The sequence below is a fragment of the Diachasmimorpha longicaudata genome, chromosome 6 (genome assembly GCF_034640455.1).
Source record: "Diachasmimorpha longicaudata isolate KC_UGA_2023 chromosome 6, iyDiaLong2, whole genome shotgun sequence".
NCBI classification, from domain to species: Eukaryota; Metazoa; Arthropoda; class Insecta; order Hymenoptera; family Braconidae; genus Diachasmimorpha; species Diachasmimorpha longicaudata.
The window spans coordinates 1298670-2452102 of NC_087230.1; the positions used below are offsets into that span (position 1 = coordinate 1298670).

Genomic DNA, 1153433 nt, shown 5'->3' on the forward strand with positions numbered 1-1153433 from the left:
GGGAATTTTCTAAAGTCGATTTTTTCGTTTTTCGCGATTTTCTCGGCTCCTGGGCCTCCTAGAGCAAAACGGGCACGGATTTGGCCACACACCGTTTTTCGTCCATATCTTTGGAAATATCAAAGCTAGGACAATTTGGCTGGCGCCATTCGATTCGTGAGACGATTTCCGATTTTTCTAGGGGTCCGGGAATTGTCCACATTGGATTTTTTCGTTTTTCGCCTTTTTCTCGGCTGTTGGGCCTCCTAGAGCAAAACGGGCCCTGATTTGGAATCACACTGTTTTTCGCCCATATCTCTGGAAATATCATAGCTATGATAATTTGCCTGGCGCCATTGTATTCGTGAGACGATTTCCGATTTTTTTAGGGGTCCGGCAATTTTCTAAAGTCGATTTTTTCGTTTTTCGCGATTTTCTCGGCTCCTGGGCCTCCTAGAGCAAAACGGGCCCGGATTTGGACTCAGACCGTTTTTCGTCCATATCTTTGGAAATATCATAGCTAGGACAATTTGGCTGGCGCCATTCGATTCGTGAGACGATTTCCGATTTTCCTAGGGGTCCGGGAATTTTCTAAAGTCGATTTTTTCGTTTTTCGCGATTTTCTCGGCTCCTGGGCCTCCTAGAGCAAAACGGGCCCGGATTTGGACTCAGACCGTTTTTCGTCCATATCTTTGGAAATATCATAGCTAGGAGAATTTGGCTGGCGCCATTGGATTCGTGAGACGATTTCCGATTTTTCTAGGGGTCCGGGAATTGTTCACATTCGATTTTTTCGTTTTTCGCCTTTTTCTCGGCTGTTGGGCCTCCTAGAGCAATACGGGCACGGATTTGGCCACACACCGTTTTTCGCCCATATCTTTGGAAATATTATAGCTAGGACAATTTGGCTGGCGCCATTCGATTCGTGAGACGACTTCCGATTTTCCTAGGGGTCCGGCAATTTTCTAAAGTCGATTTTTTCGTTTTTCGCGATTTTCTCGGCTCCTGGGCCTCCTAGAGCAAAACGGGCCCGGATTTGGACTCAGACCGTTTTTCGTCCATATCTTTGGAAATATCATAGCTAGGAGAATTTGGCTGGCGCCATTGGATTCGTGAGACGATTTCCGATTTTTCTAGGGGTCCGGGAATTGTCCACAGTCGATTTTTTCGTTTTTCGCCTTTTTCTCGTCTCCTGGGCCTCCTAGAGCAAAACGGGCACGGATTTGGACTCAGACCGTTTTTCGTCCATATCTTTGGAAATATCATAGCTAGGACAATTTGGCTGGCGCCATTCGATTCGTGAGACGATTTCCGATTTTCCTAGGGGTCCGGGAATTTTCTAAAGTCGATTTTTTCGTTTTTCGCGATTTTCTCGGCTCCTGGGCCTCCTAGAGCAAAGCGGGCCCGGATTTGGACTCAGACCGTTTTTCGTCCATATCTTTGGAAATATCATAGCTAGGAGAATTTGGCTGGCGCCATTGGATTCGTGAGACGATTTCCGATTTTTCTAGGGGTCCGGGAATTGTCCACAGTCGATTTTTTCGTTTTTCGCCTTTTTCTCGGCTCCTGGGCCTCCTAGAGCAAAACGGGCACGGATTTGGCCACACACCGTGTTTCGTCCATATCTTTGGAAATATCAAAGCCAGGACAATTTGGCTGGCGCCATTCGATTCGTGAGACGATTTCCGATTTTTCTAGGGGTCCGGGAATTGTCCACAGTTGATTTTTTCGTTTTTCGCCTTTTTCTCGTCTCCTGGGCCTCCTAGAGCAAAACGGGCACGGATTTGGCCACACACCGTTTTTCGTCCATATCTTTGGAAATATTATAGCTAGGACAATTTGGCTGGCGCCATTCGATTCGTGAGACGATTTCCGATTTTCTTAGGGGTCCGGCAATTTTCTAAAGTCGAGTTTTTCGTTTTTCACGATTTTCTCGGCTCCTGGGCCTCCTAGAGCAAAACGTGCCCGGATTTGGACTCAGACCGTTTTTCGTCCATATCTTTGGAAATATCATAGCTAGGAGAATTTGGCGGGCGCCATTGGATTCGTGAGACGATTTCCGATTTTTCTAGGGGTCCGGGAATTGTCCACAGTCGATTTTTTCGTTTTTCGCCTTTTTCTCGGCTCCTGGGCCTCCTAGAGCAAAACGGGCCCGGATTTGGACTCAGACCTTTTTTCGTCCATATCTTTGGAAATATCATAGCTAGGAGAATTTGGCTGACGCCATTCGATTCGTGAGACGATTTCCGATTTTTCTAGGGGTCCGGGAATTGTCCACATTCGATTTTTTCGTTTTTCGCCTTTTTCTCGGCTGTTGGGCCTCCTAGAGCAATACGGGCACGGATTTGGCCACACACCGTTTTTCGCCCATATCTTTGGAAATATTATAGCTAGGACAATTTGGCTGAAGTCATTCGATTCGTGCGACGATTTCCGATTTTCCTAGGGGTCCGGCAATTTTCTAAAGTCGATTTTTTCGTTTTTCGCGATTTTCTCGGCTTCTGGGCCTCCTAGAGCAAAACGGGCCCGGATTTGGACTCAGACCGTTTTTCGTCCATATCTTTGGAAATATCATAGCTAGGAGAATTTGGCTGGCGCCATTCGATTCGTGAGACGATTTCCGATTTTCCTAGGGGTCCGGGAATTTTCTGAAGTCGATTTTTTCGTTTTTCGCGATTTTCTCGGCTCCTGGGCCTCCTAGAGCAAAACGGGCCCTGATTTGGAATCACAGTTTTTCGCCCATATCTCTGGAAATATCATAGCTAGGAGAATTTGGCTGGCGCCATTGGATTCGTGAGACGATTTCCGATTTTTCTAGGGGTCCGGGAATTGTCCACAGTCGATTTTTTCGTTTTTCGCCTTTTTCTCGTCTCCTGGGCCTCCTAGAGCAAAACGGGCACGGATTTGGCCACACACCGTTTTTCGTCCATATCTTTGGAAATATTATAGCTAGGACAATTTGGCTGGCGCCATTCGATTCGTGAGACGATTTCCGATTTTCTTAGGGGTCCGGCAATTTTCTAAAGTCGATTTTTTCGTTTTTCGCGATTTTCTCGGCTCCTGGGCCTCCTAGAGCAAAACGGGCCCGGATTTGGACTCAGACCGTTTTTCGTCCATATCATTGGAAATATCATAGCTAGGAGAATTTGGCTGGCGCCATTCGATTCGTGAGACGATTTCCGATTTTCCTAGGGGTCCGGGAATTTTCTAAAGTCGATTTTTTCGTTTTTCGCGATTTTCTCGGCTCCTGGGCCTCCTAGAGCAAAACGGGCCCGGATTTGAACTCAGACCGTTTTTCGTCCATATCTTTGGAAATATCATAGCTAGAAGAATTTGGCTGACGCCATTGGATTCGTGAGACGATTTCCGATTTTTCTAGGGGTCCGGGAATTTTCTGAAGTCGATTTTTTCGTTTTTCGCGATTTTCTCGGCTCCTGGGCCTCCTAGAGCAAAACGGGCACGGATTTGGCCACACACCGTTTTTCGCGCATATCTTTGGAAATATCATAGCTAGGACAATTTGGCTAGCGCCATTCGATTCGTGAGACAATTTCCGATTTTTCTAGGGGTCCGGGAATTGTCCACAGTCGATTTTTTCGTTTTTCGCCTTTTTCTCGGCTCCTGGGCCTCCTAGAGCAAAACGGGCCCGGATTTGGACTCAGACCTTTTTTCGTCCATATCTTTGGAAATATCATAGCTAGGAGAATTTGGCTGACGCCATTCGATTCGTGAGACGATTTCCGATTTTTCTAGGGGTCCGGGAATTGTCCACATTCGATTTTTTCGTTTTTCGCCTTTTTCTCGGCTGTTGGGCCTCCTAGAGCAATACGGGCACGGATTTGGCCACACACCGTTTTTCGCCCATATCTTTGGAAATATTATAGCTAGGACAATTTGGCTGAAGTCATTCGATTCGTGCGACGATTTCCGATTTTCCTAGGGGTCCGGCAATTTTCTAAAGTCGATTTTTTCGTTTTTCGCGATTTTCTCGGCTTCTGGGCCTCCTAGAGCAAAACGGGCCCGGATTTGGACTCAGACCGTTTTTCGTCCATATCTTTGGAAATATCATAGCTAGGAGAATTTGGCTGGCGCCATTCGATTCGTGAGACGATTTCCGATTTTCCTAGGGGTCCGGGAATTTTCTGAAGTCGATTTTTTCGTTTTTCGCGATTTTCTCGGCTCCTGGGCCTCCTAGAGCAAAACGGGCCCTGATTTGGAATCACAGTTTTTCGCCCATATCTCTGGAAATATCATAGCTAGGAGAATTTGGCTGGCGCCATTGGATTCGTGAGACGATTTCCGATTTTTCTAGGGGTCCGGGAATTGTCCACAGTCGATTTTTTCGTTTTTCGCCTTTTTCTCGTCTCCTGGGCCTCCTAGAGCAAAACGGGCACGGATTTGGCCACACACCGTTTTTCGTCCATATCTTTGGAAATATTATAGCTAGGACAATTTGGCTGGCGCCATTCGATTCGTGAGACGATTTCCGATTTTCTTAGGGGTCCGGCAATTTTCTAAAGTCGATTTTTTCGTTTTTCGCGATTTTCTCGGCTCCTGGGCCTCCTAGAGCAAAACGGGCCCGGATTTGGACTCAGACCGTTTTTCGTCCATATCATTGGAAATATCATAGCTAGGAGAATTTGGCTGGCGCCATTCGATTCGTGAGACGATTTCCGATTTTCCTAGGGGTCCGGGAATTTTCTAAAGTCGATTTTTTCGTTTTTCGCGATTTTCTCGGCTCCTGGGCCTCCTAGAGCAAAACGGGCCCGGATTTGAACTCAGACCGTTTTTCGTCCATATCTTTGGAAATATCATAGCTAGAAGAATTTGGCTGACGCCATTGGATTCGTGAGACGATTTCCGATTTTTCTAGGGGTCCGGGAATTTTCTGAAGTCGATTTTTTCGTTTTTCGCGATTTTCTCGGCTCCTGGGCCTCCTAGAGCAAAACGGGCACGGATTTGGCCACACACCGTTTTTCGCGCATATCTTTGGAAATATCATAGCTAGGACAATTTGGCTAGCGCCATTCGATTCGTGAGACAATTTCCGATTTTCCTAGGGGTCCGGCAATTTTCTAAAGTCGATTTTTTCGTTTTTCGCGATTTTCTCGGCTCCTGGGCCTCCTAGAGCAAAACGGGCCCGGATTTGGACTCAGACCGTTTTTCGTCCATATCTTTGGAAATATCATAGCTAGAAGAATTTGGCTGACGCCATTGGATTCGTGAGACGATTTCCGAGTTTTCTAGGGGTTCGGGAATTGTCCACAGTCGATTTTTTCGTTTTTCGCCTTTTTCTCGGCTCCTGGGCCTCCTAGAGCAAAACGGGCACGGATTTGGCCACACACCGTTTTTCGCCCATATCTTTGGAAATATCATAGCTAGGACAATTTGGCTGGCGCCATTCGATTCGTGAGACGATTTCCGATTTGCCTAGGGGTCCGGGAATTTTCTAAAGTCGATTTTTTCGTTTTTCACGATTTTCTCGGCTCCTGGGCCTCCTAGAGCAAAACGGGCCCGGATTTGAACTCAGACCGTTTTTCGTCCATATCTTTGGAAATATCATAGCTAGAAGAATTTGGCTGACGCCATTGGATTCGTGAGACGATTTCCGATTTTTCTAGGGGTTCGGGAATTGTCCACAGTCGATTTTTTCGTTTGTCGCCTTTTTCTCGGCTCCCGAGCCTCCTAGAGCAAAACGGGCACGGATTTGGCCACACACCGTTTTTCGTCCATATCTTTGGAAATATTATAGCTAGGACAATTTGGCTGGCGCCATTCGATTCGTGAGACGATTTCCGATTTTTCTAGGGGTCCGGGAATTGTCCACATTGGATTTTTTCGTTTTTCGCCTTTTTCTCGGCTGTTGGGCCTCCTAGAGCAAAACGGGCCCTGATTTGGAATCACACTGTTTTTCGCCCATATCTCTGGAAATATCATAGCTATGATAATTTGCCTGGCGCCATTGTATTCGTGAGACGATTTCCGATTTTTTTAGGGGTCCGGCAATTTTCTAAAGTCGATTTTTTCGTTTTTCGCGATTTTCTCGGCTCCTGGGCCTCCTAGAGCAAAACGGGCCCGGATTTGGACTCAGACCGTTTTTCGTCCATATCTTTGGAAATATCATAGCTAGGACAATTTGGCTGGCGCCATTCGATTCGTGAGACGATTTCCGATTTTCCTAGGGGTCCGGGAATTTTCTAAAGTCGATTTTTTCGTTTTTCGCGATTTTCTCGGCTCCTGGGCCTCCTAGAGCAAAACGGGCCCGGATTTGGACTCAGACCGTTTTTCGTCCATATCTTTGGAAATATCATAGCTAGGAGAATTTGGCTGGCGCCATTGGATTCGTGAGACGATTTCCGATTTTTCTAGGGGTCCGGGAATTGTTCACATTCGATTTTTTCGTTTTTCGCCTTTTTCTCGGCTGTTGGGCCTCCTAGAGCAATACGGGCACGGATTTGGCCACACACCGTTTTTCGCCCATATCTTTGGAAATATTATAGCTAGGACAATTTGGCTGGCGCCATTCGATTCGTGAGACGACTTCCGATTTTCCTAGGGGTCCGGCAATTTTCTAAAGTCGATTTTTTCGTTTTTCGCGATTTTCTCGGCTCCTGGGCCTCCTAGAGCAAAACGGGCCCGGATTTGGACTCAGACCGTTTTTCGTCCATATCTTTGGAAATATCATAGCTAGGAGAATTTGGCTGGCGCCATTGGATTCGTGAGACGATTTCCGATTTTTCTAGGGGTCCGGGAATTGTCCACAGTCGATTTTTTCGTTTTTCGCCTTTTTCTCGTCTCCTGGGCCTCCTAGAGCAAAACGGGCACGGATTTGGACTCAGACCGTTTTTCGTCCATATCTTTGGAAATATCATAGCTAGGACAATTTGGCTGGCGCCATTCGATTCGTGAGACGATTTCCGATTTTCCTAGGGGTCCGGGAATTTTCTAAAGTCGATTTTTTCGTTTTTCGCGATTTTCTCGGCTCCTGGGCCTCCTAGAGCAAAACGGGCCCGGATTTGGACTCAGACCGTTTTTCGTCCATATCTTTGGAAATATCATAGCTAGGAGAATTTGGCTGGCGCCATTGGATTCGTGAGACGATTTCCGATTTTTCTAGGGGTCCGGGAATTGTCCACAGTCGATTTTTTCGTTTTTCGCCTTTTTCTCGGCTCCTGGGCCTCCTAGAGCAAAACGGGCACGGATTTGGCCACACACCGTTTTTCGTCCATATCTTTGGAAATATCAAAGCCAGGACAATTTGGCTGGCGCCATTGGATTCGTGAGACGATTTCCGATTTTTCTAGGGGTCCGGGAATTGTCCACAGTCGATTTTTTCGTTTGTCCCCTTTTTCTCGGCTCCCGAGCCTCCTAGAGCAAAACGGGCACGGATTTGGCCACACACCGTTTTTCGTCCATATCTTTGGAAATATTATAGCTAGGACAATTTGGCTGGCGCCATTCGATTCGTGAGACGATTTCCGATTTTCTTAGGGGTCCGGCAATTTTCTAAAGTCGATTTTTGCGTTTTCCACGATTTTCTCGGCTCCTGGGCCTCCTAGAGCAAAACGGGCCCGGATTTGGACTCAGACCGTTTTTCGTCCATATCTTTGGAAATATCATAGCTAGGACAATTTGGCTGGCGCCATTGGATTCGTGAGACGATTTCTGATTTTTCTAGGGGTCCGGGAATTTTCTAAAGTCGATTTTTTCGTTTTTCGCGATTTTCTCGGCTCCTGGGCCTCCTAGAGCAAAACGGGCACGGATTTGGCCACACACCGTTTTTCGTCCATATCTTTGGAAATATCAAAGCTAGGACAATTTGGCTGGCGCCATTCGATTCGTGAGACGATTTCCGATTTTTCTAGGGGTCCGGGAATTGTCCACATTCGATTTTTTCGTTTTTCGCCTTTTTCTCGGCTGTTGGGCCTCCTAGAGCAAAACGGGCCCTGATTTGGAATCACACTGCTTTTCGCCCATATCTCTGGAAATATCATAGCTATGATAATTTGCCTGGCGCCATTGTATTCGTGAGACGATTTCCGATTTTTTTAGGGGTCCGGCAATTTTCTAAAGTCGATTTTTTCGTTTTTCGCGATTTTCTCGGCTCCTGGGCCTCCTAGAGCAAAACGGGCCCGGATTTGGACTCAGACCGTTTTTCGTCCATATCTTTGGAAATATCATAGCTAGGACAATTTGGCTGGCGCCATTCGATTCGTGAGACGATTTCCGATTTTCCTAGGGGTCCGGGAATTTTCTAAAGTCGATTTTTTCGTTTTTCGCGATTTTCTCGGCTCCTGGGCCTCCTAGAGCAAAACGGGCACGGATTTGGCCACACACCGTTTTTCGCCCATATCTTTGGAAATATCATAGCTAGGACAATTTGGCTGGCGCCATTCGATTCGTGAGACGATTTCCGATTTTCCTAGGGGTCCGGCAATTTTCTAAAGTCGATTTTTTCGTTTTTCGCGATTTTCTCGGCTCCTGGGCCTCCTAGAGCAAAACGGGCCCGGATTTGGACTCAGACCGTTTTTCGTCCATATCTTTGGAAATATCATAGCTAGGAGAATTTGGCTGGCGCCATTGGATTCGTGAGACGATTTCCGATTTCTCTAGGGGTCCGAGAATTGTCCACGGTCGATTTTTTCGTTTTTCGCCTTTTTCTCGGCTCCTGGGCCTCCTAGAGCAAAACGGGCACGGATTTGGCCACACACCGTTTTTCGCCCATATCTTTGGAAATATCATAGCTAGGACAATTTGGCTGGCGCCATTCGATTCGTGAGACGATTTCCGATTGTCTTAGGGGTCCGGCAATTTTCTAAAGTCGATTTTTTCGTTTTTCGCGATTTTCTCGGCTCCTGGGCCTCCTAGAGCAAAACGGGCCCGGATTTGGACTCAGACCGTTTTTCGTCCATATCTTTGGAAATATCATAGCTAGGAGAATTTGGCTGGCGCCATTGGATTCGTGAGACGATTTCCGATTTTTCTAGGGGTCCGGGAATTGTCCACAGTCGATTTTTTCGTTTTTCGCCTTTTTCTCGGCTCCTGGGCCTCCTAGAGCAAAACGGGCCCTGATTTGGAATCACTGTTTTTCGCCCATATCTCTGGAAATATCATAGCTAGGAGAATTTGGCTGGCGCCATTGGATTCGTGAGACGATTTCCGATTTTTCTAGGGGTCCGGGAATTGTCCACAGTCGATTTTTTCGTTTTTCGCCTTTTTCTCGGCTCCTGGGCCTCCTAGAGCAAAACGGGCCCGGATTTGGACTCAGACCGTTTTTCGTCCATATCTTTGGAAATATCATAGCTAGGAGAATTTGGCTGGCGCCATTGGATTCGTGAGACGATTTCCGATTTTTCTAGGGGTCCGGGAATTGTCCACAGTCGATTTTTTCGTTTTTCGCCTTTTTCTCGGCTCCTGGGCCTCCTAGAGCAAAACGGGCCCGGATTTGGACTCAGACCGTTTTTCGTCCATATCTTTGGAAATATCATAGCTAGGAGAATTTGGCTGACGCCATTGGATTCGTGAGACGATTTCCGATTTTTCTAGGGGTCCGGGAATTTTCTGAAGTCGATTTTTTCGTTTTTCGCGATTTTCTCGGCTCCTGGGCCTCCTAGAGCAAAACGGGCCCGGATTTGGACTCAGACCGTTTTTCGTCCATATCTTTGGAAATATCATAGCTAGAAGAATTTGGCTGACGCCATTGGATTCGTGAGACGATTTCCGATTTTTCTAGGGGTCCGGGAATTTTCTGAAGTCGATTTTTTCGTTTTTCGCGATTTTCTCGGCTCCTGGGCCTCCTAGAGCAAAACGGGCCCGGATTTGGACTCAGACCGTTTTTCGTCCATATCTTTGGAAATATCATAGCTAGAAGAATTTGGCTGACGCCATTGGATTCGTGAGACGATTTCCGATTTTTCTAGGGGTCCGGGAATTGTCCACATTCGATTTTTTCGTTTTTCGCCTTTTTCTCGGCTGTTGGGCCTCCTAGAGCCAAACGGGCCCTGATTTGGAATCACACTGTTTTTCGCCCATATCTCTGGAAATATCATAGCTATGATAATTTGCCTGGCGCCATTGTATTCGTGAGACGATTTCCGATTTTTTTAGGGGTCCGGCAATTTTCTAAAGTCGATTTTTTCGTTTTTCGCGATTTTCTCGGCTCCTGGGCCTCCTAGAGCAAAACGGGCCCGGATTTGGACTCAGACCGTTTTTCGTCCATATCTTTGGAAATATCATAGCTAGGACAATTTGGCTGGCGCCATTGTATTCGTGAGACGATTTCCGATTTTCCTAGGGGTCCGGGAATTTTCTAAAGTCGATTTTTTCGTTTTTCGCGATTTTCTCGGCTCCTGGGCCTCCTAGAGCAAAACGGGCACGGATTTGGACTCAGACCGTTTTTCGTCCATATCTTTGGAAATATCATAGCTAGGAGAATTTGGCTGACGCCATTGGATTCGTGAGACGATTTCCGATTTTTCTAGGGGTTCGGGAATTGTCCACAGTCGATTTTTTCGTTTTTCGCCTTTTTCTCGGCTCCTGGGCCTCCTAGACCAATACGGGCACGGATTTGGCCACACACCGTTTTTCGCCCATATCTTTGGAAATATTATAGCTAGGACAATTTGGCTGGCGCCATTCGATTCGTGAGACGATTTCCGATTTTCCTAGGGGTCCGGCAATTTTCTAAAGTCGATTTTTTCGTTTTTCGCGATTTTCTCGGCTCCTGGGCCTCCTAGAGCAAAACGGGCCCGGATTTGGACTCAGACCGTTTTTCGTCCATATCTTTGGAAATATCATAGCTAGGAGAATTTGGCTGGCGCCATTCGATTCGTGAGACGATTTCCGATTTTCCTAGGGGTCCGGGAATTTTCTGAAGTCGATTTTTTCGTTTTTCGCGATTTTCTCGGCTCCTGGGCCTCCTAGAGCAAAACGGGCCCTGATTTGGAATCACTGTTTTTCGCCCATATCTCTGGAAATATCATAGCTAGGAGAATTTGGCTGGCGCCATTGGATTCGTGAGACGATTTCCGATTTTTCTAGGGGTCCGGGAATTGTCCACAGTCGATTTTTTCGTTTTTCGCCTTTTTCTCGGCTCCTGGGCCTCCTAGAGCAAAACGGGCACGGATTTGGCCACACACCGTTTTTCGTCCATATCTTTGGAAATATCAAAGCCAGGACAATTTGGCTGGCGCCATTCGATTCGTGAGACGATTTCCGATTTTTCTAGGGGTCCGGGAATTGTCCACATTCGATTTTTTCGTTTTTCGCCTTTTTCTCGGCTGTTGGGCCTCCTAGAGCAATGCGGGCACGGATTTGGCCACACACCGTTTTTCGCCCATATCTTTGGAAATATTATAGCTAGGACAATTTGGCTGGCGCCATTCGATTCGTGAGACGATTTCCGATTTTCCTAGGGGTCCGGCAATTTTCTAAAGTCGATTTTTTCGTTTTTCGCGATTTTCTCGGCTCCTGGACCTCCTAGAGCAAAACGGGCACGGATTTGGACTCAGACCGTTTTTCGTCCATATCTTTGGAAATATCATAGCTAGGAGAATTTGGCTGACGCCATTGGATTCGTGAGACGATTTCCGATTTTTCTAGGGGTTCGGGAATTGTCCACAGTCGATTTTTTCGTTTTTCGCCTTTTTCTCGGCTCCTGGGCCTCCTAGACCAATACGGGCACGGATTTGGCCACACACCGTTTTTCGCCCATATCTTTGGAAATATTATAGCTAGGACAATTTGGCTGGCGCCATTCGATTCGTGAGACGATTTCCGATTTTCCTAGGGGTCCGGGAATTTTCTAAAGTCGATTTTTTCGTTTTTCGCGTTTTTCTCGGCTCATGGGCCTCCTAGAGCAAATCGGGCCTGGATTTGGCATCACACCGTTTTTCGCCCACATCTTTGGAAATATCATAGCTAGGACAATTTGGCTGGCGCCATTCGATTCGTGAGACGATTTCCGATTTTCCTAGGGGTCCGGGAATTTTCTAAAGTCGATTTTTTCGTTTTTCGCGATTTTCTCGGCTCCTGGGCCTCCTAGAGCAAAACGGGCCCGGATTTGGACTCAGACCGTTTTTCGTCCATATCTTTGGAAATATCATAGCTAGGAGAATTTGGCTGGCGCCATTGGATTCGTGAGACGATTTCCGATTTTTCTAGGGGTCCGGGAATTGTCCACAGTCGATTTTTTCGTTTTTCGCCTTTTTCTCGGCTCCTGGGCCTCCTAGAGCAAAACGGGCACGGATTTGGCCACACACCGTTTTTCGTCCATATCTTTGGAAATATCAAAGCCAGGACAATTTGGCTGGCGCCATTGGATTCGTGAGACGATTTCCGATTTTTCTAGGGGTCCGGGAATTGTCCACAGTCGATTTTTTCGTTTGTCCCCTTTTTCTCGGCTCCCGAGCCTCCTAGAGCAAAACGGGCACGGATTTGGCCACACACCGTTTTTCGTCCATATCTTTGGAAATATTATAGCTAGGACAATTTGGCTGGCGCCATTCGATTCGTGAGACGATTTCCGATTTTCTTAGGGGTCCGGCAATTTTCTAAAGTCGATTTTTGCGTTTTCCACGATTTTCTCGGCTCCTGGGCCTCCTAGAGCAAAACGGGCCCGGATTTGGACTCAGACCGTTTTTCGTCCATATCTTTGGAAATATCATAGCTAGGACAATTTGGCTGGCGCCATTGGATTCGTGAGACGATTTCTGATTTTTCTAGGGGTCCGGGAATTTTCTAAAGTCGATTTTTTCGTTTTTCGCGATTTTCTCGGCTCCTGGGCCTCCTAGAGCAAAACGGGCACGGATTTGGCCACACACCGTTTTTCGTCCATATCTTTGGAAATATCAAAGCTAGGACAATTTGGCTGGCGCCATTCGATTCGTGAGACGATTTCCGATTTTTCTAGGGGTCCGGGAATTGTCCACATTCGATTTTTTCGTTTTTCGCCTTTTTCTCGGCTGTTGGGCCTCCTAGAGCAAAACGGGCCCTGATTTGGAATCACACTGCTTTTCGCCCATATCTCTGGAAATATCATAGCTATGATAATTTGCCTGGCGCCATTGTATTCGTGAGACGATTTCCGATTTTTTTAGGGGTCCGGCAATTTTCTAAAGTCGATTTTTTCGTTTTTCGCGATTTTCTCGGCTCCTGGGCCTCCTAGAGCAAAACGGGCCCGGATTTGGACTCAGACCGTTTTTCGTCCATATCTTTGGAAATATCATAGCTAGGACAATTTGGCTGGCGCCATTCGATTCGTGAGACGATTTCCGATTTTCCTAGGGGTCCGGGAATTTTCTAAAGTCGATTTTTTCGTTTTTCGCGATTTTCTCGGCTCCTGGGCCTCCTAGAGCAAAACGGGCACGGATTTGGCCACACACCGTTTTTCGCCCATATCTTTGGAAATATCATAGCTAGGACAATTTGGCTGGCGCCATTCGATTCGTGAGACGATTTCCGATTTTCCTAGGGGTCCGGCAATTTTCTAAAGTCGATTTTTTCGTTTTTCGCGATTTTCTCGGCTCCTGGGCCTCCTAGAGCAAAACGGGCCCGGATTTGGACTCAGACCGTTTTTCGTCCATATCTTTGGAAATATCATAGCTAGGAGAATTTGGCTGGCGCCATTGGATTCGTGAGACGATTTCCGATTTCTCTAGGGGTCCGAGAATTGTCCACGGTCGATTTTTTCGTTTTTCGCCTTTTTCTCGGCTCCTGGGCCTCCTAGAGCAAAACGGGCACGGATTTGGCCACACACCGTTTTTCGCCCATATCTTTGGAAATATCATAGCTAGGACAATTTGGCTGGCGCCATTCGATTCGTGAGACGATTTCCGATTGTCTTAGGGGTCCGGCAATTTTCTAAAGTCGATTTTTTCGTTTTTCGCGATTTTCTCGGCTCCTGGGCCTCCTAGAGCAAAACGGGCCCGGATTTGGACTCAGACCGTTTTTCGTCCATATCTTTGGAAATATCATAGCTAGGAGAATTTGGCTGGCGCCATTGGATTCGTGAGACGATTTCCGATTTTTCTAGGGGTCCGGGAATTGTCCACAGTCGATTTTTTCGTTTTTCGCCTTTTTCTCGGCTCCTGGGCCTCCTAGAGCAAAACGGGCCCTGATTTGGAATCACTGTTTTTCGCCCATATCTCTGGAAATATCATAGCTAGGAGAATTTGGCTGGCGCCATTGGATTCGTGAGACGATTTCCGATTTTTCTAGGGGTCCGGGAATTGTCCACAGTCGATTTTTTCGTTTTTCGCCTTTTTCTCGGCTCCTGGGCCTCCTAGAGCAAAACGGGCCCGGATTTGGACTCAGACCGTTTTTCGTCCATATCTTTGGAAATATCATAGCTAGGAGAATTTGGCTGGCGCCATTGGATTCGTGAGACGATTTCCGATTTTTCTAGGGGTCCGGGAATTGTCCACAGTCGATTTTTTCGTTTTTCGCCTTTTTCTCGGCTCCTGGGCCTCCTAGAGCAAAACGGGCCCGGATTTGGACTCAGACCGTTTTTCGTCCATATCTTTGGAAATATCATAGCTAGGAGAATTTGGCTGACGCCATTGGATTCGTGAGACGATTTCCGATTTTTCTAGGGGTCCGGGAATTTTCTGAAGTCGATTTTTTCGTTTTTCGCGATTTTCTCGGCTCCTGGGCCTCCTAGAGCAAAACGGGCCCGGATTTGGACTCAGACCGTTTTTCGTCCATATCTTTGGAAATATCATAGCTAGAAGAATTTGGCTGACGCCATTGGATTCGTGAGACGATTTCCGATTTTTCTAGGGGTCCGGGAATTTTCTGAAGTCGATTTTTTCGTTTTTCGCGATTTTCTCGGCTCCTGGGCCTCCTAGAGCAAAACGGGCCCGGATTTGGACTCAGACCGTTTTTCGTCCATATCTTTGGAAATATCATAGCTAGAAGAATTTGGCTGACGCCATTGGATTCGTGAGACGATTTCCGATTTTTCTAGGGGTCCGGGAATTGTCCACATTCGATTTTTTCGTTTTTCGCCTTTTTCTCGGCTGTTGGGCCTCCTAGAGCCAAACGGGCCCTGATTTGGAATCACACTGTTTTTCGCCCATATCTCTGGAAATATCATAGCTATGATAATTTGCCTGGCGCCATTGTATTCGTGAGACGATTTCCGATTTTTTTAGGGGTCCGGCAATTTTCTAAAGTCGATTTTTTCGTTTTTCGCGATTTTCTCGGCTCCTGGGCCTCCTAGAGCAAAACGGGCCCGGATTTGGACTCAGACCGTTTTTCGTCCATATCTTTGGAAATATCATAGCTAGGACAATTTGGCTGGCGCCATTGTATTCGTGAGACGATTTCCGATTTTCCTAGGGGTCCGGGAATTTTCTAAAGTCGATTTTTTCGTTTTTCGCGATTTTCTCGGCTCCTGGGCCTCCTAGAGCAAAACGGGCACGGATTTGGACTCAGACCGTTTTTCGTCCATATCTTTGGAAATATCATAGCTAGGAGAATTTGGCTGACGCCATTGGATTCGTGAGACGATTTCCGATTTTTCTAGGGGTTCGGGAATTGTCCACAGTCGATTTTTTCGTTTTTCGCCTTTTTCTCGGCTCCTGGGCCTCCTAGACCAATACGGGCACGGATTTGGCCACACACCGTTTTTCGCCCATATCTTTGGAAATATTATAGCTAGGACAATTTGGCTGGCGCCATTCGATTCGTGAGACGATTTCCGATTTTCCTAGGGGTCCGGCAATTTTCTAAAGTCGATTTTTTCGTTTTTCGCGATTTTCTCGGCTCCTGGGCCTCCTAGAGCAAAACGGGCCCGGATTTGGACTCAGACCGTTTTTCGTCCATATCTTTGGAAATATCATAGCTAGGAGAATTTGGCTGGCGCCATTCGATTCGTGAGACGATTTCCGATTTTCCTAGGGGTCCGGGAATTTTCTGAAGTCGATTTTTTCGTTTTTCGCGATTTTCTCGGCTCCTGGGCCTCCTAGAGCAAAACGGGCCCTGATTTGGAATCACTGTTTTTCGCCCATATCTCTGGAAATATCATAGCTAGGAGAATTTGGCTGGCGCCATTGGATTCGTGAGACGATTTCCGATTTTTCTAGGGGTCCGGGAATTGTCCACAGTCGATTTTTTCGTTTTTCGCCTTTTTCTCGGCTCCTGGGCCTCCTAGAGCAAAACGGGCACGGATTTGGCCACACACCGTTTTTCGTCCATATCTTTGGAAATATCAAAGCCAGGACAATTTGGCTGGCGCCATTCGATTCGTGAGACGATTTCCGATTTTTCTAGGGGTCCGGGAATTGTCCACATTCGATTTTTTCGTTTTTCGCCTTTTTCTCGGCTGTTGGGCCTCCTAGAGCAATGCGGGCACGGATTTGGCCACACACCGTTTTTCGCCCATATCTTTGGAAATATTATAGCTAGGACAATTTGGCTGGCGCCATTCGATTCGTGAGACGATTTCCGATTTTCCTAGGGGTCCGGCAATTTTCTAAAGTCGATTTTTTCGTTTTTCGCGATTTTCTCGGCTCCTGGACCTCCTAGAGCAAAACGGGCACGGATTTGGACTCAGACCGTTTTTCGTCCATATCTTTGGAAATATCATAGCTAGGAGAATTTGGCTGACGCCATTGGATTCGTGAGACGATTTCCGATTTTTCTAGGGGTTCGGGAATTGTCCACAGTCGATTTTTTCGTTTTTCGCCTTTTTCTCGGCTCCTGGGCCTCCTAGACCAATACGGGCACGGATTTGGCCACACACCGTTTTTCGCCCATATCTTTGGAAATATTATAGCTAGGACAATTTGGCTGGCGCCATTCGATTCGTGAGACGATTTCCGATTTTCCTAGGGGTCCGGGAATTTTCTAAAGTCGATTTTTTCGTTTTTCGCGTTTTTCTCGGCTCATGGGCCTCCTAGAGCAAATCGGGCCTGGATTTGGCATCACACCGTTTTTCGCCCACATCTTTGGAAATATCATAGCTAGGACAATTTGGCTGGCGCCATTGGATTCGTGAGACGATTTCCGATTTTTCTAGGGGTCCGGGAATTTTCTAAAGTGGTTTTTTTCGTTTTTCGCGTTTTTCTCGGCTCCTGGGCCTCCTAGGGCAAAACGGGCCCGGATTTGGGATCACACCGTTATTCGCCCATTTCTTTGGAAATATCATAGCTAGGACAATTTGGCTGGCGCCATTGGATTCGTGAGACGATTTCCAATTCTTCTAGGGGTCCGGGAATTTTCTAAAGTCGTTTTTTTCGTTTTTCGCGTTTTTCTCGGCTCCTGGGCCTCCTAGAGCAAATCGGGCCTGGATTTGGCATCACACCGTTTTTCGCCCACATCTTTGGAAATATCATAGCTAGGACAATTTGGCTGGCGCCATTGGATTCGTGAGACGATTTCCGATTTTTCTAGGGGTCCGGGAATTTTCTAAAGTCGTTTTTTTCGTTTTTCGCGTTTTTCTCGGCTCCTGGGCCTCCTAGGGCAAAACGGGCCCGGATTTGGGATCACACCGTTATTCGCCCATTTCTTTGGAAATATCATAGCTAGGACAATTTGGCTGGCGCCATTGGATTCGTGAGACGATTTCCAATTTTTCTAGGGGTCCGGGAATTTTCTAAAGTCGTTTTTTTCGTTTTTCGCGATTTTCTCGGCTCCTGGACCTCCTAGAGCAAAACGGGCCCGGATTTGGACTCAGACCGTTTTTCGTCCATATCTTTGGAAATATCATAGCTAGGACAATTTGGCTGGCGCCATTCGATTCGTGAGACGATTTCCGATTTTCCTAGGGGTCCGGCAATTTTCTAAAGTCGATTTTTTCGTTTTTCGCGATTTTCTCGGCTCCTGGGCCTCCTAGAGCAAAACGGGCCCGGATTTGGACTCAGACCGTTTTTCGTCCATATCTTTGGAAATATCATAGCTAGGAGAATTTGGCTGGCGCCATTGGATTCGTGAGACGATTTCCGATTTCTCTAGGGGTCCGAGAATTGTCCACGGTCGATTTTTTCGTTTTTCGCCTTTTTCTCGGCTCCTGGGCCTCCTAGAGCAAAACGGGCACGGATTTGGCCACACACCGTTTTTCGCCCATATCTTTGGAAATATCATAGCTAGGACAATTTGGCTGGCGCCATTCGATTCGTGAGACGATTTCCGATTGTCTTAGGGGTCCGGCAATTTTCTAAAGTCGATTTTTTCGTTTTTCGCGATTTTCTCGGCTCCTGGGCCTCCTAGAGCAAAACGGGCCCGGATTTGGACTCAGACCGTTTTTCGTCCATATCTTTGGAAATATCATAGCTAGGAGAATTTGGCTGGCGCCATTGGATTCGTGAGACGATTTCCGATTTTTCTAGGGGTCCGGGAATTGTCCACAGTCGATTTTTTCGTTTTTCGCCTTTTTCTCGGCTCCTGGGCCTCCTAGAGCAAAACGGGCCCGGATTTGGACTCAGACCGTTTTTCGTCCATATCTTTGGAAATATCATAGCTAGGAGAATTTGGCTGGCGCCATTGGATTCGTGAGACGATTTCCGATTTTTCTAGGGGTCCGGGAATTGTCCACAGTCGATTTTTTCGTTTTTCGCCTTTTTCTCGGCTCCTGGGCCTCCTAGAGCAAAACGGGCCCGGATTTGGACTCAGACCGTTTTTCGTCCATATCTTTGGAAATATCATAGCTAGGAGAATTTGGCTGACGCCATTCGATTCGTGAGACGATTTCCGATTTTTCTAGGGGTCCGGGAATTGTCCACATTCGATTTTTTCGTTTTTCGCCTTTTTCTCGGCTGTTGGGCCTCCTAGAGCAATACGGGCACGGATTTGGCCACACACCGTTTTTCGCCCATATCTTTGGAAATATTATAGCTAGGACAATTTGGCTGACGCCATTCGATTCGTGCGACGATTTCCGATTTTCCTAGGGGTCCGGCAATTTTCTAAAGTCGATTTTTTCGTTTTTCGCGATTTTCTCGGCTCCTGGGCCTCCTAGAGCAAAACGGGCCCGGATGTGGACTCAGACCGTTTTTCGTCCATATCTTTGGAAATATCATAGGTAGGAGAATTTGGCTTGCGCCATTGGATTCGTGAGACGATTTCCGATTTTTCTAGGGGTCCGGGAATTGTCCACAGTCGATTTTTTCGTTTTTCGCCTTTTTCTCGTCTCCTGGGCCTCCTAGAGCAAAACGGGCACGGATTTGGCCACACACCGTTTTTCGTCCATATCTTTGGAAATATTATAGCTAGGACAATTTGGCTGGCGCCATTCGATTCGTGAGACGATTTCCGATTTTCTTAGGGGTCCGGCAATTTTCTAAAGTCGATTTTTTCGTTTTTCGCGATTTTCTCGGCTCTTGGGCCTCCTAGAGCAAAACGGGCCCGGATTTGGACTCAGACCGTTTTTCGTCCATATCTTTGGAAATATCATAGCTAGGAGAATTTGGCTGGCGCCATTCGATTCGTGAGACGATTTCCGATTTTCCTAGGGGTCCGGGAATTTTCTAAAGTCGATTTTTTCGTTTTTCGCGATTTTCTCGGCTCCTGGGCCTCCTAGAGCAAAACGGGCCCGGATTTGGACTCAGACCGTTTTTCGTCCATATCTTTGGAAATATCATAGCTAGGACAATTTGGCTGGCGCCATTCGATTCGTGAGACGATTTCCGATTTTCCTAGGGGTCCGGGAATTTTCTAAAGTCGATTTTTTCGTTTTTCGCGATTTTCTCGGCTCCTGGGCCTCCTAGAGCAAAACGGGCCCGGATTTGAACTCAGACCGTTTTTCGTCCATATCTTTGGAAATATCATAGCTAGAAGAATTTGGCTGACGCCATTGGATTCGTGAGACGATTTCCGATTTTTCTAGGGGTCCGGGAATTTTCTGAAGTCGATTTTTTCGTTTTTCGCGATTTTCTCGGCTCCTGGGCCTCCTAGAGCAAAACGGGCCCGGATTTGGACTCAGACCGTTTTTCGTCCATATCTTTGGAAATATTATAGCTAGGACAATTTGGCTGGCGCCATTCGATTCGTGAGACGATTTCCGATTTTCCTAGGGGTCCGGCAATTTTCTAAAGTCGATTTTTTCGTTTTTCGCGATTTTCTCGGCTCCTGGACCTCCTAGAGCAAAACGGGCACGGATTTGGACTCAGACCGTTTTTCGTCCATATCTTTGGAAATATCATAGCTAGGAGAATTTGGCTGACGCCATTGGATTCGTGAGACGATTTCCGATTTTTCTAGGGGTTCGGGAATTGTCCACAGTCGATTTTTTCGTTTTTCGCCTTTTTCTCGGCTCCTGGGCCTCCTAGACCAATACGGGCACGGAATTGGCCACACACCGTTTTTCGCCCATATCTTTGGAAATATTATAGCTAGGACAATTTGGCTGGCGCCATTCGATTCGTGAGACGATTTCCGATTTTCCTAGGGGTCCGGGAATTTTCTAAAGTCGATTTTTTCGTTTTTCGCGTTTTTCTCGGCTCATGGGCCTCCTAGAGCAAATCGGGCCTGGATTTGGCATCACACCGTTTTTCGCCCACATCTTTGGAAATATCATAGCTAGGACAATTTGGCTGGCGCCATTGGATTCGTGAGACGATTTCCGATTTTTCTAGGGGTCCGGGAATTTTCTAAAGTGGTTTTTTTCGTTTTTCGCGTTTTTCTCGGCTCCTGGGCCTCCTAGGGCAAAACGGGCCCGGATTTGGGATCACACCGTTATTCGCCCATTTCTTTGGAAATATCATAGCTAGGACAATTTGGCTGGCGCCATTGGATTCGTGAGACGATTTCCAATTCTTCTAGGGGTCCGGGAATTTTCTAAAGTCGTTTTTTTCGTTTTTCGCGTTTTTCTCGGCTCCTGGGCCTCCTAGAGCAAATCGGGCCTGGATTTGGCATCACACCGTTTTTCGCCCACATCTTTGGAAATATCATAGCTAGGACAATTTGGCTGGCGCCATTGGATTCGTGAGACGATTTCCGATTTTTCTAGGGGTCCGGGAATTTTCTAAAGTCGTTTTTTTCGTTTTTCGCGTTTTTCTCGGCTCCTGGGCCTCCTAGGGCAAAACGGGCCCGGATTTGGGATCACACCGTTATTCGCCCATTTCTTTGGAAATATCATAGCTAGGACAATTTGGCTGGCGCCATTGGATTCGTGAGACGATTTCCAATTTTTCTAGGGGTCCGGGAATTTTCTAAAGTCGTTTTTTTCGTTTTTCGCGATTTTCTCGGCTCCTGGACCTCCTAGAGCAAAACGGGCCCGGATTTGGACTCAGACCGTTTTTCGTCCATATCTTTGGAAATATCATAGCTAGGACAATTTGGCTGGCGCCATTGGATTCGTGAGACGATTTCCAATTTTTCTAGGGGTCCGGGAATTTTCTAAAGTCGTTTTTTTCGTTTTTCGCGATTTTCTCGGCTCCTGGACCTCCTAGAGCAAAACGGGCCCGGATTTGGACTCAGACCGTTTTTCGTCCATATCTTTGGAAATATCATAGCTAGGAGAATTTGGCTGACGCCATTCGATTCGTGAGACGATTTCCGATTTTTCTAGGGGTCCGGGAATTGTCCACATTCGATTTTTTCGTTTTTCGCCTTTTTCTCGGCTGTTGGGCCTCCTAGAGCAATACGGGCACGGATTTGGCCACACACCGTTTTTCGCCCATATCTTTGGAAATATTATAGCTAGGACAATTTGGCTGACGCCATTCGATTCGTGCGAAGATTTCCGATTTTCCTAGGGGTCCGGCAATTTTCTAAAGTCGATTTTTTCGTTTTTCGCGATTTTCTCGGCTCCTGGGCCTCCTAGAGCAAAACGGGCCCGGATTTGGACTCAGACCGTTTGTCGTCCATATCTTTGGAAATATCATAGCTAGGAGAATTTGGCTGGCGCCATTCGATTCGTGAGACGATTTCCGATTTTTCTAGGGGTCCGGGAATTTTCTGAAGTCGATTTTTTCGTTTTTCGCCTTTTTCTCGGCTCCTGGGCCTCCTAGAGCAAAACGGGCACGGATTTGGCCACACACCGTTTTTCGCCCATATCTTTGGAAATATCATAGCTAGGACAATTTGGCTGGCGCCATTCGATTCGTGAGACGATTTCCGATTTTCCTAGGGGTCCGGCAATTTTCTAAAGTCGATTTTTTCGTTTTTCGCGATTTTCTCGGCTCCTGGGCCTCCTAGAGCAAAACGGGCCCGGATTTGGACTCAGACCGTTTTTCGTCCATATCTTTGGAAATATCATAGCTAGGAGAATTTGGCTGGCGCCATTGGATTCGTGAGACGATTTCCGATTTCTCTAGGGGTCCGAGAATTGTCCACGGTCGATTTTTTCGTTTTTCGCCTTTTTCTCGGCTCCTGGGCCTCCTAGAGCAAAACGGGCACGGATTTGGCCACACACCGTTTTTCGCCCATATCTTTGGAAATATCATAGCTAGGACAATTTGGCTGGCGCCATTCGATTCGTGAGACGATTTCCGATTGTCTTAGGGGTCCGGCAATTTTCTAAAGTCGATTTTTTCGTTTTTCGCGATTTTCTCGGCTCCTGGGCCTCCTAGAGCAAAACGGGCCCGGATTTGGACTCAGACCGTTTTTCGTCCATATCTTTGGAAATATCATAGCTAGGAGAATTTGGCTGGCGCCATTGGATTCGTGAGACGATTTCCGATTTTTCTAGGGGTCCGGGAATTGTCCACAGTCGATTTTTTCGTTTTTCGCCTTTTTCTCGGCTCCTGGGCCTCCTAGAGCAAAACGGGCCCGGATTTGGACTCAGACCGTTTTTCGTCCATATCTTTGGAAATATCATAGCTAGGAGAATTTGGCTGGCGCCATTGGATTCGTGAGACGATTTCCGATTTTTCTAGGGGTCCGGGAATTGTCCACAGTCGATTTTTTCGTTTTTCGCCTTTTTCTCGGCTCCTGGGCCTCCTAGAGCAAAACGGGCCCGGATTTGGACTCAGACCGTTTTTCGTCCATATCTTTGGAAATATTATAGCTAGGACAATTTGGCTGGCGCCATTCGATTCGTGAGACGATTTCCGATTTTCTTAGGGGTCCGGCAATTTTCTAAAGTCGATTTTTTCGTTTTTCGCGATTTTCTCGGCTCTTGGGCCTCCTAGAGCAAAACGGGCCCGGATTTGGACTCAGACCGTTTTTCGTCCATATCTTTGGAAATATCATAGCTAGGAGAATTTGGCTGGCGCCATTCGATTCGTGAGACGATTTCCGATTTTCCTAGGGGTCCGGGAATTTTCTAAAGTCGATTTTTTCGTTTTTCGCGATTTTCTCGGCTCCTGGGCCTCCTAGAGCAAAACGGGCCCGGATTTGGACTCAGACCGTTTTTCGTCCATATCTTTGGAAATATCATAGCTAGGACAATTTGGCTGGCGCCATTCGATTCGTGAGACGATTTCCGATTTTCCTAGGGGTCCGGGAATTTTCTAAAGTCGATTTTTTCGTTTTTCGCGATTTTCTCGGCTCCTGGGCCTCCTAGAGCAAAACGGGCCCGGATTTGAACTCAGACCGTTTTTCGTCCATATCTTTGGAAATATCATAGCTAGAAGAATTTGGCTGACGCCATTGGATTCGTGAGACGATTTCCGATTTTTCTAGGGGTCCGGGAATTTTCTGAAGTCGATTTTTTCGTTTTTCGCGATTTTCTCGGCTCCTGGGCCTCCTAGAGCAAAACGGGCCCGGATTTGGACTCAGACCGTTTTTCGTCCATATCTTTGGAAATATTATAGCTAGGACAATTTGGCTGGCGCCATTCGATTCGTGAGACGATTTCCGATTTTCCTAGGGGTCCGGCAATTTTCTAAAGTCGATTTTTTCGTTTTTCGCGATTTTCTCGGCTCCTGGACCTCCTAGAGCAAAACGGGCACGGATTTGGACTCAGACCGTTTTTCGTCCATATCTTTGGAAATATCATAGCTAGGAGAATTTGGCTGACGCCATTGGATTCGTGAGACGATTTCCGATTTTTCTAGGGGTTCGGGAATTGTCCACAGTCGATTTTTTCGTTTTTCGCCTTTTTCTCGGCTCCTGGGCCTCCTAGACCAATACGGGCACGGAATTGGCCACACACCGTTTTTCGCCCATATCTTTGGAAATATTATAGCTAGGACAATTTGGCTGGCGCCATTCGATTCGTGAGACGATTTCCGATTTTCCTAGGGGTCCGGGAATTTTCTAAAGTCGATTTTTTCGTTTTTCGCGTTTTTCTCGGCTCATGGGCCTCCTAGAGCAAATCGGGCCTGGATTTGGCATCACACCGTTTTTCGCCCACATCTTTGGAAATATCATAGCTAGGACAATTTGGCTGGCGCCATTGGATTCGTGAGACGATTTCCGATTTTTCTAGGGGTCCGGGAATTTTCTAAAGTGGTTTTTTTCGTTTTTCGCGTTTTTCTCGGCTCCTGGGCCTCCTAGGGCAAAACGGGCCCGGATTTGGGATCACACCGTTATTCGCCCATTTCTTTGGAAATATCATAGCTAGGACAATTTGGCTGGCGCCATTGGATTCGTGAGACGATTTCCAATTCTTCTAGGGGTCCGGGAATTTTCTAAAGTCGTTTTTTTCGTTTTTCGCGTTTTTCTCGGCTCCTGGGCCTCCTAGAGCAAATCGGGCCTGGATTTGGCATCACACCGTTTTTCGCCCACATCTTTGGAAATATCATAGCTAGGACAATTTGGCTGGCGCCATTGGATTCGTGAGACGATTTCCGATTTTTCTAGGGGTCCGGGAATTTTCTAAAGTCGTTTTTTTCGTTTTTCGCGTTTTTCTCGGCTCCTGGGCCTCCTAGGGCAAAACGGGCCCGGATTTGGGATCACACCGTTATTCGCCCATTTCTTTGGAAATATCATAGCTAGGACAATTTGGCTGGCGCCATTGGATTCGTGAGACGATTTCCAATTTTTCTAGGGGTCCGGGAATTTTCTAAAGTCGTTTTTTTCGTTTTTCGCGATTTTCTCGGCTCCTGGACCTCCTAGAGCAAAACGGGCCCGGATTTGGACTCAGACCGTTTTTCGTCCATATCTTTGGAAATATCATAGCTAGGAGAATTTGGCTGACGCCATTCGATTCGTGAGACGATTTCCGATTTTTCTAGGGGTCCGGGAATTGTCCACATTCGATTTTTTCGTTTTTCGCCTTTTTCTCGGCTGTTGGGCCTCCTAGAGCAATACGGGCACGGATTTGGCCACACACCGTTTTTCGCCCATATCTTTGGAAATATTATAGCTAGGACAATTTGGCTGACGCCATTCGATTCGTGCGAAGATTTCCGATTTTCCTAGGGGTCCGGCAATTTTCTAAAGTCGATTTTTTCGTTTTTCGCGATTTTCTCGGCTCCTGGGCCTCCTAGAGCAAAACGGGCCCGGATTTGGACTCAGACCGTTTGTCGTCCATATCTTTGGAAATATCATAGCTAGGAGAATTTGGCTGGCGCCATTCGATTCGTGAGACGATTTCCGATTTTTCTAGGGGTCCGGGAATTTTCTGAAGTCGATTTTTTCGTTTTTCGCCTTTTTCTCGGCTCCTGGGCCTCCTAGAGCAAAACGGGCACGGATTTGGCCACACACCGTTTTTCGCCCATATCTTTGGAAATATCATAGCTAGGACAATTTGGCTGGCGCCATTGGATTCGTGAGACGATTTCCGATTTTCCTAGGGGTCCGGCAATTTTCTAAAGTCGATTTTTTCGTTTTTCGCGATTTTCTCGGCTCCTGGGCCTCCTAGAGCAAAACGGGCCCGGATTTGGACTCAGACCGTTTTTCGTCCATATCTTTGGAAATATCATAGCTAGGAGAATTTGGCTGGCGCCATTGGATTCGTGAGACGATTTCCGATTTCTCTAGGGGTCCGAGAATTGTCCACGGTCGATTTTTTCGTTTTTCGCCTTTTTCTCGGCTCCTGGGCCTCCTAGAGCAAAACGGGCACGGATTTGGCCACACACCGTTTTTCGCCCATATCTTTGGAAATATCATAGCTAGGACAATTTGGCTGGCGCCATTCGATTCGTGAGACGATTTCCGATTGTCTTAGGGGTCCGGCAATTTTCTAAAGTCGATTTTTTCGTTTTTCGCGATTTTCTCGGCTCCTGGGCCTCCTAGAGCAAAACGGGCCCGGATTTGGACTCAGACCGTTTTTCGTCCATATCTTTGGAAATATCATAGCTAGGAGAATTTGGCTGGCGCCATTGGATTCGTGAGACGATTTCCGATTTTTCTAGGGGTCCGGGAATTGTCCACAGTCGATTTTTTCGTTTTTCGCCTTTTTCTCGGCTCCTGGGCCTCCTAGAGCAAAACGGGCCCTGATTTGGAATCACTGTTTTTCGTCCATATCTTTGGAAATATCATAGCTAGGAGAATTTGGCTGACGCCATTGGATTCGTGAGACGATTTCCGATTTTTCTAGGGGTTCGGGAATTGTCCACAGTCGATTTTTTCGTTTTTCGCCTTTTTCTCGGCTCCTGGGCCTCCTAGACCAATACGGGCACGGATTTGGCCACACACCGTTTTTCGCCCATATCTTTGGAAATATTATAGCTAGGACAATTTGGCTGGCGCCATTCGATTCGTGAGACGATTTCCGATTTTCCTAGGGGTCCGGCAATTTTCTAAAGTCGATTTTTTCGTTTTTCGCGATTTTCTCGGCTCCTGGGCCTCCTAGAGCAAAACGGGCCCGGATTTGGACTCAGACCGTTTTTCGTCCATATCTTTGGAAATATCATAGCTAGGAGAATTTGGCTGGCGCCATTCGATTCGTGAGACGATTTCCGATTTTCCTAGGGGTCCGGGAATTTTCTGAAGTCGATTTTTTCGTTTTTCGCGATTTTCTCGGCTCCTGGGCCTCCTAGAGCAAAACGGGCCCTGATTTGGAATCACTGTTTTTCGCCCATATCTCTGGAAATATCATAGCTAGGAGAATTTGGCTGGCGCCATTGGATTCGTGAGACGATTTCCGATTTTTCTAGGGGTCCGGGAATTGTCCACAGTCGATTTTTTCGTTTTTCGCCTTTTTCTCGGCTCCTGGGCCTCCTAGAGCAAAACGGGCACGGATTTGGCCACACACCGTTTTTCGTCCATATCTTTGGAAATATCAAAGCCAGGACAATTTGGCTGGCGCCATTCGATTCGTGAGACGATTTCCGATTTTTCTAGGGGTCCGGGAATTGTCCACATTCGATTTTTTCGTTTTTCGCCTTTTTCTCGGCTGTTGGGCCTCCTAGAGCAATACGGGCACGGATTTGGCCACACACCGTTTTTCGCCCATATCTTTGGAAGTATTATAGCTAGGACAATTTGGCTGGCGCCATTCGATTCGTGAGACGATTTCCGATTTTCCTAGGGGTCCGGCAATTTTCTAAAGTCGATTTTTTCGTTTTTCGCGATTTTCTCGGCTCCTGGACCTCCTAGAGCAAAACGGGCCCGTATTTGGACTCAGACCGTTTTTCGTCCATATCTTTGGAAATATCATAGCTAGGAGAATTTGGCTGGCGCCATTGGATTCGTGAGACGATTTCCGATTTTTCTAGGGGTCCGGGAATTGTCCACAGTCGATTTTTTCGTTTTTCGCCTTTTTCTCGGCTCCTGGGCCTCCTAGAGCAAAACGGGCCCGGATTTGGACTCAGACCGTTTTTCGTCCATATCTTTGGAAATATCATAGCTAGGAGAATTTGGCTGACGCCATTCGATTCGTGAGACGATTTCCGATTTTTCTAGGGGTCCGGGAATTGTCCACATTCGATTTTTTCGTTTTTCGCCTTTTTCTCGGCTGTTGGGCCTCCTAGAGCAATACGGGCACGGATTTGGCCACACACCGTTTTTCGCCCATATCTTTGGAAATATTATAGCTAGGACAATTTGGCTGACGCCATTCGATTCGTGCGACGATTTCCGATTTTCCTAGGGGTCCGGCAATTTTCTAAAGTCGATTTTTTCGTTTTTCGCGATTTTCTCGGCTCCTGGGCCTCCTAGAGCAAAACGGGCCCGGATGTGGACTCAGACCGTTTTTCGTCCATATCTTTGGAAATATCATAGGTAGGAGAATTTGGCTGGCGCCATTGGATTCGTGAGACGATTTCCGATTTTTCTAGGGGTCCGGGAATTGTCCACAGTCGATTTTTTCGTTTTTCGCCTTTTTCTCGTCTCCTGTGCCTCCTAGAGCAAAACGGGCACGGATTTGGCCACACACCGTTTTTCGTCCATATCTTTGGAAATATCATAGCTAGAAGAATTTGGCTGACGCCATTGGATTCGTGAGACGATTTCCGATTTTTCTAGGGGTCCGGGAATTTTCTGAAGTCGATTTTTTCGTTTTTCGCGATTTTCTCGGCTCCTGGGCCTCCTAGAGCAAAACGGGCCCGGATTTGGACTCAGACCGTTTTTCGTCCATATCTTTGGAAATATCATAGCTAGAAGAATTTGGCTGACGCCATTGGATTCGTGAGACGATTTCCGATTTTTCTAGGGGTCCGGGAATTGTCCACATTCGATTTTTTCGTTTTTCGCCTTTTTCTCGGCTGTTGGGCCTCCTAGAGCAAAACGGGCCCTGATTTGGAATCACACTGTTTTTCGCCCATATCTCTGGAAATATCATAGCTATGATAATTTGCCTGGCGCCATTGTATTCGTGAGACGATTTCCGATTTTTTTAGGGGTCCGGCAATTTTCTAAAGTCGATTTTTTCGTTTTTCGCGATTTTCTCGGCTCCTGGGCCTCCTAGAGCAAAACGGGCCCGGATTTGGACTCAGACCGTTTTTCGTCCATATCTTTGGAAATATCATAGCTAGGACAATTTGGCTGGCGCCATTGTATTCGTGAGACGATTTCCGATTTTCCTAGGGGTCCGGGAATTTTCTAAAGTCGATTTTTTCGTTTTTCGCGATTTTCTCGGCTCCTGGGCCTCCTAGAGCAAAACGGGCACGGATTTGGACTCAGACCGTTTTTCGTCCATATCTTTGGAAATATCATAGCTAGGAGAATTTGGCTGACGCCATTGGATTCGTGAGACGATTTCCGATTTTTCTAGGGGTTCGGGAATTGTCCACAGTCGATTTTTTCGTTTTTCGCCTTTTTCTCGGCTCCTGGGCCTCCTAGACCAATACGGGCACGGATTTGGCCACACACCGTTTTTCGCCCATATCTTTGGAAATATTATAGCTAGGACAATTTGGCTGGCGCCATTCGATTCGTGAGACGATTTCCGATTTTCCTAGGGGTCCGGCAATTTTCTAAAGTCGATTTTTTCGTTTTTCGCGATTTTCTCGGCTCCTGGGCCTCCTAGAGCAAAACGGGCCCGGATTTGGACTCAGACCGTTTTTCGTCCATATCTTTGGAAATATCATAGCTAGGAGAATTTGGCTGGCGCCATTCGATTCGTGAGACGATTTCCGATTTTCCTAGGGGTCCGGGAATTTTCTGAAGTCGATTTTTTCGTTTTTCGCGATTTTCTCGGCTCCTGGGCCTCCTAGAGCAAAACGGGCCCTGATTTGGAATCACTGTTTTTCGCCCATATCTCTGGAAATATCATAGCTAGGAGAATTTGGCTGGCGCCATTGGATTCGTGAGACGATTTCCGATTTTTCTAGGGGTCCGGGAATTGTCCACAGTCGATTTTTTCGTTTTTCGCCTTTTTCTCGGCTCCTGGGCCTCCTAGAGCAAAACGGGCACGGATTTGGCCACACACCGTTTTTCGTCCATATCTTTGGAAATATCAAAGCCAGGACAATTTGGCTGGCGCCATTCGATTCGTGAGACGATTTCCGATTTTTCTAGGGGTCCGGGAATTGTCCACATTCGATTTTTTCGTTTTTCGCCTTTTTCTCGGCTGTTGGGCCTCCTAGAGCAATACGGGCACGGATTTGGCCACACACCGTTTTTCGCCCATATCTTTGGAAGTATTATAGCTAGGACAATTTGGCTGGCGCCATTCGATTCGTGAGACGATTTCCGATTTTCCTAGGGGTCCGGCAATTTTCTAAAGTCGATTTTTTCGTTTTTCGCGATTTTCTCGGCTCCTGGACCTCCTAGAGCAAAACGGGCCCGGATTTGGACTCAGACCGTTTTTCGTCCATATCTTTGGAAATATCATAGCTAGGAGAATTTGGCTGGCGCCATTGGATTCGTGAGACGATTTCCGATTTTTCTAGGGGTCCGGGAATTGTCCACAGTCGATTTTTTCGTTTTTCGCCTTTTTCTCGGCTCCTGGGCCTCCTAGAGCAAAACGGGCCCGGATTTGGACTCAGACCGTTTTTCGTCCATATCTTTGGAAATATCATAGCTAGGAGAATTTGGCTGACGCCATTCGATTCGTGAGACGATTTCCGATTTTTCTAGGGGTCCGGGAATTGTCCACATTCGATTTTTTCGTTTTTCGCCTTTTTCTCGGCTGTTGGGCCTCCTAGAGCAATACGGGCACGGATTTGGCCACACACCGTTTTTCGCCCATATCTTTGGAAATATTATAGCTAGGACAATTTGGCTGACGCCATTCGATTCGTGCGACGATTTCCGATTTTCCTAGGGGTCCGGCAATTTTCTAAAGTCGATTTTTTCGTTTTTCGCGATTTTCTCGGCTCCTGGGCCTCCTAGAGCAAAACGGGCCCGGATGTGGACTCAGACCGTTTTTCGTCCATATCTTTGGAAATATCATAGGTAGGAGAATTTGGCTGGCGCCATTGGATTCGTGAGACGATTTCCGATTTTTCTAGGGGTCCGGGAATTGTCCACAGTCGATTTTTTCGTTTTTCGCCTTTTTCTCGTCTCCTGTGCCTCCTAGAGCAAAACGGGCACGGATTTGGCCACACACCGTTTTTCGCCCATATCTTTGGAAATATTATAGCTAGGACAATTTGGCTGGCGCCATTCGATTCGTGAGACGATTTCCGATTTTCCTAGGGGTCCGGGAATTTTCTAAAGTCGATTTTTTCGTTTTTCGCGATTTTCTCGGCTCCTGGGCCTCCTAGAGCAAAACGGGCCCGGATTTGAACTCAGACCGTTTTTCGTCCATATCTTTGGAAATATCATAGCTAGAAGAATTTGGCTGACGCCATTGGATTCGTGAGACGATTTCCGATTTTTCTAGGGGTTCGGGAATTGTCCACAGTCGATTTTTCCGTTTTTCGCCTTTTTCTCGGCTCCTGGGCCTCCTAGAGCAAAACGGGCACGGATTTGGCCACACACCGTTTTTCGCCCATATCTTTGGAAATATCATAGCTAGGACAATTTGGCTGGCGCCATTCGATTCGTGAGACGATTTCCGATTGTCTTAGGGGTCCGGCAATTTTCTAAAGTCGATTTTTTCGTTTTTCGCGATTTTCTCGGCTCCTGGGACTCCTAGAGCAAAACGGGCCCGGATTTGGACTCAGACCGTTTTTCGTCCATATCTTTGGAAATATCATAGCTAGGACAATTTGGCTGGCGCCATTCGATTCGTGAGACGATTTCCGATTTTCCTAGGGGTCCGGGAATTTTCTGAAGTCGATTTTTTCGTTTTTCGCGATTTTCTCGGCTCCTGGGCCTCCTAGAGCAAAACGGGCCCTGATTTGGAATCACTGTTTTTCGCCCATATCTCTGGAAATATCATAGCTAGGAGAATTTGGCTGGCGCCATTGGATTCGTGAGACGATTCCCGATTTTTCTAGGGGTCCGGGAATTTTCTGAAGTCGATTTTTTCGTTTTTCGCGATTTTCTCAGCTCCTGGGCCTCCTAGAGCAAAACGGGCACGGATTTGGCCACACACCGTTTTTCGCCCATATCTTTGGAAATATCATAGCTAGGCCAATTTGGCTGGCGCCATTCGATTCGTGAGACGATTTCCGATTTTTCTAGGGGTCCGGGAATTTTCTAAAGTCGATTTTTTCGTTTTTCGCGATTTTCTCGGCTCCTGGGCCTCCTAGAGCAAAACGGGCCCGGATTTGGACTCAGATCGTTTTTCGTCCATATCTTTGGAAATATCATAGCTAGGACAATTTGGCTGGCGCCATTGGATTCGTGAGACGATTTCCGATTTTTCTAGGGGTCCGGGAATTGTCCACAGTCGATTTTTTCGTTTTTCGCCTTTTTCTCGGCTCCTGGGCCTCCTAGAGCAAAACGGGCACGGATTTGGCCACACACCGTTTTTCGTCCATATATTTGGAAATATCAAAGCCAGGACAATTTGACTGGCGCCATTCGATTCGTGAGACGATTTCCGATTTTTCTAGGGGTCCGGGAATTGTCCACATTCGATTTTTTCGTTTTTCGCCTTTTTCTCGGCTGTTGGGCCTCCTAGAGCAATACGGGCACGGATTTGGCCACACACCGTTTTTCGTCCATATCTTTGGAAATATTATAGCTGGGACAATTTGGCTGGCGCCATTCGATTCGTGAGACGATTTCCGATTTTCTTCGGGGTCCGGCAATTTTCTAAAGTCGATTTTTTCGTTTTTCGCGATTTTCTCGGCTCCTGGGCCTCCTAGAGCAAAACGGGCTCGGATTTGGACTCAGACCGTTTTTCGTCCATATCTTTGGAAATACCATAGCTAGGAGAATTTGGCTGGCGCCATTGGATTCGTGAGACGATTTCCGATTTTTCTAGGGGTCCGGGAATTGTCCACAGTCGATTTTTTCGTTTTTCGCCTTTTTCTCGGCTCCTGGGCCTCCTAGAGCAAAACGGGCCCTGATTTGGAATCACTGTTTTTCGCCCATATCTCTGGAAATATCATAGCTAGGAGAATTTGGCTGGCGCCATTGGATTCGTGAGACGATTCCCGATTTTTCTAGGGGTCCGGGAATTTTCTGAAGTCGATTTTTTCGTTTTTCGCGATTTTCTCGGCTCCTGGGCCTCCTAGAGCAAAACGGGCACGGATTTGGCCACACACCGTTTTTCGCCCATATCTTTGGAAATATCATAGCTAGGCCAATTTGGCTGGCGCCATTCGATTCGTGAGACGATTTCCGATTTTTCTAGGGGTCCGGCAATTTTCTAAAGTCGATTTTTTCGTTTTTCGCGATTTTCTCGGCTCCTGGGCCTCCTAGAGCAAAACGGGCCCGGATTTGGACTCAGACCGTTTTTCGTCCATATCTTTGGAAATATCATAGCTAGGACAATTTGGCTGGCGCCATTCGATTCGTGAGACGATTTCCGATTTTCCTAGGGGTCCGGGAATTTTCTAAAGTCGATTTTTTCGTTTTTCGCGATTTTCTCGGCTCCTGGGCCTCCTAGAGCAAAACGGGCCCGGATTTGAACTCAGACCGTTTTTCGTCCATATCTTTGGAAATATCATAGCTAGAAGAATTTGGCTGACGCCATTGGATTCGTGAGACGATTTCCGATTTTTCTAGGTGTTCGGGAATTGTCCACAGTCGATTTTTTCGTTTTTCGCCTTTTTCTCGGCTCCTGGGCCTCCTAGAGCAAAACGGGCACGGATTTGGCCACACACCGTTTTTCGCCCATATCTTTGGAAATATCATAGCTAGGACAATTTGGCTGGCGCCATTCGATTCGTGAGACGATTTCCGATTTTCCTAGGGGTCCGGGAATTTTCTAAAGTCGATTTTTTCGTTTTTCGCGATTTTCTCGGCTCCTGGGCCTCCTAGAGCAAAACGGGCCCGGATTTGAACTCAGACCGTTTTTCGTCCATATCTTTGGAAATATCATAGCTAGAAGAATTTGGCTGACGCCATTGGATTCGTGAGACGATTTCCGATTTTTCTAGGGGTTCGGGAATTGTCCACAGTCGATTTTTTCGTTTTTCGCCTTTTTCTCGGCTCCTGGGCCTCCTAGAGCAAAACGGGCACGGATTTGGCCACACACCGTTTTTCGCCCATATCTTTGGAAATATCATAGCTAGGACAATTTGGCTGGCGCCATTCGATTCGTGAGACGATTTCCGATTGTCTTAGGGGTCCGGCAATTTTCTAAAGTCGATTTTTTCGTTTTTCGCGATTTTCTCGGCTCCTGGGCCTCCTAGAGCAAAACGGGCCCGGATTTGGACTCAGACCGTTTTTCGTCCATATCTTTGGAAATATCATAGCTAGGACAATTTGGCTGGCGCCATTCGATTCGTGAGACGATTTCCGATTTTCCTAGGGGTCCGGGAATTTTCTGAAGTCGATTTTTTCGTTTTTCGCGATTTTCTCGGCTCCTGGGCCTCCTAGAGCAAAACGGGCCCGGATTTGGACTCAGATCGTTTTTCGTCCATATCTTTGGAAATACCATAGCTAGGAGAATTTGGCTGGCGCCATTGGATTCGTGAGACGATTTCCGATTTTTCTAGGGGTCCGGGAATTGTCCACAGTCGATTTTTTCGTTTTTCGCCTTTTTCTCGGCTCCTGGGCCTCCTAGAGCAAAACGGGCCCTGATTTGGAATCACTAGTAGTAAGTGGGCACGATTGGCGAATTTTCTTCCAGGAATCGCCCCCCTTCCCCCTTTTTCAAGACGTGTCCGAACACGTTTTCCCCATTGTCCTTTGAGGAGGACGTCGCCGCTCTAGGGCCCCCTGGGGTGAGGGTCCCCAAAAGAATGTCATTGTTCGACAGGAAGTGGGTGGTGGGTGGGTGGCAAGGAATGCGGGCAGGTCCCAAAACGCCTGAAAGCATTCCATTGTTATGCAATGGAATGTCGTTCACGTGTTAAGGGAAACTGGGGCCCATTATTTTTTTTTTTAGATGGAGGATTGCGCAATGCCCTGGCATGAATGGCGCAGTAAATGGATGATTTTTTTTACAGGTTTTTAGGGTAATAAATTTTCCCTTTCTATGGAAGACCGTTGGAAAAATTCTCAACGATGTCTCCTTTTTTCTCTCTCTTTTAGTGCATGTTGTTTCCTTTTAAAAGGTTTTTTTTTTATTTAAAGATCAAAAATGTTTTTTGCCTTCCGTCTTTTTGATACCTGAAAAGATGTTGAGGGTTTTTGTAATAAATAATTAAACATAGGGTTTGAATTTTATCCTTTTTTTATATTTCATAAAATCGTAGGTTCCATTTTACAAATGAGTTACATAAAATCATATGTGTATGGTTTTTCAATATGAGGGCATTCTGTAAGCCCCTCCCGCGAATTTATCCAAATAATTGTAACAATTATGGAATAATTCTCCAAATAATTGATACAAATAACCAAGATTTTCGTGGGGTATTGTACGTCGAAGATCATCGCGAGCCAAGAGATAAATTTCCTCGAAATTTACGCGTATGCGATGATGAAGATCCTCCGTGGCAGGCATTCTATTATAATCCATATAATTCATAGCAATTCCTTTAATTGATTGTACAATCGATTCCTTGTATTCCTTGAGAGGCAATGTCTCCAAGAAATCCAGCCACTGATTAATCCATGCAGCCTTGTTTTTCAATGTAATGATGCTCTGTCCCATCATCATTATGGGAGTCTGATTTGCATCATCATTGCGAACAAAGGTCACGCAGGGATTTTCAAAACTGCGGTGGAATTTCACGTTTATGGCCCCAAATTCCTTTGCAGGTAGATTGTGGTTGATCTTTGGGTGGAACTTCTCAGGGTCAAAGTAATCGGTTACAGCATCCAAATCGTTGAAAAAAAGGGCCCATTCTTCTCGTGTCATTGACAATATGGCGCGTTTCGGGCGTACGCCCATAAATTGCACAACCGGGACGAATTGACCGAAACACGTAACTTTTAAGCCGACACGAATTTGTTTTGTCTCTGATCTATTCAAAGATATAACTTGAGACAAGACCACATGCTGTTCAGCATCACTGAATCCCTTTTGTTTGTTGCTCTCCATGTTGAAAAAATGAATGGATGAAATCAGGACGACTGAATCAAATCCACCGCGAGCACCCGCGTTTTATAGCGCTACGTATGAGAGTGGAGGGGACAGAATCCCCCCACTATACGCATGACAGACCTATAACCGTCACACATTATCCCCCACCGCAGGGAGTTCTGCGGCGGCGGCGTCACACATGCGCCCCACTTTCGCGGTTTTTGTATGTTGCGCGGTACCCCCACTCTTACTATGGAACCTTCCTATACCGATTTTTTTTGTTAAATCGAGTGACGCGTTTGTTGTCATTCGTTAAAAGGCATTGCAATAGTAAAAATGTCTAAAAACTTTGAAAGTTACGATTTAGAGTCCCTTAAAAAATATCTCGCGGGTCGCGAATCGTATGAGGGACGACAAAAGCCTCAATTTCGCCAGAAAAGAGTACGCGTATGTGTTGATAAATATACCGATGATGATTACCTAGATAGTGATGACATGTGCAGTCCAACAAAAGCGCGGAAAATCGCGATAGGGTCAGGATTGGAATGCGAAGTGGAAGATTTCCTTGTTGATCCTTCTTGTGTATGCAAATATAAATTTCTCGGTGAAATATGGAATAAAATCCATATCAGATATCGCAGGGATAAATTACACTCTCAAGATGAGGGCATAGACATGTGTACGACTTTTAAAGTATGTTACAATGAAGAACCTGCAGAATCTAATAAAGAAATCGAATCGAATTTTCAAATGAGATATAATCCTCCATCCTTGAGAAGCATTGCAATCGCGAATTTATTAAATGAAAAGAAATATGCGAAAAATGCAAAAACTTTGGCTGTGGTTACTAAAGCAATTGTGCATAATAGTGATGTATTATTATATAAAATGTCGAAGTCAAATGGTTTTTTCGACTGCATAGAACACACAAGATTATGCAAAGCAGGAGTGGGGGAAAAACTCTATTGGTACTACTTTTTTAGGGCGTGTGAGGAAGAATATTATCTCCCTGCGGGGGAGGAGACATTGGTCTACAAGAAAGGAAATGGGCCAATCATTGACCTTTCCTTTCAAGAGTCAACAAATGCAAAACAAGTGGGGGGCGAAAAAAAAAGGAAAACTCGAGCATCCGCCCCCATCAGGTATGCAAAGGACCCCCCACCAAGGGCAAATCTTCAAAAAAGTGTGGAAAACTTAGCCCCTCCTCCTCTAAACTAGGGATGCATCAAGGACCCCAGTGAGATCATTTTACTGCATTTACGTTTTTTACGTCAAAATGACATCAAGTCAAATGAACTCATCTCCAAAATCCAGTTATCAATCAGGTTATCAGCCTGGAACTTTTAAACCTAAAAAATCTAAATATGGTGGAAAGAAGGCCAATCAAAACGGAATTAAGATAATTAGTGATCGTGTAGTGCAATATAACAGTGATGAGAAAAGATCAATTGAAAAAATAGTGAAAAAAGTGAAACTCCAACGACGTGAAATTTCCAAGACAGCCCCTGTCATAAATATTGACTTTGACCTCCAAACGGTTGAAAAGATGAAGAAAAAAAACTCAACCAGACGATTGGGCCATAAATCAGCCGGTAGCACTCAAAGTGGCTCTAAAATCCTGAAAGTCAATAATAAAAAAACAAGTGAAATCATGCAAGTGAGTACAGAAGAAAAAAAGTTATGGATTAATATGTTAGAAAAAGATCTTGATTTATTCAATCAAGTGAACTACATTGATAAGAAAAAGGATCTGAATAAAATACAGGCTCGCGAAAAACGTTTAAAACTCGCGGAAAAAAAGAAGGCCGACTTTATCGCTCGCGAAAAACGTCGCGAACTAGCTAAGGAAAAACAAAGACAATTTAGAGCTCGCGAATCAGAAAAAAATCGATCCAAGGACAACACATCGAAGGATATCATCCCTGAGCCCATGATGGAATTGGATTCATCGATCGAGATCATTCCCAGCACTCCATCGGTAATCAATTTAATCCTGGAACGCGAGGGTGAAGATGCTCAGCATGGATCATTGAATTTCGCGGCCTCAACCCCTACAAGTAAGTACTTAATCAATCAATTATACGAATTTTGAGATTAGATTGATTTAAGCTAATCTTGTATTTTTTCATTTCAGAACCGCGAAAAACTATCGAGGAAATCGAGGCCGTTCTAGTCGCGTTGGGCGCGAATCTAGAACAAAGGAATCGCGAGGACGATTACGAAGGTCGATGGGCTCCAACGCAGCGCCAAAAAGAGCTTGATCAAATTGCGATGCAATTGGATCAAAGCGGGGATGATGATGATGAAGGATTGGTCATCCAGAGTCTTGATTTCACCCCGTTATCACCCAGTAACCGTTCTGCTTAAAAATTCATTAAACATGTTTGTATTTTTTGAATAGCTGAAATAAAAGTCATACATTTTATTGTATTACCTGTGAGTCGTGACTTTTTTTTATTGCTAGGCAAGACCCAATATTCCCCTCTCCTGTTCCCAGCCCTTTTTTTTTACTCGTAGAAGCGAGGAGAAATTTCTCTCGCTTCTTCTTCGTCGGCATCCTGTAGGCTTTCGTTTATTGTCTCTTTCCTTCTCGTTGTTTAGAGGGTTTAGAGGACAATTTTGACTTTTTCCTCGTCTTTCCCGCATATATCCTTACCCTCATCTCCCTCTAACTTACAGCTTAGAGGGTTGAGGGCGAATAGTGGGGCAAAAGTTATATAAACCGTGAGGTTCCACTATTCGCCCTCTTTCACCATCGTCATCCGGAGGACTCCAGTGTTCGTCAAGTTTTAGTGTTTTTTTTTGTGTTTTTTCGTTTTTTATTAAAAAATTAAACATGGTGAAAGTCACCTGTCAAGGAGCGTGCCAGGAGCACTTGGCCCGCGAGGTAAGTTTTTTTCTATGTTTTTTGCATGTTTTTCGTTGGGTTTCGCGGTTTTTGGTTTATGTCGTTTTTCTCGCGGTTTTTGATATGTGTTTCGCGTTTTTAATTTTCAGTTTTTCGCGTCCGCGCTTCATTTTCTGTTTTCTCGTGTGTTTTTTTATATTGTTTAAATACCTACCCGTCGCGGGGTATACGTTTCGCGTATTTTTTTCATATTCTTTTCGGTATTGTTTTAGTTTTTTTGATTTTTCGTTTTTCGTTTGTTTTTAGTTTTTTTAAAATTCATTCTGTTTTTAATTTTTGTTTTGTTTTTCGTTTGTTTTAGTTTTTAAATTCTTTTTTGTTTGTTTTAGTTTTTCAATTTTTCGTTTGTTTTAGTTTTTAGATTTTTCGTTTGTTTTTAGTTTTTTTAAAATTCATTCTGTTTTTAATTTTTTAATTTTTAATTCATTGTGTTTTTTATTTTACAGATGCAGGCCATCCGGAGGAAGCGGGAATACCTCAGGGCAGCCAATGCGTGGCTGCGCTGGGAGGACGAGGAGGGTGAAACCCTGGAAGGCGAAAATGTTTTCGCCATCCAGGATCTCCATAACCGGGCCGCCAAATGGTTGGCGGATTCCGAGGACGAGACCTACATGGTGAGTTTTGTCTCTCTGTCTCGCTCTCTCTCTCTCTCTCTCTCTCTCTCTCTCTCCCTCTCTCTATTCCCTTTATCCCGTTTAAACCCTTCCTGTCATTCCTCTCCTAAAATACCCCCTCCCTTCCTCATTTTCCTATAAATATTTAATATTAATTTTTTTTCTGTTACAGCGCGGAGCTCGCTGGGAGGGAGGTGTCGGCCCAGACACCCCGAGAGCGCGGTGGGTCCGCGCTCTGAGGCGCGAGTCGCGCCAGTTCGAGGCCGAGGGTGAGCAGGTGCTCACCCTGTACGACGTGGAGGATACCTGGGCCCTGAGGATCCTCTTCGGGGAGGAGCCCCTGCAGTCCGACCTGACCCAGGAGAATTGGGACCTGGAGCAGTGGGACTGACTCCACTGCCCCCCCCCCTAATAATAAATTAAAAAAAAAAAAAATTTTTTTTAAATGTAATATAGGATTAAGGTTTTTTAAAATAAATTTTTTACAATAAATATTTTCTTGTTTCTACTTTTATTTATTCCCCTTAGTTTTAAATTAGGAAATAGACTTAGAAAAAAAATACATTTAACTTTAATTTTATATTTAAAAAAAAAAAAAAAAAGAAAATTTGTATGTTAGGTTTAAGTTTTTTAATAATAAAAAAAAAATGTTTAAAATAAATTTTTGTATTTCTATGTTCTTTTTACATTATCCCTTCCCTTAGTTTTAAGTTTATTATTCAGAAAAAATTTTTTTTAGATTTAAGATTATTATTTAAAATATTGTATTTTAGTTTTAAGTTATTTAATAAAAAAAAATTTTCTAAAAAATAAATATTTGCGGTCCTTTTTTTTTTTTTTAATGTTTACTTCTTGTATTTTTAAATTATTATTAGATAGGTATTGGGATGGGGAAAAATTTAAAGGGAGACTTTTTTTCTAGTTTTTATTTATTTATTTATTTATTTTTCATAGATAACATACATTTTTCTTACAGATAATTTTCATTTTCGCGGGCCGCGGGTTTTTGAAACTTCGTATTTCAATTCGAAATACGAACGGCTAAAAACCCGCCAGTCAAAGTTGACGGTGGCGTCCCCCCTGACAGTCGGTAACCCCTCCCAGAACCCTAGAAACGTACATTCCCAGAAGTCCACAGTGTCGGTAAAAACGTAGGTCCGCCTCCTGACACCAGGAGGCTCTGCGCAAATGTAAACTGTAGGGCCCATTTTTTAAAAAATTAATATCTAATGAACAAATAAACTTAAAAATATGTAATTTGGATATTAATTATCAACAAACGATTCCCTATCCCTTAATAATAACTATTCGAGTCTACAAATAAATATTAAGCGAGTGGAGGAATAGCCCCTACTCATTAAATTGTTTAATTAATTATTAAATAATGCAGGCCTACAAACGTTTTTCGTGCATAACAATATTATACAAAACTACTACAATCAATCTAAATTGATAAAATACTTAATTTTCAAATAAACAGTGCGCGCCAACTAGCAGCGGTTAAATCGCGGTTTTTTGAAACCATAGGGCAGAGTCGCAAAACCATCAAGCCGCCGTTTTGGGCCTGTCGCACGTACGATCTTACTCTCAGGTTTCGTGATGACGTCATGATACACTGTCCGACGAATACCATGATAGTCGATCTGGTAGGGATCTGCTTTATCGACAACGAGCGCGCGAATCGAGTCGTAATGAATTTGTTTACGCGATTCATAATTCAGTCTAACCCCTTTTATTTTACTAACTTCCGCGATACGGCCGTCCGGTTTTTTTACGCGATAAGTGTAAAATTTAGGCCCCCCAGAGACAAAAGAAGTAATGAAACTTCCTTCTCCGTAGCCCTCTACTTCGTCGGTCAAATCCCCTAGAAAATTCCCTAGCGGTAATTCATTTGATCCATCGCTGACGTAAATTACCGAATCTGTATCATAATATAAAACACGTTCTTGTTGTTTTTCTAGATAAGAATATAACTTTAGACGCGCGTGAGCGGTTGTATAAGCCGCAATAACAACATTAGCCTTAGTGGACATTTCCGCGGCTTCGTTTAAATGTTTCCAGGACATGAAGAGAGTGTCGTTATCGACAGGAACAAGTCCTGTTACTTCAATTTCAGGATTAAACATTATATTTGCAAATTCCTCATGTGTTCGAATAATAGCTTTTTTTGTCAAGTTCTCCCTCTCCCCAAATTTACCCCAGAGACAGTTTAAACAAAGTTTTGCTACGGCTCTTAATCCGGCATTCTTTTGAATTTTATCTTTGTCAAGTTTTATACCTTCTCGCGTCTCATATTCAGCAATATATCTATTCTTTGATTCATCATCTACACACTCAGCAGGCCAATCCGAAGCCTCTTGTTTTATTTTCAAAAAAGTGTTAATGTATTCGGCAAATAATCCACCTGTTCGCGTCACAGGATTATAACGCGTAGTACTCTTATACTCCCAAAGCTCACTGATTTCTAATATTTTGTACCCCATTTCTACGGCTTTACGAAGTTCTGGAGCGACCCAAGTTCCCAAAAATTCGCGATCGGCGGGATCATCATGAGGGCAATTGTCTTGTACAAGATCATCGCAGCATGATCGACAGAGAGGGAACAGTAACTTTCCATGGGCTTTTACTGGTAAAACAGGGTGAAATAATTGACGAGGGGGTAAAACGCGACATTTCACGAGACCTTCTATCCGCGAAATATTATTATTAGGGCATATAAGCTGACAATCACGCCCCACATGGACAGTGGGATGGCCAATCGGGAAAATCCCTGTCTTTAAAACGTATGGGTATAACGAACAAACGTCAACATAGCGAATTTTCTCATTATCTTTTACATCATAATGTGTTACGGTATTTCCTGTTCGTCCCCCGAAAAATGCATCGCGCGGATCCAGCGCTATAAACATTTGCTGATCAACGTTTTCTACAAAATTCGCCAACACATGATCTGTCTTTTTTTGACGAATAAAATCGCATTCCCACATTTCAACGACTTCATAACCCGAGTGTCGCAATTCCCGGGTAATCGCCCCTGTTCTCTCATATCGGCTCTCTAGTGTATCCTTGTGACTTAACTCTTTATCTCTATTGAATTTGAAACACCGTGGGCATCCGTGCCAATAACATCCGTGGAACTGATATGCATATTTCTTATTATTATTCGCGGTATCCTCCCAAAAACCATCTAGACGCAGGCCTGAAGTTGTTCTGTGTTCACGAGTTCGTCCGGCATGTATTATTCGATGATTCTCGCAATGTTCGCGCCACAAGAGCCATTCAATTGCGATTTTCGACTGCGTTTTCCCTAACCGATATCCTCCCTGAGGAATAATGCCTATCTGCTTGTCTTTTAAGAAATTTGTTTGAAAAATACGCATGCATGTAGACGCAATCGTTACACATTCTGTAAAAGGACAGACATTTCCAGCATTCATAATCAGTTTTCGAAATTCAACACAGGCTCGTCTCAAAATTGTAACATCAAGTCTGCAATAATGAAGAATTTCTTTACGAAAATCAAATTCATAATCTTCTTCGACACGATCATTATACCAGGATAAGAATTTTTCACGATCTTGTACTCCCATAGTGTCAGCACCATAATATTTTCTATCAGGTATAGGCCCTACGTAGTTTTGATTGTCTTTTGTATTGAAAAAATGTGGAAAATAGCCTTTCGCTATATTCCCCAATCCAAAAGCTTTCGGTAAACTTGCAAGAGCCATGTGAAAATAATTTAAACTGTCTATAAATTTATTATCCCCAAAATCCATCAAGATAATGTTTGTTCCGTTAATTATCGCTTTAATTTGACTGTTAATGCGTTTCATGACGTCTCTCAAAACGAATTGTGAATCATAGCCTTTCGCGTTATGTGCAATACAAACTACTTTTTTATACGTCTTACCCATCGACGTGATGTAATCAACAAATCCTCGCACAGGATCCTCACCATCGAAAACATTTTCCCGATGTTTACACACGCCACACGGATTTCCGTGATTATCGTTGGCGTTCACAATGTCATCGTCGGTCATATCTGCACAACGATCACACACAGTTTGGGCAACGCAAAGATTAGGAATGTGTACGTTGACATCTGTAGTTCCTTGCAGAAGCTCATCCTGTCTGGTTTCAAAGTCGTAGAAAACAAACGCCACACGTTTCAAAGTCAATTTTTTCTTGCTCTTTAAGGTGGGCATATAGCAGAGATGAGAAATATCTTCGTCCTTTTGACATACGTTGCAATAATATTTATGACACACATGATTCTGAGCTTTGCGATGATCAATTTTCGTATTACATTGACCACACAATTTTATATAGTCACAGACGGTGGGGTTATTTCCACTGAAAGATCCTGGTTTCTTATGTTGATCGAAGCACAATTGGCCGTGAAACTCTCGATTACAATCGTCACACACTATTTTATCAACAATCGTAGAGTCACACGGAGGATTCTTCAAACACCTATCACAAGTCCTATCACAAACATGTCCTTGCGTAGTGTAAGGTTTGTTACAATGCTCGCAATAATACTTCACGCCAAAGAATGAAGGTAAATTTTGGATTGGCTCATAGTGGTTCTCTTCAGGATAATACACAATCGGTAAGGTATATCGGAGGGCCATCTTTCTGCTAATCAATTCAGGTGTACCATCGTAGAGCACAGGGTGATCTTTTCCGTTTCTCATGAGGGAATAGACCTTGATAAGGCATCCTTCTTCAGCCAAGTATCGCTGATATTGAGCAACTTCCTGTAGACCACAGCCTTCATCAGGAGCAATGACTCCTGCCCTTCGAGTTAGTCTTTCGGCCTCCTTACGTTGCATTTTTCCCTTGCATTGCCGGATTGCCTGCCATACCTCGTGGATCTTGCCCTTATCAGCTCTGGTTTTTAATTTTTCTGCATGTGCTTTGGCCACAACAAGTGATCGGGCTAGACACAAGCCATCTTCATTCGAAATCTGAAGGATACATTTTCTACTAAACCCTCTTTTCATGCCGTTTTCAAGGAAACCTTGACCCACCGGGGCTTCAGCCACGTGAAGTTTGATCCAAAACTTATCGGCACATCCCAAACCGTTTGCGCTCTGCGCGATAGAGCTAACAAGATTCCATAGATCTTGAAACTCATATCCTTTGATCGCACGTGGACTTATCCAGGCATTGTCTCTTTGCATATTTGCAAAATTGAATGTAAGACACATTCGATTCATACCACGCCCTCCAGCCTCAATAATTTTATTATAGACATCACGAAAAGCTTCTTCAACCCAGTCGGCAGGGTCACGACTTTCAGGTAAAGGGTTGATTGCAAACTCCATCACATGTGTGTCGAGTTTGAAACGTGGAAGCCTCTGGCGTGATCGTCGTATTGTCCTTAAGGCCGGCAATCGATTTTCAATCTCTTCTTCGCGGCCATTTTGTTGATCTGAAATTGGGTTTAGTATTTTTCAATAAAAAATATGCCTAAAATTTTTTTCTCGGTATTATAAAAAGGTATGAAGCTAGATACTTACCATTCTGCTGATCTAGTAAATCTAGATTAAACTCTTCAACAGCTTCCAAAGCCTTAGGGTCACTCACAACATTTTCACCACCACCACATTGAATATCAAAGAGCGCAGAATTAAAATTTTCGAATAAATCTCCATCAAAATTATTTTCAATGGCAAAATCACCGAATAACTCAAGATCAAAATTATTTATCCAATCAAAATCTCCTTGTGGAGGTGTAGTATTTTCTTCGGACGGGTCACTGGGCCCCGCTAAATCGTTTGGGTCCGACATTGTGAATGTCCCTTGGACGACTGCAGTTAGTGCGAGAAAATTCGGGCTATATTGGGAAAAGTCAGGGGTTTTACTGTTGGCGCCACAGGGGGGCTACTGCACTTCTTCGCCTTTTTTACCTGCCCCCGCCTACGCGCATTGTCCTTGTCCTAGTCATAGGCAAGCCCACTTGACCCCAGTACAGGTGCATTACGTCACGCCCCTCTCTAGCATTTTCAAATCCATATTTTCGGATATCGTAAAATTGTATAAAATGATGAGATTTTAGGCATGATTAATCAGAAGGCAATATGGACACGAGGTGGAAACATCCCTTTACTGCAATGATTTGTGGTCCCACGGGTTGTGGAAAAACATTTTTTGTTAAAAGGTTTTTGAAGGAAATTAAGCAAATGTGCGATACACAAATTGAAAAAGTGATCTTTTATTACGCTGAGTGGCAGAATGGATATTCGGATTATGATAATAATTTTGTCGAATTTCGTGAAGGCCTACCAAGATCTGGAGATTTTGATGATAATAAGCCAAAATTGGTTGTCGTGGACGATTTGATGCGGGAATCTTCGAATGGTGCAATAGTTGATTTATTTACAAAAGGAAGCCATCATAAAAATCTCAGTGTAATGTTTCTATCTCAAAATTTATTCCACCAAGGAAAAGGACAGAGAGACATTTCATTGAATACAAATTACATCGTCGTATTTAAAAATCCCAGAGATCGTGCACAAATTGCCCATTTGGCTCGTCAAATATATCCAGAAGATCCAAAATTTCTGCAAGAAGCCTATTTTGATGCAACGTCGGCAGCTCATGGCTATTTGTTGTTAGATTTGAAACAATCGACTCCTGAAAACTGTAGGTTTCGAACCAATGTATTCCCCAGTGATCCCCATCATTATGTTTATATTCCCCGCAAGGATCGCAATATAAAAGGAGGAGGGGCATCACGGAGTGTACCAGTCGTTCATGTGTGATGGCAACGAGAAGTCGTTCTGAAAGCGGCTCTGTTCGCAAGTCGCTTGGGGAAAAGAATACAGCCTTATTACACGCTCTCATCTACGCACCACCCAGGCTACGCCGGGTAATAATACAACACGCTAATAAAGATTTAATTCGCTGCATTTGCGAGTGTGCTTTAAATTTATTACACGGAAATATTCCTTTGAAAAATTGTGAGAAATCAAAACTGTGCAAACATAAAAAACTATTGAGAAAACTCGCCGATAAAAAACAAAGTTTAAGCAGCAAGAAAAAAATCATTAATCAGAAAGGTGGTTCAATTTTGCCGATGCTACTGGGTCCTCTGATAAGCGCACTTATCTCAGCCATTGTATAAGGATGGAACATGCACGTAAAATGATTCTTGTACCAGAGGAGAGTGTGGAGCGTCTAAAAAAAAAAAATTCTTCACATGCTGATGCTCACCATGTTTTAACGGAATTGGCTAAAGAAATTCAGCCATCAGCGCAAACTCCAGGCACTGTTACAAGCAGATTAGATACCCAGCTATTGGAAATTTTAAATTCGAAAAGCCCTAGAGATGACCATGAAAAATGGAAGTTGTATAACGACGTTCTGAGGCGATATTTGTTTTATACAGAACAAACTAAAACGCCGGTGTTAGAAACGGAGGCCCACGTCGAAACTGAAACCGCTGAACGATACGACCCAAAAGCTATTGTTGCTACTGTACCTAAAGTATATCAGCGGAAAGCCGCTGGTATACTAGAATACATTGACGCCATTGATACTGCTAACAGACTCAAATGGAATTCAAAAGGACAAGTGACTTTGGATGGACAGACATTTCCTGGTGTCAATATTGTGGATCTCATACAAGATGTTGTCAGAGCACGGAAAACATATTCAGCTAAAGGATGGGAGCATTTTGCCGTTTATCTCCAAAGCCTGAACACCCCTCGGGAGTTTCTGGGTAATCCCAAGTTTCATCAGTCTCCACCAGCATTGCCAGACATTAGGAATCGAAGAGAACCTGAAATTTCAGAGGACGAGAGTTCCGTAGACGAAGATAGAAGAAGGAAAAGCTATAGATCACGCACTCCTCCTGTTCATCGCCCCCGTAAAAACTCGAAAAAACCCCGGCTTAGTTCTCCCTACACTGCGAAAACCGACAAAGTTACATCATGGCTTCCGTTTTGAACAATGAAAAACTCTCGAGGACATATTTTGACCTTCCAGAGCCTGAGGCATACACAGGGGCTCGAAATATTTTGTCAAAATATAAGAAAGAAATACCTGAAAGTGAAATAAAAAATTGGCTTAATGCTCAGAACACTTATACCCTTCATAGACCCATTAAGCGTAAATTTCCGCGTCTTCATTATACAGTAACCAACATTGATGATGTGTGGGAGGCTGACTTAGTTGAATTGAGATCATTAAAAACATATAATGATGGGGTTTCATATTTACTTGTAGTTATTGATGTCTTGAGTAAATTTGCCTGGGTAGAGCCATTGAAAGACAAATCAGCATCACAGGTTCTTGAAGCTTTCAAACGTATAATCGATACAAATGGAGGGCGCATTCCTGTTTCGATACAAACGGACAAGGGAAAAGAATTTATGGCCAACAGTGTCCAAAAATTTTTTTCTGATAAGAAAATAAAATTTCGTGTTGCACGTAATCCCGACATAAAAGCTGCAGTTGTGGAGCGCTTCAATCGGACATTGAAGGAACGTATGTGGCGTTACTTTACACATAGTCGAACATATAAGTATACAGATGTTTTGAAACAAATTGTCGAGTCTTATAACAACTCGCGACATTCTTCAATAAAGATGGCGCCTGCGGCTGTGACTATGGATAATGCACCATACGTATGGCGTAATATACAAAGTCGATTCAAGACGGAGAAACCACTTAAAGAATCCTTTAAATATAAAGTTGGTGACTATGTACGCATCAGTCGAACGAAAGGCATCTTTGAGAAAGGATATGAAACTAATTGGAGTAAAGAAATATTCAAAATAACGAAAGCCGTTTTCAAACAATCATTGCCGATATACGAGTTGATGGATTTTGCTGACGAACCAATTGAGGGATTTTTCTACGAACCAGAATTGGTGCTTGTCAATAAACCAACGGACAAGGACGAGTTCATAGTGGAACGTGTCATACGCTCCAAGGGAAAAGGAAAAAATAAGCAGGTTCTTGTTCATTGGGAAGGATATCCTGATAAGTTTGATTCTTGGATACCTGCTGCAGAACTGCATGCAATTGGGAAAAAATGAAGAGAAACGAATTTTATATGGTGCTCCCCAGCAACAGCAGCATGAGCTATCATCCTGATAATACAGCATCGAAATTCACGACCTTGCTTCCAAAACAAGTTGAACTGGAAGGAGAATGGGTAGTGGGTCTGAGTGAAATACAGTTTCCTTGCAATTTTTTACATATACGTAATGGAAAAGATTCTCCAATCAATTTCGTTAGTAATTCAACCGACAAAAAGACCAAGACAAACTCGGTACAAACATTTTTTCTACCTACTGCAGTTTTCAAAGATATAACAGATTTAGTGGGGTTCATGAATACTTTTCCGTCTTTGAGTACTCATATCCGATTTGAATATTTAGCGCAACAAGGTTTTGTGAAAATTGTAAAACACTGCAACTCCAGGAACTGCACTAGCACAGTTCATGCAATAGACTTTTCCGATAAAGTATCCGATATGTTGGGATTTGAGAGACGTATACACAGCCTCACACACGCCAGGCCGTATTGTCAAGGATCTTCACCAGCAAGTTTGGCCAGAGGTTTACCTGCGAATTTGTTCATCTACAGCGATCTTTGTGTACCCTCCGTAACAGGTGACGTGCAGTCATCTCTGTTACGAGTGGTACCATTCAGCGCTTCTACGTATACCTATGGGGCCATGCACTGTACTACGTTTTCCACTCCTCATTATATTCCGTTGATGAGGTATTCATTTCGCACAATTGAAATAGATATAAGATGCAATCAGGGTGATATGATTCCATTCGAGTATGGTCCTTTGAACGTGACACTTCATTTCAAGAGGATTGATTGACTAAAAAATGAGCCCGTACATTGCATATTACGCAAACCAAGCTGGTGGAGGAACAGTTGACCGATATAATGATTTTGGAAGGATATTCGTTGGAAGTCCTTATCAACGAGGTCATGGAATTGGTGCTTTCCTTGGAGGTCTGTTTCGACGCATTCTGCCCTATCTGGGAAGCGCAGCCCGAGCTGTCGGTAAAGAAGCTCTCAATGCGGGTATTAACGTTGTTGGGGATGTAGTGACAAATGGCAAGCCCTTAAAGATGGCGCTGGAAAACCGATTAGCCGAGTCTGGGCTGAAATTGAAAAGGAGGGCCCAGGACAAAATTGGGACCATGATGCGTGGCTCAGGCTATAAGAGGAAGCGTAAACGCCTCGCCTCTCATAAGCTCACTGGCCGTGGATCTGCCAAGACATCCAAAACTCGGAAGAATAAAAAGAGAAGACCCGTTGCAAACAAAAGAAGCAAGAAAGTGAAAAAAGTACCGAGACATAAATCAAAGCGGAAGACTCGTGATTTGTACGATATTTTCAACTAATCATCATGTCGTTTTTACATTCGCACTCTTCTGAGTGTGTGAAGTCGGAGCTGGACCTATTTACCATACCACCTACCCAAACAAGTATTGAAAATTCTCAATTTGTTTATTATAATCCTGTATCTACGCTGTCGGACGATGCCCCAATTGAATTCATCGTACCAGGCCATGGAGAAGAATATATTGATTTGGCACATACCATGATCAAAGTTCGCGCCAGAATCCTGATACCCGATGGCTCTGCTGGTATAGACGACTCTGTTGGGCCTGTGAATAACTTTTTACATTCAATGTTTAACCAAGTGGATGTATATTTCAACCAAAAAGTTGTTACGCCTCCAAATAACCTGTACGCTTATAGAGCATACATTGAAACATTACTAAACTATGGAACCGATGCAAAGTCCTCACATCTTGGAATGTCTCTTTGGGCTACGGATAGCTATGGTGCAATGGATTCTATTGCTGTAACGGCGGCTGATGCAAGAAACAACGATGGACTAGCCGTACGTCAGGCAATTACTAAAGGTGGAAAAGCATTTGATCTACTGGGACATTTACATTGTGACGTGTTCAATCAAGACAAGTTTTTGATGAATGGCGTAGAGCTACGCGTTCGTCTTATCCGTGCAAAGGACGACTTTTGCCTTATGGACTCCACTCCCCTGCATTATAAGGTGCATATAGAAGAAGCCTCCTTGATAGTTCGCCGTGTGAAACTCAGCCCTGGAATTTTGATAGCTCACGCTAAAACGCTTGCAAAGACAACTGCGAAATATCCTTTGACACGGGTGGAGGTCAAATCTTTTGTTCTCCATCGGGGGATTATGGGGGAGACAATAGACAATGCCATTTTGGGTCAACTACCTAAAAGAATCATACTGGGATTTGTTGACAATGTCAGTTTCAACGGATCGAGAAAGAAGAACCCCTTCAACTTTCAAAATTTTGGGATAAACTTTTTATGCCTGAATGTTGATGGACGCCAAGTACCTACAAAACCTCTGCAGCCAAGTTTCACCTCTGGTGCCTGCCTAGATGTGGAGGCATTCAACACCCTATTTGCTGGTACTGGAACACATTTCAGCGACCATGGAAATAGCATCTCTCGTCCGGCCTATTCCGATGGATTTTGCTTGTTCGCGTTCGATCTGACTCCTGATTTATCTGCAAGTTCCGCTGGCCATTGGAATCTGGTGAAAAGTGGAAGTATTCGCATTGAAGTTCGCTTCAATAGAGCAACAGAGCAGAATGTAAATTGTCTGTTGTACGCCGAATATGACAATTTGCTAGAAATTGATTCCACAAGGCAGGTTATTGTCGACTACAGTGGATGAAAATGGAGGGCTACTTAATGGGAGCGCAGCATAAGATTGCATTAGTTGCATTCAACCTGCTGAACGAGACCAACGCTCATTTCCCGGATTACCGACGTTCTATGAATACCCTTGAGCTCCTGGAGATATTACCTCATACAGATGCATGCATTGGAGGTGTCTACCCTGCCGACCGTGTCCCCTGGACATGGCCCCGGCCCTGTGCTATCATCATCAACACCGACAACCACAATCAGGCAGGAAGTCACTGGGTTGCCGTTTACCTCGGTTCAAATAGGCGAGGAATCTATTTCGACAGCTTCGGAATGCCACCCTTCGATACAAGAATCTCTCAGCGCCTTAAGCGAAATTGCAATGTTTATGAATGGAGCCAGAAGAGACTCCAAGATATATCGTCTGATGTTTGTGGGCAGTACTGCATTGTTGTGCTTCACTGGTTGTTCAATGATCGGTCTTTACAGTCCTTTCATAAACTATTTACTTCAGACACAAAACGTAACGATCGCATTGTTATGAAAATGTTCAACAAAATTATTCAAAAACGCAATTGTAATCGTAGAAATTTAAGTAAGCCTTTTCAGAACTTGTCTGGTAAAGGTAGTTTGCATTGTAACCAGCGGTCTTTAAAAAAAAATATATTCCATTTGCATTAATTTAATAATAATAATAATAACAATAATTTTGATTACTACTATTTTTTAAATCCCTAATATTATGTACCACCCCTCATACAAATATAATTTCTGAATAAATGATTTATATACTCAATAAATTATGTATTACATATTTATTTCATTTTCCCATATATACCCACATTTCCCACGCCATCCACTTTCCCCCCACTCCCCGCCCTTTTGAATCACGTGACCCTTACCACCCATTTCCCACCCACTCTCCCGTTTGGATCACGTGACCCTTACCACCCATTTTCCACCCACCCTCCCGTTTGGATCACGTGACCGTTACCCCCCACCCACCACACACTTCCTGACGAACAATGACATTTTTTGGGGACCCTCACCCCAGGGGGCCCTAGAGCGGCGACGTCCTCCTCAAAGGACAATGGGGAAAACGTGTTCGGACACGTCTGGAAAAAGGGGGGAAGGGGGGCGATTCCTGGAAGAAAATTCGCCAATCGTGCCCACTTACTACTATCACTGTTTTTCGCCCATATCTCTGGAAATATCATAGCTAGGAGAATTTGGCTGGCGCCATTGGATTCGTGAGACGATTCCCGATTTTTCTAGGGGTCCGGGAATTTTCTGAAGTCGATTTTTTCGTTTTTCGCGATTTTCTCGGCTCCTGGGCCTCCTAGAGCAAAACGGGCACGGATTTGGCCACACACCGTTTTTCGCCCATATCTTTGGAAATATCATAGCTAGGCCAATTTGGCTGGCGCCATTCGATTCGTGAGACGATTTCCGATTTTTCTAGGGGTCCGGGAATTTTCTAAAGTCGATTTTTTCGTTTTTCGCGATTTTCTCGGCTCCTGGGCCTCCTAGAGCAAAACGGGCCCGGATTTGGACTCAGATCGTTTTTCGTCCATATCTTTGGAAATATCATAGCTAGGACAATTTGGCTGGCGCCATTGGATTCGTGAGACGATTTCCGATTTTTCTAGGGGTCCGGGAATTGTCCACAGTCGATTTTTTCGTTTTTCGCCTTTTTCTCGGCTCCTGGGCCTCCTAGAGCAAAACGGGCACGGATTTGGCCACACACCGTTTTTCGTCCATATCTTTGGAAATATCAAAGCCAGGACAATTTGACTGGCGCCATTCGATTCGTGAGACGATTTCCGATTTTTCTAGGGGTCCGGGAATTGTCCACATTCGATTTTTTCGTTTTTCGCCTTTTTCTCGGCTGTTGGGCCTCCTAGAGCAATACGGGCACGGATTTGGCCACACACCGTTTTTCGTCCATATCTTTGGAAATATTATAGCTGGGACAATTTGGCTGGCGCCATTCGATTCGTGAGACGATTTCCGATTTTCTTCGGGGTCCGGCAATTTTCTAAAGTCGATTTTTTCGTTTTTCGCGATTTTCTCGGCTCCTGGGCCTCCTAGAGCAAAACGGGCCCGGATTTGGACTCAGACCGTTTTTCGTCCATATCTTTGGAAATACCATAGCTAGGAGAATTTGGCTGGCGCCATTGGATTCGTGAGACGATTTCCGATTTTTCTAGGGGTCCGGGAATTGTCCACATTCGATTTTTTCGTTTTTCGCCTTTTTCTCGGCTGTTGGGCCTCCTAGAGCAATACGGGCACGGATTTGGCCACACACCGTTTTTCGCCCATATCTTTGGAAATATTATAGCTAGGACAATTTGGCTGACGCCATTCGATTCGTGCGAAGATTTCCGATTTTCCTAGGGGTCCGGCAATTTTCTAAAGTCGATTTTTTCGTTTTTCGCGATTTTCTCGGCTCCTGGGCCTCCTAGAGCAAAACGGGCCCGGATTTGGACTCAGACCGTTTGTCGTCCATATCTTTGGAAATATCATAGCTAGGAGAATTTGGCTGGCGCCATTCGATTCGTGAGACGATTTCCGATTTTTCTAGGGGTCCGGGAATTTTCTGAAGTCGATTTTTTCGTTTTTCGCCTTTTTCTCGGCTCCTGGGCCTCCTAGAGCAAAACGGGCACGGATTTGGCCACACACCGTTTTTCGCCCATATCTTTGGAAATATCATAGCTAGGACAATTTGGCTGGCGCCATTCGATTCGTGAGACGATTTCCGATTTTCCTAGGGGTCCGGCAATTTTCTAAAGTCGATTTTTTCGTTTTTCGCGATTTTCTCGGCTCCTGGGCCTCCTAGAGCAAAACGGGCCCGGATTTGGACTCAGACCGTTTTTCGTCCATATCTTTGGAAATATCATAGCTAGGAGAATTTGGCTGGCGCCATTGGATTCGTGAGACGATTTCCGATTTCTCTAGGGGTCCGAGAATTGTCCACGGTCGATTTTTTCGTTTTTCGCCTTTTTCTCGGCTCCTGGGCCTCCTAGAGCAAAACGGGCACGGATTTGGCCACACACCGTTTTTCGCCCATATCTTTGGAAATATCATAGCTAGGACAATTTGGCTGGCGCCATTCGATTCGTGAGACGATTTCCGATTGTCTTAGGGGTCCGGCAATTTTCTAAAGTCGATTTTTTCGTTTTTCGCGATTTTCTCGGCTCCTGGGCCTCCTAGAGCAAAACGGGCCCGGATTTGGACTCTGACCGTTTTTCGTCCATATCTTTGGAAATATCATAGCTAGGAGAATTTGGCTGGCGCCATTGGATTCGTGAGACGATTTCCGATTTTTGTAGGGGTCCGGGAATTGTCCACAGTCGATTTTTTCGTTTTTCGCCTTTTTCTCGGCTCCTGGGCCTCCTAGAGCAAAACGGGCCCTGATTGGGAATCACTGTTTTTCGCCCATATCTCTGGAAATATCATAGCTAGGAGAATTTGGCTGGCGCCATTGGATTCGTGAGACGATTTCCGATGTTTCTAGGGGTCCGGGAATTGTCCACAGTCGATTTTTGCGTTTTTCGCCTTTTTCTCGGCTCCTGGGCCTCCTAGAGCAAAACGGGCCCGGATTTGGACTCAGACCGTTTTTCGTCCATATCTTTGGAAATATCATAGCTAGGAGAATTTGGCTGGCGCCATTGGATTCGTGAGACGATTTCCGATTTTTCTAGGGGTCCGGGAATTGTCCACAGTCGATTTTTTCGTTTTTCGCCTTTTTCTCGGCTCCTGGGCCTCCTAGAGCAAAACGGGCCCGGATTTGGACTCAGACCGTTTTTCGTCCATATCTTTGGAAATATCATAGCTAGGAGAATTTGGCTGACGCCATTCGATTCGTGAGACGATTTCCGATTTTTCTTGGGGTCCGGGAATTGTCCACATTCGATTTTTTCGTTTTTCGCCTTTTTCTCGGCTGTTGGGCCTCCTAGAGCAATACGGGCACGGATTTGGCCACACACCGTTTTTCGCCCATATCTTTGGAAATATTATAGCTAGGACAATTTGGCTGACGCCATTCGATTCGTGCGACGATTTCCGATTTTCCTAGGGGTCCGGCAATTTTCTAAAGTCGATTTTTTCGTTTTTCGCGATTTTCTCGGCTCCTGGGCCTCCTAGAGCAAAACGGGCCCGGATGTGGACTCAGACCGTTTTTCGTCCATATCTTTGGAAATATCATAGGTAGGAGAATTTGGCTTGCGCCATTGGATTCGTGAGACGATTTCCGATTTTTCTAGGGGTCCGGGAATTGTCCACAGTCGATTTTTTCGTTTTTCGCCTTTTTCTCGTCTCCTGGGCCTCCTAGAGCAAAACGGGCACGGATTTGGCCACACACCGTTTTTCGTCCATATCTTTGGAAATATTATAGCTAGGACAATTTGGCTGGCGCCATTCGATTCGTGAGACGATTTCCGATTTTCTTAGGGGTCCGGCAATTTTCTAAAGTCGATTTTTTCGTTTTTCGCGATTTTCTCGGCTCCTGGGCCTCCTAGAGCAAAACCGGCCCGGATTTGGACTCAGACCGTTTTTCGTCCATATCTTTGGAAATATCATAGCTAGGAGAATTTGGCTGACGCCATTGGATTCGTGAGACGATTTCCGATTTTTCTAGGGGTTCGGGAATTGTCCACAGTCGATTTTTTCGTTTTTCGCCTTTTTCTCGGCTCCTGGGCCTCCTAGACCAATACGGCCACGGATTTGGCCACACACCGTTTTTCGCCCATATCTTTGGAAATATTATAGCTAGGACAATTTGGCTGGCGCCATTCGATTCGTGAGACGATTTCCGATTTTCCTAGGGGTCCGGCAATTTTCTAAAGTCGATTTTTTCGTTTTTCGCGATTTTCTCGGCTCCTGGGCCTCCTAGAGCAAAACGGGCCCGGATTTGGACTCAGACCGTTTTTCGTCCATATCTTTGGAAATATCATAGCTAGGAGAATTTGGCTGGCGCCATTCGATTCGTGAGACGATTTCCGATTTTCCTAGGGGTCCGGGAATTTTCTGAAGTCGATTTTTTCGTTTTTCGCGATTTTCTCGGCTCCTGGGCCTCCTAGAGCAAAACGGGCCCTGATTTGGAATCACTGTTTTTCGCCCATATCTCTGGAAATATCATAGCTAGGAGAATTTGGCTGGCGCCATTGGATTCGTGAGACGATTTCCGATTTTTCTAGGGGTCCGGGAATTGTCCACAGTCGATTTTTTCGTTTTTCGCCTTTTTCTCGGCTCCTGGCCCTCCTAGAGCAAAACGGGCACGGATTTGGCCACACACCGTTTTTCGTCCATATCTTTGGAAATATCAAAGCCAGGACAATTTGGCTGGCGCCATTCGATTCGTGAGACGATTTCCGATTTTTCTAGGGGTCCGGGAATTGTCCACATTCGATTTTTTCGTTTTTCGCCTTTTTCTCGGCTGTTGGGCCTCCTAGAGCAATACGGGCACGGATTTGGCCACACACCGTTTTTCGCCCATATCTTTGGAAATATTATAGCTAGGACAATTTGGCTGGCGCCATTCGATTCGTGAGACGATTTCCGATTTTCCTAGGGGTCCGGCAATTTTCTAAAGTCGATTTTTTCGTTTTTCGCGATTTTCTCGGCTCCTGGACCTCCTAGAGCAAAACGGGCCCGGATTTGGACTCAGACCGTTTTTCGTCCATATCTTTGGAAATATCATAGCTAGGAGAATTTGGCTGGCGCCATTGGATTCGTGAGACGATTTCCGATTTTTCTAGGGGTCCGGGAATTGTCCACATTCGATTTTTTCGTTTTTCGCCTTTTTCTCGGCTGTTGGGCCTCCTAGAGCAATACGGGCACGGATTTGGCCACACACCGTTTTTCGCCCATATCTTTGGAAATATTATAGCTAGGACAATTTGGCTGACGCCATTCGATTCGTGCGACGATTTCCGATTTTCCTAGGGGTCCGGCAATTTTCTAAAGTCGATTTTTTCGTTTTTCGCGATTTTCTCCGCTCCTGGGCCTCCTAGAGCAAAACGGGCCCGGATGTGGACTCAGACCGTTTTTCGTCCATATCTTTGGAAATATCATAGGTAGGAGAATTTGGCTGGCGCCATTGGATTCGTGAGACGATTTCCGATTTTTCTAGGGGTCCGGGAATTGTCCACAGTCGATTTTTTCGTTTTTCGCCTTTTTCTCGTCTCCTGTGCCTCCTAGAGCAAAACGGGCACGGATTTGGCCACACACCGTTTTTCGTCCATATCTTTGGAAATATTATAGCTAGGACAATTTGGCTGGCGCCATTCGATTCGTGAGACGATTTCCGATTTTCTTAAGGGTCCGGCAATTTTCTAAAGTCGATTTTTTCGTTTTTCGCGATTTTCTCGGCTCCTGGGCCTCCTAGAGCAAAACGGTCCCGGATTTGGACTCAGACCGTTTTTCGTCCATATCTTTGGAAATATCATAGCTAGGAGAATTTGGCTGGCGCCATTCGATTCGTGAGACGATTTCCGATTTTCCTAGGGGTCCGGGAATTTTCTAAAGTCGATTTTTTCGTTTTTCGCGATTTTCTCGGCTCCTGGGCCTCCTAGAGCAAAACGGGCCCGGATGTGGACTCAGACCGTTTTTCGTCCATATCTTTGGAAATATCATAGCTAGAAGAATTTGGCTGACGCCATTGGATTCGTGAGACGATTTCCGATTTTTCTAGGGGTCCGGGAATTTTCTGAAGTCGATTTTTTCGTTTTTCGCGATTTTCTCGGCTCCTGGGCCTCCTAGAGCAAAACGGGCCCGGATTTGGACTCAGACCGTTTTTCGTCCATATCTTTGGAAATATCATAGCTAGAAGAATTTGGCTGACGCCATTGGATTCGTGAGACGATTTCCGATTTTTCTAGGGGTCCGGGAATTGTCCACAGTCGATTTTTTCGTTTTTCGCCTTTTTCTCGTCTCCTGTGCCTCCTAGAGCAAAACGGGCACGGATTTGGCCACACACCGTTTTTCGTCCATATCTTTGGAAATATTATAGCTAGGACAATTTGGCTGGCGCCATTCGATTCGTGAGACGATTTCCGATTTTCTTAGGGGTCCGGCAATTTTCTAAAGTCGATTTTTTCGTTTTTCGCCTTTTTCTCGTCTCCTGGGCCTCCTAGAGCAAAACGGGCACGGATTTGGCCACACACCGTTTTTCGTCCATATCTTTGGAAATATTATAGCTAGGACAATTTGGCTGGCGCCATTCGATTCGTGAGACGATTTCCGATTTTCTTAGGGGTCCGGCAATTTTCTAAAGTCGATTTTTTCGTTTTTCGCGATTTTCTCGGCTCTTGGGCCTCCTAGAGCAAAACGGGCCCGGATTTGGACTCAGACCGTTTTTCGTCCATATCTTTGGAAATATCATAGCTAGGAGAATTTGGCTGGCGCCATTCGATTCGTGAGACGATTTCCGATTTTCCTAGGGGTCCGGGAATTTTCTAAAGTCGATTTTTTCGTTTTTCGCGATTTTCTCGGCTCCTGGGCCTCCTAGAGCAAAACGGGCCCGGATTTGGACTCAGATCGTTTTTCGTCCATATCTTTGGAAATATCATAGCTAGGACAATTTGGCTGGCGCCATTGGATTCGTGAGACGATTTCCGATTTTTCTAGGGGTCCGGGAATTGTCCACAGTCGATTTTTTCGTTTTTCGCCTTTTTCTCGGCTCCTGGGCCTCCTAGAGCAAAACGGGCACGGATTTGGCCACACACCGTTTTTCGTCCATATCTTTGGAAATATCAAAGCCAGGACAATTTGACTGGCGCCATTCGATTCGTGAGACGATTTCCGATTTTTCTAGGGGTCCGGGAATTGTCCACATTCGATTTTTTCGTTTTTCGCCTTTTTCTCGGCTGTTGGGCCTCCTAGAGCAATACGGGCACGGATTTGGCCACACACCGTTTTTCGTCCATATCTTTGGAAATATTATAGCTGGGACAATTTGGCTGGCGCCATTCGATTCGTGAGACGATTTCCGATTTTCTTCGGGGTCCGGCAATTTTCTAAAGTCGATTTTTTCGTTTTTCGCGATTTTCTCGGCTCCTGGGCCTCCTAGAGCAAAACGGGCCCGGATTTGGACTCAGACCGTTTTTCGTCCATATCTTTGGAAATACCATAGCTAGGAGAATTTGGCTGGCGCCATTGGATTCGTGAGACGATTTCCGATTTTTCTAGGGGTCCGGGAATTGTCCACATTCGATTTTTTCGTTTTTCGCCTTTTTCTCGGCTGTTGGGCCTCCTAGAGCAATACGGGCACGGATTTGGCCACACACCGTTTTTCGCCCATATCTTTGGAAATATTATAGCTAGGACAATTTGGCTGACGCCATTCGATTCGTGCGAAGATTTCCGATTTTCCTAGGGGTCCGGCAATTTTCTAAAGTCGATTTTTTCGTTTTTCGCGATTTTCTCGGCTCCTGGGCCTCCTAGAGCAAAACGGGCCCGGATTTGGACTCAGACCGTTTGTCGTCCATATCTTTGGAAATATCATAGCTAGGAGAATTTGGCTGGCGCCATTCGATTCGTGAGACGATTTCCGATTTTTCTAGGGGTCCGGGAATTTTCTGAAGTCGATTTTTTCGTTTTTCGCCTTTTTCTCGGCTCCTGGGCCTCCTAGAGCAAAACGGGCACGGATTTGGCCACACACCGTTTTTCGCCCATATCTTTGGAAATATCATAGCTAGGACAATTTGGCTGGCGCCATTCGATTCGTGAGACGATTTCCGATTTTCCTAGGGGTCCGGCAATTTTCTAAAGTCGATTTTTTCGTTTTTCGCGATTTTCTCGGCTCCTGGGCCTCCTAGAGCAAAACGGGCCCGGATTTGGACTCAGACCGTTTTTCGTCCATATCTTTGGAAATATCATAGCTAGGAGAATTTGGCTGGCGCCATTGGATTCGTGAGACGATTTCCGATTTCTCTAGGGGTCCGAGAATTGTCCACGGTCGATTTTTTCGTTTTTCGCCTTTTTCTCGGCTCCTGGGCCTCCTAGAGCAAAACGGGCACGGATTTGGCCACACACCGTTTTTCGCCCATATCTTTGGAAATATCATAGCTAGGACAATTTGGCTGGCGCCATTCGATTCGTGAGACGATTTCCGATTGTCTTAGGGGTCCGGCAATTTTCTAAAGTCGATTTTTTCGTTTTTCGCGATTTTCTCGGCTCCTGGGCCTCCTAGAGCAAAACGGGCCCGGATTTGGACTCAGACCGTTTTTCGTCCATATCTTTGGAAATATCATAGCTAGGAGAATTTGGCTGGCGCCATTGGATTCGTGAGACGATTTCCGATTTTTGTAGGGGTCCGGGAATTGTCCACAGTCGATTTTTTCGTTTTTCGCCTTTTTCTCGGCTCCTGGGCCTCCTAGAGCAAAACGGGCCCTGATTTGGAATCACTGTTTTTCGCCCATATCTCTGGAAATATCATAGCTAGGAGAATTTGGCTGGCGCCATTGGATTCGTGAGACGATTTCCGATGTTTCTAGGGGTCCGGGAATTGTCCACAGTCGATTTTTGCGTTTTTCGCCTTTTTCTCGGCTCCTGGGCCTCCTAGAGCAAAACGGGCCCGGATTTGGACTCAGACCGTTTTTCGTCCATATCTTTGGAAATATCATAGCTAGGAGAATTTGGCTGGCGCCATTGGATTCGTGAGACGATTTCCGATTTTTCTAGGGGTCCGGGAATTGTCCACAGTCGATTTTTTCGTTTTTCGCCTTTTTCTCGGCTCCTGGGCCTCCTAGAGCAAAACGGGCCCGGATTTGGACTCAGACCGTTTTTCGTCCATATCTTTGGAAATATCATAGCTAGGAGAATTTGGCTGACGCCATTCGATTCGTGAGACGATTTCCGATTTTTCTTGGGGTCCGGGAATTGTCCACATTCGATTTTTTCGTTTTTCGCCTTTTTCTCGGCTGTTGGGCCTCCTAGAGCAATACGGGCACGGATTTGGCCACACACCGTTTTTCGCCCATATCTTTGGAAATATTATAGCTAGGACAATTTGGCTGACGCCATTCGATTCGTGCGACGATTTCCGATTTTCCTAGGGGTCCGGCAATTTTCTAAAGTCGATTTTTTCGTTTTTCGCGATTTTCTCGGCTCCTGGGCCTCCTAGAGCAAAACGGGCCCGGATGTGGACTCAGACCGTTTTTCGTCCATATCTTTGGAAATATCATAGGTAGGAGAATTTGGCTTGCGCCATTGGATTCGTGAGACGATTTCCGATTTTTCTAGGGGTCCGGGAATTGTCCACAGTCGATTTTTTCGTTTTTCGCCTTTTTCTCGTCTCCTGGGCCTCCTAGAGCAAAACGGGCACGGATTTGGCCACACACCGTTTTTCGTCCATATCTTTGGAAATATTATAGCTAGGACAATTTGGCTGGCGCCATTCGATTCGTGAGACGATTTCCGATTTTCTTAGGGGTCCGGCAATTTTCTAAAGTCGATTTTTTCGTTTTTCGCGATTTTCTCGGCTCCTGGGCCTCCTAGAGCAAAACGGGCCCGGATTTGGACTCAGACCGTTTTTCGTCCATATCTTTGGAAATATCATAGCTAGGAGAATTTGGCTGACGCCATTGGATTCGTGAGACGATTTCCGATTTTTCTAGGGGTTCGGGAATTGTCCACAGTCGATTTTTTCGTTTTTCGCCTTTTTCTCGGCTCCTGGGCCTCCTAGACCAATACGGCCACGGATTTGGCCACACACCGTTTTTCGCCCATATCTTTGGAAATATTATAGCTAGGACAATTTGGCTGGCGCCATTCGATTCGTGAGACGATTTCCGATTTTCCTAGGGGTCCGGCAATTTTCTAAAGTCGATTTTTTCGTTTTTCGCGATTTTCTCGGCTCCTGGGCCTCCTAGAGCAAAACGGGCCCGGATTTGGACTCAGACCGTTTTTCGTCCATATCTTTGGAAATATCATAGCTAGGAGAATTTGGCTGGCGCCATTCGATTCGTGAGACGATTTCCGATTTTCCTAGGGGTCCGGGAATTTTCTGAAGTCGATTTTTTCGTTTTTCGCGATTTTCTCGGCTCCTGGGCCTCCTAGAGCAAAACGGGCCCTGATTTGGAATCACTGTTTTTCGCCCATATCTCTGGAAATATCATAGCTAGGAGAATTTGGCTGGCGCCATTGGATTCGTGAGACGATTTCCGATTTTTCTAGGGGTCCGGGAATTGTCCACAGTCGATTTTTTCGTTTTTCGCCTTTTTCTCGGCTCCTGGCCCTCCTAGAGCAAAACGGGCACGGATTTGGCCACACACCGTTTTTCGTCCATATCTTTGGAAATATCAAAGCCAGGACAATTTGGCTGGCGCCATTCGATTCGTGAGACGATTTCCGATTTTTCTAGGGGTCCGGGAATTGTCCACATTCGATTTTTTCGTTTTTCGCCTTTTTCTCGGCTGTTGGGCCTCCTAGAGCAATACGGGCACGGATTTGGCCACACACCGTTTTTCGCCCATATCTTTGGAAATATTATAGCTAGGACAATTTGGCTGGCGCCATTCGATTCGTGAGACGATTTCCGATTTTCCTAGGGGTCCGGCAATTTTCTAAAGTCGATTTTTTCGTTTTTCGCGATTTTCTCGGCTCCTGGACCTCCTAGAGCAAAACGGGCCCGGATTTGGACTCAGACCGTTTTTCGTCCATATCTTTGGAAATATCATAGCTAGGAGAATTTGGCTGGCGCCATTGGATTCGTGAGACGATTTCCGATTTTTCTAGGGGTCCGGGAATTGTCCACATTCGATTTTTTCGTTTTTCGCCTTTTTCTCGGCTGTTGGGCCTCCTAGAGCAATACGGGCACGGATTTGGCCACACACCGTTTTTCGCCCATATCTTTGGAAATATTATAGCTAGGACAATTTGGCTGACGCCATTCGATTCGTGCGACGATTTCCGATTTTCCTAGGGGTCCGGCAATTTTCTAAAGTCGATTTTTTCGTTTTTCGCGATTTTCTCCGCTCCTGGGCCTCCTAGAGCAAAACGGGCCCGGATGTGGACTCAGACCGTTTTTCGTCCATATCTTTGGAAATATCATAGGTAGGAGAATTTGGCTGGCGCCATTGGATTCGTGAGACGATTTCCGATTTTTCTAGGGGTCCGGGAATTGTCCACAGTCGATTTTTTCGTTTTTCGCCTTTTTCTCGTCTCCTGTGCCTCCTAGAGCAAAACGGGCACGGATTTGGCCACACACCGTTTTTCGTCCATATCTTTGGAAATATTATAGCTAGGACAATTTGGCTGGCGCCATTCGATTCGTGAGACGATTTCCGATTTTCTTAAGGGTCCGGCAATTTTCTAAAGTCGATTTTTTCGTTTTTCGCGATTTTCTCGGCTCCTGGGCCTCCTAGAGCAAAACGGTCCCGGATTTGGACTCAGACCGTTTTTCGTCCATATCTTTGGAAATATCATAGCTAGGAGAATTTGGCTGGCGCCATTCGATTCGTGAGACGATTTCCGATTTTCCTAGGGGTCCGGGAATTTTCTAAAGTCGATTTTTTCGTTTTTCGCGATTTTCTCGGCTCCTGGGCCTCCTAGAGCAAAACGGGCCCGGATGTGGACTCAGACCGTTTTTCGTCCATATCTTTGGAAATATCATAGCTAGAAGAATTTGGCTGACGCCATTGGATTCGTGAGACGATTTCCGATTTTTCTAGGGGTCCGGGAATTTTCTGAAGTCGATTTTTTCGTTTTTCGCGATTTTCTCGGCTCCTGGGCCTCCTAGAGCAAAACGGGCCCGGATTTGGACTCAGACCGTTTTTCGTCCATATCTTTGGAAATATCATAGCTAGAAGAATTTGGCTGACGCCATTGGATTCGTGAGACGATTTCCGATTTTTCTAGGGGTCCGGGAATTGTCCACAGTCGATTTTTTCGTTTTTCGCCTTTTTCTCGTCTCCTGTGCCTCCTAGAGCAAAACGGGCACGGATTTGGCCACACACCGTTTTTCGTCCATATCTTTGGAAATATTATAGCTAGGACAATTTGGCTGGCGCCATTCGATTCGTGAGACGATTTCCGATTTTCTTAGGGGTCCGGCAATTTTCTAAAGTCGATTTTTTCGTTTTTCGCCTTTTTCTCGTCTCCTGGGCCTCCTAGAGCAAAACGGGCACGGATTTGGCCACACACCGTTTTTCGTCCATATCTTTGGAAATATTATAGCTAGGACAATTTGGCTGGCGCCATTCGATTCGTGAGACGATTTCCGATTTTCTTAGGGGTCCGGCAATTTTCTAAAGTCGATTTTTTCGTTTTTCGCGATTTTCTCGGCTCTTGGGCCTCCTAGAGCAAAACGGGCCCGGATTTGGACTCAGACCGTTTTTCGTCCATATCTTTGGAAATATCATAGCTAGGAGAATTTGGCTGGCGCCATTCGATTCGTGAGACGATTTCCGATTTTCCTAGGGGTCCGGGAATTTTCTAAAGTCGATTTTTTCGTTTTTCGCGATTTTCTCGGCTCCTGGGCCTCCTAGAGCAAAACGGGCACGGATTTGGCCACACACCGTTTTTCGTCCATATCTTTGGAAATATCAAAGCCAGGACAATTTGGCTGGCGCCATTCGATTCGTGAGACGATTTCCGATTTTTCTAGGGGTCCGGGAATTGTCCACATTCGATTTTTTCGTTTTTCGCCTTTTTCTCGGCTGTTGGGCCTCCTAGAGCAATACGGGCACGGATTTGGCCACACACCGTTTTTCGCCCATATCTTTGGAAATATTATAGCTAGGACAATTTGGCTGGCGCCATTCGATTCGTGAGACGATTTCCGATTTTCCTAGGGGTCCGGCAATTTTCTAAAGTCGATTTTTTCGTTTTTCGCGATTTTCTCGGCTCCTGGACCTCCTAGAGCAAAACGGGCCCGGATTTGGACTCAGACCGTTTTTCGTCCATATCTTTGGAAATATCATAGCTAGGAGAATTTGGCTGGCGCCATTGGATTCGTGAGACGATTTCCGATTTTTCTAGGGGTCCGGGAATTGTCCACAGTCGATTTTTTCGTTTTTCGCCTTTTTCTCGGCTCCTGGGCCTCCTAGAGCAAAACGGGCCCGGATGTGGACTCAGACCGTTTTTCGTCCATATCTTTGGAAATATCATAGGTAGGAGAATTTGGCTGGCGCCATTGGATTCGTGAGACGATTTCCGATTTTTCTAGGGGTCCGGGAATTGTCCACAGTCGATTTTTTCGTTTTTCGCGATTTTCTCGGCTCCTGGGCCTCCTAGAGCAAAACGGGCCCGGATGTGGACTCAGACCGTTTTTCGTCCATATCTTTGGAAATATCATAGGTAGGAGAATTTGGCTGGCGCCATTGGATTCGTGAGACGATTTCCGATTTTTCTAGGGGTCCGGGAATTGTCCACAGTCGATTTTTTCGTTTTTCGCCTTTTTCTCGTCTCCTGTGCCTCCTAGAGCAAAACGGGCACGGATTTGGCCACACACCGTTTTTCGTCCATATCTTTGGAAATATTATAGCTAGGACAATTTGGCTGGCGCCATTCGATTCGTGAGACGATTTCCGATTTTCTTAGGGGTCCGGCAATTTTCTAAAGTCGATTTTTTCGTTTTTCGCGATTTTCTCGGCTCCTGGGCCTCCTAGAGCAAAACGGGCCCGGATTTGGACTCAGACCGTTTTTCGTCCATATCTTTGGAAATATCATAGCTAGGAGAATTTGGCTGGCGCCATTCGATTCGTGAGACGATTTCCGATTTTCCTAGGGGTCCGGGAATTTTCTAAAGTCGATTTTTTCGTTTTTCGCGATTTTCTCGGCTCCTGGGCCTCCTAGAGCAAAACGGGCCCGGATGTGGACTCAGACCGTTTTTCGTCCATATCTTTGGAAATATCATAGCTAGAAGAATTTGGCTGACGCCATTGGATTCGTGAGACGATTTCCGATTTTTCTAGGGGTCCGGGAATTTTCTGAAGTCGATTTTTTCGTTTTTCGCGATTTTCTCGGCTCCTGGGCCTCCTAGAGCAAAACGGGCCCGGATTTGGACTCAGACCGTTTTTCGTCCATATCTTTGGAAATATCATAGCTAGAAGAATTTGGCTGACGCCATTGGATTCGTGAGACGATTTCCGATTTTTCTAGGGGTCCGGGAATTGTCCACAGTCGATTTTTTCGTTTTTCGCCTTTTTCTCGTCTCCTGTGCCTCCTAGAGCAAAACGGGCACGGATTTGGCCACACACCGTTTTTCGTCCATATCTTTGGAAATATTATAGCTAGGACAATTTGGCTGGCGCCATTCGATTCGTGAGACGATTTCCGATTTTCTTAGGGGTCCGGCAATTTTCTAAAGTCGATTTTTTCGTTTTTCGCCTTTTTCTCGTCTCCTGGGCCTCCTAGAGCAAAACGGGCACGGATTTGGCCACACACCGTTTTTCGTCCATATCTTTGGAAATATTATAGCTAGGACAATTTGGCTGGCGCCATTCGATTCGTGAGACGATTTCCGATTTTCTTAGGGGTCCGGCAATTTTCTAAAGTCGATTTTTTCGTTTTTCGCCTTTTTCTCGTCTCCTGGGCCTCCTAGAGCAAAACGGGCACGGATTTGGCCACACACCGTTTTTCGTCCATATCTTTGGAAATATTATAGCTAGGACAATTTGGCTGGCGCCATTCGATTCGTGAGACGATTTCCGATTTTCTTAGGGGTCCGGCAATTTTCTAAAGTCGATTTTTTCGTTTTTCGCGATTTTCTCGGCTCTTGGGCCTCCTAGAGCAAAACGGGCCCGGATTTGGACTCAGACCGTTTTTCGTCCATATCTTTGGAAATATCATAGCTAGGAGAATTTGGCTGGCGCCATTCGATTCGTGAGACGATTTCCGATTTTCCTAGGGGTCCGGGAATTTTCTAAAGTCGATTTTTTCGTTTTTCGCGATTTTCTCGGCTCCTGGGCCTCCTAGAGCAAAACGGGCCCGGATTTGGACTCAGACCGTTTTTCGTCCATATCTTTGGAAATATCATAGCTAGGACAATTTGGCTGGCGCCATTCGATTCGTGAGACGATTTCCGATTTTCCTAGGGGTCCGGGAATTTTCTAAAGTCGATTTTTTCGTTTTTCGCGATTTTCGCGGCTCCTGGGCCTCCTAGAGCAAAACGGGCCCGGATTTGAACTCAGACCGTTTTTCGTCCATATCTTTGGAAATATCATAGCTAGAAGAATTTGGCTGACGCCATTGGATTCGTGAGACGATTTCCGATTTTTCTAGGGGTCCGGGAATTTTCTGAAGTCGATTTTTTCGTTTTTCGCGATTTTCTCGGCTCCTGGGCCTCCTAGAGCAAAACGGGCCCGGATTTGGACTCAGACCGTTTTTCGTCCATATCTTTGGAAATATCATAGCTAGAAGAATTTGGCTGACGCCATTGGATTCGTGAGACGATTTCCGATTTTTCTAGGGGTCCGGGAATTGTCCACATTCGATTTTTTCGTTTTTCGCCTTTTTCTCGGCTGTTGGGCCTCCTAGAGCAAAACGGGCCCTGATTTGGAATCACACTGTTTTTCGCCCATATCTCTGGAAATATCATAGCTATGATAATTTGCCTGGCGCCATTGTATTCGTGAGACGATTTCCGATTTTTTTAGGGGTCCGGCAATTTTCTAAAGTCGATTTTTTCGTTTTTCGCGATTTTCTCGGCTCCTGGGCCTCCTAGAGCAAAACGGGCCCGGATTTGGACTCAGACCGTTTTTCGTCCATATCTTTGGAAATATCATAGCTAGGACAATTTGGCTGGCGCCATTGTATTCGTGAGACGATTTCCGATTTTCCTAGGGGTCCGGGAATTTTCTAAAGTCGATTTTTTCGTTTTTCGCGATTTTCTCGGCTCCTGGGCCTCCTAGAGCAAAACGGGCACGGATTTGGACTCAGACCGTTTTTCGTCCATATCTTTGGAAATATCATAGCTAGGAGAATTTGGCTGACGCCATTGGATTCGTGAGACGATTTCCGATTTTTCTAGGGGTTCGGGAATTGTCCACAGTCGATTTTTTCGTTTTTCGCCTTTTTCTCGGCTCCTGGGCCTCCTAGACCAATACGGACACGGATTTGGCCACACACCGTTTTTCGCCCATATCTTTGGAAATATTATAGCTAGGACAATTTGGCTGGCGCCATTCGATTCGTGAGACGATTTCCGATTTTCCTAGGGGTCCGGCAATTTTCTAAAGTGGATTTTTTCGTTTTTCGCGATTTTCTCGGCTCCTGGGCCTCCTAGAGCAAAACGGGCCCTGATTTGGAATCACTGTTTTTCGCCCATATCTCTGGAAATATCATAGCTAGGAGAATTTGGCTGGCGCCATTGGATTCGTGAGACGATTTCCGATTTTTCTAGGGGTCCGGGAATTGTCCACAGTCGATTTTTTCGTTTTTCGCCTTTTTCTCGGCTCCTGGGCCTCCTAGAGCAAAACGGGCACGGATTTGGCCACACACCGTTTTTCGTCCATATCTTTGGAAATATCAAAGCCAGGACAATTTGGCTGGCGCCATTCGATTCGTGAGACGATTTCCGATTTTACTAGGGGTCCGGGAATTGTCCACATTCGATTTTTTCGTTTTTCGCCTTTTTCTCGGCTGTTGGGCCTCCTAGAGCAATACGGGCACGGATTTGGCCACACACCGTTTTTCGCCCATATCTTTGGAAATATTATAGCTAGGACAATTTGGCTGGCGCCATTCGATTCGTGAGACGATTTCCGATTTTCCTAGGGGTCCGGCAATTTTCTAAAGTCGATTTTTTCGTTTTTCGCGATTTTCTCGGCTCCTGGACCTCCTAGAGCAAAACGGGCCCGGATTTGGACTCAGACCGTTTTTCGTCCATATCTTTGGAAATATCATAGCTAGGAGAATTTGGCTGGCGCCATTGGATTCGTGAGACGATTTCCGATTTTTCTAGGGGTCCGGGAATTGTCCACAGTCGATTTTTTCGTTTTTCGCCTTTTTCTCGGCTCCTGGGCCTCCTAGAGCAAAACGGGCCCGGATTTGGACTCAGACCGTTTTTCGTCCATATCTTTGGAAATATCATAGCTAGGAGAATTTGGCTGGCGCCATTGGATTCGTGAGACGATTTCCGATTTTTCTAGGGGTCCGGGAATTGTCCACAGTCGATTTTTTCGTTTTTCGCCTTTTTCTCGTCTCCTGTGCCTCCTAGAGCAAAACGGGCACGGATTTGGCCACACACCGTTTTTCGTCCATATCTTTGGAAATATTATAGCTAGGACAATTTGGCTGGCGCCATTCGATTCGTGAGACGATTTCCGATTTTCTTAGGGGTCCGGCAATTTTCTAAAGTCGATTTTTTCGTTTTTCGCGATTTTCTCGGCTCCTGGGCCTCCTAGAGCAAAACGGGCCCGGATTTGGACTCAGACCGTTTTTCGTCCATATCTTTGGAAATATCATAGCTAGGAGAATTTGGCTGGCGCCATTCGATTCGTGAGACGATTTCCGATTTTCCTAGGGGTCCGGGAATTTTCTAAGGTCGATTTTTTCGTTTTTCGCGATTTTCTCGGCTCCTGGGCCTCCTAGAGCAAAACGGGCCCGGATGTGGACTCAGACCGTTTTTCGTCCATATCTTTGGAAATATCATAGCTAGAAGAATTTGGCTGACGCCATTGGATTCGTGAGACGATTTCCGATTTTTCTAGGGGTCCGGGAATTTTCTGAAGTCGATTTTTTCGTTTTTCGCGATTTTCTCGGCTCCTGGGCCTCCTAGAGCAAAACGGGCCCGGATTTGGACTCAGACCGTTTTTCGTCCATATCTTTGGAAATATCATAGCTAGAAGAATTTGGCTGACGCCATTGGATTCGTGAGACGATTTCCGATTTTTCTAGGGGTCCGGCAATTTTCTAAAGTCGATTTTTTCGTTTTTCGCGATTTTCTCGGCTCCTGGGCCTCCTAGAGCAAAACGGGCCCGGATTTGGACTCAGACCGTTTTTCGTCCATATCTTTGGAAATATCATAGCTAGGAGAATTTGGCTGGCGCCATTCGATTCGTGAGACGATTTCCGATTTTCCTAGGGGTCCGGGAATTTTCTGAAGTCGATTTTTTCGTTTTTCGCGATTTTCTCGGCTCCTGGGCCTCCTAGAGCAAAACGGGCCCTGATTTGGAATCACTGTTTTTCGCCCATATCTCTGGAAATATCATAGCTAGGAGAATTTGGCTGGCGCCATTGGATTCGTGAGACGATTTCCGATTTTTCTAGGGGTCCGGGAATTGTCCACAGTCGATTTTTTCGTTTTTCGCCTTTTTCTCGGCTCCTGGGCCTCCTAGAGCAAAACGGGCACGGATTTGGCCACACACCGTTTTTCGTCCATATCTTTGGAAATATCAAAGCCAGGACAATTTGGCTGGCGCCATTCGATTCGTGAGACGATTTCCGATTTTTCTAGGGGTCCGGGAATTGTCCACATTCGATTTTTTCGTTTTTCGCCTTTTTCTCGGCTGTTGGGCCTCCTAGAGCAATACGGGCACGGATTTGGCCACACACCGTTTTTCGCCCATATCTTTGGAAATATTATAGCTAGGACAATTTGGCTGGCGCCATTCGATTCGTGAGACGATTTCCGATTTTCCTAGGGGTCCGGCAATTTTCTAAAGTCGATTTTTTCGTTTTTCGCGATTTTCTCGGCTCCTGGACCTCCTAGAGCAAAACGGGCCCGGATTTGGACTCAGACCGTTTTTCGTCCATATCTTTGGAAATATCATAGCTAGGAGAATTTGGCTGGCGCCATTGGATTCGTGAGACGATTTCCGATTTTTCTAGGGGTCCGGGAATTGTCCACAGTCGATTTTTTCGTTTTTCGCCTTTTTCTCGGCTCCTGGGCCTCCTAGAGCAAAACGGGCCCGGATTTGGACTCAGACCGTTTTTCGTCCATATCTTTGGAAATATCATAGCTAGGAGAATTTGGCTGGCGCCATTGGATTCGTGAGACGATTTCCGATTTTTCTAGGGGTCCGGGAATTGTCCACAGTCGATTTTTTCGTTTTTCGCCTTTTTCTCGTCTCCTGTGCCTCCTAGAGCAAAACGGGCACGGATTTGGCCACACACCGTTTTTCGTCCATATCTTTGGAAATATTATAGCTAGGACAATTTGGCTGGCGCCATTCGATTCGTGAGACGATTTCCGATTTTCTTAGGGGTCCGGCAATTTTCTAAAGTCGATTTTTTCGTTTTTCGCGATTTTCTCGGCTCCTGGGCCTCCTAGAGCAAAACGGGCCCGGATTTGGACTCAGACCGTTTTTCGTCCATATCTTTGGAAATATCATAGCTAGGAGAATTTGGCTGGCGCCATTCGATTCGTGAGACGATTTCCGATTTTCCTAGGGGTCCGGGAATTTTCTAAGGTCGATTTTTTCGTTTTTCGCGATTTTCTCGGCTCCTGGGCCTCCTAGAGCAAAACGGGCCCGGATGTGGACTCAGACCGTTTTTCGTCCATATCTTTGGAAATATCATAGCTAGAAGAATTTGGCTGACGCCATTGGATTCGTGAGACGATTTCCGATTTTTCTAGGGGTCCGGGAATTTTCTGAAGTCGATTTTTTCGTTTTTCGCGATTTTCTCGGCTCCTGGGCCTCCTAGAGCAAAACGGGCCCGGATGTGGACTCAGACCGTTTTTCGTCCATATCTTTGGAAATATCATAGCTAGAAGAATTTGGCTGACGCCATTGGATTCGTGAGACGATTTCCGATTTTTCTAGGGGTCCGGGAATTGTCCACAGTCGATTTTTTCGTTTTTCGCCTTTTTCTCGGCTCCTGGGCCTCCTAGAGCAAAACGGGCCCGGATTTGGACTCAGACCGTTTTTCGTCCATATCTTTGGAAATATCATAGCTAGGAGAATTTGGCTGACGCCATTCGATTCGTGAGACGATTTCCGATTTTTCTAGGGGTCCGGGAATTGTCCACATTCGATTTTTTCGTTTTTCGCCTTTTTCTCGGCTGTTGGGCCTCCTAGAGCAATACGGGCACGGATTTGGCCACACACCGTTTTTCGCCCATATCTTTGGAAATATTATAGCTAGGACAATTTGGCTGGCGCCATTCGATTCGTGAGACGATTTCCGATTTTCCTAGGGGTCCGGCAATTTTCTAAAGTCGATTTTTTCGTTTTTCGCGATTTTCTCGGCTCCTGGGCCTCCTAGAGCAAAACGGGCCCGGATTTGGACTCAGACCGTTTTTCGTCCATATCTTTGGAAATATCATAGCTAGGACAATTTGGCTGGCGCCATTCGATTCGTGAGACGATTTCCGATTTTCCTAGGGGTCCGGGAATTTTCTAAAGTCGATTTTTTCGTTTTTCGCGATTTTCTCGGCTCCTGGGCCTCCTAGAGCAAAACGGGCCCGGATTTGAACTCAGACCGTTTTTCGTCCATATCTTTGGAAATATCATAGCTAGAAGAATTTGGCTGACGCCATTGGATTCGTGAGACGATTTCCGATTTTTCTAGGTGTTCGGGAATTGTCCACAGTCGATTTTTTCGTTTTTCGCCTTTTTCTCGGCTCCTGGGCCTCCTAGAGCAAAACGGGCACGGATTTGGCCACACACCGTTTTTCGCCCATATCTTTGGAAATATCATAGCTAGGACAATTTGGCTGGCGCCATTCGATTCGTGAGACGATTTCCGATTTTCCTAGGGGTCCGGGAATTTTCTAAAGTCGATTTTTTCGTTTTTCGCGATTTTCTCGGCTCCTGGGCCTCCTAGAGCAAAACGGGCCCGGATTTGAACTCAGACCGTTTTTCGTCCATATCTTTGGAAATATCATAGCTAGAAGAATTTGGCTGACGCCATTGGATTCGTGAGACGATTTCCGATTTTTCTAGGGGTTCGGGAATTGTCCACAGTCGATTTTTTCGTTTTTCGCGATTTTCTCGGCTCCTGGGCCTCCTAGAGCAAAACGGGCCCGGATTTGGACTCAGACCGTTTTTCGTCCATATCTTTGGAAATATCATAGCTAGGACAATTTGGCTGGCGCCATTCGATTCGTGAGATGATTTCCGATTTTCCTAGGGGTCCGGGAATTTTCTGAAGTCGATTTTTTCGTTTTTCGCGATTTTCTCGGCTCCTGGGCCTCCTAGAGCAAAACGGGCCCTGATTTGGAATCACTGTTTTTCGCCCATATCTCTGGAAATATCATAGCTAGGAGAATTTGGCTGGCGCCATTGGATTCGTGAGACGATTCCCGATTTTTCTAGGGGTCCGGGAATTTTCTGAAGTCGATTTTTTCGTTTTTCGCGATTTTCTCAGCTCCTGGGCCTCCTAGAGCAAAACGGGCACGGATTTGGCCACACACCGTTTTTCGCCCATATCTTTGGAAATATCATAGCTAGGCCAATTTGGCTGGCGCCATTCGATTCGTGAGACGATTTCCGATTTTTCTAGGAGTCCGGGAATTTTCTAAAGTCGATTTTTTCGTTTTTCGCGATTTTCTCGGCTCCTGGGCCTCCTAGAGCAAAACGGGCCCGGATTTGGACTCAGATCGTTTTTCGTCCATATCTTTGGAAATATCATAGCTAGGACAATTTGGCTGGCGCCATTGGATTCGTGAGACGATTTCCGATTTTTCTAGGGGTCCGGGAATTGTCCACAGTCGATTTTTTCGTTTTTCGCCTTTTTCTCGGCTCCTGGGCCTCCTAGAGCAAAACGGGCACGGATTTGGCCACACACCGTTTTTCGTCCATATCTTTGGAAATATCAAAGCCAGGACAATTTGACTGGCGCCATTCGATTCGTGAGACGATTTCCGATTTTTCTAGGGGTTCGGGAATTGTCCACAGTCGATTTTTTCGTTTTTCGCCTTTTTCTCGGCTCCTGGGCCTCCTAGAGCAAAACGGGCACGGATTTGGCCACACACCGTTTTTCGCCCATATCTTTGGAAATATCATAGCTAGGACAATTTGGCTGACGCCATTCGATTCGTGAGACGATTTCCGATTTTTCTAGGGGTCCGGGAATTGTCCACATTCGATTTTTTCGTTTTTCGCCTTTTTCTCGGCTGTTGGGCCTCCTAGAGCAATACGGGCACGGATTTGGCCACACACCGTTTTTCGCCCATATCTTTGGAAATATTATAGCTAGGACAATTCGGCTGACGCCCTTCGATTCGTGCGACGATTTCCGATTTTCCTAGGGGTCCGGCAATTTTCTAAAGTCGATTTTTTCGTTTTTCGCGATTTTCTCGGCTCCTGGGCCTCCTAGAGCAAAACGGGCCCGGATGTGGACTCAGACCGTTTTTCGTCCATATCTTTGGAAATATCATAGGTAGGAGAATTTGGCTGGCGCCATTGGATTCGTGAGACGATTTCCGATTTTTCTAGGGGTCCGGGAATTGTCCACAGTCGATTTTTTCGTTTTTCGCCTTTTTCTCGTCTCCTGTGCCTCCTAGAGCAAAACGGGCACGGATTTGGCCACACACCGTTTTTCGCCCATATCTTTGGAAATATCATAGCTAGGACAATTTGGCTGGCGCCATTCGATTCGTGAGACGATTTCCGATTGTCTTAGGGGTCCGGCAATTTTCTAAAGTCGATTTTTTCGTTTTTCGCGATTTTCTCGGCTCCTGGGCCTCCTAGAGCAAAACGGGCCCGGATTTGGACTCAGACCGTTTTTCGTCCATATCTTTGGAAATATCATAGCTAGGACAATTTGGCTGGCGCCATTCGATTCGTGAGACGATTTCCGATTTTCCTAGGGGTCCGGCAATTTTCTAAAGTCGATTTTTTCGTTTTTCGCGATTTTCTCGGCTCCTGGGCCTCCTAGAGCAAAACGGGCCCGGATTTGGACTCAGACCGTTTTTCGTCCATATCTTTGGAAATATCATAGCTAGGAGAATTTGGCTGGCGCCATTCGATTCGTAAGACGATTTCCGATTTTCCTAGGGGTCCGGGAATTTTCTGAAGTCGATTTTTTCGTTTTTCGCGATTTTCTCGGCTCCTGGGCCTCCTAGAGCAAAACGGGCCCTGATTTGGAATCACTGTTTTTCGCCCATATCTCTGGAAATATCATAGCTAGGAGAATTTGGCTGGCGCCATTGGATTCGTGAGACGATTCCCGATTTTTCTAGGGGTCCGGGAATTTTCTGAAGTCGATTTTTTCGTTTTTCGCGATTTTCTCGGCTCCTGGGCCTCCTAGAGCAAAACGGGCACGGATTTGGCCACACACCGTTTTTCGCCCATATCTTTGGAAATATCATAGCTAGGCCAATTTGGCTGACGCCATTCGATTCGTGCGACGATTTCCGATTTTCCTAGGGGTCCGGCAATTTTCTAAAGTCGATTTTTTCGTTTTTCGCGATTTTCTCGGCTCCTGGGCCTCCTAGAGCAAAACGGGCCCGGATGTGGACTCAGACCGTTTTTCGTCCATATCTTTGGAAATATCATAGGTAGGAGAATTTGGCTTGCGCCATTCGATTCGTGAGACGATTTCCGATTTTCCTAGGGGTCCGGGAATTTTCTAAAGTCGATTTTTTCGTTTTTCGCGATTTTCTCGGCTCCTGGGCCTCCTAGAGCAAAACGGGCCCGGATTTGGACTCAGACCGTTTTTCGTCCATATCTTTGGAAATATCATAGCTAGGACAATTTGGCTGGCGCCATTCGATTCGTGAGACGATTTCCGATTTTCCTAGGGGTCCGGGAATTTTCTAAAGTCGATTTTTTCGTTTTTCGCGATTTTCTCGGCTCCTGGGCCTCCTAGAGCAAAACGGGCCCGGATTTGGACTCAGACCGTTTTTCGTCCATATCTTTGGAAATATCATAGCTAGAAGAATTTGGCTGACGCCATTGGATTCGTGAGACGATTTCCGATTTTTCTAGGGGTCCGGGAATTGTCCACATTCGATTTTTTCGTTTTTCGCCTTTTTCTCGGCTGTTGGGCCTCCTAGAGCAAAACGGGCCCTGATTTGGAATCACACTGTTTTTCGCCCATATCTCTGGAAATATCATAGCTATGATAATTTGCCTGGCGCCATTGTATTCGTGAGACGATTTCCGATTTTTTTAGGGGTCCGGCAATTTTCTAAAGTCGATTTTTTCGTTTTTCGCGATTTTCTCGGCTCCTGGGCCTCCTAGAGCAAAACGGGCCCGGATTTGGACTCAGCCCGTTTTTCGTCCATATCTTTGGAAATATCATAGCTAGGACAATTTGGCTGGCGCCATTGTATTCGTGAGACGATTTCCGATTTTCCTAGGGGTCCGGGAATTTTCTAAAGTCGATTTTTTCGTTTTTCGCGATTTTCTCGGCTCCTGGGCCTCCTAGAGCAAAACGGGCACGGATTTGGACTCAGACCGTTTTTCGTCCATATCTTTGGAAATATCATAGCTAGGAGAATTTGGCTGACGCCATTGGATTCGTGAGACGATTTCCGATTTTTCTAGGGGTTCGGGAATTGTCCACAGTCGATTTTTTCGTTTTTCGCCTTTTTCTCGGCTCCTGGGCCTCCTAGACCAATACGGGCACGGATTTGGCCACACACCGTTTTTCGCCCATATCTTTGGAAATATTATAGCTAGGACAATTTGGCTGGCGCCATTCGATTCGTGAGACGATTTCCGATTTTCCTAGGGGTCCGGCAATTTTCTAAAGTCGATTTTTTCGTTTTTCGCGATTTTCTCGGCTCCTGGGCCTCCTAGAGCAAAACGGGCCCGGATTTGGACTCAGACCGTTTTTCGTCCATATCTTTGGAAATATCATAGCTAGGAGAATTTGGCTGGCGCCATTCGATTCGTGAGACGATTTCCGATTTTCCTAGGGGTCCGGGAATTTTCTAAGGTCGATTTTTTCGTTTTTCGCGATTTTCTCGGCTCCTGGGCCTCCTAGAGCAAAACGGGCCCGGATGTGGACTCAGACCGTTTTTCGTCCATATCTTTGGAAATATCATAGCTAGAAGAATTTGGCTGACGCCATTGGATTCGTGAGACGATTTCCGATTTTTCTAGGGGTCCGGGAATTTTCTGAAGTCGATTTTTTCGTTTTTCGCGATTTTCTCGGCTCCTGGGCCTCCTAGAGCAAAACGGGCCCGGATTTGGACTCAGACCGTTTTTCGTCCATATCTTTGGAAATATCATAGCTAGAAGAATTTGGCTGACGCCATTGGATTCGTGAGACGATTTCCGATTTTTCTAGGGGTCCGGCAATTTTCTAAAGTCGATTTTTTCGTTTTTCGCGATTTTCTCGGCTCCTGGGCCTCCTAGAGCAAAACGGGCCCGGATTTGGACTCAGACCGTTTTTCGTCCATATCTTTGGAAATATCATAGCTAGGAGAATTTGGCTGGCGCCATTCGATTCGTGAGACGATTTCCGATTTTCCTAGGGGTCCGGGAATTTTCTGAAGTCGATTTTTTCGTTTTTCGCGATTTTCTCGGCTCCTGGGCCTCCTAGAGCAAAACGGGCCCTGATTTGGAATCACTGTTTTTCGCCCATATCTCTGGAAATATCATAGCTAGGAGAATTTGGCTGGCGCCATTGGATTCGTGAGACGATTTCCGATTTTTCTAGGGGTCCGGGAATTGTCCACAGTCGATTTTTTCGTTTTTCGCCTTTTTCTCGGCTCCTGGGCCTCCTAGAGCAAAACGGGCACGGATTTGGCCACACACCGTTTTTCGTCCATATCTTTGGAAATATCAAAGCCAGGACAATTTGGCTGGCGCCATTCGATTCGTGAGACGATTTCCGATTTTTCTAGGGGTCCGGGAATTGTCCACATTCGATTTTTTCGTTTTTCGCCTTTTTCTCGGCTGTTGGGCCTCCTAGAGCAATACGGGCACGGATTTGGCCACACACCGTTTTTCGCCCATATCTTTGGAAATATTATAGCTAGGACAATTTGGCTGGCGCCATTCGATTCGTGAGACGATTTCCGATTTTCCTAGGGGTCCGGCAATTTTCTAAAGTCGATTTTTTCGTTTTTCGCGATTTTCTCGGCTCCTGGACCTCCTAGAGCAAAACGGGCCCGGATTTGGACTCAGACCGTTTTTCGTCCATATCTTTGGAAATATCATAGCTAGGAGAATTTGGCTGGCGCCATTGGATTCGTGAGACGATTTCCGATTTTTCTAGGGGTCCGGGAATTGTCCACAGTCGATTTTTTCGTTTTTCGCCTTTTTCTCGGCTCCTGGGCCTCCTAGAGCAAAACGGGCCCGGATTTGGACTCAGACCGTTTTTCGTCCATATCTTTGGAAATATCATAGCTAGGAGAATTTGGCTGGCGCCATTGGATTCGTGAGACGATTTCCGATTTTTCTAGGGGTCCGGGAATTGTCCACAGTCGATTTTTTCGTTTTTCGCCTTTTTCTCGTCTCCTGTGCCTCCTAGAGCAAAACGGGCACGGATTTGGCCACACACCGTTTTTCGTCCATATCTTTGGAAATATTATAGCTAGGACAATTTGGCTGGCGCCATTCGATTCGTGAGACGATTTCCGATTTTCTTAGGGGTCCGGCAATTTTCTAAAGTCGATTTTTTCGTTTTTCGCGATTTTCTCGGCTCCTGGGCCTCCTAGAGCAAAACGGGCCCGGATTTGGACTCAGACCGTTTTTCGTCCATATCTTTGGAAATATCATAGCTAGGAGAATTTGGCTGGCGCCATTCGATTCGTGAGACGATTTCCGATTTTCCTAGGGGTCCGGGAATTTTCTAAGGTCGATTTTTTCGTTTTTCGCGATTTTCTCGGCTCCTGGGCCTCCTAGAGCAAAACGGGCCCGGATGTGGACTCAGACCGTTTTTCGTCCATATCTTTGGAAATATCATAGCTAGAAGAATTTGGCTGACGCCATTGGATTCGTGAGACGATTTCCGATTTTTCTAGGGGTCCGGGAATTTTCTGAAGTCGATTTTTTCGTTTTTCGCGATTTTCTCGGCTCCTGGGCCTCCTAGAGCAAAACGGGCCCGGATTTGGACTCAGACCGTTTTTCGTCCATATCTTTGGAAATATCATAGCTAGAAGAATTTGGCTGACGCCATTGGATTCGTGAGACGATTTCCGATTTTTCTAGGGGTCCGGGAATTGTCCACAGTCGATTTTTTCGTTTTTCGCCTTTTTCTCGGCTCCTGGGCCTCCTAGAGCAAAACGGGCCCGGATTTGGACTCAGACCGTTTTTCGTCCATATCTTTGGAAATATCATAGCTAGGAGAATTTGGCTGACGCCATTCGATTCGTGAGACGATTTCCGATTTTTCTAGGGGTCCGGGAATTGTCCACATTCGATTTTTTCGTTTTTCGCCTTTTTCTCGGCTGTTGGGCCTCCTAGAGCAATACGGGCACGGATTTGGCCACACACCGTTTTTCGCCCATATCTTTGGAAATATTATAGCTAGGACAATTTGGCTGGCGCCATTCGATTCGTGAGACGATTTCCGATTTTCCTAGGGGTCCGGCAATTTTCTAAAGTCGATTTTTTCGTTTTTCGCGATTTTCTCGGCTCCTGGGCCTCCTAGAGCAAAACGGGCCCGGATTTGGACTCAGACCGTTTTTCGTCCATATCTTTGGAAATATCATAGCTAGGACAATTTGGCTGGCGCCATTCGATTCGTGAGACGATTTCCGATTTTCCTAGGGGTCCGGGAATTTTCTAAAGTCGATTTTTTCGTTTTTCGCGATTTTCTCGGCTCCTGGGCCTCCTAGAGCAAAACGGGCCCGGATTTGAACTCAGACCGTTTTTCGTCCATATCTTTGGAAATATCATAGCTAGAAGAATTTGGCTGACGCCATTGGATTCGTGAGACGATTTCCGATTTTTCTAGGTGTTCGGGAATTGTCCACAGTCGATTTTTTCGTTTTTCGCCTTTTTCTCGGCTCCTGGGCCTCCTAGAGCAAAACGGGCACGGATTTGGCCACACACCGTTTTTCGCCCATATCTTTGGAAATATCATAGCTAGGACAATTTGGCTGGCGCCATTCGATTCGTGAGACGATTTCCGATTTTCCTAGGGGTCCGGGAATTTTCTAAAGTCGATTTTTTCGTTTTTCGCGATTTTCTCGGCTCCTGGGCCTCCTAGAGCAAAACGGGCCCGGATTTGAACTCAGACCGTTTTTCGTCCATATCTTTGGAAATATCATAGCTAGAAGAATTTGGCTGACGCCATTGGATTCGTGAGACGATTTCCGATTTTTCTAGGGGTTCGGGAATTGTCCACAGTCGATTTTTTCGTTTTTCGCCTTTTTCTCGGCTCCTGGGCCTCCTAGAGCAAAACGGGCACGGATTTGGCCACACACCGTTTTTCGCCCATATCTTTGGAAATATCATAGCTAGGACAATTTGGCTGGCGCCATTCGATTCGTGAGACGATTTCCGATTGTCTTAGGGGTCCGGCAATTTTCTAAAGTCGATTTTTTCGTTTTTCGCGATTTTCTCGGCTCCTGGGCCTCCTAGAGCAAAACGGGCCCGGATTTGGACTCAGACCGTTTTTCGTCCATATCTTTGGAAATATCATAGCTAGGACAATTTGGCTGGCGCCATTCGATTCGTGAGATGATTTCCGATTTTCCTAGGGGTCCGGGAATTTTCTGAAGTCGATTTTTTCGTTTTTCGCGATTTTCTCGGCTCCTGGGCCTCCTAGAGCAAAACGGGCCCTGATTTGGAATCACTGTTTTTCGCCCATATCTCTGGAAATATCATAGCTAGGAGAATTTGGCTGGCGCCATTGGATTCGTGAGACGATTCCCGATTTTTCTAGGGGTCCGGGAATTTTCTGAAGTCGATTTTTTCGTTTTTCGCGATTTTCTCAGCTCCTGGGCCTCCTAGAGCAAAACGGGCACGGATTTGGCCACACACCGTTTTTCGCCCATATCTTTGGAAATATCATAGCTAGGCCAATTTGGCTGGCGCCATTCGATTCGTGAGACGATTTCCGATTTTTCTAGGAGTCCGGGAATTTTCTAAAGTCGATTTTTTCGTTTTTCGCGATTTTCTCGGCTCCTGGGCCTCCTAGAGCAAAACGGGCCCGGATTTGGACTCAGATCGTTTTTCGTCCATATCTTTGGAAATATCATAGCTAGGACAATTTGGCTGGCGCCATTGGATTCGTGAGACGATTTCCGATTTTTCTAGGGGTCCGGGAATTGTCCACAGTCGATTTTTTCGTTTTTCGCCTTTTTCTCGGCTCCTGGGCCTCCTAGAGCAAAACGGGCACGGATTTGGCCACACACCGTTTTTCGTCCATATCTTTGGAAATATCAAAGCCAGGACAATTTGACTGGCGCCATTCGATTCGTGAGACGATTTCCGATTTTTCTAGGGGTTCGGGAATTGTCCACAGTCGATTTTTTCGTTTTTCGCCTTTTTCTCGGCTCCTGGGCCTCCTAGAGCAAAACGGGCACGGATTTGGCCACACACCGTTTTTCGCCCATATCTTTGGAAATATCATAGCTAGGACAATTTGGCTGACGCCATTCGATTCGTGAGACGATTTCCGATTTTTCTAGGGGTCCGGGAATTGTCCACATTCGATTTTTTCGTTTTTCGCCTTTTTCTCGGCTGTTGGGCCTCCTAGAGCAATACGGGCACGGATTTGGCCACACACCGTTTTTCGCCCATATCTTTGGAAATATTATAGCTAGGACAATTCGGCTGACGCCCTTCGATTCGTGCGACGATTTCCGATTTTCCTAGGGGTCCGGCAATTTTCTAAAGTCGATTTTTTCGTTTTTCGCGATTTTCTCGGCTCCTGGGCCTCCTAGAGCAAAACGGGCCCGGATGTGGACTCAGACCGTTTTTCGTCCATATCTTTGGAAATATCATAGGTAGGAGAATTTGGCTGGCGCCATTGGATTCGTGAGACGATTTCCGATTTTTCTAGGGGTCCGGGAATTGTCCACAGTCGATTTTTTCGTTTTTCGCCTTTTTCTCGTCTCCTGTGCCTCCTAGAGCAAAACGGGCACGGATTTGGCCACACACCGTTTTTCGCCCATATCTTTGGAAATATCATAGCTAGGACAATTTGGCTGGCGCCATTCGATTCGTGAGACGATTTCCGATTGTCTTAGGGGTCCGGCAATTTTCTAAAGTCGATTTTTTCGTTTTTCGCGATTTTCTCGGCTCCTGGGCCTCCTAGAGCAAAACGGGCCCGGATTTGGACTCAGACCGTTTTTCGTCCATATCTTTGGAAATATCATAGCTAGGACAATTTGGCTGGCGCCATTCGATTCGTGAGACGATTTCCGATTTTCCTAGGGGTCCGGCAATTTTCTAAAGTCGATTTTTTCGTTTTTCGCGATTTTCTCGGCTCCTGGGCCTCCTAGAGCAAAACGGCCCCGGATTTGGACTCAGACCGTTTTTCGTCCATATCTTTGGAAATATCATAGCTAGGAGAATTTGGCTGGCGCCATTCGATTCGTAAGACGATTTCCGATTTTCCTAGGGGTCCGGGAATTTTCTGAAGTCGATTTTTTCGTTTTTCGCGATTTTCTCGGCTCCTGGGCCTCCTAGAGCAAAACGGGCCCTGATTTGGAATCACTGTTTTTCGCCCATATCTCTGGAAATATCATAGCTAGGAGAATTTGGCTGGCGCCATTGGATTCGTGAGACGATTCCCGATTTTTCTAGGGGTCCGGGAATTTTCTGAAGTCGATTTTTTCGTTTTTCGCGATTTTCTCGGCTCCTGGGCCTCCTAGAGCAAAACGGGCACGGATTTGGCCACACACCGTTTTTCGCCCATATCTTTGGAAATATCATAGCTAGGCCAATTTGGCTGACGCCATTCGATTCGTGCGACGATTTCCGATTTTCCTAGGGGTCCGGCAATTTTCTAAAGTCGATTTTTTCGTTTTTCGCGATTTTCTCGGCTCCTGGGCCTCCTAGAGCAAAACGGGCCCGGATGTGGACTCAGACCGTTTTTCGTCCATATCTTTGGAAATATCATAGGTAGGAGAATTTGGCTTGCGCCATTCGATTCGTGAGACGATTTCCGATTTTCCTAGGGGTCCGGGAATTTTCTAAAGTCGATTTTTTCGTTTTTCGCGATTTTCTCGGCTCCTGGGCCTCCTAGAGCAAAACGGGCCCGGATTTGAACTCAGACCGTTTTTCGTCCATATCTTTGGAAATATCATAGCTAGAAGAATTTGGCTGACGCCATTGGATTCGTGAGACGATTTCCGATTTTTCTAGGGGTTCGGGAATTGTCCACAGTCGATTTTTTCGTTTTTCGCCTTTTTCTCGGCTCCTGGGCCTCCTAGAGCAAAACGGGCACGGATTTGGCCACACACCGTTTTTCGCCCATATCTTTGGAAATATCATAGCTAGGACAATTTGGCTGGCGCCATTCGATTCGTGAGACGATTTCCGATTGTCTTAGGGGTCCGGCAATTTTCTAAAGTCGATTTTTTCGTTTTTCGCGATTTTCTCGGCTCCTGGGCCTCCTAGAGCAAAACGGGCCCGGATTTGGACTCAGACCGTTTTTCGTCCATATCTTTGGAAATATCATAGCTAGGACAATTTGGCTGGCGCCATTCGATTCGTGAGACGATTTCCGATTTTCCTAGGGGTCCGGCAATTTTCTAAAGTCGATTTTTTCGTTTTTCGCGATTTTCTCGGCTCCTGGGCCTCCTAGAGCAAAACGGGCCCGGATTTGGACTCAGACCGTTTTTCGTCCATATCTTTGGAAATATCATAGCTAGGAGAATTTGGCTGGCGCCATTCGATTCGTGAGACGATTTCCGATTTTTCTAGGGGTCCGGGAATTGTCCACATTCGATTTTTTCGTTTTTCGCCTTTTTCTCGGCTGTTGGGCCTCCTAGAGCAATACGGGCACGGATTTGGCCACACACCGTTTTTCGCCCATATCTTTGGAAATATTATAGCTAGGACAATTTGGCTGACGCCATTCGATTCGTGCGACGATTTCCGATTTTCCTAGGGGTCCGGCAATTTTCTAAAGTCGATTTTTTCGTTTTTCGCGATTTTCTCGGCTCCTGGGCCTCCTAGAGCAAAACGGGCCCGGATGTGGACTCAGACCGTTTTTCGTCCATATCTTTGGAAATATCATAGGTAGGAGAATTTGGCTGGCGCCATTGGATTCGTGAGACGATTTCCGATTTTTCTAGGGGTCCGGGAATTGTCCACAGTCGATTTTTTCGTTTTTCGCCTTTTTCTCGTCTCCTGTGCCTCCTAGAGCAAAACGGGCACGGATTTGGCCACACACCGTTTTTCGTCCATATCTTTGGAAATATTATAGCTAGGACAATTTGGCTGGCGCCATTCGATTCGTGAGACGATTTCCGATTTTCTTAGGGGTCCGGCAATTTTCTAAAGTCGATTTTTTCGTTTTTCGCGATTTTCTCGGCTCCTGGGCCTCCTAGAGCAAAACGGGCCCGGATTTGGACTCAGACCGTTTTTCGTCCATATCTTTGGAAATATCATAGCTAGGAGAATTTGGCTGGCGCCATTCGATTCGTGAGACGATTTCCGATTTTCCTAGGGGTCCGGGAATTTTCTAAAGTCGATTTTTTCGTTTTTCGCGATTTTCTCGGCTCCTGGGCCTCCTAGAGCAAAACGGGCCCGGATGTGGACTCAGACCGTTTTTCGTCCATATCTTTGGAAATATCATAGCTAGAAGAATTTGGCTGACGCCATTGGATTCGTGAGACGATTTCCGATTTTTCTAGGGGTCCGGGAATTTTCTGAAGTCGATTTTTTCGTTTTTCGCGATTTTCTCGGCTCCTGGGCCTCCTAGAGCAAAACGGGCCCGGATTTGGACTCAGACCGTTTTTCGTCCATATCTTTGGAAATATCATAGCTAGAAGAATTTGGCTGACGCCATTGGATTCGTGAGACGATTTCCAATTTTTCTAGGGGTCCGGGAATTGTCCACAGTCGATTTTTTCGTTTTTCGCCTTTTTCTCGGCTCCTGGGCCTCCTAGAGCAAAACGGGCCCGGATTTGGACTCAGACCGTTTTTCGTCCATATCTTTGGAAATATCATAGCTAGGAGAATTTGGCTGACGCCATTCGATTCGTGAGACGATTTCCGATTTTTCTAGGGGTCCGGGAATTGTCCACATTCGATTTTTTCGTTTTTCGCCTTTTTCTCGGCTGTTGGGCCTCCTAGAGCAAAACGGGCCCTGATTTGGAATCACTGTTTTTCGCCCATATCTCTGGAAATATCATAGCTAGGAGAATTTGGCTGGCGCCATTGGATTCGTGAGACGATTCCCGATTTTTCTAGGGGTCCGGGAATTTTCTGAAGTCGATTTTTTCGTTTTTCGCGATTTTCTCAGCTCCTGGGCCTCCTAGAGCAAAACGGGCACGGATTTGGCCACACACCGTTTTTCGCCCATATCTTTGGAAATATCATAGCTAGGCCAATTTGGCTGGCGCCATTCGATTCGTGAGACGATTTCCGATTTTTCTAGGGGTCCGGGAATTTTCTAAAGTCGATTTTTTCGTTTTTCGCGATTTTCTCGGCTCCTGGGCCTCCTAGAGCAAAACGGGCCCGGATTTGGACTCAGATCGTTTTTCGTCCATATCTTTGGAAATATCATAGCTAGGACAATTTGGCTGGCGCCATTGGATTCGTGAGACGATTTCCGATTTTTCTAGGGGTCCGGGAATTGTCCACAGTCGATTTTTTCGTTTTTCGCCTTTTTCTCGGCTCCTGGGCCTCCTAGAGCAAAACGGGCACGGATTTGGCCACACACCGTTTTTCGTCCATATCTTTGGAAATATCAAAGCCAGGACAATTTGACTGGCGCCATTCGATTCGTGAGACGATTTCCGATTTTTCTAGGGGTCCGGGAATTGTCCACATTCGATTTTTTCGTTTTTCGCCTTTTTCTCGGCTGTTGGGCCTCCTAGAGCAATACGGGCACGGATTTCGCCACACACCGTTTTTCGTCCATATCTTTGGAAATATTATAGCTGGGACAATTTGGCTGGCGCCATTCGATTCGTGAGACGATTTCCGATTTTCTTCGGGGTCCGGCAATTTTCTAAAGTCGATTTTTTCGTTTTTCGCGATTTTCTCGGCTCCTGGGCCTCCTAGAGCAAAACGGGCTCGGATTTGGACTCAGACCGTTTTTCGTCCATATCTTTGGAAATACCATAGCTAGGAGAATTTGGCTGGCGCCATTGGATTCGTGAGACGATTTCCGATTTTTCTAGGGGTCCGGGAATTGTCCACAGTCGATTTTTTCGTTTTTCGCCTTTTTCTCGGCTCCTGGGCCTCCTAGAGCAAAACGGGCCCTGATTTGGAATCACTGTTTTTCGCCCATATCTCTGGAAATATCATAGCTAGGAGAATTTGGCTGGCGCCATTCGATTCGTGAGACGATTTCCGATTTTTCTAGGGGTCCGGGAATTTTCTAAAGTCGATTTTTTCGTTTTTCGCGATTTTCTCGGCTCCTGGGCCTCCTAGAGCAAAACGGGCCCGGATTTGGACTCAGATCGTTTTTCGTCCATATCTTTGGAAATATCATAGCTAGGACAATTTGGCTGGCGCCATTGGATTCGTGAGACGATTTCCGATTTTTCTAGGGGTCCGGGAATTGTCCACAGTCGATTTTTTCGTTTTTCGCCTTTTTCTCGGGTCCTGGGCCTCCTAGAGCAAAACGGGCACGGATTTGGCCACACACCGTTTTTCGTCCATATCTTTGGAAATATCAAAGCCAGGACAATTTGACTGGCGCCATTCGATTCGTGAGACGATTTCCGATTTTTCTAGGGGTCCGGGAATTGTCCACATTCGATTTTTTCGTTTTTCGCCTTTTTCTCGGCTGTTGGGCCTCCTAGAGCAATACGGGCACGGATTTGGCCACACACCGTTTTTCGCCCATATCTTTGGAAATATTATAGCTAGGACAATTTGGCTGACGCCATTCGATTCGTGCGACGATTTCCGATTTTCCTAGGGGTCCGGCAATTTTCTAAAGTCGATTTTTTCGTTTTTCGCGATTTTCTCGGCTCCTGGGCCTCCTAGAGCAAAACGGGCCCGGATGTGGACTCAGACCGTTTTTCGTCCATATCTTTGGAAATATCATAGGTAGGAGAATTTGGCTGGCGCCATTGGATTCGTGAGACGATTTCCGATTTTTCTAGGGGTCCGGGAATTGTCCACAGTCGATTTTTTCGTTTTTCGCCTTTTTCTCGTCTCCTGTGCCTCCTAGAGCAAAACGGGCACGGATTTGGCCACACACCGTTTTTCGTCCATATCTTTGGAAATATTATAGCTAGGACAATTTGGCTGGCGCCATTCGATTCGTGAGACGATTTCCGATTTTCTTAGGGGTCCGGCAATTTTCTAAAGTCGATTTTTTCGTTTTTCGCGATTTTCTCGGCTCCTGGGCCTCCTAGAGCAAAACGGGCCCGGATTTGGACTCAGACCGTTTTTCGTCCATATCTTTGGAAATATCATAGCTAGGAGAATTTGGCTGGCGCCATTCGATTCGTGAGACGATTTCCGATTTTCCTAGGGGTCCGGGAATTTTCTAAAGTCGATTTTTTCGTTTTTCGCGATTTTCTCGGCTCCTGGGCCTCCTAGAGCAAAACGGGCCCGGATGTGGACTCAGACCGTTTTTCGTCCATATCTTTGGAAATATCATAGCTAGAAGAATTTGGCTGACGCCATTGGATTCGTGAGACGATTTCCGATTTTTCTAGGGGTCCGGGAATTTTCTGAAGTCGATTTTTTCGTTTTTCGCGATTTTCTCGGCTCCTGGGCCTCCTAGAGCAAAACGGGCCCGGATTTGGACTCAGACCGTTTTTCGTCCATATCTTTGGAAATATCATAGCTAGGAGAATTTGGCTGACGCCATTCGATTCGTGAGACGATTTCCGATTTTTCTAGGGGTCCGGGAATTGTCCACATTCGATTTTTTCGTTTTTCGCCTTTTTCTCGGCTGTTGGGCCTCCTAGAGCAATACGGGCACGGATTTGGCCACACACCGTTTTTCGCCCATATCTTTGGAAATATTATAGCTAGGACAATTTGGCTGGCGCCATTCGATTCGTGAGACGATTTCCGATTTTCCTAGGGGTCCGGCAATTTTCTAAAGTCGATTTTTTCGTTTTTCGCGATTTTCTCGGCTCCTGGGCCTCCTAGAGCAAAACGGGCCCGGATTTGGACTCAGACCGTTTTTCGTCCATATCTTTGGAAATATCATAGCTAGGACAATTTGGCTGGCGCCATTCGATTCGTGAGACGATTTCCGATTTTCCTAGGGGTCCGGGAATTTTCTAAAGTCGATTTTTTCGTTTTTCGCGATTTTCTCGGCTCCTGGGCCTCCTAGAGCAAAACGGGCCCGGATTTGAACTCAGACCGTTTTTCGTCCATATCTTTGGAAATATCATAGCTAGAAGAATTTGGCTGACGCCATTGGATTCGTGAGACGATTTCCGATTTTTCTAGGTGTTCGGGAATTGTCCACAGTCGATTTTTTCGTTTTTCGCCTTTTTCTCGGCTCCTGGGCCTCCTAGAGCAAAACGGGCACGGATTTGGCCACACACCGTTTTTCGCCCATATCTTTGGAAATATCATAGCTAGGACAATTTGGCTGGCGCCATTCGATTCGTGAGACGATTTCCGATTTTCCTAGGGGTCCGGGAATTTTCTAAAGTCGATTTTTTCGTTTTTCGCGATTTTCTCGGCTCCTGGGCCTCCTAGAGCAAAACGGGCCCGGATTTGAACTCAGACCGTTTTTCGTCCATATCTTTGGAAATATCATAGCTAGAAGAAATTGGCTGACGCCATTGGATTCGTGAGACGATTTCCGATTTTTCTAGGGGTCCGGGAATTGTCCACAGTCGATTTTTTCGTTTTTCGCCTTTTTCTCGGCTCCTGGGCCTCCTAGAGCAAAACGGGCCCTGATTTGGAATCACAGTTTGTCGCCCATATCTCTGGAAATATCATAGCTAGGAGAATTTGGCTGGCGCCATTGGATTCGTGAGACGATTCCCGATTTTTCTAGGGGTCCGGGAATTTTCTGAAGTCGATTTTTTCGTTTTTCGCGATTTTCTCGGCTCCTGGGCCTCCTAGAGCAAAACGGGCACGGATTTGGCCACACACCGTTTTTCGCCCATATCTTTGGAAATATCATAGCTAGGCCAATTTGGCTGGCGCCATTCGATTCGTGAGACGATTTCCGATTTTTCTAGGGGTCCGGCAATTTTCTAAAGTCGATTTTTTCGTTTTTCGCGATTTTCTCGGCTCCTGGGCCTCCTAGAGCAAAACGGGCCCGGATTTGGACTCAGACCGTTTTTCGTCCATATCTTTGGAAATATCATAGCTAGGACAATTTGGCTGGCGCCATTCGATTCGTGAGACGATTTCCGATTTTCCTAGGGGTCCGGGAATTTTCTAAAGTCGATTTTTTCGTTTTTCGCGATTTTCTCGGCTCCTGGGCCTCCTAGAGCAAAACGGGCCCGGATTTGAACTCAGATCGTTTTTCGTCCATATCTTTGGAAATATCATAGCTAGAAGAATTTGGCTGACGCCATAGGATTCGTGAGACGATTTCCGATTTTTCTAGGTGTTCGGGAATTGTCCACAGTCGATTTTTTCGTTTTTCGCCTTTTTCTCGGCTCCTGGGCCTCCTAGAGCAAAACGGGCACGGATTTGGCCACACACCGTTTTTCGCCCATATCTTTGGAAATATCATAGCTAGGACAATTTGGCTGGCGCCATTCGATTCGTGAGACGATTTCCGATTTTCCTAGGGGTCCGGGAATTTTCTAAAGTCGATTTTTTCGTTTTTCGCGATTTTCTCGGCTCCTGGGCCTCCTAGAGCAAAACGGGCCCGGATTTGAACTCAGACCGTTTTTCGTCCATATCTTTGGAAATATCATAGCTAGAAGAATTTGGCTGACGCCATTGGATTCGTGAGAGGATTTCCGATTTTTCTAGGGGTTCGGGAATTGTCCACAGTCGATTTTTTCGTTTTTCGCCTTTTTCTCGGCTCCTGGGCCTCCTAGAGCAAAACGGGCACGGATTTGGCCACACACCGTTTTTCGCCCATATCTTTGGAAATATCATAGCTAGGACAATTTGGCTGGCGCCATTCGATTCGTGAGACGATTTCCGATTGTCTTAGGGGTCCGGCAATTTTCTAAAGTCGATTTTTTCGTTTTTCGCGATTTTCTCGGCTCCTGGGCCTCCTAGAGCAAAACGGGCCCGGATTTGGACTCAGACCGTTTTTCGTCCATATCTTTGGAAATATCATAGCTAGGACAATTTGGCTGGCGCCATTCGATTCGTGAGACGATTTCCGATTTTCCTAGGGGTCCGGCAATTTTCTAAAGTCGATTTTTTCGTTTTTCGCGATTTTCTCGGCTCCTGGGCCTCCTAGAGCAAAACGGGCCCGGATTTGGACTCAGACCGTTTTTCGTCCATATCTTTGGAAATATCATAGCTAGGAGAATTTGGCTGGCGCCATTCGATTCGTGAGACGATTTCCGATTTTTCTAGGGGTCCGGGAATTGTCCACATTCGATTTTTTCGTTTTTCGCCTTTTTCTCGGCTGTTGGGCCTCCTAGAGCAATACGGGCACGGATTTGGCCACACACCGTTTTTCGCCCATATCTTTGGAAATATTATAGCTAGGACAATTTGGCTGACGCCATTCGATTCGTGCGACGATTTCCGATTTTCCTAGGGGTCCGGCAATTTTCTAAAGTCGATTTTTTCGTTTTTCGCGATTTTCTCGGCTCCTGGGCCTCCTAGAGCAAAACGGGCCCGGATGTGGACTCAGACCGTTTTTCGTCCATATCTTTGGAAATATCATAGGTAGGAGAATTTGGCTGGCGCCATTGGATTCGTGAGACGATTTCCGATTTTTCTAGGGGTCCGGGAATTGTCCACAGTCGATTTTTTCGTTTTTCGCCTTTTTCTCGTCTCCTGTGCCTCCTAGAGCAAAACGGGCACGGATTTGGCCACACACCGTTTTTCGTCCATATCTTTGGAAATATTATAGCTAGGACAATTTGGCTGGCGCCATTCGATTCGTGAGACGATTTCCGATTTTCTTAGGGGTCCGGCAATTTTCTAAAGTCGATTTTTTCGTTTTTCGCGATTTTCTCGGCTCCTGGGCCTCCTAGAGCAAAACGGGCCCGGATTTGGACTCAGACCGTTTTTCGTCCATATCTTTGGAAATATCATAGCTAGGAGAATTTGGCTGGCGCCATTCGATTCGTGAGACGATTTCCGATTTTCCTAGGGGTCCGGGAATTTTCTAAAGTCGATTTTTTCGTTTTTCGCGATTTTCTCGGCTCCTGGGCCTCCTAGAGCAAAACGGGCCCGGATGTGGACTCAGACCGTTTTTCGTCCATATCTTTGGAAATATCATAGCTAGAAGAATTTGGCTGACGCCATTGGATTCGTGAGACGATTTCCGATTTTTCTAGGGGTCCGGGAATTTTCTGAAGTCGATTTTTTCGTTTTTCGCGATTTTCTCGGCTCCTGGGCCTCCTAGAGCAAAACGGGCCCGGATTTGGACTCAGACCGTTTTTCGTCCATATCTTTGGAAATATCAAAGCCAGGACAATTTGACTGGCGCCATTCGATTCGTGAGACGATTTCCGATTTTTCTAGGGGTCCGGGAATTGTCCACATTCGATTTTTTCGTTTTTCGCCTTTTTCTCGGCTGTTGGGCCTCCTAGAGCAATACGGGCACGGATTTGGCCACACACCGTTTTTCGTCCATATCTTTGGAAATATTATAGCTGGGACAATTTGGCTGGCGCCATTCGATTCGTGAGACGATTTCCGATTTTCTTCGGGGTCCGGCAATTTTCTAAAGTCGATTTTTTCGTTTTTCGCGATTTTCTCGGCTCCTGGGCCTCCTAGAGCAAAACGGGCTCGGATTTGGACTCAGACCGTTTTTCGTCCATATCTTTGGAAATACCATAGCTAGGAGAATTTGGCTGGCGCCATTGGATTCGTGAGACGATTTCCGATTTTTCTAGGGGTCCGGGAATTGTCCACAGTCGATTTTTTCGTTTTTCGCCTTTTTCTCGGCTCCTGGGCCTCCTAGAGCAAAACGGGCCCTGATTTGGAATCACTGTTTTTCGCCCATATCTCTGGAAATATCATAGCTAGGAGAATTTGGCTGGCGCCATTGGATTCGTGAGACGATTCCCGATTTTTCTAGGGGTCCGGGAATTTTCTGAAGTCGATTTTTTCGTTTTTCGCGATTTTCTCGGCTCCTGGGCCTCCTAGAGCAAAACGGGCACGGATTTGGCCACACACCGTTTTTCGCCCATATCTTTGGAAATATCATAGCTAGGCCAATTTGGCTGGCGCCATTCGATTCGTGAGACGATTTCCGATTTTTCTAGGGGTCCGGGAATTTTCTAAAGTCGATTTTTTCGTTTTTCGCGATTTTCTCGGCTCCTGGGCCTCCTAGAGCAAAACGGGCCCGGATTTGGACTCAGATCGTTTTTCGTCCATATCTTTGGAAATATCATAGCTAGGACAATTTGGCTGGCGCCATTGGATTCGTGAGACGATTTCCGATTTTTCTAGGGGTCCGGGAATTGTCCACAGTCGATTTTTTCGTTTTTCGCCTTTTTCTCGGCTCCTGGGCCTCCTAGAGCAAAACGGGCACGGATTTGGCCACACACCGTTTTTCGTCCATATCTTTGGAAATATCAAAGCCAGGACAATTTGACTGGCGCCATTCGATTCGTGAGACGATTTCCGATTTTTCTAGGGGTCCGGGAATTGTCCACATTCGATTTTTTCGTTTTTCGCCTTTTTCTCGGCTGTTGGGCCTCCTAGAGCAATACGGGCACGGATTTGGCCACACACCGTTTTTCGTCCATATCTTTGGAAATATTATAGCTGGGACAATTTGGCTGGCGCCATTCGATTCGTGAGACGATTTCCGATTTTCTTCGGGGTCCGGCAATTTTCTAAAGTCGATTTTTTCGTTTTTCGCGATTTTCTCGGCTCCTGGGCCTCCTAGAGCAAAACGGGCTCGGATTTGGACTCAGACCGTTTTTCGTCCATATCTTTGGAAATACCATAGCTAGGAGAATTTGGCTGGCGCCATTGGATTCGTGAGACGATTTCCGATTTTTCTAGGGGTCCGGGAATTGTCCACAGTCGATTTTTTCGTTTTTCGCCTTTTTCTCGGCTCCTGGGCCTCCTAGAGCAAAACGGGCCCTGATTTGGAATCACTGTTTTTCGCCCATATCTCTGGAAATATCATAGCTAGGAGAATTTGGCTGGCGCCATTGGATTCGTGAGACGATTCCCGATTTTTCTAGGGGTCCGGGAATTTTCTGAAGTCGATTTTTTCGTTTTTCGCGATTTTCTCGGCTCCTGGGCCTCCTAGAGCAAAACGGGCACGGATTTGGCCACACACCGTTTTTCGCCCATATCTTTGGAAATATCATAGCTAGGCCAATTTGGCTGGCGCCATTCGATTCGTGAGACGATTTCCGATTTTTCTAGGGGTCCGGGAATTTTCTAAAGTCGATTTTTTCGTTTTTCGCGATTTTCTCGGCTCCTGGGCCTCCTAGAGCAAAACGGGCCCGGATTTGGACTCAGATCGTTTTTCGTCCATATCTTTGGAAATATCATAGCTAGGACAATTTGGCTGGCGCCATTGGATTCGTGAGACGATTTCCGATTTTTCTAGGGGTCCGGGAATTGTCCACAGTCGATTTTTTCGTTTTTCGCCTTTTTCTCGGCTCCTGGGCCTCCTAGAGCAAAACGGGCACGGATTTGGCCACACACCGTTTTTCGTCCATATCTTTGGAAATATCAAAGCCAGGACAATTTGACTGGCGCCATTCGATTCGTGAGACGATTTCCGATTTTTCTAGGGGTCCGGGAATTGTCCACATTCGATTTTTTCGTTTTTCGCCTTTTTCTCGGCTGTTGGGCCTCCTAGAGCAATACGGGCACGGATTTGGCCACACACTGTTTTTCGCCCATATCTCTGGAAATATCATAGCTAGGAGAATTTGGCTGGCGCCATTGGATTCGTGAGACGATTCCCGATTTTTCTAGGGGTCCGGGAATTTTCTGAAGTCGATTTTTTCGTTTTTCGCGATTTTCTCGGCTCCTGGGCCTCCTAGAGCAAAACGGGCACGGATTTGGCCACACACCGTTTTTCGCCCATATCTTTGGAAATATCATAGCTAGGCCAATTTGGCTGGCGCCATTCGATTCGTGAGACGATTTCCGATTTTTCTAGGGGTCCGGGAATTTTCTAAAGTCGATTTTTTCGTTTTTCGCGATTTTCTCGGCTCCTGGGCCTCCTAGAGCAAAACGGGCCCGGATTTGGACTCAGACCGTTTTTCGTCCATATCTTTGGAAATACCATAGCTAGGAGAATTTGGCTGGCGCCATTGGATTCGTGAGACGATTTCCGATTTTTCTAGGGGTCCGGGAATTGTCCACAGTCGATTTTTTCGTTTTTCGCCTTTTTCTCGGCTCCTGGGCCTCCTAGAGCAAAACGGGCCCGGATTTGGACTCAGACCGTTTTTCGTCCATATCTTTGGAAATATCATAGCTAGGAGAATTTGGCTGACGCCATTCGATTCGTGAGACGATTTCCGATTTTTCTAGGGGTCCGGGAATTGTCCACATTCGATTTTTTCGTTTTTCGCCTTTTTCTCGGCTGTTGGGCCTCCTAGAGCAATACGGGCACGGATTTGGCCACACACCGTTTTTCGCCCATATCTTTGGAAATATTATAGCTAGGACAATTTGGCTGGCGCCATTCGATTCGTGAGACGATTTCCGATTTTCCTAGGGGTCCGGCAATTTTCTAAAGTCGATTTTTTCGTTTTTCGCGATTTTCTCGGCTCCTGGACCTCCTAGAGCAAAACGGGCCCGGATTTGGACTCAGACCGTTTTTCGTCCATATCTTTGGAAATATCATAGCTAGGAGAATTTGGCTGGCGCCATTCGATTCGTGAGACGATTTCCGATTGTCTTAGGGGTCCGGCAATTTTCTAAAGTCGATTTTTTCGTTTTTCGCGATTTTCTCGGCTCCTGGGCCTCCTAGAGCAAAACGGGCCCGGATTTGGACTCAGACCGTTTTTCGTCCATATCTTTGGAAATATCATAGCTAGGACAATTTGGCTGGCGCCATTCGATTCGTGAGACGATTTCCGATTTTCCTAGGGGTCCGGCAATTTTCTAAAGTCGATTTTTTCGTTTTTCGCGATTTTCTCGGCTCCTGGGCCTCCTAGAGCAAAACGGGCCCGGATTTGGACTCAGACCGTTTTTCGTCCATATCTTTGGAAATATCATAGCTAGGAGAATTTGGCTGGCGCCATTCGATTCGTAAGACGATTTCCGATTTTCCTAGGGGTCCGGGAATTTTCTGAAGTCGATTTTTTCGTTTTTCGCGATTTTCTCGGCTCCTGGGCCTCCTAGAGCAAAACGGGCCCTGATTTGGAATCACTGTTTTTCGCCCATATCTCTGGAAATATCATAGCTAGGAGAATTTGGCTGGCGCCATTGGATTCGTGAGACGATTCCCGATTTTTCTAGGGGTCCGGGAATTTTCTGAAGTCGATTTTTTCGTTTTTCGCGATTTTCTCGGCTCCTGGGCCTCCTAGAGCAAAACGGGCACGGATTTGGCCACACACCGTTTTTCGCCCATATCTTTGGAAATATCATAGCTAGGCCAATTTGGCTGACGCCATTCGATTCGTGCGACGATTTCCGATTTTCCTAGGGGTCCGGCAATTTTCTAAAGTCGATTTTTTCGTTTTTCGCGATTTTCTCGGCTCCTGGGCCTCCTAGAGCAAAACGGGCCCGGATGTGGACTCAGACCGTTTTTCGTCCATATCTTTGGAAATATCATAGGTAGGAGAATTTGGCTTGCGCCATTGGATTCGTGAGACGATTTCCGATTTTTCTAGGGGTCCGGGAATTGTCCACAGTCGATTTTTTCGTTTTTCGCCTTTTTCTCGTCTCCTGGGCCTCCTAGAGCAAAACGGGCACGGATTTGGCCACACACCGTTTTTCGTCCATATCTGTGGAAATATTATAGCTAGGACAATTTGGCTGGCGCCATTCGATTCGTGAGACGATTTCCGATTTTCTTAGGGGTCCGGCAATTTTCTAAAGTCGATTTTTTCGTTTTTCGCGATTTTCTCGGCTCTTGGGCCTCCTAGAGCAAAACGGGCCCGGATTTGGACTCAGACCGTTTTTCGTCCATATCTTTGGAAATATCATAGCTAGGAGAATTTGGCTGGCGCCATTCGATTCGTGAGACGATTTCCGATTTTCCTAGGGGTCCGGGAATTTTCTAAAGTCGATTTTTTCGTTTTTCGCGATTTTCTCGGCTCCTGGGCCTCCTAGAGCAAAACGGGCCCGGATTTGGACTCAGACCGTTTTTCGTCCATATCTTTGGAAATATCATAGCTAGGACAATTTGGCTGGCGCCATTCGATTCGTGAGACGATTTCCGATTTTTCTAGGGGTCCGGGAATTGTCCACATTCGATTTTTTCGTTTTTCGCCTTTTTCTCGGCTGTTGGGCCTCCTAGAGCAATACGGGCACGGATTTGGCCACACACCGTTTTTCGCCCATATCTTTGGAAATATTATAGCTAGGACAATTTGGCTGGCGCCATTCGATTCGTGAGACGATTTCCGATTTTCCTAGGGGTCCGGCAATTTTCTAAAGTCGATTTTTTCGTTTTTCGCGATTTTCTCGGCTCCTGGACCTCCTAGAGCAAAACGGGCCCGGATTTGGACTCAGACCGTTTTTCGTCCATATCTTTGGAAATATCATAGCTAGGAGAATTTGGCTGGCGCCATTCGATTCGTGAGACGATTTCCGATTGTCTTAGGGGTCCGGCAATTTTCTAAAGTCGATTTTTTCGTTTTTCGCGATTTTCTCGGCTCCTGGGCCTCCTAGAGCAAAACGGGCCCGGATTTGGACTCAGACCGTTTTTCGTCCATATCTTTGGAAATATCATAGCTAGGACAATTTGGCTGGCGCCATTCGATTCGTGAGACGATTTCCGATTTTCCTAGGGGTCCGGCAATTTTCTAAAGTCGATTTTTTCGTTTTTCGCGATTTTCTCGGCTCCTGGGCCTCCTAGAGCAAAACGGGCCCGGATTTGGACTCAGACCGTTTTTCGTCCATATCTTTGGAAATATCATAGCTAGGAGAATTTGGCTGGCGCCATTCGATTCGTAAGACGATTTCCGATTTTCCTAGGGGTCCGGGAATTTTCTGAAGTCGATTTTTTCGTTTTTCGCGATTTTCTCGGCTCCTGGGCCTCCTAGAGCAAAACGGGCCCTGATTTGGAATCACTGTTTTTCGCCCATATCTCTGGAAATATCATAGCTAGGAGAATTTGGCTGGCGCCATTGGATTCGTGAGACGATTCCCGATTTTTCTAGGGGTCCGGGAATTTTCTGAAGTCGATTTTTTCGTTTTTCGCGATTTTCTCGGCTCCTGGGCCTCCTAGAGCAAAACGGGCACGGATTTGGCCACACACCGTTTTTCGCCCATATCTTTGGAAATATCATAGCTAGGCCAATTTGGCTGACGCCATTCGATTCGTGCGACGATTTCCGATTTTCCTAGGGGTCCGGCAATTTTCTAAAGTCGATTTTTTCGTTTTTCGCGATTTTCTCGGCTCCTGGGCCTCCTAGAGCAAAACGGGCCCGGATGTGGACTCAGACCGTTTTTCGTCCATATCTTTGGAAATATCATAGCTAGGACAATTTGGCTGGCGCCATTCGATTCGTGAGACGATTTCCGATTTTCCTAGGGGTCCGGCAATTTTCTAAAGTCGATTTTTTCGTTTTTCGCGATTTTCTCGGCTCCTGGGCCTCCTAGAGCAAAACGGGCCCGGATTTGGACTCAGACCGTTTTTCGTCCATATCTTTGGAAATATCATAGCTAGGAGAATTTGGCTGGCGCCATTCGATTCGTGAGACGATTTCCGATTTTTCTAGGGGTCCGGGAATTGTCCACATTCGATTTTTTCGTTTTTCGCCTTTTTCTCGGCTGTTGGGCCTCCTAGAGCAATACGGGCACGGATTTGGCCACACACCGTTTTTCGCCCATATCTTTGGAAATATTATAGCTAGGACAATTTGGCTGACGCCATTCGATTCGTGCGACGATTTCCGATTTTCCTAGGGGTCCGGCAATTTTCTAAAGTCGATTTTTTCGTTTTTCGCGATTTTCTCGGCTCCTGGGCCTCCTAGAGCAAAACGGGCCCGGATGTGGACTCAGACCGTTTTTCGTCCATATCTTTGGAAATATCATAGGTAGGAGAATTTGGCTGGCGCCATTGGATTCGTGAGACGATTTCCGATTTTTCTAGGGGTCCGGGAATTGTCCACAGTCGATTTTTTCGTTTTTCGCCTTTTTCTCGTCTCCTGTGCCTCCTAGAGCAAAACGGGCACGGATTTGGCCACACACCGTTTTTCGTCCATATCTTTGGAAATATTATAGCTAGGACAATTTGGCTGGCGCCATTCGATTCGTGAGACGATTTCCGATTTTCTTAGGGGTCCGGCAATTTTCTAAAGTCGATTTTTTCGTTTTTCGCGATTTTCTCGGCTCCTGGGCCTCCTAGAGCAAAACGGGCCCGGATTTGGACTCAGACCGTTTTTCGTCCATATCTTTGGAAATATCATAGCTAGGAGAATTTGGCTGGCGCCATTCGATTCGTGAGACGATTTCCGATTTTCCTAGGGGTCCGGGAATTTTCTAAAGTCGATTTTTTCGTTTTTCGCGATTTTCTCGGCTCCTGGGCCTCCTAGAGCAAAACGGGCCCGGATGTGGACTCAGACCGTTTTTCGTCCATATCTTTGGAAATATCATAGCTAGAAGAATTTGGCTGACGCCATTGGATTCGTGAGACGATTTCCGATTTTTCTAGGGGTCCGGGAATTTTCTGAAGTCGATTTTTTCGTTTTTCGCGATTTTCTCGGCTCCTGGGCCTCCTAGAGCAAAACGGGCCCGGATTTGGACTCAGACCGTTTTTCGTCCATATCTTTGGAAATATCAAAGCCAGGACAATTTGACTGGCGCCATTCGATTCGTGAGACGATTTCCGATTTTTCTAGGGGTCCGGGAATTGTCCACATTCGATTTTTTCGTTTTTCGCCTTTTTCTCGGCTGTTGGGCCTCCTAGAGCAATACGGGCACGGATTTGGCCACACACCGTTTTTCGTCCATATCTTTGGAAATATTATAGCTGGGACAATTTGGCTGGCGCCATTCGATTCGTGAGACGATTTCCGATTTTCTTCGGGGTCCGGCAATTTTCTAAAGTCGATTTTTTCGTTTTTCGCGATTTTCTCGGCTCCTGGGCCTCCTAGAGCAAAACGGGCTCGGATTTGGACTCAGACCGTTTTTCGTCCATATCTTTGGAAATACCATAGCTAGGAGAATTTGGCTGGCGCCATTGGATTCGTGAGACGATTTCCGATTTTTCTAGGGGTCCGGGAATTGTCCACAGTCGATTTTTTCGTTTTTCGCCTTTTTCTCGGCTCCTGGGCCTCCTAGAGCAAAACGGGCCCTGATTTGGAATCACTGTTTTTCGCCCATATCTCTGGAAATATCATAGCTAGGAGAATTTGGCTGGCGCCATTGGATTCGTGAGACGATTCCCGATTTTTCTAGGGGTCCGGGAATTTTCTGAAGTCGATTTTTTCGTTTTTCGCGATTTTCTCGGCTCCTGGGCCTCCTAGAGCAAAACGGGCACGGATTTGGCCACACACCGTTTTTCGCCCATATCTTTGGAAATATCATAGCTAGGCCAATTTGGCTGGCGCCATTCGATTCGTGAGACGATTTCCGATTTTTCTAGGGGTCCGGGAATTTTCTAAAGTCGATTTTTTCGTTTTTCGCGATTTTCTCGGCTCCTGGGCCTCCTAGAGCAAAACGGGCCCGGATTTGGACTCAGATCGTTTTTCGTCCATATCTTTGGAAATATCATAGCTAGGACAATTTGGCTGGCGCCATTGGATTCGTGAGACGATTTCCGATTTTTCTAGGGGTCCGGGAATTGTCCACAGTCGATTTTTTCGTTTTTCGCCTTTTTCTCGGCTCCTGGGCCTCCTAGAGCAAAACGGGCACGGATTTGGCCACACACCGTTTTTCGTCCATATCTTTGGAAATATCAAAGCCAGGACAATTTGACTGGCGCCATTCGATTCGTGAGACGATTTCCGATTTTTCTAGGGGTCCGGGAATTGTCCACATTCGATTTTTTCGTTTTTCGCCTTTTTCTCGGCTGTTGGGCCTCCTAGAGCAATACGGGCACGGATTTGGCCACACACCGTTTTTCGTCCATATCTTTGGAAATATTATAGCTGGGACAATTTGGCTGGCGCCATTCGATTCGTGAGACGATTTCCGATTTTCTTCGGGGTCCGGCAATTTTCTAAAGTCGATTTTTTCGTTTTTCGCGATTTTCTCGGCTCCTGGGCCTCCTAGAGCAAAACGGGCTCGGATTTGGACTCAGACCGTTTTTCGTCCATATCTTTGGAAATACCATAGCTAGGAGAATTTGGCTGGCGCCATTGGATTCGTGAGACGATTTCCGATTTTTCTAGGGGTCCGGGAATTGTCCACAGTCGATTTTTTCGTTTTTCGCCTTTTTCTCGGCTCCTGGGCCTCCTAGAGCAAAACGGGCCCTGATTTGGAATCACTGTTTTTCGCCCATATCTCTGGAAATATCATAGCTAGGAGAATTTGGCTGGCGCCATTGGATTCGTGAGACGATTCCCGATTTTTCTAGGGGTCCGGGAATTTTCTGAAGTCGATTTTTTCGTTTTTCGCGATTTTCTCGGCTCCTGGGCCTCCTAGAGCAAAACGGGCACGGATTTGGCCACACACCGTTTTTCGCCCATATCTTTGGAAATATCATAGCTAGGCCAATTTGGCTGGCGCCATTCGATTCGTGAGACGATTTCCGATTTTTCTAGGGGTCCGGGAATTTTCTAAAGTCGATTTTTTCGTTTTTCGCGATTTTCTCGGCTCCTGGGCCTCCTAGAGCAAAACGGGCCCGGATTTGGACTCAGATCGTTTTTCGTCCATATCTTTGGAAATATCATAGCTAGGACAATTTGGCTGGCGCCATTGGATTCGTGAGACGATTTCCGATTTTTCTAGGGGTCCGGGAATTGTCCACAGTCGATTTTTTCGTTTTTCGCCTTTTTCTCGGCTCCTGGGCCTCCTAGAGCAAAACGGGCACGGATTTGGCCACACACCGTTTTTCGTCCATATCTTTGGAAATATCAAAGCCAGGACAATTTGACTGGCGCCATTCGATTCGTGAGACGATTTCCGATTTTTCTAGGGGTCCGGGAATTGTCCACATTCGATTTTTTCGTTTTTCGCCTTTTTCTCGGCTGTTGGGCCTCCTAGAGCAATACGGGCACGGATTTGGCCACACACTGTTTTTCGCCCATATCTCTGGAAATATCATAGCTAGGAGAATTTGGCTGGCGCCATTGGATTCGTGAGACGATTCCCGATTTTTCTAGGGGTCCGGGAATTTTCTGAAGTCGATTTTTTCGTTTTTCGCGATTTTCTCGGCTCCTGGGCCTCCTAGAGCAAAACGGGCACGGATTTGGCCACACACCGTTTTTCGCCCATATCTTTGGAAATATCATAGCTAGGCCAATTTGGCTGGCGCCATTCGATTCGTGAGACGATTTCCGATTTTTCTAGGGGTCCGGGAATTTTCTAAAGTCGATTTTTTCGTTTTTCGCGATTTTCTCGGCTCCTGGGCCTCCTAGAGCAAAACGGGCCCGGATTTGGACTCAGACCGTTTTTCGTCCATATCTTTGGAAATACCATAGCTAGGAGAATTTGGCTGGCGCCATTGGATTCGTGAGACGATTTCCGATTTTTCTAGGGGTCCGGGAATTGTCCACAGTCGATTTTTTCGTTTTTCGCCTTTTTCTCGGCTCCTGGGCCTCCTAGAGCAAAACGGGCCCGGATTTGGACTCAGACCGTTTTTCGTCCATATCTTTGGAAATATCATAGCTAGGAGAATTTGGCTGACGCCATTCGATTCGTGAGACGATTTCCGATTTTTCTAGGGGTCCGGGAATTGTCCACATTCGATTTTTTCGTTTTTCGCCTTTTTCTCGGCTGTTGGGCCTCCTAGAGCAATACGGGCACGGATTTGGCCACACACCGTTTTTCGCCCATATCTTTGGAAATATTATAGCTAGGACAATTTGGCTGGCGCCATTCGATTCGTGAGACGATTTCCGATTTTCCTAGGGGTCCGGCAATTTTCTAAAGTCGATTTTTTCGTTTTTCGCGATTTTCTCGGCTCCTGGACCTCCTAGAGCAAAACGGGCCCGGATTTGGACTCAGACCGTTTTTCGTCCATATCTTTGGAAATATCATAGCTAGGAGAATTTGGCTGGCGCCATTCGATTCGTGAGACGATTTCCGATTGTCTTAGGGGTCCGGCAATTTTCTAAAGTCGATTTTTTCGTTTTTCGCGATTTTCTCGGCTCCTGGGCCTCCTAGAGCAAAACGGGCCCGGATTTGGACTCAGACCGTTTTTCGTCCATATCTTTGGAAATATCATAGCTAGGACAATTTGGCTGGCGCCATTCGATTCGTGAGACGATTTCCGATTTTCCTAGGGGTCCGGCAATTTTCTAAAGTCGATTTTTTCGTTTTTCGCGATTTTCTCGGCTCCTGGGCCTCCTAGAGCAAAACGGGCCCGGATTTGGACTCAGACCGTTTTTCGTCCATATCTTTGGAAATATCATAGCTAGGAGAATTTGGCTGGCGCCATTCGATTCGTAAGACGATTTCCGATTTTCCTAGGGGTCCGGGAATTTTCTGAAGTCGATTTTTTCGTTTTTCGCGATTTTCTCGGCTCCTGGGCCTCCTAGAGCAAAACGGGCCCTGATTTGGAATCACTGTTTTTCGCCCATATCTCTGGAAATATCATAGCTAGGAGAATTTGGCTGGCGCCATTGGATTCGTGAGACGATTCCCGATTTTTCTAGGGGTCCGGGAATTTTCTGAAGTCGATTTTTTCGTTTTTCGCGATTTTCTCGGCTCCTGGGCCTCCTAGAGCAAAACGGGCACGGATTTGGCCACACACCGTTTTTCGCCCATATCTTTGGAAATATCATAGCTAGGCCAATTTGGCTGACGCCATTCGATTCGTGCGACGATTTCCGATTTTCCTAGGGGTCCGGCAATTTTCTAAAGTCGATTTTTTCGTTTTTCGCGATTTTCTCGGCTCCTGGGCCTCCTAGAGCAAAACGGGCCCGGATGTGGACTCAGACCGTTTTTCGTCCATATCTTTGGAAATATCATAGGTAGGAGAATTTGGCTTGCGCCATTGGATTCGTGAGACGATTTCCGATTTTTCTAGGGGTCCGGGAATTGTCCACAGTCGATTTTTTCGTTTTTCGCCTTTTTCTCGTCTCCTGGGCCTCCTAGAGCAAAACGGGCACGGATTTGGCCACACACCGTTTTTCGTCCATATCTGTGGAAATATTATAGCTAGGACAATTTGGCTGGCGCCATTCGATTCGTGAGACGATTTCCGATTTTCTTAGGGGTCCGGCAATTTTCTAAAGTCGATTTTTTCGTTTTTCGCGATTTTCTCGGCTCTTGGGCCTCCTAGAGCAAAACGGGCCCGGATTTGGACTCAGACCGTTTTTCGTCCATATCTTTGGAAATATCATAGCTAGGAGAATTTGGCTGGCGCCATTCGATTCGTGAGACGATTTCCGATTTTCCTAGGGGTCCGGGAATTTTCTAAAGTCGATTTTTTCGTTTTTCGCGATTTTCTCGGCTCCTGGGCCTCCTAGAGCAAAACGGGCCCGGATTTGGACTCAGACCGTTTTTCGTCCATATCTTTGGAAATATCATAGCTAGGACAATTTGGCTGGCGCCATTCGATTCGTGAGACGATTTCCGATTTTTCTAGGGGTCCGGGAATTGTCCACATTCGATTTTTTCGTTTTTCGCCTTTTTCTCGGCTGTTGGGCCTCCTAGAGCAATACGGGCACGGATTTGGCCACACACCGTTTTTCGCCCATATCTTTGGAAATATTATAGCTAGGACAATTTGGCTGGCGCCATTCGATTCGTGAGACGATTTCCGATTTTCCTAGGGGTCCGGCAATTTTCTAAAGTCGATTTTTTCGTTTTTCGCGATTTTCTCGGCTCCTGGACCTCCTAGAGCAAAACGGGCCCGGATTTGGACTCAGACCGTTTTTCGTCCATATCTTTGGAAATATCATAGCTAGGAGAATTTGGCTGGCGCCATTCGATTCGTGAGACGATTTCCGATTGTCTTAGGGGTCCGGCAATTTTCTAAAGTCGATTTTTTCGTTTTTCGCGATTTTCTCGGCTCCTGGGCCTCCTAGAGCAAAACGGGCCCGGATTTGGACTCAGACCGTTTTTCGTCCATATCTTTGGAAATATCATAGCTAGGACAATTTGGCTGGCGCCATTCGATTCGTGAGACGATTTCCGATTTTCCTAGGGGTCCGGCAATTTTCTAAAGTCGATTTTTTCGTTTTTCGCGATTTTCTCGGCTCCTGGGCCTCCTAGAGCAAAACGGGCCCGGATTTGGACTCAGACCGTTTTTCGTCCATATCTTTGGAAATATCATAGCTAGGAGAATTTGGCTGGCGCCATTCGATTCGTAAGACGATTTCCGATTTTCCTAGGGGTCCGGGAATTTTCTGAAGTCGATTTTTTCGTTTTTCGCGATTTTCTCGGCTCCTGGGCCTCCTAGAGCAAAACGGGCCCTGATTTGGAATCACTGTTTTTCGCCCATATCTCTGGAAATATCATAGCTAGGAGAATTTGGCTGGCGCCATTGGATTCGTGAGACGATTCCCGATTTTTCTAGGGGTCCGGGAATTTTCTGAAGTCGATTTTTTCGTTTTTCGCGATTTTCTCGGCTCCTGGGCCTCCTAGAGCAAAACGGGCACGGATTTGGCCACACACCGTTTTTCGCCCATATCTTTGGAAATATCATAGCTAGGCCAATTTGGCTGACGCCATTCGATTCGTGCGACGATTTCCGATTTTCCTAGGGGTCCGGCAATTTTCTAAAGTCGATTTTTTCGTTTTTCGCGATTTTCTCGGCTCCTGGGCCTCCTAGAGCAAAACGGGCCCGGATGTGGACTCAGACCGTTTTTCGTCCATATCTTTGGAAATATCATAGGTAGGAGAATTTGGCTTGCGCCATTGGATTCGTGAGACGATTTCCGATTTTTCTAGGGGTCCGGGAATTGTCCACAGTCGATTTTTTCGTTTTTCGCCTTTTTCTCGTCTCCTGGGCCTCCTAGAGCAAAACGGGCACGGATTTGGCCACACACCGTTTTTCGTCCATATCTGTGGAAATATTATAGCTAGGACAATTTGGCTGGCGCCATTCGATTCGTGAGACGATTTCCGATTTTCTTAGGGGTCCGGCAATTTTCTAAAGTCGATTTTTTCGTTTTTCGCGATTTTCTCGGCTCTTGGGCCTCCTAGAGCAAAACGGGCCCGGATTTGGACTCAGACCGTTTTTCGTCCATATCTTTGGAAATATCATAGCTAGGAGAATTTGGCTGGCGCCATTCGATTCGTGAGACGATTTCCGATTTTCCTAGGGGTCCGGGAATTTTCTAAAGTCGATTTTTTCGTTTTTCGCGATTTTCTCGGCTCCTGGGCCTCCTAGAGCAAAACGGGCCCGGATTTGGACTCAGACCGTTTTTCGTCCATATCTTTGGAAATATCATAGCTAGGACAATTTGGCTGGCGCCATTCGATTCGTGAGACGATTTCCGATTTTCCTAGGGGTCCGGGAATTTCCTAAAGTCGATTTTTTCGTTTTTCGCGATTTTCTCGGCGCCTGGGCCTCCTAGAGCAAAACGGGCCCGGATTTGAACTCAGACCGTTTTTCGTCCATATCTTTGGAAATATCATAGCTAGAAGAATTTGGCTGACGCCATTGGATTCGTGAGACGATTTCCGATTTTTCTAGGGGTCCGGGAATTTTCTGAAGTCGATTTTTTCGTTTTTCGCGATTTTCTCGGCTCCTGGGCCTCCTAGAGCAAAACGGGCCCGGATTTGGACTCAGACCGTTTTTCGTCCATATCTTTGGAAATATCATAGCTAGAAGAATTTGGCTGACGCCATTGGATTCGTGAGACGATTTCCGATTTTTCTAGGGGTCCGGGAATTGTCCACAGTCGATTTTTTCGTTTTTCGCCTTTTTCTCGTCTCCTGGGCCTCCTAGAGCAAAACGGGCACGGATTTGGCCACACACCGTTTTTCGTCCATATCTGTGGAAATATTATAGCTAGGACAATTTGGCTGGCGCCATTCGATTCGTGAGACGATTTCCGATTTTCTTAGGGGTCCGGCAATTTTCTAAAGTCGATTTTTTCGTTTTTCGCGATTTTCTCGGCTCTTGGGCCTCCTAGAGCAAAACGGGCCCGGATTTGGACTCAGACCGTTTTTCGTCCATATCTTTGGAAATATCATAGCTAGGAGAATTTGGCTGGCGCCATTCGATTCGTGAGACGATTTCCGATTTTCCTAGGGGTCCGGGAATTTTCTAAAGTCGATTTTTTCGTTTTTCGCGATTTTCTCGGCTCCTGGGCCTCCTAGAGCAAAACGGGCCCGGATTTGGACTCAGACCGTTTTTCGTCCATATCTTTGGAAATATCATAGCTAGGACAATTTGGCTGGCGCCATTCGATTCGTGAGACGATTTCCGATTTTCCTAGGGGTCCGGGAATTTCCTAAAGTCGATTTTTTCGTTTTTCGCGATTTTCTCGGCGCCTGGGCCTCCTAGAGCAAAACGGGCCCGGATTTGAACTCAGACCGTTTTTCGTCCATATCTTTGGAAATATCATAGCTAGAAGAATTTGGCTGACGCCATTGGATTCGTGAGACGATTTCCGATTTTTCTAGGGGTCCGGGAATTTTCTGAAGTCGATTTTTTCGTTTTTCGCGATTTTCTCGGCTCCTGGGCCTCCTAGAGCAAAACGGGCCCGGATTTGGACTCAGACCGTTTTTCGTCCATATCTTTGGAAATATCATAGCTAGAAGAATTTGGCTGACGCCATTGGATTCGTGAGACGATTTCCGATTTTTCTAGGGGTCCGGGAATTGTCCACAGTCGATTTTTTCGTTTTTCGCCTTTTTCTCGTCTCCTGGGCCTCCTAGAGCAAAACGGGCACGGATTTGGCCACACACCGTTTTTCGTCCATATCTGTGGAAATATTATAGCTAGGACAATTTGGCTGGCGCCATTCGATTCGTGAGACGATTTCCGATTTTCTTAGGGGTCCGGCAATTTTCTAAAGTCGATTTTTTCGTTTTTCGCGATTTTCTCGGCTCTTGGGCCTCCTAGAGCAAAACGGGCCCGGATTTGGACTCAGACCGTTTTTCGTCCATATCTTTGGAAATATCATAGCTAGGAGAATTTGGCTGGCGCCATTCGATTCGTGAGACGATTTCCGATTTTCCTAGGGGTCCGGGAATTTTCTAAAGTCGATTTTTTCGTTTTTCGCGATTTTCTCGGCTCCTGGGCCTCCTAGAGCAAAACGGGCCCGGATTTGGACTCAGACCGTTTTTCGTCCATATCTTTGGAAATATCATAGCTAGGACAATTTGGCTGGCGCCATTCGATTCGTGAGACGATTTCCGATTTTCCTAGGGGTCCGGGAATTTCCTAAAGTCAATTTTTTCGTTTTTCGCGATTTTCTCGGCTCCTGGGCCTCCTAGAGCAAAACGGGCCCGGATTTGAACTCAGACCGTTTTTCGTCCATATCTTTGGAAATATCATAGCTAGAAGAATTTGGCTGACGCCATTGGATTCGTGAGACGATTTCCGATTTTTCTAGGGGTCCGGGAATTTTCTGAAGTCGATTTTTTCGTTTTTCGCGATTTTCTCGGCTCCTGGGCCTCCTAGAGCAAAACGGGCCCGGATTTGGACTCAGACCGTTTTTCGTCCATATCTTTGGAAATATCATAGCTAGAAGAATTTGGCTGACGCCATTGGATTCGTGAGACGATTTCCGATTTTTCTAGGGGTCCGGGAATTTTCTGAAGTCGATTTTTTCGTTTTTCGCCTTTTTCTCGGCTGTTGGGCCTCCTAGAGCAAAACGGGCCCTGATTTGGAATCACACTGTTTTTCGCCCATATCTCTGGAAATATCATAGCTATGATAATTTGCCTGGCGCCATTGTATTCGTGAGACGATTTCCGATTTTTTTAGGGGTCCGGCAATTTTCTAAAGTCGATTTTTTCGTTTTTCGCGATTTTCTCGGCTCCTGGGCCTCCTAGAGCAAAACGGGCCCGGATTTGGACTCAGACCGTTTTTCGTCCATATCTTTGGAAATATCATAGCTAGGACAATTTGGCTGGCGCCATTGTATTCGTGAGACGATTTCCGATTTTCCTAGGGGTCCGGGAATTTTCTAAAGTCGATTTTTTCGTTTTTCGCGATTTTCTCGGCTCCTGGGCCTCCTAGAGCAAAACGGGCACGGATTTGGACTCAGACCGTTTTTCGTCCATATCTTTGGAAATATCATAGCTAGGAGAATTTGGCTGACGCCATTGGATTCGTGAGACGATTTCCGATTTTTCTAGGGGTTCGGGAATTGTCCACAGTCGATTTTTTCGTTTTTCGCCTTTTTCTCGGCTCCTGGGCCTCCTAGACCAATACGGGCACGGATTTGGCCACACACCGTTTTTCGCCCATATCTTTGGAAATATTATAGCTAGGACAATTTGGCTGGCGCCATTCGATTCGTGAGACGATTTCCGATTTTCCTAGGGGTCCGGCAATTTTCTAAAGTCGATTTTTTCGTTTTTCGCGATTTTCTCGGCTCCTCGGCCTCCTAGAGCAAAACGGGCCCGGATTTGGACTCAGACCGTTTTTCGTCCATATCTTTGGAAATATCATAGCTAGGAGAATTTGGCTGGCGCCATTCGATTCGTGAGACGATTTCCGATTTTCCTAGGGGTCCGGGAATTTTCTGAAGTCGATTTTTTCGTTTTTCGCGATTTTCTCGGCTCCTGGGCCTCCTAGAGCAAAACGGGCCCTGATTTGGAATCACTGTTTTTCGCCCATATCTCTGGAAATATCATAGCTAGGAGAATTTGGCTGGCGCCATTGGATTCGTGAGACGATTTCCGATTTTTCTAGGGGTCCGGGAATTGTCCACATTCGATTTTTTCGTTTTTCGCCTTTTTCTCGGCTGTTGGGCCTCCTAGAGCAATACGGGCACGGATTTGGCCACACACCGTTTTTCGCCCATATCTTTGGAAATATTATAGCTAGGACAATTTGGCTGGCGCCATTCGATTCGTGCGACGATTTCCGATTTTCCTAGGGGTCCGGCAATTTTCTAAAGTCGATTTTTTCGTTTTTCGCGATTTTCTCGGCTCCTGGGCCTCCTAGAGCAAAACGGGCCCGGATGTGGACTCAGACCGTTTTTCGTCCATATCTTTGGAAATATCATAGGTAGGAGAATTTGGCTGGCGCCATTGGATTCGTGAGACGATTTCCGATTTTTCTAGGGGTCCGGGAATTGTCCACAGTCGATTTTTTCGTTTTTCGCCTTTTTCTCGTCTCCTGTGCCTCCTAGAGCAAAACGGGCACGGATTTGGCCACACACCGTTTTTCGTCCATATCTTTGGAAATATTATAGCTAGGACAATTTGGCTGGCGCCATTCGATTCGTGAGACGATTTCCGATTTTCTTAGGGGTCCGGCAATTTTCTAAAGTCGATTTTTTCGTTTTTCGCGATTTTCTCGGCTCCTGGGCCTCCTAGAGCAAAACGGGCCCGGATGTGGACTCAGACCGTTTTTCGTCCATATCTTTGGAAATATCATAGGTAGGAGAATTTGGCTGGCGCCATTGGATTCGTGAGACGATTTCCGATTTTTCTAGGGGTCCGGGAATTGTCCACAGTCGATTTTTTCGTTTTTCGCCTTTTTCTCGTCTCCTGTGCCTCCTAGAGCAAAACGGGCACGGATTTGGCCACACACCGTTTTTCGTCCATATCTTTGGAAATATTATAGCTAGGACAATTTGGCTGGCGCCATTCGATTCGTGAGACGATTTCCGATTTTCTTAGGGGTCCGGCAATTTTCTAAAGTCGATTTTTTCGTTTTTCGCGATTTTCTCGGCTCCTGGGCCTCCTAGAGCAAAACGGGCCCGGATTTGGACTCAGACCGTTTTTCGTCCATATCTTTGGAAATATCATAGCTAGGAGAATTTGGCTGGCGCCATTCGATTCGTGAGACGATTTCCGATTTTCCTAGGGGTCCGGGAATTTTCTAAAGTCGATTTTTTCGTTTTTCGCGATTTTCTCGGCTCCTGGGCCTCCTAGAGCAAAACGGGCCCGGATGTGGACTCAGACCGTTTTTCGTCCATATCTTTGGAAATATCATAGCTAGAAGAATTTGGCTGACGCCATTGGATTCGTGAGACGATTTCCGATTTTTCTAGGGGTCCGGGAATTTTCTGAAGTCGATTTTTTCGTTTTTCGCGATTTTCTCGGCTCCTGGGCCTCCTAGAGCAAAACGGGCCCGGATTTGGACTCAGACCGTTTTTCGTCCATATCTTTGGAAATATCATAGCTAGAAGAATTTGGCTGACGCCATTGGATTCGTGAGACGATTTCCAATTTTTCTAGGGGTCCGGGAATTGTCCACAGTCGATTTTTTCGTTTTTCGCCTTTTTCTCGGCTCCTGGGCCTCCTAGAGCAAAACGGGCCCGGATTTGGACTCAGACCGTTTTTCGTCCATATCTTTGGAAATATCATAGCTAGGAGAATTTGGCTGACGCCATTCGATTCGTGAGACGATTTCCGATTTTCCTAGGGGTCCGGGAATTTTCTGAAGTCGATTTTTTCGTTTTTCGCCTTTTTCTCGGCTCCTGGGCCTCCTAGAGCAAAACGGGCCCGGATTTGGACTCAGACCGTTTTTCGTCCATATCTTTGGAAATATCATAGCTAGGAGAATTTGGCTGGCGCCATTCGATTCGTGAGACGATTTCCGATTGTCTTAGGGGTCCGGCAATTTTCTAAAGTCGATTTTTTCGTTTTTCGCGATTTTCTCGGCTCCTGGGCCTCCTAGAGCAAAACGGGCCCGGATTTGGACTCAGACCGTTTTTCGTCCATATCTTTGGAAATATCATAGCTAGGAGAATTTGGCTGGCGCCATTCGATTCGTGAGACGATTTCCGATTTTCCTAGGGGTCCGGGAATTTTCTAAAGTCGATTTTTTCGTTTTTCGCGATTTTCTCGGCTCCTGGGCCTCCTAGAGCAAAACGGGCCCGGATTTGGACTCAGACCGTTTTTCGTCCATATCTTTGGAAATATCATAGCTAGGAGAATTTGGCTGGCGCCATTCGATTCGTAAGACGATTTCCGATTTTCCTAGGGGTCCGGGAATTTTCTGAAGTCGATTTTTTCGTTTTTCGCGATTTTCTCGGCTCCTGGGCCTCCTAGAGCAAAACGGGCCCTGATTTGGAATCACTGTTTTTCGCCCATATCTCTGGAAATATCATAGCTAGGAGAATTTGGCTGGCGCCATTGGATTCGTGAGACGATTCCCGATTTTTCTAGGGGTCCGGGAATTTTCTGAAGTCGATTTTTTCGTTTTTCGCGATTTTCTCGGCTCCTGGGCCTCCTAGAGCAAAACGGGCACGGATTTGGCCACACACCGTTTTTCGCCCATATCTTTGGAAATATCATAGCTAGGCCAATTTGGCTGACGCCATTCGATTCGTGCGACGATTTCCGATTTTCCTAGGGGTCCGGCAATTTTCTAAAGTCGATTTTTTCGTTTTTCGCGATTTTCTCGGCTCCTGGGCCTCCTAGAGCAAAACGGGCCCGGATGTGGACTCAGACCGTTTTTCGTCCATATCTTTGGAAATATCATAGGTAGGAGAATTTGGCTTGCGCCATTGGATTCGTGAGACGATTTCCGATTTTTCTAGGGGTCCGGGAATTGTCCACAGTCGATTTTTTCGTTTTTCGCCTTTTTCTCGTCTCCTGGGCCTCCTAGAGCAAAACGGGCACGGATTTGGCCACACACCGTTTTTCGTCCATATCTGTGGAAATATTATAGCTAGGACAATTTGGCTGGCGCCATTCGATTCGTGAGACGATTTCCGATTTTCTTAGGGGTCCGGCAATTTTCTAAAGTCGATTTTTTCGTTTTTCGCGATTTTCTCGGCTCTTGGGCCTCCTAGAGCAAAACGGGCCCGGATTTGGACTCAGACCGTTTTTCGTCCATATCTTTGGAAATATCATAGCTAGGAGAATTTGGCTGGCGCCATTCGATTCGTGAGACGATTTCCGATTTTCCTAGGGGTCCGGGAATTTTCTAAAGTCGATTTTTTCGTTTTTCGCGATTTTCTCGGCTCCTGGGCCTCCTAGAGCAAAACGGGCCCGGATTTGGACTCAGACCGTTTTTCGTCCATATCTTTGGAAATATCATAGCTAGGACAATTTGGCTGGCGCCATTCGATTCGTGAGACGATTTCCGATTTTCCTAGGGGTCCGGGAATTTCCTAAAGTCGATTTTTTCGTTTTTCGCGATTTTCTCGGCGCCTGGGCCTCCTAGAGCAAAACGGGCCCGGATTTGAACTCAGACCGTTTTTCGTCCATATCTTTGGAAATATCATAGCTAGAAGAATTTGGCTGACGCCATTGGATTCGTGAGACGATTTCCGATTTTTCTAGGGGTCCGGGAATTTTCTGAAGTCGATTTTTTCGTTTTTCGCGATTTTCTCGGCTCCTGGGCCTCCTAGAGCAAAACGGGCCCGGATTTGGACTCAGACCGTTTTTCGTCCATATCTTTGGAAATATCATAGCTAGAAGAATTTGGCTGACGCCATTGGATTCGTGAGACGATTTCCGATTTTTCTAGGGGTCCGGGAATTGTCCACAGTCGATTTTTTCGTTTTTCGCCTTTTTCTCGTCTCCTGGGCCTCCTAGAGCAAAACGGGCACGGATTTGGCCACACACCGTTTTTCGTCCATATCTGTGGAAATATTATAGCTAGGACAATTTGGCTGGCGCCATTCGATTCGTGAGACGATTTCCGATTTTCTTAGGGGTCCGGCAATTTTCTAAAGTCGATTTTTTCGTTTTTCGCGATTTTCTCGGCTCTTGGGCCTCCTAGAGCAAAACGGGCCCGGATTTGGACTCAGACCGTTTTTCGTCCATATCTTTGGAAATATCATAGCTAGGAGAATTTGGCTGGCGCCATTCGATTCGTGAGACGATTTCCGATTTTCCTAGGGGTCCGGGAATTTTCTAAAGTCGATTTTTTCGTTTTTCGCGATTTTCTCGGCTCCTGGGCCTCCTAGAGCAAAACGGGCCCGGATTTGGACTCAGACCGTTTTTCGTCCATATCTTTGGAAATATCATAGCTAGGACAATTTGGCTGGCGCCATTCGATTCGTGAGACGATTTCCGATTTTCCTAGGGGTCCGGGAATTTCCTAAAGTCGATTTTTTCGTTTTTCGCGATTTTCTCGGCGCCTGGGCCTCCTAGAGCAAAACGGGCCCGGATTTGAACTCAGACCGTTTTTCGTCCATATCTTTGGAAATATCATAGCTAGAAGAATTTGGCTGACGCCATTGGATTCGTGAGACGATTTCCGATTTTTCTAGGGGTCCGGGAATTTTCTGAAGTCGATTTTTTCGTTTTTCGCGATTTTCTCGGCTCCTGGGCCTCCTAGAGCAAAACGGGCCCGGATTTGGACTCAGACCGTTTTTCGTCCATATCTTTGGAAATATCATAGCTAGAAGAATTTGGCTGACGCCATTGGATTCGTGAGACGATTTCCGATTTTTCTAGGGGTCCGGGAATTGTCCACAGTCGATTTTTTCGTTTTTCGCCTTTTTCTCGTCTCCTGGGCCTCCTAGAGCAAAACGGGCACGGATTTGGCCACACACCGTTTTTCGTCCATATCTGTGGAAATATTATAGCTAGGACAATTTGGCTGGCGCCATTCGATTCGTGAGACGATTTCCGATTTTCTTAGGGGTCCGGCAATTTTCTAAAGTCGATTTTTTCGTTTTTCGCGATTTTCTCGGCTCTTGGGCCTCCTAGAGCAAAACGGGCCCGGATTTGGACTCAGACCGTTTTTCGTCCATATCTTTGGAAATATCATAGCTAGGAGAATTTGGCTGGCGCCATTCGATTCGTGAGACGATTTCCGATTTTCCTAGGGGTCCGGGAATTTTCTAAAGTCGATTTTTTCGTTTTTCGCGATTTTCTCGGCTCCTGGGCCTCCTAGAGCAAAACGGGCCCGGATTTGGACTCAGACCGTTTTTCGTCCATATCTTTGGAAATATCATAGCTAGGACAATTTGGCTGGCGCCATTCGATTCGTGAGACGATTTCCGATTTTCCTAGGGGTCCGGGAATTTCCTAAAGTCAATTTTTTCGTTTTTCGCGATTTTCTCGGCTCCTGGGCCTCCTAGAGCAAAACGGGCCCGGATTTGAACTCAGACCGTTTTTCGTCCATATCTTTGGAAATATCATAGCTAGAAGAATTTGGCTGACGCCATTGGATTCGTGAGACGATTTCCGATTTTTCTAGGGGTCCGGGAATTTTCTGAAGTCGATTTTTTCGTTTTTCGCGATTATCTCGGCTCCTGGGCCTCCTAGAGCAAAACGGGCCCGGATTTGGACTCAGACCGTTTTTCGTCCATATCTTTGGAAATATCATAGCTAGAAGAATTTGGCTGACGCCATTGGATTCGTGAGACGATTTCCGATTTTTCTAGGGGTCCGGGAATTTTCTGAAGTCGATTTTTTCGTTTTTCGCCTTTTTCTCGGCTGTTGGGCCTCCTAGAGCAAAACGGGCCCTGATTTGGAATCACACTGTTTTTCGCCCATATCTCTGGAAATATCATAGCTATGATAATTTGCCTGGCGCCATTGTATTCGTGAGACGATTTCCGATTTTTTTAGGGGTCCGGCAATTTTCTAAAGTCGATTTTTTCGTTTTTCGCGATTTTCTCGGCTCCTGGGCCTCCTAGAGCAAAACGGGCCCGGATTTGGACTCAGACCGTTTTTCGTCCATATCTTTGGAAATATCATAGCTAGGACAATTTGGCTGGCGCCATTGTATTCGTGAGACGATTTCCGATTTTCCTAGGGGTCCGGGAATTTTCTAAAGTCGATTTTTTCGTTTTTCGCGATTTTCTCGGCTCCTGGGCCTCCTAGAGCAAAACGGGCACGGATTTGGACTCAGACCGTTTTTCGTCCATATCTTTGGAAATATCATAGCTAGGAGAATTTGGCTGACGCCATTGGATTCGTGAGACGATTTCCGATTTTTCTAGGGGTTCGGGAATTGTCCACAGTCGATTTTTTCGTTTTTCGCCTTTTTCTCGGCTCCTGGGCCTCCTAGACCAATACGGGCACGGATTTGGCCACACACCGTTTTTCGCCCATATCTTTGGAAATATTATAGCTAGGACAATTTGGCTGGCGCCATTCGATTCGTGAGACGATTTCCGATTTTCCTAGGGGTCCGGCAATTTTCTAAAGTCGATTTTTTCGTTTTTCGCGATTTTCTCGGCTCCTCGGCCTCCTAGAGCAAAACGGGCCCGGATTTGGACTCAGACCGTTTTTCGTCCATATCTTTGGAAATATCATAGCTAGGAGAATTTGGCTGGCGCCATTCGATTCGTGAGACGATTTCCGATTTTCCTAGGGGTCCGGGAATTTTCTGAAGTCGATTTTTTCGTTTTTCGCGATTTTCTCGGCTCCTGGGCCTCCTAGAGCAAAACGGGCCCTGATTTGGAATCACTGTTTTTCGCCCATATCTCTGGAAATATCATAGCTAGGAGAATTTGGCTGGCGCCATTGGATTCGTGAGACGATTTCCGATTTTTCTAGGGGTCCGGGAATTGTCCACATTCGATTTTTTCGTTTTTCGCCTTTTTCTCGGCTGTTGGGCCTCCTAGAGCAATACGGGCACGGATTTGGCCACACACCGTTTTTCGCCCATATCTTTGGAAATATTATAGCTAGGACAATTTGGCTGGCGCCATTCGATTCGTGCGACGATTTTCGATTTTCCTAGGGGTCCGGCAATTTTCTAAAGTCGATTTTTTCGTTTTTCGCGATTTTCTCGGCTCCTGGGCCTCCTAGAGCAAAACGGGCCCGGATGTGGACTCAGACCGTTTTTCGTCCATATCTTTGGAAATATCATAGGTAGGAGAATTTGGCTGGCGCCATTGGATTCGTGAGACGATTTCCGATTTTTCTAGGGGTCCGGGAATTGTCCACAGTCGATTTTTTCGTTTTTCGCCTTTTTCTCGTCTCCTGTGCCTCCTAGAGCAAAACGGGCACGGATTTGGCCACACACCGTTTTTCGTCCATATCTTTGGAAATATTATAGCTAGGACAATTTGGCTGGCGCCATTCGATTCGTGAGACGATTTCCGATTTTCTTAGGGGTCCGGCAATTTTCTAAAGTCGATTTTTTCGTTTTTCGCGATTTTCTCGGCTCCTGGGCCTCCTAGAGCAAAACGGGCCCGGATGTGGACTCAGACCGTTTTTCGTCCATATCTTTGGAAATATCATAGGTAGGAGAATTTGGCTGGCGCCATTGGATTCGTGAGACGATTTCCGATTTTTCTAGGGGTCCGGGAATTGTCCACAGTCGATTTTTTCGTTTTTCGCCTTTTTCTCGTCTCCTGTGCCTCCTAGAGCAAAACGGGCACGGATTTGGCCACACACCGTTTTTCGTCCATATCTTTGGAAATATTATAGCTAGGACAATTTGGCTGGCGCCATTCGATTCGTGAGACGATTTCCGATTTTCTTAGGGGTCCGGCAATTTTCTAAAGTCGATTTTTTCGTTTTTCGCGATTTTCTCGGCTCCTGGGCCTCCTAGAGCAAAACGGGCCCGGATTTGGACTCAGACCGTTTTTCGTCCATATCTTTGGAAATATCATAGCTAGGAGAATTTGGCTGGCGCCATTCGATTCGTGAGACGATTTCCGATTTTCCTAGGGGTCCGGGAATTTTCTAAAGTCGATTTTTTCGTTTTTCGCGATTTTCTCGGCTCCTGGGCCTCCTAGAGCAAAACGGGCCCGGATGTGGACTCAGACCGTTTTTCGTCCATATCTTTGGAAATATCATAGCTAGAAGAATTTGGCTGACGCCATTGGATTCGTGAGACGATTTCCGATTTTTCTAGGGGTCCGGGAATTTTCTGAAGTCGATTTTTTCGTTTTTCGCGATTTTCTCGGCTCCTGGGCCTCCTAGAGCAAAACGGGCCCGGATTTGGACTCAGACCGTTTTTCGTCCATATCTTTGGAAATATCATAGCTAGAAGAATTTGGCTGACGCCATTGGATTCGTGAGACGATTTCCAATTTTTCTAGGGGTCCGGGAATTGTCCACAGTCGATTTTTTCGTTTTTCGCCTTTTTCTCGGCTCCTGGGCCTCCTAGAGCAAAACGGGCCCGGATTTGGACTCAGACCGTTTTTCGTCCATATCTTTGGAAATATCATAGCTAGGAGAATTTGGCTGACGCCATTCGATTCGTGAGACGATTTCCGATTTTCCTAGGGGTCCGGGAATTTTCTGAAGTCGATTTTTTCGTTTTTCGCCTTTTTCTCGGCTCCTGGGCCTCCTAGAGCAAAACGGGCCCTGATTTGGAATCACTGTTTTTCGCCCATATCTCTGGAAATATCATAGCTAGGAGAATTTGGCTGGCGCCATTGGATTCGTGAGACGATTCCCGATTTTTCTAGGGGTCCGGGAATTTTCTGAAGTCGATTTTTTCGTTTTTCGCGATTTTCTCGGCTCCTGGGCCTCCTAGAGCAAAACGGGCACGGATTTGGCCACACACCGTTTTTCGCCCATATCTTTGGAAATATCATAGCTAGGCCAATTTGGCTGACGCCATTCGATTCGTGCGACGATTTCCGATTTTCCTAGGGGTCCGGCAATTTTCTAAAGTCGATTTTTTCGTTTTTCGCGATTTTCTCGGCTCCTGGGCCTCCTAGAGCAAAACGGGCCCGGATGTGGACTCAGACCGTTTTTCGTCCATATCTTTGGAAATATCATAGGTAGGAGAATTTGGCTTGCGCCATTGGATTCGTGAGACGATTTCCGATTTTTCTAGGGGTCCGGGAATTGTCCACAGTCGATTTTTTCGTTTTTCGCCTTTTTCTCGTCTCCTGGGCCTCCTAGAGCAAAACGGGCACGGATTTGGCCACACACCGTTTTTCGTCCATATCTGTGGAAATATTATAGCTAGGACAATTTGGCTGGCGCCATTCGATTCGTGAGACGATTTCCGATTTTCTTAGGGGTCCGGCAATTTTCTAAAGTCGATTTTTTCGTTTTTCGCGATTTTCTCGGCTCTTGGGCCTCCTAGAGCAAAACGGGCCCGGATTTGGACTCAGACCGTTTTTCGTCCATATCTTTGGAAATATCATAGCTAGGAGAATTTGGCTGGCGCCATTCGATTCGTGAGACGATTTCCGATTTTCCTAGGGGTCCGGCAATTTTCTAAAGTCGATTTTTTCGTTTTTCGCGATTTTCTCGGCTCTTGGGCCTCCTAGAGCAAAACGGGCCCGGATTTGGACTCAGACCGTTTTTCGTCCATATCTTTGGAAATATCATAGCTAGGAGAATTTGGCTGGCGCCATTCGATTCGTGAGACGATTTCCGATTTTCCTAGGGGTCCGGGAATTTTCTAAAGTCGATTTTTTCGTTTTTCGCGATTTTCTCGGCTCCTGGGCCTCCTAGAGCAAAACGGGCCCGGATTTGGACTCAGACCGTTTTTCGTCCATATCTTTGGAAATATCATAGCTAGGACAATTTGGCTGGCGCCATTCGATTCGTGAGACGATTTCCGATTTTCCTAGGGGTCCGGGAATTTCCTAAAGTCAATTTTTTCGTTTTTCGCGATTTTCTCGGCTCCTGGGCCTCCTAGAGCAAAACGGGCCCGGATTTGAACTCAGACCGTTTTTCGTCCATATCTTTGGAAATATCATAGCTAGAAGAATTTGGCTGACGCCATTGGATTCGTGAGACGATTTCCGATTTTTCTAGGGGTCCGGGAATTTTCTGAAGTCGATTTTTTCGTTTTTCGCGATTTTCTCGGCTCCTGGGCCTCCTAGAGCAAAACGGGCCCGGATTTGGACTCAGACCGTTTTTCGTCCATATCTTTGGAAATATCATAGCTAGAAGAATTTGGCTGACGCCATTGGATTCGTGAGACGATTTCCGATTTTTCTAGGGGTCCGGGAATTTTCTGAAGTCGATTTTTTCGTTTTTCGCCTTTTTCTCGGCTGTTGGGCCTCCTAGAGCAAAACGGGCCCTGATTTGGAATCACACTGTTTTTCGCCCATATCTCTGGAAATATCATAGCTATGATAATTTGCCTGGCGCCATTGTATTCGTGAGACGATTTCCGATTTTTTTAGGGGTCCGGCAATTTTCTAAAGTCGATTTTTTCGTTTTTCGCGATTTTCTCGGCTCCTGGGCCTCCTAGAGCAAAACGGGCCCGGATTTGGACTCAGACCGTTTTTCGTCCATATCTTTGGAAATATCATAGCTAGGACAATTTGGCTGGCGCCATTGTATTCGTGAGACGATTTCCGATTTTCCTAGGGGTCCGGGAATTTTCTAAAGTCGATTTTTTCGTTTTTCGCGATTTTCTCGGCTCCTGGGCCTCCTAGAGCAAAACGGGCACGGATTTGGACTCAGACCGTTTTTCGTCCATATCTTTGGAAATATCATAGCTAGGAGAATTTGGCTGACGCCATTGGATTCGTGAGACGATTTCCGATTTTTCTAGGGGTTCGGGAATTGTCCACAGTCGATTTTTTCGTTTTTCGCCTTTTTCTCGGCTCCTGGGCCTCCTAGACCAATACGGGCACGGATTTGGCCACACACCGTTTTTCGCCCATATCTTTGGAAATATTATAGCTAGGACAATTTGGCTGGCGCCATTCGATTCGTGAGACGATTTCCGATTTTCCTAGGGGTCCGGCAATTTTCTAAAGTCGATTTTTTCGTTTTTCGCGATTTTCTCGGCTCTTGGGCCTCCTAGAGCAAAACGGGCCCGGATTTGGACTCAGACCGTTTTTCGTCCATATCTTTGGAAATATCATAGCTAGGAGAATTTGGCTGGCGCCATTCGATTCGTGAGACGATTTCCGATTTTCCTAGGGGTCCGGCAATTTTCTAAAGTCGATTTTTTCGTTTTTCGCGATTTTCTCGGCTCTTGGGCCTCCTAGAGCAAAACGGGCCCGGATTTGGACTCAGACCGTTTTTCGTCCATATCTTTGGAAATATCATAGCTAGGAGAATTTGGCTGGCGCCATTCGATTCGTGAGACGATTTCCGATTTTTCTAGGGGTTCGGGAATTGTCCACAGTCGATTTTTTCGTTTTTCGCCTTTTTCTCGGCTCCTGGGCCTCCTAGACCAATACGGGCACGGATTTGGCCACACACCGTTTTTCGCCCATATCTTTGGAAATATTATAGCTAGGACAATTTGGCTGGCGCCATTCGATTCGTGAGACGATTTCCGATTTTCCTAGGGGTCCGGCAATTTTCTAAAGTCGATTTTTTCGTTTTTCGCGATTTTCTCGGCTCCTCGGCCTCCTAGAGCAAAACGGGCCCGGATTTGGACTCAGACCGTTTTTCGTCCATATCTTTGGAAATATCATAGCTAGGAGAATTTGGCTGGCGCCATTCGATTCGTGAGACGATTTCCGATTTTCCTAGGGGTCCGGGAATTTTCTGAAGTCGATTTTTTCGTTTTTCGCGATTTTCTCGGCTCCTGGGCCTCCTAGAGCAAAACGGGCCCTGATTTGGAATCACTGTTTTTCGCCCATATCTCTGGAAATATCATAGCTAGGAGAATTTGGCTGGCGCCATTGGATTCGTGAGACGATTTCCGATTTTTCTAGGGGTCCGGGAATTGTCCACATTCGATTTTTTCGTTTTTCGCCTTTTTCTCGGCTGTTGGGCCTCCTAGAGCAATACGGGCACGGATTTGGCCACACACCGTTTTTCGCCCATATCTTTGGAAATATTATAGCTAGGACAATTTGGCTGGCGCCATTCGTTTCGTGCGACGATTTCCGATTTTCCTAGGGGTCCGGCAATTTTCTAAAGTCGATTTTTTCGTTTTTCGCGATTTTCTCGGCTCCTGGGCCTCCTAGAGCAAAACGGGCCCGGATGTGGACTCAGACCGTTTTTCGTCCATATCTTTGGAAATATCATAGGTAGGAGAATTTGGCTGGCGCCATTGGATTCGTGAGACGATTTCCGATTTTTCTAGGGGTCCGGGAATTGTCCACAGTCGATTTTTTCGTTTTTCGCCTTTTTCTCGTCTCCTGTGCCTCCTAGAGCAAAACGGGCACGGATTTGGCCACACACCGTTTTTCGTCCATATCTTTGGAAATATTATAGCTAGGACAATTTGGCTGGCGCCATTCGATTCGTGAGACGATTTCCGATTTTCTTAGGGGTCCGGCAATTTTCTAAAGTCGATTTTTTCGTTTTTCGCGATTTTCTCGGCTCCTGGGCCTCCTAGAGCAAAACGGGCCCGGATGTGGACTCAGACCGTTTTTCGTCCATATCTTTGGAAATATCATAGGTAGGAGAATTTGGCTGGCGCCATTGGATTCGTGAGACGATTTCCGATTTTTCTAGGGGTCCGGGAATTGTCCACAGTCGATTTTTTCGTTTTTCGCCTTTTTCTCGTCTCCTGTGCCTCCTAGAGCAAAACGGGCACGGATTTGGCCACACACCGTTTTTCGTCCATATCTTTGGAAATATTATAGCTAGGACAATTTGGCTGGCGCCATTCGATTCGTGAGACGATTTCCGATTTTCTTAGGGGTCCGGCAATTTTCTAAAGTCGATTTTTTCGTTTTTCGCGATTTTCTCGGCTCCTGGGCCTCCTAGAGCAAAACGGGCCCGGATTTGGACTCAGACCGTTTTTCGTCCATATCTTTGGAAATATCATAGCTAGGAGAATTTGGCTGGCGCCATTCGATTCGTGAGACGATTTCCGATTTTCCTAGGGGTCCGGGAATTTTCTAAAGTCGATTTTTTCGTTTTTCGCGATTTTCTCGGCTCCTGGGCCTCCTAGAGCAAAACGGGCCCGGATGTGGACTCAGACCGTTTTTCGTCCATATCTTTGGAAATATCATAGCTAGAAGAATTTGGCTGACGCCATTGGATTCGTGAGACGATTTCCGATTTTTCTAGGGGTCCGGGAATTTTCTGAAGTCGATTTTTTCGTTTTTCGCGATTTTCTCGGCTCCTGGGCCTCCTAGAGCAAAACGGGCCCGGATTTGGACTCAGACCGTTTTTCGTCCATATCTTTGGAAATATCATAGCTAGAAGAATTTGGCTGACGCCATTGGATTCGTGAGACGATTTCCAATTTTTCTAGGGGTCCGGGAATTGTCCACAGTCGATTTTTTCGTTTTTCGCCTTTTTCTCGGCTCCTGGGCCTCCTAGAGCAAAACGGGCCCGGATTTGGACTCAGACCGTTTTTCGTCCATATCTTTGGAAATATCATAGCTAGGAGAATTTGGCTGACGCCATTCGATTCGTGAGACGATTTCCGATTTTTCTAGGGGTCCGGGAATTGTCCACATTCGATTTTTTCGTTTTTCGCCTTTTTCTCGGCTGTTGGGCCTCCTAGAGCAATACGGGCACGGATTTGGCCACACACCGTTTTTCGCCCATATCTTTGGAAATATTATAGCTAGGACAATTTGGCTGGCGCCATTCGATTCGTGAGACGATTTCCGATTTTCCTAGGGGTCCGGCAATTTTCTAAAGTCGATTTTTTCGTTTTTCGCGATTTTCTCGGCTCCTGGGCCTCCTAGAGCAAAACGGGCCCGGATTTGGACTCAGACCGTTTTTCGTCCATATCTTTGGAAATATCATAGCTAGGACAATTTGGCTGGCGCCATTCGATTCGTGAGACGATTTCCGATTTTCCTAGGGGTCCGGGAATTTTCTAAAGTCGATTTTTTCGTTTTTCGCGATTTTCTCGGCTCCTGGGCCTCCTAGAGCAAAACGGGCCCGGATTTGAACTCAGACCGTTTTTCGTCCATATCTTTGGAAATATCATAGCTAGAAGAATTTGGCTGACGCCATTGGATTCGTGAGACGATTTCCGATTTTTCTAGGTGTTCGGGAATTGTCCACAGTCGATTTTTTCGTTTTTCGCCTTTTTCTCGGCTCCTGGGCCTCCTAGAGCAAAACGGGCACGGATTTGGCCACACACCGTTTTTCGCCCATATCTTTGGAAATATCATAGCTAGGACAATTTGGCTGGCGCCATTCGATTCGTGAGACGATTTCCGATTTTCCTAGGGGTCCGGGAATTTTCTAAAGTCGATTTTTTCGTTTTTCGCGATTTTCTCGGCTCCTGGGCCTCCTAGAGCAAAACGGGCCCGGATTTGAACTCAGACCGTTTTTCGTCCATATCTTTGGAAATATCATAGCTAGAAGAATTTGGCTGACGCCATTGGATTCGTGAGACGATTTCCGATTTTTCTAGGGGTTCGGGAATTGTCCACAGTCGATTTTTTCGTTTTTCGCCTTTTTCTCGGCTCCTGGGCCTCCTAGAGCAAAACGGGCACGGATTTGGCCACACACCGTTTTTCGCCCATATCTTTGGAAATATCATAGCTAGGACAATTTGGCTGGCGCCATTCGATTCGTGAGACGATTTCCGATTGTCTTAGGGGTCCGGCAATTTTCTAAAGTCGATTTTTTCGTTTTTCGCGATTTTCTCGGCTCCTGGGCCTCCTAGAGCAAAACGGGCCCGGATTTGGACTCAGACCGTTTTTCGTCCATATCTTTGGAAATATCATAGCTAGGACAATTTGGCTGGCGCCATTCGATTCGTGAGACGATTTCCGATTTTCCTAGGGGTCCGGGAATTTTCTGAAGTCGATTTTTTCGTTTTTCGCGATTTTCTCGGCTCCTGGGCCTCCTAGAGCAAAACGGGCCCTGATTTGGAATCACTGTTTTTCGCCCATATCTCTGGAAATATCATAGCTAGGAGAATTTGGCTGGCGCCATTGGATTCGTGAGACGATTCCCGATTTTTCTAGGGGTCCGGGAATTTTCTGAAGTCGATTTTTTCGTTTTTCGCGATTTTCTCAGCTCCTGGGCCTCCTAGAGCAAAACGGGCACGGGTTTGGCCACACACCGTTTTTCGCCCATATCTTTGGAAATATCATAGCTAGGCCAATTTGGCTGGCGCCATTCGATTCGTGAGACGATTTCCGATTTTTCTAGGTGTTCGGGAATTGTCCACAGTCGATTTTTTCGTTTTTCGCCTTTTTCTCGGCTCCTGGGCCTCCTAGAGCAAAACGGGCACGGATTTGGCCACACACCGTTTTTCGCCCATATCTTTGGAAATATCATAGCTAGGACAATTTGGCTGGCGCCATTCGATTCGTGAGACGATTTCCGATTTTCCTAGGGGTCCGGGAATTTTCTAAAGTCGATTTTTTCGTTTTTCGCGATTTTCTCGGCTCCTGGGCCTCCTAGAGCAAAACGGGCCCGGATTTGAACTCAGACCGTTTTTCGTCCATATCTTTGGAAATATCATAGCTAGAAGAATTTGGCTGACGCCATTGGATTCGTGAGACGATTTCCGATTTTTCTAGGGGTTCGGGAATTGTCCACAGTCGATTTTTTCGTTTTTCGCCTTTTTCTCGGCTCCTGGGCCTCCTAGAGCAAAACGGGCACGGATTTGGCCACACACCGTTTTTCGCCCATATCTTTGGAAATATCATAGCTAGGACAATTTGGCTGGCGCCATTCGATTCGTGAGACGATTTCCGATTGTCTTAGGGGTCCGGCAATTTTCTAAAGTCGATTTTTTCGTTTTTCGCGATTTTCTCGGCTCCTGGGCCTCCTAGAGCAAAACGGGCCCGGATTTGGACTCAGACCGTTTTTCGTCCATATCTTTGGAAATATCATAGCTAGGACAATTTGGCTGGCGCCATTCGATTCGTGAGACGATTTCCGATTTTCCTAGGGGTCCGGGAATTTTCTGAAGTCGATTTTTTCGTTTTTCGCGATTTTCTCGGCTCCTGGGCCTCCTAGAGCAAAACGGGCCCTGATTTGGAATCACTGTTTTTCGCCCATATCTCTGGAAATATCATAGCTAGGAGAATTTGGCTGGCGCCATTGGATTCGTGAGACGATTCCCGATTTTTCTAGGGGTCCGGGAATTTTCTGAAGTCGATTTTTTCGTTTTTCGCGATTTTCTCAGCTCCTGGGCCTCCTAGAGCAAAACGGGCACGGATTTGGCCACACACCGTTTTTCGCCCATATCTTTGGAAATATCATAGCTAGGCCAATTTGGCTGGCGCCATTCGATTCGTGAGACGATTTCCGATTTTTCTAGGGGTCCGGGAATTGTCCACAGTCGATTTTTTCGTTTTTCGCCTTTTTCTCGGCTCCTGGGCCTCCTAGAGCAAAACGGGCACGGATTTGGCCACACACCGTTTTTCGTCCATATCTTTGGAAATATCAAAGCCAGGACAATTTGACTGGCGCCATTCGATTCGTGAGACGATTTCCGATTTTTCTAGGGGTCCGGGAATTGTCCACATTCGATTTTTTCGTTTTTCGCCTTTTTCTCGGCTGTTGGGCCTCCTAGAGCAATACGGGCACGGATTTGGCCACACACCGTTTTTCGTCCATATCTTTGGAAATATTATAGCTGGGACAATTTGGCTGGCGCCATTCGATTCGTGAGACGATTTCCGATTTTCTTCGGGGTCCGGCAATTTTCTAAAGTCGATTTTTTCGTTTTTCGCGATTTTCTCGGCTCCTGGGCCTCCTAGAGCAAAACGGGCTCGGATTTGGACTCAGACCGTTTTTCGTCCATATCTTTGGAAATACCATAGCTAGGAGAATTTGGCTGGCGCCATTGGATTCGTGAGACGATTTCCGATTTTTCTAGGGGTCCGGGAATTGTCCACAGTCGATTTTTTCGTTTTTCGCCTTTTTCTCGGCTCCTGGGCCTCCTAGAGCAAAACGGGCCCTGATTTGGAATCACTGTTTTTCGCCCATATCTCTGGAAATATCATAGCTAGGAGAATTTGGCTGGCGCCATTGGATTCGTGAGACGATTCCCGATTTTTCTAGGGGTCCGGGAATTTTCTAAAGTCGATTTTTTCGTTTTTCGCGATTTTCTCGGCTCCTGGGCCTCCTAGAGCAAAACGGGCACGGATTTGGCCACACACCGTTTTTCGCCCATATCTTTGGAAATATCATAGCTAGGCCAATTTGGCTGGCGCCATTCGATTCGTGAGACGATTTCCGATTTTTCTAGGGGTCCGGCAATTTTCTAAAGTCGATTTTTTCGTTTTTCGCGATTTTCTCGGCTCCTGGGCCTCCTAGAGCAAAACGGGCCCGGATTTGGACTCAGACCGTTTTTCGTCCATATCTTTGGAAATATCATAGCTAGGACAATTTGGCTGGCGCCATTCGATTCGTGAGACGATTTCCGATTTTCCTAGGGGTCCGGGAATTTTCTAAAGTCGATTTTTTCGTTTTTCGCGATTTTCTCGGCTCCTGGGCCTCCTAGAGCAAAACGGGCCCGGATTTGAACTCAGACCGTTTTTCGTCCATATCTTTGGAAATATCATAGCTAGAAGAATTTGGCTGACGCCATTGGATTCGTGAGACGATTTCCGATTTTTCTAGGTGTTCGGGAATTGTCCACAGTCGATTTTTTCGTTTTTCGCCTTTTTCTCGGCTCCTGGGCCTCCTAGAGCAAAACGGGCCCGGATTTGGACTCAGACCGTTTTTCGTCCATATCTTTGGAAATACCATAGCTAGGAGAATTTGGCTGGCGCCATTGGATTCGTGAGACGATTTCCGATTTTTCTAGGGGTCCGGGAATTGTCCACAGTCGATTTTTTCGTTTTTCGCCTTTTTCTCGGCTCCTGGGCCTCCTAGAGCAAAACGGGCCCGGATTTGGACTCAGACCGTTTTTCGTCCATATCTTTGGAAATATCATAGCTAGGAGAATTTGGCTGACGCCATTCGATTCGTGAGACGATTTCCGATTTTTCTAGGGGTCCGGGAATTGTCCACATTCGATTTTTTCGTTTTTCGCCTTTTTCTCGGCTGTTGGGCCTCCTAGAGCAATACGGGCACGGATTTGGCCACACACCGTTTTTCGCCCATATCTTTGGAAATATTATAGCTAGGACAATTTGGCTGGCGCCATTCGATTCGTGAGACGATTTCCGATTTTCCTAGGGGTCCGGCAATTTTCTAAAGTCGATTTTTTCGTTTTTCGCGATTTTCTCGGCTCCTGGACCTCCTAGAGCAAAACGGGCCCGGATTTGGACTCAGACCGTTTTTCGTCCATATCTTTGGAAATATCATAGCTAGGAGAATTTGGCTGGCGCCATTGGATTCGTGAGACGATTTCCGATTTTTCTAGGGGTCCGGGAATTGTCCACAGTCGATTTTTTCGTTTTTCGCCTTTTTCTCGGCTCCTGGGCCTCCTAGAGCAAAACGGGCCCGGATTTGGACTCAGACCGTTTTTCGTCCATATCTTTGGAAATATCATAGCTAGGAGAATTTGGCTGACGCCATTCGATTCGTGAGACGATTTCCGATTTTTCTAGGGGTCCGGGAATTGTCCACATTCGATTTTTTCGTTTTTCGCCTTTTTCTCGGCTGTTGGGCCTCCTAGAGCAATACGGGCACGGATTTGGCCACACACCGTTTTTCGCCCATATCTTTGGAAATATTATAGCTAGGACAATTCGGCTGACGCCCTTCGATTCGTGCGACGATTTCCGATTTTCCTAGGGGTCCGGCAATTTTCTAAAGTCGATTTTTTCGTTTTTCGCGATTTTCTCGGCTCCTGGGCCTCCTAGAGCAAAACGGGCCCGGATGTGGACTCAGACCGTTTTTCGTCCATATCTTTGGAAATATCATAGGTAGGAGAATTTGGCTGGCGCCATTGGATTCGTGAGACGATTTCCGATTTTTCTAGGGGTCCGGGAATTGTCCACAGTCGATTTTTTCGTTTTTCGCCTTTTTCTCGTCTCCTGTGCCTCCTAGAGCAAAACGGGCACGGATTTGGCCACACACCGTTTTTCGCCCATATCTTTGGAAATATCATAGCTAGGACAATTTGGCTGGCGCCATTCGATTCGTGAGACGATTTCCGATTGTCTTAGGGGTCCGGCAATTTTCTAAAGTCGATTTTTTCGTTTTTCGCGATTTTCTCGGCTCCTGGACCTCCTAGAGCAAAACGGGCCCGGATTTGGACTCAGACCGTTTTTCGTCCATATCTTTGGAAATATCATAGCTAGGAGAATTTGGCTGGCGCCATTGGATTCGTGAGACGATTTCCGATTTTTCTAGGGGTCCGGGAATTGTCCACAGTCGATTTTTTCGTTTTTCGCCTTTTTCTCGGCTCCTGGGCCTCCTAGAGCAAAACGGGCCCGGATTTGGACTCAGACCGTTTTTCGTCCATATCTTTGGAAATATCATAGCTAGGAGAATTTGGCTGACGCCATTCGATTCGTGAGACGATTTCCGATTTTTCTAGGGGTCCGGGAATTGTCCACATTCGATTTTTTCGTTTTTCGCCTTTTTCTCGGCTGTTGGGCCTCCTAGAGCAATACGGGCACGGATTTGGCCACACACCGTTTTTCGCCCATATCTTTGGAAATATTATAGCTAGGACAATTCGGCTGACGCCCTTCGATTCGTGCGACGATTTCCGATTTTCCTAGGGGTCCGGCAATTTTCTAAAGTCGATTTTTTCGTTTTTCGCGATTTTCTCGGCTCCTGGGCCTCCTAGAGCAAAACGGGCCCGGATTTGAACTCAGACCGTTTTTCGTCCATATCTTTGGAAATATCATAGCTAGAAGAATTTGGCTGACGCCATTGGATTCGTGAGACGATTTCCGATTTTTCTAGGTGTTCGGGAATTGTCCACAGTCGATTTTTTCGTTTTTCGCGATTTTCTCGGCTCCTGGGCCTCCTAGAGCAAAACGGGCACGGATTTGGCCACACACCGTTTTTCGCCCATATCTTTGGAAATATCATAGCTAGGACAATTTGGCTGGCGCCATTCGATTCGTGAGACGATTTCCGATTTTCCTAGGGGTCCGGGAATTTTCTGAAGTCGATTTTTTCGTTTTTCGCGATTTTCTCGGCTCCTGGGCCTCCTAGAGCAAAACGGGCCCGGATTTGGACTCAGACCGTTTTTCGTCCATATCTTTGGAAATATCATAGCTAGGACAATTTGGCTGGCGCCATTCGATTCGTGAGACGATTTCCGATTTTCCTAGGGGTCCGGGAATTTTCTAAAGTCGATTTTTTCGTTTTTCGCGATTTTCTCGGCTCCTGGGCCTCCTAGAGCAAAACGGGCCCGGATTTGAACTCAGACCGTTTTTCGTCCATATCTTTGGAAATATCATAGCTAGAAGAATTTGGCTGACGCCATTGGATTCGTGAGACGATTTCCGATTTTTCTAGGTGTTCGGGAATTGTCCACAGTCGATTTTTTCGTTTTTCGCCTTTTTCTCGGCTCCTGGGCCTCCTAGAGCAAAACGGGCACGGATTTGGCCACACACCGTTTTTCGCCCATATCTTTGGAAATATCATAGCTAGGACAATTTGGCTGGCGCCATTCGATTCGTGAGACGATTTCCGATTTTCCTAGGGGTCCGGGAATTTTCTAAAGTCGATTTTTTCGTTTTTCGCGATTTTCTCGGCTCCTGGGCCTCCTAGAGCAAAACGGGCCCGGATTTGAACTCAGACCGTTTTTCGTCCATATCTTTGGAAATATCATAGCTAGAAGAATTTGGCTGACGCCATTGGATTCGTGAGACGATTTCCGATTTTTCTAGGGGTTCGGGAATTGTCCACAGTCGATTTTTTCGTTTTTCGCCTTTTTCTCGGCTCCTGGGCCTCCTAGAGCAAAACGGGCACGGATTTGGCCACACACCGTTTTTCGCCCATATCTTTGGAAATATCATAGCTAGGACAATTTGGCTGGCGCCATTCGATTCGTGAGACGATTTCCGATTGTCTTAGGGGTCCGGCAATTTTCTAAAGTCGATTTTTTCGTTTTTCGCGATTTTCTCGGCTCCTGGGCCTCCTAGAGCAAAACGGGCCCGGATTTGGACTCAGACCGTTTTTCGTCCATATCTTTGGAAATATCATAGCTAGGACAATTTGGCTGGCGCCATTCGATTCGTGAGACGATTTCCGATTTTCCTAGGGGTCCGGCAATTTTCTAAAGTCGATTTTTTCGTTTTTTGCGATTTTCTCGGCTCCTGGGCCTCCTAGAGCAAAACGGGCCCGGATTTGGACTCAGACCGTTTTTCGTCCATATCTTTGGAAATATCATAGCTAGGAGAATTTGGCTGGCGCCATTCGATTCGTGAGACGATTTCCGATTTTCCTAGGGGTCCGGGAATTTTCTGAAGTCGATTTTTTCGTTTTTCGCGATTTTCTCGGCTCCTGGGCCTCCTAGAGCAAAACGGGCCCTGATTTGGAATCACTGTTTTTCGCCCATATCTCTGGAAATATCATAGCTAGGAGAATTTGGCTGGCGCCATTGGATTCGTGAGACGATTCCCGATTTTTCTAGGGGTCCGGGAATTTTCTGAAGTCGATTTTTTCGTTTTTCGCGATTTTCTCGGCTCCTGGGCCTCCTAGAGCAAAACGGGCACGGATTTGGCCACACACCGTTTTTCGCCCATATCTTTGGAAATATCATAGCTAGGCCAATTTGGCTGGCGCCATTCGATTCGTGAGACGATTTCCGATTTTTCTAGGGGTCCGGGAATTTTCTAAAGTCGATTTTTTCGTTTTTCGCGATTTTCTCGGCTCCTGGGCCTCCTAGAGCAAAACGGGCCCGGATTTGGACTCAGATCGTTTTTCGTCCATATCTTTGGAAATATCATAGCTAGGACAATTTGGCTGGCGCCATTGGATTCGTGAGACGATTTCCGATTTTTCTAGGGGTCCGGGAATTGTCCACAGTCGATTTTTTCGTTTTTCGCCTTTTTCTCGGCTCCTGGGCCTCCTAGAGCAAAACGGGCACGGATTTGGCCACACACCGTTTTTCGTCCATATCTTTGGAAATATCAAAGCCAGGACAATTTGACTGGCGCCATTCGATTCGTGAGACGATTTCCGATTTTTCTAGGGGTCCGGGAATTGTCCACATTCGATTTTTTCGTTTTTCGCCTTTTTCTCGGCTGTTGGGCCTCCTAGAGCAATACGGGCACGGATTTGGCCACACACCGTTTTTCGTCCATATCTTTGGAAATATTATAGCTGGGACAATTTGGCTGGCGCCATTCGATTCGTGAGACGATTTCCGATTTTCTTCGGGGTCCGGCAATTTTCTAAAGTCGATTTTTTCGTTTTTCGCGATTTTCTCGGCTCCTGGGCCTCCTAGAGCAAAACGGGCTCGGATTTGGACTCAGACCGTTTTTCGTCCATATCTTTGGAAATACCATAGCTAGGAGAATTTGGCTGGCGCCATTGGATTCGTGAGACGATTTCCGATTTTTCTAGGGGTCCGGGAATTGTCCACAGTCGATTTTTTCGTTTTTCGCCTTTTTCTCGGCTCCTGGGCCTCCTAGAGCAAAACGGGCCCTGATTTGGAATCACTGTTTTTCGCCCATATCTCTGGAAATATCATAGCTAGGAGAATTTGGCTGGCGCCATTGGATTCGTGAGACGATTCCCGATTTTTCTAGGGGTCCGGGAATTTTCTGAAGTCGATTTTTTCGTTTTTCGCGATTTTCTCGGCTCCTGGGCCTCCTAGAGCAAAACGGGCACGGATTTGGCCACACACCGTTTTTCGCCCATATCTTTGGAAATATCATAGCTAGGCCAATTTGGCTGGCGCCATTCGATTCGTGAGACGATTTCCGATTTTTCTAGGGGTCCGGGAATTTTCTAAAGTCGATTTTTTCGTTTTTCGCGATTTTCTCGGCTCCTGGGCCTCCTAGAGCAAAACGGGCCCGGATTTGGACTCAGATCGTTTTTCGTCCATATCTTTGGAAATATCATAGCTAGGACAATTTGGCTGGCGCCATTGGATTCGTGAGACGATTTCCGATTTTTCTAGGGGTCCGGGAATTGTCCACAGTCGATTTTTTCGTTTTTCGCCTTTTTCTCGGCTCCTGGGCCTCCTAGAGCAAAACGGGCACGGATTTGGCCACACACCGTTTTTCGTCCATATCTTTGGAAATATCAAAGCCAGGACAATTTGACTGGCGCCATTCGATTCGTGAGACGATTTCCGATTTTTCTAGGGGTCCGGGAATTGTCCACATTCGATTTTTTCGTTTTTCGCCTTTTTCTCGGCTGTTGGGCCTCCTAGAGCAATACGGGCACGGATTTGGCCACACACCGTTTTTCGTCCATATCTTTGGAAATATTATAGCTGGGACAATTTGGCTGGCGCCATTCGATTCGTGAGACGATTTCCGATTTTCTTCGGGGTCCGGCAATTTTCTAAAGTCGATTTTTTCGTTTTTCGCGATTTTCTCGGCTCCTGGGCCTCCTAGAGCAAAACGGGCCCGGATTTGGACTCAGACCGTTTTTCGTCCATATCTTTGGAAATACCATAGCTAGGAGAATTTGGCTGGCGCCATTGGATTCGTGAGACGATTTCCGATTTTTCTAGGGGTCCGGGAATTGTCCACAGTCGATTTTTTCGTTTTTCGCCTTTTTCTCGGCTCCTGGGCCTCCTAGAGCAAAACGGGCCCGGATTTGGACTCAGACCGTTTTTCGTCCATATCTTTGGAAATATCATAGCTAGGAGAATTTGGCTGACGCCATTCGATTCGTGAGACGATTTCCGATTTTTCTAGGGGTCCGGGAATTGTCCACATTCGATTTTTTCGTTTTTCGCCTTTTTCTCGGCTGTTGGGCCTCCTAGAGCAATACGGGCACGGATTTGGCCACACACCGTTTTTCGCCCATATCTTTGGAAATATTATAGCTAGGACAATTTGGCTGGCGCCATTCGATTCGTGAGACGATTTCCGATTTTCCTAGGGGTCCGGCAATTTTCTAAAGTCGATTTTTTCGTTTTTCGCGATTTTCTCGGCTCCTGGGCCTCCTAGAGCAAAACGGGCCCGGATTTGGACTCAGACCGTTTTTCGTCCATATCTTTGGAAATATCATAGCTAGGACAATTTGGCTGGCGCCATTCGATTCGTGAGACGATTTCCGATTTTCCTAGGGGTCCGGCAATTTTCTAAAGTCGATTTTTTCGTTTTTTGCGATTTTCTCGGCTCCTGGGCCTCCTAGAGCAAAACGGGCCCGGATTTGGACTCAGACCGTTTTTCGTCCATATCTTTGGAAATATCATAGCTAGGAGAATTTGGCTGGCGCCATTCGATTCGTGAGACGATTTCCGATTTTCCTAGGGGTCCGGGAATTTTCTGAAGTCGATTTTTTCGTTTTTCGCGATTTTCTCGGCTCCTGGGCCTCCTAGAGCAAAACGGGCCCTGATTTGGAATCACTGTTTTTCGCCCATATCTCTGGAAATATCATAGCTAGGAGAATTTGGCTGGCGCCATTGGATTCGTGAGACGATTCCCGATTTTTCTAGGGGTCCGGGAATTTTCTGAAGTCGATTTTTTCGTTTTTCGCGATTTTCTCGGCTCCTGGGCCTCCTAGAGCAAAACGGGCACGGATTTGGCCACACACCGTTTTTCGCCCATATCTTTGGAAATATCATAGCTAGGCCAATTTGGCTGGCGCCATTCGATTCGTGAGACGATTTCCGATTTTTCTAGGGGTCCGGGAATTTTCTAAAGTCGATTTTTTCGTTTTTCGCGATTTTCTCGGCTCCTGGGCCTCCTAGAGCAAAACGGGCCCGGATTTGGACTCAGATCGTTTTTCGTCCATATCTTTGGAAATATCATAGCTAGGACAATTTGGCTGGCGCCATTGGATTCGTGAGACGATTTCCGATTTTTCTAGGGGTCCGGGAATTGTCCACAGTCGATTTTTTCGTTTTTCGCCTTTTTCTCGGCTCCTGGGCCTCCTAGAGCAAAACGGGCACGGATTTGGCCACACACCGTTTTTCGTCCATATCTTTGGAAATATCAAAGCCAGGACAATTTGACTGGCGCCATTCGATTCGTGAGACGATTTCCGATTTTTCTAGGGGTCCGGGAATTGTCCACATTCGATTTTTTCGTTTTTCGCCTTTTTCTCGGCTGTTGGGCCTCCTAGAGCAATACGGGCACGGATTTGGCCACACACCGTTTTTCGTCCATATCTTTGGAAATATTATAGCTGGGACAATTTGGCTGGCGCCATTCGATTCGTGAGACGATTTCCGATTTTCTTCGGGGTCCGGCAATTTTCTAAAGTCGATTTTTTCGTTTTTCGCGATTTTCTCGGCTCCTGGGCCTCCTAGAGCAAAACGGGCTCGGATTTGGACTCAGACCGTTTTTCGTCCATATCTTTGGAAATACCATAGCTAGGAGAATTTGGCTGGCGCCATTGGATTCGTGAGACGATTTCCGATTTTTCTAGGGGTCCGGGAATTGTCCACAGTCGATTTTTTCGTTTTTCGCCTTTTTCTCGGCTCCTGGGCCTCCTAGAGCAAAACGGGCCCTGATTTGGAATCACTGTTTTTCGCCCATATCTCTGGAAATATCATAGCTAGGAGAATTTGGCTGGCGCCATTGGATTCGTGAGACGATTCCCGATTTTTCTAGGGGTCCGGGAATTTTCTGAAGTCGATTTTTTCGTTTTTCGCGATTTTCTCGGCTCCTGGGCCTCCTAGAGCAAAACGGGCACGGATTTGGCCACACACCGTTTTTCGCCCATATCTTTGGAAATATCATAGCTAGGCCAATTTGGCTGGCGCCATTCGATTCGTGAGACGATTTCCGATTTTTCTAGGGGTCCGGGAATTTTCTAAAGTCGATTTTTTCGTTTTTCGCGATTTTCTCGGCTCCTGGGCCTCCTAGAGCAAAACGGGCCCGGATTTGGACTCAGATCGTTTTTCGTCCATATCTTTGGAAATATCATAGCTAGGACAATTTGGCTGGCGCCATTGGATTCGTGAGACGATTTCCGATTTTTCTAGGGGTCCGGGAATTGTCCACAGTCGATTTTTTCGTTTTTCGCCTTTTTCTCGGCTCCTGGGCCTCCTAGAGCAAAACGGGCACGGATTTGGCCACACACCGTTTTTCGTCCATATCTTTGGAAATATCAAAGCCAGGACAATTTGACTGGCGCCATTCGATTCGTGAGACGATTTCCGATTTTTCTAGGGGTCCGGGAATTGTCCACATTCGATTTTTTCGTTTTTCGCCTTTTTCTCGGCTGTTGGGCCTCCTAGAGCAATACGGGCACGGATTTGGCCACACACCGTTTTTCGTCCATATCTTTGGAAATATTATAGCTGGGACAATTTGGCTGGCGCCATTCGATTCGTGAGACGATTTCCGATTTTCTTCGGGGTCCGGCAATTTTCTAAAGTCGATTTTTTCGTTTTTCGCGATTTTCTCGGCTCCTGGGCCTCCTAGAGCAAAACGGGCCCGGATTTGGACTCAGACCGTTTTTCGTCCATATCTTTGGAAATACCATAGCTAGGAGAATTTGGCTGGCGCCATTGGATTCGTGAGACGATTTCCGATTTTTCTAGGGGTCCGGGAATTGTCCACAGTCGATTTTTTCGTTTTTCGCCTTTTTCTCGGCTCCTGGGCCTCCTAGAGCAAAACGGGCCCGGATTTGGACTCAGACCGTTTTTCGTCCATATCTTTGGAAATATCATAGCTAGGAGAATTTGGCTGACGCCATTCGATTCGTGAGACGATTTCCGATTTTTCTAGGGGTCCGGGAATTGTCCACATTCGATTTTTTCGTTTTTCGCCTTTTTCTCGGCTGTTGGGCCTCCTAGAGCAATACGGGCACGGATTTGGCCACACACCGTTTTTCGCCCATATCTTTGGAAATATTATAGCTAGGACAATTTGGCTGGCGCCATTCGATTCGTGAGACGATTTCCGATTTTCCTAGGGGTCCGGCAATTTTCTAAAGTCGATTTTTTCGTTTTTCGCGATTTTCTCGGCTCCTGGACCTCCTAGAGCAAAACGGGCCCGGATTTGGACTCAGACCGTTTTTCGTCCATATCTTTGGAAATATCATAGCTAGGAGAATTTGGCTGGCGCCATTGGATTCGTGAGACGATTTCCGATTTTTCTAGGGGTCCGGGAATTGTCCACAGTCGATTTTTTCGTTTTTCGCCTTTTTCTCGGCTCCTGGGCCTCCTAGAGCAAAACGGGCCCGGATTTGGACTCAGACCGTTTTTCGTCCATATCTTTGGAAATATCATAGCTAGGAGAATTTGGCTGACGCCATTCGATTCGTGAGACGATTTCCGATTTTTCTAGGGGTCCGGGAATTGTCCACATTCGATTTTTTCGTTTTTCGCCTTTTTCTCGGCTGTTGGGCCTCCTAGAGCAATACGGGCACGGATTTGGCCACACACCGTTTTTCGCCCATATCTTTGGAAATATTATAGCTAGGACAATTCGGCTGACGCCCTTCGATTCGTGCGACGATTTCCGATTTTCCTAGGGGTCCGGCAATTTTCTAAAGTCGATTTTTTCGTTTTTCGCGATTTTCTCGGCTCCTGGGCCTCCTAGAGCAAAACGGGCCCGGATGTGGACTCAGACCGTTTTTCGTCCATATCTTTGGAAATATCATAGGTAGGAGAATTTGGCTGGCGCCATTGGATTCGTGAGACGATTTCCGATTTTTCTAGGGGTCCGGGAATTGTCCACAGTCGATTTTTTCGTTTTTCGCCTTTTTCTCGTCTCCTGTGCCTCCTAGAGCAAAACGGGCACGGATTTGGCCACACACCGTTTTTCGTCCATATCTTTGGAAATATTATAGCTAGGACAATTTGGCTGGCGCCATTCGATTCGTGAGACGATTTCCGATTTTCTTAGGGGTCCGGCAATTTTCTAAAGTCGATTTTTTCGTTTTTCGCGATTTTCTCGGCTCCTGGGCCTCCTAGAGCAAAACGGGCCCGGATTTGGACTCAGACCGTTTTTCGTCCATATCTTTGGAAATATCATAGCTAGGAGAATTTGGCTGGCGCCATTCGATTCGTGAGACGATTTCCGATTTTCCTAGGGGTCCGGGAATTTTCTAAAGTCGATTTTTTCGTTTTTCGCGATTTTCTCGGCTCCTGGGCCTCCTAGAGCAAAACGGGCCCGGATGTGGACTCAGACCGTTTTTCGTCCATATCTTTGGAAATATCATAGCTAGGACAATTTGGCTGGCGCCATTCGATTCGTGAGACGATTTCCGATTTTCCTAGGGGTCCGGCAATTTTCTAAAGTCGATTTTTTCGTTTTTCGCGATTTTCTCGGCTCCTGGGCCTCCTAGAGCAAAACGGGCCCGGATTTGGACTCAGACCGTTTTTCGTCCATATCTTTGGAAATATCATAGCTAGGAGAATTTGGCTGGCGCCATTCGATTCGTGAGACGATTTCCGATTTTCCTAGGGGTCCGGGAATTTTCTGAAGTCGATTTTTTCGTTTTTCGCGATTTTCTCGGCTCCTGGGCCTCCTAGAGCAAAACGGGCCCTGATTTGGAATCACTGTTTTTCGCCCATATCTCTGGAAATATCATAGCTAGGAGAATTTGGCTGGCGCCATTGGATTCGTGAGACGATTCCCGATTTTTCTAGGGGTCCGGGAATTTTCTGAAGTCGATTTTTTCGTTTTTCGCGATTTTCTCGGCTCCTGGGCCTCCTAGAGCAAAACGGGCACGGATTTGGCCACACACCGTTTTTCGCCCATATCTTTGGAAATATCATAGCTAGGCCAATTTGGCTGGCGCCATTCGATTCGTGAGACGATTTCCGATTTTTCTAGGGGTCCGGGAATTTTCTAAAGTCGATTTTTTCGTTTTTCGCGATTTTCTCGGCTCCTGGGCCTCCTAGAGCAAAACGGGCCCGGATTTGGACTCAGATCGTTTTTCGTCCATATCTTTGGAAATATCATAGCTAGGACAATTTGGCTGGCGCCATTGGATTCGTGAGACGATTTCCGATTTTTCTAGGGGTCCGGGAATTGTCCACAGTCGATTTTTTCGTTTTTCGCCTTTTTCTCGGCTCCTGGGCCTCCTAGAGCAAAACGGGCACGGATTTGGCCACACACCGTTTTTCGTCCATATCTTTGGAAATATCAAAGCCAGGACAATTTGACTGGCGCCATTCGATTCGTGAGACGATTTCCGATTTTTCTAGGGGTCCGGGAATTGTCCACATTCGATTTTTTCGTTTTTCGCCTTTTTCTCGGCTGTTGGGCCTCCTAGAGCAATACGGGCACGGATTTGGCCACACACCGTTTTTCGTCCATATCTTTGGAAATATTATAGCTGGGACAATTTGGCTGGCGCCATTCGATTCGTGAGACGATTTCCGATTTTCTTCGGGGTCCGGCAATTTTCTAAAGTCGATTTTTTCGTTTTTCGCGATTTTCTCGGCTCCTGGGCCTCCTAGAGCAAAACGGGCTCGGATTTGGACTCAGACCGTTTTTCGTCCATATCTTTGGAAATACCATAGCTAGGAGAATTTGGCTGGCGCCATTGGATTCGTGAGACGATTTCCGATTTTTCTAGGGGTCCGGGAATTGTCCACAGTCGATTTTTTCGTTTTTCGCCTTTTTCTCGGCTCCTGGGCCTCCTAGAGCAAAACGGGCCCTGATTTGGAATCACTGTTTTTCGCCCATATCTCTGGAAATATCATAGCTAGGAGAATTTGGCTGGCGCCATTGGATTCGTGAGACGATTCCCGATTTTTCTAGGGGTCCGGGAATTTTCTGAAGTCGATTTTTTCGTTTTTCGCGATTTTCTCGGCTCCTGGGCCTCCTAGAGCAAAACGGGCACGGATTTGGCCACACACCGTTTTTCGCCCATATCTTTGGAAATATCATAGCTAGGCCAATTTGGCTGGCGCCATTCGATTCGTGAGACGATTTCCGATTTTTCTAGGGGTCCGGGAATTTTCTAAAGTCGATTTTTTCGTTTTTCGCGATTTTCTCGGCTCCTGGGCCTCCTAGAGCAAAACGGGCCCGGATTTGGACTCAGATCGTTTTTCGTCCATATCTTTGGAAATATCATAGCTAGGACAATTTGACTGGCGCCATTGGATTCGTGAGACGATTTCCGATTTTTCTAGGGGTCCGGGAATTGTCCACAGTCGATTTTTTCGTTTTTCGCCTTTTTCTCGGCTCCTGGGCCTCCTAGAGCAAAACGGGCACGGATTTGGCCACACACCGTTTTTCGTCCATATCTTTGGAAATATCAAAGCCAGGACAATTTGACTGGCGCCATTCGATTCGTGAGACGATTTCCGATTTTTCTAGGGGTCCGGGAATTGTCCACATTCGATTTTTTCGTTTTTCGCCTTTTTCTCGGCTGTTGGGCCTCCTAGAGCAATACGGGCACGGATTTGGCCACACACCGTTTTTCGTCCATATCTTTGGAAATATTATAGCTGGGACAATTTGGCTGGCGCCATTCGATTCGTGAGACGATTTCCGATTTTCTTCGAGGTCCGGCAATTTTCTAAAGTCGATTTTTTCGTTTTTCGCGATTTTCTCGGCTCCTGGGCCTCCTAGAGCAAAACGGGCCCGGATTTGGACTCAGACCGTTTTTCGTCCATATCTTTGGAAATACCATAGCTAGGAGAATTTGGCTGGCGCCATTGGATTCGTGAGACGATTTCCGATTTTTCTAGGGGTCCGGGAATTGTCCACAGTCGATTTTTTCGTTTTTCGCCTTTTTCTCGGCTCCTGGGCCTCCTAGAGCAAAACGGGCCCGGATTTGGACTCAGACCGTTTTTCGTCCATATCTTTGGAAATATCATAGCTAGGAGAATTTGGCTGACGCCATTCGATTCGTGAGACGATTTCCGATTTTTCTAGGGGTCCGGGAATTGTCCACATTCGATTTTTTCGTTTTTCGCCTTTTTCTCGGCTGTTGGGCCTCCTAGAGCAATACGGGCACGGATTTGGCCACACACCGTTTTTCGCCCATATCTTTGGAAATATTATAGCTAGGACAATTTGGCTGGCGCCATTCGATTCGTGAGACGATTTCCGATTTTCCTAGGGGTCCGGCAATTTTCTAAAGTCGATTTTTTCGTTTTTCGCGATTTTCTCGGCTCCTGGACCTCCTAGAGCAAAACGGGCCCGGATTTGGACTCAGACCGTTTTTCGTCCATATCTTTGGAAATATCATAGCTAGGAGAATTTGGCTGGCGCCATTGGATTCGTGAGACGATTTCCGATTTTTCTAGGGGTCCGGGAATTGTCCACAGTCGATTTTTTCGTTTTTCGCCTTTTTCTCGGCTCCTGGGCCTCCTAGAGCAAAACGGGCCCGGATTTGGACTCAGACCGTTTTTCGTCCATATCTTTGGAAATATCATAGCTAGGAGAATTTGGCTGACGCCATTCGATTCGTGAGACGATTTCCGATTTTTCTAGGGGTCCGGGAATTGTCCACATTCGATTTTTTCGTTTTTCGCCTTTTTCTCGGCTGTTGGGCCTCCTAGAGCAATACGGGCACGGATTTGGCCACACACCGTTTTTCGCCCATATCTTTGGAAATATTATAGCTAGGACAATTCGGCTGACGCCCTTCGATTCGTGCGACGATTTCCGATTTTCCTAGGGGTCCGGCAATTTTCTAAAGTCGATTTTTTCGTTTTTCGCGATTTTCTCGGCTCCTGGGCCTCCTAGAGCAAAACGGGCCCGGATGTGGACTCAGACCGTTTTTCGTCCATATCTTTGGAAATATCATAGGTAGGAGAATTTGGCTGGCGCCATTGGATTCGTGAGACGATTTCCGATTTTTCTAGGGGTCCGGGAATTGTCCACAGTCGATTTTTTCGTTTTTCGCCTTTTTCTCGTCTCCTGTGCCTCCTAGAGCAAAACGGGCACGGATTTGGCCACACACCGTTTTTCGTCCATATCTTTGGAAATATTATAGCTAGGACAATTTGGCTGGCGCCATTCGATTCGTGAGACGATTTCCGATTTTCTTCGGGGTCCGGCAATTTTCTAAAGTCGATTTTTTCGTTTTTCGCGATTTTCTCGGCTCCTGGGCCTCCTAGAGCAAAACGGGCCCGGATTTGGACTCAGACCGTTTTTCGTCCATATCTTTGGAAATACCATAGCTAGGAGAATTTGGCTGGCGCCATTGGATTCGTGAGACGATTTCCGATTTTTCTAGGGGTCCGGGAATTGTCCACAGTCGATTTTTTCGTTTTTCGCCTTTTTCTCGGCTCCTGGGCCTCCTAGAGCAAAACGGGCCCGGATTTGGACTCAGACCGTTTTTCGTCCATATCTTTGGAAATATCATAGCTAGGAGAATTTGGCTGACGCCATTCGATTCGTGAGACGATTTCCGATTTTTCTAGGGGTCCGGGAATTGTCCACATTCGATTTTTTCGTTTTTCGCCTTTTTCTCGGCTGTTGGGCCTCCTAGAGCAATACGGGCACGGATTTGGCCACACACCGTTTTTCGCCCATATCTTTGGAAATATTATAGCTAGGACAATTTGGCTGGCGCCATTCGATTCGTGAGACGATTTCCGATTTTCCTAGGGGTCCGGCAATTTTCTAAAGTCGATTTTTTCGTTTTTCGCGATTTTCTCGGCTCCTGGACCTCCTAGAGCAAAACGGGCCCGGATTTGGACTCAGACCGTTTTTCGTCCATATCTTTGGAAATATCATAGCTAGGAGAATTTGGCTGGCGCCATTGGATTCGTGAGACGATTTCCGATTTTTCTAGGGGTCCGGGAATTGTCCACAGTCGATTTTTTCGTTTTTCGCCTTTTTCTCGGCTCCTGGGCCTCCTAGAGCAAAACGGGCCCGGATTTGGACTCAGACCGTTTTTCGTCCATATCTTTGGAAATATCATAGCTAGGAGAATTTGGCTGACGCCATTCGATTCGTGAGACGATTTCCGATTTTTCTAGGGGTCCGGGAATTGTCCACATTCGATTTTTTCGTTTTTCGCCTTTTTCTCGGCTGTTGGGCCTCCTAGAGCAATACGGGCACGGATTTGGCCACACACCGTTTTTCGCCCATATCTTTGGAAATATTATAGCTAGGACAATTCGGCTGACGCCCTTCGATTCGTGCGACGATTTCCGATTTTCCTAGGGGTCCGGCAATTTTCTAAAGTCGATTTTTTCGTTTTTCGCGATTTTCTCGGCTCCTGGGCCTCCTAGAGCAAAACGGGCCCGGATGTGGACTCAGACCGTTTTTCGTCCATATCTTTGGAAATATCATAGGTAGGAGAATTTGGCTGGCGCCATTGGATTCGTGAGACGATTTCCGATTTTTCTAGGGGTCCGGGAATTGTCCACAGTCGATTTTTTCGTTTTTCGCCTTTTTCTCGTCTCCTGTGCCTCCTAGAGCAAAACGGGCACGGATTTGGCCACACACCGTTTTTCGTCCATATCTTTGGAAATATTATAGCTAGGACAATTTGGCTGGCGCCATTCGATTCGTGAGACGATTTCCGATTTTCTTCGGGGTCCGGCAATTTTCTAAAGTCGATTTTTTCGTTTTTCGCGATTTTCTCGGCTCCTGGGCCTCCTAGAGCAAAACGGGCCCGGATTTGGACTCAGACCGTTTTTCGTCCATATCTTTGGAAATACCATAGCTAGGAGAATTTGGCTGGCGCCATTGGATTCGTGAGACGATTTCCGATTTTTCTAGGGGTCCGGGAATTGTCCACAGTCGATTTTTTCGTTTTTCGCCTTTTTCTCGGCTCCTGGGCCTCCTAGAGCAAAACGGGCCCGGATTTGGACTCAGACCGTTTTTCGTCCATATCTTTGGAAATATCATAGCTAGGAGAATTTGGCTGACGCCATTCGATTCGTGAGACGATTTCCGATTTTTCTAGGGGTCCGGGAATTGTCCACATTCGATTTTTTCGTTTTTCGCCTTTTTCTCGGCTGTTGGGCCTCCTAGAGCAATACGGGCACGGATTTGGCCACACACCGTTTTTCGCCCATATCTTTGGAAATATTATAGCTAGGACAATTTGGCTGGCGCCATTCGATTCGTGAGACGATTTCCGATTTTCCTAGGGGTCCGGCAATTTTCTAAAGTCGATTTTTTCGTTTTTCGCGATTTTCTCGGCTCCTGGACCTCCTAGAGCAAAACGGGCCCGGATTTGGACTCAGACCGTTTTTCGTCCATATCTTTGGAAATATCATAGCTAGGAGAATTTGGCTGGCGCCATTGGATTCGTGAGACGATTTCCGATTTTTCTAGGGGTCCGGGAATTGTCCACAGTCGATTTTTTCGTTTTTCGCCTTTTTCTCGGCTCCTGGGCCTCCTAGAGCAAAACGGGCCCGGATTTGGACTCAGACCGTTTTTCGTCCATATCTTTGGAAATATCATAGCTAGGAGAATTTGGCTGACGCCATTCGATTCGTGAGACGATTTCCGATTTTTCTAGGGGTCCGGGAATTGTCCACATTCGATTTTTTCGTTTTTCGCCTTTTTCTCGGCTGTTGGGCCTCCTAGAGCAATACGGGCACGGATTTGGCCACACACCGTTTTTCGCCCATATCTTTGGAAATATTATAGCTAGGACAATTCGGCTGACGCCCTTCGATTCGTGCGACGATTTCCGATTTTCCTAGGGGTCCGGCAATTTTCTAAAGTCGATTTTTTCGTTTTTCGCGATTTTCTCGGCTCCTGGGCCTCCTAGAGCAAAACGGGCCCGGATGTGGACTCAGACCGTTTTTCGTCCATATCTTTGGAAATATCATAGGTAGGAGAATTTGGCTGGCGCCATTGGATTCGTGAGACGATTTCCGATTTTTCTAGGGGTCCGGGAATTGTCCACAGTCGATTTTTTCGTTTTTCGCCTTTTTCTCGTCTCCTGTGCCTCCTAGAGCAAAACGGGCACGGATTTGGCCACACACCGTTTTTCGTCCATATCTTTGGAAATATTATAGCTAGGACAATTTGGCTGGCGCCATTCGATTCGTGAGACGATTTCCGATTTTCTTAGGGGTCCGGCAATTTTCTAAAGTCGATTTTTTCGTTTTTCGCGATTTTCTCGGCTCCTGGGCCTCCTAGAGCAAAACGGGCCCGGATTTGGACTCAGACCGTTTTTCGTCCATATCTTTGGAAATATCATAGCTAGGAGAATTTGGCTGGCGCCATTCGATTCGTGAGACGATTTCCGATTTTCCTAGGGGTCCGGGAATTTTCTAAAGTCGATTTTTTCGTTTTTCGCGATTTTCTCGGCTCCTGGGCCTCCTAGAGCAAAACGGGCCCGGATGTGGACTCAGACCGTTTTTCGTCCATATCTTTGGAAATATCATAGCTAGAAGAATTTGGCTGACGCCATTGGATTCGTGAGACGATTTCCGATTTTTCTAGGGGTCCGGGAATTTTCTGAAGTCGATTTTTTCGTTTTTCGCGATTTTCTCGGCTCCTGGGCCTCCTAGAGCAAAACGGGCCCGGATTTGGACTCAGACCGTTTTTCGTCCATATCTTTGGAAATATCATAGCTAGAAGAATTTGGCTGACGCCATTGGATTCGTGAGACGATTTCCGATTTTTCTAGGGGTCCGGGAATTGTCCACAGTCGATTTTTTCGTTTTTCGCCTTTTTCTCGGCTCCTGGGCCTCCTAGAGCAAAACGGGCCCGGATTTGGACTCAGACCGTTTTTCGTCCATATCTTTGGAAATATCATAGCTAGGAGAATTTGGCTGACGCCATTCGATTCGTGAGACGATTTCCGATTTTTCTAGGGGTCCGGGAATTGTCCACATTCGATTTTTTCGTTTTTCGCCTTTTTCTCGGCTGTTGGGCCTCCTAGAGCAATACGGGCACGGATTTGGCCACACACCGTTTTTCGCCCATATCTTTGGAAATATTATAGCTAGGACAATTTGGCTGGCGCCATTCGATTCGTGAGACGATTTCCGATTTTCCTAGGGGTCCGGCAATTTTCTAAAGTCGATTTTTTCGTTTTTCGCGATTTTCTCGGCTCCTGGGCCTCCTAGAGCAAAACGGGCCCGGATTTGGACTCAGACCGTTTTTCGTCCATATCTTTGGAAATATCAAAGCCAGGACAATTTGACTGGCGCCATTCGATTCGTGAGACGATTTCCGATTTTTCTAGGGGTCCGGGAATTGTCCACATTCGATTTTTTCGTTTTTCGCCTTTTTCTCGGCTGTTGGGCCTCCTAGAGCAATACGGGCACGGATTTGGCCACACACCGTTTTTCGTCCATATCTTTGGAAATATTATAGCTGGGACAATTTGGCTGGCGCCATTCGATTCGTGAGACGATTTCCGATTTTCTTCGGGGTCCGGCAATTTTCTAAAGTCGATTTTTTCGTTTTTCGCGATTTTCTCGGCTCCTGGGCCTCCTAGAGCAAAACGGGCCCGGATTTGGACTCAGACCGTTTTTCGTCCATATCTTTGGAAATACCATAGCTAGGAGAATTTGGCTGGCGCCATTGGATTCGTGAGACGATTTCCGATTTTTCTAGGGGTCCGGGAATTGTCCACAGTCGATTTTTTCGTTTTTCGCCTTTTTCTCGGCTCCTGGGCCTCCTAGAGCAAAACGGGCCCGGATTTGGACTCAGACCGTTTTTCGTCCATATCTTTGGAAATATCATAGCTAGGAGAATTTGGCTGACGCCATTCGATTCGTGAGACGATTTCCGATTTTTCTAGGGGTCCGGGAATTGTCCACATTCGATTTTTTCGTTTTTCGCCTTTTTCTCGGCTGTTGGGCCTCCTAGAGCAATACGGGCACGGATTTGGCCACACACCGTTTTTCGCCCATATCTTTGGAAATATTATAGCTAGGACAATTTGGCTGGCGCCATTCGATTCGTGAGACGATTTCCGATTTTCCTAGGGGTCCGGCAATTTTCTAAAGTCGATTTTTTCGTTTTTCGCGATTTTCTCGGCTCCTGGACCTCCTAGAGCAAAACGGGCCCGGATTTGGACTCAGACCGTTTTTCGTCCATATCTTTGGAAATATCATAGCTAGGAGAATTTGGCTGGCGCCATTGGATTCGTGAGACGATTTCCGATTTTTCTAGGGGTCCGGGAATTGTCCACAGTCGATTTTTTCGTTTTTCGCCTTTTTCTCGGCTCCTGGGCCTCCTAGAGCAAAACGGGCCCGGATTTGGACTCAGACCGTTTTTCGTCCATATCTTTGGAAATATCATAGCTAGGAGAATTTGGCTGACGCCATTCGATTCGTGAGACGATTTCCGATTTTTCTAGGGGTCCGGGAATTGTCCACATTCGATTTTTTCGTTTTTCGCCTTTTTCTCGGCTGTTGGGCCTCCTAGAGCAATACGGGCACGGATTTGGCCACACACCGTTTTTCGCCCATATCTTTGGAAATATTATAGCTAGGACAATTCGGCTGACGCCCTTCGATTCGTGCGACGATTTCCGATTTTCCTAGGGGTCCGGCAATTTTCTAAAGTCGATTTTTTCGTTTTTCGCGATTTTCTCGGCTCCTGGGCCTCCTAGAGCAAAACGGGCCCGGATGTGGACTCAGACCGTTTTTCGTCCATATCTTTGGAAATATCATAGGTAGGAGAATTTGGCTGGCGCCATTGGATTCGTGAGACGATTTCCGATTTTTCTAGGGGTCCGGGAATTGTCCACAGTCGATTTTTTCGTTTTTCGCCTTTTTCTCGTCTCCTGTGCCTCCTAGAGCAAAACGGGCACGGATTTGGCCACACACCGTTTTTCGTCCATATCTTTGGAAATATTATAGCTAGGACAATTTGGCTGGCGCCATTCGATTCGTGAGACGATTTCCGATTTTCTTAGGGGTCCGGCAATTTTCTAAAGTCGATTTTTTCGTTTTTCGCGATTTTCTCGGCTCCTGGGCCTCCTAGAGCAAAACGGGCCCGGATTTGGACTCAGACCGTTTTTCGTCCATATCTTTGGAAATATCATAGCTAGGAGAATTTGGCTGGCGCCATTCGATTCGTGAGACGATTTCCGATTTTCCTAGGGGTCCGGGAATTTTCTAAAGTCGATTTTTTCGTTTTTCGCGATTTTCTCGGCTCCTGGGCCTCCTAGAGCAAAACGGGCCCGGATGTGGACTCAGACCGTTTTTCGTCCATATCTTTGGAAATATCATAGCTAGAAGAATTTGGCTGACGCCATTGGATTCGTGAGACGATTTCCGATTTTTCTAGGGGTCCGGGAATTTTCTGAAGTCGATTTTTTCGTTTTTCGCGATTTTCTCGGCTCCTGGGCCTCCTAGAGCAAAACGGGCCCGGATTTGGACTCAGACCGTTTTTCGTCCATATCTTTGGAAATATCATAGCTAGAAGAATTTGGCTGACGCCATTGGATTCGTGAGACGATTTCCGATTTTTCTAGGGGTCCGGGAATTGTCCACAGTCGATTTTTTCGTTTTTTGCCTTTTTCTCGGCTCCTGGGCCTCCTAGAGCAAAACGGGCCCGGATTTGGACTCAGACCGTTTTTCGTCCATATCTTTGGAAATATCATAGCTAGGAGAATTTGGCTGACGCCATTCGATTCGTGAGACGATTTCCGATTTTTCTAGGGGTCCGGGAATTGTCCACATTCGATTTTTTCGTTTTTCGCCTTTTTCTCGGCTGTTGGGCCTCCTAGAGCAATACGGGCACGGATTTGGCCACACACCGTTTTTCGCCCATATCTTTGGAAATATTATAGCTAGGACAATTTGGCTGGCGCCATTCGATTCGTGAGACGATTTCCGATTTTCCTAGGGGTCCGGCAATTTTCTAAAGTCGATTTTTTCGTTTTTCGCGATTTTCTCGGCTCCTGGGCCTCCTAGAGCAAAACGGGCCCGGATTTGGACTCAGACCGTTTTTCGTCCATATCTTTGGAAATATCATAGCTAGGACAATTTGGCTGGCGCCATTCGATTCGTGAGACGATTTCCGATTTTCCTAGGGGTCCGGGAATTTTCTAAAGTCGATTTTTTCGTTTTTCGCGATTTTCTCGGCTCCTGGGCCTCCTAGAGCAAAACGGGCCCGGATTTGAACTCAGACCGTTTTTCGTCCATATCTTTGGAAATATCATAGCTAGAAGAATTTGGCTGACGCCATTGGATTCGTGAGACGATTTCCGATTTTTCTAGGTGTTCGGGAATTGTCCACAGTCGATTTTTTCGTTTTTCGCCTTTTTCTCGGCTCCTGGGCCTCCTAGAGCAAAACGGGCACGGATTTGGCCACACACCGTTTTTCGCCCATATCTTTGGAAATATCATAGCTAGGACAATTTGGCTGGCGCCATTCGATTCGTGAGACGATTTCCGATTTTCCTAGGGGTCCGGGAATTTACTAAAGTCGATTTTTTCGTTTTTCGCGATTTTCTCGGCTCCTGGGCCTCCTAGAGCAAAACGGGCCCGGATTTGAACTCAGACCGTTTTTCGTCCATATCTTTGGAAATATCATAGCTAGAAGAATTTGGCTGACGCCATTGGATTCGTGAGACGATTTCCGATTTTTCTAGGGGTTCGGGAATTGTCCACAGTCGATTTTTTCGTTTTTCGCCTTTTTCTCGGCTCCTGGGCCTCCTAGAGCAAAACGGGCACGGATTTGGCCACACACCGTTTTTCGCCCATATCTTTGGAAATATCATAGCTAGGACAATTTGGCTGGCGCCATTCGATTCGTGAGACGATTTCCGATTGTCTTAGGGGTCCGGCAATTTTCTAAAGTCGATTTTTTCGTTTTTCGCGATTTTCTCGGCTCCTGGGCCTCCTAGAGCAAAACGGGCCCGGATTTGGACTAAGACCGTTTTTCGTCCATATCTTTGGAAATATCATAGCTAGGACAATTTGGCTGGCGCCATTCGATTCGTGAGACGATTTCCGATTTTCCTAGGGGTCCGGCAATTTTCTAAAGTCGATTTTTTCGTTTTTCGCGATTTTCTCGGCTCCTGGGCCTCCTAGAGCAAAACGGGCCCGGATTTGGACTCAGACCGTTTTTCGTCCATATCTTTGGAAATATCATAGCTAGGAGAATTTGGCTGGCGCCATTCGATTCGTGAGACGATTTCCGATTTTCCTAGGGGTCCGGGAATTTTCTGAAGTCGATTTTTTCGTTTTTCGCGATTTTCTCGGCTCCTGGGCCTCCTAGAGCAAAACGGGCCCTGATTTGGAATCACTGTTTTTCGCCCATATCTCTGGAAATATCATAGCTAGGAGAATTTGGCTGGCGCCATTGGATTCGTGAGACGATTCCCGATTTTTCTAGGGGTCCGGGAATTTTCTGAAGTCGATTTTTTCGTTTTTCGCGATTTTCTCGGCTCCTGGGCCTCCTAGAGCAAAACGGGCACGGATTTGGCCACACACCGTTTTTCGCCCATATCTTTGGAAATATCATAGCTAGGCCAATTTGGCTGGCGCCATTCGATTCGTGAGACGATTTCCGATTTTTCTAGGGGTCCGGGAATTTGCTAAAGTCGATTTTTTCGTTTTTCGCGATTTTCTCGGCTCCTGGGCCTCCTAGAGCAAAACGGGCCCGGATTTGGACTCAGATCGTTTTTCGTCCATATCTTTGGAAATATCATAGCTAGGACAATTTGGCTGGCGCCATTGGATTCGTGAGACGATTTCCGATTTTTCTAGGGGTCCGGGAATTGTCCACAGTCGATTTTTTCGTTTTTCGCCTTTTTCTCGGCTCCTGGGCCTCCTAGAGCAAAACGGGCACGGATTTGGCCACACACCGTTTTTCGTCCATATCTTTGGAAATATCAAAGCCAGGACAATTTGACTGGCGCCATTCGATTCGTGAGACGATTTCCGATTTTTCTAGGGGTCCGGGAATTGTCCACATTCGATTTTTTCGTTTTTCGCCTTTTTCTCGGCTGTTGGGCCTCCTAGAGCAATACGGGCACGGATTTGGCCACACACCGTTTTTCGTCCATATCTTTGGAAATATTATAGCTGGGACAATTTGGCTGGCGCCATTCGATTCGTGAGACGATTTCCGATTTTCTTCGGGGTCCGGCAATTTTCTAAAGTCGATTTTTTCGTTTTTCGCGATTTTCTCGGCTCCTGGGCCTCCTAGAGCAAAACGGGCTCGGATTTGGACTCAGACCGTTTTTCGTCCATATCTTTGGAAATACCATAGCTAGGAGAATTTGGCTGGCGCCATTGGATTCGTGAGACGATTTCCGATTTTTCTAGGGGTCCGGGAATTGTCCACAGTCGATTTTTTCGTTTTTCGCCTTTTTCTCGGCTCCTGGGCCTCCTAGAGCAAAACGGGCCCTGATTTGGAATCACTGTTTTTCGCCCATATCTCTGGAAATATCATAGCTAGGAGAATTTGGCTGGCGCCATTGGATTCGTGAGACGATTCCCGATTTTTCTAGGGGTCCGGGAATTTTCTGAAGTCGATTTTTTCGTTTTTCGCGATTTTCTCGGCTCCTGGGCCTCCTAGAGCAAAACGGGCACGGATTTGGCCACACACCGTTTTTCGCCCATATCTTTGGAAATATCATAGCTAGGCCAATTTGGCTGGCGCCATTCGATTCGTGAGACGATTTCCGATTTTTCTAGGGGTCCGGGAATTTTCTAAAGTCGATTTTTTCGTTTTTCGCGATTTTCTCGGCTCCTGGGCCTCCTAGAGCAAAACGGGCCCGGATTTGGACTCAGATCGTTTTTCGTCCATATCTTTGGAAATATCATAGCTAGGACAATTTGGCTGGCGCCATTGGATTCGTGAGACGATTTCCGATTTTTCTAGGGGTCCGGGAATTGTCCACAGTCGATTTTTTCGTTTTTCGCCTTTTTCTCGGCTCCTGGGCCTCCTAGAGCAAAACGGGCACGGATTTGGCCACACACCGTTTTTCGTCCATATCTTTGGAAATATCAAAGCCAGGACAATTTGACTGGCGCCATTCGATTCGTGAGACGATTTCCGATTTTTCTAGGGGTCCGGGAATTGTCCACATTCGATTTTTTCGTTTTTCGCCTTTTTCTCGGCTGTTGGGCCTCCTAGAGCAATACGGGCACGGATTTGGCCACACACCGTTTTTCGTCCATATCTTTGGAAATATTATAGCTGGGACAATTTGGCTGGCGCCATTCGATTCGTGAGACGATTTCCGATTTTCTTCGGGGTCCGGCAATTTTCTAAAGTCGATTTTTTCGTTTTTCGCGATTTTCTCGGCTCCTGGGCCTCCTAGAGCAAAACGGGCCCGGATTTGGACTCAGACCGTTTTTCGTCCATATCTTTGGAAATACCATAGCTAGGAGAATTTGGCTGGCGCCATTGGATTCGTGAGACGATTTCCGATTTTTCTAGGGGTCCGGGAATTGTCCACAGTCGATTTTTTCGTTTTTCGCCTTTTTCTCGGCTCCTGGGCCTCCTAGAGCAAAACGGGCCCGGATTTGGACTCAGACCGTTTTTCGTCCATATCTTTGGAAATATCATAGCTAGGAGAATTTGGCTGGCGCCATTGGATTCGTGAGACGATTTCCGATTTTTCTAGGGGTCCGGGAATTGTCCACAGTCGATTCTTTCGTTTTTCGCCTTTTTCTCGGCTCCTGGGCCTCCTAGAGCAAAACGGGCCCGGATTTGGACTCAGACCGTTTTTCGTCCATATCTTTGGAAATATCATAGCTAGGAGAATTTGGCTGACGCCATTCGATTCGTGAGACGATTTCCGATTTTTCTAGGGGTCCGGGAATTGTCCACATTCGATTTTTTCGTTTTTCGCCTTTTTCTCGGCTGTTGGGCCTCCTAGAGCAATACGGGCACGGATTTGGCCACACACCGTTTTTCGCCCATATCTTTGGAAATATTATAGCTAGGACAATTCGGCTGACGCCCTTCGATTCGTGCGACGATTTCCGATTTTCCTAGGGGTCCGGCAATTTTCTAAAGTCGATTTTTTCGTTTTTCGCGATTTTCTCGGCTCCTGGGCCTCCTAGAGCAAAACGGGCCCGGATGTGGACTCAGACCGTTTTTCGTCCATATCTTTGGAAATATCATAGGTAGGAGAATTTGGCTGGCGCCATTGGATTCGTGAGACGATTTCCGATTTTTCTAGGGGTCCGGGAATTGTCCACAGTCGATTTTTTCGTTTTTCGCCTTTTTCTCGTCTCCTGTGCCTCCTAGAGCAAAACGGGCACGGATTTGGCCACACACCGTTTTTCGTCCATATCTTTGGAAATATTATAGCTAGGACAATTTGGCTGGCGCCATTCGATTCGTGAGACGATTTCCGATTTTCTTAGGGGTCCGGCAATTTTCTAAAGTCGATTTTTTCGTTTTTCGCGATTTTCTCGGCTCCTGGGCCTCCTAGAGCAAAACGGGCCCGGATTTGGACTCAGACCGTTTTTCGTCCATATCTTTGGAAATATCATAGCTAGGAGAATTTGGCTGGCGCCATTCGATTCGTGAGACGATTTCCGATTTTCCTAGGGGTCCGGGAATTTTCTAAAGTCGATTTTTTCGTTTTTCGCGATTTTCTCGGCTCCTGGGCCTCCTAGAGCAAAACGGGCCCGGATGTGGACTCAGACCGTTTTTCGTCCATATCTTTGGAAATATCATAGCTAGAAGAATTTGGCTGACGCCATTGGATTCGTGAGACGATTTCCGATTTTTCTAGGGGTCCGGGAATTTTCTGAAGTCGATTTTTTCGTTTTTCGCGATTTTCTCGGCTCCTGGGCCTCCTAGAGCAAAACGGGCCCGGATTTGGACTCAGACCGTTTTTCGTCCATATCTTTGGAAATATCATAGCTAGAAGAATTTGGCTGACGCCATTGGATTCGTGAGACGATTTCCGATTTTTCTAGGGGTCCGGGAATTGTCCACAGTCGATTTTTTCGTTTTTCGCCTTTTTCTCGGCTCCTGGGCCTCCTAGAGCAAAACGGGCCCGGATTTGGACTCAGACCGTTTTTCGTCCATATCTTTGGAAATATCATAGCTAGGAGAATTTGGCTGACGCCATTCGATTCGTGAGACGATTTCCGATTTTTCTAGGGGTCCGGGAATTGTCCACATTCGATTTTTTCGTTTTTCGCCTTTTTCTCGGCTGTTGGGCCTCCTAGAGCAATACGGGCACGGATTTGGCCACACACCGTTTTTCGCCCATATCTTTGGAAATATTATAGCTAGGACAATTTGGCTGGCGCCATTCGATTCGTGAGACGATTTCCGATTTTCCTAGGGGTCCGGCAATTTTCTAAAGTCGATTTTTTCGTTTTTCGCGATTTTCTCGGCTCCTGGGCCTCCTAGAGCAAAACGGGCCCGGATTTGGACTCAGACCGTTTTTCGTCCATATCTTTGGAAATATCATAGCTAGGACAATTTGGCTGGCGCCATTCGATTCGTGAGACGATTTCCGATTTTCCTAGGGGTCCGGGAATTTTCTAAAGTCGATTTTTTCGTTTTTCGCGATTTTCTCGGCTCCTGGGCCTCCTAGAGCAAAACGGGCCCGGATTTGAACTCAGACCGTTTTTCGTCCATATCTTTGGAAATATCATAGCTAGAAGAATTTGGCTGACGCCATTGGATTCGTGAGACGATTTCCGATTTTTCTAGGTGTTCGGGAATTGTCCACAGTCGATTTTTTCGTTTTTCGCCTTTTTCTCGGCTCCTGGGCCTCCTAGAGCAAAACGGGCACGGATTTGGCCACACACCGTTTTTCGCCCATATCTTTGGAAATATCATAGCTAGGACAATTTGGCTGGCGCCATTCGATTCGTGAGACGATTTCCGATTGTCTTAGGGGTCCGGCAATTTTCTAAAGTCGATTTTTTCGTTTTTCGCGATTTTCTCGGCTCCTGGGCCTCCTAGAGCAAAACGGGCCCGGATTTGGACTAAGACCGTTTTCCGTCCATATCTTTGGAAATATCATAGCTAGGACAATTTGGCTGGCGCCATTCGATTCGTGAGACGATTTCCGATTTTCCTAGGGGTCCGGCAATTTTCTAAAGTCGATTTTTTCGTTTTTCGCGATTTTCTCGGCTCCTGGGCCTCCTAGAGCAAAACGGGCCCGGATTTGGACTCAGACCGTTTTTCGTCCATATCTTTGGAAATATCATAGCTAGGAGAATTTGGCTGGCGCCATTCGATTCGTGAGACGATTTCCGATTTTCCTAGGGGTCCGGGAATTTTCTGAAGTCGATTTTTTCGTTTTTCGCGATTTTCTCGGCTCCTGGGCCTCCTAGAGCAAAACGGGCCCTGATTTGGAATCACTGTTTTTCGCCCATATCTCTGGAAATATCATAGCTAGGAGAATTTGGCTGGCGCCATTGGATTCGTGAGACGATTCCCGATTTTTCTAGGGGTCCGGAAATTTTCTGAAGTCGATTTTTTCGTTTTTCGCGATTTTCTCGGCTCCTGGGCCTCCTAGAGCAAAACGGGCACGGATTTGGCCACACACCGTTTTTCGCCCATATCTTTGGAAATATCATAGCTAGGCCAATTTGGCTGGCGCCATTCGATTCGTGAGACGATTTCCGATTTTTCTAGGGGTCCGGGAATTTGCTAAAGTCGATTTTTTCGTTTTTCGCGATTTTCTCGACTCCTGGGCCTCCTAGAGCAAAACGGGCCCGGATTTGGACTCAGATCGTTTTTCGTCCATATCTTTGGAAATATCATAGCTAGGACAATTTGGCTGGCGCCATTGGATTCGTGAGACGATTTCCGATTTTTCTAGGGGTCCGGGAATTGTCCACAGTCGATTTTTTCGTTTTTCGCCTTTTTCTCGGCTCCTGGGCCTCCTAGAGCAAAACGGGCACGGATTTGGCCACACACCGTTTTTCGTCCATATCTTTGGAAATATCAAAGCCAGGACAATTTGACTGGCGCCATTCGATTCGTGAGACGATTTCCGATTTTTCTAGGGGTCCGGGAATTGTCCACATTCGATTTTTTCGTTTTTCGCCTTTTTCTCGGCTGTTGGGCCTCCTAGAGCAATACGGGCACGGATTTGGCCACACACCGTTTTTCGTCCATATCTTTGGAAATATTATAGCTGGGACAATTTGGCTGGCGCCATTCGATTCGTGAGACGATTTCCGATTTTCTTCGGGGTCCGGCAATTTTCTAAAGTCGATTTTTTCGTTTTTCGCGATTTTCTCGGCTCCTGGGCCTCCTAGAGCAAAACGGGCTCGGATTTGGACTCAGACCGTTTTTCGTCCATATCTTTGGAAATACCATAGCTAGGAGAATTTGGCTGGCGCCATTGGATTCGTGAGACGATTTCCGATTTTTCTAGGGGTCCGGGAATTGTCCACAGTCGATTTTTTCGTTTTTCGCCTTTTTCTCGGCTTTTGGGCCTCCTAGAGCAAAACGGGCCCTGATTTGGAATCACTGTTTTTCGCCCATATCTCTGGAAATATCATAGCTAGGAGAATTTGGCTGGCGCCATTGGATTCGTGAGACGATTCCCGATTTTTCTAGGGGTCCGGGAATTTTCTGAAGTCGATTTTTTCGTTTTTCGCGATTTTCTCGGCTCCTGGGCCTCCTAGAGCAAAACGGGCACGGATTTGGCCACACACCGTTTTTCGCCCATATCTTTGGAAATATCATAGCTAGGCCAATTTGGCTGGCGCCATTCGATTCGTGAGACGATTTCCGATTTTTCTAGGGGTCCGGGAATTTTCTAAAGTCGATTTTTTCGTTTTTCGCGATTTTCTCGGCTCCTGGGCCTCCTAGAGCAAAACGGGCCCGGATTTGGACTCAGATCGTTTTTCGTCCATATCTTTGGAAATATCATAGCTAGGACAATTTGGCTGGCGCCATTGGATTCGTGAGACGATTTCCGATTTTTCTAGGGGTCCGGGAATTGTCCACAGTCGATTTTTTCGTTTTTCGCCTTTTTCTCGGCTCCTGGGCCTCCTAGAGCAAAACGGGCACGGATTTGGCCACACACCGTTTTTCGTCCATATCTTTGGAAATATCAAAGCCAGGACAATTTGACTGGCGCCATTCGATTCGTGAGACGATTTCCGATTTTTCTAGGGGTCCGGGAATTGTCCACATTCGATTTTTTCGTTTTTCGCCTTTTTCTCGGCTGTTGGGCCTCCTAGAGCAATACGGGCACGGATTTGGCCACACACCGTTTTTCGTCCATATCTTTGGAAATATTATAGCTGGGACAATTTGGCTGGCGCCATTCGATTCGTGAGACGATTTCCGATTTTCTTCGGGGTCCGGCAATTTTCTAAAGTCGATTTTTTCGTTTTTCGCGATTTTCTCGGCTCCTGGGCCTCCTAGAGCAAAACGGGCCCGGATTTGGACTCAGACCGTTTTTCGTCCATATCTTTGGAAATACCATAGCTAGGAGAATTTGGCTGGCGCCATTGGATTCGTGAGACGATTTCCGATTTTTCTAGGGGTCCGGGAATTGTCCACAGTCGATTTTTTCGTTTTTCGCCTTTTTCTCGGCTCCTGGGCCTCCTAGAGCAAAACGGGCCCGGATTTGGACTCAGACCGTTTTTCGTCCATATCTTTGGAAATATCATAGCTAGGAGAATTTGGCTGACGCCATTCGATTCGTGAGACGATTTCCGATTTTTCTAGGGGTCCGGGAATTGTCCACATTCGATTTTTTCGTTTTTCGCCTTTTTCTCGGCTGTTGGGCCTCCTAGAGCAATACGGGCACGGATTTGGCCACACACCGTTTTTCGCCCATATCTTTGGAAATATTATAGCTAGGACAATTTGGCTGGCGCCATTCGATTCGTGAGACGATTTCCGATTTTCCTAGGGGTCCGGCAATTTTCTAAAGTCGATTTTTTCGTTTTTCGCGATTTTCTCGGCTCCTGGACCTCCTAGAGCAAAACGGGCCCGGATTTGGACTCAGACCGTTTTTCGTCCATATCTTTGGAAATATCATAGCTAGGAGAATTTGGCTGGCGCCATTGGATTCGTGAGACGATTTCCGATTTTTCTAGGGGTCCGGGAATTGTCCACAGTCGATTTTTTCGTTTTTCGCCTTTTTCTCGGCTCCTGGGCCTCCTAGAGCAAACGGGCCCGGATTTGGACTCAGACCGTTTTTCGTCCATATCTTTGGAAATATCATAGCTAGGAGAATTTGGCTGACGCCATTCGATTCGTGAGACGATTTCCGATTTTTCTAGGGGTCCGGGAATTGTCCACATTCGATTTTTTCGTTTTTCGCCTTTTTCTCGGCTGTTGGGCCTCCTAGAGCAATACGGGCACGGATTTGGCCACACACCGTTTTTCGCCCATATCTTTGGAAATATTATAGCTAGGACAATTTGGCTGGCGCCATTCGATTCGTGAGACGATTTCCGATTTTCTTAGGGGTCCGGCAATTTTCTAAAGTCGATTTTTTCGTTTTTCGCGATTTTCTCGGCTCCTGGGCCTCCTAGAGCAAAACGGGCCCGGATTTGGACTCAGACCGTTTTTCGTCCATATCTTTGGAAATATCATAGCTAGGAGAATTTGGCTGGCGCCATTCGATTCGTGAGACGATTTCCGAGTTTCCTAGGGGTCCGGGAATTTTCTAAAGCCGATTTTTTCGTTTTTCGCGATTTTCTCGGCTCCTGGGCCTCCTAGAGCAAAACGGGCCCGGATGTGGACTCAGACCGTTTTTCGCCCATATCTTTGGAAATATCATAGCTAGAAGAATTTGGCTGACGCCATTGGATTCGTGAGACGATTTCCGATTTTTCTAGGGGTCCGGGAATTTTCTGAAGTCGATTTTTTCGTTTTTCGCGATTTTCTCGGCTCCTGGGCCTCCTAGAGCAAAACGGGTCCGGATTTGGACTCAGACCGTTTTTCGTCCATATCTTTGGAAATATCATAGCTAGAAGAATTTGGCTGACGCCATTGGATTCGTGAGACGATTTCCGATTTTTCTAGGGGTCCGGGAATTGTCCACAGTCGATTTTTTCGTTTTTCAACTTTTTCTCGGCTCCTGGGCCTCCTAGAGCAAAACGGGCCCGGATTTGGACTCAGACCGTTTTTCGTCCATATCTTTGGAAATATCATAGCTAGGAGAATCTGGCTGACGCCATTCGATTCGTGAGACGATTTCCGATTTTTCTAGGGGTCCGGGAATTGTCCACATTCGATTTTTTCGTTTTTCGCCTTTTTCTCGGCTGTTGGGCCTCCTAGAGCAATACGGGCACGGATTTGGCCACACACCGTTTTTCGCCCATATCTTTGGAAATATTATAGCTAGGACAATTTGGCTGGCGCCATTCGATTCGTGAGACGATTTCCGATTTTCCTAGGGGTCCGGCAATTTTCTAAAGTCGACTTTTTCGTTTTTCGCGATTTTCTCGGCTCCTGGGCCTCCTAGAGCAAAACGGGCCCGGATTTGGACTCAGACCGTTTTTCGTCCATATCTTTGGAAATATCATAGCTAGGACAATTTGGCTGGCGCCATTCGATTCGTGAGACGATTTCCGATTTTCCTAGGGGTCCGGGAATTTTCTAAAGTCGATTTTTTCGTTTTTCGCGATTTTCTCGGCTCCTGGGCCTCCTAGAGCAAAACGGGCCCGGATTTGAACTCAGACCGTTTTTCGTCCATATCTTTGGAAATATCATAGCTAGAAGAATTTGGCTGACGCCACTGGATTCGTGAGACGATTTCCGATTTTTCTAGGTGTTCGGGAATTGTCCACAGTCGATTTTTTCGTTTTTCGCCTTTTTCTCGGCTCCTGGGCCTCCTAGAGCAAAACGGGCACGGATTTGGCCACACACCGTTTTTCGCCCATATCTTTGGAAATATCATAGCTAGGACAATTTGGCTGGCGCCATTCGATTCGTGAGACGATTTCCGATTTTCCTAGGGGTCCGGGAATTTTCTAAAGTCGATTTTTTCGTTTTTCGCGATTTTCTCGGCTCCTGGGCCTCCTAGAGCAAAACGGGCCCGGATTTGAACTCAGACCGTTTTTCGTCCATATCTTTGGAAATATCATAGCTAGAAGAATTTGGCTGACGCCATTGGATTCGTGAGACGATTTCCGATTTTTCTAGGGGTTCGGGAATTGTCCACAGTCGATTTTTTCGTTTTTCGCCTTTTTCTCGGCTCCTGGGCCTCCTAGAGCAAAACGGGCACGGATTTGGCCACACACCGTTTTTCGCCCATATCTTTGGAAATATCATAGCTAGGACAATTTGGCTGGCGCCATTCGATTCGTGAGACGATTTCCAATTGTCTTAGGGGTCCGGCAATTTTCTAAAGTCGATTTTTTCGTTTTTCGCGATTTTCTCGGCTCCTGGGCCTCCTAGAGCAAAACGGGCCCGGATTTGGACTCAGACCGTTTTTCGTCCATATCTTTGGAAATATCATAGCTAGGACAATTTGGCTGGCGCCATTCGATTCGTGAGACGATTTCCGATTTTCCTAGGGGTCCGGCAATTTTCTAAAGTCGATTTTTTCGTTTTTCGCGATTTTCTCGGCTCCTGGGCCTCCTAGAGCAAAACGGGCCCGGATTTGGACTCAGACCGTTTTTCGTCCATATCTTTGGAAATATCATAGCTAGGAGAATTTGGCTGGCGCCATTCGATTCGTGAGACGATTTCCGATTTTCCTAGGGGTCCGGGAATTTTCTGAAGTCGATTTTTTCGTTTTTCGCGATTTTCTCGGCTCCTGGGCCTCCTAGAGCAAAACGGGCCCTGATTTGGAATCACTGTTTTTCGCCCATATCTCTGGAAATATCATAGCTGGGAGAATTTGGCTGGCGCCATTGGATTCGTGAGACGATTCCCGATTTTTCTAGGGGTCCGGGAATTTTCTGAAGTCGATTTTTTCGTTTTTCGCGATTTTCTCGGCTCCTGGGCCTCCTAGAGCAAAACGGGCACGGATTTGGCCACACACCGTTTTTCGCCCATATCTTTGGAAATATCATAGCTAGGCCAATTTGGCTGGCGCCATTCGATTCGTGAGACGATTTCCGATTTTTCTAGGGGTCCGGGAATTTTCTAAAGTCGATTTTTTCGTTTTTCGCGATTTTCTCGGCTCCTGGGCCTCCTAGAGCAAAACGGGCCCGGATTTGGACTCAGATCGTTTTTCGTCCATATCTTTGGAAATATCATAGCTAGGACAATTTGGCTGGCGCCATTGGATTCGTGAGACGATTTCCGATTTTTCTAGGGGTCCATGAATTGTCCACAGTCGATTTTTTCGTTTTTCGCCTTTTTCTCGGCTCCTGGGCCTCCTAGAGCAAAACGGGCACGGATTTGGCCACACACCGTTTTTCGTCCATATCTTTGGAAATATCAAAGCCAGGACAATTTGACTGGCGCCATTCGATTCGTGAGACGATTAGCGATTTTTCTAGGGGTCCGGGAATTGTCCACATTCGATTTTTTCGTTTTTCGCCTTTTTCTCGGCTGTTGGGCCTCCTAGAGCAATACGGGCACGGATTTGGCCACACACCGTTTTTCGTCCATATCTTTGGAAATATTATAGCTGGGACAATTTGGCTGGCGCCATTCGATTCGTGAGACGATTTCCGATTTTCTTCGGGGTCCGGCAATTTTCTAAAGTCGATTTTTTCGTTTTTCGCGATTTTCTCGGCTCCTGGGCCTCCTAGAGCAAAACGGGCTCGGATTTGGACTCAGACCGTTTTTCGTCCATATCTTTGGAAATACCATAGCTAGGAGAATTTGGCTGGCGCCATTGGATTCGTGAGACGATTTCCGATTTTTCTAGGGGTCCGGGAATTGTCCACAGTCGATTTTTTCGTTTTTCGCCTTTTTCTCGGCTCCTGGGCCTCCTAGAGCAAAACGGGCCCTGATTTGGAATCACTGTTTTTCGCCCATATCTCTGGAAATATCATAGCTAGGCCAATTTGGCTGGCGCCATTCGATTCGTGAGACGATTTCCGATTTTTCTAGGGGTCCGGGAATTTTCTAAAGTCGATTTTTTCGTTTTTCGCAATTTTCTCGGCTCCTGGGCCTCCTAGAGCAAAACGGGCCCGGATTTGGACTCAGATCGTTTTTCGTCCATATCTTTGGAAATATCATAGCTAGGACAATTTGGCTGGCGCCATTGGATTCGTGAGACGATTTCCGATTTTTCTAGGGGTCCGGGAATTGTCCACAGTCGATTTTTTCGTTTTTCGCCTTTTTCTCGGCTCCTGGGCCTCCTAGAGCAAAACGGGCACGGATTTGGCCACACACCGTTTTTCGCCCATATCTTTGGAAATATCATAGCTAGGACAATGTGGCTGGCGCCATTCGATTCGTGAGACGATTTCCGATTGTCTTAGGGGTCCGGCAATTTTCTAAAGTCGATTTTTTCGTTTTTCGCGATTTTCTCGGCTCCTGGGCCTCCTAGAGCAAAACGGGCCCGGATTTGGACTCAGACCGTTTTTCGTCCATATCTTTGGAAATATCATAGCTAGGACAATTTGGCTGGCGCCATTCGATTCGTGAGACGATTTCCGATTTTCCTAGGGGTCCGGCAATTTTCTAAAGTCGATTTTTTCGTTTTTCGCGATTTTCTCGGCTCCTGGGCCTCCTAGAGCAAAACGGGCCCGGATTTGGACTCAGACCGTTTTTCGTCCATATCTTTGGAAATATCATAGCTAGGAGAATTTGGCTGGCGCCATTCGATTCGTGAGACGATTTCCGATTTTCCTAGGGGTCCGGGAATTTTCTGAAGTCGATTTTTTCGTTTTTCGCGATTTTCTCGGCTCCTGGGCCTCCTAGAGCAAAACGGGCCCTGATTTGGAATCACTGTTTTTCGCCCATATCTCTGGAAATATCATAGCTAGGAGAATTTGGCTGGCGCCATTGGATTCGTGAGACGATTCCCGATTTTTCTAGGGGTCCGGGAATTTTCTGAAATCGATTTTTTCGTTTTTCGCGATTTTCTCGGCTCCTGGGCCTCCTAGAGCAAAACGGGCACGGATTTGGCCACACACCGTTTTTCGCCCATATCTTTGGAAATATCATAGCTAGGCCAATTTGGCTGGCGCCATTCGATTCGTGAGACGATTTCCGATTTTTCTAGGGGTCCGGGAATTGTCCACATTCGATTTTTTCGTTTTTCGCCTTTTTCTCGGCTGTTGGGCCTCCTAGAGCAATACGGGCACGGATTTGGCCACACACCGTTTTTCGTCCATATCTTTGGAAATATTATAGCTGGGACAATTTGGCTGGCGCCATTCGATTCGTGAGACGATTTCCGATTTTCTTCGGGGTCCGGCAATTTTCTAAAGTCGATTTTTTCGTTTTTCGCGATTTTCTCGGCTCCTGGGCCTCCTAGAGCAAAACGGGCTCGGATTTGGACTCAGACCGTTTTTCGTCCATATCTTTGGAAATACCATAGCTAGGAGAATTTGGCTGGCGCCATTGGATTCGTGAGACGATTTCCGATTTTTCTAGGGGTCCGGGAATTGTCCACAGTCGATTTTTTCGTTTTTCGCCTTTTTCTCGGCTCCTGGGCCTCCTACAGCAAAACGGGCCCTGATTTGGAATCACTGTTTTTCGCCCATATCTCTGGAAATATCATAGCTAGGCCAATTTGGCTGGCGCCATTCGATTCGTGAGACGATTTCCGATTTTTCTAGGGGTCCGGGAATTTTCTAAAGTCGATTTTTTCGTTTTTCGCGATTTTCTCGGCTCCTGGGCCTCCTAGAGCAAAACGGGCCCGGATTTGGACTCAGATCGTTTTTCGTCCATATCTTTGGAAATATCATAGCTAGGACAATTTGGCTGGCGCCATTGGATTCGTGAGACGATTTCCGATTTTTCTAGGGGTCCGGGAATTGTCCACAGTCGATTTTTTCGTTTTTCGCCTTTTTCTCGGCTCCTGGGCCTCCTAGAGCAAAACGGGCACGGATTTGGCCACACACCGTTTTTCGTCCATATCTTTGGAAATATCAAAGCCAGGACAATTTGACTGGCGCCATTCGATTCGTGAGACGATTTCCGATTTTTCTAGGGGTCCGGGAATTGTCCACATTCGATTTTTTCGTTTTTCGCCTTTTTCTCGGCTGTTGGGCCTCCTAGAGCAATACGGGCACGGATTTGGCCACACACCGTTTTTCGTCCATATCTTTGGAAATATTATAGCTGGGACAATTTGGCTGGCGCCATTCGATTCGTGAGACGATTTCCGATTTTCTTCGGGGTCCGGCAATTTTCTAAAGTCGATTTTTTCGTTTTTCGCGATTTTCTCGGCTCCTGGGCCTCCTAGAGCAAAACGGGCCCGGATTTGGACTCAGACCGTTTTTCGTCCATATCTTTGGAAATACCATAGCTAGGAAAATTTGGCTGGCGCCATTGGATTCGTGAGACGATTTCCGATTTTTCTAGGGGTCCGGGAATTGTCCACAGTCGATTTTTTCGTTTTTCGCCTTTTTCTCGGCTCCTGGGCCTCCTAGAGCAAAACGGGCCCGGATTTGGACTCAGACCGTTTTTCGTCCATATCTTTGGAAATATCATAGCTAGCAGAATTTGGCTGGCGCCATTGGATTCGTGAGACGATTTCCGATTTCTCTAGGGGTCCGAGAATTGTCCACAGTCGATTTTTTCGTTTTTCGCCTTTTTCTCGGCTCCTGGGCCTCCTAGAGCAAAACGGGCACGGATTTGGCCACACACCGTTTTTCGCCCATATCTTTGGAAATATCATAGCTAGGACAATTTGGCTGGCGCCATTCGATTCGTGAGACGATTTCCGATTTTCCTAGGGGTCCGGGAATTTTCTAAAGTCGATTTTTTCGTTTTTCGCGATTTTCTCGGCTCCTGGGCCTCCTAGAGCAAAACGGGCCCGGATTTGAACTCAGACCGTTTTTCGTCCATATCTTTGGAAATATCATAGCTAGAAGAATTTGGCTGACGCCATTGGATTCGTGAGACGATTTCCGATTTTTCTAGGGGTCCGGCAATTTTCTAAAGTCGATTTTTTCGTTTTTCGCCTTTTTCTCGGCTGTTGGGCCTCCTAGAGCAATACGGGCACGGATTTGGCCACACACCGTTTTTCGTCCATATCTTTGGAAATATTATAGCTGGGACAATTTGGCTGGCGCCATTCGATTCGTGAGACGATTTCCGATTTTTCTAGGAGTCCGGGAATTGTCCACAGTCGATTTTTTCGTTTTTCGCCTTTTTCTCGGCTCCTGGGCCTCCTAGAGCAAAACGGGCCCGGATTTGGACTCAGACCGTTTTTCGTCCATATCTTTGGAAATATCATAGCTAGGAGAATTTGGCTGACGCCATTCGATTCGTGAGACGATTTCCGATTTTTCTAGGGGTCCGGGAATTGTCCACATTCGATTTTTTCGTTTTTCGCCTTTTTCTCGGCTGTTGGGCCTCCTAGAGCAATACGGGCACGGATTTGGCCACACACCGTTTTTCGCCCATATCTTTGGAAATATTATAGCTAGGACAATTTGGCTGACGCCATTCGATTCGTGCGACGATTTCCGATTTTCCTAGGGGTCCGGCAATTTTCTAAAGTCGATTTTTTCGTTTTTCGCGATTTTCTCGGCTCCTGGGCCTCCTAGAGCAAAACGGGCCCGGATGTGGACTCAGACCGTTTTTCGTCCATATCTTTGGAAATATCATAGGTAGGAGAATTTGGCTGGCGCCATTGGATTCGTGAGACGATTTCCGATTTTTCTAGGGGTCCGGGAATTGTCCACAGTCGATTTTTTCGTTTTTCGCCTTTTTCTCGTCTCCTGTGCCTCCTAGAGCAAAACGGGCACGGATTTGGCCACACACCGTTTTTCGTCCATATCTTTGGAAATATTATAGCTAGGACAATTTGGCTGGCGCCATTCGATTCGTGAGACGATTTCCGATTTTCTTAGGGGTCCGGCAATTTTCTAAAGTCGATTTTTTCGTTTTTCGCGATTTTCTCGGCTCCTGGGCCTCCTAGAGCAAAACGGGCCCGGATTTGGACTCAGACCGTTTTTCGTCCATATCTTTGGAAATATCATAGCTAGGAGAATTTGGCTGGCGCCATTCGATTCGTGAGACGATTTCCGATTTTCCTAGGGGTCCGGGAATTTTCTAAAGTCGATTTTTTCGTTTTTCGCGATTTTCTCGGCTCCTGGGCCTCCTAGAGCAAAACGGGCCCGGATTTGGACTCAGACCGTTTTTCGTCCATATCTTTGGAAATATCATAGCTAGGACAATTTGGCTGGCGCCATTCGATTCGTGAGACGATTTCCGATTTTCCTAGGGGTCCGGGAATTTTCTGAAGTCGATTTTTTCGTTTTTCGCGATTTTCTCGGCTCCTGGGCCTCCTAGAGCAAAACGGGCCCGGATTTGGACTCAGACCGTTTTTCGTCCATATCTTTGGAAATATCATAGCTAGAAGAATTTGGCTGACGCCATTGGATTCGTGAGACGATTTCCGATTTTTCTAGGGGTCCGGGAATTGTCCACAGTCGATTTTTTCGTTTTTCGCCTTTTTCTCGGCTCCTGGGCCTCCTAGAGCAAAACGGGCCCGGATTTGGACTCAGACCGTTTTTCGTCCATATCTTTGGAAATATCATAGCTAGGAGAATTTGGCTGACGCCATTCGATTCGTGAGACGATTTCCGATTTTTCTAGGGGTCCGGGAATTGTCCACATTCGATTTTTTCGTTTTTCGCCTTTTTCTCGGCTGTTGGGCCTCCTAGAGCAATACGGGCACGGATTTGGCCACACACCGTTTTTCGCCCATATCTTTGGAAATATTATAGCTAGGACAATTTGGCTGGCGCCATTCGATTCGTGAGACGATTTCCGATTTTCCTAGGGGTCCGGCAATTTTCTAAAGTCGATTTTTTCGTTTTTCGCGATTTTCTCGGCTCCTGGGCCTCCTAGAGCAAAACGGGCCCGGATTTGGACTCAGACCGTTTTTCGTCCATATCTTTGGAAATATCATAGCTAGGACAATTTGGCTGGCGCCATTCGATTCGTGAGACGATTTCCGATTTTCCTAGGGGTCCGGGAATTTTCTAAAGTCGATTTTTTCGTTTTTCGCGATTTTCTCGGCTCCTGGGCCTCCTAGAGCAAAACGGGCCCGGATTTGAACTCAGACCGTTTTTCGTCCATATCTTTGGAAATATCATAGCTAGAAGAATTTGGCTGACGCCATTGGATTCGTGAGACGATTTCCGATTTTTCTAGGGGCTCGGGAATTGTCCACAGTCGATTTTTTCGTTTTTCGCCTTTTTCTCGGCTCCTGGGCCTCCTAGAGCAAAACGGGCACGGATTTGGCCACACACCGTTTTTCGCCCATATCTTTGGAAATATCATAGCTAGGACAATTTGGCTGGCGCCATTCGATTCGTGAGACGATTTCCGATTTTCCTAGGGGTCCGGGAATTTTCTAAAGTCGATTTTTTCGTTTTTCGCGATTTTCTCGGCTCCTGGGCCTCCTAGAGCAAAACGGGCCCGGATTTGAACTCAGACCGTTTTTCGTCCATATCTTTGGAAATATCATAGCTAGAAGAATTTGGCTGACGCCATTGGATTCGTGAGACGATTTCCGATTTTTCTAGGGGTTCAGGAATTGTCCACAGTCGATTTTTTCGTTTTTCGCCTTTTTCTCGGCTCCTGGGCCTCCTAGAGCAAAACGGGCACGGATTTGGCCACACACCGTTTTTCGCCCATATCTTTGGAAATATCATAGCTAGGACAATTTGGCTGGCGCCATTCGATTCGTGAGACGATTTCCGATTTTCCTAGGGGTCCGGCAATTTTCTAAAGTCGATTTTTTCGTTTTTCGCGATTTTCTCGGCTCCTGGGCCTCCTAGAGCAAAACGGGCCCGGATTTGGACTCAGACCGTTTTTCGTCCATATCTTTGGAAATATCATAGCTAGGAGAATTTGGCTGGCGCCATTGGATTCGTGAGACGATTTCCGATTTCTCTAGGGGTCCGAGAATTGTCCACAGTCGATTTTTTCGTTTTTCGCCTTTTTCTCGGCTCCTGGGCCTCCTAGAGCAAAACGGGCACGGATTTGGCCACACACCGTTTTTCGCCCATATCTTTGGAAATATCATAGCTAGGACAATTTGGCTGGCGCCATTCGATTCGTGAGACGATTTCCGATTTTCCTAGGGGTCCGGCAATTTTCTAAAGTCGATTTTTTCGTTTTTCGCGATTTTCTCGGCTCCTGGGCCTCCTAGAGCAAAACGGGCCCGGATTTGGACTCAGACCGTTTTTCGTCCATATCTTTGGAAATATCATAGCTAGGAGAATTTGGCTGGCGCCATTCGATTCGTGAGACGATTTCCGATTTTCCTAGGGGTCCGGGAATTTTCTGAAGTCGATTTTTTCGTTTTTCGCGATTTTCTCGGCTCCTGGGCCTCCTAGAGCAAAACGGGCCCTGATTTGGAATCACTGTTTTTCGCCCATATCTCTGGAAATATCATAGCTAGGAGAATTTGGCTGGCGCCATTGGATTCGTGAGACGATTCCCGATTTTTCTAGGGGTCCGGGAATTTTCTGAAGTCGATTTTTTCGTTTTTCGCGATTTTCTCGGCTCCTGGGCCTCCTAGAGCAAAACGGGCACGGATTTGGCCACACACCGTTTTTCGCCCATATCTTTGGAAATATCATAGCTAGGCCAATTTGGCTGGCGCCATTCGATTCGTGAGACGATTTCCGATTTTTCTAGGGGTCCGGGAATTTTCTAAAGTCGATTTTTTCGTTTTTCGCGATTTTCTCGGCTCCTGGGCCTCCTAGAGCAAAACGGGCCCGGATTTGGACTCAGATCGTTTTTCGTCCATATCTTTGGAAATATCATAGCTAGGACAATTTGGCTGGCGCCATTGGATTCGTGAGACGATTTCCGATTTTTCTAGGGGTCCGGGAATTGTCCACAGTCGATTTTTTCGTTTTTCGCCTTTTTCTCGGCTCCTGGGCCTCCTAGAGCAAAACGGGCACGGATTTGGCCACACACCGTTTTTCGTCCATATCTTTGGAAATATCAAAGCCAGGACAATTTGACTGGCGCCATTCGATTCGTGAGACGATTTCCGATTTTTCTAGGGGTCCGGGAATTGTCCACATTCGATTTTTTCGTTTTTCGCCTTTTTCTCGGCTGTTGGGCCTCCTAGAGCAATACGGGCACGGATTTGGCCACACACCGTTTTTCGTCCATATCTTTGGAAATATTATAGCTGGGACAATTTGGCTGGCGCCATTCGATTCGTGAGACGATTTCCGATTTTCTTAGGGGTCCGGCAATTTTCTAAAGTCGATTTTTTCGTTTTTCGCGATTTTCTCGGCTCCTGGGCCTCCTAGAGCAAAACGGGCCCGGATTTGGACTCAGACCGTTTTTCGTCCATATCTTTGGAAATATCATAGCTAGGACAATTTGGCTGGCGCCATTCGATTCGTGAGACGATTTCCGATTTTCCTAGGGGTCCGGCAATTTTCTAAAGTCGATTTTTTCGTTTTTCGCGATTTTCTCGGCTCCTGGGCCTCCTAGAGCAAAACGGGCCCGGATTTGGACTCAGACCGTTTTTCGTCCATATCTTTGGAAATATCAGAGCTAGGAGAATTTGGCTGGCGCCATTCGATTCGTGAGACGATTGCCGATTTTCCTAGGGGTCCGGGAATTTTCTGAAGTCGATTTTTTCGTTTTTCGCGATTTTCTCGGCTCCTGGGCCTCCTAGAGCAAAACGGGCCCTGATTTGGAATCACTGTTTTTCGCCCATATCTCTGGAAATATCATAGCTAGGAGAATTTGGCTGGCGCCATTGGATTCGTGAGACGATTCCCGATTTTTCTAGGGGTCCGGGAATTTTCTGAAGTCGATTTTTTCGTTTTTCGCGATTTTCTCGGCTCCTGGGCCTCCTAGAGCAAAACGGGCCCTGATTTGGAATCACTGTTTTTCGCCCATATCTCTGGAAATATCATAGCTAGGAGAATTTGGCTGGCGCCATTGGATTCGTGAGACGATTCCCGATTTTTCTAGGGGTCCGGGAATTTTCTGAAGTCGATTTTTTCGTTTTTCGCGATTTTCTCGGCTCCTGGGCCTCCTAGAGCAAAACGGGCCCGGATTTGGACTCAGACCGTTTTTCGTCCATATCTTTGGAAATATCATAGCTAGGACAATTTGGCTGGCGCCATTCGATTCGTGAGACGATTTCCGATTTTCCTAGGGGTCCGGCAATTTTCTAAAGTCGATTTTTTCGTTTTTCGCGATTTTCTCGGCTCCTGGGCCTCCTAGAGCAAAACGGGCCCGGATTTGGACTCAGACCGTTTTTCGTCCATATCTTTGGAAATATCATAGCTAGGAGAATTTGGCTGGCGCCATTGGATTCGTGAGACGATTTCCGATTTTTCTAGGGGTCCGGGAATTGTCCACAGTCGATTTTTTCGTTTTTCGCCTTTTTCTCCGCTGTTGGGCCTCCTAGAGCAATACGGGCACGGATTTGGCCACACACCGTTTTTCGCCCATATTTTTGGAAATATTATAGCTAGGACAATTTGGCTGATGCCATTCGATTCGTGAGACGATTTCCGATTTTCCTAGGGGTCCGGCAATTTTCTAAAGTCGATTTTTTCGTTTTTCGCGATTTTCTCGGCTCCTGGGCCTCCTAGAGCAAAACGGGCCCGGATTTGGACTCAGACCGTTTTTCGTCCATATCTTTGGAAATATCATAGCTAGGAGAATTTGGCTGGCGCCATTGGATTCGTGAGACGATTCCCGATTTTTCTAGGGGTCCGGGAATTTTCTGAAGTCGATTTTTTCGTTTTTCGCGATTTTCTCGGCTCCTGGGCCTCCTAGAGCAAAACGGGCCCGGATTTGGACTCAGACCGTTTTTCGTCCATATCTTTGGAAATACCATAGCTAGGAGAATTTGGCTGGCGCCATTGGATTCGTGAGACGATTTCCGATTTTTCTAGGGGTCCGGGAATTGTCCACAGTCGATTTTTTCGTTTTTCGCCTTTTTCTCGGCTCCTGGGCCTCCTAGAGCAAAACGGGCCCGGATTTGGACTCAGACCGTTTTTCGTCCATATCTTTGGAAATATCATAGCTAGGAGAATTTGGCTGACGCCATTCGATTCGTGAGACGATTTCCGATTTTTCTAGGGGTCCGGGAATTGTCCACATTCGATTTTTTCGTTTTTCGCCTTTTTCTCGGCTGTTGGGCCTCCTAGAGCAATACGGGCACGGATTTGGCCACACACCGTTTTTCGCCCATATCTTTGGAAATATTATAGCTAGGACAATTTGGCTGACGCCATTCGATTCGTGAGACGATTTCCGATTTTCCTAGGGGTCCGGCAATTTTCTAAAGTCGATTTTTTCGTTTTTCGCGATTTTCTCGGCTCCTGGGCCTCCTAGAGCAAAACGGGCCCGGATTTGGACTCAGACCGTTTTTCGTCCATATCTTTGGAAATATCATAGCTAGGAGAATTTGGCTGGCGCCATTGGATTCGTGAGACGATTCCCGATTTTTCTAGGGGTCCGGGAATTTTCTGAAGTCGATTTTTTCGTTTTTCGCGATTTTCTCGGCTCCTGGGCCTCCTAGAGCAAAACGGGCCCGGATTTGGAATCACTGTTTTTCGCCCATATCTTTGGAAATATCATAGCTAGGAGAATTTGGCTGGCGCCATTGGATTCGTGAGACGATTTCCGATTTTTCTAGGGGTCCGGGAATTGTCCACAGTCGATTTTTTCGTTTTTCGCCTTTTTCTCGGCTCCTGGGCCTCCTAGAGCAAAACGGGCCCGGATTTGGACTCAGACCGTTTTTCGTCCATATCTTTGGAAATATCATAGCTAGGAGAATTTGGCTGGCGCCATTGGATTCGTGAGACGATTTCCGATTTTTCTAGGGGTCCGGGAATTGTCCACAGTCGATTTTTTCGTTTTTCGCCTTTTTCTCGTCTCCTGGGCCTCCTAGAGCCAAACGGGCACGGATTTGGCCACACACCGTTTTTCGTCCATATCTTTGGAAGTATCATAGCTAGGAGAATTTGGCTGGCGCCATTGGATTCGTGAGACGATTCCCGATTTTTCTAGGGGTCCGGGAATTTTCTGAAGTCGATTTTTTCGTTTTTCGCGATTTTCTCGGCTCCTGGGCCTCCTAGAGCAAAACGGGCCCGGATTTGGACTCAGACCGTTTTTCGTCCATATCTTTGGAAATATCATAGCTAGGAGAATTTGGCCGGCGCCATTGGATTCGTGAGACGATTTCCGATTTTTCTAGGGGTCCGGGAATTGTCCACAGTCGATTTTTTCGTTTTTCGCCTTTTTCTCGGCTCCTGGGCCTCCTAGAGCAAAACGGGCCCGGATTTGGACTCAGACCGTTTTTCGTCCATATCTTTGGAAATATCATAGCTAGGAGAATTTGGCTGGCGCCATTGGATTCGTGAGACGATTTCCGATTTTTCTAGGGGTCCGGGAATTGTCCACAGTCGATTTTTTCGTTTTTCGCCTTTTTCTCGTCTCCTGGGCCTCCTAGAGCAAAACGGGCACGGATTTGGCCACACACCGTTTTTCGTCCATATCTTTGGAAATATTATAGCTAGGACAATTTGGCTGGCGCCATTCGATTCGTGAGACGATTTCCGATTTTCTTAGGGGTCCGGCAATTTTCTAAAGTCGATTTTTTCGTTTTTCGCGATTTTCTCGGCTCCTGGGCCTCCTAGAGCAAAACGGGCCCGGATTTGGACTCAGACCGTTTTTCGTCCATATCTTTGGAAATATCATAGCTAGGAGAATTTGGCTGGTGCCATTCGATTCGTGAGACGATTTCCGATTTTCCTAGGGGTCCGGGAATTTTCTAAAGTCGATTTTTTCGTTTTTCGCGATTTTCTCGGCTCCTGGGCCTCCTAGAGCAAAACGGGCCCGGATTTGGACTCAGACCGTTTTTCGTCCATATCTTTGGAAATATCATAGCTAGGAGAATTTGGCTGGCGCCATTGGATTCGTGAGACGATTTCCGATTTTTCTAGGGGTCCGGGAATTGTCCACAGTCGATTTTTTCGTTTTTCGCCTTTTTCTCGGCTCCTGGGCCTCCTAGAGCAAAACGGGCCCGGATTTGGACTCAGACCGTTTTTCGTCCATATCTTTGGAAATATCATAGCTAGGAGAATTTGGCTGGCGCCATTGGATTCGTGAGACGATTTCCGATTTTTCTAGGGGTCCGGGAATTGTCCACAGTCGATTTTTTCGTTTTTCGCCTTTTTCTCGGCTGTTGGGCCTCCTAGAGCAATACGGGCACGGATTTGGCCACACACCGTTTTTCGTCCATATCTTTGGAAATATTATAGCTAGGACAATTTGGCTGGCGCCATTCGATTCGTGAGACGATTTCCGATTTTCTTAGGGGTCCGGCAATTTTCTAAAGTCGATTTTTTCGTTTTTCGCGATTTTCTCGGCTCCTGGGCCTCCTAGAGCAAAACGGGCCCGGATTTGGACTCAGACCGTTTTTCGTCCATATCTTTGGAAATATCATAGCTAGGAGAATTTGGCTGGTGCCATTCGATTCGTGAGACGATTTCCGATTTTCCTAGGGGTCCGGGAATTTTCTAAAGTCGATTTTTTCGTTTTTCGCGATTTTCTCGGCTCCTGGGCCTCCTAGAGCAAAACGGGCCCGGATTTGGACTCAGACCGTTTTTCGTCCATATCTTTGGAAATATCATAGCTAGGAGAATTTGGCTGGCGCCATTGGATTCGTGAGACGATTTCCGATTTTTCTAGGGGTCCGGGAATTGTCCACAGTCGATTTTTTCGTTTTTCGCCTTTTTCTCGGCTCCTGGGCCTCCTAGAGCAAAACGGGCCCGGATTTGGACTCAGACCGTTTTTCGTCCATATCTTTGGAAATATCATAGCTAGGAGAATTTGGCTGACGCCATTCGCTTCGTGAGACGATTTCCGATTTTTCTAGGGGTCCGGGAATTGTCCACATTCGATTTTTTCGTTTTTCGCCTTTTTCTCGGCTGTTGGGCCTCCTAGAGCAATACGGGCACGGATTTGGCCACACACCGTTTTTCGCCCATATCTTTGGAAATATTATAGCTAGGACAATTTGGCTGATGCCATTCGATTCGTGAGACGATTTCCGATTTTCCTAGGGGTCCGGCAATTTTATAAAGTCGATTTTTTCGTTTTTCGCGATTTTCTCGGCTCCTGGGCCTCCTAGAGCAAAACGGGCACGGATTTGGCCACACACCGTTTTTCGCCCATATCTTTGGAAATATCATAGCTAGGCCAATTTGGCTGGCGCCATTCGATTCGTGAGACGATTTCCGATTTTTCTAGGGGTCCGGGAATTTTCTAAAGTCGATTTTTTCGTTTTTCGCGATTTTCTCGGCTCCTGGGCCTCCTAGAGCAAAACGGGCCCGGATTTGGACTCAGACCGTTTTTCGTCCATATCTTTGGAAATATCATAGCTAGGAGAATTTGGCTGGCGCCATTGGATTCGTGAGACGATTTCCGATTTTTCTAGGGGTCCGGAAATTGTCCACAGTCGATTTTTTCGTTTTTCGCCTTTTTCTCGGCTCCTGGGCCTCCTAGAGCAAAACGGGCCCGGATTTGGACTCAGACCGTTTTTCGTCCATATCTTTGGAAATATCATAGCTAGGAGAATTTCGCTGGCGCCATTGGATTCGTGAGACGATTTCCGATTTTTCTAGGGGTCCGGGAATTGTCCACAGTCGATTTTTTCGTTTTTCGCCTTTTTCTCGGCTCCTGGGCCTCCTAGAGCAAAACGGGCACGGATTTGGCCACACACCGTTTTTCGCCCATATCTTTGGAAATATCATAGCTAGGCCAATTTGGCAGGCGCCATTCGATTCGTGAGACGATTTCCGATTTTCCTAGGGGTCCGGGAATTTTCTGAAGTCGATTTTTTCGTTTTTCGCGATTTTCTCGGCTCCTGGGCCTCCTAGAGCAAAACGGGCCCTGATTTGGAATCACTGTTTTTCGCCCATATCTCTGGAAATATCATAGCTAGGAGAATTTGGCTGGCGCCATTGGATTCGTGAGACGATTCCCGATTTCCCGATTTTTCTAGGGGTCCGGGAATTTTCTGAAGTCGATTTTTTCGTTTTTCGCGATTTTCTCGGCTCCTGGGCCTCCTAGAGCAAAACGGGCACGGATTTGGCCACACGCCGTTTTTCGCCCATATCTTTGGAAATATCATAGCTAGGCCAATTTGGCAGGCGCCATTCGATTCGTGAGACGATTTCCGATTTTTCTAGGGGTCCGGGAATTTTCTAAAGTCGATTTTTTCGTTTTTCGCGATTTTCTCGGCTCCTGGGCCTCCTAGAGCAAAACGGGCCCGGATTTGGACTCAGATCGTTTTTCGTCCATATCTTTGGAAATATCATAGCTAGGACAATTTGGCTGGCGCCATTGGATTCGTGAGACGATTTCCGATTTTTCTAGGGGTCCGGGAATTGTCCACAGTCGATTTTTTCGTTTTTCGCCTTTTTCTCGTCTCCTGGGCCTCCTAGAGCAAAACGGGCACGGATTTGGCCACACACCGTTTTTCGTCCATATCTTTGGAAATATCATAGCTAGGAGAATTTGGCTGGCGCCATTCGATTCGTGAGACGATTTCCGATTTTCCTAGGGGTCCGGCAATTTTCTAAAGTCGATTTTTTCGTTTTTCGCGATTTTCTCGGCTCCTGGGCCTCCTAGAGCAAAACGGGCCCGGATTTGGACTCAGACCGTTTTTCGTCCATATCTTTGGAAATATCATAGCTAGGAGAATTTGGCTGGCGCCATTCGATTCGTGAGACGATTTCCGATTTTCCTAGGGGTCCGGGAATTTTCTGAAGTCGATTTTTTCGTTTTTCGCGATTTTCTCGGCTCCTGGGCCTCCTAGAGCAAAACGGGCCCTGATTTGGAATCACTGTTTTTCGCCCATATCTCTGGAAATATCATAGCTAGGAGAATTTGGCTGGCGCCATTGGATTCGTGAGACGATTCCCGATTTTTCTAGGGGTCCGGGAATTTTCTGAAGTCGATTTTTTCGTTTTTCGCGATTTTCTCGGCTCCTGGGCCTCCTAGAGCAAAACGGGCACGGATTTGGCCACACACCGTTTTTCGCCCATATCTTTGGAAATATCATAGCTAGGCCAATGTGGCAGGCGCCATTCGATTCGTGAGACGATTTCCGATTTTTCTAGGGGTCCGGGAATTTTCTAAAGTCGATTTTTTCGTTTTTCGCGATTTTCTCGGCTCCTGGGCCTCCTAGAGCAAAACGGGCCCGGATTTGGACTCAGATCGTTTTTCGTCCATATCTTTGGAAATATCATAGCTAGGACAATTTGGCTGGCGCCATTGGATTCGTGAGACGATTTCCGATTTTTCTAGGGGTCCGGGAATTGTCCACACTCGATTTTTTCGTTTTTCGCCTTTTTCTCGGCTGTTGGGCCTCCTAGAGCAATACGGGCACGGATTTGGCCACACACCATTTTTCGTCCATATCTTTGGAAATATTATAGCTGGGACAATTTGGCTGGCGCCATTCGATTCGTGAGACGATTTCCGATTTTCTTAGGGGTCCGGCAATTTTCTAAAGTCGATTTTTTCGTTTTTCGCGATTTTCTCGGCTCCTGGGCCTCCTAGAGCAAAACGGGCCCGGATTTGGACTCAGACCGTTTTTCGTCCATATCTTTGGAAATACCATAGCTAGGAGAATTTGGCTGGCGCCATTGGATTCGTGAGACGATTTCCGATTTTTCTAGGGGTCCGGGAATTGTCCACAGTCGATTTTTTCGTTTTTCGCCTTTTTCTCGGCTCCTGGGCCTCCTAGAGCAAAACGGGCCCGGATTTGGACTCAGACCGTTTTTCGTCCATATCTTTGGAAATATCATAGCTAGGAGAATTTGGCTGACGCCATTCGATTCGTGAGACGATTTCCGATTTTTCTAGGGGTCCGGGAATTGTCCACATTCGATTTTTTCGTTTTCCGCCTTTTTCTCGGCTGTTGGGCCTCCTAGAGCAATACGGGCACGGATTTGGCCACACACCGTTTTTCGCCCATATCTTTGGAAATATCATAGCTAGGCCAATTTGGCTGGCGCCATTCGATTCGTGAGACGATTTCCGATTTTTCTAGGGGTCCGGGAATTTTCTAAAGTCGATTTTTTCGTTTTTCGCGATTTTCTCGGCTCCTGGGCCTCTTAGAGCAAAACGGGCCCGGATTTGGACTCAGACCGTTTTTCGTCCATATCTTTGGAAATATCATAGCTAGGAGAATTTGGCTGGCGCCATTGGATTCGTGAGACGATGTCCGATTTTTCTAGGGGTCCGGGAATTGTCCACAGTCGATTTTTTCGTTTTTCGCCTTTTTCTCGTCTCCTGGGCCTCCTAGAGCAAAACGGGCACGGATTTGGCCACACACCGTTTTTCGTCCATATCTTTGGAAATATTATAGCTAGGACAATTTGGCTGGCGCCATTCGATTCGTGAGACGATTTCCGATTTTCTTAGGGGTCCGGCAATTTTCTAAAGTCGATTTTTTCGTTTTTCGCGATTTTCTCGGCTCCTGGGCCTCCTAGAGCAAAACGGGCCCGGATTTGGACTCAGACCGTTTTTCGTCCATATCTTTGGAAATATCATAGCTAGGAGAATTTGGCTGGCGCCATTCGATTCGTGAGACGATTTCCGATTTTCCTAGGGGTCCGGGAATTTTCTAAAGTCGATTTTTTCGTTTTTCGCGATTTTCTCGGCTCCTGGGCCTCCTAGAGCAAAACGGGCCCGGATTTGGACTCAGACCGTTTTTCGTCCATATCTTTGGAAATATCATAGCTAGGAGAATTTGGCTGGCGCCATTGGATTCGTGAGACGATTTCCGATTTTTCTAGGGGTCCGGGAATTGTCCACAGTCGATTTTTTCGTTTTTCGCCTTTTTCTCGGCTCCTGGGCCTCCTAGAGCAAAACGGGCCCGGATTTGGACTCAGACCGTTTTTCGTCCATATCTTTGGAAATATCATAGCTAGGAGAATTTGGCTGGCGCCATTGGATTCGTGAGACGATTTCCGATTTTCCTAGGGGTCCGGCAATTTTCTAAAGTCGATTTTTTCGTTTTTCGCGATTTTCTCGGCTCCTGGGCCTCCTAGAGCAAAACGGGCCCGGATTTGGACTCAGTCCGTTTTTCGTCCATATCTTTGGAAATATCATAGCTAGAAGAATTTGGCTGACGCCATTGGATTCGTGAGACGATTTCCGATTTTTCTAGGGGTTCGGGAATTGTCCACAGTCGATTTTTTCGTTTTTCGCCTTTTTCTCGGCTCCTGGGCCTCCTGGAGCAAAACGGGCCCTGATTTGGAATCACTGTTTTTCGCCCATATCTCTGGAAATATCATAGCTAGGAGAATTTGGCTGGCGCCATTGGATTCGTGAGACGATTTCCGATTTTTCTAGGGGTCCGGGAATTGTCCACAGTCGATTTTTTCGTTTTTCGCCTTTTTCTCGGCTCCTGGGCCTCCTAGAGCAAAACGGGCACGGATTTGGCCACACACCGTTTTTCGCCCATATCTTTGGAAATATCATAGCTAGGCCAATTTGGCAGGCGCCATTCGATTCGTGAGACGATTTCCGATTTTCCTAGGGGTCCGGGAATTTTCTGAAGTCGATTTTTTCGTTTTTCGCGATTTTCTCGGCTCCTGGGCCTCCTAGAGCAAAACGGGCCCTGATTTGGAATCACTGTTTTTCGCCCATATCTCTGGAAATATCATAGCTAGGAGAATTTGGCTGGCGCCATTGGATTCGTGAGACGATTCCCGATTTCCCGATTTTTCTAGGGGTCCGGGAATTTTCTGAAGTCGATTTTTTCGTTTTTCGCGATTTTCTCGGCTCCTGGGCCTCCTAGAGCAAAACGGGCACGGATTTGGCCACACGCCGTTTTTCGCCCATATCTTTGGAAATATCATAGCTAGGCCAATTTGGCAGGCGCCATTCGATTCGTGAGACGATTTCCGATTTTTCTAGGGGTCCGGGAATTTTCTAAAGTCGATTTTTTCGTTTTTCGCGATTTTCTCGGCTCCTGGGCCTCCTAGAGCAAAACGGGCCCGGATTTGGACTCAGATCGTTTTTCGTCCATATCTTTGGAAATATCATAGCTAGGACAATTTGGCTGGCGCCATTGGATTCGTGAGACGATTTCCGATTTTTCTAGGGGTCCGGGAATTTTCTAAAGTCGATTTTTTCGTTTTTCGCGATTTTCTCGGCTCCTGGGCCTCCTAGAGCAAAACGGGCCCGGATTTGGACTCAGATCGTTTTTCGTCCATATCTTTGGAAATATCATAGCTAGGACAATTTGGCTGGCGCCATTGGATTCGTGAGACGATTTCCGATTTTTCTAGGGGTCCGGGAATTGTCCACAGTCGATTTTTTCGTTTTTCGCCTTTTTCTCGGCTCCTGGGCCTCCTAGAGCAAAACGGGCACGGATTTGGCCACACACCGTTTTTCGTCCATATCTTTGGAAATATCAAAGCCAGGACAATTTGAGTGGCGCCATTCGATTCGTGAGACGATTTCCGATTTTTCTAGGGGTCCGGGAATTGTCCACACTCGATTTTTTCGTTTTTCGCCTTTTTCTCGGCTGTTGGGCCTCCTAGAGCAATACGGGCACGGATTTGGCCACACACCATTTTTCGTCCATATCTTTGGAAATATTATAGCTGGGACAATTTGGCTGGCGCCATTCGATTCGTGAGACGATTTCCGATTTTCTTAGGGGTCCGGCAATTTTCTAAAGTCGATTTTTTCGTTTTTCGCGATTTTCTCGGCTCCTGGGCCTCCTAGAGCAAAACGGGCCCGGATTTGGACTCAGACCGTTTTTCGTCCATATCTTTGGAAATACCATAGCTAGGAGAATTTGGCTGGCGCCATTGGATTCGTGAGACGATTTCCGATTTTTCTAGGGGTCCGGGAATTGTCCACAGTCGATTTTTTCGTTTTTCGCCTTTTTCTCGGCTCCTGGGCCTCCTAGAGCAAAACGGGCCCGGATTTGGACTCAGACCGTTTTTCGTCCATATCTTTGGAAATATCATAGCTAGGAGAATTTGGCTGACGCCATTCGATTCGTGAGACGATTTCCGATTTTTCTAGGGGTCCGGGAATTGTCCACATTCGATTTTTTCGTTTTCCGCCTTTTTCTCGGCTGTTGGGCCTCCTAGAGCAATACGGGCACGGATTTGGCCACACACCGTTTTTCGCCCATATCTTTGGAAATATTATAGCTAGGACAATTTGGCTGACGCCATTCGATTCGTGAGACGATTTCCGATTTTCCTAGGGGTCCGGCAATTTTCTAAAGTCGATTTTTTCGTTTTTCGCGATTTTCTCGGCTCCTGGGCCTCCTAGAGCAAAACGGGCCCGGATTTGGACTCAGACCGTTTTTCGTCCATATCTTTGGAAATATCATAGCTAGGAGAATTTGGCTGGCGCCATTGGATTCGTGAGACGATTCCCGATTTTTCTAGGGGTCCGGGAATTTTCTGAAGTCGATTTTTTCGTTTTTCGCGATTTTCTCGGCTCCTGGGCCTCCTAGAGCAAAACGGGCACGGATTTGGCCACACACCGTTTTTCGCCCATATCTTTGGAAATATCATAGCTAGGCCAATTTGGCTGGCGCCATTCGATTCGTGAGACGATTTCCGATTTTTCTAGGGGTCCGGGAATTTTCTAAAGTCGATTTTTTCGTTTTTCGCGATTTTCTCGGCTCCTGGGCCTCTTAGAGCAAAACGGGCCCGGATTTGGACTCAGACCGTTTTTCGTCCATATCTTTGGAAATATCATAGCTAGGAGAATTTGGCTGGCGCCATTGGATTCGTGAGACGATGTCCGATTTTTCTAGGGGTCCGGGAATTGTCCACAGTCGATTTTTTCGTTTTTCGCCTTTTTCTCGTCTCCTGGGCCTCCTAGAGCAAAACGGGCACGGATTTGGCCACACACCGTTTTTCGTCCATATCTTTGGAAATATTATAGCTAGGACAATTTGGCTGGCGCCATTCGATTCGTGAGACGATTTCCGATTTTCTTAGGGGTCCGGCAATTTTCTAAAGTCGATTTTTTCGTTTTTCGCGATTTTCTCGGCTCCTGGGCCTCCTAGAGCAAAACGGGCCCGGATTTGGACTCAGACCGTTTTTCGTCCATATCTTTGGAAATATCATAGCTAGGAGAATTTGGCTGGCGCCATTCGATTCGTGAGACGATTTCCGATTTTCCTAGGGGTCCGGGAATTTTCTAAAGTCGATTTTTTCGTTTTTCGCGATTTTCTCGGCTCCTGGGCCTCCTAGAGCAAAACGGGCCCGGATTTGGACTCAGACCGTTTTTCGTCCATATCTTTGGAAATATCATAGCTAGGAGAATTTGGCTGGCGCCATTGGATTCGTGAGACGATTTCCGATTTTTCTAGGGGTCCGGGAATTGTCCACAGTCGATTTTTTCGTTTTTCGCCTTTTTCTCGGCTCCTGGGCCTCCTAGAGCAAAACGGGCCCGGATTTGGACTCAGACCGTTTTTCGTCCATATCTTTGGAAATATCATAGCTAGGAGAATTTGGCTGACGCCATTCGCTTCGTGAGACGATTTCCGATTTTTCTAGGGGTCCGGGAATTGTCCACATTCGATTTTTTCGTTTTTCGCCTTTTTCTCGGCTGTTGGGCCTCCTAGAGCAATACGGGCACGGATTTGGCCACACACCGTTTTTCGCCCATATCTTTGGAAATATTATAGCTAGGACAATTTGGCTGATGCCATTCGATTCGTGAGACGATTTCCGATTTTCCTAGGGGTCCGGCAATTTTATAAAGTCGATTTTTTCGTTTTTCGCGATTTTCTCGGCTCCTGGGCCTCCTAGAGCAAAACGGGCACGGATTTGGCCACACACCGTTTTTCGCCCATATCTTTGGAAATATCATAGCTAGGCCAATTTGGCTGGCGCCATTCGATTCGTGAGACGATTTCCGATTTTTCTAGGGGTCCGGGAATTTTCTAAAGTCGATTTTTTCGTTTTTCGCCTTTTTCTCGGCTCCTGGGCCTCCTAGAGCAAAACGGGCCCGGATTTGGACTCAGACCGTTTTTCGTCCATATCTTTGGAAATATCATAGCTAGGAGAATTTGGCTGACGCCATTCGCTTCGTGAGACGAGTTCCGATTTTTCTAGGGGTCCGGGAATTGTCCACAGTCGATTTTTTCGTTTTTCGCCTTTTTCTCGGCTCCTGGGCCTCCTAGAGCAAAACGGGCCCGGATTTGGACTCAGACCGTTTTTCGTCCATATCTTTGGAAATATCATAGCTAGGAGAATTTCGCTGGCGCCATTGGATTCGTGAGACGATTTCCGATTTTTCTAGGGGTCCGGGAATTGTCCACAGTCGATTTTTTCGTTTTTCGCCTTTTTCTCGTCTCCTGGGCTTCCTAGAGCAAAACGGGCACGGATTTGGCGACACACCGTTTTTCGTCCATATCTTTGGAAATATTATAGCTAGGACAATTTGGCTGGCGCCATTCGATTCGTGAGACGATTTCCGATTCTTCTAGGGGTCCGGGAATTGTCCACAGTCGATTTTTTCGTTTTTCGCCTTTTTCTCGGCTCCTGGGCCTCCTAGAGCAAAACGGGCACGGATTTGGCCACACACCGTTTTTCGCCCATATCTTTGGAAATATCATAGCTAGGACAATTTGGCTGACGCCATTCGCTTCGTGAGACGATTTCCGATTTTTCTAGGGGTCCGGGAATTGTCCACATTCGATTTTTTCGTTTTTCGCCTTTTTCTCGGCTGTTGGGCCTCCTAGAGCAATACGGGCACGGATTTGGCCACACACCGTTTTTCGCCCATATCTTTGGAAATATTATAGCTAGGACAATTTGGCTGATGCCATTCGATTCGTGAGACGATTTCCGATTTTCCTAGGGGTCCGGCAATTTTATAAAGTCGATTTTTTCGTTTTTCGCGATTTTCTCGGCTCCTGGGCCTCCTAGAGCAAAACGGGCACGGATTTGGCCACACACCGTTTTTCGCCCATATCTTTGGAAATATCATAGCTAGGCCAATTTGGCTGGCGCCATTCGATTCGTGAGACGATTTCCGATTTTTCTAGGGGTCCGGGAATTTTCTAAAGTCGATTTTTTCGTTTTTCGCGATTTTCTCGGCTCCTGGGCCTCCTAGAGCAAAACGGGCCCGGATTTGGACTCAGACCGTTTTTCGTCCATATCTTTGGAAATATCATAGCTAGGAGAATTTGGCTGGCGCCATTGGATTCGTGAGACGATTTCCGATTTTTCTAGGGGTCCGGAAATTGTCCACAGTCGATTTTTTCGTTTTTCGCCTTTTTCTCGGCTCCTGGGCCTCCTAGAGCAAAACGGGCCCGGATTTGGACTCAGACCGTTTTTCGTCCATATCTTTGGAAATATCATAGCTAGGAGAATTTCGCTGGCGCCATTGGATTCGTGAGACGATTTCCGATTTTTCTAGGGGTCCGGGAATTGTCCACAGTCGATTTTTTCGTTTTTCGCCTTTTTCTCGGCTCCTGGGCCTCCTAGAGCAAAACGGGCACGGATTTGGCCACACACCGTTTTTCGCCCATATCTTTGGAAATATCATAGCTAGGCCAATTTGGCAGGCGCCATTCGATTCGTGAGACGATTTCCGATTTTCCTAGGGGTCCGGGAATTTTCTGAAGTCGATTTTTTCGTTTTTCGCGATTTTCTCGGCTCCTGGGCCTCCTAGAGCAAAACGGGCCCTGATTTGGAATCACTGTTTTTCGCCCATATCTCTGGAAATATCATAGCTAGGAGAATTTGGCTGGCGCCATTGGATTCGTGAGACGATTCCCGATTTCCCGATTTTTCTAGGGGTCCGGGAATTTTCTGAAGTCGATTTTTTCGTTTTTCGCGATTTTCTCGGCTCCTGGGCCTCCTAGAGCAAAACGGGCACGGATTTGGCCACACGCCGTTTTTCGCCCATATCTTTGGAAATATCATAGCTAGGCCAATTTGGCAGGCGCCATTCGATTCGTGAGACGATTTCCGATTTTTCTAGGGGTCCGGGAATTTTCTAAAGTCGATTTTTTCGTTTTTCGCGATTTTCTCGGCTCCTGGGCCTCCTAGAGCAAAACGGGCCCGGATTTGGACTCAGATCGTTTTTCGTCCATATCTTTGGAAATATCATAGCTAGGACAATTTGGCTGGCGCCATTGGATTCGTGAGACGATTTCCGATTTTTCTAGGGGTCCGGGAATTGTCCACAGTCGATTTTTTCGTTTTTCGCCTTTTTCTCGTCTCCTGGGCCTCCTAGAGCAAAACGGGCACGGATTTGGCCACACACCGTTTTTCGTCCATATCTTTGGAAATATCATAGCTAGGAGAATTTGGCTGGCGCCATTCGATTCGTGAGACGATTTCCGATTTTCCTAGGGGTCCGGCAATTTTCTAAAGTCGATTTTTTCGTTTTTCGCGATTTTCTCGGCTCCTGGGCCTCCTAGAGCAAAACGGGCCCGGATTTGGACTCAGACCGTTTTTCGTCCATATCTTTGGAAATATCATAGCTAGGAGAATTTGGCTGGCGCCATTCGATTCGTGAGACGATTTCCGATTTTCCTAGGGGTCCGGGAATTTTCTGAAGTCGATTTTTTCGTTTTTCGCGATTTTCTCGGCTCCTGGGCCTCCTAGAGCAAAACGGGCCCTGATTTGGAATCACTGTTTTTCGCCCATATCTCTGGAAATATCATAGCTAGGAGAATTTGGCTGGCGCCATTGGATTCGTGAGACGATTCCCGATTTTTCTAGGGGTCCGGGAATTTTCTGAAGTCGATTTTTTCGTTTTTCGCGATTTTCTCGGCTCCTGGGCCTCCTAGAGCAAAACGGGCACGGATTTGGCCACACACCGTTTTTCGCCCATATCTTTGGAAATATCATAGCTAGGCCAATGTGGCAGGCGCCATTCGATTCGTGAGACGATTTCCGATTTTTCTAGGGGTCCGGGAATTTTCTAAAGTCGATTTTTTCGTTTTTCGCGATTTTCTCGGCTCCTGGGCCTCCTAGAGCAAAACGGGCCCGGATTTGGACTCAGATCGTTTTTCGTCCATATCTTTGGAAATATCATAGCTAGGACAATTTGGCTGGCGCCATTGGATTCGTGAGACGATTTCCGATTTTTCTAGGGGTCCGGGAATTGTCCACAGTCGATTTTTTCGTTTTTCGCCTTTTTCTCGGCTCCTGGGCCTCCTAGAGCAAAACGGGCACGGATTTGGCCACACACCGTTTTTCGTCCATATCTTTGGAAATATCAAAGCCAGGACAATTTGAGTGGCGCCATTCGATTCGTGAGACGATTTCCGATTTTTCTAGGGGTCCGGGAATTGTCCACACTCGATTTTTTCGTTTTTCGCCTTTTTCTCGGCTGTTGGGCCTCCTAGAGCAATACGGGCACGGATTTGGCCACACACCATTTTTCGTCCATATCTTTGGAAATATTATAGCTGGGACAATTTGGCTGGCGCCATTCGATTCGTGAGACGATTTCCGATTTTCTTAGGGGTCCGGCAATTTTCTAAAGTCGATTTTTTCGTTTTTCGCGATTTTCTCGGCTCCTGGGCCTCCTAGAGCAAAACGGGCCCGGATTTGGACTCAGACCGTTTTTCGTCCATATCTTTGGAAATACCATAGCTAGGAGAATTTGGCTGGCGCCATTGGATTCGTGAGACGATTTCCGATTTTTCTAGGGGTCCGGGAATTGTCCACAGTCGATTTTTTCGTTTTTCGCCTTTTTCTCGGCTGCTGGGCCTCCTAGAGCAAAACGGGCCCGGATTTGGACTCAGACCGTTTTTCGTCCATATCTTTGGAAATATCATAGCTAGGAGAATTTGGCTGACGCCATTCGATTCGTGAGACGATTTCCGATTTTTCTAGGGGTCCGGGAATTGTCCACATTCGATTTTTTCGTTTTCCGCCTTTTTCTCGGCTGTTGGGCCTCCTAGAGCAATACGGGCACGGATTTGGCCACACACCGTTTTTCGCCCATATCTTTGGAAATATTATAGCTAGGACAATTTGGCTGACGCCATTCGATTCGTGAGACGATTTCCGATTTTCCTAGGGGTCCGGCAATTTTCTAAAGTCGATTTTTTCGTTTTTCGCGATTTTCTCGGCTCCTGGGCCTCCTAGAGCAAAACGGGCCCGGATTTGGACTCAGACCGTTTTTCGTCCATATCTTTGGAAATATCATAGCTAGGAGAATTTGGCTGGCGCCATTGGATTCGTGAGACGATTCCCGATTTTTCTAGGGGTCCGGGAATTTTCTGAAGTCGATTTTTTCGTTTTTCGCGATTTTCTCGGCTCCTGGGCCTCCTAGAGCAAAACGGGCACGGATTTGGCCACACACCGTTTTTCGCCCATATCTTTGGAAATATCATAGCTAGGCCAATTTGGCTGGCGCCATTCGATTCGTGAGACGATTTCCGATTTTTCTAGGGGTCCGGGAATTTTCTAAAGTCGATTTTTTCGTTTTTCGCGATTTTCTCGGCTCCTGGGCCTCTTAGAGCAAAACGGGCCCGGATTTGGACTCAGACCGTTTTTCGTCCATATCTTTGGAAATATCATAGCTAGGAGAATTTGGCTGGCGCCATTGGATTCGTGAGACGATGTCCGATTTTTCTAGGGGTCCGGGAATTGTCCACAGTCGATTTTTTCGTTTTTCGCCTTTTTCTCGTCTCCTGGGCCTCCTAGAGCAAAACGGGCACGGATTTGGCCACACACCGTTTTTCGTCCATATCTTTGGAAATATTATAGCTAGGACAATTTGGCTGGCGCCATTCGATTCGTGAGACGATTTCCGATTTTCTTAGGGGTCCGGCAATTTTCTAAAGTCGATTTTTTCGTTTTTCGCGATTTTCTCGGCTCCTGGGCCTCCTAGAGCAAAACGGGCCCGGATTTGGACTCAGACCGTTTTTCGTCCATATCTTTGGAAATATCATAGCTAGGAGAATTTGGCTGGCGCCATTCGATTCGTGAGACGATTTCCGATTTTCCTAGGGGTCCGGGAATTTTCTAAAGTCGATTTTTTCGTTTTTCGCGATTTTCTCGGCTCCTGGGCCTCCTAGAGCAAAACGGGCCCGGATTTGGAATCACTGTTTTTCGCCCATATCTTTGGAAATATCATAGCTAGGAGAATTTGGCTGGCGCCATTGGATTCGTGAGACGATTTCCGATTTTTCTAGGGGTCCGGGAATTGTCCACAGTCGATTTTTTCGTTTTTCGCCTTTTTCTCGTCTCCTGGGCCTCCTAGAGCAAAACGGGCACGGATTTGGCCACACACCGTTTTTCGTCCATATCTTTGGAAATATTATAGCTAGGACAATTTGGCTGGCGCCATTCGATTCGTGAGACGATTTCCGATTTTCTTAGGGGTCCGGCAATTTTCTAAAGTCGATTTTTTCGTTTTTCGCGATTTTCTCGGCTCCTGGGCCTCCTAGAGCAAAACGGGCCCGGATTTGGACTCAGACCGTTTTTCGTCCATATCTTTGGAAATATCATAGCTAGGAGAATTTGGCTGGCGCCATTCGATTCGTGAGACGATTTCCGATTTTCCTAGGGGTCCGGGAATTTTCTAAAGTCGATTTTTTCGTTTTTCGCGATTTTCTCGGCTCCTGGGCCTCCTAGAGCAAAACGGGCCCGGATTTGGACTCAGACCGTTTTTCGTCCATATCTTTGGAAATATCATAGCTAGGAGAATTTGGCTGGCGCCATTGGATTCGTGAGACGATTTCCGATTTTTCTAGGGGTCCGGGAATTGTCCACAGTCGATTTTTTCGTTTTTCGCCTTTTTCTCGGCTCCTGGGCCTCCTAGAGCAAAACGGGCCCGGATTTGGACTCAGACCGTTTTTCGTCCATATCTTTGGAAATATCATAGCTAGGAGAATTTGGCTGACGCCATTCGCTTCGTGAGACGATTTCCGATTTTTCTAGGGGTCCGGGAATTGTCCACATTCGATTTTTTCGTTTTTCGCCTTTTTCTCGGCTGTTGGGCCTCCTAGAGCAAAACGGGCACGGATTTGGCGACACACCGTTTTTCGTCCATATCTTTGGAAATATTATAGCTAGGACAATTTGGCTGGCGCCATTCGATTCGTGAGACGATTTCCGATTCTTCTAGGGGTCCGGGAATTGTCCACAGTCGATTTTTTCGTTTTTCGCCTTTTTCTCGGCTCCTGGGCCTCCTAGAGCAAAACGGGCACGGATTTGGCCACACACCGTTTTTCGCCCATATCTTTGGAAATATCATAGCTAGGACAATTTGGCTGGCGCCATTCGATTCGTGAGACGATTTCCGATTTTCCTAGGGGTCCGGGAATTTTCTAAAGTCGATTTTTTCGTTTTTCGCGATTTTTTCGGCTCCTGGGCCTCCTAGAGCAAAACGGGCCCGGATTTGCACTCAGACCGTTTTTCGTCCATATCTTTGGAAATATCATAGCTAGGAGAATTTGGCTGGCGCCATTGGATTCGTGAGACGATTTCCGATTTTGCTAGGGGTCCGGGAATTTTCTAAAGTCGATTTTTTCGTTATTCGCGATTTTCTCGGCTCCTGGGCCTCCTAGAGCAAAACGTGCCCGGATTTGGACTCAGACCGTTTTTCGTCCATATCTTTGGAAATATTATAGCTAGGACAATTTGGCTGGCGCCATTCGATTCGTGAGACGATTTCCGATTTTCTTAGGGGTCCGGCAATTTTCTAAAGTCGATTTTCTCGTTTTTCGCGATTTTCTCGGCTCCTGGGCCTCCTAGAGCAAAACGGGCCCGGATTTGGACTCAGACCGTTTTTCGTCCATATCTTTGGAAATATCATAGCTAGGAGAATTTGGCTGGCGCCATTGGATTCGTGAGACGATTTCCGATTTTTCTAGGGGTCCGGGAATTGTCCACAGTCGATTTTTTCGTTTTTCGCCTTTTTCTCGGCTCCTGGGCCTCCTAGAGCAAAACGGGCCCGGATTTGGACTCAGACCGTTTTTCGTCCATATCTTTGGAAATATCATAGCTAGGAGAATTTGGCTGGCGCCATTGGATTCGTGAGACGATTTCCGATTTTCCTAGGGGTCCGGCAATTTTCTAAAGTCGATTTTTTCGTTTTTCGCGATTTTCTCGGCTCCTGGGCCTCCTAGAGCAAAACGGGCCCGGATTTGGACTCAGTCCGTTTTTCGTCCATATCTTTGGAAATATCATAGCTAGAAGAATTTGGCTGACGCCATTGGATTCGTGAGACGATTTCCGATTTTTCTAGGGGTTCGGGAATTGTCCACAGTCGATTTTTTCGTTTTTCGCCTTTTTCTCGGCTCCTGGGCCTCCTGGAGCAAAACGGGCCCTGATTTGGAATCACTGTTTTTCGCCCATATCTCTGGAAATATCATAGCTAGGAGAATTTGGCTGGCGCCATTGGATTCGTTAGACGATTCCCGATTTTTCTAGGGGTCCGGGAATTTTCTGAAGTCGATTTTTTCGTTTTTCGCGATTTTCTCGGCTCCTGGGCCTCCTAGAGCAAAACGGGCACGGATTTGGCCACACACCGTTTTTCGCCCATATCTTTGGAAATATCATAGCTAGGCCAATTTGGCTGGCGCCATTCGATTCGTGAGACGATTTCCGATTTTTCTAGGGGTCCGGGAATTGTCCACAGTCGATTTTTTCGTTTTTCGCCTTTTTCTCGGCTCCTGGGCCTCCTAGAGCAAAACGGGCACGGATTTGGCCACACACCGTTTTTCGTCCATATCTTTGGAAATATCATAGCTAGGAGAATTTGGCTGGCGCCATTGGATTCGTGAGACGATTTCCGATTTTCTTAGGGGTCCGGCAATTTTCTAAAGTCGATTTTTTCGTTTTTCGCGATTTTCTCGGCTCCTGGGCCTCCTAGAGCAAAACGGGCCCGGATTTGGACTCAGACCGTTTTTCGTCCATATCTTTGGAAATATCATAGCTAGGAGAATTTGGCTGGCGCCATTCGATTCGTGAGACGATTTCCGATTTTCCTAGGGGTCCGGGAATTTTCTAAAGTCGATTTTTTCGTTTTTCGCGATTTTCTCGGCTCCTGGGCCTCCTAGAGCAAAACGGGCCCGGATTTGGACTCAGACCGTTTTTCGTCCATATCTTTGGAAATATCATAGCTAGGAGAATTTGGCTGACGCCATTCGCTTCGTGAGACGATTTCCGATTTTTCTAGGGGTCCGGGAATTGTCCACATTCGATTTTTTCGTTTTTCGCCTTTTTCTCGGCTGTTGGGCCTCCTAGAGCAATACGGGCACGGATTTGGCCACACACCGTTTTTCGCCCATATCTTTGGAAATATTATAGCTAGGACAATTTGGCTGATGCCATTCGATTCGTGAGACGATTTCCGATTTTCCTAGGGGTCCGGCAATTTTATAAAGTCGATTTTTTCGTTTTTCGCGATTTTCTCGGCTCCTGGGCCTCCTAGAGCAAAACGGGCCCGGATTTGGACTCAGACCGTTTTTCGTCCATATCTTTGGAAATATCATAGCTAGGAGAATTTGGCTGGCGCCATTGGATTCGTGAGACGAGTTCCGATTTTTCTAGGGGTCCGGGAATTGTCCACAGTCGATTTTTTCGTTTTTCGCCTTTTTCTCGGCTCCTGGGCCTCCTAGAGCAAAACGGGCCCGGATTTGGACTCAGACCGTTTTTCGTCCATATCTTTGGAAATATCATAGCTAGGAGAATTTCGCTGGCGCCATTGGATTCGTGAGACGATTTCCGATTTTTCTAGGGGTCCGGGAATTGTCCACAGTCGATTTTTTCGTTTTTCGCCTTTTTCTCGTCTCCTGGGCTTCCTAGAGCAAAACGGGCACGGATTTGGCGACACACCGTTTTTCGTCCATATCTTTGGAAATATTATAGCTAGGACAATTTGGCTGGCGCCATTCGATTCGTGAGACGATTTCCGATTCTTCTAGGGGTCCGGGAATTGTCCACAGTCGATTTTTTCGTTTTTCGCCTTTTTCTCGGCTCCTGGGCCTCCTAGAGCAAAACGGGCACGGATTTGGCCACACACCGTTTTTCGCCCATATCTTTGGAAATATCATAGCTAGGACAATTTGGCTGGCGCCATTCGATTCGTGAGACGATTTCCGATTTTCCTAGGGGTCCGGGAATTTTCTAAAGTCGATTTTTTCGTTTTTCGCGATTTTTTCGGCTCCTGGGCCTCCTAGAGCAAAACGGCCCCGGATTTGGACTCAGACCGTTTTTCGTCCATATCTTTGGAAATATCATAGCTAGGAGAATTTGGCTGGCGCCATTGGATTCGTGAGACGATTTCCGATTTTGCTAGGGGTCCGGGAATTTTCTAAAGTCGATTTTTTCGTTTTTCGCGATTTTCTCGGCTCCTGGGCCTCCTAGAGCAAAACGGGCCCGGATTTGGACTCAGACCGTTTTTCGTCCATATCTTTGGAAATATCATAGCTAGGAGAATTTGGCTGGCGCCATTGGATTCGTGAGACGATTTCCGATTTTTCTAGGGGTCCGGGAATTGTCCACAGTCGATTTTTTCGTTTTTCGCCTTTTTCTCGGCTCCTGGGCCTCCTGGAGCAAAACGGGCCCTGATTTGGAATCACTGTTTTTCGCCCATATCTCTGGAAATATCATAGCTAGGAGAATTTGGCTGGCGCCATTGGATTCGTTAGACGATTCCCGATTTTTCTAGGGGTCCGGGAATTTTCTGAAGTCGATTTTTTCGTTTTTCGCCTTTTTCTCGGCTCCTGGGCCTCCTAGAGCAAAACGGGCACGGATTTGGCCACACACCGTTTTTCGTCCATATCTTTGGAAATATCATAGCTAGGAGAATTTGGCTGGCGCCATTGGATTCGTGAGACGATTTCCGATTTTTCTAGGGGTCCGGGAATTGTCCACAGTCGATTTTTTCGTTTTTCGCCTTTTTCTCGGTTCCTGGGCCTCCTAGAGCAAAACGGGCACGGATTTGGCCACACACCCTTTTTCGCCCATATCTTTGGAAATATCATAGCTAGGACAATTTGGCTGGCGCCATTCGATTCGTGAGACGATTTCCAATTTTCCTAGGGGTCCGGGAATTTTCTAAAGTCGATTTTTTCATTTTTCGCGATTTTCGCGGCTCCTGGGCCTCCTAGAGCAAAACGTGCCCGGATTTGGACTCAGACCGTTTTTCGTCCATATCTTTGGAAATATCATAGCTAGGACAATTTGGCTGGCGCTATTCGATTCGTGAGACGATTTCCGATTTTCCTAGGGGTCCGGCAATTTTCTAAAGTCGATTTTTTCGTTTTTCGCGATGTTCTCGGCTCCTGGGCCTCCTAGAGCAAAACGGGCCCGGATTTGGACTCAGACCGTTTTTCGTCCATATCTTTAGAAATATCATAGCTAGGGGAATTTGGCTGGCGCCATTGGATTCGTGAGACGATTTCCGATTTTTCTAGGGGTCCGGGAATTGTCCACAGTCGATTTTTTCGTTTTTCGCCTTTTTCTCGGCTCCTGGGCCTCCTCGAGCAAAACGGGCACGGATTTGGACTCAGACCGTTTTTCGTCCATATCTTTGGAAATATCATAGCTAGCACAATTTGGCTGGCGCCATTCGATTGGTGAGACGATTTCCGATTTTTCTAGGGGTCCGGGAATTGTCCACAGTCGATTTTTTCGTTTTTCGCCTTTTTCTCGGCTCCTGGGCCTCCTAGAGCAAAACGGGCACGGATTTGGCCACACACCGTTTTTCGCCCATATCTTTGGAAATATCATAGCTAGGATAATTTTGGCTGGCGCCATTCGATTCGTGAGACGATTTCCGATTTTCCTAGGGGTCCGGGAATTTTCTAAAGTCGATTTTTTCGTTTTTCGCGATTTTTTCGGCTCCTGGGCCTCCTAGAGCAAAACGGGCCCGGATTTGGACTCAGACCGTTTTTCGTCCATATCTTTGGAAATATCATAGCTAGGAGAATTTGGCTGGCGCCATTGGATTCGTGAGACGATTTCCGATTTTGCTAGGGGTCCGGGAATTTTCTAAAGTCGATTTTTTCGTTTTTCGCGATTTTCTCGGCTCCTGGGCCTCCTAGAGCAAAACGTGCCCGGATTTGGACTCAGACCGTTTTTCGTCCATATCTTTGGAAATATCATAGCTAGGACAATTTGGCTGGCGCCATTCGATTCGTGAGACGATTTCCGATTTTCCTAGGGGTCCGGGAATTTTCTAAAGTCGATTTTTTCGTTTTTCGCGATTTTCTCGGCTCCTGGGCCTCCTAGAGCAAAACGGGCACGGATTTGGACTCAGACCGTTTTTCGTCCCTATCTTTGGAAATATCATAGCTAGGAGAATTTGGCTGGCGCCATTGGATTCGTGAGACGATTTCCGATTTTTCTAGGGGTCCGGGAATTGTCCACAGTCGATTTTTTCGTTTTTCGCCTTTTTCTCGGCTCCTGGGCCTCCTCGAGCAAAACGGGCACGGATTTGGACTCAGACCGTTTTTCGTCCATATCTTTGGAAATATTATAGCTAGGACAATTTGGCTGGCGCCATTCGATTCGTGAGACGATTTCCGATTTTCCTAGGGGTCCGGCAATTTTCTAAAGTCGATTTTTTCGTTTTTCGCGATTTTCTCGGCTCCTGGGCCTCCTAGAGCAAAACGGGCCCGGATTTGGACTCAGTCCGTTTTTCGTCCATATCTTTGGAAATATCATAGCTAGAAGAATTTGGCTGACGCCATTGGATTCGTGAGACGATTTCCGATTTTTCTAGGGGTTCGGGAATTGTCCACAGTCGATTTTTTCGTTTTTCGCCTTTTTCTCGGCTCCTGGGCCTCCTGGAGCAAAACGGGCCCTGATTTGGAATCACTGTTTGTCGCCCATATCTCTGGAAATATCATAGCTAGGAGAATTTGGCTGGCGCCATTGGATTCGTTAGACGATTCCCGATTTTTCTAGGGGTCCGGGAATTTTCTGAAGTCGATTTTTTCGTTTTTCGCGATTTTCTCGGCTCCTGGGCCTCCTAGAGCAAAACGGGCACGGATTTGGCCACACACCGTTTTTCGCCCATATCTTTGGAAATATCATAGCTAGGCCAATTTGGCTGGCGCCATTCGATTCGTGAGACGATTTCCGATTTTTCTAGGGGTCCGGGAATTGTCCACAGTCGATTTTTTCGTTTTTCGCCTTTTTCTCGGCTCCTGGGCCTCCTAGAGCAAAACGGGCACGGATTTGGCCACACACCGTTTTTCGTCCATATCTTTGGAAATATCATAGCTAGGAGAATTTGGCTGGCGCCATTGGATTCGTGAGACGATTTCCGATTTTTCTAGGGGTCCGGGAATTGTCCACAGTCGATTTTTTCGTTTTTCGGCTTTTTCTCGGCTCCTGGGCCTCCTAGAGCAAAACGGGCACGGATTTGGCCACACACCCTTTTTCGCCCATATCTTTGGAAATATCATAGCTAGGACAATTTGGCTGGCGCCATTCGATTCGTGAGACGATTTCCGATTTTCCTAGGGGTCCGGGAATTTTCTAAAGTCGATTTTTTCGTTTTTCGCGATTTTCTCGGCTCCTGGGCCTCCTAGAGCAAAACGTGCCCGGATTTGGACTCAGACCGTTTTTCGTCCATATCTTTGGAAATATCATAGCTAGGACAATTTGGCTGGCGCTATTCGATTCGTGAGACGATTTCCGATTTTCCTAGGGGTCCGGGAATTTTCTAAAGTCGATTTTTTCGTTTTTCGCCTTTTTCTCGGCTGTTGGGCCTCCTAGAGCAATACGGGCACGGATTTGGCCACACACCGTTTTTCGCCCATATCTTTGGAAATATTATAGCTAGGACAATTTGGCTGGCGCCATTCGATTCGTGAGACGATTTCCGATTTTCCTAGGGGTCCGGCAATTTTCTAAAGTCGATTTTTTCGTTTTTCGCGATGTTCTCGGCTCCTGGGCCTCCTAGAGCAAAACGGGCACGGATTTGGCCACACACCGTTTTTCGCCCATATCTTTGGAAATATCATAGCTAGGATAATTTTGGCTGGCGCCATTCGATTCGTGAGACGATTTCCGATTTTCCTAGGGGTCCGAGAATTTTCTAAAGTCGATTTTTTCGTTTTTCGCGATTTTTTCGGCTCCTGGGCCTCCTAGAGCAAAACGGGCCCGGATTTGGACTCAGACCGTTTTTCGTCCATATCTTTGGAAATATCATAGCTAGGAGAATTTGGCTGGTGCCATTGGATTCGTGAGACGATTTCCGATTTTGCTAGGGGTCCGGGAATTTTCTAAAGTCGATTTTTTCGTTTTTCGCGATTTTCTCGGCTCCTGGGCCTCCTAGAGCAAAACGTGCCCGGATTTGGACTCAGACCGTTTTTCGTCCATATCTTTGGAAATATCATAGCTAGGACAATTTGGCTGGCGCCATTCTATTCGTGAGACGATTTCCGATTTTCCTAGGGGTCCGGGAATTTTCTAAAGTCGATTTTTTCGTTTTTCGCGATTTTCTCGGCTCCTGGGCCTCCTAGAGCAAAACGGGCACGGATTTGGACTCAGACCGTTTTTCGTCCCTATCTTTGGAAATATCATAGCTAGGAGAATTTGGCTGGCGCCATTGGATTCGTGAGACGATTTCCGATTTTTCTAGGGGTCCGGGAATTGTCCACAGTCGATTTTTTCGTTTTTCGCCTTTTTCTCGGCTCCTGGGCCTCCTCGAGCAAAACGGGCACGGATTTGGACTCAGACCGTTTTTCGTCCATATCTTTGGAAATATCATAGCTAGGACAATTTGGCTGGCGCTATTCGATTCGTGAGACGATTTCCGATTTTCCTAGGGGTCCGGCAATTTTCTAAAGTCGATTTTTTCGTTTTTCGCGATTTTCTCGGCTCCTGGGCCTCCTAGAGCAAAACGGGCCCGGATTTGGACTCAGACCGTTTTTCGTCCATATCTTTAGAAATATCATAGCTAGGAGAATTTGGCTGGCGCCATTGGATTCGTGAGACGATTTCCGATTTTTCTAGGGGTCCGGGAATTGTCCACAGTCGATTTTTTCGTTTTTCGCCTTTTTCTCGGCTCCTGGGCCTCCTCGAGCAAAACGGGCACGGATTTGGACTCAGACCGTTTTTCGTCCATATCTTTGGAAATATCATAGCTAGCACAATTTGGCTGGCGCCATTCGATTGGTGAGACGATTTCCGATTTTTCTAGGGGTCCGGGAATTGTCCACAGTCGATTTTTTCGTTTTTCGCCTTTTTCTCGGCTCCTGGGCCTCCTAGAGCAAAACGGGCACGGATTTGGCCACACACCGTTTTTCGTCCATATCTTTGGAAATATCATAGCTAGGAGAATTTGGCTGGCGCCATTCGATTCGTGAGACGATTTCCGATTTTGCTAGGGGTCCGGCAATTTTCTAAAGTCGATTTTTTCGTTTTTCGCGATTTTCTCGGCTCCTGGGCCTCCTAGAGCAAAACGGTCACGGATTTGGCCACACACCGTTTTTCGCCCATATCTTTGGAAATATCATAGCTAGGATAATTTTGGCTGGCGCCATTCGATTCGTGAGACGATTTCCGATTTTCCTGGGGGTCCGGGAATTTTCTAAAGTCGATTTTTTCGTTTTTCGCGATTTTTTCGGCTCCTGGGCCTCCTAGAGCAAAACGGGCCCGCTTTTGGACTCAGACCGTTTTTCGTCCATATCTTTGGAAATATCATAGCTAGGAGAATTTGGCTGGCGCCATTGGATTCGTGAGACGATTTCCGATTTTGCTAGGGGTCCGGGAATTTTCTAAAGTCGATTTTTTCGTTTTTCGCGATTTTCTCGGCTCCTGGGCCTCCTAGAGCAAAACGTGCCCGGATTTGGACTCAGACCGTTTTTCGTCCATATCTTTGGAAATATCATAGCTAGGACAATTTGGCTGGCGCCATTCGATTCGTGAGACGATTTCCGATTTTCCTAGGGGTCCGGGAATTTTCTAAAGTCGATTTTTTCGTTTTTCGCGATTTTCTCGGCTCCTGGGCCTCCTAGAGCAAAACGGGCACGGATTTGGCCACACACCGTTTTTCGTCCATATCTTTGGAAATATTATAGCTAGGACAATTTGGCTGGCGCCATTCGATTCGTGAGACGATTTCCGATTTTCTTAGGGGTCCGGCAATTTTCTAAAGTCGATTTTTTCGTTTTTCGCGATTTTCTCGGCTCCTGGGACTCCTAGAGCAAAACGGGCCCGGATTTGGACTCAGACCGTTTTTCGTCCATATCTTTGGAAATATCATAGCTAGGAGAATTTGGCTGGCGCCATTGGATTCGTGAGACGATTTCCGATTTTTCTAGGGGTCCGGGAATTGTCCACAGTCGATTTTTTCGTTTTTCGCCTTTTTCTCGGCTCCTGGGCCTCCTAGAGCAAAACGGGCCCGGATTTGGACTCAGACCGTTTTTCGTCCATATCTTTGGAAATATCATAGCTAGGACAATTTGGCTGGCGCCATTCGATTCGTGAGACGATTTCCGATTTTTCTAGGGGTCCGGGAATTGTCCACGGTCGATTTTTTCGTTTTTCGCCTTTTTCTCGGCTCCTGGGCCTCCTAGAGCAAAACGGGCACGGATTTGGCCACACACCGTTTTTCGTCCATATCTTTGGAAATATCATAGCTAGGAGAATTTGGCTGGCGCCATTCGATTCGTGAGACGATTTCCGATTTTCCTAGGGGTCCGGGAATTTTCTAAAGTCGATTTTTTCCTTTTTCGCGATTTTTTCGGCTCCTGGGCCTCCTAGAGCAAAACGGCTCCGGATTTGGACTCAGACCGTTTTTCGTCCATATCTTTGGAAATATCATAGCTAGGAGAATTTGGCTGGCGCCATTGGATTCGTGAGACGATTTCCGATTTTTCTAGGGGTCCGGGAATTGTCCACAGTCGATTTTTTCGTTTTTCGCCTTTTTCTCGGCTCCTGGGCCTCCTCGAGCAAAACGGGCACGGATTTGGACTCAGACCGTTTTTCGTCCATATCTTTGGAAATATCATAGCTAGCACAATTTGGCTGGCACCATTCGATTGGTGAGACGATTTCCGATTTTTCTAGGGGTCCGGGAATTGTCCACAGTCGATTTTTTCGTTTTTCGCCTTTTTCTCGGCTCCTGGGCCTCCTAGAGCAAAACGGGCACGGATTTGGCCACACACCGTTTTTCGCCCATATCTTTGGAAATATCATAGCTAGGATAATTTTGGCTGGCGCCATTCGATTCGTGAGACGATTTCCGATTTTCCTGGGGGTCCGGGAATTTTCTAAAGTCGATTTTTTCGTTTTTCGCGATTTTTTCGGCTCCTGGGCCTCCTAGAGCAAAACGGGCCCGGATTTGGACTCAGACCGTTTTTCGTCCATATCTTTGGAAATATCATAGCTAGGAGAATTTGGCTGGCGCCATTGGATTCGTGAGACGATTTCCGATTTTGCTAGGGGTCCGAGAATTTTCTAAAGTCGATTTTTTCGTTTTTCGCGATTTTCTCGGCTCCTGGGCCTCCTAGAGCAAAACGTGCCCGGATTTGGACTCAGACCGTTTTTCGTCCATATCTTTGGAAATATCATAGCTAGGACAATTTGGCTGGCGCCATTCGATTCGTGAGACGATTTCCGATTTTCCTAGGGGTCCGGGAATTTTCTAAAGTCGATTTTTTCGTTTTTCGCGATTTTCTCGGCTCCTGGGCCTCCTAGAGCAAAACGGGCACGGATTTGGACTCAGACCGTTTTTCGTCCATATCTTTGGAAATATCATAGCTAGGAGAATTTGGCTGGCGCCATTGGATTCGTGAGACGATTTCCGATTTTTCTAGGGGTCCGGGAATTGTCCACAGTCGATTTTTTCGTTTTTCGCCTTTTTCTCGGCTCCTGGGCCTCCTCGAGCAAAACGGGCACGGATTTGGACTCAGACCGTTTTTCGTCCATATCTTTGGAAATATCATAGCTAGGAGAATTTGGCTGGCGCCATTGGATTCGTGAGACGATTTCCGATTTTTCTAGGGGTCCGGGAATTGTCCACAGTCGATTTTTTCGTTTTTCGCCTTTTTCTCGTCTCCTGGGCTTCCTAGAGCAAAACGGGCACGGATTTGGCCACACACCGTTTTTCGTCCATATCTTTGGAAATATTATAGCTAGGACAATTTGGCTGGCGCCATTCGATTCGTGAGACGATTTCCGATTTTTCTAGGGGTCCGGGAATTGTCCACGGTCGATTTTTTCGTTTTTCGCCTTTTTCTCGGCTCCTGGGCCTCCTAGAGCAAAACGGGCACGGATTTGGCCACACACCGTTTTTCGTCCATATCTTTGGAAATATCATAGCTAGGAGAATTTGGCTGGCGCCATTCGATTCGTGAGACGATTTCCGATTTTCCTAGGGGTCCGGGAATTTTCTAAAGTCGATTTTTTCGTTTTTCGCGATTTTTTCGGCTCCTGGGCCTCCTAGAGCAAAACGGCTCCGGATTTGGACTCAGACCGTTTTTCGTCCATATCTTTGGAAATATCATAGCTAGGAGAATTTGGCTGGCGCCATTGGATTCTTGAGACGATTTCCGATTTTGCTAGGGGTCCGGCAATTTTCTAAAGTCGATTTTTTGTTTTTCGCGATTTTCTCGGCTCCTGGGCCTCCTAGAGCAAAACGGGCCCGGATTTGGACTCAGACCGTTTTTCGTCCATATCTTTAGAAATATCATAGCTAGGAGAATTTGGCTGGCGCCATTGGATTCGTGAGACGATTTCCGATTTTTCTACGGGTCCGGGAATTGTCCACAGTCGATTTTTTCGTTTTTCGCCTTTTTCTCGGCTCCTGGGCCTCCTAGAGCAAAACGGGCACGGATTTGGCCACACACCGTTTTTCGTCCATATCTTTGGAAATATCATAGCTAGGAGAATTTGGCTGGCGCCATTCGATTCGTGAGACGATTTCCGATTTTGCTAGGGGTCCGGCAATTTTCTAAAGTCGATTTTTTCGTTTTTCGCGATTTTCTCGGCTCCTGGGCCTCCTAGAGCAAAACGGGCCCGGATTTGGACTCAGACCGTTTTTCGTCCATATCTTTAGAAATATCATAGCTAGGAGAATTTGGCTGGCGCCATTGGATTCGTGAGACGATTTCCGATTTTTCTAGGGGTCCGGGAATTGTCCACAGTCGATTTTTTCGTTTTTCGCCTTTTTCTCGGCTCCTGGGCCTCCTAGAGCAAAACGGGCACGGATTTGGCCACACACCGTTTTTCGCCCATATCTTTGGAAATATCATAGCTAGGATAATTTTGGCTGGCGCCATTCGATTCGTGAGACGATTTCCGATTTTCCTGGGGGTCCGGGAATTTTCTAAAGTCGATTTTTTCGTTTTTCGCGATTTTTTCGGCTCCTGGGCCTCCTAGAGCAAAACGGGCACGGATTTGGCCACACACCGTTTTTCGTCCATATCTTTGGAAATATCATAGCTAGGAGAATTTGGCTGGCGCCATTCGATTCGTGAGACGATTTCCGATTTTGCTAGGGGTCCGGGAATTTTCTAAAGTCGATTTTTTCGTTTTTCGCGATTTTCTCGGCTCCTGGGCCTCCTAGAGCAAAACGTGCCCGGATTTGGACTCAGACCGTTTTTCGTCCATATCTTTGGAATATCATAGCTAGGAGAATTTGGCTGGCGCCATTGGATTCGTGAGACGATTTCCGATTTTTCTAGGGGTCCGGGAATTGTCCACAGTCGATTTTTTCGTTTTTCGCCTTTTTCTCGGCTCCTGGGCCTCCTCGAGCAAAACGGGCACGGATTTGGACTCAGACCGTTTTTCGTCCATATCTTTGGAAATATCATAGCTAGGAGAATTTGGCTGGCGCCATTGGATTCGTGAGACGATTTCCGATTTTTCTAGGGGTCCGGGAATTGTCCACTGTCGATTTTTTCGTTTTTCGCCTTTTTCTCGGCTCCTGGGCCTCCTCGAGCAAAACGGGCACGGATTTGGCCACACACCGTTTTTCGTCCATATCTTTGGAAATATTATAGCTAGGACAATTTGGCTGGCGCCATTCGATTCGTGAGACGATTTCCGATTTTTCTAGGGGTCCGGGAATTGTCCACTGTCGATTTTTTCGTTTTTCGCCTTGTTCTCGGCTCCTGGGCCTCCTCGAGCAAAACGGGCACGGATTTGGACTCAGACCGTTTTTCGTCCATATCTTTGGAAATATCATAGCTAGGAGAATTTGGCTGGCGCCATTGGATTCGTGAGACGATTTCCGATTTTTCTAGGGGTCCGGGAATTGTCCACTGTCGATTTTTTCGTTTTTCGCCTTTTTCTCGGCTCCTGGGCCTCCTCGAGCAAAACGGGCACGGATTTGGACTCAGACCGTTTTTCGTCCATATCTTTGGAAATATCATAGCTAGCACAATTTGGCTGGCGCCATTCGATTGGTGAGACGATTTCCGATTTTTCTAGGGGTCCGGGAATTGTCCACAGTCGATTTTTTCGTTTTTCGCCTTTTTCTCGGCTCCTGGGCCTCCTAGAGCAAAACGGGCACGGATTTGGCCACACACCGTTTTTCGCCCATATCTTTGGAAATATCATAGCTAGGATAATTTTGGCTGGCGCCATTCGATTCGTGAGACGATTTCCGATTTTCCTGGGGGTCCGGGAATTTTCTAAAGTCGATTTTTTCGTTTTTCGCGATTTTTTCGGCTCCTGGGCCTCCTAGAGCAAAACGGGCCCGGATTTGGACTCAGACCGTTTTTCGTCCATATCTTTGGAAATATCATAGCTAGGAGAATTTGGCTGGCGCCATTGGATTCGTGAGACGATTTCCGATTTTGCTAGGGGTCCGGGAATTTTCTAAAGTCGATTTTTTCGTTTTTCGCGATTTTCTCGGCTCCTGGGCCTCCTAGAGCAAAACGTGCCCGGATTTGGACTCAGACCGTTTTTCGTCCATATCTTTGGAATATCATAGCTAGGAGAATTTGGCTGGCGCCATTGGATTCGTGAGACGATTTCCGATTTTTCTAGGGGTCCGGGAATTGTCCACAGTCGATTTTTTCGTTTTTCGCCTTTTTCTCGGCTCCTGGGCCTCCTCGAGCAAAACGGGCACGGATTTGGACTCAGACCGTTTTTCGTCCATATCTTTGGAAATATCATAGCTAGGAGAATTTGGCTGGCGCCATTGGATTCGTGAGACGATTTCCGATTTTTCTAGGGGTCCGGGAATTGTCCACTGTCGATTTTTTCGTTTTTCGCCTTTTTCTCGGCTCCTGGGCCTCCTCGAGCAAAACGGGCACGGATTTGGCCACACACCGTTTTTCGTCCATATCTTTGGAAATATTATAGCTAGGACAATTTGGCTGGCGCCATTCGATTCGTGAGACGATTTCCGATTTTTCTAGGGGTCCGGGAATTGTCCACTGTCGATTTTTTCGTTTTTCGCCTTGTTCTCGGCTCCTGGGCCTCCTCGAGCAAAACGGGCACGGATTTGGACTCAGACCGTTTTTCGTCCATATCTTTGGAAATATCATAGCTAGGAGAATTTGGCTGGCGCCATTGGATTCGTGAGACGATTTCCGATTTTTCTAGGGGTCCGGGAATTGTCCACTGTCGATTTTTTCGTTTTTCGCCTTTTTCTCGGCTCCTGGGCCTCCTCGAGCAAAACGGGCACGGATTTGGACTCAGACCGTTTTTCGTCCATATCTTTGGAAATATCATAGCTAGCACAATTTGGCTGGCGCCATTCGATTGGTGAGACGATTTCCGATTTTTCTAGGGGTCCGGGAATTGTCCACAGTCGATTTTTTCGTTTTTCGCCTTTTTCTCGGCTCCTGGGCCTCCTCGAGCAAAACGGGCACGGATTTGGACTCAGACCGTTTTTCGTCCATATCTTTGGAAATATCATAGCTAGCACAATTTGGCTGGCGCCATTCGATTGGTGAGACGATTTCCGATTTTTCTAGGGGTCCGGGAATTGTCCACAGTCGATTTTTTCGTTTTTCGCCTTTTTCTCGGCTCCTGGGCCTCCTAGAGCAAAACGGGCACGGATTTGGCCACACACCGTTTTTCGTCCATATCTTTGGAAATATCATAGCTAGGAGAATTTGGCTGGCGCCATTCGATTCGTGAGACGATTTCCGATTTTGCTAGGGGTCCGGCAATTTTCTAAAGTCGATTTTTTCGTTTTTCGCGATTTTCTCGGCTCCTGGGCCTCCTAGAGCAAAACGGTCACGGATTTGGCCACACACCGTTTTTCGCCCATATCTTTGGAAATATCATAGCTAGGATAATTTTGGCTGGCGCCATTCGATTCGTGAGACGATTTCCGATTTTCCTGGGGGTCCGGGAATTTTCTAAAGTCGATTTTTTCGTTTTTCGCGATTTTTTCGGCTCCTGGGCCTCCTAGAGCAAAACGGGCCCGGATTTGGACTCAGACCGTTTTTCGTCCATATCTTTGGAAATATCATAGCTAGGAGAATTTGGCTGGCGCCATTGGATTCGTGAGACGATTTCCGATTTTGCTAGGGGTCCGGGAATTTTCTAAAGTCGATTTTTTCGTTTTTCGCGATTTTCTCGGCTCCTGGGCCTCCTAGAGCAAAACGTGCCCGGATTTGGACTCAGACCGTTTTTCGTCCATATCTTTGGAAATATCATAGCTAGGACAATTTGGCTGGCGCCATTCGATTCGTGAGACGATTTCCGATTTTCCTAGGGGTCCGGGAATTTTCTAAAGTCGATTTTTTCGTTTTTCGCGATTTTCTCGGCTCCTGGGCCTCCTAGAGCAAAACGGGCACGGATTTGGCCACACACCGTTTTTCGTCCATATCTTTGGAAATATTATAGCTAGGACAATTTGGCTGGCGCCATTCGATTCGTGAGACGATTTCCGATTTTCTTAGGGGTCCGGCAATTTTCTAAAGTCGATTTTTTCGTTTTTCGCGATTTTCTCGGCTCCTGGGACTCCTAGAGCAAAACGGGCCCGGATTTGGACTCAGACCGTTTTTCGTCCATATCTTTGGAAATATCATAGCTAGGACAATTTGGCTGGCGCCATTCGATTCGTGAGACGATTTCCGATTTTCCTAGGGGTCCGGGAATTTTCTAAAGTCGATTTTTTCGTTTTTCGCGATTTTCTCGGCTCCTGGGCCTCCTAGAGCAAAACGGGCACGGATTTGGACTCAGACCGTTTTTCGTCCATATCTTTGGAAATATCATAGCTAGGAGAATTTGGCTGGCGCCATTGGATTCGTGAGACGATTTCCGATTTTTCTAGGGGTCCGGGAATTGTCCACAGTCGATTTTTTCGTTTTTCGCCTTTTTCTCGGCTCCTGGGCCTCCTCGAGCAAAACGGGCACGGATTTGGACTCAGACCGTTTTTCGTCCATATCTTTGGAAATATCATAGCTAGGAGAATTTGGCTGGCGCCATTGGATTCGTGAGACGATTTCCGATTTTTCTAGGGGTCCGGGAATTGTCCACAGTCGATTTTTTCGTTTTTCGCCTTTTTCTCGTCTCCTGGGCTTCCTAGAGCAAAACGGGCACGGATTTGGCCACACACCGTTTTTCGTCCATATCTTTGGAAATATTATAGCTAGGACAATTTGGCTGGCGCCATTCGATTCGTGAGACGATTTCCGATTTTTCTAGGGGTCCGGGAATTGTCCACGGTCGATTTTTTCGTTTTTCGCCTTTTTCTCGGCTCCTGGGCCTCCTAGAGCAAAACGGGCACGGATTTGGCCACACACCGTTTTTCGTCCATATCTTTGGAAATATCATAGCTAGGAGAATTTGGCTGGCGCCATTCGATTCGTGAGACGATTTCCGATTTTCCTAGGGGTCCGGGAATTTTCTAAAGTCGATTTTTTCGTTTTTCGCGATTTTTTCGGCTCCTGGGCCTCCTCGAGCAAAACGGGCACGGATTTGGACTCAGACCGTTTTTCGTCCATATCTTTGGAAATATCATAGCTAGGAGAATTTGGCTGGCGCCATTGGATTCGTGAGACGATTTCCGATTTTTCTAGGGGTCCGGGAATTGTCCACTGTCGATTTTTTCGTTTTTCGCCTTTTTCTCGGCTGCTGGGCCTCCTCGAGCAAAACGGGCACGGATTTGGCCACACACCGTTTTTCGTCCATATCTTTGGAAATATTATAGCTAGGACAATTTGGCTGGCGCCATTCGATTCGTGAGACGATTTCCGATTTTTCTAGGGGTCCGGGAATTGTCCACTGTCGATTTTTTCGTTTTTCGCCTTGTTCTCGGCTCCTGGGCCTCCTCGAGCAAAACGGGCACGGATTTGGACTCAGACCGTTTTTCGTCCATATCTTTGGAAATATCATAGCTAGGAGAATTTGGCTGGCGCCATTGGATTCGTGAGACGATTTCCGATTTTTCTAGGGGTCCGGGAATTGTCCACTGTCGATTTTTTCGTTTTTCGCCTTTTTCTCGGCTCCTGGGCCTCCTCGAGCAAAACGGGCACGGATTTGGACTCAGACCGTTTTTCGTCCATATCTTTGGAAATATCATAGCTAGCACAATTTGGCTGGCGCCATTCGATTGGTGAGACGATTTCCGATTTTTCTAGGGGTCCGGGAATTGTCCACAGTCGATTTTTTCGTTTTTCGCCTTTTTCTCGGCTCCTGGGCCTCCTAGAGCAAAACGGGCACGGATTTGGCCACACACCGTTTTTCGCCCATATCTTTGGAAATATCATAGCTAGGATAATTTTGGCTGGCGCCATTCGATTCGTGAGACGATTTCCGATTTTCCTGGGGGTCCGGGAATTTTCTAAAGTCGATTTTTTCGTTTTTCGCGATTTTTTCGGCTCCTGGGCCTCCTAGAGCAAAACGGGCCCGGATTTGGACTCAGACCGTTTTTCGTCCATATCTTTGGAAATATCATAGCTAGGAGAATTTGGCTGGCGCCATTGGATTCGTGAGACGATTTCCGATTTTGCTAGGGGTCCGGGAATTTTCTAAAGTCGATTTTTTCGTTTTTCGCGATTTTCTCGGCTCCTGGGCCTCCTAGAGCAAAACGTGCCCGGATTTGGACTCAGACCGTTTTTCGTCCATATCTTTGGAATATCATAGCTAGGAGAATTTGGCTGGCGCCATTGGATTCGTGAGACGATTTCCGATTTTTCTAGGGGTCCGGGAATTGTCCACAGTCGATTTTTTCGTTTTTCGCCTTTTTCTCGGCTCCTGGGCCTCCTCGAGCAAAACGGGCACGGATTTGGACTCAGACCGTTTTTCGTCCATATCTTTGGAAATATCATAGCTAGGAGAATTTGGCTGGCGCCATTGGATTCGTGAGACGATTTCCGATTTTTCTAGGGGTCCGGGAATTGTCCACTGTCGATTTTTTCGTTTTTCGCCTTTTTCTCGGCTCCTGGGCCTCCTCGAGCAAAACGGGCACGGATTTGGCCACACACCGTTTTTCGTCCATATCTTTGGAAATATTATAGCTAGGACAATTTGGCTGGCGCCATTCGATTCGTGAGACGATTTCCGATTTTTCTAGGGGTCCGGGAATTGTCCACTGTCGATTTTTTCGTTTTTCGCCTTGTTCTCGGCTCCTGGGCCTCCTCGAGCAAAACGGGCACGGATTTGGACTCAGACCGTTTTTCGTCCATATCTTTGGAAATATCATAGCTAGGAGAATTTGGCTGGCGCCATTGGATTCGTGAGACGATTTCCGATTTTTCTAGGGGTCCGGGAATTGTCCACTGTCGATTTTTGCGTTTTTCGCCTTTTTCTCGGCTCCTGGGCCTCCTCGAGCAAAACGGGCACGGATTTGGACTCAGACCGTTTTTCGTCCATATCTTTGGAAATATCATAGCTAGCACAATTTGGCTGGCGCCATTCGATTGGTGAGACGATTTCCGATTTTTCTAGGGGTCCGGGAATTGTCCACAGTCGATTTTTTCGTTTTTCGCCTTTTTCTCGGCTCCTGGGCCTCCTAGAGCAAAACGGGCACGGATTTGGCCACACACCGTTTTTCGCCCATATCTTTGGAAATATCATAGCTAGGATAATTTTGGCTGGCGCCATTCGATTCGTGAGACGATTTCCGATTTTCCTGGGGGTCCGGGAATTTTCTAAAGTCGATTTTTTCGTTTTTCGCGATTTTTTCGGCTCCTGGGCCTCCTAGAGCAAAACGGGCCCGGATTTGGACTCAGACCGTTTTTCGTCCATATCTTTGGAAATATCATAGCTAGGAGAATTTGGCTGGCGCCATTGGATTCGTGAGACGATTTCCGATTTTGCTAGGGGTCCGGGAATTTTCTAAAGTCGATTTTTTCGTTTTTCGCGATTTTCTCGGCTCCTGGGCCTCCTAGAGCAAAACGTGCCCGGATTTGGACTCAGACCGTTTTTCGTCCATATCTTTGGAAATATCATAGCTAGGACAATTTGGCTGGCGCCATTCGATTCGTGAGACGATTTCCGATTTTCCTAGGGGTCCGGGAATTTTCTAAAGTCGATTTTTTCGTTTTTCGCGATTTTCTCGGGTCCTGGGCCTCCTAGAGCAAAACGGGCACGGATTTGGACTCAGACCGTTTTTCGTCCATATCTTTGGAAATATCATAGCTAGGAGAATTTGGCTGGCGCCATTGGATTCGTGAGACGATTTCCGATTTTTCTAGGGGTCCGGGAATTGTCCACAGTCGATTTTTTCGTTTTTCGCCTTTTTCTCGGCTCCTGGGCCTCCTCGAGCAAAACGGGCACGGATTTGGACTCAGACCGTTTTTCGTCCATATCTTTGGAAATATCATAGCTAGGAGAATTTGGCTGGCGCCATTGGATTCGTGAGACGATTTCCGATTTTTCTAGGGGTCCGGGAATTGTCCACTGTCGATTTTTTCGTTTTTCGCCTTTTTCTCGGCTCCTGGGCCTCCTCGAGCAAAACGGGCACGGATTTGGACTCAGACCGTTTTTCGTCCATATCTTTGGAAATATCATAGCTAGCACAATTTGGCTGGCGCCATTCGATTGGTGAGACGATTTCCGATTTTTCTAGGGGTCCGGGAATTGTCCACAGTCGATTTTTTCGTTTTTCGCCTTTTTCTCGGCTCCTGGGCCTCCTAGAGCAAAACGGGCACGGATTTGGCCACACACCGTTTTTCGCCCATATCTTTGGAAATATCATAGCTAGGATAATTTTGGCTGGCGCCATTCGATTCGTGAGACGATTTCCGATTTTCCTGGGGGTCCGGGAATTTTCTAAAGTCGATTTTTTCGTTTTTCGCGATTTTTTCGGCTCCTGGGCCTCCTAGAGCAAAACGGGCCCGGATTTGGACTCAGACCGTTTTTCGTCCATATCTTTGGAAATATCATAGCTAGGAGAATTTGGCTGGCGCCATTGGATTCGTGAGACGATTTCCGATTTTGCTCGGGGTCCGGGAATTTTCTAAAGTCGATTTTTTCGTTTTTCGCGATTTTCTCGGCTCCTGGGCCTCCTAGAGCAAAACGTGCCCGGATTTGGACTCAGACCGTTTTTCGTCCATATCTTTGGAAATATCATAGCTAGGACAATTTGGCTGGCGCCATTCGATTCGTGAGACGATTTCCGATTTTCCTAGGGGTCCGGGAATTTTCTAAAGTCGATTTTTTCGTTTTTCGCGATTTTCTCGGCTCCTGGGCCTCCTAGAGCAAAACGGGCACGGATTTGGACTCAGACCGTTTTTCGTCCATATCTTTGGAAATATCATAGCTAGGAGAATTTGGCTGGCGCCATTGGATTCGTGAGACGATTTCCGATTTTTCTAGGGGTCCGGGAATTGTCCACAGTCGATTTTTTCGTTTTTCGCCTTTTTCTCGGCTCCTGGGCCTCCTCGAGCAAAACGGGCACGGATTTGGACTCAGACCGTTTTTCGTCCATATCTTTGGAAATATCATAGCTAGGAGAATTTGGCTGGCGCCATTGGATTCGTGAGACGATTTCCGATTTTTCTAGGGGTCCGGGAATTGTCCACTGTCGATTTTTTCGTTTTTCGCCTTTTTCTCGGCTCCTGGGCCTCCTCGAGCCAAACGGGCACGGATTTGGACTCAGACCGTTTTTCGTCCATATCTTTGGAAATATCATAGCTAGCACAATTTGGCTGGCGCCATTCGATTGGTGAGACGATTTCCGATTTTTCTAGGGGTCCGGGAATTGTCCACAGTCGATTTTTTCGTTTTTCGCCTTTTTCTCGGCTCCTGGGCCTCCTAGAGCAAAACGGGCACGGATTTGGCCACACACCGTTTTTCGCCCATATCTTTGGAAATATCATAGCTAGGATAATTTTGGCTGGCGCCATTCGATTCGTGAGACGATTTCCGATTTTCCTAGGGGTCCGGGAATTTTCTAAAGTCGATTTTTTCGTTTTTCGCGATTTTTTCGGCTCCTGGGCCTCCTAGAGCAAAACGGGCCCGGATTTGGACTCAGACCGTTTTTCGTCCATATCTTTGGAAATATCATAGCTAGGAGAATTTGGCTGGCGCCATTGGATTCGTGAGACGATTTCCGATTTTGCTAGGGGTCCGGGAATTTTCTAAAGTCGATTTTTTCGTTTTTCGCGATTTTCTCGGCTCCTGGGCCTCCTAGAGCAAAACGTGCCCGGATTTGGACTCAGACCGTTTTTCGTCCATATCTTTGGAAATATCATAGCTAGGACAATTTGGCTGGCGCCATTCGATTCGTGAGACGATTTCCGATTTTCCTAGGGGTCCGGGAATTTTCTAAAGTCGATTTTTTCGTTTTTCGCGATTTTCTCGGCTCCTGGGCCTCCTAGAGCAAAACGGGCACGGATTTGGACTCAGACCGTTTTTCGTCCATATCTTTGGAAATATCATAGCTAGGAGAATTTGGCTGGCGCCATTGGATTCGTGAGACGATTTCCGATTTTTCTAGGGGTCCGGGAATTGTCCACAGTCGATTTTTTCGTTTTTCGCCTTTTTCTCGGCTCCTGGGCCTCCTCGAGCAAAACGGGCACGGATTTGGACTCAGACCGTTTTTCGTCCATATCTTTGGAAATATCATAGCTAGGAGAATTTGGCTGGCGCCATTGGATTCGTGAGACGATTTCCGATTTTTCTAGGGGTCCGGGAATTGTCCACTGTCGATTTTTTCGTTTTTCGCCTTTTTCTCGGCTCCTGGGCCTCCTCGAGCAAAACGGGCACGGATTTGGACTCAGACCGTTTTTCGTCCATATCTTTGGAAATATCATAGCTAGCACAATTTGGCTGGCGCCATTCGATTGGTGAGACGATTTCCGATTTTTCTAGGGGTCCGGGAATTGTCCACAGTCGATTTTTTCGTTTTTCGCCTTTTTCTCGGCTCCTGGGCCTCCTAGAGCAAAACGGGCACGGATTTGGCCACACACCGTTTTTCGCCCATATCTTTGGAAATATCATAGCTAGGATAATTTTGGCTGGCGCCATTCGATTCGTGAGACGATTTCCGATTTTCCTAGGGGTCCGGGAATTTTCTAAAGTCGATTTTTTCGTTTTTCGCGATTTTTTCGGCTCCTGGGCCTCCTAGAGCAAAACGGGCCCGGATTTGGACTCAGACCGTTTTTCGTCCATATCTTTGGAAATATCATAGCTAGGAGAATTTGGCTGGCGCCATTGGATTCGTGAGACGATTTCCGATTTTGCTAGGGGTCCGGGAATTTTCTAAAGTCGATTTTTTCGTTTTTCGCGATTTTCTCGGCTCCTGGGCCTCCTAGAGCAAAACGGGCACGGATTTGGCCACACACCGTTTTTCGTCCATATCTTTGGAAATATTATAGCTAGGACAATTTGGCTGGCGCCATTCGATTCGTGAGACGATTTCCGATTTTCTTAGGGGTCCGGCAATTTTCTAAAGTCGATTTTTTCGTTTTTCGCGATTTTCTCGGCTCCTGGGCCTCCTAGAGCAAAACGGGCCCGGATTTGGACTCAGACCGTTTTTCGTCCATATCTTTGGAAATATCATAGCTAGGAGAATTTGGCTGGCGCCATTGGATTCGTGAGACGATTTCCGATTTTTCTAGGGGTCCGGGAATTGTCCACAGTCGATTTTTTCGTTTTTCGCCTTTTTCTCCTGGGCTTCCTAGAGCAAAACGGGCACGGATTTGGCCACACACCGTTTTTCGTCCATATCTTTGGAAATATTATAGCTAGGACAATTTGGCTGGCGCCATTCGATTCGTGAGACGATTTCCGATTTTTCTAGGGGTCCGGGAATTGTCCACTGTCGATTTTTTTGTTTTTCGCCTTTTTCTCGGCTCCTGGGCCTCCTCGAGCAAAACGGGCACGGATTTGGACTCAGACCGTTTTTCGTCCATATCTTTGGAAATATCATAGCTAGGAGAATTTGGCTGGCGCCATTGGATTCGTGAGACGATTTCCGATTTTTCTAGGGGTCCGGGAATTGTCCACTGTCGATTTTTTCGTTTTTCGCCTTTTTCTCGGCTCCTGGGCCTCCTCGAGCAAAACGGGCACGGATTTGGACTCAGACCGTTTTTCGTCCATATCTTTGGAAATATCATAGCTAGCACAATTTGGCTGGCGCCATTCGATTGGTGAGACGATTTCCGATTTTTCTAGGGGTCCGGGAATTGTCCACAGTCGATTTTTTCGTTTTTCGCCTTTTTCCCGGCTCCTGGGCCTCCTAGAGCAAAACGGGCACGGATTTGGCCACACACCGTTTTTCGCCCATATCTTTGGAAATATCATAGCTAGGATAATTTTGGCTGGCGCCATTCGATTCGTGAGACGATTTCCGATTTTCCTAGGGGTCCGGGAATTTTCTAAAGTCGATTTTTTCGTTTTTCGCGATTTTTTCGGCTCCTGGGCCTCCTAGAGCAAAACGGGCCCGGATTTGGACTCAGACCGTTTTTCGTCCATATCTTTGGAAATATCATAGCTAGGAGAATTTGGCTGGCGCCATTGGATTCGTGAGACGATTTCCGATTTTGCTAGGGGTCCGGGAATTTTCTAAAGTCGATTTTTTCGTTTTTCGCGATTTTCTCGGCTCCTGGGCCTCCTAGAGCAAAACGTGCCCGGATTTGGACTCAGACCGTTTTTCGTCCATATCTTTGGAAATATCATAGCTAGGACAATTTGGCTGGCGCCATTCGATTCGTGAGACGATTTCCGATTTTCCTAGGGGTCCGGGAATTTTCTAAAGTCGATTTTTTCGTTTTTCGCGATTTTCTCGGCTCCTGGGCCTCCTAGAGCAAAACGGGCACGGATTTGGCCACACACCGTTTTTCGTCCATATCTTTGGAAATATTATAGCTAGGACAATTTGACTGGCGCCATTCGATTCGTGAGACGATTTCCGATTTTCCTAGGGGTCCGGCAATTTTCTAAAGTCGATTTTTTCGTTTTTCGCGATTTTCTCGGCTCCTGGGCCTCCTAGAGCAAAACGGGCCCGGATTTGGACTCAGACCGTTTTTCGTCCATATCTTTGGAAATATTATAGCTAGGACAATTTGGCTGGCGCCATTCGATTCGTGAGACGATTTCCGATTTTCCTAGGGGTCCGGCAATTTTCTAAAGTCGATTTTTTCGTTTTTCGCGATTTTCTCGGCTCCTGGGCCTCCTAGAGCAAAACGGGCCCGGATTTGGACTCAGACCGTTTTTCGTCCATATCTTTGGAAATATCATAGCTAGGAGAATTTGGCTGGCGCCATTGGATTCGTGAGACGATTCCCGATTTTTCTAGGGGTCCGGGAATTTTCTAAAGTCGATTTTTTCGTTTTTCGCGATTTTCTCGGCTCCTGGGCCTCCTAGAGCAAAACGGGCCCGGATTTGGACTCAGACCGTTTTTCGTCCATATCTTTGGAAATATCCTAGCTTGGAGAATTTGGCTGGCGCCATTGGATTCGTGAGACGATTTCCGATTTTTCTAGGGGTCCGGGAATTGTCCACAGTCGATTTTTTCGTTTTTCGCCTTTTTCTCGGCTCCTGGGCCTCCTAGAGCAAAACGGGCACGGATTTGGCCACACACCGTTTTTCGCCCATATCTTTGGAAATATCATAGCTAGGACAATTTGGCTGGCGCCATTCGATTCGTGAGACGATTTCCGATTTTCCTAGGGGTCCGGGAATTTTCTAAAGTCGATTTTTTCGTTTTTCGCGATTTTTTCGGCTCCTGGGCCTCCTAGAGCAAAACGGCCCCGGATTTGGACTCAGACCGTTTTTCGTCCATATCTTTGGAAATATCATAGCTAGGAGAATTTGGCTGGCGCCATTGGATTCGTGAGACGATTTCCGATTTTTCTAGGGGTCCGGGAATTGTCCACAGTCGATTTTTTCGTTTTTCGCCTTTTTCTCGGCTCCTGGGCCTCCTAGAGCAAAACGGGCCCGGATTTGGACTCAGACCGTTTTTCGTCCATATCTTTGGAAATATCATAGCTAGGAGAATTTCGCTGGCGCCATTGGATTCGTGAGACGATTTCCGATTTTTCTAGTGGTCCGGGAATTGTCCGCAGTCGATTTTTTCGTTTTTCGCCTTTTTCTCGGCTCCTGGGCCTCCTAGAGCAAAACGGGCACGGATTTGGCCACACACCGTTTTTCGCCCATATCTTTGGAAATATCATAGCTAGGACAATTTGGCTGGCGCCATTCGATTCGTGAGACGATTTCCGATTTTCCTAGGGGTCCGGGAATTTTCTAAAGTCGATTTTTTCGTTTTTCGCGATTTTTTCGGCTCCTGGGCCTCCTAGAGCAAAACGGCCCCGGATTTGGACTCAGACCGTTTTTCGTCCATATCTTTGGAAATATCATAGCTAGGAGAATTTGGCTGGCGCCATTGGATTCGTGAGACGATTTCCGATTTTGCTAGGGGTCCGGGAATTTTCTAAAGTCGATTTTTTCGTTATTCGCGATTTTCTCGGCTCCTGGGCCTCCTAGAGCAAAACGTGCCCGGATTTGGACTCAGACCGTTTTTCGTCCATATCTTTGGAAATATCATAGCTAGGACAATTTGGCTGGCGCTATTCGATTCGTGAGACGATTTCCGATTTTCCTAGGGGTCCGGGAGTTTTCTAAAGTCGATTTTTTCGTTTTTCGCGATTTTCTCGGCTCCTGGGCCTCCTAGAGCAAAACGGGCCCGGATTTGGACTCAGACCGTTTTTCGTCCATATCTTTGGAAATATCATAGCTAGGAGAATTTGGCTGGCGCCATTGGATTCGTGAGACGATTCCCGATTTTTCTAGGGGTCCGGGAATTTTCTAAAGTCGATTTTTTCGTTTTTCGCGATTTTCTCGGCTCCTGGGCCTCCTAGAGCAAAACGGGCCCGGATTTGGACTCAGACCGTTTTTCGTCCATATCTTTGGAAATATCCTAGCTTGGAGAATTTGGCTGGCGCCATTGGATTCGTGAGACGATTTCCGATTTTTCTAGGGGTCCGGGAATTGTCCACAGTCGATTTTTTCGTTTTTCGCCTTTTTCTCGGCTCCTGGGCCTCCTAGAGCAAAACGGGCACGGATTTGGCCACACACCGTTTTTCGCCCATATCTTTGGAAATATCATAGCTAGGACAATTTGGCTGGCGCCATTCGATTCGTGAGACGATTTCCGATTTTCCTAGGGGTCCGGGAATTTTCTAAAGTCGATTTTTTCGTTTTTCGCGATTTTTTCGGCTCCTGGGCCTCCTAGAGCAAAACGGCCCCGGATTTGGACTCAGACCGTTTTTCGTCCATATCTTTGGAAATATCATAGCTAGGAGAATTTGGCTGGCGCCATTGGATTCGTGAGACGATTTCCGATTTTTCTAGGGGTCCGGGAATTGTCCACAGTCGATTTTTTCGTTTTTCGCCTTTTTCTCGGCTCCTGGGCCTCCTAGAGCAAAACGGGCCCGGATTTGGACTCAGACCGTTTTTCGTCCATATCTTTGGAAATATCATAGCTAGGAGAATTTCGCTGGCGCCATTGGATTCGTGAGACGATTTCCGATTTTTCTAGTGGTCCGGGAATTGTCCGCAGTCGATTTTTTCGTTTTTCGCCTTTTTCTCGGCTCCTGGGCCTCCTAGAGCAAAACGGGCACGGATTTGGCCACACACCGTTTTTCGCCCATATCTTTGGAAATATCATAGCTAGGAGAATTTGGCTGGCGCCATTGGATTCGTGAGACGATTTCCGATTTTTCTAGGGGTCCGGGAATTGTCCACAGTCGATTTTTTCGTTTTTCGCCTTTTTCTCGGCTCCTGGGCCTCCTAGAGCAAAACGGGCACGGATTTGGCCACACACCCTTTTTCGCCCATATCTTTGGAAATATCATAGCTAGGACAATTTTGCTGGCGCCATTCGATTCGTGAGACGATTTCCGATTTTCCTAGGGGTCCGGGAATTTTCTAAAGTCGATTTTTTCGTTTTTCGCGATTTTCTCGGCTCCTGGGCCTCCTAGAGCAAAACGTGCCCCGATTTGGACTCAGACCGTTTTTCGTCCATATCTTTGGAAATATCATAGCTAGGACAATTTGGCTGGCGCTATTCGATTCGTGAGACGATTTCCGATTTTCCTAGGGGTCCGGGAATTTTCTAAAGTCGATTTTTTCGTTTTTCGCCTTTTTCTCGGCTGTTGGGCCTCCTAGAGCAATACGGGCACGGATTTGGCCACACACCGTTTTTCGCCCATATCTTTGGAAATATTATAGCTAGGACAATTTGGCTGGCGCCATTCGATTCGTGAGACGATTTCCGATTTTCCTAGGGGTCCGGCAATTTTCTAAAGTCGATTTTTTCGTTTTTCGCGATTTTCGCGGCTCCTGGGCCTCCTAGAGCAAAACGGGCCCGGATTTGGACTCAGACCGTTTTTCGTCCATATCTTTAGAAATATCATACCTAGGAGAATTTGCCTGGCGCCATTGGATTCGTGAGACGATTTCCGATTTTTCTAGGGGTCCGGGAATTGTCCACAGTCGATTTTTTCGTTTTTCGCCTTTTTCTCGGCTCCTGGGCCTCCTAGAGCAAAACGGGCACGGATTTGGCCACACACCGTTTTTCGTCCATATCTTTGGAAATATCATAGCTAGGAGAATTTGGCTGGCGCCATTGGATTCGTGAGACGATTTCCGATTTTTCTAGGGGTCCGGGAATTGTCCACAGTCGATTTTTTCGTTTTTCGCCTTTTTCTCGGCTCCTGGGCCTCCTAGAGCAAAACGGGCAGGGATTTGGCCACACACCGTTTTTCGCCCATATCTTTGGAAATATCATAGCTAGGACAATTTGGCTGGCGCCATTCGATTCGTGAGACGATTTCCGATTTTCCTAGGGGTCCGGGAATTTTCTAAAGTCGATTTTTTCGTTTTTCGCGATTTTTTCCGCTCCTGGGCCTCCTAGAGCAAAACGGCCCCGGATTTGGACTCAGACCGTTTTTCGTCCATATCTTTGGAAATATCATAGCTAGGAGAATTTGGCTGGCGCCATTGGATTCGTGAGACGATTTCCGATTTTGCTAGGGGTCCGGGAATTTTCTAAAGTCGATTTTTTCGTTTTTCGCGATTTTTTCGGCTCCTGGGCCTCCTAGAGCAAAACGGGCCCGGATTTGGACTCAGACCGTTTTTCGTCCATATCTTTGGAAATATCATAGCTAGGAGAATTTGGCTGGCGCCATTGGATTCGTGAGACGATTTCCGATTTTGCTAGGGGTCCGGGAATTTTCTAAAGTCGATTTTTTCGTTTTTCGCGATTTTCTCGGCTCCTGGGCCTCCTAGAGCAAAACGTGCCCGGATTTGGACTCAGACCGTTTTTCGTCCATATCTTTGGAAATATCATAGCTAGGACAATTTGGCTGGCGCCATTCGATTCGTGAGACGATTTCCGATTTTCCTAGGGGTCCGGGAATTTTCTAAAGTCGATTTTTTCGTTTTTCGCGATTTTTTCGGCTCCTGGGCCTCCTAGAGCAAAACGGCCCCGGATTTGGACTCAGACCGTTTTTCGTCCATATCTTTGGAAATATCATAGCTAGGAGAATTTGGCTGGCGCCATTGGATTCGTGAGACGATTTCCGATTTTGCTAGGGGTCCGGGAATTTTCTAAAGTCGATTTTTTCGTTTTTCGCCTTTTTCTCGGCTGTTGGGCCTCCTAGAGCAATACGGGCACGGATTTGGCCACACATCGTTTTTCGCCCATATCTTTGGAAATATTATAGCTAGGACAATTTGGCTGGCGCCATTCGATTCGTGAGACGATTTCCGATTTTCCTAGGGGTCCGGCAATTTTCTGAAGTCGATTTTTTCGTTTTTCGCGATTTTCTCGGCTCCTGGGCCTCCTAGAGCAAAACGGGCACGGATTTGGCCACACACCGTTTTTCGCCCATATCTTTGGAAATATCATAGCTAGGACAATTTGGCTAGCGCCATTCGATTCGTGAGACGATTTCCGATTTTCCTAGGGGTCCGGCAATTTTCTAAAGTCGATTTTTTCGTTTTTCGCGATTTTCTCGGCTCCTGGGCCTCCTAGAGCAAAACGGGCACGGATTTGGCCACACACCGTTTTTCGCCCATATCTTTGGAAATATCATAGCTAGGACAATTTGGCTGGCGCCATTCGTTTCGTGAGACGATTTCCGATTTTCCTAGGGGTCCGGGAATTTTCTAAAGTCGATTTTTTCGTTTTTCGCGATTTTTTCGGCTCCTGGGCCTCCTAGAGCAAAACGGCCCCGGATTTGGACTCAGACCGTTTTTCGTCCATATCTTTGGAAATATCATAGCTAGGAGAATTTGGCTGGCGCCATTGGATTCGTGAGACGATTTCCGATTTTGCTAGGGGTCCGGGAATTTTCTAAAGTCGATTTTTTCGTTATTCGCGATTTTCTCGGCTCCTGGGCCTCCTAGAGCAAAACGTGCCCGGATTTGGACTCAGACCGTTTTTCGTCCATATCTTTGGAAATATCATAGCTAGGACAATTTGGCTGGCGCTATTCGATTCGTGAGACGATTTCCGATTTTCCTAGGGGTCCGGGAGTTTTCTAAAGTCGATTTTTTCGTTTTTCGCGATTTTCTCGGCTCCTGGGCCTCCTAGAGCAAAACGGGCACGGATTTGGACTCAGACCGTTTTTCGTCCATATCTTTGGAAATATCATAGCTAGGAGAATTTGGCTGGCGCCATTGGATTCGTGAGACGATTTCCGATTTTTCTAGGGGTCCGGGAATTGTCCACAGTCGATTTTTTCGTTTTTCGCCTTTTTCTCGGCTCCTGGGCCTCCTAGAGCAAAACGGGCCCGGATTTGGACTCAGACCGTTTTTCGTCCATATCTTTGGAAATATCATAGCTAGGAGAATTTGGCTGGCGCCATTGGATTCGTGAGACGATTTCCGATTTTTCTAGGGGTCCGGGAATTGTCCACAGTCGATTTTTTCGTTTTTCGCCTTTTTCTCGTCTCCTGGGCTTCCTAGAGCAAAACGGGCACGGATTTGGCCACACACCGTTTTTCGTCCATATCTTTGGAAATATTATAGCTAGGACAATTTGGCTGGCGCCATTCGATTCGTGAGACGATTTCCGATTTTTCTAGGGGTCCGGGAATTGTCCACAGTCGATTTTTTCGTTTTTCGCCTTTTTCTCGGCTCCTGGGCCTCCTAGAGCAAAACGGGCACGGATTTGGCCACACACCGTTTTTCGTCCATATCTTTGGAAATATCATAGCTAGGAGAATTTGGCTGGCGCCATTGGATTCGTGAGACGATTTCCGATTTTTCTAGGGGTCCGGGAATTGTCCACAGTCGATTTTTTCGTTTTTCGCCTTTTTCTCGGCTCCTGGGCCTCCTAGAGCAAAACGGGCACGGATTAGGCCACACACCGTTTTTCGCCCATATCTTTGGAAATATCATAGCTAGGACAATTTGGCTGGCGCCATTCGATTCGTGAGACGATTTCCGATTTTCCTAGGGGTCCGGCAATTTTCTGAAGTCGATTTTTTCGTTTTTCGCGATTTTCTCGGCTCCTGGGCCTCCTAGAGCAAAACGGGCACGGATTTGGCCACACACCGTTTTTCGCCCATATCTTTGGAAATATCATAGCTAGGACAATTTGGCTAGCGCCATTCGATTCGTGAGACGATTTCCGATTTTCCTAGGGGTCCGGCAATTTTCTAAAGTCGATTTTTTCGTTTTTAGCGATTTTCTCGGCTCCTGGGCCTCCTAGAGCAAAACGGGCCCGGATTTGGACTCAGACCGTTTTTCGTCCATATCTTTGGAAATATCATAGCTAGAAGAATTTGGCTGACGCCATTGGATTCGTGAGACGATTTCCGATTTTTCTAGGGGTTCGGGAATTGTCCACAGTCGATTTTTTCGTTTTTCGCCTTTTTCTCGGCTCCTGGGCCTCCTGGAGCAAAACGGGCCCTGATTTGGAATCACTGTTTTTCGCCCATATCTCTGGAAATATCATAGCTAGGAGAATTTGGCTGGCGCCATTGGATTCGTTAGACGATTCCCGATTTTTCTAGGGGTCCGGGAATTTTCTGAAGTCGATTTTTTCGTTTTTCGCGATTTTCTCGGCTCCTGGGCCTCCTAGAGCAAAACGGGCACGGATTTGGCCACACACCGTTTTTCGCCCATATCTTTGGAAATATCATAGCTAGGCCAATTTGGCTGGCGCCATTCGATTCGTGAGACGATTTCCGATTTTTCTAGGGGTCCGGGAATTTTCTAAAGTCGATTTTTTCGTTTTTCGCGATTTTCTCGGCTCCTGGGCCTCCTAGAGCAAAACGGGCCCGGATTTGGACTCAGATCGTTTTTCGTCCATATCTTTGGAAATATTATAGATAGGACAATTTGGCTGGCGCCATTCGATTCGTGAGACGATTTCCGATTTTTCTAGGGGTCCGGGAATTGTCCACAGTCGATTTTTTCGTTTTTCGCCTTTTTCTCGGCTCCTGGGCCTCCTAGAGCAAAACGGGCACGGATTTGGCCACACACCGTTTTTCGTCCATATCTTTGGAAATATCATAGCTAGGAGAATTTGGCTGGCGCCATTGGATTCGTGAGACGATTTCCGATTTTTCTAGGGGTCCGGGAATTGTCCACAGTCGATTTTTTCGTTTTTCGCCTTTTTCTCGGCTCCTGGGCCTCCTAGAGCAAAACGAGCACGGATTTGGCCACACACCCTTTTTCGCCCATATCTTTGGAAATATCATAGCTAGGACAATTTGGCTGGCGCCATTCGATTCGTGAGACGATTTCCGATTTTCCTAGGGGTCCGGGAATTTTCTAAAGTCGATTTTTTCGTTTTTCGCGATTTTTTCGGCTCCTGGGCCTCCTAGAGCAAAACGTGCCCGGATTTGGACTCAGACCGTTTTTCGTCCATATCTTTGGAAATATCATAGCTAGGACAATTTGGCTGGCGCTATTCGATTCGTGAGACGATTTCCGATTTTCCTAGGGGTCCGGGAATTTTCTAAAGTCGATTTTTTCGTTTTTCGCCTTTTTCTCGGCTGTTGGGCCTCCTAGAGCAATACGGGCACGGATTTGGCCACACACCGTTTTTCGCCCATATCTTTGGAAATATTATAGCTAGGACAATTTGGCTGGCGCCATTCGATTCGTGAGACGATTTCCGATTTTCCTAGGGGTCCGGCAATTTTCTAAAGTCGATTTTTTCGTTTTTCGCGATTTTCGCGGCTCCTGGGCCTCCTAGAGCAAAACGGGCCCGGATTTGGACTCAGACCGTTTTTCGTCCATATCTTTAGAAATATCATAGCTAGGAGAATTTGGCTGGCGCCATTGGATTCGTGAGACGATTTCCGATTTTTCTAGGGGTCCGGGAATTGTCCACAGTCGATTTTTTCGTTTTTCGCCTTTTTCTCGGCTCCTGGGCCTCCTAGAGCAAAACGGGCACGGATTTGGCCACACACCGTTTTTCGTCCATATCTTTGGAAATATCATAGCTAGGAGAATTTGGCTGGCGCCATTGGATTCGTGAGACGATTTCCGATTTTTCTAGGGGTCCGGGAATTGTCCACAGTCGATTTTTTCGTTTTTCGCCTTTTTCTCGGCTCCTGGGCCTCCTAGAGCAAAACGGGCACGGATTTGGCCACACACCGTTTTTCGTCCATATCTTTGGAAATATCATAGCTAGGAGAATTTGGCTGGCGCCATTGCATTCGTGAGACGATTTCCGATTTTGCAAGGGGTCCGGGAATTTTCTAAAGTCGATTTTTTCGTTTTTCGCGATTTTTTCGGCTCCTGGGCCTCCTAGAGCAAAACGGCCCCGGATTTGGACTCAGACCGTTTTTCGTCCATATCTTTGGAAATATCATAGCTAGGCCAATTTGGCTGGCGCCATTCGATTCGTGAGACGATTTCCGATTTTTCTAGGGGTCCGGGAATTTTCTAAAGTCGATTTTTTCGTTTTTCGCGATTTTCTCGGCTCCTGGGCCTCCTAGAGCAAAACGGGCCCGGATTTGGACTCAGATCGTTTTTCGTCCATATCTTTGGAAATATTATAGCTAGGACAATTTGGCTGGCGCCATTCGATTCGTGAGACGATTTCCGATTTTTCTAGGGGTCCGGGAATTGTCCACAGTCGATTTTTTCGTTTTTCGCCTTTTTCTCGGCTCCTGGGCCTCCTAGAGCAAAACGGGCACGGATTTGGCCACACACCGTTTTTCGTCCATATCTTTGGAAATATCATAGCTAGGAGAATTTGGCTGGCGCCATTGGATTCGTGAGACGATTTCCGATTTTTCTAGGGGTCCGGGAATTGTCCACAGTCGATTTTTTCGTTTTTCGCCTTTTTCTCGGCTCCTGGGCCTCCTAGAGCAAAACGGGCACGGATTTGGCCACACACCCTTTTTCGCCCATATCTTTGGAAATATCATAGCTAGGACAATTTGGCCGGCGCCATTCGATTCGTGAGACGATTTCCGATTTTCCTAGGGGTCCGGGAATTTTCTAAAGTCGATTTTTTCGTTTTTCGCGATTTTCTCGGCTCCTGGGCCTCCTAGAGCAAAACGTGCCCGGATTTGGACTCAGACCGTTTTTCGTCCATATCTTTGGAAATATCATAGCTAGGACAATTTGGCTGGCGCTATTCGATTCGTGAGACGATTTCCGATTTTCCTAGGGGTCCGGGAATTTTCTAAAGTCGATTTTTTCGTTTTTCGCCTTTTTCTCGGCTGTTGGGCCTCCTAGAGCAATACGGGCACGGATTTGGCCACACACCGTTTTTCGCCCATATCTTTGGAAATATTATAGCTAGGACAATTTGGCTGGCGCCATTCGATTCGTGAGACGATTTCCGATTTTCCTAGGGGTCCGGCAATTTTCTAAAGTCGATTTTTTCGTTTTTCGCGATTTTCGCGGCTCCTGGGCCTCCTAGAGCAAAACGGGCCCGGATTTGGACTCAGAGCGTTTTTCGTCCATATCTTTAGAAATATCATAGCTAGGAGAATTTGGCTGGCGCCATTGGATTCGTGAGACGATTTCCGATTTTTCTAGGGGTCCGGGAATTGTCCACAGTCGATTTTTTCGTTTTTCGCCTTTTTCTCGGCTCCTGGGCCTCCTAGAGCAAAACGGGCACGGATTTGGCCACACACCGTTTTTCGTCCATATCTTTGGAAATATCATAGCTAGGAGAATTTGGCTGGCGCCATTGGATTCGTGAGACGATTTCCGATTTTTCTAGGGGTCCGGGAATTGTCCACAGTCGATTTTTTCGTTTTTCGCCTTTTTCTCGGCTCCTGGGCCTCCTAGAGCAAAACGGGCAGGGATTTGGCCACACACCGTTTTTCGCCCATATCTTTGGAAATATCATAGCTAGGACAATTTGGCTGGCGCCTTTCGATTCGTGAGACGATTTCCGATTTTCCTAGGGGTCCGGGAATTTTCTAAAGTCGATTTTTTCGTTTTTCGCGATTTTTTCGGCTCCTGGGCCTCCTAGAGCAAAACGGGCCCGGATTTGGACTCAGACCGTTTTTCGTCCATATCTTTGGAAATATCATAGCTAGGAGAATTTGGCTGGCGCCATTGGATTCGTAAGACGATTTCCGATTTTGCTAGGGGTCCGGGAATTTTCTAAAGTCGATTTTTTCGTTTTTCGCGATTTTCTCGGCTCCTGGGCCTCCTAGAGCAAAACGTGCCCGGATTTGGACTCAGACCGTTTTTCGTCCATATCTTTGGAAATATCATAGCTAGGAGAATTTGGCTGACGCCATTCGATTCGTGAGACGATTTCCGATTTTTCTAGGGTTCCGGGAGTTGTCCACAGTCGATTTTTTCGTTTTTCGCCTTTTTCTCGGCTCCTGGGCCTCCTAGAGCAAAACGGGCCCGGATTTGGACTCAGACCGTTTTTCGTCCATATCTTTGGAAATATTATAGCTAGGACAATTTGGCTGGCGCCATTCGATTCGTGAGACGATTTCCGATTTTTCTAGGGGTCCGGGAATTGTCCACAGTCGATTTTTTCGTTTTTCGCCTTTTTCTCGGCTCCTGGGCCTCCTAGAGCAAAACGGGCACGGATTTGGCCACACACCGTTTTTCGTCCATATCTTTGGAAATATCATAGCTAGGAGAATTTGGCTGGCGCCATTGGATTCGTGAGACGATTTCCGATTTTTCTAGGGGTCCGGGAATTGTCCACAGTCGATTTTTTCGTTTTTCGCCTTTTTCTCGGCTCCTGGGCCTCCTAGAGCAAAACGAGCACGGATTTGGCCACACACCCTTTTTCGCCCATATCTTTGGAAATATCATAGCTAGGACAATTTGGCTGGCGCCATTCGATTCGTGAGACGATTTCCGATTTTCCTAGGGGTCCGGGAATTTTCTAAAGTCGATTTTTTCGTTTTTCGCGATTTTCTCGGCTCCTGGGCCTCCTAGAGCAAAACGTGCCCGGATATGGACTCAGACCGTTTTTCGTCCATATCTTTGGAAATATCATAGCTAGGACAATTTGGCTGGCGCTATTCGATTCGTGAGACGATTTCCGATTTTCCTAGGGGTCCGGGAATTTTCTAAAGTCGATTTTTTCGTTTTTCGCCTTTTTCTCGGCTGTTGGGCCTCCTAGAGCAATACGGGCACGGATTTGGCCACACACCGTTTTTCGCCCATATCTTTGGAAATATTATAGCTAGGACAATTTGGCTGGCGCCATTCGATTCGTGAGACGATTTCCGATTTTCCTAGGGGTCCGGCAATTTTCTAAAGTCGATTTTTTCGTTTTTCGCGATTTTCGCGGCTCCTGGGCCTCCTAGAGCAAAACGGGCCCGGATTTGGACTCAGACCGTTTTTCGTCCATATCTTTAGAAATATCATAGCTAGGAGAATTTGGCTGGCGCCATTGGATTCGTGAGACGATTTCCGATTTTTCTAGGGGTCCGGGAATTGTCCACAGTCGATTTTTTCGTTTTTCGCCTTTTTCTCGGCTCCTGGGCCTCCTAGAGCAAAACGGGCACGGATTTGGCCACACACCGTTTTTCGTCCATATCTTTGGAAATATCATAGCTAGGAGAATTTGGCTGGCGCCATTGGATTCGTGAGACGATTTCCGATTTTTCTAGGGGTCCGGGAATTGTCCACAGTCGATTTTTTCGTTTTTCGCCTTTTTCTCGGCTCCTGGGCCTCCTAGAGCAAAACGGGCAGGGATTTGGCCACACACCGTTTTTCGCCCATATCTTTGGAAATATCATAGCTAGGACAATTTGGCTGGCGCCATTCGATTCGTGAGACGATTTCCGATTTTCCTAGGGGTCCGGCAATTTTCTAAAGTCGATTTTTTCGTTTTTCGCGATTTTTTCGGCTCCTGGGCCTCCTAGAGCCAAACGGCCCCGGATTTGGACTCAGACCGTTTTTCGTCCATATCTTTGGAAATATCATAGCTAGGAGAATTTGGCTGGCGCCATTGGATTCGTGAGACGATTTCCGATTTTGCTAGGGGTCCGGGAATTTTCTAAAGTCGATTTTTTCGTTTTTCGCGATTTTTTCGGCTCCTGGGCCTCCTAGAGCAAAACGGCCCCGGATTTGGACTCAGACCGTTTTTCGTCCATATCTTTGGAAATATCATAGCTAGGAGAATTTGGCTGGCGCCATTGGATTCGTGAGACGATTTCCGATTTTTCTAGGGGTCCGGGAATTTTCTAAAGTCGATTTTTTCGTTTTTCGCGATTTTTTCGGCTCCTGGGCCTCCTAGAGCAAAACGGCCCCGGATTTGGACTCAGACCGTTTTTCGTCCATATCTTTGGAAATATCATAGCTAGGAGAATTTGGCTGGCGCCATTGGATTCGTTAGACGATTCCCGATTTTTCTAGGGGTCCGGGAATTTTCTGAAGTCGATTTTTTCGTTTTTCGCGATTTTCTCGGCTCCTGGGCCTCCTAGAGCAAAACGGGCACGGATTTGGCCACACACCGTTTTTCGCCCATATCTTTGGAAATATCATAGCTAGGCCAATTTGGCTGGCGCCATTCGATTCGTGAGACGATTTCCGATTTTTCTAGGGGTCCGGGAATTTTCTAAAGTCGATTTTTTCGTTTTTCGCGATTTTCTCGGCTCCTGGGCCTCCTAGAGCAAAACGGGCCCGGATTTGGACTCAGATCGTTTTTCGTCCATATCTTTGGAAATATTATAGCTAGGACAATTTGGCTGGCGCCATTCGATTCGTGAGACGATTTCCGATTTTTCTAGGGGTCCGGGAATTGTCCACAGTCGATTTTTTCGTTTTTCGCCTTTTTCTCGGCTCCTGGGCCTCCTAGAGCAAAACGGGCACGGATTTGGCCACACACCGTTTTTCGTCCATATCTTTGGAAATATCATAGCTAGGAGAATTTGGCTGGCGCCATTGGATTCGTGAGACGATTTCCGATTTTTCTAGGGGTCCGGGAATTGTCCACAGTCGATTTTTTCGTTTTTCGCCTTTTTCTCGGCTCCTGGGCCTCCTAGAGCAAAACGGGCACGGATTTGGCCACACACCCTTTTTCGCCCATATCTTTGGAAATATCATAGCTAGGACAATTTGGCCGGCGCCATTCGATTCGTGAGACGATTTCCGATTTTCCTAGGGGTCCGGGAATTTTCTAAAGTCGATTTTTTCGTTTTTCGCGATTTTCTCGGCTCCTGGGCCTCCTAGAGCAAAACGTGCCCGGATTTGGACTCAGACCGTTTTTCGTCCATATCTTTGGAAATATCATAGCTAGGACAATTTGGCTGGCGCTATTCGATTCGTGAGACGATTTCCGATTTTCCTAGGGGTCCGGGAATTTTCTAAAGTCGATTTTTTCGTTTTTCGCCTTTTTCTCGGCTGTTGGGCCTCCTAGAGCAATACGGGCACGGATTTGGCCACACACCGTTTTTCGCCCATATCTTTGGAAATATTATAGCTAGGACAATTTGGCTGGCGCCATTCGATTCGTGAGACGATTTCCGATTTTCCTAGGGGTCCGGCAATTTTCTAAAGTCGATTTTTTCGTTTTTCGCGATTTTCGCGGCTCCTGGGCCTCCTAGAGCAAAACGGGCCCGGATTTGGACTCAGAGCGTTTTTCGTCCATATCTTTAGAAATATCATAGCTAGGAGAATTTGGCTGGCGCCATTGGATTCGTGAGACGATTTCCGATTTTTCTAGGGGTCCGGGAATTGTCCACAGTCGATTTTTTCGTTTTTCGCCTTTTTCTCGGCTCCTGGGCCTCCTAGAGCAAAACGGGCACGGATTTGGCCACACACCGTTTTTCGTCCATATCTTTGGAAATATCATAGCTAGGAGAATTTGGCTGGCGCCATTGGATTCGTGAGACGATTTCCGATTTTTCTAGGGGTCCGGGAATTGTCCACAGTCGATTTTTTCGTTTTTCGCCTTTTTCTCGGCTCCTGGGCCTCCTAGAGCAAAACGGGCAGGGATTTGGCCACACACCGTTTTTCGCCCATATCTTTGGAAATATCATAGCTAGGACAATTTGGCTGGCGCCTTTCGATTCGTGAGACGATTTCCGATTTTCCTAGGGGTCCGGGAATTTTCTAAAGTCGATTTTTTCGTTTTTCGCGATTTTTTCGGCTCCTGGGCCTCCTAGAGCAAAACGGGCCCGGATTTGGACTCAGACCGTTTTTCGTCCATATCTTTGGAAATATCATAGCTAGGAGAATTTGGCTGGCGCCATTGGATTCGTAAGACGATTTCCGATTTTGCTAGGGGTCCGGGAATTTTCTAAAGTCGATTTTTTCGTTTTTCGCGATTTTCTCGGCTCCTGGGCCTCCTAGAGCAAAACGTGCCCGGATTTGGACTCAGACCGTTTTTCGTCCATATCTTTGGAAATATCATAGCTAGGAGAATTTGGCTGACGCCATTCGATTCGTGAGACGATTTCCGATTTTTCTAGGGTTCCGGGAGTTGTCCACAGTCGATTTTTTCGTTTTTCGCCTTTTTCTCGGCTCCTGGGCCTCCTAGAGCAAAACGGGCCCGGATTTGGACTCAGACCGTTTTTCGTCCATATCTTTGGAAATATTATAGCTAGGACAATTTGGCTGGCGCCATTCGATTCGTGAGACGATTTCCGATTTTTCTAGGGGTCCGGGAATTGTCCACAGTCGATTTTTTCGTTTTTCGCCTTTTTCTCGGCTCCTGGGCCTCCTAGAGCAAAACGGGCACGGATTTGGCCACACACCGTTTTTCGTCCATATCTTTGGAAATATCATAGCTAGGAGAATTTGGCTGGCGCCATTGGATTCGTGAGACGATTTCCGATTTTTCTAGGGGTCCGGGAATTGTCCACAGTCGATTTTTTCGTTTTTCGCCTTTTTCTCGGCTCCTGGGCCTCCTAGAGCAAAACGAGCACGGATTTGGCCACACACCCTTTTTCGCCCATATCTTTGGAAATATCATAGCTAGGACAATTTGGCTGGCGCCATTCGATTCGTGAGACGATTTCCGATTTTCCTAGGGGTCCGGGAATTTTCTAAAGTCGATTTTTTCGTTTTTCGCGATTTTCTCGGCTCCTGGGCCTCCTAGAGCAAAACGTGCCCGGATTTGGACTCAGACCGTTTTTCGTCCATATCTTTGGAAATATCATAGCTAGGACAATTTGGCTGGCGCTATTCGATTCGTGAGACGATTTCCGATTTTCCTAGGGGTCCGGGAATTTTCTAAAGTCGATTTTTTCGTTTTTCGCCTTTTTCTCGGCTGTTGGGCCTCCTAGAGCAATACGGGCACGGATTTGGCCACACACCGTTTTTCGCCCATATCTTTGGAAATATTATAGCTAGGACAATTTGGCTGGCGCCATTCGATTCGTGAGACGATTTCCGATTTTCCTAGGGGTCCGGCAATTTTCTAAAGTCGATTTTTTCGTTTTTCGCGATTTTCGCGGCTCCTGGGCCTCCTAGAGCAAAACGGGCCCGGATTTGGACTCAGACCGTTTTTCGTCCATATCTTTAGAAATATCATAGCTAGGAGAATTTGGCTGGCGCCATTGGATTCGTGAGACGATTTCCGATTTTTCTAGGGGTCCGGGAATTGTCCACAGTCGATTTTTTCGTTTTTCGCCTTTTTCTCGGCTCCTGGGCCTCCTAGAGCAAAACGGGCACGGATTTGGCCACACACCGTTTTTCGTCCATATCTTTGGAAATATCATAGCTAGGAGAATTTGGCTGGCGCCATTGGATTCGTGAGACGATTTCCGATTTTTCTAGGGGTCCGGGAATTGTCCACAGTCGATTTTTTCGTTTTTCGCCTTTTTCTCGGCTCCTGGGCCTCCTAGAGCAAAACGGGCAGGGATTTGGCCACACACCGTTTTTCGCCCATATCTTTGGAAATATCATAGCTAGGACAATTTGGCTGGCGCCATTCGATTCGTGAGACGATTTCCGATTTTCCTAGGGGTCCGGGAATTTTCTAAAGTCGATTTTTTCGTTTTTCGCGATTTTTTCGGCTCCTGGGCCTCCTAGAGCCAAACGGCCCCGGATTTGGACTCAGACCGTTTTTCGTCCATATCTTTGGAAATATCATAGCTAGGAGAATTTGGCTGGCGCCATTGGATTCGTGAGACGATTTCCGATTTTGCTAGGGGTCCGGGAATTTTCTAAAGTCGATTTTTTCGTTTTTCGCGATTTTTTCGGCTCCTGGGCCTCCTAGAGCAAAACGGCCCCGGATTTGGACTCAGACCGTTTTTCGTCCATATCTTTAGAAATATCATAGCTAGGAGAATTTGGCTGGCGCCATTGGATTCGTGAGACGATTTCCGATTTTTCTAGGGGTCCGGGAATTGTCCACAGTCGATTTTTTCGTTTTTCGCCTTTTTCTCGGCTCCTGGGCCTCCTAGAGCAAAACGGGCACGGATTTGGCCACACACCGTTTTTCGTCCATATCTTTGGAAATATCATAGCTAGGAGAATTTGGCTGGCGCCATTGGATTCGTGAGACGATTTCCGATTTTTCTAGGGGTCCGGGAATTGTCCACAGTCGATTTTTTCGTTTTTCGCCTTTTTCTCGGCTCCTGGGCCTCCTAGAGCAAAACGGGCAGGGATTTGGCCACACACCGTTTTTCGCCCATATCTTTGGAAATATCATAGCTAGGACAATTTGGCTGGCGCCATTCGATTCGTGAGACGATTTCCGATTTTCCTAGGGGTCCGGGAATTTTCTAAAGTCGATTTTTTCGTTTTTCGCGATTTTTTCGGCTCCTGGGCCTCCTAGAGCAAAACGGCCCCGGATTTGGACTCAGACCGTTTTTCGTCCATATCTTTGGAAATATCATAGCTAGGAGAATTTGGCTGGCGCCATTGGATTCGTGAGACGATTTCCGATTTTGCTAGGGGTCCGGGAATTTTCTAAAGTCGATTTTTTCGTTTTTCGCGATTTTTTCGGCTCCTGGGCCTCCTAGAGCAAAACGGCCCCGGATTTGGACTCAGACCGTTTTTCGTCCATATCTTTGGAAATATCATAGCTAGGAGAATTTGGCTGGCGCCATTGGATTCGTGAGACGATTTCCGATTTTGCTAGGGGTCCGGGAATTTTCTAAAGTCGATTTTTTCGTTTTTCGCCTTTTTCTCGGCTGTTGGGCCTCCTAGAGCAATACGGGCACGGATTTGGCCACACACCGTTTTTCGTCCATATCTTTGGAAATATCATAGCTAGGACAATTTGGCCGGCGCCATTCGATTCGTGAGACGATTTCCGATTTTCCTAGGGGTCCGGGAATTTTCTAAAGTCGATTTTTTCGTTTTTCGCGATTTTCTCGGCTCCTGGGCCTCCTAGAGCAAAACGTGCCCGGATTTGGACTCAGACCGTTTTTCGTCCATATCTTTGGAAATATCATAGCTAGGACAATTTGGCTGGCGCTATTCGATTCGTGAGACGATTTCCGATTTTCCTAGGGGTCCGGGAATTTTCTAAAGTCGATTTTTTCGTTTTTCGCCTTTTTCTCGGCTGTTGGGCCTCCTAGAGCAATACGGGCACGGATTTGGCCACACACCGTTTTTCGCCCATATCTTTGGAAATATTATAGCTAGGACAATTTGGCTGGCGCCATTCGATTCGTGAGACGATTTCCGATTTTCCTAGGGGTCCGGCAATTTTCTAAAGTCGATTTTTTCGTTTTTCGCGATTTTCGCGGCTCCTGGGCCTCCTAGAGCAAAACGGGCCCGGATTTGGACTCAGAGCGTTTTTCGTCCATATCTTTAGAAATATCATAGCTAGGAGAATTTGGCTGGCGCCATTGGATTCGTGAGACGATTTCCGATTTTTCTAGGGGTCCGGGAATTGTCCACAGTCGATTTTTTCGTTTTTCGCCTTTTTCTCGGCTCCTGGGCCTCCTAGAGCAAAACGGGCACGGATTTGGCCACACACCGTTTTTCGTCCATATCTTTGGAAATATCATAGCTAGGAGAATTTGGCTGGCGCCATTGGATTCGTGAGACGATTTCCGATTTTTCTAGGGGTCCGGGAATTGTCCACAGTCGATTTTTTCGTTTTTCGCCTTTTTCTCGGCTCCTGGGCCTCCTAGAGCAAAACGGGCAGGGATTTGGCCACACACCGTTTTTCGCCCATATCTTTGGAAATATCATAGCTAGGACAATTTGGCCGGCGCCATTCGATTCGTGAGACGATTTCCGATTTTCCTAGGGGTCCGGGAATTTTCTAAAGTCGATTTTTTCGTTTTTCGCGATTTTTTCGGCTCCTGGGCCTCCTAGAGCAAAACGGCCCCGGATTTGGACTCAGACCGTTTTTCGTCCATATCTTTGGAAATATCATAGCTAGGAGAATTTGGCTGGCGCCATTGGATTCGTGAGACGATTTCCGATTTTGCTAGGGGTCCGGGAATTTTCTAAAGTCGATTTTTTCGTTTTTCGCGATTTTTTCGGCTCCTGGGCCTCCTAGAGCAAAACGGCCCCGGATTTGGACTCAGACCGTTTTTCGTCCATATCTTTAGAAATATCATAGCTAGGAGAATTTGGCTGGCGCCATTGGATTCGTGAGACGATTTCCGATTTTTCTAGGGGTCCGGGAATTGTCCACAGTCGATTTTTTCGTTTTTCGCCTTTTTCTCGGCTCCTGGGCCTCCTAGAGCAAAACGGGCACGGATTTGGCCACACACCGTTTTTCGTCCATATCTTTGGAAATATCATAGCTAGGAGAATTTGGCTGGCGCCATTGGATTCGTGAGACGATTTCCGATTTTTCTAGGGGTCCGGGAATTGTCCACAGTCGATTTTTTCGTTTTTCGCCTTTTTCTCGGCTCCTGGGCCTCCTAGAGCAAAACGGGCAGGGATTTGGCCACACACCGTTTTTCGCCCATATCTTTGGAAATATCATAGCTAGGACAATTTGGCTGGCGCCATTCGATTCGTGAGACGATTTCCGATTTTCCTAGGGGTCCGGGAATTTTCTAAAGTCGATTTTTTCGTTTTTCGCGATTTTTTCGGCTCCTGGACCTCCTAGAGCAAAACGGCCCCGGATTTGGACTCAGACCGTTTTTCGTCCATATCTTTGGAAATATCATAGCTAGGAGAATTTGGCTGGCGCCATTGGATTCGTGAGACGATTTCCGATTTTGCTAGGGGTCCGGGAATTTTCTAAAGTCGATTTTTTCGTTTTTCGCGATTTTTTCGGCTCCTGGGCCTCCTAGAGCAAAACGGCCCCGGATTTGGACTCAGACCGTTTTTCGTCCATATCTTTGGAAATATCATAGCTAGGAGAATTTGGCTGGCGCCATTGGATTCGTGAGACGATTTCCGATTTTGCTAGGGGTCCGGGAATTTTCTAAAGTCGATTTTTTCGTTTTTCGCCTTTTTCTCGGCTGTTGGGCCTCCTAGAGCAATACGGGCACGGATTTGGCCACACACCGTTTTTCGTCCATATCTTTGGAAATATCATAGCTAGGAGAATTTGGCTGGCGCCATTGGATTCGTGAGACGATTTCCGATTTTTCTAGGGGTCCGGGAATTGTCCACAGTCGATTTTTTCGTTTTTCGCCTTTTTCTCGGCTCCTGGGCCTCCTAGAGCAAAACGGGCACGGATTTGGCCACACACCCTTTTTCGCCCATATCTTTGGAAATATCATAGCTAGGACAATTTGGCCGGCGCCATTCGATTCGTGAGACGATTTCCGATTTTCCTAGGGGTCCGGGAATTTTCTAAAGTCGATTTTTTCGTTTTTCGCGATTTTCTCGGCTCCTGGGCCTCCTAGAGCAAAACGTGCCCGGATTTGGACTCAGACCGTTTTTCGTCCATATCTTTGGAAATATCATAGCTAGGACAATTTGGCTGGCGCTATTCGATTCGTGAGACGATTTCCGATTTTCCTAGGGGTCCGGGAATTTTCTAAAGTCGATTTTTTCGTTTTTCGCCTTTTTCTCGGCTGTTGGGCCTCCTAGAGCAATACGGGCACGGATTTGGCCACACACCGTTTTTCGCCCATATCTTTGGAAATATTATAGCTAGGACAATTTGGCTGGCGCCATTCGATTCGTGAGACGATTTCCGATTTTCCTAGGGGTCCGGCAATTTTCTAAAGTCGATTTTTTCGTTTTTCGCGATTTTCGCGGCTCCTGGGCCTCCTAGAGCAAAACGGGCCCGGATTTGGACTCAGAGCGTTTTTCGTCCATATCTTTAGAAATATCATAGCTAGGAGAATTTGGCTGGCGCCATTGGATTCGTGAGACGATTTCCGATTTTTCTAGGGGTCCGGGAATTGTCCACAGTCGATTTTTTCGTTTTTCGCCTTTTTCTCGGCTCCTGGGCCTCCTAGAGCAAAACGGGCACGGATTTGGCCACACACCGTTTTTCGTCCATATCTTTGGAAATATCATAGCTAGGAGAATTTGGCTGGCGCCATTGGATTCGTGAGACGATTTCCGATTTTTCTAGGGGTCCGGGAATTGTCCACAGTCGATTTTTTCGTTTTTCGCCTTTTTCTCGGCTCCTGGGCCTCCTAGAGCAAAACGGGCAGGGATTTGGCCACACACCGTTTTTCGCCCATATCTTTGGAAATATCATAGCTAGGACAATTTGGCTGGCGCCTTTCGATTCGTGAGACGATTTCCGATTTTCCTAGGGGTCCGGGAATTTTCTAAAGTCGATTTTTTCGTTTTTCGCGATTTTTTCGGCTCCTGGGCCTCCTAGAGCAAAACGGCCCCGGATTTGGACTCAGACCGTTTTTCGTCCATATCTTTGGAAATATCATAGCTAGGAGAATTTGGCTGGCGCCATTGGATTCGTGAGACGATTTCCGATTTTGCTAGGGGTCCGGGAATTTTCTAAAGTCGATTTTTTCGTTTTTCGCGATTTTTTCGGCTCCTGGGCCTCCTAGAGCAAAACGGGCCCGGATTTGGACTCAGACCGTTTTTCGTCCATATCTTTGGAAATATCATAGCTAGGAGAATTTGGCTGACGCCATTCGATTCGTGAGACGATTTCCGATTTTTCTAGGGGTCCGGGAGTTGTCCACAGTCGATTTTTTCGTTTTTCGCATTTTTCTCGGCTCCTGGGCCTCCTAGAGCAAAACGGGCACGGATTTGGCCACACACCCTTTTTCGCCCATATCTTTGGAAATATCTTAGCTAGGACAATTTGGCTGGCGCCATTCGATTCGTGAGACGATTTCCGATTTTCCTAGGGGTCCGGGAATTTTCTAAAGTCGATTTTTTCGTTTTTCGCGATTTTCTCGGCTCCTGGGCCTCCTAGAGCAAAACGTGCCCGGATTTGGACTCAGACCGTTTTTCGTCCATATCTTTGGAAATATCATAGCTAGGACAATTTGGCTGGCGCTATTCGATTCGTGAGACGATTTCCGATTTTCCTAGGGGTCCGGGAATTTTCTAAAGTCGATTTTTTCGTTTTTCGCGATTTTCTCGGCTCCTGGGCCTCCTAGAGCAAAACGTGCCCGGATTTGGACTCAGACCGTTTTTCGTCCATATCTTTGGAAATATCATAGCTAGGACAATTTGGCTGGCGCTATTCGATTCGTGAGACGATTTCCGATTTTCCTAGGGGTCCGGGAATTTTCTAAAGTCGATTTTTTCGTTTTTCGCGATTTTCTCGGCTCCTGGGCCTCCTAGAGCAAAACGTGCCCGGATTTGGACTCAGACCGTTTTTCGTCCATATCTTTGGAAATATCATAGCTAGGACAATTTGGCTGGCGCCATTCGATTCGTGAGACGATTTCCGATTTTCCTAGGGGTCCGGGAATTTTCTAAAGTCGATTTTTTCGTTTTTCGCGATTTTCTCGGCTCCTGGGCCTCCTAGAGCAAAACGGGCACGGATTTGGACTCAGACCGTTTTTCGTCCATATCTTTGCAAATATCATAGCTAGGAGAATTTGGCTGGCGCCATTGGATTCGTGAGACGATTCCCGGTTTTTCTAGGGGTCCGGGAATTTTCTGAAGTCGATTTTTTCGTTTTTCGCCTTTTTCTCGGCTGTTGGGCCTCCTAGAGCAAAACGGGCCCGGATTTGGACTCAGACCGTTTTTCGTCCATATCTTTGGAAATATCATAGCTAGGAGAATTTCGCTGGCGCCATTGGATTCGTGAGACGATTTCCGATTTTTCTAGGGGTCCGGGAATTGTCCACAGTCGATTTTTTCCTTTTTCGCCTTTTTCTCGGCTCCTGGGCCTCCTAGAGCAAAACGGGCACGGATTTGGCCACACACCGTTTTTCGTCCATATCTTTGGAAATATCATAGCTAGGAGAATTTGGCTGGCGCCATTGGATTCGTGAGACGATTTCCGATTTTTCTAGGGGTCCGGGAACTGTCCACAGTCGATTTTTTCGTTTTTCGCCTTTTTCTCGGCTCCTGGGCCTCCTAGAGCAAAACGGGCACGGATTTGGCCACACACCCTTTTTCGCCCATATCTTTGGAAATATCATAGCTAGGAGAATTTGGCTGGCGCCATTGGATTCGTGAGACGATTTCCGATTTTTCTAGGGGTCCGGGAATTGTCCACAGTCGATTTTTTCGTTTTTCGCCTTTTTCTCGGCTCCTGGGCCTCCTAGAGCAAAACGGGCAGGGATTTGGCCACACACCGTTTTTCGCCCATATCTTTGGAAATATCATAGCTAGGACAATTTGGCTGGCGCCATTCGATTCGTGAGACGATTTCCGATTTTCCTAGGGGTCCGGGAATTTTCTAAAGTCGATTTTTTCGTTTTTCGCGATTTTTTCGGCTCCTGGGCCTCCTAGAGCAAAACGGCCCCGGATTTGGACTCAGACCGTTTTTCGTCCATATCTTTGGAAATATCATAGCTAGGAGAATTTGGCTGGCGCCATTGGATTCGTGAGACGATTTCCGATTTTGCTAGGGGTCCGGGAATTTTCTAAAGTCGATTTTTTCGTTTTTCGCGATTTTTTCGGCTCCTGGGCCTCCTAGAGCAAAACGGCCCCGGATTTGGACTCAGACCGTTTTTCGTCCATATCTTTGGAAATATCATAGCTAGGAGAATTTGGCTGGCGCCATTGGATTCGTGAGACGATTTCCGATTTTGCTAGGGGTCCGGGAATTTTCTAAAGTCGATTTTTTCGTTTTTCGCCTTTTTCTCGGCTGTTGGGCCTCCTAGAGCAATACGGGCACGGATTTGGCCACACACCGTTTTTCGTCCATATCTTTGGAAATATCATAGCTAGGAGAATTTGGCTGGCGCCATTGGATTCGTGAGACGATTTCCGATTTTTCTAGGGGTCCGGGAATTGTCCACAGTCGATTTTTTCGTTTTTCGCCTTTTTCTCGGCTCCTGGGCCTCCTAGAGCAAAACGGGCACGGATTTGGCCACACACCCTTTTTCGCCCATATCTTTGGAAATATCATAGCTAGGACAATTTGGCCGGCGCCATTCGATTCGTGAGACGATTTCCGATTTTCCTAGGGGTCCGGGAATTTTCTAAAGTCGATTTTTTCGTTTTTCGCGATTTTCTCGGCTCCTGGGCCTCCTAGAGCAAAACGTGCCCGGATTTGGACTCAGACCGTTTTTCGTCCATATCTTTGGAAATATCATAGCTAGGACAATTTGGCTGGCGCTATTCGATTCGTGAGACGATTTCCGATTTTCCTAGGGGTCCGGGAATTTTCTAAAGTCGATTTTTTCGTTTTTCGCCTTTTTCTCGGCTGTTGGGCCTCCTAGAGCAATACGGGCACGGATTTGGCCACACACCGTTTTTCGCCCATATCTTTGGAAATATTATAGCTAGGACAATTTGGCTGGCGCCATTCGATTCGTGAGACGATTTCCGATTTTCCTAGGGGTCCGGCAATTTTCTAAAGTCGATTTTTTCGTTTTTCGCGATTTTCGCGGCTCCTGGGCCTCCTAGAGCAAAACGGGCCCGGATTTGGACTCAGAGCGTTTTTCGTCCATATCTTTAGAAATATCATAGCTAGGAGAATTTGGCTGGCGCCATTGGATTCGTGAGACGATTTCCGATTTTTCTAGGGGTCCGGGAATTGTCCACAGTCGATTTTTTCGTTTTTCGCCTTTTTCTCGGCTCCTGGGCCTCCTAGAGCAAAACGGGCACGGATTTGGCCACACACCGTTTTTCGTCCATATCTTTGGAAATATCATAGCTAGGAGAATTTGGCTGGCGCCATTGGATTCGTGAGACGATTTCCGATTTTTCTAGGGGTCCGGGAATTGTCCACAGTCGATTTTTTCGTTTTTCGCCTTTTTCTCGGCTCCTGGGCCTCCTAGAGCAAAACGGGCAGGGATTTGGCCACACACCGTTTTTCGCCCATATCTTTGGAAATATCATAGCTAGGACAATTTGGCCGGCGCCATTCGATTCGTGAGACGATTTCCGATTTTCCTAGGGGTCCGGGAATTTTCTAAAGTCGATTTTTTCGTTTTTCGCGATTTTTTCGGCTCCTGGGCCTCCTAGAGCAAAACGGCCCCGGATTTGGACTCAGACCGTTTTTCGTCCATATCTTTGGAAATATCATAGCTAGGAGAATTTGGCTGGCGCCATTGGATTCGTGAGACGATTTCCGATTTTGCTAGGGGTCCGGGAATTTTCTAAAGTCGATTTTTTCGTTTTTCGCGATTTTTTCGGCTCCTGGGCCTCCTAGAGCAAAACGGCCCCGGATTTGGACTCAGACCGTTTTTCGTCCATATCTTTAGAAATATCATAGCTAGGAGAATTTGGCTGGCGCCATTGGATTCGTGAGACGATTTCCGATTTTTCTAGGGGTCCGGGAATTGTCCACAGTCGATTTTTTCGTTTTTCGCCTTTTTCTCGGCTCCTGGGCCTCCTAGAGCAAAACGGGCACGGATTTGGCCACACACCGTTTTTCGTCCATATCTTTGGAAATATCATAGCTAGGAGAATTTGGCTGGCGCCATTGGATTCGTGAGACGATTTCCGATTTTTCTAGGGGTCCGGGAATTGTCCACAGTCGATTTTTTCGTTTTTCGCCTTTTTCTCGGCTCCTGGGCCTCCTAGAGCAAAACGGGCAGGGATTTGGCCACACACCGTTTTTCGCCCATATCTTTGGAAATATCATAGCTAGGACAATTTGGCTGGCGCCATTCGATTCGTGAGACGATTTCCGATTTTCCTAGGGGTCCGGGAATTTTCTAAAGTCGATTTTTTCGTTTTTCGCGATTTTTTCGGCTCCTGGGCCTCCTAGAGCAAAACGGCCCCGGATTTGGACTCAGACCGTTTTTCGTCCATATCTTTGGAAATATCATAGCTAGGAGAATTTGGCTGGCGCCATTGGATTCGTGAGACGATTTCCGATTTTGCTAGGGGTCCGGGAATTTTCTAAAGTCGATTTTTTCGTTTTTCGCGATTTTTTCGGCTCCTGGGCCTCCTAGAGCAAAACGGCCCCGGATTTGGACTCAGACCGTTTTTCGTCCATATCTTTGGAAATATCATAGCTAGGAGAATTTGGCTGGCGCCATTGGATTCGTGAGACGATTTCCGATTTTGCTAGGGGTCCGGGAATTTTCTAAAGTCGATTTTTTCGTTTTTCGCCTTTTTCTCGGCTGTTGGGCCTCCTAGAGCAATACGGGCACGGATTTGGCCACACACCGTTTTTCGTCCATATCTTTGGAAATATCATAGCTAGGAGAATTTGGCTGGCGCCATTGGATTCGTGAGACGATTTCCGATTTTTCTAGGGGTCCGGGAATTGTCCACAGTCGATTTTTTCGTTTTTCGCCTTTTTCTCGGCTCCTGGGCCTCCTAGAGCAAAACGGGCACGGATTTGGCCACACACCCTTTTTCGCCCATATCTTTGGAAATATCATAGCTAGGACAATTTGGCCGGCGCCATTCGATTCGTGAGACGATTTCCGATTTTCCTAGGGGTCCGGGAATTTTCTAAAGTCGATTTTTTCGTTTTTCGCGATTTTCTCGGCTCCTGGGCCTCCTAGAGCAAAACGTGCCCGGATTTGGACTCAGACCGTTTTTCGTCCATATCTTTGGAAATATCATAGCTAGGACAATTTGGCTGGCGCTATTCGATTCGTGAGACGATTTCCGATTTTCCTAGGGGTCCGGGAATTTTCTAAAGTCGATTTTTTCGTTTTTCGCCTTTTTCTCGGCTGTTGGGCCTCCTAGAGCAATACGGGCACGGATTTGGCCACACACCGTTTTTCGCCCATATCTTTGGAAATATTATAGCTAGGACAATTTGGCTGGCGCCATTCGATTCGTGAGACGATTTCCGATTTTCCTAGGGGTCCGGCAATTTTCTAAAGTCGATTTTTTCGTTTTTCGCGATTTTCGCGGCTCCTGGGCCTCCTAGAGCAAAACGGGCCCGGATTTGGACTCAGAGCGTTTTTCGTCCATATCTTTAGAAATATCATAGCTAGGAGAATTTGGCTGGCGCCATTGGATTCGTGAGACGATTTCCGATTTTTCTAGGGGTCCGGGAATTGTCCACAGTCGATTTTTTCGTTTTTCGCCTTTTTCTCGGCTCCTGGGCCTCCTAGAGCAAAACGGGCACGGATTTGGCCACACACCGTTTTTCGTCCATATCTTTGGAAATATCATAGCTAGGAGAATTTGGCTGGCGCCATTGGATTCGTGAGACGATTTCCGATTTTTCTAGGGGTCCGGGAATTGTCCACAGTCGATTTTTTCGTTTTTCGCCTTTTTCTCGGCTCCTGGGCCTCCTAGAGCAAAACGGGCAGGGATTTGGCCACACACCGTTTTTCGCCCATATCTTTGGAAATATCATAGCTAGGACAATTTGGCTGGCGCCTTTCGATTCGTGAGACGATTTCCGATTTTCCTAGGGGTCCGGGAATTTTCTAAAGTCGATTTTTTCGTTTTTCGCGATTTTTTCGGCTCCTGGGCCTCCTAGAGCAAAACGGCCCCGGATTTGGACTCAGACCGTTTTTCGTCCATATCTTTGGAAATATCATAGCTAGGAGAATTTGGCTGGCGCCATTGGATTCGTGAGACGATTTCCGATTTTGCTAGGGGTCCGGGAATTTTCTAAAGTCGATTTTTTCGTTTTTCGCGATTTTTTCGGCTCCTGGGCCTCCTAGAGCAAAACGGGCCCGGATTTGGACTCAGACCGTTTTTCGTCCATATCTTTGGAAATATCATAGCTAGGAGAATTTGGCTGACGCCATTCGATTCGTGAGACGATTTCCGATTTTTCTAGGGGTCCGGGAGTTGTCCACAGTCGATTTTTTCGTTTTTCGCCTTTTTCTCGGCTCCTGGGCCTCCTAGAGCAAAACGGGCACGGATTTGGCCACACACCCTTTTTCGCCCATATCTTTGGAAATATCTTAGCTAGGACAATTTGGCTGGCGCCATTCGATTCGTGAGACGATTTCCGATTTTCCTAGGGGTCCGGGAATTTTCTAAAGTCGATTTTTTCGTTTTTCGCGATTTTCTCGGCTCCTGGGCCTCCTAGAGCAAAACGTGCCCGGATTTGGACTCAGACCGTTTTTCGTCCATATCTTTGGAAATATCATAGCTAGGACAATTTGGCTGGCGCTATTCGATTCGTGAGACGATTTCCGATTTTCCTAGGGGTCCGGGAATTTTCTAAAGTCGATTTTTTCGTTTTTCGCGATTTTCTCGGCTCCTGGGCCTCCTAGAGCAAAACGTGCCCGGATTTGGACTCAGACCGTTTTTCGTCCATATCTTTGGAAATATCATAGCTAGGACAATTTGGCTGGCGCTATTCGATTCGTGAGACGATTTCCGATTTTCCTAGGGGTCCGGGAATTTTCTAAAGTCGATTTTTTCGTTTTTCGCGATTTTCTCGGCTCCTGGGCCTCCTAGAGCAAAACGTGCCCGGATTTGGACTCAGACCGTTTTTCGTCCATATCTTTGGAAATATCATAGCTAGGACAATTTGGCTGGCGCCATTCGATTCGTGAGACGATTTCCGATTTTCCTAGGGGTCCGGGAATTTTCTAAAGTCGATTTTTTCGTTTTTCGCGATTTTCTCGGCTCCTGGGCCTCCTAGAGCAAAACGGGCACGGATTTGGACTCAGACCGTTTTTCGTCCATATCTTTGCAAATATCATAGCTAGGAGAATTTGGCTGGCGCCATTGGATTCGTGAGACGATTCCCGGTTTTTCTAGGGGTCCGGGAATTTTCTGAAGTCGATTTTTTCGTTTTTCGCCTTTTTCTCGGCTGTTGGGCCTCCTAGAGCAAAACGGGCCCGGATTTGGACTCAGACCGTTTTTCGTCCATATCTTTGGAAATATCATAGCTAGGAGAATTTCGCTGGCGCCATTGGATTCGTGAGACGATTTCCGATTTTTCTAGGGGTCCGGGAATTGTCCACAGTCGATTTTTTCCTTTTTCGCCTTTTTCTCGGCTCCTGGGCCTCCTAGAGCAAAACGGGCACGGATTTGGCCACACACCGTTTTTCGTCCATATCTTTGGAAATATCATAGCTAGGAGAATTTGGCTGGCGCCATTGGATTCGTGAGACGATTTCCGATTTTTCTAGGGGTCCGGGAACTGTCCACAGTCGATTTTTTCGTTTTTCGCCTTTTTCTCGGCTCCTGGGCCTCCTAGAGCAAAACGGGCACGGATTTGGCCACACACCCTTTTTCGCCCATATCTTTGGAAATATCATAGCTAGGACAATTTGGCTGGCGCCATTCGATTCGTGAGACGATTTCCGATTTTCCTAGGGGTCCGGGAATTTTCTAAAGTCGATTTTTTCGTTTTTCGCGATTTTCTCGGCTCCTGGGCCTCCTAGAGCAAAACGGGCACGGATTTGGCCACACACCGTTTTTTGTCCATATCTTTGGAAATATTATAGCTAGGAGAATTTGGCTGGCGCCATTGGATTCGTGAGACGATTTCCGATTTTTCTAGGGGTCCGGGAATTGTCCACAGTCGATTTTTTCGTTTTTCGCCTTTTTCTCGGCTCCTGGGCCTCCTAGAGCAAAACGGGCCCGGATTTGGACTCAGACCGTTTTTCGTCCATATCTTTGGAAATATCATAGCTAGGAGAATTTGGCTGGCGCCATTGGATTCGTGAGACGATTTCCGATTTTTCTAGGGGTCCGGGAATTGTCCACAGTCGATTTTTTCGTTTTTCGCCTTTTTCTCGTCTCCTGGGCTTCCTAGAGCAAAACGGGCACGGATTTGGTCACACACCGTTTTTCGTCCATATCTTTGGAAATATTATAGCTAGGACAATTTGGCTGGCGTCATTCGATTCGTGAGACGATTTCCGATTTTTCTAGGGGTCCGGGAATTGTCCACAGTCGATTTTTTCGTTTTTCGCCTTTTTCTCGGCTCCTGGGCCTCCTAGAGCAAAACGGGCACGGATTTGGCCACACACCGTTTTTCGTCCATATCTTTGGAAATATCATAGCTAGGAGAATTTGGCTGGCGCCATTCGATTCGTGAGACGATTTCCGATTTTCCTAGGGGTCCGGAAATTTTCTAAAGTCGATTTTTTCGTTTTTCGCGATTTTTTCGGCTCCTGGGCCTCCTAGAGCAAAACGGCCCCGGATTTGGACTCAGACCGTTTTTCGTCCATATCTTTGGAAATATCATAGCTAGGAGAATTTGGCTGGCGCCATTGGATTCGTGAGACGATTTCCGATTTTGCTAGGGGTCCGGGAATTTTCTAAAGTCGATTTTTTCGTTTTTCGCGATTTTCTCGGCTCCTGGGCCTCCTAGAGCAAAACGTGCCCGGATTTGGACTCAGACCGTTTTTCGTCCATATCTTTGGAAATATCATAGCTAGGACAATTTGGCTGGCGTTATTCGATTCGTGAGACGATTTCCGATTTTCCTAGGGGTCCGGGAATTTTCTAAAGTCGATTTTTTCGTTTTTCGCCTTTTTCTCGGCTGTTGGGCCTCCTAGAGCAATACGGGCACGGATTTGGCCACACACCGTTTTTCGCCCATATCTTTGGAAATATTATAGCTAGGACAATTTGGCTGGCGCCATTCGATTGGTGAGACGATTTCCGATTTTTCTAGGGGTCCGGGAATTGTCCACAGTCGATTTTTTCGTTTTTCGCCTTTTTCTCGGCTCCTGGGCCTCCTAGAGCAAAACGGGCACGGATTTGGCCACACACCGTTTTTCGCCCATATCTTTGGAAATATCATAGCTAGGATAATTTTGGCTGGCGCCATTCGATTCGTGAGACGATTTCCGATTTTCCTAGGGGTCCGGGAATTTTCTAAAGTCGATTTTTTCGTTTTTCGCGATTTTTTCGGCTCCTGGGCCTCCTAGAGCAAAACGGGCCCGGATTTGGACTCAGACCGTTTTTCGTCCATATCTTTGGAAATATCATAGCTACGAGAATTTGGCTGGCGCCATTGGATTCGTGAGACGATTTCCGATTTTGCTAGGGGTCCGGGAATTTTCTAAAGTCGATTTTTTCGTTTTTCGCGATTTTCTCGGCTCCTGGGCCTCCTAGAGCAAAACGTGCCCGGATTTGGACTCAGACCGTTTTTCGTCCATATCTTTGGAAATATCATAGCTAGGACAATTTGGCTGGCGCCATTCGATTCGTGAGACGATTTCCGATTTTCCTAGGGGTCCGGGAATTTTCTAAAGTCGATTTTTTCGTTTTTCGCGATTTTCTCGGCTCCTGGGCCTCCTAGAGCAAAACGGGCACGGATTTGGCCACACACCGTTTTTCGTCCATATCTTTGGAAATATTATAGCTAGGAGAATTTGGCTGGCGCCATTGGATTCGTGAGACGATTTCCGATTTTTCTAGGGGTCCGGGAATTGTCCACAGTCGATTTTTTCGTTTTTCGCCTTTTTCTCGTCTCCTGGGCTTCCTAGAGCAAAACGGGCACGGATTTGGCCACACACCGTTTTTCGTCCATATCTTTGGAAATATTATAGCTAGGACAATTTGGCTGGCGCCATTCGATTCGTGAGACGATTTCCGATTTTTCTAGGGGTCCGGGAATTGTCCACAGTCGATTTTTTCGTTTTTCGCCTTTTTCTCGGCTCCTGGGCCTCCTAGAGCAAAACGGGCACGGATTTGGCCACACACCGTTTTTCGTCCATATCTTTGGAAATATCATAGCTAGGAGAATTTGGCTGGCGCCATTCGATTCGTGAGACGATTTCCGATTTTCCTAGGGGTCCGGAAATTTTCTAAAGTCGATTTTTTCGTTTTTCGCGATTTTTTCGGCTCCTGGGCCTCCTAGAGCAAAACGTGCCCGGATTTGGACTCAGACCGTTTTTCGTCCATATCTTTGGAAATATCATAGCTAGGACAATTTGGCTGGCGCTATTCGATTCGTGAGACGATTTCCGATTTTCCTAGGGGCCCGGGAATTTTCTAAAGTCGATTTTTTCGTTTTTCGCCTTTTTCTCGGCTGTTGGGCCTCCTAGAGCAATACGGGCACGGATTTGGCCACACACCGTTTTTCGCCCATATCTTTGGAAATATTATAGCTAGGACAATTTGGCTGGCGCCATTCGATTCGTGAGACGATTTCCGATTTTCCTAGGGGTCCGGCAATTTTCTAAAGTCGATTGTTTCGTTTTTCGCGATTTTCTCGGCTCCTGGGCCTCCTAGAGCAAAACGGGCCCGGATTTGGACTCAGACCGTTTTTCGTCCATATCTTTAGAAATATCATAGCTAGGAGAATTTGGCTGGCGCCATTGGATTCGTGAGACGATTTCCGATTTTTCTAGGGGTCCGGGAATTGTCCACAGTCGATTTTTTCGTTTTTCGCCTTTTTCTCGGCTCCTGGGCCTCCTAGAGCAAAACGGGCCCGGATTTGGACTCAGACCGTTTTTCGTCCATATCTTTGGAAATATTATAGCTAGGAGAATTTGGCTGGCGCCATTGGATTCGTGAGACGATTTCCGATTTTTCTAGGGGTCCGGGAATTGTCCACAGTCGATTTTTTCGTTTTTCGCCTTTTTCTCGTCTCCTGGGCTTCCTAGAGCAAAACGGGCACGGATTTGGCCACACACCGTTTTTCGTCCATATCTTTGGAAATATTATAGCTAGGACAATTTGGCTGGCGCCATTCGATTCGTGAGACGATTTCCGATTTTTCTAGGGGTCCGGGAATTGTCCACAGTCGATTTTTTCGTTTTTCGCCTTTTTCTCGGCTCCTGGGCCTCCTAGAGCAAAACGGGCACGGATTTGGCCACACACCGTTTTTCGTCCATATCTTTGGAAATATCATAGCTAGGAGAATTTGGCTGGCGCCATTCGATTCGTGAGACGATTTCCGATTTTCCTAGGGGTCCGGAAATTTTCTAAAGTCGATTTTTTCGTTTTTCGCGATTTTTTCGGCTCCTGGGCCTCCTAGAGCAAAACGGCCCCGGATTTGGACTCAGACCGTTTTTCGTCCATATCTTTGGAAATATCATAGCTAGGAGAATTTGGCTGGCGCCATTGGATTCGTGAGACGATTTCCGATTTTGCTAGGGGTCCGGGAATTTTCTAAAGTCGATTTTTTCGTTTTTCGCGATTTTCTCGGCTCCTGGGCCTCCTAGAGCAAAACGTGCCCGGATTTGGACTCAGACCGTTTTTCGTCCATATCTTTGGAAATATCATAGCTAGGACAATTTGGCTGGCGCTATTCGATTCGTGAGACGATTTCCGATTTTCCTAGGGGTCCGGGAATTTTCTAAAGTCGATTTTTTCGTTTTTCGCCTTTTTCTCGGCTGTTGGGCCTCCTAGAGCAATACGGGCACGGATTTGGCCACACACCGTTTTTCGCCCATATCTTTGGAAATATTATAGCTAGGACAATTTGGCTGGCGCCATTCGATTCGTGAGACGATTTCCGATTTTCCTAGGGGTCCGGCAATTTTCTAAAGTCGATTGTTTCGTTTTTCGCGATTTTCTCGGCTCCTGGGCCTCCTAGAGCAAAACGGGCCCGGATTTGGACTCAGACCGTTTTTCGTCCATATCTTTAGAAATATCATAGCTAGGAGAATTTGGCTGGCGCCATTGGATTCGTGAGACGATTTCCGATTTTTCTAGGGGTCCGGGAATTGTCCACAGTCGATTTTTTCGTTTTTCGCCTTTTTCTCGGCTCCTGGGCCTCCTAGAGCAAAACGGGCCCGGATTTGGACTCAGACCGTTTTTCGTCCATATCTTTGGAAATATCATAGCTAGGAGAATTTGGCTGGCGCCATTGGATTCGTGAGACGATTTCCGATTTTTCTAGGGGTCCGGGAATTGTCCACAGTCGATTTTTTCGTTTTTCGCCTTTTTCTCGTCTCCTGGGCTTCCTAGAGCAAAACGGGCACGGATTTGGCCACACACCGTTTTTCGTCCATATCTTTGGAAATATCATAGCTAGGACAATTTGGCTGGCGCTATTCGATTCGTGAGACGATTTCCGATTTTCCTAGGGGTCCGGGAATTTTCTAAAGTCGATTTTTTCGTTTTTCGCCTTTTTCTCGGCTCCTGGGCCTCCTAGAGCAAAACGGGCACGGATTTGGCCACACACCGTTTTTCGCCCATATCTTTGGAAATATCATAGCTAGGATAATTTTGGCTGGCGCCATTCGATTCGTGAGACGATTTCCGATTTTCGTAGGGGTCCGGGAATTTTCTAAAGTCGATTTTTTCGTTTTTCGCGATATTTTCGGCTCCTGGGCCTCCTAGAGCAAAACGGGCCCGGATTTGGACTCAGACCGTTTTTCGTCCATATCTTTGGAAATATCATAGCTACGAGAATTTGGCTGGCGCCATTGGATTCGTGAGACGATTTCCGATTTTGCTAGGGGTCCGGGAATTTTCTAAAGTCGATTTTTTCGTTTTTCGCGATTTTCTCGGCTCCTGGGCCTCCTAGAGCAAAACGTGCCCGGATTTGGACTCAGACCGTTTTTCGTCCATATCTTTGGAAATATCATAGCTAGGACAATTTGGCTGGCGCCATTCGATTCGTGAGACGATTTCCGATTTTCCTAGGGGTCCGGGAATTTTCTAAAGTCGATTTTTTCGTTTTTCGCGATTTTCTCGGCTCCTGGGCCTCCTAGAGCAAAACGGGCACGGATTTGGCCACACACCGTTTTTTGTCCATATCTTTGGAAATATTATAGCTAGGAGAATTTGGCTGGCGCCATTGGATTCGTGAGACGATTTCCGATTTTTCTAGGGGTCCGGGAATTGTCCACAGTCGATTTTTTCGTTTTTCGCCTTTTTCTTGGCTCCTGGGCCTCCTAGAGCAAAACGGGCCCGGATTTGGACTCAGACCGTTTTTCGTCCATATCTTTGGAAATATCATAGCTAGGAGAATTTGGCTGGCGCCATTGGATTCGTGAGACGATTTCCGATTTTTCTAGGGGTCCGGGAATTGTCCACAGTCGATTTTTTCGTTTTTCGCCTTTTTCTCGTCTCCTGGGCTTCCTAGAGCAAAACGGGCACGGATTTGGCCACACACCGTTTTTCGTCCATATCTTTGGAAATATTATAGCTAGGACAATTTGGCTGGCGTCATTCGATTCGTGAGACGATTTCCGATTTTTCTAGGGGTCCGGGAATTGTCCACAGTCGATTTTTTCGTTTTTCGCCTTTTTCTCGGCTCCTGGGCCTCCTAGAGCAAAACGGGCACGGATTTGGCCACACACCGTTTTTCGTCCATATCTTTGGAAATATCATAGCTAGGAGAATTTGGCTGGCGCCATTCGATTCGTGAGACGATTTCCGATTTTCCTAGGGGTCCGGAAATTTTCTAAAGTCGATTTTTTCGTTTTTCGCGATTTTTTCGGCTCCTGGGCCTCCTAGAGCAAAACGGCCCCGGATTTGGACTCAGACCGTTTTTCGTCCATATCTTTGGAAATATCATAGCTAGGAGAATTTGGCTGGCGCCATTGGATTCGTGAGACGATTTCCGATTTTGCTAGGGGTCCGGGAATTTTCTAAAGTCGATTTTTTCGTTTTTCGCGATTTTCTCGGCTCCTGGGCCTCCTAGAGCAAAACGTGCCCGGATTTGGACTCAGACCGTTTTTCGTCCATATCTTTGGAAATATCATAGCTAGGACAATTTGGCTGGCGCTATTCGATTCGTGAGACGATTTCCGATTTTCCTAGGGGTCCGGGAATTTTCTAAAGTCGATTTTTTCGTTTTTCGCCTTTTTCTCGGCTGTTGGGCCTCCTAGAGCAATACGGGCACGGATTTGGCCACACACCGTTTTTCGCCCATATCTTTGGAAATATTATAGCTAGGACAATTTGGCTGGCGCCATTCGATTGGTGAGACGATTTCCGATTTTTCTAGGGGTCCGGGAATTGTCCACAGTCGATTTTTTCGTTTTTCGCCTTTTTCTCGGCTCCTGGGCCTCCTAGAGCAAAACGGGCACGGATTTGGCCACACACCGTTTTTCGCCCATATCTTTGGAAATATCATAGCTAGGATAATTTTGGCTGGCGCCATTCGATTCGTGAGACGATTTCCGATTTTCCTAGGGGTCCGGGAATTTTCTAAAGTCGATTTTTTCGTTTTTCGCGATTTTTTCGGCTCCTGGGCCTCCTAGAGCAAAACGGGCCCGGATTTGGACTCAGACCGTTTTTCGTCCATATCTTTGGAAATATCATAGCTACGAGAATTTGGCTGGCGCCATTGGATTCGTGAGACGATTTCCGATTTTGCTAGGGGTCCGGGAATTTTCTAAAGTCGATTTTTTCGTTTTTCGCGATTTTCTCGGCTCCTGGGCCTCCTAGAGCAAAACGTGCCCGGATTTGGACTCAGACCGTTTTTCGTCCATATCTTTGGAAATATCATAGCTAGGACAATTTGGCTGGCGCTATTCGATTCGTGAGACGATTTCCGATTTTCCTAGGGGTCCGGGAATTGTCCACAGTCGATTTTTTCGTTTTTCGCCTTTTTCTCGGCTCCTGGGCCTCCTAGAGCAAAACGGGCACGGATTTGGCCACACACCGTTTTTCGCCCATATCTTTGGAAATATCATAGCTAGGATAATTTTGGCTGGCGCCATTCGATTCGTGAGACGATTTCCGATTTTCCTAGGGGTCCGGGAATTTTCTAAAGTCGATTTTTTCGTTTTTCGCGATTTTTTCGGCTCCTGGGCCTCCTAGAGCAAAACGGGCCCGGATTTGGACTCAGACCGTTTTTCGTCCATATCTTTGGAAATATCATAGCTACGAGAATTTGGCTGGCGCCATTGGATTCGTGAGACGATTTCCGATTTTGCTAGGGGTCCGGGAATTTTCTAAAGTCGATTTTTTCGTTTTTCGCGATTTTCTCGGCTCCTGGGCCTCCTAGAGCAAAACGTGCCCGGATTTGGACTCAGACCGTTTTTCGTCCATATCTTTGGAAATATTATAGCTAGGACAATTTGGCTGGCGCCATTCGATTCGTGAGACGATTTCCGATTTTTCTAGGGGTCCGGGAATTGTCCACAGTCGATTTTTTCGTTTTTCGCCTTTTTCTCGGCTCCTGGGCCTCCTAGAGCAAAACGGGCACGGATTTGGCCACACACCGTTTTTCGTCCATATCTTTGGAAATATCATAGCTAGGAGAATTTGGCTGGCGCCATTCGATTCGTGAGACGATTTCCGATTTTCCTAGGGGTCCGGAAATTTTCTAAAGTCGATTTTTTCGTTTTTCGCGATTTTTTCGGCTCCTGGGCCTCCTAGAGCAAAACGTGCCCGGATTTGGACTCAGACCGTTTTTCGTCCATATCTTTGGAAATATCATAGCTAGGACAATTTGGCTGGCGCTATTCGATTCGTGAGACGATTTCCGATTTTCCTAGGGGTCCGGGAATTTTCTAAAGTCGATTTTTTCGTTTTTCGCCTTTTTCTCGGCTGTTGGGCCTCCTAGAGCAATACGGGCACGGATTTGGCCACACACCGTTTTTCGCCCATATCTTTGGAAATATTATAGCTAGGACAATTTGGCTGGCGCCATTCGATTCGTGAGACGATTTCCGATTTTCCTAGGGGTCCGGCAATTTTCTAAAGTCGATTGTTTCGTTTTTCGCGATTTTCTCGGCTCCTGGGCCTCCTAGAGCAAAACGGGCCCGGATTTGGACTCAGACCGTTTTTCGTCCATATCTTTAGAAATATCATAGCTAGGAGAATTTGGCTGGCGCCATTGGATTCGTGAGACGATTTCCGATTTTTCTAGGGGTCCGGGAATTGTCCACAGTCGATTTTTTCGTTTTTCGCCTTTTTCTCGGCTCCTGGGCCTCCTAGAGCAAAACGGGCCCGGATTTGGACTCAGACCGTTTTTCGTCCATATCTTTGGAAATATTATAGCTAGGAGAATTTGGCTGGCGCCATTGGATTCGTGAGACGATTTCCGATTTTTCTAGGGGTCCGGGAATTGTCCACAGTCGATTTTTTCGTTTTTCGCCTTTTTCTCGTCTCCTGGGCTTCCTAGAGCAAAACGGGCACGGATTTGGCCACACACCGTTTTTCGTCCATATCTTTGGAAATATTATAGCTAGGACAATTTGGCTGGCGCCATTCGATTCGTGAGACGATTTCCGATTTTTCTAGGGGTCCGGGAATTGTCCACAGTCGATTTTTTCGTTTTTCGCCTTTTTCTCGGCTCCTGGGCCTCCTAGAGCAAAACGGGCACGGATTTGGCCACACACCGTTTTTCGTCCATATCTTTGGAAATATCATAGCTAGGAGAATTTGGCTGGCGCCATTCGATTCGTGAGACGATTTCCGATTTTCCTAGGGGTCCGGAAATTTTCTAAAGTCGATTTTTTCGTTTTTCGCGATTTTTTCGGCTCCTGGGCCTCCTAGAGCAAAACGGCCCCGGATTTGGACTCAGACCGTTTTTCGTCCATATCTTTGGAAATATCATAGCTAGGAGAATTTGGCTGGCGCCATTGGATTCGTGAGACGATTTCCGATTTTGCTAGGGGTCCGGGAATTTTCTAAAGTCGATTTTTTCGTTTTTCGCGATTTTCTCGGCTCCTGGGCCTCCTAGAGCAAAACGTGCCCGGATTTGGACTCAGACCGTTTTTCGTCCATATCTTTGGAAATATCATAGCTAGGACAATTTGGCTGGCACTATTCGATTCGTGAGACGATTTCCGATTTTCCTAGGGGTCCGGGAATTTTCTAAAGTCGATTTTTTCGTTTTTCGCCTTTTTCTCGGCTGTTGGGCCTCCTAGAGCAATACGGGCACGGATTTGGCCACACACCGTTTTTCGCCCATATCTTTGGAAATATTATAGCTAGGACAATTTGGCTGGCGCCATTCGATTCGTGAGACGATTTCCGATTTTCCTAGGGGTCCGGCAATTTTCTAAAGTCGATTGTTTCGTTTTTCGCGATTTTCTCGGCTCCTGGGCCTCCTAGAGCAAAACGGGCCCGGATTTGGACTCAGACCGTTTTTCGTCCATATCTTTAGAAATATCATAGCTAGGAGAATTTGGCTGGCGCCATTGGATTCGTGAGACGATTTCCGATTTTTCTAGGGGTCCGGGAATTGTCCACAGTCGATTTTTTCGTTTTTCGCCTTTTTCTCGGCTCCTGGGCCTCCTAGAGCAAAACGGGCCCGGATTTGGACTCAGACCGTTTTTCGTCCATATCTTTGGAAATATCATAGCTAGGAGAATTTGGCTGGCGCCATTGCATTCGTGAGACGATTTCCGATTTTTCTAGGGGTCCGGGAATTGTCCACAGTCGATTTTTTCGTTTTTCGCCTTTTTCTCGTCTCCTGGGCTTCCTAGAGCAAAACGGGCACGGATTTGGCCACACACCGTTTTTCGTCCATATCTTTGGAAATATCATAGCTAGGACAATTTGGCTGGCGCTATTCGATTCGTGAGACGATTTCCGATTTTCCTAGGGGTCCGGGAATTTTCTAAAGTCGATTTTTTCGTTTTTCGCCTTTTTCTCGGCTCCTGGGCCTCCTAGAGCAAAACGGGCCCGGATTTGGACTCAGACCGTTTTTCGTCCATATCTTTGGAAATATCATAGCTAGGAGAATTTGGCTGGCGCCATTGCATTCGTGAGACGATTTCCGATTTTTCTAGGGGTCCGGGAATTGTCCACAGTCGATTTTTTCGTTTTTCGCCTTTTTCTCGTCTCCTGGGCTTCCTATAGCAAAACGGGCCCGGATTTGGCCACACACCGTTTTTCGTCCATATCTTTGGAAATATTATAGCTAGGACAATTTGGCTGGCGCCATTGGATTCGTGAGACGATTTCCGATTTTTCTAGGGGTCCGGGAATTGTCCACAGTCGATTTTTTCGTTTTTCGCCTTTTTCTCGTCTCCTGGGCTTCCTAGAGCAAAACGGGCACGGATTTGGCCACACACCGTTTTTCGTCCATATCTTTGGAAATATTATAGCTAGGACAATTTGGCTGGCGCCATTCGATTCGTGAGACGATTTCCGATTTTTCTAGGGGTCCGGGAATTGTCCACAGTCGATTTTTTCGTTTTTCGCCTTTTTCTCGGCTCCTGGGCCTCCTAGAGCAAAACGGGCACGGATTTGGCCACACACCGTTTTTCGTCCATATCTTTGGAAATATCATAGCTAGGAGAATTTGGCTGGCGCCATTCGATTCGTGAGACGATTTCCGCTTTTTCTAGGGGTCCGGGAATTGTCCACAGTCGATTTTTTCGTTTTTCGCCTTTTTCTCGGCTCCTGGGCCTCCTCGAGCAAAACGGGCACGGATTTGGACTCAGACCGTTTTTCGTCCATATCTTTGGAAATATCATAGCTAGGATAATTTTGGCTGGCGCCATTCGATTCGTGAGACGATTTCCGATTTTCTTAGGGGTTCGGCAATTTTCTAAAGTCGATTTTTTCGTTTTTCGCGATTTTATCGGCTCCTGGGCCTCCTAGAGCAAAACGGGCACGGATTTGGCCACACACCGTTTTTCGTCCATATCTTTGGAAATATCATAGCTAGGAGAATTTGGCTGGCGCCATTGGATTCGTGAGACGATTCCCGATTTTTCTAGGGGTCCGGGAATTTTCTGAAGTCGATTTTTTCGTTTTTCGCCTTTTTCTCGGCTCCTGCGCCTCCTAGAGCAAAACGGGAACGGATTTGGCCACACACCGTTTTTCGTCCATATCTTTGGAAATATTATAGCTAGGACAATTTGGCTGGCGCCATTCGATTCGTGAGACGATTTCCGATTTTCTTAGGGGTTCGGCAATTTTCTAAAGTCGATTTTTTCGTTTTTCGCAATTTTCTCGGCTCCTGGGCCTCCTAGAGCAAAACGGGCACGGATTTGGCCACACACCGTTTTTCGTCCATATCTTTGGAAATATCATAGCTAGGAGAATTTGGCTGGCGCCATTGGATTCGTGAGACGATTTCCGATTTTTCTAGGGGTCCGGGAATCGTCCACAGTCGATTTTTTCGTTTTTCGCCTTTTTCTCGGCTCCTGGGCCTCCTAGAGCAAAACGGGCACGGATTTGGCCACACACCGTTTTTCGCCCATATCTTTGGAAATATCATAGCTAGGACAATTTGGCTGGCGCCATTCGATTCGTGAGACGATTTCCGATTTTCCTAGGGGTCCGGGAATTTTCTAAAGTCGATTTTTTCGTTTTTCGCGATTTTCTCGGCTCCTGGGCCTCCTAGAGCAAAACGTGCCCGGATTTGGACTCAGACCGTTTTTCGTCCATATCTTTGGAAATATCATAGCTAGGACAATTTGGCTAGCGCTATTCGATTCGTGAGACGATTTCCGATTTTCCTAGGGGTCCGGGAATTTTCTAAAGTCGATTTTTTCGTTTTTCGCGATTTTCTCGGCTCCTGGGCCTCCTAGAGCAAAACGGGCACGGATTTGGACTCAGACCGTTTTTCGTCCATATCTTTGGAAATATCATAGCTAGGAGAATTTGGCTGGCGCCATTGGATTCGTGAGACGATTTCCGATTTTTCTAGGGGTCCGGGAATTGTCCACAGTCGATTTTTTCGTTTTTCGCCTTTTTCTCGGCTCCTGGGCCTCCTCGAGCAAAACGGGCACGGATTTGGACTCAGACCGTTTTTCGTCCATATCTTTGGAAATATCATGGCTAGCACAATTTGGCTGGCGCCATTCGATTGGTGAGACGATTTCCGATTTTTCTAGGGGTCCGGGAATTGTCCACAGTCGATTTTTTCGTTTTTCGCCTTTTTCTCGGCTCCTGGGCCTCCTAGAGCAAAACGGGCACGGATTTGGCCACACACCGTTTTTCGCCCATATCTTTGGAAATATCATAGCTAGGATAATTTTGGCTGGCGCCATTCGATTCGTGAGACGATTTCCGATTTTCCTAGGGGTCCGGGAATTTTCTAAAGTCGATTTTTTCGTTTTTCGCGATTTTTTCGGCTCCTGGGCCTCCTAGAGCAAAACGGGCCCGGATTTGGACTCAGACCGTTTTTCGTCCATATCTTTGGAAATATCATAGCTAGGAGAATTTGGCTGGCGCCATTGGATTCGTGAGACGATTTCCGATTTTGCTAGGGGTCCGGGAATTTTCTAAAGTCGATTTTTTCGTTTTTCGCGATTTTCTCGGCTCCTGGGCCTCCTAGAGCAAAACGTGCCCGGATTTGGACTCAGACCGTTTTTCGTCCATATCTTTGGAAATATCATAGCTAGGACAATTTGGCTGGCGCCATTCGATTCGTGAGACGATTTCCGATTTTCCTAGGGGTCCGGGAATTTTCTAAAGTCGATTTTTTCGTTTTTCGCCTTTTTCTCGGCTCCTGGGCCTCCTAGAGCAAAACGGGCACGGATTTGGACTCAGACCGTTTTTCGTCCATATCTTTGGAAATATCATAGCTAGGAGAATTTGGCTGGCGCCATTGGATTCGTGAGACGATTTCCGATTTTTCTAGGGGTCCGGGAATTGTCCACAGTCGATTTTTTCGTTTTTCGCCTTTTTCTCGGCTCCTGGGCCTCTTCGAGCAAAACGGGCACGGATTTGGACTCAGACCGTTTTTCGTCCATATCTTTGGAAATATCATAGCTAGGAGAATTTGGCTGGCGCCATTGGATTCGTGAGACGATTTCCGATTTTTCTAGGGGTCCGGGAATTGTCCACTGTCGATTTTTTCGTTTTTCGCCTTTTTCTCGGCTCCTGGGCCTCCTCGAGCAAAACGGGCACGGATTTGGACTCAGACCGTTTTTCGTCCATATCTTTGGAAATATCATAGCTAGCACAATTTGGCTGGCGCCATTCGATTGGTGAGACGATTTCCGATTTTTCTAGGGGTCCGGGAATTGTCCACAGTCGATTTTTTCGTTTTTCGCCTTTTTCTCGGCTCCTGGGCCTCCTAGAGCAAAACGGGCACGGATTTGGCCACACACCGTTTTTCGCCCATATCTTTGGAAATATCATAGCTAGGACAATTTGGCTGGCGCCATTCGATTCGTGAGACGATTTCCGATTTTCCTAGGGGTCCGGGAAATTTCTAAGGTCGATTTTTTCGTTTTTCGCGATTTTCTCGGCTCCTGGGCCTCCTAGAGCAAAACGGGCACGGATTTGGACTCAGACCGTTTTTCGTCCATATCTTTGGAAATATCATAGCTAGGAGAATTTGGCTGGCGCCATTGGATTCGTGAGACGATTTCCGATTTTTCTAGGGGTCCGGGAATTGTCCACAGTCGATTTTTTCGTTTTTCGCCTTTTTCTCGGCTCCTGGGCCTCCTCGAGCAAAACGGGCACGGATTTGGACTCAGACCGTTTTTCGTCCATATCTTTGGAAATATCATAGCTAGCACAATTTGGCTGGCGCCATTCGATTGGTGAGACGATTTCCGATTTTTCTAGGGGTCCGGGAATTGTCCACAGTCGATTTTTTCGTTTTTCGCCTTTTTCTCGGCTCCTGGGCCTCCTAGAGCAAAACGGGCACGGATTTGGCCACACACCGTTTTTCGCCCATATCTTTGGAAATATCATAGCTAGGATAATTTTGGCTGGCGCCATTCGATTCGTGAGACGATTTCCGATTTTCCTAGGGGTCCGGGAATTTTCTAAAGTCGATTTTTTCGTTTTTCGCGATTTTTTCGGCTCCTGGGCCTCCTAGAGCAAAACGGGCCCGGATTTGGACTCAGACCGTTTTTCGTCCATATCTTTGGAAATATCATAGCTAGGAGAATTTGGCTGGCGCCATTGGATTCGTGAGACGATTTCCGATTTTGCTAGGGGTCCGGGAATTTTCTAAAGTCGATTTTTTCGTTTTTCGCGATTTTCTCGGCTCCTGGGCCTCCTAGAGCAAAACGTGCCCGGATTTGGACTCAGACCGTTTTTCGTCCATATCTTTGGAAATATCATAGCTAGGACAATTTGGCTGGCGCCATTCGATTCCTGAGACGATTTCCGATTTTCCTAGGGGTCCGGGAATTTTCTAAAGTCGATTTTTTCGTTTTTCGCCTTTTTCTCGGCTCCTGGGCCTCCTAGAGCAAAACGGGCACGGATTTGGACTCAGACCGTTTTTCGTCCATATCTTTGGAAATATCATAGCTAGGAGAATTTGGCTGGCGCCATTGGATTGGTGAGACGATTTCCGATTTTTCTAGGGGTCCGGGAATTGTCCACAGTCGATTTTTTCGTTTTTCGCCTTTTTCTCGGCTCCTGGGCCTCCTCGAGCAAAACGGGCACGGATTTGGACTCAGACCGTTTTTCGTCCATATCTTTGGAAATATCATAGCTAGGAGAATTTGGCTGGCGCCATTGGATTCGTGAGACGATTTCCGATTTTTCTAGGGGTCCGGGAATTGTCCACTGTCGATTTTTTCGTTTTTCGCCTTTTTCTCGGCTCCTGGGCCTCCTCGAGCAAAACGGGCACGGATTTGGACTCAGACCGTTTTTCGTCCATATCTTTGGAAATATCATAGCTAGCACAATTTGGCTGGCGCCATTCGATTGGTGAGACGATTTCCGATTTTTCTAGGGGTCCGGGAATTGTCCACAGTCGATTTTTTCGTTTTTCGCCTTTTTCTCGGCTCCTGGGCCTCCTAGAGCAAAACGGGCACGGATTTGGCCACACACCGTTTTTCGCCCATATCTTTGGAAATATCATAGCTAGGATAATTTTGGCTGGCGCCATTCGATTCGTGAGACGATTTCCGATTTTCCTAGGGGTCCGGGAATTTTCTAAAGTCGATTTTTTCGTTTTTCGCGATTTTTTCGGCTCCTGGGCCTCCTAGAGCAAAACGGGCCCGGATTTGGACTCAGACCGTATTTCGTCCATATCTTTGGAAATATCATAGCTAGGAGAATTTGGCTGGCGCCATTGGATTCGTGAGACGATTTCCGATTTTGCTAGGGGTCCGGGAATTTTCTAAAGTCGATTTTTTCGTTTTTCGCGATTTTCTCGGCTCCTGGGCCTCCTAGAGCAAAACGTGCCCGGATTTGGACTCAGACCGTTTTTCGTCCATATCTTTGGAAATATCATAGCTAGGACAATTTGGCTGGCGCCATTCGATTCGTGAGACGATTTCCGATTTTCCTAGGGGTCCGGGAATTTTCTAAGGTCGATTTTTTCGTTTTTCGCGATTTTCTCGGCTCCTGGGCCTCCTAGAGCAAAACGGGCACGGATTTGGACTCAGACCGTTTTTCGTCCATATCTTTGGAAATATCATAGCTAGGAGAATTTGGCTGGCGCCATTGGATTGGTGAGACGATTTCCGATTTTTCTAGGGGTCCGGGAATTGTCCACAGTCGATTTTTTCGTTTTTCGCCTTTTTCTCGGCTCCTGGGCCTCCTCGAGCAAAACGGGCACGGATTTGGACTCAGACCGTTTTTCGTCCATATCTTTGGAAATATCATAGCTAGGAGAATTTGGCTGGCGCCATTGGATTCGTCAGACGATTTCCGATTTTTCTAGGGGTCCGGGAATTGTCCACTGTCGATTTTTTCGTTTTTCGCCTTTTTCTCGGCTCCTGGGCCTCCTCGAGCAAAACGGGCACGGATTTGGACTCAGACCGTTTTTCGTCCATATCTTTGGAAATATCATAGCTAGCACAATTTGGCTGGCGCCATTCGATTGGTGAGACGATTTCCGATTTTTCTAGGGGTCCGGGAATTGTCCACAGTCGATTTTTTCGTTTTTCGCCTTTTTCTCGGCTCCTGGGCCTCCTAGAGCAAAACGGGCACGGATTTGGCCACACACCGTTTTTCGCCCATATCTTTGGAAATATCATAGCTAGGATAATTTTGGCTGGCGCCATTCGATTCGTGAGACGATTTCCGATTTTCCTAGGGGTCCGGGAATTTTCTAAAGTCGATTTTTTCGTTTTTCGCGATTTTTTCGGCTCCTGGGCCTCCTAGAGCAAAACGGGCCCGGATTTGGACTCAGACCGTATTTCGTCCATATCTTTGGAAATATCATAGCTAGGAGAATTTGGCTGGCGCCATTGGATTCGTGAGACGATTTCCGATTTTGCTAGGGGTCCGGGAATTTTCTAAAGTCGATTTTTTCGTTTTTCGCGATTTTCTCGGCTCCTGGGCCTCCTAGAGCAAAACGTGCCCGGATTTGGACTCAGACCGTTTTTCGTCCATATCTTTGGAAATATCATAGCTAGGACAATTTGGCTGGCGCCATTCGATTCGTGAGACGATTTCCGATTTTCCTAGGGGTCCGGGAATTTTCTAAGGTCGATTTTTTCGTTTTTCGCGATTTTCTCGGCTCCTGGGCCTCCTAGAGCAAAACGGGCACGGATTTGGACTCAGACCGTTTTTCGTCCATATCTTTGGAAATATCATAGCTAGGAGAATTTGGCTGGCGCCATTGGATTCGTGAGACGATTTCCGATTTTTCTAGGGGTCCGGGAATTGTCCACAGTCGATTTTTTCGTTTTTCGCCTTTTTCTCGGCTCCTGGGCCTCCTCGAGCAAAACGGGCACGGATTTGGACTCAGACCGTTTTTCGTCCATATCTTTGGAAATATCATAGCTAGCACAATTTGGCTGGCGCCATTCGATTGGTGAGACGATTTCCGATTTTCCTAGGGGTCCGCGAATTTTCTAAAGTCGATTTTTTCGTTTTTCGCGATTTGCTCGGCTCCTGGGCCTCCTAGAGCAAAACGGGCCCGGATTTGGACTCAGACCGTTTTTCGTCCATATCTTTGGAAATATCATAGCTAGGAGAATTTGGCTGGCGCCATTGGATTCGTGAGACGATTTCCGATTTTTCTAGGGGTCCGGGAATTGTCCACAGTCGATTTTTTCGTTTTTCGCCTTTTTCTCGGCTCCTGGGCCTCCTAGAGCAAAACGGGCACGGATTTGGCCACACACCGTTTTTCGTCCATATCTTTGGAAATATTATAGCTAGGACAATTTGGCTGGCGCCATTCGATTCGTGAGACGATTTCCGATTTTCTTAGGGGTCCGGCAATTTTCTAAAGTCGATTTTTTCGTTTTCCGCGATTTTCTCGGCTCCTGGGCCTCCTAGAGCAAAACGGGCCCGGATTTGGACTCAGACCGTTTTTCGTCCATATCTTTGGAAATATCATAGCTAGGAGAATTTGGCTGGCGCCATTGGATTCGTGAGACGATTCCCGATTTTTCTAGGGGTCCGGGAATTTTCTGAAGTCGATTTTTTCGTTTTTCGCGATTTTCTCGGCTCCTGGGCCTCCTAGAGCAAAACGGGCACGGATTTGGCCACACACCGTTTTTCGCCCATATCTTTGGAAATATCATAGCTAGGACAATTTGGCTGGCGCCATGCGATTCGTGAGACGATTTCCGATTTTCCTAGGGGTCCGGCAATTTTCTAAAGTCGATTTTTTCGTTTTTCGCGATTTTCTCGGCTCCTGGGCCTCCTAGAGCAAAACGGGCCCGGATTTGGACTCAGACCGTTTTTCGTCCATATCTTTGGAAATATCATAGCTAGGAGAATTTGGCTGGCGCCATTGGATTCGTGAGACGATTTCCGATTTTTCTAGGGGTCCGGGAATTGTCCACAGTCGATATTTTCGTTTTTCGCCTTTTTCTCGGCTCCTGGGCCTCCTAGAGCAAAACGGGCACGGATTTAGCCACACACCGTTTTTCGTCCATATCTTTGGAAATATTATAGCTAGGACAATTTGGCTGGCGCCATTCGATTCGTGAGACGATTTCCGATTTTCTTAGGGGTCCGTCAATTTTCTAAAGTCGATTTTTTCGTTTTCCGCGATTTTCTCGGCTCCTGGGCCTCCTAGAGCAAAACGGGCCCGGATTTGGACTCAGACCGTTTTTCGTCCATATCTTTGGAAATATCATAGCTAGGAGAATTTGGCTGGCGCCATTGGATTCGTGAGACGATTTCCGATTTTTCTAGGGGTCCGGGAATTGTCCACAGTCGATTTTTTCGTTTTTCGCCTTTTTCTCGGCTCCTGGGCCTCCTCGAGCAAAACGGGCACGGATTTGGACTCAGACCGTTTTTCGTCCATATCTTTGGAAATATCATAGCTAGCACAATTTGGCTGGCGCCATTCGATTGGTGAGACGATTTCCGATTTTTCTAGGGGTCCGGGAATTGTCCACAGTCGATTTTTTCGTTTTTCGCCTTTTTCTCGGCTCCTGGGCCTCCTAGAGCAAAACGGGCACGGATTTGGCCACACACCGTTTTTCGCCCATATCTTTGGAAATATCATAGCTAGGATAATTTTGGCTGGCGCCATTCGATTCGTGAGACGATTTCCGATTTTCCTAGGGGTCCGGGAATTTTCTAAAGTCGATTTTTTCGTTTTTCGCGATTTTTTCGGCTCCTGGGCCTCCTAGAGCAAAACGGGCCCGGATTTGGACTCAGACCGTTTTTCGTCCATATCTTTGGAAATATCATAGCTAGGAGAATTTGGCTGGCGCCATTGGATTCGTGAGACGATTTCCGATTTTGCTAGGGGTCCGGGAATTTTCTAAAGTCGATTTTTTCGTTTTTCGCGATTTTCTCGGCTCCTGGGCCTCCTAGAGCAAAACGTGCCCGGATTTGGACTCAGACCGTTTTTCGTCCATATCTTTGGAAATATCATAGCTAGGACAATTTGGCTGGCGCCATTCGATTCCTGAGACGATTTCCGATTTTCCTAGGGGTCCGGGAATTTTCTAAAGTCGATTTTTTCGTTTTTCGCCTTTTTCTCGGCTCCTGGGCCTCCTAGAGCAAAACGGGCACGGATTTGGACTCAGACCGTTTTTCGTCCATATCTTTGGAAATATCATAGCTAGGAGAATTTGGCTGGCGCCATTGGATTGGTGAGACGATTTCCGATTTTTCTAGGGGTCCGGGAATTGTCCACAGTCGATTTTTTCGTTTTTCGCCTTTTTCTCGGCTCCTGGGCCTCCTCGAGCAAAACGGGCACGGATTTGGACTCAGACCGTTTTTCGTCCATATCTTTGGAAATATCATAGCTAGGAGAATTTGGCTGGCGCCATTGGATTCGTGAGACGATTTCCGATTTTTCTAGGGGTCCGGGAATTGTCCACTGTCGATTTTTTCGTTTTTCGCCTTTTTCTCGGCTCCTGGGCCTCCTCGAGCAAAACGGGCACGGATTTGGACTCAGACCGTTTTTCGTCCATATCTTTGGAAATATCATAGCTAGCACAATTTGGCTGGCGCCATTCGATTGGTGAGACGATTTCCGATTTTTCTAGGGGTCCGGGAATTGTCCACAGTCGATTTTTTCGTTTTTCGCCTTTTTCTCGGCTCCTGGGCCTCCTAGAGCAAAACGGGCACGGATTTGGCCACACACCGTTTTTCGCCCATATCTTTGGAAATATCATAGCTAGGATAATTTTGGCTGGCGCCATTCGATTCGTGAGACGATTTCCGATTTTCCTAGGGGTCCGGGAATTTTCTAAAGTCGATTTTTTCGTTTTTCGCGATTTTTTCGGCTCCTGGGCCTCCTAGAGCAAAACGGGCCCGGATTTGGACTCAGACCGTATTTCGTCCATATCTTTGGAAATATCATAGCTAGGAGAATTTGGCTGGCGCCATTGGATTCGTGAGACGATTTCCGATTTTGCTAGGGGTCCGGGAATTTTCTAAAGTCGATTTTTTCGTTTTTCGCGATTTTCTCGGCTCCTGGGCCTCCTAGAGCAAAACGTGCCCGGATTTGGACTCAGACCGTTTTTCGTCCATATCTTTGGAAATATCATAGCTAGGACAATTTGGCTGGCGCCATTCGATTCGTGAGACGATTTCCGATTTTCCTAGGGGTCCGGGAATTTTCTAAGGTCGATTTTTTCGTTTTTCGCGATTTTCTCGGCTCCTGGGCCTCCTAGAGCAAAACGGGCACGGATTTGGACTCAGACCGTTTTTCGTCCATATCTTTGGAAATATCATAGCTAGGAGAATTTGGCTGGCGCCATTGGATTGGTGAGACGATTTCCGATTTTTCTAGGGGTCCGGGAATTGTCCACAGTCGATTTTTTCGTTTTTCGCCTTTTTCTCGGCTCCTGGGCCTCCTCGAGCAAAACGGGCACGGATTTGGACTCAGACCGTTTTTCGTCCATATCTTTGGAAATATCATAGCTAGGAGAATTTGGCTGGCGCCATTGGATTCGTGAGACGATTTCCGATTTTTCTAGGGGTCCGGGAATTGTCCACTGTCGATTTTTTCGTTTTTCGCCTTTTTCTCGGCTCCTGGGCCTCCTCGAGCAAAACGGGCACGGATTTGGACTCAGACCGTTTTTCGTCCATATCTTTGGAAATATCATAGCTAGCACAATTTGGCTGGCGCCATTCGATTGGTGAGACGATTTCCGATTTTTCTAGGGGTCCGGGAATTGTCCACAGTCGATTTTTTCGTTTTTCGCCTTTTTCTCGGCTCCTGGGCCTCCTAGAGCAAAACGGGCACGGATTTGGCCACACACCGTTTTTCGCCCATATCTTTGGAAATATCATAGCTAGGATAATTTTGGCTGGCGCCATTCGATTCGTGAGACGATTTCCGATTTTCCTAGGGGTCCGGGAATTTTCTAAAGTCGATTTTTTCGTTTTTCGCGATTTTTTCGGCTCCTGGGCCTCCTAGAGCAAAACGGGCCCGGATTTGGACTCAGACCGTATTTCGTCCATATCTTTGGAAATATCATAGCTAGGAGAATTTGGCTGGCGCCATTGGATTCGTGAGACGATTTCCGATTTTGCTAGGGGTCCGGGAATTTTCTAAAGTCGATTTTTTCGTTTTTCGCGATTTTCTCGGCTCCTGGGCCTCCTAGAGCAAAACGTGCCCGGATTTGGACTCAGACCGTTTTTCGTCCATATCTTTGGAAATATCATAGCTAGGACAATTTGGCTGGCGCCATTCGATTCGTGAGACGATTTCCGATTTTCCTAGGGGTCCGGGAATTTTCTAAGGTCGATTTTTTCGTTTTTCGCGATTTTCTCGGCTCCTGGGCCTCCTAGAGCAAAACGGGCACGGATTTGGACTCAGACCGTTTTTCGTCCATATCTTTGGAAATATCATAGCTAGGAGAATTTGGCTGGCGCCATTGGATTCGTGAGACGATTTCCGATTTTTCTAGGGGTCCGGGAATTGTCCACAGTCGATTTTTTCGTTTTTCGCCTTTTTCTCGGCTCCTGGGCCTCCTCGAGCAAAACGGGCACGGATTTGGACTCAGACCGTTTTTCGTCCATATCTTTGGAAATATCATAGCTAGCACAATTTGGCTGGCGCCATTCGATTGGTGAGACGATTTCCGATTTTCCTAGGGGTCCGCGAATTTTCTAAAGTCGATTTTTTCGTTTTTCGCGATTTTCTCGGCTCCTGGGCCTCCTAGAGCAAAACGGGCCCGGATTTGGACTCAGACCGTTTTTCGTCCATATCTTTGGAAATATCATAGCTAGGAGAATTTGGCTGGCGCCATTGGATTCGTGAGACGATTTCCGATTTTTCTAGGGGTCCGGGAATTGTCCACAGTCGATTTTTTCGTTTTTCGCCTTTTTCTCGGCTCCTGGGCCTCCTAGAGCAAAACGGGCACGGATTTGGCCACACACCGTTTTTCGTCCATATCTTTGGAAATATTATAGCTAGGACAATTTGGCTGGCGCCATTCGATTCGTGAGACGATTTCCGATTTTCTTAGGGGTCCGGCAATTTTCTAAAGTCGATTTTTTCGTTTTCCGCGATTTTCTCGGCTCCTGGGCCTCCTAGAGCAAAACGGGCCCGGATTTGGACTCAGACCGTTTTTCGTCCATATCTTTGGAAATATCATAGCTAGGAGAATTTGGCTGGCGCCATTGGATTCGTGAGACGATTCCCGATTTTTCTAGGGGTCCGGGAATTTTCTGAAGTCGATTTTTTCGTTTTTCGCGATTTTCTCGGCTCCTGGGCCTCCTAGAGCAAAACGGGCACGGATTTGGCCACACACCGTTTTTCGCCCATATCTTTGGAAATATCATAGCTAGGACAATTTGGCTGGCGCCATGCGATTCGTGAGACGATTTCCGATTTTCCTAGGGGTCCGGCAATTTTCTAAAGTCGATTTTTTCGTTTTTCGCGATTTTCTCGGCTCCTGGGCCTCCTAGAGCAAAACGGGCCCGGATTTGGACTCAGACCGTTTTTCGTCCATATCTTTGGAAATATCATAGCTAGGAGAATTTGGCTGGCGCCATTGGATTCGTGAGACGATTTCCGATTTTTCTAGGGGTCCGGGAATTGTCCACAGTCGATATTTTCGTTTTTCGCCTTTTTCTCGGCTCCTGGGCCTCCTAGAGCAAAACGGGCACGGATTTAGCCACACACCGTTTTTCGTCCATATCTTTGGAAATATTATAGCTAGGACAATTTGGCTGGCGCCATTCGATTCGTGAGACGATTTCCGATTTTCTTAGGGGTCCGTCAATTTTCTAAAGTCGATTTTTTCGTTTTCCGCGATTTTCTCGGCTCCTGGGCCTCCTAGAGCAAAACGGGCCCGGATTTGGACTCAGACCGTTTTTCGTCCATATCTTTGGAAATATCATAGCTAGGAGAATTTGGCTGGCGCCATTGGATTCGTGAGACGATTTCCGATTTTTCTAGGGGTCCGGGAATTGTCCACAGTCGATTTTTTCGTTTTTCGCCTTTTTCTCGGCTCCTGGGCCTCCTCGAGCAAAACGGGCACGGATTTGGACTCAGACCGTTTTTCGTCCATATCTTTGGAAATATCATAGCTAGCACAATTTGGCTGGCGCCATTCGATTGGTGAGACGATTTCCGATTTTTCTAGGGGTCCGGGAATTGTCCACAGTCGATTTTTTCGTTTTTCGCCTTTTTCTCGGCTCCTGGGCCTCCTAGAGCAAAACGGGCACGGATTTGGCCACACACCGTTTTTCGCCCATATCTTTGGAAATATCATAGCTAGGATAATTTTGGCTGGCGCCATTCGATTCGTGAGACGATTTCCGATTTTCTTAGGGGTTCGGCAATTTTCTAAAGTCGATTTTTTCGTTTTTCGCGATTTTATCGGCTCCTGGGCCTCCTAGAGCAAAACGGGCACGGATTTGGCCACACACCGTTTTTCGTCCATATCTTTGGAAATATCATAGCTAGGAGAATTTGGCTGGCGCCATTGGATTCGTGAGACGATTCCCGATTTTTCTAGGGGTCCGGGAATTTTCTGAAGTCGATTTTTTCGTTTTTCGCCTTTTTCTCGGCTCCTGCGCCTCCTAGAGCAAAACGGGCACGGACTTGGCCACACACCGTTTTTCGTCCATATCTTTGGAAATATTATAGCTAGGACAATTTGGCTGGCGCCATTCGATTCGTGAGACGATTTCCGATTTTCTTAGGGGTTCGGCAATTTTCTAAAGTCGATTTTTTCGTTTTTCGCGATTTTCTCGGCTCCTGGGCCTCCTAGAGCAAAACGGGCACGGATTTGGCCACACACCGTTTTTCGTCCATATCTTTGGAAATATCATAGCTAGGAGAATTTGGCTGGCGCCATTGGATTCGTGAGACGATTTCCGATTTTTCTAGGGGTCCGGGAATTGTCCACAGTCGATTTTTTCGTTTTTCGCCTTTTTCTCGGCTCCTGGGCCTCCTAGAGCAAAACGGGCACGGATTTGGCCACACACCGTTTTTCGCCCATATCTTTGGAAATATCATAGCTAGGACAATTTGGCTGGCGCCATTCGATTCGTGAGACGATTTCCGATTTTCCTAGGGGTCCGGGAATTTTCTAAAGTCGATTTTTTCGTTTTTCGCGATTTTCTCGGCTCCTGGGCCTCCTAGAGCAAAACGTGCCCGGATTTGGACTCAGACCGTTTTTCGTCCATATCTTTGGAAATATCATAGCTAGGACAATTTGGCTAGCGCTATTCGATTCGTGAGACGATTTCCGATTTTCCTAGGGGTCCGGGAATTTTCTAAAGTCGATTTTTTCGTTTTTCGCGATTTTCTCGGCTCCTGGGCCTCCTAGAGCAAAACGGGCACGGATTTGGACTCAGACCGTTTTTCGTCCATATCTTTGGAAATATCATAGCTAGGAGAATTTGGCTGGCGCCATTGGATTCGTGAGACGATTTCCGCTTTTTCTAGGGGTCCGGGAATTGTCCACAGTCGATTTTTTCGTTTTTCGCCTTTTTCTCGGCTCCTGGGCCTCCTCGAGCAAAACGGGCACGGATTTGGACTCAGACCGTTTTTCGTCCATATCTTTGGAAATATCATAGCTAGCACAATTTGGCTGGCGCCATTCGATTGGTGAGACGATTTCCGATTTTTCTAGGGGTCCGGGAATTTTCTGAAGTCGATTTTTTCGTTTTTCGCGATTTTCTCGGCTCCTGGGCCTCCTAGAGCAAAACGGGCACGGATTTGGCCACACACCGTTTTTCGTCCATATCTTTGGAAATATCATAGCTAGGATAATTTTGGCTGGCGCCATTCGATTCGTGAGACGATTTCCGATTTTCTTAGGGGTTCGGCAATTTTCTAAAGTCGATTTTTTCGTTTTTCGCGATTTTATCGGCTCCTGGGCCTCCTAGAGCAAAACGGGCACGGATTTGGCCACACACCGTTTTTCGTCCATATCTTTGGAAATATCATAGCTAGGAGAATTTGGCTGGCGCCATTGGATTCGTGAGACGATTCCCGATTTTTCTAGGGGTCCGGGAATTTTCTGAAGTCGATTTTTTCGTTTTTCGCCTTTTTCTCGGCTCCTGCGCCTCCTAGAGCAAAACGGGCACGGATTTGGCCACACACCGTTTTTCGTCCATATCGTTGGAAATATTATAGCTAGGACAATTTGGCTGGCGCCATTCGATTCGTGAGACGATTTCCGATTTTCTTAGGGGTTCGGCAATTTTCTAAAGTCGATTTTTTCGTTTTTCGCGATTTTCTCGGCTCCTGGGCCTCCTAGAGCAAAACGGGCACGGATTTGGCCACACACCGTTTTTCGTCCATATCTTTGGAAATATCATAGCTAGGAGAATTTGGCTGGCGCCATTGGATTCGTGAGACGATTTCCGATTTTTCTAGGGGTCCGGGAATCGTCCACAGTCGATTTTTTCGTTTTTCGCCTTTTTCTCGGCTCCTGGGCCTCCTAGAGCAAAACGGGCACGGATTTGGCCACACACCGTTTTTCGCCCATATCTTTGGAAATATCATAGCTAGGACAATTTGGCTGGCGCCATTCGATTCGTGAGACGATTTCCGATTTTCCTAGGGGTCCGGGAATTTTCTAAAGTCGATTTTTTCGTTTTTCGCGATTTTCTCGGCTCCTGGGCCTCCTAGAGCAAAACGTGCCCGGATTTGGACTCAGACCGTTTTTCGTCCATATCTTTGGAAATATCATAGCTAGGAGAATTTGGCTGGCGCCATTGGATTCGTGAGACGATTTCCGATTTTTCTAGGGGTCCGGGAATTGTCCACAGTCGATTTTTTCGTTTTTCGCCTTTTTCTCGGCTCCTGGGCCTCCTCGAGCAAAACGGGCACGGATTTGGACTCAGACCGTTTTTCGTCCATATCTTTGGAAATATCATAGCTAGCACAATTTGGCTGGCGCCATTCGATTGGTGAGACGATTTCCGATTTTCCTAGGGGTCCGCGAATTTTCTAAAGTCGATTTTTTCGTTTTTCGCGATTTTCTCGGCTCCTGGGCCTCCTAGAGCAAAACGGGCCCGGATTTGGACTCAGACCGTTTTTCGTCCATATCTTTGGAAATATCATAGCTAGGAGAATTTGGCTGGCGCCATTGGATTCGTGAGACGATTTCCGATTTTTCTAGGGGTCCGGGAATTGTCCACAGTCGATTTTTTCGTTTTTCGCCTTTTTCTCGGCTCCTGGGCCTCCTAGAGCAAAACGGGCACGGATTTGGCCACACACCGTTTTTCGTCCATATCTTTGGAAATATTATAGCTAGGACAATTTGGCTGGCGCCATTCGATTCGTGAGACGATTTCCGATTTTCTTAGGGGTCCGGCAATTTTCTAAAGTCGATTTTTTCGTTTTCCGCGATTTTCTCGGCTCCTGGGCCTCCTAGAGCAAAACGGGCCCGGATTTGGACTCAGACCGTTTTTCGTCCATATCTTTGGAAATATCATAGCTAGGAGAATTTGGCTGGCGCCATTGGATTCGTGAGACGATTCCCGATTTTTCTAGGGGTCCGGGAATTTTCTGAAGTCGATTTTTTCGTTTTTCGCGATTTTCTCGGCTCCTGGGCCTCCTAGAGCAAAACGGGCACGGATTTGGCCACACACCGTTTTTCGCCCATATCTTTGGAAATATCATAGCTAGGACAATTTGGCTGGCGCCATGCGATTCGTGAGACGATTTCCGATTTTCCTAGGGGTCCGGCAATTTTCTAAAGTCGATTTTTTCGTTTTTCGCGATTTTCTCGGCTCCTGGGCCTCCTAGAGCAAAACGGGCCCGGATTTGGACTCAGACCGTTTTTCGTCCATATCTTTGGAAATATCATAGCTAGGAGAATTTGGCTGGCGCCATTGGATTCGTGAGACGATTTCCGATTTTTCTAGGGGTCCGGGAATTGTCCACAGTCGATATTTTCGTTTTTCGCCTTTTTCTCGGCTCCTGGGCCTCCTAGAGCAAAACGGGCACGGATTTAGCCACACACCGTTTTTCGTCCATATCTTTGGAAATATTATAGCTAGGACAATTTGGCTGGCGCCATTCGATTCGTGAGACGATTTCCGATTTTCTTAGGGGTCCGTCAATTTTCTAAAGTCGATTTTTTCGTTTTCCGCGATTTTCTCGGCTCCTGGGCCTCCTAGAGCAAAACGGGCCCGGATTTGGACTCAGACCGTTTTTCGTCCATATCTTTGGAAATATCATAGCTAGGAGAATTTGGCTGGCGCCATTGGATTCGTGAGACGATTTCCGATTTTTCTAGGGGTCCGGGAATTGTCCACAGTCGATTTTTTCGTTTTTCGCCTTTTTCTCGGCTCCTGGGCCTCCTCGAGCAAAACGGGCACGGATTTGGACTCAGACCGTTTTTCGTCCATATCTTTGGAAATATCATAGCTAGCACAATTTGGCTGGCGCCATTCGATTGGTGAGACGATTTCCGATTTTTCTAGGGGTCCGGGAATTGTCCACAGTCGATTTTTTCGTTTTTCGCCTTTTTCTCGGCTCCTGGGCCTCCTAGAGCAAAACGGGCACGGATTTGGCCACACACCGTTTTTCGCCCATATCTTTGGAAATATCATAGCTAGGATAATTTTGGCTGGCGCCATTCGATTCGTGAGACGATTTCCGATTTTCTTAGGGGTTCGGCAATTTTCTAAAGTCGATTTTTTCGTTTTTCGCGATTTTATCGGCTCCTGGGCCTCCTAGAGCAAAACGGGCACGGATTTGGCCACACACCGTTTTTCGTCCATATCTTTGGAAATATCATAGCTAGGAGAATTTGGCTGGCGCCATTGGATTCGTGAGACGATTCCCGATTTTTCTAGGGGTCCGGGAATTTTCTGAAGTCGATTTTTTCGTTTTTCGCCTTTTTCTCGGCTCCTGCGCCTCCTAGAGCAAAACGGGCACGGACTTGGCCACACACCGTTTTTCGTCCATATCTTTGGAAATATTATAGCTAGGACAATTTGGCTGGCGCCATTCGATTCGTGAGACGATTTCCGATTTTCTTAGGGGTTCGGCAATTTTCTAAAGTCGATTTTTTCGTTTTTCGCGATTTTCTCGGCTCCTGGGCCTCCTAGAGCAAAACGGGCACGGATTTGGCCACACACCGTTTTTCGTCCATATCTTTGGAAATATCATAGCTAGGAGAATTTGGCTGGCGCCATTGGATTCGTGAGACGATTTCCGATTTTTCTAGGGGTCCGGGAATTGTCCACAGTCGATTTTTTCGTTTTTCGCCTTTTTCTCGGCTCCTGGGCCTCCTAGAGCAAAACGGGCACGGATTTGGCCACACACCGTTTTTCGCCCATATCTTTGGAAATATCAGAGCTAGGACAATTTGGCTGGCGCCATTCGATTCGTGAGACGATTTCCGATTTTCCTAGGGGTCCGGGAATTTTCTAAAGTCGATTTTTTCGTTTTTCGCGATTTTCTCGGCTCCTGGGCCTCCTAGAGCAAAACGTGCCCGGATTTGGACTCAGACCGTTTTTCGTCCATATCTTTGGAAATATCATAGCTAGGACAATTTGGCTAGCGCTATTCGATTCGTGAGACGATTTCCGATTTTCCTAGGGGTCCGGGAATTTTCTAAAGTCGATTTTTTCGTTTTTCGCGATTTTCTCGGCTCCTGGGCCTCCTAGAGCAAAACGGGCACGGATTTGGACTCAGACCGTTTTTCGTCCATATCTTTGGAAATATCATAGCTAGGAGAATTTGGCTGGCGCCATTGGATTCGTGAGACGATTTCCGCTTTTTCTAGGGGTCCGGGAATTGTCCACAGTCGATTTTTTCGTTTTTCGCCTTTTTCTCGGCTCCTGGGCCTCCTCGAGCAAAACGGGCACGGATTTGGACTCAGACCGTTTTTCGTCCATATCTTTGGAAATATCATAGCTAGCACAATTTGGCTGGCGCCATTCGATTGGTGAGACGATTTCCGATTTTTCTAGGGGTCCGGGAATTTTCTGAAGTCGATTTTTTCGTTTTTCGCGATTTTCTCGGCTCCTGGGCCTCCTAGAGCAAAACGGGCACGGATTTGGCCACACACCGTTTTTCGTCCATATCTTTGGAAATATCATAGCTAGGATAATTTTGGCTGGCGCCATTCGATTCGTGAGACGATTTCCGATTTTCTTAGGGGTTCGGCAATTTTCTAAAGTCGATTTTTTCGTTTTCCGCGATTTTATCGGCTCCTGGGCCTCCTAGAGCAAAACGGGCACGGATTTGGCCACACACCGTTTTTCGTCCATATCTTTGGAAATATCATAGCTAGGAGAATTTGGCTGGCGCCATTGGATTCGTGAGACGATTCCCGATTTTTCTAGGGGTCCGGGAATTTTCTGAAGTCGATTTTTTCGTTTTTCGCCTTTTTCTCGGCTCCTGCGCCTCCTAGAGCAAAACGGGCACGGATTTGGCCACACACCGTTTTTCGTCCATATCGTTGGAAATATTATAGCTAGGACAATTTGGCTGGCGCCATTCGATTCGTGAGACGATTTCCGATTTTCTTAGGGGTTCGGCAATTTTCTAAAGTCGATTTTTTCGTTTTTCGCGATTTTCTCGGCTCCTGGGCCTCCTAGAGCAAAACGGGCACGGATTTGGCCACACACCGTTTTTCGTCCATATCTTTGGAGATATCATAGCTAGGACAATTTGGCTGGCGCCATTCGATTCGTGAGACGATTTCCGATTTTCCTAGGGGTCCGGCGATTTTCTAAAGTCGATTTTTTCGTTTTTCGCGATTTTCTCGGCTCCTGGGCCTCCTAGAGCAAAACGGGCCCGGATCTGGACTCAGAACGTTTTTTGTCCATATCTTTGGAAATATCATAGCTAGGAGAATTTGGCTGGCGCCATTGGATTCGTGAGACGATTTCCGATTTTTCTAGGGGTCCGGGAATTGTCCACAGTCGATTTTTTCGTTTTACGCCTTTTTCTCGGCTCCTGGGCCTCCTAGAGCAAAACGGGCACGGATTTGGCCACACACCGTTTTTCGCCCATATCTTTGGAAATATCATAGCTAGGACAATTTGGCTGGCGCCATTCGATTCGTGAGACGATTTCCGATTTTCCTAGGGGTCCGGCAATTTTCTAAAGTCGATTTTTTCGTGTTTCGCGATTTTCTCGGCTCCTGGGCCTCCTAGAGCAAAACGGGCCCGGATTTGGACTCAGACCGTTTTTCGTCCATATCTTTGGAAATATCATAGCTAGGAGAATTTGCCTGGCGCCATTGGATTCGTGAGACGATTTCCGATTTTTCTAGGGGTCCGGGAATTGTCCACAGTCGATTTTTTCGTTTTTCGCCTTTTTCTCGGCTCCTGGGCCTCCTAGAGCAAAACGGGCACGGATTTGGCCACACACCGTTTTTCGTCCATATCTTTGGAAATATTAGAGCTAGGACAATTTGGCTGGCGCCATTCGATTCGTGAGACGATTTCCGATTTTCTTAGGGGTCCGGCAAGTTTCTAAAGTCGATTTTTTCGTTTTTCGCGATTTTCTCGGCTCCTGGGCCTCCTAGAGCAAAACGGGCCCGGATTTGGACTCAGACCGTTTTTCGTCCATATCTTTGGAAATATCATAGCTAGGAGAATTTGGCTGGCGCCATTGGATTCATGAGACGATTCCCGATTTTTCTAGGGGTCCGGGAATTTTCTGTAGTCGATTTTTTCGTTTTTCGCGATTTTCTCGGCTCCTGGGCCTCCTAGAGCAAAACGGGCACGGATTTGACCACACATCGTTTTTCGCCCATATCTTTGGAAATATCATAGCTAGGACAATTTGGCTGGCGCCATTCGATTCGTGAGACGATTTCCGATTTTCCTAGGGGTCCGGGAATTTTCTAAAGTCGATTTTTTCGTTTTTCGCGATTTTCTCGGCTCCTGGGCCTCCTAGAGCAAAACGGGCCCGGATTTGGACTCAGACCGTTTTTCGTCCATATCTTTGGAAATATCATAGCTAGGAGAATTTGGCTGGCGCCATTGGATTCGTGAGACGATTTCCGATTTTGCTAGGGGTCCGGGAATTTTCTAAAGTCGATTTTTTCGTTTTTCGCGATTTTCTCGGCTCCTGGGCCTCCTAGAGCAAAACGGGCCCGGATTTGGACTCAGACCGTTTTTCGTCCGTATCTTTGGAAATATCATAGCTAGGAGAATTTGGCTGGCGCCATTGGATTCGTGAGACGATTGCCGATTTTTCTAGGGGTCCGGGAATTGTCCACAGTCGAATTTTTCGTTTTTCGCCTTTTTCTCGGCTCCTGGGCCTCCTAGAGCAAAACGGGCACGGATTTGGCCACACACCGTTTTTCGTCCATATCTTTGGAAATATTATAGCTAGGACAATTTGGCTGGCGCCATTCGATTCGTGAGACGATTTCCGATTTTCTTAGGGGTCCGGCAATTTTCTAAAGTCGATTTTTTCGTTTTCCGCGATTTTCTCGGCTCCTGGGCCTCCTAGAGCAAAACGGGCCCGGATTTGGACTCAGACCGTTTTTCGTCCATATCTTTGGAAATATCATAACTAGGAGAATTTGGCTGGCGCCATTGGATTCGTGAGACGATTCCCGATTTTTCTAGGGGTCCGGGAATTTTCTGAAGTCGATTTTTTCGTTTTTCGCGATTTTCTCGGCTCCTGGGCCTCCTAGAGCAAAACGGGCACGGATTTGGCCACACACCGTTTTTCGCCCATATCTTTGGAAATATCATAGCTAGGACAATTTGGCTGGCGCCATTCGATTCGTGAGACGATTTCCGATTTTCCTAGGGGTCCGGCAATTTTCTAAAGTCGATTTTTTCGTTTTTCGCGATTTTCTCGGCTCCTGGGACTCCTAGAGCAAAACGGGCCCGGATCTGGACTCAGAACGTTTTTTGTCCATATCTTTGGAAATATCATAGCTAGGAGAATTTGGCTGGCGCCATTGGATTCGTGAGACGATTTCCGATTTTTCTAGAGGTCCGGGAATTGTCCACAGTCGATTTTTTCGTTTTACGCCTTTTTCTCGGCTCCTGGGCCTCCTAGAGCAAAACGGGCACGGATTTGGCCACACACCGTTTTTCGCCCATATCTTTGGAAATATCATAGCTAGGACAATTTGGCTGGCGCCATTCGATTCGTGAGACGATTTCCGATTTTCCTAGGGGTCCGGCAATTTTCTAAAGTCGATTTTTTCGTTTTTCGCGATTTTCTCGGCTCCTGGGCCTCCTAGAGCAAAACGGGCCCGGATTTGGACTCAGACCGTTTTTCGTCCATATCTTTGGAAATATCATAGCTAGGAGAATTTGCCTGGCGCCATTGGATTCGTGAGACGATTTCCGATTTTTCTAGGGGTCCGGGAATTGTCCACAGTCGATTTTTTCTTTTTTCGCCTTTTTCTCGGCTCCTGGGCCTCCTAGAGCAAAACGGGCACGGATTTGGCCACACACCGTTTTTCGTCCATATCTTTGGAAATATTAGAGCTAGGACAATTTGGCTGGCGCCATTCGATTCGTGAGACGATTTCCGATTTTCTTAGGGGTCCGGCAAGTTTCTAAAGTCGATTTTTTCGTTTTTCGCGATTTTCTCGGCTCCTGGGCCTCCTAGAGCAAAACGGGCCCGGATTTGGACTCAGACCGTTTTTCGTCCATATCTTTGGAAATATCATAGCTAGGAGAATTTGGCTGGCGCCATTGGATTCATGAGACGATTCCCGATTTTTCTAGGGGTCCGGGAATTTTCTGTAGTCGATTTTTTCGTTTTTCGCGATTTTCTCGGCTCCTGGGCCTCCTAGAGCAAAACGGGCACGGATTTGACCACACACCGTTTTTCGCCCATATCTTTGGAAAAATCATAGCTAGGACAATTTGGCTGGCGCCATTCGATTCGTGAGACGATTTCCGATTTTCCTAGGCGTCCGGCAATTTTCTAAAGTCGATTTTTTCGTTTTTCGCGATTTTCTCGGCTCCTGGGCCTCCTAGAGCAAAACGTGCCCGGATTTGGACTCAGACCGTTTTTCGTCCATATCTTTGGAAATATCATAGCTAGGACAATTTGGCTGGCGCCATTCGATTCGTGAGACGATTTCCGATTTTCCTAGGGGTCCGGCAATTTTCTAAAGTCGATTTTTTCGTTTTTCGCGATTTTCTCGGCTCCTGGGCCTCCTAGAGAAAAACGGGCCCGGATTTGGACTCAGACCGTTTTTCGCCCATATCTTTGGAAATATCATAGCTAGGACAATTTGGCTGGCGCCATTCGATTCGTGAGACGATTTCCGATTTTCCTAGGGGTCCGGCGATTTTCTAAAGTCGATTTTTTCGTTTTTCGCGATTTTCTCGGCTCCTGGGCCTCCTAGAGCAAAACGGGCCCGGATTTGGACTCAGACCGTTTTTCGCCCATATCTTTGGAAATATCATAGCTAGGACAATTTGGCTGGCGCCATTCGATTCGTGAGACGATTTCCGATTTTCCTAGGGGTCCGGCGATTTTCTAAAGTCGATTTTTTCGTTTTTCGCGATTTTCTCGGCTCCTGGGCCTCCTAGAGCAAAACGGGCCCGGATTTGGACTCAGACCGTTTTTCGTCCATATCTTTGGAAATATCATAGCTAGGAGAATTTGGCTGGCGCCATTCGATTCGTGAGACGATTTCCGATTTTCCTAGGGGTCCGGGAATTTTCTAAAGTCGATTTTTTCGTTTTTCGCGATTTTCTCGGCTCCTGGGCCTCCTAGAGCAAAACGGGCCCGGATTTGGACTCAGACCGTTTTTCGTCTATATCTTTGGAAATATCATAGCTAGGAGAATTTGGCTGGCGCCATTGGATTCGTGAGACGATTTCCGATTTTGCTAGGGGTCCGGGAATTTTCTAAAGTCGATTTTTTCGTTTTTCGCGATTTTCTCGGCTCCTGGGCCTCCTAGAGCAAAACGTGCCCGGATTTGGACTCAGACCGTTTTTCGTCCATATCTTTGGAAATATCATAGCTAGGACAATTTGGCTGGCGCCATTCGATTCGTGAGACGATTTCCGATTTTCCTAGGGGTCCGGCAATTTTCTAAAGTCGATTTTTTCGTTTTTCGCGATTTTCTCGGCTCCTGGGCCTCCTAGAGAAAAACGGGCCCGGATTTGGACTCAGACCGTTTTTCGCCCATATCTTTGGAAATATCATAGCTAGGACAATTTGGCTGGCGCCATTCGATTCGTGAGACGATTTCCGATTTTCCTAGGGGTCCGGCGATTTTCTAAAGTCGATTTTTTCGTTTTTCGCGATTTTCTCGGCTCCTGGGCCTCCTAGAGCAAAACGGGCCCGGATCTGGACTCAGAACGTTTTTTGTCCATATCTTTGGAAATATCATAGCTAGGAGAATTTGGCTGGCGCCATTGGATTCGTGAGACGATTTCCGATTTTCCTAGGGGTCCGGCAATTTTCTAAAGTCGATTTTTTCGTGTTTCGCGATTTTCTCGGCTCCTGGGCCTCCTAGAGCAAAACGGGCCCGGATTTGGACTCAGACCGTTTTTCGTCCATATCTTTGGAAATATCATAGCTAGGAGAATTTGCCTGGCGCCATTGGATTCGTGAGACGATTTCCGATTTTTCTAGGGGTCCGGGAATTGTCCACAGTCGATTTTTTCGTTTTTCGCCTTTTTCTCGGCTCCTGGGCCTCCTAGAGCAAAACGGGCACGGATTTGGCCACACACCGTTTTTCGTCCATATCTTTGGAAATATTAGAGCTAGGACAATTTGGCTGGCGCCATTCGATTCGTGAGACGATTTCCGATTTTCTTAGGGGTCCGGCAAGTATCTAAAGTCGATTTTTTCGTTTTTCGCGATTTTCTCGGCTCCTGGGCCTCCTAGAGCAAAACGGGCCCGGATTTGGACTCAGACCGTTTTTCGTCCATATCTTTGGAAATATCATAGCTAGGAGAATTTGGCTGGCGCCATTGGATTCATGAGACGATTCCCGATTTTTCTAGGGGTCCGGGAATTTTCTGTAGTCGATTTTTTCGTTTTTCGCGATTTTCTCGGCTCCTGGGCCTCCTAGAGCAAAACGGGCACGGATTTGACCACACATCGTTTTTCGCCCATATCTTTGGAAATATCATAACTAGGAGAATTTGGCTGGCGCCATTCGATTCGTGAGACGATTTCCGATTTTCCTAGGGGTCCGGGAATTTTCTAAAGTCGATTTTTTCGTTTTTCGCGATTTTCTCGGCTCCTGGGCCTCCTAGAGCAAAACGGGCCCGGATTTGGACTCAGACCGTTTTTCGTCCGTATCTTTGGAAATATCATAGCTAGGAGAATTTGGCTGGCGCCATTGGATTCGTGAGACGATTGCCGATTTTTCTAGGGGTCCGGGAATTGTCCACAGTCGAATTTTTCGTTTTTCGCCTTTTTCTCGGCTCCTGGGCCTCCTAGAGCAAAACGGGCACGGATTTGGCCACACACCGTTTTTCGTCCATATCTTTGGAAATATTATAGCTAGGACAATTTGGCTGGCGCCATTCGATTCGTGAGACGATTTCCGATTTTCTTAGGGGTCCGGCAATTTTCTAAAGTCGATTTTTTCGTTTTCCGCGATTTTCTCGGCTCCTGGGCCTCCTAGAGCAAAACGGGCCCGGATTTGGACTCAGACCGTTTTTCGTCCATATCTTTGGAAATATCATAGCTAGGAGAATTTGGCTGGCGCCATTGGATTCGTGAGACGATTCCCGATTTTTCTAGGGGTCCGGGAATTTTCTGAAGTCGATTTTTTCGTTTTTCGCGATTTTCTCGGCTCCTGGGCCTCCTAGAGCAAAACGGGCACGGATTTGGCCACACACCGTTTTTCGCCCATATCTTTGGAAATATCATAGCTAGTACAATTTGGCTGGCGCCATTCGATTCGTGAGACGATTTCCGATTTTCCTAGGGGTCCGGCAATTTTCTAAAGTCGATTTTTTCGTTTTTCGCGATTTTCTCGGCTCCTGGGCCTCCTAGAGAAAAACGGTACCGGATTTGGACTCAGACCGTTTTTCGTCCATATCTTTGGAAATATCATAGCTAGGAGAATTTGGCTGGCGCCATTGGATTCGTGAAACGATTTCCGATTTTTCTAGGGGTCCGGGAATTGTCCACAATCGATTTTTTCGTTTTTCGCCTTTTTCTCGGCTCCTGGGCCTCCTAGAGCAAAACGGGCACGGATTTGGCCACACACCGTTTTTCGCCCATATCTTTGGAAATATCATAGCTAGGACAATTTGGCTGGCGCCATTCGATTCGTGAGACGATTTCCGATTTTCCTAGGGGTCCGGCAATTTTCTAAAGTCGATTTTTTCGTTTTTCGCCTTTTTCTCGGCTCCTGGGCCTCCTAGAGCAAAACGGGCACGGATTTGGACTCAGACCGTTTTTCGTCCATATCTTTGGAAATATCATAGCTAGGAGAATTTGGCTGGCGCCATTGGATTCGTGAGACGATTTCCGATTTTTCTAGGGGTCCGGGAATTGTCCACAGTCGATTTTTTCGTTTTTCGCCTTTTTCTCGGCTCCTGGGCCTCCTCGAGCAAAACGGGCACGGATTTGGACTCAGACCGTTTTTCGTCCATATCTTTGGAAATATCATAGCTAGGAGAATTTGGCTGGCGCCATTGGATTCGTGAGACGATTTCCGATTTTTCTAGGGGTCCGGGAATTGTCCACTGTCGATTTTTTCGTTTTTCGCCTTTTTCTCGGCTCCTGGGCCTCCTCGAGCAAAACGGGCACGGATTTGGACTCAGACCGTTTTTCGTCCATATCTTTGGAAATATCATAGCTAGCACAATTTGGCTGGCGCCATTCGATTGGTGAGACGATTTCCGATTTTTCTAGGGGTCCGGGAATTGTCCACAGTCGATTTTTTCGTTTTTCGCCTTTTTCTCGGCTCCTGGGCCTCCTAGAGCAAAACGGGCACGGATTTGGCCACACACCGTTTTTCGCCCATATCTTTGGAAATATCATAGCTAGGATAATTTTGGCTGGCGCCATTCGATTCGTGAGACGATTTCCGATTTTCCTAGGGGTCCGGGAATTTTCTAAAGTCGATTTTTTCGTTTTTCGCGATTTTTTCGGCTCCTGGGCCTCCTAGAGCAAAACGGGCCCGGATTTGGACTCAGACCGTTTTTCGTCCATATCTTTGGAAATATCATAGCTAGGAGAATTTGGCTGGCGCCATTGGATTCGTGAGACGATTTCCGATTTTGCTAGGGGTCCGGGAATTTTCTAAAGTCGATTTTTTCGTTTTTCGCGATTTTCTCGGCTCCTGGGCCTCCTAGAGCAAAACGTGCCCGGATTTGGACTCAGACCGTTTTTCGTCCATATCTTTGGAAATATCATAGCTAGGAGAATTTGGCTGGCGCCATTGGATTCGTGAGACGATTTCCGATTTTTCTAGGGGTCCGGGAATTGTCCACAGTCGATTTTTTCGTTTTTCGCCTTTTTCTCGGCTCCTGGGCCTCCTCGAGCAAAACGGGCACGGATTTGGACTCAGACCGTTTTTCGTCCATATCTTTGGAAATATCATAGCTAGCACAATTTGGCTGGCGCCATTCGATTGGTGAGACGATTTCCGATTTTCCAAGGGGTCCGCGAATTTTCTAAAGTCGATTTTTTCGTTTTTCGCGATTTTCTCGGCTCCTGGGCCTCCTAGAGCAAAACGGGCCCGGATTTGAGCTCAGACCGTTTTTCGTCCATATCTTTGGAAATATCATAGCTAGGAGAATTTGGCTGGCGCCATTCGATTCGTGAGACGATTTCCGATTTTCTTAGGGGTCCGGCAATTTTCTAAAGTCGATTTTTTCGTTTTTCGCGATTTTCTCGGCTCCGGGGCCTCCTAGAGCAAAACGGGCACGGATTTAGCCACACACCGTTTTTCGTCCATATCTTTGGAAATATTATAGCTAGGACAATTTGGCTGGCGCCATTCGATTCGTGAGACGATTTCCGATTTTCTTAGGGGTCCGTCAATTTTCTAAAGTCGATTTTTTCGTTTTCCGCGATTTTCTCGGCTCCTGGGCCTCCTAGAGCAAAACGGGCCCGGATTTGGACTCAGACCGTTTTTCGTCCATATCTTTGGAAATATCATAGCTAGGAGAATTTGGCTGGCGCCATTGGATTCGTGAGACGATTTCCGATTTTTCTAGGGGTCCGGGAATTGTCCACAGTCGATTTTTTCGTTTTTCGCCTTTTTCTCGGCTCCTGGGCCTCCTCGAGCAAAACGGGCACGGATTTGGACTCAGACCGTTTTTCGTCCATATCTTTGGAAATATCATAGCTAGCACAATTTGGCTGGCGCCATTCGATTGGTGAGACGATTTCCGATTTTTCTAGGGGTCCGGGAATTGTCCACAGTCGATTTTTTCGTTTTTCGCCTTTTTCTCGGCTCCTGGGCCTCCTAGAGCAAAACGGGCACGGATTTGGCCACACACCGTTTTTCGCCCATATCTTTGGAAATATCATAGCTAGGATAATTTTGGCTGGCGCCATTCGATTCGTGAGACGATTTCCGATTTTCTTAGGGGTTCGGCAATTTTCTAAAGTCGATTTTTTCGTTTTTCGCGATTTTATCGGCTCCTGGGCCTCCTAGAGCAAAACGGGCACGGATTTGGCCACACACCGTTTTTCGTCCATATCTTTGGAAATATCATAGCTAGGAGAATTTGGCTGGCGCCATTGGATTCGTGAGACGATTCCCGATTTTTCTAGGGGTCCGGGAATTTTCTGAAGTCGATTTTTTCGTTTTTCGCCTTTTTCTCGGCTCCTGCGCCTCCTAGAGCAAAACGGGCACGGATTTGGCCACACACCGTTTTTCGTCCATATCTTTGGAAATATTATAGCTAGGACAATTTGGCTGGCGCCATTCGATTCGTGAGACGATTTCCGATTTTCTTAGGGGTTCGGCAATTTTCTAAAGTCGATTTTTTCGTTTTTCGCGATTTTCTCGGCTCCTGGGCCTCCTAGAGCAAAACGGGCACGGATTTGGCCACACACCGTTTGTCGTCCATATCTTTGGAAATATCATAGCTAGGAGAATTTGGCTGGCGCCATTGGATTCGTGAGACGATTTCCGATTTTTCTAGGGGTCCGGGAATTGTCCACAGTCGATTTTTCGTTTTTCGCCTTTTTCTCGGCTCCTGGGCCTCCTCGAGCAAAACGGGCACGGATTTGGACTCAGACCGTTTTTCGTCCATATCTTTGGAAATATCATAGCTAGCACAATTTGGCTGGCGCCATTCGATTGGTGAGACGATTTCCGATTTTTCTAGGGGTCCGGGAATTTTCTGAAGTCGATTTTTTCGTTTTTCGCCTTTTTCTCGGCTCCTGGGCCTCCTAGAGCAAAACGTGCCCGGATTTGGACTCAGACCGTTTTTCGTCCATATCTTTGGAAATATCATAGCTAGGACAATTTGGCTAGCGCTATTCGATTCGTGAGACGATTTCCGATTTTCCTAGGGGTCCGGGAATTTTCTAAAGTCGATTTTTTCGTTTTTCGCGATTTTCTCGGCTCCTGGGCCTCCTAGAGCAAAACGGGCACGGATTTGGACTCAGACCGTTTTTCGTCCATATCTTTGGAAATATCATAGCTAGGAGAATTTGGCTGGCGCCATCGGATTTGTGAGACGATTTCCGCTTTTTCTAGGGGTCCGGGAATTGTCCACAGTCGATTTTTTCGTTTTTCGCCTTTTTCTCGGCTCCTGGGCCTCCTCGAGCAAAACGGGCACGGATTTGGACTCAGACCGTTTTTCGTCCATATCTTTGGAAATATCATAGCTAGCACAATTTGGCTGGCGCCATTCGATTGGTGAGACGATTTCCGATTTTTCTAGGGGTCCGGGAATTTTCTGAAGTCGATTTTTTCGTTTTTCGCCTTTTTCTCGGCTCCTGCGCCTCCTAGAGCAAAACGGGCACGGATTTGGCCACACACCGTTTTTCGTCCATATCTTTGGAAATATCATAGCTAGGATAATTTTGGCTGGCGCCATTCGATTCGTGAGACGATTTCCGATTTTCTTAGGGGTTCGGCAATTTTCTAAAGTCGATTTTTTCGTTTTTCGCGATTTTATCGGCTCCTGGGCCACCTAGAGCAAAACGGGCACGGATTTGGCCACACACCGTTTTTCGTCCATATCTTTGGAAATATCATAGCTAGGAGAATTTGGCTGGCGCCATTGGATTCGTGAGACGATTCCCGATTTTTCTAGGGGTCCGGGAATTTTCTGAAGTCGATTTTTTCGTTTTTCGCCTTTTTCTCGGCTCCTGCGCCTCCTAGAGCAAAACGGGCACGGATTTGGCCACACACCGTTTTTCGTCCATATCTTTGGAAATATTATAGCTAGGACAATTTGGCTGGCGCCATTCGATTCGTGAGACGATTTCCGATTTTCTTAGGGGTTCGGCAATTTTCTAAAGTCGATTTTTTCGTTTTTCGCGATTTTCTCGGCTCCTGGGCCTCCTAGAGCAAAACGGGCACGGATTTGGCCACACACCGTTTTTCGTCCATATCTTTGGAAATATCATAGCTAGGAGAATTTGGCTGGCGCCATTCGATTCGTGAGACGATTTCCGATTTTCCTAGGGGTCCGGGAATTTTCTAAGGTCGATTTTTTCGTTTTTCGCGATTTTCTCGGCTCCTGGGCCTCCTAGAGCAAAACGGGCACGGATTTGGACTCAGACCGTTTTTCGTCCATATCTTTGGAAATATCATAGCTAGGAGAATTTGGCTGGCGCCATTGGATTCGTGAGACGATTTCCGATTTTTCTAGGGGTCCGGGAATTGTCCACAGTCGATTTTTTCGTTTTTCGCCTTTTTCTCGGCTCCTGGGCCTCCTCGAGCAAAACGGGCACGGATTTGGACTCAGACCGTTTTTCGTCCATATCTTTGGAAATATCATAGCTAGCACAATTTGGCTGGCGCCATTCGATTGGTGAGACGATTTCCGATTTTCCTAGGGGTCCGCGAATTTTCTAAAGTCGATTTTTTCGTTTTTCGCGATTTTCTCGGCTCCTGGGCCTCCTAGAGCAAAACGGGCCCGGATTTGAACTCAGACCGTTTTTCGTCCATATCTTTGGAAATATCATAGCTAGGAGAATTTGGCTGACGCCATTGGATTCGTGAGACGATTTCCGATTTTTCTAGGGGTTCGGGAATTGTCCACAGTCGATTTTTTCGTTTTTCGCCTTTTTCTCGGCTCCTGGGCCTCCTAGAGCAAAACGGGCACGGATTTGGCCACACACCGTTTTTCGTCCATATCTTTGGAAATATTATAGCTAGGACAATTTGGCTGGCGCCATTCGATTCGTGAGACGATTTCCGATTTTCTTAGGGGTCCGGCAATTTTCTAAAGTCGATTTTTTCGTTTTTCGCGATTTTCTCGGCTCCTGGGCCTCCTAGAGCAAAACGGGCACGGATTTAGCCACACACCGTTTTTCGTCCATATCTTTGGAAATATTATAGCTAGGACAATTTGGCTGGCGCCATTCGATTCGTGAGACGATTTCCGATTTTCTTAGGGGTCCGTCAATTTTCTAAAGTCGATTTTTTCGTTTTCCGCGATTTTCTCGGCTCCTGGGCCTCCTAGAGCAAAACGGGCCCGGATTTGGACTCAGACCGTTTTTCGTCCATATCTTTGGAAATATCATAGCTAGGAGAATTTGGCTGGCGCCATTGGATTCGTGAGACGATTTCCGATTTTTCTAGGGGTCCGGGAATTGTCCACAGTCGATTTTTTCGTTTTTCGCCTTTTTCTCGGCTCCTGGGCCTCCTCGAGCAAAACGGGCACGGATTTGGACTCAGACCGTTTTTCGTCCATATCTTTGGAAATATCATAGCTAGCACAATTTGGCTGGCGCCATTCGATTGGTGAGACGATTTCCGATTTTTCTAGGGGTCCGGGAATTGTCCACAGTCGATTTTTTCGTTTTTCGCCTTTTTCTCGGCTCCTGGGCCTCCTAGAGCAAAACGGGCACGGATTTGGCCACACACCGTTTTTCGCCCATATCTTTGGAAATATCATAGCTAGGATAATTTTGGCTGGCGCCATTCGATTCGTGAGACGATTTCCGATTTTCTTAGGGGTTCGGCAATTTTCTAAAGTCGATTTTTTCGTTTTTCGCGATTTTATCGGCTCCTGGGCCTCCTAGAGCAAAACGGGCACGGATTTGGCCACACACCGTTTTTCGTCCATATCTTTGGAAATATCATAGCTAGGAGAATTTGGCTGGCGCCATTGGATTCGTGAGACGATTCCCGATTTTTCTAGGGGTCCGGGAATTTTCTGAAGTCGATTTTTTCGTTTTTCGCCTTTTTCTCGGCTCCTGCGCCTCCTAGAGCAAAACGGGCACGGATTTGGCCACACACCGTTTTTCGTCCATATCTTTGGAAATATTATAGCTAGGACAATTTGGCTGGCGCCATTCGATTCGTGAGACGATTTCCGATTTTCTTAGGGGTTCGGCAATTTTCTAAAGTCGATTTTTTCGTTTTTCGCGATTTTCTCGGCTCCTGGGCCTCCTAGAGCAAAACGGGCACGGATTTGGCCACACACCGTTTGTCGTCCATATCTTTGGAAATATCATAGCTAGGAGAATTTGGCTGGCGCCATTGGATTCGTGAGACGATTTCCGATTTTTCTAGGGGTCCGGGAATTGTCCACAGTCGATTTTTTCGTTTTTCGCCTTTTTCTCGGCTCCTGGGCCTCCTCGAGCAAAACGGGCACGGATTTGGACTCAGACCGTTTTTCGTCCATATCTTTGGAAATATCATAGCTAGCACAATTTGGCTGGCGCCATTCGATTGGTGAGACGATTTCCGATTTTTCTAGGGGTCCGGGAATTTTCTGAAGTCGATTTTTTCGTTTTTCGCCTTTTTCTCGGCTCCTGGGCCTCCTAGAGCAAAACGTGCCCGGATTTGGACTCAGACCGTTTTTCGTCCATATCTTTGGAAATATCATAGCTAGGACAATTTGGCTAGCGCTATTCGATTCGTGAGACGATTTCCGATTTTCCTAGGGGTCCGGGAATTTTCTAAAGTCGATTTTTTCGTTTTTCGCGATTTTCTCGGCTCCTGGGCCTCCTAGAGCAAAACGGGCACGGATTTGGACTCAGACCGTTTTTCGTCCATATCTTTGGAAATATCATAGCTAGGAGAATTTGGCTGGCGCCATTGGATTTGTGAGACGATTTCCGCTTTTTCTAGGGGTCCGGGAATTGTCCACAGTCGATTTTTTCGTTTTTCGCCTTTTTCTCGGCTCCTGGGCCTCCTCGAGCAAAACGGGCACGGATTTGGACTCAGACCGTTTTTCGTCCATATCTTTGGAAATATCATAGCTAGCACAATTTGGCTGGCGCCATTCGATTGGTGAGACGATTTCCGATTTTTCTAGGGGTCCGGGAATTTTCTGAAGTCGATTTTTTCGTTTTTCGCCTTTTTCTCGGCTCCTGCGCCTCCTAGAGCAAAACGGGCACGGATTTGGCCACACACCGTTTTTCGTCCATATCTTTGGAAATATCATAGCTAGGATAATTTTGGCTGGCGCCATTCGATTCGTGAGACGATTTCCGATTTTCTTAGGGGTTCGGCAATTTTCTAAAGTCGATTTTTTCGTTTTTCGCGATTTTATCGGCTCCTGGGCCTCCTAGAGCAAAACGGGCACGGATTTGGCCACACACCGTTTTTCGTCCATATCTTTGGAAATATCATAGCTAGGAGAATTTGGCTGGCGCCATTGGATTCGTGAGACGATTCCCGATTTTTCTAGGGGTCCGGGAATTTTCTGAAGTCGATTTTTTCGTTTTTCGCCTTTTTCTCGGCTCCTGCGCCTCCTAGAGCAAAACGGGCACGGATTTGGCCACACACCGTTTTTCGTCCATATCTTTGGAAATATTATAGCTAGGACAATTTGGCTGGCGCCATTCGATTCGTGAGACGATTTCCGATTTTCTTAGGGGTTCGGCAATTTTCTAAAGTCGATTTTTTCGTTTTTCGCGATTTTCTCGGCTCCTGGGCCTCCTAGAGCAAAACGGGCACGGATTTGGCCACACACCGTTTTTCGTCCATATCTTTGGAAATATCATAGCTAGGAGAATTTGGCTGGCGCCATTGGATTCGTGAGACGATTTCCGATTTTTCTAGGGGTCCGGGAATCGTCCACAGTCGATTTTTTCGTTTTTCGCCTTTTTCTCGGCTCCTGGGCCTCCTAGAGCAAAACGGGCACGGATTTGGCCACACACCGTTTTTCGCCCATATCTTTGGAAATATCATAGCTAGGACAATTTGGCTGGCGCCATTCGATTCGTGAGACGATTTCCGATTTTCCGAGGGGTCCGGGAATTTTCTAAAGTCGATTTTTTCGTTTTTCGCGATTTTCTCGGCTCCTGGGCCTCCTAGAGCAAAACGTGCCCGGATTTGGACTCAGACCGTTTTTCGTCCATATCTTTGGAAATATCATAGCTAGGACAATTTGGCTAGCGCTATTCGATTCGTGAGACGATTTCCGATTTTCCTAGGGGTCCGGGAATTTTCTAAAGTCGATTTTTTCGTTTTTCGCGATTTTCTCGGCTCCTGGGCCTCCTAGAGCAAAACGGGCACGGATTTGGACTCAGACCGTTTTTCGTCCATATCTTTGGAAATATCATAGCTAGGAGAATTTGGCTGGCGCCATTGGATTCGTGAGACGATTTCCGATTTTTCTAGGGGTCCGGGAATTGTCCACAGTCGATTTTTTCGTTTTTCGCCTTTTTCTCGGCTCCTGGGCCTCCTCGAGCAAAACGGGCACGGATTTGGACTCAGACCGTTTTTCGTCCATATCTTTGGAAATATCATAGCTAGGATAATTTTGGCTGGCGCCATTCGATTCGTGAGACGATTTCCGATTTTCTTAGGGGTTCGGCAATTTTCTAAAGTCGATTTTTTCGTTTTTCGCGATTTTCTCGGCTCCTGGGCCTCCTAGAGCAAAACGGGCACGGATTTGGCCACACACCGTTTTTCGTCCATATCTTTGGAAATATCATAGCTAGGAGAATTTGGCTGGCGCCATTGGATTCGTGAGACGATTTCCGATTTTTCTAGGGGTCCGGGAATCGTCCACAGTCGATTTTTTCGTTTTTCGCCTTTTTCTCGGCTCCTGGGCCTCCTAGAGCAAAACGGGCACGGATTTGGCCATACACCGTTTTTCGCCCATATCTTTGGAAATATCATAGCTAGGACAATTTGGCTGGCGCCATTCGATTCGTGAGACGATTTCCGATTTTCCTAGGGGTCCGGGAATTTTCTAAAGTCGATTTTTTCGTTTTTCGCGATTTTCTCGGCTCCTGGGCCTCCTAGAGCAAAACGTGCCCGGATTTGGACTCAGAACGTTTTTCGTCCATATCTTTGGAAATATCATAGCTAGGACAATTTGGCTAGCGCTATTCGATTCGTGAGACGATTTCCGATTTTCCTAGGGGTCCGGGAATTTTCTAAAGTCGATTTTTTCGTTTTTCGCGATTTTCTCGGCTCCTGGGCCTCCTAGAGCAAAACGGGCACGGATTTGGACTCAGACCGTTTTTCGTCCATATCTTTGGAAATATCATAGCTAGGAGAATTTGGCTGGCGCCATTGGATTCGTGAGACGATTTCCGATTTTTCTAGGGGTCCGGGAATTGTCCACAGTCGATTTTTTCGTTTTTCGCCTTTTTCTCGGCTCCTGGGCCTCCTCGAGCAAAACGTGCCCGGATTTGGACTCAGACCGTTTTTCGTCCATATCTTTGGAAATATCATAGCTAGGACAATTTGGCTAGCGCTATTCGATTCGTGAGACGATTTCCGATTTTCCTAGGGGTCCGGGAATTTTCTAAAGTCGATTTTTTCGTTTTTCGCGATTTTCTCGGCTCCTGGGCCTCCTAGAGCAAAACGGGCACGGATTTGGACTCAGACCGTTTTTCGTCCATATCTTTGGAAATATCATAGCTAGGAGAATTTGGCTGGCGCCATTGGATTTGTGAGACGATTTCCGCTTTTTCTAGGGGTCCGGGAATTGTCCACAGTCGATTTTTTCGTTTTTCGCCTTTTTCTCGGCTCCTGGGCCTCCTCGAGCAAAACGGGCACGGATTTGGACTCAGACCGTTTTTCGTCCATATCTTTGGAAATATCATAGCTAGCACAATTTGGCTGGCGCCATTCGATTGGTGAGACGATTTCCGATTTTTCTAGGGGTCCGGGAATTTTCTGAAGTCGATTTTTTCGTTTTTCGCCTTTTTCTCGGCTCCTGCGCCTCCTAGAGCAAAACGGGCACGGATTTGGCCACACACCGTTTTTCGTCCATATCTTTGGAAATATCATAGCTAGCACAATTTGGCTGGCGCCATTCGATTCGTGAGACGATTTCCGATTTTCTTAGGGGTTCGGCAATTTTCTAAAGTCGATTTTTTCGTTTTTCGCGATTTTCTCGGCTCCTGGGCCTCCTAGAGCAAAACGGGCACGGATTTGGCCACACACCGTTTTTCGTCCATATCTTTGGAAATATCATAGCTAGGATAATTTTGGCTGGCGCCATTCGATTCGTGAGACGATTTCCGATTTTCTTAGGGGTTCGGCAATTTTCTAAAGTCGATTTTTTCGTTTTTCGCGATTTTATCGGCTCCTGGGCCTCCTAGAGCAAAACGGGCACGGATTTGGCCACACACCGTTTTTCGTCCATATCTTTGGAAATATCATAGCTAGGAGAATTTGGCTGGCGCCATTGGATTCGTGAGACGATTCCCGATTTTTCTAGGGGTCCGGGAATTTTCTGAAGTCGATTTTTTCGTTTTTCGCCTTTTTCTCGGCTCCTGCGCCTCCTAGAGCAAAACGGGCACGGATTTGGCCACACACCGTTTTTCGTCCATATCTTTGGAAATATTATAGCTAGGACAATTTGGCTGGCGCCATTCGATTCGTGAGACGATTTCCGATTTTCTTAGGGGTTCGGCAATTTTCTAAAGTCGATTTTTTCGTTTTTCGCGATTTTCTCGGCTCCTGGGCCTCCTAGAGCAAAACGGGCACGGATTTGGCCACACACCGTTTTTCGTCCATATCTTTGGAAATATCATAGCTAGGAGAATTTGGCTGGCGCCATTGGATTCGTGAGACGATTTCCGATTTTTCTAGGGGTCCGGGAATCGTCCACAGTCGATTTTTTCGTTTTTCGCCTTTTTCTCGGCTCCTGGGCCTCCTAGAGCAAAACGGGCACGGATTTGGCCACACACCGTTTTTCGCCCATATCTTTGGAAATATCATAGCTAGGACAATTTGGCTGGCGCCATTCGATTCGTGAGACGATTTCCGATTTTCCTAGGGGTCCGGGAATTTTCTAAAGTCGATTTTTTCGTTTTTCGCGATTTTCTCGGCTCCTGGGCCTCCTAGAGCAAAACGTGCCCGGATTTGGACTCAGACCGTTTTTCGTCCATATCTTTGGAAATATCATAGCTAGGAGAATTTGGCTGGCGCCATTGGATTCGTGAGACGATTCCCCATTTTTCTAGGGGTCCGGGAATTTTCTGTAGTCGATTTTTTCGTTTTTCGCGATTTTCTCGGCTCCTGGGCCTCCTAGAGCAAAACGGGCACGGATTTGGACTCAGACCGTTTTTCGTCCATATCTTTGGAAATATCATAGCTAGGAGAATTTGGCTGGCGCCATTCGATTCGTGAGACGATTTCCGATTTTCTTAGGGGTCCGGCAATTTTCTAAAGTCGATTTTTTCGTTTTTCGCGATTTTCTCGGCTCCTGGGCCTCCTAGAGCAAAACGGGCCCGGATTTGGACTCAGACCGTTTTTCGTCCATATCTTTGGAAATATCATAGCTAGGAGAATTTGGCTGGCGCCATTGGATTCGTGAGACGATTTCCGATTTTTCTAGGGGTCCGGCAATTTTCTAAAGTCGATTTTTTCGTTTTCCGCGATTTTCTCGGCTCCTGGGCCTCCTAGAGCAAAACGGGCCCGGATTTGGACTCAGACCGTTTTTCGTCCATATCTTTGGAAATATCATAGCTAGGAGAATTTGGCTGGCGCCATTGGATTCGTGAGACGATTCCCGATTTTTCTAGGGGTCCGGGAATTTTCTGAAGTCGATTTTTTCGTTTTTCGCGATTTTCTCGGCTCCTGGGCCTCCTAGAGCAAAACGGGCACGGATTTGGCCACACACCGTTTTTCGCCCATATCTTTGGAAATATCATAGCTAGGACAATGTGGCTGGCGCCATTCGATTCGTGAGACGATTTCCGATTTTCCTAGGGGTCCGGCAATTTTCTAAAGTCGATTTTTTCGTTTTTCGCGATTTTCTCGGCTCCTGGGCCTCCTAGAGCAAAACGGGCCCGGATTTGGACTCAGACCGTTTTTCGTCCATATCTTTGGAAATATCATAGCTAGGAGAATTTGGCTGGCGCCATTGGATTCGTGAGACGATTCCCGATTTTCCTAGGGGTCCGGGAATTTTCGGAAGTCGATTTTTTCGTTTTTCGCGATTTTCTCGGCTCCTGGGCCTCCTAGAGCAATACGGGCACGGATTTGGCCACACACCGTTTTTCGCCCATATCTTTGGAAATATTATAGCTAGGACAATTTGGCTGGCGCCATTCGATTGGTGAAACGATTTCCCATTTTCCTAGGGGTCCGCGAATTTTCTAAAGTCGATTTTTTCGTCTTTCGCGATTTTCTCGGCTCCTGGGCCTCCTAGAGGAAAACGGGCCCGGATTTGGACTCAGACCGTTTTTCGTCCATATCTTTGGAAATATCATAGCTAGGAGAATTTGGCTGGCGCCATTGGATTCGTGAGACGATTCCCCATTTTTCTAGGGGTCCGGGAATTTTCTGTAGTCGATTTTTTCGTTTTTCGCGATTTTCTCGGCTCCTGGGCCTCCTAGAGCAAAACGGGCACGGATTTGGACTCAGACCGTTTTTCGTCCATATCTTTGGAAATATCATAGCTAGGAGAATTTGGCTGGCGCCATTGGATTCGTGAGACGATTCCCGATTTTTCTGGGGGTCCGGGGAATTTTCTGAAGTCGATTTTTTCGTTTTTCGCGATTTTCTCGGCTCCTGGGCCTCCTAGAGCAAAACGGGCACGGATTTGGCCACACACCGTTTTTCGCCCATATCTTTGGAAATATCATAGCTAGGACAATTTGGCTGGCGCCATGCGATTCGTGAGACGATTTCCGATTTTCCTAGGGGTCCGGCAATTTTCTAAAGTCGATTTTTTCGTTTTTCGCGATTTTCTCGGCTCCTGGGCCTCCTAGAGCAAAACGGGCCCGGATTTGGACTCAGACCGTTTTTCGTCGATATCTTTGGAAATAGCATAGCTAGGAGAATTTGGCTGGCGCCATTCGATTCGTGAGACGATTCCCGATTTTTCTAGGGGTCCGGGAATTTTCTGAAGTCGATTTTTTCGGTTTTCGCGATTTTCTCGGCTCCTGGGCCTCCTAGAGCAAAACGGGCACGGATTTGGTCACACACCGTTTTTCGTCCATATCTTTGGAAATATCAAAGCTAGGACAATTTGGCTGGCGCCATTCGATTCGTGAGACGATTTCCGATTTTTCTAGGGGTCCGGGAATTGTCCACAGTCGATTTTTTCGTTTTTCGCGATTTTCTCGGCTCCTGGGCCTCCTAGAGCAAAACGGGCACGGATTTGGACTCAGACCGTTTTTCGTCCATATCTTTGGAAATATCATAGCTAGGAGAATTTGGCTGGCGACATTCGATTCGTGAGACGATTTCCGATTTTCTTAGGGGTCCGGCAATTTTCTAAAGTCGATTTTTTCGTTTTCCGCGATTTTCTCGGCTCCTGGGCCTCCTAGAGCAAAACGGGCCCGGATTTGGACTCAGACCGTTTTTCGTCCATATCTTTGGAAATATCATAGCTAGGAGAATTTGGCTGGCGCCATAGGATTCGTGAGACGATTCCCCATTTTTCTAGGGGTCCGGGAATTTTCTGTAGTCGATTTTTTCGTTTTTCGCGATTTTCTCGGCTCCTGGGCCTCCTAGAGCAAAACGGGCCCGGATTTGGACTCAGACCGTTTTTCGTCCATATCTTTGGAAATATCATAGCTAGGAGAATTTGGCTGGCGCCATTCGATTCGTGAGACGATTTCCGATTTTCTTAGGGGTCCGGCAATTTTCTAAAGTCGATTTTTTCGTTTTTCGCGATTTTCTCGGCTCCTGGGCCTCCTAGAGCAAAACGGGCCCGGATTTGGACTCAGACCGTTTTTCGTCCATATCTTTGGAAATATCATAGCTAGGAGAATTTGGCTGGCGCCATTGGATTCGTGAGACGATTTCCGATTTTTCTAGGGGTCCGGGAATTGTCCACAGTCGATTTTTTCGTTTTTCGCCTTTTTCTCGGCTCCTGGGCCTCCTAGAGCAAAACGGGCACGGATTTGGCCACACACGGTTTTTCGTCCATATCTTTGGAAATATTATAGCTAGGACAATTTGGCTGGCGCCATTCGATTCGTGAGACGATTTCCGATTTTCTTAGGGGTCCGGGAATTTTCTAAAGTCGATTTTTTCGTTTTCCGCGATTTTCTCTGCTCCTGGGCCTCCTAGAGCAAAACGGGCCCGGATTTGGACTCAGACCGTTTTTCGTCCATATCTTTGGAAATATCATAGCTAGGAGAATTTGGCTGGCGCCATTGGATTCGTGAGACGATTCCCCATTTTTCTAGGGGTCCGGGAATTTTCTGTAGTCGATTTTTTCGTTTTTCGCGATTTTCTCGGCTCCTGGGCCTCCTAGAGCAAAACGGGCACGGATTTGACCACACACCGTTTTTCGCCCATATCTTTGGAAATATCATAGCTAGGACAATTTGGCTGGCGCCATTCGATTCGTGAGACGATTTCCGATTTTCCTAGGGGTCCGGCAATTTTCTAAAGTCGATTTTTTTGTTTTTCGCGATTTTCTCGGCTCCTGGGCCTCCTAGAGCAAAACGGGCCCGGATTTGAACTCAGACCGTTTGTCGTCCGTATCTTTGGAAATATCATAGCTAGGAGAATTTGGCTGACGCCATTGGATTCGTGAGACGATTTCCGATTTTTCTAGGGGTTCGGGAATTGTCCACAGTCGATTTTTTCGTTTTTCGCCTTTTTCTCGGCTCCTGGGCCTCCTAGAGCAATACGGGCACGGATTTGGCCACACACCGTTTTTCGCCCATATCTTTGGAAATATTATAGCTAGGACAATTTGGCTGGCGCCATTCGATTCGTGAGACGATTTCCGATTTTCCTAGGGGTCCGGCAATTTTCTAAAGTCGATTTTTTCGTTTTTCGCGATTTTCTCGGCTCCTGGGCCTCCTAGAGCAAAACGGGCCCGGATTTGGACTCAGACCGTTTTTCGTCCATATCTTTGGAAATATCATAGCTAGGAGAATTTGGCTGGCGCCATTGGATTCGTGAGACGATTTCCGATTTTTCTAGGGGTCCGGGAATTGTCCACAGTCGATTTTTTCGTTTTTCGCCTTTTTCTCGGCTCCTGGGCCTCCTAGAGCAAAACGGGCCCGGATTTGGACTCAGACCGTTTTTCGTCCATATCTTTGGAAATATCATAGCTAGCACAATTTGGCTGGCGCCATTCGATTGGTGAAACGATTTCCCATTTTCCTAGGGGTCCGCGAATTTTCTAAAGTCGATTTTTTCGTCTTTCGCGATTTTCTCGGCTCCTGGGCCTCCTAGAGGAAAACGGGCCCGGATTTGGACTCAGACCGTTTTTCGTCCATATCTTTGGAAATATCATAGCTAGGAGAATTTGGCTGGCGCCATTGGATTCGTGAGACGATTCCCCATTTTTCTAGGGGTCCGGGAATTTTCTGTAGTCGATTTTTTCGTTTTTCGCGATTTTCTCGGCTCCTGGGCCTCCTAGAGCAAAACGGGCACGGATTTGGACTCAGACCGTTTTTCGTCCATATCTTTGGAAATATCATAGCTAGGAGAATTTGGCTGGCGCCATTGGATTCGTGAGACGATTCCCGATTTTTCTAGGGGTCCGGGGAATTTTCTGAAGTCGATTTTTTCGTTTTTCGCGATTTTCTCGGCTCCTGGGCCTCCTAGAGCAAAACGGGCACGGATTTGGCCACACACCGTTTTTCGCCCATATCTTTGGAAATATCATAGCTAGGACAATTTGGCTGGGGCCATGCGATTCGTGAGACGATTTCCGATTTTCCTAGGGGTCCGGCAATTTTCTAAAGTCGATTTTTTCGTTTTTCGCGATTTTCTCGGCTCCTGGGCCTCCTAGAGCAAAACGGGCCCGGATTTGGACTCAGACCGTTTTTCGTCGATATCTTTGGAAATAGCATAGCTAGGACAATTTGGCTGGCGCCATGCGATTCGTGAGACGATTTCCGATTTTCCTAGGGGTCCGGCAATTTTCTAAAGTCGATTTTTTCGTTTTTCGCGATTTTCTCGGCTCCTGGGCCTCCTAGAGCAAAACGGGCCCGGATTTGGACTCAGACCGTTTTTCGTCGATATCTTTGGAAATAGCATAGCTAGGAGAATTTGGCTGGCGCCATTCGATTCGTGAGACGATTTCCGATTTTTCTAGGGGTCCGGGAATTGTCCACAGTCGATTTTTTCGTTTTTCGCGATTTTCTCGGCTCCTGGGCCTCCTAGAGCAATACGGGCACGGATTTGGCCACACACCGTTTTTCGCCCATATCTTTGGAAATATTATAGCTAGGACAATTTGGCTGGCGCCATTCGATTCGTGAGACGATTTCCGATTTTCCTAGGGGTCCGGCAATTTTCTAAAGTCGATTTTTTCGTTTTTCGCGATTTTCTCGGCTCCTGGGCCTCCTAGAGCAAAACGGGCCCGGATTTGGACTCAGACCGTTTTTCGTCCATATCTTTGGAAATATCATAGCTAGGAGAATTTGGCTGGCGCCATTGGATTCGTGAGACGATTTCCGATTTTTCTAGGGGTCCGGGAATTGTCCACAGTCGATTTTTTCGTTTTTCGCCTTTTTCTCGGCTCCTGGGCCTCCTAGAGCAAAACGGGCCCGGATTTGGACTCAGACCGTTTTTCGTCCATATCTTTGGAAATATCATAGCTAGCACAATTTGGCTGGCGCCATTCGATTGGTGAAACGATTTCCCATTTTCCTAGGGGTCCGCGAATTTTCTAAAGTCGATTTTTTCGTCTTTCGCGATTTTCTCGGCTCCTGGGCCTCCTAGAGGAAAACGGGCCCGGATTTGGACTCAGACCGTTTTTCGTCCATATCTTTGGAAATATCATAGCTAGGAGAATTTGGCTGGCGCCATTGGATTCGTGAGACGATTCCCCATTTTTCTAGGGGTCCGGGAATTTTCTGTAGTCGATTTTTTCGTTTTTCGCGATTTTCTCGGCTCCTGGGCCTCCTAGAGCAAAACGGGCACGGATTTGGACTCAGACCGTTTTTCGTCCATATCTTTGGAAATATCATAGCTAGGAGAATTTGGCTGGCGCCATTGGATTCGTGAGACGATTCCCGATTTTTCTAGGGGTCCGGGGAATTTTCTGAAGTCGATTTTTTCGTTTTTCGCGATTTTCTCGGCTCCTGGGCCTCCTAGAGCAAAACGGGCACGGATTTGGCCACACACCGTTTTTCGCCCATATCTTTGGAAATATCATAGCTAGGACAATTTGGCTGGGGCCATGCGATTCGTGAGACGATTTCCGATTTTCCTAGGGGTCCGGCAATTTTCTAAAGTCGATTTTTTCGTTTTTCGCGATTTTCTCGGCTCCTGGGCCTCCTAGAGCAAAACGGGCCCGGATTTGGACTCAGACCGTTTTTCGTCGATATCTTTGGAAATAGCATAGCTAGGACAATTTGGCTGGCGCCATGCGATTCGTGAGACGATTTCCGATTTTCCTAGGGGTCCGGCAATTTTCTAAAGTCGATTTTTTCGTTTTTCGCGATTTTCTCGGCTCCTGGGCCTCCTAGAGCAAAACGGGCCCGGATTTGGACTCAGACCGTTTTTCGTCGATATCTTTGGAAATAGCATAGCTAGGAGAATTTGGCTGGCGCCATTCGATTCGTGAGACGATTTCCGATTTTTCTAGGGGTCCGGGAATTGTCCACAGTCGATTTTTTCGTTTTTCGCGATTTTCTCGGCTCCTGGGCCTCCTAGAGCAAAACGGGCACGGATTTGGACTCAGACCGTTTTTCGTCCATATCTTTGGAAATATCATAGCTAGGAGAATTTGGCTGACGCCATTGGATTCGTGAGACGATTTCCGATTTTTCTAGGGGCTCGGGAATTGTCCACAGTCGATTTTTTCGTTTTTCGCCTTTTTCTCGGCTCCTGGGCCTCCTAGAGCAAGACGGGCACGGATTTGGCCACACACCGTTTTTCGCCCATATCTTTGGAAATATCATAGCTAGGACAATTTGGCTGGCGCCATGCGATTCGTGAGACGATTTCCGATTTTCCTAGGGGTCCGGCAATTTTCTAAAGTCGATTTTTTCGTTTTTCGCGATTTTCTCGGCTCCTGGGCCTCCTAGAGCCAAACGGGCCCGGATTTGGACTCAGACCGTTTTTCGTCGATATCTTTGGAAATAGCATAGCTAGGAGAATTTGGCTGGCGCCATTCGATTCGTGAGACGATTCCCGATTTTTCTAGGGGTCCGGGAATTTTCTGAAGTCGATTTTTTCGGTTTTCGCGATTTTCTCGGCTCCTGGGCCTCCTAGAGCAAAACGGGCACGGATTTGGTCACACACCGTTTTTCGTCCACATCTTTGGAAATATCAAAGCTAGGACAATTTGGCTGGCGCCATTCGATTCGTGAGACGATTTCCGATTTTTCTAGGGGTCCGGGAATTGTCCACAGTCGATTTTTTCGTTTTTCGCGATTTTCTCGGCTCCTGGGCCTCCTAGAGCAAAACGGGCACGGATTTGGACTCAGACCGTTTTTCGTCCATATCTTTGGAAATATCATAGCTAGGAGAATTTGGCTGACGCCATTGGATTCGTGAGACGATTTCCGATTTTTCTAGGGGCTCGGGAATTGTCCACAGTCGATTTTTTCGTTTTTCGCCTTTTTCTCGGCTCCTGGGCCTCCTAGAGCAAAACGGGCCCGGATTTGGACTCAGACCGTTTTTCGTCCATATCTTTGGAAATATCATAGCTAGGAGAATTTGGCTGGCGCCATTGGATTCGTGAGACGATTTCCGATTTTTCTAGGGGTCCGGGAATTGTCCACAGTCGATTTTTTCGTTTTTCGCCTTTTTCTCGGCTCCTGGGCCTCCTAGAGCAAAACGGGCCCGGATTTGGACTCAGACCGTTTTTCGTCCATATCTTTGGAAATATCATAGCTAGCACAATTTGGCTGGCGCCATTCGATTGGTGAAACGATTTCCCATTTTCCTAGGGGTCCGGGAATTTTCTGTAGTCGATTTTTTCGTTTTTCGCGATTTTACCGGCTCCTGGGCCTCCTAGAGCAAAACGGGCACGGATTTGGACTCAGACCGTTTTTCGTCCATATCTTTGGAAATATCATAGCTAGGAGAATTTGGCTGGCGCCATTCGATTCGTGAGACGATTTCCGATTTTCTTAGGGGTCCGGCAATTTTCTAAAGTCGATTTTTTCGTTTTTCGCGATTTTCTCGGCTCCTGGGCCTCCTAGAGGAAAACGGGCCCGGATTTGGACTCAGACCGTTTTTCGTCCATATCTTTGGAAATATCATAGCTAGGAGAATTTGGCTGGCGCCATTGGATTCGTGAGACGATTCCCCATTTTTCTAGGGGTCCGGGAATTTTCTGTAGTCGATTTTTTCGTTTTTCGCGATTTTCTCGGCTCCTGGGCCTCCTAGAGCAAAACGGGCACGGATTTGGCCACACACCGTTTTTCGCCCATATCTTTGGAAATATTATAGCTAGGACAATTTGGCTGGCGCCATTCGATTCGTGAGACGATTTCCGATTTTCCTAGGGGTCCGGCAATTTTCTAAAGTCGATTTTTTCGTTTTTCGCGATTTTCTCGGCTCCTGGGCCTCCTAGAGCAAAACGGGCCCGGATTTGGACTCAGACCGTTTTTCGTCCATATCTTTGGAAATATCATAGCTAGGATAATTTTGGCTGGCGCCATTCGATTCGTGAGACGATTTCCGATTTTCTTAGGGGTTCGGCAATTTTCTAAAGTCGATTTTTTCGTTTTTCGCGGTTTTCTCGGCTCCTGGGCCTCCTAGAGCAAAACGGGCACGGATTTGGCCACACACCGTTTTTCGTCCATATCTTTGGAAATATCATAGCTAGGAGAATTTGGCTGGCGCCATTGGATTCGTGAGACGATTCCCGATTTTTCTAGGGGTCCGGGAATTTTCTGAAGTCGATTTTTTCGTTTTTCGCCTTTTTCTCGGCTCCTGCGCCTCCTAGAGCAAAACGGGCACGGATTTGGCCACACACCGTTTTTCGTCCATATCTTTGGAAATATCATAGCTAGGAGAATTTGGCTGGCGCCATTCGATTCGTGAGACGATTTCCGATTTTTATAGGGGTCCGGGAATTGTCCACAGTCGATTTTTTCGTTTTTCGCCTTTTTCTCGGCTCCTGGGCCTCCTACAGCAAAACGGGCACGGATTTGGCCACACACCGTTTTTCGTCCATATCTTTGGAAATATTATAGCTAGGACAATTTGGCTGGCGACATTCGATTCGTGAGACGATTTCCGATTTTCTTAGGGGTCCGGCAATTTTCTAAAGTCGATTTTTTCGTTTTCCGCGATTTTCTCGGCTCCTGGGCCTCCTAGAGCAAAACGGGCCCGGATTTGAACTCAGACCGTTTTTCGTCCATATTTTTGGAAATATCATAGCTAGGAGAATTTTGCTGACGCCATTGGATTCGTGAGACGATTTCCGATTTTTCTAGGGGTTCGGGAATTGTCCACAGTCGATTTTTTCGTTTTTCGCCGTTTTCTCGGCTCCTGGGCCTCCTAGAGCAAAACGGGCACGGATTTGGCCACACACCGTTTTTCGTCCATATCTTTGGAAATATTATAGCTAGGACAATTTGGCTGGCGCCATTCGATTCGTGAGACGATTTCCGATTTTCTTAGGGGTCCGGCAATTTTCTAAAGTCGATTTTTTCGTTTTTCGCGATTTTCTCGGCTCCTGGGCCTCCTAGAGCAAAACGGGCACGGATTTGGACTCAGACCGTTTTTCGTCCATATCTTTGGAAATATCATAGCTAGGAGAATTTGGCTGGCGCCATTGGATTCGTGAGACGATTCCCGATTTTTCTAGGGGTCCGGGGAATTTTCTGAAGTCGATTTTTTCGTTTTTCGCGATTTTCTCGGCTCCTGGGCCTCCTAGAGCAAAACGGGCACGGATTTGGCCACACACCGTTTTTCGCCCATATCTTTGGAAATATCATAGCTAGGACAATTTGGCTGGCGCCATGCGATTCGTGAGACGATTTCCGATTTTCCTAGGGGTCCGGCAATTTTCTAAAGTCGATTTTTTCGTTTTTCGCGATTTTCTCGGCTCCTGGGCCTCCTAGAGCAAAACGGGCCCGGATTTGGACTCAGACCGTTTTTCGTCGATATCTTTGGAAATAGCATAGCTAGGAGAATTTGGCTGGCGCCATTCGATTCGTGAGACGATTCCCGATTTTTCTAGGGGTCCGGGAATTTTCTGAAGTCGATTTTTTCGGTTTTCGCGATTTTCTCGGCTCCTGGGCCTCCTAGAGCAAAACGGGCACGGATTTGGTCACACACCGTTTTTCGTCCACATCTTTGGAAATATCAAAGCTAGGACAATTTGGCTGGCGCCATTCGATTCGTGAGACGATTTCCGATTTTTCTAGGGGTCCGGGAATTGTCCACAGTCGATTTTTTCGTTTTTCGCGATTTTCTCGGCTCCTGGGCCTCCTAGAGCAAAACGGGCACGGATTTGGACTCAGACCGTTTTTCGTCCATATCTTTGGAAATATCATAGCTAGCACAATTTGGCTGGCGCCATTCGATTGGTGAAACGATTTCCCATTTTCCTAGGGGTCCGGGAATTTTCTGTAGTCGATTTTTTCGTTTTTCGCGATTTTAACGGCTCCTGGGCCTCCTAGAGCAAAACGGGCACGGATTTGGACTCAGACCGTTTTTCGTCCATATCTTTGGAAATATCATAGCTAGGAGAATTTGGCTGGCGCCATTCGATTCGTGAGACGATTTCCGATTTTCTTAGGGGTCCGGCAATTTTCTAAAGTCGATTTTTTCGTTTTTCGCGATTTTCTCGGCTCCTGGGCCTCCTAGAGGAAAACGGGCCCGGATTTGGACTCAGACCGTTTTTCGTCCATATCTTTGGAAATATCATAGCTAGGAGAATTTGGCTGGCGCCATTGGATTCGTGAGACGATTCCCCATTTTTCTAGGGGTCCGGGAATTTTCTGTAGTCGATTTTTTCGTTTTTCGCGATTTTCTCGGCTCCTGGGCCTCCTAGAGCAAAACGGGCACGGATTTGGCCACACACCGTTTTTCGCCCATATCTTTGGAAATATTATAGCTAGGACAATTTGGCTGGCGCCATTCGATTCGTGAGACGATTTCCGATTTTCCTAGGGGTCCGGCAATTTTCTAAAGTCGATTTTTTCGTTTTTCGCGATTTTCTCGGCTCCTGGGCCTCCTAGAGCAAAACGGGCCCGGATTTGGACTCAGACCGTTTTTCGTCCATATCTTTGGAAATATCATAGCTAGGATAATTTTGGCTGGCGCCATTCGATTCGTGAGACGATTTCCGATTTTCTTAGGGGTTCGGCAATTTTCTAAAGTCGATTTTTTCGTTTTTCGCGGTTTTCTCGGCTCCTGGGCCTCCTAGAGCAAAACGGGCACGGATTTGGCCACACACCGTTTTTCGTCCATATCTTTGGAAATATCATAGCTAGGAGAATTTGGCTGGCGCCATTGGATTCGTGAGACGATTCCCGATTTTTCTAGGGGTCCGGGAATTTTCTGAAGTCGATTTTTTCGTTTTTCGCCTTTTTCTCGGCTCCTGCGCCTCCTAGAGCAAAACGGGCACGGATTTGGCCACACACCGTTTTTCGTCCATATCTTTGGAAATATCATAGCTAGGAGAATTTGGCTGGCGCCATTCGATTCGTGAGACGATTTCCGATTTTTATAGGGGTCCGGGAATTGTCCACAGTCGATTTTTTCGTTTTTCGCCTTTTTCTCGGCTCCTGGGCCTCCTACAGCAAAACGGGCACGGATTTGGCCACACACCGTTTTTCGTCCATATCTTTGGAAATATTATAGCTAGGACAATTTGGCTGGCGACATTCGATTCGTGAGACGATTTCCGATTTTCTTAGGGGTCCGGCAATTTTCTAAAGTCGATTTTTTCGTTTTCCGCGATTTTCTCGGCTCCTGGGCCTCCTAGAGCAAAACGGGCCCGGATTTGAACTCAGACCGTTTTTCGTCCATATTTTTGGAAATATCATAGCTAGGAGAATTTTGCTGACGCCATTGGATTCGTGAGACGATTTCCGATTTTTCTAGGGGTTCGGGAATTGTCCACAGTCGATTTTTTCGTTTTTCGCCGTTTTCTCGGCTCCTGGGCCTCCTAGAGCAAAACGGGCACGGATTTGGCCACACACCGTTTTTCGTCCATATCTTTGGAAATATTATAGCTAGGACAATTTGGCTGGCGCCATTCGATTCGTGAGACGATTTCCGATTTTCTTAGGGGTCCGGCAATTTTCTAAAGTCGATTTTTTCGTTTTTCGCGATTTTCTCGGCTCCTGGGCCTCCTAGAGCAAAACGGGCACGGATTTAGCCACACACCGTTTTTCGTCCATATCTTTGGAAATATTATAGCTAGGACAATTTGGCTGGCGCCATTCGATTCGTGAGACGATTTCCGATTTTCTTAGGGGTCCGTCAATTTTCTAAAGTCGATTTTTTCGTTTTCCGCGATTTTCTCGGCTCCTGGGCCTCCTAGAGCAAAACGGGCCCGGATTTGGACTCAGACCGTTTTTCGTCCATATCTTGGGAAATATCATAGCTAGGAGAATTTGGCTGGCGCCATTGGATTCGTGAGACGATTTCCGATTTTTCTAGGGGTCCGGGAATTGTCCACAGTCGATTTTTTCGTTTTTCGCCTTTTTCTCGGCTCCTGGGCCTCCTCGAGCAAAACGGGCACGGATTTGGACTCAGACCGTTTTTCGTCCATATCTTTGGAAATATCATAGCTAGCACAATTTGGCTGGCGCCATTCGATTGGTGAGACGATTTCCGATTTTTCTAGGGGTCCGGGAATTGTCCACAGTCGATTTTTTCGTTTTTCGCCTTTTTCTCGGCTCCTGGGCCTCCTAGAGCAAAACGGGCACGGATTTGGCCACACACCGTTTTTCGCCCATATCTTTGGAAATATCATAGCTAGGATAATTTTGGCTGGCGCCATTCGATTCGTGAGACGATTTCCGATTTTCTTAGGGGTTCGGCAATTTTCTAAAGTCGATTTTTTCGTTTTTCGCGATTTTATCGGCTCCTGGGCCTCCTAGAGCAAAACGGGCACGGATTTGGCCACACACCGTTTTTCGTCCATATCTTTGGAAATATCATAGCTAGGAGAATTTGGCTGGCGCCATTGGATTCGTGAGACGATTCCCGATTTTTCTAGGGGTCCGGGAATTTTCTGAAGTCGATTTTTTCGTTTTTCGCCTTTTTCTCGGCTCCTGCGCCTCCTAGAGCAAAACGGGCACGGATTTGGCCACACACCGTTTTTCGTCCATATCTTTGGAAATATTATAGCTAGGACAATTTGGCTGGCGCCATTCGATTCGTGAGACGATTTCCGATTTTCTTAGGGGTTCGGCAATTTTCTAAAGTCGATTTTTTCGTTTTTCGCGATTTTCTCGGCTCCTGGGCCTCCTAGAGCAAAACGGGCACGGATTTGGCCACACACCGTTTGTCGTCCATATCTTTGGAAATATCATAGCTAGGAGAATTTGGCTGGCGCCATTGGATTCGTGAGACGATTTCCGATTTTTCTAGGGGTCCGGGAATTGTCCACAGTCGATTTTTTCGTTTTTCGCCTTTTTCTCGGCTCCTGGGCCTCCTCGAGCAAAACGGGCACGGATTTGGACTCAGACCGTTTTTCGTCCATATCTTTGGAAATATCATAGCTAGCACAATTTGGCTGGCGCCATTCGATTGGTGAGACGATTTCCGATTTTTCTAGGGGTCCGGGAATTTTCTGAAGTCGATTTTTTCGTTTTTCGCCTTTTTCTCGGCTCCTGGGCCTCCTAGAGCAAAACGTGCCCGGATTTGGACTCAGACCGTTTTTCGTCCATATCTTTGGAAATATCATAGCTAGGACAATTTGGCTAGCGCTATTCGATTCGTGAGACGATTTCCGATTTTCCTAGGGGTCCGGGAATTTTCTGAAGTCGATTTTTTCGTTTTTCGCCTTTTTCTCGGCTCCTGCGCCTCCTAGAGCAAAACGGGCACGGATTTGGCCACACACCGTTTTTCGTCCATATCTTTGGAAATATCATAGCTAGGAGAATTTGGCTGGCGCCATTCGATTCGTGAGACGATTTCCGATTTTTATAGGGGTCCGGGAATTGTCCACAGTCGATTTTTTCGTTTTTCGCCTTTTTCTCGGCTCCTGGGCCTCCTACAGCAAAACGGGCACGGATTTGGCCACACACCGTTTTTCGTCCATATCTTTGGAAATATTATAGCTAGGACAATTTGGCTGGCGACATTCGATTCGTGAGACGATTTCCGATTTTCTTAGGGGTCCGGCAATTTTCTAAAGTCGATTTTTTCGTTTTCCGCGATTTTCTCGGCTCCTGGGCCTCCTAGAGCAAAACGGGCCCGGATTTGAACTCAGACCGTTTTTCGTCCATATTTTTGGAAATATCATAGCTAGGAGAATTTTGCTGACGCCATTGGATTCGTGAGACGATTTCCGATTTTTCTAGGGGTTCGGGAATTGTCCACAGTCGATTTTTTCGTTTTTCGCCGTTTTCTCGGCTCCTGGGCCTCCTAGAGCAAAACGGGCACGGATTTGGCCACACACCGTTTTTCGTCCATATCTTTGGAAATATTATAGCTAGGACAATTTGGCTGGCGCCATTCGATTCGTGAGACGATTTCCGATTTTCTTAGGGGTCCGGCAATTTTCTAAAGTCGATTTTTTCGTTTTTCGCGATTTTCTCGGCTCCTGGGCCTCCTAGAGCAAAACGGGCACGGATTTAGCCACACACCGTTTTTCGTCCATATCTTTGGAAATATTATAGCTAGGACAATTTGGCTGGCGCCATTCGATTCGTGAGACGATTTCCGATTTTCTTAGGGGTCCGTCAATTTTCTAAAGTCGATTTTTTCGTTTTCCGCGATTTTCTCGGCTCCTGGGCCTCCTAGAGCAAAACGGGCCCGGATTTGGACTCAGACCGTTTTTCGTCCATATCTTTGGAAATATCATAGCTAGGAGAATTTGGCTGGCGCCATTGGATTCGTGAGACGATTTCCGATTTTTCTAGGGGTCCGGGAATTGTCCACAGTCGATTTTTTCGTTTTTCGCCTTTTTCTCGGCTCCTGGGCCTCCTCGAGCAAAACGGGCACGGATTTGGACTCAGACCGTTTTTCGTCCATATCTTTGGAAATATCATAGCTAGCACAATTTGGCTGGCGCCATTCGATTGGTGAGACGATTTCCGATTTTTCTAGGGGTCCGGGAATTGTCCACAGTCGATTTTTTCGTTTTTCGCCTTTTTCTCGGCTCCTGGGCCTCCTAGAGCAAAACGGGCACGGATTTGGCCACACACCGTTTTTCGCCCATATCTTTGGAAATATCATAGCTAGGATAATTTTGGCTGGCGCCATTCGATTCGTGAGACGATTTCCGATTTTCTTAGGGGTTCGGCAATTTTCTAAAGTCGATTTTTTCGTTTTTCGCGATTTTATCGGCTCCTGGGCCTCCTAGAGCAAAACGGGCACGGATTTGGCCACACACCGTTTTTCGTCCATATCTTTGGAAATATCATAGCTAGGAGAATTTGGCTGGCGCCATTGGATTCGTGAGACGATTCCCGATTTTTCTAGGGGTCCGGGAATTTTCTGAAGTCGATTTTTTCGTTTTTCGCCTTTTTCTCGGCTCCTGCGCCTCCTAGAGCAAAACGGGCACGGATTTGGCCACACACCGTTTTTCGTCCATATCTTTGGAAATATTATAGCTAGGACAATTTGGCTGGCGCCATTCGATTCGTGAGACGATTTCCGATTTTCTTAGGGGTTCGGCAATTTTCTAAAGTCGATTTTTTCGTTTTTCGCGATTTTCTCGGCTCCTGGGCCTAGTAGAGCAAAACGGGCACGGATTTGGCCACACACCGTTTGTCGTCCATATCTTTGGAAATATCATAGCTAGGAGAATTTGGCTGGCGCCATTGGATTCGTGAGACGATTTCCGATTTTTCTAGGGGTCCGGGAATTGTCCACAGTCGATTTTTTCGTTTTTCGCCTTTTTCTCGGCTCCTGGGCCTCCTCGAGCAAAACGGGCACGGATTTGGACTCAGACCGTTTTTCGTCCATATCTTTGGAAATATCATAGCTAGCACAATTTGGCTGGCGCCATTCGATTGGTGAGACGATTTCCGATTTTTCTAGGGGTCCGGGAATTTTCTGAAGTCGATTTTTTCGTTTTTCGCCTTTTTCTCGGCTCCTGGGCCTCCTAGAGCAAAACGTGCCCGGATTTGGACTCAGACCGTTTTTCGTCCATATCTTTGGAAATATCATAGCTAGGACAATTTGGCTAGCGCTATTCGATTCGTGAGACGATTTCCGATTTTCCTAGGGGTCCGGGAATTTTCTAAAGTCGATTTTTTCGTTTTTCGCGATTTTCTCGGCTCCTGGGCCTCCTAGAGCAAAACGGGCACGGATTTGGACTCAGACCGTTTTTCGTCCATATCTTTGGAAATATCATAGCTAGGAGAATTTGGCTGGCGCCATTGGATTTGTGAGACGATTTCCGCTTTTTCTAGGGGTCCGGGAATTGTCCACAGTCGATTTTTTCGTTTTTCGCCTTTTTCTCGGCTCCTGGGCCTCCTCGAGCAAAACGGGCACGGATTTGGACTCAGACCGTTTTTCGTCCATATCTTTGGAAATATCATAGCTAGCACAATTTGGCTGGCGCCATTCGATTGGTGAGACGATTTCCGATTTTTCTAGGGGTCCGGGAATTTTCTGAAGTCGATTTTTTCGTTTTTCGCCTTTTTCTCGGCTCCTGCGCCTCCTAGAGCAAAACGGGCACGGATTTGGCCACACACCGTTTTTCGTCCATATCTTTGGAAATATCATAGCTAGGATAATTTTGGCTGGCGCCATTCGATTCGTGAGACGATTTCCGATTTTCTTAGGGGTTCGGCAATTTTCTAAAGTCGATTTTTTCGTTTTTCGCGATTTTATCGGCTCCTGGGCCTCCTAGAGCAAAACGGGCACGGATTTGGCCACACACCGTTTTTCGTCCATATCTTTGGAAATATCATAGCTAGGAGAATTTGGCTGGCGCCATTGGATTCGTGAGACGATTCCCGATTTTTCTAGGGGTCCGGGAATTTTCTGAAGTCGATTTTTTCGTTTTTCGCCTTTTTCTCGGCTCCTGCGCCTCCTAGAGCAAAACGGGCACGGATTTGGCCACACACCGTTTTTCGTCCATATCTTTGGAAATATTATAGCTAGGACAATTTGGCTGGCGCCATTCGATTCGTGAGACGATTTCCGATTTTCTTAGGGGTTCGGCAATTTTCTAAAGTCGATTTTTTCGTTTTTCGCGATTTTCTCGGCTCCTGGGCCTCCTAGAGCAAAACGGGCACGGATTTGGCCACACACCGTTTTTCGTCCATATCTTTGGAAATATCATAGCTAGGAGAATTTGGCTGGCGCCATTGGATTCGTGAGACGATTTCCGATTTTTCTAGGGGTCCGGGAATCGTCCACAGTCGATTTTTTCGTTTTTCGCCTTTTTCTCGGCTCCTGGGCCTCCTAGAGCAAAACGGGCACGGATTTGGCCACACACCGTTTTTCGCCCATATCTTTGGAAATATCATAGCTAGGACAATTTGGCTGGCGCCATTCGATTCGTGAGACGATTTCCGATTTTCCGAGGGGTCCGGGAATTTTCTAAAGTCGATTTTTTCGTTTTTCGCGATTTTCTCGGCTCCTGGGCCTCCTAGAGCAAAACGTGCCCGGATTTGGACTCAGACCGTTTTTCGTCCATATCTTTGGAAATATCATAGCTAGGACAATTTGGCTAGCGCTATTCGATTCGTGAGACGATTTCCGATTTTCCTAGGGGTCCGGGAATTTTCTAAAGTCGATTTTTTCGTTTTTCGCGATTTTCTCGGCTCCTGGGCCTCCTAGAGCAAAACGGGCACGGATTTGGACTCAGACCGTTTTTCGTCCATATCTTTGGAAATATCATAGCTAGGAGAATTTGGCTGGCGCCATTGGATTCGTGAGACGATTCCCGATTTTTCTAGGGGTCCGGGGAATTTTCTGAAGTCGATTTTTTCGTTTTTCGCGATTTTCTCGGCTCCTGGGCCTCCTAGAGCAAAACGGGCACGGATTTGGCCACACACCGTTTTTCGCCCATATCTTTGGAAATATCATAGCTAGGACAATTTGGCTGGCGCCATGCGATTCGTGAGACGATTTCCGATTTTCCTAGGGGTCCGGCAATTTTCTAAAGTCGATTTTTTCGTTTTTCGCGATTTTCTCGGCTCCTGGGCCTCCTAGAGCAAAACGGGCCCGGATTTGGACTCAGACCGTTTTTCGTCGATATCTTTGGAAATAGCATAGCTAGGACAATTTGGCTGGCGCCATGCGATTCGTGAGACGATTTCCGATTTTCCTAGGGGTCCGGCAATTTTCTAAAGTCGATTTTTTCGTTTTTCGCGATTTTCTCGGCTCCTGGGCCTCCTAGAGCAAAACGGGCCCGGATTTGGACTCAGACCGTTTTTCGTCGATATCTTTGGAAATAGCATAGCTAGGAGAATTTGGCTGGCGCCATTCGATTCGTGAGACGATTTCCGATTTTTCTAGGGGTCCGGGAATTGTCCACAGTCGATTTTTTCGTTTTTCGCGATTTTCTCGGCTCCTGGGCCTCCTAGAGCAAAACGGGCACGGATTTGGACTCAGACCGTTTTTCGTCCATATCTTTGGAAATATCATAGCTAGGAGAATTTGGCTGACGCCATTGGATTCGTGAGACGATTTCCGATTTTTCTAGGGGCTCGGGAATTGTCCACAGTCGATTTTTTCGTTTTTCGCCTTTTTCTCGGCTCCTGGGCCTCCTAGAGCAAGACGGGCACGGATTTGGCCACACACCGTTTTTCGCCCATATCTTTGGAAATATCATAGCTAGGACAATTTGGCTGGCGCCATGCGATTCGTGAGACGATTTCCGATTTTCCTAGGGGTCCGGCAATTTTCTAAAGTCGATTTTTTCGTTTTTCGCGATTTTCTCGGCTCCTGGGCCTCCTAGAGCCAAACGGGCCCGGATTTGGACTCAGACCGTTTTTCGTCGATATCTTTGGAAATAGCATAGCTAGGAGAATTTGGCTGGCGCCATTCGATTCGTGAGACGATTCCCGATTTTTCTAGGGGTCCGGGAATTTTCTGAAGTCGATTTTTTCGGTTTTCGCGATTTTCTCGGCTCCTGGGCCTCCTAGAGCAAAACGGGCACGGATTTGGTCACACACCGTTTTTCGTCCACATCTTTGGAAATATCAAAGCTAGGACAATTTGGCTGGCGCCATTCGATTCGTGAGACGATTTCCGATTTTTCTAGGGGTCCGGGAATTGTCCACAGTCGATTTTTTCGTTTTTCGCGATTTTCTCGGCTCCTGGGCCTCCTAGAGCAAAACGGGCACGGATTTGGACTCAGACCGTTTTTCGTCCATATCTTTGGAAATATCATAGCTAGGAGAATTTGGCTGACGCCATTGGATTCGTGAGACGATTTCCGATTTTTCTAGGGGCTCGGGAATTGTCCACAGTCGATTTTTTCGTTTTTCGCCTTTTTCTCGGCTCCTGGGCCTCCTAGAGCAAAACGGGCCCGGATTTGGACTCAGACCGTTTTTCGTCCATATCTTTGGAAATATCATAGCTAGGAGAATTTGGCTGGCGCCATTGGATTCGTGAGACGATTTCCGATTTTTCTAGGGGTCCGGGAATTGTCCACAGTCGATTTTTTCGTTTTTCGCCTTTTTCTCGGCTCCTGGGCCTCCTAGAGCAAAACGGGCCCGGATTTGGACTCAGACCGTTTTTCGTCCATATCTTTGGAAATATCATAGCTAGCACAATTTGGCTGGCGCCATTCGATTGGTGAAACGATTTCCCATTTTCCTAGGGGTCCGGGAATTTTCTGTAGTCGATTTTTTCGTTTTTCGCGATTTTACCGGCTCCTGGGCCTCCTAGAGCAAAACGGGCACGGATTTGGACTCAGACCGTTTTTCGTCCATATCTTTGGAAATATCATAGCTAGGAGAATTTGGCTGGCGCCATTCGATTCGTGAGACGATTTCCGATTTTCTTAGGGGTCCGGCAATTTTCTAAAGTCGATTTTTTCGTTTTTCGCGATTTTCTCGGCTCCTGGGCCTCCTAGAGGAAAACGGGCCCGGATTTGGACTCAGACCGTTTTTCGTCCATATCTTTGGAAATATCATAGCTAGGAGAATTTGGCTGGCGCCATTGGATTCGTGAGACGATTCCCCATTTTTCTAGGGGTCCGGGAATTTTCTGTAGTCGATTTTTTCGTTTTTCGCGATTTTCTCGGCTCCTGGGCCTCCTAGAGCAAAACGGGCACGGATTTGGCCACACACCGTTTTTCGCCCATATCTTTGGAAATATTATAGCTAGGACAATTTGGCTGGCGCCATTCGATTCGTGAGACGATTTCCGATTTTCCTAGGGGTCCGGCAATTTTCTAAAGTCGATTTTTTCGTTTTTCGCGATTTTCTCGGCTCCTGGGCCTCCTAGAGCAAAACGGGCCCGGATTTGGACTCAGACCGTTTTTCGTCCATATCTTTGGAAATATCATAGCTAGGATAATTTTGGCTGGCGCCATTCGATTCGTGAGACGATTTCCGATTTTCTTAGGGGTTCGGCAATTTTCTAAAGTCGATTTTTTCGTTTTTCGCGGTTTTCTCGGCTCCTGGGCCTCCTAGAGCAAAACGGGCACGGATTTGGCCACACACCGTTTTTCGTCCATATCTTTGGAAATATCATAGCTAGGAGAATTTGGCTGGCGCCATTGGATTCGTGAGACGATTCCCGATTTTTCTAGGGGTCCGGGAATTTTCTGAAGTCGATTTTTTCGTTTTTCGCCTTTTTCTCGGCTCCTGCGCCTCCTAGAGCAAAACGGGCACGGATTTGGCCACACACCGTTTTTCGTCCATATCTTTGGAAATATCATAGCTAGGAGAATTTGGCTGGCGCCATTCGATTCGTGAGACGATTTCCGATTTTTATAGGGGTCCGGGAATTGTCCACAGTCGATTTTTTCGTTTTTCGCCTTTTTCTCGGCTCCTGGGCCTCCTACAGCAAAACGGGCACGGATTTGGCCACACACCGTTTTTCGTCCATATCTTTGGAAATATTATAGCTAGGACAATTTGGCTGGCGACATTCGATTCGTGAGACGATTTCCGATTTTCTTAGGGGTCCGGCAATTTTCTAAAGTCGATTTTTTCGTTTTCCGCGATTTTCTCGGCTCCTGGGCCTCCTAGAGCAAAACGGGCCCGGATTTGAACTCAGACCGTTTTTCGTCCATATTTTTGGAAATATCATAGCTAGGAGAATTTTGCTGACGCCATTGGATTCGTGAGACGATTTCCGATTTTTCTAGGGGTTCGGGAATTGTCCACAGTCGATTTTTTCGTTTTTCGCCGTTTTCTCGGCTCCTGGGCCTCCTAGAGCAAAACGGGCACGGATTTGGCCACACACCGTTTTTCGTCCATATCTTTGGAAATATTATAGCTAGGACAATTTGGCTGGCGCCATTCGATTCGTGAGACGATTTCCGATTTTCTTAGGGGTCCGGCAATTTTCTAAAGTCGATTTTTTCGTTTTTCGCGATTTTCTCGGCTCCTGGGCCTCCTAGAGCAAAACGGGCACGGATTTGGACTCAGACCGTTTTTCGTCCATATCTTTGGAAATATCATAGCTAGGAGAATTTGGCTGGCGCCATTGGATTCGTGAGACGATTCCCGATTTTTCTAGGGGTCCGGGGAATTTTCTGAAGTCGATTTTTTCGTTTTTCGCGATTTTCTCGGCTCCTGGGCCTCCTAGAGCAAAACGGGCACGGATTTGGCCACACACCGTTTTTCGCCCATATCTTTGGAAATATCATAGCTAGGACAATTTGGCTGGCGCCATGCGATTCGTGAGACGATTTCCGATTTTCCTAGGGGTCCGGCAATTTTCTAAAGTCGATTTTTTCGTTTTTCGCGATTTTCTCGGCTCCTGGGCCTCCTAGAGCAAAACGGGCCCGGATTTGGACTCAGACCGTTTTTCGTCGATATCTTTGGAAATAGCATAGCTAGGAGAATTTGGCTGGCGCCATTCGATTCGTGAGACGATTCCCGATTTTTCTAGGGGTCCGGGAATTTTCTGAAGTCGATTTTTTCGGTTTTCGCGATTTTCTCGGCTCCTGGGCCTCCTAGAGCAAAACGGGCACGGATTTGGTCACACACCGTTTTTCGTCCACATCTTTGGAAATATCAAAGCTAGGACAATTTGGCTGGCGCCATTCGATTCGTGAGACGATTTCCGATTTTTCTAGGGGTCCGGGAATTGTCCACAGTCGATTTTTTCGTTTTTCGCGATTTTCTCGGCTCCTGGGCCTCCTAGAGCAAAACGGGCACGGATTTGGACTCAGACCGTTTTTCGTCCATATCTTTGGAAATATCATAGCTAGGAGAATTTGGCTGACGCCATTGGATTCGTGAGACGATTTCCGATTTTTCTAGGGGCTCGGGAATTGTCCACAGTCGATTTTTTCGTTTTTCGCCTTTTTCTCGGCTCCTGGGCCTCCTAGAGCAAAACGGGCCCGGATTTGGACTCAGACCGTTTTTCGTCCATATCTTTGGAAATATCATAGCTAGGAGAATTTGGCTGGCGCCATTGGATTCGTGAGACGATTTCCGATTTTTCTAGGGGTCCGGGAATTGTCCACAGTCGATTTTTTCGTTTTTCGCCTTTTTCTCGGCTCCTGGGCCTCCTAGAGCAAAACGGGCCCGGATTTGGACTCAGACCGTTTTTCGTCCATATCTTTGGAAATATCATAGCTAGCACAATTTGGCTGGCGCCATTCGATTGGTGAAACGATTTCCCATTTTCCTAGGGGTCCGGGAATTTTCTGTAGTCGATTTTTTCGTTTTTCGCGATTTTAACGGCTCCTGGGCCTCCTAGAGCAAAACGGGCACGGATTTGGACTCAGACCGTTTTTCGTCCATATCTTTGGAAATATCATAGCTAGGAGAATTTGGCTGGCGCCATTCGATTCGTGAGACGATTTCCGATTTTCTTAGGGGTCCGGCAATTTTCTAAAGTCGATTTTTTCGTTTTTCGCGATTTTCTCGGCTCCTGGGCCTCCTAGAGGAAAACGGGCCCGGATTTGGACTCAGACCGTTTTTCGTCCATATCTTTGGAAATATCATAGCTAGGAGAATTTGGCTGGCGCCATTGGATTCGTGAGACGATTCCCCATTTTTCTAGGGGTCCGGGAATTTTCTGTAGTCGATTTTTTCGTTTTTCGCGATTTTCTCGGCTCCTGGGCCTCCTAGAGCAAAACGGGCACGGATTTGGCCACACACCGTTTTTCGCCCATATCTTTGGAAATATTATAGCTAGGACAATTTGGCTGGCGCCATTCGATTCGTGAGACGATTTCCGATTTTCCTAGGGGTCCGGCAATTTTCTAAAGTCGATTTTTTCGTTTTTCGCGATTTTCTCGGCTCCTGGGCCTCCTAGAGCAAAACGGGCCCGGATTTGGACTCAGACCGTTTTTCGTCCATATCTTTGGAAATATCATAGCTAGGATAATTTTGGCTGGCGCCATTCGATTCGTGAGACGATTTCCGATTTTCTTAGGGGTTCGGCAATTTTCTAAAGTCGATTTTTTCGTTTTTCGCGGTTTTCTCGGCTCCTGGGCCTCCTAGAGCAAAACGGGCACGGATTTGGCCACACACCGTTTTTCGTCCATATCTTTGGAAATATCATAGCTAGGAGAATTTGGCTGGCGCCATTGGATTCGTGAGACGATTCCCGATTTTTCTAGGGGTCCGGGAATTTTCTGAAGTCGATTTTTTCGTTTTTCGCCTTTTTCTCGGCTCCTGCGCCTCCTAGAGCAAAACGGGCACGGATTTGGCCACACACCGTTTTTCGTCCATATCTTTGGAAATATCATAGCTAGGAGAATTTGGCTGGCGCCATTCGATTCGTGAGACGATTTCCGATTTTTATAGGGGTCCGGGAATTGTCCACAGTCGATTTTTTCGTTTTTCGCCTTTTTCTCGGCTCCTGGGCCTCCTACAGCAAAACGGGCACGGATTTGGCCACACACCGTTTTTCGTCCATATCTTTGGAAATATTATAGCTAGGACAATTTGGCTGGCGACATTCGATTCGTGAGACGATTTCCGATTTTCTTAGGGGTCCGGCAATTTTCTAAAGTCGATTTTTTCGTTTTCCGCGATTTTCTCGGCTCCTGGGCCTCCTAGAGCAAAACGGGCCCGGATTTGAACTCAGACCGTTTTTCGTCCATATTTTTGGAAATATCATAGCTAGGAGAATTTTGCTGACGCCATTGGATTCGTGAGACGATTTCCGATTTTTCTAGGGGTTCGGGAATTGTCCACAGTCGATTTTTTCGTTTTTCGCCGTTTTCTCGGCTCCTGGGCCTCCTAGAGCAAAACGGGCACGGATTTGGCCACACACCGTTTTTCGTCCATATCTTTGGAAATATTATAGCTAGGACAATTTGGCTGGCGCCATTCGATTCGTGAGACGATTTCCGATTTTCTTAGGGGTCCGGCAATTTTCTAAAGTCGATTTTTTCGTTTTTCGCGATTTTCTCGGCTCCTGGGCCTCCTAGAGCAAAACGGGCACGGATTTAGCCACACACCGTTTTTCGTCCATATCTTTGGAAATATTATAGCTAGGACAATTTGGCTGGCGCCATTCGATTCGTGAGACGATTTCCGATTTTCTTAGGGGTCCGTCAATTTTCTAAAGTCGATTTTTTCGTTTTCCGCGATTTTCTCGGCTCCTGGGCCTCCTAGAGCAAAACGGGCCCGGATTTGGACTCAGACCGTTTTTCGTCCATATCTTTGGAAATATCATAGCTAGGAGAATTTGGCTGGCGCCATTGGATTCGTGAGACGATTTCCGATTTTTCTAGGGGTCCGGGAATTGTCCACAGTCGATTTTTTCGTTTTTCGCCTTTTTCTCGGCTCCTGGGCCTCCTCGAGCAAAACGGGCACGGATTTGGACTCAGACCGTTTTTCGTCCATATCTTTGGAAATATCATAGCTAGCACAATTTGGCTGGCGCCATTCGATTGGTGAGACGATTTCCGATTTTTCTAGGGGTCCGGGAATTGTCCACAGTCGATTTTTTCGTTTTTCGCCTTTTTCTCGGCTCCTGGGCCTCCTAGAGCAAAACGGGCACGGATTTGGCCACACACCGTTTTTCGCCCATATCTTTGGAAATATCATAGCTAGGATAATTTTGGCTGGCGCCATTCGATTCGTGAGACGATTTCCGATTTTCTTAGGGGTTCGGCAATTTTCTAAAGTCGATTTTTTCGTTTTTCGCGATTTTATCGGCTCCTGGGCCTCCTAGAGCAAAACGGGCACGGATTTGGCCACACACCGTTTTTCGTCCATATCTTTGGAAATATCATAGCTAGGAGAATTTGGCTGGCGCCATTGGATTCGTGAGACGATTCCCGATTTTTCTAGGGGTCCGGGAATTTTCTGAAGTCGATTTTTTCGTTTTTCGCCTTTTTCTCGGCTCCTGCGCCTCCTAGAGCAAAACGGGCACGGATTTGGCCACACACCGTTTTTCGTCCATATCTTTGGAAATATTATAGCTAGGACAATTTGGCTGGCGCCATTCGATTCGTGAGACGATTTCCGATTTTCTTAGGGGTTCGGCAATTTTCTAAAGTCGATTTTTTCGTTTTTCGCGATTTTCTCGGCTCCTGGGCCTCCTAGAGCAAAACGGGCACGGATTTGGCCACACACCGTTTGTCGTCCATATCTTTGGAAATATCATAGCTAGGAGAATTTGGCTGGCGCCATTGGATTCGTGAGACGATTTCCGATTTTTCTAGGGGTCCGGGAATTGTCCACAGTCGATTTTTTCGTTTTTCGCCTTTTTCTCGGCTCCTGGGCCTCCTCGAGCAAAACGGGCACGGATTTGGACTCAGACCGTTTTTCGTCCATATCTTTGGAAATATCATAGCTAGCACAATTTGGCTGGCGCCATTCGATTGGTGAGACGATTTCCGATTTTTCTAGGGGTCCGGGAATTTTCTGAAGTCGATTTTTTCGTTTTTCGCCTTTTTCTCGGCTCCTGGGCCTCCTAGAGCAAAACGTGCCCGGATTTGGACTCAGACCGTTTTTCGTCCATATCTTTGGAAATATCATAGCTAGGACAATTTGGCTAGCGCTATTCGATTCGTGAGACGATTTCCGATTTTCCTAGGGGTCCGGGAATTTTCTAAAGTCGATTTTTTCGTTTTTCGCGATTTTCTCGGCTCCTGGGCCTCCTAGAGCAAAACGGGCACGGATTTGGACTCAGACCGTTTTTCGTCCATATCTTTGGAAATATCATAGCTAGGAGAATTTGGCTGGCGCCATTGGATTTGTGAGACGATTTCCGCTTTTTCTAGGGGTCCGGGAATTGTCCACAGTCGATTTTTTCGTTTTTCGCCTTTTTCTCGGCTCCTGGGCCTCCTCGAGCAAAACGGGCACGGATTTGGACTCAGACCGTTTTTCGTCCATATCTTTGGAAATATCATAGCTAGCACAATTTGGCTGGCGCCATTCGATTGGTGAGACGATTTCCGATTTTTCTAGGGGTCCGGGAATTTTCTGAAGTCGATTTTTTCGTTTTTCGCCTTTTTCTCGGCTCCTGCGCCTCCTAGAGCAAAACGGGCACGGATTTGGCCACACACCGTTTTTCGTCCATATCTTTGGAAATATCATAGCTAGGATAATTTTGGCTGGCGCCATTCGATTCGTGAGACGATTTCCGATTTTCTTAGGGGTTCGGCAATTTTCTAAAGTCGATTTTTTCGTTTTTCGCGATTTTATCGGCTCCTGGGCCTCCTAGAGCAAAACGGGCACGGATTTGGCCACACACCGTTTTTCGTCCATATCTTTGGAAATATCATAGCTAGGAGAATTTGGCTGGCGCCATTGGATTCGTGAGACGATTCCCGATTTTTCTAGGGGTCCGGGAATTTTCTGAAGTCGATTTTTTCGTTTTTCGCCTTTTTCTCGGCTCCTGCGCCTCCTAGAGCAAAACGGGCACGGATTTGGCCACACACCGTTTTTCGTCCATATCTTTGGAAATATTATAGCTAGGACAATTTGGCTGGCGCCATTCGATTCGTGAGACGATTTCCGATTTTCTTAGGGGTTCGGCAATTTTCTAAAGTCGATTTTTTCGTTTTTCGCGATTTTCTCGGCTCCTGGGCCTCCTAGAGCAAAACGGGCACGGATTTGGCCACACACCGTTTTTCGTCCATATCTTTGGAAATATCATAGCTAGGAGAATTTGGCTGGCGCCATTGGATTCGTGAGACGATTTCCGATTTTTCTAGGGGTCCGGGAATCGTCCACAGTCGATTTTTTCGTTTTTCGCCTTTTTCTCGGCTCCTGGGCCTCCTAGAGCAAAACGGGCACGGATTTGGCCACACACCGTTTTTCGCCCATATCTTTGGAAATATCATAGCTAGGACAATTTGGCTGGCGCCATTCGATTCGTGAGACGATTTCCGATTTTCCGAGGGGTCCGGGAATTTTCTAAAGTCGATTTTTTCGTTTTTCGCGATTTTCTCGGCTCCTGGGCCTCCTAGAGCAAAACGTGCCCGGATTTGGACTCAGACCGTTTTTCGTCCATATCTTTGGAAATATCATAGCTAGGACAATTTGGCTAGCGCTATTCGATTCGTGAGACGATTTCCGATTTTCCTAGGGGTCCGGGAATTTTCTAAAGTCGATTTTTTCGTTTTTCGCGATTTTCTCGGCTCCTGGGCCTCCTAGAGCAAAACGGGCACGGATTTGGACTCAGACCGTTTTTCGTCCATATCTTTGGAAATATCATAGCTAGGAGAATTTGGCTGGCGCCATTGGATTCGTGAGACGATTTCCGATTTTTCTAGGGGTCCGGGAATTGTCCACAGTCGATTTTTTCGTTTTTCGCCTTTTTCTCGGCTCCTGGGCCTCCTCGAGCAAAACGGGCACGGATTTGGACTCAGACCGTTTTTCGTCCATATCTTTGGAAATATCATAGCTAGGATAATTTTGGCTGGCGCCATTCGATTCGTGAGACGATTTCCGATTTTCTTAGGGGTTCGGCAATTTTCTAAAGTCGATTTTTTCGTTTTTCGCGATTTTCTCGGCTCCTGGGCCTCCTAGAGCAAAACGGGCACGGATTTGGCCACACACCGTTTTTCGTCCATATCTTTGGAAATATCATAGCTAGGAGAATTTGGCTGGCGCCATTGGATTCGTGAGACGATTTCCGATTTTTCTAGGGGTCCGGGAATCGTCCACAGTCGATTTTTTCGTTTTTCGCCTTTTTCTCGGCTCCTGGGCCTCCTAGAGCAAAACGGGCACGGATTTGGCCATACACCGTTTTTCGCCCATATCTTTGGAAATATCATAGCTAGGACAATTTGGCTGGCGCCATTCGATTCGTGAGACGATTTCCGATTTTCCTAGGGGTCCGGGAATTTTCTAAAGTCGATTTTTTCGTTTTTCGCGATTTTCTCGGCTCCTGGGCCTCCTAGAGCAAAACGTGCCCGGAATTGGACTCAGAACGTTTTTCGTCCATATCTTTGGAAATATCATAGCTAGGACAATTTGGCTAGCGCTATTCGATTCGTGAGACGATTTCCGATTTTCCTAGGGGTCCGGGAATTTTCTAAAGTCGATTTTTTCGTTTTTCGCGATTTTCTCGGCTCCTGGGCCTCCTAGAGCAAAACGGGCACGGATTTGGACTCAGACCGTTTTTCGTCCATATCTTTGGAAATATCATAGCTAGGAGAATTTGGCTGGCGCCATTGGATTCGTGAGACGATTTCCGATTTTTCTAGGGGTCCGGGAATTGTCCACAGTCGATTTTTTCGTTTTTCGCCTTTTTCTCGGCTCCTGGGCCTCCTCGAGCAAAACGTGCCCGGATTTGGACTCAGACCGTTTTTCGTCCATATCTTTGGAAATATCATAGCTAGGACAATTTGGCTAGCGCTATTCGATTCGTGAGACGATTTCCGATTTTCCTAGGGGTCCGGGAATTTTCTAAAGTCGATTTTTTCGTTTTTCGCGATTTTCTCGGCTCCTGGGCCTCCTAGAGCAAAACGGGCACGGATTTGGACTCAGACCGTTTTTCGTCCATATCTTTGGAAATATCATAGCTAGGAGAATTTGGCTGGCGCCATTGGATTTGTGAGACGATTTCCGCTTTTTCTAGGGGTCCGGGAATTGTCCACAGTCGATTTTTTCGTTTTTCGCCTTTTTCTCGGCTCCTGGGCCTCCTCGAGCAAAACGGGCACGGATTTGGACTCAGACCGTTTTTCGTCCATATCTTTGGAAATATCATAGCTAGCACAATTTGGCTGGCGCCATTCGATTGGTGAGACGATTTCCGATTTTTCTAGGGGTCCGGGAATTTTCTGAAGTCGATTTTTTCGTTTTTCGCCTTTTTCTCGGCTCCTGCGCCTCCTAGAGCAAAACGGGCACGGATTTGGCCACACACCGTTTTTCGTCCATATCTTTGGAAATATCATAGCTAGCACAATTTGGCTGGCGCCATTCGATTCGTGAGACGATTTCCGATTTTCTTAGGGGTTCGGCAATTTTCTAAAGTCGATTTTTTCGTTTTTCGCGATTTTCTCGGCTCCTGGGCCTCCTAGAGCAAAACGGGCACGGATTTGGCCACACACCGTTTTTCGTCCATATCTTTGGAAATATCATAGCTAGGATAATTTTGGCTGGCGCCATTCGATTCGTGAGACGATTTCCGATTTTCTTAGGGGTTCGGCAATTTTCTAAAGTCGATTTTTTCGTTTTTCGCGATTTTATCGGCTCCTGGGCCTCCTAGAGCAAAACGGGCACGGATTTGGCCACACACCGTTTTTCGTCCATATCTTTGGAAATATCATAGCTAGGAGAATTTGGCTGGCGCCATTGGATTCGGGAGACGATTCCCGATTTTTCTAGGGGTCCGGGAATTTTCTGAAGTCGATTTTTTCGTTTTTCGCCTTTTTCTCGGCTCCTGCGCCTCCTAGAGCAAAACGGGCACGGATTTGGCCACACACCGTTTTTCGTCCATATCTTTGGAAATATTATAGCTAGGACAATTTGGCTGGCGCCATTCGATTCGTGAGACGATTTCCGATTTTCTTAGGGGTTCGGCAATTTTCTAAAGTCGATTTTTTCGTTTTTCGCGATTTTCTCGGCTCCTGGGCCTCCTAGAGCAAAACGGGCACGGATTTGGCCACACACCGTTTTTCGTCCATATCTTTGGAAATATCATAGCTAGGAGAATTTGGCTGGCGCCATTGGATTCGTGAGACGATTTCCGATTTTTCTAGGGGTCCGGGAATCGTCCACAGTCGATTTTTTCGTTTTTCGCCTTTTTCTCGGCTCCTGGGCCTCCTAGAGCAAAACGGGCACGGATTTGGCCACACACCGTTTTTCGCCCATATCTTTGGAAATATCATAGCTAGGACAATTTGGCTGGCGCCATTCGATTCGTGAGACGATTTCCGATTTTCCTAGGGGTCCGGGAATTTTCTAAAGTCGATTTTTTCGTTTTTCGCGATTTTCTCGGCTCCTGGGCCTCCTAGAGCAAAACGTGCCCGGATTTGGACTCAGACCGTTTTTCGTCCATATCTTTGGAAATATCATAGCTAGGACAATTTGGCTAGCGCTATTCGATTCGTGAGACGATTTCCGATTTTCCTAGGGGTCCGGGAATTTTCTAAAGTCGATTTTTTCGTTTTTCGCGATTTTCTCGGCTCCTGGGCCTCCTAGAGCAAAACGGGCACGGATTTGGACTCAGACCGTTTTTCGTCCATATCTTTGGAAATATCATAGCTAGGAGAATTTGGCTGGCGCCATTGGATTCGTGAGACGATTTCCGATTTTTCTAGGGGTCCGGGAATTGTCCACAGTCGATTTTTTCGTTTTTCGCCTTTTTCTCGGCTCCTGGGCCTCCTCGAGCAAAACGGGCACGGATTTGGACTCAGACCGTTTTTCGTCCATATCTTTGGAAATATCATAGCTAGGATAATTTTGGCTGGCGCCATTCGATTCGTGAGACGATTTCCGATTTTCTTAGGGGTTCGGCAATTTTCTAAAGTCGATTTTTTCGTTTTTCGCGATTTTCTCGGCTCCTGGGCCTCCTAGAGCAAAACGGGCACGGATTTGGCCACACACCGTTTTGCGTCCATATCTTTGGAAATATCATAGCTAGGAGAATTTGGCTGGCGCCATTGGATTCGTGAGACGATTTCCGATTTTTCTAGGGGTCCGGGAATCGTCCACAGTCGATTTTTTCGTTTTTCGCCTTTTTCTCGGCTCCTGGGCCTCCTAGAGCAAAACGGGCACGGATTTGGCCATACACCGTTTTTCGCCCATATCTTTGGAAATATCATAGCTAGGACAATTTGGCTGGCGCCATTCGATTCGTGAGACGATTTCCGATTTTCCTAGGGGTCCGGGAATTTTCTAAAGTCGATTTTTTCGTTTTTCGCGATTTTCTCGGCTCCTGGGCCTCCTAGAGCAAAACGTGCCCGGATTTGGACTCAGAACGTTTTTCGTCCATATCTTTGGAAATATCATAGCTAGGACAATTTGGCTAGCGCTATTCGATTCGTGAGACGATTTCCGATTTTCCTAGGGGTCCGGGAATTTTCTAAAGTCGATTTTTTCGTTTTTCGCGATTTTCTCGGCTCCTGGGACTCCTAGAGCAAAACGGGCACGGATTTGGACTCAGACCGTTTTTCGTCCATATCTTTGGAAATATCATAGCTAGGAGAATTTGGCTGGCGCCATTGGATTCGTGAGACGATTTCCGATTTTTCTAGGGGTCCGGGAATTGTCCACAGTCGATTTTTTCGTTTTTCGCCTTTTTCTCGGCTCCTGGGCCTCCTCGAGCAAAACGGGCACGGATTTGGACTCAGACCGTTTTTCGTCCATATCTTTGGAAATATCATAGCTAGCACAATTTGGCTGGCGCCATTCGATTGGTGAGACGATTTCCGATTTTTCTAGGGGTCCGGGAATTGTCCACAGTCGATTTTTTCGTTTTTCGCCTTTTTCTCGGCTCCTGGGCCTCCTAGAGCAAAACGGGCACGGATTTGGCCACACACCGTTTTTCGCCCATATCTTTGGAAATATCATAGCTAGGATAATTTTGGCTGGCGCCATTCGATTCGTGAGACGATTTCCGATTTTCTTAGGGGTTCGGCAATTTTCTAAAGTCGATTTTTTCGTTTTTCGCGATTTTCTCGGCTCCTGGGCCTCCTAGAGCAAAACGGGCACGGATTTGGCCACACACCGTTTTTCGTCCATATCTTTGGAAATATCATAGCTAGGAGAATTTGGCTGGCGCCATTGGATTCGTGAGACGATTCCCGATTTTTCTAGGGGTCCGGGAATTTTCTGAAATCGATTTTTTCGTTTTTCGCCTTTTTCTCGGCTCCTGCGCCTCCTAGAGCAAAACGGGCACGGATTTGGACTCAGAACGTTTTTCGTCCATATCTTTGGAAATATCATAGCTAGGACAATTTGGCTAGCGCTATTCGATTCGTGAGACGATTTCCGATTTTCCTAGGGGTCCGGGAATTTTCTAAAGTCGATTTTTTCGTTTTTCGCGATTTTCTCGGCTCCTGGGACTCCTAGAGCAAAACGGGCACGGATTTGGACTCAGACCGTTTTTCGTCCATATCTTTGGAAATATCATAGCTAGGAGAATTTGGCTGGCGCCATTGGATTCGTGAGACGATTTCCGATTTTTCTAGGGGTCCGGGAATTGTCCACAGTCGATTTTTTCGTTTTTCGCCTTTTTCTCGGCTCCTGGGCCTCCTCGAGCAAAACGGGCACGGATTTGGACTCAGACCGTTTTTCGTCCATATCTTTGGAAATATCATAGCTAGCACAATTTGGCTGGCGCCATTCGATTGGTGAGACGATTTCCGATTTTTCTAGGGGTCCGGGAATTGTCCACAGTCGATTTTTTCGTTTTTCGCCTTTTTCTCGGCTCCTGGGCCTCCTAGAGCAAAACGGGCACGGATTTGGCCACACACCGTTTTTCGCCCATATCTTTGGAAATATCATAGCTAGGATAATTTTGGCTGGCGCCATTCGATTCGTGAGACGATTTCCGATTTTCTTAGGGGTTCGGCAATTTTCTAAACTCGATTTTTTCGTTTTTCGCGATTTTCTCGGCTCCTGGGCCTCCTAGAGCAAAACGGGCACGGATTTGGCCACACACCGTTTTTCGTCCATATCTTTGGAAATATCATAGCTAGGAGAATTTGGCTGGCGCCATTGGATTCGTGAGACGATTCCCGATTTTTCTAGGGGTCCGGGAATTTTCTGAAATCGATTTTTTCGTTTTTCGCCTTTTTCTCGGCTCCTGCGCCTCCTAGAGCAAAACGGGCACGGATTTGGCCACACACCGTTTTTCGTCCATATCTTTGGAAATATCATAGCTAGGAGAATTTGGCTGGCGCCATTCGATTCGTGAGACGATTTCCGATTTTTCTAGGGGTCCGGGAATTGTCCACAGTCGATTTTTTCGTTTTTCGCCTTTTTCTCGGCTCCTGGCCCTCCTAGAGCAAAACGGGCACGGATTTGGCCACACACCGTTTTTTGCCCATATCTTTGGAAATATCATAGCTAGGAGAATTTGGCTGGCGCCATTGGATTCGTGAGACGATTTCCGATTTTCCTAGGGGTCCGGGAATTTTCTAAAGTCGATTTTTTCGTTTTTCGCGATTTTCTCGGCTCCTGGGCCTCCTAGAGCAAAACGGGCCCGGATTTGAACTCAGACCGTTTTTCGTCCATATCTTTGGAACTATTATAGCTAGGACAATTTGGCTGGCGCCATTCGATTCGTGAGATGATTTCCGATTTTCTTAGGGGTCCGGCAATTTTCTAAAGTCGATTTTTTCGTTTTTCGCGATTTTCTCGGCTCCTGGGCCTCCTAGAGCAAAACGGGCCCGGATTTGGACTCAGACCGTTTTTCGTCCATATCTTTGGAAATATCATAGCTAGGAGAATTTGGCTGGCGCCATTGGATTCGTGAGACGATTTCCGATTTTTCTAGGGGTCCGGGAATTGTCCACAGTCGATTTTTTCGTTTTTCGCCTTTTTCTCGGCTCCTGGGCCTCCTAGAGCAAAACGGGCACGGATTTGGCCACACACCGTTTTTCGTCCATATCTTTGGAAATATCATAGCTAGGATAATTTTGGCTTGCGCCATTCGATTCGTGAGACGATTTCCGATTTTCTTAGGGGTTCGGCAATTTTCTAAAGTCGATTTTTTCGTTTTTCGCGATTTTATCGGCTCCTGGGCCTCCTAGAGCAAAACGGGCACGGATTTGGCCACACACCGTTTTTCGTCCATATCTTTGGAAATATCATAGCTAGGAGAATTTGGCTGGCGCCATTGGATTCGTGAGACGATTCCCGATTTTTCTAGGGGTCCGGGAATTTTCTGAAGTCGATTTTTTCGTTTTTCGCCTTTTTCTCGGCTCCTGCGCCTCCTAGAGCAAAACGGGCACGGATTTGGCCACACACCGTTTTTCGTCCATATCTTTGGAAATATTATAGCTAGGACAATTTGGCTGGCGCCATTCGATTCGTGAGACGATTTCCGATTTTCTTAGGGGTTCGGCAATTTTCTAAAGTCGATTTTTTCGTTTTTCGCGATTTTCTCGGCTCCTGGGCCTCCTAGAGCAAAACGGGCACGGATTTGGCCACACACCGTTTTTCGTCCATATCTTTGGAAATATCATAGCTAGGAGAATTTGGCTGGCGCCATTGGATTCGTGAGACGATTTCCGATTTTTCTAGGGGTCCGGGAATCGTCCACAGTCGATTTTTTCGTTTTTCGCCTTTTTCTCGGCTCCTGGGCCTCCTAGAGCAAAACGGGCACGGATTTGGCCACACACCGTTTTTCGCCCATATCTTTGGAAATATCATAGCTAGGACAATTTGGCTGGCGCCATTCGATTCGTGAGACGATTTCCGATTTTCCTAGGGGTCCGGGAATTTTCTAAAGTCGATTTTTTCGTTTTTCGCGATTTTCTCGGCTCCTGGGCCTCCTAGAGCAAAACGTGCCCGGATTTGGACTCAGACCGTTTTTCGTCCATATCTTTGGAAATATCATAGCTAGGACAATTTGGCTAGCGCTATTCGATTCGTGAGACGATTTCCGATTTTCCTAGGGGTCCGGGAATTTTCTAAAGTCGATTTTTTCGTTTTTCGCGATTTTCTCGGCTCCTGGGCCTCCTAGAGCAAAACGGGCACGGATTTGGACTCAGACCGTTTTTCGTCCATATCTTTGGAAATATCATAGCTAGGAGAATTTGGCTGGCGCCATTGGATTCGTGAGACGATTTCCGATTTTTCTAGGGGTCCGGGAATTGTCCACAGTCGATTTTTTCGTTTTTCGCCTTTTTCTCGGCTCCTGGGCCTCCTCGAGCAAAACGGGCACGGATTTGGACTCAGACCGTTTTTCGTCCATATCTTTGGAAATATCATAGCTAGGATAATTTTGGCTGGCGCCATTCGATTCGTGAGACGATTTCCGATTTTCTTAGGGGTTCGGCAATTTTCTAAAGTCGATTTTTTCGTTTTTCGCGATTTTCTCGGCTCCTGGGCCTCCTAGAGCAAAACGGGCACGGATTTGGCCACACACCGTTTTGCGTCCATATCTTTGGAAATATCATAGCTAGGAGAATTTGGCTGGCGCCATTGGATTCGTGAGACGATTTCCGATTTTTCTAGGGGTCCGGGAATCGTCCACAGTCGATTTTTTCGTTTTTCGCCTTTTTCTCGGCTCCTGGGCCTCCTAGAGCAAAACGGGCACGGATTTGGCCATACACCGTTTTTCGCCCATATCTTTGGAAATATCATAGCTAGGACAATTTGGCTGGCGCCATTCGATTCGTGAGACGATTTCCGATTTTCCTAGGGGTCCGGGAATTTTCTAAAGTCGATTTTTTCGTTTTTCGCGATTTTCTCGGCTCCTGGGCCTCCTAGAGCAAAACGTGCCCGGATTTGGACTCAGAACGTTTTTCGTCCATATCTTTGGAAATATCATAGCTAGGACAATTTGGCTAGCGCTATTCGATTCGTGAGACGATTTCCGATTTTCCTAGGGGTCCGGGAATTTTCTAAAGTCGATTTTTTCGTTTTTCGCGATTTTCTCGGCTCCTGGGACTCCTAGAGCAAAACGGGCACGGATTTGGACTCAGACCGTTTTTCGTCCATATCTTTGGAAATATCATAGCTAGGAGAATTTGGCTGGCGCCATTGGATTCGTGAGACGATTTCCGATTTTTCTAGGGGTCCGGGAATTGTCCACAGTCGATTTTTTCGTTTTTCGCCTTTTTCTCGGCTCCTGGGCCTCCTCGAGCAAAACGGGCACGGATTTGGACTCAGACCGTTTTTCGTCCATATCTTTGGAAATATCATAGCTAGCACAATTTGGCTGGCGCCATTCGATTGGTGAGACGATTTCCGATTTTTCTAGGGGTCCGGGAATTGTCCACAGTCGATTTTTTCGTTTTTCGCCTTTTTCTCGGCTCCTGGGCCTCCTAGAGCAAAACGGGCACGGATTTGGCCACACACCGTTTTTCGCCCATATCTTTGGAAATATCATAGCTAGGATAATTTTGGCTGGCGCCATTCGATTCGTGAGACGATTTCCGATTTTCTTAGGGGTTCGGCAATTTTCTAAAGTCGATTTTTTCGTTTTTCGCGATTTTCTCGGCTCCTGGGCCTCCTAGAGCAAAACGGGCACGGATTTGGCCACACACCGTTTTTCGTCCATATCTTTGGAAATATCATAGCTAGGAGAATTTGGCTGGCGCCATTGGATTCGTGAGACGATTCCCGATTTTTCTAGGGGTCCGGGAATTTTCTGAAATCGATTTTTTCGTTTTTCGCCTTTTTCTCGGCTCCTGCGCCTCCTAGAGCAAAACGGGCACGGATTTGGACTCAGAACGTTTTTCGTCCATATCTTTGGAAATATCATAGCTAGGACAATTTGGCTAGCGCTATTCGATTCGTGAGACGATTTCCGATTTTCCTAGGGGTCCGGGAATTTTCTAAAGTCGATTTTTTCGTTTTTCGCGATTTTCTCGGCTCCTGGGACTCCTAGAGCAAAACGGGCACGGATTTGGACTCAGACCGTTTTTCGTCCATATCTTTGGAAATATCATAGCTAGGAGAATTTGGCTGGCGCCATTGGATTCGTGAGACGATTTCCGATTTTTCTAGGGGTCCGGGAATTGTCCACAGTCGATTTTTTCGTTTTTCGCCTTTTTCTCGGCTCCTGGGCCTCCTCGAGCAAAACGGGCACGGATTTGGACTCAGACCGTTTTTCGTCCATATCTTTGGAAATATCATAGCTAGCACAATTTGGCTGGCGCCATTCGATTGGTGAGACGATTTCCGATTTTTCTAGGGGTCCGGGAATTGTCCACAGTCGATTTTTTCGTTTTTCGCCTTTTTCTCGGCTCCTGGGCCTCCTAGAGCAAAACGGGCACGGATTTGGCCACACACCGTTTTTCGCCCATATCTTTGGAAATATCATAGCTAGGATAATTTTGGCTGGCGCCATTCGATTCGTGAGACGATTTCCGATTTTCTTAGGGGTTCGGCAATTTTCTAAAGTCGATTTTTTCGTTTTTCGCGATTTTCTCGGCTCCTGGGCCTCCTAGAGCAAAACGGGCACGGATTTGGCCACACACCGTTTTTCGTCCATATCTTTGGAAATATCATAGCTAGGAGAATTTGGCTGGCGCCATTGGATTCGTGAGACGATTCCCGATTTTTCTAGGGGTCCGGGAATTTTCTGAAATCGATTTTTTCGTTTTTCGCCTTTTTCTCGGCTCCTGCGCCTCCTAGAGCAAAACGGGCACGGATTTGGCCACACACCGTTTTTCGTCCATATCTTTGGAAATATCATAGCTAGGAGAATTTGGCTGGCGCCATTCGATTCGTGAGACGATTTCCGATTTTTCTAGGGGTCCGGGAATTGTCCACAGTCGATTTTTTCGTTTTTCGCCTTTTTCTCGGCTCCTGGGCCTCCTAGAGCAAAACGGGCACGGATTTGGCCACACACCGTTTTTTGCCCATATCTTTGGAAATATCATAGCTAGGAGAATTTGGCTGGCGCCATTGGATTCGTGAGACGATTTCCGATTTTCCTAGGGGTCCGGGAATTTTCTAAAGTCGATTTTTTCGTTTTTCGCGATTTTCTCGGCTCCTGGGCCTCCTAGAGCAAAACGGGCCCGGATTTGAACTCAGACCGTTTTTCGTCCATATCTTTGGAACTATTATAGCAAGGACAATTTGGCTGGCGCCATTCGATTCGTGAGATGATTTCCGATTTTCTTAGGGGTCCGGCAATTTTCTAAAGTCGATTTTTTCGTTTTTCGCGATTTTCTCGGCTCCTGGGCCTCCTAGAGCAAAACGGGCCCGGATTTGGACTCAGACCGTTTTTCGTCCATATCTTTGGAAATATCATAGCTAGGAGAATTTGGCTGGCGCCATTGGATTCGTGAGACGATTTCCGATTTTTCTAGGGGTCCGGGAATTGTCCACAGTCGATTTTTTCGTTTTTCGCCTTTTTCTCGGCTCCTGGGCCTCCTAGAGCAAAACGGGCACGGATTTGGCCACACACCGTTTTTCGTCCATATCTTTGGAAATATTATAGCTAGGACAATTTGGCTGGCGCCATTCGATTCGTGAGACGACTTCCGATTTTCTTAGGGGTCCGGCAATTTTCTAAAGTCGATTTTTTCGTTTTCCGCGATTTTCTCGGCTCCTGGGCCTCCTAGAGCAAAACGGGCCCGGATTTGGACTCAGACCGTTTTTCGTCCATATCTTTGGAAATATCATAGCTAGGAGAATTTGGCTGGCGCCATTGGATTCGTGAGACGATTCCCCATTTTTCTAGGGGTCCGGGAATTTTCTGTAGTCGATTTTTTCGTTTTTCGCGATTTTCTCGGCTCCTGGGCCTCCTAGAGCAAAACGGGCACGGATTTGGACTCAGACCGTTTTTCGTCCATATCTTTGGAAATATCATAGCTAGGAGAATTTGGCTGGCGCCATTCGATTCGTGAGACGATTTCCGATTTTCTTAGGGGTCCGGCAATTTTCTAAAGTCGATTTTTTCGTTTTTCGCGATTTTCTCGGCTCCTGGGCCTCCTAGAGCAAAACGGGCCCGGATTTGGACTCAGACCGTTTTTCGTCCATATCTTTGGAAATATCATAGCTAGGAGAATTTGGCTGGCGCCATTGGATTCGTGAGACGATTTCCGATTTTTCTAGGGGTCCGGCAATTTTCTAAAGTCGATTTTTTCGTTTTCCGCGATTTTCTCGGCTCCTGGGCCTCCTAGAGCAAAACGGGCCCGGATTTGGACTCAGACCGTTTTTCGTCCATATCTTTGGAAATATCATAGCTAGGAGAATTTGGCTGGCGCCATTGGATTCGTGAGACGATTCCCGATTTTTCTAGGGGTCCGGGAATTTTCTGAAGTCGATTTTTTCGTTTTTCGCGATTTTCTCGGCTCCTGGGCCTCCTAGAGCAAAACGGGCACGGATTTGGCCACACACCGTTTTTCGCCCATATCTTTGGAAATATCATAGCTAGGACAATTTGGCTGGCGCCATTCGATTCGTGAGACGATTTCCGATTTTCCTAGGGGTCCGGCAATTTTCTAAAGTCGATTTTTTCGTTTTTCGCGATTTTCTCGGCTCCTGGGCCTCCTAGAGCAAAACGGGCCCGGATTTGGACTCAGACCGTTTTTCGTCCATATCTTTGGAAATATCATAGCTAGGAGAATTTGGCTGGCGCCATTGGATTCGTGAGACGATTCCCGATTTTCCTAGGGGTCCGGGAATTTTCGGAAGTCGATTTTTTCGTTTTTCGCGATTTTCTCGGCTCCTGGGCCTCCTAGAGCAATACGGGCACGGATTTGGCCACACACCGTTTTTCGCCCATATCTTTGGAAATATTATAGCTAGGACAATTTGGCTGGCGCCATTCGATTGGTGAAACGATTTCCCATTTTCCTAGGGGTCCGCGAATTTTCTAAAGTCGATTTTTTCGTCTTTCGCGATTTTCTCGGCTCCTGGGCCTCCTAGAGGAAAACGGGCCCGGATTTGGACTCAGACCGTTTTTCGTCCATATCTTTGGAAATATCATAGCTAGGAGAATTTGGCTGGCGCCGTTGGATTCGTGAGACGATTCCCCATTTTTCTAGGGGTCCGGGAATTTTCTGTAGTCGATTTTTTCGTTTTTCGCGATTTTCTCGGCTCCTGGGCCTCCTAGAGCAAAACGGGCACGGATTTGGACTCAGACCGTTTTTCGTCCATATCTTTGGAAATATCATAGCTAGGAGAATTTGGCTGGCGCCATTGGATTCGTGAGACGATTCCCGATTTTTCTGGGGGTCCGGGGAATTTTCTGAAGTCGATTTTTTCGTTTTTCGCGATTTTCTCGGCTCCTGGGCCTCCTAGAGCAAAACGGGCACGGATTTGGCCACACACCGTTTTTCGCCCATATCTTTGGAAATATCATAGCTAGGACAATTTGGCTGGCGCCATGCGATTCGTGAGACGATTTCCGATTTTCCTAGGGGTCCGGCAATTTTCTAAAGTCGATTTTTTCGTTTTTCGCGATTTTCTCGGCTCCTGGGCCTCCTAGAGCAAAACGGGCCCGGATTTGGACTCAGACCGTTTTTCGTCGATATCTTTGGAAATAGCATAGCTAGGAGAATTTGGCTGGCGCCATTCGATTCGTGAGACGATTCCCGATTTTTCTAGGGGTCCGGGAATTTTCTGAAGTCGATTTTTTCGGTTTTCGCGATTTTCTCGGCTCCTGGGCCTCCTAGAGCAAAACGGGCACGGATTTGGTCACACACCGTTTTTCGTCCATATCTTTGGAAATATCAAAGCTAGGACAATTTGGCTGGCGCCATTCGATTCGTGAGACGATTTCCGATTTTTCTAGGGGTCCGGGAATTGTCCACAGTCGATTTTTTCGTTTTTCGCGATTTTCTCGGCTCCTGGGCCTCCTAGAGCAAAACGGGCACGGATTTGGACTCAGACCGTTTTTCGTCCATATCTTTGGAAATATCATAGCTAGGAGAATTTGGCTGGCGACATTCGATTCGTGAGACGATTTCCGATTTTCTTAGGGGTCCGGCAATTTTCTAAAGTCGATTTTTTCGTTTTCCGCGATTTTCTCGGCTCCTGGGCCTCCTAGAGCAAAACGGGCCCGGATTTGGACTCAGACCGTTTTTCGTCCATATCTTTGGAAATATCATAGCTAGGAGAATTTGGCTGGCGCCATAGGATTCGTGAGACGATTCCCCATTTTTCTAGGGGTCCGGGAATTTTCTGTAGTCGATTTTTTCGTTTTTCGCGATTTTCTCGGCTCCTGGGCCTCCTAGAGCAAAACGGGCCCGGATTTGGACTCAGACCGTTTTTCGTCCATATCTTTGGAAATATCATAGCTAGGAGAATTTGGCTGGCGCCATTCGATTCGTGAGACGATTTCCGATTTTCTTAGGGGTCCGGCAATTTTCTAAAGTCGATTTTTTCGTTTTTCGCGATTTTCTCGGCTCCTGGGCCTCCTAGAGCAAAACGGGCCCGGATTTGGACTCAGACCGTTTTTCGTCCATATCTTTGGAAATATCATAGCTAGGAGAATTTGGCTGGCGCCATTGGATTCGTGAGACGATTTCCGATTTTTCTAGGGGTCCGGGAATTGTCCACAGTCGATTTTTTCGTTTTTCGCCTTTTTCTCGGCTCCTGGGCCTCCTAGAGCAAAACGGGCACGGATTTGGCCACACACGGTTTTTCGTCCATATCTTTGGAAATATTATAGCTAGGACAATTTGGCTGGCGCCATTCGATTCGTGAGACGATTTCCGATTTTCTTAGGGGTCCGGGAATTTTCTAAAGTCGATTTTTTCGTTTTCCGCGATTTTCTCTGCTCCTGGGCCTCCTAGAGCAAAACGGGCCCGGATTTGGACTCAGACCGTTTTTCGTCCATATCTTTGGAAATATCATAGCTAGGAGAATTTGGCTGGCGCCATTGGATTCGTGAGACGATTCCCCATTTTTCTAGGGGTCCGGGAATTGTCCACAGTCGATTTTTTCGTTTTTCGCCTTTTTCTCGGCTCCTGGGCCTCCTAGAGCAAAACGGGCCCGGATTTGGACTCAGACCGTTTTTTGTCCATATCTTTGGAAATATCATAGCTAGCACAATTTGGCTGGCGCCATTCGATTGGTGAAACGATTTCCCATTTTCCTAGGGGTCCGCGAATTTTCTAAAGTCGATTTTTTCGTCTTTCGCGATTTTCTCGGCTCCTGGGCCTCCTAGAGGAAAACGGGCCCGGATTTGGACTCAGACCGTTTTTCGTCCATATCTTCGGAAATATCATAGCTAGGAGAATTTGGCTGGCGCCATTGGATTCGTGAGACGATTCCCCATTTTTCTAGGGGTCCGGGAATTTTCTGTAGTCGATTTTTTCGTTTTTCGCGATTTTCTCGGCTCCTGGGCCTCCTAGAGCAAAACGGGCACGGATTTGGACTCAGACCGTTTTTCGTCCATATCTTTGGAAATATCATAGCTAGGAGAATTTGGCTGGCGCCATTGGATTCGTGAGACGATTCCCGATTTTTCTGGGGGTCCGGGGAATTTTCTGAAGTCGATTTTTTCGTTTTTCGCGATTTTCTCGGCTCCTGGGCCTCCTAGAGCAAAACGGGCACGGATTTGGCCACACACCGTTTTTCGCCCATATCTTTGGAAATATCATAGCTAGGACAATTTGGCTGGCGCCATGCGATTCGTGAGACGATTTCCGATTTTCCTAGGGGTCCGGCAATTTTCTAAAGTCGATTTTTTCGTTTTTCGCGATTTTCTCGGCTCCTGGGCCTCCTAGAGCAAAACGGGCCCGGATTTGGACTCAGACCGTTTTTCGTCGATATCTTTGGAAATAGCATAGCTAGGAGAATTTGGCTGGCGCCATTCGATTCGTGAGACGATTCCCGATTTTTCTAGGGGTCCGGGAATTTTCTGAAGTCGATTTTTTCGGTTTTCGCGATTTTCTCGGCTCCTGGGCCTCCTAGAGCAAAACGGGCACGGATTTGGTCACACACCGTTTTTCGTCCACATCTTTGGAAATATCAAAGCTAGGACAATTTGGCTGGCGCCATTCGATTCGTGAGACGATTTCCGATTTTTCTAGGGGTCCGGGAATTGTCCACAGTCGATTTTTTCGTTTTTCGCGATTTTCTCGGCTCCTGGGCCTCCTAGAGCAAAACGGGCACGGATTTGGACTCAGACCGTTTTTCGTCCATATCTTTGGAAATATCATAGCTAGGAGAATTTGGCTGACGCCATTGGATTCGTGAGACGATTTCCGATTTTTCTAGGGGCTCGGGAATTGTCCACAGTCGATTTTTTCGTTTTTCGCCTTTTTCTCGGCTCCTGGGCCTCCTAGAGCAAAACGGGCACGGATTTGGCCACACACCGTTTTTCGCCCATATCTTTGGAAATATCATAGCTAGGACAATTTGGCTGGCGCCATGCGATTCGTGAGACGATTTCCGATTTTCCTAGGGGTCCGGCAATTTTCTAAAGTCGATTTTTTCGTTTTTCGCGATTTTCTCGGCTCCTGGGCCTCCTAGAGCAAAACGGGCCCGGATTTGGACTCAGACCGTTTTTCGTCGATATCTTTGGAAATAGCATAGCTAGGAGAATTTGGCTGGCGCCATTCGATTCGTGAGACGATTCCCGATTTTTCTAGGGGTCCGGGAATTTTCTGAAGTCGATTTTTTCGGTTTTCGCGATTTTCTCGGCTCCTGGGCCTCCTAGAGCAAAACGGGCACGGATTTGGTCACACACCGTTTTTCGTCCACATCTTTGGAAATATCAAAGCTAGGACAATTTGGCTGGCGCCATTCGATTCGTGAGACGATTTCCGATTTTTCTAGGGGTCCGGGAATTGTCCACAGTCGATTTTTTCGTTTTTCGCGATTTTCTCGGCTCCTGGGCCTCCTAGAGCAAAACGGGCACGGATTTGGACTCAGACCGTTTTTCGTCCATATCTTTGGAAATATCATAGCTAGGAGAATTTGGCTGACGCCATTGGATTCGTGAGACGATTTCCGATTTTTCTAGGGGCTCGGGAATTGTCCACAGTCGATTTTTTCGTTTTTCGCCTTTTTCTCGGCTCCTGGGCCTCCTAGAGCAAAACGGGCCCGGATTTGGACTCAGACCGTTTTTCGTCCATATCTTTGGAAATATCATAGCTAGGAGAATTTGGCTGGCGCCATTGGATTCGTGAGACGATTTCCGATTTTTCTAGGGGTCCGGGAATTGTCCACAGTCGATTTTTTCGTTTTTCGCCTTTTTCTCGGCTCCTGGGCCTCCTAGAGCAAAACGGGCCCGGATTTGGACTCAGACCGTTTTTCGTCCATATCTTTGGAAATATCATAGCTAGCACAATTTGGCTGGCGCCATTCGATTGGTGAAACGATTTCCCATTTTCCTAGGGGTCCGGGAATTTTCTGTAGTCGATTTTTTCGTTTTTCGCGATTTTACCGGCTCCTGGGCCTCCTAGAGCAAAACGGGCACGGATTTGGACTCAGACCGTTTTTCGTCCATATCTTTGGAAATATCATAGCTAGGAGAATTTGGCTGGCGCCATTCGATTCGTGAGACGATTTCCGATTTTCTTAGGGGTCCGGCAATTTTCTAAAGTCGATTTTTTCGTTTTTCGCGATTTTCTCGGCTCCTGGGCCTCCTAGAGGAAAACGGGCCCGGATTTGGACTCAGACCGTTTTTCGTCCATATCTTTGGAAATATCATAGCTAGGAGAATTTGGCTGGCGCCATTGGATTCGTGAGACGATTCCCCATTTTTCTAGGGGTCCGGGAATTTTCTGTAGTCGATTTTTTCGTTTTTCGCGATTTTCTCGGCTCCTGGGCCTCCTAGAGCAAAACGGGCACGGATTTGGCCACACACCGTTTTTCGCCCATATCTTTGGAAATATTATAGCTAGGACAATTTGGCTGGCGCCATTCGATTCGTGAGACGATTTCCGATTTTCCTAGGGGTCCGGCAATTTTCTAAAGTCGATTTTTTCGTTTTTCGCGATTTTCTCGGCTCCTGGGCCTCCTAGAGCAAAACGGGCCCGGATTTGGACTCAGACCGTTTTTCGTCCATATCTTTGGAAATATCATAGCTAGGATAATTTTGGCTGGCGCCATTCGATTCGTGAGACGATTTCCGATTTTCTTAGGGGTTCGGCAATTTTCTAAAGTCGATTTTTTCGTTTTTCGCGGTTTTCTCGGCTCCTGGGCCTCCTAGAGCAAAACGGGCACGGATTTGGCCACACACCGTTTTTCGTCCATATCTTTGGAAATATCATAGCTAGGAGAATTTGGCTGGCGCCATTGGATTCGTGAGACGATTCCCGATTTTTCTAGGGGTCCGGGAATTTTCTGAAGTCGATTTTTTCGTTTTTCGCCTTTTTCTCGGCTCCTGCGCCTCCTAGAGCAAAACGGGCACGGATTTGGCCACACACCGTTTTTCGTCCATATCTTTGGAAATATCATAGCTAGGAGAATTTGGCTGGCGCCATTCGATTCGTGAGACGATTTCCGATTTTTATAGGGGTCCGGGAATTGTCCACAGTCGATTTTTTCGTTTTTCGCCTTTTTCTCGGCTCCTGGGCCTCCTACAGCAAAACGGGCACGGATTTGGCCACACACCGTTTTTCGTCCATATCTTTGGAAATATTATAGCTAGGACAATTTGGCTGGCGACATTCGATTCGTGAGACGATTTCCGATTTTCTTAGGGGTCCGGCAATTTTCTAAAGTCGATTTTTTCGTTTTCCGCGATTTTCTCGGCTCCTGGGCCTCCTAGAGCAAAACGGGCCCGGATTTGAACTCAGACCGTTTTTCGTCCATATTTTTGGAAATATCATAGCTAGGAGAATTTTGCTGACGCCATTGGATTCGTGAGACGATTTCCGATTTTTCTAGGGGTTCGGGAATTGTCCACAGTCGATTTTTTCGTTTTTCGCCGTTTTCTCGGCTCCTGGGCCTCCTAGAGCAAAACGGGCACGGATTTGGCCACACACCGTTTTTCGTCCATATCTTTGGAACTATTATAGCTAGGACAATTTGGCTGGCGCCATTCGATTCGTGAGATGATATCCGATTTTCTTAGGGGTCCGGCAATTTTCTAAAGTCGATTTTTTCGTTTTCCGCGATTTTCTCGGCTCCTGGGCCTCCTAGAGCAAAACGGGCCCGGATTTGGACTCAGACCGTTTTTCGTCCATATCTTTGGAAATATCATAGCTAGGAGAATTTGGCTGGCGCCATTGGATTCGTGAGACGATTCCCGATTTTTCTAGGGGTCCGGGAATTTTCTGAAGTCGATTTTTTCGTTTTTCGCGATTTTCTCGGCTCCTGGGCCTCCTAGAGCAAAACGGGCACGGATTTGGCCACACACCGTTTTTCGCCCATATCTTTGGAAATATCATAGCTAGGACAATTTGGCTGGCGCCATGCGATTCGTGAGACGATTTCCGATTTTCCTAGGGGTCCGGCAATTTTCTAAAGTCGATTTTTTCGTTTTTCGCGATTTTCTCGGCTCCTGGGCCTCCTAGAGCAAAACGGGCCCGGATTTGGACTCAGACCGTTTTTCGTCGATATCTTTGGAAATAGCATAGCTAGGAGAATTTGGCTGGCGCCATTGGATTCGTGAGACGATTCCCGATTTTTCTAGGGGTCCGGGAATTTTCTGAAGTCGATTTTTTCGGTTTTCGCGATTTTCTCGGCTCCTGGGCCTCCTAGAGCAAAACGGGCACGGATTTGGTCACACACCGTTTTTCGTCCATATCTTTGGAAATATCAAAGCTAGGACAATTTGGCTGGCGCCATTCGATTCGTGAGACGATTTCCGATTTTTCTAGGGGTCCGGGAATTGTCCACAGTCGATTTTTTCGTTTTTCGCGATTTTCTCGGCTCCTGGGCCTCCTAGAGCAAAACGGGCACGGATTTGGACTCAGACCGTTTTTCGTCCATATCTTTGGAAATATCATAGCTAGGAGAATTTGGCTGACGCCATTGGATTCGTGAGACGATTTCCGATTTTTCTAGGGGCTCGGGAATTGTCCACAGTCGATTTTTTCGTTTTTCGCCTTTTTCTCGGCTCCTGGGCCTCCTACAGCAAAACGGGCACGGATTTGGCCACACACCGTTTTTCGTCCATATCTTTGGAAATATTATAGCTAGGACAATTTGGCTGGCGACATTCGATTCGTGAGACGATTTCCGATTTTCTTAGGGGTCCGGCAATTTTCTAAAGTCGATTTTTTCGTTTTCCGCGATTTTCTCGGCTCCTGGGCCTCCTAGAGCAAAACGGGCCCGGATTTGAACTCAGACCGTTTTTCGTCCATATTTTTGGAAATATCATAGCTAGGAGAATTTTGCTGACGCCATTGGATTCGTGAGACGATTTCCGATTTTTCTAGGGGTTCGGGAATTGTCCACAGTCGATTTTTTCGTTTTTCGCCGTTTTCTCGGCTCCTGGGCCTCCAAGAGCAAAACGGGCACGGATTTGGCCACACACCGTTTTTCGTCCATATCTTTGGAACTATTATAGCTAGGACAATTTGGCTGGCGCCATTCGATTCGTGAGATGATATCCGATTTTCTTAGGGGTCCGGCAATTTTCTAAAGTCGATTTTTTCGTTTTTCGCGATTTTCTCGGCTCCTGGGCCTCCTAGAGCAAAACGGGCCCGGATTTGGACTCAGACCGTTTTTCGTCCATATCTTTGGAAATATCATAGCTAGGAGAATTTGGCTGGCGCCATTGGATTCGTGAGACGATTTCCGATTTTTCTAGGGGTCCGGGAATTGTCCACAGTCGATTTTTTCGTTTTTCGCCTTTTTCTCGGCTCCTGGGCCTCCTAGAGCAAAACGGGCACGGATTTGGCCACACACCGTTTTTCGTCCATATCTTTGGAAATATTATAGCTAGGACAATTTGGCTGGCGCCATTCGATTCGTGAGACGATTTCCGATTTTCTTAGGGGTCCGGCAATTTTCTAAAGTCGATTTTTTCGTTTTCCGCGATTTTCTCGGCTCCTGGGCCTCCTAGAGCAAAACGGGCCCGGATTTGGACTCAGACCGTTTTTCGTCCATATCTTTGGAAATATCATAGCTAGGAGAATTTGGCTGGCGCCATTGGATTCGTGAGACGATTCCCGATTTTTCTAGGGGTCCGGGAATTTTCTGAAGTCGATTTTTTCGTTTTTCGCGATTTTCTCGGCTCCTGGGCCTCCTAGAGCAAAACGGGCACGGATTTGGCCACACACCGTTTTTCGCCCATATCTTTGGAAATATCATAGCTAGGACAATTTGGCTGGCGCCATGCGATTCGTGAGACGATTTCCGATTTTCCTAGGGGTCCGGCAATTTTCTAAAGTCGATTTTTTCGTTTTTCGCGATTTTCTCGGCTCCTGGGCCTCCTAGAGCAAAACGGGCCCGGATTTGGACTCAGACCGTTTTTCGTCGATATCTTTGGAAATAGCATAGCTAGGAGAATTTGGCTGGCGCCATTGGATTCGTGAGACGATTCCCGATTTTTCTAGGGGTCCGGGAATTTTCTGAAGTCGATTTTTTCGGTTTTCGCGATTTTCTCGGCTCCTGGGCCTCCTAGAGCAAAACGGGCACGGATTTGGTCACACACCGTTTTTCGTCCATATCTTTGGAAATATCAAAGCTAGGACAATTTGGCTGGCGCCATTCGATTCGTGAGACGATTTCCGATTTTTCTAGGGGTCCGGGAATTGTCCACAGTCGATTTTTTCGTTTTTCGCGATTTTCTCGGCTCCTGGGCCTCCTAGAGCAAAACGGGCACGGATTTGGACTCAGACCGTTTTTCGTCCATATCTTTGGAAATATCATAGCTAGGAGAATTTGGCTGACGCCATTGGATTCGTGAGACGATTTCCGATTTTTCTAGGGGCTCGGGAATTGTCCACAGTCGATTTTTTCGTTTTTCGCCTTTTTCTCGGCTCCTGGGCCTCCTAGAGCAATACGGGCACGGATTTGGCCACACACCGTTTTTCGCCCATATCTTTGGAAATATTATAGCTAGGACAATTTGGCTGGCGCCATTCGATTCGTGAGACGATTTCCGATTTTCCTAGGGGTCCGGCAATTTTCTAAAGTCGATTTTTTCGTTTTTCGCGATTTTCTCGGCTCCTGGGCCTCCTAGAGCAAAACGGGCCCGGATTTGGACTCAGACCGTTTTTCGTCCATATCTTTGGAAATATCATAGCTAGGAGAATTTGGCTGGCGCCATTGGATTCGTGAGACGATTTCCGATTTTTCTAGGGGTCCGGGAATTGTCCACAGTCGATTTTTTCGTTTTTCGCCTTTTTCTCGGCTCCTGGGCCTCCTAGAGCAAAACGGGCCCGGATTTGGACTCAGACCGTTTTTCGTCCATATCTTTGGAAATATTATAGCTAGGACAATTTGGCTGGCGCCATTCGATTCGTGAGACGATTTCCGATTTTCTTAGGGGTCCGGCAATTTTCTAAAGTCGATTTTTTCGTTTTCCGCGATTTTCTCGGCTCCTGGGCCTCCTAGAGCAAAACGGGCCCGGATTTGGACTCAGACCGTTTTTCGTCCATATCTTTGGAAATATCATAGCTAGGAGAATTTGGCTGGCGCAATTGAATTCGTGAGACGATTCCCGATTTTTCTAGGGGTCCGGGAATTTTCTGAAGTCGATTTTTTCGTTTTTCGCGATTTTCTCGGCTCCTGGGCCTCCTAGAGCAAAACGGGCACGGATTTGGCCACACACCGTTTTTCGCCCATATCTTTGGAAATATCATAGCTAGGACAATTTGGCTGGCGCCATGCGATTCGTGAGACGATTTCCGATTTTCCTAGGGGTCCGGCAATTTTCTAAAGTCGATTTTTTCGTTTTTCGCGATTTTCTCGGCTCCTGGGCCTCCTAGAGCAAAACGGGCCCGGATTTGGACTCAGACCGTTTTTCGTCGATATCTTTGGAAATAGCATAGCTAGGAGAATTTGGCTGGCGCCATTGGATTCGTGAGACGATTCCCGATTTTTCTAGGGGTCCGGGAATTTTCTGAAGTCGATTTTTTCGGTTTTCGCGATTTTCTCGGCTCCTGGGCCTCCTAGAGCAAAACGGGCACGGATTTGGTCACACACCGTTTGTCGTCCATATCTTTGGAAATATCAAAGCTAGGACAATTTGGCTGGCGCCATTCGATTCGTGAGACGATTTCCGATTTTTCTAGGGGTCCGGGAATTGTCCACAGTCGATTTTTTCGTTTTTCGCGATTTTCTCGGCTCCTGGGCCTCCTAGAGCAAAACGGGCACGGATTTGGACTCAGACCGTTTTTCGTCCATATCTTTGGAAATATCATAGCTAGGAGAATTTGGCTGACGCCATTGGATTCGTGAGACGATTTCCGATTTTTCTAGGGGCTCGGGAATTGTCCACAGTCGATTTTTTCGTTTTTCGCCTTTTTCTCGGCTCCTGGGCCTCCTAGAGCAATACGGGCACGGATTTGGCCACACACCGTTTTTCGCCCATATCTTTGGAAATATTATAGCTAGGACAATTTGGCTGGCGCCATTCGATTCGTGAGACGATTTCCGATTTTCCTAGGGGTCCGGCAATTTTCTAAAGTCGATTTTTTCGTTTTTCGCGATTTTCTCGGCTCCTGGGCCTCCTAGAGCAAAACGGGCCCGGATTTGGACTCAGACCGTTTTTCGTCCATATCTTTGGAAATATCATAGCTAGGAGAATTTGGCTGGCGCCATTGGATTCGTGAGACGATTTCCGATTTTTCTAGGGGTCCGGGAATTGTCCACAGTCGATTTTTTCGTTTTTCGCCTTTTTCTCGGCTCCTGGGCCTCCTAGAGCAAAACGGGCCCGGATTTGGACTCAGACCGTTTTTCGTCCATATCTTTGGAAATATCATAGCTAGCACAATTTGGCTGGCGCCATTCGATTGGTGAAACGATTTCCCATTTTCCTAGGGGTCCGCGAATTTTCTAAAGTCGATTTTTTCGTCTTTCGCGATTTTCTCGGCTCCTGGGCCTCCTAGAGGAAAACGGGCCCGGATTTGGACTCAGACCGTTTTTCGTCCATATCTTTGGAAATATCATAGCTAGGAGAATTTGGCTGGCGCCATTGGATTCGTGAGACGATTCCCCATGTTTCTAGGGGTCCGGGAATTTTCTGTAGTCGATTTTTTCGTTTTTCGCGATTTTCTCGGCTCCTGGGCCTCCTAGAGCAAAACGGGCACGGATTTGGACTCAGACCGTTTTTCGTCCATATCTTTGGAAATATCATAGCTAGGAGAATTTGGCTGGCGCCATTCGATTCGTGAGACGATTTCCGATTTTCTTAGGGGTCCGGCAATTTTCTAAAGTCGATTTTTTCGTTTTTCGCGATTTTCTCGGCTCCTGGGCCTCCTAGAGCAAAACGGGCCCGGATTTGGACTCAGACCGTTTTTCGTCCATATCTTTGGAAATATCATAGCTAGGAGAATTTGGCTGGCGCCATTGGATTCGTGAGACGATTTCCGATTTTTCTAGGGGTCCGGCAATTTTCTAAAGTCGATTTTTTCGTTTTCCGCGATTTTCTCGGCTCCTGGGCCTCCTAGAGCAAAACGGGCCCGGATTTGGACTCAGACCGTTTTTCGTCCATATCTTTGGAAATATCATAGCTAGGAGAATTTGGCTGGTGCCATTGGATTCGTGAGACGATTCCCGATTTTTCTAGGGGTCCGGGAATTTTCTGAAGTCGATTTTTTCGTTTTTCGCGATTTTCTCGGCTCCTGGGCCTCCTAGAGCAAAACGGGCACGGATTTGGCCACACACCGTTTTTCGCCCATATCTTTGGAAATATCATAGCTAGGACAATTTGGCTGGCGCCATGCGATTCGTGAGACGATTTCCGATTTTCCTAGGGGTCCGGCAATTTTCTAAAGTCGATTTTTTCGTTTTTCGCGATTTTCTCGGCTCCTGGGCCTCCTAGAGCAAAACGGGCCCGGATTTGGACTCAGACCGTTTTTCGTCCATATCTTTGGAAATATCATAGCTAGGAGAATTTGGCTGGCGCCATTGGATTCGTGAGACGATTCCCGATTTTCCTAGGGGTCCGGGAATTTTCGGAAGTCGATTTTTTCGTTTTTCGCGATTTTCTCGGCTCCTGGGCCTCCTAGAGCAAAACGGGCCCGGATTTGGACTCAGACCGTTTTTCGTCGATATCTTTGGAAATAGCATAGCTAGCACAATTTGGCTGGCGCCATTCGATTGGTGAAACGATTTCCCATTTTCCTAGGGGTCCGCGAATTTTCTAAAGTCGATTTTTTCGTCTTTCGCGATTTTCTCGGCTCCTGGGCCTCCTAGAGGAAAACGGGCCCGGATTTGGACTCAGACCGTTTTTCGTCCATATCTTTGGAAATATCATAGCTAGGAGAATTTGGCTGGCGCCATTGGATTCGTGAGACGATTCCCCATTTTTCTAGGGGTCCGGGAATTTTCTGTAGTCGATTTTTTCGTTTTTCGCGATTTTCTCGGCTCCTGGGCCTCCTAGAGCAAAACGGGCACGGATTTGGACTCAGACCGTTTTTCGTCCACATCTTTGGAAATATCATAGCTAGGAGAATTTGGCTGGCGCCATTCGATTCGTGAGACGATTTCCGATTTTCTTAGGGGTCCGGCAATTTTCTAAAGTCGATTTTTTCGTTTTTCGCGATTTTCTCGGCTCCTGGGCCTCCTAGAGCAAAACGGGCCCGGATTTGGACTCAGACCGTTTTTCGTCCATATCTTTGGAAATATCATAGCTAGGAGAATTTGGCTGGCGCCATTGGATTCGTGAGACGATTTCCGATTTTTCTAGGGGTCCGGGAATTGTCCACAGTCGATTTTTTCGTTTTTCGCCTTTTTCTCGGCTCCTGGGCCTCCTAGAGCAAAACGGGCACGGATTTGGCCACACACGGTTTTTCGTCCATATCTTTGGAAATATTATAGCTAGGACAATTTGGCTGGCGCCATTCGATTCGTGAGACGATTTCCGATTTTCTTAGGGGTCCGGGAATTTTCTAAAGTCGATTTTTTCGTTTTCCGCGATTTTCTCTGCTCCTGGGCCTCCTAGAGCAAAACGGGCCCGGATTTGGACTCAGACCGTTTTTCGTCCATATCTTTGGAAATATCATAGCTAGGAGAATTTGGCTGGCGCCATTGGATTCGTGAGACGATTCCCCATTTTTCTAGGGGTCCGGGAATTTTCTGTAGTCGATTTTTTCGTTTTTCGCGATTTTCTCGGCTCCTGGGCCTCCTAGAGCAAAACGGGCACGGATTTGACCACACACCGTTTTTCGCCCATATCTTTGGAAATATCATAGCTAGGACAATTTGGCTGGCGCCATTCGATTCGTGAGACGATTTCCGATTTTCCTAGGGGTCCGGCAATTTTCTAAAGTCGATTTTTTCGTTTTTCGCGATTTTCTCGGCTCCTGGGCCTCCTAGAGCAAAACGGGCCCGGATTTGGACTCAGACCGTTTTTCGTCCATATCTTTGGAAATATCATAGCTAGGAGAATTTGGCTGGCGCCATTGGATTCGTGAGACGAGTTCCGATTTTTCTAGGGGTCCGGGAATTGTCCACAGTCGATTTTTTCGTTTTTCGCCTTTTTCTCGGCTCCTGGGCCTCCTAGAGCAAAACGGGCCCGGATTTGGACTCAGACCGTTTTTCGTCCATATCTTTGGAAATATCATAGCTAGCACAATTTGGCTGGCGCCATTCGATTGGTGAAACGATTTCCCATTTTCCTAGGGGTCCGCGAATTTTCTAAAGTCGATTTTTTCGTCTTTCGCGATTTTCTCGGCTCCTGGGCCTCCTAGAGGAAAACGGGCCCGGATTTGGACTCAGACCGTTTTTCGTCCATATCTTTGGAAATATCATAGCTAGGAGAATTTGGCTGGCGCCATTGGATTCGTGAGACGATTCCCCATTTTTCTAGGGGTCCGGGAATTTTCTGTAGTCGATTTTTTCGTTTTTCGCGATTTTCTCGGCTCCTGGGCCTCCTAGAGCAAAACGGGCACGGATTTGGACTCAGACCGTTTTTCGTCCATATCTTTGGAAATATCATAGCTAGGAGAATTTGGCTGGCGCCATTCGATTCGTGAGACGATTTCCGATTTTCTTAGGGGTCCGGCAATTTTCTAAAGTCGATTTTTTCGTTTTTCGCGATTTTCTCGGCTCCTGGGCCTCCTAGAGCAAAACGGGCACGGATTTGACCACACACCGTTTTTCGCCCATATCTTTGGAAATATCATAGCTAGGACAATTTGGCTGGCGCCATTCGATTGGTGAAACGATTTCCCATTTTCCTAGGGGTCCGCGAATTTTCTAAAGTCGATTTTTTCGTCTTTCGCGATTTTCTCGGCTCCTGGGCCTCCTAGAGGAAAACGGGCCCGGATTTGGACTCAGACCGTTTTTCGTCCATATCTTTGGAAATATCATAGCTAGGAGAATTTGGCTGGCGCCATTGGATTCGTGAGACGATTCCCCATTTTTCTAGGGGTCCGGGAATTTTCTGTAGTCGATTTTTTCATTTTTCGCGATTTTCTCGGCTCCTGGGCCTCCTAGAGCAAAACGGGCACGGATTTGGACTCAGACCGTTTTTCGTCCATATCTTTGGAAATATCATAGCTAGGAGAATTTGGCTGGCGCCATTCGATTCGTGAGACGATTTCCGATTTTCTTAGGGGTCCGGCAATTTTCTAAAGTCGATTTTTTCGTTTTTCGCGATTTTCTCGGCTCCTGGGCCTCCTAGAGCAAAACGGGCCCGGATTTGGACTCAGACCGTTTTTCGTCCATATCTTTGGAAATATCATAGCTAGGAGAATTTGGCTGGCGCCATTGGATTCGTGAGACGATTTCCGATTTTTCTAGGGGTCCGGGAATTGTCCACAGTCGATTTTTTCGTTTTTCGCCTTTTTCTCGGCTCCTGGGCCTCCTAGAGCAAAACGGGCACGGATTTGGCCACACACGGTTTTTCGTCCATATCTTTGGAAATATTATAGCTAGGACAATTTGGCTGGCGCCATTCGATTCGTGAGACGATTTCCGATTTTCTTAGGGGTCCGGGAATTTTCTAAAGTCGATTTTTTCGTTTTCCGCGATTTTCTCTGCTCCTGGGCCTCCTAGAGCAAAACGGGCCCGGATTTGGACTCAGACCGTTTTTCGTCCATATCTTTGGAAATATCATAGCTAGGAGAATTTGGCTGGCGCCATTGGATTCGTGAGACGATTCCCCATTTTTCTAGGGGTCCGGGAATTTTCTGTAGTCGATTTTTTCGTTTTTCGCGATTTTCTCGGCTCCTGGGCCTCCTAGAGCAAAACGGGCACGGATTTGACCACACACCGTTTTTCGCCCATATCTTTGGAAATATCATAGCTAGGACAATTTGGCTGGCGCCATTCGATTCGTGAGACGATTTCCGATTTTCCTAGGGGTCCGGCAATTTTCTAAAGTCGATTTTTTTGTTTTTCGCGATTTTCTCGGCTCCTGGGCCTCCTAGAGCAAAACGGGCCCGGATTTGAACTCAGACCGTTTGTCGTCCGTATCTTTGGAAATATCATAGCTAGGAGAATTTGGCTGACGCCATTGGATTCGTGAGACGATTTCCGATTTTTCTAGGGGCTCGGGAATTGTCCACAGTCGATTTTTTCGTTTTTCGCCTTTTTCTCGGCTCCTGGGCCTCCTAGAGCAATACGGGCACGGATTTGGCCACACACCGTTTTTCGCCCATATCTTTGGAAATATTATAGCTAGGACAATTTGGCTGGCGCCAGTGGATTCGTGAGACGATTCCCGATTTTTCTAGGGGTCCGGGAATTTTCTGAAGTCGATTTTTTCGTTTTTCGCGATTTTCTCGGCTCCTGGGCCTCCTAGAGCAAAACGGGCACGGATTTGGCCACACACCGTTTTTCGCCCATATCTTTGGAAATATCATAGCTAGGACAATTTGGCTGGCGCCATGCGATTCGTGAGACGATTTCCGATTTTCCTAGGGGTCCGGCAATTTTCTAAACTCGATTTTTTCGTTTTTCGCGATTTTCTCGGCTCCTGGGCCTCCTAGAGCAAAACGGGCCCGGATTTGGACTCAGACCGTTTTTCGTCCATATGTTTGGAAATATCATAGCTAGGACAATTTGGCTGGCGCCATTCGATTCGTGAGACGATTTCCGATTTTCTTAGGGGTCCGGCAATTTTCTAAAGTCGATTTTTTCGTTTTTCGCGATTTTCTCGGCTCCTGGGCCTCCTAGAGCAAAACGGGCCCGGATTTGGACTCAGACCGTTTTACGTCCATATCTTTGGAAATATCATAGCTAGGAGAATTTGGCTGGCGCCATTGGATTCGTGAGACGATTCCCGATTTTTCTAGGGGTCCGGGAATTTTCTGAAGTCGATTTTTTCGTTTTTTGCGATTTTCTCGGCTCCTGGGCCTCCTAGAGCAAAACGGGCACGGATTTGGCCACACACCGTTTTTCGTCCATATCTTTGGAAATATCATAGCTAGGAGAATTTGGCTGGCGCCATTGGATTCGTGAGACGATTCCCGATTTTTCTAGGGGTCCGGGAATTTTCTGAAGTCGATTTTTTCGTTTTTCGCCTTTTTCTCGGCTCCTGTGCCTCCTAGAGCAAAACGGGCACGGATTTGGCCACACACCGTTTTTCGTCCATATCTTTGGAAATATCATAGCTAGGAGAATTTGGCTGACGCCATTCGATTCGTGAGACGATTTCCGATTTTCTTAGGGGTCCGGCAATTTTCTAAAGTCGATTTTTTCGTTTTTCGCGATTTTCTCGGCTCCTGGGCCTCCTAGAGCAAAACGGGCCCGGATTTGGACTCAGACCGTTTTTCGTCCATATCTTTGGAAATATCATAGCTAGGACAATTTGGCTGGCGCCATGCGATTCGTGAGACGATTTCCGATTTTCCTAGGGGTCCGGCAATTTTCTAAACTCGATTTTTTCGTTTTTCGCGATTTTCTCGGCTCCTGGGCCTCCTAGAGCAAAACGGGCCCGGATTTGGACTCAGACCGTTTTTCGTCCATATGTTTGGAAATATCATAGCTAGGACAATTTGGCTGGCGCCATTCGATTCGTGAGACGATTCCCGATTTTTCTAGGGGTCCGGGAATTTTCTGAAGTCGATTTTTTCGTTTTTCGCGATTTTCTCGGCTCCTGGGCCTCCTAGAGCAAAACGGGCACGGATTTGGACTCAGACCGTTTTACGTCCATATCTTTGGAAATATCATAGCTAGGAGAATTTGGCTGGCGCCATTGGATTCGTGAGACGATTCCCGATTTTTCTAGGGGTCCGGGAATTTTCTGAAGTCGATTTTTTCGTTTTTCGCGATTTTCTCGGCTCCTGGGCCTCCTAGAGCAAAACGGGCACGGATTTGGCCACACACCGTTTTTCGTCCATATCTTTGGAAATATCATAGCTAGGAGAATTTGGCTGGCGCCATTGGATTCGTGAGACGATTCCCGATTTTTCTAGGGGTCCGGGAATTTTCTGAAGTCGATTTTTTCGTTTTTCGCCTTTTTCTCGGCTCCTGTGCCTCCTAGAGCAAAACGGGCACGGATTTGGCCACACACCGTTTTTCGTCCATATCTTTGGAAATTTTATAGCTAGGACAATTTGGCTGGCGCCATTCGATTCGTGAGACGATTTCCGATTTTCTTAGGGGTCCGGCAATTTTCTAAAGTCGATTTTTTCGTTTTTCGCGATTTTCTCGGCTCCTGGGCCTCCTAGAGCAAAACGGGCCCGGATTTGGACTCAGACCGTTTTTCGTCCATATCTTTGGAAATATCATAGCTAGGAGAATTTGGCTGGCGCCATTGGATTCGTGAGACGATTCCCGATTTTTCTAGGGGTCCGGGAATTTTCTGAAGTCGATTTTTTCGTTTTTCGCGATTTTCTCGGCTCCTGGGCCTCCTAGAGCAAAACGGGCACGGATTTGGCCACACACCGTTTTTCGTCCATATCTTTGGAAATATCAAAGCTAGGACAATTTGGCTGGCGCCATTCGATTCGTGAGACGATTTCCGATTTTTCTAGGGGTCCGGGAATTGTCCACAGTCGATTTTTTCCTTTTTCGCCTTTTTCTCGGCTCCTGGGCCTCCTAGAGCAAAACGGGCCCGGATTTGGACTCAGACCGTTTTTCGTCCATATGTTTGGAAATATCATAGCTAGGACAATTTGGCTGGCGCCATTCGATTCGTGAGACGATTTCCGATTTTCTTAGGGGTCCGGCAAGTTTCTGAAGTCGATTTTTTCGTTTTTCGCGATTTTCTCGGCTCCTGGGCCTCCTAGAGCAAAACGGGCCCGGATTCGGACTCAGACCGTTTTTCGTCCATATCTTTGGAAATATCATAGCTAGGAGAATTTGGCTGGCGCCATTGGATTCGTGAGACGATTCCCGATTTTTCTAGGGGTCCGGGAATTTTCTGTAGTCGATTTTTTCGTTTTTCGCGATTTTCTCGCCTCCTGGGCCTCCTAGAGCAAAACGGGCACGGATTTGACCACACACCGTTTTTCGCCCATATCTTTGGAAATATCATAGCTAGGAGAATTTGGCTGACGCCATTGGATTCGTGAGACGATTTCCGATTTTTCTAGGGGTTCGGGAATTGTCCACAGTCGATTTTTTCGTTTTTCGCCTTTTTCTCGGCTCCTGGGCCTCCTAGAGCAATACGGGCACGGATTTGGCCACACACCGTTTTTCGCCCATATCTTTGGAAATATTATAGCTAGGACAATTTGGCTGACGCCATTCGATTCGTGAGACGATTTCCGATTTTCCTAGGGGTCCGGCAATTTTCTAAAGTCGATTTTTTCGTTTTTCGCGATTTTCTCGGCTCCTGGGCCTCCTAGAGCAAAACGGGCCCGGATTTGGACTCAGACCGTTTTTCGTCCATATCTTTGGAAATATCATAGCTAGGAGAATTTGGCTGGCGCCATTGGATTCGTGAGACGATTTCCGATTTTTCTAGGGGTCCGGGAATTGTCCACAGTCGATTTTTTCGTTTTTCGCCTTTTTCTCGGCTCCTGGGCCTCCTAGAGCAAAACGGGCCCGGATTTGGACTCAGACCGTTTTTCGTCCATATCTTTGGAAATATCATACCTAGGAGAATTTGGCTGGCGCCATTCGATTCGTGAGACGATTTCCGATTTTCCTAGGGGTCCGGGAATTTTCTAAAGTCGATTTTTTCGTTTTTCGCGATTTTCTCGGCTCCTGGGCCTCCTAGAGCAAAACGGGCCCGGATTTGAACTCAGACCGTTTTTCGTCCATATCTTTGGAAATATCATAGCTAGAAGGATTTGGCTGACGCCATTGGATTCGTGAGACGATTTCCGATTTTCCTAGGGGTCCGGGAATTTTCTAAAGTCGATTTTTTCGTTTTTCGCCTTTTTCTGGGCTCCTGGGCCTCCTAGAGCAAAACGGGCACGGATTTGGCCACACACCGTTTTTCGCCCATATCTTTGGAAATATCATAGCTAGGACGATTTGGCTGGCGCCATTCGATTCGTGAGACGATTTCCGATTTTTCTAGGCGTCCGGGAATTTTCTGAAGTCGATTTGTTCGTTTTTCGCGATTTTCTCGGCTCCTGGGCCTCCTAGAGCAAAACGGGCACGGATTTGGCCACACACCGTTTTTCGCCCATATCTTTGGAAATATCATAGCTAGGACGATTTGGCTGGCGCCATTGGATTCGTGAGACGATTTCCGATTTTTCTAGGGGCCCGGGAATTGTCCACAGTCGATTTTTTCGTTTTTCGCCTTTTTCTCGGCTCCTGGGCCTCCTAGAGCAAAACGGGCACGGATTTGGCCACACACCGTTTTTCGCTCATATCTTTGGAAATATCATAGCTAGGACAATTTGGCTGGCGCCATTCGATTCGTGAGACGATTTCCGATTTTCTTAGGGGTCCGGCAATTTTCTAAAGTCGATTTTTTCGTTTTTCGCGATTTTCTCGGCTCCTGGGCCTCCTAGAGCAAAACGGGCCCGGATTTGGACTCAGACCGTTTTACGTCCATATCTTTGGAAATATCATAGCTAGGAGAATTTGGCTGGCGCCATTGGATTCGTGAGACGATTCCCGATTTTTCTAGGGGTCCGGGAATTTTCTGAAGTCGATTTTTTCGTTTTTCGCGATTTTCTCGGCTCCTGGGCCTCCTAGAGCAAAACGGGCACGGATTTGGCCACACACCGTTTTTCGTCCATATCTTTGGAAATATCATAGCTAGGAGAATTTGGCTGGCGCCATTGGATTCGTGAGACGATTCCCGATTTTTCTAGGGGTCCGGGAATTTTTTGAAGTCGATTTTTTCGTTTTTCGCCTTTTTCTCGGCTCCTGTGCCTCCTAGAGCAAAACGGGCACGGATTTGGCCACACACCGTTTTTCGTCCATATCTTTGGAAATATTATAGCTAGGACAATTTGGCTGGCGCCATTCGATTCGTGAGACGATTTCCGATTTTCTTAGGGGTCCGGCAATTTTCTAAAGTCGATTTTTTCGTTTTTCGCGATTTTCTCGGCTCCTGGGCCTCCTAGAGCAAAACGGGCCCGGATTTGGACTCAGACCGTTTTTCGTCCATATGTTTGGAAATATCATAGCTAGGAGAATTTGGCTGGCGCCATTGGATTCGTGAGACGATTCCCGATTTTTCTAGGGGTCCGGGAATTTTCTGAAGTCGATTTTTTCGTTTTTCGCGATTTTCTCGGCTCCTGGGCCTCCTAGAGCAAAACGGGCACGGATTTGGACTCAGACCGTTTTTCGTCCATTTCTTTGGAAATATCACAGCTAGGAGAATTTGGCTGGCGCCATTGGATTCGTGAGACGATTTCCGATTTTTCTAGGGGTCCGGGAATTGTCCACAGTCGATTTTTTCGTTTTTCGCCTTTTTCTCGGCTCCGGGCCTCCTAGAGCAAAACGGGCCCGGATTTGGACTCAGACCGTTTTTCGTCCATATCTTTGGAAACATCATAGCTAGGAGAATTTGGCTGGCGCCATTGGATTCGTGAGACGATTTCCGATTTTTCTAGGGGTCCGGGAATTGTCCACAGTCGATTTTTTCGTTTTTCGCCTTTTTCTCGGCTCCTGGGCCTCCTAGAGCAAAACGGGCACGGATTTGGCCACACACCGTTTTTCGTCCATATCTTTGGAAATATTATAGCTAGGACAATTTGGCTGGCGCCAGTGGATTCGTGAGACGATTCCCGATTTTTCTAGGGGTCCGGGAATTTTCTGAAGTCGATTTTTTCGTTTTTCGCGATTTTCTCGGCTCCTGGGCCTCCTAGAGCAAAACGGGCACGGATTTGGCCACACACCGTTTTTCGCCCATATCTTTGGAAATATCATAGCTAGGACAATTTGGCTGGCGACATGCGATTCGTGAGACGATTTCCGATTTTCCTAGGGGTCCGGCAATTTTCTAAACTCGATTTTTTCGTTTTTCGCGATTTTCTCGGCTCCTGGGCCTCCTAGAGCAAAACGGGCCCGGATTTGGACTCAGACCGTTTTTCGTCCATATGTTTGGAAATATCATAGCTAGGACAATTTGGCTGGCGCCATTCGATTCGTGAGACGATTTCCGATTTTCTTAGGGGTCCGGGAATTTTCTAAAGTCGATTTTTTCGTTTTTCGCGATTTTCTCGGCTCCTGGGCCTCCTAGAGCAAAACGGGCCCGGATTTGGACTCAGACCGTTTTACGTCCATATCTTTGGAAATATCATAGCTAGGAGAATTTGGCTGGCGCCATTGGATTCGTGAGACGATTCCCGATTTTTCTAGGGGTCCGGGAATTTTCTGAAGTCGATTTTTTCGTTTTTCGCGATTTTCTCGGCTCCTGGGCCTCCTAGAGCAAAACGGGCACGGATTTGGCCACACACCGTTTTTCGTCCATATCTTTGGAAATATCAAAGCTAGGACAATTTGGCTGGCGCCATTCGATTCGTGAGACGATTTCCGATTTTTCTAGGGGTCCGGGAATTGTCCACAGTCGATTTTTTCCTTTTTCGCCTTTTTCTCGGCTCCTGGGCCTCCTAGAGCAAAACGGGCACGGATTTGGACTCAGACCGTTTTTCGTCCATATCTTTGGAAATATTATAGCTAGGGCAATTTGGCTGGCGCCATTCGATTCGTGAGACGATTTCCGATTTTCTTAGGGGTCCGGCAAGTTTCTGAAGTCGATTTTTTCGTTTTTCGCGATTTTCTCGGCTCCTGGGCCTCCTAGAGCAAAACGGGCCCGGATTTGGACTCAGACCGTTTTTCGTCCATATCTTTGGAAATATCATAGCTAGGAGAATTTGGCTGGCCCCATTGGATTCGTGAGACGATTTCCGATTTTTCTAGGGGACCGGGAATTGTCCACAGTCGATTTTTTCGTTTTTCGCCTTTTTCTCGGCTCCTGGGCCTCCTAGAGCAAAACGGGCACGGATTTGGCCACACACCGTTTTTCGTCCATATCTTTGGAAATATTATAGCTAGGACAATTTGGCTGGCGCCAGTGGATTCGTGAGACGATTCCCGATTTTTCTAGGGGTCCGGGAATTTTCTGAAGTCGATTTTTTCGTTTTTCGCGATTTTCTCAGCTCCTGGGCCTCCTAGAGCAAAACGGGCACGGATTTGGCCACACACCGTTTTTCGCCCATATCTTTGGAAATATCATAGCTAGGACAATTTGGCTGGCGCCATGCGATTCGTGAGACGATTTCCGATTTTCCTAGGGGTCCGGCAATTTTCTAAACTCGATTTTTTCGTTTTTCGCGATTTTCTCGGCTCCTGGGCCTCCTAGAGCAAAACGGGCCCGGATTTGGACTCAGACCGTTTTTCGTCCATATGTTTGGAAATATCATAGCTAGGAGAATTTGGCTGGCGCCATTGGATTCGTGAGACGATTCCCGATTTTTCTAGGGGTCCGGGAATTTTCTGAAGTCGATTTTTTCGTTTTTCGCGATTTTCTCGGCTCCTGGGCCTCCTAGAGCAAAACGGGCACGGATTTGGCCACACACCGTTTTTCGTCCATATCTTTGGAAATATCAAAGCTAGGACAATTTGGCTGGCGCCATTCGATTCGTGAGACGATTTCCGATTTTTCTAGGGGTCCGGGAATTGTCCACAGTCGATTTTTTCCTTTTTCGCCTTTTTCTCGGCTCCTGGGCCTCCTAGAGCAAAACGGGCACGGATTTGGACTCAGACCGTTTTTCGTCCATATCTTTGGAAATATTATAGCTAGGGCAATTTGGCTGGCGCCATTCGATTCGTGAGACGATTTCCGATTTTCTTAGGGGTCCGGCAAGTTTCTGAAGTCGATTTTTTCGTTTTTCGCGATTTTCTCGGCTCCTGGGCCTCCTAGAGCAAAACGGGCCCGGATTTGGACTCAGACCGTTTTTCGTCCATATCTTTGGAAATATCATAGCTAGGAGAATTTGGCTGGCGCCATTGGATTCGTGAGACGATTTCCGATTTTTCTAGGGGACCGGGAATTGTCCACAGTCGATTTTTTCGTTTTTCGCCTTTTTCTCGGCTCCTGGGCCTCCTAGAGCAAAACGGGCACGGATTTGGCCACACACCGTTTTTCGTCCATATCTTTGGAAATATTATAGCTAGGACAATTTGGCTGGCGCCAGTGGATTCGTGAGACGATTCCCGATTTTTCTAGGGGTCCGGGAATTTTCTGAAGTCGATTTTTTCGTTTTTCGCGATTTTCTCGGCTCCTGGGCCTCCTAGAGCAAAACGGGCACGGATTTGGCCACACACCGTTTTTCGCCCATATCTTTGGAAATATCATAGCTAGGACAATTTGGCTGGCGCCATGCGATTCGTGAGACGATTTCCGATTTTCCTAGGGGTCCGGCAATTTTCTAAACTCGATTTTTTCGTTTTTCGCGATTTTCTCGGCTCCTGGGCCTCCTAGAGCAAAACGGGCCCGGATTTGGACTCAGACCGTTTTTCGTCCATATGTTTGGAAATATCATAGCTAGGACAATTTGGCTGGCGCCATTCGATTCGTGAGACGATTCCCGATTTTTCTAGGGGTCCGGGAATTTTCTGAAGTCGATTTTTTCGTTTTTCGCGATTTTCTCGGCTCCTGGGCCTCCTAGAGCAAAACGGGCACGGATTTGGACTCAGACCGTTTTACGTCCATATCTTTGGAAATATCATAGCTAGGAGAATTTGGCTGGCGCCATTGGATTCGTGAGACGATTCCCGATTTTTCTAGGGTTCCGGGAATTTTCTGAAGTCGATTTTTTCGTTTTTCGCGATTTTCTCGGCTCCTGGGCCTCCTAGAGCAAAACGGGCACGGATTTGGCCACACACCGTTTTTCGTCCATATCTTTGGAAATATCATAGCTAGGAGAATTTGGCTGGCGCCATTGGATTCGTGAGACGATTCCCGATTTTTCTAGGGGTCCGGGAATTTTCTGAAGTCGATTTTTTCGTTTTTCGCCTTTTTCTCGGCTCCTGTGCCTCCTAGAGCAAAACGGGCACGGATTTGGCCACACACCGTTTTTCGTCCATATCTTTGGAAATTTTATAGCTAGGACAATTTGGCTGGCGCCATTCGATTCGTGAGACGATTTCCGATTTTCTTAGGGGTCCGGCAATTTTCTAAAGTCGATTTTTTCGTTTTTCGCGATTTTCTCGGCTCCTGGGCCTCCTAGAGCAAAACGGGCCCGGATTTGGACTCAGACCGTTTTTCGTCCATATCTTTGGAAATATCATAGCTAGGAGAATTTGGCTGGCGCCATTGGATTCGTGAGACGATTCCCGATTTTTCTAGGGGTCCGGGAATTTTCTGAAGTCGATTTTTTCGTTTTTCGCGATTTTCTCGGCTCCTGGGCCTCCTAGAGCAAAACGGGCACGGATTTGGCCACACACCGTTTTTCGTCCATATCTTTGGAAATATCATACCTAGGAGAATTTGGCTGGCGCCATTCGATTCGTGAGACGATTTCCGATTTTCCTAGGGGTCCGGGAATTTTCTAAAGTCGATTTTTTCGTTTTTCGCGATTTTCTCGGCTCCTGGGCCTCCTAGAGCAAAACGGGCCCGGATTTGAACTCAGACCGTTTTTCGTCCATATCTTTGGAAATATCATAGCTAGAAGGATTTGGCTGACGCCATTGGATTCGTGAGACGATTTCCGATTTTCCTAGGGGTCCGGGAATTTTCTAAAGTCGATTTTTTCGTTTTTCGCCTTTTTCTGGGCTCCTGGGCCTCCTAGAGCAAAACGGGCACGGATTTGGCCACACACCGTTTTTCGCCCATATCTTTGGAAATATCATAGCTAGGACGATTTGGCTGGCGCCATTCGATTCGTGAGACGATTTCCGATTTTTCTAGGCGTCCGGGAATTTTCTGAAGTCGATTTGTTCGTTTTTCGCGATTTTCTCGGCTCCTGGGCCTCCTAGAGCAAAACGGGCACGGATTTGGCCACACACCGTTTTTCGCCCATATCTTTGGAAATATCATAGCTAGGACGATTTGGCTGGCGCCATTGGATTCGTGAGACGATTTCCGATTTTTCTAGGGGCCCGGGAATTGTCCACAGTCGATTTTTTCGTTTTTCGCCTTTTTCTCGGCTCCTGGGCCTCCTAGAGCAAAACGGGCACGGATTTGGCCACACACCGTTTTTCGCTCATATCTTTGGAAATATCATAGCTAGGACAATTTGGCTGGCGCCATTCGATTCGTGAGACGATTTCCGATTTTCTTAGGGGTCCGGCAATTTTCTAAAGTCGATTTTTTCGTTTTTCGCGATTTTCTCGGCTCCTGGGCCTCCTAGAGCAAAACGGGCCCGGATTTGGACTCAGACCGTTTTACGTCCATATCTTTGGAAATATCATAGCTAGGAGAATTTGGCTGGCGCCATTGGATTCGTGAGACGATTCCCGATTTTTCTAGGGGTCCGGGAATTTTCTGAAGTCGATTTTTTCGTTTTTCGCGATTTTCTCGGCTCCTGGGCCTCCTAGAGCAAAACGGGCACGGATTTGGGCACACACCGTTTTTCGTCCATATCTTTGGAAATATCATAGCTAGGAGAATTTGGCTGGCGCCATTGGATTCGTGAGACGATTCCCGATTTTTCTAGGGGTCCGGGAATTTTTTGAAGTCGATTTTTTCGTTTTTCGCCTTTTTCTCGGCTCCTGTGCCTCCTAGAGCAAAACGGGCACGGATTTGGCCACACACCGTTTTTCGTCCATATCTTTGGAAATATTATAGCTAGGACAATTTGGCTGGCGCCATTCGATTCGTGAGACGATTTCCGATTTTCTTAGGGGTCCGGCAATTTTCTAAAGTCGATTTTTTCGTTTTTCGCGATTTTCTCGGCTCCTGGGCCTCCTAGAGCAAAACGGGCCCGGATTTGGACTCAGACCGTTTTTCGTCCATATGTTTGGAAATATCATAGCTAGGAGAATTTGGCTGGCGCCATTGGATTCGTGAGACGATTCCCGATTTTTCTAGGGGTCCGGGAATTTTCTGAAGTCGATTTTTTCGTTTTTCGCGATTTTCTCGGCTCCTGGGCCTCCTAGAGCAAAACGGGCACGGATTTGGACTCAGACCGTTTTTCGTCCATTTCTTTGGAAATATCACAGCTAGGAGAATTTGGCTGGCGCCATTGGATTCGTGAGACGATTTCCGATTTTTCTAGGGGTCCGGGAATTGTCCACAGTCGATTTTTTCGTTTTTCGCCTTTTTCTCGGCTCCGGGCCTCCTAGAGCAAAACGGGCCCGGATTTGGACTCAGACCGTTTTTCGTCCATATCTTTGGAAACATCATAGCTAGGAGAATTTGGCTGGCGCCATTGGATTCGTGAGACGATTTCCGATTTTTCTAGGGGTCCGGGAATTGTCCACAGTCGATTTTTTCGTTTTTCGCCTTTTTCTCGGCTCCTGGGCCTCCTAGAGCAAAACGGGCACGGATTTGGCCACACACCGTTTTTCGTCCATATCTTTGGAAATATTATAGCTAGGACAATTTGGCTGGCGCCAGTGGATTCGTGAGACGATTCCCGATTTTTCTAGGGGTCCGGGAATTTTCTGAAGTCGATTTTTTCGTTTTTCGCGATTTTCTCGGCTCCTGGGCCTCCTAGAGCAAAACGGGCACGGATTTGGCCACACACCGTTTTTCGCCCATATCTTTGGAAATATCATAGCTAGGACAATTTGGCTGGCGACATGCGATTCGTGAGACGATTTCCGATTTTCCTAGGGGTCCGGCAATTTTCTAAACTCGATTTTTTCGTTTTTCGCGATTTTCTCGGCTCCTGGGCCTCCTAGAGCAAAACGGGCCCGGATTTGGACTCAGACCGTTTTTCGTCCATATGTTTGGAAATATCATAGCTAGGACAATTTGGCTGGCGCCATTCGATTCGTGAGACGATTTCCGATTTTCTTAGGGGTCCGGGAATTTTCTAAAGTCGATTTTTTCGTTTTTCGCGATTTTCTCGGCTCCTGGGCCTCCTAGAGCAAAACGGGCCCGGATTTGGACTCAGACCGTTTTACGTCCATATCTTTGGAAATATCATAGCTAGGAGAATTTGGCTGGCGCCATTGGATTCGTGAGACGATTCCCGATTTTTCTAGGGGTCCGGGAATTTTCTGAAGTCGATTTTTTCGTTTTTCGCGATTTTCTCGGCTCCTGGGCCTCCTAGAGCAAAACGGGCACGGATTTGGCCACACACCGTTTTTCGTCCATATCTTTGGAAATATCAAAGCTAGGACAATTTGGCTGGCGGCATTCGATTCGTGAGACGATTTCCGATTTTTCTAGGGGTCCGGGAATTGTCCACAGTCGATTTTTTCCTTTTTCGCCTTTTTCTCGGCTCCTGGGCCTCCTAGAGCAAAACGGGCACGGATTTGGACTCAGACCGTTTTTCGTCCATATCTTTGGAAATATTATAGCTAGGGCAATTTGGCTGGCGCCATTCGATTCGTGAGACGATTTCCGATTTTCTTAGGGGTCCGGCAAGTTTCTGAAGTCGATTTTTTCGTTTTTCGCGATTTTCTCGGCTCCTGGGCCTCCTAGAGCAAAACGGGCCCGGATTTGGACTCAGACCGTTTTTCGTCCATATCTTTGGAAATATCATAGCTAGGAGAATTTGGCTGGCGCCATTGGATTCGTGAGACGATTTCCGATTTTTCTAGGGGACCGGGAATTGTCCACAGTCGATTTTTTCGTTTTTCGCCTTTTTCTCGGCTCCTGGGCCTCCTAGAGCAAAACGGGCACGGATTTGGCCACACACCGTTTTTCGTCCATATCTTTGGAAATATTATAGCTAGGACAATTTGGCTGGCGCCAGTGGATTCGTGAGACGATTCCCGATTTTTCTAGGGGTCCGGGAATTTTCTGAAGTCGATTTTTTCGTTTTTCGCGATTTTCTCGGCTCCTGGGCCTCCTAGAGCAAAACGGGCACGGATTTGGCCACACACCGTTTTTCGCCCATATCTTTGGAAATATCATAGCTAGGACAATTTGGCTGGCGCCATGCGATTCGTGAGACGATTTCCGATTTTCCTAGGGGTCCGGCAATTTTCTAAACTCGATTTTTTCGTTTTTCGCGATTTTCTCGGCTCCTGGGCCTCCTAGAGCAAAACGGGCCCGGATTTGGACTCAGACCGTTTTTCGTCCATATGTTTGGAAATATCATAGCTAGGACAATTTGGCTGGCGCCATTCGATTCGTGAGACGATTTCCGATTTTCTTAGGGGTCCGGCAATTTTCTAAAGTCGATTTTTTCGTTTTTCGCGATTTTCTCGGCTCCTGGGCCTCCTAGAGCAAAACGGGCCCGGATTTGGACTCAGACCGTTTTACGTCCATATCTTTGGAAATATCATAGCTAGGAGAATTTGGCTGGCGCCATTGGATTCGTGAGACGATTCCCGATTTTTCTAGGGGTCCGGGAATTTTCTGAAGTCGATTTTTTCGTTTTTCGCGATTTTCTCGGCTCCTGGGCCTCCTAGAGCAAAACGGGCACGGATTTGGCCACACACCGTTTTTCGTCCATATCTTTGGAAATATCAAAGCTAGGACAATTTGGCTGGCGCCATTCGATTCGTGAGACGATTTCCGATTTTTCTAGGGGACCGGGAATTGTCCACAGTCGATTTTTTCGTTTTTCGCCTTTTTCTCGGCTCCTGGGCCTCCTAGAGCAAAACGGGCACGGATTTGGCCACACACCGTTTTTCGTCCATATCTTTGGAAATATTATAGCTAGGACAATTTGGCTGGCGCCAGTGGATTCGTGAGACGATTCCCGATTTTTCTAGGGGTCCGGGAATTTTCTGAAGTCGATTTTTTCGTTTTTCGCGATTTTCTCGGCTCCTGGGCCTCCTAGAGCAAAACGGGCACGGATTTGGCCACACACCGTTTTTCGCCCATATCTTTGGAAATATCATAGCTAGGACAATTTGGCTGGCGCCATGCGATTCGTGAGACGATTTCCGATTTTCCTAGGGGTCCGGCAATTTTCTAAACTCGATTTTTTCGTTTTTCGCGATTTTCTCGGCTCCTGGGCCTCCTAGAGCAAAACGGGCCCGGATTTGGACTCAGACCGTTTTTCGTCCATATGTTTGGAAATATCATAGCTAGGACAATTTGGCTGGCGCCATTCGATTCGTGAGACGATTTCCGATTTTCTTAGGGGTCCGGCAATTTTCTAAAGTCGATTTTTTCGTTTTTCGCGATTTTCTCGGCTCCTGGGCCTCCTAGAGCAAAACGGGCCCGGATTTGGACTCAGACCGTTTTACGTCCATATCTTTGGAAATATCATAGCTAGGAGAATTTGGCTGGCGCCATTGGATTCGTGAGACGATTCCCGATTTTTCTAGGGGTCCGGGAATTTTCTGAAGTCGATTTTTTCGTTTTTCGCGATTTTCTCGGCTCCTGGGCCTCCTAGAGCAAAACGGGCACGGATTTGGCCACACACCGTTTTTCGTCCATATCTTTGGAAATATCATAGCTAGGAGAATTTGGCTGGCGCCATTGGATTCGTGAGACGATTCCCGATTTTTCTAGGGGTCCGGGAATTTTCTGAAGTCGATTTTTTCGTTTTTCGCCTTTTTCTCGGCTCCTGTGCCTCCTAGAGCAAAACGGGCACGGATTTGGCCACACACCGTTTTTCGTCCATATCTTTGGAAATATCATAGCTAGGAGAATTTGGCTGACGCCATTCGATTCGTGAGACGATTTCCGATTTTCTTAGGGGTCCGGCAATTTTCTAAAGTCGATTTTTTCGTTTTTCGCGATTTTCTCGGCTCCTGGGCCTCCTAGAGCAAAACGGGCCCGGATTTGGACTCAGACCGTTTTTCGTCCATATCTTTCGAAATATCATAGCTAGGACAATTTGGCTGGCGCCATGCGATTCGTGAGACGATTTCCGATTTTCCTAGGGGTCCGGCAATTTTCTAAACTCGATTTTTTCGTTTTTCGCGATTTTCTCGGCTCCTGGGCCTCCTAGAGCAAAACGGGCCCGGATTTGGACTCAGACCGTTTTTCGTCCATATGTTTGGAAATATCATAGCTAGGACAATTTGGCTGGCGCCATTCGATTCGTGAGACGATTTCCGATTTTCTTAGGGGTCCGGGAATTTTCTAAAGTCGATTTTTTCGTTTTTCGCGATTTTCTCGGCTCCTGGGCCTCCTAGAGCAAAACGGGCCCGGATTTGGACTCAGACCGTTTTACGTCCATATCTTTGGAAATATCATAGCTAGGAGAATTTGGCTGGCGCCATTGGATTCGTGAGACGATTCCCGATTTTTCTAGGGGTCCGGGAATTTTCTGAAGTCGATTTTTTCGTTTTTCGCGATTTTCTCGGCTCCTGGGCCTCCTAGAGCAAAACGGGCACGGATTTGGCCACACACCGTTTTTCGTCCATATCTTTGGAAATATCAAAGCTAGGACAATTTGGCTGGCGCCATTCGATTCGTGAGACGATTTCCGATTTTTCTAGGGGTCCGGGAATTGTCCACAGTCGATTTTTTCCTTTTTCGCCTTTTTCTCGGCTCCTGGGCCTCCTAGAGCAAAACGGGCACGGATTTGGACTCAGACCGTTTTTCGTCCATATCTTTGGAAATATTATAGCTAGGGCAATTTGGCTGGCGCCATTCGATTCGTGAGACGATTTCCGATTTTCTTAGGGGTCCGGCAAGTTTCTGAAGTCGATTTTTTCGTTTTTCGCGATTTTCTCGGCTCCTGGGCCTCCTAGAGCAAAACGGGCCCGGATTTGGACTCAGACCGTTTTTCGTCCATATCTTTGGAAATATCATAGCTAGGAGAATTTGGCTGGCCCCATTGGATTCGTGAGACGATTTCCGATTTTTCTAGGGGACCGGGAATTGTCCACAGTCGATTTTTTCGTTTTTCGCCTTTTTCTCGGCTCCTGGGCCTCCTAGAGCAAAACGGGCACGGATTTGGCCACACACCGTTTTTCGTCCATATCTTTGGAAATATTATAGCTAGGACAATTTGGCTGGCGCCAGTGGATTCGTGAGACGATTCCCGATTTTTCTAGGGGTCCGGGAATTTTCTGAAGTCGATTTTTTCGTTTTTCGCGATTTTCTCGGCTCCTGGGCCTCCTAGAGCAAAACGGGCACGGATTTGGCCACACACCGTTTTTCGCCCATATCTTTGGAAATATCATAGCTAGGACAATTTGGCTGGCGCCATGCGATTCGTGAGACGATTTCCGATTTTCCTAGGGGTCCGGCAATTTTCTAAACTCGATTTTTTCGTTTTTCGCGATTTTCTCGGCTCCTGGGCCTCCTAGAGCAAAACGGGCCCGGATTTGGACTCAGACCGTTTTTCGTCCATATGTTTGGAAATATCATAGCTAGGAGAATTTGGCTGGCGCCATTGGATTCGTGAGACGATTCCCGATTTTTCTAGGGGTCCGGGAATTTTCTGAAGTCGATTTTTTCGTTTTTCGCGATTTTCTCGGCTCCTGGGCCTCCTAGAGCAAAACGGGCACGGATTTGGCCACACACCGTTTTTCGTCCATATCTTTGGAAATATCAAAGCTAGGACAATTTGGCTGGCGCCATTCGATTCGTGAGACGATTTCCGATTTTTCTAGGGGTCCGGGAATTGTCCACAGTCGATTTTTTCCTTTTTCGCCTTTTTCTCGGCTCCTGGGCCTCCTAGAGCAAAACGGGCACGGATTTGGACTCAGACCGTTTTTCGTCCATATCTTTGGAAATATTATAGCTAGGGCAATTTGGCTGGCGCCATTCGATTCGTGAGACGATTTCCGATTTTCTTAGGGGTCCGGCAAGTTTCTGAAGTCGATTTTTTCGTTTTTCGCGATTTTCTCGGCTCCTGGGCCTCCTAGAGCAAAACGGGCCCGGATTTGGACTCAGACCGTTTTTCGTCCATATCTTTGGAAATATCATAGCTAGGAGAATTTGGCTGGCGCCATTGGATTCGTGAGACGATTTCCGATTTTTCTAGGGGACCGGGAATTGTCCACAGTCGATTTTTTCGTTTTTCGCCTTTTTCTCGGCTCCTGGGCCTCCTAGAGCAAAACGGGCACGGATTTGGCCACACACCGTTTTTCGTCCATATCTTTGGAAATATTATAGCTAGGACAATTTGGCTGGCGCCAGTGGATTCGTGAGACGATTCCCGATTTTTCTAGGGGTCCGGGAATTTTCTGAAGTCGATTTTTTCGTTTTTCGCGATTTTCTCGGCTCCTGGGCCTCCTAGAGCAAAACGGGCACGGATTTGGCCACACACCGTTTTTCGCCCATATCTTTGGAAATATCATAGCTAGGACAATTTGGCTGGCGCCATGCGATTCGTGAGACGATTTCCGATTTTCCTAGGGGTCCGGCAATTTTCTAAACTCGATTTTTTCGTTTTTCGCGATTTTCTCGGCTCCTGGGCCTCCTAGAGCAAAACGGGCCCGGATTTGGACTCAGACCGTTTTTCGTCCATATGTTTGGAAATATCATAGCTAGGACAATTTGGCTGGCGCCATTCGATTCGTGAGACGATTCCCGATTTTTCTAGGGGTCCGGGAATTTTCTGAAGTCGATTTTTTCGTTTTTCGCGATTTTCTCGGCTCCTGGGCCTCCTAGAGCAAAACGGGCACGGATTTGGACTCAGACCGTTTTACGTCCATATCTTTGGAAATATCATAGCTAGGAGAATTTGGCTGGCGCCATTGGATTCGTGAGACGATTCCCGATTTTTCTAGGGTTCCGGGAATTTTCTGAAGTCGATTTTTTCGTTTTTCGCGATTTTCTCGGCTCCTGGGCCTCCTAGAGCAAAACGGGCACGGATTTGGCCACACACCGTTTTTCGTCCATATCTTTGGAAATATCATAGCTAGGAGAATTTGGCTGGCGCCATTGGATTCGTGAGACGATTCCCGATTTTTCTAGGGGTCCGGGAATTTTCTGAAGTCGATTTTTTCGTTTTTCGCCTTTTTCTCGGCTCCTGTGCCTCCTAGAGCAAAACGGGCACGGATTTGGCCACACACCGTTTTTCGTCCATATCTTTGGAAATTTTATAGCTAGGACAATTTGGCTGGCGCCATTCGATTCGTGAGACGATTTCCGATTTTCTTAGGGGTCCGGCAATTTTCTAAAGTCGATTTTTTCGTTTTTCGCGATTTTCTCGGCTCCTGGGCCTCCTAGAGCAAAACGGGCCCGGATTTGGACTCAGACCGTTTTTCGTCCATATCTTTGGAAATATCATAGCTAGGAGAATTTGGCTGGCGCCATTGGATTCGTGAGACGATTCCCGATTTTTCTAGGGGTCCGGGAATTTTCTGAAGTCGATTTTTTCGTTTTTCGCGATTTTCTCGGCTCCTGGGCCTCCTAGAGCAAAACGGGCACGGATTTGGCCACACACCGTTTTTCGTCCATATCTTTGGAAATATCATACCTAGGAGAATTTGGCTGGCGCCATTCGATTCGTGAGACGATTTCCGATTTTCCTAGGGGTCCGGGAATTTTCTAAAGTCGATTTTTTCGTTTTTCGCGATTTTCTCGGCTCCTGGGCCTCCTAGAGCAAAACGGGCCCGGATTTGAACTCAGACCGTTTTTCGTCCATATCTTTGGAAATATCATAGCTAGAAGGATTTGGCTGACGCCATTGGATTCGTGAGACGATTTCCGATTTTCCTAGGGGTCCGGGAATTTTCTAAAGTCGATTTTTTCGTTTTTCGCCTTTTTCTGGGCTCCTGGGCCTCCTAGAGCAAAACGGGCACGGATTTGGCCACACACCGTTTTTCGCCCATATCTTTGGAAATATCATAGCTAGGACGATTTGGCTGGCGCCATTCGATTCGTGAGACGATTTCCGATTTTTCTAGGCGTCCGGGAATTTTCTGAAGTCGATTTGTTCGTTTTTCGCGATTTTCTCGGCTCCTGGGCCTCCTAGAGCAAAACGGGCACGGATTTGGCCACACACCGTTTTTCGCCCATATCTTTGGAAATATCATAGCTAGGACGATTTGGCTGGCGCCATTGGATTCGTGAGACGATTTCCGATTTTTCTAGGGGCCCGGGAATTGTCCACAGTCGATTTTTTCGTTTTTCGCCTTTTTCTCGGCTCCTGGGCCTCCTAGAGCAAAACGGGCACGGATTTGGCCACACACCGTTTTTCGCTCATATCTTTGGAAATATCATAGCTAGGACAATTTGGCTGGCGCCATTCGATTCGTGAGACGATTTCCGATTTTCTTAGGGGTCCGGCAATTTTCTAAAGTCGATTTTTTCGTTTTTCGCGATTTTCTCGGCTCCTGGGCCTCCTAGAGCAAAACGGGCCCGGATTTGGACTCAGACCGTTTTACGTCCATATCTTTGGAAATATCATAGCTAGGAGAATTTGGCTGGCGCCATTGGATTCGTGAGACGATTCCCGATTTTTCTAGGGGTCCGGGAATTTTCTGAAGTCGATTTTTTCGTTTTTCGCGATTTTCTCGGCTCCTGGGCCTCCTAGAGCAAAACGGGCACGGATTTGGGCACACACCGTTTTTCGTCCATATCTTTGGAAATATCATAGCTAGGAGAATTTGGCTGGCGCCATTGGATTCGTGAGACGATTCCCGATTTTTCTAGGGGTCCGGGAATTTTTTGAAGTCGATTTTTTCGTTTTTCGCCTTTTTCTCGGCTCCTGTGCCTCCTAGAGCAAAACGGGCACGGATTTGGCCACACACCGTTTTTCGTCCATATCTTTGGAAATATTATAGCTAGGACAATTTGGCTGGCGCCATTCGATTCGTGAGACGATTTCCGATTTTCTTAGGGGTCCGGCAATTTTCTAAAGTCGATTTTTTCGTTTTTCGCGATTTTCTCGGCTCCTGGGCCTCCTAGAGCAAAACGGGCCCGGATTTGGACTCAGACCGTTTTTCGTCCATATGTTTGGAAATATCATAGCTAGGAGAATTTGGCTGGCGCCATTGGATTCGTGAGACGATTCCCGATTTTTCTAGGGGTCCGGGAATTTTCTGAAGTCGATTTTTTCGTTTTTCGCGATTTTCTCGGCTCCTGGGCCTCCTAGAGCAAAACGGGCACGGATTTGGACTCAGACCGTTTTTCGTCCATTTCTTTGGAAATATCACAGCTAGGAGAATTTGGCTGGCGCCATTGGATTCGTGAGACGATTTCCGATTTTTCTAGGGGTCCGGGAATTGTCCACAGTCGATTTTTTCGTTTTTCGCCTTTTTCTCGGCTCCGGGCCTCCTAGAGCAAAACGGGCCCGGATTTGGACTCAGACCGTTTTTCGTCCATATCTTTGGAAACATCATAGCTAGGAGAATTTGGCTGGCGCCATTGGATTCGTGAGACGATTTCCGATTTTTCTAGGGGTCCGGGAATTGTCCACAGTCGATTTTTTCGTTTTTCGCCTTTTTCTCGGCTCCTGGGCCTCCTAGAGCAAAACGGGCACGGATTTGGCCACACACCGTTTTTCGTCCATATCTTTGGAAATATTATAGCTAGGACAATTTGGCTGGCGCCAGTGGATTCGTGAGACGATTCCCGATTTTTCTAGGGGTCCGGGAATTTTCTGAAGTCGATTTTTTCGTTTTTCGCGATTTTCTCGGCTCCTGGGCCTCCTAGAGCAAAACGGGCACGGATTTGGCCACACACCGTTTTTCGCCCATATCTTTGGAAATATCATAGCTAGGACAATTTGGCTGGCGACATGCGATTCGTGAGACGATTTCCGATTTTCCTAGGGGTCCGGCAATTTTCTAAACTCGATTTTTTCGTTTTTCGCGATTTTCTCGGCTCCTGGGCCTCCTAGAGCAAAACGGGCCCGGATTTGGACTCAGACCGTTTTTCGTCCATATGTTTGGAAATATCATAGCTAGGACAATTTGGCTGGCGCCATTCGATTCGTGAGACGATTTCCGATTTTCTTAGGGGTCCGGGAATTTTCTAAAGTCGATTTTTTCGTTTTTCGCGATTTTCTCGGCTCCTGGGCCTCCTAGAGCAAAACGGGCCCGGATTTGGACTCAGACCGTTTTACGTCCATATCTTTGGAAATATCATAGCTAGGAGAATTTGGCTGGCGCCATTGGATTCGTGAGACGATTCCCGATTTTTCTAGGGGTCCGGGAATTTTCTGAAGTCGATTTTTTCGTTTTTCGCGATTTTCTCGGCTCCTGGGCCTCCTAGAGCAAAACGGGCACGGATTTGGCCACACACCGTTTTTCGTCCATATCTTTGGAAATATCAAAGCTAGGACAATTTGGCTGGCGGCATTCGATTCGTGAGACGATTTCCGATTTTTCTAGGGGTCCGGGAATTGTCCACAGTCGATTTTTTCCTTTTTCGCCTTTTTCTCGGCTCCTGGGCCTCCTAGAGCAAAACGGGCACGGATTTGGACTCAGACCGTTTTTCGTCCATATCTTTGGAAATATTATAGCTAGGGCAATTTGGCTGGCGCCATTCGATTCGTGAGACGATTTCCGATTTTCTTAGGGGTCCGGCAAGTTTCTGAAGTCGATTTTTTCGTTTTTCGCGATTTTCTCGGCTCCTGGGCCTCCTAGAGCAAAACGGGCCCGGATTTGGACTCAGACCGTTTTTCGTCCATATCTTTGGAAATATCATAGCTAGGAGAATTTGGCTGGCGCCATTGGATTCGTGAGACGATTTCCGATTTTTCTAGGGGACCGGGAATTGTCCACAGTCGATTTTTTCGTTTTTCGCCTTTTTCTCGGCTCCTGGGCCTCCTAGAGCAAAACGGGCACGGATTTGGCCACACACCGTTTTTCGTCCATATCTTTGGAAATATTATAGCTAGGACAATTTGGCTGGCGCCAGTGGATTCGTGAGACGATTCCCGATTTTTCTAGGGGTCCGGGAATTTTCTGAAGTCGATTTTTTCGTTTTTCGCGATTTTCTCGGCTCCTGGGCCTCCTAGAGCAAAACGGGCACGGATTTGGCCACACACCGTTTTTCGCCCATATCTTTGGAAATATCATAGCTAGGACAATTTGGCTGGCGCCATGCGATTCGTGAGACGATTTCCGATTTTCCTAGGGGTCCGGCAATTTTCTAAACTCGATTTTTTCGTTTTTCGCGATTTTCTCGGCTCCTGGGCCTCCTAGAGCAAAACGGGCCCGGATTTGGACTCAGACCGTTTTTCGTCCATATGTTTGGAAATATCATAGCTAGGACAATTTGGCTGGCGCCATTCGATTCGTGAGACGATTTCCGATTTTCTTAGGGGTCCGGCAATTTTCTAAAGTCGATTTTTTCGTTTTTCGCGATTTTCTCGGCTCCTGGGCCTCCTAGAGCAAAACGGGCCCGGATTTGGACTCAGACCGTTTTACGTCCATATCTTTGGAAATATCATAGCTAGGAGAATTTGGCTGGCGCCATTGGATTCGTGAGACGATTCCCGATTTTTCTAGGGGTCCGGGAATTTTCTGAAGTCGATTTTTTCGTTTTTCGCGATTTTCTCGGCTCCTGGGCCTCCTAGAGCAAAACGGGCACGGATTTGGCCACACACCGTTTTTCGTCCATATCTTTGGAAATATCAAAGCTAGGACAATTTGGCTGGCGCCATTCGATTCGTGAGACGATTTCCGATTTTCCTAGGGGTCCGGCAATTTTCTAAACTCGATTTTTTCGTTTTTCGCGATTTTCTCGGCTCCTGGGCCTCCTAGAGCAAAACGGGCCCGGATTTGGACTCAGACCGTTTTTCGTCCATATGTTTGGAAATATCATAGCTAGGACAATTTGGCTGGCGCCATTCGATTCGTGAGACGATTCCCGATTTTTCTAGGGGTCCGGGAATTTTCTGAAGTCGATTTTTTCGTTTTTCGCGATTTTCTCGGCTCCTGGGCCTCCTAGAGCAAAACGGGCACGGATTTGGACTCAGACCGTTTTACGTCCATATCTTTGGAAATATCATAGCTAGGAGAATTTGGCTGGCGCCATTGGATTCGTGAGACGATTCCCGATTTTTCTAGGGGTCCGGGAATTTTCTGAAGTCGATTTTTTCGTTTTTCGCGATTTTCTCGGCTCCTGGGCCTCCTAGAGCAAAACGGGCACGGATTTGGCCACACATCGTTTTTCGTCCATATCTTTGGAAATATCATAGCTAGGAGAATTTGGCTGGCGCCATTGGATTCGTGAGACGATTCCCGATTTTTCTAGGGGTCCGGGAATTTTCTGAAGTCGATTTTTTCGTTTTTCGCCTTTTTCTCGGCTCCTGTGCCTCCTAGAGCAAAACGGGCACGGATTTGGCCACACACCGTTTTTCGTCCATATCTTTGGAAATTTTATAGCTAGGACAATTTGGCTGGCGCCATTCGATTCGTGAGACGATTTCCGATTTTCTTAGAGGTCCGGCAATTTTCTAAAGTCGATTTTTTCGTTTTTCGCGATTTTCTCGGCTCCTGGGCCTCCTAGAGCAAAACGGGCCCGGATTTGGACTCAGACCGTTTTTCGTCCATATCTTTGGAAATATCATAGCTAGGAGAATTTGGCTGGCGCCATTGGATTCGTGAGACGATTCCCGATTTTTCTAGGGGTCCGGGAATTTTCTGAAGTCGATTTTTTCGTTTTTCGCGATTTTCTCGGCTCCTGGGCCTCCTAGAGCAAAACGGGCACGGATTTGGCCACACACCGTTTTTCGTCCATATCTTTGGAAATATCAAAGCTAGGACAATTTGTCTGGCGCCATTCGATTCGTGAGACGATTTCCGATTTTTCTAGGGGTCCGGGAATTTTCTGTAGTCGATTTTTTCGTTTTTCGCGATTTTCTCGCCTCCTGGGCCTCCTAGAGCAAAACGGGCACGGATTTGACCACACACCGTTTTTCGCCCATATCTTTGGAAATATCATAGCTAGGAGAATTTGGCTGACGCCATTGGATTCGTGAGACGATTTCCGATTTTTCTAGGGGTTCGGGAATTGTCCACAGTCGATTTTTTCGTTTTTCGCCTTTTTCTCGGCTCCTGGGCCTCCTAGAGCAATACGGGCACGGATTTGGCCACACACCGTTTTTCGCCCATATCTTTGGAAATATTATAGCTAGGACAATTTGGCTGACGCCATTCGATTCGTGAGACGATTTCCGATTTTCCTAGGGGTCCGGCAATTTTCTAAAGTCGATTTTTTCGTTTTTCGCGATTTTCTCGGCTCCTGGGCCTCCTAGAGCAAAACGGGCCCGGATTTGGACTCAGACCGTTTTTCGTCCATATCTTTGGAAATATCATAGCTAGGAGAATTTGGCTGGCGCCATTGGATTCGTGAGACGATTTCCGATTTTTCTAGGGGTCCGGGAATTGTCCACAGTCGATTTTTTCGTTTTTCGCCTTTTTCTCGGCTCCTGGGCCTCCTAGAGCAAAACGGGCCCGGATTTGAACTCAGACCGTTTTTCGTCCATATCTTTGGAAATATCATAGCTAGAAGGATTTGGCTGACGCCATTGGATTCGTGAGACGATTTCCGATTTTCCTAGGGGTCCGGGAATTTTCTAAAGTCGATTTTTTCGTTTTTCGCCTTTTTCTGGGCTCCTGGGCCTCCTAGAGCAAAACGGGCACGGATTTGGCCACACACCGTTTTTCGCCCATATCTTTGGAAATATCATAGCTAGGACGATTTGGCTGGCGCCATTCGATTCGTGAGACGATTTCCGATTTTTCTAGGCGTCCGGGAATTTTCTGAAGTCGATTTGTTCGTTTTTCGCGATTTTCTCGGCTCCTGGGCCTCCTAGAGCAAAACGGGCACGGATTTGGCCACACACCGTTTTTCGTCCATATCTTTGGAAATATTATAGCTAGGACAATTTGGCTGGCGCCATTCGATTCGTGAGACGATTTCCGATTTTCTTAGGGGTCCGGCAATTTTCTAAAGTCGATTTTTTCGTTTTTCGCGATTTTCTCGGCTCCTGGGCCTCCTAGAGCAAAACGGGCCCGGATTTGGACTCAGACCGTTTTTCGTCCATATGTTTGGAAATATCATAGCTAGGACAATTTGGCTGGCGCCATGCGATTCGTGAGACGATTTCCGATTTTCCTAGGGGTCCGGCAATTTTCTAAACTCGATTTTTTCGTTTTTCGCGATTTTCTCGGCTCCTGGGCCTCCTAGAGCAAAACGGGCCCGGATTTGGACTCAGACCGTTTTTCGTCCATATGTTTGGAAATATCATAGCTAGGACAATTTGGCTGGCGCCATTCGATTCGTGAGACGATTTCCGATTTTCGTAGGGGTCCGGCAAGTTTCTGAAGTCGATTTTTTCGTTTTTCGCGATTTTCTCGGCTCCTGGGCCTCCTAGAGCAAAACGGGCTCGGATTTGGACTCAGACCGTTTTTCGTCCATATCTTTGGAAATATCATAGCTAGGAGAATTTGGCTGGCGCCATTGGATTCGTGAGACGATTCCCGATTTTTCTAGGGGTCCGGGAATTGTCCACAGTCGATTTTTTCGTTTTTCGCCTTTTTCTCGGCTCCTGGGCCTCCTAGAGCAATACGGGCACGGATTTGGCCACACACCGTTTTTCGCCCATATCTTTGGAAATATTATAGCTAGGACAATTTGGCTGACGCCATTCGATTCGTGAGACGATTTCCGATTTTCCTAGGGGTCCGGCAATTTTCTAAAGTCGATTTTTTCGTTTTTCGCGATTTTCTCGGCTCCTGGGCCTCCTAGAGCAAAACGGGCCCGGATTTGGACTCAGACCGTTTTTCGTCCATATCTTTGGAAATATCATAGCTAGGAGAATTTGGCTGGCGCCATTGGATTCGTGAGACGATTTCCGATTTTTCTAGGGGTCCGGGAATTGTCCACAGTCGATTTTTTCGTTTTTCGCCTTTTTCTCGGCTCCTGGGCCTCCTAGAGCAAAACGGGCCCGGATTTGGACTCAGACCGTTTTTCGTCCATATCTTTGGAAATATCATACCTAGGAGAATTTGGCTGGCGCCATTCGATTCGTGAGACGATTTCCGATTTTCCTAGGGGTCCGGGAATTTTCTAAAGTCGATTTTTTCGTTTTTTGCGATTTTCTCGGCTCCTGGGCCTCCTAGAGCAAAACGGGCCCGGATTTGAACTCAGACCGTTTTTCGTCCATATCTTTGGAAATATCATAGCTAGAAGGATTTGGCTGACGCCATTGGATTCGTGAGACGATTCCCGATTTTTCTAGGGGTCCGGGAATTTTTTGAAGTCGATTTTTTCGTTTTTCGCCTTTTTCTCGGCTCCTGGGCCTCCTAGAGCAAAACGGGCCCGGATTTGGACTCAGACCGTTTTACGTCCATATCTTTGGAAATATCATAGCTAGGAGAATTTGGCTGGCGCCATTGGATTCGTGAGACGATTCCCGATTTTTCTAGGGGTCCGGGAATTTTCTGAAGTCGATTTTTTCGTTTTTCGCGATTTTCTCGGCTCCTGGGCCTCCTAGAGCAAAACGGGCACGGATTTGGCCACACACCGTTTTTCGTCCATATCTTTGGAAATATCATAGCTAGGAGAATTTGGCTGGCGCCATTGGATTCGTGAGACGATTCCCGATTTTTCTAGGGGTCCGGGAATTTTCTGAAGTCGATTTTTTCGTTTTTCGCCTTTTTCTCGGCTCCTGTGCCTCCTAGAGCAAAACGGGCACGGATTTGGCCACACACCGTTTTTCGTCCATATCTTTGGAAATATCATAGCTAGGAGAATTTGGCTGACGCCATTCGATTCGTGAGACGATTTCCGATTTTCTTAGGGGTCCGGCAATTTTCTAAAGTCGATTTTTTCGTTTTTCGCGATTTTCTCGGCTCCTGGGCCTCCTAGAGCAAAACGGGCCCGGATTTGGACTCAGACCGTTTTTCGTCCATATCTTTCGAAATATCATAGCTAGGACAATTTGGCTGGCGCCATGCGATTCGTGAGACGATTTCCGATTTTCCTAGGGGTCCGGCAATTTTCTAAACTCGATTTTTTCGTTTTTCGCGATTTTCTCGGCTCCTGGGCCTCCTAGAGCAAAACGGGCCCGGATTTGGACTCAGACCGTTTTTCGTCCATATGTTTGGAAATATCATAGCTAGGACAATTTGGCTGGCGCCATTCGATTCGTGAGACGATTCCCGATTTTTCTAGGGGTCCGGGAATTTTCTGAAGTCGATTTTTTCGTTTTTCGCGATTTTCTCGGCTCCTGGGCCTCCTAGAGCAAAACGGGCACGGATTTGGACTCAGACCGTTTTACGTCCATATCTTTGGAAATATCATAGCTAGGAGAATTTGGCTGGCGCCATTGGATTCGTGAGACGATTCCCGATTTTTCTAGGGGTCCGGGAATTTTCTGAAGTCGATTTTTTCGTTTTTCGCGATTTTCTCGGCTCCTGGGCCTCCTAGAGCAAAACGGGCACGGATTTGGCCACACACCGTTTTTCGTCCATATCTTTGGAAATATCATAGCTAGGAGAATTTGGCTGGCGCCATTGGATTCGTGAGACGATTCCCGATTTTTCTAGGGGTCCGGGAATTTTCTGAAGTCGATTTTTTCGTTTTTCGCCTTTTTCTCGGCTCCTGTGCCTCCTAGAGCAAAACGGGCACGGATTTGGCCACACACCGTTTTTCGTCCATATCTTTGGAAATTTTATAGCTAGGACAATTTGGCTGGCGCCATTCGATTCGTGAGACGATTTCCGATTTTCTTAGGGGTCCGGCAATTTTCTAAAGTCGATTTTTTCGTTTTTCGCGATTTTCTCGGCTCCTGGGCCTCCTAGAGCAAAACGGGCCCGGATTTGGACTCAGACCGTTTTTCGTCCATATCTTTGGAAATATCATAGCTAGGAGAATTTGGCTGGCGCCATTGGATTCGTGAGACGATTCCCGATTTTTCTAGGGGTCCGGGAATTTTCTGAAGTCGATTTTTTCGTTTTTCGCGATTTTCTCGGCTCCTGGGCCTCCTAGAGCAAAACGGGCACGGATTTGGCCACACACCGTTTTTCGTCCATATCTTTGGAAATATCAAAGCTAGGACAATTTGTCTGGCGCCATTCGATTCGTGAGACGATTTCCGATTTTTCTAGGGGTCCGGGAATTTTCTGTAGTCGATTTTTTCGTTTTTCGCGATTTTCTCGCCTCCTGGGCCTCCTAGAGCAAAACGGGCACGGATTTGACCACACACCGTTTTTCGCCCATATCTTTGGAAATATCATAGCTAGGAGAATTTGGCTGACGCCATTGGATTCGTGAGACGATTTCCGATTTTTCTAGGGGTTCGGGAATTGTCCACAGTCGATTTTTTCGTTTTTCGCCTTTTTCTCGGCTCCTGGGCCTCCTAGAGCAATACGGGCACGGATTTGGCCACACACCGTTTTTCGCCCATATCTTTGGAAATATTATAGCTAGGACAATTTGGCTGACGCCATTCGATTCGTGAGACGATTTCCGATTTTCCTAGGGGTCCGGCAATTTTCTAAAGTCGATTTTTTCGTTTTTCGCGATTTTCTCGGCTCCTGGGCCTCCTAGAGCAAAACGGGCCCGGATTTGGACTCAGACCGTTTTTCGTCCATATCTTTGGAAATATCATAGCTAGGAGAATTTGGCTGGCGCCATTGGATTCGTGAGACGATTTCCGATTTTTCTAGGGGTCCGGGAATTGTCCACAGTCGATTTTTTCGTTTTTCGCCTTTTTCTCGGCTCCTGGGCCTCCTAGAGCAAAACGGGCCCGGATTTGGACTCAGACCGTTTTTCGTCCATATCTTTGGAAATATCATACCTAGGAGAATTTGGCTGGCGCCATTCGATTCGTGAGACGATTTCCGATTTTCCTAGGGGTCCGGGAATTTTCTAAAGTCGATTTTTTCGTTTTTCGCGATTTTCTCGGCTCCTGGGCCTCCTAGAGCAAAACGGGCCCGGATTTGAACTCAGACCGTTTTTCGTCCATATCTTTGGAAATATCATAGCTAGAAGGATTTGGCTGACGCCATTGGATTCGTGAGACGATTTCCGATTTTCCTAGGGGTCCGGGAATTTTCTAAAGTCGATTTTTTCGTTTTTCGCCTTTTTCTGGGCTCCTGGGCCTCCTAGAGCAAAACGGGCACGGATTTGGCCACACACCGTTTTTCGCCCATATCTTTGGAAATATCATAGCTAGGACGATTTGGCTGGCGCCATTCGATTCGTGAGACGATTTCCGATTTTTCTAGGCGTCCGGGAATTTTCTGAAGTCGATTTGTTCGTTTTTCGCGATTTTCTCGGCTCCTGGGCCTCCTAGAGCAAAACGGGCACGGATTTGGCCACACACCGTTTTTCGCCCATATCTTTGGAAATATCATAGCTAGGACGATTTGGCTGGCGCCATTGGATTCGTGAGACGATTTCCGATTTTTCTAGGGGCCCGGGAATTGTCCACAGTCGATTTTTTCGTTTTTCGCCTTTTTCTCGGCTCCTGGGCCTCCTAGAGCAAAACGGGCACGGATTTGGCCACACACCGTTTTTCGTCCATATCTTTGGAAATATTATAGCTAGGACAATTTGGCTGGCGCCATTCGATTCGTGAGACGATTTCCGATTTTCTTAGGGGTCCGGCAATTTTCTAAAGTCGATTTTTTCGTTTTTCGCGATTTTCTCGGCTCCTGGGCCTCCTAGAGCAAAACGGGCCCGGATTTGGACTCAGACCGTTTTTCGTCCATATGTTTGGAAATATCATAGCTAGGACAATTTGGCTGGCGCCATTCGATTCGTGAGACGATTTCCGATTTTCTTAGGGGTCCGGCAAGTTGCTGAAGTCGATTTTTTCGTTTTTCGCGATTTTCTCGGCTCCTGGGCCTCCTAGAGCAAAACGGGCCCGGATTTGGACTCAGACCGTTTTTCGTCCATATCTTTGGAAATATCATAGCTAGGAGAATTTGGCTGGCGCCATTGGATTCGTGAGACGATTCCCGATTTTTCTAGGGGTCCGGGAATTTTCTGTAGTCGATTTTTTCGTTTTTCGCGATTCTCTCGCCTCCTGGGCCTCCTAGAGCAAAACGGGCACGGATTTGACCACACACCGTTTTTCGCCCATATCTTTGGAAATATCATAGCTAGGAGAATTTGGCTGACGCCATTGGATTCGTGAGACGATTTCCGATTTTTCTAGGGGTTCGGGAATTGTCCACAGTCGATTTTTTCGTTTTTCGCCTTTTTCTCGGCTCCTGGGCCTCCTAGAGCAATACGGGCACGGATTTGGCCACACACCGTTTTTCGCCCATATCTTTGGAAATATTATAGCTAGGACAATTTGGCTGACGCCATTCGATTCGTGAGACGATTTCCGATTTTCCTAGGGGTCCGGCAATTTTCTAAAGTCGATTTTTTCGTTTTTCGCGATTTTCTCGGCTCCTGGGCCTCCTAGAGCAAAACGGGCCCGGATTTGGACTCAGACCGTTTTTCGTCCATATCTTTGGAAATATCATAGCTAGGAGAATTTGGCTGGCGCCATTGGATTCGTGAGACGATTTCCGATTTTTCTAGGGGTCCGGGAATTGTCCACAGTCGATTTTTTCGTTTTTCGCCTTTTTCTCGGCTCCTGGGCCTCCTAGAGCAAAACGGGCCCGGATTTGGACTCAGACCGTTTTTCGTCCATATCTTTGGAAATATCATACCTAGGAGAATTTGGCTGGCGCCATTCGATTCGTGAGACGATTTCCGATTTTCCTAGGGGTCCGGGAATTTTCTAAAGTCGATTTTTTCGTTTTTCGCGATTTTCTCGGCTCCTGGGCCTCCTAGAGCAAAACGGGCCCGGATTTGAACTCAGACCGTTTTTCGTCCATATCTTTGGAAATATCATAGCTAGAAGGATTTGGCTGACGCCATTGGATTCGTGAGACGATTCCCGATTTTTCTAGGGGTCCGGGAATTTTTTGGAGTCGATTTTTTCGTTTTTCGCCTTTTTCTCGGCTCCTGTGCCTCCTAGAGCAAAACGGGCACGGATTTGGCCACACACCGTTTTTCGTCCATATCTTTGGAAATATTATAGCTAGGACAATTTGGCTGGCGCCATTCGATTCGTGAGACGATTTCCGATTTTCTTAGGGGTCCGGCAATTTTCTAAAGTCGATTTTTTCGTTTTTCGCGATTTTCTCGGCTCCTGGGCCTCCTAGAGCAAAACGGGCCCGGATTTGGACTCAGACCGTTTTTCGTCCATATGTTTGGAAATATCATAGCTAGGACAATTTGGCTGGCGCCATGCGATTCGTGAGACGATTTCCGATTTTCCTAGGGGTCCGGCAATTTTCTAAACTCGATTTTTTCGTTTTTCGCGATTTTCTCGGCTCCTGGGCCTCCTAGAGCAAAACGGGCCCGGATTTGGACTCAGACCGTTTTTCGTCCATATGTTTGGAAATATCATAGCTAGGACAATTTGGCTGGCGCCATTCGATTCGTGAGACGATTTCCGATTTTCTTAGGGGTCCGGCAAGTTTCTGAAGTCGATTTTTTCGTTTTTCGCGATTTTCTCGGCTCCTGGGCCTCCTAGAGCAAAACGGGCTCGGATTTGGACTCAGACCGTTTTTCGTCCATATCTTTGGAAATATCATAGCTAGGAGAATTTGGCTGGCGCCATTGGATTCGTGAGACGATTCCCGATTTTTCTAGGGGTCCGGGAATTGTCCACAGTCGATTTTTTCGTTTTTCGCCTTTTTCTCGGCTCCTGGGCCTCCTAGAGCAATACGGGCACGGATTTGGCCACACACCGTTTTTCGCCCATATCTTTGGAAATATTATAGCTAGGACAATTTGGCTGACGCCATTCGATTCGTGAGACGATTTCCGATTTTCCTAGGGGTCCGGCAATTTTCTAAAGTCGATTTTTTCGTTTTTCGCGATTTTCTCGGCTCCTGGGCCTCCTAGAGCAAAACGGGCCCGGATTTGGACTCAGACCGTTTTTCGTCCATATCTTTGGAAATATCATAGCTAGGAGAATTTGGCTGGCGCCATTGGATTCGTGAGACGATTTCCGATTTTTCTAGGGGTCCGGGAATTGTCCACAGTCGATTTTTTCGTTTTTCGCCTTTTTCTCGGCTCCTGGGCCTCGTAGAGCAAAACGGGCCCGGATTTGGACTCAGACCGTTTTTCGTCCATATCTTTGGAAATATCATACCTAGGAGAATTTGGCTGGCGCCATTCGATTCGTGAGACGATTTCCGATTTTCCTAGGGGTCCGGGAATTTTCTAAAGTCGATTTTTTCGTTTTTTGCGATTTTCTCGGCTCCTGGGCCTCCTAGAGCAAAACGGGCCCGGATTTGAACTCAGACCGTTTTTCGTCCATATCTTTGGAAATATCATAGCTAGAAGGATTTGGCTGACGCCATTGGATTCGTGAGACGATTCCCGATTTTTCTAGGGGTCCGGGAATTTTTTGAAGTCGATTTTTTCGTTTTTCGCCTTTTTCTCGGCTCCTGGGCCTCCTAGAGCAAAACGGGCCCGGATTTGGACTCAGACCGTTTTACGTCCATATCTTTGGAAATATCATAGCTAGGAGAATTTGGCTGGCGCCATTGGATTCGTGAGACGATTCCCGATTTTTCTAGGGGTCCGGGAATTTTCTGAAGTCGATTTTTTCGTTTTTCGCGATTTTCTCGGCTCCTGGGCCTCCTAGAGCAAAACGGGCACGGATTTGGCCACACACCGTTTTTCGTCCATATCTTTGGAAATATCATAGCTAGGAGAATTTGGCTGGCGCCATTGGATTCGTGAGACGATTCCCGATTTTTCTAGGGGTCCGGGAATTTTTTGAAGTCGATTTTTTCGTTTTTCGCCTTTTTCTCGGCTCCTGTGCCTCCTAGAGCAAAACGGGCACGGATTTGGCCACACACCGTTTTTCGTCCATATCTTTGGAAATATTATAGCTAGGACAATTTGGCTGGCGCCATTCGATTCGTGAGACGATTTCCGATTTTCTTAGGGGTCCGGCAATTTTCTAAAGTCGATTTTTTCGTTTTTCGCGATTTTCTCGGCTCCTGGGCCTCCTAGAGCAAAACGGGCCCGGATTTGGACTCAGACCGTTTTTCGTCCATATGTTTGGAAATATCATAGCTAGGACAATTTGGCTGGCGCCATTCGATTCGTGAGACGATTTCCGATTTTCTTAGGGGTCCGGCAAGTTTCTGAAGTCGATTTTTTCGTTTTTCGCGATTTTCTCGGCTCCTGGGCCTCCTAGAGCAAAACGGGCCCGGATTTGGACTCAGACCGTTTTTCGTCCATATCTTTGGAAATATCATAGCTAGGAGAATTTGGCTGGCGCCATTGGATTCGTGAGACGATTCCCGATTTTTCTAGGGGTCCGGGAATTTTCTGTAGTCGATTTTTTCGTTTTTCGCGATTCTCTCGCCTCCTGGGCCTCCTAGAGCAAAACGGGCACGGATTTGACCACACACCGTTTTTCGCCCATATCTTTGGAAATATCATAGCTAGGACGATTTGGCTGGCGCCATTGGATTCGTGAGACGATTTCCGATTTTTCTAGGGGCCCGGGAATTGTCCACAGTCGATTTTTTCGTTTTTCGCCTTTTTCTCGGCTCCTGGGCCTCCTAGAGCAAAACGGGCACGGATTTGGCCACACACCGTTTTTCGCTCATATCTTTGGAAATATCATAGCTAGGACAATTTGGCTGGCGCCATTCGATTCGTGAGACGATTTCCGATTTTCTTAGGGGTCCGGCAATTTTCTAAAGTCGATTTTTTCGTTTTTCGCGATTTTCTCGGCTCCTGGGCCTCCTAGAGCAAAACGGGCCCGGATTTGGACTCAGACCGTTTTACGTCCATATCTTTGGAAATATCATAGCTAGGAGAATTTGGCTGGCGCCATTGGATTCGTGAGACGATTCCCGATTTTTCTAGGGGTCCGGGAATTTTCTGAAGTCGATTTTTTCGTTTTTCGCGATTTTCTCGGCTCCTGGGCCTCCTAGAGCAAAACGGGCACGGATTTGGCCACACACCGTTTTTCGTCCATATCTTTGGAAATATCATAGCTAGGAGAATTTGGCTGGCGCCATTGGATTCGTGAGACGATTCCCGATTTTTCTAGGGGTCCGGGAATTTTTTGAAGTCGATTTTTTCGTTTTTCGCTTTTTTCTCGGCTCCTGTGCCTCCTAGAGCAAAACGGGCACGGATTTGGCCACACACCGTTTTTCGTCCATATCTTTGGAAATATTATAGCTAGGACAATTTGGCTGGCGCCATTCGATTCGTGAGACGATTTCCGATTTTCTTAGGGGTCCGGCAATTTTCTAAAGTCGATTTTTTCGTTTTTCGCGATTTTCTCGGCTCCTGGGCCTCCTAGAGCAAAACGGGCCCGGATTTGGACTCAGACCGTTTTTCGTCCATATGTTTGGAAATATCATAGCTAGGACAATTTGGCTGGCGCCATGCGATTCGTGAGACGATTTCCGATTTTCCTAGGGGTCCGGCAATTTTCTAAACTCGATTTTTTCGTTTTTCGCGATTTTCTCGGCTCCTGGGCCTCCTAGAGCAAAACGGGCCCGGATTTGGACTCAGACCGTTTTTCGTCCATATGTTTGGAAATATCATAGCTAGGACAATTTGGCTGGCGCCATTCGATTCGTGAGACGATTTCCGATTTTCTTAGGGGTCCGGCAAGTTTCTGAAGTCGATTTTTTCGTTTTTCGCGATTTTCTCGGCTCCTGGGCCTCCTAGAGCAAAACGGGCCCGGATTTGGACTCAGACCGTTTTTCGTCCATATCTTTGGAAATATCATAGCTAGGAGAATTTGGCTGGCGCCATTGGATTCGTGAGACGATTCCCGATTTTTCTAGGGGTCCGGGAATTTTCTGTAGTCGATTTTTTCGTTTTTCGCGATTCTCTCGCCTCCTGGGCCTCCTAGAGCAAAACGGGCACGGATTTGACCACACACCGTTTTTCGCCCATATCTTTGGAAATATCATAGCTAGGAGAATTTGGCTGACGCCATTGGATTCGTGAGACGATTTCCGATTTTTCTAGGGGTTCGGGAATTGTCCACAGTCGATTTTTTCGTTTTTCGCCTTTTTCTCGGCTCCTGGGCCTCCTAGAGCAATACGGGCACGGATTTGGCCACACACCGTTTTTCGCCCATATCTTTGGAAATATTATAGCTAGGACAATTTGGCTGGCGCCATTCGATTCGTGAGACGATTTCCGATTTTCTTAGGGGTCCGGCAAGTTTCTGAAGTCGATTTTTTCGTTTTTCGCGATTTTCTCGGCTCCTGGGCCTCCTAGAGCAAAACGGGCCCGGATTTGGACTCAGACCGTTTTTCGTCCATATCTTTGGAAATATCATAGCTAGGAGAATTTGGCTGGCGCCATTGGATTCGTGAGACGATTCCCGATTTTTCTAGGGGTCCGGGAATTTTCTGAAGTCGATTTTTTCGTTTTTCGCCTTTTTCTCGGCTCCTGTGCCTCCTAGAGCAAAACGGGCACGGATTTGGCCACACACCGTTTTTCGTCCATATCTTTGGAAATATCATAGCTAGGAGAATTTGGCTGACGCCATTCGATTCGTGAGACGATTTCCGATTTTCTTAGGGGTCCGGCAATTTTCTAAAGTCGATTTTTTCGTTTTTCGCGATTTTCTCGGCTCCTGGGCCTCCTAGAGCAAAACGGGCCCGGATTTGGACTCAGACCGTTTTTCGTCCATATCTTTGGAAATATCATAGCTAGGACAATTTGGCTGGCGCCATGCGATTCGTGAGACGATTTCCGATTTTCCTAGGGGTCCGGCAATTTTCTAAACTCGATTTTTTCGTTTTTCGCGATTTTCTCGGCTCCTGGGCCTCCTAGAGCAAAACGGGCCCGGATTTGGACTCAGACCGTTTTTCGTCCATATGTTTGGAAATATCATAGCTAGGACAATTTGGCTGGCGCCATTCGATTCGTGAGACGATTCCCGATTTTTCTAGGGGTCCGGGAATTTTCTGAAGTCGATTTTTTCGTTTTTCGCGATTTTCTCGGCTCCTGGGCCTCCTAGAGCAAAACGGGCACGGATTTGGACTCAGACCGTTTTACGTCCATATCTTTGGAAATATCATAGCTAGGAGAATTTGGCTGGCGCCATTGGATTCGTGAGACGATTCCCGATTTTTCTAGGGGTCCGGGAATTTTCTGAAGTCGATTTTTTCGTTTTTCGCGATTTTCTCGGCTCCTGGGCCTCCTAGAGCAAAACGGGCACGGATTTGGCCACACACCGTTTTTCGTCCATATCTTTGGAAATATCATAGCTAGGAGAATTTGGCTGGCGCCATTGGATTCGTGAGACGATTCCCGATTTTTCTAGGGGTCCGGGAATTTTCTGAAGTCGATTTTTTCGTTTTTCGCCTTTTTCTCGGCTCCTGTGCCTCCTAGAGCAAAACGGGCACGGATTTGGCCACACACCGTTTTTCGTCCATATCTTTGGAAATTTTATAGCTAGGACAATTTGGCTGGCGCCATTCGATTCGTGAGACGATTTCCGATTTTTCTAGGGGTCCGGGAATTGTCCACAGTCGATTTTTTCCTTTTTCGCCTTTTTCTCGGCTCCTGGGCCTCCTAGAGCAAAACGGGCCCGGATTTGGACTCAGATCGTTTTTCGTCCATATGTTTGGAAATATCATAGCTAGGACAATTTGGCTGGCGCCATTCGATTCGTGAGACGATTTCCGATTTTCTTAGGGGTCCGGCAAGTTTCTGAAGTCGATTTTTTCGTTTTTCGCGATTTTCTCGGCTCCTGGGCCTCCTAGAGCAAAACGGGCCCGGATTTGGACTCAGACCGTTTTTCGTCCATATCTTTGGAAATATCATACCTAGGAGAATTTGGCTGGCGCCATTCGATTCGTGAGACGATTTCCGATTTTCCTAGGGGTCCGGGAATTTTCTAAAGTCGATTTTTTCGTTTTTCGCGATTTTCTCGGCTCCTGGGCCTCCTAGAGCAAAACGGGCCCGGATTTGAACTCAGACCGTTTTTCGTCCATATCTTTGGAAATATCATAGCTAGAAGGATTTGGCTGACGCCATTGGATTCGTGAGACGATTTCCGATTTTCCTAGGGGTCCGGGAATTTTCTAAAGTCGATTTTTTCGTTTTTCGCCTTTTTCTGGGCTCCTGGGCCTCCTAGAGCAAAACGGGCACGGATTTGGCCACACACCGTTTTTCGCCCATATCTTTGGAAATATCATAGCTAGGACGATTTGGCTGGCGCCATTCGATTCGTGAGACGATTTCCGATTTTTCTAGGCGTCCGGGAATTTTCTGAAGTCGATTTGTTCGTTTTTCGCGATTTTCTCGGCTCCTGGGCCTCCTAGAGCAAAACGGGCACGGATTTGGCCACACACCGTTTTTCGCCCATATCTTTGGAAATATCATAGCTAGGACGATTTGGCTGGCGCCATTGGATTCGTGAGACGATTTCCGATTTTTCTAGGGGCCCGGGAATTGTCCACAGTCGATTTTTTCGTTTTTCGCCTTTTTCTCGGCTCCTGGGCCTCCTAGAGCAAAACGGGCACGGATTTGGCCACACACCGTTTTTCGTCCATATCTTTGGAAATATTATAGCTAGGACAATTTGGCTGGCGCCAGTGGATTCGTGAGACGATTCCCGATTTTTCTAGGGGTCCGGGAATTTTCTGAAGTCGATTTTTTCGTTTTTCGCGATTTTCTCGGCTCCTGGGCCTCCTAGAGCAAAACGGGCACGGATTTGGCCACACACCGTTTTTCGCCCATATCTTTGGAAATATCATAGCTAGGACAATTTGGCTGGCGCCATGCGATTCGTGAGACGATTTCCGATTTTCCTAGGGGTCCGGCAATTTTCTAAACTCGATTTTTTCGTTTTTCGCGATTTTCTCGGCTCCTGGGCCTCCTAGAGCAAAACGGGCCCGGATTTGGACTCAGACCGTTTTTCGTCCATATCTTTGGAAATATCATAGCTAGGAGAATTTGGCTGGCGCCATTGGATTCGTGAGACGATTCCCGATTTTTCTAGGGGTCCGGGAATTTTCTGTAGTCGATTTTTTCGTTTTTCGCGATTCTCTCGCCTCCTGGGCCTCCTAGAGCAAAACGGGCACGGATTTGACCACACACCGTTTTTCGCCCATATCTTTGGAAATATCATAGCTAGGAGAATTTGGCTGACGCCATTGGATTCGTGAGACGATTTCCGATTTTTCTAGGGGTTCGGGAATTGTCCACAGTCGATTTTTTCGTTTTTCGCCTTTTTCTCGGCTCCTGGGCCTCCTAGAGCAATACGGGCACGGATTTGGCCACACACCGTTTTTCGCCCATATCTTTGGAAATATTATAGCTAGGACAATTTGGCTGGCGCCATTCGATTCGTGAGACGATTTCCGATTTTCTTAGGGGTCCGGCAAGTTTCTGAAGTCGATTTTTTCGTTTTTCGCGATTTTCTCGGCTCCTGGGCCTCCTAGAGCAAAACGGGCCCGGATTTGGACTCAGACCGTTTTTCGTCCATATCTTTGGAAATATCATAGCTAGGAGAATTTGGCTGGCGCCATTGGATTCGTGAGACGATTTCCGATTTTTCTAGGGGACCGGGAATTGTCCACAGTCGATTTTTTCGTTTTTCGCCTTTTTCTCGGCTCCTGGGCCTCCTAGAGCAAAACGGGCACGGATTTGGACTCAGACCGTTTTTCGTCCATATCTTTGGAAATATCATACCTAGGAGAATTTGGCTGGCGCCATTCGATTCGTGAGACGATTTCCGATTTTCCTAGGGGTCCGGGAATTTTCTAAAGTCGATTTTTTCGTTTTTCGCGATTTTCTCGGCTCCTGGGCCTCCTAGAGCAAAACGGGCCCGGATTTGAACTCAGACCGTTTTTCGTCCATATCTTTGGAAATATCATAGCTAGAAGGATTTGGCTGACGCCATTGGATTCGTGAGACGATTTCCGATTTTCCTAGGGGTCCGGGAATTTTCTAAAGTCGATTTTTTCGTTTTTCGCCTTTTTCTGGGCTCCTGGGCCTCCTAGAGCAAAACGGGCACGGATTTGGCCACACACCGTTTTTCGCCCATATCTTTGGAAATATCATAGCTAGGACGATTTGGCTGGCGCCATTCGATTCGTGAGACGATTTCCGATTTTTCTAGGCGTCCGGGAATTTTCTGAAGTCGATTTGTTCGTTTTTCGCGATTTTCTCGGCTCCTGGGCCTCCTAGAGCAAAACGGGCACGGATTTGGCCACACACCGTTTTTCGCCCATATCTTTGGAAATATCATAGCTAGGACGATTTGGCTGGCGCCATTGGATTCGTGAGACGATTTCCGATTTTTCTAGGGGCCCGGGAATTGTCCACAGTCGATTTTTTCGTTTTTCGCCTTTTTCTCGGCTCCTGGGCCTCCTAGAGCAAAACGGGCACGGATTTGGCCACACACCGTTTTTCGTCCATATCTTTGGAAATATTATAGCTAGGACAATTTGGCTGGCGCCAGTGGATTCGTGAGACGATTCCCGATTTTTCTAGGGGTCCGGGAATTTTCTGAAGTCGATTTTTTCGTTTTTCGCGATTTTCTCGGCTCCTGGGCCTCCTAGAGCAAAACGGGCACGGATTTGGCCACACACCGTTTTTCGCCCATATCTTTGGAAATATCATAGCTAGGACAATTTGGCTGGCGCCATGCGATTCGTGAGACGATTTCCGATTTTCCTAGGGGTCCGGCAATTTTCTAAACTCGATTTTTTCGTTTTTCGCGATTTTCTCGGCTCCTGGGCCTCCTAGAGCAAAACGGGCCCGGATTTGGACTCAGACCGTTTTTCGTCCATATCTTTGGAAATATCATAGCTAGGAGAATTTGGCTGGCGCCATTGGATTCGTGAGACGATTCCCGATTTTTCTAGGGGTCCGGGAATTTTCTGTAGTCGATTTTTTCGTTTTTCGCGATTCTCTCGCCTCCTGGGCCTCCTAGAGCAAAACGGGCACGGATTTGACCACACACCGTTTTTCGCCCATATCTTTGGAAATATCATAGCTAGGAGAATTTGGCTGACGCCATTGGATTCGTGAGACGATTTCCGATTTTTCTAGGGGTTCGGGAATTGTCCACAGTCGATTTTTTCGTTTTTCGCCTTTTTCTCGGCTCCTGGGCCTCCTAGAGCAATACGGGCACGGATTTGGCCACACACCGTTTTTCGCCCATATCTTTGGAAATATTATAGCTAGGACAATTTGGCTGGCGCCATTCGATTCGTGAGACGATTTCCGATTTTCTTAGGGGTCCGGCAAGTTTCTGAAGTCGATTTTTTCGTTTTTCGCGATTTTCTCGGCTCCTGGGCCTCCTAGAGCAAAACGGGCCCGGATTTGGACTCAGACCGTTTTTCGTCCATATCTTTGGAAATATCATAGCTAGGAGAATTTGGCTGGCGCCATTGGATTCGTGAGACGATTTCCGATTTTTCTAGGGGACCGGGAATTGTCCACAGTCGATTTTTTCGTTTTTCGCCTTTTTCTCGGCTCCTGGGCCTCCTAGAGCAAAACGGGCACGGATTTGGCCACACACCGTTTTTCGTCCATATCTTTGGAAATATTATAGCTAGGACAATTTGGCTGGCGCCAGTGGATTCGTGAGACGATTCCCGATTTTTCTAGGGGTCCGGGAATTTTCTGAAGTCGATTTTTTCGTTTTTCGCGATTTTCTCGGCTCCTGGGCCTCCTAGAGCAAAACGGGCACGGATTTGGCCACACACCGTTTTTCGCCCATATCTTTGGAAATATCATAGCTAGGACAATTTGGCTGGCGCCATGCGATTCGTGAGACGATTTCCGATTTTCCTAGGGGTCCGGCAATTTTCTAAACTCGATTTTTTCGTTTTTCGCGATTTTCTCGGCTCCTGGGCCTCCTAGAGCAAAACGGGCCCGGATTTGGACTCAGACCGTTTTTCGTCCATATGTTTGGAAATATCATAGCTAGGACAATTTGGCTGGCGCCATTCGATTCGTGAGACGATTTCCGATTTTCTTAGGGGTCCGGCAATTTTCTAAAGTCGATTTTTTCGTTTTTCGCGATTTTCTCGGCTCCTGGGCCTCCTAGAGCAAAACGGGCCCGGATTTGGACTCAGACCGTTTTACGTCCATATCTTTGGAAATATCATAGCTAGGAGAATTTGGCTGGCGCCATTGGATTCGTGAGACGATTCCCGATTTTTCTAGGGGTCCGGGAATTTTCTGAAGTCGATTTTTTCGTTTTTTGCGATTTTCTCGGCTCCTGGGCCTCCTAGAGCAAAACGGGCACGGATTTGGCCACACACCGTTTTTCGTCCATATCTTTGGAAATATCATAGCTAGGAGAATTTGGCTGGCGCCATTGGATTCGTGAGACGATTCCCGATTTTTCTAGGGGTCCGGGAATTTTCTGAAGTCGATTTTTTCGTTTTTCGCCTTTTTCTCGGCTCCTGTGCCTCCTAGAGCAAAACGGGCACGGATTTGGCCACACACCGTTTTTCGTCCATATCTTTGGAAATATCATAGCTAGGAGAATTTGGCTGACGCCATTCGATTCGTGAGACGATTTCCGATTTTCTTAGGGGTCCGGCAATTTTCTAAAGTCGATTTTTTCGTTTTTCGCGATTTTCTCGGCTCCTGGGCCTCCTAGAGCAAAACGGGCCCGGATTTGGACTCAGACCGTTTTTCGTCCATATCTTTGGAAATATCATAGCTAGGACAATTTGGCTGGCGCCATGCGATTCGTGAGACGATTTCCGATTTTCCTAGGGGTCCGGCAATTTTCTAAACTCGATTTTTTCGTTTTTCGCGATTTTCTCGGCTCCTGGGCCTCCTAGAGCAAAACGGGCCCGGATTTGGACTCAGACCGTTTTTCGTCCATATGTTTGGAAATATCATAGCTAGGACAATTTGGCTGGCGCCATTCGATTCGTGAGACGATTCCCGATTTTTCTAGGGGTCCGGGAATTTTCTGAAGTCGATTTTTTCGTTTTTCGCGATTTTCTCGGCTCCTGGGCCTCCTAGAGCAAAACGGGCACGGATTTGGACTCAGACCGTTTTACGTCCATATCTTTGGAAATATCATAGCTAGGAGAATTTGGCTGGCGCCATTGGATTCGTGAGACGATTCCCGATTTTTCTAGGGGTCCGGGAATTTTCTGAAGTCGATTTTTTCGTTTTTCGCGATTTTCTCGGCTCCTGGGCCTCCTAGAGCAAAACGGGCACGGATTTGGCCACACACCGTTTTTCGTCCATATCTTTGGAAATATCATAGCTAGGAGAATTTGGCTGGCGCCATTGGATTCGTGAGACGATTCCCGATTTTTCTAGGGGTCCGGGAATTTTCTGAAGTCGATTTTTTCGTTTTTCGCCTTTTTCTCGGCTCCTGTGCCTCCTAGAGCAAAACGGGCACGGATTTGGCCACACACCGTTTTTCGTCCATATCTTTGGAAATTTTATAGCTAGGACAATTTGGCTGGCGCCATTCGATTCGTGAGACGATTTCCGATTTTCTTAGGGGTCCGGCAATTTTCTAAAGTCGATTTTTTCGTTTTTCGCGATTTTCTCGGCTCCTGGGCCTCCTAGAGCAAAACGGGCCCGGATTTGGACTCAGACCGTTTTTCGTCCATATCTTTGGAAATATCATACCTAGGAGAATTTGGCTGGCGCCATTCGATTCGTGAGACGATTTCCGATTTTCCTAGGGGTCCGGGAATTTTCTAAAGTCGATTTTTTCGTTTTTCGCGATTTTCTCGGCTCCTGGGCCTCCTAGAGCAAAACGGGCCCGGATTTGAACTCAGACCGTTTTTCGTCCATATCTTTGGAAATATCATAGCTAGAAGGATTTGGCTGACGCCATTGGATTCGTGAGACGATTTCCGATTTTCCTAGGGGTCCGGGAATTTTCTAAAGTCGATTTTTTCGTTTTTCGCCTTTTTCTGGGCTCCTGGGCCTCCTAGAGCAAAACGGGCACGGATTTGGCCACACACCGTTTTTCGCCCATATCTTTGGAAATATCATAGCTAGGACGATTTGGCTGGCGCCATTCGATTCGTGAGACGATTTCCGATTTTCTTAGGGGTCCGGCAAGTTTCTGAAGTCGATTTTTTCGTTTTTCGCGATTTTCTCGGCTCCTGGGCCTCCTAGAGCAAAACGGGCCCGGATTTGGACTCAGACCGTTTTTCGTCCATATCTTTGGAAATATCATAGCTAGGAGAATTTGGCTGGCGCCATTGGATTCGTGAGACGATTTCCGATTTTTCTAGGGGACCGGGAATTGTCCACAGTCGATTTTTTCGTTTTTCGCCTTTTTCTCGGCTCCTGGGCCTCCTAGAGCAAAACGGGCACGGATTTGGCCACACACCGTTTTTCGTCCATATCTTTGGAAATATTATAGCTAGGACAATTTGGCTGGCGCCAGTGGATTCGTGAGACGATTCCCGATTTTTCTAGGGGTCCGGGAATTTTCTGAAGTCGATTTTTTCGTTTTTCGCGATTTTCTCGGCTCCTGGGCCTCCTAGAGCAAAACGGGCACGGATTTGGCCACACACCGTTTTTCGCCCATATCTTTGGAAATATCATAGCTAGGACAATTTGGCTGGCGCCATGCGATTCGTGAGACGATTTCCGATTTTCCTAGGGGTCCGGCAATTTTCTAAACTCGATTTTTTCGTTTTTCGCGATTTTCTCGGCTCCTGGGCCTCCTAGAGCAAAACGGGCCCGGATTTGGACTCAGACCGTTTTTCGTCCATATGTTTGGAAATATCATAGCTAGGACAATTTGGCTGGCGCCATTCGATTCGTGAGACGATTTCCGATTTTCTTAGGGGTCCGGCAATTTTCTAAAGTCGATTTTTTCGTTTTTCGCGATTTTCTCGGCTCCTGGGCCTCCTAGAGCAAAACGGGCCCGGATTTGGACTCAGACCGTTTTACGTCCATATCTTTGGAAATATCATAGCTAGGAGAATTTGGCTGGCGCCATTGGATTCGTGAGACGATTCCCGATTTTTCTAGGGGTCCGGGAATTTTCTGAAGTCGATTTTTTCGTTTTTCGCGATTTTCTCGGCTCCTGGGCCTCCTAGAGCAAAACGGGCACGGATTTGGCCACACACCGTTTTTCGTCCATATCTTTGGAAATATCATAGCTAGGAGAATTTGGCTGGCGCCATTGGATTCGTGAGACGATTCCCGATTTTTCTAGGGGTCCGGGAATTTTCTGAAGTCGATTTTTTCGTTTTTCGCCTTTTTATCGGCTCCTGTGCCTCCTAGAGCAAAACGGGCACGGATTTGGCCACACACCGTTTTTCGTCCATATCTTTGGAAATATCATAGCTAGGAGAATTTGGCTGACGCCATTCGATTCGTGAGACGATTTCCGATTTTCTTAGGGGTCCGGCAATTTTCTAAAGTCGATTTTTTCGTTTTTCGCGATTTTCTCGGCTCCTGGGCCTCCTAGAGCAAAACGGGCCCGGATTTGGACTCAGACCGTTTTTCGTCCATATCTTTCGAAATATCATAGCTAGGACAATTTGGCTGGCGCCATGCGATTCGTGAGACGATTTCCGATTTTCCTAGGGGTCCGGCAATTTTCTAAACTCGATTTTTTCGTTTTTCGCGATTTTCTCGGCTCCTGGGCCTCCTAGAGCAAAACGGGCCCGGATTTGGACTCAGACCGTTTTTCGTCCATATGTTTGGAAATATCATAGCTAGGACAATTTGGCTGGCGCCATTCGATTCGTGAGACGATTCCCGATTTTTCTAGGGGTCCGGGAATTTTCTGAAGTCGATTTTTTCGTTTTTCGCGATTTTCTCGGCTCCTGGGCCTCCTAGAGCAAAACGGGCACGGATTTGGACTCAGACCGTTTTACGTCCATATCTTTGGAAATATCATAGCTAGGAGAATTTGGCTGGCGCCATTGGATTCGTGAGACGATTCCCGATTTTTCTAGGGGTCCGGGAATTTTCTGAAGTCGATTTTTTCGTTTTTCGCGATTTTCTCGGCTCCTGGGCCTCCTAGAGCAAAACGGGCACGGATTTGGCCACACACCGTTTTTCGTCCATATCTTTGGAAATATCATAGCTAGGAGAATTTGGCTGGCGCCATTGGATTCGTGAGACGATTCCCGATTTTTCTAGGGGTCCGGGAATTTTCTGAAGTCGATTTTTTCGTTTTTCGCCTTTTTCTCGGCTCCTGTGCCTCCTAGAGCAAAACGGGCACGGATTTGGCCACACACCGTTTTTCGTCCATATCTTTGGAAATTTTATAGCTAGGACAATTTGGCTGGCGCCATTCGATTCGTGAGACGATTTCCGATTTTCTTAGGGGTCCGGCAATTTTCTAAAGTCGATTTTTTCGTTTTTCGCGATTTTCTCGGCTCCTGGGCCTCCTAGAGCAAAACGGGCCCGGATTTGGACTCAGACCGTTTTTCGTCCATATCTTTGGAAATATCATAGCTAGGAGAATTTGGCTGGCGCCATTGGATTCGTGAGACGATTCCCGATTTTTCTAGGGGTCCGGGAATTTTCTGAAGTCGATTTTTTCGTTTTTCGCGATTTTCTCGGCTCCTGGGCCTCCTAGAGCAAAACGGGCACGGATTTGGCCACACACCGTTTTTCGTCCATATCTTTGGAAATATCAAAGCTAGGACAATTTGTCTGGCGCCATTCGATTCGTGAGACGATTTCCGATTTTTCTAGGGGTCCGGGAATTTTCTGTAGTCGATTTTTTCGTTTTTCGCGATTTTCTCGCCTCCTGGGCCTCCTAGAGCAAAACGGGCACGGATTTGACCACACACCGTTTTTCGCCCATATCTTTGGAAATATCATAGCTAGGAGAATTTGGCTGACGCCATTGGATTCGTGAGACGATTTCCGATTTTTCTAGGGGTTCGGGAATTGTCCACAGTCGATTTTTTCGTTTTTCGCCTTTTTCTCGGCTCCTGGGCCTCCTAGAGCAATACGGGCACGGATTTGGCCACACACCGTTTTTCGCCCATATCTTTGGAAATATTATAGCTAGGACAATTTGGCTGACGCCATTCGATTCGTGAGACGATTTCCGATTTTCCTAGGGGTCCGGCAATTTTCTAAAGTCGATTTTTTCGTTTTTCGCGATTTTCTCGGCTCCTGGGCCTCCTAGAGCAAAACGGGCCCGGATTTGGACTCAGACCGTTTTTCGTCCATATCTTTGGAAATATCATAGCTAGGAGAATTTGGCTGGCGCCATTGGATTCGTGAGACGATTTCCGATTTTTCTAGGGGTCCGGGAATTGTCCACAGTCGATTTTTTCGTTTTTCGCCTTTTTCTCGGCTCCTGGGCCTCCTAGAGCAAAACGGGCCCGGATTTGGACTCAGACCGTTTTTCGTCCATATCTTTGGAAATATCATACCTAGGAGAATTTGGCTGGCGCCATTCGATTCGTGAGACGATTTCCGATTTTCCTAGGGGTCCGGGAATTTTCTAAAGTCGATTTTTTCGTTTTTCGCGATTTTCTCGGCTCCTGGGCCTCCTAGAGCAAAACGGGCCCGGATTTGAACTCAGACCGTTTTTCGTCCATATCTTTGGACATATCATAGCTAGAAGGATTTGGCTGACGCCATTGGATTCGTGAGACGATTTCCGATTTTCCTAGGGGTCCGGGAATTTTCTAAAGTCGATTTTTTCGTTTTTCGCCTTTTTCTGGGCTCCTGGGCCTCCTAGAGCAAAACGGGCACGGATTTGGCCACACACCGTTTTTCGCCCATATCTTTGGAAATATCATAGCTAGGACGATTTGGCTGGCGCCATTCGATTCGTGAGACGATTTCCGATTTTTCTAGGCGTCCGGGAATTGTCCACAGTCGATTTTTTCGTTTTTCGCCTTTTTCTCGGCTCCTGGGCCTCCTAGAGCAAAACGGGCACGGATTTGGCCACACACCGTTTTCCGTCCATATCTTTGGAAATATTATAGCTAGGACAATTTGGCTGGCGCCATTCGATTCGTGAGACGATTTCCGATTTTCTTAGGGGTCCGGCAATTTTCTAAAGTCGATTTTTTCGTTTTTCGCGATTTTCTCGGCTCCTGGGCCTCCTAGAGCAAAACGGGCCCGGATTTGGACTCAGACCGTTTTTCGTCCATATGTTTGGAAATATCATAGCTAGGACAATTTGGCTGGCGCCATTCGATTCGTGAGACGATTTCCGATTTTCTTAGGGGTCCGGCAAGTTTCTGAAGTCGATTTTTTCGTTTTTCGCGATTTTCTCGGCTCCTGGGCCTCCTAGAGCAAAACGGGCCCGGATTTGGACTCAGACCGTTTTTCGTCCATATCTTTGGAAATATCATAGCTAGGAGAATTTGGCTGGCGCCATTGGATTCGTGAGACGATTCCCGATTTTTCTAGGGGTCCGGGAATTTTCTGTAGTCGATTTTTTCGTTTTTCGCGATTCTCTCGCCTCCTGGGCCTCCTAGAGCAAAACGGGCACGGATTTGACCACACACCGTTTTTCGCCCATATCTTTGGAAATATCATAGCTAGGAGAATTTGGCTGACGCCATTGGATTCGTGAGACGATTTCCGATTTTTCTAGGGGTTCGGGAATTGTCCACAGTCGATTTTTTCGTTTTTCGCCTTTTTCTCGGCTCCTGGGCCTCCTAGAGCAATACGGGCACGGATTTGGCCACACACCGTTTTTCGCCCATATCTTTGGAAATATTATAGCTAGGACAATTTGGCTGACGCCATTCGATTCGTGAGACGATTTCCGATTTTCCTAGGGGTCCGGCAATTTTCTAAAGTCGATTTTTTCGTTTTTCGCGATTTTCTCGGCTCCTGGGCCTCCTAGAGCAAAACGGGCCCGGATTTGGACTCAGACCGTTTTTCGTCCATATCTTTGGAAATATCATAGCTAGGAGAATTTGGCTGGCGCCATTGGATTCGTGAGACGATTTCCGATTTTTCTAGGGGTCCGGGAATTGTCCACAGTCGATTTTTTCGTTTTTCGCCTTTTTCTCGGCTCCTGGGCCTCCTAGAGCAAAACGGGCCCGGATTTGGACTCAGACCGTTTTTCGTCCATATCTTTGGAAATATCATACCTAGGAGAATTTGGCTGGCGCCATTCGATTCGTGAGACGATTTCCGATTTTCCTAGGGGTCCGGGAATTTTCTAAAGTCGATTTTTTCGTTTTTCGCGATTTTCTCGGCTCCTGGGCCTCCTAGAGCAAAACGGGCCCGGATTTGAACTCAGACCGTTTTTCGTCCATATCTTTGGAAATATCATAGCTAGAAGGATTTGGCTGACGCCATTGGATTCGTGAGACGATTCCCGATTTTTCTAGGGGTCCGGGAATTTTTTGAAGTCGATTTTTTCGTTTTTCGCCTTTTTCTCGGCTCCTGTGCCTCCTAGAGCAAAACGGGCACGGATTTGGCCACACACCGTTTTTCGTCCATATCTTTGGAAATATTATAGCTAGGACAATTTGGCTGGCGCCATTCGATTCGTGAGACGATTTCCGATTTTCTTAGGGGTCCGGCAATTTTCTAAAGTCGATTTTTTCGTTTTTCGCGATTTTCTCGGCTCCTGGGCCTCCTAGAGCAAAACGGGCCCGGATTTGGACTCAGACCGTTTTTCGTCCATATGTTTGGAAATATCATAGCTAGGACAATTTGGCTGGCGCCATGCGATTCGTGAGACGATTTCCGATTTTCCTAGGGGTCCGGCAATTTTCTAAACTCGATTTTTTCGTTTTTCGCGATTTTCTCGGCTCCTGGGCCTCCTAGAGCAAAACGGGCCCGGATTTGGACTCAGACCGTTTTTCGTCCATATGTTTGGAAATATCATAGCTAGGACAATTTGGCTGGCGCCATTCGATTCGTGAGACGATTTCCGATTTTCTTAGGGGTCCGGCAAGTTTCTGAAGTCGATTTTTTCGTTTTTCGCGATTTTCTCGGCTCCTGGGCCTCCTAGAGCAAAACGGGCCCGGATTTGGACTCAGACCGTTTTTCGTCCATATCTTTGGAAATATCATAGCTAGGAGAATTTGGCTGGCGCCATTGGATTCGTGAGACGATTCCCGATTTTTCTAGGGGTCCGGGAATTGTCCACAGTCGATTTTTTCGTTTTTCGCCTTTTTCTCGGCTCCTGGGCCTCCTAGAGCAATACGGGCACGGATTTGGCCACACACCGTTTTTCGCCCATATCTTTGGAAATATTATAGCTAGGACAATTTGGCTGACGCCATTCGATTCGTGAGACGATTTCCGATTTTCCTAGGGGTCCGGCAATTTTCTAAAGTCGATTTTTTCGTTTTTCGCGATTTTCTCGGCTCCTGGGCCTCCTTGAGCAAAACGGGCCCGGATTTGGACTCAGACCGTTTTTCGTCCATATCTTTGGAAATATCATAGCTAGGAGAATTTGGCTGGCGCCATTGGATTCGTGAGACGATTTCCGATTTTTCTAGGGGTCCGGGAATTGTCCACAGTCGATTTTTTCGTTTTTCGCCTTTTTCTCGGCTCCTGGGCCTCCTAGAGCAAAACGGGCCCGGATTTGGACTCAGACCGTTTTTCGTCCATATCTTTGGAAATATCATACCTAGGAGAATTTGGCTGGCGCCATTCGATTCGTGAGACGATTTCCGATTTTCCTAGGGGTCCGGGAATTTTCTAAAGTCGATTTTTTCGTTTTTTGCGATTTTCTCGGCTCCTGGGCCTCCTAGAGCAAAACGGGCCCGGATTTGAACTCAGACCGTTTTTCGTCCATATCTTTGGAAATATCATAGCTAGAAGGATTTGGCTGACGCCATTGGATTCGTGAGACGATTCCCGATTTTTCTAGGGGTCCGGGAATTTTTTGAAGTCGATTTTTTCGTTTTTCGCCTTTTTCTCGGCTCCTGGGCCTCCTAGAGCAAAACGGGCCCGGATTTGGACTCAGACCGTTTTTCGTCCATATCTTTGGAAATATCATAGCTAGGAGAATTTGGCTGGCGCCATTGGATTCGTGAGACGATTCCCGATTTTTCTAGGGGTCCGGGAATTTTCTGAAGTCGATTTTTTCGTTTTTCGCCTTTTTCTCGGCTCCTGTGCCTCCTAGAGCAAAACGGGCACGGATTTGGCCACACACCGTTTTTCGTCCATATCTTTGGAAATATCATAGCTAGGAGAATTTGGCTGACGCCATTCGATTCGTGAGACGATTTCCGATTTTCTTAGGGGTCCGGCAATTTTCTAAAGTCGATTTTTTCGTTTTTCGCGATTTTCTCGGCTCCTGGGCCTCCTAGAGCAAAACGGGCCCGGATTTGGACTCAGACCGTTTTTCGTCCATATCTTTGGAAATATCATAGCTAGGAGAATTTGGCTGGCGCCATTGGATTCGTGAGACGATTTCCGATTTTTCTAGGGGTCCGGGAATTGTCCACAGTCGATTTTTTCGTTTTTCGCCTTTTTCTCGGCTCCTGGGCCTCCTAGAGCAAAACGGGCCCGGATTTGGACTCAGACCGTTTTTCGTCCATATCTTTGGAAATATCATACCTAGGAGAATTTGGCTGGCGCCATTCGATTCGTGAGACGATTTCCGATTTTCCTAGGGGTCCGGGAATTTTCTAAAGTCGATTTTTTCGTTTTTCGCGATTTTCTCGGCTCCTGGGCCTCCTAGAGCAAAACGGGCCCGGATTTGAACTCAGACCGTTTTTCGTCCATATCTTTGGAAATATCATAGCTAGAAGGATTTGGCTGACGCCATTGGATTCGTGAGACGATTTCCGATTTTCCTAGGGGTCCGGGAATTTTCTAAAGTCGATTTTTTCGTTTTTCGCCTTTTTCTGGGCTCCTGGGCCTCCTAGAGCAAAACGGGCACGGATTTGGCCACACACCGTTTTTCGCCCATATCTTTGGAAATATCATAGCTAGGACGATTTGGCTGGCGCCATTCGATTCGTGAGACGATTTCCGATTTTTCTAGGCGTCCGGGAATTTTCTGAAGTCGATTTGTTCGTTTTTCGCGATTTTCTCGGCTCCTGGGCCTCCTAGAGCAAAACGGGCACGGATTTGGCCACACACCGTTTTTCGCCCATATCTTTGGAAATATCATAGCTAGGACGATTTGGCTGGCGCCATTGGATTCGTGAGACGATTTCCGATTTTTCTAGGGGCCCGGGAATTGTCCACAGTCGATTTTTTCGTTTTTCGCCTTTTTCTCGGCTCCTGGGCCTCCTAGAGCAAAACGGGCACGGATTTGGCCACACACCGTTTTTCGTCCATATCTTTGGAAATATTATAGCTAGGACAATTTGGCTGGCGCCATTCGATTCGTGAGACGATTTCCGATTTTCTTAGGGGTCCGGCAATTTTCTAAAGTCGATTTTTTCGTTTTTCGCGATTTTCTCGGCTCCTGGGCCTCCTAGAGCAAAACGGGCCCGGATTTGGACTCAGACCGTTTTTCGTCCATATGTTTGGAAATATCATAGCTAGGACAATTTGGCTGGCGCCATTCGATTCGTGAGACGATTTCCGATTTTCTTAGGGGTCCGGCAAGTTTCTGAAGTCGATTTTTTCGTTTTTCGCGATTTTCTCGGCTCCTGGGCCTCCTAGAGCAAAACGGGCCCGGATTTGGACTCAGACCGTTTTTCGTCCATATCTTTGGAAATATCATAGCTAGGAGAATTTGGCTGGCGCCATTGGATTCGTGAGACGATTCCCGATTTTTCTAGGGGTCCGGGAATTTTCTGTAGTCGATTTTTTCGTTTTTCGCGATTCTCTCGCCTCCTGGGCCTCCTAGAGCAAAACGGGCACGGATTTGACCACACACCGTTTTTCGCCCATATCTTTGGAAATATCATAGCTAGGAGAATTTGGCTGACGCCATTGGATTCGTGAGACGATTTCCGATTTTTCTAGGGGTTCGGGAATTGTCCACAGTCGATTTTTTCGTTTTTCGCCTTTTTCTCGGCTCCTGGGCCTCCTAGAGCAATACGGGCACGGATTTGGCCACACACCGTTTTTCGCCCATATCTTTGGAAATATTATAGCTAGGACAATTTGGCTGACGCCATTCGATTCGTGAGACGATTTCCGATTTTCCTAGGGGTCCGGCAATTTTCTAAAGTCGATTTTTTCGTTTTTCGCGATTTTCTCGGCTCCTGGGCCTCCTAGAGCAAAACGGGCCCGGATTTGGACTCAGACCGTTTTTCGTCCATATCTTTGGAAATATCATAGCTAGGAGAATTTGGCTGGCGCCATTGGATTCGTGAGACGATTTCCCATTTTTCTAGGGGTCCGGGAATTGTCCACAGTCGATTTTTTCGTTTTTCGCCTTTTTCTCGGCTCCTGGGCCTCCTAGAGCAAAACGGGCCCGGATTTGGACTCAGACCGTTTTTCGTCCATATCTTTGGAAATATCATACCTAGGAGAATTTGGCTGGCGCCATTCGATTCGTGAGACGATTTCCGATTTTCCTAGGGGTCCGGGAATTTTCTAAAGTCGATTTTTTCGTTTTTCGCGATTTTCTCGGCTCCTGGGCCTCCTAGAGCAAAACGGGCCCGGATTTGAACTCAGACCGTTTTTCGTCCATATCTTTGGAAATATCATAGCTAGAAGGATTTGGCTGACGCCATTGGATTCGTGAGACGATTCCCGATTTTTCTAGGGGTCCGGGAATTTTTTGAAGTCGATTTTTTCATTTTTCGCCTTTTTCTCGGCTCCTGTGCCTCCTAGAGCAAAACGGGCACGGATTTGGCCACACACCGTTTTTCGTCCATATCTTTGGAAATATTATAGCTAGGACAATTTGGCTGGCGCCATTCGATTCGTGAGACGATTTCCGATTTTCTTAGGGGTCCGGCAATTTTCTAAAGTCGATTTTTTCGTTTTTCGCGATTTTCTCGGCTCCTGGGCCTCCTAGAGCAAAACGGGCCCGGATTTGGACTCAGACCGTTTTTCGTCCATATGTTTGGAAATATCATAGCTAGGACAATTTGGCTGGCGCCATGCGATTCGTGAGACGATTTCCGATTTTCCTAGGGGTCCGGCAATTTTCTAAACTCGATTTTTTCGTTTTTCGCGATTTTCTCGGCTCCTGGGCCTCCTAGAGCAAAACGGGCCCGGATTTGGACTCAGACCGTTTTTCGTCCATATGTTTGGAAATATCATAGCTAGGACAATTTGGCTGGCGCCATTCGATTCGTGAGACGATTTCCGATTTTCTTAGGGGTCCGGCAAGTTTCTGAAGTCGATTTTTTCGTTTTTCGCGATTTTCTCGGCTCCTGGGCCTCCTAGAGCAAAACGGGCCCGGATTTGGACTCAGACCGTTTTTCGTCCATATCTTTGGAAATATCATAGCTAGGAGAATTTGGCTGGCGCCATTGGATTCGTGAGACGATTCCCGATTTTTCTAGGGGTCCGGGAATTGTCCACAGTCGATTTTTTCGTTTTTCGCCTTTTTCTCGGCTCCTGGGCCTCCTAGAGCAATACGGGCACGGATTTGGCCACACACCGTTTTTCGCCCATATCTTTGGAAATATTATAGCTAGGACAATTTGGCTGACGCCATTCGATTCGTGAGACGATTTCCGATTTTCCTAGGGGTCCGGCAATTTTCTAAAGTCGATTTTTTCGTTTTTCGCGATTTTCTCGGCTCCTGGGCCTCCTAGAGCAAAACGGGCCCGGATTTGGACTCAGACCGTTTTTCGTCCATATCTTTGGAAATATCATAGCTAGGAGAATTTGGCTGGCGCCATTGGATTCGTGAGACGATTTCCGATTTTTCTAGGGGTCCGGGAATTGTCCACAGTCGATTTTTTCGTTTTTCGCCTTTTTCTCGGCTCCTGGGCCTCCTAGAGCAAAACGGGCCCGGATTTGGACTCAGACCGTTTTTCGTCCATATCTTTGGAAATATCATACCTAGGAGAATTTGGCTGGCGCCATTCGATTCGTGAGACGATTTCCGATTTTCCTAGGGGTCCGGGAATTTTCTAAAGTCGATTTTTTCGTTTTTTGCGATTTTCTCGGCTCCTGGGCCTCCTAGAGCAAAACGGGCCCGGATTTGAACTCAGACCGTTTTTCGTCCATATCTTTGGAAATATCATAGCTAGGACAATTTGGCTGGCGCCATTCGATTCGTGAGACGATTTCCGATTTTCTTAGGGGTCCGGCAAGTTTCTGAAGTCGATTTTTTCGTTTTTCGCGATTTTCTCGGCTCCTGGGCCTCCTAGAGCAAAACGGGCCCGGATTTGGACTCAGACCGTTTTTCGTCCATATCTTTGGAAATATCATAGCTAGGAGAATTTGGCTGGCGCCATTGGATTCGTGAGACGATTCCCGATTTTTCTAGGGGTCCGGGAATTTTCTGTAGTCGATTTTTTCGTTTTTCGCGATTCTCTCGCCTCCTGGGCCTCCTAGAGCAAAACGGGCACGGATTTGACCACACACCGTTTTTCGCCCATATCTTTGGAAATATCATAGCTAGGAGAATTTGGCTGACGCCATTGGATTCGTGAGACGATTTCCGATTTTTCTAGGGGTTCGGGAATTGTCCACAGTCGATTTTTTCGTTTTTCGCCTTTTTCTCGGCTCCTGGGCCTCCTAGAGCAATACGGGCACGGATTTGGCCACACACCGTTTTTCGCCCATATCTTTGGAAATATTATAGCTAGGACAATTTGGCTGACGCCATTCGATTCGTGAGACGATTTCCGATTTTCCTAGGGGTCCGGCAATTTTCTAAAGTCGATTTTTTCGTTTTTCGCGATTTTCTCGGCTCCTGGGCCTCCTAGAGCAAAACGGGCCCGGATTTGGACTCAGACCGTTTTTCGTCCATATCTTTGGAAATATCATAGCTAGGAGAATTTGGCTGGCGCCATTGGATTCGTGAGACGATTTCCGATTTTTCTAGGGGTCCGGGAATTGTCCACAGTCGATTTTTTCGTTTTTCGCCTTTTTCTCGGCTCCTGGGCCTCCTAGAGCAAAACGGGCCCGGATTTGGACTCAGACCGTTTTTCGTCCATATCTTTGGAAATATCATACCTAGGAGAATTTGGCTGGCGCCATTCGATTCGTGAGACGATTTCCGATTTTCCTAGGGGTCCGGGAATTTTCTAAAGTCGATTTTTTCGTTTTTCGCGATTTTCTCGGCTCCTGGGCCTCCTAGAGCAAAACGGGCCCGGATTTGAACTCAGACCGTTTTTCGTCCATATCTTTGGAAATATCATAGCTAGAAGGATTTGGCTGACGCCATTGGATTCGTGAGACGATTCCCGATTTTTCTAGGGGTCCGGGAATTTTTTGAAGTCGATTTTTTCGTTTTTCGCCTTTTTCTCGGCTCCTGTGCCTCCTAGAGCAAAACGGGCACGGATTTGGCCACACACCGTTTTTCGTCCATATCTTTGGAAATATTATAGCTAGGACAATTTGGCTGGCGCCATTCGATTCGTGAGACGATTTCCGATTTTCTTAGGGGTCCGGCAATTTTCTAAAGTCGATTTTTTCGTTTTTCGCGATTTTCTCGGCTCCTGGGCCTCCTAGAGCAAAACGGGCCCGGATTTGGACTCAGACCGTTTTTCGTCCATATGTTTGGAAATATCATAGCTAGGACAATTTGGCTGGCGCCATGCGATTCGTGAGACGATTTCCGATTTTCCTAGGGGTCCGGCAATTTTCTAAACTCGATTTTTTCGTTTTTCGCGATTTTCTCGGCTCCTGGGCCTCCTAGAGCAAAACGGGCCCGGATTTGGACTCAGACCGTTTTTCGTCCATATGTTTGGAAATATCATAGCTAGGACAATTTGGCTGGCGCCATTCGATTCGTGAGACGATTTCCGATTTTCTTAGGGGTCCGGCAAGTTTCTGAAGTCGATTTTTTCGTTTTTCGCGATTTTCTCGGCTCCTGGGCCTCCTAGAGCAAAACGGGCCCGGATTTGGACTCAGACCGTTTTTCGTCCATATCTTTGGAAATATCATAGCTAGGAGAATTTGGCTGGCGCCATTGGATTCGTGAGACGATTCCCGATTTTTCTAGGGGTCCGGGAATTGTCCACAGTCGATTTTTTCGTTTTTCGCCTTTTTCTCGGCTCCTGGGCCTCCTAGAGCAATACGGGCACGGATTTGGCCACACACCGTTTTTCGCCCATATCTTTGGAAATATTATAGCTAGGAGAATTTGGCTGGCGCCATTGGATTCGTGAGACGATTTCCGATTTTTCTAGGGGTCCGGGAATTGTCCACAGTCGATTTTTTCGTTTTTCGCCTTTTTCTCGGCTCCTGGGCCTCCTAGAGCAAAACGGGCCCGGATTTGGACTCAGACCGTTTTTCGTCCATATCTTTGGAAATATCATACCCAGGAGAATTTGGCTGGCGCCATTCGATTCGTGAGACGATTTCCGATTTTCCTAGGGGTCCGGGAATTTTCTAAAGTCGATTTTTTCGTTTTTTGCGATTTTCTCGGCTCCTGGGCCTCCTAGAGCAAAACGGGCCCGGATTTGAACTCAGACCGTTTTTCGTCCATATCTTTGGAAATATCATAGCTAGAAGGATTTGGCTGACGCCATTGGATTCGTGAGACGATTCCCGATTTTTCTAGGGGTCCGGGAATTTTTTGAAGTCGATTTTTTCGTTTTTCGCCTTTTTCTCGGCTCCTGGGCCTCCTAGAGCAAAACGGGCCCGGATTTGGACTCAGACCGTTTTTCGTCCATATCTTTGGAAATATCATAGCTAGGAGAATTTGGCTGGCGCCATTGGATTCGTGAGACGATTCCCGATTTTTCTAGGGGTCCGGGAATTTTCTGAAGTCGATTTTTTCGTTTTTCGCCTTTTTCTCGGCTCCTGTGCCTCCTAGAGCAAAACGGGCACGGATTTGGCCACACACCGTTTTTCGTCCATATCTTTGGAAATATCATAGCTAGGAGAATTTGGCTGACGCCATTCGATTCGTGAGACGATTTCCGATTTTCTTAGGGGTCCGGCAATTTTCTAAAGTCGATTTTTTCGTTTTTCGCGATTTTCTCGGCTCCTGGGCCTCCTAGAGCAAAACGGGCCCGGATTTGGACTCAGACCGTTTTTCGTCCATATCTTTGGAAATATCATAGCTAGGAGAATTTGGCTGGCGCCATTGGATTCGTGAGACGATTTCCGATTTTTCTAGGGGTCCGGGAATTGTCCACAGTCGATTTTTTCGTTTTTCGCCTTTTTCTCGGCTCCTGGGCCTCCTAGAGCAAAACGGGCCCGGATTTGGACTCAGACCGTTTTTCGTCCATATCTTTGGAAATATCATACCTAGGAGAATTTGGCTGGCGCCATTCGATTCGTGAGACGATTTCCGATTTTCCTAGGGGTCCGGGAATTTTCTAAAGTCGATTTTTTCGTTTTTCGCGATTTTCTCGGCTCCTGGGCCTCCTAGAGCAAAACGGGCCCGGATTTGAACTCAGACCGTTTTTCGTCCATATCTTTGGAAATATCATAGCTAGAAGGATTTGGCTGACGCCATTGGATTCGTGAGACGATTTCCGATTTTCCTAGGGGTCCGGGAATTTTCTAAAGTCGATTTTTTCGTTTTTCGCCTTTTTCTGGGCTCCTGGGCCTCCTAGAGCAAAACGGGCACGGATTTGGCCACACACCGTTTTTCGCCCATATCTTTGGAAATATCATAGCTAGGACGATTTGGCTGGCGCCATTCGATTCGTGAGACGATTTCCGATTTTTCTAGGCGTCCGGGAATTTTCTGAAGTCGATTTGTTCGTTTTTCGCGATTTTCTCGGCTCCTGGGCCTCCTAGAGCAAAACGGGCACGGATTTGGCCACACACCGTTTTTCGCCCATATCTTTGGAAATATCATAGCTAGGACGATTTGGCTGGCGCCATTGGATTCGTGAGACGATTTCCGATTTTTCTAGGGGCCCGGGAATTGTCCACAGTCGATTTTTTCGTTTTTCGCCTTTTTCTCGGCTCCTGGGCCTCCTAGAGCAAAACGGGCACGGATTTGGCCACACACCGTTTTTCGTCCATATCTTTGGAAATATTATAGCTAGGACAATTTGGCTGGCGCCATTCGATTCGTGAGACGATTTCCGATTTTCTTAGGGGTCCGGCAATTTTCTAAAGTCGATTTTTTCGTTTTTCGCGATTTTCTCGGCTCCTGGGCCTCCTAGAGCAAAACGGGCCCGGATTTGGACTCAGACCGTTTTTCGTCCATATGTTTGGAAATATCATAGCTAGGACAATTTGGCTGGCGCCATTCGATTCGTGAGACGATTTCCGATTTTCTTAGGGGTCCGGCAAGTTTCTGAAGTCGATTTTTTCGTTTTTCGCGATTTTCTCGGCTCCTGGGCCTCCTAGAGCAAAACGGGCCCGGATTTGGACTCAGACCGTTTTTCGTCCATATCTTTGGAAATATCATAGCTAGGAGAATTTGGCTGGCGCCATTGGATTCGTGAGACGATTCCCGATTTTTCTAGGGGTCCGGGAATTTTCTGTAGTCGATTTTTTCGTTTTTCGCGATTCTCTCGCCTCCTGGGCCTCCTAGAGCAAAACGGGCACGGATTTGACCACACACCGTTTTTCGCCCATATCTTTGGAAATATCATAGCTAGGAGAATTTGGCTGACGCCATTGGATTCGTGAGACGATTTCCGATTTTTCTAGGGGTTCGGGAATTGTCCACAGTCGATTTTTTCGTTTTTCGCCTTTTTCTCGGCTCCTGGGCCTCCTAGAGCAATACGGGCACGGATTTGGCCACACACCGTTTTTCGCCCATATCTTTGGAAATATTATAGCTAGGACAATTTGGCTGACGCCATTCGATTCGTGAGACGATTTCCGATTTTCCTAGGGGTCCGGCAATTTTCTAAAGTCGATTTTTTCGTTTTTCGCGATTTTCTCGGCTCCTGGGCCTCCTAGAGCAAAACGGGCCCGGATTTGGACTCAGACCGTTTTTCGTCCATATCTTTGGAAATATCATAGCTAGGAGAATTTGGCTGGCGCCATTGGATTCGTGAGACGATTTCCGATTTTTCTAGGGGTCCGGGAATTGTCCACAGTCGATTTTTTCGTTTTTCGCCTTTTTCTCGGCTCCTGGGCCTCCTAGAGCAAAACGGGCCCGGATTTGGACTCAGACCGTTTTTCGTCCATATCTTTGGAAATATCATACCTAGGAGAATTTGGCTGGCGCCATTCGATTCGTGAGACGATTTCCGATTTTCCTAGGGGTCCGGGAATTTTCTAAAGTCGATTTTTTCGTTTTTCGCGATTTTCTCGGCTCCTGGGCCTCCTAGAGCAAAACGGGCCCGGATTTGAACTCAGACCGTTTTTCGTCCATATCTTTGGAAATATCATAGCTAGAAGGATTTGGCTGACGCCATTGGATTCGTGAGACGATTCCCGATTTTTCTAGGGGTCCGGGAATTTTTTGAAGTCGATTTTTTCATTTTTCGCCTTTTTCTCGGCTCCTGTGCCTCCTAGAGCAAAACGGGCACGGATTTGGCCACACACCGTTTTTCGTCCATATCTTTGGAAATATTATAGCTAGGACAATTTGGCTGGCGCCATTCGATTCGTGAGACGATTTCCGATTTTCTTAGGGGTCCGGCAATTTTCTAAAGTCGATTTTTTCGTTTTTCGCGATTTTCTCGGCTCCTGGGCCTCCTAGAGCAAAACGGGCCCGGATTTGGACTCAGACCGTTTTTCGTCCATATGTTTGGAAATATCATAGCTAGGACAATTTGGCTGGCGCCATGCGATTCGTGAGACGATTTCCGATTTTCCTAGGGGTCCGGCAATTTTCTAAACTCGATTTTTTCGTTTTTCGCGATTTTCTCGGCTCCTGGGCCTCCTAGAGCAAAACGGGCCCGGATTTGGACTCAGACCGTTTTTCGTCCATATGTTTGGAAATATCATAGCTAGGACAATTTGGCTGGCGCCATTCGATTCGTGAGACGATTTCCGATTTTCTTAGGGGTCCGGCAAGTTTCTGAAGTCGATTTTTTCGTTTTTCGCGATTTTCTCGGCTCCTGGGCCTCCTAGAGCAAAACGGGCCCGGATTTGGACTCAGACCGTTTTTCGTCCATATCTTTGGAAATATCATAGCTAGGAGAATTTGGCTGGCGCCATTGGATTCGTGAGACGATTCCCGATTTTTCTAGGGGTCCGGGAATTGTCCACAGTCGATTTTTTCGTTTTTCGCCTTTTTCTCGGCTCCTGGGCCTCCTAGAGCAATACGGGCACGGATTTGGCCACACACCGTTTTTCGCCCATATCTTTGGAAATATTATAGCTAGGACAATTTGGCTGACGCCATTCGATTCGTGAGACGATTTCCGATTTTCCTAGGGGTCCGGCAATTTTCTAAAGTCGATTTTTTCGTTTTTCGCGATTTTCTCGGCTCCTGGGCCTCCTAGAGCAAAACGGGCCCGGATTTGGACTCAGACCGTTTTTCGTCCATATCTTTGGAAATATCATAGCTAGGAGAATTTGGCTGGCGCCATTGGATTCGTGAGACGATTTCCGATTTTTCTAGGGGTCCGGGAATTGTCCACAGTCGATTTTTTCGTTTTTCGCCTTTTTCTCGGCTCCTGGGCCTCCTAGAGCAAAACGGGCCCGGATTTGGACTCAGACCGTTTTTCGTCCATATCTTTGGAAATATCATACCTAGGAGAATTTGGCTGGCGCCATTCGATTCGTGAGACGATTTCCGATTTTCCTAGGGGTCCGGGAATTTTTTAAAGTCGATTTTTTCGTTTTTTGCGATTTTCTCGGCTCCTGGGCCTCCTAGAGCAAAACGGGCCCGGATTTGAACTCAGACCGTTTTTCGTCCATATCTTTGGAAATATCATAGCTAGAAGGATTTGGCTGACGCCATTGGATTCGTGAGACGATTCCCGATTTTTCTAGGGGTCCGGGAATTTTTTGTAGTCGATTTTTTCGTTTTTCGCCTTTTTCTCGGCTCCTGGGCCTCCTAGAGCAAAACGGGCACGGATTTGGCCACACACCGTTTTTCGCTCATATCTTTGGAAATATCATAGCTAGGACAATTTGGCTGGCGCCATTCGATTCGTGAGACGATTTCCGATTTTCCTAGGGGTCCGGCAATTTTCTAAAGTCGATTTTTTCGTTTTTCGCGATTTTCTCGGCTCCGGAGCCTCCTAGAGCAAAACGGGCCCGGATTTGGACTCACAACGTTTTTTGTCCATATCTTTGGAAATATCATAGCTAGGACAATTTGGTTGGCGCCATTGGATTCGTGAGACGATTTCCGATTTTTCTAGGGGTCCGGGAATTGTCCACAGTCGATTTTTTCGTTTTACGCCTTTTTCTCGGCTCCTGGGCCTCCTAGAGCAAAACGGGCACGGATTTGGCCACACACCGTTTTTCGCCCATATCTTTGGAAAAATCATAGCTAGGACAATTTGGCTGGCGCCATTCGATTCGTGAGACGATTTCCGATTTTCCTAGGGGTCCGGGAATTTTCTCAAGTCGATTTTTTCGTTTTTCGCGATTTTCTCGGCTCCTGGGCCTCCTAGAGCAATACGGGCCCGGATTTGGACTCAGACCGTTTTTCGTTCATATCTTTGGAAAAATCATAGCTAGGAGAATTTGGCTGGCGCCATTGGATTCGTGGGACGATTTCCGATTTTTCTAGGGGTCCGGGAATTGTCCACAGTCGATTTTTTCGTTTTTCGCCTTTTTCTCGGCTCCTGGGCCTCCTCGAGCAAAACGGGCACGGATTTGGACTCAGAGCGTTTTTCGTCCATATCTTTGGAAATATCATAGCTAGGAGAATTTGGCTGGCGCCATTCGATTCGTGAGACGATTTCCGATTTTCTTAGGGGTCCGGCAATTTTCTAAAGTCGATTTTTTCGTTTTTCGCGATTTTCTCGGCTCCTGGGCCTCCTAGAGCAAAACGGGCCCGGATTTGGACTCAGACCGTTTTTCGTCCATATCTTTGGAAATATCATAGCTAGGAGAATTTGGCTGGCGCCATTGGATTCGTGAGACGATTTCCGATTTTTCTAGGGGTCCGGGAATTGTCCACAGTCGATTTTTTCGTTTTACGCCTTTTTCTCGGCTCCTGGGCCTCCTAGAGCAAAACGGGCACGGATTTGGCCACACACCGTTTTTCGCCCATATCTTTGGAAAAATCATAGCTAGGACAATTTGGCTGGCGCCATTCGATTCGTGAGACGATTTCCGATTTTCCTAGGGGTCCGGGAATTTTCTCAAGTCGATTTTTTCGTTTTTCGCGATTTTCTCGGCTCCTGGGCCTCCTAGAGCAATACGGGCCCGGATTTGGACTCAGACCGTTTTTCGTTCATATCTTTGGAAAAATCATAGCTAGGAGAATTTGGCTGGCGCCATTGGATTCGTGGGACGATTTCCGATTTTTCTAGGGGTCCGGGAATTGTCCACAGTCGATTTTTTCGTTTTTCGCCTTTTTCTCGGCTCCTGGGCCTCCTCGAGCAAAACGGGCACGGATTTGGACTCAGAGCGTTTTTCGTCCATATCTTTGGAAATATCATAGCTAGGAGAATTTGGCTGGCGCCATTCGATTCGTGAGACGATTTCCGATTTTCTTAGGGGTCCGGCAATTTTCTAAAGTCGATTTTTTCGTTTTTCGCGATTTTCTCGGCTCCTGGGCCTCCTAGAGCAAAACGGGCCCGGATTTGGACTCAGACCGTTTTTCGTCCATATCTTTGGAAATATCATAGCTAGGAGAATTTGGCTGGCGCCATTGGATTCGTGAGACGATTTCCGATTTTTCTAGGGGTCCGGGAATTGTCCACAGTCGATTTTTTCGTTTTTCGCCTTTTTCTCGGCTCCTGGGCCTCCTAGAGCAAAACGGGCCCGGATTTGGACTCAGACCGTTTTTCGTCCATATGTTTGGAAATATCATAGCTAGGACAATTTGGCTGGCGCCATTCGATTCGTGAGACGATTTCCGATTTTCCTAGGGGTCCGGCAATTTTCTAAAGTCGATTTTTTCGTTTTTCGCGATTTTCTCGGCTCCTGGGCCTCCTAGAGCAAAACGGGCCCGGATTTGACCACACACCGTTTTTCGCCCATATCTTTGGAAATATCATAGCTAGGAGAATTTGGCTGATGCCATTGGATTCGTGAGACGATTTCCGATTTTTCTAGGGGTTCGGGAATTGTCCACAGTCGATTTTTTCGTTTTTCGCCTTTTTCTCGGCTCCTGGGCCTCCTAGAGCAATACGGGCACGGATTTGGCCACACACCGTTTTTCGCCCATATCTTTGGAAATATTATAGCTAGGACAATTTGGCTGACGCCATTCGATTCGTGAGACGATTTCCGATTTTCCTAGGGGTCCGGCAATTTTCTAAAGTCGATTTTTTCGTTTTTCGCGATTTTCTCGGCTCCTGGGCCTCCTAGAGCAAAACGGGCCCGGATTTGGACTCAGACCGTTTTTCGTCCATATCTTTGGAAATATCATAGCTAGGAGAATTTGGCTGGCGCCATTGGATTCGTGAGACGATTTCCGATTTTTCTAGGGGTCCGGGAATTGTCCACAGTCGATTTTTTCGTTTTTCGCCTTTTTCTCGGCTCCTGGGCCTCCTAGAGCAAAACGGGCCCGGATTTGGACTCAGACCGTTTTTCGTCCATATCTTTGGAAATATCATAGCTAGGAGAATTTGGCTGGCGCCATTCGATTCGTGAGACGATTTCCGATTTTCCTAGGGGTCCGGGAATTTTCTAAAGTCGATTTTTTCGTTTTTCGCGATTTTCTCGGCTCCTGGGCCTCCTAGAGCAAAACGGGCCCGGATTTGAACTCAGACCGTTTTTCGTCCATATCTTTGGAAATATCATAGCTAGAAGAATTTGGCTGACGCCATTGGATTCGTGAGACGATTTCCGATTTTTCTAGGGGTTCGGGAATTGTCCACAGTCGATTTTTTCGTTTTTCGCCTTTTTCTGGGCTCCTGGGCCTCCTAGAGCAAAACGGGCACGGATTTGGCCACACACCGTTTTTCGCCCATATCTTTGGAAATATCATAGCTAGGACGATTTGGCTGGCGCCTATTCGATTCGTGAGACGATTTCCGATTTTTCTAGGCGTCCGGGAATTTTCTGAAGTCGATTTGTTCGTTTTTCGCGATTTTCTCGGCTCCTGGGCCTCCTAGAGCAAAACGGGCCCGGATTTGGACTCAGACCGTTTTTCGTCCATATCTTTGGAAATATCATAGCTAGGAGAATTTGGCTGGCGCCATTGGATTCGTGAGACGATTTCCGATTTTTCTGGGGGTCCGGGAATTGTCCACAGTCGATTTTTTCGTTTTTCGCCTTTTTCTCGGCTCCTGGGCCTCCTAGAGCAAAACGGGCACGGATTTGGCCACACACCGTTTTTAGCCCATATCTTTGGAAATATCATAGCTAGGACAATTTGGCTGGCGCCATTCGATTCGTGAGACGATATCCGATTTTCCTAGGGGTCCGCGAATTTCCTAAAGTCAATTTTTTCGTTTTTCGCGATTTTCCCGGCTCCTGGGCCTCCTAGAGCAAAACGGGCCCGGATTTGGACTCAGACCGTTTTTCGTCCATATCTTTGGAAATATCATAGCTAGGAGAATTTGGCTGGCGCCATTGGATTCGTGAGACGATTTCCGATTTTTCTAGGGGTCCGGGAATTGTCCACAGTCGATTTTTTCGTTTTTCGCCTTTTTCTCGGATCCTGGGCCTCCTAGAGCAAAACGGGCACGGATTTGGCCACACACGGTTTTTCGTCCATATCTTTGGAAATATTATAGCTAGGACAATTTGGCTGGCGCCATTCGATTCGTGAGACGATTTCCGATTTTCTTAGGGGTCCGGGAATTTTCTAAAGTCGATTTTTTCGTTTTCCGCGATTTTCTCTGCTCCTGGGCCTCCTAGAGCAAAACGGGCCCGGATTTGGACTCAGACCGTTTTTCGTCCATATCTTTGGAAATATCATAGCTAGGAGAATTTGGCTGGCGCCATTGGATTCGTGAGACGATTCCCGATTTTTCTAGGGGTCCGGGAATTTTCTGAAGTCGATTTTTTCGTTTTTCGCGATTTTCTCGGCTCCTGGGCCTCCTAGAGCAAAACGGGCACGGATTTGGCCACACACCGTTTTTCGCCCATATCTTTGGAAATATCATAGCTAGGACAATTTGGCTGGCGCCATGCGATTCGTGAGACGATTTCCGATTTTCCTAGGGGTCCGGCAATTTTCTAAAGTCGATTTTTTCGTTTTTCGCGATTTTCTCGGCTCCTGGGCCTCCTAGAGCAAAACGGGCCCGGATTTGGACTCAGACCGTTTTTCGTCCATATCTTTGGAAACATCATAGCTAGGAGAATTTGGCTGGCGCCATTGGATTCGTGAGACGATTTCCGTTTTTTCTAGGGGTCCGGGAATTGTCCACAGTCGATTTTTTCGTTATTCGCGATTTTCTCGGCTCCTGGGCCTCCTAGAGCAAAACGGGCACGGATTTGGCCACACACCGTTTTTCGCCCATATCTTTGGAAATATCATAGCTAGGACAATTTGGCTGGCGCCATTCGATTCGTGAGACGATATCCGATTTTTCTAGGGGTCCGCGAATTTCCTAAAGTCAATTTTTTCGTTTTTCGCGATTTTCTCGGCTCCTGGGCCTCCTAGAGCAAAACGGGCCCGGATTTGGACTCAGACCGTTTTTCGTCCATATCTTTGGAAATATCATAGCTAGGAGAATTTGGCTGGCGCCATTGGATTCGTGAGACGATTTCCGATTTTTCTAGGGGTCCGGGAATTGTCCACAGTCGATTTTTTCGTTTTTCGCCTTTTTCTCGGATCCTGGGCCTCCTAGAGCAAAACGGGCACGGATTTGGCCACACACGGTTTTTCGTCCATATCTTTGGAAATATTATAGCTAGGACAATTTGGCTGGCGCCATTCGATTCGTGAGACGATTTCCGATTTTCTTAGGGGTCCCGGAATTTTCTAAAGTCGATTTTTTCGTTTTCCGCGATTTTCTCTGCTCCTGGGCCTCCTAGAGCAAAACGGGCCCGGATTTGGACTCAGACCGTTTTTCGTCCATATCTTTGGAAATATCATAGCTAGGAGAATTTGGCTGGCGCCATTGGATTCGTGAGACGATTCCCGATTTTTCTAGGGGTCCGGGAATTTTCTGAAGTCGATTTTTTCGTTTTTCGCGATTTTCTCGGCTCCTGGGCCTCCTAGAGCAAAACGGGCACGGATTTGGCCACACACCGTTTTTCGCCCATATCTTTGGAAATATCATAGCTAGGACAATTTGGCTGGCGCCATGCGATTCGTGAGACGATTTCCGATTTTCCTAGGGGTCCGGCAATTTTCTAAAGTCGATTTTTTCGTTTTTCGCGATTTTCTCGGCTCCTGGGCCTCCTAGAGCAAAACGGGCCCGGATTTGGACTCAGACCGTTTTTCGTCCATATCTTTGGAAACATCATAGCTAGGAGAATTTGGCTGGCGCCATTGGATTCGTGAGACGATTTCCGTTTTTTCTAGGGGTCCGGGAATTGTCCACAGTCGATTTTTTCGTTTTTCGCGATTTTCTCGGCTCCTGGGCCTCCTAGAGCAAAACGGGCACGGATTTGGCCACACACCGTTTTTCGCCCATATCTTTGGAAATATCATAGCTAGGAGAATTTGGCTGGCGCCATTGGATTCGTGAGACGATTTCCGATTTTTCTAGGGGTCCGGGAATTGTCCACAGTCGATTTTTTCGTTTTTCGCCTTTTTCTCGGCTCCTGGGCCTCCTAGAGCAAAACGGGCCCGGATTTGGACTCAGACCGTTTTTCGTCCATATCTTTGGAAATATCATAGCTAGGAGAATTTGGCTGGCGCCATTCGATTCGTGAGACGATTTCCGATTTTCCTAGGGGTCCGGGAATTTTCTAAAGTCGATTTTTTCGTTTTTCGCGATTTTCTCGGCTCCTGGGCCTCCTAGAGCAAAACGGGCCCGGATTTGAACTCAGACCGTTTTTCGTCCATATCTTTGGAAACATCATAGCTAGAAGAATTTGGCTGACACCATTGGATTCGTGAGACGATTTCCGATTTTTCTAGGGGTTCGGGAATTGTCCACAGTCGATTTTTTCGTTTTTCGCCTTTTTCTGGGCTCCTGGGCCTCCTAGAGCAAAACGGGCACGGATTTGGCCACACACCGTTTTTCGCCCATATCTTTGGAAATATCATAGCTAGGACGATTTGGCTGGCGCCTATTCGATTCGTGAGACGATTTCCGATTTTTCTAGGCGTCCGGGAATTTTCTGAAGTCGATTTGTTCGTTTTTCGCGATTTTCTCGGCTCCTGGGCCTCCTAGAGCAAAACGGGCCCGGATTTGGACTCAGACCGTTTTTCATCCATATCTTTGGAAATATCATAGCTAGGAGAATTTGGCTGGCGCCATTGGATTCGTGAGACGATTTCCGATTTTTCTGGGGGTCCGGGAATTGTCCACAGTCGATTTTTTCGTTTTTCGCCTTTTTCTCGGCTCCTGGGCCTCCTAGAGCAAAACGGGCACGGATTTGGCCACACACCGTTTTTAGCCCATATCTTTGGAAATATCATAGCTAGGACAATTTGGCTGGCGCCATTCGATTCGTGAGACGATATCCGATTTTCCTAGGGGTCCGCGAATTTCCTAAAGTCAATTTTTTCGTTTTTCGCGATTTTCTCGGCTCCTGGGCCTCCTAGAGCAAAACGGGCCCGGATTTGGACTCAGACCGTTTTTCGTCCATATCTTTGGAAATATCATAGCTAGGAGAATTTGGCTGGCGCCATTGGATTCGTGAGACGATTTCCGATTTTTCTAGGGGTCCGGGAATTGTCCACAGTCGATTTTTTCGTTTTTCGCCTTTTTCTCGGATCCTGGGCCTCCTAGAGCAAAACGGGCACGGATTTGGCCACACACGGTTTTTCGTCCATATCTTTGGAAATATTATAGCTAGGACAATTTGGCTGGCGCCATTCGATTCGTGAGACGATTTTCTTAGGGGTCCGGGAATTTTCTAAAGTCGATTTTTTCGTTTTCCGCGATTTTCTCTGCTCCTGGGCCTCCTAGAGCAAAACGGGCCCGGATTTGGCCACACACCGTTTTTCGCCCATATCTTTGGAAATATCATAGCTAGGACGATTTGGCTGGCGCCATTGGATTCGTGAGACGATTTCCGATTTTTCTAGGGGCCCGGGAATTGTCCACAGTCGATTTTTTCGTTTTTCGCCTTTTTCTCGGCTCCTGGGCCTCCTAGAGCAAAACGGGCACGGATTTGGCCACACACGGTTTTTCGTCCATATCTTTGGAAATATTATAGCTAGGACAATTTGGCTGGCGCCATTCGATTCGTGAGACGATTTCCGATTTTCTTAGGGGTCCGGGAATTTTCTAAAGTCGATTTTTTCGTTTTCCGCGATTTTCTCTGCTCCTGGGCCTCCTAGAGCAAAACGGGCCCGGATTTGGACTCAGACCGTTTTTCGTCCATATCTTTGGAAATATCATAGCTAGGAGAATTTGGCTGGCGCCATTGGATTCGTGAGACGATTCCCGATTTTTCTAGGGGTCCGGGAATTTTCTGAAGTCGATTTTTTCGTTTTTCGCGATTTTCTCGGCTCCTGGGCCTCCTAGAGCAAAACGGGCACGGATTTGGCCACACACCGTTTTTCGCCCATATCTTTGGAAATATCATAGCTAGGACAATTTGCCTGGCGCCATGCGATTCGTGAGACGATTTCCGATTTTCCTAGGGGTCCGGCAATTTTCTAAAGTCGATTTTTTCGTTTTTCGCGATTTTCTCGGCTCCTGGGCCTCCTAGAGCAAAACGGGCCCGGATTAGGACTCAGACCGTTTTTCGTCCATATCTTTGGAAATATCATAGCTAGGAGAATTTGGCTGGCGCCATTGGATTCGTGAGACGATTTCCGATTTTTCTAGGGGTCCGGGAATTGTCCACAGTCGATTTTTTCGTTTTTCGCCTTTTTCTCGGCTCCTGGGCCTCCTAGAGCAAAACGGGCACGGATTTGGCCACACACCGTTTTTAGCCCATATCTTTGGAAATATCATAGCTAGGACAATTTGGCTGGCGCCATTCGATTCGTGAGACGATATCCGATTTTCCTAGGGGTCCGCGAATTTCCTAAAGTCAATTTTTTCGTTTTTCGCGACTTTCTCGGCTCCTGGGCCTCCTAGAGCAAAACGGGCCCGGATTTGGACTCAGACCGTTTTTCGTCCATATCTTTGGAAATATCATAGCTAGGAGAATTTGGCTGGCGCCATTGGATTCGTGAGACGATTTCCGATTTTTCTAGGGGTCCGGGAATTGTCCACAGTCGATTTTTTCGTTTTTCGCCTTTTTCTCGGCTCCTGGGCCTCCTAGAGCAAAACGGGCACGGATTTGGCCACACACGGTTTTTCGTCCATATCTTTGGAAATATTATAGCTAGGACAATTTGGCTGGCGCCATTCGATTCGTGAGACGATTTCCGATTTTCTTAGGGGTCCGGGAATTTTCTAAAGTCGATTTTTTCGTTTTCCGCGATTTTCTCTGCTCCTGGGCCTCCTAGAGCAAAACGGGCCCGGATTTGGACTCAGACCGTTTTTCGTCCATATCTTTGGAAATATCATAGCTAGGAGAATTTGGCTGGCGCCATTGGATTCGTGAGACGATTCCCGATTTTTCTAGGGGTCCGGGAATTTTCTGAAGTCGATTTTTTCGTTTTTCGCGATTTTCTCGGCTCCTGAGCCTCCTAGAGCAAAACGGGCACGGATTTGGCCACACACCGTTTTTCGCCCATATCTTTGGAAATATCATAGCTAGGACAATTTGGCTGGCGCCATTCGATTCGTGAGACGATATCCGATTTTCCTAGGGGTCCGCGAATTTCCTAAAGTCAATTTTTTCGTTTTTCGCGATTTTCTCGGCTCCTGGGCCTCCTAGAGCAAAACGGGCCCGGATTTGGACTCAGACCGTTTTTCGTCCATATCTTTGGAAATATCATAGCTAGGAGAATTTGGCTGGCGCCATTGGATTCGTGAGACGATTTCCGATTTTTCTAGGGGTCCGGGAATTGTCCACAGTCGATTTTTTCGTTTTTCGCCTTTTTCTCGGCTCCTGGGCCTCCTAGAGCAAAACGGGCACGGATTTGGACTCAGAGCGTTTTTCGTCCATATCTTTGGAAATATCATAGCTAGGAGAATTTGGCTGGCGCCATTCGATTCGTGAGACGATTTCCGATTTTCTTAGGGGTCCGGGAATTTTCTAAAGTCGATTTTTTCGTTTTTCGCGATTTTCTCGGCTCCTGGGCCTCCTAGAGCAAAACGGGCCCGGATTTGGACTCAGACCGTTTTTCGTCCATATCTTTGGAAATATCATAGCTAGGAGAATTTGGCTGGCGCCATTCGATTCGTGAGACGATTTCCGATTTTCCTAGGGGTCCGGGAATTTTCTAAAGTCGATTTTTTCGTTTTTCGCGATTTTCTCGGCTCCTGGGCCTCCTAGAGCAAAACGGGCACGGATTTGGTCACACACCGTTTTTCGCCCATATCTTTGGAAATATCATAGCTAGGACGATTTGGCTGGCGCCATTGGATTCGTGAGACGATTTCCGATTTTACTAGGGGCCCGGGAATTGTCCACAGTCGATTTTTTCGTTTTTCGCCTTTTTCTCGGCTCCTGGGCCTCCTAGAGCAAAACGGGCACGGATTTGGCCACACACCGTTTTTCGCTCATATCTTTGGAAATATCATAGCTAGGACAATTTGGCTGGCGCCATTCGATTCGTGAGACGATTTCCGATTTTCCTAGGGGTCCGGCAATTTTCTAAAGTCGATTTTTTCGTTTTTCGCGATTTTCTCGGCTCCGGGGCCTCCTAGAGCAAAACGGGCCCGGATTTGGACTCACAACGTTTTTTGTCCATATCTTTGGAAATATCATAGCTAGGACAATTTGGTTGGCGCCATTGGATTCGTGAGACGATTTCCGATTTTTCTAGGGGTCCGGGAATTGTCCACAGTCGATTTTTTCGTTTTACGCCTTTTTCTCGGCTCCTGGGCCTCCTAGTGCAAAACGGGCACGGATTTGGCCACACACCGTTTTTCGCCCATATCTTTGGAAAAATCATAGCTAGGACAATTTGGCTGGCGCCATTCGATTCGTGAGACGATTTCCGATTTTCCTAGGGGTCCGGGAATTTTCTAAAGTCGATTTTTTCGTTTTTCGCGATTTTCTCGGCTCCTGGGCCTCCTAGAGCAATACGGGCCCGGATTTGGACTCAGACCGTTTTTCGTTCATATCTTTGGAAAAATCATAGCTAGGAGAATTTGGCTGGCGCCATTGGATTCGTGGGACGATTTCCGATTTTTCTAGGGGTCCGGGAATTGTCCACAGTCGATTTTTTCGTTTTTCGCCTTTTTCTCGGCTCCTGGGCCTCCTCGAGCAAAACGGGCACGGATTTGGACTCAGAGCGTTTTTCGTCCATATCTTTGGAAATATCATAGCTAGGAGAATTTGGCTGGCGCCATTCGATTCGTGAGACGATTTCCGATTTTCTTAGGGGTCCGGCAATTTTCTAAAGTCGATTTTTTCGTTTTTCGCGATTTTCTCGGCTCCTGGGCCTCCTAGAGCAAAACGGGCCCGGATTTGGACTCAGACCGTTTTTCGTCCATATCTTTGGAAATATCATAGCTAGGAGAATTTGGCTGGCGCCATTGGATTCGTGAGACGATTTCCGATTTTTCTAGGGGTCCGGGAATTGTCCACAGTCGATTTTTTCGTTTTTCGCCTTTTTCTCGGCTCCTGGGCCTCCTAGAGCAAAACGGGCACGGATTTGGCCACACACGGTTTTTCGTCCATATCTTTGGAAATATTATAGCTAGGACAATTTGGCTGGCGCCATTCGATTCGTGAGACGATTTCCGATTTTCTTAGGGGTCCGGGAATTTTCTAAAGTCGATTTTTTCGTTTTCCGCGATTTTCTCTGCTCCTGGGCCTCCTAGAGCAAAACGGGCCCGGATTTGGACTCAGACCGTTTTTCGTCCATATCTTTGGAAATATCATAGCTAGGAGAATTTGGCTGGCGCCATTGGATTCGTGAGACGATTCCCGATTTTTCTAGGGGTCCGGGAATTTTCTGAAGTCGATTTTTTCGTTTTTCGCGATTTTCTCGGCTCCTGGGCCTCCTAGAGCAAAACGGGCACGGATTTGGCCACACACCGTTTTTCGTCCATATCTTTGGAAATATCATAGCTAGGACAATTTGGCTGGCGCCATGCGATTCGTGAGACGATTTCCGATTTTCCTAGGGGTCCGGCAATTTTCTAAAGTCGATTTTTTCGTTTTTCGCGATTTTCTCGGCTCCTGGGCCTCCTAGAGCAAAACGGGCCCGGATTTGGACTCAGACCGTTTTTCGTCCATATCTTTGGAAATATCATAGCTAGGAGAATTTGGCTGGCGCCATTGGATTCGTGAGACGATTTCCGATTTTTCTAGGGGTCCGGGAATTGTCCACAGTCGATTTTTTCGTTTTTCGCCTTTTTCTCGGCTCCTGGGCCTCCTAGAGCAAAACGGGCACGGATTTGGCCACACACCGTTTTTAGCCCATATCTTTGGAAATATCATAGCTAGGACAATTTGGCTGGCGCCATTCGATTCGTGAGACGATATCCGATTTTCCTAGGGGTCCGCGAATTTCCTAAAGTCAATTTTTTCGTTTTTCGCGATTTTCTCGGCTCCTGGGCCTCCTAGAGCAAAACGGGCCCGGATTTGGACTCAGACCGTTTTTCGTCCATATCTTTGGAAATATCATAGCTAGGAGAATTTGGCTGGCGCCATTGGATTCGTGAGACGATTTCCGATTTTTCTAGGGGTCCGGGAATTGTCCACAGTCGATTTTTTCGTTTTTCGCCTTTTTCTCGGATCCTGGGCCTCCTAGAGCAAAACGGGCACGGATTTGGCCACACACGGTTTTTCGTCCATATCTTTGGAAATATTATAGCTAGGACAATTTGGCTGGCGCCATTCGATTCGTGAGACGATTTCCGATTTTCTTAGGGGTCCCGGAATTTTCTAAAGTCGATTTTTTCGTTTTCCGCGATTTTCTCTGCTCCTGGGCCTCCTAGAGCAAAACGGGCCCGGATTTGGACTCAGACCGTTTTTCGTCCATATCTTTGGAAATATCATAGCTAGGAGAATTTGGCTGGCGCCATTGGATTCGTGAGACGATTCCCGATTTTTCTAGGGGTCCGGGAATTTTCTGAAGTCGATTTTTTCGTTTTTCGCGATTTTCTCGGCTCCTGGGCCTCCTAGAGCAAAACGGGCACGGATTTGGCCACACACCGTTTTTCGCCCATATCTTTGGAAATATCATAGCTAGGACAATTTGGCTGGCGCCATGCGATTCGTGAGACGATTTCCGATTTTCCTAGGGGTCCGGCAATTTTCTAAAGTCGATTTTTTCGTTTTTCGCGATTTTCTCGGCTCCTGGGCCTCCTAGAGCAAAACGGGCCCGGATTTGGACTCAGACCGTTTTTCGTCCATATCTTTGGAAACATCATAGCTAGGAGAATTTGGCTGGCGCCATTGGATTCGTGAGACGATTTCCGTTTTTTCTAGGGGTCCGGGAATTGTCCACAGTCGATTTTTTCGTTTTTCGCGATTTTCTCGGCTCCTGGGCCTCCTAGAGCAAAACGGGCACGGATTTGTGCCACACACCGTTTTTCGCCCATATCTTTGGAAATATCATAGCTAGGAGAATTTGGCTGGCGCCATTGGATTCGTGAGACGATTTCCGATTTTTCTAGGGGTCCGGGAATTGTCCACAGTCGATTTTTTCGTTTTTCGCCTTTTTCTCGGCTCCTGGGCCTCCTAGAGCAAAACGGGCCCGGATTTGGACTCAGACCGTTTTTCGTCCATATCTTTGGAAATATCATAGCTAGGAGAATTTGGCTGGCGCCATTCGATTCGTGAGACGATTTCCGATTTTCCTAGGGGTCCGGGAATTTTCTAAAGTCGATTTTTTCGTTTTTCGCGATTTTCTCGGCTCCTGGGCCTCCTAGAGCAAAACGGGCCCGGATTTGAACTCAGACCGTTTTTCGTCCATATCTTTGGAAACATCATAGCTAGAAGAATTTGGCTGACGCCATTGGATTCGTGAAACGATTTCCGATTTTTCTAGGGGTTCGGGAATTGTCCACAGTCGATTTTTTCGTTTTTCGCCTTTTTCTGGGCTCCTGGGCCTCCTAGAGCAAAACGGGCACGGATTTGGCCACACACCGTTTTTCGCCCATATCTTTGGAAATATCATAGCTAGGACGATTTGGCTGGCGCCTATTCGATTCGTGAGACGATTTCCGATTTTTCTAGGCGTCCGGGAATTTTCTGAAGTCGATTTGTTCGTTTTTCGCGATTTTCTCGGCTCCTGGGCCTCCTAGAGCAAAACGGGCCCGGATTTGGACTCAGACCGTTTTTCGTCCATATCTTTGGAAATATCATAGCTAGGAGAATTTGGCTGGCGCCATTGGATTCGTGAGACGATTTCCGATTTTTCTGGGGGTCCGGGAATTGTCCACAGTCGATTTTTTCGTTTTTCGCCTTTTTCTCGGCTCCTGGGCCTCCTAGAGCAAAACGGGCACGGATTTGGCCACACACCGTTTTTAGCCCATATCTTTGGAAATATCATAGCTAGGACAATTTGGCTGGCGCCATTCGATTCGTGAGACGATATCCGATTTTCCTAGGGGTCCGCGAATTTCCTAAAGTCAATTTTTTCGTTTTTCGCGATTTTCTCGGCTCCTGGGCCTCCTAGAGCAAAACGGGCCCGGATTTGGACTCAGACCGTTTTTCGTCCATATCTTTGGAAATATCAGAGCTAGGAGAATTTGGCTGGCGCCATTGGATTCGTGAGACGATTTCCGATTTTTCTAGGGGTCCGGGAATTGTCCACAGTCGATTTTTTCGTTTTTCGCCTTTTTCTCGGATCCTGGGCCTCCTAGAGCAAAACGGGCACGGATTTGGCCACACACGGTTTTTCGTCCATATCTTTGGAAATATTATAGCTAGGACAATTTGGCTGGCGCCATTCGATTCGTGAGACGATTTCCGATTTTCTTAGGGGTCCGGGAATTTTCTAAAGTCGATTTTTTCGTTTTCCGCGATTTTCTCTGCTCCTGGGCCTCCTAGAGCAAAACGGGCCCGGATTTGGACTCAGACCGTTTTTCGTCCATATCTTTGGAAATATCATAGCTAGGAGAATTTGGCTGGCGCCATTGGATTCGTGAGACGATTCCCGATTTTTCTAGGGGTCCGGGAATTTTCTGAAGTCGATTTTTTCGTTTTTCGCGATTTTCTCGGCTCCTGGGCCTCCTAGAGCAAAACGGGCACGGATTTGGCCACACACCGTTTTTCGCCCATATCTTTGGAAATATCATAGCTAGGACAATTTGCCTGGCGCCATGCGATTCGTGAGACGATTTCCGATTTTCCTAGGGGTCCGGCAATTTTCTAAAGTCGATTTTTTCGTTTTCCGCGATTTTCTCTGCTCCTGGGCCTCCTAGAGCAAAACGGGCCCGGATTTGGACTCAGACCGTTTTTCGTCCATATCTTTGGAAATATCATAGCTAGGAGAATTTGGCTGGCGCCATTGGATTCGTGAGACGATTCCCGATTTTTCTAGGGGTCCGGGAATTTTCTGAAGTCGATTTTTTCGTTTTTCGCGATTTTCTCGGCTCCTGGGCCTCCTAGAGCAAAACGGGCACGGATTTGGCCACACACCGTTTTTCGCCCATATCTTTGGAAATATCATAGCTAGGACAATTTGCCTGGCGCCATGCGATTCGTGAGACGATTTCCGATTTTCCTAGGGGTCCGGCAATTTTCTAAAGTCGATTTTTTCGTTTTTCGCGATTTTCTCGGCTCCTGGGCCTCCTAGAGCAAAACGGGCCCGGATTTGGACTCAGACCGTTTTTCGTCCATATCTTTGGAAATATCATAGCTAGGAGAATTTGGCTGGCGCCATTGGATTCGTGAGACGATTTCCGATTTTTCTAGGGGTCCGGGAATTGTCCACAGTCGATTTTTTCGTTTTTCGCCTTTTTCTCGGCTCCTGGGCCTCCTAGAGCAAAACGGGCACGGATTTGGCCACACACCGTTTTTAGCCCATATCTTTGGAAATATCATAGCTAGGACAATTTGGCTGGCGCCATTCGATTCGTGAGACGATATCCGATTTTCCTAGGGGTCCGCGAATTTCCTAAAGTCAATTTTTTCGTTTTTCGCGACTTTCTCGGCTCCTGGGCCTCCTAGAGCAAAACGGGCCCGGATTTGGACTCAGACCGTTTTTCGTCCATATCTTTGGAAATATCATAGCTAGGAGAATTTGGCTGGCGCCATTGGATTCGTGAGACGATTTCCGATTTTTCTAGGGGTCCGGGAATTGTCCACAGTCGATTTTTTCGTTTTTCGCCTTTTTCTCGGCTCCTGGGCCTCCTAGAGCAAAACGGGCACGGATTTGGCCACACACGGTTTTTCGTCCATATCTTTGGAAATATTATAGCTAGGACAATTTGGCTGGCGCCATTCGATTCGTGAGACGATTTCCGATTTTCTTAGGGGTCCGGGAATTTTCTAAAGTCGATTTTTTCGTTTTCCGCGATTTTCTCTGCTCCTGGGCCTCCTAGAGCAAAACGGGCCCGGATTTGGACTCAGACCGTTTTTCGTCCATATCTTTGGAAATATCATAGCTAGGAGAATTTGGCTGGCGCCATTGGATTCGTGAGACGATTCCCGATTTTTCTAGGGGTCCGGGAATTTTCTGAAGTCGATTTTTTCGTTTTTCGCGATTTTCTCGGCTCCTGAGCCTCCTAGAGCAAAACGGGCACGGATTTGGCCACACACCGTTTTTCGCCCATATCTTTGGAAATATCATAGCTAGGACAATTTGGCTGGCGCCATTCGATTCGTGAGACGATATCCGATTTTCCTAGGGGTCCGCGAATTTCCTAAAGTCAATTTTTTCGTTTTTCGCGATTTTCTCGGCTCCTGGGCCTCCTAGAGCAAAACGGGCCCGGATTTGGACTCAGACCGTTTTTCGTCCATATCTTTGGAAATATCATAGCTAGGAGAATTTGGCTGGCGCCATTGGATTCGTGAGACGATTTCCGATTTTTCTAGGGGTCCGGGAATTGTCCACAGTCGATTTTTTCGTTTTTCGCCTTTTTCTCGGCTCCTGGGCCTCCTAGAGCAAAACGGGCACGGATTTGGACTCAGAGCGTTTTTCGTCCATATCTTTGGAAATATCATAGCTAGGAGAATTTGGCTGGCGCCATTCGATTCGTGAGACGATTTCCGATTTTCTTAGGGGTCCGGGAATTTTCTAAAGTCGATTTTTTCGTTTTTCGCGATTTTCTCGGCTCCTGGGCCTCCTAGAGCAAAACGGGCCCGGATTTGGACTCAGACCGTTTTTCGTCCATATCTTTGGAAATATCATAGCTAGGAGAATTTGGCTGGCGCCATTCGATTCGTGAGACGATTTCCGATTTTCCTAGGGGTCCGGGAATTTTCTAAAGTCGATTTTTTCGTTTTTCGCGATTTTCTCGGCTCCTGGGCCTCCTAGAGCAAAACGGGCACGGATTTGGTCACACACCGTTTTTCGCCCATATCTTTGGAAATATCATAGCTAGGACGATTTGGCTGGCGCCATTGGATTCGTGAGACGATTTCCGATTTTACTAGGGGCCCGGGAATTGTCCACAGTCGATTTTTTCGTTTTTCGCCTTTTTCTCGGCTCCTGGGCCTCCTAGAGCAAAACGGGCACGGATTTGGCCACACACCGTTTTTCGCTCATATCTTTGGAAATATCATAGCTAGGACAATTTGGCTGGCGCCATTCGATTCGTGAGACGATTTCCGATTTTCCTAGGGGTCCGGCAATTTTCTAAAGTCGATTTTTTCGTTTTTCGCGATTTTCTCGGCTCCGGGGCCTCCTAGAGCAAAACGGGCCCGGATTTGGACTCACAACGTTTTTTGTCCATATCTTTGGAAATATCATAGCTAGGACAATTTGGTTGGCGCCATTGGATTCGTGAGACGATTTCCGATTTTTCTAGGGGTCCGGGAATTGTCCACAGTCGATTTTTTCGTTTTACGCGATTTTCTCTGCTCCTGGGCCTCCTAGAGCAAAACGGGCACGGATTTGGCCACACACCGTTTTTCGCCCATATCTTTGGAAATATCATAGCTAGGAGAATTTGGCTGGCGCCATTGGATTCGTGAGACGATTCCCGATTTTTCTAGGGGTCCGGGAATTTTCTGAAGTCGATTTTTTCGTTTTTCGCGATTTTCTCGGCTCCTGAGCCTCCTAGAGCAAAACGGGCACGGATTTGGCCACACACCGTTTTTCGCCCATATCTTTGGAAATATCATAGCTAGGACAATTTGGCTGGCGCCATTCGATTCGTGAGACGATATCCGATTTTCCTAGGGGTCCGCGAATTTCCTAAAGTCAATTTTTTCGTTTTTCGCGATTTTCTCGGCTCCTGGGCCTCCTAGAGCAAAACGGGCCCGGATTTGGACTCAGACCGTTTTTCGTCCATATCTTTGGAAATATCATAGCTAGGACAATTTGGCTGGCGCCATTGGATTCGTGAGACGATTTCCGATTTTTCTAGGGGTCCGGGAATTGTCCACAGTCGATTTTTTCGTTTTTCGCCTTTTTCTCGGCTCCTGGGCCTCCTAGAGCAAAACGGGCACGGATTTGGACTCAGAGCGTTTTTCGTCCATATCTTTGGAAATATCATAGCTAGGAGAATTTGGCTGGCGCCATTCGATTCGTGAGACGATTTCCGATTTTCTTAGGGGTCCGGGAATTTTCTAAAGTCGATTTTTTCGTTTTTCGCGATTTTCTCGGCTCCTGGGCCTCCTAGAGCAAAACGGGCCCGGATTTGGACTCAGACCGTTTTTCGTCCATATCTTTAGAAATATCATAGCTAGGAGAATTTGGCTGGCGCCATTCGATTCGTGAGACGATTTCCGATTTTCCTAGGGGTCCGGGAATTTTCTAAAGTCGATTTTTTCGTTTTTCGCGATTTTCTCGGCTCCTGGGCCTCCTAGAGCAAAACGGGCACGGATTTGGTCACACACCGTTTTTCGCCCATATCTTTGGAAATATCATAGCTAGGACGATTTGGCTGGCGCCATTGGATTCGTGAGACGATTTCCGATTTTACTAGGGGCCCGGGAATTGTCCACAGTCGATTTTTTCGTTTTTCGCCTTTTTCTCGGCTCCTGGGCCTCCTAGAGCAAAACGGGCACGGATTTGGCCACACACCGTTTTTCGCTCATATCTTTGGAAATATCATAGCTAGGACAATTTGGCTGGCGCCATTCGATTCGTGAGACGATTTCCGATTTTCCTAGGGGTCCGGCAATTTTCTAAAGTCGATTTTTTCGTTTTTCGCGATTTTCTCGGCTCCGGGGCCTCCTAGAGCAAAACGGGCCCGGATTTGGACTCACAACGTTTTTTGTCCATATCTTTGGAAATATCATAGCTAGGACAATTTGGTTGGCGCCATTGGATTCGTGAGACGATTTCCGATTTTTCTAGGGGTCCGGGAATTGTCCACAGTCGATTTTTTCGTTTTACGCCTTTTTCTCGGCTCCTGGGCCTCCTAGAGCAAAACGGGCACGGATTTGGCACACACCGTTTTTCGCCCATATCTTTGGAAAAATCATAGCTAGGACAATTTGGCTGGCGCCATTCGATTCGTGAGACGATTTCCGATTTTCCTAGGGGTCCGGGAATTTTCTAAAGTCGATTTTTTCGTTTTTCGCGATTTTCTCGGCTCCTGGGCCTCCTAGAGCAATACGGGCCCGGATTTGGACTCAGACCGTTTTTCGTTCATATCTTTGGAAAAATCATAGCTAGGAGAATTTGGCTGGCGCCATTGGATTCGTGGGACGATTTCCGATTTTTCTAGGGGTCCGGGAATTGTCCACAGTCGATTTTTTCGTTTTTCGCCTTTTTCTCGGCTCCTGGGCCTCCTCGAGCAAAACGGGCACGGATTTGGACTCAGAGCGTTTTTCGTCCATATCTTTGGAAATATCATAGCTAGGAGAATTTGGCTGGCGCCATTCGATTCGTGAGACGATTTCCGATTTTCTTAGGGGTCCGGCAATTTTCTAAAGTCGATTTTTTCGTTTTTCGCGATTTTCTCGGCTCCTGGGCCTCCTAGAGCAAAACGGGCCCGGATTTGGACTCAGACCGTTTTTCGTCCATATCTTTGGAAATATCATAGCTAGGAGAATTTGGCTGGCGCCATTGGATTCGTGAGACGATTTCCGATTTTTCTAGGGGTCCGGGAATTGTCCACAGTCGATTTTTTCGTTTTTCGCCTTTTTCTCGGCTCCTGGGCCTCCTAGAGCAAAACGGGCACGGATTTGGCCACACACGGTTTTTCGTCCATATCTTTGGAAATATTATAGCTAGGACAATTTGGCTGGCGCCATTCGATTCGTGAGACGATTTCCGATTTTCTTAGGGGTCCGGGAATTTTCTAAAGTCGATTTTTTCGTTTTCCGCGATTTTCTCTGCTCCTGGGCCTCCTAGAACAAAACGCGCCCGGATTTGGACTCAGACCGTTTTTCGTCCATATCTTTGGAAATATCATAGCTAGGAGAATTTGGCTGGCGCCATTGGATTCGTGAGACGATTCCCGATTTTTCTAGGGGTCCGGGAATTTTCTGAAGTCGATTTTTTCGTTTTTCGCGATTTTCTCGGCTCCTGGGCCTCCTAGAGCAAAACGGGCACGGATTTGGCCACACACCGTTTTTCGTCCATATCTTTGGAAATATCATAGCTAGGACAATTTGGCTGGCGCCATGCGATTCGTGAGACGATTTCCGATTTTCCTAGGGGTCCGGCAATTTTCTAAAGTCGATTTTTTCGTTTTTCGCGATTTTCTCGGCTCCGGGGCCTCCTAGAGCAAAACGGGCCCGGATTTGGACTCACAACGTTTTTTGTCCATATCTTTGGAAATATCATAGCTAGGACAATTTGGTTGGCGCCATTGGATTCGTGAGACGATTTCCGATTTTTCTAGGGGTCCGGGAATTGTCCACAGTCGATTTTTTCGTTTTACGCCTTTTTCTCGGCTCCTGGGCCTCCTAGAGCAAAACGGGCACGGATTTGGCCACACACCGTTTTTCGCCCATATCTTTGGAAAAATCATAGCTAGGACAATTTGGCTGGCGCCATTCGATTCGTGAGACGATTTCCGATTTTCCTAGGGGTCCGGGAATTTTCTAAAGTCGATTTTTTCGTTTTTCGCGATTTTCTCGGCTCCTGGGCCTCCTAGAGCAATACGGGCCCGGATTTGGACTCAGACCGTTTTTCGTTCATATCTTTGGAAAAATCATAGCTAGGAGAATTTGGCTGGCGCCATTGGATTCGTGGGACGATTTCCGATTTTTCTAGGGGTCCGGGAATTGTCCACAGTCGATTTTTTCGTTTTTCGCCTTTTTCTCGGCTCCTGGGCCTCCTCGAGCAAAACGGGCACGGATTTGGACTCAGAGCGTTTTTCGTCCATATCTTTGGAAATATCATAGCTAGGAGAATTTGGCTGGCGCCATTCGATTCGTGAGACGATTTCCGATTTTCTTAGGGGTCCGGCAATTTTCTAAAGTCGATTTTTTCGTTTTTCGCGATTTTCTCGGCTCCTGGGCCTCCTAGAGCAAAACGGGCCCGGATTTGGACTCAGACCGTTTTTCGTCCATATCTTTGGAAATATCATAGCTAGGAGAATTTGGCTGGCGCCATTGGATTCGTGAGACGATTTCCGATTTTTCTAGGGGTCCGGGAATTGTCCACAGTCGATTTTTTCGTTTTTCGCCTTTTTCTCGGCTCCTGGGCCTCCTAGAGCAAAACGGGCACGGATTTGGCCACACACGGTTTTTCGTCCATATCTTTGGAAATATTATAGCTAGGACAATTTGGCTGGCGCCATTCGATTCGTGAGACGATTTCCGATTTTCTTAGGGGTCCGGGAATTTTCTAAAGTCGATTTTTTCGTTTTCCGCGATTTTCTCTGCTCCTGGGCCTCCTAGAACAAAACGCGCCCGGATTTGGACTCAGACCGTTTTTCGTCCATATCTTTGGAAATATCATAGCTAGGAGAATTTGGCTGGCGCCATTGGATTCGTGAGACGATTCCCGATTTTTCTAGGGGTCCGGGAATTTTCTGAAGTCGATTTTTTCGTTTTTCGCGATTTTCTCGGCTCCTGGGCCTCCTAGAGCAAAACGGGCACGGATTTGGCCACACACCGTTTTTCGTCCATATCTTTGGAAATATCATAGCTAGGACAATTTGGCTGGCGCCATGCGATTCGTGAGACGATTTCCGATTTTCCTAGGGGTCCGGCAATTTTCTAAAGTCGATTTTTTCGTTTTTCGCGATTTTCTCGGCTCCTGGGCCTCCTAGAGCAAAACGGGCCCGGATTTGGACTCAGACCGTTTTTCGTCCATATCTTTGGAAATATCATAGCTAGGAGAATTTGGCTGGCGCCATTGGATTCGTGAGACGATTTCCGATTTTTCTAGGGGTCCGGGAATTGTCCACAGTCGATTTTTTCGTTTTTCGCCTTTTTCTCGGCTCCTGGGCCTCCTAGAGCAAAACGGGCACGGATTTGGCCACACACCGTTTTTAGCCCATATCTTTGGAAATATCATAGCTAGGACAATTTGGCTGGCGCCATTCGATTCGTGAGACGATATCCGATTTTCCTAGGGGTCCGCGAATTTCCTAAAGTCAATTTTTTCGTTTTTCGCGATTTTCTCGGCTCCTGGGCCTCCTAGAGCAAAACGGGCCCGGATTTGGACTCAGACCGTTTTTCGTCCATATCTTTGGAAATATCATAGCTAGGAGAATTTGGCTGGCGCCATTGGATTCGTGAGACGATTTCCGATTTTTCTAGGGGTCCGGGAATTGTCCACAGTCGATTTTTTCGTTTTTCGCCTTTTTCTCGGATCCTGGGCCTCCTAGAGCAAAACGGGCACGGATTTGGCCACACACGGTTTTTCGTCCATATCTTTGGAAATATTATAGCTAGGACAATTTGGCTGGCGCCATTCGATTCGTGAGACGATTTCCGATTTTCTTAGGGGTCCCGGAATTTTCTAAAGTCGATTTTTTCGTTTTCCGCGATTTTCTCTGCTCCTGGGCCTCCTAGAGCAAAACGGGCCCGGATTTGGACTCAGACCGTTTTTCGTCCATATCTTTGGAAATATCATAGCTAGGAGAATTTGGCTGGCGCCATTGGATTCGTGAGACGATTCCCGATTTTTCTAGGGGTCCGGGAATTTTCTGAAGTCGATTTTTTCGTTTTTCGCGATTTTCTCGGCTCCTGGGCCTCCTAGAGCAAAACGGGCACGGATTTGGCCACACACCGTTTTTCGCCCATATCTTTGGAAATATCATAGCTAGGACAATTTGGCTGGCGCCATGCGATTCGTGAGACGATTTCCGATTTTCCTAGGGGTCCGGCAATTTTCTAAAGTCGATTTTTTCGTTTTTCGCGATTTTCTCGGCTCCTGGGCCTCCTAGAGCAAAACGGGCCCGGATTTGGACTCAGACCGTTTTTCGTCCATATCTTTGGAAACATCATAGCTAGGAGAATTTGGCTGGCGCCATTGGATTCGTGAGACGATTTCCGTTTTTTCTAGGGGTCCGGGAATTGTCCACAGTCGATTTTTTCGTTTTTCGCGATTTTCTCGGCTCCTGGGCCTCCTAGAGCAAAACGGGCACGGATTTGGCCACACACCGTTTTTCGCCCATATCTTTGGAAATATCATAGCTAGGAGAATTTGGCTGGCGCCATTGGATTCGTGAGACGATTTCCGATTTTTCTAGGGGTCCGGGAATTGTCCACAGTCGATTTTTTCGTTTTTCGCCTTTTTCTCGGCTCCTGGGCCTCCTAGAGCAAAACGGGCCCGGATTTGGACTCAGACCGTTTTTCGTCCATATCTTTGGAAATATCATAGCTAGGAGAATTTGGCTGGCGCCATTCGATTCGTGAGACGATTTCCGATTTTCCTAGGGGTCCGGGAATTTTCTAAAGTCGATTTTTTCGTTTTTCGCGATTTTCTCGGCTCCTGGGCCTCCTAGAGCAAAACGGGCCCGGATTTGAACTCAGACCGTTTTTCGTCCATATCTTTGGAAACATCATAGCTAGAAGAATTTGGCTGACGCCATTGGATTCGTGAGACGATTTCCGATTTTTCTAGGGGTTCGGGAATTGTCCACAGTCGATTTTTTCGTTTTTCGCCTTTTTCTGGGCTCCTGGGCCTCCTAGAGCAAAACGGGCACGGATTTGGCCACACACCGTTTTTCGCCCATATCTTTGGAAATATCATAGCTAGGACGATTTGGCTGGCGCCTATTCGATTCGTGAGACGATTTCCGATTTTTCTAGGCGTCCGGGAATTTTCTGAAGTCGATTTGTTCGTTTTTCGCGATTTTCTCGGCTCCTGGGCCTCCTAGAGCAAAACGGGCCGGATTTGGACTCAGACCGTTTTTCGTCCATATCTTTGGAAATATCATAGCTAGGAGAATTTGGCTGGCGCCATTGGATTCGTGAGACGATTTCCGATTTTTCTGGGGGTCCGGGAATTGTCCACAGTCGATTTTTTCGTTTTTCGCCTTTTTCTCGGCTCCTGGGCCTCCTAGAGCAAAACGGGCACGGATTTGGCCACACACCGTTTTTAGCCCATATCTTTGGAAATATCATAGCTAGGACAATTTGGCTGGCGCCATTCGATTCGTGAGACGATATCCGATTTTCCTAGGGGTCCGCGAATTTCCTAAAGTCAATTTTTTCGTTTTTCGCGATTTTCTCGGCTCCTGGGCCTCCTAGAGCAAAACGGGCCCGGATTTGGACTCAGACCGTTTTTCGTCCATATCTTTGGAAATATCATAGCTAGGAGAATTTGGCTGGCGCCATTGGATTCGTGAGACGATTTCCGATTTTTCTAGGGGTCCGGGAATTGTCCACAGTCGATTTTTTCGTTTTTCGCCTTTTTCTCGGATCCTGGGCCTCCTAGAGCAAAACGGGCACGGATTTGGCCACACACGGTTTTTCGTCCATATCTTTGGAAATATTATAGCTAGGACAATTTGGCTGGCGCCATTCGATTCGTGAGACGATTTCCGATTTTCTTAGGGGTCCGGGAATTTTCTAAAGTCGATTTTTTCGTTTTCCGCGATTTTCTCTGCTCCTGGGCCTCCTAGAGCAAAACGGGCCCGGATTTGGACTCAGACCGTTTTTCGTCCATATCTTTGGAAATATCATAGCTAGGAGAATTTGGCTGGCGCCATTGGATTCGTGAGACGATTCCCGATTTTTCTAGGGGTCCGGGAATTTTCTGAAGTCGATTTTTTCGTTTTTCGCGATTTTCTCGGCTCCTGGGCCTCCTAGAGCAAAACGGGCACGGATTTGGCCACACACCGTTTTTCGCCCATATCTTTGGAAATATCATAGCTAGGACAATTTGGCTGGCGCCATGCGATTCGTGAGACGATTTCCGATTTTCCTAGGGGTCCGGCAATTTTCTAAAGTCGATTTTTTCGTTTTTCGCGATTTTCTCGGCTCCTGGGCCTCCTAGAGCAAAACGGGCCCGGATTTGGACTCAGACCGTTTTTCGTCCATATCTTTGGAAACATCATAGCTAGGAGAATTTGGCTGGCGCCATTGGATTCGTGAGACGATTTCCGTTTTTTCTAGGGGTCCGGGAATTGTCCACAGTCGATTTTTTCGTTATTCGCGATTTTCTCGGCTCCTGGGCCTCCTAGAGCAAAACGGGCACGGATTTGGCCACACACCGTTTTTCGCCCATATCTTTGGAAATATCATAGCTAGGAGAATTTGGCTGGCGCCATTGGATTCGTGAGACGATTTCCGATTTTTCTAGGGGTCCGGGAATTGTCCACAGTCGATTTTTTCGTTTTTCGCCTTTTTCTCGGCTCCTGGGCCTCCTAGAGCAAAACGGGCCCGGATTTGGACTCAGACCGTTTTTCGTCCATATCTTTGGAAATATCATAGCTAGGAGAATTTGGCTGGCGCCATTCGATTCGTGAGACGATTTCCGATTTTCCTAGGGGTCCGGGAATTTTCTAAAGTCGATTTTTTCGTTTTTCGCGATTTTCTCGGCTCCTGGGCCTCCTAGAGCAAAACGGGCCCGGATTTGAACTCAGACCGTTTTTCGTCCATATCTTTGGAAATATCATAGCTAGAAGAATTTGGCTGACGCCATTGGATTCGTGAGACGATTTCCGATTTTTCTAGGGGTTCGGGAATTGTCCGCAGTCGATTTTTTCGTTTTTCGCCTTTTTCTGGGCTCCTGGGCCTCCTAGAGCAAAACGGGCACGGATTTGGCCACACACCGTTTTTCGCCCATATCTTTGGAAATATCATAGCTAGGACGATTTGGCTGGCGCCATTCGATTCGTGAGACGATTTCCGATTTTTCTAGGCGTCCGGGAATTTTCTGAAGTCGATTTGTTCGTTTTTCGCGATTTTCTCGGCTCCTGGGCCTCCTAGAGCAAAACGGGCACGGATTTGGCCACACACCGTTTTTCGCCCATATCTTTGGAAATATCATAGCTAGGACGATTTGGCTGGCGCCATTCGATTCGTGAGACGATTTCCGATTTTCTTAGGGGTCCGGGAATTTTCTAAAGTCGATTTTTTCGTTTTCCGCGATTTTCTCTGCTCCTGGGCCTCCTAGAGCAAAACGGGCCCGGATTTGGACTCAGACCGTTTTTCGTCCATATCTTTGGAAATATCATAGCTAGGAGAATTTGGCTGGCGCCATTGGATTCGTGAGACGATTCCCGATTTTTCTAGGGGTCCGGGAATTTTCTGAAGTCGATTTTTTCGTTTTTCGCGATTTTCTCGGCTCCTGGGCCTCCTAGAGCAAAACGGGCACGGATTTGGACTCAGAGCGTTTTTCGTCCATATCTTTGGAAATATCATAGCTAGGAGAATTTGGCTGGCGCCATTCGATTCGTGAGACGATTTCCGATTTTCTTAGGGGTCCGGCAATTTTCTAAAGTCGATTTTTTCGTTTTTCGCGATTTTCTCGGCTCCTGGGCCTCCTAGAGCAAAACGGGCCCGGATTTGGACTCAGACCGTTTTTCGTCCATATCTTTGGAAATATCATAGCTAGGAGAATTTGGCTGGCGCCATTGGATTCGTGAGACGATTTCCGATTTTTCTAGGGGTCCGGGAATTGTCCACAGTCGATTTTTTCGTTTTTCGCCTTTTTCTCGGCTCCTGGGCCTCCTAGAGCAAAACGGGCACGGATTTGGCCACACACGGTTTTTCGTCCATATCTTTGGAAATATTATAGCTAGGACAATTTGGCTGGCGCCATTCGATTCGTGAGACGATTTCCGATTTTCTTAGGGGTCCGGGAATTTTCTAAAGTCGATTTTTTCGTTTTCCGCGATTTTCTCTGCTCCTGGGCCTCCTAGAGCAAAACGGGCCCGGATTTGGACTCAGACCGTTTTTCGTCCATATCTTTGGAAATATCATAGCTAGGAGAATTTGGCTGGCGCCATTGGATTCGTGAGACGATTCCCGATTTTTCTAGGGGTCCGGGAATTTTCTGAAGTCGATTTTTTCGTTTTTCGCGATTTTCTCGGCTCCTGGGCCTCCTAGAGCAAAACGGGCACGGATTTGGCCACACACCGTTTTTCGTCCATATCTTTGGAAATATCATAGCTAGGACAATTTGGCTGGCGCCATGCGATTCGTGAGACGATTTCCGATTTTCCTAGGGGTCCGGCAATTTTCTAAAGTCGATTTTTTCGTTTTTCGCGATTTTCTCGGCTCCTGGGCCTCCTAGAGCAAAACGGGCCCGGATTTGGACTCAGACCGTTTTTCGTCCATATCTTTGGAAATATCATAGCTAGGAGAATTTGGCTGGCGCCATTGGATTCGTGAGACGATTTCCGATTTTTCTAGGGGTCCGGGAATTGTCCACAGTCGATTTTTTCGTTTTTCGCCTTTTTCTCGGCTCCTGGGCCTCCTAGAGCAAAACGGGCACGGATTTGGCCACACACCGTTTTTAGCCCATATCTTTGGAAATATCATAGCTAGGACAATTTGGCTGGCGCCATTCGATTCGTGAGACGATATCCGATTTTCCTAGGGGTCCGCGAATTTCCTAAAGTCAATTTTTTCGTTTTTCGCGATTTTCTCGGCTCCTGGGCCTCCTAGAGCAAAACGGGCCCGGATTTGGACTCAGACCGTTTTTCGTCCATATCTTTGGAAATATCATAGCTAGGAGAATTTGGCTGGCGCCATTGGATTCGTGAGACGATTTCCGATTTTTCTAGGGGTCCGGGAATTGTCCACAGTCGATTTTTTCGTTTTTCGCCTTTTTCTCGGATCCTGGGCCTCCTAGAGCAAAACGGGCACGGATTTGGCCACACACGGTTTTTCGTCCATATCTTTGGAAATATTATAGCTAGGACAATTTGGCTGGCGCCATTCGATTCGTGAGACGATTTCCGATTTTCTTAGGGGTCCCGGAATTTTCTAAAGTCGATTTTTTCGTTTTCCGCGATTTTCTCTGCTCCTGGGCCTCCTAGAGCAAAACGGGCCCGGATTTGGACTCAGACCGTTTTTCGTCCATATCTTTGGAAATATCATAGCTAGGAGAATTTGGCTGGCGCCATTGGATTCGTGAGACGATTCCCGATTTTTCTAGGGGTCCGGGAATTTTCTGAAGTCGATTTTTTCGTTTTTCGCGATTTTCTCGGCTCCTGGGCCTCCTAGAGCAAAACGGGCACGGATTTGGCCACACACCGTTTTTCGCCCATATCTTTGGAAATATCATAGCTAGGACAATTTGGCTGGCGCCATGCGATTCGTGAGACGATTTCCGATTTTCCTAGGGGTCCGGCAATTTTCTAAAGTCGATTTTTTCGTTTTTCGCGATTTTCTCGGCTCCTGGGCCTCCTAGAGCAAAACGGGCCCGGATTTGGACTCAGACCGTTTTTCGTCCATATCTTTGGAAACATCATAGCTAGGAGAATTTGGCTGGCGCCATTGGATTCGTGAGACGATTTCCGTTTTTTCTAGGGGTCCGGGAATTGTCCACAGTCGATTTTTTCGTTTTTCGCGATTTTCTCGGCTCCTGGGCCTCCTAGAGCAAAACGGGCACGGATTTGGCCACACACCGTTTTTCGCCCATATCTTTGGAAATATCATAGCTAGGAGAATTTGGCTGGCGCCATTGGATTCGTGAGACGATTTCCGATTTTTCTAGGGGTCCGGGAATTGTCCACAGTCGATTTTTTCGTTTTTCGCCTTTTTCTCGGCTCCTGGGCCTCCTAGAGCAAAACGGGCCCGGATTTGGACTCAGACCGTTTTTCGTCCATATCTTTGGAAATATCATAGCTAGGAGAATTTGGCTGGCGCCATTCGATTCGTGAGACGATTTCCGATTTTCCTAGGGGTCCGGGAATTTTCTAAAGTCGATTTTTTCGTTTTTCGCGATTTTCTCGGCTCCTGGGCCTCCTAGAGCAAAACGGGCCCGGATTTGAACTCAGACCGTTTTTCGTCCATATCTTTGGAAACATCATAGCTAGAAGAATTTGGCTGACGCCATTGGATTCGTGAGACGATTTCCGATTTTTCTAGGGGTTCGGGAATTGTCCACAGTCGATTTTTTCGTTTTTCGCCTTTTTCTGGGCTCCTGGGCCTCCTAGAGCAAAACGGGCACGGATTTGGCCACACACCGTTTTTCGCCCATATCTTTGGAAATATCATAGCTAGGACGATTTGGCTGGCGCCTATTCGATTCGTGAGACGATTTCCGATTTTTCTAGGCGTCCGGGAATTTTCTGAAGTCGATTTGTTCGTTTTTCGCGATTTTCTCGGCTCCTGGGCCTCCTAGAGCAAAACGGGCCCGGATTTGGACTCAGACCGTTTTTCGTCCATATCTTTGGAAATATCATAGCTAGGAGAATTTGGCTGGCGCCATTGGATTCGTGAGACGATTTCCGATTTTTCTGGGGGTCCGGGAATTGTCCACAGTCGATTTTTTCGTTTTTCGCCTTTTTCTCGGCTCCTGGGCCTCCTAGAGCAAAACGGGCACGGATTTGGCCACACACCGTTTTTAGCCCATATCTTTGGAAATATCATAGCTAGGACAATTTGGCTGGCGCCATTCGATTCGTGAGACGATATCCGATTTTCCTAGGGGTCCGCGAATTTCCTAAAGTCAATTTTTTCGTTTTTCGCGATTTTCTCGGCTCCTGGGCCTCCTAGAGCAAAACGGGCCCGGATTTGGACTCAGACCGTTTTTCGTCCATATCTTTGGAAATATCATAGCTAGGAGAATTTGGCTGGCGCCATTGGATTCGTGAGACGATTTCCGATTTTTCTAGGGGTCCGGGAATTGTCCACAGTCGATTTTTTCGTTTTTCGCCTTTTTCTCGGATCCTGGGCCTCCTAGAGCAAAACGGGCACGGATTTGGCCACACACGGTTTTTCGTCCATATCTTTGGAAATATTATAGCTAGGACAATTTGGCTGGCGCCATTCGATTCGTGAGACGATTTCCGATTTTCTTAGGGGTCCGGGAATTTTCTAAAGTCGATTTTTTCGTTTTCCGCGATTTTCTCTGCTCCTGGGCCTCCTAGAGCAAAACGGGCCCGGATTTGGACTCAGACCGTTTTTCGTCCATATCTTTGGAAATATCATAGCTAGGAGAATTTGGCTGGCGCCATTGGATTCGTGAGACGATTCCCGATTTTTCTAGGGGTCCGGGAATTTTCTGAAGTCGATTTTTTCGTTTTTCGCGATTTTCTCGGCTCCTGGGCCTCCTAGAGCAAAACGGGCACGGATTTGGCCACACACCGTTTTTCGCCCATATCTTTGGAAATATCATAGCTAGGACAATTTGGCTGGCGCCATGCGATTCGTGAGACGATTTCCGATTTTCCTAGGGGTCCGGCAATTTTCTAAAGTCGATTTTTTCGTTTTTCGCGATTTTCTCGGCTCCTGGGCCTCCTAGAGCAAAACGGGCCCGGATTTGGACTCAGACCGTTTTTCGTCCATATCTTTGGAAACATCATAGCTAGGAGAATTTGGCTGGCGCCATTGGATTCGTGAGACGATTTCCGTTTTTTCTAGGGGTCCGGGAATTGTCCACAGTCGATTTTTTCGTTATTCGCGATTTTCTCGGCTCCTGGGCCTCCTAGAGCAAAACGGGCACGGATTTGGCCACACACCGTTTTTCGCCCATATCTTTGGAAATATCATAGCTAGGAGAATTTGGCTGGCGCCATTGGATTCGTGAGACGATTTCCGATTTTTCTAGGGGTCCGGGAATTGTCCACAGTCGATTTTTTCGTTTTTCGCCTTTTTCTCGGCTCCTGGGCCTCCTAGAGCAAAACGGGCCCGGATTTGGACTCAGACCGTTTTTCGTCCATATCTTTGGAAATATCATAGCTAGGAGAATTTGGCTGGCGCCATTCGATTCGTGAGACGATTTCCGATTTTCCTAGGGGTCCGGGAATTTTCTAAAGTCGATTTTTTCGTTTTTCGCGATTTTCTCGGCTCCTGGGCCTCCTAGAGCAAAACGGGCCCGGATTTGAACTCAGACCGTTTTTCGTCCATATCTTTGGAAATATCATAGCTAGAAGAATTTGGCTGACGCCATTGGATTCGTGAGACGATTTCCGATTTTTCTAGGGGTTCGGGAATTGTCCGCAGTCGATTTTTTCGTTTTTCGCCTTTTTCTGGGCTCCTGGGCCTCCTAGAGCAAAACGGGCACGGATTTGGCCACACACCGTTTTTCGCCCATATCTTTGGAAATATCATAGCTAGGACGATTTGGCTGGCGCCATTCGATTCGTGAGACGATTTCCGATTTTTCTAGGCGTCCGGGAATTTTCTGAAGTCGATTTGTTCGTTTTTCGCGATTTTCTCGGCTCCTGGGCCTCCTAGAGCAAAACGGGCACGGATTTGGCCACACACCGTTTTTCGCCCATATCTTTGGAAATATCATAGCTAGGACGATTTGGCTGGCGCCATTGGATTCGTGAGACGATTTCCGATTTTTCTAGGGGCCCGGGAATTGTCCACAGTCGATTTTTTCGTTTTTCGCCTTTTCCTCGGCTCCTGGGCCTCCTAGAGCAAAACGGGCACGGATTTGGCCACACACGGTTTTTCGTCCATATCTTTGGAAATATTATAGCTAGGACAATTTGGCTGGCGCCATTCGATTCGTGAGACGATTTCCGATTTTCTTAGGGGTCCGGGAATTTTCTAAAGTCGATTTTTTCGTTTTCCGCGATTTTCTCTGCTCCTGGGCCTCCTAGAGCAAAACGGGCCCGGATTTGGACTCAGACCGTTTTTCGTCCATATCTTTGGAAATATCATAGCTAGGAGAATTTGGCTGGCGCCATTGGATTCGTGAGACGATTCCCGATTTTTCTAGGGGTCCGGGAATTTTCTGAAGTCGATTTTTTCGTTTTTCGCGATTTTCTCGGCTCCTGGGCCTCCTAGAGCAAAACGGGCACGGATTTGGCCACACACCGTTTTTCGCCCATATCTTTGGAAATATCATAGCTAGGACAATTTGCCTGGCGCCATGCGATTCGTGAGACGATTTCCGATTTTCCTAGGGGTCCGGCAATTTTCTAAAGTCGATTTTTTCGTTTTTCGCGATTTTCTCGGCTCCTGGGCCTCCTAGAGCAAAACGGGCCCGGATTTGGACTCAGACCGTTTTTCGTCCATATCTTTGGAAATATCATAGCTAGGAGAATTTGGCTGGCGCCATTGGATTCGTGAGACGATTTCCGATTTTTCTAGGGGTCCGGGAATTGTCCACAGTCGATTTTTTCGTTTTTCGCCTTTTTCTCGGCTCCTGGGCCTCCTAGAGCAAAACGGGCACGGATTTGGCCACACACCGTTTTTAGCCCATATCTTTGGAAATATCATAGCTAGGACAATTTGGCTGGCGCCATTCGATTCGTGAGACGATATCCGATTTTCCTAGGGGTCCGCGAATTTCCTAAAGTCAATTTTTTCGTTTTTCGCGACTTTCTCGGCTCCTGGGCCTCCTAGAGCAAAACGGGCCCGGATTTGGACTCAGACCGTTTTTCGTCCATATCTTTGGAAATATCATAGCTAGGAGAATTTGGCTGGCGCCATTGGATTCGTGAGACGATTTCCGATTTTTCTAGGGGTCCGGGAATTGTCCACAGTCGATTTTTTCGTTTTTCGCCTTTTTCTCGGCTCCTGGGCCTCCTAGAGCAAAACGGGCACGGATTTGGCCACACACGGTTTTTCGTCCATATCTTTGGAAATATTATAGCTAGGACAATTTGGCTGGCGCCATTCGATTCGTGAGACGATTTCCGATTTTCTTAGGGGTCCGGGAATTTTCTAAAGTCGATTTTTTCGTTTTCCGCGATTTTCTCTGCTCCTGGGCCTCCTAGAGCAAAACGGGCCCGGATTTGGACTCAGACCGTTTTTCGTCCATATCTTTGGAAATATCATAGCTAGGAGAATTTGGCTGGCGCCATTGGATTCGTGAGACGATTCCCGATTTTTCTAGGGGTCCGGGAATTTTCTGAAGTCGATTTTTTCGTTTTTCGCAATTTTCTCGGCTCCTGGGCCTCCTAGAGCAAAACGGGCACGGATTTGGCCACACACCGTTTTTCGCCCATATCTTTGGAAATATCATAGCTAGGACAATTTGGCTGGCGCCATTCGATTCGTGAGACGATATCCGATTTTCCTAGGGGTCCGCGAATTTCCTAAAGTCAATTTTTTCGTTTTTCGCGATTTTCTCGGCTCCTGGGCCTCCTAGAGCAAAACGGGCCCGGATTTGGACTCAGACCGTTTTTCGTCCATATCTTTGGAAATATCATAGCTAGGAGAATTTGGCTGGCGCCATTGGATTCGTGAGACGATTTCCGATTATTCTAGGGGTCCGGGAATTGTCCACAGTCGATTTTTTCGTTTTTCGCCTTTTTCTCGGCTCCTGGGCCTCCTAGAGCAAAACGGGCACGGATTTGGCCACACACGGTTTTTCGTCCATATCTTTGGAAATATTATAGCTAGGACAATTTGGCTGGCGCCATTCGATTCGTGAGACGATTTCCGATTTTCTTAGGGGTCCGGGAATTTTCTAAAGTCGATTTTTTCGTTTTCCGCGATTTTCTCTGCTCCTGGGCCTCCTAGAGCAAAACGGGCCCGGATTTGGACTCAGACCGTTTTTCGTCCATATCTTTGGAAATATCATAGCTAGGATAATTTGGCTGGCGCCATTGGATTCGTGAGACGATTCCCGATTTTTCTAGGGGTCCGGGAATTTTCTGAAGTCGATTTTTTCGTTTTTCGCGATTTTCTCGGCTCCTGGGCCTCCTAGAGCAAAACGGGCACGGATTTGGCCACACACCGTTTTTCGCCCATATCTTTGGAAATATCATAGCTAGGACAATTTGGCTGGCGCCATGCGATTCGTGAGACGATTTCCGATTTTCCTAGGGGTCCGGCAATTTTCTAAAGTCGATTTTTTCGTTTTTCGCGATTTTCTCGGCTCCTGGGCCTCCTAGAGCAAAACGGGCCCGGATTTGGACTCAGACCGTTTTTCGTCCATATCTTTGGAAACATCATAGCTAGGAGAATTTGGCTGGCGCCATTGGATTCGTGAGACGATTTCCGTTTTTTCTAGGGGTCCGGGAATTGTCCACAGTCGATTTTTTCGTTATTCGCGATTTTCTCGGCTCCTGGGCCTCCTAGAGCAAAACGGGCACGGATTTGGCCACACACCGTTTTTCGCCCATATCTTTGGAAATATCATAGCTAGGAGAATTTGGCTGGCGCCATTGGATTCGTGAGACGATTTCCGATTTTTCTAGGGGTCCGGGAATTGTCCACAGTCGATTTTTTCGTTTTTCGCCTTTTTCTCGGCTCCTGGGCCTCCTAGAGCAAAACGGGCCCGGATTTGGACTCAGACCGTTTTTCGTCCATATCTTTGGAAATATCATAGCTAGGAGAATTTGGCTGGCGCCATTCGATTCGTGAGACGATTTCCGATTTTCCTAGGGGTCCGGGAATTTTCTAAAGTCGATTTTTTCGTTTTTCGCGATTTTCTCGGCCCCTGGGCCTCCTAGAGCAAAACGGGCCCGGATTTGAACTCAGACCGTTTTTCGTCCATATCTTTGGAAATATCATAGCTAGAAGAATTTGGCTGACGCCATTGGATTCGTGAGACGATTTCCGATTTTTCTAGGGGTTCGGGAATTGTCCGCAGTCGATTTTTTCGTTTTTCGCCTTTTTCTGGGCTCCTGGGCCTCCTAGAGCAAAACGGGCACGGATTTGGCCACACACCGTTTTTCGCCCATATCTTTGGAAATATCATAGCTAGGACGATTTGGCTGGCGCCATTCGATTCGTGAGACGATTTCCGATTTTTCTAGGCGTCCGGGAATTTTCTGAAGTCGATTTGTTCGTTTTTCGCGATTTTCTCGGCTCCTGGGCCTCCTAGAGGAAAACGGGCACGGATTTGGCCACACACCGTTTTTCGCCCATATCTTTGGAAATATCATAGCTAGGACGATTTGGCTGGCGCCATTGGATTCGTGAGACGATTTCCGATTTTTCTAGGGGCCCACGAATTGTCCACAGTCGATTTTTTCGTTTTTCGCCTTTTTCTCGGCTCCTGGGCCTCCTAGAGCAAAACGGGCACGGATTTGGCCACACACGGTTTTTCGTCCATATCTTTGGAAATATTATAGCTAGGACAATTTGGCTGGCGCCATTCGATTCGTGAGACGATTTCCGATTTTCTTAGGGGTCCGGGAATTTTCTAAAGTCGATTTTTTCGTTTTCCGCGATTTTCTCTGCTCCTGGGCCTCCTAGAGCAAAACGGGCCCGGATTTGGACTCAGACCGTTTTTCGTCCATATCTTTGGAAATATCATAGCTAGGAGAATTTGGCTGGCGCCATTGGATTCGTGAGACGATTCCCGATTTTTCTAGGGGTCCGGGAATTTTCTGAAGTCGATTTTTTCGTTTTTCGCGATTTTCTCGGCTCCTGGGCCTCCTAGAGCAAAACGGGCACGGATTTGGCCACACACCGTTTTTCGCCCATATCTTTGGAAATATCATAGCTAGGACAATTTGCCTGGCGCCATGCGATTCGTGAGACGATTTCCGATTTTCCTAGGGGTCCGGCAATTTTCTAAAGTCGATTTTTTCGTTTTTCGCGATTTTCTCGGCTCCTGGGCCTCCTAGAGCAAAACGGGCCCGGATTTGGACTCAGACCGTTTTTCGTCCATATCTTTGGAAATATCATAGCTAGGAGAATTTGGCTGGCGCCATTGGATTCGTGAGACGATTTCCGATTTTTCTAGGGGTCCGGGAATTGTCCACAGTCGATTTTTTCGTTTTTCGCCTTTTTCTCGGCTCCTGGGCCTCCTAGAGCAAAACGGGCACGGATTTGGCCACACACCGTTTTTAGCCCATATCTTTGGAAATATCATAGCTAGGACAATTTGGCTGGCGCCATTCGATTCGTGAGACGATATCCGATTTTCCTAGGGGTCCGCGAATTTCCTAAAGTCAATTTTTTCGTTTTTCGCGACTTTCTCGGCTCCTGGGCCTCCTAGAGCAAAACGGGCCCGGATTTGGACTCAGACCGTTTTTCGTCCATATCTTTGGAAATATCATAGCTAGGAGAATTTGGCTGGCGCCATTGGATTCGTGAGACGATTTCCGATTTTTCTAGGGGTCCGGGAATTGTCCACAGTCGATTTTTTCGTTTTTCGCCTTTTTCTCGGCTCCTGGGCCTCCTAGAGCAAAACGGGCACGGATTTGGCCACACACGGTTTTTCGTCCATATCTTTGGAAATATTATAGCTAGGACAATTTGGCTGGCGCCATTCGATTCGTGAGACGATTTCCGATTTTCTTAGGGGTCCGGGAATTTTCTAAAGTCGATTTTTTCGTTTTCCGCGATTTTCTCTGCTCCTGGGCCTCCTAGAGCAAAACGGGCCCGGATTTGGACTCAGACCGTTTTTCGTCCATATCTTTGGAAATATCATAGCTAGGAGAATTTGGCTGGCGCCATTGGATTCGTGAGACGATTCCCGATTTTTCTAGGGGTCCGGGAATTTTCTGAAGTCGATTTTTTCGTTTTTCGCGATTTTCTCGGCTCCTGGGCCTCCTAGAGCAAAACGGGCACGGATTTGGCCACACACCGTTTTTCGCCCATATCTTTGGAAATATCATAGCTAGGACAATTTGGCTGGCGCCATTCGATTCGTGAGACGATATCCGATTTTCCTAGGGGTCCGCGAATTTCCTAAAGTCAATTTTTTCGTTTTTCGCGATTTTCTCGGCTCCTGGGCCTCCTAGAGCAAAACGGGCCCGGATTTGGACTCAGACCGTTTTTCGTCCATATCTTTGGAAATATCATAGCTAGGAGAATTTGGCTGGCGCCATTGGATTCGTGAGACGATTTCCGATTTTTCTAGGGGTCCGGGAATTGTCCACAGTCGATTTTTTCGTTTTTCGCCTTTTTCTCGGCTCCTGGGCCTCCTAGAGCAAAACGGGCACGGATTTGGCCACACACGGTTTTTCGTCCATATCTTTGGAAATATTATAGCTAGGACAATTTGGCTGGCGCCATTCGATTCGTGAGACGATTTCCGATTTTCTTAGGGGTCCGGGAATTTTCTAAAGTCGATTTTTTCGTTTTCCGCGATTTTCTCTGCTCCTGGGCCTCCTAGAGCAAAACGGGCCCGGATTTGGACTCAGACCGTTTTTCGTCCATATCTTTGGAAATATCATAGCTAGGAGAATTTGGCTGGCGCCATTGGATTCGTGAGACGATTCCCGATTTTTCTAGGGGTCCGGGAATTTTCTGAAGTCGATTTTTTCGATTTTCGCGATTTTCTCGGCTCCTGGGCCTCCTAGAGCAAAACGGGCACGGATTTGGCCACACACCGTTTTTCGCCCATATCTTTGGAAATATCATAGCTAGGACAATTTGGCTGGCGCCATGCGATTCGTGAGACGATTTCCGATTTTCCTAGGGGTCCGGCAATTTTCTGAAGTCGATTTTTTCGTTTTTCGCCTTTTTCTCGGCTCCTGTGCCTCCTAGAGCAAAACGGGCACGGATTTGGCCACACACCGTTTTTCGTCCATATCTTTGGAAATATTATAGCTAGGACAATTTGGCTGGCGCCATTCGATTCGTGAGACGATTTCCGATTTTCTTAGGGGTCCGGCAATTTTCTAAAGTCGATTATTTCGTTTTTCGCGATTTTCTCGGCTCCTGGGCCTCCTAGAGCAAAACGGGCCCGGATTTGAACTCAGACGGTTTTTCGTCCATATCTTTGGAAATATCATAGCTAGGAGAATTTGGCTGACGCCATTGGATTCGTGAGACGATTTCCGATTTTTCTAGGGGTCCGGGAATTGTCCACAGTCGATTTTTTCGTTTTTCGCCTTTTTCTCGGCTCCTGGGCCTCCTAGAGCAAAACGGGCACGGATTTGGCCACACACCGTTTTTCGTCCATATCTTTGGAAATATCATAGCTAGGACGATTTGGCTGGCGCCATTCGATTCGTGAGACGATTCCCGATTTTTCTAGGGGTCCGGGAATTTTCTGAAGTCGATTTTTTCGTTTTTCGCCTTTTTCTCGGCTCCTGTGCCTCCTAGAGCAAAACGGGCACGGATTTGGCCACACACCGTTTTTCGTCCATATCTTTGGAAATATTATAGCTAGGACAATTTGGCTGGCGCCATTCGATTCGTGAGACGATTTCCGATTTTCTTAGGGGTCCGGCAATTTTCTAAAGTCGATTATTTCGTTTTTCGCGATTTTCTCGGCTCCTGGGCCTCCTAGAGCAAAACGGGCCCGGATTTGGACTCAGACCGTTTTTCGTCCATATCTTTGGAAATATCATAGCTAGGAGAATTTGGCTGGCGCCATTGGATTCGTGAGACGATTTCCGATTTTTCTAGGGGTCCGGGAATTGTCCACAGTCGATTTTTTCGTTTTTCGCCTTTTTCTCGGCTCCTGGGCCTCCTAGAGCAAAACGGGCACGGATTTGGCCACACACCGTTTTTCGCCCATATCTTTGGAAATATCATAGCTAGGACAATTTGGCTGGCGCCATTCGATTCGTGAGACGATATCCGATTTTCCTAGGGGTCCGCGAATTTCCTAAAGTCAATTTTTTCGTTTTTCGCGATTTTCTCGGCTCCTGGGCCTCCTAGAGCAAAACGGGCCCGGGTTTGAACTCAGACGGTTTTTCGTCCATATCTTTGGAAATATCATAGCTAGGAGAATTTGGCTGACGCCATTGGATTCGTGAGACGATTTCCGATTTTTCTAGGGGTCCGGGAATTGTCCACAGTCGATTTTTTCGTTTTTCGCCTTTTTCTCGGCTCCTGGGCCTCCTAGAGCAAAACGGGCACGGATTTGGCCACACACCGTTTTTCGTCCATATCTTTGGAAATATCATAGCTAGGACGATTTGGCTGGCGCCATTCGATTCGTGAGACGATTTCCGATTTTTCTAGGCGTCCGCGAATTTTCTGAAGTCGATTTGTTCGTTTTTCGCGATTTTCTCGGCTCCTGGGCCTCCTAGAGCAAAACGGGCCCGGATTTGGACTCAGACCGTTTTTCGTCCATATCTTTGGAAATATCATAGCTAGGAGAATTTGGCTGGCGCCATTGGATTCGTGAGACGATTTCCGATTTTTCTAGGGGTCCGGGAATTGTCCACAGTCGATTTTTTCGTTTTTCGCCTTTTTCTCGGCTCCTGGGCCTCCTAGAGCAAAACGGGCACGGATTTGGCCACACACCGTTTTTAGCCCATATCTTTGGAAATATCATAGCTAGGACAATTTGGCTGGCGCCATTCGATTCGTGAGACGATATCCGATTTTCCTAGGGGTCCGCGAATTTCCTAAAGTCAATTTTTTCGTTTTTCGCGATTTTCTCGGCTCCTGGGCCTCCTAGAGCAAAACGGGCCCGGATTTGGACTCAGACCGTTTTTCGTCCATATCTTTGGAAATATCATAGCTAGGAGAATTTGGCTGGCGCCATTGGATTCGTGAGACGATTTCCGATTTTTCTAGGGGTCCGGGAATTGTCCACAGTCGATTTTTTCGTTTTTCGCCTTTTTCTCGGCTCCTGGGCCTCCTAGAGCAAAACGGGCACGGATTTGGCCACACACGGTTTTTCGTCCATATCTTTGGAAATATTATAGCTAGGACAATTTGGCTGGCGCCATTCGATTCGTGAGACGATTTCCGATTTTCTTAGGGGTCCGGGAATTTTCTAAAGTCGATTTTTTCGTTTTCCGCGATTTTCTCTGCTCCTGGGCCTCCTAGAGCAAAACGGGCCCGGATTTGGACTCAGACCGTTTTTCGTCCATATCTTTGGAAATATCATAGCTAGGAGAATTTGGCTGGCGCCATTGGATTCGTGAGACGATTCCCGATTTTTCTAGGGGTCCGGGAATTTTCTGAAGTCGATTTTTTCGTTTTTCGCGATTTTCTCGGCTCCTGGGCCTCCTAGAGCAAAACGGGCACGGATTTGGCCACACACCGTTTTTCGCCCATATCTTTGGAAATATCATAGCTAGGACAATTTGGCTGGCGCCATTCGATTCGTGAGACGATATCCGATTTTCCTAGGGGTCCGCGAATTTCCTAAAGTCAATTTTTTCGTTTTTCGCGATTTTCTCGGCTCCTGGGCCTCCTAGAGCAAAACGGGCCCGGATTTGGACTCAGACCGTTTTTCGTCCATATCTTTGGAAATATCATAGCTAGGAGAATTTGGCTGGCGCCATTGGATTCGTGAGACGATTTCCGATTTTTCTAGGGGTCCGGGAATTGTCCACAGTCGATTTTTTCGTTTTTCGCCTTTTTCTCGGCTCCTGGGCCTCCTAGAGCAAAACGGGCACGGATTTGGCCACACACGGTTTTTCGTCCATATCTTTGGAAATATTATAGCTAGGACAATTTGGCTGGCGCCATTCGATTCGTGAGACGATTTCCGATTTTCTTAGGGGTCCGGGAATTTTCTGAAGTCGATTTTTTCGATTTTCGTGATTTTCTCGGCTCCTGGGCCTCCTAGAGCAAAACGGGCACGGATTTGGCCACACACCGTTTTTTGTCCATATCTTTGGAAATATCATAGCTAGGAGAATTTGGCTGGCGCCATTGGATTCGTGAGACGATTCCCGATTTTTCTAGGGGTCCGGGAATTTTCTGAAGTCGATTTTTTCGTTTTTCGCCTTTTTCTCGGCTCCTGTGCCTCCTAGAGCAAAACGGGCACGGATTTGGCCACACACCGTTTTTCGTCCATATCTTTGGAAATATTATAGCTAGGACAATTTGGCTGGCGCCATTCGATTCGTGAGACGATTTCCGATTTTCTTAGGGGTCCGGCAATTTTCTAAAGTCGATTATTTCGTTTTTCGCGATTTTCTCGGCTCCTGGGCCTCCTAGAGCAAAACGGGCCCGGATTTGGACTCAGACCGTTTTTCGTCCATATCTTTGGAAATATCATAGCTAGGAGAATTTGGCTGGCGCCATTGGATTCGTGAGACGATTTCCGATTTTTCTAGGGGTCCGGGAATTGTCCACAGTCGATTTTTTCGTTTTTCGCCTTTTTCTCGGCTCCTGGGCCTCCTAGAGCAAAACGGGCACGGATTTGGCCACACACCGTTTTTCGCCCATATCTTTGGAAATATCATAGCTAGGACAATTTGGCTGGCGCCATTCGATTCGTGAGACGATATCCGATTTTCCTAGGGGTCCGCGAATTTCCTAAAGTCAATTTTTTCGTTTTTCGCGATTTTCTCGGCTCCTGGGCCTCCTAGAGCAAAACGGGCCCGGGTTTGAACTCAGACGGTTTTTCGTCCATATCTTTGGAAATATCATAGCTAGGAGAATTTGGCTGACGCCATTGGATTCGTGAGACGATTTCCGATTTTTCTAGGGGTCCGGGAATTGTCCACAGTCGATTTTTTCGTTTTTCGCCTTTTTCTCGGCTCCTGGGCCTCCTAGAGCAAAACGGGCACGGATTTGGCCACACACCGTTTTTCGTCCATATCTTTGGAAATATCATAGCTAGGACGATTTGGCTGGCGCCATTCGATTCGTGAGACGATTTCCGATTTTTCTAGGCGTCCGCGAATTTTCTGAAGTCGATTTGTTCGTTTTTCGGGATTTTCTCGGCTCCTGGGCCTCCTAGAGCAAAACGGGCCCGGATTTGGACTCAGACCGTTTTTCGTCCATATCTTTGGAAATATCATAGCTAGGAGAATTTGGCTGGCGCCATTGGATTCGTGAGACGATTTCCGATTTTTCTAGGGGTCCGGGAATTGTCCACAGTCGATTTTTTCGTTTTTCGCCTTTTTCTCGGCTCCTGGGCCTCCTAGAGCAAAACGGGCACGGATTTGGCCACACACCGTTTTTAGCCCATATCTTTGGAAATATCATAGCTAGGACAATTTGGCTGGCGCCATTCGATTCGTGAGACGATATCCGATTTTCCTAGGGGTCCGCGAATTTCCTAAAGTCAATTTTTTCGTTTTTCGCGATTTTCTCGGCTCCTGGGCCTCCTAGAGCAAAACGGGCCCGGATTTGGACTCAGATCGTTTTTCGTCCATATCTTTGGAAATATCATAGCTAGGAGAATTTGGCTGGCGCCATTGGATTCGTGAGACGATTTCCGATTTTTCTAGGGGTCCGGGAATTGTCCACAGTCGATTTTTTCGTTTTTCGCCTTTTTCTCGGATCCTGGGCCTCCTAGAGCAAAACGGGCACGGATTTGGCCACACACGGTTTTTCGTCCATATCTTTGGAAATATTATAGCTAGGACAATTTGGCTGGCGCCATTCGATTCGTGAGACGATTTCCGATTTTCTTAGGGGTCCGGGAATTTTCTAAAGTCGATTTTTTCGTTTTCCGCGATTTTCTCTGCTCCTGGGCCTCCTAGAGCAAAACGGGCCCGGATTTGGACTCAGACCGTTTTTCGTCCATATCTTTGGAAATATCATAGCTAGGAGAATTTGGCTGGCGCCATTGGATTCGTGAGACGATTCCCGATTTTTCTAGGGGTCCGGGAATTTTCTGAAGTCGATTTTTTCGTTTTTCGCGATTTTCTCGGCTCCTGGGCCTCCTAGAGCAAAACGGGCACGGATTTGGCCACACACCGTTTTTCGCCCATATCTTTGGAAATATCATAGCTAGGACAATTTGGCTGGCGCCATGCGATTCGTGAGACGATTTCCGATTTTCCTAGGGGTCCGGCAATTTTCTAAAGTCGATTTTTTCGTTTTTCGCGATTTTCTCGGCTCCTGGGCCTCCTAGAGCAAAACGGGCCCGGATTTGGACTCAGACCGTTTTTCGTCCATATCTTTGGAAACATCATAGCTAGGAGAATTTGGCTGGCGCCATTGGATTCGTGAGACGATTTCCGTTTTTTCTAGGGGTCCGGGAATTGTCCACAGTCGATTTTTTCGTTTTTCGCCTTTTTCTCGGCTCCTGGGCCTCCTAGAGCAAAACGGGCACGGATTTGGCCACACACCGTTTTTCGTCCATATCTTTGGAAATATTATAGCTAGGACAATTTGGCTGGCGCCAGTGGATTCGTGAGACGATTCCCGATTTTTCTAGGGGTCCGGGAATTTTCTGAAGTCGATTTTTTCGTTTTTCGCGATTTTCTCGGCTCCTGGGCCTCCTAGAGCAAAACGGGCACGGATTTGGCCACACACCGTTTTTCGCCCATATCTTTGGAAATATCATAGCTAGGACAATTTGGCTGGCGCCATGCGATTCGTGAGACGATTTCCGATTTTCCTAGGGGTCCGGCAATTTTCTAAAGTCGATTTTTTCGTTTTTCGCGATTTTCTCGGCTCCTGGGCCTCCTAGAGCAAAACGGGCCCGGATTTGGACTCAGACCGTTTTTCGTCCATATCTTTGGAAACATCATAGCTAGGAGAATTTGGCTGGCGCCATTGGATTCGTGAGACGATTTCCGTTTTTTCTAGGGGTCCGGGAATTGTCCACAGTCGATTTTTTCGTTATTCGCGATTTTCTCGGCTCCTGGGCCTCCTAGAGCAAAACGGGCACGGATTTGGCCACACACCGTTTTTCGCCCATATCTTTGGAAATATCATAGCTAGGAGAATTTGGCTGGCGCCATTGGATTCGTGAGACGATTTCCGATTTTTCTAGGGGTCCGGGAATTGTCCACAGTCGATTTTTTCGTTTTTCGCCTTTTTCTCGGCTCCTGGGCCTCCTAGAGCAAAACGGGCCCGGATTTGGACTCAGACCGTTTTTCGTCCATATCTTTGGAAATATCATAGCTAGGAGAATTTGGCTGGCGCCATTCGATTCGTGAGACGATTTCCGATTTTCCTAGGGGTCCGGGAATTTTCTAAAGTCGATTTTTTCGTTTTTCGCGATTTTCTCGGCTCCTGGGCCTCCTAGAGCAAAACGGGCCCGGATTTGAACTCAGACCGTTTTTCGTCCATATCTTTGGAAATATCATAGCTAGAAGAATTTGGCTGACGCCATTGGATTCGTGAGACGATTTCCGATTTTTCTAGGGGTTCGGGAATTGTCCGCAGTCGATTTTTTCGTTTTTCGCCTTTTTCTGGGCTCCTGGGCCTCCTAGAGCAAAACGGGCACGGATTTGGCCACACACCGTTTTTCGCCCATATCTTTGGAAATATCATAGCTAGGACGATTTGGCTGGCGCCATTCGATTCGTGAGACGATTTCCGATTTTTCTAGGCGTCCGGGAATTTTCTGAAGTCGATTTGTTCGTTTTTCGCGATTTTCTCGGCTCCTGGGCCTCCTAGAGCAAAACGGGCACGGATTTGGCCACACACCGTTTTTCGCCCATATCTTTGGAAATATCATAGCTAGGACGATTTGGCTGGCGCCATTGGATTCGTGAGACGATTTCCGATTTTTCTAGGGGCCCGGGAATTGTCCACAGTCGATTTTTTCGTTTTTCGCCTTTTTCTCGGCTCCTGGGCCTCCTAGAGCAAAACGGGCACGGATTTGGCCACACACGGTTTTTCGTCCATATCTTTGGAAATATTATAGCTAGGACAATTTGGCTGGCGCCATTCGATTCGTGAGACGATTTCCGATTTTCTTAGGGGTCCGGGAATTTTCTAAAGTCGATTTTTTCGTTTTCCGCGATTTTCTCTGCTCCTGGGCCTCCTAGAGCAAAACGGGCCCGGATTTGGACTCAGACCGTTTTTCGTCCATATCTTTGGAAATATCATAGCTAGGAGAATTTGGCTGGCGCCATTGGATTCGTGAGACGATTCCCGATTTTTCTAGGGGTCCGGGAATTTTCTGAAGTCGATTTTTTCGTTTTTCGCGATTTTCTCGGCTCCTGGGCCTCCTAGAGCAAAACGGGCACGGATTTGGCCACACACCGTTTTTCGCCCATATCTTTGGAAATATCATAGCTAGGACAATTTGCCTGGCGCCATGCGATTCGTGAGACGATTTCCGATTTTCCTAGGGGTCCGGCAATTTTCTAAAGTCGATTTTTTCGTTTTTCGCGATTTTCTCGGCTCCTGGGCCTCCTAGAGCAAAACGGGCCCGGATTTGGACTCAGACCGTTTTTCGTCCATATCTTTGGAAATATCATAGCTAGGAGAATTTGGCTGGCGCCATTGGATTCGTGAGACGATTTCCGATTTTTCTAGGGTTCCGGGAATTGTCCACAGTCGATTTTTTCGTTTTTCGCCTTTTTCTCGGCTCCTGGGCCTCCTAGAGCAAAACGGGCACGGATTTGGCCACACACCGTTTTTAGCCCATATCTTTGGAAATATCATAGCTAGGACAATTTGGCTGGCGCCATTGGATTCGTGAGACGATTTCCGATTTTTCTAGGGGTCCGGGAATTGTCCACAGTCGATTTTTTCGTTTTTCGCCTTTTTCTCGGCTCCTGGGCCTCCTAGAGCAAAACGGGCACGGATTTGGCCACACACCGTTTTTAGCCCATATCTTTGGAAATATCATAGCTAGGACAATTTGGCTGGCGCCATTCGATTCGTGAGACGATATCCGATTTTCCTAGGGGTCCGCGAATTTCCTAAAGTCAATTTTTTCGTTTTTCGCGATTTTCTCGGCTCCTGGGCCTCCTAGAGCAAAACGGGCCCGGATTTGGACTCAGATCGTTTTTCGTCCATATCTTTGGAAAAATCATAGCTAGGAGAATTTGGCTGGCGCCATTGGATTCGTGAGACGATTTCCGATTTTTCTAGGGGTCCGGGAATTGTCCACAGTCGATTTTTTCGTTTTTCGCCTTTTTCTCGGATCCTGGGCCTCCTAGAGCAAAACGGGCACGGATTTGGCCACACACGGTTTTTCGTCCATATCTTTGGAAATATTATAGCTAGGACAATTTGGCTGGCGCCATTCGATTCGTGAGACGATTTCCGATTTTCTTAGGGGTCCGGGAATTTTCTAAAGTCGATTTTTTCGTTTTCCGCGATTTTCTCTGCTCCTGGGCCTCCTAGAGCAAAACGGGCCCGGATTTGGACTCAGACCGTTTTTCGTCCATATCTTTGGAAATATCATAGCTAGGAGAATTTGGCTGGCGCCATTGGATTCGTGAGACGATTCCCGATTTTTCTAGGGGTCCGGGAATTTTCTGAAGTCGATTTTTTCGTTTTTCGCGATTTTCTCGGCTCCTGGGCCTCCTAGAGCAAAACGGGCACGGATTTGGCCACACACCGTTTTTCGCCCATATCTTTGGAAATATCATAGCTAGGACAATTTGGCTGGCGCCATGCGATTCGTGAGACGATTTCCGATTTTCCTAGGGGTCCGGCAATTTTCTAAAGTCGATTTTTTCGTTTTTCGCGATTTTCTCGGCTCCTGGGCCTCCTAGAGCAAAACGGGCACGGATTTGGCCACACACCGTTTTTCGCCCATATCTTTGGAAATATCATAGCTAGGAGAATTTGGCTGGCGCCATTGGATTCGTGAGACGATTTCCGATTTTTCTAGGGGTCCGGGAATTGTCCACAGTCGATTTTTTCGTTTTTCGCCTTTTTCTCGGCTCCTGGGCCTCCTAGAGCAAAACGGGCCCGGATTTGGACTCAGACCGTTTTTCGTCCATATCTTTGGAAATATCATAGCTAGGAGAATTTGGCTGGCGCCATTCGATTCGTGAGACGATTTCCGATTTTCCTAGGGGTCCGGGAATTTTCTAAAGTCGATTTTTTCGTTTTTCGCGATTTTCTCGGCTCCTGGGCCTCCTAGAGCAAAACGGGCCCGGATTTGAACTCAGACCGTTTTTCGTCCATATCTTTGGAAATATCATAGCTAGAAGAATTTGGCTGACGCCATTGGATTCGTGAGACGATTTCCGATTTTTCTAGGGGTTCGGGAATTGTCCGCAGTCGATTTTTTCGTTTTTCGCCTTTTTCTGGGCTCCTGGGCCTCCTAGAGCAAAACGGGCACGGATTTGGCCACACACCGTTTTTCGCCCATATCTTTGGAAATATCATAGCTAGGACGATTTGGCTGGCGCCATTCGATTCGTGAGACGATTTCCGATTTTTCTAGGCGTCCGGGAATTTTCTGAAGTCGATTTGTTCGTTTTTCGCGGTTTTCTCGGCTCCTGGGCCTCCTAGAGCAAAACGGGCACGGATTTGGCCACACACCGTTTTTCGCCCATATCTTTGGAAATATCATAGCTAGGACGATTTGGCTGGCGCCATTGGATTCGTGAGACGATTTCCGATTTTTCTAGGGGCCCGGGAATTGTCCACAGTCGATTTTTTCGTTTTTCGCCTTTTTCTCGGCTCCTGGGCCTCCTAGAGCAAAACGGGCACGGATTTGGCCACACACGGTTTTTCGTCCATATCTTTGGAAATATTATAGCTAGGACAATTTGGCTGGCGCCATTCGATTCGTGAGACGATTTCCGATTTTCTTAGGGGTCCGGGAATTTTCTAAAGTCGATTTTTTCGTTTTCCGCGATTTTCTCTGCTCCTGGGCCTCCTAGAGCAAAACGGGCACGGATTTGGCCACACACGGTTTTTCGTCCATATCTTTGGAAATATTATAGCTAGGACAATTTGGCTGGCGCCATTCGATTCGTGAGACGATTTCCGATTTTCTTAGGGGTCCGGGAATTTTCTAAAGTCGATTTTTTCGTTTTCCGCGATTTTCTCTGCTCCTGGGCCTCCTAGAGCAAAACGGGCCCGGATTTGGACTCAGACCGTTTTTCGTCCATATCTTTGGAAATATCATAGCTAGGAGAATTTGGCTGGCGCCATTGGATTCGTGAGACGATTCCCGATTTTTCTAGGGGTCCGGGAATTTTCTGAAGTCGATTTTTTCGTTTTTCGCGATTTTCTCGGCTTCTGGGCCTCCTAGAGCAAAACGGGCACGGATTTGGCCACACACCGTTTTTCGCCCATATCTTTGGAAATATCATAGCTAGGACAATTTGGCTGGCGCCATGCGATTCGTGAGACGATTTCCGATTTTCCTAGGGGTCCGGCAATTTTCTAAAGTCGATTTTTTCGTTTTTCGTGATTTTCTCGGCTCCTGGGCCTCCTAGAGCAAAACGGGCACGGATTTGGCCACACACCGTTTTTTGTCCATATCTTTGGAAATATCATAGCTAGGAGAATTTGGCTGGCGCCATTGGATTCGTGAGACGATTCCCGATTTTTCTAGGGGTCCGGGAATTTTCTGAAGTCGATTTTTTCGTTTTTCGCCTTTTTCTCGGCTCCTGTGCCTCCTAGAGCAAAACGGGCACGGATTTGGCCACACACCGTTTTTCGTCCATATCTTTGGAAATATTATAGCTAGGACAATTTGGCTGGCGCCATTCGATTCGTGAGACGATTTCCGATTTTCTTAGGGGTCCGGCAATTTTCTAAAGTCGATTTTTTCGTTTTTCGCGATTTTCTCGGCTCCTGGGCCTCCTAGAGCAAAACGGGCCCGGATTTGGACTCAGACCGTTTTTCGTCCATATCTTTGGAAATATCATAGCTAGGAGAATTTGGCTGGCGCCATTGGATTCGTGAGACGATTCCCGATTTTTCTAGGGGTCCGGGAATTTTCTGAAGTCGATTTTTTCGATTTTCGCGATTTTCTCGGCTCCTGGGCCTCCTAGAGCAAAACGGGCACGGATTTGGCCACACACCGTTTTTCGCCCATATCTTTGGAAATATCATAGCTAGGACAATTTGGCTGGCGCCATGCGATTCGTGAGACGATTTCCGATTTTCCTAGGGGTCCGGCAATTTTCTAAAGTCGATTTTTTCGTTTTTCGTGATTTTCTCGGCTCCTGGGCCTCCTAGAGCAAAACGGGCACGGATTTGGCCACACACCGTTTTTTGTCCATATCTTTGGAAATATCATAGCTAGGAGAATTTGGCTGGCGCCATTGGATTCGTGAGACGATTCCCGATTTTTCTAGGGGTCCGGGAATTTTCTGAAGTCGATTTTTTCGTTTTTCGCCTTTTTCTCGGCTCCTGTGCCTCCTAGAGCAAAACGGGCACGGATTTGGCCACACACCGTTTTTCGTCCATATCTTTGGAAATATTATAGCTAGGACAATTTGGCTGGCGCCATTCGATTCGTGAGACGATTTCCGATTTTCTTAGGGGTCCGGCAATTTTCTAAAGTCGATTATTTCGTTTTTCGCGATTTTCTCGGCTCCTGGGCCTCCTAGAGCAAAACGGGCCCGGATTTGGACTCAGACCGTTTTTCGTCCATATCTTTGGAAATATCATAGCTAGGAGAATTTGGCTGGCGCCATTGGATTCGTGAGACGATTTCCGATTTTTCTAGGGGTCCGGGAATTGTCCACAGTCGATTTTTTCGTTTTTCGCCTTTTTCTCGGCTCCTGGGCCTCCTAGAGCAAAACGGGCACGGATTTGGCCACACACCGTTTTTCGCCCATATCTTTGGAAATATCATAGCTAGGACAATTTGGCTGGCGCCATTCGATTCGTGAGACGATATCCGATTTTCCTAGGGGTCCGCGAATTTCCTAAAGTCAATTTTTTCGTTTTTCGCGATTTTCTCGGCTCCTGGGCCTCCTAGAGCAAAACGGGCCCGGGTTTGAACTCAGACGGTTTTTCGTCCATATCTTTGGAAATATCATAGCTAGGAGAATTTGGCTGACGCCATTGGATTCGTGAGACGATTTCCGATTTTTCTAGGGGTCCGGGAATTGTCCACAGTCGATTTTTTCGTTTTTCGCCTTTTTCTCGGCTCCTGGGCCTCCTAGAGCAAAACGGGCACGGATTTGGCCACACACCGTTTTTCGTCCATATCTTTGGAAATATCATAGCTAGGACGATTTGGCTGGCGCCATTCGATTCGTGAGACGATTTCCGATTTTTCTAGGCGTCCGCGAATTTTCTGAAGTCGATTTGTTCGTTTTTCGCGATTTTCTCGGCTCCTGGGCCTCCTAGAGCAAAACGGGCCCGGATTTGGACTCAGACCGTTTTTCGTCCATATCTTTGGAAATATCATAGCTAGGAGAATTTGGCTGGCGCCATTGGATTCGTGAGACGATTCCCGATTTTTCTAGGGGTCCGGGAATTTTCTGAAGTCGATTTTTTCGTTTTTCGCGATTTTCTCGGCTCCTGGGCCTCCTAGAGCAAAACGGGCACGGATTTGGCCACACACCGTTTTTCGCCCATATCTTTGGAAATATCATAGCTAGGACAATTTGGCTGGCGCCATGCGATTCGTGAGACGATTTCCGATTTTCCTAGGGGTCCGGCAATTTTCTAAAGTCGATTTTTTCGTTTTTCGCGATTTTCTCGGCTCCTGGGCCTCCTAGAGCAAAACGGGCCCGGATTTGGACTCAGACCGTTTTTCGTCCATATCTTTGGAAACATCATAGCTAGGAGAATTTGGCTGGCGCCATTGGATTCGTGAGACGATTTCCGTTTTTTCTAGGGGTCCGGGAATTGTCCACAGTCGATTTTTTCGTTTTTCGCCTTTTTCTCGGCTCCTGGGCCTCCTAGAGCAAAACGGGCACGGATTTGGCCACACACCGTTTTTCGTCCATATCTTTGGAAATATTATAGCTAGGACAATTTGGCTGGCGCCAGTGGATTCGTGAGACGATTCCCGATTTTTCTAGGGGTCCGGGAATTTTCTGAAGTCGATTTTTTCGTTTTTCGCGATTTTCTCGGCTCCTGGGCCTCCTAGAGCAAAACGGGCACGGATTTGGCCACACACCGTTTTTCGCCCATATCTTTGGAAATATCATAGCTAGGACAATTTGGCTGGCGCCATGCGATTCGTGAGACGATTTCCGATTTTCCTAGGGGTCCGGCAATTTTCTAAAGTCGATTTTTTCGTTTTTCGCGATTTTCTCGGCTCCTGGGCCTCCTAGAGCAAAACGGGCCCGGATTTGGACTCAGACCGTTTTTCGTCCATATCTTTGGAAACATCATAGCTAGGAGAATTTGGCTGGCGCCATTGGATTCGTGAGACGATTTCCGTTTTTTCTAGGGGTCCGGGAATTGTCCACAGTCGATTTTTTCGTTATTCGCGATTTTCTCGGCTCCTGGGCCTCCTAGAGCAAAACGGGCACGGATTTGGCCACACACCGTTTTTCGCCCATATCTTTGGAAATATCATAGCTAGGAGAATTTGGCTGGCGCCATTGGATTCGTGAGACGATTTCCGATTTTTCTAGGGGTCCGGGAATTGTCCACAGTCGATTTTTTCGTTTTTCGCCTTTTTCTCGGCTCCTGGGCCTCCTAGAGCAAAACGGGCCCGGATTTGGACTCAGACCGTTTTTCGTCCATATCTTTGGAAATATCATAGCTAGGAGAATTTGGCTGGCGCCATTCGATTCGTGAGACGATTTCCGATTTTCCTAGGGGTCCGGGAATTTTCTAAAGTCGATTTTTTCGTTTTTCGCGATTTTCTCGGCTCCTGGGCCTCCTAGAGCAAAACGGGCCCGGATTTGAACTCAGACCGTTTTTCGTCCATATCTTTGGAAATATCATAGCTAGAAGAATTTGGCTGACGCCATTGGATTCGTGAGACGATTTCCGATTTTTCTAGGGGTTCGGGAATTGTCCGCAGTCGATTTTTTCGTTTTTCGCCTTTTTCTGGGCTCCTGGGCCTCCTAGAGCAAAACGGGCACGGATTTGGCCACACACCGTTTTTCGCCCATATCTTTGGAAATATCATAGCTAGGACGATTTGGCTGGCGCCATTCGATTCGTGAGACGATTTCCGATTTTTCTAGGCGTCCGGGAATTTTCTGAAGTCGATTTGTTCGTTTTTCGCGATTTTCTCGGCTCCTGGGCCTCCTAGAGCAAAACGGGCACGGATTTGGCCACACACCGTTTTTCGCCCATATCTTTGGAAATATCATAGCTAGGACGATTTGGCTGGCGCCATTGGATTCGTGAGACGATTTCCGATTTTTCTAGGGGCCCGGGAATTGTCCACAGTCGATTTTTTCGTTTTTCGCCTTTTTCTCGGCTCCTGGGCCTCCTAGAGCAAAACGGGCACGGATTTGGCCACACACGGTTTTTCGTCCATATCTTTGGAAATATTATAGCTAGGACAATTTGGCTGGCGCCATTCGATTCGTGAGACGATTTCCGATTTTCTTAGGGGTCCGGGAATTTTCTAAAGTCGATTTTTTCGTTTTCCGCGATTTTCTCTGCTCCTGGGCCTCCTAGAGCAAAACGGGCCCGGATTTGGACTCAGACCGTTTTTCGTCCATATCTTTGGAAATATCATAGCTAGGAGAATTTGGCTGGCGCCATTGGATTCGTGAGACGATTCCCGATTTTTCTAGGGGTCCGGGAATTTTCTGAAGTCGATTTTTTCGTTTTTCGCGATTTTCTCGGCTCCTGGGCCTCCTAGAGCAAAACGGGCACGGATTTGGCCACACACCGTTTTTCGCCCATATCTTTGGAAATATCATAGCTAGGACAATTTGCCTGGCGCCATGCGATTCGTGAGACGATTTCCGATTTTCCTAGGGGTCCGGCAATTTTCTAAAGTCGATTTTTTCGTTTTTCGTGATTTTCTCGGCTCCTGGGCCTCCTAGAGCAAAACGGGCACGGATTTGGCCACACACCGTTTTTTGTCCATATCTTTGGAAATATCATAGCTAGGAGAATTTGGCTGGCGCCATTGGATTCGTGAGACGATTCCCGATTTTTCTAGGGGTCCGGGAATTTTCTGAAGTCGATTTTTTCGTTTTTCGCCTTTTTCTCGGCTCCTGTGCCTCCTAGAGCAAAACGGGCACGGATTTGGCCACACACCGTTTTTCGTCCATATCTTTGGAAATATTATAGCTAGGACAATTTGGCTGGCGCCATTCGATTCGTGAGACGATTTCCGATTTTCTTAGGGGTCCGGCAATTTTCTAAAGTCGATTTTTTCGTTTTTCGCGATTTTCTCGGCTCCTGGGCCTCCTAGAGCAAAACGGGCCCGGATTTGGACTCAGACCGTTTTTCGTCCATATCTTTGGAAATATCATAGCTAGGAGAATTTGGCTGGCGCCATTGGATTCGTGAGAAAATTTCCGATTTTTCTAGGGGTCCGGGAATTGTCCACAGTCGATTTTTTCGTTTTTCGCCTTTTTCTCGGCTCCTGGGCCTCCTAGAGCAAAACGGGCACGGATTTGGCCACACACCGTTTTTAGCCCATATCTTTGGAAATATCATAGCTAGGACAATTTGGCTGGCGCCATTCGATTCGTGAGACGATATCCGATTTTCCTAGGGGTCCGCGAATTTCCTAAAGTCAATTTTTTCGTTTTTCGCGATTTTCTCGGCTCCTGGGCCTCCTAGAGCAAAACGGGCCCGGATTTGGACTCAGATCGTTTTTCGTCCATATCTTTGGAAATATCATAGCTAGGAGAATTTGGCTGGCGCCATTGGATTCGTGAGACGATTTCCGATTTTTCTAGGGGTCCGGGAATTGTCCACAGTCGATTTTTTCGTTTTTCGCCTTTTTCTCGGATCCTGGGCCTCCTAGAGCAAAACGGGCACGGATTTGGCCACACACGGTTTTTCGTCCATATCTTTGGAAATATTATAGCTAGGACAATTTGGCTGGCGCCATTCGATTCGTGAGACGATTTCCGATTTTCTTAGGGGTCCGGGAATTTTCTAAAGTCGATTTTTTCGTTTTCCGCGATTTTCTCTGCTCCTGGGCCTCCTAGAGCAAAACGGGCCCGGATTTGGACTCAGACCGTTTTTCGTCCATATCTTTGGAAATATCATAGCTAGGAGAATTTGGCTGGCGCCATTGGATTCGTGAGACGATTCCCGATTTTTCTAGGGGTCCGGGAATTTTCTGAAGTCGATTTTTTCGTTTTTCGCGATTTTCTCGGCTCCTGGGCCTCCTAGAGCAAAACGGGCACGGATTTGGCCACACACCGTTTTTCGCCCATATCTTTGGAAATATCATAGCTAGGACAATTTGGCTGGCGCCATGCGATTCGTGAGACGATTTCCGATTTTCCTAGGGGTCCGGCAATTTTCTAAAGTCGATTTTTTCGTTTTTCGCGATTTTCTCGGCTCCTGGGCCTCCTAGAGCAAAACGGGCCCGGATTTGGACTCAGACCGTTTTTCGTCCATATCTTTGGAAACATCATAGCTAGGAGAATTTGGCTGGCGCCATTGGATTCGTGAGACGATTTCCGTTTTTTCTAGGGGTCCGGGAATTGTCCACAGTCGATTTTTTCGTTTTTCGCCTTTTTCTCGGCTCCTGGGCCTCCTAGAGCAAAACGGGCACGGATTTGGCCACACACCGTTTTTCGTCCATATCTTTGGAAATATTATAGCTAGGACAATTTGGCTGGCGCCAGTGGATTCGTGAGACGATTCCCGATTTTTCTAGGGGTCCGGGAATTTTCTGAAGTCGATTTTTTCGTTTTTCGCGATTTTCTCGGCTCCTGGGCCTCCTAGAGCAAAACGGGCACGGATTTGGCCACACACCGTTTTTCGCCCATATCTTTGGAAATATCATAGCTAGGACAATTTGGCTGGCGCCATGCGATTCGTGAGACGATTTCCGATTTTCCTAGGGGTCCGGCAATTTTCTAAAGTCGATTTTTTCGTTTTTCGCGATTTTCTCGGCTCCTGGGCCTCCTAGAGCAAAACGGGCCCGGATTTGGACTCAGACCGTTTTTCGTCCATATCTTTGGAAACATCATAGCTAGGAGAATTTGGCTGGCGCCATTGGATTCGTGAGACGATTTCCGTTTTTTCTAGGGGTCCGGGAATTGTCCACAGTCGATTTTTTCGTTATTCGCGATTTTCTCGGCTCCTGGGCCTCCTAGAGCAAAACGGGCACGGATTTGGCCACACACCGTTTTTCGCCCATATCTTTGGAAATATCATAGCTAGGAGAATTTGGCTGGCGCCATTGGATTCGTGAGACGATTTCCGATTTTTCTAGGGGTCCGGGAATTGTCCACAGTCGATTTTTTCGTTTTTCGCCTTTTTCTCGGCTCCTGGGCCTCCTAGAGCAAAACGGGCCCGGATTTGGACTCAGACCGTTTTTCGTCCATATCTTTGGAAATATCATAGCTAGGAGAATTTGGCTGGCGCCATTCGATTCGTGAGACGATTTCCGATTTTCCTAGGGGTCCGGGAATTTTCTAAAGTCGATTTTTTCGTTTTTCGCGATTTTCTCGGCTCCTGGGCCTCCTAGAGCAAAACGGGCCCGGATTTGAACTCAGACCGTTTTTCGTCCATATCTTTGGAAATATCATAGCTAGAAGAATTTGGCTGACGCCATTGGATTCGTGAGACGATTTCCGATTTTTCTAGGGGTTCGGGAATTGTCCGCAGTCGATTTTTTCGTTTTTCGCCTTTTTCTGGGCTCCTGGGCCTCCTAGAGCAAAACGGGCACGGATTTGGCCACACACCGTTTTTCGCCCATATCTTTGGAAATATCATAGCTAGGACGATTTGGCTGGCGCCATTCGATTCGTGAGACGATTTCCGATTTTTCTAGGCGTCCGGGAATTTTCTGAAGTCGATTTGTTCGTTTTTCGCGATTTTCTCGGCTCCTGGGCCTCCTAGAGCAAAACGGGCACGGATTTGGCCACACACCGTTTTTCGCCCATATCTTTGGAAATATCATAGCTAGGACGATTTGGCTGGCGCCATTGGATTCGTGAGACGATTTCCGATTTTTCTAGGGGCCCGGGAATTGTCCACAGTCGATTTTTTCGTTTTTCGCCTTTTTCTCGGCTCCTGGGCCTCCTAGAGCAAAACGGGCACGGATTTGGCCACACACGGTTTTTCGTCCATATCTTTGGAAATATTATAGCTAGGACAATTTGGCTGGCGCCATTCGATTCGTGAGACGATTTCCGATTTTCTTAGGGGTCCGGGAATTTTCTAAAGTCGATTTTTTCGTTTTCCGCGATTTTCTCTGCTCCTGGGCCTCCTAGAGCAAAACGGGCCCGGATTTGGACTCAGACCGTTTTTCGTCCATATCTTTGGAAATATCATAGCTAGGAGAATTTGGCTGGCGCCATTGGATTCGTGAGACGATTCCCGATTTTTCTAGGGGTCCGGGAATTTTCTGAAGTCGATTTTTTCGTTTTTCGCGATTTTCTCGGCTCCTGGGCCTCCTAGAGCAAAACGGGCACGGATTTGGCCACACACCGTTTTTCGCCCATATCTTTGGAAATATCATAGCTAGGACAATTTGCCTGGCGCCATGCGATTCGTGAGACGATTTCCGATTTTCCTAGGGGTCCGGCAATTTTCTAAAGTCGATTTTTTCGTTTTTCGCGATTTTCTCGGCTCCTGGGCCTCCTAGAGCAAAACGGGCCCGGATTTGGACTCAGACCGTTTTTCGTCCATATCTTTGGAAATATCATAGCTAGGAGAATTTGGCTGGCGCCATTGGATTCGTGAGACGATTTCCGATTTTTCTAGGGGTCCGGGAATTGTCCACAGTCGATTTTTTCGTTTTTCGCCTTTTTCTCGGCTCCTGGGCCTCCTAGAGCAAAACGGGCACGGATTTGGCCACACACCGTTTTTAGCCCATATCTTTGGAAATATCATAGCTAGGACAATTTGGCTGGCGCCATTGGATTCGTGAGACGATTTCCGATTTTTCTAGGGGTCCGGGAATTGTCCACAGTCGATTTTTTCGTTTTTCGCCTTTTTCTCGGCTCCTGGGCCTCCTAGAGCAAAACGGGCACGGATTTGGCCACACACCGTTTTTAGCCCATATCTTTGGAAATATCATAGCTAGGCCAATTTGGCTGGCGCCATTCGATTCGTGAGACGATATCCGATTTTCCTAGGGGTCCGCGAATTTCCTAAAGTCAATTTTTTCGTTTTTCGCGATTTTCTCGGCTCCTGGGCCTCCTAGAGCAAAACGGGCCCGGATTTGGACTCAGATCGTTTTTCGTCCATATCTTTGGAAATATCATAGCTAGGAGAATTTGGCTGGCGCCATTGGATTCGTGAGACGATTTCCGATTTTTCTAGGGGTCCGGGAATTGTCCACAGTCGATTTTTTCGTTTTTCGCCTTTTTCTCGGATCCTGGGCCTCCTAGAGCAAAACGGGCACGGATTTGGCCACACACGGTTTTTCGTCCATATCTTTGGAAATATTATAGCTAGGACAATTTGGCTGGCGCCATTCGATTCGTGAGACGATTTCCGATTTTCTTAGGGGTCCGGGAATTTTCTAAAGTCGATTTTTTCGTTTTCCGCGATTTTCTCTGCTCCTGGGCCTCCTAGAGCAAAACGGGCCCGGATTTGGACTCAGACCGTTTTTCGTCCATATCTTTGGAAATATCATAGCTAGGAGAATTTGGCTGGCGCCATTGGATTCGTGAGACGATTCCCGATTTTTCTAGGGGTCCGGGAATTTTCTGAAGTCGATTTTTTCGTTTTTCGCGATTTTCTCGGCTCCTGGGCCTCCTAGAGCAAAACGGGCACGGATTTGGCCACACACCGTTTTTCGCCCATATCTTTGGAAATATCATAGCTAGGACAATTTGGCTGGCGCCATGCGATTCGTGAGACGATTTCCGATTTTCCTAGGGGTCCGGCAATTTTCTAAAGTCGATTTTTTCGTTTTTCGCGATTTTCTCGGCTCCTGGGCCTCCTAGAGCAAAACGGGCCCGGATTTGGACTCAGACCGTTTTTCGTCCATATCTTTGGAAACATCATAGCTAGGAGAATTTGGCTGGCGCCATTGGATTCGTGAGACGATTTCCGTTTTTTCTAGGGGTCCGGGAATTGTCCACAGTCGATTTTTTCGTTTTTCGCCTTTTTCTCGGCTCCTGGGCCTCCTAGAGCAAAACGGGCACGGATTTGGCCACACACCGTTTTTCGTCCATATCTTTGGAAATATTATAGCTAGGACAATTTGGCTGGCGCCAGTGGATTCGTGAGACGATTCCCGATTTTTCTAGGGGTCCGGGAATTTTCTGAAGTCGATTTTTTCGTTTTTCGCGATTTTCTCGGCTCCTGGGCCTCCTAGAGCAAAACGGGCACGGATTTGGCCACACACCGTTTTTCGCCCATATCTTTGGAAATATCATAGCTAGGACAATTTGGCTGGCGCCATGCGATTCGTGAGACGATTTCCGATTTTCCTAGGGGTCCGGCAATTTTCTAAAGTCGATTTTTTCGTTTTTCGCGATTTTCTCGGCTCCTGGGCCTCCTAGAGCAAAACGGGCCCGGATTTGGACTCAGACCGTTTTTCGTCCATATCTTTGGAAACATCATAGCTAGGAGAATTTGGCTGGCGCCATTGGATTCGTGAGACGATTTCCGTTTTTTCTAGGGGTCCGGGAATTGTCCACAGTCGATTTTTTCGTTATTCGCGATTTTCTCGGCTCCTGGGCCTCCTAGAGCAAAACGGGCACGGATTTGGCCACACACCGTTTTTCGCCCATATCTTTGGAAATATCATAGCTAGGAGAATTTGGCTGGCGCCATTGGATTCGTGAGACGATTTCCGATTTTTCTAGGGGTCCGGGAATTGTCCACAGTCGATTTTTTCGTTTTTCGCCTTTTTCTCGGCTCCTGGGCCTCCTAGAGCAAAACGGGCCCGGATTTGGACTCAGACCGTTTTTCGTCCATATCTTTGGAAATATCATAGCTAGGAGAATTTGGCTGGCGCCATTCGATTCGTGAGACGATTTCCGATTTTCCTAGGGGTCCGGGAATTTTCTAAAGTCGATTTTTTCGTTTTTCGCGATTTTCTCGGCTCCTGGGCCTCCTAGAGCAAAACGGGCCCGGATTTGAACTCAGACCGTTTTTCGTCCATATCTTTGGAAATATCATAGCTAGAAGAATTTGGCTGACGCCATTGGATTCGTGAGACGATTTCCGATTTTTCTAGGGGTTCGGGAATTGTCCGCAGTCGATTTTTTCGTTTTTCGCCTTTTTCTGGGCTCCTGGGCCTCCTAGAGCAAAACGGGCACGGATTTGGCCACACACCGTTTTTCGCCCATATCTTTGGAAATATCATAGCTAGGACGATTTGGCTGGCGCCATTCGATTCGTGAGACGATTTCCGATTTTTCTAGGCGTCCGGGAATTTTCTGAAGTCGATTTGTTCGTTTTTCGCGATTTTCTCGGCTCCTGGGCCTCCTAGAGCAAAACGGGCACGGATTTGGCCACACACCGTTTTTCGCCCATATCTTTGGAAATATCATAGCTAGGACGATTTGGCTGGCGCCATTGGATTCGTGAGACGATTTCCGATTTTTCTAGGGGCCCGGGAATTGTCCACAGTCGATTTTTTCGTTTTTCGCCTTTTTCTCGGCTCCTGGGCCTCCTAGAGCAAAACGGGCACGGATTTGGCCACACACGGTTTTTCGTCCATATCTTTGGAAATATTATAGCTAGGACAATTTGGCTGGCGCCATTCGATTCGTGAGACGATTTCCGATTTTCTTAGGGGTCCGGGAATTTTCTAAAGTCGATTTTTTCGTTTTCCGCGATTTTCTCTGCTCCTGGGCCTCCTAGAGCAAAACGGGCCCGGATTTGGACTCAGACCGTTTTTCGTCCATATCTTTGGAAATATCATAGCTAGGAGAATTTGGCTGGCGCCATTGGATTCGTGAGACGATTCCCGATTTTTCTAGGGGTCCGGGAATTTTCTGAAGTCGATTTTTTCGTTTTTCGCGATTTTCTCGGCTCCTGGGCCTCCTAGAGCAAAACGGGCACGGATTTGGCCACACACCGTTTTTAGCCCATATCTTTGGAAATATCATAGCTAGGACAATTTGGCTGGCGCCATTCGATTCGTGAGACGATTTCCGATTTTCCTAGGGGTCCGGCAATTTTCTAAAGTCGATTTTTTCGTTTTTCGCGATTTTCTCGGCTCCTGGGCCTCCTAGAGCAAAACGGGCCCGGATTTGGACTCAGACCGTTTTTCGTCCATATCTTTGGAAATATCATAGCTAGGAGAATTTGGCTGGCGCCATTGGATTCGTGAGACGATTTCCGATTTTTCTAGGGGTCCGGGAATTGTCCACAGTCGATTTTTTCGTTTTTCGCCTTTTTCTCGGCTCCTGGGCCTCCTAGAGCAAAACGGGCACGGATTTGGCCACACACCGTTTTTAGCCCATATCTTTGGAAATATCATAGCTAGGACAATTTGGCTGGCGCCATTCGATTCGTGAGACGATATCCGATTTTCCTAGGGGTCCGCGAATTTCCTAAAGTCAATTTTTTCGTTTTTCGCGACTTTCTCGGCTCCTGGGCCTCCTAGAGCAAAACGGGCCCGGATTTGGACTCAGACCGTTTTTCGTCCATATCTTTGGAAATATCATAGCTAGGAGAATTTGGCTGGCGCCATTGGATTCGTGAGACGATTTCCGATTTTTCTAGGGGTCCGGGAATTGTCCACAGTCGATTTTTTCGTTTTTCGCCTTTTTCTCGGCTCCTGGGCCTCCTAGAGCAAAACGGGCACGGATTTGGCCACACACGGTTTTTCGTCCATATCTTTGGAAATATTATAGCTAGGACAATTTGGCTGGCGCCATTCGATTCGTGAGACGATTTCCGATTTTCTTAGGGGTCCGGGAATTTTCTAAAGTCGATTTTTTCGTTTTCCGCGATTTTCTCTGCTCCTGGGCCTCCTAGAGCAAAACGGGCCCGGATTTGGACTCAGACCGTTTTTCGTCCATATCTTTGGAAATATCATAGCTAGGAGAATTTGGCTGGCGCCATTGGATTCGTGAGACGATTCCCGATTTTTCTAGGGGTCCGGGAATTTTCTGAAGTCGATTTTTTCGTTTTTCGCGATTTTCTCGGCTCCTGGGCCTCCTAGAGCAAAACGGGCACGGATTTGGCCACACACCGTTTTTCGCCCATATCTTTGGAAATATCATAGCTAGGACAATTTGGCTGGCGCCATTCGATTCGTGAGACGATATCCGATTTTCCTAGGGGTCCGCGAATTTCCTAAAGTCAATTTTTTCGTTTTTCGCGATTTTCTCGGCTCCTGGGCCTCCTAGAGCAAAACGGGCCCGGATTTGGACTCAGACCGTTTTTCGTCCATATCTTTGGAAATATCATAGCTAGGAGAATTTGGCTGGCGCCATTGGATTCGTGAGACGATTTCCGATTTTTCTAGGGGTCCGGGAATTGTCCACAGTCGATTTTTTCGTTTTTCGCGATTTTCTCGGCTCCTGGGCCTCCTAGAGCAAAACGGGCACGGATTTGGCCACACACCGTTTTTCGCCCATATCTTTGGAAATATCATAGCTAGGACAATTTGGCTGGCGCCATGCGATTCGTGAGACGATTTCCGATTTTCCTAGGGGTCCGGCAATTTTCTAAAGTCGATTTTTTCGTTTTTCGTGATTTTCTCGGCTCCTGGGCCTCCTAGAGCAAAACGGGCACGGATTTGGCCACACACCGTTTTTTGTCCATATCTTTGGAAATATCATAGCTAGGAGAATTTGGCTGGCGCCATTGGATTCGTGAGACGATTCCCGATTTTTCTAGGGGTCCGGGAATTTTCTGAAGTCGATTTTTTCGTTTTTCGCCTTTTTCTCGGCTCCTGTGCCTCCTAGAGCAAAACGGGCACGGATTTGGCCACACACCGTTTTTCGTCCATATCTTTGGAAATATTATAGCTAGGACAATTTGGCTGGCGCCATTCGATTCGTGAGACGATTTCCGATTTTCTTAGGGGTCCGGCAATTTTCTAAAGTCGATTTTTTCGTTTTTCGCGATTTTCTCGGCTCCTGGGCCTCCTAGAGCAAAACGGGCCGGGATTTGGACTCAGACCGTTTTTCGTTCATATCTTTGGAAATATCATAGCTAGGAGAATTTGGCTGGCGCCATTGGATTCGTGAGACGATTTCCGATTTTTCTAGGGGTCCGGGAATTGTCCACAGTCGATTTTTTCGTTTTTCGCCTTTTTCTCGGCTCCTGGGCCTCCTAGAGCAAAACGGGCACGGATTTGGCCACACACCGTTTTTCGCCCATATCTTTGGAAATATCATAGCTAGGACAATTTGGCTGGCGCCATTCGATTCGTGAGACGATATCCGATTTTCCTAGGGGTCCGCGAATTTCCTAAAGTCAATTTTTTCGTTTTTCGCGATTTTCTCGGCTCCTGGGCCTCCTAGAGCAAAACGGGCCCGGGTTTGAACTCAGACGGTTTTTCGTCCATATCTTTGGAAATATCATAGCTAGGAGAATTTGGCTGACGCCATTGGATTCGTGAGACGATTTCCGATTTTTCTAGGGGTCCGGGAATTGTCCACAGTCGATTTTTTCGTTTTTCGCCTTTTTCTCGGCTCCTGGGCCTCCTAGAGCAAAACGGGCACGGATTTGGCCACACACCGTTTTTCGTCCATATCTTTGGAAATATCATAGCTAGGACGATTTGGCTGGCGCCATTCGATTCGTGAGACGATTTCCGATTTTTCTAGGCGTCCGCGAATTTTCTGAAGTCGATTTGTTCGTTTTTCGCGATTTTCTCGGCTCCTGGGCCTCCTAGAGCAAAACGGGCCCGGATTTGGACTCAGACCGTTTTTCGTCCATATCTTTGGAAATATCATAGCTAGGAGAATTTGGCTGGCGCCATTGGATTCGTGAGACGATTTCCGATTTTTCTAGGGGTCCGGGAATTGTCCACAGTCGATTTTTTCGTTTTTCGCCTTTTTCTCGGCTCCTGGGCCTCCTAGAGCAAAACGGGCACGGATTTGGCCACACACCGTTTTTAGCCCATATCTTTGGAAATATCATAGCTAGGACAATTTGGCTGGCGCCATTCGATTCGTGAGACGATATCCGATTTTCCTAGGGGTCCGCGAATTTCCTAAAGTCAATTTTTTCGTTTTTCGCGATTTTCTCGGCTCCTGGGCCTCCTAGAGCAAAACGGGCCCGGATTTGGACTCAGATCGTTTTTCGTCCATATCTTTGGAAATATCATAGCTAGGAGAATTTGGCTGGCGCCATTGGATTCGTGAGACGATTTCCGATTTTTCTAGGGGTCCGGGAATTGTCCACAGTCGATTTTTTCGTTTTTCGCCTTTTTCTCGGATCCTGGGCCTCCTAGAGCAAAACGGGCACGGATTTGGCCACACACGGTTTTTCGTCCATATCTTTGGAAATATTATAGCTAGGACAATTTGGCTGGCGCCATTCGATTCGTGAGACGATTTCCGATTTTCTTAGGGGTCCGGGAATTTTCTAAAGTCGATTTTTTCGTTTTCCGCGATTTTCTCTGCTCCTGGGCCTCCTAGAGCAAAACGGGCCCGGATTTGGACTCAGACCGTTTTTCGTCCATATCTTTGGAAATATCATAGCTAGGAGAATTTGGCTGGCGCCATTGGATTCGTGAGACGATTCCCGATTTTTCTAGGGGTCCGGGAATTTTCTGAAGTCGATTTTTTCGTTTTTCGCGATTTTCTCGGCTCCTGGGCCTCCTAGAGCAAAACGGGCACGGATTTGGCCACACACCGTTTTTCGCCCATATCTTTGGAAATATCATAGCTAGGACAATTTGGCTGGCGCCATGCGATTCGTGAGACGATTTCCGATTTTCCTAGGGGTCCGGCAATTTTCTAAAGTCGATTTTTTCGTTTTTCGCGATTTTCTCGGCTCCTGGGCCTCCTAGAGCAAAACGGGCCCGGATTTGGACTCAGACCGTTTTTCGTCCATATCTTTGGAAACATCATAGCTAGGAGAATTTGGCTGGCGCCATTGGATTCGTGAGACGATTTCCGTTTTTTCTAGGGGTCCGGGAATTGTCCACAGTCGATTTTTTCGTTTTTCGCCTTTTTCTCGGCTCCTGGGCCTCCTAGAGCAAAACGGGCACGGATTTGGCCACACACCGTTTTTCGTCCATATCTTTGGAAATATTATAGCTAGGACAATTTGGCTGGCGCCAGTGGATTCGTGAGACGATTCCCGATTTTTCTAGGGGTCCGGGAATTTTCTGAAGTCGATTTTTTCGTTTTTCGCGATTTTCTCGGCTCCTGGGCCTCCTAGAGCAAAACGGGCACGGATTTGGCCACACACCGTTTTTCGCCCATATCTTTGGAAATATCATAGCTAGGACAATTTGGCTGGCGCCATGCGATTCGTGAGACGATTTCCGATTTTCCTAGGGGTCCGGGAATTTTCTAAAGTCGATTTTTTCGTTTTCCGCGATTTTCTCTGCTCCTGGGCCTCCTAGAGCAAAACGGGCCCGGATTTGGACTCAGACCGTTTTTCGTCCATATCTTTGGAAATATCATAGCTAGGAGAATTTGGCTGGCGCCATTGGATTCGTGAGACGATTCCCGATTTTCCTAGGGGTCCGGCAATTTTCTAAAGTCGATTTTTTCGTTTTTCGCGATTTTCTCGGCTCCTGGGCCTCCTAGAGCAAAACGGGCCCGGATTTGGACTCAGACCGTTTTTCGTCCATATCTTTGGAAACATCATAGCTAGGAGAATTTGGCTGGCGCCATTGGATTCGTGAGACGATTTCCGTTTTTTCTAGGGGTCCGGGAATTGTCCACAGTCGATTTTTTCGTTTTTCGCCTTTTTCTCGGCTCCTGGGCCTCCTAGAGCAAAACGGGCACGGATTTGGCCACACACCGTTTTTCGTCCATATCTTTGGAAATATTATAGCTAGGACAATTTGGCTGGCGCCAGTGGATTCGTGAGACGATTCCCGATTTTTCTAGGGGTCCGGGAATTTTCTGAAGTCGATTTTTTCGTTTTTCGCGATTTTCTCGGCTCCTGGGCCTCCTAGAGCAAAACGGGCACGGATTTGGCCACACACCGTTTTTCGCCCATATCTTTGGAAATATCATAGCTAGGACAATTTGGCTGGCGCCATGCGATTCGTGAGACGATTTCCGATTTTCCTAGGGGTCCGGCAATTTTCTAAACTCGATTTTTTCGTTTTTCGCGATTTTCTCGGCTCTTGGGCCTCCTAGAGCAAAACGGGCCCGGATTTGGACTCAGACCGTTTTTCGTCCATATGTTTGGAAATATCATAGCTAGGACAATTTGGCTGGCGCCATTCGATTCGTGAGACGATTTCCGATTTTCTTAGGGGTCCGACAATTTTCTAAAGTCGATTTTTTCGTTTTTCGCGATTTTCTCGGCTCCTGGGCCTCCTAGAGCAAAACGGGCCCGGATTTGGACTCAGACCGTTTTTCGTCCATATCTTTGGAAATATCATAGCTAGGAGAATTTGGCTGGCGCCATTGGATTCGTGAGACGATTCCCGATTTTTCTAGGGGTCCGGGAATTTTCTGAAGTCGATTTTTTCGTTTTTCGCGATTTTCTCGGCTCCTGGGCCTCCTAGAGCAAAACGGGCACGGATTTGGCCACACACCGTTTTTCGTCCATATCTTTGGAAATATCATAGCTAGGAGAATTTGGCTGGCGCCATTCGATTCGTGAGACGATTTCCGATTTTCTTAGGGGTCCGGCAATTTTCTAAAGTCGATTTTTTCGTTTTTCGCGATTTTCTCGGCTCCTGGGCCTCCTAGAGCAAAACGGGCCCGGATTTGGACTCAGACCGTTTTACGTCCATATCTTTGGAAATATCATAGCTAGGAGAATTTGGCTGGCGCCATTGGATTCGTGAGACGATTTCCGTTTTTTCTAGGGGTCCGGGAATTGTCCACAGTCGATTTTTTCGTTTTTCGCCTTTTTCTCGGCTCCTGGGCCTCCTAGAGCAAAACGGGCACGGATTTGGCCACACACCGTTTTTCGTCCATATCTTTGGAAATATTATAGCTAGGACAATTTGGCTGGCGCCAGTGGATTCGTGAGACGATTCCCGATTTTTCTAGGGGTCCGGGAATTTTCTGAAGTCGATTTTTTCGTTTTTCGCGATTTTCTCGGCTCCTGGGCCTCCTAGAGCAAAACGGGCACGGATTTGGCCACACACCGTTTTTCGCCCATATCTTTGGAAATATCATAGCTAGGACAATTTGGCTGGCGCCATGCGATTCGTGAGACGATTTCCGATTTTCCTAGGGGTCCGGGAATTTTCTAAAGTCGATTTTTTCGTTTTCCGCGATTTTCTCTGCTCCTGGGCCTCCTAGAGCAAAACGGGCCCGGATTTGGACTCAGACCGTTTTTCGTCCATATCTTTGGAAATATCATAGCTAGGAGAATTTGGCTGGCGCCATTGGATTCGTGAGACGATTCCCGATTTTTCTAGGGGTCCGGGAATTTTCTGAAGTCGATTTTTTCGTTTTTCGCGATTTTCTCGGCTCCTGGGCCTCCTAGAGCAAAACGGGCACGGATTTGGCCACACACCGTTTTTCGCCCATATCTTTGGAAATATCATAGCTAGGACAATTTGGCTGGCGCCATGCGATTCGTGAGACGATTTCCGATTTTCCTAGGGGTCCGGCAATTTTCTAAAGTCGATTTTTTCGTTTTTCGCGATTTTCTCGGCTCCTGGGCCTCCTAGAGCAAAACGGGCCCGGATTTGGACTCAGACCGTTTTTCGTCCATATGTTTGGAAATATCATAGCTAGGACAATTTGGCTGGCGCCATTCGATTCGTGAGACGATTTCCGATTTTCTTAGGGGTCCGACAATTTTCTAAAGTCGATTTTTTCGTTTTTCGCGATTTTCTCGGCTCCTGGGCCTCCTAGAGCAAAACGGGCCCGGATTTGGACTCAGACCGTTTTTCGTCCATATCTTTGGAAATATCATAGCTAGGAGAATTTGGCTGGCGCCATTGGATTCGTGAGACGATTCCCGATTTTTCTAGGGGTCCGGGAATTTTCTGAAGTCGATTTTTTCGTTTTTCGCGATTTTCTCGGCTCCTGGGCCTCCTAGAGCAAAACGGGCACGGATTTGGCCACACACCGTTTTTCGTCCATATCTTTGGAAATATCATAGCTAGGAGAATTTGGCTGGCGCCATTCGATTCGTGAGACGATTTCCGATTTTCTTAGGGGTCCGGCAATTTTCTAAAGTCGATTTTTTCGTTTTTCGCGATTTTCTCGGCTCCTGGGCCTCCTAGAGCAAAACGGGCCCGGATTTGGACTCAGACCGTTTTACGTCCATATCTTTGGAAATATCATAGCTAGGAGAATTTGGCTGGCGCCATTGGATTCGTGAGACGATTCCCGATTTTTCTAGGGGTCCGGGAATTTTCTGAAGTCGTTTTTTTCGTTTTTCGCGATTTTCTCGGCTCCTGGGCCTCCAAGAGCAAAACGGGCACGGATTTGGCCACACACCGTTTTTCGCCCATATCTTTGGAAATATCATAGCTAGGACAATTTGGCTGGCGCCATGCGATTCGTGAGACGATTTCCGATTTTCCTAGGGGTCCGGCAATTTTCTAAAGTCGATTTTTTCGTTTTTCGCGATTTTCTCGGCTCCTGGGCCTCCTAGAGCAAAACGGGCCCGGATTTGGACTCAGACCGTTTTTCGTCCATATCTTTGGAAACATCATAGCTAGGAGAATTTGGCTGGCGCCATTGGATTCGTGAGACGATTTCCGTTTTTTCTAGGGGTCCGGGAATTGTCCACAGTCGATTTTTTCGTTTTTCGCCTTTTTCTCGGGCCCTGGGCCTCCTAGAGCAAAACGGGCACGGATTTGGCCACACACCGTTTTTCGTCCATATCTTTGGAAATATCATAGCTAGGAGAATTTGGCTGGCGCCATTGGATTCGTGAGACGATTCCCGATTTTTCTAGGGGTCCGGGAATTTTCTGAAGTCGATTTTTTCGTTTTTCGCGATTTTCTCGGCTCCTGGGCCTCCTAGAGCAAAACGGGCACGGATTTGGCCACACACCGTTTTTCGCCCATATCTTTGGAAATATCATAGCTAGGACAATTTGGCTGGCGCCATGCGATTCGTGAGACGATTTCCGATTTTCCTAGGCGTCCGGCAATTTTCTAAAGTCGATTTTTTCGTTTTTCGCGATTTTCTCGGCTCCTGGGCCTCCTAGAGCAAAACGGGCCCGGATTTGGACTCAGACCGTTTTTCGTCCATATCTTTGGAAACATCATAGCTAGGAGAATTTGGCTGGCGCCATTGGATTCGTGAGACGATTTCCGTTTTTTCTAGGGGTCCGGGAATTGTCCACAGTCGATTTTTTCGTTTTTCGCATTTTTCTCGGCTCCTGGGCCTCCTAGAGCAAAACGGGCACGGATTTGGCCACACACCGTTTTTCGTCCATATCTTTGGAAATATTATAGCTAGGACAATTTGGCTGGCGCCATTGGATTCGTGAGACGATTCCCGATTTTTCTAGGGGTCCGGGAATTTTCTGAAGTCGATTTTTTCGTTTTTCGCGATTTTCTCGGCTCCTGGGCCTCCTAGAGCAAAACGGGCACGGATTTGGCCACACACCGTTTTTCGTCCATATCTTTGGAAATATCATAGCTAGGAGAATTTGGCTGGCGCCATTGGATTCGTGAGACGATTCCCGATTTTTCTAGGGGTCCGGGAATTTTCTGAAGTCGATTTTTTCGTTTTTCGCCTTTTTCTCGGCTCCTGTGCCTCCTAGAGCAAAACGGGCACGGATTTGGCCACACACCGTTTTTCGTCCATATCTTTGGAAATATTATAGCTAGGACAATTTGGCTGGCGCCATTCGATTCGTGAGACGATTTCCGATTTTCTTAGGGGTCCGGCAATTTTCTAAAGTCGATTTTTTCGTTTTTCGCGATTTTCTCGGCTCCTGGGCCTCCTAGAGCAAAACGGGCCCGGATTTGGACTCAGACCGTTTTTCGTCCATATCTTTGGAAATATCATAGCTAGGAGAATTTGGCTGGCGCCATTGGATTCGTGAGACGATTTCCGATTTTTCTAGGGGTCCGGGAATTGTCCACAGTCGATTTTTTCGTTTTTCGCCTTTTTCTCGGCTCCTGGGCCTCCTAGAGCAAAACGGGCACGGATTTGGCCACACACCGTTTTTCGCCCATATCTTTGGAAATATCATAGCTAGGACAATTTGGCTGGCGCCATTCGATTCGTGAGACGATATCCGATTTTCCTAGGGGTCCGCGAATTTCCTAAAGTCAATTTTTTCGTTTTTCGCGATTTTCTCGGCTCCTGGGCCTCCTAGAGCAAAACGGGCCCGGGTTTGAACTCAGACGGTTTTTCGTCCATATCTTTGGAAATATCATAGCTAGGAGAATTTGGCTGACGCCATTGGATTCGTGAGACGATTTCCGATTTTTCTAGGGGTCCGGGAATTGTCCACAGTCGATTTTTTCGTTTTTCGCGATTTTCTCGGCTCCTGGGCCTCCTAGAGCAAAACGGGCACGGATTTGGCCACACACCGTTTTTCGCCCATATCTTTGGAAATATCATAGCTAGGACAATTTGGCTGGCGCCATGCGATTCGTGAGACGATTTCCGATTTTCCTAGGGGTCCGGCAATTTTCTAAACTCGATTTTTTCGTTTTTCGCGATTTTCTCGGCTCCTGGGCCTCCTAGAGCAAAACGGGCACGGATTTGGCCACACACCGTTTTTCGCCCATATCTTTGGAAATATCATAGCTAGGACAATTTGGCTGGCGCCATGCGATTCGTGAGACGATTTCCGATTTTCCTAGGGGTCCGGCAATTTTCTAAAGTCGATTTTTTCGTTTTTCGCGATTTTCTCGGCTCCTGGGCCTCCTAGAGCAAAACGGGCCCGGATTTGGACTCAGACCGTTTTTCGTCCATATCTTTGGAAATATCATAGCTAGGAGAATTTGGCTGGCGCCATTGGATTCGTGAGACGATTTCCGATTTTTCTAGGGGTCCGGGAATTGTCCACAGTCGATTTTTTCGTTTTTCGCCTTTTTCTCGGCTCCTGGGCCTCCTAGAGCAAAACGGGCCCGGATTTGGACTCAGACCGTTTTTCGTCCATATCTTTGGAAATATCATAGCTAGGAGAATTTGGCTGGCGCCATTCGATTCGTGAGACGATTTCCGATTTTCCTAGGGGTCCGGGAATTTTCTAAAGTCGATTTTTTCGTTTTTCGCGATTTTCTCGGCTCCTGGGCCTCCTAGAGCAAAACGGGCCCGGATTTGAACTCAGACCGTTTTTCGTCCATATCTTTGGAAATATCATAGCTAGAAGAATTTGGCTGACGCCATTGGATTCGTGAGACGATTTCCGATTTTTCTAGGGGTTCGGGAATTGTCCACAGTCGATTTTTTCGTTTTTCGCCTTTTTCTGGGCTCCTGGGCCTCCTAGAGCAAAACGGGCACGGATTTGGCCACACACCGTTTTTCGCCCATATCTTTGGAAATATCATAACTAGGACGATTTGGCTGGCGCCATTCGATTCGTGAGACGATTTCCGATTTTTCTAGGCGTCCGGGAATTTTCTGAAGTCGATTTGTTCGTTTTTCGCGATTTTCTCGGCTCCTGGGCCTCCTAGAGCAAAACGGGCACGGATTTGGCCACACACCGTTTTTCGCCCATATCTTTGGAAATATCATAGCTAGGACGATTTGGCTGGCGCCATTGGATTCGTGAGACGATTTCCGATTTTTCTAGGGGCCCGGGAATTGTCCACAGTCGATTTTTTCGTTTTTCGCCTTTTTCTCGGCTCCTGGGCCTCCTAGAGCAAAACGGGCACGGATTTGGCCACACACCGTTTTTCGCTCATATCTTTGGAAATATCATAGCTAGGACAATTTGGCTGGCGCCATTCGATTCGTGAGACGATTTCCGATTTTCCTAGGGGTCCGGCAATTTTCTAAAGTCGATTTTTTCGTTTTTCGCGATTTTCTCGGCTCCTGGGCCTCCTAGAGCAAAACGGGCCCGGATTTGGACTCACAACGTTTTTTGTCCATATCTTTGGAAATATCATAGCTAGGACAATTTGGCTGGCGCCATTGGATTCGTGAGACGATTTCCGATTTTCTTAGGGGTCCGGCAATTTTCTAAAGTCGATTTTTTCGTTTTTCGCGATTTTCTCGGCTCCTGGGCCTCCTAGAGCAAAACGGGCCCGGATTTGGACTCAGACCGTTTTTCGCCGATATCTTTGGAAATATCATAGCTAGGAGAATTTGGCTGGCGCCATTGGATTCGTGAGACGATTTCCGATTTTTCTAGGAGTCCGGGAATTGTCCACAGTCGATTTTTTCGTTTTTCGCCTTTTTCTCGGCTCCTGGGCCTCCTAGAGCAAAACGGGCACGGATTTGGCCACACACGGTTTTTCGTCCATATCTTTGGAAATATTATAGCTAGGACAATTTGGCTGGCGCCATTCGATTCGTGAGACGATTTCCGATTTTCTTAGGGGTCCGGGAATTTTCTAAAGTCGATTTTTTCGTTTTCCGCGATTTTCTCTGCTCCTGGGCCTCCTAGAGCAAAACGGGCCCGGATTTGGACTCAGACCGTTTTTCGTCCATATCTTTGGAAATATCATAGCTAGGAGAATTTGGCTGGCGCCATTGGATTCGTGAGACGATTCCCGATTTTTCTAGGGGTCCGGGAATTTCCTGAAGTCGATTTTTTCGTTTTTCGCGATTTTCTCGGCTCCTGGGCCTCCTAGAGCAAAACGGGCCCGGATTTGGACTCAGACCGTTTTTCGTCCATATCTTTAGAAACATCATAGCTAGGAGAATTTGGCTGGCGCCAATGGATTCGTGAGACGATTTCCGATTTTTCTAGGGGTCCGGGAATTGTCCACAGTCGATTTTTTCGTTTTTCGCCTTTTTCTCGGCTCCTGGGCCTCCTAGAGCAAAACGGGCACGGATTTGGCCACACACCGTTTTTCGTCCATATCTTTGGAAATATTATAGCTAGGACAATTTGGCTGGCGCCAGTGGATTCGTGAGACGATTCCCGATTTTTCTAGGGGTCCGGGAATTTTCTGAAGTCGATTTTTTCGTTTTTCGCGATTTTCTCGGCTCCTGGGCCTCCTAGAGCAAAACGGGCACGGATTTGGCCACACACCGTTTTTCGCCCATATCTTTGGAAATATCATAGCTAGGACAATTTGGCTGGCGCCATGCGATTCGTGAGACGATTTCCGATTTTCCTAAAGGTCCGGCAATTTTCTAAACTCGATTTTTTCGTTTTTCGCGATTTTCTCGGCTCCTGGGCCTCCTAGATCAAAACGGGCCCGGATTTGGACTCAGACCGTTTTTCGTCCATATCTTTGGAAATATCATAGCTAGGAGAATTTGGCTGGCGCCATTGGATTCGTGAGACGATTCCCGATTTTTCTAGGGGTCCGGGAATTTTCTGTAGTCGATTTTTTCGTTTTTCGCGATTTTCTCGGCTCCTGGGCCTCCTAGAGCAAAACGGGCACGGATTTGACCACACACCGTTTTTCGCCCATATCTTTGGAAATATCATAGCTAGGACAATTTGGCTGGCGCCATTCGATTCGTGAGACGATTTCCGATTTTCCTAGGGGTCCGGCAATTTTCTAAAGTCGATTTTTTCGTTTTTCGCGATTTTCTCGGCTCCTGGGCCTCCTAGAGCAAAACGGGCCCGGATTTGAACTCAGACCGTTTTTCGTCCATATCTTTGGAAATATCATAGCTAGGAGAATTTGGCTGACGCCATTGGATTCGTGAGACGATTTCCGATTTTTCTAGGGGTTCGGGAATTGTCCACAGTCGATTTTTTCCTTTTTCGCCTTTTTCTCGGCTCCTGGGCACCCTAGAGCAAAACGGGCACGGATTTGGACTCAGACCGTTTTTCGTCGATATCTTTGGAAATATTATAGCTAGGGCAATTTGGCTGGCGCCATTCGATTCGTGAGACGATTTCCGATTTTCTTAGGGGTCCGGCAAGTTTCTGAAGTCGATTTTTTCGTTTTTCGCGATTTTCTCGGCTCCTGGGCCTCCTAGAGCAAAACGGGCCCGGATTTGGACTCAGACCGTTTTTCGTCCATATCTTTGGAAATATCATAGCTAGGAGAATTTGGCTGGCGCCATTGGATTCGTGAGACGATTCCCGATTTTTCTAGGGGTCCGGGAATTTTCTGTAGTCGATTTTTTCGTTTTTCGCGATTTTCTCGCCTCCTGGGCCTCCTAGAGCAAAACGGGCACGGATTTGACCACACACCGTTTTTCGCCCATATCTTTGGAAATATCATAGCTAGGACAATTTGGCTGGCGCCATTCGATTCGTGAGACGATTTCCGATTTTCCTAGGGGTCCGGCAATTTTCTAAAGTCGATTTTTTCGTTTTTCGCGATTTTCTCGGCTCCTGGGCCTCCTAGAGCAAAACGGGCCCGGATTTGAACTCAGACCGTTTTTCGTCCATATCTTTGGAAATATCATAGCTAGGAGAATTTGGCTGGCGCCATTGGATTCGTGAGACGATTTCCGATTTTTCTAGAGGTCCGGGAATTGTCCACAGTCGATTTTTTCGTTTTTCGCCTTTTTCTCGGCTCCTGGGCCTCCTAGAGCAAAACGGGCCCGGATTTGGACTCAGACCGTTTTTCGTCCATATCTTTGGAAATATCATAGCTAGGAGAATTTGGCTGGCGCCATTCGATTCGTGAGACGATTTCCGATTTTCCTAGGGGTCCGGGAATTTTCTAAAGTCGATTTTTTCGTTTTTCGCGATTTTCTCGGCTCCTGGGCCTCCTAGAGCAAAACGGGCCCGGATTTGAACTCAGACCGTTTTTCGTCCATATCTTTGGAAATATCATAGCTAGAAGAATTTGGCTGACGCCATTGGATTCGTGAGACGATTTCCGATTTTTCTAGGGGTTCGGGAATTGTCCACAGTCGATTTTTTCGTTTTTCGTTTTTTTCTGGGCTCCTGGGCCTCCTAGAGCAAAACGGGCACGGATTTGGCCACACACCGTTTTTCGCCCATATCTTTGGAAATATCATAGCTAGGACGATTTGGCTGGCGCCATTCGATTCGTGAGACGATTTCCGATTTTTCTAGGGGTCCGGCAATTTTCTAAAGTCGATTTTTTCGTTTTTCGCGATTTTCTCGGCTCCTGGGCCTCCTAGAGCAAAACGGGCACGGATTTGGCCACACACCGTTTTTCGTCCATATCTTTGGAAATATCATAGCTAGGAGAATTTGGCTGGCGCCATTGGATTCGTGAGACGATTCCCGATTTTTCTAGGGGTCCGGGAATTTTCTGAAGTCGATTTTTTCGTTTTTCGCGATTTTCTCGGCTCCTGGGCCTCCTAGAGCAAAACGGGCACGGATTTGGCCACACACCGTTTTTCGCCCATATCTTTGGAAATATCATAGCTAGGACAATTTGGCTGGCGCCATGCGATTCGTGAGACGATTTCCGATTTTCCTAGGCGTCCGGCAATTTTCTAAAGTCGATTTTTTCGTTTTTCGCGATTTTCTCGGCTCCTGGGCCTCCTAGAGCAAAACGGGCCCGGATTTGGACTCAGACCGTTTTTCGTCCATATCTTTGGAAACATCATAGCTAGGAGAATTTGGCTGGCGCCATTGGATTCGTGAGACGATTTCCGTTTTTTCTAGGGGTCCGGGAATTGTCCACAGTCGATTTTTTCGTTTTTCGCATTTTTCTCGGCTCCTGGGCCTCCTAGAGCAAAACGGGCACGGATTTGGCCACACACCGTTTTTCGTCCATATCTTTGGAAATATTATAGCTAGGACAATTTGGCTGGCGCCATTGGATTCGTGAGACGATTCCCGATTTTTCTAGGGGTCCGGGAATTTTCTGAAGTCGATTTTTTCGTTTTTCGCGATTTTCTCGGCTCCTGGGCCTCCTAGAGCAAAACGGGCACGGATTTGGCCACACACCGTTTTTCGTCCATATCTTTGGAAATATCATAGCTAGGAGAATTTGGCTGGCGCCATTGGATTCGTGAGACGATTCCCGATTTTTCTAGGGGTCCGGGAATTTTCTGAAGTCGATTTTTTCGTTTTTCGCCTTTTTCTCGGCTCCTGTGCCTCCTAGAGCAAAACGGGCACGGATTTGGCCACACACCGTTTTTCGTCCATATCTTTGGAAATATTATAGCTAGGACAATTTGGCTGGCGCCATTCGATTCGTGAGACGATTTCCGATTTTCTTAGGGGTCCGGCAATTTTCTAAAGTCGATTTTTTCGTTTTTCGCGATTTTCTCGGCTCCTGGGCCTCCTAGAGCAAAACGGGCCCGGATTTGGACTCAGACCGTTTTTCGTCCATATCTTTGGAAATATCATAGCTAGGAGAATTTGGCTGGCGCCATTGGATTCGTGAGACGATTTCCGATTTTTCTAGGGGTCCGGGAATTGTCCACAGTCGATTTTTTCGTTTTTCGCCTTTTTCTCGGCTCCTGGGCCTCCTAGAGCAAAACGGGCACGGATTTGGCCACACACCGTTTTTCGCCCATATCTTTGGAAATATCATAGCTAGGACAATTTGGCTGGCGCCATTCGATTCGTGAGACGATATCCGATTTTCCTAGGGGTCCGCGAATTTCCTAAAGTCAATTTTTTCGTTTTTCGCGATTTTCTCGGCTCCTGGGCCTCCTAGAGCAAAACGGGCCCGGGTTTGAACTCAGACGGTTTTTCGTCCATATCTTTGGAAATATCATAGCTAGGAGAATTTGGCTGACGCCATTGGATTCGTGAGACGATTTCCGATTTTTCTAGGGGTCCGGGAATTGTCCACAGTCGATTTTTTCGTTTTTCGCGATTTTCTCGGCTCCTGGGCCTCCTAGAGCAAAACGGGCACGGATTTGGCCACACACCGTTTTTCGCCCATATCTTTGGAAATATCATAGCTAGGACAATTTGGCTGGCGCCATGCGATTCGTGAGACGATTTCCGATTTTCCTAGGGGTCCGGCAATTTTCTAAACTCGATTTTTTCGTTTTTCGCGATTTTCTCGGCTCCTGGGCCTCCTAGAGCAAAACGGGCACGGATTTGGCCACACACCGTTTTTCGCCCATATCTTTGGAAATATCATAGCTAGGACAATTTGGCTGGCGCCATGCGATTCGTGAGACGATTTCCGATTTTCCTAGGGGTCCGGCAATTTTCTAAAGTCGATTTTTTCGTTTTTCGCGATTTTCTCGGCTCCTGGGCCTCCTAGAGCAAAACGGGCCCGGATTTGGACTCAGACCGTTTTTCGTCCATATCTTTGGAAATATCATAGCTAGGAGAATTTGGCTGGCGCCATTGGATTCGTGAGACGATTTCCGATTTTTCTAGGGGTCCGGGAATTGTCCACAGTCGATTTTTTCGTTTTTCGCCTTTTTCTCGGCTCCTGGGCCTCCTAGAGCAAAACGGGCCCGGATTTGGACTCAGACCGTTTTTCGTCCATATCTTTGGAAATATCATAGCTAGGAGAATTTGGCTGGCGCCATTCGATTCGTGAGACGATTTCCGATTTTCCTAGGGGTCCGGGAATTTTCTAAAGTCGATTTTTTCGTTTTTCGCGATTTTCTCGGCTCCTGGGCCTCCTAGAGCAAAACGGGCCCGGATTTGAACTCAGACCGTTTTTCGTCCATATCTTTGGAAATATCATAGCTAGAAGAATTTGGCTGACGCCATTGGATTCGTGAGACGATTTCCGATTTTTCTAGGGGTTCGGGAATTGTCCACAGTCGATTTTTTCGTTTTTCGCCTTTTTCTGGGCTCCTGGGCCTCCTAGAGCAAAACGGGCACGGATTTGGCCACACACCGTTTTTCGCCCATATCTTTGGAAATATCATAACTAGGACGATTTGGCTGGCGCCATTCGATTCGTGAGACGATTTCCGATTTTTCTAGGCGTCCGGGAATTTTCTGAAGTCGATTTGTTCGTTTTTCGCGATTTTCTCGGCTCCTGGGCCTCCTAGAGCAAAACGGGCACGGATTTGGCCACACACCGTTTTTCGCCCATATCTTTGGAAATATCATAGCTAGGACGATTTGGCTGGCGCCATTGGATTCGTGAGACGATTTCCGATTTTTCTAGGGGCCCGGGAATTGTCCACAGTCGATTTTTTCGTTTTTCGCCTTTTTCTCGGCTCCTGGGCCTCCTAGAGCAAAACGGGCACGGATTTGGCCACACACCGTTTTTCGCTCATATCTTTGGAAATATCATAGCTAGGACAATTTGGCTGGCGCCATTCGATTCGTGAGACGATTTCCGATTTTCCTAGGGGTCCGGCAATTTTCTAAAGTCGATTTTTTCGTTTTTCGCGATTTTCTCGGCTCCTGGGCCTCCTAGAGCAAAACGGGCCCGGATTTGGACTCACAACGTTTTTTGTCCATATCTTTGGAAATATCATAGCTAGGACAATTTGGCTGGCGCCATTGGATTCGTGAGACGATTTCCGATTTTCTTAGGGGTCCGGCAATTTTCTAAAGTCGATTTTTTCGTTTTTCGCGATTTTCTCGGCTCCTGGGCCTCCTAGAGCAAAACGGGCCCGGATTTGGACTCAGACCGTTTTTCGCCGATATCTTTGGAAATATCATAGCTAGGAGAATTTGGCTGGCGCCATTGGATTCGTGAGACGATTTCCGATTTTTCTAGGAGTCCGGGAATTGTCCACAGTCGATTTTTTCGTTTTTCGCCTTTTTCTCGGCTCCTGGGCCTCCTAGAGCAAAACGGGCACGGATTTGGCCACACACGGTTTTTCGTCCATATCTTTGGAAATATTATAGCTAGGACAATTTGGCTGGCGCCATTCGATTCGTGAGACGATTTCCGATTTTCTTAGGGGTCCGGGAATTTTCTAAAGTCGATTTTTTCGTTTTCCGCGATTTTCTCTGCTCCTGGGCCTCCTAGAGCAAAACGGGCCCGGATTTGGACTCAGACCGTTTTTCGTCCATATCTTTGGAAATATCATAGCTAGGAGAATTTGGCTGGCGCCATTGGATTCGTGAGACGATTCCCGATTTTTCTAGGGGTCCGGGAATTTCCTGAAGTCGATTTTTTCGTTTTTCGCGATTTTCTCGGCTCCTGGGCCTCCTAGAGCAAAACGGGCCCGGATTTGGACTCAGACCGTTTTTCGTCCATATCTTTAGAAACATCATAGCTAGGAGAATTTGGCTGGCGCCAATGGATTCGTGAGACGATTTCCGATTTTTCTAGGGGTCCGGGAATTGTCCACAGTCGATTTTTTCGTTTTTCGCCTTTTTCTCGGCTCCTGGGCCTCCTAGAGCAAAACGGGCACGGATTTGGCCACACACCGTTTTTCGTCCATATCTTTGGAAATATTATAGCTAGGACAATTTGGCTGGCGCCAGTGGATTCGTGAGACGATTCCCGATTTTTCTAGGGGTCCGGGAATTTTCTGAAGTCGATTTTTTCGTTTTTCGCGATTTTCTCGGCTCCTGGGCCTCCTAGAGCAAAACGGGCACGGATTTGGCCACACACCGTTTTTCGCCCATATCTTTGGAAATATCATAGCTAGGACAATTTGGCTGGCGCCATGCGATTCGTGAGACGATTTCCGATTTTCCTAAAGGTCCGGCAATTTTCTAAACTCGATTTTTTCGTTTTTCGCGATTTTCTCGGCTCCTGGGCCTCCTAGATCAAAACGGGCCCGGATTTGGACTCAGACCGTTTTTCGTCCATATCTTTGGAAATATCATAGCTAGGAGAATTTGGCTGGCGCCATTGGATTCGTGAGACGATTCCCGATTTTTCTAGGGGTCCGGGAATTTTCTGTAGTCGATTTTTTCGTTTTTCGCGATTTTCTCGGCTCCTGGGCCTCCTAGAGCAAAACGGGCACGGATTTGACCACACACCGTTTTTCGCCCATATCTTTGGAAATATCATAGCTAGGACAATTTGGCTGGCGCCATTCGATTCGTGAGACGATTTCCGATTTTCCTAGGGGTCCGGCAATTTTCTAAAGTCGATTTTTTCGTTTTTCGCGATTTTCTCGGCTCCTGGGCCTCCTAGAGCAAAACGGGCCCGGATTTGAACTCAGACCGTTTTTCGTCCATATCTTTGGAAATATCATAGCTAGGAGAATTTGGCTGACGCCATTGGATTCGTGAGACGATTTCCGATTTTTCTAGGGGTTCGGGAATTGTCCACAGTCGATTTTTTCCTTTTTCGCCTTTTTCTCGGCTCCTGGGCACCCTAGAGCAAAACGGGCACGGATTTGGACTCAGACCGTTTTTCGTCGATATCTTTGGAAATATTATAGCTAGGGCAATTTGGCTGGCGCCATTCGATTCGTGAGACGATTTCCGATTTTCTTAGGGGTCCGGCAAGTTTCTGAAGTCGATTTTTTCGTTTTTCGCGATTTTCTCGGCTCCTGGGCCTCCTAGAGCAAAACGGGCCCGGATTTGGACTCAGACCGTTTTTCGTCCATATCTTTGGAAATATCATAGCTAGGAGAATTTGGCTGGCGCCATTGGATTCGTGAGACGATTCCCGATTTTTCTAGGGGTCCGGGAATTTTCTGTAGTCGATTTTTTCGTTTTTCGCGATTTTCTCGCCTCCTGGGCCTCCTAGAGCAAAACGGGCACGGATTTGACCACACACCGTTTTTCGCCCATATCTTTGGAAATATCATAGCTAGGACAATTTGGCTGGCGCCATTCGATTCGTGAGACGATTTCCGATTTTCCTAGGGGTCCGGCAATTTTCTAAAGTCGATTTTTTCGTTTTTCGCGATTTTCTCGGCTCCTGGGCCTCCTAGAGCAAAACGGGCCCGGATTTGAACTCAGACCGTTTTTCGTCCATATCTTTGGAAATATCATAGCTAGGAGAATTTGGCTGGCGCCATTGGATTCGTGAGACGATTTCCGATTTTTCTAGAGGTCCGGGAATTGTCCACAGTCGATTTTTTCGTTTTTCGCCTTTTTCTCGGCTCCTGGGCCTCCTAGAGCAAAACGGGCCCGGATTTGGACTCAGACCGTTTTTCGTCCATATCTTTGGAAATATCATAGCTAGGAGAATTTGGCTGGCGCCATTCGATTCGTGAGACGATTTCCGATTTTCCTAGGGGTCCGGGAATTTTCTAAAGTCGATTTTTTCGTTTTTCGCGATTTTCTCGGCTCCTGGGCCTCCTAGAGCAAAACGGGCCCGGATTTGAACTCAGACCGTTTTTCGTCCATATCTTTGGAAATATCATAGCTAGAAGAATTTGGCTGACGCCATTGGATTCGTGAGACGATTTCCGATTTTTCTAAGGGTTCGGGAATTGTCCACAGTCGATTTTTTCGTTTTTCGTTTTTTTCTGGGCTCCTGGGCCTCCTAGAGCAAAACGGGCACGGATTTGGCCACACACCGTTTTTCGCCCATATCTTTGGAAATATCATAGCTAGGACGATTTGGCTGGCGCCATTCGATTCGTGAGACGATTTCCGATTTTTCTAGGCGTCCGGGAATTTTCTGAAGTCGATTTGTTCGTTTTTCGCGATTTTCTCGGCTCCTGGGCCTCCTAGAGCAAAACGGGCACGGATTTGGCCACACACCGTTTTTCGCCCATATCTTTGGAAATATCATAGCTAGGAGAATTTGGCTGGCGCCATTGGATTCGTGAGACGATTCCCGATTTTTCTAGGGGTCCGGGAATTTTCTGTAGTCGATTTTTTCGTTTTTCGCGATTTTCTCGGCTCATGGGCCTCCTAGAGCAAAACGGGCACGGATTTGACCACACACCGTTTTTCGCCCATATCTTTGGAAATATCATAGCTAGGACAATTTGGCTGGCGCCATTCGATTCGTGAGACGATTTCCGATTTTCCTAGGGGTCCGGCAATTTTCTAAAGTCGATTTTTTCGTTTTTCGCGATTTTCTCGGCTCCTGGGCCTCCTAGAGCAAAACGGGCCCGGATTTGAACTCAGACCGTTTTTCGTCCATATCTTTGGAAATATCATAGCTAGGAGAATTTGGCTGACGCCATTGGATTCGTGAGACGATTTCCGATTTTTCTAGGGGTTCGGGAATTGTCCACAGTCGATTTTTTCCTTTTTCGCCTTTTTCTCGGCTCCTGGGCACCCTAGAGCAAAACGGGCACGGATTTGGACTCAGACCGTTTTTCGTCGATATCTTTGGAAATATTATAGCTAGGGCAATTTGGCTGGCGCCATTCGATTCGTGAGACGATTTCCGATTTTCTTAGGGGTCCGGCAAGTTTCTGAAGTCGATTTTTTCGTTTTTCGCGATTTTCTCGGCTCCTGGGCCTCCTAGAGCAAAACGGGCCCGGATTTGGACTCAGACCGTTTTTCGTCCATATCTTTGGAAATATCATAGCTAGGAGAATTTGGCTGGCGCCATTGGATTCGTGAGACGATTCCCGATTTTTCTAGGGGTCCGGGAATTTTCTGTAGTCGATTTTTTCGTTTTTCGCGATTTTCTCGCCTCCTGGGCCTCCTAGAGCAAAACGGGCACGGATTTGGCCACACACCGTTTTTCGCCCATATCTTTGGAAATATCATAGCTAGGACAATTTGGCTGGCGCCATTCGATTCGTGAGACGATTTCCGATTTTCCTAGGGGTCCGGCAATTTTCTAAAGTCGATTTTTTCGTTTTTCGCGATTTTCTCGGCTCCTGGGCCTCCTAGAGCAAAACGGGCCCGGATTTGAACTCAGACCGTTTTTCGTCCATATCTTTGGAAATATCATAGCTAGGAGAATTTGGCTGACGCCATTGAATTCGTGAGACGATTTCCGATTTTTCTAGGGGTTCGGGAATTGTCCACAGTCGATTTTTTCGTTTTTCGCCTTTTTGTCGGCTCCTGGGCCTCCTAGCAATACGGGCACGGATTTGGCCACACACCGTTTTTCGCCCATATCTTTGGAAATATTATAGCTAGGACAATTTGGCTGACGCCATTCGATTCGTGAGACGATTTCCGATTTTCCTAGGGGTCCGGCAATTTTCTAAAGTCGATTTTTTCGTTTTTCGCGATTTTCTCGGCTCCTGGGCCTCCTAGAGCAAAACGGGCCCGGATTTGGACTCAGACCGTTTTTCGTCCATATCTTTGGAAATATCATCGCTAGGAGAATTTGGCTGGCGCCATTGGATTCGTGAGACGATTTCCGATTTTTCTAGGGGTCCGGGAATTGTCCACAGTCGATTTTTTCGTTTTTCGCCTTTTTCTCGGCTCCTGGGCCTCCTAGAGCAAAACGGGCCCGGATTTGGACTCAGACCGTTTTTCGTCCATATCTTTGTAAATATCATAGCTAGGAGAATTTGGCTGGCGCCATTCGATTCGTGAGACGATTTCCGATTTTCCTAGGGGTCCGGCAATTTTCTAAAGTCGATTTTTTCGTTTTTCGCGATTTTCTCGGCTCCTGGGCCTCCTAGAGCAAAACGGGCCCGGATTTGGACTCACAACGTTTTTTGTCCATATCTTTGGAAATATCATAGCTAGGACAATTTGGCTGGCGCCATTGGATTCGTGAGACGATTTCCGATTTTCTTAGGGGTCCGGCAATTTTCTAAAGTCGATTTTTTCGTTTTTCGCGATTTTCTCGGCTCCTGGGCCTCCTAGAGCAAAACGGGCCCGGATTTGGACTCAGACCGTTTTTCGTCCATATCTTTGGAAACATCATAGCTAGGAGAATTTGGCTGGCGCCAATGGATTCGTGAGACGATTTCCGATTTTTCTAGGGGTCCGGGAATTGTCCACAGTCGATTTTTTCGTTTTTCGCGATTTTCTCGGCTCCTGGGCCTCCTAGAGCAAAACGGGCACGGATTTGGCCACACACCGTTTTTCGCCCATATCTTTGGAAATATCATAGCTAGGACAATTTGGCTGGCGCCATGCGATTCGTGAGACGATTTCCGATTTTCCTAGGGGTCCGGCAATTTTCTAAACTCGATTTTTTCGTTTTTCGCGATTTTCTCGGCTCCTGGGCCTCCTAGATCAAAACGGGCCCGGATTTGGACTCAGACCGTTTTTCGTCCATATCTTTGGAAATATCATAGCTAGGAGAATTTGGCTGGCGCCATTGGATTCGTGAGACGATTCCCGATTTTTCTAGGGGTCCGGGAATTTTCTGTAGTCGATTTTTTCGTTTTTCGCGATTTTCTCGGCTCCTGGGCCTCCTAGAGCAAAACGGGCACGGATTTGACCACACACCGTTTTTCGCCCATATCTTTGGAAATATCATAGCTAGGACAATTTGGCTGGCGCCATTCGATTCGTGAGACGATTTCCGATTTTCCTAGGGGTCCGGCAATTTTCTAAAGTCGATTTTTTCGTTTTTCGCGATTTTCTCGGCTCCTGGGCCTCCTAGAGCAAAACGGGCCCGGATTTGAACTCAGACCGTTTTTCGTCCATATCTTTGGAAATATCATAGCTAGGAGAATTTGGCTGACGCCATTGGATTCGTGAGACGATTTCCGATTTTTCTAGGGGTTCGGGAATTGTCCACAGTCGATTTTTTCCTTTTTCGCCTTTTTCTCGGCTCCTGGGCACCCTAGAGCAAAACGGGCACGGATTTGGACTCAGACCGTTTTTCGTCGATATCTTTGGAAATATTATAGCTAGGGCAATTTGGCTGGCGCCATTCGATTCGTGAGACGATTTCCGATTTTCTTAGGGGTCCGGCAAGTTTCTGAAGTCGATTTTTTCGTTTTTCGCGATTTTCTCGGCTCCTGGGCCTCCTAGAGCAAAACGGGCCCGGATTTGGACTCAGACCGTTTTTCGTCCATATCTTTGGAAATATCATAGCTAGGAGAATTTGGCTGGCGCCATTGGATTCGTGAGACGATTCCCGATTTTTCTAGGGGTCCGGGAATTTTCTGTAGTCGATTTTTTCGTTTTTCGCGATTTTCTCGCCTCCTGGGCCTCCTAGAGCAAAACGGGCACGGATTTGGCCACACACCGTTTTTCGCCCATATCTTTGGAAATATCATAGCTAGGACAATTTGGCTGGCGCCATTCGATTCGTGAGACGATTTCCGATTTTCCTAGGGGTCCGGCAATTTTCTAAAGTCGATTTTTTCGTTTTTCGCGATTTTCTCGGCTCCTGGGCCTCCTAGAGCAAAACGGGCCCGGATTTGAACTCAGACCGTTTTTCGTCCATATCTTTGGAAATATCATAGCTAGGAGAATTTGGCTGACGCCATTGAATTCGTGAGACGATTTCCGATTTTTCTAGGGGTTCGGGAATTGTCCACAGTCGATTTTTTCGTTTTTCGCCTTTTTGTCGGCTCCTGGGCCTCCTAGCAATACGGGCACGGATTTGGCCACACACCGTTTTTCGCCCATATCTTTGGAAATATTATAGCTAGGACAATTTGGCTGACGCCATTCGATTCGTGAGACGATTTCCGATTTTCCTAGGGGTCCGGCAATTTTCTAAAGTCGATTTTTTCGTTTTTCGCGATTTTCTCGGCTCCTGGGCCTCCTAGAGCAAAACGGGCCCGGATTTGGACTCAGACCGTTTTTCGTCCATATCTTTGGAAATATCATCGCTAGGAGAATTTGGCTGGCGCCATTGGATTCGTGAGACGATTTCCGATTTTTCTAGGGGTCCGGGAATTGTCCACAGTCGATTTTTTCGTTTTTCGCCTTTTTCTCGGCTCCTGGGCCTCCTAGAGCAAAACGGGCCCGGATTTGGACTCAGACCGTTTTTCGTCCATATCTTTGTAAATATCATAGCTAGGAGAATTTGGCTGGCGCCATTCGATTCGTGAGACGATTTCCGATTTTCCTAGGGGTCCGGCAATTTTCTAAAGTCGATTTTTTCGTTTTTCGCGATTTTCTCGGCTCCTGGGCCTCCTAGAGCAAAACGGGCCCGGATTTGGACTCACAACGTTTTTTGTCCATATCTTTGGAAATATCATAGCTAGGACAATTTGGCTGGCGCCATTGGATTCGTGAGACGATTTCCGATTTTCTTAGGGGTCCGGCAATTTTCTAAAGTCGATTTTTTCGTTTTTCGCGATTTTCTCGGCTCCTGGGCCTCCTAGAGCAAAACGGGCCCGGATTTGGACTCAGACCGTTTTTCGTCCATATCTTTGGAAACATCATAGCTAGGAGAATTTGGCTGGCGCCAATGGATTCGTGAGACGATTTCCGATTTTTCTAGGGGTCCGGGAATTGTCCACAGTCGATTTTTTCGTTTTTCGCGATTTTCTCGGCTCCTGGGCCTCCTAGAGCAAAACGGGCACGGATTTGGCCACACACCGTTTTTCGCCCATATCTTTGGAAATATCATAGCTAGGACAATTTGGCTGGCGCCATGCGATTCGTGAGACGATTTCCGATTTTCCTAGGGGTCCGGCAATTTTCTAAACTCGATTTTTTCGTTTTTCGCGATTTTCTCGGCTCCTGGGCCTCCTAGATCAAAACGGGCCCGGATTTGGACTCAGACCGTTTTTCGTCCATATCTTTGGAAATATCATAGCTAGGAGAATTTGGCTGGCGCCATTGGATTCGTGAGACGATTCCCGATTTTTCTAGGGGTCCGGGAATTTTCTGTAGTCGATTTTTTCGTTTTTCGCGATTTTCTCGGCTCCTGGGCCTCCTAGAGCAAAACGGGCACGGATTTGACCACACACCGTTTTTCGCCCATATCTTTGGAAATATCATAGCTAGGACAATTTGGCTGGCGCGATTCGATTCGTGAGACGATTTCCGATTTTCCTAGGCGTCCGGCAATTTTCTAAAGTCGATTTTTTCGTTTTTCGCGATTTTCTCGGCTCCTGGGCCTCCTAGAGCAAAACGGGCCCGGATTTGAACTCAGACCGTTTTTCGTCCATATCTTTGGAAATATCATAGCTAGGAGAATTTGGCTGACGCCATTGGATTCGTGAGACGATTTCCGATTTTTCTAGGGGTTCGGGAATTGTCCACAGTCGATTTTTTCCTTTTTCGCCTTTTTCTCGGCTCCTGGGCACCCTAGAGCAAAACGGGCACGGATTTGGACTCAGACCGTTTTTCGTCGATATCTTTGGAAATATTATAGCTAGGGCAATTTGGCTGGCGCCATTCGATTCGTGAGACGATTTCCGATTTTTCTAGGCGTCCGGGAATTTTCTGAAGTCGATTTGTTCGTTTTTCGCGATTTTCTCGGCTCCTGGGCCTCCTAGAGCAAAACGGGCACGGATTTGGCCACACACCGTTTTTCGCCCATATCTTTGGAAATATCATAGCTAGGAGAATTTGGCTGGCGCCATTGGATTCGTGAGACGATTCCCGATTTTTCTAGGGGTCCGGGAATTTTCTGTAGTCGATTTTTTCGTTTTTCGCGATTTTCTCGGCTCCTGGGCCTCCTAGAGCAAAACGGGCACGGATTTGACCACACACCGTTTTTCGCCCATATCTTTGGAAATATCATAGCTAGGACAATTTGGCTGGCGCCATTCGATTCGTGAGACAATTTCCGATTTTCCTAGGGGTCCGGCAATTTTCTAAAGTCGATTTTTTCGTTTTTCGCGATTTTCTCGGCTCCTGGGCCTCCTAGAGCAAAACGGGCCCGGATTTGAACTCAGACCGTTTTTCGTCCATATCTTTGGAAATATCATAGCTAGGAGAATTTGGCTGACGCCATTGGATTCGTGAGACGATTTCCGATTTTTCTAGGGGTTCGGGAATTGTCCACAGTCGATTTTTTCCTTTTTCGCCTTTTTCTCGGCTCCTGGGCACCCTAGAGCAAAACGGGCACGGATTTGGACTCAGACCGTTTTTCGTCGATATCTTTGGAAATATTATAGCTAGGGCAATTTGGCTGGCGCCATTCGATTCGTGAGACGATTTCCGATTTTCTTAGGGGTCCGGCAAGTTTCTGAAGTCGATTTTTTCGTTTTTCGCGATTTTCTCGGCTCCTGGGCCTCCTAGAGCAAAACGGGCCCGGATTTGGACTCAGACCGTTTTTCGTCCATATCTTTGGAAATATTATAGCTAGGACAATTTGGCTGACGCCATTCGATTCGTGAGACGATTTCCGATTTTCCTAGGGGTCCGGCAATTTTCTAAAGTCGATTTTTTCGTTTTTCGCGATTTTCTCGGCTCCTGGGCCTCCTAGAGCAAAACGGGCCCGGATTTGGACTCAGACCGTTTTTCGTCCATATCTTTGGAAATATCATCGCTAGGAGAATTTGGCTGGCGCCATTGGATTCGTGAGACGATTTCCGATTTTTCCAGGGGTCCGGGAATTGTCCACAGTCGATTTTTTCGTTTTTCGCCTTTTTCTCGGCTCCTGGGCCTCCTAGAGCAAAACGGGCCCGGATTTGGACTCAGACCGTTTTTCGTCCATATCTTTGGAAATATCATAGCTAGGAGAATTTGGCTGGCGCCATTCGATTCGTGAGACGATTTCCGATTTTCCTAGGGGTCCGGGAATTTTCTAAAGTCGATTTTTTCGTTTTTCGCGATTTTCTCGGCTCCTGGGCCTCCTAGAGCAAAACGGGCCCGGATTTGAACTCAGACCGTTTTTCGTCCATATCTTTGGAAATATCATAGCTAGAAGAATTTGGCTGACGCCATTGGATTCGTGAGACGATTTCCGATTTTTCTAGGGGTTCGGGAATTGTCCACAGTCGATTTTTTCGTTTTTCGTTTTTTTCTGGGCTCCTGGGCCTCCTAGAGCAAAACGGGCACGGATTTGGCCACACACCGTTTTTCGCCCATATCTTTGGAAATATCATAGCTAGGACGATTTGGCTGGCGCCATTCGATTCGTGAGACGATTTCCGATTTTTCTAGGCGTCCGGGAATTTTCTGAAGTCGATTTGTTCGTTTTTCGCGATTTTCTCGGCTCCTGGGCCTCCTAGAGCAAAACGGGCACGGATTTGGCCACACACCGTTTTTCGCCCATATCTTTGGAAATATCATAGCTAGGACGATTTGGCTGGCGCCATTGGATTCGTGAGACGATTTCCGATTTTTCTAGGGGCCCGGGAATTGTCCACAGTCGATTTTTTCGTTTTTCGCCTTTTTCTCGGCTCCTGGGCCTCCTAGAGCAAAACGGGCACGGATTTGGCCACACACCGTTTTTCGCTCATATCTTTGGAAATATCATAGCTAGGACAATTTGGCTGGCGCCATTCGATTCGTGAGACGATTTCCGATTTTCCTAGGGGTCCGGCAATTTTCTAAAGTCGATTTTTTCGTTTTTCGCGATTTTCTCGGCTCCTGGGCCTCCTAGAGCAAAACGGGCCCGGATTTGGACTCACAACGTTTTTTGTCCATATCTTTGGAAATATCATAGCTAGGACAATTTGGCTGGCGCCATTGGATTCGTGAGACGATTTCCGATTTTCTTAGGGGTCCGGCAATTTTCTAAAGTCGATTTTTTCGTTTTTCGCGATTTTCTCGGCTCCTGGGCCTCCTAGAGCAAAACGGGCCCGGATTTGGACTCAGACCGTTTTTCGTCCATATCTTTGGAAATATCATAGCTAGGAGAATTTGGCTGGCGCCATTGGATTCGTGAGACGATTTCCGATTTTTCTAGGAGTCCGGGAATTGTCCACAGTCGATTTTTTCGTTTTTCGCCTTTTTCTCGGCTCCTGGGCCTCCTAGAGCAAAACGGGCACGGATTTGGCCACACACGGTTTTTCGTCCATATCTTTGGAAATATTATAGCTAGGACAATTTGGCTGGCGCCATTCGATTCGTGAGACGATTTCCGATTTTCTTGGGGGTCCGGGAATTTTCTAAAGTCGATTTTTTCGTTTTCCGCGATTTTCTCTGCTCCTGGGCCTCCTAGAGCAAAACGGGCCCGGATTTGGACTCAGACCGTTTTTCGTCCATATCTTTGGAAATATCATAGCTAGGAGAATTTGGCTGGCGCCATTGGATTCGTGAGACGATTCCCGATTTTTCTAGGGGTCCGGGAATTTCCTGAAGTCGATTTTTTCGTTTTTCGCGATTTTCTCGGCTCCTGGGCCTCCTAGAGCAAAACGGGCCCGGATTTGGACTCAGACCGTTTTTCGTCCATATCTTTGGAAACATCATAGCTAGGAGAATTTGGCTGGCGCCAATGGATTCGTGAGACGATTTCCGATTTTTCTAGGGGTCCGGGAATTGTCCACAGTCGATTTTTTCGTTTTTCGCCTTTTTCTCGGCTCCTGGGCCTCCTAGAGCAAAACGGGCACGGATTTGGCCACACACCGTTTTTCGTCCATATCTTTGGAAATATTATAGCTAGGACAATTTGGCTGGCGCCAGTGGATTCGTGAGACGATTCCCGATTTTTCTAGGGGTCCGGGAATTTTCTGAAGTCGATTTTTTCGTTTTTCGCGATTTTCTCGGCTCCTGGGCCTCCTAGAGCAAAACGGGCACGGATTTGGCCACACACCGTTTTTCGCCCATATCTTTGGAAATATCATAGCTAGGACAATTTGGCTGGCGCCATGCGATTCGTGAGACGATTTCCGATTTTCCTAGGGGTCCGGCAATTTTCTAAACTCGATTTTTTCGTTTTTCGCGATTTTCTCGGCTCCTGGGCCTCCTAGATCAAAACGGGCCCGGATTTGGACTCAGACCGTTTTTCGTCCATATCTTTGGAAATATCATAGCTAGGAGAATTTGGCTGGCGCCATTGGATTCGTGAGACGATTCCCGATTTTTCTAGGGGTCCGGGAATTTTCTGTAGTCGATTTTTTCGTTTTTCGCGATTTTCTCGGCTCCTGGGCCTCCTAGAGCAAAACGGGCACGGATTTGACCACACACCGTTTTTCGCCCATATCTTTGGAAATATCATAGCTAGGACAATTTGGCTGGCGCCATTCGATTCGTGAGACGATTTCCGATTTTCCTAGGCGTCCGGCAATTTTCTAAAGTCGATTTTTTCGTTTTTCGCGATTTTCTCGGCTCCTGGGCCTCCTAGAGCAAAACGGGCCCGGATTTGAACTCAGACCGTTTTTCGTCCATATCTTTGGAAATATCATAGCTAGGAGAATTTGGCTGACGCCATTGGATTCGTGAGACGATTTCCGATTTTTCTAGGGGTTCGGGAATTGTCCACAGTCGATTTTTTCCTTTTTCGCCTTTTTCTCGGCTCCTGGGCACCCTAGAGCAAAACGGGCACGGATTTGGACTCAGACCGTTTTTCGTCGATATCTTTGGAAATATTATAGCTAGGGCAATTTGGCTGGCGCCATTCGATTCGTGAGACGATTTCCGATTTTCTTAGGGGTCCGGCAAGTTTCTGAAGTCGATTTTTTCGTTTTTCGCGATTTTCTCGGCTCCTGGGCCTCCTAGAGCAAAACGGGCCCGGATTTGGACTCAGACCGTTTTCCGTCCATATCTTTGGAAATATCATAGCTAGGAGAATTTGGCTGGCGCCATTGGATTCGTGAGACGATTCCCGATTTTTCTAGGGGTCCGGGAATTTTCTGTAGTCGATTTTTTCGTTTTTCGCGATTTTCTCGCCTCCTGGGCCTCCTAGAGCAAAACGGGCACGGATTTGACCACACACCGTTTTTCGCCCGTATCTTTGGAAATATCATAGCTAGGACAATTTGGCCGGCGCCATTCGATTCGTGAGACGATTTCCGATTTTCCTAGGGGTCCGGCAATTTTCTAAAGTCGATTTTTTCGTTTTTCGCGATTTTCTCGGCTCCTGGGCCTCCTAGAGCAAAACGGGCCCGGATTTGAACTCAGACCGTTTTTCGTCCATATCTTTGGAAATATCATAGCTAGGAGAATTTGGCTGACGCCATTGGATTCGTGAGACGATTTCCGATTTTTCTAGGGGTTCGGGAATTGTCCACAGTCGATTTTTTCGTTTTTCGCCTTTTTGTCGGCTCCTGGGCCTCCTAGAGCAATACGGGCACGGATTTGGCCACACACCGTTTTTCGCCCATATCTTTGGAAATATTATAGCTAGGACAATTTGGCTGACGCCATTCGATTCGTGAGACGATTTCCGATTTTCCTAGGGGTCCGGCAATTTTCTAAAGTCGATTTTTTCGTTTTTCGCGATTTTCTCGGCTCCTGGGCCTCCTAGAGCAAAACGGGCCCGGATTTGGACTCAGACCGTTTTTCGTCCATATCTTTGGAAATATCATAGCTAGGAGAATTTGGCTGGCGCCATTGGATTCGTGAGACGATTTCCGATTTTTCTAGGGGTCCGGGAATTGTCCACAGTCGATTTTTTCGTTTTTCGCCTTTTTCTCGGCTCCTGGGCCTCCTAGAGCAAAACGGGCCCGGATTTGGACTCAGACCGTTTTTCGTCCATATCTTTGGAAATATCATAGCTAGGAGAATTTGGCTGGCGCCATTCGATTCGTGAGACGATTTCCGATTTTCCTAGGGGTCCGGGAATTTTCTAAAGTCGATTTTTTCGTTTTTCGCGATTTTCTCGGCTCCTGGGCCTCCTAGAGCAAAACGGGCCCGGATTTGAACTCAGACCGTTTTTCGTCCATATCTTTGGAAATATCATAGCTAGAAGAATTTGGCTGACGCCATTGGATTCGTGAGACGATTTCCGATTTTTCTAGGGGTTCGGGAATTGTCCACAGTCGATTTTTTCGTTTTTCGCCTTTTTCTGGGCTCCTGGGCCTCCTAGAGCAAAACGGGCACGGATTTGGCCACACACCGTTTTTCGCCCATATCTTTGGAAATATCATAGCTAGGACGATTTGGCTGGCGCCATTCGATTCGTGAGACGATTTCCGATTTTTCTAGGCGTCCGGGAATTTTCTGAAGTCGATTTGTTCGTTTTTCGCGATTTTCTCGGCTCCTGGGCCTCCTAGAGCAAAACGGGCACGGATTTGGCCACACACCGTTTTTCGCCCATATCTTTGGAAATATCATAGCTAGGACGATTTGGCTGGCGCCATTGGATTCGTGAGACGATTTCCGATTTTCCTAGGGGTCCGGCAATTTTCTAAAGTCGATTTTTTCGTTTTTCGCGATTTTCTCGGCTCCTGAGCCTCCTAGAGCAAAACGGGCCCGGGTTTGGACTCACAACGTTTTTTGTCCATATCTTTGGAAATATCATAGCTAGGACAATTTGGCTGGCGCCATTGGATTCGTGAGACGATTTCCGATTTTCTTAGGGGTCCGGCAATTTTCTAAAGTCGATTTTTTCGTTTTTCGCGATTTTCTCGGCTCCTGGGCCTCCTAGAGCAAAACGGGCACGGATTTGGCCACACACCGTTTTTCGTCCATATCTTTGGAAATATCATAGCTAGGAGAATTTGGCTGGCGCCATTGGATTCGTGAGACGATTTCCGATTTTTCTAGGGGTCCGGGAATTGTCCACAGTCGATTTTTTCGTTTTTCGCCTTTTTCTCGGCTCCTGGGCCTCCTAGAGCAAAACGGGCACGGATTTGGCCACACACGGTTTTTCGTCCATATCTTTGGAAATATTATAGCTAGGACAATTTGGCTGGCGCCATTCGATTCGTGAGACGATTTCCGATTTTCTTAGGGGTCCGGGAATTTTCTAAAGTCGATTTTTTCGTTTTCCGCGATTTTCTCTGCTCCTGGGCCTCCTAGAGCAAAACGGGCCCGGATTTGGACTCAGACCGTTTTTCGTCCATATCTTTGGAAATATCATAGCTAGGAGAATTTGGCTGGCGCCATTGGATTCGTGAGACGATTCCCGATTTTTCTAGGGGTCCGGGAATTTTCTGAAGTCGATTTTTTCGTTTTTCGCGATTTTCTCGGCTCCTGGGCCTCCTAGAGCAAAACGGGCCCGGATTTGGACTCAGACCGTTTTTCGTCCATATCTTTGGAAACATCATAGCTAGGAGAATTTGGCTGGCGCCATTGGATTCGTGAGACGATTTCCGATTTTTCTAGGGGTCCGGGAATTGTCCACAGTCGATTTTTTCGTTTTTCGCCTTTTTCTCGGCTCCCTGGCCTCCTAGAGCAAAACGGGCACGGATTTGGCCACACACCGTTTTTCGTCCATATCTTTGGAAATATCATAGCTAGGAGAATTTGGCTGGCGCCATTGGATTCGTGAGACGATTCCCGATTTTTCTAGGGGTCCGGGAATTTTCTGAAGTCGATTTTTTCGTTTTTCGCCTTTTTCTCGGCTCCTGTGCCTCCTAGAGCAAAACGGGCACGGATTTGGCCACACACCGTTTTTCGTCCATATCTTTGGAAATATTATAGCTAGGACAATTTGGCTGGCGCCATTCGATTCGTGAGACGATTTCCGATTTTCTTAGGGGTCCGGCAATTTTCTAAAGTCGATTTTTTCGTTTTTCGCGATTTTCTCGGCTCCTGGGCCTCCTAGAGCAAAACGGGCACGGATTTGGCCACACACCGTTTTTCGCCCATATCTTTGGAAATATCATAGCTAGGACAATTTGGCTGGCGCCATGCGATTCGTGAGACGATTTCCGATTTTCCTAGGGGTCCGGCAATTTTCTAAAGTCGATTTTTTCGTTTTTCGCGATTTTCTCGGCTCCTGGGTCTCCTAGAGCAAAACGGGCCCGGATTTGGACTCAGACCGTTTTTCGTCCATATCTTTGGAAACATCATAGCTAGGAGAATTTGGCTGGCGCCATTGGATTCGTGAGACGATTTCCGTTTTTTCTAGGGGTCCGGGAATTGTCCACAGTCGATTTTTTCGTTTTTCGCCTTTTTCTCGGCTCCTGGGCCTCCTAGAGCAAAACGGGCACGGATTTGGCCACACACCGTTTTTCGTCCATATCTTTGGAAATATTATAGCTAGGACAATTTGGCTGGCGCCAGTGGATTCGTGAGACGATTCCCGATTTTTCTAGGGGTCCGGGAATTTTCTGAAGTCGATTTTTTCGTTTTTCGCGATTTTCTCGGCTCCTGGGCCTCCTAGAGCAAAACGGGCACGGATTTGGCCACACACCGTTTTTCGCCCATATCTTTGGAAATATCATAGCTAGGACAATTTGGCTGGCGCCATGCGATTCGTGAGACGATTTCCGATTTTCCTAGGGGTCCGGCAATTTTCTAAACTCGATTTTTTCGTTTTTCGCGATTTTCTCGGCTCTTGGGCCTCCTAGAGCAAAACGGGCCCGGATTTGGACTCAGACCGTTTTTCGTCCATATGTTTGGAAATATCATAGCTAGGACAATTTGGCTGGCGCCATTCGATTCGTGAGACGATTTCCGATTTTCTTAGGGGTCCGGCAATTTTCTAAAGTCGATTTTTTCGTTTTTCGCGATTTTCTCGGCTCCTGGGCCTCCTAGAGCAAAACGGGCCCGGATTTGGACTCAGACCGTTTTACGTCCATATCTTTGGAAATATCATAGCTAGGAGAATTTGGCTGACGCCATTGGATTCGTGAGACGATTTCCGATTTTTCTAGGGGTTTGGGAATTGTCCACAGTCGATTTTTTCGTTTTTCGCCTTTTTCTCGGCTCCTGGGCCTCCTAGAACAATACGGGCACGGATTTGGCCACACACCGTTTTTCGCCCATATCTTTGGAAATATCATAGCTAGCACAATTTGGCTGGCGCCATTCGATTGGTGAGACGATTTCCGATTTTTCTAGGGGTCTGGGAATTTTCTAAAGTCGATTTTTTCGTTTTTCGCGATTTTCTTGGCTCCTGGGCTTCCTAGAGCAAAACGGGCAAGGATTTGGCCACACACCGTTTTTCGCCCATATCTTTGGAAATATTATAGCTAGGACAATTTGGCTGGCGCCATTCGATTCGTGAGACGATTTCCGATTTTTCTAGGGGTCCGGGAATTGTCCACAGTCGATTTTTTCGTCTTTCGCCTTTTTCTCGGCTCCTGGGCCTCCTAGAGCAAAACGGGCCCGGATTTGGACTCAGACCGTTTTTCGTCAATATCTTTGGAAATATCATAGCTAGGAGAATTTGGCTGGCGCCATTCGATTCGTGAGACGATTTCCGATTTTCCTAGGGGTCCGGGAATTTTCTAAAGTCGATTTTTTCGTTTTTCGCGATTTTCTCGGCTCCTGGGCCTCCTAGAGCAAAACGGGCCCGGATTTGAACTCAGACCGTTTTTCGTCCATATCTTTGGAAATATCATAGCTAGAAGAATTTGGCTGACGCCATTGGATTCGTGAGACGATTTCCGATTTTTCTAGGGGTTCGGGAATTGTCCACAGTCGATTTTTTCGTTTTTCGCCTTTTTCTGGGCTCCTGGGCCTCCTAGAGCAAAACGGGCACGGATTTGGCCACACACCGTTTTTCGCCCATATCTTTGGAAATATCATAGCTAGGACGATTTGGCTGGCGCCATTCGATTCGTGAGACGATTTCCGATTTTTCTAGGCGTCCGGGAATTTTCTGAAGTCGATTTGTTCGTTTTTCGCGATTTTCTCGGCTCCTGGGCCTCCTAGAGCAAAACGGGCACGGATTTGGCCACACACCGTTTTTCGCCCATATCTTTGGAAATATCATAGCTAGGACGATTTGGCTGGCGCCATTGGATTCGTGAGACGATTTCCGATTTTCCTAGGGGTCCGGCAATTTTCTAAAGTCGATTTTTTCGTTTTTCGCGATTTTCTCGGCTCCTGAGCCTCCTAGAGCAAAACGGGCCCGGGTTTGGACTCACAACGTTTTTTGTCCATATCTTTGGAAATATCATAGCTAGGACAATTTGGCTGGCGCCATTGGATTCGTGAGACGATTTCCGATTTTCTTAGGGGTCCGGCAATTTTCTAAAGTCGATTTTTTCGTTTTTCGCGATTTTCTCGGCTCCTGGGCCTCCTAGAGCAAAACGGGCACGGATTTGGCCACACACCGTTTTTCGTCCATATCTTTGGAAATATCATAGCTAGGAGAATTTGGCTGGCGCCATTGGATTCGTGAGACGATTTCCGATTTTTCTAGGGGTCCGGGAATTGTCCACAGTCGATTTTTTCGTTTTTCGCCTTTTTCTCGGCTCCTGGGCCTCCTAGAGCAAAACGGGCACGGATTTGGCCACACACGGTTTTTCGTCCATATCTTTGGAAATATTATAGCTAGGACAATTTGGCTGGCGCCATTCGATTCGTGAGACGATTTCCGATTTTCTTAGGGGTCCGGGAATTTTCTAAAGTCGATTTTTTCGTTTTCCGCGATTTTCTCTGCTCCTGGGCCTCCTAGAGCAAAACGGGCCCGGATTTGGACTCAGACCGTTTTTCGTCCATATCTTTGGAAATATCATAGCTAGGAGAATTTGGCTGGCGCCATTGGATTCGTGAGACGATTCCCGATTTTTCTAGGGGTCCGGGAATTTTCTGAAGTCGATTTTTTCGTTTTTCGCGATTTTCTCGGCTCCTGGGCCTCCTAGAGCAAAACGGGCCCGGATTTGGACTCAGACCGTTTTTCGCCCATATCTTTGGAAACATCATAGCTAGGAGAATTTGGCTGGCGCCATTGGATTCGTGAGACGATTTCCGATTTTTCTAGGGGTCCGGGAATTGTCCACAGTCGATTTTTTCGTTTTTCGCCTTTTTCTCGGCTCCCTGGCCTCCTAGAGCAAAACGGGCACGGATTTGGCCACACACCGTTTTTCGTCCATATCTTTGGAAATATCATAGCTAGGAGAATTTGGCTGGCGCCATTGGATTCGTGAGACGATTCCCGATTTTTCTAGGGGTCCGGGAATTTTCTGAAGTCGATTTTTTCGTTTTTCGCCTTTTTCTCGGCTCCTGTGCCTCCTAGAGCAAAACGGGCACGGATTTGGCCACACACCGTTTTTCGTCCATATCTTTGGAAATATTATAGCTAGGACAATTTGGCTGGCGCCATTCGATTCGTGAGACGATTTCCGATTTTCTTAGGGGTCCGGCAATTTTCTAAAGTCGATTTTTTCGTTTTTCGCGATTTTCTCGGCTCCTGGGCCTCCTAGAGCAAAACGGGCACGGATTTGGCCACACACCGTTTTTCGCCCATATCTTTGGAAATATCATAGCTAGGACAATTTGGCTGGCGCCATGCGATTCGTGAGACGATTTCCGATTTTCCTAGGGGTCCGGCAATTTTCTAAAGTCGATTTTTTCGTTTTTCGCGATTTTCTCGGCTCCTGGGTCTCCTAGAGCAAAACGGGCCCGGATTTGGACTCAGACCGTTTTTCGTCCATATCTTTGGAAACATCATAGCTAGGAGAATTTGGCTGGCGCCATTGGATTCGTGAGACGATTTCCGTTTTTTCTAGGGGTCCGGGAATTGTCCACAGTCGATTTTTTCGTTTTTCGCCTTTTTCTCGGCTCCTGGGCCTCCTAGAGCAAAACGGGCACGGATTTGGCCACACACCGTTTTTCGTCCATATCTTTGGAAATATTATAGCTAGGACAATTTGGCTGGCGCCAGTGGATTCGTGAGACGATTCCCGATTTTTCTAGGGGTCCGGGAATTTTCTGAAGTCGATTTTTTCGTTTTTCGCGATTTTCTCGGCTCCTGGGCCTCCTAGAGCAAAACGGGCACGGATTTGGCCACACACCGTTTTTCGCCCATATCTTTGGAAATATCATAGCTAGGACAATTTGGCTGGCGCCATGCGATTCGTGAGACGATTTCCGATTTTCCTAGGGGTCCGGCAATTTTCTAAACTCGATTTTTTCGTTTTTCGCGATTTTCTCGGCTCTTGGGCCTCCTAGAGCAAAACGGGCCCGGATTTGGACTCAGACCGTTTTTCGTCCATATGTTTGGAAATATCATAGCTAGGACAATTTGGCTGGCGCCATTCGATTCGTGAGACGATTTCCGATTTTCTTAGGGGTCCGGCAATTTTCTAAAGTCGATTTTTTCGTTTTTCGCGATTTTCTCGGCTCCTGGGCCTCCTAGAGCAAAACGGGCCCGGATTTGGACTCAGACCGTTTTACGTCCATATCTTTGGAAATATCATAGCTAGGAGAATTTGGCTGGCGCCATTGGATTCGTGAGACGATTCCCGATTTTTCTAGGGGTCCGGGAATTTTCTGAAGTCGATTTTTTCGTTTTTCGCGATTTTCTCGGCTCCTGGGCCTCCTAGAGCAAAACGGGCACGGATTTGGCCACACACCGTTTTTCGTCCATATCTTTGGAAATATCATAGCTAGGAGAATTTGGCTGGCGCTATTGGATTCGTGAGACGATTCCCGATTTTTCTAGGGGTCCGGGAATTTTCTGAAGTCGATTTTTTCGTTTTTCGCGATTTTCTCGGCTCCTGGGCCTCCTAGAGCAAAACGGGCACGGATTTGGCCACACACCGTTTTTCGCCCATATCTTTGGAAATATCATAGCTAGGACAATTTGGCTGGCGCCATGCGATTCGTGAGACGATTTCCGATTTTCCTAGGGGTCCGGCAATTTTCTAAAGTCGATTTTTTCGTTTTTCGCGATTTTCTCGGCTCCTGGGCCTCCTAGAGCAAAACGGGCCCGGATTTGGACTCAGACCGTTTTTCGTCCATATCTTTGGAAATATCATAGCTAGGAGAATTTGGCTGGCGCCATTGGATTCGTGAGACGATTTCCGATTTTTCTAGGGGTCCGGGAATTGTCCACAGTCGATTTTTTCGTTTTTCGCCTTTTTCTCGGCTCCTGGGCCTCCTAGAGCAAAACGGGCCCGGATTTGAACTCAGACCGTTTTTCGTCCATATCTTTGGAAATATCATAGCTAGAATAATTTGGCTGACGCCATTGGATTCGTGAGACGATTTCCGATTTTTCTAGGGGTTCGGGAATTGTCCACAGTCGATTTTTTCGTTTTTCGCCTTTTTCTGGGCTCCTGGGCCTCCTAGAGCAAAACGGGCACGGATTTGGCCACACACCGTTTTTCGCCCATATCTTTGGAAATATCATAGCTAGGACGATTTGGCTGGCGCCATTCGATTCGTGAGACGATTTCCGATTTTTCTAGGCGTCCGGGAATTTTCTGAAGTCGATTTGTTCGTTTTTCGCGATTTTCTCGGCTCCTGGGCCTCCTAGAGCAAAACGGGCACGGATTTGGCCACACACCGTTTTTCGCCCATATCTTTGGAAATATCATAGCTAGGACGATTTGGCTGGCGCCATTGGATTCGTGAGACGATTTCCGATTTTTCTAGGGGCCCGGGAATTGTCCACAGTCGATTTTTTCGTTTTTCGCCTTTTTCTCGGCTCCTGGGCCTCCTAGAGCAAAACGGGCACGGATTTGGACTCACAACGTTTTTTGTCCATATCTTTGGAAATATCATAGCTAGGACAATTTGGCTGGCGCCATTGGATTCGTGAGACGATTTCCGATTTTCTTAGGGGTCCGGCAATTTTCTAAAGTCGATTTTTTCGTTTTTCGCGATTTTCTCGGCTCCTGGGCCTCCTAGAGCAAAACGGGCCCGGATTTGGACTCAGACCGTTTTTCGTCGATATCTTTGGAAATATCATAGCTAGGAGAATTTGGCTGGCGCCATTGGATTCGTGAGACGATTTCCGATTTTTCTAGGGGTTCGGGAATTGTCCACAGTCGATTTTTTCGTTTTTCGCCTTTTTCTGGGCTCCTGGGCCTCCTAGAGCAAAACGGGCACGGATTTGGCCACACACCGTTTTTCGCCCATATCTTTGGAAATATCATAGCTAGGACGATTTGGCTGGCGCCATTCGATTCGTGAGACGATTTCCGATTTTTCTAGGCGTCCGGGAATTTTCTGAAGTCGATTTGTTCGTTTTTCGCGATTTTCTCGGCTCCTGGGCCTCCTAGAGCAAAACGGGCACGGATTTGGCCACACACCGTTTTTCGCCCATATCTTTGGAAATATCATAGCTAGGACGATTTGGCTGGCGCCATTGGATTCGTGAGACGATTTCCGATTTTTCTAGGGGCCCGGGAATTGTCCACAGTCGATTTTTTCGTTTTTCGCCTTTTTCTCGGCTCCTGGGCCTCCTAGAGCAAAACGGGCACGGATTTGGACTCACAACGTTTTTTGTCCATATCTTTGGAAATATCATAGCTAGGACAATTTGGCTGGCGCCATTGGATTCGTGAGACGATTTCCGATTTTCTTAGGGGTCCGGCAATTTTCTAAAGTCGATTTTTTCGTTTTTCGCGATTTTCTCGGCTCCTGGGCCTCCTAGAGCAAAACGGGCCCGGATTTGGACTCAGACCGTTTTTCGTCGATATCTTTGGAAATATCATAGCTAGGAGAATTTGGCTGGCGCCATTGGATTCGTGAGACGATTTCCGATTTTTCTAGGAGTCTGGGAATTGTCCACAGTCGATTTTTTCGTTTTTCGCCTTTTTCTCGGCTCCTGGGCCTCCTAGAGCAAAACGGGCACGGATTTGGCCACACACCGTTTTTCGCCCATATCTTTGGAAATATCATAGCTAGGACAATTTGGCTGGCGCCATTGGATTCGTGAGACGATTTCCGATTTTTCTAGGGGCCCGGGAATTGTCCACAGTCGATTTTTTCGTTTTTCGCCTTTTTCTCGGCTCCTGGGCCTCCTAGAGCAAAACGGGCACGGATTTGGACTCACAACGTTTTTTGTCCATATCTTTGGAAATATCATAGCTAGGACAATTTGGCTGGCGCCATTGGATTCGTGAGACGATTTCCGATTTTCTTAGGGGTCCGGCAATTTTCTAAAGTCGATTTTTTCGTTTTTCGCGATTTTCTCGGCTCCTGGGCCTCCTAGAGCAAAACGGGCCCGGATTTGGACTCAGACCGTTTTTCGTCGATATCTTTGGAAATATCATAGCTAGGAGAATTTGGCTGGCGCCATTGGATTCGTGAGACGATTTCCGATTTTTCTAGGAGTCTGGGAATTGTCCACAGTCGATTTTTTCGTTTTTCGCCTTTTTCTCGGCTCCTGGGCCTCCTAGAGCAAAACGGGCACGGATTTGGCCACACACCGTTTTTCGCCCATATCTTTGGAAATATCATAGCTAGGACAATTTGGCTGGCGCCATGCGATTCGTGAGACGATTTCCGATTTTCCTAGGGGTCCGGCAATTTTCTAAAGTCGATTTTTTCGTTTTTCGCGATTTTCTCGGCTCCTGGGCCTCCTAGAGCAAAACGGGCCCGGATTTGGACTCAGACCGTTTTTCGTCCATATCTTTGGAAATATCATAGCTAGGAGAATTTGGCTGGCGCCATTGGATTCGTGAGACGATTTCCGATTTTTCTAGGGGTCCGGGAATTGTCCACAGTCGATTTTTTCGTTTTTCGCCTTTTTCTCGGCTCCTGGGCCTCCTAGAGCAAAACGGGCCCGGATTTGGACTCAGACCGTTTTTCGTCCATATCTTTGGAAATATCATAGCTAGGAGAATTTGGCTGGCGCCATTCGATTCGTGAGACGATTTCCGATTTTCCTAGGGGTCCGGGAATTTTCTAAAGTCGATTTTTTCGTTTTTCGCGATTTTCTCGGCTCCTGGGCCTCCTAGAGCAAAACGGGCCCGGATTTGAACTCAGACCGTTTTTCGTCCATATCTTTGGAAATATCATAGCTAGAATAATTTGGCTGACGCCATTGGATTCGTGAGACGATTTCCGATTTTTCTAGGGGTCCGGGAATTTTCTGAAGTCGATTTTTTCGTTTTTCGCGATTTTCTCGGCTCCTGGGCCTCCTAGAGCAAAACGGGCACGGATTTGGCCACACACCGTTTTTCGCCCATATCTTTGGAAATATCATAGCTAGGACAATTTGGCTGGCGCCATGCGATTCGTGAGACGATTTCCGATTTTCCTAGGGGTCCGGCAATTTTCTAAACTCGATTTTTTCGTTTTTCGCGATTTTCTCGGCTCCTGGGCCTCCTAGATCAAAACGGGCCCGGATTTGGACTCAGACCGTTTTTCGTCCATATCTTTGGAAATATCATAGCTAGGAGAAATTGGCTGGCGCCATTGGATTCGTGAGACGATTCCCGATTTTTCTAGGGGTCCGGGAATTTTCTGTAGTCGATTTTTTCGTTTTTCGCGATTTTCTCGGCTCCTGGGCCTCCTAGAGCAAAACGGGCACGGATTTGACCACACACCGTTTTTCGCCCATATCTTTGGAAATATCATAGCTAGGACAATTTGGCTGGCGCCATTCGATTCGTGAGACGATTTCCGATTTTCCTAGGCGTCCGGCAATTTTCTAAAGTCGATTTTTTCGTTTTTCGCGATTTTCTCGGCTCCTGGGCCTCCTAGAGCAAAACGGGCCCGGATTTGAACTCAGACCGTTTTTCGTCCATATCTTTGGAAATATCATAGCTAAGAGAATTTGGCTGACGCCATTGGATTCGTGAGACGATTTCCGATTTTTCTAGGGGTTCGGGAATTGTCCACAGTCGATTTTTTCCTTTTTCGCCTTTTTCTCGGCTCCTGGGCACCCTAGAGCAAAACGGGCACGGATTTGGACTCAGACCGTTTTTCGTCGATATCTTTGGAAATATTATAGCTAGGGCAATTTGGCTGGCGCCATTCGATTCGTGAGACGATTTCCGATTTTCTTAGGGGTCCGGCAAGTTTCTGAAGTCGATTTTTTCGTTTTTCGCGATTTTCTCGGCTCCTGGGCCTCCTAGAGCAAAACGGGCCCGGATTTGGACTCAGACCGTTTTTCGTCCATATCTTTGGAAATATCATAGCTAGGAGAATTTGGCTGGCGCCATTGGATTCGTGAGACGATTCCCGATTTTTCTAGGGGTCCGGGAATTTTCTGTAGTCGATTTTTTCGTTTTTCGCGATTTTCTCGCCTCCTGGGCCTCCTAGAGCAAAACGGGCACGGATTTGACCACACACCGTTTTTCGCCCATATCTTTGGAAATATCATAGCTAGGACAATTTGGCCGGCGCCATTCGATTCGTGAGACGATTTCCGATTTTCCTAGGGGTCCGGCAATTTTCTAAACTCGATTTTTTCGTTTTTCGCGATTTTCTCGGCTCCTGGGCCTCCTAGATCAAAACGGGCCCGGATTTGGACTCAGACCGTTTTTCGTCCATATCTTTGGAAATATCATAGCTAGGAGAAATTGGCTGGCGCCATTGGATTCGTGAGACGATTCCCGATTTTTCTAGGGGTCCGGGAATTTTCTGTAGTCGATTTTTTCGTTTTTCGCGATTTTCTCGGCTCCTGGGCCTCCTAGAGCAAAACGGGCACGGATTTGACCACACACCGTTTTTCGCCCATATCTTTGGAAATATCATAGCTAGGACAATTTGGCTGGCGCCATTCGATTCGTGAGACGATTTCCGATTTTCCTAGGCGTCCGGCAATTTTCTAAAGTCGATTTTTTCGTTTTTCGCGATTTTCTCGGTTCCTGGGCCTCCTAGAGCAAAACGGGCCCGGATTTGAACTCAGACCGTTTTTCGTCCATATCTTTGGAAATATCATAGCTAGGAGAATTTGGCTGACGCCATTGGATTCGTGAGACGATTTCCGATTTTTCTAGGGGTTCGGGAATTGTCCACAGTCGATTTTTTCCTTTTTCGCCTTTTTCGCGGCTCCTGGGCACCCTAGAGCAAAACGGGCACGGATTTGGACTCAGACCGTTTTTCGTCGATATCTTTGGAAATATTATAGCTAGGGCAATTTGGCTGGCGCCATTCGATTCGTGAGACGATTTCCGATTTTCTTAGGGGTCCGGCAAGTTTCTGAAGTCGATTTTTTCGTTTTTCGCGATTTTCTCGGCTCCTGGGCCTCCTAGAGCAAAACGGGCCCGGATTTGGACTCAGACCGTTTTTCGTCCATATCTTTGGAAATATCATAGCTAGGAGAATTTGGCTGGCGCCATTGGATTCGTGAGACGATTCCCGATTTTTCTAGGGGTCCGGGAATTTTCTGTAGTCGATTTTTTCGTTTTTCGCGATTTTCTCGCCTCCTGGGCCTCCTAGAGCAAAACGGGCACGGATTTGACCACACACCGTTTTTCGCCCATATCTTTGGAAATATCATAGCTAGGACAATTTGGCCGGCGCCATTCGATTCGTGAGACGATTTCCGATTTTCCTAGGGGTCCGGCAATTTTCTAAAGTCGATTTTTTCGTTTTTCGCGATTTTCTCGGCTCCTGGGCCTCCTAGAGCAAAACGGGCCCGGATTTGAACTCAGACCGTTTTTCGTCCATATCTTTGGAAATATCATAGCTAGGAGAATTTGGCTGACGCCATTGGATTCGTGAGACGATTTCCGATTTTTCTAGGGGTTCGGGAATTGTCCACAGTCGATTTTTTCGTTTTTCGCCTTTTTGTCGGCTCCTGGGCCTCCTAGAGCAATACGGGCACGGATTTGGCCACACACCGTTTTTCGCCCATATCTTTGGAAATATTATAGCTAGGACAATTCGGCTGACGCCATTCGATTCGTGAGACGATTTCCGATTTTCCTAGGGGTCCGGCAATTTTCTAAAGTCGATTTTTTCGTTTTTCGCGATTTTCTCGGCTCCTGGGCCTCCTAGAGCAAAACGGGCCCGGATTTGGACTCAGACCGTTTTTCGTCCATATCTTTGGAAATATCATAGCTAGGAGAATTTGGCTGGCGCCATTGGATTCGTGAGACGATTTCCGATTTTTCTAGGGGTCCGGGAATTGTCCACAGTCGATTTTTTCGTTTTTCGCCTTTTTCTCGGCTCCTGGGCCTCCTAGAGCAAAACGGGCCCGGATTTGGACTCAGACCGTTTTTCGTCCATATCTTTGGAAATATCATAGCTAGGAGAATTTGGCTGGCGCCATTCGATTCGTGAGACGATTTCCGATTTTCCTAGGGGTCCGGGAATTTTCTAAAGTCGATTTTTTCGTTTTTCGCGATTTTCTCGGCTCCTGGGCCTCCTAGAGCAAAACGGGCCCGGATTTGAACTCAGACCGTTTTTCGTCCATATCTTTGGAAATATCATAGCTAGAAGAATTTGGCTGACGCCATTGGATTCGTGAGACGATTTCCGATTTTTCTAGGGGTTCGGGAATTGTCCACAGTCGATTTTTTCGTTTTTCGCCTTTTTCTGGGCTCCTGGGCCTCCTAGAGCAAAACGGGCACGGATTTGGCCACACACCGTTTTTCGCCCATATCTTTGGAAATATCATAGCTAGGACGATTTGGCTGGCGCCATTCGATTCGTGAGACGATTTCCGATTTTTCTAGGCGTCCGGGAATTTTCTGAAGTCGATTTGTTCGTTTTTCGCGATTTTCTCGGCTCCTGGGCCTCCTAGAGCAAAACGGGCACGGATTTGGCCACACACCGTTTTTCGCCCATATCTTTGGAAATATCATAGCTAGGACGATTTGGCTGGCGCCATTGGATTCGTGAGACGATTTCCGATTTTCCTAGGGGTCCGGCAATTTTCTAAAGTCGATTTTTTCGTTTTTCGCGATTTTCTCGGCTCCTGAGCCTCCTAGAGCAAAACGGGCCCGGATTTGGACTCACAACGTTTTTTGTCCATATCTTTGGAAATATCATAGCTAGGACAATTTGGCTGGCGCCATGCGATTCGTGAGACGATTTCCGATTTTCCTAGGGGTCCGGCAATTTTCTAAAGTCGATTTTTTCGATTTTCGCGATTTTCTCGGCTCCTGGGCCTCCTAGAGCAAAACGGGCCCGGATTTGGACTCAGACCGTTTTTCGTCCATATCTTTGGAAACATCATAGCTAGGACGATTTGGCTGGCGCCATTGGATTCGTGAGACGATTTCCGATTTTTCTAGGGGCCCGGGAATTGTCCACAGTCGATTTTTTCGTTTTTCGCCTTTTTCTCGGCTCCTGGGCCTCCTAGAGCAAAACGGGCCCGGATTTGGACTCACAACGTTTTTTGTCCATATCTTTGGAAATATCATAGCTAGGACAATTTGGCTGGCGCCATTGGATTCGTGAGACGATTTCCGATTTTCTTAGGGGTCCGGCAATTTTCTAAAGTCGATTTTTTCGTTTTTCGCGATTTTCTCGGCTCCTGGGCCTCCTAGAGCAAAACGGGCCCGGATTTGGACTCAGACCGTTTTTCGTCGATATCTTTGGAAATATCATAGCTAGGAGAATTTGGCTGGCGCCATTGGATTCGTGAGACGATTTCCGTTTTTTCTAGTGGTCCGGGAATTGTCCACAGTCGATTTTTTCGTTTTTCGCCTTTTTCTCGGGCCCTGGGCCTCCTAGAGCAAAACGGGCACGGATTTGGCCACACACCGTTTTTCGTCCATATCTTTGGAAATATCATAGCTAGGAGAATTTGGCTGGCGCCATTGGATTCGTGAGACGATTCCCGATTTTTCTAGGGGTCCGGGAATTTTCTGAAGTCGATTTTTTCGTTTTTCGCGATTTTCTCGGCTCCTGGGCCTCCTAGAGCAAAACGGGCACGGATTTGGCCACACACCGTTTTTCGCCCATATCTTTGGAAATATCATAGCTAGGACAATTTGGCTGGCGCCATGCGATTCGTGAGACGATTTCCGATTTTCCTAGGGGTCCGGCAATTTTCTAAAGTCGATTTTTTCGTTTTTCGCGATTTTCTCGGCTCCTGGGCCTCCTAGAGCAAAACGGGCCCGGATTTGGACTCAGACCGTTTTTCGTCCATATCTTTGGAAACATCATAGCTAGGAGAATTTGGCTGGCGCCATTGGATTCGTGAGACGATTTCCGTTTTTTCTAGGGGTCCGGGAATTGTCCACAGTCGATTTTTTCGTTTTTCGCCTTTTTCTCGGCTCCTGGGCCTCCTAGAGCAAAACGGGCACGGATTTGGCCACACACCGTTTTTCGTCCATATCTTTGGAAATATTATAGCTAGGACAATTTGGCTGGCGCCAGTGGATTCGTGAGACGATTCCCGATTTTTCTAGGGGTCCGGGAATTTTCTGAAGTCGATTTTTTCGTTTTTCGCGATTTTCTCGGCTCCTGGGCCTCCTAGAGCAAAACGGGCACGGATTTGGCCACACACCGTTTTTCGCCCATATCTTTGGAAATATCATAGCTAGGACAATTTGGCTGGCGCCATGCGATTCGTGAGACGATTTCCGATTTTCCTAGGGGTCCGGCAATTTTCTAAACTCGATTTTTTCGTTTTTCGCGATTTTCTCGGCTCTTGGGCCTCCTAGAGCAAAACGGGCCCGGATTTGGCCACACACCGTTTTTCGTCCATATCTTTGGAAATATCATAGCTAGGAGAATTTGGCTGGCGCCATTGGATTCGTGAGACGATTCCCGATTTTTCTAGGGGTCCGGGAATTTTCTGAAGTCGATTTTTTCGTTTTTCGCGATTTTCTCGGCTCCTGGGCCTCCTAGAGCAAAACGGGCACGGATGTGGCCACACACCGTTTTTCGCCCATATCTTTGGAAATATCATAGCTAGGACAATTTGGCTGGTGCCATGCGATTCGTGAGACGATTTCCGATTTTCCTAGGGGTCCGGCAATTTTCTAAAGTCGATTTTTTCGTTTTTCGCGATTTTCTCGGCTCCTGGGCCTCCTAGAGCAAAACGGGCCCGGATTTGGACTCAGACCGTTTTTCGTCCATATCTTTGGAAATATCATAGCTAGGAGAATTTGGCTGGCGCCATTGGATTCGTGAGACGATTTCCGATTTTTCTAGGGGTCCGGGAATTGTCCACAGTCGATTTTTTCGTTTTTCGCCTTTTTCTCGGCTCCTGGGCCTCCTAGAGCAATACGGGCCCGGATTTGGACTCAGACCGTTTTTCGTCCATATCTTTGGAAATATCATAGCTAGGAGAATTTGGCTGGCGCCATTCGATTCGTGAGACGATTTCCGATTTTCCTAGGGGTCCGGGAATTTTCTAAAGTCGATTTTTTCGTTTTTCGCGATTTTCTCGGCTCCTGGGCCTCCTAGAGCAAAACGGGCCCGGATTTAAACTCAGACCGTTTTTCGTCCATATCTTTGGAAATATCATAGCTAGAATAATTTGGCTGACGCCATTGGATTCGTGAGACGATTTCCGATTTTTCTAGGGGTTCGGGAATTGTCCACAGTCGATTTTTTCGTTTTTCGCCTTTTTCTGGGCTCCTGGGCCTCCTAGAGCAAAACGGGCACGGATTTGGCCACACACCGTTTTTCGCCCATATCTTTGGAAATATCATAGCTAGGACGATTTGGCTGGCGCCATTCGATTCGTGAGACGATTTCCGATTTTTCTAGGCGTCCGGGAATTTTCTGAAGTCGATTTGTTCGTTTTTCGCGATTTTCTCGGCTCCTGGGCCTCCTAGAGCAAAACGGGCACGTATTTGGCCACACACCGTTTTTCGCCCATATCTTTGGAAATATCATAGCTAGGACGATTTGGCTGGCGCCATTGGATTCGTGAGACGATTTCCGATTTTTCTAGGGGCCCGGGAATTGTCCACAGTCGATTTTTTCGTTTTTCGCCTTTTTCTCGGCTCCTGGGCCTCCTAGAGCAAAACGGGCACGGATTTGGCCACACACCGTTTTTCGCTCATATCTTTGGAAATATCATAGCTAGGACAATTTGGCTGGCGCCATTCGATTCGTGAGACGATTTCCGATTTTCCTAGGGGTCCGGCAATTTTCTAAAGTCGATTTTTTCGTTTTTCGCGATTTTCTCGGCTCCTGGGCCTCCTAGAGCAAAACGGGCCCGGATTTGGACTCACAACGTTTTTTGTCCATATCTTTGGAAATCACATAGCTAGGACAATTTGGCTGGCGCCATTGGATTCGTGAGACGATTTCCGATTTTCTTAGGGGTCCGGCAATTTTCTAAAGTCGATTTTTTCGTTTTTCGCGATTTTCTCGGCTCCTGGGCCTCCTAGAGCAAAACGGGCCCGGATTTGGACTCAGACCGTTTTTCGTCGATATCTTTGGAAATATCATAGCTAGGAGAATTTGGCTGGCGCCATTGGATTCGTGAGACGATTTCCGATTTTCCTAGGGGTCCGGCAATTTTCTAAAGTCGATTTTTTCGTTTTTCGCGATTTTCTCGGCTCCTGAGCCTCCTAGAGCAAAACGGGCCCGGATTTGGACTCACAACGTTTTTTGTCCATATCTTTGGAAATATCATAGCTAGGACAATTTGGCTGGCGCCATGCGATTCGTGAGACGATTTCCGATTTTCCTAGGGGTCCGGCAATTTTCTAAAGTCGATTTTTTCGATTTTCGCGATTTTCTCGGCTCCTGGGCCTCCTAGAGCAAAACGGGCCCGGATTTGGACTCAGACCGTTTTTCGTCCATATCTTTGGAAACATCATAGCTAGGACGATTTGGCTGGCGCCATTGGATTCGTGAGACGATTTCCGATTTTTCTAGGGGCCCGGGAATTGTCCACAGTCGATTTTTTCGTTTTTCGCCTTTTTCTCGGCTCCTGGGCCTCCTAGAGCAAAACGGGCCCGGATTTGGACTCACAACGTTTTTTGTCCATATCTTTGGAAATATCATAGCTAGGACAATTTGGCTGGCGCCATTGGATTCGTGAGACGATTTCCGATTTTCTTAGGGGTCCGGCAATTTTCTAAAGTCGATTTTTTCGTTTTTCGCGATTTTCTCGGCTCCTGGGCCTCCTAGAGCAAAACGGGCCCGGATTTGGACTCAGACCGTTTTTCGTCGATATCTTTGGAAATATCATAGCTAGGAGAATTTGGCTGGCGCCATTGGATTCGTGAGACGATTTCCGTTTTTTCTAGTGGTCCGGGAATTGTCCACAGTCGATTTTTTCGTTTTTCGCCTTTTTCTCGGGCCCTGGGCCTCCTAGAGCAAAACGGGCACGGATTTGGCCACACACCGTTTTTCGTCCATATCTTTGGAAATATCATAGCTAGGAGAATTTGGCTGGCGCCATTGGATTCGTGAGACGATTCCCGATTTTTCTAGGGGTCCGGGAATTTTCTGAAGTCGATTTTTTCGTTTTTCGCGATTTTCTCGGCTCCTGGGCCTCCTAGAGCAAAACGGGCACGGATTTGGCCACACACCGTTTTTCGCCCATATCTTTGGAAATATCATAGCTAGGACAATTTGGCTGGCGCCATGCGATTCGTGAGACGATTTCCGATTTTCCTAGGGGTCCGGCAATTTTCTAAAGTCGATTTTTTCGTTTTTCGCGATTTTCTCGGCTCCTGGGCCTCCTAGAGCAAAACGGGCCCGGATTTGGACTCAGACCGTTTTTCGTCCATATCTTTGGAAACATCATAGCTAGGAGAATTTGGCTGGCGCCATTGGATTCGTGAGACGATTTCCGTTTTTTCTAGGGGTCCGGGAATTGTCCACAGTCGATTTTTTCGTTTTTCGCCTTTTTCTCGGCTCCTGGGCCTCCTAGAGCAAAACGGGCACGGATTTGGCCACACACCGTTTTTCGTCCATATCTTTGGAAATATTATAGCTAGGACAATTTGGCTGGCGCCAGTGGATTCGTGAGACGATTCCCGATTTTTCTAGGGGTCCGGGAATTTTCTGAAGTCGATTTTTTCGTTTTTCGCGATTTTCTCGGCTCCTGGGCCTCCTAGAGCAAAACGGGCACGGATTTGGCCACACACCGTTTTTCGCCCATATCTTTGGAAATATCATAGCTAGGACAATTTGGCTGGCGCCATGCGATTCGTGAGACGATTTCCGATTTTCCTAGGGGTCCGGCAATTTTCTAAACTCGATTTTTTCGTTTTTCGCGATTTTCTCGGCTCTTGGGCCTCCTAGAGCAAAACGGGCCCGGATTTGGCCACACACCGTTTTTCGTCCATATCTTTGGAAATATCATAGCTAGGAGAATTTGGCTGGCGCCATTGGATTCGTGAGACGATTCCCGATTTTTCTAGGGGTCCGGGAATTTTCTGAAGTCGATTTTTTCGTTTTTCGCGATTTTCTCGGCTCCTGGGCCTCCTAGAGCAAAACGGGCACGGATGTGGCCACACACCGTTTTTCGCCCATATCTTTGGAAATATCATAGCTAGGACAATTTGGCTGGTGCCATGCGATTCGTGAGACGATTTCCGATTTTCCTAGGGGTCCGGCAATTTTCTAAAGTCGATTTTTTCGTTTTTCGCGATTTTCTCGGCTCCTGGGCCTCCTAGAGCAAAACGGGCCCGGATTTGGACTCAGACCGTTTTTCGTCCATATCTTTGGAAATATCATAGCTAGGAGAATTTGGCTGGCGCCATTGGATTCGTGAGACGATTTCCGATTTTTCTAGGGGTCCGGGAATTGTCCACAGTCGATTTTTTCGTTTTTCGCCTTTTTCTCGGCTCCTGGGCCTCCTAGAGCAATACGGGCCCGGATTTGGACTCAGACCGTTTTTCGTCCATATCTTTGGAAATATCATAGCTAGGAGAATTTGGCTGGCGCCATTCGATTCGTGAGACGATTTCCGATTTTCCTAGGGGTCCGGGAATTTTCTAAAGTCGATTTTTTCGTTTTTCGCGATTTTCTCGGCTCCTGGGCCTCCTAGAGCAAAACGGGCCCGGATTTAAACTCAGACCGTTTTTCGTCCATATCTTTGGAAATATCATAGCTAGAATAATTTGGCTGACGCCATTGGATTCGTGAGACGATTTCCGATTTTTCTAGGGGTTCGGGAATTGTCCACAGTCGATTTTTTCGTTTTTCGCCTTTTTCTGGGCTCCTGGGCCTCCTAGAGCAAAACGGGCACGGATTTGGCCACACACCGTTTTTCGCCCATATCTTTGGAAATATCATAGCTAGGACGATTTGGCTGGCGCCATTCGATTCGTGAGACGATTTCCGATTTTTCTAGGCGTCCGGGAATTTTCTGAAGTCGATTTGTTCGTTTTTCGCGATTTTCTCGGCTCCTGGGCCTCCTAGAGCAAAACGGGCACGTATTTGGCCACACACCGTTTTTCGCCCATATCTTTGGAAATATCATAGCTAGGACGATTTGGCTGGCGCCATTGGATTCGTGAGACGATTTCCGATTTTTCTAGGGGCCCGGGAATTGTCCACAGTCGATTTTTTCGTTTTTCGCCTTTTTCTCGGCTCCTGGGCCTCCTAGAGCAAAACGGGCACGGATTTGGCCACACACCGTTTTTCGCTCATATCTTTGGAAATATCATAGCTAGGACAATTTGGCTGGCGCCATTCGATTCGTGAGACGATTTCCGATTTTCCTAGGGGTCCGGCAATTTTCTAAAGTCGATTTTTTCGTTTTTCGCGATTTTCTCGGCTCCTGGGCCTCCTAGAGCAAAACGGGCCCGGATTTGGACTCACAACGTTTTTTGTCCATATCTTTGGAAATCACATAGCTAGGACAATTTGGCTGGCGCCATTGGATTCGTGAGACGATTTCCGATTTTCTTAGGGGTCCGGCAATTTTCTAAAGTCGATTTTTTCGTTTTTCGCGATTTTCTCGGCTCCTGGGCCTCCTAGAGCAAAACGGGCCCGGATTTGGACTCAGACCGTTTTTCGTCGATATCTTTGGAAATATCATAGCTAGGAGAATTTGGCTGGCGCCATTGGATTCGTGAGACGATTTCCGTTTTTTCTAGTGGTCCGGGAATTGTCCACAGTCGATTTTTTCGTTTTTCGCCTTTTTCTCGGGCCCTGGGCCTCCTAGAGCAAAACGGGCACGGATTTGGCCACACACCGTTTTTCGTCCATATCTTTGGAAATATCATAGCTAGGAGAATTTGGCTGGCGCCATTGGATTCGTGAGACGATTCCCGATTTTTCTAGGGGTCCGGGAATTTTCTGAAGTCGATTTTTTCGTTTTTCGCGATTTTCTCGGCTCCTGGGCCTCCTAGAGCAAAACGGGCACGGATTTGGCCACACACCGTTTTTCGCCCATATCTTTGGAAATATCATAGCTAGGACAATTTGGCTGGCGCCATGCGATTCGTGAGACGATTTCCGATTTTCCTAGGGGTCCGGCAATTTTCTAAAGTCGATTTTTTCGTTTTTCGCGATTTTCTCGGCTCCTGGGCCTCCTAGAGCAAAACGGGCCCGGATTTGGACTCAGACCGTTTTTCGTCCATATCTTTGGAAACATCATAGCTAGGAGAATTTGGCTGGCGCCATTGGATTCGTGAGACGATTTCCGTTTTTTCTAGGGGTCCGGGAATTGTCCACAGTCGATTTTTTCGTTTTTCGCCTTTTTCTCGGCTCCTGGGCCTCCTAGAGCAAAACGGGCACGGATTTGGCCACACACCGTTTTTCGTCCATATCTTTGGAAATATTATAGCTAGGACAATTTGGCTGGCGCCAGTGGATTCGTGAGACGATTCCCGATTTTTCTAGGGGTCCGGGAATTTTCTGAAGTCGATTTTTTCGTTTTTCGCGATTTTCTCGGCTCCTGGGCCTCCTAGAGCAAAACGGGCACGGATTTGGCCACACACCGTTTTTCGCCCATATCTTTGGAAATATCATAGCTAGGACAATTTGGCTGGCGCCATGCGATTCGTGAGACGATTTCCGATTTTCCTAGGGGTCCGGCAATTTTCTAAACTCGATTTTTTCGTTTTTCGCGATTTTCTCGGCTCTTGGGCCTCCTAGAGCAAAACGGGCCCGGATTTGGACTCAGACCGTTTTTCGTCCATATGTTTGGAAATATCATAGCTAGGACAATTTGGCTGGCGCCATTCGATTCGTGAGACGATTTCCGATTTTCTTAGGGGTCCGGCAATTTTCTAAAGTCGATTTTTTCGTTTTTCGCGATTTTCTCGGCTCCTGGGCCTCCTAGAGCAAAACGGGCCCGGATTTGGACTCAGACCGTTTTTCGCCCATATCTTTGGAAATATCATAGCTAGGACGATTTGGCTGGCGCCATTCGATTCGTGAGACGATTTCCGATTTTTCTAGGGGTCCGGGAATTTTCTGAAGTCGATTTGTTCGTTTTTCGCGATTTTCTCGGCTCCTGGGCCTCCTAGAGCAAAACGGGCACGTATTTGGCCACACACCGTTTTTCGCCCATATCTTTGGAAATATCATAGCTAGGACGATTTGGCTGGCGCCATTGGATTCGTGAGACGATTTCCGATTTTTCTAGGGGCCCGGGAATTGTCCACAGTCGATTTTTTCGTTTTTCGCCTTTTTCTCGGCTCCTGGGCCTCCTAGAGCAAAACGGGCACGGATTTGGCCACACACCGTTTTTCACTCATATCTTTGGAAATATCATAGCTAGGACAATTTGGCTGGCGCCATTCGATTCGTGAGACGATTTCCGATTTTCCTAGGGGTCCGGCAATTTTCTAAAGTCGATTTTTTCGTTTTTCGCGCTTTTCTCGGCTCCTGGGCCTCCTAGAGCAAAACGGGCCCGGATTTGGACTCACAACGTTTTTTGTCCATATCTTTGGAAATATCATAGCTAGGACAATTTGGCTGGCGCCATTGGATTCGTGAGACGATTTCCGATTTTCTTAGGGGTCCGGCAATTTTCTAAAGTCGATTTTTTCGTTTTTCGCGATTTTCTCGGCTCCTGGGCCTCCTAGAGCAAAACGGGCCCGGATTTGGACTCAGACCGTTTTTCGTCGATATCTTTGGAAATATCATAGCTAGGAGAATTTGGCTGGCGCCATTGGATTCGTGAGACGATTTCCGTTTTTTCTAGTGGTCCGGGAATTGTCCACAGTCGATTTTTTCGTTTTTCGCCTTTTTCTCGGGCCCTGGGCCTCCTAGAGCAAAACGGGCACGGATTTGGCCACACACCGTTTTTCGTCCATATCTTTGGAAATATCATAGCTAGGAGAATTTGGCTGGCGCCATTGGATTCGTGAGACGATTCCCGATTTTTCTAGGGGTCCGGGAATTTTCTGAAGTCGATTTTTTCGTTTTTCGCGATTTTCTCGGCTCCTGGGCCTCCTAGAGCAAAACGGGCACGGATTTGGCCACACACCGTTTTTCGCCCATATCTTTGGAAATATCATAGCTAGGAGAATTTGGCTGGCGCCATGCGATTCGTGAGACGATTTCCGATTTTCCTAGGGGTCCGGCAATTTTCTAAAGTCGATTTTTTCGTTTTTCGCGATTTTCTCGGCTCCTGGGCCTCCTAGAGCAAAACGGGCCCGGATTTGGACTCAGACCGTTTTTCGTCCATATCTTTGGAAACATCATAGCTAGGAGAATTTGGCTGGCGCCATTGGATTCGTGAGACGATTTCCGTTTTTTCTAGGGGTCCGGGAATTGTCCACAGTCGATTTTTTCGTTTTTCGCCTTTTTCTCGGCTCCTGGGCCTCCTAGAGCAAAACGGGCACGGATTTGGCCACACACCGTTTTTCGCCCATATCTTTGGAAATATCATAGCTAGGACAATTTGGCTGGCGCCATGCGATTCGTGAGACGATTTCCGATTTTCCTAGGGGTCCGGCAATTTTCTAAAGTCGATTTTTTCGTTTTTCGCGATTTTCTCGGCTCCTGGGCCTCCTAGAGCAAAACGGGCCCGGATTTGGACTCAGACCGTTTTTCGTCCATATCTTTGGAAATATCATAGCTAGGAGAATTTGGCTGGCGCCATTGGATTCGTGAGACGATTTCCGATTTTTCTAGGGGTCCGGGAATTGTCCACAGTCGATTTTTTCGTTTTTCGCCTTTTTCTCGGCTCCTGGGCCTCCTAGAGCAAAACGGGCCCGGATTTGGACTCAGACCGTTGTTCGTCCATATCTTTGGAAATATCATAGCTAGGAGAATTTGGCTGGCGCCATTCGATTCGTGAGACGATTTCCGATTTTCCTAGGGGTCCGGGAATTTTCTAAAGTCGATTTTTTCGTTTTTCGCGATTTTCTCGGCTCCTGGGCCTCCTAGAGCAAAACGGGCCCGGATTTGAACTCAGACCGTTTTTCGTCCATATCTTTGGAAATATCATAGCTAGAATAATTTGGCTGACGCCATTGGATTCGTGAGACGATTTCCGATTTTTCTAGGGGTTCGGGAATTGTCCACAGTCGATTTTTTCGTTTTTCGCCTTTTTCTGGGCTCCTGGGCCTCCTAGAGCAAAACCCGCACGGATTTGGCCACACACCGTTTTTCGCCCATATCTTTGGAAATATCATAGCTAGGACGATTTGGCTGGCGCCATTCGATTCGTGAGACGATTTCCGATTTTTCTAGGCGTCCGGGAATTTTCTGAAGTCGATTTGTTCGTTTTTCGCGATTTTCTCGGCTCCTGGGCCTCCTAGAGCAAAACGGGCACGGATTTGGCCACACACCGTTTTTCGCCCATATCTTTGGAAATATCATAGCTAGGACGATTTGGCTGGCGCCATTGGATTCGTGAGACGATTTCCGATTTTTCTAGGGGCCCGGGAATTGTCCACAGTCGATTTTTTCGTTTTTCGCCTTTTTCTCGGCTCCTGGGCCTCCTAGAGCAAAACGGGCACGGATTTGGCCACACACCGTTTTTCGCTCATATCTTTGGAAATATCATAGCTAGGACAATTTGGCTGGCGCCATTCGATTCGTGAGACGATTTCCGATTTTCCTAGGGGTCCGGCAATTTTCTAAAGTCGATTTTTTCGTTTTTCGCGATTTTCTCGGCTCCTGGGCCTCCTAGAGCAAAACGGGCCCGGATTTGGACTCACAACGTTTTTTGTCCATATCTTTGGAAATATCATAGCTAGGAGAATTTGGCTGGCGCCATTGGATTCGTGAGACGATTCCCGATTTTTCTAGGGGTCCGGGAATTTCCTGAAGTCGATTTTTTCGTTTTTCGCGATTTTCTCGGCTCCTGGGCCTCCTAGAGCAAAACGGGCCCGGATTTGGACTCAGACCGTTTTTCGTCCATATCTTTGGAAACATCATAGCTAGGAGAATTTGGCTGGCGCCAATGGATTCGTGAGACGATTTCCGATTTTTCTAGGGGTCCGGGAATTGTCCACAGTCGATTTTTTCGTTTTTCGCCTTTTTCTCGGCTCCTGGGCCTCCTAGAGCAAAACGGGCACGGATTTGGCCACACACCGTTTTTCGTCCATATCTTTGGAAATATTATAGCTAGGACAATTTGGCTGGCGCCAGTGGATTCGTGAGACGATTCCCGATTTTTCTAGGGGTCCGGGAATTTTCTGAAGTCGATTTTTTCGTTTTTCGCGATTTTCTCGGCTCCTGGGCCTCCTAGAGCAAAACGGGCACGGATTTGGCCACACACCGTTTTTCGCCCATATCTTTGGAAATATCATAGCTAGGACAATTTGGCTGGCGCCATGCGATTCGTGAGACGATTTCCGATTTTCCTAGGGGTCCGGCAATTTTCTAAAGTCGATTTTTTCGTTTTTCGCGATTTTCTCGGCTCCTGGGCCTCCTAGAGCAAAACGGGCCCGGATTTGAACTCAGACCGTTTTTCGTCCATATCTTTGGAAATATCATAGCTAGAAGAATTTGGCTGACGCCATTGGATTCGTGAGACGATTTCCGATTTTTCTAGGGGTTCGGGAATTGTCCACAGTCGATTTTTTCGTTTTTCGTTTTTTTCTGGGCTCCTGGGCCTCCTAGAGCAAAACGGGCACGGATTTGGCCACACACCGTTTTTCGCCCATATCTTTGGAAATATCATAGCTAGGACGATTTGGCTGGCGCCATTCGATTCGTGAGACGATTTCCGATTTTTCTAGGCGTCCGGGAATTTTCTGAAGTCGATTTGTTCGTTTTTCGCGATTTTCTCGGCTCCTGGGCCTCCTAGAGCAAAACGGGCACGGATTTGGCCACACACCGTTTTTCGCTCATATCTTTGGAAATATCATAGCTAGGACAATTTGGCTGGCGCCATTCGATTCGTGAGACGATTTCCGATTTTCCTAGGGGTCCGGCAATTTTCTAAAGTCGATTTTTTCGTTTTTCGCGATTTTCTCGGCTCCTGGGCCTCCTAGAGCAAAACGGGCCCGGATTTGGACTCACAACGTTTTTTGTCCATATCTTTGGAAATATCATAGCTAGGACAATTTGGCTGGCGCCATTCGATTCGTGAGACGATTTCCGATTTTCCTAGGGGTCCGGCAATTTTCTAAAGTCGATTTTTTCGTTTTTCGCGATTTTCTCGGCTCCTGGGCCTCCTAGAGCAAAACGGGCCCGGATTTGAACTCAGACCGTTTTTCGTCCATATCTTTGGAAATATCATAGCTAGGAGAATTTGGCTGACGCCATTGGATTCGTGAGACGATTTCCGATTTTTCTAGGGGTTCGGGAATTGTCCACAGTCGATTTTTTCCTTTTTCGCCTTTTTCTCGGCTCCTGGGCACCCTAGAGCAAAACGGGCACGGATTTGGACTCAGACCGTTTTTCGTCGATATCTTTGGAAATATTATAGCTAGGGCAATTTGGCTGGCGCCATTCGATTCGTGAGACGATTTCCGATTTTCTTAGGGGTCCGGCAAGTTTCTGAAGTCGATTTTTTCGTTTTTCGCGATTTTCTCGGCTCCTGGGCCTCCTAGAGCAAAACGGGCCCGGATTTGGACTCAGACCGTTTTTCGTCCATATCTTTGGAAATATCATAGCTAGGAGAATTTGGCTGGCGCCATTGGATTCGTGAGACGATTCCCGATTTTTCTAGGGGTCCGGGAATTTTCTGAAGTCGATTTTTTCGTTTTTCGCGATTTTCTCGGCTCCTGGGCCTCCTAGAGCAAAACGGGCACGGATTTGGCCACACACCGTTTTTCGCCCATATCTTTGGAAATATCATAGCTAGGACAATTTGGCTGGCGCCATGCGATTCGTGAGACGATTTCCGATTTTCCTAGGGGTCCGGCAATTTTCTAAAGTCGATTTTTTCGTTTTTCGCGATTTTCTCGGCTCCTGGGCCTCCTAGAGCAAAACGGGCCCGGATTTGGACTCAGACCGTTTTTCGTCCATATCTTTGGAAACATCATAGCTAGGAGAATTTGGCTGGCGCCATTGGATTCGTGAGACGATTTCCGTTTTTTCTAGGGGTCCGGGAATTGTCCACAGTCGATTTTTTCGTTTTTCGCCTTTTTCTCGGCTCCTGGGCCTCCTAGAGCAAAACGGGCACGGATTTGGCCACACACCGTTTTTCGTCCATATCTTTGGAAATATTATAGCTAGGACAATTTGGCTGGCGCCAGTGGATTCGTGAGACGATTCCCGATTTTTCTAGGGGTCCGGGAATTTTCTGAAGTCGATTTTTTCGTTTTTCGCGATTTTCTCGGCTCCTGGGCCTCCTAGAGCAAAACGGGCACGGATTTGGCCACACACCGTTTTTCGCCCATATCTTTGGAAATATCATAGCTAGGACAATTTGGCTGGCGCCATGCGATTCGTGAGACGATTTCCGATTTTCCTAGGGGTCCGGCAATTTTCTAAACTCGATTTTTTCGTTTTTCGCGATTTTCTCGGCTCTTGGGCCTCCTAGAGCAAAACGGGCCCGGATTTGGCCACACACCGTTTTTCGTCCATATCTTTGGAAATATCATAGCTAGGAGAATTTGGCTGGCGCCATTGGATTCGTGAGACGATTCCCGATTTTTCTAGGGGTCCGGGAATTTTCTGAAGTCGATTTTTTCGTTTTTCGCGATTTTCTCGGCTCCTGGGCCTCCTAGAGCAAAACGGGCACGGATGTGGCCACACACCGTTTTTCGCCCATATCTTTGGAAATATCATAGCTAGGACAATTTGGCTGGTGCCATGCGATTCGTGAGACGATTTCCGATTTTCCTAGGGGTCCGGCAATTTTCTAAAGTCGATTTTTTCGTTTTTCGCGATTTTCTCGGCTCCTGGGCCTCCTAGAGCAAAACGGGCCCGGATTTGGACTCAGACCGTTTTTCGTCCATATCTTTGGAAATATCATAGCTAGGAGAATTTGGCTGGCGCCATTGGATTCGTGAGACGATTTCCGATTTTTCTAGGGGTCCGGGAATTGTCCACAGTCGATTTTTTCGTTTTTCGCCTTTTTCTCGGCTCCTGGGCCTCCTAGAGCAATACGGGCCCGGATTTGGACTCAGACCGTTTTTCGTCCATATCTTTGGAAATATCATAGCTAGGAGAATTTGGCTGGCGCCATTCGATTCGTGAGACGATTTCCGATTTTCCTAGGGGTCCGGGAATTTTCTAAAGTCGATTTTTTCGTTTTTCGCGATTTTCTCGGCTCCTGGGCCTCCTAGAGCAAAACGGGCCCGGATTTAAACTCAGACCGTTTTTCGTCCATATCTTTGGAAATATCATAGCTAGAATAATTTGGCTGACGCCATTGGATTCGTGAGACGATTTCCGATTTTTCTAGGGGTTCGGGAATTGTCCACAGTCGATTTTTTCGTTTTTCGCCTTTTTCTGGGCTCCTGGGCCTCCTAGAGCAAAACGGGCACGGATTTGGCCACACACCGTTTTTCGCCCATATCTTTGGAAATATCATAGCTAGGACGATTTGGCTGGCGCCATTCGATTCGTGAGACGATTTCCGATTTTTCTAGGCGTCCGGGAATTTTCTGAAGTCGATTTGTTCGTTTTTCGCGATTTTCTCGGCTCCTGGGCCTCCTAGAGCAAAACGGGCACGTATTTGGCCACACACCGTTTTTCGCCCATATCTTTGGAAATATCATAGCTAGGACGATTTGGCTGGCGCCATTGGATTCGTGAGACGATTTCCGATTTTTCTAGGGGCCCGGGAATTGTCCACAGTCGATTTTTTCGTTTTTCGCCTTTTTCTCGGCTCCTGGGCCTCCTAGAGCAAAACGGGCACGGATTTGGCCACACACCGTTTTTCGCTCATATCTTTGGAAATATCATAGCTAGGACAATTTGGCTGGCGCCATTCGATTCGTGAGACGATTTCCGATTTTCCTAGGGGTCCGGCAATTTTCTAAAGTCGATTTTTTCGTTTTTCGCGATTTTCTCGGCTCCTGGGCCTCCTAGAGCAAAACGGGCCCGGATTTGGACTCACAACGTTTTTTGTCCATATCTTTGGAAATATCATAGCTAGGACAATTTGGCTGGCGCCATTGGATTCGTGAGACGATTTCCGATTTTCTTAGGGGTCCGGCAATTTTCTAAAGTCGATTTTTTCGTTTTTCGCGATTTTCTCGGCTCCTGGGCCTCCTAGAGCAAAACGGGCCCGGATTTGGACTCAGACCGTTTTTCGTCGATATCTTTGGAAATATCATAGCTAGGAGAATTTGGCTGGCGCCATTGGATTCGTGAGACGATTTCCGTTTTTTCTAGTGGTCCGGGAATTGTCCACAGTCGATTTTTTCGTTTTTCGCCTTTTTCTCGGGCCCTGGGCCTCCTAGAGCAAAACGGGCACGGATTTGGCCACACACCGTTTTTCGTCCATATCTTTGGAAATATCATAGCTAGGAGAATTTGGCTGGCGCCATTGGATTCGTGAGACGATTCCCGATTTTTCTAGGGGTCCGGGAATTTTCTGAAGTCGATTTTTTCGTTTTTCGCGATTTTCTCGGCTCCTGGGCCTCCTAGAGCAAAACGGGCACGGATTTGGCCACACACCGTTTTTCGCCCATATCTTTGGAAATATCATAGCTAGGACAATTTGGCTGGCGCCATGCGATTCGTGAGACGATTTCCGATTTTCCTAGGGGTCCGGCAATTTTCTAAAGTCGATTTTTTCGTTTTTCGCGATTTTCTCGGCTCCTGGGCCTCCTAGAGCAAAACGGGCCCGGATTTGGACTCAGACCGTTTTTCGTCCATATCTTTGGAAACATCATAGCTAGGAGAATTTGGCTGGCGCCATTGGATTCGTGAGACGATTTCCGTTTTTTCTAGGGGTCCGGGAATTGTCCACAGTCGATTTTTTCGTTTTTCGCCTTTTTCTCGGCTCCTGGGCCTCCTAGAGCAAAACGGGCACGGATTTGGCCACACACCGTTTTTCGTCCATATCTTTGGAAATATTATAGCTAGGACAATTTGGCTGGCGCCAGTGGATTCGTGAGACGATTCCCGATTTTTCTAGGGGTCCGGGAATTTTCTGAAGTCGATTTTTTCGTTTTTCGCGATTTTCTCGGCTCCTGGGCCTCCTAGAGCAAAACGGGCACGGATTTGGCCACACACCGTTTTTCGCCCATATCTTTGGAAATATCATAGCTAGGACAATTTGGCTGGCGCCATGCGATTCGTGAGACGATTTCCGATTTTCCTAGGGGTCCGGCAATTTTCTAAACTCGATTTTTTCGTTTTTCGCGATTTTCTCGGCTCTTGGGCCTCCTAGAGCAAAACGGGCCCGGATTTGGACTCAGACCGTTTTTCGTCCATATGTTTGGAAATATCATAGCTAGGACAATTTGGCTGGCGCCATTCGATTCGTGAGACGATTTCCGATTTTCTTAGGGGTCCGGCAATTTTCTAAAGTCGATTTTTTCGTTTTTCGCGATTTTCTCGGCTCCTGGGCCTCCTAGAGCAAAACGGGCCCGGATTTGGACTCAGACCGTTTTTCGCCCATATCTTTGGAAATATCATAGCTAGGACGATTTGGCTGGCGCCATTCGATTCGTGAGACGATTTCCGATTTTTCTAGGGGTCCGGGAATTTTCTGAAGTCGATTTGTTCGTTTTTCGCGATTTTCTCGGCTCCTGGGCCTCCTAGAGCAAAACGGGCACGTATTTGGCCACACACCGTTTTTCGCCCATATCTTTGGAAATATCATAGCTAGGACGATTTGGCTGGCGCCATTGGATTCGTGAGACGATTTCCGATTTTTCTAGGGGCCCGGGAATTGTCCACAGTCGATTTTTTCGTTTTTCGCCTTTTTCTCGGCTCCTGGGCCTCCTAGAGCAAAACGGGCACGGATTTGGCCACACACCGTTTTTCGCTCATATCTTTGGAAATATCATAGCTAGGACAATTTGGCTGGCGCCATTCGATTCGTGAGACGATTTCCGATTTTCCTAGGGGTCCGGCAATTTTCTAAAGTCGATTTTTTCGTTTTTCGCGCTTTTCTCGGCTCCTGGGCCTCCTAGAGCAAAACGGGCCCGGATTTGGACTCACAACGTTTTTTGTCCATATCTTTGGAAATATCATAGCTAGGACAATTTGGCTGGCGCCATTGGATTCGTGAGACGATTTCCGATTTTCTTAGGGGTCCGGCAATTTTCTAAAGTCGATTTTTTCGTTTTTCGCGATTTTCTCGGCTCCTGGGCCTCCTAGAGCAAAACGGGCCCGGATTTGGACTCAGACCGTTTTTCGTCGATATCTTTGGAAATATCATAGCTAGGAGAATTTGGCTGGCGCCATTGGATTCGTGAGACGATTTCCGTTTTTTCTAGTGGTCCGGGAATTGTCCACAGTCGATTTTTTCGTTTTTCGCCTTTTTCTCGGGCCCTGGGCCTCCTAGAGCAAAACGGGCACGGATTTGGCCACACACCGTTTTTCGTCCATATCTTTGGAAATATCATAGCTAGGAGAATTTGGCTGGCGCCATTGGATTCGTGAGACGATTCCCGATTTTTCTAGGGGTCCGGGAATTTTCTGAAGTCGATTTTTTCGTTTTTCGCGATTTTCTCGGCTCCTGGGCCTCCTAGAGCAAAACGGGCACGGATTTGGCCACACACCGTTTTTCGCCCATATCTTTGGAAATATCATAGCTAGGAGAATTTGGCTGGCGCCATGCGATTCGTGAGACGATTTCCGATTTTCCTAGGGGTCCGGCAATTTTCTAAAGTCGATTTTTTCGTTTTTCGCGATTTTCTCGGCTCCTGGGCCTCCTAGAGCAAAACGGGCCCGGATTTGGACTCAGACCGTTTTTCGTCCATATCTTTGGAAACATCATAGCTAGGAGAATTTGGCTGGCGCCATTGGATTCGTGAGACGATTTCCGTTTTTTCTAGGGGTCCGGGAATTGTCCACAGTCGATTTTTTCGTTTTTCGCCTTTTTCTCGGCTCCTGGGCCTCCTAGAGCAAAACGGGCACGGATTTGGCCACACACCGTTTTTCGCCCATATCTTTGGAAATATCATAGCTAGGACAATTTGGCTGGCGCCATGCGATTCGTGAGACGATTTCCGATTTTCCTAGGGGTCCGGCAATTTTCTAAAGTCGATTTTTTCGTTTTTCGCGATTTTCTCGGCTCCTGGGCCTCCTAGAGCAAAACGGGCCCGGATTTGGACTCAGACCGTTTTTCGTCCATATCTTTGGAAATATCATAGCTAGGAGAATTTGGCTGGCGCCATTGGATTCGTGAGACGATTTCCGATTTTTCTAGGGGTCCGGGAATTGTCCACAGTCGATTTTTTCGTTTTTCGCCTTTTTCTCGGCTCCTGGGCCTCCTAGAGCAAAACGGGCCCGGATTTGGACTCAGACCGTTGTTCGTCCATATCTTTGGAAATATCATAGCTAGGAGAATTTGGCTGGCGCCATTCGATTCGTGAGACGATTTCCGATTTTCCTAGGGGTCCGGGAATTTTCTAAAGTCGATTTTTTCGTTTTTCGCGATTTTCTCGGCTCCTGGGCCTCCTAGAGCAAAACGGGCCCGGATTTGAACTCAGACCGTTTTTCGTCCATATCTTTGGAAATATCATAGCTAGAATAATTTGGCTGACGCCATTGGATTCGTGAGACGATTTCCGATTTTTCTAGGGGTTCGGGAATTGTCCACAGTCGATTTTTTCGTTTTTCGCCTTTTTCTGGGCTCCTGGGCCTCCTAGAGCAAAACCCGCACGGATTTGGCCACACACCGTTTTTCGCCCATATCTTTGGAAATATCATAGCTAGGACGATTTGGCTGGCGCCATTCGATTCGTGAGACGATTTCCGATTTTTCTAGGCGTCCGGGAATTTTCTGAAGTCGATTTGTTCGTTTTTCGCGATTTTCTCGGCTCCTGGGCCTCCTAGAGCAAAACGGGCACGGATTTGGCCACACACCGTTTTTCGCCCATATCTTTGGAAATATCATAGCTAGGACGATTTGGCTGGCGCCATTGGATTCGTGAGACGATTTCCGATTTTTCTAGGGGCCCGGGAATTGTCCACAGTCGATTTTTTCGTTTTTCGCCTTTTTCTCGGCTCCTGGGCCTCCTAGAGCAAAACGGGCACGGATTTGGCCACACACCGTTTTTCGCTCATATCTTTGGAAATATCATAGCTAGGACAATTTGGCTGGCGCCATTCGATTCGTGAGACGATTTCCGATTTTCCTAGGGGTCCGGCAATTTTCTAAAGTCGATTTTTTCGTTTTTCGCGATTTTCTCGGCTCCTGGGCCTCCTAGAGCAAAACGGGCCCGGATTTGGACTCACAACGTTTTTTGTCCATATCTTTGGAAATATCATAGCTAGGAGAATTTGGCTGGCGCCATTGGATTCGTGAGACGATTCCCGATTTTTCTAGGGGTCCGGGAATTTCCTGAAGTCGATTTTTTCGTTTTTCGCGATTTTCTCGGCTCCTGGGCCTCCTAGAGCAAAACGGGCCCGGATTTGGACTCAGACCGTTTTTCGTCCATATCTTTGGAAACATCATAGCTAGGAGAATTTGGCTGGCGCCAATGGATTCGTGAGACGATTTCCGATTTTTCTAGGGGTCCGGGAATTGTCCACAGTCGATTTTTTCGTTTTTCGCCTTTTTCTCGGCTCCTGGGCCTCCTAGAGCAAAACGGGCACGGATTTGGCCACACACCGTTTTTCGTCCATATCTTTGGAAATATTATAGCTAGGACAATTTGGCTGGCGCCAGTGGATTCGTGAGACGATTCCCGATTTTTCTAGGGGTCCGGGAATTTTCTGAAGTCGATTTTTTCGTTTTTCGCGATTTTCTCGGCTCCTGGGCCTCCTAGAGCAAAACGGGCACGGATTTGGCCACACACCGTTTTTCGCCCATATCTTTGGAAATATCATAGCTAGGACAATTTGGCTGGCGCCATGCGATTCGTGAGACGATTTCCGATTTTCCTAGGGGTCCGGCAATTTTCTAAAGTCGATTTTTTCGTTTTTCGCGATTTTCTCGGCTCCTGGGCCTCCTAGAGCAAAACGGGCCCGGATTTGAACTCAGACCGTTTTTCGTCCATATCTTTGGAAATATCATAGCTAGAAGAATTTGGCTGACGCCATTGGATTCGTGAGACGATTTTCGATTTTTCTAGGGGTTCGGGAATTGTCCACAGTCGATTTTTTCGTTTTTCGTTTTTTTCTGGGCTCCTGGGCCTCCTAGAGCAAAACGGGCACGGATTTGGCCACACACCGTTTTTCGCCCATATCTTTGGAAATATCATAGCTAGGACGATTTGGCTGGCGCCATTCGATTCGTGAGACGATTTCCGATTTTTCTAGGCGTCCGGGAATTTTCTGAAGTCGATTTGTTCGTTTTTCGCGATTTTCTCGGCTCCTGGGCCTCCTAGAGCAAAACGGGCACGGATTTGGCCACACACCGTTTTTCGCTCATATCTTTGGAAATATCATAGCTAGGACAATTTGGCTGGCGCCATTCGATTCGTGAGACGATTTCCGATTTTCCTAGGGGTCCGGCAATTTTCTAAAGTCGATTTTTTCGTTTTTCGCGATTTTCTCGGCTCCTGGGCCTCCTAGAGCAAAACGGGCCCGGATTTGGACTCACAACGTTTTTTGTCCATATCTTTGGAAATATCATAGCTAGGACAATTTGGCTGGCGCCATTGGATTCGTGAGACGATTTCCGATTTTCTTAGGGGTCCGGCAATTTTCTAAAGTCGATTTTTTCGTTTTTCGCGATTTTCTCGGCTCCTGGGCCTCCTAGAGCAAAACGGGCCCGGATTTGGACTCAGACCGTTTTTCGTCCATATCTTTGGAAATATCATAGCTAGGAGAATTTGGCTGGCGCCATTGGATTCGTGAGACGATTTCCGATTTTTCTAGGAGTCCGGGAATTGTCCACAGTCGATTTTTTCGTTTTTCGCCTTTTTCTCGGCTCCTGGGCCTCCTAGAGCAAAACGGGCACGGATTTGGCCACACACCGTTTTTCGCCCATATCTTTGGAAATATCATAGCTAGGACAATTTGGCTGGCGCCATGCGATTCGTGAGACGATTTCCGATTTTCCTAGGGGTCCGGCAATTTTCTAAACTCGATTTTTTCGTTTTTCGCGATTTTCTCGGCTCCTGGGCCTCCTAGATCAAAACGGGCCCGGATTTGGACTCAGACCGTTTTTCGTCCATATCTTTGGAAATATCATAGCTAGGAGAATTTGGCTGGCGCCATTGGATTCGTGAGACGATTCCCGATTTTTCTAGGGGTCCGGGAATTTTCTGTAGTCGATTTTTTCGTTTTTCGCGATTTTCTCGGCTCCTGGGCCTCCTAGAGCAAAACGGGCACGGATTTGACCACACACCGTTTTTCGCCCATATCTTTGGAAATATCATAGCTAGGACAATTTGGCTGGCGCCATTCGATTCGTGAGACGATTTCCGATTTTCCTAGGGGTCCGGCAATTTTCTAAAGTCGATTTTTTCGTTTTTCGCGATTTTCTCGGCTCCTGGGCCTCCTAGAGCAAAACGGGCCCGGATTTGAACTCAGACCGTTTTTCGTCCATATCTTTGGAAATATCATAGCTAGGAGAATTTGGCTGACGCCATTGGATTCGTGAGACGATTTCCGATTTTTCTAGGGGTTCGGGAATTGTCCACAGTCGATTTTTTCCTTTTTCGCCTTTTTCTCGGCTCCTGGGCACCCTAGAGCAAAACGGGCACGGATTTGGACTCAGACCGTTTTTCGTCGATATCTTTGGAAATATTATAGCTAGGGCAATTTGGCTGGCGCCATTCGATTCGTGAGACGATTTCCGATTTTCTTAGGGGTCCGGCAAGTTTCTGAAGTCGATTTTTTCGTTTTTCGCGATTTTCTCGGCTCCTGGGCCTCCTAGAGCAAAACGGGCCCGGATTTGGACTCAGACCGTTTTTCGTCCATATCTTTGGAAATATCATAGCTAGGAGAATTTGGCTGGCGCCATTGGATTCGTGAGACGATTCCCGATTTTTCTAGGGGTCCGGGAATTTTCTGTAGTCGATTTTTTCGTTTTTCGCGATTTTCTCGCCTCCTGGGCCTCCTAGAGCAATACGGGCACGGATTTGGCCACACACCGTTTTTCGCCCATATCTTTGGAAATATTATAGCTAGGACAATTTGGCTGACGCCATTCGATTCGTGAGACGATTTCCGATTTTCCTAGGGGTCCGGCAATTTTCTAAAGTCGATTTTTTCGTTTTTCGCGATTTTCTCGGCTCCTGGGCCTCCTAGAGCAAAACGGGCCCGGATTTGGACTCAGACCGTTTTTCGTCCATATCTTTGGAAATATCATAGCTAGGAGAATTTGGCTGGCGCCATTGGATTCGTGAGACGATTTCCGATTTTTCTAGGGGTCCGGGAATTGTCCACAGTCGATTTTTTCGTTTTTCGCCTTTTTCTCGGCTCCTGGGCCTCCTAGAGCAAAACGGGCCCGGATTTGGACTCACAACGTTTTTTGTCCATATCTTTGGAAATATCATAGCTAGGACAATTTGGCTGGCGCCATTGGATTCGTGAGACGATTTCCGATTTTCTTAGGGGTCCGGCAATTTTCTAAAGTCGATTTTTTCGTTTTTCGCGATTTTCTCGGCTCCTGGGCCTCCTAGAGCAAAACGGGCCCGGATTTGGACTCAGACCGTTTTTCGTCCATATCTTTGGAAATATCATAGCTAGGAGAATTTGGCTGGCGCCATTGGATTCGTGAGACGATTTCCGATTTTTCTAGGAGTCCGGGAATTGTCCACAGTCGATTTTTTCGTTTTTCGCCTTTTTCTCGGCTCCTGGGCCTCCTAGAGCAAAACGGGCACGGATTTGGCCACACACGGTTTTTCGTCCATATCTTTGGAAATATTATAGCTAGGACAATTTGGCTGGCGCCATTCGATTCGTGAGACGATTTCCGATTTTCTTAGGGGTCCGGGAATTTTCTAAAGTCGATTTTTTCGTTTTCCGCGATTTTCTCTGCTCCTGGGCCTCCTAGAGCAAAACGGGCCCGGATTTGGACTCAGACCGTTTTTCGTCCATATCTTTGGAAATATTATAGCTAGGAGAATTTGGCTGGCGCCATTGGATTCGTGAGACGATTCCCGATTTTTCTAGGGGTCCGAGAATTTCCTGAAGTCGATTTTTTCGTTTTTCGCGATTTTCTCGGCTCCTGGGCCTCCTAGAGCAAAACGGGCCCGGATTTGGACTCAGACCGTTTTTCGTCCATATCTTTGGAAACATCATAGCTAGGAGAATTTGGCTGGCGCCAATGGATTCGTGAGACGATTTCCGATTTTTCTAGGGGTCCGGGAATTGTCCACAGTCGATTTTTTCGTTTTTCGCCTTTTTCTCGGCTCCTGGGCCTCCTAGAGCAAAACGGGCACGGATTTGGCCACACACCGTTTTTCGTCCATATCTTTGGAAATATTATAGCTAGGACAATTTGGCTGGCGCCAGTGGATTCGTGAGACGATTCCCGATTTTTCTAGGGGTCCGGGAATTTTCTGAAGTCGATTTTTTCGTTTTTCGCGATTTTCTCGGCTGCTGGGCCTCCTAGAGCAAAACGGGCACGGATTTGGCCACACACCGTTTTTCGCCCATATCTTTGGAAATATCATAGCTAGGACAATTTGGCTGGCGCCATGCGATTCGTGAGACGATTTCCGATTTTCCTAGGGGTCCGGCAATTTTCTAAACTCGATTTTTTCGTTTTTCGCGATTTTCTCGGCTCCTGGGCCTCCTAGATCAAAACGGGCCCGGATTTGGACTCAGACCGTTTTTCGTCCATATCTTTGGAAATATCATAGCTAGGAGAATTTGGCTGGCGCCATTGGATTCGTGAGACGATTCCCGATTTTTCTAGGGGTCCGGGAATTTTCTGTAGTCGATTTTTTCGTTTTTCGCGATTTTCTCGGCTCCTGGGCCTCCTAGAGCAAAACGGGCACGGATTTGACCACACACCGTTTTTCGCCCATATCTTTGGAAATATCATAGCTAGGACAATTTGGCTGGCGCCATTCGATTCGTGAGACGATTTCCGATTTTCCTAGGGGTCCGGCAATTTTCTAAAGTCGATTTTTTCGTTTTTCGCGATTTTCTCGGCTCCTGGGCCTCCTAGAGCAAAACGGGCCCGGATTTGAACTCAGACCGTTTTTCGTCCATATCTTTGGAAATATCATAGCTAGGAGAATTTGGCTGACGCCAATGGATTCGTGAGACGATTTCCGATTTTTCTAGGGGTCCGGGAATTGTCCACAGTCGATTTTTTCGTTTTTCGCCTTTTTCTCGGCTCCTGGGCCTCGTAGAGCAAAACGGGCACGGATTTGGCCACACACCGTTTTTCGTCCATATCTTTGGAAATATTATAGCTAGGACAATTTGGCTGGCGCCAGTGGATTCGTGAGACGATTCCCGATTTTTCTAGGGGTCCGGGAATTTTCTGAAGTCGATTTTTTCGTTTTTCGCGATTTTCTCGGCTCCTGGGCCTCCTAGAGCAAAACGGGCACGGATTTGGCCACACACCGTTTTTCGCCCATATCTTTGGAAATATCATAGCTAGGACAATTTGGCTGGCGCCAGTGGATTCGTGAGACGATTCCCGATTTTTCTAGGGGTCCGGGAATTTTCTGAAGTCGATTTTTTCGTTTTTCGCGATTTTCTCGGCTCCTGGGCCTCCTAGAGCAAAACGGGCACGGATTTGGCCACACACCGTTTTTCGCCCATATCTTTGGAAATATCATAGCTAGGACAATTTGGCTGGCGCCATGCGATTCGTGAGACGATTTCCGATTTTCCTAGGGGTCCGGCAATTTTCTAAACTCGATTTTTTCGTTTTTCGCGATTTTCTCGGCTCCTGGGCCTCCTAGATCAAAACGGGCCCGGATTTGGACTCAGACCGTTTTTCGTCCATATCTTTGGAAATATCATAGCTAGGAGAATTTGGCTGTCGCCATTGGATTCGTGAGACGATTCCCGATTTTTCTAGGGGTCCGGGAATTTTCTGTAGTCGATTTTTTCGTTTTTCGCGATTTTCTCGGCTCCTGGGCCTCCTAGAGCAAAACGGGCATGGATTTGACCACACACCGTTTTTCGCCCATATCTTTGGAAATATCATAGCTAGGACAATTTGGCTGGCGCCATTCGATTCGTGAGACGATTTCCGATTTTCCTAGGGGTCCGGCAATTTTCTAAAGTCGATTTTTTCGTTTTTCGCGATTTTCTCGGCTCCTGGGCCTCCTAGAGCAAAACGGGCCCGGATTTGAACTCAGACCGTTTTTCGTCCATATCTTTGGAAATATCATAGCTAGGAGAATTTGGCTGACGCCATTGGATTCGTGAGACGATTTCCGATTTTTCTAAGGGTTCGGGAATTGTCCACAGTCGATTTTTTCTTTTTCGCCTTTTTCTCGGCTCCTGGGCACCCTAGAGCAAAACGGGCACGGATTTGGACTCAGACCGTTTTTCGTCGATATCTTTGGAAATATTATAGCTAGGGCAATTTGGCTGGCGCCATTCGATTCGTGAGACGATTTCCGATTTTCTTAGGGGTCCGGCAAGTTTCTGAAGTCGATTTTTTCGTTTTTCGCGATTTTCTCGGCTCCTGGGCCTCCTAGAGCAAAACGGGCCCGGATTTGGACTCAGACCGTTTTTCGTCCATATCTTTGGAAATATCATAGCTAGGAGAATTTGGCTGGCGCCATTGGATTCGTGAGACGATTCCCGATTTTTCTAGGGGTCCGGGAATTTTCTGTAGTCGATTTTTTCGTTTTTCGCGATTTTCTCGCCTCCTGGGCCTCCTAGAGCAAAACGGGCACGGATTTGACCACACACCGTTTTTCGCCCATATCTTTGGAAATATCATAGCTAGGACAATTTGGCTGGCGCCATTCGATTCGTGAGACGATTTCCGATTTTCCTAGGGGTCCGGCAATTTTCTAAAGTCGATTTTTTCGTTTTTCGCGATTTTCTCGGCTCCTGGGCCTCCTAGAGCAAAACGGGCCCGGATTTGAACTCAGACCGTTTTTCGTCCATATCTTTGGAAATATCATAGCTAGGAGAATTTGGCTGACGCCATTGGATTCGTGAGACGATTTCCGATTTTTCTAGGGGTTCGGGAATTGTCCACAGTCGATTTTTTCGTTTTTCGCCTTTTTGTCGGCTCCTGGGCCTCCTAGAGCAATACGGGCACGGATTTGGCCACACACCGTTTTTCGCCCATATCTTTGGAAATATTATAGCTAGGACAATTTGGCTGGCGCCATTGGATTCGTGAGACGATTTCCGATTTTTCTAGGGGTCCGGGAATTGTCCACAGTCGATTTTTTCGTTTTTCGCCGTTTTCTCGGCTCCTGGGCCTCCTAGAGCAAAACGGGCCCGGATTTGGACTCAGACCGTTTTTCGTCCATATCTTTGGAAATATCATAGCTAGGAGAATTTGGCTGGCGCCATTCGATTCGTGAGACGATTTCCGATTTTCCTAGGGGTCCGGGAATTTTCTAAAGTCGATTTTTTCGTTTTTCGCGATTTTCTCGGCTCCTGGGCCTCCTAGAGCAAAACGGGCCCGGATTTGAACTCAGACCGTTTTTCGTCCATATCTTTGGAAATATCATAGCTAGAAGAATTTGGCTGACGCCATTGGATTCGTGAGACGATTTCCGATTTTTCTAGGGGTTCGGGAATTGTCCACAGTCGATTTTTTCGTTTTTCGTTTTTTTCTGGGCTCCTGGGCCTCCTAGAGCAAAACGGGCACGGATTTGGCCACACACCGTTTTTCGCCCATATCTTTGGAAATATCATAGCTAGGACGATTTGGCTGGCGCCATTCGATTCGTGAGACGATTTCCGATTTTTCTAGGCGTCCGGGAATTTTCTGAAGTCGATTTGTTCGTTTTTCGCGATTTTCTCGGCTCCTGGGCCTCCTAGAGCAAAACGGGCACGGATTTGGCCACACACCGTTTTTCGCTCATATCTTTGGAAATATCATAGCTAGGACAATTTGGCTGGCGCCATTCGATTCGTGAGACGATTTCCGATTTTCCTAGGGGTCCGGCAATTTTCTAAAGTCGATTTTTTCGTTTTTCGCGATTTTCTCGGCTCCTGGGCCTCCTAGAGCAAAACGGGCCCGGATTTGGACTCACAACGTTTTTTGTCCATATCTTTGGAAATATCATAGCTAGGACAATTTGGCTGGCGCCATTGGATTCGTGAGACGATTTCCGATTTTCTTAGGGGTCCGGCAATTTTCTAAAGTCGATTTTTTCGTTTTTCGCGATTTTCTCGGCTGCTGGGCCTCCTAGAGCAAAACGGGCCCGGATTTGGACTCAGACCGTTTTTCGTCCATATCTTTGGAAATATCATAGCTAGGAGAATTTGGCTGGCGCCATTGGATTCGTGAGACGATTTCCGATTTTTCTAGGAGTCCGGGAATTGTCCACAGTCGATTTTTTCGTTTTTCGCCTTTTTCTCGGCTCCTGGGCCTCCTAGAGCAAAACGGGCACGGATTTGGCCACACACCGTTTTTCGCCCATATCTTTGGAAATATCATAGCTAGGACAATTTGGCTGGCGCCATGCGATTCGTGAGACGATTTCCGATTTTCCTAGGGGTCCGGCAATTTTCTAAACTCGATTTTTTCGTTTTTCGCGATTTTCTCGGCTCCTGGGCCTCCTAGATCAAAACGGGCCCGGATTTGGACTCAGACCGTTTTTCGTCCATATCTTTGGAAATATCATAGCTAGGAGAATTTGGCTGGCGCCATTGGATTCGTGAGACGATTCCCGATTTTTCTAGGGGTCCGGGAATTTTCTGTAGTCGATTTTTTCGTTTTTCGCGATTTTCTCGGCTCCTGGGCCTCCTAGAGCAAAACGGGCACGGATTTGACCACACACCGTTTTTCGCCCATATCTTTGGAAATATCATAGCTAGGACAATTTGGCTGGCGCCATTCGATTCGTGAGACGATTTCCGATTTTCCTAGGGGTCCGGCAATTTTCTAAAGTCGATTTTTTCGTTTTTCGCGATTTTCTCGGCTCCTGGGCCTCCTAGAGCAAAACGGGCCCGGATTTGAACTCAGACCGTTTTTCGTCCATATCTTTGGAAATATCATAGCTAGGAGAATTTGGCTGACGCCATTGGATTCGTGAGACGATTTCCGATTTTTCTAGGGGTTCGGGAATTGTCCACAGTCGATTTTTTCCTTTTTCGCCTTTTTCTCGGCTCCTGGGCACCCTAGAGCAAAACGGGCACGGATTTGGACTCAGACCGTTTTTCGTCGATATCTTTGGAAATATTATAGCTAGGGCAATTTGGCTGGCGCCATTCGATTCGTGAGACGATTTCCGATTTTCTTAGGGGTCCGGCAAGTTTCTGAAGTCGATTTTTTCGTTTTTCGCGATTTTCTCGGCTCCTGGGCCTCCTAGAGCAAAACGGGCCCGGATTTGGACTCAGACCGTTTTTCGTCCATATCTTTGGAAATATCATAGCTAGGAGAATTTGGCTGGCGCCATTGGATTCGTGAGACGATTCCCGATTTTTCTAGGGGTCCGGGAATTTTCTGTAGTCGATTTTTTCGTTTTTCGCGATTTTCTCGCCTCCTGGGCCTCCTAGAGCAAAACGGGCACGGATTTGACCACACACCGTTTTTCGCCCATATCTTTGGAAATATCATAGCTAGGACAATTTGGCTGGCGCCATTCGATTCGTGAGACGATTTCCGATTTTCCTAGGGGTCCGGCAATTTTCTAAAGTCGATTTTTTCGTTTTTCGCGATTTTCTCGGCTCCTGGGCCTCCTAGAGCAAAACGGGCCCGGATTTGAACTCAGACCGTTTTTCGTCCATATCTTTGGAAATATCATAGCTAGGAGAATTTGGCTGACGCCATTGGATTCGTGAGACGATTTCCGATTTTTCTAGGGGTTCGGGAATTGTCCACAGTCGATTTTTTCGTTTTTCGCCTTTTTGTCGGCTCCTGGGCCTCCTAGAGCAATACGGGCACGGATTTGGCCACACACCGTTTTTCGCCCATATCTTTGGAAATATTATAGCTAGGACAATTTGGCTGACGCCATTCGATTCGTGAGACGATTTCCGATTTTCCTAGGGGTCCGGCAATTTTCTAAAGTCGATTTTTTCGTTTTTCGCGATTTTCTCGGCTCCTGGGCCTCCTAGAGCAAAACGGGCCCGGATTTGGACTCAGACCGTTTTTCGTCCATATCTTTGGAAATATCATCGCTAGGAGAATTTGGCTGGCGCCATTGGATTCGTGAGACGATTTCCGATTTTTCTAGGGGTCCGGGAATTGTCCACAGTCGATTTTTTCGTTTTTCGCCGTTTTCTCGGCTCCTGGGCCTCCTAGAGCAAAACGGGCCCGGATTTGGACTCAGACCGTTTTTCGTCCATATCTTTGGAAATATCATAGCTAGGAGAATTTGGCTGGCGCCATTCGATTCGTGAGACGATTTCCGATTTTCCTAGGGGTCCGGGAATTTTCTAAAGTCGATTTTTTCGTTTTTCGCGATTTTCTCGGCTCCTGGGCCTCCTAGAGCAAAACGGGCCCGGATTTGAACTCAGACCGTTTTTCGTCCATATCTTTGGAAATATCATAGCTAGAAGAATTTGGCTGACGCCATTGGATTCGTGAGACGATTTCCGATTTTTCTAGGGGTTCGGGAATTGTCCACAGTCGATTTTTTCGTTTTTCGTTTTTTTCTGGGCTCCTGGGCCTCCTAGAGCAAAACGGGCACGGATTTGGCCACACACCGTTTTTCGCCCATATCTTTGGAAATATCATAGCTAGGACGATTTGGCTGGCGCCATTCGATTCGTGAGACGATTTCCGATTTTTCTAGGCGTCCGGGAATTTTCTGAAGTCGATTTGTTCGTTTTTCGCGATTTTCTCGGCTCCTGGGCCTCCTAGAGCAAAACGGGCACGGATTTGGCCACACACCGTTTTTCGCTCATATCTTTGGAAATATCATAGCTAGGACAATTTGGCTGGCGCCATTCGATTCGTGAGACGATTTCCGATTTTCCTAGGGGTCCGGCAATTTTCTAAAGTCGATTTTTTCGTTTTTCGCGATTTTCTCGGCTCCTGGGCCTCCTAGAGCAAAACGGGCCCGGATTTGGACTCACAACGTTTTTTGTCCATATCTTTGGAAATATCATAGCTAGGACAATTTGGCTGGCGCCATTGGATTCGTGAGACGATTTCCGATTTTCTTAGGGGTCCGGCAATTTTCTAAAGTCGATTTTTTCGTTTTTCGCGATTTTCTCGGCTCCTGGGCCTCCTAGAGCAAAACGGGCCCGGATTTGGACTCAGACCGTTTTTCGTCCATATCTTTGGAAATATCATAGCTAGGAGAATTTGGCTGGCGCCATTGGATTCGTGAGACGATTTCCGATTTTTCTAGGAGTCCGGGAATTGTCCACAGTCGATTTTTTCGTTTTTCGCCTTTTTCTCGGCTCCTGGGCCTCCTAGAGCAAAACGGGCACGGATTTGGCCACACACCGTTTTTCGCCCATATCTTTGGAAATATCATAGCTAGGACAATTTGGCTGGCGCCATGCGATTCGTGAGACGATTTCCGATTTTCCTAGGGGTCCGGCAATTTTCTAAACTCGATTTTTTCGTTTTTCGCGATTTTCTCGGCTCCTGGGCCTCCTAGATCAAAACGGGCCCGGATTTGGACTCAGACCGTTTTTCGTCCATATCTTTGGAAATATCATAGCTAGGAGAATTTGGCTGGCGCCATTGGATTCGTGAGACGATTCCCGATTTTTCTAGGGGTCCGGGAATTTTCTGTAGTCGATTTTTTCGTTTTTCGCGATTTTCTCGGCTCCTGGGCCTCCTAGAGCAAAACGGGCACGGATTTGACCACACACCGTTTTTCGCCCATATCTTTGGAAATATCATAGCTAGGACAATTTGGCTGGCGCCATTCGATTCGTGAGACGATTTCCGATTTTCCTAGGGGTCCGGCAATTTTCTAAAGTCGATTTTTTCGTTTTTCGCGATTTTCTCGGCTCCTGGGCCTCCTAGAGCAAAACGGGCCCGGATTTGAACTCAGACCGTTTTTCGTCCATATCTTTGGAAATATCATAGCTAGGAGAATTTGGCTGACGCCATTGGATTCGTGAGACGATTTCCGATTTTTCTAGGGGTTCGGGAATTGTCCACAGTCGATTTTTTCCTTTTTCGCCTTTTTCTCGGCTCCTGGGCACCCTAGAGCAAAACGGGCACGGATTTGGACTCAGACCGTTTTTCGTCGATATCTTTGGAAATATTATAGCTAGGGCAATTTGGCTGGCGCCATTCGATTCGTGAGACGATTTCCGATTTTCTTAGGGGTCCGGCAAGTTTCTGAAGTCGATTTTTTCGTTTTTCGCGATTTTCTCGGCTCCTGGGCCTCCTAGAGCAAAACGGGCCCGGATTTGGACTCAGACCGTTTTTCGTCCATATCTTTGGAAATATCATAGCTAGGAGAATTTGGCTGGCGCCATTGGATTCGTGAGACGATTCCCGATTTTTCTAGGGGTCCGGGAATTTTCTGTAGTCGATTTTTTCGTTTTTCGCGATTTTCTCGCCTCCTGGGCCTCCTAGAGCAATACGGGCACGGATTTGGCCACACACCGTTTTTCGCCCATATCTTTGGAAATATTATAGCTAGGACAATTTGGCTGACGCCATCCGATTCGTGAGACGATTTCCGATTTTCCTAGGGGTCCGGCAATTTTCTAAAGTCGATTTTTTCGTTTTTCGCGATTTTCTCGGCTCCTGGGCCTCCTAGAGCAAAACGGGCCCGGATTTGGACTCAGACCGTTTTTCGTCCATATCTTTGGAAATATCATAGCTAGGAGAATTTGGCTGGCGCCATTGGATTCGTGAGACGATTTCCGATTTTTCTAGGGGTCCGGGAATTGTCCACAGTCGATTTTTTCGTTTTTCGCCTTTTTCTCGGCTCCTGGGCCTCCTAGAGCAAAACGGGCCCGGATTTGGACTCACAACGTTTTTTGTCCATATCTTTGGAAATATCATAGCTAGGACAATTTGGCTGGCGCCATTGGATTCGTGAGACGATTTCCGATTTTCTTAGGGGTCCGGCAATTTTCTAAAGTCGATTTTTTCGTTTTTCGCGATTTTCTCGGCTCCTGGGCCTCCTAGAGCAAAACGGGCCCGGATTTGGACTCAGACCGTTTTTCGTCCATATCTTTGGAAATATCATAGCTAGGAGAATTTGGCTGGCGCCATTGGATTCGTGAGACGATTTCCGATTTTTCTAGGAGTCCGGGAATTGTCCACAGTCGATTTTTTCGTTTTTCGCCTTTTTCTCGGCTCCTGGGCCTCCTAGAGCAAAACGGGCACGGATTTGGCCACACACGGTTTTTCGTCCATATCTTTGGAAATATTATAGCTAGGACAATTTGGCTGGCGCCATTCGATTCGTGAGACGATTTCCGATTTTCTTAGGGGTCCGGGAATTTTCTAAAGTCGATTTTTTCGTTTTCCGCGATTTTCTCTGCTCCTGGGCCTCCTAGAGCAAAACGGGCCCGGATTTGGACTCAGACCGTTTTTCGTCCATATCTTTGGAAATATTATAGCTAGGAGAATTTGGCTGGCGCCATTGGATTCGTGAGACGATTCCCGATTTTTCTAGGGGTCCGAGAATTTCCTGAAGTCGATTTTTTCGTTTTTCGCGATTTTCTCGGCTCCTGGGCCTCCTAGAGCAAAACGGGCCCGGATTTGGACTCAGACCGTTTTTCGTCCATATCTTTGGAAACATCATAGCTAGGAGAATTTGGCTGGCGCCAATGGATTCGTGAGACGATTTCCGATTTTTCTAGGGGTCCGGGAATTGTCCACAGTCGATTTTTTCGTTTTTCGCCTTTTTCTCGGCTCCTGGGCCTCCTAGAGCAAAACGGGCACGGATTTGGCCACACACCGTTTTTCGTCCATATCTTTGGAAATATTATAGCTAGGACAATTTGGCTGGCGCCAGTGGATTCGTGAGACGATTCCCGATTTTTCTAGGGGTCCGGGAATTTTCTGAAGTCGATTTTTTCGTTTTTCGCGATTTTCTCGGCTCCTGGGCCTCCTAGAGCAAAACGGGCACGGATTTGGCCACACACCGTTTTTCGCCCATATCTTTGGAAATATCATAGCTAGGAGAATTTGGCTGGCGCCATTGGATTCGTGAGACGATTCCCGATTTTTCTAGGGTTCCGGGAATTTTCTGTAGTCGATTTTTTCGTTTTTCGCGATTTTCTCGGCTCCTGGGCCTCCTAGAGCAAAACGGGCACGGATTTGACCACACACCGTTTTTCGCCCATATCTTTGGAAATATCATAGCTAGGACAATTTGGCTGGCGCCATTCGATTCGTGAGACGATTTCCGATTTTCCTAGGGGTCCGGCAATTTTCTAAAGTCGATTTTTTCGTTTTTCGCGATTTTCTCGGCTCCTGGGCCTCCTAGAGCAAAACGGGCCCGGATTTGAACTCAGACCGTTTTTCGTCCATATCTTTGGAAATATCATAGCTAGGAGAATTTGGCTGACGCCATTGGATTCGTGAGACGATTTCCGATTTTTCTAGGGGTTCGGGAATTGTCCACAGTCGATTTTTTCCTTTTTCGCCTTTTTCTCGGCTCCTGGGCACCCTAGAGCAAAACGGGCACGGATTTGGACTCAGACCGTTTTTCGTCCATATCTTTGGAAATATCATCGCTAGGAGAATTTGGCTGGCGCCATTGGATTCGTGAGACGATTTCCGATTTTTCTAGGGGTCCGGGAATTGTCCACAGTCGATTTTTTCGTTTTTCGCCGTTTTCTCGGCTCCTGGGCACCCTAGAGCAAAACGGGCACGGATTTGGACTCAGACCGTTTTTCGTCGATATCTTTGGAAATATTATAGCTAGGGCAATTTGGCTGGCGCCATTCGATTCGTGAGACGATTTCCGATTTTCTTAGGGGTCCGGCAAGTTTCTGAAGTCGATTTTTTCGTTTTTCGCGATTTTCTCGGCTCCTGGGCCTCCTAGAGCAAAACGGGCCCGGATTTGGACTCAGACCGTTTTTCGTCCATATCTTTGGAAATAACATAGCTAGGACAATTTGGCTGGCGCCATTGGATTCGTGAGACGATTTCCGATTTTCTTAGGGGTCCGGCAATTTTCTAAAGTCGATTTTTTCGTTTTTCGCGATTTTCTCGGCTCCTGGGCCTCCTAGAGCAAAACGGGCCCGGATTTGGACTCAGACCGTTTTTCGTCCATATCTTTGGAAATATCATAGCTAGGAGAATTTGGCTGGCGCCATTGGATTCGTGAGACGATTTCCGATTTTTCTAGGAGTCCGGGAATTGTCCACAGTCGATTTTTTCGTTTTTCGCCTTTTTCTCGGCTCCTGGGCCTCCTAGAGCAAAACGGGCACGGATTTGGCCACACACGGTTTTTCGTCCATATCTTTGGAAATATTATAGCTAGGACAATTTGGCTGGCGCCATTCGATTCGTGAGACGATTTCCGATTTTCTTAGGGGTCCGGGAATTTTCTAAAGTCGATTTTTTCGTTTTCCGCGATTTTCTCTGCTCCTGGGCCTCCTAGAGCAAAACGGGCCCGGATTTGGACTCAGACCGTTTTTCGTCCATATCTTTGGAAATATTATAGCTAGGAGAATTTGGCTGGCGCCATTGGATTCGTGAGACGATTCCCGATTTTTCTAGGGGTCCGAGAATTTCCTGAAGTCGATTTTTTCGTTTTTCGCGATTTTCTCGGCTCCTGGGCCTCCTAGAGCAAAACGGGCCCGGATTTGGACTCAGACCGTTTTTCGTCCATATCTTTGGAAACATCATAGCTAGGAGAATTTGGCTGGCGCCAATGGATTCGTGAGACGATTTCCGATTTTTCTAGGGGTCCGGGAATTGTCCACAGTCGATTTTTTCGTTTTTCGCCTTTTTCTCGGCTCCTGGGCCTCCTAGAGCAAAACGGGCACGGATTTGGCCACACACCGTTTTTCGTCCATATCTTTGGAAATATTATAGCTAGGACAATTTGGCTGGCGCCAGTGGATTCGTGAGACGATTCCCGATTTTTCTAGGGGTCCGGGAATTTTCTGAAGTCGATTTTTTCGTTTTTCGCGATTTTCTCGGCTCCTGGGCCTCCTAGAGCAAAACGGGCACGGATTTGGCCACACACCGTTTTTCGCCCATATCTTTGGAAATATCATAGCTAGGACAATTTGGCTGGCGCCATGCGATTCGTGAGACGATTTCCGATTTTCCTAGGGGTCCGGCAATTTTCTAAACTCGATTTTTTCGTTTTTCGCGATTTTCTCGGCTCCTGGGCCTCCTAGATCAAAACGGGCCCGGATTTGGACTCAGACCGTTTTTCGTCCATATCTTTGGAAATATCATAGCTAGGAGAATTTGGCTGGCGCCATTGGATTCGTGAGACGATTCCCGATTTTTCTAGGGGTCCGGGAATTTTCTGTAGTCGATTTTTTCGTTTTTCGCGATTTTCTCGGCTCCTGGGCCTCCTAGAGCAAAACGGGCACGGATTTGACCACACACCGTTTTTCGCCCATATCTTTGGAAATATCATAGCTAGGACAATTTGGCTGGCGCCATTCGATTCGTGAGACGATTTCCGATTTTCCTAGGGGTCCGGCAATTTTCTAAAGTCGATTTTTTCGTTTTTCGCGATTTTCTCGGCTCCTGGGCCTCCTAGAGCAAAACGGGCCCGGATTTGAACTCAGACCGTTTTTCGTCCATATCTTTGGAAATATCATAGCTAGGAGAATTTGGCTGACGCCATTGGATTCGTGAGACGATTTCCGATTTTTCTAGTGGTTCGGGAATTGTCCACAGTCGATTTTTTCCTTTTTCGCCTTTTTCTCGGCTCCTGGGCACCCTAGAGCAAAACGGGCACGGATTTGGGCTCAGACCGTTTTTCGTCCATATCTTTGGAAATATCATCGCTAGGACAATTTGGCTGGCGCCATTGGATTCGTGAGACGATTTCCGATTTTTCTAGGGGTCCGGGAATTGTCCACAGTCGATTTTTTCGTTTTTCGCCTTTTTCTCGGCTCCTGGGCCTCCTAGAGCAAAACGGGCCCGGATTTGGACTCAGACCGTTTTTCGTCCATATCTTTGGAAATATCATAGCTAGGAGAATTTGGCTGGCGCCATTGGATTCGTGAGACGATTCCCGATTTTTCTAGGGGTCCGGGAATTTTCTGTAGTCGATTTTTTCGTTTTTCGCGATTTTCTCGCCTCCTGGGCCTCCTAGAGCAATACGGGCACGGATTTGGCCACACACCGTTTTTCGCCCATATCTTTGGAAATATTATAGCTAGGACAATTTGGCTGACGCCATTCGATTCGTGAGACGATTTCCGATTTTCCTAGGGGTCCGGCAATTTTCTAAAGTCGATTTTTTCGTTTTTCGCGATTTTCTCGGCTCCTGGGCCTCCTAGAGCAAAACGGGCCCGGATTTGGACTCAGACCGTTTTTCGTCCATATCTTTGGAAATATCATAGCTAGGAGAATTTGGCTGGCGCCATTGGATTCGTGAGACGATTTCCGATTTTTCTAGGGGTCCGGGAATTGTCCACAGTCGATTTTTTCGTTTTTCGCCTTTTTCTCGGCTCCTGGGCCTCCTAGAGCAAAACGGGCCCGGATTTGGACTCAGACCGTTTTTCGTCCATATCTTTGGAAATATCATAGCTAGGAGAATTTGGCTGGCGCCATTGGATTCGTGAGACGATTCCCGATTTTTCTAGGGGTCCGGGAATTTTCTGTAGTCGATTTTTTCGTTTTTCGCGATTTTCTCGCCTCCTGGGCCTCCTAGAGCAAAACGGGCACGGATTTGACCACACACCGTTTTTCGCCCATATCTTTGGAAATATCATAGCTAGGACAATTTGGCTGGCGCCATTCGATTCGTGAGACGATTTCCGATTTTCCTAGGGGTCCGGCAATTTTCTAAAGTCGATTTTTTCGTTTTTCGCGATTTTCTCGGCTCCTGGGCCTCCTAGAGCAAAACGGGCCCGGATTTGAACTCAGACCGTTTTTCGTCCATATCTTTGGAAATATCATAGCTAGGAGAATTTGGCTGACGCCATTGGATTCGTGAGACGATTTCCGATTTTTCTAGGGGTTCGGGAATTGTCCACAGTCGATTTTTTCGTTTTTCGCCTTTTTGTCGGCTCCTGGGCCTCCTAGAGCAATACGGGCACGGATTTGGCCACACACCGTTTTTCGCCCATATCTTTGGAAATATTATAGCTAGGACAATTTGGCTGACGCCATTCGATTCGTGAGACGATTTCCGATTTTCCTAGGGGTCCGGCAATTTTCTAAAGTCGATTTTTTCGTTTTTCGCGATTTTCTCGGCTCCTGGGCCTCCTAGAGCAAAACGGGCCCGGATTTGGACTCAGACCGTTTTTCGTCCATATCTTTGGAAATATCATCGCTAGGAGAATTTGGCTGGCGCCATTGGATTCGTGAGACGATTTCCGATTTTTCTAGGGGTCCGGGAATTGTCCACAGTCGATTTTTTCGTTTTTCGCCGTTTTCTCGGCTCCTGGGCCTCCTAGAGCAAAACGGGCCCGGATTTGGACTCAGACCGTTTTTCGTCCATATCTTTGGAAATATCATAGCTAGGAGAATTTGGCTGGCGCCATTCGATTCGTGAGACGATTTCCGATTTTCCTAGGGGTCCGGGAATTTTCTAAAGTCGATTTTTTCGTTTTTCGCGATTTTCTCGGCTCCTGGGCCTCCTAGAGCAAAACGGGCCCGGATTTGAACTCAGACCGTTTTTCGTCCATATCTTTGGAAATATCTTAGCTAGAAGAATTTGGCTGACGCCATTGGATTCGTGAGACGATTTCCGATTTTTCTAGGGGTTCGGGAATTGTCCACAGTCGATTTTTTCGTTTTTCGTTTTTTTCTGGGCTCCTGGGCCTCCTAGAGCAAAACGGGCACGGATTTGGCCACACACCGTTTTTCGCCCATATCTTTGGAAATATCATAGCTAGGACGATTTGGCTGGCGCCATTCGATTCGTGAGACGATTTCCGATTTTTCTAGGCGTCCGGGAATTTTCTGAAGTCGATTTGTTCGTTTTTCGCGATTTTCTCGGCTCCTGGGCCTCCTAGAGCAAAACGGGCACGGATTTGGCCACACACCGTTTTTCGCTCATATCTTTGGAAATATCATAGCTAGGACAATTTGGCTGGCGCCATTCGATTCGTGAGACGATTTCCGATTTTCCTAGGGGTCCGGCAATTTTCTAAAGTCGATTTTTTCGTTTTTCGCGATTTTCTCGGCTCCTGGGCCTCCTAGAGCAAAACGGGCCCGGATTTGGACTCACAACGTTTTTTGTCCATATCTTTGGAAATATCATAGCTAGGACAATTTGGCTGGCGCCATTGGATTCGTGAGACGATTTCCGATTTTCTTAGGGGTCCGGCAATTTTCTAAAGTCGATTTTTTCGTTTTTCGCGATTTTCTCGGCTCCTGGGCCTCCTAGAGCAAAACGGGCCCGGATTTGGACTCAGACCGTTTTTCGTCCATATCTTTGGAAATATCATAGCTAGGAGAATTTGGCTGGCGCCATTGGATTCGTGAGACGATTTCCGATTTTTCTAGGAGTCCGGGAATTGTCCACAGTCGATTTTTTCGTTTTTCGCCTTTTTCTCGGCTCCTGGGCCTCCTAGAGCAAAACGGGCACGGATTTGGCCACACACGGTTTTTCGTCCATATCTTTGGAAATATTATAGCTAGGACAATTTGGCTGGCGCCATTCGATTCGTGAGACGATTTCCGATTTTCTTAGGGGTCCGGGAATTTTCTAAAGTCGATTTTTTCGTTTTCCGCGATTTTCTCTGCTCCTGGGCCTCCTAGAGCAAAACGGGCCCGGATTTGGACTCAGACCGTTTTTCGTCCATATCTTTGGAAATATTATAGCTAGGAGAATTTGGCTGGCGCCATTGAATTCGTGAGACGATTCCCGATTTTTCTAGGGGTCCGGGAATTTCCTGAAGTCGATTTTTTCGTTTTTCGCGATTTTCTCGGCTCCTGGGCCTCCTAGAGCAAAACGGGCCCGGATTTGGACTCAGACCGTTTTTCGTCCATATCTTTGGAAACATCATAGCTAGGAGAATTTGGCTGGCGCCAATGGATTCGTGAGACGATTTCCGATTTTTCTAGGGGTCCGGGAATTGTCCACAGTCGATTTTTTCGTTTTTCGTTTTTTTCTGGGCTCCTGGGCCTCCTAGAGCAAAACGGGCACGGATTTGGCCACACACCGTTTTTCGCCCATATCTTTGGAAATATCATAGCTAGGACGATTTGGCTGGCGCCATTCGATTCGTGAGACGATTTCCGATTTTTCTAGGCGTCCGGGAATTTTCTGAAGTCGATTTGTTCGTTTTTCGCGATTTTCTCGGCTCCTGGGCCTCCTAGAGCAAAACGGGCACGGATTTGGCCACACACCGTTTTTCGCTCATATCTTTGGAAATATCATAGCTAGGACAATTTGGCTGGCGCCATTCGATTCGTGAGACGATTTCCGATTTTCCTAGGGGTCCGGCAATTTTCTAAAGTCGATTTTTTCGTTTTTCGCGATTTTCTCGGCTCCTGGGCCTCCTAGAGCAAAACGGGCCCGGATTTGGACTCACAACGTTTTTTGTCCATATCTTTGGAAATATCATAGCTAGGACAATTTGGCTGGCGCCATTGGATTCGTGAGACGATTTCCGATTTTCTTAGGGGTCCGGCAATTTTCTAAAGTCGATTTTTTCGTTTTTCGCGATTTTCTCGGCTCCTGGGCCTCCTAGAGCAAAACGGGCCCGGATTTGGACTCAGACCGTTTTTCGTCCATATCTTTGGAAATATCATAGCTAGGAGAATTTGGCTGGCGCCATTGGATTCGTGAGACGATTTCCGATTTTTCTAGGAGTCCGGGAATTGTCCACAGTCGATTTTTTCGTTTTTCGCCTTTTTCTCGGCTCCTGGGCCTCCTAGAGCAAAACGGGCACGGATTTGGCCACACACGGTTTTTCGTCCATATCTTTGGAAATATTATAGCTAGGACAATTTGGCTGGCGCCATTCGATTCGTGAGACGATTTCCGATTTTCTTAGGGGTCCGGGAATTTTCTAAAGTCGATTTTTTCGTTTTCCGCGATTTTCTCTGCTCCTGGGCCTCCTAGAGCAAAACGGGCCCGGATTTGGACTCAGACCGTTTTTCGTCCATATCTTTGGAAATATTATAGCTAGGAGAATTTGGCTGGCGCCATTGAATTCGTGAGACGATTCCCGATTTTTCTAGGGGTCCGGGAATTTCCTGAAGTCGATTTTTTCGTTTTTCGCGATTTTCTCGGCTCCTGGGCCTCCTAGAGCAAAACGGGCCCGGATTTGGACTCAGACCGTTTTTCGTCCATATCTTTGGAAACATCATAGCTAGGAGAATTTGGCTGGCGCCAATGGATTCGTGAGACGATTTCCGATTTTTCTAGGGGTCCGGGAATTGTCCACAGTCGATTTTTTCGTTTTTCGCCTTTTTCTCGGCTCCTGGGCCTCCTAGAGCAAAACGGGCACGGATTTGGCCACACACCGTTTTTCGTCCATATCTTTGGAAATATTATAGCTAGGACAATTTGTCTGGCGCCAGTGGATTCGTGAGACGATTCCCGATTTTTCTAGGGGTCCGGGAATTTTCTGAAGTCGATTTTTTCGTTTTTCGCGATTTTCTCGGCTCCTGGGCCTCCTAGAGCAAAACGGGCACGGATTTGGCCACACACCGTTTTTCGCCCATATCTTTGGAAATATCATAGCTAGGACAATTTGGCTGGCGCCATGCGATTCGTGAGACGATTTCCGATTTTCCTAGGGGTCCGGCAATTTTCTAAACTCGATTTTTTCGTTTTTCGCGATTTTCTCGGCTCCTGGGCCTCCTAGATCAAAACGGGCCCGGATTTGGACTCAGACCGTTTTTCGTCCATATCTTTGGAAATATCATAGCTAGGAGAATTTGGCTGGCGCCATTGGATTCGTGAGACGATTCCCGATTTTTCTAGGGGTCCGGGAATTTTCTGTAGTCGATTTTTTCGTTTTTCGCGATTTTCTCGGCTCCTGGGCCTCCTAGAGCAAAACGGGCACGGATTTGACCACACACCGTTTTTCGCCCATATCTTTGGAAATATCATAGCTAGGACAATTTGGCTGGCGCCATTCGATTCGTGAGACGATTTCCGATTTTCCTAGGGGTCCGGCAAGTTTCTGAAGTCGATTTTTTCGTTTTTCGCGATTTTCTCGGCTCCTGGGCCTCCTAGAGCAAAACGGGCCCGGATTTGGACTCAGACCGTTTTTCGTCCATATCTTTGGAAATATCATAGCTAGGAGAATTTGGCTGGCGCCATTGGATTCGTGAGACGATTCCCGATTTTTCTAGGGGTCCGGGAATTTTCTGTAGTCGATTTTTTCGTTTTTCGCGATTTTCTCGCCTCCTGGGCCTCCTAGAGCAATACGGGCACGGATTTGGCCACACACCGTTTTTCGCCCATATCTTTGGAAATATTATAGCTAGGACAATTTGGCTGACGCCATTCGATTCGTGAGACGATTTCCGATTTTCCTAGGGGTCCGGCAATTTTCTAAAGTCGATTTTTTCGTTTTTCGCGATTTTCTCGGCTCCTGGGCCTCCTAGAGCAAAACGGGCCCGGATTTGGACTCAGACCGTTTTTCGTCCATATCTTTGGAAATATCATAGCTAGGAGAATTTGGCTGGCGCCATTGGATTCGTGAGACGATTTCCGATTTTTCTAGGGGTCCGGGAATTGTCCACAGTCGATTTTTTCGTTTTTCGCCTTTTTCTCGGCTCCTGGGCCTCCTAGAGCAAAACGGGCCCGGATTTGGACTCAGACCGTTTTTCGTCCATATCTTTGGAAATATCATAGCTAGGAGAATTTGGCTGGCGCCATTCGATTCGTGAGACGATTTCCGATTTTCCTAGGGGTCCGGGAATTTTCTAAAGTCGATTTTTTCGTTTTTCGCGATTTTCTCGGCTCCTGGGCCTCCTAGAGCAAAACGGGCCCGGATTTGAACTCAGACCGTTTTTCGTCCATATCTTTGGAAATATCATAGCTAGAAGAATTTGGCTGACGCCATTGGATTCGTGAGACGATTTCCGATTTTTCTAGGGGTTCGGGAATTGTCCACAGTCGATTTTTTCGTTTTTCGTCTTTTTCTGGGCTCCTGGGCCTCCTAGAGCAAAACGGGCACGGATTTGGCCACACACCGTTTTTCGCCCATATCTTTGGAAATATCATAGCTAGGACGATTTGGCTGGCGCCATTCGATTCGTGAGACGATTTCCGATTTTTCTAGGCGTCCGGGAATTTTCTGAAGTCGATTTGTTCGTTTTTCGCGATTTTCTCGGCTCCTGGGCCTCCTAGAGCAAAACGGGCACGGATTTGGCCACACACCGTTTTTCGCCCATATCTTTGGAAATATCATAGCTAGGACGATTTGGCTGGCGCCATTGGATTCGTGAGACGATTTCCGATTTTCCTAGGGGTCCGGCAATTTTCTAAAGTGGATTTTTTCGTTTTTCGCGATTTTCTCGGCTCCTGAGCCTCCTAGAGCAAAACGGGCCCGGATTTGGACTCACAACGTTTTTTGTCCATATCTTTGGAAATATCATAGCTAGGACAATTTGGCTGGCGCCATTGGATTCGTGAGACGATTTCCGATTTTCTTAGGGGTCCGGCAATTTTCTAAAGTCGATTTTTTCGTTTTTCGCGATTTTCTCGGCTCCTGGGCCTCCTAGAGCAAAACGGGCACGGATTTGGCCACACACCGTTTTTCGTCCATATCTTTGGAAATATCATAGCTAGGAGAATTTGGCTGGCGCCATTGGATTCGTGAGACGATTTCCGATTTTTCTAGGGGTCCGGGAATTGTCCACAGTCGATTTTTTCGTTTTTCGCCTTTTTCTCGGCTCCTGGGCCTCCTAGAGCAAAACGGGCACGGATTTGGCCACACACGGTTTTTCGTCCATATCTTTGGAAATATTATAGCTAGGACAATTTGGCTGGCGCCATTCGATTCGTGAGACGATTTCCGATTTTCTTAGGGGTCCGGGAATTTTCTAAAGTCGATTTTTTCGTTTTCCGCGATTTTCTCTGCTCCTGGGCCTCCTAGAGCAAAACGGGCCCGGATTTGGACTCAGACCGTTTTTCGTCCATATCTTTGGAAATATCATAGCTAGGAGAATTTGGCTGGCGCCATTGGATTCGTGAGACGATTCCCGATTTTTCTAGGGGTCCGGGAATTTTCTGAAGTCGATTTTTTCGTTTTTCGCGATTTTCTCGGCTCCTGGGCCTCCTAGAGCAAAACGGGCCCGGATTTGGACTCAGACCGTTTTTCGTCCATATCTTTGGAAACATCATAGCTAGGAGAATTTGGCTGGCGCCATTGGATTCGTGAGACGATTTCCGATTTTTCTAGGGGTCCGGGAATTGTCCACAGTCGATTTTTTCGTTTTTCGCCTTTTTCTCGGCTCCTGTGCCTCCTAGAGCAAAACGGGCACGGATTTGGCCACACACCGTTTTTCGTCCATATCTTTGGAAATATTATAGCTAGGACAATTTGGCTGGCGCCATTCGATTCGTGAGACGATTTCCGATTTTCTTAGGGGTCCGGCAATTTTCTAAAGTCGATTTTTTCGTTTTTCGCGATTTTCTCGGCTCCTGGGCCTCCTAGAGCAAAACGGGCCCGGATTTGGACTCAGACCGTTTTTCGTCCATATCTTTGGAAATATCATAGCTAGGAGAATTTGGCTGGCGCCATTGGATTCGTGAGACGATTCCCGATTTTTCTAGGGGTCCGGGAATTTTCTGAAGTCGATTTTTTCGTTTTTCGCGATTTTCTCGGCTCCTGGGCCTCCTAGAGCAAAACGGGCACGGATTTGGCCACACACCGTTTTTCGTCCATATCTTTGGAAATATCAAAGCTAGGACAATTTGGCTGGCGCCATTCGATTCGTGAGACGATTTCCGATTTTTCTAGGGGTCCGGGAATTGTCCACAGTCGATTTTTTCCTTTTTCGCCTTTTTCTCGGCTCCTGGGCCTCCTAGAGCAAAACGGGCACGGATTTGGACTCAGACCGTTTTTCGTCCATATCTTTGGAAATATTATAGCAAGGGCAATTTGGCTGGCGCCATTCGATTCGTGAGACGATTTCCGATTTTCTTAGGGGTCCGGCAAGTTTCTGAAGTCGATTTTTTCGTTTTTCGCGATTTTCTCGGCTCCTGGGCCTCCTAGAGCAAAACGGGCCCGGATTTGAACTCAGACCGTTTTTCGTCCATATCTTTGGAAATATCATAGCTAGGAGAATTTGGCTGACGCCATTGGATTCGTGAGACGATTTCCGATTTTTCTAGGGGTCCGGGAATTGTCCACAGTCGATTTTTTCGTTTTTCGCCGTTTTCTCGGCTCCTGGGCCTCCTAGAGCAAAACGGGCCCGGATTTGGACTCAGACCGTTTTTCGTCCATATCTTTGGAAATATCATAGCTAGGAGAATTTGGCTGGCGCCATTCGATTCGTGAGACGATTTCCGATTTTCCTAGGGGTCCGGGAATTTTCTAAAGTCGATTTTTTCGTTTTTCGCGATTTTCTCGGCTCCTGGGCCTCCTAGAGCAAAACGGGCCCGGATTTGAACTCAGACCGTTTTTCGTCCATATCTTTGGAAATATCATAGCTAGAAGAATTTGGCTGACGCCATTGGATTCGTGAGACGATTTCCGATTTTTCTAGGGGTTCGGGAATTGTCCACAGTCGATTTTTTCGTTTTTCGTTTTTTTCTGGGCTCCTGGGCCTCCTAGAGCAAAACGGGCACGGATTTGGCCACACACCGTTTTTCGCCCATATCTTTGGAAATATCATAGCTAGGACGATTTGGCTGGCGCCATTCGATTCGTGAGACGATTTCCGATTTTTCTAGGCGTCCGGGAATTTTCTGAAGTCGATTTGTTCGTTTTTCGCGATTTTCTCGGCTCCTGGGCCTCCTAGAGCAAAACGGGCACGGATTTGGCCACACACCGTTTTTCGCCCATATCTTTGGAAATATCATAGCTAGGACGATTTGGCTGGCGCCATTGGATTCGTGAGACGATTTCCGATTTTTCTAGGGGCCCGGGAATTGTCCACAGTCGATTTTTTCGTTTTTCGCCTTTTTCTCGGCTCCTGGGCCTCCTAGAGCAAAACGGGCACGGATTTGGCCACACACGGTTTTTCGTCCATATCTTTGGAAATATTATAGCTAGGACAATTTGGCTGGCGCCATTCGATTCGTGAGACGATTTCCGATTTTCTTAGGGGTCCGGGAATTTTCTAAAGTCGATTTTTTCGTTTTCCGCGATTTTCTCTGCTCCTGGGCCTCCTAGAGCAAAACGGGCCCGGATTTGGACTCAGACCGTTTTTCGTCCATATCTTTGGAAATATTATAGCTAGGAGAATTTGGCTGGCGCCATTGGATTCGTGAGACGATTCCCGATTTTTCTAGGGGTCCGGGAATTTTCTGAAGTCGATTTTTTCGTTTTTCGCGATTTTCTCGGCTCCTGGGCCTCCTAGAGCAAAACGGGCACGGATTTGGCCACACACCGTTTTTCGTCCATATCTTTGGAAATATCATAGCTAGGAGAATTTGGCTGACGCCATTGGATTCGTGAGACGATTTCCGATTTTTCTAGGGGTTCGGGAATTGTCCACAGTCGATTTTTTCCTTTTTCGCCTTTTTCTCGGCTCCTGGGCACCCTAGAGCAAAACGGGCACGGATTTGGACTCAGACCGTTTTTCGTCGATATCTTTGGAAATATTATAGCTAGGGCAATTTGGCTGGCGCCATTCGATTCGTGAGACGATTTCCGATTTTCTTAGGGGTCCGGCAAGTTTCTGAAGTCGATTTTTTCGTTTTTCGCGATTTTCTCGGCTCCTGGGCCTCCTAGAGCAAAACGGGCCCGGATTTGGACTCAGACCGTTTTTCGTCCATATCTTTGGAAATATCATAGCTAGGAGAATTTGGCTGGCGCCATTGGATTCGTGAGACGATTCCCGATTTTTCTAGGGGTCCGGGAATTTTCTGTAGTCGATTTTTTCGTTTTTCGCGATTTTCTCGCCTCCTGGGCCTCCTAGAGCAATACGGGCACGGATTTGGCCACACACCGTTTTTCGCCCATATCTTTGGAAATATTATAGCTAGGACAATTTGGCTGACGCCATCCGATTCGTGAGACGATTTCCGATTTTCCTAGGGGTCCGGCAATTTTCTAAAGTCGATTTTTTCGTTTTTCGCGATTTTCTCGGCTCCTGGGCCTCCTAGAGCAAAACGGGCCCGGATTTGGACTCAGACCGTTTTTCGTCCATATCTTTGGAAATATCATAGCTAGGAGAATTTGGCTGGCGCCATTGGATTCGTGAGACGATTTCCGATTTTTCTAGGGGTCCGGGAATTGTCCACAGTCGATTTTTTCGTTTTTCGCCTTTTTCTCGGCTCCTGGGCCTCCTAGAGCAAAACGGGCCCGGATTTGGACTCACAACGTTTTTTGTCCATATCTTTGGAAATATCATAGCTAGGACAATTTGGCTGGCGCCATTGGATTCGTGAGACGATTTCCGATTTTCTTAGGGGTCCGGCAATTTTCTAAAGTCGATTTTTTCGTTTTTCGCGATTTTCTCGGCTCCTGGGCCTCCTAGAGCAAAACGGGCCCGGATTTGGACTCAGACCGTTTTTCGTCCATATCTTTGGAAATATCATAGCTAGGAGAATTTGGCTGGCGCCATTGGATTCGTGAGACGATTTCCGATTTTTCTAGGAGTCCGGGAATTGTCCACAGTCGATTTTTTCGTTTTTCGCCTTTTTCTCGGCTCCTGGGCCTCCTAGAGCAAAACGGGCACGGATTTGGCCACACACGGTTTTTCGTCCATATCTTTGGAAATATTATAGCTAGGACAATTTGGCTGGCGCCATTCGATTCGTGAGACGATTTCCGATTTTCTTAGGGGTCCGGGAATTTTCTAAAGTCGATTTTTTCGTTTTCCGCGATTTTCTCTGCTCCTGGGCCTCCTAGAGCAAAACGGGCCCGGATTTGGACTCAGACCGTTTTTCGTCCATATCTTTGGAAATATTATAGCTAGGAGAATTTGGCTGGCGCCATTGGATTCGTGAGACGATTCCCGATTTTTCTAGGGGTCCGAGAATTTCCTGAAGTCGATTTTTTCGTTTTTCGCGATTTTCTCGGCTCCTGGGCCTCCTAGAGCAAAACGGGCCCGGATTTGGACTCAGACCGTTTTTCGTCCATATCTTTGGAAACATCATAGCTAGGAGAATTTGGCTGGCGCCAATGGATTCGTGAGACGATTTCCGATTTTTCTAGGGGTCCGGGAATTGTCCACAGTCGATTTTTTCGTTTTTCGCCTTTTTCTCGGCTCCTGGGCCTCCTAGAGCAAAACGGGCACGGATTTGGCCACACACCGTTTTTCGTCCATATCTTTGGAAATATTATAGCTAGGACAATTTGGCTGGCGCCAGTGGATTCGTGAGACGATTCCCGATTTTTCTAGGGGTCCGGGAATTTTCTGAAGTCGATTTTTTCGTTTTTCGCGATTTTCTCGGCTCCTGGGCCTCCTAGAGCAAAACGGGCACGGATTTGGCCACACACCGTTTTTCGCCCATATCTTTGGAAATATCATAGCTAGGAGAATTTGGCTGGCGCCATTGGATTCGTGAGACGATTCCCGATTTTTCTAGGGTTCCGGGAATTTTCTGTAGTCGATTTTTTCGTTTTTCGCGATTTTCTCGGCTCCTGGGCCTCCTAGAGCAAAACGGGCACGGATTTGACCACACACCGTTTTTCGCCCATATCTTTGGAAATATCATAGCTAGGACAATTTGGCTGGCGCCATTCGATTCGTGAGACGATTTCCGATTTTCCTAGGGGTCCGGCAATTTTCTAAAGTCGATTTTTTCGTTTTTCGCGATTTTCTCGGCTCCTGGGCCTCCTAGAGCAAAACGGGCCCGGATTTGAACTCAGACCGTTTTTCGTCCATATCTTTGGAAATATCATAGCTAGGAGAATTTGGCTGACGCCATTGGATTCGTGAGACGATTTCCGATTTTTCTAGGGGTTCGGGAATTGTCCACAGTCGATTTTTTCCTTTTTCGCCTTTTTCTCGGCTCCTGGGCACCCTAGAGCAAAACGGGCACGGATTTGGACTCAGACCGTTTTTCGTCCATATCTTTGGAAATATCATCGCTAGGAGAATTTGGCTGGCGCCATTGGATTCGTGAGACGATTTCCGATTTTTCTAGGGGTCCGGGAATTGTCCACAGTCGATTTTTTCGTTTTTCGCCGTTTTCTCGGCTCCTGGGCACCCTAGAGCAAAACGGGCACGGATTTGGACTCAGACCGTTTTTCGTCGATATCTTTGGAAATATTATAGCTAGGGCAATTTGGCTGGCGCCATTCGATTCGTGAGACGATTTCCGATTTTCTTAGGGGTCCGGCAAGTTTCTGAAGTCGATTTTTTCGTTTTTCGCGATTTTCTCGGCTCCTGGGCCTCCTAGAGCAAAACGGGCCCGGATTTGGACTCAGACCGTTTTTCGTCCATATCTTTGGAAATAACATAGCTAGGACAATTTGGCTGGCGCCATTGGATTCGTGAGACGATTTCCGATTTTCTTAGGGGTCCGGCAATTTTCTAAAGTCGATTTTTTCGTTTTTCGCGATTTTCTCGGCTCCTGGGCCTCCTAGAGCAAAACGGGCCCGGATTTGGACTCAGACCGTTTTTCGTCCATATCTTTGGAAATATCATAGCTAGGAGAATTTGGCTGGCGCCATTGGATTCGTGAGACGATTTCCGATTTTTCTAGGAGTCCGGGAATTGTCCACAGTCGATTTTTTCGTTTTTCGCCTTTTTCTCGGCTCCTGGGCCTCCTAGAGCAAAACGGGCACGGATTTGGCCACACACGGTTTTTCGTCCATATCTTTGGAAATATTATAGCTAGGACAATTTGGCTGGCGCCATTCGATTCGTGAGACGATTTCCGATTTTCTTAGGGGTCCGGGAATTTTCTAAAGTCGATTTTTTCGTTTTCCGCGATTTTCTCTGCTCCTGGGCCTCCTAGAGCAAAACGGGCCCGGATTTGGACTCAGACCGTTTTTCGTCCATATCTTTGGAAATATTATAGCTAGGAGAATTTGGCTGGCGCCATTGGATTCGTGAGACGATTCCCGATTTTTCTAGGGGTCCGAGAATTTCCTGAAGTCGATTTTTTCGTTTTTCGCGATTTTCTCGGCTCCTGGGCCTCCTAGAGCAAAACGGGCCCGGATTTGGACTCAGACCGTTTTTCGTCCATATCTTTGGAAACATCATAGCTAGGAGAATTTGGCTGGCGCCAATGGATTCGTGAGACGATTTCCGATTTTTCTAGGGGTCCGGGAATTGTCCACAGTCGATTTTTTCGTTTTTCGCCTTTTTCTCGGCTCCTGGGCCTCCTAGAGCAAAACGGGCACGGATTTGGCCACACACCGTTTTTCGTCCATATCTTTGGAAATATTATAGCTAGGACAATTTGGCTGGCGCCAGTGGATTCGTGAGACGATTCCCGATTTTTCTAGGGGTCCGGGAATTTTCTGAAGTCGATTTTTTCGTTTTTCGCGATTTTCTCGGCTCCTGGGCCTCCTAGAGCAAAACGGGCACGGATTTGGCCACACACCGTTTTTCGCCCATATCTTTGGAAATATCATAGCTAGGACAATTTGGCTGGCGCCATGCGATTCGTGAGACGATTTCCGATTTTCCTAGGGGTCCGGCAATTTTCTAAACTCGATTTTTTCGTTTTTCGCGATTTTCTCGGCTCCTGGGCCTCCTAGATCAAAACGGGCCCGGATTTGGACTCAGACCGTTTTTCGTCCATATCTTTGGAAATATCATAGCTAGGAGAATTTGGCTGGCGCCATTGGATTCGTGAGACGATTCCCGATTTTTCTAGGGGTCCGGGAATTTTCTGTAGTCGATTTTTTCGTTTTTCGCGATTTTCTCGGCTCCTGGGCCTCCTAGAGCAAAACGGGCACGGATTTGACCACACACCGTTTTTCGCCCATATCTTTGGAATTATCATAGCTAGGACAATTTGGCTGGCGCCATTCGATTCGTGAGACGATTTCCGATTTTCCTAGGGGTCCGGCAATTTTCTAAAGTCGATTTTTTCGTTTTTCGCGATTTTCTCGGCTCCTGGGCCTCCTAGAGCAAAACGGGCCCGGATTTGAACTCAGACCGTTTTTCGTCCATATCTTTGGAAATATCATAGCTAGGAGAATTTGGCTGACGCCATTGGATTCGTGAGACGATTTCCGATTTTTCTAGTGGTTCGGGAATTGTTCACAGTCGATTTTTTCCTTTTTCGCCTTTTTCTCGGCTCCTGGGCACCCTAGAGCAAAACGGGCACGGATTTGGACTCAGACCGTTTTTCGTCCATATCTTTGGAAATATCATCGCTAGGACAATTTGGCTGGCGCCATTGGATTCGTGAGACGATTTCCGATTTTTCTAGGGGTCCGGGAATTGTCCACAGTCGATTTTTTCGTTTTTCGCCTTTTTCTCGGCTCCTGGGCCTCCTAGAGCAAAACGGGCCCGGATTTGGACTCAGACCGTTTTTCGTCCATATCTTTGGAAATATCATAGCTAGGAGAATTTGGCTGGCGCCATTGGATTCGTGAGACGATTCCCGATTTTTCTAGGGGTCCGGGAATTTTCTGTAGTCGATTTTTTCGTTTTTCGCGATTTTCTCGCCTCCTGGGCCTCCTAGAGCAATACGGGCACGGATTTGGCCACACACCGTTTTTCGCCCATATCTTTGGAAATATTATAGCTAGGACAATTTGGCTGACGCCATTCGATTCGTGAGACGATTTCCGATTTTCCTAGGGGTCCGGCAATTTTCTAAAGTCGATTTTTTCGTTTTTCGCGATTTTCTCGGCTCCTGGGCCTCCTAGAGCAAAACGGGCCCGGATTTGGACTCAGACCGTTTTTCGTCCATATCTTTGGAAATATCATAGCTAGGAGAATTTGGCTGGCGCCATTGGATTCGTGAGACGATTTCCGATTTTTCTAGGGGTCCGGGAATTGTCCACAGTCGATTTTTTCGTTTTTCGCCTTTTTCTCGGCTCCTGGGCCTCCTAGAGCAAAACGGGCCCGGATTTGGACTCAGACCGTTTTTCGTCCATATCTTTGGAAATATCATAGCTAGGAGAATTTGGCTGGCGCCATTGGATTCGTGAGACGATTCCCGATTTTTCTAGGGGTCCGGGAATTTTCTGTAGTCGATTTTTTCGTTTTTCGCGATTTTCTCGCCTCCTGGGCCTCCTAGAGCAAAACGGGCACGGATTTGACCACACACCGTTTTTCGCCCATATCTTTGGAAATATCATAGCTAGGACAATTTGGCTGGCGCCATTCGATTCGTGAGACGATTTCCGATTTTCCTAGGGGTCCGGCAAGTTTCTGAAGTCGATTTTTTCGTTTTTCGCGATTTTCTCGGCTCCTGGGCCTCCTAGAGCAAAACGGGCCCGGATTTGGACTCAGACCGTTTTTCGTCCATATCTTTGGAAATATCATAGCTAGGAGAATTTGGCTGGCGCCATTGGATTCGTGAGACGATTCCCGATTTTTCTAGGGGTCCGGGAATTTTCTGTAGTCGATTTTTTCGTTTTTCGCGATTTTCTCGCCTCCTGGGCCTCCTAGAGCAATACGGGCACGGATTTGGCCACACACCGTTTTTCGCCCATATCTTTGGAAATATTATAGCTAGGACAATTTGGCTGACGCCATTCGATTCGTGAGACGATTTCCGATTTTCCTAGGGGTCCGGCAATTTTCTAAAGTCGATTTTTTCGTTTTTCGCGATTTTCTCGGCTCCTGGGCCTCCTAGAGCAAAACGGGCCCGGATTTGGACTCAGACCGTTTTTCGTCCATATCTTTGGAAATATCATAGCTAGGAGAATTTGGCTGGCGCCATTGGATTCGTGAGACGATTTCCGATTTTTCTAGGGGTCCGGGAATTGTCCACAGTCGATTTTTTCGTTTTTCGCCTTTTTCTCGGCTCCTGGGCCTCCTAGAGCAAAACGGGCCCGGATTTGGACTCAGACCGTTTTTCGTCCATATCTTTGGAAATATCATAGCTAGGAGAATTTGGCTGGCGCCATTCGATTCGTGAGACGATTTCCGATTTTTCTAGGGGTTCGGGAATTGTCCACAGTCGATTTTTTCGTTTTTCGTCTTTTTCTGGGCTCCTGGGCCTCCTAGAGCAAAACGGGCACGGATTTGGCCACACACCGTTTTTCGCCCATATCTTTGGAAATATCATAGCTAGGACGATTTGGCTGGCGCCATTCGATTCGTGAGACGATTTCCGATTTTTCTAGGCGTCCGGGAATTTTCTGAAGTCGATTTGTTCGTTTTTCGCGATTTTCTCGGCTCCTGGGCCTCCTAGAGCAAAACGGGCACGGATTTGGCCACACACCGTTTTTCGCCCATATCTTTGGAAATATCATAGCTAGGACGATTTGGCTGGCGCCATTGGATTCGTGAGACGATTTCCGATTTTCCTAGGGGTCCGGCAATTTTCTAAAGTGGATTTTTTCGTTTTTCGCGATTTTCTCGGCTCCTGAGCCTCCTAGAGCAAAACGGGCCCGGATTTGGACTCACAACGTTTTTTGTCCATATCTTTGGAAATATCATAGCTAGGACAATTTGGCTGGCGCCATTGGATTCGTGAGACGATTTCCGATTTTCTTAGGGGTCCGGCAATTTTCTAAAGTCGATTTTTTCGTTTTTCGCGATTTTCTCGGCTCCTGGGCCTCCTAGAGCAAAACGGGCACGGATTTGGACTCAGACCGTTTTTCGTCCATATCTTTGGAAATATCATAGCTAGGAGAATTTGGCTGGCGCCATTCGATTCGTGAGACGATTTCCGATTTTCCTAGGGGTCCGGGAATTTTCTAAAGTCGATTTTTTCGTTTTTCGCGATTTTCTCGGCTCCTGGGCCTCCTAGAGCAAAACGGGCCCGGATTTGAACTCAGACCGTTTTTCGTCCATATCTTTGGAAATATCTTAGCTAGAAGAATTTGGCTGACGCCATTGGATTCGTGAGACGATTTCCGATTTTTCTAGGGGTTCGGGAATTGTCCACAGTCGATTTTTTCGTTTTTCGTTTTTTTCTGGGCTCCTGGGCCTCCTAGAGCAAAACGGGCACGGATTTGGCCACACACCGTTTTTCGCCCATATCTTTGGAAATATCATAGCTAGGACGATTTGGCTGGCGCCATTCGATTCGTGAGACGATTTCCGATTTTTCTAGGCGTCCGGGAATTTTCTGAAGTCGATTTGTTCGTTTTTCGCGATTTTCTCGGCTCCTGGGCCTCCTAGAGCAAAACGGGCACGGATTTGGCCACACACCGTTTTTCGCTCATATCTTTGGAAATATCATAGCTAGGACAATTTGGCTGGCGCCATTCGATTCGTGAGACGATTTCCGATTTTCCTAGGGGTCCGGCAATTTTCTAAAGTCGATTTTTTCGTTTTTCGCGATTTTCTCGGCTCCTGGGCCTCCTAGAGCAAAACGGGCCCGGATTTGGACTCACAACGTTTTTTGTCCATATCTTTGGAAATATCATAGCTAGGACAATTTGGCTGGCGCCATTGGATTCGTGAGACGATTTCCGATTTTCTTAGGGGTCCGGCAATTTTCTAAAGTCGATTTTTTCGTTTTTCGCGATTTTCTCGGCTCCTGGGCCTCCTAGAGCAAAACGGGCCCGGATTTGGACTCAGACCGTTTTTCGTCCATATCTTTGGAAATATCATAGCTAGGAGAATTTGGCTGGCGCCATTGGATTCGTGAGACGATTTCCGATTTTTCTAGGAGTCCGGGAATTGTCCACAGTCGATTTTTTCGTTTTTCGCCTTTTTCTCGGCTCCTGGGCCTCCTAGAGCAAAACGGGCACGGATTTGGCCACACACGGTTTTTCGTCCATATCTTTGGAAATATTATAGCTAGGACAATTTGGCTGGCGCCATTCGATTCGTGAGACGATTTCCGATTTTCTTAGGGGTCCGGGAATTTTCTAAAGTCGATTTTTTCGTTTTCCGCGATTTTCTCTGCTCCTGGGCCTCCTAGAGCAAAACGGGCCCGGATTTGGACTCAGACCGTTTTTCGTCCATATCTTTGGAAATATTATAGCTAGGAGAATTTGGCTGGCGCCATTGAATTCGTGAGACGATTCCCGATTTTTCTAGGGGTCCGGGAATTTCCTGAAGTCGATTTTTTCGTTTTTCGCGATTTTCTCGGCTCCTGGGCCTCCTAGAGCAAAACGGGCCCGGATTTGGACTCAGACCGTTTTTCGTCCATATCTTTGGAAACATCATAGCTAGGAGAATTTGGCTGGCGCCAATGGATTCGTGAGACGATTTCCGATTTTTCTAGGGGTCCGGGAATTGTCCACAGTCGATTTTTTCGTTTTTCGCCTTTTTCTCGGCTCCTGGGCCTCCTAGAGCAAAACGGGCACGGATTTGGCCACACACCGTTTTTCGTCCATATCTTTGGAAATATTATAGCTAGGACAATTTGTCTGGCGCCAGTGGATTCGTGAGACGATTCCCGATTTTTCTAGGGGTCCGGGAATTTTCTGAAGTCTATTTTTTCGTTTTTCGCGATTTTCTCGGCTCCTGGGCCTCCTAGAGCAAAACGGGCACGGATTTGGCCACACACCGTTTTTCGCCCATATCTTTGGAAATATCATAGCTAGGACAATTTGGCTGGCGCCATGCGATTCGTGAGACGATTTCCGATTTTCCTAGGGGTCCGGCAATTTTCTAAACTCGATTTTTTCGTTTTTCGCGATTTTCTCGGCTCCTGGGCCTCCTAGATCAAAACGGGCCCGGATTTGGACTCAGACCGTTTTTCGTCCATATCTTTGGAAATATCATAGCTAGGAGAATTTGGCTGGCGCCATTGGATTCGTGAGACGATTCCCGATTTTTCTAGGGGTCCGGGAATTTTCTGTAGTCGATTTTTTCGTTTTTCGCGATTTTCTCGGCTCCTGGGCCTCCTAGAGCAAAACGGGCACGGATTTGACCACACACCGTTTTTCGCCCATATCTTTGGAAATATCATAGCTAGGACAATTTGGCTGGCGCCATTCGATTCGTGAGACGATTTCCGATTTTCCTAGGGGTCCGGCAAGTTTCTGAAGTCGATTTTTTCGTTTTTCGCGATTTTCTCGGCTCCTGGGCCTCCTAGAGCAAAACGGGCCCGGATTTGGACTCAGACCGTTTTTCGTCCATATCTTTGGAAATATCATAGCTAGGAGAATTTGGCTGGCGCCATTGGATTCGTGAGACGATTCCCGATTTTTCTAGGGGTCCGGGAATTTTCTGTAGTCGATTTTTTCGTTTTTCGCGATTTTCTCGCCTCCTGGGCCTCCTAGAGCAATACGGGCACGGATTTGGCCACACACCGTTTTTCGCCCATATCTTTGGAAATATTATAGCTAGGACAATTTGGCTGACGCCATTCGATTCGTGAGACGATTTCCGATTTTCCTAGGGGTCCGGCAATTTTCTAAAGTCGATTTTTTCGTTTTTCGCGATTTTCTCGGCTCCTGGGCCTCCTAGAGCAAAACGGGCCCGGATTTGGACTCAGACCGTTTTTCGTCCATATCTTTGGAAATATCATAGCTAGGAGAATTTGGCTGGCGCCATTGGATTCGTGAGACGATTTCCGATTTTTCTAGGGGTCCGGGAATTGTCCACAGTCGATTTTTTCGTTTTTCGCCTTTTTCTCGGCTCCTGGGCCTCCTAGAGCAAAACGGGCCCGGATTTGGACTCAGACCGTTTTTCGTCCATATCTTTGGAAATATCATAGCTAGGAGAATTTGGCTGGCGCCATTCGATTCGTGAGACGATTTCCGATTTTCCTAGGGGTCCGGGAATTTTCTAAAGTCGATTTTTTCGTTTTTCGCGATTTTCTCGGCTCCTGGGCCTCCTAGAGCAAAACGGGCCCGGATTTGAACTCAGACCGTTTTTCGTCCATATCTTTGGAAATATCATAGCTAGAAGAATTTGGCTGACGCCATTGGATTCGTGAGACGATTTCCGATTTTTCTAGGGGTTCGGGAATTGTCCACAGTCGATTTTTTCGTTTTTCGTCTTTTTCTGGGCTCCTGGGCCTCCTAGAGCAAAACGGGCACGGATTTGGCCACACACCGTTTTTCGCCCATATCTTTGGAAATATCATAGCTAGGACGATTTGGCTGGCGCCATTCGATTCGTGAGACGATTTCCGATTTTTCTAGGCGTCCGGGAATTTTCTGAAGTCGATTTGTTCGTTTTTCGCGATTTTCTCGGCTCCTGGGCCTCCTAGAGCAAAACGGGCACGGATTTGGCCACACACCGTTTTTCGCCCATATCTTTGGAAATATCATAGCTAGGACGATTTGGCTGGCGCCATTGGATTCGTGAGACGATTTCCGATTTTCCTAGGGGTCCGGCAATTTTCTAAAGTGGATTTTTTCGTTTTTCGCGATTTTCTCGGCTCCTGAGCCTCCTAGAGCAAAACGGGCCCGGATTTGGACTCACAACGTTTTTTGTCCATATCTTTGGAAATATCATAGCTAGGACAATTTGGCTGGCGCCATTGGATTCGTGAGACGATTTCCGATTTTCTTAGGGGTCCGGCAATTTTCTAAAGTCGATTTTTTCGTTTTTCGCGATTTTCTCGGCTCCTGGGCCTCCTAGAGCAAAACGGGCACGGATTTGGCCACACACCGTTTTTCGTCCATATCTTTGGAAATATCATAGCTAGGAGAATTTGGCTGGCGCCATTGGATTCGTGAGACGATTTCCGATTTTTCTAGGGGTCCGGGAATTGTCCACAGTCGATTTTTTCGTTTTTCGCCTTTTTCTCGGCTCCTGGGCCTCCTAGAGCAAAACGGGCACGGATTTGGCCACACACGGTTTTTCGTCCATATCTTTGGAAATATTATAGCTAGGACAATTTGGCTGGCGCCATTCGATTCGTGAGACGATTTCCGATTTTCTTAGGGGTCCGGGAATTTTCTAAAGTCGATTTTTTCGTTTTCCGCGATTTTCTCTGCTCCTGGGCCTCCTAGAGCAAAACGGGCCCGGATTTGGACTCAGACCGTTTTTCGTCCATATCTTTGGAAATATCATAGCTAGGAGAATTTGGCTGGCGCCATTGGATTCGTGAGACGATTCCCGATTTTTCTAGGGGTCCGGGAATTTTCTGAAGTCGATTTTTTCGTTTTTCGCGATTTTCTCGGCTCCTGGGCCTCCTAGAGCAAAACGGGCCCGGATTTGGACTCAGACCGTTTTTCGTCCATATCTTTGGAAACATCATAGCTAGGAGAATTTGGCTGGCGCCATTGGATTCGTGAGACGATTTCCGATTTTTCTAGGGGTCCGGGAATTGTCCACAGTCGATTTTTTCGTTTTTCGCCTTTTTCTCGGCTCCTGTGCCTCCTAGAGCAAAACGGGCACGGATTTGGCCACACACCGTTTTTCGTCCATATCTTTGGAAATATTATAGCTAGGACAATTTGGCTGGCGCCATTCGATTCGTGAGACGATTTCCGATTTTCTTAGGGGTCCGGCAATTTTCTAAAGTCGATTTTTTCGTTTTTCGCGATTTTCTCGGCTCCTGGGCCTCCTAGAGCAAAACGGGCCCGGATTTGGACTCAGACCGTTTTTCGTCCATATCTTTGGAAATATCATAGCTAGGAGAATTTGGCTGGCGCCATTGGATTCGTGAGACGATTCCCGATTTTTCTAGGGGTCCGGGAATTTTCTGAAGTCGATTTTTTCGTTTTTCGCGATTTTCTCGGCTCCTGGGCCTCCTAGAGCAAAACGGGCACGGATTTGGCCACACACCGTTTTTCGTCCATATCTTTGGAAATATCAAAGCTAGGACAATTTGGCTGGCGCCATTCGATTCGTGAGACGATTTCCGATTTTTCTAGGGGTCCGGGAATTGTCCACAGTCGATTTTTTCCTTTTTCGCCTTTTTCTCGGCTCCTGGGCCTCCTAGAGCAAAACGGGCACGGATTTGGACTCAGACCGTTTTTCGTCCATATCTTTGGAAATATTATAGCAAGGGCAATTTGGCTGGCGCCATTCGATTCGTGAGACGATTTCCGATTTTCTTAGGGGTCCGGCAAGTTTCTGAAGTCGATTTTTTCGTTTTTCGCGATTTTCTCGGCTCCTGGGCCTCCTAGAGCAAAACGGGCCCGGATTTGAACTCAGACCGTTTTTCGTCCATATCTTTGGAAATATCATAGCTAGGAGAATTTGGCTGACGCCATTGGATTCGTGAGACGATTTCCGATTTTTCTAGGGGTTCGGGAATTGTCCACAGTTGATTTTTTCCTTTTTCGCCTTTTTCTCGGCTCCTGGGCACCCTAGAGCAAAACGGGCACGGATTTGGACTCAGACCGTTTTTCGTCGATATCTTTGGAAATATTATAGCTATGGCAATTTGGCTGGCGCCATTCGATTCGTGAGACGATTTCCGATTTTCTTAGGGGTCCGGCAAGTTTCTGAAGTCGATTTTTTCGTTTTTCGCGATTTTCTCGGCTCCTGGGCCTCCTAGAGCAAAACGGGCCCGGATTTGGACTCAGACCGTTTTTCGTCCATATCTTTGGAAATATCATAGCTAGGAGAATTTGGCTGGCGCCATTGGATTCGTGAGACGATTCCCGATTTTTCTAGGGGTCCGGGAATTTTCTGTAGTCGATTTTTTCGTTTTTCGCGATTTTCTCGCCTCCTGGGCCTCCTAGAGCAAAACGGGCACGGATTTGACCACACACCGTTTTTCGCCCATATCTTTGGAAATATCATAGCTAGGACAATTTGGCTGGCGCCATTCGATTCGTGAGACGATTTCCGATTTTCCTAGGGGTCCGGCAATTTTCTAAAGTCGATTTTTTCGTTTTTCGCGATTTTCTCGGCTCCTGGGCCTCCTAGAGCAAAACGGGCCCGGATTTGGACTCAGACCGTTTTTCGTCCATATCTTTGGAAATATCATAGCTAGGAGAATTTGGCTGGCGCCATTCGATTCGTGAGACGATTTCCGATTTTCCTAGGGGTCCGGGAATTTTCTAAAGTCGATTTTTTCGTTTTTCGCGATTTTCTCGGCTCCTGGGCCTCCTAGAGCAAAACGGGCCCGGATTTGAACTCAGACCGTTTTTCGTCCATATCTTTGGAAATATCATAGCTAGAAGAATTTGGCTGACGCCATTGGATTCGTGAGACGATTTCCGATTTTTCTAGGGGTTCGGGAATTGTCCACAGTCGATTTTTTCGTTTTTCGTTTTTTTCTGGGCTCCTGGGCCTCCTAGAGCAAAACGGGCACGGATTTGGCCACACACCGTTTTTCGCCCATATCTTTGGAAATATCATAGCTAGGACGATTTGGCTGGCGCCATTCGATTCGTGAGACGATTTCCGATTTTTCTAGGCGTCCGGGAATTTTCTGAAGTCGATTTGTTCGTTTTTCGCGATTTTCTCGGCTCCTGGGCCTCCTAGAGCAAAACGGGCACGGATTTGGCCACACACCGTTTTTCGCCCATATCTTTGGAAATATCATAGCTAGGACGATTTGGCTGGCGCCATTGGATTCGTGAGACGATTTCCGATTTTTCTAGGGGCCCGGGAATTGTCCACAGTCGATTTTTTCGTTTTTCGCCTTTTTCTCGGCTCCTGGGCCTCCTAGAGCAAAACGGGCACGGATTTGGCCACACACGGTTTTTCGTCCATATCTTTGGAAATATTATAGCTAGGACAATTTGGCTGGCGCCATTCGATTCGTGAGACGATTTCCGATTTTCTTAGGGGTCCGGGAATTTTCTAAAGTCGATTTTTTCGTTTTCCGCGATTTTCTCTGCTCCTGGGCCTCCTAGAGCAAAACGGGCCCGGATTTGGACTCAGACCGTTTTTCGTCCATATCTTTGGAAATATTATAGCTAGGAGAATTTGGCTGGCGCCATTGGATTCGTGAGACGATTCCCGATTTTTCTAGGGGTCCGGGAATTTTCTGAAGTCGATTTTTTCGTTTTTCGCGATTTTCTCGGCTCCTGGGCCTCCTAGAGCAAAACGGGCACGGATTTGGCCACACACCGTTTTTCGTCCATATCTTTGGAAATATCAAAGCTAGGACAATTTGGCTGGCGCCATTCGATTCGTGAGACGATTTCCGATTTTTCTAGGGGTCCGGGAATTGTCCACAGTCGATTTTTTCCTTTTTCGCCTTTTTCTCGGCTCCTGGGCCTCCTAGAGCAAAACGGGCACGGATTTGGACTCAGACCGTTTTTCGTCCATATCTTTGGAAATATTATAGCAAGGGCAATTTGGCTGGCGCCATTCGATTCGTGAGACGATTTCCGATTTTCTTAGGGGTCCGGCAAGTTTCTGAAGTCGATTTTTTCGTTTTTCGCGATTTTCTCGGCTCCTGGGCCTCCTAGAGCAAAACGGGCCCGGATTTGAACTCAGACCGTTTTTCGTCCATATCTTTGGAAATATCATAGCTAGGAGAATTTGGCTGACGCCATTGGATTCGTGAGACGATTTCCGATTTTTCTAGGGGTTCGGGAATTGTCCACAGTTGATTTTTTCCTTTTTCGCCTTTTTCTCGGCTCCTGGGCATCCTAGAGCAAAACGGGCACGGATTTGGACTCAGACCGTTTTTCGTCGATATCTTTGGAAATATTATAGCTATGGCAATTTGGCTGGCGCCATTCGATTCGTGAGACGATTTCCGATTTTCTTAGGGGTCCGGCAAGTTTCTGAAGTCGATTTTTTCGTTTTTCGCGATTTTCTCGGCTCCTGGGCCTCCTAGAGCAAAACGGGCCCGGATTTGGACTCAGACCGTTTTTCGTCCATATCTTTGGAAATATCATAGCTAGGAGAATTTGGCTGGCGCCATTGGATTCGTGAGACGATTCCCGATTTTTCTAGGGGTCCGGGAATTTTCTGTAGTCGATTTTTTCGTTTTTCGCGATTTTCTCGCCTCCTGGGCCTCCTAGAGCAAAACGGGCACGGATTTGACCACACACCGTTTTTCGCCCATATCTTTGGAAATATCATAGCTAGGACAATTTGGCTGGCGCCATTCGATTCGTGAGACGATTTCCGATTTTCCTAGGGGTCCGGCAATTTTCTAAAGTCGATTTTTTCGTTTTTCGCGATTTTCTCGGCTCCTGGGCCTCCTAGAGCAAAACGGGCCCGGATTTGAACTCAGACCGTTTTTCGTCCATATCTTTGGAAATATCATAGCTAGGAGAATTTGGCTGACGCCATTGGATTCGTGAGACGATTTCCGATTTTTCTAGGGGTTCGGGAATTGTCCACAGTCGATTTTTTCGTTTTTCGCCTTTTTGTCGGCTCCTGGGCCTCCTAGAGCAAAACGGGCCCGGATTTGGACTCACAACGTTTTTTGTCCATATCTTTGGAAATATCATAGCTAGGACAATTTGGCTGGCGCCATTGGATTCGTGAGACGATTTCCGATTTTCTTAGGGGTCCGGCAATTTTCTAAAGTCGATTTTTTCGTTTTTCGCGATTTTCTCGGCTCCTGGGCCTCCTAGAGCAAAACGGGCCCGGATTTGGACTCAGACCGTTTTTCGTCCATATCTTTGGAAATATCATAGCTAGGAGAATTTGGCTGGCGCCATTGGATTCGTGAGACGATTTCCGATTTTTCTAGGAGTCCGGGAATTGTCCACAGTCGATTTTTTCGTTTTTCGCCTTTTTCTCGGCTCCTGGGCCTCCTAGAGCAAAACGGGCACGGATTTGGCCACACACGGTTTTTCGTCCATATCTTTGGAAATATTATAGCTAGGACAATTTGGCTGGCGCCATTCGATTCGTGAGACGATTTCCGATTTTCTTAGGGGTCCGGGAATTTTCTAAAGTCGATTTTTTCGTTTTCCGCGATTTTCTCTGCTCCTGGGCCTCCTAGAGCAAAACGGGCCCGGATTTGGACTCAGACCGTTTTTCGTCCATATCTTTGGAAATATTATAGCTAGGAGAATTTGGCTGGCGCCATTGGATTCGTGAGACGATTCCCGATTTTTCTAGGGGTCCGGGAATTTCCTGAAGTCGATTTTTTCGTTTTTCGCGATTTTCTCGGCTCCTGGGCCTCCTAGAGCAAAACGGGCACGGATTTGGCCACACACCGTTTTTCGTCCATATCTTTGGAAATATCAAAGCTAGGACAATTTGGCTGGCGCCATTCGATTCGTGAGACGATTTCCGATTTTTCTAGGGGTCCGGGAATTGTCCACAGTCGATTTTTTCGTTTTTCGCCGTTTTCTCGGCTCCTGGGCCTCCTAGAGCAAAACGGGCCCGGATTTGGACTCAGACCGTTTTTCGTCCATATCTTTGGAAATATCATAGCTAGGAGAATTTGGCTGGCGCCATTCGATTCGTGAGACGATTTCCGATTTTCCTAGGGGTCCGGGAATTTTCTAAAGTCGATTTTTTCGTTTTTCGCGATTTTCTCGGCTCCTGGGCCTCCTAGAGCAAAACGGGCCCGGATTTGAACTCAGACCGTTTTTCGTCCATATCTTTGGAAATATCATAGCTAGAAGAATTTGGCTGACGCCATTGGATTCGTGAGACGATTTCCGATTTTTCTAGGGGTTCGGGAATTGTCCACAGTCGATTTTTTCGTTTTTCGTTTTTTTCTGGGCTCCTGGGCCTCCTAGAGCAAAACGGGCACGGATTTGGCCACACACCGTTTTTCGCCCATATCTTTGGAAATATCATAGCTAGGACGATTTGGCTGGCGCCATTCGATTCGTGAGACGATTTCCGATTTTTCTAGGCGTCCGGGAATTTTCTGAAGTCGATTTGTTCGTTTTTCGCGATTTTCTCGGCTCCTGGGCCTCCTAGAGCAAAACGGGCACGGATTTGGCCACACACCGTTTTTCGCCCATATCTTTGGAAATATCATAGCTAGGACGATTTGGCTGGCGCCATTGGATTCGTGAGACGATTTCCGATTTTTCTAGGGGCCCGGGAATTGTCCACAGTCGATTTTTTCGTTTTTCGCCTTTTTCTCGGCTCCTGGGCCTCCTAGAGCAAAACGGGCACGGATTTGGCCACACACGGTTTTTCGTCCATATCTTTGGAAATATTATAGCTAGGACAATTTGGCTGGCGCCATTCGATTCGTGAGACGATTTCCGATTTTCTTAGGGGTCCGGGAATTTTCTAAAGTCGATTTTTTCGTTTTCCGCGATTTTCTCTGCTCCTGGGCCTCCTAGAGCAAAACGGGCCCGGATTTGGACTCAGACCGTTTTTCGTCCATATCTTTGGAAATATTATAGCTAGGAGAATTTGGCTGGCGCCATTGGATTCGTGAGACGATTCCCGATTTTTCTAGGGGTCCGGGAATTTTCTGAAGTCGATTTTTTCGTTTTTCGCGATTTTCTCGGCTCCTGGGCCTCCTAGAGCAAAACGGGCACGGATTTGGCCACACACCGTTTTTCGTCCATATCTTTGGAAATATCAAAGCTAGGACAATTTGGCTGGCGCCATTCGATTCGTGAGACGATTTCCGATTTTTCTAGGGGTCCGGGAATTGTCCACAGTCGATTTTTTCCTTTTTCGCCTTTTTCTCGGCTCCTGGGCCTCCTAGAGCAAAACGGGCACGGATTTGGACTCAGACCGTTTTTCGTCCATATCTTTGGAAATATTATAGCAAGGGCAATTTGGCTGGCGCCATTCGATTCGTGAGACGATTTCCGATTTTCTTAGGGGTCCGGCAAGTTTCTGAAGTCGATTTTTTCGTTTTTCGCGATTTTCTCGGCTCCTGGGCCTCCTAGAGCAAAACGGGCCCGGATTTGAACTCAGACCGTTTTTCGTCCATATCTTTGGAAATATCATAGCTAGGAGAATTTGGCTGACGCCATTGGATTCGTGAGACGATTTCCGATTTTTCTAGGGGTTCGGGAATTGTCCACAGTTGATTTTTTCCTTTTTCGCCTTTTTCTCGGCTCCTGGGCATCCTAGAGCAAAACGGGCACGGATTTGGACTCAGACCGTTTTTCGTCGATATCTTTGGAAATATTATAGCTATGGCAATTTGGCTGGCGCCATTCGATTCGTGAGACGATTTCCGATTTTCTTAGGGGTCCGGCAAGTTTCTGAAGTCGATTTTTTCGTTTTTCGCGATTTTCTCGGCTCCTGGGCCTCCTAGAGCAAAACGGGCCCGGATTTGGACTCAGACCGTTTTTCGTCCATATCTTTGGAAATATCATAGCTAGGAGAATTTGGCTGGCGCCATTGGATTCGTGAGACGATTCCCGATTTTTCTAGGGGTCCGGGAATTTTCTGAAGTCGATTTTTTCGTTTTTCGCGATTTTCTCGGCTCCTGGGCCTCCTAGAGCAAAACGGGCACGGATTTGGCCACACACCGTTTTTCGTCCATATCTTTGGAAATATCAAAGCTAGGACAATTTGGCTGGCGCCATTCGATTCGTGAGACGATTTCCGATTTTTCTAGGGGTCCGGGAATTGTCCACAGTCGATTTTTTCCTTTTTCGCCTTTTTCTCGGCTCCTGGGCCTCCTAGAGCAAAACGGGCACGGATTTGGACTCAGACCGTTTTTCGTCCATATCTTTGGAAATATTATAGCAAGGGCAATTTGGCTGGCGCCATTCGATTCGTGAGACGATTTCCGATTTTCTTAGGGGTCCGGCAAGTTTCTGAAGTCGATTTTTTCGTTTTTCGCGATTTTCTCGGCTCCTGGGCCTCCTAGAGCAAAACGGGCCCGGATTTGAACTCAGACCGTTTTTCGTCCATATCTTTGGAAATATCATAGCTAGGAGAATTTGGCTGACGCCATTGGATTCGTGAGACGATTTCCGATTTTTCTAGGGGTTCGGGAATTGTCCACAGTTGATTTTTTCCTTTTTCGCCTTTTTCTCGGCTCCTGGGCACCCTAGAGCAAAACGGGCACGGATTTGGACTCAGACCGTTTTTCGTCGATATCTTTGGAAATATTATAGCTATGGCAATTTGGCTGGCGCCATTCGATTCGTGAGACGATTTCCGATTTTCTTAGGGGTCCGGCAAGTTTCTGAAGTCGATTTTTTCGTTTTTCGCGATTTTCTCGGCTCCTGGGCCTCCTAGAGCAAAACGGGCCCGGATTTGGACTCAGACCGTTTTTCGTCCATATCTTTGGAAATATCATAGCTAGGAGAATTTGGCTGGCGCCATTGGATTCGTGAGACGATTCCCGATTTTTCTAGGGGTCCGGGAATTTTCTGTAGTCGATTTTTTCGTTTTTCGCGATTTTCTCGCCTCCTGGGCCTCCTAGAGCAAAACGGGCACGGATTTGACCACACACCGTTTTTCGCCCATATCTTTGGAAATATCATAGCTAGGACAATTTGGCTGGCGCCATTCGATTCGTGAGACGATTTCCGATTTTCCTAGGGGTCCGGCAATTTTCTAAAGTCGATTTTTTCGTTTTTCGCGATTTTCTCGGCTCCTGGGCCTCCTAGAGCAAAACGGGCCCGGATTTGAACTCAGACCGTTTTTCGTCCATATCTTTGGAAATATCATAGCTAGGAGAATTTGGCTGACGCCATTGGATTCGTGAGACGATTTCCGATTTTTCTAGGGGTTCGGGAATTGTCCACAGTCGATTTTTTCGTTTTTCGCCTTTTTGTCGGCTCCTGGGCCTCCTAGAGCAATACGGGCACGGATTTGGCCACACACCGTTTTTCGCCCATATCTTTGGAAATATTATAGCTAGGACAATTTGGCTGACGCCATTCGATTCGTGAGACGATTTCCGATTTTCCTAGGGGTCCGGCAATTTTCTAAAGTCGATTTTTTCGTTTTTCGCGATTTTCTCGGCTCCTGGGCCTCCTAGAGCAAAACGGGCCCGGATTTGGACTCAGACCGTTTTTCGTCCATATCTTTGGAAATATCATCGCTAGGAGAATTTGGCTGGCGCCATTGGATTCGTGAGACGATTTCCGATTTTTCTAGGGGTCCGGGAATTGTCCACAGTCGATTTTTTCGTTTTTCGCCGTTTTCTCGGCTCCTGGGCCTCCTAGAGCAAAACGGGCCCGGATTTGGACTCAGACCGTTTTTCGTCCATATCTTTGGAAATATCATAGCTAGGAGAATTTGGCTGGCGCCATTCGATTCGTGAGACGATTTCCGATTTTCCTAGGGGTCCGGGAATTTTCTAAAGTCGATTTTTTCGTTTTTCGCGATTTTCTCGGCTCCTGGGCCTCCTAGAGCAAAACGGGCCCGGATTTGAACTCAGACCGTTTTTCGTCCATATCTTTGGAAATATCATAGCTAGAAGAATTTGGCTGACGCCATTGGATTCGTGAGACGATTTCCGATTTTTCTAGGGGTTCGGGAATTGTCCACAGTCGATTTTTTCGTTTTTCGTTTTTTTCTGGGCTCCTGGGCCTCCTAGAGCAAAACGGGCACGGATTTGGCCACACACCGTTTTTCGCCCATATCTTTGGAAATATCATAGCTAGGACGATTTGGCTGGCGCCATTCGATTCGTGAGACGATTTCCGATTTTTCTAGGCGTCCGGGAATTTTCTGAAGTCGATTTGTTCGTTTTTCGCGATTTTCTCGGCTCCTGGGCCTCCTAGAGCAAAACGGGCACGGATTTGGCCACACACCGTTTTTCGCCCATATCTTTGGAAATATCATAGCTAGGACGATTTGGCTGGCGCCATTGGATTCGTGAGACGATTTCCGATTTTTCTAGGGGCCCGGGAATTGTCCACAGTCGATTTTTTCGTTTTTCGCCTTTTTCTCGGCTCCTGGGCCTCCTAGAGCAAAACGGGCACGGATTTGGCCACACACGGTTTTTCGTCCATATCTTTGGAAATATTATAGCTAGGACAATTTGGCTGGCGCCATTCGATTCGTGAGACGATTTCCGATTTTCTTAGGGGTCCGGGAATTTTCTAAAGTCGATTTTTTCGTTTTCCGCGATTTTCTCTGCTCCTGGGCCTCCTAGAGCAAAACGGGCCCGGATTTGGACTCAGACCGTTTTTCGTCCATATCTTTGGAAATATTATAGCTAGGAGAATTTGGCTGGCGCCATTGGATTCGTGAGACGATTCCCGATTTTTCTAGGGGTCCGGGAATTTTCTGAAGTCGATTTTTTCGTTTTTCGCGATTTTCTCGGCTCCTGGGCCTCCTAGAGCAAAACGGGCACGGATTTGGCCACACACCGTTTTTCGTCCATATCTTTGGAAATATCAAAGCTAGGACAATTTGGCTGGCGCCATTCGATTCGTGAGACGATTTCCGATTTTTCTAGGGGTCCGGGAATTGTCCACAGTCGATTTTTTCCTTTTTCGCCTTTTTCTCGGCTCCTGGGCCTCCTAGAGCAAAACGGGCACGGATTTGGACTCAGACCGTTTTTCGTCCATATCTTTGGAAATATTATAGCAAGGGCAATTTGGCTGGCGCCATTCGATTCGTGAGACGATTTCCGATTTTCTTAGGGGTCCGGCAAGTTTCTGAAGTCGATTTTTTCGTTTTTCGCGATTTTCTCGGCTCCTGGGCCTCCTAGAGCAAAACGGGCCCGGATTTGAACTCAGACCGTTTTTCGTCCATATCTTTGGAAATATCATAGCTAGGAGAATTTGGCTGACGCCATTGGATTCGTGAGACGATTTCCGATTTTTCTAGGGGTTCGGGAATTGTCCACAGTTGATTTTTTCCTTTTTCGCCTTTTTCTCGGCTCCTGGGCATCCTAGAGCAAAACGGGCACGGATTTGGACTCAGACCGTTTTTCGTCGATATCTTTGGAAATATTATAGCTATGGCAATTTGGCTGGCGCCATTCGATTCGTGAGACGATTTCCGATTTTCTTAGGGGTCCGGCAAGTTTCTGAAGTCGATTTTTTCGTTTTTCGCGATTTTCTCGGCTCCTGGGCCTCCTAGAGCAAAACGGGCCCGGATTTGGACTCAGACCGTTTTTCGTCCATATCTTTGGAAATATCATAGCTAGGAGAATTTGGCTGGCGCCATTGGATTCGTGAGACGATTTCCGATTTTTCTAGGGGTTCGGGAATTGTCCACAGTTGATTTTTTCCTTTTTCGCCTTTTTCTCGGCTCCTGGGCATCCTAGAGCAAAACGGGCACGGATTTGGACTCAGACCGTTTTTCGTCGATATCTTTGGAAATATTATAGCTATGGCAATTTGGCTGGCGCCATTCGATTCGTGAGACGATTTCCGATTTTCTTAGGGGTCCGGCAAGTTTCTGAAGTCGATTTTTTCGTTTTTCGCGATTTTCTCGGCTCCTGGGCCTCCTAGAGCAAAACGGGCCCGGATTTGGACTCAGACCGTTTTTCGTCCATATCTTTGGAAATATCATAGCTAGGAGAATTTGGCTGGCGCCATTGGATTCGTGAGACGATTCCCGATTTTTCTAGGGGTCCGGGAATTTTCTGTAGTCGATTTTTTCGTTTTTCGCGATTTTCTCGCCTCCTGGGCCTCCTAGAGCAAAACGGGCACGGATTTGACCACACACCGTTTTTCGCCCATATCTTTGGAAATATCATAGCTAGGACAATTTGGCTGGCGCCATTCGATTCGTGAGACGATTTCCGATTTTCCTAGGGGTCCGGCAATTTTCTAAAGTCGATTTTTTCGTTTTTCGCGATTTTCTCGGCTCCTGGGCCTCCTAGAGCAAAACGGGCCCGGATTTGAACTCAGACCGTTTTTCGTCCATATCTTTGGAAATATCATAGCTAGGAGAATTTGGCTGACGCCATTGGATTCGTGAGACGATTTCCGATTTTTCTAGGGGTTCGGGAATTGTCCACAGTCGATTTTTTCGTTTTTCGCCTTTTTGTCGGCTCCTGGGCCTCCTAGAGCAAAACGGGCCCGGATTTGGACTCACAACGTTTTTTGTCCATATCTTTGGAAATATCATAGCTAGGACAATTTGGCTGGCGCCATTGGATTCGTGAGACGATTTCCGATTTTCTTAGGGGTCCGGCAATTTTCTAAAGTCGATTTTTTCGTTTTTCGCGATTTTCTCGGCTCCTGGGCCTCCTAGAGCAAAACGGGCCCGGATTTGGACTCAGACCGTTTTTCGTCCATATCTTTGGAAATATCATAGCTAGGAGAATTTGGCTGGCGCCATTGGATTCGTGAGACGATTTCCGATTTTTCTAGGAGTCCGGGAATTGTCCACAGTCGATTTTTTCGTTTTTCGCCTTTTTCTCGGCTCCTGGGCCTCCTAGAGCAAAACGGGCACGGATTTGGCCACACACGGTTTTTCGTCCATATCTTTGGAAATATTATAGCTAGGACAATTTGGCTGGCGCCATTCGATTCGTGAGACGATTTCCGATTTTCTTAGGGGTCCGGGAATTTTCTAAAGTCGATTTTTTCGTTTTCCGCGATTTTCTCTGCTCCTGGGCCTCCTAGAGCAAAACGGGCCCGGATTTGGACTCAGACCGTTTTTCGTCCATATCTTTGGAAATATTATAGCTAGGAGAATTTGGCTGGCGCCATTGGATTCGTGAGACGATTCCCGATTTTTCTAGGGGTCCGGGAATTTCCTGAAGTCGATTTTTTCGTTTTTCGCGATTTTCTCGGCTCCTGGGCCTCCTAGAGCAAAACGGGCACGGATTTGGCCACACACCGTTTTTCGTCCATATCTTTGGAAATATCAAAGCTAGGACAATTTGGCTGGCGCCATTCGATTCGTGAGACGATTTCCGATTTTTCTAGGGGTCCGGGAATTGTCCACAGTCGATTTTTTCGTTTTTCGCCGTTTTCTCGGCTCCTGGGCCTCCTAGAGCAAAACGGGCCCGGATTTGGACTCAGACCGTTTTTCGTCCATATCTTTGGAAATATCATAGCTAGGAGAATTTGGCTGGCGCCATTCGATTCGTGAGACGATTTCCGATTTTCCTAGGGGTCCGGGAATTTTCTAAAGTCGATTTTTTCGTTTTTCGCGATTTTCTCGGCTCCTGGGCCTCCTAGAGCAAAACGGGCCCGGATTTGAACTCAGACCGTTTTTCGTCCATATCTTTGGAAATATCATAGCTAGAAGAATTTGGCTGACGCCATTGGATTCGTGAGACGATTTCCGATTTTTCTAGGGGTTCGGGAATTGTCCACAGTCGATTTTTTCGTTTTTCGTTTTTTTCTGGGCTCCTGGGCCTCCTAGAGCAAAACGGGCACGGATTTGGCCACACACCGTTTTTCGCCCATATCTTTGGAAATATCATAGCTAGGACGATTTGGCTGGCGCCATTCGATTCGTGAGACGATTTCCGATTTTTCTAGGCGTCCGGGAATTTTCTGAAGTCGATTTGTTCGTTTTTCGCGATTTTCTCGGCTCCTGGGCCTCCTAGAGCAAAACGGGCACGGATTTGGCCACACACCGTTTTTCGCCCATATCTTTGGAAATATCATAGCTAGGACGATTTGGCTGGCGCCATTGGATTCGTGAGACGATTTCCGATTTTTCTAGGGGCCCGGGAATTGTCCACAGTCGATTTTTTCGTTTTTCGCCTTTTTCTCGGCTCCTGGGCCTCCTAGAGCAAAACGGGCACGGATTTGGCCACACACGGTTTTTCGTCCATATCTTTGGAAATATTATAGCTAGGACAATTTGGCTGGCGCCATTCGATTCGTGAGACGATTTCCGATTTTCTTAGGGGTCCGGGAATTTTCTAAAGTCGATTTTTTCGTTTTCCGCGATTTTCTCTGCTCCTGGGCCTCCTAGAGCAAAACGGGCCCGGATTTGGACTCAGACCGTTTTTCGTCCATATCTTTGGAAATATTATAGCTAGGAGAATTTGGCTGGCGCCATTGGATTCGTGAGACGATTCCCGATTTTTCTAGGGGTCCGGGAATTTTCTGAAGTCGATTTTTTCGTTTTTCGCGATTTTCTCGGCTCCTGGGCCTCCTAGAGCAAAACGGGCACGGATTTGGCCACACACCGTTTTTCGTCCATATCTTTGGAAATATCAAAGCTAGGACAATTTGGCTGGCGCCATTCGATTCGTGAGACGATTTCCGATTTTTCTAGGGGTCCGGGAATTGTCCACAGTCGATTTTTTCCTTTTTCGCCTTTTTCTCGGCTCCTGGGCCTCCTAGAGCAAAACGGGCACGGATTTGGACTCAGACCGTTTTTCGTCCATATCTTTGGAAATATTATAGCAAGGGCAATTTGGCTGGCGCCATTCGATTCGTGAGACGATTTCCGATTTTCTTAGGGGTCCGGCAAGTTTCTGAAGTCGATTTTTTCGTTTTTCGCGATTTTCTCGGCTCCTGGGCCTCCTAGAGCAAAACGGGCCCGGATTTGAACTCAGACCGTTTTTCGTCCATATCTTTGGAAATATCATAGCTAGGAGAATTTGGCTGACGCCATTGGATTCGTGAGACGATTTCCGATTTTTCTAGGGGTTCGGGAATTGTCCACAGTTGATTTTTTCCTTTTTCGCCTTTTTCTCGGCTCCTGGGCATCCTAGAGCAAAACGGGCACGGATTTGGACTCAGACCGTTTTTCGTCGATATCTTTGGAAATATTATAGCTATGGCAATTTGGCTGGCGCCATTCGATTCGTGAGACGATTTCCGATTTTCTTAGGGGTCCGGCAAGTTTCTGAAGTCGATTTTTTCGTTTTTCGCGATTTTCTCGGCTCCTGGGCCTCCTAGAGCAAAACGGGCCCGGATTTGGACTCAGACCGTTTTTCGTCCATATCTTTGGAAATATCATAGCTAGGAGAATTTGGCTGGCGCCATTGGATTCGTGAGACGATTCCCGATTTTTCTAGGGGTCCGGGAATTTTCTGAAGTCGATTTTTTCGTTTTTCGCGATTTTCTCGGCTCCTGGGCCTCCTAGAGCAAAACGGGCACGGATTTGGCCACACACCGTTTTTCGTCCATATCTTTGGAAATATCAAAGCTAGGACAATTTGGCTGGCGCCATTCGATTCGTGAGACGATTTCCGATTTTTCTAGGGGTCCGGGAATTGTCCACAGTCGATTTTTTCCTTTTTCGCCTTTTTCTCGGCTCCTGGGCCTCCTAGAGCAAAACGGGCACGGATTTGGACTCAGACCGTTTTTCGTCCATATCTTTGGAAATATTATAGCAAGGGCAATTTGGCTGGCGCCATTCGATTCGTGAGACGATTTCCGATTTTCTTAGGGGTCCGGCAAGTTTCTGAAGTCGATTTTTTCGTTTTTCGCGATTTTCTCGGCTCCTGGGCCTCCTAGAGCAAAACGGGCCCGGATTTGAACTCAGACCGTTTTTCGTCCATATCTTTGGAAATATCATAGCTAGGAGAATTTGGCTGACGCCATTGGATTCGTGAGACGATTTCCGATTTTTCTAGGGGTTCGGGAATTGTCCACAGTTGATTTTTTCCTTTTTCGCCTTTTTCTCGGCTCCTGGGCACCCTAGAGCAAAACGGGCACGGATTTGGACTCAGACCGTTTTTCGTCGATATCTTTGGAAATATTATAGCTATGGCAATTTGGCTGGCGCCATTCGATTCGTGAGACGATTTCCGATTTTCTTAGGGGTCCGGCAAGTTTCTGAAGTCGATTTTTTCGTTTTTCGCGATTTTCTCGGCTCCTGGGCCTCCTAGAGCAAAACGGGCCCGGATTTGGACTCAGACCGTTTTTCGTCCATATCTTTGGAAATATCATAGCTAGGAGAATTTGGCTGGCGCCATTGGATTCGTGAGACGATTCCCGATTTTTCTAGGGGTCCGGGAATTTTCTGTAGTCGATTTTTTCGTTTTTCGCGATTTTCTCGCCTCCTGGGCCTCCTAGAGCAAAACGGGCACGGATTTGACCACACACCGTTTTTCGCCCATATCTTTGGAAATATCATAGCTAGGACAATTTGGCTGGCGCCATTCGATTCGTGAGACGATTTCCGATTTTCCTAGGGGTCCGGCAATTTTCTAAAGTCGATTTTTTCGTTTTTCGCGATTTTCTCGGCTCCTGGGCCTCCTAGAGCAAAACGGGCCCGGATTTGAACTCAGACCGTTTTTCGTCCATATCTTTGGAAATATCATAGCTAGGAGAATTTGGCTGACGCCATTGGATTCGTGAGACGATTTCCGATTTTTCTAGGGGTTCGGGAATTGTCCACAGTCGATTTTTTCGTTTTTCGCCTTTTTGTCGGCTCCTGGGCCTCCTAGAGCAATACGGGCACGGATTTGGCCACACACCGTTTTTCGCCCATATCTTTGGAAATATTATAGCTAGGACAATTTGGCTGACGCCATTCGATTCGTGAGACGATTTCCGATTTTCCTAGGGGTCCGGCAATTTTCTAAAGTCGATTTTTTCGTTTTTCGCGATTTTCTCGGCTCCTGGGCCTCCTAGAGCAAAACGGGCCCGGATTTGGACTCAGACCGTTTTTCGTCCATATCTTTGGAAATATCATCGCTAGGAGAATTTGGCTGGCGCCATTGGATTCGTGAGACGATTTCCGATTTTTCTAGGGGTCCGGGAATTGTCCACAGTCGATTTTTTCGTTTTTCGCCGTTTTCTCGGCTCCTGGGCCTCCTAGAGCAAAACGGGCCCGGATTTGGACTCAGACCGTTTTTCGTCCATATCTTTGGAAATATCATAGCTAGGAGAATTTGGCTGGCGCCATTCGATTCGTGAGACGATTTCCGATTTTCCTAGGGGTCCGGGAATTTTCTAAAGTCGATTTTTTCGTTTTTCGCGATTTTCTCGGCTCCTGGGCCTCCTAGAGCAAAACGGGCCCGGATTTGAACTCAGACCGTTTTTCGTCCATATCTTTGGAAATATCATAGCTAGAAGAATTTGGCTGACGCCATTGGATTCGTGAGACGATTTCCGATTTTTCTAGGGGTTCGGGAATTGTCCACAGTCGATTTTTTCGTTTTTCGTTTTTTTCTGGGCTCCTGGGCCTCCTAGAGCAAAACGGGCACGGATTTGGCCACACACCGTTTTTCGCCCATATCTTTGGAAATATCATAGCTAGGACGATTTGGCTGGCGCCATTCGATTCGTGAGACGATTTCCGATTTTTCTAGGCGTCCGGGAATTTTCTGAAGTCGATTTGTTCGTTTTTCGCGATTTTCTCGGCTCCTGGGCCTCCTAGAGCAAAACGGGCACGGATTTGGCCACACACCGTTTTTCGCCCATATCTTTGGAAATATCATAGCTAGGACGATTTGGCTGGCGCCATTGGATTCGTGAGACGATTTCCGATTTTTCTAGGGGCCCGGGAATTGTCCACAGTCGATTTTTTCGTTTTTCGCCTTTTTCTCGGCTCCTGGGCCTCCTAGAGCAAAACGGGCACGGATTTGGCCACACACGGTTTTTCGTCCATATCTTTGGAAATATTATAGCTAGGACAATTTGGCTGGCGCCATTCGATTCGTGAGACGATTTCCGATTTTCTTAGGGGTCCGGGAATTTTCTAAAGTCGATTTTTTCGTTTTCCGCGATTTTCTCTGCTCCTGGGCCTCCTAGAGCAAAACGGGCCCGGATTTGGACTCAGACCGTTTTTCGTCCATATCTTTGGAAATATTATAGCTAGGAGAATTTGGCTGGCGCCATTGGATTCGTGAGACGATTCCCGATTTTCCTAGGGGTCCGGGAATTTTCTGAAGTCGATTTTTTCGTTTTTCGCGATTTTCTCGGCTCCTGGGCCTCCTAGAGCAAAACGGGCACGGATTTGGCCACACACCGTTTTTCGTCCATATCTTTGGAAATATCAAAGCTAGGACAATTTGGCTGGCGCCATTCGATTCGTGAGACGATTTCCGATTTTTCTAGGGGTCCGGGAATTGTCCACAGTCGATTTTTTCCTTTTTCGCCTTTTTCTCGGCTCCTGGGCCTCCTAGAGCAAAACGGGCACGGATTTGGACTCAGACCGTTTTTCGTCCATATCTTTGGAAATATTATAGCAAGGGCAATTTGGCTGGCGCCATTCGATTCGTGAGACGATTTCCGATTTTCTTAGGGGTCCGGCAAGTTTCTGAAGTCGATTTTTTCGTTTTTCGCGATTTTCTCGGCTCCTGGGCCTCCTAGAGCAAAACGGGCCCGGATTTGAACTCAGACCGTTTTTCGTCCATATCTTTGGAAATATCATAGCTAGGAGAATTTGGCTGACGCCATTGGATTCGTGAGACGATTTCCGATTTTTCTAGGGGTTCGGGAATTGTCCACAGTTGATTTTTTCCTTTTTCGCCTTTTTCTCGGCTCCTGGGCATCCTAGAGCAAAACGGGCACGGATTTGGACTCAGACCGTTTTTCGTCGATATCTTTGGAAATATTATAGCTATGGCAATTTGGCTGGCGCCATTCGATTCGTGAGACGATTTCCGATTTTCTTAGGGGTCCGGCAAGTTTCTGAAGTCGATTTTTTCGTTTTTCGCGATTTTCTCGGCTCCTGGGCCTCCTAGAGCAAAACGGGCCCGGATTTGGACTCAGACCGTTTTTCGTCCATATCTTTGGAAATATCATAGCTAGGAGAATTTGGCTGGCGCCATTGGATTCGTGAGACGATTCCCGATTTTTCTAGGGGTCCGGGAATTTTCTGTAGTCGATTTTTTCGTTTTTCGCGATTTTCTCGCCTCCTGGGCCTCCTAGAGCAAAACGGGCACGGATTTGACCACACACCGTTTTTCGCCCATATCTTTGGAAATATCATAGCTAGGACAATTTGGCTGGCGCCATTCGATTCGTGAGACGATTTCCGATTTTCCTAGGGGTCCGGCAATTTTCTAAAGTCGATTTTTTCGTTTTTCGCGATTTTCTCGGCTCCTGGGCCTCCTAGAGCAAAACGGGCCCGGATTTGAACTCAGACCGTTTTTCGTCCATATCTTTGGAAATATCATAGCTAGGAGAATTTGGCTGACGCCATTGGATTCGTGAGACGATTTCCGATTTTTCTAGGGGTTCGGGAATTGTCCACAGTCGATTTTTTCGTTTTTCGCCTTTTTGTCGGCTCCTGGGCCTCCTAGAGCAAAACGGGCCCGGATTTGGACTCACAACGTTTTTTGTCCATATCTTTGGAAATATCATAGCTAGGACAATTTGGCTGGCGCCATTGGATTCGTGAGACGATTTCCGATTTTCTTAGGGGTCCGGCAATTTTCTAAAGTCGATTTTTTCGTTTTTCGCGATTTTCTCGGCTCCTGGGCCTCCTAGAGCAAAACGGGCCCGGATTTGGACTCAGACCGTTTTTCGTCCATATCTTTGGAAATATCATAGCTAGGAGAATTTGGCTGGCGCCATTGGATTCGTGAGACGATTTCCGATTTTTCTAGGAGTCCGGGAATTGTCCACAGTCGATTTTTTCGTTTTTCGCCTTTTTCTCGGCTCCTGGGCCTCCTAGAGCAAAACGGGCACGGATTTGGCCACACACGGTTTTTCGTCCATATCTTTGGAAATATTATAGCTAGGACAATTTGGCTGGCGCCATTCGATTCGTGAGACGATTTCCGATTTTCTTAGGGGTCCGGGAATTTTCTAAAGTCGATTTTTTCGTTTTCCGCGATTTTCTCTGCTCCTGGGCCTCCTAGAGCAAAACGGGCCCGGATTTGGACTCAGACCGTTTTTCGTCCATATCTTTGGAAATATTATAGCTAGGAGAATTTGGCTGGCGCCATTGGATTCGTGAGACGATTCCCGATTTTTCTAGGGGTCCGGGAATTTCCTGAAGTCGATTTTTTCGTTTTTCGCGATTTTCTCGGCTCCTGGGCCTCCTAGAGCAAAACGGGCACGGATTTGGCCACACACCGTTTTTCGTCCATATCTTTGGAAATATCAAAGCTAGGACAATTTGGCTGGCGCCATTCGATTCGTGAGACGATTTCCGATTTTTCTAGGGGTCCGGGAATTGTCCACAGTCGATTTTTTCGTTTTTCGCCGTTTTCTCGGCTCCTGGGCCTCCTAGAGCAAAACGGGCCCGGATTTGGACTCAGACCGTTTTTCGTCCATATCTTTGGAAATATCATAGCTAGGAGAATTTGGCTGGCGCCATTCGATTCGTGAGACGATTTCCGATTTTCCTAGGGGTCCGGGAATTTTCTAAAGTCGATTTTTTCGTTTTTCGCGATTTTCTCGGCTCCTGGGCCTCCTAGAGCAAAACGGGCCCGGATTTGAACTCAGACCGTTTTTCGTCCATATCTTTGGAAATATCATAGCTAGAAGAATTTGGCTGACGCCATTGGATTCGTGAGACGATTTCCGATTTTTCTAGGGGTTCGGGAATTGTCCACAGTCGATTTTTTCGTTTTTCGTTTTTTTCTGGGCTCCTGGGCCTCCTAGAGCAAAACGGGCACGGATTTGGCCACACACCGTTTTTCGCCCATATCTTTGGAAATATCATAGCTAGGACGATTTGGCTGGCGCCATTCGATTCGTGAGACGATTTCCGATTTTTCTAGGCGTCCGGGAATTTTCTGAAGTCGATTTGTTCGTTTTTCGCGATTTTCTCGGCTCCTGGGCCTCCTAGAGCAAAACGGGCACGGATTTGGCCACACACCGTTTTTCGCCCATATCTTTGGAAATATCATAGCTAGGACGATTTGGCTGGCGCCATTGGATTCGTGAGACGATTTCCGATTTTTCTAGGGGCCCGGGAATTGTCCACAGTCGATTTTTTCGTTTTTCGCCTTTTTCTCGGCTCCTGGGCCTCCTAGAGCAAAACGGGCACGGATTTGGCCACACACGGTTTTTCGTCCATATCTTTGGAAATATTATAGCTAGGACAATTTGGCTGGCGCCATTCGATTCGTGAGACGATTTCCGATTTTCTTAGGGGTCCGGGAATTTTCTAAAGTCGATTTTTTCGTTTTCCGCGATTTTCTCTGCTCCTGGGCCTCCTAGAGCAAAACGGGCCCGGATTTGGACTCAGACCGTTTTTCGTCCATATCTTTGGAAATATTATAGCTAGGAGAATTTGGCTGGCGCCATTGGATTCGTGAGACGATTCCCGATTTTTCTAGGGGTCCGGGAATTTTCTGAAGTCGATTTTTTCGTTTTTCGCGATTTTCTCGGCTCCTGGGCCTCCTAGAGCAAAACGGGCACGGATTTGGCCACACACCGTTTTTCGTCCATATCTTTGGAAATATCAAAGCTAGGACAATTTGGCTGGCGCCATTCGATTCGTGAGACGATTTCCGATTTTTCTAGGGGTCCGGGAATTGTCCACAGTCGATTTTTTCCTTTTTCGCCTTTTTCTCGGCTCCTGGGCCTCCTAGAGCAAAACGGGCACGGATTTGGACTCAGACCGTTTTTCGTCCATATCTTTGGAAATATTATAGCAAGGGCAATTTGGCTGGCGCCATTCGATTCGTGAGACGATTTCCGATTTTCTTAGGGGTCCGGCAAGTTTCTGAAGTCGATTTTTTCGTTTTTCGCGATTTTCTCGGCTCCTGGGCCTCCTAGAGCAAAACGGGCCCGGATTTGAACTCAGACCGTTTTTCGTCCATATCTTTGGAAATATCATAGCTAGGAGAATTTGGCTGACGCCATTGGATTCGTGAGACGATTTCCGATTTTTCTAGGGGTTCGGGAATTGTCCACAGTTGATTTTTTCCTTTTTCGCCTTTTTCTCGGCTCCTGGGCATCCTAGAGCAAAACGGGCACGGATTTGGACTCAGACCGTTTTTCGTCGATATCTTTGGAAATATTATAGCTATGGCAATTTGGCTGGCGCCATTCGATTCGTGAGACGATTTCCGATTTTCTTAGGGGTCCGGCAAGTTTCTGAAGTCGATTTTTTCGTTTTTCGCAATTTTCTCGGCTCCTGGGCCTCCTAGAGCAAAACGGGCCCGGATTTGGACTCAGACCGTTTTTCGTCCATATCTTTGGAAATATCATAGCTAGGAGAATTTGGCTGGCGCCATTGGATTCGTGAGACGATTCCCGATTTTTCTAGGGGTCCGGGAATTTTCTGTAGTCGATTTTTTCGTTTTTCGCGATTTTCTCGCCTCCTGGGCCTCCTAGAGCAAAACGGGCACGGATTTGACCACACACCGTTTTTCGCCCATATCTTTGGAAATATCATAGCTAGGACAATTTGGCTGGCGCCATTCGATTCGTGAGACGATTTCCGATTTTCCTAGGGGTCCGGCAATTTTCTAAAGTCGATTTTTTCGTTTTTCGCGATTTTCTCGGCTCCTGGGCCTCCTAGAGCAAAACGGGCCCGGATTTGAACTCAGACCGTTTTTCGTCCATATCTTTGGAAATATCATAGCTAGGAGAATTTGGCTGACGCCATTGGATTCGTGAGACGATTTCCGATTTTTCTAGGGGTTCGGGAATTGTCCACAGTCGATTTTTTCGTTTTTCGCCTTTTTGTCGGCTCCTGGGCCTCCTAGAGCAAAACGGGCCCGGATTTGGACTCACAACGTTTTTTGTCCATATCTTTGGAAATATCATAGCTAGGACAATTTGGCTGGCGCCATTGGATTCGTGAGACGATTTCCGATTTTCTTAGGGGTCCGGCAATTTTCTAAAGTCGATTTTTTCGTTTTTCGCGATTTTCTCGCCTCCTGGGCCTCCTAGAGCAAAACGGGCACGGATTTGACCACACACCGTTTTTCGCCCATATCTTTGGAAATATCATAGCTAGGACAATTTGGCTGGCGCCATTCGATTCGTGAGACGATTTCCGATTTTCCTAGGGGTCCGGCAATTTTCTAAAGTCGATTTTTTCGTTTTTCGCGATTTTCTCGGCTCCTGGGCCTCCTAGAGCAAAACGGGCCCGGATTTGGACTCAGACCGTTTTTCGTCCATATCTTTGGAAATATCATAGCTAGGAGAATTTGGCTGACGCCATTGGATTCGTGAGACGATTTCCGATTTTTCTAGGGGTTCGGGAATTGTCCACAGTCGATTTTTTCGTTTTTCGCCTTTTTGTCGGCTCCTGGGCCTCCTAGAGCAAAACGGGCCCGGATTTGGACTCACAACGTTTTTTGTCCATATCTTTGGAAATATCATAGCTAGGACAATTTGGCTGGCGCCATTGGATTCGTGAGACGATTTCCGATTTTCTTAGGGGTCCGGCAATTTTCTAAAGTCGATTTTTTCGTTTTTCGCGATTTTCTCGGCTCCTGGGCCTCCTAGAGCAAAACGGGCCCGGATTTGGACTCAGACCGTTTTTCGTCCATATCTTTGGAAATATCATAGCTAGGAGAATTTGGCTGACGCCATTGGATTCGTGAGACGATTTCCGATTTTTCTAGGGGTTCGGGAATTGTCCACAGTTGATTTTTTCCTTTTTCGCCTTTTTCTCGGCTCCTGGGCATCCTAGAGCAAAACGGGCACGGATTTGGACTCAGACCGTTTTTCGTCGATATCTTTGGAAATATTATAGCTAGGACAATTTGGCTGGCGCCATTCGATTCGTGAGACGATTTCCGATTTTCTTAGGGGTCCGGGAATTTTCTAAAGTCGATTTTTTCGTTTTCCGCGATTTTCTCTGCTCCTGGGCCTCCTAGAGCAAAACGGGCCCGGATTTGGACTCAGACCGTTTTTCGTCCATATCTTTGGAAATATTATAGCTAGGAGAATTTGGCTGGCGCCATTGGATTCGTGAGACGATTCCCGATTTTTCTAGGGGTCCGGGAATTTCCTGAAGTCGATTTTTTCGTTTTTCGCGATTTTCTCGGCTCCTGGGCCTCCTAGAGCAAAACGGGCACGGATTTGGCCACACACCGTTTTTCGTCCATATCTTTGGAAATATCAAAGCTAGGACAATTTGGCTGGCGCCATTCGATTCGTGAGACGATTTCCGATTTTTCTAGGGGTCCGGGAATTGTCCACAGTCGATTTTTTCCTTTTTCGCCTTTTTCTCGGCTCCTGGGCCTCCTAGAGCAAAACGGGCACGGATTTGGACTCAGACCGTTTTTCGTCCATATCTTTGGAAATATTATAGCAAGGGCAATTTGGCTGGCGCCATTCGATTCGTGAGACGATTTCCGATTTTCTTAGGGGTCCGGCAAGTTTCTGAAGTCGATTTTTTCGTTTTTCGCGATTTTCTCGGCTCCTGGGCCTCCTAGAGCAAAACGGGCCCGGATTTGGACTCAGACCGTTTTTCGTCCATATCTTTGGAAATATCATAGCTAGGAGAATTTGGCTGGCGCCATTGGATTCGTGAGACGATTCCCGATTTTTCTAGGGGTCCGGGAATTTTCTGTAGTCGATTTTTTCGTTTTTCGCGATTTTCTCGGCTCCTGGGCCTCCTAGAGCAAAACGGGCCCGGATTTGAACTCAGACCGTTTTTCGTCCATATCTTTGGAAATATCATAGCTAGGAGAATTTGGCTGACGCCATTGGATTCGTGAGACGATTTCCGATTTTTCTAGGGGTTCGGGAATTGTCCACAGTCGATTTTTTCCTTTTTCGCCTTTTTCTCGGCTCCTGGGCACCCTAGAGCAAAACGGGCACGGATTTGGACTCAGACCGTTTTTCGTCCATATCTTTGGAAATATTATAGCTAGGGCAATTTGGCTGGCGCCATTCGATTCGTGAGACGATTTCCGATTTTCTTAGGGGTCCGGCAAGTTTCTGAAGTCGATTTTTTCGTTTTTCGCGATTTTCTCGGCTCCTGGGCCTCCTAGAGCAAAACGGGCCCGGATTTGACCACACACCGTTTTTCGCCCATATCTTTGGAAATATCATAGCTAGGACAATTTGGCTGGCGCCATTCGATTCGTGAGACGATTTCCGATTTTCCTAGGGGTCCGGCAATTTTCTAAAGTCGATTTTTTCGTTTTTCGCGATTTTCTCGGCTCCTGGGCCTCCTAGAGCAAAACGGGCCCGGATTTGAACTCAGACCGTTTTTCGTCCATATCTTTGGAAATATCATAGCTAGGAGAATTTGGCTGGCGCCATTGGATTCGTGAGACGATTTCCGATTTTTCTAGGGGTCCGGGAATTGTCCACAGTCGATTTTTTCGTTTTTCGCCTTTTTCTCGGCTCCTGGGCCTCCTAGAGCAAAACGGGCACGGATTTGGCCACACACCGTTTTTCGTCCATATCTTTGGAAATATTATAGCTAGGACAATTTGGCTGGCGCCAGTGGATTCGTGAGACGATTCCCGATTTTTCTAGGGGTCCGGGAATTTTCTGAAGTCGATTTTTTCGTTTTTCGCGATTTTCTCGGCTCCTGGGCCTCCTAGAGCAAAACGGGCACGGATTTGGCCACACACCGTTTTTCGTCCATATCTTTGGAAATATCAAAGCTAGGACAATTTGGCTGGCGCCATTCGATTCGTGAGACGATTTCCGATTTTTCTAGGGGTCCGGGAATTGTCCACAGTCGATTTTTTCCTTTTTCGCCTTTTTCTCGGCTCCTGGGCCTCCTAGAGCAAAACGGGCACGGATTTGGACTCAGACCGTTTTTCGTCCATATCTTTGGAAATATTATAGCAAGGGCAATTTGGCTGGCGCCATTCGATTCGTGAGACGATTTCCGATTTTCTTAGGGGTCCGGCAAGTTTCTGAAGTCGATTTTTTCGTTTTTCGCGATTTTCTCGGCTCCTGGGCCTCCTAGAGCAAAACGGGCCCGGATTTGGATTCAGACCGTTTTTCGTCCATATCTTTGGAAATATCATAGCTAGGAGAATTTGGCTGGCGCCATTGGATTCGTGAGACGATTCCCGATTTTTCTAGGGGTCCGGGAATTTTCTGTAGTCGATTTTTTCGTTTTTCGCGATTTTCTCGGCTCCTGGGCCTCCTAGAGCAAAACGGGCCCGGATTTGAACTCAGACCGTTTTTCGTCCATATCTTTGGAAATATCATAGCTAGGAGAATTTGGCTGACGCCATTGGATTCGTGAGACGATTTCCGATTTTTCTAGGGGTTCGGGAATTGTCCACAGTCGATTTTTTCCTTTTTCGCCTTTTTCTCGGCTCCTGGGCACCCTAGAGCAAAACGGGCACGGATTTGGACTCAGACCGTTTTTCGTCCATATCTTTGGAAATATTATAGCTAGGGCAATTTGGCTGGCGCCATTCGATTCGTGAGACGATTTCCGATTTTCTTAGGGGTCCGGCAAGTTTCTGAAGTCGATTTTTTCGTTTTTCGCGATTTTCTCGGCTCCTGGGCCTCCTAGAGCAAAACGGGCCCGGATTTGACCACACACCGTTTTTCGCCCATATCTTTGGAAATATCATAGCTAGGACAATTTGGCTGGCGCCATTCGATTCGTGAGACGATTTCCGATTTTCCTAGGGGTCCGGCAATTTTCTAAAGTCGATTTTTTCGTTTTTCGCGATTTTCTCGGCTCCTGGGCCTCCTAGAGCAAAACGGGCCCGGATTTGAACTCAGACCGTTTTTCGTCCATATCTTTGGAAATATCATAGCTAGGAGAATTTGGCTGGCGCCATTGGATTCGTGAGACGATTTCCGATTTTTCTAGGGGTCCGGGAATTGTCCACAGTCGATTTTTTCGTTTTTCGCCTTTTTCTCGGCTCCTGGGCCTCCTAGAGCAAAACGGGCACGGATTTGGCCACACACCGTTTTTCGTCCATATCTTTGGAAATATTATAGCTAGGACAATTTGGCTGGCGCCAGTGGATTCGTGAGACGATTCCCGATTTTTCTAGGGGTCCGGGAATTTTCTGAAGTCGATTTTTTCGTTTTTCGCGATTTTCTCGGCTCCTGGGCCTCCTAGAGCAAAACGGGCACGGATTTGGCCACACACCGTTTTTCGCCCATATCTTTGGAAATATCATAGCTAGGACAATTTGGCTGGCGCCATGCGATTCGTGAGACGATTTCCGATTTTCCTAGGGGTCCGGCAATTTTCTAAACTCGATTTTTTCGTTTTTCGCGATTTTCTCGGCTCCTGGGCCTCCTAGAGCAAAACGGGCCCGGATTTGGACTCAGACCGTTTTTCGTCCATATGTTTGGAAATATCATAGCTAGGACAATTTGGCTGGCGCCATTGGATTCGTGAGACGATTCCCGATTTTTCTAGGGGTCCGGGAATTTTCTGTAGTCGATTTTTTCGTTTTTCGCGATTTTCTCGGCTCCTGGGCCTCCTAGAGCAAAACGGGCACGGATTTGACCACACACCGTTTTTCGCCCATATCTTTGGAAATATCATAGCTAGGACAATTTGGCTGGCGCCATTCGATTCGTGAGACGATTTCCGATTTTCCTAGGGGTCCGGCAATTTTCTAAAGTCGATTTTTTCGTTTTTCGCGATTTTCTCGGCTCCTGGGCCTCCTAGAGCAAAACGGGCCCGGATTTGAACTCAGACCGTTTTTCGTCCATATCTTTGGAAATATCATAGCTAGGAGAATTTGGCTGACGCCATTGGATTCGTGAGACGATTTCCGATTTTTCTAGGGGTTCGGGAATTGTCCACAGTCGATTTTTTCGTTTTTCGCCTTTTTCTCGGCTCCTGGGCCTCCTAGAGCAATACGGGCACGGATTTGGCCACACACCGTTTTTCGCCCATATCTTTGGAAATATTATAGCTAGGACAATTTGGCTGGCGCCATTCGATTCGTGAGACGATTTCCGATTTTCCTAGGGGTCCGGCAATTTTCTAAAGTCGATTTTTTCGTTTTTCGCGATTTTCTCGGCTCCTGGGCCTCCTAGAGCAAAACGGGCCCGGATTTGGACTCAGACCGTTTTTCGTCCATATCTTTGGAAATATCATAGCTAGGAGAATTTCGCTGGCGCCATTGGATTCGTGAGACGATTCCCGATTTTTCTAGGGGTCCGGGAATTTTCTGTAGTCGATTTTTTCGTTTTTCGCGATTTTCTCGGCTCCTGGGCCCCCTAGAGCAAAACGGGCACGGATTTGACCACACACCGTTTTTCGCCCATATCTTTGGAAATATCATAGCTAGGACAATTTGGCTGGCGCCATTCGATTCGTGAGACGATTTCCGATTTTCCTAGGGGTCCGGCAATTTTCTAAAGTCGATTTTTTCGTTCTTCGCGATTTTCTCGGCTCCTGGGCCTCCTAGAGCAAAACGGGCCCGGATTTGGACTCAGAACGTTTTTTGTCCATATCTTTGGAAATATCATAGCTAGGACAATTTGGCTGGCGCCATTCGATTCGTGAGACGATTTCCGATTTTCTTAGGGGTCCGGCAAGTTTCTAAAGTCGATTTTTTCGTTTTTCGCGATTTTCTCGCCTCCTGGGCCTCCTAGAGCAAAACGGGCCCGGATTTGGACTCAGACCGTTTTTCGTCCGTATCTTTGGAAATATCATAGCTAGGAGAAATTGGCTGGCGCCATTGGATTCGTGAGACGATTCCCGATTTTTCTAGGGGTCCGGGAATTTTCTGAAGTCGATTTTTTCGTTTTTCGCCTTTTTCTCGGCTCCTGGGCCTCCTAGAGCAAAACGGGCACGGATTTGGCCACACACCGTTTTTAGCCCATATCTTTGGAAATATCATAGCTAGGACAATTTGGCTGGCGCCATTCGATTCGTGAGACGATATCCGATTTTCCTAGGGGTCCGCGAATTTCCTAAAGTCAATTTTTTCGTTTTTCGCGATTTTCTCGGCTCCTGGGCCTCCTAGAGCAAAAAGGGCCCGGATTTGGACTCAGACCGTTTTTCGTCCATATCTTTGGAAATATCATAGCTAGGAGAATTTGGCTGGCGCCATTGGATTCGTGAGACGATTTCCGATTTTTCTAGGGGTCCGGGAATTGTCCACAGTCGATTTTTTCGTTTTTCGCCTTTTTCTCGGCTCCTGGGCCTCCTAGAGCAAAACGGGCACGGATTTGGCCACACACCGTTTTTAGCCCATATCTTTGGAAATATCATAGCTAGGACAATTTGGCTGGCGCCATTCGATTCGTGAGACGATATCCGATTTTCCTAGGGGTCCGCGAATTTCCTAAAGTCAATTTTTTCGTTTTTCGCGATTTTCTCGGCTCCTGGGCCTCCTAGAGCAAAAAGGGCCCGGATTTGGACTCAGACCGTTTTTCGTCCATATCTTTGGAAATATCATAGCTAGGAGAATTTGGCTGGCGCCATTGGATTCGTGAGACGATTTCCGATTTTTCTAGGGGTCCGAGAATTGTCCACAGTCGATTTTTTCGTTTTTCGCCTTTTTCTCGGCTCCTGGGCCTCCTAGAGCAAAACGGGCACGGATTTGGCCACACACCGTTTTTCGCCCATATCTTTGGAAATATCATAGCTAGGACGATTTGGCTGGCGCCATTGGATTCGTGAGACGATTTCCGATTTTTCTAGGGGTCCGGGAATTGTCCACAGTCGATTTTTTCGTTTTTCGCCTTTTTCTCGGCTCCTGGGCCTCCTAGAGCAAAACGGGCACGGATTTGGCCACACACGGTTTTTCGTCCATATCTTTGGAAATATTATAGCTAGGACAATTTGGCTGGCGCCATTCGATTCGTGAGACGATTTCCGATTTTCTTAGGGGTCCGGGAATTTTCTAAAGTCGATTTTTTCGTTTTCCGCGATTTTCTCTGCTCCTGGGCCTCCTAGAGCAAAACGGGCCCGGATTTGGACTCAGACCGTTTTTCGTCCATATCTTTGGAAATATCATAGCTAGGAGAATTTGGCTGGCGCCATTGGATTCGTGAGACGATTCCCGATTTTTCTAGGGGTCCGGGAATTTTCTGAAGTCGATTTTTTCGTTTTTCGCGATTTTCTCGGCTCCTGGGCCTCCTAGAGCAAAACGGGCACGGATTTGGCCACACACAGTTTTTCGCCCATATCTTTGGAAATATCATAGCTAGGACAATTTGGCTGGCGCCATGCGATTCGTGAGACGATTTCCGATTTTCCTAGGGGTCCGGCAATTTTCTAAAGTCGATTTTTTCGTTTTTCGCGATTTTCTCGGCTCCTGGGCCTCCTAGAGCAAAACGGGCCCGGATTTGGACTCAGACCGTTTTTCGTCCATATCTTTGGAAATATCATAGCTAGAAGAATTTGGCTGACGCCATTGGATTCTTGAGACGATTTCCGATTTTTCTAGGGGTTCGGGAATTGTCCACAGTCGATTTTTTCGTTTTTCGCCTTTTTCTGGGCTCCTGGGCCTCCTAGAGCAAAACGGGCACGGATTTGGCCACACACCGTTTTTCGCCCATATCTTTGGAAATATCATAGCTAGGACGATTTGGCTGGCGCCATTCGATTCGTGAGACGATTTCCGATTTTTCTAGGCGTCCGGGAATTTTCTGAAGTCGATTTGTTCGTTTTTCGCGATTTTCTCGGCTCCTGGGCCTCCTAGAGCAAAACGGGCACGGATTTGGCCACACACCGTTTTTCGCCCATATCTTTGGAAATATCATAGCTAGGACGATTTGGCTGGCGCCATTGGATTCGTGAGACGATTTCCGATTTTTCTAGGGGCCCGGGAATTGTCCACAGTCGATTTTTTCGTTTTTCGCCTTTTTCTCGGCTCCTGGGCCTCCTAGAGCAAAACGGGCACGGATTTGGCCACACACCGTTTTTCGCTCATATCTTTGGAAATATCATAGCTAGGACAATTTGGCTGGCGCCATTCGATTCGTGAGACGATTTCCGATTTTCTTAGGGGTCCGGGAATTTTCTAAAGTCGATTTTTTCGTTTTCCGCGATTTTCTCTGCTCCTGGGCCTCCTAGAGCAAAACGGGCCCGGATTTGGACTCAGACCGTTTTTCGTCCATATCTTTGGAAATATCATAGCTAGGAGAATTTGGCTGGCGCCATTGGAATCGTGAGACGATTCCCGATTTTTCTAGGGGTCCGGGAATTTTCTGAAGTCGATTTTTTCGTTTTTCGCGATTTTCTCGGCTCCTGGGCCTCCTAGAGCAAAACGGGCACGGATTTGGCCACACACCGTTTTTCGCCCATATCTTTGGAAATATCATAGCTAGGACAATTTGGCTGGCGCCATGCGATTCGTGAGACGATTTCCGATTTTCCTAGGGGTCCGGCAATTTTCTAAAGTCGATTTTTTCGTTTTTCGCGATTTTCTCGGCTCCTGGGCCTCCTAGAGCAAAACGGGCCCGGATTTGGACTCAGACCGTTTTTCGTCCATATCTTTGGAAATATCATAGCTAGAAGAATTTGGCTGACGCCATTGGATTCGTGAGACGATTTCCGATTTTTCTAGGGGTTCGGGAATTGTCCACAGTCGATTTTTTCGTTTTTCGCCTTTTTCTGGGCTCCTGGGCCTCCTAGAGCAAAACGGGCACGGATTTGGCCACACACCGTTTTTCGCCCATATCTTTGGAAATATCATAGCTAGGACGATTTGGCTGGCGCCATTCGATTCGTGGGACGATTTCCGATTTTTCTAGGCGTCCGGGAATTTTCTGAAGTCGATTTGTTCGTTTTTCGCGATTTTCTCGGCTCCTGGGCCTCCTAGAGCAAAACGGGCACGGATTTGGCCACACACCGTTTTTCGCCCATATCTTTGGAAATATCATAGCTAGGACGATTTGGCTGGCGCCATTGGATTCGTGAGACGATTTCCGATTTTTCTAGGGGCCCGGGAATTGTCCACAGTCGATTTTTTCGTTTTTCGCCTTTTTCTCGGCTCCTGGGCCTCCTAGAGCAAAACGGGCACGGATTTGGCCACACACCGTTTTTCGCTCATATCTTTGGAAATATCATAGCTAGGACAATTTGGCTGGCGCCATTCGATTCGTGAGACGATTTCCGATTTTCTTAGGGGTCCGGGAATTTTCTAAAGTCGATTTTTTCGTTTTCCGCGATTTTCTCTGCTCCTGGGCCTCCTAGAGCAAAACGGGCCCGGATTTGGACTCAGACCGTTTTTCGTCCATATCTTTGGAAATATCATAGCTAGGAGAATTTGGCTGGCGCCATTGGATTCGTGAGACGATTCCCGATTTTTCTAGGGGTCCGGGAATTTTCTGAAGTCGATTTTTTCGTTTTTCGCGATTTTCTCGGCTCCTGGGCCTCCTAGAGCAAAACGGGCACGGATTTGGCCACACACCGTTTTTCGCCCATATCTTTGGAAATATCATAGCTAGGACAATTTGGCTGGCGCCATGCGATTCGTGAGACGATTTCCGATTTTCCTAGGGGTCCGGCAATTTTCTAAAGTCGATTTTTTCGTTTTTCGCGATTTTCTCGGCTCCTGGGCCTCCTAGAGCAAAACGGGCCCGGATTTGGACTCAGACCGTTTTTCGTCCATATCTTTGGAAATATCATAGCTAGAAGAATTTGGCTGACGCCATTGGATTCGTGAGACGATTTCCGATTTTTCTAGGGGTTCGGGAATTGTCCACAGTCGATTTTTTCGTTTTTCGCCTTTTTCTGGGCTCCTGGGCCTCCTAGAGCAAAACGGGCACGGATTTGGCCACACACCGTTTTTCGCCCATATCTTTGGAAATATCATAGCTAGGACGATTTGGCTGGCGCCATTCGATTCGTGAGACGATTTCCGATTTTTCTAGGCGTCCGGGAATTTTCTGAAGTCGATTTGTTCGTTTTTCGCGATTTTCTCGGTTCCTGGGCCTCCTAGAGCAAAACGGGCACGGATTTGGCCACACACCGTTTTTCGCCCATATCTTTGGAAATATCATAGCTAGGACGATTTGGCTGGCGCCATTGGATTCGTGAGACGATTTCCGATTTTTCTAGGGGCCCGGGAATTGTCCACAGTCGATTTTTTCGTTTTTCGCCTTTTTCTCGGCTCCTGGGCCTCCTAGAGCAAAACGGGCACGGATTTGGCCACACACCGTTTTTCGCTCATATCATTGGAAATATCATAGCTAGGACAATTTGGCTGGCGCCATTCGATTCGTGAGACGATTTCCGATTTTCCTAGGGGTCCGGCAATTTTCTAAAGTCGATTTTTTCGTTTTTCGCGATTTTCTCGGCTCCTGGGCCTCCTAGAGCAAAACGGGCCCGGATTTGGACTCAGACCGTTTTTCGTCCATATCTTTGGAAATATCATAGCTAGAAGAATTTGGCTGACGCCATTGGATTCGTGAGACGATTTCCGATTTTTCTAGGGGTTCGGGAATTGTCCACAGTCGATTTTTTCGTTTTTCGCCTTTTTCTGGGCTCCTGGGCCTCCTAGAGCAAAACGGGCACGGATTTGGCCACACACCGTTTTTCGCCCATATCTTTGGAAATATCATAGCTAGGACGATTTGGCTGGCGCCATTCGATTCGTGAGACGATTTCCGATTTTTCTAGGCGTCCGGGAATTTTCTGAAGTCGATTTGTTCGTTTTTCGCGATTTTCTCGGCTCCTGGGCCTCCTAGAGCAAAACGGGCACGGATTTGGCCACACACCGTTTTTCGCCCATATCTTTGGAAATATCATAGCTAGGACGATTTGGCTGGCGCCATTGGATTCGTGAGACGATTTCCGATTTTTCTAGGGGCCCGGGAATTGTCCACAGTCGATTTTTTCGTTTTTCGCCTTTTTCTCGGCTCCTGGGCCTCCTAGAGCAAAACGGGCACGGATTTGGCCACACACCGTTTTTCGCTCATATCTTTGGAAATATCATAGCTAGGACAATCTGGCTGGCGCCATTCGATTCGTGAGACGATTTCCGATTTTCCTAGGGGTCCGGCAATTTTCTAAAGTCGATTTTTTCGTTTTTCGCGATTTTCTCGGCTCCTGGGCCTCCTAGAGCAAAACGGGCCCGGATTTGGACTCACAACGTTTTTTGTCCATATCTTTGGAAATATCATAGCTAGGACAATTTGGCTGGCGCCATTGGATTCGTGAGACGATTTCCGATTTTCTTAGGGGTCCGGCAATTTTCTAAAGTCGATTTTTTCGTTTTTCGCGATTTTCTCGGCTCCTGGGCCTCCTAGAGCAAAACGGGCCCGGATTTGAACTCAGACCGTTTTTCGTCCATATCTTTGGAAATATCATAGCTAGGAGAATTTGGCTGACGCCATTGGATTCGTGAGACGATTTCCGATTTTTCTAGGGGTTCGGGAATTGTCCACAGTCGATTTTTTCGTTTTTCGCCTTTTTCTCGGCTCCTGGGCCTCCTAGAGCAATACGGGCACGGATTTGGCCACACACCGTTTTTCGCCCATATCTTTGGAAATATTATAGCTAGGACAATTTGGCTGGCGCCATTCGATTCGTGAGACGATTTCCGATTTTTCTAGGGGTCCGGGAATTGTCCACAGTCGATTTTTTGATGTGAAACATCTATAGGCGCACCCCTAAACTGAATCGTTGGCGTGGCGAAACTTGCCGTGGCGAGCATTCGCCAGGCTATACTATGGTATGCCTATCTATATTCTGTGTAGTAGAGTGTACGGTGTGGTTTCTCACTCAGTTCGACGTTGTTGTTTACTACGGTACACATAACCTGCGTTTTATTTAATTTTTCATTTTAATTTTTGACAATAAAATATGTGTGACAGTGATAACTCAGAAGATCAAAGTGATCAACCTTGTGCAAAGAAAGTGAAACTACACTATGGTATACTACCAAGTCATCAGTAAGTAGATCGTATTTTTCAAGTCTCCATAAATGTAATTATTATATTTTTATATTTAATTAATTATATTCATATTAATCATATTAATAATTTATATAAATTATATTAATATTATCTTCAATTAAGTATTCTTTTATTATTCATGAAGGAATTAATATAGAAAAATTTATTAATAAAATTTATATTTGCAAATCCTTAGTCATATATTGCAATAATTAACTAAGATTTGAGTTCATGAGTATATTGAAGCCACACTTAAAATTTTTTTTTTTTTTGTGTATTTCAATATCATATTGTTTTAAATATTTCAGTTCCCAACAATCATCCGAAGGATCACAAAATATTATTATTGAAACTGGACGTCACCCTGATCAGTTAAACACAAGGCATACTATCAATGTTGTGTAAGACTTTATTAATCGAATAGTACCAGACTATCTTAAACTATTGCCTCTATTGGAAATATGTGTTCTTCACATGTTAAACTACAAGACGGAAGTGAATTAATTATGATTGTAATATATACATTTCACCTAATAACAAAATGGATCATCTCATTTCATTTTTACATGAAAGGTTATTTCCTTATAGTCAAACAGGTTCAATAATTCTTAAAACGAATAAACATAAACTACCATTATTTTTAGCTGCATATTTCAATGTAAATTTTGCAAGAGCTGAATCAATGCCATTAATGACATTTCTTCAAAAAGAATTTCAATGGCAAATCAATAACGATCCAAAAGAATCTACTACCAAATATGAAACAACAATAGATTTGTGAGATATCTTGATGGTGTTTCATCCAATACTTTTGTAACGTACTTTAGTTATCATCGACCCATCGTCACAGTAATACCGGCAGAGGAAAAATCGAATATAACTATTATTGAAGCCACAGATGAAAATATTTAAATTGTGGCAACTTGATACTAATATCGAATTTTTATATCATGTAAATAAATGTTGATTAAATAAAGTTAACATTTACTGTAAGAATCGCGTAATACTTCATTTTTTCATTAGGCTATATTTAATTCCTGTAATAATATTATCTTTTATGCATATTACTTGTACACACACGATGTTTCACATCTGCCAGGCGTCCCATGACGGCTCATTTTTTTTTCGTCTTTCGCCTTTTTCTCGGCTCCTGGGCCTCCTAGAGCAAAACGGGCCCGGATTTGGACTCAGACCGTTTTTCGTCCATATCTTTGGAAATATCATAGCTAGGAGAATTTGGCTGGCGCCATTCGATTCGTGAGACGATTTCCGATTTTCCTAGGGGTCCGGGAATTTTCTAAAGTCGATTTTTTCGTTTTTCGCGATTTTCTCGGCTCCTGGGCCTCCTAGAGCAAAACGGGCCCGGATTTGAACTCAGACCGTTTTTCGTCCATATCTTTGGAAATATCATAGCTAGAAGAATTTGGCTGACGCCATTGGATTCGTGAGACGATTTCCGATTTTTCTAGGGGTTCGGGAATTGTCCACAGTCGATTTTTTCGTTTTTCGCCTTTTTCTCGGCTCCTAGGCCTCCTAGAGCAAAACGGGCACGGATTTGGCCACACACCGTTTTTCGCCCATATCTTTGGAAATATCATAGCTAGGACAATTTGGCTGGCGCCATTCGATTCGTGAGACGATTTCCGATTTTCCTAGGGGTCCGGCAATTTTCTAAAGTCGATTTTTTCGTTTTTCGCCTTTTTCTCGGCTCCTGGGCCTCCTAGAGCAATACGGGCACGGATTTGGCCACACACCGTTTTTCGCCCATATCTTTGGAAATATTATAGCTAGGACAATTTGGCTGGCGCCATTCGATTCGTGAGACGATTTCCGATTTTTCTAGGGGTCCGGGAATTGTCCACAGTCGATTTTTTCGTTTTTCGCCTTTTTCTCGGCTCCTGGGCCTCCTAGAGCAAAACGGGCCCGGATTTGGACTCAGACCGTTTTTCGTCCATATCTTTGGAAATATCATAGCTAGGAGAATTTGGCTGGCGCCGTTCGATTCGTGAGACGATTTCCGATTTTCCTAGGGGTCCGGGAATTTTCTAAAGTCGATTTTTTCGTTTTTCGCGATTTTCTCGGCTCCTGGGCCTCCTAGAGCAAAACGGGCCCGGATTTGAACTCAGACCGTTTTTCGTCCATATCTTTGGAAATATCATAGCTAGAAGAATTTGGCTGACGCCATTGGATTCGTGAGACGATTTCCGATTTTTCTAGGGGTTCGGGAATTGTCCACAGTCGATTTTTTCGTTTTTCGCCTTTTTCTCGGCTCCTAGGCCTCCTAGAGCAAAACGGGCACGGATTTGGCCACACACCGTTTTTCGCCCATATCTTTGGAAATATCATAGCTAGGACAATTTGGCTGGCGCCATTCGATTCGTGAGACGATTTCCGATTTTCCTAGGGGTCCGGCAATTTTCTAAAGTCGATTTTTTCGTTTTTCGCCTTTTTCTCGGCTCCTGGGCCTCCTAGAGCAATACGGGCACGGATTTGGCCACACACCGTTTTTCGTCCATATCTTTGGAAATATCATAGCTAGAAGAATTTGGCTGACGCCATTGGATTCGTGAGACGATTTCCGATTTTTCTAGGGGTTCGGGAATTGTCCACAGTCGATTTTTTCGTTTTTCGCCTTTTTCTCGGCTCCTAGGCCTCCTAGAGCAAAACGGGCACGGATTTGGCCACACACCGTTTTTCGCCCATATCTTTGGAAATATCATAGCTAGGACAATTTGGCTGGCGCCATTCGATTCGTGAGACGATTTCCGATTTTCCTAGGGGTCCGGCAATTTTCTAAAGTCGATTTTTTCGTTTTTCGCCTTTTTCTCGGCTCCTGGGCCTCCTAGAGCAATACGGGCACGGATTTGGCCACACACCGTTTTTCGCCCATATCTTTGGAAATATTATAGCTAGGACAATTTGGCTGGCGCCATTCGATTCGTGAGACGATTTCCGATTTTTCTAGAGGTCCGGGAATTGTCCACAGTCGATTTTTTCGTTTTTCGCCTTTTTCTCGGCTCCTGGGCCTCCTAGAGCAAAACGGGCCCGGATTTGAACTCAGACCGTTTTTCGTCCATATCTTAGGAAATATCATAGCTAGAAGAATTTGGCTGGCGCCATTGGATTCGTGAGACGATTTCCGATTTTTCTAGGCGTCCGGGAATTGTCCACAGTCGATTTTTTCGTTTTTCGCCTTTTTCTCGGCTCCTGGGCCTCCTAGAGCAAAACGGGCACGGATTTGGCCATACACCGTTTTTCGCCCATATCTTTGGAAATATCATAGCTAGGACAATTTGGCTGGCGCCATTCGATTCGTGAGACGATTCCCGATTTTTCTAGGGGTCCGGGAATTTTCTGTAGTCGATTTTTTCGTTTTTCGCGATTTTCTCGGCTCCTGGGCCTCCTAGAGCAAAACGGGCACGGATTTGACCACACACAGTTTTTCGCCCATATCTTTGGAAATATCATAGCTAGGACAATTTGGCTGGCGCCATTCGATTCGTGAGACGATTTCCGATTTTCCTAGGGGTCCGGCAATTTTCTAAAGTCGATTTTTTCGTTTTTCGCGATTTTCTCGGCTCCTGGGCCTCCTAGAGCAAAACGGGCCCGGATTTGGACTCAGACCGTTTTTCGTCCATATCTTTGGAAATATCATAGCTAGGAGAATTTGGCTGGCGCCATTGGATTCGTGAGACGATTCCCGATTTTTCTAGGGGTCCGGGAATTGTCCACAGTCGATTTTTTCGTTTTACGCCTTTTTCTCGGCTCCTGGGCCTCCTAGAGCAATACGGGCACGGATTTGGCCACACACCGTTTTTCGCCCATATCTTTGGAAATATTATAGCTAGGACAATTTGGCTGGCGCCATTCGATTCGTGAGACGATTTCCGATTTTTCTAGGGGTCCGGGAATTGTCCACAGTCGATTTTTTCGTTTTTCGCCTTTTTCTCGGCTCCTGGGCCTCCTAGAGCAAAACGGGCCCGGATTTGGACTCAGACCGTTTTTCGTCCATATCTTTGGAAATATCATAGCTAGGAGAATTTGGCTGGCGCCATTCGATTCGTGAGACGATTTCCGATTTTCCTAGGGGTCCGGAAATTTTCTAAAGTCGATTTTTTCGTTTTTCGCGATTTTCTCGGCTCCTGGGCCTCCTAGAGCAAAACGGGCCCGGATTTGAACTCAGACCGTTTTTCGTCCATATCTTTGGAAATATCATAGCTAGAAGAATTTGGCTGACGCCATTGGATTCGTGAGACGATTTCCGATTTTTCTAGGGGTTCGGGAATTGTCCACAGTCGATTTTTTCGTTTTTCGCCTTTTTCTCGGCTCCTAGGCCTCCTAGAGCAAAACGGGCACGGATTTGGCCACACACCGTTTTTCGCCCATATCTTTGGAAATATCATAGCTAGGACAATTTGGCTGGCGCCATTCGATTCGTGAGACGATTTCCGATTTTCCTAGGGGTCCGGCAATTTTCTAAAGTCGATTTTTTCGTTTTTCGCGATTTTCTCGGCTCCTGGGCCTCCTAGAGCAAAACGGGCCCGGATTTGGACTCAGACCGTTTTTCGTCCATATCTTTGGAAATATCATAGCTAGAAGAATTTGGCTGACGCCATTGGATTCGTGAGACGATTTCCGATTTTTCTAGGGGTTCGGGAATTGTCCACAGTCGATTTTTTCGTTTTTCGCCTTTTTCTCGGCTCCTAGGCCTCCTAGAGCAAAACGGGCACGGATTTGGCCACACACCGTTTTTCGCCCATATCTTTGGAAATATCATAGCTAGGACAATTTGGCTGGCGCCATTCGATTCGTGAGACGATTTCCGATTTTCCTAGGGGTCCGGCAATTTTCTAAAGTCGATTTTTTCGTTTTTCGCCTTTTTCTCGGCTCCTGGGCCTCCTAGAGCAATACGGGCACGGATTTGGCCACACACCGTTTTTCGCCCATATCTTTGGAAATATTATAGCTAGGACAATTTGGCTGGCGCCATTCGATTCGTGAGACGATTTCCGATTTTTCTAGAGGTCCGGGAATTGTCCACAGTCGATTTTTTCGTTTTTCGCCTTTTTCTCGGCTCCTGGGCCTCCTAGAGCAAAACGGGCCCGGATTTGAACTCAGACCGTTTTTCGTCCATATCTTAGGAAATATCATAGCTAGAAGAATTTGGCTGGCGCCATTGGATTCGTGAGACGATTTCCGATTTTTCTAGGCGTCCGGGAATTGTCCACAGTCGATTTTTTCGTTTTTCGCCTTTTTCTCGGCTCCTGGGCCTCCTAGAGCAAAACGGGCACGGATTTGGCCATACACCGTTTTTCGCCCATATCTTTGGAAATATCATAGCTAGGACAATTTGGCTGGCGCCATTCGATTCGTGAGACGATTCCCGATTTTTCTAGGGGTCCGGGAATTTTCTGTAGTCGATTTTTTCGTTTTTCGCGATTTTCTCGGCTCCTGGGCCTCCTAGAGCAAAACGGGCACGGATTTGACCACACACAGTTTTTCGCCCATATCTTTGGAAATATCATAGCTAGGACAATTTGGCTGGCGCCATTCGATTCGTGAGACGATTTCCGATTTTCCTAGGGGTCCGGCAATTTTCTAAAGTCGATTTTTTCGTTTTTCGCGATTTTCTCGGCTCCTGGGCCTCCTAGAGCAAAACGGGCCCGGATTTGGACTCAGACCGTTTTTCGTCCATATCTTTGGAAATATCATAGCTAGGAGAATTTGGCTGGCGCCATTGGATTCGTGAGACGATTCCCGATTTTTCTAGGGGTCCGGGAATTGTCCACAGTCGATTTTTTCGTTTTACGCCTTTTTCTCGGCTCCTGGGCCTCCTAGAGCAATACGGGCACGGATTTGGCCACACACCGTTTTTCGCCCATATCTTTGGAAATATTATAGCTAGGACAATTTGGCTGGCGCCATTCGATTCGTGAGACGATTTCCGATTTTTCTAGGGGTCCGGGAATTGTCCACAGTCGATTTTTTCGTTTTTCGCCTTTTTCTCGGCTCCTGGGCCTCCTAGAGCAAAACGGGCCCGGATTTGGACTCAGACCGTTTTTCGTCCATATCTTTGGAAATATCATAGCTAGGAGAATTTGGCTGGCGCCATTCGATTCGTGAGACGATTTCCGATTTTCCTAGGGGTCCGGAAATTTTCTAAAGTCGATTTTTTCGTTTTTCGCGATTTTCTCGGCTCCTGGGCCTCCTAGAGCAAAACGGGCCCGGATTTGAACTCAGACCGTTTTTCGTCCATATCTTTGGAAATATCATAGCTAGAAGAATTTGGCTGACGCCATTGGATTCGTGAGACGATTTCCGATTTTTCTAGGGGTTCGGGAATTGTCCACAGTCGATTTTTTCGTTTTTCGCCTTTTTCTCGGCTCCTAGGCCTCCTAGAGCAAAACGGGCACGGATTTGGCCACACACCGTTTTTCGCCCATATCTTTGGAAATATCATAGCTAGGACAATTTGGCTGGCGCCATTCGATTCGTGAGACGATTTCCGATTTTCCTAGGGGTCCGGCAATTTTCTAAAGTCGATTTTTTCGTTTTTCGCGATTTTCTCGGCTCCTGGGCCTCCTAGAGCAAAACGGGCCCGGATTTGGACTCAGACCGTTTTTCGTCCATATCTTTGGAAATATCATAGCTAGGAGAATTTGGCTGGCGCCATTGGATTCGTGAGACGATTTCCGATTTTTCTAGGGGTCCGGGAATTGTCCACAGTCGATTTTTTCGTTTTTCGCCTTTTTCTCGGCTCCTGGGCCTCCTAGAGCAAAACGGGCACGGATTTGGCCACACACCGTTTTTCGTCCATATCTTTGGAAATATCATAGCTAGGAGAATTTGGCTGGCGCCATTCGATTCGTGAGACGATTTCCGATTTTCCTAGGGGTCCGGAAATTTTCTAAAGTCGATTTTTTCGTTTTTCGCGATTTTCTCGGCTCCTGGGCCTCCTAGAGCAAAACGGGCCCGGATTTGAACTCAGACCGTTTTTCGTCCATATCTTTGGAAATATCATAGCTAGAAGAATTTGGCTGACGCCATTGGATTCGTGAGACGATTTCCGATTTTTCTAGGGGTTCGGGAATTGTCCACAGTCGATTTTTTCGTTTTTCGCCTTTTTCTCGGCTCCTAGGCCTCCTAGAGCAAAACGGGCACGGATTTGGCCACACACCGTTTTTCGCCCATATCTTTGGAAATATCATAGCTAGGACAATTTGGCTGGCGCCATTCGATTCGTGAGACGATTTCCGATTTTCCTAGGGGTCCGGCAATTTTCTAAAGTCGATTTTTTCGTTTTTCGCGATTTTCTCGGCTCCTGGGCCTCCTAGAGCAAAACGGGCCCGGATTTGGACTCAGACCGTTTTTCGTCCATATCTTTGGAAATATCATAGCTAGGAGAATTTGGCTGGCGACATTGGATTCGTGAGACGATTTCCGATTTTTCTAGGGGTCCGGGAATTGTCCACAGTCGATTTTTTCGTTTTTCGCCTTTTTCTCGGCTCCTGGGCCTCCTAGAGCAAAACGGGCACGGATTTGGCCACACACCGTTTTTCGTCCATATCTTTGGAAATCTTATAGCTAGGACAATTTGGCTGGCGCCATTCGATTCGTGAGACGATTTCCGATTTTCTTAGGGGTCCGGCAAGTTTCTAAAGTCGATTTTTTCGTTTTTCGCGATTTTCTCGGCTCCTGGGCCTCCTAGAGCAAAACGGGCCCGGATTTGGACTCAGACCGTTTTTCGTCCATATCTTTGGAAATATCATAGCTAGGAGAATTTGGCTGGCGCCATTGGATTCGTGAGACGATTCCCGATTTTTCTAGGGGTCCGGCAATTTTCTAAAGTCGATTTTTTCATTTTTCGCGATTTTCTCGGCACCTGGGCCTCCTAGAGCAAAACGGGCCCGGATTTGGACTCAGACCGTTTTTCGTCCATATCTTTGGAAATATCATAGCTAGGAGAATTTGGCTGGCGCCATTGGATTCGTGAGACGATTTCCGATTTTTCTAGGGGTCCGGGAATTGTCCACAGTCGATTTTTTCGTTTTCCGCGATTTTCTCTGCTCCTGGGCCTCCTAGAACACAACGGGCCCGGATTTGGACTCAGACCGTTTTTCGTCCATATCTTTGGAAATATCATAGCTAGGAGAATTTGGCTGGCGCCATTGGATTCGTGAGACGATTCCCGATTTTCCTAGGGGTCCGGGAATTTTCTGAAGTCGATTTTTTCGTTTTTCGCGATTTTCTCGGCTCCCGGGCCTCCTAGAGCAACACGGGCACGGATTTGGCCACACACCGTTTTTCGCCCATATCTTTGGAAATATCATAGCTAGGACAATTTGGCTGGCGCCATGCGATTCGTGAGACGATTTCCGATTTTCCTAGAGGTCCGGCAATTTTCTAAAGTCGATTTTTTCGTTTTTCGCGATTTTCTCGGCTCCTGGGCCTCCTAGAGCAAAACGGGCCCGGATTTGGACTCAGACCGTTTTTCGTCCATATCTTTGGAAATATCATAGCTAGGAGAATTTGGCTGGCGCCATTGGATTCGTGAGACGATTCCCGATTTTTCTAGGGGTCCGGGAATTTTCTGTAGTCGATTTTTTCGTTTTTCGCGATTTTCTCGGCTCCTGGGCCTCGTAGAGCAAAACGGGCCCGGATTTGGACTCAGACCGTTTTTCGTCCATATCTTTGGAAATATCATAGCTAGGAGAATTTGGCTGGCGCCATTGGATTCGTGAGACGATTTCCGATTTTTCTAGGGGTCCGGGAATTGTCCACAGTCGATTTTTTCGTTTTTCGCCTTTTTCTGGGCTCCTGGGCCTCCTAGAGCAAAACGGGCACGGATTTGGCCACACGCCGTTTTTCGCCCATATCTTTGGAAATATCATAGCTAGGACGATTTGGCTGGCGCCATTGGATTCGTGAGACGATTTCCGATTTTTCTAGGCGTCCGGGAATTGTCCACAGTCGATTTTTTCGTTTTTCGCCTTTTTCTCGGCTCCTGGGCCTCCTAGAGCAAAACGGGCACGGATTTGGCCATACACCGTTTTTCGCCCATATCTTTGGAAATATCATAGCTAGGACAATTTGGCTGGCGCCATTCGATTCGTGAGACGATTCCCGATTTTTCTAGGGGTCCGGGAATTTTCTGTAGTCGATTTTTTCGTTTTTCGCGATTTTCTCGGCTCCTGGGCCTCCTAGAGCAAAACGGGCACGGATTTGACCACACACCGTTTTTCGCCCATATCTTTGGAAATATCATAGCTAGGACAATTTGGCTGGCGCCATTCGATTCGTGAGACGATTTCCGATTTTCCTAGGGGTCCGGCAATTTTCTAAAGTCGATTTTTTCGTTTTTCGCGATTTTCTCGGCTCCTGGGCCTCCTAGAGCAAAACGGGCCCGGATTTGGACTCAGACCGTTTTTCGTCCATATCTTTGGAAATATCATAGCTAGGAGAATTTGGCTGGCGCCATTGGATTCGTGAGACGATTCCCGATTTTTCTAGGGGTCCGGGAATTTTCTGTAGTCGATTTTTTCGTTTTTCGCGATTTTCTCGGCTCCTGGGCCTCCTAGAGCAAAACGGGCACGGATTTGGCCACACACCGTTTTTCGGCCATATCTTTGGAAATATCATAGCTAGGACAATTTGGCTGGCGCCATTCGATTCGTGAGACGATTTCTGATTTTCCTAGGGGTCCGGCAATTTTCTAAAGTCGATTTTTTCGTTTTTCGCGATTTTCTCGGCTCCTGGGCCTCCTAGAGCAATACGGGCCCGGATTTGGACTCAGACCGTTTTTCGTCCATATCTTTGGAAATATCATAGCTAGGAGAATTTGGCTGGCGCCATTGGATTCGTGAGACGATTTCCGATTTTTCTAGGGGTCCGGGAATTGTCCACAGTCGATTTTTTCGTTTTACGCCTTTTTCTCGGCTCCTGGGCCTCCTAGAGCAAAACGGGCACGGATTTGGCCACACACCGTTTTTCGCCCATATCTTTGGAAATATCATAGCTAGGACAATTTGGCTGGCGATATTCGATTCGTGAGACGATTTCCGATTTTCCTAGGGTTCCGGCAATTTTCTAAAGTCGATTTTTTCGTTTTTCGCGATTTTCTCGGCTCCTGGGCCTCCTAGAGCAAAACGGGCCCGGATTTGGACTCAGACCGTTTTTCGTCCATATCTTTGGAAATATCATAGCTAGAAGAATTTGGCTGACGCCATTGGATTCGTGAGACGATTTCCGATTTTTCTAGGGGTTCGGGAATTGTCCACAGTCGATTTTTTCGTTTATCGCCTTTTTCTCGGCTCCTGGGCCTCCTAGAGCAATACGGGCACGGATTTGGCCACACACCGTTTTTCGCCCATATCTTTGGAAATATTATAGCTAGGACAATTTGGCTGGCGCCATTCGATTCGTGAGACGATTTCCGATTTTTCTAGGGGTCCGGGAATTGTCCACAGTCGATTTTTTCGTTTTTCGCCTTTTTCTCGGCTCCTGGGCCTCCTAGAGCAAAACGGGCACGGATTTGGCCACACACCGTTTTTCGCCCATATCTTTGGAAATATCATAGCTAGGACAATTTGGCTGGCGCCATTCGATTCGTGAGACGATTTCCGATTTTCCTAGGGGTCCGGCAATTTTCTAAAGTCGATTTTTTCGTGTTTCGCCTTTTTCTCGGCTCCTGGGCCTCCTAGAGCAATACGGGCACGGATTTGGCCACACACCGTTTTTCGCCCATATCTTTGGAAATATCATAGCTAGGACAATTTGGCTGGCGCCATTCGATTCGTGAGACGATTTCCGATTTTTCTAGGGGTTAGGGAATTGTCCACAGTCGATTTTTTCGTTTTTCGCCTTTTTCTCGGCTCCTAGGCCTCCTAGAGCAAAACGGGCACGGATTTGGCCACACACCGTTTTTCGCCCATATCTTTGGAAATATCATAGCTAGGACAATTTGGCTGGCGCCATTCGATTCGTGAGACGATTTCCGATTTTCCTAGGGGTCCGGGAATTTTCTGAAGTCGATTTTTTCGTTTTTCGCGATTTTCTCGGCTCCCGGGCCTCCTAGAGCAACACGGGCACGGATTTGGCCACACACCGTTTTTCGCCCATATCTTTGGAAATATCATAGCTAGGATAATTTGGCTGGCGCCATGCGATTCGTGAGACGATTTCCGATTTTCCTAGAGGTCCGGCAATTTTCTAAAGTCGATTTTTTCGTTTTTCGCGATTTTCTCGGCTCCTGGGCCTCCTAGAGCAAAACGGGCCCGGATTTGGACTCAGACCGTTCTTCGTCCATATCTTTGGAAATATCATAGCTAGAAGAATTTGGCTGACGCCATTGGATTCGTGAGACGATTTCCGATTTTTCTAGGGGTTCGGGAATTGTCCACAGTCGATTTTTTCGTTTTTCGCCTTTTTCTCGGCTCCTAGGCCTCCTAGAGCAAAACGGGCACGGATTTGGCCACACACCGTTTTTCGCCCATATCTTTGGAAATATCATAGCTAGGACAATTTGGCTGGCGCCATTCGATTCGTGAGACGATTTCCGATTTTCCTAGGGGTCCGGCAATTTTCTAAAGTCGATTTTTTCGTTTTTCGCCTTTTTCTCGGCTCCTGGGCCTCCTAGAGCAATACGGGCACGGATTTGGCCACACACCGTTTTTCGCCCATATCTTTGGAAATATTATAGCTAGGACAATTTGGCTGGCGCCATTCGATTCGTGAGACGATTTCCGATTTTTCTAGGGGTCCGGGAATTGTCCACAGTCGATTTTTTCGTTTTTCGCCTTTTTCTCGGCTCCTGGGCCTCCTAGAGCAAAACGGGCCCGGATTTGGACTCAGACCGTTTTTCGTCCATATCTTTGGAAATATCATAGCTAGGAGAATTTGGCTGGCGCCATTCGATTCGTGAGACGATTTCCGATTTTCCTAGGGGTCCGGGAATTTTCTAAAATCGATTTTTTCGTTTTTCGCGATTTTCTCGGCTCCTGGGCCTCCTAGAGCAAAACGGGCCCGGATTTGAACTCAGACCGTTTTTCGTCCATATCTTTGGAAATATCATAGCTAGAAGAATTTGGCTGACGCCATTGGATTCGTGAGACGATTTCCGATTTTCCTAGGGGTCCGGCAATTTTCTAAAGTCGATTTTTTCGTTTTTCGCGATTTCCTCGGCTCCTGGGCCTCCTAGAGCAAAACGGGCACGGATTTGGCCACACACCGTTTTTCGCCCATATCTTTGGAAATATCATAGCTAGGACAATTTGGCTGGCGCCATTCGATTCGTGAGACGATTTCCGATTTTCCTAGGGGTCCGGCAATTTTCTAAAGTCGATTTTTTCGTTTTTCGCGATTTTCTCGGCTCCTGGGCCTCCTAGAGCAAAACGGGCCCGGATTTGGACTCAGACCGTTTTTCGTCCATATCTTTGGAAATATCATAGCTAGGAGGATTTGGCTGGCGCCATTGGATTCGTGAGACGATTTCCGATTTTTCTAGGGGTCCGGAAATCGTCCACAGTCGATTTTTTCGTTTTTCGCCTTTTTCTCGGCTCCTGGGCCTCCTAGAGCAAAACGGGCACGGATTTGGCCACACACCGTTTTTCGCCCATATCTTTGGAAATATCATAGCTAGGAGAATTTGGCTGGCGCCATTCGATTCGTGAGACGATTTCCGATTTTCCTAGGGGTCCGGCAATTTTCTAAAGTCGATTTTTTCGTTTTTCGCCTTTTTCTCGGCTCCTGGGCCTCCTAGAGCAATACGGGCACGGATTTGGCCACACACCGTTTTTCGCCCATATCTTTGGAAATATCATAGCTAGGACAATTTGGCTGGCGCCATTCGATTCGTGAGACGATTTCCGATTTTCCTAGGGGTCCGGCAATTTTCTAAAGTCGATTTTTTCGTTTTTCGCGATTTTCTCGGCTCCTGGGCCTCCTAGAGCAAAACGGGCCCGGATTTGGACTCAGACCGTTTTTCGTCCATATCTTTGGAAATATCATAGCTAGGAGAATTTGGCTGGCGCCATTGGATTCGTGAGACGATTTCCGATTTTTCTAGGGGTCCGGGAATTGTCCACAGTCGATTTTTTCGTTTTTCGCCTTTTTCTCGGCTCCTGGGCCTCCTAGAGCAAAACGGGCACGGATTTGGCCACACACCGTTTTTCGTCCATATCTTTGGAAATCTTATAGCTAGGACAATTTGGCTGGCGCCATTCGATTCGTGAGACGATTTCCGATTTTCTTAGGGGTCCGGCAAGTTTCTAAAGTCGATTTTTTCGTTTTTCGCGATTTTCTCGGCTCCTGGGCCTCCTAGAGCAAAACGGGCCCGGATTTGGACTCACACCGTTTTTCGTCCATATCTTTGGAAATATCATAGCTAGGAGAATTTGGCTGGCACCATTGGATTCGTGAGACGATTCCCGATTTTTCTAGGGGTCCGGGAATTTTCTGTAGTCGATTTTTTCGTTTTTCGCGATTTTCTCGGCTCCTGGGCCTCCTAGAGCAAAACGGGCACGGATTTCACCACACACCGTTTTTCGCCCATATCTTTGGAAATATCATAGCTAGGACAATTTGGCTGGCGCCATTCGATTCGTGAGACGATTTCCGATTTTCCTAGGGGTCCGGCAATTTTCTAAAGTCGATTTTTTCGTTTTTCGCGATTTTCTCGGCTCCTGGGCCTCCTAGAGCAAAACGGGCCCGGATTTGAACTCAGACCGTTTTTCGTCCATATCTTTGGAAATATCATAGCTAGGACAATTTGGCTGGCGCCATTCGATTCGTGAGACGATTCCCGATTTTCTAGGGGTCCGGGAATTGTCCACAGTCGATTTTTTCGTTTTTCGCCTTTTTCTCGGCTCCTGGGCCTCCTAGAGCAAAACGGGCACGGATTTGGCCACACACCGTTTTTCGCCCATATCTTTGGAAATATCATAGCTAGGACAATTTGGCTGGCGCCATTCGATTCGTGAGACGATTTCCGATTTTCCTAGGGGTCCGGCAATTTTCTAAAGTCGATTTTTACGTTTTTCGCCTTTTTCTCGGCTCCTGGGCCTCCTAGAGCAATACGGGCACGGATTTGGCCACACACCGTTTTTCGCCCATATCTTTGGAAATATTATAGCTAGGACAATTTGGCTGGCGCCATTCGATTTCGTGAGACGATTTCCGATTTTTCTAGGGGTCCGGGAATTGTCCACAGTCGATTTTTTCGTTTTTCGCCTTTTTCTCGGCTCCTGGGCCTCCTAGAGCAAAACGGGCCCGGATTTGGACTCACACCGTTTTTCGTCCATATCTTTGGAAATATCATAGCTAGGAGAATTTGGCTGGCGCCATTGGATTCGTGAGACGATTCCCGATTTTTCTAGGGGTCCGGGAATTTTCTGTAGTCGATTTTTTCGTTTTTCGCGATTTTCTCGGCTCCTGGGCCTCCTAGAGCAAAACGGGCCCGGATTTGAACTCAGACCGTTTTTCGTCCATATCTTTGGAAATATCATAGCTAGAAGAATTTGGCTGACGCCATTGGATTCGTGAGACGATTTCCGATTTTTCTAGGGGTTCGGGAATTGTCCACAGTCGATTTTTTCGTTTTTCGCCTTTTTCTCGGCTCCTTGGCCTCCTAGAGCAAAACGGGCACGGATTTGGCCACACACCGTTTTTCGCCCATATCTTTGGAAATATCATAGCTAGGACAATTTGGCTGGCGCCATTCGATTCGTGAGACGATTCCCGATTTTCTAGGGGTCCGGGAATTGTCCACAGTCGATTTTTTCGTTTTTCGCCTTTTTCTCGGCTCCTGGGCCTCCTAGAGCAAAACGGGCACGGATTTGGCCACACACCGTTTTTCGCCCATATCTTTGGAAATATCATAGCTAGGACAATTTGGCTGGCGCCATTCGATTCGTGAGACGATTTCCGATTTTCCTAGGGGTCCGGCAATTTTCTAAAGTCGATTATTTCGTTTTTCGCCTTTTTCTCGGCTCCTGGGCCTCCTAGAGCAATACGGGCACGGATTTGGCCACACACCGTTTTTCGCCCATATCTTTGGAAATATTATAGCTAGGACAATTTGGCTGGCGCCATTCGATTCGTGAGACGATTTCCGATTTTTCTAGGGGTCCGGGAATTGTCCACAGTCGATTTTTTCGTTTTTCGCCTTTTTCTCGGCGCCTGGGCCTCCTAGAGCAAAACGGGCACGGATTTGGCCACACACCGTTTTTCGTCCATATCTTTGGAAATATTATAGCTAGGACAATTTGGCTGGCGCCATTCGATTCGTGAGACGATTTCCGATTTTCTTAGGGGTCCGGCAAGTTTCTAAAGTCGATTTTTTCGTTTTTCGCGATTTTCTCGGCTCCTGGGCCTCCTAGAGCAAAACGGGCACGGATTTGACCACACACCGTTTTTCGCCCATATCTTTGGAAATATCATAGCTAGGACAATTTGGCTGGCGGCATTCGATTCGTGAGACGATTTCCGATTTCTATAGGGGTCCGGCAATTTTCTAAAGTCGATTTTTTCGTTTTTCGCGATTTTCTCGGCTCCTGGGCCTCCTAGAGCAAAACGGGCCCGGATTTGGACTCAGACCGTTTTTCGTCCATATCTTTGGAAATATCATAGCTAGGAGAATTTGGCTGGCGCCATTGGATTCGTGAGACGATTCCCGATTTTTCTAGGGGTCCGGGAATTTTCTGAAGTCGATTTTTTCGTTTTTCGCGATTTTCTCGGCTCCCGGGCCTCCTAGAGCAACACGGGCACGGATTTGGCCACACACCGTTTTTCGCCCATATCTTTGGAAATATCATAGCTAGGACAATTTGGCTGGCGCCATGCGATTCGTGAGACGATTTCCGATTTTCCTAGAGGTCCGGCAATTTTCTAAAGTCGATTTTTTCGTTTTTCGCGATTTTCTCGGCTCCTGGGCCTCCTAGAGCAAAACGGGCCCGGATTTGGACTCAGACCGTTTTTCGTCCATATCTTTGGAAATATCATAGCTAGGAGAATTTGGCTGGCGCCATTGGATTCGTGAGACGATTCCCGATTTTTCTAGGGATCCGGGAATTTTCTGTAGTCGATTTTTTCGTTTTTCGCGATTTTCTCGGCTCCTGGGCCTCCTAGAGCAAAACGGGCACGGATTTCACCACACACCGTTTTTCGCCCATATCTTTGGAAATATCATAGCTAGGACAATTTGGCTGGCGCCATTCGATTCGTGAGACGGTTTCCGATTTTCCTAGGGGTCCGGCAATTTTCTAAAGTCGATTTTTTCGTTTTTCGCGATTTTCTCGGCTCCTGGGCCTCCTAGAGCAAAACGGGCCCGGATTTGAACTCAGACCGTTTTTCGTCCATATCTTTGGAAATATCATAGCTAGGAGAATTTGACTGACGCCATTGGATTCGTGAGACGATTTCCGATTTTTCTAGGGGTTCGGGAATTGTCCACAGTCGATTTTTTCGTTTTTCGCCTTTTTCTCGGCTCCTGGGCCTCCTAGAGCAATACGGGCACGGATTTGGCCCCACACCGTTTTTCGCCCATATCTTTGGAAATATTATAGCTAGGACAATTTGGCTGGCGCCATTCGATTCGTGAGACGATTCCCGATTTTCTAGGGGTCCGGGAATTGTCCACAGTCGATTTTTTCGTTTTTCGCCTTTTTCTCGGCTCCTGGGCCTCCTAGAGCAAAACGGGCACGGATTTGGCCACACACCGTTTTTCGCCCATATCTTTGGAAATATCATAGCTAGGACAATTTGGCTGGCGCCATTCGATTCGTGAGACGATTTCCGATTTTCCTAGGGGTCCGGCAATTTTCTAAAGTCGATTTTTTCGTTTTTCGCCTTTTTCTCGGCTCCTGGGCCTCCTAGAGCAATACGGGCACGGATTTGGCCACACACCGTTTTTCGCCCATATCTTTGGAAATATTATAGCTAGGACAATTTGGCTGGCGCCATTCGATTCGTGAGACGATTTCCGATTTTTCTAGGGGTCCGGGAATTGTCCACAGTCGATTTTTTCGTTTTTCGCCTTTTTCTCGGCGCCTGGGCCTCCTAGAGCAAAACGGGCACGGATTTGGCCACACACCGTTTTTCGTCCATATCTTTGGAAATATTATAGCTAGGACAATTTGGCTGGCGCCATTCGATTCGTGAGACGATTTCCGATTTTCTTAGGGGTCCGGCAAGTTTCTAAAGTCGATTTTTTCGTTTTTCGCGATTTTCTCGGCTCCTGGGCCTCCTAGAGCAAAACGGGCACGGATTTGACCACACACCGTTTTTCGCCCATATCTTTGGAAATATCATAGCTAGGACAATTTGGCTGGCGGCATTCGATTCGTGAGACGATTTCCGATTTCTATAGGGGTCCGGCAATTTTCTAAAGTCGATTTTTTCGTTTTTCGCGATTTTCTCGGCTCCTGGGCCTCCTAGAGCAAAACGGGCCCGGATTTGGACTCAGACCGTTTTTCGTCCATATCTTTGGAAATATCATAGCTAGGAGAATTTGGCTGGCGCCATTGGATTCGTGAGACGATTCCCGATTTTTCTAGGGGTCCGGGAATTTTCTGAAGTCGATTTTTTCGTTTTTCGCGATTTTCTCGGCTCCCGGGCCTCCTAGAGCAACACGGGCACGGATTTGGCCACACACCGTTTTTCGCCCATATCTTTGGAAATATCATAGCTAGGACAATTTGGCTGGCGCCATGCGATTCGTGAGACGATTTCCGATTTTCCTAGAGGTCCGGCAATTTTCTAAAGTCGATTTTTTCGTTTTTCGCGATATTCTCGGCTCCTGGGCCTCCTAGAGCAAAACGGGCCCGGATTTGGACTCAGACCGTTTTTCGTCCATATCTTTGGAAATATCATAGCTAGGAGAATTTGGCTGGCGCCATTGGATTCGTGAGACGATTCCCGATTTTTCTAGGGATCCGGGAATTTTCTGTAGTCGATTTTTTCGTTTTTCGCGATTTTCTCGGCTCCTGGGCCTCCTAGAGCAAAACGGGCACGGATTTCACCACACACCGTTTTTCGCCCATATCTTTGGAAATATCATAGCTAGGACAATTTGGCTGGCGCCATTCGATTCGTGAGACGGTTTCCGATTTTCCTAGGGGTCCGGCAATTTTCTAAAGTCGATTTTTTCGTTTTTCGCGATTTTCTCGGCTCCTGGGCCTCCTAGAGCAAAACGGGCCCGGATTTGAACTCAGACCGTTTTTCGTCCATATCTTTGGAAATATCATAGCTAGGAGAATTTGACTGACGCCATTGGATTCGTGAGACGATTTCCGATTTTTCTAGGGGTTCGGGAATTGTCCACAGTCGATTTTTTCGTTTTTCGCCTTTTTCTCGGCTCCTGGGCCTCCTAGAGCAATACGGGCACGGATTTGGCCCCACACCGTTTTTCGCCCATATCTTTGGAAATATTATAGCTAGGACAATTTGGCGGGCGCCATTCGATTCGTGAGACGATTTCCGATTTTTCTAGGGGTCCGGGAATTGTCCACAGTCGATTTTTTCGTTTTTCGCCTTTTTCTCGGCTCCTGGGCCTCCTAGAGCAAAACGGGCCCGGATTTGGACTCAGACCGTTTTTCGTCCATATCTTTGGAAATATCATAGCTAGGAGAATTTGGCTGGCGCCATTCGATTCGTGAGACGATTTCCGATTTTCCTAGGGGTCCGGGAATTTTCTAAAGTCGATTTTTTCGTTTTTCGCGATTTTCTCGGCTCCTGGGCCTCCTAGAGCAAAACGGGCCCGGATTTGAACTCAGACCGTTTTTCGTCCATATCTTTGGAAATATCATAGCTAGAAGAATTTGGCTGACGCCATTGGATTCGTGAGACGATTTCCGATTTTTCTAGGGGTTCGGGAATTGTCCACAGTCGATTTTTTCGTTTTTCGCCTTTTTCTCGGCTCCTAGGCCTCCTAGAGCAAAACGGGCACGGATTTGGCCACACACCGTTTTTCGCCCATATCTTTGGAAATATCATAGCTAGGACAATTTGGCTGGCGCCATTCGATTCGTGAGACGATTTCCGATTTTCCTAGGGGTCCGGCAATTTTCTAAAGTCGATTTTTTCGTTTTTCGCCTTTTTCTCGGCTCCTGGGCCTCCTAGAGCAATACGGGCACGGATTTGGCCCCACACCGTTTTTCGCCCATATCTTTGGAAATATTATAGCTAGGACAATTTGGCTGGCGCCATTCGATTCGTGAGACGATTCCCAATTTTCTAGGGGTCCGGGAATTGTCCACAGTCGATTTTTTCGTTTTTCGCCTTTTTCTCGGCTCCTGGGCCTCCTAGAGCAAAACGGGCACGGATTTGGCCACACACCGTTTTTCGCCCATATCTTTGGAAATATCATAGCTAGGACAATTTGGCTGGCGCCATTCGATTCGTGAGACGATTTCCGATTTTCCTAGGGGTCCGGCAATTTTCTAAAGTCGATTTTTTCGTTTTTCGCCTTTTTCTCGGCTCCTGGGCCTCCTAGAGCAATACGGGCACGGATTTGGCCACACACCGTTTTTCGCCCATATCTTTGGAAATATTATAGCTAGGACAATTTGGCTGGCGCCATTCGATTCGTGAGACGATTTCCGATTTTTCTAGGGGTCCGGGAATTGTCCACAGTCGATTTTTTCGTTTTTCGCCTTTTTCTCGGCGCCTGGGCCTCCTAGAGCAAAACGGGCACGGATTTGGCCACACACCGTTTTTCGTCCATATCTTTGGAAATATTATAGCTAGGACAATTTGGCTGGCGCCATTCGATTCGTGAGACGATTTCCGATTTTCTTAGGGGTCCGGCAAGTTTCTAAAGTCGATTTTTTCGTTTTTCGCGATTTTCTCGGCTCCTGGGCCTCCTAGAGCAAAACGGGCACGGATTTGACCACACACCGTTTTTCGCCCATATCTTTGGAAATATCATAGCTAGGACAATTTGGCTGGCGGCATTCGATTCGTGAGACGATTTCCGATTTCTATAGGGGTCCGGCAATTTTCTAAAGTCGATTTTTTCGTTTTTCGCGATTTTCTCGGCTCCTGGGCCTCCTAGAGCAAAACGGGCCCGGATTTGGACTCAGACCGTTTTTCGTCCATATCTTTGGAAATATCATAGCTAGGAGAATTTGGCTGGCGCCATTGGATTCGTGAGACGATTCCCGATTTTTCTAGGGGTCCGGGAATTTTCTGAAGTCGATTTTTTCGTTTTTCGCGATTTTCTCGGCTCCCGGGCCTCCTAGAGCAACACGGGCACGGATTTGGCCACACACCGTTTTTCGCCCATATCTTTGGAAATATCATAGCTAGGACAATTTGGCTGGCGCCATGCGATTCGTGAGACGATTTCCGATTTTCCTAGAGGTCCGGCAATTTTCTAAAGTCGATTTTTTCGTTTTTCGCGATATTCTCGGCTCCTGGGCCTCCTAGAGCAAAACGGGCCCGGATTTGGACTCAGACCGTTTTTCGTCCATATCTTTGGAAATATCATAGCTAGGAGAATTTGGCTGGCGCCATTGGATTCGTGAGACGATTCCCGATTTTTCTAGGGATCCGGGAATTTTCTGTAGTCGATGTTTTCGTTTTTCGCGATTTTCTCGGCTCCTGGGCCTCCTAGAGCAAAACGGGCACGGATTTCACCACACACCGTTTTTCGCCCATATCTTTGGAAATATCATAGCTAGGACAATTTGGCTGGCGCCATTCGATTCGTGAGACGGTTTCCGATTTTCCTAGGGGTCCGGCAATTTTCTAAAGTCGATTTTTTCGTTTTTCGCGATTTTCTCGGCTCCTGGGCCTCCTAGAGCAAAACGGGCCCGGATTTGAACTCAGACCGTTTTTCGTCCATATCTTTGGAAATATCATAGCTAGGAGAATTTGACTGACGCCATTGGATTCGTGAGACGATTTCCGATTTTTCTAGGGGTTCGGGAATTGTCCACAGTCGATTTTTTCGTTTTTCGCCTTTTTCTCGGCTCCTGGGCCTCCTAGAGCAATACGGGCACGGATTTGGCCCCACACCGTTTTTCGCCCATATCTTTGGAAACATTATAGCTAGGACAATTTGGCTGGCGCCATTCGATTCGTGAGACGATTTCCGATTTTCTTAGGGGTCCGGCAAGTTTCTAAAGTCGATTTTTTCGTTTTTCGCGATTTTCTCGGCTCCTGGGCCTCCTAGAGCAAAACGGGCACGGATTTGACCACACACCGTTTTTCGCCCATATCTTTGGAAATATCATAGCTAGGACAATTTGGCTGGCGGCATTCGATTCGTGAGACGATTTCCGATTTCTATAGGGGTCCGGCAATTTTCTAAAGTCGATTTTTTCGTTTTTCGCGATTTTCTCGGCTCCTGGGCCTCCTAGAGCAAAACGGGCCCGGATTTGGACTCAGACCGTTTTTCGTCCATATCTTTGGAAATATCATAGCTAGGAGAATTTGGCTGGCGCCATTGGATTCGTGAGACGATTCCCGATTTTTCTAGGGGTCCGGGAATTTTCTGAAGTCGATTTTTTCGTTTTTCGCGATTTTCTCGGCTCCCGGGCCTCCTAGAGCAACACGGGCACGGATTTGGCCACACACCGTTTTTCGCCCATATCTTTGGAAATATCATAGCTAGGACAATTTGGCTGGCGCCATGCGATTCGTGAGACGATTTCCGATTTTCCTAGAGGTCCGGCAATTTTCTAAAGTCGATTTTTTCGTTTTTCGCGATATTCTCGGCTCCTGGGCCTCCTAGAGCAAAACGGGCCCGGATTTGGACTCAGACCGTTTTTCGTCCATATCTTTGGAAATATCATAGCTAGGAGAATTTGGCTGGCGCCATTGGATTCGTGAGACGATTCCCGATTTTTCTAGGGATCCGGGAATTTTCTGTAGTCGATTTTTTCGTTTTTCGCGATTTTCTCGGCTCCTGGGCCTCCTAGAGCAAAACGGGCACGGATTTCACCACACACCGTTTTTCGCCCATATCTTTGGAAATATCATAGCTAGGACAATTTGGCTGGCGCCATTCGATTCGTGAGACGGTTTCCGATTTTCCTAGGGGTCCGGCAATTTTCTAAAGTCGATTTTTTCGTTTTTCGCGATTTTCTCGGCTCCTGGGCCTCCTAGAGCAAAACGGGCCCGGATTTGAACTCAGACCGTTTTTCGTCCATATCTTTGGAAATATCATAGCTAGGAGAATTTGACTGACGCCATTGGATTCGTGAGACGATTTCCGATTTTTCTAGGGGTTCGGGAATTGTCCACAGTCGATTTTTTCGTTTTTCGCCTTTTTCTCGGCTCCTGGGCCTCCTAGAGCAATACGGGCACGGATTTGGCCCCACACCGTTTTTCGCCCATATCTTTGGAAATATTATAGCTAGGACAATTTGGCGGGCGCCATTCGATTCGTGAGACGATTTCCGATTTTTCTAGGGGTCCGGGAATTGTCCACAGTCGATTTTTTCGTTTTTCGCCTTTTTCTCGGCTCCTGGGCCTCCTAGAGCAAAACGGGCCCGGATTTGGACTCAGACCGTTTTTCGTCCATATCTTTGGAAATATCATAGCTAGAAGAATTTGGCTGACGCCATTGGATTCGTGAGACGATTTCCGATTTTTCTAGGGGTTCGGGAATTGTCCACAGTCGATTTTTTCGTTTTTCGCCTTTTTCTCGGCTCCTAGGCCTCCTAGAGCAAAACGGGCACGGATTTGGCCACACACCGTTTTTCGCCCATATCTTTGGAAATATCATAGCTAGGACAATTTGGCTGGCGCCATTCGATTCGTGAGACGATTTCCGATTTTCCTAGGGGTCCGGCAATTTTCTAAAGTCGATTTTTTCGTTTTTCGCCTTTTTCTCGGCTCCTGGGCCTCCTAGAGCAATACGGGCACGGATTTGGCCCCACACCGTTTTTCGCCCATATCTTTGGAAATATTATAGCTAGGACAATTTGGCTGGCGCCATTCGATTCGTGAGACGATTCCCGATTTTCTAGGGGTCCGGGAATTGTCCACAGTCGATTTTTTCGTTTTTCGCCTTTTTCTCGGCTCCTGGGCCTCCTAGAGCAAAACGGGCACGGATTTGGCCACACACCGTTTTTCGCCCATATCTTTGGAAATATCATAGCTAGGACAATTTGGCTGGCGCCATTCGATTCGTGAGACGATTTCCGATTTTCCTAGGGGTCCGGCAATTTTCTAAAGTCGATTTTTTCGTTTTTCGCCTTTTTCTCGGCTCCTGGGCCTCCTAGAGCAATACGGGCACGGATTTGGCCACACACCGTTTTTCGCCCATATCTTTGGAAATATTATAGCTAGGACAATTTGGCTGGCGCCATTCGATTCGTGAGACGATTTCCGATTTTTCTAGGGGTCCGGGAATTGTCCACAGTCGATTTTTTCGTTTTTCGCCTTTTTCTCGGCGCCTGGGCCTCCTAGAGCAAAACGGGCACGGATTTGGCCACACACCGTTTTTCGTCCATATCTTTGGAAATATTATAGCTAGGACAATTTGGCTGGCGCCATTCGATTCGTGAGACGATTTCCGATTTTCTTAGGGGTCCGGCAAGTTTCTAAAGTCGATTTTTTCGTTTTTCGCGATTTTCTCGGCTCCTGGGCCTCCTAGAGCAAAACGGGCACGGATTTGACCACACACCGTTTTTCGCCCATATCTTTGGAAATATCATAGCTAGGACAATTTGGCTGGCGGCATTCGATTCGTGAGACGATTTCCGATTTCTATAGGGGTCCGGCAATTTTCTAAAGTCGATTTTTTCGTTTTTCGCGATTTTCTCGGCTCCTGGGCCTCCTAGAGCAAAACGGGCCCGGATTTGGACTCAGACCGTTTTTCGTCCATATCTTTGGAAATATCATAGCTAGGAGAATTTGGCTGGCGCCATTGGATTCGTGAGACGATTCCCGATTTTTCTAGGGGTCCGGGAATTTTCTGAAGTCGATTTTTTCGTTTTTCGCGATTTTCTCGGCTCCCGGGCCTCCTAGAGCAACACGGGCACGGATTTGGCCACACACCGTTTTTCGCCCATATCTTTGGAAATATCATAGCTAGGACAATTTGGCTGGCGCCATGCGATTCGTGAGACGATTTCCGATTTTCCTAGAGGTCCGGCAATTTTCTAAAGTCGATTTTTTCGTTTTTCGCGATATTCTCGGCTCCTGGGCCTCCTAGAGCAAAACGGGCCCGGATTTGGACTCAGACCGTTTTTCGTCCATATCTTTGGAAATATCATAGCTAGGAGAATTTGGCTGGCGCCATTGGATTCGTGAGACGATTCCCGATTTTTCTAGGGATCCGGGAATTTTCTGTAGTCGATTTTTTCGTTTTTCGCGATTTTCTCGGCTCCTGGGCCTCCTAGAGCAAAACGGGCACGGATTTCACCACACACCGTTTTTCGCCCATATCTTTGGAAATATCATAGCTAGGACAATTTGGCTGGCGCCATTCGATTCGTGAGACGGTTTCCGATTTTCCTAGGGGTCCGGCAATTTTCTAAAGTCGATTTTTTCGTTTTTCGCGATTTTCTCGGCTCCTGGGCCTCCTAGAGCAAAACGGGCCCGGATTTGAACTCAGACCGTTTTTCGTCCATATCTTTGGAAATATCATAGCTAGCAGAATTTGACTGACGCCATTGGATTCGTGAGACGATTTCCGATTTTTCTAGGGGTTCGGGAATTGTCCACAGTCGATTTTTTCGTTTTTCGCCTTTTTCTCGGCTCCTGGGCCTCCTAGAGCAATACGGGCACGGATTTGGCCCCACACCGTTTTTCGCCCATATCTTTGGAAATATTATAGCTAGGACAATTTGGCTGGCGCCATTCGATTCGTGAGACGATTTCCGATTTTTCTAGGGGTCCGGGAATTGTCCACAGTCGATTTTTTCGTTTTTCGCCTTTTTCTCGGCTCCTGGGCCTCCTAGAGCAAAACGGGCCCGGATTTGGACTCAGACCGTTTTTCGTCCATATCTTTGGAAATATCATAGCTAGGAGAATTTGGCTGGCGCCATTCGATTCGTGAGACGATTTCCGATTTTCCTAGGGGTCCGGGAATTTTCTAAAGTCGATTTTTTCGTTTTTCGCGATTTTCTCGGCTCCTGGGCCTCCTAGAGCAAAACGGGCCCGGATTTGAACTCAGACCGTTTTTCGTCCATATCTTTGGAAATATCATAGCTAGAAGAATTTGGCTGACGCCATTGGATTCGTGAGACGATTTCCGATTTTTCTAGGGGTTCGGGAATTGTCCACAGTCGATTTTTTCGTTTTTCGCCTTTTTCTCGGCTCCTAGGCCTCCTAGAGCAAAACGGGCACGGATTTGGCCACACACCGTTTTTCGCCCATATCTTTGGAAATATCATAGCTAGGACAATTTGGCTGGCGCCATTCGATTCGTGAGACGATTTCCGATTTTCCTAGGGGTCCGGCAATTTTCTAAAGTCGATTTTTTCGTTTTTCGCCTTTTTCTCGGCTCCTGGGCCTCCTAGAGCAATACGGGCACGGATTTGGCCACACACCGTTTTTCGCCCATATCTTCGGAAATATCATAGCTAGGACAATTTGGCTGGCGCCATTCGATTCGTGAGACGATATCCGATTTTCCTAGGGGTCCGCGAATTTTCTAAAGTCAATTTTTTCGTTTTTTGCGATTTTCTCGGCTCCTGGGCCTCCTAGAGCAAAACGGGCCCGGATTTGAACTCAGACGGTTTTTCGTCCATATCTTTGGAAATATCATAGCTAGGAGAATTTGGCTGACGCCATTGGATTCGTGAGACGATTTCCGATTTTTCTAGGGGTTCGGGAATTGTCCACAGTCGATTTTTTCGTTTTTCGCCTTTTTCTCGGCTCCTGGGCCTCCTAGAACAATACGGGCACGGATTTGGCCACACACCGTTTTTCGCCCATATCTTTGGAAATATCATAGCTAGGAGAATTTGGCTGGCGACATTGGATTCGTGAGACGATTCCCGATTTTTCTAGGGGTCCGGGAATTTTCTGTAGTCGATTTTTTCGTTTTTCGCGATTTTCTCGGCTCCTGGGCCTCCTAGAGCAAAACGGGCACGGATTTGGCCACACACCGTTTTTCGGCCATATCTTTGGAAATATCATAGCTAGGACAATTTGGCTGGCGCCATTCGATTCGTGAGACGATTTCTGATTTTCCTAGGGGTCCGGCAATTTTCTAAAGTCGATTTTTTCGTTTTTCGCGATTTTCTCGGCTCCTGGGCCTCCTAGAGCAATACGGGCCCGGATTTGGACTCAGACCGTTTTTCGTCCATATCTTTGGAAATATCATAGCTAGGAGAATTTGGCTGGCGCCATTGGATTCGTGAGACGATTTCCGATTTTTCTAGGGGTCCGGGAATTGTCCACAGTCGATTTTTTCGTTTTACGCCTTTTTCTCGGCTCCTGGGCCTCCTAGAGCAAAACGGGCACGGATTTGGCCACACACCGTTTTTCGTCCATATCTTTGGAAATATTATAGCTAGGACAATTTGGCTGGCGCCATTCGATTCGTGAGACGATTTCCGATTTTCTTAGGGGTCCGGCAAGTTTCTAAAGTCGATTTTTTCGTTTTTCGCGATTTTCTCGGCTCCTGGGCCTCCTAGAGCAAAACGGGCACGGATTTGACCACACACCGTTTTTCGCCCATATCTTTGGAAATATCATAGCTAGGACAATTTGGCTGGCGGCATTCGATTCGTGAGACGATTTCCGATTTCTATAGGGGTCCGGCAATTTTCTAAAGTCGATTTTTTCGTTTTTCGCGATTTTCTCGGCTCCTGGGCCTCCTAGAGCAAAACGGGCCCGGATTTGGACTCAGACCGTTTTTCGTCCATATCTTTGGAAATATCATAGCTAGGAGAATTTGGCTGGCGCCATTGGATTCGTGAGATGATTCCCGATTTTTCTAGGGGTCCGGGAATTTTCTGAAGTCGATTTTTTCGTTTTTCGCGATTTTCTCGGCTCCCGGGCCTCCTAGAGCAACACGGGCACGGATTTGGCCACACACCGTTTTTCGCCCATATCTTTGGAAATATCATAGCTAGGAGAATTTGGCTGGCGACATTGGATTCGTGAGACGATTCCCGATTTTTCTAGGGGTCCGGGAATTTTCTGTAGTCGATTTTTTCGTTTTTCGCGATTTTCTCGGCTCCTGGGCCTCCTAGAGCAAAACGGGCACGGATTTGGCCACACACCGTTTTTCGGCCATATCTTTGGAAATATCATAGCTAGGACAATTTGGCTGGCGCCATTCGATTCGTGAGACGATTTCTGATTTTCCTAGGGGTCCGGCAATTTTCTAAAGTCGATTTTTTCGTTTTTCGCGATTTTCTCGGCTCCTGGGCCTCCTAGAGCAATACGGGCCCGGATTTGGACTCAGACCGTTTTTCGTCCATATCTTTGGAAATATCATAGCTAGGAGAATTTGGCTGGCGCCATTGGATTCGTGAGACGATTTCCGATTTTTCTAGGGGTCCGGGAATTGTCCACAGTCGATTTTTTCGTTTTACGCCTTTTTCTCGGCTCCTGGGCCTCCTAGAGCAAAACGGGCACGGATTTGGCCACACACCGTTTTTCGCCCATATCTTTGGAAATATCATAGCTAGGACAATTTGGCTGGCGATATTCGATTCGTGAGACGATTTCCGATTTTCCTAGGGTTCCGGCAATTTTCTAAAGTCGATTTTTTCGTTTTTCGCGATTTTCTCGGCTCCTGGGCCTCCTAGAGCAAAACGGGCCCGGATTTGGACTCAGACCGTTTTTCGTCCATATCTTTGGAAATATCATAGCTAGAAGAATTTGGCTGACGCCATTGGATTCGTGAGACGATTTCCGATTTTTCTAGGGGTTCGGGAATTGTCCACAGTCGATTTTTTCGTTTATCGCCTTTTTCTCGGCTCCTGGGCCTCCTAGAGCAATACGGGCACGGATTTGGCCACACACCGTTTTTCGCCCATATCTTTGGAAATATTATAGCTAGGACAATTTGGCTGGCGCCATTCGATTCGTGAGACGATTTCCGATTTTTCTAGGGGTCCGGGAATTGTCCACAGTCGATTTTTTCGTTTTTCGCCTTTTTCTCGGCTCCTGGGCCTCCTAGAGCAAAACGGGCACGGATTTGGCCACACACCGTTTTTCGCCCATATCTTTGGAAATATCATAGCTAGGACAATTTGGCTGGCGCCATTCGATTCGTGAGACGATTTCCGATTTTCCTAGGGGTCCGGCAATTTTCTAAAGTCGATTTTTTCGTGTTTCGCCTTTTTCTCGGCTCCTGGGCCTCCTAGAGCAATACGGGCACGGATTTGGCCACACACCGTTTTTCGCCCATATCTTTGGAAATATCATAGCTAGGACAATTTGGCTGGCGCCATTCGATTCGTGAGACGATTTCCGATTTTTCTAGGGGTTAGGCAATTGTCCACAGTCGATTTTTTCGTTTTTCGCCTTTTTCTCGGCTCCTAGGCCTCCTAGAGCAAAACGGGCACGGATTTGGCCACACACCGTTTTTCGCCCATATCTTTGGAAATATCATAGCTAGGACAATTTGGCTGGCGCCATTCGATTCGTGAGACGATTTCCGATTTTCCTAGGGGTCCGGCAATTTTCTAAAGTCGATTTTTTCGTTTTTCGCCTTTTTCTCGGCTCCTGGGCCTCCTAGAGCAATACGGGCACGGATTTGGCCACACACCGTTTTTCGCCCATATCTTTGGAAATATTATAGCTACGACAATTTGGCTGGCGCCATTCGATTCGTGAGACGATTTCCGATTTTTCTAGGGGTCCGGGAATTGTCCACAGTCGATTTTTTCGTTTTTCGCCTTTTTCTCGGCTCCTGGGCCTCCTAGAGCAAAACGGGCCCGGATTTGGACTCAGACCGTTTTTCGTCCATATCTTTGGAAATATCATAGCTAGGAGAATTTGGCTGGCGCCATTCGATTCGTGAGACGATTTCCGATTTTCCTAGGGGTCCGGAAATTTTCTAAAGTCGATTTTTTCGTTTTTCGCGATTTTCTCGGCTCCTGGGCCTCCTAGAACACAACGGGCCCGGATTTGGACTCAGACCGTTTTTCGTCCATATCTTTGGAAATATCCTAGCTAGGAGAATTTGGCTGGCGCCATTGGATTCGTGAGACGATTCCCGATTTTTCTAGGGGTCCGGGAATTTTCTGAAGTCGATTTTTTCGTTTTTCGCGATTTTCTCGGCTCCCGGGCCTCCTAGAGCAACACGGGCACGGATTTGGCCACACACCGTTTTTCGCCCATATCTTTGGAAATATCATAGCTAGGATAATTTGGCTGGCGCCATGCGATTCGTGAGACGATTTCCGATTTTCCTAGAGGTCCGGCAATTTTCTAAAGTCGATTTTTTCGTTTTTTGCGATTTTCTCGGCTCCTGGGCCTCCTAGAGCAAAACGGGCCCGGATTTGGACTCAGACCGTTTTTCGTCCATATCTTTGGAAATATCATAGCTAGAAGAATTTGGCTGACGCCATTGGATTCGTGAGACGATTTCCGATTTTTCTAGGGGTTCGGGAATTGTCCACAGTCGATTTTTTCGTTTTTCGCCTTTTTCTCGGCTCCTAGGCCTCCTAGAGCAAAACGGGCACGGATTTGGCCACACACCGTTTTTCGCCCATATCTTTGGAAATATCATAGCTAGGACAATTTGGCTGGCGCCATTCGATTCGTGAGACGATTTCCGATTTTCCTAGGGGTCCGGCAATTTTCTAAAGTCGATTTTTTCGTTTTTCGCCTTTTTCTCGGCTCCTGGGCCTCCTAGAGCAATACGGGCACGGATTTGGCCACACACCGTTTTTCGCCCATATCTTTGGAAATATTATAGCTAGGACAATTTGGCTGGCGCCATTCGATTCGTGAGACGATTTCCGATTTTTCTAGGGGTCCGGGAATTGTCCACAGTCGATTTTTTCGTTTTTCGCCTTTTTCTCGGCTCCTGGGCCTCCTAGAGCAAAACGGGCCCGGATTTGGACTCAGACCGTTTTTCGTCCATATCTTTGGAAATATCATAGCTAGGAGAATTTGGCTGGCGCCATTCGATTCGTGAGACGATTTCCGATTTTCCTAGGGGTCCGGGAATTTTCTAAAATCGATTTTTTCGTTTTTCGCGATTTTCTCGGCTCCTGGGCCTCCTAGAGCAAAACGGGCCCGGATTTGAACTCAGACCGTTTTTCGTCCATATCTTTGGAAATATCATAGCTAGAAGAATTTGGCTGACGCCATTGGATTCGTGAGACGATTTCCGATTTTCCTAGGGGTCCGGCAATTTTCTAAAGTCGATTTTTTCGTTTTTCGCGATTTCCTCGGCTCCTGGGCCTCCTAGAGCAAAACGGGCACGGATTTGGCCACACACCGTTTTTCGCCCATATCTTTGGAAATATCATAGCTAGGACAATTTGGCTGGCGCCATTCGATTCGTGAGACGATTTCCGATTTTCCTAGGGGTCCGGCAATTTTCTAAAGTCGATTTTTTCGTTTTTCGCGATTTTCTCGGCTCCTGGGCCTCCTAGAGCAAAACGGGCCCGGATTTGGACTCAGACCGTTTTTCGTCCATATCTTTGGAAATATCATAGCTAGGAGGATTTGGCTGGCGCCATTGGATTCGTGAGACGATTTCCGATTTTTCTAGGGGTCCGGAAATTGTCCACAGTCGATTTTTTCGTTTTTCGCCTTTTTCTCGGCTCCTGGGCCTCCTAGAGCAAAACGGGCACGGATTTGGCCACACACCGTTTTTCGCCCATATCTTTGGAAATATCATAGCTAGGAGAATTTGGCTGGCGCCATTCGATTCGTGAGACGATTTCCGATTTTCCTAGGGGTCCGGCAATTTTCTAAAGTCGATTTTTTCGTTTTTCGCCTTTTTCTCGGCTCCTGGGCCTCCTAGAGCAATACGGGCACGGATTTGGCCACACACCGTTTTTCGCCCATATCTTTGGAAATATCATAGCTAGGACAATTTGGCTGGCGCCATTCGATTCGTGAGACGATTTCCGATTTTCCTAGGGGTCCGGCAATTTTCTAAAGTCGATTTTTTCGTTTTTCGCGATTTTCTCGGCTCCTGGGCCTCCTAGAGCAAAACGGGCCCGGATTTGGACTCAGACCGTTTTTCGTCCATATCTTTGGAAATATCATAGCTAGGAGAATTTGGCTGGCGCCATTGGATTCGTGAGACGATTTCCGATTTTTCTAGGGGTCCGGGAATTGTCCACAGTCGATTTTTTCGTTTTTCGCCTTTTTCTCGGCTCCTGGGCCTCCTAGAGCAAAACGGGCACGGATTTGGCCACACACCGTTTTTCGTCCATATCTTTGGAAATCTTATAGCTAGGACAATTTGGCTGGCGCCATTCGATTCGTGAGACGATTTCCGATTTTCTTAGGGGTCCGGCAAGTTTCTAAAGTCGATTTTTTCGTTTTTCGCGATTTTCTCGGCTCCTGGGCCTCCTAGAGCAAAACGGGCCCGGATTTGGACTCACACCGTTTTTCGTCCATATCTTTGGAAATATCATAGCTAGGAGAATTTGGCTGGCGCCATTGGATTCGTGAGACGATTCCCGATTTTTCTAGGGGTCCGGGAATTTTCTGTAGTCGATTTTTTCGTTTTTCGCGATTTTCTCGGCTCCTGGGCCTCCTAGAGCAAAACGGGCACGGATTTCACCACACACCGTTTTTCGCCCATATCTTTGGAAATATCATAGCTAGGACAATTTGGCTGGCGCCATTCGATTCGTGAGACGATTTCCGATTTTCCTAGGGGTCCGGCAATTTTCTAAAGTCGATTTTTTCGTTTTTCGCGATTTTCTCGGCTCCTGGGCCTCCTAGAGCAAAACGGGCCCGGATTTGAACTCAGACCGTTTTTCGTCCATATCTTTGGAAATATCATAGCTAGGACAATTTGGCTGGCGCCATTCGATTCGTGAGACGATTCCCGATTTTCTAGGGGTCCGGGAATTGTCCACAGTCGATTTTTTCGTTTTTCGCCTTTTTCTCGGCTCCTGGGCCTCCTAGAGCAAAACGGGCACGGATTTGGCCACACACCGTTTTTCGCCCATATCTTTGGAAATATCATAGCTAGGACAATTTGGCTGGCGCCATTCGATTCGTGAGACGATTTCCGATTTTCCTAGGGGTCCGGCAATTTTCTAAAGTCGATTTTTTCGTTTTTCGCCTTTTTCTCGGCTCCTGGGCCTCCTAGAGCAATACGGGCACGGATTTGGCCACACACCGTTTTTCGCCCATATCTTTGGAAATATTATAGCTAGGACAATTTGGCTGGCGCCATTCGATTTCGTGAGACGATTTCCGATTTTTCTAGGGGTCCGGGAATTGTCCACAGTCGATTTTTTCGTTTTTCGCCTTTTTCTCGGCTCCTGGGCCTCCTAGAGCAAAACGGGCCCGGATTTGGACTCACACCGTTTTTCGTCCATATCTTTGGAAATATCATAGCTAGGAGAATTTGGCTGGCGCCATTGGATTCGTGAGACGATTCCCGATTTTTCTAGGGGTCCGGGAATTTTCTGTAGTCGATTTTTTCGTTTTTCGCGATTTTCTCGGCTCCTGGGCCTCCTAGAGCAAAACGGGCCCGGATTTGAACTCAGACCGTTTTTCGTCCATATCTTTGGAAATATCATAGCTAGAAGAATTTGGCTGACGCCATTGGATTCGTGAGACGATTTCCGATTTTTCTAGGGGTTCGGGAATTGTCCACAGTCGATTTTTTCGTTTTTCGCCTTTTTCTCGGCTCCTTGGCCTCCTAGAGCAAAACGGGCACGGATTTGGCCACACACCGTTTTTCGCCCATATCTTTGGAAATATCATAGCTAGGACAATTTGGCTGGCGCCATTCGATTCGTGAGACGATTCCCGATTTTCTAGGGGTCCGGGAATTGTCCACAGTCGATTTTTTCGTTTTTCGCCTTTTTCTCGGCTCCTGGGCCTCCTAGAGCAAAACGGGCACGGATTTGGCCACACACCGTTTTTCGCCCATATCTTTGGAAATATCATAGCTAGGACAATTTGGCTGGCGCCATTCGATTCGTGAGACGATTTCCGATTTTCCTAGGGGTCCGGCAATTTTCTAAAGTCGATTTTTTCGTTTTTCGCCTTTTTCTCGGCTCCTGGGCCTCCTAGAGCAATACGGGCACGGATTTGGCCACACACCGTTTTTCGCCCATATCTTTGGAAATATTATAGCTAGGACAATTTGGCTGGCGCCATTCGATTCGTGAGACGATTTCCGATTTTTCTAGGGGTCCGGGAATTGTCCACAGTCGATTTTTTCGTTTTTCGCCTTTTTCTCGGCGCCTGGGCCTCCTAGAGCAAAACGGGCACGGATTTGGCCACACACCGTTTTTCGTCCATATCTTTGGAAATATTATAGCTAGGACAATTTGGCTGGCGCCATTCGATTCGTGAGACGATTTCCGATTTTCTTAGGGGTCCGGCAAGTTTCTAAAGTCGATTTTTTCGTTTTTCGCGATTTTCTCGGCTCCTGGGCCTCCTAGAGCAAAACGGGCACGGATTTGACCACACACCGTTTTTCGCCCATATCTTTGGAAATATCATAGCTAGGACAATTTGGCTGGCGGCATTCGATTCGTGAGACGATTTCCGATTTCTATAGGGGTCCGGCAATTTTCTATAGTCGATTTTTTCGTTTTTCGCGATTTTCTCGGCTCCTGGGCCTCCTAGAGCAAAACGGGCCCGGATTTGGACTCAGACCGTTTTTCGTCCATATCTTTGGAAATATCATAGCTAGGAGAATTTGGCTGGCGCCATTGGATTCGTGAGACGATTCCCGATTTTTCTAGGGGTCCGGGAATTTTCTGAAGTCGATTTTTTCGTTTTTCGCGATTTTCTCGGCTCCCGGGCCTCCTAGAGCAACACGGGCACGGATTTGGCCACACACCGTTTTTCGCCCATATCTTTGGAAATATCATAGCTAGGACAATTTGGCTGGCGCCATGCGATTCGTGAGACGATTTCCGATTTTCCTAGAGGTCCGGCAATTTTCTAAAGTCGATTTTTTCGTTTTTCGCGATTTTCTCGGCTCCTGGGCCTCCTAGAGCAAAACGGGCCCGGATTTGGACTCAGACCGTTTTTCGTCCATATCTTTGGAAATATCATAGCTAGGAGAATTTGGCTGGCGCCATTGGATTCGTGAGACGATTCCCGATTTTTCTAGGGATCCGGGAATTTTCTGTAGTCGATTTTTTCGTTTTTCGCGATTTTCTCGGCTCCTGGGCCTCCTAGAGCAAAACGGGCACGGATTTCACCACACACCGTTTTTCGCCCATATCTTTGGAAATATCATAGCTAGGACAATTTGGCTGGCGCCATTCGATTCGTGAGACGGTTTCCGATTTTCCTAGGGGTCCGGCAATTTTCTAAAGTCGATTTTTTCGTTTTTCGCGATTTTCTCGGCTCCTGGGCCTCCTAGAGCAAAACGGGCCCGGATTTGAACTCAGACCGTTTTTCGTCCATATCTTTGGAAATATCATAGCTAGGAGAATTTGACTGACGCCATTGGATTCGTGAGACGATTTCCGATTTTTCTAGGGGTTCGGGAATTGTCCACAGTCGATTTTTTCGTTTTTCGCCTTTTTCTCGGCTCCTGGGCCTCCTAGAGCAATACGGGCACGGATTTGGCCCCACACCGTTTTTCGCCCATATCTTTGGAAATATTATAGCTAGGACAATTTGGCTGGCGCCATTCGATTCGTGAGACGATTCCCGATTTTCTAGGGGTCCGGGAATTGTCCACAGTCGATTTTTTCGTTTTTCGCCTTTTTCTCGGCTCCTGGGCCTCCTAGAGCAAAACGGGCACGGATTTGGCCACACACCGTTTTTCGCCCATATCTTTGGAAATATCATAGCTAGGACAATTTGGCTGGCGCCATTCGATTCGTGAGACGATTTCCGATTTTCCTAGGGGTCCGGCAATTTTCTAAAGTCGATTTTTTCGTTTTTCGCCTTTTTCTCGGCTCCTGGGCCTCCTAGAGCAATACGGGCACGGATTTGGCCACACACCGTTTTTCGCCCATATCTTTGGAAATATTATAGCTAGGACAATTTGGCTGGCGCCATTCGATTCGTGAGACGATTTCCGATTTTTCTAGGGGTCCGGGAATTGTCCACAGTCGATTTTTTCGTTTTTCGCCTTTTTCTCGGCGCCTGGGCCTCCTAGAGCAAAACGGGCACGGATTTGGCCACACACCGTTTTTCGTCCATATCTTTGGAAATATTATAGCTAGGACAATTTGGCTGGCGCCATTCGATTCGTGAGACGATTTCCGATTTTCTTAGGGGTCCGGCAAGTTTCTAAAGTCGATTTTTTCGTTTTTCGCGATTTTCTCGGCTCCTGGGCCTCCTAGAGCAAAACGGGCACGGATTTGACCACACACCGTTTTTCGCCCATATCTTTGGAAATATCATAGCTAGGACAATTTGGCTGGCGGCATTCGATTCGTGAGACGATTTCCGATTTCTATAGGGGTCCGGCAATTTTCTAAAGTCGATTTTTTCGTTTTTCGCGATTTTCTCGGCTCCTGGGCCTCCTAGAGCAAAACGGGCCCGGATTTGGACTCAGACCGTTTTTCGTCCATATCTTTGGAAATATCATAGCTAGGAGAATTTGGCTGGCGCCATTGGATTCGTGAGACGATTCCCGATTTTTCTAGGGGTCCGGGAATTTTCTGAAGTCGATTTTTTCGTTTTTCGCGATTTTCTCGGCTCCCGGGCCTCCTAGAGCAACACGGGCACGGATTTGGCCACACACCGTTTTTCGCCCATATCTTTGGAAATATCATAGCTAGGACAATTTGGCTGGCGCCATGCGATTCGTGAGACGATTTCCGATTTTCCTAGAGGTCCGGCAATTTTCTAAAGTCGATTTTTTCGTTTTTCGCGATATTCTCGGCTCCTGGGCCTCCTAGAGCAAAACGGGCCCGGATTTGGACTCAGACCGTTTTTCGTCCATATCTTTGGATATATCATAGCTAGGAGAATTTGGCTGGCGCCATTGGATTCGTGAGACGATTCCCGATTTTTCTAGGGATCCGGGAATTTTCTGTAGTCGATTTTTTCGTTTTTCGCGATTTTCTCGGCTCCTGGGCCTCCTAGAGCAAAACGGGCACGGATTTCACCACACACCGTTTTTCGCCCATATCTTTGGAAATATCATAGCTAGGACAATTTGGCTGGCGCCATTCGATTCGTGAGACGGTTTCCGATTTTCCTAGGGGTCCGGCAATTTTCTAAAGTCGATTTTTTCGTTTTTCGCGATTTTCTCGGCTCCTGGGCCTCCTAGAGCAAAACGGGCCCGGATTTGAACTCAGACCGTTTTTCGTCCATATCTTTGGAAATATCATAGCTAGGAGAATTTGACTGACGCCATTGGATTCGTGAGACGATTTCCGATTTTTCTAGGGGTTCGGGAATTGTCCACAGTCGATTTTTTCGTTTTTCGCCTTTTTCTCGGCTCCTGGGCCTCCTAGAGCAATACGGGCACGGATTTGGCCCCACACCGTTTTTCGCCCATATCTTTGGAAATATTATAGCTAGGACAATTTGGCTGGCGCCATTCGATTCGTGAGACGATTTCCGATTTTTCTAGGGGTCCGGGAATTGTCCACAGTCGATTTTTTCGTTTTTCGCCTTTTTCTCGGCTCCTGGGCCTCCTAGAGCAAAACGGGCCCGGATTTGGACTCAGACCGTTTTTCGTCCATATCTTTGGAAATATCATAGCTAGGAGAATTTGGCTGGCGCCATTCGATTCGTGAGACGATTTCCGATTTTCCTAGGGGTCCGGGAATTTTCTAAAGTCGATTTTTTCGTTTTTCGCGATTTTCTCGGCTCCTGGGCCTCCTAGAGCAAAACGGGCCCGGATTTGAACTCAGACCGTTTTTCGTCCATATCTTTGGAAATATCATAGCTAGAAGAATTTGGCTGACGCCATTGGATTCGTGAGACGATTTCCGATTTTTCTAGGGGTTCGGGAATTGTCCACAGTCGATTTTTTCGTTTTTCGCCTTTTTCTCGGCTCCTAGGCCTCCTAGAGCAAAACGGGCACGGATTTGGCCACACACCGTTTTTCGCCCATATCTTTGGAAATATCATAGCTAGGACAATTTGGCTGGCGCCATTCGATTCGTGAGACGATTTCCGATTTTCCTAGGGGTCCGGCAATTTTCTAAAGTCGATTTTTTCGTTTTTCGCCTTTTTCTCGGCTCCTGGGCCTCCTAGAGCAATACGGGCACGGATTTGGCCACACACCGTTTTTCGCCCATATCTTCGGAAATATCATAGCTAGGACAATTTGGCTGGCGCCATTCGATTCGTGAGACGATATCCGATTTTCCTAGGGGTCCGCGAATTTTCTAAAGTCAATTTTTTCGTTTTTTGCGATTTTCTCGGCTCCTGGGCCTCCTAGAGCAAAACGGGCCCGGATTTGAACTCAGACGGTTTTTCGTCCATATCTTTGGAAATATCATAGCTAGGAGAATTTGGCTGACGCCATTGGATTCGTGAGACGATTTCCGATTTTTCTAGGGGTTCGGGAATTGTCCACAGTCGATTTTTTCGTTTTTCGCCTTTTTCTCGGCTCCTGGGCCTCCTAGAACAATACGGGCACGGATTTGGCCACACACCGTTTTTCGCCCATATCTTTGGAAATATCATAGCTAGGAGAATTTGGCTGGCGACATTGGATTCGTGAGACGATTTCCGATTTTTCTAGGGGTCCGGGAATTTTCTGAAGTCGATTTTTTCGTTTTTCGCGATTTTCTCGGCTCCTGGGCATGCTAGAGCAAAACGGGCCCGGATTTGGACTCAGATCGTTTTTCGTCCATATCTTTGGAAATATCATAGCTAGGACAATTTGGCTGGCGCCATTGGATTCGTGAGACGATTTCCGATTTTTCTAGGGGTCCGGGAATTGTCCACAGTCGATTTTTTCGTTTTTCGCCTTTTTCTCGGCTCCTGGGCCTCCTAGAGCAAAACGGGCACGGATTTGGCCACACACCGTTTTTCGTCCATATCTTTGGAAATATTATAGCTAGGACAATTTGGCTGGCGCCATTCGATTCGTGAGATGATTTCCGATTTTCTTAGGGGTGCGGCAAGTTTCTAAAGTCGATTTTTTCGTTTTTCGCGATTTTCTCGGCTCGTGGGCCTCCTAGAGCAAAACGGGCCCGGATTTGGACTCAGACCGTTTTTCTTCCATATCTTTGGAAATATCATAGCTAGGAGAATTTCGCTGGCGCCATTGGATTCGTGAGACGATTCCCGATTTTTCTAGGGGTCCGGGAATTTTCTGTAGTCGATTTTTTCGTTTTTCGCGATTTTCTCGGCTCCTGGGCCTCCTAGAGCAAAACGGGCACGGATTTGACCACACACCGTTTTTCGCCCATATCTTTGGAAATATCATAGCTAGGACAATTTGGCTGGCGCCATTCGATTCATGAGACGATTTCCGATTTTCCTAGGGGTCCGGCAATTTTCTAAAGTCGATTTTTTCGTTTTTCGCGATTTTCTCGGCTCCTGGGCATGCTAGAGCAAAACGGGCCCGGATTTGGACTCAGAACGTTTTTTGTCCATATCTTTGGAAATATCATAGCTAGGAGAATTTGGCTGGCGCCATTGGATTCGTGAGACGATTTCCGATTTTTCTAGGGGTTCGGGAATTGTCCACAGTCGATTTTTTCGTTTTTCGCTTTTTTCTCGGCTCCTGGGCCTCCTAGACCAATACGGGCACGGATTTGGCCACACACCGTTTTTCGCCCATATCTTTGGAAATATTATAGCTAAGACAATTTGGCTGGCGCCATTCGATTCGTGAGACGATTTCCGATTTTCCTAGGGGTCCGGCAATTTTCTAAAGTCGATTTTTTCGTTTTTCGCCTTTTTCTCGGCTCCTGGGCCTCCTAGAGCAATACGGGCACGGATTTGGCCACACACCGTTTTTCGCCCATATCTTTGGAAATATTATAGCTAGGACAATTTGGCTGGCGCCATTCGATTCGTGAGACGATTTCCGATTTTTCTAGGGGTCCGGGAATTGTCCACAGTCGATTTTTTCGTTTTTCGCCTTTTTCTCGGCTCCTGGGCCTCCTAGAGCAAAACGGGCCCGGATTTGGACTCAGACCGTTTTTCGTCCATATCTTTGGAAATATCATAGCTAGGAGAGTTTGGCTGGCGCCATTCGATTCGTGAGACGATTTCCGATTTTCCTAGGGGTCCGGGAATTTTCTAAAGTCGATTTTTTCGTTTTTCGCGATTTTCTCGGCTCCTGGGCCTCCTAGAGCAAAACGGGCCCGGATTTGAACTCAGACCGTTTTTCGTCCATATCTTTGGAAATATCATAGCTAGAAGAATTTGGCTGACGCCATTGGATTCGTGAGACGATTTCCGATTTTTCTAGGGGTTCGGGAATTGTCCACAGTCGATTTTTTCGTTTTTCGCCTTTTTCTCGGCTCCTAGGCCTCCTAGAGCAAAACGGGCACGGATTTGGCCACACACCGTTTTTCGCCCATATCTTTGGAAATATCATAGCTAGGACAATTTGGCTGGCGCCATTCGATTCGTGAGACGATTTCCGATTTTCCTAGGGGTCCGGCAATTTTCTAAACTCGATTTTTTCGTTTTTCGCCTTTTTCTCGGCTCCTGGGCCTCCTAGAGCAATACGGGCACGGATTTGGCCACACACCGTTTTTCGCCCATATCTTTGGAAATATTATAGCTAGGACAATTTGGCTGGCGCCATTCGATTCGTGAGACGATTTCCGATTTTTCTAGGGGTCCGGGAATTGTCCACAGTCGATTTTTTCGTTTTTCGCGATTTTCTCGGCTCCTGGGCCTCCTAGAGCAAAACGGGCCCGGATTTGAACTCAGACCGTTTTTCGTCCATATCTTTGGAAATATCATAGCTAGAAGAATTTGGCTGACGCCATTGGATTCGTGAGACGATTTCCGATTTTTCTAGGGGTTCGGGAATTGTCCACAGTCGATTTTTTCGTTTTTCGCCTTTTTCTCGGCTCCTAGGCCTCCTAGAGCAAAACGGGCACGGATTTGGCCACACACCGTTTTTCGCCCATATCTTTGGAAATATCATAGCTAGGACAATTTGGCTGGCGCCATTCGATTCGTGAGACGATTTCCGATTTTCCTAGGGGTCCGGCAATTTTCTAAAGTCGATTTTTTCGTTTTTCGCCTTTTTCTCGGCTCCTGGGCCTCCTAGAGCAATACGGGCACGGATTTGGCCACACACCGTTTTTCGCCCATATCTTTGGAAATATTATAGCTAGGACAATTTGGCTGGCGCCATTCGATTCGTGAGACGATTTCCGATTTTTCTAGGGGTCCGGGAATTGTCCACAGTCGATTTTTTCGTTTTTCGCCTTTTTCTCGGCTCCTGGGCCTCCTAGAGCAAAACGGGCCCGGATTTGGACTCAGACCGTTTTTCGTCCATATCTTTGGAAATATCATAGCTAGGAGAATTTGGCTGGCGCCATTCGATTCGTGAGACGATTTCCGATTTTCCTAGGGGTCCGGCAATTTTCTAAAGTCGATTTTTTCGTTTTTCGCGATTTTCTCGGCTCCTGGGCCTCCTAGAGCAAAACGGGCCCGGATTTGAACTCAGACCGTTTTTCGTCCATATCTTTGGAAATATCATAGCTAGGAGAATTTGGCTGACGCCATTGGATTCGTGAGACGATTTCCGATTTTTCTAGGGGTTCGGGAATTGTCCACAGTCGATTTTTTCGTTTTTCGCCTTTTTCTCGGCTCCTGGGCCTCCTAGAGCAATACGGGCACGGATTTGGCCACACACCGTTTTTCGCCCATATCTTTGGAAATATTATAGCTAGGACAATTTGGCTGGCGCCATTCGATTCGTGAGACGATTTCCGATTTTCCTAGGGGTCCGGCAATTTTCTAAAGTCGATTTTTTCGTTTTTCGCCTTTTTCTCGGCTCCTGGGCCTCCTAGAGCAATACGGGCACGGATTTGGCCACACACCGTTTTTCGCCCATATCTTTGGAAATATTACAGCTACGACAATTTGGCTGGCGCCATTCGATTCGTGAGACGATTTCCGATTTTTCTAGGGGTCCGGGAATTGTCCACAGTCGATTTTTTCGTTTTTCGCCTTTTTCTCGGCTCCTGGGCCTCCTAGAGCAAAACGGGCCCGGATTTGGACTCAGACCGTTTTTCGTCCATATCTTTGGAAATATCATAGCTAGGAGAATTTGGCTGGCGCCATTCGATTCGTGAGACGATTTCCGATTTTCCTAGGGGTCCGGGAATTTTCTAAAGTCGATTTTTTCGTTTTTCGCGATTTTCTCGGCTCCTGGGCCTCCTAGAACACAACGGGCCCGGATTTGGACTCAGACCGTTTTTCGTCCATATCTTTGGAAATATCATAGCTAGGAGAATTTGGCTGGCGCCATTGGATTCGTGAGACGATTCCCGATTTTTCTAGGGGTCCGGGAATTTTCTGTAGTCGATTTTTTCGTTTTTCGCGATTTTCTCGGCTCCTGGGCCTCCTAGAGCAAAACGGGCACGGATTTCACCACACACCGTTTTTCGCCCATATCTTTGGAAATATCATAGCTAGGACAATTTGGCTGGCGCCATTCGATTCGTGAGACGATTTCCGATTTTCCTAGGGGTCCGGCAATTTTCTAAAGTCGATTTTTTCGTTTTTCGCCTTTTTCTCGGCTCCTGGGCCTCCTAGAGCAATACGGGCACGGATTTGGCCACACACCGTTTTTCGCCCATATCTTTGGAAATATTATAGCTAGGACAATTTGGCTGGCGCCATTCGATTCGTGAGACGATTTCCGATTTTTCTAGGGGTCCGGGAATTGTCCACAGTCGATTTTTTCGTTTTTCGCCTTTTTCTCGGCTCCTGGGCCTCCTAGAGCAAAACGGGCCCGGATTTGGACTCAGACCGTTTTTCGTCCATATCTTTGGAAATATCATAGCTAGAAGAATTTGGCTGACGCCATTGGATTCGTGAGACGATTTCCGATTTTTCTAGGGGTTCGGGAATTGTCCACAGTCGATTTTTTCGTTTTTCGCCTTTTTCTCGGCTCCTAGGCCTCCTAGAGCAAAACGGGCACGGATTTGGCCACACACCGTTTTTCGCCCATATCTTTGGAAATATCATAGCTAGGACAATTTGGCTGGCGCCATTCGATTCGTGAGACGATTTCCGATTTTCCTAGGGGTCCGGCAATTTTCTAAAGTCGATTTTTTCGTTTTTCGCCTTTTTCTCGGCTCCTGGGCCTCCTAGAGCAATACGGGCACGGATTTGGCCACACACCGTTTTTCGCCCATATCTTCGGAAATATCATAGCTAGGACAATTTGGCTGGCGCCATTCGATTCGTGAGACGATATCCGATTTTCCTAGGGGTCCGCGAATTTTCTAAAGTCAATTTTTTCGTTTTTTGCGATTTTCTCGGCTCCTGGGCCTCCTAGAGCAAAACGGGCCCGGATTTGAACTCAGACGGTTTTTCGTCCATATCTTTGGAAATATCATAGCTAGGAGAATTTGGCTGACGCCATTGGATTCGTGAGACGATTTCCGATTTTTCTAGGGGTTCGGGAATTGTCCACAGTCGATTTTTTCGTTTTTCGCCTTTTTCTCGGCTCCTGGGCCTCCTAGAACAATACGGGCACGGATTTGGCCACACACCGTTTTTCGCCCATATCTTTGGAAATATCATAGCTAGGAGAATTTGGCTGGCGACATTGGATTCGTGAGACGATTTCCGATTTTTCTAGGGGTCCGGGAATTTTCTGAAGTCGATTTTTTCGTTTTTCGCGATTTTCTCGGCTCCTGGGCATGCTAGAGCAAAACGGGCCCGGATTTGGACTCAGATCGTTTTTCGTCCATATCTTTGGAAATATCATAGCTAGGACAATTTGGCTGGCGCCATTGGATTCGTGAGACGATTTCCGATTTTTCTAGGGGTCCGGGAATTGTCCACAGTCGATTTTTTCGTTTTTCGCCTTTTTCTCGGCTCCTGGGCCTCCTAGAGCAAAACGGGCACGGATTTGGCCACACACCGTTTTTCGTCCATATCTTTGGAAATATTATAGCTAGGACAATTTGGCTGGCGCCATTCGATTCGTGAGATGATTTCCGATTTTCTTAGGGGTGCGGCAAGTTTCTAAAGTCGATTTTTTCGTTTTTCGCGATTTTCTCGGCTCGTGGGCCTCCTAGAGCAAAACGGGCCCGGATTTGGACTCAGACCGTTTTTCTTCCATATCTTTGGAAATATCATAGCTAGGAGAATTTCGCTGGCGCCATTGGATTCGTGAGACGATTCCCGATTTTTCTAGGGGTCCGGGAATTTTCTGTAGTCGATTTTTTCGTTTTTCGCGATTTTCTCGGCTCCTGGGCCTCCTAGAGCAAAACGGGCACGGATTTGACCACACACCGTTTTTCGCCCATATCTTTGGAAATATCATAGCTAGGACAATTTGGCTGGCGCCATTCGATTCATGAGACGATTTCCGATTTTCCTAGGGGTCCGGCAATTTTCTAAAGTCGATTTTTTCGTTTTTCGCGATTTTCTCGGCTCCTGGGCATGCTAGAGCAAAACGGGCCCGGATTTGGACTCAGAACGTTTTTTGTCCATATCTTTGGAAATATCATAGCTAGGAGAATTTGGCTGGCGCCATTGGATTCGTGAGACGATTTCCGATTTTTCTAGGGGTTCGGGAATTGTCCACAGTCGATTTTTTCGTTTTTCGCTTTTTTCTCGGCTCCTGGGCCTCCTAGACCAATACGGGCACGGATTTGGCCACACACCGTTTTTCGCCCATATCTTTGGAAATATTATAGCTAGGACAATTTGGCTGGCGCCATTCGATTCGTGAGACGATTTCCGATTTTCCTAGGGGTCCGGCAATTTTCTAAAGTCGATTTTTTCGTTTTTCGCCTTTTTCTCGGCTCCTGGGCCTCCTAGAGCAATACGGGCACGGATTTGGCCACACACCGTTTTTCGCCCATATCTTTGGAAATATTATAGCTAGGACAATTTGGCTGGCGCCATTCGATTCGTGAGACGATTTCCGATTTTTCTAGGGGTCCGGGAATTGTCCACAGTCGATTTTTTCGTTTTTCGCCTTTTTCTCGGCTCCTGGGCCTCCTAGAGCAAAACGGGCCCGGATTTGGACTCAGACCGTTTTTCGTCCATATCTTTGGAAATATCATAGCTAGGAGAGTTTGGCTGGCGCCATTCGATTCGTGAGACGATTTCCGATTTTCCTAGGGGTCCGGGAATTTTCTAAAGTCGATTTTTTCGTTTTTCGCGATTTTCTCGGCTCCTGGGCCTCCTAGAGCAAAACGGGCCCGGATTTGAACTCAGACCGTTTTTCGTCCATATCTTTGGAAATATCATAGCTAGAAGAATTTGGCTGACGCCATTGGATTCGTGAGACGATTTCCGATTTTTCTAGGGGTTCGGGAATTGTCCACAGTCGATTTTTTCGTTTTTCGCCTTTTTCTCGGCTCCTAGGCCTCCTAGAGCAAAACGGGCACGGATTTGGCCACACACCGTTTTTCGCCCATATCTTTGGAAATATCATAGCTAGGACAATTTGGCTGGCGCCATTCGATTCGTGAGACGATTTCCGATTTTCCTAGGGGTCCGGCAATTTTCTAAACTCGATTTTTTCGTTTTTCGCCTTTTTCTCGGCTCCTGGGCCTCCTAGAGCAATACGGGCACGGATTTGGCCACACACCGTTTTTCGCCCATATCTTTGGAAATATTATAGCTAGGACAATTTGGCTGGCGCCATTCGATTCGTGAGACGATTTCCGATTTTTCTAGGGGTCCGGGAATTGTCCACAGTCGATTTTTTCGTTTTTCGCGATTTTCTCGGCTCCTGGGCCTCCTAGAGCAAAACGGGCCCGGATTTGAACTCAGACCGTTTTTCGTCCATATCTTTGGAAATATCATAGCTAGAAGAATTTGGCTGACGCCATTGGATTCGTGAGACGATTTCCGATTTTTCTAGGGGTTCGGGAATTGTCCACAGTCGATTTTTTCGTTTTTCGCCTTTTTCTCGGCTCCTAGGCCTCCTAGAGCAAAACGGGCACGGATTTGGCCACACACCGTTTTTCGCCCATATCTTTGGAAATATCATAGCTAGGACAATTTGGCTGGCGCCATTCGATTCGTGAGACGATTTCCGATTTTCCTAGGGGTCCGGCAATTTTCTAAAGTCGATTTTTTCGTTTTTCGCCTTTTTCTCGGCTCCTGGGCCTCCTAGAGCAATACGGGCACGGATTTGGCCACACACCGTTTTTCGCCCATATCTTTGGAAATATTATAGCTAGGACAATTTGGCTGGCGCCATTCGATTCGTGAGACGATTTCCGATTTTTCTAGGGGTCCGGGAATTGTCCACAGTCGATTTTTTCGTTTTTCGCCTTTTTCTCGGCTCCTGGGCCTCCTAGAGCAAAACGGGCCCGGATTTGGACTCAGACCGTTTTTCGTCCATATCTTTGGAAATATCATAGCTAGGAGAATTTGGCTGGCGCCATTCGATTCGTGAGACGATTTCCGATTTTCCTAGGGGTCCGGCAATTTTCTAAAGTCGATTTTTTCGTTTTTCGCGATTTTCTCGGCTCCTGGGCCTCCTAGAGCAAAACGGGCCCGGATTTGAACTCAGACCGTTTTTCGTCCATATCTTTGGAAATATCATAGCTAGGAGAATTTGGCTGACGCCATTGGATTCGTGAGACGATTTCCGATTTTTCTAGGGGTTCGGGAATTGTCCACAGTCGATTTTTTCGTTTTTCGCCTTTTTCTCGGCTCCTGGGCCTCCTAGAGCAATACGGGCACGGATTTGGCCACACACCGTTTTTCGCCCATATCTTTGGAAATATTATAGCTAGGACAATTTGGCTGGCGCCATTCGATTCGTGAGACGATTTCCGATTTTCCTAGGGGTCCGGCAATTTTCTAAAGTCGATTTTTTCGTTTTTCGCCTTTTTCTCGGCTCCTGGGCCTCCTAGAGCAATACGGGCACGGATTTGGCCACACACCGTTTTTCGCCCATATCTTTGGAAATATTACAGCTACGACAATTTGGCTGGCGCCATTCGATTCGTGAGACGATTTCCGATTTTTCTAGGGGTCCGGGAATTGTCCACAGTCGATTTTTTCGTTTTTCGCCTTTTTCTCGGCTCCTGGGCCTCCTAGAGCAAAACGGGCCCGGATTTGGACTCAGACCGTTTTTCGTCCATATCTTTGGAAATATCATAGCTAGGAGAATTTGGCTGGCGCCATTCGATTCGTGAGACGATTTCCGATTTTCCTAGGGGTCCGGGAATTTTCTAAAGTCGATTTTTTCGTTTTTCGCGATTTTCTCGGCTCCTGGGCCTCCTAGAACACAACGGGCCCGGATTTGGACTCAGACCGTTTTTCGTCCATATCTTTGGAAATATCATAGCTAGGAGAATTTGGCTGGCGCCATTGGATTCGTGAGACGATTCCCGATTTTTCTAGGGGTCCGGGAATTTTCTGTAGTCGATTTTTTCGTTTTTCGCGATTTTCTCGGCTCCTGGGCCTCCTAGAGCAAAACGGGCACGGATTTCACCACACACCGTTTTTCGCCCATATCTTTGGAAATATCATAGCTAGGACAATTTGGCTGGCGCCATTCGATTCGTGAGACGATTTCCGATTTTCCTAGGGGTCCGGCAATTTTCTAAAGTCGATTTTTTCGTTTTTCGCCTTTTTCTCGGCTCCTGGGCCTCCTAGAGCAATACGGGCACGGATTTGGCCACACACCGTTTTTCGCCCATATCTTTGGAAATATTATAGCTAGGACAATTTGGCTGGCGCCATTCGATTCGTGAGACGATTTCCGATTTTTCTAGGGGTCCGGGAATTGTCCACAGTCGATTTTTTCGTTTTTCGCCTTTTTCTCGGCTCCTGGGCCTCCTAGAGCAAAACGGGCCCGGATTTGGACTCAGACCGTTTTTCGTCCATATCTTTGGAAATATCATAGCTAGGAGAATTTGGCTGGCGCCATTCGATTCGTGAGACGATTTCCGATTTTCCTAGGGGTCCGGGAATTTTCTAAAGTCGATTTTTTCGTTTTTCGCGATTTTCTCGGCTCCTGGGCCTCCTAGAGCAAAACGGGCCCGGATTTGAACTCAGACAGTTTTTCGTCCATATCTTTGGAAATATCATAGCTAGGACAATTTGGCTGGCGCCATTCGATTCGTGAGACGATTTCCGATTTTCCTAGGGGTCCGGCAATTTTCTAAAGTCGATTTTTTCGTTTTTCGCGATTTTCTCGGCTCCTGGGCCTCCTAGAGCAAAACGGGCCCGGATTTGAACTCAGACCGTTTTTCGTCCATATCTTTGGAAATATCATAGCTAGGAGAATTTGGCTGACGCCATTGGATTCGTGAGACGATTTCCGATTTTTCTAGGGGTTCGGGAATTGTCCACAGTCGATTTTTTCGTTTTTCGCCTTTTTCTCGGCTCCTGGGCCTCCTAGAGCAATACGGGCACGGATTTGGCCACACACCGTTTTTCGCCCATATCTTTGGAAATATTATAGCTAGGACAATTTGGCTGGCGCCATTCGATTCGTGAGACGATTTCCGATTTTCCTAGGGGTCCGGCAATTTTCTAAAGTCGATTTTTTCGTTTTTCGCCTTTTTCTCGGCTCCTGGGCCTCCTAGAGCAATACGGGCACGGATTTGGCCACACACCGTTTTTCGCCCATATCTTTGGAAATATTATAGCTACGACAATTTGGCTGGCGCCATTCGATTCGTGAGACGATTTCCGATTTTTCTAGGGGTCCGGGAATTGTCCACAGTCGATTTTTTCGTTTTTCGCCTTTTTCTCGGCTCCTGGGCCTCCTAGAGCAAAACGGGCCCGGATTTGGACTCAGACCGTTTTTCGTCCATATCTTTGGAAATATCATAGCTAGGAGAATTTGGCTGGCGCCATTCGATTCGTGAGACGATTTCCGATTTTCCTAGGGGTCCGGGAATTTTCTAAAGTCGATTTTTTCGTTTTTCGCGATTTTCTCGGCTCCTGGGCCTCCTAGAACACAACGGGCCCGGATTTGGACTCAGACCGTTTTTCGTCCATATCTTTGGAAATATCATAGCTAGGAGAATTTGGCTGGCGCCATTGGATTCGTGAGACGATTCCCGATTTTTCTAGGGGTCCGGGAATTTTCTGTAGTCGATTTTTTCGTTTTTCGCGATTTTCTCGGCTCCTGGGCCTCCTAGAGCAAAACGGGCACGGATTTCACCACACACCGTTTTTCGCCCATATCTTTGGAAATATCATAGCTAGGACAATTTGGCTGGCGCCATTCGATTCGTGAGACGATTTCCGATTTTCCTAGGGGTCCGGCAATTTTCTAAAGTCGATTTTTTCGTTTTTCGCGATTTTCTCGGCTCCTGGGCCTCCTAGAGCAAAACGGGCCCGGATTTGAACTCAGACCGTTTTTCGTCCATATCTTTGGAAATATCATAGCTAGGAGAATTTGGCTGACGCCATTGGATTTGTGAGACGATTTCCGATTTTTCTAGGGGTTCGGGAATTGTCCACAGTCGATTTTTTCGTTTTTCGCCTTTTTCTCGGCTCCTGGGCCTCCTAGAGCAATACGGGCACGGATTTGGCCACACACCGTTTTTCGCCCATATCTTTGGAAATATTATAGCTAGGACAATTTGGCTGGCGCCATTCGATTCGTGAGACGATTTCCGATTTTTCTAGGGGTCCGGGAATTGTCCACAGTCGATTTTTTCGTTTTTCGCCTTTTTCTCGGCTCCTGGGCCTCCTAGAGCAAAACGGGCCCGGATTTGGACTCAGACCGTTTTTCGTCCATATCTTTGGAAATATCATAGCTAGGAGAATTTAGCTGGCGCCATTCGATTCGTGAGACGATTTCCGATTTTCCTAGGGGTCCGGGAATTGTCCACAGTCGATTTTTTCGTTTTTCGCCTTTTTCTCGGCTCCTGGGCCTCCTAGAGCAAAACGGGCCCGGATTTGGACTCAGACCGTTTTTCGTCCATATCTTTGGAAATATCATAGCTAGGAGAATTTGGCTGGCGCCATTCGATTCGGGAGACGATTTCCGATTTTCCTAGGGGTCCGGGAATTTTCTAAAGTCGATTTTTTCGTTTTTCGCGATTTTCTCGGCTCCTGGGCCTCCTGGAGCAAAACGGGCCCGGATTTGAACTCAGACCGTTTTTCGTCCATATCTTTGGAAATATCATAGCTAGAAGAATTTGGCTGACGCCATTGGATTCGTGAGACGATTTCCGATTTTTCTAGGGGTTCGGGAATTGTCCACAGTCGATTTTTTCGTTTTTCGCCTTTTTCTCGGCTCCTAGGCCTCCTAGAGCAAAACGGGCACGGATTTGGCCACACACCGTTTTTCGCCCATATCTTTGGAAATATTATAGCTAGGACAATTTGGCTGGCGCCATTCGATTCGTGAGACGATTTCCGATTTTCCTAGGGGTCCGGCAATTTTCTAAAGTCGATTTTTTCGTTTTTCGCGATTTTCTCGGCTCCTGGGCCTCCTAGAGCAAAACGGGCCCGGATTTGGACTCAGACCGTTTTTCGTCCATATCTTTGGAAATATCATAGCTAGGACAATTTGGCTGGCGCCATTCGATTCGTGAGACGATTTCCGATTTTCCTAGGGGTCCGGCAATTTTCTAAAGTCGATTTTTTCGTTTTTCGCCTTTTTCTCGGCTCCTGGGCCTCCTAGAGCAATACGGGCACGGATTTGGCCACACACCGTTTTTCGCCCATATCTTTGGAAATATTATAGCTAGGACAATTTGGCTGGCGCCATTCGATTCGTGAGACGATTTCCGATTTTTCTAGGGGTCCGGGAATTGTCCACAGTCGATTTTTTCGTTTTTCGCCTTTTTCTCGGCTCCTGGGCCTCCTAGAGCAAAACGGGCCCGGATTTGGACTCAGACCGTTTTTCGTCCATATCTTTGGAAATATCATAGCTAGGAGAGTTTGGCTGGCGCCATTCGATTCGTGAGACGATTTCCGATTTTCCTAGGGGTCCGGGAATTTTCTAAAGTCGATTTTTTCGTTTTTCGCGATTTTCTCGGCTCCTGGGCCTCCTAGAGCAAAACGGGCCCGGATTTGAACTCAGACCGTTTTTCGTCCATATCTTTGGAAATATCATAGCTAGAAGAATTTGGCTGACGCCATTGGATTCGTGAGACGATTTCCGATTTTTCTAGGGGTTCGGGAATTGTCCACAGTCGATTTTTTCGTTTTTCGCCTTTTTCTCGGCTCCTAGGCCTCCTAGAGCAAAACGGGCACGGATTTGGCCACACACCGTTTTTCGCCCATATCTTTGGAAATATCATAGCTAGGACAATTTGGCTGGCGCCATTCGATTCGTGAGACGATTTCCGATTTTCCTAGGGGTCCGGCAATTTTCTAAACTCGATTTTTTCGTTTTTCGCCTTTTTCTCGGCTCCTGGGCCTCCTAGAGCAATACGGGCACGGATTTGGCCACACACCGTTTTTCGCCCATATCTTTGGAAATATTATAGCTAGGACAATTTGGCTGGCGCCATTCGATTCGTGAGACGATTTCCGATTTTTCTAGGGGTCCGGGAATTGTCCACAGTCGATTTTTTCGTTTTTCGCGATTTTCTCGGCTCCTGGGCCTCCTAGAGCAAAACGGGCCCGGATTTGAACTCAGACCGTTTTTCGTCCATATCTTTGGAAATATCATAGCTAGAAGAATTTGGCTGACGCCATTGGATTCGTGAGACGATTTCCGATTTTTCTAGGGGTTCGGGAATTGTCCACAGTCGATTTTTTCGTTTTTCGCCTTTTTCTCGGCTCCTAGGCCTCCTAGAGCAAAACGGGCACGGATTTGGCCACACACCGTTTTTCGCCCATATCTTTGGAAATATCATAGCTAGGACAATTTGGCTGGCGCCATTCGATTCGTGAGACGATTTCCGATTTTCCTAGGGGTCCGGCAATTTTCTAAAGTCGATTTTTTCGTTTTTCGCCTTTTTCTCGGCTCCTGGGCCTCCTAGAGCAATACGGGCACGGATTTGGCCACACACCGTTTTTCGCCCATATCTTTGGAAATATTATAGCTAGGACAATTTGGCTGGCGCCATTCGATTCGTGAGACGATTTCCGATTTTTCTAGGGGTCCGGGAATTGTCCACAGTCGATTTTTTCGTTTTTCGCCTTTTTCTCGGCTCCTGGGCCTCCTAGAGCAAAACGGGCCCGGATTTGGACTCAGACCGTTTTTCGTCCATATCTTTGGAAATATCATAGCTAGGAGAATTTGGCTGGCGCCATTCGATTCGTGAGACGATTTCCGATTTTCCTAGGGGTCCGGGAATTTTCTAAAGTCGATTTTTTCGTTTTTCGCGATTTTCTCGGCTCCTGGGCCTCCTAGAGCAAAACGGGCCCGGATTTGAACTCAGACAGTTTTTCGTCCATATCTTTGGAAATATCATAGCTAGGACAATTTGGCTGGCGCCATTCGATTCGTGAGACGATTTCCGATTTTCCTAGGGGTCCGGCAATTTTCTAAAGTCGATTTTTTCGTTTTTCGCGATTTTCTCGGCTCCTGGGCCTCCTAGAGCAAAACGGGCCCGGATTTGAACTCAGACCGTTTTTCGTCCATATCTTTGGAAATATCATAGCTAGGAGAATTTGGCTGACGCCATTGGATTCGTGAGACGATTTCCGATTTTTCTAGGGGTTCGGGAATTGTCCACAGTCGATTTTTTCGTTTTTCGCCTTTTTCTCGGCTCCTGGGCCTCCTAGAGCAAAACGGGCCCGGATTTGGACTCAGACCGTTTTTCGTCCATATCTTTGGAAATATCATAGCTAGGAGAATTTGGCTGGCGCCATTCGATTCGTGAGACGATTTCCGATTTTCCTAGGGGTCCGGGAATTTTCTAAAGTCGATTTTTTCGTTTTTCGCGATTTTCTCGGCTCCTGGGCCTCCTAGAGCAAAACGGGCCCGGATTTGAACTCAGACAGTTTTTCGTCCATATCTTTGGAAATATCATAGCTAGGACAATTTGGCTGGCGCCATTCGATTCGTGAGACGATTTCCGATTTTCCTAGGGGTCCGGCAATTTTCTAAAGTCGATTTTTTCGTTTTTCGCGATTTTCTCGGCTCCTGGGCCTCCTAGAGCAAAACGGGCCCGGATTTGAACTCAGACCGTTTTTCGTCCATATCTTTGGAAATATCATAGCTAGGAGAATTTGGCTGACGCCATTGGATTCGTGAGACGATTTCCGATTTTTCTAGGGGTTCGGGAATTGTCCACAGTCGATTTTTTCGTTTTTCGCCTTTTTCTCGGCTCCTGGGCCTCCTAGAGCAATACGGGCACGGATTTGGCCACACACCGTTTTTCGCCCATATCTTTGGAAATATTATAGCTAGGACAATTTGGCTGGCGCCATTCGATTCGTGAGACGATTTCCGATTTTCCTAGGGGTCCGGCAATTTTCTAAAGTCGATTTTTTCGTTTTTCGCCTTTTTCTCGGCTCCTGGGCCTCCTAGAGCAATACGGGCACGGATTTGGCCACACACCGTTTTTCGCCCATATCTTTGGAAATATTATAGCTACGACAATTTGGCTGGCGCCATTCGATTCGTGAGACGATTTCCGATTTTTCTAGGGGTCCGGGAATTGTCCACAGTCGATTTTTTCGTTTTTCGCCTTTTTCTCGGCTCCTGGGCCTCCTAGAGCAAAACGGGCCCGGATTTGGACTCAGACCGTTTTTCGTCCATATCTTTGGAAATATCATAGCTAGGAGAATTTGGCTGGCGCCATTCGATTCGTGAGACGATTTCCGATTTTCCTAGGGGTCCGGGAATTTTCTAAAGTCGATTTTTTCGTTTTTCGCGATTTTCTCGGCTCCTGGGCCTCCTAGAACACAACGGGCCCGGATTTGGACTCAGACCGTTTTTCGTCCATATCTTTGGAAATATCATAGCTAGGAGAATTTGGCTGGCGCCATTGGATTCGTGAGACGATTCCCGATTTTTCTAGGGGTCCGGGAATTTTCTGTAGTCGATTTTTTCGTTTTTCGCGATTTTCTCGGCTCCTGGGCCTCCTAGAGCAAAACGGGCACGGATTTCACCACACACCGTTTTTCGCCCATATCTTTGGAAATATCATAGCTAGGACAATTTGGCTGGCGCCATTCGATTCGTGAGACGATTTCCGATTTTCCTAGGGGTCCGGCAATTTTCTAAAGTCGATTTTTTCGTTTTTCGCCTTTTTCTCGGCTCCTGGGCCTCCTAGAGCAATACGGGCACGGATTTGGCCACACACCGTTTTTCGCCCATATCTTTGGAAATATTATAGCTAGGACAATTTGGCTGGCGCCATTCGATTCGTGAGACGATTTCCGATTTTTCTAGGGGTCCGGGAATTGTCCACAGTCGATTTTTTCGTTTTTCGCCTTTTTCTCGGCTCCTGGGCCTCCTAGAGCAAAACGGGCCCGGATTTGGACTCAGACCGTTTTTCGTCCATATCTTTGGAAATATCATAGCTAGGAGAATTTGGCTGGCGCCATTCGATTCGTGAGACGATTTCCGATTTTCCTAGGGGTCCGGGAATTTTCTAAAGTCGATTTTTTCGTTTTTCGCGATTTTCTCGGCTCCTGGGCCTCCTAGAGCAAAACGGGCCCGGATTTGAACTCAGACAGTTTTTCGTCCATATCTTTGGAAATATCATAGCTAGGACAATTTGGCTGGCGCCATTCGATTCGTGAGACGATTTCCGATTTTCCTAGGGGTCCGGCAATTTTCTAAAGTCGATTTTTTCGTTTTTCGCGATTTTCTCGGCTCCTGGGCCTCCTAGAGCAAAACGGGCCCGGATTTGAACTCAGACCGTTTTTCGTCCATATCTTTGGAAATATCATAGCTAGGAGAATTTGGCTGACGCCATTGGATTCGTGAGACGATTTCCGATTTTTCTAGGGGTTCGGGAATTGTCCACAGTCGATTTTTTCGTTTTTCGCCTTTTTCTCGGCTCCTGGGCCTCCTAGAGCAATACGGGCACGGATTTGGCCACACACCGTTTTTCGCCCATATCTTTGGAAATATTATAGCTAGGACAATTTGGCTGGCGCCATTCGATTCGTGAGACGATTTCCGATTTTTCTAGGGGTCCGGGAATTGTCCACAGTCGATTTTTTCGTTTTTCGCCTTTTTCTCGGCTCCTGGGCCTCCTAGAGCAAAACGGGCCCGGATTTGGACTCAGACCGTTTTTCGTCCATATCTTTGGAAATATCATAGCTAGGAGAATTTAGCTGGCGCCATTCGATTCGTGAGACGATTTCCGATTTTCCTAGGGGTCCGGGAATTGTCCACAGTCGATTTTTTCGTTTTTCGCCTTTTTCTCGGCTCCTGGGCCTCCTAGAGCAAAACGGGCCCGGATTTGGACTCAGACCGTTTTTCGTCCATATCTTTGGAAATATCATAGCTAGGAGAATTTGGCTGGCGCCATTCGATTCGTGAGACGATTTCCGATTTTCCTAGGGGTCCGGGAATTTTCTAAAGTCGATTTTTTCGTTTTTCGCGATTTTCTCGGCTCCTGGGCCTCCTGGAGCAAAACGGGCCCGGATTTGAACTCAGACCGTTTTTCGTCCATATCTTTGGAAATATCATAGCTAGAAGAATTTGGCTGACGCCATTGGATTCGTGAGACGATTTCCGATTTTTCTAGGGGTTCGGGAATTGTCCACAGTCGATTTTTTCGTTTTTCGCCTTTTTCTCGGCTCCTAGGCCTCCTAGAGCAAAACGGGCACGGATTTGGCCACACACCGTTTTTCGCCCATATCTTTGGAAATATCATAGCTAGGACAATTTGGCTGGCGCCATTCGATTCGTGAGACGATTTCCGATTTTCCTAGGGGTCCGGCAATTTTCTAAAGTCAATTTTTTCGTTTTTCGCCTTTTTCTCGGCTCCTGGGCCTCCTAGAGCAATACGGGCACGGATTTGGCCACACACCGTTTTTCGCCCATATCTTTGGAAATATCATAGCTAGGACAATTTGGCTTGCGCCATTCGATTCGTGAGACGATATCCGATTTTCCTAGGGGTCCGCGAATTTTCTAAAGTCAATTTTTTCGTTTTTTGCGATTTTCTCGGCTCCTGGGCCTCCTAGAGCAAAACGGGCCCGGATTTGAACTCAGACGGTTTTTCGTCCATATCTTTGGAAATATCATAGCTAGGAGAATTTGGCTGACGCCATTGGATTCGTGAGACGATTTCCGATTTTTCTAGGGGTTCGGGAATTGTCCACAGTCGATTTTTTCGTTTTTCGCCTTTTTCTCGGCTCCTGGGCCTCCTAGAGCAATACGGGCACGGATTTGGCCACACACCGTTTTTCGCCCATATCTTTGGAAATATTATAGCTAGGACAATTTGGCTGGCGCCATTCGATTCGTGAGACGATTTCCGATTTTTCTAGGGGTCCGGGAATTGTCCACAGTCGATTTTTTCGTTTTTCGCCTTTTTCTCGGCTCCTGGGCCTCCTAGAGCAAAACGGGCCCGGATTTGGACTCAGACCGTTTTTCGTCCATATCTTTGGAAATATCATAGCTAGGAGAATTTAGCTGGCGCCATTCGATTCGTGAGACGATTTCCGATTTTCCTAGGGGTCCGGGAATTGTCCACAGTCGATTTTTTCGTTTTTCGCCTTTTTCTCGGCTCCTGGGCCTCCTAGAGCAAAACGGGCCCGGATTTGGACTCAGACCGTTTTTCGTCCATATCTTTGGAAATATCATAGCTAGGAGAATTTGGCTGGCGCCATTCGATTCGTGAGACGATTTCCGATTTTCCTAGGGGTCCGGGAATTTTCTAAAGTCGATTTTTTCGTTTTTCGCGATTTTCTCGGCTCCTGGGCCTCCTGGAGCAAAACGGGCCCGGATTTGAACTCAGACCGTTTTTCGTCCATATCTTTGGAAATATCATAGCTAGAAGAATTTGGCTGACGCCATTGGATTCGTGAGACGATTTCCGATTTTTCTAGGGGTTCGGGAATTGTCCACAGTCGATTTTTTCGTTTTTCGCCTTTTTCTCGGCTCCTAGGCCTCCTAGAGCAAAACGGGCACGGATTTGGCCACACACCGTTTTTCGCCCATATCTTTGGAAATATCATAGCTAGGACAATTTGGCTGGCGCCATTCGATTCGTGAGACGATTTCCGATTTTCCTAGGGGTCCGGCAATTTTCTAAAGTCAATTTTTTCGTTTTTCGCCTTTTTCTCGGCTCCTGGGCCTCCTAGAGCAATACGGGCACGGATTTGGCCACACACCGTTTTTCGCCCATATCTTTGGAAATATCATAGCTAGGACAATTTGGCTTGCGCCATTCGATTCGTGAGACGATATCCGATTTTCCTAGGGGTCCGCGAATTTTCTAAAGTCAATTTTTTCGTTTTTTGCGATTTTCTCGGCTCCTGGGCCTCCTAGAGCAAAACGGGCCCGGATTTGAACTCAGACGGTTTTTCGTCCATATCTTTGGAAATATCATAGCTAGGAGAATTTGGCTGACGCCATTGGATTCGTGAGACGATTTCCGATTTTTCTAGGGGTTCGGGAATTGTCCACAGTCGATTTTTTCGTTTTTCGCCTTTTTCTCGGCTCCTGGGCCTCCTAGAGCAATACGGGCACGGATTTGGCCACACACCGTTTTTCGCCCATATCTTTGGAAATATTATAGCTAGGACAATTTGGCTGGCGCCATTCGATTCGTGAGACGATTTCCGATTTTTCTAGGGGTCCGGGAATTGTCCACAGTCGATTTTTTCGTTTTTCGCCTTTTTCTCGGCTCCTGGGCCTCCTAGAGCAAAACGGGCCCGGATTTGGACTCAGACCGTTTTTCGTCCATATCTTTGGAAATATCATAGCTAGGAGAATTTAGCTGGCGCCATTCGATTCGTGAGACGATTTCCGATTTTCCTAGGGGTCCGGGAATTGTCCACAGTCGATTTTTTCGTTTTTCGCCTTTTTCTCGGCTCCTGGGCCTCCTAGAGCAAAACGGGCCCGGATTTGGACTCAGACCGTTTTTCGTCCATATCTTTGGAAATATCATAGCTAGGAGAATTTGGCTGGCGCCATTCGATTCGTGAGACGATTTCCGATTTTCCTAGGGGTCCGGGAATTTTCTAAAGTCGATTTTTTCGTTTTTCGCGATTTTCTCGGCTCCTGGGCCTCCTGGAGCAAAACGGGCCCGGATTTGAACTCAGACCGTTTTTCGTCCATATCTTTGGAAATATCATAGCTAGAAGAATTTGGCTGACGCCATTGGATTCGTGAGACGATTTCCGATTTTTCTAGGGGTTCGGGAATTGTCCACAGTCGATTTTTTCGTTTTTCGCCTTTTTCTCGGCTCCTAGGCCTCCTAGAGCAAAACGGGCACGGATTTGGCCACACACCGTTTTTCGCCCATATCTTTGGAAATATCATAGCTAGGACAATTTGGCTGGCGCCATTCGATTCGTGAGACGATTTCCGATTTTCCTAGGGGTCCGGCAATTTTCTAAAGTCAATTTTTTCGTTTTTCGCCTTTTTCTCGGCTCCTGGGCCTCCTAGAGCAATACGGGCACGGATTTGGCCACACACCGTTTTTCGCCCATATCTTTGGAAATATCATAGCTAGGACAATTTGGCTTGCGCCATTCGATTCGTGAGACGATATCCGATTTTCCTAGGGGTCCGCGAATTTTCTAAAGTCAATTTTTTCGTTTTTTGCGATTTTCTCGGCTCCTGGGCCTCCTAGAGCAAAACGGGCCCGGATTTGAACTCAGACGGTTTTTCGTCCATATCTTTGGAAATATCATAGCTAGGAGAATTTGGCTGACGCCATTGGATTCGTGAGACGATTTCCGATTTTTCTAGGGGTTCGGGAATTGTCCACAGTCGATTTTTTCGTTTTTCGCCTTTTTCTCGGCTCCTGGGCCTCCTAGAACAATACGGGCACGGATTTGGCCACACACCGTTTTTCGCCCATATCTTTGGAAATATCATAGCTAGCACAATTTGGCTGGCGCCATTCGATTGGTGAGACGATTTCCGATTTTTCTAGGGGTCTGGGAATTTTCTAAAATCGATTTTTTCGTTTTTCGCGATTTTCTTGGCTCCTGGGCTTCCTAGAGCAAAACGGGCAAGGATTTGGCCACACACCGTTTTTCGCCCATATCTTTGGAAATATTATAGCTAGGACAATTTGGCTGGCGCCATTCGATTCGTGAGACGATTTCCGATTTTTCTAGGGGTCCGGCAATTTTCTAAAGTCGATTTTTTCGTTTTTCGCCTTTTTCTCGGCTCCTGGGCCTCCTAGAGCAATACGGGCACGGATTTGGCCACACACCGTTTTTCGCCCATATCTTTGGAAATATCATAGCTAGGACAATTTGGCTGGCGCCATTCGATTCGTGAGACGATATCCGATTTTCCTAGGGGTCCGCGAATTTTCTAAAGTCAATTTTTTCGTTTTTTGCGATTTTCTCGGCTCCTGGGCCTCCTAGAGCAAAACGGGCCCGGATTTGAACTCAGACGGTTTTTCGTCCATATCTTTGGAAATATCATAGCTAGGAGAATTTGGCTGACGCCATTGGATTCGTGAGACGATTTCCGATTTTTCTAGGGGTTCGGGAATTGTCCACAGTCGATTTTTTCGTTTTTCGCCTTTTTCTCGGCTCCTGGGCCTCCTAGAACAATACGGGCACGGATTTGGCCACACACCGTTTTTCGCCCATATCTTTGGAAATATCATAGCTAGCACAATTTGGCTGGCGCCATTCGATTGGTGAGACGATTTCCGATTTTTCTAGGGGTCTGGGAATTTTCTAAAATCGATTTTTTCGTTTTTCGCGATTTTCTTGGCTCCTGGGCTTCCTAGAGCAAAACGGGCAAGGATTTGGCCACACACCGTTTTTCGCCCATATCTTTGGAAATATTATAGCTAGGACAATTTGGCTGGCGCCATTCGATTCGTGAGACGATTTCCGATTTTTCTAGGGGTCCGGGAATTGTCCACAGTCGATTTTTTCGTTTTTCGCCTTTTTCTCGGCTCCTGGGCCTCCTAGAGCAAAACGGGCCCGGATTTGGACTCAGACCGTTTTTCGTCCATATCTTTGGAAATATCATAGCTAGGTGAATTTGGCTGGCGCCATTCGATTCGTGAGACGATTTCCGATTTTCCTAGGGGTCCGGGAATTTTCTAAAGTCGATTTTTTCGTTTTTCGCGATTTTCTCGGCTCCTGGGCCTCCTAGAGCAAAACGGGCCCGGATTTGAACTCAGACAGTTTTTCGTCCATATCTTTGGAAATATCATAGCTAGGACAATTTGGCTGGCGCCATTCGATTCGTGAGACGATTTCCGATTTTCCTAGGGGTCCGGCAATTTTCTAAAGTCGATTTTTTCGTTTTTCGCGATTTTCTCGGCTCCTGGGCCTCCTAGAGCAAAACGGGCCCGGATTTGAACTCAGACCGTTTTTCGTCCATATCTTTGGAAATATCATAGCTAGGAGAATTTGGCTGACGCCATTGGATTCGTGAGACGATTTCCGATTTTTCTAGGGGTTCGGGAATTGTCCACAGTCGATTTTTTCGTTTTTCGCCTTTTTCTCGGCTCCTAGGCCTCCTAGAGCAAAACGGGCACGGATTTGGCCACACACCGTTTTTCGCCCATATCTTTGGAAATATCATAGCTAGGACAATTTGGCTGGCGCCATTCGATTCGTGAGACGATTTCCGATTTTCCTAGGGGTCCGGCAATTTTCTAAAGTCGATTTTTTCGTGTTTCGCCTTTTTCTCGGCTCCTGGGCCTCCTAGAGCAATACGGGCACGGATTTGGCCACACACCGTTTTTCGCCCATATCTTTGGAAATATTATAGCTAGGACAATTTGGCTGGCGCCATTCGATTCGTGAGACGATTTCCGATTTTTCTAGGGGTCCGGGAATTGTCCACAGTCGATTTTTTCGTTTTTCGCGATTTTCTCGGCTCCTGGGCCTCCTAGAGCAAAACGGGCCCGGATTTGAACTCAGACCGTTTTTCGTCCATATCTTTGGAAATATCATAGCTAGAAGAATTTGGCTGACGCCATTGGATTCGTGAGACGATTTCCGATTTTTCTAGGGGTTAGGGAATTGTCCACAGTCGATTTTTTCGTTTTTCGCCTTTTTCTCGGCTCCTAGGCCTCCTAGAGCAAAACGGGCACGGATTTGGCCACACACCGTTTTTCGCCCATATCTTTGGAAATATCATAGCTAGGACAATTTGGCTGGCGCCATTCGATTCGTGAGACGATTTCCGATTTTCCTAGGGGTCCGGCAATTTTCTAAAGTCGATTTTTTCGTTTTTCGCCTTTTTCTCGGCTCCTGGGCCTCCTAGAGCAATACGGGCACGGATTTGGCCACACACCGTTTTTCGCCCATATCTTTGGAAATATTATAGCTACGACAATTTGGCTGGCGCCATTCGATTCGTGAGACGATTTCCGATTTTTCTAGGGGTCCGGGAATTGTCCACAGTCGATTTTTTCGTTTTTCGCCTTTTTCTCGGCTCCTGGGCCTCCTAGAGCAAAACGGGCCCGGATTTGGACTCAGACCGTTTTTCGTCCATATCTTTGGAAATATCATAGCTAGGAGAATTTGGCTGGCGCCATTCGATTCGTGAGACGATTTCCGATTTTCCTAGGGCTCCGGGAATTTTCTAAAGTCGATTTTTTCGTTTTTCGCGATTTTCTCGGCTCCTGGGCCTCCTAGAACACAACGGGCCCGGATTTGGACTCAGACCGTTTTTCGTCCATATCTTTGGAAATATCATAGCTAGGAGAATTTGGCTGGCGCCATTGGATTCGTGAGACGATTCCCGATTTTTCTAGGGGTCCGGGAATTTTCTGTAGTCGATTTTTTCGTTTTTCGCGATTTTCTCGGCTCCTGGGCCTCCTAGAGCAAAACGGGCACGGATTTCACCACACACCGTTTTTCGCCCATATCTTTGGAAATATCATAGCTAGGACAATTTGGCTGGCGCCATTCGATTCGTGAGACGATTTCCGATTTTCCTAGGGGTCCGGCAATTTTCTAAAGTCGATTTTTTCGTTTTTCGCGATTTTCTCGGCTCCTGGGCCTCCTAGAGCAAAACGGGCCCGGATTTGAACTCAGACCGTTTTTCGTCCATATCTTTGGAAATATCATAGCTAGGAGAATTTGGCTGACGCCATTGGATTCGTGAGACGATTTCCGATTTTTCTAGGGGTTCGGGAATTGTCCACAGTCGATTTTTTCGTTTTTCGCCTTTTTCTCGGCTCCTGGGCCTCCTAGAGCAATACGGGCACGGATTTGGCCACACACCGTTTTTCGCCCATATCTTTGGAAATATTATAGCTAGGACAATTTGGCTGGCGCCATTCGATTCGTGAGACGATTTCCGATTTTTCTAGGGGTCCGGGAATTGTCCACAGTCGATTTTTTCGTTTTTCGGCTTTTTCTCGGCTCCTGGGCCTCCTAGAGCAAAACGGGCCCGGATTTGGACTCAGACCGTTTTTCGTCCATATCTTTGGAAATATCATAGCTAGGAGAATTTAGCTGGCGCCATTCGATTCGTGAGACGATTTCCGATTTTCCTAGGGGTCCGGGAATTTTCTAAAGTCGATTTTTTCGTTTTTCGCGATTTTCTCGGCTCCTGGGCCTCCTAGAGCAAAACGGGCCCGGATTTGAACTCAGACCGTTTTTCGTCCATATCTTTGGAAATATCATAGCTAGAAGAATTTGGCTGACGCCATTGGATTCGTGAGACGATTTCCGATTTTTCTAGGGGTTCGGGAATTGTCCACAGTCGATTTTTTCGTTTTTCGCCTTTTTCTCGGCTCCTAGGCCTCCTAGAGCAAAACGGGCACGGATTTGGCCACACACCGTTTTTCGCCCATATCTTTGGAAATATCATAGCTAGGACAATTTGGCTGGCGCCATTCGATTCGTGAGACGATTTCCGATTTTCCTAGGGGTCCGGCAATTTTCTAAAGTCGATTTTTTCGTGTTTCGCCTTTTTCTCGGCTCCTGGGCCTCCTAGAGCAATACGGGCACGGATTTGGCCACACACCGTTTTTCGCCCATATCTTTGGAAATATTATAGCTAGGACAATTTGGCTGGCGCCATTCGATTCGTGAGACGATTTCCGATTTTTCTAGGGGTTAGGGAATTGTCCACAGTCGATTTTTTCGTTTTTCGCCTTTTTCTCGGCTCCTAGGCCTCCTAGAGCAAAACGGGCACGGATTTGGCCACACACCGTTTTTCGCCCATATCTTTGGAAATATCATAGCTAGGACAATTTGGCTGGCGCCATTCGATTCGTGAGACGATTTCCGATTTTCCTAGGGGTCCGGCATTTTTCTAAAGTCGATTTTTTCGTTTTTCGCCTTTTTCTCGGCTCCTGGGCCTCCTAGAGCAATACGGGCACGGATTTGGCCACACACCGTTTTTCGCCCATATCTTTGGAAATATTATAGCTACGACAATTTGGCTGGCGCCATTCGATTCGTGAGACGATTTCCGATTTTTCTAGGGGTCCGGGAATTGTCCACAGTCGATTTTTTCGTTTTTCGCCTTTTTCTCGGCTCCTGGGCCTCCTAGAGCAAAACGGGCCCGGATTTGGACTCAGACCGTTTTTCGTCCATATCTTTGGAAATATCATAGCTAGGAGAATTTGGCTGGCGCCATTCGATTCGTGAGACGATTTCCGATTTTCCTAGGGGTCCGGGAATTTTCTAAAGTCGATTTTTTCGTTTTTCGCGATTTTCTCGGCTCCTGGGCCTCCTAGAACACAACGGGCCCGGATTTGGACTCAGACCGTTTTTCGTCCATATCTTTGGAAATATCATAGCTAGGAGAATTTGGCTGGCGCCATTGGATTCGTGAGACGATTCCCGATTTTTCTAGGGGTCCGGGAATTTTCTGAAGTCGATTTTTTCGTTTTTCGCGATTTTCTCGGCTCCCGGGCCTCCTAGAGCAACACGGGCACGGATTTGGCCACACACCGTTTTTCGCCCATATCTTTGGAAATATCATAGCTAGGATAATTTGGCTGGCGCCATGCGATTCGTGAGACGATTTCCGATTTTCCTAGAGGTCCGGCAATTTTCTAAAGTCGATTTTTTCGTTTTTCGCGATTTTCTCGGCTCCTGGGCCTCCTAAAGCAAAACGGGCCCGGATTTGGACTCAGACCGTTTTTCGTCCATATCTTTGGAAATATCATAGCTAGGAGAATTTGGCTGGCGCCATTGGATTCGTGAGACGATTCCCGATTTTTCTAGGGGTCCGGGAATTTTCTGTAGTCGATTTTTTCGTTTTTCGCGATTTTCTCGGCTCCTGGGCCTCCTAGAGCAAAACGGGCACGGATTTCACCACACACCGTTTTTCGCCCATATCTTTGGAAATATCATAGCTAGGACAATTTGGCTGGCGCCATTCGATTCGTGAGACGATTTCCGATTTTCCTAGGGGTCCGGGAATTTTCTAAAGTCGATTTTTTCGTTTTTCGCGATTTTCTCGGCTCCTGGGCCTCCTAGAGCAAAACGGGCCCGGATTTGAACTCAGACCGTTTTTCGTCCATATCTTTGGAAATATCATAGCTAGAAGAATTTGGCTGACGCCATTGGATTCGTGAGACGATTTCCGATTTTTCTAGGGGTTCGGGAATTGTCCACAGTCGATTTTTTCGTTTTTCGCCTTTTTCTCGGCTCCTAGGCCTCCTAGAGCAAAACGGGCACGGATTTGGCCACACACCGTTTTTCGCCCATATCTTTGGAAATATCATAGCTAGGACAATTTGGCTGGCGCCATTCGATTCGTGAGACGATTTCCGATTTTCCTAGGGGTCCGGCAATTTTCTAAAGTCGATTTTTTCGTTTTTCGCCTTTTTCTCGGCTCCTGGGCCTCCTAGAGCAAAACGGGCACGGATTTGGCCACACACCGTTTTTCGCCCATATCTTTGGAAATATCATAGCTAGGACAATTTGGCTGGCGCCATTCGATTCGTGAGACGATTTCCGATTTTCCTAGGGGTCCGGCAATTTTCTAAAGTCGATTTTTTCGTTTTTCGCCTTTTTCTCGGCTCCTGGGCCTCCTAGAGCAATACGGGCACGGATTTGGCCACACACCGTTTTTCGCCCATATCTTTGGAAATATTATAGCTAGGACAATTTGGCTGGCGCCATTCGATTTCGTGAGACGATTTCCGATTTTTCTAGGGGTCCGGGAATTGTCCACAGTCGATTTTTTCGTTTTTCGCCTTTTTCTCGGCTCCTGGGCCTCCTAGAGCAAAACGGACCCGGATTTGGACTCAGACCGTTTTTCGTCCATATCTTTGGAAATATCATAGCTAGGAGAATTTGGCTGGCGCCATTCGATTCGTGAGACGATTTCCGATTTTCCTAGGGGTCCGGAAATTTTCTAAAGTCGATTTTTTCGTTTTTCGCGATTTTCTCGGCTCCTGGGCCTCCTAGAGCAAAACGGGCCCGGATTTGAACTCAGACCGTTTTTCGTCCATATCTTTGGAAATATCATAGCTAGAAGAATTTGGCTGACGCCATTGGATTCGTGAGACGATTTCCGATTTTTCTAGGGGTTCGGGAATTGTCCACAGTCGATTTTTTCGTTTTTCGCCTTTTTCTCGGCTCCTTGGCCTCCTAGAGCAAAACGGGCACGGATTTGGCCACACACCGTTTTTCGCCCGTATCTTTGGAAATATCATAGCTAGGACAATTTGGCTGGCGCCATTCGATTCGTGAGACGATTTCCGATTTTCTTAGGGGTCCGGCAAGTTTCTAAAGTCGATTTTTTCGTTTTTCGCGATTTTCTCGGCTCCTGGGCCTCCTAGAGCAAAACGGGCACGGATTTGACCACACACCGTTTTTCGCCCATATCTTTGGAAATATCATAGCTAGGACAATTTGGCTGGCGCCATTCGATTCGTGAGACGATTTCCGATTTTTATAGGGGTCCGGCAATTTTCTAAAGTCGATTTTTTCGTTTTTCGCGATTTTCTCGGCTCCTGGGCCTCCTAGAGCAAAACGGGCCCGGATTTGGACTCAGAACGTTTTTTGTCCATATCTTTGGAAATATCATAGCTAGGTGAATTTGGCTGGCGCCATTGGATTCGTGAGACGATTTCCGATTTTTCTAGGGGTCCGGGAATTGTCCACAGTCGATTTTTTCGTTTTCCGCGATTTTCTCTGCTCCTGGGCCTCCTAGAACACAACGGGCCCGGATTTGGACTCAGACCGTTTTTCGTCCATATCTTTGGAAATATCATAGCTAGGAGAATTTGGCTGGCGCCATTGGATTCGTGAGACGATTCCCGATTTTTCTAGGGGTCCGGGAATTTTCTGAAGTCGATTTTTTCGTTTTTCGCGATTTTCTCGGCTCCCGGGCCTCCTAGAGCAACACGGGCACGGATTTGGCCACACACCGTTTTTCGCCCATATCTTTGGAAATATCATAGCTAGGACAATTTGGCTGGCGCCATGCGATTCGTGAGACGATTTCCGATTTTCCTAGAGGTCCGGCAATTTTCTAAAGTCGATTTTTTCGTTTTTCGCGATTTTCTCGGCTCCTGGGCCTCCTAGAGCAAAACGGGCCCGGATTTGGACTCAGACCGTTTTTCGTCCATATCTTTGGAAATATCATAGCTAGGAGAATTTGGCTGGCGCCATTGGATTCGTGAGACGATTCCCGATTTTTCTAGGGGTCCGGGAATTTTCTGTAGTCGATTTTTTCGTTTTTCGCGATTTTCTCGGCTCCTGGGCCTCCTAGAGCAAAACGGGCACGGATTTCACCACACACCGTTTTTCGCCCATATCTTTGGAAATATCATAGCTAGGACAATTTGGCTGGCGCCATTCGATTCGTGAGACGATTTCCGATTTTCCTAGGGGTCCGGCAATTTTCTAAAGTCGATTTTTCCGTTTTTCGCGATTTTCTCGGCTCCTGGGCCTCCTAGAGCAAAACGGGCCCGGATTTGAACTCAGACCGTTTTTCGTCCATATCTTTGGAAATATCATAGCTAGGAGAATTTGACTGACGCCATTGGATTCGTGAGACGATTTCCGATTTTTCTAGGGGTTCGGGAATTGTCCACAGTCGATTTTTTCGTTTTTCGCCTTTTTCTCGGCTCCTGGGCCTCCTAGAGCAATACGGGCACGGATTTGGCCACACACCGTTTTTCGCCCATATCTTTGGAAATATTATAGCTAGGACAATTTGGCTGGCGCCATTCGATTCGTGAGACGATTTCCGATTTTTCTAGGGGTCCGGGAATTGTCCACAGTCGATTTTTTCGTTTTTCGCCTTTTTCTCGGCTCCTGGGCCTCCTAGAGCAAAACGGGCACGGATTTGGCCACACACCGTTTTTCGTCCATATCTTTGGAAATATTATAGCTAGGACAATTTGGCTGGCGCCATTCGATTCGTGAGACGATTTCCGATTTTCTTAGGGGTCCGGCAAGTTTCTAAAGTCGATTTTTTCGTTTGTCGCGATTTTCTCGGCTCCTGGGCCTCCTAGAGCAAAACGGGCACGGATTTGACCACACACCGTTTTTCGCCCATATCTTTGGAAATATTATAGCTAGGACAATTTGGCTGGCGCCATTCGATTCGTGAGACGATTTCCGATTTTCTTAGGGGTCCGGCAAGTTTCTAAAGTCGATTTTTTCGTTTTTCGCGATTTTCTCGGCTCCTGGGCCTCCTAGAGAAAAACGGGCACGGATTTGACCACACACCGTTTTTCGCCCATATCTTTGGAAATATCATAGCTAGGACAATTTGGCTGGCGCCATTCGATTCGTGAGACGATTTCCGATTTCTATAGGGGTCCGGCAATTTTCTAAAGTCGATTTTTTCGTTTTTCGCGATTTTCTCGGCTCCTGGGCCTCCTAGAGCAAAACGGGCCCGGATTTGGACTCAGACCGTTTTTCGTCCATATCTTTGGAAATATCATAGCTAGGAGAATTTGGCTGGCGCCATTGGATTCGTGAGACGATTCCCGATTTTTCTAGGGGTCCGGGAATTTTCTGAAGTCGATTTTTTCGTTTTTCGCGATTTTCTCGGCTCCCGGGCCTCCTAGAGCAACACGGGCACGGATTTGGCCACACACCGTTTTTCGCCCATATCTTTGGAAATATCATAGCTAGGACAATTTGGCTGGCGCCATGCGATTCGTGAGACGATTTCCGATTTTCCTAGAGGTCCGGCAATTTTCTAAAGTCGATTTTTTCGTTTTTCGCGATTTTCTCGGCTCCTGGGCCTCCTAGAGCAAAACGGGCCCGGATTTGGACTCAGACCGTTTTTCGTCCATATCTTTGGAAATATCATAGCTAGGAGAATTTGGCTGGCGCCATTGGATTCGTGAGACGATTCCCGATTTTTCTAGGGGTCCGGGAATTTTCTGTAGTCGATTTTTTCGTTTTTCGCGATTTTCTCGGCTCCTGGGCCTCCTAGAGCAAAACGGGCACGGATTTCACCACACACCGTTTTTCGCCCATATCTTTGGAAATATCATAGCTAGGACAATTTGGCTGGCGCCATTCGATTCGTGAGACGATTTCCGATTTTCCTAGGGGTCCGGCAATTTTCTAAAGTCGATTTTTTCGTTTTTCGCGATTTTCTCGGCTCCTGGGCCTCCTAGAGCAAAACGGGCCCGGATTTGAACTCAGACCGTTTTTCGTCCATATCTTTGGAAATATCATAGCTAGGAGAATTTGACTGACGCCATTGGATTCGTGAGACGATTTCCGATTTTTCTAGGGGTTCGGGAATTGTCCACAGTCGATTTTTTCGTTTTTCGCCTTTTTCTCGGCTCCTGGGCCTCCTAGAGCAATACGGGCACGGATTTGGCCCCACACCGTTTTTCGCCCATATCTTTGGAAATATTATAGCTAGGACAATTTGGCTGGCGCCATTCGATTCGTGAGACGATTTCCGATTTTTCTAGGGGTCCGGGAATTGTCCACAGTCGATTTTTTCGTTTTTCGCCTTTTTCTCGGCTCCTGGGCCTCCTAGAGCAAAACGGGCCCGGATTTGGACTCAGACCGTTTTTCGTCCATATCTTTGGAAATATCATAGCTAGGAGAATTTGGCTGACGCCATTGGATTCGTGAGACGATTTCCGATTTTTCTAGGGGTTCGGGAATTGTCCACAGTCGATTTTTTCGTTTTTCGCCTTTTTCTCGGCTCCTGGGCCTCCTAGAACAATACGGGCACGGATTTGGCCACACACCGTTTTTCGCCCATATCTTTGGAAATATCATAGCTAGCACAATTTGGCTGGCGCCATTCGATTGGTGAGACGATTTCCGATTTTTCTAGGGGTCTGGGAATTTTCTAAAGTCGATTTTTTCGTTTTTCGCGATTTTCTTGGCTCCTGGGCTTCCTAGAGCAAAACGGGCAAGGATTTGGCCACACACCGTTTTTCGCCCATATCTTTGGAAATATCATAGCTAGGAGAATTTGGCTGGCGACATTGGATTCGTGAGACGATTTCCGATTTTTCTAGGGGTCCGGGAATTTTCTGAAGTCGATTTTTTCGTTTTTCGCGATTTTCTCGGCTCCTGGGCCTCCAAGAGCAAAACGGGCCCCGATTTGGACTCAGATCGTTTTTCGTCCATATCTTTGGAAATATCATAGCTAGGACAATTTGGCTGGCGCCATTGGATTCGTGAGACGATTTCCGATTTTTCTAGGGGTCCGGGAATTGTCCACAGTCGATTTTTTCGTTTTTCGCCTTTTTCTCGGCTCCTGGGCCTCCTAGAACACAACGGGCCCGGATTTGGACTCAGACCGTTTTTCGTCCATATCTTTGGAAATATCATAGCTAGGAGAATTTGGCTGGCGCCATTGGATTCGTGAGACGATTCCCGATTTTTCTAGGGGTCCGGGAATTTTCTGAAGTCGATTTTTTCGTTTTTCGCGATTTTCTCGGCTCCCGGGCCTCCTAGAGCAACACGGGCACGGATTTGGCCACACACCGTTTTTCGCCCATATCTTTGGAAATATCATAGCTAGGACAATTTGGCTGGCGCCATGCGATTCGTGAGACGATTTCCGATTTTCCTAGAGGTCCGGCAATTTTCTAAAGTCGATTTTTTCGTTTTTCGCGATTTTCTCGGCTCCTGGGCCTCCTAGAGCAAAACGGGCCCGGATTTGGACTCAGACCGTTTTTCGTCCATATCTTTGGAAATATCATAGCTAGGAGAATTTGGCTGGCGCCATTGGATTCGTGAGACGATTCCCGATTTTTCTAGGGGTCCGGGAATTTTCTGTAGTCGATTTTTTCGTTTTTCGCGATTTTCTCGGCTCCTGGGCCTCCTAGAGCAAAACGGGCACGGATTTCACCACACACCGTTTTTCGCCCATATCTTTGGAAATATCATAGCTAGGACAATTTGGCTGGCGCCATTCGATTCGTGAGACGATTTCCGATTTTCCTAGGGGTCCGGCAATTTTCTAAAGTCGATTTTTTCGTTTTTCGCGATTTTCTCGGCTCCTGGGCCTCCTAGAGCAAAACGGGCCCGGATTTGAACTCAGACCGTTTTTCGTCCATATCTTTGGAAATATCATAGCTAGGAGAATTTGACTGACGCCATTGGATTCGTGAGACGATTTCCGATTTTTCTAGGGGTTCGGGAATTGTCCACAGTCGATTTTTTCGTTTTTCGCCTTTTTCTCGGCTCCTGGGCCTCCTAGAGCAATACGGGCACGGATTTGGCCCCACACCGTTTTTCGCCCATATCTTTGGAAATATTATAGCTAGGACAATTTGGCTGGCGCCATTCGATTCGTGAGACGATTTCCGATTTTTCTAGGGGTCCGGGAATTGTCCACAGTCGATTTTTTCGTTTTTCGCCTTTTTCTCGGCTCCTGGGCCTCCTAGAGCAAAACGGGCCCGGATTTGGACTCAGACCGTTTTTCGTCCATATCTTTGGAAATATCATAGCTAGGAGAATTTGGCTGACGCCATTGGATTCGTGAGACGATTTCCGATTTTTCTAGGGGTTCGGGAATTGTCCACAGTCGATTTTTTCGTTTTTCGCCTTTTTCTCGGCTCCTGGGCCTCCTAGAACAATACGGGCACGGATTTGGCCACACACCGTTTTTCGCCCATATCTTTGGAAATATCATAGCTAGCACAATTTGGCTGGCGCCATTCGATTGGTGAGACGATTTCCGATTTTTCTAGGGGTCTGGGAATTTTCTAAAGTCGATTTTTTCGTTTTTCGCGATTTTCTTGGCTCCTGGGCTTCCTAGAGCAAAACGGGCAAGGATTTGGCCACACACCGTTTTTCGCCCATATCTTTGGAAATATCATAGCTAGGAGAATTTGGCTGGCGACATTGGATTCGTGAGACGATTTCCGATTTTTCTAGGGGTCCGGGAATTTTCTGAAGTCGATTTTTTCGTTTTTCGCGATTTTCTCGGCTCCTGGGCCTCCAAGAGCAAAACGGGCCCCGATTTGGACTCAGATCGTTTTTCGTCCATATCTTTGGAAATATCATAGCTAGGACAATTTGGCTGGCGCCATTGGATTCGTGAGACGATTTCCGATTTTTCTAGGGGTCCGGGAATTGTCCACAGTCGATTTTTTCGTTTTTCGCCTTTTTCTCGGCTCCTGGGCCTCCTAGAGCAAAACGGGCCCGGATTTGAACTCAGACCGTTTTTCGTCCATATCTTTGGAAATATCATAGCTAGAAGAATTTGGCTGACACCATTGGATTCGTGAGACGATTTCCGATTTTTCTAGGGGTTCGGGAATTGTCCACAGTCGATTTTTTCGTTTTTCGCCTTTTTCTCGGCTCCTGGGCCTCCTAGAGCAATACGGGCACGGATTTGGCCACACACCGTTTTTCGCCCATATCTTTGGAAATATTATAGCTAGGACAATTTAGCTGGCGCCATTCGATTCGTGAGACGATTTCCGATTTTTCTAGGGGTCCGGGAATTGTCCACAGTCGATTTTTTCGTTTTTCGCCTTTTTCTCGGCTCCTAGGCCTCCTAGAGCAAAACGGGCACGGATTTGGCCACACACCGTTTTTCGCCCATATCTTTGGAAATATCATAGCTAGGAGAATTTGGCTGGCGCCATTCGATTCGTGAGACGATTTCCGATTTTCCTAGGGGTCCGGCAATTTTCTAAAGTCGATTTTTTCGTTTTTCGCCTTTTTCTCGGCTCCTGGGCCTCCTAGAGCAATACGGGCACGGATTTGGCCACACACCGTTTTTCGCCCATATCTTTGGAAATATTATAGCTAGGACAATTTGGCTGGCGCCATTCGATTCGTGAGACGATTTCCGATTTTTCTAGGTGTCCGGGAATTGTCCACAGTCGATTTTTTCGTTTTTCGCCTTTTTCTCGGCTCCTGGGCCTCCTAGAGCAAAACGGGCCCGGATTTGGACTCAGACCGTTTTTCGTCCATATCTTTGGAAATATCATAGCTAGGAGAATTTGGCTGGCGCCATTCGATTCGTGAGACGATTTCCGATTTTCCTAGGGGTCCGGAAATTTTCTAAAGTCGATTTTTTCGTTTTTCGCGATTTTTTCGGCTCCTGGGCCTCCTAGAGCAAAATGGGCCCGGATTTGAACTCAGACCGTTTTTCGTCCATATCTTTGGAAATATCATAGCTAGAAGAATTTGGCTGACGCCATTGGATTCGTGAGACGATTCCCGATTGTTCTAGGGGTCCGGGAATTTTCTGTAGTCGATTTTTTCGTTTTTCGCGATTTTCTCGGCTCCTGGGCCTCCTAGAGCAATACGGGCACGGATTTGGCCACACACCGTTTTTCGCCCATATCTTTGGAAATATTATAGCTAGGACAATTTGGCTGGCGCCATTCGATTCGTGAGACGATTTCCGATTTTTCTAGGGGTCCGGGAATTGTCCACAGTCGATTTTTTCGTTTTTCGCCTTTTTCTCGGCTCCTGGGCCTCCTAGAGCAAAACGGGCCCGGATTTGGACTCAGACCGTTTTTCGTCCATATTTTTGGAAATATCATAGCTAGGAGAATTTGGCTGGCGCCATTCGATTCGTGAGAAGATTTCCGATTTTCCTAGGGGTCCGGGAATTTTCTAAAGTCGATTTTTTCGTTTTTCGCGATTTTCTCGGCTCCTGGGCCTCCTAGAGCAAAACGGGCCCGGATTTGAACTCAGACCGTTTTTCGTCCATATCTTTGGAAATATCATAGCTAGAAGAATTTGGCTGACGCCATTGGATTCGTGAGACGATTTCCGATTTTTCTAGGGGTTCGGGAATTGTCCACAGTCGATTTTTTCGTTTTTCGCCTTTTTCTCGGCTCCTAGGCCTCCTAGAGCAAAACGGGCACGGATTTGGCCACACACCGTTTTTCGCTCATATCTTTGGAAATATCATAGCTAGGACAATTTGGCTGGCGCCATTCGATTCGTGAGACGATTTCCGATTTTCCTAGGGGTCCGGCAATTTTCTAAAGTCGATTTTTTCGTTTTTCGCCTTTTTCTCGGCTCCTGGGCCTCCTAGAGCAATACGGGCACGGATTTGGCCACACACCGTTTTTCGCCCATATCTTTGGAAATATTATAGCTAGGACAATTTGGCTGGCGCCATTCGATTCGTGAGACGATTTCCGATTTTTCTAGGTGTCCGGGAATTGTCCACAGTCGATTTTTTCGTTTTTCGCCTTTTTCTCGGCTCCTGGGCCTCCTAGAGCAAAACGGGCCCGGATTTGGACTCAGACCGTTTTTCGTCCATATCTTTGGAAATATCATAGCTAGGAGAATTTGGCTGGCGCCATTCGATTCGTGAGACGATTTCCGATTTTCCTAGGGGTCCGGAAATTTTCTAAAGTCGGTTTTTTCGTTTTTCGCGATTTTCTCGGCTCCTGGGCCTCCTAGAGCAAAACGGGCCCGGATTTGAACTCAGACCGTTTTTCGTTCATATCTTTGGAAATATCATAGCTAGAAGAATTTGGCTGACGCCATTGGATTCGTGAGACGATTTCCGATTTTTCTAGGGGTTCGGGAATTGTCCACAGTCGATTTTTTCGTTTTTCGCCTTTTTCTCGGCTCCTGGGCCTCCTAGAGCAATACGGGCACGGATTTGGCCACACACCGTTTTTCGCCCATATCTTTGGAAATATTATAGCTAGGACAATTTGGCTGGCGCCATTCGATTCGTGAGACGATTTCCGATTTTTCTAGGGGTCCGGGAATTGTCCACAGTCGATTTTTTCGTTTTTCGCCTTTTTCTCGGCTCCTGGGCCTCCTAGAGCAAAACGGGCACGGATTTGGCCACACACCGTTTTTCGTCCATATCTTTGGAAATATTATAGCTAGGACAATTTGGCCGGCGCCATTCGATTCGTGAGACGATTTCCGATTTTCTTAGGGGTCCGGCAAGTTTCTAAAGTCGATTTTTTCGTTTTTCGCGATTTTCTCGGCTCCTGGGCCTCCTAGAGCAAAACGGGCACGGATTTGACCACACACCGTTTTTCGCCCATATCTTTGGAAATATCATAGCTAGGACAATTTGGCTGGCGCCATTCGATTCGTGAGACGATTTCCGATTTTCCTAGGGGTCCGGCAATTTTCTAAAGTCGATTTTTTCGTTTTTCGCGATTTTCTCGGCTCCTGGGCCTCCTAGAGCAAAACGGGCCCGGATTTGGACTCAGAACGTTTTTTGTCCATATCTTTGGAAATATTATAGCTAGGACAATTTGGCTGGCGCCATTCGATTCGTGAGACGATTTCCGATTTTCCTAGGGGTCCGGCAATTTTCTAAAGTCGATTTTTTCGTTTTTCGCGATTTTCTCGGCTCCTGGGCCTCCTAGAGCAAAACGGGCCCGGATTTGGACTCAGACCGTTTTTCGTCCATATCTTTGGAAATATCATAGCTAGGAGAATTTGGCTCGCGCCATTGGATTCGTGAGACGATTTCCGATTTTTCTAGGGGTCCGGGAATTGTCCACAGTCGATTTTTTCGTTTTTCGCCTTTTTCTCGGCTCCTGGGCCTCCTAGAACAATACGGGCACGGATTTGGCCACACACCGTTTTTCGCCCATATCTTTGGAAATATCATAGCTAGAAGAATTTGGCTGACGCCATTGGATTCGTGAGACGATTTCCGATTTTTCTAGGGGTTCGGGAATTTTCCACAGTCGATTTTTTCGTTTTTCGCCTTTTTCTCGGCTCCTAGGCCTCCTAGAGCAAAACGGGCACGGATTTGGCCACACACCGTTTTTCGCCCATATCTTTGGAAATATCATAGCTAGGACAATTTGGCTGGCGCCATTCGATTCGTGAGACGATTTCCGATTTTCCCAGGGGTCCGGCAATTTTCTAAAGTCGATTTTTTCGTTTTTCGCCTTTTTCTCGGCTCCTAGGCCTCCTAGAGCAAAACGGGCACGGATTTGGCCACACACCGTTTTTCGCCCATATCTTTGGAAATATCATAGCTAGGACAATTTGGCTGGCGCCATTCGATTCGTGAGACGATTTCCGATTTTCCTAGGGGTCCGGCAATTTTCTAAAGTCGATTTTTTCGTTTTTCGCCTTTTTCTCGGCTCCTGGGCCTCCTAGAGCAAAACGGGCCCGGATTTGAACTCAGACCGTTTTTCGTCCATATCTTTGGAAATATCATAGCTAGGAGAATTTGACTGACGCCATTGGATTCGTGAGACGATTTCCGATTTTTCTAGGGGTTCGGGAATTGTCCACAGTCGATTTTTTCGTTTTTCGCCTTTTTCTCGGCTCCTGGGCCTCCTAGAGCAATACGGGCACGGATTTGGCCACACACCGTTTTTCGCCCATATCTTTGGAAATATTATAGCTAGGACAATTTGGCTGGCGCCATTCGATTCGTGAGACGATTTCCGATTTTTCTAGGGGTTAGGGAATTGTCCACAGTCGATTTTTTCGTTTTTCGCCTTTTTCTCGGCTCCTAGGCCTCCTAGAGCAAAACGGGCACGGATTTGGCCACACACCGTTTTTCGCCCATATCTTTGGAAATATCATAGCTAGGACAATTTGGCTGGCGCCATTCGATTCGTGAGACGATTTCCGATTTTCCTAGGGGTCCGGCATTTTTCTAAAGTCGATTTTTTCGTTTTTCGCCTTTTTCTCGGCTCCTGGGCCTCCTAGAGCAATACGGGCACGGATTTGGCCACACACCGTTTTTCGCCCATATCTTTGGAAATATTATAGCTACGACAATTTGGCTGGCGCCATTCGATTCGTGAGACGATTTCCGATTTTTCTAGGGGTCCGGGAATTGTCCACAGTCGATTTTTTCGTTTTTCGCCTTTTTCTCGGCTCCTGGGCCTCCTAGAGCAAAACGGGCCCGGATTTGGACTCAGACCGTTTTTCGTCCATATCTTTGGAAATATCATAGCTAGGAGAATTTGGCTGGCGCCATTCGATTCGTGAGACGATTTCCGATTTTCCTAGGGGTCCGGGAATTTTCTAAAGTCGATTTTTTCGTTTTTCGCGATTTTCTCGGCTCCTGGGCCTCCTAGAACACAACGGGCCCGGATTTGGACTCAGACCGTTTTTCGTCCATATCTTTGGAAATATCATAGCTAGGAGAATTTGGCTGGCGCCATTGGATTCGTGAGACGATTCCCGATTTTTCTAGGGGTCCGGGAATTTTCTGAAGTCGATTTTTTCGTTTTTCGCGATTTTCTCGGCTCCCGGGCCTCCTAGAGCAACACGGGCACGGATTTGGCCACACACCGTTTTTCGCCCATATCTTTGGAAATATCATAGCTAGGATAATTTGGCTGGCGCCATGCGATTCGTGAGACGATTTCCGATTTTCCTAGAGGTCCGGCAATTTTCTAAAGTCGATTTTTTCGTTTTTCGCGATTTTCTCGGCTCCTGGGCCTCCTAGAGCAAAACGGGCCCGGATTTGGACTCAGACCGTTTTTCGTCCATATCTTTGGAAATATCATAGCTAGGAGAATTTGGCTGGCGCCATTGGATTCGTGAGACGATTCCCGATTTTTCTAGGGGTCCGGGAATTTTCTGTAGTCGATTTTTTCGTTTTTCGCGATTTTCTCGGCTCCTGGGCCTCCTAGAGCAAAACGGGCACGGATTTCACCACACACCGTTTTTCGCCCATATCTTTGGAAATATCATAGCTAGGACAATTTGGCTGGCGCCATTCGATTCGTGAGACGATTTCCGATTTTCCTAGGGGTCCGGGAATTTTCTAAAGTCGATTTTTTCGTTTTTCGCGATTTTCTCGGCTCCTGGGCCTCCTAGAGCAAAACGGGCCCGGATTTGAACTCAGACCGTTTTTCGTCCATATCTTTGGAAATATCATAGCTAGAAGAATTTGGCTGACGCCATTGGATTCGTGAGACGATTTCCGATTTTTCTAGGGGTTCGGGAATTGTCCACAGTCGATTTTTTCGTTTTTCGCCTTTTTCTCGGCTCCTAGGCCTCCTAGAGCAAAACGGGCACGGATTTGGCCACACACCGTTTTTCGCCCATATCTTTGGAAATATCATAGCTAGGACAATTTGGCTGGCGCCATTCGATTCGTGAGACGATTTCCGATTTTCCTAGGGGTCCGGCAATTTTCTAAAGTCGATTTTTTCGTTTTTCGCCTTTTTCTCGGCTCCTGGGCCTCCTAGAGCAAAACGGGCACGGATTTGGCCACACACCGTTTTTCGCCCATATCTTTGGAAATATCATAGCTAGGACAATTTGGCTGGCGCCATTCGATTCGTGAGACGATTTCCGATTTTCCTAGGGGTCCGGCAATTTTCTAAAGTCGATTTTTTCGTTTTTCGCCTTTTTCTCGGCTCCTGGGCCTCCTAGAGCAATACGGGCACGGATTTGGCCACACACCGTTTTTCGCCCATATCTTTGGAAATATTATAGCTAGGACAATTTGGCTGGCGCCATTCGATTTCGTGAGACGATTTCCGATTTTTCTAGGGGTCCGGGAATTGTCCACAGTCGATTTTTTCGTTTTTCGCCTTTTTCTCGGCTCCTGGGCCTCCTAGAGCAAAACGGGCCCGGATTTGGACTCAGACCGTTTTTCGTCCATATCTTTGGAAATATCATAGCTAGGAGAATTTGGCTGGCGCCATTCGATTCGTGAGACGATTTCCGATTTTCCTAGGGGTCCGGAAATTTTCTAAAGTCGATTTTTTCGTTTTTCGCGATTTTCTCGGCTCCTGGGCCTCCTAGAGCAAAACGGGCCCGGATTTGAACTCAGACCGTTTTTCGTCCATATCTTTGGAAATATCATAGCTAGAAGAATTTGGCTGACGCCATTGGATTCGTGAGACGATTTCCGATTTTTCTAGGGGTTCGGGAATTGTCCACAGTCGATTTTTTCGTTTTTCGCCTTTTTCTCGGCTCCTTGGCCTCCTAGAGCAAAACGGGCACGGATTTGGCCACACACCGTTTTTCGCCCGTATCTTTGGAAATATCATAGCTAGGACAATTTGGCTGGCGCCATTCGATTCGTGAGACGATTTCCGATTTTCTTAGGGGTCCGGCAAGTTTCTAAAGTCGATTTTTTCGTTTTTCGCGATTTTCTCGGCTCCTGGGCCTCCTAGAGCAAAACGGGCACGGATTTGACCACACACCGTTTTTCGCCCATATCTTTGGAAATATCATAGCTAGGACAATTTGGCTGGCGCCATTCGATTCGTGAGACGATTTCCGATTTTTATAGGGGTCCGGCAATTTTCTAAAGTCGATTTTTTCGTTTTTCGCGATTTTCTCGGCTCCTGGGCCTCCTAGAGCAAAACGGGCCCGGATTTGGACTCAGAACGTTTTTTGTCCATATCTTTGGAAATATCATAGCTAGGTGAATTTGGCTGGCGCCATTGGATTCGTGAGACGATTTCCGATTTTTCTAGGGGTCCGGGAATTGTCCACAGTCGATTTTTTCGTTTTCCGCGATTTTCTCTGCTCCTGGGCCTCCTAGAACACAACGGGCCCGGATTTGGACTCAGACCGTTTTTCGTCCATATCTTTGGAAATATCATAGCTAGGAGAATTTGGCTGGCGCCATTGGATTCGTGAGACGATTCCCGATTTTTCTAGGGGTCCGGGAATTTTCTGAAGTCGATTTTTTCGTTTTTCGCGATTTTCTCGGCTCCCGGGCCTCCTAGAGCAACACGGGCACGGATTTGGCCACACACCGTTTTTCGCCCATATCTTTGGAAATATCATAGCTAGGACAATTTGGCTGGCGCCATGCGATTCGTGAGACGATTTCCGATTTTCCTAGAGGTCCGGCAATTTTCTAAAGTCGATTTTTTCGTTTTTCGCGATTTTCTCGGCTCCTGGGCCTCCTAGAGCAAAACGGGCCCGGATTTGGACTCAGACCGTTTTTCGTCCATATCTTTGGAAATATCATAGCTAGGAGAATTTGGCTGGCGCCATTGGATTCGTGAGACGATTCCCGATTTTTCTAGGGGTCCGGGAATTTTCTGTAGTCGATTTTTTCGTTTTTCGCGATTTTCTCGGCTCGTGGGCCTCCTAGAGCAAAACGGGCCCGGATTTGGACTCAGACCGTTTTTCGTCCATATCTTTGGAAATATCATAGCTAGGAGAATTTGGCTGGCGCCATTCGATTCGTGAGACGATTTCCGATTTTCCTAGGGGTCCGGAAATTTTCTAAAGTCGATTTTTTCGTTTTTCGCGATTTTCTCGGCTCCTGGGCCTCCTAGAGCAAAACGGGCCCGGATTTGAACTCAGACCGTTTTTCGTCCATATCTTTGGAAATATCATAGCTAGAAGAATTTGGCTGACGCCATTGGATTCGTGAGACGATTTCCGATTTTTCTAGGGGTTCGGGAATTGTCCACAGTCGATTTTTTCGTTTTTCGCCTTTTTCTCGGCTCCTGGGCCTCCTAGAGCAATACGGGCACGGATTTGGCCACACACCGTTTTTCGCCCATATCTTTGGAAATATTATAGCTAGGACAATTTGGCTGGCGCCATTCGATTCGTGAGACGATTTCCGATTTTTCTAGGGGTCCGGGAATTGTCCACAGTCGATTTTTTCGTTTTTCGCCTTTTTCTCGGCTCCTAGGCCTCCTAGAGCAAAACGGGCACGGATTTGGCCACACACCGTTTTTCGCCCATATCTTTGGAAATATCATAGCTAGGAGAATTTGGCTGGCGCCATTCGATTCGTGAGACGATTTCCGATTTTCCTAGGGGTCCGGCAATTTTCTAAAGTCGATTTTTTCGTTTTTCGCCTTTTTCTCGGCTCCTGGGCCTCCTAGAGCAATACGGGCACGGATTTGGCCACACACCGTTTTTCGCCCATATCTTTGGAAATATTATAGCTAGGACAATTTGGCTGGCGCCATTCGATTCGTGAGACGATTTCCGATTTTTCTAGGTGTCCGGGAATTGTCCACAGTCGATTTTTTCGTTTTTCGCCTTTTTCTCGGCTCCTGGGCCTCCTAGAGCAAAACGGGCCCGGATTTGGACTCAGACCGTTTTTCGTCCATATCTTTGGAAATATCATAGCTAGGAGAATTTGGCTGGCGCCATTCGATTCGTGAGACGATTTCCGATTTTCCTAGGGGTCCGGAAATTTTCTAAAGTCGATTTTTTCGTTTTTCGCGATTTTTTCGGCTCCTGGGCCTCCTAGAGCAAAATGGGCCCGGATTTGAACTCAGACCGTTTTTCGTCCATATCTTTGGAAATATCATAGCTAGAAGAATTTGGCTGACGCCATTGGATTCGTGAGACGATTCCCGATTGTTCTAGGGGTCCGGGAATTTTCTGTAGTCGATTTTTTCGTTTTTCGCGATTTTCTCGGCTCCTGGGCCTCCTAGAGCAATACGGGCACGGATTTGGCCACACACCGTTTTTCGCCCATATCTTTGGAAATATTATAGCTAGGACAATTTGGCTGGCGCCATTCGATTCGTGAGACGATTTCCGATTTTTCTAGGGGTTCGGGAATTGTCCACAGTCGATTTTTTCGTTTTTCGCCTTTTTCTCGGCTCCTAGGCCTCCTAGAGCAAAACGGGCACGGATTTGGCCACACACCGTTTTTCGCCCATATCTTTGGAAATATCATAGCTAGGACAATTTGGCTGGCGCCATTCGATTCGTGAGACGATTTCCGATTTTCCTAGGGGTCCGGCAATTTTCTAAAGTCGATTTTTTCGTTTTTCGCCTTTTTCTCGGCTCCTGGGCCTCCTAGAGCAAAACGGGCACGGATTTGGCCACACACCGTTTTTCGCCCATATCTTTGGAAATATCATAGCTAGGACAATTTGGCTGGCGCCATTCGATTCGTGAGACGATTTCCGATTTTCCTAGGGGTCCGGCAATTTTCTAAAGTCGATTTTTTCGTTTTTCGCCTTTTTCTCGGCTCCTGGGCCTCCTAGAGCAATACGGACACGGATTTGGCCACACTCCGTTTTTCGCCCATATCTTTGGAAATATTATAGCTAGGACAATTTGGCTGGCGCCATTCGATTCGTGAGACGATTTCCGATTTTTCTAGGGGTCCGGGAATTGTCCACAGTCGATTTTTTCGTTTTTCGCCTTTTTCTCGGCTCCTGGGCCTCCTAGAGCAAAACGGGCCCGGATTTGGACTCAGACCGTTTTTCGTCCATATTTTTGGAAATATCATAGCTAGGAGAATTTGGCTGGCGCCATTCGATTCGTGAGAAGATTTCCGATTTTCCTAGGGGTCCGGGAATTTTCTAAAGTCGATTTTTTCGTTTTTCGCGATTTTCTCGGCTCCTGGGCCTCCTAGAGCAAAACGGGCCCGGATTTGAACTCAGACCGTTTTTCGTCCATATCTTTGGAAATATCATAGCTAGAAGAATTTGGCTGACGCCATTGGATTCGTGAGACGATTTCCGATTTTTCTAGGGGTTCGGGAATTGTCCACAGTCGATTTTTTCGTTTTTCGCCTTTTTCTCGGCTCCTAGGCCTCCTAGAGCAAAACGGGCACGGATTTGGCCACACACCGTTTTTCGCTCATATCTTTGGAAATATCATAGCTAGGACAATTTGGCTGGCGCCATTCGATTCGTGAGACGATTTCCGATTTTCCTAGGGGTCCGGCAATTTTCTAAAGTCGATTTTTTCGTTTTTCGCCTTTTTCTCGGCTCCTGGGCCTCCTAGAGCAATACGGGCACGGATTTGGCCACACACCGTTTTTCGCCCATATCTTTGGAAATATTATAGCTAGGACAATTTGGCTGGCGCCATTCGATTCGTGAGACGATTTCCGATTTTTCTAGGTGTCCGGGAATTGTCCACAGTCGATTTTTTCGTTTTTCGCCTTTTTCTCGGCTCCTGGGCCTCCTAGAGCAAAACGGGCCCGGATTTGGACTCAGACCGTTTTTCGTCCATATCTTTGGAAATATCATAGCTAGGAGAATTTGGCTGGCGCCATTCGATTCGTGAGACGATTTCCGATTTTCCTAGGGGTCCGGAAATTTTCTAAAGTCGGTTTTTTCGTTTTTCGCGATTTTCTCGGCTCCTGGGCCTCCTAGAGCAAAACGGGCCCGGATTTGAACTCAGACCGTTTTTCGTTCATATCTTTGGAAATATCATAGCTAGAAGAATTTGGCTGACGCCATTGGATTCGTGAGACGATTTCCGATTTTTCTAGGGGTTCGGGAATTGTCCACAGTCGATTTTTTCGTTTTTCGCCTTTTTCTCGGCTCCTGGGCCTCCTAGAGCAATACGGGCACGGATTTGGCCACACACCGTTTTTCGCCCATATCTTTGGAAATATTATAGCTAGGACAATTTGGCTGGCGCCATTCGATTCGTGAGACGATTTCCGATTTTTCTAGGGGTCCGGGAATTGTCCACAGTCGATTTTTTCGTTTTTCGCCTTTTTCTCGGCTCCTGGGCCTCCTAGAGCAAAACGGGCACGGATTTGGCCACACACCGTTTTTCGTCCATATCTTTGGAAATATTATAGCTAGGACAATTTGGCCGGCGCCATTCGATTCGTGAGACGATTTCCGATTTTCTTAGGGGTCCGGCAAGTTTCTAAAGTCGATTTTTTCGTTTTTCGCGATTTTCTCGGCTCCTGGGCCTCCTAGAGCAAAACGGGCACGGATTTGACCACACACCGTTTTTCGCCCATATCTTTGGAAATATCATAGCTAGGACAATTTGGCTGGCGCCATTCGATTCGTGAGACGATTTCCGATTTTCCTAGGGGTCCGGCAATTTTCTAAAGTCGATTTTTTCGTTTTTCGCGATTTTCTCGGCTCCTGGGCCTCCTAGAGCAAAACGGGCCCGGATTTGGACTCAGAACGTTTTTTGTCCATATCTTTGGAAATATTATAGCTAGGACAATTTGGCTGGCGCCATTCGATTCGTGAGACGATTTCCGATTTTCCTAGGGGTCCGGCAATTTTCTAAAGTCGATTTTTTCGTTTTTCGCGATTTTCTCGGCTCCTGGGCCTCCTAGAGCAAAACGGGCCCGGATTTGGACTCAGACCGTTTTTCGTCCATATCTTTGGAAATATCATAGCTAGGAGAATTTGGCTCGCGCCATTGGATTCGTGAGACGATTTCCGATTTTTCTAGGGGTCCGGGAATTGTCCACAGTCGATTTTTTCGTTTTTCGCCTTTTTCTCGGCTCCTGGGCCTCCTAGAACAATACGGGCACGGATTTGGCCACACACCGTTTTTCGCCCATATCTTTGGAAATATCATAGCTAGCACAATTTGGCTGGCGCCATTCGATTGGTGAGACGATTTCCGATTTTTCTAGGGGTCTGGGAATTTTCTAAAGTCGATTTTTTCGTTTTTCGCGATTTTCTTGGCTCCTGGGCTTCCTAGAGCAAAACGGGCACGGATTTGGCCACACACCGTTTTTCGCCCATATCTTTGGAAATATTATAGCTAGGACAATTTGGCTGGCGCCATTCGATTCGTGAGACGATTTCCGATTTTTCTAGGGGTCCGGGAATTGTCCACAGTCGATTTTTTCGTTTTTCGCGATTTTCTCGGCTCCTGGGCCTCCTAGAGCAAAACGGGCCCGGATTTGAACTCAGACCGTTTTTCGTCCATATCTTTGGAAATATCATAGCTAGAAGAATTTGGCTGACGCCATTGGATTCGTGAGACGATTTCCGATTTTTCTAGGGGTTCGGGAATTTTCCACAGTCGATTTTTTCGTTTTTCGCCTTTTTCTCGGCTCCTAGGCCTCCTAGAGCAAAACGGGCACGGATTTGGCCACACACCGTTTTTCGCCCATATCTTTGGAAATATCATAGCTAGGACAATTTGGCTGGCGCCATTCGATTCGTGAGACGATTTCCGATTTTCCCAGGGGTCCGGCAATTTTCTAAAGTCGATTTTTTCGTTTTTCGCCTTTTTCTCGGCTCCTAGGCCTCCTAGAGCAAAACGGGCACGGATTTGGCCACACACCGTTTTTCGCCCATATCTTTGGAAATATCATAGCTAGGACAATTTGGCTGGCGCCATTCGATTCGTGAGACGATTTCCGATTTTCCTAGGGGTCCGGCAATTTTCTAAAGTCGATTTTTTCGTTTTTCGCCTTTTTCTCGGCTCCTGGGCCTCCTAGAGCAAAACGGGCCCGGATTTGAACTCAGACCGTTTTTCGTCCATATCTTTGGAAATATCATAGCTAGGAGAATTTGACTGACGCCATTGGATTCGTGAGACGATTTCCGATTTTTCTAGGGGTTCGGGAATTGTCCACAGTCGATTTTTTCGTTTTTCGCCTTTTTCTCGGCTCCTGGGCCTCCTAGAGCAATACGGGCACGGATTTGGCCACACACCGTTTTTCGCCCATATCTTTGGAAATATTATAGCTAGGACAATTTGGCTGGCGCCATTCGATTGGTGAGACGATTTCCGATTTTTCTAGGGGTCTGGGAATTTTCTAAAGTCGATTTTTTCGTTTTTCGCGATTTTCTTGGCTCCTGGGCTTCCTAGAGCAAAACGGGCAAGGATTTGGCCACACACCGTTTTTCGCCCATATCTTTGGAAATATCATAGCTAGGAGAATTTGGCTGGCGACATTGGATTCGTGAGACGATTTCCGATTTTTCTAGGGGTCCGGGAATTTTCTGAAGTCGATTTTTTCGTTTTTCGCGATTTTCTCGGCTCCTGGGCCTCCAAGAGCAAAACGGGCCCCGATTTGGACTCAGATCGTTTTTCGTCCATATCTTTGGAAATATCATAGCTAGGACAATTTGGCTGGCGCCATTGGATTCGTGAGACGATTTCCGATTTTTCTAGGGGTCCGGGAATTGTCCACAGTCGATTTTTTCGTTTTTCGCCTTTTTCTCGGCTCCTGGGCCTCCTAGAGCAAAACGGGCACGGATTTGGCCACACACCGTTTTTCGTCCATATCTTTGGAAATATTATAGCTAGGACAATTTGGCTGGCGCCATTCGATTCGTGAGATGATTTCCGATTTTCTTAGGGGTGCGGCAAGTTTCTAAAGTCGATTTTTTCGTTTTTCGCGATTTTCTCGGCTCGTGGGCCTCCTAGAGCAAAACGGGCCCGGATTTGGACTCAGACCGTTTTTCGTCCATATCTTTGGAAATATCATAGCTAGGAGAATTTGGCTGGCGCCATTCGATTCGTGAGACGATTTCCGATTTTCCTAGGGGTCCGGAAATTTTCTAAAGTCGATTTTTTCGTTTTTCGCGATTTTCTCGGCTCCTGGGCCTCCTAGAGCAAAACGGGCCCGGATTTGAACTCAGACCGTTTTTCGTCCATATCTTTGGAAATATCATAGCTAGAAGAATTTGGCTGACGCCATTGGATTCGTGAGACGATTTCCGATTTTTCTAGGGGTTCGGGAATTGTCCACAGTCGATTTTTTCGTTTTTCGCCTTTTTCTCGGCTCCTGGGCCTCCTAGAGCAATACGGGCACGGATTTGGCCACACACCGTTTTTCGCCCATATCTTTGGAAATATTATAGCTAGGACAATTTAGCTGGCGCCATTCGATTCGTGAGACGATTTCCGATTTTTCTAGGGGTCCGGGAATTGTCCACAGTCGATTTTTTCGTTTTTCGCCTTTTTCTCGGCTCCTAGGCCTCCTAGAGCAAAACGGGCACGGATTTGGCCACACACCGTTTTTCGCCCATATCTTTGGAAATATCATAGCTAGGAGAATTTGGCTGGCGCCATTCGATTCGTGAGACGATTTCCGATTTTCCTAGGGGTCCGGCAATTTTCTAAAGTCGATTTTTTCGTTTTTCGCCTTTTTCTCGGCTCCTGGGCCTCCTAGAGCAATACGGGCACGGATTTGGCCACACACCGTTTTTCGCCCATATCTTTGGAAATATTATAGCTAGGACAATTTGGCTGGCGCCATTCGATTCGTGAGACGATTTCCGATTTTTCTAGGTGTCCGGGAATTGTCCACAGTCGATTTTTTCGTTTTTCGCCTTTTTCTCGGCTCCTGGGCCTCCTAGAGCAAAACGGGCCCGGATTTGGACTCAGACCGTTTTTCGTCCATATCTTTGGAAATATCATAGCTAGGAGAATTTGGCTGGCGCCATTCGATTCGTGAGACGATTTCCGATTTTCCTAGGGGTCCGGAAATTTTCTAAAGTCGATTTTTTCGTTTTTCGCGATTTTTTCGGCTCCTGGGCCTCCTAGAGCAAAATGGGCCCGGATTTGAACTCAGACCGTTTTTCGTCCATATCTTTGGAAATATCATAGCTAGAAGAATTTGGCTGACGCCATTGGATTCGTGAGACGATTCCCGATTGTTCTAGGGGTCCGGGAATTTTCTGTAGTCGATTTTTTCGTTTTTCGCGATTTTCTCGGCTCCTGGGCCTCCTAGAGCAATACGGGCACGGATTTGGCCACACACCGTTTTTCGCCCATATCTTTGGAAATATTATAGCTAGGACAATTTGGCTGGCGCCATTCGATTCGTGAGACGATTTCCGATTTTTCTAGGGGTCCGGGAATTGTCCACAGTCGATTTTTTCGTTTTTCGCCTTTTTCTCGGCTCCTGGGCCTCCTAGAGCAAAACGGGCCCGGATTTGGACTCAGACCGTTTTTCGTCCATATTTTTGGAAATATCATAGCTAGGAGAATTTGGCTGGCGCCATTCGATTCGTGAGAAGATTTCCGATTTTCCTAGGGGTCCGGGAATTTTCTAAAGTCGATTTTTTCGTTTTTCGCGATTTTCTCGGCTCCTGGGCCTCCTAGAGCAAAACGGGCCCGGATTTGAACTCAGACCGTTTTTCGTCCATATCTTTGGAAATATCATAGCTAGAAGAATTTGGCTGACGCCATTGGATTCGTGAGACGATTTCCGATTTTTCTAGGGGTTCGGGAATTGTCCACAGTCGATTTTTTCGTTTTTCGCCTTTTTCTCGGCTCCTAGGCCTCCTAGAGCAAAACGGGCACGGATTTGGCCACACACCGTTTTTCGCTCATATCTTTGGAAATATCATAGCTAGGACAATTTGGCTGGCGCCATTCGATTCGTGAGACGATTTCCGATTTTCCTAGGGGTCCGGCAATTTTCTAAAGTCGATTTTTTCGTTTTTCGCCTTTTTCTCGGCTCCTGGGCCTCCTAGAGCAATACGGGCACGGATTTGGCCACACACCGTTTTTCGCCCATATCTTTGGAAATATTATAGCTAGGACAATTTGGCTGGCGCCATTCGATTCGTGAGACGATTTCCGATTTTTCTAGGTGTCCGGGAATTGTCCACAGTCGATTTTTTCGTTTTTCGCCTTTTTCTCGGCTCCTGGGCCTCCTAGAGCAAAACGGGCCCGGATTTGGACTCAGACCGTTTTTCGTCCATATCTTTGGAAATATCATAGCTAGGAGAATTTGGCTGGCGCCATTCGATTCGTGAGACGATTTCCGATTTTCCTAGGGGTCCGGAAATTTTCTAAAGTCGGTTTTTTCGTTTTTCGCGATTTTCTCGGCTCCTGGGCCTCCTAGAGCAAAACGGGCCCGGATTTGAACTCAGACCGTTTTTCGTTCATATCTTTGGAAATATCATAGCTAGAAGAATTTGGCTGACGCCATTGGATTCGTGAGACGATTTCCGATTTTTCTAGGGGTTCGGGAATTGTCCACAGTCGATTTTTTCGTTTTTCGCCTTTTTCTCGGCTCCTGGGCCTCCTAGAGCAATACGGGCACGGATTTGGCCACACACCGTTTTTCGCCCATATCTTTGGAAATATTATAGCTAGGACAATTTGGCTGGCGCCATTCGATTCGTGAGACGATTTCCGATTTTTCTAGGGGTCCGGGAATTGTCCACAGTCGATTTTTTCGTTTTTCGCCTTTTTCTCGGCTCCTGGGCCTCCTAGAGCAAAACGGGCACGGATTTGGCCACACACCGTTTTTCGTCCATATCTTTGGAAATATTATAGCTAGGACAATTTGGCCGGCGCCATTCGATTCGTGAGACGATTTCCGATTTTCTTAGGGGTCCGGCAAGTTTCTAAAGTCGATTTTTTCGTTTTTCGCGATTTTCTCGGCTCCTGGGCCTCCTAGAGCAAAACGGGCACGGATTTGACCACACACCGTTTTTCGCCCATATCTTTGGAAATATCATAGCTAGGACAATTTGGCTGGCGCCATTCGATTCGTGAGACGATTTCCGATTTTCCTAGGGGTCCGGCAATTTTCTAAAGTCGATTTTTTCGTTTTTCGCGATTTTCTCGGCTCCTGGGCCTCCTAGAGCAAAACGGGCCCGGATTTGGACTCAGAACGTTTTTTGTCCATATCTTTGGAAATATTATAGCTAGGACAATTTGGCTGGCGCCATTCGATTCGTGAGACGATTTCCGATTTTCCTAGGGGTCCGGCAATTTTCTAAAGTCGATTTTTTCGTTTTTCGCGATTTTCTCGGCTCCTGGGCCTCCTAGAGCAAAACGGGCCCGGATTTGGACTCAGACCGTTTTTCGTCCATATCTTTGGAAATATCATAGCTAGGAGAATTTGGCTCGCGCCATTGGATTCGTGAGACGATTTCCGATTTTTCTAGGGGTCCGGGAATTGTCCACAGTCGATTTTTTCGTTTTTCGCCTTTTTCTCGGCTCCTGGGCCTCCTAGAACAATACGGGCACGGATTTGGCCACACACCGTTTTTCGCCCATATCTTTGGAAATATCATAGCTAGAAGAATTTGGCTGACGCCATTGGATTCGTGAGACGATTTCCGATTTTTCTAGGGGTTCGGGAATTTTCCACAGTCGATTTTTTCGTTTTTCGCCTTTTTCTCGGCTCCTAGGCCTCCTAGAGCAAAACGGGCACGGATTTGGCCACACACCGTTTTTCGCCCATATCTTTGGAAATATCATAGCTAGGACAATTTGGCTGGCGCCATTCGATTCGTGAGACGATTTCCGATTTTCCCAGGGGTCCGGCAATTTTCTAAAGTCGATTTTTTCGTTTTTCGCCTTTTTCTCGGCTCCTAGGCCTCCTAGAGCAAAACGGGCACGGATTTGGCCACACACCGTTTTTCGCCCATATCTTTGGAAATATCATAGCTAGGACAATTTGGCTGGCGCCATTCGATTCGTGAGACGATTTCCGATTTTCCTAGGGGTCCGGCAATTTTCTAAAGTCGATTTTTTCGTTTTTCGCCTTTTTCTCGGCTCCTGGGCCTCCTAGAGCAAAACGGGCCCGGATTTGAACTCAGACCGTTTTTCGTCCATATCTTTGGAAATATCATAGCTAGGAGAATTTGACTGACGCCATTGGATTCGTGAGACGATTTCCGATTTTTCTAGGGGTTCGGGAATTGTCCACAGTCGATTTTTTCGTTTTTCGCCTTTTTCTCGGCTCCTGGGCCTCCTAGAGCAATACGGGCACGGATTTGGCCACACACCGTTTTTCGCCCATATCTTTGGAAATATTATAGCTAGGACAATTTGGCTGGCGCCATTCGATTCGTGAGACGATTTCCGATTTTTCTAGGGGTTAGGGAATTGTCCACAGTCGATTTTTTCGTTTTTCGCCTTTTTCTCGGCTCCTAGGCCTCCTAGAGCAAAACGGGCACGGATTTGGCCACACACCGTTTTTCGCCCATATCTTTGGAAATATCATAGCTAGGACAATTTGGCTGGCGCCATTCGATTCGTGAGACGATTTCCGATTTTCCTAGGGGTCCGGCATTTTTCTAAAGTCGATTTTTTCGTTTTTCGCCTTTTTCTCGGCTCCTGGGCCTCCTAGAGCAATACGGGCACGGATTTGGCCACACACCGTTTTTCGCCCATATCTTTGGAAATATTATAGCTACGACAATTTGGCTGGCGCCATTCGATTCGTGAGACGATTTCCGATTTTTCTAGGGGTCCGGGAATTGTCCACAGTCGATTTTTTCGTTTTTCGCCTTTTTCTCGGCTCCTGGGCCTCCTAGAGCAAAACGGGCCCGGATTTGGACTCAGACCGTTTTTCGTCCATATCTTTGGAAATATCATAGCTAGGAGAATTTGGCTGGCGCCATTCGATTCGTGAGACGATTTCCGATTTTCCTAGGGGTCCGGGAATTTTCTAAAGTCGATTTTTTCGTTTTTCGCGATTTTCTCGGCTCCTGGGCCTCCTAGAACACAACGGGCCCGGATTTGGACTCAGACCGTTTTTCGTCCATATCTTTGGAAATATCATAGCTAGGAGAATTTGGCTGGCGCCATTGGATTCGTGAGACGATTCCCGATTTTTCTAGGGGTCCGGGAATTTTCTGAAGTCGATTTTTTCGTTTTTCGCGATTTTCTCGGCTCCCGGGCCTCCTAGAGCAACACGGGCACGGATTTGGCCACACACCGTTTTTCGCCCATATCTTTGGAAATATCATAGCTAGGATAATTTGGCTGGCGCCATGCGATTCGTGAGACGATTTCCGATTTTCCTAGAGGTCCGGCAATTTTCTAAAGTCGATTTTTTCGTTTTTCGCGATTTTCTCGGCTCCTGGGCCTCCTAGAGCAAAACGGGCCCGGATTTGGACTCAGACCGTTTTTCGTCCATATCTTTGGAAATATCATAGCTAGGAGAATTTGGCTGGCGCCATTGGATTCGTGAGACGATTCCCGATTTTTCTAGGGGTCCGGGAATTTTCTGTAGTCGATTTTTTCGTTTTTCGCGATTTTCTCGGCTCCTGGGCCTCCTAGAGCAAAACGGGCACGGATTTCACCACACACCGTTTTTCGCCCATATCTTTGGAAATATCATAGCTAGGACAATTTGGCTGGCGCCATTCGATTCGTGAGACGATTTCCGATTTTCCTAGGGGTCCGGGAATTTTCTAAAGTCGATTTTTTCGTTTTTCGCGATTTTCTCGGCTCCTGGGCCTCCTAGAGCAAAACGGGCCCGGATTTGAACTCAGACCGTTTTTCGTCCATATCTTTGGAAATATCATAGCTAGAAGAATTTGGCTGACGCCATTGGATTCGTGAGACGATTTCCGATTTTTCTAGGGGTTCGGGAATTGTCCACAGTCGATTTTTTCGTTTTTCGCCTTTTTCTCGGCTCCTAGGCCTCCTAGAGCAAAACGGGCACGGATTTGGCCACACACCGTTTTTCGCCCATATCTTTGGAAATATCATAGCTAGGAGAATTTGGCTGGCGCCATTCGATTCGTGAGACGATTTCCGATTTTCCTAGGGGTCCGGCAATTTTCTAAAGTCGATTTTTTCGTTTTTCGCCTTTTTCTCGGCTCCTGGGCCTCCTAGAGCAATACGGGCACGGATTTGGCCACACACCGTTTTTCGCCCATATCTTTGGAAATATTATAGCTAGGACAATTTGGCTGGCGCCATTCGATTCGTGAGACGATTTCCGATTTTTCTAGGTGTCCGGGAATTGTCCACAGTCGATTTTTTCGTTTTTCGCCTTTTTCTCGGCTCCTGGGCCTCCTAGAGCAAAACGGGCCCGGATTTGGACTCAGACCGTTTTTCGTCCATATCTTTGGAAATATCATAGCTAGGAGAATTTGGCTGGCGCCATTCGATTCGTGAGACGATTTCCGATTTTCCTAGGGGTCCGGAAATTTTCTAAAGTCGATTTTTTCGTTTTTCGCGATTTTTTCGGCTCCTGGGCCTCCTAGAGCAAAATGGGCCCGGATTTGAACTCAGACCGTTTTTCGTCCATATCTTTGGAAATATCATAGCTAGAAGAATTTGGCTGACGCCATTGGATTCGTGAGACGATTCCCGATTGTTCTAGGGGTCCGGGAATTTTCTGTAGTCGATTTTTTCGTTTTTCGCGATTTTCTCGGCTCCTGGGCCTCCTAGAGCAATACGGGCACGGATTTGGCCACACACCGTTTTTCGCCCATATCTTTGGAAATATTATAGCTAGGACAATTTGGCTGGCGCCATTCGATTCGTGAGACGATTTCCGATTTTTCTAGGGGTCCGGGAATTGTCCACAGTCGATTTTTTCGTTTTTCGCCTTTTTCTCGGCTCCTGGGCCTCCTAGAGCAAAACGGGCCCGGATTTGGACTCAGACCGTTTTTCGTCCATATTTTTGGAAATATCATAGCTAGGAGAATTTGGCTGGCGCCATTCGATTCGTGAGAAGATTTCCGATTTTCCTAGGGGTCCGGGAATTTTCTAAAGTCGATTTTTTCGTTTTTCGCGATTTTCTCGGCTCCTGGGCCTCCTAGAGCAAAACGGGCCCGGATTTGAACTCAGACCGTTTTTCGTCCATATCTTTGGAAATATCATAGCTAGAAGAATTTGGCTGACGCCATTGGATTCGTGAGACGATTTCCGATTTTTCTAGGGGTTCGGGAATTGTCCACAGTCGATTTTTTCGTTTTTCGCCTTTTTCTCGGCTCCTAGGCCTCCTAGAGCAAAACGGGCACGGATTTGGCCACACACCGTTTTTCGCTCATATCTTTGGAAATATCATAGCTAGGACAATTTGGCTGGCGCCATTCGATTCGTGAGACGATTTCCGATTTTCCTAGGGGTCCGGCAATTTTCTAAAGTCGATTTTTTCGTTTTTCGCCTTTTTCTCGGCTCCTGGGCCTCCTAGAGCAATACGGGCACGGATTTGGCCACACACCGTTTTTCGCCCATATCTTTGGAAATATTATAGCTAGGACAATTTGGCTGGCGCCATTCGATTCGTGAGACGATTTCCGATTTTTCTAGGTGTCCGGGAATTGTCCACAGTCGATTTTTTCGTTTTTCGCCTTTTTCTCGGCTCCTGGGCCTCCTAGAGCAAAACGGGCCCGGATTTGGACTCAGACCGTTTTTCGTCCATATCTTTGGAAATATCATAGCTAGGAGAATTTGGCTGGCGCCATTCGATTCGTGAGACGATTTCCGATTTTCCTAGGGGTCCGGAAATTTTCTAAAGTCGGTTTTTTCGTTTTTCGCGATTTTCTCGGCTCCTGGGCCTCCTAGAGCAAAACGGGCCCGGATTTGAACTCAGACCGTTTTTCGTTCATATCTTTGGAAATATCATAGCTAGAAGAATTTGGCTGACGCCATTGGATTCGTGAGACGATTTCCGATTTTTCTAGGGGTTCGGGAATTGTCCACAGTCGATTTTTTCGTTTTTCGCCTTTTTCTCGGCTCCTGGGCCTCCTAGAGCAATACGGGCACGGATTTGGCCACACACCGTTTTTCGCCCATATCTTTGGAAATATTATAGCTAGGACAATTTGGCTGGCGCCATTCGATTCGTGAGACGATTTCCGATTTTTCTAGGGGTCCGGGAATTGTCCACAGTCGATTTTTTCGTTTTTCGCCTTTTTCTCGGCTCCTGGGCCTCCTAGAGCAAAACGGGCACGGATTTGGCCACACACCGTTTTTCGTCCATATCTTTGGAAATATTATAGCTAGGACAATTTGGCCGGCGCCATTCGATTCGTGAGACGATTTCCGATTTTCTTAGGGGTCCGGCAAGTTTCTAAAGTCGATTTTTTCGTTTTTCGCGATTTTCTCGGCTCCTGGGCCTCCTAGAGCAAAACGGGCACGGATTTGACCACACACCGTTTTTCGCCCATATCTTTGGAAATATCATAGCTAGGACAATTTGGCTGGCGCCATTCGATTCGTGAGACGATTTCCGATTTTCCTAGGGGTCCGGCAATTTTCTAAAGTCGATTTTTTCGTTTTTCGCGATTTTCTCGGCTCCTGGGCCTCCTAGAGCAAAACGGGCCCGGATTTGGACTCAGAACGTTTTTTGTCCATATCTTTGGAAATATTATAGCTAGGACAATTTGGCTGGCGCCATTCGATTCGTGAGACGATTTCCGATTTTCCTAGGGGTCCGGCAATTTTCTAAAGTCGATTTTTTCGTTTTTCGCGATTTTCTCGGCTCCTGGGCCTCCTAGAGCAAAACGGGCCCGGATTTGGACTCAGACCGTTTTTCGTCCATATCTTTGGAAATATCATAGCTAGGAGAATTTGGCTCGCGCCATTGGATTCGTGAGACGATTTCCGATTTTTCTAGGGGTCCGGGAATTGTCCACAGTCGATTTTTTCGTTTTTCGCCTTTTTCTCGGCTCCTGGGCCTCCTAGAACAATACGGGCACGGATTTGGCCACACACCGTTTTTCGCCCATATCTTTGGAAATATCATAGCTAGAAGAATTTGGCTGACGCCATTGGATTCGTGAGACGATTTCCGATTTTTCTAGGGGTTCGGGAATTTTCCACAGTCGATTTTTTCGTTTTTCGCCTTTTTCTCGGCTCCTAGGCCTCCTAGAGCAAAACGGGCACGGATTTGGCCACACACCGTTTTTCGCCCATATCTTTGGAAATATCATAGCTAGGACAATTTGGCTGGCGCCATTCGATTCGTGAGACGATTTCCGATTTTCCCAGGGGTCCGGCAATTTTCTAAAGTCGATTTTTTCGTTTTTCGCCTTTTTCTCGGCTCCTAGGCCTCCTAGAGCAAAACGGGCACGGATTTGGCCACACACCGTTTTTCGCCCATATCTTTGGAAATATCATAGCTAGGACAATTTGGCTGGCGCCATTCGATTCGTGAGACGATTTCCGATTTTCCTAGGGGTCCGGCAATTTTCTAAAGTCGATTTTTTCGTTTTTCGCCTTTTTCTCGGCTCCTGGGCCTCCTAGAGCAAAACGGGCCCGGATTTGAACTCAGACCGTTTTTCGTCCATATCTTTGGAAATATCATAGCTAGGAGAATTTGACTGACGCCATTGGATTCGTGAGACGATTTCCGATTTTTCTAGGGGTTCGGGAATTGTCCACAGTCGATTTTTTCGTTTTTCGCCTTTTTCTCGGCTCCTGGGCCTCCTAGAGCAATACGGGCACGGATTTGGCCACACACCGTTTTTCGCCCATATCTTTGGAAATATTATAGCTAGGACAATTTGGCTGGCGCCATTCGATTCGTGAGACGATTTCCGATTTTTCTAGGGGTTAGGGAATTGTCCACAGTCGATTTTTTCGTTTTTCGCCTTTTTCTCGGCTCCTAGGCCTCCTAGAGCAAAACGGGCACGGATTTGGCCACACACCGTTTTTCGCCCATATCTTTGGAAATATCATAGCTAGGACAATTTGGCTGGCGCCATTCGATTCGTGAGACGATTTCCGATTTTCCTAGGGGTCCGGCATTTTTCTAAAGTCGATTTTTTCGTTTTTCGCCTTTTTCTCGGCTCCTGGGCCTCCTAGAGCAATACGGGCACGGATTTGGCCACACACCGTTTTTCGCCCATATCTTTGGAAATATTATAGCTACGACAATTTGGCTGGCGCCATTCGATTCGTGAGACGATTTCCGATTTTTCTAGGGGTCCGGGAATTGTCCACAGTCGATTTTTTCGTTTTTCGCCTTTTTCTCGGCTCCTGGGCCTCCTAGAGCAAAACGGGCCCGGATTTGGACTCAGACCGTTTTTCGTCCATATCTTTGGAAATATCATAGCTAGGAGAATTTGGCTGGCGCCATTCGATTCGTGAGACGATTTCCGATTTTCCTAGGGGTCCGGGAATTTTCTAAAGTCGATTTTTTCGTTTTTCGCGATTTTCTCGGCTCCTGGGCCTCCTAGAACACAACGGGCCCGGATTTGGACTCAGACCGTTTTTCGTCCATATCTTTGGAAATATCATAGCTAGGAGAATTTGGCTGGCGCCATTGGATTCGTGAGACGATTCCCGATTTTTCTAGGGGTCCGGGAATTTTCTGAAGTCGATTTTTTCGTTTTTCGCGATTTTCTCGGCTCCCGGGCCTCCTAGAGCAACACGGGCACGGATTTGGCCACACACCGTTTTTCGCCCATATCTTTGGAAATATCATAGCTAGGATAATTTGGCTGGCGCCATGCGATTCGTGAGACGATTTCCGATTTTCCTAGAGGTCCGGCAATTTTCTAAAGTCGATTTTTTCGTTTTTCGCGATTTTCTCGGCTCCTGGGCCTCCTAGAGCAAAACGGGCCCGGATTTGGACTCAGACCGTTTTTCGTCCATATCTTTGGAAATATCATAGCTAGGAGAATTTGGCTGGCGCCATTGGATTCGTGAGACGATTCCCGATTTTTCTAGGGGTCCGGGAATTTTCTGTAGTCGATTTTTTCGTTTTTCGCGATTTTCTCGGCTCCTGGGCCTCCTAGAGCAAAACGGGCACGGATTTCACCACACACCGTTTTTCGCCCATATCTTTGGAAATATCATAGCTAGGACAATTTGGCTGGCGCCATTCGATTCGTGAGACGATTTCCGATTTTCCTAGGGGTCCGGGAATTTTCTAAAGTCGATTTTTTCGTTTTTCGCGATTTTCTCGGCTCCTGGGCCTCCTAGAGCAAAACGGGCCCGGATTTGAACTCAGACCGTTTTTCGTCCATATCTTTGGAAATATCATAGCTAGAAGAATTTGGCTGACGCCATTGGATTCGTGAGACGATTTCCGATTTTTCTAGGGGTTCGGGAATTGTCCACAGTCGATTTTTTCGTTTTTCGCCTTTTTCTCGGCTCCTAGGCCTCCTAGAGCAAAACGGGCACGGATTTGGCCACACACCGTTTTTCGCCCATATCTTTGGAAATATCATAGCTAGGACAATTTGGCTGGCGCCATTCGATTCGTGAGACGATTTCCGATTTTCCTAGGGGTCCGGCAATTTTCTAAAGTCGATTTTTTCGTTTTTCGCCTTTTTCTCGGCTCCTGGGCCTCCTAGAGCAAAACGGGCACGGATTTGGCCACACACCGTTTTTCGCCCATATCTTTGGAAATATCATAGCTAGGACAATTTGGCTGGCGCCATTCGATTCGTGAGACGATTTCCGATTTTCCTAGGGGTCCGGCAATTTTCTAAAGTCGATTTTTTCGTTTTTCGCCTTTTTCTCGGCTCCTGGGCCTCCTAGAGCAATACGGGCACGGATTTGGCCACACACCGTTTTTCGCCCATATCTTTGGAAATATTATAGCTAGGACAATTTGGCTGGCGCCATTCGATTTCGTGAGACGATTTCCGATTTTTCTAGGGGTCCGGGAATTGTCCACAGTCGATTTTTTCGTTTTTCGCCTTTTTCTCGGCTCCTGGGCCTCCTAGAGCAAAACGGGCCCGGATTTGGACTCAGACCGTTTTTCGTCCATATCTTTGGAAATATCATAGCTAGGAGAATTTGGCTGGCGCCATTCGATTCGTGAGACGATTTCCGATTTTCCTAGGGGTCCGGAAATTTTCTAAAGTCGATTTTTTCGTTTTTCGCGATTTTCTCGGCTCCTGGGCCTCCTAGAGCAAAACGGGCCCGGATTTGAACTCAGACCGTTTTTCGTCCATATCTTTGGAAATATCATAGCTAGAAGAATTTGGCTGACGCCATTGGATTCGTGAGACGATTTCCGATTTTTCTAGGGGTTCGGGAATTGTCCACAGTCGATTTTTTCGTTTTTCGCCTTTTTCTCGGCTCCTTGGCCTCCTAGAGCAAAACGGGCACGGATTTGGCCACACACCGTTTTTCGCCCGTATCTTTGGAAATATCATAGCTAGGACAATTTGGCTGGCGCCATTCGATTCGTGAGACGATTTCCGATTTTCTTAGGGGTCCGGCAAGTTTCTAAAGTCGATTTTTTCGTTTTTCGCGATTTTCTCGGCTCCTGGGCCTCCTAGAGCAAAACGGGCACGGATTTGACCACACACCGTTTTTCGCCCATATCTTTGGAAATATCATAGCTAGGACAATTTGGCTGGCGCCATTCGATTCGTGAGACGATTTCCGATTTTTATAGGGGTCCGGCAATTTTCTAAAGTCGATTTTTTCGTTTTTCGCGATTTTCTCGGCTCCTGGGCCTCCTAGAGCAAAACGGGCCCGGATTTGGACTCAGAACGTTTTTTGTCCATATCTTTGGAAATATCATAGCTAGGTGAATTTGGCTGGCGCCATTGGATTCGTGAGACGATTTCCGATTTTTCTAGGGGTCCGGGAATTGTCCACAGTCGATTTTTTCGTTTTCCGCGATTTTCTCTGCTCCTGGGCCTCCTAGAACACAACGGGCCCGGATTTGGACTCAGACCGTTTTTCGTCCATATCTTTGGAAATATCATAGCTAGGAGAATTTGGCTGGCGCCATTGGATTCGTGAGACGATTCCCGATTTTTCTAGGGGTCCGGGAATTTTCTGAAGTCGATTTTTTCGTTTTTCGCGATTTTCTCGGCTCCCGGGCCTCCTAGAGCAACACGGGCACGGATTTGGCCACACACCGTTTTTCGCCCATATCTTTGGAAATATCATAGCTAGGACAATTTGGCTGGCGCCATGCGATTCGTGAGACGATTTCCGATTTTCCTAGAGGTCCGGCAATTTTCTAAAGTCGATTTTTTCGTTTTTCGCGATTTTCTCGGCTCCTGGGCCTCCTAGAGCAAAACGGGCCCGGATTTGGACTCAGACCGTTTTTCGTCCATATCTTTGGAAATATCATAGCTAGGAGAATTTGGCTGGCGCCATTGGATTCGTGAGACGATTCCCGATTTTTCTAGGGGTCCGGGAATTTTCTGTAGTCGATTTTTTCGTTTTTCGCGATTTTCTCGGCTCGTGGGCCTCCTAGAGCAAAACGGGCCCGGATTTGGACTCAGACCGTTTTTCGTCCATATCTTTGGAAATATCATAGCTAGGAGAATTTGGCTGGCGCCATTCGATTCGTGAGACGATTTCCGATTTTCCTAGGGGTCCGGAAATTTTCTAAAGTCGATTTTTTCGTTTTTCGCGATTTTCTCGGCTCCTGGGCCTCCTAGAGCAAAACGGGCCCGGATTTGAACTCAGACCGTTTTTCGTCCATATCTTTGGAAATATCATAGCTAGAAGAATTTGGCTGACGCCATTGGATTCGTGAGACGATTTCCGATTTTTCTAGGGGTTCGGGAATTGTCCACAGTCGATTTTTTCGTTTTTCGCCTTTTTCTCGGCTCCTGGGCCTCCTAGAGCAATACGGGCACGGATTTGGCCACACACCGTTTTTCGCCCATATCTTTGGAAATATTATAGCTAGGACAATTTGGCTGGCGCCATTCGATTCGTGAGACGATTTCCGATTTTTCTAGGGGTCCGGGAATTGTCCACAGTCGATTTTTTCGTTTTTCGCCTTTTTCTCGGCTCCTAGGCCTCCTAGAGCAAAACGGGCACGGATTTGGCCACACACCGTTTTTCGCCCATATCTTTGGAAATATCATAGCTAGGAGAATTTGGCTGGCGCCATTCGATTCGTGAGACGATTTCCGATTTTCCTAGGGGTCCGGCAATTTTCTAAAGTCGATTTTTTCGTTTTTCGCCTTTTTCTCGGCTCCTGGGCCTCCTAGAGCAATACGGGCACGGATTTGGCCACACACCGTTTTTCGCCCATATCTTTGGAAATATTATAGCTAGGACAATTTGGCTGGCGCCATTCGATTCGTGAGACGATTTCCGATTTTTCTAGGTGTCCGGGAATTGTCCACAGTCGATTTTTTCGTTTTTCGCCTTTTTCTCGGCTCCTGGGCCTCCTAGAGCAAAACGGGCCCGGATTTGGACTCAGACCGTTTTTCGTCCATATCTTTGGAAATATCATAGCTAGGAGAATTTGGCTGGCGCCATTCGATTCGTGAGACGATTTCCGATTTTCCTAGGGGTCCGGAAATTTTCTAAAGTCGATTTTTTCGTTTTTCGCGATTTTTTCGGCTCCTGGGCCTCCTAGAGCAAAATGGGCCCGGATTTGAACTCAGACCGTTTTTCGTCCATATCTTTGGAAATATCATAGCTAGAAGAATTTGGCTGACGCCATTGGATTCGTGAGACGATTCCCGATTGTTCTAGGGGTCCGGGAATTTTCTGTAGTCGATTTTTTCGTTTTTCGCGATTTTCTCGGCTCCTGGGCCTCCTAGAGCAATACGGGCACGGATTTGGCCACACACCGTTTTTCGCCCATATCTTTGGAAATATTATAGCTAGGACAATTTGGCTGGCGCCATTCGATTCGTGAGACGATTTCCGATTTTTCTAGGGGTTCGGGAATTGTCCACAGTCGATTTTTTCGTTTTTCGCCTTTTTCTCGGCTCCTAGGCCTCCTAGAGCAAAACGGGCACGGATTTGGCCACACACCGTTTTTCGCCCATATCTTTGGAAATATCATAGCTAGGACAATTTGGCTGGCGCCATTCGATTCGTGAGACGATTTCCGATTTTCCTAGGGGTCCGGCAATTTTCTAAAGTCGATTTTTTCGTTTTTCGCCTTTTTCTCGGCTCCTGGGCCTCCTAGAGCAAAACGGGCACGGATTTGGCCACACACCGTTTTTCGCCCATATCTTTGGAAATATCATAGCTAGGACAATTTGGCTGGCGCCATTCGATTCGTGAGACGATTTCCGATTTTCCTAGGGGTCCGGCAATTTTCTAAAGTCGATTTTTTCGTTTTTCGCCTTTTTCTCGGCTCCTGGGCCTCCTAGAGCAATACGGACACGGATTTGGCCACACTCCGTTTTTCGCCCATATCTTTGGAAATATTATAGCTAGGACAATTTGGCTGGCGCCATTCGATTCGTGAGACGATTTCCGATTTTTCTAGGGGTCCGGGAATTGTCCACAGTCGATTTTTTCGTTTTTCGCCTTTTTCTCGGCTCCTGGGCCTCCTAGAGCAAAACGGGCCCGGATTTGGACTCAGACCGTTTTTCGTCCATATTTTTGGAAATATCATAGCTAGGAGAATTTGGCTGGCGCCATTCGATTCGTGAGAAGATTTCCGATTTTCCTAGGGGTCCGGGAATTTTCTAAAGTCGATTTTTTCGTTTTTCGCGATTTTCTCGGCTCCTGGGCCTCCTAGAGCAAAACGGGCCCGGATTTGAACTCAGACCGTTTTTCGTCCATATCTTTGGAAATATCATAGCTAGAAGAATTTGGCTGACGCCATTGGATTCGTGAGACGATTTCCGATTTTTCTAGGGGTTCGGGAATTGTCCACAGTCGATTTTTTCGTTTTTCGCCTTTTTCTCGGCTCCTAGGCCTCCTAGAGCAAAACGGGCACGGATTTGGCCACACACCGTTTTTCGCTCATATCTTTGGAAATATCATAGCTAGGACAATTTGGCTGGCGCCATTCGATTCGTGAGACGATTTCCGATTTTCCTAGGGGTCCGGCAATTTTCTAAAGTCGATTTTTTCGTTTTTCGCCTTTTTCTCGGCTCCTGGGCCTCCTAGAGCAAAACGGGCCCGGATTTGGACTCAGACCGTTTTTCGTCCATATTTTTGGAAATATCATAGCTAGGAGAATTTGGCTGGCGCCATTCGATTCGTGAGAAGATTTCCGATTTTCCTAGGGGTCCGGGAATTTTCTAAAGTCGATTTTTTCGTTTTTCGCGATTTTCTCGGCTCCTGGGCCTCCTAGAGCAAAACGGGCCCGGATTTGAACTCAGACCGTTTTTCGTCCATATCTTTGGAAATATCATAGCTAGAAGAATTTGGCTGACGCCATTGGATTCGTGAGACGATTTCCGATTTTTCTAGGGGTTCGGGAATTGTCCACAGTCGATTTTTTCGTTTTTCGCCTTTTTCTCGGCTCCTAGGCCTCCTAGAGCAAAACGGGCACGGATTTGGCCACACACCGTTTTTCGCTCATATCTTTGGAAATATCATAGCTAGGACAATTTGGCTGGCGCCATTCGATTCGTGAGACGATTTCCGATTTTCCTAGGGGTCCGGCAATTTTCTAAAGTCGATTTTTTCGTTTTTCGCCTTTTTCTCGGCTCCTGGGCCTCCTAGAGCAATACGGGCACGGATTTGGCCACACACCGTTTTTCGCCCATATCTTTGGAAATATTATAGCTAGGACAATTTGGCTGGCGCCATTCGATTCGTGAGACGATTTCCGATTTTTCTAGGTGTCCGGGAATTGTCCACAGTCGATTTTTTCGTTTTTCGCCTTTTTCTCGGCTCCTGGGCCTCCTAGAGCAAAACGGGCCCGGATTTGGACTCAGACCGTTTTTCGTCCATATCTTTGGAAATATCATAGCTAGGAGAATTTGGCTGGCGCCATTCGATTCGTGAGACGATTTCCGATTTTCCTAGGGGTCCGGAAATTTTCTAAAGTCGGTTTTTTCGTTTTTCGCGATTTTCTCGGCTCCTGGGCCTCCTAGAGCAAAACGGGCCCGGATTTGAACTCAGACCGTTTTTCGTTCATATCTTTGGAAATATCATAGCTAGAAGAATTTGGCTGACGCCATTGGATTCGTGAGACGATTTCCGATTTTTCTAGGGGTTCGGGAATTGTCCACAGTCGATTTTTTCGTTTTTCGCCTTTTTCTCGGCTCCTGGGCCTCCTAGAGCAATACGGGCACGGATTTGGCCACACACCGTTTTTCGCCCATATCTTTGGAAATATTATAGCTAGGACAATTTGGCTGGCGCCATTCGATTCGTGAGACGATTTCCGATTTTTCTAGGGGTCCGGGAATTGTCCACAGTCGATTTTTTCGTTTTTCGCCTTTTTCTCGGCTCCTGGGCCTCCTAGAGCAAAACGGGCACGGATTTGGCCACACACCGTTTTTCGTCCATATCTTTGGAAATATTATAGCTAGGACAATTTGGCCGGCGCCATTCGATTCGTGAGACGATTTCCGATTTTCTTAGGGGTCCGGCAAGTTTCTAAAGTCGATTTTTTCGTTTTTCGCGATTTTCTCGGCTCCTGGGCCTCCTAGAGCAAAACGGGCACGGATTTGACCACACACCGTTTTTCGCCCATATCTTTGGAAATATCATAGCTAGGACAATTTGGCTGGCGCCATTCGATTCGTGAGACGATTTCCGATTTTCCTAGGGGTCCGGCAATTTTCTAAAGTCGATTTTTTCGTTTTTCGCGATTTTCTCGGCTCCTGGGCCTCCTAGAGCAAAACGGGCCCGGATTTGGACTCAGAACGTTTTTTGTCCATATCTTTGGAAATATTATAGCTAGGACAATTTGGCTGGCGCCATTCGATTCGTGAGACGATTTCCGATTTTCCTAGGGGTCCGGCAATTTTCTAAAGTCGATTTTTTCGTTTTTCGCGATTTTCTCGGCTCCTGGGCCTCCTAGAGCAAAACGGGCCCGGATTTGGACTCAGACCGTTTTTCGTCCATATCTTTGGAAATATCATAGCTAGGAGAATTTGGCTCGCGCCATTGGATTCGTGAGACGATTTCCGATTTTTCTAGGGGTCCGGGAATTGTCCACAGTCGATTTTTTCGTTTTTCGCCTTTTTCTCGGCTCCTGGGCCTCCTAGAACAATACGGGCACGGATTTGGCCACACACCGTTTTTCGCCCATATCTTTGGAAATATCATAGCTAGCACAATTTGGCTGGCGCCATTCGATTGGTGAGACGATTTCCGATTTTTCTAGGGGTCTGGGAATTTTCTAAAGTCGATTTTTTCGTTTTTCGCGATTTTCTCGGCTCCTGGGCCTCCTAGAGCAAAACGGGCCCGGATTTGAACTCAGACCGTTTTTCGTCCATATCTTTGGAAATATCATAGCTAGAAGAATTTGGCTGACGCCATTGGATTCGTGAGACGATTTCCGATTTTTCTAGGGGTTCGGGAATTTTCCACAGTCGATTTTTTCGTTTTTCGCCTTTTTCTCGGCTCCTAGGCCTCCTAGAGCAAAACGGGCACGGATTTGGCCACACACCGTTTTTCGCCCATATCTTTGGAAATATCATAGCTAGGACAATTTGGCTGGCGCCATTCGATTCGTGAGACGATTTCCGATTTTCCCAGGGGTCCGGCAATTTTCTAAAGTCGATTTTTTCGTTTTTCGCCTTTTTCTCGGCTCCTAGGCCTCCTAGAGCAAAACGGGCACGGATTTGGCCACACACCGTTTTTCGCCCATATCTTTGGAAATATCATAGCTAGGACAATTTGGCTGGCGCCATTCGATTCGTGAGACGATTTCCGATTTTCCTAGGGGTCCGGCAATTTTCTAAAGTCGATTTTTTCGTTTTTCGCCTTTTTCTCGGCTCCTGGGCCTCCTAGAGCAAAACGGGCCCGGATTTGAACTCAGACCGTTTTTCGTCCATATCTTTGGAAATATCATAGCTAGGAGAATTTGACTGACGCCATTGGATTCGTGAGACGATTTCCGATTTTTCTAGGGGTTCGGGAATTGTCCACAGTCGATTTTTTCGTTTTTCGCCTTTTTCTCGGCTCCTGGGCCTCCTAGAGCAATACGGGCACGGATTTGGCCACACACCGTTTTTCGCCCATATCTTTGGAAATATTATAGCTAGGACAATTTGGCTGGCGCCATTCGATTCGTGAGACGATTTCCGATTTTTCTAGGGGTTAGGGAATTGTCCACAGTCGATTTTTTCGTTTTTCGCCTTTTTCTCGGCTCCTAGGCCTCCTAGAGCAAAACGGGCACGGATTTGGCCACACACCGTTTTTCGCCCATATCTTTGGAAATATCATAGCTAGGACAATTTGGCTGGCGCCATTCGATTCGTGAGACGATTTCCGATTTTCCTAGGGGTCCGGCATTTTTCTAAAGTCGATTTTTTCGTTTTTCGCCTTTTTCTCGGCTCCTGGGCCTCCTAGAGCAATACGGGCACGGATTTGGCCACACACCGTTTTTCGCCCATATCTTTGGAAATATTATAGCTACGACAATTTGGCTGGCGCCATTCGATTCGTGAGACGATTTCCGATTTTTCTAGGGGTCCGGGAATTGTCCACAGTCGATTTTTTCGTTTTTCGCCTTTTTCTCGGCTCCTGGGCCTCCTAGAGCAAAACGGGCCCGGATTTGGACTCAGACCGTTTTTCGTCCATATCTTTGGAAATATCATAGCTAGGAGAATTTGGCTGGCGCCATTCGATTCGTGAGACGATTTCCGATTTTCCTAGGGGTCCGGGAATTTTCTAAAGTCGATTTTTTCGTTTTTCGCGATTTTCTCGGCTCCTGGGCCTCCTAGAACACAACGGGCCCGGATTTGGACTCAGACCGTTTTTCGTCCATATCTTTGGAAATATCATAGCTAGGAGAATTTGGCTGGCGCCATTGGATTCGTGAGACGATTCCCGATTTTTCTAGGGGTCCGGGAATTTTCTGAAGTCGATTTTTTCGTTTTTCGCGATTTTCTCGGCTCCCGGGCCTCCTAGAGCAACACGGGCACGGATTTGGCCACACACCGTTTTTCGCCCATATCTTTGGAAATATCATAGCTAGGATAATTTGGCTGGCGCCATGCGATTCGTGAGACGATTTCCGATTTTCCTAGAGGTCCGGCAATTTTCTAAAGTCGATTTTTTCGTTTTTCGCGATTTTCTCGGCTCCTGGGCCTCCTAGAGCAAAACGGGCCCGGATTTGGACTCAGACCGTTTTTCGTCCATATCTTTGGAAATATCATAGCTAGGAGAATTTGGCTGGCGCCATTGGATTCGTGAGACGATTCCCGATTTTTCTAGGGGTCCGGGAATTTTCTGTAGTCGATTTTTTCGTTTTTCGCGATTTTCTCGGCTCCTGGGCCTCCTAGAGCAAAACGGGCACGGATTTCACCACACACCGTTTTTCGCCCATATCTTTGGAAATATCATAGCTAGGACAATTTGGCTGGCGCCATTCGATTCGTGAGACGATTTCCGATTTTCCTAGGGGTCCGGGAATTTTCTAAAGTCGATTTTTTCGTTTTTCGCGATTTTCTCGGCTCCTGGGCCTCCTAGAGCAAAACGGGCCCGGATTTGAACTCAGACCGTTTTTCGTCCATATCTTTGGAAATATCATAGCTAGAAGAATTTGGCTGACGCCATTGGATTCGTGAGACGATTTCCGATTTTTCTAGGGGTTCGGGAATTGTCCACAGTCGATTTTTTCGTTTTTCGCCTTTTTCTCGGCTCCTAGGCCTCCTAGAGCAAAACGGGCACGGATTTGGCCACACACCGTTTTTCGCCCATATCTTTGGAAATATCATAGCTAGGACAATTTGGCTGGCGCCATTCGATTCGTGAGACGATTTCCGATTTTCCTAGGGGTCCGGCAATTTTCTAAAGTCGATTTTTTCGTTTTTCGCCTTTTTCTCGGCTCCTGGGCCTCCTAGAGCAAAACGGGCACGGATTTGGCCACACACCGTTTTTCGCCCATATCTTTGGAAATATCATAGCTAGGACAATTTGGCTGGCGCCATTCGATTCGTGAGACGATTTCCGATTTTCCTAGGGGTCCGGCAATTTTCTAAAGTCGATTTTTTCGTTTTTCGCCTTTTTCTCGGCTCCTGGGCCTCCTAGAGCAATACGGGCACGGATTTGGCCACACACCGTTTTTCGCCCATATCTTTGGAAATATTATAGCTAGGACAATTTGGCTGGCGCCATTCGATTTCGTGAGACGATTTCCGATTTTTCTAGGGGTCCGGGAATTGTCCACAGTCGATTTTTTCGTTTTTCGCCTTTTTCTCGGCTCCTGGGCCTCCTAGAGCAAAACGGGCCCGGATTTGGACTCAGACCGTTTTTCGTCCATATCTTTGGAAATATCATAGCTAGGAGAATTTGGCTGGCGCCATTCGATTCGTGAGACGATTTCCGATTTTCCTAGGGGTCCGGAAATTTTCTAAAGTCGATTTTTTCGTTTTTCGCGATTTTCTCGGCTCCTGGGCCTCCTAGAGCAAAACGGGCCCGGATTTGAACTCAGACCGTTTTTCGTCCATATCTTTGGAAATATCATAGCTAGAAGAATTTGGCTGACGCCATTGGATTCGTGAGACGATTTCCGATTTTTCTAGGGGTTCGGGAATTGTCCACAGTCGATTTTTTCGTTTTTCGCCTTTTTCTCGGCTCCTTGGCCTCCTAGAGCAAAACGGGCACGGATTTGGCCACACACCGTTTTTCGCCCGTATCTTTGGAAATATCATAGCTAGGACAATTTGGCTGGCGCCATTCGATTCGTGAGACGATTTCCGATTTTCTTAGGGGTCCGGCAAGTTTCTAAAGTCGATTTTTTCGTTTTTCGCGATTTTCTCGGCTCCTGGGCCTCCTAGAGCAAAACGGGCACGGATTTGACCACACACCGTTTTTCGCCCATATCTTTGGAAATATCATAGCTAGGACAATTTGGCTGGCGCCATTCGATTCGTGAGACGATTTCCGATTTTTATAGGGGTCCGGCAATTTTCTAAAGTCGATTTTTTCGTTTTTCGCGATTTTCTCGGCTCCTGGGCCTCCTAGAGCAAAACGGGCCCGGATTTGGACTCAGAACGTTTTTTGTCCATATCTTTGGAAATATCATAGCTAGGTGAATTTGGCTGGCGCCATTGGATTCGTGAGACGATTTCCGATTTTTCTAGGGGTCCGGGAATTGTCCACAGTCGATTTTTTCGTTTTCCGCGATTTTCTCTGCTCCTGGGCCTCCTAGAACACAACGGGCCCGGATTTGGACTCAGACCGTTTTTCGTCCATATCTTTGGAAATATCATAGCTAGGAGAATTTGGCTGGCGCCATTGGATTCGTGAGACGATTCCCGATTTTTCTAGGGGTCCGGGAATTTTCTGAAGTCGATTTTTTCGTTTTTCGCGATTTTCTCGGCTCCCGGGCCTCCTAGAGCAACACGGGCACGGATTTGGCCACACACCGTTTTTCGCCCATATCTTTGGAAATATCATAGCTAGGACAATTTGGCTGGCGCCATGCGATTCGTGAGACGATTTCCGATTTTCCTAGAGGTCCGGCAATTTTCTAAAGTCGATTTTTTCGTTTTTCGCGATTTTCTCGGCTCCTGGGCCTCCTAGAGCAAAACGGGCCCGGATTTGGACTCAGACCGTTTTTCGTCCATATCTTTGGAAATATCATAGCTAGGAGAATTTGGCTGGCGCCATTGGATTCGTGAGACGATTCCCGATTTTTCTAGGGGTCCGGGAATTTTCTGTAGTCGATTTTTTCGTTTTTCGCGATTTTCTCGGCTCCTGGGCCTCCTAGAGCAAAACGGGCACGGATTTCACCACACACCGTTTTTCGCCGATATCTTTGGAAATATCATAGCTAGGACAATTTGGCTGGCGCCATTCGATTCGTGAGACGATTTCCGATTTTCCTAGGGGTCCGGCAATTTTCTAAAGTCGATTTTTCCGTTTTTCGCGATTTTCTCGGCTCCTGGGCCTCCTAGAGCAAAACGGGCCCGGATTTGAACTCAGACCGTTTTTCGTCCATATCTTTGGAAATATCATAGCTAGGAGAATTTGACTGACGCCATTGGATTCGTGAGACGATTTCCGATTTTTCTAGGGGTTCGGGAATTGTCCACAGTCGATTTTTTCGTTTTTCGCCTTTTTCTCGGCTCCTGGGCCTCCTAGAGCAATACGGGCACGGATTTGGCCACACACCGTTTTTCGCCCATATCTTTGGAAATATTATAGCTAGGACAATTTGGCTGGCGCCATTCGATTCGTGAGACGATTTCCGATTTTTCTAGGGGTCCGGGAATTGTCCACAGTCGATTTTTTCGTTTTTCGCCTTTTTCTCGGCTCCTGGGCCTCCTAGAGCAAAACGGGCACGGATTTGGCCACACACCGTTTTTCGTCCATATCTTTGGAAATATTATAGCTAGGACAATTTGGCTGGCGCCATTCGATTCGTGAGACGATTTCCGATTTTCTTAGGGGTCCGGCAAGTTTCTAAAGTCGATTTTTTCGTTTGTCGCGATTTTCTCGGCTCCTGGGCCTCCTAGAGCAAAACGGGCACGGATTTGACCACACACCGTTTTTCGCCCATATCTTTGGAAATATTATAGCTAGGACAATTTGGCTGGCGCCATTCGATTCGTGAGACGATTTCCGATTTTCTTAGGGGTCCGGCAAGTTTCTAAAGTCGATTTTTTCGTTTTTCGCGATTTTCTCGGCTCCTGGGCCTCCTAGAGAAAAACGGGCACGGATTTGACCACACACCGTTTTTCGCCCATATCTTTGGAAATATCATAGCTAGGACAATTTGGCTGGCGCCATTCGATTCGTGAGACGATTTCCGATTTCTATAGGGGTCCGGCAATTTTCTAAAGTCGATTTTTTCGTTTTTCGCGATTTTCTCGGCTCCTGGGCCTCCTAGAGCAAAACGGGCCCGGATTTGGACTCAGACCGTTTTTCGTCCATATCTTTGGAAATATCATAGCTAGGAGAATTTGGCTGGCGCCATTGGATTCGTGAGACGATTCCCGATTTTTCTAGGGGTCCGGGAATTTTCTGAAGTCGATTTTTTCGTTTTTCGCGATTTTCTCGGCTCCCGGGCCTCCTAGAGCAACACGGGCACGGATTTGGCCACACACCGTTTTTCGCCCATATCTTTGGAAATATCATAGCTAGGACAATTTGGCTGGCGCCATGCGATTCGTGAGACGATTTCCGATTTTCCTAGAGGTCCGGCAATTTTCTAAAGTCGATTTTTTCGTTTTTCGCGATTTTCTCGGCTCCTGGGCCTCCTAGAGCAAAACGGGCCCGGATTTGGACTCAGACCGTTTTTCGTCCATATCTTTGGAAATATCATAGCTAGGAGAATTTGGCTGGCGCCATTGGATTCGTGAGACGATTCCCGATTTTTCTAGGGGTCCGGGAATTTTCTGTAGTCGATTTTTTCGTTTTTCGCGATTTTCTCGGCTCCTGGGCCTCCTAGAGCAAAACGGGCACGGATTTCACCACACACCGTTTTTCGCCCATATCTTTGGAAATATCATAGCTAGGACAATTTGGCTGGCGCCATTCGATTCGTGAGACGATTTCCGATTTTCCTAGGGGTCCGGCAATTTTCTAAAGTCGATTTTTTCGTTTTTCGCGATTTTCTCGGCTCCTGGGCCTCCTAGAGCAAAACGGGCCCGGATTTGAACTCAGACCGTTTTTCGTCCATATCTTTGGAAATATCATAGCTAGGAGAATTTGACTGACGCCATTGGATTCGTGAGACGATTTCCGATTTTTCTAGGGGTTCGGGAATTGTCCACAGTCGATTTTTTCGTTTTTCGCCTTTTTCTCGGCTCCTGGGCCTCCTAGAGCAATACGGGCACGGATTTGGCCCCACACCGTTTTTCGCCCATATCTTTGGAAATATTATAGCTAGGACAATTTGGCTGGCGCCATTCGATTCGTGAGACGATTTCCGATTTTTCTAGGGGTCCGGGAATTGTCCACAGTCGATTTTTTCGTTTTTCGCCTTTTTCTCGGCTCCTGGGCCTCCTAGAGCAAAACGGGCCCGGATTTGGACTCAGACCGTTTTTCGTCCATATCTTTGGAAATATCATAGCTAGGAGAATTTGGCTGACGCCATTGGATTCGTGAGACGATTTCCGATTTTTCTAGGGGTTCGGGAATTGTCCACAGTCGATTTTTTCGTTTTTCGCCTTTTTCTCGGCTCCTGGGCCTCCTAGAACAATACGGGCACGGATTTGGCCACACACCGTTTTTCGCCCATATCTTTGGAAATATCATAGCTAGCACAATTTGGCTGGCGCCATTCCATTGGTGAGACGATTTCCGATTTTTCTAGGGGTCTGGGAATTTTCTAAAGTCGATTTTTTCGTTTTTCGCGATTTTCTTGGCTCCTGGGCTTCCTAGAGCAAAACGGGCAAGGATTTGGCCACACACCGTTTTTCGCCCATATCTTTGGAAATATCATAGCTAGGAGAATTTGGCTGGCGACATTGGATTCGTGAGACGATTTCCGATTTTTCTAGGGGTCCGGGAATTTTCTGAAGTCGATTTTTTCGTTTTTCGCGATTTTCTCGGCTCCTGGGCCTCCAAGAGCAAAACGGGCCCCGATTTGGACTCAGATCGTTTTTCGTCCATATCTTTGGAAATATCATAGCTAGGACAATTTGGCTGGCGCCATTGGATTCGTGAGACGATTTCCGATTTTTCTAGGGGTCCGGGAATTGTCCACAGTCGATTTTTTCGTTTTTCGCCTTTTTCTCGGCTCCTGGGCCTCCTAGAACACAACGGGCCCGGATTTGGACTCAGACCGTTTTTCGTCCATATCTTTGGAAATATCATAGCTAGGAGAATTTGGCTGGCGCCATTGGATTCGTGAGACGATTCCCGATTTTTCTAGGGGTCCGGGAATTTTCTGAAGTCGATTTTTTCGTTTTTCGCGATTTTCTCGGCTCCCGGGCCTCCTAGAGCAACACGGGCACGGATTTGGCCACACACCGTTTTTCGCCCATATCTTTGGAAATATCATAGCTAGGACAATTTGGCTGGCGCCATGCGATTCGTGAGACGATTTCCGATTTTCCTAGAGGTCCGGCAATTTTCTAAAGTCGATTTTTTCGTTTTTCGCGATTTTCTCGGCTCCTGGGCCTCCTAGAGCAAAACGGGCCCGGATTTGGACTCAGACCGTTTTTCGTCCATATCTTTGGAAATATCATAGCTAGGAGAATTTGGCTGGCGCCATTGGATTCGTGAGACGATTCCCGATTTTTCTAGGGGTCCGGGAATTTTCTGTAGTCGATTTTTTCGTTTTTCGCGATTTTCTCGGCTCCTGGGCCTCCTAGAGCAAAACGGGCACGGATTTCACCACACACCGTTTTTCGCCCATATCTTTGGAAATATCATAGCTAGGACAATTTGGCTGGCGCCATTCGATTCGTGAGACGATTTCCGATTTTCCTAGGGGTCCGGCAATTTTCTAAAGTCGATTTTTTCGTTTTTCGCGATTTTCTCGGCTCCTGGGCCTCCTAGAGCAAAACGGGCCCGGATTTGAACTCAGACCGTTTTTCGTCCATATCTTTGGAAATATCATAGCTAGGAGAATTTGACTGACGCCATTGGATTCGTGAGACGATTTCCGATTTTTCTAGGGGTTCGGGAATTGTCCACAGTCGATTTTTTCGTTTTTCGCCTTTTTCTCGGCTCCTGGGCCTCCTAGAGCAATACGGGCACGGATTTGGCCCCACACCGTTTTTCGCCCATATCTTTGGAAATATTATAGCTAGGACAATTTGGCTGGCGCCATTCGATTCGTGAGACGATTTCCGATTTTTCTAGGGGTCCGGGAATTGTCCACAGTCGATTTTTTCGTTTTTCGCCTTTTTCTCGGCTCCTGGGCCTCCTAGAGCAAAACGGGCCCGGATTTGGACTCAGACCGTTTTTCGTCCATATCTTTGGAAATATCATAGCTAGGAGAATTTGGCTGACGCCATTGGATTCGTGAGACGATTTCCGATTTTTCTAGGGGTTCGGGAATTGTCCACAGTCGATTTTTTCGTTTTTCGCCTTTTTCTCGGCTCCTGGGCCTCCTAGAACAATACGGGCACGGATTTGGCCACACACCGTTTTTCGCCCATATCTTTGGAAATATCATAGCTAGCACAATTTGGCTGGCGCCATTCGATTGGTGAGACGATTTCCGATTTTTCTAGGGGTCTGGGAATTTTCTAAAGTCGATTTTTTCGTTTTTCGCGATTTTCTTGGCTCCTGGGCTTCCTAGAGCAAAACGGGCAAGGATTTGGCCACACACCGTTTTTCGCCCATATCTTTGGAAATATCATAGCTAGGAGAATTTGGCTGGCGACATTGGATTCGTGAGACGATTTCCGATTTTTCTAGGGGTCCGGGAATTTTCTGAAGTCGATTTTTTCGTTTTTCGCGATTTTCTCGGCTCCTGGGCCTCCAAGAGCAAAACGGGCCCCGATTTGGCCCCACACCGTTTTTCGCCCATATCTTTGGAAATATTATAGCTAGGACAATTTGGCTGGCGCCATTCGATTCGTGAGACGATTTCCGATTTTTCTAGGGGTCCGGGAATTGTCCACAGTCGATTTTTTCGTTTTTCGCCTTTTTCTCGGCTCCTGGGCCTCCTAGAGCAAAACGGGCCCGGATTTGGACTCAGACCGTTTTTCGTCCATATCTTTGGAAATATCATAGCTAGGAGAATTTGGCTGACGCCATTGGATTCGTGAGACGATTTCCGATTTTTCTAGGGGTTCGGGAATTGTCCACAGTCGATTTTTTCGTTTTTCGCCTTTTTCTCGGCTCCTGGGCCTCCTAGAACAATACGGGCACGGATTTGGCCACACACCGTTTTTCGCCCATATCTTTGGAAATATCATAGCTAGCACAATTTGGCTGGCGCCATTCGATTGGTGAGACGATTTCCGATTTTTCTAGGGGTCTGGGAATTTTCTAAAGTCGATTTTTTCGTTTTTCGCGATTTTCTTGGCTCCTGGGCTTCCTAGAGCAAAACGGGCAAGGATTTGGCCACACACCGTTTTTCGCCCATATCTTTGGAAATATCATAGCTAGGAGAATTTGGCTGGCGACATTGGATTCGTGAGACGATTTCCGATTTTTCTAGGGGTCCGGGAATTTTCTGAAGTCGATTTTTTCGTTTTTCGCGATTTTCTCGGCTCCTGGGCCTCCAAGAGCAAAACGGGCCCCGATTTGGACTCAGATCGTTTTTCGTCCATATCTTTGGAAATATCATAGCTAGGACAATTTGGCTGGCGCCATTGGATTCGTGAGACGATTTCCGATTTTTCTAGGGGTCCGGGAATTGTCCACAGTCGATTTTTTCGTTTTTCGCCTTTTTCTCGGCTCCTGGGCCTCCTAGAGCAAAACGGGCACGGATTTGGCCACACACCGTTTTTCGTCCATATCTTTGGAAATATTATAGCTAGGACAATTTGGCTGGCGCCATTCGATTCGTGAGATGATTTCCGATTTTCTTAGGGGTGCGGCAAGTTTCTAAAGTCGATTTTTTCGTTTTTCGCGATTTTCTCGGCTCGTGGGCCTCCTAGAGCAAAACGGGCCCGGATTTGGACTCAGACCGTTTTTCGTCCATATCTTTGGAAATATCATAGCTAGGACAATTTGGCTGGCGCCATGCGATTCGTGAGACGATTTCCGATTTTCCTAGAGGTCCGGCAATTTTCTAAAGTCGATTTTTTCGTTTTTCGCGATTTTCTCGGCTCCTGGGCCTCCTAGAGCAAAACGGGCCCGGATTTGGACTCAGACCGTTTTTCGTCCATATCTTTGGAAATATCATAGCTAGGAGAATTTGGCTGGCGCCATTGGATTCGTGAGACGATTCCCGATTTTTCTAGGGGTCCGGGAATTTTCTGTAGTCGATTTTTTCGTTTTTCGCGATTTTCTCGGCTCCTGGGCCTCCTAGAGCAAAACGGGCACGGATTTCACCACACACCGTTTTTCGCCCATATCTTTGGAAATATCATAGCTAGGACAATTTGGCTGGCGCCATTCGATTCGTGAGACGATTTCCGATTTTCCTAGGGGTCCGGCAATTTTCTAAAGTCGATTTTTTCGTTTTTCGCGATTTTCTCGGCTCCTGGGCCTCCTAGAGCAAAACGGGCCCGGATTTGAACTCAGACCGTTTTTCGTCCATATCTTTGGAAATATCATAGCTAGGAGAATTTGACTGACGCCATTGGATTCGTGAGACGATTTCCGATTTTTCTAGGGGTTCGGGAATTGTCCACAGTCGATTTTTTCGTTTTTCGCCTTTTTCTCGGCTCCTGGGCCTCCTAGAGCAATACGGGCACGGATTTGGCCCCACACCGTTTTTCGCCCATATCTTTGGAAATATTATAGCTAGGACAATTTGGCTGGCGCCATTCGATTCGTGAGACGATTTCCGATTTTTCTAGGGGTCCGGGAATTGTCCACAGTCGATTTTTTCGTTTTTCGCCTTTTTCTCGGCTCCTGGGCCTCCTAGAGCAAAACGGGCCCGGATTTGGACTCAGACCGTTTTTCGTCCATATCTTTGGAAATATCATAGCTAGGAGAATTTGGCTGACGCCATTGGATTCGTGAGACGATTTCCGATTTTTCTAGGGGTTCGGGAATTGTCCACAGTCGATTTTTTCGTTTTTCGCCTTTTTCTCGGCTCCTGGGCCTCCTAGAACAATACGGGCACGGATTTGGCCACACACCGTTTTTCGCCCATATCTTTGGAAATATCATAGCTAGCACAATTTGGCTGGCGCCATTCGATTGGTGAGACGATTTCCGATTTTTCTAGGGGTCTGGGAATTTTCTAAAGTCGATTTTTTCGTTTTTCGCGATTTTCTTGGCTCCTGGGCTTCCTAGAGCAAAACGGGCAAGGATTTGGCCACACACCGTTTTTCGCCCATATCTTTGGAAATATCATAGCTAGGAGAATTTGGCTGGCGACATTGGATTCGTGAGACGATTTCCGATTTTTCTAGGGGTCCGGGAATTTTCTGAAGTCGATTTTTTCGTTTTTCGCGATTTTCTCGGCTCCTGGGCCTCCAAGAGCAAAACGGGCCCCGATTTGGCCCCACACCGTTTTTCGCCCATATCTTTGGAAATATTATAGCTAGGACAATTTGGCTGGCGCCATTCGATTCGTGAGACGATTTCCGATTTTTCTAGGGGTCCGGGAATTGTCCACAGTCGATTTTTTCGTTTTTCGCCTTTTTCTCGGCTCCTGGGCCTCCTAGAGCAAAACGGGCCCGGATTTGGACTCAGACCGTTTTTCGTCCATATCTTTGGAAATATCATAGCTAGGAGAATTTGGCTGACGCCATTGGATTCGTGAGACGATTTCCGATTTTTCTAGGGGTTCGGGAATTGTCCACAGTCGATTTTTTCGTTTTTCGCCTTTTTCTCGGCTCCTGGGCCTCCTAGAACAATACGGGCACGGATTTGGCCACACACCGTTTTTCGCCCATATCTTTGGAAATATCATAGCTAGCACAATTTGGCTGGCGCCATTCGATTGGTGAGACGATTTCCGATTTTTCTAGGGGTCTGGGAATTTTCTAAAGTCGATTTTTTCGTTTTTCGCGATTTTCTTGGCTCCTGGGCTTCCTAGAGCAAAACGGGCAAGGATTTGGCCACACACCGTTTTTCGCCCATATCTTTGGAAATATCATAGCTAGGAGAATTTGGCTGGCGACATTGGATTCGTGAGACGATTTCCGATTTTTCTAGGGGTCCGGGAATTTTCTGAAGTCGATTTTTTCGTTTTTCGCGATTTTCTCGGCTCCTGGGCCTCCAAGAGCAAAACGGGCCCCGATTTGGACTCAGATCGTTTTTCGTCCATATCTTTGGAAATATCATAGCTAGGACAATTTGGCTGGCGCCATTGGATTCGTGAGACGATTTCCGATTTTTCTAGGGGTCCGGGAATTGTCCACAGTCGATTTTTTCGTTTTTCGCCTTTTTCTCGGCTCCTGGGCCTCCTAGAGCAAAACGGGCACGGATTTGGCCACACACCGTTTTTCGTCCATATCTTTGGAAATATTATAGCTAGGACAATTTGGCTGGCGCCATTCGATTCGTGAGATGATTTCCGATTTTCTTAGGGGTGCGGCAAGTTTCTAAAGTCGATTTTTTCGTTTTTCGCGATTTTCTCGGCTCGTGGGCCTCCTAGAGCAAAACGGGCCCGGATTTGGACTCAGACCGTTTTTCGTCCATATCTTTGGAAATATCATAGCTAGGACAATTTGGCTGGCGCCATGCGATTCGTGAGACGATTTCCGATTTTCCTAGAGGTCCGGCAATTTTCTAAAGTCGATTTTTTCGTTTTTCGCGATTTTCTCGGCTCCTGGGCCTCCTAGAGCAAAACGGGCCCGGATTTGGACTCAGACCGTTTTTCGTCCATATCTTTGGAAATATCATAGCTAGGAGAATTTGGCTGGCGCCATTGGATTCGTGAGACGATTCCCGATTTTTCTAGGGGTCCGGGAATTTTCTGTAGTCGATTTTTTCGTTTTTCGCGATTTTCTCGGCTCCTGGGCCTCCTAGAGCAAAACAGGCACGGATTTCACCACACACCGTTTTTCGCCCATATCTTTGGAAATATCATAGCTAGGACAATTTGGCTGGCGCCATTCGATTCGTGAGACGATTTCCGATTTTCCTAGGGGTCCGGCAATTTTCTAAAGTCGATTTTTTCGTTTTTCGCGATTTTCTCGGCTCCTGGGCCTCCTAGAGCAAAACGGGCCCGGATTTGAACTCAGACCGTTTTTCGTCCATATCTTTGGAAATATCATAGCTAGGAGAATTTGACTGACGCCATTGGATTCGTGAGACGATTTCCGATTTTTCTAGGGGTTCGGGAATTGTCCACAGTCGATTTTTTCGTTTTTCGCCTTTTTCTCGGCTCCTGGGCCTCCTAGAGCAATACGGGCACGGATTTGGCCCCACACCGTTTTTCGCCCATATCTTTGGAAATATTATAGCTAGGACAATTTGGCTGGCGCCATTCGATTCGTGAGACGATTTCCGATTTTTCTAGGGGTCCGGGAATTGTCCACAGTCGATTTTTTCGTTTTTCGCCTTTTTCTCGGCTCCTGGGCCTCCTAGAGCAAAACGGGCCCGGATTTGGACTCAGACCGTTTTTCGTCCATATCTTTGGAAATATCATAGCTAGGAGAATTTGGCTGACGCCATTGGATTCGTGAGACGATTTCCGATTTTTCTAGGGGTTCGGGAATTGTCCACAGTCGATTTTTTCGTTTTTCGCCTTTTTCTCGGCTCCTGGGCCTCCTAGAACAATACGGGCACGGATTTGGCCACACACCGTTTTTCGCCCATATCTTTGGAAATATCATAGCTAGCACAATTTGGCTGGCGCCATTCGATTGGTGAGACGATTTCCGATTTTTCTAGGGGTCTGGGAATTTTCTAAAGTCGATTTTTTCGTTTTTCGCGATTTTCTTGGCTCCTGGGCTTCCTAGAGCAAAACGGGCAAGGATTTGGCCACACACCGTTTTTCGCCCATATCTTTGGAAATATCATAGCTAGGAGAATTTGGCTGGCGACATTGGATTCGTGAGACGATTTCCGATTTTTCTAGGGGTCCGGGAATTTTCTGAAGTCGATTTTTTCGTTTTTCGCGATTTTCTCGGCTCCTGGGCCTCCAAGAGCAAAACGGGCCCCGATTTGGACTCAGATCGTTTTTCGTCCATATCTTTGGAAATATCATAGCTAGGACAATTTGGCTGGCGCCATTGGATTCGTGAGACGATTTCCGATTTTTCTAGGGGTCCGGGAATTGTCCACAGTCGATTTTTTCGTTTTCCGCGATTTTCTCTGCTCCTGGGCCTCCTAGAACACAACGGGCCCGGATTTGGACTCAGACCGTTTTTCGTCCATATCTTTGGAAATATCATAGCTAGGAGAATTTGGCTGGCGCCATTGGATTCGTGAGACGATTCCCGATTTTTCTAGGGGTCCGGGAATTTTCTGAAGTCGATTTTTTCGTTTTTCGCGATTTTCTCGGCTCCCGGGCCTCCTAGAGCAACACGGGCACGGATTTGGCCACACACCGTTTTTCGTCCATATCTTTGGAAATATCATAGCTAGGACAATTTGGCTGGCGCCATGCGATTCGTGAGACGATTTCCGATTTTCCTAGAGGTCCGGCAATTTTCTAAAGTCGATTTTTTCGTTTTTCGCGATTTTCTCGGCTCCTGGGCCTCCTAGAGCAAAACGGGCCCGGATTTGGACTCAGACCGTTTTTCGTCCATATCTTTGGAAATATCATAGCTAGGAGAATTTGGCTGGCGCCATTGGATTCGTGAGACGATTCCCGATTTTTCTAGGGGTCCGGGAATTTTCTGTAGTCGATTTTTTCGTTTTTCGCGATTTTCTCGGCTCCTGGGCCTCCTAGAGCAATACGGGCACGGATTTGGCCACACACCGTTTTTCGCCCATATCTTTGGAAATATTATAGCTAGGACAATTTGGCTGGCGCCATTCGATTCGTGAGACGATTTCCGATTTTTCTAGGGGTCCGGGAATTGTCCACAGTCGATTTTTTCGTTTTTCGCCTTTTTCTCGGCTCCTGGGCCTCCTAGAGCAAAACGGGCACGGATTTGGCCACACACCGTTTTTCGCCCATATCTTTGGAAATATCATAGCTAGGAGAATTTGGCTGGCGACATTGGATTCGTGAGACGATTTCCGATTTTTCTAGGGGTCCGGGAATTTTCTGAAGTCGATTTTTTCGTTTTTCGCGATTTTCTCGGCTCCTGGGCCTCCAAGAGCAAAACGGGCCCCGATTTGGACTCAGATCGTTTTTCGTCCATATCTTTGGAAATATCATAGCTAGGACAATTTGGCTGGCGCCATTGGATTCGTGAGACGATTTCCGATTTTTCTAGGGGTCCGGGAATTGTCCACAGTCGATTTTTTCGTTTTCCGCGATTTTCTCTGCTCCTGGGCCTCCTAGAACACAACGGGCCCGGATTTGGACTCAGACCGTTTTTCGTCCATATCTTTGGAAATATCATAGCTAGGAGAATTTGGCTGGCGCCATTGGATTCGTGAGACGATTCCCGATTTTTCTAGGGGTCCGGGAATTTTCTGAAGTCGATTTTTTCGTTTTTCGCGATTTTCTCGGCTCCCGGGCCTCCTAGAGCAACACGGGCACGGATTTGGCCACACACCGTTTTTCGTCCATATCTTTGGAAATATCATAGCTAGGACAATTTGGCTGGCGCCATGCGATTCGTGAGACGATTTCCGATTTTCCTAGAGGTCCGGCAATTTTCTAAAGTCGATTTTTTCGTTTTTCGCGATTTTCTCGGCTCCTGGGCCTCCTAGAGCAAAACGGGCCCGGATTTGGACTCAGACCGTTTTTCGTCCATATCTTTGGAAATATCATAGCTAGGAGAATTTGGCTGGCGCCATTGGATTCGTGAGACGATTCCCGATTTTTCTAGGGGTCCGGGAATTTTCTGTAGTCGATTTTTTCGTTTTTCGCGATTTTCTCGGCTCCTGGGCCTCCTAGAGCAAAACGGGCACGGATTTCACCACACACCGTTTTTCGCCCATATCTTTGGAAATATCATAGCTAGGACAATTTGGCTGGCGCCATGCGATTCGTGAGACGATTTCCGATTTTCCTAGAGGTCCGGCAATTTTCTAAAGTCGATTTTTTCGTTTTTCGCCTTTTTCTCGGCTCCTGGGCCTCCTAGAGCAATACGGGCACGGATTTGGCCACACACCGTTTTTCGCCCATATCTTTGGAAATATTATAGCTAGGACAATTTGGCTGGCGCCATTCGATTCGTGAGACGATTTCCGATTTTTCTAGGGGTCCGGGAATTGTCCACAGTCGATTTTTTCGTTTTTCGCCTTTTTCTCGGCTCCTGGGCCTCCTAGAGCAAAACGGGCACGGATTTGGCCACACACCGTTTTTCGTCCATATCTTTGGAAATATTATAGCTAGGACAATTTGGCTGGCGCCATTCGATTCGTGAGACGATTTCCGATTTTCTTAGGGGTCCGGCAAGTTTCTAAAGTCGATTTTTTCGTTTGTCGCGATTTTCTCGGCTCCTGGGCCTCCTAGAGCAAAACGGGCACGGATTTGACCACACACCGTTTTTCGCCCATATCTTTGGAAATATTATAGCTAGGACAATTTGGCTGGCGCCATTCGATTCGTGAGACGATTTCCGATTTTCTTAGGGGTCCGGCAAGTTTCTAAAGTCGATTTTTTCGTTTTTCGCGATTTTCTCGGCTCCTGGGCCTCCTAGAGAAAAACGGGCACGGATTTGACCACACACCGTTTTTCGCCCATATCTTTGGAAATATCATAGCTAGGACAATTTGGCTGGCGCCATTCGATTCGTGAGACGATTTCCGATTTCTATAGGGGTCCGGCAATTTTCTAAAGTCGATTTTTTCGTTTTTCGCGATTTTCTCGGCTCCTGGGCCTCCTAGAGCAAAACGGGCCCGGATTTGGACTCAGACCGTTTTTCGTCCATATCTTTGGAAATATCATAGCTAGGAGAATTTGGCTGGCGCCATTGGATTCGTGAGACGATTCCCGATTTTTCTAGGGGTCCGGGAATTTTCTGAAGTCGATTTTTTCGTTTTTCGCGATTTTCTCGGCTCCCGGGCCTCCTAGAGCAACACGGGCACGGATTTGGCCACACACCGTTTTTCGCCCATATCTTTGGAAATATCATAGCTAGGACAATTTGGCTGGCGCCATGCGATTCGTGAGACGATTTCCGATTTTCCTAGAGGTCCGGCAATTTTCTAAAGTCGATTTTTTCGTTTTTCGCGATTTTCTCGGCTCCTGGGCCTCCTAGAGCAAAACGGGCCCGGATTTGGACTCAGACCGTTTTTCGTCCATATCTTTGGAAATATCATAGCTAGGAGAATTTGGCTGGCGCCATTGGATTCGTGAGACGATTCCCGATTTTTCTAGGGGTCCGGGAATTTTCTGTAGTCGATTTTTTCGTTTTTCGCGATTTTCTCGGCTCCTGGGCCTCCTAGAGCAAAACGGGCACGGATTTCACCACACACCGTTTTTCGCCCATATCTTTGGAAATATCATAGCTAGGACAATTTGGCTGGCGCCATTCGATTCGTGAGACGATTTCCGATTTTCCTAGGGGTCCGGCAATTTTCTAAAGTCGATTTTTTCGTTTTTCGCGATTTTCTCGGCTCCTGGGCCTCCTAGAGCAAAACGGGCCCGGATTTGAACTCAGACCGTTTTTCGTCCATATCTTTGGAAATATCATAGCTAGGAGAATTTGACTGACGCCATTGGATTCGTGAGACGATTTCCGATTTTTCTAGGGGTTCGGGAATTGTCCACAGTCGATTTTTTCGTTTTTCGCCTTTTTCTCGGCTCCTGGGCCTCCTAGAGCAATACGGGCACGGATTTGGCCCCACACCGTTTTTCGCCCATATCTTTGGAAATATTATAGCTAGGACAATTTGGCTGGCGCCATTCGATTCGTGAGACGATTTCCGATTTTTCTAGGGGTCCGGGAATTGTCCACAGTCGATTTTTTCGTTTTTCGCCTTTTTCTCGGCTCCTGGGCCTCCTAGAGCAAAACGGGCCCGGATTTGGACTCAGACCGTTTTTCGTCCATATCTTTGGAAATATCATAGCTAGGAGAATTTGGCTGACGCCATTGGATTCGTGAGACGATTTCCGATTTTTCTAGGGGTTCGGGAATTGTCCACAGTCGATTTTTTCGTTTTTCGCCTTTTTCTCGGCTCCTGGGCCTCCTAGAACAATACGGGCACGGATTTGGCCACACACCGTTTTTCGCCCATATCTTTGGAAATATCATAGCTAGCACAATTTGGCTGGCGCCATTCGATTGGTGAGACGATTTCCGATTTTTCTAGGGGTCTGGGAATTTTCTAAAGTCGATTTTTTCGTTTTTCGCGATTTTCTTGGCTCCTGGGCTTCCTAGAGCAAAACGGGCAAGGATTTGGCCACACACCGTTTTTCGCCCATATCTTTGGAAATATCATAGCTAGGAGAATTTGGCTGGCGACATTGGATTCGTGAGACGATTTCCGATTTTTCTAGGGGTCCGGGAATTTTCTGAAGTCGATTTTTTCGTTTTTCGCGATTTTCTCGGCTCCTGGGCCTCCAAGAGCAAAACGGGCCCCGATTTGGACTCAGATCGTTTTTCGTCCATATCTTTGGAAATATCATAGCTAGGACAATTTGGCTGGCGCCATTGGATTCGTGAGACGATTTCCGATTTTTCTAGGGGTCCGGGAATTGTCCACAGTCGATTTTTTCGTTTTTCGCCTTTTTCTCGGCTCCTGGGCCTCCTAGAACACAACGGGCCCGGATTTGGACTCAGACCGTTTTTCGTCCATATCTTTGGAAATATCATAGCTAGGAGAATTTGGCTGGCGCCATTGGATTCGTGAGACGATTCCCGATTTTTCTAGGGGTCCGGGAATTTTCTGAAGTCGATTTTTTCGTTTTTCGCGATTTTCTCGGCTCCCGGGCCTCCTAGAGCAACACGGGCACGGATTTGGCCACACACCGTTTTTCGCCCATATCTTTGGAAATATCATAGCTAGGACAATTTGGCTGGCGCCATGCGATTCGTGAGACGATTTCCGATTTTCCTAGAGGTCCGGCAATTTTCTAAAGTCGATTTTTTCGTTTTTCGCGATTTTCTCGGCTCCTGGGCCTCCTAGAGCAAAACGGGCCCGGATTTGGACTCAGACCGTTTTTCGTCCATATCTTTGGAAATATCATAGCTAGGAGAATTTGGCTGGCGCCATTGGATTCGTGAGACGATTCCCGATTTTTCTAGGGGTCCGGGAATTTTCTGTAGTCGATTTTTTCGTTTTTCGCGATTTTCTCGGCTCCTGGGCCTCCTAGAGCAAAACGGGCACGGATTTCACCACACACCGTTTTTCGCCCATATCTTTGGAAATATCATAGCTAGGACAATTTGGCTGGCGCCATTCGATTCGTGAGACGATTTCCGATTTTCCTAGGGGTCCGGCAATTTTCTAAAGTCGATTTTTTCGTTTTTCGCGATTTTCTCGGCTCCTGGGCCTCCTAGAGCAAAACGGGCCCGGATTTGAACTCAGACCGTTTTTCGTCCATATCTTTGGAAATATCATAGCTAGGAGAATTTGACTGACGCCATTGGATTCGTGAGACGATTTCCGATTTTTCTAGGGGTTCGGGAATTGTCCACAGTCGATTTTTTCGTTTTTCGCCTTTTTCTCGGCTCCTGGGCCTCCTAGAGCAATACGGGCACGGATTTGGCCCCACACCGTTTTTCGCCCATATCTTTGGAAATATTATAGCTAGGACAATTTGGCTGGCGCCATTCGATTCGTGAGACGATTTCCGATTTTTCTAGGGGTCCGGGAATTGTCCACAGTCGATTTTTTCGTTTTTCGCCTTTTTCTCGGCTCCTGGGCCTCCTAGAGCAAAACGGGCCCGGATTTGGACTCAGACCGTTTTTCGTCCATATCTTTGGAAATATCATAGCTAGGAGAATTTGGCTGACGCCATTGGATTCGTGAGACGATTTCCGATTTTTCTAGGGGTTCGGGAATTGTCCACAGTCGATTTTTTCGTTTTTCGCCTTTTTCTCGGCTCCTGGGCCTCCTAGAACAATACGGGCACGGATTTGGCCACACACCGTTTTTCGCCCATATCTTTGGAAATATCATAGCTAGCACAATTTGGCTGGCGCCATTCGATTGGTGAGACGATTTCCGATTTTTCTAGGGGTCTGGGAATTTTCTAAAGTCGATTTTTTCGTTTTTCGCGATTTTCTTGGCTCCTGGGCTTCCTAGAGCAAAACGGGCAAGGATTTGGCCACACACCGTTTTTCGCCCATATCTTTGGAAATATCATAGCTAGGAGAATTTGGCTGGCGACATTGGATTCGTGAGACGATTTCCGATTTTTCTAGGGGTCCGGGAATTTTCTGAAGTCGATTTTTTCGTTTTTCGCGATTTTCTCGGCTCCTGGGCCTCCAAGAGCAAAACGGGCCCCGATTTGGCCCCACACCGTTTTTCGCCCATATCTTTGGAAATATTATAGCTAGGACAATTTGGCTGGCGCCATTCGATTCGTGAGACGATTTCCGATTTTTCTAGGGGTCCGGGAATTGTCCACAGTCGATTTTTTCGTTTTTCGCCTTTTTCTCGGCTCCTGGGCCTCCTAGAGCAAAACGGGCCCGGATTTGGACTCAGACCGTTTTTCGTCCATATCTTTGGAAATATCATAGCTAGGAGAATTTGGCTGACGCCATTGGATTCGTGAGACGATTTCCGATTTTTCTAGGGGTTCGGGAATTGTCCACAGTCGATTTTTTCGTTTTTCGCCTTTTTCTCGGCTCCTGGGCCTCCTAGAACAATACGGGCACGGATTTGGCCACACACCGTTTTTCGCCCATATCTTTGGAAATATCATAGCTAGCACAATTTGGCTGGCGCCATTCGATTGGTGAGACGATTTCCGATTTTTCTAGGGGTCTGGGAATTTTCTAAAGTCGATTTTTTCGTTTTTCGCGATTTTCTTGGCTCCTGGGCTTCCTAGAGCAAAACGGGCAAGGATTTGGCCACACACCGTTTTTCGCCCATATCTTTGGAAATATCATAGCTAGGAGAATTTGGCTGGCGACATTGGATTCGTGAGACGATTTCCGATTTTTCTAGGGGTCCGGGAATTTTCTGAAGTCGATTTTTTCGTTTTTCGCGATTTTCTCGGCTCCTGGGCCTCCAAGAGCAAAACGGGCCCCGATTTGGACTCAGATCGTTTTTCGTCCATATCTTTGGAAATATCATAGCTAGGACAATTTGGCTGGCGCCATTGGATTCGTGAGACGATTTCCGATTTTTCTAGGGGTCCGGGAATTGTCCACAGTCGATTTTTTCGTTTTTCGCCTTTTTCTCGGCTCCTGGGCCTCCTAGAGCAAAACGGGCACGGATTTGGCCACACACCGTTTTTCGTCCATATCTTTGGAAATATTATAGCTAGGACAATTTGGCTGGCGCCATTCGATTCGTGAGATGATTTCCGATTTTCTTAGGGGTGCGGCAAGTTTCTAAAGTCGATTTTTTCGTTTTTCGCGATTTTCTCGGCTCGTGGGCCTCCTAGAGCAAAACGGGCCCGGATTTGGACTCAGACCGTTTTTCGTCCATATCTTTGGAAATATCATAGCTAGGACAATTTGGCTGGCGCCATGCGATTCGTGAGACGATTTCCGATTTTCCTAGAGGTCCGGCAATTTTCTAAAGTCGATTTTTTCGTTTTTCGCGATTTTCTCGGCTCCTGGGCCTCCTAGAGCAAAACGGGCCCGGATTTGGACTCAGACCGTTTTTCGTCCATATCTTTGGAAATATCATAGCTAGGAGAATTTGGCTGGCGCCATTGGATTCGTGAGACGATTCCCGATTTTTCTAGGGGTCCGGGAATTTTCTGTAGTCGATTTTTTCGTTTTTCGCGATTTTCTCGGCTCCTGGGCCTCCTAGAGCAAAACGGGCACGGATTTCACCACACACCGTTTTTCGCCCATATCTTTGGAAATATCATAGCTAGGACAATTTGGCTGGCGCCATTCGATTCGTGAGACGATTTCCGATTTTCCTAGGGGTCCGGCAATTTTCTAAAGTCGATTTTTTCGTTTTTCGCGATTTTCTCGGCTCCTGGGCCTCCTAGAGCAAAACGGGCCCGGATTTGAACTCAGACCGTTTTTCGTCCATATCTTTGGAAATATCATAGCTAGGAGAATTTGACTGACGCCATTGGATTCGTGAGACGATTTCCGATTTTTCTAGGGGTTCGGGAATTGTCCACAGTCGATTTTTTCGTTTTTCGCCTTTTTCTCGGCTCCTGGGCCTCCTAGAGCAATACGGGCACGGATTTGGCCCCACACCGTTTTTCGCCCATATCTTTGGAAATATTATAGCTAGGACAATTTGGCTGGCGCCATTCGATTCGTGAGACGATTTCCGATTTTTCTAGGGGTCCGGGAATTGTCCACAGTCGATTTTTTCGTTTTTCGCCTTTTTCTCGGCTCCTGGGCCTCCTAGAGCAAAACGGGCCCGGATTTGGACTCAGACCGTTTTTCGTCCATATCTTTGGAAATATCATAGCTAGGAGAATTTGGCTGACGCCATTGGATTCGTGAGACGATTTCCGATTTTTCTAGGGGTTCGGGAATTGTCCACAGTCGATTTTTTCGTTTTTCGCCTTTTTCTCGGCTCCTGGGCCTCCTAGAACAATACGGGCACGGATTTGGCCACACACCGTTTTTCGCCCATATCTTTGGAAATATCATAGCTAGCACAATTTGGCTGGCGCCATTCGATTGGTGAGACGATTTCCGATTTTTCTAGGGGTCTGGGAATTTTCTAAAGTCGATTTTTTCGTTTTTCGCGATTTTCTTGGCTCCTGGGCTTCCTAGAGCAAAACGGGCAAGGATTTGGCCACACACCGTTTTTCGCCCATATCTTTGGAAATATCATAGCTAGGAGAATTTGGCTGGCGACATTGGATTCGTGAGACGATTTCCGATTTTTCTAGGGGTCCGGGAATTTTCTGAAGTCGATTTTTTCGTTTTTCGCGATTTTCTCGGCTCCTGGGCCTCCAAGAGCAAAACGGGCCCCGATTTGGACTCAGATCGTTTTTCGTCCATATCTTTGGAAATATCATAGCTAGGACAATTTGGCTGGCGCCATTGGATTCGTGAGACGATTTCCGATTTTTCTAGGGGTCCGGGAATTGTCCACAGTCGATTTTTTCGTTTTTCGCCTTTTTCTCGGCTCCTGGGCCTCCTAGAACACAACGGGCCCGGATTTGGACTCAGACCGTTTTTCGTCCATATCTTTGGAAATATCATAGCTAGGAGAATTTGGCTGGCGCCATTGGATTCGTGAGACGATTCCCGATTTTTCTAGGGGTCCGGGAATTTTCTGAAGTCGATTTTTTCGTTTTTCGCGATTTTCTCGGCTCCCGGGCCTCCTAGAGCAACACGGGCACGGATTTGGCCACACACCGTTTTTCGCCCATATCTTTGGAAATATCATAGCTAGGACAATTTGGCTGGCGCCATGCGATTCGTGAGACGATTTCCGATTTTCCTAGAGGTCCGGCAATTTTCTAAAGTCGATTTTTTCGTTTTTCGCGATTTTCTCGGCTCCTGGGCCTCCTAGAGCAAAACGGGCCCGGATTTGGACTCAGACCGTTTTTCGTCCATATCTTTGGAAATATCATAGCTAGGAGAATTTGGCTGGCGCCATTGGATTCGTGAGACGATTCCCGATTTTTCTAGGGGTCCGGGAATTTTCTGTAGTCGATTTTTTCGTTTTTCGCGATTTTCTCGGCTCCTGGGCCTCCTAGAGCAAAACGGGCACGGATTTCACCACACACCGTTTTTCGCCCATATCTTTGGAAATATCATAGCTAGGACAATTTGGCTGGCGCCATTCGATTCGTGAGACGATTTCCGATTTTCCTAGGGGTCCGGCAATTTTCTAAAGTCGATTTTTTCGTTTTTCGCGATTTTCTCGGCTCCTGGGCCTCCTAGAGCAAAACGGGCCCGGATTTGAACTCAGACCGTTTTTCGTCCATATCTTTGGAAATATCATAGCTAGGAGAATTTGACTGACGCCATTGGATTCGTGAGACGATTTCCGATTTTTCTAGGGGTTCGGGAATTGTCCACAGTCGATTTTTTCGTTTTTCGCCTTTTTCTCGGCTCCTGGGCCTCCTAGAGCAATACGGGCACGGATTTGGCCCCACACCGTTTTTCGCCCATATCTTTGGAAATATTATAGCTAGGACAATTTGGCTGGCGCCATTCGATTCGTGAGACGATTTCCGATTTTTCTAGGGGTCCGGGAATTGTCCACAGTCGATTTTTTCGTTTTTCGCCTTTTTCTCGGCTCCTGGGCCTCCTAGAGCAAAACGGGCCCGGATTTGGACTCAGACCGTTTTTCGTCCATATCTTTGGAAATATCATAGCTAGGAGAATTTGGCTGACGCCATTGGATTCGTGAGACGATTTCCGATTTTTCTAGGGGTTCGGGAATTGTCCACAGTCGATTTTTTCGTTTTTCGCCTTTTTCTCGGCTCCTGGGCCTCCTAGAACAATACGGGCACGGATTTGGCCACACACCGTTTTTCGCCCATATCTTTGGAAATATCATAGCTAGCACAATTTGGCTGGCGCCATTCGATTGGTGAGACGATTTCCGATTTTTCTAGGGGTCTGGGAATTTTCTAAAGTCGATTTTTTCGTTTTTCGCGATTTTCTTGGCTCCTGGGCTTCCTAGAGCAAAACGGGCAAGGATTTGGCCACACACCGTTTTTCGCCCATATCTTTGGAAATATCATAGCTAGGAGAATTTGGCTGGCGACATTGGATTCGTGAGACGATTTCCGATTTTTCTAGGGGTCCGGGAATTTTCTGAAGTCGATTTTTTCGTTTTTCGCGATTTTCTCGGCTCCTGGGCCTCCAAGAGCAAAACGGGCCCCGATTTGGACTCAGATCGTTTTTCGTCCATATCTTTGGAAATATCATAGCTAGGACAATTTGGCTGGCGCCATTGGATTCGTGAGACGATTTCCGATTTTTCTAGGGGTCCGGGAATTGTCCACAGTCGATTTTTTCGTTTTTCGCCTTTTTCTCGGCTCCTGGGCCTCCTAGAGCAAAACGGGCACGGATTTGGCCACACACCGTTTTTCGTCCATATCTTTGGAAATATTATAGCTAGGACAATTTGGCTGGCGCCATTCGATTCGTGAGATGATTTCCGATTTTCTTAGGGGTGCGGCAAGTTTCTAAAGTCGATTTTTTCGTTTTTCGCGATTTTCTCGGCTCGTGGGCCTCCTAGAGCAAAACGGGCCCGGATTTGGACTCAGACCGTTTTTCGTCCATATCTTTGGAAATATCATAGCTAGGAGAATTTGGCTGGCGCCATTCGATTCGTGAGACGATTTCCGATTTTCCTAGGGGTCCGGAAATTTTCTAAAGTCGATTTTTTCGTTTTTCGCGATTTTCTCGGCTCCTGGGCCTCCTAGAGCAAAACGGGCCCGGATTTGAACTCAGACCGTTTTTCGTCCATATCTTTGGAAATATCATAGCTAGAAGAATTTGGCTGACGCCATTGGATTCGTGAGACGATTTCCGATTTTTCTAGGGGTTCGGGAATTGTCCACAGTCGATTTTTTCGTTTTTCGCCTTTTTCTCGGCTCCTGGGCCTCCTAGAGCAATACGGGCACGGATTTGGCCACACACCGTTTTTCGCCCATATCTTTGGAAATATTATAGCTAGGACAATTTGGCTGGCGCCATTCGATTCGTGAGACGATTTCCGATTTTTCTAGGGGTCCGGGAATTGTCCACAGTCGATTTTTTCGTTTTTCGCCTTTTTCTCGGCTCCTAGGCCTCCTAGAGCAAAACGGGCACGGATTTGGCCACACACCGTTTTTCGCCCATATCTTTGGAAATATCATAGCTAGGACAATTTGGCTGGCGCCATTCGATTCGTGAGACGATTTCCGATTTTCCTAGGGGTCCGGCAATTTTCTAAAGTCGACTTTTTGGTTTTTCGCCTTTTTCTCGGCTCCTGGGCCTCCTAGAGCAATACGGGCACGGATTTGGCCACACACCGTTTTTCGCCCATATCTTTGGAAATATTATAGCTAGGACAATTTGGCTGGCGCCATTCGATTCGTGAGACGATTTCCGATTTTTCTAGGTGTCCGGGAATTGTCCACAGTCGATTTTTTCGTTTTTCGCCTTTTTCTCGGCTCCTGGGCCTCCTAGAGCAAAACGGGCCCGGATTTGGACTCAGACCGTTTTTCGTCCATATCTTTGGAAATATCATAGCTAGGAGAATTTGGCTGGCGCCATTCGATTCGTGAGACGATTTCCGATTTTCCTAGGGGTCCGGAAATTTTCTAAAGTCGATTTTTTCGTTTTTCGCGATTTTTTCGGCTCCTGGGCCTCCTAGAGCAAAATGGGCCCGGATTTGAACTCAGACCGTTTTTCGTCCATATCTTTGGAAATATCATAGCTAGAAGAATTTGGCTGACGCCATTGGATTCGTGAGACGATTCCCGATTTTTCTAGGGGTCCGGGAATTTTCTGTAGTCGATTTTTTCGTTTTTCGCGATTTTCTCGGCTCCTGGGCCTCCTAGAGCAATACGGGCACGGATTTGGCCACACACCGTTTTTCGCCCATATCTTTGGAAATATTATAGCTAGGACAATTTGGCTGGCGCCATTCGATTCGTGAGACGATTTCCGATTTTTCTAGGGGTTCGGGAATTGTCCACAGTCGATTTTTTCGTTTTTCGCCTTTTTCTCGGCTCCTAGGCCTCCTAGAGCAAAACGGGCACGGATTTGGCCACACACCGTTTTTCGCCCATATCTTTGGAAATATCATAGCTAGGACAATTTGGCTGGCGCCATTCGATTCGTGAGACGATTTCCGATTTTCCTAGGGGTCCGGCAATTTTCTAAAGTCGATTTTTTCGTTTTTCGCCTTTTTCTCGGCTACTGGGCCTCCTAGAGCAAAACGGGCACGGATTTGGCCACACACCGTTTTTCGCCCATATCTTTGGAAATATCATAGCTAGGACAATTTGGCTGGCGCCATTCGATTCGTGAGACGATTTCCGATTTTCCTAGGGGTCCGGCAATTTTCTAAAGTCGATTTTTTCGTTTTTCGCCTTTTTCTCGGCTCCTGGGCCTCCTAGAGCAATACGGACACGGATTTGGCCACACTCCGTTTTTCGCCCATATCTTTGGAAATATTATAGCTAGGACAATTTGGCTGGCGCCATTCGATTCGTGAGACGATTTCCGATTTTTCTAGGGGTCCGGGAATTGTCCACAGTCGATTTTTTCGTTTTTCGCCTTTTTCTCGGCTCCTGGGCCTCCTAGAGCAAAACGGGCCCGGATTTGGACTCAGACCGTTTTTCGTCCATATTTTTGGAAATATCATAGCTAGGAGAATTTGGCTGGCGCCATTCGATTCGTGAGAAGATTTCCGATTTTCCTAGGGGTCCGGGAATTTTCTAAAGTCGATTTTTTCGTTTTTCGCGATTTTCTCGGCTCCTGGGCCTCCTAGAGCAAAACGGGCCCGGATTTGAACTCAGACCGTTTTTCGTCCATATCTTTGGAAATATCATAGCTAGAAGAATTTGGCTGACGCCATTGGATTCGTGAGACGATTTCCGATTTTTCTAGGGGTTCGGGAATTGTCCACAGTCGATTTTTTCGTTTTTCGCCTTTTTCTCGGCTCCTAGGCCTCCTAGAGCAAAACGGGCACGGATTTGGCCACACACCGTTTTTCGCTCATATCTTTGGAAATATCATAGCTAGGACAATTTGGCTGGCGCCATTCGATTCGTGAGACGATTTCCGATTTTCCTAGGGGTCCGGCAATTTTCTAAAGTCGATTTTTTCGTTTTTCGCCTTTTTCTCGGCTCCTGGGCCTCCTAGAGCAATACGGGCACGGATTTGGCCACACACCGTTTTTCGCCCATATCTTTGGAAATATTATAGCTAGGACAATTTGGCTGGCGCCATTCGATTCGTGAGACGATTTCCGATTTTTCTAGGTGTCCGGGAATTGTCCACAGTCGATTTTTTCGTTTTTCGCCTTTTTCTCGGCTCCTGGGCCTCCTAGAGCAAAACGGGCCCGGATTTGGACTCAGACCGTTTTTCGTCCATATCTTTGGAAATATCATAGCTAGGAGAATTTGGCTGGCGCCATTCGATTCGTGAGACGATTTCCGATTTTCCTAGGGGTCCGGAAATTTTCTAAAGTCGGTTTTTTCGTTTTTCGCGATTTTCTCGGCTCCTGGGCCTCCTAGAGCAAAACGGGCCCGGATTTGAACTCAGACCGTTTTTCGTTCATATCTTTGGAAATATCATAGCTAGAAGAATTTGGCTGACGCCATTGGATTCGTGAGACGATTTCCGATTTTTCTAGGGGTTCGGGAATTGTCCACAGTCGATTTTTTCGTTTTTCGCCTTTTTCTCGGCTCCTGGGCCTCCTAGAGCAATACGGGCACGGATTTGGCCACACACCGTTTTTCGCCCATATCTTTGGAAATATTATAGCTAGGACAATTTGGCTGGCGCCATTCGATTCGTGAGACGATTTCCGATTTTTCTAGGGGTCCGGGAATTGTCCACAGTCGATTTTTTCGTTTTTCGCCTTTTTCTCGGCTCCTGGGCCTCCTAGAGCAAAACGGGCACGGATTTGGCCACACACCGTTTTTCGTCCATATCTTTGGAAATATTATAGCTAGGACAATTTGGCCGGCGCCATTCGATTCGTGAGACGATTTCCGATTTTCTTAGGGGTCCGGCAAGTTTCTAAAGTCGATTTTTTCGTTTTTCGCGATTTTCTCGGCTCCTGGGCCTCCTAGAGCAAAACGGGCACGGATTTGACCACACACCGTTTTTCGCCCATATCTTTGGAAATATCATAGCTAGGACAATTTGGCTGGCGCCATTCGATTCGTGAGACGATTTCCGATTTTCCTAGGGGTCCGGCAATTTTCTAAAGTCGATTTTTTCGTTTTTCGCGATTTTCTCGGCTCCTGGGCCTCCTAGAGCAAAACGGGCCCGGATTTGGACTCAGAACGTTTTTTGTCCATATCTTTGGAAATATTATAGCTAGGACAATTTGGCTGGCGCCATTCGATTCGTGAGACGATTTCCGATTTTCCTAGGGGTCCGGCAATTTTCTAAAGTCGATTTTTTCGTTTTTCGCGATTTTCTCGGCTCCTGGGCCTCCTAGAGCAAAACGGGCCCGGATTTGGACTCAGACCGTTTTTCGTCCATATCTTTGGAAATATCATAGCTAGGAGAATTTGGCTCGCGCCATTGGATTCGTGAGACGATTTCCGATTTTTCTAGGGGTCCGGGAATTGTCCACAGTCGATTTTTTCGTTTTTCGCCTTTTTCTCGGCTCCTGGGCCTCCTAGAACAATACGGGCACGGATTTGGCCACACACCGTTTTTCGCCCATATCTTTGGAAATATCATAGCTAGCACAATTTGGCTGGCGCCATTCGATTGGTGAGACGATTTCCGATTTTTCTAGGGGTCTGGGAATTTTCTAAAGTCGATTTTTTCGTTTTTCGCGATTTTCTTGGCTCCTGGGCTTCCTAGAGCAAAACGGGCACGGATTTGGCCACACACCGTTTTTCGCCCATATCTTTGGAAATATTATAGCTAGGACAATTTGGCTGGCGCCATTCGATTCGTGAGACGATTTCCGATTTTTCTAGGGGTCCGGGAATTGTCCACAGTCGATTTTTTCGTTTTTCGCGATTTTCTCGGCTCCTGGGCCTCCTAGAGCAAAACGGGCCCGGATTTGAACTCAGACCGTTTTTCGTCCATATCTTTGGAAATATCATAGCTAGAAGAATTTGGCTGACGCCATTGGATTCGTGAGACGATTTCCGATTTTTCTAGGGGTTCGGGAATTTTCCACAGTCGATTTTTTCGTTTTTCGCCTTTTTCTCGGCTCCTAGGCCTCCTAGAGCAAAACGGGCACGGATTTGGCCACACACCGTTTTTCGCCCATATCTTTGGAAATATCATAGCTAGGACAATTTGGCTGGCGCCATTCGATTCGTGAGACGATTTCCGATTTTCCCAGGGGTCCGGCAATTTTCTAAAGTCGATTTTTTCGTTTTTCGCCTTTTTCTCGGCTCCTAGGCCTCCTAGAGCAAAACGGGCACGGATTTGGCCACACACCGTTTTTCGCCCATATCTTTGGAAATATCATAGCTAGGACAATTTGGCTGGCGCCATTCGATTCGTGAGACGATTTCCGATTTTCCTAGGGGTCCGGCAATTTTCTAAAGTCGATTTTTTCGTTTTTCGCCTTTTTCTCGGCTCCTGGGCCTCCTAGAGCAAAACGGGCCCGGATTTGAACTCAGACCGTTTTTCGTCCATATCTTTGGAAATATCATAGCTAGGAGAATTTGACTGACGCCATTGGATTCGTGAGACGATTTCCGATTTTTCTAGGGGTTCGGGAATTGTCCACAGTCGATTTTTTCGTTTTTCGCCTTTTTCTCGGCTCCTGGGCCTCCTAGAGCAATACGGGCACGGATTTGGCCCCACACCGTTTTTCGCCCATATCTTTGGAAATATTATAGCTAGGACAATTTGGCTGGCGCCATTCGATTCGTGAGACGATTTCCGATTTTTCTAGGGGTCCGGGAATTGTCCACAGTCGATTTTTTCGTTTTTCGCCTTTTTCTCGGCTCCTGGGCCTCCTAGAGCAAAACGGGCCCGGATTTGGACTCAGACCGTTTTTCGTCCATATCTTTGGAAATATCATAGCTAGGAGAATTTGGCTGACGCCATTGGATTCGTGAGACGATTTCCGATTTTTCTAGGGGTTCGGGAATTGTCCACAGTCGATTTTTTCGTTTTTCGCCTTTTTCTCGGCTCCTGGGCCTCCTAGAACAATACGGGCACGGATTTGGCCACACACCGTTTTTCGCCCATATCTTTGGAAATATCATAGCTAGCACAATTTGGCTGGCGCCATTCGATTGGTGAGACGATTTCCGATTTTTCTAGGGGTCTGGGAATTTTCTAAAGTCGATTTTTTCGTTTTTCGCGATTTTCTTGGCTCCTGGGCTTCCTAGAGCAAAACGGGCAAGGATTTGGCCACACACCGTTTTTCGCCCATATCTTTGGAAATATCATAGCTAGGAGAATTTGGCTGGCGACATTGGATTCGTGAGACGATTTCCGATTTTTCTAGGGGTCCGGGAATTTTCTGAAGTCGATTTTTTCGTTTTTCGCGATTTTCTCGGCTCCTGGGCCTCCAAGAGCAAAACGGGCCCCGATTTGGACTCAGATCGTTTTTCGTCCATATCTTTGGAAATATCATAGCTAGGACAATTTGGCTGGCGCCATTGGATTCGTGAGACGATTTCCGATTTTTCTAGGGGTCCGGGAATTGTCCACAGTCGATTTTTTCGTTTTTCGCCTTTTTCTCGGCTCCTGGGCCTCCTAGAGCAAAACGGGCACGGATTTGGCCACACACCGTTTTTCGTCCATATCTTTGGAAATATTATAGCTAGGACAATTTGGCTGGCGCCATTCGATTCGTGAGATGATTTCCGATTTTTTTAGGGGTGCGGCAAGTTTCTAAAGTCGATTTTTTCGTTTTTCGCGATTTTCTCGGCTCGTGGGCCTCCTAGAGCAAAACGGGCCCGGATTTGGACTCAGACCGTTTTTCGTCCATATCTTTGGAAATATCATAGCTAGGAGAATTTGGCTGGCGCCATTCGATTCGTGAGACGATTTCCGATTTTCCTAGGGGTCCGGAAATTTTCTAAAGTCGATTTTTTCGTTTTTCGCGATTTTCTCGGCTCCTGGGCCTCCTAGAGCAAAACGGGCCCGGATTTGAACTCAGACCGTTTTTCGTCCATATCTTTGGAAATATCATAGCTAGAAGAATTTGGCTGACGCCATTGGATTCGTGAGACGATTTCCGATTTTTCTAGGGGTTCGGGAATTGTCCACAGTCGATTTTTTCGTTTTTCGCCTTTTTCTCGGCTCCTGGGCCTCCTAGAGCAATACGGGCACGGATTTGGCCACACACCGTTTTTCGCCCATATCTTTGGAAATATTATAGCTAGGACAATTTGGCTGGCGCCATTCGATTCGTGAGACGATTTCCGATTTTTCTAGGGGTCCGGGAATTGTCCACAGTCGATTTTTTCGTTTTTCGCCTTTTTCTCGGCTCCTAGGCCTCCTAGAGCAAAACGGGCACGGATTTGGCCACACACCGTTTTTCGCCCATATCTTTGGAAATATCATAGCTAGGACAATTTGGCTGGCGCCATTCGATTCGTGAGACGATTTCCGATTTTCCTAGGGGTCCGGCAATTTTCTAAAGTCGATTTTTTCGTTTTTCGCCTTTTTCTCGGCTCCTGGGCCTCCTAGAGCAATACGGGCACGGATTTGGCCACACACCGTTTTTCGCCCATATCTTTGGAAATATTATAGCTAGGACAATTTGGCTGGCGCCATTCGATTCGTGAGACGATTTCCGATTTTTCTAGGTGTCCGGGAATTGTCCACAGTCGATTTTTTCGTTTTTCGCCTTTTTCTCGGCTCCTGGGCCTCCTAGAGCAAAACGGGCCCGGATTTGGACTCAGACCGTTTTTCGTCCATATCTTTGGAAATATCATAGCTAGGAGAATTTGGCTGGCGCCATTCGATTCGTGAGACGATTTCCGATTTTCCTAGGGGTCCGGAAATTTTCTAAAGTCGATTTTTTCGTTTTTCGCGATTTTTTCGGCTCCTGGGCCTCCTAGAGCAAAATGGGCCCGGATTTGAACTCAGACCGTTTTTCGTCCATATCTTTGGAAATATCATAGCTAGAAGAATTTGGCTGACGCCATTGGATTCGTGAGACGATTCCCGATTTTTCTAGGGGTCCGGGAATTTTCTGTAGTCGATTTTTTCGTTTTTCGCGATTTTCTCGGCTCCTGGGCCACCTAGAGCAATACGGGCACGGATTTGGCCACACACCGTTTTTCGCCCATATCTTTGGAAATATTATAGCTAGGACAATTTGGCTGGTGCCATTCGATTCGTGAGACGATTTCCGATTTTTCTAGGGGTTCGGGAATTGTCCACAGTCGATTTTTTCGTTTTTCGCCTTTTTCTCGGCTCCTAGGCCTCCTAGAGCAAAACGGGCACGGATTTGGCCACACACCGTTTTTCGCCCATATCTTTGGAAATATCATAGCTAGGACAATTTGGCTGGCGCCATTCGATTCGTGAGACGATTTCCGATTTTCCTAGGGGTCCGGCAATTTTCTAAAGTCGATTTTTTCGTTTTTCGCCTTTTTCTCGGCTCCTGGGCCTCCTAGAGCAAAACGGGCACGGATTTGGCCACACACCGTTTTTCGCCCATATCTTTGGAAATATCATAGCTAGGACAATTTGGCTGGCGCCATTCGATTCGTGAGACGATTTCCGATTTTCCTAGGGGTCCGGCAATTTTCTAAAGTCGATTTTTTCGTTTTTCGCCTTTTTCTCGGCTCCTGGGCCTCCTAGAGCAATACGGACACGGATTTGGCCACACTCCGTTTTTCGCCCATATCTTTGGAAATATTATAGCTAGGACAATTTGGCTGGCGCCATTCGATTCGTGAGACGATTTCCGATTTTTCTAGGGGTCCGGGAATTGTCCACAGTCGATTTTTTCGTTTTTCGCCTTTTTCTCGGCTCCTGGGCCTCCTAGAGCAAAACGGGCCCGGATTTGGACTCAGACCGTTTTTCGTCCATATTTTTGGAAATATCATAGCTAGGAGAATTTGGCTGGCGCCATTCGATTCGTGAGAAGATTTCCGATTTTCCTAGGGGTCCGGGAATTTTCTAAAGTCGATTTTTTCGTTTTTCGCGATTTTCTCGGCTCCTGGGCCTCCTAGAGCAAAACGGGCCCGGATTTGAACTCAGACCGTTTTTCGTCCATATCTTTGGAAATATCATAGCTAGAAGAATTTGGCTGACGCCATTGGATTCGTGAGACGATTTCCGATTTTTCTAGGGGTTCGGGAATTGTCCACAGTCGATTTTTTCGTTTTTCGCCTTTTTCTCGGCTCCTAGGCCTCCTAGAGCAAAACGGGCACGGATTTGGCCACACACCGTTTTTCGCTCATATCTTTGGAAATATCATAGCTAGGACAATTTGGCTGGCGCCATTCGATTCGTGAGACGATTTCCGATTTTCCTAGGGGTCCGGCAATTTTCTAAAGTCGATTTTTTCGTTTTTCGCCTTTTTCTCGGCTCCTGGGCCTCCTAGAGCAATACGGGCACGGATTTGGCCACACACCGTTTTTCGCCCATATCTTTGGAAATATTATAGCTAGGACAATTTGGCTGGCGCCATTCGATTCGTGAGACGATTTCCGATTTTTCTAGGTGTCCGGGAATTGTCCACAGTCGATTTTTTCGTTTTTCGCCTTTTTCTCGGCTCCTGGGCCTCCTAGAGCAAAACGGGCCCGGATTTGGACTCAGACCGTTTTTCGTCCATATCTTTGGAAATATCATAGCTAGGAGAATTTGGCTGGCGCCATTCGATTCGTGAGACGATTTCCGATTTTCCTAGGGGTCCGGAAATTTTCTAAAGTCGGTTTTTTCGTTTTTCGCGATTTTCTCGGCTCCTGGGCCTCCTAGAGCAAAACGGGCCCGGATTTGAACTCAGACCGTTTTTCGTTCATATCTTTGGAAATATCATAGCTAGAAGAATTTGGCTGACGCCATTGGATTCGTGAGACGATTTCCGATTTTTCTAGGGGTTCGGGAATTGTCCACAGTCGATTTTTTCGTTTTTCGCCTTTTTCTCGGCTCCTGGGCCTCCTAGAGCAATACGGGCACGGATTTGGCCACACACCGTTTTTCGCCCATATCTTTGGAAATATTATAGCTAGGACAATTTGGCTGGCGCCATTCGATTCGTGAGACGATTTCCGATTTTTCTAGGGGTCCGGGAATTGTCCACAGTCGATTTTTTCGTTTTTCGCCTTTTTCTCGGCTCCTGGGCCTCCTAGAGCAAAACGGGCACGGATTTGGCCACACACCGTTTTTCGTCCATATCTTTGGAAATATTATAGCTAGGACAATTTGGCCGGCGCCATTCGATTCGTGAGACGATTTCCGATTTTCTTAGGGGTCCGGCAAGTTTCTAAAGTCGATTTTTTCGTTTTTCGCGATTTTCTCGGCTCCTGGGCCTCCTAGAGCAAAACGGGCACGGATTTGACCACACACCGTTTTTCGCCCATATCTTTGGAAATATCATAGCTAGGACAATTTGGCTGGCGCCATTCGATTCGTGAGACGATTTCCGATTTTCCTAGGGGTCCGGCAATTTTCTAAAGTCGATTTTTTCGTTTTTCGCGATTTTCTCGGCTCCTGGGCCTCCTAGAGCAAAACGGGCCCGGATTTGGACTCAGAACGTTTTTTGTCCATATCTTTGGAAATATTATAGCTAGGACAATTTGGCTGGCGCCATTCGATTCGTGAGACGATTTCCGATTTTCCTAGGGGTCCGGCAATTTTCTAAAGTCGATTTTTTCGTTTTTCGCGATTTTCTCGGCTCCTGGGCCTCCTAGAGCAAAACGGGCCCGGATTTGGACTCAGACCGTTTTTCGTCCATATCTTTGGAAATATCATAGCTAGGAGAATTTGGCTCGCGCCATTGGATTCGTGAGACGATTTCCGATTTTTCTAGGGGTCCGGGAATTGTCCACAGTCGATTTTTTCGTTTTTCGCCTTTTTCTCGGCTCCTGGGCCTCCTAGAACAATACGGGCACGGATTTGGCCACACACCGTTTTTCGCCCATATCTTTGGAAATATCATAGCTAGCACAATTTGGCTGGCGCCATTCGATTGGTGAGACGATTTCCGATTTTTCTAGGGGTCTGGGAATTTTCTAAAGTCGATTTTTTCGTTTTTCGCGATTTTCTTGGCTCCTGGGCTTCCTAGAGCAAAACGGGCACGGATTTGGCCACACACCGTTTTTCGCCCATATCTTTGGAAATATTATAGCTAGGACAATTTGGCTGGCGCCATTCGATTCGTGAGACGATTTCCGATTTTTCTAGGGGTCCGGGAATTGTCCACAGTCGATTTTTTCGTTTTTCGCGATTTTCTCGGCTCCTGGGCCTCCTAGAGCAAAACGGGCCCGGATTTGAACTCAGACCGTTTTTCGTCCATATCTTTGGAAATATCATAGCTAGAAGAATTTGGCTGACGCCATTGGATTCGTGAGACGATTTCCGATTTTTCTAGGGGTTCGGGAATTTTCCACAGTCGATTTTTTCGTTTTTCGCCTTTTTCTCGGCTCCTAGGCCTCCTAGAGCAAAACGGGCACGGATTTGGCCACACACCGTTTTTCGCCCATATCTTTGGAAATATCATAGCTAGGACAATTTGGCTGGCGCCATTCGATTCGTGAGACGATTTCCGATTTTCCCAGGGGTCCGGCAATTTTCTAAAGTCGATTTTTTCGTTTTTCGCCTTTTTCTCGGCTCCTAGGCCTCCTAGAGCAAAACGGGCACGGATTTGGCCACACACCGTTTTTCGCCCATATCTTTGGAAATATCATAGCTAGGACAATTTGGCTGGCGCCATTCGATTCGTGAGACGATTTCCGATTTTCCTAGGGGTCCGGCAATTTTCTAAAGTCGATTTTTTCGTTTTTCGCCTTTTTCTCGGCTCCTGGGCCTCCTAGAGCAAAACGGGCCCGGATTTGGACTCAGACCGTTTTTCGTCCATATCTTTGGAAATATCATAGCTAGGAGAATTTGGCTGGCGCCATTCGATTCGTGAGACGATTTCCGATTTTCCTAGGGGTCCGGAAATTTTCTAAAGTCGATTTTTTCGTTTTTCGCGATTTTCTCGGCTCCTGGGCCTCCTAGAGCAAAACGGGCCCGGATTTGAACTCAGACCGTTTTTCGTCCATATCTTTGGAAATATCATAGCTAGAAGAATTTGGCTGACGCCATTGGATTCGTGAGACGATTTCCGATTTTTCTAGGGGTTCGGGAATTGTCCACAGTCGATTTTTTCGTTTTTCGCCTTTTTCTCGGCTCCTGGGCCTCCTAGAGCAATACGGGCACGGATTTGGCCAAACACCGTTTTTCGCCCATATCTTTGGAAATATTATAGCTAGGACAATTTGGCTGGCGCCATTCGATTCGTGAGACGATTTCCGATTTTTCCAGGGGTCCGGGAATTGTCCACAGTCGATTTTTTCGTTTTTCGCCTTTTTCTCGGCTCCTGGGCCTCCTAGAGCAAAACGGGCACGGATGTGGCCACACACCGTTTTTCGCCCATATCTTTGGAAATACTATAGCTAGGACAATTTGGCTGGCGCCATTCGATTCGTGAGACGATTTCCGATTTTTCTAGGGGTCCGGGAATTGTCCACAGTCGATTTTTTCGTTTTTCGCCTTTTTCTCGGCTCCTGGGCCTCCTAGAGCAAAACGGGCCCGGATTTGGACTCAGACCGTTTTTCGTCCATATCTTTGGAAATATCATAGCTAGGAGAATTTGGCTTGCGCCATTCGATTCGTGAGACGATTTCCGATTTTTCTAGGGGTCCGGGAATTGTCCACAGTCGATTTTTTCGTTTTTCGCCTTTTTCTCGGCTCCTGGGCCTCCTAGAGCAAAACGGGCCCGGATTTCGACTCAGACCGTTTTTCGTCCATATCTTTGGAAATATCATAGCTAGGAGAATTTGGCTGGCGCCATTCGATTCGTGAGACGATTTCCGATTTTCCTAGGGGTCCGGAAATTTTCTAAAGTCGATTTTTTCGTTTTTCGCGATTTTCTCGGCTCCTGGGCCTCCTAGAGCAAAACGGGCCCGGATTTGAACTCAGACCGTTTTTCGTCCATATCTTTGGAAATATCATAGCTAGAAGAATTTGGCTGACGCCATTGGATTCGTGAGACGATTTCCGATTTTTCTAGGGGTTCGGGAATTGTCCACAGTCGATTTTTTCGTTTTTCGCCTTTTTCTCGGCTCCTAGGCCTCCTAGAGCAAAACGGGCACGGATTTGGCCACACACCGTTTTTCGCCCATATCTTTGGAAATATCATAGCTAGCACAATTTGGCTGGCGCCATTCGATTGGTGAGACGATTTCCGATTTGTCTAGGGGTCTGGGAATTTTCTAAAGTCGATTTTTTCGTTTTTCGCGATTTTCTTGGCTCCTGGGCTTCCTAGAGCAAAACGGGCAAGGATTTGGCCACACACCGTTTTTCGCCCATATCTTTGGAAATATCTTAGCTAGGAGAATTTGGCTGGCGACATTGGATTCGTGAGACGATTTCCGATTTTTCTAGGGGTCCGGGAATTTTCTGAAGTCGATTTTTTCGTTTTTCGCGATTTTCTCGGCTCCTGGGCCTCCAAGAGCAAAACGGGCCCCGATTTGGACTCAGATCGTTTTTCGTCCATATCTTTGGAAATATCATAGCTAGGACAATTTGGCTGGCGCCATTGGATTCGTGAGACGATTTCCGATTTTTCTAGGGGTCCGGGAATTGTCCACAGTCGATTTTTTCGTTTTTCGCCTTTTTCTCGGCTCCTGGGCCTCCTAGAACAATACGGGCACGGATTTGGCCACACACCGTTTTTCGCCCATATCTTTGGAAATATCATAGCTAGCACAATTTGGCTGGCGCCATTCGATTGGTGAGACGATTTCCGATTTTTCTAGGGGTCTGGGAATTTTCTAAAGTCGATTTTTTCGTTTTTCGCGATTTTCTTGGCTCCTGGGCTTCCTAGAGCAAAACGGGCACGGATTTGGCCACACACCGTTTTTCGCCCATATCTTTGGAAATATTATAGCTAGGACAATTTGGCTGGCGCCATTCGATTCGTGAGACGATTTCCGATTTTTCTAGGGGTCCGGGAATTGTCCACAGTCGATTTTTTCGTTTTTCGCGATTTTCTCGGCTCCTGGGCCTCCTAGAGCAAAACGGGCCCGGATTTGAACTCAGACCGTTTTTCGTCCATATCTTTGGAAATATCATAGCTAGAAGAATTTGGCTGACGCCATTGGATTCGTGAGACGATTTCCGATTTTTCTAGGGGTTCGGGAATTGTCCACAGTCGATTTTTTCGTTTTTCGCCTTTTTCTCGGCTCCTAGGCCTCCTAGAGCAAAACGGGCACGGATTTGGCCACACACCGTTTTTCGCCCATATCTTTGGAAATATCATAGCTAGGACAATTTGGCTGGCGCCATTCGATTCGTGAGACGATTTCCGATTTTCCTAGGGGTCCGGCAATTTTCTAAAGTCGATTTTTTCGTTTTTCGCCTTTTTCTCGGCTCCTAGGCCTCCTAGAGCAAAACGGGCACGGATTTGGCCACACACCGTTTTTCGCCCATATCTTTGGAAATATCATAGCTAGGACAATTTGGCTGGCGCCATTCGATTCGTGAGACGATTTCCGATTTTCCTAGGGGTCCGGCAATTTTCTAAAGTCGATTTTTTCGTTTTTCGCCTTTTTCTCGGCTCCTGGGCCTCCTAGAGCAATACGGACACGGATTTGGCCACACTCCGTTTTTCGCCCATATCTTTGGAAATATTATAGCTAGGACAATTTGGCTGGCGCCATTCGATTCGTGAGACGATTTCCGATTTTTCTAGGGGTCCGGGAATTGTCCACAGTCGATTTTTTCGTTTTTCGCCTTTTTCTCGGCTCCTGGGCCTCCTAGAGCAAAACGGGCCCGGATTTGGACTCAGACCGTTTTTCGTCCATATTTTTGGAAATATCATAGCTAGGAGAATTTGGCTGGCGCCATTCGATTCGTGAGAAGATTTCCGATTTTCCTAGGGGTCCGGGAATTTTCTAAAGTCGATTTTTTCGTTTTTCGCCTTTTTTGATGTGAAACATCTATAGGCGCACCCCTAAACTGAATCGTTGGCGTGGCGAAACTTGCCGTGGCGAGCATTCGCCAGGCTATACTATGGTATGCCTATCTATATTCTGTGTAGTGGAGTGTACGGTGTGGCTTCTCACTCAGTTCGACGTTGTTGTTTACTACGGTACACATAACCTGCGTTTTATTTAATTTTTCATTTTAATTTTTGACAATAAAATATGTGTGACAGTGATAACTCAGAAGATCAAAGTGATCAACCTTGTGCAAAGAAAGTGAAACTACACTATGGTATACTACCAAGTCATCAGTAAGTAGATCGTATTTTTCAAGTCTCCATAAATGTAATTATTATATTTTTATATTTAATTAATTATATTCATATTAATCATATTAATAATTTATATAAATTATATTAATATTATCTTCAATTAAGTATTCTTTTATTATTCATGAAGGAATTAATATAGAAAAATTTATTAATAAAATTTATATTTGCAAATCCTTAGTCATATATTGCAATAATTAACTAAGATTTGAGTTCATGAGTATATTGAAGCCACACTTAAAATTTTTTTTTTTTTTGTGTATTTCAATATCATATTGTTTTAAATATTTCAGTTCCCAACAATCATCCGAAGAATCACAAAATATTATTATTGAAACTGGACGTCACCCTGATCAGTTAAACACAAGGCATACTATCAATGTTGTGTAAGACTTTATTAATCGAATAGTACCAGACTATTTTAAACTATTGCCTCTATTGGAAATATGTGTTCTTCACATGTTAAACTACAAGACGGAAGTGAATTAATTATGATTGTAATATATACATTTCACCTAATAACAAAATGGATCATCTCATTTCATTTTTACATGAAAGGTTATTTCCTTATAGTCAAACAGGTTCAATAATTCTTAAAACGAATAAACATAAACTACCATTATTTTTAGCTGCATATTTCAGTGTAAATTTTGCAAGAGCTGAATCAATGCCATTAATGACATTTCTTCAAAAAGAATTTCAATGGCAAATCAATAACGATCCAAAAGAATCTACTACCAAATATGAAACAACAATAGATTTGTGAGATATCTTGATGGTGTTTCATCCAATACTTTTGTAACGTACTTTAGTTATCATCGACCAATCGTCACAGTAATACCGGCAGAGGAAAAATCGAATATAACTATTATTGAAGCCACAGATGAAAATATTTAAATTGTGGCAACTTGATACTAATATCGAATTTTTATATCATGTAAATAAATGTTGATTAAATAAAGTTACCATTTACTGTAAGAATCTCGTAATACTTCATTTTTTCATTAGGCTATATTTAATTCCTGTAATAATATTATCTTTTATGCATATTACTTGTACACACACGATGTTTCACATCTGCCAGGCGTCCCATGACGGCTCATTTTTTTCTCGGCTCCTGGGCCTCCTAGAGCAATACGGGCACGGATTTGGCCACACACCGTTTTTCGCCCATATCTTTGGAAATATTATAGCTAGGACAATTTGGCTGGCGCCATTCGATTCGTGAGACGATTTCCGATTTTTCTAGGTGTCCGGGAATTGTCCACAGTCGATTTTTTCGTTTTTCGCCTTTTTCTCGGCTCCTGGGCCTCCTAGAGCAAAACGGGCCCGGATTTGGACTCAGACCGTTTTTCGTCCATATCTTTGGAAATATCATAGCTAGGAGAATTTGGCTGGCGCCATTCGATTCGTGAGACGATTTCCGATTTTCCTAGGGGTCCGGAAATTTTCTAAAGTCGGTTTTTTCGTTTTTCGCGATTTTCTCGGCTCCTGGGCCTCCTAGAGCAAAACGGGCCCGGATTTGAACTCAGACCGTTTTTCGTTCATATCTTTGGAAATATCATAGCTAGAAGAATTTGGCTGACGCCATTGGATTCGTGAGACGATTTCCGATTTTTCTAGGGGTTCGGGAATTGTCCACAGTCGATTTTTTCGTTTTTCGCCTTTTTCTCGGCTCCTGGGCCTCCTAGAGCAATACGGGCACGGATTTGGCCACACACCGTTTTTCGCCCATATCTTTGGAAATATTATAGCTAGGACAATTTGGCTGGCGCCATTCGATTCGTGAGACGATTTCCGATTTTTCTAGGGGTCCGGGAATTGTCCACAGTCGATTTTTTCGTTTTTCGCCTTTTTCTCGGCTCCTGGGCCTCCTAGAGCAAAACGGGCACGGATTTGGCCACACACCGTTTTTCGTCCATATCTTTGGAAATATTATAGCTAGGACAATTTGGCCGGCGCCATTCGATTCGTGAGACGATTTCCGATTTTCTTAGGGGTCCGGCAAGTTTCTAAAGTCGATTTTTTCGTTTTTCGCGATTTTCTCGGCTCCTGGGCCTCCTAGAGCAAAACGGGCACGGATTTGACCACACACCGTTTTTCGCCCATATCTTTGGAAATATCATAGCTAGGACAATTTGGCTGGCGCCATTCGATTCGTGAGACGATTTCCGATTTTCCTAGGGGTCCGGCAATTTTCTAAAGTCGATTTTTTCGTTTTTCGCGATTTTCTCGGCTCCTGGGCCTCCTAGAGCAAAACGGGCCCGGATTTGGACTCAGAACGTTTTTTGTCCATATCTTTGGAAATATTATAGCTAGGACAATTTGGCTGGCGCCATTCGATTCGTGAGACGATTTCCGATTTTCCTAGGGGTCCGGCAATTTTCTAAAGTCGATTTTTTCGTTTTTCGCGATTTTCTCGGCTCCTGGGCCTCCTAGAGCAAAACGGGCCCGGATTTGGACTCAGACCGTTTTTCGTCCATATCTTTGGAAATATCATAGCTAGGAGAATTTGGCTCGCGCCATTGGATTCGTGAGACGATTTCCGATTTTTCTAGGGGTCCGGGAATTGTCCACAGTCGATTTTTTCGTTTTTCGCCTTTTTCTCGGCTCCTGGGCCTCCTAGAACAATACGGGCACGGATTTGGCCACACACCGTTTTTCGCCCATATCTTTGGAAATATCATAGCTAGCACAATTTGGCTGGCGCCATTCGATTGGTGAGACGATTTCCGATTTTTCTAGGGGTCTGGGAATTTTCTAAAGTCGATTTTTTCGTTTTTCGCGATTTTCTTGGCTCCTGGGCTTCCTAGAGCAAAACGGGCACGGATTTGGCCACACACCGTTTTTCGCCCATATCTTTGGAAATATTATAGCTAGGACAATTTGGCTGGCGCCATTCGATTCGTGAGACGATTTCCGATTTTTCTAGGGGTCCGGGAATTGTCCACAGTCGATTTTTTCGTTTTTCGCGATTTTCTCGGCTCCTGGGCCTCCTAGAGCAAAACGGGCCCGGATTTGAACTCAGACCGTTTTTCGTCCATATCTTTGGAAATATCATAGCTAGAAGAATTTGGCTGACGCCATTGGATTCGTGAGACGATTTCCGATTTTTCTAGGGGTTCGGGAATTTTCCACAGTCGATTTTTTCGTTTTTCGCCTTTTTCTCGGCTCCTAGGCCTCCTAGAGCAAAACGGGCACGGATTTGGCCACACACCGTTTTTCGCCCATATCTTTGGAAATATCATAGCTAGGACAATTTGGCTGGCGCCATTCGATTCGTGAGACGATTTCCGATTTTCCCAGGGGTCCGGCAATTTTCTAAAGTCGATTTTTTCGTTTTTCGCCTTTTTCTCGGCTCCTAGGCCTCCTAGAGCAAAACGGGCACGGATTTGGCCACACACCGTTTTTCGCCCATATCTTTGGAAATATCATAGCTAGGACAATTTGGCTGGCGCCATTCGATTCGTGAGACGATTTCCGATTTTCCTAGGGGTCCGGCAATTTTCTAAAGTCGATTTTTTCGTTTTTCGCCTTTTTCTCGGCTCCTGGGCCTCCTAGAGCAAAACGGGCCCGGATTTGGACTCAGACCGTTTTTCGTCCATATCTTTGGAAATATCATAGCTAGGAGAATTTGGCTGGCGCCATTCGATTCGTGAGACGATTTCCGATTTTCCTAGGGGTCCGGAAATTTTCTAAAGTCGATTTTTTCGTTTTTCGCGATTTTCTCGGCTCCTGGGCCTCCTAGAGCAAAACGGGCCCGGATTTGAACTCAGACCGTTTTTCGTCCATATCTTTGGAAATATCATAGCTAGAAGAATTTGGCTGACGCCATTGGATTCGTGAGACGATTTCCGATTTTTCTAGGGGTTCGGGAATTGTCCACAGTCGATTTTTTCGTTTTTCGCCTTTTTCTCGGCTCCTGGGCCTCCTAGAGCAATACGGGCACGGATTTGGCCAAACACCGTTTTTCGCCCATATCTTTGGAAATATTATAGCTAGGACAATTTGGCTGGCGCCATTCGATTCGTGAGACGATTTCCGATTTTTCCAGGGGTCCGGGAATTGTCCACAGTCGATTTTTTCGTTTTTCGCCTTTTTCTCGGCTCCTGGGCCTCCTAGAGCAAAACGGGCACGGATGTGGCCACACACCGTTTTTCGCCCATATCTTTGGAAATACTATAGCTAGGACAATTTGGCTGGCGCCATTCGATTCGTGAGACGATTTCCGATTTTTCTAGGGGTCCGGGAATTGTCCACAGTCGATTTTTTCGTTTTTCGCCTTTTTCTCGGCTCCTGGGCCTCCTAGAGCAAAACGGGCCCGGATTTGGACTCAGACCGTTTTTCGTCCATATCTTTGGAAATATCATAGCTAGGAGAATTTGGCTTGCGCCATTCGATTCGTGAGACGATTTCCGATTTTTCTAGGGGTCCGGGAATTGTCCACAGTCGATTTTTTCGTTTTTCGCCTTTTTCTCGGCTCCTGGGCCTCCTAGAGCAAAACGGGCCCGGATTTCGACTCAGACCGTTTTTCGTCCATATCTTTGGAAATATCATAGCTAGGAGAATTTGGCTGGCGCCATTCGATTCGTGAGACGATTTCCGATTTTCCTAGGGGTCCGGAAATTTTCTAAAGTCGATTTTTTCGTTTTTCGCGATTTTCTCGGCTCCTGGGCCTCCTAGAGCAAAACGGGCCCGGATTTGAACTCAGACCGTTTTTCGTCCATATCTTTGGAAATATCATAGCTAGAAGAATTTGGCTGACGCCATTGGATTCGTGAGACGATTTCCGATTTTTCTAGGGGTTCGGGAATTGTCCACAGTCGATTTTTTCGTTTTTCGCCTTTTTCTCGGCTCCTAGGCCTCCTAGAGCAAAACGGGCACGGATTTGGCCACACACCGTTTTTCGCCCATATCTTTGGAAATATCATAGCTAGCACAATTTGGCTGGCGCCATTCGATTGGTGAGACGATTTCCGATTTGTCTAGGGGTCTGGGAATTTTCTAAAGTCGATTTTTTCGTTTTTCGCGATTTTCTTGGCTCCTGGGCTTCCTAGAGCAAAACGGGCAAGGATTTGGCCACACACCGTTTTTCGCCCATATCTTTGGAAATATCTTAGCTAGGAGAATTTGGCTGGCGACATTGGATTCGTGAGACGATTTCCGATTTTTCTAGGGGTCCGGGAATTTTCTGAAGTCGATTTTTTCGTTTTTCGCGATTTTCTCGGCTCCTGGGCCTCCAAGAGCAAAACGGGCCCCGATTTGGACTCAGATCGTTTTTCGTCCATATCTTTGGAAATATCATAGCTAGGACAATTTGGCTGGCGCCATTGGATTCGTGAGACGATTTCCGATTTTTCTAGGGGTCCGGGAATTGTCCACAGTCGATTTTTTCGTTTTTCGCCTTTTTCTCGGCTCCTGGGCCTCCTAGAACAATACGGGCACGGATTTGGCCACACACCGTTTTTCGCCCATATCTTTGGAAATATCATAGCTAGCACAATTTGGCTGGCGCCATTCGATTGGTGAGACGATTTCCGATTTTTCTAGGGGTCTGGGAATTTTCTAAAGTCGATTTTTTCGTTTTTCGCGATTTTCTTGGCTCCTGGGCTTCCTAGAGCAAAACGGGCACGGATTTGGCCACACACCGTTTTTCGCCCATATCTTTGGAAATATTATAGCTAGGACAATTTGGCTGGCGCCATTCGATTCGTGAGACGATTTCCGATTTTTCTAGGGGTCCGGGAATTGTCCACAGTCGATTTTTTCGTTTTTCGCGATTTTCTCGGCTCCTGGGCCTCCTAGAGCAAAACGGGCCCGGATTTGAACTCAGACCGTTTTTCGTCCATATCTTTGGAAATATCATAGCTAGAAGAATTTGGCTGACGCCATTGGATTCGTGAGACGATTTCCGATTTTTCTAGGGGTTCGGGAATTGTCCACAGTCGATTTTTTCGTTTTTCGCCTTTTTCTCGGCTCCTAGGCCTCCTAGAGCAAAACGGGCACGGATTTGGCCACACACCGTTTTTCGCCCATATCTTTGGAAATATCATAGCTAGGACAATTTGGCTGGCGCCATTCGATTCGTGAGACGATTTCCGATTTTCCTAGGGGTCCGGCAATTTTCTAAAGTCGATTTTTTCGTTTTTCGCCTTTTTCTCGGCTCCTAGGCCTCCTAGAGCAAAACGGGCACGGATTTGGCCACACACCGTTTTTCGCCCATATCTTTGGAAATATCATAGCTAGGACAATTTGGCTGGCGCCATTCGATTCGTGAGACGATTTCCGATTTTCCTAGGGGTCCGGCAATTTTCTAAAGTCGATTTTTTCGTTTTTCGCCTTTTTCTCGGCTCCTGGGCCTCCTAGAGCAAAACGGGCCCGGATTTCGACTCAGACCGTTTTTCGTCCATATCTTTGGAAATATCATAGCTAGGAGAATTTGGCTGGCGCCATTCGATTCGTGAGACGATTTCCGATTTTCCTAGGGGTCCGGAAATTTTCTAAAGTCGATTTTTTCGTTTTTCGCGATTTTCTCGGCTCCTGGGCCTCCTAGAGCAAAACGGGCCCGGATTTGAACTCAGACCGTTTTTCGTCCATATCTTTGGAAATATCATAGCTAGAAGAATTTGGCTGACGCCATTGGATTCGTGAGACGATTTCCGATTTTTCTAGGGGTTCGGGAATTGTCCACAGTCGATTTTTTCGTTTTTCGCCTTTTTCTCGGCTCCTAGGCCTCCTAGAGCAAAACGGGCACGGATTTGGCCACACACCGTTTTTCGCCCATATCTTTGGAAATATCATAGCTAGCACAATTTGGCTGGCGCCATTCGATTGGTGAGACGATTTCCGATTTGTCTAGGGGTCTGGGAATTTTCTAAAGTCGATTTTTTCGTTTTTCGCGATTTTCTTGGCTCCTGGGCTTCCTAGAGCAAAACGGGCAAGGATTTGGCCACACACCGTTTTTCGCCCATATCTTTGGAAATATCTTAGCTAGGAGAATTTGGCTGGCGACATTGGATTCGTGAGACGATTTCCGATTTTTCTAGGGGTCCGGGAATTTTCTGAAGTCGATTTTTTCGTTTTTCGCGATTTTCTCGGCTCCTGGGCCTCCAAGAGCAAAACGGGCCCCGATTTGGACTCAGATCGTTTTTCGTCCATATCTTTGGAAATATCATAGCTAGGACAATTTGGCTGGCGCCATTGGATTCGTGAGACGATTTCCGATTTTTCTAGGGGTCCGGGAATTGTCCACAGTCGATTTTTTCGTTTTTCGCCTTTTTCTCGGCTCCTGGGCCTCCTAGAACAATACGGGCACGGATTTGGCCACACACCGTTTTTCGCCCATATCTTTGGAAATATCATAGCTAGCACAATTTGGCTGGCGCCATTCGATTGGTGAGACGATTTCCGATTTTTCTAGGGGTCTGGGAATTTTCTAAAGTCGATTTTTTCGTTTTTCGCGATTTTCTTGGCTCCTGGGCTTCCTAGAGCAAAACGGGCACGGATTTGGCCACACACCGTTTTTCGCCCATATCTTTGGAAATATTATAGCTAGGACAATTTGGCTGGCGCCATTCGATTCGTGAGACGATTTCCGATTTTTCTAGGGGTCCGGGAATTGTCCACAGTCGATTTTTTCGTTTTTCGCGATTTTCTCGGCTCCTGGGCCTGCTAGAGCAAAACGGGCCCGGATTTGAACTCAGACCGTTTTTCGTCCATATCTTTGGAAATATCATAGCTAGAAGAATTTGGCTGACGCCATTGGATTCGTGAGACGATTTCCGATTTTTCTAGGGGTTCGGGAATTGTCCACAGTCGATTTTTTCGTTTTTCGCCTTTTTCTCGGCTCCTAGGCCTCCTAGAGCAAAACGGGCACGGATTTGGCCACACACCGTTTTTCGCCCATATCTTTGGAAATATCATAGCTAGGACAATTTGGCTGGCGCCATTCGATTCGTGAGACGATTTCCGATTTTCCTAGGGGTCCGGCAATTTTCTAAAGTCGATTTTTTCGTTTTTCGCCTTTTTCTCGGCTCCTAGGCCTCCTAGAGCAAAACGGGCACGGATTTGGCCACACACCGTTTTTCGCCCATATCTTTGGAAATATCATAGCTAGGACAATTTGGCTGGCGCCATTCGATTCGTGAGACGATTTCCGATTTTCCTAGGGGTCCGGCAATTTTCTAAAGTCGATTTTTTCGTTTTTCGCCTTTTTCTCGGCTCCTGGGCCTCCTAGAGCAAAACGGGCCCGGATTTGGACTCAGACCGTTTTTCGTCCATATCTTTGGAAATATCATAGCTAGGAGAATTTGGCTGGCGCCATTCGATTCGTGAGACGATTTCCGATTTTCCTAGGGGTCCGGGAATTTTCTAAAGTCGATTTTTTCGTTTTTCGCGATTTTCTCGGCTCCTGGGCCTCCTAGAGCAAAACGGGCCCGGATTTGAACTCAGACCGTTTTTCGTCCATATCTTTGGAAATATCATAGCTAGAAGAATTTGGCTGACGCCATTGGATTCGTGAGACGATTTCCGATTTTTCTAGGGGTTCGGGAATTGTCCACAGTCGATTTTTTCGTTTTTCGCCTTTTTCTCGGCTCCTAGGCCTCCTAGAGCAAAACGGGCACGGATTTGGCCACACACCGTTTTTCGCCCATATCTTTGGAAATATCATAGCTAGCACAATTTGGCTGGCGCCATTCGATTGGTGAGACGATTTCCGATTTGTCTAGGGGTCTGGGAATTTTCTAAAGTCGATTTTTTCGTTTTTCGCGATTTTCTTGGCTCCTGGGCTTCCTAGAGCAAAACGGGCAAGGATTTGGCCACACACCGTTTTTCGCCCATATCTTTGGAAATATCTTAGCTAGGAGAATTTGGCTGGCGACATTGGATTCGTGAGACGATTTCCGATTTTTCTAGGGGTCCGGGAATTTTCTGAAGTCGATTTTTTCGTTTTTCGCGATTTTCTCGGCTCCTGGGCCTCCAAGAGCAAAACGGGCCCCGATTTGGACTCAGATCGTTTTTCGTCCATATCTTTGGAAATATCATAGCTAGGACAATTTGGCTGGCGCCATTGGATTCGTGAGACGATTTCCGATTTTTCTAGGGGTCCGGGAATTGTCCACAGTCGATTTTTTCGTTTTTCGCCTTTTTCTCGGCTCCTGGGCCTCCTAGAACAATACGGGCACGGATTTGGCCACACACCGTTTTTCGCCCATATCTTTGGAAATATCATAGCTAGCACAATTTGGCTGGCGCCATTCGATTGGTGAGACGATTTCCGATTTTTCTAGGGGTCTGGGAATTTTCTAAAGTCGATTTTTTCGTTTTTCGCGATTTTCTTGGCTCCTGGGCTTCCTAGAGCAAAACGGGCACGGATTTGGCCACACACCGTTTTTCGCCCATATCTTTGGAAATATTATAGCTAGGACAATTTGGCTGGCGCCATTCGATTCGTGAGACGATTTCCGATTTTTCTAGGGGTCCGGGAATTGTCCACAGTCGATTTTTTCGTTTTTCGCGATTTTCTCGGCTCCTGGGCCTGCTAGAGCAAAACGGGCCCGGATTTGAACTCAGACCGTTTTTCGTCCATATCTTTGGAAATATCATAGCTAGAAGAATTTGGCTGACGCCATTGGATTCGTGAGACGATTTCCGATTTTTCTAGGGGTTCGGGAATTGTCCACAGTCGATTTTTTCGTTTTTCGCCTTTTTCTCGGCTCCTAGGCCTCCTAGAGCAAAACGGGCACGGATTTGGCCACACACCGTTTTTCGCCCATATCTTTGGAAATATCATAGCTAGGACAATTTGGCTGGCGCCATTCGATTCGTGAGACGATTTCCGATTTTCCTAGGGGTCCGGCAATTTTCTAAAGTCGATTTTTTCGTTTTTCGCCTTTTTCTCGGCTCCTAGGCCTCCTAGAGCAAAACGGGCACGGATTTGGCCACACACCGTTTTTCGCCCATATCTTTGGAAATATCATAGCTAGGACAATTTGGCTGGCGCCATTCGATTCGTGAGACGATTTCCGATTTTCCTAGGGGTCCGGCAATTTTCTAAAGTCGATTTTTTCGTTTTTCGCCTTTTTCTCGGCTCCTGGGCCTCCTAGAGCAAAACGGGCCCGGATTTGGACTCAGACCGTTTTTCGTCCATATCTTTGGAAATATCATAGCTAGGAGAATTTGGCTGGCGCCATTCGATTCGTGAGACGATTTCCGATTTTCCTAGGGGTCCGGGAATTTTCTAAAGTCGATTTTTTCGTTTTTCGCGATTTTCTCGGCTCCTGGGCCTCCTAGAGCAAAACGGGCCCGGATTTGAACTCAGACCGTTTTTCGTCCATATCTTTGGAAATATCATAGCTAGAAGAATTTGGCTGACGCCATTGGATTCGTGAGACGATTTCCGATTTTTCTAGGGGTTCGGGAATTGTCCACAGTCGATTTTTTCGTTTTTCGCCTTTTTCTCGGCTCCTAGGCCTCCTAGAGCAAAACGGGCACGGATTTGGCCACACACCGTTTTTCGCCCATATCTTTGGAAATATCATAGCTAGGACAATTTGGCTGGCGCCATTCGATTCGTGAGACGATTTCCGATTTTCCTAGGGGTCCGGCAATTTTCTAAAGTCGATTTTTTCGTTTTTCGCCTTTTTCTCGGCTCCTGGGCATCCTAGAGCAATACGGGCACGGATTTGGCCACACACCGTTTTTCGCCCATATCTTTGGAAATATTATAGCTAGGACAATTTGGCTGGCGCCATTCGATTCGTGAGACGATTTCCGATTTTTCTAGGTGTCCGGGAATTGTCCACAGTCGATTTTTTCGTTTTTCGCCTTTTTCTCGGCTCCTGGGCCTCCTAGAGCAAAACGGGCCCGGATTTGGACTCAGACCGTTTTTCGTCCATATCTTTGGAAATATCATAGCTAGGAGAATTTGGCTGGCGCCATTCGATTCGTGAGACGATTTCCGATTTTCCTAGGGGTCCGGAAATTTTCTAAAGTCGATTTTTTCGTTTTTCGCGATTTTCTCGGCTCCTGGGCCTCCTAGAGCAAAACGGGCCCGGATTTGAACTCAGACCGTTTTTCGTCCATATCTTTGGAAATATCATAGCTAGAAGAATTTGGCTGACGCCATTGGATTCGTGAGACGATTTCCGATTTTTCTAGGGGTTCGGGAATTGTCCACAGTCGATTTTTTCGTTTTTCGCCTTTTTCTCGGCTCCTGGGCCTCCTAGAGCAATACGGGCACGGATTTGGCCAAACACCGTTTTTCGCCCATATCTTTGGAAATATTATAGCTAGGACAATTTGGCTGGCGCCATTCGATTCGTGAGACGATTTCCGATTTTTCCAGGGGTCCGGGAATTGTCCACAGTCGATTTTTTCGTTTTTCGCCTTTTTCTCGGCTCCTGGGCCTCCTAGAGCAAAACGGGCACGGATGTGGCCACACACCGTTTTTCGCCCATATCTTTGGAAATATTATAGCTAGGACAATTTGGCTGGCGCCATTCGATTCGTGAGACGATTTCCGATTTTTCTAGGGGTCCGGGAATTGTCCACAGTCGATTTTTTCGTTTTTCGCCTTTTTCTCGGCTCCTGGGCCTCCTAGAGCAAAACGGGCCCGGATTTGGACTCAGACCGTTTTTCGTCCATATCTTTGGAAATATCATAGCTAGGAGAATTTGGCTGGCGCCATTCGATTCGTGAGACGATTTCCGATTTTCCTAGGGGTCCGGAAATTTTCTAAAGTCGATTTTTTCGTTTTTCGCGATTTTCTCGGCTCCTGGGCCTCCTAGAGCAAAACGGGCCCGGATTTGAACTCAGACCGTTTTTCGTCCATATCTTTGGAAATATCATAGCTAGAAGAATTTGGCTGACGCCATTGGATTCGTGAGACGATTTCCGATTTTTCTAGGGGTTCGGGAATTGTCCACAGTCGATTTTTTCGTTTTTCGCCTTTTTCTCGGCTCCTGGGCCTCCTAGAGCAATACGGGCACGGATTTGGCCAAACACCGTTTTTCGCCCATATCTTTGGAAATATTATAGCTAGGACAATTTGGCTGGCGCCATTCGATTCGTGAGACGATTTCCGATTTTTCCAGGGGTCCGGGAATTGTCCACAGTCGATTTTTTCGTTTTTCGCCTTTTTCTCGGCTCCTGGGCCTCCTAGAGCAAAACGGGCACGGATGTGGCCACACACCGTTTTTCGCCCATATCTTTGGAAATATTATAGCTAGGACAATTTGGCTGGCGCCATTCGATTCGTGAGACGATTTCCGATTTTTCTAGGGGTCCGGGAATTGTCCACAGTCGATTTTTTCGTTTTTCGCCTTTTTCTCGGCTCCTGGGCCTCCTAGAGCAAAACGGGCCCGGATTTCGACTCAGACCGTTTTTCGTCCATATCTTTGGAAATATCATAGCTAGGAGAATTTGGCTGGCGCCATTCGATTCGTGAGACGATTTCCGATTTTCCTAGGGGTCCGGAAATTTTCTAAAGTCGATTTTTTCGTTTTTCGCGATTTTCTCGGCTCCTGGGCCTCCTAGAGCAAAACGGGCCCGGATTTGAACTCAGACCGTTTTTCGTCCATATCTTTGGAAATATCATAGCTAGAAGAATTTGGCTGACGCCATTGGATTCGTGAGACGATTTCCGATTTTTCTAGGGGTTCGGGAATTGTCCACAGTCGATTTTTTCGTTTTTCGCCTTTTTCTCGGCTCCTAGGCCTCCTAGAGCAAAACGGGCACGGATTTGGCCACACACCGTTTTTCGTCCATATCTTTGGAAATATTATAGCTAGGACAATTTGGCCGGCGCCATTCGATTCGTGAGACGATTTCCGATTTTCTTAGGGGTCCGGCAAGTTTCTAAAGTCGATTTTTTCGTTTTTCGCGATTTTCTCGGCTCCTGGGCCTCCTAGAGCAAAACGGGCACGGATTTGACCACACACCGTTTTTCGCCCATATCTTTGGAAATATCATAGCTAGGACAATTTGGCTGGCGTCATTCGATTCGTGAGACGATTTCCGATTTTTCTAGGGGTCCGGGAATTGTCCACAGTCGATTTTTTCGTTTTTCGCCTTTTTCTCGGCTCCTGGGCCTCCTAGAGCAAAACGGGCACGGATGTGGCCACACACCGTTTTTCGCCCATATCTTTGGAAATATTATAGCTAGGACAATTTGGCTGGCGCCATTCGATTCGTGAGACGATTTCCGATTTTTCTAGGGGTCCGGGAATTGTCCACAGTCGATTTTTTCGTTTTTCGCCTTTTTCTCGGCTCCTGGGCCTCCTAGAGCAAAACGGGCCCGGATTTGGACTCAGACCGTTTTTCGTCCATATCTTTGGAAATATCATAGCTAGGAGAATTTGGCTGGCGCCATTCGATTCGTGAGACGATTTCCGATTTTCCTAGGGGTCCGGAAATTTTCTAAAGTCGATTTTTTCGTTTTTCGCGATTTTCTCGGCTCCTGGGCCTCCTAGAGTAAAACGGGCCCGGATTTGAACTCAGACCGTTTTTCGTCCATATCTTTGGAAATATCATAGCTAGAAGAATTTGGCTGACGCCATTGGATTCGTGAGACGATTTCCGATTTTTCTAGGGGTTCGGGAATTGTCCACAGTCGATTTTTTCGTTTTTCGCCTTTTTCTCGGCTCCTGGGCCTCCTAGAGCAATACGGGCACGGATTTGGCCAAACACCGTTTTTCGCCCATATCTTTGGAAATATTATAGCTAGGACAATTTGGCTGGCGCCATTCGATTCGTGAGACGATTTCCGATTTTTCCAGGGGTCCGGGAATTGTCCACAGTCGATTTTTTCGTTTTTCGCCTTTTTCTCGGCTCCTGGGCCTCCTAGAGCAAAACGGGCACGGATGTGGCCACACACCGTTTTTCGCCCATATCTTTGGAAATATTATAGCTAGGACAATTTGGCTGGCGCCATTCGATTCGTGAGACGATTTCCGATTTTTCTAGGGGTCCGGGAATTGTCCACAGTCGATTTTTTCGTTTTTCGCCTTTTTCTCGGCTCCTGGGCCTCCTAGAGCAAAACGGGCCCGGATTTCGACTCAGACCGTTTTTCGTCCATATCTTTGGAAATATCATAGCTAGGAGAATTTGGCTGGCGCCATTCGATTCGTGAGACGATTTCCGATTTTCCTAGGGGTCCGGAAATTTTCTAAAGTCGATTTTTTCGTTTTTCGCGATTTTCTCGGCTCCTGGGCCTCCTAGAGCAAAACGGGCCCGGATTTGAACTCAGACCGTTTTTCGTCCATATCTTTGGAAATATCATAGCTAGAAGAATTTGGCTGACGCCATTGGATTCGTGAGACGATTTCCGATTTTTCTAGGGGTTCGGGAATTGTCCACAGTCGATTTTTTCGTTTTTCGCCTTTTTCTCGGCTCCTAGGCCTCCTAGAGCAAAACGGGCACGGATTTGGCCACACACCGTTTTTCGTCCATATCTTTGGAAATATTATAGCTAGGACAATTTGGCCGGCGCCATTCGATTCGTGAGACGATTTCCGATTTTCTTAGGGGTCCGGCAAGTTTCTAAAGTCGATTTTTTCGTTTTTCGCGATTTTCTCGGCTCCTGGGCCTCCTAGAGCAAAACGGGCACGGATTTGACCACACACCGTTTTTCGCCCATATCTTTGGAAATATCATAGCTAGGACAATTTGGCTGGCGTCATTCGATTCGTGAGACGATTTCCGATTTTTCTAGGGGTTCGGGAATTGTCCACAGTCGATTTTTTCGTTTTTCGCCTTTTTCTCGGCTCCTGGGCCTCCTAGAGCAATACGGGCACGGATTTGGCCAAACACCGTTTTTCGCCCATATCTTTGGAAATATTATAGCTAGGACAATTTGGCTGGCGCCATTCGATTCGTGAGACGATTTCCGATTTTTCCAGGGGTCCGGGAATTGTCCACAGTCGATTTTTTCGTTTTTCGCCTTTTTCTCGGCTCCTGGGCCTCCTAGAGCAAAACGGGCACGGATGTGGCCACACACCGTTTTTCGCCCATATCTTTGGAAATATTATAGCTAGGACAATTTGGCTGGCGCCATTCGATTCGTGAGACGATTTCCGATTTTTCTAGGGGTCCGGGAATTGTCCACAGTCGATTTTTTCGTTTTTCGCCTTTTTCTCGGCTCCTGGGCCTCCTAGAGCAAAACGGGCCCGGATTTCGACTCAGACCGTTTTTCGTCCATATCTTTGGAAATATCATAGCTAGGAGAATTTGGCTGGCGCCATTCGATTCGTGAGACGATTTCCGATTTTCCTAGGGGTCCGGAAATTTTCTAAAGTCGATTTTTTCGTTTTTCGCGATTTTCTCGGCTCCTGGGCCTCCTAGAGCAAAACGGGCCCGGATTTGAACTCAGACCGTTTTTCGTCCATATCTTTGGAAATATCATAGCTAGAAGAATTTGGCTGACGCCATTGGATTCGTGAGACGATTTCCGATTTTTCTAGGGGTTCGGGAATTGTCCACAGGCGATTTTTTCGTTTTTCGCCTTTTTCTCGGCTCCTAGGCCTCCTAGAGCAAAACGGGCACGGATTTGGCCACACACCGTTTTTCGTCCATATCTTTGGAAATATTATAGCTAGGACAATTTGGCCGGCGCCATTCGATTCGTGAGACGATTTCCGATTTTCTTAGGGGTCCGGCAAGTTTCTAAAGTCGATTTTTTCGTTTTTCGCGATTTTCTCGGCTCCTGGGCCTCCTAGAGCAAAACGGGCACGGATTTGACCACACACCGTTTTTCGCCCATATCTTTGGAAATATCATAGCTAGGACAATTTGGCTGGCGTCATTCGATTCGTGAGACGATTTCCGATTTTCCTAGGGGTCCGGCAATTTTCTAAAGTCGATTTTTTCGTTTTTCGCGATTTTCTCGGCTCCTGGGCCTCCTAGAGCAAAACGGGCCCGGATTTGGACTCAGAACGTTTTTTGTCCATATCTTTGGAAATATCATAGCTAGGAGAATTTGGCTGGCGCCATTGGATTCGTGAGACGATTTCCGATTTTTCTAGGGGTCCGGGAATTGTCCGCAGTCGATTTTTTCGTTTTCCGCGATTTTCTCTGCTCCTGGGCCTCCTAGAGCACAACGGGCCCGGATTTGGACTCAGACCGTTTTTCGTCCATATCTTTGGAAATATCATAGCTAGGAGAATTTGGCTGGCGCCATTGGATTCGTGAGACGATTTCCGATTTTTCTAGGGGTCCGGGAATTGTCCACAGTCGATTTTTTCGTTTTTCGCCTTTTTCTCGGCTCCTGGGCCTCCTAGAGCAAAACGGGCACGGATTTGGCCACACACCGTTTTTCGCCCATATCTTTGGAAATATCATAGCTAGGACAATTTGGCTGGCGCCATTCGATTCGTGAGACGATTTCCGATTTTCCTAGGGGTCCGGAAATTTTCTAAAGTCGATTTTTTCGTTTTTCGCGATTTTCTCGGCTCCTGGGCCTCCTAGAGCAAAACGGGCCCGGATTTGAACTCAGACCGTTTTTCGTCCATATCTTTGGAAATATCATAGCTAGAAGAATTTGGCTGACGCCATTGGATTCGTGAGACGATTTCCGATTTTTCTAGGGGTTCGGGAATTGTCCACAGTCGATTTTTTCGTTTTTCGCCTTTTTCTCGGCTCCTAGGCCTCCTAGAGCAAAACGGGCACGGATTTGGCCACACACGGTTTTTCGCCCATATCTTTGGAAATATCATAGCTAGGACAATTTGGCTGGCGCCATTCGATTCGTGAGACGATTTCCGATTTTCCTAGGGGTCCGGCAATTTTCTAAAGTCGATTTTTTCGTTTTTCGCAATTTTCTCGGCTCCTGGGCCTCCTAGAGCAAAACGGGCCCGGATTTGGACTCAGACCGTTTTTCGTCCATATCTTTGGAAATATCATAGCTAGGAGGATTTGGCTGGCGCCATTGGATTCGTGAGACGATTTCCGATTTTTCTAGGGGTCCGGGAATTGTCCACAGTCGATTTTTTCGTTTTTCGCCTTTTTCTCGGCTCCTGGGCCTCCTAGAGCAAAACGGGCACGGATTTGGCCACACACCGTTTTTCGTCCATATCTTTGGAAATATTATAGCTAGGACAATTTGGCCGGCGCCATTCGATTCGTGAGACGATTTCCGATTTTCTTAGGGGTCCGGCAAGTTTCTAAAGTCGATTTTTTCGTTTTTCGCGATTTTCTCGGCTCCTGGGCCTCCTAGAGCAAAACGGGCACGGATTTGACCACACACCGTTTTTCGCCCATATCTTTGGAAATATCATAGCTAGGACAATTTGGCTGGCGCCATTCGATTCGTGAGACGATATCCGATTTTCCTAGGGGTCCGCGAATTTTCTAAAGTCAATTTTTTCGTTTTTCGCGATTTTCTCGGCTCCTGGGCCTCCTAGAGTAAAACGGGCCCGGATTTGAACTCAGACGGTTTTTCGTCCATATCTTTGGAAATATCATAGCTAGGAGAATTTGGCTGACGCCATTGGATTCGTGAGACGATTTCCGATTTTTCTAGGGGTTTGGGAATTGTCCACAGTCGATTTTTTCGTTTTTCGCCTTTTTCTCGGCTCCTGGGCCTCCTAGAACAATACGGGCACGGATTTGGCCACACACCGTTTTTCGCCCATATCTTTGGAAATATCATAGCTAGCACAATTTGGCTGGCGCCATTCGATTGGTGAGACGATTTCCGATTTTTCTAGGGGTCTGGGAATTTTCTAAAGTCGATTTTTTCGTTTTTCGCGATTTTCTTGGCTCCTGGGCTTCCTAGAGCAAAACGGGCAAGGATTTGGCCACACACCGTTTTTCGCCCATATCTTTGGAAATATCTTAGCTAGGAGAATTTGGCTGGCGACATTGGATTCGTGAGACGATTTCCGATTTTTCTAGGGGTCCGGCAATTTTCTAAAGTCGATTTTTTCGTTTTTCGCAATTTTCTCGGCTCCTGGGCCTCCTAGAGCAAAACGGGCCCGGATTTGGACTCAGACCGTTTTTCGTCCATATCTTTGGAAATATCATAGCTAGGAGGATTTGGCTGGCGCCATTGGATTCGTGAGACGATTTCCGATTTTTCTAGGGGTCCGGGAATTGTCCACAGTCGATTTTTTCGTTTTTCGCCTTTTTCTCGGCTCCTGGGCCTCCTAGAGCAAAACGGGCACGGATTTGGCCACACACCGTTTTTCGTCCATATCTTTGGAAATATTATAGCTAGGACAATTTGGCCGGCGCCATTCGATTCGTGAGACGATTTCCGATTTTCTTAGGGGTCCGGCAAGTTTCTAAAGTCGATTTTTTCGTTTTTCGCGATTTTCTCGGCTCCTGGGCCTCCTAGAGCAAAACGGGCACGGATTTGACCACACACCGTTTTTCGCCCATATCTTTGGAAATATCATAGCTAGGACAATTTGGCTGGCGCCATTCGATTCGTGAGACGATATCCGATTTTCCTAGGGGTCCGCGAATTTTCTAAAGTCAATTTTTTCGTTTTTCGCGATTTTCTCGGCTCCTGGGCCTCCTAGAGTAAAACGGGCCCGGATTTGAACTCAGACGGTTTTTCGTCCATATCTTTGGAAATATCATAGCTAGGAGAATTTGGCTGACGCCATTGGATTCGTGAGACGATTTCCGATTTTTCTAGGGGTTTGGGAATTGTCCACAGTCGATTTTTTCGTTTTTCGCCTTTTTCTCGGCTCCTGGGCCTCCTAGAACAATACGGGCACGGATTTGGCCACACACCGTTTTTCGCCCATATCTTTGGAAATATCATAGCTAGCACAATTTGGCTGGCGCCATTCGATTGGTGAGACGATTTCCGATTTTTCTAGGGGTCTGGGAATTTTCTAAAGTCGATTTTTTCGTTTTTCGCGATTTTCTTGGCTCCTGGGCTTCCTAGAGCAAAACGGGCAAGGATTTGGCCACACACCGTTTTTCGCCCATATCTTTGGAAATATCTTAGCTAGGAGAATTTGGCTGGCGACATTGGATTCGTGAGACGATTTCCGATTTTTCTAGGGGTCCGGGAATTTTCTGAAGTCGATTTTTTCGTTTTTCGCGATTTTCTCGGCTCCTGGGCCTCCAAGAGCAAAACGGGCCCCGATTTGGACTCAGATCGTTTTTCGTCCATATCTTTGGAAATATCATAGCTAGGACAATTTGGCTGGCGCCATTGGATTCGTGAGACGATTTCCGATTTTTCTAGGGGTCCGGGAATTGTCCACAGTCGATTTTTTCGTTTTTCGACTTTTTCTCGGCTCCTAGGCCTCCTAGAGCAAAACGGGCACGGATTTGGCCACACACGGTTTTTCGCCCATATCTTTGGAAATATCATAGCTAGGACAATTTGGCTGGCGCCATTCGATTCGTGAGACGATTTCCGATTTTCCTAGGGGTCCGGCAATTTTCTAAAGTCGATTTTTTCGTTTTTCGCAATTTTCTCGGCTCCTGGGCCTCCTAGAGCAAAACGGGCCCGGATTTGGACTCAGACCGTTTTTCGTCCATATCTTTGGAAATATCATAGCTAGGAGGATTTGGCTGGCGCCATTGGATTCGTGAGACGATTTCCGATTTTTCTAGGGGTCCGGGAATTGTCCACAGTCGATTTTTTCGTTTTTCGCCTTTTTCTCGGCTCCTGGGCCTCCTAGAGCAAAACGGGCACGGATTTGGCCACACACCGTTTTTCGTCCATATCTTTGGAAATATTATAGCTAGGACAATTTGGCCGGCGCCATTCGATTCGTGAGACGATTTCCGATTTTCTTAGGGGTCCGGCAAGTTTCTAAAGTCGATTTTTTCGTTTTTCGCCTTTTTCTCGGCTCCTAGGCCTCCTAGAGCAAAACGGGCACGGATTTGGCCACACACCGTTTTTCGTCCATATCTTTGGAAATATTATAGCTAGGACAATTTGGCCGGCGCCATTCGATTCGTGAGACGATTTCCGATTTTCTTAGGGGTCCGGCAAGTTTCTAAAGTCGATTTTTTCGTTTTTCGCGATTTTCTCGGCTCCTGGGCCTCCTAGAGCAAAACGGGCACGGATTTGACCACACACCGTTTTTCGCCCATATCTTTGGAAATATCATAGCTAGGACAATTTGGCTGGCGTCATTCGATTCGTGAGACGATTTCCGATTTTCCTAGGGGTCCGGCAATTTTCTAAAGTCGATTTTTTCGTTTTTCGCGATTTTCTCGGCTCCTGGGCCTCCTAGAGCAAAACGGGCCCGGATTTGGACTCAGAACGTTTTTTGTCCATATCTTTGGAAATATCATAGCTAGGAGAATTTGGCTGGCGCCATTGGATTCGTGAGACGATTTCCGATTTTTCTAGGGGTCCGGGAATTGTCCGCAGTCGATTTTTTCGTTTTCCGCGATTTTCTCTGCTCCTGGGCCTCCTAGAGCACAACGGGCCCGGATTTGGACTCAGACCGTTTTTCGTCCATATCTTTGGAAATATCATAGCTAGGAGAATTTGGCTGGCGCCATTGGATTCGTGAGACGATTTCCGATTTTTCTAGGGGTCCGGGAATTGTCCACAGTCGATTTTTTCGTTTTTCGCCTTTTTCTCGGCTCCTGGGCCTCCTAGAGCAAAACGGGCACGGATTTGGCCACACACCGTTTTTCGCCCATATCTTTGGAAATATCATAGCTAGGACAATTTGGCTGGCGCCATTCGATTGGTGAGACGATTTCCGATTTTTCTAGGGGTCTGGGAATTTTCTAAAGTCGATTTTTTCGTTTTTCGCGATTTTCTTGGCTCCTGGGCTTCCTAGAGCAAAACGGGCAAGGATTTGGCCACACACCGTTTTTCGCCCATATCTTTGGAAATATCTTAGCTAGGAGAATTTGGCTGGCGACATTGGATTCGTGAGACGATTTCCGATTTTTCTAGGGGTCCGGGAATTTTCTGAAGTCGATTTTTTCGTTTTTCGCGATTTTCTCGGCTCCTGGGCCTCCAAGAGCAAAACGGGCCCCGATTTGGACTCAGATCGTTTTTCGTCCATATCTTTGGAAATATCATAGCTAGGACAATTTGGCTGGCGCCATTGGATTCGTGAGACGATTTCCGATTTTTCTAGGGGTCCGGGAATTGTCCACAGTCGATTTTTTCGTTTTTCGCCTTTTTCTCGGCTCCTGGGCCTCCTAGAGCAAAACGGGCACGGATTTGGCCACACACCGTTTTTCGTCCATATCTTTGGAAATATTATAGCTAGGACAATTTGGCTGGCGCCATTCGATTCGTGAGATGATTTCCGATTTTCTTAGGGGTCCGGCAAGTTTCTAAAGTCGATTTTTTCGTTTTTCGCGATTTTCTCGGCTCGTGGGCCTCCTAGAGCAAAACGGGCCCCGATTTGGACTCAGATCGTTTTTCGTCCATATCTTTGGAAATATCATAGCTAGGACAATTTGGCTGGCGCCATTGGATTCGTGAGACGATTTCCGATTTTTCTAGGGGTCCGGGAATTGTCCACAGTCGATTTTTTCGTTTTTCGCGATTTTCTCGGCTCCTGGGCCTCCTAGAGCAAAACGGGCACGGATTTGACCACACACCGTTTTTCGCCCATATCTTTGGAAATATCATAGCTAGGACAATTTGGCTGGCGCCATTCGATTCGTGAGACGATTTCCGATTTTCCTAGGGGTCCGGCAATTTTCTAAAGTCGATTTTTTCGTTTTTCGCGATTTTCTCGGCTCCTGGGCCTCCTAGAGCAAAACGGGCCCGGATTTGGACTCAGAACGTTTTTTGTCCATATCTTTGGAAATATTATAGCTAGGACAATTTGGCTGGCGCCATTCGATTCGTGAGACGATTTCCGATTTTCCTAGGGGTCCGGCAATTTTCTAAAGTCGATTTTTTCGTTTTTCGCGATTTTCTCGGCTCCTGGGCCTCCTAGAGCAAAACGGGCCCGGATTTGGACTCAGACCGTTTTTCGTCCATATCTTTGGAAATATCATAGCTAGGAGAATTTGGCTCGCGCCATTGGATTCGTGAGACGATTTCCGATTTTTCTAGGGGTCCGGGAATTGTCCACAGTCGATTTTTTCGTTTTTCGCCTTTTTCTCGGCTCCTGGGCCTCCTAGAACAATACGGGCACGGATTTGGCCACACACCGTTTTTCGCCCATATCTTTGGAAATATCATAGCTAGCACAATTTGGCTGGCGCCATTCGATTGGTGAGACGATTTCCGATTTTTCTAGGGGTCTGGGAATTTTCTAAAGTCGATTTTTTCGTTTTTCGCGATTTTCTTGGCTCCTGGGCTTCCTGGAGCAAAACGGGCACGGATTTGGCCACACACCGTTTTTCGCCCATATCTTTGGAAATATTATAGCTAGGACAATTTGGCTGGCGCCATTCGATTCGTGAGACGATTTCCGATTTTTCTAGGGGTCCGGGAATTGTCCACAGTCGATTTTTTCGTTTTTCGCGATTTTCTCGGCTCCTGGGCCTCCTAGAGCAAAACGGGCCCGGATTTGAACTCAGACCGTTTTTCGTCCATATCTTTGGAAATATCATAGCTAGAAGAATTTGGCTGACGCCATTGGATTCGTGAGACGATTTCCGATTTTTCTAGGGGTTCGGGAATTGTCCACAGTCGATTTTTTCGTTTTTCGCCTTTTTCTCGGCTCCTAGGCCTCCTAGAGCAAAACGGGCACGGATTTGGCCACACACCGTTTTTCGCCCATATCTTTGGAAATATCATAGCTAGGACAATTTGGCTGGCGCCATTCGATTCGTGAGACGATTTCCGATTTTCCTAGGGGTCCGGCAATTTTCTAAAGTCGATTTTTTCGTTTTTCGCCTTTTTCTCGGCTCCTAGGCCTCCTAGAGCAAAACGGGCACGGATTTGGCCACACACCGTTTTTCGCCCATATCTTTGGAAATATCATAGCTAGGACAATTTGGCTGGCGCCATTCGATTCGTGAGACGATTTCCGATTTTCCTAGGGGTCCGGCAATTTTCTAAAGTCGATTTTTTCGTTTTTCGCCTTTTTCTCGGCTCCTGGGCCTCCTAGAGCAAAACGGGCCCGGATTTGGACTCAGACCGTTTTTCGTCCATATCTTTGGAAATATCATAGCTAGGAGAATTTGGCTGGCGCCATTCGATTCGTGAGACGATTTCCGATTTTCCTAGGGGTCCGGGAATTTTCTAAAGTCGATTTTTTCGTTTTTCGCGATTTTCTCGGCTCCTGGGCCTCCTAGAGCAAAACGGGCCCGGATTTGAACTCAGACCGTTTTTCGTCCATATCTTTGGAAATATCATAGCTAGAAGAATTTGGCTGACGCCATTGGATTCGTGAGACGATTTCCGATTTTTCTAGGGGTTCGGGAATTGTCCACAGTCGATTTTTTCGTTTTTCGCCTTTTTCTCGGCTCCTAGGCCTCCTAGAGCAAAACGGGCACGGATTTGGCCACACACCGTTTTTCGCCCATATCTTTGGAAATATCATAGCTAGGACAATTTGGCTGGCGCCATTCGATTCGTGAGACGATTTCCGATTTTTCCAGGGGTCCGGGAATTGTCCACAGTCGATTTTTTCGTTTTTCGCCTTTTTCTCGGCTCCTGGGCCTCCTAGAGCAAAACGGGCACGGATGTGGCCACACACCGTTTTTCGCCCATATCTTTGGAAATATTATAGCTAGGACAATTTGGCTGGCGCCATTCGATTCGTGAGACGATTTCCGATTTTTCTAGGGGTCCGGGAATTGTCCACAGTCGATTTTTTCGTTTTTCGCCTTTTTCTCGGCTCCTGGGCCTCCTAGAGCAAAACGGGCCCGGATTTCGACTCAGACCGTTTTTCGTCCATATCTTTGGAAATATCATAGCTAGGAGAATTTGGCTGGCGCCATTCGATTCGTGAGACGATTTCCGATTTTCCTAGGGGTCCGGAAATTTTCTAAAGTCGATTTTTTCGTTTTTCGCGATTTTCTCGGCTCCTGGGCCTCCTAGAGCAAAACGGGCCCGGATTTGAACTCAGACCGTTTTTCGTCCATATCTTTGGAAATATCATAGCTAGAAGAATTTGGCTGACGCCATTGGATTCGTGAGACGATTTCCGATTTTTCTAGGGGTTCGGGAATTGTCCACAGTCGATTTTTTCGTTTTTCGCCTTTTTCTCGGCTCCTAGGCCTCCTAGAGCAAAACGGGCACGGATTTGGCCACACACCGTTTTTCGTCCATATCTTTGGAAATATTATAGCTAGGACAATTTGGCCGGCGCCATTCGATTCGTGAGACGATTTCCGATTTTCTTAGGGGTCCGGCAAGTTTCTAAAGTCGATTTTTTCGTTTTTCGCGATTTTCTCGGCTCCTGGGCCTCCTAGAGCAAAACGGGCACGGATTTGACCACACACCGTTTTTCGCCCATATCTTTGGAAATATCATAGCTAGGACAATTTGGCTGGCGCCATTCGATTCGTGAGACGATTTCCGATTTTCCTAGGGGTCCGGCAATTTTCTAAAGTCGATTTTTTCGTTTTTCGCGATTTTCTCGGCTCCTGGGCCTCCTAGAGCAAAACGGGCCCGGATTTGGACTCAGAACGTTTTTTGTCCATATCTTTGGAAATATCATAGCTAGGAGAATTTGGCTGGCGCCATTGGATTCGTGAGACGATTTCCGATTTTTCTAGGGGTCCGGGAATTGTCCGCAGTCGATTTTTTCGTTTTCCGCGATTTTCTCTGCTCCTGGGCCTCCTAGAGCACAACGGGCCCGGATTTGGACTCAGACCGTTTTTCGTCCATATCTTTGGAAATATCATAGCTAGGAGAATTTGGCTGGCGCCATTGGATTCGTGAGACGATTTCCGATTTTTCTAGGGGTCCGGGAATTGTCCACAGTCGATTTTTTCGTTTTTCGCCTTTTTCTCGGCTCCTGGGCCTCCTAGAGCAAAACGGGCACGGATTTGGCCACACACCGTTTTTCGCCCATATCTTTGGAAATATCATAGCTAGGACAATTTGGCTGGCGCCATTCGATTCGTGAGACGATATCCGATTTTCTTAGGGGTCCGCGAATTTTCTAAAGTCAATTTTTTCGTTTTTCGCGATTTTCTCGGCTCCTGGGCCTCCTAGAGTAAAACGGGCCCGGATTTGAACTCAGACTGTTTTTCGTCCATATCTTTGGAAATATCATAGCTAGGAGAATTTGGCTGACGCCATTGGATTCGTGAGACGATTTCCGATTTTTCTAGGGGTTTGGGAATTGTCCACAGTCGATTTTTTCGTTTTTCGCCTTTTTCTCGGCTCCTGGGCCTCCTAGAACAATACGGGCACGGATTTGGCCACACACCGTTTTTCGCCCATATCTTTGGAAATATCATAGCTAGCACAATTTGGCTGGCGCCATTCGATTGGTGAGACGATTTCCGATTTTTCTAGGGGTCTGGGAATTTTCTAAAGTCGATTTTTTCGTTTTTCGCGATTTTCTTGGCTCCTGGGCTTCCTAGAGCAAAACGGGCAAGGATTTGGCCACACACCGTTTTTCGCCCATATCTTTGGAAATATTATAGCTAGGACAATTTGGCTGGCGCCATTCGATTCGTGAGACGATTTCCGATTTTTCTAGGGGTCCGGGAATTGTCCACAGTCGATTTTTTCGTCTTTCGCCTTTTTCTCGGCTCCTGGGCCTCCTAGAGCAAAACGGGCCCGGATTTGGACTCAGACCGTTTTTCGTCAATATCTTTGGAAATATCATAGCTAGGAGAATTTGGCTGGCGCCATTCGATTCGTGAGACGATTTCCGATTTTCCTAGGGGTCCGGAAATTTTCTAAAGTCGATTTTTTCGTTTTTCGCGATTTTCTCGGCTCCTGGGCCTCCTAGAGCAAAACGGGCCCGGATTTGAACTCAGACGGTTTTTCGTCCATATCTTTGGAAATATCATAGCTAGGAGAATTTGGCTGACGCCATTGGATTCGTGAGACGATTTCCGATTTTTCTAGGGGTTTGGGAATTGTCCACAGTCGATTTTTTCGTTTTTCGCCTTTTTCTCGGCTCCTGGGCCTCCTAGAACAATACGGGCACGGATTTGGCCACACACCGTTTTTCGCCCATATCTTTGGAAATATCATAGCTAGCACAATTTGGCTGGCGCCATTCGATTGGTGAGACGATTTCCGATTTTTCTAGGGGTCTGGGAATTTTCTAAAGTCGATTTTTTCGTTTTTCGCGATTTTCTTGGCTCCTGGGCTTCCTAGAGCAAAACGGGCAAGGATTTGGCCACACACCGTTTTTCGCCCATATCTTTGGAAATATCTTAGCTAGGAGAATTTGGCTGGCGACATTGGATTCGTGAGACGATTTCCGATTTTTCTAGGGGTCCGGGAATTTTCTGAAGTCGATTTTTTCGTTTTTCGCGATTTTCTCGGCTCCTGGGCCTCCAAGAGCAAAACGGGCCCCGATTTGGACTCAGATCGTTTTTCGTCCATATCTTTGGAAATATCATAGCTAGGACAATTTGGCTGGCGCCATTGGATTCGTGAGACGATTTCCGATTTTTCTAGGGGTCCGGGAATTGTCCACAGTCGATTTTTTCGTTTTTCGCCTTTTTCTCGGCTCCTAGGCCTCCTAGAGCAAAACGGGCACGGATTTGGCCACACACGGTTTTTCGCCCATATCTTTGGAAATATCATAGCTAGGACAATTTGGCTGGCGCCATTCGATTCGTGAGACGATTTCCGATTTTCCTAGGGGTCCGGCAATTTTCTAAAGTCGATTTTTTCGTTTTTCGCAATTTTCTCGGCTCCTGGGCCTCCTAGAGCAAAACGGGCCCGGATTTGGACTCAGACCGTTTTTCGTCCATATCTTTGGAAATATCATAGCTAGGAGGATTTGGCTGGCGCCATTGGATTCGTGAGACGATTTCCGATTTTTCTAGGGGTCCGGGAATTGTCCACAGTCGATTTTTTCGTTTTTCGCCTTTTTCTCGGCTCCTGGGCCTCCTAGAGCAAAACGGGCACGGATTTGGCCACACACCGTTTTTCGTCCATATCTTTGGAAATATTATAGCTAGGACAATTTGGCCGGCGCCATTCGATTCGTGAGACGATTTCCGATTTTCTTAGGGGTCCGGCAAGTTTCTAAAGTCGATTTTTTCGTTTTTCGCGATTTTCTCGGCTCCTGGGCCTCCTAGAGCAAAACGGGCACGGATTTGACCACACACCGTTTTTCGCCCATATCTTTGGAAATATCATAGCTAGGACAATTTGGCTGGCGCCATTCGATTCGTGAGACGATATCCGATTTTCCTAGGGGTCCGCGAATTTTCTAAAGTCAATTTTTTCGTTTTTCGCGATTTTCTCGGCTCCTGGGCCTCCTAGAGTAAAACGGGCCCGGATTTGAACTCAGACGGTTTTTCGTCCATATCTTTGGAAATATCATAGCTAGGAGAATTTGGCTGACGCCATTGGATTCGTGAGACGATTTCCGATTTTTCTAGGGGTTTGGGAATTGTCCACAGTCGATTTTTTCGTTTTTCGCCTTTTTCTCGGCTCCTGGGCCTCCTAGAACAATACGGGCACGGATTTGGCCACACACCGTTTTTCGCCCATATCTTTGGAAATATCATAGCTAGCACAATTTGGCTGGCGCCATTCGATTGGTGAGACGATTTCCGATTTTTCTAGGGGTCTGGGAATTTTCTAAAGTCGATTTTTTCGTTTTTCGCGATTTTCTTGGCTCCTGGGCTTCCTAGAGCAAAACGGGCAAGGATTTGGCCACACACCGTTTTTCGCCCATATCTTTGGAAATATCTTAGCTAGGAGAATTTGGCTGGCGACATTGGATTCGTGAGACGATTTCCGATTTTTCTAGGGGTCCGGGAATTTTCTGAAGTCGATTTTTTCGTTTTTCGCGATTTTCTCGGCTCCTGGGCCTCCAAGAGCAAAACGGGCCCCGATTTGGACTCAGATCGTTTTTCGTCCATATCTTTGGAAATATCATAGCTAGGACAATTTGGCTGGCGCCATTGGATTCGTGAGACGATTTCCGATTTTTCTAGGGGTCCGGGAATTGTCCACAGTCGATTTTTTCGTTTTTCGCCTTTTTCTCGGCTCCTGGGCCTCCTAGTACAAAACGGGCACGGATTTGGCCACACACCGTTTTTCGTCCATATCTTTGGAAATATTATAGCTAGGACAATTTGGCTGGCGCCATTCGATTCGTGAGATGATTTCCGATTTTCTTAGGGGTCCGGCAAGTTTCTAAAGTCGATTTTTTCGTTTTTCGCGATTTTCTCGGCTCGTGGGCCTCCTAGAGCAAAACGGGCCCCGATTTGGACTCAGATCGTTTTTCGTCCATATCTTTGGAAATATCATAGCTAGGACAATTTGGCTGGCGCCATTGGATTCGTGAGACGATTTCCGATTGTTCTAGGGGTCCGGGAATTGTCCACAGTCGATTTTTTCGTTTTTCGCCTTTTTCTCGGCTCCTGGGCCTCCTAGAGCAAAACGGGCACGGATTTGGCCACACACCGTTTTTCGTCCATATCTTTGGAAATATTATAGCTAGGACAATTTGGCTGGCGCCATTCGATTCGTGAGATGATTTCCGATTTTCTTAGGGGTCCGGCAAGTTTCTAAAGTCGATTTTTTCGTTTTTCGCGATTTTCTCGGCTCGTGGGCCTCCTAGAGCAAAACGGGCCCGGATTTGGACTCAGACCGTTTTTCGTCCATATCTTTGGAAATATCATAGCTAGGAGGATTTGGCGGGCGCCATTGGATTCGTGAGACGATTTCCGATTTTTCTAGGGGTCCGGGAATTGTCCACAGTCGATTTTTTCGTTTTTCGCCTTTTTCTCGGCTCCTGGGCCTCCTAGAGCAAAACGGGCACGGATTTGGCCACACACCGTTTTTCGTCCATATCTTTGGAAATATTATAGCTAGGACAATTTGGCCGGCGCCATTCGATTCGTGAGACGATTTCCGATTTTCTTAGGGGTCCGGCAAGTTTCTAAAGTCGATTTTTTCGTTTTTCGCGATTTTCTCGGCTCCTGGGCCTCCTAGAGCAAAACGGGCACGGATTTGACCACACACCGTTTTTCGCCCATATCTTTGGAAATATCATAGCTAGGACAATTTGGCTGGCGCCATTCGATTCGTGAGACGATATCCGATTTTCCTAGGGGTCCGCGAATTTTCTAAAGTCAATTTTTTCGTTTTTCGCGATTTTCTCGGCTCCTGGGCCTCCTAGAGTAAAACGGGCCCGGATTTGAACTCAGACGGTTTTTCGTCCATATCTTTGGAAATATCATAGCTAGGAGAATTTGGCTGACGCCATTGGATTCGTGAGACGATTTCCGATTTTTCTAGGGGTTTGGGAATTGTCCACAGTCGATTTTTTCGTTTTTCGCCTTTTTCTCGGCTCCTGGGCCTCCTAGAACAATACGGGCACGGATTTGGCCACACACCGTTTTTCGCCCATATCTTTGGAAATATCATAGCTAGCACAATTTGGCTGGCGCCATTCGATTGGTGAGACGATTTCCGATTTTTCTAGGGGTCTGGGAATTTTCTAAAGTCGATTTTTTCGTTTTTCGCGATTTTCTTGGCTCCTGGGCTTCCTAGAGCAAAACGGGCAAGGATTTGGCCACACACCGTTTTTCGCCCATATCTTTGGAAATATCTTAGCTAGGAGAATTTGGCTGGCGACATTGGATTCGTGAGACGATTTCCGATTTTTCTAGGGGTCCGGGAATTTTCTGAAGTCGATTTTTTCGTTTTTCGCGATTTTCTCGGCTCCTGGGCCTCCAAGAGCAAAACGGGCCCCGATTTGGACTCAGATCGTTTTTCGTCCATATCTTTGGAAATATCATAGCTAGGACAATTTGGCTGGCGCCATTGGATTCGTGAGACGATTTCCGATTTTTCTAGGGGTCCGGGAATTGTCCACAGTCGATTTTTTCGTTTTTCGCCTTTTTCTCGGCTCCTGGGCCTCCTAGAGCAAAACGGGCACGGATTTGGCCACACACCGTTTTTCGTCCATATCTTTGGAAATATTATAGCTAGGACAATTTGGCTGGCGCCATTCGATTCGTGAGATGATTTCCGATTTTCTTAGGGGTCCGGCAAGTTTCTAAAGTCGATTTTTTCGTTTTTCGCGATTTTCTCGGCTCGTGGGCCTCCTAGAGCAAAACGGGCCCCGATTTGGACTCAGATCGTTTTTCGTCCATATCTTTGGAAATATCATAGCTAGGACAATTTGGCTGGCGCCATTGGATTCGTGAGACGATTTCCGATTGTTCTAGGGGTCCGGGAATTGTCCACAGTCGATTTTTTCGTTTTTCGCCTTTTTCTCGGCTCCTGGGCCTCCTAGAGCAAAACGGGCACGGATTTGGCCACACACCGTTTTTCGTCCATATCTTTGGAAATATTATAGCTAGGACAATTTGGCTGGCGCCATTCGATTCGTGAGATGATTTCCGATTTTCTTAGGGGTCCGGCAAGTTTCTAAAGTCGATTTTTTCGTTTTTCGCGATTTTCTCGGCTCGTGGGCCTCCTAGAGCAAAACGGGCCCGGATTTGGACTCAGACCGTTTTTCGTCCATATCTTTGGAAATATCATAGCTAGGAGAATTTCGCTGGCGCCATTGGATTCGTGAGACGATTCCCGATTTTTTTAGGGGTCCGGGAATTTTCTGTAGTCGATTTTTTCGTTTTTCGCGATTTTCTCGGCTCCTGGGCCTCCTAGAGCAAAACGGGCACGGATTTGACCACACACCGTTTTTCGCCCATATCTTTGGAAATATCATAGCTAGGACAATTTGGCTGGCGCCATTGGATTCGTGATACGATTTCCGATTTTTCTAGGGGTTCGGGAATTGTCCACAGTCGATTTTTTCGTTTTTCGCCTTTTTCTCGGCTCCTGGGCCTCCTAGAGCAATACGGGCACGGATTTGGCCACACACCGTTTTTCGCCCATATCTTTGGAAATATTATAGCTAGGACAATTTGGCTGGCGCCATTCGATTCGTGAGACGATTTCCGATTTTTCTAGGGGTCCGGGAATTGTCCACAGTCGATTTTTTCGTCTTTCGCCTTTTTCTCGGCTCCTGGGCCTCCTAGAGCAAAACGGGCCCGGATTTGGACTCAGACCGTTTTTCGTCAATATCTTTGGAAATATCATAGCTAGGAGAATTTGGCTGGCGCCATTCGATTCGTGAGACGATTTCCGATTTTCCTAGGGGTCCGGAAATTTTCTAAAGTCGATTTTTTCGTTTTTCGCGATTTTCTCGGCTCCTGGGCCTCCTAGAGCAAAACGGGCCCGGATTTGAACTCAGACCGTTTTTCGTCCATATCTTTGGAAATATCATAGCTAGAAGAATTTGGCTGACGCCATTGGATTCGTGAGACGATTTCCGATTTTTCTAGGGGTTCGGGAATTGTCCACAGTCGATTTTTTCGTTTTTCGCCTTTTTCTCGGCTCCTAGGCCTCCCAGAGCAAAACGGGCACGGATTTGGCCACACACGGTTTTTCGCCCATATCTTTGGAAATATCATAGCTAGGACAATTTGGCTGGCGCCATTCGATTCGTGAGACGATTTCCGATTTTCCTAGGGGTCCGGCAATTTTCTAAAGTCGATTTTTTCGTTTTTCGCAATTTTCTCGGCTCCTGGGCCTCCTAGAGCAAAACGGGCCCGGATTTGGACTCAGACCGTTTTTCGTCCATATCTTTGGAAATATCATAGCTAGGAGGATTTGGCTGGCGCCATTGGATTCGTGAGACGATTTCCGATTTTTCTAGGGGTCCGGGAATTGTCCACAGTCGATTTTTTCGTTTTTCGCCTTTTTCTCGGCTCCTGGGCCTCCTAGAGCAAAACGGGCACGGATTTGGCCACACACCGTTTTTCGTCCATATCTTTGGAAATATTATAGCTAGGACAATTTGGCCGGCGCCATTCGATTCGTGAGACGATTTCCGATTTTCTTAGGGGTCCGGCAAGTTTCTAAAGTCGATTTTTTCGTTTTTCGCGATTTTCTCGGCTCCTGGGCCTCCTAGAGCAAAACGGGCACGGATTTGACCACACACCGTTTTTCGCCCATATCTTTGGAAATATCATAGCTAGGACAATTTGGCTGGCGCCATTCGATTCGTGAGACGATTTCCGATTTTCCTAGGGGTCCGGCAATTTTCTAAAGTCGATTTTTTCGTTTTTCGCGTTTTTCTCGGCTCCTGGGCCTCCTAGAGCAAAACGGGCCCGGATTTGGACTCAGAACGTTTTTTGTCCATATCTTTGGAAATATCATAGCTAGGAGAATTTGGCTGGCGCCATTGGATTCGTGAGACGATTTCCGATTTTTCTAGGGGTCCGGGAATTGTCCACAGTCGATTTTTTCGTTTTCCGCGATTTTCTCTGCTCCTGGGCCTCCTAGAGCACAACGGGCCCGGATTTGGACTCAGACCGTTTTTCGTCCATATCTTTGGAAATATTATAGCTAGGAGAATTTGGCTGGCGCCATTGGATTCGTGAGACGATTTCCGATTTTCTTAGGGGTCCGGCAAGTTTCTAAAGTCGATTTTTTCGTTTTTCGCGATTTTCTCGGCTCGTGGGCCTCCTAGAGCAAAACGGGCCCGGATTTGGACTCAGACCGTTTTTCGTCCATATCTTTGGAAATATCATAGCTAGGAGAATTTGGCTGGCGCCATTGGATTCGTGAGACGATTTCCGATTTTTCTAGGGGTCCGGGAATTGTCCACAGTCGATTTTTTCGTTTTTCGCCTTTTTCTCGGCTCCTGGGCCTCCTAGAGCAAAACGGGCACGGATTTGGCCACACACCGTTTTTCGCCCATATCTTTGGAAATATCATAGCTAGGACAATTTGGCTGGCGCCATTCGATTCGTGAGACGATATCCGATTTTCCCAGGGGTCCGCGAATTTTCTAAAGTCAATTTTTTCGTTTTTCGCGATTTTCTCGGCTCCTGGGCCTCCTAGAGTAAAACGGGCCCGGATTTGAACTCAGACGGTTTTTCGTCCATATCTTTGGAAATATCATAGCTAGGAGAATTTGGCTGACGCCATTGGATTCGTGAGACGATTTCCGATTTTTCTAGGGGTTTGGGAATTGTCCACAGTCGATTTTTTCGTTTTTCGCCTTTTTCTCGGCTCCTGGGCCTCCTAGAACAATACGGGCACGGATTTGGCCACACACCGTTTTTCGCCCATATCTTTGGAAATATCATAGCTAGCACAATTTGGCTGGCGCCATTCGATTGGTGAGACGATTTCCGATTTTTCTAGGGGTCTGGGAATTTTCTAAAGTCGATTTTTTCGTTTTTCGCGATTTTCTTGGCTCCTGGGCTTCCTAGAGCAAAACGGGCAAGGATTTGGCCACACACCGTTTTTCGCCCATATCTTTGGAAATATCATAGCTAGGAGAATTTGGCTGGCGACGTTGGATTCGTGAGACGATTTCCGATTTTTCTAGGGGTCCGGGAATTTTCTGAAGTCGATTTTTTCGTTTTTCGCGATTTTCTCGGCTCCTGGGCCTCCAAGAGCAAAACGGGCCCCGATTTGGACTCAGATCGTTTTTCGTCCATATCTTTGGAAATATCATAGCTAGGACAATTTGGCTGGCGCCATTGGATTCGTGAGACGATTTCCGATTTTTCTAGGAGTCCGGGAATTGTCCACAGTCGATTTTTTCGTTTTTCGCCTTTTTCTCGGCTCCTGGGCCTCCTAGAGCAAAACGGGCACGGATTTGGCCACACACCGTTTTTCGTCCATATCTTTGGAAATATTATAGCTAGGACAATTTGGCTGGCGCCATTCGATTCGTGAGATGATTTCCGATTTTCTTAGGGGTCCGGCAATTTTCTAAAGTCGATTTTTTCGTTTTTCGCGTTTTTCTCGGCTCCTGGGCCTCCTAGAGCAAAACGGGCCCGGATTTGGACTCAGAACGTTTTTTGTCCATATCTTTGGAAATATCATAGCTAGGAGAATTTGGCTGGCGCCATTGGATTCGTGAGACGATTTCCGATTTTTCTAGGGGTCCGGGAATTGTCCACAGTCGATTTTTTCGTTTTCCGCGATTTTCTCTGCTCCTGGGCCTCCTAGAGCACAACGGGCCCGGATTTGGACTCAGACCGTTTTTCGTCCATATCTTTGGAAATATTATAGCTAGGAGAATTTGGCTGGCGCCATTGGATTCGTGAGACGATTTCCGATTTTCTTAGGGGTCCGGCAAGTTTCTAAAGTCGATTTTTTCGTTTTTCGCGATTTTCTCGGCTCGTGGGCCTCCTAGAGCAAAACGGGCCCGGATTTGGACTCAGACCGTTTTTCGTCCATATCTTTGGAAATATCATAGCTAGGAGAATTTGGCTGGCGCCATTGGATTCGTGAGACGATTTCCGATTTTTCTAGGGGTCCGGGAATTGTCCACAGTCGATTTTTTCGTTTTTCGCCTTTTTCTCGGCTCCTGGGCCTCCTAGAGCAAAACGGGCACGGATTTGGCCACACACCGTTTTTCGCCCATATCTTTGGAAATATCATAGCTAGGACAATTTGGCTGGCGCCATTCGATTCGTGAGACGATATCCGATTTTCCCAGGGGTCCGCGAATTTTCTAAAGTCAATTTTTTCGTTATTCGCGATTTTCTCGGCTCCTGGGCCTCCTAGAGTAAAACGGGCCCGGATTTGAACTCAGACGGTTTTTCGTCCATATCTTTGGAAATATCATAGCTAGGAGAATTTGGCTGACGCCATTGGATTCGTGAGACGATTTCCGATTTTTCTAGGGGTTTGGGAATTGTCCACAGTCGATTTTTTCGTTTTTCGCCTTTTTCTCGGCTCCTGGGCCTCCTAGAGCAAAACGGGCACGGATTTGGCCACACACCGTTTTTCGTCCATATCTTTGGAAATATTATAGCTAGGACAATTTGGCTGGCGCCATTCGATTCGTGAGATGACTTCCGATTTTCTTAGGGGTCCGGCAATTTTCTAAAGTTGATTTTTTCGTTTTTCGCGTTTTTCTCGGCTCCTGGGCCTCCTAGAGCAAAACGGGCCCGGATTTGGACTCAGAACGTTTTTTGTCCATATCTTTGGAAATATCATAGCTAGGAGAATTTGGCTGGCGCCATTGGATTCGTGAGACGATTTCCGATTTTTCTAGGGGTCCGGGAATTGTCCACAGTCGATTTTTTCGTTTTCCGCGATTTTCTCTGCTCCTGGGCCTCCTAGAGCACAACGGGCCCGGATTTGGACTCAGACCGTTTTTCGTCCATATCTTTGGAAATATTATAGCTAGGAGAATTTGGCTGGCGCCATTGGATTCGTGAGACGATTTCCGATTTTCTTAGGGGTCCGGCAAGTTTCTAAAGTCGATTTTTTCGTTTTTCGCGATTTTCTCGGCTCGTGGGCCTCCTAGAGCAAAACGGGCCCGGATTTGGACTCAGACCGTTTTTCGTCCATATCTTTGGAAATATCATAGCTAGGAGAATTTGGCTGGCGCCATTGGATTCGTGAGACGATTTCCGATTTTTCTAGGGGTCCGGGAATTGTCCACAGTCGATTTTTTCGTTTTTCGCCTTTTTCTCGGCTCCTGGGCCTCCTAGAGCAAAACGGGCACGGATTTGGCCACACACCGTTTTTCGCCCATATCTTTGGAAATATCATAGCTAGGACAATTTGGCTGGCGCCATTCGATTCGTGAGACGATATCCGATTTTCCCAGGGGTCCGCGAATTTTCTAAAGTCAATTTTTTCGTTATTCGCGATTTTCTCGGCTCCTGGGCCTCCTAGAGTAAAACGGGCCCGGATTTGAACTCAGACGGTTTTTCGTCCATATCTTTGGAAATATCATAGCTAGGAGAATTTGGCTGACGCCATTGGATTCGTGAGACGATTTCCGATTTTTCTAGGGGTTTGGGAATTGTCCACAGTCGATTTTTTCGTTTTTCGCCTTTTTCTCGGCTCCTGGGCCTCCTAGAACAATACGGGCACGGATTTGGCCACACACCGTTTTTCGCCCATATCTTTGGAAATATCATAGCTAGCACAATTTGGCTGGCGCCATTCGATTGGTGAGACGATTTCCGATTTTTCTAGGGGTCTGGGAATTTTCTAAAGTCGATTTTTTCGTTTTTCGCGATTTTCTTGGCTCCTGGGCTTCCTAGAGCAAAACGGGCAAGGATTTGGCCACACACCGTTTTTCGCCCATATCTTTGGAAATATCATAGCTAGGAGAATTTGGCTGGCGACATTGGATTCGTGAGACGATTTCCGATTTTTCTAGGGGTCCGGGAATTTTCTGAAGTCGATTTTTTCGTTTTTCGCGATTTTCTCGGCTCCTGGGCCTCCAAGAGCAAAACGGGCCCCGATTTGGACTCAGATCGTTTTTCGTCCATATCTTTGGAAATATCATAGCTAGGACAATTTGGCTGGCGCCATTGGATTCGTGAGACGATTTCCGATTTTTCTAGGAGTCCGGGAATTGTCCACAGTCGATTTTTTCGTTTTTCGCCTTTTTCTCGGCTCCTGGGCCTCCTAGAGCAAAACGGGCACGGATTTGGCCACACACCGTTTTTCGTCCATATCTTTGGAAATATTATAGCTAGGACAATTTGGCTGGCGCCATTCGATTCGTGAGATGATTTCCGATTTTCTTAGGGGTCCGGCAAGTTTCTAAAGTCGATTTTTTCGTTTTTCGCGATTTTCTCGGCTCGTGGGCCTCCTAGAGCAAAACGGGCCCGGATTTGGACTCAGACCGTTTTTCGTCCATATCTTTGGAAATATCATAGCTAGGAGAATTTGGCTGGCGCCATTGGATTCGTGAGACGATTTCCGATTTTTCTAGGGGTCCGGGAATTGTCCACAGTCGATTTTTTCGTTTTTCGCCTTTTTCTCGGCTCCTGGGCCTCCTAGAACAATACGGGCACGGATTTGGCCACACACCGTTTTTCGCCCATATCTTTGGAAATATCATAGCTAGCACAATTTGGCTGGCGCCATTCGATTGGTGAGACGATTTCCGATTTTTCTAGGGGTCTGGGAATTTTCTAAAGTCGATTTTTTCGTTTTTCGCGATTTTCTTGGCTCCTGGGCTTCCTAGAGCAAAACGGGCAAGGATTTGGCCACACACCGTTTTTCGCCCATATCTTTGGAAATATCTTAGCTAGGAGAATTTGGCTGGCGACATTGGATTCGTGAGACGATTTCCGATTTTTCTAGGGGTCCGGGAATTTTCTGAAGTCGATTTTTTCGTTTTTCGCGATTGTCTCGGCTCCTGGGCCTCCAAGAGCAAAACGGGCCCCGATTTGGACTCAGATCGTTTTTCGTCCATATCTTTGGAAATATCATAGCTAGGACAATTTGGCTGGCGCCATTGGATTCGTGAGACGATTTCCGATTTTTCTAGGGGTCCGGGAATTGTCCACAGTCGATTTTTTCGTTTTTCGCCTTTTTCTCGGCTCCTGGGCCTCCTAGAACAATACGGGCACGGATTTGGCCACACACCGTTTTTCGCCCATATCTTTGGAAATATCATAGCTAGCACAATTTGGCTGGCGCCATTCGATTGGTGAGACGATTTCCGATTTTTCTAGGGGTCTGGGAATTTTCTAAAGTCGATTTTTTCGTTTTTCGCGATTTTCTTGGCTCCTGGGCTTCCTAGAGCAAAACGGGCAAGGATTTGGCCACACACCGTTTTTCGCCCATATCTTTGGAAATATCATAGCTAGGAGAATTTGGCTGGCGACATTGGATTCGTGAGACGATTTCCGATTTTTCTAGGGGTCCGGGAATTTTCTGAAGTCGATTTTTTCGTTTTTCGCGATTTTCTCGGCTCCTGGGCCTCCAAGAGCAAAACGGGCCCCGATTTGGACTCAGATCGTTTTTCGTCCATATCTTTGGAAATATCATAGCTAGGACAATTTGGCTGGCGCCATTGGATTCGTGAGACGATTTCCGATTTTTCTAGGAGTCCGGGAATTGTCCACAGTCGATTTTTTCGTTTTTCGCCTTTTTCTCGGCTCCTGGGCCTCCTAGAGCAAAACGGGCACGGATTTGGCCACACACCGTTTTTCGTCCATATCTTTGGAAATATTATAGCTAGGACAATTTGGCTGGCGCCATTCGATTCGTGAGATGATTTCCGATTTTCTTAGGGGTCCGGCAAGTTTCTAAAGTCGATTTTTTCGTTTTTCGCGATTTTCTCGGCTCGTGGGCCTCCTAGAGCAAAACGGGCCCGGATTTGGACTCAGACCGTTTTTCGTCCATATCTTTGGAAATATCATAGCTAGGAGAATTTGGCTGGCGCCATTGGATTCGTGAGACGATTTCCGATTTTTCTAGGGGTCCGGGAATTGTCCACAGTCGATTTTTTCGTTTTTCGCCTTTTTCTCGGCTCCTGGGCCTCCTAGAACAATACGGGCACGGATTTGGCCACACACCGTTTTTCGTCCATATCTTTGGAAATATTATAGCTAGGACAATTTGGCTGGCGCCATTCGATTCGTGAGATGATTTCCGATTTTCTTAGGGGTCCGGCAAGTTTCTAAAGTCGATTTTTTCGTTTTTCGCGATTTTCTCGGCTCGTGGGCCTCCTAGAGCAAAACGGGCCCCGATTTGGACTCAGATCGTTTTTCGTCCATATCTTTGGAAATATCATAGCTAGGACAATTTGGCTGGCGCCATTGGATTCGTGAGACGATTTCCGATTTTTCTAGGGGTCCGGGAATTGTCCACAGTCGATTTTTTCGTTTTTCGCCTTTTTCTCGGCTCCTGGGCCTCCTAGAGCAAAACGGGCACGGATTTGGCCACACACCGTTTTTCGTCCATATCTTTGGAAATATTATAGCTAGGACAATTTGGCTGGCGCCATTCGATTCGTGAGATGATTTCCGATTTTCTTAGGGGTCCGGCAAGTTTCTAAAGTCGATTTTTTCGTTTTTCGCGATTTTCTCGGCTCGTGGGCCTCCTAGAGCAAAACGGGCCCGGATTTGGACTCAGACCGTTTTTCGTCCATATCTTTGGAAATATCATAGCTAGGAGAATTTCGCTGGCGCCATTGGATTCGTGAGACGATTCCCGATTTTTTTAGGGGTCCGGGAATTTTCTGTAGTCGATTTTTTCGTTTTTCGCGATTTTCTCGGCTCCTGGGCCTCCTAGAGCAAAACGGGCACGGATTTGACCACACACCGTTTTTCGCCCATATCTTTGGAAATATTATAGCTAGGACAATTTGGCTGGCGCCATTCGATTCGTGAGATGATTTCCGATTTTCTTAGGGGTCCGGCAAGTTTCTAAAGTCGATTTTTTCGTTTTTCGCGATTTTCTCGGCTCGTGGGCCTCCTAGAGCAAAACGGGCCCGGATTTGGACTCAGACCGTTTTTCGTCCATATCTTTGGAAATATCATAGCTAGGAGAATTTCGCTGGCGCCATTGGATTCGTGAGACGATTCCCGATTTTTTTAGGGGTCCGGGAATTTTCTGTAGTCGATTTTTTCGTTTTTCGCGATTTTCTCGGCTCCTGGGCCTCCTAGAGCAAAACGGGCACGGATTTGACCACACACCGTTTTTCGCCCATATCTTTGGAAATATCATAGCTAGGACAATTTGGCTGGCGCCATTCGATTCGTGAGACGATTTCCGATTTTCCTAGGGGTCCGGCAATTTTCTAAAGTCGATTTTTTCGTTTTTCGCGATTTTCTCGGCTCCTGGGCCTCCAAGAGCAAAACGGGCCCCGATTTGGACTCAGATCGTTTTTCGTCCATATCTTTGGAAATATCATAGCTAGGACAATTTGGCTGGCGCCATTGGATTCGTGAGACGATTTCCGATTTTTCTAGGGGTCCGGGAATTGTCCACAGTCGATTTTTTCGTTTTTCGCCTTTTTCTCGGCTCCTGGGCCTCCTAGAGCAAAACGGGCACGGATTTGGCCACACACCGTTTTTCGCCCATATCTTTGGAAATATTATAGCTAGGACAATTTGGCTGGCGTCATTCGATTCGTGAGACGATTTCCGATTTTTCTAGGGGTCCGGGAATTGTCCACAGTCGATTTTTTCATTTTTCGCAATTTTCTCGGCTCCTGGGCCTCCTAGAGCAAAACGGGCCCGGATTTGAACTCAGACCGTTTTTCGTCCATATCTTTGGAAATATCATAGCTAGAAGAATTTGGCTGACGCCATTGGATTCGTGAGACGATTTCCGATTTTTCTAGGGGTTCGGGAATTGTCCACAGTCGATTTTTTCGTTTTTCGCCTTTTTCTTGGCTCCTAGGCCTCCTAGAGCAAAACGGGCACGGATTTGGCCACACACCGTTTTTCGTCCATATCTTTGGAAATATCATAGCTAGGAGAATTTCGCTGGCGCCATTGGATTCGTGAGACGATTCCCGATTTTTTTAGGGGTCCGGGAATTTTCTGTAGTCGATTTTTTCGTTTTTCGCGATTTTCTCGGCTCCTGGGCCTCCTAGAGCAAAACGGGCACGGATTTGACCACACACCGTTTTTCGCCCATATCTTTGGAAATATCATAGCTAGGACAATTTGGCTGGCGCCATTGGATTCGTGAGACGATTTCCGATTTTTCTAGGGGTCCGGGAATTGTCCACAGTCGATTTTTTCGTTTTTCGCCTTTTTCTCGGCTCCTGGGCCTCCTAGAGCAAAACGGGCACGGATTTGGCCACACACCGTTTTTCGCCCATATCTTTGGAAATATTATAGCTAGGACAATTTGGCTGGCGCCATTCGATTCGTGAGACGATTTCCGATTTTTCTAGGGGTCCGGGAATTGTCCACAGTCGATTTTTTCATTTTTCGCAATTTTCTCGGCTCCTGGGCCTCCTAGAGCAAAACGGGCCCGGATTTGAACTCAGACCGTTTTTCGTCCATATCTTTGGAAATATCATAGCTAGAAGAATTTGGCTGACGCCATTGGATTCGTGAGACGATTTCCGATTTTTCTAGGGGTTCGGGAATTGTCCACAGTCGATTTTTTCGTTTTTCGCCTTTTTCTTGGCTCCTAGGCCTCCTAGAGCAAAACGGGCACGGATTTGGCCACACACCGTTTTTCGCCCATATCTTTGGAAATATCATAGCTAGGACAATTTGGCTGGCGCCATTCGATTCGTGAGACGATTTCCGATTTTCCTAGGGGTCCGGCAATTTTCTAAAGTCGATTTTTTCGTTTTTCGCGTTTTTCTCGGCTCCTGGGCCTCCTAGAGCAAAACGGGCCCGGATTTGGACTCAGAACGTTTTTTGTCCATATCTTTGGAAATATCATAGCTAGGAGAATTTGGCTGGCGCCATTGGATCCGTGAGACGATTTCCGATTTTTCTAGGGGTCCGGGAATTGTCCACAGTCGATTTTTTCGTTTTCCGCGATTTTCTCTGCTCCTGGGCCTCCTAGAGCACAACGGGCCCGGATTTGGACTCAGACCGTTTTTCGTCCATATCTTTGGAAATATCATAGCTAGGAGAATTTGGCTGGCGCCATTGGATTCGTGAGACGATTTCCGATTTTTCTAGGGGTCCGGGAATTGTCCACAGTCGATTTTTTCGTTTTTCGCCTTTTTCTCGGCTCCTGGGCCTCCTAGAGGAAAACGGGCACGGATTTGGCCACACACCGTTTTTCGTCCATATCTTTGGAAATATTATAGCTAGGACAATTTGGCTGGCGCCATTCGATTCGTGAGATGATTTCCGATTTTCTTAGGGGTCCGGCAAGTTTCTAAAGTCGATTTTTTCGTTTTTCGCGATTTTCTCGGCTCGTGGGCCTCCTAGAGCAAAACGGGCCCCGATTTGGACTCAGATCGTTTTTCGTCCATATCTTTGGAAATATCATAGCTAGGACAATTTGGCTGGCGCCATTGGATTCGTGAGACGATTTCCGATTTTTCTAGGGGTCCGGGAATTGTCCACAGTCGATTTTTTCGTTTTTCGCCTTTTTCTCGGCTCCTGGGCCTCCTAGAGCAAAACGGGCACGGATTTGGCCACACACCGTTTTTCGTCCATATCTTTGGAAATATTATAGCTAGGACAATTTGGCTGGCGCCATTCGATTCGTGAGATGATTTCCGATTTTCTTAGGGGTCCGGCAAGTTTCTAAAGTCGATTTTTTCGTTTTTCGCGATTTTCTCGGCTCGTGGGCCTCCTAGAGCAAAACGGGCCCGGATTTGGACTCAGACCGTTTTTCGTCCATATCTTTGGAAATATCATAGCTAGGAGAATTTCGCTGGCGCCATTGGATTCGTGAGACGATTCCCGATTTTTTTAGGGGTCCGGGAATTTTCTGTAGTCGATTTTTTCGTTTTTCGCGATTTTCTCGGCTCCTGGGCCTCCTAGAGCAAAACGGGCACGGATTTGACCACACACCGTTTTTCGCCCATATCTTTGGAAATATCATAGCTAGGACAATTTGGCTGGCGCCATTGGATTCGTGAGACGATTTCCGATTTTTCTAGGGGTTCGGGAATTGTCCACAGTCGATTTTTTCGTTTTTCGCCTTTTTCTCGGCTCCTGGGCCTCCTAGAGCAATACGGGCACGGATTTGGCCACACACCGTTTTTCGCCCATATCTTTGGAAATATTATAGCTAGGACAATTTGGCTGGCGCCATTCGATTCGTGAGACGATTTCCGATTTTTCTAGGGGTCCGGGAATTGTCCACAGTCGATTTTTTCGTCTTTCGCCTTTTTCTCGGCTCCTGGGCCTCCTAGAGCAAAACGGGCCCGGATTTGGACTCAGACCGTTTTTCGTCAATATCTTTGGAAATATCATAGCTAGGAGAATTTGGCTGGCGCCATTCGATTCGTGAGACGATTTCCGATTTTCCTAGGGGTCCGGAAATTTTCTAAAGTCGATTTTTTCGTTTTTCGCGATTTTCTCGGCTCCTGGGCCTCCTAGAGCAAAACGGGCCCGGATTTGAACTCAGACCGTTTTTCGTCCATATCTTTGGAAATATCATAGCTAGAAGAATTTGGCTGACGCCATTGGATTCGTGAGACGATTTCCGATTTTTCTAGGGGTTCGGGAATTGTCCACAGTCGATTTTTTCGTTTTTCGCCTTTTTCTCGGCTCCTAGGCCTCCCAGAGCAAAACGGGCACGGATTTGGCCACACACGGTTTTTCGCCCATATCTTTGGAAATATCATAGCTAGGACAATTTGGCTGGCGCCATTCGATTCGTGAGACGATTTCCGATTTTCCTAGGGGTCCGGCAATTTTCTAAAGTCGATTTTTTCGTTTTTCGCAATTTTCTCGGCTCCTGGGCCTCCTAGAGCAAAACGGGCCCGGATTTGGACTCAGACCGTTTTTCGTCCATATCTTTGGAAATATCATAGCTAGGAGGATTTGGCTGGCGCCATTGGATTCGTGAGACGATTTCCGATTTTTCTAGGGGTCCGGGAATTGTCCACAGTCGATTTTTTCGTTTTTCGCCTTTTTCTCGGCTCCTGGGCCTCCTAGAGCAAAACGGGCACGGATTTGGCCACACACCGTTTTTCGTCCATATCTTTGGAAATATTATAGCTAGGACAATTTGGCCGGCGCCATTCGATTCGTGAGACGATTTCCGATTTTCTTAGGGGTCCGGCAAGTTTCTAAAGTCGATTTTTTCGTTTTTCGCGATTTTCTCGGCTCCTGGGCCTCCTAGAGCAAAACGGGCACGGATTTGACCACACACCGTTTTTCGCCCATATCTTTGGAAATATCATAGCTAGGACAATTTGGCTGGCGCCATTCGATTCGTGAGACGATTTCCGATTTTCCTAGGGGTCCGGCAATTTTCTAAAGTCGATTTTTTCGTTTTTCGCGTTTTTCTCGGCTCCTGGGCCTCCTAGAGCAAAACGGGCCCGGATTTGGACTCAGAACGTTTTTTGTCCATATCTTTGGAAATATCATAGCTAGGAGAATTTGGCTGGCGCCATTGGATTCGTGAGACGATTTCCGATTTTTCTAGGGGTCCGGGAATTGTCCACAGTCGATTTTTTCGTTTTCCGCGATTTTCTCTGCTCCTGGGCCTCCTAGAGCACAACGGGCCCGGATTTGGACTCAGACCGTTTTTCGTCCATATCTTTGGAAATATTATAGCTAGGAGAATTTGGCTGGCGCCATTGGATTCGTGAGACGATTTCCGATTTTCTTAGGGGTCCGGCAAGTTTCTAAAGTCGATTTTTTCGTTTTTCGCGATTTTCTCGGCTCGTGGGCCTCCTAGAGCAAAACGGGCCCGGATTTGGACTCAGACCGTTTTTCGTCCATATCTTTGGAAATATCATAGCTAGGAGAATTTGGCTGGCGCCATTGGATTCGTGAGACGATTTCCGATTTTTCTAGGGGTCCGGGAATTGTCCACAGTCGATTTTTTCGTTTTTCGCCTTTTTCTCGGCTCCTGGGCCTCCTAGAGCAAAACGGGCACGGATTTGGCCACACACCGTTTTTCGCCCATATCTTTGGAAATATCATAGCTAGGACAATTTGGCTGGCGCCATTCGATTCGTGAGACGATATCCGATTTTCCCAGGGGTCCGCGAATTTTCTAAAGTCAATTTTTTCGTTTTTCGCGATTTTCTCGGCTCCTGGGCCTCCTAGAGTAAAACGGGCCCGGATTTGAACTCAGACGGTTTTTCGTCCATATCTTTGGAAATATCATAGCTAGGAGAATTTGGCTGACGCCATTGGATTCGTGAGACGATTTCCGATTTTTCTAGGGGTTTGGGAATTGTCCACAGTCGATTTTTTCGTTTTTCGCCTTTTTCTCGGCTCCTGGGCCTCCTAGAACAATACGGGCACGGATTTGGCCACACACCGTTTTTCGCCCATATCTTTGGAAATATCATAGCTAGCACAATTTGGCTGGCGCCATTCGATTGGTGAGACGATTTCCGATTTTTCTAGGGGTCTGGGAATTTTCTAAAGTCGATTTTTTCGTTTTTCGCGATTTTCTTGGCTCCTGGGCTTCCTAGAGCAAAACGGGCAAGGATTTGGCCACACACCGTTTTTCGCCCATATCTTTGGAAATATCATAGCTAGGAGAATTTGGCTGGCGACATTGGATTCGTGAGACGATTTCCGATTTTTCTAGGGGTCCGGGAATTTTCTGAAGTCGATTTTTTCGTTTTTCGCGATTTTCTCGGCTCCTGGGCCTCCAAGAGCAAAACGGGCCCCGATTTGGACTCAGATCGTTTTTCGTCCATATCTTTGGAAATATCATAGCTAGGACAATTTGGCTGGCGCCATTGGATTCGTGAGACGATTTCCGATTTTTCTAGGAGTCCGGGAATTGTCCACAGTCGATTTTTTCGTTTTTCGCCTTTTTCTCGGCTCCTGGGCCTCCTAGAGCAAAACGGGCACGGATTTGGCCACACACCGTTTTTCGTCCATATCTTTTGAAATATTATAGCTAGGACAATTTGGCTGGCGCCATTCGATTCGTGAGATGATTTCCGATTTTCTTAGGGGTCCGGCAATTTTCTAAAGTCGATTTTTTCGTTTTTCGCGTTTTTCTCGGCTCCTGGGCCTCTTAGAGCAAAACGGGCCCGGATTTGGACTCAGAACGTTTTTTGTCCATATCTTTGGAAATATCATAGCTAGGAGAATTTGGCTGGCGCCATTGGATTCGTGAGACGATTTCCGATTTTTCTAGGGGTCCGGGAATTGTCCACAGTCGATTTTTTCGTTTTCCGCGATTTTCTCTGCTCCTGGGCCTCCTAGAGCACAACGGGCCCGGATTTGGACTCAGACCGTTTTTCGTCCATATCTTTGGAAATATTATAGCTAGGAGAATTTGGCTGGCGCCATTGGATTCGTGAGACGATTTCCGATTTTCTTAGGGGTCCGGCAAGTTTCTAAAGTCGATTTTTTCGTTTTTCGCGATTTTCTCGGCTCGTGGGCCTCCTAGAGCAAAACGGGCCCGGATTTGGACTCAGACCGTTTTTCGTCCATATCTTTGGAAATATCATAGCTAGGAGAATTTGGCTGGCGCCATTGGATTCGTGAGACGATTTCCGATTTTTCTAGGGGTCCGGGAATTGTCCACAGTCGATTTTTTCGTTTTTCGCCTTTTTCTCGGCTCCTGGGCCTCCTAGAGCAAAACGGGCACGGATTTGGCCACACACCGTTTTTCGCCCATATCTTTGGAAATATCATAGCTAGGACAATTTGGCTGGCGCCATTCGATTCGTGAGACGATATCCGATTTTCCCAGGGGTCCGCGAATTTTCTAAAGTCAATTTTTTCGTTTTTCGCGATTTTCTCGGCTCCTGGGCCTCCTAGAGTAAAACGGGCCCGGATTTGAACTCAGACGGTTTTTCGTCCATATCTTTGGAAATATCATAGCTAGGAGAATTTGGCTGACGCCATTGGATTCGTGAGACGATTTCCGATTTTTCTAGGGGTTTGGGAATTGTCCACAGTCGATTTTTTCGTTTTTCGCCTTTTTCTCGGCTCCTGGGCCTCCTAGAACAATACGGGCACGGATTTGGCCACACACCGTTTTTCGCCCATATCTTTGGAAATATCATAGCTAGCACAATTTGGCTGGCGCCATTCGATTGGTGAGACGATTTCCGATTTTTCTAGGGGTCTGGGAATTTTCTAAAGTCGATTTTTTCGTTTTTCGCGATTTTCTTGGCTCCTGGGCTTCCTAGAGCAAAACGGGCAAGGATTTGGCCACACACCGTTTTTCGCCCATATCTTTGGAAATATCATAGCTAGGAGAATTTGGCTGGCGACATTGGATTCGTGAGACGATTTCCGATTTTTCTAGGGGTCCGGGAATTTTCTGAAGTCGATTTTTTCGTTTTTCGCGATTTTCTCGGCTCCTGGGCCTCCAAGAGCAAAACGGGCCCCGATTTGGACTCAGATCGTTTTTCGTCCATATCTTTGGAAATATCATAGCTAGGACAATTTGGCTGGCGCCATTGGATTCGTGAGACGATTTCCGATTTTTCTAGGAGTCCGGGAATTGTCCACAGTCGATTTTTTCGTTTTTCGCCTTTTTCTCGGCTCCTGGGCCTCCTAGAGCAAAACGGGCACGGATTTGGCCACACACCGTTTTTCGTCCATATCTTTGGAAATATTATAGCTAGGACAATTTGGCTGGCGCCATTCGATTCGTGAGATGATTTCCGATTTTCTTAGGGGTCCGGCAAGTTTCTAAAGTCGATTTTTTCGTTTTTCGCGATTTTCTCGGCTCGTGGGCCTCCTAGAGCAAAACGGGCCCGGATTTGGACTCAGACCGTTTTTCGTCCATATCTTTGGAAATATCATAGCTAGGAGAATTTGGCTGGCGCCATTGGATTCGTGAGACGATTTCCGATTTTTCTAGGGGTCCGGGAATTGTCCACAGTCGATTTTTTCGTTTTTCGCCTTTTTCTCGGCTCCTGGGCCTCCTAGAACAATACGGGCACGGATTTGGCCACACACCGTTTTTCGCCCATATCTTTGGAAATATCATAGCTAGCACAATTTGGCTGGCGCCATTCGATTGGTGAGACGATTTCCGATTTTTCTAGGGGTCTGGGAATTTTCTAAAGTCGATTTTTTCGTTTTTCGCGATTTTCTTGGCTCCTGGGCTTCCTAGAGCAAAACGGGCAAGGATTTGGCCACACACCGTTTTTCGCCCATATCTTTGGAAATATCTTAGCTAGGAGAATTTGGCTGGCGACATTGGATTCGTGAGACGATTTCCGATTTTTCTAGGGGTCCGGGAATTTTCTGAAGTCGATTTTTTCGTTTTTAGCGATTGTCTCGGCTCCTGGGCCTCCAAGAGCAAAACGGGCCCCGATTTGGACTCAGATCGTTTTTCGTCCATATCTTTGGAAATATCATAGCTAGGACAATTTGGCTGGCGCCATTGGATTCGTGAGACGATTTCCGATTTTTCTAGGGGTCCGGGAATTGTCCACAGTCGATTTTTTCGTTTTTCGCCTTTTTCTCGGCTCCTGGGCCTCCTAGAACAATACGGGCACGGATTTGGCCACACACCGTTTTTCGCCCATATCTTTGGAAATATCATAGCTAGCACAATTTGGCTGGCGCCATTCGATTGGTGAGACGATTTCCGATTTTTCTAGGGGTCTGGGAATTTTCTAAAGTCGATTTTTTCGTTTTTCGCGATTTTCTTGGCTCCTGGGCTTCCTAGAGCAAAACGGGCAAGGATTTGGCCACACACCGTTTTTCGCCCATATCTTTGGAAATATCATAGCTAGGAGAATTTGGCTGGCGACATTGGATTCGTGAGACGATTTCCGATTTTTCTAGGGGTCCGGGAATTTTCTGAAGTCGATTTTTTCGTTTTTCGCGATTTTCTCGGCTCCTGGGCCTCCAAGAGCAAAACGGGCCCCGATTTGGACTCAGATCGTTTTTCGTCCATATCTTTGGAAATATCATAGCTAGGACAATTTGGCTGGCGCCATTGGATTCGTGAGACGATTTCCGATTTTTCTAGGAGTCCGGGAATTGTCCACAGTCGATTTTTTCGTTTTTCGCCTTTTTCTCGGCTCCTGGGCCTCCTAGAGCAAAACGGGCACGGATTTGGCCACACACCGTTTTTCGTCCATATCTTTGGAAATATTATAGCTAGGACAATTTGGCTGGCGCCATTCGATTCGTGAGATGATTTCCGATTTTCTTAGGGGTCCGGCAAGTTTCTAAAGTCGATTTTTTCGTTTTTCGCGATTTTCTCGGCTCGTGGGCCTCCTAGAGCAAAACGGGCCCGGATTTGGACTCAGACCGTTTTTCGTCCATATCTTTGGAAATATCATAGCTAGGAGAATTTGGCTGGCGCCATTGGATTCGTGAGACGATTTCCGATTTTTCTAGGGGTCCGGGAATTGTCCACAGTCGATTTTTTCGTTTTTCGCCTTTTTCTCGGCTCCTGGGCCTCCTAGAACAATACGGGCACGGATTTGGCCACACACCGTTTTTCGTCCATATCTTTGGAAATATTATAGCTAGGACAATTTGGCTGGCGCCATTCGATTCGTGAGATGATTTCCGATTTTCTTAGGGGTCCGGCAAGTTTCTAAAGTCGATTTTTTCGTTTTTCGCGATTTTCTCGGCTCGTGGGCCTCCTAGAGCAAAACGGGCCCCGATTTGGACTCAGATCGTTTTTCGTCCATATCTTTGGAAATATCATAGCTAGGACAATTTGGCTGGCGCCATTGGATTCGTGAGACGATTTCCGATTTTTCTAGGGGTCCGGGAATTGTCCACAGTCGATTTTTTCGTTTTTCGCCTTTTTCTCGGCTCCTGGGCCTCCTAGAGCAAAACGGGCACGGATTTGGCCACACACCGTTTTTCGTCCATATCTTTGGAAATATTATAGCTAGGACAATTTGGCTGGCGCCATTCGATTCGTGAGATGATTTCCGATTTTCTTAGGGGTCCGGCAAGTTTCTAAAGTCGATTTTTTCGTTTTTCGCGATTTTCTCGGCTCGTGGGCCTCCTAGAGCAAAACGGGCCCGGATTTGGACTCAGACCGTTTTTCGTCCATATCTTTGGAAATATCATAGCTAGGAGAATTTCGCTGGCGCCATTGGATTCGTGAGACGATTTCCGATTTTTCTAGGGGTCCGGGAATTGTCCACAGTCGATTTTTTCGTTTTTCGCCTTTTTCTCGGCTCCTGGGCCTCCTAGAACAATACGGGCACGGATTTGGCCACACACCGTTTTTCGCCCATATCTTTGGAAATATCATAGCTAGCACAATTTGGCTGGCGCCATTCGATTGGTGAGACGATTTCCGATTTTTCTAGGGGTCTGGGAATTTTCTAAAGTCGATTTTTTCGTTTTTCGCGATTTTCTTGGCTCCTGGGCTTCCTAGAGCAAAACGGGCAAGGATTTGGCCACACACCGTTTTTCGCCCATATCTTTGGAAATATCTTAGCTAGGAGAATTTGGCTGGCGACATTGGATTCGTGAGACGATTTCCGATTTTTCTAGGGGTCCGGGAATTTTCTGAAGTCGATTTTTTCGTTTTTCGCGATTGTCTCGGCTCCTGGGCCTCCAAGAGCAAAACGGGCCCCGATTTGGACTCAGATCGTTTTTCGTCCATATCTTTGGAAATATCATAGCTAGGACAATTTGGCTGGCGCCATTGGATTCGTGAGACGATTTCCGATTTTTCTAGGGGTCCGGGAATTGTCCACAGTCGATTTTTTCGTTTTTCGCCTTTTTCTCGGCTCCTGGGCCTCCTAGAACAATACGGGCACGGATTTGGCCACACACCGTTTTTCGCCCATATCTTTGGAAATATCATAGCTAGCACAATTTGGCTGGCGCCATTCGATTGGTGAGACGATTTCCGATTTTTCTAGGGGTCTGGGAATTTTCTAAAGTCGATTTTTTCGTTTTTCGCGATTTTCTTGGCTCCTGGGCTTCCTAGAGCAAAACGGGCAAGGATTTGGCCACACACCGTTTTTCGCCCATATCTTTGGAAATATCATAGCTAGGAGAATTTGGCTGGCGACATTGGATTCGTGAGACGATTTCCGATTTTTCTAGGGGTCCGGGAATTTTCTGAAGTCGATTTTTTCGTTTTTCGCGATTTTCTCGGCTCCTGGGCCTCCAAGAGCAAAACGGGCCCCGATTTGGACTCAGATCGTTTTTCGTCCATATCTTTGGAAATATCATAGCTAGGACAATTTGGCTGGCGCCATTGGATTCGTGAGACGATTTCCGATTTTTCTAGGAGTCCGGGAATTGTCCACAGTCGATTTTTTCGTTTTTCGCCTTTTTCTCGGCTCCTGGGCCTCCTAGAGCAAAACGGGCACGGATTTGGCCACACACCGTTTTTCGTCCATATCTTTGGAAATATTATAGCTAGGACAATTTGGCTGGCGCCATTCGATTCGTGAGATGATTTCCGATTTTCTTAGGGGTCCGGCAAGTTTCTAAAGTCGATTTTTTCGTTTTTCGCGATTTTCTCGGCTCGTGGGCCTCCTAGAGCAAAACGGGCCCGGATTTGGACTCAGACCGTTTTTCGTCCATATCTTTGGAAATATCATAGCTAGGAGAATTTGGCTGGCGCCATTGGATTCGTGAGACGATTTCCGATTTTTCTAGGGGTCCGGGAATTGTCCACAGTCGATTTTTTCGTTTTTCGCCTTTTTCTCGGCTCCTGGGCCTCCTAGAACAATACGGGCACGGATTTGGCCACACACCGTTTTTCGTCCATATCTTTGGAAATATTATAGCTAGGACAATTTGGCTGGCGCCATTCGATTCGTGAGATGATTTCCGATTTTCTTAGGGGTCCGGCAAGTTTCTAAAGTCGATTTTTTCGTTTTTCGCGATTTTCTCGGCTCGTGGGCCTCCTAGAGCAAAACGGGCCCCGATTTGGACTCAGATCGTTTTTCGTCCATATCTTTGGAAATATCATAGCTAGGACAATTTGGCTGGCGCCATTGGATTCGTGAGACGATTTCCGATTTTTCTAGGGGTCCGGGAATTGTCCACAGTCGATTTTTTCGTTTTTCGCCTTTTTCTCGGCTCCTGGGCCTCCTAGAGCAAAACGGGCACGGATTTGGCCACACACCGTTTTTCGTCCATATCTTTGGAAATATTATAGCTAGGACAATTTGGCTGGCGCCATTCGATTCGTGAGATGATTTCCGATTTTCTTAGGGGTCCGGCAAGTTTCTAAAGTCGATTTTTTCGTTTTTCGCGATTTTCTCGGCTCGTGGGCCTCCTAGAGCAAAACGGGCCCGGATTTGGACTCAGACCGTTTTTCGTCCATATCTTTGGAAATATCATAGCTAGGAGAATTTCGCTGGCGCCATTCGATTCGTGAGACGATTCCCGATTTTTTTAGGGGTCCGGGAATTTTCTGTAGTCGATTTTTTCGTTTTTCGCGATTTTCTCGGCTCCTGGGCCTCCTAGAGCAAAACGGGCACGGATTTGACCACACACCGTTTTTCGCCCATATCTTTGGAAATATTATAGCTAGGACAATTTGGCTGGCGCCATTCGATTCGTGAGATGATTTCCGATTTTCTTAGGGGTCCGGCAAGTTTCTAAAGTCGATTTTTTCGTTTTTCGCGATTTTCTCGGCTCGTGGGCCTCCTAGAGCAAAACGGGCCCGGATTTGGACTCAGACCGTTTTTCGTCCATATCTTTGGAAATATCATAGCTAGGAGAATTTCGCTGGCGCCATTGGATTCGTGAGACGATTCCCGATTTTTTTAGGGGTCCGGGAATTTTCTGTAGTCGATTTTTTCGTTTTTCGCGATTTTCTCGGCTCCTGGGCCTCCTAGAGCAAAACGGGCACGGATTTGACCACACACCGTTTTTCGCCCATATCTTTGGAAATATCATAGCTAGGACAATTTGGCTGGCGCCATTCGATTCGTGAGACGATTTCCGATTTTCCTAGGGGTCCGGCAATTTTCTAAAGTCGATTTTTTCGTTTTTCGCGATTTTCTCGGCTCCTGGGCCTCCAAGAGCAAAACGGGCCCCGATTTGGACTCAGATCGTTTTTCGTCCATATCTTTGGAAATATCATAGCTAGGACAATTTGGCTGGCGCCATTGGATTCGTGAGACGATTTCCGATTTTTCTAGGGGTCCGGGAATTGTCCACAGTCGATTTTTTCGTTTTTCGCCTTTTTCTCGGCTCCTGGGCCTCCTAGAGCAAAACGGGCACGGATTTGGCCACACACCGTTTTTCGCCCATATCTTTGGAAATATTATAGCTAGGACAATTTGGCTGGCGTCATTCGATTCGTGAGACGATTTCCGATTTTTCTAGGGGTCCGGGAATTGTCCACAGTCGATTTTTTCATTTTTCGCAATTTTCTCGGCTCCTGGGCCTCCTAGAGCAAAACGGGCCCGGATTTGAACTCAGACCGTTTTTCGTCCATATCTTTGGAAATATCATAGCTAGAAGAATTTGGCTGACGCCATTGGATTCGTGAGACGATTTCCGATTTTTCTAGGGGTTCGGGAATTGTCCACAGTCGATTTTTTCGTTTTTCGCCTTTTTCTTGGCTCCTAGGCCTCCTAGAGCAAAACGGGCACGGATTTGGCCACACACCGTTTTTCGTCCATATCTTTGGAAATATCATAGCTAGGAGAATTTCGCTGGCGCCATTGGATTCGTGAGACGATTCCCGATTTTTTTAGGGGTCCGGGAATTTTCTGTAGTCGATTTTTTCGTTTTTCGCGATTTTCTCGGCTCCTGGGCCTCCTAGAGCAAAACGGGCACGGATTTGACCACACACCGTTTTTCGCCCATATCTTTGGAAATATCATAGCTAGGACAATTTGGCTGGCGCCATTGGATTCGTGAGACGATTTCCGATTTTTCTAGGGGTCCGGGAATTGTCCACAGTCGATTTTTTCGTTTTTCGCCTTTTTCTCGGCTCCTGGGCCTCCTAGAGCAAAACGGGCACGGATTTGGCCACACACCGTTTTTCGCCCATATCTTTGGAAATATTATAGCTAGGACAATTTGGCTGGCGCCATTCGATTCGTGAGACGATTTCCGATTTTTCTAGGGGTCCGGGAATTGTCCACAGTCGATTTTTTCATTTTTCGCAATTTTCTCGGCTCCTGGGCCTCCTAGAGCAAAACGGGCCCGGATTTGAACTCAGACCGTTTTTCGTCCATATCTTTGGAAATATCATAGCTAGAAGAATTTGGCTGACGCCATTGGATTCGTGAGACGATTTCCGATTTTTCTAGGGGTTCGGGAATTGTCCACAGTCGATTTTTTCGTTTTTCGCCTTTTTCTTGGCTCCTAGGCCTCCTAGAGCAAAACGGGCACGGATTTGGCCACACACCGTTTTTCGCCCATATCTTTGGAAATATCATAGCTAGGACAATTTGGCTGGCGCCATTCGATTCGTGAGACGATTTCCGATTTTCCTAGGGGTCCGGCAATTTTCTAAAGTCGATTTTTTCGTTTTTCGCGTTTTTCTCGGCTCCTGGGCCTCCTAGAGCAAAACGGGCCCGGATTTGGACTCAGAACGTTTTTTGTCCATATCTTTGGAAATATCATAGCTAGGAGAATTTGGCTGGCGCCATTGGATCCGTGAGACGATTTCCGATTTTTCTAGGGGTCCGGGAATTGTCCACAGTCGATTTTTTCGTTTTCCGCGATTTTCTCTGCTCCTGGGCCTCCTAGAGCACAACGGGCCCGGATTTGGACTCAGACCGTTTTTCGTCCATATCTTTGGAAATATCATAGCTAGGAGAATTTGGCTGGCGCCATTGGATTCGTGAGACGATTTCCGATTTTTCTAGGGGTCCGGGAATTGTCCACAGTCGATTTTTTCGTTTTTCGCCTTTTTCTCGGCTCCTGGGCCTCCTAGAGGAAAACGGGCACGGATTTGGCCACACACCGTTTTTCGTCCATATCTTTGGAAATATTATAGCTAGGACAATTTGGCTGGCGCCATTGGATTCGTGAGACGATTCCCGATTTTTTTAGGGGTCCGGGAATTTTCTGTAGTCGATTTTTTCGTTTTTCGCGATTTTCTCGGCTCCTGGGCCTCCTAGAGCAAAACGGGCACGGATTTGACCACACACCGTTTTTCGCCCATATCTTTGCAAATATCATAGCTAGGACAATTTGGCTGGCGCCATTCGATTCGTGAGACGATTTCCGATTTTCCTAGGGGTCCGGCAATTTTCTAAAGTCGATTTTTTCGTTTTTCGCGATTTTCTCGGCTCCTGGGCCTCCAAGAGCAAAACGGGCCCCGATTTGGACTCAGATCGTTTTTCGTCCATATCTTTGGAAATATCATAGCTAGGACAATTTGGCTGGCGCCATTGGATTCGTGAGACGATTTCCGATTTTTCTAGGGGTCCGGGAATTGTCCACAGTCGATTTTTTCGTTTTTCGCCTTTTTCTCGGCTCCTGGGCCTCCTAGAGCAAAACGGGCACGGATTTGGCCACACACCGTTTTTCGCCCATATCTTTGGAAATATTATAGCTACGACAATTTGGCTGGCGCCATTCGATTCGTGAGACGATTTCCGATTTTTCTAGGGGTCCGGGAATTGTCCACAGTCGATTTTTTCATTTTTCGCAATTTTCTCGGCTCCTGGGCCTCCTAGAGCAAAACGGGCCCGGATTTGAACTCAGACCGTTTTTCGTCCATATCTTTGGAAATATCATAGCTAGAAGAATTTGGCTGACGCCATTGGATTCGTGAGACGATTTCCGATTTTTCTAGGGGTTCGGGAATTGTCCACAGTCGATTTTTTCGTTTTTCGCCTTTTTCTTGGCTCCTAGGCCTTCTAGAGCAAAACGGGCACGGATTTGGCCACACACCGTTTTTCGCCCATATCTTTGGAAATATCATAGCTAGGACAATTTGGCTGGCGCCATTCGATTCGTGAGACGATTTCCGATTTTCCTAGGGGTCCGGCAATTTTCTAAAGTCGATTTTTTCGTTTTTCGCGTTTTTCTCGGCTCCTGGGCCTCCTAGAGCAAAACGGGCCCGGATTTGGACTCAGAACGTTTTTTGTCCATATCTTTGGAAATATCATAGCTAGGAGAATTTGGCTGGCGCCATTGGATTCGTGAGACGATTTCCGATTTTTCTAGGGGTCCGGGAATTGTCCACAGACGATTTTTTCGTTTTCCGCGATTTTCTCTGCTCCTGGGCCTCCTAGAGCACAACGGGCCCGGATTTGGACTCAGACCGTTTTTCGTCCATATCTTTGGAAATATCATAGCTAGGAGAATTTGGCTGGCGCCATTGGATTCGTGAGACGATTTCCGATTTTTCTAGGGGTCCGGGAATTGTCCACAGTCGATTTTTTCGTTTTTCGCCTTTTTCTCGGCTCCTGGGCCTCCTAGAGCAAAACGGGCACGGATTTGGCCACACACCGTTTTTCGCCCATATCTTTGGAAATATCATAGCTAGGACAATTTGGCTGGCGCCATTCGATTCGTGAGACGATATCCGATTTTCCTAGGGGTCCGCGAATTTTCTAAAGTCAATTTTTTCGTTTTTCGCGATTTTCTCGGCTCCTGGGCCTCCTAGAGTAAAACGGGCCCGGATTTGAACTCAGACGGTTTTTCGTCCATATCTTTGGAAATATCATAGCTAGGAGAATTTGGCTGACGCCATTGGATTCGTGAGACGATTTCCGATTTTTCTAGGGGTTTGGGAATTGTCCACAGTCGATTTTTTCATTTTTCGCAATTTTCTCGGCTCCTGGGCCTCCTAGAGCAAAACGGGCCCGGATTTGAACTCAGACCGTTTTTCGTCCATATCTTTGGAAATATCATAGCTAGAAGAATTTGGCTGACGCCATTGGATTCGTGAGACGATTTCCGATTTTTCTAGGGGTTCGGGAATTGTCCACAGTCGATTTTTTCGTTTTTCGCCTTTTTCTCGGCTCCTGGGCCTCCTAGAGCAAAACGGGCACGGATTTGGCCACACACCGTTTTTCGTCCATATCTTTGGAAATATTATAGCTAGGACAATTTGGCTGGCGCCATTGGATTCGTGAGACGATTTCCGATTTTTCTAGGGGTCCGGGAATTGTCCACAGTCGATTTTTTCGTTTTTCGCCTTTTTCTCGGCTCCTGGGCCTCCTAGAGCAAAACGGGCACGGATTTGGCCACACACCGTTTTTCGCCCATATCTTTGGAAATATCATAGCTAGGACAATTTGGCTGGCGCCATTCGATTCGTGAGACGATATCCGATTTTCCTAGGGGTCCGGGAATTTTCTGAAGTCGATTTTTTCGTTTTTCGCGATTTTCTCGGCTCCTGGGCCTCCAAGAGCAAAACGGGCCCCGATTTGGACTCAGATCGTTTTTCGTCCATATCTTTGGAAATATCATAGCTAGGACAATTTGGCTGGCGCCATTGGATTCGTGAGACGATTTCCGATTTTTCTAGGAGTCCGGGAATTGTCCACAGTCGATTTTTTCGTTTTTCGCCTTTTTCTCGGCTCCTGGGCCTCCTAGAGCAAAACGGGCACGGATTTGGCCACACACCGTTTTTCGTCCATATCTTTGGAAATATTATAGCTAGGACAATTTGGCTGGCGCCATTCGATTCGTGAGATGATTTCCGATTTTCTTAGGGGTCCGGCAAGTTTCTAAAGTCGATTTTTTCGTTTTTCGCGATTTTCTCGGCTCGTGGGCCTCCTAGAGCAAAACGGGCCCGGATTTGGACTCAGACCGTTTTTCGTCCATATCTTTGGAAATATCATAGCTAGGAGAATTTGGCTGGCGCCATTGGATTCGTGAGACGATTTCCGATTTTTCTAGGGGTCCGGGAATTGTCCACAGTCGATTTTTTCGTTTTTCGCGATTTTCTCGGCTCCTGGGCCTCCTAGAGTAAAACGGGCCCGGATTTGAACTCAGACGGTTTTTCGTCCATATCTTTGGAAATATCATAGCTAGGAGAATTTGGCTGACGCCATTGGATTCGTGAGACGATTTCCGATTTTTCTAGGGGTTTGGGAATTGTCCACAGTCGATTTTTTCGTTTTTCGCCTTTTTCTCGGCTCCTGGGCCTCCTAGAACAATACGGGCACGGATTTGGCCACACACCGTTTTTCGCCCATATCTTTGGAAATATCATAGCTAGCACAATTTGGCTGGCGCCATTCGATTGGTGAGACGATTTCCGATTTTTCTAGGGGTCTGGGAATTTTCTAAAGTCGATTTTTTCGTTTTTCGCGATTTTCTTGGCTCCTGGGCTTCCTAGAGCAAAACGGGCAAGGATTTGGCCACACACCGTTTTTCGCCCATATCTTTGGAAATATCATAGCTAGGAGAATTTGGCTGGCGACATTGGATTCGTGAGACGATTTCCGATTTTTCTAGGGGTCCGGGAATTTTCTGAAGTCGATTTTTTCGTTTTTCGCGATTTTCTCGGCTCCTGGGCCTCCAAGAGCAAAACGGGCCCCGATTTGGACTCAGATCGTTTTTCGTCCATATCTTTGGAAATATCATAGCTAGGACAATTTGGCTGGCGCCATTGGATTCGTGAGACGATTTCCGATTTTTCTAGGAGTCCGGGAATTGTCCACAGTCGATTTTTTCGTTTTTCGCCTTTTTCTCGGCTCCTGGGCCTCCTAGAGCAAAACGGGCACGGATTTGGCCACACACCGTTTTTCGTCCATATCTTTGGAAATATTATAGCTAGGACAATTTGGCTGGCGCCATTCGATTCGTGAGATGATTTCCGATTTTCTTAGGGGTCCGGCAAGTTTCTAAAGTCGATTTTTTCGTTTTTCGCGATTTTCTCGGCTCGTGGGCCTCCTAGAGCAAAACGGGCCCGGATTTGGACTCAGACCGTTTTTCGTCCATATCTTTGGAAATATCATAGCTAGGAGAATTTGGCTGGCGCCATTGGATTCGTGAGACGATTTCCGATTTTTCTAGGGGTCCGGGAATTGTCCACAGTCGATTTTTTCGTTTTTCGCCTTTTTCTCGGCTCCTGGGCCTCCTAGAACAATACGGGCACGGATTTGGCCACACACCGTTTTTCGCCCATATCTTTGGAAATATCATAGCTAGCACAATTTGGCTGGCGCCATTCGATTGGTGAGACGATTTCCGATTTTTCTAGGGGTCTGGGAATTTTCTAAAGTCGATTTTTTCGTTTTTCGCGATTTTCTTGGCTCCTGGGCTTCCTAGAGCAAAACGGGCAAGGATTTGGCCACACACCGTTTTTCGCCCATATCTTTGGAAATATCTTAGCTAGGAGAATTTGGCTGGCGACATTGGATTCGTGAGACGATTTCCGATTTTTCTAGGGGTCCGGGAATTTTCTGAAGTCGATTTTTTCGTTTTTCGCGATTTTCTCGGCTCCTGGGCCTCCAAGAGCAAAACGGGCCCCGATTTGGACTCAGATCGTTTTTCGTCCATATCTTTGGAAATATCATAGCTAGGACAATTTGGCTGGCGCCATTGGATTCGTGAGACGATTTCCGATTTTTCTAGGGGTCCGGGAATTGTCCACAGTCGATTTTTTCGTTTTTCGCCTTTTTCTCGGCTCCTGGGCCTCCTAGAGCAAAACGGGCACGGATTTGGCCACACACCGTTTTTCGTCCATATCTTTGGAAATATTATAGCTAGGACAATTTGGCTGGCGCCATTCGATTCGTGAGATGATTTCCGATTTTCTTAGGGGTCCGGCAAGTTTCTAAAGTCGATTTTTTCGTTTTTCGCGATTTTCTCGGCTCGTGGGCCTCCTAGAGCAAAACGGGCCCCGATTTGGACTCAGATCGTTTTTCGTCCATATCTTTGGAAATATCATAGCTAGGACAATTTGGCTGGCGCCATTGGATTCGTGAGACGATTTCCGATTTTTCTAGGGGTCCGGGAATTGTCCACAGTCGATTTTTTCGTTTTTCGCCTTTTTCTCGGCTCCTGGGCCTCCTAGAGCAAAACGGGCACGGATTTGGCCACACACCGTTTTTCGTCCATATCTTTGGAAATATTATAGCTAGGACAATTTGGCTGGCGCCATTCGATTCGTGAGATGATTTCCGATTTTCTTAGGGGTCCGGCAAGTTTCTAAAGTCGATTTTTTCGTTTTTCGCGATTTTCTCGGCTCGTGGGCCTCCTAGAGCAAAACGGGCCCGGATTTGGACTCAGACCGTTTTTCGTCCATATCTTTGGAAATATCATAGCTAGGAGAATTTCGCTGGCGCCATTGGATTCGTGAGACGATTCCCGATTTTTTTAGGGGTCCGGGAATTTTCTGTAGTCGATTTTTTCGTTTTTCGCGATTTTCTCGGCTCCTGGGCCTCCTAGAGCAAAACGGGCACGGATTTGACCACACACCGTTTTTCGCCCATATCTTTGGAAATATCATAGCTAGGACAATTTGGCTGGCGCCATTCGATTCGTGAGACGATTTCCGATTTTCCTAGGGGTCCGGCAATTTTCTAAAGTCGATTTTTTCGTTTTTCGCGATTTTCTCGGCTCCTGGGCCTCCAAGAGCAAAACGGGCCCCGATTTGGACTCAGATCGTTTTTCGTCCATATCTTTGGAAATATCATAGCTAGGACAATTTGGCTGGCGCCATTGGATTCGTGAGACGATTTCCGATTTTTCTAGGGGTCCGGGAATTGTCCACAGTCGATTTTTTCGTTTTTCGCCTTTTTCTCGGCTCCTGGGCCTCCTAGAGCAAAACGGGCACGGATTTGGCCACACACCGTTTTTCGTCCATATCTTTGGAAATATTATAGCTAGGACAATTTGGCTGGCGCCATTCGATTCGTGAGATGATTTCCGATTTTCTTAGGGGTCCGGCAAGTTTCTAAAGTCGATTTTTTCGTTTTTCGCCATTTTCTCGGCTCGTGGGCCTCCTACAGCAAAACGGGCCCGGATTTGGACTCAGACCGTTTTTCGTCCATATCTTTGGAAATATCATAGCTAGGAGAATTTCGCTGGCGCCATTGGATTCGTGAGACGATTCCCGATTTTTTTAGGGGTCCGGGAATTTTCTGTAGTCGATTTTTTCGTTTTTCGCGATTTTCTCGGCTCCTGGGCCTCCTAGAGCAAAACGGGCACGGATTTGACCACACACCGTTTTTCGTCCATATCTTTGGAAATATCATAGCTAGGACAATTTGGCTGGCGCCATTGGATTCGTGAGACGATTTCCGATTTTTCTAGGGGTCCGGGAATTGTCCACAGTCGATTTTTTCGTTTTTCGCCTTTTTCTCGGCTCCTGGGCCTCCTAGAGCAAAACGGGCACGGATTTGGCCACACACCGTTTTTCGCCCATATCTTTGGAAATATTATAGCTAGGACAATTTGGCTGGCGCCATTGGATTCGTGAGACGATTTCCGATTTTTCTAGGGGTCCGGGAATTGTCCACAGTCGATTTTTTCGTTTTTCGCCTTTTTCTTGGCTCCTAGGCCTCCTAGAGCAAAACGGGCACGGATTTGGCCACACACCGTTTTTCGCCCATATCTTTGGAAATATCATAGCTAGGACAATTTGGCTGGCGCCATTCGATTCGTGAGACGATTTCCGATTTTCCTAGGGGTCCGGCAATTTTCTAAAGTCGATTTTTTCGTTTTTCGCGTTTTTCTCGGCTCCTGGGCCTCCTAGAGCAAAACGGGCCCGGATTTGGACTCAGAACGTTTTTTGTCCATATCTTTGGAAATATCATAGCTAGGAGAATTTGGCTGGCGCCATTGGATCCGTGAGACGATTTCCGATTTTTCTAGGGGTCCGGGAATTGTCCACAGTCGATTTTTTCGTTTTCCGCGATTTTCTCTGCTCCTGGGCCTCCTAGAGTAAAACGGGCCCGGATTTGAACTCAGACGGTTTTTCGTCCATATCTTTGGAAATATCATAGCTAGGAGAATTTGGCTGACGCCATTGGATTCGTGAGACGATTTCCGATTTTTCTAGGGGTCCGGGAATTGTCCACAGTCGATTTTTTCGTTTTTCGCCTTTTTCTCGGCTCCTGGGCCTCCTAGAGCAAAACGGGCACGGATTTGGCCACACACCGTTTTTCGTCCATATCTTTGGAAATATTATAGCTAGGACAATTTGGCTGGCGCCATTCGATTCGTGAGATGATTTCCGATTTTCTTAGGGGTCCGGCAAGTTTCTAAAGTCGATTTTTTCGTTTTTCGCGATTTTCTCGGCTCGTGGGCCTCCTAGAGCAAAACGGGCCCGGATTTGGACTCAGACCGTTTTTCGTCCATATCTTTGGAAATATCATAGCTAGGAGAATTTCGCTGGCGCCATTGGATTCGTGAGACGATTCCCGATTTTTTTAGGGGTCCGGGAATTTTCTGTAGTCGATTTTTTCGTTTTTCGCGATTTTCTCGGCTCCTGGGCCTCCTAGAGCAAAACGGGCACGGATTTGACCACACACCGTTTTTCGCCCATATCTTTGGAAATATCATAGCTAGGACAATTTGGCTGGCGCCATTCGATTCGTGAGACGATTTCCGATTTTCCTAGGGGTCCGGCAATTTTCTAAAGTCGATTTTTTCGTTTTTCGCGATTTTCTCGGCTCCTGGGCCTCCAAGAGCAAAACGGGCCCCGATTTGGACTCAGATCGTTTTTCGTCCATATCTTTGGAAATATCATAGCTAGGACAATTTGGCTGGCGCCATTGGATTCGTGAGACGATTTCCGATTTTTCTAGGGGTCCGGGAATTGTCCACAGTCGATTTTTTCGTTTTTCGCCTTTTTCTCGGCTCCTGGGCCTCCTAGAGCAAAACGGGCACGGATTTGGCCACACACCGTTTTTCGTCCATATCTTTGGAAATATTATAGCTAGGACAATTTGGCTGGCGCCATTCGATTCGTGAGATGATTTCCGATTTTCTTAGGGGTCCGACAAGTTTCTAAAGTCGATTTTTTCGTTTTTCGCGATTTTCTCGGCTCGTGGGCCTCCTAGAGCAAAACGGGCCCGGATTTTGGACTCAGACCGTTTTTCGTCCATATCTTTGGAAATATCATAGCTAGGAGAATTTCGCTGGCGCCATTGGATTCGTGAGACGATTCCCGATTTTTTTAGGGGTCCGGGAATTTTCTGTAGTCGATTTTTTCGTTTTTCGCGATTTTCTCGGCTCCTGGGCCTCCTAGAGCAAAACGGGCACGGATTTGACCACACACCGTTTTTCGCCCATATCTTTGGAAATATCATAGCTAGGACAATTTGGCTGGCGCCATTCGATTCGTGAGACGATTTCCGATTTTCCTAGGGGTCCGGGAATTGTCCACAGTCGATTTTTTCGTTTTTCGCCTTTTTCTCGGCTCCTGGGCCTCCTAGAGCAAAACGGGCACGGATTTGGCCACACACCGTTTTTCGTCCATATCTTTGGAAATATTATAGCTAGGACAATTTGGCTGGCGCCATTCGATTCGTGAGATGATTTCCGATTTTCTCAGGGGTCCGGCAAGTTTCTAAAGTCGATTTTTTCGTTTTTCGCCATTTTCTCGGCTCGTGGGCCTCCTAGAGCAAAACGGGCCCGGATTTGGACTCAGACCGTTTTTCGTCCATATCTTTGGAAATATCATAGCTAGGAGAATTTCGCTGGCGCCATTGGATTCGTGAGACGATTCCCGATTTTTTTAGGGGTCCGGGAATTTTCTGTAGTCGATTTTTTCGTTTTTCGCGATTTTCTCGGCTCCTGGGCCTCCTAGAGCAAAACGGGCACGGATTTGACCACACACCGTTTTTCGCCCATATCTTTGGAAATATCATAGCTAGGACAATTTGGCTGGCGCCATTGGATTCGTGAGACGATTTCCGATTTTTCTAGGGGTCCGGGAATTGTCCACAGTCAATTTTTTCGTTTTTCGCCTTTTTCTCGGCTCCTGGGCCTCCTAGAGCAAAACGGGCCCGGATTTGGACTCAGACCGTTTTTCGTCCATATCTTTGGAAATATCATAGCTAGGAGGATTTGGCTGGCGCCATTGGATTCGTGAGACGATTTCCGATTTTTCTAGGGGTCCGGGAATTGTCCACAGTCGATTTTTTCGTTTTTCGCCTTTTTCTCGGCTCCTGGGCCTCCTAGAGCAAAACGGGCACGGATTTGGCCACACACCGTTTTTCGTCCATATCTTTGGAAATATTATAGCTAGGACAATTTGGCTGGCGCCATTCGATTCGTGAGATGATTTCCGATTTTCTTAGGGGTCCGACAAGTTTCTAAAGTCGATTTTTTCGTTTTTCGCGATTTTCTCGGCTCGTGGGCCTCCTAGAGCAAAACGGGCCCGGATTTTGGACTCAGACCGTTTTTCGTCCATATCTTTGGAAATATCATAGCTAGGAGAATTTCGCTGGCGCCATTGGATTCGTGAGACGATTCCCGATTTTTTTAGGGGTCCGGGAATTTTCTGTAGTCGATTTTTTCGTTTTTCGCGATTTTCTCGGCTCCTGGGCCTCCTAGAGCAAAACGGGCACGGATTTGACCACACACCGTTTTTCGCCCATATCTTTGGAAATATCATAGCTAGGACAATTTGACTGGCGCCATTCGATTCGTGAGACGATTTCCGATTTTCCTAGGGGTCCGGGAATTGTCCACAGTCGATTTTTTCGTTTTTCGCCTTTTTCTCGGCTCCTGGGCCTCCTAGAGCAAAACGGGCACGGATTTGGCCACACACCGTTTTTCGTCCATATCTTTGGAAATATTATAGCTAGGACAATTTGGCTGGCGCCATTCGATTCGTGAGATGATTTCCGATTTTCTCAGGGGTCCGGCAAGTTTCTAAAGTCGATTTTTTCGTTTTTCGCCATTTTCTCGGCTCGTGGGCCTCCTAGAGCAAAACGGGCCCGGATTTGGACTCAGACCGTTTTTCGTCCATATCTTTGGAAATATCATAGCTAGGAGAATTTCGCTGGCGCCATTGGATTCGTGAGACGATTCCCGATTTTTTTAGGGGTCCGGGAATTTTCTGTAGTCGATTTTTTCGTTTTTCGCGATTTTCTCGGCTCCTGGGCCTCCTAGAGCAAAACGGGCACGGATTTGACCACACACCGTTTTTCGCCCATATCTTTGGAAATATCATAGCTAGGACAATTTGGCTGGCGCCATTGGATTCGTGAGACGATTTCCGATTTTTCTAGGGGTCCGGGAATTGTCCACAGTCAATTTTTTCGTTTTTCGCCTTTTTCTCGGCTCCTGGGCCTCCTAGAGCAAAACGGGCCCGGATTTGGACTCAGACCGTTTTTCGTCCATATCTTTGGAAATATCATAGCTAGGAGGATTTGGCTGGCGCCATTGGATTCGTGAGACGATTTCCGATTTTTCTAGGGGTCCGGGAATTGTCCACAGTCGATTTTTTCGTTTTTCGCCTTTTTCTCGGCTCCTGGGCCTCCTAGAGCAAAACGGGCACGGATTTGGCCACACACCGTTTTTCGCCCATATCTTTGGAAATATCATAGCTAGGACAATTTGGCTGGCGCCATTCGATTCGTGAGACGATATCCGATTTTCCTAGGGGTCCGCGAATTTTCTAAAGTCAATTTTTTCGTTTTTCGCGATTTTCTCGGCTCCTGGGCCTCCTAGAGTAAAACGGGCCCGGATTTGAACTCAGACGGTTTTTCGTCCATATCTTTGGAAATATCATAGCTAGGAGAATTTGGCTGACGCCATTGGATTCGTGAGACGATTTCCGATTTTTCTAGGGGTTTGGGAATTGTCCACAGTCGATTTTTTCGTTTTTCGCCTTTTTCTCGGCTCCTGGGCCTCCTAGAACAATACGGGCACGGATTTGGCCACACACCGTTTTTCGCCCATATCTTTGGAAATATCATAGCTAGCACAATTTGGCTGGCGCCATTCGATTGGTGCGACGATTTCCGATTTTTCTAGGGGTCTGGGAATTTTCTAAAGTCGATTTTTTCGTTTTTCGCGATTTTCTTGGCTCCTGGGCTTCCTAGAGCAAAACGGGCAAGGATTTGGCCACACACCGTTTTTCGCCCATATCTTTGGAAATATCATAGCTAGGAGAATTTGGCTGGCGACATTGGATTCGTGAGACGATTTCCGATTTTTCTAGGGGTCCGGGAATTTTCTGAAGTCGATTTTTTCGTTTTTCGCGATTTTCTCGGCTCCTGGGCCTCCAAGAGCAAAACGGGCCCCGATTTGGACTCAGATCGTTTTTCGTCCATATCTTTGGAAATATCATAGCTAGGACAATTTGGCTGGCGCCATTGGATTCGTGAGACGATTTCCGATTTTTCTAGGAGTCCGGGAATTGTCCACAGTCGATTTTTTCGTTTTTCGCCTTTTTCTCGGCTCCTGGGCCTCCTAGAGCAAAACGGGCACGGATTTGACCACACACCGTTTTTCGCCCATATCTTTGGAAATATCATAGCTAGGACAATTTGGCTGGCGCCATTGGATTCGTGAGACGATTTCCGATTTTTCTAGGGGTCCGGGAATTGTCAACAGTCGATTTTTTCGTTTTTCGCGATTTTCTCGGCTCCTGGGCCTCCTAGAGCAAAACGGGCCCGGATTTGAACTCAGACCGTTTTTCGTCCATATCTTTGGAAATATCATAGCTAGAAGAATTTGGCTGACGCCATTGGATTCGTGAGACGATTTCCGATTTTTCTAGGGGTTCGGGAATTGACCACAGTCGATTTTTTCGTTTTTCGCCTTTTTCTCGGCTCCTAGGCCTCCTAGAGCAAAACGGGCACGGATTTGGCCACACACCGTTTTTCGCCCATATCTTTGGAAATATTATAGCTAGGACAATTTGGCTGGCGCCATTCGATTCGTGAGACGATTTCCGATTTTTCTAGGGGTCCGGGAATTGTCCACAGTCAATTTTTTCGTTTTTCGCCTTTTTCTCGGCTCCTGGGCCTCCTAGAGCAAAACGGGCCCGGATTTGGACTCAGACCGTTTTTCGTCCATATCTTTGGAAATATCATAGCTAGGAGGATTTGGCTGGCGCCATTGGATTCGTGAGACGATTTCCGATTTTTCTAGGGGTCCGGGAATTGTCCACAGTCGATTTTTTCGTTTTTCGCCTTTTTCTCGGCTCCTGGGCCTCCTAGAGCAAAACGGGCACGGATTTGGCCACACACCGTTTTTCGCCCATATCTTTGGAAATATCATAGCTAGGACAATTTGGCTGGCGCCATTCGATTCGTGAGACGATATCCGATTTTCCTAGGGGTCCGCGAATTTTCTAAAGTCAATTTTTTCGTTTTTCGCGATTTTCTCGGCTCCTGGGCCTCCTAGAGTAAAACGGGCCCGGATTTGAACTCAGACGGTTTTTCGTCCATATCTTTGGAAATATCATAGCTAGGAGAATTTGGCTGACGCCATTGGATTCGTGAGACGATTTCCGATTTTTCTAGGGGTTTGGGAATTGTCCACAGTCGATTTTTTCGTTTTTCGCCTTTTTCTCGGCTCCTGGGCCTCCTAGAACAATACGGGCACGGATTTGGCCACACACCGTTTTTCGCCCATATCTTTGGAAATATCATAGCTAGCACAATTTGGCTGGCGCCATTCGATTGGTGAGACGATTTCCGATTTTTCTAGGGGTCTGGGAATTTTCTAAAGTCGATTTTTTCGTTTTTCGCGATTTTCTTGGCTCCTGGGCTTCCTAGAGCAAAACGGGCAAGGATTTGGCCACACACCGTTTTTCGCCCATATCTTTGGAAATATCATAGCTAGGAGAATTTGGCTGGCGACATTGGATTCGTGAGACGATTTCCGATTTTTCTAGGGGTCCGGGAATTTTCTGAAGTCGATTTTTTCGTTTTTCGCGATTTTCTCGGCTCCTGGGCCTCCAAGAGCAAAACGGGCCCCGATTTGGACTCAGATCGTTTTTCGTCCATATCTTTGGAAATATCATAGCTAGGAAAATTTGGCTGGCGCCATTGGATTCGTGAGACGATTTCCGATTTTTCTAGGAGTCCGGGAATTGTCCACAGTCGATTTTTCCGTTTTTCGCCTTTTTCTCGGCTCCTGGGCCTCCTAGAGCAAAACGGGCACGGATTTGGCCACACACCGTTTTTCGTCCATATCTTTGGAAATATCATAGCTAGGACAATTTGGCTGGCGCCATTCGATTCGTGAGACGATTTCCGATTTTCCTAGGGGTCCGGCAATTTTCTAAAGTCGATTTTTTCGTTTTTCGCGATTTTCTCGGCTCCTGGGCCTCCAAGAGCAAAACGGGCCCCGATTTGGACTCAGATCGTTTTTCGTCCATATCTTTGGAAATATCATAGCTAGGACAATTTGGCTGGCGCCATTGGATTCGTGAGACGATTTCCGATTTTTCTAGGGGTCCGGGAATTGTCCACAGTCGATTTTTTCGTTTTTCGCCTTTTTCTCGGCTCCTGGGCCTCCTAGAGCAAAACGGGCACGGATTTGGCCACACACCGTTTTTCGTCCATATCTTTGGAAATATTATAGCTAGGACAATTTGGCTGGCGCCATTCGATTCGTGAGATGATTTCCGATTTTCTTAGGGGTCCGGCAAGTTTCTAAAGTCGATTTTTTCGTTTTTCGCCATTTTCTCGGCTCGTGGGCCTCCTACAGCAAAACGGGCCCGGATTTGGACTCAGACCGTTTTTCGTCCATATCTTTGGAAATATCATAGCTAGGAGAATTTCGCTGGCGCCATTGGATTCGTGAGACGATTCCCGATTTTTTTAGGGGTCCGGGAATTTTCTGTAGTCGATTTTTTCGTTTTTCGCGATTTTCTCGGCTCCTGGGCCTCCTAGAGCAAAACGGGCACGGATTTGACCACACACCGTTTTTCGTCCATATCTTTGGAAATATCATAGCTAGGACAATTTGGCTGGCGCCATTGGATTCGTGAGACGATTTCCGATTTTTCTAGGGGTCCGGGAATTGTCCACAGTCGATTTTTTCGTTTTTCGCCTTTTTCTCGGCTCCTGGGCCTCCTAGAGCAAAACGGGCACGGATTTGGCCACACACCGTTTTTCGCCCATATCTTTGGAAATATTATAGCTAGGACAATTTGGCTGGCGCCATTGGATTCGTGAGACGATTTCCGATTTTTCTAGGGGTCCGGGAATTGTCCACAGTCGATTTTTTCATTTTTCGCGATTTTCTCGGCTCCTGGGCCTCCTAGAGCAAAACGGGCCCGGATTTGAACTCAGACCGTTTTTCGTCCATATCTTTGGAAATATCATAGCTAGAAGAATTTGGCTGACGCCATTGGATTCGTGAGACGATTTCCGATTTTTCTAGGGGTTCGGGAATTGTCCACAGTCGATTTTTTCGTTTTTCGCCTTTTTCTTGGCTCCTAGGCCTCCTAGAGCAAAACGGGCACGGATTTGGCCACACACCGTTTTTCGCCCATATCTTTGGAAATATCATAGCTAGGACAATTTGGCTGGCGCCATTCGATTCGTGAGACGATTTCCGATTTTCCTAGGGGTCCGGCAATTTTCTAAAGTCGATTTTTTCGTTTTTCGCGTTTTTCTCGGCTCCTGGGCCTCCTAGAGCAAAACGGGCCCGGATTTGGACTCAGAACGTTTTTTGTCCATATCTTTGGAAATATCATAGCTAGGAGAATTTGGCTGGCGCCATTGGATCCGTGAGACGATTTCCGATTTTTCTAGGGGTCCGGGAATTGTCCACAGTCGATTTTTTCGTTTTCCGCGATTTTCTCTGCTCCTGGGCCTCCTAGAGTAAAACGGGCCCGGATTTGAACTCAGACGGTTTTTCGTCCATATCTTTGGAAATATCATAGCTAGGAGAATTTGGCTGACGCCATTGGATTCGTGAGACGATTTCCGATTTTTCTAGGGGTCCGGGAATTGTCCACAGTCGATTTTTTCGTTTTTCGCCTTTTTCTCGGCTCCTGGGCCTCCTAGAGCAAAACGGGCACGGATTTGGCCACACACCGTTTTTCGTCCATATCTTTGGAAATATTATAGCTAGGACAATTTGGCTGGCGCCATTCGATTCGTGAGATGATTTCCGATTTTCTTAGGGGTCCGGCAAGTTTCTAAAGTCGATTTTTTCGTTTTTCGCGATTTTCTCGGCTCGTGGGCCTCCTAGAGCAAAACGGGCCCGGATTTGGACTCAGACCGTTTTTCGTCCATATCTTTGGAAATATCATAGCTAGGAGAATTTCGCTGGCGCCATTGGATTCGTGAGACGATTCCCGATTTTTTTAGGGGTCCGGGAATTTTCTGTAGTCGATTTTTTCGTTTTTCGCGATTTTCTCGGCTCCTGGGCCTCCTAGAGCAAAACGGGCACGGATTTGACCACACACCGTTTTTCGCCCATATCTTTGGAAATATCATAGCTAGGACAATTTGGCTGGCGCCATTCGATTCGTGAGACGATTTCCGATTTTCCTAGGGGTCCGGCAATTTTCTAAAGTCGATTTTTTCGTTTTTCGCGATTTTCTCGGCTCGTGGGCCTCCTAGAGCAAAACGGGCCCGGATTTTGGACTCAGACCGTTTTTCGTCCATATCTTTGGAAATATCATAGCTAGGAGAATTTCGCTGGCGCCATTGGATTCGTGAAACGATTCCCGATTTTTTTAGGGGTCCGGGAATTTTCTGTAGTCGATTTTTTCGTTTTTCGCGATTTTCTCGGCTCCTGGGCCTCCTAGAGCAAAACGGGCACGGATTTGACCACACACCGTTTTTCGCCCATATCTTTGGAAATATCATAGCTAGGACAATTTGGCTGGCGCCATTCGATTCGTGAGACGATTTCCGATTTTCCTAGGGGTCCGGGAATTGTCCACAGTCGATTTTTTCGTTTTTCGCCTTTTTCTCGGCTCCTGGGCCTCCTAGAGCAAAACGGGCACGGATTTGGCCACACACCGTTTTTCGTCCATATCTTTGGAAATATTATAGCTAGGACAATTTGGCTGGCGCCATTCGATTCGTGAGATGATTTCCGATTTTCTCAGGGGTCCGGCAAGTTTCTAAAGTCGATTTTTTCGTTTTTCGCCATTTTCTCGGCTCGTGGGCCTCCTAGAGCAAAACGGGCCCGGATTTGGACTCAGACCGTTTTTCGTCCATATCTTTGGAAATATCATAGCTAGGACAATTTGGCTGGCGCCATTCGATTCGTGAGACGATTTCCGATTTCTATAGGGGTCCGGCAATTTTCTAAAGTCGATTTTTTCGTTTTTCGCGATTTTCTCGGCTCCTGGGCCTCCTAGAGCAAAACGGGCCCGGATTTGGACTCAGACCGTTTTTCGTCCATATCTTTGGAAATATCATAGCTAGGACAATTTGGCTGGCGCCATTGGATTCGTGAGACGATTTCCGATTTTTCTAGGGGTCCGGGAATTGTCCGCAGTCGATTTTTTCGTTTTTCGCCTTTTTCTCGGCTCCTGGGCCTCCTAGAGCAAAACGGGCACGGATTTGGCCACACACCGTTTTTCGTCCATATCTTTGGAAATATTATAGCTAGGACAATTTGGCTGGCGCCATTCGATTCGTGAGATGATTTCCGATTTTCTTAGGGGTCCGGCAAGTTTCTAAAGTCGATTTTTTCGTTTTTCGCCATTTTCTCGGCTCGTGGGCCTCCTAGAGCAAAACGGGCCCGGATTTGGACTCAGACCGTTTTTCGTCCATATCTTTGGAAATATCATAGCTAGGAGAATTTCGCTGGCGCCATTGGATTCGTGAGACGATTCCCGATTTTTTTAGGGGTCCGGGAATTTTCTGTAGTCGATTTTTTCGTTTTTCGCGATTTTCTCGGCTCCTGGGCCTCCTAGAGCAAAACGGGCACGGATTTGACCACACACCGTTTTTCGCCCATATCTTTGGAAATATCATAGCTAGGACAATTTGGCTGGCGCCATTGGATTCGTGAGACGATTTCCGATTTTTCTAGGGGTCCGGGAATTGTCCACAGTCAATTTTTTCGTTTTTCGCCTTTTTCTCGGCTCCTGGGCCTCCTAGAGCAAAACGGGCCCGGATTTGGACTCAGACCGTTTTTCGTCCATATCTTTGGAAATATCATAGCTAGGAGGATTTGGCTGGCGCCATTGGATTCGTGAGACGATTTCCGATTTTTCTAGGGGTCCGGGAATTGTCCACAGTCGATTTTTTCGTTTTTCGCCTTTTTCTCGGCTCCTGGGCCTCCTAGAGCAAAACGGGCACGGATTTGGCCACACACCGTTTTTCGCCCATATCTTTGGAAATATCATAGCTAGGACAATTTGGCTGGCGCCATTCGATTCGTGAGACGATATCCGATTTTCCTAGGGGTCCGCGAATTTTCTAAAGTCAATTTTTTCGTTTTTCGCGATTTTCTCGGCTCCTGGGCCTCCTAGAGTAAAACGGGCCCGGATTTGAACTCAGACGGTTTTTCGTCCATATCTTTTGAAATATCATAGCTAGGAGAATTTGGCTGACGCCATTGGATTCGTGAGACGATTTCCGATTTTTCTAGGGGTTTGGGAATTGTCCACAGTCGATTTTTTCGTTTTTCGCCTTTTTCTCGGCTCCTGGGCCTCCTAGAACAATACGGGCACGGATTTGGCCACACACCGTTTTTCGCCCATATCTTTGGAAATATCATAGCTAGCACAATTTGGCTGGCGCCATTCGATTGGTGAGACGATTTCCGATTTTTCTAGGGGTCTGGGAATTTTCTAAAGTCGATTTTTTCGTTTTTCGCGATTTTCTTGGCTCCTGGGCTTCCTAGAGCAAAACGGGCAAGGATTTGGCCACACACCGTTTTTCGCCCATATCTTTGGAAATATCATAGCTAGGAGAATTTGGCTGGCGACATTGGATTCGTGAGACGATTTCCGATTTTTCTAGGGGTCCGGGAATTTTCTGAAGTCGATTTTTTCGTTTTTCGCGATTTTCTCGGCTCCTGGGCCTCCAAGAGCAAAACGGGCCCCGATTTGGACTCAGATCGTTTTTCGTCCATATCTTTGGAAATATCATAGCTAGGACAATTTGGCTGGCGCCATTGGATTCGTGAGACGATTTCCGATTTTTCTAGGAGTCCGGGAATTGTCCACAGTCGATTTTTTCGTTTTTCGCCTTTTTCTCGGCTCCTGGGCCTCCTAGAGCAAAACGGGCACGGATTTGACCACACACCGTTTTTCGCCCATATCTTTGGAAATATCATAGCTAGGACAATTTGGCTGGCGCCATTGGATTCGTGAGACGATTTCCGATTTTTCTAGGGGTCCGGGAATTGTCAACAGTCGATTTTTTCGTTTTTCGCGATTTTCTCGGCTCCTGGGCCTCCTAGAGCAAAACGGGCCCGGATTTGAACTCAGACCGTTTTTCGTCCATATCTTTGGAAATATCATAGCTAGAAGAATTTGGCTGACGCCATTGGATTCGTGAGACGATTTCCGATTTTTCTAGGGGTTCGGGAATTGACCACAGTCGATTTTTTCGTTTTTCGCCTTTTTCTCGGCTCCTAGGCCTCCTAGAGCAAAACGGGCACGGATTTGGCCACACACCGTTTTTCGCCCATATCTTTGGAAATATCATAGCTAGGACAATTTGGCTGGCGCCATTCGATTCGTGAGACGATTTCCGATTTTCCTAGGGGTCCGGCAATTTTCTAAAGTCGATTTTTTCGTTTTTCGCCTTTTTCTCGGCTCCTGGGCCTCCTAGAGCAATACGGGCACGGATTTGGCCACACACCGTTTTTCGCCCATATCTTTGGAAATATTATAGCTAGGACAATTTGGCTGGCGCCATTCGATTCGTGAGACGATTTCCGATTTTTCTAGGGGTCCGGGAATTGTCCACAGTCAATTTTTTCGTTTTTCGCCTTTTTCTCGGCTCCTGGGCCTCCTAGAGCAAAACGGGCCCGGATTTGGACTCAGACCGTTTTTCGTCCATATCTTTGGAAATATCATAGCTAGGAGGATTTGGCTGGCGCCATTGGATTCGTGAGACGATTTCCGATTTTTCTAGGGGTCCGGGAATTGTCCACAGTCGATTTTTTCGTTTTTCGCCTTTTTCTCGGCTCCTGGGCCTCCTAGAGCAAAACGGGCACGGATTTGGCCACACACCGTTTTTCGCCCATATCTTTGGAAATATCATAGCTAGGACAATTTGGCTGGCGCCATTCGATTCGTGAGACGATATCCGATTTTCCTAGGGGTCCGCGAATTTTCTAAAGTCAATTTGTTCGTTTTTCGCGATTTTCTCGGCTCCTGGGCCTCCTAGAGTAAAACGGGCCCGGATTTGAACTCAGACGGTTTTTCGTCCATATCTTTGGAAATATCATAGCTAGGAGAATTTGGCTGACGCCATTGGATTCGTGAGACGATTTCCGATTTTTCTAGGGGTTTGGGAATTGTCCACAGTCGATTTTTTCGTTTTTCGCCTTTTTCTCGGCTCCTGGGCCTCCTAGAACAATACGGGCACGGATTTGGCCACACACCGTTTTTCGCCCATATCTTTGGAAATATCATAGCTAGCACAATTTGGCTGGCGCCATTCGATTGGTGAGACGATTTCCGATTTTTCTAGGGGTCTGGGAATTTTCTAAAGTCGATTTTTTCGTTTTTCGCGATTTTCTTGGCTCCTGGGCTTCCTAGACCAAACCGGCAAGGATTTGGCCACACACCGTTTTTCGCCCATATCTTTGGAAATATCATAGCTAGGAGAATTTGGCTGGCGACATTGGATTCGTGAGACGATTTCCGATTTTTCTAGGGGTCCGGGAATTTTCTGAAGTCGATTTTTTCGTTTTTCGCGATTTTCTCGGCTCCTGGGCCTCCAAGAGCAAAACGGGCCCCGATTTGGACTCAGATCGTTTTTCGTCCATATCTTTGGAAATATCATAGCTAGGAAAATTTGGCTGGCGCCATTGGATTCGTGAGACGATTTCCGATTTTTCTAGGAGTCCGGGAATTGTCCACAGTCGATTTTTCCGTTTTTCGCCTTTTTCTCGGCTCCTGGGCCTCCTAGAGCAAAACGGGCACGGATTTGGCCACACACCGTTTTTCGTCCATATCTTTGGAAATATCATAGCTAGGACAATTTGGCTGGCGCCATTCGATTCGTGAGACGATATCCGATTTTCCTAGGGGTCCGCGAATTTTCTAAAGTCAATTTTTTCGTTTTTCGCGATTTTCTCGGCTCCTGGGCCTCCTAGAGTAAAACGGGCCCGGATTTGAACTCAGACGGTTTTTCGTCCATATCTTTGGAAATATCATAGCTAGGAGAATTTGGCTGACGCCATTGGATTCGTGAGACGATTTCCGATTTTTCTAGGGGTTTGGGAATTGTCCACAGTCGATTTTTTCGTTTTTCGCCTTTTTCTCGGCTCCTGGGCCTCCTAGAACAATACGGGCACGGATTTGGCCACACACCGTTTTTCGCCCATATCTTTGGAAATATCATAGCTAGCACAATTTGGCTGGCGCCATTCGATTGGTGAGACGATTTCCGATTTTTCTAGGGGTCTGGGAATTTTCTAAAGTCGATTTTTTCGTTTTTCGCGATTTTCTTGGCTCCTGGGCTTCCTAGAGCAAAACGGGCAAGGATTTGGCCACACACCGTTTTTCGCCCATATCTTTGGAAATATCATAGCTAGGAGAATTTGGCTGGCGACATTGGATTCGTGAGACGATTTCCGATTTTTCTAGGGGTCCGGGAATTTTCTGAAGTCGATTTTTTCGTTTTTCGCGATTTTCTCGGCTCCTGGGCCTCCAAGAGCAAAACGGGCCCCGATTTGGACTCAGATCGTTTTTCGTCCATATCTTTGGAAATATCATAGCTAGGAAAATTTGGCTGGCGCCATTGGATTCGTGAGACGATTTCCGATTTTTCTAGGAGTCCGGGAATTGTCCACAGTCGATTTTTCCGTTTTTCGCCTTTTTCTCGGCTCCTGGGCCTCCTAGAGCAAAACGGGCACGGATTTGGCCACACACCGTTTTTCGTCCATATCTTTGGAAATATTATAGCTAGGACAATTTGGCTGGCGCCATTCGATTCGTGAGATGATTTCCGATTTTCTTAGGGGTCCGGCAAGTTTCTAAAGTCGATTTTTTCGTTTTTCGCGATTTTCTCGGCTCGTGGGCCTCCTAGAGCAAAACGGGCCCGGATTTGGACTCAGACCGTTTTTCGTCCATATCTTTGGAAATATCATAGCTAGGAGAATTTGGCTGGCGCCATTGGATTCGTGAGACGATTTCCGATTTTTCTAGGGGTCCGGGAATTGTCCACAGTCGATTTTTTCGTTTTTCGCGATTTTCTTGGCTCCTGGGCTTCCTAGAGCAAAACGGGCAAGGATTTGGCCACACACCGTTTTTCGCCCATATCTTTGGAAATATCATAGCTAGGAGAATTTGGCTGGCGACATTGGATTCGTGAGACGATTTCCGATTTTTCTAGGGGTCCGGGAATTTTCTGAAGTCGATTTTTTCGTTTTTCGCGATTTTCTCGGCTCCTGGGCCTCCAAGAGCAAAACGGGCCCCGATTTGGACTCAGATCGTTTTTCGTCCATATCTTTGGAAATATCATAGCTAGGACAATTTGGCTGGCGCCATTGGATTCGTGAGACGATTTCCGATTTTTCTAGGGGTCCGGGAATTGTCCACAGTCGATTTTTTCGTTTTTCGCCTTTTTCTCGGCTCCTGGGCCTCCTAGAGCAAAACGGGCACGGATTTGGCCACACACCGTTTTTCGTCCATATCTTTGGAAATATTATAGCTAGGACAATTTGGCTGGCGCCATTCGATTCGTGAGATGATTTCCGATTTTCTTAGGGGTCCGGCAAGTTTCTAAAGTCGATTTTTTCGTTTTTCGCGATTTTCTCGGCTCGTGGGCCTCCTAGAGCAAAACGGGCCCCGATTTGGACTCAGATCGTTTTTCGTCCATATCTTTGGAAATATCATAGCTAGGACAATTTGGCTGGCGCCATTGGATTCGTGAGACGATTTCCGATTTTTCTAGGGGTCCGGGAATTGCCCACAGTCGATTTTTTCGTTTTTCGCCTTTTTCTCGGCTCCTGGGCCTCCTAGAGCAAAACGGGCACGGATTTGGCCACACACCGTTTTTCGTCCATATCTTTGGAAATATTATAGCTAGGACAATTTGGCTGGCGCCATTCGATTCGTGAGATGATTTCCGATTTTCTTAGGGGTCCGGCAAGTTTCTAAAGTCGATTTTTTCGTTTTTCGCCATTTTCTCGGCTCGTGGGCGTCCTAGAGCAAAACGGGCCCGGATTTGGACTCAGACCGTTTTTCGTCCATATCTTTGGAAATATTATAGCTAGGACAATTTGGCTGGCGCCATTCGATTCGTGAGATGATTTCCGATTTTCTTAGGGGTCCGGCAAGTTTCTAAAGTCGATTTTTTCGTTTTTCGCGATTTTCTCGGCTCCTGGGCCTCCTAGAGCAAAACGGGCCCGGATTTGGACTCAGACCGTTTTTCGTCCATATCTTTGGAAATATCATAGCTAGGACAATTTGGCTGGCGCCATTTGATTCGTGAGACGATTTCCGATTTTTCTAGGGGTCCGGGAATTATCCACAGTCGATTTTTTCGTTTTTCGCCTTTTTCTCGGCTCCTGGGCCTCCTAGAGCAAAACGGGCACGGATTTGGCCACACACCGTTTTTCGTCCATATCTTTGGAAATATTATAGCTAGGACAATTTGGCTGGCGCCATTCGATTCGTGAGATGATTTCCGATTTTCTTAGGGGTCCGGCAAGTTTCTAAAGTCGATTTTTTCGTTTTTCGCCATTTTCTCGGCTCGTGGGCCTCCTAGAGCAAAACGGGCCCGGATTTGGACTCAGACCGTTTTTCGTCCATATCTTTGGAAATATCATAGCTAGGAGAATTTCGCTGGCGCCATTGGATTCGTGAGACGATTCCCGATTTTTTTAGGGGTCCGGGAATTTTCTGTAGTCGATTTTTTCGTTTTTCGCGATTTTCTCGGCTCCTGGGCCTCCTAGAGCAAAACGGGCACGGATTTGACCACACACCGTTTTTCGCCCATATCTTTGGAAATATCATAGCTAGGACAATTTGGCTGGCGCCATTGGATTCGTGAGACGATTTCCGATTTTTCTAGGGGTCCGGGAATTGTCCACAGTCGATTTTTTCGTTTTTCGCCTTTTTCTCGGCTCCTGGGCCTCCTAGAGCAAAACGGGCACGGATTTGGCCACACACCGTTTTTCGCCCATATCTTTGGAAATATTATAGCTAGGACAATTTGGCTGGCGCCATTCGATTCGTGAGACGATTTCCGATTTTTCTAGGGGTCCGGGAATTGTCCACAGTCGATTTTTTCGTTTTTCGCGATTTTCTCGGCTCCTGGGCCTCCTAGAGCAAAACGGGCCCGGATTTGAACTCAGACCGTTTTTCGTCCATATCTTTGGAAATATCATAGCTAGAAGAATTTGGCTGACGCCATTGGATTCGTGAGACGATTTCCGATTTTTCTAGGGGTTCGGGAATTGTCCACAGTCGATTTTTTCGTTTTTTGCCTTTTTCTTGGCTCCTAGGCCTCCTAGAGCAAAACGGGCACGGATTTGGCCACACACCGTTTTTCGCCCATATCTTTGGAAATATCATAGCTAGGACAATTTGGCTGGCGCCATTCGATTCGTGAGACGATTTCCGATTTTTCTAGGGGTCCGGGAATTGTCCACAGTCAATTTTTTCGTTTTTCGCCTTTTTCTCGGCTCCTGGGCCTCCTAGAGCAAAACGGGCCCGGATTTGGACTCAGACCGTTTTTCGTCCATATCTTTGGAAATATCATAGCTAGGAGGATTTGGCTGGCGCCATTGGATTCGTGAGACGATTTCCGATTTTTCTAGGGGTCCGGGAATTGTCCACAGTCGATTTTTTCGTTTTTCGCCTTTTTCTCGGCTCCTGGGCCTCCTAGAGCAAAACGGGCACGGATTTGGCCACACACCGTTTTTCGCCCATATCTTTGGAAATATCATAGCTAGGACAATTTGGCTGGCGCCATTCGATTCGTGAGACGATTTCCGATTTTCCTAGGGGTCCGGCAATTTTCTAAAGTCGATTTTTTCGTTTTTCGCGATTTTCTCGGCTCCTGGGCCTCCTAGAGCAAAACGGGCCCGGATTTGGACTCAGAACGTTTTTTGTCCATATCTTTGGAAATATTATAGCTAGGACAATTTGGCTGGCGCCATTCGATTCGTGAGACGATTTCCGATTTTCCTAGGGGTCCGGCAATTTTCTAAAGTCGATTTTTTCGTTTTTCGCCTTTTTCTCGGCTCCTGGGCCTCCTAGAGCAATACGGGCACGGATTTGGCCACACACCGTTTTTCGCCCATATCTTTGGAAATATTATAGCTAGGACAATTTGGCTGGCGCCATTCGATTCGTGAGACGATTTCCGATTTTTCTAGGGGTCCGGGAATTGTCCACAGTCAATTTTTTCGTTTTTCGCCTTTTTCTCGGCTCCTGGGCCTCCTAGAGCAAAACGGGCCCGGATTTGGACTCAGACCGTTTTTCGTCCATATCTTTGGAAATATCATAGCTAGGAGGATTTGGCTGGCGCCATTGGATTCGTGAGACGATTTCCGATTTTTCTAGGGGTCCGGGAATTGTCCACAGTCGATTTTGATGTGAAACATCTATAGGCGCACCCCTAAACTGAATCGTTGGCCTGGCGATACTTGCCGTGGCGAGCATTCGCCAGGCTATACTAAGGTATGCCTATCTATATTCTGTGTAGTAGAGTGTACGGCGTGGCTTCTCACTCAGTTCGACGTTGTTGTTTACTACGGTACACATAACCTGCGTTTTATTTAATTTTTCATTTTCATTTTTGACAATAAAATATGTGTGACAGTGATAACTCAGAAGATCAAAGTGATCAACCTTGTGCAAAGAAAGTGAAACTACACTATGGTATACTACCAAGTCATCAGTAAGTAGATCGTATTTTTCAAGTCTCCATAAATGTAATTATTATATTTTTATATTTAATTAATTATATTCATATTAATCATATTAATAATTTATATAAATTATATTAATATTATCTTCAATTAAGGATTCTTTTATTATTCATGAAGGAATTAATATAGAAAAATTTATTAATAAAATTTATACTTGCAAATCTTTAGTCATATATTGCAATAATTAACTAAGATTTGAGTTCATGAGTATATTGAAGCCACACTTAAATTTTTTTTTTTTTGTGTATTTCAATATCATATTGTTTTAAATATTTCAGTTCCCAACAATCATCAGAAGGATCACAAAATATTATTATTGAAACTGGACGTCACCCTGATCAGTTAAACACAAGGCATACTATCAATGTTGTGTCAGACTTTATTAATCGAATAGTACCAGACTATTTTAAACTATTGCATCTATTGGAAATGTGTGTTCTTCACATGTTAAACTACAAGACGGAAGTGAATTAATTATGATTGTAATATACATTTCACCTAATAACAAAATGGATCATCTCATTTCATTTTTACATGAAAGGTTATTTCCTTATAGTCAAACAGGTTCAATAATTCTTAAAGCGAATAAACATAAACTACCATTATTTTTAGCTGCATATTTCAGTGTAAATTTTGCAAGAGCTGAATCAATGCCATTAATGACATTTCTTCAAAAAGAATTTCAATGGCAAATCAATAACGATCCAAAAGAATCTACTACCAAATATGGAACAACAATAGATGCTGTATTTGTGAGATATCTTGATGGTGTTTCATCCAATACTTTTGTAACGTACTTTAGTTATCATCGACCAATCGTCACAGTAATACCGGCAGAGGAAAAATCGAATATAACTATTATTGAAGCCACAGATGAAAATATTTAAATTGTGGCAACTTGATACTAATATCGAATTTTTATATCATGTAAATAAATGTTTATTAAATAAAGTTACCATTTACTGTAAGAATCTCGTAATACTTCATTTTTTCATTAGGCTATATTTAATTCCTGTAATAATATTATCTTTTATGCATATTACTTGTACACACACGATGTTTCACATCTGCCAGGCGTCCCATGACGGCTCATTTTTTTCGTTTTTCGCCTTTTTCTCGGCTCCTGGGCCTCCTAGAGCAAAACGGGCACGGATTTGGCCACACACCGTTTTTCGCCCATATCTTTGGAAATATCATAGCTAGGACAATTTGGCTGGCGCCATTCGATTCGTGAGACGATTTCCGATTTTCCTAGGGGTCCGGCAATTTTCTAAAGTCGATTTTTTCGTTTTTCGCCTTTTTCTCGGCTCCTGGGCCTCCTAGAGCAATACGGACACGGATTTGAACTCAGACCGTTTTTCGTCCATATCTTTGGAAATATCATAGCTAGAAGAATTTGGCTGACGCCATTGGATTCGTGAGACGATTTCCGATTTTTCTAGGGGTTGGGGAATTGTCCACAGTCGATTTTTTCGTTTTTCGCCTTTTTCTCGGCTCCTAGGCCTCCTAGAGCAAAACGGACACGGATTTGGCCACACACCGTTTTTCGCCCATATCTTTGGAAATATCATAGCTAGGAGAATTTCGCTGGCGCCATTGGATTCGTGAGACGATTCCCGATTTTTTTAGGGGTCCGGGAATTTTCTGTAGTCGATTTTTTCGTTTTTCGCGATTTTCTCGGCTCCTGGGCCTCCTAGAGCAAAACGGGCACGGATTTGACCACACACCGTTTTTCGCCCATATCTTTGGAAATATCATAGCTAGGACAATTTGGCTGGCGCCATTCGATTCGTGAGACGATTTCCGATTTTCCTAGGGGTCCGGCAATTTTCTAAAGTCGATTTTTTCGTTTTTCGCGATTTTCTCGGCTCCTGGGCCTCCAAGAGCAAAACGGGCCCCGATTTGGACTCAGATCGTTTTTCGTCCATATCTTTGGAAATATCATAGCTAGGACAATTTGGCTGGCGCCATTGGATTCGTGAGACGATTTCCGATTTTTCTAGGGGTCCGGGAATTGTCCACAGTCGATTTTTTCGTTTTTCGCCTTTTTCTCGGCTCCTGGGCCTCCTAGAGCAAAACGGGCACGGATTTGGCCACACACCGTTTTTCGTCCATATCTTTGGAAATATTATAGCTAGGACAATTTGGCTGGCGCCATTGGATTCGTGAGACGATTTCCGATTTTTCTAGGGGTCCGGGAATTGTCAACAGTCGATTTTTTCGTTTTTCGCGATTTTCTCGGCTCCTGGGCCTCCTAGAGCAAAACGGGCCCGGATTTGAACTCAGACCGTTTTTCGTCCATATCTTTGGAAATATCATAGCTAGAAGAATTTGGCTGACGCCATTGGATTCGTGAGACGATTTCCGATTTTTCTAGGGGTTCGGGAATTGACCACAGTCGATTTTTTCGTTTTTCGCCTTTTTCTCGGCTCCTAGGCCTCCTAGAGCAAAACGGGCACGGATTTGGCCACACACCGTTTTTCGCCCATATCTTTGGAAATATCATAGCTAGGACAATTTGGCTGGCGCCATTCGATTCGTGAGACGATTTCCGATTTTCCTAGGGGTCCGGCAATTTTCTAAAATCGATTTTTTCGTTTTTCGCCTTTTTCTCGGCTCCTGGGCCTCCTAGAGCAATACGGGCACGGATTTGGCCACACACCGTTTTTCGCCCATATCTTTGGAAATATTATAGCTAGGACAATTTGGCTGGCGCCATTCGATTCGTGAGACGATTTCCGATTTTTCTAGGGGTCCGGGAATTGTCCACAGTCAATTTTTTCGTTTTTCGCCTTTTTCTCGGCTCCTGGGCCTCCTAGAGCAAAACGGGCCCGGATTTGGACTCAGACCGTTTTTCGTCCATATCTTTGGAAATATCATAGCTAGGAGGATTTGGCTGGCGCCATTGGATTCGTGAGACGATTTCCGATTTTTCTAGGGGTCCGGGAATTGTCCACAGTCGATTTTTTCGTTTTTCGCCTTTTTCTCGGCTCCTGGGCCTCCTAGAGCAAAACGGGCACGGATTTGGCCACACACCGTTTTTCGCCCATATCTTTGGAAATATCATAGCTAGGACAATTTGGCTGGCGCCATTCGATTCGTGAGACGATTTCCGATTTTCCTAGGGGTCCGGCAATTTTCTAAAGTCGATTTTTTCGTTTTTCGCCTTTTTCTCGGCTCCTGGGCCTCCTAGAGCAATACGGACACGGATTTGGCGACACTCCGTTTTTCGCCCATATCTTTGGAAATATTATAGCTAGGACAATTTGGCTGGCGCCATTCGATTCGTGAGACGATTTCCGATTTTTCTAGGGGTCCGGGAATTGTCCACAGTCGATTTTTTCGTTTTTCGCCTTTTTCTCGGCTCCTGGGCCTCCTAGAGCAAAACGGGCCCGGATTTGGACTCAGACCGTTTTTCCTCCATATCTTTGGAAATATCATAGCTAGAAGAATTTGGCTGACGCCATTGGATTCGTGAGACGATTTCCGATTTTTCTAGGGGTTCGGGAATTGTCCACAGTCGATTTTTTCGTTTTTCGCCTTTTTCTCGGCTCCTAGGCCTCCTAGAGCAAAACGGGCACGGATTTGGCCACACACCGTTTTTCGCCCATATCTTTGGAAATATCATAGCTAGGACAATTTGGCTGGCGCCATTCGATTCGTGAGACGATTTCCGATTTTCCTAGGGGTCCGGCAATTTTCTAAAGTCGATTTTTTCGTTTTTCGCCTTTTTCTCGGCTCCTGGGCCTCCTAGAGCAAAACGGGCCCGGATTTGGACTCAGACCGTTTTTCGTCCATATCTTTGGAAATATCATAGCTAGGAGAATTTGGCTGGCGCCATTCGATTCGTGAGACGATTTCCGATTTTCCTAGGGGTCCGGAAATTTTCTAAAGTCGATTTTTTCGTTTTTCGCGATTTTCTCGGCTCCTGGGCCTCCTAGAGCAAACCGGGCCCGGATTTGAACTCAGACCGTTTTTCGTCCATATCTTTGGAAATATCATAGCTAGAAGAATTTGGCTGACGCCATTGGATTCGTGAGACGATTTCCGATTTTTCTAGGGGTTGGGGAATTGTCCACAGTCGATTTTTTCGTTTTTCGCCTTTTTCTCGGCTCCTAGGCCTCCTAGAGCAAAACGGACACGGATTTGGCCACACACCGTTTTTCGCCCATATCTTTGGAAATATCATAGCTAGGACAATTTGGCTGGCGCCATTCGATTCGTGAGACGATTTCCGATTTTCCTAGGGGTCCGGCAATTTTCTAAAGTCGATTTTTTCGTTTTTCGCGATTTTCTCGGCTCCTGGGCCTCCTAGAGCAAAACGGGCCCGGATTTGGACTCAGACCGTTTTTCGTCCATATCTTTGGAAATATCATAGCTAGGAGGATTTGGCTGGCGCCATTGGATTCGTGAGACGATTTCCGATTTTTCTAGGGGTCCGGGAATTGTCCACAGTCGATTTTTTCGTTTTTCGCCTTTTTCTCGGCTCCTGGGCCTCCTAGAGCAAAACGGGCCCGGATTTGGACTCAGACCGTTTTTCCTCCATATCTTTGGAAATATCATAGCTAGAAGAATTTGGCTGACGCCATTGGATTCGTGAGACGATTTCCGATTTTTCTAGGGGTCCGGGAATTGTCCACAGTCGATTTTTTCGTTTTTCGCGATTTTCTTGGCTCCTGGGCTTCCTAGAGCAAAACGGGCAAGGATTTGGCCACACACCGTTTTTCGCCCATATCTTTGGAAATATCATAGCTAGGAGAATTTGGCTGGCGACATTGGATTCGTGAGACGATTTCCGATTTTTCTAGGGGTCCGGGAATTTTCTGAAGTCGATTTTTTCGTTTTTCGCGATTTTCTCGGCTCCTGGGCCTCCAAGAGCAAAACGGGCCCCGATTTGGACTCAGATCGTTTTTCGTCCATATCTTTGGAAATATCATAGCTAGGACAATTTGGCTGGCGCCATTGGATTCGTGAGACGATTTCCGATTTTTCTAGGGGTCCGGGAATTGTCCACAGTCGATTTTTTCGTTTTTCGCCTTTTTCTCGGCTCCTGGGCCTCCTAGAGCAAAACGGGCACGGATTTGGCCACACACCGTTTTTCGTCCATATCTTTGGAAATATTATAGCTAGGACAATTTGGCTGGCGCCATTCGATTCGTGAGATGATTTCCGATTTTCTTAGGGGTCCGGCAACTTTCTAAAGTCGATTTTTTCGTTTTTCGCGATTTTCTCGGCTCGTGGGCCTCCTAGAGCAAAACGGGCCCCGATTTGGACTCAGATCGTTTTTCGTCCATATCTTTGGAAATATCATAGCTAGGACAATTTGGCTGGCGCCATTGGATTCGTGAGACGATTTCCGATTTTTCTAGGGGTCCGGGAATTGCCCACAGTCGATTTTTTCGTTTTTCGCCTTTTTCTCGGCTCCTGGGCCTCCTAGAGCAAAACGGGCACGGATTTGGCCACACACCGTTTTTCGTCCATATCTTTGGAAATATTATAGCTAGGACAATTTGGCTGGCGCCATTCGATTCGTGAGATGATTTCCGATTTTCTTAGGGGTCCGGCAAGTTTCTAAAGTCGATTTTTTCGTTTTTCGCCATTTTCTCGGCTCGTGGGCGTCCTAGAGCAAAACGGGCCCGGATTTGGACTCAGACCGTTTTTCGTCCATATCTTTGGAAATATTATAGCTAGGACAATTTGGCTGGCGCCATTCGATTCGTGAGATGATTTCCGATTTTCTTAGGGGTCCGGCAAGTTTCTAAAGTCGATTTTTTCGTTTTTCGCGATTTTCTCGGCTCCTGGGCCTCCTAGAGCAAAACGGGCCCGGATTTGGACTCAGACCGTTTTTCGTCCATATCTTTGGAAATATCATAGCTAGGACAATTTGGCTGGCGCCATTTGATTCGTGAGACGATTTCCGATTTTTCTAGGGGTCCGGGAATTATCCACAGTCGATTTTTTCGTTTTTCGCCTTTTTCTCGGCTCCTGGGCCTCCTAGAGCAAAACGGGCACGGATTTGGCCACACACCGTTTTTCGTCCATATCTTTGGAAATATTATAGCTAGGACAATTTGGCTGGCGCCATTCGATTCGTGAGATGATTTCCGATTTTCTTAGGGGTCCGGCAAGTTTCTAAAGTCGATTTTTTCGTTTTTCGCCATTTTCTCGGCTCGTGGGCCTCCTAGAGCAAAACGGGCCCGGATTTGGACTCAGACCGTTTTTCGTCCATATCTTTGGAAATATCATAGCTAGGAGAATTTCGCTGGCGCCATTGGATTCGTGAGACGATTCCCGATTTTTTTAGGGGTCCGGGAATTTTCTGTAGTCGATTTTTTCGTTTTTCGCGATTTTCTCGGCTCCTGGGCCTCCTAGAGCAAAACGGGCACGGATTTGACCACACACCGTTTTTCGCCCATATCTTTGGAAATATCATAGCTAGGACAATTTGGCTGGCGCCATTGGATTCGTGAGACGATTTCCGATTTTTCTAGGGGTCCGGGAATTGTCCACAGTCGATTTTTTCGTTTTTCGCCTTTTTCTCGGCTCCTGGGCCTCCTAGAGCAAAACGGGCACGGATTTGGCCACACACCGTTTTTCGCCCATATCTTTGGAAATATTATAGCTAGGACAATTTGGCTGGCGCCATTCGATTCGTGAGACGATTTCCGATTTTTCTAGGGGTCCGGGAATTGTCCACAGTCGATTTTTTCGTTTTTCGCGATTTTCTCGGCTCCTGGGCCTCCTAGAGCAAAACGGGCCCGGATTTGAACTCAGACCGTTTTTCGTCCATATCTTTGGAAATATCATAGCTAGAAGAATTTGGCTGACGCCATTGGATTCGTGAGACGATTTCCGATTTTTCTAGGGGTTCGGGAATTGTCCACAGTCGATTTTTTCGTTTTTTGCCTTTTTCTTGGCTCCTAGGCCTCCTAGAGCAAAACGGGCACGGATTTGGCCACACACCGTTTTTCGCCCATATCTTTGGAAATATTATAGCTAGGACAATTTGGCTGGCGCCATTCGATTCGTGAGACGATTTCCGATTTTTCTAGGGGTCCGGGAATTGTCCACAGTCAATTTTTTCGTTTTTCGCCTTTTTCTCGGCTCCTGGGCCTCCTAGAGCAAAACGGGCCCGGATTTGGACTCAGACCGTTTTTCGTCCATATCTTTGGAAATATCATAGCTAGGAGGATTTGGCTGGCGCCATTGGATTCGTGAGACGATTTCCGATTTTTCTAGGGGTCCGGGAATTGTCCACAGTCGATTTTGATGTGAAACATCTATAGGCGCACCCCTAAACTGAATCGTTGGCCTGGCGATACTTGCCGTGGCGAGCATTCGCCAGGCTATACTAAGGTATGCCTATCTATATTCTGTGTAGTAGAGTGTACGGCGTGGCTTCTCACTCAGTTCGACGTTGTTGTTTACTACGGTACACATAACCTGCGTTTTATTTAATTTTTCATTTTCATTTTTGACAATAAAATATGTGTGACAGTGATAACTCAGAAGATCAAAGTGATCAACCTTGTGCAAAGAAAGTGAAACTACACTATGGTATACTACCAAGTCATCAGTAAGTAGATCGTATTTTTCAAGTCTCCATAAATGTAATTATTATATTTTTATATTTAATTAATTATATTCATATTAATCATATTAATAATTTATATAAATTATATTAATATTATCTTCAATTAAGGATTCTTTTATTATTCATGAAGGAATTAATATAGAAAAATTTATTAATAAAATTTATACTTGCAAATCTTTAGTCATATATTGCAATAATTAACTAAGATTTGAGTTCATGAGTATATTGAAGCCACACTTAAATTTTTTTTTTTTTGTGTATTTCAATATCATATTGTTTTAAATATTTCAGTTCCCAACAATCATCAGAAGGATCACAAAATATTATTATTGAAACTGGACGTCACCCTGATCAGTTAAACACAAGGCATACTATCAATGTTGTGTCAGACTTTATTAATCGAATAGTACCAGACTATTTTAAACTATTGCATCTATTGGAAATGTGTGTTCTTCACATGTTAAACTACAAGACGGAAGTGAATTAATTATGATTGTAATATACATTTCACCTAATAACAAAATGGATCATCTCATTTCATTTTTACATGAAAGGTTATTTCCTTATAGTCAAACAGGTTCAATAATTCTTAAAGCGAATAAACATAAACTACCATTATTTTTAGCTGCATATTTCAGTGTAAATTTTGCAAGAGCTGAATCAATGCCATTAATGACATTTCTTCAAAAAGAATTTCAATGGCAAATCAATAACGATCCAAAAGAATCTACTACCAAATATGGAACAACAATAGATGCTGTATTTGTGAGATATCTTGATGGTGTTTCATCCAATACTTTTGTAACGTACTTTAGTTATCATCGACCAATCGTCACAGTAATACCGGCAGAGGAAAAATCGAATATAACTATTATTGAAGCCACAGATGAAAATATTTAAATTGTGGCAACTTGATACTAATATCGAATTTTTATATCATGTAAATAAATGTTTATTAAATAAAGTTACCATTTACTGTAAGAATCTCGTAATACTTCATTTTTTCATTAGGCTATATTTAATTCCTGTAATAATATTATCTTTTATGCATATTACTTGTACACACACGATGTTTCACATCTGCCAGGCGTCCCATGACGGCTCATTTTTTTCGTTTTTCGCCTTTTTCTCGGCTCCTGGGCCTCCTAGAGCAAAACGGGCACGGATTTGGCCACACACCGTTTTTCGCCCATATTTTTGGAAATATCATAGCTAGGACAATTTGGCTGGCGCCATTCGATTCGTGAGACGATTTCCGATTTTCCTAGGGGTCCGGCAATTTTCTAAAGTCGATTTTTTCGTTTTTCGCCTTTTTCTCGGCTCCTGGGCCTCCTAGAGCAATACGGACACGGATTTGAACTCAGACCGTTTTTCGTCCATATCTTTGGAAATATCATAGCTAGAAGAATTTGGCTGACGCCATTGGATTCGTGAGACGATTTCCGATTTTTCTAGGGGTTGGGGAATTGTCCACAGTCGATTTTTTCGTTTTTCGCCTTTTTCTCGGCTCCTAGGCCTCCTAGAGCAAAACGGACACGGATTTGGCCACACACCGTTTTTCGCCCATATCTTTGGAAATATCATAGCTAGGAGAATTTCGCTGGCGCCATTGGATTCGTGAGACGATTCCCGATTTTTTTAGGGGTCCGGGAATTTTCTGTAGTCGATTTTTTCGTTTTTCGCGATTTTCTCGGCTCCTGGGCCTCCTAGAGCAAAACGGGCACGGATTTGACCACACACCGTTTTTCGCCCATATCTTTGGAAATATCATAGCTAGGACAATTTGGCTGGCGCCATTCGATTCGTGAGACGATTTCCGATTTTCCTAGGGGTCCGGCAATTTTCTAAAGTCGATTTTTTCGTTTTTCGCGATTTTCTCGGCTCCTGGGCCTCCAAGAGCAAAACGGGCCCCGATTTGGACTCAGATCGTTTTTCGTCCATATCTTTGGAAATATCATAGCTAGGACAATTTGGCTGGCGCCATTGGATTCGTGAGACGATTTCCGATTTTTCTAGGGGTCCGGGAATTGTCCACAGTCGATTTTTTCGTTTTTCGCCTTTTTCTCGGCTCCTGGGCCTCCTAGAGCAAAACGGGCACGGATTTGGCCACACACCGTTTTTCGTCCATATCTTTGGAAATATTATAGCTAGGACAATTTGGCTGGCGCCATTGGATTCGTGAGACGATTTCCGATTTTTCTAGGGGTCCGGGAATTGTCAACAGTCGATTTTTTCGTTTTTCGCGATTTTCTCGGCTCCTGGGCCTCCTAGAGCAAAACGGGCCCGGATTTGAACTCAGACCGTTTTTCGTCCATATCTTTGGAAATATCATAGCTAGAAGAATTTGGCTGACGCCATTGGATTCGTGAGACGATTTCCGATTTTTCTAGGGGTTCGGGAATTGACCACAGTCGATTTTTTCGTTTTTCGCCTTTTTCTCGGCTCCTAGGCCTCCTAGAGCAAAACGGGCACGGATTTGGCCACACACCGTTTTTCGCCCATATCTTTGGAAATATCATAGCTAGGACAATTTGGCTGGCGCCATTCGATTCGTGAGACGATTTCCGATTTTCCTAGGGGTCCGGCAATTTTCTAAAATCGATTTTTTCGTTTTTCGCCTTTTTCTCGGCTCCTGGGCCTCCTAGAGCAATACGGGCACGGATTTGGCCACACACCGTTTTTCGCCCATATCTTTGGAAATATTATAGCTAGGACAATTTGGCTGGCGCCATTCGATTCGTGAGACGATTTCCGATTTTTCTAGGGGTCCGGGAATTGTCCACAGTCAATTTTTTCGTTTTTCGCCTTTTTCTCGGCTCCTGGGCCTCCTAGAGCAAAACGGGCCCGGATTTGGACTCAGACCGTTTTTCGTCCATATCTTTGGAAATATCATAGCTAGGAGGATTTGGCTGGCGCCATTGGATTCGTGAGACGATTTCCGATTTTTCTAGGGGTCCGGGAATTGTCCACAGTCGATTTTTTCGTTTTTCGCCTTTTTCTCGGCTCCTGGGCCTCCTAGAGCAAAACGGGCACGGATTTGGCCACACACCGTTTTTCGCCCATATCTTTGGAAATATCATAGCTAGGACAATTTGGCTGGCGCCATTCGATTCGTGAGACGATTTCCGATTTTCCTAGGGGTCCGGCAATTTTCTAAAGTCGATTTTTTCGTTTTTCGCCTTTTTCTCGGCTCCTGGGCCTCCTAGAGCAATACGGACACGGATTTGGCGACACTCCGTTTTTCGCCCATATCTTTGGAAATATTATAGCTAGGACAATTTGGCTGGCGCCATTCGATTCGTGAGACGATTTCCGATTTTTCTAGGGGTCCGGGAATTGTCCACAGTCGATTTTTTCGTTTTTCGCCTTTTTCTCGGCTCCTGGGCCTCCTAGAGCAAAACGGGCCCGGATTTGGACTCAGACCGTTTTTCCTCCATATCTTTGGAAATATCATAGCTAGAAGAATTTGGCTGACGCCATTGGATTCGTGAGACGATTTCCGATTTTTCTAGGGGTTCGGGAATTGTCCACAGTCGATTTTTTCGTTTTTCGCCTTTTTCTCGGCTCCTAGGCCTCCTAGAGCAAAACGGGCACGGATTTGGCCACACACCGTTTTTCGCCCATATCTTTGGAAATATCATAGCTAGGACAATTTGGCTGGCGCCATTCGATTCGTGAGACGATTTCCGATTTTCCTAGGGGTCCGGCAATTTTCTAAAGTCGATTTTTTCGTTTTTCGCCTTTTTCTCGGCTCCTGGGCCTCCTAGAGCAAAACGGGCCCGGATTTGGACTCAGACCGTTTTTCGTCCATATCTTTGGAAATATCATAGCTAGGAGAATTTGGCTGGCGCCATTCGATTCGTGAGACGATTTCCGATTTTCCTAGGGGTCCGGAAATTTTCTAAAGTCGATTTTTTCGTTTTTCGCGATTTTCTCGGCTCCTGGGCCTCCTAGAGCAAACCGGGCCCGGATTTGAACTCAGACCGTTTTTCGTCCATATCTTTGGAAATATCATAGCTAGAAGAATTTGGCTGACGCCATTGGATTCGTGAGACGATTTCCGATTTTTCTAGGGGTTGGGGAATTGTCCACAGTCGATTTTTTCGTTTTTCGCCTTTTTCTCGGCTCCTAGGCCTCCTAGAGCAAAACGGACACGGATTTGGCCACACACCGTTTTTCGCCCATATCTTTGGAAATATCATAGCTAGGACAATTTGGCTGGCGCCATTCGATTCGTGAGACGATTTCCGATTTTCCTAGGGGTCCGGCAATTTTCTAAAGTCGATTTTTTCGTTTTTCGCGATTTTCTCGGCTCCTGGGCCTCCTAGAGCAAAACGGGCCCGGATTTGGACTCAGACCGTTTTTCGTCCATATCTTTGGAAATATCATAGCTAGGAGGATTTGGCTGGCGCCATTGGATTCGTGAGACGATTTCCGATTTTTCTAGGGGTCCGGGAATTGTCCACAGTCGATTTTTTCGTTTTTCGCCTTTTTCTCGGCTCCTGGGCCTCCTAGAGCAAAACGGGCCCGGATTTGGACTCAGACCGTTTTTCCTCCATATCTTTGGAAATATCATAGCTAGAAGAATTTGGCTGACGCCATTGGATTCGTGAGACGATTTCCGATTTTTCTAGGGGTCCGGGAATTGTCCACAGTCGATTTTTTCGTTTTTCGCGATTTTCTTGGCTCCTGGGCTTCCTAGAGCAAAACGGGCAAGGATTTGGCCACACACCGTTTTTCGCCCATATCTTTGGAAATATCATAGCTAGGAGAATTTGGCTGGCGACATTGGATTCGTGAGACGATTTCCGATTTTTCTAGGGGTCCGGGAATTTTCTGAAGTCGATTTTTTCGTTTTTCGCGATTTTCTCGGCTCCTGGGCCTCCAAGAGCAAAACGGGCCCCGATTTGGACTCAGATCGTTTTTCGTCCATATCTTTGGAAATATCATAGCTAGGACAATTTGGCTGGCGCCATTGGATTCGTGAGACGATTTCCGATTTTTCTAGGGGTCCGGGAATTGTCCACAGTCGATTTTTTCGTTTTTCGCCTTTTTCTCGGCTCCTGGGCCTCCTAGAGCAAAACGGGCACGGATTTGGCCACACACCGTTTTTCGTCCATATCTTTGGAAATATTATAGCTAGGACAATTTGGCTGGCGCCATTCGATTCGTGAGATGATTTCCGATTTTCTTAGGGGTCCGGCAACTTTCTAAAGTCGATTTTTTCGTTTTTCGCGATTTTCTCGGCTCGTGGGCCTCCTAGAGCAAAACGGGCCCCGATTTGGACTCAGATCGTTTTTCGTCCATATCTTTGGAAATATCATAGCTAGGACAATTTGGCTGGCGCCATTGGATTCGTGAGACGATTTCCGATTTTTCTAGGGGTCCGGGAATTGCCCACAGTCGATTTTTTCGTTTTTCGCCTTTTTCTCGGCTCCTGGGCCTCCTAGAGCAAAACGGGCACGGATTTGGCCACACACCGTTTTTCGTCCATATCTTTGGAAATATTATAGCTAGGACAATTTGGCTGGCGCCATTCGATTCGTGAGATGATTTCCGATTTTCTTAGGGGTCCGGCAAGTTTCTAAAGTCGATTTTTTCGTTTTTCGCCATTTTCTCGGCTCGTGGGCGTCCTAGAGCAAAACGGGCCCGGATTTGGACTCAGACCGTTTTTCGTCCATATCTTTGGAAATATTATAGCTAGGACAATTTGGCTGGCGCCATTCGATTCGTGAGATGATTTCCGATTTTCTTAGGGGTCCGGCAAGTTTCTAAAGTCGATTTTTTCGTTTTTCGCGATTTTCTCGGCTCCTGGGCCTCCTAGAGCAAAACGGGCCCGGATTTGGACTCAGACCGTTTTTCGTCCATATCTTTGGAAATATCATAGCTAGGACAATTTGGCTGGCGCCATTTGATTCGTGAGACGATTTCCGATTTTTCTAGGGGTCCGGGAATTATCCACAGTCGATTTTTTCGTTTTTCGCCTTTTTCTCGGCTCCTGGGCCTCCTAGAGCAAAACGGGCACGGATTTGGCCACACACCGTTTTTCGTCCATATCTTTGGAAATATTATAGCTAGGACAATTTGGCTGGCGCCATTCGATTCGTGAGATGATTTCCGATTTTCTTAGGGGTCCGGCAAGTTTCTAAAGTCGATTTTTTCGTTTTTCGCCATTTTCTCGGCTCGTGGGCCTCCTAGAGCAAAACGGGCCCGGATTTGGACTCAGACCGTTTTTCGTCCATATCTTTGGAAATATCATAGCTAGGAGAATTTCGCTGGCGCCATTGGATTCGTGAGACGATTCCCGATTTTTTTAGGGGTCCGGGAATTTTCTGTAGTCGATTTTTTCGTTTTTCGCGATTTTCTCGGCTCCTGGGCCTCCTAGAGCAAAACGGGCACGGATTTGACCACACACCGTTTTTCGCCCATATCTTTGGAAATATCATAGCTAGGACAATTTGGCTGGCGCCATTGGATTCGTGAGACGATTTCCGATTTTTCTAGGGGTCCGGGAATTGTCCACAGTCGATTTTTTCGTTTTTCGCCTTTTTCTCGGCTCCTGGGCCTCCTAGAGCAAAACGGGCACGGATTTGGCCACACACCGTTTTTCGCCCATATCTTTGGAAATATTATAGCTAGGACAATTTGGCTGGCGCCATTCGATTCGTGAGACGATTTCCGATTTTTCTAGGGGTCCGGGAATTGTCCACAGTCGATTTTTTCGTTTTTCGCGATTTTCTCGGCTCCTGGGCCTCCTAGAGCAAAACGGGCCCGGATTTGAACTCAGACCGTTTTTCGTCCATATCTTTGGAAATATCATAGCTAGAAGAATTTGGCTGACGCCATTGGATTCGTGAGACGATTTCCGATTTTTCTAGGGGTTCGGGAATTGTCCACAGTCGATTTTTTCGTTTTTTGCCTTTTTCTTGGCTCCTAGGCCTCCTAGAGCAAAACGGGCACGGATTTGGCCACACACCGTTTTTCGCCCATATCTTTGGAAATATTATAGCTAGGACAATTTGGCTGGCGCCATTCGATTCGTGAGACGATTTCCGATTTTTCTAGGGGTCCGGGAATTGTCCACAGTCAATTTTTTCGTTTTTCGCCTTTTTCTCGGCTCCTGGGCCTCCTAGAGCAAAACGGGCCCGGATTTGGACTCAGACCGTTTTTCGTCCATATCTTTGGAAATATCATAGCTAGGAGGATTTGGCTGGCGCCATTGGATTCGTGAGACGATTTCCGATTTTTCTAGGGGTCCGGGAATTGTCCACAGTCGATTTTGATGTGAAACATCTATAGGCGCACCCCTAAACTGAATCGTTGGCCTGGCGATACTTGCCGTGGCGAGCATTCGCCAGGCTATACTAAGGTATGCCTATCTATATTCTGTGTAGTAGAGTGTACGGCGTGGCTTCTCACTCAGTTCGACGTTGTTGTTTACTACGGTACACATAACCTGCGTTTTATTTAATTTTTCATTTTCATTTTTGACAATAAAATATGTGTGACAGTGATAACTCAGAAGATCAAAGTGATCAACCTTGTGCAAAGAAAGTGAAACTACACTATGGTATACTACCAAGTCATCAGTAAGTAGATCGTATTTTTCAAGTCTCCATAAATGTAATTATTATATTTTTATATTTAATTAATTATATTCATATTAATCATATTAATAATTTATATAAATTATATTAATATTATCTTCAATTAAGGATTCTTTTATTATTCATGAAGGAATTAATATAGAAAAATTTATTAATAAAATTTATACTTGCAAATCTTTAGTCATATATTGCAATAATTAACTAAGATTTGAGTTCATGAGTATATTGAAGCCACACTTAAATTTTTTTTTTTTTGTGTATTTCAATATCATATTGTTTTAAATATTTCAGTTCCCAACAATCATCAGAAGGATCACAAAATATTATTATTGAAACTGGACGTCACCCTGATCAGTTAAACACAAGGCATACTATCAATGTTGTGTCAGACTTTATTAATCGAATAGTACCAGACTATTTTAAACTATTGCATCTATTGGAAATGTGTGTTCTTCACATGTTAAACTACAAGACGGAAGTGAATTAATTATGATTGTAATATACATTTCACCTAATAACAAAATGGATCATCTCATTTCATTTTTACATGAAAGGTTATTTCCTTATAGTCAAACAGGTTCAATAATTCTTAAAGCGAATAAACATAAACTACCATTATTTTTAGCTGCATATTTCAGTGTAAATTTTGCAAGAGCTGAATCAATGCCATTAATGACATTTCTTCAAAAAGAATTTCAATGGCAAATCAATAACGATCCAAAAGAATCTACTACCAAATATGGAACAACAATAGATGCTGTATTTGTGAGATATCTTGATGGTGTTTCATCCAATACTTTTGTAACGTACTTTAGTTATCATCGACCAATCGTCACAGTAATACCGGCAGAGGAAAAATCGAATATAACTATTATTGAAGCCACAGATGAAAATATTTAAATTGTGGCAACTTGATACTAATATCGAATTTTTATATCATGTAAATAAATGTTTATTAAATAAAGTTACCATTTACTGTAAGAATCTCGTAATACTTCATTTTTTCATTAGGCTATATTTAATTCCTGTAATAATATTATCTTTTATGCATATTACTTGTACACACACGATGTTTCACATCTGCCAGGCGTCCCATGACGGCTCATTTTTTTCGTTTTTCGCCTTTTTCTCGGCTCCTGGGCCTCCTAGAGCAAAACGGGCACGGATTTGGCCACACACCGTTTTTCGCCCATATTTTTGGAAATATCATAGCTAGGACAATTTGGCTGGCGCCATTCGATTCGTGAGACGATTTCCGATTTTCCTAGGGGTCCGGCAATTTTCTAAAGTCGATTTTTTCGTTTTTCGCCTTTTTCTCGGCTCCTGGGCCTCCTAGAGCAATACGGACACGGATTTGAACTCAGACCGTTTTTCGTCCATATCTTTGGAAATATCATAGCTAGAAGAATTTGGCTGACGCCATTGGATTCGTGAGACGATTTCCGATTTTTCTAGGGGTTGGGGAATTGTCCACAGTCGATTTTTTCGTTTTTCGCCTTTTTCTCGGCTCCTAGGCCTCCTAGAGCAAAACGGACACGGATTTGGCCACACACCGTTTTTCGCCCATATCTTTGGAAATATCATAGCTAGGAGAATTTCGCTGGCGCCATTGGATTCGTGAGACGATTCCCGATTTTTTTAGGGGTCCGGGAATTTTCTGTAGTCGATTTTTTCGTTTTTCGCGATTTTCTCGGCTCCTGGGCCTCCTAGAGCAAAACGGGCACGGATTTGACCACACACCGTTTTTCGCCCATATCTTTGGAAATATCATAGCTAGGACAATTTGGCTGGCGCCATTCGATTCGTGAGACGATTTCCGATTTTCCTAGGGGTCCGGCAATTTTCTAAAGTCGATTTTTTCGTTTTTCGCGATTTTCTCGGCTCCTGGGCCTCCAAGAGCAAAACGGGCCCCGATTTGGACTCAGATCGTTTTTCGTCCATATCTTTGGAAATATCATAGCTAGGACAATTTGGCTGGCGCCATTGGATTCGTGAGACGATTTCCGATTTTTCTAGGGGTCCGGGAATTGTCCACAGTCGATTTTTTCGTTTTTCGCCTTTTTCTCGGCTCCTGGGCCTCCTAGAGCAAAACGGGCACGGATTTGGCCACACACCGTTTTTCGTCCATATCTTTGGAAATATTATAGCTAGGACAATTTGGCTGGCGCCATTGGATTCGTGAGACGATTTCCGATTTTTCTAGGGGTCCGGGAATTGTCAACAGTCGATTTTTTCGTTTTTCGCGATTTTCTCGGCTCCTGGGCCTCCTAGAGCAAAACGGGCCCGGATTTGAACTCAGACCGTTTTTCGTCCATATCTTTGGAAATATCATAGCTAGAAGAATTTGGCTGACGCCATTGGATTCGTGAGACGATTTCCGATTTTTCTAGGGGTTCGGGAATTGACCACAGTCGATTTTTTCGTTTTTCGCCTTTTTCTCGGCTCCTAGGCCTCCTAGAGCAAAACGGGCACGGATTTGGCCACACACCGTTTTTCGCCCATATCTTTGGAAATATCATAGCTAGGACAATTTGGCTGGCGCCATTCGATTCGTGAGACGATTTCCGATTTTCCTAGGGGTCCGGCAATTTTCTAAAATCGATTTTTTCGTTTTTCGCCTTTTTCTCGGCTCCTGGGCCTCCTAGAGCAATACGGGCACGGATTTGGCCACACACCGTTTTTCGCCCATATCTTTGGAAATATTATAGCTAGGACAATTTGGCTGGCGCCATTCGATTCGTGAGACGATTTCCGATTTTTCTAGGGGTCCGGGAATTGTCCACAGTCAATTTTTTCGTTTTTCGCCTTTTTCTCGGCTCCTGGGCCTCCTAGAGCAAAACGGGCCCGGATTTGGACTCAGACCGTTTTTCGTCCATATCTTTGGAAATATCATAGCTAGGAGGATTTGGCTGGCGCCATTGGATTCGTGAGACGATTTCCGATTTTTCTAGGGGTCCGGGAATTGTCCACAGTCGATTTTTTCGTTTTTCGCCTTTTTCTCGGCTCCTGGGCCTCCTAGAGCAAAACGGGCACGGATTTGGCCACACACCGTTTTTCGCCCATATCTTTGGAAATATCATAGCTAGGACAATTTGGCTGGCGCCATTCGATTCGTGAGACGATTTCCGATTTTCCTAGGGGTCCGGCAATTTTCTAAAGTCGATTTTTTCGTTTTTCGCCTTTTTCTCGGCTCCTGGGCCTCCTAGAGCAATACGGACACGGATTTGGCGACACTCCGTTTTTCGCCCATATCTTTGGAAATATTATAGCTAGGACAATTTGGCTGGCGCCATTCGATTCGTGAGACGATTTCCGATTTTTCTAGGGGTCCGGGAATTGTCCACAGTCGATTTTTTCGTTTTTCGCCTTTTTCTCGGCTCCTGGGCCTCCTAGAGCAAAACGGGCCCGGATTTGGACTCAGACCGTTTTTCCTCCATATCTTTGGAAATATCATAGCTAGAAGAATTTGGCTGACGCCATTGGATTCGTGAGACGATTTCCGATTTTTCTAGGGGTTCGGGAATTGTCCACAGTCGATTTTTTCGTTTTTCGCCTTTTTCTCGGCTCCTAGGCCTCCTAGAGCAAAACGGGCACGGATTTGGCCACACACCGTTTTTCGCCCATATCTTTGGAAATATCATAGCTAGGACAATTTGGCTGGCGCCATTCGATTCGTGAGACGATTTCCGATTTTCCTAGGGGTCCGGCAATTTTCTAAAGTCGATTTTTTCGTTTTTCGCCTTTTTCTCGGCTCCTGGGCCTCCTAGAGCAAAACGGGCCCGGATTTGGACTCAGACCGTTTTTCGTCCATATCTTTGGAAATATCATAGCTAGGAGAATTTGGCTGGCGCCATTCGATTCGTGAGACGATTTCCGATTTTCCTAGGGGTCCGGAAATTTTCTAAAGTCGATTTTTTCGTTTTTCGCGATTTTCTCGGCTCCTGGGCCTCCTAGAGCAAACCGGGCCCGGATTTGAACTCAGACCGTTTTTCGTCCATATCTTTGGAAATATCATAGCTAGAAGAATTTGGCTGACGCCATTGGATTCGTGAGACGATTTCCGATTTTTCTAGGGGTTGGGGAATTGTCCACAGTCGATTTTTTCGTTTTTCGCCTTTTTCTCGGCTCCTAGGCCTCCTAGAGCAAAACGGACACGGATTTGGCCACACACCGTTTTTCGCCCATATCTTTGGAAATATCATAGCTAGGACAATTTGGCTGGCGCCATTCGATTCGTGAGACGATTTCCGATTTTCCTAGGGGTCCGGCAATTTTCTAAAGTCGATTTTTTCGTTTTTCGCGATTTTCTCGGCTCCTGGGCCTCCTAGAGCAAAACGGGCCCGGATTTGGACTCAGACCGTTTTTCGTCCATATCTTTGGAAATATCATAGCTAGGAGGATTTGGCTGGCGCCATTGGATTCGTGAGACGATTTCCGATTTTTCTAGGGGTCCGGGAATTGTCCACAGTCGATTTTTTCGTTTTTCGCCTTTTTCTCGGCTCCTGGGCCTCCTAGAGCAAAACGGGCCCGGATTTGGACTCAGACCGTTTTTCCTCCATATCTTTGGAAATATCATAGCTAGAAGAATTTGGCTGACGCCATTGGATTCGTGAGACGATTTCCGATTTTTCTAGGGGTTCGGGAATTGTCCACAGTCGATTTTTTCGTTTTTCGCCTTTTTCTCGGCTCCTAGGCCTCCTAGAGCAAAACGGGCACGGATTTGGCCACACACCGTTTTTCGCCCATATCTTTGGAAATATCATAGCTAGGACAATTTGGCTGGCGCCATTCGATTCGTGAGACGATTTCCGATTTTCCTAGGGGTCCGGCAATTTTCTAAAGTCGATTTTTTCGTTTTTCGCCTTTTTCTCGGCTCCTGGGCCTCCTAGAGCAAAACGGGCCCGGATTTGGACTCAGACCGTTTTTCGTCCATATCTTTGGAAATATCATAGCTAGGAGAATTTGGCTGGCGCCATTCGATTCGTGAGACGATTTCCGATTTTCCTAGGGGTCCGGAAATTTTCTAAAGTCGATTTTTTCGTTTTTCGCGATTTTCTCGGCTCCTGGGCCTCCTAGAGCAAAACGGGCCCGGATTTGAACTCAGACCGTTTTTCGTCCATATCTTTGGAAATATCATAGCTAGAAGAATTTGGCTGACGCCATTGGATTCGTGAGACGATTTCCGATTTTTCTAGGGGTTGGGGAATTGTCCACAGTCGATTTTTTCGTTTTTCGCCTTTTTCTCGGCTCCTAGGCCTCCTAGAGCAAAACGGACACGGATTTGGCCACACACCGTTTTTCGCCCATATCTTTGGAAATATCATAGCTAGGAGAATTTCGCTGGCGCCATTGGATTCGTGAGACGATTCCCGATTTTTTTAGGGGTCCGGGAATTTTCTGTAGTCGATTTTTTCGTTTTTCGCGATTTTCTCGGCTCCTGGGCCTCCTAGAGCAAAACGGGCACGGATTTGGCCACACACCGTTTTTCGTCCATATCTTTGGAAATATTATAGCTAGGACAATTTGGCTGGCGCCATTGGATTCGTGAGACGATTTCCGATTTTTCTAGGGGTCCGGGAATTGTCAACAGTCGATTTTTTCGTTTTTCGCGATTTTCTCGGCTCCTGGGCCTCCTAGAGCAAAACGGGCCCGGATTTGAACTCAGACCGTTTTTCGTCCATATCTTTGGAAATATCATAGCTAGAAGAATTTGGCTGACGCCATTGGATTCGTGAGACGATTTCCGATTTTTCTAGGGGTTCGGGAATTGACCACAGTCGATTTTTTCGTTTTTCGCCTTTTTCTCGGCTCCTAGGCCTCCTAGAGCAAAACGGGCACGGATTTGGCCACACACCGTTTTTCGCCCATATCTTTGGAAATATCATAGCTAGGACAATTTGGCTGGCGCCATTCGATTCGTGAGACGATTTCCGATTTTCCTAGGGGTCCGGCAATTTTCTAAAATCGATTTTTTCGTTTTTCGCCTTTTTCTCGGCTCCTGGGCCTCCTAGAGCAATACGGGCACGGATTTGGCCACACACCGTTTTTCGCCCATATCTTTGGAAATATTATAGCTAGGACAATTTGGCTGGCGCCATTCGATTCGTGAGACGATTTCCGATTTTTCTAGGGGTCCGGGAATTGTCCACAGTCAATTTTTTCGTTTTTCGCCTTTTTCTCGGCTCCTGGGCCTCCTAGAGCAAAACGGGCCCGGATTTGGACTCAGACCGTTTTTCGTCCATATCTTTGGAAATATCATAGCTAGGAGGATTTGGCTGGCGCCATTGGATTCGTGAGACGATTTCCGATTTTTCTAGGGGTCCGGGAATTGTCCACAGTCGATTTTTTCGTTTTTCGCCTTTTTCTCGGCTCCTGGGCCTCCTAGAGCAAAACGGGCACGGATTTGGCCACACACCGTTTTTCGCCCATATCTTTGGAAATATCATAGCTAGGACAATTTGGCTGGCGCCATTCGATTCGTGAGACGATTTCCGATTTTCCTAGGGGTCCGGCAATTTTCTAAAGTCGATTTTTTCGTTTTTCGCCTTTTTCTCGGCTCCTGGGCCTCCTAGAGCAATACGGACACGGATTTGGCGACACTCCGTTTTTCGCCCATATCTTTGGAAATATTATAGCTAGGACAATTTGGCTGGCGCCATTCGATTCGTGAGACGATTTCCGATTTTTCTAGGGGTCCGGGAATTGTCCACAGTCGATTTTTTCGTTTTTCGCCTTTTTCTCGGCTCCTGGGCCTCCTAGAGCAAAACGGGCCCGGATTTGGACTCAGACCGTTTTTCCTCCATATCTTTGGAAATATCATAGCTAGAAGAATTTGGCTGACGCCATTGGATTCGTGAGACGATTTCCGATTTTTCTAGGGGTTCGGGAATTGTCCACAGTCGATTTTTTCGTTTTTCGCCTTTTTCTCGGCTCCTAGGCCTCCTAGAGCAAAACGGGCACGGATTTGGCCACACACCGTTTTTCGCCCATATCTTTGGAAATATCATAGCTAGGACAATTTGGCTGGCGCCATTCGATTCGTGAGACGATTTCCGATTTTCCTAGGGGTCCGGCAATTTTCTAAAGTCGATTTTTTCGTTTTTCGCCTTTTTCTCGGCTCCTGGGCCTCCTAGAGCAAAACGGGCCCGGATTTGGACTCAGACCGTTTTTCGTCCATATCTTTGGAAATATCATAGCTAGGAGAATTTGGCTGGCGCCATTCGATTCGTGAGACGATTTCCGATTTTCCTAGGGGTCCGGAAATTTTCTAAAGTCGATTTTTTCGTTTTTCGCGATTTTCTCGGCTCCTGGGCCTCCTAGAGCAAAACGGGCCCGGATTTGAACTCAGACCGTTTTTCGTCCATATCTTTGGAAATATCATAGCTAGAAGAATTTGGCTGACGCCATTGGATTCGTGAGACGATTTCCGATTTTTCTAGGGGTTGGGGAATTGTCCACAGTCGATTTTTTCGTTTTTCGCCTTTTTCTCGGCTCCTAGGCCTCCTAGAGCAAAACGGACACGGATTTGGCCACACACCGTTTTTCGCCCATATCTTTGGAAATATCATAGCTAGGACAATTTGGCTGGCGCCATTCGATTCGTGAGACGATTTCCGATTTTCCTAGGGGTCCGGCAATTTTCTAAAGTCGATTTTTTCGTTTTTCGCGATTTTCCTAGGGGTCCGGCAATTTTCTAAAGTCGATTTTTTCGTTTTTCGCGATTTTCTCGGCTCCTGGGCCTCCTAGAGCAAAACGGGCCCGGATTTGGACTCAGACCGTTTTTCGTCCATATCTTTGGAAATATCATAGCTAGGAGGATTTGGCTGGCGCCATTGGATTCGTGAGACGATTTCCGATTTTTCTAGGGGTCCGGGAATTGTCCACAGTCGATTTTTTCGTTTTTCGCCTTTTTCTCGGCTCCTGGGCCTCCTAGAGCAAAACGGGCCCGGATTTGGACTCAGACCGTTTTTCCTCCATATCTTTGGAAATATCATAGCTAGAAGAATTTGGCTGACGCCATTGGATTCGTGAGACGATTTCCGATTTTTCTAGGGGTTCGGGAATTGTCCACAGTCGATTTTTTCGTTTTTCGCCTTTTTCTCGGCTCCTAGGCCTCCTAGAGCAAAACGGGCACGGATTTGGCCACACACCGTTTTTCGCCCATATCTTTGGAAATATCATAGCTAGGACAATTTGGCTGGCGCCATTCGATTCGTGAGACGATTTCCGATTTTCCTAGGGGTCCGGCAATTTTCTAAAGTCGATTTTTTCGTTTTTCGCCTTTTTCTCGGCTCCTGGGCCTCCTAGAGCAAAACGGGCCCGGATTTGGACTCAGACCGTTTTTCGTCCATATCTTTGGAAATATCATAGCTAGGAGAATTTGGCTGGCGCCATTCGATTCGTGAGACGATTTCCGATTTTCCTAGGGGTCCGGAAATTTTCTAAAGTCGATTTTTTCGTTTTTCGCGATTTTCTCGGCTCCTGGGCCTCCAAGAGCAAAACGGGCCCCGATTTGCACTCAGATCGTTTTTCGTCCATATCTTTGGAAATATCATAGCCAGGACAATTTGGCTGGCGCCATTGGATTCGTGAGACGATTTCCGATTTTTCTAGGGGTCCGGGAATTGTCCACAGTCGATTTTTTCGTTTTTCGCCTTTTTCTCGGCTCCTGGGCCTCCTAGAGCAAAACGGGCACGGATTTGGCCACACACCGTTTTTCGTCCATATCTTTGGAAATATTATAGCTAGGACAATTTGGCTGGTGCCATTCGATTCGTGAGATGATTTCCGATTTTCTTAGGGGTCCGGCAAGTTTCTAAAGTCGATTTTTTCGTTTTTCGCGATTTTCTCGGCTCGTGGGCCTCCTAGAGCAAAACGGGCCCGGATTTGGACTCAGACCGTTTTTCGTCCATATCTTTGGAAATATCATAGCTAGGAGAATTTCGCTGGCGCCATTGGATTCGTGAGACGATTCCCGATTTTTTTAGGGGTCCGGGAATTTTCTGTAGTCGATTTTTTCGTTTTTCGCGATTTTCTCGGCTCCTGGGCCTCCTAGAGCAAAACGGGCACGGATTTGACCACACACCGTTTTTCGCCCATATCTTTGGAAATATCATAGCTAGGACAATTTGGCTGGCGCCATTGGATTCGTGAGACGATTTCCGATTTTTCTAGGGGTCCGGGAATTGTCAACAGTCGATTTTTTCGTTTTTCGCGATTTTCTCGGCTCCTGGGCCTCCTAGAGCAAAACGGGCCCGGATTTGAACTCAGACCGTTTTTCGTCCATATCTTTGGAAATATCATAGCTAGAAGAATTTGGCTGACGCCATTGGATTCGTGAGACGATTTCCGATTTTTCTAGGGGTTCGGGAATTGACCACAGTCGATTTTTTCGTTTTTCGCCTTTTTCTCGGCTCCTAGGCCTCCTAGAGCAAAACGGGCACGGATTTGGCCACACACCGTTTTTCGCCCATATCTTTGGAAATATCATAGCTAGGACAATTTGGCTGGCGCCATTCGATTCGTGAGACGATTTCCGATTTTCCTAGGGGTCCGGCAATTTTCTAAAGTCGATTTTTTCGTTTTTCGCCTTTTTCTCGGCTCCTGGGCCTCCTAGAGCAATACGGGCACGGATTTGGCCACACACCGTTTTTCGCCCATATCTTTGGAAATATTATAGCTAGGACAATTTGGCTGGCGCCATTCGATTCGTGAGACGATTTCCGATTTTTCTAGGGGTCCGGGAATTGTCCACAGTCAATTTTTTCGTTTTTCGCCTTTTTCTCGGCTCCTGGGCCTCCTAGAGCAAAACGGGCCCGGATTTGGACTCAGACCGTTTTTCGTCCATATCTTTGGAAATATCATAGCTAGGAGGATTTGGCTGGCGCCATTGGATTCGTGAGACGATTTCCGATTTTTCTAGGGGTCCGGGAATTGTCCACAGTCGATTTTTTCGTTTTTCGCCTTTTTCTCGGCTCCTGGGCCTCCTAGAGCAAAACGGGCACGGATTTGGCCACACACCGTTTTTCGCCCATATCTTTGGAAATATCATAGCTAGGACAATTTGGCTGGCGCCATTCGATTCGTGAGACGATTTCCGATTTTCCTAGGGGTCCGGCAATTTTCTAAAGTCGATTTTTTCGTTTTTCGCCTTTTTCTCGGCTCCTGGGCCTCCTAGAGCAATACGGACACGGATTTGGCGACACTCCGTTTTTCGCCCATATCTTTGGAAATATTATAGCTAGGACAATTTGGCTGGCGCCATTCGATTCGTGAGACGATTTCCGATTTTTCTAGGGGTCCGGGAATTGTCCACAGTCGATTTTTTCGTTTTTCGCCTTTTTCTCGGCTCCTGGGCCTCCTAGAGCAAAACGGGCCCGGATTTGGACTCAGACCGTTTTTCCTCCATATCTTTGGAAATATCATAGCTAGAAGAATTTGGCTGACGCCATTGGATTCGTGAGACGATTTCCGATTTTTCTAGGGGTTCGGGAATTGTCCACAGTCGATTTTTTCGTTTTTCGCCTTTTTCTCGGCTCCTAGGCCTCCTAGAGCAAAACGGGCACGGATTTGGCCACACACCGTTTTTCGCCCATATCTTTGGAAATATCATAGCTAGGACAATTTGGCTGGCGCCATTCGATTCGTGAGACGATTTCCGATTTTCCTAGGGGTCCGGCAATTTTCTAAAGTCGATTTTTTCGTTTTTCGCCTTTTTCTCGGCTCCTGGGCCTCCTAGAGCAAAACGGGCCCGGATTTGGACTCAGACCGTTTTTCGTCCATATCTTTGGAAATATCATAGCTAGGAGAATTTGGCTGGCGCCATTCGATTCGTGAGACGATTTCCGATTTTCCTAGGGGTCCGGAAATTTTCTAAAGTCGATTTTTTCGTTTTTCGCGATTTTCTCGGCTCCTGGGCCTCCTAGAGCAAAACGGGCCCGGATTTGAACTCAGACCGTTTTTCGTCCATATCTTTGGAAATATCATAGCTAGAAGAATTTGGCTGACGCCATTGGATTCGTGAGACGATTTCCGATTTTTCTAGGGGTTGGGGAATTGTCCACAGTCGATTTTTTCGTTTTTCGCCTTTTTCTCGGCTCCTAGGCCTCCTAGAGCAAAACGGACACGGATTTGGCCACACACCGTTTTTCGCCCATATCTTTGGAAATATCATAGCTAGGACAATTTGGCTGGCGCCATTCGATTCGTGAGACGATTTCCGATTTTCCTAGGGGTCCGGCAATTTTCTAAAGTCGATTTTTTCGTTTTTCGCGATTTTCCTAGGGGTCCGGCAATTTTCTAAAGTCGATTTTTTCGTTTTTCGCGATTTTCTCGGCTCCTGGGCCTCCTAGAGCAAAACGGGCCCGGATTTGGACTCAGACCGTTTTTCGTCCATATCTTTGGAAATATCATAGCTAGGAGGATTTGGCTGGCGCCATTGGATTCGTGAGACGATTTCCGATTTTTCTAGGGGTCCGGGAATTGTCCACAGTCGATTTTTTCGTTTTTCGCCTTTTTCTCGGCTCCTGGGCCTCCTAGAGCAAAACGGGCCCGGATTTGGACTCAGACCGTTTTTCCTCCATATCTTTGGAAATATCATAGCTAGAAGAATTTGGCTGACGCCATTGGATTCGTGAGACGATTTCCGATTTTTCTAGGGGTTCGGGAATTGTCCACAGTCGATTTTTTCGTTTTTCGCCTTTTTCTCGGCTCCTAGGCCTCCTAGAGCAAAACGGGCACGGATTTGGCCACACACCGTTTTTCCCCCATATCTTTGGAAATATCATAGCTAGGACAATTTGGCTGGCGCCATTCGATTCGTGAGACGATTTCCGATTTTCCTAGGGGTCCGGCAATTTTCTAAAGTCGATTTTTTCGTTTTTCGCCTTTTTCTCGGCTCCTGGGCCTCCTAGAGCAAAACGGGCCCGGATTTGGACTCAGACCGTTTTTCGTCCATATCTTTGGAAATATCATAGCTAGGAGAATTTGGCTGGCGCCATTCGATTCGTGAGACGATTTCCGATTTTCCTAGGGGTCCGGAAATTTTCTAAAGTCGATTTTTTCGTTTTTCGCGATTTTCTCGGCTCCTGGGCCTCCTAGAGCAAAACGGGCCCGGATTTGAACTCAGACCGTTTTTCGTCCATATCTTTGGAAATATCATAGCTAGAAGAATTTGGCTGACGCCATTGGATTCGTGAGACGATTTCCGATTTTTCTAGGGGTTGGGGAATTGTCCACAGTCGATTTTTTCGTTTTTCGCCTTTTTCTCGGCTCCTAGGCCTCCTAGAGCAAAACGGACACGGATTTGGCCACACACCGTTTTTCGCCCATATCTTTGGAAATATCATAGCTAGGAGAATTTCGCTGGCGCCATTGGATTCGTGAGACGATTCCCGATTTTTTTAGGGGTCCGGGAATTTTCTGTAGTCGATTTTTTCGTTTTTCGCGATTTTCTCGGCTCCTGGGCCTCCTAGAGCAAAACGGGCACGGATTTGACCACACATCGTTTTTCGCCCATATCTTTGGAAATATCATAGCTAGGACAATTTGGCTGGCGCCATTCGATTCGTGAGACGATTTCCGATTTTCCTAGGGGTCCGGCAATTTTCTAAAGTCGATTTTTTCGTTTTTCGCGATTTTCTCGGCTCCTGGGCCTCCAAGAGCAAAACGGGCCCCGATTTGGACTCAGATCGTTTTTCGTCCATATCTTTGGAAATATCATAGCCAGGACAATTTGGCTGGCGCCATTGGATTCGTGAGACGATTTCCGATTTTTCTAGGGGTCCGGGAATTGTCCACAGTCGATTTTTTCGTTTTTCGCCTTTTTCTCGGCTCCTGGGCCTCCTAGAGCAAAACGGGCACGGATTTGGCCACACACCGTTTTTCGTCCATATCTTTGGAAATATTATAGCTAGGACAATTTGGCTGGTGCCATTCGATTCGTGAGATGATTTCCGATTCTCTTAGGGGTCCGGCAAGTTTCAAAAGTCGATTTTTTCGTTTTTCGCTATTTTCTCGGCTCGTGGGCCTCCTAGAGCAAAACGGGCCCGGATTTGGACTCAGACCGTTTTTCGTCCATATCTTTGGAAATATCATAGCTAGGAGAATTTCGCTGGCGCCATTGGATTCGTGAGACGATTCCCGATTTTTTTAGGGGTCCGGGAATTTTCTGTAGTCGATTTTTTCGTTTTTCGCGATTTTCTCGGCTCCTGGGCCTCCTAGAGCAAAACGGGCACGGATTTGACCACACACCGTTTTTCGCCCATATCTTTGGAAATATCATAGCTAGGACAATTTGGCTGGCGCCATTGGATTCGTGAGACGATTTCCGATTTTTCTAGGGGTCCGGGAATTGTCAACAGTCGATTTTTTCGTTTTTCGCGATTTTCTCGGCTCCTGGGCCTCCTAGAGCAAAACGGGCCCGGATTTGAACTCAGACCGTTTTTCGTCCATATCTTTGGAAATATCATAGCTAGAAGAATTTGGCTGACGCCATTGGATTCGTGAGACGATTTCCGATTTTTCTAGGGGTTCGGGAATTGACCACAGTCGATTTTTTCGTTTTTCGCCTTTTTCTCGGCTCCTAGGCCTCCTAGAGCAAAACGGGCACGGATTTGGCCACACACCGTTTTTCGCCCATATCTTTGGAAATATCATAGCTAGGACAATTTGGCTGGCGCCATTCGATTCGTGAGACGATTTCCGATTTTCCTAGGGGTCCGGCAATTTTCTAAAGTCGATTTTTTCGTTTTTCGCCTTTTTCTCGGCTCCTGGGCCTCCTAGAGCAATACGGGCACGGATTTGGCCACACACCGTTTTTCGCCCATATCTTTGGAAATATTATAGCTAGGACAATTTGGCTGGCGCCATTCGATTCGTGAGACGATTTCCGATTTTTCTAGGGGTCCGGGAATTGTCCACAGTCAATTTTTTCGTTTTTCGCCTTTTTCTCGGCTCCTGGGCCTCCTAGAGCAAAACGGGCCCGGATTTGGACTCAGACCGTTTTTCGTCCATATCTTTGGAAATATCATAGCTAGGAGGATTTGGCTGGCGCCATTGGATTCGTGAGACGATTTCCGATTTTTCTAGGGGTCCGGGAATTGTCCACAGTCGATTTTTTCGTTTTTCGCCTTTTTCTCGGCTCCTGGGCCTCCTAGAGCAAAACGGGCACGGATTTGGCCACACACCGTTTTTCGCCCATATCTTTGGAAATATCATAGCTAGGAGGATTTGGCTGGCGCTATTGGATTCGTGAGACGATTTCCGATTTTTCTAGGGGTCCGGGAATTGTCCACAGTCGATTTTTTCGTTTTTCGCCTTTTTCTCGGCTCCTGGGCCTCCTAGAGCAAAACGGGCACGGATTTGGCCACACACCGTTTTTCGCCCATATCTTTGGAAATATCATAGCTAGGACAATTTGGCTGGCGCCATTCGATTCGTGAGACGATTTCCGATTTTCCTAGGGGTCCGGCAATTTTCTAAAGTCGATTTTTTCGTTTTTCGCCTTTTTCTCGGCTCCTGGGCCTCCTAGAGCAATACGGACACGGATTTGGCGACACTCCGTTTTTCGCCCATATCTTTGGAAATATTATAGCTAGGACAATTTGGCTGGCGCCATTCGATTCGTGAGACGATTTCCGATTTTTCTAGGGGTCCGGGAATTGTCCACAGTCGATTTTTTCGTTTTTCGCCTTTTTCTCGGCTCCTGGGCCTCCTAGAGCAAAACGGGCCCGGATTTGGACTCAGACCGTTTTTCCTCCATATCTTTGGAAATATCATAGCTAGAAGAATTTGGCTGACGCCATTGGATTCGTGAGACGATTTCCGATTTTTCTAGGGGTTCGGGAATTGTCCACAGTCGATTTTTTCGTTTTTCGCCTTTTTCTCGGCTCCTAGGCCTCCTAGAGCAAAACGGGCACGGATTTGGCCACACACCGTTTTTCGCCCATATCTTTGGAAATATCATAGCTAGGACAATTTGGCTGGCGCCATTCGATTCGTGAGACGATTTCCGATTTTCCTAGGGGTCCGGCAATTTTCTAAAGTCGATTTTTTCGTTTTTCGTCTTTTTCTCGGCTCCTGGGCCTCCTAGAGCAAAACGGGCCCGGATTTGGACTCAGACCGTTTTTCGTCCATATCTTTGGAAATATCATAGCTAGGAGAATTTGGCTGGCGCCATTCGATTCGTGAGACGATTTCCGATTTTCCTAGGGGTCCGGAAATTTTCTAAAGTCGATTTTTTCGTTTTTCGCGATTTTCTCGGCTCCTGGGCCTCCTAGAGCAAAACGGGCCCGGATTTGAACTCAGACCGTTTTTCGTCCATATCTTTGGAAATATCATAGCTAGAAGAATTTGACTGACGCCATTGGATTCGTGAGACGATTTCCGATTTTTCTAGGGGTTGGGGAATTGTCCACAGTCGATTTTTTCGTTTTTCGCCTTTTTCTCGGCTCCTAGGCCTCCTAGAGCAAAACGGACACGGATTTGGCCACACACCGTTTTTCGCCCATATCTTTGGAAATATCATAGCTAGGAGAATTTCGCTGGCGCCATTGGATTCGTGAGACGATTCCCGATTTTTTTAGGGGTCCGGGAATTTTCTGTAGTCGATTTTTTCGTTTTTCGCGATTTTCTCGGCTCCTGGGCCTCCTAGAGCAAAACGGGCACGGATTTGACCACACATCGTTTTTCGCCCATATCTTTGGAAATATCATAGCTAGGACAATTTGGCTGGCGCCATTCGATTCGTGAGACGATTTCCGATTTTCCTAGGGGTCCGGCAATTTTCTAAAGTCGATTTTTTCGTTTTTCGCGATTTTCTCGGCTCCTGGGCCTCCAAGAGCAAAACGGGCCCCGATTTGGACTCAGATCGTTTTTCGTCCATATCTTTGGAAATATCATAGCCAGGACAATTTGGCTGGCGCCATTGGATTCGTGAGACGATTTCCGATTTTTCTAGGGGTCCGGGAATTGTCCACAGTCGATTTTTTCGTTTTTCGCCTTTTTCTCGGCTCCTGGGCCTCCTAGAGCAAAACGGGCACGGATTTGGCCACACACCGTTTTTCGTCCATATCTTTGGAAATATTATAGCTAGGACAATTTGGCTGGTGCCATTCGATTCGTGAGATGATTTCCGATTTTCTTAGGGGTCCGGCAAGTTTCTAAAGTCGATTTTTTCGTTTTTCGCGATTTTCTCGGCTCGTGGGCCTCCTAGAGCAAAACGGGCCCGGATTTGGACTCAGACCGTTTTTCGTCCATATCTTTGGAAATATCATAGCTAGGAGAATTTCGCTGGCGCCATTGGATTCGTGAGACGATTCCCGATTTTTTTAGGGGTCCGGGAATTTTCTGTAGTCGATTTTTTCGTTTTTCGCGATTTTCTCGGCTCCTGGGCCTCCTAGAGCAAAACGGGCACGGATTTGACCACACACCGTTTTTCGCCCATATCTTTGGAAATATCATAGCTAGGACAATTTGGCTGGCGCCATTGGATTCGTGAGACGATTTCCGATTTTTCTAGGGGTCCGGGAATTGTCAACAGTCGATTTTTTCGTTTTTCGCGATTTTCTCGGCTCCTGGGCCTCCTAGAGCAAAACGGGCCCGGATTTGAACTCAGACCGTTTTTCGTCCATATCTTTGGAAATATCATAGCTAGAAGAATTTGGCTGACGCCATTGGATTCGTGAGACGATTTCCGATTTTTCTAGGGGTCCGGGAATTGTCCACAGTCGATTTTTTCGTTTTTCGCCTTTTTCTCGGCTCCTGGGCCTCCTAGAGCAAAACGGGCACGGATTTGGCCACACACCGTTTTTCGCCCATATCTTTGGAAATATCATAGCTAGGACAATTTGGCTGGCGCCATTCGATTCGTGAGACGATTTCCGATTTTCCTAGGGGTCCGGCAATTTTCTAAAGTCGATTTTTTCGTTTTTCGCCTTTTTCTCGGCTCCTGGGCCTCCTAGAGCAATACGGACACGGATTTGGCCACACTCCGTTTTTCGCCCATATCTTTGGAAATATTATAGCTAGGACAATTTGGCTGGCGCCATTCGATTCGTGAGACGATTTCCGATTTTTCTAGGGGTCCGGGAATTGTCCACAGTCGATTTTTTCGTTTTTCGCCTTTTTCTCGGCTCCTGGGCCTCCTAGAGCAAAACGGGCCCGGATTTGGACTCAGACCGTTTTTCCTCCATATCTTTCGAAATATCATAGCTAGAAGAATTTGGCTGACGCCATTGGATTCGTGAGACGATTTCCGATTTTTCTAGGGGTTCGGGAATTGTCCACAGTTGATTTTTTCGTTTTTCGCCTTTTTCTCGGCTCCTAGGCCTCCTAGAGCAAAACGGGCACGGATTTGGCCACACACCGTTTTTCGCCCATATCTTTGGAAATATCATAGCTAGGACAATTTGGCTGGCGCCATTCGATTCGTGAGACGATTTCCGATTTTCCTAGGGGTCCGGCAATTTTCTAAAGTCGATTTTTTCGTTTTTCGCCTTTTTCTCGGCTCCTGGGCCTCCTAGAGCAAAACGGGCCCGGATTTGGACTCAGACCGTTTTTCGTCCATATCTTTGGAAATATCATAGCTAGGAGAATTTGGCTGGCGCCATTCGATTCGTGAGACGATTTCCGATTTTCCTAGGGGTCCGGAAATTTTCTAAAGTCGATTTTTTCGTTTTTCGCGATTTTCTCGGCTCCTGGGCCTCCTAGAGCAAAACGGGCCCGGATTTGAACTCAGACCGTTTTTCGTCCATATCTTTGGAAATATCATAGCTAGAAGAATTTGGCTGACGCCATTGGATTCGTGAGACGATTTCCGATTTTTCTAGGGGTTGGGGAATTGTCCACAGTCGATTTTTTCGTTTTTCGCCTTTTTCTCGGCTCCTAGGCCTCCTAGAGCAAAACGGACACGGATTTGGCCAGACACCGTTTTTCGCCCATATCTTTGGAAATATCATAGCTAGGACAATTTGGCTGGCGCCATTCGATTCGTGAGACGATTTCCGATTTTCCTAGGGGTCCGGCAATTTTCTAAAGTCGATTTTTTCGTTTTTCGCGATTTTCTCGGCTCCTGGGCCTCCTAGAGCAAAACGGGCCCGGATTTGGACTCAGACCGTTTTTCGTCCATATCTTTGGAAATATCATAGCTAGGAGGATTTGGCTGGCGCCATTGGATTCGTGAGACGATTTCCGATTTTTCTAGGGGTCCGGGAATTGTCCACAGTCGATTTTTTCGTTTTTCGCCTTTTTCTCGGCTCCTGGGCCTCCTAGAGCAAAACGGGCACGGATTTGGCCACACACCGTTTTTCGTCCATATCTTTGGAAATATTATAGCTAGGACAATTTGGCTGGCGCCATTCTATTCGTGAGACGATTTCCGATTTTCTTAGGGGTCCGGCAAGTTTCTAAAGTCGATTTTTTCGTTTTTCGCGATTTTCTCGGCTCCTGGGCCTCCTAGAGCAAAACGGGCACGGATTTGGCCACACACCGTTTTTCGTCCATATCTTTGGAAATATTATAGCTAGGACAATTTGGCTGGCGCCATTCGATTCGTGAGATGATTTCCGATTTTCTTAGGGGTCCGGCAAGTTTCTAAAGTCGATTTTTTCGTTTTTCGCGATTTTCTCGGCTCGTGGGCCTCCTAGAGCAAAACGGGCCCGGATTTGGACTCAGACCGTTTTTCGTCTATATCTTTGGAAATATCATAGCTAGGAGAATTTCGCTGGCGCCATTGGATTCGTGAGACGATTCCCGATTTTTTTAGGGGTCCGGGAATTTTCTGTAGTCGATTTTTTCGTTTTTCGCGATTTTCTCGGCTCCTGGGCCTCCTAGAGCAAAACGGGCACGGATTTGACCACACACCGTTTTTCGCCCATATCTTTGGAAATATCATAGCTAGGACAATTTGGCTGGCGCCATTGGATTCGTGAGACGATTTCCGATTTTTCTAGTGGTCCGGGAATTGTCCACAGTCGATTTTTTCGTTTTTCGCCTTTTTCTCGGCTCCTGGGCCTCCTAGAGCAAAACGGGCACGGATTTGGCCACACACCGTTTTTCGCCCATATCTTTGGAAATATTATAGCTAGGACAATTTGGCCGGCGCCATTCTATTCGTGAGACGATTTCCGATTTTCTTAGGGGTCCGGCAAGTTTCTAAAGTCGATTTTTTCGTTTTTCGCGATTTTCTCGGCTCCTGGGCCTCCTAGAGCAAAACGGGCACGGATTTGGCCACACACCGTTTTTCGTCCATATCTTTGGAAATATTATAGCTAGGACAATTTGGCTGGCGCCATTCGATTCGTGAGATGATTTCCGATTTTCTTAGGGGTCCGGCAAGTTTCTAAAGTCGATTTTTTCGTTTTTCGCGATTTTCTCGGCTCGTGGGCCTCCTAGAGCAAAACGGGCCCGGATTTGGACTCAGACCGTTTTTCGTCCATATCTTTGGAAATATCATAGCTAGGAGAATTTCGCTGGCGCCATTGGATTCGTGAGACGATTCCCGATTTTTTTAGGGGTCCGGGAATTTTCTGTAGTCGATTTTTTCGTTTTTCGCGATTTTCTCGGCTCCTGGGCCTCCTAGAGCAAAACGGGCACGGATTTGACCACACACCGTTTTTCGCCCATATCTTTGGAAATATTATAGCTAGGACAATTTGGCTGGCGCCATTCGATTCGTGAGACGATTTCCGATTTTTCTAGGGGTCCGGGAATTGTCCACAGTCGATTTTTTCGTTTTTCGCCTTTTTCTCGGCTGCTGGGCCTCCTAGAGCAAAACGGGCCCGGATTTGGACTCAGACCGTTTTTCCTCCATATCTTTGGAAATATCATAGCTAGAAGAATTTGGCTGACGCCATTGGATTCGTGAGACGATTTCCGATTTTTCTAGGGGTTCGGGAATTGTCCACAGTCGATTTTTTCGTTTTTCGCCTTTTTCTCGGCTCCTAGGCCTCCTAGAGCAAAACGGGCACGGATTTGGCCACACACCGTTTTTCGCCCATATCTTTGGAAATATCATAGCTAGGACAATTTGGCTGGCGCCATTCGATTCGTGAGACGATTTCCGATTTTCCTAGGGGTCCGGCAATTTTCTAAAGTCGATTTTTTCGTTTTTCGCCTTTTTCTCGGCTCCTGGCCCTCCTAGAGCGATACGGGCCCGGATTTGGACTCAGACCGTTTTTCGTCCATATCTTTGGAAATATTATAGCTAGGACAATTTGGCTGGCGCCATTCGATTCGTGAGACGATTTCCGATTTTTCTAGGGGTCCGGGAATTGTCCACAGTCAATTTTTTCGTTTTTCGCCTTTTTCTCGGCTCCTGGGCCTCCTAGAGCAAAACGGGCCCGGATTTGGACTCAGACCGTTTTTCGTCCATATCTTTGGAAATATCATAGCTAGGAGGATTTGGCTGGCGCCATTGGATTCGTGAGACGATTTCCGATTTTTCTAGGGGTCCGGGAATTGTCCACAGTCGATTTTTTCGTTTTTCGCCTTTTTCTCGGCTCCTGGGCCTCCTAGAGCAAAACGGGCACGGATTTGGCCACACACCGTTTTTCGCCCATATCTTTGGAAATATCATAGCTAGGACAATTTGGCTGGCGCCATTCGATTCGTGAGACGATTTCCGATTTTTCTAGGGGTTCGGGAATTGTCCACAGTTGATTTTTTCGTTTTTCGCCTTTTTCTCGGCTCCTAGGCCTCCTAGAGCAAAACGGGCACGGATTTGGCCACACACCGTTTTTCGCCCATATCTTTGGAAATATCATAGCTAGGACAATTTGGCTGGCGCCATTCGATTCGTGAGACGATTTCCGATTTTCCTAGGGGTCCGGCAATTTTCTAAAGTCGATTTTTTCGTTTTTCGCCTTTTTCTCGGCTCCTGGGCCTCCTAGAGCAAAACGGGCCCGGATTTGGACTCAGACCGTTTTTCGTCCATATCTTTGGAAATATCATAGCTAGGAGAATTTGGCTGGCGCCATTCGATTCGTGAGACGATTTCCGATTTTCCTAGGGGTCCGGAAATTTTCTAAAGTCGATTTTTTCGTTTTTCGCGATTTTCTCGGCTCCTGGGCCTCCTAGAGCAAAACGGGCCCGGATTTGAACTCAGACCGTTTTTCGTCCATATCTTTGGAAATATCATAGCTAGAAGAATTTGGCTGACGCCATTGGATTCGTGAGACGATTTCCGATTTTTCTAGGGGTTGGGGAATTGTCCACAGTCGATTTTTTCGTTTTTCGCCTTTTTCTCGGCTCCTAGGCCTCCTAGAGCAAAACGGACACGGATTTGGCCACACACCGTTTTTCGCCCATATCTTTGGAAATATCATAGCTAGGACAATTTGGCTGGCGCCATTGGATTCGTGAGACGATTCCCGATTTTTTTAGGGGTCCGGGAATTTTCTGTAGTCGATTTTTTCGTTTTTCGCGATTTTCTCGGCTCCTGGGCCTCCTAGAGCAAAACGGGCACGGATTTGACCACACACCGTTTTTCGCCCATATCTTTGGAAATATCATAGCTAGGACAATTTGGCTGGCGCCATTGGATTCGTGAGACGATTTCCGATTTTTCTAGGGGTCCGGGAATTGTCCACAGTCGATTTTTTCGTTTTTCGCCTTTTTCTCGGCTCCTGGGCCTCCTAGAGCAAAACGGGCACGGATTTGGCCACACACCGTTTTTCGCCCATATCTTTGGAAATATTATAGCTAGGACAATTTGGCCGGCGCCATTCTATTCGTGAGACGATTTCCGATTTTCTTAGGGGTCCGGCAAGTTTCTAAAGTCGATTTTTTCGTTTTTCGCGATTTTCTCGGCTCCTGGGCCTCCTAGAGCAAAACGGGCACGGATTTGGCCACACACCGTTTTTCGCCCATATCTTTGGAAATATCATAGCTAGGACAATTTGGCTGGCGCCATTCGATTCGTGAGACGATTTCCGATTTTCCTAGGGGTCCGGCAATTTTCTAAAGTCGATTTTTTCGTTTTTCGCCTTTTTCTCGGCTCCTGGGCCTCCTAGAGCAAAACGGGCCCGGATTTGGACTCAGACCGTTTTTCGTCCATATCTTTGGAAATATCATAGCTAGGAGAATTTGGCTGGCGCCATTCGATTCGTGAGACGATTTCCGATTTTCCTAGGGGTCCGGAAATTTTCTAAAGTCGATTTTTTCGTTTTTCGCGATTTTCTCGGCTCCTGGGCCTCCTAGAGCAAAACGGGCCCGGATTTGAACTCAGACCGTTTTTCGTCCATATCTTTGGAAATATCATAGCTAGAAGAATTTGGCTGACGCCATTGGATTCGTGAGACGATTTCCGATTTTTCTAGGGGTTGGGGAATTGTCCACAGTCGATTTTTTCGTTTTTCGCCTTTTTCTCGGCTCCTAGGCCTCCTAGAGCAAAACGGACACGGATTTGGCCACACACCGTTTTTCGCCCATATCTTTGGAAATATCATAGCTAGGAGAATTTCGCTGGCGCCATTGGATTCGTGAGACGATTCCCGATTTTTTTAGGGGTCCGGGAATTTTCTGTAGTCGATTTTTTCGTTTTTCGCGATTTTCTCGGCTCCTGGGCCTCCTAGAGCAAAACGGGCACGGATTTGACCACACACCGTTTTTCGCCCATATCTTTGGAAATATCATAGCTAGGACAATTTGGCTGGCGCCATTCGATTCGTGAGACGATTTCCGATTTTCCTAGGGGTCCGGCAATTTTCTAAAGTCGATTTTTTCGTTTTTCGCGATTTTCTCGGCTCCTGGGCCTCCAAGAGCAAAACGGGCCCCGATTTGGACTCAGATCGTTTTTCGTCCATATCTTTGGAAATATCATAGCCAGGACAATTTGGCTGGCGCCATTGGATTCGTGAGACGATTTCCGATTTTTCTAGGGGTCCGGGAATTGTCCACAGTCGATTTTTTCGTTTTTCGCCTTTTTCTCGGCTCCTGGGCCTCCTAGAGCAAAACGGGCACGGATTTGGCCACACACCGTTTTTCGTCCATATCTTTGGAAATATTATAGCTAGGACAATTTGGCTGGCGCCATTCGATTCGTGAGATGATTTCCGATTTTCTTAGGGGTCCGGCAAGTTTCTAAAGTCGATTTTTTCGTTTTTCGCGATTTTCTCGGCTCGTGGGCCTCCTAGAGCAAAACGGGCCCGGATTTGGACTCAGACCGTTTTTCGTCCATATCTTTGGAAATATCATAGCTAGGAGAATTTCGCTGGCGCCATTGGATTCGTGAGACGATTCCCGATTTTTTTAGGGGTCCGGGAATTTTCTGTAGTCGATTTTTTCGTTTTTCGCGATTTTCTCGGCTCCTGGGCCTCCTAGAGCAAAACGGGCACGGATTTGACCACACACCGTTTTTCGCCCATATCTTTGGAAATATCATAGCTAGGACAATTTGGCTGGCGCCATTCGATTCGTGAGACGATTTCCGATTTTTCTAGGGGTCCGGGAATTGTCCACAGTCGATTTTTTCGTTTTTCGCCTTTTTCTCGGCTCCTGGGCCTCCTAGAGCAAAACGGGCCCGGATTTGGACTCAGACCGTTTTTCCTCCATATCTTTGGAAATATCATAGCTAGAAGAATTTGGCTGACGCCATTGGATTCGTGAGACGATTTCCGATTTTTCTAGGGGTTCGGGAATTGTCCACAGTTGATTTTTTCGTTTTTCGCCTTTTTCTCGGCTCCTAGGCCTCCTAGAGCAAAACGGGCACGGATTTGGCCACACACCGTTTTTCGCCCATATCTTTGGAAATATCATAGCTAGGACAATTTGGCTGGCGCCATTCGATTCGTGAGACGATTTCCGATTTTCCTAGGGGTCCGGCAATTTTCTAAAGTCGATTTTTTCGTTTTTCGCCTTTTTCTCGGCTCCTGGGCCTCCTAGAGCAAAACGGGCCCGGATTTGGACTCAGACCGTTTTTCGTCCATATCTTTGGAAATATCATAGCTAGGAGAATTTGGCTGGCGCCATTCGATTCGTGAGACGATTTCCGATTTTCCTAGGGGTCCGGAAATTTTCTAAAGTCGATTTTTTCGTTTTTCGCGATTTTCTCGGCTCCTGGGCCTCCTAGAGCAAAACGGGCCCGGATTTGAACTCAGACCGTTTTTCGTCCATATCTTTGGAAATATCATAGCTAGAAGAATTTGGCTGACGCCATTGGATTCGTGAGACGATTTCCGATTTTTCTAGGGGTTGGGGAATTGTCCACAGTCGATTTTTTCGTTTTTCGCCTTTTTCTCGGCTCCTAGGCCTCCTAGAGCAAAACGGACACGGATTTGGCCACACACCGTTTTTCGCCCATATCTTTGGAAATATCATAGCTAGGAGAATTTCGCTGGCGCCATTGGATTCGTGAGACGATTCCCGATTTTTTTAGGGGTCCGGGAATTTTCTGTAGTCGATTTTTTCGTTTTTCGCGATTTTCTCGGCTCCTGGGCCTCCTAGAGCAAAACGGGCACGGATTTGACCACACACCGTTTTTCGCCCATATCTTTGGAAATATCATAGCTAGGACAATTTGGCTGGCGCCATTCGATTCGTGAGACGATTTCCGATTTTCCTAGGGGTCCGGCAATTTTCTAAAGTCGATTTTTTCGTTTTTCGCGATTTTCTCGGCTCCTGGGCCTCCAAGAGCAAAACGGGCCCCGATTTGGACTCAGATCGTTTTTCGTCCATATCTTTGGAAATATCATAGCCAGGACAATTTGGCTGGCGCCATTGGATTCGTGAGACGATTTCCGATTTTTCTAGGGGTCCGGGAATTGTCCACAGTCGATTTTTTCGTTTTTCGCCTTTTTCTCGGCTCCTGGGCCTCCTAGAGCAAAACGGGCACGGATTTGGCCACACACCGTTTTTCGTCCATATCTTTGGAAATATTATAGCTAGGACAATTTGGCTGGCGCCATTCGATTCGTGAGATGATTTCCGATTTTCTTAGGGGTCCGGCAAGTTTCTAAAGTCGATTTTTTCGTTTTTCGCGATTTTCTCGGCTCGTGGGCCTCCTAGAGCAAAACGGGCCCGGATTTGGACTCAGACCGTTTTTCGTCCATATCTTTGGAAATATCATAGCTAGGAGAATTTCGCTGGCGCCATTGGATTCGTGAGACGATTCCCGATTTTTTTAGGGGTCCGGGAATTTTCTGTAGTCGATTTTTTCGTTTTTCGCGATTTTCTCGGCTCCTGGGCCTCCTAGAGCAAAACGGGCACGGATTTGACCACACACCGTTTTTCGCCCATATCTTTGGAAATATTATAGCTAGGACAATTTGGCTGGCGCCATTCGATTCGTGAGACGATTTCCGATTTTTCTAGGGGTCCGGGAATTGTCCACAGTCGATTTTTTCGTTTTTCGCCTTTTTCTCGGCTGCTGGGCCTCCTAGAGCAAAACGGGCCCGGATTTGGACTCAGACCGTTTTTCCTCCATATCTTTGGAAATATCATAGCTAGAAGAATTTGGCTGACGCCATTGGATTCGTGAGACGATTTCCGATTTTTCTAGGGGTTCGGGAATTGTCCACAGTCGATTTTTTCGTTTTTCGCCTTTTTCTCGGCTCCTAGGCCTCCTAGAGCAAAACGGGCACGGATTTGGCCACACACCGTTTTTCGCCCATATCTTTGGAAATATCATAGCTAGGACAATTTGGCTGGCGCCATTCGATTCGTGAGACGATTTCCGATTTTCCTAGGGGTCCGGCAATTTTCTAAAGTCGATTTTTTCGTTTTTCGCCTTTTTCTCGGCTCCTGGGCCTCCTAGAGCAATACGGGCCCGGATTTGGCCACACACCGTTTTTCGCCCATATCTTTGGAAATATCATAGCTAGGACAATTTGGCTGGCGCCATTCGATTCGTGAGACGATTTCCGATTTTCCTAGGGGTCCGGCAATTTTCTAAAGTCGATTTTTTCGTTTTTCGCCTTTTTCTCGGCTCCTGGGCCTCCTAGAGCAATACGGACACGGATTTGGCCACACTCCGTTTTTCGCCCATATCTTTGGAAATATTATAGCTAGGACAATTTGGCTGGCGCCATTCGATTCGTGAGACGATTTCCGATTTTTCTAGGGGTCCGGGAATTGTCCACAGTCGATTTTTTCGTTTTTCGCCTTTTTCTCGGCTCCTGGGCCTCCTAGAGCAAAACGGGCACGGATTTGACCACACACCGTTTTTCGCCCATATCTTTGGAAATATCATAGCTAGGACAATTTGGCTGGCGCCATTCGATTCGTGAGACGATTTCCGATTTTCCTAGGGGTCCGGCAATTTTCTAAAGTCGATTTTTTCGTTTTTCGCGATTTTCTCGGCTCCTGGGCCTCCTAGAGCAAAACGGGCCCGGATTTGGACTCAGAACGTTTTTTGTCCATATCTTTGGAAATATTATAGCTAGGACAATTTGGCTGGCGCCATTCGATTCGTGAGACGATTTCCGATTTTCCTAGGGGTCCGGCAATTTTCTAAAGTCGATTTTTTCGTTTTTCGCGATTTTCTCGGCTCCTGGGCCTCCTAGAGCAAAACGGGCCCGGATTTGGACTCAGACCGTTTTTCGTCCATATCTTTGGAAATATCATAGCTAGGAGAATTTGCCTGGCGCCATTGGATTCGTGAGACGATTTCCGATTTTTCTAGGGGTCCGGGAATTGTCCACAGTCGATTTTTTCGTTTTTCGCCTTTTTCTCGGCTCCTAGGCCTCCTAGAGCAAAACGGGCCCGGATTTGGACTCAGAACGTTTTTTGTCCATATCTTTGGAAATATTATAGCTAGGACAATTTGGCTGGCGCCATTCGATTCGTGAGACGATTTCCGATTTTCCTAGGGGTCCGGCAATTTTCTAAAGTCGATTTTTTCGTTTTTCGCGATTTTCTCGGCTCCTGGGCCTCCTAGAGCAAAACGGGCCCGGATTTGGACTCAGACCGTTTTTCGTCCATATCTTTGGAAATATCATAGCTAGGAGAATTTGCCTGGCGCCATTGGATTCGTGAGACGATTTCCGATTTTTCTAGGGGTCCGGGAATTGTCCACAGTCGATTTTTTCGTTTTTCGCCTTTTTCTCGGCTCCTGGGCCTCCTAGAGCAAAACGGGCACGGATTTGGCCACACACCGTTTTTCGTCCATATCTTTGGAAATATTATAGCTAGGACAATTTGGCCGGCGCCATTCGATTCGTGAGACGATTTCCGATTTTCTTAGGGGTCCGGCAAGTTTCTAAAGTCGATTTTTTCGTTTTTCGCGATTTTCTCGGCTCCTGGGCCTCCTAGAGCAAAACGGGCACGGATTTGACCACACACCGTTTTTCGCCCATATCTTTGGAAATATCATAGCTAGGACAATTTGGCTGGCGCCATTCGATTCGTGAGACGATTTCCGATTTTCCTAGGGGTCCGGCAATTTTCTAAAGTCGATTTTTTCGTTTTTCGCGATTTTCTCGGCTGCTGGGCCTCCTAGAGCAAAACGGGCACGGATTTGGCCACACACCGTTTTTCGTCCATATCTTTGGAAATATTATAGCTAGGACAATTTGGCCGGCGCCATTCGATTCGTGAGACGATTTCCGATTTTCTTAGGGGTCCGGCAAGTTTCTAAAGTCGATTTTTTCGTTTTTCGCGATTTTCTCGGCTCCTGGGCCTCCTAGAGCAAAACGGGCACGGATTTGACCACACACCGTTTTTCACCCATATCTTTGGAAATATCATAGCTAGGACAATTTGGCTGGCGCCATTCGATTCGTGAGACGATTTCCGATTTTCCTAGGGGTCCGGCAATTTTCTAAAGTCGATTTTTTCGTTTTTCGCGATTTTCTCGGCTCCTGGGCCTCCTAGAGCAAAACGGGCCCGGATTTGGACTCAGAACGTTTTTTGTCCATATCTTTGGAAATATCATAGCTAGGAGAATTTGGCTGGCGCCATTGGATTCGTGAGACGATTTCCGATTTTTCTAGGGGTCCGGGAATTGTCCACAGTCGATTTTTTCGTTTTCCGCGATTTTCTCTGCTCCTGGGCCTCCTAGAGCACAACGGGCCCGGATTTGGACTCAGACCGTTTTTCGTCCATATCTTTGGAAATATCATAGCTAGGAGAATTTGGCTGGCGCCATTGGATTCGTGAGACGATTTCCGATTTTTCTAGGGGTCCGGGAATTGTCCACAGTCGATTTTTTCGTTTTTCGCCTTTTTCTCGGCTCCTGGGCCTCCTAGAGCAAAACGGGCACGGATTTGGCCACACACCGTTTTTCGCCCATATCTTTGGAAATATCATAGCTAGGACAATTTGGCTGGCGCCATTCGATTCGTGAGACGATATCCGATTTTCCTAGGGGTCCGCGAATTTTCTAAAGTCAATTTTTTCGTTTTTCGCGATTTTCTCGGCTCCTGGGCCTCCTAGAGTAAAACGGGCCCGGATTTGAACTCAGACGGTTTTTCGTCCATATCTTCGGAAATATCATAGCTAGGAGAATTTGGCTGACGCCATTGGATTCGTGAGACGATTTCCGATTTTTCTAGGGGTTCGGGAATTGTCCACAGTCGATTTTTTCGTTTTTCGCCTTTTTCTCGGCTCCTGGGCCTCCTAGAACAATACGGGCACGGATTTGGCCACACACCGTTTTTCGCCCATATCTTTGGAAATATCATAGCTAGGAGAATTTGGCTGGCGACATTGGATTCGTGAGACGATTTCCGATTTTTCTAGGGGTCCGGGAATTTTCTGAAGTCGATTTTTTCGTTTTTCGCGATTTTCTCGGCTCCTGGGCCTCCAAGAGCAAAACGGGCCCCGATTTGGACTCAGATCGTTTTTCGTCCATATCTTTGGAAATATCATAGCTAGGACAATTTGGCTGGCGCCATTGGATTCGTGAGACGATTTCCGATTTTTCTAGGGGTCCGGGAATTGTCCACAGTCGATTTTTTCGTTTTTCGCCTTTTTCTCGGCTCCTGGGCCTCCTAGAGCAAAACGGGCACGGATTTGGCCACACACCGTTTTTCGTCCATATCTTTGGAAATATTATAGCTAGGACAATTTGGCTGGCGCCATTCGATTCGTGAGATGATTTCCGATTTTCTTAGGGGTCCGGCAAGTTTCTAAAGTCGATTTTTTCGTTTTTCGCGATTTTCTCGGCTCGTGGGCCTCCTAGAGCAAAACGGGCCCGGATTTGGACTCAGACCGTTTTTCGTCCATATCTTTGGAAATATCATAGCTAGGAGAATTTGGCTGGCGCCATTGGATTCGTGAGACGATTTCCGATTTTTCTAGGGGTCTGGGAATTTTCTAAAGTCGATTTTTTCGTTTTTCGCGATTTTCTTGGCTCCTGGGCTTCCTAGAGCAAAACGGGCAAGGATTTGGCCACACACCGTTTTTCGCCCATATCTTTGGAAATATCATAGCTAGGAGAATTTGCCTGGCGCCATTGGATTCGTGAGACGATTTCCGATTTTTCTAGAGGTCCGGGAATTGTCCACAGTCGATTTTTTCGTTTTTCGCCTTTTTCTCGGCTCCTGGGCCTCCTAGAGCAAAACGGGCACGGATTTGGCCACACACCGTTTTTCGTCCATATCTTTGGAAATATTATAGCTAGGACAATTTGGCCGGCGCCATTCGATTCGTGAGACGATTTCCGATTTTCTTAGGGGTCCGGCAAGTTTCTAAAGTCGATTTTTTCTTTTTCCGCGATTTTCTCGGCTCCTGGGCCTCCTAGAGCAAAACGGGCACGGATTTGACCACACACCGTTTTTCGCCCATATCTTTGGAAATATCATAGCTAGGACAATTTGGCTGGCGCCATTCGATTCGTGAGACGATTTCCGATTTTCCTAGGGGTCCGGCAATTTTCTAAAGTCGATTTTTTCGTTTTTCGCGATTTTCTCGGCTGCTGGGCCTCCTAGAGCAAAACGGGCACGGATTTGGCCACACACCGTTTTTCGTCCATATCTTTGGAAATATTATAGCTAGGACAATTTGGCCGGCGCCATTCGATTCGTGAGACGATTTCCGATTTTCTTAGGGGTCCGGCAAGTTTCTAAAGTCGATTTTTTCGTTTTTCGCGATTTTCTCGGCTCCTGGGCCTCCTAGAGCAAAACGGGCACGGATTTGGACTCAGACCGTTTTTCCTCCATATCTTTGGAAATATCATAGCTAGAAGAATTTGGCTGACGCCATTGGATTCGTGAGACGATTTCCGATTTTTCTAGGGGTTCGGGAATTGTCCACAGTTGATTTTTTCGTTTTTCGCCTTTTTCTCGGCTCCTAGGCCTCCTAGAGCAAAACGGGCACGGATTTGGCCACACACCGTTTTTCGCCCATATCTTTGGAAATATCATAGCTAGGACAATTTGGCTGGCGCCATTCGATTCGTGAGACGATTTCCGATTTTCCTAGGGGTCCGGCAATTTTCTAAAGTCGATTTTTTCGTTTTTCGCCTTTTTCTCGGCTCCTGGGCCTCCTAGAGCAAAACGGGCCCGGATTTGGACTCAGACCGTTTTTCGTCCATATCTTTGGAAATATCATAGCTAGGAGAATTTGGCTGGCGCCATTCGATTCGTGAGACGATTTCCGATTTTCCTAGGGGTCCGGAAATTTTCTAAAGTCGATTTTTTCGTTTTTCGCGATTTTCTCGGCTCCTGGGCCTCCTAGAGCAAAACGGGCCCGGATTTGAACTCAGACCGTTTTTCGTCCATATCTTTGGAAATATCATAGCTAGAAGAATTTGGCTGACGCCATTGGATTCGTGAGACGATTTCCGATTTTTCTAGGGGTTGGGGAATTGTCCACAGTCGATTTTTTCGTTTTTCGCCTTTTTCTCGGCTCCTAGGCCTCCTAGAGCAAAACGGACACGGATTTGGCCACACACCGTTTTTCGCCCATATCTTTGGAAATATCATAGCTAGGACAATTTGGCTGGCGCCATTGGATTCGTGAGACGATTCCCGATTTTTTTAGGGGTCCGGGAATTTTCTGTAGTCGATTTTTTCGTTTTTCGCGATTTTCTCGGCTCCTGGGCCTCCTAGAGCAAAACGGGCACGGATTTGACCACACACCGTTTTTCGCCCATATCTTTGGAAATATCATAGCTAGGAGAATTTGGCTGACGCCATTGGATTCGTGAGACGATTTCCGATTTTTCTAGGGGTTCGGGAATTGTCCACAGTCGATTTTTTCGTTTTTCGCCTTTTTCTCGGCTCCTGGGCCTCCTAGAACAATACGGGCACGGATTTGGCCACACACCGTTTTTCGCCCATATCTTTGGAAATATCATAGCTAGGAGAATTTGGCTGGCGACATTGGATTCGTGAGACGATTTCCGATTTTTCTAGGGGTCCGGGAATTTTCTGAAGTCGATTTTTTCGTTTTTCGCGATTTTCTCGGCTCCTGGGCCTCCAAGAGCAAAACGGGCCCCGATTTGGACTCAGATCGTTTTTCGCCCATATCTTTGGAAATATCATAGCTAGGACAATTTGGCTGGCGCCATTCGATTCGTGAGACGATTTCCGATTTTCCTAGGGGTCCGGCAATTTTCTAAAGTCGATTTTTTCGTTTTTCGCCTTTTTCTCGGCTCCTGGGCCTCCTAGAGCAAAACGGGCCCGGATTTGGACTCAGACCGTTTTTCGTCCATATCTTTGGAAATATCATAGCTAGGAGAATTTGGCTGGCGCCATTCGATTCGTGAGACGATTTCCGATTTTCCTAGGGGTCCGGAAATTTTCTAAAGTCGATTTTTTCGTTTTTCGCGATTTTCTCGGCTCCTGGGCCTCCTAGAGCAAAACGGGCCCGGATTTGAACTCAGACCGTTTTTCGTCCATATCTTTGGAAATATCATAGCTAGAAGAATTTGGCTGACGCCATTGGATTCGTGAGACGATTTCCGATTTTTCTAGGGGTTGGGGAATTGTCCACAGTCGATTTTTTCGTTTTTCGCCTTTTTCTCGGCTCCTAGGCCTCCTAGAGCAAAACGGACACGGATTTGGCCACTCACCGTTTTTCGCCCATATCTTTGGAAATATCATAGCTAGGACAATTTGGCTGGCGCCATTCGATTCGTGAGACGATTTCCGATTTTCCTAGGGGTCCGGCAATTTTCTAAAGTCGATTTTTTCGTTTTTCGCCTTTTTCTCGGCTCCTGGGCCTCCTAGAGCAATACGGACACGGATTTGGCCACACTCCGTTTTTCGCCCATATCTTTGGAAATATTATAGCTAGGACAATTTGGCTGGCGCCATTCGATTCGTGAGACGATTTCCGATTTTTCTAGGGGTCCGGGAATTGTCCACAGTCGATTTTTTCGTTTTTCGCCTTTTTCTCGGCTCCTGGGCCTCCTAGAGCAAAACGGGCACGGATTTGACCACACACCGTTTTTCGCCCATATCTTTGGAAATATCATAGCTAGGACAATTTGGCTGGCGCCATTCGATTCGTGAGACGATTTCCGATTTTCCTAGGGGTCCGGCAATTTTCTAAAGTCGATTTTTTCGTTTTTCGCGATTTTCTCGGCTCCTGGGCCTCCTAGAGCAAAACGGGCCCGGATTTGGACTCAGAACGTTTTTTGTCCATATCTTTGGAAATATTATAGCTAGGACAATTTGGCTGGCGCCATTCGATTCGTGAGACGATTTCCGATTTTCCTAGGGGTCCGGCAATTTTCTAAAGTCGATTTTTTCGTTTTTCGCGATTTTCTCGGCTCCTGGGCCTCCTAGAGCAAAACGGGCCCGGATTTGGACTCAGACCGTTTTTCGTCCATATCTTTGGAAATATCATAGCTAGGAGAATTTGCCTGGCGCCATTGGATTCGTGAGACGATTTCCGATTTTTCTAGGGGTCCGGGAATTGTCCACAGTCGATTTTTTCGTTTTTCGCCTTTTTCTCGGCTCCTAGGCCTCCTAGAGCAAAACGGGCCCGGATTTGGACTCAGAACGTTTTTTGTCCATATCTTTGGAAATATTATAGCTAGGACAATTTGGCTGGCGCCATTCGATTCGTGAGACGATTTCCGATTTTCCTAGGGGTCCGGCAATTTTCTAAAGTCGATTTTTTCGTTTTTCGCGATTTTCTCGGCTCCTGGGCCTCCTAGAGCAAAACGGGCCCGGATTTGGACTCAGACCGTTTTTCGTCCATATCTTTGGAAATATCATAGCTAGGAGAATTTGCCTGGCGCCATTGGATTCGTGAGACGATTTCCGATTTTTCTAGGGGTCCGGGAATTGTCCACAGTCGATTTTTTCGTTTTTCGCCTTTTTCTCGGCTCCTGGGCCTCCTAGAGCAAAACGGGCACGGATTTGGCCACACACCGTTTTTCGTCCATATCTTTGGAAATATTATAGCTAGGACAATTTGGCCGGCGCCATTCGATTCGTGAGACGATTTCCGATTTTCTTAGGGGTCCGGCAAGTTTCTAAAGTCGATTTTTTCGTTTTTCGCGATTTTCTCGGCTCCTGGGCCTCCTAGAGCAAAACGGGCACGGATTTGACCACACACCGTTTTTCGCCCATATCTTTGGAAATATCATAGCTAGGACAATTTGGCTGGCGCCATTCGATTCGTGAGACGATTTCCGATTTTCCTAGGGGTCCGGCAATTTTCTAAAGTCGATTTTTTCGTTTTTCGCGATTTTCTCGGCTGCTGGGCCTCCTAGAGCAAAACGGGCACGGATTTGGCCACACACCGTTTTTCGTCCATATCTTTGGAAATATTATAGCTAGGACAATTTGGCCGGCGCCATTCGATTCGTGAGACGATTTCCGATTTTCTTAGGGGTCCGGCAAGTTTCTAAAGTCGATTTTTTCGTTTTTCGCGATTTTCTCGGCTCCTGGGCCTCCTAGAGCAAAACGGGCACGGATTTGACCACACACCGTTTTTCGCCCATATCTTTGGAAATATCATAGCTAGGACAATTTGGCTGGCGCCATTCGATTCGTGAGACGATTTCCGATTTTCCTAGGGGTCCGGCAATTTTCTAAAGTCGATTTTTTCGTTTTTCGCGATTTTCTCGGCTCCTGGGCCTCCTAGAGCAAAACGGGCCCGGATTTGGACTCAGAACGTTTTTTGTCCATATCTTTGGAAATATCATAGCTAGGAGAATTTGGCTGGCGCCATTGGATTCGTGAGACGATTTCCGATTTTTCTAGGGGTCCGGGAATTGTCCACAGTCGATTTTTTCGTTTTCCGCGATTTTCTCTGCTCCTGGGCCTCCTAGAGCACAACGGGCCCGGATTTGGACTCAGACCGTTTTTCGTCCATATCTTTGGAAATATCATAGCTAGGAGAATTTGGCTGGCGCCATTGGATTCGTGAGACGATTTCCGATTTTTCTAGGGGTCCGGGAATTGTCCACAGTCGATTTTTTCGTTTTTCGCCTTTTTCTCGGCTCCTAGGCCTCCTAGAGCAAAACGGGCACGGATTTGGCCACACACCGTTTTTCGCCCATATCTTTGGAAATATCATAGCTAGGACAATTTGGCTGGCGCCATTCGATTCGTGAGACGATTTCCGATTTTCCTAGGGGTCCGGCAATTTTCTAAAGTCGATTTTTTCGTTTTTCGCCTTTTTCTCGGCTCCTGGGCCTCCTAGAGCAATACGGGCCCGGATTTGGACTCAGACCGTTTTTCGTCCATATCTTTGGAAATATTATAGCTAGGACAATTTGGCTGGCGCCATTCGATTCGTGAGACGATTTCCGATTTTTCTAGGGGTCCGGAAATTGTCCACAGTCAATTTTTTCGTTTTTCGCCTTTTTCTCGGCTCCTGGGCCTCCTAGAGCAAAACGGGCCCGGATTTGGACTCAGACCGTTTTTCGTCCATATCTTTGGAAATATCATAGCTAGGAGGATTTGGCTGGCGCCATTGGATTCGTGAGACGATTTCCGATTTTTCTAGGGGTCCGGGAATTGTCCACAGTCGATTTTTTCGTTTTTCGCCTTTTTCTCGGCTCCTGGGCCTCCTAGAGCAAAACGGGCACGGATTTGGCCACACACCGTTTTTCGCCCATATCTTTGGAAATATCATAGCTAGGACAATTTGGCTGGCGCCATTCGATTCGTGAGACGATTTCCGATTTTCCTAGGGGTCCGGCAATTTTCTAAAGTCGATTTTTTCGTTTTTCGCCTTTTTCTCGGCTCCTGGGCCTCCTAGAGCAATACGGACACGGATTTGGCCACACTCCGTTTTTCGCCCATATCTTTGGAAATATTATAGCTAGGACAATTTGGCTGGCGCCATTCGATTCGTGAGACGATTTCCGATTTTTCTAGGGGTCCGGGAATTGTCCACAGTCGATTTTTTCGTTTTTCGCCTTTTTCTCGGCTCCTGGGCCTCCTAGAGCAAAACGGGCACGGATTTGACCACACACCGTTTTTCGCCCATATCTTTGGAAATATCATAGCTAGGACAATTTGGCTGGCGCCATTCGATTCGTGAGACGATTTCCGATTTTCCTAGGGGTCCGGCAATTTTCTAAAGTCGATTTTTTCGTTTTTCGCGATTTTCTCGGCTCCTGGGCCTCCTAGAGCAAAACGGGCCCGGATTTGGACTCAGAACGTTTTTTGTCCATATCTTTGGAAATATTATAGCTAGGACAATTTGGCTGGCGCCATTCGATTCGTGAGACGATTTCCGATTTTCCTAGGGGTCCGGCAATTTTCTAAAGTCGATTTTTTCGTTTTTCGCGATTTTCTCGGCTCCTGGGCCTCCTAGAGCAAAACGGGCCCGGATTTGGACTCAGACCGTTTTTCGTCCATATCTTTGGAAATATCATAGCTAGGAGAATTTGCCTGGCGCCATTGGATTCGTGAGACGATTTCCGATTTTTCTAGGGGTCCGGGAATTGTCCACAGTCGATTTTTTCGTTTTTCGCCTTTTTCTCGGCTCCTAGGCCTCCTAGAGCAAAACGGGCCCGGATTTGGACTCAGAACGTTTTTTGTCCATATCTTTGGAAATATTATAGCTAGGACAATTTGGCTGGCGCCATTCGATTCGTGAGACGATTTCCGATTTTCCTAGGGGTCCGGCAATTTTCTAAAGTCGATTTTTTCGTTTTTCGCGATTTTCTCGGCTCCTGGGCCTCCTAGAGCAAAACGGGCCCGGATTTGGACTCAGACCGTTTTTCGTCCATATCTTTGGAAATATCATAGCTAGGAGAATTTGCCTGGCGCCATTGGATTCGTGAGACGATTTCCGATTTTTCTAGGGGTCCGGGAATTGTCCACAGTCGATTTTTTCGTTTTTCGCCTTTTTCTCGGCTCCTGGGCCTCCTAGAGCAAAACGGGCACGGATTTGGCCACACACCGTTTTTCGTCCATATCTTTGGAAATATTATAGCTAGGACAATTTGGCCGGCGCCATTCGATTCGTGAGACGATTTCCGATTTTCTTAGGGGTCCGGCAAGTTTCTAAAGTCGATTTTTTCGTTTTTCGCGATTTTCTCGGCTCCTGGGCCTCCTAGAGCAAAACGGGCACGGATTTGACCACACACCGTTTTTCGCCCATATCTTTGGAAATATCATAGCTAGGACAATTTGGCTGGCGCCATTCGATTCGTGAGACGATTTCCGATTTTCCTAGGGGTCCGGCAATTTTCTAAAGTCGATTTTTTCGTTTTTCGCGATTTTCTCGGCTGCTGGGCCTCCTAGAGCAAAACGGGCACGGATTTGGCCACACACCGTTTTTCGTCCATATCTTTGGAAATATTATAGCTAGGACAATTTGGCCGGCGCCATTCGATTCGTGAGACGATTCCCGATTTTCTTAGGGGTCCGGCAAGTTTCTAAAGTCGATTTTTTCGTTTTTCGCGATTTTCTCGGCTCCTGGGCCTCCTAGAGCAAAACGGGCACGGATTTGACCACACACCGTTTTTCGCCCATATCTTTGGAAATATCATAGCTAGGACAATTTGGCTGGCGCCATTCGATTCGTGAGACGATTTCCGATTTTCCTAGGGGTCCGGCAATTTTCTAAAGTCGATTTTTTCGTTTTTCGCGATTTTCTCGGCTCCTGGGCCTCCTAGAGCAAAACGGGCCCGGATTTGGACTCAGAACGTTTTTTGTCCATATCTTTGGAAATATCATAGCTAGGAGAATTTGGCTGGCGCCATTGGATTCGTGAGACGATTTCCGATTTTTCTAGGGGTCCGGGAATTGTCCACAGTCGATTTTTTCGTTTTCCGCGATTTTCTCTGCTCCTGGGCCTCCTAGAGCACAACGGGCCCGGATTTGGACTCAGACCGTTTTTCGTCCATATCTTTGGAAATATCATAGCTAGGAGAATTTGGCTGGCGCCATTGGATTCGTGAGACGATTTCCGATTTTTCTAGGGGTCCGGGAATTGTCCACAGTCGATTTTTTCGTTTTTCGCCTTTTTCTCGGCTCCTGGGCCTCCTAGAGCAAAACGGGCACGGATTTGGCCACACACCGTTTTTCGCCCATATCTTTGGAAATATCATAGCTAGGACAATTTGGCTGGCGCCATTCGATTCGTGAGACGATATCCGATTTTCCTAGGGGTCCGCGAATTTTCTAAAGTCAATTTTTTCGTTTTTCGCGATTTTCTCGGCTCCTGGGCCTCCTAGAGTAAAACGGGCCCGGATTTGAACTCAGACGGTTTTTCGTCCATATCTTCGGAAATATCATAGCTAGGAGAATTTGGCTGACGCCATTGGATTCGTGAGACGATTTCCGATTTTTCTAGGGGTTCGGGAATTGTCCACAGTCGATTTTTTCGTTTTTCGCCTTTTTCTCGGCTCCTGGGCCTCCTAGAACAATACGGGCACGGATTTGGCCACACACCGTTTTTCGCCCATATCTTTGGAAATATCATAGCTAGGAGAATTTGGCTGGCGACATTGGATTCGTGAGACGATTTCCGATTTTTCTAGGGGTCCGGGAATTTTCTGAAGTCGATTTTTTCGTTTTTCGCGATTTTCTCGGCTCCTGGGCCTCCAAGAGCAAAACGGGCCCCGATTTGGACTCAGATCGTTTTTCGTCCATATCTTTGGAAATATCATAGCTAGGACAATTTGGCTGGCGCCATTGGATTCGTGAGACGATTTCCGATTTTTCTAGGGGTCCGGGAATTGTCCACAGTCGATTTTTTCATTTTTCGCCTTTTTCTCGGCTCCTGGGCCTCCTAGAGCGAAACGGGCACGGATTTGGCCACACACCGTTTTTCGTCCATATCTTTGGAAATATTATAGCTAGGACAATTTGGCTGGCGCCATTCGATTCGTGAGATGATTTCCGATTTTCTTAGGGGTCCGGCAAGTTTCTAAAGTCGATTTTTTCGTTTTTCGCGATTTTTTCGGCTCGTGGGCCTCCTAGAGCAAAACGGGCCCGGATTTGGACTCAGACCGTTTTTCGTCCATATCTTTGGAAATATCATAGCTAGGAGAATTTGGCTGGCGCCATTGGATTCGTGAGACGATTTCCGATTTTTCTAGGGGTCTGGGAATTTTCTAAAGTCGATTTTTTCGTTTTTCGCGATTTTCTTGGCTCCTGGGCTTCCTAGAGCAAAACGGGCAAGGATTTGGCCACACACCGTTTTTCGCCCATATCTTTGGAAATATCATAGCTAGGAGAATTTGCCTGGCGCCATTGGATTCGTGAGACGATTTCCGATTTTTCTAGAGGTCCGGGAATTGTCCACAGTCGATTTTTTCGTTTTTCGCCTTTTTCTCGGCTCCTGGGCCTCCTAGAGCAAAACGGGCACGGATTTGGCCACACACCGTTTTTCGTCCATATCTTTGGAAATATTATAGCTAGGACAATTTGGCCGGCGCCATTCGATTCGTGAGACGATTTCCGATTTTCTTAGGGGTCCGGCAAGTTTCTAAAGTCGATTTTTTCGTTTTTCGCGATTTTCTCGGCTCCTGGGCCTCCTAGAGCAAAACGGGCACGGATTTGACCACACACCGTTTTTCGCCCATATCTTTGGAAATATCATAGCTAGGACAATTTGGCTGGCGCCATTCGATTCGTGAGACGATTTCCGATTTTCCTAGGGGTCCGGCAATTTTCTAAAGTCGATTTTTTCGTTTTTCGCGATTTTCTCGGCTGCTGGGCCTCCTAGAGCAAAACGGGCACGGATTTGGCCACACACCGTTTTTCGTCCATATCTTTGGAAATATTATAGCTAGGACAATTTGACCGGCGCCATTCGATTCGTGAGACGATTTCCGATTTTCTTAGGGGTCCGGCAAGTTTCTAAAGTCGATTTTTTCGTTTTTCGCGATTTTCTCGGCTCCTGGGCCTCCTAGAGCAAAACGGGCACGGATTTAACCACACACCGTTTTTCGCCCATATCTTTGGAAATATCATAGCTAGGACAATTTGGCTGGCGCCATTCGATTCGTGAGACGATTTCCGATTTTCCTAGGGGTCCGGCAATTTTCTAAAGTCGATTTTTTAGTTTTTCGCGATTTTCTCGGCTCCTGGGCCTCCTAGAGAAAAACGGGCCCGGATTTGGACTCAGACCGTTTTTCGTCCATATCTTTGGAAATATCATAGCTAGGAGAATTTGGCTGGCGCCATTGGATTCGTGAGACGATTTCCGATTTTTCTAGGGGTCAGGGAATTGTCCACAGTCGATTTTTTCGTTTTTCGCCTTTTTCTCGGCTCCTGGGCCTCCTAGAGCAAAACGGGCACGGATTTGGCCACACACCGTTTTTCGCCCATATCTTTGGAAATATCATAGCTAGGAGAATTTGGCTGGCGACACTGGATTCGTGAGACGATTTCCGATTTTTCTAGGGGTCCGGGAATTTTCTGAAGTCGATTTTTTCGTTTTTCGCGATTTTCTCGGCTCCTGGGCCTCCAAGAGCAAAACGGGCCCCGATTTGGACTCAGATCGTTTTTCGTCCATATCTTTGGAAATATCATAGCTAGGACAATTTGGCTGGCGCCATTGGATTCGTGAGACGATTTCCGATTTTTCTAGGGGTCCGGGAATTGTCCACAGTCGATTTTTTCGTTTTTCGCCTTTTTCTCGGCTCCTGGGCCTACTAGAGCAAAACGGTCACGGATTTGGCCACACACCGTTTTTCGTCCATATCTTTGGAAATATTATAGCTAGGACAATTTGGCTGGCGCCATTCGATTCGTGAGATGATTTCCGATTTTCTTAGGGGTCCGGCAAGTTTCTAAAGTCGATTTTTTCGTTTTTCGCGATTTTCTCGGCTCGTGGGCCTCCTAGAGCAAAACGGGCCCGGATTTGGACTCAGACCGTTTTTCGTCCATATCTTTGGAAATATCATAGCTAGGAGAATTTGGCTGGCGCCATTGGATTCGTGAGACGATTTCCGATTTTTCTAGGGGTCTGGGAATTTTCTAAAGTCGATTTTTTCGTTTTTCGCGATTTTCTTGGCTCCTGGGCTTCCTAGAGCAAAACGGGCAAGGATTTGGCCACACACCGTTTTTCGCCCATATCTTTGGAAATATCATAGCTAGGAGAATTTGCCTGGCGCCATTGGATTCGTGAGACGATTTCCGATTTTTCTAGAGGTCCGGGAATTGTCCACAGTCGATTTTTTCGTTTTTCGCCTTTTTCTCGGCTCCTGGGCCTCCTAGAGCAAAACGGGCACGGATTTGGCCACACACCGTTTTTCGTCCATATCTTTGGAAATATTATAGCTAGGACAATTTGGCCGGCGCCATTCGATTCGTGAGACGATTTCCGATTTTCTTAGGGGTCCGGCAAGTTTCTAAAGTCGATTTTTTCGTTTTTCGCGATTTTCTCGGCTCCTGGGCCTCCTAGAGCAAAACGGGCACGGATTTGACCACACACCGTTTTTCGCCCATATCTTTGGAAATATCATAGCTAGGACAATTTGGCTGGCGCCATTCGATTCGTGAGACGATTTCCGATTTTCCTAGGGGTCCGGCAATTTTCTAAAGTCGATTTTTTCGTTTTTCGCGATTTTCTCGGCTGCTGGGCCTCCTAGAGCAAAACGGGCACGGATTTGGCCACACACCGTTTTTCGTCCATATCTTTGGAAATATTATAGCTAGGACAATTTGGCCGGCGCCATTCGATTCGTGAGACGATTTCCGATTTTCTTAGGGGTCCGGCAAGTTTCTAAAGTCGATTTTTTCGTTTTTCGCGATTTTCTCGGCTCCTGGGCCTCCTAGAGCAAAACGGGCACGGATTTGACCACACACCGTTTTTCGCCCATATCTTTGGAAATATCATAGCTAGGACAATTTGGCTGGCGCCATTCGATTCGTGAGACGATTTCCGATTTTCCTAGGGGTCCGGCAATTTTCTAAAGTCGATTTTTTCGTTTTTCGCGATTTTCTCGGCTCCTGGGCCTCCTAGAGAAAAACGGGCCCGGATTTGGACTCAGAACGTTTTTTGTCCATATCTTTGGAAATATCATAGCGAGGAGAATTTGGCTGGCGCCATTGGATTCGTGAGACGATTTCCGATTTTTCTAGGGGTCCGGGAATTGTCCACAGTCGATTTTTTCGTTTTCCGCGATTTTCTCTGCTCCTGGGCCTCCTAGAGTAAAACGGGCCCGGATTTGAACTCAGATCGTTTTTCGTCCATATCTTTGGAAATATCATAGCTAGGACAATTTGGCTGGCGCCATTGGATTCGTGAGACGATTTCCGATTTTTCTAGGGGTCCGGGAATTGTCCACAGTCGATTTTTTCGTTTTTCGCCTTTTTCTCGGCTCCTGGGCCTCCTAGAGCAAAACGGGCACGGATTTGGCCACACACCGTTTTTCGTCCATATCTTTGGAAATATTATAGCTAGGACAATTTGGCTGGCGCCATTCGATTCGTGAGATGATTTCCGATTTTTCTAGGGGTTCGGGAATTGTCCACAGTTGATTTTTTCGTTTTTCGCCTTTTTCTCGGCTCCTAGGCCTCCTAGAGCAAAACGGGCACGGATTTGGCCACACACCGTTTTTCGCCCATATCTTTGGAAATATCATAGCTAGGACAATTTGGCTGGCGCCATTCGATTCGTGAGACGATTTCCGATTTTCCTAGGGGTCCGGCAATTTTCTAAAGTCGATTTTTTCGTTTTTCGCCTTTTTCTCGGCTCCTGGGCCTCCTAGAGCAAAACGGGCCCGGATTTGGACTCAGACCGTTTTTCGTCCATATCTTTGGAAATATCATAGCTAGGAGAATTTGGCTGGCGCCATTCGATTCGTGAGACGATTTCCGATTTTCCTAGGGGTCCGGAAATTTTCTAAAGTCGATTTTTTCGTTTTTCGCGATTTTCTCGGCTCCTGGGCCTCCTAGAGCAAAACGGGCCCGGATTTGAACTCAGACCGTTTTTCGTCCATATCTTTGGAAATATTATAGCTAGGACAATTTGGCTGGCGCCATTCGATTCGTGAGATGATTTCCGATTTTCTTAGGGGTCCGGCAAGTTTCTAAAGTCGATTTTTTCGTTTTTCGCGATTTTCTCGGCTCCTGGGCCTCCTAGAGCAAAACGGGCACGGATTTGACCACACACCGTTTTTCGCCCATATCTTTGGAAATATCATAGCTAGGACAATTTGGCTGGCGCCATTCGATTCGTGAGACGATTTCCGATTTTCCTAGGGGTCCGGCAATTTTCTAAAGTCGATTTTTTCGTTTTTCGCGATTTTCTCGGCTCCTGGGCCTCCTAGAGAAAAACGGGCCCGGATTTGGACTCAGAACGTTTTTTGTCCATATCTTTGGAAATATCATAGCGAGGAGAATTTGGCTGGCGCCATTGGATTCGTGAGACGATTTCCGATTTTTCTAGGGGTCCGGGAATTGTCCACAGTCGATTTTTTCGTTTTCCGCGATTTTCTCTGCTCCTGGGCCTCCTAGAGTAAAACGGGCCCGGATTTGAACTCAGATCGTTTTTCGTCCATATCTTTGGAAATATCATAGCTAGGACAATTTGGCTGGCGCCATTGGATTCGTGAGACGATTTCCGATTTTTCTAGGGGTCCGGGAATTGTCCACAGTCGATTTTTTCGTTTTTCGCCTTTTTCTCGGCTCCTGGGCCTCCTAGAGCAAAACGGGCACGGATTTGGCCACACACCGTTTTTCGTCCATATCTTTGGAAATATTATAGCTAGGACAATTTGGCTGGCGCCATTCGATTCGTGAGATGATTTCCGATTTTTCTAGGGGTTCGGGAATTGTCCACAGTTGATTTTTTCGTTTTTCGCCTTTTTCTCGGCTCCTAGGCCTCCTAGAGCAAAACGGGCACGGATTTGGCCACACACCGTTTTTCGCCCATATCTTTGGAAATATCATAGCTAGGACAATTTGGCTGGCGCCATTCGATTCGTGAGACGATTTCCGATTTTCCTAGGGGTCCGGCAATTTTCTAAAGTCGATTTTTTCGTTTTTCGCCTTTTTCTCGGCTCCTGGGCCTCCTAGAGCAAAACGGGCCCGGATTTGGACTCAGACCGTTTTTCGTCCATATCTTTGGAAATATCATAGCTAGGAGAATTTGGCTGGCGCCATTCGATTCGTGAGACGATTTCCGATTTTCCTAGGGGTCCGGAAATTTTCTAAAGTCGATTTTTTCGTTTTTCGCGATTTTCTCGGCTCCTGGGCCTCCTAGAGCAAAACGGGCCCGGATTTGAACTCAGACCGTTTTTCGTCCATATCTTTGGAAATATTATAGCTAGGACAATTTGGCTGGCGCCATTCGATTCGTGAGATGATTTCCGATTTTCTTAGGGGTCCGGCAAGTTTCTAAAGTCGATTTTTTCGTTTTTCGCGATTTTCTCGGCTCGTGGGCCTCCTAGAGCAAAACGGGCCCGGATTTGGACTCAGACCGTTTTTCGTCCATATCTTTGGAAATATCATAGCTAGGAGAATTTGGCTGGCGCCATTGGATTCGTGAGACGATTTCCGATTTTTCTAGGGGTCTGGGAATTTTCTAAAGTCGATTTTTTCGTTTTTCGCGATTTTCTTGGCTCCTGGGCTTCCTAGAGCAAAACGGGCAAGGATTTGGCCACACACCGTTTTTCGCCCATATCTTTGGAAATATCATAGCTAGGAGAATTTGCCTGGCGCCATTGGATTCGTGAGACGATTTCCGATTTTTCTAGAGGTCCGGGAATTGTCCACAGTCGATTTTTTCGTTTTTCGCCTTTTTCTCGGCTCCTGGGCCTCCTAGAGCAAAACGGGCACGGATTTGGCCACACACCGTTTTTCGTCCATATCTTTGGAAATATTATAGCTAGGACAATTTGGCCGGCGCCATTCGATTCGTGAGACGATTTCCGATTTTCTTAGGGGTCCGGCAAGTTTCTAAAGTCGATTTTTTCGTTTTTCGCGATTTTCTCGGCTCCTGGGCCTCCTAGAGCAAAACGGGCACGGATTTGACCACACACCGTTTTTCGCCCATATCTTTGGAAATATCATAGCTAGGACAATTTGGCTGGCGCCATTCGATTCGTGAGACGATTTCCGATTTTCCTAGGGGTCCGGCAATTTTCTAAAGTCGATTTTTTCGTTTTTCGCGATTTTCTCGGCTGCTGGGCCTCCTAGAGCAAAACGGGCACGGATTTGGCCACACACCGTTTTTCGTCCATATCTTTGGAAATATTATAGCTAGGACAATTTGACCGGCGCCATTCGATTCGTGAGACGATTTCCGATTTTCTTAGGGGTCCGGCAAGTTTCTAAAGTCGATTTTTTCGTTTTTCGCGATTTTCTCGGCTCCTGGGCCTCCTAGAGCAAAACGGGCACGGATTTAACCACACACCGTTTTTCGCCCATATCTTTGGAAATATCATAGCTAGGACAATTTGGCTGGCGCCATTCGATTCGTGAGACGATTTCCGATTTTCCTAGGGGTCCGGCAATTTTCTAAAGTCGATTTTTTAGTTTTTCGCGATTTTCTCGGCTCCTGGGCCTCCTAGAGAAAAACGGGCCCGGATTTGGACTCAGACCGTTTTTCGTCCATATCTTTGGAAATATCATAGCTAGGAGAATTTGGCTGGCGCCATTGGATTCGTGAGACGATTTCCGATTTTTCTAGGGGTCAGGGAATTGTCCACAGTCGATTTTTTCGTTTTTCGCCTTTTTCTCGGCTCCTGGGCCTCCTAGAGCAAAACGGGCACGGATTTGGCCACACACCGTTTTTCGCCCATATCTTTGGAAATATCATAGCTAGGAGAATTTGGCTGGCGACACTGGATTCGTGAGACGATTTCCGATTTTTCTAGGGGTCCGGGAATTTTCTGAAGTCGATTTTTTCGTTTTTCGCGATTTTCTCGGCTCCTGGGCCTCCAAGAGCAAAACGGGCCCCGATTTGGACTCAGATCGTTTTTCGTCCATATCTTTGGAAATATCATAGCTAGGACAATTTGGCTGGCGCCATTGGATTCGTGAGACGATTTCCGATTTTTCTAGGGGTCCGGGAATTGTCCACAGTCGATTTTTTCGTTTTTCGCCTTTTTCTCGGCTCCTGGGCCTACTAGAGCAAAACGGTCACGGATTTGGCCACACACCGTTTTTCGTCCATATCTTTGGAAATATTATAGCTAGGACAATTTGGCTGGCGCCATTCGATTCGTGAGATGATTTCCGATTTTCTTAGGGGTCCGGCAAGTTTCTAAAGTCGATTTTTTCGTTTTTCGCGATTTTCTCGGCTCGTGGGCCTCCTAGAGCAAAACGGGCCCGGATTTGGACTCAGACCGTTTTTCGTCCATATCTTTGGAAATATCATAGCTAGGAGAATTTGGCTGGCGCCATTGGATTCGTGAGACGATTTCCGATTTTTCTAGGGGTCTGGGAATTTTCTAAAGTCGATTTTTTCGTTTTTCGCGATTTTCTTGGCTCCTGGGCTTCCTAGAGCAAAACGGGCAAGGATTTGGCCACACACCGTTTTTCGCCCATATCTTTGGAAATATCATAGCTAGGAGAATTTGCCTGGCGCCATTGGATTCGTGAGACGATTTCCGATTTTTCTAGAGGTCCGGGAATTGTCCACAGTCGATTTTTTCGTTTTTCGCCTTTTTCTCGGCTCCTGGGCCTCCTAGAGCAAAACGGGCACGGATTTGGCCACACACCGTTTTTCGTCCATATCTTTGGAAATATTATAGCTAGGACAATTTGGCCGGCGCCATTCGATTCGTGAGACGATTTCCGATTTTCTTAGGGGTCCGGCAAGTTTCTAAAGTCGATTTTTTCGTTTTTCGCGATTTTCTCGGCTCCTGGGCCTCCTAGAGCAAAACGGGCACGGATTTGACCACACACCGTTTTTCGCCCATATCTTTGGAAATATCATAGCTAGGACAATTTGGCTGGCGCCATTCGATTCGTGAGACGATTTCCGATTTTCCTAGGGGTCCGGCAATTTTCTAAAGTCGATTTTTTCGTTTTTCGCGATTTTCTCGGCTGCTGGGCCTCCTAGAGCAAAACGGGCACGGATTTGGCCACACACCGTTTTTCGTCCATATCTTTGGAAATATTATAGCTAGGACAATTTGGCCGGCGCCATTCGATTCGTGAGACGATTTCCGATTTTCTTAGGGGTCCGGCAAGTTTCTAAAGTCGATTTTTTCGTTTTTCGCGATTTTCTCGGCTCCTGGGCCTCCTAGAGCAAAACGGGCACGGATTTGACCACACACCGTTTTTCGCCCATATCTTTGGAAATATCATAGCTAGGACAATTTGGCTGGCGCCATTCGATTCGTGAGACGATTTCCGATTTTCCTAGGGGTCCGGCAATTTTCTAAAGTCGATTTTTTCGTTTTTCGCGATTTTCTCGGCTCCTGGGCCTCCTAGAGAAAAACGGGCCCGGATTTGGACTCAGAACGTTTTTTGTCCATATCTTTGGAAATATCATAGCGAGGAGAATTTGGCTGGCGCCATTGGATTCGTGAGACGATTTCCGATTTTTCTAGGGGTCCGGGAATTGTCCACAGTCGATTTTTTCGTTTTCCGCGATTTTCTCTGCTCCTGGGCCTCCTAGAGTAAAACGGGCCCGGATTTGAACTCAGATCGTTTTTCGTCCATATCTTTGGAAATATCATAGCTAGGACAATTTGGCTGGCGCCATTGGATTCGTGAGACGATTTCCGATTTTTCTAGGGGTCCGGGAATTGTCCACAGTCGATTTTTTCGTTTTTCGCCTTTTTCTCGGCTCCTGGGCCTCCTAGAGCAAAACGGGCACGGATTTGGCCACACACCGTTTTTCGTCCATATCTTTGGAAATATTATAGCTAGGACAATTTGGCTGGCGCCATTCGATTCGTGAGATGATTTCCGATTTTTCTAGGGGTTCGGGAATTGTCCACAGTTGATTTTTTCGTTTTTCGCCTTTTTCTCGGCTCCTAGGCCTCCTAGAGCAAAACGGGCACGGATTTGGCCACACACCGTTTTTCGCCCATATCTTTGGAAATATCATAGCTAGGACAATTTGGCTGGCGCCATTCGATTCGTGAGACGATTTCCGATTTTCCTAGGGGTCCGGCAATTTTCTAAAGTCGATTTTTTCGTTTTTCGCCTTTTTCTCGGCTCCTGGGCCTCCTAGAGCAAAACGGGCCCGGATTTGGACTCAGACCGTTTTTCGTCCATATCTTTGGAAATATCATAGCTAGGAGAATTTGGCTGGCGCCATTCGATTCGTGAGACGATTTCCGATTTTCCTAGGGGTCCGGAAATTTTCTAAAGTCGATTTTTTCGTTTTTCGCGATTTTCTCGGCTCCTGGGCCTCCTAGAGCAAAACGGGCCCGGATTTGAACTCAGACCGTTTTTCGTCCATATCTTTGGAAATATTATAGCTAGGACAATTTGGCTGGCGCCATTCGATTCGTGAGATGATTTCCGATTTTCTTAGGGGTCCGGCAAGTTTCTAAAGTCGATTTTTTCGTTTTTCGCGATTTTCTCGGCTCCTGGGCCTCCTAGAGCAAAACGGGCACGGATTTGACCACACACCGTTTTTCGCCCATATCTTTGGAAATATCATAGCTAGGACAATTTGGCTGGCGCCATTCGATTCGTGAGACGATTTCCGATTTTCCTAGGGGTCCGGCAATTTTCTAAAGTCGATTTTTTCGTTTTTCGCGATTTTCTCGGCTCCTGGGCCTCCTAGAGAAAAACGGGCCCGGATTTGGACTCAGAACGTTTTTTGTCCATATCTTTGGAAATATCATAGCGAGGAGAATTTGGCTGGCGCCATTGGATTCGTGAGACGATTTCCGATTTTTCTAGGGGTCCGGGAATTGTCCACAGTCGATTTTTTCGTTTTCCGCGATTTTCTCTGCTCCTGGGCCTCCTAGAGTAAAACGGGCCCGGATTTGAACTCAGATCGTTTTTCGTCCATATCTTTGGAAATATCATAGCTAGGACAATTTGGCTGGCGCCATTGGATTCGTGAGACGATTTCCGATTTTTCTAGGGGTCCGGGAATTGTCCACAGTCGATTTTTTCGTTTTTCGCCTTTTTCTCGGCTCCTGGGCCTCCTAGAGCAAAACGGGCACGGATTTGGCCACACACCGTTTTTCGTCCATATCTTTGGAAATATTATAGCTAGGACAATTTGGCTGGCGCCATTCGATTCGTGAGATGATTTCCGATTTTTCTAGGGGTTCGGGAATTGTCCACAGTTGATTTTTTCGTTTTTCGCCTTTTTCTCGGCTCCTAGGCCTCCTAGAGCAAAACGGGCACGGATTTGGCCACACACCGTTTTTCGCCCATATCTTTGGAAATATCATAGCTAGGACAATTTGGCTGGCGCCATTCGATTCGTGAGACGATTTCCGATTTTCCTAGGGGTCCGGCAATTTTCTAAAGTCGATTTTTTCGTTTTTCGCCTTTTTCTCGGCTCCTGGGCCTCCTAGAGCAAAACGGGCCCGGATTTGGACTCAGACCGTTTTTCGTCCATATCTTTGGAAATATCATAGCTAGGAGAATTTGGCTGGCGCCATTCGATTCGTGAGACGATTTCCGATTTTCCTAGGGGTCCGGAAATTTTCTAAAGTCGATTTTTTCGTTTTTCGCGATTTTCTCGGCTCCTGGGCCTCCTAGAGCAAAACGGGCCCGGATTTGAACTCAGACCGTTTTTCGTCCATATCTTTGGAAATATTATAGCTAGGACAATTTGGCTGGCGCCATTCGATTCGTGAGATGATTTCCGATTTTCTTAGGGGTCCGGCAAGTTTCTAAAGTCGATTTTTTCGTTTTTCGCGATTTTCTCGGCTCGTGGGCCTCCTAGAGCAAAACGGGCCCGGATTTGGACTCAGACCGTTTTTCGTCCATATCTTTGGAAATATCATAGCTAGGAGAATTTGGCTGGCGCCATTGGATTCGTGAGACGATTTCCGATTTTTCTAGGGGTCTGGGAATTTTCTAAAGTCGATTTTTTCGTTTTTCGCGATTTTCTTGGCTCCTGGGCTTCCTAGAGCAAAACGGGCAAGGATTTGGCCACACACCGTTTTTCGCCCATATCTTTGGAAATATCATAGCTAGGAGAATTTGCCTGGCGCCATTGGATTCGTGAGACGATTTCCGATTTTTCTAGAGGTCCGGGAATTGTCCACAGTCGATTTTTTCGTTTTTCGCCTTTTTCTCGGCTCCTGGGCCTCCTAGAGCAAAACGGGCACGGATTTGGCCACACACCGTTTTTCGTCCATATCTTTGGAAATATTATAGCTAGGACAATTTGGCCGGCGCCATTCGATTCGTGAGACGATTTCCGATTTTCTTAGGGGTCCGGCAAGTTTCTAAAGTCGATTTTTTCGTTTTTCGCGATTTTCTCGGCTCCTGGGCCTCCTAGAGTAAAACGGGCACGGATTTGACCACACACCGTTTTTCGCCCATATCTTTGGAAATATCATAGCTAGGACAATTTGGCTGGCGCCATTCGATTCGTGAGACGATTTCCGATTTTCCTAGGGGTCCGGCAATTTTCTAAAGTCGATTTTTTCGTTTTTCGCGATTTTCTCGGCTGCTGGGCCTCCTAGAGCAAAACGGGCCCGGATTTGGACTCAGAACGTTTTTTGTCCATATCTTTGGAAATATCATAGCTAGGAGAATTTGGCTGGCGCCATTGGATTCGTGAGACGATTTCCGATTTTTCTAGGGGTCCGGGAATTGTCCACAGTCGATTTTTTCGTTTTCCGCGATTTTCTCTGCTCCTGGGCCTCCTAGAGCACAACGGGCCCGGATTTGGACTCAGACCGTTTTTCGTCCATATCTTTGGAAATATCATAGCTAGGAGAATTTGGCTGGCGCCATTGGATTCGTGAGACGATTTCCGATTTTTCTAGGGGTCCGGGAATTGTCCACAGTCGATTTTTTCGTTTTTCGCCTTTTTCTCGGCTCCTGGGCCTCCTAGAGCAAAACGGGCACGGATTTGGCCACACACCGTTTTTCGCCCATATCTTTGGAAATATCATAGCTAGGACAATTTGGCTGGCGCCATTCGATTCGTGAGACGATATCCGATTTTCCTAGGGGTCCGCGAATTTTCTAAAGTCAATTTTTTCGTTTTTCGCGATTTTCTCGGCTCCTGGGCCTCCTAGAGTAAAACGGGCCCGGATTTGAACTCAGACGGTTTTTCGTCCATATCTTCGGAAATATCATAGCTAGGAGAATTTGGCTGACGCCATTGGATTCGTGAGACGATTTCCGATTTTTCTAGGGGTTCGGGAATTGTCCACAGTCGATTTTTTCGTTTTTCGCCTTTTTCTCGGCTCCTGGGCCTCCTAGAACAATACGGGCACGGATTTGGCCACACACCGTTTTTCGCCCATATCTTTGGAAATATCATAGCTAGGAGAATTTGGCTGGCGACATTGGATTCGTGAGACGATTTCCGATTTTTCTAGGGGTCCGGGAATTTTCTGAAGTCGATTTTTTCGTTTTTCGCGATTTTCTCGGCTCCTGGGCCTCCAAGAGCAAAACGGGCCCCGATTTGGACTCAGATCGTTTTTCGTCCATATCTTTGGAAATATCATAGCTAGGACAATTTGGCTGGCGCCATTGGATTCGTGAGACGATTTCCGATTTTTCTAGGGGTCCGGGAATTGTCCACAGTCGATTTTTTCGTTTTTCGCCTTTTTCTCGGCTCCTGGGCCTCCTAGAGCAAAACGGGCACGGATTTGGCCACACACCGTTTTTCGTCCATATCTTTGGAAATATTATAGCTAGGACAATTTGGCTGGCGCCATTCGATTCGTGAGATGATTTCCGATTTTCTTCAGGGGTCCGGCAAGTTTCTAAAGTCGATTTTTTCGTTTTTCGCGATTTTCTCGGCTCGTGGGCCTCCTAGAGCAAAACGGGCCCGGATTTGGACTCAGACCGTTTTTCGTCCATATCTTTGGAAATATCATAGCTAGGAGAATTTGGCTGGCGCCATTGGATTCGTGAGACGATTTCCGATTTTTCTAGGGGTCTGGGAATTTTCTAAAGTCGATTTTTTCGTTTTTCGCGATTTTCTTGGCTCCTGGGCTTCCTAGAGCAAAACGGGCAAGGATTTGGCCACACACCGTTTTTCGCCCATATCTTTGGAAATATCATAGCTAGGAGAATTTGCCTGGCGCCATTGGATTCGTGAGACGATTTCCGATTTTTCTAGAGGTCCGGGAATTGTCCACAGTCGATTTTTTCGTTTTTCGCCTTTTTCTCGGCTCCTGGGCCTCCTAGAGCAAAACGGGCACGGATTTGGCCACACACCGTTTTTCGTCCATATCTTTGGAAATATTATAGCTAGGACAATTTGGCCGGCGCCATTCGATTCGTGAGACGATTTCCGATTTTCTTAGGGGTCCGGCAAGTTTCTAAAGTCGATTTTTTCGTTTTTCGCGATTTTCTCGGCTCCTGGGCCTCCTAGAGCAAAACGGGCACGGATTTGACCACACACCGTTTTTCGCCCATATCTTTGGAAATATCATAGCTAGGACAATTTGGCTGGCGCCATTCGATTCGTGAGACGATTTCCGATTTTCCTAGGGGTCCGGCAATTTTCTAAAGTCGATTTTTTAGTTTTTCGCGATTTTCTCGGCTCCTGGGCCTCCTAGAGAAAAACGGGCCCGGATTTGGACTCAGAACGTTTTTTGTCCATATCTTTGGAAATATCATAGCGAGGAGAATTTGGCTGGCGCCATTGGATTCGTGAGACGATTTCCGATTTTTCTAGGGGTCCGGGAATTGTCCACAGTCGATTTTTTCGTTTTCCGCGATTTTCTCTGCTCCTGGGCCTCCTAGAGCACAACGGGCCCGGATTTGGACTCAGACCGTTTTTCGTCCATATCTTTGGAAATATCATAGCTAGGAGAATTTGGCTGGCGCCATTGGATTCGTGAGACGATTTCCGATTTTTCTAGGGGTCCGGGAATTGTCCACAGTCGATTTTTTCGTTTTTCGCCTTTTTCTCGGCTCCTGGGCCTCCTAGAGCAAAACGGGCACGGATTTGGCCACACACCGTTTTTCGCCCATATCTTTGGAAATATCATAGCTAGGACAATTTGGCTGGCGCCATTCGATTCGTGAGACGATATCCGATTTTCCTAGGGGTCCGCGAATTTTCTAAAGTCAATTTTTTCGTTTTTCGCGATTTTCTCGGCTCCTGGGCCTCCTAGAGTAAAACGGGCCCGGATTTGAACTCAGATCGTTTTTCGTCCATATCTTTGGAAATATCATAGCTAGGACAATTTGGCTGGCGCCATTGGATTCGTGAGACGATTTCCGATTTTTCTAGGGGTCCGGGAATTGTCCACAGTCGATTTTTTCGTTTTTCGCCTTTTTCTCGGCTCCTGGGCCTCCTAGAGCAAAACGGGCACGGATTTGGCCACACACCGTTTTTCGTCCATATCTTTGGAAATATTATAGCTAGGACAATTTGGCTGGCGCCATTCGATTCGTGAGATGATTTCCGATTTTCTTAGGGGTCCGGCAAGTTTCTAAAGTCGATTTTTTCGTTTTTCGCGATTTTCTCGGCTCGTGGGCCTCCTAGAGCAAAACGGGCCCGGATTTGGACTCAGACCGTTTTTCGTCCATATCTTTGGAAATATCATAGCTAGGAGAATTTGGCTGGCGCCATTGGATTCGTGAGACGATTTCCGATTTTTCTAGGGGTCAGGGAATTGTCCACAGTCGATTTTTTCGTTTTTCGCCTTTTTCTCGGCTCCTGGGCCTCCTAGAGCAAAACGGGCACGGATTTGGCCACACACCGTTTTTCGCCCATATCTTTGGAAATATCATAGCTAGGAGAATTTGGCTGGCGACATTGGATTCGTGAGACGATTTCCGATTTTTCTAGGGGTCCGGGAATTTTCTGAAGTCGATTTTTTCGTTTTTCGCGATTTTCTCGGCTCCTGGGCCTCCAAGAGCAAAACGGGCCCCGATTTGGACTCAGATCGTTTTTCGTCCATATCTTTGGAAATATCATAGCTAGGACAATTTGGCTGGCGCCATTGGATTCGTGAGACGATTTCCGATTTTTCTAGGGGTCCGGGAATTGTCCACAGTCGATTTTTTCGTTTTTCGCCTTTTTCTCGGCTCCTGGGCCTCCTAGAGCAAAACGGTCACGGATTTGGCCACACACCGTTTTTCGTCCATATCTTTGGAAATATTATAGCTAGGACAATTTGGCTGGCGCCATTCGATTCGTGAGATGATTTCCGATTTTCTTAGGGGTCCGGCAAGTTTCTAAAGTCGATTTTTTCGTTTTTCGCGATTTTCTCGGCTCGTGGGCCTCCTAGAGCAAAACGGGCCCGGATTTGGACTCAGACCGTTTTTCGTCCATATCTTTGGAAATATCATAGCTAGGAGAATTTGGCTGGCGCCATTGGATTCGTGAGACGATTTCCGATTTTTCTAGGGGTCTGGGAATTTTCTAAAGTCGATTTTTTCGTTTTTCGCGATTTTCTTGGCTCCTGGGCTTCCTAGAGCAAAACGGGCAAGGATTTGGCCACACACCGTTTTTCGCCCATATCTTTGGAAATATCATAGCTAGGAGAATTTGCCTGGCGCCATTGGATTCGTGAGACGATTTCCGATTTTTCTAGAGGTCCGGGAATTGTCCACAGTCGATTTTTTCGTTTTTCGCCTTTTTCTCGGCTCCTGGGCCTCCTAGAGCAAAACGGGCACGGATTTGGCCACACACCGTTTTTCGTCCATATCTTTGGAAATATTATAGCTAGGACAATTTGGCCGGCGCCATTCGATTCGTGAGACGATTTCCGATTTTCTTAGGGGTCCGGCAAGTTTCTAAAGTCGATTTTTTCTTTTTTCGCGATTTTCTCGGCTCCTGGGCCTCCTAGAGCAAAACGGGCACGGATTTGACCACACACCGTTTTTCGCCCATATCTTTGGAAATATCATAGCTAGGACAATTTGGCTGGCGCCATTCGATTCGTGAGACGATTTCCGATTTTCCTAGGGGTCCGGCAATTTTCTAAAGTCGATTTTTTCGTTTTTCGCGATTTTCTCAGCTGCTGGGCCTCCTAGAGCAAAACGGGCACGGATTTGGCCACACACCGTTTTTCGTCCATATCTTTGGAAATATTATAGCTAGGACAATTTGGCCGGCGCCATTCGATTCGTGAGACGATTTCCGATTTTCTTAGGGGTCCGGCAAGTTTCTAAAGTCGATTTTTTCGTTTTTCGCGATTTTCTCGGCTCCTGGGCCTCCTAGAGCAAAACGGGCACGGATTTGACCACACACCGTTTTTCGCCCATATCTTTGGAAATATCATAGCTAGGACAATTTGGCTGGCGCCATTCGATTCGTGAGACGATTTCCGATTTTCCTAGGGGTCCGGCAATTTTCTAAAGTCGATTTTTTAGTTTTTCGCGATTTTCTCGGCTCCTGGGCCTCCTAGAGAAAAACGGGCCCGGATTTGGACTCAGAACGTTTTTTGTCCATATCTTTGGAAATATCATAGCGAGGAGAATTTGGCTGGCGCCATTGGATTCGTGAGACGATTTCCGATTTTTCTAGGGGTCCGGGAATTGTCCACAGTCGATTTTTTCGTTTTCCGCGATTTTCTCTGCTCCTGGGCCTCCTAGAGCACAACGGGCCCGGATTTGGACTCAGACCGTTTTTCGTCCATATCTTTGGAAATATCATAGCTAGGAGAATTTGGCTGGCGCCATTGGATTCGTGAGACGATTTCCGATTTTTCTAGGGGTCCGGGAATTGTCCACAGTCGATTTTTTCGTTTTTCGCCTTTTTCTCGGCTCCTGGGCCTCCTAGAGCAAAACGGGCACGGATTTGGCCACACACCGTTTTTCGCCCATATCTTTGGAAATATCATAGCTAGGACAATTTGGCTGGCGCCATTCGATTCGTGAGACGATATCCGATTTTCCTAGGGGTCCGGGAATTGTCCACAGTCGATTTTTTCGTTTTTCGCCTTTTTCTCGGCTCCTGGGCCTCCTAGAGCAAAACGGGCACGGATTTGGCCACACACCGTTTTTCGTCCATATCTTTGGAAATATTATAGCTAGGACAATTTGGCTGGCGCCATTCGATTCGTGAGATGATTTCCGATTTTCTTAGGGGTCCGGCAAGTTTCTAAAGTCGATTTTTTCGTTTTTCGCGATTTTCTCGGCTCGTGGGCCTCCTAGAGCAAAACGGGCCCGGATTTGGACTCAGACCGTTTTTCGTCCATATCTTTGGAAATATCATAGCTAGGAGAATTTGGCTGGCGCCATTGGATTCGTGAGACGATTTCCGATTTTTCTAGGGGTCAGGGAATTGTCCACAGTCGATTTTTTCGTTTTTCGCCTTTTTCTCGGCTCCTGGGCCTCCTAGAGCAAAACGGGCACGGATTTGGCCACACACCGTTTTTCGCCCATATCTTTGGAAATATCATAGCTAGGACAATTTGGCTGGCGCCATTCGATTCGTGAGACGATATCCGATTTTCCTAGGGGTCCGCGAATTTTCTAAAGTCAATTTTTTCGTTTTTCGCGATTTTCTCGGCTCCTGGGCCTCCTAGAGTAAAACGGGCCCGGATTTGAACTCAGATCGTTTTTCGTCCATATCTTTGGAAATATCATAGCTAGGACAATTTGGCTGGCGCCATTGGATTCGTGAGACGATTTCCGATTTTTCTAGGGGTCCGGGAATTGTCCACAGTCGATTTTTTCGTTTTTCGCCTTTTTCTCGGCTCCTGGGCCTCCTAGAGCAAAACGGGCACGGATTTGGCCACACACCGTTTTTCGTCCATATCTTTGGAAATATTATAGCTAGGACAATTTGGCTGGCGCCATTCGATTCGTGAGATGATTTCCGATTTTCTTAGGGGTCCGGCATGTTTCTAAAGTCGATTTTTTCGTTTTTCGCGATTTTCTCGGCTCGTGGGCCTCCTAGAGCAAAACGGGCCCGGATTTGGACTCAGACCGTTTTTCGTCCATATCTTTGGAAATATCATAGCTAGGAGAATTTCGCTGGCGCCATTGGATTCGTGAGACGATTCCCGATTTTTTTAGGGGTCCGGGAATTTTCTGTAGTCGATTTTTTCGTTTTTCGCGATTTTCTCGGCTCCTGGGCCTCCTAGAGCAAAACGGGCACGGATTTGACCACACACCGTTTTTCGCCCATATCTTTGGAAATATCATAGCTAGGACAATTTGGCTGGCGCCATTGGATTCGTGAGACGATTTCCGATTTTTCTAGGGGTCCGGGAATTGTCAACAGTCGATTTTTTCGTTTTTCGCGATTTTCTCGGCTCCTGGGCCTCCTAGAGCAAAACGGGCCCGGATTTGAACTCAGACCGTTTTTCGTCCATATCTTTGGAAATATCATAGCTAGAAGAATTTGGCTGACGCCATTGGATTCGTGAGACGATTTCCGATTTTTCTAGGGGTTCGGGAATTGACCACAGTCGATTTTTTCGTTTTTCGCCTTTTTCTCGGCTCCTAGGCCTCCTAGAGCAAAACGGGCACGGATTTGGCCACACACCGTTTTTCGCCCATATCTTTGGAAATATCATAGCTAGGACAATTTGGCTGGCGCCATTCGATTCGTGAGACGATTTCCGATTTTCCTAGGGGTCCGGCAATTTTCTAAAGTCGATTTTTTCGTTTTTCGCCTTTTTCTCGGCTCCTGGGCCTCCTAGAGCAATACGGGCACGGATTTGGCCACACACCGTTTTTCGCCCATATCTTTGGAAATATTATAGCTAGGACAATTTGGCTGGCGCCATTCGATTCGTGAGACGATTTCCGATTTTTCTAGGGGTCCGGGAATTGTCCACAGTCAATTTTTTCGTTTTTCGCCTTTTTCTCGGCTCCTGGGCCTCCTAGAGCAAAACGGGCCCGGATTTGGACTCAGACCGTTTTTCGTCCATATCTTTGGAAATATCATAGCTAGGAGGATTTGGCTGGCGCCATTGGATTCGTGAGACGATTTCCGATTTTTCTAGGGGTCCGGGAATTGTCCACAGTCGATTTTTTCGTTTTTCGCCTTTTTCTCGGCTCCTGGGCCTCCTAGAGCAAAACGGGCACGGATTTGGCCACACACCGTTTTTCGCCCATATCTTTGGAAATATCATAGCTAGGACAATTTGGCTGGCGCCATTCGATTCGTGAGACGATTTCCGATTTTCCTAGGGGTCCGGCAATTTTCTAAAGTCGATTTTTTCGTTTTTCGCCTTTTTCTCGGCTCCTGGGCCTCCTAGAGCAAAACGGGCCCGGATTTGGACTCAGACCGTTTTTCGTCCATATCTTTGGAAATATCATAGCTAGGAGAATTTGGCTGGCGCCATTCGATTCGTGAGACGATTTCCGATTTTCCTAGGGGTCCGGAAATTTTCTAAAGTCGATTTTTTCGTTTTTCGCGATTTTCTCGGCTCCTGGGCCTCCTAGAGCAAAACGGGCCCGGATTTGAACTCAGACCGTTTTTCGTCCATATCTTTGGAAATATCATAGCTAGAAGAATTTGGCTGACGCCATTGGATTCGTGAGACGATTTCCGATTTTTCTAGGGGTTGGGGAATTGTCCACAGTCGATTTTTTCGTTTTTCGCCTTTTTCTCGGCTCCTAGGCCTCCTAGAGCAAAACGGACACGGATTTGGCCACACACCGTTTTTCGCCCATATCTTTGGAAATATCATAGCTAGGACAATTTGGCTGGCGCCATTCGATTCGTGAGACGATTTCCGATTTTCCTAGGGGTCCGGCAATTTTCTAAAGTCGATTTTTTCGTTTTTCGCGATTTTCTCGGCTCCTGGGCCTCCTAGAGCAAAACGGGCCCGGATTTGGACTCAGACCGTTTTTCGTCCATATCTTTGGAAATATCATAGCTAGGAGGATTTGGCTGGCGCCATTGGATTCGTGAGACGATTTCCGATTTTTCTAGGGGTCCGGGAATTGTCCACAGTCGATTTTTTCGTTTTTCGCCTTTTTCTCGGCTCCTGGGCCGCCTAGAGCAAAACGGGCACGGATTTGGCCACACACCGTTTTTCGTCCATATCTTTGGAAATATTATAGCTAGGACAATTTGGCCGGCGCCATTCTATTCGTGAGACGATTTCCGATTTTCTTAGGGGTCCGGCAAGTTTCTAAAGTCGATTTTTTCGTTTTTCGCGATTTTCTCGGCTCCTGGGCCTCCTAGAGCAAAACGGGCACGGATTTGGCCACACACCGTTTTTCGTCCATATCTTTGGAAATATTATAGCTAGGACAATTTGGCTGGCGCCATTCGATTCGTGAGATGATTTCCGATTTTCTTAGGGGTCCGGCAAGTTTCTAAAGTCGATTTTTTCGTTTTTCGCGATTTTCTCGGCTCGTGGGCCTCCTAGAGCAAAACGGGCCCGGATTTGGACTCAGACCGTTTTTCGTCCATATCTTTGGAAATATCATAGCTAGGAGAATTTCGCTGGCGCCATTGGATTCGTGAGACGATTCCCGATTTTTTTAGGGGTCCGGGAATTTTCTGTAGTCGATTTTTTCGTTTTTCGCGATTTTCTCGGCTCCTGGGCCTCCTAGAGCAAAACGGGCACGGATTTGACCACACACCGTTTTTCGCCCATATCTTTGGAAATATCATAGCTAGGACAATTTGGCTGGCGCCATTGGATTCGTGAGACGATTTCCGATTTTTCTAGGGGTCCGGGAATTGTCCACAGTCGATTTTTTCGTTTTTCGCCTTTTTCTCGGCTCCTGGGCCTCCTAGAGCAAAACGGGCACGGATTTGGCCACACACCGTTTTTCGCCCATATCTTTGGAAATATTATAGCTAGGACAATTTGGCCGGCGCCATTCTATTCGTGAGACGATTTCCGATTTTCTTAGGGGTCCGGCAAGTTTCTAAAGTCGATTTTTTCGTTTTTCGCGATTTTCTCGGCTCCTGGGCCTCCTAGAGCAAAACGGGCACGGATTTGGCCACACACCGTTTTTCGTCCATATCTTTGGAAATATTATAGCTAGGACAATTTGGCTGGCGCCATTCGATTCGTGAGATGATTTCCGATTTTCTTAGGGGTCCGGCAAGTTTCTAAAGTCGATTTTTTCGTTTTTCGCGATTTTCTCGGCTCGTGGGCCTCCTAGAGCAAAACGGGCCCGGATTTGGACTCAGACCGTTTTTCGTCCATATCTTTGGAAATATCATAGCTAGGAGAATTTCGCTGGCGCCATTGGATTCGTGAGACGATTCCCGATTTTTTTAGGGGTCCGGGAATTTTCTGTAGTCGATTTTTTCGTTTTTCGCGATTTTCTCGGCTCCTGGGCCTCCTAGAGCAAAACGGGCACGGATTTGACCACACACCGTTTTTCGCCCATATCTTTGGAAATATTATAGCTAGGACAATTTGGCTGGCGCCATTCGATTCGTGAGACGATTTCCGATTTTTCTAGGGGTCCGGGAATTGTCCACAGTCGATTTTTTCGTTTTTCGCCTTTTTCTCGGCTGCTGGGCCTCCTAGAGCAAAACGGGCCCGGATTTGGACTCAGACCGTTTTTCCTCCATATCTTTGGAAATATCATAGCTAGAAGAATTTGGCTGACGCCATTGGATTCGTGAGACGATTTCCGATTTTTCTAGGGGTTCGGGAATTGTCCACAGTCGATTTTTTCGTTTTTCGCCTTTTTCTCGGCTCCTAGGCCTCCTAGAGCAAAACGGGCACGGATTTGGCCACACACCGTTTTTCGCCCATATCTTTGGAAATATCATAGCTAGGACAATTTGGCTGGCGCCATTCGATTCGTGAGACGATTTCCGATTTTCCTAGGGGTCCGGCAATTTTCTAAAGTCGATTTTTTTGTTTTTCGCCTTTTTCTCGGCTCCTGGGCCTCCTAGAGCAATACGGGCCCGGATTTGGACTCAGACCGTTTTTCGTCCATATCTTTGGAAATATTATAGCTAGGACAATTTGGCTGGCGCCATTCGATTCGTGAGACGATTTCCGATTTTTCTAGGGGTCCGGGAATTGTCCACAGTCAATTTTTTCGTTTTTCGCCTTTTTCTCGGCTCCTGGGCCTCCTAGAGCAAAACGGGCCCGGATTTGGACTCAGACCGTTTTTCGTCCATATCTTTGGAAATATCATAGCTAGGAGGATTTGGCTGGCGCCATTGGATTCGTGAGACGATTTCCGATTTTTCTAGGGGTCCGGGAATTGTCCACAGTCGATTTTTTCGTTTTTCGCCTTTTTCTCGGCTCCTGGGCCTCCTAGAGCAAAACGGGCACGGATTTGGCCACACACCGTTTTTCGCCCATATCTTTGGAAATATCATAGCTAGGACAATTTGGCTGGCGCCATTCGATTCGTGAGACGATTTCCGATTTTCCTAGGGGTCCGGCAATTTTCTAAAGTCGATTTTTTCGTTTTTCGCCTTTTTCTCGGCTCCTGGGCCTCCTAGAGCAATACGGACACGGATTTGGCCACACTCCGTTTTTCGCCCATATCTTTGGAAATATTATAGCTAGGACAATTTGGCTGGCGCCATTCGATTCGTGAGACGATTTCCGATTTTTCTAGGGGTCCGGGAATTGTCCACAGTCGATTTTTTCGTTTTTCGCCTTTTTCTCGGCTCCTGGGCCTCCTAGAGCAAAACGGGCCCGGATTTGGACTCAGACCGTTTTTCCTCCATATCTTTGGAAATATCATAGCTAGAAGAATTTGGCTGACGCCATTGGATTCGTGAGACGATTTCCGATTTTTCTAGGGGTTCGGGAATTGTCCACAGTCGATTTTTTCGTTTTTCGCCTTTTTCTCGGCTCCTAGGCCTCCTAGAGCAAAACGGACACGGATTTGGCCACACACCGTTTTTCGCCCATATCTTTGGAAATATCATAGCTAGGACAATTTGGCTGGCGCCATTCGATTCGTGAGACGATTTCCGATTTTCCTAGGGGTCCGGCAATTTTCTAAAGTCGATTTTTTCGTTTTTCGCGATTTTCTCGGCTCCTGGGCCTCCTAGAGCAAAACGGGCCCGGATTTGGACTCAGACCGTTTTTCGTCCATATCTTTGGAAATATCATAGCTAGGAGGATTTGGCTGGCGCCATTGGATTCGTGAGACGATTTCCGATTTTTCTAGGGGTCCGGGAATTGTCCACAGTCGATTTTTTCGTTTTTCGCCTTTTTCTCGGCTCCTGGGCCTCCTAGAGCAAAACGGGCACGGATTTGGCCACACACCGTTTTTCGTCCATATCTTTGGAAATATTATAGCTAGGACAATTTGGCCGGCGCCATTCTATTCGTGAGACGATTTCCGATTTTCTTAGGGGTCCGGCAAGTTTCTAAAGTCGATTTTTTCGTTTTTCGCGATTTTCTCGGCTCCTGGGCCTCCTAGAGCAAAACGGGCACGGATTTGACCACACACCGTTTTTCGCCCATATCTTTGGAAATATCATAGCTAGGACAATTTGGCTGGCGCCATTGGATTCGTGAGACGATTTCCGATTTTTCTAGGGGTCCGGGAATTGTCCACAGTCGATTTTTTCGTTTTTCGCCTTTTTCTCGGCTCCTGGGCCTCCTAGAGCAAAACGGGCACGGATTTGGCCACACACCGTTTTTCGCCCATATCTTTGGAAATATTATAGCTAGGACAATTTGGCCGGCGCCATTCTATTCGTGAGACGATTTCCGATTTTCTTAGGGGTCCGGCAAGTTTCTAAAGTCGATTTTTTCGTTTTTCGCGATTTTCTCGGCTCCTGGGCCTCCTAGAGCAAAACGGGCACGGATTTGGCCACACACCGTTTTTCGTCCATATCTTTGGAAATATTATAGCTAGGACAATTTGGCTGGCGCCATTCGATTCGTGAGATGATTTCCGATTTTCTTAGGGGTCCGGCAAGTTTCTAAAGTCGATTTTTTCGTTTTTCGCGATTTTCTCGGCTCGTGGGCCTCCTAGAGCAAAACGGGCCCGGATTTGGACTCAGACCGTTTTTCGTCCATATCTTTGGAAATATCATAGCTAGGAGAATTTCGCTGGCGCCATTGGATTCGTGAGACGATTCCCGATTTTTTTAGGGGTCCGGGAATTTTCTGTAGTCGATTTTTTCGTTTTTCGCGATTTTCTCGGCTCCTGGGCCTCCTAGAGCAAAACGGGCACGGATTTGACCACACACCGTTTTTCGCCCATATCTTTGGAAATATTATAGCTAGGACAATTTGGCTGGCGCCATTCGATTCGTGAGACGATTTCCGATTTTTCTAGGGGTCCGGGAATTGTCCACAGTCGATTTTTTCGTTTTTCGCCTTTTTCTCGGCTGCTGGGCCTCCTAGAGCAAAACGGGCCCGGATTTGGACTCAGACCGTTTTTCCTCCATATCTTTGGAAATATCATAGCTAGAAGAATTTGGCTGACGCCATTGGATTCGTGAGACGATTTCCGATTTTTCTAGGGGTTCGGGAATTGTCCACAGTCGATTTTTTCGTTTTTCGCCTTTTTCTCGGCTCCTAGGCCTCCTAGAGCAAAACGGGCACGGATTTGGCCACACACCGTTTTTCGCCCATATCTTTGGAAATATCATAGCTAGGACAATTTGGCTGGCGCCATTCGATTCGTGAGACGATTTCCGATTTTCCTAGGGGTCCGGCAATTTTCTAAAGTCGATTTTTTCGTTTTTCGCCTTTTTCTCGGCTCCTGGGCCTCCTAGAGCAATACGGGCCCGGATTTGGACTCAGACCGTTTTTCGTCCATATCTTTGGAAATATTATAGCTAGGACAATTTGGCTGGCGCCATTCGATTCGTGAGACGATTTCCGATTTTTCTAGGGGTCCGGGAATTGTCCACAGTCAATTTTTTCGTTTTTCGCCTTTTTCTCGGCTCCTGGGCCTCCTAGAGCAAAACGGGCCCGGATTTGGACTCAGACCGTTTTTCGTCCATATCTTTGGAAATATCATAGCTAGGAGGATTTGGCTGGCGCCATTGGATTCGTGAGACGATTTCCGATTTTTCTAGGGGTCCGGGAATTGTCCACAGTCGATTTTTTCGTTTTTCGCCTTTTTCTCGGCTCCTGGGCCTCCTAGAGCAAAACGGGCACGGATTTGGCCACACACCGTTTTTCGCCCATATCTTTGGAAATATCATAGCTAGGACAATTTGGCTGGCGCCATTCGATTCGTGAGACGATTTCCGATTTTCCTAGGGGTCCGGCAATTTTCTAAAGTCGATTTTTTCGTTTTTCGCCTTTTTCTCGGCTCCTGGGCCTCCTAGAGCAATACGGACACGGATTTGGCCACACTCCGTTTTTCGCCCATATCTTTGGAAATATTATAGCTAGGACAATTTGGCTGGCGCCATTCGATTCGTGAGACGATTTCCGATTTTTCTAGGGGTCCGGGAATTGTCCACAGTCGATTTTTTCGTTTTTCGCCTTTTTCTCGGCTCCTGGGCCTCCTAGAGCAAAACGGGCCCGGATTTGGACTCAGACCGTTTTTCCTCCATATCTTTGGAAATATCATAGCTAGAAGAATTTGGCTGACGCCATTGGATTCGTGAGACGATTTCCGATTTTTCTAGGGGTTCGGGAATTGTCCACAGTTGATTTTTTCGTTTTTCGCCTTTTTCTCGGCTCCTAGGCCTCCTAGAGCAAAACGGGCACGGATTTGGCCACACACCGTTTTTCGCCCATATCTTTGGAAATATCATAGCTAGGACAATTTGGCTGGCGCCATTCGATTCGTGAGACGATTTCCGATTTTCCTACCGGTCCGGCAATTTTCTAAAGTCGATTTTTTCGTTTTTCGCCTTTTTCTCGGCTCCTGGGCCTCCTAGAGCAAAACGGGCCCGGATTTGGACTCAGACCGTTTTTCGTCCATATCTTTGGAAATATCATAGCTAGGAGAATTTGGCTGGCGCCATTCGATTCGTGAGACGATTTCCGATTTTCCTAGGGGTCCGGAAATTTTCTAAAGTCGATTTTTTCGTTTTTCGCGATTTTCTCGGCTCCTGGGCCTCCTAGAGCAAAACGGGCCCGGATTTGAACTCAGACCGTTTTTCGTCCATATCTTTGGAAATATCATAGCTAGAAGAATTTGGCTGACGCCATTGGATTCGTGAGACGATTTCCGATTTTTCTAGGGGTTCGGGAATTGTCCACAGTCGATTTTTTCGTTTTTCGCCTTTTTCTCGGCTCCTAGGCCTCCTAGAGCAAAACGGACACGGATTTGGCCAGACACCGTTTTTCGCCCATATCTTTGGAAATATCATAGCTAGGACAATTTGGCTGGCGCCATTCGATTCGTGAGACGATTTCCGATTTTCCTAGGGGTCCGGCAATTTTCTAAAGTCGATTTTTTCGTTTTTCGCGATTTTCTCGGCTCCTGGGCCTCCTAGAGCAAAACGGGCCCGGATTTGGACTCAGACCGTTTTTCGTCCATATCTTTGGAAATATCATAGCTAGGAGGATTTGAATGGCGCCATTGGATTCGTGAGACGATTTCCGATTTTTCTAGGGGTCCGGGAATTGTCCACAGTCGATTTTTTCGTTTTTCGCCTTTTTCTCGGCTCCTGGGCCTCCTAGAGCAAAACGGGCACGGATTTGGCCACACACCGTTTTTCGTCCATATCTTTGGAAATATTATAGCTAGGACAATTTGGCCGGCGCCATTCTATTCGTGAGACGATTTCCGATTTTCTTAGGGGTCCGGCAAGTTTCTAAAGTCGATTTTTTCGTTTTTCGCGATTTTCTCGGCTCCTGGGCCTCCTAGAGCAAAACGGGCACGGATTTGACCACACACCGTTTTTCGCCCATATCTTTGGAAATATCATAGCTAGGACAATTTGGCTGGCGCCATTCGATTCGTGAGACGATTTCCGATTTTCCTAGGGGTCCGGCAATTTTCTAAAGTGGATTTTTTCGTTTTTCGCGATTTTCTCGGCTCCTGGGCCTCCTAGAGCAAAACGGGCCCGGATTTGGACTCAGACCGTTTTTCGTCCATATCTTTGGAAATATCATAGCTAGGAGAATTTGCCTGGCGCCATTGGATTCGTGAGACGATTTCCGATTTTTCTAGGGGTCCGGGAATTGTCCACAGTCGATTTTTTCGTTTTTCGCCTTTTTCTCGGCTCCTGGGCCTCCTAGAGCAAAACGGGCACGGATTTGGCCACACACCGTTTTTCGTCCATATCTTTGGAAATATTATAGCTAGGACAATTTGGCCGGCGCCATTCGATTCGTGAGACGATTTCCGATTTTCTTAGGGGTCCGGCAAGTTTCTAAAGTCGATTTTTTCGTTTTTCGCGATTTTCTCGGCTCCTGGGCCTCCTAGAGCAAAACGGGCACGGATTTGACCACACACCGTTTTTCGCCCATATCTTTGGAAATATCATAGCTAGGACAATTTGGCTGGCGCCATTCGATTCGTGAGACGATTTCCGATTTTCCTAGGGGTCCGGCAATTTTCTAAAGTCGACTTTTTCGTTTTTCGCGATTTTCTCGGCTGCTGGGCCTCCTAGAGCAAAACGGGCACGGATTTGGCCACACACCGTTTTTCGTCCATATCTTTGGAAATATTATAGCTACGACAATTTGGCCGGCGCCATTCGATTCGTGAGACGATTTCCGATTTTCTTAGGGGTCCGGCAAGTTTCTAAAGTCGATTTTTTCGTTTTTCGCGATTTTCTCGGCTCCTGGGCCTCCTAGAGCAAAACGGGCACGGATTTGACCACACACCGTTTTTCGCCCATATCTTTGGAAATATCATAGCTAGGACAATTTGGCTGGCGCCATTCGATTCGTGAGACGATTTCCGATTTTCCTAGGGGTCCGGCAATTTTCTAAAGTCGATTTTTTCGTTTTTCGCGATTTTCTCGGCTCCTGGGCCTCCTAGAGCAAAACGGGCCCGGATTTGGACTCAGAACGTTTTTTGTCCATATCTTTGGAAATATCATAGCTAGGAGAATTTGGCTGGCGCCATTGGATTCGTGAGACGATTTCCGATTTTTCTAGGGGTCCGGGAATTGTCCACAGTCGATTTTTTCGTTTTCCGCGATTTTCTCTGCTCCTGGGCCTCCTAGAGCACAACGGGCCCGGATTTGGCCACACACCGTTTTTCGTCCATATCTTTGGAAATATTATAGCTAGGACAATTTGGCCGGCGCCATTCGATTCGTGAGACGATTTCCGATTTTCTTAGGGGTCCGGCAAGTTTCTAAAGTCGATTTTTTCGTTTTTCGCGATTTTCTCGGCTCCTGGGCCTCCTAGAGCAAAACGGGCACGGATTTGACCACACACCGTTTTTCGCCCATATCTTTGGAAATATCATAGCTAGGACAATTTGGCTGGCGCCATTCGATTCGTGAGACGATTTCCGATTTTCCTAGGGGTCCGGCAATTTTCTAAAGTCGATTTTTTCGTTTTTCGCGATTTTCTCGGCTGCTGGGCCTCCTAGAGCAAAACGGGCACGGATTTGGCCACACACCGTTTTTCGTCCATATCTTTGGAAATATTATAGCTAGGACAATTTGGCCGGCGCCATTCGATTCGTGAGACGATTTCCGATTTTCTTAGGGGTCCGGCAAGTTTCTAAAGTCGATTTTTTCGTTTTTCGCGATTTTCTCGGCTCCTGGGCCTCCTAGAGCAAAACGGGCACGGATTTGACCACACACCGTTTTTCGCCCATATCTTTGGAAATATCATAGCTAGGACAATTTGGCTGGCGCCATTCGATTCGTGAGACGATTTCCGATTTTCCTAGGGGTCCGGCAATTTTCTAAAGTCGATTTTTTCGTTTTTCGCGATTTTCTCGGCTCCTGGGCCTCCTAGAGCAAAACGGGCCCGGATTTGGACTCAGAACGTTTTTTGTCCATATCTTTGGAAATATCATAGCTAGGAGAATTTGGCTGGCGCCATTGGATTCGTGAGACGATTTCCGATTTTTCTAGGGGTCCGGGAATTGTCCACAGTCGATTTTTTCGTTTTCCGCGATTTTCTCTGCTCCTGGGCCTCCTAGAGCACAACGGGCCCGGATTTGGACTCAGACCGTTTTTCGTCCATATCTTTGGAAATATCATAGCTAGGAGAATTTGGCTGGCGCCATTGGATTCGTGAGACGATTTCCGATTTTTCTAGGGGTCCGGGAATTGTCCACAGTCGATTTTTTCGTTTTTCGCCTTTTTCTCGGCTCCTGGGCCTCCTAGAGCAAAACGGGCACGGATTTGGCCACACACCGTTTTTCGCCCATATCTTTGGAAATATCATAGCTAGGACAATTTGGCTGGCGCCATTCGATTCGTGAGACGATATCCGATTTTCCTAGGGGTCCGCGAATTTTCTAAAGTCAATTTTTTCGTTTTTCGCGATTTTCTCGGCTCCTGGGCCTCCTAGAGTAAAACGGGCCCGGATTTGAACTCAGACGGTTTTTCGTCCATATCTTCGGAAATATCATAGCTAGGAGAATTTGGCTGACGCCATTGGATTCGTGAGACGATTTCCGATTTTTCTAGGGGTTCGGGAATTGTCCACAGTCGATTTTTTCGTTTTTCGCCTTTTTCTCGGCTCCTGGGCCTCCTAGAACAATACGGGCACGGATTTGGCCACACACCGTTTTTCGCCCATATCTTTGGAAATATCATAGCTAGGAGAATTTGGCTGGCGACATTGGATTCGTGAGACGATTTCCGATTTTTCTAGGGGTCCGGGAATTTTCTGAAGTCGATTTTTTCGTTTTTCGCGATTTTCTCGGCTCCTGGGCCTCCAAGAGCAAAACGGGCCCCGATTTGGACTCAGATCGTTTTTCGTCCATATCTTTGGAAATATCATAGCTAGGACAATTTGGCTGGCGCCATTGGATTCGTGAGACGATTTCCGATTTTTCTAGGGGTCCGGGAATTGTCCACAGTCGATTTTTTCGTTTTTCGCCTTTTTCTCGGCTCCTGGGCCTCCTAGAGCAAAACGGGCACGGATTTGGCCACACACCGTTTTTCGTCCATATCTTTGGAAATATTATAGCTAGGACAATTTGGCTGGCGCCATTCGATTCGTGAGATGATTTCCGATTTTCTTAGGGGTCCGGCAAGTTTCTAAAGTCGATTTTTTCGTTTTTCGCGATTTTCTCGGCTCGTGGGCCTCCTAGAGCAAAACGGGCCCGGATTTGGACTCAGACCGTTTTTCGTCCATATCTTTGGAAATATCATAGCTAGGAGAATTTGGCTGGCGCCATTGGATTCGTGAGACGATTTCCGATTTTTCTAGGGGTCTGGGAATTTTCTAAAGTCGATTTTTTCGTTTTTCGCGATTTTCTTGGCTCCTGGGCTTCCTAGAGCAAAACGGGCAAGGATTTGGCCACACACCGTTTTTCGCCCATATCTTTGGAAATATCATAGCTAGGAGAATTTGCCTGGCGCCATTGGATTCGTGAGACGATTTCCGATTTTTCTAGAGGTCCGGGAATTGTCCACAGTCGATTTTTTCGTTTTTCGCCTTTTTCTCGGCTCCTGGGCCTCCTAGAGCAAAACGGGCACGGATTTGGCCACACACCGTTTTTCGTCCATATCTTTGGAAATATTATAGCTAGGACAATTTGGCCGGCGCCATTCGATTCGTGAGACGATTTCCGATTTTCTTAGGGGTCCGGCAAGTTTCTAAAGTCGATTTTTTCGTTTTTCGCGATTTTCTCGGCTCCTGGGCCTCCTAGAGCAAAACGGGCACGGATTTGACCACACACCGTTTTTCGCCCATATCTTTGGAAATATCATAGCTAGGACAATTTGGCTGGCGCCATTCGATTCGTGAGACGATTTCCGATTTTCCTAGGGGTCCGGCAATTTTCTAAAGTCGATTTTTTCGTTTTTCGCGATTTTCTCGGCTGCTGGGCCTCCTAGAGCAAAACGGGCACGGATTTGGCCACACACCGTTTTTCGTCCATATCTTTGGAAATATTATAGCTAGGACAATTTGGCCGGCGCCATTCGATTCGTGAGACGATTTCCGATTTTCTTAGGGGTCCGGCAAGTTTCTAAAGTCGATTTTTTCGTTTTTCGCGATTTTCTCGGCTCCTGGGCCTCCTAGAGCAAAACGGGCACGGATTTGACCACACACCGTTTTTCGCCCATATCTTTGGAAATATCATAGCTAGGACAATTTGGCTGGCGCCATTCGATTCGTGAGACGATTTCCGATTTTCCTAGGGGTCCGGCAATTTTCTAAAGTCGATTTTTTCGTTTTTCGCGATTTTCTCGGCTCCTGGGCCTCCTAGAGAAAAACGGGCCCGGATTTGGACTCAGAACGTTTTTTGTCCATATCTTTGGAAATATCATAGCGAGGAGAATTTGGCTGGCGCCATTGGATTCGTGAGACGATTTCCGATTTTTCTAGGGGTCCGGGAATTGTCCACAGTCGATTTTTTCGTTTTCCGCGATTTTCTCTGCTCCTGGGCCTCCTAGAGCACAACGGGCCCGGATTTGGACTCAGACCGTTTTTCGTCCATATCTTTGGAAATATCATAGCTAGGAGAATTTGGCTGGCGCCATTGGATTCGTGAGACGATTTCCGATTTTTCTAGGGGTCCGGGAATTGTCCACAGTCGATTTTTTCGTTTTTCGCCTTTTTCTCGGCTCCTGGGCCTCCTAGAGCAAAACGGGCACGGATTTGGCCACACACCGTTTTTCGCCCATATCTTTGGAAATATCATAGCTAGGACAATTTGGCTGGCGCCATTCGATTCGTGAGACGATATCCGATTTTCCTAGGGGTCCGCGAATTTTCTAAAGTCAATTTTTTCGTTTTTCGCGATTTTCTCGGCTCCTGGGCCTCCTAGAGTAAAACGGGCCCGGATTTGAACTCAGATCGTTTTTCGTCCATATCTTTGGAAATATCATAGCTAGGACAATTTGATTTCCGATTTTTCTAGGGGTCCGGGAATTGTCCACAGTCGATTTTTTCGTTTTTCGCCTTTTTCTCGGCTCCTGGGCCTCCTAGAGCAAAACGGGCACGGATTTGGCCACACACCGTTTTTCGTCCATATCTTTGGAAATATTATAGCTAGGACAATTTGGCTGGCGCCATTCGATTCGTGAGATGATTTCCGATTTTCTTAGGGGTCCGGCAAGTTTCTAAAGTCGATTTTTTCGTTTTTCGCGATTTTCTCGGCTCGTGGGCCTCCTAGAGCAAAACGGGCCCGGATTTGGACTCAGACCGTTTTTCGTCCATATCTTTGGAAATATCATAGCTAGGAGAATTTGGCTGGCGCCATTGGATTCGTGAGACGATTTCCGATTTTTCTAGGGGTCAGGGAATTGTCCACAGTCGATTTTTTCGTTTTTCGCCTTTTTCTCGGCTCCTGGGCCTCCTAGAGCAAAACGGGCACGGATTTGGCCACACACCGTTTTTCGCCCATATCTTTGGAAATATCATAGCTAGGAGAATTTGGCTGGCGACATTGGATTCGTGAGACGATTTCCGATTTTTCTAGGGGTCCGGGAATTTTCTGAAGTCGATTTTTTCGTTTTTCGCGATTTTCTCGGCTCCTGGGCCTCCAAGAGCAAAACGGGCCCCGATTTGGACTCAGATCGTTTTTCGTCCATATCTTTGGAAATATCATAGCTAGGACAATTTGGCTGGCGCCATTGGATTCGTGAGACGATTTCCGATTTTTCTAGGGGTCCGGGAATTGTCCACAGTCGATTTTTTCGTTTTTCGCCTTTTTCTCGGCTCCTGGGCCTCCTAGAGCAAAACGGGCACGGATTTGGCCACACACCGTTTTTCGTCCATATCTTTGGAAATATTATAGCTAGGACAATTTGGCTGGCGCCATTCGATTCGTGAGATGATTTCCGATTTTCTTAGGGGTCCGGCAAGTTTCTAAAGTCGATTTTTTCGTTTTTCGCGATTTTCTCGGCTCGTGGGCCTCCTAGAGCAAAACGGGCCCGGATTTGGACTCAGACCGTTTTTCGTCCATATCTTTGGAAATATCATAGCTAGGAGAATTTGGCTGGCGCCATTGGATTCGTGAGACGATTTCCGATTTTTCTAGGGGTCTGGGAATTTTCTAAAGTCGATTTTTTCGTTTTTCGCGATTTTCTTGGCTCCTGGGCTTCCTAGAGCAAAACGGGCAAGGATTTGGCCACACACCGTTTTTCGCCCATATCTTTGGAAATATCATAGCTAGGAGAATTTGCCTGGCGCCATTGGATTCGTGAGATGATTTCCGATTTTCTTAGGGGTCCGGCAAGTTTCTAAAGTCGATTTTTTCGTTTTTCGCGATTTTCTCGGCTCGTGGGCCTCCTAGAGCAAAACGGGCCCGGATTTGGACTCAGACCGTTTTTCGTCCATATCTTTGGAAATATCATAGCTAGGAGAATTTGGCTGGCGCCATTGGATTCGTGAGACGATTTCCGATTTTTCTAGGGGTCTGGGAATTTTCTAAAGTCGATTTTTTCGTTTTTCGCGATTTTCTTGGCTCCTGGGCTTCCTAGAGCAAAACGGGCAAGGATTTGGCCACACACCGTTTTTCGCCCATATCTTTGGAAATATCATAGCTAGGAGAATTTGCCTGGCGCCATTGGATTCGTGAGACGATTTCCGATTTTTCTAGAGGTCCGGGAATTGTCCACAGTCGATTTTTTCGTTTTTCGCCTTTTTCTCGGCTCCTGGGCCTCCTAGAGCAAAACGGGCACGGATTTGGCCACACACCGTTTTTCGTCCATATCTTTGGAAATATTATAGCTAGGACAATTTGGCCGGCGCCATTCGATTCGTGAGACGATTTCCGATTTTCTTAGGGGTCCGGCAAGTTTCTAAAGTCGATTTTTTCGTTTTTCGCGATTTTCTCGGCTCCTGGGCCTCCTAGAGCAAAACGGGCACGGATTTGACCACACACCGTTTTTCGCCCATATCTTTGGAAATATCATAGCTAGGACAATTTGGCTGGCGCCATTGGATTCGTGAGACGATTTCCGATTTTTCTAGGGGTCCGGGAATTGTCCACAGTCGATTTTTTCGTTTTTCGCCTTTTTCTCGGCTCCTGGGCCTCCTAGAGCAAAACGGGCACGGATTTGGCCACACACCGTTTTTCGTCCATATCTTTGGAAATATTATAGCTAGGACAATTTGGCTGGCGCCATTCGATTCGTGAGATGATTTCCGATTTTCTTAGGGGTCCGGCAAGTTTCTAAAGTCGATTTTTTCGTTTTTCGCGATTTTCTCGGCTCGTGGGCCTCCTAGAGCAAAACGGGCCCGGATTTGGACTCAGACCGTTTTTCGTCCATATCTTTGGAAATATCATAGCTAGGAGAATTTGGCTGGCGCCATTGGATTCGTGAGACGATTTCCGATTTTTCTAGGGGTCAGGGAATTGTCCACAGTCGATTTTTTCGTTTTTCGCCTTTTTCTCGGCTCCTGGGCCTCCTAGAGCAAAACGGGCACGGATTTGGCCACACACCGTTTTTCGCCCATATCTTTGGAAATATCATAGCTAGGAGAATTTGGCTGGCGACATTGGATTCGTGAGACGATTTCCGATTTTTCTAGGGGTCCGGGAATTTTCTGAAGTCGATTTTTTCGTTTTTCGCGATTTTCTCGGCTCCTGGGCCTCCAAGAGCAAAACGGGCCCCGATATTGACTCAGATCGTTTTTCGTCCATATCTTTGGAAATATCATAGCTAGGACAATTTGGCTGGCGCCATTGGATTCGTGAGACGATTTCCGATTTTTCTAGGGGTCCGGGAATTGTCCACAGTCGATTTTTTCGTTTTTCGCCTTTTTCTCGGCTCCTGGGCCTCCTAGAGCAAAACGGGCACGGATTTGGCCACACACCGTTTTTCGTCCATATCTTTGGAAATATTATAGCTAGGACAATTTGGCTGGCGCCATTCGATTCGTGAGATGATTTCCGATTTTCTTAGGGGTCCGGCAAGTTTCTAAAGTCGATTTTTTCGTTTTTCGCGATTTTCTCGGCTCGTGGGCCTCCTAGAGCAAAACGGGCCCGGATTTGGACTCAGACCGTTTTTCGTCCATATCTTTGGAAATATTATAGCTAGGACAATTTGGCCGGCGCCATTCGATTCGTGAGACGATTTCCGATTTTCTTAGGGGTCCGGCAAGTTTCTAAAGTCGATTTTTTCGTTTTTCGCGATTTTCTCGGCTCCTGGGCCTCCTAGAGCAAAACGGGCACGGATTTGACCACACACCGTTTTTCGCCCATATCTTTGGAAATATCATAGCTAGGACAATTTGGCTGGCGCCATTCGATTCGTGAGACGATTTCCGATTTTCCTAGGGGTCCGGCAATTTTCTAAAGTCGATTTTTTCGTTTTTCGCGATTTTCTCGGCTGCTGGGCCTCCTAGAGCAAAACGGGCACGGATTTGGCCACACACCGTTTTTCGTCCATATCTTTGGAAATATTATAGCTAGGACAATTTGGCCGGCGCCATTCGATTCGTGAGACGATTTCCGATTTTCTTAGGGGTCCGGCAAGTTTCTAAAGTCGATTTTTTCGTTTTTCGCGATTTTCTCGGCTCCTGGGCCTCCTAGAGCAAAACGGGCACGGATTTGACCACACACCGTTTTTCGCCCATATCTTTGGAAATATCATACCTAGGACAATTTGGCTGGCGCCATTCGATTCGTGAGACGATTTCCGATTTTCCTAGGGGTCCGGCAATTTTCTAAAGTCGATTTTTTCGTTTTTCGCGATTTTCTCGGCTCCTGGGCCTCCTAGAGAAAAACGGGCCCGGATTTGGACTCAGAACGTTTTTTGTCCATATCTTTGGAAATATCATAGCGAGGAGAATTTGGCTGGCGCCATTCGATTCGTGAGACGATATCCGATTTTCCTAGGGGTCCGCGAATTTTCTAAAGTCAATTTTTTCGTTTTTCGCGATTTTCTCGGCTCCTGGGCCTCCTAGAGTAAAACGGGCCCGGATTTGAACTCAGACGGTTTTTCGTCCATATCTTTGGAAATATCATAGCTAGGAGAATTTGGCTGACGCCATTGGATTCGTGAGACGATTTCCGATTTTTCTAGGGGTTCGGGAATTGTCCACAGGCGATTTTTTCGTTTTTCGCCTTTTTCTCGGCTCCTGGGCCTCCTAGAACAATACGGGCACGGATTTGGCCACACACCGTTTTTCGCCCATATCTTTGGAAATATCATAGCTAGCACAATTTGGCTGGCGCCATTCGATTGGTGAGACGATTTCCGATTTTTCTAGGGGTCTGGGAATTTTCTAAAGTCGATTTTTTCGTTTTTCGCGATTTTCTCGGCTCCTGGGCCTCCTAGAGCAATACGGGCACGGATTTGGCCACACACCGTTTTTCGCCCATATCTTTGGAAATATTATAGCTAGGACAATTTGGCTGGCGCCATTCGATTCGTGAGACGATTTCCGATTTTCCTAGGGGTCCGGCAATTTTCTAAAGTCGATTTTTTCGTTTTTCGCCTTTTTCTCGGCTCCTGGGCCTCCTAGAGCAATACGGACACGGATTTGGCCACACTCCGTTTTTCGCCCATATCTTTGGAAATATTATAGCTAGGACAATTTGGCTGGCGCCATTCGATTCGTGAGACGATTTCCGATTTTTCTAGGGGTCCGGGAATTGTCCACAGTCGATTTTTTCGTTTTTCGCCTTTTTCTTGGCTGCTGGGCCTCCTAGAGCAAAACGGGCCCGGATTTGGCCACACACCGTTTTTCGTCCATATCTTTGGAAATATTATAGCTAGGACAATTTGGCTGGCGCCATTCGATTCGTGAGATGATTTCCGATTTTCTTAGGGGTCCGGCAAGTTTCTAAAGTCGATTTTTTCGTTTTTCGCGATTTTCTCGGCTCGTGGGCCTCCTAGAGCAAAACGGGCCCGGATTTGGACTCAGACCGTTTTTCGTCCATATCTTTGGAAATATCATAGCTAGGAGAATTTGGCTGGCGCCATTGGATTCGTGAGACGATTTCCGATTTTTCTAGGGGTCCGGGAATTGTCCACAGTCGATTTTTTCGTTTTTCGCCTTTTTCTCGGCTCCTGGGCCTCCTAGAGCAAAACGGGCACGGATTTGGCCACACACCGTTTTTCGTCCATATCTTTGGAAATATTATAGCTAGGACAATTTGGCCGGCGCCATTCGATTCGTGAGACGATTTCCGATTTTCTTAGGGGTCCGGCAAGTTTCTAAAGTCGATTTTTTCGTTTTTCGCGATTTTCTCGGCTCCTGGGCCTCCTAGAGCAAAACGGGCACGGATTTGACCACACACCGTTTTTCGCCCATATCTTTGGAAATATCATAGCTAGGACAATTTGGCTGGCGCCATTCGATTCGTGAGACGATTTCCGATTTTCCTAGGGGTCCGGCAATTTTCTAAAGTCGATTTTTTCGTTTTTCGCGATTTTCTCGGCTGCTGGGCCTCCTAGAGCAAAACGGGCACGGATTTGGCCACACACCGTTTTTCGTCCATATCTTTGGAAATATTATAGCTAGGACAATTTTGCCGGCGCCATTCGATTCGTGAGACGATTTCCGATTTTCTTAGGGGTCCGGCAAGTTTCTAAAGTCGATTTTTTCGTTTTTCGCGATTTTCTCGGCTCCTGGGCCTCCTAGAGCAAAACGGGCACGGATTTGACCACACACCGTTTTTCGCCCATATCTTTGGAAATATCATAGCTAGGACAATTTGGCTGGCGCCATTCGATTCGTGAGACGATTTCCGATTTTCCTAGGGGTCCGGCAATTTTCTAAAGTCGATTTTTTCGTTTTTCGCGATTTTCTCGGCTCCTGGGCCTCCTAGAGCAAAACGGGCCCGGATTTGGACTCAGAACGTCTTTTGTCCATATCTTTGGAAATATCATAGCTAGGAGAATTTGGCTGGCGCCATTGGATTCGTGAGACGATTTCCGATTTTTCTAGGGGTCCGGGAATTGTCCACAGTCGATTTTTTCGTTTTCCGCGATTTTCTCTGCTCCTGGGCCTCCTAGAGCACAACGGGCCCGGATTTGGACTCAGACCGTTTTTCGTCCATATCTTTGGAAATATCATAGCTAGGAGAATTTGGCTGGCGCCATTGGATTCGTGAGACGATTTCCGATTTTTCTAGGGGTCCGGGAATTGTCCACAGTCGATTTTTTCGTTTTTCGCCTTTTTCTCGGCTCCTGGGCCTCCTAGAGCAAAACGGGCACGGATTTGGCCACACACCGTTTTTCGCCCATATCTTTGGAAATATCATAGCTAGGACAATTTGGCTGGCGCCATTCGATTCGTGAGACGATATCCGATTTTCCTAGGGGTCCGCGAATTTTCTAAAGTCAATTTTTTCGTTTTTCGCGATTTTCTCGGCTCCTGGGCCTCCTAGAGTAAAACGGGCCCGGATTTGAACTCAGACGGTTTTTCGTCCATATCTTCGGAAATATCATAGCTAGGAGAATTTGGCTGACGCCATTGGATTCGTGAGACGATTTCCGATTTTTCTAGGGGTTCGGGAATTGTCCACAGTCGATTTTTTCGTTTTTCGCCTTTTTCTCGGCTCCTGGGCCTCCTAGAGCAAAACGGGCACGGATTTGGCCACACACCGTTTTTCGTCCATATCTTTGGAAATATTATAGCTAGGACAATTTGGCTGGCGCCATTCGATTCGTGAGATGATTTCCGATTTTCTTAGGGGTCCGGCAAGTTTCTAAAGTCGATTTTTTCGTTTTTCGCGATTTTCTCGGCTCGTGGGCCTCCTAGAGCAAAACGGGCCCGGATTTGGACTCAGACCGTTTTTCGTCCATATCTTTGGAAATATCATAGCTAGGAGAATTTGGCTGGCGCCATTGGATTCGTGAGACGATTTCCGATTTTTCTAGGGGTCTGGGAATTTTCTAAAGTCGATTTTTTCGTTTTTCGCGATTTTCTTGGCTCCTGGGCTTCCTAGAGCAAAACGGGCAAGGATTTGGCCACACACCGTTTTTCGCCCATATCTTTGGAAATATCATAGCTAGGAGAATTTGCCTGGCGCCATTGGATTCGTGAGACGATTTCCGATTTTTCTAGAGGTCCGGGAATTGTCCACAGTCGATTTTTTCGTTTTTCGCCTTTTTCTCGGCTCCTGGGCCTCCTAGAGCAAAACGGGCACGGATTTGGCCACACACCGTTTTTCGTCCATATCTTTGGAAATATTATAGCTAGGACAATTTGGCCGGCGCCATTCGATTCGTGAGACGATTTCCGATTTTCTTAGGGGTCCGGCAAGTTTCTAAAGTCGATTTTTTCGTTTTTCGCGATTTTCTCGGCTCCTGGGCCTCCTAGAGCAAAACGGGCACGGATTTGACCACACACCGTTTTTCGCCCATATCTTTGGAAATATCATAGCTAGGACAATTTGGCTGGCGCCATTCGATTCGTGAGACGATTTCCGATTTTCCTAGAGGTCCGGCAATTTTCTAAAGTCGATTTTTTCGTTTTTCGCGATTTTCTCGGCTGCTGGGCCTCCTAGAGCAAAACGGGCACGGATTTGGCCACACACCGTTTTTCGTCCATATCTTTGGAAATATTATAGCTAGGACAATTTGGCCGGCGCCATTCGATTCGTGAGACGATTTCCGATTTTCTTAGGGGTCCGGCAAGTTTCTAAAGTCGATTTTTTCGTTTTTCGCGATTTTCTCGGCTCCTGGGCCTCCTAGAGCAAAACGGGCACGGATTTGACCACACACCGTTTTTCGCCCATATCTTTGGAAATATCATAGCTAGGACAATTTGGCTGGCGCCATTCGATTCGTGAGACGATTTCCGATTTTCCTAGGGGTCCGGCAATTTTCTAAAGTCGATTTTTTCGTTTTTCGCGATTTTCTCGGCTCCTGGGCCTCCTAGAGCAAAACGGGCCCGGATTTGGACTCAGAACGTTTTTTGTCCATATCTTTGGAAATATCATAGCGAGGAGAATTTGGCTGGCGCCATTGGATTCGTGAGACGATTTCCGATTTTTCTAGGGGTCCGGGAATTGTCCACAGTCGATTTTTTCGTTTTCCGCGATTTTCTCTGCTCCTGGGCCTCCTAGAGCACAACGGGCCCGGATTTGGACTCAGACCGTTTTTCGTCCATATCTTTGGAAATATCATAGCTAGGAGAATTTGGCTGGCGCCATTGGATTCGTGAGACGATTTCCGATTTTTCTAGGGGTCCGGGAATTGTCCACAGTCGATTTTTTCGTTTTTCGCCTTTTTCTCGGCTGCTGGGCCTCCTAGAGCAAAACGGGCCCGGATTTGGCCACACACCGTTTTTCGTCCATATCTTTGGAAATATTATAGCTAGGACAATTTGGCTGGCGCCATTCGATTCGTGAGATGATTTCCGATTTTCTTAGGGGTCCGGCAAGTTTCTAAAGTCGATTTTTTCGTTTTTCGCGATTTTCTCGGCTCCTGGGCCTCCTAGAGCAAAACGGGCACGGATTTGACCACACACCGTTTTTCGCCCATATCTTTGGAAATATCATAGCTAGGACAATTTGGCTGGCGCCATTCGATTCGTGAGACGATTTCCGATTTTCCTAGGGGTCCGGCAATTTTCTAAAGTCGATTTTTTCGTTTTTCGCGATTTTCTCGGCTGCTGGGCCTCCTAGAGCAAAACGGGCACGGATTTGGCCACACACCGTTTTTCGTCCATATCTTTGGAAATATTATAGCTAGGACAATTTGGCCGGCGCCATTCGATTCGTGAGACGATTTCCGATTTTCTTAGGGGTCCGGCAAGTTTCTAAAGTCGATTTTTTCGTTTTTCGCGATTTTCTCGGCTCCTGGGCCTCCTAGAGCAAAACGGGCACGGATTTGACCACACACCGTTTTTCGCCCATATCTTTGGAAATATCATAGCTAGGACAATTTGGCTGGCGCCATTCGATTCGTGAGACGATTTCCGATTTTCCTAGGGGTCCGGCAATTTTCTAAAGTCGATTTTTTCGTTTTTCGCGATTTTCTCGGCTCCTGGGCCTCCTAGAGCAAAACGGGCCCGGATTTGGACTCAGAACGTCTTTTGTCCATATCTTTGGAAATATCATAGCTAGGAGAATTTGGCTGGCGCCATTGGATTCGTGAGACGATTTCCGATTTTTCTAGGGGTCCGGGAATTGTCCACAGTCGATTTTTTCGTTTTCCGCGATTTTCTCTGCTCCTGGGCCTCCTAGAGCACAACGGGCCCGGATTTGGACTCAGACCGTTTTTCGTCCATATCTTTGGAAATATCATAGCTAGGAGAATTTGGCTGGCGCCATTGGATTCGTGAGACGATTTCCGATTTTTCTAGGGGTCCGGGAATTGTCCACAGTCGATTTTTTCGTTTTTCGCCTTTTTCTCGGCTCCTGGGCCTCCTAGAGCAAAACGGGCACGGATTTGGCCACACACCGTTTTTCGCCCATATCTTTGGAAATATCATAGCTAGGACAATTTGGCTGGCGCCATTCGATTCGTGAGACGATATCCGATTTTCCTAGGGGTCCGCGAATTTTCTAAAGTCAATTTTTTCGTTTTTCGCGATTTTCTCGGCTCCTGGGCCTCCTAGAGTAAAACGGGCCCGGATTTGAACTCAGACGGTTTTTCGTCCATATCTTCGGAAATATCATAGCTAGGAGAATTTGGCTGACGCCATTGGATTCGTGAGACGATTTCCGATTTTTCTAGGGGTTCGGGAATTGTCCACAGTCGATTTTTTCGTTTTTCGCCTTTTTCTCGGCTCCTGGGCCTCCTAGAACAATACGGGCACGGATTTGGCCACACACCGTTTTTCGCCCATATCTTTGGAAATATCATAGCTAGGAGAATTTGGCTGGCGACATTGGATTCGTGAGACGATTTCCGATTTTTCTAGGGGTCCGGGAATTTTCTGAAGTCGATTTTTTCGTTTTTCGCGATTTTCTCGGCTCCTGGGCCTCCAAGAGCAAAACGGGCCCCGATTTGGACTCAGATCGTTTTTCGTCCATATCTTTGGAAATATCATAGCTAGGACAATTTGGCTGGCGCCATTGGATTCGTGAGACGATTTCCGATTTTTCTAGGGGTCCGGGAATTGTCCACAGTCGATTTTTTCGTTTTTCGCCTTTTTCTCGGCTCCTGGGCCTCCTAGAGCAAAACGGGCACGGATTTGGCCACACACCGTTTTTCGTCCATATCTTTGGAAATATTATAGCTAGGACAATTTGGCTGGCGCCATTCGATTCGTGAGATGATTTCCGATTTTCTTAGGGGTCCGGCAAGTTTCTAAAGTCGATTTTTTCGTTTTTCGCGATTTTCTCGGCTCGTGGGCCTCCTAGAGCAAAACGGGCCCGGATTTGGACTCAGACCGTTTTTCGTCCATATCTTTGGAAATATCATAGCTAGGAGAATTTGGCTGGCGCCATTGGATTCGTGAGACGATTTCCGATTTTTCTAGGGGTCTGGGAATTTTCTAAAGTCGATTTTTTCGTTTTTCGCGATTTTCTTGGCTCCTGGGCTTCCTAGAGCAAAACGGGCAAGGATTTGGCCACACACCGTTTTTCGCCCATATCTTTGGAAATATCATAGCTAGGAGAATTTGCCTGGCGCCATTGGATTCGTGAGACGATTTCCGATTTTTCTAGAGGTCCGGGAATTGTCCACAGTCGATTTTTTCGTTTTTCGCCTTTTTCTCGGCTCCTGGGCCTCCTAGAGCAAAACGGGCACGGATTTGGCCACACACCGTTTTTCGTCCATATCTTTGGAAATATTATAGCTAGGACAATTTGGCCGGCGCCATTCGATTCGTGAGACGATTTCCGATTTTCTTAGGGGTCCGGCAAGTTTCTAAAGTCGATTTTTTCGTTTTTCGCGATTTTCTCGGCTCCTGGGCCTCCTAGAGCAAAACGGGCACGGATTTGACCACACACCGTTTTTCGCCCATATCTTTGGAAATATCATAGCTAGGACAATTTGGCTGGCGCCATTCGATTCGTGAGACGATTTCCGATTTTCCTAGGGGTCCGGCAATTTTCTAAAGTCGATTTTTTCGTTTTTCGCGATTTTCTCGGCTGCTGGGCCTCCTAGAGCAAAACGGGCACGGATTTGGCCACACACCGTTTTTCGTCCATATCTTTGGAAATATTATAGCTAGGACAATTTGGCCGGCGCCATTCGATTCGTGAGACGATTTCCGATTTTCTTAGGGGTCCGGCAAGTTTCTAAAGTCGATTTTTTCGTTTTTCGCGATTTTCTCGGCTCCTGGGCCTCCTAGAGCAAAACGGGCACGGATTTGACCACACACCGTTTTTCGCCCATATCTTTGGAAATATCATAGCTAGGACAATTTGGCTGGCGCCATTCGATTCGTGAGACGATTTCCGATTTTCCTAGGGGTCCGGCAATTTTCTAAAGTCGATTTTTTCGTTTTTCGCGATTTTCTCGGCTCCTGGGCCTCCTAGAGCAAAACGGGCCCGGATTTGGACTCAGAACGTTTTTTGTCCATATCTTTGGAAATATCATAGCGAGGAGAATTTGGCTGGCGCCATTGGATTCGTGAGACGATTTCCGATTTTTCTAGGGGTCCGGGAATTGTCCACAGTCGATTTTTTCGTTTTCCGCGATTTTCTCTGCTCCTGGGCCTCCTAGAGCACAACGGGCCCGGATTTGGACTCAGACCGTTTTTCGTCCATATCTTTGGAAATATCATAGCTAGGAGAATTTGGCTGGCGCCATTGGATTCGTGAGACGATTTCCGATTTTTCTAGGGGTCCGGGAATTGTCCACAGTCGATTTTTTCGTTTTTCGCCTTTTTCTCGGCTCCTGGGCCTCCTAGAGCAAAACGGGCACGGATTTGGCCACACACCGTTTTTCGCCCATATCTTTGGAAATATCATAGCTAGGACAATTTGGCTGGCGCCATTCGATTCGTGAGACGATATCCGATTTTCCTAGGGGTCCGCGAATTTTCTAAAGTCAATTTTTTCGTTTTTCGCGATTTTCTCGGCTCCTGGGCCTCCTAGAGTAAAACGGGCCCGGATTTGAACTCAGATCGTTTTTCGTCCATATCTTTGGAAATATCATAGCTAGGACAATTTGGCTGGCGCCATTGGATTCGTGAGACGATTTCCGATTTTTCTAGGGGTCCGGGAATTGTCCACAGTCGATTTTTTCGTTTTTCGCCTTTTTCTCGGCTCCTGGGCCTCCTAGAGCAAAACGGGCACGGATTTGGCCACACACCGTTTTTCGTCCATATCTTTGGAAATATTATAGCTAGGACAATTTGGCTGGCGCCATTCGATTCGTGAGATGATTTCCGATTTTCTTAGGGGTCCGGCAAGTTTCTAAAGTCGATTTTTTCGTTTTTCGCGATTTTCTCGGCTCGTGGGCCTCCTAGAGCAAAACGGGCCCGGATTTGGACTCAGACCGTTTTTCGTCCATATCTTTGGAAATATCATAGCTAGGAGAATTTGGCTGGCGCCATTGGATTCGTGAGACGATTTCCGATTTTTCTAGGGGTCAGGGAATTGTCCACAGTCGATTTTTTCGTTTTTCGCCTTTTTCTCGGCTCCTGGGCCTCCTAGAGCAAAACGGGCACGGATTTGGCCACACACCGTTTTTCGCCCATATCTTTGGAAATATCATAGCTAGGAGAATTTGGCTGGCGCCATTGGATTCGTGAGACGATTTCCGATTTTTCTAGGGGTCCGGGAATTGTCCACAGTCGATTTTTTCGTTTTTCGCCTTTTTCTCGGCTCCTGGGCCTCCTAGAGCAAAACGGGCACGGATTTGGCCACACACCGTTTTTCGCCCATATCTTTGGAAATATCATAGCTAGGACAATTTGGCTGGCGCCATTCGATTCGTGAGACGATATCCGATTTTCCTAGGGGTCCGCGAATTTTCTAAAGTCAATTTTTTCGTTTTTCGCGATTTTCTCGGCTCCTGGGCCTCCTAGAGTAAAACGGGCCCGGATTTGAACTCAGATCGTTTTTCGTCCATATCTTTGGAAATATCATAGCTAGGACAATTTGGCTGGCGCCATTGGATTCGTGAGACGATTTCCGATTTTTCTAGGGGTCCGGGAATTGTCCACAGTCGATTTTTTCGTTTTTCGCCTTTTTCTCGGCTCCTGGGCCTCCTAGAGCAAAACGGGCACGGATTTGGCCACACACCGTTTTTCGTCCATATCTTTGGAAATATTATAGCTAGGACAATTTGGCTGGCGCCATTCGATTCGTGAGATGATTTCCGATTTTCTTAGGGGTCCGGCAAGTTTCTAAAGTCGATTTTTTCGTTTTTCGCGATTTTCTCGGCTCGTGGGCCTCCTAGAGCAAAACGGGCCCGGATTTGGACTCAGACCGTTTTTCGTCCATATCTTTGGAAATATCATAGCTAGGAGAATTTGGCTGGCGCCATTGGATTCGTGAGACGATTTCCGATTTTTCTAGGGGTCCGGCAATTTTCTAAAGTCGATTTTTTCGTTTTTCGCGATTTTCTCGGCTCCTGGGCCTCCTAGAGCAAAACGGGCACGGATTTGACCACACACCGTTTTTCGCCCATATCTTTGGAAATATCATAGCTAGGACAATTTGGCTGGCGCCATTCGATTCGTGAGACGATTTCCGATTTTCCTAGGGGTCCGGCAATTTTCTAAAGTCGATTTTTTCGTTTTTCGCGATTTTCTCGGCTCCTGGGCCTCCTAGAGCAAAACGGGCCCGGATTTGGACTCAGAACGTTTTTTGTCCATATCTTTGGAAATATCATAGCGAGGAGAATTTGGCTGGCGCCATTGGATTCGTGAGACGATTTCCGATTTTTCTAGGGGTCCGGGAATTGTCCACAGTCGATTTTTTCGTTTTCCGCGATTTTCTCTGCTCCTGGGCCTCCTAGAGCACAACGGGCCCGGATTTGGACTCAGACCGTTTTTCGTCCATATCTTTGGAAATATCATAGCTAGGAGAATTTGGCTGGCGCCATTGGATTCGTGAGACGATTTCCGATTTTTCTAGGGGTCCGGGAATTGTCCACAGTCGATTTTTTCGTTTTTCGCCTTTTTCTCGGCTCCTGGGCCTCCTAGAGCAAAACGGGCACGGATTTGGCCACACACCGTTTTTCGCCCATATCTTTGGAAATATCATAGCTAGGACAATTTGGCTGGCGCCATTCGATTCGTGAGACGATATCCGATTTTCCTAGGGGTCCGCGAATTTTCTAAAGTCAATTTTTTCGTTTTTCGCGATTTTCTCGGCTCCTGGGCCTCCTAGAGTAAAACGGGCCCGGATTTGAACTCAGATCGTTTTTCGTCCATATCTTTGGAAATATCATAGCTAGGACAATTTGGCTGGCGCCATTGGATTCGTGAGACGATTTCCGATTTTTCTAGGGGTCCGGGAATTGTCCACAGTCGATTTTTTCGTTTTTCGCCTTTTTCTCGGCTCCTGGGCCTCCTAGAGCAAAACGGGCACGGATTTGGCCACACACCGTTTTTCGTCCATATCTTTGGAAATATTATAGCTAGGACAATTTGGCTGGCGCCATTCGATTCGTGAGATGATTTCCGATTTTCTTAGGGGTCCGGCAAGTTTCTAAAGTCGATTTTTTCGTTTTTCGCGATTTTCTCGGCTCGTGGGCCTCCTAGAGCAAAACGGGCCCGGATTTGGACTCAGACCGTTTTTCGTCCATATCTTTGGAAATATCATAGCTAGGAGAATTTGGCTGGCGCCATTGGATTCGTGAGACGATTTCCGATTTTTCTAGGGGTCAGGGAATTGTCCACAGTCGATTTTTTCGTTTTTCGCCTTTTTCTCGGCTCCTGGGCCTCCTAGAGCAAAACGGGCACGGATTTGGCCACACACCGTTTTTCGCCCATATCTTTGGAAATATCATAGCTAGGAGAATTTGGCTGGCGCCATTGGATTCGTGAGACGATTTCCGATTTTTCTAGGGGTCCGGGAATTGTCCACAGTCGATTTTTTCGTTTTTCGCCTTTTTCTCGGCTCCTGGGCCTCCTAGAGCAAAACGGGCACGGATTTGGCCACACACCGTTTTTCGCCCATATCTTTGGAAATATCATAGCTAGGACAATTTGGCTGGCGCCATTCGATTCGTGAGACGATATCCGATTTTCCTAGGGGTCCGCGAATTTTCTAAAGTCAATTTTTTCGTTTTTCGCGATTTTCTCGGCTCCTGGGCCTCCTAGAGTAAAACGGGCCCGGATTTGAACTCAGATCGTTTTTCGTCCATATCTTTGGAAATATCATAGCTAGGACAATTTGGCTGGCGCCATTGGATTCGTGAGACGATTTCCGATTTTTCTAGGGGTCCGGGAATTGTCCACAGTCGATTTTTTCGTTTTTCGCCTTTTTCTCGGCTCCTGGGCCTCCTAGAGCAAAACGGGCACGGATTTGGCCACACACCGTTTTTCGTCCATATCTTTGGAAATATTATAGCTAGGACAATTTGGCTGGCGCCATTCGATTCGTGAGATGATTTCCGATTTTCTTAGGGGTCCGGCAAGTTTCTAAAGTCGATTTTTTCGTTTTTCGCGATTTTCTCGGCTCGTGGGCCTCCTAGAGCAAAACGGGCCCGGATTTGGACTCAGACCGTTTTTCGTCCATATCTTTGGAAATATCATAGCTAGGAGAATTTGGCTGGCGCCATTGGATTCGTGAGACGATTTCCGATTTTTCTAGGGGTCAGGGAATTGTCCACAGTCGATTTTTTCGTTTTTCGCCTTTTTCTCGGCTCCTGGGCCTCCTAGAGCAAAACGGGCACGGATTTGGCCACACACCGTTTTTCGCCCATATCTTTGGAAATATCATAGCTAGGACAATTTGGCTGGCGCCATTCGATTCGTGAGACGATATCCGATTTTCCTAGGGGTCCGCGAATTTTCTAAAGTCAATTTTTTCGTTTTTCGCGATTTTCTCGGCTCCTGGGCCTCCTAGAGTAAAACGGGCCCGGATTTGAACTCAGATCGTTTTTCGTCCATATCTTTGGAAATATCATAGCTAGGACAATTTGGCTGGCGCCATTGGATTCGTGAGACGATTTCCGATTTTTCTAGGGGTCCGGGAATTGTCCACAGTCGATTTTTTCGTTTTTCGCCTTTTTCTCGGCTCCTGGGCCTCCTAGAGCAAAACGGGCACGGATTTGGCCACACACCGTTTTTCGTCCATATCTTTGGAAATATTATAGCTAGGACAATTTGGCTGGCGCCATTCGATTCGTGAGATGATTTCCGATTTTCTTAGGGGTCCGGCAAGTTTCTAAAGTCGATTTTTTCGTTTTTCGCGATTTTCTCGGCTCGTGGGCCTCCTAGAGCAAAACGGGCCCGGATTTGGACTCAGACCGTTTTTCGTCCATATCTTTGGAAATATCATAGCTAGGAGAATTTGGCTGGCGCCATTGGATTCGTGAGACGATTTCCGATTTTTCTAGGGGTCTGGGAATTTTCTAAAGTCGATTTTTTCGTTTTTCGCGATTTTCTTGGCTCCTGGGCTTCCTAGAGCAAAACGGGCAAGGATTTGGCCACACACCGTTTTTCGCCCATATCTTTGGAAATATCATAGCTAGGAGAATTTGCCTGGCGCCATTGGATTCGTGAGACGATTTCCGATTTTTCTAGAGGTCCGGGAATTGTCCACAGTCGATTTTTTCGTTTTTCGCCTTTTTCTCGGCTCCTGGGCCTCCTAGAGCAAAACGGGCACGGATTTGGCCACACACCGTTTTTCGTCCATATCTTTGGAAATATTATAGCTAGGACAATTTGGCCGGCGCCATTCGATTCGTGAGACGATTTCCGATTTTCTTAGGGGTCCGGCAAGTTTCTAAAGTCGATTTTTTCGTTTTTCGCGATTTTCTCGGCTCCTGGGCCTCCTAGAGCAAAACGGGCACGGATTTGACCACACACCGTTTTTCGCCCATATCTTTGGAAATATCATAGCTAGGACAATTTGGCTGGCGCCATTCGATTCGTGAGACGATTTCCGATTTTCCTAGGGGTCCGGCAATTTTCTAAAGTCGATTTTTTCGTTTTTCGCGATTTTCTCGGCTGCTGGGCCTCCTAGAGCAAAACGGGCACGGATTTGGCCACACACCGTTTTTCGTCCATATCTTTGGAAATATTATAGCTAGGACAATTTGGCCGGCGCCATTCGATTCGTGAGACGATTTCCGATTTTCTTAGGGGTCCGGCAAGTTTCTAAAGTCGATTTTTTCGTTTTTCGCGATTTTCTCGGCTCCTGGGCCTCCTAGAGCAAAACGGGCACGGATTTGACCACACACCGTTTTTCGCCCATATCTTTGGAAATATCATAGCTAGGACAATTTGGCTGGCGCCATTCGATTCGTGAGACGATTTCCGATTTTCCTAGGGGTCCGGCAATTTTCTAAAGTCGATTTTTTCGTTTTTCGCGATTTTCTCGGCTCCTGGGCCTCCTAGAGCAAAACGGGCCCGGATTTGGACTCAGAACGTTTTTTGTCCATATCTTTGGAAATATCATAGCGAGGAGAATTTGGCTGGCGCCATTGGATTCGTGAGACGATTTCCGATTTTTCTAGGGGTCCGGGAATTGTCCACAGTCGATTTTTTCGTTTTCCGCGATTTTCTCTGCTCCTGGGCCTCCTAGAGCACAACGGGCCCGGATTTGGACTCAGACCGTTTTTCGTCCATATCTTTGGAAATATCATAGCTAGGAGAATTTGGCTGGCGCCATTGGATTCGTGAGACGATTTCCGATTTTTCTAGGGGTCCGGGAATTGTCCACAGTCGATTTTTTCGTTTTTCGCCTTTTTCTCGGCTCCTGGGCCTCCTAGAGCAAAACGGGCACGGATTTGGCCACACACCGTTTTTCGCCCATATCTTTGGAAATATCATAGCTAGGACAATTTGGCTGGCGCCATTCGATTCGTGAGACGATATCCGATTTTCCTAGGGGTCCGCGAATTTTCTAAAGTCAATTTTTTCGTTTTTCGCGATTTTCTCGGCTCCTGGGCCTCCTAGAGTAAAACGGGCCCGGATTTGAACTCAGATCGTTTTTTGTCCATATCTTTGGAAATATCATAGCTAGGAGAATTTGGCTGGCGCCATTGGATTCGTGAGACGATTTCCGATTTTTCTAGGGGTCCGGGAATTGTCCACAGTCGATTTTTTCGTTTTCCGCGATTTTCTCTGCTCCTGGGCCTCCTAGAGCACAACGGGCCCGGATTTGGACTCAGACCGTTTTTCGTCCATATCTTTGGAAATATCATAGCTAGGAGAATTTGGCTGGCGCCATTGGATTCGTGAGACGATTTCCGATTTTTCTAGGGGTCCGGGAATTGTCCACAGTCGATTTTTTCGTTTTTCGCCTTTTTCTCGGCTCCTGGGCCTCCTAGAGCAAAACGGGCACGGATTTGGCCACACACCGTTTTTCGCCCATATCTTTGGAAATATCATAGCTAGGACAATTTGGCTGGCGCCATTCGATTCGTGAGACGATATCCGATTTTCCTAGGGGTCCGCGAATTTTCTAAAGTCAATTTTTTCGTTTTTCGCGATTTTCTCGGCTCCTGGGCCTCCTAGAGTAAAACGGGCCCGGATTTGAACTCAGACGGTTTTTCGTCCATATCTTTGGAAATATCATAGCTAGGAGAATTTGGCTGACGCCATTGGATTCGTGAGACGATTTCCGATTTTTCTAGGGGTTCGGGAATTGTCCACAGGCGATTTTTTCGTTTTTCGCCTTTTTCTCGGCTCCTGGGCCTCCTAGAACAATACGGGCACGGATTTGGCCACACACCGTTTTTCGCCCATATCTTTGGAAATATCATAGCTAGCACAATTTGGCTGGCGCCATTCGATTGGTGAGACGATTTCCGATTTTTCTAGGGGTCTGGGAATTTTCTAAAGTCGATTTTTTCGTTTTTCGCGATTTTCTCGGCTCCTGGGCCTCCTAGAGCAATACGGGCACGGATTTGGCCACACACCGTTTTTCGCCCATATCTTTGGAAATATCATAGCTAGGACAATTTGGCCGGCGCCATTCGATTCGTGAGACGATTTCCGATTTTCTTAGGGGTCCGGCAAGTTTCTAAAGTCGATTTTTTCGTTTTTCGCGATTTTCTCGGCTCCTGGGCCTCCTAGAGCAAAACGGGCACGGATTTGACCACACACCGTTTTTCGCCCATATCTTTGGAAATATCATAGCTAGGACAATTTGGCTGGCGCCATTCGATTCGTGAGACGATTTCCGATTTTCCTAGGGGTCCGGCAATTTTCTAAAGTCGATTTTTTCGTTTTTCGCGATTTTCTCGGCTCCTGGGCCTCCTAGAGCAAAACGGGCCCGGATTTGGACTCAGAACGTTTTTTGTCCATATCTTTGGAAATATCATAGCGAGGAGAATTTGGCTGGCGCCATTGGATTCGTGAGACGATTTCCGATTTTTCTAGGGGTCCGGGAATTGTCCACAGTCGATTTTTTCGTTTTCCGCGATTTTCTCTGCTCCTGGGCCTCCTAGAGCACAACGGGCCCGGATTTGGACTCAGACCGTTTTTCGTCCATATCTTTGGAAATATCATAGCTAGGAGAATTTGGCTGGCGCCATTGGATTCGTGAGACGATTTCCGATTTTTCTAGGGGTCCGGGAATTGTCCACAGTCGATTTTTTCGTTTTTCGCCTTTTTCTCGGCTCCTGGGCCTCCTAGAGCAAAACGGGCACGGATTTGGCCACACACCGTTTTTCGCCCATATCTTTGGAAATATCATAGCTAGGACAATTTGGCTGGCGCCATTCGATTCGTGAGACGATATCCGATTTTCCTAGGGGTCCGCGAATTTTCTAAAGTCAATTTTTTCGTTTTTCGCGATTTTCTCGGCTCCTGGGCCTCCTAGAGTAAAACGGGCCCGGATTTGAACTCAGACGGTTTTTCGTCCATATCTTCGGAAATATCATAGCTAGGAGAATTTGGCTGACGCCATTGGATTCGTGAGACGATTTCCGATTTTTCTAGGGGTTCGGGAATTGTCCACAGTCGATTTTTTCGTTTTTCGCCTTTTTCTCGGCTCCTGGGCCTCCTAGAACAATACGGGCACGGATTTGGCCACACACCGTTTTTCGCCCATATCTTTGGAAATATCATAGCTAGGAGAATTTGGCTGGCGACATTGGATTCGTGAGACGATTTCCGATTTTTCTAGGGGTCCGGGAATTTTCTGAAGTCGATTTTTTCGTTTTTCGCGATTTTCTCGGCTCCTGGGCCTCCAAGAGCAAAACGGGCCCCGATTTGGACTCAGATCGTTTTTCGTCCATATCTTTGGAAATATCATAGCTAGGACAATTTGGCTGGCGCCATTGGATTCGTGAGACGATTTCCGATTTTTCTAGGGGTCCGGGAATTGTCCACAGTCGATTTTTTCGTTTTTCGCCTTTTTCTCGGCTCCTGGGCCTCCTAGAGCAAAACGGGCACGGATTTGGCCACACACCGTTTTTCGTCCATATCTTTGGAAATATTATAGCTAGGACAATTTGGCTGGCGCCATTCGATTCGTGAGATGATTTCCGATTTTCTTAGGGGTCCGGCAAGTTTCTAAAGTCGATTTTTTCGTTTTTCGCGATTTTCTCGGCTCGTGGGCCTCCTAGAGCAAAACGGGCCCGGATTTGGACTCAGACCGTTTTTCGTCCATATCTTTGGAAATATCATAGCTAGGAGAATTTGGCTGGCGCCATTGGATTCGTGAGACGATTTCCGATTTTTCTAGGGGTCTGGGAATTTTCTAAAGTCGATTTTTTCGTTTTTCGCGATTTTCTTGGCTCCTGGGCTTCCTAGAGCAAAACGGGCAAGGATTTGGCCACACACCGTTTTTCGCCCATATCTTTGGAAATATCATAGCTAGGAGAATTTGCCTGGCGCCATTGGATTCGTGAGACGATTTCCGATTTATCTAGAGGTCCGGGAATTGTCCACAGTCGATTTTTTCGTTTTTCGCCTTTTTCTCGGCTCCTGGGCCTCCTAGAGCAAAACGGGCACGGATTTGGCCACACACCGTTTTTCGTCCATATCTTTGGAAATATTATAGCTAGGACAATTTGGCTGGCGCCATTCGATTCGTGAGATGATTTCCGATTTTCTTAGGGGTCCGGCAAGTTTCTAAAGTCGATTTTTTCGTTTTTCGCGATTTTCTCGGCTCGTGGGCCTCCTAGAGCAAAACGGGCCCGGATTTGGACTCAGACCGTTTTTCGTCCATATCTTTGGAAATATCATAGCTAGGAGAATTTGGCTGGCGCCATTGGATTCGTGAGACGATTTCCGATTTTTCTAGGGGTCTGGGAATTTTCTAAAGTCGATTTTTTCGTTTTTCGCGATTTTCTTGGCTCCTGGGCTTCCTAGAGCAAAACGGGCAAGGATTTGGCCACACACCGTTTTTCGCCCATATCTTTGGAAATATCATAGCTAGGAGAATTTGCCTGGCGCCATTGGATTCGTGAGACGATTTCCGATTTATCTAGAGGTCCGGGAATTGTCCACAGTCGATTTTTTCGTTTTTCGCCTTTTTCTCGGCTCCTGGGCCTCCTAGAGCAAAACGGGCACGGATTTGGCCACACACCGTTTTTCGTCCATATCTTTGGAAATATTATAGCTAGGACAATTTGGCCGGCGCCATTCGATTCGTGAGACGATTTCCGATTTTCTTAGGGGTCCGGCAAGTTTCTAAAGTCGATTTTTTCGTTTTTCGCGATTTTCTCGGCTCCTGGGCCTCCTAGAGCAAAACGGGCACGGATTTGACCACACACCGTTTTTCGCCCATATCTTTGGAAATATCATAGCTAGGACAATTTGGCTGGCGCCATTCGATTCGTGAGACGATTTCCGATTTTCCTAGGGGTCCGGCAATTTTCTAAAGTCGATTTTTTCGTTTTTCGCGATTTTCTCGGCTGCTGGGCCTCCTAGAGCAAAACGGGCACGGATTTGGCCACACACCGTTTTTCGTCCATATCTTTGGAAATATTATAGCTAGGACAATTTGGCCGGCGCCATTCGATTCGTGAGACGATTTCCGATTTTCTTAGGGGTCCGGCAAGTTTCTAAAGTCGATTTTTTCGTTTTTCGCGATTTTCTCGGCTCCTGGGCCTCCTAGAGCAAAACGGGCACGGATTTGACCACACACCGTTTTTCGCCCATATCTTTGGAAATATCATAGCTAGGACAATTTGGCTGGCGCCATTCGATTCGTGAGACGATTTCCGATTTTCCTAGGGGTCCGGCAATTTTCTAAAGTCGATTTTTTCGTTTTTCGCGATTTTCTCGGCTCCTGGGCCTCCTAGAGCAAAACGGGCCCGGATTTGGACTCAGAACGTTTTTTGTCCATATCTTTGGAAATATCATAGCGAGGAGAATTTGGCTGGCGCCATTGGATTCGTGAGACGATTTCCGATTTTTCTAGGGGTCCGGGAATTGTCCACAGTCGATTTTTTCGTTTTCCGCGATTTTCTCTGCTCCTGGGCCTCCTAGAGCACAACGGGCCCGGATTTGGACTCAGACCGTTTTTCGTCCATATCTTTGGAAATATCATAGCTAGGAGAATTTGGCTGGCGCCATTGGATTCGTGAGACGATTTCCGATTTTTCTAGGGGTCCGGGAATTGTCCACAGTCGATTTTTTCGTTTTTCGCCTTTTGCTCGGCTCCTGGGCCTCCTAGAGCAAAACGGGCACGGATTTGGCCACACACCGTTTTTCGCCCATATCTTTGGAAATATCATAGCTAGGACAATTTGGCTGGCGCCATTCGATTCGTGAGACGATATCCGATTTTCCTAGGGGTCCGCGAATTTTCTAAAGTCAATTTTTTCGTTTTTCGCGATTTTCTCGGCTCCTGGGCCTCCTAGAGTAAAACGGGCCCGGATTTGAACTCAGATCGTTTTTCGTCCATATCTTTGGAAATATCATAGCTAGGACAATTTGGCTGGCGCCATTGGATTCGTGAGACGATTTCCGATTTTTCTAGGGGTCCGGGAATTGTCCACAGTCGATTTTTTCGTTTTTCGCCTTTTTCTCGGCTCCTGGGCCTCCTAGAGCAAAACGGGCACGGATTTGGCCACACACCGTTTTTCGTCCATATCTTTGGAAATATTATAGCTAGGACAATTTGGCTGGCGCCATTCGATTCGTGAGATGATTTCCGATTTTCTTAGGGGTCCGGCAAGTTTCTAAAGTCGATTTTTTCGTTTTTCGCGATTTTCTCGGCTCGTGGGCCTCCTAGAGCAAAACGGGCCCGGATTTGGACTCAGACCGTTTTTCGTCCATATCTTTGGAAATATCATAGCTAGGAGAATTTGGCTGGCGCCATTGGATTCGTGAGACGATTTCCGATTTTTCTAGGGGTCTGGGAATTTTCTAAAGTCGATTTTTTCGTTTTTCGCGATTTTCTTGGCTCCTGGGCTTCCTAGAGCAAAACGGGCAAGGATTTGGCCACACACCGTTTTTCGCCCATATCTTTGGAAATATCATAGCTAGGAGAATTTGCCTGGCGCCATTGGATTCGTGAGACGATTTCCGATTTTTCTAGAGGTCCGGGAATTGTCCACAGTCGATTTTTTCGTTTTTCGCCTTTTTCTCGGCTCCTGGGCCTCCTAGAGCAAAACGGGCACGGATTTGGCCACACACCGTTTTTCGTCCATATCTTTGGAAATATTATAGCTAGGACAATTTGGCCGGCGCCATTCGATTCGTGAGACGATTTCCGATTTTCTTAGGGGTCCGGCAAGTTTCTAAAGTCGATTTTTTCGTTTTTCGCGATTTTCTCGGCTCCTGGGCCTCCTAGAGCAAAACGGGCACGGATTTGACCACACACCGTTTTTCGCCCATATCTTTGGAAATATCATAGCTAGGACAATTTGGCTGGCGCCATTCGATTCGTGAGACGATTTCCGATTTTCCTAGGGGTCCGGCAATTTTCTAAAGTCGATTTTTTCGTTTTTCGCGATTTTCTCGGCTGCTGGGCCTCCTAGAGCAAAACGGGCACGGATTTGGCCACACACCGTTTTTCGTCCATATCTTTGGAAATATTATAGCTAGGACAATTTGGCCGGCGCCATTCGATTCGTGAGACGATTTCCGATTTTCTTAGGGGTCCGGCAAGTTTCTAAAGTCGATTTTTTCGTTTTTCGCGATTTTCTCGGCTCCTGGGCCTCCTAGAGCAAAACGGGCACGGATTTGACCACACACCGTTTTTCGCCCATATCTTTGGAAATATCATAGCTAGGACAATTTGGCTGGCGCCATTCGATTCGTGAGACGATTTCCGATTTTCCTAGGGGTCCGGCAATTTTCTAAAGTCGATTTTTTCGTTTTTCGCGATTTTCTCGGCTCCTGGGCCTCCTAGAGCAAAACGGGCCCGGATTTGGACTCAGACCGTTTTTTGTCCATATCTTTGGAAATATCATAGCGAGGAGAATTTGGCTGGCGCCATTGGATTCGTGAGACGATTTCCGATTTTTCTAGGGGTCCGGGAATTGTCCACAGTCGATTTTTTCGTTTTCCGCGATTTTCTCTGCTCCTGGGCCTCCTAGAGCACAACGGGCCCGGATTTGGACTCAGACCGTTTTTCGTCCATATCTTTGGAAATATCATAGCTAGGAGAATTTGGCTGGCGCCATTGGATTCGTGAGACGATTTCCGATTTTTCTAGGGGTCCGGGAATTGTCCACAGTCGATTTTTTCGTTTTTCGCCTTTTTCTCGGCTCCTGGGCCTCCTAGAGCAAAACGGGCACGGATTTGGCCACACACCGTTTTTCGCCCATATCTTTGGAAATATCATAGCTAGGACAATTTGGCTGGCGCCATTCGATTCGTGAGACGATATCCGATTTTCCTAGGGGTCCGCGAATTTTCTAAAGTCAATTTTTTCGTTTTTCGCGATTTTCTCGGCTCCTGGGCCTCCTAGAGTAAAACGGGCCCGGATTTGAACTCAGATCGTTTTTTGTCCATATCTTTGGAAATATCATAGCTAGGAGAATTTGGCTGGCGCCATTGGATTCGTGAGACGATTTCCGATTTTTCTAGGGGTCCGGGAATTGTCCACAGTCGATTTTTTCGTTTTTCGCCTTTTTCTCGGCTCCTGGGCCTCCTAGAGCAAAACGGGCACGGATTTGGCCACACACCGTTTTTCGCCCATATCTTTGGAAATATCATAGCTAGGACAATTTGGCTGGCGCCATTCGATTCGTGAGACGATATCCGATTTTCCTAGGGGTCCGCGAATTTTCTAAAGTCAATTTTTTCGTTTTTCGCGATTTTCTCGGCTCCTGGGCCTCCTAGAGTAAAACGGGCCCGGATTTGAACTCAGACGGTTTTTCGTCCATATCTTTGGAAATATCATAGCTAGGAGAATTTGGCTGACGCCATTGGATTCGTGAGACGATTTCCGATTTTTCTAGGGGTTCGGGAATTGTCCACAGGCGATTTTTTCGTTTTTCGCCTTTTTCTCGGCTCCTGGGCCTCCTAGAACAATACGGGCACGGATTTGGCCACACACCGTTTTTCGCCCATATCTTTGGAAATATCATAGCTAGCACAATTTGGCTGGCGCCATTCGATTGGTGAGACGATTTCCGATTTTTCTAGGGGTCTGGGAATTTTCTAAAGTCGATTTTTTCGTTTTTCGCGATTTTCTCGGCTCCTGGGCCTCCTAGAGCAATACGGGCACGGATTTGGCCACACACCGTTTTTCGCCCATATCTTTGGAAATATTATAGCTAGGACAATTTGGCTGGCGCCATTCGATTCGTGAGACGATTTCCGATTTTCCTAGGGGTCCGGCAATTTTCTAAAGTCGATTTTTTCGTTTTTCGCCTTTTTCTCGGCTCCTGGGCCTCCTAGAGCAATACGGACACGGATTTGGCCACACTCCGTTTTTCGCCCATATCTTTGGAAATATTATAGCTAGGACAATTTGGCTGGCGCCATTCGATTCGTGAGACGATTTCCGATTTTTCTAGGGGTCCGGGAATTGTCCACAGTCGATTTTTTCGTTTTTCGCCTTTTTCTCGGCTGCTGGGCCTCCTAGAGCAAAACGGGCCCGGATTTGGCCACACACCGTTTTTCGTCCATATCTTTGGAAATATTATAGCTAGGACAATTTGGCTGGCGCCATTCGATTCGTGAGATGATTTCCGATTTTCTTAGGGGTCCGGCAAGTTTCTAAAGTCGATTTTTTCGTTTTTCGCGATTTTCTCGGCTCGTGGGCCTCCTAGAGCAAAACGGGCCCGGATTTGGACTCAGACCGTTTTTCGTCCATATCTTTGGAAATATCATAGCTAGGAGAATTTGGCTGGCGCCATTGGATTCGTGAGACGATTTCCGATTTTTCTAGGGGTCCGGGAATTGTCCACAGTCGATTTTTTCGTTTTTCGCCTTTTTCTCGGCTCCTGGGCCTCCTAGAGAAAAACGGGCACGGATTTGGCCACACACCGTTTTTCGTCCATATCTTTGGAAATATTATAGCTAGGACAATTTGGCCGGCGCCATTCGATTCGTGAGACGATTTCCGATTTTCTTAGGGGTCCGGCAAGTTTCTAAAGTCGATTTTTTCGTTTTTCGCGATTTTCTCGGCTCCTGGGCCTCCTAGAGCAAAACGGGCACGGATTTGACCACACACCGTTTTTCGCCCATATCTTTGGAAATATCATAGCTAGGACAATTTGGCTGGCGCCATTCGATTCGTGAGACGATTTCCGATTTTCCTAGGGGTCCGGCAATTTTCTAAAGTCGATTTTTTCGTTTTTCGCGATTTTCTCGGCTGCTGGGCCTCCTAGAGCACAACGGGCCCGGATTTGGACTCAGACCGTTTTTCGTCCATATCTTTGGAAATATCATAGCTAGGAGAATTTGGCTGGCGCCATTCGATTCGTGAGATGATTTCCGATTTTCTTAGGGGTCCGGCAAGTTTCTAAAGTCGATTTTTTCGTTTTTCGCGATTTTCTCGGCTCGTGGGCCTCCTAGAGCAAAACGGGCCCGGATTTGGACTCAGACCGTTTTTCGTCCATATCTTTGGAAATATCATAGCTAGGAGAATTTGGCTGGCGCCATTGGATTCGTGAGACGATTTCCGATTTTTCTAGGGGTCCGGGAATTGTCCACAGTCGATTTTTTCGTTTTTCGCCTTTTTCTCGGCTCCTGGGCCTCCTAGAGCAAAACGGGCACGGATTTGGCCACACACCGTTTTTCGTCCATATCTTTGGAAATATTATAGCTAGGACAATTTGGCCGGCGCCATTCGATTCGTGAGACGATTTCCGATTTTCTTAGGGGTCCGGCAAGTTTCTAAAGTCGATTTTTTCGTTTTTCGCGATTTTCTCGGCTCCTGGGCCTCCTAGAGCAAAACGGGCACGGATTTGACCACACACCGTTTTTCGCCCATATCTTTGGAAATATCATAGCTAGGACAATTTGGCTGGCGCCATTCGATTCGTGAGACGATTTCCGATTTTCCTAGGGGTCCGGCAATTTTCTAAAGTCGATTTTTTCGTTTTTCGCGATTTTCTCGGCTGCTGGGCCTCCTAGAGCAAAACGGGCACGGATTTGGCCACACACCGTTTTTCGTCCATATCTTTGGAAATATTATAGCTAGGACAATTTGGCCGGCGCCATTCGATTCGTGAGACGATTTCCGATTTTCTTAGGGGTCCGGCAAGTTTCTAAAGTCGATTTTTTCGTTTTTCGCGATTTTCTCGGCTCCTGGGCCTCCTAGAGCAAAACGGGCACGGATTTGACCACACACCGTTTTTCGCCCATATCTTTGGAAATATCATAGCTAGGACAATTTGGCTGGCGCCATTCGATTCGTGAGACGATTTCCGATTTTCCTAGGGGTCCGGCAATTTTCTAAAGTCGATTTTTTCGTTTTTCGCGATTTTCTCGGCTCCTGGGCCTCCTAGAGCAAAACGGGCCCGGATTTGGACTCAGAACGTCTTTTGTCCATATCTTTGGAAATATCATAGCTAGGAGAATTTGGCTGGCGCCATTGGATTCGTGAGACGATTTCCGATTTTTCTAGGGGTCCGGGAATTGTCCACAGTCGATTTTTTCGTTTTCCGCGATTTTCTCTGCTCCTGGGCCTCCTAGAGCACAACGGGCCCGGATTTGGACTCAGACCGTTTTTCGTCCATATCTTTGGAAATATCATAGCTAGGAGAATTTGGCTGGCGCCATTGGATTCGTGAGACGATTTCCGATTTTTCTAGGGGTCCGGGAATTGTCCACAGTCGATTTTTTCGTTTTTCGCCTTTTTCTCGGCTCCTGGGCCTCCTAGAGCAAAACGGGCACGGATTTGGCCACACACCGTTTTTCGCCCATATCTTTGGAAATATCATAGCTAGGACAATTTGGCTGGCGCCATTCGATTCGTGAGACGATATCCGATTTTCCTAGGGGTCCGCGAATTTTCTAAAGTCAATTTTTTCGTTTTTCGCGATTTTCTCGGCTCCTGGGCCTCCTAGAGTAAAACGGGCCCGGATTTGAACTCAGACGGTTTTTCGTCCATATCTTCGGAAATATCATAGCTAGGAGAATTTGGCTGACGCCATTGGATTCGTGAGACGATTTCCGATTTTTCTAGGGGTTCGGGAATTGTCCACAGTCGATTTTTTCGTTTTTCGCCTTTTTCTCGGCTCCTGGGCCTCCTAGAACAATACGGGCACGGATTTGGCCACACACCGTTTTTCGCCCATATCTTTGGAAATATCATAGCTAGGAGAATTTGGCTGGCGACATTGGATTCGTGAGACGATTTCCGATTTTTCTAGGGGTCCGGGAATTTTCTGAAGTCGATTTTTTCGTTTTTCGCGATTTTCTCGGCTCCTGGGCCTCCAAGAGCAAAACGGGCCCCGATTTGGACTCAGATCGTTTTTCGTCCATATCTTTGGAAATATCATAGCTAGGACAATTTGGCTGGCGCCATTGGATTCGTGAGACGATTTCCGATTTTTCTAGGGGTCCGGGAATTGTCCACAGTCGATTTTTTCGTTTTTCGCCTTTTTCTCGGCTCCTGGGCCTCCTAGAGCAAAACGGGCACGGATTTGGCCACACACCGTTTTTCGTCCATATCTTTGGAAATATTATAGCTAGGACAATTTGGCTGGCGCCATTCGATTCGTGAGATGATTTCCGATTTTCTTAGGGGTCCGGCAAGTTTCTAAAGTCGATTTTTTCGTTTTTCGCGATTTTCTCGGCTCGTGGGCCTCCTAGAGCAAAACGGGCCCGGATTTGGCCACACACCGTTTTTCGCCCATATCTTTGGAAATATCATAGCTAGGAGAATTTGCCTGGCGCCATTGGATTCGTGAGACGATTTCCGATTTTTCTAGAGGTCCGGGAATTGTCCACAGTCGATTTTTTCGTTTTTCGCCTTTTTCTCGGCTCCTGGGCCTCCTAGAGCAAAACGGGCACGGATTTGGCCACACACCGTTTTTCGTCCATATCTTTGGAAATATTATAGCTAGGACAATTTGGCCGGCGCCATTCGATTCGTGAGACGATTTCCGATTTTCTTAGGGGTCCGGCAAGTTTCTAAAGTCGATTTTTTCGTTTTTCGCGATTTTCTCGGCTCCTGGGCCTCCTAGAGCAAAACGGGCACGGATTTGACCACACACCGTTTTTCGCCCATATCTTTGGAAATATCATAGCTAGGACAATTTGGCTGGCGCCATTCGATTCGTGAGACGATTTCCGATTTTCCTAGGGGTCCGGCAATTTTCTAAAGTCGATTTTTTCGTTTTTCGCGATTTTCTCGGCTGCTGGGCCTCCTAGAGCAAAACGGGCACGGATTTGGCCACACACCGTTTTTCGTCCATATCTTTGGAAATATTATAGCTAGGACAATTTGGCCGGCGCCATTCGATTCGTGAGACGATTTCCGATTTTCTTAGGGGTCCGGCAAGTTTCTAAAGTCGATTTTTTCGTTTTTCGCGATTTTCTCGGCTCCTGGGCCTCCTAGAGCAAAACGGGCACGGATTTGACCACACACCGTTTTTCGCCCATATCTTTGGAAATATCATAGCTAGGACAATTTGGCTGGCGCCATTCGATTCGTGAGACGATTTCCGATTTTCCTAGAGGTCCGGGAATTGTCCACAGTCGATTTTTTCGTTTTTCGCCTTTTTCTCGGCTCCTGGGCCTCCTAGAGCAAAACGGGCACGGATTTGGCCACACACCGTTTTTCGTCCATATCTTTGGAAATATTATAGCTAGGACAATTTGGCCGGCGCCATTCGATTCGTGAGACGATTTCCGATTTTCTTAGGGGTCCGGCAAGTTTCTAAAGTCGATTTTTTCGTTTTTCGCGATTTTCTCGGCTCCTGGGCCTCCTAGAGCAAAACGGGCACGGATTTGACCACACACCGTTTTTCGCCCATATCTTTGGAAATATCATAGCTAGGACAATTTGGCTGGCGCCATTCGATTCGTGAGACGATTTCCGATTTTCCTAGGGGTCCGGCAATTTTCTAAAGTCGATTTTTTCGTTTTTCGCGATTTTCTCGGCTGCTGGGCCTCCTAGAGCAAAACGGGCACGGATTTGGCCACACACCGTTTTTCGTCCATATCTTTGGAAATATTATAGCTAGGACAATTTGGCCGGCGCCATTCGATTCGTGAGACGATTTCCGATTTTCTTAGGGGTCCGGCAAGTTTCTAAAGTCGATTTTTTCGTTTTTCGCGATTTTCTCGGCTCCTGGGCCTCCTAGAGCAAAACGGGCACGGATTTGACCACACACCGTTTTTCGCCCATATCTTTGGAAATATCATAGCTAGGACAATTTGGCTGGCGCCATTCGATTCGTGAGACGATTTCCGATTTTCCTAGGGGTCCGGCAATTTTCTAAAGTCGATTTTTTCGTTTTTCGCGATTTTCTCGGCTCCTGGGCCTCCTAGAGCAAAACGGGCCCGGATTTGGACTCAGACCGTTTTTTGTCCATATCTTTGGAAATATCATAGCGAGGAGAATTTGGCTGGCGCCATTGGATTCGTGAGACGATTTCCGATTTTTCTAGGGGTCCGGGAATTGTCCACAGTCGATTTTTTCGTTTTCCGCGATTTTCTCTGCTCCTGGGCCTCCTAGAGCACAACGGGCCCGGATTTGGACTCAGACCGTTTTTCGTCCATATCTTTGGAAATATCATAGCTAGGAGAATTTGGCTGGCGCCATTGGATTCGTGAGACGATTTCCGATTTTTCTAGGGGTCCGGGAATTGTCCACAGTCGATTTTTTCGTTTTTCGCCTTTTTCTCGGCTCCTGGGCCTCCTAGAGCAAAACGGGCACGGATTTGGCCACACACCGTTTTTCGCCCATATCTTTGGAAATATCATAGCTAGGACAATTTGGCTGGCGCCATTCGATTCGTGAGACGATATCCGATTTTCCTAGGGGTCCGCGAATTTTCTAAAGTCAATTTTTTCGTTTTTCGCGATTTTCTCGGCTCCTGGGCCTCCTAGAGTAAAACGGGCCCGGATTTGAACTCAGATCGTTTTTTGTCCATATCTTTGGAAATATCATAGCTAGGAGAATTTGGCTGGCGCCATTGGATTCGTGAGACGATTTCCGATTTTTCTAGGGGTCCGGGAATTGTCCACAGTCGATTTTTTCGTTTTTCGCCTTTTTCTCGGCTCCTGGGCCTCCTAGAGCAAAACGGGCACGGATTTGGCCACACACCGTTTTTCGCCCATATCTTTGGAAATATCATAGCTAGGACAATTTGGCTGGCGCCATTCGATTCGTGAGACGATATCCGATTTTCCTAGGGGTCCGCGAATTTTCTAAAGTCAATTTTTTCGTTTTTCGCGATTTTCTCGGCTCCTGGGCCTCCTAGAGTAAAACGGGCCCGGATTTGAACTCAGACGGTTTTTCGTCCATATCTTTGGAAATATCATAGCTAGGAGAATTTGGCTGACGCCATTGGATTCGTGAGACGATTTCCGATTTTTCTAGGGGTTCGGGAATTGTCCACAGGCGATTTTTTCGTTTTTCGCCTTTTTCTCGGCTCCTGGGCCTCCTAGAACAATACGGGCACGGATTTGGCCACACACCGTTTTTCGCCCATATCTTTGGAAATATCATAGCTAGCACAATTTGGCTGGCGCCATTCGATTGGTGAGACGATTTCCGATTTTTCTAGGGGTCTGGGAATTTTCTAAAGTCGATTTTTTCGTTTTTCGCGATTTTCTCGGCTCCTGGGCCTCCTAGAGCAATACGGGCACGGATTTGGCCACACACCGTTTTTCGCCCATATCTTTGGAAATATTATAGCTAGGACAATTTGGCTGGCGCCATTCGATTCGTGAGACGATTTCCGATTTTCCTAGGGGTCCGGCAATTTTCTAAAGTCGATTTTTTCGTTTTTCGCCTTTTTCTCGGCTCCTGGGCCTCCTAGAGCAATACGGACACGGATTTGGCCACACTCCGTTTTTCGCCCATATCTTTGGAAATATTATAGCTAGGACAATTTGGCTGGCGCCATTCGATTCGTGAGACGATTTCCGATTTTTCTAGGGGTCCGGGAATTGTCCACAGTCGATTTTTTCGTTTTTCGCCTTTTTCTCGGCTGCTGGGCCTCCTAGAGCAAAACGGGCCCGGATTTGGCCACACACCGTTTTTCGTCCATATCTTTGGAAATATTATAGCTAGGACAATTTGGCTGGCGCCATTCGATTCGTGAGATGATTTCCGATTTTCTTAGGGGTCCGGCAAGTTTCTAAAGTCGATTTTTTCGTTTTTCGCGATTTTCTCGGCTCGTGGGCCTCCTAGAGCAAAACGGGCCCGGATTTGGACTCAGACCGTTTTTCGTCCATATCTTTGGAAATATCATAGCTAGGAGAATTTGGCTGGCGCCATTGGATTCGTGAGACGATTTCCGATTTTTCTAGGGGTCCGGGAATTGTCCACAGTCGATTTTTTCGTTTTTCGCCTTTTTCTCGGCTCCTGGGCCTCCTAGAGAAAAACGGGCACGGATTTGGCCACACACCGTTTTTCGTCCATATCTTTGGAAATATTATAGCTAGGACAATTTGGCCGGCGCCATTCGATTCGTGAGACGATTTCCGATTTTCTTAGGGGTCCGGCAAGTTTCTAAAGTCGATTTTTTCGTTTTTCGCGATTTTCTCGGCTCCTGGGCCTCCTAGAGCAAAACGGGCACGGATTTGACCACACACCGTTTTTCGCCCATATCTTTGGAAATATCATAGCTAGGACAATTTGGCTGGCGCCATTCGATTCGTGAGACGATTTCCGATTTTCCTAGGGGTCCGGCAATTTTCTAAAGTCGATTTTTTCGTTTTTCGCGATTTTCTCGGCTGCTGGGCCTCCTAGAGCACAACGGGCCCGGATTTGGACTCAGACCGTTTTTCGTCCATATCTTTGGAAATATCATAGCTAGGAGAATTTGGCTGGCGCCATTCGATTCGTGAGATGATTTCCGATTTTCTTAGGGGTCCGGCAAGTTTCTAAAGTCGATTTTTTCGTTTTTCGCGATTTTCTCGGCTCGTGGGCCTCCTAGAGCAAAACGGGCCCGGATTTGGACTCAGACCGTTTTTCGTCCATATCTTTGGAAATATCATAGCTAGGAGAATTTGGCTGGCGCCATTGGATTCGTGAGACGATTTCCGATTTTTCTAGGGGTCCGGGAATTGTCCACAGTCGATTTTTTCGTTTTTCGCCTTTTTCTCGGCTCCTGGGCCTCCTAGAGCAAAACGGGCACGGATTTGGCCACACACCGTTTTTCGTCCATATCTTTGGAAATATTATAGCTAGGACAATTTGGCCGGCGCCATTCGATTCGTGAGACGATTTCCGATTTTCTTAGGGGTCCGGCAAGTTTCTAAAGTCGATTTTTTCGTTTTTCGCGATTTTCTCGGCTCCTGGGCCTCCTAGAGCAAAACGGGCACGGATTTGACCACACACCGTTTTTCGCCCATATCTTTGGAAATATCATAGCTAGGACAATTTGGCTGGCGCCATTCGATTCGTGAGACGATTTCCGATTTTCCTAGGGGTCCGGCAATTTTCTAAAGTCGATTTTTTCGTTTTTCGCGATTTTCTCGGCTGCTGGGCCTCCTAGAGCAAAACGGGCACGGATTTGGCCACACACCGTTTTTCGTCCATATCTTTGGAAATATTATAGCTAGGACAATTTGGCCGGCGCCATTCGATTCGTGAGACGATTTCCGATTTTCTTAGGGGTCCGGCAAGTTTCTAAAGTCGATTTTTTCGTTTTTCGCGATTTTCTCGGCTCCTGGGCCTCCTAGAGCAAAACGGGCACGGATTTGACCACACACCGTTTTTCGCCCATATCTTTGGAAATATCATAGCTAGGACAATTTGGCTGGCGCCATTCGATTCGTGAGACGATTTCCGATTTTCCTAGGGGTCCGGCAATTTTCTAAAGTCGATTTTTTCGTTTTTCGCGATTTTCTCGGCTCCTGGGCCTCCTAGAGCAAAACGGGCCCGGATTTGGACTCAGAACGTCTTTTGTCCATATCTTTGGAAATATCATAGCTAGGAGAATTTGGCTGGCGCCATTGGATTCGTGAGACGATTTCCGATTTTTCTAGGGGTCCGGGAATTGTCCACAGTCGATTTTTTCGTTTTCCGCGATTTTCTCTGCTCCTGGGCCTCCTAGAGCACAACGGGCCCGGATTTGGACTCAGACCGTTTTTCGTCCATATCTTTGGAAATATCATAGCTAGGAGAATTTGGCTGGCGCCATTGGATTCGTGAGACGATTTCCGATTTTTCTAGGGGTCCGGGAATTGTCCACAGTCGATTTTTTCGTTTTTCGCCTTTTTCTCGGCTCCTGGGCCTCCTAGAGCAAAACGGGCACGGATTTGGCCACACACCGTTTTTCGCCCATATCTTTGGAAATATCATAGCTAGGACAATTTGGCTGGCGCCATTCGATTCGTGAGACGATATCCGATTTTCCTAGGGGTCCGCGAATTTTCTAAAGTCAATTTTTTCGTTTTTCGCGATTTTCTCGGCTCCTGGGCCTCCTAGAGTAAAACGGGCCCGGATTTGAACTCAGACGGTTTTTCGTCCATATCTTCGGAAATATCATAGCTAGGAGAATTTGGCTGACGCCATTGGATTCGTGAGACGATTTCCGATTTTTCTAGGGGTTCGGGAATTGTCCACAGTCGATTTTTTCGTTTTTCGCCTTTTTCTCGGCTCCTGGGCCTCCTAGAACAATACGGGCACGGATTTGGCCACACACCGTTTTTCGCCCATATCTTTGGAAATATCATAGCTAGGAGAATTTGGCTGGCGACATTGGATTCGTGAGACGATTTCCGATTTTTCTAGGGGTCCGGGAATTTTCTGAAGTCGATTTTTTCGTTTTTCGCGATTTTCTCGGCTCCTGGGCCTCCAAGAGCAAAACGGGCCCCGATTTGGACTCAGATCGTTTTTCGTCCATATCTTTGGAAATATCATAGCTAGGACAATTTGGCTGGCGCCATTGGATTCGTGAGACGATTTCCGATTTTTCTAGGGGTCCGGGAATTGTCCACAGTCGATTTTTTCGTTTTTCGCCTTTTTCTCGGCTCCTGGGCCTCCTAGAGCAAAACGGGCACGGATTTGGCCACACACCGTTTTTCGTCCATATCTTTGGAAATATTATAGCTAGGACAATTTGGCTGGCGCCATTCGATTCGTGAGATGATTTCCGATTTTCTTAGGGGTCCGGCAAGTTTCTAAAGTCGATTTTTTCGTTTTTCGCGATTTTCTCGGCTCGTGGGCCTCCTAGAGCAAAACGGGCCCGGATTTGGACTCAGACCGTTTTTCGTCCATATCTTTGGAAATATCATAGCTAGGAGAATTTGGCTGGCGCCATTGGATTCGTGAGACGATTTCCGATTTTTCTAGGGGTCTGGGAATTTTCTAAAGTCGATTTTTTCGTTTTTCGCGATTTTCTTGGCTCCTGGGCTTCCTAGAGCAAAACGGGCAAGGATTTGGCCACACACCGTTTTTCGCCCATATCTTTGGAAATATCATAGCTAGGAGAATTTGCCTGGCGCCATTGGATTCGTGAGACGATTTCCGATTTTTCTAGAGGTCCGGGAATTGTCCACAGTCGATTTTTTCGTTTTTCGCCTTTTTCTCGGCTCCTGGGCCTCCTAGAGCAAAACGGGCACGGATTTGGCCACACACCGTTTTTCGTCCATATCTTTGGAAATATTATAGCTAGGACAATTTGGCCGGCGCCATTCGATTCGTGAGACGATTTCCGATTTTCTTAGGGGTCCGGCAAGTTTCTAAAGTCGATTTTTTCGTTTTTCGCGATTTTCTCGGCTCCTGGGCCTCCTAGAGCAAAACGGGCACGGATTTGACCACACACCGTTTTTCGCCCATATCTTTGGAAATATCATAGCTAGGACAATTTGGCTGGCGCCATTCGATTCGTGAGACGATTTCCGATTTTCCTAGGGGTCCGGCAATTTTCTAAAGTCGATTTTTTCGTTTTTCGCGATTTTCTCGGCTGCTGGGCCTCCTAGAGCAAAACGGGCACGGATTTGGCCACACACCGTTTTTCGTCCATATCTTTGGAAATATTATAGCTAGGACAATTTGGCCGGCGCCATTCGATTCGTGAGACGATTTCCGATTTTCTTAGGGGTCCGGCAAGTTTCTAAAGTCGATTTTTTCGTTTTTCGCGATTTTCTCGGCTCCTGGGCCTCCTAGAGCAAAACGGGCACGGATTTGACCACACACCGTTTTTCGCCCATATCTTTGGAAATATCATAGCTAGGACAATTTGGCTGGCGCCATTCGATTCGTGAGACGATTTCCGATTTTCCTAGGGGTCCGGCAATTTTCTAAAGTCGATTTTTTCGTTTTTCGCGATTTTCTCGGCTCCTGGGCCTCCTAGAGCAAAACGGGCCCGGATTTGGACTCAGAACGTTTTTTGTCCATATCTTTGGAAATATCATAGCGAGGAGAATTTGGCTGGCGCCATTGGATTCGTGAGACGATTTCCGATTTTTCTAGGGGTCCGGGAATTGTCCACAGTCGATTTTTTCGTTTTCCGCGATTTTCTCTGCTCCTGGGCCTCCTAGAGCACAACGGGCCCGGATTTGGACTCAGACCGTTTTTCGTCCATATCTTTGGAAATATCATAGCTAGGAGAATTTGGCTGGCGCCATTGGATTCGTGAGACGATTTCCGATTTTTCTAGGGGTCCGGGAATTGTCCACAGTCGATTTTTTCGTTTTTCGCCTTTTTCTCGGCTCCTGGGCCTCCTAGAGCAAAACGGGCACGGATTTGGCCACACACCGTTTTTCGCCCATATCTTTGGAAATATCATAGCTAGGACAATTTGGCTGGCGCCATTCGATTCGTGAGACGATATCCGATTTTCCTAGGGGTCCGCGAATTTTCTAAAGTCAATTTTTTCGTTTTTCGCGATTTTCTCGGCTCCTGGGCCTCCTAGAGTAAAACGGGCCCGGATTTGAACTCAGATCGTTTTTCGTCCATATCTTTGGAAATATCATAGCTAGGACAATTTGGCTGGCGCCATTGGATTCGTGAGACGATTTCCGATTTTTCTAGGGGTCCGGGAATTGTCCACAGTCGATTTTTTCGTTTTTCGCCTTTTTCTCGGCTCCTGGGCCTCCTAGAGCAAAACGGGCACGGATTTGGCCACACACCGTTTTTCGTCCATATCTTTGGAAATATTATAGCTAGGACAATTTGGCTGGCGCCATTCGATTCGTGAGATGATTTCCGATTTTCTTAGGGGTCCGGCAAGTTTCTAAAGTCGATTTTTTCGTTTTTCGCGATTTTCTCGGCTCGTGGGCCTCCTAGAGCAAAACGGGCCCGGATTTGGACTCAGACCGTTTTTCGTCCATATCTTTGGAAATATCATAGCTAGGAGAATTTGGCTGGCGCCATTGGATTCGTGAGACGATTTCCGATTTTTCTAGGGGTCAGGGAATTGTCCACAGTCGATTTTTTCGTTTTTCGCCTTTTTCTCGGCTCCTGGGCCTCCTAGAGCAAAACGGGCACGGATTTGGCCACACACCGTTTTTCGCCCATATCTTTGGAAATATCATAGCTAGGACAATTTGGCTGGCGCCATTCGATTCGTGAGACGATATCCGATTTTCCTAGGGGTCCGCGAATTTTCTAAAGTCAATTTTTTCGTTTTTCGCGATTTTCTCGGCTCCTGGGCCTCCTAGAGTAAAACGGGCCCGGATTTGAACTCAGATCGTTTTTCGTCCATATCTTTGGAAATATCATAGCTAGGACAATTTGGCTGGCGCCATTGGATTCGTGAGACGATTTCCGATTTTTCTAGGGGTCCGGGAATTGTCCACAGTCGATTTTTTCGTTTTTCGCCTTTTTCTCGGCTCCTGGGCCTCCTAGAGCAAAACGGGCACGGATTTGGCCACACACCGTTTTTCGTCCATATCTTTGGAAATATTATAGCTAGGACAATTTGGCTGGCGCCATTCGATTCGTGAGATGATTTCCGATTTTCTTAGGGGTCCGGCAAGTTTCTAAAGTCGATTTTTTCGTTTTTCGCGATTTTCTCGGCTCGTGGGCCTCCTAGAGCAAAACGGGCCCGGATTTGGACTCAGACCGTTTTTCGTCCATATCTTTGGAAATATCATAGCTAGGAGAATTTGGCTGGCGCCATTGGATTCGTGAGACGATTTCCGATTTTTCTAGGGGTCCGGGAATTGTCCACAGTCGATTTTTTCGTTTTTCGCCTTTTTCTCGGCTCCTGGGCCTCCTCGAACAATACGGGCACGGATTTGGCCACACACCGTTTTTCGCCCATATCTTTGGAAATATCATAGCTAGCACAATTTGGCTGGCGCCATTCGATTGGTGAGACGATTTCCGATTTTTCTAGGGGTCTGGGAATTTTCTAAAGTCGATTTTTTCGTTTTTCGCGATTTTCTTGGCTCCTGGGCTTCCTAGAGCAAAACGGGCAAGGATTTGGCCACACACCGTTTTTCGCCCATATCTTTGGAAATATCATAGCTAGGAGAATTTGCCTGGCGCCATTGGATTCGTGAGACGATTTCCGATTTTCTTAGGGGTCCGGCAAGTTTCTAAAGTCGATTTTTTCGTTTTTCGCGATTTTCTCGGCTCCTGGGCCTCCTAGAGCAAAACGGGCACGGATTTGACCACACACCGTTTTTCGCCCATATCTTTGGAAATATCATAGCTAGGACAATTTGGCTGGCGCCATTCGATTCGTGAGACGATTTCCGATTTTCCTAGGGGTCCGGCAATTTTCTAAAGTCGATTTTTTCGTTTTTCGCGATTTTCTCGGCTGCTGGGCCTCCTAGAGCAAAACGGGCACGGATTTGGCCACACACCGTTTTTCGCCCATATCTTTGGAAATATCATAGCTAGGAGAATTTGGCTGGCGACATTGGATTCGTGAGACGATTTCCGAATTTTCTAGGGGTCCGGGAATTTTCTGAAGTCGATTTTTTCGTTTTTCGCGATTTTCTCGGCTCCTGGGCCTCCAAGAGCAAAACGGGCCCCGATTTGGACTCAGATCGTTTTTCGTCCATATCTTTGGAAATATCATAGCTAGGACAATTTGGCTGGCGCCATTGGATTCGTGAGACGATTTCCGATTTTTCTAGGGGTCCGGGAATTGTCCACAGTCGATTTTTTCGTTTTTCGCCTTTTTCTCGGCTCCTGGGCCTCCTAGAGCAAAACGGGCACGGATTTGGCCACACACCGTTTTTCGTCCATATCTTTGGAAATATTATAGCTAGGACAATTTGGCTGGCGCCATTCGATTCGTGAGATGATTTCCGATTTTCTTAGGGGTCCGGCAAGTTTCTAAAGTCGATTTTTTCGTTTTTCGCGATTTTCTCGGCTCGTGGGCCTCCTAGAGCAAAACGGGCCCCGATTTGGACTCAGATCGTTTTTCGTCCATATCTTTGGAAATATCATAGCTAGGACAATTTGGCTGGCGCCATTGGATTCGTGAGACGATTTCCGATTTTTCTAGGGGTCCGGGAATTGTCCACAGTCGATTTTTTCGTTTTTCGCCTTTTTCTTGGCTCCTGGGCTTCCTAGAGCAAAACGTTCAAGGATTTGGCCACACACCGTTTTTCGCCCATATCTTTGGAAATATCATAGCTAGGAGAATTTGGCTGGCGACATTGGATTCGTGAGACGATTTCCGATTTTTCTAGGGGTCCGGGAATTGTCCACAGTCGATTTTTTCGTTTTTCGCCTTTTTCTCGGCTCCTGGGCCTCCTAGAGCAAAACGGGCACGGATTTGGCCACACACCGTTTTTCGTCCATATCTTTGGAAATATTATAGCTAGGACAATTTGGCTGGCGCCATTCGATTCGTGAGATGATTTCCGATTTTCTTAGGGGTCCGGCAAGTTTCTAAAGTCGATTTTTTCGTTTTTCGCGATTTTCTCGGCTCGTGGGCCTCCTAGAGCAAAACGGGCCCCGATTTGGACTCAGATCGTTTTTCGTCCATATCTTTGGAAATATCATAGCTAGGACAATTTGGCTGGCGCCATTGGATTCGTGAGACGATTTCCGATTTTTCTAGGGGTCCGGGAATTGTCCACAGTCGATTTTTTCGTTTTTCGCCTTTTTCTCGGCTCCTGGGCCTCCTAGAGCAAAACGGGCACGGATTTGGCCACACACCGTTTTTCGTCCATATCTTTGGAAATATTATAGCTAGGACAATTTGGCTGGCGCCATTCGATTCGTGAGATGATTTCCGATTTTCTTAGGGGTCCGGCAAGTTTCTAAAGTCGATTTTTTCGTTTTTCGCGATTTTCTCGGCTCGTGGGCCTCCTAGAGCAAAACGGGCCCGGATTTGGACTCAGACCGTTTTTCGTCCATATCTTTGGAAATATCATAGCTAGGAGAATTTCGCTGGCGCCATTGGATTCGTGAGACGATTCCCGATTTTTTTAGGGGTCCGGGAATTTTCTGTAGTCGATTTTTTCGTTTTTCGCGATTTTCTCGGCTCCTGGGCCTCCTAGAGCAAAACGGGCACGGATTTGACCACACACCGTTTTTCGCCCATATCTTTGGAAATATCATAGCTAGGACAATTTGGCTGGCGCCATTCGATTCGTGAGACGATTTCCGATTTTCCTAGGGGTCCGGCAATTTTCTAAAGTCGATTTTTTCGTTTTTCGCGATTTTCTCGGCTCCTGGGCCTCCAAGAGCAAAACGGGCCCCGATTTGGACTCAGATCGTTTTTCGTCCATATCTTTGGAAATATCATAGCTAGGACAATTTGGCTGGCGCCATTGGATTCGTGAGACGATTTCCGATTTTTCTAGGGGTCCGGGAATTGTCCACAGTCGATTTTTTCGTTTTTCGCCTTTTTCTCGGCTCCTGGGCCTTCTAGAGCAAAACGGGCACGGATTTGGCCACACACCGTTTTTCGTCCATATCTTTGGAAATATTATAGCTAGGACAATTTGGCTGGCGCCATTCGATTCGTGAGATGATTTCCGATTTTCTTAGGGGTCCGGCAAGTTTCTAAAGTCGATTTTTTCGTTTTTCGCGATTTTCTCGGCTCGTGGGCCTCCTAGAGCAAAACGGGCACGGATTTGACCACACACCGTTTTTCGCCCATATCTTTGGAAATATCATAGCTAGGACAATTTGGCTGGCGCCATTCGATTCGTGAGACGATTTCCGATTTTCCTAGGGGTCCGGCAATTTTCTAAAGTCGATTTTTTCGTTTTTCGCGATTTTCTCGGCTCCTGGGCTTCCTAGAGCAAAACGGGCAAGGATTTGGCCACACACCGTTTTTCGCCCATATCTTTGGAAATATCATAGCTAGGAGAATTTGGCTGGCGACATTGGATTCGTGAGACGATTTCCGATTTTTCTAGGGGTCCGGGAATTTTCTGAAGTCGATTTTTTCGTTTTTCGCGATTTTCTCGGCTCCTGGGCCTCCAAGAGCAAAACGGGCCCCGATTTGGACTCAGATCGTTTTTCGTCCATATCTTTGGAAATATCATAGCTAGGACAATTTGGCTGGCGCCATTGGATTCGTGAGACGATTTCCGATTTTTCTAGGGGTCCGGCAAGTTTCTAAAGTCGATTTTTTCGTTTTTCGCGATTTTCTCGGCTCGTGGGCCTCCTAGAGCAAAACGGGCCCGGATTTGGACTCAGACCGTTTTTCGTCCATATCTTTGGAAATATCATAGCTAGGAGAATTTCGCTGGCGCCATTGGATTCGTGAGACGATTCCCGATTTTTTTAGGGGTCCGGGAATTTTCTGTAGTCGATTTTTTCGTTTTTCGCGATTTTCTCGGCTCCTGGGCCTCCTAGAGCAAAACGGGCACGGATTTGACCACACACCGTTTTTCGCCCATATCTTTGGAAATATCATAGCTAGGACAATTTGGCTGGCGCCATTCGATTCGTGAGACGATTTCCGATTTTCCTAGGGGTCCGGCAATTTTCTAAAGTCGATTTTTTCGTTTTTCGCGATTTTCTCGGCTCCTGGGCCTCCAAGAGCAAAACGGGCCCCGATTTGGACTCAGATCGTTTTTCGTCCATATCTTTGGAAATATCATAGCTAGGACAATTTGGCTGGCGCCATTGGATTCGTGAGACGATTTCCGATTTTTCTAGGGGTCCGGGAATTGTCCACAGTCGATTTTTTCGTTTTTCGCCTTTTTCTCGGCTCCTGGGCCTCCTAGAGCAAAACGGGCACGGATTTGGCCACACACCGTTTTTCGTCCATATCTTTGGAAATATTATAGCTAGGACAATTTGGCTGGCGCCATTCGATTCGTGAGATGATTTCCGATTTTCTTAGGGGTCCGGCAAGTTTCTAAAGTCGATTTTTTCGTTTTTCGCGATTTTCTCGGCTCGTGGGCCTCCTAGAGCAAAACGGGCACGGATTTGACCACACACCGTTTTTCGCCCATATCTTTGGAAATATCATAGCTAGGACAATTTGGCTGGCGCCATTCGATTCGTGAGACGATTTCCGATTTTCCTAGGGGTCCGGCAATTTTCTAAAGTCGATTTTTTCGTTTTTCGCGATTTTCTCGGCTCCTGGGCTTCCTAGAGCAAAACGGGCAAGGATTTGGCCACACACCGTTTTTCGCCCATATCTTTGGAAATATCATAGCTAGGAGAATTTGGCTGGCGACATTGGATTCGTGAGACGATTTCCGATTTTTCTAGGGGTCCGGGAATTTTCTGAAGTCGATTTTTTCGTTTTTCGCGATTTTCTCGGCTCCTGGGCCTCCAAGAGCAAAACGGGCCCCGATTTGGACTCAGATCGTTTTTCGTCCATATCTTTGGAAATATCATAGCTAGGACAATTTGGCTGGCGCCATTGGATTCGTGAGACGATTTCCGATTTTTCTAGGGGTCCGGGAATTGTCCACAGTCGATTTTTTCGTTTTTCGCCTTTTTCTCGGCTCCTGGGCCTCCTAGAGCAAAACGGGCACGGATTTGGCCACACACCGTTTTTCGTCCATATCTTTGGAAATATTATAGCTAGGACAATTTGGCTGGCGCCATTCGATTCGTGAGATGATTTCCGATTTTCTTAGGGGTCCGGCAAGTTTCTAAAGTCGATTTTTTCGTTTTTCGCGATTTTCTCGGCTCGTGGGCCTCCTAGAGCAAAACGGGCCCCGATTTGGACTCAGATCGTTTTTCGTCCATATCTTTGGAAATATCATAGCTAGGACAATTTGGCTGGCGCCATTGGATTCGTGAGACGATTTCCGATTTTTCTAGGGGTCCGGGAATTGTCCACAGTCGATTTTTTCGTTTTTCGCCTTTTTCTTGGCTCCTGGGCTTCCTAGAGCAAAACGTTCAAGGATTTGGCCACACACCGTTTTTCGCCCATATCTTTGGAAATATCATAGCTAGGACAATTTGGCTGGCGCCATTCGATTCGTGAGACGATTTCCGATTTTCCTAGGGTTCCGGCAATTTTCTAAAGTCGATTTTTTCGTTTTTCGCGATTTTCTCGGCTCCTGGGCCTCCAAGAGCAAAACGGGCCCCGATTTGGACTCAGATCGTTTTTCGTCCATATCTTTGGAAATATCATAGCTAGGACAATTTGGCTGGCGCCATTGGATTCGTGAGACGATTTCCGATTTTTCTAGGGGTCCGGGAATTGTCCACAGTCGATTTTTTCGTTTTTCGCCTTTTTCTCGGCTCCTGGGCCTCCTAGAGCAAAACGGGCACGGATTTGGCCACACACCGTTTTTCGTCCATATCTTTGGAAATATTATAGCTAGGACAATTTGGCTGGCGCCATTCGATTCGTGAGATGATTTCCGATTTTCTTAGGGGTCCGGCAAGTTTCTAAAGTCGATTTTTTCGTTTTTCGCGATTTTCTCGGCTCGTGGGCCTCCTAGAGCAAAACGGGCACGGATTTGACCACACACCGTTTTTCGCCCATATCTTTGGAAATATCATAGCTAGGACAATTTGGCTGGCGCCATTCGATTCGTGAGACGATTTCCGATTTTCCTAGGGGTCCGGCAATTTTCTAAAGTCGATTTTTTCGTTTTTCGCGATTTTCTCGGCTCCTGGGCTTCCTAGAGCAAAACGGGCAAGGATTTGGCCACACACCGTTTTTCGCCCATATCTTTGGAAATATCATAGCTAGGAGAATTTGGCTGGCGACATTGGATTCGTGAGACGATTTCCGATTTTTCTAGGGGTCCGGGAATTTTCTGAAGTCGATTTTTTCGTTTTTCGCGATTTTCTCGGCTCCTGGGCCTCCAAGAGCAAAACGGGCCCCGATTTGGACTCAGATCGTTTTTCGTCCATATCTTTGGAAATATCATAGCTAGGACAATTTGGCTGGCGCCATTGGATTCGTGAGACGATTTCCGATTTTTCTAGGGGTCCGGGAATTGTCCACAGTCGATTTTTTCGTTTTTCGCCTTTTTCTCGGCTCCTGGGCCTCCTAGAGCAAAACGGGCACGGATTTGGCCACACACCGTTTTTCGTCCATATCTTTGGAAATATTATAGCTAGGACAATTTGGCTGGCGCCATTCGATTCGTGAGATGATTTCCGATTTTCTTAGGGGTCCGGCAAGTTTCTAAAGTCGATTTTTTCGTTTTTCGCGATTTTCTCGGCTCGTGGGCCTCCTAGAGCAAAACGGGCCTCGATTTGGACTCAGATCGTTTTTCGTCCATATCTTTGGAAATATCATAGCTAGGACAATTTGGCTGGCGCCATTGGATTCGTGAGACGATTTCCGATTTTTCTGGGGGTCCGGGAATTGTCCACAGTCGATTTTTTCGTTTTTCGCCTTTTTCTCGGCTCCTGGGCCTCCTAGAGCAAAACGGGCACGGATTTGGCCACACACCGTTTTTCGTCCATATCTTTGGAAATATTATAGCTAGGACAATTTGGCTGGCGCCATTCGATTCGTGAGATGATTTCCGATTTTCTTAGGGGTCCGGCAAGTTTCTAAAGTCGATTTTTTCGTTTTTCGCGATTTTCTCGGCTCGTGGGCCTCCTAGAGCAAAACGGGCCCGGATTTGGACTCAGACCGTTTTTCGTCCATATCTTTGGAAATATCATAGCTAGGAGAATTTCGCTGGCGCCATTGGATTCGTGAGACGATTCCCGATTTTTTTAGGGGTCCGGGAATTTTCTGTAGTCGATTTTTTCGTTTTTCGCGATTTTCTCGGCTCCTGGGCCTTCTAGAGCAAAACGGGCACGGATTTGACCACACACCGTTTTTCGCCCATATCTTTGGAAATATCATAGCTAGGACAATTTGGCTGGCGCCATTCGATTCGTGAGACGATTTCCGATTTTCCTAGGGGTCCGGCAATTTTCTAAAGTCGATTTTTTCGTTTTTCGCGATTTTCTCGGCTCCTGGGCCTCCAAGAGCAAAACGGGCCCCGATTTGGACTCAGATCGTTTTTCGTCCATATCTTTGGAAATATCATAGCTAGGACAATTTGGCTGGCGCCATTCGATTCGTGAGATGATTTCCGATTTTCTTAGGGGTCCGGCAAGTTTCTAAAGTCGATTTTTTCGTTTTTCGCGATTTTCTCGGCTCGTGGGCCTCCTAGAGCAAAACGGGCACGGATTTGACCACACACCGTTTTTCGCCCATATCTTTGGAAATATCATAGCTAGGACAATTTGGCTGGCGCCATTCGATTCGTGAGACGATTTCCGATTTTCCTAGGGGTCCGGCAATTTTCTAAAGTCGATTTTTTCGTTTTTCGCGATTTTCTCGGCTCCTGGGCTTCCTAGAGCAAAACGGGCAAGGATTTGGCCACACACCGTTTTTCGCCCATATCTTTGGAAATATCATAGCTAGGAGAATTTGGCTGGCGACATTGGATTCGTGAGACGATTTCCGATTTTTCTAGGGGTCCGGGAATTTTCTGAAGTCGATTTTTTCGTTTTTCGCGATTTTCTCGGCTCCTGGGCCTCCAAGAGCAAAACGGGCCCCGATTTGGACTCAGATCGTTTTTCGTCCATATCTTTGGAAATATCATAGCTAGGACAATTTGGCTGGCGCCATTGGATTCGTGAGACGATTTCCGATTTTTCTAGGGGTCCGGCAAGTTTCTAAAGTCGATTTTTTCGTTTTTCGCGATTTTCTCGGCTCGTGGGCCTCCTAGAGCAAAACGGGCCCGGATTTGGACTCAGACCGTTTTTCGTCCATATCTTTGGAAATATCATAGCTAGGAGAATTTCGCTGGCGCCATTGGATTCGTGAGACGATTCCCGATTTTTTTAGGGGTCCGGGAATTTTCTGTAGTCGATTTTTTCGTTTTTCGCGATTTTCTCGGCTCCTGGGCCTCCTAGAGCAAAACGGGCACGGATTTGACCACACACCGTTTTTCGCCCATATCTTTGGAAATATCATAGCTAGGACAATTTGGCTGGCGCCATTCGATTCGTGAGACGATTTCCGATTTTCCTAGGGGTCCGGCAATTTTCTAAAGTCGATTTTTTCGTTTTTCGCGATTTTCTCGGCTCCTGGGCCTCCAAGAGCAAAACGGGCCCCGATTTGGACTCAGATCGTTTTTCGTCCATATCTTTGGAAATATCATAGCTAGGACAATTTGGCTGGCGCCATTGGATTCGTGAGACGATTTCCGATTTTTCTAGGGGTCCGGGAATTGTCCACAGTGGATTTTTTCGTTTTTCGCCTTTTTCTCGGCTCCTGGGCCTCCTAGAGCAAAACGGGCACGGATTTGGCCACACACCGTTTTTCGTCCATATCTTTGGAAATATTATAGCTAGGACAATTTGGCTGGCGCCATTCGATTCGTGAGATGATTTCCGATTTTCTTAGGGGTCCGGCAAGTTTCTAAAGTCGATTTTTTCGTTTTTCGCGATTTTCTCGGCTCGTGGGCCTCCTAGAGCAAAACGGGCACGGATTTGACCACACACCGTTTTTCGCCCATATCTTTGGAAATATCATAGCTAGGACAATTTGGCTGGCGCCATTCGATTCGTGAGACGATTTCCGATTTTCCTAGGGGTCCGGCAATTTTCTAAAGTCGATTTTTTCGTTTTTCGCGATTTTCTCGGCTCCTGGGCTTCCTAGAGCAAAACGGGCAAGGATTTGGCCACACACCGTTTTTCGCCCATATCTTTGGAAATATCATAGCTAGGAGAATTTGGCTGGCGACATTGGATTCGTGAGACGATTTCCGAATTTTCTAGGGGTCCGGGAATTTTCTGAAGTCGATTTTTTCGTTTTTCGCGATTTTCTCGGCTCCTGGGCCTCCAAGAGCAAAACGGGCCCCGATTTGGACTCAGATCGTTTTTCGTCCATATCTTTGGAAATATGATAGCTAGGACAATTTGGCTGGCGCCATTGGATTCGTGAGACGATTTCCGATTTTTCTAGGGGTCCGGGAATTGTCCACAGTCGATTTTTTCGTTTTTCGCCTTTTTCTCGGCTCCTGGGCCTCCTAGAGCAAAACGGGCACGGATTTGGACACACACCGTTTTTCGTCCATATCTTTGGAAATATTATAGCTAGGACAATTTGGCTGGCGCCATTCGATTCGTGAGATGATTTCCGATTTTCTTAGGGGTCCGGCAAGTTTCTAAAGTCGATTTTTTCGTTTTTCGCGATTTTCTCGGCTCGTGGGCCTCCTAGAGCAAAACGGGCCCCGATTTGGACTCAGATCGTTTTTCGTCCATATCTTTGGAAATATCATAGCTAGGACAATTTGGCTGGCGCCATTGGATTCGTGAGACGATTTCCGATTTTTCTGGGGGTCCGGGAATTGTCCACAGTCGATTTTTTCGTTTTTCGCCTCTTTCTCGGCTCCTGGGCCTCCTAGAGCAAAACGGGCACGGATTTGGCCACACACCGTTTTTCGTCCATATCTTTGGAAATATTATAGCTAGGACAATTTGGCTGGCGCCATTCGATTCGTGAGATGATTTCCGATTTTCTTAGGGGTCCGGCAAGTTTCTAAAGTCGATTTTTTCGTTTTTCGCGATTTTCTTGGCTCGTGGGCCTCCTAGAGCAAAACGGGCCCGGATTTGGACTCAGACCGTTTTTCGTCCATATCTTTGGAAATATCATAGCTAGGAGAATTTCGCTGGCGCCATTGGATTCGTGAGACGATTCCCGATTTTTTTAGGGGTCCGGGAATTTTCTGTAGTCGATTTTTTCGTTTTTCGCGATTTTCTCGGCTCCTGGGCCTCCTAGAGCAAAACGGGCACGGATTTGACCACACACCGTTTTTCGCCCATATCTTTGGAAATATCATAGCTAGGACAATTTGGCTGGCGCCATTCGATTCGTGAGACGATTTCCGATTTTCCTAGGGGTCCGGCAATTTTCTAAAGTCGATTTTTTCGTTTTTCGCGATTTTCTCGGCTCCTGGGCCTCCAAGAGCAAAACGGGCCCCGATTTGGACTCAGATCGTTTTTCGTCCATATCTTTGGAAATATCATAGCTAGGACAATTTGGCTGGCGCCATTGGATTCGTGAGACGATTTCCGATTTTTCTAGGGGTCCGGGAATTGTCCACAGTCGATTTTTTCGTTTTTCGCCTTTTTCTCGGCTCCTGGGCCTCCTAGAGCAAAACGGGCACGGATTTGGCCACACACCGTTTTTCGTCCATATCTTTGGAAATATTATAGCTAGGACAATTTGGCTGGCGCCATTCGATTCGTGAGATGATTTCCGATTTTCTTAGGGGTCCGGCAAGTTTCTAAAGTCGATTTTTTCGTTTTTCGCGATTTTCTCGGCTCGTGGGCCTCCTAGAGCAAAACGGGCCCCGATTTGGACTCAGATCGTTTTTCGTCCATATCTTTGGAAATATCATAGCTAGGACAATTTGGCTGGCGCCATTGGATTCGTGAGACGATTTCCGATTTTTCTGGGGGTCCGGGAATTGTCCACAGTCGATTTTTTCGTTTTTCGCCTCTTTCTCGGCTCCTGGGCCTCCTAGAGCAAAACGGGCACGGATTTGGCCACACACCGTTTTTCGTCCATATCTTTGGAAATATTATAGCTAGGACAATTTGGCTGGCGCCATTCGATTCGTGAGATGATTTCCGATTTTCTTAGGGGTCCGGCAAGTTTCTAAAGTCGATTTTTTCGTTTTTCGCGATTTTCTTGGCTCGTGGGCCTCCTAGAGCAAAACGGGCCCGGATTTGGACTCAGACCGTTTTTCGTCCATATCTTTGGAAATATCATAGCTAGGAGAATTTCGCTGGCGCCATTGGATTCGTGAGACGATTCCCGATTTTTTTAGGGGTCCGGGAATTTTCTGTAGTCGATTTTTTCGTTTTTCGCGATTTTCTCGGCTCCTGGGCCTCCTAGAGCAAAACGGGCACGGATTTGACCACACACCGTTTTTCGCCCATATCTTTGGAAATATCATAGCTAGGACAATTTGGCTGGCGCCATTCGATTCGTGAGACGATTTCCGATTTTCCTAGGGGTCCGGCAATTTTCTAAAGTCGATTTTTTCGTTTTTCGCGATTTTCTCGGCTCCTGGGCCTCCAAGAGCAAAACGGGCCCCGATTTGGACTCAGATCGTTTTTCGTCCATATCTTTGGAAATATCATAGCTAGGACAATTTGGCTGGCGCCATTGGATTCGTGAGACGATTTCCGATTTTTCTAGGGGTCCGGGAATTGTCCACAGTCGATTTTTTCGTTTTTCGCCTTTTTCTCGGCTCCTGGGCCTCCTAGAGCAAAACGGGCACGGATTTGGCCACACACCGTTTTTCGTCCATATCTTTGGAAATATTATAGCTAGGACAATTTGGCTGGCGCCATTCGATTCGTGAGATGATTTCCGATTTTCTTAGGGGTCCGGCAAGTTTCTAAAGTCGATTTTTTCGTTTTTCGCGATTTTCTCGGCTCGTGGGCCTCCTAGAGCAAAACGGGCCCGGATTTGGACTCAGACCGTTTTTCGTCCATATCTTTGGAAATATCGTAGCTAGGAGAATTTCGCTGGCGCCATTGGATTCGTGAGACGATTCCCGATTTTTTTAGGGGTCCGGGAATTTTCTGTAGTCGATTTTTTCGTTTTTCGCGATTTTCTCGGCTCCTGGGCCTCCTAGAGCAAAACGGGCACGGATTTGACCACACACCGTTTTTCGCCCATATCTTTGGAAATATCATAGCTAGGGGAATTTGGCTGGCGACATTGGATTCGTGAGACGATTTCCGATTTTTCTAGGGGTCCGGGAATTTTCTGAAGTCGATTTTTTCGTTTTTCGCGATTTTCTCGGCTCCTGGGCCTCCAAGAGCAAAACGGGCCCCGATTTGGACCCAGATCGTTTTTCGTCCATATCTTTGGAAATATCATAGCTAGGACAATTTGGCTGGCGCCATTGGATTCGTGAGACGATTTCCGATTTTTCTAGGGGTCCGGGAATTGTCCACAGTCGATTTTTTCGTTTTTCGCCTTTTTCTCGGCTCCTGGGCCTCCTAGAGCAAAACGGGCACGGATTTGGCCACACACCGTTTTTCGTCCATATCTTTGGAAATATTATAGCTAGGACAATTTGGCTGGCGCCATTCGATTCGTGAGATGATTTCCGATTTTCTTAGGGGTCCGGCAAGTTTCTAAAGTCGATTTTTTCGTTTTTCGCGATTTTCTCGGCTCGTGGGCCTCCTAGAGCAAAACGGGCCCGGATTTGGACTCAGACCGTTTTTCGTCCATATCTTTGGAAATATCATAGCTAGGAGAATTTCGCTGGCGCCATTGGATTCGTGAGACGATTCCCGATTTTTTTAGGGGTCCGGGAATTTTCTGTAGTCGATTTTTTCGTTTTTCGCGATTTTCTCGGCTCCTGGGCCTCCTAGAGCAAAACGGGCACGGATTTGACCACACACCGTTTTTCGCCCATATCTTTGGAAATATCATAGCTAGGACAATTTGGCTGGCGCCATTCGATTCGTGAGACGATTTCCGATTTTCCTAGGGGTCCGGCAATTTTCTAAAGTCGATTTTTTCGTTTTTCGCGATTTTCTCGGCTCCTGGGCCTCCTAGAGCAAAACGGGCCCGGATCTGGACTCAGAACGTTTTTTGTCCATATCTTTGTAAATATCATAGCTAGGAGAATTTGGCTGGTGCCATTGGATTCGTGAGACGATTTCCGATTTTTCTAGGGGTCCGGGAATTGTCCACAGTCGATTTTTTCGTTTTACGCCTTTTTCTCGGCTCCTGGGCCTCCTAGAGCAAAACGGGCACGGATTTGGCCACACACCGTTTTTCGCCCATATCTTTGGAAATATCATAGCTAGGACAATTTGGCTGGCGCCATGCGATTCGTGAGACGATTTCCGATTTTCCTAGGGGTCCGGCAATTTTCTAAAGTCGATTTTTTCGTTTTTCGCGATTTTCTCGGCTCCTGGGCCTCCTAGAGCAAAACGGGCCCGGATTTGGACTCAGACCGTTTTTCGTCCATATCTTTGGAAATATCATAGCTAGGAGAATTTGGCTGGCGCCATTGGATTCGTGAGACGATTTCCGATTTTTCTAGGGGTCCGGGAATTGTCCACAGTCGATTTTTTCGTTTTTCGCCTTTTTCTCGGCTCCTGGGCCTCCTAGAGCAAAACGGGCACGGATTTGGCCACACACCGTTTTTCGCCCATATCTTTGGAAATATCATAGCTAGGACAATTTGGCTGGCGCCATTCGATTCGTGAGACGATATCCGATTTTCCTAGGGGTCCGCGAATTTTCTAAAGTCAATTTTTTCGTTTTTCGCGATTTTCTCGGCTCCTGGGCCTCCTAGAGCAAAACGGGCCCGGATTTGAACTCAGACGGTTTTTCGTCCATATCTTTGGAAATATCATAGCTAGAAGAATTTGGCTGGCGCCATTGGATTCGTGAGACGATTTCCGATTTTTCTAGGGGTCCGGGAATTGTCCACAGTCGATTTTTTCGTTTTTCGCCTTTTTCTCGGCTCCTGGGCCTCCTTGAACAATACGGGCACGGATTTGGCCACACACCGTTTTTCGCCCATATCTTTGGAAATATCATAGCTAGGAGAATTTGGCTGGCGACATTGGATTCGTGAGACGATTTCCGATTTTTCTAGGGGTCCGGGAATTTTCTGAAGTCGATTTTTTCGTTTTTCGCGATTTTCTCGGCTCCTGGGCCTCCAAGAGCAAAACGGGCCCCGATTTGGACTCAGATCGTTTTTCGTCCATATCTTTGGAAATATCATAGCTAGGACAATTTGGCTGGCGCCATTGGATTCGTGAGACGATTTCCGATTTTTCTGGGGGTCCGGGAATTGTCCACAGTCGATTTTTTCGTTTTTCGCCTTTTTCTCGGCTCCTGGGCCTCCTAGAGCAAAACGGGCACGGATTTGGCCACACACCGTTTTTCGTCCATATCTTTGGAAATATTATAGCTAGGACAATTTGGCTGGCGCCATTCGATTCGTGAGACGATTTCCGATTTTCCTAGGGGTCCGGCAATTTTCTAAAGTCGATTTTTTCGTTTTTCGCGATTTTCTCGGCTCCTGGGCCTCCAAGAGCAAAACGGGCCCCGATTTGGACTCAGATCGTTTTTCGTCCATATCTTTGGAAATATCATAGCTAGGACAATTTGGCTGGCGCCATTGGATTCGTGAGACGATTTCCGATTTTTCTAGGGGTCCGGGAATTGTCCACAGTCGATTTTTTCGTTTTTCGCCTTTTTCTCGGCTCCTGGGCCTCCTAGAGCAAAACGGGCACGGATTTGGCCACACACCGTTTTTCGTCCATATCTTTGGAAATATTATAGCTAGGACAATTTGGCTGGCGCCATTCGATTCGTGAGATGATTTCCGATTTTCTTAGGGGTCCGGCAAGTTTCTAAAGTCGATTTTTTCGTTTTTCGCGATTTTCTCGGCTCGTGGGCCTCCTAGAGCAAAACGGGCCCGGATTTGGACTCAGACCGTTTTTCGTCCATATCTTTGGAAATATCGTAGCTAGGAGAATTTCGCTGGCGCCATTGGATTCGTGAGACGATTCCCGATTTTTTTAGGGGTCCGGGAATTTTCTGTAGTCGATTTTTTCGTTTTTCGCGATTTTCTCGGCTCCTGGGCCTCCTAGAGCAAAACGGGCACGGATTTGACCACACACCGTTTTTCGCCCATATCTTTGGAAATATCATAGCTAGGAGAATTTGGCTGGCGACATTGGATTCGTGAGACGATTTCCGATTTTTCTAGGGGTCCGGGAATTTTCTGAAGTCGATTTTTTCGTTTTTCGCGATTTTCTCGGCTCCTGGGCCTCCAAGAGCAAAACGGGCCCCGATTTGGACCCAGATCGTTTTTCGTCCATATCTTTGGAAATATCATAGCTAGGACAATTTGGCTGGCGCCATTGGATTCGTGAGACGATTTCCGATTTTTCTAGGGGTCCGGGAATTGTCCACAGTCGATTTTTTCGTTTTTCGCCTTTTTCTCGGCTCCTGGGCCTCCTAGAGCAAAACGGGCACGGATTTGGCCACACACCGTTTTTCGTCCATATCTTTGGAAATATTATAGCTAGGACAATTTGGCTGGCGCCATTCGATTCGTGAGATGATTTCCGATTTTCTTAGGGGTCCGGCAAGTTTCTAAAGTCGATTTTTTCGTTTTTCGCGATTTTCTCGGCTCGTGGGCCTCCTAGAGCAAAACGGGCCCGGATTTGGACTCAGACCGTTTTTCGTCCATATCTTTGGAAATATCATAGCTAGGAGAATTTCGCTGGCGCCATTGGATTCGTGAGACGATTCCCGATTTTTTTAGGGGTCCGGGAATTTTCTGTAGTCGATTTTTTCGTTTTTCGCGATTTTCTCGGCTCCTGGGCCTCCTAGAGCAAAACGGGCACGGATTTGACCACACACCGTTTTTCGCCCATATCTTTGGAAATATCATAGCTAGGACAATTTGGCTGGCGCCATTCGATTCGTGAGACGATTTCCGATTTTCCTAGGGGTCCGGCAATTTTCTAAAGTCGATTTTTTCGTTTTTCGCGATTTTCTCGGCTCCTGGGCCTCCTAGAGCAAAACGGGCCCGGATCTGGACTCAGAACGTTTTTTGTCCATATCTTTGTAAATATCATAGCTAGGAGAATTTGGCTGGTGCCATTGGATTCGTGAGACGATTTCCGATTTTTCTAGGGGTCCGGGAATTGTCCACAGTCGATTTTTTCGTTTTACGCCTTTTTCTCGGCTCCTGGGCCTCCTAGAGCAAAACGGGCACGGATTTGGCCACACACCGTTTTTCGCCCATATCTTTGGAAATATCATAGCTAGGACAATTTGGCTGGCGCCATGCGATTCGTGAGACGATTTCCGATTTTCCTAGGGGTCCGGCAATTTTCTAAAGTCGATTTTTTCGTTTTTCGCGATTTTCTCGGCTCCTGGGCCTCCTAGAGCAAAACGGGCCCGGATTTGGACTCAGACCGTTTTTCGTCCATATCTTTGGAAATATCATAGCTAGGAGAATTTGGCTGGCGCCATTGGATTCGTGAGACGATTTCCGATTTTTCTAGGGGTCCGGGAATTGTCCACAGTCGATTTTTTCGTTTTTCGCCTTTTTCTCGGCTCCTGGGCCTCCTAGAGCAAAACGGGCACGGATTTGGCCACACACCGTTTTTCGCCCATATCTTTGGAAATATCATAGCTAGGACAATTTGGCTGGCGCCATTCGATTCGTGAGACGATATCCGATTTTCCTAGGGGTCCGCGAATTTTCTAAAGTCAATTTTTTCGTTTTTCGCGATTTTCTCGGCTCCTGGGCCTCCTAGAGCAAAACGGGCCCGGATTTGAACTCAGACGGTTTTTCGTCCATATCTTTGGAAATATCATAGCTAGAAGAATTTGGCTGGCGCCATTGGATTCGTGAGACGATTTCCGATTTTTCTAGGGGTCCGGGAATTGTCCACAGTCGATTTTTTCGTTTTTCGCCTTTTTCTCGGCTCCTGGGCCTCCTTGAACAATACGGGCACGGATTTGGCCACACACCGTTTTTCGCCCATATCTTTGGAAATATCATAGCTAGGAGAATTTGGCTGGCGACATTGGATTCGTGAGACGATTTCCGATTTTTCTAGGGGTCCGGGAATTTTCTGAAGTCGATTTTTTCGTTTTTCGCGATTTTCTCGGCTCCTGGGCCTCCAAGAGCAAAACGGGCCCCGATTTGGACTCAGATCGTTTTTCGTCCATATCTTTGGAAATATCATAGCTAGGACAATTTGGCTGGCGCCATTGGATTCGTGAGACGATTCCCGATTTTTTTAGGGGTCCGGGAATTTTCTGTAGTCGATTTTTTCGTTTTTCGCGATTTTCGTGGCTCCTGGGCCTCCTAGAGCAAAACGGGCACGGATTTGACCACACACCGTTTTTCGCCCATATCTTTGGAAATATCATAGCTAGGACAATTTGGCTGGCGCCATTCGATTCGTGAGACGATTTCCGATTTTCCTAGGGTTCCGGCAATTTTCTAAAGTCGATTTTTTCGTTTTTCGCGATTTTCTCGGCTCCTGGGCCTCCTAGAGCAAAACGGGCCCGGATTTGGACTCAGACCGTTTTTCGTCCATATCTTTGGAAATATCATAGCTAGGAGAATTTGGCTGGCGCCATTGGATTCGTGAGACGATTTCCGATTTTTCTAGGGGTCCGGGAATTGTCCACAGTCGATTTTTTCGTTTTTCGCCTTTTTCTCGGCTCCTGGGCCTCCTAGAGCAAAACGGGCACGGATTTGGCCACACACCGTTTTTCGACCATATCTTTGGAAATATCATAGCTAGGACAATTTGGCTGGCGCCATTCGATTCGTGAGACGATTTCCGATTTTCCTAGGAGTCCGGCAATTTTCTAAAGTCGATTTTTTCGTTTTTCGCGATTTTCTCGGCTCCTGGGCTTCCTAGAGCAAAACGGGCCCGGATTTGAACTCAGACCGTTTTTCGTCCATATCTTTGGAAATATTATAGCTAGGACAATTTGGCTGGCGCCATTCGATTCGTGAGATGATTCCCGATTTTTCTAGGGGTCCGGGAATTGTCCACAGTCGATTTTTTCGTTTTTCGCCTTTTTCTCGGCTCCTGGGCCTCCTTGAACAATACGGGCACGGATTTGGCCACACACCGTTTTTCGCCCATATCTTTGGAAATATCATAGCTAGGAGAATTTGGCTGGCGACATTGGATTCGTGAGACGATTTCCGATTTTTCTAGGGGTCCGGGAATTTTCTGAAGTCGATTTTTTCGTTTTTCGCGATTTTCTCGGCTCCTGGGCCTCCAAGAGCAAAACGGGCCCCGATTTGGACTCAGATCGTTTTTCGTCCATATCTTTGGAAATATCATAGCTAGGACAATTTGGCTGGCGCCATTGGATTCGTGAGACGATTCCCGATTTTTTGATGTGAAACATCTATAGGCGCACCCCTAAACTGAATCGTTGGCCTGGCGATACTTGCCGTGGCGAGCATTCGCCAGGCTATACTAAGGTATGCCTATCTATATTCTGTGTAGTAGAGTGTACGGCGTGGCTTCTCACTCAGTTCGACGTTGTTGTTTACTACGGTACACATAACCTGCGTTTTATTTAATTTTTCATTTTAATTTTTGACAATAAAATATGTGTGACAGTGATAACTCAGAAGATCAAAGTGATCAACCTTGTGCAAAGAAAGTGAAACTACACTATGGTATACTACCAAGTCATCAGTAAGTAGATCGTATTTTTCAAGTCTCCATAAATGTAATTATTATATTTTTATATTTAATTAATTATATTCATATTAATCATATTAATAATTTATATAAATTATATTAATATTATCTTCAATTAAGGATTCTTTTATTATTCATGAAGGAATTAATATAGAAAAATTTATTAATAAAATTTATACTTGCAAATCTTTAGTCATATATTGCAATAATTAACTAAGATTTGAGTTCATGAGTATATTGAAGCCACACTTAAATTTTTTTTTTTTTGTGTATTTCAATATCATATTGTTTTAAATATTTCAGTTCCCAACAATCATCAGAAGGATCACAAAATATTATTATTGAAACTGGACGTCACCCTGATCAGTTAAACACAAGGCATACTATCAATGTTGTGTCAGACTTTATTAATCGAATAGTACCAGACTATTTTAAACTATTGCATCTATTGGAAATGTGTGTTCTTCACATGTTAAACTACAAGACGGAAGTGAATTAATTATGATTGTAATATACATTTCACCTAATAACAAAATGGATCATCTCATTTCATTTTTACATGAAAGGTTATTTCCTTATAGTCAAACAGGTTCAATAATTCTTAAAGCGAATAAACATAAACTACCATTATTTTTAGCTGCATATTTCAGTGTAAATTTTGCAAGAGCTGAATCAATGCCATTAATGACATTTCTTCAAAAAGAATTTCAATGGCAAATCAATAACGATCCAAAAGAATCTACTACCAAATATGGAACAACAATAGATGCTGTATTTGTGAGATATCTTGATGGTGTTTCATCCAATACTTTTGTAACGTACTTTAGTTATCATCAACCAATCGTCACAGTAATACCGGCAGAGGAAAAATCGAATATAACTATTATTGAAGCCACAGATGAAAATATTTAAATTGTGGCAACTTGATACTAATATCGAATTTTTATATCATGTAAATAAATGTTTATTAAATAAAGTTACCATTTAATGTAAGAATCTCGTAATACTTCATTTTTTCATTAGGCTATATTTAATTCCTGTAATAATATTATCTTTTATGCATATTACTTGTACACACACGATGTTTCACATCTGCCAGGCGTCCCATGTTTAGGGGTCCGGGAATTTTCTGTAGTCGATTTTTTCGTTTTTCGCGATTTTCTTGGCTCCTGGGCCTCCTAGAGCAAAACGGGCACGGATTTGACCACACACCGTTTTTCGCCCATATCTTTGGAAATATCATAGCTAGGACAATTTGGCTGGCGCCATTCGATTCGTGAGACGATTTCCGATTTTCCTAGGGGTCCGGCAATTTTCTAAAGTCGATTTTTTCGTTTTTCGCGATTTTCTCGGCTCCTGGGCCTCCTAGAGCAAAACGTGCCCGGATTTGGACTCAGACCGTTTTTCGTCCATATCTTTGGAAATATCATAGCTAGGAGAATTTGGCTGGCGCCATTGGATTTGTGAGACGATTTCCGATTTTTCTAGGGGTCCGGGAATTGTCCACAGTCGATTTTTCCGTTTTTCGCCTTTTTCTCGGCTCCTGGGCCTCCTAGAACAATACGGGCACGGATTTGGCCACACACCGTTTTTCGCCCATATCTTTGGAAATATCATAGCTAGCACGATTTGGCTGGCGCCATTCGATTGGTGAGACGATTTCCGATTTTTCTAGGGGTCTGGGAATTTTCTAAAGTAGATTTTTTCGTTTTTCGCGATTTTCTTGGCTCCTGGGCTTCCTAGAGCAAAACGGGCAAGGATTTGGCCACACACCGTTTTTCGCCCATATCTTTGGAAATATCATAGCTAGGAGAATTTGGCTGGCGACATTGGATTCGTGAGACGATTTCCGATTTTTCTAGGGGTCCGGGAATTTTCTGAAGTCGATTTTTTCGTTTTTCGCGATTTTCTCGGCTCCTGGGCCTCCTAGAGCAAAACGGGCCCGGATTTGGACTCAGACCGTTTTTCGTCCATATCTTTGGAAATATCATAGCTAGGAGAATTTGGCTGGCGCCATTGGATTCGTGAGACGATTCCCGATTTTTCTAGGGGTCCGGGAATTTTCTGTAGTCGATTTTTTCGTTTTTCGCGATTTTCTCGGCTCCTGGGCCTCCTAGAGCAAAACGGGCACGGATTTCACCACACACCGTTTTTCGCCCATATCTTTGGAAATATCATAGCTAGGACAATTTGGCTGGCGCCATTCGATTCGTGAGACGATTTCCGATTTTCCTAGGGGTCCGGCAATTTTCTAAAGTCGATTTTTTCGTTTTTCGCGATTTTCTCGGCTCCTGGGCCTCCTAGAGCAAAACGGGCCCGGATTTGAACTCAGACCGTTTTTCGTCCATATCTTTGGAAATATCATAGCTAGGAGAATTTGGCTGACGCCATTGGATTCGTGAGACGATTTCCGATTTTTCTAGGGGTTCGGGAATTGTCCACAGTCGATTTTTTCGTTTTTCGCCTTTTTCTCGGCTCCTGGGCCTCCTAGAGCAATACGGGCACGGATTTGGTCACACACCGTTTTTCGCCCATATCTTTGGAAATATTATAGCTAGGACAATTTGGCTGGCGCCATTCGATTCGTGAGACGATTTCCGATTTTTCTAGGGGTCCGGGAATTGTCCACAGTCGATTTTTTCGTTTTTCGCCTTTTTCTCGGCTCCTGGGCCTCCTCGAACAATACGGGCACGGATTTGGCCACACACCGTTTTTCGCCCATATCTTTGGAAATATCATAGCTAGCACAATTTGGCTGGCGCCATTCGATTGGTGAGACGATTTCCGATTTTTCCAGGGGTCTGGGAATTTTCTAAAGTCGATTTTTTCGTTTTTCGCGATTTTCTTGGCTCCTGGGCTTCCTAGAGCAAAACGGGCAAGGATTTGGCCACACACCGTTTTTCGCCCATATCTTTGGAAATATCATAGCTAGGAGAATTTGGCTGGCGACATTGGATTCGTGAGACGATTTCCGATTTTTCTAGGGGTCCGGGAATTTTCTGAAGTCGATTTTTTCGTTTTTCGCGATTTTCTCGGCTCCTGGGCCTCCAAGAGCAAAACGGGCCCCGATTTGGACTCAGATCGTTTTTCGTCCATATCTTTGGAAATATCATAGCTAGGACAATTTGGCTGGCGCCATTGGATTCGTGAGACGATTTCCGATTTTTCTAGGGGACCGGGAATTGTCCACAGTCGATTTTTTCGTTTTTCGCCTTTTTCTCGGCTCCTGGGCCTCCTAGAGCAAAACGGGCACGGATTTGGCCACACACCGTTTTTCGTCCATATCTTTGGAAATATTATAGCTAGGACAATTTGGCTGGCGACATTCGATTCGTGAGATGATTTCCGATTTTCTTAGGGGTCCGGCAAGTTTCTAAAGTCGATTTTTTCGTTTTTCGCGATTTTCTCGGCTCGTGGGCCTCCTAGAGCAAAACGGGCCCCGATTTGGACTCAGATCGTTTTTCGTCCATATCTTTGGAAATATCATAGCTAGGACAATTTGGCTGGCGCCATTGGATTCGTGAGACGATTTCCGATTTTTCTAGGGGTCCGGGAATTGTCCACAGTCGATTTTTTCGTTTTTCGCCTTTTTCTTGGCTCCTGGGCTTCCTAGAGCAAAACGTTCAAGGATTTGGCCACACACCGTTTTTCGCCCATATCTTTGGAAATATCATAGCTAGGAGAATTTGGCTGGCGACATTGGATTCGTGAGACGATTTCCGATTTTTCTAGGGGTCCGGGAATTTTCTGAAGTCGATTTTTTCGTTTTTCGCGATTTTCTCGGCTCCTGGGCCTCCAAGAGCAAAACGGGCCCCGATTTGGACTCAGATCGTTTTTCGTCCATATCTTTGGAAATATCATAGCTAGGACAATTTGGCTGGCGCCATTGGATTCGTGAGACGATTTCCGATTTTTCTAGGGGTCCGGGAATTGTCCACAGTCGATTTTTTCGTTTTTCGCCTTTTTCTCGGCTCCTGGGCCTCCTAGAGCAAAACGGGCACGGATTTGGACTCAGATCGTTTTTCGTCCATATCTTTGGAAATATCATAGCTAGGACAATTTGGCTGGCGCCATTCGATTCGTGAGATGATTTCCGATTTTCTTAGGGGTCCGGCAAGTTTCTAAAGTCGATTTTTTCGTTTTTCGCGATTTTCTCGGCTCGTGGGCCTCCTAGAGCAAAACGGGCCCCGATTTGGACTCAGATCGTTTTTCGTCCATATCTTTGGAAATATCATAGCTAGGACAATTTGGCTGGCGCCATTGGATTCGTGAGACGATTTCCGATTTTTCTAGGGGTCCGGGAATTGTCCACAGTCGATTTTTTCGTTTTTCGCCTTTTTCTCGGCTCCTGGGCCTCCTAGAGCAAAACGGGCACGGATTTGGCCACACACCGTTTTTCGTCCATATCTTTGGAAATATTATAGCTAGGACAATTTGGCTGGCGCCATTCGATTCGTGAGATGATTTCCGATTTTCTTAGGGGTCCGGCAAGTTTCTAAAGTCGATTTTTTCGTTTTTCGCGATTTTCTCGGCTCGTGGGCCTCCTAGAGCAAAACGGGCCCGGATTTGGACTCAGACCGTTTTTCGTCCATATCTTTGGAAATATCATAGCTAGGAGAATTTCGCTGGCGCCATTGGATTCGTGAGACGATTCCCGATTTTTTTAGGGGTCCGGGAATTTTCTGTAGTCGATTTTTTCGTTTTTCGCGATTTTCTCGGCTCCTGGGCCTCCTAGAGCAAAACGGGCACGGATTTGACCACACACCGTTTTTCGCCCATATCTTTGGAAATATCATAGCTAGGACAATTTGGCTGGCGCCATTCGATTCGTGAGACGATTTCCGATTTTCCTAGGGGTCCGGCAATTTTCTAAAGTCGATTTTTTCGTTTTTCGCGATTTTCTCGGCTCCTGGGCCTCCAAGAGCAAAACGGGCCCCGATTTGGACTCAGATCGTTTTTCGTCCATATCTTTGGAAATATCATAGCTAGGACAATTTGGCTGGCGCCATTGGATTCGTGAGACGATTTCCGATTTTTCTAGGGGTCCGGGAATTGTCCACAGTCGATTTTTTCGTTTTTCGCCTTTTTCTCGGCTCCTGGGCCTCCTAGAGCAAAACGGGCACGGATTTGGCCACACACCGTTTTTCGTCCATATCTTTGGAAATATTATAGCTAGGACAATTTGGCTGGCGCCATTCGATTCGTGAGATGATTTCCGATTTTCTTAGGGGTCCGGCAAGTTTCTAAAGTCGATTTTTTCGTTTTTCGCGATTTTCTCGGCTCGTGGGCCTCCTAGAGCAAAACGGGCACGGATTTGACCACACACCGTTTTTCGCCCATATCTTTGGAAATATCATAGCTAGGACAATTTGGCTGGCGCCATTCGATTCGTGAGACGATTTCCGATTTTCCTAGGGGTCCGGCAATTTTCTAAAGTCGATTTTTTCGTTTTTCGCGATTTTCTCGGCTCCTGGGCTTTCTAGAGCAAAACGGGCAAGGATTTGGCCACACACCGTTTTTCGCCCATATCTTTGGAAATATCATAGCTAGGAGAATTTGGCTGGCGACATTGGATTCGTGAGACGATTTCCGATTTTTCTAGGGGTCCGGGAATTTTCTGAAGTCGATTTTTTCGTTTTTCGCGATTTTCTCGGCTCCTGGGCCTCCAAGAGCAAAACGGGCCCCGATTTGGACTCAGATCGTTTTTCGTCCATATCTTTGGAAATATCATAGCTAGGACAATTTGGCTGGCGCCATTGGATTCGTGAGACGATTTCCGATTTTTCTAGGGGTCCGGCAAGTTTCTAAAGTCGATTTTTTCGTTTTTCGCGATTTTCTCGGCTCGTGGGCCTCCTAGAGCAAAACGGGCCCGGATTTGGACTCAGACCGTTTTTCGTCCATATCTTTGGAAATATCATAGCTAGGAGAATTTCGCTGGCGCCATTGGATTCGTGAGACGATTCCCGATTTTTTTAGGGGTCCGGGAATTTTCTGTAGTCGATTTTTTCGTTTTTCGCGATTTTCTCGGCTCCTGGGCCTCCTAGAGCAAAACGGGCACGGATTTGACCACACACCGTTTTTCGCCCATATCTTTGGAAATATCATAGCTAGGACAATTTGGCTGGCGCCATTCGATTCGTGAGACGATTTCCGATTTTCCTAGGGGTCCGGCAATTTTCTAAAGTCGATTTTTTCGTTTTTCGCGATTTTCTCGGCTCCTGGGCCTCCAAGAGCAAAACGGGCCCCGATTTGGACTCAGATCGTTTTTCGTCCATATCTTTGGAAATATCATAGCTAGGACAATTTGGCTGGCGCCATTGGATTCGTGAGACGATTTCCGATTTTTCTAGGGGTCCGGGAATTGTCCACAGTCGATTTTTTCGTTTTTCGCCTTTTTCTCGGCTCCTGGGCCTCCTAGAGCAAAACGGGCACGGATTTGGCCACACACCGTTTTTCGTCCATATCTTTGGAAATATTATAGCTAGGACAATTTGGCTGGCGCCATTCGATTCGTGAGATGATTTCCGATTTTCTTAGGGGTCCGGCAAGTTTCTAAAGTCGATTTTTTCGTTTTTCGCGATTTTCTCGGCTCGTGGGCCTCCTAGAGCAAAACGGGCACGGATTTGACCACACACCGTTTTTCGCCCATATCTTTGGAAATATCATAGCTAGGACAATTTGGCTGGCGCCATTCGATTCGTGAGACGATTTCCGATTTTCCTAGGGGTCCGGCAATTTTCTAAAGTCGATTTTTTCGTTTTTCGCGATTTTCTCGGCTCCTGGGCTTCCTAGAGCAAAACGGGCAAGGATTTGGCCACACACCGTTTTTCGCCCATATCTTTGGAAATATCATAGCTAGGAGAATTTGGCTGGCGACATTGGATTCGTGAGACGATTTCCGATTTTTCTAGGGGTCCGGGAATTTTCTGAAGTCGATTTTTTCGTTTTTCGCGATTTTCTCGGCTCCTGGGCCTCCAAGAGCAAAACGGGCCCCGATTTGGACTCAGATCGTTTTTCGTCCATATCTTTGGAAATATCATAGCTAGGACAATTTGGCTGGCGCCATTGGATTCGTGAGACGATTTCCGATTTTTCTAGGGGTCCGGGAATTGTCCACAGTCGATTTTTTCGTTTTTCGCCTTTTTCTCGGCTCCTGGGCCTCCTAGAGCAAAACGGGCACGGATTTGGCCACACACCGTTTTTCGTCCATATCTTTGGAAATATTATAGCTAGGACAATTTGGCTGGCGCCATTCGATTCGTGAGATGATTTCCGATTTTCTTAGGGGTCCGGCAAGTTTCTAAAGTCGATTTTTTCGTTTTTCGCGATTTTCTCGGCTCGTGGGCCTCCTAGAGCAAAACGGGCCCCGATTTGGACTCAGATCGTTTTTCGTCCATATCTTTGGAAATATCATAGCTAGGACAATTTGGCTGGCGCCATTGGATTCGTGAGACGATTTCCGATTTTTCTAGGGGTCCGGGAATTGTCCACAGTCGATTTTTTCGTTTTTCGCCTTTTTCTTGGCTCCTGGGCTTCCTAGAGCAAAACGTTCAAGGATTTGGCCACACACCGTTTTTCGCCCATATCTTTGGAAATATCATAGCTAGGACAATTTGGCTGGCGCCATTCGATTCGTGAGACGATTTCCGATTTTCCTAGGGGTCCGGCAATTTTCTAAAGTCGATTTTTTCGTTTTTCGCGATTTTCTCGGCTCCTGGGCCTCCAAGAGCAAAACGGGCCCCGATTTGGACTCAGATCGTTTTTCGTCCATATCTTTGGAAATATCATAGCTAGGACAATTTGGCTGGCGCCATTGGATTCGTGAGACGATTTCCGATTTTTCTAGGGGTCCGGGAATTGTCCACAGTCGATTTTTTCGTTTTTCGCCTTTTTCTCGGCTCCTGGGCCTCCTAGAGCAAAACGGGCACGGATTTGGCCACACACCGTTTTTCGTCCATATCTTTGGAAATATTATAGCTAGGACAATTTGGCTGGCGCCATTCGATTCGTGAGATGATTTCCGATTTTCTTAGGGGTCCGGCAAGTTTCTAAAGTCGATTTTTTCGTTTTTCGCGATTTTCTCGGCTCGTGGGCCTCCTAGAGCAAAACGGGCACGGATTTGACCACACACCGTTTTTCGCCCATATCTTTGGAAATATCATAGCTAGGACAATTTGGCTGGCGCCATTCGATTCGTGAGACGATTTCCGATTTTCCTAGGGGTCCGGCAATTTTCTAAAGTCGATTTTTTCGTTTTTCGCGATTTTCTCGGCTCCTGGGCTTCCTAGAGCAAAACGGGCAAGGATTTGGCCACACACCGTTTTTCGCCCATATCTTTGGAAATATCATAGCTAGGAGAATTTGGCTGGCGACATTGGATTCGTGAGACGATTTCCGATTTTTCTAGGGGTCCGGGAATTTTCTGAAGTCGATTTTTTCGTTTTTCGCGATTTTCTCGGCTCCTGGGCCTCCAAGAGCAAAACGGGCCCCGATTTGGACTCAGATCGTTTTTCGTCCATATCTTTGGAAATATCATAGCTAGGACAATTTGGCTGGCGCCATTGGATTCGTGAGACGATTTCCGATTTTTCTAGGGGTCCGGGAATTGTCCACAGTCGATTTTTTCGTTTTTCGCCTTTTTCTCGGCTCCTGGGCCTCCTAGAGCAAAACGGGCACGGATTTGGCCACACACCGTTTTTCGTCCATATCTTTGGAAATATTATAGCTAGGACAATTTGGCTGGCGCCATTCGATTCGTGAGATGATTTCCGATTTTCTTAGGGGTCCGGCAAGTTTCTAAAGTCGATTTTTTCGTTTTTCGCGATTTTCTCGGCTCGTGGGCCTCCTAGAGCAAAACGGGCCCCGATTTGGACTCAGATCGTTTTTCGTCCATATCTTTGGAAATATCATAGCTAGGACAATTTGGCTGGCGCCATTGGATTCGTGAGACGATTTCCGATTTTTCTAGGGGTCCGGGAATTGTCCACAGTCGATTTTTTCGTTTTTCGCCTTTTTCTTGGCTCCTGGGCTTCCTAGAGCAAAACGTTCAAGGATTTGGCCACACACCGTTTTTCGCCCATATCTTTGGAAATATCATAGCTAGGACAATTTGGCTGGCGCCATTCGATTCGTGAGACGATTTCCGATTTTCCTAGGGGTCCGGCAATTTTCTAAAGTCGATTTTTTCGTTTTTCGCGATTTTCTCGGCTCCTGGGCCTCCAAGAGCAAAACGGGCCCCGATTTGGACTCAGATCGTTTTTCGTCCATATCTTTGGAAATATCATAGCTAGGACAATTTGGCTGGCGCCATTGGATTCGTGAGACGATTTCCGATTTTTCTAGGGGTCCGGGAATTGTCCACAGTCGATTTTTTCGTTTTTCGCCTTTTTCTTGGCTCCTGGGCTTCCTAGAGCAAAACGTTCAAGGATTTGGCCACACACCGTTTTTCGCCCATATCTTTGGAAATATCATAGCTAGGACAATTTGGCTGGCGCCATTCGATTCGTGAGACGATTTCCGATTTTCCTAGGGGTCCGGCAATTTTCTAAAGTCGATTTTTTCGTTTTTCGCGATTTTCTCGGCTCCTGGGCCTCCAAGAGCAAAACGGGCCCCGATTTGGACTCAGATCGTTTTTCGTCCATATCTTTGGAAATATCATAGCTAGGACAATTTGGCTGGCGCCATTGGATTCGTGAGACGATTTCCGATTTTTCTAGGGGTCCGGGAATTGTCCACAGTCGATTTTTTCGTTTTTCGCCTTTTTCTCGGCTCCTGGGCCTCCTAGAGCAAAACGGGCACGGATTTGGCCACACACCGTTTTTCGTCCATATCTTTGGAAATATTATAGCTAGGACAATTTGGCTGGCGCCATTCGATTCGTGAGATGATTTCCGATTTTCTTAGGGGTCCGGCAAGTTTCTAAAGTCGATTTTTTCGTTTTTCGCGATTTTCTCGGCTCGTGGGCCTCCTAGAGCAAAACGGGCACGGATTTGACCACACACCGTTTTTCGCCCATATCTTTGGAAATATCATAGCTAGGACAATTTGGCTGGCGCCATTCGATTCGTGAGACGATTTCCGATTTTCCTAGGGGTCCGGCAATTTTCTAAAGTCGATTTTTTCGTTTTTCGCGATTTTCTCGGCTCCTGGGCTTCCTAGAGCAAAACGGGCAAGGATTTGGCCACACACCGTTTTTCGCCCATATCTTTGGAAATATCATAGCTAGGAGAATTTGGCTGGCGACATTGGATTCGTGAGACGATTTCCGATTTTTCTAGGGGTCCGGGAATTTTCTGAAGTCGATTTTTTCGTTTTTCGCGATTTTCTCGGCTCCTGGGCCTCCAAGAGCAAAACGGGCCCCGATTTGGACTCAGATCGTTTTTCGTCCATATCTTTGGAAATATCATAGCTAGGACAATTTGGCTGGCGCCATTGGATTCGTGAGACGATTTCCGATTTTCCTAGGGATCCGGCAATTTTCTAAAGTCGATTTTTTCGTTTTTCGCGATTTTCTCGGCTCCTGGGCTTCCTAGAGCAAAACGGGCAAGGATTTGGCCACACACCGTTTTTCGCCCATATCTTTGGAAATATCATAGCTAGGAGAATTTGGCTGGCGACATTGGATTCGTGAGACGATTTCCGATTTTTCTAGGGGTCCGGGAATTTTCTGAAGTCGATTTTTTCGTTTTTCGCGATTTTCTCGGCTCCTGGGCCTCCAAGAGCAAAACGGGCCCCGATTTGGACTCAGATCGTTTTTCGTCCATATCTTTGGAAATATCATAGCTAGGACAATTTGGCTGGCGCCATTGGATTCGTGAGACGATTTCCGATTTTTCTAGGGGTCCGGGAATTGTCCACAGTCGATTTTTTCGTTTTTCGCCTTTTTCTCGGCTCCTGGGCCTCCTAGAGCAAAACGGGCACGGATTTGGCCACACACCGTTTTTCGTCCATATCTTTGGAAATATTATAGCTAGGACAATTTGGCTGGCGCCATTCGATTCGTGAGATGATTTCCGATTTTCTTAGGGGTCCGGCAAGTTTCTAAAGTCGATTTTTTCGTTTTTCGCGATTTTCTCGGCTCGTGGGCCTCCTAGAGCAAAACGGGCACGGATTTGACCACACACCGTTTTTCGCCCATATCTTTGGAAATATCATAGCTAGGACAATTTGGCTGGCGCCATTCGATTCGTGAGACGATTTCCGATTTTCCTAGGGGTCCGGCAATTTTCTAAAGTCGATTTTTTCGTTTTTCGCGATTTTCTCGGCTCCTGGGCTTCCTAGAGCAAAACGGGCAAGGATTTGGCCACACACCGTTTTTCGCCCATATCTTTGGAAATATCATAGCTAGGAGAATTTGGCTGGCGACATTGGATTCGTGAGACGATTTCCGATTTTTCTAGGGGTCCGGGAATTTTCTGAAGTCGATTTTTTCGTTTTTCGCGATTTTCTCGGCTCCTGGGCCTCCAAGAGCAAAACGGGCCCCGATTTGGACTCAGATCGTTTTTCGTCCATATCTTTGGAAATATCATAGCTAGGACAATTTGGCTGGCGCCATTGGATTCGTGAGACGATTTCCGATTTTCCTAGGGATCCGGCAATTTTCTAAAGTCGATTTTTTCGTTTTTCGCGATTTTCTCGGCTCCTGGGCTTCCTAGAGCAAAACGGGCAAGGATTTGGCCACACACCGTTTTTCGCCCATATCTTTGGAAATATCATAGCTAGGAGAATTTGGCTGGCGACATTGGATTCGTGAGACGATTTCCGATTTTTCTAGGGGTCCGGGAATTTTCTGAAGTCGATTTTTTCGTTTTTCGCGATTTTCTCGGCTCCTGGGCCTCCAAGAGCAAAACGGGCCCCGATTTGGACTCAGATCGTTTTTCGTCCATATCTTTGGAAATATCATAGCTAGGACAATTTGGCTGGCGCCATTGGATTCGTGAGACGATTTCCGATTTTTCTAGGGGTCCGGGAATTGTCCACAGTCGATTTTTTCGTTTTTCGCCTTTTTCTCGGCTCCTGGGCCTCCTAGAGCAAAACGGGCACGGATTTGGCCACACACCGTTTTTCGTCCATATCTTTGGAAATATTATAGCTAGGACAATTTGGCTGGCGCCATTCGATTCGTGAGATGATTTCCGATTTTCTTAGGGGTCCGGCAAGTTTCTAAAGTCGATTTTTTCGTTTTTCGCGATTTTCTCGGCTCGTGGGCCTCCTAGAGCAAAACGGGCACGGATTTGACCACACACCGTTTTTCGCCCATATCTTTGGAAATATCATAGCTAGGACAATTTGGCTGGCGCCATTGGATTCGTGAGACGATTTCCGATTTTTCTGGGGGTCCGGGAATTGTCCACAGTCGATTTTTTCGTTTTTCGCCTTTTTCTCGGCTCCTGGGCCTCCTAGAGCAAAACGGGCACGGATTTGGCCACACACCGTTTTTCGTCCATATCTTTGGAAATTTTATAGCTAGGACAATTTGGCTGGCGCCATTCGATTCGTGAGATGATTTCCGATTTTCTTAGGGGTCCGGCAAGTTTCTAAAGTCGATTTTTTCGTTTTTCGCGATTTTCTCGGCTCGTGGGCCTCCTAGAGCAAAACGGGCCCCGATTTGGACTCAGATCGTTTTTCGTCCATATCTTTGGAAATATCATAGCTAGGACAATTTGGCTGGCGCCATTGGATTCGTGAGACGATTTCCGATTTTTCTGGGGGTCCGGGAATTGTCCACAGTCGATTTTTTCGTTTTTCGCCTTTTTCTCGGCTCCTGGGCCTCCTAGAGCAAAACGGGCACGGAGTTGGCCACACACCGTTTTTCGTCCATATCTTTGGAAATATTATAGCTAGGACAATTTGGCTGGCGCCATTCGATTCGTGAGATGATTTCCGATTTTCTTAGGGGTCCGGCAAGTTTCTAAAGTCGATTTTTTCGTTTTTCGCGATTTTCTCGGCTCGTGGGCCTCCTAGAGCAAAACGGGCCCGGATTTGGACTCAGACCGTTTTTCGTCCATATCTTTGGAAATATCATAGCTAGGAGAATTTCGCTGGCGCCATTGGATTCGTGAGACGATTCCCGATTTTTTTAGGGGTCCGGGAATTTTCTGTAGTCGATTTTTTCGTTTTTCGCGATTTTCTCGGCTCCTGGGCCTCCTAGAGCAAAACGGGCACGGATTTGACCACACACCGTTTTTCGCCCATATCTTTGGAAATATCATAGCTAGGACAATTTGGCTGGCGCCATTCGATTCGTGAGACGATTTCCGATTTTCCTAGGGGTCCGGCAATTTTCTAAAGTCGATTTTTTCGTTTTTCGCGATTTTCTCGGCTCCTGGGCCTCCAAGAGCAAAACGGGCCCCGATTTGGACTCAGATCGTTTTTCGTCCATATCTTTGGAAATATCATAGCTAGGACAATTTGGCTGGCGCCATTGGATTCGTGAGACGATTTCCGATTTTTCTAGGGGTCCGGGAATTGTCCACAGTCGATTTTTTCGTTTTTCGCCTTTTTCTCGGCTCCTGGGCTTCCTAGAGCAAAACGTTCAAGGATTTGGCCACACACCGTTTTTCGCCCATATCTTTGGAAATATCATAGCTAGGACAATTTGGCTGGCGCCATTCGATTCGTGAGACGATTTCCGATTTTCCTAGGGGTCCGGCAATTTTCTAAAGTCGATTTTTTCGTTTTTCGCGATTTTCTCGGCTCCTGGGCCTCCAAGAGCAAAACGGGCCCCGATTTGGACTCAGATCGTTTTTCGTCCATATCTTTGGAAATATCATAGCTAGGACAATTTGGCTGGCGCCATTGGATTCGTGAGACGATTTCCGATTTTTCTAGGGGTCCGGGAATTGTCCACAGTCGATTTTTTCGTTTTTCGCCTTTTTCTCGGCTCGTGGGCCTCCTAGAGCAAAACGGGCACGGATTTGACCACACACCGTTTTTCGCCCATATCTTTGGAAATATCATAGCTAGGACAATTTGGCTGGCGCCATTCGATTCGTGAGACGATTTCCGATTTTCCTAGGGGTCCGGCAATTTTCTAAAGTCGATTTTTTCGTTTTTCGCGATTTTCTCGGCTCCTGGGCTTCCTAGAGCAAAACGGGCAAGGATTTGGCCACACACCGTTTTTCGCCCATATCTTTGGAAATATCATAGCTAGGAGAATTTGGCTGGCGACATTGGATTCGTGAGACGATTTCCGATTTTTCTAGGGGTCCGGGAATTTTCTGAAGTCGATTTTTTCGTTTTTCGCGATTTTCTCGGCTCCTGGGCCTCCAAGAGCAAAACGGGCCCCGATTTGGACTCAGATCGTTTTTCGTCCATATCTTTGGAAATATGATAGCTAGGACAATTTGGCTGGCGCCATTGGATTCGTGAGACGATTTCCGATTTTTCTAGGGGTCCGGGAATTGTCCACAGTCGATTTTTTCGTTTTTCGCCTTTTTCTCGGCTCCTGGGCCTCCTAGAGCAAAACGGGCACGGATTTGGCCACACACCGTTTTTCGTCCATATCTTTGGAAATATTATAGCTAGGACAATTTGGCTGGCGCCATTCGATTCGTGAGATGATTTCCGATTTTCTTAGGGGTCCGGCAAGTTTCTAAAGTCGATTTTTTCGTTTTTCGCGATTTTCTCGGCTCGTGGGCCTCCTAGAGCAAAACGGGCCCCGATTTGGACTCAGATCGTTTTTCGTCCATATCTTTGGAAATATCATAGCTAGGACAATTTGGCTGGCGCCATTGGATTCGTGAGACGATTTCCGATTTTTCTGGGGGTCCGGGAATTGTCCACAGTCGATTTTTTCGTTTTTCGCCTTTTTCTCGGCTCCTGGGCCTCCTAGAGCAAAACGGGCACGGATTTGGCCACACACCGTTTTTCGTCCATATCTTTGGAAATATTATAGCTAGGACAATTTGGCTGGCGCCATTCGATTCGTGAGATGATTTCCGATTTTCTTAGGGGTCCGGCAAGTTTCTAAAGTCGATTTTTTCGTTTTTCGCGATTTTCTCGGCTCGTGGGCCTCCTAGAGCAAAACGGGCCCGGATTTGGACTCAGACCGTTTTTCGTCCATATCTTTGGAAATATCATAGCTAGGAGAATTTCGCTGGCGCCATTGGATTCGTGAGACGATTCCCGATTTTTTTAGGGGTCCGGGAATTTTCTGTAGTCGATTTTTTCGTTTTTCGCGATTTTCTCGGCTCCTGGGCCTCCTAGAGCAAAACGGGCACGGATTTGGCCACACACCGTTTTTCGCCCATATCTTTGGAAATATCATAGCTAGGACAATTTGGCTGGCGCCATTCGATTCGTGAGACGATTTCCGATTTTCCTAGGAGTCCGGCAATTTTCTAAAGTCGATTTTTTCGTTTTTCGCGATTTTCTCGGCTCCTGGGCTTCCTAGAGCAAAACGGGCCCGGATTTGAACTCAGACCGTTTTTCGTCCATATCTTTGGAAATATTATAGCTAGGACAATTTGGCTGGCGCCATTCGATTCGTGAGATGATTTCCGATTTTCTTAGGGGTCCGGCAAGTTTCTAAAGTCGATTTTTTCGTTTTTCGCGATTTTCTCGGCTCGTGGACCTCCTAGAGCAATACGGGCACGGATTTGGCCACACACCGTTTTTCGCCCATATCTTTGGAAATATCATAGCTAGGAGAATTTCGCTGGCGCCATTGGATTCGTGAGACGATTCCCGATTTTTCTAGGGGTCCGGGAATTGTCCACAGTCGATTTTTTCGTTTTTCGCCTTTTTCTCGGCTCCTGGGCCTCCTTGAACAATACGGGCACGGATTTGGCCACACACCGTTTTTCGCCCATATCTTTGGAAATATCATAGCTAGGAGAATTTGGCTGGCGACATTGGATTCGTGAGACGATTTCCGATTTTTCTAGGGGTCCGGGAATTTTCTGAAGTCGATTTTTTCGTTTTTCGCGATTTTCTCGGCTCCTGGGCCTCCAAGAGCAAAACGGGCCCCGATTTGGACTCAGATCGTTTTTCGTCCATATCTTTGGAAATATCATAGCTAGGACAATTTGGCTGGCGCCATTGGATTCGTGAGACGATTCCCGATTTTTTTAGGGGTCCGGGAATTTTCTGTAGTCGATTTTTTCGTTTTTCGCGATTTTCTTGGCTCCTGGGCCTCCTAGAGCAAAACGGGCACGGATTTGACCACACACCGTTTTTCGCCCATATCTTTGGAAATATCATAGCTAGGACAATTTGGCTGGCGCCATTCGATTCGTGAGACGATTTCCGATTTTCCTAGGGGTCCGGCAATTTTCTAAAGTCGATTTTTTCGTTTTTCGCGATTTTCTCGGCTCCTGGGCCTCCTAGAGCAAAACGGGCCCGGATTTGGACTCAGACCGTTTTTCGTCCATATCTTTGGAAATATCATAGCTAGGACAATTTGGCTGGCGCCATTGGATTCGTGAGACGATTTCCGATTTTTCTAGGGGTCCGGGAATTGTCCACAGTCGATTTTTTCGTTTTTCGCCTTTTTCTCGGCTCCTGGGCCTCCTAGAGCAAAACGGGCACGGATTTGGCCACACACCGTTTTTCGTCCATATCTTTGGAAATATTATAGCTAGGACAATTTGGCTGGCGCCATTCGATTCGTGAGATGATTTCCGATTTTCTTAGGGGTCCGGCAAGTTTCTAAAGTCGATTTTTTCGTTTTTCGCGATTTTCTCGGCTCGTGGGCCTCCTAGAGCAAAACGGGCCCGGATTTGGACTCAGACCGTTTTTCGTCCATATCTTTGGAAATATCGTAGCTAGGAGAATTTCGCTGGCGCCATTGGATTCGTGAGACGATTCCCGATTTTTTTAGGGGTCCGGGAATTTTCTGTAGTCGATTTTTTCGTTTTTCGCGATTTTCTCGGCTCCTGGGCCTCCTAGAGCAAAACGGGCACGGATTTGACCACACACCGTTTTTCGCCCATATCTTTGGAAATATCATAGCTAGGAGAATTTGGCTGGCGACATTGGATTCGTGAGACGATTTCCGATTTTCCTAGGGGTCCGGCAATTTTCTAAAGTCGATTTTTTCGTTTTTCGCGATTTTCTCGGCTCCTGGGCCTCCTAGAGCAAAACGGGCCCGGATTTGGACTCAGACCGTTTTTCGTCCATATCTTTGGAAATATCATAGCTAGGAGAATTTGGCTGGCGCCATTGGATTCGTGAGACGATTTCCGATTTTTCTAGGGGTCCGGGAATTGTCCACAGTCGATTTTTTCGTTTTTCGCCTTTTTCTCGGCTCCTGGGCCTCCTAGAGCAAAACGGGCACGGATTTGGCCACACACCGTTTTTCGCCCATATCTTTGGAAATATCATAGCTAGGACAATTTGGCTGGCGCCATTCGATTCGTGAGACGATATCCGATTTTCCTAGGGGTCCGCGAATTTTCTAAAGTCAATTTTTTCGTTTTTCGCGATTTTCTCGGCTCCTGGGCCTCCTAGAGCAAAACGGGCCCGGATTTGAACTCAGACGGTTTTTCGTCCATATCTTTGGAAATATCATAGCTAGAAGAATTTGGCTGGCGCCATTGGATTCGTGAGACGATTTCCGATTTTTCTAGGGGTCCGGGAATTGTCCACAGTCGATTTTTTCGTTTTTCGCCTTTTTCTCGGCTCCTGGGCCTCCTTGAACAATACGGGCACGGATTTGGCCACACACCGTTTTTCGCCCATATCTTTGGAAATATCATAGCTAGGAGAATTTGGCTGGCGCCATTCGATTCGTGAGACGATTCCCGATTTTTTTAGGGGTCCGGGAATTTTCTGTAGTCGATTTTTTCGTTTTTCGCGATTTTCTCGGCTCCTGGGCCTCCTAGAGCAAAACGGGCACGGATTTGACCACACACCGTTTTTCGCCCATATCTTTGGAAATATCATAGCTAGGAGAATTTGGCTGGCGACATTGGATTCGTGAGACGATTTCCGATTTTTCTAGGGGTCCGGGAATTTTCTGAAGTCGATTTTTTCGTTTTTCGCGATTTTCTCGGCTCCTGGGCCTCCAAGAGCAAAACGGGCCCCGATTTGGACCCAGATCGTTTTTCGTCCATATCTTTGGAAATATCATAGCTAGGACAATTTGGCTGGCGCCATTGGATTCGTGAGACGATTTCCGATTTTTCTAGGGGTCCGGGAATTGTCCACAGTCGATTTTTTCGTTTTTCGCCTTTTTCTCGGCTCCTGGGCCTCCTAGAGCAAAACGGGCACGGATTTGTCCACACACCGTTTTTCGTCCATATCTTTGGAAATATTATAGCTAGGACAATTTGGCTGGCGCCATTCGATTCGTGAGATGATTCCCGATTTTTTTAGGGGTCCGGGAATTTTCTGTAGTCGATTTTTTCGTTTTTCGCGATTTTCTCGGCTCCTGGGCCTCCTAGAGCAAAACGGGCACGGATTTGACCAAACACCGTTTTTCGCCCATATCTTTGGAAATATCATAGCTAGGACAATTTGGCTGGCGCCATTCGATTCGTGAGACGATTTCCGATTTTCCTAGGGGTCCGGCAATTTTCTAAAGTCGATTTTTTCGTTTTTCGCGATTTTCTCGGCTCCTGGGCCTCCTAGAGCAAAACGGGCCCGGATCTGGACTCAGAACGTTTTTTGTCCATATCTTTGTAAATATCATAGCTAGGAGAATTTGGCTGGTGCCATTGGATTCGTGAGACGATTTCCGATTTTTCTAGGGGTCCGGGAATTGTCCACAGTCGATTTTTTCGTTTTACGCCTTTTTCTCGGCTCCTGGGCCTCCTAGAGCAAAACGGGCACGGATTTGGCCACACACCGTTTTTCGCCCATATCTTTGGAAATATCATAGCTAGGACAATTTGGCTGGCGCCATGCGATTCGTGAGACGATTTCCGATTTTCCTAGGGGTCCGGCAATTTTCTAAAGTCGATTTTTTCGTTTTTCGCGATTTTCTCGCCTCCTGGGCCTCCTAGAGCAAAACGGGCCCGGATTTGGACTCAGACCGTTTTTCGTCCATATCTTTGGAAATATCATAGCTAGGAGAATTTCGCTGGCGCCATTGGATTCGTGAGACGATTCCCGATTTTTTTAGGGGTCCGGGAATTTTCTGTAGTCGATTTTTTCGTTTTTCGCGATTTTCTCGGCTCCTGGGCCTCCTAGAGCAAAACGGGCACGGATTTGACCACACACCGTTTTTCGCCCATATCTTTGGAAATATCATAGCTAGGACAATTTGGCTGGCGCCATTCGATTCGTGAGACGATTTCCGATTTTCCTAGGGGTCCGGCAATTTTCTAAAGTCGATTTTTTCGTTTTTCGCGATTTTCTCGGCTCCTGGGCCTCCAAGAGCAAAACGGGCCCCGATTTGGACTCAGATCGTTTTTCGTCCATATCTTTGGAAATATCATAGCTAGGACAATTTGGCTGGCGCCATTGGATTCGTGAGACGATTTCCGATTTTTCTAGGGGTCCGGGAATTGTCCACAGTCGATTTTTTCGTTTTTCGCCTTTTTCTCGGCTCCTGGGCCTCCTAGAGCAAAACGGGCACGGATTTGGCCACACACCGTTTTTCGTCCATATCTTTGGAAATATTATAGCTAGGACAATTTGGCTGGCGCCATTCGATTCGTGAGATGATTTCCGATTTTCTTAGGGGTCCGGCAAGTTTCTAAAGTCGATTTTTTCGTTTTTCGCGATTTTCTCGGCTCGTGGGCCTCCTAGAGCAAAACGGGCCCCGATTTGGACTCAGATCGTTTTTCGTCCATATCTTTGGAAATATCATAGCTAGGACAATTTGGCTGGCGCCATTGGATTCGTGAGACGATTTCCGATTTTTCTGGGCGTCCGGGAATTGTCCACAGTCGATTTTTTCGTTTTTCGCCTTTTTCTCGGCTCCTGGGCCTCCTAGAGCAAAACGGGCACGGATTTGGCCACACACCTTTTCGTCCATATCTTTGGAAATATTATAGCTAGGACAATTTGGCTGGCGCCATTCGATTCGTGAGATGATTTCCGATTTTCTTAGGGGTCCGGCAAGTTTCTAAAGTCGATTTTTTCGTTTTTCGCGATTTTCTCGGCTCGTGGGCCTCCTAGAGCAAAACGGGCCCGGATTTGGACTCAGACCGTTTTTCGTCCATATCTTTGGAAATATCATAGCTAGGAGAATTTCGCTGGCGCCATTGGATTCGTGAGACGATTCCCGATTTTTTTAGGGGTCCGGGAATTTTCTGTAGTCGATTTTTTCGTTTTTCGCGATTTTCTCGGCTCCTGGGCCTCCTAGAGCAAAACGGGCACGGATTTGACCACACACCGTTTTTCGCCCATATCTTTGGAAATATCATAGCTAGGACAATTTGGCTGGCGCCATTCGATTCGTGAGACGATTTCCGATTTTCCTAGGGGTCCGGCAATTTTCTAAAGTCGATTTTTTCGTTTTTCGCGATTTTCTCGGCTCCTGGGCCTCCTAGAGCAAAACGGGCCCGGATTTGGACTCAGACCGTTTTTCGTCCATATCTTTGGAAATATCATAGCTAGGACAATTTGGCTGGCGCCATTGGATTCGTGAGACGATTTCCGATTTTTCTAGGGGTCCGGGAATTGTCCACAGTCGATTTTTTCGTTTTTCGCCTTTTTCTCGGCTCCTGGGCCTCCTAGAGCAAAACGGGCACGGATTTGGCCACACACCGTTTTTCGTCCATATCTTTGGAAATATTATAGCTAGGACAATTTGGCTGGCGCCATTCGATTCGTGAGATGATTTCCGATTTTCTTAGGGGTCCGGCAAGTTTCTAAAGTCGATTTTTTCGTTTTTCGCGATTTTCTCGGCTCGTGGGCCTCCTAGAGCAAAACGGGCCCGGATTTGGACTCAGACCGTTTTTCGTCCATATCTTTGGAAATATCGTAGCTAGGAGAATTTCGCTGGCGCCATTGGATTCGTGAGACGATTCCCGATTTTTTTAGGGGTCCGGGAATTTTCTGTAGTCGATTTTTTCGTTTTTCGCGATTTTCTCGGCTCCTGGGCCTCCTAGAGCAAAACGGGCACGGATTTGACCACACACCGTTTTTCGCCCATATCTTTGGAAATATCATAGCTAGGAGAATTTGGCTGGCGACATTGGATTCGTGAGACGATTTCCGATTTTCCTAGGGGTCCGGCAATTTTCTAAAGTCGATTTTTTCGTTTTTCGCGATTTTCTCGGCTCCTGGGCCTCCTAGAGCAAAACGGGCCCGGATTTGGACTCAGACCGTTTTTCGTCCATATCTTTGGAAATATCATAGCTAGGAGAATTTGGCTGGCGCCATTGGATTCGTGAGACGATTTCCGATTTTTCTAGGGGTCCGGGAATTGTCCACAGTCGATTTTTTCGTTTTTCGCCTTTTTCTCGGCTCCTGGGCCTCCTAGAGCAAAACGGGCACGGATTTGGCCACACACCGTTTTTCGCCCATATCTTTGGAAATATCATAGCTAGGACAATTTGGCTGGCGCCATTCGATTCGTGAGACGATATCCGATTTTCCTAGGGGTCCGCGAATTTTCTAAAGTCAATTTTTTCGTTTTTCGCGATTTTCTCGGCTCCTGGGCCTCCTAGAGCAAAACGGGCCCGGATTTGAACTCAGACGGTTTTTCGTCCATATCTTTGGAAATATCATAGCTAGAAGAATTTGGCTGGCGCCATTGGATTCGTGAGACGATTTCCGATTTTTCTAGGGGTCCGGGAATTGTCCACAGTCGATTTTTTCGTTTTTCGCCTTTTTCTCGGCTCCTGGGCCTCCTTGAACAATACGGGCACGGATTTGGCCACACACCGTTTTTCGCCCATATCTTTGGAAATATCATAGCTAGGAGAATTTGGCTGGCGCCATTCGATTCGTGAGATGATTTCCGATTTTCTTAGGGGTCCGGCAAGTTTCTAAAGTCGATTTTTTCGTTTTTCGCGATTTTCTCGGCTCGTGGGCCTCCTAGAGCAAAACGGGCCCGGATTTGGACTCAGACCGTTTTTCGTCCATATCTTTGGAAATATCGTAGCTAGGAGAATTTCGCTGGCGCCATTGGATTCGTGAGACGATTCCCGATTTTTTTAGGGGTCCGGGAATTTTCTGTAGTCGATTTTTTCGTTTTTCGCGATTTTCTCGGCTCCTGGGCCTCCTAGAGCAAAACGGGCACGGATTTGACCACACACCGTTTTTCGCCCATATCTTTGGAAATATCATAGCTAGGAGAATTTGGCTGGCGACATTGGATTCGTGAGACGATTTCCGATTTTTCTAGGGGTCCGGGAATTTTCTGAAGTCGATTTTTTCGTTTTTCGCGATTTTCTCGGCTCCTGGGCCTCCAAGAGCAAAACGGGCCCCGATTTGGACCCAGATCGTTTTTCGTCCATATCTTTGGAAATATCATAGCTAGGACAATTTGGCTGGCGCCATTGGATTCGTGAGACGATTTCCGATTTTTCTAGGGGTCCGGGAATTGTCCACAGTCGATTTTTTCGTTTTTCGCCTTTTTCTCGGCTCCTGGGCCTCCTAGAGCAAAACGGGCACGGATTTGTCCACACACCGTTTTTCGTCCATATCTTTGGAAATATTATAGCTAGGACAATTTGGCTGGCGCCATTCGATTCGTGAGATGATTCCCGATTTTTTTAGGGGTCCGGGAATTTTCTGTAGTCGATTTTTTCGTTTTTCGCGATTTTCTCGGCTCCTGGGCCTCCTAGAGCAAAACGGGCACGGATTTGACCAAACACCGTTTTTCGCCCATATCTTTGGAAATATCATAGCTAGGACAATTTGGCTGGCGCCATTCGATTCGTGAGACGATTTCCGATTTTCCTAGGGGTCCGGCAATTTTCTAAAGTCGATTTTTTCGTTTTTCGCGATTTTCTCGGCTCCTGGGCCTCCTAGAGCAAAACGGGCCCGGATCTGGACTCAGAACGTTTTTTGTCCATATCTTTGTAAATATCATAGCTAGGAGAATTTGGCTGGTGCCATTGGATTCGTGAGACGATTTCCGATTTTTCTAGGGGTCCGGGAATTGTCCACAGTCGATTTTTTCGTTTTACGCCTTTTTCTCGGCTCCTGGGCCTCCTAGAGCAAAACGGGCACGGATTTGGCCACACACCGTTTTTCGCCCATATCTTTGGAAATATCATAGCTAGGACAATTTGGCTGGCGCCATGCGATTCGTGAGACGATTTCCGATTTTCCTAGGGGTCCGGCAATTTTCTAAAGTCGATTTTTTCGTTTTTCGCGATTTTCTCGCCTCCTGGGCCTCCTAGAGCAAAACGGGCCCGGATTTGGACTCAGACCGTTTTTCGTCCATATCTTTGGAAATATCATAGCTAGGAGAATTTCGCTGGCGCCATTGGATTCGTGAGACGATTCCCGATTTTTTTAGGGGTCCGGGAATTTTCTGTAGTCGATTTTTTCGTTTTTCGCGATTTTCTCGGCTCCTGGGCCTCCTAGAGCAAAACGGGCACGGATTTGACCACACACCGTTTTTCGCCCATATCTTTGGAAATATCATAGCTAGGACAATTTGGCTGGCGCCATTCGATTCGTGAGACGATTTCCGATTTTCCTAGGGGTCCGGCAATTTTCTAAAGTCGATTTTTTCGTTTTTCGCGATTTTCTCGGCTCCTGGGCCTCCAAGAGCAAAACGGGCCCCGATTTGGACTCAGATCGTTTTTCGTCCATATCTTTGGAAATATCATAGCTAGGACAATTTGGCTGGCGCCATTGGATTCGTGAGACGATTTCCGATTTTTCTAGGGGTCCGGGAATTGTCCACAGTCGATTTTTTCGTTTTTCGCCTTTTTCTCGGCTCCTGGGCCTCCTAGAGCAAAACGGGCACGGATTTGGCCACACACCGTTTTTCGTCCATATCTTTGGAAATATTATAGCTAGGACAATTTGGCTGGCGCCATTCGATTCGTGAGATGATTTCCGATTTTCTTAGGGGTCCGGCAAGTTTCTAAAGTCGATTTTTTCGTTTTTCGCGATTTTCTCGGCTCGTGGGCCTCCTAGAGCAAAACGGGCCCCGATTTGGACTCAGATCGTTTTTCGTCCATATCTTTGGAAATATCATAGCTAGGACAATTTGGCTGGCGCCATTGGATTCGTGAGACGATTTCCGATTTTTCTGGGCGTCCGGGAATTGTCCACAGTCGATTTTTTCGTTTTTCGCCTTTTTCTCGGCTCCTGGGCCTCCTAGAGCAAAACGGGCACGGATTTGGCCACACACCTTTTCGTCCATATCTTTGGAAATATTATAGCTAGGACAATTTGGCTGGCGCCATTCGATTCGTGAGATGATTTCCGATTTTCTTAGGGGTCCGGCAAGTTTCTAAAGTCGATTTTTTCGTTTTTCGCGATTTTCTCGGCTCGTGGGCCTCCTAGAGCAAAACGGGCCCGGATTTGGACTCAGACCGTTTTTCGTCCATATCTTTGGAAATATCATAGCTAGGAGAATTTCGCTGGCGCCATTGGATTCGTGAGACGATTCCCGATTTTTTTAGGGGTCCGGGAATTTTCTGTAGTCGATTTTTTCGTTTTTCGCGATTTTCTCGGCTCCTGGGCCTCCTAGAGCAAAACGGGCACGGATTTGACCACACACCGTTTTTCGCCCATATCTTTGGAAATATCATAGCTAGGACAATTTGGCTGGCGCCATTCGATTCGTGAGACGATTTCCGATTTTCCTAGGGGTCCGGCAATTTTCTAAAGTCGATTTTTTCGTTTTTCGCGATTTTCTCGGCTCCTGGGCCTCCAAGAGCAAAACGGGCCCCGATTTGGACTCAGATCGTTTTTCGTCCATATCTTTGGAAATATCATAGCTAGGACAATTTGGCTGGCGCCATTGGATTCGTGAGACGATTTCCGATTTTTCTAGGGGTCCGGGAATTGTCCACAGTCGATTTTTTCGTTTTTCGCCTTTTTCTCGGCTCCTGGGCCTCCTAGAGCAAAACGGGCACGGATTTGGCCACACACCGTTTTTCGTCCATATCTTTGGAAATATTATAGCTAGGACAATTTGGCTGGCGCCATTCGATTCGTGAGATGATTTCCGATTTTCTTAGGGGTCCGGCAAGTTTCTAAAGTCGATTTTTTCGTTTTTCGCGATTTTCTCGGCTCGTGGGCCTCCTAGAGCAAAACGGGCCCCGATTTGGACTCAGATCGTTTTTCGTCCATATCTTTGGAAATATCATAGCTAGGACAATTTGGCTGGCGCCATTGGATTCGTGAGACGATTTCCGATTTTTCTGGGGGTCCGGGAATTGTCCACAGTCGATTTTTTCGTTTTTCGCCTTTTTCTCGGCTCCTGGGCCTCCTAGAGCAAAACGGGCACGGATTTGGCCACACACCGTTTTTCGTCCATATCTTTGGAAATATTATAGCTAGGACAATTTGGCTGGCGCCATTCGATTCGTGAGATGATTTCCGATTTTCTTAGGGGTCCGGCAAGTTTCTAAAGTCGATTTTTTCGTTTTTCGCGATTTTCTCGGCTCGTGGGCCTCCTAGAGCAAAACGGGCCCGGATTTGGACTCAGACCGTTTTTCGTCCATATCTTTGGAAATATCATAGCTAGGAGAATTTCGCTGGCGCCATTGGATTCGTGAGACGATTCCCGATTTTTTTAGGGGTCCGGGAATTTTCTGTAGTCGATTTTTTCGTTTTTCGCGATTTTCTCGGCTCCTGGGCCTCCTAGAGCAAAACGGGCACGGATTTGACCACACACCGTTTTTCGCCCATATCTTTGGAAATATCATAGCTAGGACAATTTGGCTGGCGCCATTCGATTCGTGAGACGATTTCCGATTTTCCTAGGGGTCCGGCAATTTTCTAAAGTCGATTTTTTCGTTTTTCGCGATTTTCTCGGCTCCTGGGCCTCCAAGAGCAAAACGGGCCCCGATTTGGACTCAGATCGTTTTTCGTCCATATCTTTGGAAATATCATAGCTAGGACAATTTGGCTGGCGCCATTGGATTCGTGAGACGATTTCCGATTTTTCTAGGGGTCCGGGAATTGTCCACAGTCGATTTTTTCGTTTTTCGCCTTTTTCTCGGCTCCTGGGCCTCCTAGAGCAAAACGGGCACGGATTTGGCCACACACCGTTTTTCGTCCATATCTTTGGAAATATTATAGCTAGGACAATTTGGCTGGCGCCATTCGATTCGTGAGATGATTTCCGATTTTCTTAGGGGTCCGGCAAGTTTCTAAAGTCGATTTTTTCGTTTTTCGCGATTTTCTCGGCTCGTGGGCCTCCTAGAGCAAAACGGGCCCGGATTTGGACTCAGACCGTTTTTCGTCCATATCTTTGGAAATATCGTAGCTAGGAGAATTTCGCTGGCGCCATTGGATTCGTGAGACGATTCCCGATTTTTTTAGGGGTCCGGGAATTTTCTGTAGTCGATTTTTTCGTTTTTCGCGATTTTCTCGGCTCCTGGGCCTCCTAGAGCAAAACGGGCACGGATTTGACCACACACCGTTTTTCGCCCATATCTTTGGAAATATCATAGCTAGGAGAATTTGGCTGGCGACATTGGATTCGTGAGACGATTTCCGATTTTCCTAGGGGTCCGGCAATTTTCTAAAGTCGATTTTTTCGTTTTTCGCGATTTTCTCGGCTCCTGGGCCTCCTAGAGCAAAACGGGCCCGGATTTGGACTCAGACCGTTTTTCGTCCATATCTTTGGAAATATCATAGCTAGGAGAATTTGGCTGGCGCCATTGGATTCGTGAGACGATTTCCGATTTTTCTAGGGGTCCGGGAATTGTCCACAGTCGATTTTTTCGTTTTTCGCCTTTTTCTCGGCTCCTGGGCCTCCTAGAGCAAAACGGGCACGGATTTGGCCACACACCGTTTTTCGCCCATATCTTTGGAAATATCATAGCTAGGACAATTTGGCTGGCGCCATTCGATTCGTGAGACGATATCCGATTTTCCTAGGGGTCCGCGAATTTTCTAAAGTCAATTTTTTCGTTTTTCGCGATTTTCTCGGCTCCTGGGCCTCCTAGAGCAAAACGGGCCCGGATTTGAACTCAGACGGTTTTTCGTCCATATCTTTGGAAATATCATAGCTAGAAGAATTTGGCTGGCGCCATTGGATTCGTGAGACGATTTCCGATTTTTCTAGGGGTCCGGGAATTGTCCACAGTCGATTTTTTCGTTTTTCGCCTTTTTCTCGGCTCCTGGGCCTCCTTGAACAATACGGGCACGGATTTGGCCACACACCGTTTTTCGCCCATATCTTTGGAAATATCATAGCTAGGAGAATTTGGCTGGCGCCATTCGATTCGTGAGATGATTTCCGATTTTCTTAGGGGTCCGGCAAGTTTCTAAAGTCGATTTTTTCGTTTTTCGCGATTTTCTCGGCTCGTGGGCCTCCTAGAGCAAAACGGGCCCGGATTTGGACTCAGACCGTTTTTCGTCCATATCTTTGGAAATATCGTAGCTAGGAGAATTTCGCTGGCGCCATTGGATTCGTGAGACGATTCCCGATTTTTTTAGGGGTCCGGGAATTTTCTGTAGTCGATTTTTTCGTTTTTCGCGATTTTCTCGGCTCCTGGGCCTCCTAGAGCAAAACGGGCACGGATTTGACCACACACCGTTTTTCGCCCATATCTTTGGAAATATCATAGCTAGGAGAATTTGGCTGGCGACATTGGATTCGTGAGACGATTTCCGATTTTTCTAGGGGTCCGGGAATTTTCTGAAGTCGATTTTTTCGTTTTTCGCGATTTTCTCGGCTCCTGGGCCTCCAAGAGCAAAACGGGCCCCGATTTGGACCCAGATCGTTTTTCGTCCATATCTTTGGAAATATCATAGCTAGGACAATTTGGCTGGCGCCATTGGATTCGTGAGACGATTTCCGATTTTTCTAGGGGTCCGGGAATTGTCCACAGTCGATTTTTTCGTTTTTCGCCTTTTTCTCGGCTCCTGGGCCTCCTAGAGCAAAACGGGCACGGATTTGTCCACACACCGTTTTTCGTCCATATCTTTGGAAATATTATAGCTAGGACAATTTGGCTGGCGCCATTCGATTCGTGAGATGATTCCCGATTTTTTTAGGGGTCCGGGAATTTTCTGTAGTCGATTTTTTCGTTTTTCGCGATTTTCTCGGCTCCTGGGCCTCCTAGAGCAAAACGGGCACGGATTTGACCAAACACCGTTTTTCGCCCATATCTTTGGAAATATCATAGCTAGGACAATTTGGCTGGCGCCATTCGATTCGTGAGACGATTTCCGATTTTCCTAGGGGTCCGGCAATTTTCTAAAGTCGATTTTTTCGTTTTTCGCGATTTTCTCGGCTCCTGGGCCTCCTAGAGCAAAACGGGCCCGGATCTGGACTCAGAACGTTTTTTGTCCATATCTTTGTAAATATCATAGCTAGGAGAATTTGGCTGGTGCCATTGGATTCGTGAGACGATTTCCGATTTTTCTAGGGGTCCGGGAATTGTCCACAGTCGATTTTTTCGTTTTACGCCTTTTTCTCGGCTCCTGGGCCTCCTAGAGCAAAACGGGCACGGATTTGGCCACACACCGTTTTTCGCCCATATCTTTGGAAATATCATAGCTAGGACAATTTGGCTGGCGCCATGCGATTCGTGAGACGATTTCCGATTTTCCTAGGGGTCCGGCAATTTTCTAAAGTCGATTTTTTCGTTTTTCGCGATTTTCTCGGCTCCTGGGCCTCCTAGAGCAAAACGGGCCCGGATTTGGACTCAGACCGTTTTTCGTCCATATCTTTGGAAATATCATAGCTAGGAGAATTTGGCTGGCGCCATTGGATTCGTGAGACGATTTCCGATTTTTCTAGGGGTCCGGGAATTGTCCACAGTCGATTTTTTCGTTTTTCGCCTTTTTCTCGGCTCCTGGGCCTCCTAGAGCAAAACGGGCACGGATTTGGCCACACACCGTTTTTCGCCCATATCTTTGGAAATATCATAGCTAGGACAATTTGGCTGGCGCCATTCGATTCGTGAGACGATATCCGATTTTCCTAGGGGTCCGCGAATTTTCTAAAGTCAATTTTTTCGTTTTTCGCGATTTTCTCGGCTCCTGGGCCTCCTAGAGCAAAACGGGCCCGGATTTGAACTCAGACGGTTTTTCGTCCATATCTTTGGAAATATCATAGCTAGAAGAATTTGGCTGGCGCCATTGGATTCGTGAGACGATTTCCGATTTTTCTAGGGGTCCGGGAATTGTCCACAGTCGATTTTTTCGTTTTTCGCCTTTTTCTCGGCTCCTGGGCCTCCTTGAACAATACGGGCACGGATTTGGCCACACACCGTTTTTCGCCCATATCTTTGGAAATATCATAGCTAGGAGAATTTGGCTGGCGACATTGGATTCGTGAGACGATTTCCGATTTTTCTAGGGGTCCGGGAATTTTCTGAAGTCGATTTTTTCGTTTTTCGCGATTTTCTCGGCTCCTGGGCCTCCAAGAGCAAAACGGGCCCCGATTTGGACTCAGATCGTTTTTCGTCCATATCTTTGGAAATATCATAGCTAGGACAATTTGGCTGGCGCCATTGGATTCGTGAGACGATTCCCGATTTTTTTAGGGGTCCGGGAATTTTCTGTAGTCGATTTTTTCGTTTTTCGCGATTTTCTTGGCTCCTGGGCCTCCTAGAGCAAAACGGGCACGGATTTGACCACACACCGTTTTTCGCCCATATCTTTGGAAATATCATAGCTAGGACAATGTGGCTGGCGCCATTCGATTCGTGAGACGATTTCCGATTTTCCTAGGGGTCCGGCAATTTTCTAAAGTCGATTTTTTCGTTTTTCGCGATTTTCTCGGCTCCTGGGCCTCCTAGAGCAAAACGGGCCCGGATTTGGACTCAGACCGTTTTTCGTCCATATCTTTGGAAATATCATAGCTAGGAGAATTTGGCTGGCGCCATTGGATTCGTGAGACGATTTCCGATTTTTCTAGGGGTCCGGGAATTGTCCACAGTCGATTTTTTCGTTTTTCGCCTTTTTCTCGGCTCCTGGGCCTCCTAGAGCAAAACGGGCACGGATTTGGCCACACACCGTTTTTCGCCCATATCTTTGGAAATATCATAGCTAGGACAATTTGGCTGGCGCCATTCGATTCGTGAGACGATTTCCGATTTTCCTAGGAGTCCGGCAATTTTCTAAAGTCGATTTTTTCGTTTTTCGCGATTTTCTCGGCTCGTGGACCTCCTAGAGCAATACGGGCACGGATTTGGCCACACACCGTTTTTCGCCCATATCTTTGGAAATATCATAGCTAGGAGAATTTCGCTGGCGCCATTGGATTCGTGAGACGATTCCCGATTTTTCTAGGGGTCCGGGAATTGTCCACAGTCGATTTTTTCGTTTTTCGCCTTTTTCTCGGCTCCTGGGCCTCCTTGAACAATACGGGCACGGATTTGGCCACACACCGTTTTTCGCCCATATCTTTGGAAATATCATAGCTAGGAGAATTTGGCTGGCGACATTGGATTCGTGAGACGATTTCCGATTTTTCTAGGGGTCCGGGAATTTTCTGAAGTCGATTTTTTCGTTTTTCGCGATTTTCTCGGCTCCTGGGCCTCCAAGAGCAAAACGGGCCCCGATTTGGACTCAGATCGTTTTTCGTCCATATCTTTGGAAATATCATAGCTAGGACAATTTGGCTGGCGCCATTGGATTCGTGAGACGATTCCCGATTTTTTTAGGGGTCCGGGAATTTTCTGTAGTCGATTTTTTCGTTTTTCGCGATTTTCTTGGCTCCTGGGCCTCCTAGAGCAAAACGGGCACGGATTTGACCACACACCGTTTTTCGCCCATATCTTTGGAAATATCATAGCTAGGACAATTTGGCTGGCGCCATTCGATTCGTGAGACGATTTCCGATTTTCCTAGGGGTCCGGCAATTTTCTAAAGTCGATTTTTTCGTTTTTCGCGATTTTCTCGGCTCCTGGGCCTCCTAGAGCAAAACGGGCCCGGATTTGGACTCAGACCGTTTTTCGTCCATATCTTTGGAAATATCATAGCTAGGAGAATTTGGCTGGCGCCATTGGATTCGTGAGACGATTTCCGATTTTTCTAGGGGTCCGGGAATTGTCCACAGTCGATTTTTTCGTTTTTCGCCTTTTTCTCGGCTCCTGGGCCTCCTAGAGCAAAACGGGCACGGATTTGGCCACACACCGTTTTTCGCCCATATCTTTGGAAATATCATAGCTAGGACAATTTGGCTGACGCCATTCGATTCGTGAGACGATTTCCGATTTTCCTAGGGGTCCGGCAATTTTCTAAAGTCGATTTTTTCGTTTTTCGCGATTTTCTCGGCTCCTGGGCTTCCTAGAGCAAAACGGGCCCGGATTTGAACTCAGACCGTTTTTCGTCCATATCTTTGGAAATATTATAGCTAGGACAATTTGGCTGGCGCCATTCGATTCGTGAGATGATTTCCGATTTTCTTAGGGGTCCGGCAAGTTTCTAAAGTCGATTTTTTCGTTTTTCGCGATTTTCTCGGCTCGTGGGCCTCCTAGAGCAATACGGGCACGGATTTGGCCACACACCGTTTTTCGCCCATATCTTTGGAAATATCATAGCTAGGAGAATTTCGCTGGCGCCATTGGATTCGTGAGACGATTCCCGATTTTTTTAGGGGTCCGGGAATTTTCTGTAGTCGATTTTTTCGTTTTTCGCGATTTTCTTGGCTCCTGGGCCTCCTAGAGCAAAACGGGCACGGATTTGACCACACACAGTTTTTCGCCCATATCTTTGGAAATATCATAGCTAGGACAATTTGGCTGGCGCCATTCGATTCGTGAGACGATTTCCGATTTTCCTAGGGGTCCGGCAATTTTCTAAAGTCGATTTTTTCGTTTTTCGCGATTTTCTCGGCTCCTGGGCCTCCTAGAGCAAAACGTGCCCGGATTTGGACTCAGACCGTTTTTCGTCCATATCTTTGGAAATATCATAGCTAGGAGAATTTGGCTGGCGCCATTGGATTTGTGAGACGATTTCCGATTTTTCTAGGGGTCCGGGAATTGTCCACAGTCGATTTTTCCGTTTTTCGCCTTTTTCTCGGCTCCTGGGCCTCCTAGAACAATACGGGCACGGATTTGGCCACACACCGTTTTTCGCCCATATCTTTGGAAATATCATAGCTAGCACGATTTGGCTGGCGCCATTCGATTGGTGAGACGATTTCCGATTTTTCTAGGGGTCTGGGAATTTTCTAAAGTAGATTTTTTCGTTTTTCGCGATTTTCTTGGCTCCTGGGCTTCCTAGAGCAAAACGGGCAAGGATTTGGCCACACACCGTTTTTCGCCCATATCTTTGGAAATATCATAGCTAGGAGAATTTGGCTGGCGACATTGGATTCGTGAGACGATTTCCGATTTTTCTAGGGGTCCGGGAATTTTCTGAAGTCGATTTTTTCGTTTTTCGCGATTTTCTCGGCTCCTGGGCCTCCTAGAGCAAAACGGGCCCGGATTTGGACTCAGACCGTTTTTCGTCCATATCTTTGGAAATATCATAGCTAGGAGAATTTGGCTGGCGCCATTGGATTCGTGAGACGATTCCCGATTTTTCTAGGGGTCCGGGAATTTTCTGTAGTCGATTTTTTCGTTTTTCGCGATTTTCTCGGCTCCTGGGCCTCCTAGAGCAAAACGGGCACGGATTTCACCACACACCGTTTTTCGCCCATATCTTTGGAAATATCATAGCTAGGACAATTTGGCTGGCGCCATTCGATTCGTGAGACGATTTCCGATTTTCCTAGGGGTCCGGCAATTTTCTAAAGTCGATTTTTTCGTTTTTCGCGATTTTCTCGGCTCCTGGGCCTCCTAGAGCAAAACGGGCCCGGATTTGAACTCAGACCGTTTTTCGTCCATATCTTTGGAAATATCATAGCTAGGAGAATTTGGCCGACGCCATTGGATTCGTGAGACGATTTCCGATTTTTCTAGGGATTCGGGAATTGTCCACAGTCGATTTTTTCGTTTTTCGCCTTTTTCTCGGCTCCTGGGCCTCCTAGAGCAATACGGGCACGGATTTGGTCACACACCGTTTTTCGCCCATATCTTTGGAAATATTATAGCTAGGACAATTTGGCTGGCGCCATTCGATTCGTGAGACGATTTCCGATTTTTCTAGGGGTCCGGGAATTGTCCACAGTCGATTTTTTCGTTTTTCGCCTTTTTCTCGGCTCCTGGGCCTCCTAGAGCAAAACGGGCCCGGATTTGGACTCAGACCGTTTTTCGTCCATATCTTTGGAAATATCATAGCTAGGAGAATTTGCCTGGCGCCATTGGATTCGTGAGACGATTTCCGATTTCTCTAGGGGTCCGGGAATTGTCCACAGTCGATTTTTTCGTTTTTCGCCTTTTTCTCGGCTCCTGGGCCTCCTAGAGCAAAACGGGCACGGATTTGACCACACACCGTTTTTCGCCCATATCTTTGGAAATATCATAGCTAGGACAATTTGGCTGGCGCCATGCGATTCGTGAGACGATTTCCGATTTTCCTAGGGGTCCGGCAATTTTCTAAAGTCGATTTTTTCGTTTTTCGCGATTTTCTCGGCTCCTGGGCCTCCTAGAGCAAAACGGGCCCGGATTTGGACTCAGACCGTTTTTCGTCCATATCTTTGGAAATATCATAGCTAGGAGAATTTGGCTGGCGCCATTGGATTCGTGAGACGATTCCCGATTTTTCTAGGGGTCCGGGAATTTTCTATAGTCGATTTTTTCGTTTTTCGCGATTTTCTCGGCTCCTGGGCCTCCTAGAGCAAAACGGGCACGGATTTCACCACACACCGTTTTTCGCCCATATCTTTGGAAATATCATAGCTAGGACAATTTGGCTGGCGCCATTCGATTCGTGAGACGATTTCCGATTTTCCTAGGGGTCCGGCAATTTTCTAAAGTCGATTTTTTCGTTTTTCGCGATTTTCTCGGCTCCTGGGCTTCCTAGAGCAAAACGGGCCCGGATTTGAACTCAGACCGTTTTTCGTCCATATCTTTGGAAATATTATAGCTAGGACAATTTGGCTGGCGCCATTGGATTCGTGAGACGATTCCCGATTTTTTTAGGGGTCCGGGAATTTTCTGTAGTCGATTTTTTCGTTTTTCGCGATTTTCTTGGCTCCTGGGCCTCCTAGAGCAAAACGGGCACGGATTTGACCACACACCGTTTTTCGCCCATATCTTTGGAAATATCATAGCTAGGACAATTTGGCTGGCGCCATTCGATTCGTGAGACGATTTCCGATTTTCCTAGGGGTCCGGCAATTTTCTAAAGTCGATTTTTTCGTTTTTCGCGATTTTCTCGGCTCCTGGGCCTCCTAGAGCAAAACGGGCCCGGATTTGGACTCAGACCGTTTTTCGTCCATATCTTTGGAAATATCATAGCTAGGAGAATTTGGCTGGCGCCATTGGATTTGTGAGACGATTTCCGATTTTTCTAGGGGTCCGGGAATTGTCCACAGTCGATTTTTCCGTTTTTCGCCTTTTTCTCGGCTCCTGGGCCTCCTAGAACAATACGGGCACGGATTTGGCCACACACCGTTTTTCGCCCATATCTTTGGAAATATCATAGCTAGCACGATTTGGCTGGCGCCATTCGATTGGTGAGACGATTTCCGATTTTTCTAGGGTTCTGGGAATTTTCTAAAGTCGATTTTTTCGTTTTTCGCGATTTTCTTGGCTCCTGGGCTTCCTAGAGCAAAACGGGCAAGGATTTGGCCACACACCGTTTTTCGCCCATATCTTTGGAAATATCATAGCTAGGAGAATTTGGCTGGCGACATTGGATTCGTGAGACGATTTCCGATTTTTCTAGGGGTCCGGGAATTTTCTGAAGTCGATTTTTTCGTTTTTCGCGATTTTCTCGGCTCCTGGGCCTCCTAGAGCAAAACGGGCCCGGATTTGGACTCAGACCGTTTTTCGTCCATATCTTTGGAAATATCATAGCTAGGAGAATTTGGCTGGCGCCATTGGATTCGTGAGACGATTCCCGATTTTTCTAGGGGTCCGGGAATTTTCTGTAGTCGATTTTTTCGTTTTTCGCGATTTTCTCGTCTCCTGGGCCTCCTAGAGCAAAACGGGCACGGATTTCACCACACACCGTTTTTCGCCCATATCTTTGGAAATATCATAGCTAGGACAATTTGGCTGGCGCCATTCGATTCGTGAGACGATTTCCGATTTTCCTAGGGGTCCGGCAATTTTCTAAAGTCGATTTTTTCGTTTTTTGCGATTTTCTCGGCTCCTGGGCCTCCTAGAGCAAAACGGGCCCGGATTTGAACTCAGACCGTTTTTCGTCCATATCTTTGGAAATATCATAGCTAGGAGAATTTGGCTGACGCCATTGGATTCGTGAGACGATTTCCGATTTTTCTAGGGGTTCGGGAATTGTCCACAGTCGATTTTTTCGTTTTTCGCCTTTTTCTCGGCTCCTGGGCCTCCTAGAGCAATACGGGCACGGATTTGGTCACACACCGTTTTTCGCCCATATCTTTGGAAATATTATAGCTAGGACAATTTGGCTGGCGCCATTCGATTCGTGAGACGATTTCCGATTTTTCTAGGGGTCCGGGAATTGTCCACAGTCGATTTTTTCGTTTTTCGCTTTTTTCTCGGCTCCTGGGCCTCCTAGAGCAAAACGGGCCCGGATTTGGACTCAGACCGTTTTTCGTCCATATCTTTGGAAATATCATAGCTAGGAGAATTTGCCTGGCGCCATTGGATTCGTGAGACGATTTCCGATTTTTCTAGGGGTCCGGGAATTGTCCACAGTCGATTTTTTCGTTTTTCGCCTTTTTCTCGGCTCCTGGGCCTCCTAGAGCAAAACGCGCACGGATTTGACCACACACCGTTTTTCGCCCATATCTTTGGAAATATCATAGCTAGCACAATTTGGCTGGCGCCATTCGATTCGTGAGACGATATCCGATTTTCCTAGGGGTCCGCGAATTTTCTAAAGTCAATTTTTTCGTTTTTCGCGATTTTCTCGGCTCCTGGGCCTCCTAGAGCAAAACGGGCCCGGATTTGAACTCAGACGGTTTTTCGTCCATATCTTTGGAAATATTATAGCTAGGACAATTTGGCTGGCGCCATTCGATTCGTGAGACGATTTCCGATTTTCCTAGGGGTCCGGCAATTTTCTAAAGTCGATTTTTTCGTTTTTCGCGATTTTCTCGGCTCCTGGGCCTCCTAGAGCAAAACGGGCCCGGATTTGGACTCAGACCGTTTTTCGTCCATATCTTTGGAAATATCATAGCTAGGAGAATTTGGCTGGCGCCATTGGATTTGTGAGACGATTTCCGATTTTTCTAGGGGTCCGGGAATTGTCCACAGTCGATTTTTTCGTTTTTCGCCATTTTCTCGGCTCCTGGGCCTCCTAGAACAATACGGGCACGGATTTGGCCACACACCGTTTTTCGCCCATATCTTTGGAAATATCATAGCTAGCACGATTTGGCTGGCGCCATTCGATTGGTGAGACGATTTCCGATTTTTCTAGGGGTCTGGGAATTTTCTAAAGTCGATTTTTTCGTTTTTCGCGATTTTCTTGGCTCCTGGGCTTCCTAGAGCAAAACGGGCAAGGATTTGGCCACACACCGTTTTTCGCCCATATCTTTGGAAATATCATAGCTAGGAGAATTTGGCTGGCGACATTGGATTCGTGAGACGATTTCCGATTTTTCTAGGGGTCCGGGAATTTTCTGAAGTCGATTTTTTCGTTTTTCGCGATTTTCTCGGCTCCTGGGCCTCCTAGAGCAAAACGGGCCCGGATTTGGACTCAGACCGTTTTTCGTCCATATCTTTGGAAATATCATAGCTAGGAGAATTTGGCTGGCGCCATTGGATTCGTGAGACGATTCCCGATTTTTCTAGGGGTCCGGGAATTTTCTGTAGTCGATTTTTTCGTTTTTCGCGATTTTCTCGGCTCCTGGGCCTCCTAGAGCAAAACGGGCACGGATTTCACCACACACCGTTTTTCGCCCATATCTTTGGAAATATCATAGCTAGGACAATTTGGCTGGCGCCATTCGATTCGTGAGACGATTTCCGATTTTCCTAGCGGTCCGGCAATTTTCTAAAGTCGATTTTTTCGTTTTTCGCGATTTTCTCGGCTCCTGGGCCTCCTAGAGCAAAACGGGCCCGGATTTGAACTCAGACCGTTTTTCGTCCATATCTTTGGAAATATCATAGCTAGGAGAATTTGGCTGACGCCATTGGATTCGTGAGACGATTTCCGATTTTTCTAGGGGTTCGGGAATTGTCCACAGTCGATTTTTTCGTTTTTCGCCTTTTTCTCGGCTCCTGGGCCTCCTAGAGCAATACGGGCACGGATTTGGCCACACACCGTTTTTCGCCCATATCTTTGGAAATATTATAGCTAGGACAATTTGGCTGGCGCCATTCGATTCGTGAGACGATTTCCGATTTTTCTAGGGGTCCGGGAATTGTCCACAGTCGATTTTTTCGTTTTTCGCCTTTTTCTCGGCTCCTGGGCCTCCTAGAGCAAAACGGGCACGGATTTGACCACACACCGTTTTTCGCCCATATCTTTGGAAATATCATAGCTAGGACAATTTGGCTGGCGCCATGCGATTCGTGAGACGATTTCCGATTTTCCTAGGGGTCCGGCAATTTTCTAAAGTCGATTTTTTCGTTTTTCGCGATTTTCTCGGCTCCTGGGCCTCCTAGAGCAAAACGGGCCCGGATTTGGACTCAGACCGTTTTTCGTCCATATCTTTGGAAATATCATAGCTAGGAGAATTTGGCTGGCGCCATTGGATTCGTGAGACGATTTCCGATTTTTCTAGGGGTCCGGGAATTGTCCACAGTCGATTTTTTCGTTTTTCGCCTTTTTCTCGGCTCCTGGGCCTCCTAGAGCAAAACGGGCACGGATTTGGCCACACACCGTTTTTCGCCCATATCTTTGGAAATATCATAGCTAGGACAATTTGGCTGGCGCCATTCGATTCGTGAGACGATATCCGATTTTCCTAGGGGTCCGCGAATTTTCTAAAGTCAATTTTTTCGTTTTTCGCGATTTTCTCGGCTCCTGGGCCTCCTAGAGCAAAACGGGCCCGGATTTGAACTCAGACGGTTTTTCGTCCATATCTTTGGAAATATCATAGCTAGAAGAATTTGGCTGGCGCCATGCGATTCGTGAGACGATTTCCGATTTTCCTAGGGGTCCGGCAATTTTCTAAAGTCGATTTTTTCGTTTTTCGCGATTTTCTCGGCTCCTGGGCCTCCTAGAGCAAAACGGGCCCGGATTTGGACTCAGACCGTTTTTCGTCCATATCTTTGGAAATATCATAGCTAGGAGAATTTGGCTGGCGCCATTGGATTCGTGAGACGATTTCCGATTTTTCTAGGGGTCCGGGAATTGTCCACAGTCGATTTTTTCGTTTTTCGCCTTTTTCTCGGCTCCTGGGCCTCCTAGAGCAAAACGGGCACGGATTTGGCCACACACCGTTTTTCGCCCATATCTTTGGAAATATCATAGCTAGGACAATTTGGCTGGCGCCATTCGATTCGTGAGACGATATCCGATTTTCCTAGGGGTCCGCGAATTTTCTAAAGTCAATTTTTTCGTTTTTCGCGATTTTCTCGGCTCCTGGGCCTCCTAGAGCAAAACGGGCCCGGATTTGAACTCAGACGGTTTTTCGTCCATATCTTTGGAAATATCATAGCTAGAAGAATTTGGCTGGCGCCATTGGATTCGTGAGACGATTTCCGATTTTTCTAGGGGTCCGGGAATTGTCCACAGTCGATTTTTTCGTTTTTCGCCTTTTTCTCGGCTCCTGGGCCTCCTTGAACAATACGGGCACGGATTTGGCCACACACCGTTTTTCGCCCATATCTTTGGAAATATCATAGCTAGCACAATTTGGCTGGCGCCATTCGATTGGTGAGACGATTTCCGATTTTTCTAGGGGTCTGGGAATTTTCTAAAGTCGATTTTTTCGTTTTTCACGATTTTCTTGGCTCCTGGGCTTCCTAGAGCAAAACGGGCAAGGATTTGGCCACACACCGTTTTTCGCCCATATCTTTGGAAATATCATAGGTAGGAGAATTTGGCTGGCGACATTGGATTCGTGAGACGATTTCCGATTTTTCTAGGGGTCCGGGAATTTTCTGAAGTCGATTTTTTCGTTTTTCGCGATTTTCTAGGCTCCTGGGCCTCCAAGAGCAAAACGGGCCCCGATTTGGACTCAGATCGTTTTTCGTCCATATCTTTGGAAATATCATAGCTAGGACAATTTGGCTGGCGCCATTGGATTCGTGAGACGATTTCCGATTTTTCTAGGGGTCCGGGAATTGTCCACAGTCGATTTTTTCGTTTTTCGCCTTTTTCTCGGCTCCTGGGCCTCCTAGAGCAAAACGGGCACGGATTTGGCCACACACCGTTTTTCGTCCATATCTTTGGAAATATCATAGCTAGGAGAATTTGGCTGGCGCCATTGGATTCGTGAGACGATTTCCGATTTTCCTAGGGGTCCGGCAATTTTCTAAAGTCGATTTTTTCGTTTTTCGCGATTTTCTCGGCTCCTGGGCCTCCTAGAGCAAAACGGGCCCGGATTTGAACTCAGACCGTTTTTCGTCCATATCTTTGGAAATATCATAGCTAGGAGAATTTGGCTGACGCCATTGGATTCGTGAGACGATTTCCGATTTTTCTAGGGGTTCGGGAATTTTCTGTAGTCGATTTTTTCGTTTTTCGCGATTTTCTCGGCTCCTGGGCCTCCTAGAGCAAAACGGGCACGGATTTCACCACACACCGTTTTTCGCCCATATCTTTGGAAATATCATAGCTAGGACAATTTGGCTGGCGCCATTCGATTCGTGAGACGATTTCCGATTTTCCTAGGGGTCCGGCAATTTTCTAAAGTCGATTTTTTCGTTTTTCGCGATTTTCTCGGCTCCTGGGCCTCCTAGAGCAAAACGGGCCCGGATTTGAACTCAGACGGTTTTTCGTCCATATCTTTGGAAATATCATAGCTAGGAGAATTTGGCTGACGCCATTGGATTCGTGAGACGATTTCCGATTTTTCTAGGGGTCCGGGAATTGTCCACAGTCGATTTTTTCGTTTTTCGCCTTTTTCTCGGCTCCTGGGCCTCCTTGAACAATACGGGCACGGATTTGGCCACACACCGTTTTCGCCCATATCTTTGGAAATATCATAGCTAGCACAATTTGGCTGGCGCCATTCGATTGGTGAGACGATTTCCGATTTTTCTAGGGGTCTGGGAATTTTCTAAAGTCGATTTTTCCGTTTTTCGCGATTTTCTTGGCTCCTGGGCTTCCTAGAGCAAAACGGGCAAGGATTTGGCCACACACCGTTTTTCGCCCATATCTTTGGAAATATCATAGCTAGGAGAATTTGGCTGGCGACATTGGATTCGTGAGACGATTTCCGATTTTTCTAGGGGTCCGGGAATTTTCTGTAGTCGATTTTTTCGTTTTTCGCGATTTTCTCGGCTCCTGGGCCTCCTAGAGCAAAACGGGCACGGATTTGACCACACACCGTTTTTCGCCCATATCTTTGGAAATATCATAGCTAGGACAATTTGGCTGGCGCCATTCGATTCGGCAGACGATTTCCGATTTTCCTAGGGGTCCGGCAATTTTCTAAAGTCGATTTTTTCGTTTTTCGCGATTTTCTCGGCTCCTGGGCCTCCTAGAGCAAAACGGGCCCGGATCTGGACTCAGAACGTTTTTTGTCCATATCTTTGGAAATATCATAGCTAGGAGAATTTGCCTGGCGCCATTGGATTCGTGAGACGATTTCCGATTTTTCTAGGGGTCCGGGAATTGTCCACAGTCGATTTTTTCGTTTTACGCCTTTTTCTCGGCTCCTGGGCCTCCTAGAGCAAAACGGGCCCGGATTTGGACTCAGACCGTTTTTCGTCCATATCTTTGGAAATATCATAGCTAGGAGAATTTGCCTGGCGCCATTGGATTCGTGAGACGATTTCCGATTTTTCTAGGGGTCCGGGAATTGTCCACAGTCGATTTTTTCGTTTTTCGCCTTTCTCTCGGCTCCTGGGCCTCCTAGAGCAAAACGGGCACGGATTTGACCACACACCGTTTTTCGCCCATATCTTTGGAAATATCATAGCTAGGACAATTTGGCTGGCGCCATGCGATTCGTGAGACGATTTCCGATTTTCCTAGGGGTCCGGCAATTTTCTAAAGTCGATTTTGTCGTTTTTCGCGATTTTCTCGGCTCCTGGGCCTCCTAGAGCAAAACGGGCCCGGATTTGGACTCAGACCGTTTTTCGTCCATATCTTTGGAAATATCATAGCTAGGAGAATTTGGCTGGCGCCATTGGATTCGTGAGACGATTTCCGATTTTTCTAGGGGTCCGGGAATTGTCCACAGTCGATTTTTTCGTTTTTCGCCTTTTTCTCGGCTCCTGGGCCTCCTAGAGCAAAACGGGCACGGATTTGGCCACACACCGTTTTTCGCCCATATCTTTGGAAATATCATAGCTAGCACGATTTGGCTGGCGCCATTCGATTGGTGAGACGATTTCCGATTTTTCTAGGGGTCTGGGAATTTTCTAAAGTCGATTTTTTCGTTTTTCGCGATTTTCTTGGCTCCTGGGCTTCCTAGAGCAAAACGGGCAAGGATTTGGCCACACACCGTTTTTCGCCCATATCTTTGGAAATATCATAGCTAGGAGAATTTGGCTGGCGACATTGGATTCGTGAGACGATTTCCGATTTTTCTAGGGGTCCGGGAATTTTCTGAAGTCGATTTTTTCGTTTTTCGCGATTTTCTCGGCTCCTGGGCCTCCTAGAGCAAAACGGGCCCGGATTTGGACTCAGACCGTTTTTCGTCCATATCTTTGGAAATATCATAGCTAGGAGAATTTGGCTGGCGCCATTGGATTCGTGAGACGATTCCCGATTTTTCTAGGGGTCCGGGAATTTTCTGTAGTCGATTTTTTCGTTTTTCGCGATTTTCTCGGCTCCTGGGCCTCCTAGAGCAAAACGGGCACGGATTTCACCACACACCGTTTTTCGCCCATATCTTTGGAAATATCATAGCTAGGACAATTTGGCTGGCGCCATTCGATTCGTGAGACGATTTCCGATTTTCCTAGGGGTCCGGCAATTTTCTAAAGTCGATTTTTTCGTTTTTCGCGATTTTCTCGGCTCCTGGGCCTCCTAGAGCAAAACGGGCCCGGATTTGAACTCAGACCGTTTTTCGTCCATATCTTTGGAAATATCATAGCTAGGAGAATTTGGCTGACGCCATTGGATTCGTGAGACGATTTCCGATTTTTCTAGGGGTTCGGGAATTGTCCACAGTCGATTTTTTCGTTTTTCGCCTTTTTCTCGGCTCCTGGGCCTCCTAGAGCAATACGGGCACGGATTTGGCCACACACCGTTTTTCGCCCATATCTTTGGAAATATTATAGCTAGGACAATTTGGCTGGCGCCATTCGATTCGTGAGACGATTTCCGATTTTTCTAGGGGTCCGGGAATTGTCCACAGTCGATTTTTTCGTTTTTCGCCTTTTTCTCGGCTCCTGGGCCTCCTAGAGCAAAACGGGCCCGGATTTGGACTCAGACCGTTTTTCGTCCATATCTTTGGAAATATCATAGCTAGGAGAATTTGCCTGGCGCCATTGGATTCGTGAGACGATTTCCGATTTTTCTAGGGGTCCGGGAATTGTCCACAGTCGATTTTTTCGTTTTTCGCCTTTTTCTCGGCTCCTGGGCCTCCTAGAGCAAAACGGGCACGGATTTGACCACACACCGTTTTTCGCCCATATCTTTGGAAATATCATAGCTAGGACAATTTGGCTGGCGCCATGCGATTCGTGAGACGATTTCCGATTTTCCTAGGGGTCCGGCAATTTTCTAAAGTCGATTTTTTCGTTTTTCGCGATTTTCTCGGCTCCTGGGCCTCCTAGAGCAAAACGGGCCCGGATTTGGACTCAGACCGTTTTTCGTCCATATCTTTGGAAATATCATAGCTAGGAGAATTTGGCTGGCGCCATTGGATTCGTGAGACGATTTCCGATTTTTCTAGGGGTCCGGGAATTGTCCACAGTCGATTTTTTCGTTTTTCGCCTTTTTCTCGGCTCCTGGGCCTCCTAGAGCAAAACGGGCACGGATTTGGCCACACACCGTTTTTCGCCCATATCTTTGGAAATATCATAGCTAGGACAATTTGGCTGGCGCCATTCGATTCGTGAGACGATATCCGATTTTCCTAGGGGTCCGCGAATTTTCTAAAGTCAATTTTTTCGTTTTTCGCGATTTTCTTGGCTCCTGGGCCTCCTAGAGCAAAACGGGCCCGGATTTGAACTCAGACGGTTTTTCGTCCATATCTTTGGAAATATCATAGCTAGAAGAATTTGGCTGGCGCCATTGGATTCGTGAGACGATTTCCGATTTTTCTAGGGGTCCGGGAATTGTCCACAGTCGATTTTTTCGTTTTTCGCCTTTTTCTCGGCTCCTGGGCCTCCTTGAACAATACGGGCACGGATTTGGCCACACACCGTTTTTCGCCCATATCTTTGGAAATATCATAGCTAGCACAATTTGGCTGGCGCCATTCGATTGGTGAGACGATTTCCGATTTTTCTAGGGGTCTGGGAATTTTCTAAAGTCGATTTTTTCGTTTTTCACGATTTTCTTGGCTCCTGGGCTTCCTAGAGCAAAACGGGCAAGGATTTGGCCACACACCGTTTTTCGCCCATATCTTTGGAAATATCATAGCTAGGAGAATTTGGCTGGCGACATTGGATTCGTGAGACGATTTCCGATTTTTCTAGGGGTCCGGGAATTTTCTGAAGTCGATTTTTTCGTTTTTCGCGATTTTCTAGGCTCCTGGGCCTCCAAGAGCAAAACGGGCCCCGATTTGGACTCAGATCGTTTTTCGTCCATATCTTTGGAAATATCATAGCTAGGACAATTTGGCTGGCGCCATTGGATTCGTGAGACGATTTCCGATTTTTCTAGGGGTCCGGGAATTGTCCACAGTCGATTTTTTCGTTTTTCGCCTTTTTCTCGGCTCCTGGGCCTCCTAGAGCAAAACGGGCACGGATTTGGCCACACACCGTTTTTCGTCCATATCTTTGGAAATATCATAGCTAGGAGAATTTGGCTGGCGCCATTGGATTCGTGAGACGATTTCCGATTTTCCTAGGGGTCCGGCAATTTTCTAAAGTCGATTTTTTCGTTTTTCGCGATTTTCTCGGCTCCTGGGCCTCCTAGAGCAAAACGGGCCCGGATTTGAACTCAGACCGTTTTTCGTCCATATCTTTGGAAATATCATAGCTAGGAGAATTTGGCTGACGCCATTGCATTCGTGAGACGATTTCCGATTTTTCTAGGGGTTCGGGAATTTTCTGTAGTCGATTTTTTCGTTTTTCGCGATTTTCTCGGCTCCTGGGCCTCCTAGAGCAAAACGGGCACGGATTTCACCACACACCGTTTTTCGCCCATATCTTTGGAAATATCATAGCTAGGACAATTTGGCTGGCGCCATTCGATTCGTGAGACGATTTCCGATTTTCCTAGGGGTCCGGCAATTTTCTAAAGTCGATTTTTTCGTTTTTCGCGATTTTCTCGGCTCCTGGGCCTCCTAGAGCAAAACGGGCCCGGATTTGAACTCAGACGGTTTTTCGTCCATATCTTTGGAAATATCATAGCTAGGAGAATTTGGCTGACGCCATTGGATTCGTGAGACGATTTCCGATTTTTCTAGGGGTCCGGGAATTGTCCACAGTCGATTTTTTCGTTTTTCGCCTTTTTCTCGGCTCCTGGGCCTCCTTGAACAATACGGGCACGGATTTGGCCACACACCGTTTTCGCCCATATCTTTGGAAATATCATAGCTAGCACAATTTGGCTGGCGCCATTCGATTGGTGAGACGATTTCCGATTTTTCTAGGGGACTGGGAATTTTCTAAAGTCGATTTTTCCGTTTTTCGCGATTTTCTTGGCTCCTGGGCTTCCTAGAGCAAAACGGGCAAGGATTTGGCCACACACCGTTTTTCGCCCATATCTTTGGAAATATCATAGCTAGGAGAATTTGGCTGGCGACATTGGATTCGTGAGACGATTTCCGATTTTTCTAGGGGTCCGGGAATTTTCTGTAGTCGATTTTTTCGTTTTTCGCGATTTTCTCGGCTCCTGGGCCTCCTAGAGCAAAACGGGCACGGATTTGACCACACACCGTTTTTCGCCCATATCTTTGGAAATATCATAGCTAGGACAATTTGGCTGGCGCCATTCGATTCGGCAGACGATTTCCGATTTTCCTAGGGGTCCGGCAATTTTCTAAAGTCGATTTTTTCGTTTTTCGCGATTTTCTCGGCTCCTGGGCCTCCTAGAGCAAAACGGGCCCGGATCTGGACTCAGAACGTTTTTTGTCCATATCTTTGGAAATATCATAGCTAGGAGAATTTGGCTGGCGCCATTGGATTCGTGAGACGATTTCCGATTTTTCTAGGGGTCCGGGAATTGTCCACAGTCGATTTTTTCGTTTTACGCCTTTTTCTCGGCTCCTGGGCCTCCTAGAGCAAAACGGGCCCGGATTTGGACTCAGACCGTTTTTCGTCCATATCTTTGGAAATATCATAGCTAGGAGAATTTGCCTGGCGCCATTGGATTCGTGAGACGATTTCCGATTTTTCTAGGGGTCCGGGAATTGTCCACAGTCGATTTTTTCGTTTTTCGCCTTTCTCTCGGCTCCTGGGCCTCCTAGAGCAAAACGGGCACGGATTTGACCACACACCGTTTTTCGCCCATATCTTTGGAAATATCATAGCTAGGACAATTTGGCTGGCGCCATGCGATTCGTGAGACGATTTCCGATTTTCCTAGGGGTCCGGCAATTTTCTAAAGTCGATTTTGTCGTTTTTCGCGATTTTCTCGGCTCCTGGGCCTCCTAGAGCAAAACGGGCCCGGATTTGGACTCAGACCGTTTTTCGTCCATATCTTTGGAAATATCATAGCTAGGAGAATTTGGCTGGCGCCATTGGATTCGTGAGACGATTTCCGATTTTTCTAGGGGTCCGGGAATTGTCCACAGTCGATTTTTTCGTTTTTCGCCTTTTTCTCGGCTCCTGGGCCTCCTAGAGCAAAACGGGCACGGATTTGGCCACACACCGTTTTTCGCCCATATCTTTGGAAATATCATAGCTAGGACAATTTGGCTGGCGCCATGCGATTCGTGAGACGATTTCCGATTTTCCTAGGGGTCCGGCAATTTTCTAAAGTCGATTTTGTCGTTTTTCGCGATTTTCTCGGCTCCTGGGCCTCCTAGAGCAAAACGGGCCCGGATTTGGACTCAGACCGTTTTTCGTCCATATCTTTGGAAATATTATAGCTAGGACAATTTGGCTGGCGCCATTCGATTCGTGAGATGATTTCCGATTTTCTTAGGGGTCCGGCAAGTTTCTAAAGTCGATTTTTTCGTTTTTCGCGATTTTCTCGGCTCGTGGGCCTCCTAGAGCAAAACGGGCCCGGATTTGGACTCAGACCGTTTTTCGTCCATATCGTTGGAAATATCATAGCTAGGAGAATTTCGCTGGCGCCATTGGATTCGTGAGACGATTCCCGATTTTTTTAGGGGTCCGGGAATTTTCTGTAGTCGATTTTTTCGTTTTTCGCGATTTTCTTGGCTCCTGGGCCTCCTAGAGCAAAACGGGCACGGATTTGACCACACACCGTTTTTCGCCCATATCTTTGGAAATATCATAGCTAGGACAATTTGGCTGGCGCCATTCGATTCGTGAGACGATTTCCGATTTTCCTAGGGGTCCGGCAATTTTCTAAAGTGGATTTTTTCGTTTTTCGCGATTTTCTCGGCTCGTGGGCCTCCTAGAGCAAAACGGGCCCGGATTTGGACTCAGACCGTTTTTCGTCCATATCGTTGGAAATATCATAGCTAGGAGAATTTCGCTGGCGCCATTGGATTCGTGAGACGATTCCCGATTTTTTTAGGGGTCCGCGAATTTTCTGTAGTCGATTTTTTCGTTTTTCGCGATTTTCTTGGCTCCTGGGCCTCCTAGAGCAAAACGGGCACGGATTTGACCACACACCGTTTTTCGCCCATATCTTTGGAAATATCATAGCTAGGACAATTTGGCTGGCGCCATTCGATTCGTGAGACGATTTCCGATTTTCCTAGGGGTCCGGCAATTTTCTAAAGTGGATTTTTTCGTTTTTCGCGATTTTCTCGGCTCCTGGGCCTCCTAGAGCAAAACGGGCCCGGATCTGGACTCAGAACGTTTTTTGTCCATATCTTTGGAAATATCATAGCTAGGAGAATTTGGCTGGCGCCATTGGATTCGTGAGACGATTTCCGATTTTTCTAGGGGTCTGGGAATTGTCCACAGTCGATTTTTTCGTTTTACGCCTTTTTCTCGGCTCCTGGGCCTCCTAGAGCAAAACGGGCACGGATTTGGCCACACACCGTTTTTCGCCCATATCTTTGGAAATATCATAGCTAGGACAATTTGGCTGGCGCCATTCGATTCGTGAGACGATTTCCGATTTTCCTAGGGGTCCGGCAATTTTCTAAAGTCGATTTTTTCGTTTTTCGCGATTTTCTCGGCTCCTGGGCCTCCTAGAGCAAAACGGGCCCGGATTTGGACTCAGACCGTTTTTCGTCCATATCTTTGTAAATATCATAGCTAGGAGAATTTGGCTGGCGCCATTGGATTCGTGAGACGATTTCCGATTTTTCTAGGGGTCCGGGAATTGTCCACAGTCGATTTTTTCGTTTTTCGCCTTTTTCTCGGCTCCTGGGCCTCCTAGAGCAAAACGGGCACGGATTTGACCACACACCGTTTTTCGCCCATATCTTTGGAAATATCATAGCTAGGACAATTTGGCTGGCGCCATTCGATTCGTGAGACGATATCCGATTTTCCTAGGGGTCCGCGAATTTTCTAAAGTCAATTTTTTCGTTTTTCGCGATTTTCTCGGCTCCTGGGCCTCCTAGAGCAAAACGGGCCCGGATTTGAACTCAGACGGTTTTTCGTCCATATCTTTGGAAATATCATAGCTAGGAGAATTTGGCTGACGCCATTGGATTCGTGAGACGATTTCCGATTTTTCTAGGGGTTCGGGAATTGTCCACAGTCGATTTTTTCGTTTTTCGCCTTTTTCTCGGCTCCTGGGCCTCCTAGACCAATACGGGCACGGATTTGGCCACACACCCTTTTTCGCCCATATCTTTGGAAATATTATAGCTAGGACAATTTGGCTGGCGCCATTCGATTCGTGAGACGATTTCCGATTTTCCTAGGGGTCCGGCAATTTTCTAAAGTCGATTTTTTCGTTTTTCGCGTTTTTCTCGGCTCCTGGGCCTCCTAGAGCAAAACGGGCCCGGATCTGGACTCAGAACGTTTTTTGTCCATATCTTTGGAAATATCATAGCTAGGAGAATTTGGCTGGCGCCATTGGATTCGTGAGACGATTTCCGATTTTTCTAGGGGTCCGGGAATTGTCCACAGTCGATTTTTTCGTTTTTCGCCTTTTTCTCGGCTCCTGGGCCTCCTTGAACAATACGGGCACGGATTTGGCCACACACCGTTTTTCGCCCATATCTTTGGAAATATCATAGCTAGCACAATTTGGCTGGCGCCATTCGATTGGTGAGACGATTTCCGATTTTTCTAGGGGTCTGGGAATTTTCTAAAGTCGATTTTTTCGTTTTTCACGATTTTCTTGGCTCCTGGGCTTCCTAGAGCAAAACGGGCAAGGATTTGGCCACACACCGTTTTTCGCCCATATCTTTGGAAATATCATAGCTAGGAGAATTTGGCTGGCGACATTGGATTCGTGAGACGATTTCCGATTTTTCTAGGGGTCCGGGAATTTTCTGAAGTCGATTTTTTCGTTTTTCGCGATTTTCTAGGCTCCTGGGCCTCCAAGAGCAAAACGGGCCCCGATTTGGACTCAGATCGTTTTTCGTCCATATCTTTGGAAATATCATAGCTAGGACAATTTGGCTGGCGCCATTGGATTCGTGAGACGATTTCCGATTTTTCTAGGGGTCCGGGAATTGTCCACAGTCGATTTTTTCGTTTTTCGCCTTTTTCTCGGCTCCTGGGCCTCCTAGAGCAAAACGGGCACGGATTTGGCCACACACCGTTTTTCGTCCATATCTTTGGAAATATCATAGCTAGGAGAATTTGGCTGGCGCCATTGGATTCGTGAGACGATTTCCGATTTTCCTAGGGGTCCGGCAATTTTCTAAAGTCGATTTTTTCGTTTTTCGCGATTTTCTCGGCTCCTGGGCCTCCTAGAGCAAAACGGGCCCGGATTTGAACTCAGACCGTTTTTCGTCCATATCTTTGGAAATATCATAGCTAGGAGAATTTGGCTGACGCCATTGGATTCGTGAGACGATTTCCGATTTTTCTAGGGGTTCGGGAATTTTCTGTAGTCGATTTTTTCGTTTTTCGCGATTTTCTCGGCTCCTGGGCCTCCTAGAGCAAAACGGGCACGGATTTCACCACACACCGTTTTTCGCCCATATCTTTGGAAATATCATAGCTAGGACAATTTGGCTGGCGCCATTCGATTCGTGAGACGATTTCCGATTTTCCTAGGGGTCCGGCAATTTTCTAAAGTCGATTTTTTCGTTTTTCGCGATTTTCTCGGCTCCTGGGCCTCCTAGAGCAAAACGGGCCCGGATTTGAACTCAGACGGTTTTTCGTCCATATCTTTGGAAATATCATAGCTAGGAGAATTTGGCTGACGCCATTGGATTCGTGAGACGATTTCCGATTTTTCTAGAGGTCCGGGAATTGTCCACAGTCGATTTTTTCGTTTTTCGCCTTTTTCTCGGCTCCTGGGCCTCCTTGAACAATACGGGCACGGATTTGGCCACACACCGTTTTCGCCCATATCTTTGGAAATATCATAGCTAGCACAATTTGGCTGGCGCCATTCGATTGGTGAGACGATTTCCGATTTTTCTAGGGGTCTGGGAATTTTCTAAAGTCGATTTTTTCGTTTTTCGCGATTTTCTTGGCTCCTGGGCTTCCTAGAGCAAAACGGGCAAGGATTTGGCCACACACCGTTTTTCGCCCATATCTTTGGAAATATCATAGCTAGGAGAATTTGGCTGGCGACATTGGATTCGTGAGACGATTTCCGATTTTTCTAGGGGTCCGGGAATTTTCTGTAGTCGATTTTTTCGTTTTTCGCGATTTTCTCGGCTCCTGGGCCTCCTAGAGCAAAACGGGCACGGATTTGACCACACACCGTTTTTCGCCCATATCTTTGGAAATATCATAGCTAGGACAATTTGGCTGGCGCCATTCGATTCGGGAGACGATTTCCGATTTTCCTAGGGGTCCGGCAATTTTCTAAAGTCGATTTTTTCGTTTTTCGCGATTTTCTCGGCTCCTGGGCCTCCTAGAGCAAAACGGGCCCGGATCTGGACTCAGAACGTTTTTTGTCCATATCTTTGGAAATACCATAGCTAGGAGAATTTGGCTGGCGCCATTGGATTCGTGAGACGATTTCCGATTTTTCTAGGGGTCCGGGAATTGTCCACAGTCGATTTTTTCGTTTTACGCCTTTTTCTCGGCTCCTGGGCCTCCTAGAGCAAAACGGGCCCGGATTTGGACTCAGACCGTTTTTCGTCCATATCTTTGGAAATATCATAGCTAGGAGAATTTGGCTGGCGCCATTGGATTCGTGAGACGATTCCCGATTTTTCTAGGGGTCCGGGAATTTTCTGTAGTCGATTTTTTCGTTTTTCGCGATTTTCTCGGCTCCTGGGCCTCCTAGAGCAAAACGGGCACGGATTTCACCACACACCGTTTTTCGCCCATATCTTTGGAAATATCATAGCTAGGACAATTTGGCTGGCGCCATTCGATTCGTGAGACGATTTCCGATTTTCCTAGGGGTCCGGCAATTTTCTAAAGTCGATTTTTTCGTTTTTCGCGATTTTCTCGGCTCCTGGGCCTCCTAGAGCAAAACGGGCCCGGATTTGGACTCAGACCGTTTTTCGTCCATATCTTTGGAAATATCATAGCTAGGAGAATTTGCCTGGCGCCATTGGATTCGTGAGACGATTTCCGATTTTTCTAGGGGTCCGGGAATTGTCCACAGTCGATTTTTTCGTTTTTCGCCTTTTTCTCGGCTCCTGGGCCTCCTAGAGCAAAACGGGCACGGATTTGACCACACACCGTTTTTCGCCCATATCTTTGGAAATATCATAGCTAGGACAATTTGGCTGGCGCCATGCGATTCGTGAGACGATTTCCGATTTTCCTAGGGGTCCGGGAATTGTCCACAGTCGATTTTTTCGTTTTACGCCTTTTTCTCGGCTCCTGGGCCTCCTAGAGCAAAACGGGCACGGATTTGGCCACACACCGTTTTTCGCCCATATCTTTGGATATATCATAGCTAGGACAATTTGGCTGGCGCCATGCGATTCGTGAGACGATTTCCGATTTTCCTAGGGGTCCGGCAATTTTCTAAAGTCGATTTTTTCGTTTTTCGCGATTTTCTCGGCTCCTGGGCCTCCTAGAGCAAAACGGGCCCGGATTTGGACTCAGACCGTTTTTCGTCCATATCTTTGGAAATATCATAGCTAGGAGAATTTGGCTGGCGCCATTGGATTCGTGAGACGATTTCCGATTTTTCTAGGGGTCCGGGAATTGTCCACAGTCGATTTTTTCGTTTTTCGCCTTTTTCTCGGCTCCTGGGCCTCCTAGAGCAAAACGGGCACGGATTTGGCCACACACCGTTTTTCGCCCATATCTTTGGAAATATCATAGCTAGGACAATTTGGCTGGCGCCATTCGATTCGTGAGACGATATCCGATTTTCTTAGGGGTCCGCGAATTTTCTAAAGTCAATTTTTTCGTTTTTCGCGATTTTCTCGGCTCCTGGGCCTCCTAGAGCAAAACGGGCCCGGATTTGAACTCAGACGGTTTTTCGTCCATATCTTTGGAAATATCATAGCTAGAAGAATTTGGCTGGCGCCATTGGATTCGTGAGACGATTTCCGATTTTTCTAGGGGTCCGGGAATTGTCCACAGTCGATTTTTTCGTTTTTCGCCTTTTTCTCGGCTCCTGGGCCTCCTTGAACAATACGGGCACGGATTTGGCCACACACCGTTTTTCGCCCATATCTTTGGAAATATCATAGCTAGCACAATTTGGCTGGCGCCATTCGATTGGTGAGACGATTTCCGATTTTTCTAGGGGTCTGGGAATTTTCTAAAGTCGATTTTTTCGTTTTTCGCGATTTTCTTGGCTCCTGGGCTTCCTAGAGCAAAACGGGCAAGGATTTGGCCACACACCGTTTTTCGCCCATATCTTTGGAAATATCATAGCTAGGAGAATTTGGCTGACGCCATTGGATTCGTGAGACGATTTCCGATTTTTCTAGGGGTTCGGGAATTGTCCACAGTCGATTTTTTCGTTTTTCGCCTTTTTCTCGGCTCCTGGGCCTCCTAGACCAATACGGGCACGGATTTGGCCACACACCCTTTTTCGCCCATATCTTTGGAAATATTATAGCTAGGACAATTTGGCTGGCGCCATTCGATTCGTGAGACGATTTCCGATTTTCCTAGGGGTCCGGCAATTTTCTAAAGTCGATTTTTTCGTTTTTCGCGATTTTCTCGGCTCCTGGGCCTCCTAGAGCAAAACGGGCCCGGATTTGGACTCAGACCGTTTTTCGTCCATATCTTTGGAAATATCATAGCTAGGAGAATTTGGCTGGCGCCATTGGATTTGTGAGACGATTTCCGATTTTTCTAGGGGTCTGGGAATTTTCTAAAGTCGATTTTTTCGTTTTTCGCGATTTTCTTGGCTCCTGGGCTTCCTAGAGCAAAACGGGCAAGGATTTGGCCACACACCGTCTTTCGCCCATATCTTTGGAAATATCATAGCTAGGAGAATTTGGCTGGCGACATTGGATTCGTGAGACGATTTCCGATTTTTCTAGGGGTCCGGGAATTTTCTGAAGTCGATTTTTTCGTTTTTCGCGATTTTCTCGGCTCCTGGGCCTCCTAGAGCAAAACGGGCCCGGATCTGGACTCAGAACGTTTTTTGTCCATATCTTTGGAAATATCATAGCTAGGAGAATTTGGCTGGCGCCATTGGATTCGTGAGACGATTTCCGATTTTTCTAGGGGTCCGGGAATTGTCCACAGTCGATTTTTTCGTTTTACGCCTTTTTCTCGGCTCCTGGGCCTCCTAGAGCAAAACGGGCACGGATTTGGCCACACACCGTTTTTCGCCCATATCTTTGGAAATATCATAGCTAGGACAATTTGGCTGGCGCCATTCGATTCGTGAGACGATTTCCGATTTTCCTAGGGGTCCGGCAATTTTCTAAAGTCGATTTTTTCGTTTTTCGCGATTTTCTCGGCTCCTGGGCCTCCTAGAGCAAAACGGGCCCGGATTTGGACTCAGACCGTTTTTCGTCCATATCTTTGGAAATATCATAGCTAGGAGAATTTGGCTGGCGCCATTGGATTCGTGAGACGATTTCCGATTTTTCTAGGGGTCCGGGAATTGTCCACAGTCGATTTTTTCGTTTTTCGCCTTTTTCTCGGCTCCTGGGCCTCCTAGAGCAAAACGGGCACGGATTTGGCCACACACCGTTTTTCGTCCATATCTTTGGAAATATTATAGCTAGGACAATTTGGCTGGCGCCATTCGATTCGTGAGATGATTTCCGATTTTCTTAGGGGTCCGGCAAGTTTCTAAAGTCGATTTTTTCGTTTTTCGCGATTTTCTCGGCTCGTGGGCCTCCTAGAGCAAAACGGGCCCGGATTTGGACTCAGACCGTTTTTCGTCCATATCGTTGGAAATATCATAGCTAGGAGAATTTCGCTGGCGCCATTGGATTCGTGAGACGATTCCCGATTTTTTTAGGGGTCCGGGAATTTTCTGTAGTCGATTTTTTCGTTTTTCGCGATTTTCTTGACTCCTGGGCCTCCTAGAGCAAAACGGGCACGGATTTGACCACACACCGTTTTTCGCCCATATCTTTGGAAATATCATAGCTAGGACAATTTGGCTGGCGCCATTCGATTCGTGAGACGATTTCCGATTTTCCTAGGGGTCCGGCAATTTTCTAAAGTGGATTTTTTCGTTTTTCGCGATTTTCTCGGCTCCTGGGCCTCCTAGAGCAAAACGGGCCCGGATCTGGACTCAGAACGTTTTTTGTCCATATCTTTGGAAATATCATAGCTAGGAGAATTTGGCTGGCGCCATTGGATTCGTGAGACGATTTCCGATTTTTCTAGGGGTCCGGGAATTGTCCACAGTCGATTTTTTCGTTTTACGCCTTTTTCTCGGCTCCTGGGCCTCCTAGAGCAAAACGGGCACGGATTTGGCCACACACCGTTTTTCGCCCATATCTTTGGAAATATCATAGCTAGGACAATTTGGCTGGCGCCATTCGATTCGTGAGACGATTTCCGATTTTCCTAGGGGTCCGGCAATTTTCTAAAGTCGATTTTTTCGTTTTTCGCGATTTTCTCGGCTCCTGGGCCTCCTAGAGCAAAACAAGCCCGGATTTGGACTCAGACCGTTTTTCGTCCATATCTTTGGAAATATCATAGCTAGGAGAATTTGGCTGGCGCCATTGGATTTGTGAGACGATTTCCGATTTTTCTAGGGGTCCGGGAATTGTCCACAGTCGATTTTTTCGTTTTTCGCCTTTTTCTCGGCTCCTGGGCCTCCTAGAACAATACGGGCACGGATTTGGCCACACACCGTTTTTCGCCCATATCTTTGGAAATATCATAGCTAGCACGATTTGGCTGGCGCCATTCGATTGGTGAGACGATTTCCGATTTTTCTAGGGGTCTGGGAATTTTCTAAAGTCGATTTTTTCGTTTTTCGCGATTTTCTTGGCTCCTGGGCTTCCTAGAGCAAAACGGGCAAGGATTTGGCCACACACCGTTTTTCGCCCATATCTTTGGAAATATCATAGCTAGGAGAATTTGGCTGGCGACATTGGATTCGTGAGACGATTTCCGATTTTTCTAGGGGTCCGGGAATTTTCTGAAGTCGATTTTTTCGTTTTTCGCGATTTTCTCGGCTCCTGGGCCTCCTAGAGCAAAACGGGCCCGGATCTGGACTCAGAACGTTTTTTGTCCATATCTTTGGAAATATCATAGCTAGGAGAATTTGGCTGGCGCCATTGGATTCGTGAGACGATTTCCGATTTTTCTAGGGGTCCGGGAATTGTCCACAGTCGATTTTTTCGTTTTACGCCTTTTTCTCGGCTCCTGGGCCTCCTAGAGCAAAACGGGCACGGATTTGGCCACACACCGTTTTTCGCCCATATCTTTGGAAATATCATAGCTAGGACAATTTGGCTGGCGCCATTCGATTCGTGAGACGATTTCCGATTTTCCTAGGGGTCCGGCAATTTTCTAAAGTCGATTTTTTCGTTTTTCGCGATTTTCTCGGCTCCTGGGCCTCCTAGAGCAAAACGGGCCCGGATCTGGACTCAGAACGTTTTTTGTCCATATCTTTGGAAATATCATAGCTAGGAGAATTTGGCTGGCGCCATTGGATTCGTGAGACGATTTCCGATTTTTCTAGGGGTCCGGGAATTGTCCACAGTCGATTTTTTCGTTTTACGCCTTTTTCTCGGCTCCTGGGCCTCCTAGAGCAAAACGGGCCCGGATTTGGACTCAGACCGTTTTTCGTCCATATCTTTGGAAATATCATAGCTAGGAGAATTTGGCTGGCGCCATTGGATTCGTGAGACGATTCCCGATTTTTCTAGGGGTCCGGGAATTTTCTGTAGTCGATTTTTTCGTTTTTCGCGATTTTCTCGGCTCCTGGGCCTCCTAGAGCAAAACGGGCACGGATTTCACCACACACCGTTTTTCGCCCATATCTTTGGAAATATCATAGCTAGGACAATTTGGCTGGCGCCATTCGATTCGTGAGACCATTTCCGATTTTCCTAGGGGTCCGGCAATTTTCTAAAGTCGATTTTTTCGTTTTTCGCGATTTTCTCGGCTCCTGGGCCTCCTAGAGCAAAACGGGCCCGGATTTGGACTCAGACCGTTTTTCGTCCATATCTTTGGAAATATCATAGCTAGGAGAATTTGCCTGGCGCCATTGGATTCGTGAGACGATTTCCGATTTTTCTAGGGGTCCGGGAATTGTCCACAGTCGATTTTTTCGTTTTTCGCCTTTTTCTCGGCTCCTGGGCCTCCTAGAGCAAAACGGGCACGGATTTGACCACACACCGTTTTTCGCCCATATCTTTGGAAATATCATAGCTAGGACAATTTGGCTGGCGCCATGCGATTCGTGAGACGATTTCCGATTTTCCTAGGGGTCCGGGAATTGTCCACAGTCGATTTTTTCGTTTTACGCCTTTTTCTCGGCTCCTGGGCCTCCTAGAGCAAAACGGGCACGGATTTGGCCACACACCGTTTTTCGCCCATATCTTTGGATATATCATAGCTAGGACAATTTGGCTGGCGCCATGCGATTCGTGAGACGATTTCCGATTTTTCTAGGGGTCCGGGAATTGTCCACAGTCGATTTTTTCGTTTTACGCCTTTTTCTCGGCTCCTGGGCCTCCTAGAGCAAAACGGGCCCGGATTTGGACTCAGACCGTTTTTCGTCCATATCTTTGGAAATATCATAGCTAGGAGAATTTGGCTGGCGCCATTGGATTCGTGAGACGATTCCCGATTTTTCTAGGGGTCCGGGAATTTTCTGTAGTCGATTTTTTCGTTTTTCGCGATTTTCTCGGCTCCTGGGCCTCCTAGAGCAAAACGGGCACGGATTTCACCACACACCGTTTTTCGCCCATATCTTTGGAAATATCATAGCTAGGACAATTTGGCTGGCGCCATTCGATTCGTGAGACGATTTCCGATTTTCCTAGGGGTCCGGCAATTTTCTAAAGTCGATTTTTTCGTTTTTCGCGATTTTCTCGGCTCCTGGGCCTCCTAGAGCAAAACGGGCCCGGATTTGGACTCAGACCGTTTTTCGTCCATATCTTTGGAAATATCATAGCTAGGAGAATTTGCCTGGCGCCATTGGATTCGTGAGACGATTTCCGATTTTTCTAGGGGTCCGGGAATTGTCCACAGTCGATTTTTTCGTTTTTCGCCTTTTTCTCGGCTCCTGGGCCTCCTAGAGCAAAACGGGCACGGATTTGACCACACACCGTTTTTCGCCCATATCTTTGGAAATATCATAGCTAGGACAATTTGGCTGGCGCCATGCGATTCGTGAGACGATTTCCGATTTTCCTAGGGGTCCGGGAATTGTCCACAGTCGATTTTTTCGTTTTACGCCTTTTTCTCGGCTCCTGGGCCTCCTAGAGCAAAACGGGCACGGATTTGGCCACACACCGTTTTTCGCCCATATCTTTGGATATATCATAGCTAGGACAATTTGGCTGGCGCCATGCGATTCGTGAGACGATTTCCGATTTTCCTAGGGGTCCGGCAATTTTCTAAAGTCGATTTTTTCGTTTTTCGCGATTTTCTCGGCTCCTGGGCCTCCTAGAGCAAAACGGGCCCGGATTTGGACTCAGACCGTTTTTCGTCCATATCTTTGGAAATATCATAGCTAGGAGAATTTGCCTGGCGCCATTGGATTCGTGAGACGATTTCCGATTTTTCTAGGGGTCCGGGAATTGTCCACAGTCGATTTTTTCGTTTTTCGCCTTTTTCTCGGCTCCTGGGCCTCCTAGAGCAAAACGGGCACGGATTTGACCACACACCGTTTTTCGCCCATATCTTTGGAAATATCATAGCTAGGACAATTTGGCTGGCGCCATGCGATTCGTGAGACGATTTCCGATTTTCCTAGGGGTCCGGGAATTGTCCACAGTCGATTTTTTCGTTTTACGCCTTTTTCTCGGCTCCTGGGCCTCCTAGAGCAAAACGGGCACGGATTTGGCCACACACCGTTTTTCGCCCATATCTTTGGATATATCATAGCTAGGACAATTTGGCTGGCGCCATGCGATTCGTGAGACGATTTCCGATTTTTCTAGGGGTCCGGGAATTGTCCACAGTCGATTTTTTCGTTTTACGCCTTTTTCTCGGCTCCTGGGCCTCCTAGAGCAAAACGGGCCCGGATTTGGACTCAGACCGTTTTTCGTCCATATCTTTGGAAATATCATAGCTAGGAGAATTTGGCTGGCGCCATTGGATTCGTGAGACGATTCCCGATTTTTCTAGGGGTCCGGGAATTTTCTGTAGTCGATTTTTTCGTTTTTCGCGATTTTCTCGGCTCCTGGGCCTCCTAGAGCAAAACGGGCACGGATTTCACCACACACCGTTTTTCGCCCATATCTTTGGAAATATCATAGCTAGGACAATTTGGCTGGCGCCATTCGATTCGTGAGACGATTTCCGATTTTCCTAGGGGTCCGGCAATTTTCTAAAGTCGATTTTTTCGTTTTTCGCGATTTTCTCGGCTCCTGGGCCTCCTAGAGCAAAACGGGCCCGGATTTGGACTCAGACCGTTTTTCGTCCATATCTTTGGAAATATCATAGCTAGGAGAATTTGCCTGGCGCCATTGGATTCGTGAGACGATTTCCGATTTTTCTAGGGGTCCGGGAATTGTCCACAGTCGATTTTTTCGTTTTTCGCCTTTTTCTCGGCTCCTGGGCCTCCTAGAGCAAAACGGGCACGGATTTGACCACACACCGTTTTTCGCCCATATCTTTGGAAATATCATAGCTAGGACAATTTGGCTGGCGCCATGCGATTCGTGAGACGATTTCCGATTTTCCTAGGGGTCCGGGAATTGTCCACAGTCGATTTTTTCGTTTTACGCCTTTTTCTCGGCTCCTGGGCCTCCTAGAGCAAAACGGGCACGGATTTGGCCACACACCGTTTTTCGCCCATATCTTTGGATATATCATAGCTAGGACAATTTGGCTGGCGCCATGCGATTCGTGAGACGATTTCCGATTTTCCTAGGGGTCCGGCAATTTTCTAAAGTCGATTTTTTCGTTTTTCGCGATTTTCTCGGCTCCTGGGCCTCCTAGAGCAAAACGGGCCCGGATTTGGACTCAGACCGTTTTTCGTCCATATCTTTGGAAATATCATAGCTAGGAGAATTTGGCTGGCGCCATTGGATTCGTGAGACGATTTCCGATTTTTCTAGGGGTCCGGGAATTGTCCACAGTCGATTTTTTCGTTTTTCGCCTTTTTCTCGGCTCCTGGGCCTCCTAGAGCAAAACGGGCACGGATTTGGCCACACACCGTTTTTCGCCCATATCTTTGGAAATATCATAGCTAGGACAATTTGGCTGGCGCCATTCGATTCGTGAGACGATATCCGATTTTCTTAGGGGTCCGCGAATTTTCTAAAGTCAATTTTTTCGTTTTTCGCGATTTTCTCGGCTCCTGGGCCTCCTAGAGCAAAACGGGCCCGGATTTGAACTCAGACGGTTTTTCGTCCATATCTTTGGAAATATCATAGCTAGAAGAATTTGGCTGGCGCCATTGGATTCGTGAGACGATTTCCGATTTTTCTAGGGGTCCGGGAATTGTCCACAGTCGATTTTTTCGTTTTTCGCCTTTTTCTCGGCTCCTGGGCCTCCTTGAACAATACGGGCACGGATTTGGCCACACACCGTTTTTCGCCCATATCTTTGGAAATATCATAGCTAGCACAATTTGGCTGGCGCCATTCGATTGGTGAGACGATTTCCGATTTTTCTAGGGGTCTGGGAATTTTCTAAAGTCGATTTTTTCGTTTTTCGCGATTTTCTTGGCTCCTGGGCTTCCTAGAGCAAAACGGGCAAGGATTTGGCCACACACCGTTTTTCGCCCATATCTTTGGAAATATCATAGCTAGGAGAATTTGGCTGACGCCATTGGATTCGTGAGACGATTTCCGATTTTTCTAGGGGTTCGGGAATTGTCCACAGTCGATTTTTTCGTTTTTCGCCTTTTTCTCGGCTCCTGGGCCTCCTAGACCAATACGGGCACGGATTTGGCCACACACCCTTTTTCGCCCATATCTTTGGAAATATTATAGCTAGGACAATTTGGCTGGCGCCATTCGATTCGTGAGACGATTTCCGATTTTCCTAGGGGTCCGGCAATTTTCTAAAGTCGATTTTTTCGTTTTTCGCGATTTTCTCGGCTCCTGGGCCTCCTAGAGCAAAACGGGCCCGGATTTGGACTCAGACCGTTTTTCGTCCATATCTTTGGAAATATCATAGCTAGGAGAATTTGGCTGGCGCCATTGGATTTGTGAGACGATTTCCGATTTTTCTAGGGGTCTGGGAATTTTCTAAAGTCGATTTTTTCGTTTTTCGCGATTTTCTTGGCTCCTGGGCTTCCTAGAGCAAAACGGGCAAGGATTTGGCCACACACCGTCTTTCGCCCATATCTTTGGAAATATCATAGCTAGGAGAATTTGGCTGGCGACATTGGATTCGTGAGACGATTTCCGATTTTTCTAGGGGTCCGGGAATTTTCTGAAGTCGATTTTTTCGTTTTTCGCGATTTTCTCGGCTCCTGGGCCTCCTAGAGCAAAACGGGCCCGGATCTGGACTCAGAACGTTTTTTGTCCATATCTTTGGAAATATCATAGCTAGGAGAATTTGGCTGGCGCCATTGGATTCGTGAGACGATTTCCGATTTTTCTAGGGGTCCGGGAATTGTCCACAGTCGATTTTTTCGTTTTACGCCTTTTTCTCGGCTCCTGGGCCTCCTAGAGCAAAACGGGCACGGATTTGGCCACACACCGTTTTTCGCCCATATCTTTGGAAATATCATAGCTAGGACAATTTGGCTGGCGCCATTCGATTCGTGAGACGATTTCCGATTTTCCTAGGGGTCCGGCAATTTTCTAAAGTCGATTTTTTCGTTTTTCGCGATTTTCTCGGCTCCTGGGCCTCCTAGAGCAAAACGGGCCCGGATTTGGACTCAGACCGTTTTTCGTCCATATCTTTGGAAATATCATAGCTAGGAGAATTTGGCTGGCGCCATTGGATTCGTGAGACGATTTCCGATTTTTCTAGGGGTCCGGGAATTGTCCACAGTCGATTTTTTCGTTTTTCGCCTTTTTCTCGGCTCCTGGGCCTCCTAGAGCAAAACGGGCACGGATTTGGCCACACACCGTTTTTCGTCCATATCTTTGGAAATATTATAGCTAGGACAATTTGGCTGGCGCCATTCGATTCGTGAGATGATTTCCGATTTTCTTAGGGGTCCGGCAAGTTTCTAAAGTCGATTTTTTCGTTTTTCGCGATTTTCTCGGCTCGTGGGCCTCCTAGAGCAAAACGGGCCCGGATTTGGACTCAGACCGTTTTTCGTCCATATCGTTGGAAATATCATAGCTAGGAGAATTTCGCTGGCGCCATTGGATTCGTGAGACGATTCCCGATTTTTTTAGGGGTCCGGGAATTTTCTGTAGTCGATTTTTTCGTTTTTCGCGATTTTCTTGACTCCTGGGCCTCCTAGAGCAAAACGGGCACGGATTTGACCACACACCGTTTTTCGCCCATATCTTTGGAAATATCATAGCTAGGACAATTTGGCTGGCGCCATTCGATTCGTGAGACGATTTCCGATTTTCCTAGGGGTCCGGCAATTTTCTAAAGTGGATTTTTTCGTTTTTCGCGATTTTCTCGGCTCCTGGGCCTCCTAGAGCAAAACGGGCCCGGATCTGGACTCAGAACGTTTTTTGTCCATATCTTTGGAAATATCATAGCTAGGAGAATTTGGCTGGCGCCATTGGATTCGTGAGACGATTTCCGATTTTTCTAGGGGTCCGGGAATTGTCCACAGTCGATTTTTTCGTTTTACGCCTTTTTCTCGGCTCCTGGGCCTCCTAGAGCAAAACGGGCACGGATTTGGCCACACACCGTTTTTCGCCCATATCTTTGGAAATATCATAGCTAGGACAATTTGGCTGGCGCCATTCGATTCGTGAGACGATTTCCGATTTTCCTAGGGGTCCGGCAATTTTCTAAAGTCGATTTTTTCGTTTTTCGCGATTTTCTCGGCTCCTGGGCCTCCTAGAGCAAAACAAGCCCGGATTTGGACTCAGACCGTTTTTCGTCCATATCTTTGGAAATATCATAGCTAGGAGAATTTGGCTGGCGCCATTGGATTTGTGAGACGATTTCCGATTTTTCTAGGGGTCCGGGAATTGTCCACAGTCGATTTTTTCGTTTTTCGCCTTTTTCTCGGCTCCTGGGCCTCCTAGAACAATACGGGCACGGATTTGGCCACACACCGTTTTTCGCCCATATCTTTGGAAATATCATAGCTAGCACGATTTGGCTGGCGCCATTCGATTGGTGAGACGATTTCCGATTTTTCTAGGGGTCTGGGAATTTTCTAAAGTCGATTTTTTCGTTTTTCGCGATTTTCTTGGCTCCTGGGCTTCCTAGAGCAAAACGGGCAAGGATTTGGCCACACACCGTTTTTCGCCCATATCTTTGGAAATATCATAGCTAGGAGAATTTGGCTGGCGACATTGGATTCGTGAGACGATTTCCGATTTTTCTAGGGGTCCGGGAATTTTCTGAAGTCGATTTTTTCGTTTTTCGCGATTTTCTCGGCTCCTGGGCCTCCTAGAGCAAAACGGGCCCGGATCTGGACTCAGAACGTTTTTTGTCCATATCTTTGGAAATATCATAGCTAGGAGAATTTGGCTGGCGCCATTGGATTCGTGAGACGATTTCCGATTTTTCTAGGGGTCCGGGAATTGTCCACAGTCGATTTTTTCGTTTTACGCCTTTTTCTCGGCTCCTGGGCCTCCTAGAGCAAAACGGGCACGGATTTGGCCACACACCGTTTTTCGCCCATATCTTTGGAAATATCATAGCTAGGACAATTTGGCTGGCGCCATTCGATGCGTGAGACGATTTCCGATTTTCCTAGGGGTCCGGCAATTTTCTAAAGTCGATTTTTTCGTTTTTCGCGATTTTCTCGGCTCCTGGGCCTCCTAGAGCAAAACGGGCCCGGATCTGGACTCAGAACGTTTTTTGTCCATATCTTTGGAAATATCATAGCTAGGAGAATTTGGCTGGCGCCATTGGATTCGTGAGACGATTTCCGATTTTTCTAGGGGTCCGGGAATTGTCCACAGTCGATTTTTTCGTTTTACGTCTTTTTCTCGGCTCCTGGGCCTCCTAGAGCAAAACGGGCCCGGATTTGGACTCAGACCGTTTTTCGTCCATATCTTTGGAAATATCATAGCTAGGAGAATTTGGCTGGCGCCATTGGATTCGTGAGACGATTCCCGATTTTTCTAGGGGTCCGGGAATTTTCTGTAGTCGATTTTTTCGTTTTTCGCGATTTTCTCGGCTCCTGGGCCTCCTAGAGCAAAACGGGCACGGATTTCACCACACACCGTTTTTCGCCCATATCTTTGGAAATATCATAGCTAGGACAATTTGGCTGGCGCCATTCGATTCGTGAGACGATTTCCGATTTTCCTAGGGGTCCGGCAATTTTCTAAAGTCGATTTTTTCGTTTTTCGCGATTTTCTCGGCTCCTGGGCCTCCTAGAGCAAAACGGGCCCGGATTTGGACTCAGACCGTTTTTCGTCCATATCTTTGGAAATATCATAGCTAGGAGAATTTGCCTGGCGCCATTGGATTCGTGAGACGATTTCCGATTTTTCTAGGGGTCCGGGAATTGTCCACAGTCGATTTTTTCGTTTTTCGCCTTTTTCTCGGCTCCTGGGCCTCCTAGAGCAAAACGGGCACGGATTTGACCACACACCGTTTTTCGCCCATATCTTTGGAAATATCATAGCTAGGACAATTTGGCTGGCGCCATGCGATTCGTGAGACGATTTCCGATTTTCCTAGGGGTCCGGGAATTGTCCACAGTCGATTTTTTCGTTTTACGCCTTTTTCTCGGCTCCTGGGCCTCCTAGAGCAAAACGGGCACGGATTTGGCCACACACCGTTTTTCGCCCATATCTTTGGATATATCATAGCTAGGACAATTTGGCTGGCGCCATGCGATTCGTGAGACGATTTCCGATTTTCCTAGGGGTCCGGCAATTTTCTAAAGTCGATTTTTTCGTTTTTCGCGATTTTCTCGGCTCCTGGGCCTCCTAGAGCAAAACGGGCCCGGATTTGGACTCAGACCGTTTTTCGTCCATATCTTTGGAAATATCATAGCTAGGAGAATTTGGCTGGCGCCATTGGATTCGTGAGACGATTTCCGATTTTTCTAGGGGTCCGGGAATTGTCCACAGTCGATTTTTTCGTTTTTCGCCTTTTTCTCGGCTCCTGGGCCTCCTAGAGCAAAACGGGCACGGATTTGGCCACACACCGTTTTTCGCCCATATCTTTGGAAATATCATAGCTAGGACAATTTGGCTGGCGCCATTCGATTCGTGAGACGATATCCGATTTTCTTAGGGGTCCGCGAATTTTCTAAAGTCAATTTTTTCGTTTTTCGCGATTTTCTCGGCTCCTGGGCCTCCTAGAGCAAAACGGGCCCGGATTTGAACTCAGACGGTTTTTCGTCCATATCTTTGGAAATATCATAGATAGAAGAATTTGGCTGGCGCCATTGGATTCGTGAGACGATTTCCGATTTTTCTAGGGGTCCGGGAATTGTCCACAGTCGATTTTTTCGTTTTTCGCCTTTTTCTCGGCTCCTGGGCCTCCTTGAACAATACGGGCACGGATTTGGCCACACACCGTTTTTCGCCCATATCTTTGGAAATATCATAGCTAGGACAATTTGGCTGGCGCCATGCGATTCGTGAGACGATTTCCGATTTTCCTAGGGGTCCGGCAATTTTCTAAAGTCGATTTTTTCGTTTTTCGCGATTTTCTTGGCTCCTGGGCTTCCTAGAGCAAAACGGGCAAGGATTTGGCCACACACCGTTTTTCGCCCATATCTTTGGAAATATCATAGCTAGGAGAATTTGGCTGACGCCATTGGATTCGTGAGACGATTTCCGATTTTTCTAGGGGTTCGGGAATTGTCCACAGTCGATTTTTTCGTTTTTCGCCTTTTTCTCGGCTCCTGGGCCTCCTAGACCAATACGGGCACGGATTTGGCCACACACCCTTTTTCGCCCATATCTTTGGAAATATTATAGCTAGGACAATTTGGCTGGCGCCATTCGATTCGTGAGACGATTTCCGATTTTCCTAGGGGTCCGGCAATTTTCTAAAGTCGATTTTTTCGTTTTTCGCGATTTTCTCGGCTCCTGGGCCTCCTAGAGCAAAACGGGCCCGGATTTGGACTCAGACCGTTTTTCGTCCATATCTTTGGAAATATCATAGCTAGGAGAATTTGGCTGGCGCCATTGGATTTGTGAGACGATTTCCGATTTTTCTAGGGGTCTGGGAATTTTCTAAAGTCGATTTTTTCGTTTTTCGCGATTTTCTTGGCTCCTGGGCTTCCTAGAGCAAAACGGGCAAGGATTTGGCCACACACCGTTTTTCGCCCATATCTTTGGAAATATCATAGCTAGGAGAATTTGGCTGGCGACATTGGATTCGTGAGACGATTTCCGATTTTTCTAGGGGTCCGGGAATTTTCTGAAGTCGATTTTTTCGTTTTTCGCGATTTTCTCGGCTCCTGGGCCTCCTAGAGCAAAACGGGCCCGGATCTGGACTCAGAACGTTTTTTGCCCATATCTTTGGAAATATCATAGCTAGGAGAATTTGGCTGGCGCCATTGGATTCGTGAGACGATTTCCGATTTTTCTAGGGGTCCGGGAATTGTCCACAGTCGATTTTTTCGTTTTACGCCTTTTTCTCGGCTCCTGGGCCTCCTAGAGCAAAACGGGCACGGATTTGGCCACACACCGTTTTTCGCCCATATCTTTGGAAATATCATAGCTAGGACAATTTGGCTGGCGCCATTCGATTCGTGAGACGATTTCCGATTTTCCTAGGGGTCCGGCAATTTTCTAAAGTCGATTTTTTCGTTTTTCGCGATTTTCTCGGCTCCTGGGCCTCCTAGAACAAAACGGGCCCGGATTTGGACTCAGACCGTTTTTCGTCCATATCTTTGGAAATATCATAGCTAGGAGAATTTGGCTGGCGCCATTGGATTCGTGAGACGATTTCCGATTTTTCTAGGGGTCCGGGAATTGTCCACAGTCGATTTTTTCGTTTTTCGCCTTTTTCTCGGCTCCTGGGCCTCCTAGAGCAAAACGGGCACGGATTTGGCCACACACCGTTTTTCGCCCATATCTTTGGAAATATCATAGCTAGGACAATTTGGCTGGCGCCATTCGATTCGTGAGACGATATCCGATTTTCCTAGGGGTCCGCGAATTTTCTAAAGTCAATTTTTTCGTTTTTCGCGATTTTCTCGGCTCCTGGGCCTCCTAGAGCAAAACGAACCCGGATTTGAACTCAGACGGTTTTTCGTCCATATCTTTGGAAATATCATAGCTAGGAGAATTTGGCTGACGCCATTGGATTCGTGAGACGATTTCCGATTTTTCTAGGGGTTCGGGAATTGTCCACAGTCGATTTTTTCGTTTTTCGCCTTTTTCTCGGCTCCTGGGCCTCCTAGACCAATACGGGCACGGATTTGGCCACACACCCTTTTTCGCCCATATCTTTGGAAATATTATAGCTAGGACAATTTGGCTGGCGCCATTCGATTCGTGAGACGATTTCCGATTTTCCTAGGGGTCCGGCAATTTTCTAAAGTCGATTTTTTCGTTTTTCGCGATTTTCTCGGCTCCTGGGCCTCCTAGAGCAAAACGGGCCCGGATTTGGACTCAGACCGTTTTTCGTCCATATCTTTGGAAATATCATAGCTAGGAGAATTTGGCTGGCGCCATTGGATTTGTGAGACGATTTCCGATTTTTCTAGGGGTCTGGGAATTTTCTAAAGTCGATTTTTTCGTTTTTCGCGATTTTCTTGGCTCCTGGGCTTCCTAGAGCAAAACGGGCAAGGATTTGGCCACACACCGTTTTTCGCCCATATCTTTGGAAATATCATAGCTAGGAGAATTTGGCTGGCGACATTGGATTCGTGAGACGATTTCCGATTTTTCTAGGGGTCCGGGAATTTTCTGAAGTCGATTTTTTCGTTTTTCGCGATTTTCTCGGCTCCTGGGCCTCCTAGAGCAAAACGGGCCCGGATCTGGACTCAGAACGTTTTTTGTCCATATCTTTGGAAATATCATAGCTAGGAGAATTTGGCTGGCGCCATTGGATTCGTGAGACGATTTCCGATTTTTCTAGGGGTCCGGGAATTGTCCACAGTCGATTTTTTCGTTTTACGCCTTTTTCTCGGCTCCTGGGCCTCCTAGAGCAAAACGGGCACGGATTTGGCCACACACCGTTTTTCGCCCATATCTTTGGAAATATCATAGCTAGGACAATTTGGCTGGCGCCATTCGATTCGTGAGACGATTTCCGATTTTCCTAGGGGTCCGGCAATTTTCTAAAGTCGATTTTTTCGTTTTTCGCGATTTTCTCGGCTCCTGGGCCTCCTAGAGCAAAACGGGCCCGGATTTGGACTCAGACCGTTTTTCGTCCATATCTTTGGAAATATCATAGCTAGGAGAATTTGGCTGGCGCCATTGGATTCGTGAGACGATTTCCGATTTTTCTAGGGGTCCGGGAATTGTCCACAGTCGATTTTTTCGTTTTTCGCCTTTTTCTCGGCTCCTGGGCCTCCTAGAGCAAAACGGGCACGGATTTGGCCACACACCGTTTTTCGTCCATATCTTTGGAAATATTATAGCTAGGACAATTTGGCTGGCGCCATTCGATTCGTGAGATGATTTCCGATTTTCTTAGGGGTCCGGCAAGTTTCTAAAGTCGATTTTTTCGTTTTTCGCGATTTTCTCGGCTCGTGGGCCTCCTAGAGCAAAACGGGCCCGGATTTGGACTCAGACCGTTTTTCGTCCATATCGTTGGAAATATCATAGCTAGGAGAATTTCGCTGGCGCCATTGGATTCGTGAGACGATTCCCGATTTTTTTAGGGGTCCGGGAATTGTCCACAGTCGATTTTTTCGTTTTACGCCTTTTTCTCGGCTCCTGGGCCTCCTAGAGCAAAACGGGCACGGATTTGGCCACACACCGTTTTTCGCCCATATCTTTGGAAATATCATAGCTAGGACAATTTGGCTGGCGCCATTCGATTCGTGAGACGATTTCCGATTTTCCTAGGGGTCCGGCAATTTTCTATAGTCGATTTTTTCGTTTTTCGCGATTTTCTCGGCTCCTGGGCCTCCTAGAGCAAAACAAGCCCGGATTTGGACTCAGACCGTTTTTCGTCCATATCTTTGGAAATATCATAGCTAGGAGAATTTGGCTGGCGCCATTGGATTTGTGAGACGATTTCCGATTTTTCTAGGGGTCCGGGAATTGTCCACAGTCGATTTTTTCGTTTTTCGCCTTTTTCTCGGCTCCTGGGCCTCCTAGAGCAAAACGGGCACGGATTTGACCACACACCGTTTTTCGCCCATATCTTTGGAAATATCATAGCTAGGACAATTTGGCTGGCGCCATGCGATTCGTGAGACGATTTCCGATTTTCCTAGGGGTCCGGGAATTGTCCACAGTCGATTTTTTCGTTTTACGCCTTTTTCTCGGCTCCTGGGCCTCCTAGAGCAAAACGGGCACGGATTTGGCCACACACCGTTTTTCGCCCATATCTTTGGATATATCATAGCTAGGAGAATTTGGCTGGCGACATTGGATTCGTGAGACGATTTCCGATTTTCCTAGGGGTCCGGCAATTTTCTAAAGTCGATTTTTTCGTTTTTCGCGATTTTCTCGGCTCCTGGGCCTCCTAGAGCAAAACGGGCCCGGATTTGGACTCAGACCGTTTTTCGTCCATATCTTTGGAAATATCATAGCTAGGAGAATTTGGCTGGCGCCATTGGATTCGTGAGACGATTTCCGATTTTTCTAGGGGTCCGGGAATTGTCCACAGTCGATTTTTTCGTTTTTCGCCTTTTTCTCGGCTCCTGGGCCTCCTAGAGCAAAACGGGCACGGATTTGGCCACACACCGTTTTTCGCCCATATCTTTGGAAATATCATAGCTAGGACAATTTGGCTGGCGCCATTGGATTCGTGAGACGATATCCGATTTTCTTAGGGGTCCGCGAATTTTCTAAAGTCAATTTTTTCGTTTTTCGCGATTTTCTCGGCTCCTGGGCCTCCTAGAGCAAAACGGGCCCGGATTTGAACTCAGACGGTTTTTCGTCCATATCTTTGGAAATATCATAGCTAGAAGAATTTGGCTGGCGCCATTGGATTCGTGAGACGATTTCCGATTTTTCTAGGGGTCCGGGAATTGTCCACAGTCGATTTTTTCGTTTTTCGCCTTTTTCTCGGCTCCTGGGCCTCCTTGAACAATACGGGCACGGATTTGGCCACACACCGTTTTTCGCCCATATCTTTGGAAATATCATAGCTAGCACAATTTGGCTGGCGCCATTCGATTGGTGAGACGATTTCCGATTTTTCTAGGGGTCTGGGAATTTTCTAAAGTCGATTTTTTCGTTTTTCGCGATTTTCTTGGCTCCTGGGCTTCCTAGAGCAAAACGGGCAAGGATTTGGCCACACACCGTTTTTCGCCCATATCTTTGGAAATATCATAGCTAGGAGAATTTGGCTGACGCCATTGGATTCGTGAGACGATTTCCGATTTTTCTAGGGGTTCGGGAATTGTCCACAGTCGATTTTTTCGTTTTTCGCCTTTTTCTCGGCTCCTGGGCCTCCTAGACCAATACGGGCACGGATTTGGCCACACACCCTTTTTCGCCCATATCTTTGGAAATATTATAGCTAGGACAATTTGGCTGGCGCCATTCGATTCGTGAGACGATTTCCGATTTTCCTAGGGGTCCGGCAATTTTCTAAAGTCGATTTTTTCGTTTTTCGCGATTTTCTCGGCTCCTGGGCCTCCTAGAGCAAAACGGGCCCGGATTTGGACTCAGACCGTTTTTCGTCCATATCTTTGGAAATATCATAGCTAGGAGAATTTGGCTGGCGCCATTGGATTTGTGAGACGATTTCCGATTTTTCTAGGGGTCTGGGAATTTTCTAAAGTCGATTTTTTCGTTTTTCGCGATTTTCTTGGCTCCTGGGCTTCCTAGAGCAAAACGGGCAAGGATTTGGCCACACACCGTTTTTCGCCCATATCTTTGGAAATATCATAGCTAGGAGAATTTGGCTGGCGACATTGGATTCGTGAGACGATTTCCGATTTTTCTAGGGGTCCGGGAATTGTCCACAGTCGATTTTTTCGTTTTACGCCTTTTTCTCGGCTCCTGGGCCTCCTAGAGCAAAACGGGCACGGATTTGGCCACACACCGTTTTTCGCCCATATCTTTGGAAATATCATAGCTAGGACAATTTGGCTGGCGCCATTCGATTCGTGAGACGATTTCCGATTTTCCTAGGGGTCCGGCAATTTTCTAAAGTCGATTTTTTCGTTTTTCGCGATTTTCTCGGCTCCTGGGCCTCCTAGAGCAAAACGGGCCCGGATTTGGACTCAGACCGTTTTTCGTCCATATCTTTGGAAATATCATAGCTAGGAGAATTTGGCTGGCGCCATTGGATTCGTGAGACGATTTCCGATTTTTCTAGGGGTCCGGGAATTGTCCACAGTCGATTTTTTCGTTTTTCGCCTTTTTCTCGGCTCCTGGGCCTCCTAGAGCAAAACGGGCACGGATTTGGCCACACACCGTTTTTCGTCCATATCTTTGGAAATATTATAGCTAGGACAATTTGGCTGGCGCCATTCGATTCGTGAGATGATTTCCGATTTTCTTAGGGGTCCGGCAAGTTTCTAAAGTCGATTTTTTCGTTTTTCGCGATTTTCTCGGCTCGTGGGCCTCCTAGAGCAAAACGGGCCCGGATTTGGACTCAGACCGTTTTTCGTCCATATCGTTGGAAATATCATAGCTAGGAGAATTTCGCTGGCGCCATTGGATTCGTGAGACGATTCCCGATTTTTTTAGGGGTCCGGGAATTTTCTGTAGTCGATTTTTTCGTTTTTCGCGATTTTCTTGACTCCTGGGCCTCCTAGAGCAAAACGGGCACGGATTTGACCACACACCGTTTTTCGCCCATATCTTTGGAAATATCATAGCTAGGACAATTTGGCTGGCGCCATTCGATTCGTGAGACGATTTCCGATTTTCCTAGGGGTCCGGCAATTTTCTAAAGTGGATTTTTTCGTTTTTCGCGATTTTCTCGGCTCCTGGGCCTCCTAGAGCAAAACGGGCCCGGATCTGGACTCAGAACGTTTTTTGTCCATATCTTTGGAAATATCATAGCTAGGAGAATTTGGCTGGCGCCATTGGATTCGTGAGACGATTTCCGATTTTTCTAGGGGTCCGGGAATTGTCCACAGTCGATTTTTTCGTTTTACGCCTTTTTCTCGGCTCCTGGGCCTCCTAGAGCAAAACGGGCACGGATTTGGCCACACACCGTTTTTCGCCCATATCTTTGGAAATATCATAGCTAGGACAATTTGGCTGGCGCCATTCGATTCGTGAGACGATTTCCGATTTTCCTAGGGGTCCGGCAATTTTCTAAAGTCGATTTTTTCGTTTTTCGCGATTTTCTCGGCTCCTGGGCCTCCTAGAGCAAAACAAGCCCGGATTTGGACTCAGACCGTTTTTCGTCCATATCTTTGGAAATATCATAGCTAGCACGATTTGGCTGGCGCCATTCGATTGGTGAGACGATTTCCGATTTTTCTAGGGGTCTGGGAATTTTCTAAAGTCGATTTTTTCGTTTTTCGCGATTTTCTTGGCTCCTGGGCTTCCTAGAGCAAAACGGGCAAGGATTTGGCCACACACCGTTTTTCGCCCATATCTTTGGAAATATCATAGCTAGGAGAATTTGGCTGGCGACATTGGATTCGTGAGACGATTTCCGATTTTTCTAGGGGTCCGGGAATTTTCTGAAGTCGATTTTTTCGTTTTTCGCGATTTTCTCGGCTCCTGGGCCTCCTAGAGCAAAACGGGCCCGGATCTGGACTCAGAACGTTTTTTGTCCATATCTTTGGAAATATCATAGCTAGGAGAATTTGGCTGGCGCCATTGGATTCGTGAGACGATTTCCGATTTTTCTAGGGGTCCGGGAATTGTCCACAGTCGATTTTTTCGTTTTACGCCTTTTTCTCGGCTCCTGGGCCTCCTAGAGCAAAACGGGCACGGATTTGGCCACACACCGTTTTTCGCCCATATCTTTGGAAATATCATAGCTAGGACAATTTGGCTGGCGCCATTCGATTCGTGAGACGATTTCCGATTTTCCTAGGGGTCCGGCAATTTTCTAAAGTCGATTTTTTCGTTTTTCGCGATTTTCTCGGCTCCTGGGCCTCCTAGAGCAAAACGGGCCCGGATCTGGACTCAGAACGTTTTTTGTCCATATCTTTGGAAATATCATAGCTAGGAGAATTTGGCTGGCGCCATTGGATTCGTGAGACGATTTCCGATTTTTCTAGGGGTCCGGGAATTGTCCACAGTCGATTTTTTCGTTTTACGCCTTTTTCTCGGCTCCTGGGCCTCCTAGAGCAAAACGGGCCCGGATTTGGACTCAGACCGTTTTTCGTCCATATCTTTGGAAATATCATAGCTAGGAGAATTTGGCTGGCGCCATTGGATTCGTGAGACGATTCCCGATTTTTCTAGGGGTCCGGGAATTTTCTGTAGTCGATTTTTTCGTTTTTCGCGATTTTCTCGGCTCCTGGGCCTCCTAGAGCAAAACGGGCACGGATTTCACCACACACCGTTTTTCGCCCATATCTTTGGAAATATCATAGCTAGGACAATTTGGCTGGCGCCATTCGATTCGTGAGACGATTTCCGATTTTCCTAGGGGTCCGGCAATTTTCTAAAGTCGATTTTTTCGTTTTTCGCGATTTTCTCGGCTCCTGGGCCTCCTAGAGCAAAACGGGCCCGGATTTGGACTCAGACCGTTTTTCGTCCATATCTTTGGAAATATCATAGCTAGGAGAATTTGCCTGGCGCCATTGGATTCGTGAGACGATTTCCGATTTTTCTAGGGGTCCGGGAATTGTCCACAGTCGATTTTTTCGTTTTTCGCCTTTTTCTCGGCTCCTGGGCCTCCTAGAGCAAAACGGGCACGGATTTGACCACACACCGTTTTTCGCCCATATCTTTGGAAATATCATAGCTAGGACAATTTGGCTGGCGCCATGCGATTCGTGAGACGATTTCCGATTTTCCTAGGGGTCCGGGAATTGTCCACAGTCGATTTTTTCGTTTTACGCCTTTTTCTCGGCTCCTGGGCCTCCTAGAGCAAAACGGGCACGGATTTGGCCACACACCGTTTTTCGCCCATATCTTTGGATATATCATAGCTAGGACAATTTGGCTGGCGCCATGCGATTCGTGAGACGATTTCCGATTTTCCTAGGGGTCCGGCAATTTTCTAAAGTCGATTTTTTCGTTTTTCGCGATTTTCTCGGCTCCTGGGCCTCCTAGAGCAAAACGGGCCCGGATTTGGACTCAGACCGTTTTTCGTCCATATCTTTGGAAATATCATAGCTAGGAGAATTTGGCTGGCGCCATTGGATTTGTGAGACGATTTCCGATTTTTCTAGGGGTCTGGGAATTTTCTAAAGTCGATTTTTTCGTTTTTCGCGATTTTCTTGGCTCCTGGGCTTCCTAGAGCAAAACGGGCAAGGATTTGGCCACACACCGTTTTTCGCCCATATCTTTGGAAATATCATAGCTAGGAGAATTTGGCTGGCGACATTGGATTCGTGAGACGATTTCCGATTTTCCTAGGGGTCCGGCAATTTTCTAAAGTCGATTTTTTCGTTTTTCGCGATTTTCTCGGCTCCTGGGCCTCCTAGAGCAAAACGGGCCCGGATTTGGACTCAGACCGTTTTTCGTCCATATCTTTGGAAATATCATAGCTAGGAGAATTTGGCTGGCGCCATTGGATTTGTGAGACGATTTCCGATTTTTCTAGGGGTCTGGGAATTTTCTAAAGTCGATTTTTTCGTTTTTCGCGATTTTCTTGGCTCCTGGGCTTCCTAGAGCAAAACGGGCAAGGATTTGGCCACACACCGTTTTTCGCCCATATCTTTGGAAATATCATAGCTAGGAGAATTTGGCTGGCGACATTGGATTCGTGAGACGATTTCCGATTTTTCTAGGGGTCCGGGAATTTTCTGAAGTCGATTTTTTCGTTTTTCGCGATTTTCTCGGCTCCTGGGCCTCCTAGAGCAAAACGGGCCCGGATCTGGACTCAGAACGTTTTTTGTCCATATCTTTGGAAATATCATAGCTAGGAGAATTTGGCTGGCGCCATTGGATTCGTGAGACGATTTCCGATTTTTCTAGGGGTCCGGGAATTGTCCACAGTCGATTTTTTCGTTTTACGCCTTTTTCTCGGCTCCTGGGCCTCCTAGAGCAAAACGGTCACGGATTTGGCCACACACCGTTTTTCGCCCATATCTTTGGAAATATCATAGCTAGGACAATTTGGCTGGCGCCATTCGATTCGTGAGACGATTTCCGATTTTCCTAGGGGTCCGGCAATTTTCTAAAGTCGATTTTTTCGTTTTTCGCGATTTTCTCGGCTCCTGGGCCTCCTAGAGCAAAACGGGCCCGGATTTGGACTCAGACCGTTTTTCGTCCATATCTTTGGAAATATCATAGCTAGGAGAATTTGGCTGGCGCCATTGGATTCGTGAGACGATTTCCGATTTTTCTAGGGGTCCGGGAATTGTCCACAGTCGATTTTTTCGTTTTTCGCCTTTTTCTCGGCTCCTGGGCCTCCTAGAGCAAAACGGGCACGGATTTGGCCACACACCGTTTTTCGCCCATATCTTTGGAAATATCATAGCTAGGAGAATTTGGCTGACGCCATTGGATTCGTGAGACGATTTCCGATTTTTCTAGGGGTTCGGGAATTTTCTGAAGTCGATTTTTTCGTTTTTCGCGATTTTCTCGGCTCCTGGGCCTCCTAGAGCAAAACGGGCCCGGATCTGGACTCAGAACGTTTTTTGTCCATATCTTTGGAAATATCATAGCTAGGAGAATTTGGCTGGCGCCATTGGATTCGTGAGACGATTTCCGATTTTTCTAGGGGTCCGGGAATTGTCCACAGTCGATTTTTTCGTTTTACGCCTTTTTCTCGGCTCCTGGGCCTCCTAGAGCAAAACGGGCACGGATTTGGCCACACACCGTTTTTCGTCCATATCTTTGGAAATATCATAGCTAGGACAATTTGGCTGGCGCCATTCGATTCGTGAGACGATTTCCGATTTTCCTAGGGGTCCGGCAATTTTCTAAAGTCGATTTTTTCGTTTTTCGCGATTTTCTCGGCTCCTGGGCCTCCTAGAGCAAAACGGGCCCGGATTTGGACTCAGACCGTTTTTCGTCCATATCTTTGGAAATATCATAGCTAGGAGAATTTGGCTGGCGCCATTGGATTCGTGAGACGATTTCCGATTTTTCTAGGGGTCCGGGAATTGTCCACAGTCGATTTTTTCGTTTTTCGCCTTTTTCTCGGCTCCTGGGCCTCCTAGAGCAAAACGGGCACGGATTTGGCCACACACCGTTTTTCGTCCATATCTTTGGAAATATCATAGCTAGGACAATTTGGCTGGCGCCATTCGATTCGTGAGACGATATCCGATTTTCCTAGGGGTCCGCGAATTTTCTAAAGTCAATTTTTTCGTTTTTCGCGATTTTCTCGGCTCCTGGGCCTCCTAGAGCAAAACGGGCCCGGATTTGAACTCAGACGGTTTTTCGTCCATATCTTTGGAAATATCATAGCTAGGAGAATTTGGCTGACGCCATTGGATTCGTGAGACGATTTCCGATTTTTCTAGGGGTTCGGGAATTGTCCACAGTCGATTTTTTCGTTTTTCGCCTTTTTCTCGGCTCCTGGGCCTCCTAGACCAATACGGGCACGGATTTGGCCACACACCCTTTTTCGCCCATATCTTTGGAAATATTATAGCTAGGACAATTTGGCTGGCGCCATTCGATTCGTGAGACGATTTCCGATTTTCCTAGGGGTCCGGCAATTTTCTAAAGTCGATTTTTTCGTTTTTAGCGATTTTCTCGGCTCCTGGGCCTCCTAGAGCAAAACGGGCCCGGATTTGGACTCAGACCGTTTTTCGTCCATATCTTTGGAAATATCATAGCTAGGAGAATTTGGCTGGCGCCATTGGATTTGTGAGACGATTTCCGATTTTTGTAGGGGTCCGGGAATTGTCCACAGTCGATTTTTTCGTTTTTCGCCTTTTTCTCGGCTCCTGGGCCTCCTAGAACAATACGGGCACGGATTTGGCCACACACCGTTTTTCGCCCATATCTTTGGAAATATCATAGCTAGCACGATTTGGCTGGCGCCATTCGATTGGTGAGACGATTTCCGATTTTTCTAGGGGTCTGGGAATTTTCTAAAGTCGATTTTTTCGTTTTTCGCGATTTTCTTGGCTCCTGGGCTTCCTAGAGCAAAACGGGCAAGGATTTGGCCACACACCGTTTTTCGCCCATATCTTTGGAAATATCATAGCTAGGAGAATTTGGCTGGCGACATTGGATTCGTGAGACGATTTCCGATTTTTCTAGGGGTCCGGGAATTTTCTGAAGTCGATTTTTTCGTTTTTCGCGATTTTCTCGGCTCCTGGGCCTCCTAGAGCAAAACGGGCCCGGATCTGGACTCAGAACGTTTTTTGTCCATATCTTTGGAAATATCATAGCTAGGAGAATTTGGCTGGCGCCATTGGATTCGTGAGACGATTTCCGATTTTTCTAGGGGTCCGGGAATTGTCCACAGTCGATTTTTTCGTTTTACGCCTTTTTCTCGGCTCCTGGGCCTCCTAGAGCAAAACGGGCACGGATTTGGCCACACACCGTTTTTCGCCCATATCTTTGGAAATATCATAGCTAGGACAATTTGGCTGGCGCCATTCGATTCGTGAGACGATTTCCGATTTTCCTAGGGGTCCGGCAATTTTCTAAAGTCGATTTTTTCGTTTTTCGCGATTTTCTCGGCTCCTGGGCCTCCTAGAGCAAAACGGGCCCGGATTTGGACTCAGACCGTTTTTCGTCCATATCTTTGGAAATATCATAGCTAGGAGAATTTGGCTGGCGCCATTGGATTCGTGAGACGATTTCCGATTTTTCTAGGGGTCCGGGAATTGTCCACAGTCGATTTTTTCGTTTTTCGCCTTTTTCTCGGCTCCTGGGCCTCCTAGAGCAAAACGGGCACGGATTCGGCCACACACCGTTTTTCGCCCATATCTTTGGAAATATCATAGCTAGGACAATTTGGCTGGGGCCATTCGATTCGTGAGACGATATCCGATTTTCCTAGGGGTCCGCGAATTTTCTAAAGTCAATTTTTTCGTTTTTCGCGATTTTCTCGGCTCCTGGGCCTCCTAGAGCAAAACGGGCCCGGATTTGAACTCAGACGGTTTTTCGTCCATATCTTTGGAAATATCATAGCTAGGAGAATTTGGCTGACGCCATTGGATTCGTGAGACGATTTCCGATTTTTCTAGGGGTTCGGGAATTGTCCACAGTCGATTTTTTCGTTTTTCGCCTTTTTCTCGGCTCCTGGGCCTCCTAGACCAATACGGGCACGGATTTGGCCACACACCCTTTTTCGCCCATATCTTTGGAAATATCATAGCTAGGAGAATTTGGCTGGCGCCATTGGATTCGTGAGACGATTTCCGATTTTTCTAGGGGTCCGGGAATTGTCCACAGTCGATTTTTTCGTTTTTCGCCTTTTTCTCGGCTCCTGGGCCTCCTAGAGCAAAACGGGCACGGATTTGGCCACACACCGTTTTTCGCCCATATCTTTGGAAATATCATAGCTAGGACAATTTGGCTGGCGCCATTGGATTCGTGAGACGATATCCGATTTTCTTAGGGGTCCGCGAATTTTCTAAAGTCAATTTTTTCGTTTTTCGCGATTTTCTCGGCTCCTGGGCCTCCTAGAGCAAAACGGGCCCGGATTTGAACTCAGACGGTTTTTCGTCCATATCTTTGGAAATATCATAGCTAGAAGAATTTGGCTGGCGCCATTGGATTCGTGAGACGATTTCCGATTTTTCTAGGGGTCCGGGAATTGTCCACAGTCGATTTTTTCGTTTTTCGCCTTTTTCTCGGCTCCTGGGCCTCCTTGAACAATACGGGCACGGATTTGGCCACACACCGTTTTTCGCCCATATCTTTGGAAATATCATAGCTAGCACAATTTGGCTGGCGCCATTCGATTGGTGAGACGATTTCCGATTTTTCTAGGGGTCTGGGAATTTTCTAAAGTCGATTTTTTCGTTTTTCGCGATTTTCTTGGCTCCTGGGCTTCCTAGAGCAAAACGGGCAAGGATTTGGCCACACACCGTTTTTCGCCCATATCTTTGGAAATATCATAGCTAGGAGAATTTGGCTGACGCCATTGGATTCGTGAGACGATTTCCGATTTTTCTAGGGGTTCGGGAATTGTCCACAGTCGATTTTTTCGTTTTTCGCCTTTTTCTCGGCTCCTGGGCCTCCTAGACCAATACGGGCACGGATTTGGCCACACACCCTTTTTCGCCCATATCTTTGGAAATATTATAGCTAGGACAATTTGGCTGGCGCCATTCGATTCGTGAGACGATTTCCGATTTTCCTAGGGGTCCGGCAATTTTCTAAAGTCGATTTTTTCGTTTTTCGCGATTTTCTCGGCTCCTGGGCCTCCTAGAGCAAAACGGGCCCGGATTTGGACTCAGACCGTTTTTCGTCCATATCTTTGGAAATATCATAGCTAGGAGAATTTGGCTGGCGCCATTGGATTTGTGAGACGATTTCCGATTTTTCTAGGGGTCTGGGAATTTTCTAAAGTCGATTTTTTCGTTTTTCGCGATTTTCTTGGCTCCTGGGCTTCCTAGAGCAAAACGGGCAAGGATTTGGCCACACACCGTTTTTCGCCCATATCTTTGGAAATATCATAGCTAGGAGAATTTGGCTGGCGACATTGGATTCGTGAGACGATTTCCGATTTTTCTAGGGGTCCGGGAATTGTCCACAGTCGATTTTTTCGTTTTACGCCTTTTTCTCGGCTCCTGGGCCTCCTAGAGCAAAACGGGCACGGATTTGGCCACACACCGTTTTTCGCCCATATCTTTGGAAATATCATAGCTAGGACAATTTGGCTGGCGCCATTCGATTCGTGAGACGATTTCCGATTTTCCTAGGGGTCCGGCAATTTTCTAAAGTCGATTTTTTCGTTTTTCGCGATTTTCTCGGCTCCTGGGCCTCCTAGAGCAAAACGGGCCCGGATTTGGACTCAGACCGTTTTTCGTCCATATCTTTGGAAATATCATAGCTAGGAGAATTTGGCTGGCGCCATTGGATTCGTGAGACGATTTCCGATTTTTCTAGGGGTCCGGGAATTGTCCACAGTCGATTTTTTCGTTTTTCGCCTTTTTCTCGGCTCCTGGGCCTCCTAGAGCAAAACGGGCACGGATTTGGCCACACACCGTTTTTCGTCCATATCTTTGGAAATATTATAGCTAGGACAATTTGGCTGGCGCCATTCGATTCGTGAGATGATTTCCGATTTTCTTAGGGGTCCGGCAAGTTTCTAAAGTCGATTTTTTCGTTTTTCGCGATTTTCTCGGCTCGTGGGCCTCCTAGAGCAAAACGGGCCCGGATTTGGACTCAGACCGTTTTTCGTCCATATCGTTGGAAATATCATAGCTAGGAGAATTTCGCTGGCGCCATTGGATTCGTGAGACGATTCCCGATTTTTTTAGGGGTCCGGGAATTTTCTGTAGTCGATTTTTTCGTTTTTCGCGATTTTCTTGACTCCTGGGCCTCCTAGAGCAAAACGGGCACGGATTTGACCACACACCGTTTTTCGCCCATATCTTTGGAAATATCATAGCTAGGACAATTTGGCTGGCGCCATTCGATTCGTGAGACGATTTCCGATTTTCCTAGGGGTCCGGCAATTTTCTAAAGTGGATTTTTTCGTTTTTCGCGATTTTCTCGGCTCCTGGGCCTCCTAGAGCAAAACGGGCCCGGATCTGGACTCAGAACGTTTTTTGTCCATATCTTTGGAAATATCATAGCTAGGAGAATTTGGCTGGCGCCATTGGATTCGTGAGACGATTTCCGATTTTTCTAGGGGTCCGGGAATTGTCCACAGTCGATTTTTTCGTTTTACGCCTTTTTCTCGGCTCCTGGGCCTCCTAGAGCAAAACGGGCACGGATTTGGCCACACACCGTTTTTCGCCCATATCTTTGGAAATATCATAGCTAGGACAATTTGGCTGGCGCCATTCGATTCGTGAGACGATTTCCGATTTTCCTAGGGGTCCGGCAATTTTCTAAAGTCGATTTTTTCGTTTTTCGCGATTTTCTCGGCTCCTGGGCCTCCTAGAGCAAAACAAGCCCGGATTTGGACTCAGACCGTTTTTCGTCCATATCTTTGGAAATATCATAGCTAGCACGATTTGGCTGGCGCCATTCGATTGGTGAGACGATTTCCGATTTTTCTAGGGGTCTGGGAATTTTCTAAAGTCGATTTTTTCGTTTTTCGCGATTTTCTTGGCTCCTGGGCTTCCTAGAGCAAAACGGGCAAGGATTTGGCCACACACCGTTTTTCGCCCATATCTTTGGAAATATCATAGCTAGGAGAATTTGGCTGGCGACATTGGATTCGTGAGACGATTTCCGATTTTTCTAGGGGTCCGGGAATTTTCTGAAGTCGATTTTTTCGTTTTTCGCGATTTTCTCGGCTCCTGGGCCTCCTAGAGCAAAACGGGCCCGGATCTGGACTCAGAACGTTTTTTGTCCATATCTTTGGAAATATCATAGCTAGGAGAATTTGGCTGGCGCCATTGGATTCGTGAGACGATTTCCGATTTTTCTAGGGGTCCGGGAATTGTCCACAGTCGATTTTTTCGTTTTACGCCTTTTTCTCGGCTCCTGGGCCTCCTAGAGCAAAACGGGCACGGATTTGGCCACACACCGTTTTTCGCCCATATCTTTGGAAATATCATAGCTAGGACAATTTGGCTGGCGCCATTCGATTCGTGAGACGATTTCCGATTTTCCTAGGGGTCCGGCAATTTTCTAAAGTCGATTTTTTCGTTTTTCGCGATTTTCTCGGCTCCTGGGCCTCCTAGAGCAAAACGGGCCCGGATCTGGACTCAGAACGTTTTTTGTCCATATCTTTGGAAATATCATAGCTAGGAGAATTTGGCTGGCGCCATTGGATTCGTGAGACGATTTCCGATTTTTCTAGGGGTCCGGGAATTGTCCACAGTCGATTTTTTCGTTTTACGCCTTTTTCTCGGCTCCTGGGCCTCCTAGAGCAAAACGGGCCCGGATTTGGACTCAGACCGTTTTTCGTCCATATCTTTGGAAATATCATAGCTAGGAGAATTTGGCTGGCGCCATTGGATTCGTGAGACGATTCCCGATTTTTCTAGGGGTCCGGGAATTTTCTGTAGTCGATTTTTTCGTTTTTCGCGATTTTCTCGGCTCCTGGGCCTCCTAGAGCAAAACGGGCACGGATTTCACCACACACCGTTTTTCGCCCATATCTTTGGAAATATCATAGCTAGGACAATTTGGCTGGCGCCATTCGATTCGTGAGACGATTTCCGATTTTCCTAGGGGTCCGGCAATTTTCTAAAGTCGATTTTTTCGTTTTTCGCGATTTTCTCGGCTCCTGGGCCTCCTAGAGCAAAACGGGCCCGGATTTGGACTCAGACCGTTTTTCGTCCATATCTTTGGAAATATCATAGCTAGGAGAATTTGCCTGGCGCCATTGGATTCGTGAGACGATTTCCGATTTTTCTAGGGGTCCGGGAATTGTCCACAGTCGATTTTTTCGTTTTTCGCCTTTTTCTCGGCTCCTGGGCCTCCTAGAGCAAAACGGGCACGGATTTGACCACACACCGTTTTTCGCCCATATCTTTGGAAATATCATAGCTAGGACAATTTGGCTGGCGCCATGCGATTCGTGAGACGATTTCCGATTTTCCTAGGGGTCCGGGAATTGTCCACAGTCGATTTTTTCGTTTTACGCCTTTTTCTCGGCTCCTGGGCCTCCTAGAGCAAAACGGGCACGGATTTGGCCACACACCGTTTTTCGCCCATATCTTTGGATATATCATAGCTAGGACAATTTGGCTGGCGCCATGCGATTCGTGAGACGATTTCCGATTTTCCTAGGGGTCCGGCAATTTTCTAAAGTCGATTTTTTCGTTTTTCGCGATTTTCTCGGCTCCTGGGCCTCCTAGAGCAAAACGGGCCCGGATTTGGACTCAGACCGTTTTTCGTCCATATCTTTGGAAATATCATAGCTAGGAGAATTTGGCTGGCGCCATTGGATTTGTGAGACGATTTCCGATTTTTCTAGGGGTCTGGGAATTTTCTAAAGTCGATTTTTTCGTTTTTCGCGATTTTCTTGGCTCCTGGGCTTCCTAGAGCAAAACGGGCAAGGATTTGGCCACACACCGTTTTTCGCCCATATCTTTGGAAATATCATAGCTAGGAGAATTTGGCTGGCGACATTGGATTCGTGAGACGATTTCCGATTTTCCTAGGGGTCCGGCAATTTTCTAAAGTCGATTTTTTCGTTTTTCGCGATTTTCTCGGCTCCTGGGCCTCCTAGAGCAAAACGGGCCCGGATTTGGACTCAGACCGTTTTTCGTCCATATCTTTGGAAATATCATAGCTAGGAGAATTTGGCTGGCGCCATTGGATTTGTGAGACGATTTCCGATTTTTCTAGGGGTCTGGGAATTTTCTAAAGTCGATTTTTTCGTTTTTCGCGATTTTCTTGGCTCCTGGGCTTCCTAGAGCAAAACGGGCAAGGATTTGGCCACACACCGTTTTTCGCCCATATCTTTGGAAATATCATAGCTAGGAGAATTTGGCTGGCGACATTGGATTCGTGAGACGATTTCCGATTTTTCTAGGGGTCCGGGAATTTTCTGAAGTCGATTTTTTCGTTTTTCGCGATTTTCTCGGCTCCTGGGCCTCCTAGAGCAAAACGGGCCCGGATCTGGACTCAGAACGTTTTTTGTCCATATCTTTGGAAATATCATAGCTAGGAGAATTTGGCTGGCGCCATTGGATTCGTGAGACGATTTCCGATTTTTCTAGGGGTCCGGGAATTGTCCACAGTCGATTTTTTCGTTTTACGCCTTTTTCTCGGCTCCTGGGCCTCCTAGAGCAAAACGGTCACGGATTTGGCCACACACCGTTTTTCGCCCATATCTTTGGAAATATCATAGCTAGGACAATTTGGCTGGCGCCATTCGATTCGTGAGACGATTTCCGATTTTCCTAGGGGTCCGGCAATTTTCTAAAGTCGATTTTTTCGTTTTTCGCGATTTTCTCGGCTCCTGGGCCTCCTAGAGCAAAACGGGCCCGGATTTGGACTCAGACCGTTTTTCGTCCATATCTTTGGAAATATCATAGCTAGGAGAATTTGGCTGGCGCCATTGGATTCGTGAGACGATTTCCGATTTTTCTAGGGGTCCGGGAATTGTCCACAGTCGATTTTTTCGTTTTTCGCCTTTTTCTCGGCTCCTGGGCCTCCTAGAGCAAAACGGGCACGGATTTGGCCACACACCGTTTTTCGCCCATATCTTTGGAAATATCATAGCTAGGAGAATTTGGCTGACGCCATTGGATTCGTGAGACGATTTCCGATTTTTCTAGGGGTTCGGGAATTTTCTGAAGTCGATTTTTTCGTTTTTCGCGATTTTCTCGGCTCCTGGGCCTCCTAGAGCAAAACGGGCCCGGATCTGGACTCAGAACGTTTTTTGTCCATATCTTTGGAAATATCATAGCTAGGAGAATTTGGCTGGCGCCATTGGATTCGTGAGACGATTTCCGATTTTTCTAGGGGTCCGGGAATTGTCCACAGTCGATTTTTTCGTTTTACGCCTTTTTCTCGGCTCCTGGGCCTCCTAGAGCAAAACGGGCACGGATTTGGCCACACACCGTTTTTCGTCCATATCTTTGGAAATATCATAGCTAGGACAATTTGGCTGGCGCCATTCGATTCGTGAGACGATTTCCGATTTTCCTAGGGGTCCGGCAATTTTCTAAAGTCGATTTTTTCGTTTTTCGCGATTTTCTCGGCTCCTGGGCCTCCTAGAGCAAAACGGGCCCGGATTTGGACTCAGACCGTTTTTCGTCCATATCTTTGGAAATATCATAGCTAGGAGAATTTGGCTGGCGCCATTGGATTCGTGAGACGATTTCCGATTTTTCTAGGGGTCCGGGAATTGTCCACAGTCGATTTTTTCGTTTTTCGCCTTTTTCTCGGCTCCTGGGCCTCCTAGAGCAAAACGGGCACGGATTTGGCCACACACCGTTTTTCGTCCATATCTTTGGAAATATCATAGCTAGGACAATTTGGCTGGCGCCATTCGATTCGTGAGACGATATCCGATTTTCCTAGGGGTCCGCGAATTTTCTAAAGTCAATTTTTTCGTTTTTCGCGATTTTCTCGGCTCCTGGGCCTCCTAGAGCAAAACGGGCCCGGATTTGAACTCAGACGGTTTTTCGTCCATATCTTTGGAAATATCATAGCTAGGAGAATTTGGCTGACGCCATTGGATTCGTGAGACGATTTCCGATTTTTCTAGGGGTTCGGGAATTGTCCACAGTCGATTTTTTCGTTTTTCGCCTTTTTCTCGGCTCCTGGGCCTCCTAGACCAATACGGGCACGGATTTGGCCACACACCCTTTTTCGCCCATATCTTTGGAAATATTATAGCTAGGACAATTTGGCTGGCGCCATTCGATTCGTGAGACGATTTCCGATTTTCCTAGGGGTCCGGCAATTTTCTAAAGTCGATTTTTTCGTTTTTCGCGATTTTCTCGGCTCCTGGGCCTCCTAGAGCAAAACGGGCCCGGATTTGGACTCAGACCGTTTTTCGTCCATATCTTTGGAAATATCATAGCTAGGAGAATTTGGCTGGCGCCATTGGATTTGTGAGACGATTTCCGATTTTTGTAGGGGTCCGGGAATTGTCCACAGTCGATTTTTTCGTTTTTCGCCTTTTTCTCGGCTCCTGGGCCTCCTAGAACAATACGGGCACGGATTTGGCCACACACCGTTTTTCGCCCATATCTTTGGAAATATCATAGCTAGCACGATTTGGCTGGCGCCATTCGATTGGTGAGACGATTTCCGATTTTTCTAGGGGTCTGGGAATTTTCTAAAGTCGATTTTTTCGTTTTTCGCGATTTTCTTGGCTCCTGGGCTTCCTAGAGCAAAACGGGCAAGGATTTGGCCACACACCGTTTTTCGCCCATATCTTTGGAAATATCATAGCTAGGAGAATTTGGCTGGCGACATTGGATTCGTGAGACGATTTCCGATTTTTCTAGGGGTCCGGGAATTTTCTGAAGTCGATTTTTTCGTTTTTCGCGATTTTCTCGGCTCCTGGGCCTCCTAGAGCAAAACGGGCCCGGATCTGGACTCAGAACGTTTTTTGTCCATATCTTTGGAAATATCATAGCTAGGAGAATTTGGCTGGCGCCATTGGATTCGTGAGACGATTTCCGATTTTTCTAGGGGTCCGGGAATTGTCCACAGTCGATTTTTTCGTTTTACGCCTTTTTCTCGGCTCCTGGGCCTCCTAGAGCAAAACGGGCACGGATTTGGCCACACACCGTTTTTCGCCCATATCTTTGGAAATATCATAGCTAGGACAATTTGGCTGGCGCCATTCGATTCGTGAGACGATTTCCGATTTTCCTAGGGGTCCGGCAATTTTCTAAAGTCGATTTTTTCGTTTTTCGCGATTTTCTCGGCTCCTGGGCCTCCTAGAGCAAAACGGGCCCGGATTTGGACTCAGACCGTTTTTCGTCCATATCTTTGGAAATATCATAGCTAGGAGAATTTGGCTGGCGCCATTGGATTCGTGAGACGATTTCCGATTTTTCTAGGGGTCCGGGAATTGTCCACAGTCGATTTTTTCGTTTTTCGCCTTTTTCTCGGCTCCTGGGCCTCCTAGAGCAAAACGGGCACGGATTCGGCCACACACCGTTTTTCGCCCATATCTTTGGAAATATCATAGCTAGGACAATTTGGCTGGGGCCATTCGATTCGTGAGACGATATCCGATTTTCCTAGGGGTCCGCGAATTTTCTAAAGTCAATTTTTTCGTTTTTCGCGATTTTCTCGGCTCCTGGGCCTCCTAGAGCAAAACGGGCCCGGATTTGAACTCAGACGGTTTTTCGTCCATATCTTTGGAAATATCATAGCTAGGAGAATTTGGCTGACGCCATTGGATTCGTGAGACGATTTCCGATTTTTCTAGGGGTTCGGGAATTGTCCACAGTCGATTTTTTCGTTTTTCGCCTTTTTCTCGGCTCCTGGGCCTCCTAGACCAATACGGGCACGGATTTGGCCACACACCCTTTTTCGCCCATATCTTTGGAAATATTATAGCTAGGACAATTTGGCTGGCGCCATTCGATTCGTGAGACGATTTCCGATTTTTCTAGGGGTCCGGGAATTTTCTGAAGTCGATTTTTTCGTTTTTCGCGATTTTCTCGGCTCCTGGGCCTCCTAGAGCAAAACGGGCCCGGATCTGGACTCAGAACGTTTTTTGTCCATATCTTTGGAAATATCATAGCTAGGAGAATTTGGCTGGCGCCATTGGATTCGTGAGACGATTTCCGATTTTTCTAGGGGTCCGGGAATTGTCCACAGTCGATTTTTTCGTTTTACGCCTTTTTCTCGGCTCCTGGGCCTCCTAGAGCAAAACGGGCACGGATTTGGCCACACACCGTTTTTCGCCCATATCTTTGGAAATATCATAGCTAGGACAATTTGGCTGGCGCCATTCGATTCGTGAGACGATTTCCGATTTTCCTAGGGGTCCGGCAATTTTCTAAAGTCGATTTTTTCGTTTTTCGCGATTTTCTCGGCTCCTGGGCCTCCTAGAGCAAAACGGGCCCGGATTTGGACTCAGACCGTTTTTCGTCCATATCTTTGGAAATATCATAGCTAGGAGAATTTGGCTGGCGCCATTGGATTCGTGAGACGATTTCCGATTTTTCTAGGGGTCCGGGAATTGTCCACAGTCGATTTTTTCGTTTTTCGCCTTTTTCTCGGCTCCTGGGCCTCCTAGAGCAAAACGGGCACAGATTTGGCCACACACCGTTTTTCGCCCATATCTTTGGAAATATCATAGCTAGGACAATTTGGCTGGCGCCATTCGCTTCGTGAGACGATATCCGATTTTCCTAGGGGTCCGCGAATTTTCTAAAGTCAATTTTTTCGTTTTTCGCGATTTTCTCGGCTCCTGGGCCTCCTAGAGCAAAACGGGCCCGGATTTGAACTCAGACGGTTTTTCGTCCATATCTTTGGAAATATCATAGCTAGGAGAATTTGGCTGACGCCATTGGATTCGTGAGACGATTTCCGATTTTTCTAGGGGTTCGGGAATTGTCCACAGTCGATTTTTTCGTTTTTCGCCTTTTTCTCGGCTCCTGGGCCTCCTAGACCAATACGGGCACGGATTTGGCCACACACCCTTTTTCGCCCATATCTTTGGAAATATTATAGCTAGGACAATTTGGCTGGCGCCATTCGATTGGTGAGACGATTTCCGATTTTCCTAGGGGTCTGGGAATTTTCTAAAGTCGATTTTTTCGTTTTTCGCGATTTTCTTGGCTCCTGGGCTTCCTAGAGCAAAACGGGCAAGGATTTGGCCACACACCGTTTTTCGCCCATATCTTTGGAAATATCATAGCTAGGAGAATTTGGCTGGCGACATTGGATTCGTGAGACGATTTCCGATTTTTCTAGGGGTCCGGGAATTTTCTGAAGTCGATTTTTTCGTTTTTCGCGATTTTCTCGGCTCCTGGGCCTCCTAGAGCAAAACGGGCCCGGATCTGAACTCAGAACGTTTTTTGTCCATATCTTTGGAAATATCATAGCTAGGAGAATTTGGCTGGCGCCATTGGATTCGTGAGACGATTTCCGATTTTTCTAGGGGTCCGGGAATTGTCCACAGTCGATTTTTTCGTTTTTCGCCTTTTTCTCGGCTCCTGGGCCTCCTAGAACAATACGGGCACGGATTTGGCCACACACCGTTTTTCGCCCATATCTTTGGAAATATCATAGCTAGCACGATTTGGCTGGCGCCATTCGATTGGTGAGACGATTTCCGATTTTTCTAGGGGTCTGGGAATTTTCTAAAGTCGATTTTTTCGTTTTTCGCGATTTTCTTGGCTCCTGGGCTTCCTAGAGCAAAACGGGCAAGGATTTGGCCACACACCGTTTTTCGCCCATATCTTTGGAAATATCATAGCTAGGAGAATTTGGCTGGCGACATTGGATTCGTGAGACGATTTCCGATTTTTCTAGGGGTCCGGGAATTTTCTGAAGTCGATTTTTTCGTTTTTCGCGATTTTCTCGGCTCCTGGGCCTCCTAGAGCAAAACGGGCCCGGATTTGGACTCAGACCGTTTTTCGTCCATATCTTTGGAAATATCATAGCTAGGAGAATTTGGCTGGCGCCATTGGATTCGTGAGACGATTCCCGATTTTTCTAGGGGTCCGGGAATTTTCTGTAGTCGATTTTTTCGTTTTTCGCGATTTTCTCGGCTCCTGGGCCTCCTAGAGCAAAACGGGCACGGATTTCACCACACACCGTTTTTCGCCCATATCTTTGGAAATATCATAGCTAGGACAATTTGGCTGGCGCCATTCGATTCGTGAGACGATTTCCGATTTTCCTAGGGGTCCGGCAATTTTCTAAAGTCGATTTTTTCGTTTTTCGCGATTTTCTCGGCTCCTGGGCCTCCTAGAGCAAAACGGGCCCGGATTTGGACTCAGACCGTTTTTCGTCCATATCTTTGGAAATATCATAGCTAGGAGAATTTGGCTGGCGCCATTGGATTTGTGAGACGATTTCCGATTTTTCTAGGGGTCCGGGAATTGTCCACAGTCGATTTTTTCGTTTTTCGCCTTTTTCTCGGCTCCTGGGCCTCCTAGAACAATACGGGCACGGATTTGGCCACACACCGTTTTTCGCCCATATCTTTGGAAATATCATAGCTAGCACGATTTGGCTGGCGCCATTCGATTGGTGAGACGATTTCCGATTTTTCTAGGGGTCTGGGAATTTTCTAAAGTCGATTTTTTCGTTTTTCGCGATTTTCTTGGCTCCTGGGCTTCCTAGAGCAAAACGGGCAAGGATTTGGCCACACACCGTTTTTCGCCCATATCTTTGGAAATATCATAGCTAGGAGAATTTGGCTGGCGACATTGGATTCGTGAGACGATTTCCGATTTTTCTAGGGGTCCGGGAATTTTCTGAAGTCGATTTTTTCGTTTTTCGCGATTTTCTCGGCTCCTGGGCCTCCTAGAGCAAAACGGGCCCGGATCTGGACTCAGAACGTTTTTTGTCCATATCTTTGGAAATATCATAGCTAGGAGAATTTGGCTGGCGCCATTGGATTCGTGAGACGATTTCCGATTTTTCTAGGGGTCCGGGAATTGTCCACAGTCGATTTTTTCATTTTTCGCCTTTTTCTCGGCTCCTGGGCCTCCTAGAACAATACGGGCACGGATTTGGCCACACACCGTTTTTCGCCCATATCTTTGGAAATATCATAGCTAGCACGATTTGGCTGGCGCCATTCGATTCGTGAGACGATTTCCGATTTTCCTAGGGGTCCGGCAATTTTCTAAAGTCGATTTTTTCGTTTTTCGCGATTTTCTCGGCTCCTGGGCCTCCTAGAGCAAAACGGGCCCGGATTTGGACTCAGACCGTTTTTCGTCCATATCTTTGGAAATATCATAGCTAGGAGAATTTGGCTGGCGCCATTGGATTCGTGAGACGATTTCCGATTTTTCTAGGGGTCCGGGAATTGTCCACAGTCGATTTTTTCGTTTTTCGCCTTTTTCTCGGCTCCTGGGCCTCCTAGAGCAAAACGGGCACAGATTTGGCCACACACCGTTTTTCGCCCATATCTTTGGAAATATCATAGCTAGGACAATTTGGCTGGCGCCATTCGCTTCGTGAGACGATATCCGATTTTCCTAGGGGTCCGCGAATTTTCTAAAGTCAATTTTTTCGTTTTTCGCGATTTTCTCGGCTCCTGGGCCTCCTAGAGCAAAACGGGCCCGGATTTGAACTCAGACGGTTTTTCGTCCATATCTTTGGAAATATCATAGCTAGGAGAATTTGGCTGACGCCATTGGATTCGTGAGACGATTTCCGATTTTTCTAGGGGTTCGGGAATTGTCCACAGTCGATTTTTTCGTTTTTCGCCTTTTTCTCGGCTCCTGGGCCTCCTAGACCAATACGGGCACGGATTTGGCCACACACCCTTTTTCGCCCATATCTTTGGAAATATTATAGCTAGGACAATTTGGCTGGCGCCATTCGATTGGTGAGACGATTTCCGATTTTCCTAGGGGTCTGGGAATTTTCTAAAGTCGATTTTTTCGTTTTTCGCGATTTTCTTGGCTCCTGGGCTTCCTAGAGCAAAACGGGCAAGGATTTGGCCACACACCGTTTTTCGCCCATATCTTTGGAAATATCATAGCTAGGAGAATTTGGCTGGCGACATTGGATTCGTGAGACGATTTCCGATTTTTCTAGGGGTCCGGGAATTTTCTGAAGTCGATTTTTTCGTTTTTCGCGATTTTCTCGGCTCCTGGGCCTCCTAGAGCAAAACGGGCCCGGATCTGAACTCAGAACGTTTTTTGTCCATATCTTTGGAAATATCATAGCTAGGAGAATTTGGCTGGCGCCATTGGATTCGTGAGACGATTTCCGATTTTTCTAGGGGTCCGGGAATTGTCCACAGTCGATTTTTTCGTTTTTCGCCTTTTTCTCGGCTCCTGGGCCTCCTAGAACAATACGGGCACGGATTTGGCCACACACCGTTTTTCGCCCATATCTTTGGAAATATCATAGCTAGCACGATTTGGCTGGCGCCATTCGATTGGTGAGACGATTTCCGATTTTTCTAGGGGTCTGGGAATTTTCTAAAGTCGATTTTTTCGTTTTTCGCGATTTTCTTGGCTCCTGGGCTTCCTAGAGCAAAACGGGCAAGGATTTGGCCACACACCGTTTTTCGCCCATATCTTTGGAAATATCATAGCTAGGAGAATTTGGCTGGCGACATTGGATTCGTGAGACGATTTCCGATTTTTCTAGGGGTCCGGGAATTTTCTGAAGTCGATTTTTTCGTTTTTCGCGATTTTCTCGGCTCCTGGGCCTCCTAGAGCAAAACGGGCCCGGATTTGGACTCAGACCGTTTTTCGTCCATATCTTTGGAAATATCATAGCTAGGAGAATTTGGCTGGCGCCATTGGATTCGTGAGACGATTCCCGATTTTTCTAGGGGTCCGGGAATTTTCTGTAGTCGATTTTTTCGTTTTTCGCGATTTTCTCGGCTCCTGGGCCTCCTAGAGCAAAACGGGCACGGATTTCACCACACACCGTTTTTCGCCCATATCTTTGGAAATATCATAGCTAGGACAATTTGGCTGGCGCCATTCGATTCGTGAGACGATTTCCGATTTTCCTAGGGGTCCGGCAATTTTCTAAAGTCGATTTTTTCGTTTTTCGCGATTTTCTCGGCTCCTGGGCCTCCTAGAGCAAAACGGGCCCGGATTTGGACTCAGACCGTTTTTCGTCCATATCTTTGGAAATATCATAGCTAGGAGAATTTGGCTGGCGCCATTGGATTTGTGAGACGATTTCCGATTTTTCTAGGGGTCCGGGAATTGTCCACAGTCGATTTTTTCGTTTTTCGCCTTTTTCTCGGCTCCTGGGCCTCCTAGAACAATACGGGCACGGATTTGGCCACACACCGTTTTTCGCCCATATCTTTGGAAATATCATAGCTAGCACGATTTGGCTGGCGCCATTCGATTGGTGAGACGATTTCCGATTTTTCTAGGGGTCTGGGAATTTTCTAAAGTCGATTTTTTCGTTTTTCGCGATTTTCTTGGCTCCTGGGCTTCCTAGAGCAAAACGGGCAAGGATTTGGCCACACACCGTTTTTCGCCCATATCTTTGGAAATATCATAGCTAGGAGAATTTGGCTGGCGACATTGGATTCGTGAGACGATTTCCGATTTTTCTAGGGGTCCGGGAATTTTCTGAAGTCGATTTTTTCGTTTTTCGCGATTTTCTCGGCTCCTGGGCCTCCTAGAGCAAAACGGGCCCGGATCTGGACTCAGAACGTTTTTTGTCCATATCTTTGGAAATATCATAGCTAGGAGAATTTGGCTGGCGCCATTGGATTCGTGAGACGATTTCCGATTTTTCTAGGGGTCCGGGAATTGTCCACAGTCGATTTTTTCATTTTTCGCCTTTTTCTCGGCTCCTGGGCCTCCTAGAACAATACGGGCACGGATTTGGCCACACACCGTTTTTCGCCCATATCTTTGGAAATATCATAGCTAGCACGATTTGGCTGGCGCCATTCGATTGGTGAGACGATTTCCGATTTTTCTAGGGGTCTGGGAATTTTCTAAAGTCGATTTTTTCGTTTTTCGCGATTTTCTTGGCTCCTGGGCTTCCTAGAGCAAAACGGGCAAGGATTTGGCCACACACCGTTTTTCGCCCATATCTTTGGAAATATCATAGCTAGGAGAATTTGGCTGGCGACATTGGATTCGTGAGACGATTTCCGATTTTTCTAGGGGTCCGGGAATTTTCTGAAGTCGATTTTTTCGTTTTTCGCGATTTTCTCGGCTCCTGGGCCTCCTAGAGCAAAACGGGCCCGGATTTGGACTCAGACCGTTTTTCGTCCATATCTTTGGAAATATCATAGCTAGGAGAATTTGGCTGGCGCCATTGGATTCGTGAGACGATTCCCGATTTTTCTAGGGGTCCGGGAATTTTCTGTAGTCGATTTTTTCGTTTTTCGCGATTTTCTCGGCTCCTGGGCCTCCTAGAGCAAAACGGGCACGGATTTGGCCACACACCCTTTTTCGCCCATATCTTTGGAAATATTATAGCTAGGACAATTTGGCTGGCGCCATTCGATTCGTGAGACGATTTCCGATTTTCCTAGGGGTCCGGCAATTTTCTAAAGTCGATTTTTTCGTTTTTCGCGATTTTCTCGGCTCCTGGGCCTCCTAGAGCAAAACGGGCCCGGATTTGGACTCAGACCGTTTTTCGTCCATATCTTTGGAAATATCATAGCTAGGAGAATTTGGCTGGCGCCATTGGATTTGTGAGACGATTTCCGATTTTTCTAGGGGTCCGGGAATTGTCCACAGTCGATTTTTTCGTTTTTCGCCTTTTTCTCGGCTCCTGGGCCTCCTAGAACAATACGGGCACGGATTTGGCCACACACCGTTTTTCGCCCATATCTTTGGAAATATCATAGCTAGCACGATTTGGCTGGCGCCATTCGATTGGTGAGACGATTTCCGATTTTTCTAGGGGTCTGGGAATTTTCTAAAGTCGATTTTTTCGTTTTTCGCGATTTTCTCGGCTCCTGGGCCTCCTAGAGCAAAACGGGCACGGATTTCACCACACACCGTTTTTCGCCCATATCTTTGGAAATATCATAGCTAGGACAATTTGGCTGGCGCCATTCGATTCGTGAGACGATTTCCGATTTTCCTAGGGGTCCGGCAATTTTCTAAAGTCGATTTTTTCGTTTTTCGCGATTTTCTCGGCTCCTGGGCCTCCTAGAGCAAAACGGGCCCGGATTTGGACTCAGACCGTTTTTCGTCCATATCTTTGGAAATATCATAGCTAGGAGAATTTGGCTGGCGCCATTGTATTTGTGAGACGATTTCCGATTTTTCTAGGGGTCCGGGAATTGTCCACAGTCGATTTTTTCGTTTTTCGCCTTTTTCTCGGCTCCTGGGCCTCCTAGAACAATACGGGCACGGATTTGGCCACACACCGTTTTTCGCCCATATCTTTGGAAATATCATAGCTAGCACGATTTGGCTGGCGCCATTCGATTGGTGAGACGATTTCCGATTTTTCTAGGGGTCTGGGAATTTTCTAAAGTCGATTTTTTCGTTTTTCGCGATTTTCTTGGCTCCTGGGCTTCCTAGAGCAAAACGGGCAAGGATTTGGCCACACACCGTTTTTCGCCCATATCTTTGGAAATATCATAGCTAGGAGAATTTGGCTGGCGACATTGGATTCGTGAGACGATTTCCGATTTTTCTAGGGGTCCGGGAATTTTCTGAAGTCGATTTTTTCGTTTTTCGCGATTTTCTCGGCTCCTGGGCCTCCTAGAGCAAAACGGGCCCGGATTTGGACTCAGACCGTTTTTCGTCCATATCTTTGGAAATATCATAGCTAGGAGAATTTGGCTGGCGCCATTGGATTCGTGAGACGATTCCCGATTTTTCTAGGGGTCCGGGAATTTTCTGTAGTCGATTTTTTCGTTTTTCGCGATTTTCTCGGCTCCTGGGCCTCCTAGAGCAAAACGGGCACGGATTTCATCACACACCGTTTTTCGCCCATATCTTTGGAAATATCATAGCTAGGACAATTTGGCTGGCGCCATTCGATTCGTGAGACGATATCCGATTTTCCTAGGGGTCCGGGAATTTTCTAAAGTGAATTTTTTCGTTTTTCGCGATTTTCTCGGCTCCTGGGCCTCCTAGAGCAAAACGGGCCCGGATTTGAACTCAGACGGTTTTTCGTCCATATCTTTGGAAATATCATAGCTAGAAGAATTTGGCTGGCGCCATTGGATTCGTGAGACGATTTCCGATTTTTCTAGGGGTCCGGGAATTGTCCACAGTCGATTTTTTCGTTTTTCGCCTTTTTCTCGGCTCCTGGGCCTCCTTGAACAATACGGGCACGGATTTGGCCACACACCGTTTTTCGCCCATATCTTTGGAAATATCATAGCTAGGAGAATTTGGCTGGCGACATTGGATTCGTGAGACGATTTCCGATTTTTCTAGGGGTCCGGGAATTTTCTGAAGTCGATTTTTTCGTTTTTCGCGATTTTCTCGGCTCCTGGGCCTCCTAGAGCAAAACGGGCCCGGATCTGGACTCAGAACGTTTTTTGTCCATATCTTTGGAAATATCATAGCTAGGAGAATTTGGCTGGCGCCATTGGATTCGTGAGACGATTTCCGATTTTTCTAGGGGTCCGGGAATTGTCCACAGTCGATTTTTTCGTTTTTCGCCTTTTTCTCGGCTCCTGGGCCTCCTAGAACAATACGGGCACGGATTTGGCCACACACCGTTTTTCGCCCATATCTTTGGAAATATCATAGCTAGCACGATTTGGCTGGCGCCATTCGATTGGTGAGACGATTTCCGATTTTTCTAGGGGTCTGGGAATTTTCTAAAGTCGATTTTTTCGTTTTTCGCGATTTTCTTGGCTCCTGGGCTTCCTAGAGCAAAACGGGCAAGGATTTGGCCACACACCGTTTTTCGCCCATATCTTTGGAAATATCATAGCTAGGAGAATTTGGCTGGCGACATTGGATTCGTGAGACGATTTCCGATTTTTCTAGGGGTCCGGGAATTTTCTGAAGTCGATTTTTTCGTTTTTCGCGATTTTCTCGGCTCCTGGGCCTCCTAGAGCAAAACGGGCCCGGATTTGGACTCAGACCGTTTTTCGTCCATATCTTTGGAAATATCATAGCTAGGAGAATTTGGCTGGCGCCATTGGATTCGTGAGACGATTCCCGATTTTTCTAGGGGTCCGGGAATTTTCTGTAGTCGATTTTTTCGTTTTTCGCGATTTTCTCGGCTCCTGGGCCTCCTAGAGCAAAACGGGCACGGATTTCATCACACACCGTTTTTCGCCCATATCTTTGGAAATATCATAGCTAGGACAATTTGGCTGGCGCCATTCGATTCGTGAGACGATATCCGATTTTCCTAGGGGTCCGGGAATTTTCTAAAGTGAATTTTTTCGTTTTTCGCGATTTTCTCGGCTCCTGGGCCTCCTAGAGCAAAACGGGCCCGGATTTGAACTCAGACGGTTTTTCGTCCATATCTTTGGAAATATCATAGCTAGAAGAATTTGGCTGGCGCCATTGGATTCGTGAGACGATTTCCGATTTTTCTAGGGGTCCGGGAATTGTCCACAGTCGATTTTTTCGTTTTTCGCCTTTTTCTCGGCTCCTGGGCCTCCTTGAACAATACGGGCACGGATTTGGCCACACACCGTTTTTCGCCCATATCTTTGGAAATATCATAGCTAGCACAATTTGGCTGGCGCCATTCGATTGGTGAGACGATTTCCGATTTTTCTAGGGGTCTGGGAATTTTCTAAAGTCGATTTTTTCGTTTTTCGCGATTTTCTTGGCTCCTGGGCTTCCTAGAGCAAAACGGGCAAGGATTTGGCCACACACCGTTTTTCGCCCATATCTTTGGAAATATCATAGCTAGGAGAATTTGGCTGGCGACATTGGATTCGTGAGACGATTTCCGATTTTTCTAGGGGTCCGGGAATTTTCTGTAGTCGATTTTTTCGTTTTTCGCGATTTTCTCGGCTCCTGGGCCTCCAAGAGCAAAACGGGCCCCGATTTGGACTCAGATCGTTTTTCGTCCATATCTTTGGAAATATCATAGCTAGGACAATTTGGCTGGCGCCATTGGATTCGTGAGACGATTTCCGATTTTTCTAGGGGTCCGGGAATTGTCCACAGTCGATTTTTTCGTTTTTCGCCTTTTTCTCGGCTCCTGGGCCTCCTAGAGCAAAACGGGCACGGATTTGGCCACACACCGTTCTTCGTCCATATCTTTGGAAATATTATAGCTAGGACAATTTGGCTGGCGCCATTCGATTCGTGAGATGATTTCCGATTTTCTTAGGGGTCCGGCAAGTTTCTAAAGTCGATTTTTTCGTTTTTCGCGATTTTCTCGGCTCGTGGGCCTCCTAGAGCAAAACGGGCCCGGATTTGGACTCAGACCGTTTTTCGTCCATATCGTTGGAAATATCATAGCTAGGAGAATTTCGCTGGCGCCATTGGATTCGTGAGACGATTCCCGATTTTTTTAGGGGTCCGGGAATTTTCTGTAGTCGATTTTTTCGTTTTTCGCGATTTTCTCGGCTCCTGGGCCTCCTAGAGCAAAACGGGCTCGGATTTGGACTCAGACCGTTTTTCGTCCATATCTTTGGAAATATCATAGCTAGGAGAATTTGGCTGGCGCCATTGGATTTGTGAGACGATTTCCGATTTTTCTAGGGGTCCGGGAATTGTCCACAGTCGATTTTTTCGTTTTTCGCCTTTTTCTCGGCTCCTGGGCCTCCTAGAGCAAAACGGGCACGGATTTGGCCACACACCGTTTTTCGCCCATATATTTGGAAATATCATAGCTAGGACAATTTGGCTGGCGCCATTCGATTCGTGAGACGATTTCCGATTTTCCTAGGGGTCCGGCAATTTTCTAAAGTCGATTTTTTCGTTTTTCGCGATTTTCTCGGCTCCTGGGCCTCCTAGAGCAAAACGGGCCCGGATTTGGACTCAGACCGTTTTTCGTCCATATCTTTGGAAATATCATAGCTAGGAGAATTTGGCTGGCGCCATTGGATTTGTGAGACGATTTCCGATTTTTCTAGGGGTCCGGGAATTGTCCACAGTCGATTTTTTCGTTTTTCGCCTTTTTCTCGGCTCCTGGGCCTCCTAGAACAATACGGGCACGGATTTGGCCACACACCGTTTTTCGCCCATATCTTTGGAAATATCATAGCTAGCACGATTTGGCTGGCGCCATTCGATTGGTGAGACGATTTCCGATTTTTCTAGGGGTCTGGGAATTTTCTAAAGTCGATTTTTTCGTTTTTCGCGATTTTCTTGGCTCCTGGGCTTCCTAGAGCAAAACGGGCAAGGATTTGGCCACACACCGTTTTTCGCCCATATCTTTGGAAATATCATAGCTAGGACAATTTGGCTGGCGCCATTCGATTCGTGAGACGATTTCCGATTTTTCTAGGGGTCCGGGAATTGTCCACAGTCGATTTTTTCGTTTTTCGCCTTTTTCTCGGCTCCTGGGCCTCCTAGAACAATACGGGCACGGATTTGGCCACACACCGTTTTTCGCCCATATCTTTGGAAATATCATAGCTAGCACGATTTGGCTGGCGCCATTCGATTGGTGAGACGATTTCCGATTTTTCTAGGGGTCTGGGAATTTTCTAAAGTCGATTTTTTCGTTTTTCGCGATTTTCTTGGCTCCTGGGCTTCCTAGAGCAAAACGGGCAAGGATTTGGCCACACACCGTTTTTCGCCCATATCTTTGGAAATATCATAGCTAGGAGAATTTGGCTGGCGACATTGGATTCGTGAGACGATTTCCGATTTTTCTAGGGGTCCGGGAATTTTCTGAAGTCGATTTTTTCGTTTTTCGCGATTTTCTCGGCTCCTGGGCCTCCTAGAGCAAAACGGGCCCGGATTTGGACTCAGACCGTTTTTCGTCCATATCTTTGGAAATATCATAGCTAGGACAATTTGGCTGGCGCCATTCGATTCGTGAGACGATTTCCGATTTTCCTAGGGGTCCGGCAATTTTCTAAAGTCGATTTTTTCGTTTTTCGCGATTTTCTCGGCTCCTGGGCCTCCTAGAGCAAAACGGGCCCGGATTTGAACTCAGACCGTTTTTCGTCCATATCTTTGGAAATATCATAGCTAGGAGAATTTGGCTGGCGCCATTCGATTCGTGAGACGATTTCCGATTTTCCTAGGGGTCCGGGAGTTTTCTAAAGTCGATTTTTTCGTTTTTCGCGATTTTCTCGGCTCCTGGGCCTCCTAGAGCAAAACGGGCCCGGATTTGAACTCAGACCGTTTTTCGTCCATATCTTTGGAAATATCATAGCTAGAAGAATTTGGCTGACGCCATTGGATTCGTGAGACGATTTCCGATTTTTCTAGGGGTTCGGGAATTGTCCACAGTCGATTTTTTCGTTTTTCGCCTTTTTCTCGGCTCGTGGGCCTCCTAGACCAATACGGGCACGGATTTGGCCACACACCCTTTTTCGCCCATATCTTTGGAAATATTATAGCTAGGACAATTTGGCTGGTGCCATTCGATTCGTGAGACGATTTCCGATTTTCCTAGGGGTCCGGCAATTTTCTAAAGTCGATTTTTTCGTTTTTCGCGATTTTCTTGGCTCCTGGGCTTCCTAGAGCAAAACGGGCAAGGATTTGGCCACACACCGTTTTTCGCCCATATCTTTGGAAATATCATAGCTAGGAGAATTTGGCTGGCGACATTGGATTCGTGAGACGATTTCCGATTTTTCTAGGGGTCCGGGAATTTTCTGAAGTCGATTTTTTCGTTTTTCGCGATTTTCTCGGCTCCTGGGCCTCCTAGAGCAAAACGGGTCCGGATTTGGCCACACACCGTTTTTCGCCCATATCTTTGGAAATATCATAGCTAGGAGAATTTGGCTGGCGCCATTGGATTCGTGAGACGATTCCCGATTTTTCTAGGGGTCCGGGAATTGTCCACAGTCGATTTTTTCGTTTTTCGCCTTTTTCTCGGCTCCTGGGCCTCCTAGAGCAAAACGGGCACGGATTTGGCCACACACCGTTTTTCGTCCATATCTTTGGAAATATCATAGCTAGGACAATTTGGCTGGCGCCATTCGATTCGTGAGACGATTTCCGATTTTCCTAGGGGTCCGGCAATTTTCTAAAGTGGATTTTTTCGTTTTTCGCGATTTTCTCGGCTCCTGGGCCTCCTAGAGCAAAACGGGCCCGGATCTGGACTCAGAACGTTTTTTGTCCATATCTTTGGAAATATCATAGCTAGGAGAATTTGGCTGGCGCCATTGGATTCGTGAGACGATTTCCGATTTTTCTAGGGGTCCGGGAATTGTCCACAGTCGATTTTTTCGTTTTACGCCTTTTTCTCGGCTCCTGGGCCTCCTAGAGCAAAACGGGCACGGATTTGGCCACACACCGTTTTTCGCCCATATCTTTGGAAATATCATAGCTAGGACAATTTGGCTGGCGCCATTCGATTCGTGAGACGATTTCCGATTTTTCTAGGGGTCCGGGAATTTTCTGAAGTCGATTTTTTCGTTTTTCGCGATTTTCTCGGCTCCTGGGCCTCCAAGAGCAAAACGGGCCCCGATTTGGACTCAGACCGTTTTTCGTCCATATCTTTGGAAATATCATAGCTAGGAGAATTTGGCTGGCGCCATTGGATTTGTGAGACGATTTCCGATTTTTCTAGGGGTCCGCGAATTGTCCACAGTCGATTTTTTCGTTTTTCGCCTTTTTCTCGGCTCCTGGGCCTCCTAGAACAATACGGGCACGGATTTGGCCACACACCGTTTTTCGCCCATATCTTTGGAAATATCATAGCTAGGACAATTTGGCTGGCGCCATTCGATTCGTGAGACGATTTCCGATTTTCCTAGGGGTCCGGCAATTTTCTAAAGTGGATTTTTTCGTTTTTCGCGATTTTCTCGGCTCCTGGGCCTCCTAGAGCAAAACGGGCCCGGATCTGGACTCAGAACGTTTTTTGTCCATATCTTTGGAAATATCATAGCTAGGAGAATTTGGCTGGCGCCATTGGATTCGTGAGACGATTTCCGATTTTTCTAGGGGTCCGGGAATTGTCCACAGTCGATTTTTTCGTTTTACGCCTTTTTCTCGGCTCCTGGGCCTCCTAGAGCAAAACGGGCACGGATTTGGCCACACACCGTTTTTCGCCCATATCTTTGGAAATATCATAGCTAGGACAATTTGGCTGGCGCCATTCGATTCGTGAGACGATTTCCGATTTTTCTAGGGGTCCGGGAATTTTCTGAAGTCGATTTTTTCGTTTTTCGCGATTTTCTCGGCTCCTGGGCCTCCAAGAGCAAAACGGGCCCCGATTTGGACTCAGATCGTTTTTCGTCCATATCTTTGGAAATATCATAGCTAGGACAATTTGGCTGGCGCCATTGGATTCGTGAGACGATTTCCGATTTTTCTAGGGGTCCGGGAATTGTCCACATTCGATTTTTTCGTTTTTCGCCTTTTTCTCGGCTCCTGGGCCTCCTAGAGCAAAACGGGCACGGATTTGGCCACACACCGTTTTTCGTCCATATCTTTGGAAATATCATAGCTAGGACAATTTGGCTGGCGCCATTCGATTCGTGAGACGATTTCCGATTTTCCTAGGGGTCCGGCAATTTTCTAAAGTGGATTTTTTCGTTTTTCGCGATTTTCTCGGCTCCTGGGCCTCCTAGAGCAAAACGGGCCCGGATCTGGACTCAGAACGTTTTTTGTCCATATCTTTGGAAATATCATAGCTAGGAGAATTTGGCTGGCGCCATTGGATTCGTGAGACGATTTCCGATTTTTCTAGGGGTCCGGGAATTGTCCACAGTCGATTTTTTCGTTTTACGCCTTTTTCTCGGCTCCTGGGCCTCCTAGAGCAAAACGGGCACGGATTTGGCCACACACCGTTTTTCGCCCATATCTTTGGAAATATCATAGCTAGGACAATTTGGCTGGCGCCATTCGATTCGTGAGACGATTTCCGATTTTTCTAGGGGTCCGGGAATTTTCTGAAGTCGATTTTTTCGTTTTTCGCGATTTTCTCGGCTCCTGGGCCTCCAAGAGCAAAACGGGCCCCGATTTGGACTCAGATCGTTTTTCGTCCATATCTTTGGAAATATCATAGCTAGGACAATTTGGCTGGCGCCATTGGATTCGTGAGACGATTTCCGATTTTTCTAGGGGTCCGGGAATTGTCCACAGTCGATTTTTTCGTTTTTCGCCTTTTTCTCGGCTCCTGGGCCTCCTAGAGCAAAACGGGCACGGATTTGGCCACACACCGTTTTTCGTCCATATCTTTGGAAATATTATAGCTAGGACAATTTGGCTGGCGCCATTCGATTCGTGAGATGATTTCCGATTTTCTTAGGGGTCCGGCAAGTTTCTAAAGTCGATTTTTTCGTTTTTCGCTATTTTCTCGGCTCGTGGGCCTCCTAGAGCAAAACGGGCCCGGATTTGGACTCAGACCGTTTTTCGTCCATATCGTTGGAAATATCATAGCTAGGAGAATTTCGCTGGCGCCATTGGATTCGTGAGACGATTCCCGATTTTTTTAGGGGTCCGGGAATTTTCTGTAGTCGATTTTTTCGTTTTTCGCGATTTTCTTGGCTCCTGGGCCTCCTAGAGCAAAACGGGCACGGATTTGACCACACACCGTTTTTCGCCCATATCTTTGGAAATATCATAGCTAGGACAATTTGGCTGGCGCCATTCGATTCGTGAGACGATTTCCGATTTTCCTAGGGGTCCGGCAATTTTCTAAAGTGGATTTTTTCGTTTTTCGCGATTTTCTCGGCTCCTGGGCCTCCTAGAGCAAAACGGGCCCGGATCTGGACTCAGAACGTTTTTTGTCCATATCTTTGGAAATATCATAGCTAGGAGAATTTGGCTGGCGCCATTGGATTCGTGAGACGATTTCCGATTTTTCTAGGGGTCCGGGAATTGTCCACAGTCGATTTTTTCGTTTTACGCCTTTTTCTCGGCTCCTGGGCCTCCTAGAGCAAAACGGGCACGGATTTGGCCACACACCGTTTTTCGCCCATATCTTTGGAAATATCATAGCTAGGACAATTTGGCTGGCGCCATTCGATTCGTGAGACGATTTCCGATTTTCCTAGGGGTCCGGCAATTTTCTAAAGTCGATTTTTTCGTTTTTCGCGATTTTCTCGGCTCGTGGGCCTCCTAGAGCAAAACGGGCCCGGATTTGGACTCAGACCGTTTTTCGTCCATATCGTTGGAAATATCATAGCTAGGAGAATTTCGCTGGCGCCATTGGATTCGTGAGACGATTCCCGATTTTTTTAGGGGTCCGGGAATTTTCTGTAGTCGATTTTTTCGCTTTTCGCGATTTTCTTGGCTCCTGGGCCTCCTAGAGCAAAACGGGCACGGATTTGACCACACACCGTTTTTCGCCCATATCTTTGGAAATATCATAGCTAGGACAATTTGGCTGGCGCCATTCGATTCGTGAGACGATATCCGATTTTCCTAGGGGTCCGCGAATTTTCTAAAGTCAATTTTTTCGTTTTTCGCGATTTTCTCGGCTCCTGGGCCTCCTAGACCAATACGGGCACGGATTTGGCCACACACCCTTTTTCGCCCATATCTTTGGAAATATCATAGCTAGCACGATTTGGCTGGCGCCATTCGATTGGTGAGACGATTTCCGATTTTTCTAGGGGTCTGGGAATTTTCTAAAGTCGATTTTTTCGTTTTTCGCGATTTTCTTGGCTCCTGGGCTTCCTAGAGCAAAACGGGCAAGGATTTGGCCACTCACCGTTTTTCGCCCATATCTTTGGAAATATCATAGCTAGGAGAATTTGGCTGGCGACATTGGATTCGTGAGACGATTTCCGATTTTTCTAGGGGTCCGGGAATTTTCTGAAGTCGATTTTTTCGTTTTTCGCGATTTTCTCGGCTCCTGGGCCTCCTAGAGCAAAACGGGCCCGGATTTGGACTCAGACCGTTTTTCGTCCATATCTTTGGAAATATCATAGCTAGGAGAATTTGGCTGGCGCCATTGGATTCGTGAGACGATTCCCGATTTTTCTAGGGGTCCGGGAATTTTCTGTAGTCGATTTTTTCGTTTTTCGCGATTTTCTCGGCTCCTGGGCCTGCTAGAGCAAAACGGGCACGGATTTCACCACACACCGTTTTTCGCCCATATCTTTGGAAATATCATAGCTAGGACAATTTGGCTGGCGCCATTCGATTCGTGAGACGATTTCCGATTTTCCTAGGGGTCCGGCAATTTTCTAAAGTCGATTTTTTCGTTTTTCGCGATTTTCTCGGCTCCTGGGCCTCCTAGAGCAAAACGGGCCCGGATTTGAACTCAGACCGTTTTTCGTCCATATCTTTGGAAATATCATAGCTAGGAGAATTTGGCTGACGCCATTGGATTCGTGAGACGATTTCCGATTTTTCTAGGGGTTCGGGAATTGTCGACAGTCGATTTTTTCGTTTTTCGCCTTTTTCTCGGCTCCTGGGCCTCCTAGAGCAATACGGGCACGGATTTGGCCACACACCGTTTTTCGCCCATATCTTTGGAAATATTATAGCTAGGACAATTTGGCTGGCGCCATTCGATTCGTGAGACGATTTCCGATTTTTCTAGGGGTCCGGGAATTGTCCACAGTCGATTTTTTCGTTTTTCGCCTTTTTCTCGGCTCCTGGGCCTCCTAGAGCAAAACGGGCCCGGATTTGGACTCAGACCGTTTTTCGTCCATATCTTTGGAAATATCATAGCTAGGAGAATTTGGCTGGCGCCATTCGATTCGTGAGACGATTTCCGATTTTCCTAGGGGTCCGGGAATTTTCTAAAGTCGATTTTTTCGTTTTTCGCGATTTTCTCGGCTCCTGGGCCTCCTAGAGCAAAACGGGCCCGGATTTGAACTCAGACCGTTTTTCGTCCATATCTTTGGAAATATCATAGCTAGAAGAATTTGGCTGGCGCCATTGGAGTCGTGAGACGATTTCCGATTTTTCTAGGGGTCCGGGAATTGTCCACAGTCGATTTTTTCGTTTTACGCCTTTTTCTCGGCTCCTGGGCCTCCTAGAGCAAAACGGGCACGGATTTGGCCACACACCGTTTTTCGCCCATATCTTTGGAAATATCATAGCTAGGACAATTTGGCTTGCGCCATTCGATTCGTGAGACGATTTCCGATTTTCCTAGGGGTCCGGCAATTTTCTAAAGTCGATTTTTTCGTTTTTCGCGATTTTCTCGGCTCCTGGGCCTCCTAGAGCAAAACGGGCCCGGATTTGGACTCAGACCGTTTTTCGTCCATATCTTTGGAAATATCATAGCTAGGACAATTTGGCTGGCGCCATTCGATTCGTGAGACGATTTCCGATTTTCCTAGGGGTCCGGCAATTTTCTAAAGTCGATTTTTTCGTTTTTCGCGATTTTCTCGGCTCCTGGGCCTCCTAGAGCAAAACGGGCCCGGATTTGGACTCAGACCGTTTTTCGTCCATATCTTTGGAAATATCATAGCTAGGAGAATTTGGCTGGCGCCATTGGATTCGTGAGACGATTTCCGATTTTTCTAGGGGTCCGGGAATTGTCCACAGTCGATTTTTTCGTTTTTCGCCTTTTTCTCGGCTCCTGGGCCTCCTTGAACAATACGGGCACGGATTTGGCCACACACCGTTTTTCGCCCATATCTTTGGAACTATCATAGCTAGCACAATTTGGCTGGCGCCATTCGATTGGTGAGACGATTTCCGATTTTTCTAGGGGTCTGGGAATTTTCTAAAGTCGATTTTTTCGTTTTTCGCGATTTTCTTGGCTCCTGGGCTTCCTAGAGCAAAACGGGCAAGGATTTGGCCACACACCGTTTTTCGCCCATATCTTTGGAAATATCATAGCTAGGAGAATTTGGCTGGCGACATTGGATTCGTGAGACGATTTCCGATTTTTCTAGGGGTCCGGGAATTTTCTGAAGTCGATTTTTTCGTTTTTCGCGATTTTCTCGGCTCCTGGGCCTCCAAGAGCAAAATGGGCTCCGATTTGGACTCAGATCGTTTTTCGTCCATATCTTTGGAAATATCATAGCTAGGACAATTTGGCTGGCGCCATTGGATTCGTGAGACGATTTCCGATTTTTCTAGGGGTTCGGGAATTGTCCACAGTCGATTTTTTCGTTTTTCGCATTTTTCTCGGCTCCTGGGCCTCCTAGAGCAATACGGGCACGGATTTGGCCACACACCGTTTTTCGCCCATATCTTTGGAAATATTATAGCTAGGACAATTTGGCTGGCGCCATTCGATTCGTGAGACGATTTCCGATTTTTCTAGGGGTCCGGGAATTTTCTAAAGTCGATTTTTTCGTTTTTCGCGATTTTCTCGGCTCCTGGGCCTCCTAGAGCAAAACGGGCCCGGATTTGAACTCAGACCGTTTTTCGTCCATATCTTTGGAAATATCATAGCTAGAAGAATTTGGCTGGCGCCATTGGATTCGTGAGACGATTTCCGATTTTTCTAGGGGTCCGGGAATTGTCCACAGTCGATTTTTTCGTTTTTCGCCTTTTTCTCGGCTCCTGGGCCTCCTTGAACAATACGGGCACGGATTTGGCCACACACCGTTTTTCGCCCATATCTTTGGAAATATCATAGCTAGCACAATTTGGCTGGCGCCATTCGATTGGTGAGATGATTTCCGATTTTTCTAGGGGTCTGGGAATTTTCTAAAGTCGATTTTTTCGTTTTTCGCGATTTTCTTGGCTCCTGGGCTTCCTAGAGCAAAACGGGCAAGGATTTGGCCACACACCGTTTTTCGCCCATATCTTTGGAAATATCATAGCTAGGAGAATTTGGCTGGCGACATTGGATTCGTGAGACGATTTCCGATTTTTCTAGGGGTCCGGGAATTTTCTGAAGTCGATTTTTTCGTTTTTCGCGATTTTCTCGGCTCCTGGGCCTCCAAGAGCAAAACGGGCCCCGATTTGGACTCAGATCGTTTTTCGTCCATATCTTTGGAAATATCATAGCTAGGACAATTTGGCTGGCGCCATTGGATTCGTGAGACGATTTCCGATTTTTCTAGGGGTCCGGGAATTGTCCACAGTCGATTTTTTCGTTTTACGCCTTTTTCTCGGCTCCTGGGCCTCCTAGAGCAAAACGGGCACGGATTTGGCCACACACCGTTTTTCGCCCATATCTTTGGAAATATCATAGCTAGGACAATTTGGCTGGCGCCATTCGATTCGTGAGACGATTTCCGATTTTCCTAGGGGTCCGGCAATTTTCTAAAGTCGATTTTTTCGTTTTTCGCGATTTTCTCGGCTCCTGGGCCTCCTAGAGCAAAACGGGCCCGGATTTGGACTCAGACCGTTTTTCGTCCATATCTTTGGAAATATCATAGCTAGGAGAATTTGGCTGGCGCCATTGGATTCGTGAGACGATTTCCGATTTTTCTAGGGGTCCGGGAATTGTCCACAGTCGATTTTTTCGTTTTTCGCCTTTTTCTCGGCTCCTGGGCCTCCTAGAGCAAAACGGGCACGGATTTGGCCACACACCGTTTTTCGCCCATATCTTTGGAAATATCATAGCTAGGACAATTTGGCTGGCGCCATTCGATTCGTGAGACGATATCCGATTTTCCTAGGGGTCCGCGAATTTTCTAAAGTCAATTTTTTCGTTTTTCGCGATTTTCTCGGCTCCTGGGCCTCCTAGAGCAAAACGGGCCCGGATTTGAACTCAGACGGTTTTTCGTCCATATCTTTGGAAATATCATAGCTAGGAGAATTTGGCTGACGCCATTGGATTCGTCAGACGATTTCCGATTTTTCTAGGGGTTCGGGAATTGTCCACAGTCGATTTTTTCGTTTTTCGCCTTTTGCTCGGCTCCTGGGCCTCCTAGACCAATACGGGCACGGATTTGGCCACACACCCTTTTTCGCCCATATCTTTGGAAATATTATAGCTAGGACAATTTGGCTGGCGCCATTCGATTCGTGAGACGATTTCCGATTTTTCTAGGGGTCCGGGAATTTTCTGAAGTCGATTTTTTCGTTTTTCGCGATTTTCTCGGCTCCTGGGCCTCCAAGAGCAAAACGGGCCCCGATTTGGACTCAGATCGTTTTTCGTCCATATCTTTGGAAATATCATAGCTAGGACAATTTGGCTGGCGCCATTGGATTCGTGAGACGATTTCCGATTTTTCTAGGGGTCCGGGAATTGTCCACAGTCGATTTTTTCGTTTTACGCCTTTTTCTCGGCTCCTGGGCCTCCTAGAGCAAAACGGGCACGGATTTGGCCACACACCGTTTTTCGCCCATATCTTTGGAAATATCATAGCTAGGACAATTTGGCTGGCGCCATTCGATTCGTGAGACGATTTCCGATTTTCCTAGGGGTCCGGCAATTTTCTAAAGTCGATTTTTTCGTTTTTCGCGATTTTCTCGGCTCCTGGGCCTCCTAGAGCAAAACGGGCCCGGATTTGGACTCACACCGTTTTTCGTCCATATCTTTGGAAATATCATAGCTAGGAGAATTTGGCTGGCGCCATTGGATTTGTGAGACGATTTCCGATTTTTCTAGGGGTCCGGGAATTGTCCACAGTCGATTTTTTCGTTTTTCGCCTTTTTCTCGGCTCCTGGGCCTCCTAGAACAATACGGGCACGGATTTGGCCACACACCGTTTTTCGCCCATATCTTTGGAAATATCATAGCTAGCACGATTTGGCTGGCGCCATTCGATTGGTGAGACGATTTCCGATTTTTCTAGGGGTCTGGGAATTTTCTAAAGTCGATTTTTTCGTTTTTCGCGATTTTCTTGGCTCCTGGGCTTCCTAGAGCAAAACGGGCAAGGATTTGGCCACACACCGTTTTTCGCCCATATCTTTGGAAATATCATAGCTAGGAGAATTTGGCTGGCGACATTGGATTCGTGAGACGATTTCCGATTTTTCTAGGGGTCCGGGAATTTTCTGAAGTCGATTTTTTCGTTTTTCGCGATTTTCTCGGCTCCTGGGCCTCCTAGAGCAAAACGGGCCCGGATTTGGCCACACACCGTTTTTCGCCCATATCTTTGGAAATATCATAGCTAGGGGAATTTGGCTGGCGCCATTGGATTCGTGAGACGATTCCCGATTTTTCTTGGGGTCCGGGAATTTTCTGTAGTCGATTTCTTCGTTTTTCGCGATTTTCTCGGCTCCTGGGCCTCCTAGAGCAAAACGGGCACGGATTTCACCACACACCGTTTTTCGCCCATATCTTTGGAAATATCATAGCTAGGACAATTTGGCTGGCGCCATTCGATTCGTGAGACGATTTCCGATTTTCCTAGGGGTCCGGCAATTTTCTAAAGTCGATTTTTTCGTTTTTCGCGATTTTCTCGGCTCCTGGGCCTCCTAGAGCAAAACGGGCCCGGATTTGGACTCAGACCGTTTTTCGTCCATATCTTTGGAAATATCATAGCTAGGACAATTTGGCTGGCGCCATTCGATTCGTGAGACGATTTCCGATTTTCCTAGGGGTCCGGCAATTTTCTAAAGTCGATTTTTTCGTTTTTCGCGATTTTCTCGGCTCCTGGGCCTCCTAGAGCAAAACGGGCCCGGATTTGGACTCAGACCGTTTTTCGTCCATATCTTTGGAAATATCATAGCTAGGAGAATTTGGCTGGCGCCATTGGATTCGTGAGACGATTCCCGATTTTTCTAGGGGTCCGGGAATTTTCTGTAGTCGATTTTTTCGTTTTTCGCGATTTTCTCGGCTCCTGGGCCTCCTAGAGCAAAACGGGCACGGATTTCACCACACACCGTTTTTCGCCCATATCTTTGGAAATATCATAGCTAGGACAATTTGGCTGGGGCCATTCGATTCGTGAGACGATTTCCGATTTTCCTAGGGGTCCGGCAATTTTCTAAAGTCGATTTTTTCGTTTTTCGCGATTTTCTCGGCTCCTGGGCCTCCTAGAGCAAAACGGGCCCGGATTTGGACTCAGACGGTTTTTCGTCCATATCTTTGGAAATATCATAGCTAGAAGAATTTGGCTGGCGCCATTGGATTCGTGAGACGATTTCCGATTTTCTAGGGGTCCGGGAATTGTCCACCGTCGATTTTTTCGTTTTTCGCCTTTTTCTCGGCTCCTGGGCCTCCTTGAACAATACGGGCACGGATTTGGCCACACACCGTTTTTCGCCCATATCTTTGGAAATATCATAGCTAGCACAATTTGGCTGGCGCCATTCGATTGGTGAGACGATTTCCGATTTTTCTAGGGGTCTGGGAATTTTCTAAAGTCGATTTTTTCGTTTTTCGCGATTTTCTTGGCTCCTGGGCTTCCTAGAGCAAAACGGGCAAGGATTTGGCCACACACCGTTTTTCGCCCATATCTTTGGAAATATCATAGCTAGGACAATTTGGCTGGCGCCATTCGATTCGTGAGACGATATCCGATTTTCCTAGGGGTCCGCGAATTTTCTAAAGTCAATTTTTTCGTTTTTCGCGATTTTCTCGGCTCCTGGGCCTCCTAGAGCAAAACGGGCCCGGATTTGAACTCAGACGGTTTTTCGTCCATATCTTTGGAAATATCATAGCTAGGAGAATTTGGCTGACGCCATTGGATTCGTGAGACGATTTCCGATTTTTCTAGGGGTTCGGGAATTGTCCACAGTCGATTTTTTCGTTTTTCGCCTTTTGCTCGGCTCCTGGGCCTCCTAGACCAATACGGGCACGGATTTGGCCACACACCCTTTTTCGCCCATATCTTTGGAAATATTATAGCTAGGACAATTTGGCTGGCGCCATTCGATTCGTGAGACGATTTCCGATTTTTCTAGGGGTCCGGGAATTTTCTGAAGTCGATTTTTTCGTTTTTCGCGATTTTCTCGGCTCCTGGGCCTCCAAGAGCAAAACGGGCCCCGATTTGGACTCAGATCGTTTTTCGTCCATATCTTTGGAAATATCATAGCTAGGACAATTTGGCTGGCGCCATTGGATTCGTGAGACGATTTCCGATTTTTCTAGGGGTCCGGGAATTGTCCACAGTCGATTTTTTCGTTTTACGCCTTTTTCTCGGCTCCTGGGCCTCCTAGAGCAAAACGGGCACGGATTTGGCCACACACCGTTTTTCGCCCATATCTTTGGAAATATCATAGCTAGGACAATTTGGCTGGCGCCATTCGATTCGTGAGACGATTTCCGATTTTCCTAGGGGTCCGGCAATTTTCTAAAGTCGATTTTTTCGTTTTTCGCGATTTTCTCGGCTCCTGGGCCTCCTAGAGCAAAACGGGCCCGGATTTGGACTCAGACCGTTTTTCGTCCATATCTTTGGAAATATCATAGCTAGGAGAATTTGGCTGGCGCCATTGGATTTGTGAGACGATTTCCGATTTTTCTAGGGGTCCGGGAATTGTCCACAGTCGATTTTTTCGTTTTTCGCCTTTTTCTCGGCTCCTGGGCCTCCTAGAACAATACGGGCACGGATTTGGCCACACACCGTTTTTCGCCCATATCTTTGGAAATATCATAGCTAGCACGATTTGGCTGGCGCCATTCGATTGGTGAGACGATTTCCGATTTTTCTAGGGGTCTGGGAATTTTCTAAAGTCGATTTTTTCGTTTTTCGCGATTTTCTTGGCTCCTGGGCTTCCTAGAGCAAAACGGGCAAGGATTTGGCCACACACCGTTTTTCGCCCATATCTTTGGAAATATCATAGCTAGGAGAATTTGGCTGGCGACATTGGATTCGTGAGACGATTTCCGATTTTTCTAGGGGTCCGGGAATTTTCTGAAGTCGATTTTTTCGTTTTTCGCGATTTTCTCGGCTCCTGGGCCTCCTAGAGCAAAACGGGCCCGGATTTGGACTCAGACCGTTTTTCGTCCATATCTTTGGAAATATCATAGCTAGGAGAATTTGGCTGGCGCCATTGGATTCGTGAGACGATTCCCGATTTTTCTAGGGGTCCGGGAATTTTCTGTAGTCGATTTTTTCGTTTTTCGCGATTTTCTCGGCTCCTGGGCCTCATAGAGCAAAACGGGCACGGATTTCACCACACACCGTTTTTCGCCCATATCTTTGGAAATATCATAGCTAGGACAATTTGGCTGGCGCCATTCGATTCGTGAGACGATTTCCGATTTTTCTAGGGGTCCGGGAATTGTCCACAGTCGATTTTTTCGTTTTTCGCCTTTTTCTCGGCTCCTGGGCCTCCTAGAGCAAAACGGGCCCGGATTTGGACTCAGACCGTTTTTCGTCCATATCTTTGGAAATATCATAGCTAGAAGAATTTGGCTGGCGCCATTGGATTCGTGAGACGATTTCCGATTTTCCTAGGGGTCCGGGAATTGTCCACAGTCGATTTTTTCGTTTTTCGCCTTTTTCTCGGCTCCTGGGCCTCCTAGAGCAAAACGGGCACGGATTTCACCACACACCGTTTTTCGCCCATATCTTTGGAAATATCATAGCTAGGACAATTTGGCTGGCGCCATTCGATTCGTGAGACGATTTCCGATTTTCCTAGGGGTCCGGCAATTTTCTAAAGTCGATTTTTTTGTTTTTCGCGATTTTCTCGGCTCCTGGGCCTCCTAGAGCAAAACGGGCCCGGATTTGAACTCAGACCGTTTTTCGTCCATATCTTTGGAAATATCATAGCTAGAAGAATTTGGCTGACGCCATTGGATTCGTGAGACGATTTCCGATTTTCCTAGGGGTCCGGCAATTTTCTAAAGTGGATTTTTTCGTTTTTCGCGATTTTCTCGGCTCCTGGGCCTCCTAGAGCAAAACGGGCCCGGATCTGGACTCAGAACGTTTTTTGTCCATATCTTTGGAAATATCATAGCTAGGAGAATTTGGCTTGCGCCATTGGATTCGTGAGACGATTTCCGATTTTTCTAGGGGTCCGGGAATTGTCCACAGTCGATTTTTTCGTTTTACGCCTTTTTCTCGGCTCCTGGGCTTCCTAGAGCAAAACGGGCACGGATTTGGCCACACACCCTTTTTCGCCCATATCTTTGGAAATATCATAGCTAGCACGATTTGGCTGGCGCCATTCGATTGGTGAGACGATTTCCGATTTTTCTAGGGGTCTGGGAATTTTCTAAAGTCGATTTTTTCGTTTTTCGCGATTTTCTTGGCTCCTGGGCTTCCTAGAGCAAAACGGGCAAGGATTTGGCCACACACCGTTTTTCGCCCATATCTTTGGAAATATCATAGCTAGGAGAATTTGGCTGGCGACATTGGATTCGTGAGACGATTTCCGATTTTTCTAGGGGTCCGGGAATTTTCTGAAGTCGATTTTTTCGTTTTTCGCGATTTTCTCGGCTCCTGGGCCTCCTAGAGCAAAACGGGCCCGGATTTGGACTCAGACCGTTTTTCGTCCATATCTTTGGAAATATCATAGCTAGGAGAATTTGGCTGGCGCCATTGGATTCGTGAGACGATTCCCGATTTTTCTAGGGGTCCGGGAATTTTCTGTAGTCGATTTTTTCGTTTTTCGCGATTTTCTCGGCTCCTGGGCCTCCTAGAGCAAAACGGGCACGGATTTCACCACACACCGTTTTTCGCCCATATCTTTGGAAATATCATAGCTAGGACAATTTGGCTGGCGCCATTCGATTCGTGAGACGATTTCCGATTTTCCTAGGGGTCCGGCAATTTTCTAAAGTCGATTTTTTCGTTTTTCGCGATTTTCTCGGCTCCTGGGCCTCCTAGAGCAAAACGGGCCCGGATTTGAACTCAGACCGTTTTTCGTCCATATCTTTGGAAATATCATAGCTAGGAGAATTTGGCTGACGCCATTGGATTCGTGAGACGATTTCCGATTTTTCTAGGGGTTCGGGAATTGTCCACAGTCGATTTTTTCGTTTTTCGCCTTTTTCTCGGCTCCTGGGCCTCCTAGAGCAATACGGGCACGGATTTGGCCACACACCGTTTTTCGCCCATATCTTTGGAAATATTATAGCTACGACAATTTGGCTGGCGCCATTCGATTCGTGAGACGATTTCCGATTTTCCTAGGGGTCCGGCAATTTTCTAAAGTCGATTTTTTCGTTTTTCGCGATTTTCTCGGCTCCTGGGCCTCCTAGAGCAAAACGGGCCCGGATTTGGACTCACACCGTTTTTCGTCCATATCTTTGGAAATATCATAGCTAGGAGAATTTGGCTGGCGCCATTGGATTTGTGAGACGATTTCCGATTTTTCTAGGGGTCCGGGAATTGTCCACAGTCGATTTTTTCGTTTTTCGCCTTTTTCTCGGCTCCTGGGCCTCCTAGAACAATACGGGCACGGATTTGGCCACACACCGTTTTTCGCCCATATCTTTGGAAATATCATAGCTAGCACGATTTGGCTGGCGCCATTCGATTGGTGAGACGATTTCCGATTTTTCTAGGGGTCTGGGAATTTTCTAAAGTCGATTTTTTCGTTTTTCGCGATTTTCTTGGCTCCTGGGCTTCCTAGAGCAAAACGGGCAAGGATTTGGCCACACACCGTTTTTCGCCCATATCTTTGGAAATATCATAGCTAGGAGAATTTGGCTGGCGACATTGGATTCGTGAGACGATTTCCGATTTTTCTAGGGGTCCGGGAATTTTCTGAAGTCGATTTTTTCGTTTTTCGCGATTTTCTCGGCTCCTGGGCCTCCTAGAGCAAAACGGGCCCGGATTTGGCCACACACCGTTTTTCGCCCATATCTTTGGAAATATCATAGCTAGGGGAATTTGGCTGGCGCCATTGGATTCGTGAGACGATTCCCGATTTTTCTAGGGGTCCGGGAATGTTCTGTAGTCGATTTCTTCGTTTTTCGCGATTTTCTCGGCTCCTGGGCCTCCTAGAGCAAAACGGGCACGGATTTCACCACACACCGTTTTTCGCCCATATCTTTGGAAATATCATAGCTAGGACAATTTGGCTGGCGCCATTCGATTCGTGAGACGATTTCCGATTTTCCTAGGGGTCCGGCAATTTTCTAAAGTGGATTTTTTCGTTTTTCGCGATTTTCTCGGCTCCTGGGCCTCCTAGAGCAAAACGGGCCCGGATCTGGACTCAGAACGTTTTTTGTCCATATCTTTGGAAATATCATAGCTAGGAGAATTTGGCTTGCGCCATTGGATTCGTGAGACGATTTCCGATTTTTCTAGGGGTCCGGGAATTGTCCACAGTCGATTTTTTCGTTTTACGCCTTTTTCTCGGCTCCTGGGCTTCCTAGAGCAAAACGGGCACGGATTTGGCCACACACCGTTTTTCGCCCATATCTTTGGAAATATCATAGCTAGGACAATTTGGCTGGCGCCATTCGATTCGTGAGACGATTTCCGATTTTCCTAGGGGTCCGGCAATTTTCTAAAGTCGATTTTTTCGTTTTTCGCGATTTTCTCGGCTCCTGGGCCTCCTAGAGCAAAACGGGCCCGGATTTGGACTCAGACCGTTTTTCGTCCATATCTTTGGAAATATCATAGCTAGGACAATTTGGCTGGCGCCATTCGATTCGTGAGACGATTTCCGATTTTCCTAGGGGTCCGGCAATTTTCTAAAGTCGATTTTTTCGTTTTTCGCGATTTTCTCGGCTCCTGGGCCTCCTAGAGCAAAACGGGCCCGGATTTGGACTCAGACCGTTTTTCGTCCATATCTTTGGAAATATCATAGCTAGGAGAATTTGGCTGGCGCCATTGGATTCGTGAGACGATTCCCGATTTTTCTAGGGGTCCGGGAATTTTCTGTAGTCGATTTTTTCGTTTTTCGCGATTTTCTCGGCTCCTGGGCCTCCTAGAGCAAAACGGGCACGGATTTCACCACACACCGTTTTTCGCCCATATCTTTGGAAATATCATAGCTAGGACAATTTGGCTGGGGCCATTCGATTCGTGAGACGATTTCCGATTTTCCTAGGGGTCCGGCAATTTTCTAAAGTCGATTTTTTCGTTTTTCGCGATTTTCTCGGCTCCTGGGCCTCCTAGAGCAAAACGGGCCCGGATTTGGACTCAGACCGTTTTTCGTCCATATCTTTGGAAATATCATAGCTAGGAGAATTTGGCTGGCGCCATTGTATTCGTGAGACGATTTCCGATTTTTCTAGGGGTCCGGGAATTGTCCACAGTCGATTTTTTCGTTTTTCGCCTTTTTCTCGGCTCCTGGGCCTCCTAGAGCAAAACGGGCCCGGATTTGGCCACACACCGTTTTTCGCCCATATCTTTGGAAATATCATAGCTAGGACAATTTGGCTGGCGCCATTCGATTCGTGAGACGATATCCGATTTTCCTAGGGGTGCGCGAATTTTCTAAAGTCAATTTTTTCGTTTTTCGCGATTTTCTCGGCTCCTGGGCCTCCTAGAGCAAAACGGGCCCGGATTTGAACTCAGACGGTTTTTCGTCCATATCTTTGGAAATATCATAGCTAGAAGAATTTGGCTGGCGCCATTGGATTCGTGAGACGATTTCCGATTTTTCTAGGGGTCCGGGAATTGTCCACAGTCGATTTTTTCGTTTTTCGCCTTTTTCTCGGCTCCTGGGCCTCCTTGAACAATACGGGCACGGATTTGGCCACACACCGTTTTTCGCCCATATCTTTGGAAATATCATAGCTAGCACAATTTGGCTGGCGCCATTCGATTGGTGAGACGATTTCCGATTTTTCTAGGGGTCTGGGAATTTTCTAAAGTCGATTTTTTCGTTTTTCGCGATTTTCTTGGCTCCTGGGCTTCCTAGAGCAAAACGGGCAAGGATTTGGCCACACACCGTTTTTCGCCCATATCTTTGGAAATATCATAGCTAGGAGAATTTGGCTGGCGACATTGGATTCGTGAGACGATTTCCGATTTTTCTAGGGGTCCGGGAATTTTCTGAAGTCGATTTTTTCGTTTTTCGCGATTTTCTCGGCTCCTGGGCCTCCAAGAGCAAAACGGGCCCCGATTTGGACTCAGATCGTTTTTCGTCCATATCTTTGGAAATATCATAGCTAGGACAATTTGGCTGGCGCCATTCGATTCGTGAGACGATTTCCGATTTTCCTAGGGGTCCGGCAATTTTCTAAAGTCGATTTTTTCGTTTTTCGCGATTTTCTCGGCTCCTGGGCCTCCTAGAGCAAAACGGGCCCGGATTTGGACTCAGACCGTTTTTCGTCCATATCTTTGGAAATATCATAGCTAGGAGAATTTGGCTGGCGCCATTGGATTCGTGAGACGATTTCCGATTTTTCTAGGGGTCCGGGAATTGTCCACAGTCGATTTTTTCGTTTTTCGCCTTTTTCTCGGCTCCTGGGCCTCCTAGAGCAAAACGGGCACGGATTTGGCCACACACCGTTTTTCGCCCATATCTTTGGAAATATCATAGCTAGGACAATTTGGCTGGCGCCATTCGATTCGTGAGACGATATCCGATTTTCCTAGGGGTCTGCGAATTTTCTAATGTCAATTTTTTCGTTTTTCGCGATTTTCTCGGCTCCTGGGCTTCCTAGAGCAAAACGGGCAAGGATTTGGCCACACACCGTTTTTCGCCCATATCTTTGGAAATATCATAGCTAGGAGAATTTGGCTGGCGACATTGGATTCGTGAGACGATTTCCGATTTTTCTAGGGGTCCGGGAATTTTCTGAAGTCGATTTTTTCGTTTTTCGCGATTTTCTCGGCTCCTGGGCCTCCTAGAGCAAAACGGGCCAGGATTTGGACTCAGACCGTTTTTCGTCCATATCTTTGGAAATATCATAGCTAGGAGAATTTGGCTGGCGCCATTGGATTCGTGAGACGATTCCCGATTTTTCTAGGGGTCCGGGAATTTTCTGTAGTCGATTTTTTCGTTTTTCGCGATTTTCTCGGCTCCTGGGCCTCCTAGAGCAAAACGGGCACGGATTTCACCACACACCGTTTTTCGCCCATATCTTTGGAAATATCATAGCTAGGACAATTTGGCTGGGGCCATTCGATTCGTGAGACGATTTCCGATTTTCCTAGGGGTCCGGCAATTTTCTAAAGTCGATTTTTTCGTTTTTCGCGATCTTCTCGGCTCCTGGGCCTCCTAGAGCAAAACGGGCCCGGATTTGAACTCAGACCGTTTTTCGTCCATATCTTTGGAAATATCATAGCTAGGAGAATTTGGCTGACGCCATTGGATTCGTGAGACGATTTCCGATTTTTCTAGGGGTTCGGGAATTGTCCACAGTCGATTTTTTCGTTTTTCGCCTTTTTCTCGGCTCCTGGGCCTCCTAGAGCAATACGGGCACGGATTTGGCCACACACCGTTTTTCGCCCATATCTTTGGAAATATTATTGCTAGGACAATTTGGCTGGCGCCGTTCGATTCGTGAGACGATTTCCGATTTTTCTAGGGGTCCGGGAATTGTCCACAGTCGATTTTTTCGTTTTTCGCCTTTTTCTCGGCTCCTGGGCCTCCTAGAGCAAAACGGGCCCGGATTTGGACTCAGACCGTTTTTCGTCCATATCTTTGGAAATATCATAGCTAGGAGAATTTGGTTGGCGCCATTCGATTCGTGAGACGATTTCCGATTTTTCTAGGGGTCTGGGAATTTTCTAAAGTCGATTTTTTCGTTTTTCGCGATTTTCTTGGCTCCTGGGCTTCCTAGAGCAAAACGGGCAAGGATTTGGCCACACACCGTTTTTCGTCCATATCTTTGGAAATATCATAGCTAGGAGAATTTGGCTGGCGCCATTGGATTCGTGAGACGATTCCCGATTTTTCTAGGGGTCCGGGAATTTTCTGTAGTCGATTTTTTCGTTTTTCGCGATTTTCTCGGCTCCTGGGCCTCCTAGAGCAAAACGGGCACGGATTTCACCACACACCGTTTTTCGCCCATATCTTTGGAAATATCATAGCTAGGACAATTTGGCTGGCGCCATTCGATTCGTGAGACGATTTCCGATTTTCCTAGGGGTCCGGCAATTTTCTAAAGTCGATTTTTTCGTTTTTCGCGATTTTCTCGGCTCCTGGGCCTCCTAGAGCAAAACGGGCCCGGATTTGGACTCAGACCGTTTTTCGTCCATATCTTTGGAAATATCATAGCTAGGAGAATTTGGCTGGCGCCATTGGATTCGTGAGACGATTTCCGATTTTTCTAGGGGTCCGGGAATTGTCCACAGTCGATTTTTTCGTTTTTCGCCTTTTTCTCGGCTCCTGGGCCTCCTAGAGCAAAACGGGCACGGATTTGGCCACACACCGTTTTTCGCCCATATCTTTGGAAATATCATAGCTAGGACAATTTGGCTGGCGCCATTCGATTCGTGAGACGATATCCGATTTTCCTAGGGGTCCGCGAATTTTCTAAAGTCAATTTTTTCGTTTTTCGCGATTTTCTCGGCTCCTGGGCTTCCTAGAGCAAAACGGGCAAGGATTTGGCCACACACCGTTTTTCGCCCATATCTTTGGAAATATCATAGCTAGGAGAATTTGGCTGGCGACATTGGATTCGTGAGACGATTTCCGATTTTTCTAGGGGTCCGGGAATTTTCTGAAGTCGATTTTTTCGTTTTTCGCGATTTTCTCGGCTCCTGGGCCTCCTAGAGCAAAACGGGCCCGGATTTGGACTCAGACCGTTTTTCGTCCATATCTTTGGAAATATCATAGCTAGGAGAATTTGGCTGGCGCCATTGGATTCGTGAGACGATTCCCGATTTTTCTAGGGGTCCGGGAATTTTCTGTAGTCGATTTTTTCGTTTTTCGCGATTTTCTCGGCTCCTGGGCCTCCTAGAGCAAAACGGGCACGGATTTCACCACACACCGTTTTTCGCCCATATCTTTGGAAATATCATAGCTAGGACAATTTGGCTGGCGCCATTCGATTCGTGAGACGATTTCCGATTTTCCTAGGGGTCCGGCAATTTTCTAAAGTCGATTTTTTCGTTTTTCGCGATCTTCTCGGCTCCTGGGCCTCCTAGAGCAAAACGGGCCCGGATTTGAACTCAGACCGTTTTTCGTCCATATCTTTGGAAATATCATAGCTAGGAGAATTTGGCTGACGCCATTGGATTCGTGAGACGATTTCCGATTTTTCTAGGGGTTCGGGAATTGTCCACAGTCGATTTTTTCGTTTTGCGCCTTTTTCTCGGCTCCTGGGCCTCCTAGAGCAATACGGGCACGGATTTGGCCACACACCGTTTTTCGCCCATATCTTTGGAAATATTATAGCTAGGACAATTTGGCTGGCGCCATTCGATTCGTGAGACGATTTCCGATTTTTCTAGGGGTCCGGGAATTGTCCACAGTCGATTTTTTCGTTTTTCGCCTTTTTCTCGGCTCCTGGGCCTCCTAGAGCAAAACGGGCCCGGATTTGGACTCAGACCGTTTTTCGTCCATATCTTTGGAAATATCATAGCTAGGAGAATTTGGCTGGCGCCATTCGATTCGTGAGACGATTTCCGATTTTCCTAGGGGTCCGGGAATTTTCTAAAGTCGATTTTTTCGTTTTTCGCGATTTTCTCGGCTCCTGGGCCTCCTAGAGCAAAACGGGCCCGGATTTGAACTCAGACCGTTTTTCGTCCATATCTTTGGAAATATCATAGCTAGAAGAATTTGGCTGGCGCCATTGGATTCGTGAGACGATTTCCGATTTTTCTAGGGGTCCGGGAATTGTCCACAGTCGATTTTTTCGTTTTTCGCCTTTTTCTCGGCTCCTGGGCCTCCTTGAACAATACGGGCACGGATTTGGCCACACACCGTTTTTCGCCCATATCTTTGGAAATATCATAGCTAGCACAATTTGGCTGGCGCCATTCGATTGGTGAGACGATTTCCGATTTTTCTAGGGGTCTGGGAATTTTCTAAAGTCGATTTTTTCGTTTTTCGCGATTTTCTTGGCTCCTGGGCTTCCTAGAGCAAAACGGGCAAGGATTTGGCCACACGCCGTTTTTCGCCCATATCTTTGGAAATATCATAGCTAGGAGAATTTGGCTGGCGACATTAGATTCGTGAGACGATTTCCGATTTTTCTAGGGGTCCGGGAATTTTCTGAAGTCGATTTTTTCGTTTTTCGCGATTTTCTCGGCTCCTGGGCCTCCAAGAGCAAAACGGGCCCCGATTTGGACTCAGATCGTTTTTCGTCCATATCTTTGGAAATATCATAGCTAGGACAATTTGGCTGGCGCCATTGGATTCGTGAGACGATTTCCGATTTTTCTAGGGGTCCGGGAATTGTCCACAGTCGATTTTTTCGTTTTTCGCCTTTTTCTCGGCTCCTGGGCCTCCTAGAGCAAAACGGGCACGGATTTGGCCACACACCGTTTTTCGTCCATATCTTTGGAAATATTATAGCTAGGACAATTTGGCTGGCGCCATTCGATTCGTGAGATGATTTCCGATTTTCTTAGGGGTCCGGCAAGTTTCTAAAGTCGATTTTTTCGTTTTTCGCGATTTTCTCGGCTCGTGGGCCTCCTAGAGCAAAACGGGCCCGGATTTGGACTCAGACCGTTTTTCGTCCATATCGTTGGAAATATCATAGCTAGGAGAATTTCGCTGGCGCCATTGGATTCGTGAGACGATTCCCGATTTTTTTAGGGGTCCGGGAATTTTCTGTAGTCGATTTTTTCGTTTTTCGCGATTTTCTTGGCTCCTGGGCCTCCTAGAGCAAAACGGGCACGGATTTGACCACACACCGTTTTTCGCCCATATCTTTGGAAATATCATAGCTAGGACAATTTGGCTGGCGCCATTCGATTCGTGAGACGATTTCCGATTTTCCTAGGGGTCCGGCAATTTTCTAAAGTCGATTTTTTCGTTTTTCGCGATTTTCTCGGCTCCTGGGCCTCCTAGAGCAAAACGGGCCCGGATTTGGACTCAGACCGTTTTTCGTCCATATCTTTGGAAATATCATAGCTAGGAGAATTTGGCTGGCAACATTGGATTCGTGAGACGATTTCCGATTTTTCTAGGGGTCCGGGAATTTTCTGAAGTCGATTTTTTCGTTTTTCGCGATTTTCTCGGCTCCTGGGCCTCCTAGAGCAAAACGGGCCCGGATTTGGACTCAGACCGTTTTTCGTCCATATCTTTGGAAATATCATAGCTAGGAGAATTTGGCTGGCGCCATTGGATTCGTGAGACGATTCCCGATTTTTCTAGGGGTCCGGGAATTTTCTGTAGTCGATTTTTTCGTTTTTCGCGATTTTCTCGGCTCCTGGGCCTCCTAGAGCAAAACGGGCACGGATTTCACCACACACCGTTTTTCGCCCATATCTTTGGAAATATCATAGCTAGGACAATTTGGCTGGCGCCATTCGATTCGTGAGACGATTTCCGATTTTCCTAGGGGTCCGGCAATTTTCTAAAGTCGATTTTTTCGTTTTTCGCGATTTTCTCGGCTCCTGGGCCTCCTAGAGCAAAACGGGCCCGGATTTGAACTCAGACCGTTTTTCGTCCATATCTTTGGAAATATCATAGCTAGGAGAATTTGGCTGACGCCATTGGATTCGTGAGACGATTTCCGATTTTTCTAGGGGTCCGGGAATTGTCCACAGTCGATTTTTTCGTTTTTCGCCTTTTTCTCGGCTCCTGGGCCTCCTTGAACAATACGGGCACGGATTTGGCCACACACCGTTTTTCGCCCATATCTTTGGAAATATCATAGCTAGCACAATTTGGCTGGCGCCATTCGATTGGTGAGACGATTTCCGATTTTTCTAGGGGTCTGGGAATTTTCTAAAGTCGATTTTTTCGTTTTTCGCGATTTTCTTGGCTCCTGGGCTTCCTAGAGCAAAACGGGCAAGGATTTGGCCACACGCCGTTTTTCGCCCATATCTTTGGAAATATCATAGCTAGGAGAATTTGGCTGGCGACATTAGATTCGTGAGACGATTTCCGATTTTTCTAGGGGTCCGGGAATTTTCTGAAGTCGATTTTTTCGTTTTTCGCGATTTTCTCGGCTCCTGGGCCTCCAAGAGCAAAACGGGCCCCGATTTGGACTCAGATCGTTTTTCGTCCATATCTTTGGAAATATCATAGCTAGGACAATTTGGCTGGCGCCATTGGATTCGTGAGACGATTTCCGATTTTTCTAGGGGTCCGGGAATTGTCCACAGTCGATTTTTTCGTTTTTCGCCTTTTTCTCGGCTCCTGGGCCTCCTAGAGCAAAACGGGCACGGATTTGGCCACACACCGTTTTTCGTCCATATCGTTGGAAATATCATAGCTAGGAGAATTTCGCTGGCGCCATTGGATTCGTGAGACGATTCCCGATTTTTTTAGGGGTCCGGGAATTTTCTGTAGTCGATTTTTTCGTTTTTCGCGATTTTCTTGGCTCCTGGGCCTCCTAGAGCAAAACGGGCACGGATTTGACCACACACCGTTTTTCGCCCATATCTTTGGAAATATCATAGCTAGGACAATTTGGCTGGCGCCATTCGATTCGTGAGACGATTTCCGATTTTCCTAGGGGTCCGGCAATTTTCTAAAGTCGATTTTTTCGTTTTTCGCGATTTTCTCGGCTCCTGGGCCTCCTAGAGCAAAACGGGCCCGGATTTGGACTCAGACCGTTTTTCGTCCATATCTTTGGAAATATCATAGCTAGGAGAATTTGGCTGGCAACATTGGATTCGTGAGACGATTTCCGATTTTTCTAGGGGTCCGGGAATTTTCTGAAGTCGATTTTTTCGTTTTTCGCGATTTTCTCGGCTCCTGGGCCTCCTAGAGCAAAACGGGCCCGGATTTGGACTCAGACCGTTTTTCGTCCATATCTTTGGAAATATCATAGCTAGGAGAATTTGGCTGGCGCCATTGGATTCGTGAGACGATTCCCGATTTTTCTAGGGGTCCGGGAATTTTCTGTAGTCGATTTTTTCGTTTTTCGCGATTTTCTCGGCTCCTGGGCCTCCTAGAGCAAAACGGGCACGGATTTCACCACACACCGTTTTTCGCCCATATCTTTGGAAATATCATAGCTAGGACAATTTGGCTGGCGCCATTCGATTCGTGAGACGATTTCCGATTTTCCTAGGGGTCCGGCAATTTTCTAAAGTCGATTTTTTCGTTTTTCGCGATTTTCTCGGCTCCTGGGCCTCCTAGAGCAAAACGGGCCCGGATTTGAACTCAGACCGTTTTTCGTCCATATCTTTGGAAATATCATAGCTAGGAGAATTTGGCTGACGCCATTGGATTCGTGAGACGATTTCCGATTTTTCTAGGGGTTCGGGAATTGTCCACAGTCGATTTTTTCGTTTTTCGCCTTTTTCTCGGCTCCTGGGCCTCCTAGAGCAATACGGGCACGGATTTGGCCACACACCGTTTTTCGCCCATATCTTTGGAAATATTATAGCTAGGACAATTTGGCTGGCGCCATTCGATTCGTGAGACGATTTCCGATTTTTCTAGGGGTCCGGGAATTGTCCACAGTCGATTTTTTCGTTTTTCGCCTTTTTCTCGGCTCCTGGGCCTCCTAGAGCAAAACGGGCCCGGATTTGGACTCAGACCGTTTTTCGTCCATATCTTTGGAAATATCATAGCTAGGAGAATTTGGCTGGCGCCATTCGATTCGTGAGACGATTTCCGATTTTCCTAGGGGTCCGGCAAGTTTCTAAAGTCGATTTTTTCGTTTTTCGCGATTTTCTCGGCTCCTGGGCCTCCTAGAGCAAAACGGGCCCGGATTTGGACTCAGACCGTTTTTCGTCCATATCGTTGGAAATATCATAGCTAGGAGAATTTCGCTGGCGCCATTGGATTCGTGAGACGATTCCCGATTTTTTTAGGGGTCCGGGAATTTTCTGTAGTCGATTTTTTCGTTTTTCGCGATTTTCTTGGCTCCTGGGCCTCCTAGAGCAAAACGGGCACGGATTTGACCACACACCGTTTTTCGCCCATATCTTTGGAAATATCATAGCTAGGACAATTTGGCTGGCGCCATTCGATTCGTGAGACGATTTCCGATTTTCCTAGGGGTCCGGCAATTTTCTAAAGTCGATTTTTTCGTTTTTCGCGATTTTCTCGGCTCCTGGGCCTCCTAGAGCAAAACGGGCCCGGATTTGGACTCAGACCGTTTTTCGTCCATATCTTTGGAAATATCATAGCTAGGAGAATTTGGCTGGCAACATTGGATTCGTGAGACGATTTCCGATTTTTCTAGGGGTCCGGGAATTTTCTGAAGTCGATTTTTTCGTTTTTCGCGATTTTCTCGGCTCCTGGGCCTCCTAGAGCAAAACGGGCCCGGATTTGGACTCAGACCGTTTTTCGTCCATATCTTTGGAAATATCATAGCTAGGAGAATTTGGCTGGCGCCATTGGATTCGTGAGACGATTCCCGATTTTTCTAGGGGTCCGGGAATTTTCTGTAGTCGATTTTTTCGTTTTTCGCGATTTTCTCGGCTCCTGGGCCTCCTAGAGCAAAACGGGCACGGATTTCACCACACACCGTTTTTCGCCCATATCTTTGGAAATATCATAGCTAGGACAATTTGACTGGCGCCATTCGATTCGTGAGACGATTTCCGATTTTCCTAGGGGTCCGGCAATTTTCTAAAGTCGATTTTTTCGTTTTTCGCGATTTTCTCGGCTCCTGGGCCTCCTAGAGCAAAACGGGCCCGGATTTGAACTCAGACCGTTTTTCGTCCATATCTTTGGAAATATCATAGCTAGGAGAATTTGGCTGACGCCATTGGATTCGTGAGACGATTTCCGATTTTTCTAGGGGTCCGGGAATTGTCCACAGTCGATTTTTTCGTTTTTCGCCTTTTTCTCGGCTCCTGGGCCTCCTTGAACAATACGGGCACGGATTTGGCCACACACCGTTTTTCGCCCATATCTTTGGAAATATCATAGCTAGCACAATTTGGCTGGCGCCATTCGATTGGTGAGACGATTTCCGATTTTTCTAGGGGTCTGGGAATTTTCTAAAGTCGATTTTTTCGTTTTTCGCGATTTTCTTGGCTCCTGGGCTTCCTAGAGCAAAACGGGCAAGGATTTGGCCACACGCCGTTTTTCGCCCATATCTTTGGAAATATCATAGCTAGGAGAATTTGGCTGGCGACATTAGATTCGTGAGACGATTTCCGATTTTTCTAGGGGTCCGGGAATTTTCTGAAGTCGATTTTTTCGTTTTTCGCGATTTTCTCGGCTCCTGGGCCTCCAAGAGCAAAACGGGCCCCGATTTGGACTCAGATCGTTTTTCGTCCATATCTTTGGAAATATCATAGCTAGGACAATTTGGCTGGCGCCATTGGATTCGTGAGACGATTTCCGATTTTTCTAGGGGTCCGGGAATTGTCCACAGTCGATTTTTTCGTTTTTCGCCTTTTTCTCGGCTCCTGGGCCTCCTAGAGCAAAACGGGCACGGATTTGGCCACACACCGTTTTTCGTCCATATCGTTGGAAATATCATAGCTAGGAGAATTTCGCTGGCGCCATTGGATTCGTGAGACGATTCCCGATTTTTTTAGGGGTCCGGGAATTTTCTGTAGTCGATTTTTTCGTTTTTCGCGATTTTCTTGGCTCCTGGGCCTCCTAGAGCAAAACGGGCACGGATTTGACCACACACCGTTTTTCGCCCATATCTTTGGAAATATCATAGCTAGGAGAATTTGGCTGACGCCATTGGATTCGTGAGACGATTTCCGATTTTTCTAGGGGTTCGGGAATTGTCCACAGTCGATTTTTTCGTTTTTCGCCTTTTTCTCGGCTCCTGGGCCTCCTAGAGCAATACGGGCACGGATTTGGCCACACACCGTTTTTCGCCCATATCTTTGGAAATATTATAGCTAGGACAATTTGGCTGGCGCCATTCGATTCGTGAGACGATTTCCGATTTTTCTAGGGGTCCGGGAATTGTCCACAGTCGATTTTTTCGTTTTTCGCCTTTTTCTCGGCTCCTGGGCCTCCTAGAGCAAAACGGGCCCGGATTTGGACTCAGACCGTTTTTCGTCCATATCTTTGGAAATATCATAGCTAGGAGAATTTGGCTGGCGCCATTCGATTCGTGAGACGATTTCCGATTTTCCTAGGGGTCCGGCAAGTTTCTAAAGTCGATTTTTTCGTTTTTCGCGATTTTCTCGGCTCCTGGGCCTCCTAGAGCAAAACGGGCCCGGATTTGGACTCAGACCGTTTTTCGTCCATATCGTTGGAAATATCATAGCTAGGAGAATTTCGCTGGCGCCATTGGATTCGTGAGACGATTCCCGATTTTTTTAGGGGTCCGGGAATTTTCTGTAGTCGATTTTTTCGTTTTTCGCGATTTTCTTGGCTCCTGGGCCTCCTAGAGCAAAACGGGCACGGATTTGACCACACACCGTTTTTCGCCCATATCTTTGGAAATATCATAGCTAGGACAATTTGGCTGGCGCCATTCGATTCGTGAGACGATTTCCGATTTTCCTAGGGGTCCGGCAATTTTCTAAAGTCGATTTTTTCGTTTTTCGCGATTTTCTCGGCTCCTGGGCCTCCTAGAGCAAAACGGGCCCGGATTTGGACTCAGACCGTTTTTCGTCCATATCTTTGGAAATATCATAGCTAGGAGAATTTGGCTGGCAACATTGGATTCGTGAGACGATTTCCGATTTTTCTAGGGGTCCGGGAATTTTCTGAAGTCGATTTTTTCGTTTTTCGCGATTTTCTCGGCTCCTGGGCCTCCTAGAGCAAAACGGGCCCGGATTTGGACTCAGACCGTTTTTCGTCCATATCTTTGGAAATATCATAGCTAGGAGAATTTGGCTGGCGCCATTGGATTCGTGAGACGATTCCCGATTTTTCTAGGGGTCCGGGAATTTTCTGTAGTCGATTTTTTCGTTTTTCGCGATTTTCTCGGCTCCTGGGCCTCCTAGAGCAAAACGGGCACGGATTTCACCACACACCGTTTTTCGCCCATATCTTTGGAAATATCATAGCTAGGACAATTTGGCTGGCGCCATTCGATTCGTGAGACGATTTCCGATTTTCCTAGGGGTCCGGCAATTTTCTAAAGTCGATTTTTTCGTTTTTCGCGATTTTCTCGGCTCCTGGGCCTCCTAGAGCAAAACGGGCCCGGATTTGAACTCAGACCGTTTTTCGTCCATATCTTTGGAAATATCATAGCTAGGAGAATTTGGCTGACGCCATTGGATTCGTGAGACGATTTCCGATTTTTCTAGGGGTCCGGGAATTGTCCACAGTCGATTTTTTCGTTTTTCGCCTTTTTCTCGGCTCCTGGGCCTCCTTGAACAATACGGGCACGGATTTGGCCACACACCGTTTTTCGCCCATATCTTTGGAAATATCATAGCTAGCACAATTTGGCTGGCGCCATTCGATTGGTGAGACGATTTCCGATTTTTCTAGGGGTCTGGGAATTTTCTAAAGTCGATTTTTTCGTTTTTCGCGATTTTCTTGGCTCCTGGGCTTCCTAGAGCAAAACGGGCAAGGATTTGGCCACACGCCGTTTTTCGCCCATATCTTTGGAAATATCATAGCTAGGAGAATTTGGCTGGCGACATTAGATTCGTGAGACGATTTCCGATTTTTCTAGGGGTCCGGGAATTTTCTGAAGTCGATTTTTTCGTTTTTCGCGATTTTCTCGGCTCCTGGGCCTCCAAGAGCAAAACGGGCCCCGATTTGGACTCAGATCGTTTTTCGTCCATATCTTTGGAAATATCATAGCTAGGACAATTTGGCTGGCGCCATTGGATTCGTGAGACGATTTCCGATTTTTCTAGGGGTCCGGGAATTGTCCACAGTCGATTTTTTCGTTTTTCGCCTTTTTCTCGGCTCCTGGGCCTCCTAGAGCAAAACGGGCACGGATTTGGCCACACACCGTTTTTCGTCCATATCGTTGGAAATATCATAGCTAGGAGAATTTCGCTGGCGCCATTGGATTCGTGAGACGATTCCCGATTTTTTTAGGGGTCCGGGAATTTTCTGTAGTCGATTTTTTCGTTTTTCGCGATTTTCTTGGCTCCTGGGCCTCCTAGAGCAAAACGGGCACGGATTTGACCACACACCGTTTTTCGCCCATATCTTTGGAAATATCATAGCTAGGACAATTTGGCTGGCGCCATTCGATTCGTGAGACGATTTCCGATTTTCCTAGGGGTCCGGCAATTTTCTAAAGTCGATTTTTTCGTTTTTCGCGATTTTCTCGGCTCCTGGGCCTCCTAGAGCAAAACGGGCCCGGATTTGGACTCAGACCGTTTTTCGTCCATATCTTTGGAAATATCATAGCTAGGAGAATTTGGCTGGCAACATTGGATTCGTGAGACGATTTCAGATTTTTCTAGGGGTCCGGGAATTTTCTGAAGTCGATTTTTTCGTTTTTCGCGATTTTCTCGGCTCCTGGGCCTCCTAGAGCAAAACGGGCCCGGATTTGGACTCAGACCGTTTTTCGTCCATATCTTTGGAAATATCATAGCTAGGAGAATTTGGCTGGCGCCATTGGATTCGTGAGACGATTCCCGATTTTTCTAGGGGTCCGGGAATTTTCTGTAGTCGATTTTTTCGTTTTTCGCGATTTTCTCGGCTCCTGGGCCTCCTAGAGCAAAACGGGCACGGATTTCACCACACACCGTTTTTCGCCCATATCTTTGGAAATATCATAGCTAGGACAATTTGGCTGGCGCCATTCGATTCGTGAGACGATTTCCGATTTTCCTAGGGGTCCGGCAATTTTCTAAAGTCGATTTTTTCGTTTTTCGCGATTTTCTCGGCTCCTGGGCCTCCTAGAGCAAAACGGGCCCGGATTTGAACTCAGACCGTTTTTCGTCCATATCTTTGGAAATATCATAGCTAGGACAATTTGGCTGGCGCCATTGGATTCGTGAGACGATTTCCGATTTTTCTAGGGGTCCGGGAATTTTCTGTAGTCGATTTTTTCGTTTTTCGCGATTTTCTTGGCTCCTGGGCCTCCTAGAGCAAAACGGGCACGGATTTGACCACACACCGTTTTTCGCCCATATCTTTGGAAATATCATAGCTAGGACAATTTGGCTGGCGCCATTCGATTCGTGAGACGATTTCCGATTTTCCTAGGGGTCCGGCAATTTTCTAAAGTCGATTTTTTCGTTTTTCGCGATTTTCTCGGCTCCTGGGCCTCCTAGAGCAAAACGGGCCCGGATTTGGACTCAGACCGTTTTTCGTCCATATCTTTGGAAATATCATAGCTAGGAGAATTTGGCTGGCAACATTGGATTCGTGAGACGATTTCCGATTTTTCTAGGGGTCCGGGAATTTTCTGAAGTCGATTTTTTCGTTTTTCGCGATTTTCTCGGCTCCTGGGCCTCCTAGAGCAAAACGGGCCCGGATTTGGACTCAGACCGTTTTTCGTCCATATCTTTGGAAATATCATAGCTAGGAGAATTTGGCTGGCGCCATTGGATTCGTGAGACGATTCCCGATTTTTCTAGGGGTCCGGGAATTTTCTGTAGTCGATTTTTTCGTTTTTCGCGATTTTCTCGGCTCCTGGGCCTCCTAGAGCAAAACGGGCACGGATTTCACCACACACCGTTTTTCGCCCATATCTTTGGAAATATCATAGCTAGGACAATTTGGCTGGCGCCATTCGATTCGTGAGACGATTTCCGATTTTCCTAGGGGTCCGGCAATTTTCTAAAGTCGATTTTTTCGTTTTTCGCGATTTTCTCGGCTCCTGGGCCTCCTAGAGCAAAACGGGCCCGGATTTGAACTCAGACCGTTTTTCGTCCATATCTTTGGAAATATCATAGCTAGGAGAATTTGGCTGACGCCATTGGATTCGTGAGACGATTTCCGATTTTTCTAGGGGTCCGGGAATTGTCCACAGTCGATTTTTTCGTTTTTCGCCTTTTTCTCGGCTCCTGGGCCTCCTTGAACAATACGGGCACGGATTTGGCCACACACCGTTTTTCGCCCATATCTTTGGAAATATCATAGCTAGCACAATTTGGCTGGCGCCATTCGATTGGTGAGACGATTTCCGATTTTTCTAGGGGTCTGGGAATTTTCTAAAGTCGATTTTTTCGTTTTTCGCGATTTTCTTGGCTCCTGGGCTTCCTAGAGCAAAACGGGCAAGGATTTGGCCACACGCCGTTTCTCGCCCATATCTTTGGAAATATCATAGCTAGGAGAATTTGGCTGGCGACATTAGATTCGTGAGACGATTTCCGATTTTTCTAGGGGTCCGGGAATTTTCTGAAGTCGATTTTTTCGTTTTTCGCGATTTTCTCGGCTCCTGGGCCTCCAAGAGCAAAACGGGCCCCGATTTGGACTCAGATCGTTTTTCGTCCATATCTTTGGAAATATCGTAGCTAGGACAATTTGGCTGGCGCCATTGGATTCGTGAGACGATTTCCGATTTTTCTAGGGGTCCGGGAATTGTCCACAGTCGATTTTTTCGTTTTTCGCCTTTTTCTCGGCTCCTGGGCCTCCTAGAGCAAAACGGGCACGGATTTGGCCACACACCGTTTTTCGTCCATATCGTTGGAAATATCATAGCTAGGAGAATTTCGCTGGCGCCATTGGATTCGTGAGACGATTCCCGATTTTTTTAGGGGTCCGGGAATTTTCTGTAGTCGATTTTTTCGTTTTTCGCGATTTTCTTGGCTCCTGGGCCTCCTAGAGCAAAACGGGCACGGATTTGACCACACACCGTTTTTCGCCCATATCTTTGGAAATATCATAGCTAGGACAATTTGGCTGGCGCCATTCGATTCGTGAGACGATTTCCGATTTTCCTAGGGGTCCGGCAATTTTCTAAAGTCGATTTTTTCGTTTTTCGCGATTTTCTCGGCTCCTGGGCCTCCTAGAGCAAAACGGGCCCGGATTTGGACTCAGACCGTTTTTCGTCCATATCTTTGGAAATATCATAGCTAGGAGAATTTGGCTGGCAACATTGGATTCGTGAGACGATTTCCGATTTTTCTAGGGGTCCGGGAATTTTCTGAAGTCGATTTTTTCGTTTTTCGCGATTTTCTCGGCTCCTGGGCCTCCTAGAGCAAAACGGGCCCGGATTTGGACTCAGACCGTTTTTCGTCCATATCTTTGGAAATATCATAGCTAGGAGAATTTGGCTGGCGCCATTGGATTCGTGAGACGATTCCCGATTTTTCTAGGGGTCCGGGAATTTTCTGTAGTCGATTTTTTCGTTTTTCGCGATTTTCTCGGCTCCTGGGCCTCCTAGAGCAAAACGGGCACGGATTTCACCACACACCGTTTTTCGCCCATATCTTTGGAAATATCATAGCTAGGACAATTTGGCTGGCGCCATTCGATTCGTGAGACGATTTCCGATTTTCCTAGGGGTCCGGCAATTTTCTAAAGTCGATTTTTTCGTTTTTCGCGATTTTCTCGGCTCCTGGGCCTCCTAGAGCAAAACGGGCCCGGATTTGAACTCAGACCGTTTTTCGTCCATATCTTTGGAAATATCATAGCTAGGAGAATTTGGCTGACGCCATTGGATTCGTGAGACGATTTCCGATTTTTCTAGGGGTTCGGGAATTGTCCACAGTCGATTTTTTCGTTTTTCGCCTTTTTCTCGGCTCCTGGGCCTCCTAGAGCAATACGGGCACGGATTTGGCCACACACCGTTTTTCGCCCATATCTTTGGAAATATTATAGCTAGGACAATTTGGCTGGCGCCATTCGATTCGTGAGACGATTTCCGATTTTTCTAGGGGTCCGGGAATTGTCCACAGTCGATTTTTTCGTTTTTCGCCTTTTTCTCGGCTCCTGGGCCTCCTAGAGCAAAACGGGCCCGGATTTGGACTCAGACCGTTTTTCGTCCATATCTTTGGAAATATCATAGCTAGGAGAATTTGGCTGGCGCCATTCGATTCGTGAGACGATTTCCGATTTTCCTAGGGGTCCGGGAATTTTCTAAAGTCGATTTTTTCGTTTTTCGCGATTTTCTCGGCTCCTGGGCCTCCTAGAGCAAAACGGGCCCGGATTTGAACTCAGACCGTTTTTCGTCCATATCTTTGGAAATATCATAGCTAGAAGAATTTGGCTGACGCCATTGGATTCGTGAGACGATTTCCGATTTTTCTAGGGGTTCGGGAATTGTCCACAGTCGATTTTTTCGTTTTTCGCCTTTTTCTCGGCTCGTGGGCCTCCTAGACCAATACGGGCACGGATTTGGCCACACACCCTTTTTCGCCCATATCTTTGGAAATATTATAGCTAGGACAATTTGGCTGGCGCCATTCGATTCGTGAGACGATTTCCGATTTTCCTAGGGGTCCGGCAATTTTCTAAAGTCGATTTTTTCGTTTTTCGCGATTTTCTCGGCTCCTGGGCCTCCTAGAGCAAAACGGGCCCGGATTTGGACTCACACCGTTTTTCGTCCATATCTTTGGAAATATCATAGCTAGGAGAATTTGGCTGGCGCCATTGGATTTGTGAGACGATTTCCGATTTTTCTAGGGGTCCGGGAATTGTCCACAGTCGATTTTTTCGTTTTTCGCCTTTTTCTCGGCTCCTGGGCCTCCTAGAACAATACGGGCACGGATTTGGCCACACACCGTTTTTCGCCCATATCTTTGGAAATATCATAGCTAGCACGATTTGGCTGGCGCCATTCGATTGGTGAGACGATTTCCGATTTTTCTAGGGGTCTGGGAATTTTCTAAAGTCGATTTTTTCGTTTTTCGCGATTTTCTTGGCTCCTGGGCTTCCTAGAGCAAAACGGGCAAGGATTTGGCCACACACCGTTTTTCGCCCATATCTTTGGAAATATCATAGCTAGGAGAATTTGGCTGGCGACATTGGATTCGTGAGACGATTTCCGATTTTTCTAGGGGTCCGGGAATTTTCTGAAGTCGATTTTTTCGTTTTTCGCGATTTTCTCGGCTCCTGGGCCTCCTAGAGCAAAACGGGCCCGGATTTGGCCACACACCGTTTTTCGCCCATATCTTTGGAAATATCATAGCTAGGGGAATTTGGCTGGCGCCATTGGATTCGTGAGACGATTCCCGATTTTTCTAGGGGTCCGGGAATTTTCTGTAGTCGATTTCTTCGTTTTTCGCGATTTTCTCGGCTCCTGGGCCTCCTAGAGCAAAACGGGCACGGATTTCACCACACACCGTTTTTCGCCCATATCTTTGGAAATATCATAGCTAGGACAATTTGGCTGGCGCCATTCGATTCGTGAGACGATTTCCGATTTTCCTAGGGGTCCGGCAATTTTCTAAAGTCGATTTTTTCGTTTTTCGCGATTTTCTCGGCTCCTGGGCCTCCTAGAGCAAAACGGGCCCGGATTTGGACTCAGACCGTTTTTCGTCTATATCTTTGGAAATATCATAGCTAGGAGAATTTGGCTGGCGCCATTGGATTCGTGAGACGATTCCCGATTTTTCTAGGGGTCCGGGAATTTTCTGTAGTCGATTTTTTCGTTTTTCGCGATTTTCTCGGCTCCTGGGCCTCCTAGAGCAAAACGGGCACGGATTTCACCACACACCGTTTTTCGCCCATATCTTTGGAAATATCATAGCTAGGACAATTTGGCTGGCGCCATTCGATTCGTGAGACGATTTCCGATTTTCCTAGGGGTCCGGCAATTTTCTAAAGTCGATTTTTTCGTTTTTCGCGATTTTCTCGGCTCCTGGGCCTCCTAGAGCAAAACGGGCCCGGATTTGAACTCAGACCGTTTTTCGTCCATATCTTTGGAAATATCATAGCTAGGACAATTTGGCTGGCGCCATTGGATTCGTGAGACGATTTCCGATTTTTCTAGGGGTCCGGGAATTTTCTGTAGTCGATTTTTTCGTTTTTCGCGATTTTCTTGGCTCCTGGGCCTCCTAGAGCAAAACGGGCACGGATTTGACCACACACCGTTTTTCGCCCATATCTTTGGAAATATCATAGCTAGGACAATTTGGCTGGCGCCATTCGATTCGTGAGACGATTTCCGATTTTCCTAGGGGTCCGGCAATTTTCTAAAGTCGATTTTTTCGTTTTTCGCGATTTTCTCGGCTCCTGGGCCTCCTAGAGCAAAACGGGCCCGGATTTGGACTCAGACCGTTTTTCGTCCATATCTTTGGAAATATCATAGCTAGGAGAATTTGGCTGGCAACATTGGATTCGTGAGACGATTTCCGATTTTTCTAGGGGTCCGGGAATTTTCTGAAGTCGATTTTTTCGTTTTTCGCGATTTTCTCGGCTCCTGGGCCTCCTAGAGCAAAACGGGCCCGGATTTGGACTCAGACCGTTTTTCGTCCATATCTTTGGAAATATCATAGCTAGGAGAATTTGGCTGGCGCCATTGGATTCGTGAGACGATTCCCGATTTTTCTAGGGGTCCGGGAATTTTCTGTAGTCGATTTTTTCGTTTTTCGCGATTTTCTCGGCTCCTGGGCCTCCTAGAGCAAAACGGGCACGGATTTCACCACACACCGTTTTTCGCCCATATCTTTGGAAATATCATAGCTAGGACAATTTGGCTGGCGCCATTCGATTCGTGAGACGATTTCCGATTTTCCTAGGGGTCCGGCAATTTTCTAAAGTCGATTTTTTCGTTTTTCGCGATTTTCTCGGCTCCTGGGCCTCCTAGAGCAAAACGGGCCCGGATTTGAACTCAGACCGTTTTTCGTCCATATCTTTGGAAATATCATAGCTAGGAGAATTTGGCTGACGCCATTGGATTCGTGAGACGATTTCCGATTTTTCTAGGGGTCCGGGAATTGTCCACAGTCGATTTTTTCGTTTTTCGCCTTTTTCTCGGCTCCTGGGCCTCCTTGAACAATACGGGCACGGATTTGGCCACACACCGTTTTTCGCCCATATCTTTGGAAATATCATAGCTAGCACAATTTGGCTGGCGCCATTCGATTGGTGAGACGATTTCCGATTTTTCTAGGGGTCTGGGAATTTTCTAAAGTCGATTTTTTCGTTTTTCGCGATTTTCTTGGCTCCTGGGCTTCCTAGAGCAAAACGGGCAAGGATTTGGCCACACGCCGTTTTTCGCCCATATCTTTGGAAATATCATAGCTAGGAGAATTTGGCTGGCGACATTAGATTCGTGAGACGATTTCCGATTTTTCTAGGGGTCCGGGAATTTTCTGAAGTCGATTTTTTCGTTTTTCGCGATTTTCTCGGCTCCTGGGCCTCCAAGAGCAAAACGGGCCCCGATTTGGACTCAGATCGTTTTTCGTCCATATCTTTGGAAATATCATAGCTAGGACAATTTGGCTGGCGCCATTGGATTCGTGAGACGATTTCCGATTTTTCTAGGGGTCCGGGAATTGTCCACAGTCGATTTTTTCGTTTTTCGCCTTTTTCTCGGCTCCTGGGCCTCCTAGAGCAAAACGGGCACGGATTTGGCCACACACCGTTTTTCGTCCATATCGTTGGAAATATCATAGCTAGGAGAATTTCGCTGGCGCCATTGGATTCGTGAGACGATTCCCGATTTTTTTAGGGGTCCGGGAATTTTCTGTAGTCGATTTTTTCGTTTTTCGCGATTTTCTTGGCTCCTGGGCCTCCTAGAGCAAAACGGGCACGGATTTGACCACACACCGTTTTTCGCCCATATCTTTGGAAATATCATAGCTAGGACAATTTGGCTGGCGCCATTCGATTCGTGAGACGATTTCCGATTTTCCTAGGGGTCCGGCAATTTTCTAAAGTCGATTTTTTCGTTTTTCGCGATTTTCTCGGCTCCTGGGCCTCCTAGAGCAAAACGGGCCCGGATTTGGACTCAGACCGTTTTTCGTCCATATCTTTGGAAATATCATAGCTAGGAGAATTTGGCTGGCAACATTGGATTCGTGAGACGATTTCCGATTTTTCTAGGGGTCCGGGAATTTTCTGAAGTCGATTTTTTCGTTTTTCGCGATTTTCTCGGCTCCTGGGCCTCCTAGAGCAAAACGGGCCCGGATTTGGACTCAGACCGTTTTTCGTCCATATCTTTGGAAATATCATAGCTAGGAGAATTTGGCTGGCGCCATTGGATTCGTGAGACGATTCCCGATTTTTCTAGGGGTCCGGGAATTTTCTGTAGTCGATTTTTTCGTTTTTCGCGATTTTCTCGGCTCCTGGGCCTCCTAGAGCAAAACGGGCACGGATTTCACCACACACCGTTTTTCGCCCATATCTTTGGAAATATCATAGCTAGGACAATTTGGCTGGCGCCATTCGATTCGTGAGACGATTTCCGATTTTCCTAGGGGTCCGGCAATTTTCTAAAGTCGATTTTTTCGTTTTTCGCGATTTTCTCGGCTCCTGGGCCTCCTAGAGCAAAACGGGCCCGGATTTGAACTCAGACCGTTTTTCGTCCATATCTTTGGAAATATCATAGCTAGGAGAATTTGGCTGACGCCATTGGATTCGTGAGACGATTTCCGATTTTTCTAGGGGTTCGGGAATTGTCCACAGTCGATTTTTTCGTTTTTCGCCTTTTTCTCGGCTCCTGGGCCTCCTAGAGCAATACGGGCACGGATTTGGCCACACACCGTTTTTCGCCCATATCTTTGGAAATATTATAGCTAGGACAATTTGGCTGGCGCCATTCGATTCGTGAGACGATTTCCGATTTTTCTAGGGGTCCGGGAATTGTCCACAGTCGATTTTTTCGTTTTTCGCCTTTTTCTCGGCTCCTGGGCCTCCTAGAGCAAAACGGGCCCGGATTTGGACTCAGACCGTTTTTCGTCCATATCTTTGGAAATATCATAGCTAGGAGAATTTGGCTGGCGCCATTCGATTCGTGAGACGATTTCCGATTTTCCTAGGGGTCCGGGAATTTTCTAAAGTCGATTTTTTCGTTTTTCGCGATTTTCTCGGCTCCTGGGCCTCCTAGAGCAAAACGGGCCCGGATTTGAACTCAGACCGTTTTTCGTCCATATCTTTGGAAATATCATAGCTAGAAGAATTTGGCTGACGCCATTGGATTCGTGAGACGATTTCCGATTTTTCTAGGGGTTCGGGAATTGTCCACAGTCGATTTTTTCGTTTTTCGCCTTTTTCTCGGCTCGTGGGCCTCCTAGACCAATACGGGCACGGATTTGGCCACACACCCTTTTTCGCCCATATCTTTGGAAATATTATAGCTAGGACAATTTGGCTGGCGCCATTCGATTCGTGAGACGATTTCCGATTTTCCTAGGGGTCCGGCAATTTTCTAAAGTCGATTTTTTCGTTTTTCGCGATTTTCTCGGCTCCTGGGCCTCCTAGAGCAAAACGGGCCCGGATTTGGACTCACACCGTTTTTCGTCCATATCTTTGGAAATATCATAGCTAGGAGAATTTGGCTGGCGCCATTGGATTTGTGAGACGATTTCCGATTTTTCTAGGGGTCCGGGAATTGTCCACAGTCGATTTTTTCGTTTTTCGCCTTTTTCTCGGCTCCTGGGCCTCCTAGAACAATACGGGCACGGATTTGGCCACACACCGTTTTTCGCCCATATCTTTGGAAATATCATAGCTAGCACGATTTGGCTGGCGCCATTCGATTGGTGAGACGATTTCCGATTTTTCTAGGGGTCTGGGAATTTTCTAAAGTCGATTTTTTCGTTTTTCGCGATTTTCTTGGCTCCTGGGCTTCCTAGAGCAAAACGGGCAAGGATTTGGCCACACACCGTTTTTCGCCCATATCTTTGGAAATATCATAGCTAGGAGAATTTGGCTGGCGACATTGGATTCGTGAGACGATTTCCGATTTTTCTAGGGGTCCGGGAATTTTCTGAAGTCGATTTTTTCGTTTTTCGCGATTTTCTCGGCTCCTGGGCCTCCTAGAGCAAAACGGGCCCGGATTTGGCCACACACCGTTTTTCGCCCATATCTTTGGAAATATCATAGCTAGGGGAATTTGGCTGGCGCCATTGGATTCGTGAGACGATTCCCGATTTTTCTAGGGGTCCGGGAATTTTCTGTAGTCGATTTCTTCGTTTTTCGCGATTTTCTCGGCTCCTGGGCCTCCTAGAGCAAAACGGGCACGGATTTCACCACACACCGTTTTTCGCCCATATCTTTGGAAATATCATAGCTAGGACAATTTGGCTGGCGCCATTCGATTCGTGAGACGATTTCCGATTTTCCTAGGGGTCCGGCAATTTTCTAAAGTCGATTTTTTCGTTTTTCGCGATTTTCTCGGCTCCTGGGCCTCCTAGAGCAAAACGGGCCCGGATTTGGACTCAGACCGTTTTTCGTCTATATCTTTGGAAATATCATAGCTAGGAGAATTTGGCTGGCGCCATTGGATTCGTGAGACGATTCCCGATTTTTCTAGGGGTCCGGGAATTTTCTGTAGTCGATTTTTTCGTTTTTCGCGATTTTCTCGGCTCCTGGGCCTCCTAGAGCAAAACGGGCACGGATTTCACCACACACCGTTTTTCGCCCATATCTTTGGAAATATCATAGCTAGGACAATTTGGCTGGGGCCATTCGATTCGTGGGACGATTTCCGATTTTCCTAGGGGTCCGGCAATTTTCTAAAGTCGATTTTTTCGTTTTTCGCGATTTTCTCGGCTCCTGGGCCTCCTAGAGCAAAACGGGCCCGGATTTGGACTCAGACCGTTTTTCGTCCATATCTTTGGAAATATCATAGCTAGGAGAATTTGGCTGGCGCCATTGTATTCGTGAGACGATTTCCGATTTTTCTAGGGGTCCGGGAATTGTCCACAGTCGATTTTTTCGTTTTTCGCCTTTTTCTCGGCTCCTGGGCCTCCTAGAGCAAAACGGGCCCGGATTTGGCCACACACCGTTTTTCGCCCATATCTTTGGAAATATCATAGCTAGGACAATTTGGCTGGCGCCATTCGATTCGTGAGACGATATCCGATTTTCCTAGGGGTGCGCGAATTTTCTAAAGTCAATTTTTTCGTTTTTCGCGATTTTCTCGGCTCCTGGGCCTCCTAGAGCAAAACGGGCCCGGATTTGAACTCAGACGGTTTTTCGTCCATATCTTTGGAAATATCATAGCTAGAAGAATTTGGCTGGCGCCATTGGATTCGTGAGACGATTTCCGATTTTTCTAGGGGTCCGGGAATTGTCCACAGTCGATTTTTTCGTTTTTCGCCTTTTTCTCGGCTCCTGGGCCTCCTTGAACAATACGGGCACGGATTTGGCCACACACCGTTTTTCGCCCATATCTTTGGAAATATCATAGCTAGCACAATTTGGCTGGCGCCATTCGATTGGTGAGACGATTTCCGATTTTTCTAGGGGTCTGGGAATTTTCTAAAGTCGATTTTTTCGTTTTTCGCGATTTTCTTGGCTCCTGGGCTTCCTAGAGCAAAACGGGCAAGGATTTGGCCACACACCGTTTTTCGCCCATATCTTTGGAAATATCATAGCTAGGAGAATTTGGCTGGCGACATTGGATTCGTGAGACGATTTCCGATTTTTCTAGGGGTCCGGGAATTTTCTGAAGTCGATTTTTTCGTTTTTCGCGATTTTCTCGGCTCCTGGGCCTCCAAGAGCAAAACGGGCCCCGATTTGGACTCAGATCGTTTTTCGTCCATATCTTTGGAAATATCATAGCTAGGACAATTTGGCTGGCGCCATTCGATTCGTGAGACGATTTCCGATTTTCCTAGGGGTCCGGCAATTTTCTAAAGTCGATTTTTTCGTTTTTCGCGATTTTCTCGGCTCCTGGGCCTCCTAGAGCAAAACGGGCCCGGATTTGGACTCAGACCGTTTTTCGTCCATATCTTTGGAAATATCATAGCTAGGAGAATTTGGCTGGCGCCATTGGATTCGTGAGTCGATTTCCGATTTTTCTAGGGGTCCGGGAATTGTCCACAGTCGATTTTTTCGTTTTTCGCCTTTTTCTCGGCTCCTGGGCCTCCTAGAGCAAAACGGGCACGGATTTGGCCACACACCGTTTTTCGCCCATATCTTTGGAAATATCATAGCTAGGACAATTTGGCTGGCGCCATTCGATTCGTGAGACGATATCCGATTTTCCTAGGGGTCTGCGAATTTTCTAAAGTCAATTTTTTCGTTTTTCGCGATTTTCTCGGCTCCTGGGCTTCCTAGAGCAAAACGGGCAAGGATTTGGCCACACACCGTTTTTCGCCCATATCTTTGGAAATATCATAGCTAGGAGAATTTGGCTGGCGACATTGGATTCGTGAGACGATTTCCGATTTTTCTAGGGGTCCGGGAATTTTCTGAAGTCGATTTTTTCGTTTTTCGCGATTTTCTCGGCTCCTGGGCCTCCTAGAGCAAAACGGGCCAGGATTTGGACTCAGACCGTTTTTCGTCCATATCTTTGGAAATATCATAGCTAGGAGAATTTGGCTGGCGCCATTGGATTCGTGAGACGATTCCCGATTTTTCTAGGGGTCCGGGAATTTTCTGTAGTCGATTTTTTCGTTTTTCGCGATTTTCTCGGCTCCTGGGCCTCCTAGAGCAATACGGGCACGGATTTGGCCACACACCCTTTTTCGCCCATATCTTTGGAAATATTATAGCTAGGACAATTTGGCTGGCGCCATTCGATTCGTGAGACGATTTCCGATTTTTCTAGGGGTCCGGGAATTGTCCACAGTCGATTTTTTCGTTTTTCGCCTTTTTCTCGGCTCCTGGGCCTCCTAGAGCAAAACGGGCCCGGATTTGGACTCAGACCGTTTTTCGTCCATATCTTTGGAAATATCATAGCTAGGAGAATTTGGCTGGCGCCATTCGATTCGTGAGACGATTTCCGATTTTCCTAGGGGTCCGGGAATTTTCTAAAGTCGATTTTTTCGTTTTTCGCGATTTTCTCGGCTCCTGGGCCTCCTAGAGCAAAACGGGCCCGGATTTGAACTCAGACCGTTTTTCGTCCATATCTTTGGAAATATCATAGCTAGAAGAATTTGGCTGGCGCCATTGGATTCGTGAGACGATTTCCGATTTTTCTAGGGGTCCGGGAATTGTCCACAGTCGATTTTTTCGTTTTTCGCCTTTTTCTCGGCTCCTGGGCCTCCTTGAACAATACGGGCACGGATTTGGCCACACACCGTTTTTCGCCCATATCTTTGGAAATATCATAGCTAGCACAATTTGGCTGGCGCCATTCGATTGGTGAGACGATTTCCGATTTTTCTAGGGGTCTGGGAATTTTCTAAAGTCGATTTTTTCGTTTTTCGCGATTTTCTTGGCTCCTGGGCTTCCTAGAGCAAAACGGGCAAGGATTTGGCCACACACCGTTTTTCGTCCATATCTTTGGAAATATCATAGCTAGGAGAATTTGGCTGGCGCCATTGGATTCGTGAGACGATTCCCGATTTTTCTAGGGGTCCGGGAATTTTCTGTAGTCGATTTTTTCGTTTTTCGCGATTTTCTCGGCTCCTGGGCCTCCTAGAGCAAAACGGGCACGGATTTCACCACACACCGTTTTTCGCCCATATCTTTGGAAATATCATAGCTAGGACAATTTGGCTGGGGCCATTCGATTCGTGAGACGATTTCCGATTTTCCTAGGGGTCCGGCAATTTTCTAAAGTCGATTTTTTCGTTTTTCGCGATTTTCTCGGCTCCTGGGCCTCCTAGAGCAAAACGGGCCCGGATTTGGACTCAGACCGTTTTTCGTCCATATCTTTGGAAATATCATAGCTAGGAGAATTTGCCTGGCGCCATTGGATTCGTGAGACGATTTCCGATTTTTCTAGGGGTCCGGGAATTGTCCACAGTCGATTTTTTCGTTTTTCGCCTTTTTCTCGGCTCCTGGGCCTCCTAGAGCAAAACGGGCACGGATTTGACCACACACCGTTTTTCGCCCATATCTTTGGAAATATCATAGCTAGGACAATTTGGCTGGCGCCATGCGATTCGTGAGACGATTTCCGATTTTCCTAGGGGTCCGGCAATTTTCTAAAGTCGATTTTTTCGTTTTTCGCGATTTTCTCGGCTCCTGGGCCTCCTAGAGCAAAACGGGCCCGGATTTGGACTCAGACCGTTTTTCGTCCATATCTTTGGAAATATCATAGCTAGGAGAATTTGGCTGGCGCCATTGTATTCGTGAGACGATTTCCGATTTTTCTAGGGGTCCGGGAATTGTCCACAGTCGATTTTTTCGTTTTTCGCCTTTTTCTCGGCTCCTGGGCCTCCTTGAACAATACGGGCACGGATTTGGCCACACACCGTTTTTCGCCCATATCTTTGGAAATATCATAGCTAGCACAATTTGGCTGGCGCCATTCGATTGGTGAGACGATTTCCGATTTTTCTAGGGGTCTGGGAATTTTCTAAAGTCGATTTTTTCGTTTTTCGCGATTTTCTTGGCTCCTGGGCTTCCTAGAGCAAAACGGGCAAGGATTTGGCCACACACCGTTTTTCGCCCATATCTTTGGAAATATCATAGCTAGGAGAATTTGGCTGGCGACATTGGATTCGTGAGACGATTTCCGATTTTTCTAGGGGTCCGGGAATTTTCTGAAGTCGATTTTTTCGTTTTTCGCGATTTTCTCGGCTCCTGGGCCTCCAAGAGCAAAACGGGCCCCGATTTGGACTCAGATCGTTTTTCGTCCATATCTTTGGAAATATCATAGCTAGGACAATTTGGCTGGCGCCATTGGATTCGTGAGACGATTTCCGATTTTTCTAGGGGTCCGGGAATTGTCCACAGTCGATTTTTTCGTTTTACGCCTTTTTCTCGGCTCCTGGGCCTCCTAGAGCAAAACGGGCACGGATTTGGCCACACACCGTTTTTCGCCCATATCTTTGGAAATATCATAGCTAGGACAATTTGGCTGGCGCCATTCGATTCGTGAGACGATTTCCGATTTTCCTAGGGGTCCGGCAATTTTATAAAGTCGATTTTTTCGTTTTTCGCGATTTTCTCGGCTCCTGGGCCTCCTAGAGCAAAACGGGCCCGGATTTGGACTCAGACCGTTTTTCGTCCATATCTTTGGAAATATCATAGCTAGGAGAATTTGGCTGGCGCCATTGGATTCGTGAGACGATTTCCGATTTTTCTAGGGGTCCGGGAATTGTCCACAGTCGATTTTTTCGTTTTTCGCCTTTTTCTCGGCTCCTGGGCCTCCTAGAGCAAAACGGGCACGGATTTGGCCACACACCGTTTTTCGCCCATATCTTTGGAAATATCATAGCTAGGACAATTTGGCTGGCGCCATTCGATTCGTGAGACGATATCCGATTTTCCTAGGGGTCCGCGAATTTTCTAAAGTCAATTTTTTCGTTTTTCGCGATTTTCTCGGCTCCTGGGCTTCCTAGAGCAAAACGGGCAAGGATTTGGCCACACACCGTTTTTCGCCCATATCTTTGGAAATATCATAGCTAGGAGAATTTGGCTGGCGACATTGGATTCGTGAGACGATTTCCGATTTTTCTAGGGGTCCGGGAATTTTCTGAAGTCGATTTTTTCGTTTTTCGCGATTTTCTCGGCTCCTGGGCCTCCTAGAGCAAAACGGGCCCGGATTTGGACTCAGACCGTTTTTCGTCCATATCTTTGGAAATATCATAGCTAGGAGAATTTGGCTGGCGCCATTGGATTCGTGAGACGATTCCCGATTTTTCTAGGGGTCCGGGAATTTTCTGTAGTCGATTTTTTCGTTTTTCGCGATTTTCTCGGCTCCTGGGCCTCCTAGAGCAAAACGGGCACGGATTTCACCACACACCGTTTTTCGCCCATATCTTTGGAAATATCATAGCTAGGACAATTTGGCTGGCGCCATTCGATTCGTGAGACGATTTCCGATTTTCCTAGGGGTCCGGCAATTTTCTAAAGTCGATTTTTTCGTTTTTCGCGATTTTCTCGGCTCCTGGGCCTCCTAGAGCGAAACGGGCCCGGATTTGAACTCAGACCGTTTTTCGTCCATATCTTTGGAAATATCATAGCTAGGAGAATTTGGCTGACGCCATTGGATTCGTGAGACGATTTCCGATTTTTCTAGGGGTTCGGGAATTGTCCACAGTCGATTTTTTCGTTTTTCGCCTTTTTCTCGGCTCCTGGGCCTCCTAGAGCAATACGGGCACGGATTTGGCCACACACCGTTTTTCGCCCATATCTTTGGAAATATTATAGCTAGGACAATTTGGCTGGCGCCATTCGATTCGTGAGACGATTTCCGATTTTTCTAGGGGTCCGGGAATTGTCCACAGTCGATTTTTTCGTTTTTCGCCTTTTTCTCGGCTCCTGGGCCTCCTAGAGCAAAACGGGCCCGGATTTTGACTCAGACCGTTTTTCGTCCATATCTTTGGAAATATCATAGCTAGGAGAATTTGGCTGGCGCCATTCGATTCGTGAGACGATTTCCGATTTTCCTAGGGGTCCGGGAATTTTCTAAAGTCGATTTTTTCGTTTTTCGCGATTTTCTCGGCTCCTGGGCCTCCTAGAGCAAAACGGGCCCGGATTTGAACTCAGACCGTTTTTCGTCCATATCTTTGGAAATATCATAGCTAGAAGAATTTGGCTGACGCCATTGGATTCGTGAGACGATTTCCGATTTTTCTAGGGGTTCGGGAATTGTCCACAGTCGATTTTTTCGTTTTTCGCCTTTTTCTCGGCTCCTAGGCCTCCTAGAGCCAAACGGGCACGGATTTTGCCACACACCGGTTTTCGCCCATATCTTTGGAAATATCATAGCTAGGACAATTTGGCTGGCGCCATTCGATTCGTGAGACGATTTCCGATTTTTCTAGGGGTCCGGGAATTGTCCACAGTCGATTTTTTCGTATTTCGCGATTTTCTCGGCTCCTGGGCCTCCTAGAGCAAAACGGGCCCGGATTTGAACTCAGACCGTTTTTCGTCCATATCTTTGGAAATATTATAGCTAGGACAATTTGGCCGGCGCCATTCGATTCGTGAGACGATTTCCGATTTTCTTAGGGGTCCGGCAAGTTTCTAAAGTCGATTTTTTCGTTTTTCGCGATTTTCTCGGCTCCTGGGCCTCCTAGAGCAAAACGGGCCCGGATTTGGACTCAGAACGTTTTTTGTCCATATCTTTGGAAATATCATAGCTAGGAGAATTTGGCTGGCGCCATTGGATTCGTGAGACGATTCCCGATTTTTCTAGGGGTCCGGGAATTTTCTGTAGTCGATTTTTTCGTTTTTCGCGATTTTCTCGGCTCCTGGGCCTCCTAGAGCAAAACGGGCACGGATTTCACCACACACCGTTTTTCGCCCATATCTTTGGAAATATCATAGCTAGGACAATTTGGCTGGCGCCATTCGATTCGTGAGACGATATCCGATTTTCCTAGGGGTCCGCGAATTTTCTAAAGTCAATTTTTTCGTTTTTCGCGATTTTCTCGGCTCCTGGGCTTCCTAGAGCAAAACGGGCAAGGATTTGGCCACACACCGTTTTTCGCCCATATCTTTGGAAATATCATAGCTAGGAGAATTTGGCTGGCGACATTGGATTCGTGAGACGATTTCCGATTTTTCTAGGGGTCCGGGAATTTTCTGAAGTCGATTTTTTCGTTTTTCGCGATTTTCTCGGCTCCTGGGCCTCCTAGAGCAAAACGGGCCCGGATTTGGACTCAGACCGTTTTTCGTCCATATCTTTGGAAATATCATAGCTAGGAGAATTTGGCTGGCGCCATTGGATTCGTGAGACGATTCCCGATTTTTCTAGGGGTCCGGGAATTTTCTGTAGTCGATTTTTTCGTTTTTCGCGATTTTCTCGGCTCCTGGGCCTCCTAGAGCAAAACGGGCACGGATTTCACCACACACCGTTTTTCGCCCATATCTTTGGAAATATCATAGCTAGGACAATTTGGCTGGCGCCATTCGATTCGTGAGACGATTTCCGATTTTCCTAGGGGTCCGGCAATTTTCTAAAGTCGATTTTTTCGTTTTTCGCGATCTTCTCGGCTCCTGGGCCTCCTAGAGCAAAACGGGCCCGGATTTGAACTCAGACCGTTTTTCGTCCATATCTTTGGAAATATCATAGCTAGGAGAATTTGGCTGACGCCATTGGATTCGTGAGACGATTTCCGATTTTTCTAGGGGTTCGGGAATTGTCCACAGTCGATTTTTTCGTTTTTCGCCTTTTTCTCGGCTCCTGGGCCTCCTAGAGCAATACGGGCACGGATTTGGCCACACACCGTTTTTCGCCCATATCTTTGGAAATATTATAGCTAGGACAATTTGGCTGGCGCCATTCGATTCGTGAGACGATTTCCGATTTTTCTAGGGGTCCGGGAATTGTCCACAGTCGATTTTTTCGTTTTTCGCCTTTTTCTCGGCTCCTGGGCCTCCTAGAGCAAAACGGGCCCGGATTTGGACTCAGACCGTTTTTCGTCCATATCTTTGGAAATATCATAGCTAGGAGAATTTGGCTGGCGCCATTCGATTCGTGAGACGATTTCCGATTTTCCTAGGGGTCCGGGAATTTTCTAAAGTCGATTTTTTCGTTTTTCGCGATTTTCTCGGCTCCTGGGCCTCCTAGAGCAAAACGGGCCCGGATTTGAACTCAGACCGTTTTTCGTCCATATCTTTGGAAATATCATAGCTAGAAGAATTTGGCTGGCGCCATTGGATTCGTGAGACGATTTCCGATTTTTCTAGGGGTCCGGGAATTGTCCACAGTCGATTTTTTCGTTTTTCGCCTTTTTCTCGGCTCCTGGGCCTCCTTGAACAATACGGGCCCGGATTTGGCCACACACCGTTTTTCGCCCATATCTTTGGAAATATCATAGCTAGCACAATTTGGCTGGCGCCATTCGATTGGTGAGACGATTTCCGATTTTTCTAGGGGTCTGGGAATTTTCTAAAGTCGATTTTTTCGTTTTTCGCGATTTTCTTGGCTCCTGGGCTTCCTAGAGCAAAACGGGCAAGGATTTGGCCACACACCGTTTTTCGCCCATATCTTTGGAAATATCATAGCTAGCACAATTTGGCTGGCGCCATTCGATTGGTGAGACGATTTCCGATTTTTCTAGGGGTCTGGGAATTTTCTAAAGTCGATTTTTTCGTTTTTCGCGATTTTCTTGGCTCCTGGGCTTCCTAGAGCAAAACGGGCAAGGATTTGGCCACACACCGTTTTTCGCCCATATCTTTGGAAATATCATAGCTAGGAGAATTTGGCTGGCGACATTAGATTCGTGAGACGATTTCCGATTTTTCTAGGGGTCCGGGAATTTTCTGAAGTCGATTTTTTCGTTTTTCGCGATCTTCTCGGCTCCTGGGCCTCCTAGAGCAAAACGGGCCCGGATTTGGACTCAGACCGTTTTTCGTCCATATCTTTGGAAATATCATAGCTAGGAGAATTTGGCTGGCGCCATTCGATTCGTGAGACGATTTCCGATTTTTCTAGGGGTCCGGGAATTGTCCACAGTCGATTTTTTCGTTTTTCGCCTTTTTCTCGGCTCCTGGGCCTCCTAGAGCAAAACGGGCCCGGATTTTGACTCAGACCGTTTTTCGTCCATATCTTTGGAAATATCATAGCTAGGAGAATTTGGCTGGCGCCATTCGATTCGTGAGACGATTTCCGATTTTCCTAGGGGTCCGGGAATTTTCTAAAGTCGATTTTTTCGTTTTTCGCGATTTTCTCGGCTCCTGGGCCTCCTAGAGCAAAACGGGCCCGGATTTGAACTCAGACCGTTTTTCGTCCATATCTTTGGAAATATCATAGCTAGAAGAATTTGGCTGACGCCATTGGATTCGTGAGACGATTTCCGATTTTTCTAGGGGTTCGGGAATTGTCCACAGTCGATTTTTTCGTTTTTCGCCTTTTTCTCGGCTCCTAGGCCTCCTAGAGCCAAACGGGCACGGATTTTGCCACACACCGTTTTTCGCCCATATCTTTGGAAATATCATAGCTAGGACAATTTGGCTGGCGCCATTCGATTCGTGAGACGATTTCCGATTTTTCTAGGGGTCCGGGAATTTTCTGAAGTCGATTTTTTCGTTTTTCGCGATTTTCTCGGCTCCTGGGCCTCCTAGAGCAAAACGGGCCCGGATTTGGACTCAGACCGTTTTTCGTCCATATCTTTGGAAATATCATAGCTAGGAGAATTTGGCTGGCGCCATTGGATTCGTGAGACGATTTCCGATTTTCCTAGGGGTCCGGCAATTTTCTAAAGTCGATTTTTTCGTTTTTCGCGATTTTCTCGGCTCCTGGGCCTCCTAGAGCAAAACGGGCAAGGATTTGGCCGCACACCGTTTTTCGCCCATATCTTTGGAAATATCATAGCTAGCACAATTTGGCTGGCGCCATTCGATTGGTGAGACGATTTCCGATTTTTCTAGGGGTCTGGGAATTTTCTAAAGTCGATTTTTTCGTTTTTCGCGATTTTCTTGGCTCCTGGGCTTCCTAGAGCAAAACGGGCAAGGATTTGGCCACACACCGTTTTTCGCCCATATCTTTGGAAATATCATAGCTAGGACAATTTGGCTGGCGCCATTCGATTCGTGAGACGATATCCGATTTTCCTAGGGGTCCGCGAATTTTCTAAAGTCAATTTTTTCGTTTTTCGCGATTTTCTCGGCTCCTGGGCTTCCTAGAGCAAAACGGGCAAGGATTTGGCCACACACCGTTTTTCGCCCATATCTTTGGAAATATCATAGCTAGGAGAATTTGGCTGGCGACATTGGATTCGTGAGACGATTTCCGATTTTTCTAGGGGTCCGGGAATTGTCCACAGTCGATTTTTTCGTTTTTCGCCTTTTTCTCGGCTCCTGGGCCTCCTAGAGCAAAACGGGCACGGATTTGGCCACACACCGTTTTTCGCCCATATCTTTGGAAATATCATAGCTAGGACAATTTGGCTGGCGCCATTCGATTCGTGAGACGATATCCGATTTTCCTAGGGGTCCGCGAATTTTCTAAAGTCAATTTTTTCGTTTTTCGCGATTTTCTCGGCTCCTGGGCTTCCTAGAGCAAAACGGGCAAGGATTTGGCCACACACCGTTTTTCGCCCATATCTTTGGAAATATCATAGCTAGGAGAATTTGGCTGGCGACATTGGATTCGTGAGACGATTTCCGATTTTTCTAGGGGTCCGGGAATTTTCTGAAGTCGATTTTTTCGTTTTTCGCGATTTTCTCGGCTCCTGGGCCTCCTAGAGCAAAACGGGCCCGGATTTGGACTCAGACCGTTTTTCGTCCATATCTTTGGAAATATCATAGCTAGGAGAATTTGGCTGGCGCCATTGGATTCGTGAGACGATTTCCGATTTTTCTAGGGGTCCGGGAATTGTCCACAGTCGATTTTTTCGTTTTTCGCCTTTTTCTCGGCTCCTGGGCCTCCTTGAACAATACGGGCCCGGATTTGGCCACACACCGTTTTTCGCCCATATCTTTGGAAATATCATAGCTAGCACAATTTGGCTGGCGCCATTCGATTGGTGAGACGATTTCCGATTTTTCTAGGGGTCTGGGAATTTTCTAAAGTCGATTTTGTCGTTTTTCGCGATTTTCTTGGCTCCTGGGCTTCCTAGAGCAAAACGGGCAAGGATTTGGCCACACACCGTTTTTCGCCCATATCTTTGGAAATATCATAGCTAGGAGAATTTGGCTGGCGACATTAGATTCGTGAGACGATTTCCGATTTTTCTAGGGGTCCGGGAATTTTCTGAAGTCGATTTTTTCGTTTTTCGCGATCTTCTCGGCTCCTGGGCCTCCTAGAGCAAAACGGGCCCGGATTTGAACTCAGACCGTTTTTCGTCCATATCTTTGGAAATATCATAGCTAGGAGAATTTGGCTGACGCCATTGGATTCGTGAGACGATTTCCGATTTTTCTAGGGGTTCGGGAATTGTCCACAGTCGATTTTTTCGTTTTTCGCCTTTTTCTCGGCTCCTGGGCCTCCTAGAGCAATACGGGCACGGATTTGGCCACACACCGTTTTTCGCCCATATCTTTGGAAATATTATAGCTAGGACAATTTGGCTGGCGCCATTCGATTCGTGAGACGATTTCCGATTTTTCTAGGGGTCCGGGAATTGTCCACAGTCGATTTTTTCGTTTTTCGCCTTTTTCTCGGCTCCTGGGCCTCCTAGAGCAAAACGGGCCCGGATTTGGACTCAGACCGTTTTTCGTCCATATCTTTGGAAATATCATAGCTAGGAGAATTTGGCTGGCGCCATTCGATTCGTGAGACGATTTCCGATTTTCCTAGGGGTCCGGGAATTTTCTAAAGTCGATTTTTTCGTTTTTCGCGATTTTCTCGGCTCCTGGGCCTCCTAGAGCAAAACGGGCCCGGATTTGAACTCAGACCGTTTTTCGTCCATATCTTTGGAAATATCATAGCTAGAAGAATTTGGCTGGCGCCATTGGATTCGTGAGACGATTTCCGATTTTTCTAGGGGTCCGGGAATTGTCCACAGTCGATTTTTTCGTTTTTCGCCTTTTTCTCGGCTCCTGGGCCTCCTTGAACAATACGGGCCCGGATTTGGCCACACACCGTTTTTCGCCCATATCTTTGGAAATATCATAGCTAGCACAATTTGGCTGGCGCCATTCGATTGGTGAGACGATTTCCGATTTTCCTAGGGGTCCGGGAATTTTCTAAAGTCGATTTTTTCGTTTTTCGCGATTTTCTCGGCTCCTGGGCCTCCTAGAGCAAAACGGGCCCGGATTTGAACTCAGACCGTTTTTCGTCCATATCTTTGGAAATATCATAGCTAGAAGAATTTGGCTGGCGCCATTGGATTCGTGAGACGATTTCCGATTTTTCTAGGGGTCCGGGAATTGTCCACAGTCGATTTTTTCGTTTTTCGCCTTTTTCTCGGCTCCTGGGCCTCCTTGAACAATACGGGCCCGGATTTGGCCACACACCGTTTTTCGCCCATATCTTTGGAAATATCATAGCTAGCACAATTTGGCTGGCGCCATTCGATTGGTGAGACGATTTCCGATTTTTCTAGGGGTCTGGGAATTTTCTAAAGTCGATTTTTTCGTTTTTCGCGATTTTCTTGGCTCCTGGGCTTCCTAGAGCAAAACGGGCAAGGATTTGGCCACACACCGTTTTTCGCCCATATCTTTGGAAATATCATAGCTAGGAGAATTTGGCTGGCGACATTAGATTCGTGAGACGATTTCCGATTTTTCTAGGGGTCCGGGAATTTTCTGAAGTCGATTTTTTCGTTTTTCGCGATCTTCTCGGCTCCTGGGCCTCCTAGAGCAAAACGGGCCCGGATTTGGACTCAGACCGTTTTTCGTCCATATCTTTGGAAATATCATAGCTAGGAGAATTTGGCTGGCGCCATTCGATTCGTGAGACGATTTCCGATTTTTCTAGGGGTCCGGGAATTGTCCACAGTCGATTTTTTCGTTTTTCGCCTTTTTCTCGGCTCCTGGGCCTCCTAGAGCAAAACGGGCCCGGATTTTGACTCAGACCGTTTTTCGTCCATATCTTTGGAAATATCATAGCTAGGAGAATTTGGCTGGCGCCATTCGATTCGTGAGACGATTTCCGATTTTCCTAGGGGTCCGGGAATTTTCTAAAGTCGATTTTTTCGTTTTTCGCGATTTTCTCGGCTCCTGGGCCTCCTAGAGCAAAACGGGCCCGGATTTGAACTCAGACCGTTTTTCGTCCATATCTTTGGAAATATCATAGCTAGAAGAATTTGGCTGACGCCATTGGATTCGTGAGACGATTTCCGATTTTTCTAGGGGTTCGGGAATTGTCCACAGTCGATTTTTTCGTTTTTCGCCTTTTTCTCGGCTCCTAGGCCTCCTAGAGCCAAACGGGCACGGATTTTGCCACACACCGTTTTTCGCCCATATCTTTGGAAATATCATAGCTAGGACAATTTGGCTGGCGCCATTCGATTCGTGAGACGATTTCCGATTTTTCTAGGGGTCCGGGAATTGTCCACAGTCGATTTTTTCGTATTTCGCGATTTTCTCGGCTCCTGGGCCTCCTAGAGCAAAACGGGCCCGGATTTGAACTCAGACCGTTTTTCGTCCATATCTTTGGAAATATTATAGCTAGGACAATTTGGCCGGCGCCATTCGATTCGTGAGACGATTTCCGATTTTCTTAGGGGTCCGGCAAGTTTCTAAAGTCGATTTTTTCGTTTTTCGCGATTTTCTCGGCTCCTGGGCCTCCTAGAGCAAAACGGGCCCGGATTTGGACTCAGAACGTTTTTTGTCCATATCTTTGGAAATATCATAGCTAGGAGAATTTGGCTGGCGCCATTGGATTCGTGAGACGATTCCCGATTTTTCTAGGGGTCCGGGAATTTTCTGTAGTCGATTTTTTCGTTTTTCGCGATTTTCTCGGCTCCTGGGCCTCCTAGAGCAAAACGGGCACGGATTTCACCACACACCGTTTTTCGCCCATATCTTTGGAAATATCATAGCTAGGACAATTTGGCTGGCGCCATTCGATTCGTGAGACGATTTCCGATTTTCCTAGGGGTCCGGCAATTTTCTAAAGTCGATTTTTTCGTTTTTCGCGATTTTCTCGGCTCCTGGGCCTCCTAGAGCAAAACGGGCCCGGATTTGGACTCAGACCGTTTTTCGTCCATATCTTTGGAAATATCATAGCTAGGAGAATTTGCCTGGCGCCATTGGATTCGTGAGACGATTTCCGATTTTTCTAGGGGTCCGGGAATTGTCCACAGTCGATTTTTTCGTTTTTCGCCTTTTTCTCGGCTCCTGGGCCTCCTAGAGCAAAACGGGCACGGATTTGGCCACACACCGTTTTTCGCCCATATCTTTGGAAATATCATAGCTAGGACAATTTGGCTGGCGCCATTCGATTCGTGAGACGATATCCGATTTTCCTAGGGGTCCGCGAATTTTCTAAAGTCAATTTTTTTGTTTTTCGCGATTTTCTCGGCTCCTGGGCTTCCTAGAGCAAAACGGGCAAGGATTTGGCCACACACCGTTTTTCGCCCATATCTTTGGAAATATCATAGCTAGGAGAATTTGGCTGGCGACATTGGATTCGTGAGACGATTTCCGATTTTTCTAGGGGTCCGGGAATTTTCTGAAGTCGATTTTTTCGTTTTTCGCGATTTTCTCGGCTCCTGGGCCTCCTAGAGCAAAACGGGCCCGGATTTGGACTCAGACCGTTTTTCGTCCATATCTTTGGAAATATCATAGCTAGGAGAATTTGGCTGGCGCCATTGGATTCGTGAGACGATTTCCGATTTTCCTAGGGGTCCGGCAATTTTCTAAAGTCGATTTTTTCGTTTTTCGCGATTTTCTCGGCTCCTGGGCCTCCTAGAGCAAAACGGGCCCGGATTTGGACTCAGACCGTTTTTCGTCCATATCTTTGGAAATATCATAGCTAGGAGAATTTGCCTGGCGCCATTGGATTCGTGAGACGATTTCCGATTTTTCTAGGGGTCCGGGAATTGTCCACAGTCGATTTTTTCGTTTTTCGCCTTTTTCTCGGCTCCTGGGCCTCCTAGAGCAAAACGGGCACGGATTTGGCCACACACCGTTTTTCGCCCATATCTTTGGAAATATCATAGCTAGGACAATTTGGCTGGCGCCATTCGATTCGTGAGACGATATCCGATTTTCCTAGGGGTCCGCGAATTTTCTAAAGTCAATTTTTTCGTTTTTCGCGATTTTCTCGGCTCCTGGGCTTCCTAGAGCAAAACGGGCAAGGATTTGGCCACACACCGTTTTTCGCCCATATCTTTGGAAATATCATAGCTAGGAGAATTTGGCTGGCGACATTGGATTCGTGAGACGATTTCCGATTTTTCTAGGGGTCCGGGAATTTTCTGAAGTCGATTTTTTCGTTTTTCGCGATTTTCTCGGCTCCTGGGCCTCCTAGAGCAAAACGGGCCCGGATTTGGACTCAGACCGTTTTTCGTCCATATCTTTGGAAATATCATAGCTAGGAGAATTTGGCTGGCGCCATTGGATTCGTGAGACGATTTCCGATTTTTCTAGGGGTCCGGGAATTGTCCACAGTCGATTTTTTCGTTTTTCGCCTTTTTCTCGGCTCCTGGGCCTCCTTGAACAATACGGGCCCGGATTTGGCCACACACCGTTTTTCGCCCATATCTTTGGAAATATCATAGCTAGCACAATTTGGCTGGCGCCATTCGATTGGTGAGACGATTTCCGATTTTTCTAGGGGTCTGGGAATTTTCTAAAGTCGATTTTGTCGTTTTTCGCGATTTTCTTGGCTCCTGGGCTTCCTAGAGCAAAACGGGCAAGGATTTGGCCACACACCGTTTTTCGCCCATATCTTTGGAAATATCATAGCTAGGAGAATTTGGCTGGCGACATTAGATTCGTGAGACGATTTCCGATTTTTCTAGGGGTCCGGGAATTTTCTGAAGTCGATTTTTTCGTTTTTCGCGATCTTCTCGGCTCCTGGGCCTCCTAGAGCAAAACGGGCCCGGATTTGAACTCAGACCGTTTTTCGTCCATATCTTTGGAAATATCATAGCTAGGAGAATTTGGCTGACGCCATTGGATTCGTGAGACGATTTCCGATTTTTCTAGGGGTTCGGGAATTGTCCACAGTCGATTTTTTCGTTTTTCGCCTTTTTCTCGGCTCCTGGGCCTCCTAGAGCAATACGGGCACGGATTTGGCCACACACCGTTTTTCGCCCATATCTTTGGAAATATTATAGCTAGGACAATTTGGCTGGCGCCATTCGATTCGTGAGACGATTTCCGATTTTTCTAGGGGTCCGGGAATTGTCCACAGTCGATTTTTTCGTTTTTCGCCTTTTTCTCGGCTCCTGGGCCTCCTAGAGCAAAACGGGCCCGGATTTGGACTCAGACCGTTTTTCGTCCATATCTTTGGAAATATCATAGCTAGGAGAATTTGGCTGGCGCCATTCGATTCGTGAGACGATTTCCGATTTTCCTAGGGGTCCGGGAATTTTCTAAAGTCGATTTTTTCGTTTTTCGCGATTTTCTCGGCTCCTGGGCCTCCTAGAGCAAAACGGGCCCGGATTTGAACTCAGACCGTTTTTCGTCCATATCTTTGGAAATATCATAGCTAGAAGAATTTGGCTGGCGCCATTGGATTCGTGAGACGATTTCCGATTTTTCTAGGGGTCCGGGAATTGTCCACAGTCGATTTTTTCGTTTTTCGCCTTTTTCTCGGCTCCTGGGCCTCCTTGAACAATACGGGCCCGGATTTGGCCACACACCGTTTTTCGCCCATATCTTTGGAAATATCATAGCTAGCACAATTTGGCTGGCGCCATTCGATTGGTGAGACGATTTCCGATTTTTCTAGGGGTCTGGGAATTTTCTAAAGTCGATTTTTTCGTTTTTCGCGATTTTCTTGGCTCCTGGGCTTCCTAGAGCAAAACGGGCAAGGATTTGGCCACACACCGTTTTTCGCCCATATCTTTGGAAATATCATAGCTAGGAGAATTTGGCTGGCGACATTAGATTCGTGAGACGATTTCCGATTTTTCTAGGGGTCCGGGAATTTTCTGAAGTCGATTTTTTCGTTTTTCGCGATCTTCTCGGCTCCTGGGCCTCCTAGAGCAAAACGGGCCCGGATTTGAACTCAGACCGTTTTTCGTCCATATCTTTGGAAATATCATAGCTAGGAGAATTTGGCTGACGCCATTGGATTCGTGAGACGATTTCCGATTTTTCTAGGGGTTCGGGAATTGTCCACAGTCGATTTTTTCGTTTTTCGCCTTTTTCTCGGCTCCTGGGCCTCCTAGAGCAATACGGGCACGGATTTGGCCACACACCGTTTTTCGCCCATATCTTTGGAAATATTATAGCTAGGACAATTTGGCTGGCGCCATTCGATTCGTGAGACGATTTCCGATTTTTCTAGGGGTCCGGGAATTGTCCACAGTCGATTTTTTCGTTTTTCGCCTTTTTCTCGGCTCCTGGGCCTCCTAGAGCAAAACGGGCCCGGATTTGGACTCAGACCGTTTTTCGTCCATATCTTTGGAAATATCATAGCTAGGAGAATTTGGCTGGCGCCATTCGATTCGTGAGACGATTTCCGATTTTCCTAGGGGTCCGGGAATTTTCTAAAGTCGATTTTTTCGTTTTTCGCGATTTTCTCGGCTCCTGGGCCTCCTAGAGCAAAACGGGCCCGGATTTGAACTCAGACCGTTTTTCGTCCATATCTTTGGAAATATCATAGCTAGAAGAATTTGGCTGGCGCCATTGGATTCGTGAGACGATTTCGGATTTTTCTAGGGGTCCGGGAATTGTCCACAGTCGATTTTTTCGTTTTTCGCCTTTTTCTCGGCTCCTGGGCCTCCTTGAACAATACGGGCACGGATTTGGCCACACACCGTTTTTCGCCCATATCTTTGGAAATATCATAGCTAGCACAATTTGGCTGGCGCCATTCGATTGGTGAGACGATTTCCGATTTTTCTAGGGGTCTGGGAATTTTCTAAAGTCGATTTTTTCGTTTTTCGCGATTTTCTTGGCTCCTGGGCTTCCTAGAGCAAAACGGGCAAGGATTTGGCCACACACCGTTTTTCGCCCATACCTTTGGAAATATCATAGCTAGGAGAATTTGGCTGGCGACATTAGATTCGTGAGACGATTTCCGATTTTTCTAGGGGTCCGGGAATTTTCTGAAGTCGATTTTTTCGTTTTTCGCGATTTTCTCGGCTCCTGGGCCTCCAAAAGCAAAACGGGCCCCGATTTGGACTCAGATCGTTTTTCGTCCATATCTTTGGAAATATCATAGCTAGGACAATTTGGCTGGCGCCATTGGATTCGTGAGACGATTTCCGATTTTTCTAGGGGTCCGGGAATTGTCCACAGTCGATTTTTTCGTTTTTCGCCTTTTTCTCGGCTCCTGGGCCTCCTAGAGCAAAACGGGCACGGATTTGGCCACACACCGTTTTTCGTCCATATCTTTGGAAATATTATAGCTAGGACAATTTGGCTGGCGCCATTCGATTCGTGAGACGATTTCCGATTTTTCTAGGGGTCCGGGAATTGTCCACAGTCGATTTTTTCGTTTTTCGCCTTTTTCTCGGCTCCTGGGCCTCCTAGAGCAAAACGGGCCCGGATTTTGACTCAGACCGTTTTTCGTCCATATCTTTGGAAATATCATAGCTAGGAGAATTTGGCTGGCGCCATTCGATTCGTGAGACGATTTCCGATTTTCCTAGGGGTCCGGGAATTTTCTAAAGTCGATTTTTTCGTTTTTCGCGATTTTCTCGGCTCCTGGGCCTCCTAGAGCAAAACGGGCCCGGATTTGAACTCAGACCGTTTTTCGTCCATATCTTTGGAAATATCATAGCTAGAAGAATTTGGCTGACGCCATTGGATTCGTGAGACGATTTCCGATTTTTCTAGGGGTTCGGGAATTGTCCACAGTCGATTTTTTCGTTTTTCGCCTTTTTCTCGGCTCCTAGGCCTCCTAGAGCCAAACGGGCACGGATTTTGCCACACACCGTTTTTCGCCCATATCTTTGGAAATATCATAGCTAGGACAATTTGGCTGGCGCCATTCGATTCGTGAGACGATTTCCGATTTTTCTAGGGGTCCGGGAATTGTCCACAGTCGATTTTTTCGTATTTCGCGATTTTCTCGGCTCCTGGGCCTCCTAGAGCAAAACGGGCCCGGATTTGAACTCAGACCGTTTTTCGTCCATATCTTTGGAAATATTATAGCTAGGACAATTTGGCCGGCGCCATTCGATTCGTGAGACGATTTCCGATTTTCTTAGGGGTCCGGCAAGTTTCTAAAGTCGATTTTTTCGTTTTTCGCGATTTTCTCGGCTCCTGGGCCTCCTAGAGCAAAACGGGCCCGGATTTGGACTCAGAACGTTTTTTGTCCATATCTTTGGAAATATCATAGCTAGGAGAATTTGGCTGGCGCCATTGGATTCGTGAGACGATTCCCGATTTTTCTAGGGGTCCGGGAATTTTCTGTAGTCGATTTTTTCGTTTTTCGCGATTTTCTCGGCTCCTGGGCCTCCTAGAGCAAAACGGGCACGGATTTCACCACACACCGTTTTTCGCCCATATCTTTGGAAATATCATAGCTAGGACAATTTGGCTGGCGCCATTCGATTCGTGAGACGATTTCCGATTTTCCTAGGGGTCCGGCAATTTTCTAAAGTCGATTTTTTCGTTTTTCGCGATTTTCTCGGCTCCTGGGCCTCCTAGAGCAAAACGGGCCCGGATTTGGACTCAGACCGTTTTTCGTCCATATCTTTGGAAATATCATAGCTAGGAGAATTTGCCTGGCGCCATTGGATTCGTGAGACGATTTCCGATTTTTCTAGGGGTCCGGGAATTGTCCACAGTCGATTTTTTCGTTTTTCGCCTTTTTCTCGGCTCCTGGGCCTCCTAGAGCAAAACGGGCACGGATTTGACCACACACCGTTTTTCGCCCATATCTTTGGAAATATTATAGCTAGGACAATTTGGCTGGCGCCATTCGATTCGTGAGACGATTTCCGATTTTCTTAGGGGTCCGGCAAGTTTCTAAAGTCGATTTTTTCGTTTTTCGCGATTTTCTCGGCTCCTGGGCCTCCTAGAGCAAAACGGGCACGGATTTGGCCACACACCGTTTTTCGTCCATATCTTTGGAAATATTATAGCTAGGACAATTTGGCCGGCGCCATTCGATTCGTGAGACGATTTCCGATTTTCTTAAGGGTCCGGCAAGTTTCTAAAGTCGATTTTTTCGTTTTTCGAGATTTTCTCGGCTCCTGGGCCTCCTAGAGCAAAACGGGCACGGATTTGACCACACACCGTTTTTCGCCCATATCTTTGGAAATATCATAGCTAGGACAATTTGGCTGGCGCCATTCGATTCGTGAGACGATTTCCGATTTTCCTAGGGGTCCGGCAATTTTCTAAAGTCGATTTTTTCGTTTTTCGCGATTTTCTCGGCTTCTGGGCCTCCTAGAGCAAAACGGGCCCGGATTTGGACTCAGAACGTTTTTTGTCCATATCTTTGGAAATATCATAGCTAGGAGAATTTGGCTGGCGCCATTGGATTCGTGAGACGATTTCCGATTTTTCTAGGGGTCCGGGAATTGTCCACAGTCGATTTTTTCGTTTTCCGCGATTTTCTCTGCTCCTGGGCCTCCTAGAGCACAACGGGCCCGGATTTGGACTCAGACCGTTTTTCGTCCATATCTTTGGAAATATCATAGCTAGGAGAATTTGGCTGGCGCCATTGGATTCGTGAGACGATTTCCGATTTTTCTAGGGGTCCGGGAATTGTCCACAGTCGATTTTTTCGTTTTTCGCCTTTTTCTCGGCTCCTGGGCCTCCTAGAGCAAAACGGGCACGGATTTGGCCACACACCGTTTTTCGCCCATATCTTTGGAAATATCATAGCTAGGACAATTTGGCTGGCGCCATTCGATTCGTGAGACGATATCCGATTTTCCTAGGGGTCCGCGAATTTTCTAAAGTCAATTTTTTCGTTTTTCGCGATTTTCTCGGCTCCTGGGCCTCCTAGAGCAAAACGGGCCCGGATTTGGACTCAGACCGTTTTTCGTCCATATCTTTGGAAATATCATAGCTAGGAGAATTTGCCTGGCGCCATTGGATTCGTGAGACGATTTCCGATTTTTCTAGGGGTCCGGGAATTGTCCACAGTCGATTTTTTCGTTTTTCGCCTTTTTCTCGGCTCCTGGGCCTCCTAGAGCAAAACGGGCACGGATTTGGCCACACACCGTTTTTCGTCCATATCTTTGGAAATATTATAGCTAGGACAATTTGGCCGGCGCCATTCGATTCGTGAGACGATTTCCGATTTTCTTAGGGGTCCGGCAATTTTCTAAAGTCGATTTTTTCGTTTTTCGCGATTTTCTCGGCTCCTGGGCCTCCTAGAGCAAAACGGGCCCGGATTTGGACTCAGAACGTTTTTTGTCCATATCTTTGGAAATATCATAGCTAGGAGAATTTGGCTGGCGCCATTGGATTCGTGAGACGATTTCCGATTTTTCTAGGGGTCCGGGAATTGTCCACAGTCGATTTTTTCGTTTTCCGCGATTTTCTCTGCTCCTGGGCCTCCTAGAGCACAACGGGCCAGGATTTGGACTCAGACCGTTTTTCGTCCATATCTTTGGAAATATCATAGCTAGGAGAATTTGGCTGGCGCCATTGGATTCGTGAGACGATTTCCGATTTTTCTAGGGGTCCGGGAATTGTCCACAGTCGATTTTTTCGTTTTTCGCCTTTTTCTCGGCTCCTGGGCCTCCTAGAGCAAAACGGGCACGGATTTGGCCACACACCGTTTTTCGCCCATATCATTGGAAATATCATAGCTAGGACAATTTGGCTGGCGCCATTCGATTCGTGAGACGATATCCGATTTTCCTAGGGGTCCGCGAATTTTCTAAAGTCAATTTTTTCGTTTTTCGCGATTTTCTCGGCTCCTGGGCCTCCTAGAGCAAAACGGGCCCGGATTTGAACTCAGACCGTTTTTCGTCCATATCTTTGGAAATATCATAGCTAGAAGAATTTGGCTGACGCCATTGGATTCGTGAGACGATTTCCGATTTTTCTAGGGGTTCGGGAATTGTCCACAGTCGATTTTTTCGTTTTTCGCCTTTTTCTCGGCTCCTAGGCCTCCTAGAGCAAAACGGGCACGGATTTGGCCACACACCGTTTTTCGCCCATATCTTTGGAAATATCATAGCTAGGACAATTTGGCTGGCGCCATTCGATTCGTGAGACGATTTCCGATTTTCCTAGGGGTCCGGCAATTTTCTAAAGTCGATTTTTTCGTTTTTCGCCTTTTTCTCGGCTCCTGGGCCTCCTAGAGCAATACGGGCACGGATTTGGCCACACACCGTTTTTCGCCCATATCTTTGGAAATATTATAGCTAGGACAATTTGGCCGGCGCCATTCGATTCGTGAGACGATTTCCGATTTTCTTAGGGGTTCGGGAATTGTCCACAGTCGATTTTTTCGTTTTTCGCCTTTTTCTCGGCTCCTAGGCCTCCTAGAGCAAAACGGGCACGGATTTGGCCACACACCGTTTTTCGCCCATATCTTTGGAAATATCATAGCTAGGACAATTTGGCTGGCGCCATTCGATTCGTGAGACGATATCCGATTTTCCTAGGGGTCCGCGAATTTTCTAAAGTCAATTTTTTCGTTTTTCGCAATTTTCTCGGCTCCTGGGCCTCCTAGAGCAAAACGGGCCCGGATTTGGACTCAGACCGTTTTTCGTCCATATCTTTGGAAATATCATAGCTAGGAGAATTTGCCTGGCGCCATTGGATTCGTGAGACGATTTCCGATTTTTCTAGGGGTCCGGGAATTGTCCACAGTCGATTTTTTCGTTTTTCGCCTTTTTCTCGGCTCCTGGGCCTCCTAGAGCAAAACGGGCACGGATTTGGCCACACACCGTTTTTCGTCCATATCTTTGGAAATATTATAGCTAGGACAATTTGGCCGGCGCCATTCGATTCGTGAGACGATTTCCGATTTTCTTAGGGGTCCGGCAAGTTTCTAAAGTCGATTTTTTCGTTTTTCGCGATTTTCTCGGCTCCTGGGCCTCCTAGAGCAAAACGGGCACGGATTTGACCACACACCGTTTTTCGCCCATATCTTTGGAAATATCATAGCTAGGACAATTTGGCTGGCGCCATTCGATTCGTGAGACGATTTCCGATTTTCCTAGGGGTCCGGCAATTTTCTAAAGTCGATTTTTTCGTTTTTCGCGATTTTCTCGGCTCCTGGGCCTCCTAGAGCAAAACGGGCCCGGATTTGGACTCAGAACGTTTTTTGTCCATATCTTTGGAAATATCATAGCTAGGAGAATTTGGCTGGCGCCATTGGATTCGTGAGACGATTTCCGATTTTTATAGGGGTCCGGGAATTGTCCACAGTCGATTTTTTCGTTTTTCGCCTTTTTCTCGGCTCCTGGGCCTCCTAGACCAATACGGGCACGGATTTGGCCACACACCGTTTTTCGCCCATATCTTTGGAAATATCATAGCTAGGACAATTTGGCTGGCGCCATTCGATTCGTGAGACGATTTCCGATTTTCCTAGGGGTCCGGCAATTTTCTAAAGTCGATTTTGTCGTTTTTCGCGATTTTCTCGGCTCCTGGGCCTCCTAGAGCAAAACGGGCCCGGATTTGAACTCAGAACGTTTTTCGTCCATATCTTTGGAAATATCATAGCTAGAAGAATTTGGCTGACGCCATTGGATTCGTGAGACGATTTCCGATTTTTCTAGGGGTTCGGGAATTGTCCACAGTCGATTTTTTCGTTTTTCGCCTTTTTCTCGGCTCCTAGGCCTCCTAGAGCAAAACGGGCACGGATTTGGCCACACACCGTTTTTCGCCCATATCTTTGGAAATATCATAGCTAGGACAATTTGGCTGGCGCCATTCGATTCGTGAGACGATTTCCGATTTTCCTAGGGGTCCGGCAATTTTCTAAAGTCGATTTTTTCGTTTTTCGCCTTTTTCTCGGCTCCTGGGCCTCCTAGAGCAATACGGGCACGGATTTGGCCACACACCGTTTTTCGCCCATATCTTTGGAAATATCATAGCTAGGACAATTTGGCTGGCGCCATTCGATTCGTGAGACGATTTCCGATTTTCCTAGGGGTCCGGCAATTTTCTAAAGTCGATTTTTTCGTTTTTCGCCTTTTTCTCGGCTCCTGGGCCTCCTAGAGCAATACGGACACGGATTTGGCCACACACCGTTTTTCGCCCATATCTTTGGAAATATTATAGCTAGGACAATTTGGCTGGCGCCATTCGATTCGTGAGACGATTTCCGATTTTTCTAGGGGTCCGGGAATTGTCCACAGTCGATTTTTTCGTTTTTCGCCTTTTTCTCGGCTCCTGGGCCTCCTAGAGCAAAACGGGCCCGGATTTGGACTCAGACCGTTTTTCGTCCATATCTTTGGAAATATCATAGCTAGGACAATTTGGCTGGCGCCATTCGATTCGTGAGACGATTTCCGATTTTCCTAGGGGTCCGGCAATTTTCTAAAGTCGATTTTGTCGTTTTTCGCGATTTTCTCGGCTCCTGGGCCTCCTAGAGCAAAACGGGCCCGGATTTGAACTCAGACCGTTTTTCGTCCATATCTTTGGAAATATCATAGCTAGAAGAATTTGGCTGACGCCATTGGATTCGTGAGACGATTTCCGATTTTTCTAGGGGTTCGGGAATTGTCCACAGTCGATTTTTTCGTTTTTCGCCTTTTTCTCGGCTCCTAGGCCTCCTAGAGCAAAACGGGCACGGATTTGGCCACACACCGTTTTTCGCCCATATCTTTGGAAATATCATAGCTAGGACAATTTGGCTGGCGCCATTCGATTCGTGAGACGATTTCCGATTTTCCTAGGGGTCCGGCAATTTTCTAAAGTCGATTTTTTCGTTTTTCGCCTTTTTCTCGGCTCCTGGGCCTCCTAGAGCAATACGGGCACGGATTTGGCCACACACCGTTTTTCGCCCATATCTTTGGAAATATCATAGCTAGGACAATTTGGCTGGCGCCATTCGATTCGTGAGACGATTTCCGATTTTCCTAGGGGTCCGGCAATTTTCTAAAGTCGATTTTTTCGTTTTTCGCCTTTTTCTCGGCTCCTGGGCCTCCTAGAGCAATACGGACACGGATTTGGCCACACACCGTTTTTCGCCCATATCTTTGGAAATATTATAGCTAGGACAATTTGGCTGGCGCCATTCGATTCGTGAGACGATTTCCGATTTTTCTAGGGGTCCGGGAATTGTCCACAGTCGATTTTTTCGTTTTTCGCCTTTTTCTCGGCTCCTGGGCCTCCTAGAGCAAAACGGGCCCGGATTTGGACTCAGACCGTTTTTCGTCCATATCTTTGGAAATATCATAGCTAGGAGAATTTGGCTGGCGCCATTCGATTCGTGAGACGATTTCCGATTTTCCTAGGGGTCCGGGAATTTTCTAAAGTCGATTTTTTCGTTTTTCGCCTTTTTCTCGGCTCCTGGGCCTCCTAGAGCAAAACGGGCACGGATTTGGCCATACACCGTTTTTCGCCCATATCTTTGGAAATATCATAGCTAGGACGATTTGGCTGGCGCCATTCGATTCGTGAGACGATTTCCGATTTTCCTAGGGGTCCGGCAATTTTCTAAAGTCGATTTTTTCGTTTTTCGCGATTTTCTCGGCTCCTGGGCCTCCTAGAGCAAAACGGGCCCGGATTTGGACTCAGACCGTTTTTCGTCCATATCTTTGGAAATATCATAGCTAGGAGAATTTGCCTGGCGCCATTGGATTCGTGAGACGATTTCCGATTTTTCTAGGGGTCCGGGAATTGTCCACAGTCGATTTTTTCGTTTTTCGCCTTTTTCTCGGCTCCTGGGCCTCCTAGAGCAAAACGGGCACGGATTTGGCCACACACCGTTTTTCGTCCATATCTTTGGAAATATTATAGCTAGGACAATTTGGCCGGCGCCATTCGATTCGTGAGACGATTTCCGATTTTCTTAGGGGTCCGGCAAGTTTCTAAAGTCGATTTTTTCGTTTTTCGCGATTTTCTCGGCTCCTGGGCCTCCTAGAGCAAAACGGGCACGGATTTGACCACACACCGTTTTTCGCCCATATCTTTGGAAATATCATAGCTAGGACAATTTGGCTGGCGCCATTCGATTCGTGAGACGATTTCCGATTTTCCTAGGGGTCCGGCAATTTTCTAAAGTCGATTTTTTCGTTTTTCGCGATTTTCTCGGCTCCTGGGCCTCCTAGAGCAAAACGGGCACGGATTTGGCCACACACCGTTTTTCGTCCATATCTTTGGAAATATTATAGCTAGGACAATTTGGCCGGCGCCATTCGATTCGTGAGACGATTTCCGATTTTCTTAGGGGTCCGGCAAGTTTCTAAAGTCGATTTTTTCGTTTTTCGCGATTTTCTCGGCTCCTGGGCCTCCTAGAGCAAAACGGGCACGGATTTGACCACACACCGTTTTTCGCCCATATCTTTGGAAATATTATAGCTAGGACAATTTGGCTGGCGCCATTCGATTCGTGAGACGATTTCCGATTTTCTTAGGGGTCCGGCAAGTTTCTAAAGTCGATTTTTTCGTTTTTCGCGATTTTCTCGGCTCCTGGGCCTCCTAGAGCAAAACGGGCACGGATTTGACCACACACCGTTTTTCGCCCATATCTTTGGAAATATCATAGCTAGGACAATTTGGCTGGCGCCATTCGATTCGTGAGACGATTTCCGATTTTCCTAGGGGTCCGGCAATTTTCTAAAGTCGATTTTTTCGTTTTTCGCGATTTTCTCGGCTCCTGGGCCTCCTAGAGCAAAACGGGCACGGATTTGGCCACACACCGTTTTTCGTCCATATCTTTGGAAATATTATAGCTAGGACAATTTGGCCGGCGCCATTCGATTCGTGAGACGATTTCCGATTTTCTTAGGGGTCCGGCAAGTTTCTAAAGTCGATTTTTTCGTTTTTCGCGATTTTCTCGGCTCCTGGGCCTCCTAGAGCAAAACGGGCACGGATTTGACCACACACCGTTTTTCGCCCATATCTTTGGAAATATCATAGCTAGGACAATTTGGCTGGCGCCATTCGATTCGTGAGACGATTTCCGATTTTCCTAGGGGTCCGGCAATTTTCTAAAGTCGATTTTTTCGTTTTTCGCGATTTTCTCGGCTTCTGGGCCTCCTAGAGCAAAACGGGCCCGGATTTGGACTCAGAACGTTTTTTGTCCATATCTTTGGAAATATCATAGCTAGGAGAATTTGGCTGGCGCCATTGGATTCGTGAGACGATTTCCGATTTTTCTAGGGGTCCGGGAATTGTCCACAGTCGATTTTTTCGTTTTCCGCGATTTTCTCTGCTCCTGGGCCTCCTAGAGCACAACGGGCCCGGATTTGGACTCAGACCGTTTTTCGTCCATATCTTTGGAAATATCATAGCTAGGAGAATTTGGCTGGCGCCATTGGATTCGTGAGACGATTTCCGATTTTTCTAGGGGTCCGGGAATTGTCCACAGTCGATTTTTTCGTTTTTCGCCTTTTTCTCGGCTCCTGGGCCTCCTAGAGCAAAACGGGCACGGATTTGGCCACACACCGTTTTTCGCCCATATCTTTGGAAATATCATAGCTAGGACAATTTGGCTGGCGCCATTCGATTCGTGAGACGATATCCGATTTTCCTAGGGGTCCGCGAATTTTCTAAAGTCAATTTTTTCGTTTTTCGCGATTTTCTCGGCTCCTGGGCCTCCTAGAGCAAAACGGGCCCGGATTTGAACTCAGACCGTTTTTCGTCCATATCTTTGGAAATATCATAGCTAGAAGAATTTGGCTGACGCCATTGGATTCGTGAGACGATTTCCGATTTTTCTAGGGGTTCGGGAATTGTCCACAGTCGATTTTTTCGTTTTTCGCCTTTTTCTCGGCTCCTAGGCCTCCTAGAGCAAAACGGGCACGGATTTGGCCACACACCGTTTTTCGCCCATATCTTTGGAAATATCATAGCTAGGACAATTTGGCTGGCGCCATTCGATTCGTGAGACGATTTCCGATTTTCCTAGGGGTCCGGCAATTTTCTAAAGTCGATTTTTTCGTTTTTCGCCTTTTCCTCGGCTCCTGGGCCTCCTAGAGCAATACGGGCACGGATTTGGCCACACACCGTTTTTCGCCCATATCTTTGGAAATATCATAGCTAGGACAATTTGGCTGGCGCCATTCGATTCGTGAGACGATTTCCGATTTTCCTAGGGGTCCGGCAATTTTCTAAAGTCGATTTTTTCGTTTTTCGCCTTTTTCTCGGCTCCTGGGCCTCCTAGAGCAATACGGACACGGATTTGGCCACACACCGATTTTCGCCCATATCTTTGGAAATATCATAGCTAGGAGAATTTGCCTGGCGCCATTGGATTCGTGAGACGATTTCCGATTTTTCTAGGGGTCCGGGAATTGTCCACAGTCGATTTTTTCGTTTTTCGCCTTTTTCTCGGCTCCTGGGCCTCCTAGAGCAAAACGGGCACGGATTTGACCACACACCGTTTTTCGCCCATATCTTTGGAAATATCATAGCTAGGACAATTTGGCTGGCGCCATTCGATTCGTGAGACGATTTCCGATTTTCCTAGGGGTCCGGCAATTTTCTAAAGTCGATTTTTTCGTTTTTCGCGATTTTCTCGGCTCCTGGGCCTCCTAGAGCAAAACGGGCCCGGATTTGGACTCAGACCGTTTTTCGTCCATATCTTTGGAAATATCATAGCTAGGAGAATTTGGCTGGCGCCATTCGATTCGTGAGACGATTTCCGATTTTCCTAGGGGTCCGGGAATTTTCTAAAGTCGATTTTTTCGTTTTTCGCCTTTTTCTCGGCTCCTGGGCCTCCTAGAGCAAAACGGGCACGGATTTGGCCATACACCGTTTTTCGCCCATATCTTTGGAAATATCATAGCTAGGACGATTTGGCTGGCGCCATTCGATTCGTGAGACGATTTCCGATTTTCCTAGGGGTCCGGCAATTTTCTAAAGTCGATTTTTTCGTTTTTCGCGATTTTCTCGGCTCCTGGGCCTCCTAGAGCAAAACGGGCCCGGATTTGGACTCAGACCGTTTTTCGTCCATATCTTTGGAAATATCATAGCTAGGAGAATTTGCCTGGCGCCATTGGATTCGTGAGACGATTTCCGATTTTTCTAGGGGTCCGGGAATTGTCCACAGTCGATTTTTTCGTTTTTCGCCTTTTTCTCGGCTCCTGGGCCTCCTAGAGCAAAACGGGCACGGATTTGACCACACACCGTTTTTCGCCCATATCTTTGGAAATATCATAGCTAGGACAATTTGGCTGGCGCCATTCGATTCGTGAGACGATTTCCGATTTTCCTAGGGGTCCGGCAATTTTCTAAAGTCGATTTTTTCGTTTTTCGCGATTTTCTCGGCTTCTGGGCCTCCTAGAGCAAAACGGGCCCGGATTTGGACTCAGAACGTTTTTTGTCCATATCTTTGGAAATATCATAGCTAGGAGAATTTGGCTGGCGCCATTGGATTCGTGAGACGATTTCCGATTTTTCTAGGGGTCCGGGAATTGTCCACAGTCGATTTTTTCGTTTTCCGCGATTTTCTCTGCTCCTGGGCCTCCTAGAGCACAACGGGCCCGGATTTGGACTCAGACCGTTTTTCGTCCATATCTTTGGAAATATCATAGCTAGGAGAATTTGGCTGGCGCCATTGGATTCGTGAGACGATTTCCGATTTTTCTAGGGGTCCGGGAATTGTCCACAGTCGATTTTTTCGTTTTTCGCCTTTTTCTCGGCTCCTGGGCCTCCTAGAGCAAAACGGGCACGGATTTGGCCACACACCGTTTTTCGCCCATATCTTTGGAAATATCATAGCTAGGACAATTTGGCTGGCGCCATTCGATTCGTGAGACGATATCCGATTTTCCTAGGGGTCCGCGAATTTTCTAAAGTCAATTTTTTCGTTTTTCGCGATTTTCTCGGCTCCTGGGCCTCCTAGAGCAAAACGGGCCCGGATTTGGACTCAGACCGTTTTTCGTCCATATCTTTGGAAATATCATAGCTAGGAGAATTTGGCTGGCGCCATTCGATTCGTGAGACGATTTCCGATTTTCCTAGGGGTCCGGGAATTTTCTAAAGTCGATTTTTTCGTTTTTCGCCTTTTTCTCGGCTCCTGGGCCTCCTAGAGCAAAACGGGCACGGATTTGGCCATACACCGTTTTTCGCCCATATCTTTGGAAATATCATAGCTAGGACGATTTGGCTGGCGCCATTCGATTCGTGAGACGATTTCCGATTTTCCTAGGGGTCCGCGAATTTTCTAAAGTCAATTTTTTCGTTTTTCGCGATTTTCTCGGCTCCTGGGCCTCCTAGAACAAAACGGGCCCGGATTTGGACTCAGACCGTTTTTCGTCCATATCTTTGGAAATATCATAGCTAGGAGAATTCGCCTGGCGCCATTGGATTCGTGAGACGATTTCCGATTTTTCTAGGGGTCCGGGAATTGTCCACAGTCGATTTTTTCGTTTTTCGCCTTTTTCTCGGCTCCTGGGCCTCCTAGAGCAAAACGGGCACGGATTTGGCCACACACCGTTTTTCGTCCATATCTTTGGAAATATTATAGCTAGGACAATTTGGCCGGCGCCATTCGATTCGTGAGACGATTTCCGATTTTCTTAGGGGTCCGGCAAGTTTCTAAAGTCGATTTTTTCGTTTTTCGCGATTTTCTCGGCTCCTGGGCCTCCTAGAGCAAAACGGGCACGGATTTGACCACACACCGTTTTTCGCCCATATCTTTGGAAATATCATAGCTAGGACAATTTGGCTGGCGCCATTCGATTCGTGAGACGATTTCCGATTTTCCTAGGGGTCCGGCAATTTTCTAAAGTCGATTTTTTCGTTTTTCGCGATTTTCTCGGCTCCTGGGCCTCCTAGAGCAAAACGGGCACGGATTTGGCCACACACCGTTTTTCGTCCATATCTTTGGAAATATTATAGCTAGGACCATTTGGCCGGCGCCATTCGATTCGTGAGACGATTTCCGATTTTCTTAGGGGTCCGGCAAGTTTCTAAAGTCGATTTTTTCGTTTTTCGCGATTTTCTCGGCTCCTGGGCCTCCTAGAGCAAAACGGGCACGGATTTGACCACACACCGTTTTTCGCCCATATCTTTGGAAATATTATAGCTAGGACAATTTGGCTGGCGCCATTCGATTCGTGAGACGATTTCCGATTTTCTTAGGGGTCCGGCAAGTTTCTAAAGTCGATTTTTTCGTTTTTCGCGATTTTCTCGGCTCCTGGGCCTCCTAGAGCAAAACGGGCACGGATTTGACCACACACCGTTTTTCGCCCATATCTTTGGAAATATCATAGCTAGGACAATTTGGCTGGCGCCATTCGATTCGTGAGACGATTTCCGATTTTCCTAGGGGTCCGGCAATTTTCTAAAGTCGATTTTTTCGTTTTTCGCGATTTTCTCGGCTCCTGGGCCTCCTAGAGCAAAACGGGCACGGATTTGGCCACACACCGTTTTTCGTCCATATCTTTGGAAATATTATAGCTAGGACAATTTGGCCGGCGCCATTCGATTCGTGAGACGATTTCCGATTTTCTTAGGGGTCCGGCAAGTTTCTAAAGTCGATTTTTTCGTTTTTCGCCTTTTTCTCGGCTCCTGGGCCTCCTAGAGCAGAACGGGCACGGATTTGACCACACACCGTTTTTCGCCCATATCTTTGGAAATATCATAGCTAGGACAATTTGGCTGGCGCCATTCGATTCGTGAGACGATTTCCGATTTTCCTAGGGGTCCGGCAATTTTCTAAAGTCGATTTTTTCGTTTTTCGCGATTTTCTCGGCTTCTGGGCCTCCTAGAGCAAAACGGGCCCGGATTTGGACTCAGAACGTTTTTTGTCCATATCTTTGGAAATATCATAGCTAGGAGAATTTGGCTGGCGCCATTGGATTCGTGAGACGATTTCCGATTTTTCTAGGGGTCCGGGAATTGTCCACAGTCGATTTTTTCGTTTTCCGCGATTTTCTCTGCTCCTGGGCCTACTAGAGCACAACGGGCCCGGATTTGGACTCAGACCGTTTTTCGTCCATATCTTTGGAAATATCATAGCTAGGAGAATTTGGCTGGCGCCATTGGATTCGTGAGACGATTTCCGATTTTTCTAGGGGTCCGGGAATTGTCCACAGTCGATTTTTTCGTTTTTCGCCTTTTTCTCGGCTCCTGGGCCTCCTAGAGCAAAACGGGCACGGATTTGGCCACACACCGTTTTTCGCCCATATCTTTGGAAATATCATAGCTAGGACAATTTGGCTGGCGCCATTCGATTCGTGAGACGATATCCGATTTTCCTAGGGGTCCGCGAATTTTCTAAAGTCAATTTTTTCGTTTTTCGCGATTTTCTCGGCTCCTGGGCCTCCTAGAGCAAAACGGGCCCGGATTTGGACTCAGACCGTTTTTCGTCCATATCTTTGGAAATATCATAGCTAGGAGAATTTGGCTGGCGCCATTCGATTCGTGAGACGATTTCCGATTTTCCTAGGGGTCCGGGAATTTTCTAAAGTCGATTTTTTCGTTTTTCGCCTTTTTCTCGGCTCCTGGGCCTCCTAGAGCAAAACGGGCACGGATTTGGCCATACACCGTTTTTCGCCCATATCTTTGGAAATATCATAGCTAGGACGATTTGGCTGGCGCCATTCGATTGGTGAGACGATTTCCGATTTTCCTAGGGGTCCGCGAATTTTCTAAAGTCAATTTTTTCGTTTTTCGCGATTTTCTCGGCTCCTGGGCCTCCTAGAGCAAAACGGGCCCGGATTTGGACTCAGACCGTTTTTCGTCCATATCTTTGGAAATATCATAGCTAGGAGAATTTGCCTGGCGCCATTGGATTCGTGAGACGATTTCCGATTTTTCTAGGGGTCCGGGAATTGTCCACAGTCGATTTTTTCGTTTTTCGCCTTTTTCTCGGCTCCTGGGCCTCCTAGAGCAAAACGGGCACGGATTTGGCCACACACCGTTTTTCGTCCATATCTTTGGAAATATTATAGCTAGGACAATTTGGCCGGCGCCATTCGATTCGTGAGACGATTTCCGATTTTCCTAGGGGTCCGGGAATTTTCTAAAGTCGATTTTTTCGTTTTTCGCCTTTTTCTCGGCTCCTGGGCCTCCTAGAGCAAAACGGGCACGGATTTGGCCATACACCGTTTTTCGCCCATATCTTTGGAAATATCATAGCTAGGACGATTTGGCTGGCGCCATTCGATTCGTGAGACGATTTCCGATTTTCCTAGGGGTCCGCGAATTTTCTAAAGTCAATTTTTTCGTTTTTCGCGATTTTCTCGGCTCCTGGGCCTCCTAGAGCAAAACGGGCCCGGATTTGGACTCAGACCGTTTTTCGTCCATATCTTTGGAAATATCATAGCTAGGAGAATTTGGCCGGCGCCATTCGATTCGTGAGACGATTTCCGATTTTCTTAGGGGTCCGGCAAGTTTCTAAAGTCGATTTTTTCGTTTTTCGCGATTTTCTCGGCTCCTGGGCCTCCTAGAGCAAAACGGGCACGGATTTGACCACACACCGTTTTTCGCCCATATCTTTGGAAATATCATAGCTAGGACAATTTGGCTGGCGCCATTCGATTCGTGAGACGATTTCCGATTTTCCTAGGGGTCCGGCAATTTTCTAAAGTCGATTTTTTCGTTTTTCGCGATTTTCTCGGCTCCTGGGCCTCCTAGAGCAAAACGGGCACGGATTTGGCCACAAACCGTTTTTCGTCCATATCTTTGGAAATATTATAGCTAGGACAATTTGGCCGGCGCCATTCGATTCGTGAGACGATTTCCGATTTTCTTAGGGGTCCGGCAAGTTTCTAAAGTCGATTTTTTCGTTTTTCGCGATTTTCTCGGCTCCTGGGCCTCCTAGAGCAAAACGGGCACGGATTTGACCACACACCGTTTTTCGCCCATATCTTTGGAAATATCATAGCTAGGACAATTTGGCTGGCGCCATTCGATTCGTGAGACGATTTCCGATTTTCCTAGGGGTCCGGCAATTTTCTAAAGTCGATTTTTTCGTTTTTCGCGATTTTCTCGGCTTCTGGGCCTCCTAGAGCAAAACGGGCCCGGATTTGGACTCAGAACGTTTTTTGTCCATATCTTTGGAAATATCATAGCTAGGAGAATTTGGCTGGCGCCATTGGATTCGTGAGACGATTTCCGATTTTTCTAGGGGTCCGGGAATTGTCCACAGTCGATTTTTTCGTTTTCCGCGATTTTCTCTGCTCCTGGGCCTACTAGAGCACAACGGGCCCGGATTTGGACTCAGACCGTTTTTCGTCCATATCTTTGGAAATATCATAGCTAGGAGAATTTGGCTGGCGCCATTGGATTCGTGAGACGATTTCCGATTTTTCTAGGGGTCCGGGAATTGTCCACAGTCGATTTTTTCGTTTTTCGCCTTTTTCTCGGCTCCTGGGCCTCCTAGAGCAAAACGGGCACGGATTTGGCCACACACCGTTTTTCGCCCATATCTTTGGAAATATCATAGCTAGGACAATTTGGCTGGCGCCATTCGATTCGTGAGACGATATCCGATTTTCCTAGGGGTCCGCGAATTTTCTAAAGTCAATTTTTTCGTTTTTCGCGATTTTCTCGGCTCCTGGGCCTCCTAGAGCAAAACGGGCCCGGATTTGGACTCAGACCGTTTTTCGTCCATATCTTTGGAAATATCATAGCTAGGAGAATTTGGCTGGCGCCATTCGATTCGTGAGACGATTTCCGATTTTCCTAGGGGTCCGGGAATTTTCTAAAGTCGATTTTTTCGTTTTTCGCCTTTTTCTCGGCTCCTGGGCCTCCTAGAGCAAAACGGGCACGGATTTGACCACACACCGTTTTTCGCCCATATCTTTGGAAATATCATAGCTAGGACAATTTGGCTGGCGCCATTCGATTCGTGAGACGATTTCCGATTTTCCTAGGGGTCCGGCAATTTTCTAAAGTCGATTTTTTCGTTTTTCGCGATTTTCTCGGCTTCTGGGCCTCCTAGAGCAAAACGGGCCCGGATTTGGACTCAGAACGTTTTTTGTCCATATCTTTGGAAATATCATAGCTAGGAGAATTTGGCTGGCGCCATTGGATTCGTGAGACGATTTCCGATTTTTCTAGGGGTCCGGGAATTGTCCACAGTCGATTTTTTCGTTTTCCGCGATTTTCTCTGCTCCTGGGCCTCCTAGAGCACAACGGGCCCGGATTTGGACTCAGACCGTTTTTCGTCCATATCTTTGGAAATATCATAGCTAGGAGAATTTGGCTGGCGCCATTGGATTCGTGAGACGATTTCCGATTTTTCTAGGGGTCCGGGAATTGTCCACAGTCGATTTTTTCGTTTTTCGCCTTTTTCTCGGCTCCTGGGCCTCCTAGAGCAAAACGGGCACGGATTTGGCCACACACCGTTTTTCGCCCATATCTTTGGAAATATCATAGCTAGGACAATTTGGCTGGCGCCATTCGATTCGTGAGACGATATCCGATTTTCCTAGGGGTCCGCGAATTTTCTAAAGTCAATTTTTTCGTTTTTCGCGATTTTCTCGGCTCCTGGGCCTCCTAGAGCAAAACGGGCCCGGATTTGGACTCAGACCGTTTTTCGTCCATATCTTTGGAAATATCATAGCTAGGAGAATTTGGCTGGCGCCATTCGATTCGTGAGACGATTTCCGATTTTCCTAGGGGTCCGGGAATTTTCTAAAGTCGATTTTTTCGTTTTTCGCCTTTTTCTCGGCTCCTGGGCCTCCTAGAGCAAAACGGGCACGGATTTGGCCATACACCGTTTTTCGCCCATATCTTTGGAAATATCATAGCTAGGACGATTTGGCTGGCGCCATTCGATTCGTGAGACGATTTCCGATTTTCCTAGGGGTCCGGCAATTTTCTAAAGTCGATTTTTTCGTTTTTCGCGATTTTCTCGGCTCCTGGGCCTCCTAGAGCAAAACGGGCCCGGATTTGGACTCAGACCGTTTTTCGTCCATATCTTTGGAAATATCATAGCTAGGAGAATTTGCCTGGCGCCATTGGATTCGTGAGACGATTTCCGATTTTTCTAGGGGTCCGGGAATTGTCCGCAGTCGATTTTTTCGTTTTTCGCCTTTTTCTCGGCTCCTGGGCCTCCTAGAGCAAAACGGGCACGGATTTGACCACACACCGTTTTTCGCCCATATCTTTGGAAATATCATAGCTAGGACAATTTGGCTGGCGCCATTCGATTCGTGAGACGATTTCCGATTTTCCTAGGGGTCCGGCAATTTTCTAAAGTCGATTTTTTCGTTTTTCGCGATTTTCTCGGCTCCTGGGCCTCCTAGAGCAAAACGGCCACGGATTTGGCCACACACCGTTTTTCGTCCATATCTTTGGAAATATTATAGCTAGGACAATTTGGCCGGCGCCATTCGATTCGTGAGACGATTTCCGATTTTCTTAGGGGTCCGCGAATTTTCTAAAGTCAATTTTTTCGTTTTTCGCGATTTTCTCGGCTCCTGGGCCTCCTAGAGCAAAACGGGCCCGGATTTGGACTCAGACCGTTTTTCGTCCATATCTTTGGAAATATCATAGCTAGGAGAATTTGCCTGGCGCCATTGGATTCGTGAGACGATTTCCGATTTTTCTAGGGGTCCGGGAATTGTCCACAGTCGATTTTTTCGTTTTTCGCCTTTTTCTCGGCTCCTGGGCCTCCTAGAGCAAAACGGGCACGGATTTGGCCACACACCGTTTTTCGTCCATATCTTTGGAAATATCATAGCTAGGACAATTTGGCTGGCGCCATTCGATTCGTGAGACGATTTCCGATTTTCCTAGGGGTCCGGCAATTTTCTAAAGTCGATTTTTTCGTTTTTCGCGATTTTCTCGGCTCCTGGGCCTCCTAGAGCAAAACGGGCACGGATTTGGCCACACACCGTTTTTCGTCCATATCTTTGGAAATATTATAGCTAGGACAATTTGGCCGGCGCCATTCGATTCGTGAGACGATTTCCGATTTTCTTAGGGGTCCGGCAAGTTTCTAAAGTCGATTTTTTCGTTTTTCGCGATTTTCTCGGCTCCTGGGCCTCCTAGAGCAAAACGGGCACGGATTTGACCACACACCGTTTTTCGCCCATATCTTTGGAAATATCATAGCTAGGACAATTTGGCTGGCGCCATTCGATTCGTGAGACGATTTCCGATTTTCCTAGGGGTCCGGCAATTTTCTAAAGTCGATTTTTTCGTTTTTCGCGATTTTCTCGGCTCCTGGGCCTCCTAGAGCAAAACGGGCACGGATTTGGCCACACACCGTTTTTCGCCCATATCTTTGGAAATATCATAGCTAGGACAATTTGGCTGGCGCCATTCGATTCGTGAGACGATTTCCGATTTTCTTAGGGGTCCGGCAAGTTTCTAAAGTCGATTTTTTCGTTTTTCGCGATTTTCTCGGCTCCTGGGCCTCCTAGAGCAAAACGGGCACGGATTTGACCACACACCGTTTTTCGCCCATATCTTCGGAAATATCATAGCTAGGACAATTTGGCTGGCGCCATTCGATTCGTGAGACGATTTCCGATTTTCCTAGGGGTCCGGCAATTTTCTAAAGTCGATTTTTTCGTTTTTCGCGATTTTCTCGGCTCCTGGGCCTCCTAGAGCAAAACGGGCACGGATTTGGCCACACACCGTTTTTCGTCCATATCTTTGGAAATATTATAGCTAGGACAATTTGGCCGGCGCCATTCGATTCGTGAGACGATTTCCGATTTTCTTAGGGGTCCGGCAAGTTTCTAAAGTCGATTTTTTCGTTTTTCGCGATTTTCTCGGCTCCTGGGCCTCCTAGAGCAAAACGGGCACGGATTTGACCACACACCGTTTTTCGCCCATATCTTTGGAAATATTATAGCTAGGACAATTTGGCTGGCGCCATTCGATTCGTGAGACGATTTCCGATTTTCTTAGGGGTCCGGCAAGTTTCTAAAGTCGATTTTTTCGTTTTTCGCGATTTTCTCGGCTCCTGGGCCTCCTAGAGCAAAACGGGCACGGATTTGACCACACACCGTTTTTCGCCCATATCTTTGGAAATATCATAGCTAGGACAATTTGGCTGGCGCCATTCGATTCGTGAGACGATTTCCGATTTTCCTAGGGGTCCGGCAATTTTCTAAAGTCGATTTTTTCGTTTTTCGCGATTTTCTCGGCTCCTGGGCCTCCTAGAGCAAAACGGGCACGGATTTGGCCACACACCGTTTTTCGTCCATATCTTTGGAAATATTATAGCTAGGACAATTTGGCCGGCGCCATTCGATTCGTGAGACGATTTCCGATTTTCTTAGGGGTCCGGCAAGTTTCTAAAGTCGATTTTTTCGTTTTTCGCGATTTTCTCGGCTCCTGGGCCTCCTAGAGCAAAACGGGCACGGATTTGACCACACACCGTTTTTCGCCCATATCTTTGGAAATATCATAGCTAGGACAATTTGGCTGGCGCCATTCGATTCGTGAGACGATTTCCGATTTTCCTAGGGGTCCGGCAATTTTCTAAAGTCGATTTTTTCGTTTTTCGCGATTTTCTCGGCTCCTGGGCCTCCTAGAGCAAAACGGGCACGGATTTGGCCACACACCGTTTTTCGCCCATATCTTTGGAAATATCATAGCTAGGACAATTTGGCTGGCGCCATTCGATTCGTGAGACGATTTCCGATTTTCTTAGGGGTCCGGCAAGTTTCTAAAGTCGATTTTTTCGTTTTTCGCGATTTTCTCGGCTCCTGGGCCTCCTAGAGCAAAACGGGCACGGATTTGACCACACACCGTTTTTCGCCCATATCTTTGGAAATATCATAGCTAGGACAATTTGGCTGGCGCCATTCGATTCGTGAGACGATTTCCGATTTTCCTAGGGGTCCGGCAATTTTCTAAAGTCGATTTTTTCGTTTTTCGCGATTTTCTCGGCTCCTGGGCCTCCTAGAGCAAAACGGGCACGGATTTGGCCACACACCGTTTTTCGTCCATATCTATGGAAATATTATAGCTAGGACAATTTGGCCGGCGCCATTCGATTCGTGAGACGATTTCCGATTTTCTTAGGGGTCCGGCAAGTTTCTAAAGTCGATTTTTTCGTTTTTCGCGATTTTCTCGGCTCCTGGGCCTCCTAGAGCAAAACGGGCCCGGATTTGGACTCAGAACGTTTTTTGTCCATATCTTTGGAAATATCATAGCTAGGAGAATTTGGCTGGCGCCATTGGATTCGTGAGACGATTTCCGATTTTTCTAGGGGTCCGGGAATTGTCCACAGTCGATTTTTTCGTTTTCCGCGATTTTCTCTGCTCCTGGGCCTCCTAGAGCACAACGGGCCCGGATTTGGACTCAGACCGTTTTTCGTCCATATCTTTGGAAATATCATAGCTAGGAGAATGTGGCTGGCGCCATTGGATTCGTGAGACGATTTCCGATTTTTCTAGGGGTCCGGGAATTGTCCACAGTCGATTTTTTCGTTTTTCGCCTTTTTCTCGGCTCCTGGGCCTCCTAGAGCAAAACGGGCACGGATTTGGCCACACACCGTTTTTCGCCCATATCTTTGGAAATATCATAGCTAGGACAATTTGGCTGGCGCCATTCGATTCGTGAGACGATATCCGATTTTCCTAGGGGTCCGCGAATTTTCTAAAGTCAATTTTTTCGTTTTTCGCGATTTTCTCGGCTCCTGGGCCTCCTAGAGCAAAACGGGCCCGGATTTGAACTCAGACGGTTTTTCGTCCATATCTTTGGAAATATCATAGCTAGGAGAATTTGGCTGACGCCATTGGATTCGTGAGACGATTTCCGATTTTTCTAGGGGTTCGGGAATTGTCCACAGTCGATTTTTTCGTTTTTCGCCTTTTTCTCGGCTCCTGGGCCTCCTAGACCAATACGGGCACGGATTTGGCCACACACCGTTTTTCGCCCATATCTTTGGAAATATTATAGCTAGGACAATTTGGCTGGCGCCATTCGATTCGTGAGACGATTTCCGATTTTCCTAGGGGTCCGGCAATTTTCTAAAGTCGATTTTTTCGTTTTTCGCGATTTTCTCGGCTCCTGGGCCTCCTAGAGCAAAACGGGCCCGGATTTGGACTCAGACCGTTTTTCGTCCATATCTTTGGAAATATCATAGCTAGGAGAATTTGGCTGGCGCCATTGGATTCGTGAGACGATTTCCGATTTTTCTAGGGGTCCGGGAATTGTCCACAGTCGATTTTTTCGTTTTTCGCCTTTTTCTCGGCTCCTGGGCCTCCTAGAACAATACGGGCACGGATTTGGCCACACACCGTTTTTCGCCCATATCTTTGGAAATATCATAGCTAGCACAATTTGGCTGGCGCCATTCGATTGGTGAGACGATTTCCGATTTTTCTAGGGGTCTGGGAATTTTCTAAAGTCGATTTTTTCGTTTTTCGCGATTTTCTTGGCTCCTGGGCTTCCTAGAGCAAAACGGGCAAGGATTTGGCCACACACCGTTTTTCGCCCATATCTTTGGAAATATCATAGCTAGGAGAATTTGGCTGGCGACATGGGATTCGTGAGACGATTTCTGATTTTTCTAGGGGTCCGGGAATTTTCTGAAGTCGATTTTTTCGTTTTTCGCGATTTTCTCGGCTCCTGGGCCTCCAAGAGCAAAACGGGACCCGATTTGGACTCAGATCGTTTTTCGTCCATATCTTTGGAAATATCATAGCTAGGACAATTTGGCTGGCGCCATTGGATTCGTGAGACGATTTCCGATTTTTCTAGGGGTCCGGGAATTGTCCACAGTCGATTTTTTCGTTTTTCGCCTTTTTCTCGGCTCCTGGGCCTCCTAGAGCAAAACGGGCCCGGATTTGGACTCAGAACGTTTTTTGTCCATATCTTTGGAAATATCATAGCTAGGAGAATTTGGCTGGCGCCATTGGATTCGTGAGACGATTTCCGATTTTTCTAGGGGTCCGGGAATTGTCCACAGTCGATTTTTTCGTTTTTCGCCTTTTTCTCGGCTCCTGGGCCTCCTAGAGCAAAACGGGCACGGATTTGGCCACACACCGTTTTTCGTCCATATCTTTGGAAATATTATAGCTAGGACAATTTGGCCGGCGCCATTCGATTCGTGAGACGATTTCCGATTTTCTTAGGGGTCCGGCAATTTTCTAAAGTCGATTTTTTCCTTTTTCGCGATTTTCTCGGCTCCTGGGCCTCCTAGAGCAAAACGGGCACGGATTTGGCCACACACCGTTTTTCGTCCATATCTTTGGAAATATTATAGCTAGGACAATTTGGCCGGCGCCATTCGATTCGTGAGACGATTTCCGATTTTCTTAGGGGTCCGGCAAGTTTCTAAAGTCGATTTTTTCGTTTTTCGCGATTTTCTCGGCTCCTGGGCCTCCTAGAGCAAAACGGGCACGGATTTGACCACACACCGTTTTTCGCCCATATCTTTGGAAATATCATAGCTAGGACAATTTGGCTGGCGCCATTCGATTCGTGAGACGATTTCCGATTTTCCTAGGGCTCCGGCAATTTTCTAAAGTCGATTTTTTCGTTTTTCGCGATTTTCTCGGCTCCTGGGCCTCCTAGAGCAAAACGGGCCCGGATTTGGACTCAGAACGTTTTTTGTCCATATCTTTGGAAATATCATAGCTAGGAGAATTTGGCTGGCGCCATTGGATTCGTGAGACGATTTCCGATTTTTCTAGGGGTCCGGGAATTGTCCACAGTCGATTTTTTCGTTTTCCGCGATTTTCTCTGCTCCTGGGCCTCCTAGAGCACAACGGGCCCGGATTTGAACTCAGACGGTTTTTCGTCCATATCTTTGGAAATATCATAGCTAGGAGAATTTGGCCGGCGCCATTCGATTCGTGAGACGATTTCCGATTTTCTTAGGGGTCCGGCAAGTTTCTAAAGTCGATTTTTTCGTTTTTCGCGATTTTCTCGGCTCCTGGGCCTCCTAGAGCAAAACGGGCACGGATTTGACCACACACCGTTTTTCGCCCATATCTTTGGAAATATCATAGCTAGGACAATTTGGCTGGCGCCATTCGATTCGTGAGACGATTTCCGATTTTCCTAGGGGTCCGGCAATTTTCTAAAGTCGATTTTTTCGTTTTTCGCGATTTTCTCGGCTCCTGGGCCTGCAAGAGCAAAACGGGCCCCGATTTGGACTCAGATCGTTTTTCGTCCATATCTTTGGAAATATCATAGCTAGGACAATTTGGCTGGCGCCATTGGATTCGTGAGACGATTTCCGATTTTTCTAGGGGTCCGGGAATTGTCCACAGTCGATTTTTTCGTTTTTCGCCTTTTTCTCGGCTCCTGGGCCTCCTAGAGCAAAACGGGCCCGGATTTGGACTCAGAACGTTTTTTGTCCATATCTTTGGAAATATCATAGCTAGGAGAATTTGGCTGGCGCCATTGGATTCGTGAGACGATTTCCGATTTTTCTAGGGGTCCGGGAATTGTCCACAGTCGATTTTTTCGTTTTTCGCCTTTTTCTCGGCTCCTGGGCCTCCTAGAGCAAAACGGGCACGGATTTGGCCACACACCGTTTTTCGCCCATATCTTTGGAAATATCATAGCTAGCACGATTTGGCTGGCGCCATTCGATTGGTGAGACGATTTCCGATTTTTCTAGGGGTCTGGGAATTTTCTAAAGTCGATTTTTTCGTTTTTCGCGATTTTCTTGGCTCCTGGGCTTCCTAGAGCAAAACGGGCAAGGATTTGGCCACACACCGTTTTACGCCCATATCTTTGGAAATATCATAGCTAGGAGAATTTGGCTGGCGACATTGGATTCGTGAGACGATTTCCGATTTTTCTAGGGGTCCGGGAATTTTCTGAAGTCGATTTTTTCGTTTTTCGCGATTTTCTCGGCTCCTGGGCCTCCAAGAGCAAAACGGGCCCCGATTTGGACTCAGATCGTTTTTCGTCCATATCTTTGGAAATATCATAGCTAGGACAATTTGGCTGGCGCCATTGGATTCGTGAGACGATTTCCGATTTTTCTAGGAGTCCGGGAATTGTCCACAGTCGATTTTTTCGTTTTTCGCCTTTTTCTCGGCTCCTGGGCCTCCTAGAGCAAAACGGGCACGGATTTGGCCACACACCGTTTTTCGTCCATATCTTTGGAAATATTATAGCTAGGAGAATTTGGCTGGCGCCATTCGATTCGTGAGATGATTTCCGATTTTCTTAGGGGTCCGGCAAGTTTCTAAAGTCGGTTTTTTCGTTTTTCGCGATTTTCTCGGCTCGTGGGCCTCCTAGAGCAAAACGGGCCCGGATTTGGACTCAGACCGTTTTTCGTCCATATCTTTGGAAATATCATAGCTAGGAGAATTTCGCTGGCGCCATTGGATTCGTGAGACGATTCCCGATTTTTCTAGGGGTCCGGGAATTGTCCACAGTCGATTTTTTCGTTTTTCGCCTTTTTCTCGGCTCCTGGGCCTCCTAGAGCAAAACGGGCACGGATTTGGCCACACACCGTTTTTCGTCCATATCTTTGGAAATATTATAGCTAGGACAATTTGGCCGGCGCCATTCGATTCGTGAGACGATTTCCGATTTTCTTAGGGGTCCGGCAAGTTTCTAAAGTCGATTTTTTCGTTTTTCGCGATTTTCTCGGCTCCTGGGCCTCCTAGAGCAAAACGGGCACGGATTCGACCACACACCGTTTTTCGCCCATATCTTTGGAAATATCATAGCTAGGACAATTTGGCTGGCGCCATTCGATTCGTGAGACGATTTCCGATTTTCCTAGGGGTCCGGCAATTTTCTAAAGTCGATTTTTTCGTTTTTCGCGATTTTCTCGGCTCCTGGGCCTCCTAGAGCAAAACGGGCACGGATTTGGCCACACACCGTTTTTCGTCCATATCTTTGGAAATATTATAGCTAGGACAATTTGGCCGGCGCCATTCGATTCGTGAGACGATTTCCGATTTTCCTAGGGGTCCGGCAATTTTCTAAAGTCGATTTTTTCGTTTTTCGCGATTTTCTCGGCTCCTGGGCCTCCTAGAGCAAAACGGGCCCGGATTTGGACTCAGAACGTTTTTTGTCCATAGCTTTGGAAATATCATAGCTAGGAGAATTTGGCTGGCGCCATTGGATTCGTGAGACGATTTCCGATTTTTCTAGGGGTCCGGGAATTGTCCACAGTCGATTTTTTCGTTTTCCGCGATTTTCTCTGCTCCTGGGCCTCCTAGAGCACAACGGGCCCGGATTTGAACTCAGACCGTTTTTCGTCCATATCTTTGGAAATATCATAGCTAGGAGAATGTGGCTGGCGCCATTGGATTCGTGAGACGATTTCCGATTTTTCTAGGGGTCCGGGAATTGTCCACAGTCGATTTTTTCGTTTTTCGCCTTTTTCTCGGCTCCTGGGCCTCCTAGAGCAAAACGGGCACGGATTTGGCCACACACCGTTTTTCGCCCATATCTTTGGAAATATCATAGCTAGGACAATTTGGCTGGCGCCATTCGATTCGTGAGACGATATCCGATTTTCCTAGGGGTCCGCGAATTTTCTAAAGTCAATTTTTTCGTTTTTCGCGATTTTCTCGGCTCCTGGGCCTCCTAGAGCAAAACGGGCCCGGATTTGAACTCAGACGGTTTTTCGTCCATATCTTTGGAAATATCATAGCTAGGAGAATTTGGCTGACGCCATTGGATTCGTGAGACGATTTCCGATTTTTCTAGGGGTTCGGGAATTGTCCACAGTCGATTTTTTCGTTTTTCGCCTTTTTCTCGGCTCCTGGGCCTCCTAGACCAATACGGGCACGGATTTGGCCACACACCGTTTTTCGCCCATATCTTTGGAAATATTATAGCTAGGACAATTTGGCTGGCGCCATTCGATTCGTGAGACGATTTCCGATTTTCCTAGGGGTCCGGCAATTTTCTAAAGTCGATTTTTTCGTTTTTCGCGATTTTCTCGGCTCCTGGGCCTCCTAGAGCAAAACGGGCCCGGATTTGGACTCAGACCGTTTTTCGTCCATATCTTTGGAAATATCATAGCTAGGAGAATTTGGCTGGCGCCATTGGATTCGTGAGACGATTTCCGATTTTTCTAGGGGTCCGGGAATTGTCCACAGTCGTTTTTTTCGTTTTTCGCCTTTTTCTCGGCTCCTGGGCCTCCTAGAACAATACGGGCACGGATTTGGCCACACACCGTTTTTCGCCCATATCTTTGGAAATATCATAGCTAGCACAATTTGGCTGGCGCCATTCGATTGGTGAGACGATTTCCGATTTTTCTAGGGGTCTGGGAATTTTCTAAAGTCGATTTTTTCGTTTTTCGCGATTTTCTTGGCTCCTGGGCTTCCTAGAGCAAAACGGGCAAGGATTTGGCCACACACCGTTTTTCGCCCATATCTTTGGAAATATCATAGCTAGGAGAATTTGGCTGGCGACATGGGATTCGTGAGACGATTTCCGATTTTTCTAGGGGTCCGGGAATTTTCTGAAGTCGATTTTTTCGTTTTTCGCGATTTTCTCGGCTCCTGGGCCTCCAAGAGCAAAACGGGACCCGATTTGGACTCAGATCGTTTTTCGTCCATATCTTTGGAAATATCATAGCTAGGACAATTTGGCTGGCGCCATTGGATTCGTGAGACGATTTCCGATTTTTCTAGGGGTCCGGGAATTGTCCACAGTCGATTTTTTCGTTTTTCGCCTTTTTCTCGGCTCCTGGGCCTCCTAGAGCAAAACGGGCCCGGATTTGGACTCAGAACGTTTTTTGTCCATATCTTTGGAAATATCATAGCTAGGAGAATTTGGCTGGCGCCATTGGATTCGTGAGACGATTTCCGATTTTTCTAGGGGTCCGGGAATTGTCCACAGTCGATTTTTTCGTTTTTCGCCTTTTTCTCGGCTCCTGGGCCTCCTAGAGCAAAACGGGCACGGATTTGGCCACACACCGTTTTTCGTCCATATCTTTGGAAATATTATAGCTAGGACAATTTGGCCGGCGCCATTCGATTCGTGAGACGATTTCCGATTTTCTTAGGGGTCCGGCAAGTTTCTAAAGTCGATTTTTTCGTTTTTCGCGATTTTCTCGGCTCCTGGGCCTCCTAGAGCAAAACGGGCACGGATTCGACCACACACCGTTTTTCGCCCATATCTTTGGAAATATCATAGCTAGGACAATTTGGCTGGCGCCATTCGATTCGTGAGACGATTTCCGATTTTCCTAGGGGTCCGGCAATTTTCTAAAGTCGATTTTTTCGTTTTTCGCGATTTTCTCGGCTCCTGGGCCTCCTAGAGCAAAACGGGCCCGGATTTGGACTCAGAACGTTTTTTGTCCATATCTTTGGAAATATCATAGCTAGGAGAATTTGGCTGGCGCCATTGGATTCGTGAGACGATTTCCGATTTTTCTAGGGGTCCGGGAATTGTCCACAGTCGATTTTTTCGTTTTCCGCGATTTTCTCTGCTCCTGGGCCTCCTAGAGCACAACGGGCCCGGATTTGAACTCAGACGGTTTTTCGTCCATATCTTTGGAAATATCATAGCTAGGAGAATTTGGCCGGCGCCATTCGATTCGTGAGACGATTTCCGATTTTCTTAGGGGTCCGGCAAGTTTCTAAAGTCGATTTTTTCGTTTTTCGCGATTTTCTCGGCTCCTGGGCCTCCTAGAGCAAAACGGGCACGGATTTGACCACACACCGTTTTTCGCCCATATCTTTGGAAATATCATAGCTAGGACAATTTGGCTGGCGCCATTCGATTCGTGAGACGATTTCCGATTTTCCTAGGGGTCCGGCAATTTTCTAAAGTCGATTTTTTCGTTTTTCGCGATTTTCTCGGCTCCTGGGCCTCCAAGAGCAAAACGGGCCCCGATTTGGACTCAGATCGTTTTTCGTCCATATCTTTGGAAATATCATAGCTAGGACAATTTGGCTGGCGCCATTGGATTCGTGAGACGATTTCCGATTTTTCTAGGGGTCCGGGAATTGTCCACAGTCGATTTTTTCGTTTTTCGTCTTTTTCTCGGCTCCTGGGCCTCCTAGAGCAAAACGGGCCCGGATTTGGACTCAGAACGTTTTTTGTCCATATCTTTGGAAATATCATAGCTAGGAGAATTTGGCTGGCGCCATTGGATTCGTGAGACGATTTCCGATTTTTCTAGGGGTCCGGGAATTGTCCACAGTCGATTTTTTCGTTTTTCGCCTTTTTCTCGGCTCCTGGGCCTCCTAGAGCAAAACGGGCACGGATTTGGCCACACACCGTTTTTCGCCCATATCTTTGGAAATATCATAGCTAGCACGATTTGGCTGGCGCCATTCGATTGGTGAGACGATTTCCGATTTTTCTAGGGGTCTGGGAATTTTCTAAAGTCGATTTTTTCGTTTTTCGCGATTTTCTTGGCTCCTGGGCTTCCTAGAGCAAAACGGGCAAGGATTTGGCCACACACCGTTTTACGCCCATATCTTTGGAAATATCATAGCTAGGAGAATTTGGCTGGCGACATTGGATTCGTGAGACGATTTCCGATTTTTCTAGGGGTCCGGGAATTTTCTGAAGTCGATTTTTTCGTTTTTCGCGATTTTCTCGGCTCCTGGGCCTCCAAGAGCAAAACGGGCCCCGATTTGGACTCAGATCGTTTTTCGTCCATATCTTTGGAAATATCATAGCTAGGACAATTTGGCTGGCGCCATTGGATTCGTGAGACGATTTCCGATTTTTCTAGGAGTCCGGGAATTGTCCACAGTCGATTTTTTCGTTTTTCGCCTTTTTCTCGGCTCCTGGGCCTCCTAGAGCAAAACGGGCACGGATATGGCCACACACCGTTTTTCGTCCATATCTTTGGAAATATTATAGCTAGGACAATTTGGCTGGCGCCATTCGATTCGTGAGATGATTTCCGATTTTCTTAGGGGTCCGGCAAGTTTCTAAAGTCGATTTTTTCGTTTTTCGCGATTTTCTCGGCTCCTGGGCCTCCTAGAGCAAAACGGGCACGGATTTGACCACACACCGTTTTTCGCCCATATCTTTGGAAATATCATAGCTAGGACAATTTGGCTGGCGCCATTCGATTCGTGAGACGATTTCCGATTTTCCTAGGGGTCCGGCAATTTTCTAAAGTCGATTTTTTCGTTTTTCGCGATTTTCTCGGCTCCTGGGCCTCCAAGAGCAAAACGGGCCCCGATTTGGACTCAGATCGTTTTTCGTCCATATCTTTGGAAATATCATAGCTAGGACAATTTGGCTGGCGCCATTGGATTCGTGAGACGATTTCCGATTTTTCTAGGGGTCCGGGAATTGTCCACAGTCGATTTTTTCGTTTTTCGCCTTTTTCTCGGCTCCTGGGCCTCCTAGAGCAAAACGGGCACGGATTTGGCCACACACCGTTTTTCGTCCATATCTTTGGAAATATTATAGCTAGGACAATTTGGCCGGCGCCATTCGATTCGTGAGACGATTTCCGATTTTCTTAGGGGTCCGGCAAGTTTCTAAAGTCGATTTTTTCGTTTTTCGCGATTTTCTCGGCTCCTGGGCCTCCTAGAGCAAAACGGGCACGGATTTGGCCACACACCGTTTTTCGTCCATATCTTTGGAAATATTATAGCTAGGACAATTTGGCCGGCGCCATTCGATTCGTGAGACGATTTCCGATTTTCTTAGGGGTCCGGCAAGTTTCTAAAGTCGATTTTTTCGTTTTTCGCGATTTTCTCGGCTCCTGGGCCTCCTAGAGCAAAACGGGCACGGATTTGACCACACACCGTTTTTCGCCCATATCTTTGGAAATATCATAGCTAGGACAATTTGGCTGGCGCCATTCGATTCGTGAGACGATTTCCGATTTTCCTAGGGGTCCGGCAATTTTCTAAAGTCGATTTTTTCGTTTTTCGCGATTTTCTCGGCTCCTGGGCCTCCTAGAGCAAAACGGGCCCGGATTTGGACTCAGAACGTTTTTTGTCCATATCTTTGGAAATATCATAGCTAGGACAATTTGGCCGGCGCCATTCGATTCGTGAGACGATTTCCGATTTTCTTAGGGGTCCGGCAAGTTTCTAAAGTCGATTTTTTCGTTTTTCGCGATTTTCTCGGCTCCTGGGCCTCCTAGAGCAAAACGGGCACGGATTTGACCACACACCGTTTTTCGCCCATATCTTTGGAAATATCATAGCTAGGACAATTTGGCTGGCGCCATTCGATTCGTGAGACGATTTCCGATTTTCCTAGGGGTCCGGCAATTTT

The 1153433-nt window shown here is 46.9% G+C and overlaps 3 long non-coding RNA genes across 3 annotated transcripts; all 3 read left to right on the forward strand.

The window, feature by feature from the left end:
• The first annotated feature begins 823004 nt into the window (after positions 1–823004).
• LOC135163364 (uncharacterized) lies at positions 823005–824432 on the forward strand. The gene is made up of 3 exons (XR_010299108.1): positions 823005–823099; positions 823242–823319; positions 823629–824432. It is a non-coding gene; the product is annotated as an uncharacterized LOC135163364 (long non-coding RNA).
• Positions 824433–830611: 6179 nt separating this feature from the next.
• LOC135163366 (uncharacterized) lies at positions 830612–832039 on the forward strand. Its single transcript, XR_010299110.1, has 3 exons — positions 830612–830706; positions 830849–830926; positions 831236–832039. It is a non-coding gene; the product is annotated as an uncharacterized LOC135163366 (long non-coding RNA).
• Positions 832040–838218: 6179 nt separating this feature from the next.
• LOC135163365 (uncharacterized) lies at positions 838219–839657 on the forward strand. Its single transcript, XR_010299109.1, has 3 exons — positions 838219–838313; positions 838456–838533; positions 838843–839657. It is a non-coding gene; the product is annotated as an uncharacterized LOC135163365 (long non-coding RNA).
• The last annotated feature ends 313776 nt before the right edge of the window (positions 839658–1153433 follow it).